The following is a 1,153,433-nucleotide window of genomic DNA, read 5'->3' on the forward strand; positions in this document are numbered from 1 at the left end:
AAGTGATTTATCTCCCAAAATATAAATATTCCCCTCCAGCATAACACAATGGTTTCAAGTGACCTCTATTCCATCTACTTCCTCAGAGGTCTGTGAATAGTAAATACACGCAAGTCTATATAAGCATTGCATGTGTTGAAAGGTACAGGGTTAAATCATCTTTGCACTCATCCCAAAATCCTGTGAACACAGGTTAAAGAAGTAACTTTCACTATGGTGAAATAGCCCCCTTTTACAACACATAATGGCTGGAACAATTCAGTCTTTATCATTTATTATTTTTATTTGGACAACATATATACATATGTACAAAATACCTACTGTCAGAATCCTCTTTTATAATTTCATTTGATTTACAAAAACAGGACAGCAAAATAACTTAGGTCACTAATACTGTACAAAAATAAAACTGATTAAACAGTTGTAAAGATCAGTATCTTACAGTGTTACAGATCATCTGATGTGAAAGAACATCTCAGTCTATCCAGAGTGATGAGTACTGTGCTAAATCTATCTGCAAACTGACAAACTAATCAGTTTCTGTAATTATAACTACCAAATAGAATTCTCAAGAGAAGCATGATGTGGAGCTAAACCTTAAAGCCAGGGCATCATTCCACAATGGTGAAGGGCTTTCTTCTTCCCTAACCAAGGAGAGGAGATATCTTAACTCTAAAACTATTAAATTTTCCAGAATATGACAACTACTTACAGTATTAGATAAAACAACTTTTCTTTCTTTTTAAACACCTGCAATAGTCTTTCAAAAATTCAGTTTGGTTAAAAAAGTAAACAAAAATTACTATCCTGCATTTGGATTTTCATAAGTTAAATCCATGGTCTTTTTAATATAAAAAGTAATTGTTTCATAGTTTTAGTGTTCAATGAACTCTAGTAGTCCTGTTTGAACCATATCTTGATATAGTAAATCTAATTAGAATGCTGGTTCCTGTTTTGTGACATTTTAAAACAGGATTTCATCACAAAGAATAAAAAGGCTTGAGTTTATACGTTACATTACTATAACATATAAGAGAATATCAAATGTGTGTTTGTCAACAACTTGAAAAGGCAAGTAACAACTTTTTTGGGAAGTAAATTGTGCATTTTTTTAAAACAAGTTGCTGCATTTATATCCATCTAAGTGCTTGACAAAAGCCACATTTAGATTTACTCCTGAAACTATAAAGATTGTCTTTCACTGACTTTGCTTTGCTTTCTTTCGTTTCTTTCTGTGAGGGAAAGATGACTTTTTACAAGTTAGCAAGTTGCTAGGCAACCCCAAACTCCTCACTCACTAAAAGGCAGCGTGCAGAGTATCATAAGCAGAACCATTCCATGAGCTCAGTAAGAAATAGGCAGCCTAACCTATTTCGTATGGAAGAACAGATGTCCTTAAAACTTATTTTGGACACAGAAATTAAAATTTGGTTTAAAATAAGTGTTTCAAAAATCTGAAACAGAGGTAGAAAGTGTTCTTTATTTTTCCTGACATGTTTTCTCGTGAGAAAACACTTTCCTTTTTATCCCATGGACTGCTCCCAGTCCCTAATGTTAAAAGCAGTTCTCTTTATAGAACTACTAATGCAACTACGTTGGTTAAACAAAAAAACACCGTGCTAGTGATGGCTGTTGTATTGGAAGTTGGAGTCAGCCGTGACCCGCGCCCACTGCAGGAGCCCACACTGATTCTGAATCAGAAATGAGTATGTGTCAGGTGAAATAGGTAGGTACCCTATGTTTACACAACACATTTCAGAGCACAAGTATAAACTAGAGTGCACCATAGCTCCCTGTTTTAAATATCAGATAAAATCATCAGAAAGCGTTACTTCTGAAGAAAAAAAAATGTAAACATTTCCCCCATGATCACTGCTGACTCCCCTCATTTGAGGTCTTTTCTTAACTATGAAAACTCAGTTCACTTTTCTGGCCTCGTAAAGGCCACAGTTAAGTTTTCAGGTAAATGGCATATATGGATGTAGTGGTTTCAGCCATTATAGACACCTAGATACAAGATATATTAGTGGTGAGGCTATTGATGTAAAAGATACAGTGATGTGATTTCATTCGTAGTATTCCATGTTGCCTACATTCTCCACAAGGGACGATTTTGCAGAGTCTCCTCTGAAATCATCGTGGTATTTTCCCTTGACGTTCACTACTTATAGGGGTTGATTTTTCTGTTCCTATTTCAGCTCCCTTTCCTTCTACATAACTCTTGCACCTGAGAGTGGGAGTTTTGTAGGAACACAGGAAGGAGACCAACAAACCTTCTTCCCCAAAAAATAGGTGTTTCCAGATCTCATTACTGTTATGCACACATTCAAATAAAACCCAACAGAGTCAAAAGTTCTCTCCCCTAGTGGCATTAGGATACAATAATGATGTTAACTAAAAGCATAGGAAAATTTGGAAAAGTTAATAGAGTTAAAATTCTGTTGGTTCTTTTCTTTTTCTTTTGTAAAACACTACCCTCCTTCTCCTTCAGCATCTGTTGTGTATATTCTGCCCTCACATCTCTGCCATGATTTCTTAGGGAAACGTGTATATTGTAAAACAAGCAGATTATAACATGGTGCCAAACAGAACGTCTGCTTCTATCCTCAAAGCATGTATTTAACTTATTCATCCTCTGCATTAGAAAATAAAAGTGCAGCTTATGTTCAAAAAGTACAACTCATACAAAGCAAGGTTTAAAAGTTCTGTACTTAGTGTAACCTTTCAAAGGTTTGTCTTGATTAGTATAAATTCAGACTCTGCTTACCCATTGACTATAAGTAACTGTTTTTTGTTTTCAAGTCTTTAGATGACAGATCATGCTGGAGTAGATGTGCTCTTGCTTGCATAAAGACAGCTGTGCTATGGCGTTTTTTTTTTAATCTCAAAAGTTAACGTGATTCAAGAGAGTGGTTTTGCTAAACAAACTGAAGCACACTCGTCATTACATTAAAAGGTAAGAAAACAATTCTGAGAGACAGCAAGCATAAAGGGCCCAGAATCACTGTGCGAGGCCACAGGTCAACTCACCCAGCGGACATATGTACACCAGTGTTGAATCTTTAAAATTCTATCCCAGTCTTGGCCTTACCCCCCTCCCGCCCACCCACTCCCTACCCTCCCCCAAAAAAAATAAAAGGAGAAAAAAAAAACAAAAACCAAAAAACCCAAAAGCATTTGCCTTCCCTCCAACAGTCAGAGACGGGTTCAGAGAGTTGCCTCTTCAAGGGGACCAAGTGTTGTTGACTTTGATCTTAGGCTACAATGTGCTTTTTAAAAACAATGCAGGGAGAGGAAAATCAGAATATTGACCAAAGAGCAGTGACCTCCTGTGCCGTCAGTGTGCCTCTTCCGGGGCTCAGTTTTCACGCGTCTGTTTCCTGGGAGTACTTTTGGCCTTTCGGGGTCCATCCCTCCCTGGCTTCCACGGGCAGCACCTCACAAAGCGTTGGCCAGCGCCTTTTTCGATCGCTTGATCATGCTGGGGTGGAACTCGGTGTGCCGCCGGGCGTGCTTTGTGAGGTGGTCACTCCTCATGAAGCGCTTCTCACACAGCGGACAGCGGAACTGCTTTTCCCCAGTGTGGGTCCGGTAGTGGCGAGTCAGCTCGTCTGAGCGGGAGAACTTTTTAAGGCAGTCTGGCCACGTGCAGGGAAAGGGCCGTTCACCTAAGAGAAAGGAATCAGAAAGGATACAGTTTAAAGAACATGAAAAAAATTCCGAAGGGCGGTCATGGTCAATAGTCCCTACGACTCAAAGGATAAATCCCTCGGAGATGATTATTATGTGTCCCCCTCCCCAAAATCCCTATGTTGAAGCCTTAACCCCCAGCACCCCAGAAAATGACTGCATTTGAAGTTAAGGCCTTTAAAGAGGCAACTGATGTTAAACAAGTTCATGAGGGCAGGTCTTAATCCACGACTGGTGTCTTTATAAGAGGAGATGAGGACACAGACATGTGAAGACTAGGGAAGACCTTGGGAAGACAGGGATGAAGTCACCATCTACAAGCCAAGGAGAGAGGCCTCCAATGAAACCAACCCGTCCCCCGCCACCACCTTGGACTCCCAGTCTCCAGAACTGTGAGGAAATAAAGTTCTGTTGTTTCAGCCACCCAGTCTGTGGTTGTGTGTCATGGTAGCCCAAGCTAATACAATGAGAAAGTTGCTAACATCTCTAAGCAAATGAGCTTGCCATTTGGTACCCAATGGGTCCCCTGGAAATTATTTTTTCTGTTTTATTCCACACAATTGCTGGTTTCATAAATTCTTTCAAGAGTAAAAAAGCTGAGCCTCTTTGCTAAATTTCTTGGTGTCATAGGATGGAAAAGAACTGGCATTGGGTCCAACCAGGCTCCTACCTGGAACAAGCGTTTCTCCCTGAGCTCCTGAGTGCAGGGGCCACTCAGCATCTGGTTGTTCCTGAGCATCTCTGTCACATCTTTTATTGATATAAAATCTGCCTTCCTGCAAAGGCCATACTTTAAGTCACATTGTCTTAACACTAGAAGTAAGTTTGTGCCAGGTGTGGTGGCTCATGCCTGTAATCCCAGCACTTTGGGAGGCTGAGGCGGGCGGATCACCTGAGGTCAGGAGTTCGAGACCAGCCTGACCAACATGGTGAAACCCTGCCTCTACTAAAAATACAAAAATTAGCTGGGTGTGGTGGCGTGCGCCTGTAGTCCCAGCTACTTGGGAGGCTGAGACAAGAGAATTGCTTGAACCCAGGAAGCAAAGGTTGCAGTGAGCCAAGATCACGCCACTGCACTCTAGCCTAGGCGACAGAGTGAGACTCCGTCTCAAAAAGAAAAAAAAAAAAAGAAATGTTTGTTCCTTCTGCCACATCATAATCCTTTAAATATCTGCAGACAGATATGTCTTTCTTTAATCTCTTCTCCCATTTCCAAACAATTTCAGTTTCTTCTATATTCCTCATAAAAGACGAACTAACATTGTTCTAAGCATAAAGCTAAGGGCTTCCCGTGCCCTTCTCACTGAATTCTCACAAGCACTCCACAAGGTTGCCCCATTTCACAGATGAGAAAACTGAGGCTTGGAGGGTTAGACTCTGTACTCAGGGTCACATAACTGGAAAGCAGAGTCATGAACTGGCCCTGTCTACCAAGGCCTGTGCTCTTGGCCACTTGACTGTCCTGACTTCCGGGGGTCCTGGGGACTTGACAGTTTCCACATCCCTCTTTCCAATTGCTTTCCTTGGATTCACGCTAATGTCTGTGTCCCACTGAAAATGCAGCTAAGTCCTGCCTGCCAGATGTTATCAGGCCAGCATCCAGAACTTCCTGCTGCTCCCCACCCCACAAGGTGAAGGCAAGGGAGGTGAAGGCCGTGTCTGCGTTTGGGGAGGACATACACAGGCAGACAACCAGACGAGCTGTTGAAGATGAGAACCGCACTTGTTCCACTTATAAGAGACTGCCATCGCCCTGGCTCCCAAGAGCCTGCCTCTGCCTACTCTTCACACCTTTCCAAGCACAGCCGACAACAGCTGCTGCATAGACAGAGGACACACAGCCTCCTGGTTTCCACAGAACTCTCCAGACACTCCTTGGCTAGGTGTGAGGAGTGAATATTTTCTCACTCCTGTCCCGGCCTTCCCAGAACCCATAGAGAAACTGCAGAGGCTGGGAGCTGTCCAGCGTGGTGCATTTGAGTCATCCAAAATTATTCATTCTATTTTCCCCAGCTTCTCTTAACCTGTGCTGATGAGATGCAGAAATATGATAAAACAAAACAAAACCAACCAAATCTATCACCTTTGTGATAATCTATTCATGATGAAGGCTCTCTGCTGTTTTCTAAGCAGAGCAATAGTCATAACAACACCCTGTACAACATACTTTTCGAGGAAACCCAATGTGGGTAAAAGGAATCGGTAGCAGTTGATTCTCTATGTGCACATCTATGTATAAACCCTTATGGAGCTCTGAGCTGAAAAGCTACGGCAGCAAAAGGCAATAGCAAACCAATGAATGCTGGGCCCTACTCAAGGTGGATAAGAGCTAGGGTTATTAATGCATTTTGATGCTCGGGGATGGGGCTGCAAAGAGGAAAAAAAAAAAAAAGAGTTTCCCCTGAAAAACTCAACAAAGACATGGAGTTGAAAACTACACTTCTGCAACTTCTATTAGATAAACAGGATTTTAACCCACTTCAGCAGACCTTTGAGCAAAAGTCAAAATACAGATTGTTACAACCCCAACAAGGCTGAGCTTCTTGAGGCAAAAATAATGTCATGTAGGACTTTTGTCCTACTCATGGTGCCAAGCATTTGGTAAATGCTCAAACTTTACACACACACACACACACACACACTCTCTCTCTCTCTCTCTCTCGTCCTCCTCCTGGTCACTCACGTTGAAATCTGCTCAGATATTACTGGTTACTGGAGAAACCTGAGCTATTCCAGAATTAGACTGCAGTGAAGTCCTCTTTAACCCCAGTGAAGCAGTTATGGGGGAAATGTTTTTCTAAACATGTTCTATTAAAAATATAACAAGGAGTCAGAACTCATAGAATGGTTAAGTTGCAAAAAGCCAAACCAAACCAAACCAAAACGCCCTCTCTGCTCGGTCCTTTTTGGAGCCCTTTCTCCACTCCTTTCTGATGTGGCGGTGAGGAAAACAATGAAAGGAAGAGCTCAGTGTTTTCTCAATGCTTGTTAAGACAAAAACTCATTAGAAGTGGTTTTCCTGGAGGAGTGCTAATGTGGCTTAGCCTTCTCACTGGCACGTGTACTCATTTCTTTCAAGTGAGTCATGAGAGGAGGGGGCTCATTTAGTTGGGGGGATCTGTGTCCACTGTGGGGAAAATGGACCAGAAGACCATTCAGCTGTGGGCTAGGATTGGAAAAGGAATAAGATACTCTCGCTGTGTTAGGAACATGGCTTTATAGAAGTGACCACGGAAAATTGGCATGAAGCTGTCAGAATAGGAGAACTATTAAGTTTCTATGCTTGTGACTTACATATATTTCAAGTGCAATCAGGGTCTGTTCCCACTGAATTCACTTTCGATCTAGCTGACAGTGATACTCTCTTGACTGCCCCTTGGAGCTGTCATTTTGTGATGGTTCTCATTGCTTCTAATCCAAGTGCTATCATTGACCTAGCATCCTTATCCTTGAAGTGTTTCACAGAGAGCAGAGAGGGACACCCACAGAGCCCTGAGAAAATCAAGAGCCAATAGAAGCTTCGTTAGACTCATGTAACTTGTATAATTCAAGTTTACCATTTTTACGCATTTAAAAAAGATCTGCTTGGAAGTGAGTTGCTAGTATAAAAGGCCCGGAATCATTTTGATTTATCTGGCATCCTTTGGAAAACTTTAAAAACTTTTTGGTCAGTGATCTAAATCAGGGGCTAGCAATCCACATCCCACTGGCCAAATCTGGCCTGCCAAGAGCTAAGAATAGCTTATACCATTCTTATATTTGGTTTTTACCAAGTGGTTGAAAAAAATTAAAAGAATATTTCATGACAGGAGAAAGTTATATGAAATTAAAATTTCCTTGTCTGCATATAGTTTTATTGGAAACAGCCATGCTCATTGGTTTAAGTATTATCTACAGCTGCATTTTCAAAACAGCAGTGTTGAGCAGTTGCCCACAGAGACTGTAGAGCCTGCAAAGCTGAAAATATTTACTATCAGGCCCTTTTGCAAAAAGTTGGTTGATTCCTGATCTCAGTCAAAAGACTTGAAACCAGGCGTGGTGTTGCACACCTATAATCCCAGCTACTGGGGATGAGACATGAGAATCGCTTGAACCCGAGGGGCGGAGGTTGTGGTGAGCCAAGATCACGCCACTGCGCTCCAGTCTGGGCAACAGAATGAGACCCTGTCTCAAATAAATAAACAAATAACAGAGGACTTTGCACTTCTAACTGGCCACCAGAATTTGTAAATTCAAATATCTTCAGGAGCCAGACACAGGTCGGGGACAGGGTGGGAGCAGGTGCATTCAATCATGGATCATAATGGATTCCATGGTGAACTGAAGGGTGCTTCCCCTATTTAGAGGCATTCAATTTCAACGTTATAAATTATGGTGCCACCCAGTGGTGGGTATGCAGGCTGGATTCTGCTTAGGGACCTACAATTTGCAGCCCTTTGAAAAATCTCCCACCTTTTTAATACAGTGGAGAGTTTGGATCTAACATGCCATGATGTTTAATCTAACATCCCAGCATATAAGTTAATGACAGTCATATAATAAGGTATTATTTAGAAAATGATAGATGTTTTGCACTTAAGAAAGCATGGAATGGGGTAGTCACATGTAGACAAGAACAGAATTAAGGCTGAATGGGACCAGAGATGATCTGCAAAGGAGGAGAGGACTGGCCTAGAGAGACGGTGACTCCACCTTCGTCTGGCAGCCTGGGGGAAACCAAGTCAGGCCCTCTCTTTGAGGCTCAGTGCTAAGGTTTAAAGGAGAATGGTCAGGCTTCATGCTGAACAAATCACACAGCAATGCAACTATCAATTAGAGAATCTTTAAACCTGTCTTTAGTATTAATGAGAGAGTTACCATCCTCCTGGGGATAGGGAAAAAATACCCAACAGACTTATACCACTGCATTATTTCGGGCCTTCACAGGAAAACACACCCAGAGGCAGTGACACAATAAACTCCACTTTACTGGAGCAGAGCTGTTAAGAGCACAAGTTTCTCTGAGTTCTCATTATTTATATACCACTCCCCACCCCTTTCAGTAACAAGCTAAGCACCTCTTGCTGACTGACTCAGCTCAGAGTATAAAATAAACGTGATCAAAAAAGCTACTGAACACTGCGCACAATGTGTAAAAGACTTTCTTTGCAGAGACAGATCAGGCCTCCAGAATTCTCCTGGGCCTACGGAGGGTGCAAGGGCAGCGGACTGGGGCCCCCTAGCTATGTGCTTGCCTACTTAGCACAAAAGGACACTTGCTGCTTTTGAGAGGGAGCGTCCTTGACTGCTGATTAGTTGATGATGCCAAAATGAAGCCCATTTTTTTGTGGACAGTCCTGAAATGAATGGAGGTGAGTTGTCCATAGAAAAGACAGAGACCGGGTACTTGCCAAGTGCCAGGCTTGCTCACTGGACATAGGCAACCCTCCCCAGACTCCCTGAGCTGTCCAGGCTGCCACTGAAGTCCTGCCTGGGGTCAGGGAGGCCTGCCATCTGAATGTCGTCTCTTTCCTACCTGGTTCTTCTCATCTTCCCTGCCCCACCCAAGTCCAGGAATGGGTCTAACTTTAATGGAGACAGGAAGGTCAAAAATACAAAATCAAAAGCTTCCATTGCATCTAGCAAAAGTAAACCAATCTGGTAAAAAAACAAATCTAAGGGATTTAGGCCTCCTTTTCAGAACAGAACTCAAACAGTGCCAATTAAGAATTAAGGTTTCTTGCAGGTGTACAAAATCAAGACTTCTTTTAGAAGAAAAATAATGCTCAGCTGCTCAAGATGGATCACTTGAACACAGAAGTTCAAGACCAGCCTGGGCAATGTGGTGAAACCCCATCTCTACAAAAAATACAACAAATTAGCCAGGCATAGTGGTGCTTGCCTGTGGTCCCAGCTACTTGGGAGGCTGAGGCGGGAAGATTGCTTGAGCCCAAAGGTTGAGGCTGCAGTGAGCTATGATTGTGCTACTGCACTGCAGTCTGGGTGAGAGTGAGACCCTGTCTCAAAAAAAAAAAGAGTGGTTTCTGATTGCAAAAACAGCACTAGGATTCCATAGATAAAAGAAGAATTTGGGCTGGCTGTGGTGGCTCACGCCTGTAATCCCAGCACTTTGGGAGGCTGAGATGGGAGGACTGCTTGAGCCCAGGAGATCAAAACCAACCTGGGCAACACAGTAAGACCCCAACTCTACAAAAGAAATATAATTTTAAAAAGGATAATTTGATATTATTAAATCATACTGATATTATTCCCCCATTTAACAGCTCATATACACACACACACACACACACACTTAGTATCATATACACACTCTTATCGTGTACAAAATAGTATATGATAAAATTGAACAACCATCCCTAATAAAACTTTCAGGAAAATAAAATAATTCCTCAGCAGGATAAAAGATCAGCTCTGAAACCTTTCCTCTGCAAGGTCAACAGTAAAATAAAGGTAGTATAACTACTAAAGTCTAGCCCAAAGCATAAATGGACCTCTGCTCCCATTGCTATAATTTAACATTTTCCAGGAAATACTAGTGAGTGCAATTAGATAAAATAAGAAGTAAATGGTGAGAAGACGCGGGGTTATAAAATAAGAATTATTTGCAGTTGATACAAATTTCTCTTTGAAAAAATTCAAGATAACTGAAAAATCTAATCTAAATTAAAAGTGCATTCACAGGTGTAACTATACAAAAGAGCACTGGTTTTCTTATATGCCAGCCATAACGAGTCAGAATAAGCCTAACAATAAAAGTTCAGGACCTTGGTGAAGAAATGCATAAAGCCTTGATGTAAAAGAAAATGAACAAATGAAATGCTCCCCATGCCTTTGGATGGTAAGGCTTAATGGTGTGAATATGGCAATTCTGTACAAATTCATCTACGAAATTAACACACACCGTAAGAATTTCTTTTTTGAGAACTTGACAAAATTATTTCTGAAGTTCATTTGGAGGAATAAACATGCCCAACTTGCCAAGAAAATTTTGCAGAAGAACAAATAAGTGAGCACTTGCAATATTAGTTATTAAAATGGAGTATTAAAGCTGTAATAATTAAGATAGTGAGCAGCACAGGAAAAGACAAATCAGTGGAACAGAGTAGGGTCTGAAAATAACCTTAAGAATCTATAGGGATTCTGTACATGGTAAATGGGGTATTTCAAATCAGTGAAACAAAAAATGTTTAATCCAGTAAGTGGCTTAGACATCAGGTAAAAGAAAAAAATTAAATCTTAATCCCTACCTCATACTTTTCACTCAAATGATTTCCAAATGGGCTATAAATGTAAATGTAAAAAATAAAGCCATAACGATAAAATATAGGTGAGTATTTTTAGAATCTTGGAATAAAGAGAGACTTTCTAAACATGAAACCAAAAGCAAAATCCTACTTGAAGGATAGTTTTGAATACGTAAAAATGTTAAACTTCTGCATGTTAAAAATATATACAAGTAGAAAAATTTAAGAATCAAAATAAATGAATAAAAGAAATTGAGGCATATGACAAAACGTTAAAATCTGTAACACAGAGAGGACTTGCAAATCAAAAAAGAACAGCCCAACTTAATAAAAGTGGGTAAGGATGCAAATAAATAATTTATAAAATAAGAAATACTGGCCGGACGTGGTGGCTCATGCCTGTAATCTCAGCACTTTGGGAAGTTGAAGCAGGCAGATTGCTTGAGCCCAGGAGTTTGAAACCAGCCTGGGTAACATGGCGAAACCTCATCTCTACTAAAAATGCAAATATTATCCAGGCTCTGTGGTGCACACCTACAGTCCCAGCTACTCAGGTGGAAGGATCACTTGAACCAGTGAGACAGAGGTTGCAGTGAGCTGAGATTGTGTCACTGCACTCCAGTCTGGGTGACAGAGCCAGACCCTGCCTCAAAATAAATAAATAAATAAATAAATAAAATACTAATGACCAAGAAATAAATGTGAAAATATTTAATATTTCATACAAAAATACACTCAATCTCACAAGTAATCAAAACATGCCAATTAAGACACCAGCAAGATATCTGTGAGGCCAGTGAAAACGCTAAAAAATCTGTTCATACCGACCATTGGTGGAGGCATGAGGAAATAGGCCCTCTGCCACACTGGTGGGATTTATAATTAATCCAGGGCCATCTGGCAATATTCTCCTGCAGATTATTTTTGGCAATTAATTTGATAATAATTAGATAGAGACACGAAAAGGGATATCAGCATTGCTTATGAGAGCTAAAAGGTGGTAACAACTTAAATGTTCAACAATAAAGGGCTGGTTTAATATATAAAGTATATCCTTACAGGGGACTAATATGTACCTGTGAAAAAGGTACCAGACTTATATAATGAAATGGAAAGATGTTAGCCATACACTGCTAACAGAGAAGAACAATGTATGATCAGCTGCATAAGTGTGTGAATATATATGGAAAGAAAAAAATCCTTTTGCCCACAAAATACGGGCTGGGTGAGGTGGTTCACGCCTGTAATCCTAACACTTTGGGAGGCTGAGACAGGAGGACTATTTGAGGTCAGGAGTTCAAGACCAGCTTGGGCAACATAGTAAGACCTCATCTCTACTACAATTCAAAATAAAAAAAAGTTAAGTAAAAAGAATATATACAAAATTTGAACAATTACTATCTACCAGTGAGGAGATAAAGAATAATTTCTATTTCCTTTTGTAATTTTTCCCTATGTTTTCTGATTTTTTAAACAGTGAGTATAAATTTCTCTTATGAGAAAAAGTCAGAAAAAGTTATTTTAATATTTTTCAAAAGTCTTACGGAAAACAGGGATACATCTGAGTTTAAACCATTCCACAAATGGCTTGATCAAGAATATATTCCAGGCCAGACATGGTGGTTTATGCCTGTAATCCCAGCACTTTGGAAGGCTGAGGAGGGAGGACTGCTTGAAGCCCAGAGTTCAAGACCAGCATGGGCAACATAGTGAAACCTCATCTCTTAAAAATGTTAAAAGGAATATATTCCATGGGCATGGAAGTGGAGGGCAGTAGGTGATTTACTTTCTATTGAGAAATTACTGGGACACTTCAGTAATTGATCCATGACCAAAGAGAGAAGAGTCATTTTGTCTTCTTCTCAAACTAATTGTCAGAAAGTCAGAAACCTCCTGGCCCAGTTTGATGGCTCACACTTGTAAACACCTGTAATCCAGCACTTTGGGAGGCCAAGGGGGGTGGATCACTTGAGGTGAGGAGGTCGAGACCATCCTGGCCAACATGGTGAAACCCCGTCTCTACTAAAAATACAAAAATTAGCCAGGCATGGTGGCACATGCCTGTAATCCCAGCTACTCGGGAGGCTGAGGCAGGAGGATCGCTTGAACCCAGGAGGTGGAGGCTGCAGTGAGCTGAGATTGCACCACTGCACTCCAGCCTGGGTGACAGAGTGAGACTCTGACTTAAAAAAAAAAAAAAAAAAAAAAAAAAAGGGAGAAAGTCAGAAACTTCCTGAATATACTACATCTGTTTTCTCACTCCTCTATTTCCACCTCTCCTACTTTTTCCGTATGTGAAAGGGACATGGCCCTTTTATAAGAACAGACAGGAACCTTCCTTCAGAGGTGGAAATGCACAAACAGTAACAGTAGGGTTGTGCAACAAAGGAGTGTCCTTGTTAGAAAGCAGGTGAGAGGAGTCAGATCATAAAGAAGTGCAAAGATTTGAGTCTAAGAAAGCATTCATGGACCAGGCTGGTGGGGCATGCATCCACACAGACCTGCCCTGACCCTAGGCCTCAAGCACCCCATTGTCCATCACCATCTGGCTTCTCTCCCCACCAAAAAGCAATGTCAATATGCAGGTACGAAACATGAACAGTTGCTTTTTTCCATTCTCCATTACCCTCATGTGCAGAACCACCAATACACATTATGGAAGAGGTGTGCAGGCCATTCCTGGGTACAGAGAAGTCCACATTTTTCTGCATATATCATTTCAATGAACACTGAACTCAAAAATAATTCATTCAAAATTCTCCTGTTTATCAGAAATACTGCTTTGCATGTAGATGTTTTGAACGAATAAAAATGTTAGATAGGCTTTGAAAGAATAATCCTGCCTGAATGCCATCCCATCATATTACTACCTTTTGCTTCTGACCTCTCACTGAATCCTTCTTGTGATTTGGCTTCCGTTTATATTTTATTTGTTGATACAACAGAGACACTGTAGGGCTTAAGTGTGAGATTTTACTTCCGGATCTCTCTGTTTATCTGTAGAAAGCAACTTGTCCTATGCTTTAGGTTCTGAAATGGGAAGTAGGTGTGTATCTGTGACATCTGTACGCAGCACTTCCTCATTTAAGCATGCCAGAGTCTAAGAAGCAAGCATATCCAAATATCGTGCACACGTTCCCAACCTCAGCTATCTGTGAGATAGCACATGCATTTCCAGCAGACCTCAAACAAAAGACAGCAGACAACAGAATTTTTTTTTTTTTTTTGAGATGGAGTCCTGCTCTGTCACCCAGGCTGGAGTACAGTGGCACGATCTCGGCTCACTGCAACCTCTGCCTCCCGGGTTCAAGCAATTCTCGTGTCTCATCCTCCCAAGTAGCTGGGATTACAGGCACCTGCCACCATGCCCAGCTAATTTTTGTATGTTTAGTAGAGACAGGGTTTCACCATGTTGGCCAGGCTGGTCTCGAACTCCCGACCTCAGGTGATCCTCCTGCCTTGGCCTCCCAAAGTGCTGAGATTACAAGCATGAGCCACCGTGCCCAGCTGACAACAGATTCTTGACTCTTTAGGTTCTTGATTCAGCAAAAACTATACATTTTTTTTTCCTCTGTGAGGCAAGGTCTTGCTCTGTCACCCAGTGACATGATCTCGGCTCACTGCAGCCTCAACCTCCCAGGCTCAAGTGATCCTCCCACCTCAGCTTCCCAAGTAGCTGGACCACAGGTGCATGCCACCACACCCAACTAATTTTGTTTATTTTTTGTATAGTCAGGGGTCTCACTATGTAGTCCAGGCTGGTCTCAAACTCCTGGGCTCAAGAGATCCTCCTGTCTCAGCCTCCCAAAGTGCTGGGATTACGGCCGTGAGACACTGCACCTGGCCAAGAGCTGTCTTGAAGTCTCAGTTATATGGCCCTGCCTGAAAACTAAAAATAGTGCAGAGGCAAAATGCGGACCCTAAACATACATTTTTAACACAATGAAGATCTGCCTCTTGGTGTAGTGTGAAAAAAGACCATAAAAGTCAGAGTAACAGAATTTAAAGGTGGATGAAATCTTAGGGATCCGCCAAAGGCCCAGAGAGATGATGCAACCTCCCCACAGCCAGACAGCTAGCCCTTCAAAGACCAGACCCTGGCCCAGACTAGGTAATTCCTGCCATCCCAGACTATGCTGCCTTTGTCCAGCTATTTGTGGGAAACATAGATAATAAATAAATATCTACCTAGGCATTAAATATTGAACAAGATATAAATGCCTAATGGCAAAGCTATCCCAAGAACAGATTCTTTGAATCTTTGTATTTTTGGTGATTTTTATCACCATAGAATTCAAACCTGTCATGTTTTAGATGAAGCCAACTCAGAGGGCAGATGACGTGCCCAGGGACGCCCTGCACAATAGTGTGTGACCAGATTAAAACCAGGTTTCAAACTGCTTCTTCAGTTTTATGCACAAAATGGGATTAGATGTGAAAGAAGAGCCCAGACTCAAACTAAAAGCACAGAGACTGACCTTTCACAGTGCCTTTTTTTCTAATTCTCTGCCTTCCAGGCCCTTCCTTCCAAATGCATTGCCTCAGAGGGATCAGACATAGTTTAGGATAAATAAGTTGCCACTGAGCTTTAATTTTCAAAGTAGCATTTAGAAAACCTAGGTCCTTGAGCTTAAAAAAACTCTCAATTTGCCAGATCTTCCAACCAAGACATGAGGGGCAGAAAAAGAGAAAGAGCTGGTAGGACTATATTAGAGACACAGAGGTCTCTAAGAAGTGTCCAGGTCTTTATTCTCCTTGTAGACACAGCCTTTGAGACATGCCTAGAGGAAGTGCCTTATACAAATAAGGCCCTCTTGGAAGCCCTACACGGGCCATGACACCTGAGGAGTTGGGGAGCTACAGCTGAGAGGGGTCTCAGTGTGCACACCCTTCTAAAGTGCAGGATGGGGAAAAGGACTGTGTTCCTGAGCCCAAAACTGTGCTGTTGGAGAAATCCACAGGACGACCGGGTCACAGTGCAAGGATCTAACACCCAGAGCCACTGATGTCAGCCTGTGAGGATAGGGACACAGGCAAGTGCATGACAGACGTCTCAGTGGACATCACCACAAGGTCAAAGGACAGCATGCAACATCGATGGCTCTCCCATGAGGCTGAAACAAGAGATGAGCCCCATGCCCACCAAACAGAAGATCACTCCCAGGGGAAGGAAAGGCAAGGGACCCCAAATCAGAGAGAGAACCCTGATTTTGCAAACATTTAGCCAAAAGAGAATACAATTTAATGCAGAAGTAACTGAGACCCTGAAATGCCAAGAAAAAGATTGTCCCCCAGCAGCAGAAATGGAGAGACTGATGCCTGATTAGTCAACACCTACTCCACCTGCTAGGCTGTGGCATTCATAAGGACTCATGGTGAAAAGTGATGCCACTCCGGCAAGTGTTCCCATCCAGCTTTTTCCCTCTGGGCTCAACCTCTGCACACTGTATGCACAACACAGTATGGCTGCAGTGGCCATAAATACTACTCATACATGCCACATGGGCCACCAGCAGCTTTTCAAGCTTTTAACCTTTCTACTCCAGGGATGGAGTGAGCCACTAAGTCACATGGCTTGGTGTTTGGCACCAAAGACCACAAAGAACTGCAGGTCGGAGCTATCTACCCTTCACAAAACAGCCCCCACTGAACCCTCCCCCTGAGATCTCAGAAAAGGAATATAGTCCCCTCTTTGGGCATGTATTCCTAGAGAGTGTTTTGAAATTTAGGAGCAAGCAGGGCTTTGAGAAGAAATGCCTCGGGTTAGGCTGGGTATAGTGACTCATTCCTGTAATCCCAACAGTTTGGGAGACTGGAGCAGGAGGATCACTTGAGGCCAGGAGTTCGAGACCAGCCTGAGCAATATAGTGAGATCCCGTCTCCAAAAAAAATAAAAAAATAAATAAATAATTTTTTTTTTTTAATTAGCTGGGCATGGTGGTGCGTGCCTGTGGTCCCAGCTATTCAGGAGACCTAGGTGAGAGATCGCTTGAGCCAAGGAGCATGAGGATGCAATAAGCTATGATTGCACCACTGCACTCCAGCCTGGGTGACAGAGTGAGACCCTGTCTCAGGAAAACCAGCCTGGCCAACATGGTGAAACACTGTCTCTACTAAAAATACAAAAATTAGCTGGGTGCAGTGGCTCATGCCTGTAATCCCAGCACTTTGGAAGGCCGAGGCTGGCGAATCACTTCAGGTCAGAAGTCAAGACCAGCCTGGCCAACATGGTGAAATCCTGTCTCTACTGAAAATACACAAATTAGCTGGGTGTGGTGGCGGGCACCTGTAATCCCAGCTACTTAGGAGGCTGAGGCAGGAGAATCACATGAACCTGGGAGGTGGAGGTTGCAGTGAGCCGAGATTGTGCCATTGCACTCTAGTCTGGGCAACAGAGCAAGACTCCGTCACAAAAAAAAAAAAAAAGAAAAAAGAAAAGACAAAAAAATTAGGCTGGCTGCAGCGGCTCACGCCTGTAATCCCAGCACTTTGGGAGGCCAAGGTGGGTGGATCACATGAGGCCAGGAGTTTGAGACCAGCCTGGCCAACATGGTAAAACCCCGTCTTTACTAAAAATACAAAAATGAGCTGGGTGTACTGGCATGTCCCTGTAGTCCCAGCTACTCAGGAGGCTGAGGCAGGAGAATTGCTTGAATCTAGGAGGCGGAGGTTGCAGTGAGCAAGATCATGCCACTGCACTCCAGCCTAGGCAACAGAGCGAGACTGTCTCAAAAAAAAAAAAAAAAAAAAAAAAAAAATTAAAATAAAATCAATTAGAAAAAAAAAAGAAAAAGAAATGCCTCAGGTTAGAGAAAATAGCCTATGTTTTTCACACTGGGAACCCCCGCTTCAGTGGGATAATGCTCACTGAACAAGCATTTTGGAGCTGGCCATGAGTATGGATTGCAATATGAGAGAAAGCCAGCTGTTTGATTGTCATTCTGCTTATTTTCCTTAAAATGGTAATGGTACAAAACTACTGTAGAATTACGGTAGCACAGGGAGTTAAGTCACTTTTATGTGTTTTTGTTAAGTTGTTTTTAAGCTCTACTTTTTGCCTCTTATGATTTATTACAGTATTTTTCTTGGGCATTGTGCACACTGAATACACTTCTGAATCTTAGTGGGAACTGCCATATAAACAGCTTGTCTTTGCATAGACTAGGCTTTTATCTATTAGCACATAGGGTAATAAATGTTCCTGTAAACACGATTTGTTTCTCTGGACATTAAAATGGACAGACTGGAATTAAAACCAAGTCAATGGCTTTGAAGTTCACCCTGCTGCTGTTATACTTGTTCCATGTGAGGCTTTTGGTATCGGCTTCTAGAACATCCACTCAGGAGGGCCAGTGGGTGTTTGCCTAAGCGTATGTAATACCTGTCAAAATCATCTATCTTCTGCAAAGACCCTTCTGTACATTCACTTATGGCCTATCTTTCGGGTTGAACTCCAGAGATAGTTCAGAGCTCCTTCCCATCAAAAGGAAGAAAAATATATAGAAAAAAAAAATATCGTACTGTTTGCCTCTCATTTTGTCAAACTCTGTTCTTTGGAAAATCCTGTTGGTAGTTATAAATGGGATGATAGCCGGGCATGGTGGCTCACACATGTAATCCCAACACTTTGGGAGGCCGAGGCGGGTGGATCACCTGAGGTCAGGAGTTCAAGACAAGCCTGGCCAACCTGGTGAAACCCCATCTCTACTAAAAATACAAAAATTAGCCTGGCATGGTGGGGTGTGGCTATAATCCCAGCTATTCGGGAGGCTGAGGCACCAGAATGGCTTAACCCGGGGAGGTGGAGGTTGCAGTGAGCTGAGATTGTGCTGCTGTACTCCAGCCTGGGCAGCAGGGCGAGACTTTGTCTCAAAAAAATACAAATAAAAATAAATAACTAACTAAATGGGACGATAGAGAGAATAGGTGTTGGTTTTGCCTGTCTGGCATTTGTTCCCTTCTGGATAATAAATAACACATTAAATTTCCTTTTGGCAACAACCCCTTCCCCATTCTGGATATACGTAATTCCAAGGAGGGTGACCCCACACCTCCAGACCCAGAGATTGGATGTGACCCAGTCATGCCACAGTGATTCATTTCAGGGATGGGGCACACAGTCTGAACTAGTCATGGAGCTTAAAGCCTGGAACTTTTGCTGGAATCTTTGGGAATGGAAAACTGTCTTTCCTTGGGGCTTGCTTAAGTGGCAGGATATGAGTCTGTAACTGTGGGCAGCCATCTCACCACTGTTTGGAGACAGCCCCCAGCAACCCCGTGAATGAGGCTGTAGCAAAAGGCAGCAAAACTGAGCCATGGAGAGGCAGAAACTGAGTGCCTGTATCCACAGACACCGAAACGAGAGCTACCCCTAGATGTGTTTGTAACCTGAACCAATAAAGTTTCATTTTTTTTTATTAAGCCAGTCCCTGTTTGGATTCTGTTGTCCTGACTAATACAGCTTTGGGCCCACAACCAGGTTATTTTTCAATGGGAAGGAAGCAGCTTCTGGATAACTATGGAAAATACAGAGTAGGTGTGGTCAGAGTCCAAGATTTCTGCTGACACTCCTAACCGAGGTTCATGAAAATCAACCATGAGCCAGAGTTAGAACAACAAAAGAGTAGACAGCTGAAGACTGGTAGCTCTGGGACCAAACCCAAGAGAACCACATAAAACACAGGGTCTCTTCCCACTGGCAGAAACCCAAGGGGTCTAGATCACCAAGCATTCATGCCCAACTCCACCCACCTAGGACTAGGACTTTCCTAGACAGACTAGGAAAATTCTAGTGTAACCTTGAACCACGTTAACTAACTCCCAGTCTGATTCCTCCTATTAAATGAGAAGAACAGCACCTTTCTATCTCACAGGATTGCTGTGAGTTTAAATGTGACAATGCATGTAAACCATTTAGCTTGGAACCTGACATATAATAAATGTTAGATATTATCATTATTATCACTATTAGCCACAAAATCCAAAGTGCCTGGTACCAGCATTTTACACAGCTTTTTGCATGTAAGTCACTCAATAATTTAAGTGAATGAGATGGCTGGGTGCAGTGGCTCATGCCTGTAATCCTAACACTTTGGGAGGCTGAGGGAGGCAAATGGCTTGAGCTCAGGAGTTTGAGACCAGCCTGGGCAACACAGTGAAACCCAGTCTCTACAAAAAATGGTGTGCATCTGTGGTCCCAGTTACTTGGGAGGCTGAGGTGGGAGGATTGCTTGAGTGGGGGGGACAGGGGGAAGTAGGGGGGGAGACTGCAGACGTTGCAGTGAGCCAAGATCCTTCATGCCACTGCACTCCAGCCTCGGTGACAGAGTGAGACACAGTCTCAAAATATAACAATAATAATAATAAATAATTTAAGTGAATGAGGCAGTGCTGGACTAATCTGGAATTCTAAACAAAAATTCTAGGAATCAAGGGCTTCCGGAACACACACATAAATTCTTTATTTTTAATTATAATGGTGTGCTAAATGATTTAAACACCTCATCTGAATTAAGCTTCATAACAACTTCATAAATATATAATTACTGAGCTCCATTTTACAGATGAGAAACCTGAGGCTCAGAGAAGGTAAGTAGAGCCTGAGTTGTCATAAATAGAATGGTGGAGACAGGATTCAAAAACCCATGTCAGAAGGACCCGAAAGCCTGTGCTCTGACGACTCTATCTACTGTCTCTGTACTGAAGGTAAAGGCCCCCTCACATTACAGTTCCTCAGTCTTGACTGTTCAATATGAAATAGGTCAGGCCTTACTCTTCATTTCTAACTGCCTGTCTTATGAAAGCTAGCTCTCTGGAAGACAGAGATGGTGAAACTTTTTCTTCTCCCTCTATTTCTTTGGGCCAAGATGATCTGTAATTTTGCTCCCAGTACTAAAATGTCCAAAACTCCCAAGAGAGACTTTTGTGTTTTTGACCATTGCCTATTCCACTGGTTCCCACTTTGGTTCAAGTCAGGCCCTTTGGGAGATACTCCCTTCCACAAGGACGGAGGCTCAGCTTGGAAAAATGTTCAAACTTCATTGAATACATAACACCACTGACTGCATTTCAAATGCTTGTCACTAATTTTGTATGGCTTAAGCTCCCGTCTCTTATTTTAATCTATTTAAATAAATGTCCTCACTTTTTAAAAAGACTCAATCTGGCCAGTTAAGGATTGGCCTTTCTCCTGTTCAAATTCTCCTAGATTCCTTTCTCCTGTTCAAATTCGTGATCATTCTCAGTTTCATTAAAAAATAAACAAATTCAAAGGCCCAGCAGCAGCAGCTCTGGCTTAGATCGTGAGCAAACTGGTTCTCTCAGCTCTAGAACCTTTAGATTTCAGATCCAGATTCTTCAATTCTCATTTCAGGGTTCCAAAGTCAATTATGCCACACTAGAAACTGAGATTAAAAGAGAAGCCTTCGGGCATACCATCAAAAAGGCTTTGGACACACATGGCAATGAATGCCCTTGGAAGGTCCCATGTATTTAAAGAAAAAAAAAAAATGGGTGCTTCTCACTCCCTCAGGGGGGATCACATTCTTATGAATAATAATGTTAGTCCTATTATTTGCTGAGGGGACTGCTTGAGGCTGGGATAAAACAAATGTTTACTTGTGGCCTTAATGCATCAAAAAGGTATTAAAGTTTCAGGAGGATTCCAGGTAGGGAGTGGTAGGAAACCTCTCAGCAGCTCTGCCTTGGGCTGTTAAAGAGAGTGCTGCTCCCATAAAAAGGGCATAGGCCGCCCCAGCTCACTCCACCTCTGCCCTTTCACTTGGTTAATTCCATGAAGCAGCCCTTTAAACTAAGGTGAAAAAGAAAAATGTTAACCATAGACTGAAGTCCCAGGAGAGCAAGGGGGGAAAATAACTCAAATGAAAGTACTGCAAAGAATTCAAAATGAAGGAAAAATTCCTAGGCACCCACAGAGCCAAGCTTGAAGCTAGGGGCTTTAGCATCTTCTGCTGACAAATGCTTCCAAATACCTAGTACCCTCATGAGTTGGTGAGGCTCTGGGAGATTACACAGTATGACCACTCACGTGCTAGTCAAGGCAGAGAGGCGGCTTTTGTGCTTCAAAGCCCTCCAAGTCCCCCCAAAACATTTCAAGAGAACAATCCCCATCTTTCTGAGAGAGGGTGGGGATGTGCTTTCTTAAAGACAAAATGATGGATGTGATGACCTCCCAAGGTCACTTCTAACCTCCAAGCGCTATTCTTTTGATACTAACAACTGCTGCCACCAAGTGCTCTGAGTTAGGCCTAGGCCTGTGACTAACTTTCAACAAAAAGTGGGGCGGAGAGAGACAGCCAGGATTGCTCAAAGACCCCTGAAAGAGGATCTCACTTCTTTCCCTTTTTAACCATCTGTGGGGTTTTTTTCTTCGTCTTCCTTTTGCCCCTCCTTTCTGCGTATGTTGCATAGAAACAGAAAGTGCCTTTGTACCAATTACTAGGCACTAATTTACGCTCTTCAGTGGGCGCTGGGCTTGCTGGAGAAACATTAGGAAAAGGTGGGAGGGTCGGATGTGGGGGAGGATTCTAGCAGTGGAGGAAGGAATGGCATGCTACAAGCTTTTTCTCCAAGCCTGAGAACAGCCAAGGGGAAAGAGAGAGAGAGAGAGAGAAAAAAAAAGAACACAGAAGATTTGGAAGTCAAGACTAACAAATGCGACAAAGCTTTTTTTTTTTTTAAATAAAGAATGCTAATGATCATAAGGCATTCAGAAATCAAACTGATGGGATAGAAAGCAGGCTCCAACTAGAGCATGTCAGATTGTTTTAGGGGCTTCTGAAAGAGTGAAGACTGGGAAATCATCCGCCCACTTTTCTTCTCAATGAACTTACTAAGGAAAACCATTGTCAGCCATTTTCCCAATATGTCATATGATGTTTCTCCCTGGGAAGTTCAATCTGGGAATTTCCCACAGATGTTGCAGAATGACTAGTCCTTGGGATAAGCGTCGACAATTGAGACAGGAATGTAAATCTGACCCTCACGTTCAGAATCCAAGAATTCATTTCCCTGAATCCAAGAATTCATTTCCCTCAGCTTACATCTTTGTGTCTGAAGGTAATGGGGTGTCACCATCCAAGCAGCACTGTATTTACTCTGGTACCTCCCTCTCTCACCCAGGAACCCACTTATACCCCTCCCCTCTCTCTTCTCACCACGCACAGAAGATGTGAGAGGAAAATCAAGGGAAACAGCGTGCGTACTCTGTAATTTGACTCCACTTATGTTTTCTATCGTGAAACTGTAATCTTGCCAGCAGAAGATTCTCAGAGGCCCCCCGACTTTGTCTTTGCTAGGGCAGATAGATAGAGGATGACACAGGACAAATGGGAAATGAGGAAAGAAAGGCAACTGGGTGGCTCCTACCTTGTGACTAGCAATAAGAGCTGTAGGGTCCTAACAGCCTCCAGCCCCAGGGTCAGATTTCTGCAGAGAGCTTGGGCTGGGGGCTGGAGAACAGTCTGGACATCTTTCACTTGATTCAAAGGAGTTTTAGCCTCTTGTCTAAAACCCAGAAACAAATCCTATAGCAAACACTTGCAGCCTTAGAAACCCATCCTCTATAGCTAGAAGACATCTGTATGCAGCCTTTTGCATAGATTGTTATTCTTCCCTAACAGGATACTTGATATCGCTCCTATTGCTGAGTGGGGTGAGGCAGTATCATCTCCCAGGGGGCAAAAATTGGTTCTGTGACAGGTGAAAAAAGTCTTAGCTATTACAATGATTTGTCGCCTTCAGAAGGGGGCATAGTCCAAAAACAGCTCCAGTCTATCTGTGGAATTAAAATGTAATGGGGGAGGCCAGGCACAGTGGCTCACACCTGTAATCCCAGAACTTTGTGAGGCCTAGGTGAGCAGATCACTTGAAGTCAGGAGTTCGAGACTAGCCCGGCCAACATGGTGAAACCCTGTCTCTACTAAAAATGCAAAAAATTTGCCGAGTGTGGTGGCACACACCCATAATCCCAGCTACTCTGGAGGCTGAGGCAGGAGGATCAGTAATAGAGGGGACAATTATGGAAAAAGGGTAGAGAAACAGTTACCTGTGCAAGCCCCACTCAGGCCTAGTTGTACATCTACGTTGGATGAAGCAAGTTGGGTTATGAAATGCCATTCCACATCAGTCTGGGGAGCCCTCTGGAAAGAAGAATGGGGTAGAGAGAATGTGTCCCTAAGGATCCAGGTACAGGGCTTCCGTTCCACTCATGAAGAGAAGAGATGGTGGTAAGGGCTGGGCAGGGCCTACTTAATGGGCAGCCCAGTGAGCTAACGCCCCTTAGTCTAGGGCAAGGCCTTCCTCTGTCCCTAAGGCCCCACCTCCCAGGCAATGAAGTGAGTTTTTCCTCATACCTCTGATGACATCAGACTCTCCTTGACCAAACAGTTGACTCCAAAACCTTTTACAGTAATTAAGGGAGAAGAGTACAAGAAGCTCAGGGCAACCTCATGCCTTTAAGCAAAATTCCCACCTAAGTTAGAGTTGGCTAGTGATGGACATTCCTAGAGGGACCAAAAAAATCTGTTTTCCATATTGGAGGACAACTTCTACTACGGAGGCTGTCCAGGTCCCTCACACCAAGTATGCCAAGGATCCCAAGAATGTGTTTGAAGAGGCTAAGGAGAAGTAGAAGCCGCCACTCCGGGCTTTTGTAGCCCCCATCTCTCCTGGTTTTTTATATGAGCCTCCTTTTGCACTATATATATATATATAAACTGAAAAATATTTTTTCATAGAACTGGGGTTTGATGGTTGGAATTTGGGGTTTTCTGATCTTCAGAATCCTATAACCAGTGTTATCAAACTCAACCCATTGTCACCACTTGGCGATAGCTGACTTAAGCCCCTCCAAAAAGAGAATAAGATGGCACCTGGCACAGAAACAAGGCCTAAGGTTTCTGTCATCCAGATATCAACCCAGCATGATTCAACATCAGCCTGTTCTGATGACTTCTGAGCTGGAATTAGAATGTAGTTGTTTCCTTCTCCAAAGGATAACACTGCCTTTACCACCCGCCCCCCAAAATCTGCCCATACTCTATGTGAAAGGTATCCACAAAGTCAGGAGACTTAGGATAAACTTCATGTTAATTACATTTTCAAATAACATGCTTGATATATTTTCATATAAAATACTCTTAATAGTTCTAAAATTAATCTGAAACAGTATAAATAAATACATCATAAAGTGTCCAAAAAGTCTGGAAACAGGAAAAATAGTATATTTGTTGCGTCTTTTTTTTCTTTAGATTAACAATTGATCCACTGCTTAAACTTTAGAGGTATGTCACCTGAAAAGATCTGGTCTGGTTGAAGAAAAACAAACTGAACATACTATTTGAAAATGTAAATTAACATACTGTTTAAAAATAAGTTTATCCAGTGTTTCCTGATTTTTAAGGTGACGTTCTGTACATTATACACAAACCACATGACCCAGCATTTCTCAAGGGGCTACTGTGTGTGGAACCCTACCAGGTGCTTTATAGATGTTATCTTTGCACAAGAACCTGTGACTTGAGGATAGCAGCCCTATCTTGTGGATTAACAAAGTGAGGCTTAAACAAAGCAGAGGTTACAAACTTAAATGCCAAAAGAGATCTTGTAAGTGATTAAAATACGAGGTACTGCCCCATATCATGATCAGTTCAAGCCAATTGTTGCTAGGCAGGAATTCAGGCCCAGTTTTGCCAGATCTTTTGATTTTTCCAGACAAGCCAGGAATCTGGATTCATGCCATAATCCTCTGATTTTTAGATGTTGGTAACTAATTAAATTTTTATAAACCCTGTGTTGGCCAAGCCAAACAAATCTGCAAAGCAAATTCAGCAGCAAGCCTCCAGTTTGCAAACTCTGAATTAAAGTAACTTGCTTATGGTCTCAAATAAGAAAACAACAGGACAAATCAGAACCCAGCTCAGTCGGCCTCAACTGTGTCGTTCCTCCCAGCACACTACAGAAGTAGCAGCACTGAATTAGAAGAAAATCTGTTTGAATGATTCAACTTCTAAAGCTGGTGTAGAAGTGGTCTATGGAAGTGGCAGCTGTATGTGTCTCTATAAGGAAGTGAGCAAGCTGGAGGGTTTCTTGCGGGAATGTTAGCAGCACTGAGCAAGGGGGTGTGGCAGGGAGTTTAGCTCTTAAAATCTTCACAGAATGCAGACATTCCAAATGCCATCTCTGCCCACCTTCTTGATTTAACACCAGCAGAAAGAAAATTAGGAAAGCTCCTTACCCTATCCTAAAGTCAATTTAAATTGAAGTTGTATCTGAAACTTCCAAATGCATAAGACCTCCAAGTCTCTTATTTAAAGTAACCTTAACACATACCTCCTCTAGCAGGAATACACTTCTGACAATGTTAACCCAGGCTGAGGTTTTGTTCAACCATGCACTAAGATTAGAGATCCCCAAAACATAGGCACCTGCAATCACCATATCCCTAGGTTCAAAGGACTGACTGTAGCACTTAAAGCTGAATGAACATCTCACTTCGTTTTCCACTCCTGACTGGGAAAAAGGTTCTCCTGAAACAGCTGAGCCGAATGACTTGCCTTATGGAGAATTAAGGAGCAGCACGCATGCACGCACACAGAAGCAGCCATTTCTATAAATGCCTAAGAAAAATCACTCAGCCGAATGGCCCAGAACGCTGGAAACCCTATTCCTGAGTCGGACAGACTCTGGCAGCTCACAGAAGAACTGCAGGCCTCCCTGGCTGCACGACTGGGCAGCTCCCTGAAGGAGAAAATGCCTTTGCTCAAGGTGGCAGTGGGTGTCGATGGGAACAACTGAACTCCGGAAACATGGCTGACACAGCCAGGCCCGCCCAACAGCTGTTGGTGAGTAACACCCTCCAGTTAATATACCCCTACTTCACCCCCAGAGCCACACTAAAGGTCACATCCCCCAACACAGGCACATGCCTTTCAGCAACCTTACAGATACAAGCCTTAAAACGTGCTGTTTTATGGCAACCTAAATGATGACCCCAAACAGAACCTGATTTTGCATTAACCATGGAGGAAATTCAGTCTGATTCCGGTGCCAGCAGCCACCTCCACAAGAACAAGTTTCCAAAGGAAATGGAATGAGAAGCAGTTACGTGGCCTTTCTTTTAAAAAGCAAAGCAAAACAAAACAAAAAACCCCAATCAAGTATCATTATTTTCCATGTATCATTTTTAAACCACAGGCCCAAGACCTCATCTTAAAAGTATCGAAGTATTACACCAAAAAATGACAACATTTTTCCAACTAACTCCAACAATACCCTCTCAAGCACGGTGTCACAGGACAGAGGCAAAAGGCTTATCTGAGAGGACCAGGCCCCGCTACCTCTGAATGGCGCTTGTAAAAGAAGCGTTCCGAAGATGGTCAAGACAGCATGTCCAAATGTGAATGCTTTCCAACTTTTACCGTTCATGTTAAACACAACCAAGAGAATTGGATGACCCAGGTCCCTGGAAGTCTCCAAAGCCCATTTTAAAAGGCAGATAGATGTCTTTCTGGCCACATTCATTTGTACGGCCATGCCTCTCACCCTCCCTGGGAGGAACTATTCCCTGAGGCCTCCAGAACCGCCCAACATTCATTACCAAGCCTTGACCTCCGGCAAGGACCACACCTCCCTGCAAACCGCGATTCACGGGTGGAGGGTGCGACCTAAGTCACATGGCCAAAAAAAAAAAAAGTCAGCTCTGAAATCTGGCTCATTAGGAGGACTAATGAGTGAAGTTAACCACCATTACTTGATCAGACTCCTTTGCTGCCTGAAGCCGGGTTATTTTAAATCTCTCGGGGGACTCCTGGCCAAATTTAAAACCACCTTGGCAAGCCCAAAAAAGTAGCAGGCATCCAGTTAAATGAGTCCTTAGTCATCCCTAAAAGGCTCGAAGTAAAGTGCGCCGCGTCCCCCCTCGGTTTCAACCACTTCTCTGCAACCCGACAAGAGAATTAAATAAAAGATACGCCATCTGACTTCCCCGCTGCCAGCGTCTCCCAGGTGGGGTGGCCCCACCGTGGCGGGGTGCGGGAGTCCCGGGGGCGGGGCGGGACAGGGGAGGGGCGGACACCACTCCCCGCGAAGCCACGCACCGCACTCGCTCTACCCGCCAGTTTAAGGCTCTCCATGGCTCCCGGAGGCCGGGGACAATTAAGGAGAGAGTGAGCTTTCCGCCAATGCACATTTAAATTATTTAAAGAGTTAAACCGCATCTTATCCAACATGTTTGCACCCTTTCGGCCGAGAGCAGTGTCCCGAACGCCCAGGAACGCTGCCTGGCCAAAGGTTAACTAACCCCAGAGCTCCGGGGGAGAGGGCGACGCCGCTAACCTGTATGCACTCTGTAATGGGCTTTGAGATGGGAGGATTTTCCATAGACTTTCCCACAGCCACTGTAGGGGCACTTGTGCCTCTTTTCGGAGGCGTGTTTCCCCTTCGCAGCCACTCCAGGGTGGAGGAGGGAAAGCGGGCTGGGCGCGCTGCCAGGATCCTGTCTCTCCTCCGGGCTGTGGGAAGGACTCGACCCAGATTCGGTGGTCACGTCGCTGTCGGATCCCATATCCTCATCTGGACTTTCCAGACTGTCGCTGCACACGGAGGGGGTCTGGATGGGTCGGTACTTGTTCAGGTCCAACAAGCTCTTGGCGATGGTGACCAGTGTGCAGTAATCCTTCCAGGTGTCCCCCGGGTCACCGTGCTCCTTGGTCACCTCGCGCTCAGGTAGTCGCAGCCGCTCGGCGTCCGGAGCGACCCCATGCTCCGGCACCGCAGCGCGGTTCGAAATGGAAACCAGACACTGGGCAGCCACGAAGTCCATGTAGGCGGCCGCGGACATGGTGCGGGCGACGGCAGCCCAAGGCGGCGCGGCCAAACTTGGCGGTGGCTGCGGAGGTTCGGCTCGCCCTGCCCTGGCCTCGGACGACAAGCGCGGCGCGGCGCGGCACGGCGCGGCGGCCAAGGGGGCGGGGGCGCGGGGCGCTTCCGACTCGCAGGAGCGCCGAGGCGACCTCAGCCCCTCATCTTTACGTAACCGGCAGCGCCTCCGCACGCAGCATCCACGGCCCCGGGCTCCGCCGCGCCGCCGCCTCTAGCCGCCGCCCCTGCCCCGCGCCGGCCGCGATCCCCTGACGGGCGCGCCGGCCCCTCTGAGCCGGCTCCCTTGGAAAGATGCCACACGTGGCGGTCGCAAGTTTATTCGACTGAAAACGCCCCCGAGGCGCTGGGAGAGGAAACTGCAAGAGAGGTGCACGCCCTCGGCCGCCTCTCCGTCGAGCCAAAGCCCCAGGACATTCACCCGATCACCCCGACGCGGGTGGCGAGGGCCCCGCCGAGCGCCAGGTCTAAGAGACACTTTTTCCCGAGTCCACTGACGGCTTCTGAGCCCCTGCTCCGGCCGGTCCGCACCGTTCCGGCATTCTCTTGCTCAGTAACAATTTCGCAGAATCCCATCACGTCACAAACCAAACCCCCTCCAATTGGCCAGTGGGGAGGGTGATTCAACTCTGTTTACTTTCTCCCCCTGCCAGTCAGAACGGCCTTCGGTGGAGAGGTGCGTCTAGAACTGAGGCGTGCGGCCAATCCGACTGTTCCATTTCGCTGCCTCGTGCTACCCCTACAGCCTCGAACACTGACATTTAAAAGGGTAACAGCTGGGAGGCAGGGAAGGGGCAGCCGCACACTTTCGGAGTGCCTCGCGGTCCCGTGGCCGGTCCGGGCCTCCTGGCTCACGTTCCAGCTTGCGGAGCTTTGGGACACATCTTCCCTAGTCAGTTGCGCTCGTTCCTATGGCAAAAGAGAACTTCAGCTTCGGTTTTCCAGCTCCCAAACAGTTAAGTGACTTCCTGCAAACGCTACAGTCCCAGCAACCAGCCTTCCAATCAAAAGTAAGTTGGTTGATGTCACTGGCATTGGCTCGGCCAATCAGAAGGGCGTTCCGAAAGCAAGCGCTCGACACTTGTAAACGCGAAGAGCTGTAGTGAAACTGGACACATCTTTGTATTTTGTGTTGCTGGTAGTAAATTTGAGTTATGGATGAGAGGACAGGGGTGATGAATAAATGCAGTGTGAATCTATAATTTAAAAAACCCCATTATGTCAGGATAAGTCCAAGAATAAACACAAATGAGTAAGAATTCGTTTTGTTATATATTTTTTGGATGCAGCATACTTTGGGGCAGATGTTTAAAAATTCTTCCATCCAATACATTAACTATGACCAATTCATCTTAAAAATGCAGTGCTAACAAAAGTTCTGGTTTTACAGCATAGCCTTTTTACTGCCTGAGATTCTTTCATTGAAACATCCCATCTTTGCTTGTCATAGCTCTTAATTCCTCTACTTCTTCGGTGCAATTTAGTCTAAATAAATTCTTTTAGCTTTATTTGGAAGCTATTTTTAACCCACTTTCAGAAAAACGGAGACAAAAACCATTCATTTGTGTAACTTTTATAAAAAACCCACCATTCTTAGCTCTTTTTCTTTCCAGAGCCCCTGCATGGTTTTTAGGACATGTTTCTCTTCCCTCACTTCACAAATGTGGAGACTGAGTTACAGAGAAGTGACTTATTTATCTTATTAGACAGATAATGACAGAACTCAATAGAAACCACAAGTCTCCTGATTTCTAGCTCTTTGTGCTTGCAGCTAAGCCCTTTTGGTTTTGTGAAATATTAACTGTGCGGAACAGATTTTTAGGGACTGGAACAAGCCGGAAATCCTTAGCCATGGACTACTGTGGCATTACTTGGTCAACAATTAGTATGGGTCTTGGAGTCTGATTAACTTGGTTTACCCCTCCGTCTGAATTAACGATGTGGTTGTTTTCCATCTTGATAGCTAGAAAAGAATCTAGGGCTAGTTCTTTTTGCAAGAGGCATACTGTCAGCACAATTCATTAAAAATAATTCACTTTCGTGAATGTGAGAGGTACCTGATTCTATGTGATGCGGATTCAGTGAGTTCCAACCCTGACCCCCACTGGATATTAACCTTTGTTAAGAGAAAGTTACACCAGGTTCTGGTCTCCAAGGGAAGGGTCTCAAATTGACTCTACCAATTTGAGGTCTACAGTAGTTTCTTTTGACTTTGTTTTTAAAGTGGCACATCAAAAAAAAAAAAAAAAAAATTAAAAAAAAAAGTTAGCCAGGCATGGTGGCTCGCACCTGTAGTCCCAGCTACTCAGGAGGCTGAGGTTGAAGGACTGCGTCAGCCTAGGTCAAGGCTGCAGTGAGCCCTGATTACACCACTGTACTACTCCAGCCTGGGCAACAGAGCAAGGCCCTGTTTTTTTTTTTTTTAAATCATAACTAAGGGTGGCTCAGGTAAGTAAGAGTATAATAGATTTTAATTAAAAAATAACAAACCTGACAAGAACAGTTCAATAAAAGTGTACAGCTTAAAAAAATAAAGAAAACAACAACAAAAATATTAAAGTGGTACAGGGAAGATACTGCAGTAGGTGACTGCAGGTGGAAGAAAGGTGTAGATAGGGGATACTGGGCAACCAAGAATAGCATCACCATCAGCATCATTATCACTGACCCCTTTCATGGAGGGCTTACTCTGTGTCAGGCCCTGTACCAAGCACCCTGCATGCATCCCTGTAAGGTAGGCATACAGTGTATAAAAAACTCCAAGCCATCTTGGAGTTCTTGCATTTTTAGAACTTAATCTCTTAATTTTAGAAAAGAATTCACTGAAGCCCAGGGGAGTTTGCCTACTTCATGATTTTTCTGGGACAAATTCTGTCCCCTAGGATACATGATCACTTAGAAATTGCACCTTTGCCTGCCTCCTTAAGGCCCAGTGCACATACCAGCGGGATCTCTCCAGGATCCCTATGATCATGGCCTGTACAGCCCCTCAGACTTGCATTTTAACTGGGATTGTACTGGTGAAACAGACTGCTCGGGCCTGGACATCTATAGACAGCCCTAGGACCACCATCATCATTATTCCAGAATAGAGGAAAAGTCTATATCTTTCCTTGAAGATTATATAATCCAGGAATTTGAATACATCAATCACTTTAGGTTTTTTAAAAATATAAACTTTTCCCTTCCTTACTCCTTGCCATCTTTTCTTTAATTCCCTTTAATTTCACTTTGTTTGAACTGGACATAAACACTGAATTCTCCAAACTCACTCATTTCAGAGTTACAAAAGAAAGTAATAAAAGAAAACTGAGATTTCATCTACATGAATTTCTCACACATTTACAAACATAACTGCTGCTTGACTTGATTTAGAATATCTTTTTAAACCCAGCAATTCTAGAACTGTAGAATGCTTTCTCTTTTTTCTCCTTTTCCACTCATTCATTCTCCAGATATTTATGTTCCTGGCAATGAGCTAGGCATGGGGGAATACAGAAATGAAAAGAGACTCTGTCCTTCATGAAGTTTATATGTTAAAAACATATATATAAAATAACATATCAGCAAATAATTTCTCTGTTAGGATTTTTTTCTTGTATTTTCAACAGTGAAGTTTCCTTGGGGGTGTTGGAATGTGTATTATAATAGTTTAATGATTAAAACCAGCTTGGGCTGTTTTGCCAGCATGTGGTTGTCCCAATTAAATGTTGGCAAAATAAGTGATCCCAAATTAATATGAATCATTCCTAATTAAAAGAATTTATCACTAAAGTATATATTATGCCACATAGATGTAAGAGGTCTGTTTTCCCCCAAGTTAGTCTTTGTAAATACACATTTTCAAATCCAAACAAACCAACTGGAAGGAGCATGAAAATTCAGACTATAAGTATGCTTCTAGTTTATGCTTTCCTCTCTAAATTCTGCCTAAGAATTTGCTTTATTATCCAAGTTCTCAAAACAATGGCTTATGGGCCTGTAGCCAGAACATATAAGCCTTGTTTTCTGTGCATCCTAAAATAATTACAGTATTATCATTATTAGCTCTCATAAGAAGTAGTGCCTACAGTCAGCTGGTTCAGCGTTGTAGACCACTGTGAGGAGCTGGCCTCTGGGTCTGAGATAAACTCTGTAACCTCAGGCAATCTCTGGGAGCTATTTCCTTATCTATAAATTGATGAGATTAGATTAATAAATCTCCAATAGTTCCTCCCAAACTCCAAACACTCAAGGGATCTAAAACAAAAGAAAAAAAAATCCTAGAGAAAAAAACTGGGGCAAGACTTGGGTTCTTTAAATACCATCTCATCTGCTGTACATCTACAAATATTGCTCTTTATGGCAGTGAAGGTCAGAAAACCTTAAATCAACATTTAATGGATAGCAGACACAAATATAAATGTGTTCAAAATCCCTTCCTTAATTTTATGGTCTCGATTTTTCTTTCTTCAAGCTGGTTTGTAGAAAGTGGAATGGGGGTTCAAATAACCTATTCTTTTTCCGTGGTAAATTTTATTATTTTATTTATTTATTTATTTTTGAGACAGAGTCTCGCTCTGTCGCCCAGGCTGGAGTGCAATGGCATGATTTCGGTTCACTGCAACAACCCCAGCCTCCCGGGTTCAAGCGATTCTTCTGCCTCAGCCTCCCCAGTAGCTGGGATTACAGGCGTGCGCCACAATGCTCGGCTAATTTTTGTATTTTTAGTAAAGATGGGATTTCGCCATGTTGGCCAGGCTGGTCTCGAACTCCTGACCTCAGGTGATCCGCCCACCTCGGCCTCCCAAAGCGCTGGGATTACAGGCGTGAGCCACCGCGCCTGGCCCAAGGTAAATTTTTCACCCTAGCGGGGAGTAAGGTATTTCCTGGCATATGCAGCACAGATTCCCAGGCCCCTCCCCTGGAGATTTTTATTCAAACTGTGCCCCAAGGCAGGGTTTCCCCATTTTGCAGGGTGGAGCTAATCACCTGGCGCTCGATTTAAAATACAGATTGCCGGGTGTCACCCCTGCTCAAGGACCAGGGAAGTTCGGGCTAAAATCACACTCCGTAGGTATTGGGTTCTGCCAGTTCTGGCTTTTCTCACTCTTTCCTGCTGGGAAGCGTGGACCGTGCCGGGCAGAACTGCCAGCCTCCAGGCGGGAAGGAAGGAGGAGAACAGATGGCTCACTAGGGGTAGAGGATCACGTGTTGGACCTCATTCTGGGCTGGATCCAGACCTCTCCCTTTCAGGGCCCAGCCCCTCCGGCTCCAGCGACCCCACCTAGGCACACGGAACATGTGTGGAGGAAACCAGTGTTCATTTTGTTGAAAGCAGGGGAATTAGAGAAGGAGGCGAGCTTGAGGAGGGGAGAGGCGGGGCTAAAGGGATAAAGCTTCCAACAATGGCGATGTTCCTGGATTTTGAAATACAATCAGGTAAAGCCCGATCTGGTGGAACGCCCGTGGCCATAATGACAGCTAACACCCAGGGGCTGGAGGGGGAAGGGAGCTCAGGCAAGCGCGAAAACTTGCACGCCGCCCTACTTTGCTCCCGCCCCACTTAGCAGCCTTCCGCAAAACTCCAGCCCTCTCCTCTGCAGCGCAGAAAGGCCGCCCGTTCATGCATATGCAGGAGGATAAGTTTAGCTCGCAGCCCCCCGCGCTCCGACCGGCCCAGCGCGGCGCTCGGTGAATCACCCGCGCTCGGGGGCGGGCGCTCGGCTCCGGCCGCGGACTGGCGGGCGACTCAGCCACTCCTGGACCGCGCGCCCCGGCCTGGCATCGCCCTTTTAAAAAGTCTTCCGCAGGCGGCCGCCGCCGCAGCAGCCTGAGGAGGCGAGTTCATCTGAGGACAGTCCCAGTTCTCAGAAATCCCTTCCCTGATGGAACATCAAGCTCCCTTTACTGCAGTTGAACAAACTGCCCTAGATTGGGGGACCAGGAACCCGCCCCAAACTCGTGCAAGGAGCTCCGGGCGCCCACGCCCACGTGAGCTAACCTTGAAATTAGCCCCTGCACCCGCGAGCGCGGGGGTGGGAGTGGGCGGGGACCGGGGGGGAGCCCCGCGCGGCCCAGGCCCTTGCTTTGCGCTCTCCGCGTGCACGTACCGCCCCCGCCACCCTGTTTCATAACTCTGGCGGTGTTGCATTTTTTTTTTCTTTTAATCTCCCGGGTAGATGGGTGTGGGGTGCGTGTGTTGGGGAGAGGGCAGGGCACCTTGGCCACCTTCCATCCCCCACGCCCGCGAGGAAGAGGAAAACCTGCCCTGCGGTCCTCCTGGGAACACTGCAGAGTAGGGTGTCGAGATGACATCAGCTTCTAAACATAGCCAGCACCGCACCGCACCCCAACTCCATGGGCTGCGGGGGTGGGGAGGGAGTGGGGGAGGCGGGTGCTGCTGTCCCCAGGCGGGGCGTGGCGGGCAGGCCGGCCAGGCTGTGCGGGAGGAGATGACTTTGCAGGAATTGCGCTCCCAGAGTTTGCAGGCAGATCTTTCCGGCGATGGCCCGGCCAAGGGGTTAGGAAACATTCCTGCCATTCCGTGCTCTCCCCTACCCCACAAGAACCACACGCACGCACACACGCACTCTTGGATCGAATGTGCCTTTATTTATAAATCAATCCAGCCCCAGCCCAGGTTCGGTCCGGTCCCGGGAGCACCCGCGCCCCGCGTCTGCCTTCAGGCTAAGCCTGCGAGGGGGTCGGTGCGGCCCTCCCAGTGAGTCAGAATGGGCTGTGTTTCCTGTGGTTGTTGTGGAACAGTTTGTCCTTTTTACTCCCCGCCCCCCCCCGCCCCGTCTCCACCCCCTTGGTAAATATAGCGCTCACGTTTCATCATCTCTTTGTCCAACGAGTGCCAGACACCCCGGCCCGCGGCCCCCGCCGCCTCCCTCCTCCTCTCCGCTCGGTTACCTCGCATAACCCCGCGCGGGCAGGCACCGGGCAGCAGCTCTCCCCGCGGCCGCGCCCGCCCGGCACCCAGCGCTTCCAGCCGCAGCACACCCCCCACCCATTCTTCTCCCCTCCCCTTCTTCCAGTTCCCCCTTCTGTACGGCCCCCATGCTCTCGTCCCACCCCCTCTACTCGGCGTCCGGGAACTGGGTCGAGACGTGTGTGGGTGTAGGGAAGTGGATAGCCCTTTTCCGAGTCGTAGGCGTCACCCCTACGCGCAGGCCCAGGCCCAGGCCCAGTGCTGGATCCTGCACTTTCCCAACCTCCCCCTCCCAAGTTCCAAGGTTGCCCTCTGTTCCCCTCCCGAGCGCAGGTGACAAGCTGCTGAGACAGTGTCTGATTCACCGACAGCTGAACCAGCTACTGGTACTTGGGGGTGGGCGTTTGCTGAACCGTTTCCCTCCCACCTCCCCCAACCCCCTACCCCGGTGGGGAGCGGGCTGGAGGGTCGAAAGAGTCAAGGTGGATGACAGCCGAGAAGTGCGTGCCCGCTCTTCCCTCTCTCCCTCCTCCTCCCAGTTTCATTTCCACACATACAGCCACCCACCGGGGACCGGAGGCGGTTAGTGTTCTCTGAACGCCGGGAACTGGCTCTCTCTGTGGTCTCCTGTTTACTTCCCTCCTCCTCTTTTCCCCTCCCTTCTCCCCGCCCCCATCTCCCAGCGCCGCTTCCCGCCCAGAGCAGCTGGGAAACCTGCAGCTGAACACTGCAGTCATGGGACTTCCCTGGCCCCGAGCTGTGACCCAGGTTTGCCCTGTCCTGTCCTGTCCTGCCTTGCCCTGTGTCCGCTTTTTTGGGGGCACTTCTTTGCCCTGAAAATGGCCTTGGGGCTCCCTATCCAGGAACGTGGAAGAGGTGACTCCTTCTCTCCCCCTTCCTCTCCTCCTGACTCCCCTGCCAGCTACCTTCCTGTGGGGGCCCTGCCTGGCTGTCTTTTTTGGCCAGGATTCTGGGCCACCCCCACGAGTGGCCACCTGTCCAGGGAGAAGTGGTGAGACAGCTAACGGTGTGTAAGAACTCTGCATCCAGGATGCTGCAGAGCTGGCTTCTTTGCCATCACAGACTGTCCTGTTCGTAACAGGGTGCCCAAAATTCCCTGCCGACCAAGGTTTTCAGGCAGAACCCCAAAACCTGCTCCTAGAGACACACCCTCTCCTTATGGAGTCTGGCAAAACCTTTCTTTTCAAAGCTTGCTTCCCAGCGGGGAAGAATGAAGCCTCTCTCCCTAAGTAAGCTGAATGAACAAAGGACTCCAAGGAGGCCGAGGGGGATCCAGCTCTGGGTGCCGCCTGCCTGAAGTTCACCCCATTTAAAAACCACCTCTTCACCACCACCCTCTGCTCCACTGCCATGGTTACCAGCTCCCTGTCCTTCCCAGCACAATGTTGCACAGAGGCAGAAACAAACAAGGACATTTAAAATGTTCTTTTAAATATCCAAAACACTGCCTTGGTATTTTGGTAGCAGAGAAGAGGGAATAAAAGTCCTGACTGTTTGCTGGTTTCCTTCTGACCCCACGACCCTGAAAAAATCCTTACCCTGGATGGCCTCTCAGCTGCCAAAAGAGGGAAGGAAGCTTGGTGAGATACTAGAGAGTGGAATTCAGAACAAACCCTTGGCAGGAGAATTATTCACCAAGTTAGACTCTTCTTTCTTCCCCCTCCACCCCAGCTGCTTTGAAGTACCTGCCATCAGACTATACCACCTCCGCTTTGTGGCTGTCATCTGCAGGCTCTCCTGCACTCCCCCTCATTCCCTGAAGATTCTAGCACCTGACTCACAGTCCCCCACCTCCACCCAACTCCTATTAACATTTTTGGTGAATTCAGCATCCCAGTAGATTAATGACCTATCTGAAACCCTGGTACCTGAACTGCAATCATTTTTTTCCTCCACCCCACTGTCACATGGGTATCCTCAATCTTTTCATCACCAAATAACAGCAGCACCTCTGACCATCATCCTCCTTGGTGACCAACACTTCTTTCTCTCCCAGCTTATTTGCTCAAATAACCACATTTGAACAATTCTTTGACCCTATTTTAACTTCCAGTCTACTTTTTCACTGTCTGTCATTGACCTTTCATTCTTACATCTCTCCTACCCACCTTGAGATTTCATGGTCTCCCACTATATCATTCTTTCACATGCACCTCCCCCTGCTCTCTCATTCCTGGGACCATCTGGCCAAACTCTTGATTCTGTCCAGCTTAACACACTGGACAAAAATGACAGGGCTAACTGTTGTCACTCTAAATTTATGATCATACATCTCAAGTGGGCTCTCAACACTGTCCGTGTGCATTTCCCTCGTCAGTTTACTTTCCCACACTCTGAAATGACTATATTGCACCTTCTCTCTTCAAACTTCCAACACCCCTCCCTTCCTCACTCTGAGCTGAGAAACTTGCTGCTTATTTTACTGAGAAAATAAAAGCAATTTGACAAGAACTACCTCCTCTTCCCACCATCATATCTTCCATCCTACCTACCTTTCCACCCAGACGCTGCCTTCTCTCTTGTCACCTGATATACTGTTCCCTGCTCCTGTCTAAGGCAAATCCTTCCATGTGGCACCAGGTTCCCTTCCCCTCTAGGCTATTTAATGACTGTTTCTAAAATTACCCCATCTCCTGCTTATCAAGTTGTTGCTCTATTCTAAATCATTCACTTCAGCACAAAAAAGTGTCCTCCCTCCTGTCTTTACATGTATGCTTGTGCGTGTGTGCCCCCTTGACCCCATATCCTCCTGCACTGTTACTCCATTTGCCATCTTCCTTGTATGCAGACATCTCAAAGTTACCTCTATGTACTGTCTATATGTGCACACCCCCTGTTCTCCTTTTATTTTTATCTTTATTTATTTATTTTTGAGACGGGGTCTCACTCTGTCGCTCAGGCTGGAGTGCAATGGCATGATCTCAATTCACTGCAACCTCTGCCTTCCGAGTTCAAGTGATTCTCCTGCCTCAGCCTCCTGAGTAGCTGGGACTACAGGTGTGCACCACCATGCCTGGCTAATTTTTGTATTTTTAGTAGAGACAGGGTTTCGCCATATTGGCCAGGCTGGTCTCGAACCCATGACTTCAGGTGATCCACCCGCCTCAGCCTCCCAAAGTGCTGGGATTACAGGCGTGAGCCACCATGCCCGGCTCTCCTCTCTCGATCTCACACCAATCAGACGTTCATCTCTGTCACTGGACTGAAACTACTCTTCTCAGGATCACGGATGACCTCCATGATGCCAAGTCTATTGGGCAGTTATTTCACTTCACATCACAGCAAAGAACACTAAGGAGTGGACAGTGAAGTACAGGAAAAGAGAGACTATGGTGTCCTAGAAGCCAAGTGAAGAAAAAGAAGAGAGGTGGATTCCTTCTTTTTCTTCTTTGCTACTTTCAGTTCTTCTCCTGGCTTTCTCTCTCTCTTTTTTTTTTTTTTTGGACAGAGTTTCACTCTTGTCACCCAGGCTGGAGTGCAGTGGTACGATCTCAGCAGCTCACTGCAACCTCCGCCTCCCAGGTTCAAGCGATTCTCCTGCCTCAGCCTCCTGAGTAGCTGGGATTACAGGCATGTGCCACCATGCCCAGCTAAGTATTCTATTTTTGGTAGAGATTGGGTTTCACCATGTTGGCCAGGCTGGTCTCAAACTCCTGACCTCAGGTGATCTGCCCACCTCAGCCTCCCAAAGTGCTGGGATTACAGGCGTGAGCCACTGCTCCCGGCCTCCCCGGGCTCTCTTAAAGTCGAGTTGCCCTGGAGCCCTGTCCTTGTGTCTTTTCCACATCCATACTCACTCCCTTCCTGGTTTCGTGCAGCCTCAAGGCTTTAATATCTTCAAGGCTGGTGCTGTGGTTCACACCCATAATCCCAACACCGTGGAAGGCCAAGGTGGGAGGATTGCTTGAGCCCAGGAGTTGGAGGCTGCCATAATCTATGACTGCACCACTGCATTCCAGCCTGGGTGACAGGCTTTAATACCTTTTACATGCCAGGGATGACCCAATTTTTATATTTTTATCTTCAATTCACACCTTTCTTTCTTGCTTGCTTGCTTGCTTCTTTCTTTCTTTCTTTTTGTTTGTTTGTTTTTTTTTTTTTTGGAGTCTTGCTCTCATCCAGGCTGGAGTGCAGTGGCGTGATCTCAGGTCACTGCAACCTTTGCCTCCCGGGTTCAAGGGATTCTCGTATGTCAGCCTCCCAAGTAGCTGGGATAACAAGCGCTCACCACCATTCTCAGCTAATTTTTGTATTTTTAGTAGAGACAGTGTTTTGCCATGTTGGCCAGGCTTGTCTCAAGCTCCTGACCTCAAGTGATCCACCTGTCTTGGCCTCCCAAAGTGCTGGGGTTACAGGTGTGAACCACCACGCCTGGCCCACACCTGTCTCTTGAGCTTCACACGTGACCATCCAACTATCTAGTCATCATTTCCACTTGAATATATGATGGACATCTCCAACTCAACATATTAAAATTGAACTGTGATCATTCCCTCCTAATGCATGGCTCTATTGGCAGCTTTTCCCATGTTAGATAGAGACACTCCTGTGCTTCTGGTTGCTCAGGACAAAAGCCAATGAGTTATCCTTCATCTCTCTTTTAAATGGATACCCATACCCCATAGCCAATCATCCGTCAAGAACTCCTATTAGTCCTATGTTCCAAATATCTCCATAACCCGGCCCTTCTCACCTTCACTGCCATGCCGTGCCCCTTCCTCTCTTGCCTTGATAACTGCAGGAGCCTTCTAGCTGCTCTGCCTGCCTCCACCCTTGACCTTGCTTCTCTTCTCAACACAACTGCTAAGAGCTAAGTGCTCTTCTTAAAATACATGTCAGGTCACAGCACTCTTTTGCTCAAAACACAGCCGTGACTCTGGTCTCACTCAGAAACTGCTGCTGTCCTCACAGTGGGGTAAACCTCCTTGTGAGCCCGAAAGGAGACGTCCTGGTCTCCCCTACCGCACTCCATTCCTCACTCTGCTCCAGCCCCACTACCCGCCTTGCTCATCTGGGAATTAACCAGCTGGACTCCTGTCTTACAAGCATTCACAGTGGCTCTTCCTTCTACCTGGAATGCCCTTCTCGAAGATCTCAGCGTGGCTCACACCCTGACCTTCACTGAGTCTTTGCTCACATGTCCCCTCCTAAGAGAGGTCTGTCCTGGTTGGGAGGTACTCCTGGATCTGGAGGTGGATCTCCTTCTCCTGAGTCACATGGGGAAGGTATGGCAGATGGGATGTTCTTGGAAAGGAAGAACTCATCCTTCTTCCCACTAAGCCTCTGCAACCAACCCACCGTTCTTCTGCAACATGCTCCATCCACTTCATTCACCTTTTCTCTCCATGGTCACCAGAGATGAACTTGCTTTATGCTTAAGTCTAGTCTTCAGTATTACTGGGGACTTCTGGTCCATTTCTCCTTTCAGTTGGCCAGCAGTTTAGAGAATGAGGGGATTTATTCTTTTCAGTTTAAATCTGGAAAATACTATATAAATGTAAGCCCTGGTGTGTTCTCATGAGGAGGCACTTACTGAGGAAGTGCATAAGCCCCAGGGTCAAGCTGCCTGGACTCTAGCATTTCAGTTCTGTCGTACATCAGTTCTATGAAACTGGGCAAATTACTTAACTGCTTTTAAAGTTTCTTCATCTGAAAGAGGGTAAAAATAGGGCAGAAATACAGTGTTGTTGTGAGTATAAAATGAGATAAATCATATAAAACTTATGGTAGAGCGCCTGGTATTTAATAAACACTGCTTTGGTTTTGATTGCCAGGAAAGCTAAGCTGAAGATAAGGACTTGGGGGACAAGTGGTTTATTTGGGAGGTGATCCCAGGAAGCAGGAGTGAGGGAGCAGGAAGAGTGACACAGGGAAGGAAGAAAAGCCAATATTTGGGAGCATTATTTTTTCTTTTATTTCTTTATTTTTGAGATGGAGTGTCGCTCTGTCACCGAGGCTGGAGTCCAGTGGCACAATATCGGCTCACTGCAACCTCCGCCTCCCGGGTTCAAGCGGTTCTCATGCCTCAGCCGCCCGAGTAGCTGGGATTACAGGCATGCCATGCCCAGCTAATTTTTGTATTTTTAGTAGAGATGGGGTTTCAGGTGATCCACCCGCCTCAGCCTCCCAAAGTGCTGGGATTACAGGTGTGAGCCACTGTGACCATCAGGAGCATTATTGAAATCTCTGATATAGAAATGCTTCTTAGAATTGTCCATCCCAAGAATGGGAGACAGAGGGATTTGCCCTCCAGCACTGGGCCCTCACTGATGAAGGGTTGCTCCAGGAGTTCTGTCCCTTGCACTAGCTTCTCATACCTTTGGTAAAGTCCCTGGGGCAGAAAGTACACACTGGAGGAGGGCGTCAGCCAGAAATCTACACTCTCTCCGCAATCTTTAATGCAGCTGTGGCTGAAATTAGAGGTGGGTCAGAGCACGTGAAGACACTCAAAGTATCTGTTACAGATGCTTAATATATTTTTTTCTATTGTTATTTTAACTGTTAGATGAGATCATTTAATTGAGTACTTCTCATACTTTACTGTGCATAAGAATCACCTGGGGATCTTGTTAAAATGCAGATTTTGATTCAGTATGTTTGGGGTGGGCCAGAGTTCTACATTTTAACAAGCTCCCATGTGATGCTAATACTAACAGTCATCAGACCACTTTTTAGCAAAGATGTATTTAACTGATGCACATTTATCAAGCACCTTCTATATATCTTTGTTACTGTGCTAGATACTAGTGATAAATGTGAATAATACTAGGCTGAATAATGTCTTCCCAAAGATATCCACATCTTAATCCCCCATCTGTGAATGTCACCTTAGGTTGTAAAAGGAACGTCTCAGATGTAACTAAATTAAGGGTCTTTGTTTTTCAATTTATTTATTTATTTAGAAATGGAGTCTTGCTCTGTGGCTCAGGCTGGAGTGCAGTGGTGTGATCTCAGCTCACTGTAACCTTTGCCTCCCAGGTTCAAGTGATTCCCCTGCCTCAGCCTCCCAAGTAGCTGGGAATACAGATGCCCGCCACCATGCCCGGCTAATTTTTGTAGTTTTAGTAGGGTCGGGGTTTCGCCTTGTTGGCCAGACTGTTCTCGAACTCCTGACCTCAAGTGATCCACCTGCCTTGGCCTCCCTAAGTGCTGGGATTACAGGTGTTTGCCACCGCACCAGCCCCAAATTTTATTTTTAAAGATGGCATGTTGCTCTGTTGCCCAGGCTGGTCCCAAACTTCTGAGCTCAAGCAATTCTTCCTCCTTGGCCTCCTGAAGTGTTGAGATAACAGGTGTGAGCCACTGTGCCTGGAGAGATTATTTTGGCTTATTAGAGTAGGCCTGATGTAATCACAAGATTTTATAAGAAGGAGGCGGGAGGCTGGAGAGACAGAAGATGCCATACAGCTGGCTATGAAGACGGAGGAGGGGCTGTGAGACAAGGAATTACGGCAGCCTCTGGTAGCATAAAATGCAAGGAAACAGGCTCCCCTAAAGCCTCTAGAAGGAATAAAGCCCTGCAGACACATTTTAGACGTCTGGCTTCTAGAGCTTAAGGTAATATATTTTTGAGATTTTAACCCATCAAGTTTGTGGTAAGTTGTGACATAGCAATAGAAACTAATATGAGTGTGAAACAAGTGAGGTCTTTATCAGGATATGTTAGGTAAAGCTATGGTAAATATGTGGGTGAAGATAAAAGACTTTTTAAACAATTTTTTTTGAGACGGAGTTTTGGTCTTGTTGCCCAGGCTGGAGCACAATGGTGCGATCTCGGCTCACCAAAATCTTCACCTCCCACGTTCAAGCGATTCTCCTGCCTCGGCTTCCCTAGTAGCTGGGATTACAGGCATGCACCACCATGCCCGGCTACTTTTTTTTGTATTTTTAGTAGAGCCGGGGTTTCTCCACGTTGGTCAGGCTGGTCTCGAACTCCTGACCTCAGGTGATCCGCCTACCTTGGCCTCCCAAAGTGCTGGGATTACAGGCATGAGCCACTGCACCCGGCCAACAATTTCTTTTTCTTTTTCTTTTTTTTAATTTCTTTCTTTCTTTCTTCTTTTTTTTAGACAAAGTCTCTCTCTGTTGCCAGGCTGGAGTGCAGTGGCAAGTGATCTCGGCTCACTGCAACCTCCGCCTCCTGGGTTCAAGTGATTCTCCTGCCTCGCCTCCTGAGTAGCTGGGACTACAGGTGCGCACCACCATGCCCAGCTAACTTATGTATTTTTAGTAGAGACGGCATTTCACCATGTTGGTCAGGATGGTCTCGATCTCTTGACCTCGTGATCTGCCCGCTTCAGCCTCCGAAAATGCTGGGATTATAGGCATGAGCCACCGCACCCGGCCAACACCAATTTCTTTAAGATACATACTAACTAGTTAAAACCTAAATTATAACATTGTTTTGTGGGGTTTATAACAAATAAATGCACTATATATGACCATCATAGTATAAAGGATAGGAGAGGGGTAAATGGATCTTTACTGTGATAACAAATTTTCTAAATTGTATGTGAATGGTATAATATTAACTTTAAGTGGACATACTGGATGTACAGCAAATTAATGACTACCATGGTATATCTTCCCAAATATTTCACAGTGTGGTAGAAGACATCTGTCCAAATAATTACAACACAGGGTGGTATGTGCAACATGAAAAGTTATACAAAGAGCTCCAGGATTCCAAGGAATCAGTGATTAGCGCCGTTTGTGGGTAGTTAGGTAAAGGCTTCCCAGCAGAAGTTGTATTTGAGCTAAGTTGTGAAGGATGATTAGAAGATGAGAAGAAAGGCATCCCACATTTGGCAAACAGCATGAGCAAAGAAGCGGGAGCAAAATGGTACGGAATGTGTCAGAGCGCCAATCGTCATCCAGTTCTACCTCTGGGAGTGGTAGGAACTATAAACCTGTCAAGAAGGGCCTTGGCTTAGTTTGCTTGTGCAGCTATAACAGAATATCACAGACTGGGTAATTTATAATAGTAGAAATTTGGGCCAGGTGCTCATGCCTATAATCCCAGCACTTTGGGAGGCCAAGGTGTGCAGATCACTTGAGGTCAGGAGTTTGAGATCAGCCTGAGTAGCATTGTGAAACTTCGTCTCTACTAAAAATACAAAAATGAGGCTGGGTGCAGTGGCTCATGCCTGTAATCCCAGCACTTTGGGAGGCCGAGGTGGGTGGATCATGAGATCAGGAGATCGAGACCATCCTGGCTAACATGGTGAAACCCTGTCTCTACTAAAAATACAAAAACCTAGCTGGGCGTGGTGGCAGGCGCCTGTAGTCCCAGCTACTTGGGAGGCTGAGGCAGGAGAATCGCTTGAACCCGGGTGGTGGAGTTTGCAGTGAGCCGAGATTGTACCACTGCACTCCAGCCTGGGAGACAGAACAAGATTCAGTCTCAAAAAAAAAAAAAAAAAAGAGCCAGGCGTGGTGGCACATGCCTATAGTCCCAGCTCCTTGGGAGGCTGAGGTGGGAAGATCACTGTAACCTGGGAAGTGGAGGTTGCAGTGAGCCCGAGATTGTGCCACTGCATTCCAGCCTGGGTAACAGAGTTAGACTCCATGTCAATAAATAAATAATAGAAATTTATTGTTCACACTCCTGGAGGCTGGAAAGTTCAAGATCAAGGTGCTGGTAGATTTGGTGTCTGGTAAAGGCTTGCTCTCTGCTTCCAAGATGGCATCTTGTTGCTGTGTTCTCACTTGGGAGAAGAGTGGAAGCGGGAGGAAGCTCTCTGAAGCCTCTTTCATAAGGACACAAATCTCATTGACTAGGGTGAAGCTCTCATGACGTAGTCACCTGCTAGAGGCCCCACCTTCCAATACCATCACCTTGGTGGTTAGGTTTCAACATAAGAATGTTGGAGGGAAATAAACCTTCAGACCAGAGCAGAGGGATAAGGGTAAAGTTTATATAAGAGCATCTAGGAAAGCTTTTCCTCCATGCTGAGAGTCAGGTACATGCAGGGAAATTCTGTTCATTGAGCCACTTTCCAGGTCTCCTGTCTTGGAATACAGTTGCATGAGGATATGATATTTAGCTTTGTTATGAGCATGATTAGAAAGTCAAGAGGATTTCTGGGATATCAACCCAGAGCGCTGTCATCTGTTAAGTATTGCCAGCAATGACCTACTTCTGGGCATGTCATATGAGAAGAAATGTACTGTTTGTGTTTAAACCATTGCTGGTTAAATGTTCTATTATTTGCAGCCAAAAGTATTCCTTAAAGATATATAGATTGATCAATTGATTGATTTTTTTTTTTTTTTTAAATAGACAGGGTCTCACAATGTTGACCAGGCTGGTCTTGAACTCCTGGCCTCAAACTATCCTCCTGCCTCCCAAAGTGCTGGGATTACGAGCGTGAGCTGCCGTGCCAAGCCCTAACAGATACATTTAGGAAGAAAAGTTTTAGTAGATTAGTGGGGGCATTAGTCAAACTCCAATGACCTGAGGTGTGAACTGGAGTAAACACATATCATCAGAGACTATGGCATGAGTTTTCAAGAAGTTGGCAGGTTAAGGAGAATAGCAGATGTAGGGGTATATTGAGGGAAGGAAGATGATGGGAATAATTTTCTAGATTGTACATACTTGAATATGTTTCAATTGAGGGGAAGGAGCTAGTCATTAGAAAGAAATTAAAAATATATGAAGGATGAGATCATTGATAAAACAAGGTAGAGAAGGGAACAGAGTCTCAAGGACCCAGGAAGGAAAAGGAAAGCCATGTTTTCCTTGGAGGTAGAAAGAAGGGTATGAGCCTAGGCTTGGTGCAATGATTCACACCTGTGATCCCAGCCCTTCGGGAGGCTGGGGTGGGAGGATTGCTTGAGCCCAGGAGATCGAGACCAGCCTGGGCGATATAGTGAGACCTCGTCACTATTCATTTTTTATTTATTTTTTTGAGCTGAGTCTTGCCCTGTTACCCAGGCTGGAGTGCAGTGGCATGATCTCGTCTTACTGCCACCTCTGCTTCCTGGGTTCAAGTGATTCTTCTGCCTCAGGCTCCCAAGTAGCTGGGATGACAGGCGTGTGCCACCACGCTTGGCTAATTTTTTGCATTTTTAGTAGAGATGAGGTTTCAACTTGTTGGCCAGGCTGGTCTCAAACTCCTGACCTCAAGTGATCCACCTGCCTTGGCCTCCCAAAGTGCCGGGATTACAGGCGTGAGCCATCGCACCTGGCCTATTTTATTTTATTTTTTTAAAAGGATGTGAGCCTAGCTGAAAATTTGGAGAAGTTTGGAGATGGAGAAGAGAAAAGCCATGGGAATTCATGCCTAGTGGCATCTGTTTTCTCTGTGAAGTTGGACTGGAGCATGGTAGCATGTGCAAGTGAGGTGATGGGGAATATGGCGGAGGACATGAGCAGAGTGGCAAGGGTTTGTCTGGAATGCCTGTCACTGGGATGAACCACCTTATTTATATCTCCTTACTCTGTGCCTGGCACATGATAGGTTCTGTCTGTCTGAAGAATGAGTTGACTCCATGTGAGTAATAGCATTGTTAAACACTAGAACATATTCCTTCTATCTAACATATTTTTGTGCCCGTTAACTACTCTTCATCCTCTTCCCCCACCCTTACCCTTCCTAGCCTCTGGTAACCATCATTCTTCTCTCTACCTCCATGAGATCAACTTTTTTAGCTCCCACATAGGAGTGAGAACATGTGATATTCGTCTTTCTGTGCCTGGCTTTTTTCACTTAACATGATGACCTCCAGTTTCATCTATGTTGCTGCAAATGACAGAGTTTCATTCTTTTTAAAGGTTGAATAGTACTGCATTGTGTATATGTACCATAGTTTCTTTCTTTCTTTTTTCGAGACAGAGTCTTGCTCTGTTGCCCAGGCTGGAGTGCAGTGGCATAATCTTGGCTCACTACAACCTCCACCTCCCGGGTTCAAGTGATCCTCCTGCCTCAGCCTCCCGAGTAGCTAGGATTACAGGTGTGCACCACCACACCCGGCTAATTTTTGTATAATTTTTGTATTTTTAGTGGAGATAGGGTTTGCTATGTTGGCCAGGCTGGTTTTGAACTTCCGACCTCAAGTGATCTGCCCACCGTGGCTTCCCAAAGTGCTGAGATTACAGGTATGAGCCACTGTGCCCGGCCTGTTGGGTTTGTACATCTTCTTCAAATCATTTGCCTGTTTAAAAATCAGATGAATTTTTTTTTTTTTTTGCTATGGAGTTCTTTGAATGTCTTACATATTCTACTTATTAATCCCTTGTCAGATGAATGGTTTGCAAATATTTTCTCCTATTCCGAAGGTTGTCTCTTCACTCTACTGATTGTTTCCTTTGCTGTACAGAAGCATTTTTAGCTTGATGCAATCCTATTTATCTATTTTTGCTTTTCTTGCCTTTGTCCTTGAGGTCCTACCCAAAAAATCTTTGCCCAAACCAGTATCCTGAAGTGTTTTCCCACTGTTTTTCTCTAATAGTTTCATAGTTTCAAGTCTTATATTTAAGCCTTTAATCCATTTTGATTTGATTTTTGTGTATGGTGAGAGATGGGGGGTTTAGTTTCATTTTTCTGCCTATGGTTATCCAGTTTTCCCAGTGTAGATCTTCCTATCAGTATGGAGAAAACAGTACGGAGGTACCTCAGAAAACTAGTGATAGATCTACCATGTGATCCAGCAATCTGACTGCTGGGTATATACCTAAAAGAAAGGAACTCAGAATTATCAAAGAGAGATCCATGTGCCCATGTTTATTGCAGCACTGTTCACAATAGCCAAGATGTGGAATCAACCTAAGTATCCATCACCATTAATTGAAGGTATTGTCCTTTCCCAACTGAATGTTCTCAATTGAAAATCAATTGGCTGTAAATATGTGGATTTATCTCTGGGTTCTCTATTTTTTTTTTTTAAATTTATTTATTTTTTGAGACAGAGGTGTGAGCCACTGTGCCCGGCCTGGGTTCTCTATTCTGTTCCTTGGTCTTTGAGCCTGTTTTCATGTTAGTATCATGTGTGGTTTTTTTTTTTTTTTTTTTTTGAGGCAGAGTCTCACTCTTTCACCCAGGCTGGAGTGCAGTGGTGCAATCTTTTTTTTTTTTTTTTTTTTTTTTGTTTTAATTTTAAAAAGTTTAATTTTTTTTTTTTTTTTTTTTTTTTTTAATTTATGAAGTATTTATTGATGATTCTTGGGTGTTTCTCGGAGAGGGGGATATGGGAGGGTCATAGGATGATAGTGGAGAGAAGGTCAGGAGATAAACACATGAACAAAGGTCTCTGGTTTTCCTAGGCAGAGGACCCTGCGGCCTTCTGCAGTGTTTGTGCCCCTGGGTACTTGAGATTAGGGAGTGGTGATGACTCTTAAAGAGCATGCTGCCTTCAAGCAAGTGGTGCAATCTTGGCTCACTGCAACCTCCGCCTCCCAGGTTCAAGCAATTCTCTTGCCTCAGCCTATTGAGTAGCTGGGATTACAGGCATCTGCCACCATGTCCGCCTAATTTTTGTATTTTTAGTAGATGTGGGGTTTCGTCATGTTGACTAGGCTGGTATCGACCTCCTGACCTCAGGTGATCCATCTCGGCCTCCCAAAGTGCTGGGATTACAGGCATGAGCCACCATGCCTGGTCCATGCTGTTTTGATTACTATAGCCTTGCAGTATGTTTTGAAGTCAGGTAGTGTGATGCCTCCAGCTTTGTTCTTTTTGCTCAGGACTGGTTTGGCTATTTGGGGCCTTCTGCAGTTCCGTATGAATTTCAGGATTTTTTTCTCTATTTCTGTGAAGAATTTCACTGGTATTTTGATAGCACATATTTTAAAAACACAGGCTTGTTTTTTTTAAATCTATTTTTTAGCTAACAAGTTTTTATGAATGTTTTCTACATTATTTTACATTCTTCTACCCTATTTAAAAAATAACTATCTTTAGCTGGGCACAGTGGTGTATGCCTATAGGGCCAGCTACTTGGGAGGCTGAGGCAGGAAGATTGCATGAGGCCAGGAGTTTTTGAGGCTGCAGTATGCAATAATCACACCTGTTAATAGCCATTGCACTCTAGTGTGGGCAACATAGTTAGATCTCCTCTCATCTCTAAAAAATAAAAACAAAATAATTATCTTTTGTTTAAGTAAATACTTACGTGGGTCAAAATTCAAAAAGTGTAAAAGGATATGTAATGGAAAATTTTCTTCCCAGCCTTCTCTGTCAGCTATCTAGATGCCTTTTCCAGAAGCAATCAAATATTACTATTTTTTCTAAATCCTTCCCAAGATATTTTATGTGTATCCAAGCAAATACATATGTTGTTCACATTTATACACAAATGGTTACTAAAAACCATTCTGCACCTTATTTACTAACATAATATATCTTTTTTTTTAAAAAAAAAATGGAGAATGGGGTCTCCTGGTCTCACTGTGTTGCCCAGGTTGGTCTTGAGCTCCTGGACCCAAGCGATCCTTCAGCCTCAACCTCCTAAAGTGTTGGGATTACAGGTGTGAGCACCCAGCTTATTAAAGTAATATATCTTCAGGGTAACTTTAACATGAAGGTCCTCTATATATTGACCTTTGATATATTGTTTTCTCATGTTTAATGCTGCCATAGAACTCTGATGTACATATACCTTAATTTATGTAACAAATTTATTAACAAACTGCCCAGCATTTAGGTTACTTTGGGTCTTTTGGAATTTCAAAAATACTTCAGCAAATAACTTTTTTTCACATTGGGGCAGCACACCTGTATGATAAGTTCTTGAAATCTGATTGCTGAGTTAAAAGGTCCATGTGTTTGTAATTTTGATAGAAGTTGTCAGATTGTCTTCCTTAGAGTTTGTACGAGTTTATAGTCCTACTAGCAATGTATAAAAGTGCCTGTTTCTCCATATCCTCATTAATGAGTATGTTAAAAATGTGTTTGAAGCCAGGCACAGTGGTATGTACCTGTAGTTCCAGCTACTGGGGAGGCTGAGGCAGGAGGATCACTTGAGCCCAGGAATTCAAGGCACTAGGATTTCACCTGGGAAAAACAGCCACTGCACTCTAGCCTGGGCACATAGCAAGACCCTGTTCCCAAAGAAAAAGCTTGAGCTTTGCCAATCTTATTGATAAAAGTGGCATTTCAGGCTGCTTTTAATTTTCATTCTTTCATTATGGGTGAGATTGAGAATCTTCTCATATTCATATGCTTGAGAGCTTTTGGTATTTCCTTTTTCATCTATTTCCTTTGCCTGTTTTCTTTTGGATTGTAGGCTTTTCCCCTGTAGAGTCTCTCTATATTAGGATATTGGCGCTTTGCCTGTGGTATGAGTCACAAATATTTTTCTCAATTTCTGCCATTTAACTTTACTTATTGTATTTTAGCCATGCAGTTATTTCCCCCTTATCTTCTCCAATAATATATGCAGAAGGTTTTTTTTGTTATTGTTGCATTTATTAGTTTTTTATTCTTCTGGATATTATTTTATAATTAGAAAGGCCTTCCACATACAAATAATAGTTGTCATATGATTTCCTCTAGTGCCTTTGATTTCATTATATATTAAAAAGTGTTTTTTCTATGCCGGGTGCTGTGGCTCACGCCTGTAATTCCAACTCTTTGGGAGGCTGAGGCAGGTGCATCACCTGAGGTCAGGAGTTCGAGACCAGCCTGGCCAACATGGTGAAAACCCATCTCTACAAAAATTACAAAAATTAGCCAGGCATGGTGGTACATATCTGTAGCCCCAGCTACTTGGGAGACTGAAGCGGGAGAATCGCATGAACCCAGGAGGCAGAGGTTGCAGTGAGCACAGATCATGCTACTGCACTCTAGCCTGGGTGACAGAGCCAGACTCCATCTCAAAAAAAAAAAAAAAAAAAAAAAAAAAAAAGTTTTTCTAGTATAATTAGTGAGGATGTACCCAATTTAATTTTCTCCAAATGATACCCAGTTGTCCCAATCCCATGTGTTTGTTTATTTATTTTTTGCATTTTTCGCAGAGACAGTGTCTTGAACCCCTGGCCTCAAGTGATCCTCCTGCCTCAGCCTCCCAAAGTGCTGGGATTACAGGTGTGAGGCACCGTCCCTGGCCCATGTGTTGATTTTATTTTTCACATGTACTATCATGCCATGTCTGAATAAAGACATTTTTTCTCCTAAGCTTTATGTCTTTCTTTTTCTTAGCTTGTATTTGCTAAGACCACTAGTAAAATGTTGACTAGCGTGGAGGTAGTGAGCATTTTTACCTTGTTTTTGATCTTACCTGAGAGCAAACAGCATATGACTGATTATGTCTTATCAGATTGCTCTTCACAAAGTTTATGCCAATTTGAACTCCTCTGCACTGTATGGAGTTGCCTAAGAAACCATAACCATTAAGTATGATGTTGGCTGTAGGTTTTTGTAGACATCCTTTATCAGATTGAGAGAGTACCCTTCTATTTCTAATTTGTTGAGAGTTTTTACTAAGAATTTTTGACAAGTGCTTTTTCCATGGAGATAATCATACTTTTTGGGGTGATTTTATTCTCTTAATGTAGCAAATTATATTAATAATTTATTATTTTCTTTTCTTTATTTATATTTTAGAGACAGGGTCTTGCTCTATAACCCAGGCTAGAGTACAGTCACATGGTCATAGCTCACTGTAACCTCAAACTCCTGGGCTCAAATTATCCTCCTACTTCAGCCTCTCAAAGTTCTGGGATTACAGGCATAAGCCACTATACCCAGCCTTAATTTATTTTTGGAGTTTTTTTTTTTTGAGTCAGGGTCTCACTGTACTACACAGGCTGGAGTGCAGTAGTGCACTCATGGCTCACTGCAGGCTTGACCTCCTGGGGTTCAAGCCATCCTCCCACCTCAGCCTCCCTAGTAGCTGGGACTACAGGTGTGTGCCACCACATCTGGCTAATTTTTGTATTTTTAGTAGAGATGAGGTTTCGGTATGTTGGTCAGGCTGGTCTTGAACCCCTGACCTCAGGTGATCTGCCTGTCTCGGCCTCCCAAAGTACTGGGATTACAGGCATGAGCCACCGCGCCTGGTCCTAGCCACTTGTTTTTGAATTTTTGAAAATTAATAATTAATTGTATTTATTTATTTTTATTTTTGAGATGGAGTCTTGCTCTGTTGCCCACACTGGAGTGCAGTGGCATGATCTCAGCTTACTGCAACCTCTGCCTCCTGGGTTCAAGCAATTCTCCTGCCTCAGCCTCCTGAGTAACTGGGATTACAGGCACCTGCCACCATGCCAGGCTAATTTTTGTAGTTTTAGTAGAGACAGGGTTTCGCCATGCTGACCAGGCTGGTCTCGAGTTCCTGACCTCAGGTGATCTGCCCACCTCGGCCTCCCAAAGTGCTGGGATTACAAGTAGGAGCCACCACGCCCTGCCTAGAATGCACTTCTTGACAATCCATTTCTTTGGGTTAAAGCATAGAGCCTGGGCTGGGTGGCGGAGGTTGGAGTGAGACAAGATTGTGCCATTGCACTCCAACCTGGGCAACAAGTGCGAAACTGTCTCAGAAAAAAAAAAGCATACAGCCTGTAGGTAATTTTCTATAATTACATGTAAAGGAAGCAATTCATTCATTAATTCATTCTTCAACAGATTGGGTCCCCCCTCTGTGTCAGCATTGGGCTTGGCACTGGGGATATAATGGTGAACAGAGCACACGTAAGCCCTGCCTTCCCAGATCCCGTAGTCTACAAGGAGAGGAAAATAACCAATTGCAGTAATTGTGATTAGGGCTGTGACAGGAGAATGCAAGGGTGCTGGGAGGAAAACATAACATCTTGTCAGAGGATCAGGGAGAACTTGAGAGCTAAGCTGAGGAGGAGTTAGCTAAGCAAGCAGGGGAAATGGGCGGGGGATGGATGTTCCAGGAAGAGGGAACAGCAAGTACAAAGTTCCTGAGGTGAGAGATTATGCTGCATGTAAGGAACTGAAGGAAGTGACTCACAGGAAGGCAGCCGTGGAGAGAGGGGAGGCTGGGAAGGAAGGTTCTGGGTAGAACTTATGGGGCTTTGAATACCCATATTTGTGACTTTTATCCAAGGGCAACAGCAAGCCATGTGGGTCTTTAGTCAGGAAAGAGATGTAAGATTTACATCTTGTTTATTTTTAGACAGAGTCTTGCTCTGTCACCCAGGCTGGAGTACAGTGGCACAATTTTAGCTCACTGCAGCCTCCAACTCCTGGGCTCAAACGATCCTTTTGCCTCAGCCTCCCTAGCAGCTGGGGCTATAGGCAAGCACCACCACACCTGGCTAATTTTTTTTTGTAAAGACGAGATCTCACTATGTTGCCCAGGCTGGTCTTGAACTCCTGATTTCAAGAGATCCTCCCACCCCAGCCTCCCAAAGTGCTGGAATTACAGGCTTGAGCCACCGTACCCAGCCAAAATCTGTGTTTAGAAATACCTCTCTGTCTGTAAGCTGAATTGAAGGGCACCAAGGAGCAGAGATAAGAGTCAAAAACAGAGATGGAAGTAGCTTGGAATAGGAGAATGGCAAAAAGATGGACGAAGCATGGGAATCCGATTTGGTGGATAAGGGCAAGGGAAGGGATGAGGATGACTCCTGGGTTTCTGGCTTGGACAATGGTGGAAATCACAAATCTATAGGTGAGGAGGAAGAATTGGGTTTGGAGGAGTTGAGTTTGAGATCTCTGTGGGACCATCATGTAGAGTTGCCTAGTAGAGAGCTGGATAATTATTAGCCACTAACTGTTCACCTAAAGTTATTTATTACAGATTAGCAGCCTAGCTAACTTGCAGAGTCCTAAAGGAATAAGATATAAGTACTTTTACTGAAGGAGAGGGGACTAAGCAAAAGCCTTGAACCATCTCCCCCTACCCCGAATTCATATGCCTACTTGAAGTTCATCCTCCTTCTGGTTGCAGGAAATGTTTCTCCCTGTTTTGTTAGTATAGCATTTGTGTCATTGCTTTTTCAGTTGCCTTTTTCCTATCATTTTCTCCTATTAGATTTTGCGTTCCAGGCAGGATATGTGTTCAATTCATCTTTGCATTTCCAGTGCCTCATAGGCTGCCCTGAGCATAGTGTATTCATCTCCCACCAAATGACTTTAATTTGTACATTGTAATTCTGCTACCAAGTCAAAAGCTGTTACGTAAAAATAAAAACAGCTCTATTCATTTTAATGGGAAAAATTGTGCTCTATCCCACTCCAAGATACCAGTTTTCACAGATAGAAAAATATATCAATAGAAGAATGAAAAAATTTAATAAACAACAGTTGGAAAGTTAAATATAGGCTGGTTGCAGTGGCGTGTGCCTGTATTCTCAGCTGCCTGGGAGACTGAGGTGGGAGGATCCCTTAAGCCGAGGGTTTGCTCAAGACCATCCTGGGCAGCATAGTAAGACTCTGTCTCAAAAAAGAAAGAAAGTTAAATATAGTTTATACATAAAAGGTAACATATTAAACGTTTATTGTACTTACTCTTTTTTTCTTCTTTTTCAATTTTTCAACCTTTGGGTTACTTTTGCAGCATACTGAACTAAAAATAAAATTATAGCACAGAAAAATATCTCTAGGGCAACATAAAGCTAGAGGTGTGAGTTCTTTGAAATATATGGAAACAGTGCCTGTTCCCAGCAGATCAAAGAGCCATAGATGACGCTGCCTCTCAGTCCTCTCATTGGGCATATGTACACACAAGAAGACATCTTGAGTTTAACCTAACATGACTCACAACTTAAATTTATTCCAAACAGTATTTTCTAAAATAAACAATTGTGTCAAAAAAAAAAAAAAAAAGGTAAGTGGGTTTTTGCTTGAAATCCCAATGAAGAAATATTACTTCTGTTCATTGTTTATATAATGAGTTTTTGAGTAAAAAGACTGTTAACTAAAATAAAAAAGGAGGGAAGGGAAGGAAGGAAAGGGAAGAGGAGGAAGGAAGGGGAGGAAGGGGAGCAAGGAAAGGGGAGGAAGGAAAGGGAAGGAAGGGGAGGAAGGAAAGGGAAGGAAAGGGGAGGGAGGAAGGAAGAAAAGGAAAGAAAATCACAAAATGGCTTAACTTTTGGAGAGCTTTTATGGTGAAAAATTGCTAACATGTAAGAGAAAATATAAAAGATGAGTAAATCCATGAAACAGTAACAGGCTAGGAATAACAAAACAAAAAAAGATGAATGATTTGGTAAATGAATGAATGCTCAGTAGGGCTCCCTGTCAGTAGGAAATTTTGTTCTATTAGAGAAGGCTTAGAGCTCTGGGAAGCATGTAATGGTGGTGATGATGAATACCAAAAGGAGGCCAAGGCGGGTGGATCACCTGAGGTCAGGGAGGCTGAGGCAGGAAAATCCCTTGAACCTGAGAGGCGGAGGTTGCAAGTGAGCCGAGGTTGCTCCACTGTACTCCAGCCTGGGCAACAGAGCATGGCTCCATGTCAAAACAAAACAAAACAAAAAAAAGAAACAGGGTCTCACTATGTTACCCAGGCTGGTCTGGAACTCCTGGGCTCAAGTGACCTGCCCACCTTGGCCTACCAAAGTGCTGGGATTACAGGCGTGAGCCACCATGCCTGGTCCAAAATGGACATTCTCATTTCACCTTTTAGTCTTGTATTTTAACTCATTCATTTATGATAATTCCTCTCTAACTTTTGCACCAAAATATCCCAATAGTCCAGAGGAGTGAACTTGTGAGATTCTAAGGGCTGAACTCAAAGGAAAACAGCAATTTTTTTCTCATTTCTTTGAAGAGTGGTGCTTTATTATAAAAATTCATATGGCTTTAGTATTAATACTATCTGTATTTGTTTTAATATAAAAATAATTTTCTTCTTATCAAAATTTAATTGTAAAATTGTCACCCCAGGAAGACTTGGTGGATAGTATTTATCTGGTAGCTTTTCATGTAGCTCCCACCCCATTGCTGCCACATTACCACATATTCCTAATTTGGGATGCATATCCTTGTGAGTTGAAAGGTAAATCAATATTTGAATGTTGTTTTAACATTTTAAACATGTATTTGCTTACCAGCAGTTCTGTTCCTCTTTCTTTGACTGGAAACCTCAGGGAAGGGTGATTCTACCAGACAAAGGGATCATTAAGCAGTGGGTCACTGAGGTCAACCCTGTGATGGTAACTGGCCACCACCACTTCAATGGTCAGGCACATAATTAGTGGCAAAGCTGAATAAATGTCCCCCACTTAAGGAGGACATGTGGGCAAACATTGAATGTTTGCAGCCCTACAAAACACAGGTTTTGAGTCAACTTCTGGCATATCTCTGCCCCATCTTTGAATATTAAAAATTTCCATGTAGACAAAGACTTCTGCATCTTGAGGCCTGGTACAAGAATTAGCAGGAGACTTCTGTCAACACTGTATTATAAATTTATGCTCCAATCACTATCTTTGCTTCAATGATTCCAATAATAGACAAACTATAAAATGAGAAAACATAACAGACACAGCCATGCTAAAAAATAAGATAAGGCTGGGAGCAGTGGCTCATGCCTGTAGTCCCAGCACTTTGGGAGGCTAAGGTGGGAGGACTGCTTGAGCCCAGGAGTGTGAGACCAGCTGGGCAATATAGCAAGACCCTGTCTTTATTTAAAAAAAATAAGATAAAAATTTGTCAATCAGAAATGCAGCAGAAAAATAGTAAGAAGCAATAGGTCAGCTTGACCTTGGGCACAAAATCAAGCAGAAGCAGTTAATAAATCAACTCTTCCTTGAAATGTGGCCCCAAGTATCCTGCCAGGCAGGTGATCAAAACCAGGTTCAAACCAGACATGGTGGTACATGCCTGTAGTCCTGGCTGCTTGGCAGACTGAGGTAGGAGGATTGCTTCAGGCCAGGAATTTGAGGCTGCAGTGGGCTATGATTATGCTAGTGAATAGCCACTGCACTCTAGCCTGGGCAACATAGTAAGACCCTGTCTCTAAAAACAAAATAAAACAAAACCAAAAATATGTTCACTGCTTAAAACCAGGGCCTGGAGAGAGGCACTCTCTATCCCTCCACCTCTTTGAAAGGAGGGCCTAAAAGAAATGAAACTGACCACTCCCTAGGTTATATAAGGTAGAGTAGTGCTGTAGGGGGAAGCAGAAAGACCCTTTTGGCCAGGACCTAAACAAAGCCCCTTACAGCAGCATCACCAATATTATCCTAGGACATCTTTCCTGAGCTGTCAATTATAAAGCGCAATTGTAGTTTGGGGATCCTGTAGGTCTAGGTTGAGGTAATTGCAAGACTGTTAGACCAGGAATGGTGAGGAGAGAGAACAACAAAAACCTCCCATACAAAAGAAACTTGCAAACCAAAATTTCAGCACAAGAAGCAAACAAAAACTAAAGAAAGAAGAAACACAATCAATAGTGGAGAAATTAATTCATTGCAAGTGACATAAAAATAGTAAAGCAATCTAAAAATGATCTTAGGCTGGGTGTGGTGGCTCACACCTGTAATCCCAGCACTTTGGGAGGCCAAGGTGGGTGGATCACTTGAGGTCAGGAGTCAAGACCAACCTGGCCGATATAGTGAAACCCCATCTCTACTAATAATACAAAAAAAATTAGCTGGGCGAGGTAGCACATGCGTGTAATCTCAGCTACTCGGGAGGCTGAGGCAGGAGAATCACTTGAACCTGGGAGGCGTAGGTTGCAGTGAGCTGAGATCTTGCCATTGCACTCCAGCCTGGGCAACAAGAGCAAAACTCCATCTCAAAAAAAAAAAAAAAAAAAGGTTTGGGGGCCGGGTGCGGTGACTCACGCCTGTAATCCCAACTCTTTGGGAGGCCGAGGCAGGTGGATCACTTGAGGTCAGGAGTTTGAGATCAGCCTGGCCAACATGGTGAAACCCTGTCTCTACTAAAAAAAAAAAAAAAAAAAAAAAAAAAATGCAAAAATTAGCTGAGCATCATGGAGGCACGGCTATAATCCCGGTTACTCAGGAGGCTGAGGCAGGAGAATTGCTTGAACCCAGGAGGTGGAGGTTGCAGTGAGCTAAGATTGCACTACTGCACTCCAGCCTGGGTGACAGACTCTATCTCCAAAAAAAAAAAAAAAAAACAAAACTTAAGATAAAATTTACAACATTTGACACATTCAAGAAAAATTGAAAATAAATTATTGTACTTGAGAAGGTAAAGAGGGAATAATAGGGTAAATCTAAAGAAACTGGAATGAAGAAAATAGTAATGATAAAGCTAAAATTAAATAAAATAGAAAATTAAGGAACAATAGAGGATCTCAGGAAGGCAAAAGCTGACTTTTTGAAAAGTTTAATAAAATTTTCAAATTTCTGGCAAGATTAATCAAGGGATCAAAGAGAAAAGCATAAATAATAGTGAAATTATACCACAGATACAGATTTTTAAAATTCACAAGTGATGAATATGAACTAGTTTATGATGCTAAATTTAAAAACTGACAGAAGCTGGGTGGGTTGGCTCACGTCTGCAATCTCAGCACTTTGGGAGGCTGAGGCTGGTGGATCACTTGAGATTGGAAGTTCGAGACCAGCCTGGCCAACATGGTAAAACCCCATCTTTACAAAAAATACAAAAATTAGCCGGGCATGATGGTGGGCACCTGTAATCCCAGCTACTTGGGAGGCTGAGGCAGGAGAATCGGTTGAACCCAGGAGGCAGAGGTTGCAGTGAGCTGAGATTGTGCCACTGCACTCCAGCCTGGGTGACAGACTGAGACCCTGTCTCAAAAAATAAATAAAATAGAAACTCTGACAGAATGGATAATATTCTAGAAAAATATAACACATTAAAATTGAATCGACAATAATTATCAGTAACTATTCAAGGTAGTGGCTTGATAATTTAAAAAAATCATCACTTTAATGACACTAGACCCAGATAATTTTACAGACAGGTTTAACTAAATCTTAAGAAACAATTTCTATTGTAAAACTGTTTATAGAACAGCAAAATATAGAAAACTAATTTGCTGTATAAACCAAGAAAAATCTTTTTCTACTTAATCTCAGGAATGACATAACATTACTTCTGCCACATTCTCATCATGGAAGGACATTACAGAAAGGTGTGAATACCAGGAGGCAGGATTATTGGGGGGCATCTTACAAGCTGGCTATCAACCATCAGAATAAAGAAAAGTATGTAATTATCCTTATAGAGGAAAGGAAAACATTAGAGTTTAAAATGTATTAATAAAAGACTTAGGAATAGAAGTTTTTATACTAATAGTTTCTAAAAATCTATAAGAAACATGATACTTCATGGTGAAATTCTAAATGCTTTATCCTTAAAGTTAGAAACCAGACAAAAATGCTCTCTTCACTGCTACTAATCAAGATGATAGCCTGGGTACAGTGACTCATGCCTGTAATCCCAGCATTTTGGGAGACCAAGACAGGAGGATGACTTGAGCCTAAGAGTATGAGACTAGCCTAGGCAACATGGTTAAAACCCCATCTCTACAATAAATATAAAAATCAGCTGGGCATGGTGGTGCATGCCTATAATCCCAGCTACTAGGGAAGGTGATGTGGGAGGATGGCTTGAGCTCAGGAGGTTGAGGCTGCAGTGAGCTATTATAACTTGCCACTGCACTCCAGCCTGGGTGACAGTGGGAGACCCTGTCCAAAAAAAAAAAAAAAAGTATTGTAGAGGAAGGGTGTTCTAGCTAATGCAGTAAGACAAGGAAAACAAAAAGGCATAGGAATGAAAAAGAAGAGGCAAAATTTTCTTTCTTTTTTTTTTTTTTTTTTCCTGAGTCAGAGTCTTAACTCTGTCAACCAAGCTGGAGTACAGTGGTATGATCTTGGCTCACTGGAACCTCTGCCTCCCCAGTTCAAGTGATTCTTATGCTTCAGCTTCCCGAACAGTTGGGATTACAGATGTGCACCACCACGCTCGGCTAATTTTTGTATTTTTAGTAGAGACATGGTTTCACCATGTTGGCCAGGCTGTCTTGAACTACTGGCCTCATGTGATTCACCCACCCTCATCTCCCAAAGTGCTGAGATTACGGGCGTGAGCCACCACCTCAGGTCACAAAATTTTCAACATTTGACATGATAGGATTGTCTAAATAGAAAAATCCAAGCGCACAATTAGACCTAATAATAGTTAGAGATACTAGTAGGTACACTTTCAACAGACTTACAGAAATCAAAACCTTTACTGTAAATCATTTAGTCTACATAATTGCTATAGTTTGGATGTAGTTTGTTCCTGCCAAAACTCATGTTGGAATTCGATTTTTGATGTGGCAGTGTTGGGAGGTAGGGCCTAGTGGGAAGTGTTAAAGTCATAAGGGTGGATCCCTCATGGATAGGTTAATGCTATCTCTGGGGACTGGATTGGTTATCTGAGATCGGGTTGTTGCCTCTCACATTTGGTCTTTTTGCACATGCCCGCTTCCTCTTCTGCTCTCTGCCATGAGTTGAAGCATGTGAGACTCTCAACAGATGGGCTACCAAATTCTGGATTGCCAAGCCCCCAGAATTATAAGCCAAAGAAACTTCTTTATAAATTACCCAGTCTCACATATGTTTTTCTTCTTTTGGGCAACCCCCTGGACAAGAATAGGTTCAGAGAGACTTCCCCAGTCTCACGTGTTTTGTTATAAGAGCGCAAAACGGACGAAAACAATAATTTTTAAAGGTCCCATTCAAAGTATCAAACAAAAATTGTAAGGTCCTGAGCTGGGTGCAGTGGTGTATGCCTGTAACCTCAGCTACTTGGCAGGCGAATGGGGGAGGAACACTTGGCCCCAGGAGTCTGAGACCAGGCTGGGCAACATAGTGAGACCCATCTTAAAAAAATTATAAAGTTCTTAAGTTTCAAAATATGTATAAGAATGTTCTGGAAAAATGTATGAAACATTTCAAGGATTATAAAGATCTGAATAAAAGAAAACATAAACTAATATTATAGATGAAATAAGCCAATATTTTAAAGCTGTCAAGTGGTCTAAATTCATCTATTCATCTATATGGCTTTATTTAAGCCATTCCAAATAAAATCTCAGAGATAGCTTAGAACAGTGTCAGCTTAGCTAAGTAGGAATTTTGTTACCCAGACATCCCTTCACTGAATGGCTGTGGGTTAAGGTAAGCCATGAGAAAAAATTTTCGGGGAGATTGGAAGGTGGAGATGAAGTAATAACCATTTTTATGCCCTGAAGTTCAGTATAGGGACAGGCCCTGTTGCAGCTCATGAAATAGCAGCTGGACCGGCTTTGTGTGGCAGCTCCATGAGGAAGGGTGCTGGCGTATCCTGCTGGTCATCACGAAGGTTGAGGATAGTGACAGACAGACATGGATTTGCCCTTATAGGTTCCTAATTATTCGTGGTCTTTCCCATTCATCTTCTTTCCCTACTGCTGCCTCTGGTGACTTGAGGTCTGACACCAGACATGGAACTGATGACCTTGCATAAAATGTTTACCTCCCACAATTATATGAGGTCTCAGCCCTATAATAAATCCCTTACTCTATATCACTCACAGTGGTTCTGTGTTTCTGATTAACCCCTAAACTAACACAATCCCAAACAGAAATTTCATCAAAATTCACAGGCTAACACAAAAATTAATTTGGAAGATGAAGAGGCTAAGAATAAGCTAAGAAAATTTTGAAAAAAAAATTGAAGAAAATGGGAGGGGAATGGGAGGAGTCTTGCTTTGGCAGATATCAAGACTCATTAAATAGCTATTTAATCAAAAACAGTGTGATACTGGCAGAGTGATGAAGCAGAAAGACTAATAGAAAAGAATAGAGAGCCCACAAAGACTCCCAAACATACATGAAACATGACGTGTGATAAAAGAGACATTACAAATCAGGGAAAATGATGGCCTATTCCAATAAATGTTGCTGTGGCAACTGGATAGCTATATGAGAAAAAATTAAAACATATGTCTATAATCTATCATATACAAAAATACATTTTAGAATAATTAAAGCTCTAATTACAAAAAGCAAAACTAAAATGAGTTATAGGAGACTATCATTCAGGATAGGGAAGAATTTCTATACAAAACACAAAAATTACAACTGTAAAGGAAAAGTTGATACACTTGACTATATTAAGAAATAAAACCCTTCTGAATGACAAAAGATACCCAAAACAGTGTTAATATACAAATTACCTTTTGGGAGAATACTTTGTATTCTACACAATCAACAAAGGGTTAGCATCCAGAGTATGCAAAGAATATAAAGAACTCCTGTAAATAACTGAGAGACAACTTCGTAACCAAGAAAAAAAAAAAAAAAAAAGGAAAAGTGAGAAAAGATTATGAACAGGCAATTCCCAGAAGAGGCTGACCTGAAGAAGAAAAAATATGTGAAGATGATCAGTCTTACCAGTAGTCATAGAGATGCAAACTAATATAAAAATGAGATGTTATGTCACATTCATCAGATTAATGAAAATTAAAAGTCAACAATATTAGAGTGTAGAGAAAAAGTAAACCTCACGCATTGTTAGCGTATTTTGGAAGAGCCATTATAGGGAAAATGTGGTAGTTTTTGTGGAAGGTAAATATATATGTACCCTATCACCAGGCATATACCCTAGAGAAACGAGGATTTCATTGCAGTATTGTAACAGCAAAAGCGAAAACCAAAAGTCTGTCAAAAGAAGAATGAATAAATAAATCAAGGGCTATTTGAAGAAACAACATACCACAGTTAAATGAATGCGACAGGCATGGTGGCTCATGCCTGTAATCCTAGCACTTTGGGAGACCGAGGCAAGAGGGTCATCTGAGCCCGGGAGTTCAAGGATGCAATGAACTATGATCACACCACTGCACTGCAGCCTGAGTGACAGATCAAGATCCTGTCTCTAAATAAATACCTACATGTAGCAGTATGGATAAATATTAAAAACAGAATGTTCGAATTTTAAAAAGCAAGTTTCAGGATCATATGTACTACCTTTTATGCAAATTTAAAAAATACCTCCAAATAATAGCAAATATTGTTTATACAGACACATATATATGTAGCAAAAATTTAAAAAGAGGGGTTTAAATGATAAACACAAATTTCATGACTGTGGCTACTTCTCAGGAAACAAGATCAGGGAAAAGTCCACATAAGGTTCAAGTGTAGATGTAACATTTAGAATAAAGATGCAAAAGTGATAGGGCAAAATATTAACATTTATTAAATCTGTATGGTGGAAACTGGTTTATGTTACACCTTTTTGTAGGTTGACATTTTTCATTATAAGACAAAAGAGAAAAATATTAGTGATACTATGGACTGAATGTTTGTTCAATCATCTCCACTATTGCCCCCAATTCCTATGTTGAAACCCTAATCCCCAGTGTGATGCTATTTGGAGGTGGGGCTTCTGGGAGGTGATTAGGTCATGAGGGTGGAGCCCTCATAAATGGGATTAGTGCCTTGATAAGAAGAGACATGAGAGTGACCTCTCTCAGTTATGTGAGGGTAGTGCTGTCTGCAAACCAGGACGAGGTTCCTCTCCACAAACAGAATTAGTTGGTGGGCCTTGATCTTGTACTTTTACCCTTCAGAACCATGAGCAATAAATTTCTGTTTTTCAGGTCACCCAGTCTATGTCATGTCTTATAGTAGCCCAAGCTGCCTAGGTCAAGTGGGCACCTGTGGCTTCCCCGCCAGCCTCAACTTCTTCCCAGAGACTCTGAGGCTCTCCAGAGAGCACAGGCACATTATCTGGTTTTATCACTCTGAGAGACTTGTTCTATGTGCCTGTTCTAGGAAACCTTCATTTGGAGTTCGCATAGTAGGTTGAGAAAAATTGGGATCTGCTGAAGTTTCCAGTCCATTTCGTGGGAAAAAAAACCTCATGTATTTTGCCCACTGGGAATTTCCTGTCCTCCTCCAAGACTGGCCTAGGACAGGCTGTGGCCCTGTGTTCCCTGTGGGCTTGGAAACCAGAATGTCAGGTACCTCGTGTGCAGCCACACTGCTGTGTGATTTCAGTCTGCCAAGTCAGCCTGAACTCACCTGGGCCTGAGAGCTATAGCTTTCTTGGTCCCAGCACTGCCTTGGTACAGTCAGTGCATGGGATGACATGACTTTTCTCTTCCTGGCAGCTGTCACCCATCACCCTTTACCTCTATTCTTACTGCCTCACTCAAAACAATCTGGAATTGAGAACTATTTCTTGTACTTACCAACTATCTTGAAAATAGATACCTTATTCTCCTTTCTCTTCCTCTTCTCTCCTCTGTTTTTGCAATTGCTTCTCTGGTATTTGCCCATGAGCTTGTTCAACTTGTGTGTCCACTTCTCTCTGCTCTGTCCTAGTGCTCCATTTTTTCAGATGCCTCTTTTTTCTATACTGCTGTCTCTTTGGCTTCCCACTGCATGTAAGTGAAGATCAGTGAGCGCTTCCCATCCTGAAGACCAGTAGGAAAACTGGAGGGAACTCTGAGTATGAGTTTCACATGCACGGAGGTGGAAGAACGTGATCAATTGCAAAACAGCCTTAGCATTGTAGGAGCTGCAATCCCAGGAGATGGTAGCCATTGAAATCTCATATTACTCAGTGGAATTGTATTCAAGACGTTCTTGGGCTTTCAATCCTACCTAAGGCATTCTATTGAACGGCACTGTTTCTGTTTGTTCATAAATTAGTGGGATTTGGGACAAGACAGTGTATGAAGCTAAAATAAAGGTTTTCTTAGGGGTACATGATGATTCCAGGAACATTCTTTGGGTCACTTAAGCAAGGATCCTCAGCCAGCTCTTCGGTTTCCAGCCCCTAGAGACCAGTGTTCATAGTTGAACCAGTTTATGATTTTTTTTTCCCATGGAGGCACCTCCGTTTTTGCAAAGTTTATAATAGGATTTTGGATTTACTGGAGACTAAGAATCTAGTGACCTAAGAAAGTTGTATCTTGGTGTTAGGCTGATTTTCATAAATTATAAATTAAAGTAGTCATACTGAGGTTAGCCATAGCCTAAGTTATACGAACAGGGGTTTAAGATGTCAGTGCTCTCATATTTCATATGACCATGCTGGATCTAAATGGAAATTTTACTCAATGTGGCCACTTAAGGGGGAATATCACATCTGAGTTATTTTAAAAAGGCAGTTGTGTCTTCCCCTAACACTTTTATCCTTTCAGTGTTTCACAAGCATCTCTGTTGCCTGAAATGGAGGCAAACATTATCGCTGTCATGTCATGGATGCAGAGATGGTGCACAGACATTAATTGGCTTTCACCTTGCAGGGCAGTGGCTGAGTCATTCAGGGTCACAGGTCTTTTTTTTTTTTGCTGCTTATTCTATAGGACAGCATCACCTCATGGTCTTTGAGTTAAAACGTCTACTGCTGATGGAGGCAGTCTGTCGGTGACCTTGAGTAACTCACATTCTCTCTGGATGCCCGTTTTCTTGCTTTAAGTTTGGATAGCATACTCATACTTCTGATTTTATCCTTTTTAAAGAAAAATCAGAAATAATGGAACACCAGTGAATCTGAGGTGGGGGATTCCATATTATGTAGAAGCATAGATCTCTAGGTCAGGAAGGACCCAAAAAGGGCAGCTGGTCTAGTGGTCCTGAAATTTTGAGTCACAGAAGACTTAGTGAAGGAATTAAAAAAAAATACACTTGTGGCTGGGCGTGGTGGCTCACGCCTGTAATCCCAGCACTTTGGGAGGCTGAGGCGGGTGGATCACGAGATCAGGAGATCGAGACCATCCTGGCTAACACGGTGAAACCCTGTCTCTACTAAAAATACAAAAAATTAGCCAGGCGTGGTGGCGGGCGCCTGTAGTCCCAGCTACTCAGGAGGCTGAGGCAGGAGAATGGCATGAACCCCGGAGGTGGAGCTTGCAGTGAGCCGAGATCATGCCACAGCACTCCAGCCTGGATGACAGAGTGAGACTCCATCTCAAAAAAAAAAAAAAAAAAAAAAAATACATTTGCTTGAGCTCCATCCCAGATCTACTGAAATGGAAAATACTAATATAGAGGGCCAGAATTCTGTAATTTTAAAAATCACTTTTTGTGGTCTGGTGCAGGTATAGAAACCGTGGCTTAAGTGGAAGCTTCCAAGTGCGTGGGAGAGGGGACATCCTGTGCATTTGCTGAGGGATCTGATGTGCAGTTTCAGTAAACAGGCCATGGGACCAGAAGTGCAACCTTCTTAAAGACAAGTGAGTCGATAAGAGATGGACTGGGCAGAGATGTTGGGAAACCCTGGACTTTGTTTTTGCCAGTGAGTCCCTGAGCTTAAGTGTGGAAGCTGGAAAGAATGCTGAATAGAGTGAGGCTCAGTGCCAAATAGCTGGGTAACCTTGGGCAAGTCACCCCCCCTTTCTTGGTCTCAGTTCCCTCATCTGTAAAATGAGGGTATGGACTTGTTGATCTCTAAATTGCTTCTATGATACTCGGTATTTATTAAATGTCCTTTTCAATGTGAACATGTTATAATTCGAAAGCTGCTCATCATCTTAATTTTTTGAAATGCTTTCTGTAGACCTAGTGCTTGTCCACCTGAACTTGTTTTCAGCCTTGGGCCTCCCCAAGCTGTGCCCAGCCACTGAGTCGGTGTGATTACCCATAGAACTCAAATCATTCCAAGATGATTCTCTGCATCTCAGGGTGGAAAAGCAACCTCTGAGAAGGTGAGGTTTGGAAGAAAAGGTGGTTTGGCTTAGAGGGAGTTAAGTATCCTACAAGATATCTCTGCTCTGGGTGAGGGTAATTCTATCTGCTGCCTGGTGCTTCAGAAGGTGACAGAAGAAGGCTCTAACAACTGGCAAAGACAGAGCACTTTCCAGTGACCGTGCTCACCTTGCTGCTGGGTCATGGCCGCTGTTCATAGGAGAAGCGTGTAATTATAGTTGCTGGCACTAGTGTTGGCTGCTCAGGCCCAAGCCTGGCCAATAAGAAGAGGCTTAGCAAAGAAAGACGGCCTCTGCAGCATCATCTTTGTAGGCCAGAAATGACCAATGTTCACCATAATTGGAAGGGAACTGAAAGGAAACAGTTTATGTAAGAGAGCCCAAGGCTGAAGAGCCAACTAATAGATTTTATTTTATTTTATTTATTTTTTGAGATGGAGTCTCTCTCTGTCACCCAGGCTGGAGTACAATGGCATGATCTTGGTTCACTGCAACCTCCACCTCCTGGGTTCAAGCCATTCTCCTGCCTCAGCCTCCCAAGTAGCTGGGATTACAGGCACACAACACCATGCCTGGCTAATTTTTGTATTTTTAATAGAGACAGGGTTTTGCCATGTTGGCCAGGCTGGTCTCAAACTCCTGACCTCATGTGATTTGCCTGCCTCAGCCTTCCAGTGTTGGGATTACAGACGTGAGCCACTGTGCGCAGCCCAAGTAATAGATTTTTTTTGGTTTTCTTTTGTTAGAGTTGATTAAATTCAGTGGAGGAAATATTTATTGAGCACCTAATATGCATCAGAAACTATGTAAGGCTTTAGAACTTCATAGAGAACAAGGTATGATCCATTTCTTTAGGGGATGATAATCTAGTAGACAAGTTCTTTTTAAAAACAGACATAATATATTCATTATAGTCATTCTAGTGGTGACAGATAGCAAGGGAAGGAACTTCCAGCAGGAAAGGAAGGCAGATAGGGTGACATTTGATGTGGCCTTAGCCTGACATTTGAGTAGAACTCTGCCAGGGGAAGAAGGGAATGTATGGGCCTTCCAAGCAGAGGAGACAAAATTAGCAAAGGCAAAAAGGTGCAGAAGAACATGATGTATTTGGGAACCAGAAAGCAGGCTGGAAATGTGGGGATGATGAGCGCACTCAGGGGAGAGGAAGGAGAGGCAGGGCTGTAGACCTTGCTAAGGAGCTGGGCTTAATTGCGTGTATTTTGGTGTGAGTGTTAGGGGGCTAGTAAAGGGGGCTCTTTATTAAATAGTCATGTTTGTGTTTTTGAAATATTATCCTGGAAACCATATGGAGGGCAAATACCCAGAGGGCAAGAATAAAATCAGGACACATATTAGGAGATCAAGAAAGAGAAGCAGTGGCTAGAGGCTGGGCCATGGGATGGAACTGATGTCTGTCTGGATGTGGGCAGTGTGTGTGAGAGGAAGGTTTTTTTTTGTTTTTGTCTTTTTTTAAGATATAGGGTCTCGTCTCCCTCTGTTGTCCTGGCTGGAGTGCAGTGGCACAATCATAGCTGACTGCAGTCTCGACCTTCTGGGCTCAGGGGATCCTCCTGCTTCGGCCTCCCATGTAGCTGGGATTATAGACATGCACCAACATGCCCGGCTAATTTTTTTTATTTCGTTTCATTTTTGTAAAGATGGGGTCTTGCTTTGTTGCTCAGGCTGGTCTTCAACTCTTGGACTCAAGTGATCCTCCTGCCTCAGCCTCCCAAAGAGCTGGGATTACAGGCATGAGCCACTGCATTTGGCCAAGGATTATTCTTGGTTTTCTGCCTCAGATAAACTAGAGAAATACCAGTTTCTCTCTTTTCCTGCCCTCCCCCAAGTCCGCCTCAAGTTGGACTGAGGCGGAATCCAGCTATCTGCTTTTATAACACCCAAATACATTTAGAGTAGAGTTTATTATTTTTTTCACAGAATAGTTTTTATTTTTTTAATTTATTTTTATTGAAGTAAAATACACATATATAATTTACCATCTTTACCATTTTTAAGTGTTCAGTTTAGTGGTAATAAATACATTTATATTGCAAAAGTTTATTTTTAAGTATTTCTTATGGAGGCCTCTAAGAACTCACTGTATCTTAAAGTGTGTTCCTAAACCACCTGCTCAGAAGTTATCTCACATGACTTTTATTATTATTATTATTACTTTTTCCAAATCCTGAGAACCTGCGAATTATATGACTTTTATAAAAGCAGATAGCTGAATCCCACCCCAGCCCAACTGAGGCAGACTTGGGGGAGGTGAAGGAAAGGGGGAAAGTGGTATTTTTAGAACTTACTAAGGCAGAAAACCAAGAATGATCCTTGGCCAGACACGGAGGCTCATGCTTGTAATCCCAGCACTTTAGGAGACTGAGGCAGGAGGATCACTTGAGCCCAGGAGTTCGAGAGCAGCCTGGGCAACACAGTGAGACCTTGACTCTATACAACAAACAAAAAACACCCCAGTTCAGAAATGGGGAACATCGCCGGCATCCCCGGGAAGCCCCATCTATGTCTCTTGTTGGTCACTACCTTTTTTCCTGTCCCCTGGCCTGCCCCCAGCAGAACCACAATGAGGATTTTTTATTTTTTATTTTTTTTTTGAGACGGAGTCTCACTCTGCTGCCCAGGCTAGAGTGCAGTGGCACGATCTTAGCTCACTGCAACCTCTGCCTCCCAGGTTCAAGCGATTCTCCTGCCTCAGCCTCCCGAGTAGCTGAGACTACAGACATGTGCCACCACGCCTGGCTGATTTTTGTATTTTTAGTAGAGATGGGGTTTCACCATATTGGTCAGGCTGGTATGGAACTCCTGACCTTAGGTGATTCACCTGCCTCGGCCTCCTACAGTGCTGGGATTACAGGCATGAGCCACCGTGCCTGGCCCACAATGAGGATTAAAAAAAAAAAATTGAAAATGTAGGCTGGCAAGGCACGCCTGTAATCCCAGCTACTCGGGAGGCTGAGGCAGGAGAATTGCTTGAACCTGGAAGGCGGAGGTTGCAGTGCTGCTAAGATCATGCCATTGCACTCCAGCCCGGATGACAGAGTGAGACCCTGTCTCAATAATAATAATAATAATAATAATAATAAAAGTTAAAAAATTGCAAATGTATATGAAATAAAATCAAATCTTCCTTTATTTCTCTCTTTCCAATTTAGATTATTTTTTCCTCAGGTTCCTAATATGGTCAAGTGTAGGAGTCCTAAAACAGTCTTTATTTCAATATATACAGTAGTAACAAAATGTGATTTGGGCTGTCTTTAGCTTTAATTGTGTCTATATAAACTAAGCTGTGGTGGTTTATCAATCACTTCTGTAGCTTTTTGTAGCTTATACAGCTGTGAGCTTAGAGAAAGTCCATTTATCTTAAGAGAAGTATTTGCTTTTTTGTAAACAGTGGCGCGTATATCCCAAACCATTTAATGGGAGGAAGGAGAAGAGAAAAGGATAAATTGGAGAGCCTGGAAGTTTAATGTTGACTTATTTAGGTTCTGGGAGTCATTAGAGGCGTGAAGAGCTATTTAGCAGGCCCTCTTTTTAAAGCTGCTGTTTTTAACAGGCTGTTAGAATCGCAGTCTCTGGCCTTACCTTATACATGCAACACTTTCATTTGTGGAAGAAAGGAGTTGTGTGGAGAGAGGGCCTGCTTAGATGAAAGACGGGATGACCCAGATGTCTGGTCAGGTAGAGTGAGCGGTGTTAGGAGAGTTTGGTTGAACCATGTTAGGTATTAGGAAGATTTGGAAAGGCTGGAGAATTGGCAGGAAGGCAGCAGCCTCCCACTTCTGCGATCCTGAAGGCACGCTGGGCCCCACCTCTCCAAGTTCATGTCAAGGTTTACAAGGGTCAGTGTGTTTGTGCTGTACTTGGCATTTTCACAAATTACTCTGTAGTTGTTTTTATTATTTTTATTCCAACTGTTGCTCCGGGGACTTTCTGGCAGCCAGGACTTCCAGGCCAGCTTGGAATCCCTTGCTAATTGACTCAAGCCATGAAAAAGTGCCATCAAGGCTGCTTTGAACTCTTGCGTGTTCTAGCGCTGGACAAATCCCAGGCATGCACCATAGGAAAAGCAATAATGAGACTCACACCTCCAAGTTTACAGCGCAAAACTTTGCCTGTTCAGGTGTTAAGTGCAGGGGTGAGGTGCAAGCCCAGTGGAACCAGATTGGAAGAGTAAACAGACCTTGAGAATGTGCTTCCTCCTGGGTCCTAAGCAAGGAAGCCAGACTAGGGAGGAGGGTTCACAGCATTTCCGTCAAAGCCTGCAGTTAATAGCGTCAAGTTGACCCAAATAAATCCACAGATATCTGTTACTCCTTGTGTTTTCACTTCACATCGGTTCTCCACAGATGCGACTCAGCTTGGGGGAAACTTGCCAAGAGGTCTCAGTGAGATTTTTCCTGTGAAGCTATTAGTTTTACGCCACTTCGTAGAGAGAAGAATATAAAAGTAACCTTAAGAAGATCTAGGGCGAAGGGGTACCATCATCAGGATGTAACTGATGTGTATTGCCACTGAAACATTTTCCCGTTTCATATTATTTAAAAGCTATGGCAAAGGCACCGTCAATGGAGCAAAATACTTACTGACTTTTGTGAAACATCCCCTGATAGTAGAGTTTTTAAAAAGTGTTATAGCAACTGTTGTGTGAAATTGACTCTTATCTCCTCCAGTATAAGGTATAATCAGACTATCTTTTGTTGATAAATGTTAATACTTTAACATGGACCTAAATCCAAGCATACCTCTTAAAGTTATATCTTAAAGAAGGGTGTCTAGGCCAGGCATGTTGGCTCATGCCTATAATCCCAGTGCGTTGGGAGGCTGAGGAGAGAGGATTGCATGACGCCATGAGTTCAAGACCAGCTTGGCCAATATGGTGAGACCCTTTCTCACCAAAAAAAGAAATTTAAAATAAAAAGAAGGTGGTCTATTAGGTTTTTATTTGTTTAGCAGGAGAGATGAGTCAGTTGAAATCAGAAAACAGTGTGTTCACAAGGGTTGGAAAGATTGTCAAAAAATGTAATCCTGGTACAGGGTGTGGTGGGTGGGGAGCCATGGCAGATGGAAGCAAAAGCCATAAATTAAAACAGATTTAAGAGACTTATCAACCACATGCAAGTGTAGACCTTGTTTGGATCCTGATTTGAACAAGCCAACTATAAAACAAATACAACATGAGACACTTAGGTGTGAACCCAAAAGTATCTGAGACAGATCTCAGTCGATTTACAAAGTTTATTTTGCCAAAATTAAGGGCACGCCCATGACACAGCCTCAGGAGGTCCTGAGGACATGTGCCCATGGTGGTCGGGGTACAGCTAACTTTTATGCATTTAGGGAAACACGATACATCCAACAATATATGTGAAGATTTACATTGGTTTGATCTGGAAGGGCAGGACAACTCAAAGAGGGGGGCTTCCAGGTCATAAGTAGATTTTATTTATTTTTGAGATGGAGTCTCACTCTGTTGCCTAGGCTGGAGAGCAGTGGTACAATCTTGGCTTACTGCAACCTCTGCCTCCCGAGTTCAAGCAATCCTCCCACCTCAGCCTCCTGAGTAGCTAGGATCACAGGCATGCGCCACCACACCCGGCTAATTTTTTTTTTTTTGTATTTTTAGTAGAGATGGGGTTTCACCATGTTGACCAAGCTGGTCTCGAACTCCTGGCCTCAAGTGATCCACCCACTTGGGGCTCCAAAGTGCTGAGATTACAGGTGTGAGCCACCATGCCCAGCCTAGAATTTAGAATTTTCTAATTGGCAATTGGTTGAAAGAGTTATTGTCAATAGAAAGGAATATCTGGGTTATGATAAAGGGTTGTGGAAACCAAGGTTTTATCATGCTGCTGAAGCCTCCAAGTAGCAGGCTTCAGAGAGAATAGATTGTAAATGTTTCTTTTCAGACTTAAGCTCTGTTTTGATGTTAATGCTGGGGGATATAATGAGACATGTTTGACCCCTTCTTCCATTGTGGCCTGAACTAGTTTTTTGGGTTAACTTTGAAATGCCCTTGGCTGGGAGGAGGGGTCCACTTGGATGGTTGGGGGGGGCCTTAGAATTTTATTTTTGGTTTACATAGGGAAATAAGTACACAGGGATATTTGATGAAATTAGGGGATTAAAAAATTTGGATAGTAGTAATGTTAAAAGATTATTTTTAAGAGATATGTATTACAGATGAGGTATTTGTAGATGAAATGACATGATATCTGTGATATCTGAAATTAAAAAAATATGTCCCAAAGTATCAAGGTAGGGGTTAAATATATGGGGGCAGGAAGGGAGGTTAGAGATGAAATAAAATTGGCCTTGATGATTGTTGAAAATGAGCAATAGATACAGGAGTGATGGGTTCATGATATTACTCTTTCTATTTCTCTTTATTTGAGACAGGGTCTCGCTGTGTTGCCCAGGGTGGAGTGCAGCGGCGTGATCATGGCTCACTGCAACCACGACCTCTCTGGCTCAAGCAGTCCTTCCACCTCAGCCTGCTGAGTAGCTGGAACCACAGTTGTGTGTCACCATTCTGGCTAATTTTTTTCTTTTCTCCAGAGATGGGGTCTCAACCACGTTGCCCAGGCTGGTCTCGAACTCCTGGGCTCAAAGGATCCTCCCACCTCAGCCTCCCAAAGTGCTGGGATTACAGACGTGAGTCACTGTGCCCAGCTCTCTCTACTTCTCTGTGTTGAAAATTTTTATTATGCAAATTTAAAAAGGAAGGACCTAAATGGATGCTTACCTCTGTTAACTTTCTTTGGTAGGGGAGGGAAAAAGTAATAAGGGTTTCCTCTCAAGTTGGGCATATAATTTTTACCTTTATTAAATTCATAATTGGACAAATCTCATTAGGCTCTTTGTAATCCTATGATTCTTTGAGTATACAATTCTGTTAAGTTGTGATCAGTTGATATACTGGTCATAATAATCATTAGCACTAGTCCCACACCGGGGTTAGAGGGGCAGAAAAGGAAGGGACTATTTGCTGACTTTTTATGCCAAGGGAGGAACATGGTCTGAATATTTGTAATGGGGTGGGGATTGTGGGGCAACAGAGTGTTACAATTCTGGGCACTTACATAAATGTGGGTGAGAGAATAGTTATGGTTTGTGTGGTAAAGCTCATTTTAAAGAAACTCTACCTCTGTATTAGTCTGTTCTCAAACTGCTATAAATAAATACTTGAGACTGGGTAATTTATAAAGAAATGAGGTTTAGTTGGCTCATGGCTCTTCAGGCTGTACGGGAAGCATAGCAGCATCAGCTTCTGGGGAGGCCTCAGGGAGCTTACAGTCATGGCAGAAGGCAGCCAGGCTGTGCTCCAGCCACCTTGGGCACATGTCAGCACCTCCTGAGGCTGTGTCACCGACGTGCATCCTTAACTTTGGCAAAATATACTTCCTAAATTGACTGAGATCTGTCTCATATTTTGGGGGTTCACAGTACCTCATGGGACTTACAGGCTATTGGATCAATAAAATGAGGTGCCATTTCTTTTGTTTGACACTGTGAGCTTTGTGATCCATTAGTGCCTTCTGTCCATGGCAATTTAACTTCATGGAAATTACATATTTGTATACAAATTTCTTCCATTATACTGTGAACCCTTTGAGGTTAAGATTTTGTTTGATCTTAAAAATAAAATTGGCAGTTGGTGGCTTCCAATATGCTAGGCCCTCTGCCATGTCCTTGTTAGGAAAGCTAAGATTTCTGTTTCCTTGGAGCTTCCAGTCTAGTCGGGAGACAAATCTTAAGCAAACTCACAAACAAGATTGCAAGTTGTAGTAAGTGCCACGAAGCCAATAAAGGAAGAGAATATCAGGAAAAACTAGATGAATTAATAAAGGAAGGCCTTTACTAATACTGTCTAAGGAAGGAAATTTGAACTGAGACATGGAGGAAGAGGGTCAAGCCAGCATGTGAAGAGCTGGGCAAGAGTGATCCAGGCCCAGGGAATGGGGTGTGCAAAGGCCCTGAGGTGGCAGAGGGCTGAGAATATTCAAAGAATTGAAAGGAGGCAGGCAGGATGTGGTGGCTTACGCCTGTAATCCCAGCACTTGGGGAGGCTAAGGCGGGAGGACTGCTTGAGCTCAGGAGTTCGAGACCAGCCTGGGCAACATGGTGAAACCCCGTCTCTACATACAAAAAATACAAAAACTAGACAGGCATGGTGGTGCTCATCTGGTAGTCCCAGCTACTCAGGAGGCTGAAGTGGGAGGATTCATTGAGCTCAAGAGGTTGAGGCTGCAGTGAGCTGTGGTCATGCCATTGCACTCCAGCCTGGGTGCCAGAGCGAGAACCTGCGTTGGGGGAAAAAAAAATAAAGGAGGCAATATGAAACCAGTGTGTGGGAAAGGGAATTAAAATGTAGGAGTAGCATATAGGACCTTCTGGAGAAAAGTTAAGTGTTTTGAATTTTATCCTAAAGGCAATAATATGTCATGGTAAGGATGGTAAAAAGAGACATTGGCTTTGTCTGGTTTCCCCTGGAAGAAGACCAAATCAAAGTAGTCTGTTTGGGAGGTGGTGTAAGGAAGCATCAATAGAAGGGTGGGAAATTGAGGCAGGAGAGGGAAGAAATCCAACAAAGGATGAGTTATAAATCAAGTTATCACTGCGGATAACTGAAGCTTAATCCCTCTGAAGAGTTCTGGGAACCACTTTAGAATGTACCCCTCAAGTTATCCCACTTGAGTTTGAGAGAACTGGGATATTTATTTATTTACTTTTAATTTTTTTGAGACGCAGTTTCACTCTGCCGCCCAGGCTGGAGTGCAGTGGCGCAATCTCGGCTCACTGCAACCTCTGCCTACCAGGTTCAAGTGATTTTTGGGCCTCAACCTCCTGAGTAGCTGGGGTTACAGGCGCATGCCACTATGCCCAGCTAAATTTTGTACTTTTAGTAGAAATGGGGTTTTGCCATGTTGGCCAGGCTCGTCTTGAATTCCTGACCTCAAGTGATCTGCCCACCTTGGCCTCCCACAGTGCTGGGATTACAGGTGTGAGCCACTGCACCCGGCTGATATTTATTTATTTATTTATTTATTTTGTTTATTTTAGAGATAGGGTCTGGCTCTGTTGCCTAGGCTACAGTGCAGTGGCACGATCATAGCTAACCTCAGCCTGGAACTCCTGGGCTCAAGCGATCCTTCCATCTCAGCCTCCCCAATAGCTAGGACCCCAGATGGGCACCACGCCTTGCTAATTTTTTGTATTTTTTTTTTTTTTTTGCAGAGACAGAGTCTTGCTGTGTTTCCCAGGCAAATTTCAAACTCCTGGCCTGAAGTGGTCCTCCCACTTCAGCCTCCCAAAGCGTTGGGATTACAGGTGTGAGCCACTGCAACTGGCCCAGAACTGGAGTATTTATACACCCAATCCTGTAAGCCATTGCTTGAGGTCTGGGAGACAAGAAAATGTCTTGTGAGGCACAAGCAGGTATTTCTAGCCTGCTGCAAGGGGTAGACAAAACAGCTTCTTTACCAGAGAAAATCTGGCAAAGAAATATGGGTTCTGGTGTCAGAAGTCAGATTAGTGAGTACTGAAGTGGTAAAGGTAAAGATATATGGCAGATAGTGACTGCTGCAAACATGACCCAGTTTAGAAGTTAATACTTCTCTTTCATTCTTTCAGTGAATAAACCAGCAGACCAATTCAGAGTCCATTTCAGTGGTGCAGGTGAGAGGTGTTAGAGACCTGGACAAGGTGGTGGCAGATGAAGATGGAGAGAAGAGGTGGGCCTCAGATTTATGTTAGATATGGTATCAATACCTTGGTGATGGTTTGAACATGGAGCATGAGGTAAAAGGGAATTTCTGGCCTAAATATTTGGGTGGGCCATGGTGCCATTTACTGACATCAGATAACTGGGAGAAGGATGAGTTTGGGTCATGTATTATAAATGACATCAGTTGGCACAGTTGTGTGACTTTCTCCAGCAATGCTGAGCTGGCATAGGGGAAGTGGGTCTCAGATTTCATTCATAAGCAAAGGTTTACTGTGTGTGTGCAACAGCGGAGAGAAGGCAAGGGAGTCGAAGACATTTGCAAGGGAGTGGTTAGCATAATGTTGGACTAAGGACTCTAAATTCATAGACAGGAAAATGGAAGCAGGAATGAGCAGTTGGTCAGAGACAAGATGGTGGGATGTAAGCTGGAGGAATAGGAGTGTGTGGTCCTATTCACCTTGGTAGACATAGCTCCTGGCACATAGTAAAAGCTCAATGAATATTTGTAATGAAGCTGAAGTAATTATATATATTTTATTTTTTTTAGAGATAGGATCTCGCTATGTTGCCCAGGCTGACCTCCTGCCTCATGCACCCCCCTCACCAAGCTTAACAGGTAATTACTGACCCTGAGGGTGGGTGATAGATTGAATCACACATTTCTCCAGTTCTCTAGTTCTTGGATTCAGCAGTCTTTTTGAGTGAGTCCATTGTATTTCTCTCTTCAATTTCTTCCCCTTAAGGGTCAGCACACAAGAAATTCTCTGCTTCCAGTCTCCAGTGGGGTATAAATAAGAGTTTCTGATGCCCACTCCTGAAGTTACTCTGTGCTTGTGAGAAGGTGGATCTACTATGGACTGATCTCTGGATATTTCATTCATTCATTTAGCCATCCATTCATTCATTTATCTGTTCATTCAATAAGTCCTCACTAATAACCTACTGCGTGCCTACCCTCAGGGTTTTGAGGTTTGGAGATAACAAAATGAATGGATGAGTAGATGGCCAAAAAAGTTTTGGTTATTAGGGAGCTACAAATAGCACTGAGTTTCTGAATGTGAACTTTTTGGCTCTCCGCCCTTCATACACAGTTATATTGAGACTAAAGGAGGGAAAAAGCTTTTATTCTTTTGCCTGCTGTGTTGTTTTACAATTTTATAAAAATGTACAATGCTCTGAAGAAGCTCAGGCAGAAAGAAATCTTTCTATGGTATCTAAAAATGTACAGATCTATCTCTCTAAGACCCATGGTGGGGTCAGCAGTTGCGCCCCCATAAAGAGTGGGTTGCAGAATTTCACCCCTTTAACGTTTTTAAAGCCACTGAGGTGTTATTTTTTAGAATGGTTTTACCTATTTAAGGGTAATGCTCATCAACCCTTCTTCAGAATTTGTGCAATCTTCCATGAGAGACACGTCATTTAATTTCTAGAATCAGCCCTGTATATTGTTTTCCTAAACTGTCTGCCACCCCCAGGCCATCTGTGAAGAAGAAATCTCTCCTCAAAGTAGAGGAAACCAGGCTTTCAGGTGCTTTACTGTTGCAGGCTGGAGGAGGCAAGTCTCAGAGGGGTTCACTGAGTACCCAGCACGGTGGGGTGCATAATAGATGCTCAGCAGATTCTTGTTTGACTTATGGATTGACAAAAATTTCACAAGGGCTGCAATGTGTCCCCAGTGCCTAGTATAGGGCCTCCTACTTTGTAGGTGCTCCATGAAGATGTTTATAGAATGAATGCACAAGTGAAGATTACAGGGGAAGACTGAGTTTTGGAAATCCTGCAGTGTGCTCTACAGTTGACTCATTTGATTCTTTGGAGGAAAAAACAAACTTTTTTTCCTCTCTCTACTCTCACTCAACACCGCACACTTCCATGGGGAGATGTGTGTGTGGGGGTGGGGTGAAGAAATCTCTACATACCAAGCAACACTCCAGCACAGCCCTGCCGGGCATCCTTTACTTCAGTTCAATTAGCCACAGATGAAGGGCTCAGTCCCACAAGACTGCTTCCCACCTCACATGCCAATCCCAAATGGTCACCTATACTTCTGGTTTTGTTTGTTTGTTTGTTTTTGGTTTTGTTTTTGGGACAAGGTCTCATTCTGTAGCCCAGACTGGAGTACAGTGGTGCAATCATGGCTTGCTGTAGCCTTGAACTCCTGGGCTCAAGCAATCCTCCGACATCAGCCCCCCAAGTAGCTGGGACTACAGGCATATGCCACCACGCCCAGCTAATTTTTGTAGTTTTAGTAGAGATGGGGTTTTGCCATGTTGCCCAGGCTGGTCTTGAACTCCTGGGCTCAAGTGATCCTCCCACCTTGGCCTCCCAAAGGGCTGAGATTACAGGCATGAGCCACCGGGCCCAGCCATCACCTATACTTCTGAACTGCTGACTGTAAATCATGGTTCTCCTTATCCCTCCTTGGGTTTGATTAATTTGCTAGGATGGCTTACAAAACTGAGGAAAACTCGTTTATCACTTTATTATAAAAGATATTACAGGCTGAGCAAGGTGGTTCACACCTGTAATCCCAGCACTTTGGGAGGCCAAGGCAGGCGGATCACCTGAGGTCAGGAGTTCAAGACCAGCCTGGCTAACATGGTGAAACCCCATCTTTACTAAAAATACAAACAAAAATTAGCCAGGCATGGTGGTGGGTGCCTGTAATCCCAGCCACTCGGGAAGCTGAGGCAGGAGAATTGCTTGAACCCAGGAGGCGGAGGTTGCAGCGGCCAGCCGAGATCATGCCACTGCACTCGAGCCTGGATGGAAGAGTCACATAGGTATGTGAGGAGCATGGAGATTCCATGCCCTCGGGCACCACCCTCCAACCACCTCCACAAGCTCCACAATCCTAAAGCTTTCAAATCTTATTGTACAACAGGTTTTATAGAACTTTACCTCCAGCTTCTTCTCCTTTCTTTCCCAGAGATCTGTGGATGGAGCTGCAAGTTCCAGCCCTTAGATCACTTGGTCTTTCTGGTGACAGCCCCCATCCTGAGGTTCTCCAGGGGCCCTACCCTAAGTCACCTCATTAGCATAAACTCAGGTGTGGTCCAAAGGGGCTTAGTATGAATAGCAAAATATACTCCTGTAACTCAGGAAATTATTCCAAGGGTTTCAGGAGCACCAAATATATTTGATATTATACCAGAATTCTCCTCTGGCTTTGAACAGTAATATGAAATGATTTTAGATTATTTTTGCTTGTGTTCTGCATTCTTTTGGGAAGAAAGGGAAGAGGTTAGGAGGCAGTCCTCCTTAGCCAGTACACCAATCTGACCTGCTCCTCCTCCTGAGATGGGAAAAGTTCCCTTGTACCCCTCGCAGAGCATGCCATGGGGCTGTGACTCGCTTCTTCAGTGCCCCGCTTCCCAAACCTCTAGGGTGACCAGGCAGATGAGCAGGTTGTGGGACTCTGACCCCACGGCAGCGTCTGGGGGTGAATGTTTACAGCTCCTGAAGCCCCAGTGGGGCGTGTGTTACAGTGTGCTCTTTTAGTTTTGCTATCTGTAGGCGGCTTGTGTTAATCAGCTCAATTAGACCCTCTGCCTTATTGCGAGGACAGAGGGCTTTTCGTCTTGGAGTTCTTGCCTTAGTGTATCGGAAAAATCGGATCACATGTGGGCACAGTTAAGTGTTTTGAATTTTATCCTACATACAAAAATACATGGAGAATGAGTGCAGGGTTTTATTGAATGGTGGAAGTAGCTCTCAGCAGATGGATGGGGAGCCAGAAGGGGGACAGAGTGGGAAGGTGGTTTTCCCTGGAGTCTGCTGCTCAGTAGCCAGACTCAACTCCAACCACCCCGGCCAAATTCCTCTGGCTTCTTTGTTGTTCCACCAGTGGATGGCCTGCCAAGGTCTGCTGTTGCCTGCCAGTGTGTTCTGCCCATGTGCTCCTCTTGACATCCAGCTGCTTGTGTCTCTACCCACTAGGGTTTTGGGGGTTTCTGTAGGCACAGAATGGGGGCATGGCGGGCCAGGGTCGTCTTGGAAAATGCAACATTTGGGTGTGAAAACAGGAATGCCTGTCCTCACCTAGGTCCGTGGGCACAGGCCTGAGGGTGGCTCCCTCGCCAGGGACCCCACCCTTCTCCTCCCAGCACTTCCCTGCCCCCGCTCCCGTATCACTTCTTCATTCTCTACCTTGTGGAAAGTGCCGCTTCAACCATCACTGAAGTAAAAACCTCCAGTTTAGTTGTTGCTCGTTTCCCTCATGCAAGAGTGCCATGACGCAAACTGCAGAGGGGCAGCTGTAAGGAGAGTGGGTACCAGAAAGTCAGGATCATGGTTTGTGGGAAGAGGAAGATCAGGGAAAAAGAAGAGCATCATTTTATTTTTTTCTTCTTTCTTTCTTTTTTTTTTTTTTTTTTTTTTGAGCCAGAGTCTCGCTCTGTTACCCAGGCTGGAGAGCAGTGGTATGATCTCTGCTCACTGCAACCGCTACCTCCCGGGTTCAAGTGATTCTGGCACCTCAGCCTCCCGAGTAGCTGGGATTACAGGCGTGCACCATGACGCCAGACTAATTTTTGTATTTTTATTAGAGACAGAGTTTTACCATGTTTGGCTATGCTGGTCTTGACCTCCTGACCTGAAGTGATCTGCCCACCTTAGCCTCCTAAAGTGTTGAGATTACAGGCAAGATGGAGTCTTGCCACATTGCCCAGGCTGGTCTTGAACTCCTGGATGCAAGCCATCCTCCCACCTTGGCCTCCCAAAGTGCTGGGATTCCAGGCATGAGCCACCGTGCCCAGTAAAGAGCATTATTTCCTTAGCCTTTCAGACAACCTCCGCTGTTACATGCAGCTTGGTTTGTCTTGACTCATGTTGGGGGAGGGCTTGCTTACCACTCATGATGTTGCTTCCATGTAGCAGGGCCTTCTATTACAGTAATATTCTGGACTTTCCGTATCCTTTGACTCACCCCTCCCAGGAGAAGATGGGTGACTTAATAGAACAATGAGTTTCGTAGAGGGAAGTGAGTTGTGTGGCTCAATTCCTCCCTCTCATGGGCCTGGCCAGCCAGCAGAGAGCCCCTATCATGCTCTGCTCCAGCACCACTTACTTTTGCCTCTGCTGGGGGCCTGCAGGCCTCCAGAGCTGCCTGTGACTGGGTGGGTGAGTCTGTCTGATTCTGGGATTTAGTATTAGAAAGCTCACTCTCGCTGCACACCTACGGCCTATCTCCCCACCCAGCCTTTATGAGTAATACGGGTGGTGTTTCATCTCTATCTGCCTGACTCTTGTGACTGTCTCAATTGGTTCCAAGCTTGGGTGGAAAAGGGACTTCTTCAAATCTCAACAGCTGAAGTCTAGTACTTGAGTAGGAGTTGGGGCTGATCTGGCTGAACAGGCCAGGAAGAAACAGACTGCATTTCCTTGGTTCAGCCGTTACACAGTTTGCACTGGACAAATCCCATTTTCTTCTTGTGCCTGCCTTGAGGACTGCCAAGCACTCCCTGACAGTTGCTGCTCCCTTCCCTCCATGGGAGGTTAGTCTTTGCTGCTGCTGTTTTGCTGCAGCAGCTGCAGACCTTTCTGCCAGCATCTTCTGCTTGACTAACACCATAGATGGGTAAGGAGACTTCAGGAACAAAGAGCTAGAAGAGCGGGCAGAGGCTGGGCATGGTGGCTCACACCTATAATCCCAGCACTTTGGGAGGCCAAGGCAGGAGGATTGTTTGAGACCTGAAGTTCAAGACCAGCCTGGGCAACATAGTGTGACCCCTGTCTCTACAAAAAGTACAAAAATTAGCTGGGCGTGTTGGTGCACACTTATAGTCCCAGCTACTCAGGAAGCTGAATGAGGCAGGAGGATTGCTTGAGCCCAGGAGGTCGAGGCTGCTGTGAGCTATGTTCATGCCACTGCACTCCAGCCTGGGCAATACAGCAAGACTCTGTCTCAAAAAAAAAAAAATTCAATGTCAAAAGAGACAAGGATGGGACTGTTTTCACATTTCTACTGTCCTTACGGTTAGTTCTTTGAATCAAATCCCTCTTCCAACTTGGGATCTAATTTCCTTGGAAAGAGAGTATATGGAAACAGGAAGTTAAGGACCAGGGTCCTTTTTCTGACCACATTGCTGGCTGTGTGGCCTGGAGCACCACCCTCCTTCCTCTGCCTGAGATTCACTGCATATTAAGTACAGGTTGGGGGTGTGCTACATCGGTTCCTCTTAGTTTTGTAGAAGTACACTCTCATTAGAGTGCACAATCTATATTGAGTATGCACTGTGTGCTTGGCACTCTAGTGGGTGCTATGAGGGACACAGGAGTGAGCCCTTCACAATTGCCTGGCATCTCTGGTAAGGGATGTCAGCTGCAAGCTTCGGAGAAGCTACTCCCTAAGAATGGGACAGATAAAGTACTATGGAATTTTGATAAACTAGAACTGATCTCTAAAACTTTCTATTTAAGTCATCAAGCATTTACCAGACAAATTTCTTCAGGGGAGGGCCCCATACGACTCCTGTTTGGTTCTCACCTTGCCTATCCCAGGGAAGGTAGTGGATATGTATTGACTGTGTTGGCACCCATTATTTACAAAACACTGTGCTTAAATTGTGGTTAGGCAGGGACATGTATAGAGAAGGTTTTGTGCTCACCACAACCCTGTGATAGAAAGATCTGACTTAAGATTCTTAAATTGTGTTTCTTAAGTATTTACCTTGGTCCTCTTTTCTTTTCTTCTTTTCTCTTCTCTAATGACTTCTTTTCTTTTCTTTCTTTCTCTCTTTCCTTTCTCTTTTCTTTTCTCTTTCTTTCTTTTTCTTTCTCTCTCTCTCTCTCACTCTCTGTTTCTCTCTTTCTCTCTCTTTCTTTCTTTCTCTCTTTCTCTCTTTCTCTCTTTTTCTGTTTTCTTCTCATGTGAGCTTTCTCTCTCCCTCCAAAACCAGTCAGATGGCTACGTCTAATGGGCCTGTCATTCTCTTGCTAGAAACACAGCACTTTGTAAAACTTGCTTTGTATTAGATTCCCTTAAATGTCTACATGTGGCACATGAGCAGGAGGGCAGTGACATCCACAGAAGGCCTTAAGGCTGGAAAGGATGGTCTTCAAGTGTGAAGTGCCAAGTGAACAGCAGGGAGCTCTGCCCCAACTCTTGCTATGCGTGGATGTGGACTCCTGAGGGGAAGGCAAAATGGCTCTTGGTCTCTGGTGCATGCATTTGGGTCTGAGCAGCACTTATTTCTACTATTGTTATTAATAATTTTTTTTTGAGACAGAGTTTTCCTCTTTTTGCCCAGGCTGGAGTGCAATGGTGCGATCTCAGCTCACTGCAACCTCCACCTCCTGGGTTCAAGCCATTCTCCTGCCTCAGTCTCCCGAGTAGCTGGGATTACAGATGCATGCCACCATGTCCGGCTATTTTTTTTTTTTTAATTTTAGTAGAGATGGGGTTTCACCCTGTTGGCCAGGGTGGTCTTGAACTCCTGACCTCAAGTGATCCACCCACCTCGGCCTCCCAAAGTGCTGGGATTACAGATGTGAGCCACCGTGCCTGGCCTGTTTGTTTTTTGCCTTGTTTTGAGAACAGGGTCTTATTCTGTTATTCTTAGGCTGTGTGCATTGGCACCATCATAGATCACTGCAGCCTCGAACTCCTGGGCTCAAGTGATCCTCCTGCCCCAGCTGCTGGAACCACAGGCGCACACCACACACCCAGCTTGTTATTGATGTTTCTGATAATCTAGGCAGCTAAAATTTGTATCACCCTTAAGAACTTACAGACAGGACTGTAAGATGTGAGAAGGTATTAATATGGTCATTTACAGAGGCTCTGAGAGTCTAGGCCTTTTGGCCTGGCCTGTTGACTCCAATCTCAGTGTTATTCCACAGCCCCAGAGTGTCAAGATAGCAAGAAGCTTCTCCTCCCTTCCCTCCATCCTCATAAGTCATCTGCCTTGGAGGACCTAAAGCCTTGGATTTTCCAGACTATTCCACAGCTTCTTGGAGATAAGCTCACGAGAATTGCCTTGAAACACACACACGGTGATTTTTGTGCTAGATACTTACTTTTTGGTATTTCCTGCTGGAGCTCGGCTTGGGTGGAGTTCCCTTTAGAAGCGCCAGAGTTTTCCTGTTTGCGCAGTTGATTTTCAAAACCTTAAATAAACTCTGTTATGTGTTCAGAATAATAACAACTCAACAACTATTCATTAAGCACCTACTACGAGCCTGGCACTGTTCTAGCAGCTGGGGATACAACAGTGACCTCAGCCGACCCTGCTTTCAGAGAGCTCTCAGTCTGGTCTGGGACACAGATTAGTAAACAGGCATTTGCCTTCCACGTGGTAAATGCCATGAAGGACAAAGTCCAGGGTGTTGGGGACGGGAGGTGGGGAGCAAATAGCAGGCAGCCAACCCAATCTCAGAAGTGACAGGGCTTGAAGGTGGGAGAGGGGTGTGTGGTGTGCCAGGAGAGACTTCCCAGAGCCAGACAGCTAAACTGCATGCTAGATATAAGAAACTATTTCTTGTAGAATCTGTTCTCAATTATCTGCAAGTAGATTATTCCGGCAACTTGCAAGAAAACTTTTTTCAAGTCTCTTTACAGTGGCTTGAGCATCTCAACTTCCTCTATTTATGCTGTACGTTAATGCAGAGGCATCCAATCTAATGTAGGTGGAGGCATCAAACTGGAGAGCCTCCTTGCAGGAAGGTTTGGGATTAGGCGAATCACTGCATTTCCTGCTTGGAAAAATGAGATGGAAGAAGTGAAGTTAGGCAAGATAAGCAAAGTGCTTCCTGGATACAAGTAATTCAGGTCTTTACAGGAAACTTTATTATTTCATTCAAAGTGTCTTTTTGGGATGTCAAGCAGGCACATCTCTGTTCAAATTCCATAAAGCAACAAAACACATTCCAGGGCCACCAGATGTAAATGACTTGTGCATTATTCTCTTTTTAGATTTTCCTTGCCATTGTTCCCCTCCACTAGTACACATGATAAAGACCAACTTCTTGCCAAAAGAAAAAACAGGGTGGGGATGGGGAACAACACAAAGGCTTCTGTGTGTCTGGTCTGTGCTGTTTCTTATGGTTAGTCTTGGATCTACTTTTGACCTCTTGGTCAGGCAATAAAATGCCTATTTGTTTAATTTTAAAATCAACTTTATTGAGGCATAATTTATATACAATAAGTGCATCCATTTCAAGCATATAGTTCTATGAATGTTGAACAAGTATATACCACTGTAAAAAACTCCATAACCAAGACATTTATTTTCTTTCTTTCTCTCTCTCTCTCTCTTTCTCCTTCCTTCCTTCCTTCCTTCCTTCCTTCCTTCCTTCCTTCCTTCCTTCCTTCCTCTCTCTTTCTCTCTCTTTCTCTCTCTCTCTCTTTCTTTCTTTCTTTCTTTTTGTTTGAGTCTCGTTCTGTATCCCAGGCTGGAGTGCCATGGCGCCATCTCGGCTCACTGCAACTTCCGCTTCCCGGGTTCAAGCGATTCTCTTGCCTCAGCCTCTTGAGTAGCTGGGATTATAGGCATGCACCACCACGCCTGGCTAATTTTTGTATTTTTAGTAGAAAGGGGGTTTCAGCGTGTTGGTCAGGCTGGTCTTGAACTCCTGACCTCATGATCTGCCTGCCTCGGCCTCCCAAAGTGTTGGGATTACAGGCGTGAGCCACCGCGCCCAGCCAATGCTGACATTTTCAACTTCCAAAAGTTCTTTGGTACCTTTCGCAGTTGCCCCCACCCCAGCCCCAGGCACCACTGACCTGCTTTCTGTCACCATAGATTAATTTCGCCTGTTCTAGAATTTCCAATAAATGGAATCATACCATGAGTATTCTTTTGTGTCCAGCTCTTTTGTTTTCGAGATTCATCCTTCTTGTTGTAGGTATCAGAGTTCATTCCTTTTTATTTAAAATGCAGATTTTTGAAGTAGCAAACCAATTGCTCAGCAAGATGAGCAGACCTAGGAAGTCCCTCTGGTCTAAAAATTCTATCAACTTGCACAGGAAATGAAGGCCTGAGAATTACATCAGGTTAGTACAGATCACATTGAAGAAGCAGCTGAGCACATGAATTTCTGAGCTCCAGGAGCCCAGGAGGACAGGGAGAGATGAAGCCCCGGTGAATGATAGAATATATTACAGAGGACGACAGGGCTATTTGTTCAGTTCTGTTATGAGCTCAGCAAAATGTGACAATCCTGGGAAGTATAAATATATATTGCTATATTTATATGTGTGTTTGTCTCAGGAGGCCTGGCGGGGAGTGGTGGGTGGAAGAGTGGGTTTCCTGGAGGATTTGAGTAGGCAGAGATAACTGGGCAGAGCAGAGTCTGTGTCAGGCTGCATCGATACATATTCAATAAATAAACATTACAATGAGAGCTAATAATGCTTGAGCACTTATTATGAGTCAGGCACTGTGCTCTGTTCCTTACATGCATTGTTTCATTGCATCTGTACCTCCCTATGTACCCTATGTAACCAGCACCTCAGTGCCCTGCCCACACCCCCTTGCGTGCTCTTGCATAGTCCTGTACACCTCATTACTTTGTGCTGTGCACCCAGCAGCTAGCATCGTGGCTCTGTGTTGGAGGATGGTCCTTGAGCTACTAGAACTGCTTTGCTTCTCAGTATAGAAAGCAGAAGTGCCTGGGACTTCACCTGTGACTACCAGGTACTGTGGGACAAACGCTCCCAGCTCCCCATGTGACCTCTCCTGTCTCCGGCATACCTGTGTGTGGACTTTATTTGATTGTCAACGTTGCTTGGACGCCCCTCTTCCCTTCCTAGTCCCATTCTCTACCTCCTCTACCAGTTTCCCTTAAGGACACTTTTTGTTTTTTTCTCTGTTACCCAGACTAGAGTGCAGTGGTGTCATCTTGGCTCACTGCAACCTCCGCTTCCCAGGTTCAAGTGGAAACACTTCTTTTTTGTTTGTTTGTTTTTGTTTTTGAGATGGAATCTTACTCTGTCACCCAGGCTGGAGTGCAATGGCACAATCTCAGCTCACAGCAACCTCTGCCTCCCAGGTTCAAGCCATTCTCCTGCCTCAGCCTCCCAAGTAGCTGGGATTACAGGCGCACGTCTCCACACCCAACTAATTTTTGTATTTTTAGTAGAGATGGGGTTTCACCATGTTGGCCAGGTTGGTCTCAAACTCCTGACCTCATGATCTGCCTGCCTTGGGCTCCCGAAGTGCTGGGATTACATGTGTGAGTCACCGCGCCTGGCCCTAGTGCACACTTTTTTTATAAATCACCTCATCATGAGTCCTTATCTCAGGGCCTACTTCTAGGGACTCCACACTTGGGCAAGGTACTGTTAGTACAGGCATTTTGCAAATGAGGAAACGAAGGCTGTTACATACACACGCATCTCCATAACTCCTGCTCAGCCTCCAGATGAGCTTTCTCAGGCACCCTTCCCCAACCCATTTGTCTAGGTAATGTTCCTTTCTTATGTTCTACTTTTTTCTCTTTTTCTATTTTATTATTTTTGAGACAGGGTCTTACTCTGTCACCCAGGCTGGAGGGCAGTAGCATGATTATAACTCAGCTATAATGAAGCTTTTTTTTTTTTTTTTTTTTTTGAGATGGGGTCTTGCTCTGTTGCCCAGGCTGGAATGCAGTGGCATGATCTTGGCTCACTGCAACCTCCGCCTTCTGGGTTAAAGTGATTCCCCTGCCTCAGCCTCCCAAGTAGCTGGGATTACAAGTGCCTGCCATCATACCTGGCAAATTTTTGTATTTTTAGTAGAGATGGAGTTTCACCATGTTGGCCAGGCTGGTCTCAAACTCCTGACCTCAGGTGATCTGCCTGCCTTGGCCTCCCAAAGTGCTGGAATTACAGGTGTGAGCCACTGTGCCTGGCCTATAATGCAGCTTTGAACTCCTGCTCTCAATCCTCCTGCCTCAGCCTTTTAAGTAGCTGGGACTATAGGCATGTGCCATCATGCTTGGCTAATTAAAAAAAATTTTTTTTTTTTTTTGTAGAGACAGAGTCTCCCTTTGTTGCCCAGGCTGATCTTAAATTCCTGGGCTCAAGTGACCCTCTCTCCTTGCCCTCCTGAATTGCTGGGATTACAGGCATGAGCCAGGAAACCCAGCTACCCCCGCTTATGTTCTCAGATTCTTCCTTGCTTCCCTTCATCTTGGTGCTAGATTTACAATGATCTGGGTGATTATCCCATCAATGACCATCTGCCCTACTAGACTGCTGGCTCCGGGAGGCCAGGATCCATGTCTTTTGCTCTTAGCTGTGTCTCTAGGACCCTGGCATAATTTCTAGAACATAGTAATTGCTTAGTAAATATTGACTGACTGAACGAATGATCTGAAGTTTCTCCAGTTTCCTCACAGGTGCCACTGGTCTCCTGGATGAATACTTTTCAGCCTTTGCTGAGAAATGGGCTGGAAATGCATAATGTAAAACCCCTGAGAGGGACACAAAGTCTCCCTCCTACTGCCAGTCTTCTGGGGGTGTTTAGAGAAATGCAATGTCCAGGGCAATGTGACAGTATTTTACTCCAGAGGACCAAAATTTAGCAACTACAAGCTGATTCTAGAGGGTGGGCCTTGAAAGTTATGTAGAATTAGAATGGATGATTAGGAGGAAATATGGAAAACATTTTAATGAAATACTATGTCATTTAAATACACACACATTCTGAATTAAATACACATTCTTGGATCCCTGTTCTTCTCAACAAAAGTACACTGAGTCCCCAGTTCTCATTAGGAAGCTGATAAATATCTATTTCCTTCTATTCCTGCCACAGTAACTCCCCAGCTATATAAAATTTACAAACTGCTTTGGAAGCATTTGTGGAAAAAAGTGCCAGAGCTCTGTGTGAGATTATTGAAATAAATGCTGATTGAGAGATTTCCCAGGTGGATACTTAAAACAGACGTGGGCACATATGTACACTCACACCCCACACACAGGACACTTTAGGCTGTGATCAATGGAGATAAATTTTCACACCTGACAGTTGACTGTAAATCAATCAGTGTGTTTTAATAGTCACCAGATTTCTGCTCCTGTTTGCTGCTGTCTCAGACAATCATTCACCTGCTGGGACACAGGACTTCAAGGATCTTGGCTTTTTGTCATTATTGCACATGGAGACATTGTGCTTAGCAGCAAGGTAAATATTGTCATACTGTGTATGTGAGAGGCAAGAATAAGTAAGTCAGGACATCCTTAGAAAAGTTTCTCTCTGGATCCCCACTTTCCTTACCAATAGACTAATAGGAAATCATGAATTTCCCAGGTTTTTACCAAATCAAAAGATTTTCGTGACACTATGTAAGCTGGAAAGTAGTTGAGGGTCAGTAAATAATGAATAGTTTTGAAGGTGAACATGCACTCCTGATTATTGGGTTAGATTCTTGAACTTGCCCCTCCTGACTTTATTATCCTGTCCAACAGGGTTTGCTTGGAGTTGCTTGAACAAGCCAGGCTGTTCCACACCCCAGTACCTTTGCATGTGCTGCTCTTGGTGCCTGGATTGGAATGCTTTCCATTAATCCAAGTGGGCTGAGGACATCTGATCTTTCAACACCTGGCACCAGGATTGTCTTTCATCTCCTTTATGAAGCTTTTATTGACTGACTCTCCCACACCCAGAATGAGCCACTCTATCCTGTCCAAATTTGATTGCACATATCTATTTAATAAGACGTGACTGGGCCCTTTGGGAAGTCCCTGCTCACACCCTGTACCCACGTGGAAGCCATAATCAATGCTTCACTGCAACCCACTTGCCCCCTTGCGACCTCTCAAGCCACCCCGAAAGCATTTCAGCAATGTGGATTTGACTGAAATGCTCACAAGGGAGAAAAGTGGAGGGCTTACACTGAACACCATATGGACAAACTTTATACAAATCTCCGTTAAAAATCTTACTTCATTCCCAAAGCCTTTTGTCCTCCTGCCAGCTGCCTTATCTCCCCTATCCTTTCCAATCCTCCTCTCTCCACTCTCCTCTGGCTGCATTGGCTCCAGCCTCCTCCCACCCCTGGATTCTTCACCACTACCTCAATCCCATTTAGCAATTTAGTGCACTTAGACCTTTCTCCTTATCTGGCATCCTTGAAGCTTTAGGTTATGTTCTTCAGATCTCTTTGAGATCAATCCCTCTTAAAAGACAAGGTATTGTAAATAGGCAACACATGTATTCTCCTTCTGCTAGAGACTGGAGCAACTTGAGGGCAAGAATCAAGCCTCATATACCTTTGCATCTCTAATGCAAAATATTTAAAATGTTTGTGAAATGAAGAAAGAAATAAAAGAATGTAGCCACCTATTAGAATCCATAAAGTTCTACTCTAATCATGGTTTTCTCCTGTTTGAAGATTTTCTACATCTTCTCAATTAATGCCTTGGCCTCAACTGCCATTTCTCCTTGACTCCAGCATCTGCCCAGCAATGATGGACCTTCTTTCCCTTGAGCCCACACTGCATATTCTTTCCTTCAGGTGTTCATTTGGGTTGTCCCTTCATGCCTGGAGTAATCTATGTCATTTATGAGGGTGGTTGGTGGTGGGTTACCATCACCCTATTGAAATTGAAGGTGGATGCAACTCGTCTGGTCCTGTAGGTCCAGCCAAATCCTTCCCACTGTTCAAGACTCAACATAGGCCTTCACCCCTCAGGATACTTCATTGAGGTCTGTAGCCCAGGCATGAGTCTCTGTCCAGTCCTTGGGATATAAGCCTTGAAAGCACCCACCCTCAGGGCACTTAGTTATTTGGCTTGCTCTGTTGTGGAATGTGGGGGATGAGGCTTTGAGGCCATTCCTCTTCTCAGACTGTGGTCATTATTAGGGCTATTCACCAAATTTTTCAAGGTTTTCTCCACTTCCAGACTTGTGATAGGTTTGTATATAACTTGGCATTGTGTGTGGCCGATTTGCTTTGGCCAATGAAATATGAGCAGAATTGGCATGAATCCCTTTGGAAAAGAAGCTTACAGGGGAAGAAGTGTTAAGAGCTGGTGCGCGATCGACCACACTTTCCTTCCCCTGGCATGGTGATTAGCAATGTTTGAGATATGTGGCAGATTACCCATTAGCCTGGGTCCTCGGGTGAGGACCCAGCTGATTCACAATGGGCATCTGGTGAGGGCAGTAAACATACCTTTGTTGTGTTAGGCCATTCAGATACAGAGGTTATTTGTTACTGCAGCACAACCTATCCTATCCAGACAGACTATAATTTCCTTGAGGTCAGGAGACATGCTTAACTCACCTTTCTATCCCCTATAGAACATAGTAGAAGGTCTTGTGGATGTTTAATAACTATTGCTGATTGATTATGTATACTGAGAATAGGGTAAACTATATGAGACTGGAGAGTGGGACTTGGTCTCAGAACTTCAACTTGAGATCTCAGTCTCTGAAAAATCAAGATAAATATACAAGATGATTCTAACTGTATTCTAATAAGATTCTCTGGAGCACAATTCTGAAAAACATTTTCTTTTGAAAAAACTTTTTTTAAAAAAGAAGATTCTTGCATACAGGGAGGCAGAATAGTGTAATCAAAGGAATCTGGGCTTTCAACCTGGATAGACTTGGGTTCAAGTGCCAGCTCTGCCATGTCCATGGCTGCATGATCTTGGACAAGTTATTTAAGCTCTTTGAGTCTTGGTTTCTTCATCTATAACAGGGATGATATCACCACTTACCCTACAGGATTACTGTGGGGATTAAATGAATGTATGTAAAGTACCTGATACATTATGTGTGATCAACAAATGTCACTCTTTTAGGTCTTTACTCCCATCAGGTGTGTGTGGGTTGGTGCAAACTCTTGCTTAATTCTTTGAGAACTCCCCTTTATTTACTCCTTCTGAGATCTTGGTTACATGCCCAATGCCTGGATTTATTTAGCTTGGTCCAGGTCAGATCCTTAAGGTTTTGCATTTACTGCCCCAGGCACACTCTGGCCTGAGAAATTCCATTTATGACTGGCTGGAGTTGGCACCAGCCCTTGGCAAATAACTTCAATTGGGAGAAAAGTGTTTTTGAGACAGGCTCTTTGCTGCCAAAATTTTAAATAGGGCCTTCTGTGAGGGAGGTCCTGTCAGGGAAGTGAAAGGAGGTGATCTCCCCAGGGAAGAAAAAATTTAAGGCCAGGCATGGTGGCTCAGGCCTGTAATCCCAGCACTTTGGGAGGCCAAGGTAGAAAGAGCCCAGGAACTCCTCAAGACCAGGAGTTTGCTTGAGCCTAGGAGTTCGAGGCTAGCCTGGGTAACGTGGCAAAACCCCCATCTCTACAAAAAACTAAAAAATTAGCTGAGCATAGTGGTGTGCACCTGTGGTTCCAGCTACTTGGGAGGCTGAGGTGGGAGGATTGCTTGAGCCCAGGAGGTCGAGGCTGCAGCAAGTCATGATCACTCCACTGCACTCCAGCCTGGGTGACAGAGTAAGACCATGTCTGAAAAAAAAAGAATTTAAGATATCTCAGTGACCAGTTCCAAGAAAGCCCCACCTGGGCCTGAGCACTGGCTCTAATGGCAGGCGACTGATTACTCTTTGAACTCTGGGATCTGTCAGTGATGGTGGCAGGGGAGTCTGCGAAATTATCCTCAGTGACTGACTCCTTGGGCCTCAGGGTGGGGCATGGCGTGGTGGTTCAAGGGCTTGTGTTCTTCTGGACTCCTGGCCCTGTGAACTTGTGTTTAGGGGTGGAAGTATTGTCCCTGACTAAGTCCTCGAGGCCAGCTCCCTCCTCCTCTCCCATGTAGCCGCAGCTGTGATGTGGCATGGCCAACCTCCCCAAAGGTGCTTGTGTAACTTGTTTTTCAAAGTCTTGGCAGGAGCTCTGGTCCTGAAGTGAGAAAGGGAAAGGGTGTTTACATTCTGGAAGAACAGTTCTGAGAAGTGTCTCACATCAGGGCTGTCCCTGACCAATCCTTGCTCCCCAGTATCTCTGGAAGCTTCTTTTCCTATGGGATGGCTGGTCACAATCATAGAGATGATCTTGGACCTAGAAGAAACAAGCTTGAACATGACAGAAGGTAAGCAGTGAGGAAGCGTTGGTCTGCCACCCAGGGTTTGCTGCCCTGTGTAAACTGCCCTCCCTGGAAAGGCGAGGAAGCCTCTCCAGAACAAGACTGTTGTTGCCCCAGTGCCTCCTGCCGTGCCTGGAATAGAGCACAGGGCTACAAACAGGTGCTCCATAGACATTCACTAAGTAAATAAATTGCGAAAATACGTGGGCAAGAAAACATTTCAGAGGTCACATTGGTGCAAGTTCTTAACTGACACCAGGTTAACAGCTTTCTCTGAATAGTACTTATATTAATAATAACAATGGTTACTATTTATTAAATACCTAGTGTCTGCCAAGCAAAGGCAGATATTATTTCCTTAAATCCCACAATAGTTCTACTAATAGGTAGACTCTCCCCAGTTAATAGCTGACAGCGCAGAGACTCATGGGCACAAATCTGAGAAACTTGCCTGAAGTTCACACAACAAATCAGGATTCAAAGCCACTGCCTTGGAGGCCCTGATTATCCTCTTTCTGTTTCTCTGTGAGGCCCCTCTGTGCCCTGCTCACCTCCTGCTGGTCTCTGCTCCTGCCACAGCAGAGGGGAAACAGGAACCTTTAAAGGAGGCTGAGGTGCAGTTCCATCCCTCCTGGGGCGGGCAGTTGTGCATTCTTGCTATTTTTTTCCTCTTGCAAATAGGCTTGAAGTCAACGTAGGGCAATGGAAAAGCAGCCCCATTCCAGAGGTCTGCTTTGTCATATTTTAAAACACCCACCCATGTTCAGGCCTGTCCATCCTTCATTCTGGCAGCCCTCCCCTCCCGCCCTGCCACCTGTCTCCATACACAGCTTTCCCTTTTCCTATCCTTCCTCTTCTGATGGGTGTGAGGGCCAGATTTCACTTCACTAGAACAACCTTGCCACCAGTATTATTCTAGGGACAGGCCCTGGCACAAAATAAACATTCGATAAGTATGTGTTGAATTGCACGTTAAATTCTAGACAAAGGAGGAAAAAGCTTTGGATCCAGAAGAAAATAGAAAAGCTGGGAGTGGGGGTTAGGGTAACAATGAACTTGATCTTCTATCCCCTCTTTCCTCCCTCACTGCCTCCCTCCCTAAGCCCAGGCAGCAATGTACTTAGTATTACTGCTGTCATCTGATTACAGTAACATCCAAACAGATTGAAAAGCCCCAATCAATGCCAGAGCTGAAGTGCACACGCAGGGGGTTGTTCCCTTGGAAATGTTGCAGCTGTAATTACTCTCCAAAGAGAAAAATCTAAACAACTTTCTTGACCCTCTGGGGAGAGGAAGTAACAATTGAACTACAAGGGGCAGAAAGTCATTTCTGACGTACCGTGTGCGTGTGTGTGTGTGTATGTGTGTGTCCCCACCTTCGCAGTGTACTGTCCAGAGATCGCCTTTGACAGCCCTGCATTCAAACGCTGGGCTGTGGGTCGGCGGCGCGGTGCCTGCTGCTGCCGCCGCGGCAGCTGAGATCATGCTGTTGATCTTGTTTTACAGAGAGCAGCCCAGCCTGTTGTGCCAGTACAGAATGTTCTCTTCTGTGAACTGAGTTTGAACTTTTCCAACCCACTTTGTTTGAGGAACCACACAGACAAAGAGGGAAAAGACAGGGAAGATAACCCCCAAATCGTTGAAATTGTGGTGATCTCTCGGATTTTGGCCTAGACCGTTTGCTTTTTCGCTACTCAAAATTGACCATCCCAAGCATTACACTTCCTGGAAGAACAAAGCGCCTGTGATGTCCTTTTTCTAAGACAGGACTTGGCATCAACTTTGGAAATTAACGAGTCTGTCATTGTCTCTCTTCAATTTCTTTTTTTCCTCTTAGGCGTTCAGGGAATAACAGTAATAAAAGTTATTTTCCTATAAAGGAAAGATAAGGCCCCTTGTGCTGGTGACTTCTCTCTCAGTTGTTCAAGCTATTACAATATTCCAAATAGTGTTCCCAGTTTGCTGCTATAACTGGAAATAATTGATTGTAAGGATTTTGGGTCGCTGGCCTCCATGTAAATGACCAATGAGAAAAGCTGTTAATGCTTGGTAAAGTAAGGTGGTTGGAAATATCTTTTCAAAAACCATCCTCGTATAGCAAGACCCCATCTCAAACAACAACAAACAAAACCCACAACTTTCAAGTTAGATGAGGTTCACAGGAAAAACAACCAAAAAAAACAAAGCCATCTTCACCTAGTCATAGGGTTGAGTCTCCAGTTGTTTAGGGGGTTGCTTGGAGGATCTGAGCGGGAGACCTTTATAGCATAGACAGAATGGTGCAATGCAGTGATTTTCCAATGTACTATTATTAGTTTTTAATGATAGTGGATTCCTTTCTTTGGAGTAAATTTCACCAAATACTCACTGGTGAAGCAGGAAGAGCACAACTTTGAAGTGTGAGCTGTATATCTGAAGTGCGAGGTGTGGGTTTGAGTCTCCTTCTACTTAGGGGTGCTCCTGTGATACAGGGAAAGTCACATCTTCTGAGCTCGATTGGTGAAAGGAGCATAAGGCTTGTCTTGTGTACTTGCAGAGTCATCTGTAAGTGTCCAGTGTTATGCTGTTGCACCAATGAGAGATTCTTCTCCTAAATTCTCAGTTCTACCACCTGCTTCATAGTTTGGGGTTGCTGTCTTATGGTTTTTGCTGACTGCTGGTAATAAGGAGATCTCTAGAAGAGAGTCTTTACTTCTGAGATGGGGCTAGTTCCCAGAGATTCCCTGTGACTTTTTTCTTTTTCTTTTTTTTTTTTGAGACGGAGTCTCACTCTGTCACCCAGGCTGGAGTGCAGTGGCGCGATCTTGGCTCACTGCAAGCTTCGCCTCCCAGGTTTTCACCATTCTCCTGCCTCAGCCTCCCGTGTAGCTGGGACTACAGGCGCCCACCACCATGCCCGGCTAATTTTTTGTATTTGTAGTAGAGACAGGGTTTCACTGTGTTAGCCAGGATGGTCTCGATCTCCTGACCTCGTGATCCACCTGCCTCAGCCTCTCCTTGTGACTTTTGCTGTTGAAAAGTCACGTGTCAACATGCCATCAGAATATTAGTTAAATAGTTCATTCATTCTATAAATGCCCCTCTGAATGCTTGCTATGTTTAAGTTGGTGACTGGAATCTAGGGGTTGAGAGATGAGTAAGATATGTTGACTGCCTTCAAAGACTTTATTGTCCAGTGGGAGAGGCAGAAATACATACTCACACACATGATCCATAACATACATATAGTATTTAAAATGCAAATGACATCTGGGCATGGTGGCTCACATCTGTAATCCCAGCACTTTAGGAGGCTGAGATGGGAGAAGCACTTGAGCCCAGGAGTTCCAGACCAGCCTGGGGCAACATAGTGAGACCCCCATCTCTACAAAAAATAAAAAATATATTTATAATACAAAGGAGGTTGATACATGCTCAGTAGAGGTACACATAATAAACTCTGATGGTAGAGGAACAGGATGAGGATTCTGATAGGAAGTTGAGGCAAGAGTAAGCTAACAGTAAAGAAAGGAATTATAGTCTTTGTGGTTAATAGAATTGCATGGTATATTTGGGTAATGATAAGTAGTTCTTGTGGCTGAATGGTTGGTAGAGTTATGTGGGAAGAAGCAAAAAAAAAAAAAATGATCGAGCCTAGATCAGGGATACCCACTTCTCCCTGTTGTGCCCCTTGCTAACCTTTCTCCCTGAATTTGAATGAAGCCTCAGAATTCTCAACGAATCAGTTGGGATTGGCACTTGGGATGGAATCATTTGTCGTTCCTGACTTGGGAGTTAAATCCCGTGCTTACATATTGTATTTATTTTGGTTATTCTTGGGAGTTATTGCATGTTATTAAGACCAGAATGATATGAGAGAATGAAACGATTCAATCTATGTTTTGGTGAGGTAGCTGATGGCCATGGGAAGGATCCATGGGAAAGGTGAGAGGCTGGAAACAGGGAGACCACTAAGAAGATATACAAATCATCTGAAATAGTATGAGTGGGAGGGAAAAGTAGACTGGACAGATGAGGCACTGGGACAGATAAATGACTCAACTCAGCAACGACAGAAGGAGAAAGAAGACTTGACCATAACTGAATTTTCTCACCTGGGTGACTGGATATGGTTTGGATATCCAAACCGTATCTGCCCAAATCTCATGTCGAAATGTAATCCCCAATGTTGGAGGTGGGTCCTGGTGGGAGGCAATTGGATCATGGAGGCGGATTTCTCAGGAATGGCTTAGTACCATCCTCTTGGTATGGTCTTCACAATAATGAGTGAGTCCTCATGAGATCTGGTCATTTAAAAGTGTGTGGCACCTCTCCCCTCTCTCTGGCACCCGCTCTGGCCATGTGATGTGCCTGCTTCCCCTTTGCCTTCCACCATGATTGTTTAAGCTTCCTGAGGCTTTCCCAGAAGCCGAGCAGATGCCAGCATCATGTTTCCTGTACAGCCTGAAGAACTGTGAGCCAGTTAAACCTTTTATCTTTATAAATTGCCCAATCTCAGGTATTTCTTTATAGCAGTGCAAGAACAGCCTAATACAGTGACTGCTAGGAGAGAGGAGCCAAGAGAAGGAACACAGGACCAGGGTCTTTTACTTCTCTTTTTATAAAGGAAAATAATGAGTTGGGTTTCACACAGGTTGAATTTGAGGGGTCTGTGGGACATCCATGGGGAGAATTCTAGCCGTCATTTGGAAATACATATCTGGAGTTAAAAGCCAAAGAGGTAGTTCAGGATTCAGTCACACAGAGGAACCAATGGAAGCTTGGGAGTAAATGCTATCACCTAGGATGAGAGCCATGCAGGGCATTTATAGGCCTGAAAAAGGAGAGCCAGGTTAGACCTTGAGAGGTGCCTAATGAACACCAGAGGAAGAGAATCTGAAAACAACAATTCCTAACAATGCGGGGCGTCGTTAGTTAAATCCAGACCTCTACTTCTGTGTCTGATTCTTCTTTAACATAGAGCAATGAGTCACCTCAATGTGGCCTGTTGGTGTTTGAGAATGAACAACACAGGTAGCTTTCTCCTGCACATCATTTATGGGAGTGTTTCTCAAGATCTCCTGATAGTTGACCATGACTCACAGTGAGAAATATACTTTATTTTGGGACCAACAACATACATGTGTATATAATTATTTAAAGCAAAGGGCTTCATGAAACAATATCTACCTGTATCTTCTGAAATTAATGCAAATATGTTCTGTTTTATTTTATTAAAAAATTCTAACTGGGTCCCACTAAGTTGGTATCACAACCACTAATGTGTTTCAAACCCATAGTTTGAAAGACACTGGGTTGAGGGACTGTGGTTTCTGGAAGTCCACTCTCCCTCTAGTGGTCGATATCTTTCAGGACAGACTCAGCTCAGCCTGAGAATCAGTGGGGAGGACTTAACCCCATCTCCAAAGGCCTCCCTTATGTGTTGGGATTTTTAGCTTTGGGAGGAAGTTTAGATGAGTCCTACCAACAGGTTTACTTGTGATGTTCCCAGATGCAAATAATAATAATAGACTTTTATTGAGTCAGGCCCATTATATACATTATTAACACAATTAGTTTTAATACTAAGCCTCTGAGGGAAGTTCAATTATACTTTCTTTTTGCAGATGAGAAATAGCAAGGCTAAGAGAGAACTTGCCCACGATCACACAGCCAGTAAATGGTGACGCTGACATTCGAACTCAGTCAGTTGGTTTGCAGAATCCAGTGCTTAATGCTATTCAGAAAACGATCTGAAGAGTCGGACAGTGAGCTGTATCTTCCTTGGTTCACCTGTGCTTCTGTGCCATGCCTTGCTAACAGACTTCTGTGTCATTTAGCAAGGTGTAGTCTTTGCACTGTATGCTTTAGACCCTGTCTATGTGTAGCTTCCTCAAGTTTGAAGTTTCTTGGATAATCAAATATCTGACATGCTATCATGTCAGGAGCCAGGACAGGCAGGAGAGAGAAAGAGTAATGGGCAGGCGGGGGCTGCTGAAAGGGCCTTTGAAGCTGGGCTGGAAAAGGCAGTCTGAAGGGATGGAGTTTAGACCCTCATTATCTCCACCTGGCAGCAGCTTCCCCACTGACACCCTGCCTCCATGCTCACCCCTAAGAGTCCAGCCCCCTCCGTGTCTCTGCCAGGCTTATCTGTGCAAAGCAGCACTGTCATCATCACTCTCCTACTTCATGCTTCCTGCTGACACTGCAGCCTCATCTTGTCCCAAACTGAACTCTTCTCTCTTCCTTCAGTGCCAGCTCTCCCTTTCTGCCCCCTCCCAGCATCTACAGGATACAGTTCTGGGTCCTCAGTTGGCCACCCCAGACCCATGGTGGGCCCTCCTACCTTCCCCCACTCCTCTTCCATTATTTGCCCACATGAAGCCCAGCCTGGCAAGTTTTCTCTCTGTGCCTGGATTCATGGTACTTGTCTGATCTCAGTGCTGTGCTCACGTTGTGACTTTTCATGGAACGCATTCCCCTCCCCATTTCTCCCCATCCTTCAAGACCCAGTTCAGGCCTTGCCTCTTCCCTATGGCATCCCCTCATCTCTTCCTTTATTTTTGCATCTTTGTTTTTATAGTTTACATTGATCATGTCACCAAATACTGTGGAATATTTAAATAGTTCATGTTTTATGCTCTCAACTAGATTCATTCATTGATTCATTTTTAAACTATTTATTCAGTTGCCTATTAAGTTTTGGGCACAGGAAATTTAACGAGAGTGAGGGTAAGAATAGGTGTCATAACTCCAGGATCCACAATGTGGGCCAGCACCGTCAAGGCAGTGGAGAGCTGTTGTTTTTAACCCTTTATTTCCATTCTCCTGGGAAAACACCCTGATTTTCTTTTGATTACTCTCTTCTAAGTCTTAGTCCTTGTGGTATGAGCAGGGCTGACCTCCCCTCCTTGAATGAGAAGTGGGCGTGAGGCCGAGGCCTGGCCCATGAGAGAACTGCATTCCCCGGTCACAGATGTTGGTTCACAGATGAGTCTGTGACTGCGGCTAGGCCAGTGAGAACTAGCCCTGGGCTCTTGCCAGAACTGTCTGGGCTGTTAAGCTGGTAGAACGTGATCCTGGAGCTCTGGCAATTATTATTCTTATTTTATTTTTTTGACACAGGGTCTCACTCTGTTGCCCAGGCTGGAGTGCAGTGGTGCAGATCTCAGATCACTATAACCTCTGCCTCCCAGGCTCAAGTGATTCTCAAGCCTCAGCCTCCTGAGTAGCTGAGATTACAGGTGCATATCACCACACTTGGCTGATTTTTAAATTTTTAATAGAGATGGGAGTTCCGACATGTTGGCCAGGCTGATCTCAAACTCCTGACCTCAAGTGATTCACCTGTCTCGGCTTCCCAAAGTGCTGGGATTACAGGTGTGAGCCACCGTACCCAGTCTCTGGCAATTATTATTGCCACCACTGGGAGAGGGCCTGCCTGAAGATGAAGCCAACATGGAGGAAATCCTCAGAGTAAGGGAATGGAAAGCAATTGATTCTGGATAACAGCTTTTGAGCACTTCAATCCAGCCAATACTATACCTTGAAGCCAATACATTCTCTTATGGGTTACATTGATTTCTGTTGAGCTTCTGTAAGTCACAGCTAAAAGAGTTCTAATTATTGCAGTGTGTGCTTCATGCTCCATGCTCTATAATTATCTGCATCTGACTTGAACCTGTTCCCCTGACCCCAACTAGCCTAGACTGATTCCCATCCCAACTCAGGTTGGGTTGAGGGGCAAGATTAAAATAAATCTGGCCAGGCATAGTGGCTCACACCTGTAATCCCAGCACTTTGGGAGGCCAAGGTGGGCAGATCACCTAAGGTCAGGAGTTTGAAACCAGCCTGGCCAACATGGTGAAACCCTGTCTCTACTAAAAATACAAAATTAGCTGGGTGTGGTGGTGGGTGCCTGTAATCCCAGCTACTTGGGAGGCTGAGGCAGGAGAATTGCTTGAACCTGGGGGGTGGAGGTTGCAGTGAGCTGAGGCCACACCATTGCACTCCAGCCTGGGCGACAAGAGCAAAACTCCATCTCAAAAAAATAAATAAATAAATAAAAAATAAAAAATAAAATGAGCCTGGGGATGAAGGGACGATGAAGAGAGGTTGGTTAATGGGTACAAACATACAGTCAGATAAAAGGAGTAAGTTCCAGTGTTTGATAGCACAGTAGGGTGACTATAGTTAACAATAATTTATTGCATATTACAAAATAGCTAGAAGATAAATGTTCCTAACACAAAGAATGATAAATGCTTGAGGTGATGGATATCCTAAATACCTTGATTTGATCATTACATATTGTATGTATGTAACAAAATATCACATGTACCTCATCACTATGTACAATTGTGTGTCAAAAGTTTTAAAGAAAAGATGAAAGTAAGTCAATGGCTTTAGCATGGCTCTGATCACAGACGAGTGCTGTTTTTTTTCTCCGCATTGAATCCTTCCCACAGGCCCTGGGGCCTGGTGCTGACATCCTCTTAGCATTCAGGGTATACCTGGCACTCCTGTGCTGGCTCATGTCAGCCTTTTATACAAATAGCCTGTATTGCATCTCTGAAAAGAAGGACAGGGCGCAGTGGCTCATGCCTGTAATCCCAGTATTTTGGGAGGCTGAGGTGGGTGGATTGCTTGAGCCCAGGGGTTCCAGACCAGCCTGGGCAATATGACAAAACCCCGTCTCTACTAAAAACACAAAATTAGCCCGGCATGGTGGCGTGCACCTGTAATCTCAGCTACTCTGGAGGCTGAGGCACGAGAATTGCTTGAACCCGGGAGGACGAGGTTGCAGTGAGCTGAGTGCGGGCCACTGCACTCCAGCCTGAGTGACAGAACCAGAGCGAGACTCGATCTGACAAAAAGAAAAGAGGATAGGATCCTCATATTGAGCAAGATTTATAGTAATGTGCTTATAAGCCTGTAGTGGGCTTATAAACAATAAGTGGCTGTGGTTAGATTACAACAGAGAAAGGAAAACTTACTGTAGTCTTCATTTTACTAATGCCTGTGTGTGAGTAGTGGCTTCTGAGTGCGTGTTTTATCTATTCTCTGATAAATTCTTACAAATCAGTGGGCATATATTTAATAAGTACCACCTATAAATTAGAGGCCAAACCTTTTTAGTCATTGCACAGCCCTAAGCAGTAGCTGCTTAATAAATACTTTTGGTAATTAATTATGCTTTGCAGCCCTCAAATTACTTAGAGATATGATCGAGCAGAGGGAGTACACATTTTTGGTTTCCAGTATAGTACTCATCTTCACCCCTGGTTCAAGGAATGACCCAATATTCCTAAGCTAGTGGTAGGAATATTTTCTTTCCCTCCAGCATTTAGTCTCAGATTCTTGGAATGTTGTCAGTCTCAGAAGTCAGAGGTGGGGGAACATTTGAAAATGCTGTTAACAGAACAGACTATGCCTTGAACTAAATCACTTTTATGCCTCACCTTAAACTTTCCTAGGCTGCCCGGGATGACTTCTTGTGCCTGCATTTAGTCTCTGGCTCAGGCTACACGTGGACACACCCTTGGATTAGCCCCAAATTGGAGCTTCTCCAGTTGAAGGTGTCCCTCTTAAGTGCTTCTGCCTGGTGAATATTTGGAATATTTCAGGTGCCCTCTCTGGCCCCTTTTACTTAAATCTTTCTGTAATAAAATCATAATAAAATAACTTCAGTGACCTTCTGCTAAGGAGCCCTAGAAACAGCACTGGTTAGAGGCACTTCCAGAAGTAAGACCAGCCACAGTTCTTCATGGGGGATGAGTTGGGAAGGGCCATCTTACCAGAGAATATGATTTAATTACAGCCACTTAGGAGTGAGACTTCCCATTCTGGCTAGTTCCTATTAATAAAGCTTAGAATCCTGAGACAGAACAACACCTTCCCTCCCCTAGATATCTCAGGAATCATTAGACTTCAAAGATCCAGCAACAATTTTATTTTTCCTATTGCTGGGAGTAGGGAAGTGTGGCACTCACCTTCCTTTCTCCACTGGGGTTCAGCAGACACTGATTTTATGGCAGACTCAAAGGTAGTGTTCTCAGCCTTGGGACACACTAGAAAAACCTGGGGGCTTGAAAAACTATTGAGGTCAGGTGCTCACCTCTCAAGATTTTGAATTATGTGGTCCGGGCTATAACCTGGCATCGGGATTTAAAAATCTTCCCAAGTATTTATAACATGCTGTAGTTGTATGATCTGATCAGGTCCAGGAAAAGAAAAAAGCTAAATCCAGACTTTGCTTAAATAGATCATCATTGCCTAAAATTGATCTTCTATATGCCAGAGAATATGGAATAATAAGAAATATGACTTTGTAATAAAGACAGCTGGAAAATTCTTTTGATTGTTTTTTATTGTAATTGGGGAGAGTAAAAATCTTTACTTTGGCTTGACCTGGTGGCACCTGTAATTCCAGTGCTTTGGGAGGTGGAGGTAGGAGGATTGCTCGAGGCCAGGAATTTGAGACCAGCCTGGGCAACATAGTGAGATCCTGTCTCTACAAAAAAGTTTTAAACATACCTCTGTCCTATCAAGATATCTTCCCCAAAGTGAAGCAAGTTTGAAATGAGTGAACATCAGCGAGTACCACCATTCTCAAATTTCTCTGTCTCCTGTACTGTCTACTTGGTTTTCCTGTTTTGTGTGAGGAGTTACTAGAGTCATAGCATATTACAGTAGATAGGGAGCGTTGATATCCTTGATTGTGTTCTCTTCAATTTGCAGGCAAGGAACCGAGGCCCAAAGAGTTAGAGGATATGCCCAGGGTCACATGGTCAAGTAGTGGTTGTAATGACATTCTTGATTTTACCCAACATCTAGTCCCTATTTCTTTCTTTCTTTCTTTTTTTTTTTTTTGAGATGGAGTTTCACTCTGTCACCCAGGCTGGAGTGCAATGGCATGATCTCAGCTCACTGCAACCTCTGCCTCCCGAGTTCAAGCAATTCTCCTGCCTCAGCCTCCTGAGTAGCTGGGATTACAGGCACATGCCACCACGCCCTGTTAATTTTTGTATTTTTAGTAGAGATGGGGTTTTTCCATGTTGGTCAGGCTAGTCTCAACTCCTGACATCATGTGATCCACCCACCTCGGCCTGCCAAAGTGCTGGGATTATAGGCATGAGCCACCATGCCCAGCTCTCTAGTCCCTATTTCTTTCTTCTCAGCGGAATCTCAGTTTGGGGGTCTATTCCTCTTATTGGGACTCAGAAGAAGCTGACACCATTTGCAGCTCCAGTATAGATCTTGGTTAGTCTAAGCCAATGAATGAATGTCATTCTCCTGCCATCTGCTGTTGATCTAATGGTGAGTACATGACCCAAGATGGATCAGTCAGACTGAAGGGAACGACTTATGTCCCATGCTTGAGGGAGAAGATTCTTGTTCTGTCTCTTGCATAAACCTCCATTGCCATTGGGAGCCATCTTTTCACTGTCAGGGGTCTATCTGATGCAGGTGTCCAAGCACAATTAGAGCACCGCTCAATGTCTACTAAGTGAGGTGTAATTCTTATTACATTACACAGTTGCCTCACAATGTCTAGCAGGCTAGGCTACTCCATTGGGCATCTGGGCAAAGGAGGGGTTCCTTAACTTTTCCAGGCTGCTGAGGAGAGATGGTGATTAGCCATATCATGGCACTGAGGGAATTTCTGTGCATTAGTCTTTGGCAGTTAAATCTTATGCTGGTCCCCAGTGCTGTGAGTGGCATTGCCTGTATCTGCATAAGACTAGCAAGACAGAAGAAGAAGAAACTACCTGACTCAGCCAAGTGACAGACAATGCAATTTTAGTTGCCCGGTGACACTTTTAGTTGCAATGATGTACTTTTTGTTGCAACTTGAGCTGCTTAAATAATAAAATATTGGCTCAAGTAAATAAAAAGTACTGGGGTGTGTGCCTAAAACCAGAGGTTCAAATGATTTCATGTGTAACCTGACTCTTGGCTTCCCTATCATCCACATTGCCTTTCTCACATTCCACATGGGGGCGAGATGGCAGCCAATGACTCCAGACACACCTTCTTCCATGCCTAAGACCAATGGAAGAGAGTCGGGCCTCCCTCCTGCCTCAAGTGCTGCAAGTGTCTCCTCACCCCTCATGGGCTCTCGTTGGATTGCATGCCCATTCCTGAGCTAGCCATTATGGCAATGCTTTGAATTTCCAGGCCTCAGTTGCCGGTCTCTCCCTGGGCTGAAGAACATAAACTGAGATTGGCAGCAGGTCCCCAGAGGAAAATCACTGTTCTGTTACCGAGGAGACAGGAAAATAGGCGCTGGCTGTCCAAGCTGATATACCTAGAAGCTTTTCGAAATGTGTAGTTTTTTTTTTATTGTTGTTGTTGTTTGTTTGTCTTGTGCAAAGAGCAGCGAATTTGCAATCAGAAGACTGAGATTTCAGTCCCAACTATCTGAGTCTCAGCTCCACAATTTTTAAATGGGAAAGGATATCTTTACCCAGTTTGAACCTGGTATTGCTCTGAGGCTTGAATGAGATTCTGGATAGGAAAGTGTTATTTAAAATGATAAGGGCTAAACAAAAAAGAGGGATTCTTGTTGTTATTACTGTTATCATCTTTTCTGAGTTTCTCCCACTCATGCTTTGGCTATGTGCAAGGTTCTCTTAGGCAAGATATGAAGAGTAAATGCAGCTAGGCACAATAGCTCGTGTCTGTAATCCTAGTACTTTAGGAGGCTGAGGCAGGTAAATCACTTGACCTTAGGAGTTCGAGACCAACCTGGGCAACAAGGCACAAGAATCGCTTGAGCACAGGAGGTGGAGTTTGCAGCGAGCCGAGATCTCACCACTGCACTCAGCCTGGGTGACAGAGTGAGACTGTTGCAAAAAATCAAAAACAAACAAACAAAAAAATTAGTCAGGCATGGTGGCATGCACTTTTAGTCCCAGCTACTTGGGGGGCTGAGGTGGGAGGATGGCTTGAGCCTGGGAGGTTGCAGTGAGGTGAGACTGCACCACTGCACACACCCACCTGGGTGACAGAGCGAGACTCGGTCTCAAAGAGTAAATGCATTATTAGCAACTAGGAAGACTTTGGCCAGTGTTGCTGTTAGCACAGACAGCATCTTTCTTACAATCAGAAATAGACCTCTCCTTCCGCCTCTAGGCAGTGCAGTCCCCGGGGAACATGGTTTGCCAAGTGGATAGCATCATTGTGCAAATAAAAAGTCATCCCTTCCTCTAGGCAGACCCACCTGCGTGCTAGGGCACACAGCATTGTGAATGGAGTGCATGCTGGATTCCAATTGTTGCTACCCTTTTTGCAGGAAAGTGGGGCAGTTGGGAGAGGGGGGCTCTGTGCAGTGTACAACCTGCACAGCTCTGTACTCTGGGCCCTGACTTTGGTGGTAAATCACTGGGCATACTGAACTCTGGAAGGCTTACTCCTCATTTTCCTGGCAAAGTGCAGCTACCCCTCTAAGACCAATGATCACTTTGCCTTTTCTGAGCCTTTTCACTTCATGCTGAATGCAGCAGTCTGTGCTGTCTTTCTTAGTTAACCACCCACTAGTGATCCAGATTCTGCTGGTCTTTTCAGATGTTCACCTGCCTACCGTTCCAACCACAAGGAAGAATTATTCTTTTTTAACTGTCCTCATGAGTGATTTTGCAGAGGACAGTTAACCCTTTAAGATAAATGCAATGCATTGGTTGACTGCAATTGGCTGTTGTTGGAAAGTCAGATGCTGATTTCTCCAAAGTGCCTGGGAAGAAGGGCTGAAAAGCACAGGCAGCTTCACCTCGACTGACCACCACTGTTTGCTATTCTAAATCTTCTTGGCAACAGCAACTCCGGAAAGAAATTATTTGAACTAGATCCAGCCAGCCCCCAGGGAGCCCAGGATGCAATACAGTAGCCTTTATGTTACTATGACGGAAAGTCTTCCTATTCCTAAAAGATTAGCCTGCTCTTTAGTGAAAGATGGATAGTTAGAGTCAACAGGCACTTGTGGGGTTGTGTTGTGATCAGGTTGCCCCTTGACTTCATCCTTGGAATTTTTTGAGTCATCTGAAATGCATAGCTCTGATGGAAACTTTTTAACATAATTTTAGCCAGGATTAACTGGTCACCATGACCTCAGTGATGTGGCTTGGGTGATCTGGGTCTCAGTTTAAGGCATGCTCAGGTCTCTTTTGCTTAGAAAACACCTTTGCACCGTAGCACACACGTGTAATCCCAGCACTTTGGGAGGCCGAGGCAGGCGGATCGAGACCATCCTGGCCAACATGGTGAAACCCCATCTCTACTGAAAATACAAAAACTAGCCGGATGTGGCGGCATGTGCCTGTAGGCTGAGGCATGAGAATTGCTTAAACCCGGGAGGTGGAGGTTGCAGTGAGCCAAGATCGTGCCACCGCACTCCAGCCTGGCAACAGAGCGAGACTCTGTCTCGGAAATAAAAAGAAAAAACACCTTTGCTTGACACTACTGTTTTTACCTTGTACCTCTTCTTTAGACAGAAAAATGCTTGCTGCCTTAGCATCAATTTCCTCACTACCTGTTTTCACTTCCTCCAAGTTGGTTGGTTTTTCTGTTTGTCCTCTTCCTCCCACAGATCCATTCTCGGCCCTTCTCTGGCCCCACTGGGCTCCCTTGCCCTTAGGTTACTGATTGGCTTCCCCAATGGAAGACAGAGCAGAAGACTGGAAGGTGAGAGGGCAGTTGGATGAAGTGTTTGCTGCCTCTGATCCCCCAACGCAGCCTCACAAAGGGTTTGGCAGAGGCTGAGAGGCTGTGTTCCTCTATAGCCCTGATCCTGGTGGGGACAGGTTCGTCTGTGGCTCCAGAATCACCACCCCTTGTCTTGGCTTTTCAGGCACAGAGATGGAAACAGCTTCCTGTGATTGCGTATCATGATCTCTTGCTGGTTTTCTTAATGCAGTCTACACCCTATATAGTCCCTTCATTAAATTCAACCCTTTTGAGTGTCCATCTGTTTCCTGCCAGGATGCTAACTGAGGCAGCATTCTTCCTCAGCATGCGTCCAAAATAGCTCCCTGGGGGGTCGTCAGGACATCCGGAATGGGTACCCGTGAAAACTTCCCAGCCCTTTTCCTCCTTAGCCACTTCTGCTCAGATTACTTCCTCTTTGTCCTCTCCTGTTCCTTAGTCTTTGAGATGCTGTTTCACCCTCCTCCTAGCCTTCAACCTTTTCACTCATTCTCTGACAAGAACTATTATAAATTGTCCTTTTATTTTCATTCCATCCTTCTCAGGGACATCACCCATAAACAAAAAGAATCTTCCTAAAACACCTGGAACCAATTTCTGGAGTAATCTCAGCTCGGCAGAGGTAGGTTCTGGATAGTCTCCATTTGCCCTCTTGATGCACTCTTTGTTCTTCTCCACCATGTTCTGAGCCTTGGGAGACAGACCTTTATGGATGCATCAAAGGGCTCCCTTGCTCTCTAATTACCTGTTGGTTCAGCCAGTTAGGAGGCACTGGAAGGAAACCAGAGGGCAAGGGGAAGATGCGGTTGGGGTACTGCCCAACCAAATGGGTAGTGGGTTGGCAGTGGCCACGTTTCTCGCCTGTAGACCACAGGTCCTTCCCTAGAGCTACCACCACTTTCTTGCTTTCCCTACTGCTGCTAGCCCTGTGGGCTTTCCTCAACCTGCCCACCGCTTTGTAAATAGTCCTGCCCTCTTAAACTCTTCTGAATTACCTCCATGTGAGGGTGTGATCCATCGGCTTTCTGTTGGGATCATGACATGTCTTGGGGACTCAATCACAGACTTCAGTCAAGATCTGTAGACTCTCCCTTTCCTCTCACTTTGGGAGCTCCCGCAGCTTTCTAGTCACTCCTATTTATTACAACTTAGTCTAGTTGGGCTGAAAATTTAATCTCATATCTGATTTAATTCTCTCTGCTCAAGGGTAGGGATCTGAAGAGGAGAGCATGATGTAATCTTTCACTTCCTGCTCCCTCTACCAGGCATCTTTTTTTGTGCCTCGTACAAAAAAAGGAGGAGAAAGGAAAGAGACACGTCTCTCTTTTCATAATGAGCTGCTGAAGCAGTTTTGTCTTTCTTGTTTTCTAATGTCTTTGGCTAACAGTGAGGGCTCATTAAGTCTATCTAGGAGGCAGGAGTCCAAATGCTAATTGTTCCAGGATGGGCTAGGTAATGCTGTGCTCACAACCTCCAAATTTGAAGTACTTAGAGCAACAAAGGCTTACTTCTCTCTCATGCTACGTGTCCACTGCACGTATTACCGTATCAGGGACTCAGGCTCATGGGACATCGGCCACCTTTAACATTGCCAGACTCTGTACCAGAGGGAACAAGAGCTCACAGAAGATCTTGTATCGGGGCCAGAGTGACTTATACTTGCATCTTGTTGGCTAGAACTAGTCATGTGGCCTCACTTACCCAGAAAGGCACCAGAAAGTACAATCTTACTGTGTACCTAGAGACCCTAGAGATAGGGTCTTGCTATGTTGCTCAGGCTGGTTTTGAACTTCTGGGCTCAAGCAATCCTTCTGCCTTGCATACTAAGGTGCTAGAATTTTAGGTGTACACCACCGTGCCCAGCTACCAGCTACTATTTTTTTAAAAGAAAATTATTGTGGTAAATTACACTTAACATTACATTTGCCAATTTAATTATTTTAGAGTGCACAATTCAGTGGCATTTAGTACAATCACCGTGTTGTGCAGCCATCACTGCTATTTTGTTCCAAACCATTTTCATCATCTTAAAAGGAAACCCCTCCATGAAGCAGTCACCCCCCATCCTCCCACTTGCTCTAGCCCCTGGCAATCACTAATTTGCTTTCTATCTCTATGAATTTGCTTATTCTGCATATTTCATATAAATGGACTCATACAATATGTAGCCTTTTTTATCTTTAAGCCCAGCTATTTTTTCCAAGTTGTCCTCCTGACCCACAGGAAGCTGACACAATATTGTACCAAGTGGTGGCAACGTAGGTGCTCCCAGGTCCCCTCTCTATCCACCTGTTGTCACTCTTATTTCCTTTTTCCTGGCTCAGAAGGAGATAAACACCCGCTGCCTAAGCAGGGAATGGATTTCCTGCCTCTCCTCTTTCAGGTTCCTCAATCTCCGTGTGTGTGTCTCCTGGAGTCCTTGTCAACACCAGGGGAAAGAGGGTGTATATCCCTGGCTGCCAAAAGGAGGAAAAGCCACTGTGTTTTCCAAGGCTCATCTCTTCTGACTCCCTAACCCCTGCCCAGCAGAAGTGCTCATATAGTTTGAGGTGGTGGCATTCTAATGGGACCCATCAATAAACCATAGGGGCATGTGGCATCTGGCCCCATATTGTTTGTCTTTTTGAAAGAGGATATCACTCTGTTGCCCAGGTTAGAGTGCAGTGGTGCGATTATAGCTCACTGCAGCCTCCAACTCCTAAGCTTAAGCAATCCTCTCACCTCAGCCTCCCCAGTTGCTAGGATTACAGGCATGTGCCACCATGCCTGGATAATTTTGTTTTATTTTATTTTTTTGTAGAGACAGGATCTTGCTGTGTTGCCTAGGCTTGTCTTGAACTCCTGGGCTGAAGCTGTCCTCTTGCTTCAGGCTTGCAGAGCACTGGGATTACAGGGATGGCCCAAAGTGCAGGGTCTGGCCCCACTCTTTTTCACCCCTTGTGTTCTTCAGCAACTGCTGTTTTCAGCCATGGGCCAAGTACTAATTGTGCTAAAACAAGAAAGGTCTTTTTGCTGTTGTTGTTGTTCTTGTTTTTGAGATGGAGTCTTGCTCCTATCACCCATGCTGGAGTGATGGCGTGATCTCAGCTCACTGCAACCTCTGCCTCCTGGGTTCAAGCAATTCTCCTGCCTCAGCCTTCCAAGTAGCTGTGATTACAGGCATGCACCACCACACCCAGCTAATTTTGTATTTTTAGTAGAGACAGGGTTTCACCATGTTGATCAGGATGGTCTCAAACTCCTGACCTCAGGTGATCCACCTACCTACGTCCCCTAAAGTGCTGGGATTACAGGTGTGAACCACCATGCCTGGCCAAGAAAGGTCTTTTGATACTTTCTTACACATTCTGATAGTGTTCCTCCTCGGTTTAACAACTTTCCATGTCTCTCTATTATGAATGAGATAAATTCCAAACTCTGGTCTTAGCATTCAAGGCCCTCTTTAAACTGGCTCCAATTGAGTTTTCTAGTTTTCTCTCTCTAGCTTTCCTTTCAGGCTGGCCAGCACACTCACTGGCCCCAACAAGGCCTTGAACGATTTTGGTTGGGGTTCTTTAATCATCCACACCGACCTGGGGTGCTCCTTCTGTCTTCCTACCTCTCCTCCCAGCCTCCCTGGTTTCCCAGCCTCCTCTGCCCTTGGAACTCCGCAGCCTGGTCTGCACCTGTTGGTGGCATCCAATGTTTATGTCTCATTTTGTGCTGGGGTGGGGTGAGTAGCTGAATGTCCCACTGATTGCAGCCAGCATGAAGGTTCACCGGCCCACCCCTCACCCCATGTGTCATCAGTAACGGAAGCTAGCAAAGCCAGGCAGAAGCAGGCTTGGCATAAATATTTTCCTGATTGGTGATGAGGTATTAGGAATGTGTGAAGAAGTGACTGTGGATAACTCAGCCATCTTCCAGGGAAAGCTGCCCAGCTCATACTAGGATGGGGGATTGGGAAGAAATGATCATAATTGTCTGCTAGAGGTTCTTTCAGGTTGACCCAGAGGTACATTCTGTTATTGCCATGTTTGGGTGGAGGGGCAAGAAAAAGGCAGAGCAGAGAGGGAGCAAGAAAGGCAAACTGGGGAGGGAAGATGAGAAAGAAAGAAAGAGAAAAAGGCAGGTCAATGTGGGGAGGAGGAAACTGGAGGGGGATGGATTTGGGGATCCTAAATCTCACTTTTCTCAAAGGAGAAAACCCTGTGGAGTGGCTTCTACTATTTCTATGCTTGCTTTCTACTCCAGGCAGGATATACAGCCCCCATGCTGCCCAACGCCCCAAGTTGCCTGCATTGATTGATCAAAAAGCAGCTCTAGGCCAGAGTGTGTTCTTCCTTGGTAATCTCATCTCTGTGCTGTGCATGCTTTTGTTTTTGTGTTTTTGATTTAGTTCGTTTCAGTGGGAAGGGCTGATTTACACCTTGGAGGAATTATTCTGAGTCTTGGAGAAATACCCAAAAGGAAAGAGCTAAAGAGCGGCTGCCACATCCCAAGTGCCTGACCTTTGTCAGGGTGGCCTAGAGTCACATTTTGTAGCAGAAGTTCCCTTTGGGCATGCAGCCACCTGGAAGTGGGCATGTCTCCTTTTAGGGTGCCCAACTAGGCCTCTCTAAATCAGGCCAGGCTAGCAGCATTCTGTTTTGAGGCATTTTGACTTTTACAAATCCTTAGTTCCCTTAAAAGCAAAGGCAGATGCTGCAGAAAGTCCTGACCCTTGGGCTTCTGTAAGGCCTGTGGTTTGATTTGCATTAAGGGGATGGTGGCCTGCTGGCCCCATCTCTGCACTCATTCCCATTCATGAGCACTTCTCACCTGGCCTACTGTAGCAAATTTCCAAGAAGCGTTCTTGCCTTTATACTCTCCCCTCTACTTCATTCTATGTGCAGCTGCTGGGTTAGTTCTGTTAAAGATCCCCTCTTATCTTGTTCCTTCACTTAAAAATCATCACTGGCTCCCATTGCTCATGAAATAACTAGTTTGTGCAATCAAGTTTCTCTGCTTACTCCAGAAGGTACAAACCCCATATACTCTTCCATTCTTCCCTGAGGGCAGGCTGGGGAGCTGGGGGGAAGTGAAGGACCACATGCTGGGGCCCTGAGAATCTGCGCATATCCCATTCCCAGTTCCAGAGGGTGCCGCTTGGGATGCTGGTGCTGAGATGATCCTGTTTTTTGGCATCCTTTATACTCGGGGTTCCCTCTTTTTGCAAGCTTTCCATCAAGCCCTTTAACAGTATTTACTTATATGTTGTGGTAAAGGGAGGCTCTAGATGATAACAGTAAGTTTGCAAATAACAGTAAACCTGTGATTCTTGGCCTGCATGCTATCACATCCCTCCTCCCATACCCACGGCAGATGTGCTGAATCCATTTTTGCCCACTGAGCCCAGCTGAGGCCTCAAAAAAACCTTTTTAACACTACTCCAGGCAGTCATTCCAATCAATCAAATTTGTCCAGTGAGATAAAATCTATTTGTTATCCCTATACTCTACTCTTTCAGGGTGTGAAACATCAAACCTTGTTGAGATTGGATATAAGAAGACATGGACAGACCCTTAAAGTCAACCCAGAAGTGGCAGGAGAGCTCACAAATTTTGAGATAATCATATTTTGAGATTTAACCAAAGTTTCTCTGCTTCTACCCCTAACCTGTCCCTGAATCCAGACTAAGGACATTCTGCTTTTATTCTCTAGATGAATGAATGACTTAGCAAAAATGCAGAGAGAAAGCTAAGAGTCTAAACAGACTTTGAAACTGCTGGTGGAGATGGGAATTTGAGGAAAAAAAAGAAAAGCTTTTGAGGTTCAAAAGCTTAAGTTTTGGAGTTTCAAAAGCATGCCTCCTAAGGGGATTCAGGGCATAGAGAATATATGATGAGTAGAATGAAGAACAAAAACAGGCAAACAGGGAAAAGTACCCTAGAGTGGAGTTGGAGGGGGAGAAAAAATATTGGTTCCTGTGCCCTGAATGTCCCTGGGCCAAGTCTGTGTGAGGAACAATGGAGCCCCAGGTAGGCTGGGGAAACTGAGGCATAAGGGACCTGATAGTGGCATGGATGGGACACAGGAGACTGTGGCCATGAAGAGGAACTGGAATAACATAGCAGAGGACCAGTATGGAGGTGACATGAGGGACCTGGTAGACCCTGCCCCTGACATCTTGGGAGCCCTGAGGAAAGGGAAATCTACAGGGATCCTGAATTTACTGAGATTAAATTTCTTCCACTGAGCAGAATGGGAGCTGAAAAGGGCACACTTCAGCTATTTGCACACATGACACATAGAAAGACATCACCCAAATATGATTATGAGGTGACACTTTTGTTTTCTTGAGACAGGGTTTTGCTTTGTCTCTCAGGCTGCAGTGCGGTGGTATGATCACAGCTCACTATAGCCTCGAACTCCTGGACTCAAGCTCTCCTCCCACCTCAGCCATGCCACCGTGCCCAGCTAATGTTTGATTTTGTAGTGACAGGGTTTTGCCATGTTGCCAAGGCTGGTCTCAAACTCCTGGGCTCAGGCAATTCACATACCTCGGCCTCCTAAAGTTCTGGAATTACAGGTGTGAGCCACTGCACCTGGCCTGAAGTGACACTTTCTAGGTCTTTGTTGTGGCCTGGCAAGTATATTGTTGGTATACACCTTTTCTTAGGAAGCATCCAGCTCACTGCAAGGGTCCCCTGTGTCTGGAATTCTGGGTGTAGATCTGGTCACTGCCCTTCAAGAAGGACCTGCTGTCTCTGGAGAAGGTTCAAAGACGGCTGGAACTGAGAGAAGCAGGAAAATTGAGGGGCAGTGGTGATACACAGCAAAGCTGTGAGATTATAACCGTGGCTGAGAATGAGAAAAGCTGTAAGGGCTTTAATCAGAGTTGTCAAGGGTGAGGGCTGGGCCCCATGGATTGCTCATGAAGCCCTGGAGCACTATAAATACATAAACTAGGCCTACTGCAAATGAGGTTGGAGGGAAGAAAAGATATTCCAGTTCACAGAAGATAATATACCTCTAGGACTGTTAACCCTTTAGCAATATACAGGTTAGAAATATAAATATCTTTTTTAAAAGGGATTAGATTAGGGCTTCTTGAGCTTGAGATTATTGGCTGTATGGGATCGATACTTCTTTATTGTGGAGGGCTGTCCTGTGCATTGTAAGATGTTTAGCAATATTCCTGGCTTCTACACATTAGATTGTGGTAGCATCTCAGCCCCTGCCCTGACCACAGCTGTGATAACCGAATATGTATTCAGATACTGCCATGTGTCTCCTGAGGGGCAGACTCACCCCTAATTGAGAGCCCTTGTGTTAATATAATGTTCCCAAAGGATGGATTACACAATAGAGTCATGCAAATAGAAAGTGGGGCCTGTACTCTGGAAATACTGCGTTAAAACAAGCTAAACAGAGCATTTTATTTTTAGGACCACTCAGGTCTGCAACATGACAATGCCATGGACTGCATGTGTCCTCCCCCAATTCCAATGTTGAGGTCCTAACCCCTAAGGTCATGGTATTAAAAGATGGGGCTTTCATAGGTGATTAGGTCATGGGGGCATAACCCTCAGAATTGGGATTTGTGCTCTTATCACAGAGACCCCAGAGAGCTCATTTGCTCCTTTTACCATGTGGGGGCACAGCCAAAAGACAGCAGTTTATGAACCAGAAAGCTGGCCCTCACCAGACACCTAATCTGCTGGTAACTTGATCTCGGACTTCCCAATCTCCAGAACTGTGAGAAATAATTTCTGTTGTTTAGAAGCCCGGTAGTCTATGGTATTTTGTTATATTAGCCCGGATGAAGTAAAACAGCCAATGTACACTTTAAATCTCTGAGAGGGAACATATGGAATTAGCATGCATTGAATATGCTCTGGGCATTGCTACATTAGATACATTCATGGACTATAAAACATTAGAGTTAATAGTAATGAAAATGTCATTAGTGTTTTACGGATGAAGCGTCTGCCAAATAGACTTGTTTTTTCCTTATTACAATTCTCCAAGGTAGATATAATTATTTCTTCTTATAGATGAGAAAACTGGGACTCAAAGAATTAAAATATTTGCCCATGGCAACGCAGCCAACAGATGGGGAGACTGGGACATGAACTGGTTTTAGATTCTCAGTTCTATGTTCTTCATAGGGTTCTGTGCTGCCCCTTGGGTGTGCTCTCAGAATTTGAAATTGATGCTGGGCCAGAATCAAAGTATATCCTCTTTCTTGGTGACATGGACTCTTTTATATTTAAAGGTCTCTGGAGAGACATTGTTAGCTGGGTCTGTATTACATGGGCTAATAGAAGGCTTGATGAAAAAATATGGACTATCTTCAGCATGGTGGAAGATAAAATTAATTCTAATTTTTTTTTTTTTTTTTTTTTTAAACAGTTTCACTCTGTTGCCCAGGCTGGAGTGTAGAGGCGCGACCTTGGCTCACTGGAACCTCCCCCTCCTGGGTTCAAGCGATTCTTATGCCTCAGCCTCCTGAGTAGCTGAGATTACCAGCATGTGCCACCACGTTGGGCTAATTTTTTGTATTTTTAATAGAGATGGGGTTTTGTCATGTTGCCAAGACTGGTCTTGAACTCCTGAGCTAAGGCAATCTGCCTGCCTCGGCCTCCCAAAGTGTCAGGATTATAGGTGTGAGCTACCACGCCTGGCCATAATTCTAATTTTTTAACTAAATCTTTTTTTGTCCTTTCTAAAAATGAGAATTATGTAACTGTGTTGCTTAATTTTTTTCCTTGGTTGCCAGGAAGCTCAGATCTAAATTTTTCATCTTGTCTGACAGTTTTGTGGCCCTTTCCCTTGGTTTTGTTGTTTATTGTATGTACTTTTACAGGATTTGTACGTTGTCTCAAACTCTTGGCAGATAAAAGGGATGTATAAATACATATAATTGATAAATGAAGACTTTCCAAAATATTCACCCCTTAAAAACAAAACACCACTGGCACAGTGCTTAAAAATGGTTCTATCTGGTTTTATTTCCTAATCATACTGGAACATTCACATATGTGTAGGCTGAAGCTAGGTGAGTGATAAATAGACATCTATAGAGGATAATGTATTATTTTAAAAAATTAATTAAACTGATATTCATAGAGTGTTCTGGGTTTTCAAAGCCCTCGCCTAAACATCGTTTTATTTGATCTTGTCAATTGCCCTGTCTGAGTGCTGGAGCAGGTATTACTAATTACTGTTTTCATTTGACTGCTGGTGAATAAATGCAGGCTCAAATATTTTGAGTGACTTATTTTTGCTTTCTAATGTTATTGGCCCAGACTAGCTAGTGGAAGAGTTTAGAAATAGATCTGAATCTTTCGCTTCCAGATGGGATGTTGGACCTGAGTGGGGTGGTAAATCTGTGGTACATGTACTGAAGTGTCCTGTCCCCCACAACTCCAGGGTCCAAGAAGTGGCAGTAGCCTCTCTAATTGATCTAAATTATCTTTTCCCATTGAGCCCAACCATAGCCAGAGTCCAAAACACAGTGCTCCAGACATACATCCTCAATTACATAACAAAACACATACTAGAACTAGATTTTTTTAAAGGATTCCATTAAACTGAATAATTCTCAAATTATATGACTGTATACTAGATTAGAAACCTGAGATCATTGAACACAATGAATCTTGTCTGTAGCATCTGTGTGGCAATTTAAAAAGTAGCAGATAGGTCATTTGGGGATAATCTTCATTGTTAAGATTCATTCCAGCCTGGTGTGGTAGTGCAAGCCTGTAGTACCAGCTACTCAGGAGGCTGAAGTAGGATCACTTGAGCCCAGGAGTTCAAGGTTGTAGTGTGCTATCACTGTACCTGTAAATAGTCACTGCACTCCAGCATGGGCAACATAACGAGAACCCATCTCTAAAAAGGAGAAAAATTCATTCCAGTTTGGATGACACTATCTTAAACCAGCCATTACTAATAGATACTAAAAACAGAATACGCAAAACATCTACAGCAAATATTATACCTTTAAAAATTCTCCTGCCAGGTGCGGTAGCTCACGCCTGTAATCCCAGCACTTTGGGAGGCCAAGGTGGGTGGATCACGAAGTCAAGAGATCGAGACCATCCTGGCCAACATGGTGAAAGCCCCGTCTCTACTAAAAATACAAAAAGTGAGCAGGGCGTGGTGGTGCACACCTGTTGTCCCAGTTACTCAGGAGGCTGAGGCGGGAGAATCGCATGAACCTGGGAGGCAGAGGTTGCAGTGAGCCCAGATGGCGCCACTGGACTCCAGCCTGGGCAACAGAATGAGACTCCATCTCAAAAAAAAAAAAAAAAAAATCTTCTAGTTACTTCAGTTATCCAGCACTAAATTAATTTCTGAGCTGATATTTTGAGTTCTGCAATCATAGTAATGGAAATTTAGCTAAAGGTCCAAGATTTTAACATGGGTCAAAATTACAGGGTAGTAGATGTAGATAGCTCTTTCGGAAAAGGGAAAAATGTCTCCTTTTAGCTTTAGAGAATGGCTCAAGCAGAACCCAGCTCTCTATCCTCACAGACACTATGATCTCAGGGTTTTATGTTCTTTGTTTTTTTATTTTTAAATCATTACTTTCTCCAAAGTCTTGCCTTTTCTCTGGCTTGCAGTATACATTAAGAGCAATTAAAATCAATGCCCTGCTTTTTGCATGGTATTATTTATTATAAATTTGCTTCCTTTGATGTCTTGACATAGAAGATACAAGATTTTCCTCTGTCACCATTGATGTATAAGATGATCAAATCATAGCTTAGCATTTTTTAACTAAGGATTGTTTGTTATTTTAGGCCATGCTCCCATTCTTTTTCATCCCATTTTTTGATTTCATATGAATGTGCAAGAAAATGGCCAAATGATAAAGGAATATTTGGACCATTGGCTGACAGACATGTTTCCTCTTTCTCCCTCTTTCAAGTATAAGAGATCCTGAGTCTTGCACGATAAAACCACAAATGGAAATGAATTATGCTGAGCAAAAATACATTCTTTTACTGAGAATTTCCCAGGAGTTTTGATATTTTTGACTCTTGCTCACTAAATATGGAAAAGATTGAGACACTATGAGAAACAGGGGAGCTGTTCTGCCATTTTTAGACCTTTAAGAAATTGTTTCATACCTTTAATGCTATGTTAACAATACATTGGAAATCTCCCTGCTGAAAAGTCACAGCCCTCTGAATGGTAACAGTTTCTGGAGATGTTCTCTAAGCTTCCATTTTAATATAAATAATAAAGCTCTGTGAGTTATAATTTATATTTTTGAGTGGTCTAAATGTTGTCCAACATATGGAAATGATAGAAATAGACATTTCACAGCATTTTTCTTCTTCAAGCAGTCAAAACTCCTTTAGACTTAATTTTCTCATTTGTTTCCTATCAAATCCAGGTTCACATGATTATCCAAATTCAGTGGCATGTCAATGGAACTCTAGTGGAAAGTGCTTGTGTACAAAGGCTAGGGAGGAAATTTTATGCTTTCTTTTTCTTTTATTTTCTTTTTTTTTTTTTTTGAGACAGGGTCTCACTCTGTCACCCATGCTGGAGTGCAGTGGTGCGATCTTGGCTCACTGCAATCTCGACCCCCCTGGGCTGAAGCAATCCTCCCATCTTAGCCTCCCAAGTAGCTGGGGCTACAGGAATGTGCGACTGCACCTGGCTCCTTTTTTGTTATTATTTTTTTGTAGACATGAGGTCTCACAATGTTGCCCAGGCTAGTCTCAAATTCCTGAGCTCAAGCCATCTGCCCGCCTTGGCCTCACAAAGTATGTACTTTCTTACTAATGTGTAGGACACTTTTAATGAAGAAATAGATATGATCAGGAACTTCGGTTAATGGGGTTTATTTTAGGGATATGATTGTAGAAGGTGGAACAATCTGAGCAGTTAGATGCCTCAGCCTCACTGAAAATGAGTGCATTCTTCAATGGTAGTTAGGACTCATTAAAGATTTTAGTTGTTTGATGGCAGTTGTATTGATCCAAGAGCAACTTGGTTACCTGTGATACTCCTGACTGCTCCACATTTCACCCTGGTACCATTTAATGTGTTCTCTATTCTCTATCCCTTGTGGTACATTCAAATTGGTGCAAATTGTTACCTAGAGTTCCCCACCTCCCACCCAAGACTTCAGAGTTGCTGTTTGTTGTCTGTCCAGGTCTCTTCCCTTAGGGTTGTGAGCAGCCATTGAAATTCATTGCCTAGAGACATTGACTCAGTAGGGTTGCAAAATGATAGCATTCTAATTTTGTCATGCTTTATTTGCTGGAACACATCTGTAAAGAGAAACTTTCCCATGTAAACTATTTGGTTGCCTTGACATAGAGTCCCTTTGGAAAGTCAAAATAAATGCTTGATTCTCTTCTGTTTATTACTTTCAAGATAATGAGTTGGATCCTTAGGAATTTCCAAAAGTAACCAATGACGGTGCTTTTTAAAAAGTCACTATGAACGTATTGATAGAAACATACCTGTGTTTTTAATCTACTGAAGTTTTTATCTTTAGTTGATGGACATATTTGCCCATCTTCGACCAATATGTTGGTTCCCAAGTCCTTTGGTATGATCCTAGGAGTCTGATAGCTTCCTTGCTTTCAGGTATGACAAGATGTTCTAGGTTCATTTTGTACATTTTTGGTTTTAGACCTGGAAGCAATCATCTCTTTAAGTAGATTTTTTTTCTTAATAGTGGAAAATGATATTTCGAAAGCACAATTAGGGTGCCAGAGGAACTCATATACTGGGTTGGTTGTTGTGTGTAAGTTTTTTAGGTGATAAAGCCAGGAAATTTTCATTTACATTTTAAAGATAAAATACATCATGTATTCAACGTAAAATTTCTTGGCCAGGCACAGTGGCTCATGCCTGTAATCCCAGTACTTTGGGAGGCCAAGGCAGGTGGATCCCTTGAGCCCAGGAGTTTGAGACCAGCCTGGGCAACATGGCGAAACCCCGCTAGTATACCCCAGCCTGGGTGAAAGAGCAACCCTATTAAAAAAAAAAAAAAAAAAAAAAAAAAGGTGGTGCCAGGCACAGTGACTCATGCCTGTAATCCCAGCACTTTGGGAGGCTGAGGCGGGTGGATCACCTGAGGTCAGGAGTTCGAGACCAGCCTGGCCAACATAGTGAAACCCCATCTCTACTAAAAATACAAAAAATGAGCCGGGTGTGGTGGCACATGTCTGTAATCCCAGCTACTTGGGAGGCTGAGGCATGAGAATTGCTTGAACCTGGGAGGCAGAGGTTGCAGTGAGCTGAGATTGCGCCACTGCACTCTAGCCTGGGCGACAGAGTGAGACTCTGTCTCAAAAAAAAAAAAAAAAAAAGAAAAAAGAAAAAAGGCATTGAAGTAAAATTTATTTTATGGGGCGATGATTTGCTCTGTGCTCTTTTTCCAATTTCTTGAATTGAATGCCAATCTTGTTTTTTCTTATCACCTACTGGCCCAATTTAAAGCTATAAATTTCCCTCAAAGTTAGTACTTATTCAGCTGTGCTCCATACATCTTAATGTGTAGTTTTTTTCATTATCATTTAGTCCTAAGAATTTAACTTTCTCTATGTTTTCCTTTTTGATCCAAGAGTTATTTTGTAATATATTATGTAGCTTCCTAACATATGGTGGGTTTGGGGGAATTTTTTTTTTTTTTTTTTTGACAGAGTCTCACTCTGTCGCCCAGGCTGGAGTGCAGTGGTGCGATCTTGGCTCACTGCAACCTCTGCCTCCAGGTTCAAGCGAGTCTCGTGCTTCAGCCTCCTGAGTAGCTGAGACTACAGGTGTGCACCACTACACCTGGCTAATTTTTGTATTTTTAGTAGAGACAGAGTTTTGGCATCTTGGCCAGGCTGGTCTTGAACTCCTGGCCTCAAGTGATCCACCCAATTCAGCCTCCCAAGGTGTTGGGATTACAGGTGTGAGCCACTGTGCCTGGCCCTGGGGGGATTTTTTTGTTTTTGGTTTTTGTCTTTTTGCGCTATATATATTTTTTTGTTAATGACTTTTGATTTTATTGCATTGAGGTTAAAGAACATAGCTGCTCTGCTATTATTCATTTAAGATTTATTGAAACTTGCTTTATGGCCTAACACAAGACATATTTTTATAACAGATCTTGATTGCTCAATAATATGTACTCTGTGCTTATTGCATGTATAGTCTTGAATATATTAAATATTTAATAGAAGGCCAGGTGTGAGGGCATGCACCTGTGATACCAGCTATTCAGGAGGCTGAGGCGGGAGGATCGCTTGAGTCTGAGAGGTTGAGGTTGCAGTGAGCCATGATTATCCCACTACACTCCAGCCTGGGCAACAGGGTAAGACTCTGTCTCAAAACAAACAAACAAAGAAATATATATATACACATATATATTTAATAGAAAAAGCTTATTAATTGCATTATTAGGGTTTTTAAAACAAATTCTCCAAAGTAAAATTTCTAATTAAAATTTAGTTCTACAGAGTTTTATCAGACTTACATCTGTTTTTTTTTTTTTCTTTTGAGACAGGATCTTGCTCTGTTGCCCAGGCTGGAGTGCAGTGGTGCAATCACAGCTCACTGCAGCCTTGACCTCCTAGGTTCAAACGATTCTCCCACCTCAGCCTCCTAAGTAGCTGGGACCACAGGCACATGCCATCACACCTGGCTAAATTTTGTAATTTTTGTAGAGAACAGGTTTCATCATGTTGCCCAGGCTCAGTCTTATATCTTTATCTTCTCACATGTTGACAATTGTAATTGCTAGTGATACAATGTAACTAATTTTTTTTGTTGTTTTCTTTTTATTTTTTTGAGACGGAGATTTGCTCTTGTCACCCAGGCTGGAGTGAAATGGTGTGATCTCGGCTCACTGCAACCTCTGCTTCCCAGGTTCAAGCGATTCTCCTGCCTTACCCTCCTGAGTAGCTGGGATTACAGGCATCTGCCACCATGCCCGCCAATTTTTGTATTTTTAGTAGAGACAGGGTTGGCCAGGCTGGTCTCAAACTTCTGACTTCAGGTGATCCACCTGCCTTGGTCTCCCAAAGTGATGGGGTTATAGGTGTGAGCCACTGGATTCTGTCCCAATGATACAATATAACTACTAAATTGCTTTATTCTACAATACAGACACAACAGTCCCAGAATAACAATATCAATACTATAGCCAACAATATAATTGCCAAATGTTGCTTTTTGTCCAGTTCTATATTTAAATTAATAGGAAATAGTTTATCTCTGTGTGGTTATGCCACCAACTAGACACGCAATTAGGTTTATTTGCTTTATTTTGCTACTTTTAGGTTTGTTGTTTAAAAAAATGTTTTTTTAAATAAAATATAGAGGTAGAGTCTTGCTATGTTCCCCAGGTTGGCCTTGAACTCCTGGCCTCAAGCAATCTTCCCACTTCAGCCTTCCAAAGGGCTGGGATTACAGGCCTGAGCCACCACACTGGCCCGAAGTGTTTTCACAGTGTTCTTTTCCCTGTTTCCCTGCTCACTGTTCTGCTTTACCTTTTGGTTTTCCCCTAGGATGGATGGATTTATTTATTTATTTATATCCAGTGTGATTCATTCTTGCCAAAGGGTACCAAGAAATAAGTATTGACCATGCTGGGTAGCCATGCACTCTGGGGAACAGAGTGGAGCCAGCAGTGGTGGTTGAGGTAAGACAGAAGTAGCTGAAGTCAGGCTGTAATTATTTAATCTCTGCAACCTTCCAGAAGGAAGAATATCCTTGTGTAAGCCTGTGAGATGTGTTAAAAGTACATGAAATCAGCTCCGGAAATGGCAAACTATCAGCTACAGTTCTGTGTGTCGTGTGACCGTGTAATGTGCAAATTCTCATCACACTAGAAGATCAAAACAAAAATTGAGCCCCGGGCAACATAGGGCAGGAGCCACAGTGTTTCAGGTTAATAGAAATTGTCTTGCCTTCCAAGGAATGAAATTTTGGGCTATCAGATGCAATTGGCAGCCCATGGGTATTTTCGTTGAAACTTTTTGGAAAACTTTTTTGTTGAATTTTTATTGGAGAATATGTATGACTTAAAATGTGCAAACATTTAAATAGTGGCAGATTTCACATTTTAAAAAGTCCAGATTTCTGGGGTCTCTTGAAAAGTCGAGCTTGGTGACACTGGGGCCACTGTGCGGCCTGGTAACAGTCAGCTGCAGGTGCTGCCCCCTTCAGGTGGAGTGTGTGCTCTCCTGCTAAGCACAGTTTTCACCTGTTTCACCTATTTATTTGTGCTACCTGCCTATCAGATTGATGAAGCCTAGTGTAGGGCACCAGATTTCTCTAGTATAGGGCATTTGTATTTCTTACCTCTAACAGCCTTTCCTTCTCCTAAACATTTCAGTCATGTGGTTCTTACTCTATTCAAATAGAATCTCGGAGGACTTGCAAGTCCAGGCTGCTAGGGCCTCCCCATATTTCCTCAGGTCTTTGTTTTATTTGAGGGTTGGGGCTGGGTGTAGTGGCTCACATCTGTAATCCCAGCACTTTGTGAGGCCAAGGCAGGAGAATTGCTTGAGCCCAGGAGTTTGAGACCAGCCTGCAACATAGTGAGCCCTTTTCTCTATTAAAAATAAAAAATTAGCTGGGCATGGTGGCATGTGTCTGTGGTCCCATCTACTTAGGAGGTTGAGGCAGGAAGGTTGCTTGAGCCCAGGAGGTCCAAGCTGCAGTGAGCCATAATTGTGCCACTGCATTCCAGCCTGGGTGACAGAGTGAGACTCTGTCTCAAAAAACAAATAATTTGGAAGTTGGGCAGTATAATTCAACTAAAATTATGGTCAGAAGTTCTTCAAAACCCTGCTGCCTTGGTGGCAGGAATATGGCCTTAGTGTTCTTGGACCTCTGTGGCCATGAAAGGTGGCTGAATAGGAATGGCAGAGTGTACCACATAGCCAAAATTAATTTTTATGATTCTGAATGCAGACCACACCCTGTTATTTATAACATCCACAGAAATGATTCCCCAAGAACTAAGTCTAATTAAGAATTCCTGCTCGTTAGCTAGTGAGAAAATAGATTGGGATGAGTCCCAGACCCCCGTCCATGCCTGCAGTCACAGGTAGGCACAGGAGAGAGAGGACAGCTCTGGTGGTCTCTGTCAGGATGAGAAGAAAGAGCCCCAACAGCAGGTACAAATAGGTCATTCAATCAAAAAGACTCATTTTTGCAGGGGAAACTCTTAGAAGACTTCTTGATCAATGGTGTGGGCAGAGGAAGGTTCGGAAGAATCGGTAAGGAGTGAAAGGCCCAGATACGATAGATAATTGTTGGAGTAAGTAGAATATATGCAGCCACAGCTGGAATTTTCCATAAGTGGGCACATGCATGATGCGAACCAAGAGTTGGGAAGGATGACTCAAGGGATATCCACCACTGCCAAAGGTTTTTGAAATTCACTTCCCATCTGTGCTTCCCAGCCTGCCTGATAGCCCATCTTGAGAGAGTCATTTCTTTGTAATCAGGCACTATCCCTAAGCATATTTCTTTTTACATAAATATTTTGGGAGCAGGTTTTAAAAAGCTTTTTAGAAGACATTTAGTCTGTGCCAGGCTCTTTCTTATGCATGAATTCACGCCCAAGGTCACATACCCAGTAAGTGGTCAGCAGGATTGGAGCTCCTCTTACCCCATGTTCATTATTCCATAGCGGTAGCTTTCAAGTTATGGTCCTGGGACACCCACAGGGGTGTGTGTGTGTGTGTGTGTGTGTGTGTGTGTGTGTGTGTGTGTGTGTGTGTGTGTGTGTGTGTGTGTGTGTGTGTGTATGTATGTGTATGTGTCCCAGAGACCCTTTCAGTGTCTGTGAAGTCAAAACTATTTTTGAGTAACACTAAGATGAGATTTGCTTTTTTTTTTTTTGGAGACAAAGTCTCGCTCTGTTTCTTGTTGTCCTGGCTGGAGTGCCGTGGTGTGATATGGACTCATTTGACCTTCTAGGCTTAAGCAATCCTTCTACCTCAGCCTCGCAAGTAGCTGGAACTACAGGTGCATTCCACCATGTCCAGCTAATTTTTTTTTTTTTTGGTGGAGACAGGGGTCTCACTATGTTGTTCAGGCTGGTCTCAAACTCCTGGGCTCAAGCAATTCTCCTGCTTTGGCCTCCCAAAGTGCTGGGATTACAAGTATGAGCCACCATGCCCAGCCTGGTATTTGCCTTTTAAAACCCTCATTCTCTCATGAATGTATAGGGGAGATTTCCAGAGACTACATGACGTGTGATATGACAACAGAGCAAATCCAGAAGCAGATTATGAGACTCCAGCTGTCTTCTATTAAGACAGATGCTAAAGAGGGTTGCAAACATTTAAAACAATGCTATTCTTCTCACTAATTTTTGGTCTGTTTGGTTTGGAGTTCTTTGGGGTTCTCAATAACTTTGTTTTTTGTTTGTTTGTTTGTTTTGAGACAGAGTCTTGCTGTGTTGCCCAGGCTGGAGTGCAGTGGTACAATCTCTGCTCACTGCAACCCCTGCCTCCCGAGTTCAAGCAATTCTCCTGCCTCGGCCTCCCGAGCAGCTGGGATTACAGGCCTCCACCACCATGCCTGGATAATTTTTGTGTTTTTAGTAGAGATGGGGTTTCACCATGTTGGCTAGGCTGGTCTTGAACTCTTGACCTCAAGTAATCCACCCCTCGACCTCCCAAAGTGCTGGGATTATGGGTGTGAGCCACTGCGCCCGTTAGGTTCTCAATAACTTTGAAGTGTATAAAGCATCCTGAGACCAGAATGTTTGAGAAGTACAGCTCTGCAGCCCAATTAACTGTGCTGCCTATCTATCTTCATCAGAGTGCTGGCTTAGTTCATTTTTCTCTGAGACAGCTGGTGAAGAGAGGCTCTGAGACTGGGAGAGGGGTGGGGAGAAAGGTGGTCTCTACCCATAGAGAATGCAAACTTCAAAGATGAAAAGGTAAAATGAAGATCCTTCTCCTTGAAGGAGAGGGCACCCAGAGGGGAGTCCACGAGGCACTAGGAACAAGATTTTTCTCCTTGCCCAGGATTAATAATTGTATATTATAGTGCAGTGTCAGGAACCAAGACATGATTTAGAAGACTCGCTTTAGCAAAACCACTTATAAATGATGTTACCTGGGCAAATAGCTCACACTTGCTGAGCTTGACTTGGTTTTCTTTGGCTGAGAAAGAAAATGATTAGACTAAATCAGGATTTCCAACTCAATATTGCGATAAATAATAGATAATACATATAGCAGTAAAGATAAAATAATAGGTAGGGTACAAAAGTTTGTAAATATTTAATAAAAAATTAAGGGAGATTTAGCATTGTCTCCTGTTACAACGCCGCTCTACTCACATGAGTTTGACGTGCTTTCTTTCTTTTTTTTCTTTTTTTTGAGACAAGGTCTCACTCTGTCACCCAGGCTGGAGTACCGTCGTGTGATCATGGCTCATTGCAGCCTTGACCTCCCGGGCTCAAGCGATCCTCCCACCTCAGCCTCCTGTGTAGCTGAGACCACAGGTGCATGCCACCATGCCCGGCTAATTTTTATATTTTTTGTAGAGACAGGGTTTTGCCAGGTTGCCCAGGCTGCTTTCAGATTTCTGGGCTCAACCTATCTGCCCACTTTGGCCTCCCAAAATACTAGGATTATGGGTGTGAGCCACCTTGCCTGGCCAGATGTGCTTTCTTGAGTGGGACTACAGCTAGCACAAAATGGCTTAGCCTAGGGAGAGTAAATTATTGTGGCAGATAAGAGAGATATTGGAAGTAGATGACTTGGTAAGGGTTTTTTTCCCCCCCAGCTCAAAATCTCTAAAGGTCTAAAGCTGTGTTCGGTTCCTAGCCTGTTGACACATGACCTCAAAGAACGGAGAGACCTACTTAGAAGAAGGGTCAAGAATTATCAGACTTTCTAGCTGTGCAGACCTGAAATTATTCTCAACTCTGCCACTTGATACGGTGTGTCCTTGAGCAAGAGATATAATCTCTCTGGAAAAAGAGATATATCTAATAATGCCCACCTCACAGGGCTGTTGTAGCTGTTTGAGGAGAAAACATGTGTCAAACTGGCTGACTTGTAGTCAGACCTCAATAAGCATTGGCTGCCTTCTCTTTTCTCAAAGTGGGCAAGTAGAGAACTGAAAGACATGGAAAAGGTTAGTTTTTCGGGGGGTGCCTCTTAATGAATGGGAGGACTGCCTCTGAAGGGTGAGGTTTGAGTACTTAGATGCTCTGTAGCAGGGAAAGCAATTTGGTAATTCTGTAACCTGAAGCCGAGTAGGTCTGGAGAAGCCATTTTGGTGGCCTGTTCTTTCCTGGAGGCCACAGGGAACATGTCCTCACTCATATCCGCTCCCCTGGGTCCCATTTCCTGGGAGACATGATGGATGAGCCACAGCCAGCAAAGACTTTGTTCCCCATTTATCGTCTTCTGGATTGCTCAGTGGATCCATTTGCTTTCCAACAGGTGAGTCGGATGAGATGGATTACTTGTTGTCAAAACAGTAAGTAACGGAATGTTGTGGTCATTCTTTTGAGATGTAGAGTGGGAAACATTTAAGCATTTCAACTTAGCTTAACAGCAAGCTCAGGAAATAGACATTTATGGTTCCAAATCTTCCCTCTCCTACCTGTTTTACTTATTGATTTTAAAATTACCACCCAAAGTGCCTTATTCAAGTTGATTTTTTATTACTTTCTTGGCACAAAAGTATTTGGAGAAGGTAAACACTGACTAAAATTAAACATGACAGTACTTTGTACAAATAAATATGTAAACAGAGATGTGAGAAAACGCCACTGGGATTCACTGGTTAGTCTGATTAAATGAGCTCCAGTTGAAGTGCTTCTCTTTGGCAGCCCAGAGTTCAAAGAATGACAAAATCCCACACTCAGGCTTTGCATCCGTTGTGAGAGGCAGAGGAGTTGGAAAAGCATAGGCTTTGGAGTTCAGGAGACCTGGGTTTGAATTTGAGTTTCCCTCCTTACTACGTGTGTGACCCTGGAAATACCTTTTAACTATGCTGAGCCTTCATTACCTCATCAAGTTGGAGATAAGAAAACCTACTTTGCAGAGCTGTTTTGAAGATTAGACACAAAGGATATAAAGTGTCTTGCAATTACAAATACATGATAAATGGTAGCTCAGAAGTTGATAATTATGTCTGTAGTCTGTGTAGATAAATTCAGTATGCCTAGTTTAGCCAGAGCTATTTACCCTGTAGAGCTGTTTCAAAGTCCTACTTTATATACCTTACGATTTTGAGTTCTGTCCTCTAGCCTGGCTGAAATTTACTAGGCTTTTGGAAAAGTTAACAAGTTAATGGACTGGCTTAACGTATATAGTCACAAGCTGCATAAGTGTCCCTATGAAGAAAGTATATCAATAGTTGTAACAGCATTGAATATATGTACCTTGTATAAGCATAAGATAATGTACCTTGTATAAGCATAAGTTTATGATGGAGACCATACAGGAAGGTCCACCAGAGATTAAATCTGTGCAGTTTTTTTCTATGTAGAGGTGCCAGAAATGACTTTGGATCATTGAAGGTAGAAGTGTAGGGGTATAGATACTGTAGAATCACTTGGGGAGATACTCTTAGAAGGGTACATTGTCTTTTTTTTTTTTTTTTCTTTGAGACAGGGTCTTGCTCTGTTGTCCAGGTTGGAGTACAGTGGTTAATAATGGCTCACTGCAGCCTTAAACTTCTGGGCTCAAGTGATCCTCCCACTTCAGCCTCCTGAATAACTGTGGTTACAGGTGTGCCCCACTATGCCTGGCTAATTTTTTTATTTTTAGTATGGAGAAGGTGTTGCTATGTTGCCCAGGCTGGTGTCAACTCCTAGCCTCAAACAATCCTCATGCTTCAGCTTCCCAAAGTGCTGAGATTATAGGCATATGCAATCGCACCTGGCACATTGCCTTTCAGTCACTGAGCATGGCTTCCCTTAGAAGGCTACATGGGACCACTGCTATTGAGACAGGTGATCCTTTCTCTAATCTCCAATAGCAATTTCTAGCTTCCACTCTGAGTTTTTCTGGTTTGATTGGGAATAGATTTCTTAAAGTTTTAATTTTAATTTAATTTTATTTTTTATTTTATTTTATATTTTATTTTATTTTATTTTATTTTATTTTATTTTATTTTATTTAGATGGAGTTTTACTCTTGTCATCCAGGCTGGAGTATAATGGTGCGATCTCGGCTCACTTGCAACCTCCACCTCCTGGGTTCAAGCGATTCTCGTGCCTCAGCCTCCTGAGTAGCTGGGACTATAGGCATGTGCCACCACACCCGGCTAATTTTTTTTATTTTTAGTAGAGACGGGGTTTCTCCATGTTGCCCAGGTTGGTCTCAAACTCCTGACCTCAAGTGATCCACCTGCTTTGGCCTCTCAAGGTACTGGGATTGCAGGCATGAGCCACCGCACCCAGCCTGTTTATTTATTATTTTAGAAATGAGGTCTCACTATGTTGCCCAGGCTGGTCTCAAACTCCTGGTGATCCTCCTGCTTTGGCCTCCTAAGATGCTGGGATTACAGATGTGAACCACTGTGACTGGCTGTTTTTTTAAAGGAACACAAAAGAGTTCAATCATAAAAGGATAGTTGAGAATGCAGAGAAGATCCAAATGGCCAAAAACGAGAAAAGATGCTAATTAGTGATCAGAAAAAAGCCTTAAGACACAATGAAATATCATTTTATACGGTTTACAAGTCTAAGGTTAAATAGTCTGACTATATCAACTGACAATATGGGGAGAAGCAAAATGTCACACACAGTGGGAAGGAACGTAATTTGATAAACGATTCTGGAAAATTTTGCTTAATCTAATGAAGTTGAAGACACACTTATCCTAGTACTCAGAAATTCCAGTCATAAGTACAGACCCAACAAAATCTTCATTATTTTTAATAGCCTCCAACTGGAAACAATCCCAATGTCCAGTGAACTGTGGTATAATTACACACTGATACTACATTTCCATGTTAATGATCATGCTATAGTTAGTCTAAACAACATCGATGAGATTCATACACATAATATTATTCCAATTACATAAAGAGAACTCAATTAAACTTTAGGTTTTCAAATATGTATATATAAGCAGTAAAGTCCTGAAGAAAGAAAGGAGGTGGTTACCATAAACACAGTAGTCTGCTGGAGTGGGACTGTGCTGTATCAAGAGAGCTGATTGTGGCATCTCAACCCAAATATCTGTTGGTAGCTTGGAATCAGCTACAGTTGGAATATTTACATCAAGGAAATCAGCAAGTATTACAGTCTGAGAGGTTTTTTTTTTTTTTTTTTTTTTTTGAGAAAGGGTTGTTAAACACTTACCAGCACCGCACTGCATAAAAGTCATGATAATGATTACCTTTATTTATTTATTTTTTTGAGACAGGGTCTCGCTCTGTCACCCAGGCTGCTGTGCAGTGGTGTGCTCTTGGCTCACTGGAGCCTTAACTCCCTAGGCTAAAGCCATCCTCCCACCTCACTCTTCTGAGTAGTTGGGACTACAGGCTTGTGCCACTGTGTCCTGTTAATTTTTTTATATTTATGTAGAGACAAGGTCTCCCTGTGTTGACCAGGCTGGTCTCAAATTCCTGGGTTCAAGTGATCGTCCCACCTCAATTGCTAGCATTACAGGCATGAACGACTGTGCCTGGTAATGGTTACCTTTAAAGGAGATAATAGTTATTGGGGACAGGTATAATTGGGTCTTCTCAGATGTTGGAACTCATTGGGCTTATTAGCCAGACCTTTATTTACATAGATTTTCCCATATGTGTTACATGTCACAATTATCAGTTTTTTCCAAAGACCTAACATAAGTGCAATAAGGCAAGAAAAATAAACTGAAAAAAGAAGGGTGAGTGTGGACAGGGAGTATCATCAGTCTCACTCTATTTAGTTATAAAGGAAAGCTGCCTGCCCCCTAGTGTGAGTCTTTGGGAAAAGAACAAAGTCAGTTTCCTCATGGAATCCATGAGGTGGAAGTTGCTGGAACTAATTGTGAAATTAGCCCTCCTAGGGAGGCTGATGTGCTGAGTGAGTCTGCGTATGTGAACCTGAGAATTGAACTGGGAGCATAGGAGAGGGGCACTCAGAGCTCCACTTATCACTGATAGGCTGGAATTGGCCTCTTTTTTGGGATACAGCAGCCTGTTCAAGGATTTGGATCCAAGTGGCACCATCTCAAGGTGGACCAGAACCATTAGGGTTGTGCAGGGACTGTCTTCAACAGTGACACTGAGTGACAAGAAGAAGCAATGGCAGTAGTGGACTGCTCAGACCTCATGCTAACCTCATTTGAATGTGAAAGTAGAACTGACATTTTTGGATTAATTCCAGAAGGGAAGGGGGTACATTTTGCAAACCCCAATGTATTCATTCAAGGATTGTATCAATGGATACTAAAACCATTAGGTGTAAAATTCTTCATACTAAAACCATTCATTGTAAAATTCTTGGGGGAATGATATATTCATGTGACTTAAGTGTCACACCACAGTTTACTTATGAATTGTAAAGGTAAAATATATCTTTACATTGGAGAGATCTGGTGGTCTCTACCTTAACCACTACTGATAGTATTATGGAGCTTCTACTGTAATACAAAAGTACATAAGATACTTGTGAAGTGTTTGTGCCAAATATTTTTTTTTCTTTTGAGACGGAGTGTCATTCTGTCATCCAGGCTGGAGTGCAGTGGCGCGATCTTGGCTCACTGCAACCTCTGCCTCCTGGGTTCAAGCAATTCTCCTGCCTCAGCCTCCTGAGTAGCTGGGCTTACAGGCACATGCCACCACGCCCGGCTAATTTTTGTATTTTTAGTAGAGACAGGGTTTCACCATGTTGGCCAGGCTGGTCTTGAACTCCTGACCTCAGGTGCTCCACCTGCCTCAGACTTCCAAAGTGCTGGGATTACAGGTGTGAGCCACTGCGCCCGGCCTGTGCCAAATATATTTAACCCGAGTCTGAAAAAGGCTTTAGGCCAAACTTCTAGTTTATAGAAGGTAGAAGGGACAGAGGAGCCTAAATAAGTCAAGAGAAAATAATCACACAAATTCAGAATGTGAGACATTCAACAAGACGGTTGGCCTGGACTCTTTAAAAAGTCAATGTCATGAAAAGCAAAGTGTGTGCTTGGAGGTTGCTTCAGACTAAAAGGTTAAAGAGCTATGTCAGCCAGAGGGTGATGATTTGGAAAATAAAAAATAATCACAAAAGTACATTTGGAAACAATTGCAGAAATTTGAGTATGAAACAGATATTAGGTGACATTAAGGATCATTTAAAATTTTCTTATGGTATTGTGGTTATGGAGGAGAATATTATTATTCTTAGGAGATGAATTTTAAAGTATATAGAAGTAAAATGTTTCTTTTTTTTTCTTTTTAATTTTTTTTGAGACAGAGTTTCGCTCTTGTCTCCCAAGCTGGAGTGCTATGGCGCGATCTTGGCTCACCACAAACTCTGCCTCCCGGGTCGAAGCGATTCTCCCTCCTCAACCTCCCAAGTAGCTGGGATTCCAGGCATGTGCCACCATGCCTGACTAATTATTGTATTTTTAGTAGAGATGGGGTTTTACCATGTTGGCCAGGCTGGTCTGGAACTCCTAATGTCAAGTGATCTGCCTGCCTCGTCCTCCCAAAGTGCTGGGATTACAGGTGTGAGCCATTGGGCCTGGCCATAAAATGTTTCAATTATTGCAATTTACTCTCATATAGTTTTAGAAACATATATACATACAGAGAAAGCAAATAGGGCAAAATGTCAATAATTGTTGAATATAGATGGAGGGTATACAGATACTCATTTTTCTATTACTTCACTGTTTCTGTATGTTTGAAAATTTCATAATTAAGAGTTAGAGGAAAAAAGAGGGAGCAGAGAGACTCAAGGGGAGACAGTGGACTTCCAACTCACAAGATGTGAGGATTCAAAGGATTCACTGGAAAAACGAAGAGATGTGACAATAGTGGTAGTGTGTGTTTGTGAAACAGCAGCTCATGGTTCAAAAAATAGCAGATGAAGCTTGTTCATGTATAAAATCCAGTGTGAGTGAGAGTTACGTGTCAATCCCATAAAGTCATAATGAGAAAGGCCACTTGCAAAAATAGGGGTGGCTTTCTTGTCAGCAGACAGCCCTTTAGGAGTTAGAGGCAGGGACTTTGATCTCAAGAGAAACTGAGATAACTGACAAGACTCAGTTAATCTTCATTTGATGGCAGAGCTTACCATTGGAGGTTTGGTTTACAGGAGACTTGGAAGGTGCACAGACTGTTCATATTGCCTTCATCGGGAATAGTTTGATTTGCTTAATTCAGGATCTTACTGTCTCAACCTCAGTGCATTTGTTCAACAGCTGTGGAGGAGGATGGGTGAGGGCCTGCTGCTCACAGTATCATGGCTCATACAGCTGTCAGCCTGATTTCTTCTAGAGACAGATGTTCCAAAAATGATTGTGTATTTTCTGTTTTGGCAGCCTGTATGGAGTCTCAGGGCTTTAGAGATGGAGGCACAATCATTTCTTAACCTGGGGTACATAGATTCTTCCCTTGGTGACTGTGGATGAGTTTAGGGATTGCATGAACCCCTTTAAACAGTCTTTCAAATCTCAGCTTTCTTTTTCCCTCTTAGAAAGGATTTCTAGTTTTCAGCAGATTCTTATAGGTAGTTGTAACCTGAGAAATTTAGAAGCCACTGATCTGATTCAACCTCTAAGCCCCATTTAAAAGATAGAGAAACTGAGAGGAAAAAACTGATTAGGAAAAAAAAATCAGTTATTACAATTTTTGGAATGTCTGTGTACTTTGTAGAATTGACCTGATTTTCTGCCACTGCAGACTGAGCTAATGGCCCAGTAAAATGGGTTGAATGAAATAGAGCCACTAGGGAGCTTTTGCTGTCAGCATAGAAACCCCAAATAGCAGAGACAAGTCTGGTTGAAATCCCTAAGAAAGGAAGCAAATTTAGGAACAGCCCCTGCAGTATCTAGAAGCCAGCAACATGGGGGAGACCAGTTAGGTTCTTTTGCCTGGATTACACAGGGACAAGCTTTGCAAAAAAAAAAAAAAAGTATATATATATATATATATATATATAGAGAGAGAGAGAGAGAGAGAGAGAGATCTATGGCAACGAATTCTACCCCTCCACCTACATCATTCTTCTCCACACAGCCCTTCCACCCCTGTTTCAATAAACAACAACGAAACAAAACAAAACAAAAAGTGGATCCCTTGGCAGAACTGACACAAAAAAGATCAGTTTTTTTTTTTTTTTTTTTTCTGAAATAGAGAAAGCACTTTATTTGATGAAGCATTGCTAGGCTTACCAAATAAGATAAGACAGAACGGATTCTTTAAATTATACATTGAGAATGATAGGGATGGGCGTGGGGGTGGAGAATAAATATAACCAAGAATAATGCCATGTAAATAATTTTTGAGAGGCTTCAAGCATCTGGGTGCCCAATGGAAGGGACTGGTGGGTCCGGAGGCCACCTCTGCTCCCAGTTGTGGTATCTCTGGGTCATGTGGGATGCCACGCTTTTCCTCCAATCTTCCTGTCACCTTCTCTTGCTTGATTCAGGGGCCTCCAGTGGAGCACCCTATTAGGAGCATCTTCCCATGCCAAAGTTAGCTTCGATGCCAAGTTCTAAATATTTCTTAGGGGACATCTGTTGGATATATATATATATCTGTTACTTCTAGATTGGGAACTCACTGAGGGCGTATTCAGACATACCACATGGGGGAAAAATACCTTGGTGGGCAAAGCATTTGGGGCCATGGTCCCCAAAACACTTTTCAGCTCAGATTTAATTTTGAGTAAAAGGTCCCATGTATCTTCTGCCTCAGCCTTCTGTCTACTTGTCACTGTTTGGGCAAAGAACCATTATTCATTTGTTCATTCATTCAATTCATCACTCATTTGTTTTATAATTCATGTATTCACTCATCCATTCAGCAAATGTTTATGGGATTGCAATTGCAATATACAATTGCACACTCACCAGACTATTTCTGTGACCTACATTTGAGACTAGAGACTTCAGAGTCGTCTTCAACTTTTCTCTTTCCATTGGTTGTATCTACTCTCACCCCACTGTGTCTGCCTAGCTGATCCTTCCTGCTATATTTAACCCATTCCATGGCCCTTTTACTCCATTAGCAAGTCTTGTCTCTTTCCCATTTTCGCTTTGAGGGGAAAAAGCACAAACCATTTTTCCTCTGCTCTCACACCACAACAGTCAACACAGAAGACTTCTGTGACCAGATGTGTGGAAGTTTTCTCCCCCACATCAGGCAAGCAATCAGTTCTGCAGTGGCCACCAGCTGGGCGTCCTCTAATTCAATTCAATTCTGACACTGTCTACTTGGAGATAGTGTCAGATCCCACAGGTTGAGGGCCCAGTCTCCAAGACTGCCCCCACACTCTGTTCCTGATGCCAACCACAAGCTCCAGGTTGTTTTCCCTGTGCTTCTGCCTGACTGGCTACAAATCTGGGTGCCCACAATTCCCTCCCTGGGTTTGATTGATTTGCTAGAGTGGCTCACAGAACTCAGGGAAACACTTTACTTACATTTACTGCTTTATTATATTACAAAGGATACCAATGAAGAGATGCATAGGGTGTGGTACGAGAGGGGTGTGGAGCTTCCTTGCTCTCTTTGGGCATGTCACCCTCCAGGAACCTCCAGGTGTTCTGCTATCCAGAAGCTCTCCAAACTCTGTCCTTTTGGGTTTTTATGGAAGCTTTATTAAGTAGGCTTGATTGACTAAATCGTTGGCCATTGGTGATCAACTTACCTTCAGTCCCTCTCTCTTCCCTAGAGGTCGGGGAGGCTGGAGCTGAAAGTCCCAACCCTCTAATCATGCCTTGTTTTTTCCAGTGACTAGCCCCCATTCTGCAACTACTTAGGGGCTGCCAACCATCAGTCAGCTCACTAGAATATGAAAAGGTGTCACTTTGGAGATTCTAAGGATTTTAGAAGTTGTATGCTAGGCAATGGGGTCAAATAACAAATATTTCACAGTATTACAGGCTTCCTCTATCATTTCCACTTTCAGGTCATCTTTAGCTCTTACCTAGATCAAATTTTCCTTAGCTCATATCTAGAGCATTCCACTTCCAATATGTTGGCATATGCTTCAGTCACAATGAATCACTCACCTGTCTTCCAGAGCTCTGTTGTGTTTTCATGCCATTATGATTCTTCTTGGTCACGCTATACTACTTTTCCTGAAATCTCTTCCCTGCTCCCTCTTTTCTGCTTCTTGAAGTTCCACTCATTTTTCAAGGCCAACATATTTGAGCTCAAATATCACCTCTTCTGAGAAGCCCTTCCAAGCTTTCTTTCAACCCTTCTTTCCAGTTATTGCAAATTTGAATGTACATTAAAAGTACACTCTGTAATCTAGAGGACTCTGTTTATATAATCTGTTTATGGTGCTTTGAAAACTTTGATTCGTATGGTAACATATGTGTTTCTACCAGACTGGGAGTTTGTTGAGGGCAGGAACTGTCTATTCATTTATTTCTTCATTCATGCTATTTGCAGGCACTGAGCTAGGGACCAGGGCTCTCACTGTCTGGCTGGGAGATAAACAGGTAAACTTACCAGTATTGTGTAGAGGGACAATTGCTGTGATAGAGGACAGATGCAACGCTTGATGTGTTGTTGTATTAGTCTGTTCTTGCATTGCTCTAAAGAACTACCTGAGACTGGGTAATTTATAAAGAAAAGAAGTTCAATTTGCTCTCGATTCTGCAGGTTATACAGGAAGCATGGCTGGGGAGGCATCAGGAAACTTACAATCATGGCAGAAGGCTAAGGGGAAGCAGTCACGTCTCACATGGCTGGAGAAGGAGGAAGACAGAGAAGGGGGAGGTGCTATACACTTTTTGTTTTTTTGAGATGAAGTCCACTCTGTCACCCAGGCTGGAGTGCAGTGGTGTGATCTCGGCTCACTGCAGCCTCCACCTCCCAGGTTCAAGCGATTTTCCTGCCTCAGCCTCCCTAGTAGCTGAGACTACAGGCACGCACCACCACGCCCCGCTAATTTTTGTATTTTTAGTAGAGATGGGGTTTCACCACATTGGCCAGGCTGGTCTCAAACTCCTGACTTCAAGTGATCCACTCGCTTTGGCCTCCCAAACTGCTGGGATTACAGGCATGAGCTACCATGCCTGGCCAGTGCTACATACTTTTAAACAACCAGATCTCATGAGAACTCACTGACTTTCATGAAAGCAGGAAAGGGAAAGTCTGCCACCATGATCCAATCACCTCCGACCAGGCCCTTCCTTCAACATTGGTGATTACAATTTGACATGAGATTTGGTCAGGGACACAAATTCAAACCATATCATTGGTCAGGAAAGGAAAGTTCATTGTGGTGGGCTGGAGAATGCTTCATAGAGGCAGAGTTGTGAAGGCAATGTATCCTTTAGTTGTGACTTGAAGGATATATTGTCTTATTTTATTAAATCTAAGCACATTGTTTTTTACATCCTGAATCCAGGATATAATTTTTGATCAACGTATACATTTAATGTGGCAATATTTCTGTCTTCCCAAATCTGGTATTACTTTGGTGGTGTTTCTTATAGTCACTGACATCTTAGTATTAAAAAGACATAGTAGACTTAGAGTCTGTGGTTGCACAAAATAGACACCAATGTGATTTTTTAAAATCGTGAAGGTGGGGAAGGGGGTGCATTACTTCCCTATTGCTGCTATAATAAAACACCAGAAACAGTGAATTAAAATAACACATATTTATTCTCTTACAATTCTGAAAGTCAGAAATCCAAAATGAGTTTGAAGGAGCTAAAATCAAGATGTCTGCGGTTCCAGTTACTTTTGGAGACTCTAGGAGAGGAATGCATTCCTTGCCTTTTCCAGCTTCTGGAGGGCTCCTGTATTCCTTGGCTTGTGGCCACATCCTCCATCTTTACATTGTATTACTTCAATCTCTGCTTCTCTTGTCACATAGTCTACTTTCTGAATCTGATTCCTCCTGCCTCACTTTTACAAGTCTCTTGTGATTACACCGGACCCATCTGGAGAATCCAGGATCATCTACCCATCTCCAGATTCTTAATCACATTGGCGCACAATCCCTTTTGCCATATAAGGTAACATTCACAGATTTTTGAGGATTAGGACATGGACATCTTTGGGGGCCATTATTCAGCCTACTAAAGAGATAATTTATTTTAAAGTTACTGATATGGCTTTAGACATCAAAGGTGAGATGATAGCCATGTTCCAGGAAGAGCCTAGAAACTTCGTTTCCTATATCTGCCCCTGTCTCTGTGGCTTTATTCATTTCTGTCTTTTTTGGCAGACTGACTTCTTCTGCAAGTCAGCCAGTACGTAGAAACATGATTGCTGACAATTCCTGAGACTATAAGTTATGGTTTCAATACCCGGAATTGCTCAGCTCTCTCAACTCTATTCCAAATCCTCAAAGAAAAAACTCTGATTGGTGTTCTTGGGTCAATGCCTCCTTCTCTAAGGGTGTAGCCAAAGGTATAGAGCTCTTCCATATTGCACAAAATGACTGCCAGCAAGGAGGCATTTCAAGTCATGCTCATACACTGAAAAATAGTCCTCTATGAAATATGACTAATTGTTCAGGAAATTGAGTAAGAGGCTGACATTTCACACAGAAGGTACTAGCACTTAGTCAAGTGTTTTTCAAATTGTGGATATCCAAGAAATATTTCCTGACTTGAGTTGTGAAATTTCTCCAAAGTATCTTTTCATCTATAAGGTTTTGTCACGTGGAGCCTGAAATCCTGCAATTAGTCTCACTGTACCTACCCTCTCCCTTGCCATGCCATAATGTTACAGCCCACATTTTGGACCAGAATTTTTCAGTCGCTTTCTTTTCATCACAGAATAACGTTCAAACCACTGATGTATAAAATGATGGGGCTGGGTGCGGTGGCTCAGGTCTGTAATCCAGCACTTTGGAAGGCCGAGGCGGGCAGATCACTTGAGGTCAGGAGTTCAAGACTAGCCTGGCCAACATGGTGAAATCTCAACTCTACTAAAAATACAAAAATTAGCCAGGCCTTGTGTGTGCCTGTAGTCTCAGCTACTAGGGAGGCTGAGGCAGGAGAATTGCTTGAACCTGGGAGGCAGAGGTTGCAGTGAGCTGAGATTATGCCACTGCACTCCAGCCTGGGCAAAAAAGTGAGACTCTGTCTCAGAATAATAAAATAAAATAAAATAATGAACCCCATTTTTTCCCATCTGGGACATGGGAATATTAACGGCAATCTCATAAATGTGTTGAGATTAAATGAATATAAGGGATTGCCATACTTTCTGGCAAATCTCCAATGTGAATCCTCTGCTCTGGTTAGGTTGGTTTCCAACTGGAGCCCAGGCATTTGTCTCAATTATTCTTTTTTTTTTTTTTTTTTTTTTTGAGGTGGAGTTTTGCTCTTGTTGCCCAGGCAGGAGTGTGATGGCGCAATCTCGGCTCACCGTAACCTCCACCTCCCGGGTTCAAGCAATTCTCCTGCCTCAGCCTCCCGAGTAGCTGGGATTACAGGCATGCATCACCATGCCTGGCTAATTTTGTATTTTTAGTAGAGACAGGGTTTCTCCATGTTGGTCAGGCTGGTCTCGAACTCCTGACCGCAGGTGATCTGCCCGCCTTGGCCTCCCAAAGTGCTGAGATTACAGGTGTGAGCCACCGTGCCTGGCCTGCCTCAATTATTCTTGCGGCTACACCTTTGTTTTTGCCTGGGACTCCAGCCTTGGAAATGCCAGACTCTACCTCCTGGTTTGTTTAGTCTTGCCCGATTCCTTCAGGTCCTTCTAGGCTACAAATGTTCATTCTTTCCTTTTATTCTGAGAAGATTTTGAGTCTGTTCTACACAGAGTCTCAGAGCAGATTTTTTAGTCCAATTTCCAACCCAAATGTGGGAAACCATCCATACGCTGCCTTTCTGGTGGCTATTTTGCTTCTACTTGAATAGTTTTAGTGTTGATGAGCTAAACTTAGGCTGCTCATCCCCATTTTTTCAACAGCTCTAATTAAATAACTGAAACATGTAATTATCTTTTTAGTCATGACTGTCTTGCTTTTTTAATAAAATTTTCAGTTCTTCTAGAGGAACAAAGTAGCTGCTCAAAAGGCATTGATTATGTTTATGCCTAAAATTATAATTTCCCAACATTAACAGTTAAACCATTGCTACCATTTTTATTTTCTTTTATTCCAGCTTTACCATACCTTGGAGAAGATGACCTGCCATTATAAGGCTTATGATTATTGTCACAATACCTACAACAGGTTTCTGAGGAGAAAGAAAGCAAAGAAAATCCTCCTGGTTGATGTCTAGTGATACTTGCATTAACTTTACTTAGGTCACTTTAGGTTGCCCTTACACAGCATTTGAATTTTTGGGAAAAAAAAGTTCTGTTGCAAAAATTTTATTCTCTTCTGTGATATCCTTTTGGACTTTTACTATTCATATACAAATATATCCATAATCTATATGCCTGGTTTAATTTTTACAAAAATTGATATTAGAACACGCTATGGTCTGAATGTTTGTGTCACCTTAAAATTCACATTCGAAACGAATAGTGTGATAGTATTAGGGATCTTTGGGAAGTGATTAAGTTATGAAGGCTTCATCATCACGACTGGGATTAGTGTCCTTTTAAAAGAGGCTCAAGTAAGCTCCCTTGCCCCTTCTCCCATGTGAGGCTGCAGCAAGGTGCCATCTGTGAAGCAGAGAGCAAGCCCTTACCAGACACCAAGTCTGCTGGTGCCTTGATCTTGGCCTTCCCAGCCTCCAGAACTGTAAGCAATAAGTTTCTCTATAAATTAATTACCCAGTCTAAGGTATTTTGTTATAGCAGCCCAAATGGACTGAGACAGACCATATATGCTTCTCTGTACTCTTTTTTAAATAGACTTAATAATATAGCAATGACATCTATGTCAATATACAAAATTTAATTTTTAATCATGTATCATAATCAGTTATTTTCTCCTGTTGACCAACACATATGTTGTTTCCAGTTGATTCTTGTATTCTGATTCCTTTACCTTAAAAGAAATTAAAGTTGTAAAAGACCACTACATTTCCACTCACAAATCCACTGTTACGGGCTGAATTTCATCCTCCTAGTACATATAGGGGCCATCCAGGTAATGCTCTGAGTAAAGGGAACTTGAGAATGGTGGGGACTGTGGTATATTAGAGAGTACAGGCTCCTTCTAAAAGAGCACCCAAGATGCCATGATTCAGCTGATTATTGTCATATGAAAACACAGGTCTCATATTATCAGATCTTCAGATTTTTTAAAAGAAGCTAGAAATCTGGAATTAGATGTGAAATCTGCATTTATTTATTTATTTATTTATTTATTTATTTATGAGTCAGAGTCTCGACCTGTTGCCTAGGCAGGCTGGAGTGCAGTGGTGCCATCTTGGCTCACTGCAGCCTCGACCTCCTGGGCTCAAGCAATCCTCCCATCTCAGCCTTCAGAGTAGCTGGGACTACAGGCATGTGCCATCATACCCGGCTAATTTTTGTATTTTTAATAAAGACGGGGTTTCACCGTGTTGGCCAGGCTGGTCTCGAACTCCTTATCTCAAGGGATTCTCCCACCTTGGCCTCCCAAAGTGCAGGGATTACAGGAGTAAGCCACTGTGCCAAGCCTCAATTTTTAAATGTTCCAAATTAAAAAAAAAATTGCTGGCCAATAATACCCTTTTCCTGCTGGTTAGATATGACCCACAGGCTACCAGTTTGCAACTTCCGCTCACTGGAACAAGTAATTTGTGGAGCCCTAGGCAATTATCTCTACTCCAAAAGTTCTTAGGATGAGGATGGTGAAGATTAGATGGCGGCAAATAAGTGCACAAGGAAGTCCAAGTCATGTTTTAAATTACTGAGTTTTTTTTTTTTTTTATTGCAAAACATTTGTTACAGAAATTTCAGAAAGTTTTTCCTGTGGTATCTGCCAACTTCTGCTCTGAATTATATATCTAAACAATCAAGCTCAAAGTGCATTGTGAATCCAATAATAGACCTTTGAAAAAGAACAATTCTTCTAAGGATTTATATATATTTGTAGTGTCAATAGATATGCATACCGTGGTCTATCCATACACAAAGAAGGAAAAGATGTATATATATTTAGCAAACCCAATTTCAAAACCATTGTATTTGTAGGAATTCATTTAAAAATGATATCTGAATAATTTCCCCCATTATAAACTAGGGTTAGAACGTTTACAAATGAGAGTCTAGGTCCTATATTATGAAATGGCTATGAGTACAGTATACTGCACGTACTGTTTTTACACAGCGGTAGCAGCAATATAAACTCAGGTCAGATGCAGTAGTGACAGGAAGCAGGTAAGTCTTCATACTATGCTATGGTACTCTTCTTCTGAATCTCTCTCACACAGACTCTGTATTCAAGTTTAGAATTATGTGGCTAACAAATATACATGCATATATCATTCAGAACAAGAGTAACTCTGAATAAGACAAGTTTCTTTTCCCCCCTCTCAGTTCTCAGTGTATTTTGTGTGTACACTCAACAAGTCACAATCAAGAATCTGATCCTGTTGGCTCTAAATCAGAGGTCCCAAACTATTGCCTTTGGGACTGAATGCTGGTGGCAGACATGTTTGTTTGGCTAGGACAGTGTTTGGAAAGCTGAATTTGAATGTCTTTGTGGTGGGATGTGTATTCTGTCATGCCTTACTTACAAACCCTACTTCTGTTGACTTTCACCAGTCCAGTTCACACATTTGTGTTTTCTGGATCTGGCCCCTCCATGTGTTTGAATTTGCAGCCTCTCAATCTACGTGCAGATGGCTGGTTTTAATGATGTGTGGGAAGCTGCGGTGAAGATGTGTAGGGCTCTTGAGATTTAGAGAGGCAAAAATTGGATGAGGTCACTGTGAACACCAGCCGGGGTAGACGCAGGAGGAGGCTAAGTTGGTGGGAAGATCAGGCCTGGGACAAAGTCTAAATGTTTGCCTTTTTCCAAGTGGCTGCTGTTTCAGCTTACTGTGCCAGGGTCAACAAGGTATAAACGTAATGGGGGCAAGGGTCTGTTGGTCTGGTGAAAAAGCAGCTAGTCTTGGACTAAGAAGAGAAGCAAGTAGAGGGGAGAAAGAAAGACGCACATCCAGGCACGAGGCTGAATTTCCCCCTTTGCCCCATAGGCCTCAGCCACCTGTCTCCTCCAGAGGAAGGCGTGGGTCCTGATTGGCACTGACACTCTTTACAAAGCCTATGGACTTCTAGCCATACACATGTCTTTTCAGTTTCCTGCACACAAACATTGTGCAAGTGCACAAGGGCCTGCAGGTTTAAGGAGGCCGGTAGACTAGGTAAGGTAAGGAAGGGAAAATTCACCTCATTCTTATTGCCATCTGGATTACCTGGTCACCAAAATCCTCTTTTAGATGACCTGTAGAAACAGTCACATGTTGCTTTCATTAGCAGTGATGAGTGCAAGGAAATCATCAGAGAAAAGGTGACACAACTACCTTCTGAGAGGAATTAAAGAAAAGAAAAAAATTGCTTTTCCTTAATTGGAACCAGCCTTTCTTTTGGTTGACTCCAATCTGAGACACAGAATATCCAACTTGTAAAAAGAAGAGAAAGCTTAGGTCAATGCAGGCTGACAGGAAAGTTTTCTCTACTCATTTTAGGAGCAGTCATTTTCAAAACTGTGCAAATTGGCTCCTCTCTTTAACAGATATTGAATGGCTTCTAGTAATGGTGATTTTCTAAAAGAGTAAACTCTTTAGAACCACCCAGTGCTTCATCAGACACCCAAACACACGCCTCCCACCCCCAGGCTAGGCTCACCCCCAAGGTGAAGAAGCCACAAGACAAGGAGGGAGGTCTCTTGTCATATCATTGGATCACACATTCACAGCGATCTGCGCACTTCTGCACTATCACAAATGGACTTTTCACTCTCATCTCTGGCTTAGCAATTTGCACTCAGTAGCTCTGAAGAATCAGAAATGTGTCTTGCATATATCACAGATGCACAACACCTAGACCTTGGCAGACCCAAGAGGTGTTGGCTTGCCACCTCTGGGTCCCATGGCTATACAACCTGCAGTTAATACTTTATTTCATATTATTTGTTCAGTGCTTAAAAAAAAAAGATTTAAAAATCCCTTGGTTACTTTTTTTTTGTTTTTAATTTCTCAAAACTGAACATAATCCCCATAGTAAGAAGCCCAACTGTTTGAGTGAATTCCTAACTGGCTTAAGCGTCACAGCAGGCAATAGTAAAATGTTAAGTGCCTTAGAAAAGTCAAAAGAAATGCATAAAGCAGTGCATGCATTTTGTCGACACAAAATTAAGACCAGGTTTGGAGAGAGATTACTTCATTTAAGTCACATTGTTATTGTTAAAGGATAGTGAGTTATAATGCAATATCTAGGCCAAATATATAACCACCTACACACTAGTATCACTTTATCTAGAAACAACATAGTGTTACTAAATGAACATATTTATAAAATACTGTACACTGCTTCTGCATGGGGTTGGCAGATGTAAACAGCTAATTCAACTGGAGTTTAAAATATCATTTTAAGTTCATTTGTCATATAGTCTTTTGCATAACATGCCAGTTCATCTTTCACAAAATCACAACTTGCCTACCACAGCTCGCAGGACTCATTAGAGGATATACATCAGCTTACACACATATTTTACAGTGGTCTACAGGAACATGAAAAGCATCAAGCAGATCAGGAACAAAAATGCCCAGTTCACAAAGATGCTAAATAACATGGAATTGGGAACATAATTAATCATTGCAACATGTGCTTCTTTATTGAATGTTACAGATTTATAAATGATTATAAAGCTCTCCTGTAACGTTCATTAATACAACCACATGCTGCAACTATGCTGGGTTAAACATGGGTTACATACATGTTTACATGTGTTTTATAATACAGCATTGCCCAACATATGAATGGTATAGCCTATAGATAGAGCATGATGGATGACTGGATAATATTTATCATCTTTAAAGAAACTAAACAGCCCAAACATTCAGGAAGATTAGACTGTACAGACTCAGAAAGTAAAAAAGAAAAGTACTATCCAGTTATCTACCATAATATTATCTATAGAAACCATATTTTAGAATACATTTGAAACATTCAGAAGAAACACATTTTGTGTTTTTATGAGTACATTTTTCTCATTTGATTATTCTTATATATATATTTTGAAAGGGGAACTTTCAAAGTGCTAAATAATATCCTAGACCTGGAAACTTATACATTTAAAAAATCCAGTTCTGTAAAGTGCTGTATTCTGACTGCCAATACACCTTTTGGCTTGCAGAGATAATACAAACTAGTCATGAAAATTGTACCCAAGCTTTCCAGCTCCTCATTCAAATCTATCAAGGAGGGGCCCTCTAACTATAAATATAAAGTATATTGGTTAAGCAGGAGACCTCCATGGTCATTTTCATAAAACATCCTTAAATTTTTTTTCAAAAGGAACAAGCAATTTAGAACAAATCGTTACATATAGTAGTATATAAAAATTGGCACCTTTGAAGCAGATGATTAAACCGAAGTTATTACTTCCTTGAGCTCTCTATGACTTTATTTACGGTCCTCAGTAACTTGCTGCTCATGAACTGCTTAATTCACAAAGACAGGTAATTAACGTCCCCTCGATCAGGGATGTGGTGGAATCAATGGGCTGAGCATAAGCTGACTGCACAAGGCCACAGAATCAATGCCACATCTGTGCACGGAGAACCCGGAAATGGAAGGAAATGGACTGAAAAATAACACACATACATGTGCACGGGAAGGAAATGGCTCATGGAAGTTACACAGTTTGTGTCTACAGTCATTGAAGTTTGGCTTATATATTTCACATGTTTCACAGACGTTAGAACTTAATTTTCATGCACAACAGAAGAATCGGGTAATTGCAAGATCAGGACTGTTGAGTATTTCGTTTCCCAGTTCCTATACTTTTCTCTCTGAAATCATGATGAATGGAAACACTTGCGCTGAAAATTTCTTTCCCTCACTTCCAATCTGGCCCAGAATGAGGCCTTGGAGGTGTTTGATGTCAATGAATAATGTTTTCACCTCCTTCTTGGATTCCTCTATAGACCCTTCAGGGAGCCTTCAGCATTGTGATTGTGCTTGATACTTAAAATCATCAACATGTTAGGATGTAAGTGCATTAAATTGGCAACATCTAATTTAAAGAACGAAAATAACAAAATCTTTGTTCAAACTCTGGTGCTGAGATTTGGCCTTCCTGAGAATCACAGAGAGATGGTCTCAAATGTAAAGTGCCTATTACAACTGCATTAACTATGAGCAAACATGGTTCCTTTTCCTCATAATCAATATAGAACCAGGGGCTCATGAACCCTTTCAAGTTATATTCCAACTTTGCATTATGTACATTTTTTTTTCTTTCTGGAGAGAGAGCCTAGAGTTATCATCAGATCCTCATAGGGATTCATGACTCAAGGAAGTTTAAGGATGACTGATTTATTCTCAGACCCAGTGCATGTTTGCTGAGAGGGAAATAGCCAGTGTGGGGCCCAATAAAATGTTAAGTGTTTCTAGAACAGCTGTAAATAAGGGAGTCTGGATGTTTGTTACCAATGCACCTAAATGCCAAGGAGTGAAAAAGGAATTGTTTAATTCTTTACATATGTGACCACATCACACTTTTTATACCTGAAATGCTTATTCAGAAGAGTTTTTATTTTGTTTTTTTCTTATATTTAAAGGCCATGTATTTACTTGATTTCACAAAATGAAGTAAAACTTGGTGTTTTCAATTATAATTAAACAAAAGAACCAGGTAGTATCTCAGGCCAGGAACAATAGATCATTTTCCTTAAAGGCTTTATTCTTTTTTAAACATTAATGAGCCAAATAGGAATCCAAAGATTTGAGGTCAAGATTTCTTTATCCCACTTCCAATCCAGATTCTGATCCAGAAGATTATGCCTCTACTTTAGAGTCTGTAACACTAGCTGGTTTAAAGTTGCATGTCTATTCAGATTGTACTTGGTGTAAAAACTTTGTTTAGGAAAAGTCAGAATAATAAGGTGTCCTGATAGTGAGTGATTTCAGACAAAAAAGGGCAGAAGGCGAGCAGTGAGTCATTTTGACAACTCTAGATTGATATGAGGAAAAGTCATAGGAATTTTAAAAAATCATAATTTCAACATTTGGTCTAATAATATAATGAACTCTTTCAATGGAACTTCTTGTATATTAAAAAAAAATCTTGATTATACTTCAAGGTGATAGAAAAGTCCAAGCCTCTTAAGAAAGTTCTTTATGTCCATTTATTTTATATATAAATATGTGTCTCTGCATAAATGCATATACATGTGTATAAGTGGCATATACTATAGAACTCTTTATATGGTTTATTTTCTTTCTATTTTGGTCTACTGTATCTTTTTTTATAGCTCTGTCTATAAGAAAAATATTCATGGTATGCTTGCAACTGATGGCTTTGGGTTGATACCAAACTCCCAGTCAAATCTAAGGTTATTTATAGTTTTGAAACTTCCTTAAAAAGTACTTTGGAACATTTCCATAGAAAAGATACCAGCCCTTGAAAAACTCCAATTAAATTTATGCTGAGCTCAGATTAGATGGCAAAACTCTAGGTATGAAAATATCCACATATAACCATATATTCATATACAAAATGGTCATGTGATGAGTGGTGTGAAAAATTGGCAGTTACGTCTTGGAGGTGTTCAGGAGGATGTGGTGGAGCCATGCAAATGATGACGGTCACACAGCAGCACAACACACAACATGAACGGTGAGAACAGAACATCCCACATGGCAATTTCAGGCTAGTTCTGTCCACTGTTCTTTTTTTTTTTTAAGTTCAATATTACATATTCAGTGAATGAATTCATTGATGACAGGTGAGATACAAAATAAATTAAAAAATATAAAATTATTTAATTACATTCATCCTGAGCTTGCTCGACTAGACTTGAACGCCCACTGTATATAATAAATCACTTGACTTTTGTTTTTTTAACATCAACTCTTCTTTCATTTCGATTGCAATACAAAAAGGCATTTCTGTTCCCTTATTTTCTTCAAAAAAGGATAAACAGTTGTGGCACCAGAAGTGAATAGATAAGAGACAGGTGAACTATGACTGTTACCTTGTTTTTTCTTTATAATGATCAATTACAGAAGTGTTGGCATGAGAAGGATGTGGGACGTTAGGTAGAACTGCTTGCTGCCGGCTTATACTGAATAAAGAGGATGCTCTTCATCAGTCACCAGTGATGGAGCCAATGTGAAAAGAAAACAGAATGGAAGTTTAGAATATCTCATTGTGTACGCTGGCTATTTTATTTTATTTTGCAATTTAGCCCTGCATCCTACAACTCTTGATAATGGTCAGAAATCAACAGATGCCTCCTGGCATGGAGCGTGCTCGAAGCCCCTTGTTTCCCCTGCTGTCATGGCTTTCTGCTGTGACTGCGGACACACATTTATCTCTAACCCTTCCTTCTCCCTCTCTTTCCCCTCCCTGCCCAGCAAGTGTGAACATGCCTTAAATCCCCTGTGTCTGGCACTGGGTCAGATCAAATGCTTTCTTGATCTGTGGCCCAGAAGTCACCTTTGAGTTAACACCTCTCAAAGCATTGCTTGTTTTGCTCAGCTAAGAATAAAGCAGGTATGATTCAAGGAAAGGGGAAAAACTGGAGTGGGAGAGAATTTTAGGGCTGGATTCTTGAGCCTCCTGTGACGGATATTAAGAAGGATTAGTTGTGCTTGCTTTCAAAGCTTTGGAAAGCCGATGTTCTGGACAGTCTCCTCATGGACAGGCTGTCCCCTCGGCCCTCCGGCTTGGAGGACTTGCTTCTCTGGAAGGGATTTCGCAGGCTTGCTGTGTTCCGCTGCCTGTCAAGTTTGTCACTGATGGAGAAGCTCTTCCTGGTATGTGCATATGGCACGCTTGGCTCCTCTGCCGAGTAGCTGTTGGCGCGCTCTATCTTGGGAACAGTGATGTTGTTGGACAGGGTTCTGTCTGAGTTATCACCCTCCTGGGAGGATATTGCAATGGTGGCTCTGCGGCCTTTGGCCTCATTCTCCTCACTGTCAGAGCTGGGGTGACTCAGTTCTGCTTCTCGCTCTGGGTGGCAGCAAGTTAAGTCCTCCACTTTGTCTCCAAGACCTCCAGGGAAGGCAGCTCTGTCCGCAATTGCTTGAGGGGCATTGACACACCTTGTGTCAATACAGTCTGTAATACTTGTGTATTCTGCTGTTTTCACAGGCACCCCAAAGTTGGCATAATAGCTCCTTGAGGGGGAAAACATAAAGCTATGAGATTTCACGATGGGAGCCTCTTCTAGAAGAAAGGGTGTGGTGGCTAGGTAGCGGCTGCTTTTGGAACGCTCAATGGTGTGGTACATCGGAGGCTCTGAGTCCCAGGGGTTTTGGCATTCTGGGAGGTGGGTATAGTCTGAAGAAAAAGATCTAGTGTCCATGGAGGTGATGTCCTCGAAATCAATGCTCCGGCTTGGAGGTCTGTCTGTGGGTGCAAGTGTTGCATAGGCACTACTTGAAGGGGCTGTGGAAGGTACTGGAGTTGAAAAGCTTGGCTCGCCCAGCCCAAGGATGTTCACGGAATTGTCCAGAGGGTCTATATCACAGTGGAGCTCATCCATAGCAGAGACATAGATGTCTATACACGATGATGGTCTTCTGGAATCAGGAACAATGGCCAAGGTGTTGGCAGGGGCTGAAGGAGCTTTGAGTTCTTTTGCTACAGAGTGGGAACTAGTAGCCCGGTGTAGGCTCAGGGACCTTTCTTTAAATATACTTTCCAACTTTTCTATACCACCTTTGTCTTTCATATTGACTGAATAGAAAGAATGGCTTCGCATACGGGGCATTAAGGTTGGAGAAGTTGGGGACATGGTCTCCTCACCTGCAGGGTCTATACTCTCTTGGAGCTTGAAGGTGTTCCCTTCCTGGCTGTTGAAGCTGCTCTGACGGACAATGTAGGCTGCGTCCGTGCAGTCTGACGAGGTCCTTGAGCGGATTTTGTTGGACTCGGCCCGCTCCAGACCTGTCAGGCGCTCCAGGGCCGTGGCCATGCGCCCGATAAGGTCTTCCAGCTGCGCCAGCCGGATGTCCACGGTCTGGAGTGAAGCCTTCATGGAGTGCTCTCTCTCGTTGACTTCCTCCAGCCGCATAGACATGTTCTCCACCCTGCGCGAGGAAGAGAGAATGAGAGTCACTCGGCCTGGTTCCTCTGCTGGGGCTTTAGAGAGCAAGGATAAAGGGGATCACAGCTGTGCCTGACCTTGGTACCTTCAATGGAAGACAGGTTACAGGTGTTGAGAGGGGTTGGGGAGGAGAGAATGACATTGATGCTGTGACAGAATCACAGAATTCAAATCTTTTTGAGCTAGAAGAGGCTTTAGAGATTATCTAATCCAGTGATTTTTTATTGTTTTAGCTATCAATACCCTTTTCCTCAATGAAATGGAATGCACAGTCCTGATAAAAAGGCACTAAAATGGAACAGTTCTTATTGAAGTAGAGTGGGGCCAAGTCCACCATGGCCTAGCTGTAGCTTGGGGCAGGGTGTAATGACCTGACTAAGCATCCAGTTGTTGGCTTCTCAGGGTCCCCCACAAAATGAGAATGTTGCATTTTGAGGATTTTACCCAGAATTTTGCAATGAAATTTTAGAATCTAGCTATTTTTATTGCAATACACATGTAAAATGAGTATTCCATGGATGGGGGTTATTTTTATTTTGCATTTATACAATAATTTTTGTTGTTATTCATGATAATCTTTTTAGAATGTTGTGTCTCTAAAGGAACTAATATGGCCCAGTTACTGAGGTATCCAGGATTGATCTAATCTAATCCAATCTTTTCATTCATAAAGGAAAAGCAAAAATTAAGAATTTAACCAAGATTGCATAAAACAATTTGTTGTAAACATTGGAGTATCTGTCAATAAGTCAATTCTTCTACTCCTCTCTCTGTCTCTCCCTCTCTGGTTAGCTGATCACAGATGCCTTATATTACAGTTATTGCTAGAACTCTCTATCCTCCCATTGGAAATTCTTTTTTTTTTTGAATTAAATTAAATTAACTTTTTTAGAGATGGGGGGGTGTCTCACTTTGTTGCCCAGGCTGGTCTCAAACTCCTGGGCTCAAGTGATCCTCCTGCCTTGGCCTCCCAAAATGCTGGGATTACAGGCATGAGCCACCATGCCCTGCCTTTTGTTAGTTTGTTTCAGACAAGGTCTCACTCTGTTACTTAGGCTGAAGTGCAATGGTGTGATCATGGCTCACTGCAGCCTCAACCTCCCAGACTCAAGCGATCCTCCTGGCTCAGCCTCTCTAGTAGCTGGGACTATAGGTGGATGCTACCATGCTAGCTGTTTTTTAAATTTTTTGTAGAGACAGGGGCTTGCTGTGTTGCCCAGGCTTGTCTTGAACTCCTGGGCTCAAGTGCTTCTCATGTCTCAGCCTCCCAAAGTGCTGGGATCACAGGTGTGAACCCTGGAAATTCTTAGGGGCATGGTTTGTCTCATATTCCTGTTTCCATTTCTATGTGGCCAACCTAATACCTGCCAGGTGTCAACAAATGGGTCAATGACGTTTATGAACTTGATTTCAATTGTCACTCAGTCTGCCTGGCCATTTAAGACAGAGGCCACATATTAAAAATAAAATCATACCTTATTTTTCACTTGCTCAAATTAACTTGGAAAGGAAAAACCAAAGCCAAGTTACAATTTGAGCTCAAACTTTCTCTTTTAAATGTCCAAAGACAAAGCTTTTGGTGAATTTAAATGAGACTCATGCACAACTTTGCTGGAGAGGATTAAAGTTACTTTTTCCAATCCTTCCAATATGCAAAGTAAATCATTTGACTGCTGATTCTTAAGGCACTTGCTGCAGGAAGACCATGGCTACAGAATATGCTTCACAGTGAATGTGGGAATTAGGCTGGGTCCCTGCAGTCTGTGGGGGTGGTGGTGAGGTTTTAATGACAGCAACACTTCTATTAGGGAAGCACATGCACTTCAATGCCAGAAGCAGGTTATATAATACAAGAGGCATGTGGATCTCTGGGAGACCTATAGACTTCTTAAAAACCTCCTCTCCTGCTGGCCAGGAGCATGGAGGTGTGACTCCCCTGCCTTGGGGCACATTTCTGCCTCTCTCAGGACCCCCCACCCCAACTCTGCTTTTATCTTTCAGCTTCCCTTCACCCAGCCAAAGGTCCCAGCCTGCCCTCAAGAGCCCTGCTTGTCTTTTTTTTTTTTTTTTTTTTGCTCCCTCCTGCTGCCCCATAACCAACCCAATGCATCTCAGGGGCCAGGCACACTCTGCCACCATCCCCAGGTGTATTCCCAGAAGACTTGTACATTGAGCTATTCTGTATCTGGCAAACTCAATGCCATGCAGTCAGCTGACACAGCTAATTCAGAAGGAAAATACAGCTTTTCCCTCTTTCACTTCATTTTGTCATATAAACATAGTCCAAGAAACAAAATTACTTACAAGTTTGTGTGTCTCATAGACTTGCAATTACTTTTTCACTATCTAGCCTATGGAGTTTGATTTTGCAAGTACTGTAGTTAAATTTTTTTTACAATGCAATCTGTTATATTTATTTCTTTATTTATGTTTGAGACAAGATTTCACTCTGTCACCCAGGCTGGAAGGCAGTGGTGCAAACATGGCTCACTGCAACCTCGACCTCCTGGGCTCAAGTGATCCTCCTGCTTCAGACTCCCAAGTATCTGGGACTATAGGTGAGCACCACCATGCCCAGCTAATTTTTTGAAACATTTTTTATAGAGCTGGGGTCCACTATATCACTCAGGCTGGTCTTGAACTCTTGGGCTCAAGCAATCCTCCCGCCTCGGCCTCCCAAAGTGCTGGTATTACAGGCATGAGCCACTGCACTTGGCCAATAAACTTTGTCAAGTGTCTAAAATACTTGTTCATTGAAGTCCAGAGGAGGATAGATCATGCATTTCTGTAGCACGAGATGTTTTGCTTAACATAGTTTAGGTATTGGGTCTCACTAGCTCTCTAGTGCTAGGAGAGTAATAAGAGGCAGGGTAGATTTATTTCTCCTTCTCCCTTTCTCTCTGGAGCCCAGTGTGTACAAGGTTGGTACTGACAGAGATGAAGTTGCTGTTTTGACCTAACTGTAGTCACTGGTCTGAGTGCTGTGAAGTATCTCCTTGCCATGGCCTGTGCTGTGGGGTCCTCTCTGTCCACATCCCACCCCTGACCTTCAGCCCCAGGATCCAACACTATAGAGAAAATTTGTAGGTGAGAGGCAGAGCTGATGCACCAAAAACACGTAACAGAAGAGTCAGGACCTAAAAAGCCATGTGTCCCTATAGCCCCAGCTACTCAAGAGGCTGAGGTGGAAGGATGGCTTGAGCCCTGGAGTTTGAGGGTGCAGTGAGCTATGACTGTGCCCCAGCACTACAGACAGCCTGGACAACATAGGGAGATCCTGCCTCCTGTTATTTAGTATTTATTTATTTTTTATTTTTTCCTGAGACAGGGTCTCACTCTGTCACCCAGGCTGGCATGCAGTGGCACGATCATAGTTCACTGTAGTCTTGACCTCCCGGGGCTCAGGCAATCCTCCACTGTAGCCTCCTGAGTAGCTGGAACCACAGGCATGCACCACAACACCCAGCGAATTTTTGTACTTTTTGTAGAGACAGGGTTTCGCCATGTTGCCTAGGCTGGTCTCAAACTCCTGATCTCAAGTGATCGATCACCTGCCTCAGCCTCCCAAAGTGCTGGGATTTTCACAGGCAGGAGCCACTGCACTCAGCATTGGTCCAGAATCAGAACCTGGTTGCCTGGACGTAGGCAGTAAACTGGACACAGAAAGTGAGTAGCCCAAGGAGATGAGAGGAAAGCAGAGAAGGTACAGGAGGAAGAGTCTCTTCAGGGAAATAGAAAAGGTACATGGTGAGAGCCCTAAGAGTGAAGAAGGATGGCTGCAGGGCATGGAACCAGGGGAGGGAGGCCTGTTGGAACAGGGCTAAGCAACTATTCTTGTCAAACCTTAACTCTCCTATGGGCTCTGAGATGGGCTGAAATGTAAGACTTGACTAAAACAATAATGGACTGTTTTCTCCATTTTCTCCCAGAATGCTGGGTGTGTTTAACAAACTAACCATTTAAATGTATGATCACTTAGGTCATGGACCTAACTGATAGGGGTTTAATATAGGGGCTATAAAAGAAATAAAAAGTCCTAGAGTCAAGGTTACCTATGTTTGTTTCTATAACTAGACTGGTTCCTTTAATCTTTTTTTTTTTTTTTTGAGATGAAGTTTCACTGTTGTTGCCCAGGCTGGAATGGAGTGGTGCGATCTTGGCTCACCCCAACCTCTGCCTCCTGGGTTCAAGCAATTCTCCTGCCTCAGTCTCCTGAGTAGCTGGGATTAAAGGCATGCATCACCATGCCCGGCTAATTTTGTATTTTTAGTAGAGATGGGGTTTCTCCATGTTGGTCAGGCTGGTCTTGAACTCCCGACCTCAGGTGATCCGCCTGCCTCAGCCTCCCAAAGTGCTGGGATTACAGGCATGAGCCACTGTACCTGGCCTTCCTTTAATCTTTAAAAAAAAATTTTGAGGCTGGGTACAGTGGCTCACACCTGTAATCCCAGGACTTTGGGAGGCCGAGGCAGATGGATCACTTGAGCCCAGGAGTTTCAGACCAGCCTGGGCAACATGAGGAGACATGGTTTCTACAAAAATAAAAAATTAGCTGGGTGTGCTGGTACATGCCTGTGGTCCCAGCTACTCGGGAGGCTGAGGTAGGAGGATCACTTGAGCCCAGGAGACTGAGGCTGTGGTGAGCCCAGATGGCGCCATTGTACTCCAGCCTGGGTGATATAGTGAGACCCTACCTCAAACAAAACAAAGTTCAATGTAAGTGGGCAGGTGTCACAGATATAAACAGGCCTGAGGTATATACCAAGAGTTTTGAGTCATGATTGTAGTCACTGAGAACTGAATCTGATCAAAGAATTTGTGGGATAAAAATGGAGATATATATGGATGATAAAAAATTTATGGATAATTTAAGGAGACAGACTCCTAAAGTGACTAAGAAAAAAAGAGGCACTGCAGAGAGGAAGAGATGCTATGAGAGGAACTCTTTATTGAAATTTCCCTCTTTCATGTCTCCAGACCTCGAATAGCTCATTTCTGAATAACTCAAGTGGTGATCAGAGCAGGGACACAATGGGGTGCTGGAAAGCTGTTGGGTGACCCATGAGAGAAGGCCCAATAGGTGGGTGCAAAACCCCAGTAAGATGATGACTAGCCTCTTCAGCCAGTGAGATGAGGAAAACAGCATTCAAAAGAAGATTCTGGTGGCACAGAACATTTTGGCTTCCACATGCAATTTCTTAAGAATTGTTATGCTATTTTATGGAACTTTATCTTCTTTTCTGATAACCTCAAAATGTGGTGAAAGGAAATGTGGTAAAATAACAGAGTATTGGCAGGCCATGCCTATTCTAAATTTCAGACATTCCCTGAGTGCTGGCAGTGGGGTGCATGTAGGATGAGGGCAAAAGCAATCCCGTATTGCATGAACTCAATCCTGTTGGAAAAGGGTAAACAGGTTTCAAATCAAAGGTAATGATGCAGAATAGCTAAAGCAAACTCTTGCTTATCCACAGGCTGATATCTAAGCTATGAATTATTAAATCCTTTGGGGTCACCTACCCTTCCCTTTGGGTTAATTATCCTTCTCATTAACTCTGGGGAGAAAAAGAGAAACAAGTTTAAACTTAACTCAGTTAATGGAGAGACCAAAGATCAGCTTTGGAAAAAGATATGGTGGGAGGTGGATGAAGCTCAGCTTTTTGGCTTACACTGATTTAAAAAAATATTACTTATGAATTTTATATATCCTAAGTCATTTCTCTCTGCCATTGGTATGAAAAATTATAAGTTGAACATACTATTTTTTCTGACTTTTTTTTTACTTAATTTTGTGGGTACATAGTAGGTGTATATATTTATGGAGTACATGAGATGTTTTGACACAGGCAAGCAATGTGAAATAAGCACATCATGGAGAATGAGGTAACTATCCCCTCAATCATTTATCCTTTGAGTTACAAACAATCCAATTACATTCTTTATTTAAAAATACACAATGAAGTTATTACTGACTATAGTCACCCTATTGTGCTATCAAACAGCAGATCTTATTCATTCTTTCTATTTTTTTTTGTACCCATTAACCATTCTCATCCCCTCTCCAATCCCTGACTACCCTTCCTAGCCTCTGGTAACCATCCTTCTACTCTTTATGTCTATGAGCTTAATTGATTTGATTTTTAGATCCCACAAATAAGTGAGAACATGTGATGTTTGTCTTTCTGTGTCTGGCTTTGAATATACTAGTAATAGCCATGTTTCTATCACTTTTTGGATCTAGGTAAAATGAAAAAGGGCAAAAAACTTACTGCCTTGGGAAAGAATACTAGATTAAAAGATGACACTAAGAATACTGCTAAATCCTTGCATTTGCTTAAATGTTGCCATCAAGGAGAAAATTCAAACCTCAAACTTCTGACAAGTGAAGCCTGGCAGGTGGGGTGACGGTGGATGATCTGGATGCTTTCATCAAGAGTCTGGGAATTAAATGCCTATGGGCAGGCAGATCAAGTGTGTAGGTAAAGCAGGCAGGATGTCAGACGATCGAGGCAGGGACTCACTCTGTGGCAGTGGAGAGCATGCCAAGTCCAAAGACATATTCAGAATGAGTTTTAACAATCACTGCAAGTCCAGCAAAACAGCCCTGTGTGGGCAGATGCCGCCCACAAGCCACCGTTTTTTGAAGTATGCTTTCAATGGGTTAAAGGAACCTGAAAAGAACTCCCTACTGTGATCACCAGAAAATGTAGGTAACCCTTAAAAACCAATGGGAAATAAAAAGAAATGCCAGGAAATTGGAGATAGAAAAAAACTTTTCCTGATATTTAAAATTCCTAGATTCTAGAAATTATGTAAATTTGACACAAATTCTGGGCAGCATTATAAAATGGCTCAGTAGTAGGCAATTAAACAGATGGTATTTTTTGATTGCTTAAAAAAGATAAGGTTAGTTAACAGGAGACTGCATGAGATCATTATTAATCTTGCCCCTTTTCTGATAATCAAGACCAATATATTGATATAGATGCACAATATCTGTGATGTACATTGTGGTTTTAGCCAGGAGATTGACATGCGGGGCCACCTGGAGAAATGTGAATACTTAGCTGGCTAATTAACCAAAGGAGAGATGGTAGAGCAATGAGCTGATATCATGAAAGACATTTTTTGGAGTCATGCAGTGGTCCTCTGACTTGGTTCACCTGATCTGTGCTTGTGAACATTTTGGGGAACTATGTGTAAGATACAGTAAGTGTGGTTATCAAACAAAAGATGGCCTAAAATGCATAGGGTGAAAAATTAATATACTAGATGAAAAAATCAGGATCCAAAATTACTTGAGGTGCTGAAATAATGAGCTAAAGGGGGAAAAGAAATTTTTATAGTAATGAACACTAAGTCTTGATTCTAGGTTAGAACAAACATTTCACAAGAAGAAGTTTGAGGATATTGAGTCAGTTCATGTAAAAAAGCCCTGGTTTAATTCATTGAAAGTGTACGCTGAACCAAAGATGTGACTTGGTTGCTAAGACTAGTAATATAATCTTATAGCACACCTAATGTGTAGGTCAAAAAATAATAATCATCACCATTTATTGAAAGCATAATACCTCATATATGCCTCTCAATAACTTTTAATACTGTATAGTTAGGTCTTAATACTCCATTTTATGAATGGGGACATAGGTTAAGAGGAGTTAAGTAAATTGCTCAAGAGGAGTTAAGTAAGTTGCTCAAGGTCACATAGCTAGTTATTGCAGAATTAGTATTAAAATTTTGTTATACTATATTATGCACATTATACTGTGTTCTTTCCGTTATACCATGGAGAGAACTCCTTGTCCTACTCTATATGTACTAGTCAAGTACATAGTAGGTGCTCAAAAAAAGTAAATGAATGGATAAAGGAATTAAATCTAGGCTCTAACAACACAGGAAATTGAGTTTAACTTAGGCACCACATTTAAAGGATGTTGACAATTTAAAATGCATACTGAGAAAGTGAGCAGGGTAGTAGATGATCTGCTGGAAAGCAGGATAAGCAATTAAATGATCTTGGGATATTTACTTTGGAAAAGACACAGCACAGTGGGGAGATGACAATGATCTTCACATATGCAAAATATTTCAGAGAGAAAATAATTTTAATTTTCTTTCTTTCTTTTTTTTTTTGAGACAGAGTCTCGCTCTGTCATCCAGGCTAGAGTGCAGTGGTGGGATCTCTGCTCACTGCAGCCTCCACCTCCCGGGTTCAAGCGATTTTCCTGCCTTAGCTCCCACAAGTAGCTGGGATTACAGGTGCCTGCCACCACGCCCGACTAATTTTTGTGTTTTCAGTAGAGATGGGGTTTCACTATGGTGGCCAGGCTGGTCTCGAACACCTGAACTCAGGTAATCTGCCCACCTCAGCCTCCCAAAGTGCTGGAGTTACAGGCGTGAACCACTGCACCCGGCCTTAATTTTCAGAGAGAAAAGTCTTTTCCTGTATTCATTCCTAAGACTGGTAGCATAGGCAGTTTCTTCTCTTTTCCAGGAGGTGTTCAAATCAAGGTTGGGTGTAACCAGAGAATGTATTCTTTCAAAGTAGAGTTCCTATATCCCCTCCTCCTATGCAGGCCTTGCTCATGCCAGTTGCTCAGAACATGTTTGTTAAGTCGACATTGATCAGGTGTGTGGAGGAAACAACTGCTTTGGGTACAAACAATCTGTACTCAGTGACTTCCAGAACATTTTCCAAATGTAAGATGTCAGGATTTTATATGCTCCACAGTGAATAATTCAGCACCATCCTCTCCCAAGTTTGGACTTACAGCAGTCCATTGGTTTTCATCAGTGGTTATTAAAGTATGGTTCCCAGACAAGCAGCATCAACATTAACATCAGTATCATCTGGAAACATTTTAGAAGTACAATTTTCAGGCCTTACTGCAGATCTAGTGAATCAGAAACTCTAGGGGTAGGAAGGAGGGTACCCAGCAACCTGTGTTGTAACAAGCCCTCCAGATGATTTTGAGACCTGTTAAAGATTGAGAACCCCTGGGTTGGATGTTTCTGGTCATCCCTGCTGGGATGCACACAAGAACTCAATGAGGCTGCATGTTTCCTGAGGACTGAGGCCTGCCTTGTGGATCCTTAGTGTGTGGCTTACTGCCTGGCAATGGTGAAAGCCTGGTATTCACATGTTGAAACAGAACTGAACTCATTAAAAGATAGTGAGCACAACATCTGATGAAACAGGCTTCAAGAATTGATTATCTTCAGCCAAGAGTCCACAACTCCTCATCGAAAAAAAAAAAAAAAAGCCAGTCACCAATGTTGCATAATAGATGAAAAGCTTGGTTATTTGAGTATAATTATCATTAGTTAGATATTGTCCCAAATAAAGCAGATGGCATTGGTTACTCTACTGGTGCATTATATTCTAGAACTGTATTGCTCTAGATGCATCAGGGTCATTGCTACATAAAAGGGAAAGACAAGGATTTTTCAGAATCAGGTTCCTATGAGGTGTTAATGATCTCCTGAATATTGTATTTAGCTCTTTACATACCACTGTGATGCAAAAGTGTGATTGAATAATGATCCATTTAAATGGATAATTATGGGGGTATCTTTGTATTTCTAAGAAGACTCACGCAAATACAATGTGTATAAATAACTTGTGTTTTAAGGGCAGTGGCAGGAGGAGGAGTATGAATCTCACGCTGTAAAGAAACTCCTTTCCTAAGTCTTTTAGTAGGACAAAAAGGCAGCTCTTAATGTTGTTGATTTCAAATCTCTGTTATTGGGGTTATCTAATGTGAATGTAAAATTATATAATATTCTACACACTGTATAGAATATACACAGCTAATTTAGGTAAATTTAACCATATATACCTTTCCAAATGTGTGTATATACATACATATACATATGTGTATATGTCTCTATCCCTTTCTCGCTCAATCAAATGTAAATAGAACAGGTGATTTCACCTGCCACTCCACTCAGAAAGGACATGTTCTAGAAGATGTTTGAGATTGGTAATATGGATCTACTCTTCCCTTGGTTAATCTCTGTTCCCTTGTGCATCCCATGGTGTTTCTGTTTTGCAAGTGCAATTTCAGTGTTGAGAGACATTATCTTTGATTCACTTACAAATGCAAAAAAAACCCCTAAAACAACAATGACAACAGCATTAAAATTCCAAAACCCACACAAACGGAAGCAGCAGAATGAAGCCTGGCTTAGGTTTGTTTCTCTGGCACCTGGGCTTGGTCTTGAGGTCATCTTGGTCTTTCAGGCCCCTGTTACTCCAGAAGGTCAGTCTAATGCCTAGGACACAGGGAAGGTGGGTATACATTCTGTCCTAGACTTCTGGGAGTTGCTCACTTTGGCCATCCTCTTTGAGGATGGAGCTCTGTAATCACCCAGAAAGGAACAGGGCCTTGGGGAAGGAGTATTCTTAAAGGGTTTGCAGGCATGGGGCCAGAGGCTCAAGTGGATGTACTATAGTTTCTTTTTGTTTCTTTTCAGAAAGAATTAGTGAAATGGTCACAATTTATTCACGTGCGCTGGTGCCTGCACCTCTTCGTTCTAGTTCCTCAGGGAGGCAAAGCCTTCCTTGCATCTTAACACTCTTTTTTTCCCTACCTCTCTTTCTCTCCAGGTCTATGGCTTTTCTGAATTTAAAAAGCATTTCAAAGGCCTGTAGACAAATGCTTTGTAAACATGTCTGAGCAATGGGTAATGTGTCCACATAGAACGATTTCCGGGGAACACATGGTTATATGTCCATTAATAAATAGCTTCCTCAAGGCCTCAGAATGAGAAATATCTTCAGACTTTTAGTTTCTTCTTCTGTTTGCCAGAAAATTGCTTTACATTATATCATCATAAAATGGTCTATTTTGCAGCAACAGATGTGTATAAAATCTGTGCATGGCTTTAAACTTTATTAGTATTGGCTGAGTACCGATGGATACTATCACTCAATGGCATATGTGTATATACCTGCTTACATAGACTGAATTCTTCAAAGAAATAAAGGGCCAGGGACAAAATATACCATTTAGGTAATTCCTACAGAGCCACTAGAGAAGTCTGAAGTGGATGAGCAGACAAAATGTCATTTCATAAAAACTGGAGGTGACTGCCTTGAATCTTAAAAGCCTGAGTCATTCTGACTAAAGTCGTCAATATGTTAGGCCTTTCTGCACTATTTCTAATTTGCTTCTGCCATCTTTATATTGCAAATGCTTAAAATTTAAAGTTACACCTATGTTTTGTAATATTCTGGGTGTCCTTTGGAACAGTGGTTCCCAAATGCTAGGTTCTGAATGTGCCAGCCTGGAATGAAGTTTCTATTAGTCTAAAGCAAAGTAAGAAAAATAAGAAAATGTAAGTGTATTTTCATAAAGCTAGGCTTACTATGTTTAAATAATTCTCTTTATTTGAAGATCTTGCGCACTCTCTCTCTCTCTCTCTCTGTCTTTTTAATACCCTGAGGTGTATCGTTCAGACTGAAGATTTTTCTTATAGCTCTGCTGGCTATATTATTTGGCCAATGAGATCTAAATGTATATAACCATTCAGTAGAAAAATCTGCTTTTATTTTTTTTTTTTGCTTTCATCTTGTTCTATAAAAAGGAAAAACAAAACAATCCTGGGGAAAAATCCTAATTATTATTTTAGCTAATTTACAACTCTGTTACTGTCATTTATTCAGAAGGTGTTGGGCACCCATATAAGGCAGGCACTAGGGCTGTTCAACTCCTCTGGAAAGGACATTCAATAGTCTACACAAAACATAAACTAATGGAGGGCCTAGAGTCAGGTTGAGTCTCATTTGGTTTTTGTCTGGATCAGAACTTCCCAATTTCTGATCTGAGCCAGCAACCTCAGGCCTGTTCTGTACTCAAAATTCTCTTCTGTCTGGGAGGACAGCTGCTACTGCCTGCTAGAGAAGTCTAGGATCTGTTAAGTCTGAAATTTTGATCTATAGATACTTTGGGCAATGTTCTGTTCTCTCATAAGCTCCATGATTTCTCAGACAATGAACACAAACACAAAAGATCTCTGTTTTGTGACCGTGTGAATAAATTCGATGGATAAAGCATGCCTTGGCACAACACATCTGTGGGAGGCATGTGTCCACAGAACACACCTTTCTGAAGTCACCCGTATCCTCTCATCATTAGACGAGTTGAACCGATCATCCTTTTCTCTGAAGTATTCTTCTATGCATTGCTCTTCAAAGTCATGTACTTTCTTGAGCTCATCATCGGTTATGAAGAGTTCTGTGGGGAAAAAAAAAAAAAAAAGTAAGCCTTGAGGGAGAGAAGTAAAAGCGATGGCATCTGATTTGTGGGCCTAGTGACATTCCCAGTATAAATCTAGGTGGGAAAAGGGGCCTAGATTCCTTGCTAAGTCTCAAATGAAATCCAAATCCAATTAGGCAACTTGCATCTCTGTCTTCTTTCTGAACATGAAATTTATTACGGGTCTCTGAAGTTCACCTGAGCATATCTGGTTTACTGCAGGAGCTGGGTAGAATTAGGCAAGTTGTGAGGCCAGGGAAAAAGCTAAATCAAGGAAAGGGAAGCTATTCAGAGCATAGAGTATCTTAAAAGCTCAAAAACTTCTGGGCTGGGGGGTGTGGCAGAGAGACACTGTTGATTGGCCTTACTAAAAGCCCTTTTGCAACCTCATTCTCCTTTTTCCCTTTCCTGCTACTGAGCTTAGAAACCCAACACAAACATTTCCAGTTTCCCTTGAAGCTAGCAGCAATCACGAGGACCCAGTTTGGGCCAAGAAACAAAAGAAGTCTGCTGCAGGGAGGAGTGGTGTTTTGGGAAGAGATTTTACTTTCCTGATAAAATATAGACATGTGGTTGCTTCTTTCTACAGTTTTTCACCTTCTCCTCTTTTTCCTGCCTGGAACATGAATGTGATGACTGGAGGTGAGGCATCTATTTTGTGGCCATGAAACAAGAAAGCACAAAAGGAATAGCTGAGCCTAAAAAATAGAAGGAATCTGGATCTTTGACTTCAATGAGCCATTGTTGAGCTCTGGGCTCTTCATTTTTTGTTAAGAGAAAAATAAAGCCTTATTTATTTGTGTTATTGTTAGCCTGGTTTCTGTTAATAGAAGGTAAATGGATTCATAACTGATATAGCAGTAGAAAGAGCCCAGTGGAAAATTGAAACTTTAAGTGGTTTATGAATCAGGGTTATGGGGAGAGAACTGCTTTGCCAATTCTTAAATGGGACAAGTCAGTCTTCTAATCCCATGCCCTCAAGATGTGATAGGGATTGTCCCAAATATTTGGAGCCCTGGATTTTGGACCCTCAGGGATTTAGTTTGCTGAGGTGGTTCTTGCTTGCTTTGAGACATTAGCCTGAATTTGCCTGGAGCATGGAAAGTACGAATGTAAAAGCAGGTGAGAGAAAAGGAAATACCAGAAATCAGACTGCTCTTGTCAAATATGAGAGGCTTCCTGAGGTGAGGAAGACCTGTATCACAGGGGACACTTGAGATTCACTCATGAAATTACACACAGCATTAGTCTGGAGGGAGGCGAATGAAAAGAGGCAGTTTAGAGAGGCCCTCAAAGCACAGACGATTGCTATTGCTGCTATGCTATTGCTATATTTGAGACTCAAAGGAGTATATTTAACACTTATTCTGCTGGCACTTCATTTAACTTCTTTGGCTATATGTAATGACTTTTTAACAAAAATAAAATACTATTTTTTAAAACTTCATTAACCCGTCAAATTTTAACAATAAAAATTAGACTTTACATTTCAGAGTGTTTTGTCTGAGCCTCTGCCAGAACTTGGCAGTGCCCTGGGTTCTTTTAATTAAGGCTACAGATGGATAGTGAAAAGTTCAGTTTCCCCGACTGATTCATACAATGCAGGGCCCTTGTCTCTGACCTTCACCCTTTTCCACCCAGCCACAGCACTAAAATCTTTCTTCTCTGAGAAAGCGGACATGGCTGTTCCTCCCTTCTGAGCATCCAGTGACCTGGCAATGCTTTCGTTGCTACCATTGGTGATAACAAGAAGAAAACCCTGAACAGCAGCTGCATGGAGCTGGCTCCCATCTAGCCCAGTGTCTGGCTTGTTCAGGTTCTCTGGCCTTCTGTGAGGGGGTGGGCACTGGAAAGGAAATGGATCTCTGGACTGTCCTACTTCCTGCATTGTATTTACAAACACCCCCTTCCTAAGCTCTCTGGATAAGTGAGGTTCCTCTTCTACCGCAAATGATTCATGCTTTATTGTAAATTATTTTGGGACTCTGAGCTAGCTCTCAGCATGTTATCCACTGCAGGCTATCATTCATTAGAGCATCCTGCTGCCCCTGATTTTGTATCCCATGCTCCTCCACATTGGCTAGAGTTCCTGAGTCGAGAAGCTTAGGGTTTATTTCATAGGTCATCCACCCCGACCCCTCCAACTTTTCTCTTTGCTTAAATTTGTGTTTCTGATGGAAACACTGAATTCTGGAATTCCCAGGTCTCTCTAATTTAAATGTCTAAAAAGAAGTTGGGCATTGCAAGGTCAGGGAGGGTGTTAAGAGCTTCAGATTTAGAGAAGCTGTTGACCAAATTGTTTTGGTCTCAAACCTTAGATATACTGGTGACCACACAGAGAGAGGTAGACTCCTGGGTTATAATCCCAGAGGCTCTTATTCAGTAGATTTGATGTAGGTGGCCTGTTTGACACACTTTGAGAAACCGTAGGAGCTTGCTGGTATGGGACTGGATTCCCAGTGGTTCTTAATGGAGCGTGGTACCCAAAGGGTATTTAGGAATCTGTGGGAGTCACTAGTATTTAATGTGTGGAGGCTGTATATGCCAGACCTCCTGCAGTGTGTGGCACAATCCTACACAACAAGGAATTGTTCCACCTCAATACTAATAGAACCACCTTTTAGAAACACTGGGCTGGAAGGTGGATGGTGAAGGGTCTTCTGTTTTGTCCTCCGAGTAACAGAAAGCAGGGCTGGTCTTCTCATGAGGCAATCTAGGCACAACCCCTAAGGTTTAGGAAAATGTTTAAGATCAGAAAAAATTATAGGTCCAGAAATTATTGCTTAAATTATATATAATGTAGCCTTGGGTGGCATATTAATACCATTGATGTATTTTGGGTTGAGATCTCTGGAAAGCAAGAAACTTAGAACTTATGAAGTTTCTAAAATAGCCCTGCTGGAGACTGATTGTATCTCTCTAAGAAAGATATGAGGCTAAGAGTGCTCAATTTCAGCCTCTACCATCTTCTTTCTGACATTATTTCTCATTCAAGTCAACTCCCTCATCCCCCAATGCTCTCCAAGCCTTCAGAGCTGTCTGTAGCCTGCAAGAGGCAGGAGGAACTAGGTGGGCACGCGATTCTGCATGATTGCCTATAGGAAGCGGTAGGGATTTCTGATTTGTGGCGGCTGGGCTGTCGCTTGAAGCTTACTCAGGCCGTAGTCCCTTTCATCTGGGTCGCTCTCGTGTTTCCTCCATCGGCAGCACAGGTGCTGGAATATCATGGTCATGTGGCTGAAGATGATCAGTGGCGGGGGCAGAACCGGCCTTTCATGGAAAGTCATGATGAGCTGATACCTCTGAAACTTCCACACTTGGTTGGATATCGATTTTACTTCAAAAAATGTATTGCTAAAATAGAGACCAAAGAGAATCAAGTGAGAAAAACCCGCTGTTTTCTGAAGCATCGACTCCCCTTCACCCCTGCTGTCCTCATCCATCCCAAGTGCTCTGAAGGACCCACTTACTTAAAGACAGCAATGAGGAGGTTGACCAGCAAGATGTTTGCCACTAAGAGGTAGCAGGCCATGATGGCCGGCACGATCCAAGCTCCTGTCTTGCAGGGAGGCAGCTGGATTATTTTACCATCCTCTCGGGTCTCATTCTGTCCACAGGGAGCTGGAGGGAGCAACACACACAAGAAATGAGAAACTGGCTATTTGAGTTAGAAAAAAAAAAAAAAGATGGATTTGTATGAGGGTTTTAGATGGAAGAAATATATAGCCATCTCAAACAGAAAAAAGTTCCAAACAGCCAAAATTGAAAAATGAGAGCTTCATGAATATCTCGAGGGGCTGCTACTTTGGCAGTGGGGGGCCTTGGTTCCACAGTCTCCCCAAGTTATCACCTGACCAGAAGAGGGGGGTGGAGCTATCTGCTTGCTCACCCTGCCGCTAGGCCCCTACACTGGGTGAGGGGCACTTGGTGCTCCTTCTGAAGCCTGGTGAGAACTTTTCTTGGGTGTGCCCAGGGAGAAGAGAGTCCCACCACTGGCAAGTTACTTTCAAAATGTGCAGTAGAGGCTGTCCGCCCGACAGCTGTAAGAGCAGCAGCATCTCAGGACTGTTGATCGGGAATTAACACCAGGGCAGCTGTTAATTGCTGCAAGAAACAACCTGGGAGCTCCAGCTAACGATTTGCTGTCTCAGTACAGAAGGAACAACACAGGGCAGTGCCTTGGGAAGTATTTAGAGGGCTTGTCGCTCTCTGCTCCTGATGGATGGGATTTCATTAGGAGGGCAATGAGGGGTGATGGGCTGCGATCATGGAGCTCACAGCCACACCTGTTCTTCCAGCAGCATTTCCATTCCAAAAGTGTGCTTTTCAGGGCACAGGAAATAAAACCTAACTGCAGTGGATAAATGGGCAAATGGGGGAAAAAAAAGCCTGGAGGTGGGGGTGAGGAGGAAGGTGATATGTGGGATTGGCTGTGTGTGAGTAATGTGCTAATGAGGCCTGCTTGGAATTTCCGGGTAAATGCAAGAAAGAAAAAAAATCCCTGACAAAGCTTCTTAGTGCTGCACAGACAATGTGGCTCAGGAAGCCAGATGATGCCGTGAGGTGCCAGGCATGGGTGAGGTAGCCCTCCTCTCCAGCCCCCATAATGGCTTTAGAACAAAGCTCTTTGCATCTACCTGTAAAAGGCGGTTGGGGGGAGTGGGAGGAGCACCAAGAGGTCTCAGCAATTGCCACAGGCTGCTTTGATGATCGGCCAGGAAGATTTGAAAAGTTGACCCAGAATCTACTCGGCTGGAGTACTTGGCAAGAGGCGTCCATTCCTCTCTCCAGAGTTTCCGTTGCTAGGCTGCACATTCTACAGTGATTCTCAACCCTGGCTGCCCTGGGGATCACCTGGGGAGCTCTAAAAAATACCAATGCCCAGCTTGGCTCCAGACAATTGAATCAGAATCCCTGAGGGTGTCCCAGGCATCAGCATTTCTTTGAAAACTTTCTAGGTAATTCTCAATTGCCATGAAAGTTGAGTCCACTGAGCTAGAATTAGGCTGGAAAAATTATGTAATTTTTGACATGCTCTGAGGCCCAAAATGCATCTTCTCAGCCTATGAGGATTTTAATAACATTAGGACACCAAGACCTGGTTTTTATGGCCAAGAAAAGAGGACCAAAGTGCTTCCTTTAGTTCTGCCTGCCAAGATGATTGGATGCAGAATCAGGCATTTTTGAGGAGCAAGAATCTTTTTTTTATTATTGCAGTTGTGGCACTAAACACCCAAGACGGCCCTGTAAGAGGTCCTGATCATTTCCACCCTTAGAAGGAAAACGCAGCAACGAAGCCCCCTGGCTTCAGCATGAAGTCAAACTCTGAGAGTGCCTGGCCCTGGGCCATGTCTTGCCACCTCCCACCTCTCACTCTGAGCACAAACTGGACTGAGTTTCCTGCAGTTCCTAGAAATGCCATGCGCTCTCTTACTTCCTGATCTTGAGCCATGCTGCTGCTTAGCTTCTAAAAGACCCCTCTGCTACCTTGCTCCCATTCCCATGCTTCACCTGGGTGAATCCTGCTCTTTAGTGCTCACTTGGCTTTCCAAAGCCCACCCAGCTCCCTTGCTGCCCCATCCAGCAAGGACTTGGGTAGGTATCTTCCTTACAATCCCAGAGCACCCTCTGCCTGCCCTTTTGGGGGTCTCTCACACTGTATCACCATTGCCAGTTTACTCGTCTGTATTCCACACAAGATTCCTGGTGGAAGGTTGCTCCTCAAGATTTCCCATCATCTGGCTCAGTGCATACACATAGCACATCCACATGCACCTGTACAGGATGAATGTTGCATAAATACAGGAGACCATGGGGACACAATCTTCTTGTTGTACACTAATAGACATTTCCCACACCTCCGCAGCCCTACTTGTGATGCATAGTCCTAGCTCTGAGGGGTCATTAGCTCCTTTCTTAGGTTCTTTCCAGAAAGCCTGCCCTCAGCTTGGCAAGGAATCTTCTTACACTCAACCAGACTTCAGCATCTCTGCTACCCACTTGGCCACAGGCCTCATGGAACCATTGCTTTGTTTTTCTCTCCTCTGTGAAGCTTCTCGCACCTACTCTACCCACTCCCTCCCAGCCTAACAGTCTGGTAGGCTGGTCACTCCTCTATTCTGCCCTTTCCTCTGGCTCCTGCTCAGATCTCTGTGTAGACGCCAACAAAGAGCAAAAATAACTGCTTGGGGTTAAGTTAGAGAACTTACATGATTTTTACAAATGTGTTCCCTGATCTCCATTTCTTGACTATTCTGAGAGAATACAAAATAAACTTGTGAGAGGCAGAGCTCATTTATCTTGCTCTTTTTGACCCTATATTGAGGGATGGCCATGAAGATACTTCCTCCACTTGGGCCCTGTGCCCAGCTGAGAGAGGAAACAAGGAACAGTAGGTGCTTGCTTGTTTCAAGTGGTCCATGTGCATTTCCATGGACTTTCAGAAAGTGCCATCAACATATTTCCAGGTCTCTGCTGAGTTCCTCTGCTTGGTTCCTCAAAGGCCCTCACTAATTAAAATATTGGACCAGCTTAATATCTTTTTTTTTTTTAACATTATGTACCTTCCTGAGAAACTTAATATCTTTATTGAAGATTTGATTTGATGTCAACAAATCAAATCTTGGATTTGATTTGTTTGGCGCCAGGAGCCTCCTGCCAATCTTTTGGGTATTAATTTATTCCAGCCTCCCCCACCTTTTACTCATCCTGCTTTAACAGAGGTAGTATTAATTTAGTGGTTAGGAACATGTATTATGTTCAAACCCCGACTCTGGCTGAGTGCAGTGGCTCATGCCTGTAATCCCGGCACTTTGGGAGGCCAAGGTGGGTGGATCACCTGAGGTCAGGAGTTCGAGACCAGCCTGGTCAACATGGCAAAACCCTGTCTCTATTAAAAATACAAAAATTAGTCAGGCATGGTGGCGCACACCTGTAGTCACAGCTACTTGGGAGGCCGAGGCAGGAGAATTGCTTGAACCTGGAACGCGGAGGCTGCAGTGAGCTGAGATCGTGTCACTGGACTCCAGCCTGGGTGACACAGCAAGACCCTGTCTCAAAAACAAACCCCTCCCCCAAACCCTGACTCTGCCATTTTCAAATGATCTGACTTTAGCTTTGTCCATAAACTTTAGCTTCTTCATCTGTAAAATGGGAGTAATAATGGTATATTACTGTCAAGTAATGTACTGTCAAGATCATTACACAAGATAATACATGCAAAGTATGTAGTTCAGTATCTAGCACATAGCACTCAATGAACATTAGCTGATGTCATGATTGGTATTTTTATTTCTGTAATTGATAGACTTTGAGCTTCTCAGGAACTGTTTTATTCCTCTTTGTTTTGCAATCACTAAGAATAGCGCTTACTCTACAAACGTATTCAGTGGTTATAATATGCTGAATACAGGGTATATTGGGAATTAGAGAGATGCTTCCTGTTCTTAAAGAACTTGCAATTTGGTAGAGACATAGAAAGGGTACAAAACATTGCATTATTGTGTGATATGAGTTTGGATGGGGTTTCTGAGGAAGCACTCACATTTGAACTGTGATAGTCCCTCTAGATTGGCCATACAGAGCAGTCTGGTAGTCAGGACCAGCCTGAGGAACATCATCTAGGTTCTACAGCAGTAAGGGCAATATACATGAATTAGATGATCCTTGTTACCATGATGATGATGGTAAAAATGAATAGTTAAGAAACAGCCTTCATTTGGTAATATCAGCAAAGAAACAGCATTATATGCAGCAGTTAATGCAAAATGTTCTATAATGGTTTCTAATGATGTCCTTGTTCTGGGTAGTTACCATCCTAGAAAGTGCTATGACTCAAACTTACAGATGTCTACCACTGATGAAGATGAACTGGTGCCTTAAAGCCCTGATAAGCAGCAGATTCCAGGATGGGGAATAAATTATCTGGATTGTCATATGGCACCAACCAGTATCTGGAGATTTATGTTCCCAGGGAAATGACCTCGGGACATGCACCCAAGACGGCACATGGGTGGATGTTTAGGGAATGTAGGCTGGTGACTTCCCCTGGGCCTCCTCCTTCCCTGCTTTTGGGACCTGACATTTGGGTGGCTTTTCTCTCAGTCGTTTTGCAAGAGGCAAATGCATGGTCTGTACCACCGCCATACCAAGTGGCATGTTGTCACCTCCTTCTTTCATGGTGACAGTCAGTACAGAGTCCCTCTAGTGGATATTGACTGGTTCCACCTGCGCAGTGTATATTTCCCCATCCTAGTTTCCTTTTGTGGAACCACCCCTTGTCCACTCTCAGTCCATGAAGTATGGGTGAAATGAACTTCAATGCCAAATCTAGGAGAAGGTTAATCAGTGTGTTTTATTCCCTGATTGCAGTGATCGGTTCAGGAATGGACATGTGACCCACACCTGATCAATCAGCTCAATAAGCATCAGCCTTGGAACTTTTGCTGAAACTAGTATAAAAGAGAAGTTCTCTTTTCACAGTACAATGTAAGGCTACCAAGTAGAGAAGGCCTGCCCAAGAGTGACTCTATCACAGAGAACAGAAACTGATTCCTGGCTCAGCCATGCCTAAAACCAGCCTTCTATAGTCATATAAACCATGAGATTCTTTCTTTTTCTTAAGTCAATTTCAATTGGGTTTCTGTTACTTGTAATTAGTCTTGACTGATACAATTACCCCCACCTCTAGCCCTTGTCCACAAGCCAGTAATAAGAGATGTTCATATTTTGGGCACCTCATTCCTGAGAGACTGCATTTGGAGTCTTGGAATGGCATGGAAAGATTGGAAGGAGCAATGTGGGATGTAAAACCTGATCTGATACCAAGGTTGAATTATTGCCAGGAGCCAGAGGCCATGCTGCTCCCCTTCTTCCCCAAAGTATAAAATAAGGGGCCTATACTGATAAAGCTCAAATTTTGTCCAACTGGGATCTTTGACTCAGAAACTAATGACACAGATTAGTCCTATTATCAAACCTGTAGGATTAATGCAGCTGGGAAACTTTGGCCAAGCACCTGGCCGAAGTTAAAGTGAAGAAAACTTATTCTAGAAGCTGGTCATAGCTTAAGATTAAGTCGTAGGGCCTCAAAGTCACGTGCAGGTACAGAATGGGAAGGCTACATCTATGCAGCAGTGGCAAATTAGAAGGGATCAAACATTTGGAGATTCAGATTCTCTATGGTTTACTTATGGGGGTCACATTGACACATCACATGGCAGAAGCCTGGAAATGCTATTTCTGTTAACTATGCATTAATAAGTAGAAATAGATGATTGGGCTCTGGAACAAATTAACAGGTTGTTCAGGTAGAATTCTGCCAGAGTACATGGATGATAGTAAGAAAGCCCTCCCTATAGATGTTGTGGGGGTTTTGGAGCACAGCCTTCCAATGGTTGCAATGTTTTTCATACATAAACTTTTATAATAACAAGTCAATGACATCCCTTGCTGGAATATAAGCCTCACAGGGCAAGATTTTTGTCTCTTTTGTTCACTAAACAGCCTCTAGAACACTACCTGGCACGTAGTAGGTGCTCAATAAACATTTGCTAAATGCCTGCAGACATGGATGTCACACACTGCACATGTGACCTGCAATGTCAGGCATTTCTGTGAGTTACAGCTCCTCTATTTCACTGGGTGTCTATTTTCCTGTCTATGTCAAGACCTCATCAAGTGTCATCATGACCTGTCAATATAGGGTAGCTGCTGTGAGAGCAAAAAACTGACAGAGGGAAAAAATAGATTTTTTTGGTTTTTGGTTTTTGGTAATTGCCAAGGTTAAAGCGATAGGTCTGGTCTTTGACAAAAGCTATAGAAAATCTCCCTCTAGATGCTGTTGTGTAAATCTCCATGGCAAACCATCAATACCCCATCTTGCATCCATGACAGACGTTGCCAGTTAATCTTGATGTTTTTTCCCTCTGAGCCAAGATGTGACCTTGGAAACCTTCTCAAGACAAAACTCCTGAAAGCACACCAACCAACTGAAATTGACGCAAGAGAAGGGACCTTTCTCTCAGTCCCGGTAGAAATGGGAATGTGAAAGATCAGTGATGTTCTTTTCAGGATCCTCCTCAAGCCCACATGGCCTGGCCAGTACCTGCCCTATACCACCTCACAGTTGCCCAGGAACCAGAAAGGGTCAGAATAGGACATCCTGCTTATTTCAGACACTGATACTTGTGACGAGGGACCATCCTGAGAGGGCTGTGGAATACCCCCACGTACATCCTGGACCTGAGGACCCTGCCCCCTGCCTATTTAAAAGATAGCTTTAAAAATGGTGCTTTCACAGAAAATCCTGGTCCTAGTTTTTTCCTTATTTGGGATCGTCAAAAGTGAAGGAGAGTGGAGATTTGGGAATAAACATCGTGGAAAGCATATTATGTGGCAATCTCCATGCTGGGCACATTACATTGGCCATTGTGTTTCATCTTCTTATCAGTTCTGTAAGAAATGCATTGTCTTTGTTTTACAGCTGAGGAAACACGTGCCGAGGGGTGAAATGCCTTACCCAAGACCACACAGCTAATAAGGGGATAATGCCAGAACCATTCCATATATCCAAAAAATACTGAGTTCCTGCTATGTGCCAGTGGCAACTGGCAGTGAAGATACAATTACAAATAAAGCAGAAATGGGCACTACCCTCTGACCCTGAAGTCTATATGTATTCTGCTCTACCTCACGTGGCCTTGCTAATGTAATATTAGTGACCACCTACTGCAGGCTTAAATGGAAGGCCCTGTGCTATGAGCTTTACTTATATCACCTCATTTTAATCTTTACCATATTTTGACATGATAGGTCTAATGTTTCCCATTTTACATATGAAGTAGGGAGGCTCAGAACACTTTAGGGTCCCTGTCAGGTAGCTCAGATCCAGGAAGAACAAAATCAGAATGTCTATAAAAGCCTGGTGAGCTACAAATTCCCTTTCCTTGGTGCCTCTGATGAAAGAGCAAACATGGGATTGAGAGGAATCTCTCAATTATGAACAAATGTAGAAACAGTTCATTAGACATTGATGATTCTTGTCCTCATCGACATGAATAACTTGGCCTGAGCTGTTCAGATGATGTACGAGTACACAGAACAGTTTAAAAGTTCAGAGGGTGGAGAGAGAAATTAGGTTCAAGTAAGAGGCATCGGGGGTAGGCATTTCCACCCCAAAGATTAAGACACTTGCCCTTTTGATTTCATCCTATAATATGCATGGAAAAGAAGTTATTTATTTAATACGCACACCATCTTGTCCCTAAAAAGTCGGAGGAATTTAAAATGGAACACCAATGTTTGATGTAATCAGAGTCATCCTTAAAAATATGGCGAAAAAGGATATTTCTTGAAGTATGCCCCTTCCTCTCCTGTCTGAAGAAATGTTTCAAAAGCTCAGTCCAAATCACAAGCAATGGAATAAAGAGCTTAGTTGAGTATCTGACTACATTTATCCTATTTTTTTTTATAGAAAGGATTTTCAACTAAAAATCCATCTTGAAAAGATAACAAGACAAAGAGGATTTCTCCACCTCCTTTTGAAAATCTATACAGTTCGCCATGGAGGACTTAGAATGCCATTAGCACAGCTGCTGTGGCTTACTGGGAGGACAAATTTGATTGAGATAACGCTGCTCTTTGGGCTTTTCCTGACACGACGTTTTCCTTGGCAAGACAACTGGAGATGCCTCCCTTTGCATGGCTACATCTTTCTAGAAACTTCCTTATCTGAGGGTCTTTGATTATGGTGGGTCTAGGTGGAGGTTTTCTCTGTGGAAACATGAGGCTCTTTCTGTTGCTTTCGGTAGGTGACTCCCAATATCCTCTTATAATGGACAAGAAGAGCAGAGGTCACTGAAAACCAGGCAAGCCCAACTTTCTAGAGTCAAAAGCACCGTCTACTAGCATCCCATCTACTAGCATCCCCTTTTACTTCTTTTGTGGCTTAAGTTTTTTCTCTTCACCTAACCCAAACACTAGGTAAGATGCTAACTGATAATGATATGGCACAAAGGCAGCCACTGGAAATTGGTGGGAGGCCTTGGTTTCTCCATCCATGAATGAAGGGAGTTGGGCTATTGATATTCCCTACAGTGCAACAGACACACAGCTTGGGAAGTCCAAGATGGCTTTAGGACACAGAAATAGGGCATTAAATAGCACTGAACTAGATAGTAAGGGATGACGCTGTCAAGCTTCTTTCCATCTTTCTGACGCCATCAGAGAGAAAGTGTTAGTTTAAGCATACTATTCTTTTAACACTTCCTTAATGTTTGCTAAATTCCCTTTTTAGGAAAGACTGAGCTCAAGCATCTGGTAGAATTTCACAACAATGTAGCGTTTTTCTTTCTGTTTATTTTGTGGTTATCCTCTATTTATGTCAAATGATACTGATTTTCAACTTGTGACCATAAATCTTTAAAAATAAATTTTCTAAAAAATGAGCCAATTTAACTAAAAATATTTAAGAGTAGAACAAAGGTTATAAACTAGTGAATGGGGGTGTGTGGTTGACTGAAGTTTGGGAAGTGCTGGATTAGATTATCTCCAAACTCCGTCTATTCCTGATATTTTGTCACTCCATGATTCCAGGAAGAGGAGCAAAAGACTTGAATATGCCCCAAACTGAATCATCTATCCCAGGAGCCAACTGTAGGCCACTTATAGAACCTTAATCTTTTTGTCCCTGGTAGAAAAGCAAACTAGCTCCCACTGCATTAAATGGAACTCAGCCCCCACCTGGGGAAAAAAAGGGACCAATGATATAGCCTCCAACTCTTCAGGGCCATCTTGGCTTGTGGTCTATCTGCTATTTGCACACAGTTTCAGCTTTGAGCTATTCAGAACCCACTATTAAGCTCAATGTCTCATTTTTTAATCCAGTAAATTAGCAGGATGTCACAAATCTAGGTATGTTGTGTGTGTGTTGGTGGGGTAGGGGGGAGGTATGGGGGGAAGAGCATCCTGGGGGAGAAGTGGGGAGAATTAAATTCCTTCTGTTATTTGGTTTCATGTTCTTCCTATACTGTATATCTAGCTTTACCTGGAAACAAAAATTATTTATTTGAAGAGGGCTTCAAAATTCCAACCTTAGTATTTCATTATTTTGCATCAGGAATTAATATCAGAAAGATTTTATGCAAATCTTGCCTGGGAAGAATATATATCTAAACTAGCCTATTGTACATGCCAGTGGGTTTGCTGCCATGATTAGGAGATCGATTTCATTAACAGCCCCAATTTCTCTCCCCTCCCTGGATCTACACTGCTTTGTCATGTGATGTTAGAATTTCTATCACTAAACAGGTGGGATCTCTTTCCTCGCCCCTTGATTCTGAGTTTGGCCATGTGGTTTGCTTTGGTGAATGGAACGTTAGCAAATGTGACCCACACAGAACCTTGGAAAAGCCCTTAATGTTTCTGTTTCCACTTTTTGGCTTCCGCCATTACCATAAGAGACATGCGTGAGCTAGCCAGTTGGAGAACGAAACACAGGGAACCTCTGCTTCCAGGTGCTTCTGCTCTCTGAGCTGAGGCTGTTCTGGAGGAGGTGATAGTCAGCTGACCTCTTGGCATGTGATTGAGACCAGCCCAGACCAGAAGAACTATGCAGCCAACTCTCAGTCTTCTGAGCTCAATACGTGCTTATGGCGTTAAGTTCCTGAATTCTAGGGTAGTTCTTCCTATAGCATTTTTGTGTTGATAGATACCTGATACACAAGCTAAATTTCCCTTGCCCTGCTCACAGCTAGAAGAGGCAGCCCTACGACCTTCAGGCTGACAAAGTCCTTTCCTCATTTCTTCACTTCCCCTTTCACCCAATTCAGGCTACAGATGATTGGAGCAGATCCCACCATTGACCAAGAAGGAGTGAGTTCATTGAATGACCACTGACTAATCGGACTCTTTGTCTTTAGAAATAAAACAGAAGTGCAGAGACTTAAGTTAGACGATGGCAAGTACTTAAAGATCATACAGAGCCAGACCTCACTGGGTCATGTAAAGCAAGCCATATGAGAGAGAGATGGTAGAGGAAGGGAGAAAGGAAATGGGAGAAGAGAGCGAGAGAAGGAGAGAGATGATTGATTATTGATTGAGGCAGGAGAGAAGTATAGAGAAAAGCAGATGAGTGTGGTCACGTCTTCTGATTCTGACTTTCCAAAACCACTTCCGGTTTTGTTCCCAGTCAGCTCACGCATGTCATGCTCTGCTTCCTGTGTTTGAATGCCTCTGCGGTTTTCTCTTAGACACTTATAGTCAGTCTTTATTGAACATACTCTGTATAGTTTCGTTTTCTTAACGATCAACATTTTTCTCTGGTTGAGAACATAGTCACTAAGACTTTAGAAGGAATCAGTTTCCTTGCCTAGTAGTTTCATCAGAGAAGGGAGGGGCTGTGAGAAGGGAGAGGGAAGCTCTGGGAAGGGTTAGAAGAATGGAAATAATTGTGTTTAACTCAGTTTTACTCAGGGCTTGCCTCATCATCATCATTACACCTTCATTTTGATATTTGCATATACCAAATAGGATTAGATAAGTTCTTTCCTTCTTCAAACCAAAACAACAGAAAAATTTCAGAGAAAACATAAAATAAGTTACTCTTTCAGATTTTTGTGTTGCTGTCCACCTACCTGTAATTCATCACAACTCCCCGACGCGCAACAATACACCTTTCTGAGCAACGAGGGCAGGAGGAGGCATCCCTTCCCCTGTAGGTGAAGGGAGCTGGAATCCATTCTCATTGCCTTTACTGTGGAAGGTTTTCCCTGTGAGTCCACACTACCTCAGCCTACAGGCCACACACTAAGGAATATGCTTGTTGTTTCTGCTTAAAATGGAATTGTATTACTTTTCAGAAGCCCATGCATATTTAGGGTATTAGCGTATTCAAAGAGGGAAGAGCCATGGCCCTCTTCAAGAGGGGGCTTCTTAGGAAAAGAACCAGCAACCTCATATCAGGGCTTTCTGTGCTTGGAAGGATCAGTCCAGTGAGCCAGACTGCATGTCTATGTGTAAATGCACATCAGGGGACATGAGGCTACACCACCTCCAAAGAAACAATCTATGGCTCCTGTCGACTCCTATTGTATTGTGCCTGAGGGGTTATATGATATCTACAGAAATGATCAATGGGGCTCCTAATATTCAGGAATGCGTGTATAAGCAAATAAGTTCCTGCTGACATTTACAAATCCCCTGGTAAGAGACAATGCAAGAAACACATCTGTACTTACAGCTCACGGTTCAGGCTCGAATCTCTCTGATCTGCAGGCACTAATTCCTCTCTGTGCCCTCTGGGTCCCAAGCTCTGTTTACTGTTAAAACTTGAGCTTTTCATGCTTCAAGTGATGCTCCTCAAACAACCAAGAATCCAGATAATAGGCAGTTCACATTCTGCTTAGAATTTAAGCAGCTGTTGGCTCTTGTGTTGGGACTATGTGTCCAACTGTATGCTGAATATGAACTGCTGTGAACATGATAAAATAGTTGGGTGACAGCACACCCTTGTATAGTGGGCTAACAACGTTGTTCTTTCCCAGAGCAACATTGACACATCAGTTAAAATACAGCAAATAAACATTTTCATCTTGGCAGATTTATCTGTTTTTATTTTTTTTTTTTTGAGATGGAGTTTTGCTCTTGTTGCTCAGGCTGGAGTGCAATGGCATGATCTCAGCTCACTGCAACCTCCATCTCCTGGGTTCAAGTGATTCTCCTGCCTCAGCCTCCCAAGTAGCTGGGATTACAGGCACAAGCTACCATGCCCAACTAATTTTGTATTTTTAGTAGAGACGGGGTTTTGCCATGTTGGTCAGGCTGGTCTCGAACCCCTGACCTCAGGTGATCCACCCACCTGGGCCTCCCAAAGTGCTGGGATTACAGGCATGAGCCACTGTGCCCAGCCTAGATTTATCTGCTAAAAAATAATAAACTGAGATACCAATCAAGTGAATTGGGGTGGGGGCAGGGGCGGGCCAAGAGGGAAAGAATAGGCAAGGCACTTTGCTGTTCATCATTTTTTAAATTGTATTTTAAATAATCACATTATCCCACATTACTAAATCATTTTGTGAAGTCACTAGACACAAGGCACTAACCTTGGGTAGGTTCAGATTGAGACTTAGATCTGGCATTTTGCCATCTACGTCCTATGGGTAAGTCCTTTAATATGTCTGAGACTCAGTGTCCTCATTTCTAAGCCTGACCTAATGATGATAATAGAAATAGTGTTAATAACAGTGATGATGACACACTTCCAGCTTCCCTCATCATTCATTCCGTAGGTATTTATGGAGCCCCTACTGTGTACCAGGCACTATTCTAAGTGCTCGGGATACACCAGTGAGCAAAACATCAAAGATCCCTGTCCCTAGACTATCTATACTGGGGAAGGGATGGTGGTGGTGATAGTGGATGGACAGAAAAGAAACAACAGCATAATAGATAAATAAGCTAAGCAGGCTGTCAGTAGGTGATAAATGCTGTGGGAGAAAGTACAGAACACAGGGTAGGAAGGATCAGGTTTGATGCGGGGAGGCCCACGGGTGGTGGTGGTGGTGGTGGTGGTGGTGGTGGTAAGCCACATTAAGAAGGCAAGATTTGAACAAAGACTCCAACCTCAGATGAGGGAGTTGGCTAAGTGGCTCTCTGGGGAAAGGATGCTCTAAGCACCAGGCACTGCTTGGCCCAGGGGTGGACGCGGGTTGGCTGCATCCTGTGAGCACAGGAAGGTCCCTGGTCTGGAGTAATGCCAGGGAGTAGCTGGAGAAGAGGAAAGAGCACTGAGAGGTGGGAGCAGGGAAAGCAGCATGTGGAGCCTTTGGAAGGACCTCAGAGGATCAAATCAAGCTCCAAGGCAAGGAGATAAACTTATAACAGTAAGGCGTTATTATTTATTATAATCCTTTATTGAATTTATTAAAGAAACTGAGTAATTGCTCCTCATCCATTCCACCTCTGGCCTGATGGTTTCTCATCTACTAAGTAAACCCTCTCTTCATGATTTCTGTTTTCCCCACCAGATCCTCAATGCCCTTACATGAAATAGAGAATGGCCCTGCTGTACTTAGGGGGGGAGATCTGAAGGCAGCTGAATATTGGTCCTGTGCAGTCTGCAACAGTGACTCTCAGACTCCTTTCTATGTCCACCTACTGTAAGAAATGGAGGGCGAAGAAAAATGCGTGCTAGGGAGGGCTCAGGTTTCCTCTCAATCCTACCCACATACACAGCTGCCCTGCCTTTATTGGCCAAACAGCAGTCTGCCAAGAGAAAGCTGATTTCTAATCTGGTTTGAGCAAAACCAACCTTTATAGGTAGATGAAAACCTCACAGTATGAGGTTTGGGAGAGGGAACAAGGTTCTTATTGATAACATCAGGGCAGAAACCCAGCTTTTCTCACTGCAGTTAAACTCCTTAGTGGTTGCTGCTTAGCTCACACTGTTTACTGCACCTGCTGTGTCAAAGAACAATAAGCTTGGATGCAGGAAAAATCCTTCTGTTCCTTAAGCACCTTAAACTTTTTCCAGGCAAGAAACCCAAACCGAAGCTACAGCCAGAGTTAACCTGAACAATTTTTGAGACAGTTTCACTCAACAATGACGCCCATCACAAAGTATGTAAAGAGAAAGGGTAGATTTAAATTCTCATTTTCAGTATTCATGAGGACAGGAAGGTTGCTACTTTCAAGGTAGCTTACAGAAAATCTGTATTTTTCTTTTATGCCTGGAATTGTGCACATGCACATACACAGCAAAGATCAACTAAGTTGATAATATTCATTAGAGTATTTGAAAATTAGATGGCTTCACTTTGCCAACACATAAACTTTCCAGAGTACAAACTGGTGACATGTCAAATCTAACCCACATTTTTTTTTTAAATATGGCCATCACATTTTTAATAAGTGAATGCTTCATGCAGTGCCACTCTAAACAATGCTATGTGAACGGCATTTCCTTTAGCCAAGTTGGTCTGAATAGACCTGTGGGAAAATCCTAAAACTAAACCACAAGCTGTATAAAAATTGGCTAATTTCTGGATCCTACATAGAAAGAAAACAAGTTGGGCTTTTTCCACTTATATCCCTTGTCGAATTGTGAAACAAAAACCGTTTGCTGGGCTCTGATAGACCAGTATTCGTGGGGGTATTTACGGACTTAGGGAGTTTATAAAAGAATGTTCTGTCTTCCTTTCTCTACATCTTGTGCAACTATTTAGTAAAAAGAGGACAGTTAATATTCACGCTTTGTGCTGCATTCTCAATGATCATACAAATATATGCATACACACACAGGAGAGAGAGAGGAGAGAGATGAGAGAGAAAAAGAGACAGGAGAGTGGAAGCAATTGGGGTCAAGTCCAGCTTGAATACTAAGTTAAGCTAACAAGATATAAGGGAGTAGCCTCATGCCTGAATTGGATATGTGAACTGGCTACAATAAAATATATGTGTAAGATGCAATTCTACTTAACGTGTCTAGTGGAATAAAAGTGATAATTGTTCACTGGGGCCACAATAGGACATTCTAACATGCACAGACACAAGGCAAATGGCTGAGATTTTTTTCTATGATCTTCAAATAGGGTTGACATGGATCTGATATAACAAATTTCAAGCCCAAGTACAGCAAGCATTTATAATTATCTAGCAAACAAATCTGGTTACAACCATCCTAGAGATGCACACATCAAATTCTATGCCAAGCGCTTTCATATACAATATCTGATCATTACAACAAACACATTTTAAAAAAGGTATTAAGGTTATAGAGGCTGATCATTAAGACAAAATGGCATAAACCCTACAGGAAACACTTTAGAATTTCTGACCCATTCATTTGTTTTTCAAAATTTTTGTTTCACAGACACTTATTAAACAATTGCTATACCCCAGGAATTATTCTATATGCTTTGTAAATTTCAACTCATAAAGAATACAAAGTAGGTACTATTATTATGGCCATTTTACAGATGACTAAATTGAAACACAAATAGGCAAGTAACTTGCACAATGACACACAGCTAGCAAGAGGCAAAGCCTGGATTAAAACTAGGATTCCATCATCTTAACCACTACCTTGTGCTATTTCTCAATGTGTGAAAGCTATTTTAAAGGCAGGAGGATTTGCATGCCCAGATATCTGCATTTAGACTTTCCTTGTGTTCCATCCTTTTGTCTGGGTCAGTGGCTCTCAACTGGTGACATCCATAAGTATTAATCTTACCATGTTATAAAGACTTTTGAGGACAAGTATGGCTATAAAGTGAGTTTGGCTAACATGCTTGCTTTGGAACCACATCTATGTAGATAATACACTTAATGTAAATTGAAAACTTATCCCCATAAATATAATGAAAGAAACTAAGAAGCCCAGTCTTCATTTAACTATTGTCCAATAATTCCTTTGTAAATGAGTAAACCGATACTCTTTGGAAGGGACATAACCAATTTCAGGCTAGGAAATATTTATACTGTGTTGGATGAGGTGATTCATTCCACAGCCTCAAAGACTCAATGTGAGCCCTCTTCATGTCTTGTTTATCCTGCATCTGTTTCTAATCCATGGAAACAGAGACTTCTCCATTTCACTAGACAGCATAGATGGACCCAAGAATAAGCCGTCTGTTTAGGCATAGCTATGTGCACCTACCTTGACTGATAGCTTTATTTAGCATAGTAGGGTTGGGTTTGACGTAGGATGTCTGTTGAGAAGAGGTTAAAGACAAGCATAAAATAAGGCTTATACAAGCAATGAACAAAGCAAAATCTTGTTTTCCTGTATGTCATGAAGAATAGCCTATTATTTCACGTGACTAGGTGATTGAAGGAACTAGTTATATTGACGGTTGCCATGGATATGCACTGCTCTAACTGGTCCCAGATTATAATAGGAACCAGAGACGATGAATTTAGGAATAGCAGGCAAAGGGATCTGGCTTTATCAACTGGTAGAAGTCTGTGTGTCAGCATCTGAGATCAATTAGGATGTTCACATCTGTCTAGTTTGTACTTAGTAAAACAAAAAAAGATGTTCACAATCACGTTTATGGCTTTCAAAATCCAAGAGATGAATTTGCTCTCATAGAATACTAATAACAATGGCAGGTTTACAAGGCCAGCTGGGTAGAGCAGGGCCAACAATATCTTCCTTGCAGTGTTCTTTTCATTTAATTAATTGATATATGTATATTTATATAAATACAAAAATGTAAAAAATATTTAAAAATATGTATTTTTCATTGCTTCTGCCTTGCTTAGGTCTGTCTCCAGTCTAAGTTATGTTTCCATGGAACGGACTCCAACCGTTGATCCATGAGCAATAGTTCATGGGACTTGACTTACTCTATTTTGATATTTAAAGCAATTAATTTAAGGTTACTTCCATTTTTGTGTGCATGTGTGCATAAGTCTGAAATATTTAGTGCCCAAGATTGGCGTTGCTTTAGATTTTGGGACTCTGTATTTGTGTAGAATCTTCCTGTTGGGCAATCCATCACTAGCCTAACTTAAGACATTGTACACATGTAAAAATAATGGAGCTGCATTAAAAAAATCTATAATTCAGATTTTTTTTTTTTTTTCTAATTCAGATTCACTTGGTAGTTAGCATTAATAAAGTTTTGGGTCATATTACTACAGTTTTTTTTTTTTTTTTTTTGAGACGGAGTCTTGCTTTGTCTCCCAGTCTGGAGTGCAGTGGCATGATCTCAGCTCACTGCAACCTCCATCTCCTGGGTTCAAGCGATTCTCCTGCCTCAGCCTCCCAAGTAGCTGGGATTACAGGTATGTGCCACCACACCCAGCTAATTTTTGTATTTTTAGTAGAGATGGGGTTTCACCATGTTGGCCAGGCTGGTCTCGAACTCCTGACCTCAAGTGATCAGCCTGCCTTGGCCTCCCAAAGTACTGGGATTACAGGCGTAAGCCACTGCGTCCGGCCTTAGATATTTTAAAAGTAAATCTGCTGGTGAGCAACGTTCACTATTTTTTTCTCTCTATCTGAAAGGACCTTGGTGTGTATTAAGTAGACTGAATATCGGGTTATAATGACATGACCTGTCAACTACTGGAGAAAGTACATTCAGGTACCAAGTGTCCATTGAATGGCCACCGAATCACTTGAGATCAGGGAGAAGCTACTCAATTGCAAATAAAATATAGTGCTTGATTCCACATATCTCCAGGATGGGAACACTTGCAATTATCTTTTATAGTCTATCTTCCAATCTTTCACATTCTTTTTCTTTCCTTTTATTCCATTGTCTTTCATTTCCTTGCTTATTTTGGAAGAGATAATGAGGTACATTTTCTATTCCATCTGAATAACAGTATCAGTTATTTTGAGCTGGCCAGAAAATGTCTCCCCGATGTATCTTACCAAATGGAAGCCCATAGCATCTGTTTGGAGGCTTGACAGGAAAAGTCTCTCCTCTCTAGACTAATGACCTGCAGCAAAAGCTTATCTCATTCCAAATTCTGCCATACCTATAGACACACAGGAGACAACACAGGACCCAGGCTCTGGAGCTGGCCAACATGGGTTCAAGTCTTAGCTCTGCCGTTTACTAGCTGTGTAACCTTTGGCAGGTCACACAAGCTCCCTGGGCCTCAGTTTCTTCAATTATGAATTAGGTAATAATTACAGCTACCTTAAGAGTGTTGTTGTAAAGATAAATGAGTTGTTGCTGATATGTGTAAAGGTTTAGCACAGCGCCTGCCACTCTGTAAAGCTGACCATTTCTGCTGGAGGCCCTGTACCTTGGAGGTTCACAGTCCAGGCTTCTGAACCGGCTGCCAGGGTTCTAAGTCCAACCCTGCGTCTCAAATAGTTGTACCTCTTAGGCAAGTTACCGATTAAGTTAAATGTGAACCATATGCACTTTCTGAGAGTAGACCATTTTTGACTTACAAAAAAGGTAGTTTCATAGGGTTCCACAGAATACATAGGTATACTCTCTGTGCCTCAGTTTCCTTGCCCATTAAACATAGGGGCAATAATCCTATCTCGTAGGATTGTTATGGGGATTAAATGAGTTAGTATTATTCATAACACATATAGGACAGTGCTTGATATGTAGAAAGCACTATGTAAGTATTTGCTATTATTATTTTTATGACCCTCACATCTCTTTACTACTTGACTACCTAAATTTTTCTCAATAATAGCCTGCTTATTGACCCTTCTTTTTGCTTCTGTCAGAGCAGAAAGAGGCTTCTGCTTTCTGTGTTGCCAGCAATGTCTGTCTGCCCCCTTGAAGGCTGATTGACTTTGTCCCCTTCTTTTTCTCCATGTCCACCTTGACTGTTGGCATTTGCATACTCACTAAGGACACAATGCTTTACATTAGCTGGCAGTGGTTCCCGGACATCTTTGTCTTCTTTACATATTGACCCTGGAGTGTGAGGGCCCAGGAAAGATACAATATTTCTTCCCAGTTACTTGTGTGTGTGTGTGTGTGTGTGTGTGTGTGTGTGTGTGTTTTACCACATGATGGTGATTTTAAATCTTTAGAAAAATTCCTTATGTTCAAATATGGAATTCCTAATGCTTTCCTATGCTTTTTGACAAAAACAGACTTTTAATAAACTTAAATAATTTTAGATTTGTAGAAAAGTTGCAGAGTTAGTACACAAAATTCCTGTTCTGTATATTCCTTACCCATTCTCCATTAATGCTAAAGTCTCAAATAACCACCTATATTTGCCAAACCTAAGAAATTTACATTCATAAGTTACTGTTTGTACATTACTATTAGCTAAACTCCAAACTTGATACAAATTTCATTAGTTTTCCACTAAAATTCTTTTTCTCTTCCAGGATCCCACATTACATTTTATTGTCATTCTCCTTAGTTTCCTCTGGTTGGTGACAGTTCTCCAGTCTCTCCTTATTTTTTATGACTTTGGCACTGAGTCTTGAGGAGTACTGGACACATATTTTGTAGCATGTCACTCAATTTGAGTTTGTCTGATTTTTTTTCTTCTCATGATTAGACTGGCGTTATGGGTTTTTGGATAAAAGTCACAAAGATGAAATGCCCTTCTTTTTATAACATATCAGTGGGTAAACAATACTAAGATGACTTCTCACTGGTAATGTTAACTTTGATAACTCTCTCCACCATTTAACAAAATACATTTTTTAAACATAGAATTCTCACATGTTAAGGTTACCAAGAGACCATCTAAAGACAGTAAGTAACTAGATTTCTAAAATTGCGGCATTTTAAAGCCCTGAATGGGCTTGTTCAATTCTTCTCAATCTTGTCAGCCCTAACATTTCTTTTTAATAATAACTATTTCCTATTCTTCCTTCATTCTTCAGAAGTGAAATTTATAGATGGTATAATTTACCTGTACATGTAGTCATAGAAGAATCAATATAATGTCCTAATTTTAAATAAAGGGGAAATTAAAGGAACATAATTTATAATAAAATAATTATTTCAATATATAAATGTTCAGACACAACAATTCCAGAAGCCATAGTGAAGTGGTCAGATGCTTACACCTAAATGAAGAACTTCCATGAATAAGACAGACACAAATGTAGACAGATGTGAGGCTCAAATACAATGAGGAACATTGTCTTTGGTGAGTTGATTTTCCAAAATGTTGAACAACCCATGAGAAAGTTCCAAAGCAAACAAAATACCATCTCCCTTGATTTTCATGGTGGTTTCATTCCTGGAAAAATTCACAGCTCATTAAAAACATGCAAAAATTTGTGTATTTAAATGTAAAATGGAGTTAGGCTCAGATAATTATAACCAGGTTTTTCACCTATGTGAATGTCTGCTGGGATAGCAGAAAGCTGTGTGGACAGAGAACAATGCTTCATTGTGGGAGTGTCCTGTGCACTGCAGGTTAAACACACAGCCTGGGCTCTAACCTCTAAATGTCAGTGATGCCCCTAATCAGGGAGGGCAAGCAAAAACAATCAGGGAGGGCAAACAAACAAACAAACAAAAAAACCAAAAAAAAAAAAACCTTGAATTTCCAAGGTAAAGTTTCCCAAAAAAAGGTAAAATTTTCCAAAAAAAAAAACCCTTGAATTTCCAAGGTAAAGTTTCCAAAACATGGGGGCCATGCTGCCCGTCAAGACCACCACTGTTAAGAGTTCAGGTCTAATCACTGCATCTCACAGTGAAGAACTGGGCTCAGGTCCTAATAGCCAGCACTTTAGGGCAAACAACCTGGAAGCCAGGTTTGCCAGCCCCTAACCTGCAGGATCTGGTGTTTGTTGAGCCCAAAAAGGGTTCTGGTAACCCTTGGATTGATGCAGAAATGTAGGTTAAATCATGCAATTCATTTCACACACACACACTACCAACACCACCACGCTTGGATTGATTTAGAAATGTAGGTTAAATCATGCAATTCATGTCAGACGCACACACACACACACACACACACACACACACACACACAAAACACCACCATCACCGTCATCAACAACGTAATCATCAACTCAATTCCTGCACAAAATCCTTCACTTCATAGTTTTCCCAGTGAATTAGGAGAACATTCAAATCCTTACACTGGCCTAAAAGGCCCTGCACAACTTGGCCCTGGTCTGCTTCTCCAGCTTTATTCCCTACCATTCTCTCCTTGCACATCATGCTCCCACCCCGCTGGTCTTCTCACAGTTACTAGCAGGAGGAGTACCCTTTCCTCTGTCTCAGGACTTTGTACTGGCTATTTCCCCTGCCTGGGCTCTTTTCCTACTCTTTCCCTAGCAAATTCCTCCTTATTCTGCATAGCTTGGCTTGAAAGTCACTTCCTCAGAGAGCCTTTCTCTGAGCCCCAAGTATGTCTCCTTGTTAGATGTTTTCATAGCAGTCTGTATTCCTTCATCACATACTTAGCAGAGCTTATGATTAAGTATTTATTTGTGTAATTCTGGATTTGATATCTGATGCCTGTACTGGGCTGTGAGCTCCCAAGGAGGCAGGAGCTTCATCAGTTTTTCTCATTACAAATCCCCATTACGCAGGAGAGTGCCTGGAACAGAGTTGTTTCCAAATATTTGCTGAATCCATGAATGAATGAATAATTAGGTTAGCTGCCCAGAATGACTTTCAGCCTGGCTGGCAGGCTGACACAATGGGAGAAACACAATCATGGTTTTTCATGATGAGCAGCAGCATAATACCTTGGTTCTGTTTTGCTGTGAAGAGAGAGAGGCATGCTATTTGAGACTGCTTATTTTGGCATGGTTGTTTCAGTGAGCTTGTTTTTTTCTTTTCTTTTCTTTCTGTTTTTTTAAAATTTTTTTTTTCCAACAGGGTCTCACTCTGTCACCCAGGCTGGAGTACAGTGGCACAATCACAGCTCACTGCAGCCTCAAACTCTCAGGCTCAAGTGATTCTTCCACCTCAACCTCTCAAGTAGCTGGGACCACAGGTGTGTGCCACCACACCCCGCTTAATTTTTTTTTTTTTTTTTTTGTAGAGACAGGGTCTTCATGTATTTCCAGGCTGGTCTTGAACTCCTAGGATCAAACCATCCTCCCCCGTCATTTTAAATGAACATAAATGGAGCGGAGAAGCCTAGAAGGCACCTGGGTGTTTGAACTAGTGAAGGCTCTTACATCTACCTGGAGCTGGCTTCCCTGCTGGGAGAAACAACGGCTTTGCAAATTTTGGCTTTATAGGGCTCACCCTTACATGTACCCTACTTCATTTTTTCCTACTGTTACTACTAATAACACCTTATCTCTAAGTAGCCTTTGACGCTGTGCCGTTTGTTTCATTCTTTCCCAAATTTTGGTCTTTGGGTATCACTTTCATTAATTTGGCACATTACACATCACCAGTGCTATTATTTATTAACTTTTTTTTTCCTTGAATACATCCCACTCTGACACTGATGCACATTTTAGCTTCATCAAAAACAATAATATGCATGAATGTCTGATTATATTCATTTGGGCTTATCATATTCATTTAGGAAACAATGTTCTTTTTCTGGGCTGTGTTCTTGTGTGAGAGGAACACCAAGGATGACCTCCTTTCTGTCCTCAAACTGTTAAGAATATACCAAAGAACAGACAGTTTCAGTGACTTGCCCAAGGTCGCAGGGTTAGTAGAGATGACAGAACTGAGATTCAGTGTCTGGCTTCTGCCTCTGTCCTGGACTGTTCCTGTCACACTAACTCAAACCATTCTTAACTGAGTTCTCTACCCACACCAGGCACTCCATAACTATGAACTGTGGTTGGACTAATGATGACTTCCAAAAGCAAACTCTTCTTCAAGCTTTTTCTCTGAGTACATTATATTCTGTGCAATGCTGCTGGCATCTTGGGACAGTAGCTGCCTCTTTCCAACTTGTAATTTTCTGACCCATCTATGAGCCATGTCTCATTTGTATTAAAACAAATACAACGGGATGCCCCGTTTTCATGATGAATGCCATTTTGACATACTTGTAGAGACAGGTGAATCTCCTCAGGGGCGGTACAATGTATTTTTCATGGTACTATCTAATTTATCCATGATGGGTGATTCTGAGGCTATCCAAGGTATCACCATGTCAGTGTCATAGAAACCCTTCTGGGAAGCCACAGGATGGCTTCAGTGGTGGAGGATGCCCCCTTCCTGATTTCCTAATTCTGGAAACCACTGGTTTCTGGGCGATTCTCTATCTTCCTGACCATCAGCCTTTGGCAGTGCACTGTGTCTTGAATAGCTGCAGAGTTGCCGATCCTGTTCTTAAATCCAGTTCTTACATCCAGTTCTCATTTAGAATTAAACCACATACTTGAACACAGAAATTCCACCATGACATGCTACGCCAACTTGAGCTGTTGCTGTAGATCTTCTTCTTCTTCTTCTTTTTTTTTTTTTTTTTTCCAGAGGGAGGCTTGCTCGGTCGCCCAGACTAGAGTGCAATGGCGCGATCTCGGCTCACTGCAACCTCTGCCTCCTGGATTCAAGTAGTTTTCCTGCCTCAGCCTCCCTAGTAGCTGGGATTACAGGCACCTGCCACCGTGCCCGGCTAATTTTTGTATTTTTAGTAGAGACGGGGTTTCACCATCTTGGCCAGGCTGGTCTCAATCTCCTGACCTCATGATCCACCCACCTCGGCCTCCCAAAGTGCTGGGATTACAGGCGTGAGCCACTGCACCCGGCCGCTGCTGTAGATCTTAAACTCCAATCACACTGGCATTCTTTCTGATCCTAGATGAAAGCATCCAGACCATTCCTACCACATGGCTTTTGCCCTTGCTGTTCTGTCTGTCTGGAATGTTCCTTCCCCAGCTCTTTTCATGCTTATTTCTATTATTCACATTTCAGCTCAATGTTATCTCTTCAAGCCCTTTCGCTGACCATTCTCTATAAAATTGTATGCCCAAGTCCTTACCGCAGTGACTCCTGATCCTGCTAGTTGGACTTATTTTCTCCCTGGCAGTTATGACCACCCCAAAGTATGCTGTTTATTTGTTGACTTACTCTTTCCACCGAACCCCACAGTAGATGTAACTGCTATGAGGTACATGCCAAGGCCTCTCTCGTTTACTGCTTTCTCTTCGCAATAAGTGGTCGCTAAGTAAATAAATGCATGATGTGGTCCAGGCACTGCAGTGAGGTATAGGGGGAAGTGCAAGGCTCTGGATTCTGATGGAAGCAGCCTTCTGTTCTAATGCAGAAGTTAAGAGCATGGGTCTAGAAGTCAGATGGGCCTGGATTCCAATTCAGCCTCTGCCACTTTCTGGCTGTGTGCCTTCAACAAGTTCTTTAACCTCTGCTCTTCATGTAGATCACTAGTAAATCAGCACTAATGAGTCACAGTGTATCATGTGCCTGGCCTGGTGCCAGCCACTGTAATAGCCTCTCAACAAATGTTAATTGACTTCCCTTTCCCTAGAAATGTCAGAAGAAACCCATGAAACCCAAGACATAGCTTTTGTAACACGCTCGGTAGTTAATAGAGAATTCAGGCATCCCTGTATTCAATGCAATCTGCTTAAGTACGACTGCCGTACATTTTGCAAAAAGCAGTGACATTTTCAGCAGTTGGCTATCTTATGTAGACTCCTGATAGGGTTGATAATCTTAAATCCACAGGAAAGAATCCAGTCTTTTAGTGCATGACCTGTTTGATAGTGGTGTCTCCCGCCCTGTATATTCAATTACTTGCTGTAGAATAGACCCGCATGCATACATACATAGTTCCTTCGGTGCCTGAACATTATGTTCCTCAGGTGGCACGAGTGACTTTGAAGTACTTGTCAGCAACCGGCTTTCTTGTAACAGTACTGTAACCATTCAGTTCACAGTGACATTTTACTTCTGAAGCCCTTGTTCAGAATATTAAAAAGGGCACATAGCAGACTTCATCCCTTTGCTTCAAGGCCTGTGATTCTGTAAAGCTAGCCCATCGACTCAGGAGAGAGTCACTGGCCCCAGTGAATGTTTAAAAACTGTTTTCAGTTTGGTTCAGTGGTGTTAAGTTGGTCAGTAAATATAACTATTGAGTCTTATCATGGGGGGTTTGATTCCCCTTTGTGCTTTATCACAAATGCTGAGCTGGACTGATTGAACTGAACTATTTTGCCAGGACGTCTGAGATCACTCAGACCACTTTCTTTGTGAGTGCATCATGGTGCTTTTCTATCCAAAAAAAAAAAAAAAAAAAAAGACTGGTGTCTCTCTTAGATGCAAACTTGAGAAGGGAGGTGTTGAAGTTTGCTAGACTCCACCTGGATTAGCAAAATACTTGTAAATTCTAAATCATAGGTTAAGGCCTCTGGGTTCTTCTTGTTCCTCATAGCAATGATAGCTTATTATGTCCAAAACTGGTGCCCAAGGGCATGGGACAAGATCTACTGGCGTTTGCCAAAAGGGGTCCTTCACGTTGACTGTTCAGACACCCTAAGTACCCAATGTCCTAACTTGGTCTTTGGTCTGAAGACAGAGTGAGCAGAGCAGAGGGAGATGTCATGAAACCCTGTAAGGGATGATCAATGGGGACCTGCAGCACTCTCTGCCTGGCTTTAGTTTGTGAGGACTTGGGGCCCCTTCAGATCTGTCCTTTAGGACTTTTTACAAGTTGAGGCAACTACATTGTGTCACTCTTTCAGAAGCAATAAGGAGTTGAATTTTGGGTTCTGATAGGCCAGGTTTTCTCAATCTCAGCACATTGACATTTTGGGTGGGATAATTCTTTGTCTGGAGAAGATGTCCTGTGCATCATGGGACGTTAGGCAGCATCCCTGGCCTCTACTGCTAGATGTTAGTAGCGCCCCCTGGGTTGTGACAACCAAAATACTTTCAAGCAGTGCCAAATGTCTCTTTGCTGGGTGGTGGTTAGGGGGTGCAACTGCCCCTGGTTGAGAACCAGTGAGATAGACCTTGACTATGGGAGATTATCTTGTGATCACAAGAAAGCAGTTTGAGAGTACTCAGCTCCTCTGGGCTGTCCTTGGGCCTTTCAGACATTTGAGTTTCCTGGAGAATAGATTTTTATTTTTGGTTTTTTAGAGATGGAGTCTCACTATGTTGCCCAGGCTGGAATGCAGTGGCTATTCACAGGCGTGATCCCACGACCCATCAGCATGGGAGTTTTGGCCTGTTCCATTTCTAACCTGGACCACTTCACCCCTCCTTAGGCAACCTGCTAGTCCCTCCCTCCCAGGAGGTCACTACATTGATGCTAAACTTATTGTGGATGCCTGATCAACACAGCACACTATAACCCAGAACTCCTGGGCTCAAGTGGTCCTCCTGCCTTAACTTCACGAGTAGCTGTGACTACAGGTGTGCACTACTGTGCCCAGTGGGAATAGGTTTTTTGATGTGGATGAACTAATGATAAAAAAGAAAAAAGTGACAGAGGGTAGTATATAAATGCATTCATTCCTCTCCTCTCTTCCTTTCTCTCCTCTGTGTCTCTGTTAGTTTTCCAGAAGGGGAGAGATGGGGTTTGGAGGAGGAGAAACCTAGCTGAACTGAAAAAGCTGCAGCTAGGAAGCCCGTGCCCGCAGACTGAACTGAGGAGCCTGAGGCTTGTAGAACTTCAGGTGATCCTGATATTCAAGTTCAGGCATCAGCAATTTACTGCAGGCAGCATAGAAGACAGTGTTTGGAGGCAAACTGGGCATCTGCCAGGACCCTTGACAAAACTGCAATGTAGGCAAAGCCGTTTTGCCACCACGTGTCTTTGTGAAGCCTCCCCACACCCAGTCTCACTTTCCTTGCCCTCCAGACACTCAGTTGCCTCATGCTGGCTTCTGGCTGCTCAGGGTCCACCTCATGCATGCTGAGCCATCAGCTTCCACGTCACCTGCCCCCATTATCAACGCTCCTTCCCTGAATGCTGATTTCAGCTATTTTGGGGGTTGAGAGGAGAGATTCACATAGTTCACATTAAGGAGAGAAGAGTCAGCAGGTTTAACCTGTTCAGGGAATGTTTTGACTCTTAAAAGAGAAGGTTGTTGCTCCTCTTTTAGAAGATATTTTGGAAGAAAGGGCTTTTTTATGGCTTATCTAATTTCCCTGAAATGAGCATTATGGTTGCATATTTTCTAGCCATGCTCTCCCCACTCTTCAGTGACACCTATGCATCCCATAAACTTAAGCTATACTTATAATTATACTTAAAAAGGGGCTCCACACAAGGCGACCTGCAAATTTCCCACAAGATCCAAATCCCTTAGCCTGACATATAAAGCCCTTTACAGCAATCTGCCTTACTAACCTCTTCTCCATTAATTCACTCAAGTAATGGTGGAAAAGATGAATACAGACCCTAGCCCCAACCCATCCCCAACCCCCACAATGCATAGAATCCAATGAGGGATACACACAAGAAATCAGACAAAAACAATATGGTGTCCACATCAACCCAGAGTGGATACAGGGGACTTGGGAGTACCACATACACAGAACTAACCTGGAGGCTAGTTCCAGGCTGGCCCAGGGAGGACACCTCATGTCTCCGCTCTCTCTGGCCCCCATATGCCCACACCAGGCATGCTCTGTCATGCCTCTGTTTTGTACATAACAGTCCCTCTGTTTAGAATGCCCTGTCATTATCTGTCTGAAAAACTCTTAATATCCTTTGTGATCCAGCTTAACTGTTACCTCCAGGAGACTTTCTCAGAGTGCATCTGGCCCTCCCTTCCTTTTCTGTGCCCCTTTTCCTACTGCTAAACTGTGTTCTTTCCTTTGAGCTAAGTCCTTATACAACACCTCTATGAAAATATATATCACACTGATTTGTAATGTGTGTTTAGCTGTCAGTCTTCTTCAGCAACTTCCTTCAAAACTGAGGCAATAAAGTATGTCTTTTTAACTCCCGTCTTGTGGCACAGAGCCTGGCACTTGAAGTGCTTAGTAAATGTCATTGAATGAATGAACCCATTCAAACTAGAATCTGGAAAATATTATAGCAGGATGTCTCCTTTATTCCTTTGTGTATTAGATTATGAGATATATACACAGAAGAGTCCATAAAACATATATGTCCAGTGTAAAATGAAAGCCCACGTAACCACAGCCTGGGCCAAGAAATACCCCTCTATCCTTAACTCACCAGTGGGTGTCATCTCCTTGAATTGAGTGTGTCACTAAGATGAAGACTCAACATCCTGCATTTGACCTGAAGTTATTGGGGTCTTTTTCCAAGCAAGCACTCATCTTGAACCTTAGGCCTGATGTTCTAGATATCAGATATTTGGCTGAAAGCCAAGCAATTCAGTCAAACATCACTTGACAGACGTGGTCTGAAATCTAGCCGCAGGAAGCGACTTGCTCCACTGGACAGTATCTTGCAAAAGATCTTGAGCATCTTCCTTTCCCTTACATATTGAGGTTGCTGGCTTATTTGGACTCTGTCACATTTGGGGAAGAACAACTAATGTGTGAGCCTTGCTGAGATCATCTGCTAATAGTTAACCTGTGTGGAGATCAGTCTATTTGTTGGTTGCTGTTAATACAGATCAATTAAAATCTTGCCACGTTACTCAGAAGGGGTGTACTCTGCTCTGCTTTGAGTGGAAATCAACCATCTGGCTTGCTGTGTTTGGTCAGAACACTGAGCCTTTGGAAAGGCCATAGTTACAGGATGCATGGCAACCACCGCCAGCATGGTGAGGCTCAGAGCTGGTGGGGCTCTCTGCATGGGCCTCAACTGGTCCTGCTGCTGGGCTCACTTAGCTCTCTCTTCCTTCCTCTGCTGCCCTCAACAATCAAGGGCCAGCAGGTGGGTCAGTCTCCCTCCTTCCCTCCCTCCCTCCCTCCCTCCTTCCCTCCCTCCCTCCCTCCCTCCCTCCTTCCCTCCCTCCCTCCCTCCCTCCTTCCCTCCCTCCCTCCCTCCTTCCTTCCCTCCCTCCCTCCCTCCTTCCTTCCTTCCCTCCTTCCCTCCTTCATTCATTCCCTCCTTCCCTCCCTTCTTTCCTTGTCTTCTCCTTCCTTTCTTCCTTCCTTCTCTCCCTCTTTTCCTCCCACCCTCCCTTATAGCTGCCTAATCTCTGCACGTATACTACAATCATGACTTTTTCAATAGATATTTCTTGAACGCAGCTGGAATTTTCTTCTTGAAAACAAAGTTAGCTAGCTACTTTCAGGAACTTAACTCTAGAATCCCCTTTGATTCCACTTTCCTTTCTCACTCCTCCCTGCCTCCACCCTGTGCGTGTGTGTGTGTGTGTGTGTGTGTGTGTGTGATGAATCCATGATCACTGCATTTAATTTAATCCACATTTTAAATTCCTTTATAACAAACGTCGCTTCTTTTCATCATCTTCACTGACATTTCTGATACTTCAGCTTTTCTAGTTTCTTTATATGTAGTCCCTGAAATCTTTTTGTTTGCTTGATTGATTGTTTAAAGCAGATAACAACATCACTCTCTGTCCTCTGCTTCAAGGAGTCTAATTCATGCACCAACTATTTTCTGAGCACCTACATTGTGTGAGACATAGTTTGAGGTATTGGAGACACTGCAGTGAACAAGAAAGATGTGGTCCCTGCTCTCACAGAGCTGGCATTCTAAAGGATTTTTATATTCTAGAACAGAGCTATCTCATTCAGTGGCCACTAGCAATATGCAGCTATTTAAATTAAAATCTCAATTAAAATTAAAAAAATTAAAAATTTAGTTTCTTATTTATACTAGCCACATTTCAAGCACTCAGTAGCCATATGTGACGAGCAGCTATGGTATTGGACAATATAGATCTAGATGAGTACCATCACCCATCACAGTAGATTCTACTGTACAGGCTGTTCTGAAGAATTTCCAGACTTACCACCATTCTGGGAGTCTAAGAGATCCCTGCGGTCACACTGTGAAATGATTTATGATGACACCAGGTTACAATTACTTCATAGATAATCTTTCCTTTGAAACATGTGGGTTATATCTAGGATGCGTGGAGCCTATGGGTTTATTTTTATTTTGGGTGTCCTGTTTTTACTTACAAGATGGTTAAATTAGTGTGGTGGAATAGTATGTAGAAGTACTCACTTCTCTTCCTATATTTCACGCAGGTACTGGCTTGGTACCCCCCACCCCAGGGAATGGAAGTTTGCAGCACAGAATCCAGAAATAGCCCTTGAGTTTCTCTGGCTGCTTTTGTGGTCCAAATGTACAAGCTCTCAGGGACCTTAGAGTGTTTTCAGAAGGGGCAACAGAAAGGAGGATTTGGGGAATAGATAAAAATGTCTTGGCAGAAGCAGGGCTGGAGGAGAGAAAAAAGAAATGTGAGTCTGCACATACACGTGAGAGTGTATGAGAGTGAACGGTACACTTCGTAGCTTGTGCATGCTTTGTGGGCTCAGGCTACATGGTGTTTCTGGAGTTCCACTGGGAGTAGCCAGGTTACCTACAACTTACTAGTCATGATAGAGTAGAAAAAGCATGGTCTTTGAAGTCATGCAAACAAACATAGGATGAAACAAAAGTGCTCTGTTAAAGGCAGAATTACAACAGAGGCTGAAAATGGTCAAGATGGAACAAGCGCTAAATTTAATTATAGGCAAGGTATTAGCAAGTCTGGAAAAGGTTAAAGAAAAGTGGAATATTCCAAGGTTATATCAAGAGTTCACCTTTGTGGAAGGTGATGAATGATGCTTCTCTAGCATCACAAGCCATTGCCAATTTCAAAAGGAGAGCCTCCTTTGAGATGGAGAATTCTCTAGCCATTTGGGGAGGTTCCTCTTCAGGATCTAGTTACTCTTCTCTGTTACACAAAGTCTCCAGTTCTATCCTTTTAGGGCTAGATATCATTAGCTTCATCTGATCTCTTATACTACTAGGGTTCCAGTCTTTAGCTGTCTTAAAACTCTGGCTAAGTTACTCCCACCGTACTTCTTTCTATCATCTCCTATGCCTACAATGCAAGCTCCTCCAGCCACCCACCTTCCCCTGGGCTATTGTCTTCATATGATGCTAGGCTTTCTGCCCCTGAACTCTCATCGCTGTTCCCTTTTTCTCCTTTTCCCCTGAGTCTTCCAGAACCCAATTATCACTGAATACAAACTCCTCTGCTTTCTTGTACCTTTTTTTTTTTTTTTTTTTGAGACAGGGTCTTGCTCTGTTGCCCAGGCTGGAGTGCAGTGGTGCAATAATGTGTCACTGGAGCTTTGAACTCCTGATCTGAAATGATCCTCCTGCCTCAGCCTCCCAAAATGCATGAGCCACTGTGCCTGGCCTTCTTTCTCATATTTTTGTGAGTCCACTGCCCCATTTTCTTGCCTTAATTAAAATCCATCTTGCAGGAAGTCACCAGCTCTCTGTTACCTTTTCAAGTAGAAGTTGCACATTTTTCTACATTGTGGTTCCCAGAGGAAATGTCTGCATTTTTATTGATATTCTTTGCCTTTTCCAAACCACTGTTTTTCACTCTTGTGCAAAAAGCCCTTTCTTTTTTGAGTTTCAGGTCATCCTGATCAAAGTCTTCCCGTTCACACCTTCTCCTGTCATTATTGTGAACAACTTCAGAATCTGTATTGATAAACACAGAAGAATCTAGCTTCAAGATACTTGACCTCAACTCCAGCATGTTCTGGAACCCATCCTCATAGCTACCCCTGGACCTTATCATTATTCTAAAGTGCTTCACCTCTTAATTCTGAACACCAATTTACTATTGCCTGACCACAACATCGTATCATCACAGCCTTCAGGATCTTTAGTCAATGTAATTGCTTCTCAGGCTAGAAATCTAGTCCTTTGATTATTCCTTTTCCTCTGGGGTTTTCACCAACTTTATACCTTTCTTTTCCCTTCCTCTTACACCTCACAATGTATAACTTCAAAAATCCTTGCAAACATCTTTAATAACCCTAATCCCTGTTCCCTCTCTGCCATGTGGGCACAGCAAAGCCTCAATCTTGGATTAATCCAGCCATTTGTCTTTCCTGTACTGTATGTGGGGCACAGAGTCACGACTGGGAAAACACACAACTTATCTATGCAAATAGGTGGCCCAGAGCAATCCTGTGATATGTACCAAGTCAGTGACATCTGCCATTTTCCTAGTGGTGATTATAAGACATCACTCTTCTCAGAGCTCTACTGCATTCTGCTTTCTCTGCCCCTCCTGCCCCGCTGATACGTATACAGCACTTCTCTCCCTCTTCCCTAGTAAATGCTTTGTCCTGTTGCTGATTTACTCTTACATCACTGTAATTGGTTTTTGCACTTGCCACTGAAATAAAAATGCCCTGGCAAAAGTCACCATTGACTTCCTGAAGGACTAACTGAATGGACGTCTATAAATATTCACCGAGTTGGACTTTTCTCTTGCATTTGACACCGTTGACCACTCAGTATTCCTCTCTGGTCTTCTCTTCTCTTTCTACTTGTGCCTGCTGGTAAGCTCACCCATCATGGCATTAACCATCATGGTGGTTGATCCCTAAATCTCTATCTCCTGTCCAGCTTCTACTGAGCTCCAGAGTTCTATGTGCAAAATAGCCTTCTTCACGGTTTTCCTGGAATTCCCATAGAAACCTCAAACTCAATTCAATCCTGATAGAAAAAGTCCCCATACCCCCATAGTTCCTTGTCCCAGATTCTCTATCTCAGTGAATGACATCACCCTTTAGACTAAGCCAGAAACTTGGTGTAATCTCCAGCTCCTCTGTTTTAAATCCCCATCCACTTTTCCCACTATCACCCTCTGCACCATCTGATTTCTTTCCAGGTTCTTTTGATTGTACCTTCCTAAAATCTCTTCCTGCCTGTTTCCTCCATTCCAGCTGCTGCTGCATTAGAAATTTCCTCTCACCTCTCACCTCCCACCTCTACCCCTCTTATGGACTTTCCACATTTTTGCTTGGGAGCTCTGATTAAAACATACATCTTGATCATGGTACTATTCTGAGCATGGAGTGTAAGTCCTCCAGGATCTGTACCCCGTCTGTCTCCTCAGACCCTTCTGTCCTACTTCCTGTCTCTTGCCTCTTACTCTACCATCAGCCATAGTAAATATCCACTGCTCCTGGAACTTTTCATACTAATTCGCAGTTTGGAAGGCCATTCTTCTCTCCTTACACCTCCTGCTCTCATCTTCCTGAAACATCAGCTCATATTGCGCAGTTCAGCTCAACCCTCCCTTTCTCTGCAAGGTCTCATCTCCCACCCCAGGTAGAACGGACTACCTTCTTTGGCTCCATCTCTACACATGTATCGTCAATGGCAGCTTGCCTTTCCTAGACTGTAAGCTCCTTGAAGACAATGCCTCTGTCACATGTATCTCTGTGCTCTGGTTCCCAGCTCACAGTACAAACAAAATAAATATTCATTGACTGAAGAAAGAATTCAAAGTGGAGTCCAACCTGTGAGAAAATGCTAATTAAATGTTATGACAATAGAACAAGTGTTGATCAAAACAGCGTCCGGAATCATCACAAAGGCCTGTCTGCAGATAGCTCTGTTATTTGTAAATCCATTAACCCTCAGTTTGTATTAGTAAACAAGTCAGGTGGGTATTCTCTATAATGTGAGCTGGCTTTCAGGGACAGAAAATGAGGATGTTGCCTCATATTGGCTTGCTTCCTTAGCAATTTGTGAAAACAAAACCCAACAAAACAATTCTCCCTTTCCCAAAAGTTGGCACTGGCTCAAGTTTTTCTTTTCCAAAATACTTTTTTGGTCAAGCAACACTCCCTACGCTATAGCTGTTAGGCATTAGTGTGCTCTGAATCCATTAGAGAAGGTCAGTTCAGAATACTAAACAGATGCACAGCCCTGAGTCTTGAGAACTGGAGTTTCACGATTGCAATGCATAACAATAGTCATCTTCTTCGTTCATGCTGCTCTAAACTTCACCATAAGCAGGCATATTTTAGAGACTAGCTCCTTAAGACGTCCTGATTTCCACATGGGAAGTGAGGAACAATTAATTTGAGGCAGGAAAATAATTCAGGAATGTGTTTTGGCTTTACATGCACACACATGACAAAAACAACACTTTAAATTCAGTCAACATCACAGAGACAACATGGACACAAAGGAGCAAGGATTTTTTTTTTATAGCAAACCTTTGTACTAAACATATACATACATAAATAAAGCAAAAACAAAACAAAAACCTTCCTACCCCAGACTACCTATTAATTTTAGATGGAAAAGCCCTAGGCAGTAAGAAAAAAAAAATAACCCAGGCATTAAGTAGATTGGATAGCTAATTTGGAGTGAATGGAAAGGGCTAGATAATATTAAGTTGTCATGGTAGAAAGTAAGTTTTGGACATTCTGCTTTCACATTACTATCTAAACTTGTAAAAATACTCAGAGAAGCAGAAAGGAGGGCTAAATTTAGACCCTTACTTAATGCATTCAAGAGCATGATTCATTTTCCTCCTGCCCTGGTACAGCCTGGGGAATCTGAATATACAGCCAGCAGCACATGGATGCCCTGTAAATAAATGAAAGGTGCATTCATTCAGGGGCTGGAGAAAGCCAGAGACACCCCGTTTTCCCTGCCAACAAAGGTGCACTTCTAGGCACCTCACACACCAGAATGCAGAACCAGATTTCTAAGCTGGCAAGAGTCCATCTAATTTTAGCTTTGCTCCGGCCTTGGCATGAAATGCTGCTGGGGTGGAAATGAATTCTGCTGCTCCTCTTTTCTAAGTGACTTTTCTCCTCAAGCTCCAGTGGGATCCTGACCAGCTCTCAGAGGCCATGTCACATGGGTCACACTAATGAGACTACCCAAAAGGGTATCATCATTTGGTAGCCATGCATTTAACAACCCAGGGCCTAAGCTGTTTCATGGTAGCCCTTAGATTGGTTCTTGGAGAGCTAGGATTCTATGTAGCAAACACGTGAGGACAATTTTGGGCTATTCGAAAGAAACCAAGCAAACCAAAAAGGAACCAACCACACAACAACAGCAAGTTGCATTCCCACAAATTAAATCAGGGCGGTAGGCAAAGTTTCCGGGTAGAGCGGACAGTCACTGTCCCTTCCCAGGTTCCTTATCTTCTGCTTCCAATCACATTCTCTCACTCTCCTCTGCTTCCAAACAAAACAAACATTTCAGTCTCCACAGAGAACTTAGATTAAGGCTGAACTATCATTCGTGTTTAGTCCAACATGGCTTAGAGGTGAAAAGCACCTAAATTATGTTGTGACTTTGCAGTGACTCCATTTTCTTTCCTTTTGGTTTAGTTTTAAGCACATTTGGAAAGTAACCTTACAAATTTCATTCCAGTATCTTAGGCTTTATTGATCTTATCGATCTTTGATCTCTGTGTTTAGAACAAATAACAGAAGAAAAGGTGGAAGGCATATCAAAAATCTGTAGTAAGGTAACATTGCCTCCCAGAAGTGAGGGCATCAAAGCCGCCCTCTCTTCTGAGGTGTATGATTGATGTTAAAGACCCACCCCAAGGGCCCTGTTGTACATCCATATACGTCCAACCCAATTAAGAAAGAGTATTTTCCCAAACATGAAATGGGCTCAGCAATTCTGAAGTAAAAAAACAAAAGAGTTAGCTATGGAGCACGCGCATTCCGTTAGAAATGAGTCACTCTGCGAAGGTGTGTTTGAATGAGCAGCACTTCAGAAGGCTCGCACGGGGTACACCCACAGGATGGGACTGGAGACCCTGGGCAGGGCTGTGGGTCCAGGCGGATATGAGATCCGATCAGCCTGAAAACATGCTTCACAAACCAACCTGGGCACGACACAGAAAAGAGGCAAGATGTCGTAGGGCAGCATAAACGATTTGTACCTTTCTCAAATAGCTTGGTACTTGGGACTCCAGAGCAGTTCTGAATGACCATCTAGGGCAGTCACCCAATCCCCACTGGGCCCATCCAGGGCCCTAACATGAATATTAAATCATTTGGAGGACAGGAATGTTCAATGACCTTGGCCAAATGTCATGACAGATTTTGGGGGCAGCCTTCTATATCCATTTGAGAAAGGACAAATACTCGCTAGCACTAGACAGAAAACTGGCTGATTTAGCTTAGAACAGTGGCTACCATTGTAGCTCTTTCAGAACATCGAAAAGGAAGGTAAGTGGTTGGGGAAGGGCATCATGAAGGCTGCATCTATCCAAGGTTGGGTCAGTTATACACTGAGGTTTGGAGTCGAAATTTATTCTCACACATGTAGAGCTCCACAGATCTAATTAACAGTGTGGGAAATCTATTTTCATGTTTCACTCACACAAAACACATCTTCTCTGTCTCCAGGGGGTTTTCAAGTTCTAAACTACAATCAGCCCTTCTTTTAAAATAACAATAATAAATCCTCTTATTCAGCCAGATGGTGGTGTTTGTTGCACTAGGCTGGGTTCATAGTACAACATCAATAAATGGCCACTTGTAGAGGGACAGACAGAATCCCATTTATAAAACACACCTACACCTCCCTCCTTCTCCCATCCCAAAATGTGGCATTGTCAAAACATCCCTGGGGGCTTAATCTCATTTTGGAGCAGAAAGGAAAACTAAAAAAGGCAAAATAATGTAACTAAGTGGAAAAACAATTTCTTGGGGGGAAATAGCACATTTAATCTCTGAGGAGAATGGTCATAGGTAGGTTTTTAAAAAGTGTTGTTTTGCCTTTAGGGACCGTTTGAAAGCAGGCTCTCCAAAGGATTTTCCCCAGTCCCTGGCAAGCTGTCTTGGTGAAGGCTGCACATTGTCAGTCAAAGATATTACAACCAGGAGATGGAGTTAAAATTCTTCCTCAGTGAGTTGGCTAAGTCTCATGAAACAAGTATTTGTTCCAGTTAGGTGTTCCAAAAAGTCTTGATTGCCTTAGATAACGCATTTTGAGAAGGAAAGTGTGTTTGTTCAAAATCCATTGTGGAAGAATAAATGACGTACCGGTGTGTTCTGTTGCCAACGTACACATCCTCTTCACAGGCCTGGAGGACTCACACTCTTTGCTGCGTTGTCCCTATTTTCCTGGTCTCAGTCCTACCAGGGATGGGCAGTGGGAGTGGGGATGCTAACTAGTCTCTGCTCCTGCTCTTAATAAGCTATACTACCTGGTTATGTAACCCTAATCCATGTCCACAGTCCAGGGCTCAGATGGCTGGCCTGCCAGCAAAAAAATGTCTGAAAAATGTTAATTCAACAATGTTGGAGGGATGTTATTTCCAGAACTAAACTCCTCAGGGGAAATGAGAAATCATTGCTCCTGGGATTCAACTCCTCCACACTGAAAGTTGTTTCTTTAATGATGCTTTCTTCCCAAAAAATTTCCCAGTGCCTGGTGTGTCCTGACATTTGGTCCAAATAAAATCCTGGAACAGACTCCTAGGATACAACTATCTTCAAACTCCATACAAAAGGAGTGTTTATTACAGAGAATCAGCATCTATTAGGGCATGAAACCTTGGGGGCCTGCTGGCGTTCACTCCCCACACTGAATCGTTTCATAATATAGATACTATTTTCTTTTTGGCATTTATAGCAAGCAACTCAGTTTATGACCTAAGGCATTTTCCATACTTCCAGGCAATGAATACTAGCTTCCTATGCGTCTCAATAGCACATAATTTAAGACAGTGGGAAAGGGAGCTGGAGAATAGTTTCCAGTGCAAGAAAAATACCATGCAGATGTTTGCCCTTACTCTTGAATTCTGATGGTCAAATCAAGCATTGTTTATTTGTTCTGAAGTCCAACTCAAGAAATTTATTTTCTAAAGGCTGGGGCTGGTGGCTGGGGTAGAGGTAGGGAGGTAGTGACATAAAATATTCCTGATACTGAAATATTCAACACATGGCCCTGGGAGTTTGAATCATAAAGTAATTTAGATCTTTCTAAGTGGTTCATTTTTTGATCAAATTTGGTATACCAGATGTTGATTCGTGTCACAGAACATGACATACCTAAAGAAACACCCAAGAACTACTTTGCTAAAATTGTATATTCACCTTCTGTAATTTTTGTTTCCTCCAAGATGGCAAGCTAGGAATCAGTCCTCTATCTTGAGCCATTTATTGAGAACAAACAAATGAACTTGGAAAAGACACAACCGAATCGAATTTAAATACCTGACTTTGGTGTATGAGAATCATAAACTTGCTTACGGTCTATCTGGTCTGCAAACACTTCCCCATAAATCATCCAATAGGGCATGTAGAAGATGTTCTTGGCCAGTTTCCATGATGGCTCCTCATTGGGAAAAAGGATGGCTTGCCTGGCAACCCCGAAGCTCATCAGAACCACCAGCATAATGATGACAAAGTACATCATGTCTATCATCTGGAAGGGTGGGGAAGCAGAGGGAGAAACAAGAGAAAACCCGTATGATTAAGTGTTCTTATAATTGCTGACAATGATGGGAACCTTTGGAGGAGGTCCACTTTCTAGACTGCTGGTAAGGGATGTTTAGACAGGGAGTTGTGTTCAGATAAGAAGATGCTTGGTCTGTTGAAGCCAGTGTCCACAGAATTCTATCAGTGGCTCAAAAAACATTTTAAAAAGTGCACACATAAATGAAGCCTCTTCGTTTTTCATTGCTGTCTGTGGGACCGAGTCAAGGCTAGGTATAGGAGTCATATAAATGGAAGCTTAGGCCTCTATGTGAATCAGGTGCTAACTTTTTCTCTGCTCCTGGGGTGGAGGCAAGTGTCCTCTTTGGGTCTCTTTCTTCTTAGAGAAACTGGAATTGGGAGAGTTGAACTATTCCAAGAGCGACTGCAATGCTATAAACCTCCTTTCTAAGTTCTGAAAGGCTAACGAATAATTGGAAAGCTCAAAAACAAAACAAAACAACAACAACAAAAACTGCCTATAAACAAAGCTAGGATAAACCAAATATCCATTATATTCTTATTCTTGTGGCCCCACCGCACTGCATAGTATTCTACCACCAATCAGTCTCTCAGAGAAAACGGCTGTTTGTATACTTCTCCTGCAGGGTATCCCATTGGCTATGGAGGGTGTTTTCTTGGGCATTAGAATCATGCACCCTAATGACTCAGACCTGTACCTGCTGTAGAAATGATGGATTTTCATCTTGACATGTTTATAAAATCCTCCAGGCTGCTCTCTAATATAATGTTATCTCTTGTTCCTCATTCTTCCTTCTTTCCATGATGAATGTTATTTGGGATCTGTTTCTTATATGCCAAATTATTTTCCTTTTATCACTCAAAATATTAAATAGATGAGGATGCAATAACTATTGATTTTTTTCTGGCCAGAACCCATTACCTCCTCCTTTTATAAACAGTTTCTACCCAGTATGGCCACAAGGTAGGTGTGTTTTCCAGGCTACATTAAATATGATACTAGCCCCGGCAAGAGTGATAGAATGCAGGGATGTGACCAAGACAGGCCAACCAGAATCCTTGTATTGGCTTTGCTTTGTTTTGTTTTTAACTAAAGCTGGGAGAAAGAAGTTCTTTGTGTCTCTGTAATGGGGTGAGTTCATTGTATTTGTATCTGACGCTGAGTTCTCTGCCAGTGAAACTGATCAGAGTAAACGAAGCCGATTTGCAAGAGAAAGAGAGCAAATCTTGACAGTGGTTGGGTCCCTGCTTGCAGTAGCCCCTAAGGCCAGTTTCATTATGCCCTTCATAAGTCAATATATCCCTTCTAGGCTTAAGCTAGATGGAGATTGGTTTCTATTGCTTACATCAAAACACAGAATACAAAAGACTTTCTCTTAGATATCATACTTCCTGAAGGGATGCCCATCCACAAAAAAAAGCCTAATGCTAATTTTATCAATGATAATGGAGCCTTCAAATTAGTTTTACAATTTTATTTTTTAATTTTTATTTTATTATTATTTTTGAGATGGAGTCTTGCTCTGTCACCCAGGCTAGAGTGCAGTGGAGCGATCTCAGCTCACTGCAACCTCTGCCTCCTGGGTTTAAGCAATTGTCTGCCTCAGCCTCCTGAGTAGCTGGGATTTCAGGTGTGCGCCACCATGCCTGGCTAATTTTTTTGTATTTTTAGTAGAGACGGGGTTTCACCATCTTGGCCAGACTTGTCTTGAACTCCTGAACTTGTGAGCCACCCGCCTCGGCCTCCCAAAGTGCTGGGATTACAGGTGTGAGCCACTGTGCCCGGCCACGATTTTATTTTAAAAGAGTGTCTGTTATTGGAATTCAAACATTATAGCCTTCCTTGTATGCCTTAGGACACTGGGGTCTAATCAAGTTTCAAGGCAACTTCAAAATGCATCTCACAAGTATTGCATGACTTCAAAACCAAACAGGAATATCTTAAAATCTGACATCCATTCATATTTTTAAATAGTTTTTAAAGTTGTATGCTAATTAGTATTTCTTCTATAGTTTAGTGGTCTCAGAACTCTTTTAAAGTGAGCAAACCAGCTGTGTCGAAACAGTTTTATAGGAAACATGCATCTGTTTTTCATCCTCTCTCTTATTTTGTAAAATTCTTTCATCATTTATTTACAAAAAGTTCTATCAATGAAAAAGCACACATGGGTCCTTCATGTTGTGTTTATTTACATTGATTAAAAGATGGGTTGGGAGAGGAAGGTTTGTGCTCATGAGATTTAGAAGCTAGTTTGACCCAAGGAAACTCAGCCAGTAAATACAGAAACTGTTCTAATTTAATTTCTCAGGATTGTTTTTGTTCAGATTGATTGTGCTATCTATCCAAAGGGTCAAAACAATCAAAGAGAAGAAACATTCTTCCCAAACACTTAGCTTCATATATTTCAAAGAAGTCTTAGCTTTCATACAAATACCAAAATCTGATAGAGTGCAGTGCAGAAATAGAGCATTATTAGTGAGAACTGGGGCTGGCCTCCTCTTTTTAAAGCTAAATTGTCCAGTCGGTTCAATATTAAGAGAGCTGATCCTATCCTAATCTTGTAAATATCTTTCTGTTGTGTTCTACAGAGGAGAGTATATAATATATATATTATATAATTTGTTATATATAATGTAATATATAATATACATATAATATGCATTGTATAATATACATTATAATGTATAATGTATATATAATATATAATGTGTATATAATATATATTATATATACACTGTAGTGGTTAAACACATGTACTTAGGTATCAGAATACCTGGGTTTTCATCTTGACTTTGCTAGTAAAAATAGCTACATGGAAAAAAATTCACACAAAATGAGTAAAAATAATTACAAAAACAAAATAAAGGCTCTCCTAAACATTAAAAAAAAGAAAGAAAGGAAAGAAAAAGAAATGTAGCTAGGTGGCCTTGGGCAAGCTGCTTAATCTTGTTTTATTTTATTTGTAAAATAGGAATAATAACACATTTATTTTATAAAGATTCAATGAGATGGCATCTGAAACAATGTGGTAAGTTCTCCATAAATGTTAATGTATTATTATAGTTGGAAGGAGGTCAGGTTGTGGAGTCAGTTAGACAGAAATTTGAATCCTGTTATTGTCCCTTGCTTAGTCTCTTATTCAATTGTTTAAATTATTAAACACAGATATGAAAACCTATTTCCGAGGGGGTATGATGATGACATGTCTGACATGGTATCTGGCAAATGATAGCTATTATTATTGTTTTTATTCTGAATTATGTAAGTGAGCTTAGTACTAGGCTTAGAGAATTCCATTGAGAAGTGGAATATGGAGGAAAGGAGTCAGGGTTTTGTTAAGTGATTCTGGGCCTGCAGCAGATCAATTGGAGTCTTTCCAGATATGCAGGCTTTCCATGCTGTGAGGCATTTGGTGTACTGGCTTCTTATATTATGCAAAGACTCATAGTACCAATTTCAAAATGGACTCCTAATGATTGTGTGTCCAGGAATCTCATCAGCTGTCTGTCCCAAGACCACAGGGCAGGGACTCACTTGGCTGTTTTGTGCTGAATGGGAACTCCCTAATGTTGAGAGGCTTTCAGTATAACACATCTGGGCACATTTTCTTAAGTTCCAGTCTGGTAGTCTATCTGGCTCACTGATAAATTCTACAGGCATATTTTATCTGCCTTCTGGATCAGTGCATCAATTATTGAACTGATTATCTTAAAAGCCCCTTGAAAGAGAAGCAGAGTTCCCAAATATACTCATTTTCTACTTATTCTTGATGGATAAATGAAGTCATTCATAAGTTAAAAGGTAGAGAAAATGCAGTACATTCCTCTTGCACACTCCTGAGTAAGGTTTCATTCTAGTCAAAACTGGGATAATTATGCCATTATTAAGATGATAGACGTGGATTTTAAAATAATCTCGCTGCATTAGCATGACTTTAGTTATTCCAAGTATATAAATGCTACCCAGGCTTTAAAGGGTAATATATTTGGTTTGTTTGGGTCTTTTCAGATTTTATTTGTTAAAATAAAATAAGGTAGCAATCAGAAAAAACATCCAATCTGATTATGTAATCACAGAATGCAGTAATTCTCAACAGAGGCCAATTTCATTCCCTGAGGGACACGTGGAGATGTTTGGAGACTTTTTCGTAGTCATAACTGCGTGTGTGTGTGTGCACGTGTGCATGCTACTGACATCCACTGGGTAGATACTGCTAAATATCCTATGATACACAGGACAGCTTCCTAAAATAAGGAATTATACAGCCCACAATATCAGCAGTGTCAAGGTCGAGAAAATGTGGCCTAATTTTATAGCTATTATAGTCCTTTGCTTTCATTGGGTCCACTTGAAAATACATTTAGGAATCTCATGAAAGCTTGTCCCCTCTGTCCTGAAAATTCACACACCCACATATTTTTATATATAAATTGCAGAGAGGGTCCACATATCCTACCTCCTAAGCCCTATCCATTGACTCTAAATCTAGACTCTCTGCTTTTAGACAGGAATTTTCACCACAATCTCAAATTCATTGTTAAAGTGCAAAGAAGATGATATAACAGGCAGTATATTGGAGTAAGATACACATTTTTCTCCTAGTCAAAAAATCCCCAATTGAACTGGGGTTCCGTTTTGGGTAAGTAACTCAAGCTCATGAATTCAAGTTTTCTTTCTCTCTAGAATGAGTTTGGTGATACTTGTCCTAAACAATGCTGGTGTTATAAATACCATTTGTACAGTAGGGTTAGCAATACAGCATAATAACTATACTCACCAATTTTTCCTTTCTTTCATTGTATTTAAAAAATGCAATTTGAACATAATGATAACAGATACGACTTGTCAACCACCAGCTATGAGCCAGACACAGCTGGTCATTTAGTATGTATTATTTCTAATAATTATAACAATAACCCTATAAGATATGCGTTTATTATACATCACTACTTTAGAAACAAGTAAACCAAGTCTCAAAGGGGTTTAAATAAATTGCTCAATGTGTTTGAATTCAAATTCTTCCTCTCTTTGCATGAGTTTGTCAGTGATTTTGTAGGAAAAGTCGTGATTATTTAAGATTCATTTTAGTAGAGATACACATACACACGTACATACACAGAGCTGTTCCATAAATATTGAGTTAGCAATGATACATATAGTAAATCTCAAGTAATAATAATAAAGAACATCAGCCAGGCATGGTGGCTCACACCTGTAATCCCAGCACTTTGGGAGGCTGAGGCGGGTGGATCACTTGAGATCAGGAGTTTGAGATCAGCCTGGCCAACCTAGTGAAACCTCGTCTCTAATAAAAACAAAAAATTAGCCTGGCATGGTGGCAGGTGACTGTAGTCCCAGCTGCTCGGGAGGTTGAGGCAGGAGAATTGCTAGAACCTGGGAGGCAGAGGTGGCACCACTGCATTCTAGCCTGGGTGACAGAGTGAAACACTGTCAAGAAAAAAAAAAAAAAAAAAAGGACATCTATTGACTAATCATTGGTTCCAATGGCTCATACAATGGAAGTGAAGTGAAAGATATTAGCAAAGAGGTTTTTCTTTTTCTGTTTTTGAGAAAAAAATACCTCACCGCAGTCTTGAAGTCTAGGCTCAGGTGACCCTCCCACCTCAGGCTCCCAGATAGCTGGGATCACAGGCTCATGTCAACACACACCCTGTTAATTTTTCTTTTTTTTTTTTGAGACGGAGTTTAGCTCTTCTTGCCCAGGCTGGAGTGCAATGGTGTGATCTTGGCTCACCGCAACCTCGCCTCCCAGGTTCAAGTGATTCTCCTGTCTCAGCCTCCCGAGTAGCTGGGACTACAGGCATACAGCATCATGCCCAGCTAATTTTGTATTTTTAGTAGAGATAGGGTTTCTCCATGTTGGTCAGGCTGGTCTCGAACTCCCAACCTCAGGTGATCTGCCCACCTTGGCCTCCCAAAGTGCTGGGATTACAGGCGTGAGCCACCATGCCCGGCCCTAATTTTTCATTAGTTTTTGTATCATCAGTGTCTCACTGTGCTGCCCAAGCTGGTCTCAGACTCCTGGGCTCAAGCAATCTGCCTGCCTCAGCCTCCCAAAGTGCTGGAATTGCAGCCATGACCCACTGTGTCTGACCAGGAAAAAGGTTTTTCAGTAAGAGGTGTTCGTCGTGGTAGGACGGATGTACTTAGCTTTTCCACGTATATCTTGTAAAGGTGAAGTAGGGGACACACTTAGAAAACTGATAGAACTGATGAAAAGTACCCAGTTCTGGCTTCAGGCTCTGATTCTTCCTCTAGTGAGTTTTGAGAGGGAGCTTGTTTACTGATGCACTCCCAGATTCACACTGATGCTGTTCTCCTAGGGTTCAGTCTCTATGGAAAAAGTCTGGAAACTGGTGTGTGGTCAAGGACTATTGGAACAAGTCCTCGGCCATTTGCAGGGAAGCATATTAGCTTGCTACTTGGGATTTTTTCTTCAAGAATTCGATAAGTAGGAGCAGCATTCTGGAACCTAGTTCTTAACAGACATCATTTTCCAGTAGTGTAACAAACACATGATGCATGACAGAACTTAATGTTCAATTCAAACCCAACTCAACCCAGCTCAACTCAGCACAAATAAATTATGTTTTTCTTCCCTTTGTGTAGGGAAAGGCATTTTTCTAGAACTTTATTTAAAAACACATGATCTTTACAAAATCTGTTAAAAATTTCTAGTGGAGACCCATTCCTTCTCCAACATTCAGCTAGAAAGTAACCTCTGTGTGCTTTTTCTGACCAATATTATCTTTTCTATGGTTCTGTTGTACTTTATACACATCTCTATTACAGCATTTTTCACATGGTGTGGTAATTCCTCCCTCCCTCTCTCTCTTCCATCAGTTTTAATCTCATGGAAAGAACGTCTTTGTATACCCAACTCCTAGTCCAGTGTCCAGCATAAAATAGATGATCTTTATGTATTTTTCAGTAAATGAATGAGTAACTGATGGATAAATTCATTATCCATCAGTTTTGTACATCAGTTTGTACAGACTACATCAGTTTTGTATACAGATGCAGTCAAATCCCCAGACATTCAAAAGGAATTCATAAAATAAAACACCTCTAGGGCCATCTCATTTAGACTTTGAGCAGGCCCAAATGAATTATTTCTCTCTATCTATTATCACCATTCCTCCTCTGAAAACTTATAACATGGAATCAGAAGACCCTGCTTACCATTTTTCCAATCATCATTACATACGGGCCCAAATACTTGTTCACGCCGAAGATGTCTAGGAGACGGATATACCAGTAAATGATGTTCACGCAGTAGATGACCCTCCCGTCACTCCTGAAGGGCTGGTCTTGGAGACGAAGGATCATTCCGACAGAAAACAGAAGGATGGCGATGAGGTCCGTGACATTCCAGTACTCCTGCAGCCACACCTTCACTTTCTGTAGCAACTTCCCTGGCTCTGACATCAGAATCTATAAGGCAGGAAGGAGAGCAGGGTTAGGTCTGGTTTCTGTCTGTATTTTCAGCCCAGTTGGGAAGTGCTTGGTCTGTTGGCTGATGTTAGTAGCTTGCTTTGTCTATCTATATCTACTTAAATACTTGCATGCTATAAAAGTCCAATTGAGCTAAGCTTAAGTGATTATTCAGCTGCAATATTCCAAAGGCACATATAAGCAATAATTTTGATTCTTTGGGTTGTGGTAAAATTCTAAGACACACATAAGAGTTTTGCTATAAAATGATTCAATCCTAGTATGCTGCAAATCTCTGAAGTCTTCCTTCATCTCAGTAAACAGTGCCACCATATTGAGTTCCTCAGGCTGTTCACTTGGGAAGACTCCTCCATTTTTCTCTTTCACATCCCACATCCTCTGCACCAAGTCCTATCACCTCTATTTCTAAATGCAACCTAGCCAACTACTTCTCACCACCTCCACTGCTGCCTCCCTATTCTAAGCTCCATCACATCTTGCAGATTGCAGCAGCCTTCTAACTGGTATCCCCATCATCGTCATTGCCCACTTACCCTCAACCCATTCTCTGAGCAGCACAAATAATGATCTTTAAAAGCCTGGATCTTTAAAGATCTGGTTGGCAACTACCAGGTTATATGCATAGGTAAAAACTCATCAAGCTGCACCCTTAGGAGATGTTCAATTATAGATAAATTATACCTCAATTAAAAAAAAGACTTAGGAGACAAATGAACAACAACAACAGAAACTAAAGCAAATGATCATAATTGTATGCTTAAGCTTTCTGATGACTTCCATTATAAATAGTGAAAAATCCAAACTCCTTATGGTGGCCTCATTTCACGTCCCACCATATTCTCCCTTATTCTCTACCCTGCAGCCATACTGGTCATCTCTTAAGCATAACAAGTTTATTCGATATTCAGGATGCTTGTACTTATTCCTTCTGTTCAGCACTTTCTTCTCCCAGATCTGTATTTGGCTCCTCTTCATCTTCAAGGTCTCCAATCAAATGTCCCCTTTTTAGGAAGGCCTTTTTTGACTACTTTAGCTGCAGCCGACTTCACGTCCCCAAGTCACTCTCCAATACATTACCCTATTTATTTTTTTTGAAGTTTTTATCACTATATGAAATGATCTTCTGTATGCTTTTATATGTATATGTGTATGAGTATGTGTGTCTGCCTATCAATCGATCAATCATTCAGTCAATCAATCATCTATTTATTCATCCGTCCATCCATTCTTCTCTCTTTCCTAGACTGAAACTCTGAGGGCAGACCGTTTGTACCCCAGGCCTGTTACATAATAGAAACTCAATACATATTTGTCAACAGACTAACTGTTGTGTAGGCACTAACAGCAATTTTCCAGTTCCTTGCATATCCTAACTCCTTTGTGGGACTCTTGCCTTACCTTAAACTTAGAGGGGCTACCACGCATGGGTCTATGAAATGCACAGCTGGAGAGCAGAGGTTGCACCCATCCTGCATCACAGACCGCCCCAGGATGTGAGAAGCCAGGGAACGCCACTTAGTGAAGCCGTGCACCAGGGCCACCTTCCTCAATTGCTGGTGTTTACCTCTGAGGATTCCATCTCTTCAAACCATGACCAACCCCTTTCCCCACCTCAGAACCTCTCAAAGGAGAGGAGAGAAAAGACTGGAGGCAGGTCTATATTCAGCTATTTGTGTGAATCCTCATGTCCACTATAATGATTTACCTAATTCTGAACTACTAAGGAAGACAGGTTTTTGTAAGTCAGGGCTGGGACTTGGAAGCTGAGCAGGGTACCAGGAGCTACCTGGGAGCCCTATTTTTCACAGGCAGTGTCCTGCCCTAAGCCCTAGCCCAGGGTTTCTAAACTTTAGTGCACATCAGAATCACCTGGAAGGCTGGGTAAAATATAGAGGCTGGGCCCTCAGTCTGGAGTTTCTGCTTCAGGAGGCTGGGGGTGGGGTGGAGGATTTAAATTTCTAACAAGTTCCCAGCTCCTGCTGGTGGCCACAGTTTGAGAACCACTGTCCTAGTCATCAGCAATCTCTGCAGCTGGTGTTGTCCTGATGGCTTCTCACTCTCTGGCTGCATCTTAACAGAGCAAAAATCCGTGTATGTAGCTGGGAGAGGGGGTTGATGGGCAATGCCTTGAGCTTTTCCAACCCTTTGCTCACACTTTCCTAAAACTGCTAAACACAGAGGTTTGTAGTATAATTTTTAAATAGTGAAGCATTTTTTGGTAAAGTCCCAACATTAAAAAAAAAGAGACGAGATGAGAGCAGAACAGTCCGGGGTGAGGTAGAAGTGGAAAGTCAAGAATCCCCCCTGCCTCCTCCACCTCTCAAACCAGCCCTCAGGCACCTGTCTTAGAACCCTGGGAGCCTGAGGAGCATCGTTGGGGAGTAGAAAGAGCAGTGAGTCTAGGGACGGATCTGTCAAGTTTCATACTCAGTTGTCCTTTCTAGCTGTGGGATACGGGGAAATTGCTTAAACCCTGAGTCTCAGTTCCCAGACCTGTGCAGTGGGATGTCATCGTAGTCACGCCATCGACCTCACAGAGTTGTCGGCGGGGGGAGGATCCAGATGAGATAACGTCTACCCACGCACGCTGTAAACAGTGCCATGCTATTAAGGGATTACCGGGGTTTGCTTTGGTGACTCCAGGCAGAAGTATGTGGGGCTGGGAATGGGGGTATCATGGGAAACCACAAAGCCTTCCTTGTGTATTCCTGGGAAGGCACCAAAGCATGCAAACTTTTCCACATTTCCAGGATCTTGCGTCTGAGCCCTGGAGGTCCTGCGTGCTGACTGTGAAGAGGCAGGAAGGGCACGGCCTGTGGGGTCCTCACCCTTTGGTCGTCAAGCAACTCTTCAGTGAGTTCAGGGCAGGACACAGGGGTTGGGGCACCGCCTCACTGGGCCGCAGAGGAAAAGGTCAGACTCGGAGGTGGTCACCGCCTCACTCCCCACAGGAAGCGGGAATCTTCAGTTGACCCCTTCCTGACCCCAGCCTCCAAAGCCCTGCCCTCCCTGCTATTCTATGCCTCTTCAGGAGAAATGGATATCCAGGCCTCGAGGCTCCTGGCAGCCTGCCCGTTTGGCAGCCTCTGCCAGAACAGTCCGTGGAGTACAGACTGCTCCCTGTCTTCTCCCAGTCTGGTCCCTGGAGAGACTCCAATCTCCCTGCTCGAGTCCTTCCCTTTTCTGCTTATCATGGGGAAGGAATATGCGTCTAGGCTTTAAATCGCTCGAGCGCCAGCTGGCACAGCACAGCCACAGGGCCCCAGCAGGAGCGGGCCTCAGTTCTCAGAGAGCTGCACAAAGACCAAAGGAAATTTATTGCTGTTTTTCAGTTTACAAATGGGAAATCCACAACATTGGTCAAGAAGAAAAGGCACCATGAATGGGAAGACCGAAGTGTAGACGACCAGCTGGAACAAGGCAAGGCATTCCTTTTTTTTTTTTTTTTTTTTTTTTTTTTTTAAATCCAGGCTCTTGTAAAATGAGACTAGCAGACCCACTCCCAAGTTCTCAGGATGAGGAGATGGTAGTCGAAGTTAAAATATCCCCCAAATAGTTTAAAAACTCAAGAGAAGGGCTTAAGAGATAAGACATTTTTTATGATCCCAATACAACTGCATCTAACAGATACTGCATCTTTTCTCTGGAAGAGAACATTATAGAGCTGAAACCCTTGCCTTTTAACCTGTCTTTGTAATGAAGGCAAGAGTGAAGTTGTGGATTTGTAGGAGTCCTTTTTTCCTATGGTGCCCAGTATGTTTTGCCACCCACTGTAGTACAGCAATTAGGGTTGTTCTTGAGCTCTTAAAGACTCAGTGGACTTGAATGGGAGCATTTCTTCCAGAAAGGGCCTGTCCTGCTTACTGTCATTTCAGGAAAAATGCAGAGAAATCAGCACTACCTCCTAAGCCTGCCTTCCTAATGGCTTTCCCTGATGAAATAGGAGCTTGTGGTGAACATTGAGCGGGGCTGCAGAGCCCTCTTGTGGATTTTCGCTTGATCACATTCTTTTTAGCAGCTCTGAATCTGATGGGCCGGAGGTTAGCTCTGATTTCAAATAAACCATTTAGGGGTGGCATTTTGAAGGCTCCTTTTAGGCCACAGAAGTGGGGGGAGAAAAGAGGGACCCTGCACTCACAACCCAAAGGATCTGTGTTCAGTTCACCTTGGTGGTCCCTCCTGCTGGCAGAGTGGTTGGTGCCCAGCAGGTGCGAGCAGAATGTTGAGAAGAAATAAACCAGAGAATAAATCCAATCAATGAGTGAAAGCAGAGTTCCTCCTAGAGCAGCCGAAACACATCCAGAGAGTCACAGGTATTGGCAGGCTGTGTCCGAAGACACCCAGAATAAGGGGGTGAAATGGGAGTTAAAAGTGGCAAAATCTAGAAAGTCATGTTTATAGGGATGAGGCATCAAAAACAACTAGATGCCTTCTTGGGACAAAAGCTATGTTAGCAGAGAATAGACCAAATCCTAAGCACTCAGGGAGTTACACCCCTATAAGCACCACACTGTGAAGCCTCCCCAGGTTTGTCAGAGGAGCAAAGAAGCAGCTGTGGTAGCGTTAGAGAAAACAGTTTCCAGCTTAATTTGCATCCCAGGCATCTTCCTGTCCCCTCCATCCACAGATAGAACTTAACCGCTGTCTGTCTCTTACGTTTTCTTTTATAAAAGCCATTACCTCTCTCATCTTTTCTATTCCCAGGGTGAAAATATAGGAGATGACGATCCATTCCTGGGTGGACGGCCAGCGTTCCATCTTCACTAACACGATATAGTTGAAGAGCATCAGGTATCCGATATACGCCAGCTGTAAGGAAATACAATATGGTGCTCTGGCTGTTCAGGCCCAGGAGCCCCAGCATCAGCCAAGGCCACTGTACAGCAGCACAGAACAGGGTCAACAAGCAGGGCACAGAATTTATGACAAAATCAACTTGAAGGTGCTAAACTACCAAAAGAATTAGAAAAGACAGTAACACTTGAAAGATTATAATATGCAATCTTCCTTTTGACCTGTACATGTATCTCTGGGGCTCTGGTGCTTTGTTTAAATCTATGTGTCATGATGCATCATTTTGTCCTGCAGTTACCCATTTTTATGTGCTTTCTTGGCTAAAAAGGGAGCCTTGGCTGTCAGTGGTGGCTCTTGCTCAGGCGTGGACCTTAGGTTCTTAAACTAGGGCAGCACAGTGGATTTTTGCCTCATGAATGCCAGGCAGAATAAGTGTCTGTGAGAAGCAGAGGAAGAGGTAGACGCATGTAACACCTGTAAATTGGTCAAACCAACATAAAAATAGCCCAGGCTTAAAGTGCTTCACTTGTCAGTGCCCTGGGAGGGTCTTACCTGTTTTCATTTCACTACTTTCCTGCCCTACTCAAGTTAAGATATTTCTTCCTGGTGTCTGCTTCATTGAAACAACACAAGAAAAGACAACACAATTTATAGAAAGGAAAGGGTCTGTGTGGCCTTTTGTGGATGGGCGTGGGGTTTAATCCCCAAGAGGCTCTGGCTCCTTGGGGTTGAATCCTGATGTGACTGGCTGAATTGCTGGATGTCTGGGAAGAACTCCCTAGGGTTTGGTGACTGTTTCTGGAAGATTCAGTTGTGTCAAGGTGAGTGAAGTGCAGGGAAACTGGTGGCTCTTGCATAAGGGGCTGAGGAGCCTTGAGAGAAGACTCACCTTAAGGGAAATGGCAGACTAGCTGGGCCTTCCTTAGGCAATGCCTCAAGTCGAGTGAGGTACTCACTGGCCTTAGGGGCCTCAGGGGCTGTGAGCAGGAACCAAGAGGGAGTTTATTAACTAAAATCTGCTGCACTCTTCAGAGTAGTGTAGCAAAGAATAGACACAGTGTGGGTGAAAGGATTGAGGCCTTAAGGGGTCTGGAGGTACTGCATGACTTTGGAGCTGGGAAGGCCTCTTAGAAGGTGGAGGAAGCTGCAGCCTTGCTGGGGGATATGCTGCTTTCTCTACTAATTCTCTTATGTTTTGAGACAGGGTCTCACTCCCGTTGCCTAGGCTGGAGTGCAGTGGCATTGTGATCTCGGCTCATTGTAGCATTGACTTCCCGGGCTCAGGTGATTCTCCTACTTCAGCCTCCTGGGTAGCTGGAATAATAGGCACGTGCCACCACACCCAGCTAAGTTTTTGTATTTTTAGTAGAGACAGCATCTCACTTTGTTGGCCAGGCTGATCTCAAACTCCTGGGCTCAAGAGATCCTCCTATCTACCTTGGCCTCCCAAAGTGCTGGGATTATAGGCATGAGCCACCATGCCCAGCTGAATGGATTCTTCTTTTTTTTTTTGGAGACAGAGTCTCACTCTATTGCCCAGGCTGGAGTGCAGTGGTGCGATCTCGGCTCTTTGCAAACCTCTTCCTGGGTTCAAGCGATTCTCGTGCCTCAGCCTCCAGAGTAGCTGGGATTACAGGCACCCGCTACTGCATCCGGCTAATTTTTGTATTTTTTGTAGAGACCGAGGTTTCACCATGTTGGCCAGGCTGGTCTTGAATTCCTGACCTCAAGTGATCTGCCCGTCTCGGCCTCCTAAAGTGCTGGGATTACAGGTGTGAGCCACTGTGCCTGGCCTAAATGGAGTCTTAATATGACTCCAAGGTATCTCTGAGACCCCATCACACTGACACATTTGCAGACACAACTGTTGCACAAAAGTCCCTCGTCTCTTAAAGGGTGAAGTATGCCGGAGTTAAATAAGATCACTTATGAGAGCTGGACATCTGGGCTCACTCTCTACCTGCATGGTTTGTGCTGGCACACCCCCACCCCCAGGGGCCTATCATTTCAACCTATGTCTAGGTTCCTACCCCTCCCCATCTTCAGGAGCATTGACAAATCATGAAAACTTCTCATGAAAGAGTTTACTTAAAATTGTGTAGGACGCTGTTTAAAAATCAGTTCAAAATGGAACTTGGTTCATATGGTTTCCGTTTACCATTATTATACACTGGCATTAATTCTGTAGTCCTGTGAGTACAGACTGCAAAAAACAAAAAAAGGACTTCAGTGGTTAAAACTCTAAAATATACTCTCAGCCTCCTTCTGACTTGAAATCCTTCTCTCTCCTCGTTGCTTCCTTCTCTTAGTTGGGTCAAATTCCATCACTTGTAGGTGAAATGAATATTGTTAACTGCCCTGGTTTTATCATTTTGCCCAAATCATTGCAAAACATTCCAAAGCATTATCTTCTCTTGTCATATGTAGGCCCAGTGACATGCACATTCTTCCAGAACCTCTGCATTTTAATACTTAAGTAACTCCTTAAACCTATTTTAATACTTAAGTAACTCCTTGAACCTACATCTGTCCTCTGAATACAAGTCTAATGTGTTCAGTGGAAGGAAGGTAGGCATAGATATCAGTGAAGCTTGGATTTAAATCTCAGCTCACATAGTTCCTAGCTGTATCACCTTTTGTAGGGTTAACCTGCGTGGGCCTCCATTCTGTAACGTGGGATCACTTCCACTTTCCTTATAGGGCCTTTATAATGACTGGGGATCTATATATCTGTCTGTCTGTCTGTATCTCCCAACACACTGTAGAGGCCCAATAAATGCTGGCTGATATCCACCTCTTTTTTTTTTTTCAAGATGCTTCTGTTATTCTTTTTGTCTCCTCTTCCCTTAGTCCTTACTTCCCTTTGATCCCCAATTAACTGTTCACACCTCTCTCCTTTTTTTTTTTTTAAATTGCCCTCATTATTGGTTATGTTTCCTCCACTTTCATCATTTTTAGCCCCTGCCTGTTTTTTACATCACAGTTACTCTATAATGAACTTTTCCCATAGTCAAGCTATAATATAATATTTTGGGACAACTCTCAAAATACAGACTTCTGAAAATAGGGTCTTATGTTTAGATGGCACAACAGGGGACTGGCTGCTGTCCTGGAAGCAGCCTATCATAGAACTCACCAACATTCATGCAGCCTTGCTGTAGATTATCTTGACATGACATGCTTTAATTGTATATGTGTGTGTGTGTGTGTGTGTGTGTATTCTGTAAGCTTTAACAACCTGTATGTAGAATTTCCAAGCTTTTGAACCTATGAGTCTTATTTAAGTCAGTTGAACCTATGAGTCTTATTTAAGTCAGTGGGAGAACTCTAAGAATTTATATTTTATTAACATATATTCTTTCTATGCATTTTCCATTAACTAAGATTCATGCTTCTTAAACTATCAAACACAAGCACTAAAGCCTGCCACAGTTTGCTATGGATCCCTGGTGGGGCTTTGCTCTTCCTTACTTCTTCCTGGGCCTTTTTCTACTACCTCTGGAGAGCAGAGGGGCACATGGTCTTGTAGAGGATAGAGTTGGTCACTACTAGAGAAACTCAGAGCACGCACTGTGTCCTCTGACCTGCAGCCACTTCACACCTTGAACTTGAATCCTCTCCAGCTGGATACCTGAAATAGGCTCTCAACACAAGCAGGGTCTATGAGCCAGTTGGACCCCTGCCTCCTTTCTTCTTGGACCAGAAGAGGACCCAACCTGCTCCTAGAGAAACTTGCTACGATGCAGAAGTGAGATTATACGGAAATGAAGTGTGTCCTACCTTTCAGAAACTTGGGAGAGTAGGAGAGACCATTTTTGGAAATCTGGTGAGAAATACTCTTACAGAGAAAAACACAGCCCAAAGCACGTGGGACCTTCAATCTGAAATTGAATTGTATTGTTAAGCATGTCTGGTGATTCAAAAGCCTGGCATACCTCATTTCCAGTCACTTCCTCGAGGCCTGGGCTTTGTCACTATGTGAAGATGAATTTTGGAGAATCATGTAAACATAATTGAACAGATCTGGGGGATCCAGTCTGATGGGTTTGCTGAGGCCAATCCAGTCAGCCACGCACAACGGTGCTGGACACACAGGCTCCACCGCCCCCCACCCGCCCAAAGAGGCAGCCTCCCAGCAAGCTGCCAATGACATAAGCAAAGCAGTGTGTCTCAAGTGTCTCTAATCATAAGATTCGCCTGGGAAGCTGGTTAAACTAACACAGCCTCTTAGGTTCCTTCCTGAAGACTGGATTCCAAGGGTCTATGATGGGGCTAGAAATTTGCATTTCTAACAAAATGCCCTTGTCATCATGGATGTTTTAGAGATATTGATAGATACTATTATTTCTACTGATTTCTGCTCTCAGGAGTCTGTAAACTTTTTCTGCAAATGGCCAACTGGTTAACTTTTAAGGCTTTGTAGACCCGATAGTCTCTCTCTCTGTCTCTCACTACTCATCAACTTGATGTGGTAGCACGAAAGCAGTCAGCCTATTGCTAATGGTAAATGAGGTTTAGCCTAAAGCTGCCTCCTTACATATTTTAAGTTCGGCCTAAAGTTTTCTCTGTACTTTGTGAACTATAACAAATGAAGGTATAACAAGACTAATCACCGAGTTTTGGTCAATCAAATGTAGCCAACTGCTCAAACTGTGTTCAAATAAGGCAAACGCTGAGCTGTAACCAATCCAGCTGTTTCTGTACCTCACTTCCGTTTTCTGTATGCCACTTCCCTTTTTTTGTCCATAAATCTTCCACCACGTGGCCCTGCCAGAGTCTCTGAGCCTACTCTGGCTTGGAAGACTGCCCAATTCACAAATCGTTCATTGCTCAATTAAACTCCTTTAAATTTATTCGGCTCAAGTTTTTCTTTTAACAGAAATCAAGAGTCTGCCTGTGTTCCAATTATTTATGGACATTAAAATTTGAATATGTGTTTCAAGTATTCCTTTTCAAATTTTATTTCAACCCTTTAAAAATGTAAAAAACCATTCTCAGGTGGCAGGCCACAATCACAGGCCATGGGTTGAATTTGGCTCAAGAGCTGTAGTTTGCCAAGCCCTGTTCTAAGCTAACAGTTGGGGAATCATAATATAAAAGGAAGGACAGACCTGGGTGTAAAATAGCTGCAAAAATATTATCTTGGGCTGGGCGCAGTGGCTATTGCCTGTAATCCCAGCACTTTGGGAGGCCGAGGCAGGCCCATAGCTTGAGGCCAGCAGTTCAAGACCAGCTTGGCCAACGTGGCAAAACCCCATCTCTACTAAAAATACAAAAATTAGCCAGGTGTGGTGGTGAACACCTGTAATCCCAGCTACTCTGGAGGCTAAGACATGAGAATCACTTGAATCCAGGAGATGGAGGTTGCAGGGAGCTAAGATTGCACCACTGCACTCCAGCCTGGGCGACAGAGTAAGACTTTGTCTCCTAAATAAATAAATATTATCTTGATAAAATAGTTGTTAGGATTACAAAGAGTACTTAAATAGTACCTAGAACATTGCCTCAAACTTAGTAGGTGCTCAATAAAAGATATTATTTTTGTTGAGTGGATGTATGAACACAACACTGATTATCTATTGCTGTGCAACATGAATAGCCTAGAAGAAACAATAGTCACAGTTACATTGTACTTACATGTCAAGGGACTGTTCTAAGTGCTTTAGATGTTTTAACACATTTAATCTTCATTAAATCCTACAAAATCGGAACTACTATTATCGGCATCTTAAGAAAACTGTGGACAGAAGGGGAAATTAAGTTGTTTGAGGGCACACGGTAAGAGGTGCAGATGGGATTCCCACCCAGGCTGTCTGTCTGATTCCAAAGTCCATGCTTGTCACCACTAAGCTGTTTTCTGCAAGGTTAAAAATAATATAGAGCTGTATAAAATATATGAATAGAAATGATTTTTGCATGCCTCAGTTATTTTTGGGGGGAGAGAATTTTTCTCTTTTCCTAACATTGATAAATTTGAATTTTTACTTCATTGAAAACATCTAATATTTATATTTCAATAATATCCTATCTTTTCTCAAGACCACACTTTAAAGTGGTAGTTTCCGAATGGTGGCAATTTTATCTCACAAGGGGACATTTAGCAATGTCTGGAGACATTTTGATTGATTGTCATAGTTGGGGGATGAAGAGTTGCCACTGAGTAGAAGCCAGGGATGCTGTAAAACATGCTACCTGTTGGGGACAGCCCCCACAATGAAGAATTATCCTTCCCTAAATGTCAATAGCACTGAAGTAGAAAAACCCAGCTTTAAAGTCAATGTTAAGTGTTAGCACACAGCACCACATGAAAAGCACCTCATCTGGTCATTTGAGTCATTTTGGCCTCAGATTCAGATTATCCTGTTGCTGACTCAAATGACTGCTACGCAGCTGGTTGTGGAAAGGGCTAAAAATACAGATGCACTATCCTTCATCTGGCACAGTTCCACCGTGGCTGGAAAGAATCGGAGATGACCTGGGCCAAAAGCTCATCTTAAAAAAAAAAAAAAATCACTGAACCGTAGAAGTAGAGAACCAATAATTGAACCATTTCTACCATATCAGGAGGTCATTTCAGGGACAATCCACTCTTTTGTAGGCAGAAAATATTTACAGGATGTGAATATTAAACAATATTTGCCATGATTGTAGGTTGCCTTTGAGTAGTTTTTGCTGCTGTGGTTTGCATATTGTTAATTGTGTTGGAACAAGAAGGGTTGTTTGATGACACTAGCAGACTGTGAGTAGTTACACATGCACACACACACACACTACCTTCTTTAGTGGTGTTACTTCCACACTCTCCTCACTCCTTACCCACCAAAAGTACCCCCAAATCCAGGACTGGCAACTAAAATGGGCAACTGTGATCTAGCCCTTATCTATTCAAAACAAGGAAGTATTTAGGAAAAGAACATCTACTTTCTTGTTAGGCAAGACTCATACTCATCTCACCTCTATTTCTGTTTGCTTGTTAGTTCTCACCTCCACCATTTCCTTTATTTTCTGAGAGGAGGCAAAATGTGGCCTGTGAAAGCTGCCTAACAAACGCCACAAATCTTGCAAAGCTATTGAAAAAGCAAGGTCACAGAACTTTCACTCCTGTGTGTGGCACTTACGACTTGCAGAGAAAACCACACAGATGCATGAGAAATGGACGTTGGCTCCTTGTGGCCATCCACTAGGAAGGAGAAAAGGAAATGTGCTTACTGTGTAGAACCAGAACTTCACGATGGGTGCATTGTAGAATTCATAGATTTTTCTGCCGAGGGGGATTAACCGGTGCCTGCTCTGAACTTCCTCTTCATCCTTCTTCCTGGAGGACTCCCCGTTGTTTCGTCCCAACATTGCCTATGTTGGAAGAGAATCGATACCATCATGACAGGGCTCTGGAGAGCATGTTGTTCAATGTGCTCACTTTACAGATGAGGAAAGGACGCTCATAGAACCTAAGAACCCAAGGCCCCAGAGATTTAGAGGTTGTACCTTTCCTAAGAGTGCATTTGCACTACACGTATAATCTGTGAATACCCTTTGCCTGAGATGGAAGGCCTTGGGTGTATTTCTTGACCATTCTCTTGTCTTCCACCCTGGGACTTCTAGAAGATGTGGGTTATAGACGATACCCAGAGTCCAGAGAGGAAGAAAGAGTGTAGCCTGGGAAGACCAGGCTTCAGGAATCTATTCTTCCTCCCCACCTGCTCTCTTTCTATATATCATGAAACAGGCTAGATCTGGGTTCAAATTCTGTCTCTTCAGATGATAATGACCCTTAAGTCAAAGGTAAATTGGACCAGCATACCTAATTTATCCAAAGGTTGTGAATACTCAAGAGGTAAATTATCTGCTGTGCCTGCAATTAGTTAGGTTAGTGATATGGTTTGGCTCTGTGTCCCCACCCAACTCTCATCTTGAATTGTAATCCCCACAAGTCAAGGGAGGGACCTGGTGGGAGGTGACTGGATCATGGGGGCAGTTTCCCCCATGCTGTTCTCGTGATAGTGAGTTCTCATGAGAACTGATGGTTTTAAAGTGTAGCACTTCCTCGGTCTGTCACTCTCCCTCTCCTGCCACCATGTAAGACGTGCCTTGCTTCCCCTTTGCCTTCCACCATGATTGTAAGTTTCCCAAGGTCTCTTCAGCCATGCAGAACTGTGAGTCAATTAAACCTCTTTTGTTTATAAATTACCCAGTCTCAGATGGTATCTTTATGGCCATGTGAAAACGGGACTAATACAGTTAGGGACATCTCCCTGACCGTTAGGCATGTGCCTTGGTTCCCTGATTTTAAACACTGTAAATCCTGAATTACTGCTGGTACTAATTTTATGGCAGTTCCTGTGAACACTGCCTTCCTCTGCAACTACGTGGGACTAGGGGAAGGATTCCATTCAGGCCTGACCTGGAGAGGTCCTCATCTCCAAGCTGCTGGAAATTTCCTTGAGAACAGAATCATTTCCTTTTCATTCATGACAACAGTAGCAGTGACAACTATAATGATTTAACTGAGAAAGAGTTCCAGGCCCTGGGTCACTCAGATGGGAGACTGAATCCTAACTCAGACACTTCAAATTGGTGGCACCATGGGAAATGTTTTTAACCACTCTGAGACTTAGTTTCTTTAACTGTAAAATGAGGGTAATAAAGTACTCACTATAGGGTTGGCCTACAAGTCAGGTAGCAACTGGCACTTAATAAGTGCTCAGTAAACACTAGCTAGGCTTTAAAGTGAACTGAGACCTTCTTAGACACTCTTGACTAAAATGATCTAGTTGAGATCACTCACTCACTAGAACAAAAAAGTGTTATTAGAATCTATAACAGCATAATTTCTTGACTTAATTTGACATAATTTCTTGACTTAATTCTTCAGTACTGTTCTAACACAAAGCTAGTTTCACATAGTTTGGAGATTTTTATTACATGTGAAGACAGGGTAAGATTTTATAACTGCTCAGGACTGACAAGGATTTGGGGCAAGACAGAGTACTGGGAACGAGCTTAAAGTTGAGAGAGCTTATTATAGAAACAATGCATTAGTTTTGAAGTTGAGGATAGAGACAATTCTAGATAATTCTGGCTTAAAACCACTTTACCTAAAGTATACAAATATTAGTTTCAACTACTTGGTTCATTACCTCAAATATCCACTTTACTCAACTATGTAATAATCACAAGTGATTGACCTGTAACCAATGGGATTTCTGGAGAAAGTAACTTCCATTACTTTGTGGACTCTGGCTGGAAAAGTCCGTTGGGTTAATAAAGTTAGATTCCACATTAAGACTTATTGAAGTGTGTATTTTCATCAGTGAGTGGAGTAAATCTTTCTGATGGACATGGCACACTAGACTGTGATAGAGTTCTATAAATATTGATCATTGACCTCGAGAAACTCTGAGGTTACATGACATTTGGCTGTCTATAATTTATGTAACATAATTATCATGCCTCTGTTCTGCTTATTTTTATGCTTGAGAATCTAATGCTAGTTGGGGACACAATGAGATGAGAGTAAAGACAGCTAGAAGGTTTTTAGGCATCTTGGAGAGTGGCATTTTGGGGTAACTTCTGGGGATGGTGACTTTCCCAACAGAGCTATAGACATGCCCTGGGTCTGTGGACTTGTGGGGACTTTATTAGGCAAAGTGGAGACATTTATCCAGCACTGCATTCAAAACAAAAACAAAAACCTGTTTTGCCTTTATTATTCAGATATATTCCAGTATGAATGCATTTGTAAAAGGCTTGTCTTTCATGGGTTTAAGTAAAGCATTTTTGACATTTCATTAATTCTAGCCTAAGCAGCTTAACTTGTGATTTTGTTTATGTCTTTTCTCTGTATTCAGACATTTCCTTTGACATTCCTTAAAGCAGAATCTAACAGGGTCAAATATAGACAAAACTGCACAGCATGATTTGAGAATCTATGCTGGCTAGACACAGATGTCAAGGCTGAGAAAGTTCTTTTGAGGTGAACTAAACTACTAAAAGCTACAAAAATGGAGTGAATTGAGGTTGATATTTTCGTGTATCGTTTTGGAAGGGCCAAAGGAAAATGTCCCATTCCAAGAGAGGATATACTGGTTTAACACAGAAGCTCAAATATCAATCCCATAAAAGGAGGGGAGGTGCCAATGAGCTGCACTCTGCAGTTTTGTCCAAGTTCTGTCCACTGACCAGTGCCCGAGCAGTGACAGAATTTGCCATCAGAGTCAAGGGAAGGGTCCACTTTACAGACAACGGCTGTCCAGCCCTGAGTTTGCCAGGCCTCATGTCCTTTCCTTCTCCCTGCTGTTTCTGCCTGTGGAGAAGCAGCTCGGGCAGCAAAGCTCTTGCAGAACCTTCTACTGGGCTCTTAGTAAACAATGCCAGGGTCTATTCTCTTGTTACTAAACTTTGCTCTTAGTCTAGAGATGCATCTCTTATGGTGGCTTCTTGAAGGATCAGGTTCTCAAAGCTCTAGGCTGAGCAGGGGAAGCTACCTCCCTTTGCTTTCTTCCTTGAGACCCAACCAGAGAGAATGCTGATTCAGTTTCTGGATGTCTTCCTAGGATGTGTGCTGATGTCAGGACTGTGCCACACTTGACTTTGGAGGCTCATTCATCACTTTTGGATTCTTTCTGCTACATGGTGGACCAAATCGGCTGAGTGGCCACACTTGAGACTAGAGAGACATTCTCTCTCACCCTTAACCTACTGTCTAAAAGTGTGGCTGATGGAGTCTATATGCCTGGGTTCTAATCTTAGCTTTGCCATGAACAGGCTGGGTATCCTTGAGCAATTTAACCTCTATGAGTTTCAGCTTCCTCATTTGTAAAATGGGGATTAGGGCTGGGCGTGGTGGCTCACGCCTGTAATCCCAGCAGTATGGAAGGCCAAGGCTAGAGGACTGCTTGAAACCAGAAGTTCAAGATTAGCCTGGGCAATCTCTTAAAAAAAAAAAAAAAAAAAAAAAAAAAGGCCAGGTGTTGTGGTGTGCACGTGCATTCCCAGCTACTTGGGAGGCTGAGGTGGGAGGATCCCTTGAGCCCAGAAATTTGAGGTTACAATAAGCTATAATCACACCATTTTACTCCAGCCTGGGTGATAGAGTGAGACCCTGTCTCTAAAAATAAATAAATAAATAAAATGGGGATAATAATAGTGCCTATCTTGTGGGACTTTTGTGAGGATTCCATTAGTAAGTATGTGTAAAGCACTTAGCACTGTTAAAACAGTATTAGTTCACAGTGTGCCAGTCTCCAATATAAGTAGTTTACAGGCACACTTTTTACACTAGACAACTACTTGTGAGGTAGACAACATTATTGTTCCTGTGTTTGAGGTTATAAAATTGTGCCCAAGGTCACACAGCAAGTAGGAAATGGGGCAGGATTCTGGCTCCAGAGCACATGTTCAGCTGAAATATTCAATAAAGATTCAGTATTACTATTGCCAATTTTCTCCTAATGATCAAACTATTATATTTCATTCAGAGGACAAAATTATGGTGAGATTGTTAGGGAAGACAGTCATCTGTTACAGAGCTGAGCCGACTCCTCCACAGATTTTTATACAAATCCTCAAACTGAAACAAAAGTTGGCCTTTCATTCAGTAAGTCAGGGATTGTGTCTGCAAATAGATCTTTAGGAAAAGCCTACTGGAAGGAAATATTGTTTACCTGCAGGAGAAACAATTCACACTGCTGTCCTACTAGGATAATAATGCAAAGGCCTTTTGTCACCTGAGCAAAACTAATTTGTGATTTCACCCCTTATAGCTTCTGGGTCACTACAGCAACGGTCATTGGTGGGGGTGGTGAGGGAGGGTGAGGCACATTGAGAAAGTCCTTATGGAGCTATTGCTTGATGACTTCCAAGCTATGAAGCCTTGTTTGTCCCTTTAACAGAATGTGATATTTTTAGCCTCTGCATATGAGCCAGTGGCAGTCACGCTGCTCAGGCGGGGGTTGCAAGAAGCTGTCCCATGTCCAGCTGCCCCCTTCCCTCTGCAGAACAAAGCCTCTATGCTCTATAATTATACCAGGAAGAGCTAATAAAAGCTTTGCATACAAACCTCAAAATTCAATTAGTGCTGTAATTGTGAGCCTGACCCTGAAGACAGATACAGGCTTAGCTTCTGATCCGCAGAATGGTACCAGCTCAGTGAAGCTGGCTGCTCTCAAATCATGGATTCCCTTTCATTCTCTGTGTGCTGAGACAGACACATCATCTGGTTGTTCAAAAAGCTTTGCTTGTTTGGAAAATGTAGAGTGTCTTGCTTTAGAATTTCACTGGTTTGTCCTGCACCACTAGCTGGCTGCAAGATTTCACATATGGGTGGACCCTACGGTCATGTTATTTACACTTTTCCAATACTCTGGTCTCAATACTGAAATGAAAGCACTCCATGATTAAACTTGGTGGAAGGCTGGGAACAGATGTCTGACCTAAGGAGTTACTGAATCTTGAGCATATCGGTGGGACAAGTGGATAAGGAATTCTGCCCACAGAGAATAACTGTGCAGTGTTTTCTTACTGTGAGCTCCATGTCCTCTTCCTCCTTTTCCTTTGTGGGCTTCTCTGGTTCTTCTGCCTCCTTCTCTTGGAGGTGGATTTCCTGGGCCTGAGACATATAGGGCATGTCGTCTTTGTTCTTGAACTCCAAGCTGAGAATTGAAGGAGGAAGTAGAATTCCCAGAATTACCTAAAGTAATAATAATGATAATAATAATAATCACATTTAAAGGATTAAGATTAGGGTGGTTGTTTAGAATCAGAGAGCCTGAGGTGTGGGGTATAAGAGTGTGTGTGTGTGTGTACACGTGCACACACAGTTGTTATATGCTCTGTGGGGGACGTGGACATCTGAGTAACTAACATATTAACATATTAATACTAAGAGGATCATTTTGTCCCATCTAGGAAATATTTTGCACAGCTCAGTCTCATTTTTGGAGGAAAAAAGCATTTTGCCCAAATTTGTCTTACCCAATTAACACCCACTTTGCATGTGGGTAACAGAGGAAAAAGAGACTCTATTTAAGGCAAAAGTGGGAAAGAATTCAGATTTACATTTAGCCATTAGACAGCCCTTGATTTTGACTGTGAAATCAATTCATACATCTGTCCATTGGCATTTTTTTTTTTTTTTTTGCTAATGTGTCAAGTGGAGTGGATTATGTGTTATCTGATTATCTCTGTAAAAAAAAATGCTGTCCTAAGTTGACCTTGAAAGAATACATGTAGGAAAGCATTTAATTCATTTTAGGGCACCTTCCTGGTATTTGCTACGAGAACAGCAGAAACACACACACACACGCACACACACACACACACCCCAGTGGGCTCCGTATGCGCTGAGAGAGTCCCCTTACACACAAACCCCGGGGGAAGCCAGCACCGTATTTCTCTCATGTATAAACATCATGCATAAATCTATGCAAGGACACTAAATACAGAAGCCTTTCTTCTGAGAGGGTCGTCTCATTCTTCAGAATGAACATGTGTGTTTCTGCATGATAATACTGACGTCTGACTGTATTCCCCAAGTCCTCTCTCACCTCTTCTCTCAATCCTAAAACAATTTTGGGGCACAAGACTTCTGAAGATGAACCTCCTTGAAGAAACTGCTCCAAGGTGAGGGGCTAAGACCCCCCTGAAGGGTCAGTAAAAATGATCCTCAAGTAATGAGGCACGGACAGTCCTTGCTTGAATGCCCACAGGGACGCCAAAGTAGTTCAGGGAAAATGGCTGTGAATTAATGATGCTGAATTCTGGATGCCTGGCTGGCCTATGGAGGCTCAGGTGACATGCTGGCATCTTCAGAGGACATGACACCCTGTCCTCGGAGCTGAGAGCCGGCTTGGCTCCCTTCCTGAGGCCGGGCTTGGCGGTCACCAGCAGTGTGGCTATGGAGTGCCCATGACCCACATCACAGAACCTTTCTGTGACTCTAGACCAAGAGCCCACGGGAAAAGTGGTATGGAGAAGGGGTGTTGGTTCCATAAAAGGGTGGGTGTCAGGGGCAGGGGTGAGGTTGGGGAGGGGAGGAAATGGGAAATGGGGCCATATAGGTCAAAGAGAACAAAGTTGCAGATATGTAGGATGAGTATGTACCATACAGATGTAATGTACAATACGAGGACTCTAGCTGAAATATTGTACCGTATACTGGAAATTTGCTAAGAGAGTAGATTTTAGGTGCTCTTGCACACACAGGGAAGGGTAATGAGGCAAGATGATATGTTAATTTGCTTGACTAGAGTGACCATTTCACTATGTATATCAAAACATCATGTTGTGGCTAGGTGCCAGTGGTTCATGCCTGTAATCCCAGTACTTTGGGAGGCCAAAGCGGGTGGATCACTTGAGGTCAGGAGTTCAAGACCAGGCTGACCAACATGATGAAACCCCGTCTGTACTAGAAATACAAAAATTAGCCAGGCATGGTGGCTGGTGCCTATAATCCCAGCTACTCAGGAGGCTGAGGTAGGAGAATCGCTTGAACCTAGGAGGTGGAGGTTGCAGTGGCACTCCAGCCTGGGTGACAGAGTAAGACCTTGTTTCCAAAAAAAAACAAAAAAAACAAACACACACCCAAAAAACCCTCAAAAAACCCATCTTGTTGTATACCTTAAATTAAAACAAACAAAAAACTCCCCATATTCTTTCAATCTTCCATCTCCCCTTTTTTTCTTTCTTTTCCTTTTTCAGTTTCCTTGAAAAACACTGAAAAGAACATAAAAAAAGCAAACGCTATACACCATCCTATTTCCCTTAAAAACAGTAACATCTCTTTCACAGTCCATTCAACCTCAGAAGTAACCGCTGCGGACGATTTACTATGTGTCCTTCCTGGTTTTTATAGGATAATTTATACAGACATAACTAAACATAGACACATTAAAAATGGCCTCAGATTATATACAGTGGTCTGTGACTTGTTTTTCTTCATTTAAGAATAGATTAGGATTATCTAGCAACGGCTTTCCAAGTAAATCTATCTCAGTTTTATTTTAGTTTAAAAAGACCTCTCAAGCACATCTGGTAAGAGCCAATGTCTCTATGATATGACGCCAAGGAGGACCAGGGGTTCAGGCACCCTCTGCAGTGACAGGTGGCCTAGGTGGGGACTCCTGGTGCAGCTGGCTTTGCTCGTGCAAATGGTAGCCCCTGCAGTACCTGTGCGTGGCCATCCCCTTTGACTCCTCCGAAAAATATTAATGTCCAGGCATCCTCTATAGAGATGCTGATGCAGCAGGACCCAGGGAGAGGCCCCAGCCTCTATATGGAATAAACAAAACCAAGCAACACTCCACAGGATTCTGAGGCACAGTCAGGATTTAGAACCTCCCTCCTGAGATAAGAGGATGCCCAATCCCATGGCAGATTTTGGCTGGGAAAACTCTAAGCCACCCGCCGGTCCTCATAGCCAGGAGGGCCTTGTTGGGCGCACTGACCTTGAGGCCTGAGTTCTTGCGCATGCGGAGCCGGCCCATCCACATGTCAGTGAGCAGCATCTGGCTGCACGTGTGCGCGATGAAGTCGCGGTGTTTGGCAGCCACGGCAAGCTGCAGGCACGTGGCGTTGCTCCAGTTCTTCAGCTCATACGTCAGCAGTTTCATGGCCAGCTGTTCGTCCTGCTTGTAGGACTGGTCCAGGAGCTCCACAGCCAGCTGGCCAAAGTCTCTGAAAGACAGAATGGGTGGAAGAGTCCTTCAGGTCAGCTTGGAGACTTATAAAAGTGGACCTGCTGGCCAACCAGAAAATGGGGTCACTGGGTGATGTAGTTGTTTCATATGGGGTCTAGTCTGTTTGTAAATTCATCCAGCCAGCATCCACTAAGCATCTACTATGTGCCAGATACCATGTATAGAACTGGGGGTATAAGTCAAACAATACATGATCTCTGTACTCAGGCCCTCAGGTTCAGTCATATGAGTGTAGGAGGTGGAGCAAGCAATCAATAGAGTACAGTATGTCATTGTCTTCTTCTTTTTTTTTTTTTTGTTTTGAGACAGGGTCTCTCTCTGTTTCCCAGGCTGGAGTGCAGTGGAATGATCATGGCTTACTGCAGCCTTGACCCCGGGGCTCAAGAGATCCTCCCACCTTAGCTTCCTGAGTAGCTAGGACTACAGGGGTGCATCATCACACCCAGCTAATTTTTAATTTTTTTTTGGAGATGGGGTCTTGCTATGTGGCCCAGGCTGGTCTTAAACTTCTGGGCTCAAATGATCCACACACCTCATCCTCTCAAAGTGCTGGGATTACAGGCATGAGCCACTGCACCAGGCAGTGTGTCCTGTTAAATGTGTCAAACTTCAGTTCAAATTCCAGCCTTGCCACCACAAATGTGTGATCTTGGATAGGTTACTTAAATTCTCTCAGCCCCATTTTTCCTAGCTGAAAGAAGTGCATAACTATGGGGCCTACCTCATGGGGAAGTTGAGAGGATGAAATGTTCCATGTTTCTATAGGTACCACCATCTGTGGCACTGTGCACAATAAAGGGGAATTGTTTGTGTCCATCCTGTGTGTGCATCTCTGGGATGATACTGACTTCCCTTAAAGTTCTGAGTAGCTCAGACCCTCCAGCACTGGGAGCCCACCTTTCCTCCTCTCCCCCTGACCAGCCCATTTTGCTGGGTAGACCCACCTGGAATTGTGATTCAGCTCCTGGGAAATGTCGTCAACCATGTCGTTCTCAGAGGCCTCATGAGCCATGGCTTTGCAGAGCTTGCAGGCCACCAGGGCCTTGGCCATGGCCTCCTCACCGTGCTGCCAGAAGAACAGGGCCATCTTCTGCCGCTTCATGAGGACAGCCCACACCATGAGCTCGTGGAAAGGGAAGGGGAAGTGGTTGATCTCAGGATCATCCAAGTCAATGTCCACCTCTTCTTCACGTTTCTTGGTTGTCTTTCTTCCTCGCCTCAAGGGAATATCATCCTGTAATTACAGGGAAATCACACAGGCTGAATTAGAAATGAATTGGTTCATTTCAGCAAGTAGCAGTTGTATATCTTCTCCCAGCTAGCTCTGGGATCAATACTGAAATGAACTAGGCCAGCTCCTGTCCTAAAAGAACTCACAAGCTCATCCATGCCCAACTTTAAAACGAGTGATGATAAATGCATAAGCATAGCGCTGAAGTGAACATGTCAGTGTTACACTCTGATTTAAAAAATAATTTTTTAATGGGCCATTTTCTTTCTTTTTACTTCTGTTCATTTATTTCTTCAAAAGGTAATGTTTGTACCTAATGATGGACAGCACTACCCTTTTTGCTGAAAGGATAAGGACATTCTAGATTTTAATTTGCATATATGACAGTAACCACATGAACAAAAGATGGCAAATGGATAATTTATCTCAAGTTTCTGAATACCTATTAGATGCATTTCTGAAGTAGTTCTGGCCTTTGGACCTGTCACCATTTTTAAACACTCATGAATAGATTTTGATTACTAGAATTTATGTGCTTCCTTGGTTTTCAGGTTAGTATTTCAAATAGGATTTTTTTTTTGTTTGCATTGCAGATATAACCTCATGGTGGAACTTTCAAAGGTGCCGTGAGCAACCCTTATGATACATTATATATATATATTATTATATATATATAATATATACATACTATAGTATGTAGTATGTATAGTATTACACATTATATATACTATATATAATATATATATTTTATATATAGTATATATATTATGTGTATATACACTATATATTATTTTATATATATACCATATATATAGCATATATATAATGGGTAATAAAGAGAATAAATCATTGCACTAATAATTTGGACAAACACTTACCTCCATTCCCAGCAGTTTCAAGGCTTTGGGCTGTTAAAAAAAATGTTGTGAACAAAGTTAGATCAGTTAGATCTTTCTTTCATAAAGGTAAGAAGAGTCCTATTATATAATTTTTGTTTTGTTTTGTTTTGTTTTTCTTGAGACAAGGTCTCACTTTGTCACCTGGGTTGGAGTGCAGAGGCATGATCATGGTTCACTGCAGCCTCAACCTCCTGGGCTCAAGTGATTCTCCTACTTCAGTGCCCCACGTAGCTGAGAGTACAGGTGCATGTTACCACGCTTGGCTAAGTTTTAAAAATGTTTTGTAGAGATGGGGTCTCACTATGTTGCCAGGCTGGTCTCAAACTCTTGGGCTCAAGTGGTCCTCCCACCTCAGCCTCCCAAAGTACTGGGATTATAGGCATGAGCCACCACACCCAGCCTCCAAGAGTCCTATTATATTTTAAACAGGTAATAGAGGAACACTATTGTACCATATAGCATTTATTTTATTTTGCTAAATAAAACGCCACAAGAAAAACTGATTTATAGAAATTCCAAGAGAATTTTGGATTTGGTGAATTTAATGAATCTACAGAAAATGAGGAAACTAGCCAGGCATAATGAGATTGCCTGAGAATAGAGCCTGCAGGTTTATAATGTCTTTTGTGAACCAAGATTTCTTTCACCTTCTATAACCATCTTGCTTGGCTGACACCTTCACAACATGTAGTATTTGACAAGTGCTTTGGTCTGAATGTTTTTGCCTCCCAAATTCATATGTTGATATTCTAATTCCAAAGGTGATGGTATTAGGGGGGACACTTTTTGGGAGGTGATTAGATCAAGAGAGAAGAACCCTCAGGAATGGGATTAGTACCCTTATAAAAGAGGCTCAATGCAGCTCATTCACCCTTCTACTGGATGAGGACACGGTGAGAAGGTGTCACTATGAATGAGGAAGCAGGCTGTCATCAGACACTAAATCTGCTGGTCCCTAGATATTGGACTTCCTACCCTCCAGAACTGTGAGAGATGAATTTCTGTTGTTATAAGACATCCTGCTGATGGTATTTTGTTGTAGCAGCCTGAACAGACAAAGACAAATGAACAAGGAAACCTTCAATCAAGCAGAATGAATCATGTATTTCTCAAACCTCTGAAAAGCCTCTATTATCTGGAGACTTGGGATATTATTCAGAAATATATTAATATGTTTAGATTTTTTACGCTGGCCATTTCCTTGTGCTGCTGCATATCAGGGCAAGGGCGAGTGGGGCCAGAGGGCCTGTGCTGATGGTGGCAAAGGTGCTTAATAGCATGGAAAGTGTCAGCACACAGGAAGCATCATTGGCCATGCTGGGAATGTGCAAAACAGGCACAGGCTGCGTCGGAGAGAAAAGGCAACTCAGAAGAACACAGACCCTGATCTATATTTAACAGGAGGTAATACAAAATTACAACCCGGGGGCCAGGAATAACAATTTTAAGCTTTTAAATATTTCAGAATGGTTGGGCGCCATCTTGAAAGTTATTTGAGTAAATGGTAAGGGTACGGCACTTACAGTTCCTCCAAATTGTATTTGACTATTCATGTTAGAACAGCTGAAACCGAATCTCTCTCTCTCTCTCTCTCTCTCTCTCATTTTTCTCTCTTTCAGCTTCTAAAATGACTACTAGGCTAATATCTATTTCATTTTTTTCTTATTTATAGTTATTGGTATTTTTAAAAAAATTCTGTTATATATATTTTTTCATTTTCAAACAAATCCCTGTTGTTAAATTTTAGGTGTTTTCAAAGTTCTTTACTAGTTCCACAAAATGCTTTCAGAATCAGGAAAAAACTTGGTTAAATATAAAAATCATGGCTCCACACAGTGGCTCACGCCTGTAATCCCAGCAGTTTGGGAGGCCAAGGCGGCAGGTGGATCACCTGAGGTCAAGAGTTTAAGACCAGCCTGGCCAACATGGTGAAACCCCTTCTCTACTAAAAAATACAAAAAATAGCTGAGTGTAGTGGCACGTGCCTGTAATCCCGGCTACTCTGGAGGCTGAGGTAGGAGAATTGCTTGAACCTGGGAGGTGGAGGTTGTAGTGAGCTGAGATCACACCACTGCACTCCAGTCTGGGCAACAGGGTGAGACTGCGTCTCAAAAAAAAAAAAAAGAAAAAAAGAAAAAATCATGCCCACTACCAGCTAGGGCAGCAGTTCTCAGAATGTGACCCATGGGTCATGAGGGTCCCTGAAACATTTTGAGAGGGTGTGTAAAGTCAAAGCTATTTTCATAATAGTACTAAGATGTAATTGGGTTTGGCACCATCTTGACATTTGTACTGATGGTGCAAAAGCAGTGGTGGGTAAAGCTGCTGCGTGCCTTGGCAAGAACAAAGGCAGCGGTACCCACCTTTACCAGATGTCATTAGACTCCAGTGTTACACATTTGCAGAAAGCAAATGCAACCGTTTTACTTAAGAATGGCCTTGTTAAGGTCTAAAAAACGATTAACTTTATTAAATCCTTAACCTTGATTAACTGTCTTTTTACTGTTCTGTGGGATGAAATGGGAAGTATGCCCCTAAAATAGTTCTGCTGTATACTGAACTATTATGGGTTGTTCTGAGGAAATGCACTTATGTGATTGTCTGGATTGTATTACAGCCACTTAAAAAAATTTTTACTTGAAGGACTGATTGGCAGATGGACTGAGGTTATGTAGACTTGGACCTTTGGCAGATGTTTCTGGAATGACCAAAGGTGAGGCTGTTATTTCAAGGAAGACAACTGATGGTATTTGTTGCCAATGACAAAATTCAAACTTTTAAGAAAAAAATTGGGATTTTGGAAAACTTGTATCTACTCCCCCACCCCCATCATGACTTTGACAGCTTTTCAGTACTGAAAGACATTTCCCATGAGATGGAGGTGATACTAATGAAATTGTATAATAAAATGTGTCAATATTTGGAAGAGCTGCATACCTTAACAAACCAATAATTTTCCATGACCAATCTATGATGTTACAAGATCCATCAAAGTACAAGATAGACCATTGGATTTTACTTTGTTATTATTTTATTGTATTGTTTTAGAGTCAGAGTCTCACTATGTTGTCCAGGTTGCAGGGCAGGGGCTACTCACAGGCACTATAATAGTATACTACAGCCTCGAACTCCTGGGCTCAAGGGAGTCTCCTGCCTCAGCCCCCTTAGTAGCTGGGACCATGGCTGGCTAGACTAGTGAATTTCAATGTAACAGAATTTGAAAAGTTCACTTACATGGTTTTAGATTTCATCTTGCAACTCATTTTAAAGAAACTGTTACTTATTAAATTTTGGTGTAGTATCAAAAAAAGGATATTTACAATTATATGTAAAGAGGGTTAAAATACTCCTTCCTTTGATATATTTGCTATGTTTGTCATATATTTTTGTAGGGTCAGATTTTCTTTATATACTTCAACCAGAATGTCCTACAATAGACTGAATCCACAAGTAGATTTCTAGCCCTCTTCTATTAAGCTGGACATTACAGAAATTTGCAAAAGATAAAAAATGCTCCTATTATGAATTTACTCTTTGTTTTTGAAAATACATTTTTGTTTGTAAACGTGTTCTTTATGTTAACATATAATGGGAGTCCTATGTTTAACTTAAAATGGATTAAATATTTTTAGAGTCTCCATTTAAATTTCTAACATGGTAAATAAATACCGATAGGTAGAATTCCCATAGATAAAAGCTCCTTGAGGTTCTCATCAATTTTTAAAGGTATAAAGACCCAAAACCTGGAAAACTGCTGAGTTTAATAATCTCAATGATAAGATTAATTTGAATTTCATTACTTTTCTTTGTTTAGGATCACTCTCAGCGCAATTTTCTGATTTTAATTCCCCTCGGAGACAAAGAAGCCACAACCCAAATCCCATACACCCTAGTCCTCCCAGGAGGGGCCCCGAATTTGCAGCCAGCCTCACCCTCTTGGGGCCGAAGAGGTTGTGGTAGAGGGTCCGGAAGCGCTTGCGCGTGTAGTTGCAGCGATAAGCCCCGCCCATCAGGTACTCGATCACCAGGCCGATGTCAATCAGGCTGATTCTGTAGTCTGGGGGCAGGTTCCCCTATCAGGGTAGAATGAAACAAACAGACAAATCCAAAAGACAACGTGGTTTACTAGGGATTCTAGTTCACGTATTCTGTAACTAGAGTAAAAAAAAATAATGAAAAAAGAAACATATGAATGTATTATTATGCTGGTTAATTAATTCACCTTAAAATAGATCCAACCGAAACCTGGATACTCTCGCTTGGAAAGAAGACATAAGTTAAATAAGAAGATGCAGTAATCGTCGGCAATAATAGAAAATCAAAATATTTATTCAAGTCTTCAGCTGGGGAGAAAAAAACACCAGTGTAGAAGAAAGAAACACAAGGCTAGACACGGCAAATGCTATCACTCCCAGGCACTAGGAACTAGGTTTTCCCAGATGCTCCCCAAGCCCCCCTTTCTGCCTCTGACCCAGGCCTGTTACCACTCTCTTGATATCATTTGGTTTCTACCACCCATTAAAGGAAGACTCCTTTCAGAAGATGAGTGTCATTACCAGAGCCTCCATCAGCTGGGATTTTAGGACTCAGGTCTCCTTTAATACAAAACCTCTATCCATAATTTTAAAAAATTGACACTTTTTTCATAAAAGAGAAATATTTAGGGAGGGGATTTTGGGTGTCAGGATGAGGTTGTATATGAACATCCCTTGCATTTAAAGAGAAGGGGGAGAGATATTGGAGAAGACATTTTTATCAATGGAGTATTTATTTTTCTAGAATTAAGGAGTTTTTTTTCATTTTTTCTTTTAAAGAGAGTAACATTTCTTAAAGATCTAGAGTTATGGTGTCTTTTTTAGCTGTTTGCCATCTATACATGCAAAAATAGTAAAGATTTTCTTATTATTTACTCATTACTGCTTTCTACTTCTAAAGTTTAGGTTCTTAAGAAAATTTTTACTGTTAGGTCAAGGGAGAGTTAGTTCCATTTGTGAGAAAGTCTGAGCGCATAGTGAATTCCAAAGGTTATGATTAATCCACTCTCACTGCCTGGTGTAGCTCCTTCTTGCAGGAGAGCGCTCTATACCATGAATGGCTGGGTGTCACACTGCTTAGGAAGCCTCATGCCCTTAAATCTATTTGGGACAGACACGAGGGGCTCCATCCACTTTTGTCCTTAATGAAGGACCCACCCAGGATGCTGTGTGAGATTTCTGCCACTTCACAGAAGACGTTCATTATGTATAGTGGTGGTTTTCCAACTTTGGTGGCATCAGAATACCCTGGGGAACTTGGTGACATTACAAACGGCTGGACTTTGTCTCACCTACTTCAATGTATCGGGGCCTCTGTGTCCTTTCCTAGCTCCTCAGGTGATTCTGATGCACACTCAAGTTTGTCAAACTGCTTGTCTACTCAGTAAGTTTCTGGTGGTAGTGGTAGATTAGGCAGCAGAACTGGGAAATTCATAGTGTCAAAAGCTAATTGCTTTCAGTCAGAAATTAATTAAAATTTTTTTGCTAACCCGAGGGTAGGTTTTCAGTTGTCCTTACTCAGCTTTTCTATGGGCAACTGCATCCATTTGAAGGTTTTGGGATTCAGGATTAGAGGTATCCCACTGCATCCTATCATTAAACCTATAGCTTTATGTTTCTTGTTTGATTTATCTTCATATCCTCAGAGCCTCTTATAATATGCCTGGCATATGGTGGGCACTCAGAGTGTTTTTGTTGAAAATGTTAACCAGTAAAACAGTGAAATTAATTGATGTTGTTGGGATCAAGTCTGGGTTTGGGTTTTTTAGTATTATGTTCTCAGTAACAAAACCAAGTAGCCATAATCTGTTATTCATCCCTGGTTGGAATAGCACTAGTTCACTATGGAAATCTGCTTTGAAATACAGGTAATGCTGTATCTGGAATTCAGTGGCTATCCTCAATGGGGTGAGAACAAAGGGATAGTAATTGAAGCACCAGCCTCAAGCATATAAGACTCCATTGCTGCTTTTTTTTTTTGAGACAGAGTTTCACTCTTGTTGCCCAAGCTGGAGTGCAATGGCGTGATCTGGGCTCACTGCAACCTCTGTCTCCTGGGTTCAAGTGATTCTCCTGCCTCAGCCTCCCGAGTAGCTTGGACTACAGGTGTATGCCACCATGCCCAGCTAATTTTTGTATTTTTAGTAGAGACAGGGTTTTGCCATGTTGGCCAGGCTAGTCTCGAACTCCTGACCTCAGGTGATCCTCCCGCCTCGGCCTCCCAAAGCGCTGGGATTACAGGCGTAAGCCACCATGCCCAGCCCATTGCTGCTTTTTAGACTTCTTGCTGTCCCCAGAATTAGCTCCCACCCCATCCCACTGGGTTCTACCTCTCCCTTGGCTTGGGGTACATGGCAGGCTTGGGCATCTAACTGGAGCCAGCCAGGCAAAATGGGGCTGTGTGAAGGGCATCATATATGAGGTGGAACATTTTGAGACACAGACCCCTTCCGTCCTCGACCTTGGCCCTCCACAGCCTAATCTGGCATCCATTTGATGAGCTGAATAGTCCCTTCACAAAAATGGCCTCTACCCCCCTCAGAATTTCAAAATCTCCTTTGTTTGAAGATTATCTTTATCCATCTAACTGAATCAGCAAGCTAAGCTATCCTCAGGCTAAAAAAGACCAATTGTCTGACTTCTTTATGCAGAGCATGGCAAAAAATATTAAAAAGGGAGCTCAGAGAAAGTTTTAAGATAGTAACTTTTCATGTATTAGCCTTCCCATAAAATTAAACTGAGTTTAAAAATAGTACTAATGCAACCACTTTTCTCCATTATTTTGGGGCAGGCTAACAAGGCCACAGTTTCTGTATGCTTTGGCTCTCCTGGACTGTTAGGTGAGGCTGTTATTTAAAGAGTAGAAGAGTCTCAGAGACTGGACTGGCCTGGGTAAGCCTCATTCATAGCCACAGGGCTCCTATGGGGATGACCGCCCGAGGATGCCCACCCATCGTGTCATTTTCCCTGGCAGGGTGAGGAGGAAGCACACTAGTTTCCAGTCAGCTGCCCTGGGCTTCTATATGTCCTTTGGCCAGCAGACACTTTCCCTGAAGCTCTCAGATTTCTTTCCAGTGAAAGGGGTTTGAACTCCATGGCCTTTATGGTCTGCAATGTTCAAAGGCCAGGTTTCAGGAAAATCCTCAAAGGACTTTTTGTGATGCTATAAAAAGGCAATCAGAGCAGATCTATAAATTTGTGCCTAGTTTTAATCTTGTAGGAATTTAAAAAATTTTAAATGTGGGCTCACGCCTGTAATCTTAGCACTTTGGGAGGCCAAGGTGGGTGGATTGCCTGAGCTCAGGACTTTGAGACCAGCCTGGGCAACATGGTGAAACCCCGTCTCTACTAAAATACAAAAAATTAGCGGGGCATGGTGGCATGCACATGTAGTCTCAGCTACTCAGGAGGCTGAGGCAGGAGAATCGCTTGAACCCGGGAGGCAGATGTTGAAGTGAGCTGAGATTGCACCACTGCACTCCAGTCTGGGCGACAGAGCAAGACTCTGTCTTAAAAAAAAAAAAAAAAAAATTAAAATGTGGGTAATACCAAGCCTAACACCTATGTATTTTGCTTTGAGAAACTTAGGTAAGCATCAGTTAGAATTCTAAAAATAAGACACCAATATTGCTTGAAGACCAATACTGAAAGGGAATATTTATGCTTTCAAGGTGTCTTTGGGAGTTGTCAGGAAAGTGATTATAGTAAAATTCAAAATCAATAAACATTTAAGGGGCAAATAGAACATTTTTAGAAAATTGCTATATCCATAAAGGACTTTTAGCGGTATATATTGGCAAGAAGGTGCTAGGATCTTCTCATATAAAGCTTGATTCTTTCAGAATGATTTATGTTTGGTCAGCCCTGAAAGAGGATAAATGATTCCATGACCACTGAGGGGGCTTGCGTTCTGTTTGATCACAAGGGGGTGATATTTAACTAACCGAAACCAATGAGAATTCCTCCCTCCCCAGCAGCATTTTCCTGCCTCTTCCGTTTTTTTGTTTTTTTTTTTTTTTTTTGCTTTTTCTTTTCTTTTGAGACGGAGTTTCACTCTTGTCACCCAGGCTGGAGTGCAATGGTGTGATCTCGACTCACTGCAACCTCCGCCTCCCGGGTTCAAGTGATTCTCCTGCCTCAGTCTCCAGAGTAGCTGGGATTACAGGCATGTGCCATCATGCCCAGCTAATTTTTTTGTATTTTTAGGAGAGATGGGGTTTCACCATGATGGTCAGGCTGGTCTCGAACTCCTGACCTCAGGTGATCCACTCATCTCGGCCTCCCAAAGTGTTGGGATTACAGGCATGAGCCACTGCTATAAAACATGTATGGTATATGTATGTTTTATATATACTATAAGGCCATATAAACAAACCCAGAGTGGATGAAGGATTAGGCACTAAGGAGTGAGTCAGATGCTCTCCTGTAAGTGATATTTGGAGGAGTGAAAATTTAACAAGTAATGTGTTTGCATTCAGCCTGCAAGGCTGGATCGCATCTGTTTCTTCACAGAGATTTTAGGGAGCAAAGAAGTTAGGGAATTACTTTTACCTTTCTTACTAGGAAGAGTGGAAACCTTCTTGGGGAGGAAGAAATCGATTTTATAACATGAATAAAATTGAGTACAATTTAGGCCCCTTGGGATAGGTGTCCTGCGTGGACTCTGAGGGGGATGGCAGCCTCAGTGCATGATACTAAGCTGGGCCAATGGCCTTCACTGGAACCTGTGGATGTCACAGATGATGCATTTGCATTGCTTCTCCTAGGATGGGTATTGCCAGGTAGAGGGGAACTTATGGATACTCATTCAGAGAGCAGCCAGCAACATGACCCCATAGAGGAAACAGCTCTGGGTTGGGCCATGGCCCTGACCCCATGTGACCCTGGCCAGATCACTTCCTCTCTCTGTACCTTGGTTTATGCTGTGAAAATAGGTGGCTTGGACACAATAACTTCTAAGATTCTGTCTATTTCTAAAAATCCAACTGTATGACCACTACCTGGCAGGCTGCTCTTACTCCTTTCGGCCCACTGGCCAAAGACCCTGTTCAGAGCTTCCAAGGTTGATGTAGCTTCCAGTGATCCCCTGGAGTTTGGTTAATGGAACCAGAGGCTTGGAGACAAGGGATGGTAAAAGGATAGATGGGGATGGGGTGGTGCTCAGTGCATCCAGCTCCCCTGGAAAAAGCAGAGAAGGTGAGCAGTACCTCACATGCCAACAGGTAAAGTCCAAACACCTTCTGGAGGAGTCTTCCTTTGCTTGGGTCCTTTTCAAATTAGAAGTCAAAAAGGACACTGGAGGAACAGTCATTCTGCCTGCTGTTTCTATTCTAGCACTTCCCCCTCCCCCTTCGGTAATGACTTTGGTAATTGGTCAAGCCTGAACTATTATTTCCCATTTCATGCCTTAACAATGGGAGGTCATGTGATTCAAGTAATTTGCTAGACAGGCTTGGGTTCTATGGGTAGGTACGATTTGACAACTTGAAAATATTGTCTTCTTTTTTCATGCTATGAACTACTAACCTGAAGCTAAGGTTTACTTCATGCCATGCATAAGGAAACCTTTTAATTAAAAGCATAGTTTAAATTCACTTATTAGATCTGCTCTTCAAAATGACTGGAGTTTTTCAGATGTCAGCTCATGATGTCACTATCAGATCTCAACTGTTTAGGAAAACTGTTTTCCTTTGAAACTCATAACAAGCCTTCAAAACAAGATTGGTTCCTTCTGATATACATAAGATATAAAAAGATTGCTGGTTATCAGGTTTACCAAGGAAGTGTGAAGAGAAGACTCCCATGGGACAGTTTGTATAATAAAGAAAAGTGGACTGCAGTTGGTGTGAGTAATCACCCGGTAGGGGCTTCATCTGGTGAGAGCTCAGGGGAAAAGAGGACATCACCCCAATGTACAGCCCCTTAACATGGCAATATATCGGGCAACCAATCCTCTGAAATATAATAATGCTTTTGCAGATTTCCATGCATTTAGCAGATGGGATTATGCAAATGTCCTTTCCTTACCCAAAGTGTGTCTGAAATGCCTTTTTTTTTTTTTTTTTTTTTTTGCATTCTGAAAAGCTCTGGGTCTTAATTCCCATGTAAATGAACTTTAAATTATCATAATTTCACCACTACTTCCACATAACACTCAAATAGCATCCTCTTTTGGTGGGGAAGGATAGTATAGGTAATTTGAAGTATTAGCACATTTAAGAAAGGAAAAAACTACTTTAAAACATACAGAGGCACAAATTGAGCAGACAGCTACTAAAATGGCAGGTTATATTCCACAGAAAAGCAGACAGACTTGGGCCACTCTGGTTTAATATGAGAGCATTGGTACATTCAATGGATTTATGCATGAAAATAGTTCAGGGAACTGGGTTGGTTTAAAACAATTTAAATTTCTGATTAATGCTGAAGTGCCACTCTTTTTACCTCATTGCTCCTAGATTGTTCCCTTGATATAAATAATTTGAGATTTCAAAACAAGCTTGGGAGCAATTCCCCACATTCAGTTCTGTTGGTCTCAAAGAAGAGGTGAATTGGAGATGTCATGCTGATTGACTTATGATGGTCTGATAATTCCTCAATGCATTCCTTTGATTCTTAAGAGTTATTTACATATAATGTTACAGATGTATTATCAAACACTATGCTTAAGGTCTAGGACTGTGTTCCTAACTCATGAATAGCATTTTGTACCAGAGTTAATAACTTATTCATTAATTTTGTCCAGGTCAAATATATATGCACACATATATTTCCCCCCATAATTGTAAAGAAGAAAGCACACATTAATTATTATTATGTTCCTTAATTTTGAAAATTGCTTTAAGTTCCCAAGATTTTCTTAGCATTTTAACTCTAGTTTTGTAGCCTTTGATTATCTTATTGGCCTAAATTGCTGGAAGTCACTTGAAACCACCTGAAAGTCACCTGAAACCACCTGAAAATTGCTGAAAGTCACCTGAGAAAGTTGTGCACCAATGTTAATTTCTCGCTTGTTCCCTTCTTCCCCAAACACAAAACAAACAAAACTCTTCATTTTCAGCTCCCTTAATCCATATAACATAAAATGTAGGCACTGCAACTCCTGTGACTACCATTGTTCATCTTTCTTGCTCTCCCATCATCAGATACTTACCTTAGTCCTGGAAATAATGCATTCTGCATTTCCTGCTTCTACTTTTTCCCAAGGGAAGAAATTAAACATTGGCTTTCTGTGTCTCCCTGTCTTATTGGCAGTCTCTTTTTCCAGGTAAAAGGATAAATTATTTCTAGACCAGTTCAGTACTATTCTTGGTCATTTGTTATCATTTTTTCCAAGTTACTAAATTTGCAAGTAAATGGTAAATGCATGCTTATATAATGATTTTCTTGCTCTAATATTTGTATCATACTTAAAAGGAAAGAAAAAAGCTGCTTTTATTCCTTCTTCCTCCCAAATTCTTACCATCCTGTTCTTTCTTGTTAGTCTATATTATTTTTCAGGTACATCTTTAGCTGAGAAGCTACAAAAAACCCTACCTTAGAGATACTTTACATGCCTTCTAATCTTACAAGTGACGTGAGCAAATGCAAAAGGCAGCTCAAGGGATTTCAGAAAAGAGAAAACAATATTGCAAAGCAGAGTCCTATGGGGAAAAGAAAGTAATGAGAGGGATTTTAATAATTTATACTCAGTGAAATCTAACTGCAAAAATCCCTTTGAAAATTAGACAAGACATTATTGCTGGGAGGCTGGGTCATTGAATTGGATGACCGACTCTTTTTAAAGGTTTGAGTTGGTGATGACTGGGATTGAGGGACAAAGGCATAGCTGTCTCTTTAGAAAACCTCACAATTCCTTCAGGGACAGAAATTAACTTAAGGTGAAGGAGAGAATACCCCAAGTCATTACTTTAGAAAAACTCAAAACATTTGCTTGAACATGAGCAACAACTATCTTGCTGAAGAAGACACATCGAATGTGTCTACTTCTAATCTTCTGAGTTTAGTTTTCAGGCAATTTTAAGCCAGGATGAATTAGACAAAACTGGAAGTTTCAAAGGAAAGAGAAATGGGTTTGTCGAGGGTAGATCTACTATGATGGCATGGAATGGGTAGACCAGTGAAAGACACAATCTCAGGAAAGTGGTTGTCGAGTTGGGAGTACAGATTGCATAGTGTTTTCCCCTCTTGTTTTGAAAGAACTACAGGCTTCACCCACTCAAGCAGATGAAAAATCCTTCATTAAAGTGGTATAGAGATGGGAGGCAAGTTTGCAAGGGCCAAAGGACGGAGATTTTGATTTTTTGTGTGTTATTTTTATATCCTTTACTCATTCTTAGCAAAGGTCCAGCAGGTGAATAGGTACATTATAAGTAGCCCCAAGGCCTTTGCTTGGCCTTTCAAAGGAAAAATAAAAAAGTAGTTACAGGATGCCTAAGAGCAATTCTAGCCAATCACTTCCTGTGAGATGAAGAAATCATACTGTATTTTTGACTTCACTTTGTAGCTTTCTCTGAATATGTCCTGTGGACTTTGGTGAAGAATTGTTACCAAGTGGTGATAGTGGGCAAATGTGTGCATACATGTATGGGCACATATGTATGGGGTGGGGGCAGTGCCATCTTCTGTTTTATTTTTTGGAATTAAAACATCACTTTCTGGGATGGGTTTAAGGGTTCAGAACTCAAGCTACCTCTGAAGGAGATAATATGGGGCAAAAGAACAAGCACTTGGCTAAGATTAAACAGAATCTCCCTATACTTCATTCTTCTTGTCTTTAAATGGGAATAAAACTATATTATAATAATAAAATAATTTTTTGATGGAATCTCGCTCTGTTGTTCAGGCTGGAGTACAGTGGCGTGATCTCGGCTCACTGCAGCCTCCACCTCCCGGGTTCAAGTGATTCTCCTGCCTCAGCCTCCCAAGTAGCTGAGCTTACAGGCGCATGCCACCATGCCCAGCTAATTTTTGTATTTTTAGTAGAGGCAGGGTTTCACCATGTTAACCAGACCAGGCTGGCCTTGAACTTGACCTTAGGTGATCCACCCACCTTGGGCCTCCAAAGTGCTGGGATTACAGGCACGAGTCTCTGTGCCTAGCCTGTAATAATAAAATAATAATTCTATTTCATAGAATTGTTGTGAAGATTAAATGAATTAAGATGCACTGAAAGTTTGCAGCAATGCTGTGTACCTAGTCATCACTAGCTCATGACTATTATTATTTTATCATTAATAAAAGGAACTGAACTTTAAACCTAGCTCTTCACTAACTGCCAATATAGCTCTCATCTCCTTGTAGTTCGGCTTCCTCATCTGTAAAGTGAAAATAATTCTACCTGATCCATACCTACCAACATTTTTTTCCCATCCAATGAGATGAAAAGTGTGAAAAAATATTCTGGAAAAAATAGAATGTTAGAAGAATGGAATGCATATTTATGTTTTAGTCCCCGTTTTTAGAAAATTTGGAGCTATGCTTACTTACTACACTCTATGTAATGCTAGATGTGACATTGTGTCAGGAGCTGGTGAATGAAGATTTACTCTTGTGGTCAGTCAGGCAGCATGGAAACCAGCTCCCCAAACAGTGAGGGGCATATGGAAAAATACATGTAATGGCATAAATCCACTTGGCACGGGGAAAGCCGAGAGTTCTGCTACCCAAAAGCATTATGTCCACCAAAAGCATCTAAAAGCACGGCGATTGGAGATAATACCACAGCTGCATCATGAACAGAAGCATCAGAGTTAAAAGACACACACACACACACACACACACACACACACACACACACAGTTCTGAAATGAGTGGCGCCTGATAGGGACAGGAATACTCTGGCAGCTCATGCAAAACGGAGGCACTCTCTAATCACAGAAAGCAGTCAAGACAGGGCCTCCGACCTGCAGTCGAGAGGGTTCTTACCTTTTTGACATCCCTGACCAAGTGGTACAATGTATTTGAGGGCCCATGTCTCTGAAAACAATAAAGAAGAATCAAACAGTTTTGCTAGTCAGGGGTTCTGGTTGGCAAGGCAAGAAGGATCTGGAAGGAAGGGCGCTGGCTGGTGGAGGGCAGTTCATTAAGATGGACCTTGTTCTAGTTGCTCAGTGTATCTGCCTTTTCTTTCTTTCTTTTAAATTGTCCCCATTTGCAGATGAAAAGCTTTGTCAGTGATTTTTTTTTTTTTTTTTTTTTTTTTTTGATACAGGGTCTTCTGTTACCCATGCTGGAGTGCAATGGCATAATCACAGCTCACAGCAGCCTTGAACTCTTGGGCTCACCTTAGCCTCCTGAGTAGCTGGGACTACAGGTACACAACACCATGCCTGGCTAATGTTTTTGTTAAAAAAATTTTTTTTAGAGATGGGGTCTCACTATGTTGCCCAGGCTGGTCTTGAATTCCTGGCCTCAAGCAATCCTCCCACCTCAGCCTCCCAAAGTGCTGGGATTATAGGCATAAGCTACCATACTGGCCATACCTGCTTCTTCTAAACAAACACGTTGGCAGATTTTTGAATTGTATTTCCTCAAGCAAATGTATTTGAGGTTCTAGGTTCAAATTTTGTAAGGGAGGTTGTCAACTCTGTTGACAGCTAGGCCAAAATGTGATGGAAGAAGCCAGTTTTGCAGCCGGGGGCCGGGATGAGGGTGGGAGAACAAAGGGACCCATTGACTGCATTGGAAATACACTTGGGCACTCTGCCATCGCAACTTGTTTATTACCCATCATGAATGAGAAATTGTCCAAGAAGAGGGTTGTCCAACTTTTTCTGTAAAAGGTCTGAGAGTAAATCAGACTTTGTGCGTCACACAGTCTTTACTGAAACTGTTCAACTCTGCTGTTGTAATGTGCAAGTAGCCATAGATCATATGTAACAAATGAGCTTGGTTATGATTCAATGAAATTTTAATTATGGGCACAGAAAGTCAAATTTCATATTATTTTAATGTGTCATAGAATATAGCATTTTTCTTTTGATTGTTTCAACCATTAAAAATGTGAAAAAAAAAATCTTAGCTTGCAGCCCATACAAAGACAGGCAGCAGGCTGGATTTGGATGACAGTTTGCTTTAACTTGATTTAAAGAAAAAGCCACAGACTGGGAAAAAGAGAGTTTTGTAAAAAAATGGATGTTTATTTGAGGTAAATATAAAGTGAAATAAGTTGCCATTCTATTGTCTTTTAGGAATAGGAATGTCAGATAAAATCCAAAATGCCTAATTAAAATTGAATTTCAGATAAACAATGTACAATTTTAACCTAAGTATGTCCCATGCAATCTTTGGGATATAACAAAATTGTCTGTTGTTAATCTGAAATTCACATTTAACTGGGCATCCTGTATTTTATTTGCTAAATCTGGTGAGATGATTAGATAATCTAAAATAGTGATGGCTTTTTTTTTTTTTTTTTAGTTAGTCTCGCTCTGTCACCCAGGCTGGAGTGCAGTGGTGTGATCTCAGCTCACTGCAACCCCCGCCTCCAGGGTTCAAGCGATTCTCCTGTCTCAGCCTCTGGAGTAGCTGGGACTACAGGTGTGCACCACCATGCCCAGCTAAACTTTGTATTTTTAGTAGAGACGGAGTTTCATCATGTTGGCCAGGTTGGTCTCAAACTCCTGACCTCAAGTGATCCATCCACCTCGGCCTCCCAAAGTGCTGGGAGGCCACTGCGCCCAGCCAATGGCAAATTCTTAAGCACTGTTGCAACCATTCAAGTATTGAGACAGGTCTGTGAACTGCTGCAACGACCTGCCCATTCATGTGGACATGCCCATCAGAGCTCTTCTTCCACTGAGGGGATGCTGGATTGTGCAGTGATTCAGCCTACAGACTCTGGAGTCAGAGTGCCTGACTCTACACCTCTGCTGCTTACTGGCTCTGAACGTGGGCAAGCAACTTAACTGTGACTCAGGTTTATCATCTTTAGAATGGGAATGATAGTATCACTTTATCTGATGGGGTTGTTGTGAGGATTAAATGATAAAATGTTTATAAAGCTATTAAAAATGGTGCTTAATGCCAATCAGTGTTAGCTATTATTATTACTGAGGTTATTTACTGTTCCATAATCCTCAACAAAGTATTCCAGGAAGCCACCACCAGCAGATTGAAGTGATCAAACTTACTGGCCTTCCTCAGTCTAGAATTTTCCTACCCACCCCCACTCCCCAGTCTTTGGAATAAATTACTCCCTTGATTCTCTAATTGATAGGCCATTCAACGCTTGTCTTTATTTATTTATTTTTTTAATTGAAAACCCATTATTCTTCCTGAAAGTCTCAGTATGCTGAACCAAGAAAAGTCTGTGGAGAAAACAGAGACCGGGAGCCATTCTGCTAACCCGTTTCTATTTTTTGCAGATGGTGCCAGGGTGGCACCATCTAACAACTACTACTGGCTGGGGACAGGAAATAAGCTCCATCCTGCTTGCCCTATGTGTGATGGGACAGAGACATTGTGAAAAATGAGGGGTGGAATAATCTCAGAGACAGAAGCTTGGCTTCGGTACTTACTGGCTTCTTTCTTAGGAGTTTTGTGACCTTGAATTCACCTTGGCCTCTGCTATGGTTTGAATGTTTGTGTCCTCTCCAAAATTCATGTTGAAACTTAATTTCCAATGTACTAGTATTAAGAAGTGGGGCCTTTAACGTGTATACCTGTGTAATGAACCTGCGCATTCTGCACATGTATCCCAGAACTTAAAGTATAATAATAATAACAATAATAATAATAGAAAAGAAGTGGGGCCTTTGGGAGGTGATTAGGTCCTGAGGGTTCCTCCTTTGTGAGGGGGATTAAGGCCATTATAAGAGAAACTCACACAACATTCAGGCCTTTTGCCCTCTGTCTCTTCTGCCTTGTGAGGACACAGCATTTGTCCCTTCAGGAGAATGCAAAAACAAGATGCCATTTTGGAAGCAAAAAGCAGCCTTCGCCAGACACTGAACTTGCCAGAGCCTTGATTTTAGACTCTCCAGCCTCCAGAACCCAGAGAAATAAATTTCTGTTGTTTATAAATTACTGAGTCTCAGGCATCTTATTATAGTAGTACAAATGGACCAAGACAGCCTCAGTTTCCTCATTTGTTAAATGGGGAAAAATTTCTGCTCTTTAAATTTCACTGGATTTTAGTATGAGCTCAGAGCCAATGCACTTAACTCATGTGAACGCTCTCAATAACTTCATAAACAGTAGTTTTACCTATGATTACTCCTCGGTATCCCTAGTGAGTAAATTAACAAATCATTACTAAGCTAAAAAACAAAACAAAACAAAACCAAAATTTTTGAGTGACTCAAAAAAGAGATATTTTACCTTTTCTTCCGCTTCATAGCTGAACTATGAAAAACGAACTTCATAGCTCTGAGGATAAAAAATGGCGCAGGATACTTAATCAGCCTTTTTTGATGCTTAGAGTTAAATCAATCCTCCTTTGCTAATTGCCTCTAACAACTTCTGGGCTTACAGAACAAACTGTGTTCTCATTTTCAGAGCCTTGTGGTTTTGTATAAGAATATGAGAATGATACACTTAGGTTATCACATAACTTTTTGCCTTAGATGCTGACAACTGAGCAATTAAAACAAGCGGAATCTTGGTGACCTGGTGTTTGTCATCTATGTAGGTCTAAGGGAGTATTTGTGATGAATGAACCATGCATTTGGAGGGGAGAAGGGAAGAGAATTACAGGCATTATGGGCGGCAGGAGAAGGTAAAACAAACAAAAAAAAAGAAAATAAAAAGTGCCTTAGTTTGGCCCTACCGTATTGTACAATTCCTCTAGTCTGGAGATGGTGAGAAAACGGTGCATGCTTACTCCATTCTCTATGAGTAATTTCACAAAATCCACTCTGTCCAGAACTAAGGCATCCAACATGGCTTGCTCCAGAGATCCCACCTGCAAACCAAGTTACTGAGTTAGTCTGCCCCAGGGTCTATCTAGGGATGCAGTTCTTTAGTGTTCACTTGAACAGCTTAGAAACAGATGCCTGTGACATCTGGTAAACCTTCAGCACATCTAAGAACATGCTAGCAAGACTGTTCACAGATTCACTTTTGGGACAGTCACAACCTCTCCCATGTTTGGCGGCCTGTCTTTGCAAATAGAAGTTAAGCATTTCTAGTTCCAAAAACTGTTTCTTCCCTGAATCTCTTGTTCTGGATCCCAAGAAGGTACAAGGGTTCACAAGGTTTTTCCCCTTGCAATTATCTGATCAAACTTCTCAACACCTGTGAAGTGTCACAGGGGGCACTTTGCTGTCTTCATTTTTGTTATCCTTAGGCTCTGAGGGAGACCCCAGGCCGACTTGAGAAGAGGGACCCAAGTCAACAGACCAAAGGCCCTAAATCAATGCTGGGTCTCTGTGTAGAAGCAAGACCACAAAGATGTCACTTAACTGAAAACAAAACAAAACAGAACAACCAGCCTACTTTCTGGATTTGCCAGTGGCTTAGATTTTTATATAATTCATTTCACAAAAATGTCGCAGGGTCTAGACTCTGACAAATCTTTCCATGTTAGCAATCCACCAGCACAGAATGAAGACAGGGGCTCCATCCCAGGCAGAAACTCTCTAGGGGAAAGGAAGGAGTAAGATAAGGCTTGCCAGTGAGTGCTGTGATTCCAGGCACAGAAACCGAGTTTCAGGCTGCTGGGCTGCCTCCTGTGGATGCATACGTATCCCACCTGATGGCCAATCTCTCAAATTTTTTATTTTTGGTAGAGTCAATTGAGGCAAGCAAACCAAGAACAGTTATATAAAGCATTGGTTTCCTTGTGTTGTTCTTTGCAAATAGGGAGGACCTGTGCTCAGCCACCAGGACCAGATGGTGCCTGCAGAGGGAAGCCTGCTAATTCTGCATCCTGAGGTGTGACCCTTCCCTTTGCCCCCATCAAAGACAATCAGAAGCAAATTAATAATTCTACCATTTCTTAATTTTGGTTAATACAGATTTGTCTTATATTTTTTCAGATGTATTCAAATAAATGGCATCATTTGCAGCTGAAAATTGCTATTAAAGACAACTCATAGAGATGGAAATATTTGGAGTTGTGTTCAGTTGAAATTTCCACTAGATGGCAGTGCTTTCCTAAATACGAGAAAGGGAGCTCAGGACAGGGACTTTGCTACCAAGGAACACGTTCCATCTTAAAGTAAAGGCAATCGTTTTCTGAGCCGATCTCAGAGGCTCCTTAAACAAATACCCTTGCCCAACCAAAGTGGGCTTTTCATGGGAGACGATATATACTCTACCGGCCACTGTTGCCCATAAATAAAGATCTGGCTGCGAGCGATGTCGACTCTGTTCCAGGCTAAAGCTAAGCTCAGTTGGTCTGGGGCCGAGGCATTGGCTCCTGCGTGAGGACAAGTGGGAGAAAAGAGTGGAAGAGAGAAAACAACAATCAGTTATTACACCAAGAGCACCTGCTCCATCCCTCTGCCATTAATGCCCCTATTCCCAAAGAGCCGACTTGGCTATACAGCAGGTTTCTCAAACTTGGTATTATTAACATTTTGGGTAACTCTTTGTCATGGTGCTCTCCTGTATATTGTAGATTATTATTATTATTACATTTTTTAAAACTTTTTAAAAAGAAGGTCTTTGAAACTCCATGCTTTTTCGACATATAATAATTGTACATGTTTATGGCATGCATGTGATATTTTGATGCATGCATAAAAATTCATTGGAGATTATTAATAGCACACCTTGACTGAACCCAGTAGATGTCAATAGCATTTCTCACCCCCATCCTTCCAGACATGATGCTCAGAAATGTCTCCAGACGTTGCCAAATGCCCCCATGTGTGAAGGGAGGCAAAACTGGCCTGGTGAGCAGCACTGCTCTACCTTCCGGCTAGGCGAAGTGTGGTTCACGGAGCAGCTGCAGCAGCGCCACCCTTGGCGCTTGTTTGAAATGCAAGCCTCAGACCCTGTCCCAGACCCACTAAACCAGAATCTGCATTTTCATAAGGTCCCAGATGACTTGTGCACGTAGTCAAGTTTGAGAAGCTCTGCTCTACCACACATTTTGCTTCTGCTGGCCAATCACTAGTTTCAAGGCATCGCTTGAATAGTATTTTGCATGGGGAGGGTGCTCTCATCAACTAGCATACCAACTTGCCACTTTCCTGAAAAAGAGGAAGGTCTTTTAACAGACAGGCAAACCAGCGGCTTAGGTTTAATTTGATTTGTGGGTAGAAACCATTGGAACTACTTCCCAGGTTCTCATTTTTCTCCAGATTGTCTCTAGAGCTGTGCAGTTCACAGGTGGCTAAGTTTAAATTAATTAAAATTAAATAAAATTAAAGTTATAATTCCTCAGTCAGGCTAGCCACATTTTAAGAACTTAATAGTTCCATGTGGCTAGTGACTACTGAACTGGAAAGCACAGATACAGAACATTTCTATCATCACAGGAAGTTCTATTGGCCCAGAGCTCATCTAGGTGAATGCATCCTGTCCATAGAGGCAGCCTGCCAAACAGCTGGAGGGGAAGATGGAAATGGAGGCAGTGCAGTAACGAAAGGAACATTAGGCTCCAGGCAGGGGGCCCAAGTGGGAGTCCCTGTGGCTGTGTGGACGCCTCTCAGCCACTGTTGATTATCTGTGACATGGAGGCAATAAATATCCGGTTTACGTGGCTGGGGTGTGAGACTGAAATGAGATTGTATAAGTGATTTCTGTTTAAACAGGTTTTTCACAGTTCACTAACACCCTTAGTGCACTGAGGAAGAGACACCCCTAAATAATTGCCAAGCTCCATGCTGCTGGATATCTCACGATCAGGGAGGACGATAAAGAGACAACCTTCCTCGACTCAGAGTTTTTAAACATCAAACATGTGCTGGGCAAAGTATTAGGCACTTCCACATGTCATATGTAACATCCCAGTTAATCTGGCGACTGGGTCTTATTGTCTCCTGTCTCATTGAAACATATGAGACTACTGAGATCCAGGGAGGTTGAACAGCCAAAGATAAAACAGCTACTAACAGGGTAAATGGAACAAGTATACATCAAACTAGAGGTGAGAGTCAGATCCAGAGAATTCTTCTTCGTCATTGCTGCTTCTGATGTTTAGGAAAGAAATATAGCAAATGTGTATGCTGTTCATTCCTCTGGGTTCGCCAGCAGTCAAGGCCAGAAACAATGAGGAGAGGGGGCAGGGGTCCTGGTGGTTAACTTATAACAGTGATTCCAAAACTTTGCTGCACATTAGAATCACCTGGGGAACTTTGCTCAGGGTGCATCCTATACCAATTAAATCATGTTGCTTGGGATGGGATCCAGGTGCGGATATTTTTAAAGCTCTCCACATGCTTCCAATGTGCAGCAGAGGCTGGGAATTACTGCGCTGTGTGCCTCCTTTCCTGCTTACCCTCGCCTCTTCCCTCTGGGCTCTGAGATACTGACGTTATAAATTAGGCAAAAAATGTTTGCTAAGTGAACACTTCTCAAATTTTAGCATGCATAAGTACAACTTGGAGAACTTTTTAAGACACAGGTTCTTGGGTCCCAGCTGCAGACCTTCTGATTCAGTAGCTCTTGGGTGGGGCCTAAGGTTCTGTATTTCTAACGAGCTCCCAGGTGAGGCCGCTGCTGCTGATCTGGGGCCACGCTTTGAGTAACAAGGCCCTCAAGAGCTGTGGTGCTCTGTTCCCTTCATAGGTTGAAGAGCATTTCTGATTCTGGTGTCCACACATTGATGGGCTTATTATCGACCACATACTTGGAGTAAATTTATTAGTGTTTACAATGATGAATATCATTTCAGCTCTCACGTGGAATTTTCCATTAAAAATTATCTCCTCAGGTAACAACAGGGACTGCACACTCATACCAGGGTAACTGGCATACACAAGTGATAAGTAGAAATGTGTCAAAATGTTCTGTCATCAATTTGGAGAGGAAAAGAAGTGAAGGCTCATTGCGATTGCATTTGGAAAGGTAGCACTTTACATGTTTCTTTGCTTCTTTAGCTGGTCTACTGGTTGGTGCTGACTTGCTGGAATGGTTTAATCATTCCCTTTGCCATTTGTATGTTACAAATTAGTATGTCACCCAAGTCAACAATAGCAGTACGAGCCTGAAGAGGAACACATAGCAGGAAGCAGTTATTGAGGTCAAGGTGAGCTACAGGCCAGGCCTGAATGTAATTAGGCAAGTGTCAAATGAAAGCACGAAACCAACGAGTCTTGACTTTCAAAAATTGAAAATACATCACTCAAGAAAGGCTGTGGGTGACAGTTTGGATCAGTGGTTCTCGGCTAGGGTGACCAGCCATCTAGGCTTGCCCAGTGTAGTCACAGTGTTAGCATTTAAATTCCTGCACTCTGGGAGATGTGTCAATCCTGAATAAACCTGGTGGCTGGTCACCCTGTTCTCAACTATGGCTGTGCACTTGGAATTGCCTAAAGAGCTTTAAAATATACTCATGCCTGGGGCACGCCCCCACAGATTCTAGTTTAATTGGTCCTGGGCTTTGCAGTTTTTAAAAGTTCCCCAATGATTCTAATGTGAGGATAAAATTAAGAACTTCTAGTGTAGATAGCATATGTTTATTCATTCACTCATTCATCTGTTCGTTTACTTATGCTTTCAAAGATACTGATTTCATGCCTCCTCATATGGGAGGCAGTATGCCAGCATGAGGACCAAAACATATAAAGCAGAATACTTTGTCTTGAGAGCTTACAGTCTAGAGGAGAAGAGAAGTCTGTAATTAAATACATTATTTCATGCAGTAATTCATTTATCTCATCAACAGATATTTATTGAATACTCTCTCTGCTGGGAACTGATTCGTCATTAAACATCCAACGACAAACAAGGTAGCTAAGGTCAACCTCTTCACAGAGCTTACATCCTACTGGTGGTGGGGAAGTACTCGGAAGTAAGCAAATAAACTCACGAACAGCATACTTTCAGATTGTATAAGTGCTGTGAAGGAGCAGTGCCACTCCTAGGGTATGTGGGACCTGTGCTTATACAAAGAAATCAATGTAGCAGAACCATTCTGGCTACCCGATCTTGCATGTCCCCACAACAGAAGTATTTTGCCAATTGGCTGGAGCAATCTGCTGGCCAGGCTGCCCTCCTGAAATGAGGGCTGAACATGGAGTCATTGGACAACCAATGACAAAAACCACATGATTATCTCAATAGATGCAGAAAAGGCCTTCAATAAAATTCAACACCCCTTCATGATAAAAACTCTCAATAAACTAGGTATTGATGGAATGTATCTCAAAATAATAAAAACTATTTATGACAAACTCACAGCCAATGTCATACTGAATGGGCAAAAGCTGGAAGTATTCCCTTTGAAAACTGGCACAAGACAAGGATGCCCTCTCTCACCACTCCTATTCAACATAGTATTGGAAGTTCTGGCCAGGGAAATCAGGCAAGAGAAAGAAATAAGGGTATTCAAACAGGAAGAGAGGAAGTCAAATTGTTTCTGTTTGCAGATGACATGATTTTATATTCAGAAAACCCCATCATTTCAGCCTCAAATCTCCTTTAGCTGATAAGCAACTTTGGCAAAGTCTCAGGATACAAAATCAATGTGCAAAAATCACAAGTGTTTCTATACATCAATAATGGACAAACAGAAAGCCAAATCATGAGTGAACTCCCATTCACAATTGCTACATAGAGAATAAAATACCTAGGAATACAACTTACAAGGGATGTGAAGGACCTGTTCAAGGAGAACTATAAACCACTGCTCAAGGAAATAAGAGAGGACACAGACAAATGGAAAAACATTCCTTGCTCATGGATAGGAAGAATCAATATTGTGAAAATGGCCATACTGCACAAAGTAATTTACAGATTCAATGCTATTCCCATCAAGCTACCATTGACTTTCTTCACAGAATTAGAAAAATCTATCTTAAATTTCATATGGAACTAAAAAAGAGCCTGCATAGCCAAGACAATCCTAAGCAAAAAATAACAAACCTGGAGGCATCACACTTCCCATCTTCAAGCTATACTACAAGGCTACAGTAACCAAAACAGCATGGCACTGGTACCAAAACAGATATATACATCAATGGAACAGAGCAGAGGCCTCAGAAATAATGCCACACATCTACAACCATCTGATCTTTGACAAACCTGACAAAAACAAGCAATGGGGAAAGGATTCCCTATTTAATAAATGGTGTTGGAAAAACTGGCTAGCCATATGAAGAAAAGTGAAACTGGACCCCTTCGTTACACCTTATACAAAAATTAACTCAAGGTGGATTAAAGACTTAAACATATAACCTAAAACCATAAAAACCCTAGAAGAAAACCTAGGCAATACCATCCAGGACACAGGCATGGGCAAAGACTTCATGACCAAAACACCAAAAGCAATGGCAACAAAAGCCAAAATTGACAAATGGGATCTAATTAAACTAAAGAGCTTCTTCACAGCCAAAAAAAAAAAAAAAAACTATCATCAGCGTGATCAGGCAACCTACAGAATGGGAGAAAATTTTTGCAATCTATGCATCTGACAAAGGGCTAATATCCAGAATCTATAAGGAACTTAAACAAATTTACAAGAAAAAAACAACCCCATCAAAAAGTGGGCAAAGGATATGAACAGACACTTCTCAAAAGAAGACATTTATGCAGCCAACAAAACATGAAAAAAAGTGCATCATCACTGGTCATCAGAGAAATGCAAATCAAAATCACAATGAGATACCATCTCACGCCAGTTAGAATGGCAATCATTAAAAAGTCAGGAAACAACAGATGCTGGAAAGGATGTGGAGAAATAGGAATGCTTTTTCACTGTTGGGTGTGTAAATTAGTTCAACCATTGTGGAAGACAGTGTGGCGATTTCTCAAGGATCTAGAACCAGAAATACCATTTGACCCAGCAATCCCATTACTGGGTATGTACCCAAAGGATTATAAATCATTCTATGAAGACACATGGACACATGTTTATTAAAGCACTATTCACAATAGCAAAGACTTGGAACCAACCCCAGTACCCATCAATGATAGACTGGATAAAGAAAATGTGGCACATATACACTATGGAATACTATGCAACCACAGAAAAGGATGAGTTCATGAGCTTTGCAGGGACATGGATGAATCTGGAAACCATCATTCTCAGCAAACTAACACAGGAGCAGAAAACCAAACAGTGCATGTTCTCACTCATAGTGGGAGTTGAACAATGAGAACACATGGGAACAGGGAGGAAAACATCATATGCTGGGGCCTGTTAGGGGGTGAGGGGCTAGGAGAGGGATAGCATTAGGAGAAATATCTAATGTAGACTATGGGTTGATGGGTGCAGCAAACCACCATGGCACGTGTATCCATATGTAACAAACCTGCATGTTCTGCACATGTATCCCAGAACTTAAAGTATAATAATAAAAAAAAATCAATGGAATTAAGAGTTGGTTTTTTGAAAAAATACATAAGATTGATAGACCACTAGCTAGACTAATAAAGAAAAAAGAGAGAAGATCCAAATAAACACGATCAGAAATGACAAAGATGACATTACCACTGACCCCATGGAAATACAAAAACAAAACAAAACAAAACAAAAAACAAAACCCTCAGAGTCTATTAGGGACACCTCTATGCACAAGACCTAGAAACCTAGAAGAAATTGATAAATTCCTTGTAACATACAATCTCCCAAGATTGAACCAGGAAGAAACTGAATACCTGAACAGACCAATAGCAAGTTCTGAAATTGAATTAGTAATAAAAAATCTACCAACAAGAAAATGCCCTGGACCAGAGAGATTCACAGTCAAATTTTATTAGACATATAAATAAGAGGTGGTACCAATCCTACTGAAAATATTCCAAAAATTGAAGAGGAATGATGCTTCCTTAACTTATTTTATGAGGTCAGCATCATTCATAACCAAACCTGGCAGAGACACAATGAAAAAAAGAAAACTTCAGGCCAATATCCCTGATGAACACAGAAGCAAAAATTCTCAACAAAATACTAGCAAGCTGAATCCAGCAGCACATCAAAAAACTTATCCACCATGATCAAGTAGGCTTTTTTCCTGGGATGCAAGGTTGGTTCACCATACAAAAATAAATAAATGTGATTCACCACAAAAACAAAAAACACATGATAATCTTCATAGACACAGAAAAAGCTTTCAACAAAATTCAACATCCTTTTATGTTAAAAACTTTCAACAAACTAGGCATTGAAGGAACATACCTTAAAAGAATAAGAGCCATCTATGACAAACCTACAGCCACCATCATACTGAACAGGCAAAAGCTGGAAGCATTCCCCTTGAGAACTGGAACAAGACAAGGATGCCCACTCTCACTACTTCTATTCAACATAGTACTAGAAGCCCTTGACAGAGCAATCAGGCAAAAAGAAGGAAATAAAAGGCATCCCAATAGGAAGAGAGGAAGTCAAACTATCTTTGTTCACAGACAATATGATTCTATACATAGAAAATCCCATGGTCTATGCCCAAAGGCTCTTAGAACTGATAAACAACTTCAGTAAAGTTTCAGAATACAAAATAAATGTACAAAAATCAGTAGTATTCTATACACCAATAATGTCCAAGCTGAGAGAGAAATCAAGAATACAGTATCAGTCACAATAGCTATAAAAAGAATAAAATATTTAGGAATACCTAGCAAACAAGGGAGGTGAAAGATCTCTATAGTGAGAATTACAAAACACTGTTGAAAGTAATCAGAGACAACATAAACAAATGGAAAAACATTACATGCTCATGGATAGGAATAATTAATATTGTTAAAATGGCCATACTACGCAAAGCAACATGCAGATTCAATGCTATCTGTATCAAACTACCAGTGTAATTTTTCATAGAATTAGAAAAAACTGGCCAGGTATGGTGGCTTATGCCTGTATTACCAGCATTTTGGGAGATGGAGGCAGGAAGATCACTTGAGCCCAGGAGTTTGAGACCAGCCTGGGCAACATAGGGAGACCTCATCTTTATAAGTAATACAAAATAGTTGACAGGCATGGTGGCATGTACCTGTGGTCCCAGCCACTTGGGAGGCCGAGATGGGAGGATCACTTGAGCCTAGGAGGTCAAGGCTGCAGTAAGCCATGATCATGGCAGCCTGGGCATCAGAGTGAAATCACATCTCAGAAAAAAAGCAAAGGAAAACCTATTCTAAAATTAATATGCAACCCGAAAAGAGCCTGAATAGCCAAAACAATCTTAAGCAAAAAGAATAAAGCTGGAGGCATCACGCTACCTGACTTCAAATTATACTACAAGGCTACAGTAACAAAACCAGCATCATACTAGTACAAAAAAAAGACACATAAACCAGTGGAACAGGTTAGAGAACCCAGAAATAAAGCCACATACCTACAGGAATCAGATCTTTGACAAAGTCAACACTAACAAGCAATAGGGCAAGGACTCCCTATTCAGTAAATGGAGCTGGGATAACTGGTTAGCCATATGCAGAAGATTGAAACTGGACCCATTCCTTTCACTATATACAAAAATCAACTCAAGATGGATTAAAGACTTAAATATAAAACCTAAAACTATGAAAATCCCAAGAGAAAACCTAGGACATATAATTCTGGACATAGCACCTGGCACAGATTTCACGACAAAGACTCCACAAGCAATTGCAACAAAACCAAATTAGACAATGAGACCTAATTAACCCAAGGAGCTTCTGCACAGCAAAATAAACTATCAACAGAGTAAATGGACAACCTAAAGAATGTGAGAAAATATTTGCAAATTATACATCCAACAAAGGTCTAATATCCAGAATATATAAGGAACTTAAACAAATCAACAAGTAAAAACAACCTCATTTAAAGATGGGCAAAAGACATGAACAGACACTTTTGTTTTTGAGATGGAGTCTCACTCCATCACCCAGGCTGGAGTGGAATGGCTCAATCTCAGCTGACTGCAACCTCTGCCTCCCAGGTTCAAGCAATTCTCCTGCCTCAGCCTCCCGAGTAGCTGGGATTACAGGTGTTTGCCACCATGCCTGGCTAATTTTTGTATTTCTAGTAGAGACAGTGTTTTGCCATGTTGGCCAAGTTGGTCTCGAACTCCTGGCCTCAAGCAATCTGCCAGCCTCCGCCTCCTAAAGTGCTGGGATTACAGGTGTGAGCCATCACACCCAGCTTAACAGATACTTCTTAAAAGAAGTATATACATGTGGCCAATAATCATGGGAAAAATGCTCAGTATCACTATCATTAGAAAAATGCAAATCAAAACCAAAATGAGATACTATCTGATGCCATTCAGAATGGCTAGTACTAAAAAGTCAAAAAATAACAGATTTTGGTGACGTTGCAGAGAAAAGGGAATGCTTATATACTGCTATAATAAGCATTATTATAATGTAATGGGAATGTAAATTAGTTCACTTCCTGTGGAAAGCAGTCCAGAGATATCTCAAAGAACTTAGAACTACCATTCAACCCAGCAATACCATTACTGGGCATACACTCAAAGGAATATTAATTATTCCACCATAAAGACACATGCACATGTATTTTTATCACAGCACTTTTTGCAATAGCAAAGACATGGAATCAACCCTGCCCATTAATGGTGAATTGGATAAAGAAAATATGGTATATATACAAAATGGAATATTACACAGACGTAAGAAAGAATGAAATTGTGTTCTTTGCAGCAATATGGATGCAGCTGGAGGCCATTATTCTAAGCAAATTAACACAGGAACAGAAAACCAAATATCAATGTTCTCACTTATAAGTGGATGCTAAACATTGAGTACACATGGACACAAAGGGGAGAATAAGAGACACCGGGACTTACTTGAGGGTGGAGGGTGGGAAGACGGTGAAGACTGAAAAACTACCCATTAAGTACTATGCTCACTGCTTCCTGGATGATGAAATGATTTGTACACAAAACCCCAGGGGCATGCAATTTGCACATGTAACAAACCTGCACATGTACTCCCGAATCTAAAATAAAAGTTAAAAGAGGAAAAAGGTCTAAGGCCAGTTCAATTTTTCCCCTCATAAAAGACTTGGTCATTTTGCCTGGAGGCCCAGGGTATCCTTTATTTTTCTCTGAAGTTTAGTAACTTTATTAGGATCTTTCTGGGCATTGATGATTGTGGGTCAGTTCTTCCTGGCATAAGGTGGCTCCTTCAATATCTAGATCAAGTTTAATATTTTTTAAAAATGAAAACATATCTAAATTATATTTTAAATTGTGTAATTTTGTTTTAAAAATTTGTTTTGATTCATTATTTTCATTTCCTTCTTTGGAGACCAGTTATGCTTTTGTTGGATCTCCACTTTCTGTCATATAATTTCTCTTTAATCCCCATGAACTCTTTATTTCCACTTCATTTCATTTTTGTTTACATTTCTATCCTCTGTGTCCTGCACTGGGTTTTTCACACTGTATATTTGATCTTGCAACATTTCTCATTTCATCTGCAATTCTGTGATGATTCCCCCGCTTCATTCTTGAGTGCTATTCATACTTTATCTCCTTTTGCTGCCTCATCTATTCTTACCTGAATTTTGGTATTTCAACTTTTAAGTATTTCTTCATAGATGAGTGCTTCAATAAGATTAAAAATTTTTAAATTTTATGATACCTACTTATTCATAATGTTCATCTGTTCCCCAGAAAAATTTTTCTCCACTTTTTATCGCAAAGTTTTCATTGAACAAAAGTAACACGACAATAAAAATGATACACATATGAAAGTGAATGAAGATCTGTAGTATAGAAAAGGTGTCTACAAAGAGACCAACGCCCGGGTTATATAATTCTGTAAAATTTTAGCCATAGCACTTTAATACTGATCAAGCAGACACATAAAAAGGGGAAAAATTTATTTAATGTTTTTGAAACTTAGACTTCTGACTACCCAGAAACATTTTTATAAAGACTATTATTCTTCTGTTAATAGATTTTGCTCTTTTGTTATTCTTTCTTAGAATATCTCTGTATGCAGTCTATGCTAATCCCTTTTTTATTACTTATCATTTAAATGGGCCCAGGATAGCATTTCAGGCTAGTTATTAATTATCACAACTGGAAGGCTTCCTGTAATCTACTACAATGTCAAACTCCCTCCTGCAAGCATGGCTTATCTGACGTGGCCCACTGCCTCTATTTCTGTGTAATAAGTCAGGGACAGGAGGGACTCCTGCCACCATCTAACTCACTCTTGTTTTTGCACATACTATTCCAGACAAAGGAGAGAACTTTGCATCTTGGGGTGTCCCTCACATCCAGGAATAATATTTTTGTTGGCGCTTTGTGAGGACTGCCACTGTTAATTTCTATCTCCTCTACTTTCACCCCTTCCTCCTTCCTCCTGCATAGCTCCTGCATATACAAACATTTTGGAATATAGTTCCTAGCTTCACCAAACATGCAGTCTGATTGTTTTTCTTTCTTTCTTTTTTCTTTACTATTTCTTGAAGCTTTCTAGGAGAAGAAGAGAAGGATGAGTTAGGTAGTCATGTCTACGTTGGAAGTCCTGAAGGATTTTGTAGGTAGAAGAGTGTTCTGATCAAAGCTTTGCATTAGTATTATTAGTATTCCTCTAACTGAAATATTGGGAATGGATAGGAACATGCTCAGTAGGAAGGAGGAAGACCCTTCAGAGGCCACTGCAATAAATCAAAGAAAAAATCCTGAAGGCCTAGTGTTGCTGAGCAAGGAGGAATATGAATAGATCAACATGGGGTTGATATGACAGATATTCTGGAGACAAAAAAAATGCTCAGAATTGGCAAGCATTTTCTTGGACAAAGGGAGGAATGTGGAGGAGGCTTTGAACCTAGATAATTGAAAAGATGGTGGCTATATGAACAGAAATAGGAAAATCAGGTAGAAATCAGGTTTTGGAGGAAAGATGATTACTTTGTTTATATTATTATTATTATTATTTTTAAGACAGTTAATTTGATTGAATTTGAAGTACTAAGTGACACCCGAGGGAAATGTCCAGTAGGCAATCAGAAAGGGGTGAGCAGGGAGGGAAGCCAGGGTTGGAGGCAGACCTAGAGTTATTCATGTAGACGTGATATTTGAAACCATGGGACTTTATAAGTTTGCGGGAAGGTGAAGTGAAGAAATAAGGACATCTAATGAAGAAGACAAAGGAGTGGTCAGAAAGGCAGAATACTCAGGAACTTTGACACCAAGGAAAGGTAAAAATAAATAGAATTTTCATCATACAGTGACAGCCAATTACATGCTGGGCATATTACATGTATGATCCCATTTAATGCTCACAAAAAATCTGTACAGTGAGTATCTTTATTCCCACTTTGCTAATTGGAAAATAGGCTCAGAGAGGCAGAGTAACTCACAGAATCAGGCTTTAAACTGTGGTCTCCCCTGAAAGTAGAAAATAGTTGCCAGAAGAAGTGGATAAGGTCAACACTGTCAAAGTGGCTGAGAGGTTCAGGAAGATGATTATTGGGGTTAGGAGACCCTTTGGAATCTTCAGGAGTGTGGAAAGCTGTGTAAATAAGTTTGGTGAGGTAGAAGCTGAGATGTAAGAGTCTGCAGAGTGAGTGAGTGAGTCAAGAATTTAGAGTACCTCTCAGAGTTTGCTGGCTAAGAGGAGAAAGGTTAGATGCTACCTTGCAGGGCTTGGTGGAGAGTAGCCAAGGACTTCTTAGGTCGATGAGGGCCTTGAATGTGCTTATAGCAGAAGCGGGAAAAGCCCTCGGAAAGGGAAACTGTGAAAGTGTAAAAGGAAAGAACAAGTACATGATGGATGAGATTCTAGAGAATGGAGGCCAGGGAGGATTTGGGTTTAGCCAAGAAGAGAGGTCTTCAGATAGAGGAGGAAAAGCAAAGAGGGTGAGTGAAGAAACTAATATTCATGAATGGAAAAGAATGATAGGAAGGGAGCTTGGCTGAGGCTGAATGTTATAAGTAGTAACAGGGGATACCATCTGCTGAAGGTGAGAGGGAATGGGGATGTGGAGAGAATAGAGGAATGTGGGCAGTGTATTAGAGGATATGGCTTAAATGATGAGGTAGTTGCAGACCAGAGTCAGGGCCCACTTGAGGTAAGACATCTCAAGTATGTCACGGCCCTAGTGATTACATGTTGTAGGAAATAGTTGTTTGGGGATTCGAGCATCAGTGCTGGGGGAATATTTTTTAAAAAATGCCTTAAGAGTGCTAAACACTTCAATGGGTTGTAAATGAAGGCTGTGGATCTTCCTTGGGAGAGTCGTTAAAGAAAAAAACTCAGGTGTCTTATCTGACATGGATAGTATAAGTATGGCCTTGCTTGATGGACTAGGATGTGGAGGGAGCAGGATTTGCCAACCTTGCCATGTTCACAGTGGTGTCATGACTTTACGATATACAGGATAATGCCAACCCTCCCTATAACAATGTTGAGGAACATTTCTTGTTGTTGCAGTCTTTGGATCCTTTTTGTCTTATCTAAATAATTTTGTCTGGATTAAATATTCTTCCTAGGGATTCGATTCATTCCCACAAATATACTTTATTTGTAAATGTTGTAACTAAACGCAATAGGGTGCAGTCAATGAAAACACATCCATCTGAAATTTTTCCTTATCATTAGAGTGTCCAGAGATCATATGGTTTTTTTTTGGTTGTTTCAGTCTTTCTCCCATCAGATTTGACCAACTCCACCTAACTTGGTCAAATCCAAGTGAGAATTCCAAATTATAGGTAACAAAGCCTCTCTAATTTGGCTAAAATTCCTCACAGCTGCAAAAGAGGAAAACAAAACAATACAAAACAAACCCAAAAAACTATGCACTTGGTTTCTGAGTTTGCTTCCTGTCTCAAAAAAAAAACCAAACAAATGTTCTTTCATTTACTTTTCTTTCACCCTATAGCTCTTTCCCCCTTCACCATCTGCTGTACTATAAAATCTAGAGAAGGCTTCTAATGACTTGAACTCCTGTAAAGAACTCAGAACAAAGGTGCCACTCACCCCTTTTGGGGTATTCTCTTTTCTTCGTGGAGTTTCAATAGTCATGGGTGGATTCTTCTTAGTTCTAAAGTTCTGTTTTCCTATATTGTATGACTTGACCTCTTTGGCTTTGGGGGTACCAGAGATTACCTTGTACTGTGAGAAGATTTGACCTTGGTGTGTCAAATCTTGGTGTTTGGCACTGAGAGCTCCAAACTTAGGGGTGGCTAAGCACAGTTCACAGGAGGTGGTCTTGGCTGTTTTTTTTTTTTCCTTCCTTGGAAGTTGTTGTTTTAGGATCCTAATTCTAGTTCAGAGATGTATTCTAAAGCGTCTTCTCTATTGCTTTTTCTCCCAAAATTAATCTCAGTTCAGCTTGTCTGTGTGCATTTGTGTGAGGAACTGAACTGTTGTTTTTATAGGTAAATGAGGGACTGAGTTTTCTCAGCCTTAAAGAGAAAGGGCATTTGCTCCTCCCAGCCAAAAGGTGCCCCTGGGTGACTGGGGGCCTTGTGGAAGTGTCTGGTGCGTTGACCTCCCATAATGTGCAGTGACCCTTACAGGGAAATCCCCAACAAAAATTTATTTTAAAAAAGGCTTGTCCAGGAAATGCATATAAGGGCTTGATCACTTGGTGTTTTGAGGCCTCTCAGAGGTCATGGACCTCTGGAGGGAGAAACTGAGACATATAAGAGGGTGGAAATGATCCAGTGGTGACACACTGTAGAGTCCTGCTCACAAGCAGCACACATCGATCCACCACACAAAACCCCTAGGCCACAACTCAATTCCTCCTTTTAAGAAAAACAGTGGGAAACAAATAATCTAAGAATGAGCAGTAAACAAGGAGAATGACCCCTTTTTAAGCACTCTGTAGGTTGTTTTTTTTTTTTTTTTTTTTTTTGAGGTGGAGTCTTGCTCTGTCACCCAGGCTGGAGTGCAGTGGCGCAATCTCGGCTCACTGCAAGCTCCGCCTCCTGGGTTCACGCCATTTTCCTGCCTCAGCCTCCTGGGTAGCTGGAACTATAGGCACCTGCACCACGCCTGGCTAATTTTTTTGTATTTCTAGTAGAGACGGGGTTCACTGTGTTAGCCAGGATGGTCCTGATCTCCTGACTTTGTGATCTGCCCACCTCGGCCTCCCAAAGTGCTGGGATTACAGGTGTGAAGCACTCTGTAGGTTTTACAGCACTTCTACCTGCCAGAGTTTATGTAAAATGGAAGTAACGACCAGCATGGTGGCTCATGCTTGTAATCTCAGCCCTTTGGGAGCCCGGGTTGGGCAGATCACAAGGTCAGGAGTTCGAGACCAGCCTGACCAACATGGTGAAACCCCGTCTCTGCTAAAAATACAAAAATTAGCCAGGTGTGGTGGCTTGTGCCTGTAATCCCAGGTACTCAGGAGGCTGGGGCAGGAGAATCACTTGAACCCGGGAGGCAGAGGTTGCAGTGAGCTGAGATCGTGCCCCTAAACTCCAGCCTGGGCAAAAGAGTGAGACTCCATCTCAAAAAAAAAAAAAAAAAAAGAAAGAAAATGAAAATAATATGGTCCTAGTGCATATTCACATTAAGAAAAAAGAGCCCTAAGGTTGACCTGCAAACTATGGAGTTCCTAAGTTCTCTTTTTTCTCTATTTTCTTTTCAGCCTGCTTTAAATCTGCTATTATTTTTCTATTAAGGTAAAAACCACTGTTTGGCTCCAACAGGTTTTTTGTTTGCAAGCCGGTGAATTTGTATTTATCTCATGGCTAAGTTCTAAAGTAAAAGCTATAGGATCTTTGTGTGCATGTTTATATGTGTGTGTATATATATTTAAAAGGCCTTTATGGTTTCTATAATTTTATGTTTAATTGGCAATTAAATCTGTTTTAATTTCCTTCTAGTACACCAGACTTTTTCTCTTTGTACCTTATGATGTAAATTTTGCTATTTGATTTTCACCTGAGTTGTTTCCTTCAATATGCAAATTTAAAGCTATGTAGCTGACTACTGCTTAGGTTAGTGAAAGAGTTATAATAATTTAAAAGGTTATCAAGAATTTGAAAGTCTAAGGTAGGAAAAAAAGCTCTTTTTGAATCTATAAGATATATTTCTATTGGCATGCCTAATACCTCTATGTATTTATATGTTGTGTACACAATGTTTCACTACTGAAAACATATAAAAGAGCTCTAATTAATTGGCTTAAGAAAATAAAAGTGCTTGAATCAAATACCTTATCAGAAAAAGTAAAGTCTAGTTAAATGCTTTGTCAAGTTTATGTAACTTAAGCAAACTCTTTAATAAATAACCTAGCTTTAAAATTATTGGTAAGGTAATATTAGAAATGTCTTAAGAATTGCCAGCATACATTTTTGTTTGCATTTATTAATCAAGCAATTTTATACTAATTCCTGCCAAGTACTACAAGGTGTCAACATTTGGCATAGGGGTTACAAAACTATAAACCCAGCCCAAGACAGAATGATCTTTGTTTATGTAATTTTTAATAAATAAGATACTCATATTGGTTTAATGAAAACAGCTACATCTTGAATTTAGTAAGATTACCATAACTTCTAATCTTGTGGCTTTAGGTGGTCTAGTCCACAGGCAGTAAGATTTGTTTTGGGAAAAGACTGTTACCATCTTTGTTTCAAAGCTAAACTATAACTTCCTTCCAAAGTTGTTAATAGTTTGGCCTATGCCCAGGAATGAATGAGAACAGCTTGGAGATTAGAAGCCAGATGGAGTCAGTTAGATCAGATCTTTTTCACTGTCTCAGTTATAATTTTGCAGTGGTGGTCCATAACTGTAAATGATGACTATTGAAATTTTCATAAATAATCTAGGTAAACAATTAAAATAAAATAATTAGGCAAATGTAATGGGATAAGCACTTGTAGACAAACTCATCGTAATTTAGAATCTAAAGTTGTATTAAATTAAATAATAGATATTTCATTATTTGGGTATTTTCCAATGAAAATAAATTGTAGGAAATCATTCTTTCTAAAAAAAGTGTGTCCTTTCTAAAAAGGTGAACAATTTTTGTCGCATTCAAAGCTTATTTAAAGGTTATGTATAAAACAAGGTAAAATGAACCAGGAAATAAGAGAGATGTAAAGAAAGTTATAAAAAAATGGTTTTTTTTGGTAAGAAAGCTTAAAAAGAAATATTTTATGTGAGAAATAATCTTATATGGGAAATGTAGTCCTAGAATAAAATGACTGGTTGTTTAAGAAAGAGGGACGTTCAGGACAAACCAGGAAGTCCAAGAATATCATAAACGGTCTGTGTAAGTCACAATAAGAGGATTTATATACATAAAAAACCCAAAAAACTTTTATATGATTAAGTAGTTTGTAATTAAAGGGAAATTATAATGGTCTTTCTACACATTGGGCTTGAGGTAAAAAAAAAAAAAAAAAAGCTCGTACACTAAATAATTGGTTGGAACAATGAAATTTTCTTAAGGAATGTATTTACTCTTAAATTGTTAAGATTTTATTTTTTTAACCAAAAGTTAAACTTTTATTGCATCTCACTATTTTTGCTTTTTTCTCCCCTTTTAAAGGCCATGAAATACTAACAACTCATTTTCAGCTCATATAAGTTGTTTTTCCTTGAGTTCTGTTTGTTGTGGCCTGATGCTAACAATGTTTTCTTAAAGGTCTAAAGGAAATGTTTTCTTCCAATATAATATTTGGTGCGCTGTAGAAGGCCTTTTCTTTTGCCTTTTGGTAACTGGCCTAACTGGTCTAACAGATTTTATGGTTTATTGAAACAATTCCTATGCCATTATTATTAAGTTTAGTTTGCACAGGAAAAGATGAGATTAAAAAATTTTTTTTTTTAATTAAGATTATTACACCTGTGTATCTTTCTGTATGTGCTTTTAAAGTGCTTTGACATTGAGTTACAGGGCTTTTACCCCTGAGTCTAAAAAGGACAGCAATTCCTGCTAAATCTTAAACACTGACAGCAATTAATCCCACATCTTCAGGTCTGGTAGAAGATGCCAATCAAAGTAAACTGCATTCTGGAGACACAGGGCCAGAAATTAAAGCTATTCAATCCTCAAGGCCCAGGGACTATTGCAGAAGAGGTGAGTGTGTGATTGTAAGGGCCAATTTTGAGAGACAAAATAAATTCAGTTTCTATAAATTAATCATTAATGTCAAAGGCACACTGATGCAAGACCAGCCTATAGGCCCCTGTATCAGATTAACAAGGTTTTCTTGAAGCATTAACTGACTCCCTAATAAAGGTTATAAAAGGCTTATGGAAGTTATATCTTATGGTTAAGATTGCAATTTTATAGATTGTTTATAAAATTTTGAAAAACAAATTTAATTAGCTTCATGCTGTTTTATTAGGGCTTATTGTTTGGAAAATTAAGTCTCCTGTCCCAAAGAATGAAGGTTATAACCTGTTCTTTTTTGAAATCCTTGAGTTATCACTTTGGTCAAATGAGTGACTTATTTTAAAATGACCTGTGATATCAAGTGTTTTAAACCTTTGATATTTGACAAACTTTCCAAAATCAAATTATAAATTACGTATTTTTCTGACCTAATTAATCCTCTAAGATATTAGGTTCCCTAAAGTCCAAAAATGACATAATTTGGCTTATTTGGTATAAAAATTATACAGGAAGCATTGTCAAATATGAAATGGTGTTTGGTTTTCTTTGGGCTGTAATTGTATAAATATGTTATTGGTATGTGTTTCAAAATTATGAGAAACTTCTATAATTGTGATATGACTTAGTGTACATTATCAGTAATAATTATAATTGTTATGTTAAATTTTTGTATGCTACAGAGGTAACAAATTTCCTTGTCAATTGTGTCTTTGACTATGGCTGCCCTAAAACTTTTTGTCATCCATGGACAATTGTTGTCCTGTTTTGGTCCTCTTTAGAAGGTGGTTTTATAATCAGCTATAAAACTCTAACAGGTGCTTCTGAACACAGGTTTCTGATAACTTTGGAGATTGTGACATCAGAATAGGGAAAAAACTTTCAGGACTCATGAAGAGCTGAAATGTTCATGAATATCAAGCAGAACAGGAATTAACAGCATGGACTGAACTAATAGAAGATTGAAGTAATCTTTTTGACTTTTGGTTTAAAATGTTGCTGATCGTTTGTTTTTTGTCAGAGTCAAGAAAACTTTTCTTCTGAGTTATTGACAGCTTTTAAGAAGTTAGTATACTCCTATGAACAAAATTTGGAGCATATTTTTTTCTCTCTACCTGATTTCTCTAGAATTTGGAAACTGTTTGTGAGTATTCTTAATTTATGGCAATACAGGTATTTGAATAAGTGTAATAAGAAGCTGTTTTCCTTTGTAATAGGACACAACTGGAGAACCTGGTTATTTTACCAAGGCTTTGACTGGAATGGTGTGCTTTCCTTTAAGGAATTGAACTTGACTTATGGAGCCAATAAAAGCCCCTTGGGAAAACTGGCCTCATACCTTGTTTACACAGTCCCTGTACAAGGTTCCTGACCTGTGGTAAATAAAGAATCTCCTTTCTGACAGGCCCAGGAGCCCCAAGTTTTATGTTGGGACCTGAAGAGGAGACGAATTGACCCAACTCATAGGTATTTGATGATACAAATCCATGGCTGGGTTGGGTTTTTACAAAGTCTTATCTGAGATTCCTTCTATGGAACAAAGTTCCATTAAAGCCAATATAAAAGCCTATGTAAAAAATAATTATTCTTGCAGCACTGTATACAAATAACTGGGCCAAGTATAATAAAGCAAATCTGTCCTACCATGATTTGTCTTTAGTAAAAATAGGAAACTGAAGAGAGAAAAATTATGTTTCAAAAACTATAGTATACCCGTTGTTAGATTCTAGTCTTGTCTAATGTTTTTCAATTTTTATTATTTTCTACAATTTGGACTGAATTCTAATTTTTCTTGGCTACAAGTCTTCAAAATAATATTTTTTCCTTCTTTTTTCCTCATTTTTCTTAATTTGGAGTCACCAAAAACTAAGCTGTGCTTTCATAAAGCCCTGTGAACTGAAGCTAGACAACTTAAACTTCAGAAGAAAATAATGGTAACCTATTTACATACATAAGCCACGTTCATACCTACCTACTGATGTATTGACTTCACAGCAATGTGGCCTATATTGATTTTCCAAGATTGTTCTTTTGTCTGTTGTTGTTTTTCTCCCTTCTCCCCCTATTTTCTCATCATAGGACATGAGACTTACCTGCTAAAAATGAGATTTCCTAACAACTTGGAACCTACCTGTCTAGGAATAAACCATTGTAGCCATTAGAGATCAGATGAAACCTGAGATCAGAGACTCATTTTCTTCTAAAATGCTTTCTCCAAAAGATTTTAAAAAAGAAAAGGGGAAGTATGTGAAAGGAAAATAAATCTTGGGGCCTCCAAATCACTAAGCTAAAGGGAAAAGTCAAGCTGGGAACTGTTTAGGACCAACTTGCCTCCCATTCTATTCAAAGTCACCCCTCTGCTTACTGAGATAAATGCATATCTGATTACCTTCTTTGGAGAGGCTAATCAGAAACTCAAAAGAATGCAACCATTTGTCTCTTATCTACCTATGACCTAGAAGCCCCGCCTCTGCTTCGAGTTGTCCTGCCTCTGCTTCAAGTTGTCCTGACTTTCTGGACCAAACCAATTTTCATCTTACGTATGTTGACTGATGTTTCATGTCTCCCTAAAATGTATAAAACCAAACTGTGCTCTGACCATAAGTCCTCAGAACTTGCTAAGACTGTGTCATGGGCACACAACCTCAACCTTGGCAAGATAAACTTTCTAAATTAGCTGAGACCTGTCTCAGATATTTGGGGTTCACGAAGGCTACTATGAACATCTTTACACACACAAACTAGAAAATCTATAAGAAGTGAATAAATTCCTGAAAATATACAACCCTCCTAGATTAATTCAGGAAGAAATAAAAACCCTGAAAAGACAAATAACAAGCAGCAAGATTGAATAAGTGTTAAAAAATGCCAACAAAAAAAGTCCAGGACCAGATGGATTTACAGCTGAATTCTACCAGACATTCAAAGAAGAATTGGTACCAATCCTACTGAAACTATTCTAAATGATAGAGAAAGAGGGAATCCTCCCTAAATCATTGTATGAGGCCAGCATCACCCTAATACCAAGACCAGCAAAGGACATGTCAAAAAAAAGAAAACTACAGACCAATATTCCTGATGAACATAGATGCAAAAATCCTCAACAAAATACTAGTGAACTAAATCCAACAGCATATCACAAAGATAATACATCATGATCAAGTGGGTTTCATACCAGGAATGCAGGAATGGTTTAACATATGCAAGTCAATAAGTGTGACACATTACATAAACAGAATTAAAAACAAAAACCATATGATCATCTCAATAGATGCAGAAAAATAATTTGATAAAATCTAGCATCACTTTTTGAAAAAAACCCTCAACAAAACAGGCATAGAAGGGACTTACTTTAAAGTAATAAAAGCCATATCTGACAAACCCACAGACAATGTCATACTAAATTGGGAAAAGTTGAAAGCATTCCCCCTGAGAACAGGAACAAGACAAGGATGCTGACTTTCACCACTTCTATTCAACTTAGTACTGGAAGTCCTAACCAGAGCAATCAGACAAGAGAAAGAAATGAAAGATATCCAAATCAGAAAAAAGGACGTCCAACTATTGCTGTTCACAGATTATATGATTGTATACCCAGAAAACCCTAAAGACTCATCCAAAAAGCTCCTAGATCTGATAAACAAATTCAGTGAAGTCTCAGGATGCAAAATCAATGTACAAAAATCAGTAACACTGGAATACACCAAAAATGACCAAGCTGAGAATCAAATCAAGAACAACAGCTGCAATAAAAAGAAAACCTTAGGAATATATTTAACTAAGGAGGTGAAAGATATCTACCAAAAAACCCTACAAAACACTGCTGAAAGAAAGATAAGTGAAATAAACAAATGGAAATAAATTCCGTGCCCATAGATGGGAAGAATCAACATTGTGAAAATGACTGTACTGCTCAAAGCAATCTACAGATTCAATGCAATTCCCATCAAAATACCATAATTCTTCACAGAACTAGAAAAAACAATCCTAAATTCATATGGAAGCAAAAAGGATCCCACATAGCCAAAGCAATACTAAGCTGAAAGTACAAATATAAAGGCTTCACATTACCCAACTTCAAGTTATACTACAAGGGTACAGTCACCAAAACCGCAGGGTACTGTTATAAAAATAGGCACATAGACCAATGGGACAGAATAGAGAACCCAGAAATAAAGCCAAATACTTAGAGCCAACTGATCTTTGACAAGGCATACAAAAACATACACTGGGGAAAGGACACCCTATTCAATAAACGGTGCTGGGAAAACTGGCAAGCCACATGTAGAAGAATAAAACTGGATCTCCATCTGTCACCTTATGCAAAAATCAACTCAAGATGAATCAAAGAGTTAAATCTAAGATCTGAAATCATAAAAATTCTAGAAGATAACATCAAAAATACTCTTCTGGACATTGGCTTAGGCAAAGAATTCATGATTAAGTACCCAAAAGCAAATGCAAAAAAACAAAAATAAATTGCTTCTTCATAGCAAAAGAAATTACAGAGTAAACAGACAACCCACAGAGTGGGAGAAAATATTCACAAACTATGCATCCAACAAAGGTCTAGAATCCAGAATCTACAAGGAACTCAAATCAGCAAGAAGAAAACAAATAATCCCATCAAAAAGTGGGCAAAGGTCATGAATAGACACTTCTCAAAAGAAGATATACAAATGGCCAACAAACATATGAAAAACTGTTCAACATCACTAATTCTCATGGAAATGCAAATCAAAACCACGATGAGACACCAGCTTACTCCTGCAAGAATGGCCATAATTAAAATGTCAAAGAACAATAGATGTTGGTGTGGATGTGGTGAAAAGGAAACACTTTTACACTGCTGGTGGGAATATAAATTAGTACAACCACTATAGAAAACAGTATGTGGATTCCTTAAAGAACTAAAAGTAGATCTACCATTTAGTCCAGCAATCCTGCTACTGGCTATCTAGGAAAGGAAAATAAGTCATTACATAAAAAAGACAGCTACATGCATATATTTATTACAGCACAATTCGCAATGGCAAAGATATGGAAGCAACAGAAGTGCCCATCAATTAATGATTGGGTAAAGAAAATGCAGTATGTATATACCACGGAATATTACTCAGCCATAAAAAGGAATGAAATATTGTCTTTTGCAGAAACTTGGGTGGAGCTGGAGGCTATTATTCTAAGTGAAGTAACTCAGGAATGGAAAACTGAATATTGTATGTTCTCACTCGTAAGGGGAACTAAACTATGAGGATGTGAAGGCATACGAATGACATAATGTATGTTGGGGATTCAGAGAGGAAGTTTGGGAGTGGGGTGAGGGATAAAAGGCTACATATTGAATACAGTATACACTGCGCAGGTGACAGGTGCATTAAAACCTCAGAAATCAACACTAAAGAACTTATCTGTGTTCAACCCAAACCACCCATACTCCAAAAACTATTGAAATAAAATTAATTAAAAAATAACTACTGAGTGTTCAAAAATTATGAACGAGCAAGTGAATGTCTCACCATACTCTCACTATACTGGTTGTAATAATTTATCAGATCTTTGACAATATATTGTTATTATTTTCCTTTTCATTGCCACTATTTCCCCTGAATCCAGGAGTCTCTTTCATTTGAGCCTTTTTTCATATTTTATTTGTACTTTATATTATGGTCTCTACTTCTACCGTATTTTAAGATTGTTTTACACATCTTTAAAGACTTTGTAGCACTTAAATTGATGCTTTGTACACAGTAGGTGTGCCAGGGATTAGGTAATTTATCTCTGGTATTAGGATGGATACACACTGGCTTCTTGGAGAGCTGAATAAGATCTAAGCCAAATGGCGGCTGTCTGACTCAATTCTGATCTGTGTCTGGTTACCCTTTACTGGATAGCAGTTGAGTGGCAAGTAAAAATGTGGGCCATGACAACTTCTTTGGGTGAAAGAGAAAGAGCACTGATTTTATTTATTATTTGTAGGAGCTGGAGAAAATTACTTAAACTCTCCAAGACTTAGTTTCTTCACGAATAAAATGATGTCAATAATATCTTCTTCAAAGGATCACTTTGAAGATTAAATAGATAATATCATGTTATTAAGGCACTGTACAAATATTTTTAGTGTTTTACATATTTCCAACAATAAATTTACCAAATTAATAATCATAAGTTAATAAACTTAGCAGGTAAATAATGCCACTGCCATGCAGACACTCCTGGATGGAGAAGAGTTACCAGCCAGGTTATTAGTTTGATTTCTGCTATAGTTAATGAGAATATTTAGGTATCATTGAATTTTCATAAAAAGATGCTCTCTACTAAATCCCTAATTTTTCAGAATTAAGTACAGATAGCCCTAAATTACCCAGGGCTTGTACACATAGAATTGCTGATCAGTATTAGAAATGCTTCTCTGGTAGAAATCAGGGAGTCAATCAAATGCTACCTTCTATTGAGGCTTTCTTTTCAGACACTTCCCTAAGTGAGTTTAAGCTTGTAAAGACTAAGATATAAACAAGAGGATGTAAATTTATTGCAGTGCAAGAGTCTTAATCTAGATACAGGTGCTCTGTTTAGATTTTAAGAATGTGATTGCTTTGATGGAACTTAACTTGAGAGAATTTGTTGTGTGTTTATCCCCAGGTAGCCTGGGCCATGGACATGGGGGATTCTCCATGAGAGCCACAACCACACCCGATTAGGAGAGTAGTTTTTTTTTTTTTTTTTTTTTTTTTTGAAACTGAGTCTCACTCTGTTGCCTAGGCTGGAGTGCAGTGGCACGATCTTGGCTCACTGCAGCCTTTGCCTCCCAGGTTTAAGTGATTCTCATGCCTCAGTGTCCCAAGTAGCTGGGATTACAGGAGCACACCACCACCCCCGGCTAATTTTTGTATTTTTAGTAGACATGGGTTTCACCATGTTGGCCAGGCTGGTCTAGAACTCCTGACCTCAAGTGATCCACCCCCCTCAGCCTCCCAAAGTGCTGGGATTACCAGGTGGCATGAGCCACCACGCCAGCCTAGGAACGTACCTCTCACGCCCTCCCAGGGCTGCCTGGTCTAACAGGACATCACTCTGGATTCTCCAGTGGCACCTGACACAGGCTGCTGATGGAATTGTAGCACCTGTCCTGACAGGTCAGGGCTGGCCAACAGCGCCTCAGAAACTAAAGGCCACTTCTCTTCTGAGGATTGCACCCTGCCTGGAGTGGGAGCTGAACTCTTCCTCTCCTCGGGTCTAGGGATGGCAAGAGGTGGTAATTCAGCATTGTTTGTTTTTTCCTCTTACCTATTGAGTCTGCATTTTCTGTGTAAGATCTCACTCACTGTGAAGAACTGTTCTTAGTTTCATTTTCAGAGCTAGCGTATTAGACTTTGATGAATCAAAGCTATATAGAAACCTCACAAAGTCGGGTAATTAAATATGTACCCTGTCTCCTTGGTGATCTTGGCCAGGATTTTCTGCAGTAAATATTGCCACTATATTCTCATGTGCAAGCAGAAAGGACCACTGAAATTATATGGCCTTATGATGAATAACGTTGGAAAGCACCAGGGCATTTGCTTCATTTTGTCAACCTATCCAAATAGACGCGTTCTCTTTATCGTGCCCTCTCTGCCATAAAGTCAGTCAGTACTTCACAGGTGTCCCATGAACGTGTTAACAGAGAACTTCATGAGTGTGTCTGTTTTATACACAATATGCAAAGCTGAGAAACGTGTTACTAATATAAAACTGAGGGAGTAAAAGAAAAACCATTCAATTGGGCTATTCTGCTTACTTATGACAAAAAGGAATTCATTTACACAGCTGGATATATAAAAATAACTGCATTCCCCATATTTTTATTTTTGAGCAGGAATCTATGGAAACCTATGTCCTGAAGCTCTGGTATATTTTCTGGAATTATTGCAATTAATGATTTTCAACCTTCTGTTCCCCTTTTCTTTTACTCATTCTGTCTCTTTCTTTGAGTTCTGGGGAATTCATGGACCATATATGCTTTATTTTTACTAAAGTTATACATGCACAGAGTTGAGAGTCATCTATTCCCGCAAGATTTGGTATAAAAATTACAAGCCTCAATGCCCCATTCCTCTTTCCACAGAGGCAACCAGAGGATTAGATTGGTTCTCTCTGGTAGTTGGTCTTCGAAGATGGCTTCCAAGGAACCGTAGCTCCCAGTGTTCATACTCTTGTGACATCTCCTCTCATGCAGAATCTGGGCTGGCCTGGTGGCTGGCTGTAGCCAATAGAATGCAGCAGGGTGACATGATGGCAGTTCCAGGCAGAAGCCTTAGGAAGGTCTGCCAGCTCTTGCTTTTGCCTCCTAAGCTCCTGGGAGCAGAACTATCACCTTGGATCTCCCTTCTTCACGATCCAGGGAATTTCCAACTCCTCTGTTTTGTGTGGAAGCTCCTATTTCTTGTGTTTTGTGTTCTGTACTTGTTTATTATTTTTTGGTTTCCTGTTTCATTTTGGTAGAGCACATCCTCCAGTAGTTTCTGAAGAAAAACATCTGCGGAAAGTGGTTTTTCCGGGCACCTAATGACTGCCAATATCTTTACTTTACCTTCACAAGTGATCGGTAGATTAGATATAGGCCTAGATTGAAAATAAATGTCTTCAGAATTTTTAAGGCATTGCAAAGTTGTATAATAGCTTTCTGCATTGTTGTTTGGAAGTCCAAAGCATTCTAGCTCCTAGTTCTTTGCATGTGGCCCACTTTTTCTCTTTGGAAGCTCTCACTTTCTCTCTTTTCCCCTGTTCTCTTGCTCCCGTGTTCTTCTATATTATGATAGTATGACTTGGTATAGGATTATTTTCACTCAGTAGTTTCTTACAACCTGAAAATGTATGTTCTGGAGTTCTGGGACATTTTCTGGAATTATTGCATTGTTTTTTTATCCACCATTCTCTCTTTTATTCTTCCTGTCTCTACTTTCTGGAAGAGTATTTCAATTTTATCTTTTAATTATTCCCTTAATTTTGTATTAATGCTATCCTATTTTTAATTCCCCAAAACTCTTTCTAGTTCTAAAAACAATTGAGTGTTTTATAGGATGTTGTTCTTTTTTTAACGGTTAAAACATTTTCTTTGATTTCTCTGAGGCTATTAGTGACAGTGTTGGTGAGTTTCTTTCTCCCTACACAGCTCTGTTTGCTCCACACTGCATCTCGCTGTTTGTCTCTCTCTCTCTTCTGTGTTAGAGGTCTTTCCTATGTGTTTGGCAATCCTTGGTTATCTCTTCATATTTAAGAGTGGGCATAAGAGTGCTGACTGGAAGCCCCCGAGAACATAAGTGGAAATGATCAACTGTGAACTTAATGGTTAGATAAACTGGTTGGGCTTCTTATCTGGGAAATCTTTTGTGTGAGTGTCTTTAGGTATTATTTCTTGGGAAGATCAAAATTTACAGGAAAGGCTCCTTCCAATCTTTTGCCTGGAGGATAAAGACCAAGCTGCCAGCACACTGGGAACAAAGTTGGGGAAGAGGGCTGAGGTCTCAGCATCTAATATGCATTAATTGATTTCATCTCCTTCCCCCTGCATGGCCCTCTTTCAGCGCTGTGGCCCAGGTCTCACTTTGTACCTGGTTCCCCTAGACCAGAAAATCTGTTTTACTCTCACTAGAGAATAAATATTTACCTTTTGATTGGAGTGGGCTTTGCAGAGTAGAGGAGAGGATATGGCATTCTGTCTGCTTCTTAAAAAACACAATAAATCTTTTATATTTTCTCTCTCTTCACTCTCTCTTTTTGAGTTTCTGGATGCCCCAATTTCTGGGCCTTTTGAGCATTTTGAAGTGTAAGTCAGTTTGATATCAGCTTAATATTCAGGTTTGTTTTCTGGTCTGCTGTTCTCCATTCTTATCTGCTTCTCATCTTCCATGTTGGAAATGCCACACATCACTTCTGATCACATCCCATTGATTGAAGCACACTCACATGGCCCCAACTTCTCTGCAAAGGAGGCTGGGATAGTTAGTCTTCCAGTGTATAATAAGAGAAACCAGTGTGGTGAGCATGAAATATGGTTTCTGCCCTAATCCTTTTAATATAAAACTGGTCATGCTTGTTTGGAGGGGTCCAGAAGAGAATGATAGTAGATTCTTGTGTTTAGTGGACTATATTTATCTGGTACTTTGTCTGTACTATTTCATGCATCAAGAAACGTTTAGTCATCATTGACTGTCCCAAACATGTCAAACATGGGGGTGGTCCTTAACAGTCAATCATGGCCATCGATGCTCAGAATGGAGAGCAAGTGTTCTGGACTCGGACAAACTGGGTTCATGTATAGATTCCATGAACTTCTAGCATGTGACCTTGGCCAAGATACTTAGCCTCTCCATACCTCAGTTTCCTCAATTGTAAGATGGATGATACTGCTAGTACCTGCCCCATTGTGGTATTTGTGAGGATTAAAGTAGTTAATATTTAGAAACATAGTAACTTCTATATTAGTTGTTATTGTTGTATGTTAGATTTACTGTTATATCTATTTTTTCATGCTTAGCCAGGAGGAACATAATTTTATTATTAATGTAAGCTACTTATTTCAGAATTGTGCTGCTATCAATTTCTGTGATTATGTAATGCAGACTAGGCAGCAATTGATTTAATGAATGAAGCTGATTCATTGCCCTGAAGCAAGCCAAGAAAGAAAAGTATGATGCCATAGCCCTGCTGGGAAGTCGGCAGCGATGAGTTCCTCACAAGCCAAGAGGAGCTCAGAAGCATTGGGATGGCAATTAGCTTACTGTGTAGATCACTAAACACAATGAGCTCTGATTCTGTGCCAGTTCTGAGGCATGAGAAAGTCACAGAGCGCAAGGATGCCCAGCTTCTGTGTAACTAGGGGCCGGGGGTGACCACAGCTGCCATCAGAACTGGCTGCATGGTGCAGGGGAAAAATAATTGACCTGGGTGTCTGAAGACCTGGATTCCAGTTCTTCCTTCAAACATCAGCAGACACCTCTCAGTTCCCTAAATCCTTATAACTCTATTCAGCTTTCAGATTTCACAGTGAGACAATATTAAGGATATGGTCATAATCCTGAAAAATATTCTAGGAATGTCCTAAGACTTGAGACTGGGGGACCCTGGTGTTCTTGGTCCTTGCAAGCACTTGAGTCTACATGTTACAGCTTTTCTCCTGGTTATGACCCTGAAGCAAAGAACACCATGCTCTCATCTTCTGAGGAGAGATGGGAGTCCAGGTCCCATTCTCTCACTTACTACCTATATTAAAGAAGCTGAAGAAAGCTGAAGAAACCACTCTCTCCTGTGAAATGCCACTGGAACTCTGCTTAGGAAGAGGACTAACTTTGCGAAAATATCCTGCAAACCTGCTTAGAATAGATGAACCTTGAGGGCAGGGGTCAAAATATCAGAGGACAGGGTTGAACTACTCTGTCTGAAAAGAGAAGAGGTGGTTTCATTTTTCTTTTTTCTTTCTTTTTTTTTTTTTTGGGACAGTATCTCCCTTTGTTGCCCAAGCTGGAATGCAGTGGTATGATCACTGTGGCCTCAACCTCTTGGGCTCAAGCGATCCTCTCACGTCAGCCTCCTGAGTAGCTGGGACTACAGGTATGCACCACTATGCCTGGATATTTAAAAAAATTTTTGTAGACATGGCATATCACTGTGTTTCCCAGGCTGGTCTCAAAATGCTTGGCTCAAGCTATCCTCCTGCTTTGGCCTCCCAAAGTGCTAAGATTACAGGTGTGAGCCACTGTGCCAGCCTGTTTAACTCTTAAAGGGAGGTGACTAATGGGAGAAGGGGTGGTGGTGATGGTGTGGTGTGAGATAGTATGACACTGCAAAAGTCACAGGTGAAATTTCTCTGGAAATTTCTGTCGGAAGATGGGGTTTGATCATACCTACCAGTTTGCCTGGACATTCTGATTCATTCCAGGTGTTCTGGCATAATTATTAATACTGCCAGCTTCCATGCCCAAGAAAGTGCCAGTTTGGAGGTAAATTATCTGGTAACCATTCCACAGAGTTGTGAAAATTAACGATAAAATTTGTATAAACATGCTCTGTGAATTATAAAGCACTGTACAAATAAAAGGAATTAAGGGACTTAAGTTCTTTTGTTGAATTCTCCTGTTAGAGACAAACAAATATGTCTAAAATTGTTATCTACTTTAGTCTGTTATTGGACTGAGATCTATTTGGATTTCCATGAAAATAAATCTGCAAGAAAATTAATTTTATTTTAAGGTAGCTTAGCATGTGCTTAACCACTTTCTAGATTAAATTCCTTTCTGCGGTCTGTTCTGGATTCTCACATGTATGCTAGAGGTTTTCTGCTGTTTTTGTTTTTTTCAAATTTATGAGTCCTTTCAAATTTGGCATTTTACAGTTTTGATGGATTTTGAATATGGGGGATATCCTAATGCCCTAGGAATTTTTAAAACCTGTTTCAGAAGGGAAAGAGTATCAAATGATTATGTGTTAAGTATCTACCATAAAGAAGGCAGAGTAGAGTGTCTGCCCTTAAAGAGCTAGCAATAACCGTCTCGTGTGTCCCTTATATCAAACCATATGGGAGAGGTTTTATTGATTTCCCTTTTCACAGGGAAGGGAATTGAGGCACACAGAGGTTAGATAACTTGGTTAACTGGCCACAGCCAGTGAAGAATTAGGATTTAAGAATATCTAATCTGAGCCAAAATCCATTGATCATTCATTCAGAAGTTACAAATATATACTGAATTCTGACTTTATGCCAGGCACTGTGTATATGAGTACATTGTGGTAAGTAAAACAGGTGTGGTCCTTATTTCTAGTTTGGCATCATCATTATCAGTCAGGCCATCATCTATTAAATAGATATCCCAGATGTTTTGTTAAGTGCTTTGCTTGCATTATCAATTAAAATTTAAAATTGTTACAACTGTGTATTATTATTATTATTATTATTATTATTTCTATCTTATAGATGGGGAGACTGTGGCTCAATGAGGTCAAACAATTTGCAATCAGGGAGTAGGGATGCTTTGAATATGGCCATCATCTCACTGGCTCACTGTGGTAAGTACCACACGCAGGGACTGTGGGTAGGAGTGGGAGCTGGGCTGAGAGGAAGGAGCCTAGTGGGGAAAGCCTGGAGCAACCTGACCCTTATGGAATCATTTTTAAAATAAGGAAGAGACTTTGATCTTGGAAAAAAGTGTTAAAAATGTAATCTCTTCACAAATTCTTGTCAAAAATAATGAAGTACAAAAACCACTAAAATTAAGAAAGGTAACAATGATTATTATAATAAATAACCATTATATAGTAAGTAATGGTAGGTAATAAGTGATATATTTAGGTTTACCTGAAGTAAACTTTATGAGTATGACTTGAGAGAATGTCTGAACCCTGATTAGCATTCACTTGACCTAGCTCCAGTTTTTATCTGCTGAATGAAGAATGTATTCCTGGAACATAGATTTATAGGTGCTTGCATTTGAAGCAAACTTGACCTACTTTGCCCCTCAGTAGTTTTATTTATTTATTTATTTTTGAGACGGAGTCTTGCTCTGTTGCCCAGACTGGAGTGCAGTGGTATGATCTCAGCTCACTGCATCCTCCGTCACCCAGCTTCAAGCATTTCTCCTGCCTCAGCCTCCCCTGTAGCTGGGATTACAGGCATGTGCCACCACGTCCAGCTAATTTTTTTTTAATTGTTATTTTTAGTAGAGACAGGGTTTCACCATGTTGGCCAGGCTGGTCTTGAACTCCTAACCTCAAATGATCCGCCTGCCTCAGCCTCCCAAAAATACTCCTTTTAATATAATTGTAGAGATGTGTATTTCTTTTAGTTGCTTTTTGTCTTATCAGCATCCTTTCTTTCCCCCTGTCCTGGTTTTAGAACCTCTGTTTTCATTGGGAACCAAAAACCCTAATGTGAATATAGCTAACCCCATCTCTCATTACACAGTCATAGGGATTCTCCCAATTCCACTGCCACAGTGATGGATTCAGGGATGGGCGTGGATCCACGATGAGCAAATTCGAGTCCTTCCGGGAACTTTCTGTTGCAGTTACCACGAAAGATGTTTCCTTCTGATTGGGGTTTTCTCAGTTGGCTGGGTATAAGTTTGGTACTGCTCATCGTTGCTCTGTCTAACCTATGTACAGATTAGTGTCCAAGAGATACAGGACAGACTCTGATGACATCATTTGAGCCCTGGATGCCACCTGGCCTGAATTCAGTTTACCTTTAGAGTTTGGTCATGAAAACTTACAAATCTGTTTTATTTGTTTTTGCTGGAGCTTGTTCAAATTGTGTTCCTGTTACTTGTAACTAAAACAATTCCCAGTTTCAGCAATATTCCACTGATGCTCTAACAATTTAAAAATAAAACAAGTATGAGATCACCCTTATTCTTGCCATTACATTAGATAAAATTGTGGGCATCCTAGTTTCTTCACTAAAATATCGGTTTTCTTTTTTTTTTTTTTCACTGTTTCTTCCTTAAGTTCTGGTGCATTCAGGGTGGTATTTGTGTCTTTGAATAATTACTAGTTGTACTTTTGCGGGGAGAGTGATGCCAGGAGGACTTCTGTTCCACCATCTTGCTGATGTTACTCTCCCTCACTAAAATATTGTGTGTGCAACTAAGATCATCTGGGCAGCTGGTAAGTGCGCCAAGAATTTTAGGAAGTAGACATCCAGATCTGTTAATTACTCGAGATCCCCCAGAGGCACAGGTGCAAATGCTTGTGCACCTGTGGCTTTGTAAAGCCAGGGAATCTTGTATCTTCCAAAGCCCAATGTATGCAATGTAAAGAAAAGTGGGTAGAAGTGAAGAGACATGGGTTTAAGCTTTGGCTCTGCCACTAACTTGACAAACTATATTGAGTATCTTTCAGACTCTTTGGTTTCAATTTCCTAGTCTGTAAAATGCATGGAGTAGCAAGGGGGAAAGTGGATATTTGGCTTCCAGGTGGTTTTGGGATGAGGTAGTAACAAGAGGCACATGGAAGACACTGGCTTTGGGGGTTCCATGCCTGGACTCCAACTTCTGATGACCAATTTGCTTCATGACATCAAAGTTAATGATTTGAATAAAGGGGTAAAATGGACCACCAAGAAACAAGTGCATTTGGGGAAGCTTGATCTGCAAGTCAGAGGACACAAGGAAGCTAAAAGTGGCCTAAAGCAGAGAAAGGCTTAATAAATACTTTTGGAAAGACTCAATACTATAAATCTTACTTGGGTTGTTTAGTCCCGAACTAAAACACTTTGCTATCCACCTACAGTTTACCAATCCACACAGTAATGTCCTAGGCACTTTTATGTCTAAAATAGATGGAAAATGTCTCACATTTTGACTTTGCAGGTTGCTTTTGGACAAAATTTCATCTACTTTCATTTGTTCACTATTTAAGAGCTATAGACGGGCATGGTGGCTCACGCCTGTAATCCCAGCACTTTGGGAGGCCGAGGCACATGGGTCACAACGTCAAGAGTTTGAGACCAGCCTGGCCAACATAGCGAAATCCCATCTCTACTGAAAGTACAAAATAAATAAATAAATAAATAAATAAATAAATAAATAAATAAATTAGCCGGGCATGGTGGTGGGCGCCTGTAATTCCAGCTACTCGGGAGGCTGAGGCAAGAGAATCACTTGAACCTGGGAGATGGAGGTTGCAGTGAGCCAAGATCATGCCATTGCACTCCAACCTGGGAGACCAGAGTAAAACTCCATCTCAAAAAAAGAAAAAAAGAGCTATAGTAACTTTGTATCTCATAAAAATGTCAACAAGTATGTCTCTTTTATTGGCCTTATTAAAGATATATAGACAGTATAAGGTAAAGAAAATAATAACATTAAAAAGAAAGCAATCATCCATGTGGTATATTAAACTGTCTGCCCACAGGAAAGAGGGGCAGCAAGTCTTGTACACATAATTAGAAATATTTTTTATTATCAAAGTTAGGCCATAATACATTCCTATAAAACCCATTCATGAATCATGAGAGGTTAAGCAAGGTAACTGCTCAGTAAACACTCTAGGATAAGTTAGTTGTTTATGAGAACTATCTGATGCATGGAATTATTGGACATAAACTACTTCAAAACATATGCCAAAATTATCGTTTTACTAGGATTTAAGTTATTTTTAAAAATGAGATGAGTTAGGCAGCAAGGCCAATTGCTTATTGATGTTAGTGCTAGTTTGTGATAGTAACTCTGCATTTTCTAGTTAATAGAGTTGGGAGACATGCATTCAGAAGTCATTTCAAAACATTATATATATAATTTTTTTTTTTTTTGAGCGAGAGATAGGGTCTTGCTCTGTTGCCCAGGCTGGAGTGCAATGGTGCAGTCATGGCTTACTGCAGCCTTGACCTCCTGGGCTCAAGCAATCCTCTCACTTCAAACCCCCAAGTAGCTGGGACTACATGCACATGCCACCACTCAGGCTATTTTTTTTTTTTTTTTTTTTTTTTGGTAGAGACAAGGTCTCACGATGTTGCCCAGGCTGATCTTGAACTCCCAGGCTCAAGCAGTCCTCCTGTCTTGGCCTCTCAAAGTGCTGGGATTACAGGCATGAGCCATTGCACCCGGCATATATATGAAATTTTTAAAAAATTTATCTACCTTTAAGTTTAGGTTTTCTTTTTTCCCCTGAAGATACAATTGTACAATTGTAATGGAAGATGGGTCAAAACATAGAGAGTCTCATTATTTTGTGTTATCTAATCTAATCAACAGTATGCTTTCCTAAAACTTTTCTAAAGTCATACAAAACATACTGGCTATTCTTTTTGCATTTCAATTTCAATTTCATTTCATTTTTATTTTTATTATTATTTTCTTTTGAGACAGAGTTTAGCTCTTGTCACCCGATCTGGAGTGCAATGGCATGATCTCGGCTCACTGCAACCTCCGCCTCCCAGGTTCAAGTGATTCTCCTGCCTCAGCCTCCCAAGTAGCTGGGACTACAGTCACGCACCACCACGCTCCACTTATTTTTGTATTTTTAGTAAAGGTGAGGTTTTGCCATGTTGGCCAGGCTGGTCTTGAACTCCTGACCTCAGGTGATCCACTCGGCTTCCCAAAGTGCTGGGATTACAGGTGTGAGACACTGTGCCAGGCCCATGTTATTTTAAAATTATTTTATAGTTTAACAAATTTACAAATGGATATATTAGAAGTTATTCTCCATGTATCTATAAGTAATTAATTAGTTGATTAATTACTGATAGCATTAATTATGTCTGAAGATCAGAAACACATCAGATAAAATGACAGGAACTATATAATTATCTCTGAAATAATTGTATGAGTTCATATGAAAATTTGATTTCATACAGTTTTTTTAGTTCCACATTCATATATCTCTTGCTTAAATACCCCAGTGATATTTCTAGTCATTTCTAAGATCAACAGTGATCAGCTATTATTCATAGCTATGTGATTTCTATACTTTGTATAGATATTACCTTTGCCTGTCATAGTCCTTTGAATATATATATGTGTTTGACCTTTAAAATTAATTCCAAAGATTGCTATCTCCTTTTTTGTCTTTTTGACATGAAAGAATTGTGGAGGTTTTTGATTACAATATGTCTCCTGCTCAGATTAATAATATGTGAAAAGATATCATTCTTATTTATCTCTTAACATTTTTTAAAAAGCCTAAAGCCCATACTTTATTCACATTTTCTTAGTTTTTAACTTAATACCCTTCATTTTCTGCTCCAGGAACCCATTCAAGAAACCACATTGTTCCTGCTGTGACAATTTCTCAGACTTCCCTTGTTTTTGATGACCTTGACATTTATGAGGAGAAACATGTTGTTTTGGCACTCTCTTTTAGCTCTTTTGAAATGCTTTCCAGAAAAGAAAGCAAGCAATAAAGGTTACTTTGTCCCCGTGCTTCAGATGGACTTCTTTACCAGTGAAGATTAAACCCAAAGAAAACAAATTTCTCATTTATGGAGGACAGTGATCATCACATATTACTCTTCAGTGCACATGTATGAATGAAACTATACAGTCATGTGATCTGACTTTATATTGAATCCAAGGCCTATGAGAATAGATGAATGGTGGGGGTAAGTTTATTCACAGAAAGGGTCCAGAGACCACTTATAATAACTTCATTTGCTGTGAATAGATATTTTCTGCCTTTTTGGAGCCTGGAGCAAGAGGTTTATGCTGCTGTATGAGGGATGCTGACAGCATGGGGCTGCTGAGAGAGCAGATTGATAAACACCAAACAGTTTATTAAGTTAACTTTGGGCTCCTCTCTGGTGGAAGTTTTCTCTGGTTGTTGTGATTAAGGCAGGGCCAGCTGAGAGGAGGAGGTGGACAGAAGGGTTAGCGGACCTCCCTAAATTCTTGAGTTATTCTTCCCAAAGAATCTCACTCTTGAGGTATCTGAGGTCCAGCAATATAAATGATGTTGGGGCTCAGAAAAATGATTGATAGGCCAAACTTGCCTTAAGGCTAAACTAAAGGTCCCAGAAGCAGACTCAGAAGCAAAGTTTCTCTTTGATCTTCACCTGCCCTCCTGTCTCTCACCTTTCATTCTCCCCCAAGGCAAGCCATGGAAACTGGAAACCCTCTTCCCCAAGGCAGGTCATAGAGACCAGAACCCCATTTTCCCAAAGCCAGTCATAAAGCCTAAAGCTATTACACTAATCCCACCCCCCACCCACTTCTCCTGTCCTTCTGCGTCACAGCTGGCCATAACAAAATTAATACCCTTATTCCAGAAGAGATCTATCTCACACCTGGAAGCAAGTAAGGTAGGAGGCGGGACTTGACTCCAGAGGCAGAGCTCGGACACTGGACCAAAGTGAGAACTAGCTAAGACAGGGCCAGGGTGGAAGCAGCTTTCCATAAGACACGCCCTCCAGTGTGCCATGTCGGCTTACCATTGCCATGACAACACCCAGGAGTTACCACCCCTTTCCAAGGCAATGACCCAATGAAGCAAAAGTTACCACCCTTTTCCTAGCAACTTCTGCATAAACCACCCTTAATCTACATATAATTAAGAGTTGGTATAAATATGACTGCAAAACTGTCCTGAGCTGCTAATCTACGCACACTGCCTATTGGGTAGCCCCACTCTGCAGGAGCAGTAACAGAGCTGTAACGGTGCCAGAGCTGTAATACTCCTTCAGTAAAGCTGGCTCATCCTTGAATTCTTTCCTGGGCAAAGCCAAGAACCCTCATGGCCTAAGTCCCACCTTGGGGCTTGCTTGTCCTGCATCAGCAGGAATGCTGCACAGAGAGGCCAAGAAGCATCTGATAAGACAGACCTTGCTGGGTTTCCCCTCTCAGTGTGTTAGCATTCCATCAGACTCCTTCTGTGTAATCATATTTCTACAGAGCCCTTCATACTTCACTGAGCCTAAGCATAAAAATGAAAAGTTTTCTGTGTATCTTCAGATCTTCATTCTGAAGGCTGGAATGTCACATAAAAATAAGATCAAACATATTTGTTATGCTTTTCTCTTGTTAATATGCCTTTGTTACAGAAGTGTCAGCTATGACCCTTAAGATGGAAAAGGGATCGCCCCCTTTCCACCCCTAAAATAAGGTAGCCTGTTTTAGCAAATAAAGATACAGGACTCCTAGTGAAGTTTGAATTTCAGGCAAATAATAAACAATTTCTTTTTTGTTTTTGTTTTGTTAGTATAAGTGTGTCTCAAGTGAGACACACTTATAAGTATGATAAGTCCCCACTTGGGGACATACTTATGTTCAAAAATTATTTGTTGTTTATCTGAAAATTCAAAGTTAACTGAATATCCTGGTGTGTGTGGCAGGGGCAGGGGAAGGCTAATGCAGGAGGAGAGCGCCCGGTCTCTGGCCTGAGACCACCGCCCTTGTGGAGTGGTCCTATCATGTGAAGGACAAATGTGACATTGCCCATTCTCAAAAGCTACTCCAGGTCATCAGCTGAAGAAACTGTGGGCCTCTTACATCTCTGACTGAAACAACATTCTTTCTTCTTTTTCTTTCTTTTTTTTCTTTTCTTTTCTTTTTTTGGAGACAGTCTTGCGCCGTTGCCTAGGCTGGGGTGCAGTGGTGCAATCATGACTCACTGCAGCCTTGACCTCGTGGGCTCAAGTGCTACTCCCGCCTCAACCTCCCAAAGTGTTGCTGTTACAGGCATGAGCTTGGCCTGTAACAACATTCTGTTTGTCTCTCTCTTTCTTCATTTTCGGACAGACACTGTATAAGTCTGTATAATATAAATAGTATCCTCTAATACAGAATATGCAGATCCCAAGGAAAAATCAAACCCAACAGGATCAGAAACAAGGAGCAGCAAAGAAATCTTTCCCCCATGGTCACCTGGTTTCCTGTCCTTTCTTGTGGCCTCGGGATTTAGGGACCAGTGGGTCGCTTCCTGGCTTTCTCCTCTTCCTAACTTCTGGTTCTCTCAGAAATTTCTCAGATTCCGCAGAATAAAAACTGGATTGCACAAAGTTTCTACATGCATTAGATAATTGCAAACTGAATGTAACAATTAAGTGTTAAACCATGTTACATGCCCACGCATAATTCAAAAAAAGTAGGAAGAATAATTTAATAAACTTGAGAGTTTGAAACCAATATAAGTAGGCTCTTGGCCTCCGAAGAAGCCAGCAAAAGTACTGTGCTTGATAGCCTTTACAAATCAAATGGGTCAGCATCTGAGAGCATTTCAAAGCCTTTGCAAAATAGAGTTGACACATCATAATCTTTTAATGGCATAAATTCCCATTAGCATCAACTGCTGCATAGATAATGTTCATGATGGTGATTAGAAATGTTAATTTCTTACAGCAATCATAATTTTCTTTAATCTTCTGTGGCAGTGTTTTTTTAAACTGCAGGTTATGACTCATTAGTGGGTCGTGAAATCAATTTAGTGGGATATAATCAGCATTTAAAAGAATAGAATAGATTGAATAGAAAATATCCAATTTCATTGCATATTGCAATTGCATATTGTCAATGTAAATATTATTTCATCTACTTTAATTTCAATTTTCCAAATACATATGTGTAACTATTTGGTTATAATATAAAATGTATTTCATATGGTATGTCATGCTCAAAAATGTTGGAAAAAAGCTATTCTATAATACAATGAATAAATTCTAAGACTGAGCTGAAAGTGAATCACAACTTAAATTCTCACAAATTCATGAGAGAGGAAGAAAATATTTTCAGTAGAAGATATTATAATGGCCAATGTTTTTATCAATAATCGGATCACTTCCCCATTTGCTGTGAGTTTTGTTCAAGGTTGTAAATGTGGTGCTTCATTTCTTATCAGTGGGAAAGGGATGCTTTTAGTATCTCTATACATAAGTGAGGGCTATGGGTTCAGACTGTCTCTACCATTTACTGGTCAACTTATCTTGAGCATGTTACTGAATTGCTCTATGCCCCAATTTCCTTATTTATAAAATAGAGCCTGTAAAATCTGGTAATTGAACTATTGTAAAGAATAAACAAATGTATACATGGAATGCATCCAACACAGTGTTTGGCACATAGTAAGTTCTCAATAAATGTCAGTTACTGACATTACTACTTTAAAATATCTTTATTTGAGAATGGCAAATATAGGGTAACTTGCCTCAAATTTTTATTTTTGTCTCTGATAAGGGGAGAGTGGGGCCTGCAGTATGCTTTGTGGTTCAGTCCATGCCTGGTCCCTGGTCCCGTGATTCTTCTGCAAAGCCTTTGTATTTCTTAGTTCATTGGGATAAAATGCTTTAGAGCAGCAGTTCTCAAGCTGGACACAAGATATGATTCATGGGATTGCAAAACTTCTAAATCGCAATCAGGATTTTGAATGAATGTGCATATATACACTTGGAGAGTGGGTGAAGAGAACTGACAAATTAGTATCGTCAGAGGGGTCACATGGTATAGTGAAGAGTTAGACATACTTGGACCTAAGGCCAAGCTTGCTAATTAGCATTTTAACCTTTAGCGAATTACTTAACTTCCTGTAGCACTTACTCCATCTGTAAAATGGGAATTAAAAATAGCTCCTATATCATCTGGTTGTTGAAACAAATAATGTTTACAGTATTTGTAAAGAGTTGAGCACAGCAGCACATGATGGGTCCTCAAGAGAACATTAATAGCAGAAGAAGAGTAGATACACTGGAAAATGAATGAAATAGTTGGTATTCTGAGTTTTAATTTTGGAATGCTGAATCTATCACTGAATCATTGAGTAATCCACTTGTCCCTTCATTTATTAAACAAAACTTGATTGAATGTTGCCATGTGTTAAGGATTGTGTGAGGTGCTAAGAAGGTAGTAATGAACGAGACACATTCTCTGCCCTATCTAGGGAGATGACAAAGAGGTAGTGACCAACCATGATGCTACAGCAGGCAAACAAACTATGGGGCTAAGAGAGAATGTAGGAGACATTTCTAACTCAGAACCACATTCAGCAAGTCTGTGGTTTTGTTTCATCTTATAGTTCTAGTTTGAATTTCAGCACTGAACGGGAAACTTCCTTCTGTTTATTTTAACACTGCAAATTATTAGTCAAATGTAATGTACTTAGTAAAGCACAGGAAGGATTGGATTTAATCCACAGAACCTAAAGGAAACTGCTCTTCATATGGCTCCAAGGATGAGGACAGATAGATGAGGACTTTGTAGTATTGGGACTAGAGAATAGGACAAATACCCACCTTCAAAACAAGTTACAACTCAGAGTATTACCATTTTTGCCTTGACTTCCAGGAAGCTTAAATTTAATGTTCTATTATAACAAGTAGAGTACCATAATTTTTTTCCTTCTCCTTCTTCTCAATGGTTTTTGATTTTCCATTTTAATTTACTATTGTGTGTGTTAAGGTATTTATTATTGTGTGTATATATATCACACATACATATATTCACACATATGCCATATCAAATGGTTTTTGAAAGTAGATAGGGTAAAAATTACTATTAAATCACCTCAGATAACACTGCATCTTACATATTATGTCAGCCTTTTTCTCTATATACGTTTATAATTCAATGGACATAACTAAACTGTAGTATATTTATATCTTATAAAATTGAGTCACACTATAACATCTATTCTAGGAGAATTTAATAGCAGTAACGGTCTTACAGGAAAGACCCCTATGTTATCAATAATTTATTGTGTCATAGTATCATTTGGGATTATATCTATTATTAGGAGACATAAGGTCACTGTATTAATTCGTTTAAATTATTTTCACACTCTCTGGACACAGAAACTCTTTTACCTTTGAGTAAAGCTGTCAGGATAGCTAAATCAATGTCCTGGTGTCCTTCTGATCCCATCCGAAATACCGTAATCTGCAATTTAAGACAAGGTGATCATTAGCAAAGCACTTTTCCCCCAAGAGAAATTAAATCAATGAGACCACATCTGAGCAGAAACTATCTCTATATCTACAAAGTAGATTCTTAACCACAGGGTAAGCACACATAACAAGAATCCGATGAGAGAGCTCTGCAATTTATTAAGAGGGAGACGCCTCAGTAGTTTCCAAACACAGACCACTTATAGTTGCACTGTTTTGGTCATAACCATATACACCCCACTATGGTCTAATGGTCGTGTTCCCCCAAAGTGCATATGTTGAAACCTACTCACCAATGTGATAGCTTTAGGAGGTGGGTCTTTGGGAGGTCATTAGGTGATGATTAGTAGTCATTATAAAATTAGTGCCATTATGAAGGGCCTCTCCCTTTCACCTTCCACCACATGAGGACACAGCTAGAACTGCTGTTTATGAACCACTTGAATCTGTGCTGCCTTGATTTTGGACTTCTGAGCCTCCAGAACTGTATGAAATAAATTTCTGTTGTTTGTAAGCTACCCATTTTATAGTATTTTGTTATAGCAGCCTGAATAGACTAAGACAGCCTGCTCCCCCAATAAAAAAATAAAACTATAATTTTGGGGCCCTTGCTATGAGTCAGGCATAGCAATGCATATTTTAAAATATGTTACCTTCCATTCTTTCTGGTTTTATGTAAATACATAAAATAAATATATGAATTACATAAGGATGGATATATATGACTATGTAATCAAAACATCACTAATGTGAACATTTATATTAGATATAGATGGAGAAATTAATACATCTAAGCTATCCAGTTCCATAACTCCCAAATTGTACAGGACAGCTGGTCACAGAGCCATTTAATAGATTAGAGGATAACTTCAAGCAGAGTAAGTGGGTAGAGTCCATTACAGTGTTGGTGGAGTACATCTGACTTTGTATTTCACCCTAGAACAATGAGATTGTCACAGAGTCCATAGATTGACTGATGTGGACAGAGAGTGGCTGACATAATGGAGTATCATTTTGTACATAAACAACATAGTTATGTGGCCTCAGGCATAACTCTCAACTTCTGGGGCAGTGATAACTGATGGCAGAGAAAGAGGGAAAGAAAAAGTTCCAAACAATGCTTAACAATAATGAAGAGTTTGTTTTCCAAGTCAGAGGAGGCTATAGAAAAAAAGCCAAAATATTGCTTGAATATCCACATTTGAGTTATTATAGTACTCAACTGTTTCATGCCTTGAGCTTATCTCTAGAATGGGATAATAATGGTGCTTATTTATTTCCAACTACATAGGAAGTAAACAATCAGATTTGCTAATCTATAAGTCTAGGTTTTATCACTATGGTAGTGAGAATAGACACACACAACCACAGACTGTTAATTAGTTGCCTTAGAGAACTTCTAGTCCACCACCTAAAGACAAGGTAATTTGTTTAAGGTCACACAATGAGCTAGAAGAACAGCTGTGATTGGAATTGAATAACTCTCACCTTTATAACTTGGGAAAAAATAAGGAGAGGGAAGAATAAGATAATATGAACACTTGACTCTTGTACCTGTTTACATCCTAAGGTCAGAGCCTGGGATGATGGTAAGGCAGAAGTTGCAAATTGAAATGCCTTCACAGATATTTGAACTGAAAACAATTTTTTTTGAGACAAGGTCTTGTTCTGTCACTCAGGCTGGAGTACAGTGGTACGATCATAGCTCACTGCAGCCTCAATCTCCTGGGTTCAAACAATCCTTCCACTTCAGCCTCCTGAGTAGCTGAGACTACAGGCATGTGCCACCATGCCCAGCTTTCTTCCTTCCTTTCCTTCCTTTTCTCTCTTTCTCTCTCTCTTCTTTTTTTTTTTTTTTGGTAGAGATGGGGTTTCATTATGTTGCCCAGGCTGGTCCTGAACTCCTGGTCTTGGCCTCCCAAAGTACTGGGATTACAGGTGTGAGCCACCATGTATGGCCCTGATCTAAAAAACTTAAAATATGAAGAGCCAAACAAACTCCATCTATCTGCTGTATTTGAATCATAGGTTATAGTTGTGATCTCTGGTAAGGGCTGTCAGGTAGAGGTGTGTCCCAATTCAATTAAATTTTCCAGAAATCTGCTTCTGCATAACCACAAGTTTGGCCAAGATGCCATCTGGACATTATCCCAAACAGCTATTAATGCCCCCAAAGTTTCTACTTGGAAGTTGAGAGGGAACTATTCTATCCTCTGAACTCAGGAAGGGATTACTGAATTAAGGAGAAAATTTGGGGTCCACTGGAGAAAGAACCAGGGGACAGAGGTGAAATTTTGGCTGGCCCTTTAAGTCAACTCTTTAAGCCAGGGCTGGCTATGGTCTGAAAGATATTATCATGTATCATGTACTTAGCTGGCAGCAAGCTGAGGACACTCAGGATAACATCAGAGTTCATTGTTTAGAATTAAGAAATTAGGCATCAAATGGAATTCCTTAACCATCTGACTTGTTCTGCTGATGACTAAAATTTTGCTTCATAAAGATCACATTTCAGATGGAAATTCTTCTGAGGCAACAAATAGATAACATTAAATTTACCCTGAAATACAAGATTATCAGGTTTTCCTAGCAACAGATTTAGGTTTGAGGTTGAGGAAAGGAAGATGGATAAATGCAGTGTTTCTATAGGGTTTCTGAGGAATGGGCCTTGGAATATTTTGGTACAACAGGGCTTCACAGTTTTTCTGGAAAACCGATGTGGGGGCAATGATTGCACACCTGTTCATGCCCCATCCTTGTGCTGGTTTGAGAACCCAAGGACCTGGGAGTGACCCAGGGTGTGGGAGGAAGGATGCCTTAAAAAGAGGAAAAGAGAGGACCAAGGGGAGGCTGGAGGCTCCAAAGACAAAGTTACATTATAATCTTGCCTGGACTGACCTGAGATATTATGTATTCATCACCACTCCATTTTTATTTTATTTGAAATTTGAATGTTTAAAAATATTAATTATACTTTTTTTATATCTGCTTCAGAAAAAAAAGTAAAGAAAAACTAAGGCCTTCCTTTCCTATCACCCATCAATGTTGGCAGAGATGGAAAAAACAGGTATTCTTAAATATTCTTGGAGGAAATGTGAATTAAAATAGTAGTTTCGGGAGACGGTATGTCGACATAAAATTCCTTGATTTTGATGCATTATTCTTGGCAACACTGGATCTTATTTGCTAATATTTTATTTAGGATTTTTGCAATGATGTTTGTGAGTGAGGTTGGTACCTGTCACCAGTCTTATCTGGTTTGGGTATTAGAGTTATGCTAACTTTCTGAGTTGGGAACGTTTTCCCCTTCATGTAGCAGAATAGTCCCTATAACAAAGGAATTCACCTGCTTCTGGCAGAGTTAGTAGGATGTTTATATGCTGTTTGGTGCCGGACCATTTTTATGGATAGATTGCTGATTATCTTTATAATTTCTTCAACAGTTATTGATCAGTTGAGATTTTCTGCCTCTCCTTGACTCAAGTTCATGTTTTTCCAGATAACCGAGCATTTCATCAACATTTTGCTAATATTTTATTTCATCCTAAATAAAATATTAGCAAATAAGACCCATTGTTGTTAAGAATATCAAAATCAAGAAATTTTATGTTGACATATCAAATCCCAAAATTTCAAATTTTCACATTTATTGTTATTTAGTTGTACATAGAATTCTCTTACTGTTTTAAAATCTCTTTTATATCTAGAATTATACGGCAATTTTTTCATTCCTCTCTATGTTTCACTATATCAAAATCATGGTCATTTCAAAGAATCAGTTTTTCATTGTATTGATCAATATTATTATTATTGTTATTTTCTGAGACAAGGTCTCACTCTGTTGCCCAGGCCAGAGTGCAGTGGCATGATCATAGCTCACTATAACCTTGAACTCCCGGGCTCAAGTGACCCTCCCACCTCAGCCTCCTGAGTAGCTGCGACTACAGTCATGCACCACCACTCTCTGCTAAATTTTTAACTTTCTGTAGAGGTGGGGGTCTCACTATGTTGCCCAGAGCGATCTCAAACTCTTGGACTTAAGCCATCCTCACACCTTGGCCTCTCAAAGTGTTGGGATTACAGGCATGAGCCACCATGCCTGGCCCAATATTATTATATACAGTTTAAAGTATTATCTTTTATCATTATCCATTCATTTCTTCTACTTTTGCTTCCTTAGCTGTTCTTTTCATAGAATCTTAAGTTGACTTCTTAGTCAATTTATTTTGATTCTTTCTTGTTTTCCAATTAATGCATTTAAAATTATGTATCTCACATTTTTTATATGCACTTTGTCATTTTCATTCATTTTTAAATGTATGTAATTTATTTCCTTTTACTAAAAATTGTGTTTTTAATATTACAGTGGATTTATATATATCCTATAAATTACCTAACCATATACATATGTATGTTTATATGGTTAGGTATATGTGTATATATATGGGTATATATGTATGTATATACATATTAATACATATGTACATGTATTAACATATGTAATATATACACATGTGTATATATACACATATATATGTAAAACCACATATATGTGTATATACACATACGTATGTAAAACCACATATGTACATATACATATATACAAATAATGATATATGTGTATATATACATATATATCATAATTTGTTGGCTGTAGAATATTTTATTATATGCAGGTACCATGACTTATTTAGCCAGTCTTCTGCTAATGAACATTTGGATCATTTTAAATCTTTTGCTATTACGAACACCGTTGCAGTGAATATCTGTATATGCACATGGGTGAGTATATATCAGTAAAATAAACTTTGTAGATATGGAATTTCTTGGCCTGTTAGCTACTCTGAGGGGAGTTCTTTAATTTATTATTCTGATTTTACTCTCAGGGCCCTTTCCTGTTCCCTGCCTTTATTTTGATCCTGTATGGTAACTGAAATAACTGTTCATAGTGTATACTTTTCTCCTAGAATAATTTGGAAACCCCTCCCTCCCTCCCTCCCTTCCTTCCTTCCTTCCTGGAAACTCCTTCCTTCCTTCCTCCCTCACTCCCTCCCTCCCTTCATGGAAACTCCTTCCTTCCTTCCTTCCTTCCTTCCCTCCTTCCCTCCCTCTTTCTCTCCCTCCCTCCCTCCATCTTTCCTTTCTTTTCTCTCTCTCTTTCTCTCTCCCTCCCTCCTTCTCTCCCTCCCTCCCTCTTTTTTTTTTTTGAGACAGGGTCTCACTCTGTCTCCCAGGCTGGAGTGCATGATCTTGGCTCACTGCAGCCTCAACCTCCCAAGGCTCAGGTGATCCTTCTGCTTCAGCCTCCTGAATAGCTGGGGCTACAGGTGAACACCACCATGCCCGGCTAATTTTTGTATGTTTTTTAGAGACAGGGTTTCACCTGGGCTCAAGTGATCTGCCCGTCTTGGCCTCCCAAAGTGTTGGGATCATGGGTGTCAGCCACTGCACTGGATCTGAAACACTAGTTTCTATATCTCCTTTAACGTTCCAGAAATTGCTAAAAATTTCTTGTCTCATAATGTGGTATACTTTTCCCTCTCCCTTCATGATGAGCACTTACAGAGTCTGCTTAGGAGATATATATATATTTGTGATTTTGTCTTTTTTCTGTTATTTGAGGATGAGGAGCAGGAAGGGAGATAGGCATATATGCTCATTCTATCAAATCTCACCAATATGAATTTTAATAGAAAAAGATTTTAAATTAGGTAGAAGTAAAAGTTATTAATTTAATCATTTTGTAGGTGATTTAATAAAGTCTGATATTTATTTACTATAAAATTGGTATTTTCAACATGCACTCTAAAACTTTTGGATGTTTGCAACATGTTGGTTGATCTTATCAAAGCACTATGGAATACAGTGAGATTCTTCTTCAAAATCCCAAAAAACTCAACATCAAAACATTTTGTTAAAAACTTTTCCTCCAAATTCAGTTTGATATATTATAACTTCTGCTCTCTTGCGGACAGATTACCTTAGGCTAGAAGGAATTTTGATTTCTCACATTGAAGAGAAGCAAAATCTTTCAAACTGATATGGTCCCCTTTTCTCCATCCCACCAACCTGCCTGCCAACCAGCTTTCCTGTGTATGTGCTTGCTCTCATTTTGTGCCCCCTTAAAAGTCAGAAATCTGCGCATCGTACTTGTCACTCTCACCCTCTTGCATGTAGTTGTTGTGTTATTGGGCATATTAATTGAGTATCTCTTCTGTGCCAGGCACCATTTAGGTGCTGGGAATGGAGCAGTGAACCACACTGACAACAACTCCCTGCCTTCATAGAACCTGCATTCTAGAAAGGGAAGACAGAGCAAAAGTAAGTAAAACATATGATCTGCCAGACAGTGAAAAGTTCTCTGCCACATGGCTTTTTCCTCCTATCTACTTCTCTTTCTCTGTCCTCACTGTCAGCCTTTGTTCAGTCTGTGGCATCTACTATTACAGTCCTTTTTTTGCTAGTCTTCTTGATTCTGGTCCTGTCCATCCCTCCTTTCATTCTAGTCTCTGTGCAGCTGTTCAGGCCATCTTCCATGCCTGATTATATCACTCTCCATATTAGAACGTTTAAAGTGGCCTTCATTCCCTATGACATAAAGCTAAAAATTCTTAGCAGGGCATTCAAAGACTGCTGATGTCACACTCCCAATACTTAAAAAAATTATTTTTATTTCAATAGTTTTTGGAGTACAGGTGGTCTTTGGTTACATGGATAAGTTCTATAGTGGTGATTTCTGAGATTTTAGTGCCCCTGTCATCCGAGCAGTATACACTGTACCCAACATTGTACCCAACCATCCTCCCAACCTTCCCCCACGAATCCCCTTAGTCCATTATATCATACTTATGCCTTTGCATCCTCATAGCTTAGCGCCTACTTATTAGTGAAAACATACAAGACTTGGTTTTCCATCAATCCTTTCTTTGGTCTTATCTCTTGCTGACTGCACTCCCACCATCACAGCATGACCCAATCCCACATACCTGATGCCCTAGTTGTGCTGAGCATCTTGCTCCTGTCAGGATCCTTTATGTTGTTTCTAGCCTATCTGCCTTTGTTCATTCAGTTCCTTGCTGAAATACCCTTCCCTCTGCTTTGTGAACAAACTAGAGGACTTTCAGTAGACATGTGCCATTTAAGAAGCTCTTTTCTATAATGTAACTAGGATCCAACCCTTGCTTTCTCTTCATGCCCCTATGATTCTCTAAGCTTAAGGCATTCCAGGATGCCACTTCCAATCCTGGAAGACATGCTCACATGTCTCTGCACTGAAGAGAAGTTTATTTGCAGTCAGGAGTCCTAGTCCTTGCTCAGTAAGCATTTGTTGAGTGGATGAATTATTACCAAGTGGTTGTGTTTAGGAGACTGGTTTGAAAGAAGCAAACATTAAAAAGGAGTACATTCAACACAAGAATGGTAACATAGCAAAGTGAATGTGGTGTATTAAGCCATTGACCAAGAGTTTGTCACAAGTGTCAAGAGCCAATTTTAACACAAGAGTCTACTGAACACTCTATTATTGTTCAGGGGTCAATCACCTAGTCAAGCATTATGTGATAGAAAGTGGGCTGCCTGAGGTTAGGCATTATTTAAAAAATTTTTGGGGGGGTGGTAATTGCATGGGTAAATGTATATTTTGCTATTATTTAAAACTATTTAAAAGACAACTGACTTATAACAATAATAATACACTGTAGAATTTATAACATATATAAGTAAAATATATTATAACATTAGCATAAAGGCAGGGAAAGGCAATAGAAGGGCACAGTTTTAAGGTTTTTACACTATCGATGAATACTGAAAAGTAGACTGTGAAAAGTTAGTGTTATGCTGTAGGTCCCAAAGCAACAACTACAGTAACCATCACTAAATTACTTAAAAAAAAAAAAACCAACAAGAGAGATGAAGTGAAGTAATAATACTCCAAAAGAAGACAGGGAAAAAGAAGTAACAAAGCACAGATGGAACCAATAAGAGGATGATAGGCAATTTTTTTGAGACTTGGTATGAGTATGACATTTTTGAGCCATAGGCGGCACCAATTTACCCTAAAGCATGTTTCACTAATACATTTGAAACTTTGTTTCTATATAGTTTAAACTTTAAGACTCAAAGCAGGAATATATTATGGAAAAACCAAGCAGAAACGTGGAAATAATTTCATGTTTGAAAAGAGTTTGGTTCATTTTCTGGGAAACAAATAGGCATATTCACCACCTAAATAACAAAACATAGTATATGTGGCTGAGTTAGTCACGGACTTTCCATTTCTAAAACTCAGCAGGTCTTACAGTTAAATAAGATAAGGATATAAAAAATATTGGGACAATGAAATTGACTCACTTTCAAGGTATCTATTAATTAGCTTAATTTGTGATTTATATGTATGCCACGGTGAGCAATGAATCCATGAAAATAGAGATGAAGATGGAGTAGAGCTTTTGAAAATGAAAATAACCATGATATTAGAGTGAAAAGCATCTATACGCTGCAAGGACACTTTGGTTCAATCTATCAAAAATATAAAGGAACACTCTACAATCATTTCATGCTGTGTTAGATATGTAAGAAATGATATCTGAGTTTGACAAATGGTTTGTAACATGTCTGAGAATTTTAGAAATATTCTCATAGCTATACGATAGATAATCAACAAAGAAAGTTCTTATCATCTAAGAATTTAGAACAGTCCGCCTATAATCATGTTAACAATAGGCTTGAGGACACTAAAAATGGTACATCTTCGGCTTTCATAAACTAATCTCTGAAGTGTTTCCTATTTTCCTACTCAGTTTTTTCATAGAATCTGGCAATGTGTTTACCAAGGATAGATGCAGGGAAACAGGAAGAGAATTAGACTCAGTAAGCAATTCAGTTGCTACAATGAAATAACTTTTATTTATTTATTTTTATTTATTTATATTTATTTATTTATTTTTATTGTGCCCACTCCCCCCAACCCCACCTCCAGGGCTAGGGAGGAGCTAATGCAGTGACTTTTAAAAGCCGCCAGTTTAGCATAATGTTTCCTGGATGAATCATCAGTATTTAAAATAATTTGAAATAATGGAGCAATTAATAGAAAACACAAAAATCTATGTTCATCAAGATATGAAATGATACAAGACTCTTGATAGGGATCCAAACAGGATTCCTGATCAGCAATGAAAAGCCTGTAAGCACATACTAGCTTCTGTTTTCTCTTTGGCGTAATTAAAGTTGACTTGGTACAGGGAAGAGAACAATGCCAACTTGATGAATAGAATACTACGCATCTAAAACATATTCGTATTTGATTTTCAGTCTTTGAGAAAAACTTTCTTTGGTTGATGATAAAATTCTTAATGTTAACATTTTGCCAAAGAGACTGACTTCTAGAAATGAACATGATGATTTATATGGAGAAGGGAAGGAAATTGGAGAAAATTAGGAAATGCAAACACACCTGGAACTGAGCAAACAAAAGATCAGTGGAAAGTGAAATGCAAAATTACTACTAGAAAATTAATATCAGATAAGTTCAATTATTTGTCACCAAGTTCCAATAAATTAAATATTGATTTTTCATGTAATATTTTTGAACAAGTCTCACAGTTTTAGGTCGAAGTGGGTGAATTAAAAGTGATGCTAGGGAGATAGATATTGGGTGAAATTGATATGATTCTAGTATGTCTTATAAGACTTTCACGTATGAATTTATACATTAGAAAAACTAAGCGATTATTTGACTTTCAAAAGGATATTTTATTTTACAATGGACTTGTCAGTTTATTTTAAAGGTGCATTACATCTAACTTTAGAAAACATAGTCTGATTTAGGTTACTTTAAGTAGGAGGTTGTCTTATAGATTCAAGCACACTCACAGCACCATTCAACTCCATAATCTCCCAAGGGATCATCGTGGATGAACAACTTGGCAATTAGTGAAGAGTGCCGGAGAACGATAGAGGTTTTGCTTTTGACGCTAATCCCTCATTCCTTTTTTCCCTTATTCCTCCCACCGTCATTTAAGAACACTGGAGTTTGTTTCTCCTCCCAAGAAATGCAATTCAGAGGCTAGAGGTCTACAGGTTCCAACACAGAAAATCATTTCTTTTTTCTTATTATAAAAGCAATGCATACTTATCATTAAAAATTATAGAAAGTTTAGAAAAAGATCAATGAAAAATAATTCCCCAAACCTCAAGTCCTACTCAAAGACACTACTGAGACTACTGAGGATATTTTGGTATGCTTCCTTTTGCATGTCCAAGGGAGAGTATACAGTCATGGGTTCTTAGTTCCTGTTTCTGGTTGGGCCAGTAAAGCCCCCTTCCTCATCCCTCTTTTCCTCTTATCACTAGAGACAGAAACTAAAATCCGTGGCTTCAGGCTGCTAAAAGCCTAAAACAAAACAAAATAGAACAACAAAAACAAAATAAGGTGGGTTGGACACGCTTGTGGGGCTTTCTTTCTTCCCCCCTGCCATAGGCAGAGTTTGTGGGGGGAAGGGGAGAGCATATTTGTGAAATACTAGTTTGTAGTCTCATTTTCTTCTCCATTAACATTATCACCAAGCACTTTTCTGTATTCTTGGGAATTCTTCAAAACATAATTTTTAATGTTTGCAGAGTATTTTTTCCAATAGATGATGTGTTGTAGTTCACTTAATACCCCCATTGCTGGACACTTATAAAGTTTCTAAATGTTTCATATAAATAATAGTGTGATGAACATCTTTATGTATGAGTCCTGTTCTGTATTTAGCATTTAGTTTTAAAAATAACCCCTGGAAGTTTGGGGCTTTTGTCATAAATTGCCTTGTAGCTAGAAATGAGTATTTTAGCAAATAAAAGCAAGTTACAGTAAAAGGAAGCTTGTGTTGTCCTTGTACCAGATTTGCTGTGATGGCACTCCAGTCCCATTAATGAAAGTCCTAGGGAGAGGTGATTGCTCTAAAATGGCACTGCAAAACACAGGCATGTGCATATGTTGAGAATGTAGCCTTTATACTTCGAGGCGGAGGAGCCATGCACAGAATCAGCTCTTATTCCTCTCTATTTGCACTACTACCAACCGCCAGAATGAGTTTAAGCTCTCGCTTCTTGGAAAAGGGGTCCTGAAAAACATATTGACTTTGTCACTCTTTCCGATTTTCACTTTCCTGATTTTTGCTTTAGCACTTCGAATGCTGCATATGGCTTATGCAGTGCAGTGCTGGCTTATATTACTGGAGGAGCAAATGAACTCATTCAGTGAACATGAGGTTTGGGTTTTTTTTTAAGCACATATGACATATCACAGTGAGAAAATTTCAAAATATGGGTCAGTCACTCAACCAAGCCTCCCTGGACCTATGATTGACATACCTTTCATCCTTGAGAGAGCAGTCTTTGATCTTAAGGTGACATGTCAGGAGGACAGGAGAAAGCAGCTCTACTGATTTTGTGATGAGGGCAAAAAAATGGAAACAGGTGAAAATTCTTCATCTAGTAATTCTACAGGAAAAGTTCATTGAGGTTCTCTAGGGGGTTTGAACTAGATGACAACGTGTCATCTACTCTTCCCTGCTTTCAATCCTTTTCCTGGCAATTGATGTTACCTCTTTCATTGATCATAAAACTGTGTAATGTACCTCACTAGATGCTAATGTGACAGATGACCCAGGTCCAGCAATAATATTTCCAGAAGCTTCTTTATATATCTCATGGCCTTGCCTAGCAGAATTCAGAATATTTGTTACCTACCATCTTGTCAGCCAATCAGATGGTTGAAAAAATTAGTAGACATCCCTCTGGGGAGGAACACCCAGAACCAGAGACAGTTCTTCTAGGCCAACACCATATGGATTTCTTATTGGGTTGTAAACATTTTTAGCGCTTTTTTTTTTGACATTTTGTCATATTTTTTCATCATTACAAGATGGAACTATATTTTCTGTACTTCCCTTTCATGTTTGTCAGGACATCAAATACTTCTGTAGCCTGAGCCCTTTTTTAAGAAACTATCACCAGGCGAGAGAGTGTCATGAAGGTATCATAAAGTGCTATAGACAGAGAAGTTTTCTTGCTTCCCTACTCAAACTAGTCCAGTTCCCCTGGTGACAATCTTGACACGTTCCAGTTGGTAGACCAGATGCCCTTGGTTTACCTCTCTGGGGAACTGCCCACCAGGAGGTCATACCACTTGTTATTGGGCCAATCTTACCCTTATCTAACTTGGGTGGGGCAACCCTGAATCAGAACCAGCGAAAGGGAACTTTGAGGGTACAAAGAATAGCCGTTTGGATTTTCTGATTACTTTAGGAAAAGATACATTTTACTTCTTCTTCCCTTCCTGCTCAACTATGAAGAACACTAGAGACCAACATCCTAATGGCAGGGTGTATAAACTCGCTGAGGGTGAGGGATCTGCCTTCTTGCCCCTTTGGCACCTTGCCTGGTGGAGCAGTGGGAGAGAGCTGCTTAAATAATAATCACTTTAGAGCCTCTGAGAGACTCTGCCGTGGAGGTCAGGGGAAATGGTTTGGAAGAAAACATCCATTTCAGCCTGTGTCACTGGTCACTGCCTTTAGTTTCCTGGGTTTTCTTTGTGAGACTGACAGGATGAGGTCCTTTTAGTATGGCAGATGTCCTGTGTTGAAAGGATCTTGGCCTAATCACGTCCCTTTTCTAAACCTTGGTTTTACCATCTGCAAACAAAATAAGTTTGATCAGGTGGTGACTGGAGATCTTTTAAGCTCTAGAAGCCATAGATTTTCTTTCCCCAGGCTCAGAATGGTAGAAAATCAGCATTAGGGCATCTAATAGGCCCTGTCTCCTACTTCATACATTAATTCCTTAACAACATCTAGAGGAAGAGACTTTGGCTTTCATGGATGGTACCATATGAAAATCTTTTTTTTTTTTTTTTTTTTTTTTTGAGACGGAGTCTTGCTCTTTCACCCAGGCTGGAGTGCAGTGGCGCCATCTCGGCTCACTGCAAGCTCCGCCTCCCGGGTTCACGCCATTCTCCTGCCTCAGCCTCCCGAGTAGCTGGGACTACAGGCACCAGCCACCGTGCCCAGCTAATTTTTTGTATTTTTAGTAGAGACGGGGTTTCACCATATTAGCCAGGATGGTCTCAATCTCCTGACTTTGTGATCCACCCGCCTCGGCCTCTCAAAGTGCTGGGATTACAGGTGTGAGCCACCATGCCATTTGCTGTTTTATAGAATCTGTTCATTAGCTTAGGGCAAATTACCATTTTAAAAACGTTCCTGTGTTTTTCGGCTGGACCACGGTACCATGATCTCTATTCTACACCACAAATACCACACTGTTGATGCTCAGCCAGTTAGACTCACCCAGTTCTTATGCCTATGCAGTTAGTTAAGTGTCACATGACAACCCTCCCCCTATTCGGGAAAACCTGTTATTCCTAGGCTGATACTATCTCATCAATGCCTATGGCCCAGGGCAATGCTCAAGCCTTTTACTGCGGACACAGGCACTTTCTTGGACTAGCTCCTGGGTTCTCATCTTCCACAGCTCCCATGCCCCTCCCAACAACCAGATGTATTTTATACTCTGGCTCAGAGAGGACAGATTGTGTACAGAGCATGGACTTTTGAATCATACAGATGCAAAACTGACTCATGCCAGTTAGTAGCGGTATAACCTTAGGCCATCTACTGCACCTCTCTGAGCTTTGGGGTTTCTTCCTCTGTGAAATAAGGATGACTCTATGTCAGAATTATTGCAAAGCTTTGTGTGGGATCATCTTTTTAAGTCACACAGCACAATTTCTAGTAGCTAGCATGGGCTCAGTAACTGCTAATTCGCTTTCCATTGCTGTCCCTGGCGTGTTTCCTGGTCATGCTCTCTCTCCCTTTTTGGCAGCTTTGCCCAGTCTGTTCTCTCTGCTGGTCTGTCTTGTCCCTGAAGCTCTGTCTGGCTATCTGATCCTTGTGCTCTGAGGCACAGTTATCTTCTGCAAGCTTATCTTGGTGCTAATTATGCCTTGCCTGGGTTGGACACCTAGCCTCCGTGCTGCCTCTGAACTATGTGAATATGCCTCTATCACAGTACAAATGATACCAACATTGGTGACAACATTACTAATGGTCACTTATTGTGTACTTACAACATGCTAAACACTGGGCAAGCACTTCACAAACATGACTTCATCCAATCCCACAAAAGTATATTCCTTAGTTACTGTTACTCTTCCCATTTCTCAGCTGATGACCTTGACGCTGGAGAGGTTAGATACCACATGGAGAACCATGCAGGTGGAAAGGCTGAGATACACTAGAGCCCAGACTGCCTGGCTTGAAGGCTCATTCTCCTACTGCTTATCTGCACCCTTTAATGGCCTTTGATTTCTTGGAGGGCAAGGGAAAGAACTTGTTCAAGGGCAGGTACAGCTACTAAGAGACAGGACAGAGACTCACGTACAAGCAAATTGACTCCAGATGCTGCTTGCTTCAAAACTCGCTGTTACTTGGAGAATCAGCTTGAAGAAGGGGCAAGGATCTTCCCCTCCATTCTCTTCTATCTCTACATCCCCTTTACCCAGTAGTATGGCTGGTGCATTTTGGGCACCCAATGAATGTTTGTGGAATAATTCCTCCAATCTCAGTCCAAATCTAGCCTGTACTTTTTAGATGGGGAGTATATCTGACACTGACCACTCCCGATTAGGTTCAGGTTAGTCACAGAAGGAGTTTTAGTTACCCAATGTCTGGGCTGTGGTGCCAGTATGTTTCTGCGTTATTTCCCATCCAGAGACCGATCAGGTTTCCTCCTAATACACATCCTCAGTCTTACCAGTAAAGACCAAACAGGCTCAGTGCTGTCCTGCGACACTCGGATCTTAAAGAGTCAGGACTCACTTTGCTTGTAGCCTTGTAGGCTAATCATAGGCAAAGGAGATACTATCGTTTGGTCAGGAACATTCCCATGTGGTCATAAGAGCCAATATTAAAATAAATTCATGGCCTGAGACAGGGTAAAGAAAGAAAAGTTTCTGGGTTGCTCTGTGGATGTGTGCGCAAACCCGTGTTTGAAGGACATGCAGGGCCAATGCCAGGACATTCTGGAGTTTGTGCTCGACCCAAGATAATCCTAAATTTTGTTTAATATATCTGAAAGCATTTGTAAACAAAGATACGAGGTTATATTTTAACATGATGATTATTGTCATAAACAATGACAAATAAAGAAGAAAATCACAAAGGTCATTTATCAGAAATCAAATCCCCCTAGACCCTTCTCTGCCTGTAAGTCTACCTGCCTGCCAGGCGCTGGGTGCTGTTCTCCTCTCCTTGCTCCTGTGTGTCTGTCCTCAGTCCCACGGGCAGAGAAAATCCCTTGTTTATTTACACAATGCAGGGCCTGGAGATGCTGCTTTTTTTCTGTTCCTTTTTTCAGTTTTCAATTTCAATTTGTGCTTTTTCCATGGCATTTTTCTAGGGCCACTCGAGAAGAATAAGAAGCAAAGCAGCGTCCTTTGTCTTATGAGAAGAATGGAAATACAAAGGGAAACAAAAAGCAGCCCCAGTAGGTTTACCCTGCAAACCAGCTTGACAAATTAAAACTAAAGCTGGTGGGAGAAAGCAAGTCCTCATGTAAAACTGCATTTTCTGATCTGACAATGGAAAAACATGACTTTTCTTTTTAATGGTAAAAGGGACTATTAGTCTAAGGCCCTGTTATATTATCCCCATCTACAAGGAACCTTATTTTGAAAAGTTTTCTATTATTTCAAGCTCAGATGGAATTCAATCAAAGAAAAAACATTTCTGTTTGTCAGCGTTATTATCACTTTGGGTTCCTAAACCCAAATAATCTCTCTCTCTTCCTTGAGCCGGTATGGACACAGAACCGTACATACATTCTATCACTGAATAGTTGAGTTTATTCTCATTATTATTATGCCCATTGCACAAGTCAGAGTTGCTAACTACTCCAGGGTCAAAACTCTGCATAAAAATTGTAGGCTACGATTTGTGGACTATTAACTTTTTTTTTAGAATGACAGTTTAGGAGTGACAGCTTTTCTCCCAAGAGGAGTAATTCTTTCCTCTCTGTTTCTCTTAAGATTGTTTTTACTGTTGCATGTCACATGTAGAAAATAAGTGGACCTCTCTGACTACTTGTTAGGAAGTTTCAAGAAGAGTAATTATCAGTATAATTGTCATTATCAGTAGTTAATACCACTAATGGCATATGGTTCTCCAGCAAATTCTTTTGTCGCCTCCTTTACATTAAATCCAGAATTTAGCCACTTCTCACCGTTCCAGGTCTGGGCTACTATCCTCTCTCCTAGATTACTGCTATAGCCCCATTAAGAAATTTCCTTGTGGCTGGGCTGGCTCACACCTGTAATCCCAGCACTTTGGGAGGCCGAGGCAGGTAGATCACCTGAGGTCAGGAGTTCGAGACCAGCCTGGCCAACATGGCGAAACCCCGTCTCTACTAAAAATACAAAAATTAGCCAGGTGTGGTGGCATCAGCTTGTAGTCCCAGCTACTCAGGAGGCTGCGGAAGGAGGATCACTTGAACCCGGGAGACGGAGGTTGCAGTGAGCTGAGATCGCATCACTGCACTCCAGCTTGGGTGACAGAGCGAGACTCTGTCTCAAAAAAAAAAAAAAAAGAATTTTTCTTGCTTATATCCTTGCCCCTTCTTCAAGCCAGTTCTCCATGTAACAGCAGAGTTTTGGAGCAAGCAGCCTCTGGAGTCAATTTGCTTGTATGTGAGTCTCCGTCCTGTCTCTTACTAGCTGTGTCTGTCCTTGAACAAGTTCTTTGCCATCTCTAAACCTCAAGTTCCTTATCTGAAAAATGGGAGTAATTATACTTCCCATTGGAATTGTTTTCTGTTGAAAGTTAAGTGAGATAATGTACACTAAGTACTTAGCATATAGCCCTGAGGCATGCATGCTAACATTATTATTACCAAATTATACAGTAAAAGCAGGTGAGTTTTAATTTGACACTAGGTCTGCAGCAAGAGAAAGTATAGGTCTTAAACATAGTGATATGGTTTGGATCAGTGTCCCCACCCAAATCTCATGTTCAATTGTAATCCCCAGTGTTGGAGGTGGGTCTGGTGGGAGGTGATTGGATTGTGGGGGCAGAGTTCTCATGAATGGTTTAGCACCATCCCCCCTTGGTACTGTATAGTGAGTGAGTTATCATGAGATCTTTTGTTTAAGTGTGTGGCACTGCTCCCCTCTCTCTCGGTCCTGCTTCTTCCATGCAAGACACCTTCTCCCACTTTGTCTTCTGCCATGAGTAAAAGCTCCGTGAGGCCTCCCCAGAAGCAGATGCTGATATGCTTCCTGTACAGCGTGTGGAACCATGAGCCAATTAAACCTCTGTTCTTTATAAATTACCCAGTCTCAGGTATTTCTTTACAGCAATGCAAGAACGAACTAATACACACAGAAAACATACATCCTCAGCAAAATGATATAATTTGTTTTGTTTCTTTCTCACAGTTAAGGCCTTGTTAAATGACAAATAGTCTATGAAAATCCCCATGCATATTCAGCCTCTATCATTAGCAGCCTAAAAACTGCTTTTGGGGAGAAAGAGATTCAAATATAACCAAAATCAAGAAGCTGTGATAAAAGTCACAAGAAAATTTTTGCTAGGAAAGAATTTAAGGGCTAAGGAGACAAAGGTAATTTCTGGCTGGGATGACACAGTAAGACTTCATGGAGAAGACCAGGATTTGGCCTGGACTTTGTGGATTATACTAGAATTTCAATAGCAAAGTTTGGTGTGGGAAGGTGCTGGAAGAAGAAAATGGTAAGAGAAAATAAGAGAAAAGTGAACATTAAAATCAGAGTGTGCAAATACTCAATTTGCTGGAGGGTTGGGTAAAGAAAAGGCAACTTATAAAATCAAGCTAGAAAGCAAGTCTGGGACAAGCTATGGATGATCTTCAATGATTCACTAAATACTAGGCCTTGAGCCAGGCACTTTATATACATTACCTGGTTTAATCCTCACACCAATCCTGTGAGGCTCAGAGATTGAAGTAGTTACTCAAGATCACTAAGCTGATAAGTAACCGAATCAAGATTTGACCTCAGATCTGGAGCCTCTCTAGGCTTTCTTGCTAAAGTCAAACACTGTTAGAGGTAACTAAATCTTGGGGTAAGGATTGGAGGTGGGGCCCAGCTTCAGGGCAGTTGCACCAGGCTTGAGATGAGATAATAAGGGCCTGGAATAGGGGTGGAGTGTGATTGTGATGCAGGGGCAAAGCAGTGTGTGAGGGACTTCCAAGAAGAATCATAAGGCATGTTGACTTACAAGAATAAAGGGCAGGGAGGCATCAAAGATGACTCCAAGTTCTTCGGCCACAGTGCTGCGAGCATGGGGCTGCTCTTTTGTTTGTTTGTTTGTTTGTTTTTGTGAGACAGAGTCTCGCTGTGTTGCCCAGGCTGGAGTGTAATGGTGTGATCTTGGTTCATTGCAGTCTCCGCCTCCCGGGTTCAAGCGATTCTCCTGCCTCAGACACCCGAGTAGCTTAGACTACAGGCATGTGCCACCATGCCCGGCTAATTTTTGTATTTTTAGTAGAGAAGGGCTTTCACCATGTTGGCCAGGCTGTTCTTGAACTCCTGACCTCAGGTGATCCACCTGCCTCAGCCTCCCAAAGTGCGGGGATTATAGGCGTGAGCCACCGCATCTGGCCAAGGGCTGCTCTTAACAGAAACAGGAAAGCCAGGATGATTTGGGGGAAAGTGACAGGTTTATCAAGAGCTTCCATCCTTTTTGACTCAAAGGTTGAGTATAAGCCCAGGGCAGGACCCTGGAAGATGGTGGAGGCCGGGGCGGGGAGGTGGTGAATCAGACAAAGTTCTACTCTGCAATGGAATCAGAATGAGTAGAGTCTCTACTGCCCCCCTGCCCTGGAAACCTTGCTTTTGTTCTGGTTGGTTAGCAAAAAGACTGTGCTCTTTGTTAAAATGCTATATCGCAGCCTGGAGGAGATTCTAAAGAGTGAGAAAAGAAATGGATTTGGCAAAACTTAGAGGCTGTCAACAGCTTTTTAGATGATAACTGCCATAGAACAATGTGTGTGTATACCAGATGAAAAAAATAGAACCTTTCATCAGAATGTTCTCTTTGGAGAGTAAAACTGGAGAGAAGTTTTATCCACATCCACTTGCCTATCATAGCAATAAGGAACTATGTAGATGTGCACACATGTATGTATATACAATGGTTTTGCGAATCATGTGACTGGGCAATGTTAAACGTGCTAAATATGCTAACCGTTGTCCCAGAAAGCAACTCTGGTACGATTTTACTGTAGAGGGCAGGTTGTCCATTTCCCCAGCAATGACTTTTCCACAAAAAACACTTGGAAAAATGTTCAAATCACATTTACCACTTCAGTCAGATGCTAGCATTTTTTTTTCACATCTCCCCATTATAATGATTGTAGTTCTAGAATGATGCCTATTTTATGTAGAAATATTGAAGAATGAAGTGCTCTATAAAAGTAAATTTTCTAGTCAAGTATGGGTTATCCGTTAATGCCAAATAAGAACAAGTGAATTCTCTTGGATGAAAACGTTTCTAAAAAGGAATAGACACGTCTATCTTCTTAGACAACATTAAGTAGGATGAAAATCCATTATTATCTTCTGTTGTGACTTAGCGATGTTCTCATTGACTGTCAGGGATGATAGGCTATTTGGGCCTCTCTCAATGGTCCCGGACTGCTCACAGGGAGAGTTCACGTGTCTGCTATTTATAGTTTTCTGTCTCAATGGTGTGACTAACTGTCCTCACCACTCTCACTGACGGTGCCTCCCTGATTTCTAATTGCATTGGGCAGGAGCACCCGATCAAAACCAAGCACAGGAGTGGTGGTTTCTGTGGCATTTAATGCCTGTGACTGTGGGGAATTTAGTGCATGGATTGTCTCATATCAATGTCAGGCTTCAAATTAGTCTTTTTTTCCTTTAATTTTCTTATTTTCTGATTCTTGCATATATTCTGGGTAGTTAAGGGATCTGTATTAGGGACCATTTGATAAATTAGGGATTGCCATATTCTTAGCAGGAACATTTTCTAATTGTTTTTATTTGATCTCTTTCTGCTAATCTATACTAGGAAGTTAAGAATTGAACATACCTAGATTCTTAAGGAGAACAGTTGCTAAGTGAAATAAATATAACTGCTTAAGGTAGGAATAGAAGTGAGCTCTTAACAGTAATGAGAGCAACTGCAGTGTCTACCACTCCTCTAAGCATTGTACATGTGTGAGTCTCCATCTTCCCAGTGACCTTCAGTATTATCATTCTTATTCCAGTAGAGTTAACACAGATTTAAAAAGGTAGACTATCTACTGAAAGTCACATGGCTAGAATTCCCATGCTGTGCTAGTCTGTGGCAGGCCTCTCCACTCATTTGGATTTTGTGGAGGGACAGAAGGGGAATGAGTGCAAGCCTCAATGAGGTCAGAGGTAGTATTCCATATTAATATCAATGGTCACTATTTTTGAGCAAGTAAAGAACCTACTGAGAGAACAACAGGTCGAGCAGCAACAGAGCCTGTGTGGTCATCAGAGGGGCCTGCTGGCCCTCGGGGCCACGTTAAGCAGCTGCTTTGTCACTGGAGCCACACTTCCCCTTATTTTGTATAGTTCATTCCTCTACTCAATAGATCCTTGAAAGAAAAGCCCACTAGCTGTGGGAAGAAAAGAACCATGACACTGTCAACTTTCTCTTTGTTCTCTGAAGTACAGAATTCAATCTCCTCTTATTTCCTGGAAAACCATCAATTTACGGACAGGGTAAAAAGAATCTTAGTTATAAAGAAAGAGCCAGGCCTACACTACAGACTTGAACTTGCTCTGTAATCCTTTGGCAAGAGCACCTACTGACTGGGTCACATTATTCAAATGTATTTTATAATTGATCATCATCTCTTTTAAACTTTGCCTTTTCAATAGAGAATTCTCTAAATGCCCACAAGTAGAACTAGCATGGAATAAAGCAAGCTGTTAAAGAAAGTCAAATTCCAAAAAGTTGGCTTGGTAAAATAGCACAAAAAGGTGTATATTTTTAGCTAGAAATTACAAACCTGCTGCATTTAAGTCAGGCAACAGTTGCACAAAGTACAACGTAATTATTTTCTGTCCCCTGCCTGTCTTTGAGTCTGTCACTTTGCTATTCACTTATGGACATCAGTGAGAGATGTTTCTTTCCTTTTTAACCTCTCCCTTGTCAGTCCATTGCAGGAAAGTACTCCTTAGCTTGAAAGTTATGTACAGATAGAGGCATACAAACATTCGAGAAACATTCAAATGCTTAGTCCCTGTCTCATACAAACCCTGCACTTCAGCTATTATGTTTTCTCCTTCTTTATTTCTTCCCACCCTTTCAAATGTATTAACGAAGAGCCTTTAAAGTGTCAGGCATTGTGTGAAGGCCTGGGGAGATTGTGTGTGTGTGTGTGTGTGTGTGTGTGTGTGTGTGTTTGTATACACTGTGCCTGTCTTTAGGATCACTTGTGCCCTTTATCTCAAAATTTTGGACAACTGGGTAGATACTGGGTAGATGAAATTTAATCACCCCTTTTTTACTAAACTTTAAGGACACCATGATTTTTTGTTTCTACACAGTAGGAACTATAGGTAGGTGAAGCTCAAAGTTTATAACCTCAAAAATTTCATCATTACAGCAATTTTATTAGCTAAAAGAGCAAATATAATTTTTAGGTGATAAGTAAGATGTACCTAATAGAGACATTTTTGGAGCCATGGTTATTTAAAATAAAAAAAAATAGGATTTTTTAGCAGCTAAATTTAGCAGTGAGGACAATTACAAAATTAAGTACTACTCAATAGGTCCCTAAAATTCCAAATGAAAAGAAAATTCATGGGTTTATACCAGGTATAATAGACAATTCTAATTCCTTGAAAATAAACGAGGTTTCGTTTTTATTCACTCTTTAGAAAAGAAAAACCTAGCTTTTATTAGGCAGTAGAGTCTGTTTGAGAAAATAACCATTTTAGCGGCTCTTCATAATTATGGTGTCAGTCTAAAAAGCAGCTAATGCCACATTCTAGCCAAATATGAGAATTCCATGGGCTTAAGGCTTGAGACAAGTAAGGCAGTCCCTAAAATAAATTGGGTAACTGGAAGAATAATTCTTTTCCAGAAGGAGAAACATGTGAATGGTAAGCCCTATAATTACTTGGGACATTAACTTATCAATTATCTCATCATCTTTTAAAAACATATATAATTAATTTTTTTAAAAAATAGAGATGGGGTGTCACTATGTTGCTCAGGCTGGTTTTGAACTCCTGGGCTCAAGCGTTCTGCCCTCCTTGGCCTCCCAAAGTGCTGGGATTTCAGGTGAGAGCTGCCGCGCAGGCCCATCTCCTCCTCTTTAAACAAAAGGCTACCCAAAGCATAACTACCACACTGCCAGGGACTAACAAGGAAAACAACCCACAGCCAGAAGCATCCTGGATGCTTTGAAGGAGGGGCAGGCTTGGGGACATTTTCCAAGTTGCTTGGTGTTTAGAACCTATCCATCAGGCTAGTTCAATTCCTCCAAAAATTCCCAGAGGTGAGAGGCAGTCAACAGCTTTGCTGGGCATGACAAGTTTCATTTCAAGGAGTCCAGCTTGTAATTTCAAGCAGACTGCTGTTGTAGGCCCAATCAACTCAGAGTTTCAATTGCTTTTCAAGCATTGCTTCATTGAACACACTCAGCAATCACAGAACCACCCGTGTCAACGTGGCAAGGACTGGGAAAGAACTCACAAATCACTTAACAGAAAAGCATATTTTAGCAGTTTTCTGAAACAATTGTCCTAAACATACCTTTTTACAATGACTGATCCTAACTTTCTGATATGGACTTGGAAAAAAGACATTTCTGGAACTGGTATACAATCAGGGAGGAGCTGGTAATGTACAAATACTGCCTTGTGAAAGAATATTGGATGCTCTTGTTCTCACTCCTACTTCAAATTGTTATTGAGCTTTACCTATGGTTTCTAAAATCATCAGGTTTTAAGAAGTCATTTTACATTTACATTCACACACACTTAAACACACATCAAATACATTTATCACATATACACATTAAACACACACACACACACTGATGATAAAAATGGAATTTCCCAGAATAATCCCTGTTTCAAATATTCTCTCCAGTTTTTAGCTCACATCCAAGACCATCTATTTTAAATTTTTAGCTTCCAAAATATGGTCACTGAATCAAGATGATCCATATTATGACTCTAAGACTGAAATTCAGATTTTGATTCAACAGATATTTTCTTAACACTTTCTTCAGATGTAGGGGTGATATTTCAATGCAATATCTTATGAAATCAGAGGATCTTTATTACATGGAATACAGCATATTTTGTCCTTGATTTTCCTCAGTAACATATAATGGACCTATTGCGATACTCTTGAATGAAACAGTCAATGCATAGACGCTTTTAGAAAAATGGATTTCTGTAAAAATAAAAAATAAACATCATATGTTGAAACTTATGTTTCAACATATAATATTTATTATTTCCTATATAACAATATAATTTTATTATAACATATATTTAATATAATTTAATATAAATAATGATATAAATAATATAATAATGTATAACAATATAATATATCAGGCCACTTAAGTGGCTCTTGCCTTGAGCAAGTCATCTAACTTCTTGTTTTCCTTTTTTTTTTTGAGACAGGGTCTTGCTTTGTCATCCAGGGTGGAATGCAGTGGTGCAATCATAGCTCACTGTAACCTTGAACTCCTGGGCTCAAGCGATCCTCTTGCCTCAGCCTCCCTAGTAGCTGGGACCACAGGCATGCACCTCCATGCCCGGCTAATTAAAACAAAATTATTTGTAGACATGGGGTCTCACTCTGTGGCCCAGGCTGATCTTCAACTCCTGGCCTCAAGTGATCCTCCAGCCTTGGCCTCCCACAGAGCTGGGATTATAGGTGTGAGCCATGGTGCCTGGCTATAACTTCTTGTTTTACAGATGAAAACACTATCTCCTTCATAAATTGTGAGAAAAATAAATTAATATGCACAAAACAGTTTAAAAAGACCCTGGGATATACTTGGAGAAATTGGACTAACTTAATAGATGGGCTTAAAAAGTAACCTGGATAATGAAAGTGTTCAGTAAATGTTGTTGCTATTGCTGTCATTATTTAAAGTCCCAGTTTCCTCATCTGTAACTGAAGGGGTAGATTAAATCTCAATGATCTCTACAGTTTCTTTCCTTTGGTGATGCTCTGTTGCCTGTCCTTTAACTTTCTATGAAGTGACCAACATAGAAGATGAGTTGGTCAGGTTAACATTTAATATAAATGAAAATTTACCCTGAGGTGTTAAGAGCTGATAGCAGAAACAGGAGCATTAGAGTAACTGTTTTGTCTTGTTTTATGCAGATAACTTCCCTGTGTTTGCTTTTTTATAATGCCAAAATGATGAAATGACAATAAGCAGGCAATTTCCTCCAGGGGCTTAAAAACTTGGCCTAGTTTTGAATGTTTTAGGGTCCAGAAGGAGAGAAACCTAGCTCAGCCTTAACAGGAAGCAGAACAGCTTGTCAATTGGTTGTTTTAGCTCCCTGGAGTCTCATTCTGATATGGTAATTTTGTGTTATAAATCTGGGAGAATGTTGGACAGGCTGAGGTCCAGTTATTCCAACAACTGCTACTGTAAATCCTTCATTCCCCCAGTAGTTGCCCTCTTCCTCAAATATCTTTCCATGCAGAGTAAATGCTAGTTATGGGGGCTATAAACTGCTTAAAATTAGGCTTTGGGCTAGAGAGTGTGTCTTCTCCTGTAAAAACAAGCTTTTCCTTGTATTTCCCAGTATTTTGGCTCCAACAAAATCCAAGGGCTATATTTCTTGCTCCCAAATGCATAGAAAAAGTAATTTAAAAAAATTTTAAAAATGTAAATACTAATGAGAGGCAAAGCAGTCAAGAAGATACCATTTCTCTAGGTACCAACAGTTCAAACAATAAAAAGATACTTATTTATCAATAACTTGATTTCAATAATATTTTATAAAATGAACCACTTCTGATCAGATACAGATTTATTGGTAATACTGCTTGCAAAACAATTCAAAAGTAAAAGAAAGACAAAGTGAAATAGAGCTTGTATGAGAGAGAGAATGACAGATTATCCTTGGTGGTTCTAATTGATTTCTGACATTGTCCCCAACATAGCTTTTGTTGCATGTAAAGAATACTCTGTACAGTGGTGGCCCAAGGCCGCTTCAATAATAGTTCGCTGTTTTGTTAGTCAACAGCTGGCTTGTATGTGACCTTGATGTTTGTATTATACCCAGGAAACAGGAGACTTACGATGGGACTTTGACCAGGGCCAGCATTATAACCACATTAATGGAGAATGCAAATTCAAATTGAGGTGGGGCTGGCAGGAGTTCATCATTGAAAGGCTGCATTCATCACAGATGTCAAGTACAGGCTGGGTCTTCATATTTCTTTTTGTCATACAATGACTTCTTCTCCTGTGGCTGTTTCACATGGACTGTGTATTCAGGGGACAAAGCTTCTGCAGTAGGCTTTGAGTAAGGTCAAACTCCATGGTGCCTAAGAGCCTAGGACACTCACTAAAATTGCCCAATAAAATGTCTGGACATTAAATAAATTGTATTATATGAAATTCATGAGTGGGAAGGGCAAGCACTAAGGGTCATTTCTGTATTATGGTATTTAACAATCGCTTCCATTCAAATGCTACAATATTATGCAGTCTGTAGTAGATGTCCATGCACAGCATTCACATTCAACTTTAATATTTAGGAAGGCTTTTGTTAGGCAGACGTGGGAGTGGTATGCTAATCAATATGAACTTTTCTCAAATGTTCTTAATAGGGTAATAACACTGATGCCAGGATAACCTTGAAGTTTATATTTGCCAAGGTAGATATCCTGCAGAAAGAAGTTTTGAGAACTATAGTAGAAATGGAAGAAAAATATATTAATAGCATAGACTTGGGTATCTTTATAACCAGATACCTACTCTTTTCTAAAACCATGGCTAAAAGGGCTTAGGTGCTATTGGTAACTTCCTCCTAGTTTAAAACTCAGCCTAATGTTTTCAGTGGTGGGGAGAGATCTGACTCTGTGAAATAATGAATGGTTCAGCCTTAAAAATATGTTTAGAAATAGCATGAAAAAAATGCAAATATTTTATTGCTAAATGAAAACTTTCACTGTATAGATATATGCAACATGATTACCACTGTGTTCAAAACAACATAAAATAAACCTAAAACCTTATACACAGAAAAAAATACCTTAGAAGAAAATTCAGCAAAGGTCATTGGTGCTTGTGGGGCTGTGGAAGATCTTTTTCCTCTGTTTATATTTTGATAGTTTTAAAATTTTCTATAATAAGCATATTTCTAATTAGTATATATTACTTTCACAATAGAAAAAACCAACTGGATCAAAGCTATACTCAACTTCAAGATGACTGTTTACTGAGAAATGTGAAATTAATATGAAATATGAAAGAAAACTCTTACTATGTAAATGAATCACGGCATCCAAGAAAGATGTGCTGGATGGGAACTAGAGATCATCTAGATTGCATTCTGTCTAATCAGATCATATGAAGGTAAGATTTCTGGGATGAAGAGTTAAAAGTGTGCCCTTCTCACATTAGAAGAGAGAAATGGAAAGAATCCAAGCTTTTTATTCAAACAAGTCTGGATTTAAATTTTGATGCTGCTTCTTAACTTTCTGTGTCCTTTGGGCAAATTATTTATCCTCTCTAAGATTTAGAAAAGAAAGATGGCAATAGTGCCTACTTCTTAAAGTGGTTTTTAGATTTAAATGAGAAAGGGGAAGATAGATACATAGGTAGGTAGACAGATATAGATACATACATACACATATTGCCTAATACCTACTACACAGCTTTTTAGCATTATTCTTATCAAAGCCTCTTTTATTCCTCTGGCCATTGGCTAGAAATATTTTGATATCATTTCTTTTGGGTTTAAAAGAGAAGGAAGATAACTACTGAAATCGCTTTCTTCTTCCTTTTTTTAAAAAAAGCATGGTAAGCACATTTAACATGAGATCTACCCTTTCAACAGACTTTTAACTGTACAATACAGTATTGTTAACTACAGGACAAATGTACAATGGATCTCTATAACTTACTTATTTTGCGTAAGTTCCTGTTGACTAGCAACTCACCATTTCTCCCTCTCTGCAGCCCCTGGCAACCACCACTGTGCTGTCTGCTTCTACAGGTTTCACTATTTTAGATTCCCCAGAGTCCTGTGTCTTCCAATACTGACAGAATAGTATTGAAGTCCATGGTATATTTTTTATGGACAAGAGTTGTTGTGATATCATCCCTTGCTGTCTATTCTCCTTCAGCTTCTTCCCTTAGTTTTTCTTTTCCTATAGTGCAGAATTTCTCAAAAGCATGTTCTGTTCTGTGTCCACTTTCTCCAGTCTTATTTTCTGTTGAATGGCCTCTTCAGGATTTGTTTCCATAACACTACTGAAACTGAACTTCTCAGGGTCATCAGCGAACTCCATCTTGCTAAATCTGGTGGCAAATTTTTATTTCTTTTAGTACTTGATATATTAGCACAAGATGGTTTCCTTCTCCTGGAAGTTCTTTTTTCACTTGGCTTCTAGGACACCACATCTTTCTGGTCTTCTTTCTATCTTACTGGCTGCTTCTTTTCAGGTCTCCTTTGTGGGGCCCTCCTTCTCTCTCCCATCTATAAATGTCACAGTGCTTGGGTCTCAGCTCTTGTTCCTTGCTCCACCCGCATTCCCTCCTCAGTAGGCTCATTATCTTTCATGGTGGGAATACAGTCTATATGCTAATTGGTCTCAAATTCATATCTCCTACTCCAATTTCTCCCTGAAGTTCAGGTCATAAATCCAACTGTCCAGTAGGCATCTAAAAATGATCATGTCCAAAACAAAACTCTTGTTTCCACTTCCTCAAAAACCCACCCCTTCCCCATGCTTCCCTGGTTTATTAGAAGGCAACTCCATTTTCCACAGTCACTCTTGAAATAATACAGAACTCTTCTCTTTCCCTCATACCCATCATCTACAGCAAGTCCTGTTGCCTCCACCTTCAAACTTGATTTCCAGTCCAACCACTTCTCACCATCTCTTACCTCAGCCCACAGCACCTACACTGGACTGGGGTGTAATGCCTGCATTACTTGGTAGTCTCCTAAATGATCTCCTAGTTTATATATTTGGCAGGTGCCAGAATGATCCTTTAAAACTCTAAATTAGATCATATTATTACTCTGCTCAAAACCATCTAATGGCTTCTCATCCCACTCAGAATAAAACCTAAACTATTTATCATGTTCTGCTTCTCCAACATCATCTCCTATCACTGCCTGCCTTACTTGCTTTTCTCCAGGCACACCAGCCTTCTTGCTGTGTCTCAGACACGACAGGCATGTTCCTGCCTCAGAGCCTTTGCACCCACTCCTCCCTCTCCCTGGAATATTTTGCCTTCAGATCTTTGCTTGGCAGCTGGCTCCCTCACTTAGTACTAGGTTCTCATCTTTAAGTATCACATCTTCAGGGAGGGCTTCTTCAACCCCCCTTTATGTACACTCACTCTGAGCTAGGTGCTGTTCTAGGTGCTGGGGGACAGCAGTGAACAGAGAGCTCCTCCTCTCTGAAGTTTACCCCACCTCATCCTATTCCATCCCATCTCATTGTTCTGTATCTATTAGTTCTTCTTTTAATTTTTTTTCTCATTGTACATATTACTGCCTGGTACCTTTCCACATATTTATTTTCTTCTTTATTTACTATCTCTTCTCTGTTAGAATGTAGGCTGAATGAGGACAGGTACTGTTGTATCCCTAGCCTCTAGAATAGTGCTTGGCAGGTGGCAGGCGCTCTATAAATGTTTCTGGAATGAATGATTGTAGAAGTAGTTTGGTAAACAGAAGTCTATTGCAGGCAATAGGCAGAGACTTCATCTTGCCATGTGTGACTTAGAAGGGATGTGAGTAGAATATGAATGAATGTTCCAAGCTGAAGCCTACTTCATGGATGTCACTAGCAGTTCCTGAGTACATCCTGGATGTCCATTCAGTGTTCTATGCTTTATTGCATTGAGTGATGATTTGGCTTTCAACAGATATACATGTCCATCTTGAATTTTTTGCAGTAAGTTTTGGTTGCATATGCTCAGGTTTATTTGTGTATGATATGTGCCGTGCCTGGCATCTGCTCTGCTTCCTGGCCCTCTGTGTGCCTGTGCCCAGAGGACATCTGAGAGTTAGTTGGCATATTAAAAGGTAGTATCAGAAAATCTTCACTCTGAGCCCTCTGGCTGATCCTATTGGGGTTGAGAAACCTATCAAGTACTGCTAAGCTGGCTGAATGACAAAATCAGCTCACACAAGGAAATAAATCAGCTGCGGTGGGCATGGAGAGCCCTGAGGACCAATGGCAGAGGAAGACAGAGATTATGGCTCAGGGATGGTAGATGATTGAGGTCTGGATAGAAACTGGGTTGTCCAGAAACACTATGTCTTAGCCAGAGCTGGAACATTGGCATTTGAAGCTGAAGACTGACTAGTCCTGGCACTTTCAAGCTCTATCTGTGTTAGGATTGGGGTCCTCTCCTCCAGTCACTTTTCTTTTTGTCCATAATGGAAGCTGCAAGTTGACACTTGCAAGCCCAGAGTTTTGAGATGCTGGTGGGTGTGTTTTCTGGCCATAGTACCTTTCCCCCGGTGCTCTCAGCAAGTCCAGAGGCATCTCTCTGATGATGCAGGGTTGGGTATGATGTGCCTACACCTGCCGCAGTGAGGCACCGGAAATATAGGCATTAAGAGAGGAGACTTCCATGAGAGTCATAGAAAAGAAACTTGCCATTCAAAGTGGCTTTTTGACTTCACTGTTTCCAGGAAGTGCTGTCTCTGACAGGAATTATTTCCTTGTTTTCTGCCAGTGATCGTGCATGTTTTTGGCAATGTGAAATATGGGTGCATGGAGGAGAAATGAACAAATAAAAGGAGAGGAAGGGAGATAAAGTAAAACCATCATTGTTGTTCAGTTCTTCAGAAAGATTATCCATCCTCTCTAACAGTGGTTTTTTTTTTTTCCTTAGTGTCACAGAGTGAAAAGAGCAAAAACTTTGGAATTAGACACATTTGTGCTTAAATCCTGGATGTTTCAGTTATGGTGTTGGCTTAGGCAAAAAATCTTAATTTCTCAAATCTTAGGTTATTAATCTGTAAAACTGGATAAATAATATCTGTGATATAGGGTTGTTTTGAGTCTTAAGTGAAATAGGTGCAAAGTACAAAGCATAGGGCCCAAAAGATTCTTCTATAAATAGTAACTTTAAAAAGGGGAGTCAGGAGAGAAAATACCGCATCAGATGTGAATGACCTGGGCTTCACTTATTAATTTATTGAGCAAATTATTAAACTGAGCATCTTCTTTGAATCTAGAAATGGGTGATATGATGGGCAAGATAGATATGCCTCCATAGAGGCAAAAGGTGCAGACAGGTAAAAACACATGCAAATGTAAAAATATAAGAGAAGTGCTAAGCATGATAAGTGTCACTATGAAAGGAAGAGAAGAAGGAAAGGGGAAACTGCTTTATATAGAGTGATCAGGGAAGGCTTCCTGGAGGAGGTGATGTACAAGCTGAGAATGAAGAATATGAAGGAGCCAGACATACGAAGGCTGGAGGGAAGGGTTCCAGGTAGAAGAAAGGATGTTAGCAAATGTTTGAGGCCAAACAAAACTTGGTGTGTCTGAGGTACTGAATACCAGAGTGGCTGAGATGAGAGACCAGTGCCAGAACAAGGAGAGACACATAGGATGAAAGGACTGGCAGTTATTCCTGGGGAAAGTCTCTCTTGAGAACCTGTCACAAGAACATGCCATGTTGTAAGAAGGTTTCTCCCTTTGGTTATTAGTCTTCCCCCAACAGTCTTGGAAGTAAAATGAAGCTATTTTGTTATAATGCAATAGTTTGCCTATATTGAAATCATTAGCATTCGATCATTTCTTAGTGTTGCTCTGTGAGAGGATGGTGCATTATGGTGAATTATCTGCTGTTCTCCACAGGAGCCAAAGCTGTCTCCCCGTTAGCTCCAGAACAAAAGTAGCCTGCAGCCCACACCCTGGGGTCTGATGAAAGGACTCACACTCCAGTCTGCATTCCTGCTGCACCTGCCGGACCCTGCTGGCAAAATTTCTGTTTCTTCATTGACCAGATAAAACTGCAGTGTGGCCCCTTGGAGGGTTCCAGGAAAACTCAAGCTCCACTTCTTGGTTTTTAAGTTAGCCTGCTGCCACTTGGAGCTGAGAGCTGTAATCCCCACTCTGCCCTGGTGGGGACCTGACCTCTCTCCCACTGGAACCAGGTTGGTGGGAAGTAGCAAGAGAACTTGATTTCACTCCTCTGCTAACATAGAGTCTATGTTCTCTGTTTCTGGTCTCACCTTCAAAATTAGGGCGGTGGTCTTTGATAGGATGATAACAGCAAGACAGGAGAGGTAGGCAGCGGCCAAATCATGCCACTGAATGACGTAAGAGCTGAATGACCTCTAGCAAATTATTTATCTTCTCCAGACACTTTTTTTTGTCCCTAAAAATAGGAACAGCATTATCTATCTCTTAGTGTTGTGGGGGAAGATATGATTACAAAAAGCAATTGGCATGCTAGGTGTTAATTTATTCTTTCTTCCCTTCCCTTCCTTTCCCTTCCCTGGTCAGTGAGTCCTTCTCCCTCTTTTCTACCTCTTATAATTGAATATCTCATCTTTCGTATGTGATGTGGTGGTGAATCCCAGACGGGCATTCTCACCACTTGTTACATCATGGCCAAGTGCTTGGAGAAAGACGTGATCACAATATTGAAAATTAAGTCATTTGGAGTCAATTTCACTTAATTATGCTCTCTCTCTGCCCCAACATCCACCAGGCCTGCTCTCAATGTGCAATGTTGCTTCATTTGGTAGTATCCATGGAAAATGAGGGGTTTCATATAAATGAGTTTTTAGGGCTTTTTCAAGAAAAATTAAGCCCATCTTTTTGTGGCAAATTGTAGCAGGCCTTCTCTTAGGCTCAAAGGCACAGTAGGAAATAAAATATGTAAGTGGTAATGGTGCTGATGTAAGAATTTTCTTAGATCAGAAAGTCCCACCTGGGGAGCTTTTAACATCTTTCACTCTCAGGCCATACCTCGGGCCAATTACATCAGAATCTCTAGGGGTGGGATCCAGGCATCAGTATTTTTTGAAGCTTCCAGGTGATTCTAATGTGCAACCAAGGATGCGGAACCACTGCTATTCAGTTTCTTAGCACTCGAAACCTCTGAATGTGTCTATGTTTCTATGAATTAAAAAAGAACACTACAACCATGTGTTTGCTGCAGGCCAACGTTATGGCCCACAGGGACGGGGGTGAATGAAGCCTCAGTCAGAGGCAGACACATCTTTATGGAAATGACCATGAGAGGCCAGGTCTGGCAAGACATGAGCATTGGCCACCACAGCTGATAGCCATGTGCCCATAACAAATAGTGGAATTGTGTCAGTTTTCGAAGGGAATGCTTACAACCGTTGTGGAAGACAGTGTGGTGATTCCTCAAGGATCTAGAACTAGAAATACCATTTGACCCAGCCATCCCATTACTGAATATATACCTAAAGGATTATAAATCATGTTGCTATAAAGACACATGCACACATATGTTTATTGCGGCACTATTCACAATAGCAAAGACTTGGAACCAACCCAAATGCCCATCAACGATAGACTGGATTAAGAAAATGTGGCACATATACATCATGGAATACTATGCAGCCATAAAAAAGGATGAGTTCATGTCCTTTGTATGGACATGGATGAAGCTGGAAACCATCATTCTGAGCAAATTATCGCAAGGACAGAAAATCAAACACTGCATGTTCTCACTCATAGGTGGGAATTGAACAATGAGAACATTTGGACACAGGAAGGGGAACATCACACACTGGGGCCTGTCGTGGGGTAGGGGGATGGGGGAGGGATAGCATTAGGAGATATACCTAATGTAAATGACGAGTTAACGGGTGCAGCACACCAACATGGCACATGTATACATATGTAACAAACCTGCACATTGTGCACATGTACCCTAGAACCTAAAGTATAATAATAATTTAAAAAACCCAGTGGAATTGGGCAGTAGAATAAAAGAAACAGAGAAAGTCAGATGAGAAGGTGAAAGAAGGGAAATGGTATTTAATATAAAGAAGGAGAGATTAGCTGGTAAAACATTTAAATACCCTTCAAGGGAGAAGACGGTTAAATAAAACAGATAAAAAGCCAAAGATAAATGATAAAGTGATAGTCTTTAGGCAGTACACGTATGTCTTCCCCAATTAGGATAATCTTCTCAGATCAAGGTTTGGGTTTGATGAAGGTAGGTAATATATCGAGAGACTGATATATTGAGCTCTACATCAGGCCAACGCATTTGGATGAAACCTTGAAATCTGATGAATGTATTCATTTACTGAGCATCACCTTTAACAAGATGAAGCATAAATATTGATATAGAAGAAAGTGTAGATGAATGAATTCAAATAATAGGAGGTATTTTATGTCAATTGATTAGCAAAGAAGAGAAAGCACAAAGTATCTGGTTTTCAGACACCTGGCTTACAAATAATCTATGCATATAGATAGTTTCCCTAGCTCCTTCCTGTCTATTTTCTTCTCAACCCTCTACTAAAATACAATGGGTGAAAAATGCAACAAAACTTACAGGTTTGAACAAATATTGTGGAATCAGAAGTGGAGAAAGGGAATAAGCTGGAAAATATCTGTTTATTTTGGAGCAGTGATTTCCAAACTTTAGTTTTGTGTCCTCTAGTCAAATTAGTTTTACTGGGAAGGGTTAGAGAACTAAAATAAATTTAAAACAGAGGAAGAGTGGCCCAGGGTCCTTTATGTTCAGTATCCATTATTGTCCTTATCCTTACCCACACTGAGGTGCTGGAGGAAGCAGAGTTTGGGAATGATTGGAATATGAGAGTTGCATAGAAGGAGATTGCTAAGAAGATTCGGCATTTTATGTGGCATTCCCACCCCTTCCTAACCCCTCTGACCTGTATTTCCCCTTGACTTTGTCATACTGCCTTGACCCCCAATCAATCATTCCTTTGGATCCATATGTGTCCTCTGCTGAAAGTACAAGCACATCATGAGGTCAAAGAGCCATCAGTCCCACTTACATGAGTGTGAACTTAATAATGCCACTGGCCTCCAGATTCCTAGGTGAGTTCATTTGTGGTGAGGAAATGGAGTTGCGGTAAGTGGGAGACGGGTAATGCTGGGGGAGGATGATGGGGAAGTCCTGTTAGTGTGTCTCTAGGGATTTTGGGGATGCCCTGGGAGTAATGCTGCAGAAGAGGGAACAGGTTCTGAAAAGAAACATTGCCTATTATTTTTTATTTTCTGGAATCAATCCCGTCCCGAGGAAGGGGGTGGCAATCTCTTTCTTCTTTCCTACCACATTTCTTGGTTTCTTGTTCCCAGTGTCTTTATAGCAAATGAGACTTTTGCTTAATTATTTACATTGCTTGATGAGAAAATTGATTCCTGTTTGTAAATAGATCCCTGGATCACAGCACATTTATAAGCTGATGACTTCCTAAAATGCACAATTGACTATTTTGTGTGGAAGAGATTACCTCTAAAAAAACTGTTAATGAGAAAGGTGTATGTTTGAACACTTAAATAATGCTTAAAGAACATTAAATATTTATCCAAATGTGGCACCTCTGAGGACTATGAGGAGTTTATGGCTTCTGTGATTTTAACTTAGTTGCTACCATGGAGAGGACCCCAGAGCAGTGGTTCTTAACTCTTGAGAGTTATTGATACCTTGGGGAATCTGAGGACTGTATTCATTCTTCCTATGATATGCAAGCACACTCCAAATCTTGCATGCATTTTCGGAGGTTTCACAGAATTCCATAAAGACTTTTGAGTTTTCATGGGCTTTGAGCTAAGAATTGTTACTCAATTGACTGGAGGAGTAACACTGGCCTGTGTATATGAGAAAAATCCCTATTTGGGAATAGGTTGTCAGGTAGGATAAGAGAATCTATCCCTATCCTATAGGGCCTACTGTATTTAACATCTGAAAAAGGAGTCAAGGGCTTGTATGTCTCCCAAACAAATATATTGGGGAGTCTGTGTTCTGCCCCATATATCTGGGAAATTCATCAAGGATCTATAGTGCTATAAAGATTGAAGATGGGACATCCCTACAATATTCTTTCCTAATGGAGGATTTAGGAAAGACTTATTTATTCTCATTCATTCTTACTACATCTATTGAACACCAATTCTGTGGAAAGTCACTGTGCTAGGTGTAGTAAGGGGACACAAAAATGTATAAGGCCTGGTCTTTTTTAAGTTGCATGCCATTTTGTAGCCGACAAACTTTGTATCCTAATTGTATAGGGCTCAGGAGAGCATGCTCTGAAACTTACTGTCCCTTTCAGCTGTGTTCCCTGGGGATGTTACTGGGCCTTGGTTTCCTCATCGGTAAAATGCAGATAATAGCAGGATGACCATAGAATTTATAATTTAAGTCAGGATACCTTTGTAAGTGGAGGGCTGCTATTAATAGTTATGCTGGGCCACAAGCACAAACGGGGCTATCTCAGGAAAATGAGGACCATGATCACTCTAGTGTGGAAAGATTATCCTAGGGATTGAAGAAGGCAATGCATAGGACATTATCACATCATGTCTGTGGCTGGGCAAATGTTATCTGCTGTGATTGGTGCTATGGGTACCTAAAAGAAAAAGTGATATTTGAATTCAGAGGGGAGACGGATGATTATTTCTTAAGACCAACATTTATTATATACTCTTTATGGGCTATTGGCTCAAACCAGTGAAAGAAAACAATAAAATTAGAACTCCTTCTGTAAAACAGTCCTTTCATGGGCATGATAAGTATCTCCACTAGCTGCAACATGTTTCTATTCTGGTCCTGCTTTCCTGTGCATTACAGTCCCATCCCTTTACCTGTCTATCAAAAGTTTTCTTCAGTTCCTCATCGTGATCTTTGATTCAATATATATCTGACTGAAACAAATGGTGGATAGGAGGCAGGACAAACTTGCAGTTCCTGTCGGACAGATAGAGCAGTGTGTGGAGACTCACACTGTGAGCTTTTGCTCCAAGAACTACCACAAAAACACATCAGGAAAGCTGACAGAATCCACAGACCCTTTGAAGGAAGCAGATTGCTGCTGCAGACCCATAGAGACAGCTGAAAGACTCGAAGACAAAGGGCATAATCTCTTGGGAGCTCTATGGGCCTGCCTACCACCTGATCTTACCTATACTACCGCAGCTGATGCTCTCTTGAAAGCACAACCTCCTGGCTGGAGGCCAACCAACACAAAACTAGCACAATAAACAAAACTACAGCCAAGGACCCTCAAAGAGTTTACTTCACTCCGTTGCCACCCCACCTGGAGCAGGTGCTGGTATCCATGGCCAAGAGATCTGAAGATGGTTTACAGTACAGGACTCTGTGCAGACACTCCCCAGTACCTGAAGCCCAATAGCTCTGCTGGGTGGCTAGATCCAGAAGAGAAATAACAATGACTGCAGTTAAGTTCTCTGGAAGCCCCTTTCCTAGAGGAAGGGAGAGAATACTACATCACGGGAGCACCCTGTGGGACAAAAGAATCTGAACAGCAGCCCTTGAGCCCCAGATCTTCCCTCTGACATAGTCTACCCAAATGAGAAGGAACAAGAAAAACAATTCTGGTAATATGACAAAACAAAACAAGTTCATTAACACCCCCAAAAGATCAGCAATGGATCCAAACCAAGAAGAAATCTGAATTGCCAGAAAGAGAATTCAAAAATGTCAATTATTATGCTAATCAAGTAGTCACCAGAGAAAGGTAAAGTCCAACTCAAAGAAATTTAAAAAATGATACAAGATGTGAAGGGAAAACTCTTCAGTGAAATAGATAGCATAAATAAAAAACAAAAGCAACTTCTGGAAAGGAAGGACACACTTAAAGAAATGCAAAATGCACTGGAAAGTCTCAGCAACAGAATCAAACAAGCAGAAGAAGGAACTTCAGAGCTCAAAGACAGGCTATCGAATTACCTCAGTCCATTCAAAGACAAAGAAGAAAGAATTTAAAAAAAATGAACAAAGCCTCCAAGAAGTTTGGGATTAAGTTAAATGACCAAACCTAAGAATAATTGGTGTTCCTGAGGAAAACGAGAAATCTGAAAGTTTGGAAATCACATTGGAGGAAATAATTGAGGAAAACATCTCCAGCTTTGCTAGAGATCTAGACATCCAAATATAAGAAGTTCAAAGAACACATGAAAAATTAATCACAAGAAGATCGTCACCTAGGCACATCGTCATCAGGTTATCTAAAGTCAAGATGAAGGAAATAATCTTATGAGCAGTGAGGCAAAAGCATCAGGTAACCTGTAAAGGAAAACCTATCAGATTAACAGCAGATCTCTCAGCAGAAATCCTGCAAGCTAGAAGAAATTGGGGCCCTATATCTAGCCTCCTTAAATAAAATAATTATCAGCTAAGAATTTTGCATCTAACGAAACTAAGCTTCATAAATGAAGGAAAGATACAGTCTTTTCCAGACAAACAGATGCTGAGAGAACTCACCACTACCAAGCCAGCACTGCAAGAACAGCTAAAAGGAGCTCTAAATCTTGAAACAAATTCTTGAAAATACACCAAAAGAGAACTCCTTTAAAGCATAAATCTCAAAGGACCTATAAAACAAAAACACAATGAAAACAACAAGAACAACAACAACAACAACAAGGTATTCAGGCAACAAACAGCATGATGAATATAATAGTACCTCACATCTCAATACTAATGTTGAATGTAAATGGTCTAAATGCTCCAATTAAAAGACACAGAATGGATAAGAGTCCACCAACCAAGTATTTGTTATCTTCAAGAGACTTACCTAACACATAAGGACTCACATAAACTTAAGGTAAAGGAGTGGAAAAAAATATTCCATGCAAATGGACACCAAAAGCGAGAAGGAATAGCTATTCTTACATCAGACAAAACAAACTTTAAAGCAACAGCAGTTGAAAAATACAAAGAGGGACATTAAATAATGTTAAAAGGACTAGTCCAATAGGAAAATATCACAATTCTAAATATATATGCACCTACCATTGGAGCTCCCAAATTTATAAAACAATTACTACTAGACCTAAGAAATGAGATAGACAGCAACACAATAATAGTGATGGACATTAATACTCCACTGACAGCACTAGACAGGTCATCAAGACAGAAAGACAACAAAGAAACAATGGATTTAAACTATATCTTAGAACAAATGGACTTAACAGATATTTATAGAACATTCTACCCAACAAAGGCAGACTATACATTCTATTCGTCAGCACATGGAACACTCTCCAAGATAGACCATACGATCGGCCACAAAACAAGTCTCATAAATTTAAGAAAATTGAAATTATATCAACTACTCTCTCAGATCACAGTGGAATAAAATTGGAAATCAACTCCAAAGGAACCTACAAAACTATGCATGTACATGGAAATTAAATAACCAGCTCCTGAATGATTATTGGGTGAACCATAAAATCAAGATGGAAATTTAAAAATTCTTTAAAGTGAATAACAGTGACACAACCTATCAAAACCTCTGGAATACAGCAAAGGCAGGGCTAAGAAGAAACTTCATAGCATTAAAGCCTACATCAAAAAGTCAGAAAGAGCACAGACAATCTAAGGTCACACATCAAGAAACTAGAGAAACAAGCACAAACCAAACCCAAACTCAGCAGAAGAAAAGAAATAACAAAGATCAGGGCAGAGCTAAATGAAATTGAAACAAACAAAATATGAAAGATCAATGAAACAAAAAGCTGGTTCTTTGAAAAGATAAACAAAATTGACATACTATTAGTGAGATTAACCAAGAACAGTGAGGATTCAAATAAGCTCAATTAGAAATGAAACTGGAGATATCACGATTGATATCACAGAAATACAAAAGATCATTCAAGGCTACATGAACACCTTTATGTGCATAAACTAGAAAACCTAGAGGAGATGGATAAATTTCTGAAAATATACAACACTCCTAGATTAAACCAGGAAGATATAGAAACTATGAACAGACCAATAACAAGCAGCAAGATTGAAATGGCAATAAAAAAAAATTGCCAACCAAGAAAACTTCCAGGACCAGATGGATTTACAGCTGAATTCTATCAGATATTTAAAGAAGAATGGGTACCGATCCTATTGATACTATTTCAAAAGATAAAGAAAGAGGGAATCTTCTCTGTATTATTCTATGAAGCCAGTGTCACCCTAATACCAAAACCAGGAAATGACATAACAAAAAAGGAAAACTACAGACCGATATCCCTGATGAGCACAGATGCAAAAATCCTTAAGAAAATACTAGCTAACCAAATGCAACAGCATATCAAAAAGATAATACATCATGATCAAGTGGATTTGATAACAGGAATGCAAGGATGGTACAACATATGCAAGTCGATAAATGTGATACACCACATCAACAGAATTAAAAACAAAAGTCACATGATCATCTCCATAGATGCAGAAGAAGTATTTGACAAAATCCAGCGTCACTTTATGATTCGAACTCTCAGCAAAATTGGTAAACAAGGAACATACCTCAGTGTAATAAAAGCCATCTACGACAAACACACAGCCAACATAATACTGAATGAGGAAAAGTTGAAAGCATTCCCCTGAGAACTGGAACAAGACAAGGATGCCCACTCTTTTTATTATTTATTTTTTTTGAGTCAAGGTCTCACTCTGTTGCCCAGGCTGGAGTGCAGTGGCACCATCTCAATTCACTGCAACTTCTGCCTCCTAGGTTCAAGTGATTCTCCTGCCTCAGGAGTGATTCTCCGGATTAGGTGGGATTAGAGGCACCTGCCACCATGCCCGGTTAATTTTTGTATTTTTAGTAGAGGTGGAATTTCACCATGTTGGCTAGGCTGGTCTCGAACTCCTGGCCTCAAGTGATCTGCCCGCCTCGGCCTCCCAAAGTGCTGGGATTACAGGCATGAGCACCAGGCCCAGCTGGATGCCCACTCTTACCACTTCTATTCAACATAGCACTGGAAAGTCCTAGCCAGAACAATCAGACAAGAGATAGAAATAAAGGGCATCCAAATCAGTAAACAGGAAGTCAAACTGTTGCCATTTGCTGATGATATGATCATATACCTAGAAAACTCTAAAGACTCCTCCAAAAAGCTCTCAGAACTGGTAAATGAATTCAGCAAAGTTTCAAGATACAAAATTAATGTACACAAATCAGTAGCTCTGCCATACACCAGCAACGACCAAGCTGAGAATAAAATCAGGAACTCAACCCTTTTCACAATGGCTGCCAAAAAAATAAAATACTTAGGAATATACCTAACCAAGGAAGTGAAAGACTTCTACAACAAAACTACAAAACACTGCTGAAAGAAATCATAGATGACACAAAAACATAGAAACACATCCTATGCTTATAAATAGATAGAATCAATATTGTGAAAATGAACATACTGCCAAAAGCAGTCTAAAGCAGCCTAAAAATTCAACGCAATTCCCATTGCATACCACCATCATTCTTCACAGACCTAGAAAAAACAATCTTAAAATTCATGTGGAATGAAAAAAGAGCTTGCATAGCCAAGGCAAGACTAAGCAAAAAGAACAAATCTGGAGGCATCACATTACCTGACTTCAAACTATACTTTAATGCCATAGTCACCAAAATAGCATGATACTGGCATAAAAATAGGCACATAAACCAACGGAACATGATAGAGAACCCGGAAATAAAGCCAATTGATCTTCAACAAAGCAAACAAAAGCATAAAATGGGGAAAGGACACTCTATTCAACAAATGATGCTGGGATAATTGGCAATCACATGTAGAAGAATGAAACTGGATTCTCATCTCTTACCTTATACAAAAATCAACTTAAGATGAATCAAGGACTTAAATCTCAGGCCTGAAACCACAACAGTTCTAGGAGATAACATCGGAAAAACCCTTCTAGACATTGGCTTAGGCAAAGACTTCATGACAAGAACACAAAAGCAAATGCAACAAAAACAAAGATGAATAGATGGGACTTAAACTAAAAAGCTTTTGCACAGCAAAAGAAACAATCAGCAGAGTAAACAGACAACCTACACAGTGGGAGAAAATCTTTGCAGTTTATACATCTGACAAAGGACTAATATCCAGAATCTACAAGGAACTCAAACAAATCAGCAAGGCACATATACGCCATGGAATACTACACAGCCATAAAAAATGATGAGTTCATGTCCTTTGTAGGGACATGGATGAAATTGGAAATCATCATTCTCAGTAAACTATCGCAAGAACAAAAAACCAAACACCGCATATTCTCACTCTTAGGTGGGAATTGAACAATGAGACACATGGACACAGGAAGGGGAACATCACACTCTGGGGACTGTTATGGGGTGGGGGGAGGGGGGAGGGATAGCTTTAGGAGAAATACCTAATGCTAAATGATGAGTTAATGGGTGCAGCACACCAGCATGGCATATGTATACATATGTAACTAACCTGCACATTGTGCATATGTACCCTAAAACTTAAAGTATAATAAAAAAAATCAGCAAGGAAAAAGCAAACAATCCCATCAAAAAGTGGACTATGGACATGAATATACAATTTTCAAAAGAAGATATACAAATGGCCAACAAACATATGAAAAAATGCTCAGCATCACTAATTACAAGGGAAATGCAAATCAAAACCACAATGCAATACCACCTTACTCCTGCCAGAATGGCCAAAATCAAAAGATTTAAAAAAAATAGATTTTGACAGGGATGTGGTGAAAACAGAACACTTTTAACACTGTTTTACCACTGTTGGTAGGAATGTAATCCAGTACAACCACTATGAAAAACATTGTGGATATTCCTTAAAGAACTAAAAGTAGAACTACTATTTGATCCAGCAATCACACTGCTGAGTATCTACCCAGATGAAAAGTCATTATACAAAAAAAGATACCTGCACATGCATCTTTTTAGTAGCACAATTTGCAATTGTGAAAATATGGAACCAGCCCAAATGTCCATCAATCAACAAGTGGATAAAGAAATTGTGGTATATGTATATATATCACAGAATGCCACTCAGCCATAAAAAGGAACGGAATAATGGCATTCATAGCAACCTGTATGGAATTGGAGACCATTATTCTAAGTGAAGTAACTCAGGAATGGAAAACAAAACATCTTACATTCTCTCTCATAAGTGGGAGCTAAGCTGTGAGGATGCAAAAACGTAAGAATGATACAACAGACTTTGGGTACTCGGGGAAACGTTGGGAAGGGGGTGAGGGATAAAAGGCTACACATTGGATACAGTGTACACTGCCCGGGTGATGGGTGCACCAAAATCTCACAAATCACCACTAAAGAACATATTCATGTAACCAAACACCATCTGTTCCCCCAAAAACCGATTGAAATAAGAAACAAAACAACAACAAAAATATATGTGGCTCAAGCCTATACCTGACTTTCCTTTTGTTTTTTAAAGTTTTTTTTGCTTTTTTAATTTTTTAAAATAAATAAATTTCTGAAAAGTTATGACCTATTACTTGTTCATTAAGACCACATTTTAATGACACAGGAATAGAATTATGTATGTTATTAAGTTAAAAATTCAGGATATAAACATATATGTAAATAATATCTCAATTACATACAAATTAGTATAGAAAAAATGGAAAATGCACCAAAGTTATAATCATGATTATTTACCTTTCTCATGTGTTTATTTATTTTCTATATCTCTACAATGAAAATATTTTTATTTTTTTAAATAGATATATAACTGTACATATTTATGGGATACATAATGATGTTTTGATATATATAATGTATAGTGATCAGATCAGGGTAATTAGCATATCCATCACATCAAATATTTATCATTGCTCTGTGTTGGTAACATTCAATGTCCTCCTGCGAGCTGTTTGAAACTATGTGTTATTAACCAGTTATCCTCCAGTGGTATAGAACACTAGAACTTATTCTCCCTACCTGTGATTTTGTATCCTTTAACAAATCTCTATCCTTCCCTTAAAACATTTTTATAATTAGAAAAATAATGCAACTATTATTAGTATTAATTTAAGGAAGGTTAAGGCTTATGTTCTAGTTTTGCTGTCTGGAGCTGTGTAGACTTAGACAAATCTCACAGCATCTTTGAGTTTGAGGTCACCACAAATAACACATACATAGTAACAGTTGCCCTGCCTACCATGAGAGGTTATTTTGATAATCAAATCTGAGAGATAATAGACGTGATGAGGCTTTATCAGTTGTAGTCATTCCACACATGTATTATAATCTTCTTCCTAAATCAAGTTCCATTCCTGGGCTTCCCTGTATTGCTCAGTGGAACTATCATTCTTGACCACTATCTTTCCTTAGCCGCCACACTCAATCAATCACCAATTCCTTTGAGATAAACTATTTTTCATTGTGGATTTCTGGGAAGAGATCATGAATGAGGCAGCCTTCACACTATGACTGGAGGGTGGATAGAGATGGAGAATTATAGGGAGAGGACATTTTGACACAGAGAACACTATGAACAAAGTCACACAGGTGGGATATTCACAGATTTTTCAAAAAGCACATTTGGTTAGACTAGAATACAAGTAGTACTTCGAGTTGTGGCTGGAAGGATAGACTAAGTCTGGATCATGGAGGGTCTTGAATGTCTGGCTAAGGAACTGAACTTAATTCTGAAGGCTAGTATGTTCCAACCTACAGTCATGCTTGTATAATCTTCACCTTTTTGCCATATTGATATACCAACACTATAAGTAGATATTTTTCTTCTTTAATTCCCCTTTGAAACTTTTATTTACTTAGGTCTAATACCCTTGGCTTTGTGTTTTATTATAATTATTTCATATATATGCAAATGAAAACATATCTCGGAAAACAAAAAGATGAATTTACATTCCACCTAAAATGATCTCCTATGCAATCAGTGATAGCCATTCCTTGCCTTGGGAAGCACAGCAAGGGTAATGTGGGTTTCCGATTGGGTGGGAGGTTACATTATGAGAGTTGCTCCTTAATGGGAGTCATCCAGCTGTCCTGTTTCAACTGGAATGGAGAGACTAGGGGGCACTGAGGTCAGCCAGGGATGGGTAGTTTAGGCAGGCCTGGTGAGATTCTGCCTAGGGATGCAGAGTGGAAATGCAGAGTAGGTGTGAGATGTACTCCTCCAGTCTCTAGGAAGACCTTCCTAGAGTTAGAACTCAAACTACCAATTGTCATGTAAATTATTTAGTAAGTAAGCTATTAAAAGGAATAAAATAATACAATAATATTTTATTTTTATTTAATCGATTGTATTACTTCCATTAATTTTTCTCAGTAAAAGAGGGTAGTTATATTTTTCCGTTGCCTCTAATCTATCAATCTTTTTTGAGGAATATGGCTGAAAAAGGCCAGAGGTATTAAAATTCTATGTGTGTTCATTGGTTATGAGAGAGAATTTGAGGCTTGGATAGTGGGATTGAAAATCAAATGGGGCCGGGCACAGTGGCTCACGTAATCCCAGCTCTTTGGGAGGCCAAGGTGGGTGAATCACCTGAGGTCAGGAGTTCGAGACCAGCCTGGACAACATGGTGAAGCCCCGCCTTTACTAAAAATACAAAAATGAGCTGGGCATGGTAGTGGGTGCCTGTAATTCCAGCTACTTGGGAGGCTGAGGCAGAAGAATCACTTGAACCTGGGAGGCAGAGGTGGCAGTGAGCTGAGATCATGCCACTGCACCCCAGCCTGGGTGACAAAAGCAAAATCTCTGTCTCAAAAAAAAAAAAAAGTAAAAAGAGAAAAGAAAAAGAAAAAGGAAATCAAATGGATATTTGCTCTTCATTTCTATAGTCTTCCCCAATCTGTTTCATTGTTCTGATGAGCTAGCATAATTCTTGTCCCACTGTTATGCAGCTCAAATGACACAAGGAATGGAACAGAGCTTTATACACTATAAGCATTATTACACATCAGTAGATAAAAGGTGTTATTATTATTGGCTGTTTTGGAAAGGAATTGTGTAAATTACATTTTCTTGATATTTGTTTTTCATGTCAATGAATATTTTGTGAGACTACAGGGTGGTCCGGACACTGTGCCTACATTTTCCTTGTAAATATAATGACTGGTACATAGGGGCAGAAGGTATTCCAAGAATACCAGCCAACAAGATAGTCTTTTCTTTCCATGTGAATCTCACAGTTTAATATTCATTCAGATTGTTCTGGAAATAAAGAGAAAATGGGCTCCTACTTTACCGTCATTTTAACTTGATCATACTTGATAATTAGAATATTGAATCAGATGAAAAAATGTAGAAAGAGCCCAGGATTTGCAGAAAGATGCTCTTGGTTTAAGTACAAAGTTGCCACTAACTAAACAAACTTGAACTTGTCACTTATTGTCTTTGAGTCTTGGTTTCGCTCTGTAAAATGGAGATACTAATACCGACCTCAGCAAGGTTGATTTTTGTATCAAACAAGATAACATGAAAATCATCTTTGCTAAACATAAAGTGCTATATAGACATCATCATCACCATTGTTACAATAAAAATATTTATTGAGTGCTTATTATGTTCTTTGCATATGTTAACTCATTTAATCCTTATAATTAATGATATAATATTGGTATTATTATTATCTAAATTTTCTGGAGGTGAAAACTAAGACATATGGAGGTTAAATAACTTGCCCAGTGTTGTATATTAAATGGCAGATCTGGGATTTGAATCAGGCAAATTGACTATAAAGCCTGCATCACCCTTATTTCTAAAGTAATGATATTCTAATAATTTAAAAGAGTTTCAGAACCTCAAAAATTTATCAGTAACCCACCGTATGTTGAAAACTCAAACGGAAAACATTTTGAGTTGAAAAATTCTTCCTCTTTATCTTCTTTCCACTATTTTATTTAAAATGTTTGGACTTAAATTATGTTATTAAGATGATATTCGGATAACTTTTTTTTATTTTATTATTATTATACTTTAAGTTTTAGGGTACATGTGCACAATGTGCAGGTTAGTTACTACATATGTATACATGTGCCATGCTGGTGTGCTGCACCCATCAAAAAGTGGGCGAAGGACATGAACAGACACTTCTCAAAAGAAGACATTTATGCAGCCAAAAAACACATGAAAAAATGCTCACCATCACTGGCCATCAGAGAAATGCAAATCAAAACCACAGTGAGATACCATCTCATACCAGTTAGAATGGCAATCATTAAAAAGTCAGGAAACAACCGGTGCTGGAGAGGATGTGGAGAAATAGGAACACTTTTACACTGTTGGTGGGACTGTAAACTAGTTCAACCCTTGTGGAAGTCAGTGTGGTGATTCCTCAGGGATCTAGAACTAGAAATACCATTTGACCCAGCCACCCCATTACTGGGTATATACCCAAAGGACTATAAATCATGCTGCTATAAAGACACATGCACATGTATGTTTATTGCGGCATTATTCACAATAGCAAAGACTTGGAACCAACCCAAATGTCCAACAATGATAGACTGGATTAAGAAAATGTGGCACATGTACACCATGGAATACTATGCAGCCATAAAAAATGATGAGTTCATGTCCTTTGTAGGGACATGGATAAAATTGGAAATCATCATTCTCAGTAAACTATCGCAAGAACAAAAAACCAAACACCGCATGTTCTCACTCATAGGTGGGAATTGAACAATGAGAACACATGGACACAGGAAGGGGAACATCACACTCTGGGGACTGTTGTGGGGTGGGGGGGAGGGGGGAGGGATATCTTTAGGAGATATACCTAATGCTAAATGACGAGTTAATCAGAAAACATTTAAAAGGAGTTTTGGTACAATTCAGTGTCTATCTCAAAGAACATTTCAATTTCTCCCCAAACATTATGTTGGAGAAAAAGCTTTTCTAAACTTGATGCATGACTCTATGACTTTCAGCCATTTGGTGTAAAAAAGTCCCTTCCCATCTATAAAAGGCTTGATTCCTCTTATGACTATAAGTAGGCCAGTTGAGCTTGTTTTGTCATTGGTGTTAAACAGGGAAGGCATTGGCTTGCTTCTTTCTTATCACCTGGGAAATTATATATGCTTCCTCTTAATTGTACCCTGTCCACTAAAATGATCAAGAAGGGAAGATGGAACCTGAAGATGAAATCAAAAGTCCTAAAGTCAAAGTACGCCCTACTGACAATTTTAACTAAGACTGGATAAAATATGAGAGGAACAAGAAACATCTGTGTTTATAATCTAATGAGTCCCTGTAGTTACATGTAGAATAATTGTAGTTACAGTTAACAATTACTGAGTGCTTCCTAGGAGCCACACACTGTGCCAACATTCTTTACACATCAGAGTTAAATACTTAGCTCTCTCAGCATCAGGGTGTTGGGTACTGACAATTCTGAGGAGTAAATCCTATGTGGTGCTGACACCCTGACCTGACAAGTAACACTGACAATCTCCGGCTTATGGTAGTAAGAGACTACCATTTTTCCAAGCAAGAAACATCTTCGACTTTTTGTTCCTTTCTCAGATACAGACAGGATGCCCATTTGAAAAACAAAAACAAAAAAGAGAGAGAGAGATGAAACATTTAAAAATCATGCTTGCTTGGTTTTTATGAGTCTATTAAGGGGTAGGTAGAGAGTTGGCCTTCAGTTTCATAAACGTGGAAAGAGAGTTGTCATTGGATGCCAACATCAGCTTCAAACATACTCTCATAAACATAATAAATCTCTTTGCACTGGAAGGTAGTGGAGTTGGCCTCCAGAGACTTATCTGTAAGGCACAGACAATAGCCCTCTGCTGTCTTCTCCAATGTCTAAGGGAAAGTCGTCAGTTCTGGAGCCTGAGGGCCTGCAGAGAATGGGAAGCCATGTAACACTGGGATACTTCTTGGCCTTGCATTTGATAGGGGATACAGGGCATGTGCCACCCTTGGATCAAAATCTTTTGGTATATCTATATTTATCACATTGGGGTAAAAAAAAAATCAAACCATTGTTTCGACCAAAAGGAGGAAGCCCCAAGTATGACAGATTCCAGAACACATGGGAATTATCACTCTATTTTAAAGCTGAGGATCCCAGGGCTCAATGCAGGTTAGGCTACTTGAGTGATGAAGGCAGAGTTGGAATCCAGGTTTATCTGCTTCTAGTACTTGGTTACAATTCCCACATTAGATTGCTTCCCGTGGGTTGTACAATTTAAGTGGATGGACCTGGATCAAATCCAAGCCCATAAACCAAATTTGTGACTCCCTAAGGAGCTGTGCCTCTGTGTTAGTAGAGATTTTAACAAAATTTATAGATACTGAATATGTATCAGCCCCATTAATGTATATACATCTGAATTCAGCCATTCATTCACTCACTTATTTGTTACAGATTTATTGAGTGTCTGCTATATATATGCTATGGTATTAAGCACAACTAGGCAAGAGTGAGTGCAAGAGAAACATAGCATAATGAATCAGACAGATTCTGCTCTTAAGAGCTTGCATGGGAAGTTAGAGATATACATAAATAAAGTATAAATGACAAGCACAAGAGAGTTACAAATAAAGGAGGTAAATGGATTCCGTGTGTGTGTGTGTACACATGCAAATGCAGACATGTGCATTGGTTTGGCAATTGAATATGACTAAAGAGAGTGCTCTAAGCTTGAACAGTATCAGGGAAATAGAAAATTTAAAAATGACTGTAAGGAGATCTATTTGGTTAGTGTGATGAATCCATAAAGAAGCAATGGAATTTTGGACTGAAACTGCAGGCAAAACATTCTACTTTACTTTCAAAAGAGTGATATGATTGGTTCTGTGCTTCAACAAGGGCTATCAGGCATTTCTTTGGCAAGGGGCCAGCAAACCACTGCCTGTGGGTCAAATTTGTTTTATTGTCTGTTTTTCTGTGACCAGTAACCTGAGAATGATTTTTACATTTTAAAGGGTTGTTGAAAAACAAGAAAGCAAACAAAGAACAGTATGTGACAGAGACTGTATCTGGTATGCAAAACTTGAAATATTTACTATTTGCCACTTTACAGAAAAGTTTGCCAACCCCTGCAGTGTGTAGGATGCATCGTTAGGGGGATTTTGGACTAGGCGACCAAGTTCATAGGGAATAGTAATAGTCTAGGCAAGGAAGAATGAGGGTATGAGTGAGAGTGGAACTTGGAAATGCAGGAGCCAGGGGAAAGCAAGGCTAGATATTTGTGCATTTGGGAATTGTCTTGATTAAAATGGTAATTGAAGTCACAATAGTGAGTGAAAGGGAAAAGAGCCAATAATTGATCATAGTTAAACATTTGTTTTTAGAGTGGTGAGGAAGAAGAGGATCTAACAATGGAAAAAGAAAATGAATGGTAACAGAAGTGTTAAAGAAACAGAAAATTGAGAATCTAACATGAAATTCACAGGAAAGTAACTTTAAGAAGAGGAAGCTGACAGCCTCAAATGCTATAGAAAATTTACTAAAAAGGTTGCAAAAGTGATGGCCTAATATCTTTGCTTCCATTTATTCCATTAGCACAATTTGTACGTCCTTGGCTTTTGCTTGCCTTATGCTGCCCTGCCCAAGAGATAATGTAGTGATAATGAGGTATTAGAGCCATAGGTGCCAGGGTACAACAGTGACCTAGCCCTTAAGTTTACCTTCTCATGTTGTATGTCTATTATGTTCTAAATAAAGGTAGACGCCAAGTCTCTTCTAACTCTCCTCAAAGTACTTCTTCTCCATGTCAACTGGTGGATATGTGATTGCTAGGATTTGAATATTTGTGTCTCCTTCAAATTCATATTGACTCTTAATCACCAAGATGATGGTATTAGGAGGTGGGGCCTTTGAGAAGTGATTAGGTCCTGAGGTCTTTGCCCTGATGAATGGGATTAGTGCCCTTAAGAAAAAGGCCTGAGGAAGTTTGCTTGCCCCCTCCACCACATGAAGATGCAGCAAGAATGTACCATTTATGAGAAAGTGGGCCCTAACCAGATACTGAATCTGCCAGAGTCTTGATCTTGGACTGTCCAGCCTCCAGAACTGTGAACAATAAATCTCTGTTGTTTATAAACTACCCAGATTATGGTATTTCATTATAGCAGCCTGAACAGACTAAAACAATGGTCCCTGGAGACTTCTTGACTGACGAGGGTTAAGAAAAAATTAGTTTATTTTGTTTTTTATTTTTTTGAGACAGGGTCTTGCTCTGTCCCTTGGGCTGGAGTGCAGTGGTGTGATCTCAGTTCACTGCAGCCTCAAACTCCCAGGCTTAGGATATTTAGCTAGAACTCCAGTTGCATGCCAACACAACCAGTTCATTTCTGTATTTTTTTTTTGTGTGGAGATAGGGTTTTGCTATGTTGCCCAGGCTGGTCTCAAACTCCTGGGCTCAAGTGATCCACACTTCTCAGCCTCCCATTACTAATATATAGTCCCAATGTCCTGGGACTATGGGCATGAGCCACTGTGTCCAGACAAAAGTTGGTTTATTTTCATTCCTGTGTATCCTGAATTGATGTACTGGATAAACAGACTTAGTACTCTAGTTGCAATGTTTGCTTCTTGATTTTAGAATCATTATTGCAAATGAGAACCAGCTGTAGGGAAGTAGGAAGCCCATGTTACCATACTATAAAGTCTGCGAAGTACATTACAAAAACCCCCAAGATATAGTCCAGAAATTAAGATGTTAAAGTAATTTTACCACATAAATTTTGATTAGAAAGCTATTTTTTTTCTTTTTACATTCAGGCCATGAGTGCACCAATAAATACTCAATAACTAGCACAAATCCAAAATAAGCCATTGGACAACTATCTTATTTTGGAAACTATAGGGCAGAGTTAAGAAATAGCAAATAACATCCCACTTATTAAAATCGTTAAAGCAATTTACCAAAAACTGTGTAGTAATAAAGTCAGAAAACTGAAATGTGCTCTAGGTTCTGAGATAAGAAGAATAAAAGTCAGATTATTTCCTATATTTCATAAACAAGTAGTACTAAAATGAAGTCATCCTGGAGAAGGCAACAAATTAGTATAAAGTTATTCGTGCTTTATTTAATTTTTATCTTTGAACATAATTAAATATGAGCTAACATTTCACCTTTATGGAAAAAGAAGTCTGGCATATGAATATTTCATTTGGTAAGAGAAGCATAATGGATAAAGTCCATTTGACCCAGATGTAGATTCAATGGCTAATTATTGAAATCTCTCTCCCTTTCTCTTTCTTGACAGTCACTGCATGTATCTCATTTAAAATAATTACTATTTAATCTGGGTTGTGATAACCAACTAATTCTAGTAGAGATTACGCACATCATAAATAGTGTCAGGGTCCCTACAGAAGCAACGATATATAACAGCTTTCACCAACACGCAGCTTAGACATAGGCTACTAGGCTGTACTGTAAGATTGTACTATGCATTTTTCTGTTGAAAATCAGAGTAAGCAGTTGTGAGATGTCATAGCTGGATGCTCGCAGTTTCATGTGATCATGGAAGTGGAAATGGCAGCAGAAGAGAATCTTTTCCCAGATGAAAGAAAGTATGGGAGTTTGGAAAGCCTAAATTATAGGCTGGGAAACAGGGTGGTAAAAAGAAGTAATGGAAGTGTGGAGATTCGTCCAGACTGCATTCAGACTGTGGAGGGCCTCAAAGCCACATTAAATAGTTCGGACACTTGTCAGTAGCAAAATCAAGTCCTTGAAACTATCTGAGCAAAGAAGTTAACAAGTCAGGCCTGGGCCTCAAGCATCAAGCCTGGAGGAGTGTGTGGAATAGCTTGGAGGATGGACAACAAGGTTTCCTTTCTGGGACTAGGTAGCAACACAGAATAATGGCCCTGGTGAAGAAAACTGAGGCTCAGAATGAGGATGATGGCACTGGAATCGAAGTAGAGCAGGCAGATGTGAGAGACACTGCTGAAAGAAACTCAGAATAACTTGGCCACAATTGACTGGTGGCGGTGCAATGAGGATAGGGGAACTGAAGCTTTCAAGACTGAGAAAATGAAATGAGAATTGGAAGGGGAAACATTGTGGAGATGTAGGGCTGGGAAGCACCGGAGGATGTTGGATAGGCTGATTTTGTTTCTGGACATGTAGAAGTTGAAGTAATGATGGGACAACCAGGTGAGACATCCAAGCGCAAGCTGTAAGTATGGTTGGAGAGATTGAGAGAGCAAGGTTAAGGCCAGAAATAGTTTTGTGAATAATCTCCAGTGAGATTGTTGGTGAAGCCAACAGGAGATGTATGATATTACCAAGACAAAAAAAAAGGTCTTATAATGAAATACCTAAATGAGACTTAGCAATTGAGACTATCTTACTGAATAAATGAATGAAATTTAAAATGTATTCAGGGTAATTAGCACAGAATACATGCACTTAGACTAATTTACCACTAAAAATAGAGCATCTAATATGATATTAAAAACAAAAGCTATATATAATTTTTAAGAAACTCATTTAACATATAGGGTGCAGAAAAGCTGAAAATAAAAGGAGAAAAAGCATGAAAATTTCCTATATTGGGAAAGTATGAACTAAAAGAAGTTGATGTAAGTGGATTAATATCAGATGAACTGAAATGCAAGACAAAGCATTGTCAGGAATAAATAAAGTCTCTGAATAATGATAGAAAAATATTTCACCAGGAAATATAGCTAGTCTAAAAACTTACAAGCCTAACAACATCATCTCAAAATATATAAAGCAAAAATTTGACAGAATTTTAAAGAGAAATTGACACAATCTCCCATGATAGGAGACTTAAAATTGCTTCTTCAAAAAATGACACAAAGAACAAAAGGACCGAGAAAAAAGAAGTTTCAGGTAATGTCCACATTTATGGATGAAAGTAATGAGAAATGTAAGGAAAAGAGGAGAAACAGAAAAGTTGGAGGACTAGCAGAAAAGTACAATGTCATTGAAATTTTAGGAAGGTAGAAAAGACAGAAGTAGAACTCAATGCAGAGGGAGTAATAGTTACTGTTCAAGAAATGTACATTTTCTAGAGAAAAAATTATGGAGGAAATGCAAAGTGATGGGATGTGTTGCCTGTTTAGAGAATGACTGTAGAGAAGAAGAGGCGCACTACTTCCTCTGATACTACATAGAAAAAAAAGGCATGGCTCAAGATATAGTCACACTGGGATAAAGGAGAAGAAAGTAGAGGAGCTTACATTTATGACCTTTGATTTCCTTTAAGGAGGAGTCTTCTGTTGAGCATGAGAAGAATGAATCTTTAATTTCAATGCAATTTCAATCCACATCTCAACAATGTGTGTGTGTGTGTGTGTGTGTGTGTGTGTGTGTGTGTGTGTGTGTGTGCATGCACATGTACATGCAACCTGAAAGGCTGAGTTTAAAATTTATCTATAAGAGCAAAGGGCTAAAATAGTTGGCAACTCTGGAGAAGTGTCACAAGGAGTGTGACTTGCCCTATCATACATCAGGGCTTATTATAAAGTTACACTGATTAGAAAAGTAGGGCACCAGGGAAGGACTAGGCAAGTAGGGAAGCCAGAAAGTCTCATGTATAGGTGGAAACCTGCTTTATGAAAGAGCTGGCATTATGTGACATAAGAACGGAGCATTAAATAAATGACGCAAGGTCAGCTAGTCATCCATATGGATCTCCACTTCATATCATACACAAAAAAAATCAGTTATGGATGGGTTACAGATTTAATGTTGAAGGTGAAACTAGACACATTTTAGTAGAATATATAGAAGGAATGTCTTTTTGATATTTGGGTAAAGAAGAGTTTATTAAACAAGAGGCAAAAAGCACAAAACATAAAAAAGGCTGATACATTTAACTACAGTCATAGGCTGCATAATGATGTTTCAGTCAATGATGTGTATGTGACAGTGGTGCCATAAGATTATAATATTGTATTTTTATTGTATCTTTTTATCTTTAGATATGTTTAGATACACAAATACCTACCATTGTGTTACAATTGCCTACAGTATTCAGAACTGTAATATGCCATTCAAGTTTGTAGCCTAGGGACAAATAGGCTATACCATAGAACCTAGGTGTGTAGTAGGCTATGTTGTCTAGGTTTTTAGAAATACACTCTATGGGCTGGGCGTGGTGGCTCATACCTGTACTCTCAGCACTTTGGCAGGCCGAGGTGGGCGGATCACCTGAGGTCAGGAGTTCGAGACCAGCCTGGCCAACATGGTGAAACCCCATCTCTACTAAAAGTACAAAAATTAGCTGAGTGTGGTGGCTGGCACTCCCAAAAGCTACTTGGGAGGCTGAGGCAGGAGAATTGCCTGAACCTGGGAGGTGGAGGTTGCAGTGAGCCGAGATCACGCCACTGCACTCCATCCTGGGTGACAGAGCAAGACTCTGTCTCAAAAAAAAAGAAAAGAAATACCCTATGATGTTCATACAACAACGAAATAGCCTAACGACACATTTCTCAGGATGTATCCCCATTGTTAAGTAATGCATGACTGTACATTAAATTTGAGAATTTCTATTTATCAAAGTACATCAAAAAAAAAAGTGAAAAAACAAGCCCCAAATTGAGAAAATGTATCTGTAACACAACCAACAAAAGATTAGTATTAAACATATATAAAAAGAATAAGAGGAAGTGGCTGTGGTTTGAAACTTGAAAAGAATATAAAAGATTTAGAACAATGATTGTAGGGAATAGGAGAGCCTATCGATTAGAGATAAATACGAGGATTGGCTGGCGTTATTGAAAGCCTAATCGAATTAGACCGAATGACTCAGCTTTGGGAGTGGTACGAGAAGCATCAGGCACATAGAATAGAGTAATTGACAGATGAGGGAACCCAGATGGGAGCAGGGAGGGTGGAAAGACATAGTGCAAACTCTCAACAAGGCGCAAGGTAAAGAAAACTATTTTGAACGTGTTTTTACACAGATTGCTTGAGGTGTTTGATCTCAGGCTCGTGAACAGAGAAGCCTGGCATCCAGGTTCAGGTTCAATATGAATGAAGTGGTGGGAGGGGGAAGGTAGGGCAGTTATCTTTGGAGTGGGGAGTAGATTTTAAAGTCTTAGATTTTGGAGCAGCAAGGCTTTGAGTGGAGGCATGATTCCCAGGTGTGACTGGGAAGAGATGGAAAGATGAACTGATCGGATGCTAGGAGGTCTGGCCGCTGTCAGGGGAGTAGAGTGAATGATAAGGAGTCACCAGTGTGGAAGCAGAAGGTGGTGAACTAGGAGCAGGGCTGGTGTTGTCATCACCATGACTTGTTCAGGGCCACACAACCATGGGGCTTACAAGGTGCCAAGTCTAAGTGGTCCTCCTACACTCCAGGGTATCAAAAGCAAATATACTGCCCCAGTCTGGGGCTGGTGGTTTGGCAGTGGCGATAGAGGAAGGCTTCTGCAGAAGCTCAGAGGACAGACAGGAGCTCCAGGAGGCAGCAGCAGAAAAGGAGCTGGCACTGCCCTCTGGAACATAAGGCTCTTGGTTTCTATGCACATAATCAGCCTCACTGTGTGCAGGCCACCTGTGTCCTCTTTTCCTGGTCTTGATATTCTTTATGACCAGACCCCTCTTGAGGAGGAAGATAATAGAGAGACCCCTGATCTGTGACATCTGTTCCCAAATGAATATGTTGTAGATAGTCTTTATCTCGTTAATTTCTATTCTTTACCTGAAAACAATGATAGAACTTAGGTTACAGGTTGATTTCTAGAAGGATATATCTTTTTTAAAGGGGACAGGTTTTGAGTAAGCAGAGGAGTGAATTTCTTCAAGATCTATATGAAATGAGCAGAAAGTACAGCAGTATCTCTGTGTGAAGATGTCGTGAGGCTGTGTGAAGCAGTATCTCTGTGTGAAGATGTCATGTGGGGCTGCCCCACAAATTGCAGGCCCAAGGCATATTTGTCATGAGGCCACACCACCCAGAGGCCCATCCATAGTGCAGGCTTTATTATGTAAGTCAGTTAAGTGCTGGGATGAGAAAGATGTCACATCAACTCTAGAACGAAATAGCTTAGCCAAACTTGGCAATGGTTAGACTGGCCTCATAATATTATACCCCACATAGTTTGTAAGGGGAATCAAAAGAAACTTGAAGGATATAAGAGAAAAGAGAAACTCTATGACGATGCAATGCCTCCTTGTTTTGCGTGCTATGCTATGGAGTGTAATGAGTAGAAAACACGGGGTCTGCAACAAGACAGTCCTAGCTTGGCTCTTCCTGGCTCTGTACATCTCCCCACCTCTCTTAGCCTCAGTTCCTTTCCTGGTGTCTGCAAGAGGAGAAAACAATGCCTACTTTGTGTCTACCTTATTTTCAAGGCATCTGGTACCGTCCATGCACATAAGTAGTCCCTCAAAATTTGAAATTATAGTTATACTGTAATTTTGATTTAAAAATTTCTAACTTATTTTTGGCTGGATGTGGAGATAAATTGTTGCTTGTTAAGAACACACAGGCCAACATTCAAATTTAGGAAATACAGAGAACACCACAAAGATACTCCTCAAGAAGAGCAACCACAAGACACATAATTGTCAGATTCACCAAGGTTGAAATGAAGGAAAAAATGTTAAGGGCAGCCAGAGAGAAAGGTCCGGTTACCCACAAAGGGAAGCCCATCAGACTAACAGCAGATCTCTCGCAGAAACCCTACAAGTCGGAAGAGAATGGGGGCCAAGATTCAACATTCTTTTTTTTGTTGTTGTTGTTGTTTTTGAGACGGAGTTTCGCTCTTGTTGCCCAGGCTGGAGTGCAATGGCGCGATCTCGGCTCACTGCAACCTCTGCCTCCCAGGTTCAAGCAATTCTCCTGCCTCAGCCTCCTGAGTAGCTGGGATTACAGGCATGCACCACCACGCCCAGCTAATTTTGTATTTTTAGTAGAGATGGGATTTCTCCATGTTGAGGCTGGTCTCGAACTCCTGACCTCAGGTGATCCGCCTGCCTCGGCCTCCCAAAGTGCTAGGATTACAGGTGTGAGCCACCGTGCCCAGCCATCAACATTCTTAAAGAAAAGAATTTTCAACCCGGAATTTCATATCCAGCCAAACTAAGCTTCACAAGTGAAGAAGAAATAAAATCTTTTACAGACAAGCAAATGCTGAGAGATTTTGTCACCACCAGGCCTGCCTCACCAGAGCTCCTGAAGGAGGCGCTAAATATGGAAAGGAAAAACCATATTTGTACTAGCCACTGCAAAAACATACCAAATTGTAAAGACCCATTGACACTATGAAGAAACTGCATCAACTAACGGGCAAAATAACCAGCTAGCATCATAATAACAGGATCAAATTCACACATAGCAACATTAACCTTAAATATAAACAGGCTAAATGCCCCGATTAAAAGACACAAACTTTGAGACCCATCGGTATGCTGTATTCTGGAGACCTATCTCACGTGCAAAGACACACATAGGCTCAAAATAAAGGGATGGAGGAATATTTACCAAGCAAATGGAAAGCAAAACAAAAACAAAAACAAAAACAAAAAACAAAAAAGCAGGGTTTATAATCCTAATCTCTGATAAAACAGACTTTAAACCAACCAAGACCAAAAAAAACAAAGAAGGGCATTACATAATGAATGGTAAAGGGATCAATGCAACAAGACAAGCTAACTATCCTAAACATATATGCACCGAATACAGGAGCACCCAGATTCATAAAGCAAGTTCTTAGAGACCTATAAAGAGACTTAGACTCCCACATAATAATAGTGGAAGATTTTAATACTCCCATTGTCAACATTAGACAGATCAATGAGATGAAAAAATAACAAGGATATTCAGGACTTGAACTCACCTCTGGACCAAGCAGACCTAATGGACATCTACAGAACTCTCCACCCCAAATCAACAGAACGTACATTCTTCTCAGCACCACATCACACTTATTCTAAAATTGGCCACATTATTGGAAGGAAAACACTCCTCAGGAAACTCAAAAGAACGGAAACCAACAGTCTCTCAGACCACAGTGCAATCAAATTAGAACTCAGGATTAAAGAACTCATTCAAACCACACAACTACATGGAAACTGAACAACCTGCTCCTGAGCGACTACTGGGTAAATAATGAAATTAAGGCAGAAATAAACAAGTTCTTTGAAACCAGTGAGAAGAAAGACACAACATACCAGAATCTCTGGGACACAGCTGAAGCAGTGTTTAGAGGTAAACATGTAGCACTAAATGCCCACAGGAGAAAGTGGAAAAGATCTAAAATCGATACCCTAACATTGCAATTAAAAGAACCAGAGAAGCAAGAGCAAACAAATTCAAAAGCTAGCAGAAGACAAGAAATAACTAAGATCAGAGCAGAACTGAAGGAGATAGAGACACGAAAAACCCTTCAAAAAATCAATGAATCCAGGAGGTGGTTTTCTGAAATGATCAACAAAATAGACTGCTAGCAAGACTAATAAAGAAGAAAAGAGAGAAGAATCGAATAGACACAATAAAAATGATAAAGGGGATATCACCACTGATCCCACAGAAGTACAAACTACTATCAGATAATGCTATAAACACATCTACACAAATAAACTAGAAAATCTAGAAGAAATGGATAAATTCCTGGACACATACACCCTCCCAAGACTAAACCAGGAAGAAGTCGAATCCCTGAATAGACCAAAAACAAGTTCTGAAATTGAGGCAGTAATTAATAGCCTACCAACCAATAAAAGCCCGGGGCCAGATGGATTCACAGCCAAATTCTACCACAGGTAAAAAGGGGAGCTGGTACCAGTCCTTCTGAAACTATTCCAAACAATAGAAAAAGAGGGACTCCTCTATAACTCATTTTATGAGGCCAGCATCATCCTGATACCAAAACCTGGCAGAGACACAACAACAAAAAAAGAAAATTTCAGGCCAATATCCCTGGTGAACATCAGTGAGAAAATCCTCGATAAAATACTGGCAAATCAAATCCAGCAGCACATCAGAAAGCTTATCCACCACGATAAAGTCAGCTTCATCCCTGGTCTGGTTCAACATACGCATATCAATAAACGTAATCCAACACATAAACAGAACCAATGACAAAAACCACATGATTATCTCAATAGATGCAGAAAAGGGCTTCGATAAAATTTAACACCCCTTCATGCTAAAAACTCTCAATAAACTAGGTATTGATAGAATGTATCTCAAAATAATAAGAGCTATTTATGACAAACCCACAGCCAATATTATACTGAATGTGCAAAAGCTGGAAGCATTCCCTTTGAGAACTGGCACAAGACAAGGATGCCCTCTCTCACCACTCCTATTCAACATAGTATTGGAAGTTCTGGCCAGGGCAATCAGGCAAGAGAAAGAAATAAAGCGTATTCAAATAGGAAGAGAGAAAGTCAAATTGTCTGTGTTTGCAGATGACACGATTGTATATTTAGAAAACCCCATCGTCTCAGCCCAAAATCTCCTTAAGCTGATAAGCAACTTCAGCAAAGTCTCAGGATACAAAATCAATGTGCAAAAATCACAAGCATCCCTATATAACAATAAGAGACAAACAGAGAGCCAAATCATGAGTGAACTCCCATTCACAATTGCTACAAAGAGAATAAAATACCTAGGAATCCAACTTACAAGGGATGTGAAGGACCTGTTCAAGGAGAACTACAAACCACTGCTCAAGGAAATAAGAAAGGACACAATCAAATGGAAAAACATTCCATGCTCATGGATAGGAAGAATCAATATTGTGAAAATGGTCATATTGCCCAAAGTAATTTATAGATTTAATGCTATCCCCGTCAAGCTACCATTGACTTTCTTCACAGAATTAGGAAAAACTACTTTAAATTTCATATGGAGCCAAAAAAGAGCCCGCATAGCCAAGACAGTCCTAAGCAAAAAGAACAAAGCTGGAGGCATCACGCTACCTGGCTTCAAACTATACTGCGAGGCTACAGTAACCATAACAGCAGGGTAGTAGTGCCAAAACAGATAAACACACCACTGGAACAGAACAGAGGCCTCAGAAATAATGCCACAAATCTTCAACCATCTGATCTTCGACAAACTTGACAAAAACAAGCAATGGGGAAAGGATTCCCTATTTAATAAATGGTGTTGGGAAAACTGGATAGCCATATGCAGAAAACTGAAACTGAACCCCTTCCTTACACCTTATACAAAAATCAATTCAAGATGGATTACAGACTTAAATGTTAGACCTAAAACCATAAAAACCCTAGAAGAAAACCCAGGCAATACCATTCAGGACATAGGCATGGGCAAGGACTTCATGACTAAAACACCAAAAGCAATGGCAACACAAGCCAAAATTGACAAATGGGATCTAATCAAACTAAAGAGCTTCTGCATAGCAAGAGAAACTATCATCAGAATGAACAGACAACCTACAGAATGAGATAAAATTTTTGCAATCTATCCATCTGACAAAGGGCTAATATCCAGAATCTACAAAAAACTTAAAAACATTTACAAGAAAAAAACAAAACAACCCTATCAAAAAGTGGGCAAAGGATATGAACAGACAATCCTCAAAAGAAGACATTTATGCAGCCAACAAACATATGGAAAAAAGCTCATCATCACTGGCCATTAGAGAAATGCAAATCAAAACTACAATGAGATACCATCTCACTCCAGTTAGAATGGCAATCATTAAAAAGTCAGGAAACAACAGATGCTGGAGAGGATGTGGAGAAATAGGAACACTTTTACACTGTTGGTGGGAGTGCATATTAGTTCAATCATTCTGGAAGACAGTGTGGCATTTCCTCAAGGATCTAGAACCAGAAATACCATTTGAACCAGCAATCCCATTACTGGGTATGTACCCAAAGGATTTTAAATCATTCTACTATAAAGACACTTGCACAAGTATTTTTATTGCAGCATTGTTCACGATAGCAAAGACTTGGAACCAACCCAAATGTCCATCAATGATAGACTGGATAAAGAAAATGTGGCACATATATACCATGGAATACTATGCAGCCATAAAAAAGGATGGGTTCATGTTTTTTGCAGGGACATGGATGAAGCTGGAAACCATCATTCTCAGCAAACTAACACAAGAACAGAAAACAAAATACCACATGTTCTCACTCATAAGTGGGAGCTGAACAATAAGAACACATGGACACAGGGAGGGTAACATTGCAAACCAGGGCCTCTCAGGCGGTGGGGGGCTAGGGGAGGGATAGCATTAGGAGAAATATCTAATGTAGATGATGGGTTGATTGGTGCAGCACATGTATACCTGCTTAACAAGCCTGCACGTTCTACACAAGTATCCCAGAACTTAAAGTATAATTTAAAAAAATTATTTTTTTAAAAAAAGAACTCATTTCCTGAGCCTGGAGTTAGGAATACCTCACATTTCTTATAACAAATAACTTGCATTAAAATGCAGTTAACTTTTTCAGCAGAGACCATGATTAAACAACATGAAATTGAGGCAGAATTCTGCAAAAACAGTCCCATGAAATACCTAGAAAAGTTCATTCATCCTCATTTGGTTTTATGACTTCCCACTGGTTCCTAGAATTTTGCTCCTAGCTGCCTTTCTAGAAAATTTGCAGGACTGCTGAAATGTATAGTCCTGGTAAGGTTTCTCAATTAGAATTGGCCTCAGCATTGGAAAAGCATCAGTACTCAGAAGATAATCCCTACTGTGGCATGTAGAAGCTCAGGGCTTTAGTGCCTCCCTGGATAGAGGAAGTATCCGAGCTGCAACACCATGAACTAACAACATCCGAGATGGGAGGATGTCACATGTGGGTGGTACCTTTGTGCGTAGTAGAGTTCTCCTGGAATGACAGCAGCCATGACCGTGTGCCCCACCCGCTCGCTGGCTTCTATATATGGGGCAGCCAGACTGTGTACCTAGGTATTGTCCTATTCTTCTCATCTTCACTCATCTCATCCCAAACCTGGAAGCTGCTGAAAGGTTTCTCACAAGGGCTGTGTGGATGCTTTTTGGAGATGGGTCTTGCCCACTCTAATCAATTCCTTTTTTTTTTTTTCTAAACATTTTGCTATCTCTCTCAGCAGTTGGGTTTAACTGACCTTTGAGAATAGTCTCTCTGGCTGAGGCCTGGGGGCATCTACCCAGAGTGGGTGATCCACTGCATTGGCTTCAGTGAGACACTTTCTGAATAAAAATACTCCATACAGAGGTTAAACATCACTGGTTTTGAGTCTTAGCTCCTCATTTACTAATCAAATGAGCCGAGTTTCCTCATCTGTAAGATGAGGGTAATAGTTGTACCTCTCTCATCAGGATAGTTGCAAAGGTCATATGAGTTTACATGCATAAAGATCTTGCTCCCTGCCTGGCAGATAGCAAGTTCTTGTTAAATGTTTGAGTAAGTAGAGAACAAAATCACATGATTTTGTTCACCCTAACAGGGTCTCTGATCATACCACATTTGTAAGACATTTTGCTCTGATTTTAGAAACACTTCAGTAGCTATAGATTCCTCCAGGATTTCTTGAGTACGTTTCTCTGTTTTCTACCTGTACAGATTAGTGTAACAGCCTGGACCCTTTGTCATTAAAGCTATTTGACACAAAGCTCCTCAGTGGTTCATGACTTACAAGCAAAATGAAATCCGAAACCTAAGATCAAGCTGAAGCGTTTTCCAGGAGGGGATCAATTTTATCACTTCAACTCGTTTTGTTGAGGCAGTCAGAGCATTTGGATGAGCTCCAAAAGGAAATGATGCTAAAACTCTGCTGCACACACCTTATTAACTCGAAGGCAGTAAAAGCAGTGTCTCAGTTACTTAGGAGAGGAAGCTACTGGAGCCAATGGAGCCTGAGGAGAGCTGTAAGCTCGGCCAGAAAGAGAGAATGTTGCATGATTTGAGAAAATGTTGTGTGATTCAAGAAAATGACTGAAAATCTGGAGACAGCTGGCCACCCATGAGGAATTACCTACCAATTCCTTCTTCTTCATGCACTCCATGAGGATGATGAACAGATGCTGAGCTTGGGTTCGAGTGTATGTGAAAGTCTTCTGTATAGTCACCAACAGCTGGTCCCTCAAAGATTCATTTATCAGTCTGCAAATAAAAACAATGTCAAAAGCAGGTCAACCAACTCCTATTCAGCACATATTTCTGAGAAATACAGAGCTCAAGAGGAAATAATGAGGATTTACTTTAGATAGGAGTTACTTCTGTATTTTTCTCACAAAAGGTATCCCGCCTGTGATAATTTGAAAAGCAAGGCATTTAAAAATAAATCAATTTTACTCTCTCAGAACCCAACAAAGTAGAAAGATTGATTTAGATACTTTAATTTTATTTTTCTGTTTTTCATATGGCATGTGTCTAATGCCCTTTTCCTCAAGTTTGCTTATCAAAAATTACCTTCAATTAATCATCTGTATCTTCTTGGTAAGAATTTGCTATAGTACTGTTCTTAACAGTACTATATAAATCTCCTAACAGTACTACAGGAGATTTAAATTGCAGCGTCATCTCTAATTGTGGAAATAAAGACAGTATTTCATTAACAAGTTTTTGAGCATCCATAAGCAGAAATAGGAATTATGTTTTCCCAAAAATCATTTCATGTAGGTGGCAGCCTGTCTGGCCTATGATTTAGGTATTCATTATTTATGTCAAGGTTTTGCTCTGTTACAGTGAACAGTAAGACAGTATAGTATTGGCTACCTGATTAAAAGATACTTTTATGCTATAGAAGAATAAATGAAAATAGAAAAGAGGCATCATATCTAATCAATGCTCAATTGTGTCTTGAATATGAATCAATCACAACTAATTTTTAACTTCTTTCTCATTACCCTGGTAAGAACGGGGCTTTCTCTACTAGCCATTAAATGGCAGGGACGGAAAACTCACTTTATTAATAACAGATACTATTTAAATTCAGGAAGACAAAACTGCTCTCAAGGACCAGTGGCAAAATTACCATAATTTACCTAGTATTTTACAGATTACAAATTGCTTTCATAATTAAAGTATCAGCAACTCCTAAATAAGATAGTAAAATAAATTATCTCAGTTGCTGATTACAGGAACTCTATAGACAAGGGATTTGTTCTATTTCACAGGCAGGACATTTTATCCAGAAAGAGCCCAATGTTTAAGTTCATGCAACAAATAAGTGACAGAGTTATCAGAATCAGAACCTAGTTCTTCTGAATATTTGTCCAGGGCTGTTTCCACCACACCATGTTGCCTCTGTTTACACCAAGTGGATCACACCACTGCCTCTCTTCATCACTGTGGCTATTTGAGCAGGCAGTTGTGGAGTTTCCTTCAACATGAAAGCAAGAAAAACTTTATCGCTTAAAAGAAGGCAAGATGGGGAGCCAGAAGATGTCTTCCTATCAGTGACCTGCTGTGCTCCAGTTTATGTGAGGTTCATCTGAATTCACTAGGTTGGATATTATGATGGCCCTGCTTTGAGGAGGGTGGCATTCCTCATGACAGAACTATACCAACGATCCTGGAAGGTCACTCAGCTGGATGAAGGATTGGGTCACCCCTTCCCCCACTCCTACAAAGTGTATATTCTATATCAAGAATATACACATTTAGGCTGGGCGCTGTGGCTCCCACCTGTAATCCTAGGACCTTGGGAGGCTGAGGCAGGTGAATCACTTGAGCCCAGGAGTTCGAGATCAGCCTGGGCAATACAGTGAGACTTTGTCTCTACAAAAAATTAGAAAAGTTAGTTGGGCATGGTGGTGCATGCCTGTAGTCCCAGCTACTTGAGATGCTGAGGTGGGGGGACCACTTGAGCCAGGGAGGCAGTGAGCCAAGATCACACCACTGTACTCCAGCCTGGGTGACAGGGCCAGAACCTGTCTAAAAAAATTTATATGTAGAAAAAGAGGATGGTTGAAAAAAATAATGCCAAATCCTCTCTTAAGATTACCTTAATTATTCTGAATGACTCTGTGGTCTTAGCTGTGGACCAGATTGAAATCATTTATTCATTCATTCATTTGTTTAGACATTCAACAAATGCATAGTGAATGTCTACTTAGTGCCATACACTAGGATGTGCCAGGAACAGAGGAGCTATATATGCACTCCCAGCCTTCAACGAGCTTATGCGCCAGTGGAGTAGAAAGATGTGAATCAGCAATTCAACCACGATCGTCAGTGGAAAAGAAGTAGAGAAGCTTGTGGCAAATGAATCTAATCTAATCTAAGGGGTTCAGGGAAGACTCTTCTGAGGAAGTGCTGTTTTATCTGAGACATGAATGAATGAGCATCGGCATAGTTGGGGTTGGTAGGGTTGGGTAAGAGAATTAACAGCAGACAAAATGGCATGAACGGGCCCAGTCTGGAAAAAATAAAAGGTCAGTATGGCTGGAGCTGAGAGAGCAAATTAAAGAGTGGAAAAAAATAGGGCTGCAGAGGGAGTGAGCAGGAACAAGATCAATGGGGACTTTGAAGGTGATGTTATAGAGATTTTAGGTTTTATCCCCCAGACAATGAAAAGCCATTGAAAGATTTAAGCAGAAGGGTGACATGATCACATTTGTGTTGCCAATTAATTTTCTTGAAAAGTAAAGACATGCACACTCAGACCTAGGCATGTGTCTACCTGACAGGTAACCCAAGTGGATGAGTCTAGAGAGCTCTTCAGTATCAAGCATCCATTGATGTTGTACGTGATTAACAACAGAAAGGATTCTCCTGATTAGCCACTTGATAGATGTAATCATTCATCTGCAGGTGTTTAATTTTGATAACAACTCAGAATTTGTTTTCTACTACCAACCATCTGTAATGAAATCCCAGCTCCCCAAGGTCATTATCTGCATGAGGGATCTGTCTGACACTTGTATCCAATCTGTCACTTTCTAAAAATTGAGGAATGATGTGCAATTTAGCCGATTATGGGTTTCAGTGGTTAGGAAGCTGAAAGACGGTAAGAATCTTACCCTTTGAGCCCAATTTCCCAGTTGCTGAAGTTGTGGCTTTGGCTAGATCATTTAGTGACAAGAACCATAGAATTCTAGAAGTGGAAGGATTCTCTAAGGTGTTTTCCAAAGTGTGGGATACTTATTACAGGTGGAACAAAGGTGATTTGATCCATTCAAAGCACAAAGTTAAAGAAATTAAATATTAAATAACTGCCCTTTCTGATTCAGTTCTTTTTCCATCCTTCTGATTGCAACAAGAAGAAAATCTGATTTTTAGTGCTTTCCTGCATTTAACAGCTCCCCAACACTTGTAGATCTCCCTTTTTAACAAAGAAATTAGGTCTCATGCCTTTGGCAAAAACAGTTTAATAACATTGTTTTAAATAAGATCCCACAAAACATTTGATGTGTCTGTAGCACGTCATGGTTTAACATACACAATAGACTTCAGAGATAATCTCATAACAATCTATGAGGCAAGTGGGATTAATTTCATTTTGTAGAAGAGAAAACTATGCCCTAAGGAGGTTAAATGATTTGTGCTAAGTCATACTGCTTGGTTATCTCACTGTTTGAGTTGAGCCTATTGACTTCAGCCTTGCCCCATGGTGTTGCTCTTCCTGAGTATATTCTAAGTCTTTCATAGTTTCCTAATCATCTGTATCAGGGATGATAAGGGGGAACACTAAATGAAGATAATCACAAAGTGCATTAAGTAGTTTGAAGGGTATATTTGCGGGCCGGGCTTGGTGGCTCACGCCTGTAATCCCAGCACTTTGGAAGCCTGAGGCGGGTGGATCACTTGAGGTCAGGAGTTCAAGGCCAGCCTGGCCAACATGTTGAAACCCCACCTCTACTAAAAATTCAAAAATTAGCCAGGCATGGTGGCACATGCCTGTAATCCCAGCTACTCAGAGGCTGAGGTGTGGGGATTGCCTGAGCCTAGGAGGCAGAAGTTGCAGTGAACCGAGATCACGCATCACTGCACTCCAGCCTGGGCAGCAAAGCAAGACTCCATTTCAAAAAACAAAAACAAAAAACAAGTATATTTACTTCTGATTTTCCATAAGTATTTGCTCTGCTGAACTAGATTTCTTCTGTTTGGGTACAAAGACTTACTCTATCTTCTCTGAAGATCCTTTCTTATTTTGTAATCATGTTCCTTAGGATATATGGAAGCCTGCTTTCTTAAAATTATTATTTTTTAGTTCTTCCCATCTTTTTCTGTGCAACATTGGAGTGATTTAAAATTTTTTACTGTAATACTTAATCATCAGAAAAATTAGAGATGAGCCTATTTTAGATTTCTTTTTATGGCACTAGAATATTGATTGAAAATTTCTTGACATCAAAATACGGTCGTAGTATTATGTGAAATTTTTATTTTAGAATTGAGCCTTGACAAAGTCATCTTATTTATGGAAACTGTTAATTTGTGGCTTTGTATCTACCCATGTTATTTTTGGTACATCTCAAATCAGAGGGTTTTGTGATAGGAGGTGTAGTCATTGAAGTGAGGCAGATCTGTATACCATGGCATTTGTGTCTCCATTTAAATGCTGTACTTATGATCTGGAGCTTTGTAGATGAGTCACAGAAGTAATTTAAAATAGGCCAATGTTCAGCCAGTGCTCAGGGTAACCAACAAAACACCCCACCGTTTGCTATTAGTATTCTGTTCAAATGCTCTCAATACAACCCACACATACAAATACATTTCTCAGAATGAATTTAATTACCTGCAAATTACCTGCAATATTAGAGTTTTGTTCCTAGATTTAAAAATTAGGAAATGCATTTAGAATTCAATGGGACTCTAAGAGCTAACCTTAGGTTAATGACTTTTGAGGAAGAGCCCTTCCTGTGACCCCCATAGATGTTTTCTATTAGTTTATTCGGACACAATATGAGAAAATTTTAGCTATATAAAAAAACTTGTTAATAACACCACGATTTGGCACTTAAAAGACACAATCACCCACAGAATATCTAATTCTCTAAAGAAAAATGAAATTTTATCATTTGCTAGAAGCCAAAGCAAATCACTAAATGTTATATTAAGGGCACATAAAGTTGCATGTCTTGCCTGAGGTCACAGAGAATGGCCTGTTTTTCTCCTGCTTTTTTTGTGAAAGTTGCCACTTCCTCCCCAAATGTCATGACTCTGGTAACATGACAAGTAACACCATGATTCTTCCCAGAGAGGCAGGAAGCATTGTTAACAACAGCATTATGGCCACCAGGGCCAGGCTGTCTGGATTTAAGCTGCTACCTGTTGGCTGTGTGATCTTTTGTAAGTTAGTGTTGATGTTCTAAATTTTTCATATATGTAAAATGGGAACTATAATAGTGCTTATCTCATAGGCTTGTGAATATTAAATGAGTTAAGCTTTGTAAAAGGCTTAGAAAAGTGCCTGACACATAGCAAGTCCTGCACAAGCATATGCATTATTCAAACAGAGTCCTACAATGCTTTTTAGGAAAGAGTCACTGATGTATTCCTCCTCACGAAGTAGCACAACTAGTGGGCCAGGGCCTCTATGTACAATGCAGAGTTCTCTCCTGGCATTAACAGTGCTCTGCACATCTGGTGAGTCCAGTGGTGTAAGGCTGAAGAAATAACTTTCCCACTTTAGAGAGGTCAGAGACCACCATTTCTTTCCTATGTTTGGGAAATGGAGATACTTAGCAGATTTAGGAGGCTTAATTATAGTGGAGTCTTGCAAACACTCCATACAGACATCTGCTTGCTCATTCATTCATTCATTCAACAAACAATATTCATGCCTTCTGTGTGCCAGGCACTAAGTTAGATATAGAGATATAAATAATATTCAGTTCTAGCCTCAAGGAACTGAAAAAGTTGTATGCCATGTATTCTGTAATTGATGGGTATTACCCTCCAAAATTTATTCATGTAAAACAGCACTTATTTGTTGTGTTGATAATTTTGTGGGTCAAGAATTTAGGCAGGCACAATGGGATGGCTCATTTTTTTCCAGCATACCTAGGGCCTCAACTGGAATAGCTGGAATGGCTGATGAAGACTACAATAGCTCAACTGTGGCCATATGTTTGGGGCCTCAATTCTGTTCCATGTGGCATCTGTTGAGGCTAGAATATCCAAGATGGCTTCCTTACTTCCAAGTCTGGTACCTGGCCTGGTCTGGCTAAAAGAGCTGAGGGTTGGCTTGCATTACTCTTTCCCTGCTTGTTGCAGGGTAGATGGACTTCTTACATGGAAGCTGGCTTCTCTTAAAATGAGGGTTTCAAGAGAGAGCATTCAAAGAGACTCAGGCAGAAACTACAAGGCTTGTTGGGACTTAGTCTCAGAAGTCCTAGAATGTCATTTTCTTGTACTTGATTATCGTAACAAGTCACTAAAAGTAGCCCAGAATCAAGAAGATGGAAGGAATAGACTTCACCTCTTGATGAGAGCATGCATATACACTGAAGGAATATATTAATGGTGATCATCTTGGAGACAAGCAATGATATCAAGTGATTCTGTTCAGATGAGGCATAAACAGTGATCTTTTCCATATTTTGGTTATAAACAGCCTCAATTGCCTTACTTTGAACTGTCTCTTCTAACAGATCATTAAAATGAGAACCACCATTTCCTTCAAAGTAATATCCAACTATTCATAAATATTTCTAAAATATTATTACTGATTTGTGCATAGAACCTACAAATAGTTTCTCCTTTTGATCCAGCTGCCTATTTACATTTATTTGGCATTTAGTGTGTACCAGGTATTTCTTTTAGGCCTTGGTGCCTGGCCAGAGACTTTTTTTCCATGGATACTATCATCACATTTTGTGCCTGTTAAATGCTGCATATAAGGGACATCTTCAGTAATATGTGTGTATGCTTGGGTCAGCCCTTAAGGCCCAGTTTAAGTCACCACCAAAAACAGGTTTCTTTTTTTTTTTTCTTGATGTCTCAATTTCACTTTGGGGTCTATTTGGAGAGATAAAGCAACAGCAGCACCTGTTGATGTTGCCAATTTCTGCTAGAAACTATCTTTTCTTTTCTTTTTTTTTTCAACTCAAAGAATGTTTGGAAATGATTGGGCCAGGTGTGGTGGCTCACATCGATAATCCCAGTGCTTTGGGAGCCTGAGGCAGCAGGATTGCTTGAGGCCAGGAGTTCAAGAAGTGAATTGGCCACCCAACTCAAAAACATATATTTGATTCTGTTTCTGGATACTACTTTATTCCCCCTTTGAACTGCTTTATATACTAGTGAGGGACCTGAGACAGGTTATTTGATCTCTTTAAGGCTTCATCTTCTCATCTGTTAAATAAGGGTAGTGTACGTCTTTTTAGGTCCATGTATTTGGGAAAAAGAGATCATGCATGGAAAGCACAAAATTTGATTTCCTAAAATATTTTTCCAGTTTTCCTCATTCTCTGTCTACTTTGGTTTTCGTCCTCATCATATCTTATTCAGATGGTACCAACAGACTGCTAATTGGTTTCTTCTCTATCCTCCTCCAGTCCATTCCCGTGTTAATTAAATGGTTCTACAAAGCAGACATGATTCTATTGCACCCTTCTTAAACCCCTGCAATAGCTTTCCATCGCCAGCAAGATAACATCTCTACTGGCATACAGCATTTAAGATTTGTCTATGGTCTTGCTCCACAGCTAGGCTCATCTGCTGCCAGTCTGTCACACATATCCCATAAATACTGAATCTCCCAAGCCCACCAGACTCCTGCATGCCTCTAGATCTTCAGCTTGCTATATCTGCTACTTGGACTATTCTGTAGTTCTGACCTCATCACTCAAAACTCATCATTTACAACTCAGCTCAAACTTCACCTCCTTTTTCTTTTTTCATCTTTTATTTTAGAATCGGGGGTACACATGGAGGTTTGTTACAAGGGTATATTGCACGTTTCTGAGCTTTGGAGTACGGATGATTAAGATTCAGTTGTAAGACTATTAAGCTTTAGTGAAGACACGCTAAAAAATTCACTTGATTTAATCATCCCACAATGTAAACATATTATCAAGACATCGCAGTGTATCCCACGTTATTTGTCAATTAAAAATAAAATTTAAGAAAATTTAAAAACAAAATCACCCTCATCTCCTATGCGAAAGTCTCCGATTACTGCTCCCTTGGTGCTCTCAAACCACTTGATATATATTTCTATGATTATTATATTGCATGGAAATTATTTGTTGTCTTACTCTAGTAGATGATGAACTTTTTGAAGCAGTGATTGTTTCTTTATTCTGCATGTGCCTTAAGTTCTAGAAGAGTGCTTGGTTCATTGTTAGCTATAGAAGAATCTTTGTGGATTGACCGAGTGACTGAGTAGCTGCCTGCTTTAGATGGGTGACCAGGCGGTCTTCCCCATGCCTCTTTGTCCTCATGGTGGGATGTACTTCAAGCCTATTTGGGAGAATGGGAGATATGGCGTAAGGTTTTACAATCCAGCAATTTGGTTTTCTTGATCCTTTTCCTTTTAATCAGATTTATCTCTAAGAAATATTATTGGTCTCTATCTTTATCTTTCTGTTGTTGTTTAAACTCAAAGGGTGTTTAGAAATGATTGGGCCAGTGGTGGCTCACACCTACAATCCCAGCACTTTGGGAGGCTGAGGTGACAGGATTGCTTGAGGCCAGGAATTCAAGAAGTGAACTGGCTGTCCAACTCAAAAACATATATTCGGTTCTATTTCTGGATACTACCTCATCCCTCCTTTGAATTGCTTTGTAGCGCTTGTCAGGAACAGACAGATTCTTATTCATTTGCATCTCCCCCATAATGCTTAGGGCAACATCTTGCCCATAGAAGTTCTCAATAGCTATTTGAAGATGTTAAGAGTTTCAATGATATCAAGGTAATTTCCCTCACTTGGATGTTGGTGGTTTTGACAACACAAAGTAATTATATCACATAAAAATCAACACAACATACATCTACATTTTTTCAACTAGTTCCACGTCATACATTGAAGTGGTGAGGCCCGTTTCACAATCTGCTATAGGAGACGGAGTGACATAATTAAGATGCTATGGTATGGTGCCTTTGGCTGTAATACAGCTCCTTTATTTACCAGTGAGGGACCTGAGACAGGTTATTTGATCTCTTTAAGCCATCATCTCCTCATCTGTTAAATAAGGGTAGTATATGTCTTTTTAGGTTGATGTATTTGGGAAAAAAAGAGATCATGTATGGAAATCACCTGGCACTGTTCCTGGCACATAGGTGTTAAATAATTGGCAGTTGTTATTATTAAGAACATTAGGGGCTTTTGCACCTACAGGAAATTCCAATGATGCCTAGCTCAGAGCTGAAGCAAGGTAACCAGCATGCATATTAGCCAGAGGAGGCCATCCCTATGGGGGAGATAGATTTCAGTATTTCTATGAAATTCGGATGAAGTAGGTCTGTGAATAGGATGGGAAAGGCCACATTTCAAAGCCACTTAGCTGGGGTATCAGTGCAGACACCTCATTAGCCCTTGGGTCATATTTCATCAAAAGTCATGCAAACTAGTGTTGCTAAGATGCCCTGAAACCATTACTCTCAGATAATTTTATGCCATCCTGAAGTCAAACGGGTGTTAGGATAAGAATTCATACTTGGCTGCAACCTCCTGCTTTAATATTTTTGAAGTCTGTATGTTCTAGAGAAGGCACAAATCAGCAAATTCTACTGAGAGATTTGATATTAGGCTAAAAGAATGATACAGTTTTAGAGCAACCATTCTATGGATGAAGGATCCAAGGTCTGTGAAGGTGAACTGATTTGCTTAAGATTATATAGCTGGTAAGCATCAGAGCTGGATTTAGAAGCCAAGAGAATCAGGAGGGAAAAATCTCTGATAATGACTTATTCAAACCTAAATATGTAGGTTCAACTTAGTGTAAAGTTAGTGATTTGTTTAAATGATTGACTGTAAGTGGAGATTTCCTCTATTTTATGCTTAAGATGCTGCATCTCATGTGTGTGAAGACTCAGTAATGTGATTTCAAGGATCCACTACTTTCTGAGTTCATCCCCACTTAATCAGATGTCCAATGTTTCTTTTTAATTACTTAAATGGCAAATAAACATTTTATTCAACAATTAGAAGCCCCAAGAGTAACTCTTATAATAAGAGTTAACTGTAACTGATTGATGTTGATGTTTTTCAGAAAACACCAGTTGGATAGAAAGTTATAGAAGGCTGAATGGCACACAGAGACATGACCAATAGAGAGCATGGGCTGGTTAGGAGATTACTTTTCCCAAACTTTTATGAGGATCAAATCCAGAAACAAATGGCTATCAGCTAAGGCCTGTTAGAAATAGTTGCTGATTTTACTTTAGGATCTATTCTAGAAAAGTTCGTCACCTAGGCTTTTCCTGAGATTTGTATCCAGCAATGTGAGGTAGTTAGAAGGATATTAGAGAAGCTGCCCTTAATCAGGCAGGATGATGGTACAGTCTGTTTGCCAACAAAGTTTATGTACTGCTGCTCATAAAGTGATCCTTTCTTATGTTTGTAATTTTTTCTTCATTCTTTCTCTTCATTCTTTTCCTTCCTTCTTTCCTTCTTTCCTTCCCTCCCTTGCTCCTTCCTTCCTTCCTTCTTTACTTCCCTTTTCCTTCTCTCCTTCCCTTCCCTCTTCTTTCCTTGTTCTCACCTTAGACTCCTGAGCCAGCTATGGAAAAACAGAAGGCACTGATACATATCAAAAAGGAAACTGAAGGTGGGTGGTGTGGTGGGGGTGAGAGTGGTAAGAAAGGTACTTAGTCCCTTCTATAAGACAAGCTTTGTGCTGTGCATTTTACACATGGCATTTCATCAGACAGATTAAGAAAATCCTCACCAGGCTGTAAACTCCTTGGATACATGGACTGTGCATTCTATTACTTATGTACTCTCTTCTCCCCTCCCCTCAGTGCTAATCAAGGTGCAGAAGACAGAGGCTTTTCTGCCACCTCTTATGTTGATCTCCCTCACTCTGCTTTCTTACTCCATAGCATATATCTTATAAAATATTATATAATGTGTTTATGGATTATGTTTATTACTTTTGTCTATCTCACCCTGCTAAAATAAAAGTTCCACAAAGGCAGGGATTTTTGTCTATTTGGTTTACTAGTGTATTTTTGCCAGTGCCTAGAATAGCGCCCTGAACATAGTAGGTGTTCAAAAAATATCTATTGAATGACTAAACACATAATGCTGACTGGAGGAAAGAATATAATTAAAAATGGGGAAAATGTCAAATAATATTTGAGATCTATCAGACATTCAAGGTTTCTCAGTTTGGTGGAAACCAACTGCAGAAATGCTAGAGCTGTGTTATCCAATATGGTAGCTGTTACTCACATGTGGCTATTTAAATTTAATTATAATACAATGAAATGAAATTTAAAATTCATTTCCTTTGTCACACTAGCCACAGGTCAAGCACTCAGGGAGACTCTGGTTGGATATCACAGATATGGAAGATCTCTGTCATCACAGAGAGTATTTTTTTTTTGAAGCAGGACCTTGCTCTGCTACCCAGGCTGGAGTACAGTGGTGCAATCACAGCTCATTGCAGCATCAGCCTCCTGGGCTCAAGTGATCCTCCCACCTCAGCCTCCCAAGTAGCTGGGACTTGGCCTCCTGAGATGCCACCACACCTGGCTAATTTTTCGTATTTTTTGTAGAGACAGGGTTTCGCCATGTTGCCCAGGCTGGTCTCGAACTCCTGAGCTCAAGGGATCCACCTGCCTCAGCATCCCGAAGTGCTGGGATTACAAGCGTGAGCCACCACACCCAGCCCTATCATCAGAGAATTCTGTTGGGCAGTACTGCTCTGGAGACAGGCAGGGCTGCCAAACTCTCCATCTTAGGCAGGGACAAGTGGGACATTTAGGTGAAAAATCCTGAACAATGTTGGCTGTGTCTCTGTCATGTCTCTTCTTTCCTTTGCCTTTGGTTATGAATGTGCACAACAATAGAAGTGAAGTGCTGCCAAAGGATACAGGGACTGCCACATGTCAGGTGGATTCTCTGCTGCCAACATTGGAAGGAAATCACACTCTCTGAGTTCATTCCAAGTGCAATCCCATCAGCGAATATTGCCATAGCCCAGGCAAGAGGAAAAGTCGAATTTTTTTTATTGTTTTAGGACCCATATAAAAGACAGAATCAGAGCTGGACTAAATTTTTGGGGTCTCCAGGCAGACTACAACACTGGCCTCCTGCAATGACTGGTCTTACACATTGGTGAAACACTTACTCACAGGAGAAGTTACCCAGCATATGAGAGAAGGGAGAGAAGATGGAATCTGGGTGCCACTTCCTCTGCTGTCTGGAAAGCTCAGCTCTGGGGCAAGCAAAATAAACCTCTTGCAGTTACTGGGTCCCACCTTCTTAGAGGACAACATGGTACAGCTGCTAAGGGCCTAAGCTCTAGCTCCAGTCAGTCTGGGCTGACCACTCTCTAGCTTTGAGATATTTAGCAAATTACCTAACTTTTCTGTCCTCAATTCCTCATTTATAAAATAGGGATAATAATTATAGCCACCTCATGAAGTTTATGAAATAAAGTGCCTAGACCAGGCTGATGCATGTAGAAGCTCTAAAAAATATTAATTTCAAATTTTTGAGCATGCTGCTGGGGAGAGGGTCAGAGGTGTGGGAAAAGGGGAGGGATAAGTTTAAATTCTCTTTCAAAGTAATTTATCAAAATATTCCTTTTATTCTTCTCTATGAAACACTGGGACAAATATAAATGTCTCTATTTTTGTTACATGTTTATGATAGATTTCTAGTTTTTCAAAAAAATTTCTCATGCATTTTTCATAGGCAATTTCTCAATTAGCTTGTCTCTCAGTCCAGATCCAAGCAGTATCCTACACTAAAGCATTTCTCGTTCTTCATCTCCTGTGTATTATGTCTGTGTGGAAAGGCTCATATGATAGATAACTTAAACACTGTTGTGCCTTACAGAGTCGATAAAAAAATGGACCATTTCTTTTGTTCTATCTTCCAGACAGCTGGATGTCTTATTTTTCCTGTTGGTTTCATGATTCAATGCACTATGTGATGATTGCCTGGTAGTCTTACAGCTACGGGGGTATCTATAAGATTTTGGCTTTATTTCAGTTCATGAAATAACAAATAAATTCATGGCATGTTGACTCCAAATTCCTATCTTTGCCTCAGCAGACATTGTTAATCTATCACAGTACGCTTTCTTCTGCACTGAGATGCAATCTTAGAATCATGTTAATACATCATTCCAGGAAGCCTCTACCAATTTATTGGAATTGACACTCAGATTTAAACTACAGTTTACCCTTGAACAACAGGGGTTTGAACTGTGTGGGTTCACTTACACTCTAATTTTTTTTCTTCCTCTGCCACCCCTGAGATAACAAGACCAACCCCTCCTCTTCTTCCTCCTCCTCTTCAGCCTATTCAATATGAAAACAACAATGATGAAGACCTTTATGATGGTCTCTTCCACTTAACGAATAGTAAATACATTTTCTCTTCCTTATGGTTTTCTCAATATTTTCTTTTCTCTAGCTTACTTTATTGTAAAAATATATTATACATGTAACATACAAAATATATGTTGACATGTTACCAGTAAGGCTTTTGGCCAATGATGAACTATTAGTAGTTAAATTTTGGGGAAGTCAAAAGTTATACATGGATTTTTGACCACATGGGGGGTTTGCAACTCTAACCTCATGTCATTCAAGGGTCAACTGTATTTGTCATCAATGCATTAGAGATAATAAAATCTCAAATTTACTATCAAATGGCAAAAACCAAGGAGATGATAGGCTTAAACAACTCCAAATTTTAAGTTTGTCTCCAAGACACTGAATCATGGTTCTATAGATTTAGAGGAATGGATTATTTACTGCTTACTCAAGACTTTTAGAGGTTTATGCTCATGAATGGACATTTGCTTTGCATGGAATATCCCAAGAAAACATAATAAATATGTACATCGACTCTAAGAGAGTTGTCCAACAATTACGATAGTGCAAAAAGATGTTATTGAAACTGAATGGAGACTTTTCTAGACAACAGTAGTGCAGACTTGAGTTAATCTTGAAATCCTACTTTAATGCATTTTTAGTGTTTCTCTGACTGAAGAAGCTTTTATAGCATGTGTTCACTGCTCTATATAGTTTTCATAAATCCTGTGGTCCATGATCAACATCTGAGAATTGCTTGAGGAATCTGGGGAAAATCCATTAAAAACATCCCAAACATTATTTATTATTAATAATACCACTAGGTAAGGCATTAATCCACTATATCCCTAGCAGCTGTAGATCCTAATGTCAGTCAGGTTGATTCAGAATCTATTTCCTCTAAAGGAAAGGAATGAAACACCAGTACATTTTATTATTTGCACCTCACTCAGATAAATTTGTGGATTTTAAAGCCCTTACTACATCTTTTTGTGAGAGAGGCTAGGTTATGAAACTTCAGAGAAAAATTTACTAGAAATTAAATGGGTAAAGAAATGCATTTGTACATCTCATGGTAAGGCAGAGAAGCCTTGTGACAGCAGGAAGTGCTTGGAGAACAGTGGGGAGGACAGCTCCATTGGGTTGTAGGGTGAATGGAAGGTTTGTTGAGTGAGAGCTGGCTCTAGAGAAAAGCTGGGGCCAGGATACAGTGGATCTTGAGTCCAAGCAAAGGAATGTGATCTTGACCTGTAGGTCAGGGGTCTTCAATGGAGTTTCACAAAGAAGCCCCTGGAATTTCGAGGAGGAGCTCCACAGCTGCCTCAGAGCTGCCTTTGTAGGTGAGAGCCAGGCAGAAAGGAGGCTCTAGGAAAATAGTTCTGAAAGTATCGTCTCTGGACCAAAAGCATAGCATCGCCTAAGTATTCCTTTGAAATGCAAATTACCTGACCTCAACCAGATTTATTGAATTAGAAAATCTGGGGGTGGAGCCACCAATTGTGAGGTTTTTTTTGTAGTTTTTTCCTCTTATTTTAAAAAATGCATATCTAATTGACAAAAATTGTAGGTATTTATGGTATTTATGGTATGTTTTGATATGTGTATACACTGTGGAATGGCTAGATCAAGCTAATTAACATATGCATTAACTCACATGCTTGCATTTTATTATGGTGAGAAAACTTGAAATCTACTCTCAGCAATTTTCAGGTATCCAATATATTGTTATTGACTATAGTCCCCATGATGTACGATACATCTCTTGAACTCGTTCCTCCTGTATAGCCATTTGTGTTCACAAGCTCTCTGGGTGATTCTGATGCAGAATAAAATTTGAGAACCGTGGTCTAGGCCTCCTATCCCAGCTTTGACAGAGTAAACCTGCACCTTGTCTGTATTACATATTGCACCTCTACCTGAGATTTCACTTGAGAAAGAATTCAAGGACTTTAAAAAAGTAAAAATCAATCAAGGCAAGTGGGAGGTTAGGACTCTTTAAAGGTTGTTCATTCCAACTGTAAAGTCGAAGGAAGCTGGGGTAGGACACTGCAGATGCTGAGCTTCCAATGCTGGCCCCTGGAACCCTGCCTCTCAGCTGAGAGGACCATCATTTGCCATCAACTAGTACCATTTCACTTCTAAATACCTTTGCTTTCCTCTTCCTTTTTTCTTTCTCTTTTTAGATTGGTTATATATTTTGAGCTAGTCAAAAAATGATTTGCAAAAGAAACAAGGAAATAAGTAAACTGAATGCCCTTAAAAACTCCATGTAAATAAAAATACTAAGCAATAAATCTGTCAGTCCTGTCAAAATGAGTATTTTTATGGCACAGCTTGCTTTTCAGGGAAGAATGTTCAAGTCTGATAGATGTTTGGAACCAAGTACAGCTGTGGGAAAGAGAGAAATGTGGTGATTGATGGTAAATATGTTTTTCAAGTCAACTGGGTTTCAAAGATAAAATTTGGCAGAGGGTACAGAGGGCTTGTGGTAACAACACAGTGACTTGTGAGGAGAATGCAGGTGAGGCCTAGAAACCAAGGAAGGTATTTTTGAAAACATCAGAGAAGTGTGGGCCATAGGCCACTCTCAATGGAATCACCTGGGGTTTGGGTTTCATATACAGTTTCTTGGGCCCCACCCCACGTGCATCAAAGTCAGGATATTTAGGGGGAGCTGGATCTCCTAAAGCTCTCTAGGTGATTCTCAGACATGCTGAAGTTTGATAACCTCATGTTTATTTGGATTTTTGTTGTTGTTGTTATTGTTGTTGTTGTTGTTAAACAAGTAGCCAAGAGTTAGCTAAGGAGATCTCAGAGGAATGTAATCAATAGAGAACTTTGAAATCATCACTTGGCATTGATGTGCTTTCTGAAAGTTGTAGATGATGGTTCTTTAAAAGGGATTTCTCTATCATAAAGGATTATGCAACTATGTTTTCTCCGACGTTTGCTCTTTATGTTCAAGGACACTCTTTCCTAAAGAGTTTTGCTCAACTCTTTAGAAAAGAGCGTGGAGCTGAGCAATTATAAAGCAAATTTAGTCCATGTAGGGAGCTGATGAGCCAATTTAGATCAATGAAACTTCTCCTCTCCGTGGTGCTTTCTTCCCTGAAGAAGAAACTCTGGATAATTTTTTTAAAGTCAATGCTTCATTCTTCCCATGTTGATGCAACATGAGGGATCAAATAGGGAACTCTAAGACAAACGTATTTATTTTATTTCACACTTTCCTAAATACATGGAGCTACTCTAGCCTTATAGAGCTTGGATACAATAACACAGGTGGCAATATATCTATGTCTTTATATATACTACAGAGGCAAAAACTGCCGTGGTATTTTCTCCGTGACACTTTCTCCATTTACTCCAACCTATGCTTCCTTCTGCCTTCCCAGAATTCAATAATAACATCTAATTGAAAAATTATTTGTTAGTATATTAGTTCAAATAAGATTATGTGTACATCTCTTGAGGAAAGTTAAACTACTTTTCACAGCACCCATAGTACCTAAAACAAGCATTCAAAAAATGCCTAGTGATTGATTGATTTGAAAAGTTATATTATCAGTTCTATCTTTAAGTCTTCACTTAAATTTTAAGCATATATAGACACACAGATAATTATAGGGATTAGGGATTAATATATATACTTATGTATACATCAAGTAATCTTATTGGATTAAATTTATTAATTTTATTAGTGTATATAAATTTAACAGACACACACACACACACACACACACACAAAACACTGCCACACTGTCTCAATGAATTTGTCCCTTTTACCAATTTTCTTCAATCTTATTCAGATTAATTCTTTGTCTGAGTTGAGTTATATAAGGCAGGGTCAAATATTAGTTCTTCTCAGTCATCCAGGCTGACCCTCAGCTTAGATCCAGTTTTTGATGGAAAAGGGGAAGAGGAAAAATAGAGTCACTCTATTGCCATTTTGTGGATATTAACATACACTGCTCCATTGATAGGATTCTCGTGAAGAATGCACCATGCATTTACTTTACCCTCTGTGCTCCTGTGACTGTTTGTGCCTTTATCAAAGCACAAATGACCTTCTAGTTATCTGCACTTGTGTCTATGTTTTAGTCCTCATTATAAAGTCCTTGACAGCTAGGGCCGTGCCTTATTCATCTTCCAACAGGTCCATGCATATAGTAGGCACTCAATAAATGTTAACTTGGAAAACAGTTTACAAAAATAACCTTTTTTATAGATAAAACCACCAGTGTTCTTTGTCTGTACAAGATGTTTCCAAGGTTTCCCTTCTGAGAAAGTTATAAAAAAGAATCAAGTTTTGACATGATTTCTCACAGAAAATTTTAGAAAAGAGACAAGGTAAGATGAAATTTACAAAAACGATAATGGATACATGAAGCCAGCATGCTTGATATGTCTCCTTTTTTCTCACTTGACATTCCAATTATGTCTAAATCATGCTGGAATACAAACCATTGAGATCAATTACGTTCTTTTGGCAGGTCTTATAGAGACAAATGATAAGGGTTTGACACCCTTCAGCTTTAGATGGAAATCTCTGGAGCAGCAGGAGAAAACAATAGTGACCACTGCACAGAATGACAGGCCCTAGGGATTACAGACTACACTTGGGTTTCTAAAATGTCTAGCTTTCTGGTGACTTTCTCATACCTTTGGTCATTTTGATGTATATTTGCAGAGAAACACGCTTTTGCCACATCTCTGCTAGGAATATATAGTTACATAATTTGAAGCCATACAACATTTTTTTTTGTTTTTCATCTGCAGTTAGCATTCACTTATGCCTTTGCCTCAGCTAATCAAATAATGTAGGGAACCTTATTAAACATCCTTTAAACAGGAAAGTCAAATTTTTATTAGAAATGTATTATCTATTCTCCTGCTCCCAAGCCATTGCTCATTTATTCTTCACAATATCCAATACAAATTCCACTGACACACAAAAACGTGAACAGTCTCTTGGTGTTTCCCCCATTGATAACTTCCCAAAACTTAGTAACAGATGACTAAAAAACTTGAAGGCTTTCTGCTACCAGAAAGCTCTGCTTCTTGTCCTAAAGTATCTAAAAATGGTAAATACAGATGATTATCTCTGGAATGAAGATGCCAAAATAAACATAAAAATCAGTAATAAAATTTGGATGAACGAGGAGCACCATTTTGGAACACAAACGCATTTGGATGTCTTTTTCACACTGACTTTTCTTATGGGTGAAGTACTTGCTCACTGATTGACAAATGATGGGCTAGACAACATTTCTCTGCAGTCTGACACTTCGGTTGACCATTGTCAGGCAAAGTAATCTCTGATTTCAATGTCAGGAGTCTACATCCTGAAAGATATGGTATCCCCAACTATGAGTACTACAGTTCATATTGCTCAAACACAAAAAGTAGAATCCTAGTATTAAAAAACTTGGGTGATTCAATTACTATTTGGGTAGCATGAATCTCTTTAACTTTGTCATGTTTAGTCATTCATGATTTAGAAATAAAATTTGATAATATTTTTAAGCAACAAAATTAATTAGGGAAAGTGACTAAATTTTAATTAATTAGTGACTCATTCTAAACTATGACAGATGAGGAACAGAAAATCCATTATGCCAATGAGAAAAAAAAATGGGAGTTTGACCATTTCTTCCAGGTACTATATGCCACAAAGCAGAGATAGGGAGAAAGAGACTCAAACAAGAATTTAATTGCAATTGTCTCTTAGTTTATCCAAACTCATTTGGATTGTGATAGATGCAGTCTGTCTTTTTCTACCCTAAGTAAACTCATCTACAAAAACTAATCAGTTTTGTCAATTACGAATTACTTCCAAAGTGATTGTCTTTCAAATTCACATTCTAGAAGGGAATTCAAAGATAAAACATAAAGTTCACAAAGGTTAAAATGTAAGGCTTTTTTTTACTCCTTTAAGATTATAAAATGAAAGGCTCTATAGCCGAATAGTTCTTGGATCTGTATTATTTAAGAATCTTTAAATTAACTTAAAACATTTTTAATCATATGTAAGTTACCAAAGTAATTGAAAAGATACTGATGCAGCCCTGAAATAAAGGTTTCATAAACAGGATGTATGTGTTCTCTATATCCAATTCTATTTGTACGATGATGCGCATTTATATAGATTTGTTTATATGATCATAGAGTTGTGGATTTACATTTATTTGTAGTGAAACATTTCCAACACTGTTGGACTTTATTAGAAATCAAAGAAGAAATCCTTCCTGGTGAATAAGGTCTAGGTGGGCCATTTTTTTTTTCTTAACATAAAGCACACTACTGCAAGATAATGTTATTTGGAAATGATTTTTAAAATTGGCTGCACATGTGTGGCTACACAATTTCTTATCAAGCTAAATAAACATGATTAAATTCTTGAAGTTATTCAGGTGGCACAGAGAAACATTCTGACTTCATTTTATCATGATGAATTTATAATTGCTTTCCTGGAGCAAGAGCATACTTTTATTACAACACTACATATAAAATACAAAACTTCTCTTTAGACTTCTATTTTCTTAATAACCATTTCTAAATGTTTCTTAAAATTTTTAAAGTTTTAATTTTAAAACGTCTTAAGATCAAAAATTATACTTAATTCTTTACCTCTGCACTAGTTATGTGCATAAACTCATATTCTTTGATAATCAGCCTTTGTTCATAGTTTGTGTAGATCCCATATAGATTGTGCTTTTGCATATTTTGACTATAAAAAATTACAACAAAAACTGCTAATTAAAGCTAAAAGAGGATGATATTTTTGGCCGAGCGCAGTGGCTCACACCTGTAATCCCAGAACTTTGGGAGGCCGAGGTGGGAGGATCACGAGGTCAGGAGATCGAGACCATCCTGGCTAACAGAGTGAAACCTTGTCTCTACTAAAAATACAAAAAATTAGCCAGGAGTGGTGGCAGGTGCCTGTAGTCCCAGCTACTTGGGAGGCCGAGGCAGGACAATGGGGTGAACCCAGGAGGTGGAGCTTGCAGTGAGCTGAGATCGCATCACTGCACTCCAGCCTGGGGGACAGCGTGAGACTCCATCTCAAAAAAAAAAAAAAAAAAGAAAATATGATATTTCTGACTCTTAATTTTGGGGTTGGTGTATAATGGTCTAGGTAGGAAAAGGGAAAGAATCCCCATGACACAGGGTCGATCAGCTTGGACATTGGTTTACAACCAGGAATGCATTGCTTTTGATTTCTTTGGAATACCAATAGTAATAATAATAATACTAAAGTATAATGAAAAGAGGAAGCTGAAAACAACTGAAGGGCATTTGAATATTTACAAAACAGTATCACTGAAGTACTATATGAGGAACACTACAGCACATACCATAAAACACATTTCAGTACATGTTCATAATATACCAGCAGGGATTCTAGACTGGGATCTTGGGCTGTGTGGCTTTGGACAAAGTGCTTAATTTAAATAATCTTAATTTAAATAATAATTTAATTTACATAATCTAGGTCCCACCCAGTTCTAAAATACATAACCTTTCCTCCATATTAAAGCAGGAAGGGCAATCTAAGTATTTTAACATATTTATATTTAACTTATTAAATATTTTAACATTTTCAAGGTAGACAATCCAAGATCATGATAAATAATAGGCACTAAGTCCTGGCTTTCATTGTATATACACCTGAGAAACCTGAAATGCTGAGGTGAACAGTGTACTTTTCCATGAGTTTTCTGAAAAAACAAAACAAACAAACAAAAAAACCCAGAAAAACAAAAGGTGCATTCTGAATGCAAATTTGCATCTACTTTGTAGGAATACCATAAAATAATTTGCAAACTAAAAAGTAAGAAATAAGCCAAAGCTAAAAACTGTATTAAAATTATTAAGTTTATTTCTGAAAAATAGAACAAATTGCTAGATTTAGAGAAAGGAGAACCTTGGTTAATTTTTTTTTTTTTTTTTTTAAGAGAGTTTCGCTCTTGTTGCCTAGGCTGGAGTGCAATGGCACAATCTTGGCTCACTGCAACTGCAACCTCTGCCTCCTGGGTTCAAGCGATTATCCTGCCTCAGCCTCCCAAGTAGCTGGGATTACAGGCCCGTGCCACCACGCCTGGCTAATTTTTGTATTTTTAGTAGAGATGGGGTTTTACCATGTTGGTCAGGCTGGTCTCGAGCTCCTGAACTCAAGTGATCCACCTGCCTCGGCCTCCCAAAGTGCTGGGATTATAGGCATGAGCCACTGTGCCCGACCCTTGGTTAAATTTTTAATAAAACAAAGCACAATTCAGAATCTTAAACTCTGGGTTGGTTGTAAACATAGAGAAGTTTGGGTACATATTCTCTTTTTAGGTTCTGAGCTATAAAATGGACCAATATTTACTATCAAAATATAATAGTAATTTAACTAAATTTGCCAGTAAAGAAAACTCCAACTTTGAGTTTATAAAAATTAGAATTATTATTATTATTTTTTTTGGTATCAGAGCTTTCAGGTTTGCAGTGTTAAGCTGGAGGCTCGATGCCTTTTGTTATTCCTTATTTCACAAACATAGGTTCATCTTCTAACTAGGTAGGCGTACTGTTTTAATGGCTTATGTGGAGTACTGGGCTGCTGTCAAAGATGAGGAAGGGGATGGGGAGAGATGGGATGGTACTGACTTGCCATGCTCAGTCTCTATTTAAATAAAGCAGGCTGGGTACAAGAGGGATGGGTACAAGAGGGATGGAGGAGGGAGCATCCTGCTGCAGGTGAGCTCACTTGTATTTTTGTTTTGTAATACTTGTCTACTTACTATACTTACTGTGAGCATCTTGAGAGTGGCAATTAATTGTATGTTTTTCTTTTTTACATCTTAATGTTTGGCCTAGTACATGGCACCCAGGAAACACCTAATGTATATTTATAAAAGGCATGAATAAAAGACCATCATCTCATTTGGGGCTTTCCCCTCCCCACAAATTTCATGTGTTAGGGGAATTGATTGGATTAGGAAGTTCCTTACTTAAAACATCAATGGCTCCCCTGAGTTTTACCCCCTTAATCTCACTCACACCTTAGGATGGTTTATTTGATCTAATAATCTGCAAGAGTGCCTGGATTTCAGCATTTGCTCAGTGGGAAGTTGGATTGGAGGGGAGTGCTGTGAAGGGGGAATCTTTCCTGGGGTTGGGGGCTTTGGGCTGTTGAAAGTAGCATTAGGAGCCTAACAGATCAAGGAAAGGGCATGAGGGGTTCAACAGGAGTTTACAAAGGACCAGAGTAGTTACCATTACAGAGATTTGACTTTCCCAGCCTGTCTAGAGAAGCCTGATGGCATGGTCTACCACATATCTTCACAGTGGCTTCGCAATGCTGGTGTTTGGAGGCCAAGCCTGGAAGCTGAACAACCCAGCTTCTCTGAAGTTACCAACCTGAACCATCTGGTACAGACTGCATGTGCTTCATGTGTTAAAACTCAATTCCTGCTTCTCCTTACTGGGAGGAGGAGAAGGAGATACGAAGAGAAGAAAAAGGAGACCACAGCCTATGACCTCCTCTCTTTTCCTCACCCTTTTTATTATCCGTGTAGCTTTCATAGAATTTCCCACTTCATAGGACATTTAGAATATGTTTCTCTGTTCTTCACCACAGCCCTCCCATGACAGACATTTTTTAGACAATTTGTTCATAGCTTGTTTTGATTTGAGGTCTTGGTTGAGCTACTGAAAACATAATCCACTCATACCCTCATTTCCAAACAGGCTCTAAGGTTCTTCCATGGGGCCTGGAAAGTTACCTACCCGCCTTCTTCTGAGTATTTATGCCCAAAGGCCAGGATGTCCGATGCCCGTCCACTCCCATCACAGACAACCACTGGCACGGGAGGGGTGTCTCGAAGGTACTCCAAAACAATCGAGATCACATTGGGTCCTCCTTCCACTATGAGTGCCACCACAGGAACACCTTGACCGATTCCTGCATTAAAAAAGGAAAAGAAAAGGAAAAAAGAGAAAAGAACACAAAGCCAGCAAACCAAAGAAACAAAAAGAGAAACAAAAAGCACAAACTAAAATTACTGAGCACGGGGGAGGTAGCAACATATGAAGGGATACTGTACTGAGCAAAAATTTACAGAAAACCCTTCAGCCAAATTTTCCCACCAGAAAGTCTATTTGACTTTGCCCTCTCCCTTCAACTCTCGGGATGCTGGGGTCAGTGAAGGCATGGGGTTCCATACTTTACAGGAGAGGGCCTGGGGTGAGGAGGGAGAAAAAGGAATTAGTCAACAGACAAAGCACCAGACCAGCAACCAAGAGCATGGAAGTTGAACATGATCTGAAGCAAGTCTTTTATCTTTCCAATAAGTCTGTTTCCTATATGAAAAGTAGGAAGTTACAAAATGCCACCTCCCTGAAGTTATCACAGGGGTAAAAAAATGCCTACATGGCTTTTTTTTATTAAACACTATCAAAATCAGCTGGGGACATATTTTAACTTGTTGAATCAACTACTGGCTGAATTCTGGGTCTATCTTTGACCATAGATGATCAGACTGATTATTAATTTTTTTTTTTGGAGATGGAGTCTCACTCTGTTATCCAGGCTGGAGTGTAGTGGCACAATCTCAGCACACTGCAACTTCTGCTTCCCAGGTTCAAGCAATTCTCCTGCCTCAGTCTCCCAAGCAGCTGGGATTACAGGCACGTCCACCATGCTCAGCTAATTTTTGTATGATTATTGATTCTTAACAGCATGATTGTCATGATGAATTACCCAGGAGATATGGTATCTGCCATCTGCCATTATTGCATCTGCCACTACTGAGCAAGGAGCTAGGCACGTGATGTGAGTTCAGTAAACATTTGTTGGATTCAGTTGAATTAAGTGTTTCCCAAAAGTATTTAAGCTATTTATGCTGAGCCAGAAGACATTGCTGTTTTCAGGTGAAATTGCTTTAATTGCTGTATGCATGGTTCAACCAAACTTAAAGAGAATAAAATCAAATGTCCATGAGAGACATGATGAGAAAGAAAAATTCATTTTTAAGTGACATTTCAAGTATGATTTATCATTGAATAACTTCCTTTTGTTCAATTTGGTATCACATTGTATTTTTTCTCTCTGCTGCCTCAGAATAATTAAGGAATTGAGCAGTACCGTAAAAATGAGCTGGTCTTAGAGGGCACACACAGCAGTTATCTTAAAAAAGAAATAATCAAAATTCTGTACCACTTCCATAAATATAAACTAAAATAAAACAACTCTTGGACATCTGAGTTCTCCCTTTTACTTCTTTTGCTATGCTTTTATCTGATATCAAGAAACTGCTTCCCCGTAATGAGTAATAGTTTAGGATTTGGTTTCTTGCTCGGGTAAAAGATATTTTTGACTTATGTGACCTGTTTTACTTCTAAAGTATAAATACTTTAGTCTCCTAGGGCTTTATCTCCTTTAACTTGATGTTTTTCCCGGTGTGATTTTCATCTTAAAAGAATGATCCAAAATGCCAGTTACACAAAAATGGGTGCTGTTTTGCATGTCCACTTAAAACACATAAAAGAAAATGATGATTGTTGATCAAGGCAAGATGCCAAGATTTCTTTCAGTTCCTAGAGGGAACTGGGACAGACAAGTGACCTGGGGACCCATTCATTTTCTGTGGATGGGGAGGTCTTGAAAATTACTCTTTCAAATCCCAGGAGAGGGAAGTGAAAGGCCTTGCTGTTCTGTTTTGACCCAGGAGCCCTTAGTGACTCAAACGATAGGTCTCCTTAAGGCTCTCTTTGGGTGTCTGTAAAGGAGACAGTTTCCTTATTGCTGCTGATTATGAAGATTGAGTAAATTCCTGTTGAAAGGTACTTTAAAGATTAAGGGCTGGCCAGACACGGTGGCTCATGCCTGTAATCCCAGCACTTTGGAAGGCCAAGGTGGGAGGATCACCAAAGGCCAGGAGTTTGAGAACAGCCTGGCCAACATGGCGAAACCCTGTCACTACTAAAAATAACAACAACAAAAAAAACCAAAAGACAAAATTAGCTGGGCGCGGTGGCAGGCGCCTGTAATCCCAGCTACTTGGGAGGCTAAGGCTGGAGAATTGCTTGAACCCGGGAGGCAGAGGCTGTAGTGAGCCAAGATCGCACGATTGCGCTCCAGCCTGGGCAGCAAGAGTGAAACTCCGTTTCAAAAAATAAAATAAAAACAAAAAAAGATTAAGGGCTAACTTGAAATGTTAATACAACATTTCTCTTTGGGAGGAGAATTTGCTCTCATAAAAATATCCACCCCATAGGGATTTGTACTTTATAACATGCCTTCAAAAAGGTAGCCTATTTTCCGTTGTTAAAGGTTATTTTATGAAGTATTCCCCAAAGTATTACGTTGGTGCAAAAGTAATTGTGTTTTTTGCCATGCTATTTATTTTTTTCCCTTGTTTGCTTTAGCACATGCTCCCATGTCATTGACTTTGTATTAAGGAACAATACCCTATACCTGCTGTTTTATATCAGATGATATATTTGGACCCCTTCTAGGATCTTCTAAGACATCCTAGAATTTGCCAAGTTCTAGGACTCTTGGATTCTGCCGGTGGAATCTTTACTCCAACTCACAGACCAAGTGCGGTCCACTCAGTGTTCTCGTGGAGGGAGAAGTACTTAGCATGGACCTTCTACTGTGTTCCAGTGATCTGGCATCTACAAGACAGCAGGAAAGATGGCTGGAAACCTCCTCTCCCTTTGAGAGCATACATAATGAAAAGATCAAATCTCATAGGCTGATTTGTTTGAGAGTAATACATGGTCAGTTTAATCTCTGTCAATATCTTTGTCAATGTATCAAAATATTATAACTTTTAGAAGTACAGAAAGATTTTCAGGATAATGATTTCCTATATTTGAACTAAAACTAATTACCAATTAAAATGATGAAAACAAACATATTAATCCAGAGCTGAACACACACACACACACACACACACACACACACACACACACACACATTTAGTCAAATTTGGTGCCAAAAATGGAATGGAGCAAACGGTCATCTTTTTCATAAATATTGAATATATCTATGCTTCCAAATTATCTCTTATTTTTTTCAGTGATAATACATGGACATTTGTTCCATGGATAATAAAAGCCTTTATAGGCTACAAACAAAAGCAGTTTTGAATTTCTTAGTTATGAGAGGTAGAAAATCAAACTATGCCTAAAACTATCATGCTTAGTGTAAGTTAACCAAGATATGTTAACATTAAACCTTTCTGTCAGGTCACACACACACTTACACACATACACGTATTGTCTTTATTTCTGGCAAAAGAAAATGACATCAGATAACTAGTAATGACCTAAAGTAGTCTGTAGCCTATTCTTAGAATATGTTTGTGTATTTTATGAAAGCTAGGGAACCTTTCTCCAGAAAAGTAAACATACAGGTGGGTAGACACAAAAATGTTTCTGCGCAATTTCAGGGGCTTTATGGATTCTTGAAACCTATCTTAGCTGATCATAAGCCTATGAATACTTTGTTAATGGACCCTTGCAAAACCCCACCCTAAATTAAGCACATTGATACATCTGCAAAGGGCATCTGTTTGTGTTGTTTTGTGAAACTCACTGAGGCCTCTGACACAAGTTCTAGGATAAATTTTTGAACAAAATTCTATGCCCAGGAGGATTATATCACATTATTACTGCCCAGTTATATTGATTGGCTAAACCTTCCACAGTGAAACACTGTGTATAGCAGTGGTCTCCAACCTTTTTGACACCAGGGACTGGTTTCATGGAAGACAATTTTTCCATGGACGCCGGAGTGGGGGATGGTTTTGGGATGGTTCAAGTGCATTGCATTTATTATGCACTTTACTTCTATTATTATTACATTGTAATATATAATAAAATAATTATACAACTCACCATAATGTAGAATCAGTGGGAGCCCTGAGCTTGCTTTCCCATCTAGGGTTCCCATGGTCCCATCTAGGCATGATGGGAGACTGTGACAGATCATCAGGCATTAGGTTCTCATAAGGAGCACGCAACCTAGATACCGTATATGCACAGTTCACAATAGGGCTCACGCTCCTATGCAGTTGATCTGACAGGAGGCAGAGTTCAGCTGATAATGTGAGTGATGGGGAGTGACTGTAAATACAGATGAAGCTTCGCTCACTTGCCAGCCGCTCACCTATGGCCTGGCTCCTAATAGGACATGGACCAGTACCAGTCTGTGGTCTGGGATTGGGGACTCCTGGTTAGGATATCACCCCACTCTCTCTCCATTCTCCTCTTTCTTTCTTGTTTTTTTTTCTGTTCACACTTTTTTTTCTAAATTACAGCTCAAACACAGGATATTTAAAAAACTCTAGCAAGATTCATAATCTTACAAATTGGAATCTGCAGGATAAGACTTCATAGAAAAGAAACAGCTTTCTAGAATGTCAAGAATGCTACATTTTTTATTTGTGACATAAAGAAAACATTTTGGGAATCCACTGCGTATCCAGCTGGGCTGGATTCATAGGGCTCACTGCCATTTTCTTTATGCTCATAAAGAAACTGATGTAAGTTCCTTTGAAGAGCCTTACAAATTTGTGTCTCTCTCAGCTAAACCTACTGGTCATTCATTGAAAACAAATGAATAAAATAAAAGGTTGTTTAGATTTAATTTAAAAAATACAGTCTGTAGGAAAAAAAAATTACCTAGATTCTCCCAGGTCCCTTTTTTGGTGAATACTTGTTCTTTGGCTTTGGAATGAAGTAAGCCAATTCCTTAGTTGATTGCAGTCATTTTTCATTTTCTACCATCACCAAAGACTTGTCATAGTTCTCAGAACTTTCCATTAGAATTTTATTTGAGAGCAATGTAAGGTTGCTTTAAGCAGGAATAGGCAAGATGCTTGCCACACTCTCCAGCTTTTGCAATTTTGGAATTGGAAACATTAGAGCATACGAAAATGTGAGCTTGAGTAACAGATTTAACAGCTCTGTGTTCTACAGGGTTTTAGGTTACCCTAGGGCTTTCTAATTATATACTGAACCCTAAGTCCTCGAATAAGATAACCTCTTAGACTTTTGTTACATTTTGTTTCGACTGCTAGGCAATTCAGCCAGGGCTCCCAATAAAGCTAAAAGTGTCTAAATTGCCATAAGAAAAGACTGGGCGAGGCATTGTGAGGGAGAGAGGTGTCAGGAATGAAAGAATGTCTTAAAATTCGAAGCAGTCTTTCTTCTTTATTAACAGCAATTAACTCTCTCTGCTGATATGAAACCATAATCTACGATCAGCTTAGCTATTTGTGAAAACATTTGGTGTGTAATAGTAAAATGCCTGGGTAAAATTTCAATCAAACTAAATTAACTGTTAGGTTTTATGTTAAAGGTCACCCACAGATGATCTAAAGTGCGTGTGGGCCTGAAGGATAATCTATTTGCTGTTAGAAACTGGCTCATATTTCCATGGAGATAGAGCATAGAAGATCATTCTCTACCTACATCTTAATGACTATAGGCCACAGATCATGATTATCACAGTATAGGTCACTTAAAAAGGGGATTTGCACTTTAAGTGAGAGATAACTTCCTGAAGATCTTGAACAATTCAATACTAAGTCTATCAGTGGTGGCTAGATACTTGTGTTTACTAGCTAAAGCATGTCCCAATAACATGAACACAGTTAGCAATTCCTTGCCTTGCCAGCTCCAGGGTTATGTGATTTTTGTTGATTTAAATGTCTGTGTAGAGAATTCATGTGCTTTGACATTATGCATCCATGGAGAGAGAGCAGTCAAGCTATTTTGCCTCATTTTAATGGGTAACAAATTAATACCTACTTGAGAAATAATGGCTGAAGTTTGCACACTACCACAGCTCTTTACAAATAGTTTCAGAATTCGATTCTTGATGTCTTTAACTAATGCATCTCTTCTGTGGTCTGGAAAGTGTGAGATGAATTTATGAAAACTACATAAATCTGATAATCAGTTGTGCCTGAAAACATTCAAAAGTATTTTTTTTTCTTAGTAAGTTTAAGGTGTTTCTTACAATTAGGAAGACTCCCAGTTGTGAATACATGAATATTCAGGTACAACTGTGGAAATATTATTGTACAGACAGAGAATATTTTAATACAGTACATTTTTGCAAAAGGAAATGTGACTAGAAACCTTTGAGCTATTTAGGAGCAGAGTGAGCCCAAGAAAACATCTAGGGGTGACATTTGAAAATAAATGCATCTCATTTTAACTAGAATGTCTCTTAGGTCTTCTATGGAGGCAGGTATTTTGGATTTTGCCTTCATGTTATGGAGTTAGAAGAAATTATCTATTCAAGACAGCCTAACTATAACTGGAATGTGTCTGACCTTACTTGTAAATGGTTAATAAACTCAGATATCTTTTATTGAAAATTCATGATGTACCCAAGTGGTGAATGCCAGACCCAATGCAAACCAATCCTGTACGCTATACATTTTTTTGCCACTATAATCCTGCACCTAAATTGATGCTCAGGAAAGCATTTGGAAATAGGAAGTACCACACAAGCTATTAAACAGTCGACACGCAACAAAATGTTTCACTTCTAAATACTTATGGTTCTCTAGACAGAAAGAAATTCCTTGAAAGATGGCTTGGGTCCTTCCCTGAGGTTGGAACTTCCCAAGGCATATGTTTCCAACCCACTTTGGGACTAGGCAAGGGTAAAAATAACATGAATTTCTTAAATGTCTTTTTCTCTTATTACCAGTTTCTATGGCAACTCCCTTACTGATATTTAATTTAATGGACCCCATCTATGTACAATCTTTTCATATCTAAAGCTAATAACAATACTCCAGAATAACATGCTTGTATATTTTATCTTGGCATGTGAAATTTTAGCAAATTTGGCTGGAGATACGGGATGTCAAGACACTGAAAATATAGAGTTTGGATTAATTAGAATGCCTTCCTCACACAGTGATAAAAAATTGAAAACTGATGGTGCATAGCGTATCTTTTCCTAGGGACTGAGAATGCAGAATATATTAAATTAATATGGCAAACTCTATATTTTTTTCTGTTTGTTTTCAATACAGCTAAACGAATCTATTTTGTGCATTATCAGTGCTCCAGGCATTTTCACAGCAATCCTGTATTAACGCCCATCGATTAGCCTTCTTTTGGGGCATTGCCTTCTTGCTTTGCTTTTCTATCTAGTAATCAGAGGACAAAGAACAGAAGCTGGGCAGTGGATGAGTGGATTGAATGGGAAATCCTTTAAGCTAGCCAAAGAGGTCACTGTGGCATGTGTACTGAAAACTCTCATGGTGTCCGCCCTATCCCCTCTCCCCTATCAGAGAACACACCCGTCCACTGCAAAGAAGGGGCAGCCGTGCTTGACTTTTTTCAAAGCTGGCTGGACTTACATGGATGTCAGACCTGCAGTGAGCCAGATCTGCTTTCCTGGGATTGAAGTGGAGATCTGAGCCCAGGGTCAGTAACTGGGAGATGGGCTTCCAGGGCATGCATACTTGGGGAGTGAAGCCTCTGTTAGTGGTGGTCCTCCAGACCAACCATGTGAGGAAGGTAAGTCAATGAACAAAAAAGCCACATGCAGGTAGAAAACAAAGGAGCAGAGGGCACCGTGGAGGCGAGAAATCACATGGCCCCAGGGAGAGGGAAGGAAATGGTATGGGGGAGGAAGGAGGGAGAGAGGGGAGAGAAAAGAGAAAGAATCTGTGAAAGAGAGGGAAAGAGAGGGAGAGAGAGAGAATAAAAGAGAATCAAAGAAAGCAAAGAAGAGAGAGGGCATCTGTGAAAGAAAGGAAGAGAGAATAAAAGAGGGAGAGAGGAAGAGAGAAGGGAGGAGAGACAAAGGGAGGCAGGAGAGAGAGAAAGAGGTGGAGAGACAGAAAGACAGAGAGAGAGAGAGAGAACTGATATAGCTGGGATTATTGGTAACTTTTCAGGCCTATTTATAGTCACTTGTCCATGGTTCTTGCAGAGAGTCCCCTATTCACCAGGGGTAGACAAAGTTTTTTGCGTAAAGGCTACATAGTAAATATTAATATTTTAGACATTGTAGGCCAAAGCGTAAAATAGAGAAAATTGTGCAGGTACTTACATAATAAGAGAGAAAAAAATTCTACACCATTTTGTATAATTAAAATTCAAAATACAACTGAATATATATATATGTTTTTAAATACAGGCTTACTAATAAAAATGGAATTTTTGTATAAATGCTGACGTTTGAATTTCATTTAGTTTTCATGCCACGAAATATTATTCTTTTATTTCCAAATATTTAAAAATATAAAAGAACTTCTTGCCCATGAGCTACATAAAAATAGGGTGGGCTATAATTTGCCAACTCTTCCTACAGACATGTTTCTGCCTCCTTATAAAAAATACCCATTTACGGTTGGGCACAATGGCTTATGCCGTAATCCCAGCTCTTTGGGAGACCAAGACGGGAGGATCACTTGAGCCCAGGAATTCAGGATCAGCCTGGGAAATATAGCAAGAACCTGTCTCTACAAAAAATATTTTTTAAAATTAGTGGGGTTTGATAGCATGTGCCTGTAGTCCCAGCTACTCAGGACCCTGAGGTAGGAGAATCACTTGAGCCTGGGAAGTTGAGGCTGCAGTGAGCCCTGAGTGTGCCATTGCACCAAAGCCTCAGTGACAGAGTGAGGCTTTGTCTCAAAAAAAAAAAAAAATATATATATATAAAACATATGTATATGTATGTATATACACACATATAAACATACATACATATATACATACATATATATACCCCTTTATGTACTTTGCGTGAGATTATCATGATCAAACATTCCTCTTCCCAGCCGCCACTCTGCTTGCTCTAAGGCAGTCTTCACCTGTCCTTTATCCTGAAGGTCCACATGAGCTGTTTTCTAACTATGAAAACCTGGCAGGAAAAGAGTCAAGACAGTCCCTCACTTAGAATGATTCAACTTGCAATTTTTCAACTTTGCAATGATGCAAAAGTGATACATATTTAGTAGAAATCATACTTCTAGTACTCATACCACCATTCGTTTTTCATTTTCAATATCATTTTCAATAAATTACATGAAATATTCAACACTTTGTTATATAATAGACTTTGTGTTAGATGATTGTACCCATGTGTAGGCTCATGTAAATGCTCTGGGCACGTTTAAGGTAAGCTAGGCTGTGCTACGATGTTTGGCAGGTTGTGTATTAGCTGTGTTTTCAACTTAAAATTGTTGGATTGGACATAACCCCATCATAATTGGAGGAGCGTCTGTACTTGGACTTGAGGGTCCTTCATATGAGAATTTGGGATAGCAGATTTTTTTTTTTTTTTAAGTGGGACTTCAAAATGAACTATTCAGGTCAATGCTGAGTGCAGTCCCAATACCCTGTTTAGTGTCAGGAGGGGCTTCCTTTCCAGCATAACTGATGATCGTGTGGGAAGACTGTTTACTATATGGGAAGCTACTCTGCATCTCTTACGTAAAGAGAAAAGGAGTCACCTGTGTGGTTTATCAAGAAACTTCACTCTGATAATGAAGGGCTTAAATTAGGTCTTTCCAAAGGTCTAAGACCCAGGGCAGAGAGAGCAATCACTCCTCTCTGAATATCCCCAGCTTCTGGAGAGCAGCACCACCTTCTACATTCCAATGAAGCTGGGCCTTTTGCCTGCTCCCTTCCTGGCAACATGGACCCCAAGACTTGCTTGATTGCAGTGGGCCTCCCTGAAGGGCTTTGCTCCTCACCACCCCCATCTCCATCCTGCACTCTGGAAGCCTTGGCCAGTCTCACTCTCTCAGAGGAGGCTTTTCCTTAGGCTTTGGGCTGCCTGTTTGCAACTGGGCAGAATCTTCTGTATTCTCATTCTCAGTTTCTGCTTTCTAGGTCCATGACTGTCTTTTTCCCCATGTGCCTGCTGGCTCCCATCGACTCCCGCTTTCCCTGATTCACTCTCAGCATGTGCTGCTCTATCTATTTTATCTCCCTGCTGCTGTAAACCCCCACAGCCTTGCTGGACTTTACAAAGCTAACAACATATAAGCTGGAGCCATTCACATCCTAGAAGGGCAGAAATGCATCTTGACATATGTTGATAAATAAAAAGTATACAGTTGGCCTTCTGCATCCGTGGGTTCCACATCTGTGGCCTCAACCAACAAAAGATCAAAAATATTCTGAAAAAAAATTATTTCTGTACTGAATACATACAGACATTTTTCTTTGTCCTCATTCCCTAAACAATAAAGCATAACGACTATTGATGTAGCGTTTATATTATATTAGGTACCATAAGTAATCTAGGGGTTATTTAAGATATCTGGAAGGGTGCACATAGCCTATATGAAAACACTATTTTATATAAGGGACTTGAGCATCCTCAGATTTTGGTATCTGTGGGAGATTTTGGAACCAATCCCCCATGGACACTGAGGGGTATTTGCATATTGATATTCAATACAGCATTTAATACACAGAGTAGGTATATAATTCACAAAACTGTTTTGAATAATACATGAATTATTATTTATAAAGCACTTAGAGCCTGGCACTTAAGAATTTTATGCTTAAACACAAATATAAAGATGCTTATTTATATTTATTAAGCTTATACGAAGTTTCTGGTTTGAATGTATAAATGATTCATGAAGAGAAAAGAAAAATGAATGCATTTTACACATTTAAACTGAAAGAAGGCTCTGGCAAACAAATAATTCGAAATAGGCTTCTCCAAAATTTGAATACCCTCTCATGCAGACTGATAATATGCCAAATTATCAAATTCCCTTCTCGTGTGTCCAAAAGGCTAACATTTTCTGCTTTGGGATAGGTGGCCTTTTGTATCACTCCCCGAACGTCTTCCCCCAGGGGCCTCTCCTTATTCATCAACCAGCTTGTTAAGTCTTTCAAGTTCTGTGGGTTGGAAGGAGATGTAAATGCTAAATAACAAAACCCATAAACCAACTCCAAGTGTATTATATACCCAGACGATAACTTAGCTTTTTACATAATCAATGGGAGCTGTTATTCCCTTGTGGCCAGATGGCTCTGATTGAAATATTCTTCTATTAATGTCAATACATTACCAGGACATCCAAGAAGCATTCCTCTGAATAATTTCAATAGAAAAAGGATGGCCAATCCCTTGGGCTGTAAGACAAGTATTACTTTCATAAAAGGGAAAAGCCAACATTATTTTCTTTGGAGCCATTGTTTGAAGGCTGAATCTTTTAATGTAATCGATCTAAGTCTACAAGAAAACTCTCCCAAACAAAGCTATAGTCTTAGTCTCTGCTCTGTGCAAAACCCACATCAAAAGTCAGATCTTGCCTTCTCAAATGTAATCAGAGTTGTTTTAACTCATTTTACTTTATAATACGCTACCCATGCTCCCCTGCAAATGTTCCAGGATCTAAGTCCATAGCCCATACAAGTTCCTTGGCTTCTTGACAAAATGAATAAGGAGCAAAGCAGCTAAGGGAATTATGGATTGGAAAATCACAGAAAAGACCTGGCCCATGTTTCAGGGACGAGCTAGGCAGGAAGGTGGACGGTTACAGTGAGGGAAATGTTGCTGGTGGTATGCATGTTAATTTGCTTTTTTCAAATTATAAAAATAATTCTTTTCTTTGTACCTACTGAAAGAGACAGCAATTACTTCTACCTGTCCCAAATGCAAAAAGCTCCATTTTCTCTTCAAGGAATTTTGTTTTTGATGTTCTCTCTGCGAGGAACATATTCATCCTTCAGGTCCCAGGTTCAAAGACATTCTCATTGTGTGTTCTCATAGCATTTTCTTTTTAAAAGAAGCACATGCCAATGAACATCCTTTATAAATTTGTCAATCAACTATGATGGTATTAAAGAAAAACTTCTTATAGTGCCTTACGTATAGCTTTTGAAGTTTTATTGCATTAATTACATGAGTAATGACTTTTGATGTGGGTTTTGAACAGAGCAGAGATGTCTAGGCACTCTTTTCTCTATTAGGTATTTATTTCTGTATTACCAACATATTATACAATGTTCTACATGTCATAGTTGCTCTCTGACATTTGGGATACAAAGGAAGGCAGGGGGCTGGGCATGGTGGCTCATGCCTGTAATCCCAGCACTTTGGGAGGCCTAGGCAGGAGGATCACTTGAGCCCAGGAGTTCAAGACCAGCCTGAAAAACATAGGGAGATCTTGTCTCTACAAAAAAATTTAAAAGTTAGCTGGGCATGGTGGTATGTGCCTTTAGTCCCAGCTACTATGGAGGCTGAGGTGGGAGGATTGCTTGAGCCCGGGAGGTCTAGGCTGAAGTGAGCTGTGCTTGTGCCACCGTGCTTCAGCCTGGGTGATAGAGTGAGATCTTGTCTCTTAAAAAAACAAAAAGGTAGATAGGTTAAATGACAACATAATTATTTCCACAGAAATTTTAAAATTATTTATGATAGGAGTAATTTTCTCCTCATCAACTGACCTGAGATGCAAAGTAGACAGATGCGATTTAAATTCTTATGAAATCAGGAATTATACCAAATGCCCAGTGTCTGTGCTCATTGGTTTTCCTGTGGGCTACTGAGATTACTTCCTACCTCACTTCTCTAATATAATGGTCTTCACTTAACTGCTAGTTGTCACTCACAAATACAGTCTTTCTGTAAAAATATAGTGGGTTTTTAGGAAAGGCCCATTGTTTTTAGGAAAAGCCCACTCCTTTAGTGTGATATACAAGACTCTCCTTGTTCTGTACCCAACCTTCGTCTCCCCATCTCCTTCCAGAGCTCTCTCTCCACCTGATCTGAGTCTCACCAGATTATCCTCACCATCTTCCATGCAGGATGATTTTTAAACATCCCTTTAGCCACACCAGTTTTCAGATGAGTATCTTTCCTCACTCCCGGTTTCAAGAGAAGGAATTTTTCCTATGCACACCCTTGGATTTTCTCTGCCCCTTCACTTGGCCACCCGGTGAATTTGAAAAGACTAACGGTTTGCTCAGCTCTGCCTGGCTCTGCTTCCTCTTGGCATCTGCCTGCTTTCAGAGAACCTGAGATCTCCCAGCTCCTCCAGGAGCCCAGACCCTGAAGATGTGCAGTGAGGTGAGGAGGTGAAGACTCACCGTGGGATTCTGCCCAATTTTGGAGTGTCATTAAACCCACTTGGCCAATAAAACTAAAGTCCCCATCTGTTCACTTGTCCACTATAAGTAATTTTCAATGATATCTTGGGTTCCACCAAGTACTTCTTTTATTTCTCAAATTGGTCAGAACTTGGATGCAGAAAAGGAGCACTATTTCTTTCTTTCTTTATATCTTGAGATAGGGTCTCACTCCATCACCCAGGTTGGAGTGCAGTGGCATGATCTTGGCTCACTGCCACCTCGACTTCCCAGGCTCAACTGATCCTCCAACATCAGCCTACAGAGTAGCTGAGACCACAGGCAGGCACCACCACACCCAGCTAATTTCTATATTTTGTGTAGAGACAGAGTTTCGCCATGTTGCCCAGGCTGGTCTAGAACTCCTGGGCTCAAGTGATCTGCCTGCCTTGACCTCTCAAAGTTTTGGGATTACAGGTGTGAACCACCATGCCTGGGCCCCTGGGGGTACTATTTATTTTAGCCCCTCAGAGACCCCTAAGTCAAACTTCATAGTTCAAATGTTACCAGTTCCTGAGGCCCTTCCTAACTTCCTCAGCAAGCATTAATTATTCATTACCTTATGATCCCATTTTTTTAAAAGAATGTCTTTTGGTGATTACTGTATTCTGCCTTGCTTTAAGGAGAGCTTCCTCCACTTAACTGTAAGTAAGCTCATTCTGACAGACTCCCCAGCCCTCTCAGATAACATTCTGGTTCTTACAGTGCCTCACACTCAAAAGTTAGTTTAAATACATGCTTGTGAAATAAAACAAAAATAAAAAGGTACAATGCTTAGGATCATACCTTAGGACTAGAAGAGCTAAAGGGACAGGAATAACGTGATAATCACTAAGGGGTTGCCTGTCATACCTCAACACTGTTGGAAGGTATCTTGCTGAAATGGAGATGACAGCCATTTGGGTGGCCTCATGGTGTCCTTTTACAGGCCTTAACTACGGGGCCTCAGCAGTGGTCACAGACCTAGAGAAGAACATGCTGAGTGCCTTGGGTGGGTGTTTCCATGTCACCTGTCCATCTGGATTACACCTGAAAGAGCCCAGATTCTTAGGGACTCGAACAGCCAATTTCAGTTCAGCTGTCCTGCACTTTTAAATTGAAGCCTCAAATTGAAGCCTCATTGTTTCTCAGAATTGAACCCAGCTAAAGCGACAAAGTATCTAGGTTACCAGGGAGAAAACATTAACAAAGGTTTACATTCTTCCCCTTGCTGGAAGGATGTCTACAAAACTATTACTTCCTCCAGCGGAAATGAACAGGAACTATATGACTGAAATGGAAACCTAATTTTGTTCCCACTGAGGTGATTAGTATGTTTTCATAGCTCAAGTGCTGTAAGCTAGGGATGACCTTCATTCACCACCAAGGTCATTAAAGTAACCATTATCATAGATGAGACAAAGGAAAGGCAATGATTATTCTGGATCTAGTAATGCTATTTCATCCAATTTCTGATCCACAGTTGGGAAAAGTGATAAATTGTTATTTGATTATCTGGGTATCTTTTGAGAAAAATAACTTAAGTCTAATCTGATCGAATCTTTACTGTGACTAAATCCTCCGTGAGAAATATGGGTGACAACATTGTGGGGAACCTTCTTTCCTCTAGGAAAGGAGCTCCCTCCTTGTTTCCATGTGCAGGGAGCTCCATTAGAATGGCACATCTAGCCTCTTGTCTTTACTTCTCTCCACATATAGAATTGAATAACCTGATAGGTGGTGACTATTGTGTTTCTTGATTGGATAGAGCTAATCCTGCAGTAATGGGAAAATTAGCTTATTTCTTCCTTTCCCTCCAGGGACCAGTGCCAGTCAGTCATCTTGGTGAAAAATGTCTGCTACAGATCCATCTTTCTTCTCTGGTGGGGTTTCTTGGAGCTGAGGCAGGCCAGCAAATCCATTTGACTCTCACACTAAGTCATTAACTCCAACAACTTCATCATTAATAAAAATGATATTTTGATCTCCACCTGCCTGACTCTCTAGCTCTCAATTTGAAGACTTGATACTTGATTGTATCCAGTCAAGAGTGGGATACAGTTTACTGGGTCTCTCCAAACTCCAACATCATGAACTGCAATACAGTCATTTCTGTTTCTGACATTTGCTTTGCAGTAGCATTGAACAAAGTTGAGCCTCTGGTTCAACTCTGAACATGAACTGTTTTTTCAAGTACAAATATGACTTTCTCTGAAAGACAATTTTTTCTTGATATCCTTAATATGTGTCTTAGAAAGAAAAAACTGCAACATGGCAACATGTTAAAAAAGCTCATTACAAATAGAACTAAAACAAAGTTGTCTGTGAATTTCTGGGTTGTAGTGGATGATTTAATGTAATGAAGTCCACTGGGCCAATTGAATTTAGATAGTTTATACCTGTCATCCCAGAGTAATTATTCTGGATGAATTAATATTATTCTCTCTCCCTACAGGGAAGTAGCCATTGCTGAGCACCTGCCGGGTGTCAGGCACTCAGCCAGGTGGGTTGCATATCTTACTCAATCTGCTCAACAACCTTCTGATAGAGATATAGTTGACCCTTGAACAACATGGGTTTGAACTGCATGGGGCCACTTATATGTAGATTTTCTTCTACCTCTGTCACTTCATGAGACAGCAAGACCAACCCCTCCTCTTCTTTCTTCTCAGCCTACTCAATATGAAGATGATGAGGATGAAGACCTTCATGATGACCCACTTCTACTTAGTGAATAGTAATATATTTTCTTTTCCTCTTCGTTATGATTTTCTTTCGCTTACTTTATTGTAAGAATACAGTATATAATATATAAAATATGTGTTAATTGGCGGTTTATGTTATAGATAAGACTTCTGATGAACAGTAGCCTATTAATAGTATTTTTTTTTTGAGGAGTCGAATGTTACGCATGAATTTTTGACTAACCCTCTAAGGGCAGCATTATTCAAGGGTCAACTGTATTGTTATTTCCATTTTACAGTTAAGGAAACGGAGGCATAAAGGATAAATTGCAAAATTCACACAACTAATAAGTGTCAGAAATGGGTTGCAAGCAAAGTCCTGTTAGAAAATCTACAGTCTGAATTATTGGTGCTCTACTGAGTTGTCTTTCACTGAGGTGACCATAGAATTTATCATACAATCCAGACATACTTGCAAGTGAAGGGGTCATTATTAATAATTACTCTTGGATGAAAGGTATAAACTAGAGTTATTTAATCCTGAACAAACCAGTATATACAGTCACTCTACCTTGCTCAAACCTTAGGGTCGCAAACTGGTTTCTGGTAGCTTTTAAATACAGATACAAATCTCAAATATTTAAAAAGGGACCTGAGTTTATTCATTGTTTCTTCTCTTTCTGGCTTAAAAGGGCCAAGGCTCACTGTTGCCCTCCCTGTTTTCCTGGGATCAAGTTTCTCGCTCCGTCTAAATCACAGCTGTTCATTATCAGAGCTATTTCTTTCTCTAGCTACATGGAAATGAAGCTCCAGGGAAGGATTAGATCATTAAGCAAAGGAAAACAGCAGCAATACAGCAGCACCTGCATAAATCTTATAAGGGAAAAATATAAATTAATTCTTTTTTTTCATGTTCTAGCATATCCTTAATGGTGCTGGAAATAAATCCCTTCTACTTTTCTCTCTTATAAATGAATGCCTCATCCAGAAATGAGATGATGAGGAATCAGGAGACAGTCATGGCCTAGAGACATGCAATGGGTGCTTTGGGTCCTTAATCACTCGAGTATTTAACCCCATATCCTACTTTGTCTTGTCTGTGAAACAGCTACTTGCTTCTTTCTACTGCTGCCACCAAGGATCTATTTGATTGCAACAATAACGGCTAATACCATTACTGTAGAAAGTAGACTATCTTAATGTTATAAATAAGAAAGTGGCACTTTAAGGACTGCTCTTAAAACCCCGATTCTAATGTGCAAAAACTAATTTGTTCATTGAAAATTATCCCAAGAAGGGGTGTGTAGAAATCTCCACTTCAAATGTCTCTCAATTTTAGCGTGCATCAGAATTCCCTGAAGGAGGAGCTATTAAAACACCCACACTGCTGGACCCCACCTCCAGAGCTTCTGATCAGCAGGTCTAGAATAAGACCTGAGAATGTGCATTTCAAGGAAGTTTCCAAGTGATGCTATTGTTGCTGGTCCCAGGACCATACTTTGAGAACCAGTGCCCTAGCATAAAGCTGCAGGGAAAGGAGATTTTTGCCTGTGAAAAGAAGTGAAATCTAAAAAGTGCTTCCTGGAGCAAATTAATGCAAAAGTCCATGGAATGAGATTGAAATAACCATGAACAATATTTTTTCCAGAAGTCTATTTTAAAGTCTAAACCAGGCATCAGCAAATTTTTTTCTATAAAGGGTCAAATAGCAAGTATTTTCTGTTTTCAGGCCAGATGGACTCTGTTGTAACTACTCAACTCTGTGGTTATAGTGTGAAAGCAGCCAGAGACACTACATAAAGAATGAGCATGACTATGTTGCAATAAAGCTTTACTTACAAAAACAGATGATGGCACGCTGGATTTGGCCCACTACTTGTAGTTTGTTCACCTCTGGGTTTAATGTGATAAATTACATAAGGAAACATATATTAGTCTATTAAGCCTGAGTGTGCCTGTGATCAATGAGAAACTAACCAAGTTGGAAATCTGGCTGTATAAGCCAATTTTTGATGCCTATTTTGGCTGTACAGGATTGATACAATAAGCACTCTTATTATAGAGGCAAAGAGTGGGAGACATGCACCGTTCTTGCAATTCAGTCCCTAAAACTAGCCGTTTGGGACCATTTGAAAACAAACGTGCTATGATTTGACCCTATTTTAATAGGGGTTTCACTGCACTAGTAAAATTTGCCTAGCTATATATTTAGTACATTTACTATTTGGTGCTTTGCCTAAAAGTAAAGAATATCTTTTCTGTGTAGCGGGCTAATTTATTGAGCTGTTAGTTAATTCAGATTTTGTTTTCCATTTGTTTTTCCTTCTTCTCATTTCAAAAGAGGCCACTGGGGTGTCTATTCTCAGGAGAGGTTTCTGTTGCTGGCCAGAGCTGCTAGAAAACAGAACTTGCCTGGAGAAATTTTGTAAAAAAAAAAAGGCCCAATTCCACCAATTTTCTGAAGGGGAAGAAGAGAAGGGCAAGTGTCTTTGATGGGGGAGAAGTGGGAGCAGATGAGACGCGGAGGAAATGATCTGAGCCTTGGATCGGGGGCAAGAAGGGACTCGCAGCATCCTTGCATCCTTGACAGTCAGTCGCCAGGTCTCTTCCTACTTGGCCCGTCAGTAGCATTAGACACAGTTGGCCATTTCATTCCTTCCTCTTGGAAGTACACTCTTCACTTTGGCTTCCAGACAGTGTTGAAGGAAACCAGAATATTCCATTCTAAAATATGCCTCTTTGACATAAATATTTTTATGATACAATTTTTTTAAAATTGTAGAAAGGGCTGCCTGAGCTCCGCACCGCCCCCCGCCCCCCCCCCCCCCCCCCCCCACCGCGTCACCGTTTTTTTTTTTTGAGACGGAGTCTCACTCAGCCTAGGCTGGAATGCGGTGGCGCGATCTCGGCTCACTGCAAGCTCCACCTCCTGGGTTCACGCTATTCTCCTGCCTCAGCCTCCCGAGTAGCTGGGACCACAGGCTCCTGCCACCACACCTGGCTAATTTTTTTGTATTTTTAGTAGAGACGGGGTTTCACCGTGTTAGCCAGGATGGTCTCGATCTCCTGACCTCGTGATCCGTCCGTCTCGGCCTCCCAAAGTGCTGGGATTACAGGCATGAGCCACCGCGCCCAGCCGAGCTCCCCTTTTTTACTTATAGCAAGCCACAACAATTCCTGGAGCGCTTCTGCCTTGCCTCTGTTTACCTAAAAGTAGAATTACGAAGACAAAAGGTCTTTCTACCCTCCTCACTCCCACATCTCCCACCTGAAAATAAGATAGAAGTTCTCTTTGAACAGATCTTTATCACCTCAGAGAGGAGCTAGAGTGAGGAAATCTTACTCCCCATCAATTTACCTTCCCACATTTTCCCACCTCTAGGAGCCTAGGACTGCCTTCCTCTTTGCCTTGTCCCTTTCCCAAAATGTACTGTTCTGGCCAGGCATGGTGGCTCACGCCTGTAATCTCAGCACTTTGGGAGGCTGAGGCGGGTGGATCACTTGAGGCCACCAGTTCAAGATCAGCCTGGCCAACATGGCAAAACCCTAGTTCTACAAAGAAAAAAAAAATAACTGGGTTTGGTGGAAGGCACCTGTAACCCCAGCTACTTGGGAGGCTGAGGCAGGAGGATCCCTTGAACTCAGGAGGCAGAGGTTGCACTGAGCCGAGATTGCACTACTGGGCAACAGAGCAAGACTCCATCTCAAAAACAAACAAAGAAACAAAAAAAACCCCAGAAAACTACTGTTCTTTGTTGGAAATACTGTGTAAGTAGACTTCTAAACCACTGCTTTTGAACACATCCCTTGTGTGGTGTGCACTGCATGTGTTAATAAAGTTGTTTGTTTTTCTCTTTCTCTCATTAATTTCTTTTGTTATAGAGGTTTGTCTCAGCTACAAACTTAAAAGGGTTAAAGAAAATTCTATTTTCTCCCCTTCAGTGCTCTCTCCCAGTTTCTCTCTTACCTCACTAGCTGCTCCTTCTTCCTCTTCTTTGCTATTTCCTCCTTACCTACCTGATGTCTGACACTAAGACTGTCCCAAAACTCAGTTCTTGGTTGCCTTTCCTCCCCTCCCCTTCCCTTCTCTTCTCCCCTTGTCTTCCCCACGACTCTATTTGAAATTTCGGCTCCTACTCTGCACTCCCTTTCTGCCTTCTCTTCTTTCTATCTCTCCTTAGCCCTTACCACTATTCAATACACTATATATTTTACTTATTTTCTATCTCCTCCCCTGCAAATGCAAGCTCCGTAGAGGCAGGAATTATGCAGGCAACTTGTCTGACAGGGACTGCTATGAAGTCCACCATGGCATGCTGAACCTGAAGCTGCTGAAACCTGCTGGCCAGTGATGCCAGCTGCAGCCAGGGTCCCACTGGTTTTACTTTAGCATGGGAGTACCAGAGCCACCCACTTTGCAGAGATCAAGCAAGCTTGGACAATTATTTTATCAGTGGTTACTTTGGCTGACGAAAGTTAAGAGGCTCTTTCTTAACATTCCAAGTACTCTGTAAGCACGAGAGAAGGAGCATGATCATGGAAGAGAGGCAGAGGAAGGAGGAGGGTGGGGTGAGAGAGAGACTGGGGTAGGGGGGTGGTGGTGGGGGGAGAGACAGACAGAGACAGAGAGAGACAGAGAGACTTAATAAAGATTAAGATTGACTTTACCTCATGAGGTCAGGAGATCGAGACCATCCTAGCTAACACGGTGAGTCCCCATCTCTACTAAAAATACAAAAATTAGCCGGGCATAGTGGCGAGCGCCTATAGTCCCAGCTACTCGGGAGGCTGAGGCAGGAAAATGGTGTGAATGCAGGAGGCGGAGCTTGCAGTGAGCCGAGATTGCGGCACTGCACTCCAACCTGGGCGACAGAGCCAGACTCCATCTCAAAAAAAAAAAAAAAAAAAAAAAAGATTGACTTTACCAAAAACCAGGTGGAAAGGGTCTTGGAATTGGGTTTATTTGAATAAAAGAAAATGTTTACCAAGTGACATTTCCTACATACCTAAGTTTACGAACAATAATTCATACACCTTATAAGAGTTCTTATTACTTGAATAATGAAAAAAAATAAACAAAAGAAAACAAATCCTGCTTTACATGTGCAAAAATAGAATCTAAGAATGGAAATAGAAAGATGAAGTGAACTTTCTACTTCTCCCCAAACCCTTCATGCAGGCACACCATGTTTAATTGCTGCTTATTTCTCAGCCTCCCCCAGGATTTTATAATAAATTCTAACATGCACCAGAGTCAGTGTGTACTTCCTCTGTTCTCCCTTTGGGTGGAAGAAATGCTGCTAATGAGGAAGGGCTCAGCTCAGATTTGTTTGATGACCAGAAAAGCTGACTCTTCAATCTTTTCCTCCCTGTTTTAGCACAGGCACACCTGTTTTTTCACCCTGCCTCGTTCCAGCAGGAATTGCCCAGTACCCCATGTGAACCCAGCGATGCCAAGGCTCCTTAGCCAATGAGAGTTCTTGATTCTTCTGCCTGCGATTTAGGACTTGAATGTTTGCCTGCTGGGCTGCAGCACGTGAAACTCATTACACAGCTTTGAAACCTGGCCTCCGACACAGAAGGAGAACAGCCTGTTCATGAGGAGAAGGGCTGTTTGTTTCAGCTATGGGCGCCAAAAAAGAAAAAAGAAATCAACTGTTTCCTTATTTGGCCATTTTAGGACACAAAATCTCTGTTTTCCTCATTTGCCTCAGGGGCTCACGATCCTGAGCTGGGAACTTAAGGGGTTCAAGGTTAACAAGTTTTTGGCCAGGACAGTGGCTCACGCCTGTAATCCCAGCACTTTGGGAGGCTGAGGCAGGTGGATCACAAGGTAAGGAATTTGAGACCAGCCTGGCCAATATGGTGAAACCCAGTCTCTACTACAAATACAAGAATTAGCTGGGCGTGGTGGTGCACGCCTACAGCCCAGATACTCAGGAGGCTGAGGCAGAAGAATCGCTTGAACACGGGAGGCGGGGGCTGCAGTGAGCTGAGATCATGCCACTGCACTCCAGCCTGGGTGACAGAGCAAGACTCCGTCTCAAAAATAAAATAAAAAGAAAAAAAATTTTTATTCTGTTAACAGCTATGACAACTTTATTAGTGACATCTGGGAGCACTATTTATAGTCATTTCCCAAGCCTATATGAATGATTCTTCAGTTTTACATCCACTAGTTTCAATAACTTGACATGATCTAAATAATATTTTGAAGAGAGAAATAATTACAAATCCTAAGAAGGGACTTTGAAGGGTCCTATGATAAAGTCCCTGGTTTTAAGATGATTATCTCAAGCAAATTAAAATCTCAGCTCACTCTTCTTTAAGATCCCCAGGGAATGAGACACCTTATCTTCCCTAAATATATCTCACTATAAAACTGTTGATCATGGCAGAAAACTGCTCTGTCAGCATAAGTTTTCCCCTTAATTTTATGTGTGTCTAACTTTCTAAAATTAGCCATGCATTTCTACTGAATGGAATGATCCTAATCTGGACTGAAAAGCAACCATGGGCAATTATCATTTTGAATAAATGGAGGAAAATCAATAGTTATTTCTTTTTCCATGGAAATGGAAATACTGAGGCTGTGGTGCACTGGCTGCTGTAAAATATATATCATTAGACTCTAAACACAAGATGAAAATGATTTACAACAATCATAATTCAACAGGAACACAGTCAACTTTGTCAGACTAAATGTTTTTATGCCCATGAATTGGAAGTATGCATGATGGTCTTTGCCTGTACATGTTGCTATTTATTTATCCTGAGTCTTTCTATGTCATTATTGCTTTATGATTTGTCCTTTTTTATAGCTTTTTAGTATCTAATCCCTTCTATTACATCTTTGTGTCAGGTTGGAAATCAGAGCTAAAAATAAAGCCAGGGAAATCAAATAGTGATGCTTATAATAACAAGTTATTGAGCACCTACTTGCATAGGCTAGGCATTATGCAAGGTTTTCAGAATGACAACAATGAAAAAGACACAGGCTGTGCTCTATAGGATCTCACAATCTACAGAAGATGAGAGACTGTGAAGGCAGATGGGAGACTATGAAGGCTCCATTCTACCAAAAGGAGCTGTATGTGGGAGAGGCTGATATAGAGTGCAGCAAGAGCATGGAGGATGAGGTGAATGTGGGCCCAGGAAGATACCAGGGGATGAGTTGGAGGGAATACTAGGGATGGGAGTTCTGGTAAGATTACAGAGAGGAGAAGATTTTTAATCTGAGACTTGAAGGAATGTAGGTTTTGACCAGGTACTTAGAGTGAGAAGAGAATGAAATTTTAGTAAATGTCAGAAAGAGACAAAACCACATCCAGTAGGGTATATCATTTAAGGGAAACTGTAAGTATCTTGAAATGGCTGGGACATACGATCTACATGGTGTTATGTTAGGAGAAGAAGCTACAAAAACAGATGAAAAATATGAAAGGTAGTTAGCAATGAAATAAGGAAGATATTGGGTTCCATCAAGATAACAGGTTCCTATATTATGCTAGGAACCTATTGTATCTGACCAACAACAGTAAACTTTGCTGACTTTGAGACCAAAATGCCAGTCAAACATTTGCAACCCAAATCTTTCTAATCTGAAAAGGGAGCTCAAAATTCTTCCCTGAATGTAAAAGTGTCTAAGAAGTCTTAGAATGGTGGACACCTCTCCTGTTCAGACCTACTTGTTTACAAGAACTATCCCACTCCCTGAACAACTAATTCCAATGTAGAAAAGTCTCTTTGCTGAAAAAAGGGAGGTCTTTAGCTTAAATAGGAAAATGGGTGAGATAAACATGACAAGTCAATACCAAGAAACCAGTTTCACTAAAATTTGCTCTGTTCCCTCAAAGTTATTTTTTTGGCTTCATTATTATCTTTATTGACAAAGTAACTTTTCATTAACACGCATGACAAGTATTTCAGTTACACAGCCAACTGTGTCAAGTCGTTTCATATAATGAAAAAGTAGTTTCATATAATGAAAAAGTATTGTTTTCTCCACACAAATTATTCTTTAGAGGGAAGACCCTCTAAAAGGCGGGGAAAGCTTTAAACATGTTTACTTGAGAGCACCTGAAAAATGATGTCATTACAGTCTAAAGTGAACTGATCATCAATTTGGTATTTGTGTTTTGGAAGGCCTTTCCCTTGACTGTTTGAAGCAGTAGAAAGTTTGCGTGATTGGGCTGAACAGATTGTAGCACCCACAGAAGGAAATAAGATGTTCTTGATATATAGTCATGTGTTTCATAATGACATGTTGGTCAATGACAGACCACAAATACAATGGTGGTCCCATAAGGTAATAATAGAGCTGAAAAAGTCCTATCACCTAGTGACATCTTGATGATCCTGACCCTGTGTGGGCCTAGTTTAATGAGTGTGTTTGTGTCTTCATTTTTAAGAAAAAAGTTTAAAAAATAAAAAGATAAAAAATTTTAAAGACAGAAAAAAACTCATAGAATAAGCAAATGAAGAAAATATTTTTGTATAGCTGTATAATGTGCTTATGTTTTAAGCTAAGTATTATTGCAAAATAGTCAAAAAGTTTTAAAACATTAAAAAGTTTACAAAGTAAAAAAGTTACAGTCAGCTAAGGTTAATTTAGTTTTGAAGAAATAAAATTTAAAAAATAAATTTAGTATAGCTTAATTATACAGTGTTTATAAAGTTTACAGTAGTGTACAAGAATATTCTAGCACTCACTCAGTGACTCACCCAGAGCAACTTCCAGTCCTGCAAGCACCATTCATGGTAAGTGCCCTATTAAGGTGTACTATTTGTATCTCTTATACAATGTTTTTACTATGTTTTCTATGTTTAGATACACAAATACTTACCATCATGTTACAATTGCCTACAGTATTCACTACTGCATAGTAACATGCTATACAGGTTTGTAGCCTACAAGCAATAGGCTATACTATATAGCCTAGGTGTGTACTAGGTTATACCTGCTAGGTTTGTATAAGTACACTCTATGATTGTTCATGACAAAATCACCTAATGATTCATTTCTGAGGATATAGTATCCCCATCGTTAAGCAATGCACGACAGTATATGTAACCTGTCCAGGGGAATCTTTGCTTCCTTTTCAAGTCACATGGTTTGGACCCAGAACTATTAGTCTTTGAGAGTATATTTCACTCCTTCCTAATTCCAGAGCTGCCTGGATGAAGTTCTACCATGACCTTTAACATATAGTGTTTTTTCATCTCTCTTATGGGACCGTTATGGGCCCACTGATGGAAAATTTCATGTCATGGTTATCCCAATGCATTTGATGATGGTGCAATGACCAAAAAAGATGCCAGTGATGACAATTGAACGTCCCTTTGCCTTCCCAGCCTCCTTCATATATTCTCAGGCATAGGATGACAAAGGGAAGTCCACGAGTCACATGAAGAAAGACTGTAGCCATGGGTACACGATCAGGAGGTCCTCTGCTTGCCTCCATCCCCATGCTCCTCTCCATCACCCTGTCCTATGGGTACACGATCAGGAGGTCCTCTGCTTGCCTCCAACCCCACCCTCCTCTCCATCACCCTGTCCTATGGGTACACGATCAGGAGGTCCTCTGCTTGCCTCCAACCCCACCCTCCTCTCCATCACCCTGTCCTATGGGTACACGATCAGGAGGTCCTCTGCTTGCCTCCAACCCCACCCTCCTCTCCATCACCCTGTCCTATGGGTACATGATCAGGAGGTCCTCTGCTTGCCTCCATCCCCACGCTCCTCTCCATCACCCTGTCATATTTCTTCCTAATATTGTTTCTCCACCATCTTGCAACTAACCACCATCTTCTTCCCAAAGTTTTGCTTGGTGACTCATTCCAACCGAATCAATGCTCAACCTATATTTGGCACAGAGTTGGTGCTCAAATAGTTGCTGAATGAAATAATGACCCTCAAACTCTCCAAGGTAACAAAACTTTAGGGGAGCCTTTTTAAAAAAAATGAGATAATGCTTCCATGTGTAGGATGAAAGGAGAAAGTATTTTGGAATTATGTCAGCCTAGGTTTGCACCCAGCTGTCCCACTAATTGGATTTAAGGCAAAGGCTTAACCTCTTGGAGGTGCCATTTCATCAACTGTATAAAAGGAAGATAATAATCCCTATCTTGAAGGGTTTTTGTGAGTATTAAAAGAGATAGTATATATGAAAATGCCTAGCATAGTGCTTGGAACCTAAATAAATGCTCATTCCTTCCTAGTAGTATCCCAGTAGTGCTGCCAAGCTGTTCTATATGGTATCTTTAGGATGATAAATAATAGGGAGTAACTAATTTCTGATGTGGTTGAATGTCAGAAGAGATAGAGATAAAACAACAGTCATAGGGAGTGATACTGTTAGGACATTATAAAGGAAATGAAGACTTCTGTGGTTAATTTCTTGGAGTTTAAGAAGAAATTCACATTTGCCATTAATTATACTTACCAACTGAGTCTAACTGGCAACTACCCCAAAATGAATAAAACAAGCGGGAGTCAAGAGAGAAAAACGGCAGGCATCCTGTCAAAAAATAAAATCTTTGAAATTTCTACACCCTGTGGTTGCATACACATTTTATTAAAGCAGATGGATTACCCAATTTACATAAATTTATATACGTGATGGCAACTCAAGTTGCACAGTGAAACCTATGTAGAGCATCACCCAGCCCTTCTGCACCAGCTATATCTTTTCTCATCACTCCTTCAACTGGACAGGTCCTTAAAAATCATAGCTCTTTGCTGGAGGAAGTATCATTCTTTATTCTTTCCAGCCTAGATAGCTTCTGTGGTGTGGAAAGGGTCAAATGAGTTAATATCTGTTAAGTGCTTGTATTGATGCTTAGAACTTAGTAAAATCTCAAGAAATCTTAGTTGTTGTTATATTAATGATAATTATGAATCTTCCAATTCTGTGTTTTACAGGAGAGGATAGGAATTGAATTCTTTCCTTCCCTCCTTTTAATAACATTTTCCTGATTTCTAGAGAAATAAGTGTTCTAGTTTCAAGTGTTTAGCTACATTTGACTTAAAAGAACTATCCATTTAGAGGCTAATCTACCCAGTTTCTTTTCTTTTTAAAAGAGGAATTGAAACAAAGCTAACATGTTACTCAACATGCATAATATTATTAATTGGACTGATTCCTCTTTCTCTTTCTGGCCAAGGTATAGATATAAATATATCTACATCTATATCTACATATCTTCCAAAAAAGTCATCAAAACCATTTCAGTATAATTGGCAGGTTTCCTATCAATTTGGTTATTGTTTCCCAAACTAGGAGATAAACTTAATGGTAATATCATATTTCTGGAGTTGCTAAGCAAGCTAGCCTTCGGTCAGATGGTCTCAGAGGAGGACCCCATGAGTATGAACAGCTCTGCTCTGCCTTCATTTCGTTCCTTCCTCAGAGACAGCATTAAGGGAAGATCCCAAATCCTCAAGTTAGGTCTCTAGACCCTAGCTTCCTAGGATCAAGCTAGACTTTGAGAGCAGCCTCAATTGTGGCAAATATTGAGAAGTAGGAGTTTGGCAGCTGGTAGCTGGCTGGTGAGAGGCATGTAGGAACTCACCCACTTTTCATGAAACATCAACATCACTTGGTTATATGTCAGCACCCATACCCTGGCAAAGCTACCTTCTCATAAGAATGTACTCACTGGGGAAAATGCAAAGCAATATCCCTTGAAGCACAGACTCTAAGGGTTGGTTCCTCTGGATTCTCAATAGTTTGTAAAATGGCCAACCAAGAGCAACTACTGTACGTTTTCCAGAGAGTTCCTAATTAATGTGTTTCTGAGGACATAAATTCGGCTTTTAAGCACATACTCCCCAGGCCATTCTACCACTGTGTATGGCAATTAGATTGCTGGCTTAATACTATCAGCAAAGTTTCAAATAGACAACACCACAAACCCTCCTGGAAATTTAGCACAAGCACTTGTTAATGGAACCAAGCACAACATTGGCTTAGCTATGTCTTTCCTGCAGAGTGAATGGCATGCTGGTATTTTCAGCTTATTCTCCCCCCAATTATCAAACTCTAATGAACAAAAAATTAAGTAATACTTTAGTGAAGGTCAATCAAGGTGAGATTAGTGGTAATATGGTTAAAAATGGAAATCTCTCGATAGCAGGTATGTGTTATGTCCCCAGATTGTCTCAATATTTTCTTAATTACCCTTCAGGACACAATAGAAAAAAAATGGTCTTAAGGGGGAAAATTAGGAATAAAAAGTAAAACTAAGGTAGTGACACAAGGCTGGGCAAAGAAGAGCAGACAAGGAGTTTAGAGTTCAGGTTCAGATAAAAGCTCTACCAGGGTAATTCACGTAATGAATTTAGTCAGAACATGTGACTGATTTTTTACAAGTGGCTTTCCTATCTGCAAGATGAAAGCAATGAGCTAAGTGATGCTCATTGTCTGAATTCCTGTAGCACTTTGTATTACTAAAGGGCACTTAGCGTCTACTGCTTTGTACTGTTCACAATAGCAAAGACATGGAATCAACCCAGGTGCTCATCAGTGGTGGATTGGATAAAGAAAATGTGACACATATACACCAGGGAATACTATGCAGCCACAAAAAAGAATAAAATCATTATGTCCTTTGTAGCAACATGGATATAGTTGAAGTTGGAGTCATTATCCTAGGCAAATTAACATAAAAACAGAAAACCAAATATCACAAGTTCTCACTTATAAGTGGGAGCTAAATCTTGGGTGCATACAAACATAAAGACAGAAATAATAGACACTAGGGACTCCAAAAGGAGGCAAGGGCTGAAAATCTTCCTATTGAGTACTGTGTTCATTATCTGGGGTGGTGGGATCAATAGAAGCCCAAACCTCAGCATCATGATTGTAACAAAACTGTACCTGCACCTCCTGAATCTAAAATAAAAATTAGAAAAAAAAACAACAACACTTGCTGCTTTATAATGCGGCTCTTTGCATACAGAGAGGCTGTAGAGCACAGTGGTTGAGGTATGGGCTAAGATGCATACTTCTTGAGTGTGCTATTTACTAGCAGTCTGACCTTGTGCCTCTTTGTGCTTCATTTTCTTTCTGGTAAATGGGAGTAATAAAGGTATCCCCTTAAGGATTGCCATAAGAACTAAATCAGTTATTTCTTGTAAATTGTTTACAATAGCACTCAATCAACACTAGTTGTTATTAACTTATTTGTAAGACTAAGCTCTTCAAGTATACAGCTATACCTTATTTATCTTGCTACCCCTACAGTGCCTTGAGCATTACAGATGTGCAAGCAAATACAGTAGAGAAAGCGCTTAATAAAAAGTACTGTCAAGAGAAGACATAACAGAGAGCAGTCACAATTTACTTTAAATGACAGATATTTTGAGTTCTTATTTTTGCCACATCTTAAAAAGCTGAAGAAGTTTGACATGTGTTTAGCTTCCACATGAGGTGTCTTAGAAGTACAGTGGGGTGGAGTACAGAGATAAGCACGTTTTTCACGGTGAGCACACAGACAATACTGACCATGAAACCAGCGGTATATGAGCTGCACCATAACGGGTGGTAGGACACTGGGGAAAGGGAAAGGGAGCTGGACTTTGGGGTGCCTAGGAACATGATGAAGGAGCACGATGGACAATTTTAGCACCACTAGATTGTTCTCATGATATGGATGTAAACATGGGACATTTTCAGTATCTCCAATATAATAGTATATCTGGTTACAGCTAAGAATTGGGAATACACCTAGGCTTTTAGTCATTCACCAACCCTAAAGGGGGAAAATAATTTTGATTCTGATTTCAGCCATTATAAAATGTAAGCATCAAATCTGTTACATTGGTCTCATCAGTTTTATACACATCCTTTATATGTGATTTGAAAATACTGTTCTCTCTAATGTCCTTAACCAGCCTCTCTTATGTTTCCTGACTTGACTCTTTCCTTTTGTTTTAAAAGGAGTAGAGGATTGCCAGAAGTAAGCAAGAGAAAGGAAGGTATGTCAAACACAGCTGTGGGGGCACTTGACCTACAGGTCAAGAATGATATTCATACCCTTGAGGGAGAAAGGCACCCAACTCCTAGGCCCTGTGAATAGACTACTTTTGAAAGTTTTCTTCCCTTCCCTCTCTCCCTTCCTGCTTCCCTCCCTCTTTCCCTCCCCCTCCCTTCCTTTCCTTTTCTTTCTCTTTTCGTTATAAAAGCAATATTTTCTCATTGTAAAAAATAACATCAAGCAATTTTTAAAGGTATAAAGTGAAAAGTGTCACTCCCTGTATTTTTTCTCCCACCTCGAGTCTCACTCCCTGGAAACTGTAACTAATCAATGTTCACCTGTGTCCTTTCAGGTATTTTTATAAGTATATATATGTAAATTTAAGAAAATATAATATGATTATACTGAACATACAGTTGTACTATGTACAACTTTTAACTTGAGAAAAGAAAAAACATACCCTTGAATATCTTCTATATGAGCCCAACAGAGGTATTACATTATTCACAATGATTTCAGAATATTTCACTATATATTGACATATAATTTGTTTAACTAGTTGCTTGCTGATGAATCTTTAGGCTATTTCCATTTTATTACTGTAAACAATATTGTGGAAAATATATGTAAAATGAATTCCTAGAAGTAAAATTATGGGGCTAAAGGGTACATACATTTCATATTTAATAGAGGCAGCCAAATTGTCTGCCAAATAAGACTGCCCTATTTATGCACCCACAATAAATGTGTAAGTACATATTTCTATAGATACATAATGACACTCAATATTTTTAATCTTTGGCTTTTGCCAATTTGATAGGTTAAAAAAATTGTTTTAATTTTCATTTATTCAATTATGAATGAAGTTGAGCACTTGTATTTTCTTTCTTATGATCTTCCTGTGGATAGATTTTGCTCACTTTCCTATAAGGATTTTAATATTTTTCTTTTTGATTTGTAGATACTCTTGGCATATTATGGAAATTAGCTCTTTGTCATTGTTGTGAATATTTTCTTTGCATTGCCACTTGTCTTCTGCATTTGTTCACTGTATTTTCTAATAGGGTTTTTTAACAGTTAGTTTATTTTTCTACCGAAACTTAGCTTGTGTGAATGAAAAAGTTACAATAGCTATGAGTTTGATATTATGAAATGATAGAGGAAAAAGATGTTAAGCCAGAAGCTGAGCCAAGAAATTGTTTTACAAGAGTACAGCGAGAGAAAAGGCAAGGTATATTTTCAAGGTGCTTGCTTGTGGTTTCACTAAATCTGTAAGACAACAGATACTCCTAGGCTTTGTTCACTTAACAAGATGGAAAGGAAATCTCAGCTGTCTATAGAGCTACCATTTAGGTTTCATTGAATAATGCAAGCTAAAACTATATTAAAAAATCTAACTAGAGTTGGATTCTCTGTATCTTGATCTCTAAAACAAAGTGACCCAGTTCACTATTTATTAAGAGAACTCTAGCTAGTAATTATCTTTTCATAATTGTCGTCAGCAAACACATCCAATTATATATTTACTGGCATTCCAAAGGCTTCAAGAGCCCTTCAGGACTGTCTACATCTTGCCAAATCATTAGTTATCACTTAGGTGTTATTAAAGTATAAGAATGTCAAGTTAGATAATTGGTATAAGAATCCTTTAAATCCCTCACAAACTCATCTGCTCATCAGAGTCTCCTAAAATGTTTCAACAGAGTCAGAGGATGGCTGCTTTTATTCCCTAAGACAGGTCTCTTGTTCTTTTCCCCCAAGAGGGCCAAGACCCAGTTATAACTTTTTTTTCTAGGATAGATTTGAGAGGCTGGCCAACCTCCATTCTACCACCTGCCACCAAGATTACTGGCATGTGTAGATGACATTAGAATCATCTTCCACGATTCATCTTAGAAGCTTTAACATCAAAAGTACAGTGTCATAGAAACACTTCTATTTATTTTTAATATTTTGGAACTTAAAATGTTACCAAGTGATGTGTAACAAAATATGTGGTAAAGGATCCATTAGAGAATGCACATGCATTAATGCATGGTGCTGCATATGCAATTATTATTTTGAGGCTAAGGGGGATCTGTTTAGGTTTGTTAACTTAAAAAGTTAACTAAACCAGGATGGTCTAAAATAATCCATATCTTTTTAGGCAGTTTGTCTTAATCTGATTTCCAGAGTTAGTGCAAGACTTATCACTAAAAAGCTCACAGGTAAAGAGCAAAAGGGCAAGATATGACTTGCAGCTGCAGGAGCTATTTATGAGTGAGGTTCTTCAATGAGCACGTTAGAATACACAGACATATCTTATTTATGAGTGGCAGATACATTTTATCTCATGTGCCAACTCCAGCCAACTCTTAATGACCATCTGTCTCTCAATATCTAGTCTTCCTTTCCTTCACACTGATAGGATTTTAGCTGGCTATGCGTTTGTCCAGGATAAAGACTACATATTTCTAATTACCTTTTAGTAAGGTGTTAGCATGTGACAAAATACTGACACATAAGATGTGAGCTAAAATGGTGTGTGTGACTTCCTCACAGTGCCTTTGAAAGGAAGGGCAGGGCCTCCCCTTGCTCTTTTTTCCTGATTGCTTCTGGCCAGAATGTAGATGTGACGGTGGGCTCTCATGGACCATGCAAACAGGAATGCCAGAGCAAAGGAGATGAAATGAGTCCTCACAGGAGTGAGGCACCCACATCAGAGCTGAACTCATGTTCAGAGTAACATATGAATAGGAAAAATTCCTGTCTCATTGAAGCACCTATTATTTTGAGTCATTGTTACTGAGGCAGAACCCGTGTCCTAACTAATGCTTTATGCTTATGAGGTGTATCGAGACTCAGCGGGGAAAGTGTCATGCTAGGTTGGCAGTGTTGGGTAAGAGACCTGAAGATCTCCTGCCAATCTAATCTCTTACATGAATACACAAGTTACTCCAAAATGGAAAACTCCCCAGAAGGAATTCTCATTAGAAACTCATACCTTCCTTTTGTCATCTTCCTGTCTGTCTGTGCTACTACAGACCACCCAGTCTTGTCCTCTCTTTATTTAGTATAAATGCAAATAAATGAGACTTATCTAACCATCATAATAAGAATAAAAATAAATATGTCATATTTATTATATATTGTTTATTCATATATATAATCTTTAAAAAGAGCTTCCCAGGAAACTACATGTTTATTTCAATCATGTTGACATTACTAAAATATTTTTGGTGTTTTTTTGGAACTGATATATCTGTTATAATAAAGTGACTGGGTCAAGTGACTTAAACTCTTTTTTGAACATTTGTTGTGCACCACATTAACGTCAGTGTTGGCGTCAGAGATATTGGTAAATTTATTGAGGATGTCAGTGGTGCTCGCTAGATAACCTCTGTCAGATTCCCATGACAAATTGTCTTCATTATTTAACAAAAGAAAACTGCTAACACATATAGGGTTTTTACTACATAGTCCAGGGAAATGAAAGACATATACCAGAAATGGAATGTGAATTTTTGAAAAGCATGATTCATGAATTTATTCATTCACTCAAGATTTATATTAGCCCCCTGGCCTATTTTCAAAATAATTCTCGGTAATTTATAGATTATATGTTAGAGTTCTCTTTGCATTCAATTTAGTAACTCTTTATTCTGCTAGAAACTTGATTTATTAAATGATATCCTGAGCAATGCCCTCAAGCTAGAAGGCTGTCCAGGGACCCGCAGGTAAAGCACCCACATTTCTGGGCCCTTGCCTCTCCCCAAAGTCAGCTAATAACTGTGGACTGTAGGATTTCTCTGAGCATCAAGGACTCTGACAGGAAGGTGCTCAGCTTTGAGCACATTTCTGGAGTCCCTTAGCCTGAAACACATAAAGCAGTGGTGCTAAGAATGGGTGCTGCCGAATCAGAAATTCTGATCTGATTTACTTCATGAGTTAGTTCTGCCCGTTAAGCAAGTCTGTGTGTCTCTTCCCATGAAACAGCCTCCTACAGCTATTATGGAAGAAGGTCAATTCAAGTATATTTAGTTTTCAAATATGCTGAGAGCTCTAATACAGACAATGACTTTTGTCCTCATCTGGGAGAGAACAGATTTAAGATTCAGTGCAAGTGAAATTAGATATGAGGAAGAACTTCCCAATAGCAAGTGGCATTAGGATTTCAAGGAGGTACCAGGGCTGATGTCCAGCTTGCTGTGGATTTAGGACACCAGAGCCTTCACAGGTTTGTTAAATACATATTTTGAATCTCACTGCCATTCACTAGTAACATTTCCTTTACATATGTCTTTACACTTATATAGGCTACCTTAGAAGGGTATGGTCCTGACAAGTGAGGAGAGGGTTATGGGAAAGATTTAGGAAAAACAAAAAGAAAACTCAGGGTAACATGCTCCGAGTAGTGTTTCCTAAGAGATGTTGTTGGTGTCTGGGCCAGACTATTCTTCATGTGAGACTGTCCTGCATATTGTAGGATGTTAACATTCCTGGCCCTTCTCCCATGCCATTAATAAGCACCAGAAATTGTGACAACCCCAAATCCCACCCCTCACATTTTAAAATGTCTCCCAGGGGAGGCACATAATCATAGATAAATAGGTGTGTTGGCTTAGGAACTTTATAATAAAACATATTTTTGCAGATATTTCTAAATACCAATATCCTCAAATACCAAATTTGATTATATTTTATGAATCCAGCAATCCTTTCTGCTACTTGTTTACTTAGAAATGCTAAGCCCATTTTAATCTGCTGCTTTAGAGAAAGGTACTCTAGGTGGCTTCATCAGATGAGACCACACTCAAATGTCAGATATTACTCTAGGGCAAAGAAAAAAACAGAGCTTCAAATTCTCCTCCAAGCAAACTTTGAAAGTAGCAAAAGCACTGGTTATGGAAATCAAAACCTACCCAGACACTCCATCAATTAATACTGCAAAATAGGTATATCTGTAAGGTCTGCCATGGGGAAATAATCCCTTAGACTAGATTACATATGACATAGATTTCACTTTCAAGTAGGGAGATAACAAAGTCAGAAAATTCTAGCCTCATAATGAAATTTCCTATACCCAAGGTTGATGTTCATAATATAATTAGATGTGCAATCCAAATAAAGTTTCCATTCAGCCTAACCTAAAATACAATTCAAAGACAAAGGAATAACACTTCAATCAAATGGAGCCTGCAGACAACTAGATTTCTGTCCTCTTCTTCTTCTAATCTTTTTGAATAAAATGGTAAATTACAAGAAAAAAATCTGATATTGACAAATCTAATATTTCAAGATATAGTCTCGGTCAATTCATACTCAGCTCAAGTTCCTACACCACCTCCAACAAGTAGAGTACTCAAAAATCCTAATGCCATTTATGACTACTCTAAGACACTGATACAGCTTGGATTTTTAAAGAAAGCTTAATTTTTCTCTATTATTCTCTGTTTACTGAGGCAGGAGGGACAACTACAGTTTAGAATATATTTCTTATTGCTGCAGTGACTAAGAAATTAATTACTCTGTAACAAATAATAGAGGCATAGTGATATGCAGCAGAATCTAATTTTAAGCCTCCACTTTTCCCTTTGAACCTTTCTGTAACTAAAGAGAGTATAAGACTTCTCTTTAAAAAGCAGAGCCAGGTTATGATTTGTTATAGGACATTTTTTTGTTTGTTTATTTTTTGTTTTTGAGACAGAGTCTCGCTCTTGTTGCCGAGGCTGGAGTGCAATGGTGAATTCCTGACCTCAGGTGATCCGCCCACCTTGGCCTCGCAAAGTGATGGGGTCACAGGCGTGAGCCACTGCGCCGAGCCCGTTATAAGACATTCTGATGAACACCTTGGGCTCTGATGGGCTTTGAGAAAGAAGGTCCAAGTCTCAGATTGGAACCTATGGCAGTGAGGCTGTGTAGACATGGCACATGGCACTGAACCACCAAAAAGGCAGGAAAGGAATCAATGTTTTTGAACCGCCACATGACAGAATCATATGTCGACTCCTTTAATCACAACGACTCCTTTAATCACAACTCCATCTGTAAGCTAGGGAATTGTTATCCCTAGCTTACAGATGGAGAAACAAAGTCAAATACAGTAACTTGCCCAAGGTCACAGAGCCCTGACAATCTCAACTCCCAGGCTACCTGCCACTGTTACTTTATGCCACTAGCAACAGACAAAGACTTCCTCTTCTCCCAAAAGTTATACTCTTCTCTTTAAACCCTTAAAAGAAAGTCACAATTGCTGAAGATCTTTCTAATCTTGAATTCTAAGAATTGCAATGTAATATTCATTTTAAATAGTTTTTGGCTAGGTTAAAGTCGAATTTGCAACAAGAAAAGATGACTGTTAAATCTTTAAGATAAATTTCAGCATGCAATAGTGTATTTCTTAATTTTTATTTTTTGAAAGAATTGTTAAAAAATTCTTAGACTAATATTTGCCATGGTGCTGCTACTGTGTTAAGGAAATATTTTTAAGATCTAGCCTATGTGTGGCCAACATTGGTTTAAAAAATGCTTTCGTACTGGAATATTTACAAAAGAAATGATATGCTGTCTGGATTTCCTTCAAAATTATTCAGAGGTGGAAGTAGGTGGGTGTATGGATAGAGAAAACAAGATTGGCCAAGGGCTGATAAATATACAGGCTGGATGATAGCTATAGGGTGGCTATAATAACATTCTTTAATAATAACAATTTTATAAGAATTTTAAAATCTTATCAGGATACATAGATGCTACTTTCTGGAGTAGTCCCTTGGTATCCACTCTTTAAGCTAACACATGTTTATTGAGCAGCTACTATGTTTCCAGCAATATATTAAGTTGGTCGAACTTATATAAACATCTGAACAGTAAAATAAATATTAAAAATTATTTATTATGAACCTGTTGACTTAAACACTTTAAAGGTGTGAGTCACTTTTGATAATTTACTTAACGATCTCTCTGTACATCAATCTATTCTTTTAGATTAATGATTTTATGTTCTTTTAAATGTCAGGCATAACATTTTTTTCATTCATAGACACTGATGGTACTTCAGGGATACAGATATACAGAGAATAAATCAGTTTCTTTCTCTTGCCTCTCCATCTCTCTTTCCTACTTGCCAGGTAAAATCCCAGATTGATGCCTATTCTACCACTGTAATTGAACATGGCTGGAAAAAACCATACAACTCTGATGATTCATGCTGCTTTAAATTTACAACCACAAATACCAACTGTGCTGCATGAGAATTCTAAATTTTCCTAGTCTGTTCATTCTCCCAGTCTCTAAACTGACTGTAGTTGTTTTCTGTCCCTAATCTTCAACACCTTCTCCTCTTACACACTCCTAGCCAATAACCTCCTGTATTATTTTATGTAGATATAGAAGCTATGTTTAGATAATCACCTTATCTTTCCACCAGAAAGTGTCCCTTCCTACCCACATCTGTGCCCGTAATTCTCTGCTTTTCCTCCTGTTCTTCATTTGCGTATGTTCTTTATTTCTGTGTGGAATCTCACCGCTTCTCAAAAACTTTGTACAAATTCCCTAGAGACTAGTCCTCAGCCCCTTTCTTTTCTGTAAACACTCCTTAGGGGCTTTCATGTTGTCCCATTGTTTTAAGGATACAGTGGTGTCTCAAAGGATGACCATGCATCACCCTTGAAGTGTCTATTCCTTACCCTGAATGCTCAATTCAATAGCAAGCCCTCTTGAGCTCTATTTTCAAAATATATCTTAGGACAAAGATTTTATAATGCCATTTATATGAGGTACCTAAAATAGGTAAATGCATAAAGATAGGGAGTAGAAGAGTGGCCACTAGGGGTTGGGGGAGGGGGTAATGAGTAATGGGGAGTTAGTGTTTAATGAGTACAGAGTTACAGTTTGGAATGGTGAAAACATTCTGGAGATGAATGGTGGTGATCATTGCACAAAAACAATGTGAATATATTTAAGGAAACTGAAATGTACACTTAAAAATCATTAAAATGGTAAATTCTAGGTTATGTATATTTATTTTACCACAATTTCAAAAACAAAGCTTTGTTTTCTGTGTATGTGTGTGTGTATATGTGTGTGTGTGTGAGTGTAAGTGTGTGTGTGTTCCCCAAAGTAAGTCCCCTGGTATTTGGGTCTGTTCCTCTCTCCTACTTTGTACCCCAGACTTCTCCCTAACTGAGTCCTTGCTTGTCAATATGCCCATGTGTCACTACCTGCCTTGACAATCTAGCAAGGGCCCGGTGTTTTCATGAATGGGATGTGATGTGTCCCTGACAATCTACCCCAAAACTAGCATCTGATGGTGGCTTCTCCAGCATCTCCGGCATCCTGACCATCTGCCGTGGCCTGCTCTTCAGCTCTGCACTGCTGGCACGGAGGCTAGGCTGCTGTCCATGAGCCTCTCTGGGCTTCCTTCCCCTGCAGTGTTCCCCCCGACCCCATGCACACACATGTACACACACACGCACACACACATGCAAAATCCAACCACTTTCTACTACCTCCACTGCTGCCATCCTTCTTCAAACCAGTTATCTCTCAGCTGCATTATTGCAATAGCCTCCTGAAGGCATTTCCTTGTTTTTAATCTTGCTCTCTACCTCAGTCTAATCTCTACGTACAATAGCAGAGTGATGTTGTAAATAATAAAGGAGATCCTGTAATGTCCCAGATCCAGTCTTGGTTAGAGTAAGCTCCAACTCTTTACCAAGCTTTCCTTGCTCCTCACTGAACACCTGGTGGCTTAGTTCCTGCTTTCACTCTCCACAGAATGCTCTTTCACAGCCAGCCGCTTGCTTCATTCAGGTTGTTGGATAAATGATACCTCCTCATAGAGGTCATTCCTGATCACCTAATGGAAACTGTCCTCCCAATGCACACGTGTGCATGCACACAAGTGCACAGATAGGTGCTTTACTCTGCTTTATTTTTCTCGAAAGCACTTTTTAAAAACTATCAGCCATCACACAGTTAGTCGTTTTCTTACTTATTACTATGGTTGCCCCCTTTGATGTAGGCTCAGTGAATTGTTCATTGCTGCTATTCTAGACCTTAAGCATGACTGGTACTTAATAGGAATTCGATAAGTATTTATTTACTAAAGGAATGACTGAAATTGTTCCTTGCATATTAAATTTGAAGTTTAAAAAACTGTAGATGGAAGAGCATTATGAGGCAGGTAACTGCTCATGTCTGAAAGGCTTCTCTTTTATAAACAAAGCCCATCACTAACTGATGATGATGTTTCAGTCCTGACTGTTGGCTGAAGGAATGCAATGGGAGAAGAGGGACAATGAAAGTCAGAGTGTGGAGAAAAAGGTCGAACACTGTTGCTTGGAGTATGTTTTCAGTGATCATTGTCATGTTGATGAAAAAGCATTTATGAGTCTCCTGAACAGGATTCACTTAATGTTTAGGGGAAATATTCTTCAGAAGATTATACCATTTATGTAAGAAAACAGGCTCGTTGATAGGATACTACAGTATGCAGGTCACCCCTAAGTGATGAGGGGGAATGGCACTTTAGCAAGGAAATGCTGAGGGGCGTTCACACCTCCCTGGGGCCATCCTGAGTGTAAGAGGTGGTAGACACTGTTATTGTGGCATAGTGTCTCATTTTCAGGAAATTGAATTACACATTTGTAAATTAGATTTCCTAAACATCTGAAGCAGGAAACGAAAAAGTAAATGGAATTTTTAGGATAAACTTATGGAATAAAGTTTCATCTTTTTAATTTTTTTATTTTATTTTTTTTGAGATGGAGTCTTGCTCTGTCGCCCAGGCTGGAGTGCAATGGCACGATCTCGGTTCACTGCAACTTCCGCCTCCAGGGTTCAAACGATTCTCCTGCCTCAGTCTCCCGAGTAGCTGGGATTACAGGCGCCCACCACCATGCCCAGCTAATTTTTGTATTTTTAGTAGAGACAGGGTTTCACCATGTTGGCCAGGCTGGTCTCGAACTCCTGACATCGTGATCCACCTGCCTCGGCCTCCCAAAGTGCTGGGATTACAGGTGTGAGCCACTGTGCCCGGCCATAAAATTTTATTTTTAAAAGGAAGAACCACAAAGTGTCCATGTTAGAAAGTAGATTTGTTGTTCTAAATTGCTGACTGAGGATTGCATTAAAGGTTTGTATTCTTCTGCCGGTTTTCATGTTAAGACCAGGTCCACTTTTTGCCTGTCTTTGTGTCTTTGTCAGTGCTGTTCTGGAGGCCTTTGTGTTCTCAGTGAGCATTTTTTGCTGTTAACTGAATGGAGACCTCAAAGGTCCTGCTTTATCTACTTCAAAGAGCCTCGGTCACTCCCTACACTCTAAGGAGCTTGCTGCTCCATCCGACTTTGGGGGCCGAGTACAGTAATGAAGGAAGTTGACCTAATGACTTATGAGTCCTCACTTGTAGGGCGACCCATTATCTCAGTTTGCCCAGACTGAGGGGGCCCAGGGATTTGGGACTTTCACGGCTAAACCCAACAAAGTCCCAGGCAAACTGAGACAAGCTGGTCACCCTACCACTATTAAGTTCAGGGGTAGAACTGCTGTAGGAGCTAACTCTTGACATTCACTACAGCTCATGCACAAATTCCTTACCTTGGGCCTTTTCACTTCCTGTGACTTCAGAATTTCTCTTGGGCTTCTATAACTCTCCTCTTACCATTTAATTATTAATATATTCACTGGAAGAGGAGCATGTGGGTCTCTATGAAGCCACAAATACAGTCCCAAAGGTAAGTCCCATGGTACCTGGATCTGTGCCTCTCCCCTCCTTTGTACTCTGGACTCCTGACGGGTCCCTGCTTGTCAAGTGCCCATGTGCCACTACCTGCCTTGATAATCTAGCAAAGGTTTGGTGTTTCCATAAATGGAATATGATGTGTCCCTGATGATCTACCCAAGGACTAGTATCTGGTGGTGACTCTTCCAGCATTCCTGACATGCTGACCATCCACCATGGCCTGCTCTTTAGCTGCGTGCTGCTGGCCTCTGCTCCTCAGGGAGGCCAGGCCACTGTCCATGAGGCTCCCTGGGCTTCCCCTGCAGTGCCATCGGTATATGCAGCAGCTCTGCCATTTCTGAAGAAAGGCACCCCTCCAGGCACATACATTGCAAAAGGGTACTCCTTCTGGGATGATCAATTAGAAAAAGGCACCCCCTTCCTCTAGGCATTCTGGAAGGCACCAAAGTTTGACTAAAACCTAGGCTCTGGCTGGGTTTTAACTCCAGCTCCCATCCCCTTTGCTGGGTGCGTAACTTACATGAACACATCCCTAGGCCTGCTACCCACACTACTGGCTAACCAGCCCAGCTACCACCAGGGCCTGCCACAATGACATGCTTTGCCTCTCTGGACCGATTTTGTCTTATTACTGAGTACTGAACTTGACCCTGAATTTATCCTTGTTTCCTTGCTCTCATCCTCTTCGGCTTCCAGCTCAGTCCCATTTAAGCTCTCATTCTTAACCTGATGGTGTACAGAAAGTCATGCTGTAGCTTATAAAAACCTAAATAGATAACACTGATTAAATAACATTTGCCCATTCTTTCAAGTACTGTAATGGAACTCAATTTTAGTATTTACAGCAAAACCTACCACCCATTGATTACAGTGCTTTGTTATGTTTGATCTCTGCTGGTCTCTGTATATTTTCCAGTCTTTTCTACTCTTTTTGTTTCCAGAAGATGTTCACCTTGGGTTAATAACACTTGTGTTTCTTGTTTCCAAAGACAGGTTGGGGAAGGAAATTTCCTAATATAATTTTTATTTCAGACCTAGGACAAAATTTATTATTTCAGGTTTCATTGTGAAAAATATGAAACCATGAAACATGACACTTAAACAGTAGCAGTCCCTAAAAGGTGGGACCAGAAAAGAGAGTGTAGGAAGAAGCTGTGGTCTGATAAATCTAACATCCCAGTTTTGGGAGGAAGGTGGCTATGGCAATGAAGACCCATTTGGGACAGGTGCAGACAAAAATCTAGAGAAGGGAAAAGTGATTTGGAAAAGTTGAATCACAGTACATAGAACCTCTGAAAACTCATCTAGCCAAAGGGAATCTTTTGTTCTTTGGAATTGTAGACTTTGGAATTTCAATCAATTAGATCAAAGTTTCCCTGATGGGACATCTAATTACCACAAAGTTTGAGCTTGCCATGCATCCTCACCTGTTACTTTATAAAAACAAATAGAATTTTATTTTGTGAGGCGGGACAGTAGATTGCTTTCATAGCTAAATTGCATTTAAATGCAAGCCACTTAGTGATCTGGGGAGCATTGCTGTTTTGATGATGCTACCTTTCACAGTTAAAACAAATGTTTACATAATAAATACAGCAAATAGAGATTCTTATGCGCTTAAGAGATAATATTAGTGTAACTGTGTACTATGAGGTTCACATATACATCTATCTATATCTAAATCCATATGTATCTAGAGACAATGAATCCATACTTAAAATTCAGACAATTAAAATTTCACGAAGATAGTTTCACATGATGCTTTAGCTTAGACAGTGAATGTTCAATTTCTTTGAAATGCCTTTGCACAGCTAGATCGGTGCTAAGATCAAAATCTGATTCTTTTGCTTTTCTGTTTAGCCACTAAAAAAGCTTAATAAATAGAAACATTTTCTCTTAATAAATAGAAACATTTCTGTTTAGCCACCAAAAAAAGCTTAATAAATAGAAACATTTTCACATGATGCTTTAGCTTAGAGAGTGAATGTTCAATTTCTTTGAAATGCCTTTGCACAGCCAGATCGGTGCTAAGATCAAAATCTGATTCTTTTGCTTTTCTGTTTAGCCACCAAAAAAGCTTAATAAATAGAAACTTTTCTCCTTAGAGTACCATGCAGATGATGAAGGAAAAGTCTGAAGAGAAAGCTTATCTGCATACACATACCCCAGATGGAGTTGAATTTTTCACACATGATACATAAGCTGGAGTCACTAATTGTGTAATTACTTCTTACACCTCCAATTGTTCTCCTCTGGATGGCTTCCTCTCATTCTAAGCTCTGGCCCAGTAGAAATAATGGTTCATGTTTAAAACTTGCTCAAGTTTTTATTACATTGCTGCATGGTATACTTAAAGTTATTCACTTTCAGCACACTTCCTACAAGCCATGCCAGTGGGAACAACCGCTACTTACTTGTGTTTATCTTCTGGAGTGAAATATGCTTTTCCAGTTGTCTCCGAAGTTTCACCTCTGCTCCATATTTTCCAGTGGTACCATTGTCAGCCAGAATGAAGTGGGAATGCATGCTGTTGAGAACAGTGAGCTTGCTCATGGGATTGGACATGGTCTGGTATGGCCGGACAACCTGCAGGGTATCAAATGGAAGAGGCAGAAGTCAGAAAAAAAGAACACAAGATATGAAAAGGAGAATCAGACAGAGGAAAGAGAGAAAGAAAGAACATCAGTTCTGTGGTACAGTGAAAGTACAGTCTACATCTTCGTCTTAGTATTGCTTTGGATAGAGGCAAGATTTATGGCAAAAGTTATTCAAAGCAAGACTGTGCTTAAATGAGTATTTATTTATTTACTGAAATGAGGCAGAAAATAGAGATGGTGCTCTCATTGTACTAAAAAACTGGTATGCCAATGATTGTTTCATTTTGAAGTCAACCTTGTATTTGCTAATGATTCCAAAATAATTTTACAATCTAGTTATTTTGTTTCTTTCCTTTCTCTATCATGTCCATACTTTAACGGGCACAGCAGAACAATCATAATTCTGGAGATAGTGGCGGGAAGCTAGGAGAAATGTGATCCTTTCTGTCAATCTCATTCAGTAATTTGAAGGTCTCTTATTTAAAATCAACATTGTTCTTACTAGACACCTTATTTAGGTGGAAATCTAGAATATAAAATAATTGTCTCATGAGACAGATATGAATCAGGCCCAAAATGTTCAACTCTGTCTCATTCTACCTTTTTTGTTATTTTAATTTCATGGTGAATTACACTACTTAAAATAGAGCAATTTCAGTGTGGCCTTCCAGATTTTTTTTTTTGTATAAAAAGAACAGCAATACCTATTGTGAGCTAGTTGCTCTATACATGTTATCTATATTCCTTGCAACGATCCTGCAAAATAGATGCTATTGTGTTCATTTTGTAGGCGAAGAAACTAAGAAGTGGAGAGGTAAAGTAAGTTTTCTGAGAGTCGACCACACACACAATCAGAATTCATACCCAGGACTGCCTGATTCCAAAATCTATGCTTATTTTTCTTGCCTACACTGCTTAGACCCAGTAGAAACATAAGATGATGGGTTGGAAATCTACTCCTAAAATATTTAGGTAAGAACTGCACTCAAGACTATAGAAAGAGAATATTCAACAGGCTAATTGTTACATGGTCTCAGTACAGCTATCACTGTATTGAATCATCAAAATTGACAGGAAAGAAATAAATGCTACTGAATTTTTATTTTTGTGCCTTTACGGAGTGTGTACATTAATTATAGAATTGAGATGCTCTTGTTCTTTTTCAGTATGTAATAACTCACTATAAAAAGCTGTAGTAAGATTGAGTAGTTTGTTAAAGGAATTACAAAGTGATTTATAAGGGCAGTCCTCAATAGTGAAGAACTCATGCAAGTCATTTTTTTCCTTGATGCTGATTCAAAATCCCACATTTCTATGTGTCTGGCAAATAAAATGTACTCAATAAATAGTGAATGAATGAATGAATAGGCAAACTTGAGACAGACATGCTTTTGTTCAACAATGAAAAAAAATCCTTTCTTTTCTGAATGGAGGATTGATCTAACTTAAATGTAAAATGTGTATATAATTCTGAGCTTCTGAAAAAGCCTTCAGTCCTATTAATATACAGGACTTTTTTGTTAATGTAGCTTTAATTTAATGTAGTATTGCTATAATGTTAATTTGTCAATGTAGCATTTGTTAATGCAGCATTAATATAAGGTTAATTCACAGCTTCATTTTAGTTGGCTTTTATTGATAAAAGAAGTCTATAACTTTTTGATTATTGTCTCTAGTAATTGCATGGAGCAGTAATCAATTACTGCTTTGTCTAGATGATTGCGTAAGAGTCCCCTGAAACACAGAGACAGTGGTTTGCTAATCCCATCCTGAGCTCGTTATCACTGGAAGAGTAGGTTGCTTGTGGTTAAAATTTCCATTTTGTTGCTACTTGTTTTTTATCATAAAACATTCATTCTACAGCAGAGTGCAAGTTAATAAATATTAATGCTTTATTGAAAGAGGCTCAGCAGAAAGACTCTTCTGTTCTTAAAGTGCCTCTGCATTGTGCTTGCAGACAAAAGAAAACGCTTTAGTTACTGTTCTCTCTTTTCTAGTAGCAGTTCCTGCAAGACTCCTTGAGAAGGAGGGGTAAGACCCAAGCAGTCTGTGAGAAGCAGGGGACAGTGGGTTTTCTAGAGGTTAAACTGTGTGTAATAGTGAACACCAGGCATTTGCGCTGGCTGAGACATAAGCCCATGTTTTTTAATTCCTATGAACCTATTTAAAGACTACCAGTGAAAGTGAAATTTTCAAATGAATAAAGGAATGAAAATAATTCTCAGCCAAGCTGATGTATTCACCACAATCTAAGAATAAAAGAAGAAAATTAAATAATCTATGTTCTATATACAGTATCTGTATTCTAAGGACATGGGTGCTCCAGTCTTCTGACTTTTGACTTTCTTTTCTTGTGAAACATAGCTCAGTGGCTCTTTGGGAATACCGCATATCTGAATTGGTCATGGCAAAAGGGTCAAATTTACAGTTTCACTCATGAATTTCAATTTCTTCATCTTACTGATCACTATTTCTTTTGGTCTTATGTGGAAGCCAGTCAAGTGTGGTCATATTTTGGCAGAGAGTTTGTCTGCTGAATAATAAGGGATAGAAACTGAAAAATAAGTAAAGTGTCCTAATTTAGTTTTCAGTCATCATTGGAGAAAGATGTGCTGAATCCTGGAATAATTCTGAACATATGAATTGTGGAAATTTGTTTGAATCTCAGTTTTGCTAATGACTGTGTGAATCTGAGTCTCACTTTTTTACTCTGTAGAAGGGAAATGATAAAACCACTTACCTCTTGGGGATTAGTTGAGATTATATGTGCAAAGTACCTGGCACTATGCCAAGCTCATAGCAGGCATTCTATAAATGTTAATTCCTTCTCCGGCTCTGCTCTATTTTACCAACTATAAGCTGATTTTCCAATTGTAAACTAGTGATCAAAATGAAATGATATGAGAGAAATCAGTGACTTTTGTTTTGCATGAGATAGAAATCAATGTAAGTAAAGAAAAAAAAAATCAGCAGTCTGTTGGCAAAATATGCAAAGTGCTTTTTCTTTGCCATGTCCTCCCAGGCATCTAAGAGGGTGATGGTCTGAAACTATTTGCTGATTACTGAAAAGTTAGAAATAACTTCCCAAATACCTCAAAGGAATACAGTTTGGTCTAACTTGCCTACAAAAGCCATTTAATATTCTTCATAGCAAACGTACCAGCAATCTATTTTTGTTTGAGTTATAATTTACATATCTAAAAGGATTTGCTGATCTTCCTGTTATGCTTTCCAAATTAAAAAAAAATGTATTTTAATAACATGAATACAAATGAATTTTTTCTTCTGAAAAAGTTTTGGAAGTAATGAAGCCATTTTCATTGTTAAGAGATTGTAAAATAGGCCTTTTTTTTTTTTGGAATTGTGTGTGTGTGTCTAAGAACAATTTGATGTGTTCACAATTTGTAGGTATATTGGATTACTGTGGCATGTTTCTCAGCCAGGCTTTCCTGAGAATTTAAGTCCTACTGCCCCACAGCATCCATTGCATGTAATAGATCACTTTCTTTCCCAAGAACATAGGATGATCCAGGTTATGTACTATCTTTGGAGAATCGAGAAGACAGTCACTCAAACAATTTCCTGTTTTGCAGTTCAGATAAGAAACCTGAGTTGAGAAAGGCTGAATGGTGTCTGAAAGGGCTTCACATCAGGTGAGCTTTTATAGTTGGTAAATACAGTAGTATGATGGGTAGAAAAAAAATAGAATGAATAAGACCTACTATTTGATAGCACAATAGGATGACTATAGTCAATAATAACTTAATTAAATATTTTTAAATAACTTAAGGAATGTAACTGAATTATTTGTAACTCAAAGGATAAGTGCTTGAAGGAATGACTACCCCATTCTCCAGGTTGTGCTTATTTCATAGTGCATGTCTGTATCAAAACATCTTATGTACCCCATAAATATATATATATATATGTACCTACTATGTACCCACACACATTTTTTCAAAAGTAAAAATTAAAAAAAATAGTAGTATGTATATCTAGAAGAGAAATTTGCTTAGAAATGGATTTTAGACACTTAGTACTCTCTGAGCATCGTGGGCCAAAATACCTGTAAGCAATGACATTTGCCTTTCTTGTCCCTCAAGAGTAAATGAGAGAATTCTTGCCGCACTAATCAATTGTACACCTTTTAATACTGGCTGACTGATAAAATTCTGGTTCTGAGGCCTCTGTATACTTTGACTTTGAAACAAAGAGGCCCTCTGAAGTGAAATGGGAGCTGTTTAAGAGGTGAAAGGAGGTAAAAGCCCTTTTATAGAGGGCATTAGTAGGGACATCATCATTCCCAGGAAGGGACTGATTCAGAGACACTATGACACAGCCTTCAGTCATGGGCTGGTGGCAGAGTGCTTCATTTGTGTTTTCTGCATGGGCTTAAATCAGTGATTCAGAAGCTAATCTAAAAAAACTGCTTGAGTTTTCCTAGCTATTTTCAAGCGTTTTTGGTCTCACCCAGAAGTAGTAAACAGGAAGTCAGGAGATGGGTGTTCTAGCTCTAGTTCTTCTAGTTACTAATTTCTAACATGGGGCAAGCCTGTGAATTCATTCATTTGTTTACTTATTAAGAATTTCTTGAGGAAATATAGTGTGTGATAAATATTATGCTGGCTTGAAGAGACATACAATCATGCATCTTGGTAATACCTCACAATAAATGTTCAAAACAGATTCATTGAAAGAAACTTTTGGACAATAGTTTTTCCATCTATAAATTAGAGGACTTGACTAATTTCTGTTTCCTGCCTCTAAAATTGAGTCTGGACAGCCTGTGTTAAACAGTGCTTTTGCTCTTTTCAAGTTAACGCAGAATAGTGACCTTTAATGTGTGTTGGCTATAGGAAGAAAAGTAGTTCTTTCATGTCCTGTGGTCTCTTCCATTTTATGGTGCTTTCTGCAATGCGAGGGCAGTTTGATGACCTGGGACTACTTTTCCAAACAGAATTGAATTGGACTACGTCAGGTTTTTGTGCCATCAATCACAGGCCTTCTGCAATCCCAAACCTCATTACCTACTGAATTATGTACCAACATGCTTCAGGCAAGCGGCAGGGTAGTGGATGTGTGGCCCAAACAATCATTCTTTCCTAATAGCACCATCATTTTAATTTAGGCTGAAAAATATTAGCATTTATTGATCACTTATTGCATGCCAGGCACTGTGATGGACAATTTCCCAAGGATTAACCTATTGACAGCATACTTTATAGGTGGAAAGAACTACAGGGGCTCAAAGAGGTGAGGTATCTTGGTCAAATTTGCCCCACTAATCCTACTCTTCTCTAAATCCCATGTAGATTTTAAGAGGGAAGGCAGAGGACCCAGTCTGACTGTAAATTTGTAGAGGATATTAGGGTTGGTTTTGCTGTTGGACATTTTTATCAGTGGCTCAGCTGGACATGAAAGTCCTTCTGATAGCTGATCAGGTTATTTCCAGATGAGCCATCTAGAACTGTATGTATACAGAGGTCAGGAAAGCCACCAGCAGGCAGCAAAATGTCATTGTGCTTTGGAGAGAGAGAAACAAAAGGAGTGGGAACATTCTCTTAGGATCAGGCATCTGTTTCTGGGAGGGACGATGGGATACCGCTGAGAAGTGGGAAGGAACCTCTGCGTCTGAGATAAAGGAACATGGGGACTGAGAAAATGAAATGAAAAAAAGAAAGGCTCTGTGTGTCCTCACAATTATAGCGAGGCCAGAGCTAGCAGAGACACTGGCTAGTTACTTCCCACTCAGGCACCTTGGCTGTAAGGACAGGTGTAGAGCAGGGTCCTGTTGAAACCTAGATGCCGCCTTTCAGCTCGGCAATTCAAACAAGAGACCAGCAAACCCAGGGATCCATTTCCAAAGAGTGCCCAGATACATTAGCAGTGTGAATCCCACTGAAATCCATGGGTGGAACAATTATGTCTTTCTGCAGCACTTTGAAAATGTGTCCCTTAAGTTGCACACTGCAGAGCAGCACAGTCCTCATTTCATGCTTTCCACACAAATGGACTTGCTCCCTTTGCCCAGTCCTGAGGGGAACCCTTCACCATTCAGCTACAGAACCTACTGGCAGTGGGAAAAGGCTCTTGAGTTCTGAAAGGAGGTTACTTCCTTTAGAAATCACCATGTATGAGTGGGGTGATTAAAAAATATCTCCAGCAATTCTTTGAAACTCTTTCCTAGTCTAGGTTGGACTCAGTGACTCACTTCTAAGGGACAGAATAAAACAGAAGTGATAGTGTGTGGCTTCCAAAACTGGGCTATAAAAGGGTTTCTCTTAGCTCTCTCTCACGTTACTTACTCTGGGGGAAGCCAGTGGCATGTGTGAAGATGATGAAGCAGCCCTGGAGAGAGGTCCACATGGCAAGGAACTCCTGAATAAGTCATTTTGGAGGAGGATACTACAGCTAGATCCAAACCCTCAAATGGTGCAGCCCCAACTGCCATCCTGGCTGTGACCTCAAGAGAGATCCCAGGCCAGAACCACTCAGACAAGCCACTCATACATTCCTGGCCCTCAGAAACTATGAGATCATCAATGTTTGTTGTTTAAGCCTGATATAGTTTGAGTGCTTGTCTCCCCGAAATCTCATGTTGAAATATAAACCCCAATGTTAGAGGTGAGGCTTGGTGGGAAGTGTATGGGTCATGGGGGTAGATCCTTCATGAATGACTTGGTGCCCTCCCCACAGTCATTAGGGAGCTCTTGCTCTGTCAGTGCACATGAGAGCTCTTCGTTTAAAAGAGCCTGGCATTTCTCTTGCTGCCTCTCTCGTTATGTGGTGTGCCAGCTCCCCCTTTGCCTTCTGCCATAAGTGGAAGCTTCCTGAGACCTTCACTAGGGGCAGATGCAGGCATCATGTTTCTCTTACAGTCTGCAGAACCCTGAGACAAATAAACCTCTTTTCTTTATAAACTACCCAGACTCAGGTATTCCTTTATAGCAATGCAAGAATATACTAATACAAAGCCATTACTTTTGAGGTACTTTTTTTTAACGTAACAATAGCTAACATAATAGTGTATTAATATTATCATTATTATCTTCTTGCTTCTTTAAGGCTTCAAAATGTGTCTTCTCCCCTTTATTCTAAACTGGTTGATGCATCATAGTTTCATAACCTCTAGTCCCCACCCCCTTGCCACCCTGAGTCCTCTGCCTGGCATTCCTTCCCTGGGCTCTAATCAGTTCTGGTTTCTGTTCCACTGGGGTGACTAACATCCTCCACTCACTCTCTTCAAACCTCTGACCCGAATACCATCCCTTCTCCATGTGGCTGGTGATCCAACTCCTGCTCCTACACGCTTGCCAGTTGGGTGACCCTAAGCAAGTTATTTATCCTCTGTGTCTCATTGTCTCCATATGTACATAGAGAATAATAATAATCACCCCATTGAAGTTTTATAAGGATTAACTGAGATAGAAAACTCATAGAACAATGAAAATATGATCTCAAGTAAATAAGAGCTGTTATTAATATAGAGAAGCAGTATTGGTTTCTATACTGCAAAGGATAATGGCTAAGAATATGGTCTAGGGAGCTAGGTGGCTTAGGTTTACATCCCAGAAACATCCATCACCAGTTATAGAACATTGGGAAGATGATAAAGATGATAGTAATGCTAAAAATGATGACTTCTGAATGCCACTGTGAGAATTAAACGAGTTTATCTATGTGAAAGTGCTTAGAAGGGTGCTGACAGTAAGCTCTACAGAAATGTGAATATTATTTTAGTAGTTGTTGGGGCTATTATTATTATTTCAGTAATAAATGATAAACCTCCAGGTTAAAACTCCTTCAACATCTTGACACCAATCTTCCACATGTATACTCTCTCCCATTCTCCTTCAGTGACAAGTGTACCCGCAGTTGGATCTTTCCTCCTTAGCTCTGGGCCCCATCACCTCATGGCCCTTCTAGGAGTTATTCATCACTTATCACCTCTCTGTCCCTATGTCCCTTTCTGCTATCGGCACATAAACAAACTCCAGTCTCCCCCACCTTAAAGGAAAAATTCCCTCACTCTGTGGCTCCCTTTGGCTACCTGGATCTCTCCCCGTCACAGCCAAAACCTCTAAGAGGTCTCTGCCAATTCTGCTTCTCCACTTCTCCCTCCTGAACCCATTGAAGAGTGCTGCCTTGTCACCATTCTTCTGAAACAGCTTTGACCAGTAATGCCAGTGATATCCATCTTGATGAAATGGATGGGCACTTCCAGGTCTCTGCCTTCCTTAGCCTCTTGATAGAACTTGGCATTGTACTTCACACTCCCCTTCAGAAGCACACTCTTCTTTTGGCTTGCATGACTCCCTCTGACTTTGCTTCTACCTCTCAGACATTGCTTTGGTCTCCTTTGCAGGCTGCTTGTCCTCTGCTCATCCATTAAAAGCTGGAGACTATGAGGATCCCGGGGTAGGCTGTCCTTCTCCTCATCTGTCTGTATCGTCTCCCATCCACCATAATGACTTTAATTGCCATCTGTATGAGATGACTTCCAAATCTAAGTGTGTAGCCAGATCGTGCTTCTAAACTTCTATCTCACATACTCACTGGCCTGCCAGATATTTTCATATAGGTAGATATCTCAAAGGAAAGTCAAAATCAACATGCCCAGATCCAAACTCATCATTGTTCTCTCTAGAACCGCATTTCCCACGTAAGTGAATGTGACTAAGGCAGTTAGCTCCAAACCTGAGTGTGGTCCAGGCTCAGCAAGCATTGGCTCTGTCTGGTATAATTATAACAGATTTGGGCGGGTGTCCTTGTCTCCGACCTTTTCCTCACACATCCCCAGATACATCTTATCTAACCTAATCATAAAAATCCAATCAACTCCATGCCAGGGCCACTCCTGGGAAGTTTTCTGAGCTTATAATATGAAGTCATATTTGGCTTGCCTCAGAAATAAGTAACAAATGTACTGACTTGATAACTACATTAAATTAGCCATCAATTGTGTTATTGAACTTGATGTTTCCTGGCTTGAAACATAAAGATGGCATCAAAAGAGCACTTTCCAATTAAACGTAAGAACCCTTACAGGCTATAAAACTTGGAGAAATAAATCTATAGTTTAGGGAAAATAGAAGACATCATTGAATGTGAAGATAATTTAATAACCACACAAGATGATGTGTTGTAAATCTACCCAAACACAATTTCCATCCTCAAGTTAAAATGGAAAGTGCTTTGTCTTTTGATTATGTCTGGATTTTTAAATTGTTATGTGTCTTGTTAATCTAGATTTCAGAGAAGACAAACAATCAAGGCTTCAGAAACTCTTCATTCACCTGACACAAATCTGGTCAGATTGTTTTCTAAAGTAGGAAATCCAAATTCAAACTGTGTCATATGAAAATTATATTTCACTGGAAGTTCCTTCTTGACTTTATACTGGTGATACTTTCAGAATCCTCTATCCAGGTCAAGATTCTCTAGGGACGAAGAAAGGGGCTCCGGCCATGCATCGAGTCTATCTCTGAGTTCGGTTTACAGTCACAGATACGTGCCAATATCTCAACCAACAATAAAGACACACTATCATTGAATATTTTCTAACATCTTACTTGACATACATATATTTAAGAAAATGGGCATTAGAGACAGTTGGATCTCGGTTTTGATCCTTGTTTACTCAACTGTAAAGGCGGTATAATACATACCTTGTAAAGCTAATATATGCAATCACAGAGCATAGTCAAATAAGAGCTCAATAAATTATAATTACTATTATTGTGATTATGCTCATAGAAGTTGTATGAAGACAGGCAGAGCAAGTGTTTTTATAGAGATGAAGAAACCAAATCTTACAGAGTTTAAGTGGCATGTCAATATGTCATGTTCATACAAACTATGACATTAAGGGTTAACAAGAAATAAACAATTCAGTCCTCATTTTGGGGAGTTTTTAATTAAGTTGGTACAATGGACTGAATGTTTATGTCCCTTCTTCCCCTAAATTTATATGTTGAAATTCAAACTTCCAAGGCAATAGCGAGGAGAGGGGACCTTTGGAGGTGATCAGGTCATGAGGGTGGGGCCCTATGAATGGGATTAGGGCCTTATAAAAGAGACCCCAGAGAGATCCCTATCTCTTTCTACCATGTGAAGACACAGCAGGAAGGTGCTGTCCAGCCTCCTGAATTGTGGAAAAATAAATTTCTATTGTTTATAAGCCCCCTGGTCTGTGGCATTTTGTTATAGAAACCTGAAAAGACTAAGACAGCTGGGGAGGAAAAAGACAGCTGTGGTAACATTACAATCAGGGATATGACGTTAAGGGTGAAGTTAGTCAGGAAAGATGTCCTGGTGGAAGCGAGCCTTGAGCTAAATTTGAAGTGTAGGATTACGGATAGTAATAGAGGAGAGGGAGGGTAGAAATAATATGGAGAAACCACAGAGGTGGAGTCAACCTCAATAACTGAAACAGTATATGTTTTCAGGCCTAAGTGGAAGGGGATAAAATGATTACCATCTCAGTATTCATAGCCTTATTCCACACCAAAATCTGTTGTTTGATCTATTAACTGAGAAAAGATGGGCTTGGTTAAACAGAGTGGATAATATTTAAATTTAAAACATCAAGGTGAGTGCTATCCCTCAGATCGGTAGATCACACACCTTTCAAAAGCTTTAGAGAAAGGCCTGTTTCCATCCCACAGTTTTACCTCCACACCCAACAGGCCGCTCCCTCACCTTCCACCTTCCACCTTGAGTTGCTATCTAAGAAAACAGTTTTACATCCAGATGCTTGGTTAAAAAATGTCCCCACTGTAGTCACAATCATGTGATGCAGCTCGGGGGGTAGGATTAGAGATGAAGTTGTGATAAAGTTGTGAAGTAGGTAAGATTTATCATTATCTGTTCCATAATACTTATTTTCCCTGTAGCTTGAATTTTATCATGCCCAATCCATCTTCATCAATATTTACTGAGCACCTACTGAATGTGAGTCTCTAAGTTGGGTTCTGAGAATCCAAAGACAAATGCTCTACACTTAAGTAACTTGAAGCCCAGCTATGAGATGAGACCTGAAGGGAGGTGAATGTTCCAGAATATCTAGAAACACACTCAAGGACAAGTAAGTTTTCTTCTTTATCTTTAGGATTAGTATTTGCCTCGCTAGTGCCATCCTAAAGGGATTAAGATGAATAGCAATTGCTGCACTCACTGCTTCTATCAATAAATAAAATAATTCTAGTAGTACTTGAATGTTCAGCCTCTAAAAGTGAAGCTTCTCATCTGAGAGCCAACCCCACAAAAATAAAATAATTTATATTTTCCATCAGTTTGGAAATAAATTTACTGCAACAAGATATCAGGCATAAGGAATGGAGCCTTTCTTTTATCCTTGGATTTATTTCCAATACATTTCCCAGATTTCCCTTGACATTTATTTCGTACCTCTTCAATATTATTCTGGAGTATAAACAGACTTGACCAAAGATGCAGCTATTCTATTTTTTCAAATGATTGCATTTTGATAGAATTCTGAAGTGGTAAAGATTTTTAATAATACATTGTTTTGTTTTTCTCTGCTACCTGATGTCTGATGCTAAAAGGTTTATTTTTTGATGTTTATTACATGTGATTTTGATTATGTAAAACGGAAGAAAAAGGACAGATGGCAGTACATTAAGCTAGCTGAGAAAAGAGTTGCGACTGTGTAAGAAGCTTACCAGATAATATTTTTAATTTGATAATTTTGAGGGGAATCTTCACTAGTGACCACCACTGTTTTATTCAAACACCTCTTTTACTGGCAACCTAACATCATATTACTTTACCTTTTAGCTATCATATTGGAATAGTGAACACATACAAAAATTTATCTCAAACTATGTCATAAATCCTGTACACCAAAAATAGTACTTTCACTCCAAATAATTTATAACTTGAAAAACTAACTCTATTCTCACACAAGAGCCTGAGAAATCCTAGGTATATTCTAGTTCCCCAGTTTTAAGGGAAGAAGGTAACAGAGTGGTCAAAATTCAGTAGATCCCTGTGAAAGATTTACGGAAAAAGTAAAATACAACTGTCTTTCCTGTGTTCTCTATAACCTGCCACTTTCATTTCCTTTTTTGCAAGAGTCTCTCCCATGGTCCACCTGGTTCTTTGTGAGCTGTGGTTTGCCTTTACGAGACCCTCAGGAACAGGGATGATGGATGCACACATTTACTGAACATTTTTCTGCCCTCTGTGCTAGGATCAAGACTATGTTCAGTTGGGAAGGCAGACAATGTCAGTAAGTCCCATTGGAATGCATAAGTTTCTAGTTGCATACAACCAAGAAGAAGACTGGGGAGAAACAAAAGAAGAAAAAAAATGAGGAGTGAAGGGAGAAGGTGAAGTCAGAGAAAAAGTTGGAATGGGAGGTAGAAGAATCAGAAGTGATTCTTCCAATTCAACAGGTAAGTAAATGTAATAGAATTACTGTCTTTCTGCAATCTTATAAAATTTATAAGATTAACAAACAAAATAATACAAAGAGCCAGTAGGCCAGCATTCTCTGCAAACACTTAGGCAACTAAGGAAATTATTTAGTTACTCTATCTTGCATAAATAAATAATCAACTGCCATTTATTCATAGTTCATCTGAATGAGGAAGTTCAAAGTACTGTCCCCCTTCAAATTGAAAAATAATAATTTGAGTTTACAAGAGAGATCCTGAAGCTATGAACATTTCAAAATGACTTTTGAATCAACACATTTTAAATAATTAATTTATGTATCAATATGCATTATTAAATGATTTTGGTGCTGAAATGATTTTGGTGCTGAAAGCATTTTGGCATATTCTAATTCTTTAAGACATATATTTGTTCTAGTGCAAAATCAACATACAATCAAAGGCCAATTTGGAATCTAAGTATTACCCCAAATATATTACATGAAAGACTAGCCTCAGATACTTTGAAGAAATTAGTAACACTTACTTTTCCAGTCAGGTCTGCCTATATAACCCTTCGGAAATTGTTGCTGAGATATTCAATTTGTATGTAATATGAAACAGCCAATAAATTTTAATTAAGAGAATATTAACAGTAATGAAACTGATATCTCATTCCTTATCCTATGTATCCTGGATAAATTAGCATTTATACATGGAATCTGATATCATTGATGTGGACACTTGTTATCACTTAAAATAAAGGTTCTAATAGATTTAAAGTGTTTTTTATTAAGGAAAATAATCATTATATAAAAAAGACACCTGAACTTATATATTTATTGCAGCACAATCAACAATGGCAAAAATACGGAATCAACCTACGTGTCCATCAATGGAGGACTGGAGATATATATTTTTTATATATATATATATATAATATATATCCCACTATATATTTTATATATATATATAATATATATCCCACTATATATTTTATATATATATATAATATATATCCCACTATATATTATATATATATAATATATATCCCACTATATATTATATATATATAATATATATCCCACTATATATTTTATATATATATCCCACTATATATATATATATCCCACTATATATATATATCCCACTATATATATATATCGCTATATATATATGACACATATATATATCCCACTATATATATATATATCCCACCATATATATACATATATAGATATAGATATAGATATATCCCACTGTATATATATATATCCTACCATATATATATATATGTGGTGGGATACTGGCCAGTCATAACAGAGAGTGAAATCATGTCTTTTGCAGCAACATGGATGGAATTGGAGGACATTTTCCTAAGTAAAATAACACAGAAACAAAGTCAAATACTGCATGTTCTCACTTGTAAGTGGGGGCTAAATACTAGGCACACATGGACATACAGAGTGGAATATGGACATTGGACACTACAAAAGGTGGGAGGGGTGAGGGCTGAAAAATCACCTGTTGGGTATGATGTTCACTATTCAGGTGATGGGTACACTAAAAGCCTAGATTTAATCACTATGCAGTATATATACATAAGACATCTGCATTTGTACTCCATAAAGATATTTTTTAAGGCCAACAGAGTTTGTTTACTGCTTGTGTTTCATGACATTTAGTTTTTTTGAAACATATGTTTTATTTAAAACTGAGATGAAAGTGTCTGCGATTCAAATGCATCACAGCCTGTCCCATTTAGATAAATTTTCAGGAGAAATGCAAGCCCCTGGGGAAAATATCTCTGCTCAGGGTCAAATGGATCCTACCTCCTTTTTTAAATGCCTGCATTGCCATTGGTAACTCATACTACACATTTTAAGATTTGCAAAGGGCAGGACAGTGAGCCCTATGATGACATTTATTTTTTAATTCAAAGTATTTTGCACTGCATTTTTAAAAATTGCATATATTGTGTTGGATTAAAATAAGATGTTTGCATTGTATTGCATAATAGAAGAAGTATTTTAAGACCAATTAATTCTTAGCCACTTTTTAAAAAATTTTTTGTGGTTCAGATAGACCTCATGGTACTTTGAAATGAAAACAATCTCTCTCTGCAACTCTCAGGAGCTAGGTGAAAGATACTCAAATTATGAAGATGCTAGAGCCCTGGGGTGCAGAGAGTCCATGTTTAGTATATCTGTCAATGAGTTCATGTTGCCATATATTAAGTGGTGTTAATTAATCTTAATATCACTATACCAAGAGTAATTGCAGGATTTGATGGGTGAAGAAAGACCACTGCTTGATTTAAGCAGAGAGGGGGTAGGTGGTAAGTCTTACTTTGGACCTTTCTTGATCATAAGAATTGACCTGAAGTTTGCCTAGAGGTTTTAGAAAATAAATATTTGCCCAAGAAACCGTTCCTTAACATAGTTTCATTTCAGTGAGTAGGGACCAAAAGAATACTATAATATGCACATTTTGAATACTAATTTTATTATACTTTTCTGATATCCCCTCTAGGAGAAGTCATGGAAAGCGACAGCACTCAGGACTTACATCTCTTCCAATGAGGTCCTCCTGATTTTCCACAATTCCCCAGGGGGCAATACCTATGGTGCATATCTTTCCTCGAGACTTAGATGCATGATCCTTCAAGGCGTCTCCAACATGACGAATAACACCTAAAAAAAAAAAAAGAGAGAGAGAGAAGCATTGATTTTGTCTTTTAAAGCAAATACCTTTCCATCATTCTAAAGAAAACTGTGGTAATGGTTTCTCCCCAGGTTAAATAAATTGAATATAAAATTTTGACACATTTCTATACAAACCACTTGTATTTAGGAGGAAACATAAACTCATGGCTGTAATGCCAGATGCATTGGCTGGATTTGTATATGAATTCTAGCATTGCCTTTCTTACTCCAATTTATATGAAAAAACAAAAAGCATCCAATGTCTATAAAAATAATAAATACAATTTTTTAAACTAGAAACTCTTTTTCTTATAAGCATAATAATTTGTTAGTATGATTAGGAACCAACAGCTTGACTGTGTCATGTTAAAAGCACCATGTATAATGGTATGTTAAATCTACACCACAGTCTGTATATGAGTTAAATTCATTCAAAGACATGAGCTATTTAGTTTGAGATTTTGTTAACCTTTATGAGAACCTACTCGTAAAGACAATGTTGGATTATTCTGTGGAAAATTTATGTTAAAATATATAGACACACCTTTTAATCTTCATCATTCTAATTATTTTCCTCTTCTGTTAAAATGACCTCCCCCATCATAGTTAAGGGTGAGAAAATTCAGTTTACAAGATGTTAGGCAGCATAACTCTTACCTTTTTAAAAACCATTTAAAGAAGACGCAATTTCTAATTCTCTTAACCTCCCTCTCAAATGATCATTTTTATAGGAAGATGTATAAGATATATCCTCTAAGAAAAGATGTTTCTGCTTATCAAAATTCCACCCATTTCTCCAGAAAAATTTATACCTAGTGCCATTTCCTATATGAATGTTGAGTTGGATTTGATTTCTTCTCCATTTGAACATATTGCAGTTTGTCAATTTTGAATAGCTCAGTATGTCACTTAACATGTTCTGCAGTGATTCATAATTATATGTGAAGATGTCTCTTCTAACAGTAAAACTGTTTGAGAGGGAAGTTGGAGGATCAGTGCCTTATTCATCTTCCTACACCTCAGGGGCTAGCCTAGAGGAAGGGCTCAGACACTGTGCACTAAACTAACTAAACACATGAAACACGCCAGGCAATTTAATCATGGGAAAAGACATGTGTATTTAAGTAACTCAATACTGAAATATTCATAAAATGAAACAGAAAGAATCATTGTTTAAAAAGCAAATAACAAAACGGTGTAAATGGCCATTAATCATGTTGAGCTATTCAAGAGTGTTGGAAAGAATATCATTTTCACTTATTATCTTATCTATGAATCTTCTGAGTGAGAGAACTGGTAAAACAAACAAACAAACAAACAAACAAACAAAAAACAGACCAGAACCAAAAAACAACAAAACAAAACTCCCCAAAATAAGGCTGTGAATATTGATATTAAATTGTTTCCAATTGTTCCCAATACAAAACTCCTTTCAGGGCCAGCCCTGGACAAGAAGTTTAACTTTATGGTATGCTCATCTGTCTGCACAATTCTATCAATACCTCTTACCTAACTTTAACATTTTATCGTTAAGAACCTCACTTTGGGTATTGGATTGAACACTAAGCCTGGAGTGAGGCAGAGATGAACTCTTGGGTTTGTAGCATGTAGGCTATAAATTCTTCTTTTGATATTGAATGCATTTTATAAAAGAATAAAAACAATAAACAATATTCCAAGTTCTTAGAAATAGAGCATTGGTAAGACTTTCTTTTGAACCTGTAGAACCCTTTGAGTTGGTCTCTATGTGACAGGAATGCAATAGACAATAACCACAAGCCAATGAGGACTGCTTAGTTGAGAGGGAAACGTGGAGCCCAAAACCTGAACAGTCATTGAAAGAAAAATTGCTCTGTAGATATTTGATTACTCAGGATAAGGAGTAAAGAGCTAAGCAGGTCATTCTAAGATCATGTCAGTGTATGGGCTGAGTCAGAATTTCACATAACAACATTGAACATGAGCAGTCTGCAGACTTCATTGCTGAAATATCTTTACGTAGCTGTGTGCAGAATGTTCACAAATTCTAGGTATTTAAGAGAATTCTCAGTGTAGGTCTTAAACAGCATCCAAACTACAAATGTAAAATTAAACAACATTAAGATAACGTGTTATTTTTATTTTTTGAGACAGAGTTTTGCTCTTGTTGCCCAGGCTGGAGTGTGGTGGCATGATCTTGGCTCACTGCAACTTCCACCTCCTAGGTTCAAGCAATTCTCCTGGTTCAGCCTCCTGAGTAGCTGGGACTAAAGGTGTCCACCACCGCACCGGGCTAATTTTTGCATTCTTAGTAGAGACAGGGTTTCACCATGTTGGCCATGCTGGTCTCGAACTCCTGACCTCAGGTGATCCCCCTGCCTTGGCCTCCCAAAGAGCTGGGATTACAGGCATGAGCCACCACACCTGGCCCGAGATAACATGTTATTTAAAACTAACTGGTCCAGAGTTATGTTTAGAATATTCCATTAACTACGAATGTATCCACATGTACAGATTTGGGGCTTGTCATAAGTTTGCCTAACTTATTGCAACATTACCTCTGCATTTCCAATTGGAACTTCAAACTTCAGGCTGGGGAAGTATGCCAAAAACATTTACAGGCATCCATTCCATTATCTGGTGCACATTAAAAATGTTCTGTAAATAAGCACTTAACTAGAGGTGGGCCAGTAAGAACTGATTTGAGAATGCATCTATATCACAATATAGATGGCAGGAAGGAAAACTTCTTTGGAATTCAGAGTGAGATGTGTCTTCTGTTGGCACAGTGAGGAGTTAATAAAATATTTTAAACAATAAACACGTAATGCCCTAGACTTCGCCTTTATGTCCCAGATGGAAACGTCATTTTGCAAAAATTAAAGCTATTTGGTACCAAACTTGAAATTGTGTAAAGGACAGAGGTAGGGCTTCCAATTTAAAGCAGAAGTCATTCCTTAAAGAATTATTGGCAATTTGAGCTGTTTAAAAATATCCTGTGAAATTCCATTAGTCATGTTTATGAATTCTGTATAGTCAACTATTAAATATCCCAACCCGTTTCTTATGTTTCAGTAATTCTTCTTGGTTAAGAAATAACTTTACAGTTCTCATTTAGATAAAGGAGGGAGCGATAACCAGCAACTATGGACCCATGGGTAGGGATGAAGTGGCATGATATAGAGATAATTAACCTTAGCAGAAAATTACATCAGGCATGACATTCCCATGGCCTATGTTGACTTTCTCTGTTCCACTTGCAATTACCTGTGTTAACCCCTCCAGTGAATATCCACGCTCCAGTTGTCATAGCTGCTTTGATGAGCCCTTTCCCAAAGACTTGCTTGAGTTTTGGCTGGAGTTCAAAGTTCTGCAGGCCCCCATGGACAGAGATGAGAAGCTTGGGAAGCTCCAACTGCCATTCCTTGGTCATCAGGTGTAAGAGGAGATCAGGTTTTGTATCAAAAGATACTCGCACATACTGGAAGAAGAAACGACATCAATTAGGGAGACAAGGCAGGACTGGCTGAGGCTGGTTATCTTTACTGATTGCAATTATATGTGTAGTTATGTGACAAAAATGCCTCATATAAAATCAGATTTTTTGAAAAGGGGTGATCACTTGCTTTATCAAAAGAGCCTTCATTAGACAGAGTTCGTACTTTTAAAGGCTTTCTTGAAATTATAATTCATTTTGAAATTATTAGATTCTCTAAAATGCTGTGCAAGCATAACTTTTCCCAGACCGAGTTCTTCGCTCAAAGGAAATCATGTTTATATTTCACCACCCTTTGCATGTGTACAACAGTTCAAATGTTTCTAATATTTTTCATATCTCTTTATATTAACTAGATGCACATATTATTATTTCTGTGACCCTATTATTTTAAGAGGATATGAAAGATTCTACAATTGTACATAATGTAATGAGAATTTTAAAATAACGTAATAGTGAATTACATTTATTTATAGCTATAACAACTGCATACCAAATGTAGTGTTTCTGTATCTTTTAAAGAAGACAAGTAACAAAAGGCAGGACAACTATTCTTGAAGAATAGTTGAAAATTTGGGTGTATAGCAAATATCAAGGTGTTACCAGATGCAACTGGAAATAAAGTTATAATAAGTCTATATAAATGAAATACTATAAATACATGCAGTAATAAATATGTATATAACCATATATATAGATACTCATTTAAGTCTCAATGTAATTATGTAAAAACTTCAATTTCTAGCTGGAAACAACTGAAAAACTGGGCAAATATAGAAAGTCCTTTGAAATAGGTTTCTGAGCTGGCATGAAAAAAAGAATTATTGAGACTCCTAAACAAAGAAGCAGTTTAGAACCTCAGGAGATTAGGGAGTACCAAAGCAGGATTTGACCCTGAGTGTCTTTCCTAAACCCTGGAAGACCTAGAGCATCTGATTTAATGGTTGCATGCAGTGGGGAACTGAGTGATTTTATGGAAGAATTTAATATGGGATCCTACATAGAGCTGGTATACTTCAAAGGGCTCATCCTTAAGTATAAGAAAGAAAAAAATTAAATAAGTCTGATGTACAGAAGAAAATGGCAAGAAAACTTGCCTACCTCAACCTTGACTCTAGGTGGATGAGGAAAAAATTTCCCCTCTGATTATTTTTAAACACAGTCAGGCCCGCACCCAGGCCTTGTCTGTATTCACATTATCAGTGTGGTTTAAGAATTGCCGAGCAGTGTTTAATGTTAAATAGTTCTGGCTGGACGATGGTTCCAGATAACTGGTAGAAGTAAATGCAGATTCTCTGTGGAAGAATGTGTCATCAATCCATGCCTGAAATAATTCTCATGGGGAAATAAGTATTTCATAGTAAAATCATAAAATAAATTATACAGGAAATAAGGCAGCATGAATGAGAACCAACAGGAAAAACAGGCACCAAAATAAGATCCTCAAAGTCATTGAAATGATCAGATACAGGCTATAAAATAACTGTTAATATGTTAAAAAGCATAAATGAGATGATTGAGTATAAGAGTCAGGAGCAAGAAACTAAAAAATGACATATACATACATATATATATATCTGAAAAGAACCAAACAGAACTTCTAGTAATTAAAATGTAATAATTAAATGAAAATTAAAATGGATAAGTTAAATTAAATATTAGATATAATGATAATAGATCCAGAAGATAAATGAGATGCAGTCAGGAAAACAAAGGATTTGAAAATATGAAAGGAAAATAAAGGAGCTTGGAGGAGATAATCAGAATTATAGATAGAAGTAAAGGAGATGATGGGGAGGAGGCAATATTGGAAGAAATATTGGCTGAGTATTCCTCGGAATTATAGAAAGACACCAATTCTAAGATGCAGAAAGTTCAGTGAATTCTAAGCAGGATAAATGAAAAGAAACCTCACTTACATACACATCACACATAACACCGAAGGGAGGGGAAATTCCTCAGAAGTAGCTGGAAATAAAGACAGATCATGTACAAAGAATAGTCATTAGACTGAAGACCTACTCCTCAACAGCAACAATAGACACCTGAAGCCAAAACCTTCCACGTGTCAAAAGAAATTACCTGTCAGTCTAGAATTCTACATTCAGCAAAACTATCTTTTAAAAATGAGAGCAGATTATAGATATTTTCATACTGCCAAAACTGACAGAGTTTACTTCTAGGCACCTTCACTGAAGGAAGTTGTTTTAGTTGTTGTTTTTGTTTGTTTGTTTTGAGATAGAGTCTTGCACTGTTGCCTGGGCTGGAACACAATGGCATGATCTCGACTTACTGCAACCTCTGCCTCCTGGGTTCAAGCGAGTCTCCTGCCTCAGCCTCCCAAGTAGCTGGGATTACAGATGCCCACCACCAGGCCCAGCTAATTTTTTTTTGTATTTTTATTAGAGACGGGGTTTCATCATCTTGGCTAGGCTGGTCTTGAACTCCCGATCTTGTGATCTGCCTGCCTTGGCCTCTCAAAGTGATGGGATTACAGGCATGAGCCACCACACCCGGCCTGAAGGAAGTTTTAAAATATATATAGGAAGCAGGACTTACGTGATCCAAAATGGATGATCTGGGTTGTAAGGTAGGAAGATAAACTAAGATATTAGTTAATATAAGGTAAATCTTAAAAAGTATTGGGTATATAATATAAAATAACACCTAATTTACAGTGCAAAGTGATAGAACTAAAGCACTGGACAATACAGCATATAAATGAATGGTAACAATTAGAATTATGGCATTCTAAAGCCTATGTTGTGTGGGAAAGAAGGGAAAATTATTAATTCTGGAATTTAAGTATGAATGTTGAAGTTGCATAACCACAAAATGAATATGCCTGCATGTAATCATACAAACATATGCTTTTCGATTTATAAATAAGATTATCCAGGAGATGACAATTTATTGCCATACTTTTGGGTCTGGAAAACCCCATTGTTTCAAAGCCTCAAAAATTGTTTCTCTATTCTTTCGTTAAAGTATATTTGAAATATATTCAGCTGAAACATGAGGCAAAAGCACGCAGAATATGAAAGCAGCTTAATAAAATAAACTACATCACCAAGAGATACCAAAGAGCTAAAGTTTCCCGAACATATATGCCAGAAATCCAAAGTGTTGGCATCCAATACCGTTGTTTCTATATTGATTTATCTGGCAAAAAATGATTCCAGAATACAGAGTAAATGTTGACAATTTTAGCTAAGTACATTATATCACTAGAATTTGACTAGAGTTTGCAATATGAAAAATGGCATCTTTTGTGCACCAACTCTCATGCAGAGGGCAAAAACTTTCAGATATCTATCAACAGAAATTTTCACCAATGTGTACTTTTGTGCCACACAAGGAGCATTCAGGCAGAAGAGGGGGTACTGGAGTATCAGACGCAAACAGAGGAATTTCTTAAGTAAAAGTTTCTGTTAAAAATCTTCATTGAGAGTCTCTTTATAAGAGAAATATTTATAATGAATGCTATAAGATAAAAGAACAAAGAAAAAAATAAATAAATAAATAAATAAAGGGGCAGAAGAATACTTTGGAGGTGTTGGGTAAGTTTATGGCCTTGATTGTGCTGATTTCCCAGGTATGTTCTTACCTCCAAACTCATCAAGCTGCATATACTAATTATGTTCAGCTTGTTGCATGCCAATCATACCTCAGTAAAGTGGTTTAAGATAAAGATGAAAGAATAACATTTTTTCTGTGCCTGTACACTGCTACTTGAGTAGTGTGGTTTAGCGACTTGAATAGTTAAAATTTGGGGGTTCTGCTGAATTGAATTTATTTCATTTTGACTAATTCCAGAACAGGTTATTTAGTAAAATAAAGTAGAACTGGGACTTGCAAGGCTTCCAAACTATGCAAACCAAGAATGCTTTAGTGTGAGACATATTAAGAAATTGCTTTTCAAGTTACTGTTCTCTTATTTATCAACTTTAACGTATCACTTTAAAGAACCCCAATTTAATGTGGACTTATGTTCTCCTAAGGTGAGATATAAATTACACTTTTCTTAAACACAGAAAAGCATCTAAAGTATAAAAATACTCCTAAAATTATTTGCCCCTTGCAAGACTACAGAGTAATTCCTAACATTTCTGAGTTGTTATGATTGTGGCTTTTGGAACCCCAAAATTCTCCATGTAGATCTGCACCTATACATTTCATCTAGCACCACTACACTCCAGCCTGGGCAACAAGAGGGAGACTCTGTCTCCAAAAAAAAAAGAAAAAAAAAATCCCGAAAAACAAGAACAACAAAATAACCAGAATACAAGAACCTTGTATATTTGTTGTGCACCAGGCACATACATGCTGTGAGATCCAGAGCCATAGTTAGTACCTGGGAATAGATATGCATACATTATTAACTCACATAGTGTGAAGGGAGATTACAATTCATACTAAATTAATACGGATATTGTGTAATAATTTCAGCAAGCTTAACTAGCTAAGTGACATATTATGGAGTTCAATTATTCATACTAATTGGTAATAAATAAATGCATTTTTAGGAATAAGCCTCCCTTGATAAATAATTTACTTTAGGACTTCTATAGTTATACATACAATATAACAGTAAGAAATGTAAAGGGTCTACTTATTGATCAGGTGGGCAGCTCACTGGAAAAGACCAATAGAACTACTGAATATGTTGAAATTCCTTTTGAAGCAGCCTAACCCATACAAAGCTGTGTTCATTATCACAGAATGTTTGTTACTCAGCTAGTAAGCAATCAAGAGAGTGAATGAATGAATGACCTAAGAGATCCCCTTGATCCCAGCTCCCCATCTTACAGATGAAGAAAGGGAGACAGTAGGTGAGGTCACGCTACTCGTGGGCTCTCTTCACATTTTTCTCTCTGCTCACAATTACTTTACTAAGAAAAAAAAATTCCGGCCAGGCGCAGTGACTCATGCCTGTAATCCTAGCACTTTGGGAGGCCAAGGCAGGTGGATTACCTGAGGTCAGGAGTTCAAGACCAGCCTGGCCAACATGGTGAAACCCCATCTCTACTAAAAATACAAAAAATTCGCTGGGTGCAGTGGCACGCACCTGTAATCCTAGCTACTTGGGAGGCTGAGGCAGAAGAATCACTTGAACCCGGGAGGTGGAGGTTGCGGTGAGCTGAGATCACGCCACTGCGCCACTGCGCCACTGCACCTCCAGCCTGGGTGACAAGAGCGAGACTCTATCTCCAAAAAAAAAAAAAAAAAAAGAGAGAAAAAAAATCCCGAAAAACAAGAACAACAAAATAACCGGAATACAAGAACCTTGTGTATTTACTGTGTACCAGGCACATGCATGCTGCGTGTTCTACTTTTACCTTCTCACATACTCCTCCCAACAACAGGGATATTGGTTTCCCCCACATTTTACCGACGGGAACAGAAAGAATCCATCATGTTCTCAAGTTCACTATGCTAGTATGGGAGTGCTCACAGCCCAGGTCTGACTCCAGGGCCCTTTCTCTTTACCTCAAAGGTGTAAATGGCTCTGTCTCTCTGTACTTCTCCTTTTCCTTTACCTATGACCAATCAGTCTCCAAATTCTAATGGTCCACTTATCAAAACAGTGCTCTCAACCAGTTCCTTTTCTGTATTTCTTCAGTTGCCATTTTAAGAATGTATTCTTACTAGGATGTCCATTTGAATTACAGCAACAGCCTCCTACTGACTTCTCTATGAGACATCAACAGGCAGATTTCTTTCTCCAATCCCTTTTGGACCGCATTATTTCTCAATTAAAATTCTTCCATCAGATGGAAACTCCCCATTCTTGCCCTCAGCATCCCCTATAACTTGACATAATCTTGCCAATTCTGAGGCTTTCCTCACTTCTCCCTGCATTTGGCCAGTGCTGCTCCCCTCCAAGTCCTAGATAATGCAATCTCTCCCCTTTCATCTACAGAAAGCATTCTCATCTTTCAAAGGCCTTTGTTTCATCCAACATGACTTTTCCTGAGAATGCAAGTTCAGGCTGATGCAATATAACTCTTAATCAAACCCAGTGTGATATATATTTTTTTCCGGTTGTTTTTCCCATGTGTCAATTTTATCTCCCTGTGTTGCAAGAGCTTTGAGGGGAGGGACTGTGTTTGACCTGACCATGTCTTTTTTTCTTTAGTAAGCCTTTCAGCACTGGCTATGAAGTAGTCACTGTCTTGGAAAGAAAACAGAGTTTAGAGATATCTTGGCAATCATGGGACTCTTCAAAAGAATCTGTTCCATTCTTTTGCTTTTCAAATGAGGATACAGAGACCCAGGGAAGGTGAGTGACTGGAATATCAGCGCTAGTTATTCAACAATCCTTTAATTCATTATTGAAGCTACTGTTAACACTGGCGGCTCTAGAGGGGGCTGTGCTTCTCTAATTTTAATGTGCACAGAACTTACCTGGGGACCTTGTCAAAAATATAGGCTCTGATTCAATACATCTGGGGTAGGGCTTGGGCCTCTGCATTTCTAACCAGCTCCCCAGGTACCACATGAGCAGCAAGAATGATAACTTTTCCCCAGACCAAATATCCCAAATGATGTGTTTTGTGTTTTTTATTTGGTCAAAGAAAGAGCTCTCAGTATTTTACATGGAAATCCAAAGGAAGATTTAGGAAGTACTGGAAGAATTAGTAAGGCCACAATAAATAAGAAAATGCAGCAATTGACAAGCTACTCAAAGTATCCTCAATTAACTAACCTCTTTTGACCAGTACTAATTCTTACACAAAGGAACATTTGGTTAACTGTAGAACACACCTAATTATCTAGAATCATGCAAGTAGCACAAACAACGGGTGGCTCTGGCCCTTGGATGTTGCCCGTTATTTGTGACTTATTGTGTCCTTCTCTTGAAGAATAAAAGGCAAGATATAAATAAAGCATATAAGTGAATTAATTTGCTACTTTTTTCATTTTCGGTTGTCACCATTTAGCAACACAGGTACATGGTTTTGTAGATAAGAGGATAATTAAAACCAAGGGATAAAACACTTTGAGATTATCTGAGGATTTTCATTTTCAAATGATATTCCTCTGCTCATAAACATCAGTTCCTTTTGTAAGCTCTCCAGGTGCTTCAACACAGCAGTTCACTCATGTGCCGAGTCAGCAGCTCCACGCTCATAAATGGACGTGCCCAGAGCAATTAATCAATTCCTATTAAGTAGTCAATATGATTTGAAATTAGGAGCTATTTTGGTTGTCAAGATCAGCAATTTTGACTGTCACTTGTGAGTCTATTAATTGCAAAGGGCTCACCTTACAAATAACAAGAAGTCTTCCTAATGAGCATGCTCAGTTTTGTCCCCTGAGCATTACTCTGATGTGGTGCTCCCATTTAGAGATTTTTCAGACATAAGTAGCATGACACTTGAGTGTCAGATAGTGGCATTGCAAGTCCTTTGGCAATTTGAGCATCCTCTGTTGTTAAACAGGGGTGATCCTGACGACCTCACAGGACACTGTGTGGATTAAATTGTGGCACATACCAGGTATGGCGGAAAAACCAATAAATGCAAATTGAATGAAAGTCACTTTCACTTTATATATGACTTCTGGGTATAACAGGTCCAAGTAACTTGTCTTTAGCTCTTTAGTATGCCTTTCAAAATAACTTTTTGTTTTTCACCTCGGAGTTATCTGGGGAGTGACTGGTGCAGATGTTTATCTTTCTAAAAGCACCTGTTTGGGCTACCCAATCCTTTCTTTATCCATGGCCTTTAGTTCCCCAATTTATCATTTCGAGAGATAAACTGGGCTCAAATAAGTTACTCATGGCTGGAATTATGTATCTCTTCTCTTTCTGTCATTAGCATCACTGCCTGGCAGCAGGAAGGCCCTGTGATGTGCTAATGACAATCAGAATAACATCTCAAGAATGTTCTGTATGAACTAGAGGCTAGTTCTAGTTGAAATTGTACTTTTTGATCTATTCTTAGTTACCTTGGAGGCCAGTACATCAGCATGATTTTCATGAGAAAATGTATTTTGAGTTCCAAACAACAAATTTAGACATGACATTCTGTGAGACTATAAATAGAAAACTAGAGATTTTCTTTCATTCAAATGGCAGAGGGCTTCAGTAACTAAAACTCTCAAGTTTTTGCTCTGCCTGGTGCTAAAGGTCTTTTTGCTTAGCAGGTGACTTATTGCATTTTTTACTAAAGCCACTCTGACTGCTTCATGATTAGAAATGTTACTAATTGCCTATCAAAGCAGAACTCAACTTTATCATGGCTTCACTCTGCACTGATTTGGCGTCACAAACAAGACAGTCCTTTCCCCTTCATCAAACCCACAGTAGGCAAAGGCTGGTTGGTGGGTGGGGCAGCAGCCACACTGCATAGAACAGACGGGCTGTTTCATTAAGAAAAAATAATAACAATCTTCCTTTGGCATTCTCAATTTGAGTTTTGGCAGAGCAATCTGCCTTTGAAAATTCATCAGTCACCTCTTTAGGGCTAAATTTTAACCCAAGTAAATTTGCCCAGCTGTTTCAATGAAAATGTAAAGGAACTGCAGAACAATGAATCTGGCTACTCTCTTGGAAATATTAAATGACAGGTGCACCTCCTACTGTAAGGCCATCTTTAATTCTTGGAAGTGATCACCTGGTTTTTGTTACGTAGTGTTCTGAAAAATGGAACTATCATTGCTAAATCTATTCTAACAATATTTTTAATGCCTTTCTTCCAAGCCTCTAGTGGAAAATCTGCCCCATTTTCCTTTCTGTTTGAGAAATGTAACAAGCACCATTTCATTTCCTAACTCTTTGTAGGTACCTTTAAAATGGGCACTTGTAATTAAAGCTGTGGCTGAACAGAATGTGTCGCTTGAGACTGCTAAGGCAATTTTGCTAATAACAGCTTTCCAAGTCCATGGGGCCTTGTGCTTTGCAGCAAGAGTTTAATGCTTATGATGGTTTAATAGATAAAAAATATCCTTAGAAAATATTTAGAATCACATTAACTGTCATCAAATCCCTAGTTTGATGACCCACTAAACTCTGGAATTGGAGGTGTTATTGTAATTTATTCCATATTGTTTTTGCAATGTCTCAATGTGAGATACCAGGTGCTTACAGGGGATGGATGCTGACAAGCCACAACTCAAGGTTTAGAAATAATATAAAACTCCAGTAAGCATATGAACTAGTCATGGGAGGTAGTGTACGACTTTTCTGCCAGAATTATTTAGCATAACGTTTTCCAGATGCAAAGTAGGATGGTTTCTTGGATGAGAATTGGTTCTTCCTTCTCTATAGATCTATGATTAGGATCAGAAATATAACTGAAAAATTCTAGTTTTATTCTCAGTTTCAGAAAAACCTTCCAAAGGTACTGCCAGTTCACTGGTCTTGAGATTACAAGGTAGAAACTGAAAATCAATGGAACAATTACAAAACCTCTCAAAACCCTACCGTGTATGTAATGCTGCTTGGTTAGCCACAGCCTATTGATTAGCTATTTTGTTTTGCGAAGGGGGACTCATTTAATTTCCTACTTGGTGTGTGCCAATCAGTGATGATTCCCAGATAAAATTTGCATATTGCAAAGATAGACAATTTTTAAAATCTCAAATTCAATCCTAAAGGATATTAAGAGCATAAGCTTGTAGATGTCATGCTGCCGACAGCCTCCCCCTGACTGTTATCTCCCCCTTAAATCCCCACATTCCCTTTCACCTCACACCCACAACGCCCAGAGAATAAGGCTTTCATCCTCTGGCAGGCTCTATAGTTACAGCTTTAAGTGTGAAAATGAGGGCTAGAAATAATTATCTAAATCATACGAAGATTATAATAAGGGGCTCAACCTAATTTAATAGGGAGCGTAAATAGCAAGGGAAAACCTAAAGAGAATTATGTGGGTGACTTGAGAGGTTTAAATACAAGTCCTTAATTAGGTTACACTTATTTACCTGGCCCACAAGTCAGCTCAGCATTAATTGGAAGAGACGATTAGTAAGAAAATAAGATTCTGTCTGTAATCAAGTCCAACACTGCTTCCTTTCCTAAATAATGTAAGGCATGAGCCCCAGATGTAGAAGAGTCTTTGAGAAATGATACTATGTTGGCTGATGGGTCCATCTTCTTGTGGCTCTGTAAAGGGTCCTAGAAAGTTACCTGGATTCCATTTCAGTAAAATAATGCCTAAACCAGAGCTTTTGCCTCTTATTATCTTCTCCCTTTGGCTCTATGTTTTGACCTTTATGGGGCATCTGAGTGAACTGCAGGGTCTTCTGGTTGTTCGGGAATAGCTTTCTGGGGCTTGCAGTTTGGTAGGATGTGGCTTGGTACTTAACAGGAAGTCAGAATCCTTCAGTTCTGTCAGCTTTGAACGTCTTCTTCCTGTGTCACAATTTTTCTCTGTCAAGTGCTGGTTCCACTGTGATTTTATGGGGGCTTGTCAAGCCTGGGAATGGAGGACTGAACACTACAAAGTACTCGAAAAGGCACAGAAAATGGTTCTGTGAACTTAGGATGTAAGTTTATGAAGACCCCTTCCTGCTCACAGCTTTTGAGTTTCATCAACCTCATTAAACAATAGTGACTTTATAATTCTAAATTGATGTTTCCTTATCAATAGCTAGAAACATAATAATTAGCTTCCTTTCAATTACCCACATATATATTTCCCAACAAAACATCTAATATAGCCTGTGCTAGGTGTATACAACAGAGAAGAAACAGAACTGACAGGAGTCCTGAGGAGGCTGGGTTCAAGAACTATGTTGTTAAATAACTGTGTAACTTTGGAAAAATAATTTAACTTCTCTAGGCTCAGATTAGTCAGTGTTTTTTAAGCCGGACTGAACAGTAGAACAACCTGAGTAATTTTTTAAAAACTCTGGATGCCCAGGGTCTATGCCAGACCAATGAATGAGACTCTTTTGGAAGTAAACCTTGGACATAGGTATCAGTGTTCTTGTCTCAGAAGTTTGCAAGTTGTGAATCGCTGCACCCAATCTCTCAAGTGTCCTTGGTGGCTTAAGCTCTGTGACACATTGCTGTACTGCCTGCATGATAAAACAGACACACAGAGTGCTCCTGAGCAGAGATGTGGCTCCCATGGCCTGCAACATTGTAATAATGATTATGATTCTCTTTTTCTCCAACTTTATCCTCTACCCAGACTACTGCACAGTGTCTCATATTATGTCCAGACCACATTGGCAACACAAGGGCTTCAACTTGGCTTCAAAAGTTAGTAAAAATCAATCTTCCTCTAGAGTTTTTTGACCACTTTGTGAAAAATAATTTCAACTTTCAAGTATTCTTGTTAGAGGCAGGGGACTGAAGGCATATTAAATCAGTTGGCCAATCTGATTAAATCTTAGTGAAAAATTAACCATGCCTTCCCCATGCAAAGACTGGCACTCTTTAACAGATGGTTGTTGCTGATTTTCCCTTTCTACAAACTGTGTGCCAGTTTTTTTGAGAGGATAAGAGGTAAAGAAGGAACAGGTTGGCACAAAACAATTATCCTGCCAGATAAAATGAGACCTCCGACCTGTGGACAACTCCACCCCTTTGTCTAGACAGAAGAAGCAGAATAATTGAAGGACAAGTTTTCAAAGTGGACAAAATGCTTATTTATGTCTGGATGAAGAGCTGGAACTTCCACTTGTTAACTATTCGGTAGTAATAAGAAGGTAAATTGGTTCTCATTTGGCTGATTAGACTCAGAAAGAAAGAAAGGTTTACTCTCGTAGGGACAGCTCTGAGGCCATCTAGGGCAGCCATAACCTCCGAGACCTAGCCTCAGAGCCAGCTTTGTGGGCGTGGGACCAATATAGTCACACTATTCAGAAGGCCAGTGCTTAGGGTCCATTGCTGTACACTTGCTATCTTAAAATTCTTAATAATTTTATCCTTGAATTTGTGTTTAGCAAATGAAGTCCAATGGGACAGTGGAGTGTTGAAGCTTCAGTTCACAGGTGGTCCCTGGTCCTACCTCCTTGCTGCCTCTCCAGGATGGGGAAGGTCAGGGGTGGGTATGTGCCTCGCAGCATTTCAGGGTAATGAAAAGGGAGCAGCCTTCTCTGTCTTGGGCTGGCAAAACCATGCTGTGTTTCATGGATGACTTGGCAGAAGTTCACCTGCCTTAGATACCAGCCATGTCCCAGTGTAAATGTGGCAATCCCATGGCAGGGGTCACCCATCCACTGAGAGTTGGGGCTGCCAGCCATCGGAAGGGAGGATTGATTTCTCTGTCCCTGCAAGGACCCTACATTTTCATTTTGTACTGCGTTCCACAAAGTATATAGCTGACCTTGTCTAACCTGATCACCAACAGACAACTCTGAGTTCCATAGAGCCATGTGGGGCCTCAGGAGGGCTGTCAAATCAGTGTCTATATGTGTCCCCTCCGTGGAGCACAGTGGAAGATCTATCTGCTTCTTCGAGTCTTTCTTTCCACTGTGAAATACTGTAATATACATACAGTATATATTTGCTCTGCGATATTAGTTAACTAGTTAACTATTAAGGGCTGCAGTAGGTTACTCTGTCATGTAGGAATAACAATACTACTGTTATAAACATAAAACAAGGTATCATAGTTAAGTATTTGGCACAGTACCAGGGATGTAGATGTTCCATAAATTTTAGTTGCTATTATTATTGTGGTTATCATTACTTGCTATAGATTCTGAAAGCAATTGCACAAGTATTTTAATACTATTTAATTGCACAAGTATTTTAATACTATGAAGGACACACATTTTAATAAACTCGTTTGGAGTCTCAGTCTCCAGAGTCCTTAGGGTCTGCCAAATGCATTACAATTTTCCAGGAAAAGAAAAAATAATCACAAAAAGGAAAGTCATATACTGAGAAGGGATCTTGGTTTTGTCCCCCGTAATAGCACACCCATGGCAGCTGTTCAATTGTTGAGGTGTAACAGTGTCTCACTTACTGTTTTGCCGGAGTGAGTGGATACAGGAGGTTGACTGAAAGTGGAAATCTAAGTATGTGATGTGGTGATCCACAGACCACAGATCTCTGTCAGTGTTGGGCTGGTGTCCTGGACCCACCCTCCTGCCAGTGCCTGTCACCAATGCCATTCACTGGAACAGAGTTGATTGCGGACTTATGCAGCCTGGCACCCCTATGGAAATATTCTAACACATCTTTGGACTCCTGGGAAGTAAAGGAAGCTGTTTCACTACTCTGTCTTTGTTACTTTTATAAGTAGCTATTATTTTCATAAACATCTTGAGCACTAGCTGTATACCAGGTACTTTTAATTTTCTCTCTAATCTTCATAAACATCAAATAAGGCAACTATGCCTGCTTTATAGATAAGAAAACTTGAGGCTCAGCTAAGTTAAATGGTTTAATCAAGACTTTCTAGTTAAACAGTGAGAGAGTGAAGGCTGAGATCCAGTTCTGTCTGACTTCAAGATCATGCATCTTAATCGCAAAGCCTCTCTTTCCGGTACAGTAAGTTAGCTCTTTGTAGGAAGAATACCAATAGCAAATAGTTGCTCAACTTTAACACGAGACAAGATTCTAAGTGCTTAACATGAATTGACTCATTTAATTCTAGAGACAGCCATATGAAGGAGGAATTACTATCCTCATTTTACAAGTGAGGAAACTGAGGCAGTAGGAAGCTAAGTAAACTGTCTCATAGCCCATTAATGACAGTCAGGCTGTAAATAAAATGCAGTGTGCCTTCAGATGCTGTGGTCAACCAGCAGGCTAAAGGGTGAGAACTTCTGGAATAATTTTAAAACATTAACTGAAAAAGTGTAATTTGGCTTTCTAAAATAATATATAAGATATGTGCATCCAAATGAGTGTCTTTCAAAGTATTTAGTCAAAATGTTTTTGCAATTTATTTCAGAGACTGAAGCAAATAATAGTGATGATAGTATTAATAATATTAATAGCAGCTAGATTAATTTTATATCTATTGTGTGCTCAGCACTGTGCCAAATGCTTTACATAAGTCATCCCATTTAATGCTTATGACAGTAATACTAATCATTTATACAACAGAATACAATTACTGAGGCTCAGAAAATTTAAGTAATTTTCTCCATGTCATAGCATTATATGATGGTTCTGGGTTAAACTTGTATTATCTAAATCCACAATCTACATTCTTCGCTTCTAACCTCCTAATACTAATACTTCACTACTAACACTCCATTTTTAAAAGATATTTTTTAATGGTAGAAAACTTTATCTTCGTAGAATAGACTGGACTTGTAAAAAATAGTAGAAGTTACTTGTGACTAAGCTCTAGGTTTTATGAATTTCAGGTACTTCTGATTCATTTTCCATTAAAACTATCATTTGATGAAAATACAGACTGCTTTTCTCTTGTAATCTACAAATTGTCGGGAATCACTCCCCAAAAGACAGATGAGTGCACATTTGGACAATGGCAGCATCATGGTCATCAGAGTCTCCTAAGGTGACAACTTTGAGGGATGCTCTCACTTACAAGCCTATTCGTGCTCCATATCTGACACTAACTCTTAACAGTGGAAATGATGACCAGAGGCTTATCATATGCCTACTGGGCTAATGACATGAGGCTGGCAGGCAGTATTCAAGCATCCTGTGAAGGCACTGGGTGTACCACTCTACAATGATTATTGCCCAGCGAGCCACATCCTCATTTACAGCACTTTTCTTACAGGGACAACTTGCATGACTTTTAACACGTGGTTTCAGAGAATCTACATTGTATGTGGGTCAATCCCGTACTGTGAACAGTGACTGTACTAAATTGGGGACAGTTAATAATCTTGTGTGGGCAAATGCATCTCTTAAGTGAGTAAGGAAGTTGACAGATTTCCATTTCCCTTAGTTTTGCATAGGCCAAGACTAATTAACTCATTCTTTGTTTTCCCAAGCCTTGCTGGAGGTTGCAAATAGCACATTTTTCTTTCTAAAATATCGTTCAGCAATGGTTTCAATTTAATATATATACAGCTCAGAATTATATTTCATAGAAAAGAAGTGTTAAAATAGCTGAGTCAGCCATTCTTGGTAAAGAAATTACTGCAGTGGCGGGGGTGGGGGACAGGGAAAGGGGAAGAGGAGAGAGACAGGGAAGGGAGAGGTAAGAAAAGAGAAGAAAGAGGTGGCTTTATTGCACAGTTTTAGACTGCCATTCATGTGAGGTGACTTCCCTTGTGGTCTGTAGTATGCTTCTTTAAGCAAAATTTCTTCTCCAGACTCAAAAAACTCCATGACACACCTAAGAACAGCCATCTCCTGCTCCACCCTCAGCTAGTTTTCTCTCTTATAACAGTTAGAAGCAAGCTTGTTGGACAATAGCATCTAGAATTTTCATAACACATGCTAGACAAATTCTGTCAGCTAACTAGGAAGTGGCCCATGATGAAAGGTGAAATTTAAAAGCAACAACTCTTAGAAGTAACATTTGCATATTTCCTAAAGTCTCTCCAACTCAAAAAATGCTTTTTATGTGGAATCTTCTAATGAGAACATTATTGAGTACAGATGCTTGGAGAAAAAGCACTTAATTTCAATGGCAATATTTCTCTTAGAACAAGGAAAGAAATAGGTGGAGTTAATCATTTCTACTTTGAATTAAGAGAAATGCTAGTTACCAACAAAATAAAACAGAAGTCTAAAGGCAACACATTCTCACCAAAGGGGTAAAAAAAGGAGTTAGAAAAATATGTCTTAATGGATGAGACCCAGAAAATGACATAATAAACAGTGAATAACTATAGAAAGCTATTTTAAAATGATTAATAATAAGAGTCACTGTGTCTGTAATTATTTAAAAGTCACTAATTACTTTAAAAATCCCAGGAGGAAAGTTTTTTTTTCCCCGTTTTATAGAAGAAGGGTTGAGACCCACAGGGGCAGGGGACTCAGAGCAGGTCACCTCATCAGACAGTGGCAGAGTGGAGATTAGGCCCAAAGACTACATTTCATGCTCTTAACCACCCCTTTGCAGGACTTCAGACTTGAGATAGCATTTGGGAGCAACTGAATGGCTTTCTGATTACCATGGCTTTGTTGGAATGGCCGCCTCCTTGGAACTCAATGGTCCCAAAAGCATCCGTAGGGCTGAGTTGAGTGTGTTTGCTGATGGACCACTTTTCGGACTGGATGTCATTTCGGGAGAGGCGACTTTCATTTTTCTCATTCTGAAGCACAGAGATACTGGGGGTGAGGCCAACATGCTGGCCTATCAGACGCCCACAGCAACACCTACAACAGAAGAGGTTAAAGTGAACCCCTGGTATTAGTCACTATTGGGATACACACTTAAGGCAACCAGCTGGAGAAATCTACAGTCTGTGCCGACACCTGTCCGTCAATTCTCAGGAAGAATTCTACCATGTGGCTATATCAGGCATGGGTAAACTCAGGCTTTCCGTGATACACATATCTTTTCTTTTCTCCCCTCTACCCATTTTCCTTTAGCTGTATAAGCTGTAATATGTCTCCTGCCCTTCTCCGTCCACCTCTTTTGTACCTGGCATTTTGTTCAGGATTGGACATCTGCAAACAAAACTTCTCTGGATTTCTCTACTTCTCACTCAGCCCATCTATCAAATCTATCAAAGAATGAAGGTCTCTGAAGAGCTTTGAGGGGGAGAAGTTTAACATGCACATTTAAATGAGGAATCTCACTTATATGTGAGTCACAACTGAACTTGTCTCTTCCCAAGTGACATTTGCTGTCAAATATCCAATTCTGAGAATAAAAATCTGCAGGCTTAAGTGTTCTTGATGAAACAATGAAAAATATTCATGAGATATTTGAAAACTTAAACTTTGCTCTATCATGAAAATGTCCTTCATACATTACTGTTACTACCTTTATGACTATTAGTAATAAGTTACAATACGTAGCTGCCATTTATTAAAAACTAACAATTTAGCATCCATTGTTTAGATGAAATATTGTAGCTTTGAAGGTTAGGTAATTTGTGCAAGGTTACACAGATAGTCTCTAAGACTCTGTAGTCTATATTTTAAACCGATTTGTTAAATTGCCCATTCATAAAGGCATTTCAGACATGTATATGCTACTTTATCCCAAATGCTTCTTATCTTATATATTGTTGATCCTAAGGAAGGTAAGCAGGGTGCTAACAAAGTGCTTAAATGGGAATCTGAAGGTGTACAGTTTAGTTAGGAATCTGCTAGGAGTCTTTTATTTAAGTGTCTTTTTTTTTTTTTCCTATTGCAGAACGCTGGTACAAACTAAGGATTTAGAGGAGGTACTTAAAAGGAAAAACCAATAACCATAACAAAAAACATAATCCACTGTTACATACAGTGATTAATTCCTTCCACAATGGTATATATGTTTTTCTTTATAGACTCTTAGAGTATGAATTGTAGGCATGACATATTATATACATGTATAAATAAGATTGCTTCAAAGATGTCCAGAAACAATATAAAAGATATTTAATTTGACAGTGTTTCCCTTGCAACAGGTCATGATTACTCTTGCAGGTTTTTTGTATAATTACTACTTCATGTTCTCAACATTATAGACGGCAAGATTACCTATGGGGGTCTTTGGTGCTGGGTATGATGTGGACACATTCTCTTTTATAAAATGCTCTTTCTATCCAGGATTTCTGAGCCTGAAAAAGAAAACAAAAACAAAAACAAAAAAAAAAAAAAGGAAAGAAAGAAAGGTGAACATACAAGTGAAATATTTTTAACTAGAAAGCAAAATTTCATAATCATATAAGAGACTAGTATATCACAAATTGAATTGAAATTGTGGTTATTTCACACATAAACACTAAATATAACAAAATTAATCACTCCCCATACCTGCTGATTAGATTATTTAACATCACAATATTGAGAATTAAAGGAACTGACCATAATAAAAAAAGTTAGTGATGGAATCATGTACAAATTCAGAACAGAAAGACAATGCTATTTGCAGAGAAAATAAATTTGGAGGGATAGAATAGCATGTTTGTAACCTTATAGAAAACAAGTATTCAGTAGTGGGAAGAAATGCATCTAGATAAGCATAAGGTTTTCACAGCTGACACTTCCATTAGATTTTCCTTGTAGAAGGAAAGAAAAATGGCAGGAGAATTGCATAACTCAAAAGCCCTAATGTACCACTATGCTTTTTTCTAATTAACAGTGCTAAGTACAGGGAGGTTGGGGGGAGGGAAATAAAAGCATGAGGAAGATAAATGTTTTTATCATAGTCCAAAATTTTACAGGTAATGCCTTTGGAAAAAAGTAAGATAGCACATTTTTTCTTGTGCACCCCACATGCCCTTCAGCAGAGCATATGCAGCTTCTTAGAATGGGCACTGTTGGGTCCATCCACCCAGAAGTCCTGCCACTGAGATTGGGTTCCCACATGGACAAAGGATGTCCCGGAAAACTGTACAATCTCTGTTCCAAAGCAGTTGTCCATCCTGCATCCCTTCATGGTTTTCTTTACCAGCATTTGCAATAGCAGTAGAGTCTTCCATGAAATTCAATGAGCTGCTCAGAAGATTCCTTCTCTAAGCCTTTAAGATGGAAGCTGCTAGAGCAACATTTAATGTTATTTCTACATGGCATCATCTTCTCTCTAATGCAGCATCAGTACTAAATTCATACTCTTATATACAGGGCTAAAGCACAACTGAACTGTTGATTTGACCTGTCTCGATGGCGTTAACTGTTATAAGCCCCCATGTGTTGAACCATAATTAATCTTGACTCTGCCAATGACTCAGATGTCTATCAGCTGTGCTAAATTCTGGTTGGTCCTCAGTACTTCAGTCTTGCACCTCCCTCCTCTCTCACAAGGGAGGTTTAGGCAAGCATGTGGCACCGAAGGCAGTAATTGCCTAATACTCATGACAGTGCACATTTTACAAGAAGCAACATGAGCCATGGTTGAGGGGCACAAAGAAACTGCATCCTGTTTCAGTAATGGGCAATATCAGATGGAATCATTTCTGGGTGTTCATGCATTGTCCACATGAAAAGGAGCACCCACCCTGCCTCAGAGACCCTGAGGTCCAGGTGGGCCTCTGAATTCTCACACCACAAAGGTAACATTTGCAGTTTTGCCTTTCAGCTAAACAAGAAAAATTCCCAATGTCTAGTCTCAAATATTTTTCTTTTCAAACAAGTAGAAAAGGCTAGTGGCTACCTCTTTGTAACAAAAATGAGCTTAGCAGCATAGACAGCCAGTCTTTTTCTTTGTAAAAAGCCTGTTCGCTAAACTATTCATAGGCCATGATTTTTCTCTAGACACTGAATACTTTCATTGATAATATCTCTTGGCAGAAAGAGGGTAAAATGTTCTTCACTGGACATTTGAAACCAACTTTTCCTACGCTTTAGAGAGCAGAAAAAGGAGAATTTACTTTCCTTCTCTTTTTGTGTTCAACTTTGGCCAACATTCAGAAGGCTCTTTTGTGGGGGAGCATCTGGGAATTTTAGAGTGCTGACCAATACTCCCCGAGAAAAAGTGGGACAAGCTTGACCATGGGTAGAGCATGAGGTCTGCATTTAGAAAAAGTGGTGTGAGTGGGACTCTGTGACCTGGAGAAAGTTACATGATTTCTTTGATCCTCAGTTTTCCTCATCTATAAAATGGAGACAACAGCAATACCTGAAACACAGCATTGTTATCATGATTTTGGGGGTACTATGCTTTGCTCCAAGAAGAGAGACCTGTCCAGGGTTGATTCTGGTACTAAAAGTTCAGATGAAGGCTCAGATGAGGGGACTATGAAATTGCTCTAGGAGACTCAACCTAAATTGGTCTCCCTTTGTGCTGGGGATAATAGGAACCCACAAGCCCTGGCTGGCCACTAACAAGATATATAGGAAGCTTATTTAACATTTTGGAACCTCTTCTATGTCACATGGATAATTCCAGCTACTTTGAAGGGTTGTTGGGATAATCAATCCAGACGATTCAGATAAAGCACCTGGCACATGTAGTAGGCGCTCAATAGGTAATAACAATGGCTAACATTCAGTAAGGGTGCATCATGTGCTTGGTCTTGTGCTAAATATATTAATGCATTGTCTCCCTGGATCCCATAAGGACTCTGCGAGGAAAGTACTACTTTTATATCCATTCTTCCAATGAAGAAATTGAGGCAGAGAGATGCAGCAATACATTCTAAAGCCAGGGTTTGAACTTGAACAGTCTGGCTTCAGAGTTCACACTCTTACCCACTCTGCTAAATTGCCATTAAAACATTAGATGTTATTGATATGAAATACCCTTGTTATGGGCAGTAGTATCTGAGCATGCCCAAGAGTATCCTGGCATTTGGACAGAGTTGGCTCCCAGAGACAGGTCTTGGAACCAGTTCATCCTGCATCTTTCCCCTTATCATTCCCCTCTTCTAGTCCCCACATGCGCAGGAATGAATACTCTGCTATGTCTTCTTCCTTTCTCCTTGGGGTAAAGGATGAAGGTAGGACATTAGGAAGACACCAGAATCTGAGAAATGGCTATACAGCAAAGAAATGTAAGCACAAGACTCCTCACTTAAGAATCTGTGCTGCAAAGACAAATGGATGAGACTTTTCAAGGACACCTTCCTTATTTCTCTTGCTCATGGATCCCATTGTTAGCCTGGAAAGCACTGGAAGTTTTAGTCAGATGATGGGTGGTAAGAATTCCTACATATGGATTGCCAGCTAGTTAGCGTTTCAGTAAAAAAGTAATTTAATTTGTGTGTAGCTTTGCTACTTAATTACCTTCTCAAAGGTGAAACGCTACATCATTGTTGGCAAAAAGATTGAGAATCGTTTCTATATCTTATTATTAGCAGATTAATCATCTCCCTTGCAAAGTCACAGAAAATTGGGAGGAAAACAAAAGAGAAACAGAACATTAAGAAATCTTCCCATCATTCATGATTAAATTGGATTTTTTCGTTGAGTAGAAAAGTATAATACACAATAGAAAGAATGCAGGTATAACACATGAATTAGGAATTCTACAAAATATCATGCATAATTACTATTGTGAGCTTCACTTTATCATGCTTTTATTCAGGTCTTTAGTGTGAACATCATATATTAGATTTTTAAATTTATTTTACTGGAGAGGGCATTTTGACGTTTAATCCTGGTTTGTTTCCTAAACAAATTCCTTTTCTTTGTTTGAAGGTTTTGAACTACTCTATATGAAGCTTTATATTTTGCTTCAACATCCAACTCAGTTATCTCAGAATAGTTATGCTCATTGTTAGAAAGCATGAAATAGTTTTGATGTGCTGTGTTTCTAGCTGACCCTTCAATTCTCCTTTAATACAAAACTTTAACAGACATCATGTCTTAAAATCTTTTCTTTTTAAATATGCTTTGGAAAATCTCATGCACGCTTAGAAAAGATGGCTTCTATGGCCCGCAGAAAACATCTCTGTATATTCTTTTCTAAAGGTAGAATGGTCACATAACCATGACTGAGTTTGCCAAGGGCTGGCTATTTTCTTTCTTGTCTTTCTGCATTATCAGTCATGTGTGATGTGTAATAGGGAAATGTTTTTCAAAGGCTAATAATTAAAAGACATCATATTCAAAACAGAAATGAGGACACTCACATTGAACAAAGTATAATGATTACCCTCAAAGAATAAAGCAACTACTAATTTTGAAAGTTAAATATACAGTCAATAAAGCATCAAAATAACGAAAACAAGTCTGTAAATATTGCTTTAAAAAATTAAGTCATTTCATTTAAGCAGGATTCAATGTTTTTCACAAAGCCTTTGCTACAAATGTTAGTCCCCAAACTACTTTGAATCTTCTTACTATGTCCTCCCTACCAGCTATCAAATCAAGTTCTCCAGGCAGGAAGATTTACAAGCACATACACACACACAGGGTATATTAAACCCATTTCCAAAAAGCCTTGGAAAGTGCTATTGCAATCTCCTCTTCAGCAGGGCAGCTTAACAGAAGGACAACCACTCAGACCAGTATTTGCAAGATTAGGAAAAAGAGTCCACTAACTTTATAGGAACAAATTACAAGAAAAGTTTCACAATGCTGCTCATTGTCACCCTCTCTTGTTTCAAATGTATATCCTGTCTTCATCAGAACAAACATCCCCAACCCAAAGGTACTAAATTCATAAGTTCATTTTGCCCTTTCCCTCCACGCCTCCCTGGGTGTTGATCTTTGGTCTTCCTCTAGGTCCCCAGATCCAATATTGAGAAGTTGAACAAGAGAAAAGTTAGCTGAAATCATTTTACCTGAGCACTGACTCTGGGTGCTGGCAAAAGCAGTCCCCGGAGCAGCTCCTGTTGCTTTCATTTTGCTGCAGCTAGGGCTGGTCATTCCGTTAATAATGCTCTTATGACCGCCCACTGGAAAAAAAAGTCACTTGTTCGGCTCTTCCCCCAAGAGACGTTTCAAGTAAGCAATGAACTTGGGCAGATTAGCCCCTTGGAATGTGCTGCTTCGGGATTAGCCTCACTAAGAATCCCATGGACATTCCCTCCCAGCCCTCGAACACTGCTTGATTTGAACATCTAATCTGACGCCAGAAGAAAAACAAATCCCCGGAGAGATCGGATTTAACTGGCACAGGTCCTAACAGGCTCCCCCCGCCCTCCCTCCCTTTTTCTTTTTCCATTTTCAGAGAGAAAGCTTGTGAAAGTGTGATAAGGTGTTCTGAGTTCTGAAAGTTCAACTTTGGAAAGCAAATCCTTCTAAAGAAACAGTGTATGAATGATCCTAGTGGTTGGAGCACACAAGCGGCATTGTTCCACCATCCCCAAAGAATGGAATGGTAGCATTTCTTTAAAGAGAAACTGCTAAAATCTCTGAATGTTTCAGTAGAATATTTTGGTCCCTGAACATGGGCCTAAGAAGAATGAAGTTGGAGTTTGTCGGGGACCTTCGAGAACTTCTAAAATGTCAATAATAAAACTTCTCTGATCATACTTCTTATCCTGCTGCCCCTCTAGCAACTGCAAATGTATGATTAGAAACCTACAGTCCTGCTTCCTTATCAAAAAGAAGTGAGCTGTGACCATGGTAGCCTATGGATGCAGATAAAAAGTTGTGATGCCCTGATATGTTTATTTGGGGTGGCCCAATGGAGAGATTCCAGCTGGTATTCAGTCACATAGAAAGGGCTCTTTCATATATCATCCAAGAGTGAATATTTCAGATAATAGTATTCTTGACTGGATAAGTGAACAAACTGGGAGATAAAAGAGCTTAAATTTCAAGAAGGCAAAAATACTTTTTAAAAAGTGAATATATGAGCACTTCATCTCCAAAGGACTTTTCTCTTCCCAAACACAGAGATAAGTGCTAAGAGATGGCACTCTTCCCTTTTCTTGCAGATGGTAAATCTGTGAGGGCAATGGGGCTTTGGTTTTCATTTTTCCATAATCCTCTGTTAATGCGCCTAGTACGTGTCATGTGGACACTCAATAAGCATAATACTGGGAACCGAATGACTTATTTCAAACTTGAATTAGGTCCTGAGCCATCTTTTTGGCCCTCTGCTGTTTCCAGGATCAATCTTCTTCAAACTCCTACATTTTCTAGTCTGTACCTTGCAAGGTTTCCCCAGAGAAAGAAACAATAAACTACCTAGTGACTTTCAGCTGGGGAAACATTATGATAAACAAGAACCAAATGAAACATCAGACTTAGTTTTAGCATTAAACACATGATGGAGGAAGTCCCTTTGCCTGTCTTCAGGAGCTGGCTACAGAATAACACTTGGTAACAGCCTTAATGACATATATAACCTTGCTTCTCTGCAGCTGTAACACTCCCAAGCACTTATTCCAAAGGAATCATCAGAGATGTGAGCACACAGAGATGTTCACTGCAGTGTTATTTATAATACAGAAAAAGTGGAAACAAATGAAGTCTATCAACAGGAGATGAATCAAATAAACAGTGTTTCACGCCATTTGGTGATCATAATCAGGTTTCAAAAGACTGCTTCATTACCCAGAGACATAAACATTTTCATGTTGTTATGTGAAAAAAGCAGGCCATAAAACAGTAAGGGCAGAAAAATTATAAATTTTAAATAGATACAGAGGTGATAGGTCGGAAACATTTTTAAGGTGGTAACTATGTAGCTAATTTTTATTCTATTCTGTTTGCTTTTCCAGGTTTTCCAAAGTTTTCTCCTGTAACCATATGTTTATACTCAGAAAACTATATTTTGTATAGTCAGAAAATATTTTTTTCAACTGTGAAGCTTGACCATATGATAATAGGAGGTTATTGCGGATGAGTATCTCAGGAAGAGAGAAAGCAAGGAGAATTAAGTAAAAAGATAGAGGGATCAGTGGGGAAGATTTGGAAAAGAAAGTTTTATAATGTGGAGGGTGAGTTTTCTAGAGAAACAAAGGGAGAAGAGGAGGGAAGTGGGGGAAGAAGGGGGGAGCTGAGTGGGTGGGCAGGGAAACACCTGAAAGATACACCGAGCTAGTAGGCTGTAGTGGGTCTGTGAGACTAAATAAATTGATTGTAGATAATATTCCCAATGTAAGAAATATTTTAACAGTTCAGTTTTTTCACCTTCCTTCTTCACTAGGTACTACTCCAACCCTTCATCTGAATTACTTTAAACACTGAGTTACATGTATATGGAGTCTTTAAATATTGCTTATGTATTTTTTTACCCGATTCTCTCCAGTCTTACTTGTTTTTGTTTTGTTTTCCCTTTATAAAGATAAATAACTATTCAATAGAGAATAGAATAAGAGGAGCCTTCCATGAACTTTAACCAAAAACAAAAATATTGCTGCCAGAACCCTGGGCATTTTGCTTAAGTGAAAAAGGAAGTCCCAGGTGAGCACAGCAACTTTTTCATGTGAGGTTGTAGATTATCTTTAGGAGCCTTTGATTTAAGAAGGTAATTAGCTCCAAAGAGACTTGTAGCTCTAGGCCACACTGTCCACATAGATCTGCGTAAAATCTTGTGCATCACCTGACAATGCAACTCCCAACAGGGTATATTATCAACCTGTTTCAGATGTAGTTTAGAGTGAATGTAATTTGAATACTAACAAGAGAAAACCACAAGGGTAATGCTTACTGCACTTCTCCCTCACTCTTTTCTTTATGCAATGGCAGATACCTTATTCTTCCCATTCATTGTTAAAGAAAAATCACACCTGAAGATAAAATACTAAAAAGTTTCTACTGGTATACAACTCCGTTTTGAAAAAGTGAAATCAGATTTTCTACCATCAGTAACTAGATTTTAACATGGAAAATGCATATTTCATTATTATAAAGATGTCCAAAGCAGTATTTTTCTGGGATGTTCACATTTGATGACCACATCAACTAAAGAGCATGATATAAAGTAGTGGTCAGCAAACGTTTTCTGCTAAGGGCCAGATGGTACATATTTTAGGCTCTTTGAGGGCGATACAGTCTCTGCAGTAATACTCAATTCTTGTTGTAGCATAAGAACTCCCATAAACAACAAGTAAACAAATGAGCATGGTTTTGTTCCAATAAAACAGGTAGTAGGCTGTAACTGGCCCTGGTCAACCCTTGGTATAGAAAAAAGGGGTGTGAGCGGTGAGGTGTCAAGAAAGAAGGAGTAGTAGTGGTCTTAATAGACAGGCTTTCATGGCACCATCACTAGTTTGCCTTTGCTCTTTCTCAAGCATGTCAGGCAAGATCTCCTTGAGAGGACTTTGCTCCTGTTGTTCCTGTACCTGGATAGAACCATCTTCAGATATGCCACAATTCACCCTCTCAACACATCTGGACTGCTCAGAGGTCTTTCTTGACCATCCTATCTAAAAGCACACCGTGTCATTATTTATTCCTTTGCTTCCCCCTATTTTCCTCATAGTCCCTCACATTACCTGCCATTATGCTGTGTCTTTGTAGGTTTGTTTTTTGTCTGTGTCCCCCACTAGAATATAAGTTCCTGAGGGCAGTGATTTTGTAACTGATGACTAGATAAGTGAACAAACTGGGGGAGAAAAGAGCTCAATGATGTTGATCTGATGTTGCCCCAGATGATGTGGCCCCAGCACCTAGAATTGTGGCACATGGTTAGCACACAGAGGACGTAGGCAAATCATCTGATTTCCTTGCACATTAATTCTTCATTGGAAAATGATGGCATCAGGTTGACCAGTGTTTCCTAAAGAAGAATTTCAGGGTGGAACCCAGATGGTACCATCCTAAAAATGCCCAGATAAGCATTTTTCTTTTGATAGTTAGGTTTATATTAATATATAATACACAAGGAATGGCTAAACCTGCAAATTTAACAAATACTAGTGCTTGAAGGTATATTTTTTTCCTTTTTGGAGTTGTGAAAAAATGAGCCCATCAAAATATTTAAAAACTAGAGTAAAAATGATTTTTGGATAAGAGAAAATAATGGTGATGTCACAAAAGTGACCCAAGTTTGAGAAACACAGGACCAAGCACTCTTAAATGTCCCTCAGGCTCCTTGCTTTTATTCCAATGCTTGGAAATAAATCTATTGTGTTCTCTAACATCTAGGGTTGCCATTGACCTACAAAGTTAATGGCAGAGGACCATGACAAAGCCAGCTGCCTCCAGAGAACACTGCCATCAGTGTGTTCTTTCCAAAACAATCAATGGTGCCATCCCCTGATCAATACCGGTCAGTGGCTCTCCATCCCTAGTATGGTCAGCTCAGCATCTAAAGTCTGGCAATGGCTCTGGGAGTATCTTTCTTCAAATTTCTTCATTTCTGTACAAATCTTCGTACACTTTACGCTCCAGCAAACCAAATTATTGATTATTCCCCTCATGAACCATGTTGTTCTAGGCTTCTCAAACTCTGAATATGTTGTCCCTTCATCTGAAATGCTAGGTTCTTCCTTCTCTACGTGATCAATGCCCCTGCATTCTTTAAAACTCTGCATGAAACACTGTGTTCCTTGATGGGCTTAGCTGGCCACTGCCAGAGTGAATCACTATGACCATTGTTCCTCTTCCCTATTTTGGTCACACTTCCATTAGGGGAAGAGTCACACGATATAATATTTATTTTCTTTCCAGCATGTATAATCATCTGTTGCCAGTTTCCACTGCAAATCTACAGTATTCTAGGTCTACTATGGCATAACCAGAGTGTTGTAATTTCACCTAGAACACTTCCCTTCTTCCTTCTCCTATTTTTGTCATTATTTCTAGGGAAGTATCAATTTCTCATCCCTATAATTCACCTTAGGGGAATAATCTCTTTGTGGGCTGAAGTTATTTGTACTAAAATTTACTTTATAGCCTCTAAACTTATACACCTTAACATAATGTTAGGTTAGATTATGTTTTTAATCATCTGATTGGGAAAAGATTCAATAAATTATGATTTACAATGATAAATTAAAATCATGTTTTGTCAGTAGGTCATGCTGGTGTAAATCATACTTAAATATATTCAGAATGTTCATGTAGCATGTCATTCTACACAGGCATTTTTATAAATAATTTTAAAATATACTTCTATTTCTTTGGAAATTTGTTTCTTCATTATGGAGCAATTAATCATTGCTTGGCAATAATACGTTATATTTATAAATTATTCTGCAGTTCCCAGAATGCTATGGCATATAGAATTTCATGTAATCTTAATAACAATGTATGGTAGATATTATAAAATTCCAGGATACAAATAAAAATCTGGGGCTTATAGAGGTTAAGCATCATGCCAAAGTTATATGTCAGCCATAGGCTTAGCCCAGTGGACCCAAAGCCTTCATATATTTAGTGTAGAGTAAAAATGAGGCTATGCTGGTGGGAATTATAACTTCGTTTTCTGTCAAGTAAATGCAGAGTTGCAGCAACATAATGTCATGATTTAAGTCCTTAATTCTGTTTAGCTTTCACAATTCATTCCTTCTGATTTTGTTAGCAGCCAAAGAAATGTGCTGAGTCATAAAATTGGAACATTTTATGTTAGGTAGAAATGTGGAATTTATGTGACAAATAATATCATAGATTCACCAGCTGAATTTTGTTTATCTCTTTGGCCCTGGAAGGATGAAGAGGTAAACCAGAGGTGAGAATTAAAAAAATAGTTGCAAAGTTGCGATAGCATTCGTAGTAGAGTTGTCATGTAAGGATTAACTACTAAAAAAAAAAATCAATCTCTTTCTCTCTGTCTATATGTATGTATACATGTATATTATATATGCACACCATTTTTATTTTTATTTTCTTTATTATCATTCCTAACTACTATTAAGTGTTCTGAGTAGAGATGCTGATTTATTTTAATCAATGGATGATTCCAATTCTGAGGTCAAATTATTTATCCTCACAAGGTACAGACTTAAATCTGACTGTCGGATCTTATTTCTGAATTCTCTATTTTCTGTATCCATTCAAAGCAATAGTAAGGTAGAACCTAAGGGACGCATGACCGATTAGGAGTCTCAAGATATGCATCCTAGCCATGACTTGCTTACAACTAGACATATGACCTTGGAGGAGTGACTTAATCTTGGTGATCTTCAAGGTCAGCCCCAATTCCTAGAGTTAGGATTCTGGGAATCAGCTTTATTGTTAGTCCCTCATTAACGTGTACAAAGTATGTATAGGGGCTTTTTTGAAAATAAGAGATCTTTTTAAATTTTAATTTTTATAAATTCATGCAATCATTTATAACTAAAGAAACAAAAGTGTAGCAGAGCACACAGTTTTGTGTTTACTTAGTGCAGAGTACACAAAGAGATTTGAATTAATAAATAATTCCTGAAATAATTCTCACCAGACTCCAATCATCCTTAAGAATGCCCTGGTTGAACAATTTGGCACATGTGTAAAATTTTAATCTATTTCAATGACACTTCAAATATTATTAAGATGTTATTACAATTAATTAATAACTCTGCCATCGAGAGAATTTCCAAGAGTAGAACTTGGTATTCTTTTGCCTCATGCCCTACTAAATGATAAATCAAACCTTGACGATCATTCAGGTCAGAATATGCAGAGACTGCTCAAGATTTGTAATTTTTTTTGACCTAACAATCAAGAATTATTTAACTGGAGGAACTGATAACAAATCAATCCCATTTGTCATCAGAAGCAACTTATAAGCAGACAGAACCAGCAATATAAGTGTAACGTTATTTCTATAACTCTCTGGAAATGGAAAATTATTAGGTATTAAGTTAACGCAGCATAAATGTATTTCTGGCTGATAGGCATTTTTCTGTCAAGTTACTAAATTGTTAGGTAGAAAATAAATCCATCTGCATAAGTTCAGATTTATGCAGATTTAGATCCTCAACTGCTCCAAATAAAAAGGTAGAAGGGTAAAAGTATCATAAGCTAGTCTTTAATTTGGTTATGTTGTTCTAATGTGACCATTTTAAGGTTATTCAAGGTTATTAGGCTTAGCTTCAAAATATTGTTAATGTCTTTCCTTATGACTAATTACCAAAGCCTATATCTTACTGATTTATTCTTACCTTAGTGTGTTAATATTAAATCTTTTTGGAATATTTTATATCCTAGAAGACACTAATATATATACATATACATACATATACACACACACATATATAGACGTATACATATATAGATGTATATATATAAACTTTAAATATATTAATTTAAATTTGATGCACATAGAAATAATCACAACTCAAAAGTAGGTATAAAGAATTTTAGTAGGATCACTATGCATTATATGTACCCCAAGTCACTACGTAGCCCATAAATATGTAGGATTAGTCGATTTAAAAAATTATAAAAATTAAATAATTAAAATTTTAAAAAAATAAAGTGAGTCTCTGGTAGACATTATAAAAATAATTTTCAAAGATAGCACAAAAACACAGATTTAGTTTCTAATTTGTTTCTGTTCCATTGGATGGAAACATGACTTTTTTTCCTCCTCTCTGTTTTCCCACCATCTCACCCTTACACTCATGTAGAGTTCTAATCTCTGAATATTTGTTGCCAAAATGAATTTCTGATAATAAGATTCTTCTGAGACAAGCTATGCTAATTTTAAAAAGAATATTGTGCTGGCTTTCTAATTGTTCCCCACAACCCATTCTTTACCCAGCAACAAGTTATCATGTTTCCCCTTTAATTAATAGACTTTATTTTTTAGAGCAGTTTTAGGTTTACAAAAAAAGTTGAGAAGAAAGTACAGTCTCATATATTCTCTCCTTCCACCTCTCTCCAAAATTTCCCTTATTATTTAATATCTTGCTTTGGTGTAGTACCTTCCTTATAATTGGAAAATTGATACATTATTATTAACTAAAATTTGTACCTTACATTAAGCCTCACTCTTTGTATTGTACGGTTTTATGGCTTTTACCAAATGCATAATGTCAGATATCTATCATTAATATAATACTGAATAGTTTTACTAATGGTCTTTTAAAATGACGAATTAGCTCATGGCATTTCATCTCCCATACTCCACAATCATTCAATGATTTCATATAACTTTCAAAACAGAGCCCAGGTTCGTTACTGGATCTCACCGGCCTTACATGTCACATCCTAGCTCACTTCTCCAAACTGTCTATGCCAAGTCGACTCAGCTCACTACCTCCAGCCACGTCAACATTATTTTAGATCCTCAACTGCTCCAAATAAAAAAGATAGAAGGGTAAAAATATCATGTTATAAGTTAGTCTTTAATCTGGTATTGCTTCTTTAAAGGGACACAAATATTCATAACCTGGGATGGGAGTTGAGGGAGGGATTACTGGAAATTTGATGTTTCAAATGTAAATTTTTATAAGTAGCAATTTCAGAACTACCTCCCTCCAGGGAACTGAAACTCCCTACAGATTGTTTTATTTGATAATGTGATTTATTCTAAGATTCCGGTTTGGGACATGAGGGATAAGTGTGATATTATTTTGGATGTAAGGTAATTATAAATTCATTAATCACTGGGAAATCATGGAGTGGAAACCAAGTATCCTAATTCATTTATCCATTTAAACTCTACGTTTGCAAGGGATCTTAGGTCCTTTTTCCAATATTTAGTAGAAAACTAACTTCTTTCTGGTGAATGATAGCTTGTTTTCTGTTGGCGACATAAGTGCAAAAAGAAAATGATAAAACACACACACACACACTCCAATGAAATTCCTGGCTCTGGGATGCTATATATATTATAACACTATTTATGATTATTCACTAAAACTGTCACCACTGGTGATGGTATGTTATATACTATTGTACTAGTTGGATCCCCAAATAATAATATGGCTCTTTTGTTTGAACAATTATTTTTTTCCCTTTACTTTTTTGAATGCCACATGACACACTGATGTGCACATTACTGTTAAATACTGACTCGACTTGAGGCCACCATGTGTATATATCTTATCACATATACTTGTGTGTATGTATCTTATCCCACTGTCGATTCCAATTTTAATGATTTGAAAGCAAATCATTATGAAAGCGGGCATGCATTTTTACAAATGCACAAATCTAATATCCCACAGGGGCGAATCAGGTAGAGAAAACATTTCACTTTGCTTACAGTTCTAATGCAGAATTCTTTAAATTATCAAGATTAAAGGTAAACAGAAGCATAACTATGGAGTTAATTGTACTTCATTAAAGTCAATGCTACCTGGAGCTCCAACTTTAGTCATTATGTGGAGAATTTGAAAATGAGCCATCAGAGCTGTACTTATTTTTAAATTAATTTACTCATGCATTCAAAAATATCTGTTGAACACTGACCTGTGCAAAGCTCTTTTAGTTTCTGAGGAGGTACAAGGCTTTATGAAGTCCTTGTATCTATTTTTAGGTTTATGCTGTGTTCTAGAACAATGCTTCTAAATGATTTGTGGTAAAGAATCTTTCAAAAGAAAATTTCAATCCATTACATTACAAACTGATACTTTTATAACATGTCATAAAATCGATTACGTACATTGATTTTGTGGCAACAGCAAATTGCCATATAAGTTTCTAAATGCTTATTCTCAATTTTTGTACTCTTATCATTCACAAACCATTTGTGGGCCAACACCAGTTTATGAACCACAAGGCACTAATCAGTGTGCAGTGCGTGGTCTAGAAGCATCAGTAGCATCTGGGAACTTGTTAGAAATGCTGATTCATAGGCGCCCCAACCCAAGATCTACTGGATCTGCACCTGCACGTTAGTAAGAGTCTCAGATGATTCCCTTACATCTAAGTTGGGAAAACACCGTGCTGGAGGAAAATCAATCAGAGGGAGTAAAAATTACAATAACGTTTCATAATAGCAGCAATAACAGTTTTATAGCTATTGCAATATGTCATACATTGGTCTAATTATTTTCATGTATTAACTAATTTGGACCTCATCATACACCTGTGAAGTAAGTGCTTTTATTATGCTCATTTTGCAGATAAGGACACTGAGGAAGTGGAGGTTAAGCTACTGGTTCAATGTGACGCAGCTGGAAGGCAAAATACAGGGACATAGAATAACTTCAGTGACAAAGAGAAGTAAATACACATGCCAGGGATGCTGAGAAAGAACAGTCAGTTTGGGCCAGGAGAGGTATCTGAGCTGGGCCTGGCACAGAGTTAGTGCTCTCAGCATAGAGTAGGCACTTAAATGATTACTGCTGCATTTCATTTAATTAAATTTTTGTCCTTTCCTATTTCCATAACTTCAGAGAGGTGGGTTGCAAATTAATTACCTGTTCTTATACTTTCTACTTTTCAAGATTTAAATTTTCCTTTCTCTTTCTGTTTCTCCTAAATCTTTACAGTGAACTTCCAAGTACTTTGTTCTTTCATCTGCCCATTAACACTCTCTATCCTGACTAATAGTGTGCAGTTAGCCTATATTCTCATGATGTTCTCTAACTCATTTAGGGCAGGGACCAGACCACATCTATTTACCTTTTCAACCCCTTCTCTACCCCAGTGCCTGGCATCTGGTAGAACTTCAATAAACATCTGTTAAAATAATAGGTAATATTATACAGTTATCAAAAAAATAGAGTAGTTAGCTGTAGATGGAACATCCTTTCAGATGTGAATTGATGGAACACCTTGCGCTTTTATTTTCCTAACATGTTTTGCATAAATGGAACGATTAAGCCTTAAAATATTGGGACAAACGTAACTAACCAACTAAACGTCTCTTAAAGCATTGTCATTGAATTGACTGAGTGATTACACTGAATCACATGTGCAATTCATGCTGCACCTGTGTGTGCACACACACAGACACACACACATGCATGTGGTTTTTCTGTTAGAATCTGGTAGACACACTCCTAGTATTGCATTCACCAAATCTGCATTACAGATTACATACTGGAAAACACTGATAAAAGACAAATTATGTATTAAATCTCCACCCTGCCTTCTGTTGGCATTATAGCCTAATAGCTCATTTGAAGGATAAGGGGTCCACACTATCATTCTTGAATGTCTGTGCCTTCAAATTAATATTTCATGATCTATGGAAAACAATCTTAGGAAAGCTCTGGATTGTCAAATGCTATTTTAGGGGTACAGAACATTTTTTTCTTAATGTCAGTAGATATCATTATTTAAATTCAGCCATTTGTTAAATAGTATAATTGCCCATCAATTATGTTTTCCCACTGAATTTAGATCACATGTTATACCTTCCCTTTGCTCAAGATTTTTTAAGCCTTAGAAAATAAAGGCAGATTCAGACTAACCTGAAAAATAAATATAGTCTGTGTGATTCACAATAATGGAAAAGTTCAGACTTTTATTTCTTAGGTAGTTTTTAAATGATGGTCCTTACTAGCTTTTGTCTTACCCAATTAGAAAATTCTACATTTTCTATGTTAAAAAAATAAAATTGTGCCCACAGGGTCCTAAACAGGTGGATTCTAGTTGGTATTTGCATGTGTGTATAGTTGTGTGCACTCTGGCCAGGTTTAAATGATTAATTAGTCCATAAATTTGAGGACAAAGTCCTGAAATGCTTTGTTCAGCTTAATTTTATGGCTCTCTTTGTGTTCTTAGGTGGCACATCTATACTGCTCTGCTCATTAACATTTAAGGCCTCATTGATAGCTTCCTCATGACAGTGTTACTATCAACTTGAGCTTTTGTGTCAGATATCAATACAAGTAACTTAGAGGCTACTTATAAGAAGCCTAAGTCACTCAATTAGTGCTTCTGTTCTTACAGTCCTCTTCCACCTGGCCTATTTAGAACAAACAGAGAAATGAAGTGGTAGCCTGCTTGTGTTCCCAACTGTGACTGGAACAGATTTTTCCTTTGCTTCAGTTTTTCCTTTTGCAAACATAAAGAATACTATCTCTTGTTACTTCACAAGGGACTATGGTCAGCATTGATAAACACGATGACAATCCTGGATTCTTTTTTCAAAATGACTTAAAAGTTTTTGTTAAATTTTTTTTAACTGATACATATTAGATGTACATATTTTCAGGTACATGTGATAATTTGATACATTCATATAATCAAAGCTAACTGGATTCCTTATGAGGATCATATGAGGACTTTGTTAGCATAGGGTACTGGCTTACCATATAGAGACTAAAATATTCTTTAAACTTTCTTTTTATCATAATAGGTGGCTGAATTTAAGCAGTTTTAAATTACATTCTTGTTTGACTTACACCTAAATGTCAATTTTCTTCGGATTACAAAAGCACGATATGAATTAATGTGACCGCCCTACTGCCACCCCCATACAAAAACCCATTAGGAATTTTCTGAGATTTAAGTAACATGGAATTTGATTACACAGTGCATTCTGGGGCTCAGCCACAGCAGGCTGTAGGTACCAGGCAGGCTGATTATGACTTAACGCATTGTTTCAATGTGATTTTGCAAAGGATTTCATTTAATGCAGATTAGTAAGTTTATTAAGCTGTTGATAATTGAAGCCTCTTAAGTTTGGTAAGTACCATCGAGTGAGGTAGATTAGTGGGGTTTAATTTGTTGCTCTCAAATAGCAAACGAAGACTTAGCAGAATAATTACATCTCCTCTGTGGGCTAACAAAAGGTGACATTGCAATGGTGCTTTTGGCCATTTCTGCATTTCTGCAGTTTCCTTTACAGTACTGCCTTTAGAGTTTTCCCCCATTGCTCTCAAGTGAACAAACTCATCAACTTTTCTGTTGTTTCCTGAAATTATCTCTTTATGCCCTTGGTCACATTTTAACTACATTGAGGGTAGGGACTGTGTCGCCTCTGATTCCTAAGTATCTGGCACATAGAGGGGCTCAGTATGTGTGTTTAAGAGAGGAATGAATTATCTTAAACAATCATAAAGTATGTTCTGAAAATAACATTATCATCAAGTTTTCAAGTGCTAGGAAGTTATTCTTAGCCAGAGCATTAAGTAGCTGTGTCAGCCAAAAGACTAAGAGTCAACTCAACTTATTAAAGGGATTGTATCAATGAGTAAAATTATTTATTATCTCATAAAGCTTTGGCCACACAGAGTGCTCAGCCCAAGTTAGTCTACCAAACACATTAATTTAATCTCTGGCATGACCAGGTCATTTTATTACATGCCTATGGTGTCACTGCAAGAGAAAGAGTCTTTATCCTTCTGGGACTCCTAGGTCTGCCATATTTCTAGCAGAGTCACAAATCAGATGGCAGAAAATGCTACACTGGCATGAGCTTACATAAATTATATCTCTTAAGAGGAAATGCCACAGCTGTTTGGAATGGCTGTAAATGGATTTCTAAAGTCAATTTTGGTTGTCTTTTTCATTCCTGGTTGTTAGAATACCCATAAAACTGCAGGTGTGAAGGCTTAGGGGCTTAGGCCTCAGATAAGGTCATGGTTTTTGTTTTTCTCAAGTGGCTATTCAGTTACTTTATTTTTTTCAGAATGACACCAAAACTTCACACTTAGCAAGAAATTTTGAGTATTCTAGAACACATTGTCTTCCTGAAAACAGATGAATGAATTATCTTAAACAATCATAAAGTATGCTCTGAAAATAACATTATCATCATGTTTTCAAGTTCTTGGAAGTCACTTTTAGCTAGAGCATAAAGTAGCCCACTCCTGGTGTCTCCCTACTTTATAATGTTGATCATATGAGGTCTACCTTGAATTGTTGAGGTAGTGCACCTTGAAAGATTTAACCAAGTGACTGTGCAAGGATGCTTGGTTGCAGGTCATGGCAACTATTCTCAATGACTTCATAATACCATAAAGAATAAAGGATAATGAAGGTCAACTCCTTTATTTTACTGAGTGGTGACTTTGTTCTTGACTGGGTACAATTTAAACCATGGAACCATTTCCAAAGACAATATTCTGAACATATGTGTTTCCTGTAACATAGTAACAATAGGATAGTAACAAACTTCAAAATGATATATATGTAAGAGTACAAAATCCAAGAGTTATAGGGAAGTTCTCAAACCAATGTACTTCCTAGAGATCTCCATCAGTACCTCTCTGACCACACGTGGCCATTTTTGCAACGATATCACCTCCACATCCATCCCCATGGTCATAGCTGAATAGACCAACAGACCAGTGGTAGTGAGTGACTCAGGAGCAAAAAATCCACCAGTGGTCACTACTTTTGACTTTTGCATTTCCCTCAAAGAGAAACTAACCAGTTATAATCCCTTTTCTGAAATTTGAACTTAGAAACTTATAGGAGGCATGGAAAATTAATGCTGACAGGTCTTGAGGTAGAGAAAGTTCCAAATAGGCAACGACGCATGTATTAGCAGAAATTGAGAGAGGAGATTACATGCATTATGAGTACTCTATAGTGCTTGTGCAGTTAGAAAGAGAAATGCTGTGTATAAGACAGAAATCAAGTGGCCTATGAAAGACAGAGAGCTTGAGAAAGTGGTCTCTGATGCTTTTCCCATTCCAATTCTAGTCAATTTCTAGGCCCACATTAATTTCTCCTCCTCTGAAGTGACTTGAGTGATTTTCATAATATAGTTGAAAAAGGTAATGGTAGATTTATATGAGCCAAAGATACCAGAAAATTTACTTCTTCACAATTCACAGATTCAGCATTTCATTTGATTTACCTGAGCCCTATGGTAGAAGAAGCTGACATTGAGGGGTGATGAGACTTGCTCAAGTTCACACCACTAGCAACTGGCAAAGCCAAAGCAAGGACTCCTTACCCAGATACAATCACTCTTTCATGTAGAAGGCAGGATCTGCTGGCTTCTATGGTAGAGTATTTTTATCTTTGGAAAGGGGCCGAATTTGCAAGACAAGTACAGAGGCTGAAACGTTCTGGGTATATCAGGGGCAAGATCCTAGGAATTATTTTGCATTTGGAAACGATTGCAGTTTTAGCTCTGACATGTGTGAGTCTTGATGTCCCAAGGTTTTTTTTTTAATGTGGTTCATCTAGGGGAATTTCATTTTCAGCATTTGGGTAGTTGTTTTCTATTTGCCATCCATAATGAAGGGATTCCTAGGGAGTCAGTGTTAGGGTGTGGTTTATAACAATCCCTTCCAGGGACAGTATCCAAAAGTAAACTCCTCAAGTTGCTTTTTTAAAACTTATTTTGTATGTTCCTTCTGTATTACAAAAGTTGTGCTAATTCATTGAGGGCCTTTGGGAAACAGCTACACAGAAAGAAGAAAATAAATATTACCTCCAACCCTAACTCCTGCTCAGAGAACTCTGATACCTTGTTGGCATCTATAAGGCAAATGTCTGATTTCACTTTGGGATGCAGTGACCTGGTGAAAGCATGCAGAACTAAATTAACCATTCATCTGAGAATGCGCTGACCAGGCAAGCAGGAGCAGAACTGGCGGTGGCCCCAGCATGGGGCAAAGTGTGCGTGTGTGTGGCATGTGGCATGTGGCAAAGGTGCTTCTTATTACAGAAGTAAACTTTGCATTTTATGTAAATAACTCCGAACAGTCTACAGCAGTAAACTTTGCATTTTATGTAAATAACTCCGAACAGTCTCTGTATACAGCTATGCCTTTAGTTTTTGCAACATCCTAAATGTGTTTCGTTCATGTTCCTGCTTCATAGAGCTAGAGGGCATGTATTCTGCTAATTTAAGTGATTAAACATAAATTATGACAATCCTGGAGATAATTATAAGCATACCAATGTATTAGAAAACAGGCTGAGGAATCAGTGACTTGAGGCAAAACTCCTGCTAAAAATCATCCCAGGAGTTTGTGAAAAAGGCATACTCTGGACCCTCGCTCACAGATTCTGAATCTGTCGGTGAAGGTGAGTCTCTAGATTCTCAACTTGTAAATAAAAATCACAGATAATTCCATGAACTGCTTTCTGAATGACACTGCTAACATTTCCTCTTCATCAGAGTTTCTCAGAGTTGGCTTCCTGACGCCTACTTGCAATGTGCCCAATCCCCTGTTGCTGCCTCCTTTGAGGTCCTCTTCAGCTCACTCCAACTCTAACTGCACTTTTCTAACAGGCTAACACTCTGTGCCCCCAGTCCCTGCTCCCCTCTCCATCCTTAATGATGCCATAAGAAGTATCTTCTTAAAGCAGGATTTCTCAACTCGGTATTATTGACATTGGGTATTATTGACTATTGCATAATTCTTTGTTGTGGGTGCTGTCTTGTGCCTCATAGAATGTTTAGCAACATCTGTGGCCTGTATTCACTAGATACTAGTAGCCCACCTCCAGTTGTGACAACCAAAATTGTCTCTAATCATTGCCAAATGTCCCTTGAGGGCAAATTTTTTTCCCTGATTGAAAACCATTGTTCCTAAACCTTAGGGAAGAATGAGTTAGTCTCTTCATCCAGTATCTGAATATTTTACCACAGCATTCAAATATCTATGTGATTTGCCTCCAAACCACATTTTCTGGCTTGTCTATTATTAAACTTCTCAATAACCCTCACTTTTTACCCAACTAGGTCTTTCCTCCTACTAACCCTGGCATTCACACTTCTGCACTTTTTTCTGCTTTTTCTCAGGCCTTCAGTATTCTTCCTTTCTTGCTTGCTTTACCAGGAAAACCTTAGCTCGCCTCCAAAGCTAAGCTCAAAATCCATTTTCTCCAATTTTTCTTGAGTTTTCTAATTATCTCCTTCTTTGTGTACTACATGTTTACTTCTGCTTTTGTCTAGAAAGTATTCATCCAAATTTTATTTTGCAACCAATTTTTCCCTATCTCTTTCACCCTTGTAGATAAGGACCAGACGCTATTTCTGCCCAAGTCTCTGGTACTTAGCAAAGAAACAGCACAAATTGCCCTTAATAATACAAATGAACAAAATTTGGCAACTTGGCATTTAAAATATACCACGGAAAGTAAAATTTTTCAATCTATATGTTGTAACTGACTCACCAAGAATAATGACAATAAAATTAAATGTGAATGTTATAGACTTACAGCATTACCCTTACAGCCAGGATGTTAACCATCAACGTTTTAGAAAATTGCATTTGCATTGTACGTTAAGTCCTTAGGTAAAGTTATAATCCATAAGAACAAGTGACACATTTATTAATAAGCAGGCCAAATTAAACAAAGCCACTTTCCAAACAAACACATGAGCCATGGCTACTTTAGGGTTTTTCCTTTAATAGATATAAATTAAACCTCAAATCATCTTTGAAAAGCACTGATTCAGTAGGTATTACACGTGAGCATTGTTGGTGGAACTGTTACAATGGGAACTCCCAAGGAGTTCTAGGTTTTAGGAGTTGCTTTATTATTGCCTTACAATAGCAGTAATTTAAAGTAATTATCTTGTCTCCATTTCCCTCAGTGCCTTGTGCCCTTACTTTATATTGTACAACAAACGCACCTGAACCTTCTAATCTTAACCCCGGGTCTGCAGTGCTTACTTTTACCACCTTTGCTGCCCTGAACTCAGAAAAAAGAGATGGGGTCAAGGGTTTGAGGGTGAAGTAAGGACTACTGAGGAAGAAATATTACTGGGGATGGCGATCCTTTGTGAGTGTCTCTTTTTATTTATAATGAGTCAACACTTTTTTTTTTCTTTTTTTCTTTTTTTTTTTGAGATGGAATTTCACTCTTGTCGCCCAGGCTGGAGTGTAATGGCACGATCTCAGCTCACTGCAACCTCCACCTCCCGGGTTCAAGTGATTCCCCTGCCTCAGCCTCCTGTGTAGCTGGGATTATAGGCATGCACCACCATACCCAGCTAATTTTTGTATATTTAGTAGAAATGGGGTTTCACCATGTTGGCCAAGCCAGTCTTGAACTCCTGACCTCAGGTGATCCACCTGCCTTGGCCATCCAAAGAGCTAGGATTACAGGTGTGAGCCACCGTGCCTGGTGAGTCAACACTTATAACTGACAAATATAACTACAATTGACAGGAAATAAAATCAAAACATATGATGAGTTAAAAGGAAGGACATTCTTCTACATTAAAATCTGTAGTAGCATCTGCCTAGAGTTTACCAATATAAACAACCTAACTCCTACATCACTTGGATTTCTGTACACAGGTTACCTGTGGCTAGCTTATTGGGCTACTGCTTAGAAAGAAAGAGGGCTAAGGATTTGAGTTCCAGCCATCTAGTTTAGGTTGTTCCAGGTTTTATTAAGTTCAAATTGTGTTCTGTCAACATGTAGTCTCCTTCCTAACTCCAATGTTGAAGTCACAGAAAGAAAATTAAATAATATTTACTGAAGTTCTGGATATATCTTCAGTGCTAATTGTTCACTGACAAAATGATTCCTCACTATGTCATTACTCATCTAAAGTGTTAATCAAACTTAGAAATAATATACAGAATAGAAATTTAAAAATAATTTCTCCATTTTAAGAGCTTATTGGAAAGAACATGTGATACAAATTTAATAAGTAAAATTTTATGCTATGATATTTATGCCAGCATAATGCCTTTTTATCTAGTACTTCAGGAGAGTTTTCCTGAATATCTGGTATGATAAGAAGAGGCTTCTGGCAGGCAACCGTTATGTTTCTTATTCCAGTAGTTATGATTCTTCTTATTTATGTTACAGTTGAAGGAATGAGGCAGCCCATACAAATCTATTTTCTTAGTATCTTGGTATCTTGTGGGTTTCAACATCTGTTTGTCAAGTACCATCTCATTTCTTTACCACCAGAGAATGGTTTGCTCCTTTACATCTATGTACATAAATACACACTCTCATAAGCACAAAGACTTTAATTTGGGCAGAAGCAGAAACAGAGTCTATAAAGTACTGTGTATCTTTCCCATAACCATCATATGATGAAAAATAATGTCAACAACTGTGCAACTGCAGTATGACAAGTGTGAATGCCCTAATTGGTCAACTGGACCAGAATGATGAGCTGTTGTTTTTATTTTAAACCAATGTCACTTCTAATCTATTACAATGGTAATGAACAGTCAAGCAGCCTATTTCCCACGGATATCTTCAAAGCTCTACAGATTGCCATTTGAAGCATTCTTTAATTGCCTCTGGCACAGATTGTAGCATGCTCCATAGAACCAAGAAGGCGTACTAACTAGATTTGGCTATCCCCAAGTCACTATAATGATGAGGCTTTATATGACTAAAGGAGGTTTTAGCTTCAGTCTTTACTATGAACCATTATAACCACCCAGCACATAGTAGGTACCTGAAAAAAGTGAATTTTTATGGCAATATAGTCACATTTTAATTTATTGTTGGATTAATCGGAGTTAGGAGTATTTTTTGCTCTTGCTTTTATTTTGGGGTGTGTGTGTGTGTGTGTGTTCCAATCTTAGAAGTAAAATTTTCTGGATAATTAAGATAAAGTTAGAAATTACCAGATATGTATTCTCCAAGCCTTTTCTCAGAAAAGTTCACTATTTTTTATTGGAAGGATTTTACTCTTGAATTTAGTTTGCCATTGACAGGTACAGGTTTTGTTTTAAACTTTTGCCTATTGTCTTACATCCATTGTTAATGCATATTGCATACCATTTGTAAAAATTTCTGATTGAAAGAATGGTTGTATCATATCCTCTTCCTGAGCCAGTGATACTTCACTAGATCTGTCTGCCTACTTTGGCTCAGCAGAGGTGCCTACTTGACTCCTGGGCCTAGGATGAGAAGAGGAAGGAGATGAGATGTGGTTCCCTTCAAGCCGACTTTTGCCTAAGTTAAGGGGTGGTCATGTTTTTAGAATGGGAAGGAGGCTGATTCAACGGCATTTCTGATCAAACCTGGAAGATTAGACATACGCATTTATCTTGATTTCTCTCAAGTATTGTTCTAAAATGAGAGGAAAGTCATAACAACAAAAAGGCATAACCTACAAGGACAACAGTATGGAGAAGGAAGTGGGAATACATAACAGATGTCAACAAAATTTTTGGAAATTTCAACATGAATGGATGGGTAGTAATTAACATTGCCAACTAGAGAATGTTCAAAGCTCGGGGACTGGAAGGGGTGGCACAGCCAGCAAGAAACAACCTGATTCACTCCACTGAAACTCAGACAGGCTTAGGAATAAAGGCACCAGGTAATTGTAAAGGCTAGGAGATGGGTGGAGTAGCAAGGTCAAGCCCATATGGGACAAATGGTTGAAAATGTTTGAAAGAACCAGCCAAATTTCTGCCTCCACTCCACATAGCCAGGAAACTGCTGCTCTCCCACCCAGGGGAAGACCAGAAGTTGACTCTTTTGAGAAGCTGAACCTTAGACTAGATGCAGAGGTACGGCTGAAAGTATGAGGCACCAGGATGAAAGCAAAAATATGAGTGAAAGTTTACACACTGATGGGCGAGGTCCCCGCCAATGCCACCTGTTTTCTTACCTCTGTAAGCCACTAGACCATGGTCAGTTTGGCTCTATGTCCTCCTCCAACCCCCTGACCATCTGTACCCCACCCAACACACACCTTCCAGCAGGATAGTGGTGGACTTTTCTTTGGAAATATTGAAGAGCACCAAACAGACCTCATGATCTTGACTTTCAGGAATCTCCTAAGAAAATACTGGGTATCCATAGAAAAGACCACTGGTCAATAAATCCCACCTAAGGACAAAGAATTCCCAATCTGCATTTTAGTGCCTTACTCTGAAGTATAAGAACAAGCTTATACTTAGGTTTAAGTAATAGAAAAGGCTTAAGTAATAGCCAAGGGTCATCAGGAATTAAGGAAAGCCTCTATCATGAAAGACAGAAACCATTAAAATGAAACAATAAAGGAAACAGTGCAGAAAAGTATAGTAAAAAGCGTATATATGGCATATACTTAGTATATACAGTATATATATAGTAAACAATATAAAATTAGTATATATATGTAGTATACATACTATATACTATAAATATATAATATACTATAAAATATAAATATTTATAGCATATTATATATAAATATATATATTATATATGCAATATAGCATTTATATATTATATAAATACATATTTATATATGCTATATAGAATATAGCATATATAAATATAAATATATATCAATATAAATATTTGTATAAATACATATCAATATAAATATTTATATAAATACATATCAATATAACTATTTATATAAATACATATCAATATAAATACATATCAATATAACTATTTATATAAATCTAAATATATATACATATAAATATAAATGTATATAAATATAAATCTATATTTATATAAATATATAAATATGTAAATATATGTAAATATAAATCTATATCAATATAACTATTTATATAAATACATATCAATATAAATACATATCAATATAACTATTTATATAAATCTAAATATATATACATGTAAATATAAATGTATATAAATATAAATCTATATTTATATAAATATATATAAATATGTAAATATATGTAAATATAAATCTATATTTATATAAATATGTAAATATATGTGAATATAAATCTATATTTATATACATATATGTGAATATAAATCTATATTTATATACATATATGTGAATATAAATCTATATTTATATACATATATGTGAATATAAATCTATATTTATATACATATATGTGAATATAAATCTATATTTATATACATATATGTGAATATAAATCTATATTTATATACATATATGTGAATATAAATCTATATTTATATACATATATGTGAATATAAATCTATATTTATATACATATATGTGAATATAAATCTATATTTATATACATATATGTGAATATAAATCTATTTATATACATATATAAATATAAATCTATATTTATATAAATATATAATATATGTAAATATAAATCTATATATATAAAAATATAAATATAAAAATAAATATAAATCTATATAAAAATATAAAATCTAAATAAAAATAAATATAAATCTATATATATAAAAATATATAAATATATGTAAATATAAATCTATATATATATAAATCTATATATATAAATATATATTTCTATAGAAATATATATTTCTATAGAAATATATATGAAATATATATAAATATATATTTCTATAGAAATATATATTTCTATAGAAATATATATGAAATATATATAAATATATATTTCTATAGAAATATATATATAAATACATATTTATAGAAATATATATAAATATAAATATATATTTATAGAAATATACACAAATATATATTTATATATAGAAATATACACAAATATATATTTATATATAGAAATATACACAAATATATATTTATATATAGAAATATACACAAATATATATTTATCTATAGAAATATACACAAATATATATTTATCTATAGAAATATACACAAATATATATTTATCTATAGAAATATACACAAATATATATTTATCTATAGAAATATACACAAATATATATTTATCTATAGAAATATACACAAATATATATTTATCTATAGAAATATACACAAATATATATTTATCTATAGAAATATACATAAATATATATTTATCTATAGAAATATACATAAATATATATTTATCTATAGAAATATACATAAATATAAATATATATTTATCTATAGAAATATACATAAATATAAATATATATTTATCTATAGAAATATACATAAATATAAATATATATTTATCTATAGAAATATACATAAATATAAATATATAAATATACATAAATATAAATATATATTTATATAAATATACATAAATATAAATATATATTTATATAAATATACATAAATATAAATATATATTTATATAAATATATAAATATACATAAATATAAATATATATAAATATACATAAATATAAATATATATTTATATAAAGATATATAAATATACCTAAATATAAATATATATTTATATAAAGATATATAAATATACTTAAATATAAATATATATTTATATAAAGATATATAAATATACTTAAATATAAATATATATTTATATAAAGATATATAAATATACATAAATATAAATATATATTTATATAAAGATATATAAATATATATAAATATAAATATATATTTATATAAATATAAATATATCTTTATATAAATATATATAAATATATAAATATAAATATATCTTTACGTAAAGATATATAAATATATCTTTACATAAATATATAAATATATCTTTACATAAATATATAAATATATCTTTATATAAATATACATATTTAAATATATGTATATTTATATATAAATTTATATATAAATATATATTTATATATATTTACATAAATATATATTTATATAAGTATATATATATTTATGTAAATATATATAAATATATAAATATAAATATATATACACTATACATTAGTATATATAATATAAAAATATAGTATACTCTATACTATATAGTATATATATAGTCAATAGTATAAAATATATACAATAATATAATCAGTAGCCTCAGAGAACTAAAGAAGACCCAAGCATGGAAGAAGAGAGACTGTAACACAGGACATTTTTAAAACAAGAAGAGAGTATTAGAAAGTTAAGAGATATAAAAGGAAAACCAAAAACCTAAATAGAAGATAAAGGTGAGGAAGACAAAGCTGAGGCTATCTCTCAGAAAATAGAACAAAGAGAAAACAGGAGCAAAAAATATATAAGTTAGAGACTCAGTAATAAATGTTACCAGCAAAAGAGAACAGAGAACACCAAAAGAGAAAATTATCAAAAAAATTGATATAAGAAAAACTTCCAGAATTGCAGAACATAAATTTCCAAATTGAAGGGGTCACTGTGAGTGGCCAGTGGAGTAGATGAAGATAGACCTCCACCAAAGAATAACGCTGTAGAATTTTTAAAGACCAAGACAAAGATAAGATTCTACAGGCTTCCAGACAGAGGAAAACATGTTTCGTAAATAAGATCAAGATTCTAGGAAATCTAGAATGCAATGGGGATATCTTGAAATTATGAGGAAAAGATTTTTAATCAAGGGTGAGAATAAAATAAATAAATGTTAGTTCCTAAAATAGTTCAAAATTTAACCCCACATGCTGCAACATTTCATGGGATGCTATTGGAAAATATGCTCCGTAAACAGGAAAAAACATGGTATCTAAAAACAGGGAACCAAGCACAGGACCGAGGCAGAGGGAATTCATAGAAGGATAGAAAAGCAAAGTGCCAGATGATAAGACAGCTCTGCAGCAGAGCTGGGAACAGCCGCTCAAGGCTGGAGTGTACGCATGAAAACAACAACAAACACAAACACAACTAACCTAAAGAATTGTTCAGCAATGAGAACACTTGGACACAGAAACGGGAACATCACACACCGGGGCCTGTCGTGGGGTGGGGAGGGGGGAGGGATAGCATTAGGAGATATACCTAATGTCAATGACAAGTTAATGGGTGCAGCACACCAACATGGTACATGTATACATATGTAACAAACCTGCACATTGTGCACATGTACCCTAGAACTTAAAGTATAATAAAAAAATTAGAGTTGTTCAGAAAAGGAGATTGAATAATTTTATATACAGTGAAGGAAATTTGCATAGTCATAGAAAATAAAAACACTGAATACTGAAAAATTGAAAAAAAAATTGCTAACTGTATGGAGAGTGAAGGAAAAGATGAAGTGTATGCTGGGAAAAGGGAATAAAATAGCTAAATCCCATTTTTCAAAGTAAAAATATCAAACATGTAAAATGAAAAAAGTAGAATTATAAGCATGCTGCTTATAAACACAGAGTTAAATGCCAGAAAAAGATGCTTTTAGAGCTGAAAGCAGATGTGAAAGCAGATATGTGGGGTGAGAAGTATCAGGCAAGGGACCCTGTTTTTTGTGTGAAAGTCCTCGTAGCACTATTTGACTTTTTAAGCTCTATCATAAAACTATGTAATAAAAATGAACAGCAATAGCAAAATTTGGAAAAACAAAAACTTAAATGGAAGTACTGGAAGATAAAGGTTTCAAATGAATGAAATTGTATCCTTAGTTGTCTCTCCAGCTCCTCTTGAGTTGTTGTATAAAATGGACACGTATTATGTACCATGAGCCACTGTTAGGAGGTTTCTTATGCATCATCTCATTTAATCCTAATGACAACTCTGTAAATTGTCATTTTTGTCCCCACATCCCAGATAAGAAAACTGAGGCTCATAGTTCTGAAGATTTGCTGAAGACCTCAGGGCTGGCAAAGTCAGACCCAAACTTAAGCCTTTCTCATCTTGTGTCTTAGGCACTTACCATATCCCAGAGTTTCATTTTATTATATAAGAAAGTTTATTTGAAAACTTATGGACTACCAAGCTTCTCCCAGCCTACAGATCCACAGCAGGGTGAATACCTGGATAATAACTAGAATTCCGTGGTTGGAGCAGGAGGGATTTATGAGGAAAAAAAAGGGAACAAGGAAAGAGATACTGAGAGGATTTTTAATTCTCAGAATCAATTGCCCATGTTATTTTAACATTTTGTGCCTTAACGTTTTGGAAGACTATATAGAGAAATTAATTATTCATGGGGTAAGATAATTTACTTCTTTTAGCCACAAGTGAATTATACAGTACCAAACGTGAAATGAGTTAATATGTAATATCATTCAGAAAAACAGGCCTTTTTTGAATGAGAGTCTGAACATAAAAAAAGGCATCTGTAAATTGGTAGAAATACCTAGAAATAGGGTGATTCCTCTAGATCAGCACTTCTTTGCCTTTAAATAAATGAAGTCAGATCCTGAATTTCGAGATTACAAATAATATCAAAATTATTTTCACAGCTGTGCAACATTTATTATCTTGAAAGAATAATGTGGTTTAACTCAATTTAATTTTAATTATTTTAATATTTTATACTTTTGGAGAGAAAAAAGTCTCAAATCAATACATTGCTACTTCTTTAGATTCAAGTTTCAAATTTACCTGTTTGACCTCAAAAAAAAAAAAAAAAAAAAACTAGCCAATCTGCAAGCATTTATGAGAATCTATCACATTCATGGATGGTTAAGACCAGTTCTAAATAAATTTATTTCTGCATGTAGCTCAAGAGTTTTCAGTTAAAGAGGCTATTCTAATTCTCAATCAATACTTTAATGTATGTGGTTAAAATGTAAGTGGTTAAAATCAGTAATTATTATTACAACCATAGTATGTGGTGAAATAGAAAATCAGTTGAACAACAAAATAATATTATAGGTTTCTCGTTCTGATTGTTACCTTCATATATCTAGGAAGGTCACTTGATTTCTACATGACCAGCTATATCCACAAATAAAATTGAGAAAATACCATCTACTCTACTTTACAAGGTTGTTAATATGCTGCAACATGAGACAGCATTTTAAGGAAGCACAAAGGACTATCTATCTACAATACATTCTGAAAAAGAGGCAATGTTGATGATATATTTCCCCCCAAAGCAGAGTCTCCTGCGCTGGACTGCTATTATTAATATTATATGTAGGGGAAGATATTTTCTGAGACATCAGTAATGCTTTTCCTGATGAAACTATTCCCCACAGGTCCTCCAGATTGGAAGGGCTGCATAACCATGCTAGGGAGGTTTGCTGGGTGAAATCACATGGACCATGCCAGGGGCTTGGGTTAGAGAACTGCCTTTGTCATAAGAAAACTTGGGCAATTCACTTAAATGCTCTTAGCCTTAGTTTTCTTGTCCATAAAAAGGAAGCCCTAATATGCTTTATAAGGCTCTCATTATGTTCAAGTGAATAAAGAATATGAATGGCTAGAGTGTAAGAAGCTCTTTATAAATGATAAAACACTATATAAATATGTTATGATGATGCTACTACTAATAGAAATATCAGTATAACATAAATATCCAATTGTCCCATGGTCACTACGAATGGTTTATGGAATACTACATATATTTCTAGTAGTAATTTTGATGGCTTTGGGATTGAAAGTGTACCTCCTAGATCTGGAAAAATTAGGGCCCTATACTCTTGTCTACCGAAAAGGGAAAACTGTAATTATGGAACCACATTACTGTGGAAGCAAAGCGCCCTCCTCCTGAAATCCCACACGTGGCCAGATTAAAGGACTAATGGTAATTAAACATTAACACAGGGTGAATAAGATTAATATTAGAAAAGGATTACATCAGAAAAGATTTACATCAAAGGATTCTTTCTCTTTTCTCCCATAGAAGGCCTAAGACACAAAAGAAGTCTTATGCAAAACATTCTAAGCCTCTCAGTTATTTTAAAAGAAGCTGAAAAAAATGATGAGGTAAGCACAGATTTCTTCTACTGGAAAATACCAAAAGTTATAATATGCTTAAGGATTTACTCCACATATGGGAAATAGCAATATATTGGAGGACAAAATGGGTCACGGATGTCCAGGAACTTGGAAAAATGTTTGGAACATTGTTGGAGGAGAGCATATATAATAGACAGAATGAAAAGGTGCCCATAAGCCATCCCACAAAATTTTAATACCATCACGTGCTCCTTGTTGAGCTACAAAGACGCAAGGATTTTGTTTGTTTGTTTGGTGTTAGATACAAATGCAGTGGATATGTGTCTATGAAATGAACATATAGAATAACATTATATGAACAAACAAAAAGGAATATCTTCAGTGGGGTTGCCCAGGACACTACCAGCTAGGAGCATAGCCAAGATTAGGACCTGGCAGAGGTCTGCTCTGGCCTATGAGGTCAGTGGTTACCTGGGCCCGAGGGATCATGGGGCATTACTTGGGTTTTCTGGGGCTGTACCACACCGGTTTGCTACATTCAGCATTTGTATCTCATGGATACAAATGCATTTCTTTAAATATCAAGATCCATGCTGTTGGTACAAAGCCCAGGGATATTCCTATTAAACACATGTTTCTTGAGCACCTACCATGTACCAGGCACCGCTTTAGGAACTTGGGAGTACAGTATTGACTAGGAGAGCATTGAACTTTAGGATAAAATACAAGATTATGTGCAGTTGAGAATTTTCTAAGCAAAAGTAAATGCAAGATTGGGCTTCTCCAGGACTCAGGTCTACATCTGTTTGGGCTGTCATACAGAATTGCCATAATATTACCAAAATATATATAGCACTCAACAGTTTGCTATGTAAAGTTTAGTAGTATCATAACAACATCACTTAGTTATACAATATACCTTCTTGAGGATCTGTGTCTTCAAGAAGCTTACATTTTAGTGCCACGCTGATTCTAACAAGACCCATTGCGGTGCTGAAGCCCTATTGCTAAGATTGTGAATACAAAATGGGAAAAAAGTTTTGCTGTCACACAACTTTGGCTTGAATGCTGACTGTATTGAGTGCTAGTGCCATGGCTTGGGAAGATACCTTATCTTTTAAGAGCTTGTATTTCTTCATCAGCCCAAAGAAGATGATAATAGTATCTATCGGCATCAAATGTGATATTGCACATGAAGTCACTTTGCAAAATGCAAAGTACTACATAAATGTTAGTGCTGTTATGACGATTCTGTATGCCAGTCCAGATAGATATGGATCTGGGTTCTGAAGACAGCCAGCACAGCATTTTCTTTTCTTTACACGATTCTCAAATATACACAGCTTTGTAGTTTATTCTTATGTTTAATGATTATTAACTTTTAACAAGGTTCTTAAAATTCTTAATATTTTCTACAACTGGGTAGGACCTCCTGGACCATTCTGAATAGGCACATCTCTGGAAGATAGCTTACACTTTGCTGAAATCTAAAGGGACACAATAATTATGCACACTATCTGAAATAAAACTACGTAACATCTGGATTGAATCCCTAATTTTTCTTTTCCTTTACATCTGATATTTTGATTAGAATTGCCTAATACAATGAACCAATCAATTACAGATAACCTATGATAACTCCTATATTTTATGAAAAGATAAATGGATTATAGAAAATTCCCAGTATTTATGAGCAAATTCCCAGTATTATGAGCAAAGAGAATCCTTTCATACAATTACCTACTTGATATTATATTAGAAATACCATTTTCAATGAATTTCAATGAATACCATTTTCAATGAATTTACAAACTATCTGGGGGGAACTGAGAATATATTTCACAGATAGAGAAGGACCTTAGAAAGTTATAATCTTTATAACTTACAAAAAAAAGAGACCACAGACTCATCCTCAAAACAACCCAGAAACTACAGAGTTGATCTCATAAGGAACACACCTGGAAGAAATAGCAAGTTTGACTAGAGATGTCAAAACTATTAGATAACCCTAAATTAGGAATGGGAGAGTGATAACCAGAGGTGACTCCAGTGAAATCTCACCACATAGGGAAAATGTCTCCTCTTATAAAAAGCAATACTTGGATCAAATGGGCCAGACAACAGATGCCCTAAAAGGTCTAAAAAGGAACTAAAAATATATAATTGATGGGTCACAAGACAGACCATTAGAGATTAAGAGTGCTTTTAGAAAAAACATGAGATAAAGGACAATCCCTAGAAAAAAACATAGAAACCAGAACAGTAACAATTCATAAAAATATGTTTGCTTGTTTTTGGTGCAGGCTGTTGTTATTTATGATATGTTGACACAGTGGCAGAACAGTTCAAAAATTTTGGAGATGTTCATTTCTATCTTCTATCTGCCTGTGCTCCCTTTCTAGAGCAGGCTAACACAGCATAGCCTTGTAGACCAGTATAAAGTGGTGCTTTAATCTTATAGACTTACTTGGCCAAATTAATCACTGAAGGGCTACAACTCTTGAAAACATATTGGGATCTGGATGAATTTTCTACTTCAGCTGCACATATTGATTACATTAAGCAGATAAGTGCCATATCTTCAATTTATTTTATGCAGTACAGACAGCCACAGAAAATAAAGAACCAGATGCTGCAAGACAAAAGAATTCAAAAGTGAATGTGTGTGAATTATTGTACAAAAAAAAGGACCAGTCAATTCGTGAACAGATAGAGGCAATGAATACTTTCAATAACAAAAGAAACAAAAACTATAGAGGTACTTAATCACAACTGGTATTCATTATGCAATTAAGATATTTTAACATTTATTAATAAAAGCCTAACATGTTCATTGTATATCACTCTTGGATCAAATTAGGCAGATTTTAATTAAAAGATTACTACTAACAAATAACAATGATGAGATTTGCAGAGGCTAATGCTTAAATCAGGAGATTTATGCCTTATTAAAATGAATTCCTCTAGTTTACAATCATTTTCTACATGTCAGAGCAGCACAAAGAACTGCCTAAGATCACAGAACATTTTGGATCTAAGCAGACCTTATAATCAATCTTTTCTTTTTATTGACACATAAGAGTTATACATATTTATGGGGCACATATGATATTTTGATACATGTATATACCATGTAATGCTCAAATGAGAATAATTGGGATATTCATCACCTCAAACATTTATCATTTCTTTGTGTTGAGAACATTCCAAATTTTTTCTTTTAGCTATTTTGAAATATACAATAAATTCTTGTTAACTACAGTTGCCCCACTCTGCCACAGAAGACTAGAACTTATTCCTTCTATCTAACTGTATTTTTGTACCAATTAACCAACCTCTATCTCTCCCTCCGTGCTCCCCTTCCCAGCCTCTGGTAACCACTATTTTACTCACTGTCTCCATGAGATAAATTTTTTATTATTCAGCCATAAAAAAGGATGAGATCCTGTCATTTGCAGCAACATGAGTGGAACTGGAGGACTTTAAGCGAAATAAGCCAAGCACAGAAAGAGCAATATTGTACATTCTTACTCATATGATCATTCTTTTTGGTAACTGTGAAAACTGAGGTGCATAAGGGTAGCAAATATCAGCGGTGGAATTAGATCTCAATTTCCAATTTCCCAACAATTCTGTTTGGAGGTTCTTTTATTACATCAAACAGTTGTAACAGCCCACAAGGTCTAGGCTGAGTTTTGAAGAGAAAATTGTTTTCTCAGAGGCAAATTTCTAGAAAACTGATAAAGTCTTATAGTAGCTCTCTCCAACTGGGAGAAGAAACTGATGGCATCTAGTGGAGGGAACACTCAGAGTATGCCAAAGGCTTGAAAGATTAAAGAAACAATGGCTTCTAAATTATGCTGATAACCTATTAGTTGGTGCAGAAATAATTACTTTTGCACCAACCTAATAGAAGAAATTCTCTTTACTGTAATAGTGCATTGGCCATTAATAGCATTTGTGGTGAAGTTCAAGAAGGGTCAGACTGGTAAATTATAGCAAGGCTCATGTTGTTTAGGGAGTTGTTATTAAACAACAGATAATTAACAGCTCAAGACCAACTAAAGCATTAACTCCAGTTTCTGGATCTTGTCTAGCTCTGCAGATCCTCTTGCTTGAATAACATCCCTGACCAGTGATACAATAAATGACTCATTAGGACGGTCTTTATGTTGGTGTTAGTTTTGTAGGCACCTACATTCTCACTAAGCAGCTCACAATAAATTGTTTGGTTTTTTTTGTTTTGTTTTGTTTTGTTTTGGGGACGGAGTCTGGCTCTGTTGCCCAGGCTGGAGTGCAGTGGTGCCATCTCGGCTCACTGCAAGCTCTGCCTCCCAGGTTCATGCCATTCTCCTGCCTCAGCCTCCCGAGTAGCTAGGACTACAGGTGCCCACCACTACGCCTGGCTAATTTTTTGTATTTTTAGTAGAGACGGGGTTTCACCGTGTTAGCCAGGATGGTCTTGATCTCCTGACCTCGTGATCCACCCACCTCCACCTCCCAAAGTGCTGAGATTACAGGCGTGAGCCACCACGCCCAGCCACAATAAATTCAAAAGTAAATGGTTTTGAAAAATTTATTGGTTTCCGGCTGGGCACGGTGGCTCATGCCTGTAATCCCAGCACTTTGGGAGGCCAAGGCGGGTGGATCACAAGGCCAGGAGTTCAAGACCAGCCTGGCCAACATAATGAAACCCCGTCTCTACTAAAAATACAAAAATTAGCCAGGCATGTTTGTGTGTGCGTGTAGTCCCAGTTACTCCGGAGGCTGAGGCAGGAGAATCTCTTGAATCCGGGAGGTAGAGGTTGCACTGAGCTGAGATCGTGCCATTGCACTCCAGCTTGGGCAAAAGAGCGAGACTTCATCTCAAAAAAAAAAAAAAGGAAAGAAAAAATTTACTGGTTTCCTTCTACTTCTGCAAATTTAAAAGCAGCCTGAAGATAGCAGAAACTGCTGATAAAACGTGGGCTGAACTAGTCTTTTGAATCTGAACCCTTTCTGGGAATGAGGGTGGTTCAAATGCAACCTTTTTGGGAAACCTTTGCTTAATTGGTAAGTTTGTTACCAATATGAAGCTTGGACAACAGAAATCATACACTATCCATAGGAGACAATGAGTGAAAGGAACTGAAGCCAAGGCCAGTGCCTGCATAGTGTTTGGAGAATCTGAAATTTATGTTCCTAGAGAAAGAAGGAGGACATGAAAGGCTGGGAGATATCTTTGGAACCGAAATGGAAAACCAATAGGGTAAACCGAAATTTAGAGGGAAAGAGAGATTTCAGTCTATAGAGTAATACAGTTACAAAGTACACTCACTGATTGTACACATGTCACCACAGCTTTGTTGTAGCCTTAAAAGATGACTTGTTATTCCTGGAAGTGATCTTACAGTTACTGTTTATTTTATTAAAACAAGGTCTTTCTGGCAAACCTGATCATATCCTTCAGCTTCTCCCCATTGCCTAAGAGTTTGTGTACAAACTTCTTATGGCATTCTGAACCCTTTTCCATCTCTTTTCCTTACTCATCTCTCATTACGTCCTTCCTTCACATCTTACACTTGAGCTACAGGACCACTTGCAAGTCTCCAAACGTTGTGTCATAATGGTTTGTGTTCATTGTTTTTTCTTGTGCTGCTTCCTTTGCCTAAATTGCTCTTTTTGTTCCTTCCCTTGAACCCTTATGAATCTGCTGTCTTGCAAAACTTTCAATTGATGAAACTATTCCTAACCTACGCCTCAGGGAGAACTGACCATTCACTCATTTGTGCCCCAATGCATCCCACAGATGCTTAGATCATAGTAAGGATTCTATCTTAAGGCATTTGTTTGTTTGAGAGTTGGTCTCAAATAGACTGTGAACAACACTGGGTTGGGAACCCTCTCTGCTTTATTGCTATAGACGTAGTTCTTAGCATCATGCTTGCATAGAGAAGATACTTGATATTTGAAGAATGAATGAATGGACCAATCAACCAATCACTGGATAAATATATACTTGATGAGACTGGTCTTAATTATACTATTGCAGCATTATCATTGCTTTAAAATGTTTGTAAAAAAAATATAAGAATAAGCACTGCACAAACTCTCATTATCTTTTTCCTTCTTGGGCAGAAGAAACATTTTAGAGAATCTCAAAGTTAGAAAGGACCTTAAAAATAAATTCACTGGAAAAGAAAAATCAAGTTCCAAGTATAAGAATCATAACTAATGACATAGATACAATCATATTTATTAGGGGACAAGAAATACATCTCTAGAAAATCAAGCAAATAAGGAACAGAATAAACACAGCACATGGTTTAAAAAGACTTATTACACTCAGCTACTCAGAAGGCTGAGGCATGAGAATCACTTGAACCCGGGAGGCGGAGGTTGCAGTGAGCCAAGATCACGCCACTGCACTCCAGCATGGGTGACAGAGTGAGACTCTGTCTCAAAAACAAAACAAAACAAACAAACAACAACAACAAAAAACTTATTACAGAGATTAAGGACATAAAAAAAAATAATTGTAGTGACATTTGGAATTCAAGGCACAAACAAGGAATAACAGAAGAAAATAAATAGACCAGAGCATTATAGGAATAGATTAAAATTTTAAAATAATCAAAATAATTAAATGCTTTATTTCCAAAGGCATATTCTGTAAGTTATAGCACAAAACTAGACAGTATTCACAAATACTTTGTAATAATAATTTCTAGTTTTTTCCCAATATAAGTGGTTGGTTCACTTGGATCAATCTTTATGCACCTCCTCGTCTCCTCTTACTTTTTTCCTGGCCAAAGTTACTACACAACCTGACTATAAGACAGGACTTCTGATGCTGCCCTAAATCGTGGTGATGGTCCAGCATAACCTTTGGTTTCAGGCTTATAAGACTGATAAGGAGACTGGAAGGGCCAGGCTAGAGGAAGAATCTATATCTGGCCTCTACTAGGCAGGTAGTCACAACACTATTGTAAGGGCAATATCTTCCTTCTGGGTCAGAGACACTATGAAGGACTATGTCTTTGAGGTTTACAAAGTGCTTTCAAAACTATTTGCCATGATATGCCCAGTGGGATGTAGAAGGCAACTTTTTCTCTCATTTGTTTTCAACAGAAATCACTGATTGATCTGCCTTAACACTATCCTTTGCTTCAGTGCTATTTGTAAACTGCCTTGCTCCAGGAGGAATAGGATAGCCTAAAATGAAAGTGACATGAAAAAAGAAAGAAACAATGGGTGAGGACCTAACATGTAGCCAGGAATCAGGTAAAAATGCATACAGTAATGACCTACACAGTTATTACTGGGTGTGGCTAAGATAACACAAATCAGAGCCAAAGGAGATGCCTTTGATCATTGACTTCCTTGGACACAAGTAGATTAATGGCCTTTTAAGCATTAGGTAATATAGGGTCAGCCCTTGGAGAGAAAACTCCCTTGAGGAAGCTCCAAACACTGTCAAGTAATAGAAAGGCACACATTCTGAAGGCATATTTAAATCCAGCGGCTTACTTTGCGTAAGTGAAATTATTAAGATGTAACATTTAACTTTTTATTTTTTTTAACAATGTAGGTTAAATGTAACTTTGGCCATCAGCATAATAGACTTTGTATCCATGGTGGTAAAACATGTTATGGAATTTGAAATATATGGTGGAAAAATATACTCAGGAGATTTTTAATATCCAGAAATAAATTCAATAAATATATTTCCAAATAAATTGCAAATAAAATTTAAGCATTCAAAAATCAAAAATGTATAATGGGAGAGGAGCAGCAATATGTGGAGATGTGAATGATCAATTGACTTTGAAAATTTGAAGCATGTGAAAGCACTGAAGTTTTGATGCTACTCAATGGCACAAAAGAATAGAAAGGAGGCAGATTTTGTTTCCAAGTTATTAATGATTGATTAATGACCCAGAGAATGACTAATGATATGAGACTGCATGACAGCACATATGTGAAAGTGCTTTGTAAGCTTTAACCAGCTGATGATGTTCATCATCATCATTAGGCTTCTATTACATGTCACATATTGTGCTTGTTGCTGCAATTAGGATAAGATAACACGGGCAGACAGCTGTGGCCCCACAAGGCAAGCTTTATGCACTGATGTTCTTTGGTAGTTGGGGGTGGGGTCACATAGAATGTGAGGGTCAACCTTACAGGTCTAGTCAGTAACACACAGAAATTTTTATGTACTGTCATTCTCCTTTACCAAACCTGCTTCTCTCCCCATGTCTAGCGTTAATGAACCAAATTAACCATCCTTGCAAGCAAATGACATCTAGCAAGGGCAGTTTCAGAGAAGTCCAAGCTTCAAATAGTATAATCTTGCAAAGTCAGTCATGGCTCCAGCCCCAGTTGGGGCGTGCCCCTTTATGTATTCACACAACAAAGCTGAGGTTACGCTTGACTTTGTTGTACTCAGGATCTGGGATGCCTCATTTCCTTTTTGCCCGGCACTGTACGTATGCGATAAATGCTGATGACTGAATAGGAACTGTTTAAGATTTATCTTATCACTCTGAAGGCAATTTATTTTCATCTGGGGAAGATAAAGGAGGGATTTTGGATTTTGCAAAAGAGACACATATTTGTTGCATTTCTATGAGACAAGTTAAAGTCAGTTTGGTTTTCCTTCCACTGTTTTTACCTATTATTTGAATAAGAATCATGTCAACTGCTTTCCTCCCCTTCTTCCAAAGAAACTACAATGAGCAAAAAAAAAACAAGCCATTCTCATTCATTGATTTAGTTAAGGACATGTCCAGTCCCAGGCACTGCATTAGGTACTGGGGAACTCTGATGAATAAGTTACAGTTCCTGCTGCCTAATATATCCCTCATGAGTAAATGAATGAATAACTTGTGACTCACACATAGTAATGTTTTAGGGAAAGAGAAAGTTGTTGGCTTGAATCGCCTTAGAATAAGCCACAGGGCTCACAGTGTTGTGTCATAAATAGCAGAGCAGATGTAACCCTCGGCCTGCCTCCAGTTCACAGTCTGGTGCAGGGCTTGCCACAAGTACATAAGGTTCCACAATACAAGGCATCGTGTGTTTTGCTGCAAAAGAGGAGGTGAAGCAGATGGGGGATGTAAAGATGTTATCCACTAGGCTGGCGAGGGAAAAATTACAGCCGGAACTCTTTCCCAGGAAGGAATTCAGAAACTAAATCCAGCACAAAGGAAAGATGACCCCGTGTTGGTTTGTACCTTACTGTCCTTTCCTGTGTTGAAACGTTAACATTTTCAGATATAATAGGTCTTTTTTTCCAGTTCACTCAGCACAGACAATGTGATAGAAGCCTGGACGAAGTTGGCCCATCAGCAGGGCTTTGCGCTTAAAACAAAGATCTGAGCTTTCCTGACTGTGTAAATGAGAGTTCGGACATTAATACACAGAGAAATGAGTGACACATTTGGTTGTAGGGATTAGTGCCACTGTATGGAAATGCCACGTTGGCGCCCCTACATGAACATTCTAGACCTCTTAAAGTGTGAATGGAGCTTCCATCCACCTCCCCAAAAAGCAAATTTCCCTTTAAGTGGCACTCCATTCAAAGTGTTTTTGGGGTTATTTTTTTTAATCCTGTAAAAAGAAGGGAATTACAATTAGGAAATATACTTTTTCCTTCACAAGAGAACTGAAAGATAAGAAATTTGCCTTTTTGTTGAGTTTATTTATCAAAAGGAAATGTAAAAGCAAAATGCCTAATATGAAACACTAATGAGAATTATTCAATTTAAACATTATCTATAGATTATTCAATTTTATTAGCTAGAGCCAGTAGACAATAAGACAAGAGGTTTAATTTACCATACTTTTAGTTACAATGCCTACTTATAGCAGGGTTCCTCATGTGTAAGAGATGTACAATGAATGAGTTTATGTAAATGTTCATTTAACAATCCATTGTGTATCCTCAAGAATACAAAAAAGAAAATATCTTCTCTGGAATGTGGAATTGTATAGGATTTTAAATTGTCAGATAATTTTTCTTTTGCTGATTTTTTTTAAATAAAAAAAAATACTGTAATTCCATCATTTTGGGAGACCAAGGCAGGAGGATCTCTTGAGCCTAGGAGTTTGAGACCAGCCTGGGCAAAATGGCGAAACCTATCTCTACAAGAAACACAAGAATTAGCAAGGCATGGTGGTGTACACCTGTAGTCCCAGCTACTCAGGCAGCCGAGGTGAGAGGATCACCTGAGTCCCCGGAGGTCAAGGCAGCAGTGAGCTCTGACTGTGTCATTGACCGCCTGCCTGGGTGACAGAGTGAGACCCTGTCTCAAAAAACAAAATAAAATACAAAAACACCTCACTCTTTTAGCAAACTTGACTATCTGAAAAGCAGCCCCAAATCATAATGATATTTGTTAACTAAATACTTGCCTGATAAGAAAAAAAAAAAAGTCTTCTGTGAAGTTACTTATTTTTAATAACAGAAACACGACTCACGTGCTCATTCTGCTTCCACTTTCTCTAATTCACTGCCTGCACCAATAAGTATATTAATGTGGTTTCCAAGAGCTCAGCAGGTTAGAAATAGCTTGGGGAAGAGTGTAAAGAAGGAGGAGGGATAAGAAGGCAAGGACCTCAGAGGCGGATAAGTAGGAAGTAACCAGAAAACAAAGCATGCTGGGGCCAACACATATTAACAAGCCTGGAACAGCCCAACTTTCAGCACTATTCAGACCCAATAGCCACAAAATGACACAGTCCTCAAGGAAGGGCTAAATTGGGTTTGTTATACTTAGTTTAAGAAGACAGTAATCACTGAGAATATATATTTTTCAGAGGTGTTGAAGTTTTGCTGTAGAGACAGGTCAACAAGATTTATAGCTATAAATAGAAAATATTTTAAAAGAGGGCTTCAGGGAGAGTCTTCATTGAACAATGGTTTCTTTTGATATCAGTAAAATCTGAAAGGAGCTTTTCTAACAATTTTGTTTATATGTCAGAGCTTAAAGTTTTGTTATAGCTGGGGAAGCTTTCCTTATAATGATCCCTGAGTCTCATAACATCTGCTTTGTTGATGGTGCTGTTTAATGAAGTAGGTAAGCAAAAACTCAACTGTTTTGGCAAGTTTCAAGATATCCTGGGTAGATGCCAGTAATCCCGAAGAGCCACCTCCAGAGCATCAGTAACAATTAGATATGACTCCCGTCAATCATGGATTATCCGCTTTCCTCCAGTTGAATTTCTGAGCCTACGAATGCAAAGTGGGTCATATTCTAGAGGAGTATTTCCCGAACCTATGCCTTTTATAGCACATTCCTGCATGATGTTGCTTTAAAAGTTTCTGAAGTTAAGTATGTTTGAGATTGCGGTACATTGTAATCTTCTCCTGGAGATACCAAATACACACTGACATATTAAAGAACACAAGTGCTGCAGTAAAGAAGGCTGTTTAATTTTGTTTAAACCAATATTCCCTAAACGAATGTAATGAAAAGTCTCTCTCTTCTTTGTTTAGAGATCAGCAGCAACTGTTAACATCTTACAGAAGATACCAAAGGTCCTATGTTAGAATTTTTACAAACCAACTGAGGGTGACAGCCTCCATTTAGTTGTAATTATACAATTATATTATTCCATATTTTTTCTAAATAAAATACATTTAGTTATTCTGAAGAGTAACATACTACTGTATAGACAGGCCAACAAGATTTATATCCATAAATGGAAGCATCAACATTTTAGAAATACCTAGAAATGTGATGAATAACCTTTTGTCATCTCTATAATAAATATGCTCCAATGACCAATATACAAACATTATTATCCTCTCTGTCTGGGATCTGGATTCTAATAAGAAAGTCGTTTCTTTTTTTTTTTCTTTTGAGACAGTGTCTTGCTGTGTCACCCAGGCTGGAGGGTGGTGGTGCAATCGCAGCTCACTGTTTGCCTCAACAACCTGGGCTCGAGTGATCCTCCCACTTCCCAGGTAGCTGGGGATACAGATGTATGTCAAAACGCCTGACTATTTTTTACTTTTTTTGTAGTGACAGGGTCTCACTATGTCACCAAGGCTGGCCTGCAATCCTCCTGCCTCCGCCTCTCAAAGTGCTGAGATTACAGGTGGGAGCCACCGAGGCCAGCAGAGATTCATTTCTTGTTTGAGAATCCTGACTTTTCTATTCTCAAACAAACAATAATAGCTCACAAACTATGAGCTATTAAATAAAAGTATGATTTTGTTCTTCCTTGACAAATTAAAAAAATCTTAATTTTGCTAAATTTTTATTTCTTTCATAAATAGGGGAAGAAGTTTTGTGAATTTATCAGCTATTTCCTATTGTTAAAAAAAAAAAGAATTCTAGGTAGTAGCCAGGGATTTTAGAGATTACATATATTACAGAAAATAAATGAGGAGGGATGAAAAGAAAATCTCGAAATGGAAATGACATATAGGTTTCATTTTCTGCAATTAGCCTCGAACAGGAGCCAACTGAATGATCCTTCACTGGGCCCGAGCACTGAAAGAGAGGGCCGAAATCAAAGGCAGATAGGGCTGGTGACCTGCTTGTTAAATTAGTGCCATTTTTTTGTTAAATTTCAGGGAAGTAAATGCCAAGAGTGTCTTGGGAGTCCTTGGAAGTTTGGGAAAGGTTTCTCCAGGACTAAAGAATAATATGTAGATGTGGATTTTCAACTTTGTTAGTTAAAGTGAATAAAAATGATCTTTTAAAAAAAGTACAGGCTGGGCATAGTTGCTCATGCCTGTAATCCCAGCACTTTGAGAGGTCAAGGAGGGCGGATCACCTGAGGTCAGGAGTTCGAGACCAGCCTGGCCAACATGGCGAAACCTGCTATCTACAAAAAATACAAAAAATAGCTGGGCGTGGTGGCAGGTGCCTGTAATCCCAGCTACTTGGGAGGCTGAGGCAGGAGAATTGGTTGAACCCGGGAGGCAGAGGTGGCAGTGAACCGAGACTGCTCCATTACACTCCAGCCTGGGCAACAAGAGTGAAACTCCATCTAGAAAAATAATAATAAAATAAAAAATAAATAAAAATAAAGTCCAGATGCAGAACAAGAAAGGTGGAGAAACTCTGAGATAAATAAGCTAAATTGAAAAAGGACAAACCCAAGTATATGAGAGCTGTATACATTTGTTATCTACTCTTGAGATTTATATTACCATACTTTATAGCACAGTTTATTGAAAACAGTATAATTTTACTTAAAAATACAGTTTATGTTATCCCTATATGTTTAAATATGTCTACTTGCTAAAATGTATTTGTGACTCTGAAATCAATACTGGCAGGGCTTGCACCATCCTCTGTGGACATGTGTAGAGTGACAAACAATTAGAGTCACCCCATGTGCATGTTGCATGTTCCCAGCTGAGGCAGGACAAGGTGACACTTTGCCTCCTCATTTCAGTTGCATGCTGTGAACTTTTCATGGTCTATGTTGTGCCAGTTTTTACATTTTAATACTTTTTGTTGATGATTTTGCTCTTAAAATGTCCCCCAAGTAAGTGCTGAAGTGCTGTGTAGTGTTTCCAAGTACAAAAAGGCTGTGATGTGCTTTAGGGAGGAAATATATGTTAGATGAATTTCATTTAGGCATCAATTGCAGCAGCATAGATGCAGCTGTTGGCCCTGAACTCAAATTTCTGTATGTCTTTGTTTTAGATTCAAGGGTACAGGTACAGCTTTATTGCATGGGTGTGTTGCATGACACTGAGGTTTGAGCTTCTACTGATCCCATTGCCCCAGTAATGAACATCGTACCCAATAGGTAGTTTTCTAACCCTTCATTCCCTTTCCCCATCCCCTCTTTTTGGGATCCTCAGCGTCCGCTGTTTCCATCTTTGTGTCCGTGTGTACCCAATGTTTATCTCCCACTTATAAGTGAGAACATATGTTATTTGGTTTTCTGTTTCTGCATTAATTCACTTAGGATAATAGCCTCCAGCTGCATCTATGCTGCTGCAAAGGGCATGATTTCATTCTTTTTAATCGCTGCCTAGTATTTCATTGGGTATATGTACCACATATTCTTTATCCAATCCACCACTGATGGGTACCTGGTTTGATTCCATGTCTTTGCTATTGGAAATAGTGCTTCAATAAACATACTAGTGCAGGTATACTTTTGAGAGGACAATTTATTTTCCTTTGGGTATCTATCTAGTAAAGGGATTTAAGCTCAATGCCAATGAATCAACAATATATATTAAATAAAATGTCTTTGAACAGACATACACATAAATCAATGTCATATATCAGTTAGTTGACAAAAATCTTATGAGCAGAGGCTCCCAGGAACCTGTGTATTTCCCTTAGGAGCAGTGGTTCCATATTTGCTAATTCAGTGTTCATGGTGACTTTATAGAACATAATTACTACAGATAATGAGAATCAACAATTAAATAATATTAAATCATTTCAATAGAAAGGTAGAGAGTTTCACCTCAGACAGACTAGTTGGTTTCAGACCAATGTTTGCATTACAACAACCATATGAGCTGGACAAAATACATATAAAGTTTTGAAAACATTGTGAGCTATGAAAGCGCAAGAAATGTGGGGCCAAAATCCAGGAGGGAAGGGAGCCCATATAGCTAAGGAAAGCAATACTGAAAAAAACTAAATAAGACCTAAACAAATGGGGGCATACAGCATATTCATGAATTCCAAGATTGAATCTTATAGAAATGTCAGGCCTCTCCACATTCATCTAGATTCAATGTAATTTTAACTGAAATCCCAGGGAGAGATTCGAATAGCAGATGCAAGCTTGAAGACAAATTTGGAGTATCCACACTCGCACATATGAACAGTTATTAGAAAGCTACAGTAATTAAGACAGGGTGGCAGTGTCACAAAAATAGACTAATAGACCAATAGAACAGAATACAGAGTCCAGAAGCAGACCTACGCATATATTGATACTTGATACATGAGCAAAGTGACACTTCAAAGAAGAAGGTGAAGGACAAATGGTGCTGTGTTAACTGAATATCCATATAGGAAAACAACAAAACTACCGCATCTTATGTCATGAAATAATAATTCCAAGTAGGCTGTAGATATAAATGGGAAGTGGGAAATAAAGTTTCTAGAAGGTAATAAAGCATCTTTATTTCTTTGGAGTAGGCAAAGATTTCTTAGACAAAACACAATAGCATGAGCCACAGGTGAAAAAAGATTAATTGCAGTGCATTAAAAATGTGAACTTCTGTTCATCAAAAAACTCCATTGTAAGAAATAAAATACAAGTCACATAGCTGATTGCTTAGTTTCCAGACAGGACATAGAAAGCCATCTAATTTAGAAGAGTATCCTGAGGGCAGGGAAGAAAAAGGATTTGCAAGCTGGTTCTATCTAGCTCTTATCTGTCGCTGTCCAAGTACTCCACATAGGACCTTACATTTCTACGTCAAGTCAGCTGGCCTTTCCAGGTAGCCTCTAGGTAACTCCTAGAGATGATGGGAGTGGCTAGACCCTTCATAGTGTGGTAGCGTTGGGCTTGAGAATCTGAACTGCTGCAGCTCCAGCCATGGTGGACATGAAGGGATCCATGCTGAAGCCCAGCCCTAGGCAGCCAGTAGTGTCAGGGAAAGAGGCAACAGCATTAGAAGCTTGGGCTGTCCATTGAGCAGGTAGACAAAGGCCCAAAAGGTAGGGGTTAGGAGGAATTAGTTAACAGGGGGTGGAGGGGCATGCACATAAATTGGGTCCAATATACAATCTAATAGGAAAGTTGGCAAAGGACTTGATGAGGTTCTTTGAAGACTTTCAAGGGGCCAATAAACATATATAATAAGATCAAGATTATTAACCTAATTTGTCATCAAGAAAATGAGAATTATTTAGGTCAGTGCAAAAGCAATTGTGGTTTTTGCCATTAAAGGTGATGGCAATTACTTTTGCACCGACCTAAACTATGATGATATACCAGTGCATTCCCACCCTAATAGCTAAAAGTAAAAAGACTGACAATATAAAGTATTGATAAGGAAGGGGGACTGAAACTTTTAAATACAGAGTGGAGTGTAAATTGTTACAATTTGGAGTGTCATTTGATAAGACTACTTGGAATTTGTCACTAATGTTGATTATGTACATCCTATAATCCGGCAATTCCAGTCCTAGGCAAATAACAAAAATGCATACATATATTCACCAAAAGATATGTGTATAAGTGCTTATAGTGCCATTATTCATAATAGTCTCAAATTGGACACAAATTTTTATCAATAATAGATCAATAAATTGTGGCATGCTTACACAATGGAATACTATGTAGCAGTGAACAAGAGCAAACAACTGTTACATACAGAAACATGGGTGATTCTCATCAACATAATGTTAAGCAAAATAAGTCAGATGCAAAGGAACACATGATTCTGTTTTTATAAAGTTTGGAAACAAGTAAAATTAATCACGGTATCAGGATATGATTATTTTGGAGGAGGAGACTATGAATAGTGACTGGGAAGGGACAAGAGTAGGACATTTAAGGTGCTGTCTGAATGGACCTGACTAGTAGTCGTATAAGTATATGCACTTTGTGTTAATGTATTCTGTAATATGACTTATCTACTTTTCTAGTTGTTATATATATTTAGAAGTTTATAAAAATAAAAAGAATAAAACTTGGTAAATATATAAGATAAATGGGTATGCTATAGAAGCTGAATCTTTGATTATTGCATTATCACTTTCTATACTCTTCAGCTTCTAAAAATCAAGATTATGCTATAACATGCAACTGAAATGGCCAAGCTGTGAATAAGAGTTATCAAATGGCAGCTAAAAGCAGTTACTATGGGCCAGGCACTGCTCTAATCAGTTTGCATATGGTTACTATTTTCATCCTGCTTTAATTACCCTATGAGGTCATTACTATTATTGTCTGAGCTCTTAATTCATTGCTCAGCACTGCTAAAGGGAATATATGGCTTTCAACTCTAACCTGTCTTTGACTTTGCTGCAGCAATGAAAAGTGATGATATCACCTTCCTTGAAGTTCACATACCTTGACTTCTATTACAGCAGCTCTCTTTCAAAGTGTGTATCAGAAATAGTAGTCTTATGGGATGTTATTCAGGTTTACTCAGTCTGAAAAGTGTTTTTGGCTCAATATGTCAGGAAATTCCTAGATTATATAACTTAAACAATTTTCCTTACCAGAGGACTTTTCACAAAAGAAAATCTTCAAGAAGAAATATCTTAATAACATGCAGCATTTCCAAAACTTATTTGTGACCAATGAATCACATTCTAAAGATCAAAATCACAGAAGTATGGTCCTGTGGGTCACACTTTGGAAAGGATGTTATTATTTCAATTACTCTTGGTGTTCCCCACCCTTTCTGGCCATTGTTCCTTGGTCTACATTACAAAAAGCCTGTTTTTGGAAGAACTTTTAAACAGTGGTCTTCCCCAGGGCTCCATTTAGGTGATCCTTTCATTTATCTTATTCTATACTCCCTTCCAGAGTAATTTCCTACAAAATCATGCCTCAAATACGATCTAAAACTTCATAACACCAAAATGAACCCTCTTACAAATTTTCTATTTCTATATTTGACCATGTGCTAATGGACTCCAATTAGATGCTTCAATGGCATCTTTAATTTATATGTCTAAACATTAACTCATGACATTCTACTAAAACCTGCCTCATGTATATTCTTTATCAATGAACATCACCATCATGAATTTATCAGTGATTAAAATAGAAATCTGTACGTCTGTAGCCTCCCCTCTGATACTCACTTTCCCACTCATTATCTAAAGGTCACTTAGTCCTGCTGATTCTAGTTTCTAAATATGTCTCAAATCTGTTTTCTCCTGTTTGTCCCTGTTACCAATACAACTGTTTTAGTTCATGCCTTGATTTTTTCTTGCTGCACTACAACAGCATCCTTCTAATAAGCCTGATCATACCCAATCATATCTTCCCATTTGCCTCCCTAGAATTAATGCAAACTTTCCCCTATACCATTGTCCCTTCTCTCCTTCTGGCAATAGCTGGACTTGACCTGGATAAAGAGTGGCTCAGTAGCCAGGAATGAGGATTGAGGGCCTGGAAGGAGGCAGTTGGCTGCTACCTTAGGCAACAGAAGGATGTCTAAAGAAAGAAAAGAGTAACTATGGGTCAAAATAATCAGTGTGGATTCCTTCATGAGTGTCTCAATCTGTGGATAGTTTTGAAGACAGTTTTGTGGCCAGTATACACAGGAAAAGTCAAAGAAAAGAAAGAAGGGGCAAATAAATATTTAAAAGGATAAATGTAATCTTCTCCAAGAATCATTATACTGATTTTTAGTGTTCCAGGCACTTTATAATTCTCACTTAGTGTTTTTTCCCCCCAAAGGTATGAAGTTAAGAATATTGGCTAAAGGCTAAACAATTTCTCAGTTAAAAATTGCAGAACAAAACAGCCCTTTTATGGATCAAACATTATGTTTGGGAAAAATCATTTTGACATTTGATAAAGAAGTAAAAACAACTCTCCTAAGATGATGTTCTGAGTATCTGCCTTATGGACTTGATAAAGTGAGGTAAGCATAACCAGTTAAAACAAATTAGAATTATTCTTAGCCTAGCTTCTCAGATAGTGCAGATAGTAGGTGAGGAAAGTGAGGAGAGAGTAAGGTGGCTCTGTGAATAAATGTAAAAACATGTTTGGGTAGTTTATCTTAAAGTCAAACATATTTAGGCAAGGAGCAGCCTATGAGAAGTCAAAACAAATGTGGATATTGATCCTTAACAAGTGCTTGAGAAAACAGACTTGAAGAGAAAGCCTGGAAAACACAATAAATGATGAGAAGAGAAGCAAACTAAAATATATTGGAAACCAACACTCTGGCAGGCACATTTCATGGTATTTTAGATTTGCCTCTCTCTTTCTCTCTCTCACCATTTACAATGCTATTGAGGTACAATTGACATATTCAAAATATATAATTTGATGAGGCTTAACATGCATATATAAGCATGACATTATCACTATAATGATGATAATGTACATTTACATCATTCCCAAAAGTTTTCTCCTTCTCTGAAATCCATTCTTTCCAAGGAACCCACTTGGATACAAAAGTATCCAATCTATGAGATGTATGCTTGTAAAATAAAATTAATTAGGCAACCTACAAATGTAGACTAGGGCTTGTATGTACTATCTCTAATAGCGAAATTGCTGAACCCAATTCTACCCAAAATAGTAGATACAACATTTTGTTTTCTTTTCCAAATTTGTGATGAATTGTCTTCCATAATATTTGATTTTGCTTTCCTGGGCTCTGTTCCTCTGACATCATTCTGAGGTATAAACTTTCGATTCTACCTGTACACAGAGGTATCCCAATGGTCTTATTTAGTTCACCCAGAAAAGCTTTACAGCATATTCATAGTCCCTGGGGGTCAAAAATCAGCACTCTAATCAGTGCAGTGTAGTGACCTCTTTTTCATTGCACTGGCCAGGATCATTGTTCCCCTAGGTTTCATACTTATCACATCACTGACAAAATTGAAAGAAGTTTAGAGATAGATATTAAACAGAAAGAAAGGCCATCAAGTTCACACACATTTGTTTACAATGTCCAAATTCAAAACTAGCAGAGGGAAAAGCTGCTGCCAAAATGTGCAAGAGTTTCTATAGCAGGAAAAGACAAAAACAACCAACAATTATTTAAATGAATAAATATCTTAGTATTATCAAGTACTAAATGTTCTAGAGGAACATTCATGATGCCCAGTCGTACCAGAAAAAAAGCACCAGACTGGACTTGACTAATGGATGAATTTTTTTTTGTCTTAAATCTATATTTCTGTCTCTGTGATACTCTGAGCAACTCAATGTCTCTCTCTGTATGTTCTTTCAGGAGTAAAATGCTGGCTTATCCATTAGTCTTGAAAACATAAAAATTGCTAAGCATACAGGTTCTTCCTTTCCTCTATATGACGGCCACAGACCACACCTAAACTCCATCGCACTGAAATATTCTACTGGTTACAGAAAAGATCAGGTCAAAGAATAAAGAAATGAAGGTATTGACCCCTTTCCATGTTTTCCAGGCAAAATAACTTAGATCACAGCCTTCAATGACAGCCGATAAATACCACACTATGGTTTGAACGTATGTGTCCCTTCAAAATTCATATGTTGAAATCTAACCCTCAGTGCAATAGTATTAAGAGGTAAGGTCCTTTTGGAGGCAATATTTAGGTCATGAGAGCTCCTTCCTCATGAATGGAGTTAATGACCATATAAAAGAGGCTTCACATAGCATTCATCCCCTTTTCTTTCCATCATGTGAGGACACAGCATTTGCACCTTCGGTCTTGTGAGAACACAGGAACACGGTGCTATTTTGGAAGCAGAGATTCCTCATGATACACTGAACTTCCTGGCACTGTGATCTTGGACTTCCTAGCCTCCAGAACTGTGAGAAATAAGTTGTTTATAAATTATTCATTCTAAGGTATTTTGTTAAAGCAGCAGGAAAACACTAGGACACATCATGATATGTATTTCTTAGTCATTGAAGGTACAATGAGAGATCATATGATGTGCCAAAAGAAACTCCCTGCAGTGATGGACGCTGAAGCAGAACAGATGTGTAGTGTGATAATTAAAGGGCATGGAGTTACTATTGAATAATGACAATGCAGAGTCCAGTGTCCTTGAGCAAACATAGGAGACAGCTAGGGAGTGGTTACAGCAGGCCTTGAGTGAGACTCAGTGCTGAATGGGCTTCTGGTCTGACCCAGCACAGTCCTAGTGGTGGTGGTCACAGGAGTGCTTGTGTCACTTCACCCTCAGCTCTAGGTAACTCAGAACGGAGAAAGAGACACTGTTTGGGAAAAAGTAAGGGAAGAGAACAAGTGTCTCTGCCTAGTGATCCAGATAATTTTTCCAGATCTTGTCCAAGACCATCAAGACAGTACCTCCAGGAGTTTGCAAGAACTACAGTGTTACTGGACTTTGTTACTGGGTGCCTACTAATGCAGATAGATAGCTTAGATTATAACACCCAAGTCCTTTTGAATACCTGGAAAGCCTTCTCAAAAAGGATGGGTACAAATAAGCCCAAACTCTGAAGACTACAATAAATACCTACCTCTTCAATGCTCAGATACATACACACATCCACAAATATCAAGGCCATCCCAGAAAACATGACCTCATGAAATGAGCCAAATAAGATCCTAGAGAAACAGAGAGATGTGACCTTACAGACAAATAATTCAAAATAGCTGTTTTGAGGAAACTCAAATAAATTCAAAATAACACAGAGAAGGAATTCAGAATTCTATCAAATTTAACAAAGAGATTGAAATAATTTTTAAAAATCAAGCAGAAATTCTGGAGCTAAAAAAATGCATCAGAGTCTTTTTTTTTTTTTTGAGACGGAGTCTTACTCTGTCGCCCAGGCTGGAGTGCACTGGCCCCATCTCGGCTCACTGCAAGCTCCACCTCCTGGGTTCACACCATTCTCCTGCCTCAGCCTCCCAAGTAGCTGGGACTACAGGCGCCCATCACCATGCTCGGCTAATTTTTTTTTTTTTTTTTTTTTTTTTTGTAGAGATGGGGTTTCACCGTGTTAGCCAGGATGGTCTTGATCTCCTGACTTTGTGATCTGCCCGCCTCAGCCTCCCACAGTGCTGGGATTACAGGCATGAGCCACCATGCCTGGCCACATCAGAGTCTTTTAATAGCAGACTTGATCAAGTAGAAGAAAGAATTAGTGAGCTTGAAGGCAAGCTATTTGAAAATACATGTCAGATGAGAGAAAAGAAAAAAAAAAATAAAGCAAGCCTACAAGATCTAGAAAATATCCTCAAAAAGGCAAATCTAAGAGTTATTGGCCTTAAAGAGGAAGTAGAGAAAGAGATGGGGTAGAAAGTTTATTGAAAGGGATAATAACATAGAGTTTCCCAAACCTAAAGAATGATATCAATCAATATCCAAGTACAAGAAGGTTACAGAACACCAAGCAGATTTGATCCAAAGAAGACTACTCCAAGGCATTTAATAATCAAACTTCCAAAGGTAAAGGATAAAGAAAGAATACTAAAAGCAGCAAGAGAAAAGAAACAAATAACATATAGTGGAGCTCCAATGTGTCTAGCAGGAGACTTCTTAGTGGAAACCTTACAGGCCAGGAGAGAGTGGCATGGCATATTTAAAGTGCTGAAGGAAGAAAAAACTTTCACCCTAGAATAGTATGTCCAGCAAAAATATCCTTCAAACATGAAGGGGAAATAAAGACTTTTTCAGACAAATGAAAGCTGAGGGATTTCATCAACACCAGACCTGTTCCACAAGAAATGCCAGGGGAATAAGTCCATCAGAAAGAAAGGGACATTAATGAGCAATAAGAAATCATCTGAAGGTACAAAACTCATTGGTAATAGTAAGTACACAGAAAAAAATAGAATATTATAAGACTGTAACTGTGGTATGTAGACTCTTGTGTAGAAAGACTAAATGATGAATCAATCAAAAATAATAACTACAACAACTTTTCAAGACAGTACAGTACAGTAAGGTATAAATAGAAACAACAAAAAGTTAAAAAGTGGGGGGACAAAGTTAAGGTGTAGAGTTTCTATTAGTTTTTGCTTCTTTTTTTTTGAAACCATTTTTATTTACTTATTCATTTTTTGCAGGTTGGATAAGCTCAGAAACCATTTTTAAATTTCTGGTCCATTCATGTGTATGAATAAATATACTATATTATTTATTTGATACATAGTTGTATAAAAAGTCTGGCTATATATATTCTTAGTGCTTAGACTTTCTAAAGAATAAGCCATAAATAGGAAATAAAAAAGAAAATACAAGCAGCACTTTGTTATATGGAAAAATGCTTCAGATCAGCAAGAATACAGAAAAAATAAAAGCAAAATAACTTCACAGTATGGTGATACATCTACTGAACTGGCAATCATAAATCAAACTTGAAAAGTCAGTGCTGGCAGATGGGGAGGCAAGTGATTCACTTCTCTTTAGATACTGATGGTGGCACTGCAAATTGGCTCAGGCTTTCCAGTGAACAATCTGGTATAATTGCCTGGAGGAGATAGGAGTCCTGGGACAAACAAGGTGAGTGGGTATAGAGACTGGTATGTCACTAAGGCAAGAAAAATAGCACTGAGGAAAGCACTGCAACAGGGCCACTTTCAGAGAGATGTAACACATTTTCATAGGGGTTTGGATGAGGATGAGTTTGGCCACATCTGGGGCATACTGGTCCAGTTCTAGGAGGAATTTCTGCTTTTTAAACACAACTTTATTGAAGTCCTGGATTGCAAAATACAGGGCAATAGCAGTGAGTGCATCAGTTATCATAAACACCAATTCAGCATAGTCAATTAGGAAGTGAAAGTGGTATATTATTAACGGAGTTTCATGAAATATTGCTCCAGAATATGGAGATACTCCCAAGTCCAACAGTGAAAGGCCATCAACCACTCTCTTCCAAGAGCTCAGTGGGGACACCACCTCTACCTGCTCAGAAATGAACTCGGCCAGACTGGAGTGGAACAAGGCCACCCACACTGTCACCGCCACCACCAGCACCAGGGCCAAGGGAGCCACCACAATAACTGGGTCAGGCACGCAGCTTTGTCTTCTTCTTTACGCAAACAGTGTTAAGTTGTTATATCAACTTAAAATAATGGCTTATACTATAGATTCACAAGTCTTATGGTAGCCTCAATTCCAAAACAGAGCAAATACACAAAAATAAAAGCAAGAAATTAAATCACATCACCAGAGAAAATCACCTTTATTAAGAGGAAAACAGGAATGAAGAAAAGAAGTCAGAGAAGACTACAAAACAAGCAGAAAACAAATAATAAAGTGGTAGGAGTAAGTCCTTACTCATCAATAACAACAATGAATGTAAATGGACTAAACTCTCCAATCAAAAGACATAGAGTCACTCAATGGATTAAAAAAACAAGATCGAATGATCTGTTGCCTACAAGAAACACACTTCACCTATAAAGACACACACAAACTAAAAATAAAGGGATGGAAAAAGATATTTCATGCCAAAGGAAATAAAAAGAGAGCAGGAGTAGGTATACTTATATCAGACAAAATAGATTTCAAGACAAAAGCTGTAAGAAGAGACAAAGTAGGTAACTATGTAATGATATCTAACCATTGTAAATATATTTGCACCCAACACTGCAGCACACAGATATATAAAGCAATGATTATTAGAGCTAAGGAGATAGACCCCAATACAATAAAAGCTGGAGATTTCAACACCCTACTTTTAGCATTAGACAGATCACTCAGAAAGAAGATCAGCAAAGAAACACAGAACTTAGTTCTGCACTATAGACCAAATGGATCTAATAGATACTTACAGAACATTTCATCCAATGAATGTAGAATCCACATTCTTCTCCTCAACACATGGATCATTCTCGAGAATAAACTATATGTTGGATCACAAAACAAGTCTCAAGGCGTTAAAAAAAGTTGAGATAATATCAAGCATCTTCTCTGACCACAATGAATTAAAACTAGAAATCAATAACAGGAGGAATTTTGGAAACTATACAAATACATGGAAATTAAACAATATGCATGACCAGTGGGTCAATGAAGAAATTAAGAAGGAAATTGAAAAATTTCTTGAAACAAATTATAATGCAACACAACATACCAAAAACTGTGGGATACAGCAAAAGCAGTACTAAGGGGGAAATTTATAGCTTTAAATGCCTATGTCAAAAAAGAAGAAAAACTTCAAATAAACAACCTAACAATGCATCTTAAAGCAATAGAAAAGTAAGAGCAAAGCAAACCCAAACTTAGTAGAAGAAAAGAAATAATAAAGATCAGAGCAGAAATAACTGATCTTGAAATGAACAATACAAAAGATCAATGGAATAGAAACTTAGTTTTGCAAAAATAAACATAATAGGCCCAATAGCCAATTCATTTGGAAAAGCCAAAGTCAGAGAGATCAATCATTTTTTTCTCTTGGTGGCCATTATTTTTGATAAGTGGGTCAATTGCACTGTTTCAGATGACCTCATAGCAGATAAGCTTTGCAGAACATGTTTAAGAGTCTCCTCTCTTTCCTCAGGCCTCATTACCCATTACTCATTACATCATAATAGAGGTGTCTGTGCCCCTCTCCCTGTCTTCCCTCTTTCCAATTCATCCTATTCCCTGTCCTGTTAAAAGAATAGTTTTCCTAAAGCACCAGATTATCACCCTCAGTAAAAAAATCTAATAGATGTTCATTTGTTAAAAAACAAAGTCCCAACTGCCTAGCATGGAAATCAAGGCTCTCCTCTGTCACCTGGTTAGAATCCCCTTACTAGTTGAACTTTTCATTTCTCTTCTTTGGCACCTGATGGCACAGTCAGCCAAACTGAGCCTTGTCCTAGAAATGTGCCCTGCCTCAGCAAGTGACTTTGCCGTTGGGAATACTCTGCCCCAGCATGGAAGGGCTTTCTCCACAACCCCAATCTCTTAATGTATATTTATTACCTTCTTGAAGGTTAGCTCAAACATAATCATTTTCATCACTTTCCTCAGCAGAATTCATCTTGCATCCCCGCCAGGCGCAGTGGTTCACACCTGTAATCCCAGCACTTTGGGAAGCCAAGATGGGTGGATCACCTGAGGTCAGGAGTTTGAGACCAGCCTGGCCAACATGGTGAAACCCTCTCTCTATTAAAAATACAAAAATTAGCTGGGCATGGTGGTGGGTGCCTATAATCCCAGCTACTTGGGAGGCTAAGGCAGGAGAATCTCTTGATCCTGGGAGGCGGAGACTGCAGTGAGCCAAGATCACGCCATTGCACTCAAGCCTGGGTGACAAGAGTGAAACTCCATTTAAAAAAAAAAAAAAAAATCTTGCATCCCACCATACTCCCATGATATTTTGTTCATTCCCTTACTATATTCTACCTTATATTTTATTTATGTACGCTCATGACTGATATTTATTTGGGAAAGTCTAACTTGGGGCCCATTTGTCCATCAATCAATGCAGATATTCCCACATAAATGTGGTCAAAAGTAGGGAATAGACCCTTCCTGCAGGTTGCTAAATTGATCTTCAAGAATATAGGTAGTTTTCTCTTATTTAGGCATCCAGTCCAATGGGGAGCCTAGGGAAAGAAAACTGACAGAACAAAGACATTTACTGTAGATAATGTTCAGCATTTTATGATTATCTCAAAAGGCTAAGGACCAGTCTTTTTTTATTACTTCATCTTCAATATTTGATATGCAGTAGGAATTCAGCAAACCATTTTTGGAATAAAAGTCTTTCTTCTTCATTTGACTAGAAGCTTCTTGAAGGCAACCACTGTGCCCTGTTTGTATTTGCACTCCTCACAATGTCTGTGTGCCTTGCTTCATAAAATTTTGTTTCATTGCTTAGTGGGTGGGTCAGTGCTTTGAAAGGTCTATTAGGTTTTTGCTGTGGTAATGAGATAGAAATAATGAAAGGTGATAATCAAATAAAAAGAAAAGAAACTGTGGAAAATGACAGACCATTTTAAAATGTCAACAACTTTGGCAGTTTAGTCCCCTCTACCAAACTTCTAATCAGAACTCTTTAACATGGAGCTAAAATAATGGATTTTGGTCACTCTATATTCTCCCAAAATGACATACTCATTATTATGAAAAAGTGATGGAATGCACCATCAAAAAGAATCCTTGAGGATTAAGAGGAAATCACATGAAACTCGCAGCATGAATAATGAGACATCTACCCTTCACATTATTTCATAAATAAAAGGAAATATTAAAACTCACAAATAGGAAAGATATAATGCCAAAAGAAGATAGTACTTTAAATGGAATCAATATGAAAAGCTTACTATATTATCCTTATTTCTTACTTTGTCCTAAACTGATCATAACTTTGTTGTAGACCAATATTAGGCATTCATTTTTAGCAGAATCTTCAAATACTGGTTGCATACTCTCAATTAAATATTCCTAGTCACTACTGATCAGAGAAATGTTGCCAAACAAATATACATCATTTTCCTTTGGTGTCTATATATCTTTTTTACTCTAAAACTTCCTAGTTATAAACTGCCTGCTGTTGGTCCCTCTAAAAATGTTTGATTGCTCCCACTCTGGTTTTTGGTTAACAAGCAGATTCATTTATCTCATGCTCACGTCCTCGTCATTCCTTGCCTATTTTGTTCTTCATCAAACAAATGACTGTTCTTCTCTACACAGCTTGTTCTGTTCTCTCCCTTGCAGTTTTATCACAGTTCTCATTTTTACTTATGTTTTCCACAGCACATTTAAATAAAATTTTATAACCTGCTTATCTGTTTTGTACTGCCTTTAGATTAAAGGGTAATAGAATATTCAAACAGAGTACTTGGTGTCTTGGCTTTGCTGAGGCCTAAAGGTTGAACCATACCTAATTGCTTACTCCCTTCACGTTGTATAGCAAAATGCTAACTCATCCATGTGAGATTCACAAAGAAGAAAGCTACAAACTAGTGCTATTCGCATTAGCCAGGCCTTTCACTTCCACAACCTTGAATAGTCCAGGAAACAGAATATTTGGTGAGACAGTGCTGAAGTGCTATAACATTTCTCCACTGGGGAGAAGAGGTTGCTACTCCCTTAGTGAAGTTTTAGACTCAAGTGAGTCTCTAAGTAGCTCAAAGAGTTTGATATGTGTCTCTAGGAGGGAAGGTTGTACAGAGAGTGACTACACTTCTAACACAAAGACCCATTTCTCCGTTCTTGTGCACGTTATCTCTCTCTCTAGTTCTTTTCTGTTGTTCACTTTGATGAAGCAAGCCACCATGTCATGGGTTGCCATATAGAGAGGCCCACATGTCAAGGAACGGAGAGCGGCCTCTTCCCAACAGTCCTCAAGGAACAGAATCCTGCCAACAACCACACGAATTAGCTTAGAAGAAGATAATTTCCCAACGGAGCTTTAAGATGGGTTGGCAGCCCCAGCTAACACCTTGATTGCAGTTTTCTGAGAGGTGCTGAGCCAGAGGATTCAGCTGAGCCATACCTAGATTCCTAAACCACAGAAACTGTGAGATAATAAATGTTGTTGTTTTAAACAACTCAGTTTTGGGAAATTTGTCACGCAGCCATTGATAACAAATACTCCTGGGAACCATGAATAGAGAGATGGCCTGAGGATGTCTTAAAAGGGATCTCCTGGCAGAGGAGTGCCTGGAGTGGTGTGTGAGAGCTCCTTAAGGGAAGGGTGGCCACTGGAAGGGCAAGGGTTCAAATGGGGTGTCTTAGATAGGCAGCCAGAGAAGGAGAGACATTGTCCAAATCAAAAGACTTGGAGAAGGTCTTGGGGAGCAGCAGTGAAGAGTGGGTAAGAGAATCTCTGAGCAAACAGCTACAGTGTCCCATGAAAGAAAAAGTCTATGTTGTCCATCCATTATTCCCACACTGATATCAAATTACAACCTTACGGGTCATGTAATTCCCTGGGCCCTCTGGGCTAGGCCTTAAAGAGATTGGATGTAACAGCTCAGGGGCCAGGGAACAAGGCAAGATAGGAAGGAAGGATTAGCTCCCCATGCCCAGTCTTGCATGCTGCAGGTTTCTAGCAGGCCTGGGCTAAATGAGCAGAAAGATGGTCCCTCTGAATGAGTTTGTAGTTTCAATATTTGACTACATGAGACTGGAGTTATTTGATTATTTTCTTAAAGTGACCCTTAGATGCTTGAAAGGAACCACAGTCCTTTTTATTGTCTTGAAATGACTAGAGAAAATATTAATATGAATCCTGCCAGACACTTTGTCCATGGTGAGGCCTAGCAGAAGCATGAAGTGAGTTTAAAGTAGGTTATCTCAACCTCATCACTGTTGATATTTTGGGCTGGATAATTTTTGTTGTATGTATGTATTGCAATATCTCATGCATTGAATAGTATCTTGCCTTCTACCCACTAGATACTATTAGCATCTCCCTAGTTTCAACAATCAAAATATGTACAGAAACTGCCAAATATTCTCTAGGGTGGGGTGGAGGATACACACACACACACACACACACACACACCACTTTTATACTACTAACTACACACACACACACACACAAACATATATATAGTTATTTTTGTGCTTCTACATTATTAAGCCAAGCTGGATCAATAAGCTGGTAATAAGAATCAAATGTAGAACTTTGAGAGTAACTCACTCTCTTACTAGGGTCTTGCTTGAAAGAAGTTCTTGGGAAGTGGATTTGACAGCTGACAAGAATAACTCATAGGAGACATATCTGTGCATAGATTGAACAACCATTTTTCTGACATGTGACCCTCAGAAACGTAGGCATTTTCCACTTTTGTAGCAACTACATTCCTTTTTTATCATTTCTTGGCCAAAGAGATTCAACTCTCAACAATATCACCCCTCCCCACAAATCCCGTCCCCAGCAACACACATGTGTTCCCATGCATTATGTCATTAAGGTTTGACTTGGACCGTCAAATATACCAGGCCTCAAAAAGAAGTTTGCTGTTGTGCCAATTGCATATTCTGTAAATTTCCTAAACATTATTGAATTGCACACTCAAAATGAAATAATTTAATGTTATATAATTTATATCTTCATAAAGCTGTTAAAAATGGACTTTAAATAGCAGAAAGGCAGCCTTGACATTTTTGTACCTCTGCAGGTCTTCTGCAGATATCCTTTCTGCCACTATTTGAAGATACAGAATACTTTTCTCTGATTACCATTTTCCTACTAAATCATTTATTTCAGAACTTATTACAGTTCCTTTGACTTGGCTTGTGGCTAAACCTTCATACACTGATACTCCACTGGTAAGAAAATTTCATTTCAAAAAATTGGAAGGAGAAAGAGCTTACTCATTTTTATTTGATTTCAGTTATTGTAGTGCAGCTAAGTGGTCTCAGTCTCGTTTTCTTTCCACATATTGAGCTTGGGTCTCCAAAGAGGTTATTTTTCAAAAGGAGATTTTGCAGGTAACCAGCATGTTATATAGAATGTAATATTTGGGGCCTGAGAAAAGAGAAGAGACTCTGTAAACATGTTCCACAAAAGCTCATCTGCAACAGTGTAATTGATCCACTTATCAAAAGTAATGGCCACCAAGAGAAAAAGCCATTGACCTTTCTGACTTTGGTTTTTCCAAATGGAGTGGACTATTGGGCCTATTATAAAAGATAGCACCTATCCAGGGACAATTAAGTGGAACTCATAAATTACCTGGTTTATTAATTTTTGTAAACATTTAGATGAACAGTTAATGAAAACAAAAAAAGCCCAAAAAACCTGAAAGCCAATGTTGCTTAAAATAACTGCGTGTTCATCTTCATGGCATTTTAAGCTTTTTAATACATGTTCATGTTCACGTTTTATACTTTTTAATACCTGTTCACAAAACTGCAATTTTGCAGGTTTTGTCCTATTTCAGGATGATAGGAGGATACAGAGAGAGGATAAAATCTGTCAAGATCACAACAGAACACTAGACAGGATTACATAATTTGCTTTGTAGCCTGTCCCACGGGGGTTCTTAAAATGCATTTAATTTTTTTGATAACAAATGAATTTATGTTAATTGTAGAAAAATACAAAAATATAGAAATTACAAAGAAGAAAAAAAAGTAACTATTTTACCAAGAATTGGATATAAAGTAATGCCATTAACACAAGGAGAAAACTGCCTAGATTCCTAAGGGTCATGTGTCAGAAAATCTTTGTATTTCCTATGAATTTTTCTTGCCAGTTGTCAAATCTGTTTCCTAAGAACTTGCTTTAGGCAAGACCCTGGAGAGCCAGTGAGTTACTCTGAAAACTCTCCATTTGATTCCTATTAACTAGCTTATTCATCCAGCTTGGACGAGTAATACTGGCAACAGAAATAACACACACACACACACAGACACACACACACACACACACACACACTATATATATATACACACACACATACACACACATATACATATATATACACACACGTATATATACATATATATACACACATACATATACACACACATATATATATACATATATATACACACACAATCTATCTATCTATCTATTTATCTATCTATCTATATATATCTTTGTGCTGTTTTCCTTTAGAACATTGGTTCTCAACTGAGGGCAATTTTGCTGTCTCCCCTCTAGGACATTTGGCAATGTCTGGAGACATTTTTGGTTGTTCCTTGTGGGTGAAATGGTGCTACTGACATTTGGCTAGAGGCCAGAGATGCTGCTAAATATCATCTAATGCACAGAAAAGCCCCCACATACCCAACAAAGACTTATATGGTCCCAAATAGCAACAAGGCTGATATAATATCAATATTCATTTCCTTCCTTGATTCCTCTTTCCTCTCAAAATTATAGTCACACTGGTCATCTACTTTCATATACTATTTATTTTTTACTTACAATTATATTGTGAATATTTCTTCATATCATTATTCTTCAAAGCATGAATTTAATGCTGTACAATAGTTTATCATGTGACTTATTTAATACTCCTTACTGATGATAATCAGTTCCATTTCCAGTATTTCAACATCATTAAATAATGTTGGTATGAACATTCTTGACCATAAATCTATTTTCATTTCTCTAATGATTTTCTTTGGATGGATTCCTAGAAGTACAATGACTGAGTCAAACCAAATGAATGTTTTTAAAGCTCTTCTTCTTGTTGCCAGATTGCTTTCTCGATTAACAGTCTCTCTGGCAGCATATTAGAATACTCGTCAGGCCAGCTCGGTTTCTACCATATTCTTGCGCTAAGCTAAAATTTGACATGCTAACACTAACACATAAGCCTTATAGTCCTGATATGATTTGTGAATGTTAAGTACTTTAATAACCATTCTCTAGCTGACTAATACAAGGTAGAAAGTTCAGGTGCTATACTCACCTTATCCCCAACAACCATCTAAGAACTCTTATTTTCAAGAAGTAATTTCTGCAAGGTTACACAGATTTCAAGATGAAGGAGAAAGAAAAGGAGAAGGAGAAGATGATGATCACTGAACCTAGGCCAGAAGCCAGTTTTCATTCTGCGCTCTTTCCACTGAACCGTACATAATTGCCATTTCATAACGTGAAGTGCATGAACATGAATATGCACGGACTCACTTGAGTCAGTCAAGAGTTTTGGCCTTCACATTCTCCAATACTTGACTAACATGTACAGCCCTACCTGCCCCTTTCCAGCAGATGGTGCTGTTTTTCCAACATTTAAATGCTACACAGCAAATGATAACTTTTGACTGATTTGAGCCAGGTTGCTTAAGGGCGTTCAACGAAGTCTACTTTGCACATTGGTATTATTAAAATTGCTCAAACATAAAACCAATCTTTGCTCAGTATTGATGGAAACAATGTGTGTTCGAGAGTACTGAGAACAAATAAATAATGAATCACCACCCTACAGCAATGATGTATTAAACTAGACTTTTTTCCTGGAGATATAGAAGCAAATGTTTTAGGGAGGCTGTGGGAGTCAGAGGTGGGTCTTAAACAAGGTAGTTATAAAAGATTATGAGTCATCATACAAATTCTGTGTTGCTTCTACAGTAAATATCATGGAACAAATGTTGGTAGAATATGGGAAATATATATATATGTATATATCCTCCTGTCTATTCACAGAATATGGAATATATATATATATATGGAGATATATATATATATATATATATATATATATATATATATCTCCTCCTGTCTATTCACAGCTCCAATGCAGCTTTCTTACTTCCCACCAATTAAGTTTCTAATAACACCTATAGGCAATCTTTATATATACATGCTGGGGTATCAGCAGTGACTCATTTTCCAAAATAATTTGATATTAATATAGAAAAGGAAACACAATATCTCCTTTCAGCCAGCCCGGGAAAGATAAATTTCTCACTGTCAATACAGGTTAGTAGTTCCCTCAAACACAATTAGGACTTAGATGAGAATACCCTCTTTCCTGGGTTAAGAATATGTTTACAATGAGAAAACAAGGCCAATCCAACTTTTCTGAAAACAGCATCAGTCCAGGTGAGGACTGATTCAGTAAGGTACATTGTGATTCACTCATGACTGGAGAAGAAAAAGGTTGGCTTGGGAAAACAAACAAAAAAACAAACGAAAGCCACCTTTAAAATCAATCCACAATCTGCAAGTCTCAAACAACTATCACTCATCCACATAGAAAAGTCATCCATGTTTCAAAAAGGCCATAAACAATGCATAGGCTGCTGGTCAAGAGACTGATTACACTGGCAAGGAGAGGACCTACAATAGTTGTCCTCTCAAATTTGTAAAATTTGATGAGAAATGGGAATAAATTATAAATCTGGGCTTGGAGGCTTGTGTGATCTTCAGAGCAAAGTGTCCCCCAAACCAAAGTTAGAATAAGCAATATTTGTAAAATATTTCAGGTCCAGCCCAAACTGACATACTTATCTGTGAAGTTATCTGTATTTATCTGTAAAAATTTGTGGCCATATAATGCAGAGATACTAATGCATGAACCCTTTTGTATAAGTCACAAGTACATGTGATTTCATAGAGAGACACACACAAAAATTAAAAGTGGCTCTCTCAAAAGGAAGTGTTTGGCATTTGAAAAAGAGGCAGGTATATAACAAAGGTTGAACTACTTTTGATCTTAAAACATCTCAGAAAAAAAACACAACTTTTTCTTCACCTAATAGTGCTTCAAAGAAATATAATTTAACTCACATCCCAGTCTTGGCTATCAATTATAGAGGTTAACAAACAGAACAATTTCTCTGTAACCTATTGTTTTTAAGCAGGCCTTGAGATTTGTTTTAATTATTTAGTATTCTGCATAGTTGCATCTGATGGACTTGGCTGTTTTGCTCCTTGAACATATTGTAACAGTCTCAGAGCTACATGTGCTCAGGGAAGGCATTTTTAAAACTAAATTTTCAAAAGTGTCAGCAACCTTGCAGATTTAAGATTGTAAATATCCACACTGCAGAACATGTCCACTAAATTTTCCAATCAGAGGAGGCCTGTGGTGACATCTCATCGCATGGCAGGCATTGAATTTAATCAAGAAATTTCTAGTTTAAAGGTTAAATTCTAACCTGAAAATGCACCATATCTAAGGAAATTCCGTTTCAAGCAACATGAAAATTCATTCCAGAAGTTTTCATGACTGTCATGGTTGAAGAGCTAAGTCTTATTTATCAAGGTTTTATACTATATGTCACTATCAACATACTGAAATGTTTTCCCATTTACCATTCCTTTGAATCTGAATTTATTGTACGCTAGTTCTCTTTTCATGGGAAGCTGAGGAAGCTAGAGAGATGTTATCTTATATAGCAGGTTTGGAGAGTATGTCTCCTTAAATTTTTATGGAAATTCAAATTTACTTTCACACTTTCATGTTCTGAACATAGAGGGTCAAAATACATTAAGCCATGGATAAGACACAATTGAATGTTATTTGAATGGTATTAGTAAATGCCATCACGAAGCTACCGTCAGACAGCTATGGGTAAAATTTCAGGAAATTCACAGCATAAGAAAAGGTAAAAGAATTTCAATGCCACTGGCAAAGACTTAAAGATGTCCAAATCTTCCAATGTAATTTTATAAATTAGAAAAGCATATTAAGGTTTTCTCATGGAGAAAGAGAGAAAAAAATGTTCTATCAACTCTCTTGGATTGCCAGTTTCCAACAGTTGGTAGTCTTTGCTATTTGCAAAGACTTTCTGAATGTTTTTCTCCTGTATTTTCTCTTCCAGCATTTCTCTTAGGCCTGGGCACAGAGTCTGCAGTGCCCTGTTTTGTACCCCACAAAAGAGAGGTTTGGCAAAGTCACAGCATCTGGTAGGTCCTGCCAGCTGGGTGATTTATGGCAAAACTAAGAGGCAAGCACAATTGATTTGGGTTTCTCTTTTCCTGTTTAAACGTTGTCCATTCTCCCCAGTTTAAGCTGCCTCCTGTCTATTCACAGCTCCAATGCAGCTTTCTTACTTCCCACCAATTAAGTTTCTAATAACACCTATAGGCAATCTTTATTTTTTATTAAAAGCTTTCCTAAGACATGTCTTATTTCCAAGACAATAAATATACTGCTTGGAAGTATGGGGGCTATTTTGGAAATTTTACTTCTTTCTTAGTTTGTGTGACTTCCAACTAATTGTTCGCATATTTGTAGGCCATCTGGATATTTAGGTAGTAGGGAAAAATGAAAGGAGCATGGGCTTGGAGTCAGAGAGATAGATCTAGGGCCAAATGCCACTTTCATGACTTATGAAGTATGTGACATTGGGCAGGACCTTTAATATCTTGGAGTCTCAGGTTCCTCATCTGTGAAATGCAGGTAACGAGCTCTAGTTTATACACTGTAGGATTGCATTTGTAGGGATGCATTCTATTACAGGCATTTAGACTTTTCTGAACAGACCATGTCCCCTAATTCCTTTCTAAAAATTGCCTTCTCCTTCCAGTTCTTGCTAAAAGGGTGATCCTAGGGACAGTCAGATTTTATACAGGTGATCTTGACCCTCTGGCCACAGTGTTAGATCCATGTGGAAACCTGATCCCAAGAGAACCCACCTAAATGTTGAGCACAGCCAATTATGGTGTCTTTCCTGGGAATTTAATCTAAACACACACACACACAAAATAGTTGAGACAATATGGAGCACCTGGAACTCTTGTGACATTGACAATAAACACGTGATGACCTCTCTGTTGACTTCACTGTGGCTGGCACCTGAACATTTTTGACTGGATTGAAAAGAAACATCATGACCAACCTGAGTCACTGATGGCATGGGAGAGAAGAAATCAGGAGGCCCTGAGAAACATGATGTACAGAGAGGTGTGGTTGAATAACGTGGGTGTATGAACAGAAGATGAAGTGGGGATCATGCAACCTCATGAGAGGCCTGGCTGATCTTGGCCCTTGCTCTTGGTTGTCTGGAAGGTTGTGCTGACAATTAGCCACCACCTAGAGTCTAGTTTGAATGGGTTTCTGTAGCTTCCAACCAAACTGGAACTACAAAAGGCCCTTGGTTCCTGTCCTGACACAGCATAAAGTTTGATGTGCAATGAGAATTATTGATTCCCAGTCTGCCAGCTACCGTCTTCCTCCATGGCTTTCTCCATTATCCAGGGAAGACTCAGCACATGTTCAAGGCAGAAAGGATTCTATATTACCCTGGTTGTTCTAGCCATCCTCATAAATGGTGAAAAGTAGTTTCTTGGTTTATTTAGTTGCTGGCTAATTACAATAGACCTTAAACATTGACTTCTTCTTTTTTTTTTTTGCCTCATCTCTTAAATATAATCTTTTCTTTTTCCTTTTTGAGACTGAGTCTCACTCCATTGCCCAGGCTGGAGTGCAGTGGTGCAATCTCAGCTCACTGCAACTTCTGTCTCCCGGGTTCAAGCAATTGTTCTGCCTCAGCCTCCCGAGTAGCTGGGATTACAGGTGCCCGCCACCATGCCCAGCTGATTTTTGTACTTTTAGTAGAGACGGAGTTTCACCATGCTGGCCAGGCTGGTCTTGAACTCCTGATCTCAAGTAATCTGCCCACCTTGGCCTCCCAAAGTGCTGGGATTACAGGCGTGACCCACCGGCCTTTTTAAAAATTATTTTATTTATTTATTTATTTATTTATTTATTTATACATCGTTGGAGCTTAAGCCACATGAATTGTGTTTTCCAAAGTTACATGTTCTGGATAGTCCTTGAGGATGGTGCTATCTAAAATCACATGTCCTACTGGATCCTAGTTGAGCCTGGCTGACAGTGGCAACAGTAAACTCTATCCTTAACATGGTCAGGGAAAAATTACTTCTCCATACTTTCTAGTATTGATCTTAGCCAGGACTGTGATCTGAACCAAGAGCTCAGTAAGTGCTTGAACATATTTAAAAAGGTTTTTCTTTGTTTGTTTTTACTTTTGTAGAGCACTTTTGCTATCCTCCTCCTTACCCCTGCCTCTATTCCCTATACAAAATTAGAATTAGGCCTCAGAATTTCAGCTCTTCAGCCTGTTAGAAGACAGCGAAATTGGGGAATCTTATGTATCAACCAGTGGATGTACATAATATGATTGTTTCTTCACAACAGTTCTTGTGAGATAGATATTTTTATTCCCAATTTACTTATGAGGTTCAGAGACTGGAAAAAGAGAAAGCACAAATCCTAATAGTAGTGAATAGCGGAGTTGGGGTGCAAGGTTTTGAGCTTCTTTCAGTTTTTACATCCATCTGTTTGGGGGTGATAGGAGAAATAAAGAGGTTCACGGGAGACAGTGGAAGGCAAAGGTAGGGTGGGAAAAGCTCAGTTTAGTAGTTAGAAATATAGTCACATTTGTAAAGCGCCTAGCATATTGCCTTACACTAAGAGCATGCAGTAAATGGTGGCTATTTATTATTATCTTTCTCACAATAGTAATTCAGGAAATTATCTTGTCAACTTAATGCAGATTACATAATAATCTACGTGTGGGCAACTGTTAGTAGGATTCAGCATTCATAAAAATTATTTATCTGGGTGAATTTTTATACTTCCTTTCATTGCCTTTCATTATCTTTTTCTTACAATTGACTTTTCATCATAAAAAATGTAATATGCATATTATTGACCTACTTTGTTTAACTTACTTAAATCTTAAATAAGTATCTTAGTATTTGGGTTCACAATAAGTAAAATGTTAAGGATAGAGCAGTACATTGGATCTGTGGTCTTATTAATATTAGCAGGCATTATAGCATAAGATGTAGGGTTATCAAGAAGCAATGGATGTCTTGGAACATGATTGCATGGCTGCTTTCTTGTAATAAAATTGTGATCCAAATTCAATTATCTTCAATATCAAAAGTGATATCCTTAAATACTTTTGGTAAAGGCAAGAACACTGTTTATTTTAAATGTCCATTGAAAAGAAGACAAAACCTTGCAGCATGTTTAGTTGAGAACAGGAAAAACAGGGCAAATGAAAGTGGCTGAGAAAAAAATAAAAATACATATATTCACATTTATCAAATGTAATAATCAAGGCTGGAAAAATGCAGATAAAAATTAGAAAATGAGACCTCCATTAACTGTATTTCCCAAACTTTGCATTAGCTAAAGGAGTATAATATTTACTTTTCTCTAAAGAGTGGCTTTTTTTGTTTGTTTGTTTTGAAAAGTGAAAAGATTTTTTCTTACTTTTTAAGAGTTACATAAGTATAGCAGTAAATAACGCAACTTTGAAGAGACAATGTTCAGGCTCTGCACAGATTTATGTTTGGTAGGGTTTCTGGCATAATGGTAATTATCCTTATAGTAAATGCATTTATATGTATGTATAAATCACAAGTTTTAAGAATAACTTGGAATGTATAATTCGAATTTGGAGAAAATGCAAGAGTAAATTTGAAAAACTTTTATTTTCTGAGTGTAGTCAAGAAACAAGAATAAAAATTACAAAAGTTATATAATTTTGAGAGCAGTGTATTCAGGATGTATTTCAAGCAAAGTATCCTCAAAATTAAGAAATAAGAAGGGTCTTACAAATGTGACCTCTTGATGGCTTAAGTTGATTGGAGACAGAACCCAGAAAATAGAGTTGTATACAAAGATATATACCCACCAGCTTCCTAATAAAAACAGTAAAATGAAGTGTGAATAAAATATTTCATTTAAAGAAGTAAAAGTTAGAACTGATCACCATTTGACTCTTTTTTTGTGTGCTATAATTCTTTTGCAGCATAGAAAAATAATCAGAGAAAGAAAGAAAAATTGCTCTCTGGAGAAAGATATTTTCTCCAAATGACACATCTTTTAGTATTCTACTCATACTTTTTGGATTAGTGCAAAACTTTAAAATCAAAGTTTATAATCAGTCTTGAAGTTTTACTTTTACTTGTGTTTGAGTGTTTCTAGAATATGAGCATATAATTGATAATTGATGTATAAAGACTTTCTAAACTCAGTCCTTGAAGTTAAGGAAGTCACATAACTGCATTCTCTGGCATTTGTTGCTTTACCAATATGTTGAATGCTAAAGGATTTTCTCTTGGCTGTTCAAAACACATGTTTATCAAAATCTATTCATGAGTGTACTAACATTCTTGGAAGGTACAGGACAACAGCAGTGTGTGCTGAGTCCCAGGTAGACTCAGGAATAGCAAAGGAGGACACAGACGATAAATCTACAATATGGAGGGATTATGGGAGGATTTGGCAAGACAACGATAACATTTGATGACTCTAGGATTAGACCTGGGGGGAAACCGAGAGCATTTTAGATTTGCTTTATATGCCTCTCTACCCTTGCTTTATCATTACATTATTGCCAGCCTTCCTCTTGGAGCTACTGTTTTTTCTTTAGACTGATTGTGATGGAAAGTGAGAGAGTGGGGAAGAGGGCCTTCGTAAACAGTCTCTAATGCCTTCCTGCCTGCCTGCTTGCCTGTCCACCTGCCTGTCTGCCTTCCTTGAGTTTTTACTGAGTAGTTTTATCTTCTAGGCACTGTACTACTCACTGGAAATACAATAATGAACAAAAACAGGCACTTCCCTGTTTACTTTGGGGCTTAAGGTCTCATGATGGAGACAGACATCATGTAAATATTCATGTATTTGAATAAGTAATTAAAGTCTGAGCTAAAATTCTCTGAAGGAAGAGAATAGGCCCAGAAAGCACAAACAATGTATCTTGACCTAGACTAATGCTGACTCTTCCAAAGAAGAGTTATATCAATAGCAGTGGTAAGAGATTGACAGGCTGAGGGAAACAGCATGTGCACAGGTCTTGTAGCAGGTGGGAGCAAGATCTTGAAGAAGTTGCGTTAACCCTAGGAGTAGAAAGCCAGAAATGCAGACCCATATTAAGGTCTCAGATCTCTATTCTAATGGAACCACAGGATGCCTCTGAAGGGCTTTTTTTGTGGTGGAAAGTGGAGGTGTTACACTATGGCTGCTGAGTGTAGAACATCTTAGGCAAAACTATGGTGAATGTAAGAAGACCATAAAAGGCCATTTTTATACTTTAGGCTAGAGGCACTTTGATGACAGAAGAGATGGTGAGAAGTGGGTGGGTTTAAGATATATTTTAGAGGTAATTTCAGTAAGATTTGATGATTTTGTTGATGTATGAGGTGCAAAAGAGAGGATGGTTTCAAAAAGGACCCTGATTCTGGTTTCTACCTCAAGATAAAAGATGAAACCATTTAATGAGATAGACAGGATTAGAAGAGATCAAGATTCAGTTGAGAATATCATGCATTCAGTCTGGGTTTGCAACGTTTGTGGGTCCTCTGAGATATTAAGGTAGAGATATCTAGGAGACAGTTGGGTGTGTGATATGGACCTAGAAAAAGGGTCCAGAGTGGCGATAGTAAATTTGGAAATCATTGGTTTATAGATAGGAACTAAATTGGTGGGTATAGATGTGATTACCCAGACAGAGAGTAAAGGGTAAGAGGAGAATAGGATCTTGGTTGAGACTTAAAGAACTCTAACATTCAAGGATTAGCCTTCAAAAATGCTTAAGTGTCCAGAGAACTGGGAAGAAAACCAGATAAGCGTAGAGAATAGAAGAAAATAGAAGCCAAGAAAAGAGAGCATTTCAAGAAGGTGACGTGAGGGCTGAAAACATCCAGCAAGTTTAGTGACATGGAGATTTAGGCAAAGAGCCATCTATGGAGTGGAATGAAACCAGATTGGAATGAGTTAAGGAGACAGTAGAGATGTGGAAAAGGAGATGGAAGAACAGACAAGGATTTCAAAAGTTTTGTTACAAAGGAAAAGGCAGGGATAGAGTTATAGCTGAAGGGGGATATAAGACCTAAGAAGAGATTTTTTTTTTTAATGGGTTTGTTTAAAGATGTGTGAAGCTGGAGCATACTTAGGTATTGAAGGGAAGAACCCTGGTTGGGAAAGACATGTTGAATCTAGTATAGAGAAAAGGCATAACTTACAGTGTTGGGTTCCTGAGAAGAGCAAAAGTATAGAACTTAAAACCCAGGCACAGGATTGGACTTTGATAGGAGGAAGGGAACTTCCTATGACAGAAAAGAAAGGAAAAGGTAGGAGCAAAGGCAGGCAGGGTTTGTGGTGGTGTGGTGGAAAGCTGAGAAAGTTACCATCTTAGGGGTTCAATTTTCTCTTGGAAGAATTGGTGACCTCACCTAGACATATTCTCTTCATGTGCACCAACCATGCCAAGGACATTCTTTAACCTTACTCCATCAACATTTAGTAGTTCTGTATCCTGTTATCTCAAGGCTCTATTCTTTAAGTACAATACATGAATTAGGAATGAATGGCTGATAATAATTTAAGTGGCCATCCACATCATGTTGCATTTTAATATCTTCAGAGTTACAGCCCAGGGAAGCAATTTCCATAGAAAATTTGGGCATGTTGGTAGGAAGAAGAAAAAAATGGTGTGGCCTAAGAGTTGCGGCATTGTTAAAAGATAAAATGAAGGCAAACTCTCACTCTGTGATATGGGAAGGTCAGTCTGATGATGCCACAGGAGAGATTTTCATGTGACTGTTATGTGGTAAAACCTGAGTATGGCGACTCTACTGCTCCGTGACTGAAAAGGAAAAAAGATGGTAGCTGCGTATCCATTGTAATCTGGAGAATATGAGCATATGTGAGAGTTATAGGGAAAAAAACATAAGCTTGGGAATCAGCTAGACATAGGTTCATATTCCAGTTTTGCCATGAGCAGTTCTCAGCCTCAGTTTCCTCACCATGAAATGGGAGAAAATATGATCTCACAGGGTTATGAAGATTAAGCAGAAAATATATAAAATATATATTAGGTTGATTCAAAAGTAATCATGATTTTGCCATTATGGCAAAAAACATGTATAACTACATTTCCTTTATTTCTCAGACTAAAAGTTGAATATCTTTGTTTCTGTTGTCCATGTGTTTTCACTGAGAAGGTGTACAGTTGAGGCATGAGTATGGGAAATATAGCAAAATATGCCAAGGCTTTTCTCAGGACCTGTGACTTAATGAATTGTGCAATGGAATGACCCGCCTCACCCCCGAAAAATAAAAACAAGGAGCCACAAAAAATGATTGGGTGTTCTTGCTCTGCTACAAATTCCATAGGTGAGCTATTTGCAGTCTAGAGGGCCTTTTCCATAGTAGCAAGTTCTTAGAGAATAAAATGTAAATTCCTATAAATGCCCTTCATAGTCCAACACTAACCCACTTCCCAGCCTCATCTTCCATCACTTCCCCATGCCCTACTTTGCAAACCCACTGACTACTTCTCTTTCCACCTCAGGAATGCCCACGCACCCAGTGGAAACAGTCCTTTCTGCGAGGACTTCCCCACTTTTCTGGGCAGTTGTTTTTTCTTTCTTCTCTAGACTTACAGCTCCCTGAAATTTTTGAATCATGCCTCCCTGTAATACTTACTGGGTTGTGTTTAATGAGTCTGTTAGTCAGTTTGTCTCCCCTACCAGGCTTTAAGTAACTCAGGGGCAAGGGACCCAATTCACTCTTGGAAGCATGTACCCCTACTATGGTGTGAGAGTATCATGGCATTTGATGAATGCTGTTGGATGAAGTAAAGAATGAATGCTGGGGATATTGTAAATAACAAGGCTGACCTGCATAATTACCTAACATGTTTTTCTCTCACAGAATAGTACCATCTAAACAGGAAGCTGGTCTCACACTATAGGTTGCCTGCAAATTTACCTAACCTTTTGTCTGTACACACCCAAAATGTATGATGTTATCTATGACCTTTTGGTATCTACCTTGCTCTCTTTACTCACCGATGTGTGTCCTATATACTTGTCTGGGTTGCTGAGCACCTGGAACTCTGACAAATTAGCTGGATCTAATAATTTGATTCCAAGAGTAAGTAGACACCTAAATTTGTTTTCTGGATAAGGCTTAGACAAAATCTTGTTAATATTTGTGAACCTTTAAAAAAGAAGTGGCAGATTTTTTCCCCCAAGCACAATCAGTGCCCCAAATCAAAATATCCTTCGGTATGCTGTTCACTCCGATCAGTTACCAATTCCCAAATTTGCTCTAGTGTGCTTTAAAGCTTCAAGGCTTAGGAAAAGGAGTATTGGTGGTTTAGTTACTGACAGTACAAAAAGGCCTGTGAATATGGAGCATTAATACACTTTCCTCCCTTCAAACACTTTCCTCCCTTCAAACACTTAATGACAAATACCCCTGGCATTGCCTTTGCAATGGAATTAACTTTGGCTGCAAAACCTAGGAGACAGAGCATTCTTGGGGATGATTGCTCCATGAAAATAACTTTGTAATTTACTGTCTTCAGCCTCCAAGGTTTTAAAACTTGATTGCATAACAAATGTACTGTAAGTTTAATAAATGCAGTAAATGAATAAGTAAATAGATGACTAAATCTACCAGTCTTAAAATATGAACAATAGTGTTGCTTTGCCTTGATTGAATTTTCAAGGATTTTTAAAACAAAACAACAAAACAAAAACTTCATTCAATTCCATGTATGAAGACCTGACAGCCATAGAATTTTCCCTGAAGGGTGAGATTTCCATCCTCTGCAAAATTTTAGCTAATGATAGAGTTCCATACTCTAAAGCTTTTGATAGGATGTTTCATTATTAACCCTTTGGAATAAGATAAAAAATTCAGGCTGCATTGCTAAAAATGGGAAACCTTGGCAGAAGAGCAATCGATTTATTAGGAGACCACCAATGAGTTAGAAGAGGAGTGGAAATCAGAATTGATAATGGTTTGATCACTACCAGTTTGCTGGATGTTTTGGATATGGTTCAGAGAAACTGAAAGCTACTGTCTTTATCTCTCACATGTTCCAGGGGCTTTTGTTTCACATAAGCTGCCTCTGCCTAGAGTTCTCTTCACCCAGTAAATAGATTTTTATGACTCAGTGGAAGATACTCTCTTCACTCCAGAAGACAGCTGTCCTGTAGGTAAAGTGAAATAAGATCAAATTCATTTGAACACAGCTTAGTTGATTCCAGGCTTGGGCATTGAAGAAGAAATTTAAATAACATTTCTCCGCTGTATCTCTTGTCTGTGAAGGTCTTCTAGGCTCTTAGCTCCAAAGACCATACAAAAAACACACAGCTTATCACCAATTTTTAATCTCTGCTAGCTCAAAAACTTTCCAAAGCAAACTTAGCCTACTACATAAATGATTGTATACTTTTGTTCAACATTAACACAATGAAGAAAAGTGCCATCAGCTGAAAACAGTCTTACAGAAATTAATGACCTTGTTTTGTTATGCATTTTGACACAGCTTCACCACATGGCAAGAGTTGATAACTTCTTTTCATAACTGTACATTTCAAAATAAAATAAGTCTTTCAAAGTAGCCAGTTAAAATGGATAAGAGAGGCAGGTAGCATAGAAACAGACAGTGAGGTTGGAATTAAATTTAGGTTCCATTCTATTCTCTAGTTTCCCTTCACAGCTGGGTACAAACTAGCATCTTCAGGCAAATCTTTCATCTCCCTCTTTGACAGTGTACCATCCATAAGTTAGAAGATTTTTTTATGATTCTAAATGCAGTCCTTTCAAGTTCTGAACTGTAATATGCTACATTGGAAAGCAGTAACTCTAATAATGTTTTAGAATATTTTATTTCATTCTTGCTGAGATAATTTTGCAAGATATTACAGAAAAGGGTATCCAAAATTACTGAGTCAATGCAAATTTTATTGTGGGCAAAATTTTAAAAAGTTACATTTTTAAATTGGCTGCCATTCATGAGTCAAAAGAAATTAAACCTGTAGGTAAGTAGCTTGTACTTCATCGACTCTTTTGTATGTAAACCTCACCAGAAAAGCAGCTTCAAAATGTGACTGACTGAAATTGTGGCCCTATGGAAGCAGAGAAGTGGATGTTTAACTGGGTGGACTTGAACTCCTTTTTCAAACAAAGCTCCTGGGGCCAGAGAGCTCTAGCAATGACACTCATAGTCCTGTGTGATTCCTGGAGGTGCTGCAGAAGTCAACTGAGACTCTGACTAGATTCTCCTTTGGGGTTGGGGGAGGGGTAGCTTCTAAAATTTAATACAATTCTGAATGTTGACCACTTAGTTGAATTCTGAGGATTTGTTCTCTTTTGCCCCTCTCATTTGAGAACTGTGGTCTCCTATTACAGTTCCTCAGTATATCCCATCCAATAAGCAAGCAGCAGTTTGCTAACCATTTTTCAGGCTTCGAAATCTGCTAGGATGTGGAATAGGACATGGGTCTGTATCACTATTACCGTGCAAGGGAGTGCTAGGTCCTTGTGTCTGGGGCAGAGGGAGCTAGAGTGTTCAGGAATTTTTGACCTGAGTTTGGAGTTATTGGATAAAGTTGCTTCAAAAGCTAGAGCTCCAAACAGAGTCAAATCATGTAGAAACCATGTAATCTCTACTTCTTCTATTCCCTTCTCAGTTCCCTGAGTCCTGAGCCTGCTCTCTTTAAGGGCACCAATAAGTCACTGTCACCAACTCCACTGGATAATTTATGGTCATCATCTTCTTTGAGCCCTTTGTACATCTGCTAATGCTAAGCCACCTTCCTCCTAGATACCCTCTCTACATTTGGTGAATATGTCTCTATTTAATCCTGTCTTTTTTTTCTATCTCTCCGCTTATTCTTTCTCAGTCGTCTTTGCAGATTTCTTGTCCGCCAACATTCTTTAAATGGTGATATCCATTTTCAGCCCTCTTCTCGGCATGAAACATTACCAATTATTAGTAGTATTATTTATGTCTCCCTCTACCAAGGTGTCTCAGTAACTGAAATTCCATCATTAGACATTCATTTCTGCCGAGCGCGGTGGCTCACACCTGTAATCCCAGCACTTTGGGAGGCCGAGGCGGGCAGATCACGAGGTCAGGAGATTGAGACCATCCTGGCTAACACGGTGCAACCCCGTCTCCACTAAGAAATACAAAAAAAAAAAAAAAAAATTAGCCGGGTGTGGTGGCAGGTGCCTGTAGTCCCAGCTACTTGGGAAGCTGAGGCAGGAGAATGGCGTGAACCTGGGAGGCGGAGCTTGCAGTGAGCCGAGATCGCGCCACTGCACTCCAGCCTGGGGGACAGAGCGAGACTCCGTCTCAAAAAAAAAAAAAAAAAAAAAGACATTCATTTATTTAAAGTTCACCTTGCATAATATAATATCCTGTGCAAGGGGTACCTTGCTAAATACATCTGGTTTTCAGAGCCACTCTCCTCTGTGAAAGGTGGGACATAGCAGGTGATGCCTCTCTATTTCCAAGCAACTAGGGAAGGAGGAAGAGAGTGCACCAAAAGGGTATTAAGGAACAAGAATGAGTTTTGTTTCCTTTACAGTTTTGCTTAAGGTTGTTACCCTTCACTGTAATTCTTATCAAAGTTATTGTCTTTATTTATGACAGAACTTTCCAAGGTGAGCAAGAGGTTCTACCCAGTATGGGTGCTAATTACCCGATAGTCCCTGAAACTTCGCTCAGATGTCAATAGTACTTTCTCCCTTTTTCTCATATATGTTAATTATTCAGTAGGATTAATGACTTATCACTCTGATTTCGGCAGTACGGCGAATATTAGTCAGCCTACCTGCTTAGAGCAACATAAGATCTGAATAGCAACAGCGAGATTTACCTTAATGCTTCAAGGAACAGTTTCCTGAGATAAATCAACAAATTCCTAACTGGGTTACAGTAATCAGATGTGCCCACAAGGGTTGATTTTGCAAGTGAAAGATTGAAAAAAGAAATATCCTAAGATAAATCCAATTAAAATTTTTATTGAGAGATAGAACAGGAAATCTAAAGGAGAGATAGCTCAATCTTTTGAATTGAGTGCTGAATTAGGAAACAGGGTTGCTACAACTTTTTCCAAGCATCTTTGTTTACTCATTCTCTAGCCCTGGGGAAGTCCCTTCTAATTGGCATTCTCATCTATTGGTGAAATTAATTAATCCTGTTGATAACATAAGATGTTGCTCCTTTAAGTTTGAAGGTGGCGTGTAAATAAATTGCTTAAAGCCTTTTGGAATTGCATTCAATAAGACAGATTCTCCATAGTTACAATAAGCCACTTCCTAGCTAAAGGTAAGAAGCTAAAGTGAGGAATCTAGATGATGTCTCCATATTTAAAACAAAAAACTTTGGTTCTTGTTTGGGTGGCTTTAACCACCTTGTAGTGAGCTTAGGGTTCCTGCAGGTGCTGGAGTCCTTCCTTGTATGGAGCTTTTTGTGTATTAAACCATTTCCTGAGGAATAATAATCAGAATTTATGTGCCAGCCTCTGTTAAAAGCACAAAATGTGTGTTAAATTATATCAGCCTCGTTAAAACCTTTTGAGGTAGATAGTTAATATCTCCAATTTATCGAGAAGGAAACTTAACACAAAAAAAGGTAAAACATTTTTCCCCCATTCACTAACCTACAAAGTGGTAAAGCTGGGATTTGAGCCTTTGTTCTTCATCATCAGGCTGTTTTATCTCTTTACAGTTCTTTGAAAGTGTGTTAGGACTTCATTAGAATATAAAGACAGCATGAGTGCAAGTATCAGGAGAATCAAGAAAGTGGCTCTTTCAATTTCTTGCTCTTGCTGGTTCATCGATTCAAATATTCCTGGAGCATCTATTATATGCTAAGTGCTATGCTAGGTGATGGGGTGTTCCTTGCCCTTATGGGGCTTTCAGTATGGTGGGGAAATAGACACTAAGGAAGTAACAAAAGAAATATATAAGAGCAATATAAATAGTGTGAAAGAAATAATCATGAAGTGGAATGAATATCAAGGTACAGACCTGTTTCCATAAGGTGGTCAGGAAAGACACCTCTGAGGAGATGGCATTGGAACTAACACTGAAGGATGAGGAGTCAGCAATGAGAAATTTCGGGACAGGGATGGAGAGTGGAGGGAAAGAGAAGGAGAAGGTTTTATGCTGAGGGAGCACCTGGTTAAATGCCTTGAGGAGAGAAAGAACTTGTTTGCATTTGAATAACTGAAGCAAGGCTAGAGTGGTTGTGTCTTAATGAGGAAAAAAAACTGGCTCTGTTTTTAGATGTATTTGCAGCTGAAGTATTAAGACTTCTCTTTAAAATAATGAACATTTTATGATTTCTAGTACTTTGCATATGAATTATGCAAGAGTGGGATTTGAAAATCACTGTGTGGTGTGGAGGAAAATCTGAGCAGGTATCAGTGTGTGTGATGGTTAATACTGATTGTGGACTCCATTGGATTGAAGAATGCAAAGTATTGTTCCAGGGTATGTCTGAGAGGGTGTTGCCAAAGGAGATTAACGTTTGAGTCAGTGGACTGGGAGAGACAGACCCACCCTTAATCTGGGTAGGCACCACCTAGTCAACTACCAGCATGGCTAGCATAAACCAAGCAGGAGAAGATGGAAGAGTAGACTTGCTGAGTCTTCCAGCCTTCATCTTTTTTTCAGGCTGGATGCTCTCTGTCCTTGACTATCAGGCTCCAAGTTCTTCAGCTTTTGGACTCTTGGACTTACACCAGTGATTTGCCAGGGGCTCTCAGGCCGTCAGCCACAGGCTGAAGGCTGCACTATCAGCTTTTCTACTTTTGAGGTTTGGGGACTCAGACTGGCTTCCTTGCTCCTCAGCATGCAGACAGCCTATTATGGGGCTTCACTTTGTTACTGTGTGAGTCAATACTCCTTAATAAACCCCTCTTCATATATACATATACATCTATCCTATTAGTTCTGTCCCTCTAGAGAACCCTGACTAATATAGTGTGGTATCTGCTATGGGATGGGGTACTCCCATGACCAGCAGATTTTGTTGATACATACGTGGAGGCAGAAAGGCAAGAGGCATTTTATTAGAGGTGACAAACTGTTGGCTTTCTATTCAGACTATGAAAGACCCAGAGGGGTTGGATTGTACCAAATGAGCATCTGGATCAGATTTTGTTCCCCTGAATCTCAGGCACCTTCTGAAAACTTATTGGACTCTTTGGATAATAGATATGATTACTCTTTGGCTTGATTCCTCAATTCAGCAAGTAGTTTCCATCTCCAAATCTATTTCTTGAAAAAAAATTAACTTGTCTATTTGTTTCAAAAAGAATCAGACAGAGGCCCTTGGAAATATTATATCTTGCTCTAAATTCATAGGGTTTTTTTCCCCCTCTAAAATTGTACTACATACTCTTCAACTTCCTTTTGAATGCCACTTGATTTTTTATCTATGAGACAAATGTATCATACAGTTTGGGTTAGCAAGAACTTGCAGGAAAAATTGGCCACCTTTCAACTGACATATTTTCCAAAAACAGGGCTTTAAAAAGTAGAGACAATCTTCCTTCCTAAAAGTCTAATCCAGGACCATTTCCTCTTATATTCTTTTTAGGGCTAATCTTAGGACTCTCAAACAAACAGTTATGTATGTACACACACACATACATGCAAACACACACCGTTGAATTAATCTTTCAGGTGCAGCATGGAATCTCAGGCAAAGAAGAGATTCCTATAAACATATCTAGGCTAAAACGCATGGAGTTCAAGAGAAGAGGAAAAAGCAAAGAATTATAAGATTCAGAAAGAAGAGGTGAGCATCTCAGCGATCAAAAATCACATTGGTACATTGCACAAGTTATTTACAATTCAACTCCTGCTCTTGGTGAATCAAAACCTTGTTTGGAAATTTCACTGTACAAGGCTTCTTGTCTTCTTTACCAGTGGTCATACTGTTTTTTCCAACTTCTCCAGTAATGAAGGCTGGTCCTATGTAGCATATTCTTTCCGTGCCTTTTATCTCCACTAGCATGGCTCTTCAAGTTCAGAAGCAAAGACTTTGGGATCAGATTGGATTGAATCCTGGCTCCACCATTATTAGCATTGTGCTATTGGGCAAACTATTAACCTCTGTAGATCATCCATAAATGAATGTCTTTGACCAGGGGTTCTCAAATTTTGGTGGAAAGCTAATAAAGAACACAAAGGACAAGTTCATTAAAGGAGGACAAGGCCTGGGACATTTTTCTTTTTACCAAATTCCCCAGGTGATTCTGATACCCACCAAATTTCAAAAACCACTGGATTTGGGGATTAAAGATAAACTAATGCAACAAGCACCTTGCCATCAAGAAAGGTTTCCTAACTGGGGTCCTGTGGTAAAATGGAAAGGAGTTTTGTCTTTGGCATTCGATATGTGAATTTCTATGTAAGTTCCATTGCTTAATAACTGTGGCAATCTGGCAATGTCATTTAATTTGTGTGACACATGGTGTCCTTATTTGTTAAATAGGAATAATGCCCACATCTAGGGGTTATGGGCTTAATGGATTAGGTGACTCACAGCAGATGACTGATGAATATTGGCTGAAGTAGAATCTCTTGCTACATTTAGATGTAAGTATTTGTATAGAACCTTCTACACACAGAACTTATATGAATTGACTCAATAAAAACTCTCTCGAAACTTGGCTGATTACATATTTATTGAACATAGAATTGAATGTATGAATGCCATTGCATTTACCCATGACATACAATAAAAATTTTGACACAAAGTGCTTTGATTGCATAACATATAGTTCCTATATATGCCCTCACTTTTAAACTCTCCATCCAATTTCTCACATCCATTCAATAACCCCAGTTGACTGTTCCAAAGTACTAGGGAAATATTTTGCTTTACTGAGTTAGAAATAATTTTTATTGACTATGTGCAAATCCTCTTAACTCACGACTAACATCTCAGCTAATGGCAAACACAGGTCACAGTCATTAAGCTATGCTCTCAAATTTAGCCATTCTCTCACTTTATGAAACTCAAAATCCTTCCCATGTTGTTAAAAGATTTTATACAGACCTCACAGTCTTCAAACTCTCTGATACTGAATAACCTGAATAACAATTTTAATACTTATTAGTCATTATGATTTCTTTCTTTCTTTTTTCTTTTTTTTTTTGAGGAGCAGCCTCTCTCTGTTGCCCAGACTAGAGGGAAGTGGCATGATCTCGGCTTCTTGGCTCACGGCTCACTGCAGTCTCCATCTCCCGGGTTCAAGCAATTCTCTTGCCTCAGCCTCCCAAGTAGCTGGAATTACAAGCACCCACCACCATACCTGGCTAATTTTTGTATTTTTAGTAGAGACGGGGTTTCACCATATTGGTCAGGCTGGTCTCGAACTGCTGACCTCAAGTGGTCCGCCCCCCACCTCAGCCTCCCAAAGTGCTGGAACTACAGGTGTGAGCCACCACTCCTGGTTAAAATAATTTCTTATCACAAGAAAACTCCATAGGGTTATACAAGTGACAGAGAAGCAAATTCAGTCTGGCCTCTGATCTTGGTGGCAGAACAAAGAAGGAAATCACTGGAGGGCTGGAGGTGGATGAATGAAAGCCAGAGAATAGAAAATGAGCATCAGCACCCTTAATGACCACCCTGCTTGAACAATCCCGCTTCCAATAAACACAAAGAAATCCACAAGCTCCAATGAGAAACAGTCTTGAAGCAAGGATGAGTTTCTCTTGTATCCCATTGTTTTCTGTATTCTGAGTGGGTTCAACCACTTTAGACTGCAGAGCCTATATCCCTCTCCTTAATTTCCACAGCCCCACTTTTCTCTTATTTTCTTGTTCTGCTCCTTTTTTCTCTCTCTCCGTTTCTATGATCTCTTTTGTCCTCTAACGAATGAGGTTGTAAAGGAACAGTTATTCCATATTGTCCCTTTAAGACTTCCTCTCCTACTCAACAAGCCCCCTTCTAGACTTAATGGGCAAAGAGTGGACCATAATACTATTTGAAACCAATTCAAAATCCTCCATGCTGACAGCTTACACCAGGAGATACTTGATTTAGGGACATTCATTAGAAAAATATATAATAGAACTACAAATTTCCCTTCAGTTTTTCCAAAGATTTCTTTATTAAAATGGCCAGAAGGACAACATTTATATCATGACTAAATTTTAACAGTGATCTCTTGTGGTTTACAAGGAGATGTTTATGCTCACTTATATTTTGAATGTTTTATCTTCTCCCATTGCATAGAGACAGACTACTCTGCTCACAGGTGAAAAAAAGAAAAAAAAACCCACATAAAAGCCTCAGCCTCAGTAAAACCAAGTGACTGAAGAGAATCAATGGAAGTTTGTTTACATTTTACATTAAGTATAAGGCTTCAACAGAAGCAAGTGCTGTCATTCTTTGAGCCACATTCATTTTTTGCCTTTAAAGGCATCATGACTAATTAAGAAGTCCTCTAGGGGTGAAGCCTGGGCATAGGTAGGTTTTCAAAGCTCCCCAGGTAATTCCAATGTGCAGCCAGTGTGGAGAAAACACTGAAATGGTAAGAAGGCACAGGAGATTCTAACTTCCATTTCTCAGGACAAAATAGAGCTCATGCCCCTGCCCGGCCAGTCACTGTCTCATCATCTTGTCTCATTACCTTTTCGTAACATTAACTACTATATAAAATTACCTTTATATACTTTATGTGTTATTTGCATACAGCCAGTCTCTTCTTTTGGGAATGTAAGCTCCAGTGAACTCAGAACAGTATTTGTTATAAGGTAGTTGGTCTGTTATATATTTGTCAAATAAATGAACTAAAAACTGTTAAACATCAGCTTTCTTGTCTGTACAATGAGCAAAATGCTACCACCACCTTCCTTGCTAGACTGCTGTGATGACTCAATGTAATCATGTTCATGTAAACTAGTGGGTAATGTGAAATCTTAAGAAATGTTAGTCTTACTGCTACAGGACATTAACCAACTCCCCAAATTTCCCACAATAGCTCACAGGTTGAAATTTCCAACATGAGATTCCCTTCTTTGGATTTCAGCTGACTATTGTTAAAATAGTCAGCTGAAAACCTGACTATTGTAGCTGCATTACTTTGGTGGAATAATATTAATTAGATGAGTTCTTGTCAGTTAGCAACCCTAAAATATAGAACAAGTTAATTTTGAGTTAAGTTCAAAATGTAGAGAAGTTCTGTACTATTCAGGCAGGGCAGCCCCAAGTTGTAAGAACTGGCTGTGGGGAGAGAAGGGGAGAAGGGGATAGAAAACCTGCAGGGTGTTGAGGACATTGGGTTTCACTGGGACCTGAAAAGGGAGAGGGAAGTATATAGTACATGAATCACAAACTCTGTTGACCCTGAACTAGGGAGATCTACAATCAGCTTTGGTCAGAAAACTGAAGCAGGCATACTTTTAGTCAACAATAGTTAAGTACCCCGTGGATAGTACAAATGATCAAATATATCTTCTGATCCTATGTCAACTCTTGATGTGTTATTATGCTGATTTTATAAAAGGGCAAATGGTACTCAAAGAAGCGGCATTTTTAGAGACAGGGTCTAGCTATGTCATCTAGGCTGGGGTACAGTGGCACCATCATTGCTCACTGCAGTCTTGAACTCCTGGACTCAAGTGATCCTCCCACCTCAGCCTCCCAAAGTGCTGGGATTAAAGATGTTGAGTTTTTAAGGAAGCAGCATGTTATACTGGCTAAGAACCTTGAATCCTTAGGCAGGCTGAGTTAAAATTCCATCTCCAACATGTACCACCCATGGGAGCTTGGGCAAGTTAGGACTCTGTATCAGTTTCCTCCTCTGTTAAATGGTAATAATAATAATAATAATAATAATAATAATAATAACAGCAGCAATATTCTAGGGTTGTTATGATAATTAAATGCATTAATATTTATAAGGTACTCAGAATACTGGTACAGAGTGGGCACCATATAATCACACACAAGATATACACAGCTAGTGGGCAGCAGGACTTTTTAATGCTTTTAAAATTTATGTATCTATATCAATGAATTTTCACACATTAAACATATTCATGTAACAAGCATCTAGACCACGAAACAAAATATTACCAGCACCCAAAATCTCTCCTCATCCTCCCTTCCGGTCATGTAATGCCCCACACCTGGTCCAACCAAAGTATACGACATCTTAACTTGCAATACACAGAACAGTCTTGCCTGTTTTTGTACTTTGCATAAAAAGGATCATCCAATGTATAATCTATTGTGTCTTGCCTCTTCCACTCAACATTATATACATGAAATTCATTTATGCTGCTGTATGATATACAGCGCTATACAGCATCCACCTGTAAATTGACCACAATTTGTGTATCCATTCTGTTGTTGATACACTTTTGAATAGTTCCTAGATTTAAGCTATTACAAATAGTGCTGCTATAAACATTCCACTAACATTTTTTGGTGAACATGTATACACATTTTATTTGGTATATATCTATGAGTGAAATTTCTGGCTCATAATGTATAAATACAGTCAGCTTTAGAATAAACTGAAAAAAGAAAGTAGTTGTAAAATCAATACTACCATCAGTAGTGTGTGAGAATTCTACTTTATCTTTTTCATTGCAGTTATTCTGGTGGCTGCAGAGTTTCATCTCATTGTGGTTTCACTTTGCTTTTCCCTGATGACTAATGAAATTGAACACCTATTTACTGGATACTTGAATGTCTTCTTCTGTGAAGTAACACGATTTAAACTTAGGTTTTTCTAGGTCAAAGCCTGTGCTCTATCTCCACTTTTTGTTTTTAAGAACTGCCTCCCTTCAAAGCTTTCCGGAGAAATATAAGTATAATTTAGAAACCAAGGGTATCCACTATTTTTATTTTGTATTCACTTTTTTTTTTCCTTTTGGAATTTAGAGAATTATCCTCTAGTAATGGAGAATGGAGAGAGGGGTCTTCCATAAAATGCACTTTTGCTCTTCCTTTTGTTGTTATTCAAAGTGGAATTAAAAATTATCTTAGCTCTGCAGGCTGGCTGAGAGCTCAGAGCTCAGAGAAGGTGGGGGTATGGAGAGACAATAAGGAAAGCTGTCCTACTTCTGGAGGCTCCAAGACACCATTTTTAGTGAAAGCAACGTGCTTTCAAGAGCCAGTTGTGTGTGGGTTGGGGGAAGGAGGTTGGACTTACGTATGAGAATAATGACAATACAGAAAGCCTCTGGGTGTTTTCCAGGGAAATGCAGATTGTAGCTTTGGGTTTTAAGTTTTACTTTCACTGTTAACACATGAACGGGTATTCCTAGGTTTCTTGCACTTCCCCCAAATCTTTCTGTAGCAAAACTAAGTAGGGGAAAGTTACTATTATAAGATGTATCACTTGTAAAACATTTAAATTGTTCCTGTTTTTCTGTGTATTTATGAGAGTGCACAGGAATACCACATAATTCCTCAACTTGATTTTATAAACAAACACCAGCCTTAATATCATCCAAAATACAGCTCCTATATTTTTATTCTCACATTGAAAAGCCAATTTTTTTTTTTTTGTCTTTCAGATAGAGCACTAAACAGCTCTTCCTTTTCATTAAAGTATACTAGCTAAATAATATATCATCTTGGCTTATGTTTCAATCATGCAGTTTTTCTTCTCCTGGACTTGAAAGAAGCTTCTTCCTTAAGAACCCCTTCTCAAATATAAATTATTATTATTTTTTAGCCTAGAAAAGTTGGTTGGGGTACACTGTGAGTCACCTATGTCAATCTGAACATTGCTGAAAACAAAATATACTTTAATAGTTCCAATGGTATTCATTCAGCCCTATTCTGACCTTTCCTTGTTTTCACTCTAATTAAACATTAATCTTGAAAAACAAAGAGCCCTTTGATGGCTATAATACATTTTTGTACTGTGACATGCCCTCTGGTTTAAGGTGTATCTATAAAGAACTGAGACTGTGACTAGCAGACTTGGCTTCAGGTTAAAGATGAATGGATCTACTAACAATTGGAGACACTGTCTTCAAAAGCATGGTCATTGGAAGCCTATTAAACATCTCTGTCATTAGGAATTTAGAAGCAGCAAACATAATTTTTGCTTTTCCAGGAGTTGGTATTCTGGCCAGCATTTATGCTCTCCAGAACCTTACTGGTGAGCCCAAATGGTAGTCTTTAGCTTCCCAAGAACTTACAACATGACATTGGACCTGGAGGCTCTTTTGACATGGATTTGCTTGAACTACTTAAACCGTTTTCCTATTACCAAGAATAGTAATTAATGCAGAAAGACGCTAAGTTTTTCACTTCAAAGGTTTCATCATATTGTATCCTTACTACAGACAGGCCTGCTGTTTTGCTGATCCTGGCATTTTTCTTGATGTTGTGTTTTTAGGGAGAGAAAGTCAATGCCTTCTTTTTGACTCAACAATTAGACTTAAATGTATGTATTCATTCAATTAGTAGTTAAATCCCTATTACAGGCTGTGCATGGAAATAGCCCTGGACAAGCAGTATTCTATAGGAGAGACCAAATTCATAGAGCTCACAGGATACTGGGGTGAGGGAGGCAGCAATCAATAGGCAGAAACTAATGAAATGGTGTAGGTTGCGTGGAACAGTAGTCTTTTTTATTTAATTTTTAAAAATAATTTTTAGTAGTGATGAGGTCTCACTATGTTGCCCAGGCTGTTCTCAAACTCCTGGCTCAAGTGATCCTCCTACCTCAGCCTCCCAAAGTGCTGAAATTATAGGCATGAGCCACCATGCCTGGTCAGTGGCACAGTATTCTAAGCAGATGCAGCTGTGTTTGGACAGCACGGAGGGCAGGCGACAACATGGACCCACAGGGACTTTCATATGGCCACACCTTCCAGTAAAAGGAGGAAGTGAAACCGAAGAGACTGGCAAGGGCAAGATCCCAGAAGAACTTCTCCCCCATGCCAGGGAGTTTGAATGTAATTTTTTTTTTTAGTGATGGGGTCTTGGTCTGTCAACCAGGCTGGTACAATCATAACTCATCATTTGCCAAAGTCTTGAACTCCTGGGCTCAAGTGATCTTTCCTCCTTAGCCTCCTGAGTAGCTGGGACTACAGGTGTATTCCAGCATGTCCAACCTGAATGTAATCTTAAAGGCAATAAATGGGGAGTCAATGAAGACTTTTAAGAAAAAATAATGGGATGAGCATAAGATACACATTTATATGAGTTAGTAAAAACTCAGTGAAGGTTTCTGGAGGAAATTTAACATTCATTCTTTTCTAGTGGTGGAAATCACCTCCTTCATCTGAGACATGGGAGTCACTGCCTGGACAAGATAGGTCTGTATTTCTTTCCCATGCCTAACCTACAGGCATGTTGACAGAGTCCACGTGAAACTTGGATGCCTATTTGGCACTGCAGTTTGGAAGAATGCTAATGCAATTCACTTTGGCATGACTAATAATATGTTCCTACCTTGTTTATACTAAAATTGAAAAAAAAATCATTTGAAGCCTCCCTTCACAGTCATGATATTTCTTTCAAATTGAGATGGCAAAGTCTGTACAGTATTGCAATTTCTAGCAAAATCTTTTAAAGCTGCCTTATTTAAACAATTTAGAAAATATTTAATATGCAAAATGACTTTTGTTTTTAGGTAATACCACAATAGAGTTGCATTTACATTCACAGCAGAACTTGACTTAAGGCCTTAAAAAACCTTTTACAGAAATCTCTATTGGCTTTTAATAAAAAGCTGTCAAAAGCTCATGATGGTATTATGTTTTAAAGTGGCTATAATGCATTTTTGACTTGATCCATTAAACATAGATAGGCAAACCTCCACAATAGTTTTCATGGATTAGGGCGACATATTATGTGCTCCTGACAGTATCGCAGAAGGAAAAAGTAAGGTGATTAGGAACAAATAAATTAAGACTACCTAGTATTACATGGATTACATGGGAATCCTAGTGAATCTTTTGGGAAAATGCAGCCCTATTGAGGAACAGGGTTCTTTGTGTGGAAGCAATGAGAATGGCCACTCCACGGTGAATGGGCAGAGACAGGTTTGGAAGCAAATGAAATTAACCAAAATGAAGGAAAGAGGAGAAAACCAACATTAGAAACTATGAATTCACTGAAATTAAGAAGCCAAAAAGACCTGCTAAATCTTATCCGACTTCTTCAGCTTGCACTGAGGCCTCTTTTCTCAGAGCACATCTACCTTGCTGTTTTATTTAATTTGTTTTTCAATTATTTAGGCTTCAAGGTTTCCTGATCTCTTACAGTAAAATTTTCCAATTTAATCAACTTAGCTTGTGGGAAACCCTTGCTAGATTTTGCATCATACTTGGTAGATGCTTTAATAAATAATTATGTTTGAATAGGTGAATAGATAGAAATGTCAAGAAATAATAAAGATAAACATTTTGAATATTTTTTCTGTTCAACACAAGTAACTAAATCTGCAAACTATGTGACTACGGTAATTTTTTTAAGTGTATAGTGACAGAATTCTATTATTATGTAAGTAATCAAATTATGCTTTAGAAGAGTTTGATATAAATTCATACTTAAAATATGAATTCATATATAAAATACGAATTAGGAATGTAAAAGATCCAGGAAAATATAGGTATAATATTAAGAGGTAAATAACATTTCTTTTAAAATTATGACATTTTATTCAATTTTATTCTAGTACATTGCTAGCTCTCCCTCGTTCAACATACACTGTAAATCAGGAATACTGTACAATTTTGATTTTTGTTTTTGTTTTTGAGATGAAGTATTGCTTTGTTGCCTGGGCTGGAGTGAAGTGGTGCAATCTCGGCTCACTGCAACCTCCACCTCCCAGGTTCAAATGATCCCTCTGCCTCAGCCTCCCAAGTAGCTGGGACTACAGGAATGCACAACCACACTCGGCTAATTTTTGTATTTTTAGTAGAGATGCAGTTTCACCATGTTAGCCAGACTGGTCTTGAACTCCTTACCTCAGGTGATCTGCCTGCCTTGGCCTCCCAAATTGCTGGGATTACAGGCATGAGCCACCATGCCTGGCCAGAATTATGATTCCTTAAGAATTTGAGAAACAGGACAGGATGTAAGTATTGTTGCTTACATAACCCAGGAGGAGTAAAGCTCATTGATAATATTTCTGTTACAGTAAATGCTTGAGTTTCTGTACTAACTTCCAGGGAAATATGGATTTTGCAGAGCTAAAGGAATGCCTTAACTAACAAACATTCAAACAAAGAAGACATATCGAGTCACTGCATTTAAGCTCTCTAGAATTTCTGATCAACTGAACAGAGCTTTGCTCTGAACCTCAAGGCTGACTCTGCCAACAATGGCTGCTCTGAGGCAGACAATAATGCAGATGAAAATGATTTAGGGGAAGAACAAGGTCAAGATGCTCCCTGGGATTTATAATCCAAGAAGCCTTGATTTCACCTCCAGAATGCAAATGCAATGCCCTGGTTTGAAAAGCACCATTCTCCTAACCGTAAATGAACCCACATTTCTGCCCTAAAAAGATCTGCTCACTCTTTTTCAGCTAAGACTCTAATATTTGATGAACCCATGGTATGAATGAAAACAGATTTTTCTTTAGCAGCAAGTTTTATTGCTCATTTTACAGCCTGATTCCATAGCCTGGGAATGGTCTTGCTGCTATAACTGCAATTATGTCTGAATTCTTAAGTGGTGTGTTAGGGCATGTTTTATATTTGGAATTCATGATACTGTTTTTAATAGGGACTTCTTTGGTAACGACCAGAAAGACCCTCACTAGTGAGATGTCACAAAAAGTTGTTCAGATTACATAAGCAGAAGACTCCTTACACTGGAATAAAAATAATATAGAAAATGCACAATTATGTAGCTCATTTCAGGCATACCAACATACTGACTTGTTTTGAGTTATCAAAACTCAGTGTAGCAGCCTTTCTGATAGGCACCAGGAATTTGGAGATTAATAAAACATGGTCAGTTTTTGGAGGCGCTTAAAGTTCAGTCTTCTGAAAGTTAAGTAAAAATTCATCTGGAAGATTTGATAAGGGATTGAAGGAAAGAGCGAAGAATTGGAAGTTTGACAGAGGGATTAACAGCTGAGCATGGGTGTTGGGAAAATGAGAGTTCACTGAGGCTGTAGTGACAAAATCTTGTGGGGGATTGTTGGGAGACGACACTGGATAGGTAAGTAGGAACCAGTTGCTGAAGGGCCTAATAATGCACGTGAAATATTCTGGATTTAATCCAGAAAATCAGGGAGAGCCTCTGAAGGAATATTTACACAGGGAAGCGACAAAATTGAATTTGATCATCAAAAAAAATGATAAAGCATTCAAACTGTTTTTCTGCAGGTATGCCAAATATTGAGAAAACAATTTCTCTACTGACCAAATAACAGAGAAATGGCCTCAAAAATAGGCACTTCTACCTTTCTGGTTAAAATGCTATACTGCTAAAGCTGGATGGTCATCTACAGCACTAGGATCCAACATGCTTCACGCTTCATTGCTACTCAACAGAACTTCTATGGCACAAGGGAAAGACAAAGTCTGTGACATATCTCAAATCTTCTCTTTTCTTTCTCCATAGTGGAGAGTTTTGCCTGAAAATGTTTAATGTAGTGGCTGTACAGTTTCAAAGTGCTTTTGTTTTTCACAGTTACTCAACCATTTGAAGCCCTGAAGATAAGGGTGTCGTGTTAGCATTGATGATTGGGAGACTGTGTCCATGAACATTCTTTCAAATCAAACTTAGTTTGAATGAACCAGTCAGCCTTAGGGAAGATTACTGTGGGTAATCTATTTCTGCTGGTCTCTAACAAACAAGCAAAAAGAAAAATAAATACAGTTAAAGTAAGGACACGACATCATTTTCTGAAAAATGTGACATTGTCCTGCGTTTTTAAATGTCTCCTGAGCACACACATACTCTTTTTGGAAACCAAAAAATATATTTTTTGAGAATCTTGATTATATGTTAAAACTTTTGAAGTTAATTTGTAGGCCATAAAAATGGTATTATTTAATATGAGGTAAGATTACTACAGAATTTGGTTACAAACCCAAGAATTTGGGTGCTAAACTGACTATCCCTCCCCACCAGGTTCCAAAGGTAATGTGTGTACATATAAGCCACAAGCTCTAATGCAGAACACTCCAGTGAGTTGGGAGGTATCCTGTGTAAAACTCCTGTTACCTAAACAAGGTAGGCTGGAAAGACCAACAGCCAAAGCAGGTTGACGGAGCTGCCCTAACCTTGTACCTCTTGGCCAAGTCCAGATCTCAGACCTCACCATGCACAGGCTCTCATCCAGTGCCAGCCTCAGATAACTCAAAGAGGAAGATGAAGGGAATATTTCTGTAATGCCTACTGCAGATCTGGCCTCAAGAAACTTCAGTGGGTCTTCTCAGGCTGGGGCACCAGAAACATCCCTGAAGAAATTACATCCACCTCCAAAAATGGAGAGAAGACAATGATTTTTCCAGGAAGAAACAGGACTCCTCCACTCTGATCATTTCGGGACAAAGATCAGACAAAAGCAGAAGGAAACCAAAGAGAAGGAGAGAGAACCAGCTACTTCTCTAGTGTTCTGTGAGGAAGTCCATGTAGAAAGAGACTATGACCACCTCTCTCCCTCTTCCTTCCCTGTTCAGGACAATAAAACATCTCCATTATTCCTCCAGCCCAGTGGCCAGTGAAATATCCTTCAGCATGTCCCACAGGCCTCTTTGGTGGTGCAGTGAAATGCCTTAATCCTGACTCAACTTGGTGATAAGCTTGGATTAAGTATGTAGAGGAATGTGAGAAGGAATGTGAGAAGGAATGAAGACTCCCAACTTCCTACTACAAGAGTCCTCTAAATTGCAGTCACATCCTATTTCCTTGTCTCTAAGACTCATTTTTATAGTATTAACATCAGTGATTTGGGGGCATGTCTCATTTATTTGATGTGTAGATTTTATGTTGCTTTTTCTTTGAAAAGCTCTTATCGATAGTGCAACCCCTAATCAGTGGAATCTTAGGATTATAATAGTATGCATATGACAGTGGAAGAATAAAATCTACTTTCACACTTTAAAAAAACTCTGATTTAGCATTTGAAATCTGTGGCTTATAACTTTAGTCTTTTCATGCAAATATTTTTAGGGAAATGGTTTCGAAGAGCAACACTGCACCAGCTTGTCTGCTGTCAACTGCACATCACCATACATCCTTGGGGAGAAGCCCTGGCCCTACGCTTCCTGGGGTCCCTTGCCAGCTACATTCCAATATGAATTATGCCAAAGAGAGTCGTTTCCAGGAGATCTGGAAAGCAGAAGAAAAGCAGCCTTCAATCTCCAGCAGCAGCCAGGTGAACAGTGACAGATGCCTATGGAAGATTTTGCCAGGGGCTTTCTAGGTGAGTGCCTGCGAGTTACTTACTCAGGTGTTGCAGGCAATTAAGATAATCAGCTATAGCTTCTGTGTATTTACTGTGTTTTCCGAGTTCTTGAAACTTGAAGCATTTTTTCCCCCGACCTTTGTTTCTACAGCCCATCCAACAGTTATATCAGCCTCTAATTGTCTGTATTACAGTCTTTTATGCTCGAAGTTCTTTGAGTAACGAAAAAAAGTGGCAATCACATTCTTCTTTTTCCTGTGAGACTCCTCTGCCAATAGCAGACAAAAGTTTTAAACAGCTTAGGGACACTTGTTGGAGGCTGTTTCCATGTTAAAGAAGAGATTACAGGAAGACTGAAGGCTATTCTTTGATCTTATTTAGTTCCCTTGTCTCATCCAATTATTTTTATTTTCATTTACACTTCATGTTCCTGTCTTTAGATATTCTTCTCTGTCCCACATGACTGTATAACAATAATATCAGTAGAAGTTAACATGTCTCTAGTTCTGAATACTTTTAAGTTCATGTTTATATACATTATCTCAGTTGACCTTCACAGCAATTTTATAACTCAAGTGGATTGACATTATTATTTTTTATTTTACAGGTAGGGAATTTGAGACCCAGATATTTAAGTGGTTTATTCAAGGTCACATGGAAAATCAAGGAAAGCGCTAGAACTAGAATCCAAAATTTTTGACCACTATTCCAGGGTGTCTGATAGTATTACATTAGCTCTCCAAGTAAGATAGCAACCCCCTGCTTATAATACTTTTGATCTGGGCAAATTACCTATAGTATAAGCCCCATGAACTCTAGGTAATTATCTCTTTCCCTGTAGGATAGAATCCAAGTCTTTGTCAATGTTTTGAACCCCACCCATCAAATTAATCTAACAAGTTCAACGGTAACCACGAGCTCATTGGGGGCAGCGCTATTATTGTTATTTGGCACATAATATACTTGGTATGCTGAAAAAGTATAATAATGAGAGTGACAGGATATCATTATCTCTGACAACCTTTTTCAGTGGCCAATATCAATTAGTTAGTGGTCTCATACCTACTGAATGAGTTTTTATATCAGAGGAACTCCCAATATTCTAATTGGGCTATTTAGCAGTATCATTTGAAGGGTGCCCGATTGAGAATCACATGGACCTAAATGTTTGTTTACTCAAAGATAAGTGTTTCAAGATAAGAATTAAGGAATCAGGCAATGTTGGGCATAACAGACCACAGGCTATACTTATATGAATAAATGGAGAGCTTGGACAGTTCTTAGGATCAATCTTTCTTTAACAAATCAAATAAATAAATACAGCCTCATCTCTACCAGGAGAAATATACTTTTTTTTTTTTTTTTTTGCCTTAGAAAGCACTGGCTTCTGTTAATTAAACATTTCCACCCAAAGATAGTAAATTTTAAGTAGAAAAAAACAGGAAATATATGTAATCTACAATAAGTCTGCAAGGCAAATGGAATAGTTGTAGCAAGCTCTTAAAGCAAAGGTAAAGATGTTGAAAATATATTAAAACTTACTGTTGACTAAACTAAGAATTTGTGGATATATGTGCATATATTTATATGCATATCCTATCCAAATGAATAAAGGTCTTAATGGTTTACTTCTTAGATTAAAAAATTCTTAGGCTGGGCATGGTAATACGCCTGTAATTCCAGCATTCTGGGATGCCAGGGTGGGAGGATTTCTTTGAGGCCAGGACTTTGAGAGCAGCCTGGGCAACATAGCAAGACCCCATCATTACAAAAAAATTTAAAAAGTAGCCAGGTGAAGTAGCATGCATCTATAGCCCCAACTGCTAGGAAGGCTGAGGCAGGAGGATCACTTGAGCCCAGGAGATCAAGGCTGTAGTGAGCTGTGATCACACCAATGCACTCCAGCCTGGGCAACAGAGTAAGACCATATCTCCCCCACAAAAAAAAATTCTTCTAAATTTTGACTTTTAAAAAAATTTTTAATTTTAATTAAATTTCTTTCTTTTTTTTTTTTTTGATACCAAGTCTCACTCTGTCACCCAGGCTGGAGTGCAGTGGTGTGATCTTGGCTCACTGCAACCTCTGCTTCTCGGGTTCAAGTGATTCTCCTGCCTCAGCCTCCCAAGTAGCTGGGACTACAGGCACGCACCACCGCACCTGGGTAATTTTTTTTGTATTTTTAGTAGAGATGGGGGTTCACCATGTTGGTCAGGGTGGTCTCAAACTCCTGACCTCAAATGATCCACCCGCTTCAGCCTCCCAAAGTGTTGGGATTACAGGCATGAGCCACTGCGCCTGGCCAACATTTTATTTTTAAAGCAAATGCTTTTTCACTAGACTTGTGTACAATTGCAACAACAAAGTCATCTTAGAAGAAGAACCCATGAACTGTGAAATTTAGGCCCACTGAGCACTTACGAAGCATCGACTACTTGTTACCCACTGCTCCAGGTACTATCACTGCTGAGAGGGGGGGCGCTCTGGGGTTAAAAGGACTGAATTACCCAAGCTTTGTCACACAGGGGTTGCGAAACAATCATGTATCTTTTCTTTTAAATCCTTAGTTTTCACACCTATACCTCATATTTTTTTTTGAAGATGGCATCCAACAAAATAGGTACTTAAACTATTTAGCAGCATGCTTGGCTGCATTCGGTTCATAAATACTCATTCCTCTGTTTTTCAGAAGTCTCATAATTCAAGTACTTTGCCCAAAGTCCTCAAACTCAGCAGCTGTGCTGCTTCCCTTTCCTCCAACTTTCCCAAATTTCATCTGTTCTATGGCATCTACTATCGAACATCAGAAAGAAGAGGCAGAACTTAACAATTAGGAAACAGACTTTCCTCTACTGTAATATGAAAGTCTTCTTCTAGATTTTTGGCACTCCTTCCAAGCTTTGGCCTTTGTAAAAGGATGTTATATAAAAAACAAAACAAAACTGTGCTTTGCTTTTGGAACCCACTTCCCTAGACATACGCTCTGAGTACAGAAAGAAGAGGCTTTAGCAACCAGAAAATTAGGAATAGCATGTATGAAATTAGACATGGAACCTTGCAACTTTGAGATAGGCACAGAAAGGAACATGGGCTGACAAGAGATGGATGATCTAAGGTCACCTTTCCCTTGGGAGCGCTCCCTGATAATGGCTGTGGCTACTATGTGATATCAGCAACCCCAAGGCAGTGACCCCTTTCCATTCTATACCCCAAGCATGGGAAACAGGTTCAAAAAGCGTAGGCTATTTTTGCTAGCGAAGTTTGTATGGTTCTGTGCTACATGGGCATATCAACATAAATTCACTAGAGGTCCTCTCCTTTGATGATAATAATGATTATAATAATAATACTATGCTCATAGTATTTTTAAAGTACAAATGGCTTATTATAATGTATAGCAAATATTTGCTTGTGTATATTCTTCTCTCAATTTTGTACATCCCTAATGCCTACTATCCTGAGTCTTAATGGATGCTTATTACAATTTAATACAATACTACAACAATAAACATGATGATAATAATAAAAAACACAGCCTTTGAAGTGTCCTCTGTGGGCCCCAACATTCTGATGTCCAAGTACTGGATGATGGCAGAAGGGCAAGATGTTTTTGAATGAAAGAAATGGAAAGTATCACTTTAACAAAAAGAAAAAAAAAAAAGGAAAAAGCACCAAAAAAGAAAGAAAGACATGCTCATTTGGCAGTCAAGGAACACAGTCCTTTTAAAAAGCAACCCTCTGCCAAGTTTTTGGCTTCTGTTTGTTGTTGTTTTAAAGGTAAACACAATTAAGAAAGAAAATAGCAAGTTGTTAAAAGCACAGCTGAATATTTATGTTTTCCTTCTGAGACTTCTGGGCCTATTTCTGGGGATCTTTCTTTGCTACTGAACATCAAAACTCAAACCACCACCAAAATAACTCTTCCGCACCATTTTGCCTTGGAAAAGTGGTAAGTTTCATTTTCCCGTCCCTTTTAGATTGCGTTATAATTTCTCAAAGTGAACACCAACGTTATAATTTTCTCTTCCATTTCAGAAAACACACACTTTTGTGTTCTGAAAATTCCATGTTATCAAGCCTTAGCAGGCAGTAGGGTAGAGCTATCTGATCTCATCTTAATTGCTTTAGCCTAGATAAGCAACTACACTGATGATAAGACCCCCAAATGAGTTAGTAATCATTAGGGCTTATTCTTTTCGGAACTCTTTGAATTTGTTTTGCCAGAGAGGCAACTTCAGCTCTTGCCTGCGTGTTTGTGGGAACTCCCCAACAATCTCTTAGTCCATTGCAAGTCTGCTAATTCATTCTACTCTCATTCTTTTTTTTTTTTTTTAACACCTGTGTGGAGACATAGCTACAGTTAATTCCAATAAAGTAAGTGTCTGAATCAAAACTTACTGTACGTGAACACTCATTTCAAACTGTGGACATTACGATGGGATGAAGAAAACAACAGAGAGGAGAGTTAGCGAACAGCATCTCAGCTCTGCTGTGAATGCCACTCAAGCTTGCTTGTTATTAAGTCCCTTCTCTGGCTGCCTCCAGGTGATAGTCCCTCCCCTCCATGGAAAAAGGTTTCTCTGAAAGATATTGCAGCTTGCATATTTAATTGCTCATCACAGACTACCTTTTTTCATCTTCTTATGATTGGAAAACCTTCTGGGACACCTGGGAGATTGGAGAAGTACTTCCCAACCCTCTGAATATTGGTATTTTGAAGCATGATGATAATTCCTCAGAATACAAAATGCTTAAAGAGGGATGTTGTAGCAGGAATACTGGGAGGCAGGAAAGTCTGAGGCCTCCTCAGGTGGCTGCTTTCCCATGGCGAAGCAAATATCCACATGAAACAAGCTGAGGCTGTATTTACAAGCATAGCATGGGTGGGCACGTGGGTACTTTCTCATTCTCACATGCAACATACCAGAGACATGCAAACGTGCCGTGTGTACACTGTCCAGTGATGGCTTCAACACTCTCAACATCAGTCTCCTCGTCTCCATGTTTCTTTGGCCACCGCTCTGCCTTTCACTCCGTGCTGTGCTCATGTCTCTCCCCAGATGGAAATGTTCAATGATTTTGTGCTGTGTAGGATCAACTTCAAAGCCTATCACTAAAAGTGTTCCTTAATATGGGGTTAACAGCCTGTAGTAGACAGAATAATGCCCGTACAGATGTCCACACCTATCTTAATCCCTGAAACCTGGGAATATGTTATCTTACATGGCAAGAGGGATTTTGCAGCTGTGATGAAGTTAATTACAACGTAAGGAGAAGATCCCGGTGGGCCCAGTATAATCACAAAGGTCCTTACAGAGGAAGGCAGGAGAGTAGGAGTCAGAGAGGAGATGTGATGATGTAGACAGAGGTTGGAGCAATGTGCTTTGAGGATGGAGGAAGGGGACACAAGCCAAAGAATGCAGGTGGTCTCTAGAAGCTGGAAAGGCAGGAGACAGATTCTCCCCTAGAGTCTCCAGAAGACATACAGCTCTGCCAACACCTTGATTTTAACCTGTACAACCCATTTTGGATTTCTGACCTATGGAACTGCTATATAATGAACTTGTGCCATCTTAAGCTGTTAAGTTTGCAGTCATTTGTTACAGCAGCAATAGGAAACAATAGGAAACTCATCTTCTACCTGTCTCTCCTCATCCCCCTGAAGCCTCAGGTAAAGCCATGCTTGTTCAGCCAGGGTGTTTTACAGAGCCTGACTCTGCAGCTTGTATTCGTCCTGAAGTCACTTCTGTTTTCTCTGAACATCTCTAGGAATTATTCTGAGACTACCTTAGATGTCCTCTTACTCATAGGCAGTATTATAACATTTCTACTATTATTTTAAACTAAATTTAATTTTTTGTGACTATTTTAGTTTTCTCCTTTAACTAAATTTTAACTTCTCTGGGGATGGGGCTTATGTCATATTATTTTCTTGTTTTACCCAGAATCCCTAGCATGATATCATGCACAAAGAAAGCATTAAATTGGTATTTATAAGTTTGGTTTTTGTAAACTGAGACATATTATGTAATGCCATAAGGGGATTTATTATAAAATGCCCAAGTAGACTCTCCTTTTAACTGCTTCATAGAATTAAAACTGGCAGATTTTCATAGAGACTCTAATTTTTTGAATTAGCGTCACAGAATGACTCTATAGGACTGTGATTACTGGTCAATAATAGAAAATTAAGAAATAGAAAACGAATTATAAAGATGATAGGAAGGAAATGGTAGGAGAACTAGAGAAGGCACTAAAATTCTCAAAGACACTTTCCCAGGTAAATCACGACATGCCTTAGTGCAGATGTAACACACAAAATGGACTGATTTAGACTTTAAACTTTAGAACTTATATTGAGGCATTTATGTGGCCTCCAAGCTCCTGTTCAATGCCAGGTAGTGAGGGTGTTTCCCAGTAAGGTTATAGGGGAGAGTGCCATAGGCTCCCATTAGTTTTTCCACCAAGAAGCTCTCCAGTGATAAGTTAAAATCCACAGATGATAATCTTTCCTAAAGGATTGTAGTAAAATATTATAGGATCTGCCTGTGTCACGGGCCTGTACATCAGCAGTTAAGAGCCAGGCTCATAATCAGATGCCTAGATGGAAACCTAACTCCATTTCTTAGTGGTTGAGCAAGCTTTCAAGTCTCTCTGGTCTCAGCACTTCAGCTCTGCAACGGGGATATTACAAATACCTCTCTCATTCACCTATGGTAAGGATGGAATGAGATGCAGTAGTTTCCCCTTATCCATGAAAGATATGTTCCAAGACTCCCAGTGGATGCCTGAAATCATGCATAGTACCAAATCCTATGCAACATAAACTATGTTTTCTTTTATTCATACATACCTATGATAAAGTTTAATTTATAAATTACAAACAGTAAGAGATAAACAACAATATAATATACTCTAATAAATGTTATATGAATGTGGTCTCTCTTTCTCTCTCTCTCTCTCTCTCAAAATATCTTACTGTATGGTACCTTGTGTAACTCAAAGTATGGAAAGAGAAACTGCAAAAAGTGATTTTGAATACCAAATCACCGGGGGGACAAGGGGACTGTCATGTATGTAGAGTGCTCAGCGGAATGTCTGGAACATAATATGTTCTTACGAAAGATAAATTGCAGTTACTGTTATCTCTGAAAATCTTTTTGGGTCATTTTCGTAATCTTCCGAAACACAAACCAGTTGAGCCTGTTTCTAGATGAATGGAGAAGAAACAGCTGCTCCATAGGAAGAAAAGGCACAGAGAAAAGGAGAATTAAGTGGTAGGATGAAGACCAGTGTTTAAACAGCAGACCTCAAGGCAAGGTAAGCTCTAGCAAATGTTTCCAAATCAATCCACCGTTATCATTAGCATTTCTGTATTTGTATGCACTGCTAGTGAAAACAACTGGGAAGGATAAAACAGTCATCTTTTCTGGCAACTGGCTGGAAGCCAAGCACCTTACAGGCTGCACAACTTGAACAGCATTATCATAACCACAGAATAAGGAAGACATCATTTCTCCCATTTTACAGCTTCAGAAATGTGGTTCAATAAAAGCAGCTAGACACACCAAATAATACATACCATTTTATTCCATACAAATATAGTTTTTAAAGAGGGGGTGCAACATCAAATTTTAATGTTAGAATTCAAGAGAGTGGCTAATCTGGAGAGGAGAGAGGACTAGAGATTGGAGGGGCCCAAGAGGAGATTTAGAGGGGCTGGCAATGGTCCATGTCTTGGCTTGGGTGGTGGCAACACAGACTTGTTTGGTGATAATACTTCGAGGTATACATTGATATTTTGTGCACTTTTTGCAAGTGTGCTGTATTTTGACTAAAATGTTTACAAAAATGAGGCTTGGAAGGGGTAAATAACCCGTTCAAGTTCACATTGGAAACCTCCAGAAGAGTATGTATTCATACTCATGTTCCTCAGACTGGGCACCAAAATCTACACTCTTTGCCGAGCTCTGCTGTCTTGAAAGTGGGTGAATAAACAAATGCATCTTCTGCATCAACAGTAGCCTAAGCTTTGGTCTAGAAAACTTCTCTCTGGGGTCAGAAAGAAATCTTTTAAAGCAAGACTTTAAAATTAAAACTAATAAAGGCCGACTGTAAAAATGCAGATCTCGAAGATGGCCGAATAGGAACAGCTCCGGTCTACAGCTCCCAGCACGAGCGACGCAGAAGACGGGTGATTTCTGCATTTCCATCTGAGGTACCGTGTTCATCTCACTAGGGAGTGCCAGACAGTGGGTGCAGGTCAGTCGGTGAGCGCACCGTGCGCCAGCCGAAGCAGGGGCGAGGCATTGCCTCACTTGGGAAGCGCAAGGGGTCAGGGAGTTCCCCTTCCAGGGGTGACAGACGGCACCTGGAAAATCGGGCCACTCCCACCCGAATACTGTGCTTTTCCGACGGGCTTAGGAAACGGTGCCCCAGGAGAGTATAGCCCGCACCTGGCTCAGAGGGTCCTACGCCCACGGAGTCTCGCTGATTGCTAGCACAGCAGTCTGAGATCAAACAGCAAGTCGGCAGCGAGGCTGGGGGAGGGGCGCCCGCCATTGCCCAGGCTCGCTTAGGTAAACAAAGCAGCCGGGAAGCTTGAACTGGGTGGAGCCCACCACAGCTCAAGGAGGCCTGCCTGCCTCTGTAGGCTCCACCTCTGGGGGCAGGGAACAGACAAACAAAAAGACAGCAGTAACCTCTGCAGACTTAAATGTCCCAGTCTGACAGCTTTGAGGAGAGCAGTGGTTCTCCCAGCACGCAACTGGAGATCTGAGAACGGGCTGACTGCCTCCTCAAGTGGGTCCCTGACCCCTGACCCCCGAGCAGCCTAACTGGGAGGCACCCCCCAGCAGGGGCAGACTGACACCTCACACGGCCGGCCAGGTACTCCAACAGACCTGCAGCTGAGGGTTCTGTCTGTTAGAAGGAAAACTAACAGAAAGGACATCCACACCAAAAACCCATCTGTACATCACCATCATCAAAGACCAAAAGTAGATAAAACCACAAAGATGGGGAAAAAACAGAGCAGAAAAACTGGAAACTCTAAAAACCAGAGTACCTCTCCTCCTCCAAAGGAACGCAGTTCCTCACCAGCAACGGAACAAAGCTGGACAGAGAATGACTTTGACGAGCTGAGAGAAGAAGGCTTCAGACGATCAAATTACTCCGAGCTACGGGAGGATATTCAAACCAAAGGCAAAGAAGTTGAAAACTTTGAAAAAAATTTAGAAGAATGTATAACTAGAATAACCAATACAGAGAAGTGCTTAAAGGAGCTGATGGAGCTGAAAACCAAGGCTCGAGAACTACGTGAAGAATGCAGAAGCCTCAGGAGCCGATGCGATCAAATGGAAGAAAGGGTATCAGCCCTGGAAGATGAAATGAATGAAATGAAGCGAGAAGGGAAGTTTAGAGAAAAAAGAATAAAAAGAAACGAGCAAAGCCTCCAAGAAATGTGGGACTATGTGAAAAGACCAAATCTACGTCTGATTGGTGTACCTGAAAGTAACGGGGAGAATGGAAACAAGTTGGAAAACACTCTGCAGGATATTATCCAGGAGAACTTCCCCAATCTAGCAAGGCAGGCCAACATTCAGATTCAGGAAATACAGAGAACGCCACAAAGATACTCCTCGAGAAGAGCAACTCCAAGACACATAATTGTCAGATTCACCAAAGTTGAAATGAAGGAAAAAATGTTAAGGGCAGCCAGAGAGAAAGGTCGGGTTACCATCAAAGGGAAGCCCATCAGACTAACAGCGGATCTCTCGGCAGAAACCCTACAAGCCAGAAGAGAGTGGGGGCCAATATTCAACATTCTTAAAGAAAAGAATTTTCAACCCAGAATTTCATATCCTGCCAAACTAAGCTTCATAAGTGAAGGAGAAATAAAATACTTTACAGACAAGCAAATGCTGAGAGATTTTGTCACCACCAGGCCTGCCCTAAAAGAGCTCCTGAAGGAAGCGCTAAACATGGAAAGGCACAACCGGTACCAGCCACTGCAAAATCATACCGAAATGTAAAGAACATCGAGACTAGGAAGAGACTGCATCAACTAACGAGCAAAATATCCAGCTAACATCATAATGACAGGATCAAATTCACACATAACAATATTAACTTTAAATGTCAATGGACTAAATGCTCCAATTAAAAGACACAGACTGGCAAATTGGATAAAGACTCAAGACCCATCAGTGTGCTGTATTCAGGAAACCTATCTCACGTGCAGAGACACACATAGGCTCAAAATAAAAGGATGGAGGAAGATCTACCAAGCAAATGGAAAACAAAAAAAGGCAGGGGTTGCAATCCTAGTCTCTGATAAAACAGACTTTAAACCAACAAAGATCAAAAGAGACAAAGAAGGCCATTACATAATGGTAAAGGGATTAATTCAACAAGAAGAGCTAACTATCCTAAATATATATGCACCCAATACAGGAGCACCCAGATTCATAAAGCAAGTCCTGAGTGACCTACAAAGAGACTTAGACTCCCACACATTAATAATGGGAGACTTTAACACCCCACTATCAACATTAGACAGATCAACGAGACAGAAAGTCAACAAGGATACCCAGGCATTGAACTCAGCTCTGCACCAAGCGGACCTAATAGACATCTACAGAACTCTCCACCCCAAATCAACAGACTATACATTTTTTTCAGCACCACACCACACCTATTCCAAAATTGACCATATACTTGGAAGTAAAGCTCTCCTCAATAAATGTAAAAGAACAGAAATTGTAACAAACTGTCTCTCAGATCACAGTGCAATCAAGCTAGAACTCAGGATTAAGAATCTCACTCAAAACCGCTCAACTACGTGGAAACTGAACAACCTGCTCCTGAATGACTACTGGGTACATAACGAAATGAAGGCAGAAATAAAGATGTTCTTTGAAACCAACGAGAACCAAGACACAACATACCAGAATCTCTGGGATGCATTCAAAGCAGTGTGTAGAGGGAAATTTATAGCACTAAATGCCCACAAGAGAAAGCAGGAAAGATCCAAAATTGACACCCTAACATCACAATTAAAAGAACTAGAAAAGCAAGAGCAAACACATTCAAAAGCTAGCAGAAGGCAAGAAATAACTAAAATCAGAGCAGAACTGAAGGAAATAGAGACACAAAAAACCTTTCAAAAAATAAATGAATCCAGGAGCTGGTTTTTTGAAAGGATCAACAAAATTGATAGACCGCTAGCAAGATTAATAAAGAAAAAAAGAGAGAAGAATCAAATAGATGCAATAAAAAATGATAAAGGGGATATCACCACCGATCCCACAGAAATACAAACTACCATCAGAGAATATTACAAACACCTCTATGCAAATAAACTAGAAAATCTAGAAGAAATGGATAAATTCCTCAACACATACACCCTCCCAAGACTAAACCAGGAAGAAGTTGAATCTCTGAATAGACCAATAACAGGAGCTGAAATTGTGGCAATAATCAATAGCTTACCAACCAAAAAAAGTCCAGGTCCAGATGGATTCACAGCCGAATTCTACCAGAGGTACAAGGAGGAGCTGGTACCATTCCTTCTGAAACTATTCCAATCAATAGAAAAAGAGGGAATCCTCCCTAACTCATTTTATGAGGCCAGCATCATCCTGATACCAAAGCCTGGCAGAGACACAACAAAAAAAGAGAATTTTAGACCAATATCCTTGATGAACATTGATGCAAAAATCCTCAATAAAATACTGGCAAACAGAATCCAGCAGCACATCAAAAAGCTTATCCACCATGATCAAGTGGGCTTCATCCCTGGGATGCAAGGCTGGTTCAATATACGCAAATCAATAAATGTAATCCAGCATATAAACAGAACGAAAGACAAAAACCACATGATTATCTCAATAGATGCAGAAAAGGCCTTTGACAAAATTCAACAACGCTTCATGCTAAAAACTCTCAATAAATTAGGAATTGATGGGACGTATCTCAAAATAATAAGAGCTATTTATGACAAACCCACAGCCAATATCATACTGAATGGGCAAAAACTGGAAGCATTCCCTTTGAAAACTGGCACAAGACAGGGATGCCCTCTCTCACCACTTCTATTCAACATAGTGTTGGAAGTTCTGGCCAGGGCAATTAGGCAGGAGAAGGAAATCAAGGGTATTCAATTAGGAAAAGAGGAAATCAAATTGTCCCTGTTTGCAGATGACATGATAGTATATCTAGAAAACCCCATTGTCTCAGCCCAAAATCTCCTTAAGCTGATAAGCAACTTCAGCAAAGTCTCAGGATACAAAATCAATGTGCAAAAATCACAAGCATTCTTATACATCAATAACAGACAAACAGAGAGCCAAATCATGAGTGAACTCCCATTCACAATTGCTTCAAAGAGAATAAAATACCTAGGAATCCAACTTACAAGGGATGTGAAAGACCTCTTCAAGGAGAACTACAAACCACTGCTCAAGGAAATAAAAGAGGATACAAACAAATGGAAGAACATTCCATGCTCATGGGTAGGAAGAATCAATATCATGAAAATGGCCATCCTTCCCAAGGTAATTTACAGATTCAATGCCATCCCCATCAAGCTACCAATGACTTTCTTCACAGAATTGGAAAAAACTACTTTAAAGTTCATATGGAACCAAAAAAGAGCCCGCATCGCCAAGTCAATCCTAAGCCAAAAGAACAAAGCTGGAGGCATCACACTACCTGACTTCAAACTATACTACAAGGCTACAGTAACCAAAACAGCATGGTACTGGTACCAAAACAGAGATATAGATCAATGGAACAGAACAGAGCCGTCAGAAATAATGCCACATATCTACAAGTATCTGATCTTTGACAAACCTGACAAAAACAAGAAATGGGGAAAGGATTCCCTATTTAATAAATGGTGCTGGGAAAACTGGCTAGCCATATGTAGAAAGCTGAAACTGGATCCCTTCCTTACACCTTATACAAAAATCAATTCAAGATGGATTAAAGACTTAAATGTTAGACCTAAAACCATAAAAACCCTAGAAGAAAACCTAGGCATTACCATTCAGGACATAGGCATGGGCAAGGACTTCATGTCTAAAACACCAAAAGCAATGGCAACAAAAGCCAAAATTGACAAATGGGATCTAATTAAACTCAAGAGCTTCTGCACAGCAAAAGAAACTACCATCAGAGTGAACAGGCAACCTACAAAATGGGAGAAAATTTTCGCAACCTACTCATCTGACAAAGGGCTAATATCCAGAATCTACAATGAACTCAAACAAATTTACAAGAAAAAAACAAACAACCCCACCAAAAAGTGGGTGAAGGACATGAACAGACACTTCTCAAAAGAAGACATTTATGCAGCCAAAAAACACATGAAAAAATGCTCACCATCACTGGCCATCAGAGAAATGCAAATCAAAACCACAATGAGATACCATCTCACACCAGTTAGAATGGCAATCATTAAAAAGTCAGGAAACAACAGGTGCTGGAGAGGATGTGGAGAAATAGGAACACTTTTACACTGTTGGTGGGACTGTAAACTAGTTCAACCCTTGTGGAAGTCAGTGTGGCGATTCCTCAGGGATCTAGAACTAGAAATTCCATTTGACCCAGCCATCCCATTACTGGGTATATACCCAAAGGACTATAAATCATGCTGCTATAAAGACACATGCACACGTATGTTTATTGCGGCATTATTCACAATAGCAAAGACTTGGAACCAACCCAAATGTCCAACAATGATAGACTGGATTAAGAAAATGTGGCACATATACACCATGGAATACTATGCAGCCATAAAAAATGATGAGTTCATGTCCTTTGTAGGGACATGGATGAAATTGGAAATCATCATTCTGAGTAAACTATCGCAAGAACAAAAAACCAAACACCGCATATTCTCACTCATAGGTGGGAACTGAACAATGAGAACAGATGGACACAGGAAGGGGAACATCACACTCTGGGGACTGTTGTGGGGTGGGGGGAGGGGGGAGGGATAGCATTGGGAGATATACCTAATGCTAGATGACGAGTTGGTGGGTGCAGCGCACCAGCATGGCACATGTATACATATGTAACTTACCTGCACATTGCGCACATGTACCATAAAACCTAAAGTATAATAATAATAATAATAATAATAATAAAAGAAAAAAAAAAAGAAAAGAAAAAAAAAAAAAAAAAAAAAACTAATAAAGGCCAATTATAACATTAAAGATTCTATCACCTTTATATTTTTCTCTTACAAACTGTGTTTTCTCTGGTGGTTTCCTCTTTTGGCTAGGGAGGTTTCTAACCTCAGTTTAAAATTTCATAGAGTTTTCTTGGCAAATCAGTGACTACAAATCAATTTAATGAGTGATTTCTCAAAGGAAAGTTCAAATTTCATCTAGAACTGCTATTCTGAAGTAGTATACACTGCCTGGGTATTTGTCAGCATTATTTTTATTCTTATTATTTATCCCAATTATGATTAAGATATATTTTCTACTTATTGTCTGTCTTTCCTAAATTAGATCATAAACTCCAAAAGGGCAAGGACCAAGCTTTTATATTTTACAGTATATAACCCGTGCCTACAATAAGCTCAAACCTGAGGTTTTGGGTGAATGAATGGATACTTAAGTTAATGAGTTAATTAACAGAGAGGTAACAGAAAAACCAGAGCTTAAAAACTATGAGACATTTTGGTAAGTGGCAGAAATGTGTTACTGAAGTGAAGGCAACAATCTCAGTATCATTGCTGTTTTTTCCTTGTGGTTCCTCATTCTGTTTCATTTCCCAAGATGACTGGTTGGGACAGCAAGCATTCACTGAGAAGTAACTAATTTCCAGGCTCTGTCATTGGGCCAGGAGGAATCTACAATCCCCGTGGTTGAGGAACTCACAGAGAAATTTCCAGTTGTATTCTGAGCTGATGTGAATTATTATAAATAACAAGTTTCAAGCAGAGCCTTAGGTATGACTCCTGTCCTTGACTGATTTTCATAAATCACAGTCTGTATTTGAATAATAGATATTTTCATTAACCACAGGGTTTCAAATAAATCACCTTTTGCTTTCCAAAGACTCTGCTTAGGTGTCTAGTTCTATTTCAGCAATCAGAAGAATTTTCTAAATCTGACCTTTTCTGACTCTTTTCTGTTATACGGGACAATAAAAGTTGAGATCAGTCTGTATTTCTCTGCCTCATTTTAATTTTCTTTGTATAATATAATGTGCACCACATTTAGCTTGTGGTTGTTTTTAATTTAGTATAGTAAGCCAGTATCTGAACAGATTCTCATTGTTATCTACATCCTGTTGTTCCTAATCTTATCATGCCCTAGTTCTCTAACTCACTCACTCTCCCCCATCTGACTTCTAGCTTCTCCCAGAATAGCTACAGTGTCATGCTCTCAAATTATCCTTTATTTATTTATTTTTTTTAATTCACAGTAAAAGCAACTCATGGGCATTTTCCTTTGGCACATAGAATAGTTCCATTGGTGCATCAGTCAGAAGGCCAAAGGATTCCTTGCTTTCAAGAACAGCACTGAACATATTTATGACATTTTAAACTCAGTAATTATTGTACTTTGATTTTACAACTTCAAGAAAGGTGGTCCCAGTAATAAGTAATGTGCTAAGTTTAAACTAGAACTGTTGCATTTTATCCCCATTTTTTTTTTTTTAACAAAAGTGATTTTGAAGACCAAATCACAGATTTCAGTGTAGTCAGGAAGTACTAAAATTTTATAACAATCAAGTCACACAGAGAAAAGAGTCATTAGTTTTGTGACTGTATTTTAAAAAGAAGACATCAAAAACCTCTTCTGCATTTATTGAGACAATCGTGGTTTTTGTCTTTAGTTCTGTTTATGTGAGGAATCACATTTATTGATTTGTGTATGTTGAACCAACCTTGCATCCCAGGGATAAGGCCTACTTGATCGTTGTGGATAAGCTTTTTGATATGCTGCTGGATTCTATTTGCCAGTATTTTGTTGAGGATTTTTGCATCAATGTTCAATATCCTATGAGGCCAAGGATATTGGCCTGAGGTTTTCTTTTTTCATTGTATCTCTGCCAGGTTTTGGTATCAGGATGATGCTGGACTCATAAAGTGGGTTGCGGACAAGTCTGTCCTCCTCAATTTCTTAGGATAGTACCAGTAGGAACGGCAACAAAAGCAAAAATTGACAAATGGGATCCCTTTAAACTAAAGAGCTTCTATACAGTAAACAAAACTATCAACAGAGTAAACAGACGCTACAGAATGGGAGAAAATTTTGGAAAACTATGCATCTGACAAAGGTCTAATATCCAGCATCTAAACAAACAAACAAATTTATAAAAAAAAAAAAAAAACACAAAGAAACGACTCCATTAAAAAGTGGGCAAATAGCATGAACAGATAATTTTCAAAAGAAGACATACATGCGGCCAACAAGCATATGAAAAAAAGCTCAACATTACTGATTAGAGAAATGCAAATCAAAACCACAATGAGATACCCTCTCACACCAGTCAGAATGGCTATTATTAAAAAATCAAGAAATAACAAGTGCTGGCAAGGTTACAGAGAAAAGGGAACACTTTTACACCATTGGTGGGAGTGTAAATTCATTCAACCATTGTGGAAAGCAGTGTGGCAATTCCTCAAAGACTTAGAAAGAGAATTACCATTTGACCAGCATTCCATTACTGGGTATTTATCCAAAGGAATATAAATCATTCCATCATAAAGACACATGCATGCTTATGTTCATTGCAGTGCTATTCACAAAAGCAAAGATGTGGAATCAACCTAAATGCCCATAAATGGTCAACTAGATAAATAAAATGTGGTACATATACACCATGGAATACTATGCAGCCATAAAAAAGAATGAGATCATATTCTTTGTAGAAACATGGATGGAGCTGGAGGCCATTATCCTTAGCAAACTAACAAAGGAATAGAAAACCAAATACTGCATGTTCTCACTTATAAGTGGGAGCTAAATGATGAGAACAAATGGACACATAGAGGGGAACACCACACACTGGGGTTTATTGGAGGGTGGGAGGAGGGAAAGGATCAGGAAAAATATCTTATGGGTACTCGGCTTAATACCTGGGTGATAAAATAATCTGTACAACAAACCTCCACATCAAAGGTTTACCTATATAACAAACCTGCACATGTATCCCTGAACTTCAAATAAGAGTTTAAAAATGATATTTTAAAAGTTTAAATGTAAATCCATGTCCAAGTTCAGAAGATTTAAATTTAATATGTTTAATATATAAATGAAATGTTTGTAATTGTGAACTTAGATTGGGTAACAAAGCAAAAACAAAACAAAACAAAAACAAATAAAAACAATAACAGAAAAGAAGCAGTTTTCCCTTGTGAAATTCTTCTGGAACTTCTGGAACTCTAACGAGGAAATGCTACCTTTTCTTTTAAAACTGTGGTTTTCTCACGAATTTCATTCTAATGCTATTCAACTCCACCAAATGTGGAACATTTTAATTCTGCATAATTCCAGTTTCTTAGAGACTACTCTAAAATCCCATTTCCTTGGGGACAGTCAGTACTAAGAAAGATCAGAGAACAGAGGAATCCCTGTGGGCAGGAGGGGAGGGAAGGTTGGAAAGATTTTGTGAAAAAGGGAAATCTTGACTGGGATTTGAGTGGGCTGAATTTGGATGGTAAGACATAAACTCTAAATATGTTTTTTTTTAATTTTTTTAAAATATAAGCAGAAAAAGCCCATGCATACAGTGAGAGATAAAGTTAGATACATTTTCTGATCCAAAGAAATTCTGTGTTTACTTTGTGAACTTATACTACAGATAGTTGCATAAAATAATATGAATCACCATGTCACTTTATGCAAGTATATAAAGAATTTTCATGTATATTAGCATTCTCAAAGTGTGTCCCATGGAACACATAACATGTTAATAGATGATCTCTGAGTAAAGGGCTTCTGTGATCAAATTATTTGGGACCCCTCTCCTCTGAGTAAAACAAGACTCAACAATTTCTTTTTAGCCTTCCATAATTCTTAGCATCATTATGATGTGAATATTTATTGAGAAACTCTAAGAGGGTGATTTATATAGGGTTTTGCAAATTTACCTTATCATAAAACCTTTCTCTTGAGATATTTCAAGGGTTTAATGGTCCCCACAATATACTGGATAAAGCTAATTCATACTATCTCATGTGACCTCCATAGAAACCAAGCTGGAATTATTATCTCCATTTTATAGATGAGAATCATGAGACTGATATGTCCTTTAGGGCCCTGCTCAAGTCTCATCTCTTTTATGGAATTTCTCCAGGCCATCCAAGTCCTGGGTCCTTGCATTCATTTTAATAATGGTCATATTTACTCTTTATCCTTTTTCCATAAGAAATTGCATTGCTTGCCTCTTTCCCTGTATCCTGTCTTCTCACTGTGCTAAGGTGCTCTTTAAGAGCTAGTATTGTGTATTACGTACTTTGCAACCCTCATTGAGCCATATAATAGGTATACAGTGTGCTTATATTGATAAATTAAGGGCTTCTTTACAGAAAGCAAAAACACTTAAAGATTAATGTCACTCAAGATATGTTCCTACAATGGGCAGGGCTCTATGTTGGTTTTTCATCCCATTTTGACAATGAATAGGTACTGAAGACTCTCCTGGAACAGACTGCATCAAATGGTGATTGTTACATACTTAGATGGATTCCTTCCTTCCTTTATCATGCAATCAGTGCAGATTCTCAGTTCATATTTGTCCCTGGAGTCTTACTCCACCAGCTTGTATGAATCTGAGAGCCCCTCTTATGCTGGGATTCAGTTCTATTCCAAGGGTTCATATTGCACATTGTATTGCTCCAGATCACTCTCACTTTTAAAAGTGATCCAGGTCACCAGTGTAGCAAATATTAAATACTGTCTGTGAAATTGTACTGGCTTCAGAGAAAAGGAGAAGAAAATGAACATTGTGGGATGGGTTTTTTTGTGTGTATGTGTCGGGGCTGTGACAAGTTCTTCGCATACATTTTCTCATTTGATCCTTACAAAAATTATATAAGGTAGATAGTATTCTATTTTATAGACAAATGGTGTTGGGAAAACTGGCTAGCCATATGCAGAAAACTGAAACTGGACCCCTCCCTCACACCTTATACAAAAATCAACTCAAGATGGATTAAAGACTTAAACATAAGACCTAAAACCATAAAAATCCTAGAAGAAAACCTAGGCAATACCATTCAGGACATAGGCATGAGCAAAGACTTCATGTCTAAAACACCAACAGCAATGGCAACAAAAGCCAAAATTGACAAATAGGATTTAAATAAACTAAAGAGCTTCTGTACAGCAAAAGAAACTATCATCAGAGTGATCAGGCAATCTACAGAATGGGAGGAAATTTTTGCAATCTATCCATCTGACAAAGGACTAATATCCAGAATCTACCTACTATCATTCTCAGCAAATGATTACAAGAACAGAAAACCAAACACCGCATGTTCTCACTCATAAATGGGAGTTGAACAATGAGAACACATGGACACAGGGAGGGGAACATCACACACCAGGGCCTCTCAGGGGGTGGGGGGCTAGGGGAGGGATAGCATTAGGAGAAATAGCTAATGCAGGTGACAGGTTGATGGGTACAGCAAACCACCATGGCACGTGTACACCTACATAATAAAACTGCACATTTGACACATGTACCCCAGACCTTAAAGTTAAAAAAAAAAAAAAGACATTATCTAAAAACTAAGGAAATCTGAACAAAATATGAATGTTGTTAAATAATAATGTGTTGGTCATGAATAGCCAGTATTATTAATATTATTAATAAACAATGTTAATAAATAAGAAACGTAATCTCAAAGAGTTTAACTTCTTAGGCTTTATAGTGAAAGTTGAATTTCATGAATTCTGCAGATAGAACATTGTGTTGAAATCTCCTGCCTCTTATAAATTGTGTGATTTAACCACTTTCTGTCTCAGTTTCCTCATCTGTAAATAGCATAATTATCCTACACACCTGTAGGATTGTTGTGAAGACTGAATGATTTTATATATATATATACACACACACAAAGAAATTATATAATTATATGTATGTAATATATATATTTAAGAATAGTGCTGGATACATACTGAATGGTAAATCTTATTACCCCTACTATCACTACTATTCCCAGGTCATACAGTCAGTATATGGTAAAGCTTAGATTTGAAACCAGGTCTGTAGGTCTCCATACTATACAGCAAAATCAGTATCCATGTAGACAGTGACAAAAGCAGGGTATCAATTAAAGAGGCATCATAAGCAGCAGAAAGAGCAAGAGCTTTATCATCAGAGTTGTGTCTGAATCCCAATGCAACAAATTATTTACTGTATAACTTGTATAAATTAGCTAACCTCTCCAAACCTCAATTTTTTTGTTTATATGAGGATGTTAGAACCTCTACTTCAAGGTTATGAATTTTAGAGTTAATGTATGTAAAATGTTCCCATCAGAGTGACTCTAACAAAATGAAAACCTTTATGATGAAAATAAGTGATACCCCTTAGGGTCATTCTGACAAGGAGGTTGGGTAAATCAAGAGGATTTTCCATGAGACCACACCTGCATCAGAGTCCTTTTAAAGTCATTCAAAAACAAAAGGCAAATTAAGACTAATTCCTCAATTAAATCCGTACAAAGGTTGTTAGTCACTCCTTCTAGATCCCTGTGCTCATTTATTATCATTCAAGATATTCCAAGGACAGACTTGGTACAGCGATGGGCCTTCTGTGGGGAGTAGCTATTTTCCTAACGTTGTTTTTATCTACTGTCTTCTTTCCTGCTACTCTCCTCTCTGTGGTGTTTTCTTTTTCTTTCTGGAGCTTCACATCAATGTCCTGAATAACATTTGCCCATTATCTTGTGTTTCAACTATATTTACTGCAATAAACTGTAAAAGACTGAAGTTGAAATGAAAGCTGGTGATGAGGCCAAAGTGAACGCTTCTAAGCAGCAAAGCTTATCTGTGCGTTGTGTTGACCACTGACCTAATAACCAACTGGAAAGAAGACTGGCACTTGGGAAACATCATTTTCATCCTCATTCTCATCCTCATTAACCTTGCTGAGTGGTCTCTCCAAAAGAGAACGTTTGAAGAATGGCTTATCACCTACACATTTTTTCATTTGAAAGATACAGGTCCATGATATGACATTCAGAATTAAAAAGTAAAAAACCCAAACTGAAAGAAAATAGAAAATTTTTTGCCTAACTCGTCTGGCAACCAATCCAAGCCTAAACTGGTGTAAAGCTATTTAGATTTCTTATCCCACTTGGTGTTACACACAGTTGATGCTGTGTATGATTATGGGATGCTGCCTTAGACTCTACTAGGGTGCTATGTAATGTATGTTATGTCTATTGTATCACTTTTCTAAAATCTGAAAAACACTGAATTATAAAATGCCGACTGTAAAGGATTATGGATCTGTATAATAAAAAATCCAAAGTTTTGTATACTTAACTACTGGTTTCTTTTCCCCTTCTGCTGAGTAATCTTCACCCCGCCCCCACACTGAGCTAACCTATAAGACACTTTCTGCTCCCTCAGCCACTCGCAGCATATTGAAATAGCTGACACCCACCATCATAAGTGTTTTTTCTCGCCCTTTTTAATGCATTTCATTTATCCCTTCGGTGATCCTTATTTTTTCATTGCTCAGGTAGCTAGGCTCTCTATTCACTGCTATGAACACTCTCTACCCACTACCCCATCAAAACTTGCTGAGAACAATGGCATGAAAAATGGCACCAGAATCCCTATTAGGGATGAATTGTCTTTTAGGGGGGAAATGAATTCTTGTGAAGAAGAAAGTGAGAAGCCCTAAAAATATGAGTATTAGTAAAAACTCAAGAAAGAAAATAAGAAAGTTAAGCTGTGCTCTATGAAATAATGAGATAAATTTGTGTTTTGGTTCTTAGGAACCAAAGAACCCCATTCTAGAGGGAAGAATGGAGACTATATAGGACTGAGAAGAGGTAAGGAACCATTTGGGAAGTAGATCATACTGGGGACACTTCCAGTGAAATATTACAAAGACCTAAAGCAAATATACAAATGGACAATAAGCACAGGAAACAATGCTCAATATCATTAGTCATTAGGGAAGTGAAAATCAAAACCACAATGAGATACAACTTCACACCATCCAGGATGACTATAATGAAAAAGATAACACTAACAATTGATGGTGAGGATATGGAGACACTGCAACCTTCATACACTGTTAGTGGGAATGCATAATGGTTTAGCTGCTTTGGAGAACAGTCTAGCAGTTCCTCGAAATGTTAACCAGAGTTATATGACCTGGCAATTCTTTTCCGAGGCATATATCTAAAAGAACTGAAAACATATTTTCATGTCTAAACTTGTTCATAGATATTCACAGCAGCATCATTCATAATACAAAATGCAAATTATCCAAATGTCTGTCACTTGATATGGTATACAATACAATGAAATATTATTCAGCCATAAAAAGGAATACAATTGTGATTCATCCTGCAACATCGATGAGCCTTGAAAACATTATGCTAAGTGAAACATTATGCTAAGTGAAAGAGCGTAATGTTTTCAAGATTCATCTATGTTGTCAGATAAATCACAATGTTATACACAAAAGGCCACATAGAGTAAGACTCCACTTACATTAAATGTTCAGAATAGGCAAATCTAGATATAGAAAGTAGATCAGTGTTTGCCAGGGACTGGGATCAGCGGAAATGGGGAGTGACTGCTAATGGGTAAAGAGTTTCTTTTTGAGAGAATGAAAGTGTTCTGAAATTCGATAGTGATGAGGAATGCACAACTTGCAGTCTACTAAAATCCACTAAATTATACACCTTAAAAACTTTATGGTATATAAATTATAACTCAAAAAAGCTATTCTTTTACTTTAAAAAAAAGGAGTAACAGTGCTTCAGGACTTTTTTAAGATCTTGAATGTCTTCGGACTTGAATCAGTGCAGATGTTACTTTTCTATGTCTCAATGGACAAAGAGAATCCAGGTTGGTAATACTTGTAAGGCTTTGCTCAGTAAGAATTATTCAGGTTAGTGCCCACTTTGATCCACCAATATTTATTATTTTCTGGGGATGTTGGCATATCTAAAGGATCAGAAGCATGGATTGATATTACCCACAATTTCTGCCTTCTCATGTTCTGACTTTGGAATCTAACCCCTACATAAGACACACCTTATTATTCATATATGATATCTGTATAATGCCTTTGACTTTTAAGGCATTGTGACACTTATACTTTCAACAATTATTAATATTTCCAATATAAAGATGAAACAGGTGAGACAAAATAAGATTTTAAGTGACGCAGATAGGAGGCAGGCCCTGGAATTTGTTTCTGCTGAATTGTAGTCCTGTCCTCTTTAAGGCTTACCATGTACAATCATTTATTCCACTGACTTTCTTATCACAATAATTACAGGTTGCGGGTGGTTAATATTAGTAGGGGCCTCTTTTAATCAGTCTTCATTATCATACTGACAAGACCACTGCTTATCCTGCTTACTTTAGCTGAGCTAGCCTGAATTCAAGAAGGTCTCATTCACTTGTGACTGCATTTAATTTCTAGTAAAAACGACTCATGTAAGTATATTAATTCTTATGAAGTCTTCCTATTGGTTTGTATATGAGATTTCAAATCTTATCAACTATACCAATATAGGAAAGTTAGGCCATTAGTATCCTACACTTTATGAGACATTTGCTTTTTTTCTGAATTTGTCTAGGTATCTAAATCATTCTCACTAGACCCACATGTACAGCATCTTTAAGTTAAAAAATGAAAAAGACAACTCATGGGAGCTGATTGTTAGGACCTCTTCCCAACTCCATGTTGTGGCATCATGTCAGTAGTATCAAATCAGCTATTTACTCCACAGAAATTGGCAAATGCTACAAATCATCATCTTCATTCCCTCCTCTGACCTGGCTATTAAACATCACTCACCTAGAACTTTCATCGGAAAGAAAAAAAAAATTCAGACTAACATCAATGGAAAGGGACTAATAATTATAACAAAGATTATACAAAATACATTTTTAATAAAGTTCTGCAAATCACACAGCATAGAATTTGTCAGTTTCGAAGGCATGATACAACTTCTTACCAACAGACAGAGGATATTATAAAGCAATGGATGTCTAAAAGGACAATCTTCCTAATAAATTAAATGAGTTGCTATTTATAAAATGCCTGCACATAGTAATCGTAGTATATGTATGCACTACATAAATGAAAAGGAATTATACTTACAAATGTTATTAACTACCTACTAACTAAAGAAACCAACAGGCTAATCCTGAAAAGTAATTCAGTCATTATAGTTGGAAGGAATTCTTTCTCTTTGTATAGCGTAGTAAACTTACTGAAGCATTATACATGCTTTTTTTATTCTTGATACAACAGTTTCCAGATATAAATGGGAAAGCTATTTTGTTTGTTTTTAAACAGAGGAGAAATGTGTTTAAATAATTTACGTGGCCGGGCATGGTGGTTCACGCCTGTAATACCAACACTTTGGCAGGTCAAGGCAGGGGGATCACGAGGTCAGGAGATCGAGATTATCCTGGCTAACACGGTGAAACCCCGTCTCTACTAAAAATACAAAAAATTAGCCGGGCGTGGTGGTGGGCGCCTGTAGTCCCAGCTACTTGGAAGGCTGAGGCAGGAGAATGGCGTGAACACGGGAGGCGGAGCTTGCAGTGAGCCGAGATCGCGCCACTGCACTCCAGCCTGGGCGACAGAGCGAGACTCCGTCTCAAAAAAAAAAACAAAAAAAACCCCCCAAAAAATTAGCTGGGCGTGGTGGCGCATGCCTGTAGTCCTAGCTACTCAGGAGGATGAGGCAGGAGAATCGCTAGAACCCGGGAGGCGGGGTTTGCAGTGAGCCGAGATCACACGACTGCACTCCAGTCTGGGTGACAGAGTGAGACTCCATCTCAAAAATAATAATAATAATAAATAAAATAACTTATGCAAGGACAAAATTTAAGTAATTTACACAAAATTGGAGTTATTTACACAAAGACAACAATTCAATACTGATTACAGTTCCACAGGAGTGATGGAACATCAATTTTTTTTTTTGAGGTAGAGTCTTGCTCTGTCACGCCCAGGCTGGAGTGCAGTGGCGTGATCTCCGCTCACTGCAACCTCCAACTCCTGGGTTTAAGCCATCCTCCTGCCTCAGTCTCCCAAGTAGCTGGGATTACAGGTGCCCATCACCACATCTGGCTAATTTTTTGTATTTTTAGTGGAGACGAGGTTTCAGCATGTTGGCAAGGCTGGTCTCGAACTCCTGACCTCAGGTGATCTGCCCATCTCAGCCTTTCAAAGTGCTGGGATTACAGGTGTGAGCCACCGCACCCGGCCTGGAACATCAGTTTCTTTGGGAAGCTAAAGACAATTTTAGTGAAAGAGTTGTCAAACGGAGTCATTTTATAGTATCATGTTAGTCCTATATCTTCAAATTATATCTTTAAGAGTAAAAAAATAAAAGGCTAATTTAGGATTCTTGAAAGGAAAAGGAGCTTGTTACTTGTACCACAGCCATTTCAAGGAAATACCTAGTGGAAAATCATTTTGACCATCTCTAATGTTATGAAGACCTCCATGTGACTGTTGAAACACAAATATAATACTGCCTACGGCTGGCTTCAAGTCACACTATATTTTATTCATATCAGTAGAAAAATAGATGTTTATATGTACAGTTACCTAACACTCTGTAGCCACAATTTCTGAGGAAGTTTCCTAATTAGTTGCAATGGATAAAATCCATGCAAGCCCTTAAACCTTGGGAACCTCTCAGGGAAACCTGTATTAGCTCACCACTTGCTAGAAGGCAGCTACAGCTCAAAGGTTAAAGATTTGCATTCTGCAGTGTTACAGTCACCTAGGGGCTCACTCCAGCTAGCCCCTGTCCTGTCTTGGCCAGCCTTCCTCTCAGTAGGCAGCATGGTATTATGGAAGGAACATACTCGTTGGAACCAGATAAGGTGGAATAAAATGTCAAGTCTGTCATCTATTAGCTGTGCAAACTTAGGCACATTACCTAACTCCTCAAAGCCCAGGTCCCTCATCTGTAAGAAGGTGGATAATATGCTCCTTGAATGGCTGCTGTAAGAATTCAATTAATTTACCCAAAGTGTCAAGCATAGTGGCTATGGCACATTTTAATTCCCCTTCTTTCTATCCTTCCTCCCCCAGCCCCTATCTCCACTCCCAGCATGAAAGAATTCATGGGTAATCTCATTTAATTACATCTAGCACGTATTTGCAGTGCAATCACTTAGTGCGAATGAGTCTCCTCCCAGTGTGGTGAAGATTATCCATGGTGAGGTTCCCTGGACAGTACGAGGAAGGAGAACTCAGATATGCTCTCATTCCTGGTGCAGAACAACTCAGCATGACACATGGGTCAAGAAGGAGCAAAGTGGATTGAGCATCCTTTCATGAGCCAAAACCTCAGGAAATGAAGGATTTATTCACTGTGAAGGAAAACAGAACAGGGAAACTCAACTTCTCCCACCAGAAGTTCACACAGCTAGTGATTTTTTTACTCCATTCAACAACATCCACACATGGAAGGTGAGTGTTCCCTGGACACCAGGCTACTAGGCAGAATGTCCAAAGCATATGCCAGAGTAAAGAGATGCAAAAGAATCCTAGCCCATCTCAACTATAACGTCCAGACAGTAGAGGTGTTCTCAAAGTGTGGGCCCCAGCCCGGATCTACTGAATACATGGTTCCTAGAAATTTTTATGTATACTACAATTTAAGAACGTATTCTAAGTGTTTATGTCTTTAAAATGGCAGTATGATGCAGTGGTTAAAGGCCTGGAATCTGAGAGCCAGACCGCCTACAGGAAATGCCTGGCTCCTCATTTCAGTAGCTGTGCAATCTCGGGCAGGGTTAACATCTCTATGCCTCAATCCCCTCATCGGTTAAAATGTGCAAAATAATAGTCCCTATCTCACTGAATTATTGAGAAGGTTAAATGAAATAATGTACCAGCAAACTGGCGTCTAGTGACTGCTCCAAAAGTGGTAGTTATTAATAGAGTCCTTGCCTGAGAACAAAGGACACCAGGTGCTGCCACTGATGGACAGTGGGCAGATTTCTGAATGACCCCTTCGAGTCTCCATTTCCTCATCTGTGAATCACCACAGTGCGATTCCTCTCTCATTCTGGGGATTTTCTTTTTAGGAGAGAAAGCCACAGCAGAACTTTATGAAGGGTAAAAAATACTTAAGAAATATATGTGATACAAAGACTATAAACTATGTTTTTGCCACATGTTGGTGGGGAAAGGGGTGCGTCAGTCTGAACTGTTTTTATTTATTTATTTGAGATGGAGTCTTGCTCTGTCACCCAGGTTGGAGTGCAGTGGCACGATCTCGGCTCACTGCCACCTCCGCCTCCCGGGTTCAAGTGATTCTCCTGCCTCAGCCTCCCTAGTAGCTGGGACTACAGGCACGCACCACCATGCCCGGCTAATTTTTTGTATTTTTAGTAGAGACGGGGTTTCACCGTGTTAGCCAGGATGGGCTCCATCTCCTGACCTCGTGATCCCCCCGCCTTGGCCTGCCAAAGTGTTGGGATTACAGGCGTGAGCCACCGCGCCCGGCCCAGTCTGAACTGTTCTTTACCCACACCACTTCTGGCACCAAATAAGTGGTTTTTGTCCCACACCAACCAATTGTCCAACTCTCTGGATACCAACTGGGCATCCTGTAATTCCTTTCGATTCTGTCACTATCTGAAGTTAGCACAGACCCCACACATTAAGGGCTTAGTCCCACAAGACTGCCTCCATTTCAGACACCAACAGCCAGTCTGGGTCAGTTTTATTTCTGAGTGACCAGCTGTAAAGTTGGGAACTCTCACAGCTTCTTCGTTAGGTTCAATAATTTGCTAGAACACCTCATGGAACTCAGGAAGGCACCTTACTTCTTATTGCTGGTTTATTAGAAAGAATACAACTCAGGAACAGCCAGATGGAAGTGATGCATAGGGCAAGGTACGTGGGAAGTGGCACAAAGCTTCCATGCACTTTCCAGGTGTGCCACCCTCCCAGCACTTTGTTGTATTTACCAACCCAGAAGCTCTCTGAATCTCATTGTTTAGGGGCTTTATGAAGGTCTGTTATGTAACCATGATTGGTTAAATCATTAGGTGTTTGTAATTAACTTAATCTCCAGCCCCTTTCCCCTCCCCAGAGGTTGAGGAGTGGGGCTGAAAGTCCCAACTCTCTAATCATGCCTCGGTCCTTTTGGTAAACAATTCCTATCCTGAAGCTACCAAGGGGCCCTCTAACAGTGGCCTCATTAGGACGAGAGATGCTCCTGTCATCCAGGAAATTCCAAGGGTTTCAGAAGCTTTGTGTTAGGAACCAGGAACACCGACCAAATATGTATTTCTTATAATTACAACTAGCAACTGCTAGCTGTAGTGTAGCTATGACTAACCTGCATATATAAAATGAAAAATGTTTTGATGCTTCTTAGGGCCATTGACTACTTATATATTTATGTCCAGTGAGCAAAGCACATGCAATTCAGCCAGTTAAGTGTAAGAAAAACCAGCCCATGACTACTCCACTTGCCTTTAATATAGTATATTTTACTCTTTTCCAGTCAGCTAACATAACTCAGAAAAATCTCCTAGGGGTTTTTTTCTCTTCTCAAAACTTACGCTCTTTCTCTTCCAGCAACAACCCTAATTATTTAGTGCATCCACAACAGAGATGCTTTTAGTGCTTCAGAGATATCATCCACTGAAGTTATTTCCGATGCTTTCATTTGCCACATAAATTTCTGAAACACTGCCTCCATGAGGAAATGTACTGTTGTTCCCATCATGGGGTAAGACATTTCGCTTGGTGTTAATGTGCCGTCGGCATAATTTAAATTGTTTCGTAAAACACAGATGTATGAAATGGAAACGCATTTGTTTTGTTGGCAGATGGCTGTTTTATGTGGGGAAGTGGGTCTCATGGCTACACACTCACGGATGCCCTGCCAGTGTCTTCAACAAAAAGCATCAAGCTTAGACACCACCTGTATTACAGGAAAATGAGCAAAATCGCTTCAAACTATTCTCACTGATACTTTTCCCACAAATGTTAGAGAGAAGCATGCTAAAAAGAGATTTTATTTGTTTCCCAGGGAAGAAAGGAAATCAGAAGATTGAGTGTTACTGCCCTGGAAGACATCTTGAGATGAGTCATCTCAAGGAAACACTTTTCTAGGGCAGGAACTAATTTTCAACAACTACAACTACTTTCAGGGTTCACTTGTGTACTGCTTCGTGATCCTAGTGACAGGTCAATTTATATACAAAGTCCCCGTTGGGCTAAAATGATTCGTCCTTTCCAGCCCATACCTTTTGATTGGTTCTCCTTATCCTGTTACACCTCTCCATTTGCCATTCCATTGCCCGTTAACCTACAGACCTGGCAAGACATGGGGCACGGAGATTTCATTCATTCATTTATCAGATATTTATTGTTTGCCTATATGTGACACAGATATGGGAAAAGTGGATGATTCACTCATGCTGAGTACAAAGGTGAATATAATGCATTGTTAGATTTCTAATTTTCATTTGTCATTCTACTGCATTAGAGGAGGCAGAGGGGAACATGAAGGGGGGAGCCAACTGTATACATAAAAGGAAAACACGCAGAAGTCATTTGTCACTCACTCCCAAATTAAAAGAAACAGCAGAATTTGCTGGTATTTATTAGATACTTGCCATACATAAATACTGTGCTCCTTGGTGTAAGTAAGTTAAATTGACAATCCTTGCCTTGTGGGAGTTTTATTCTAACATAAGTGACCTAAATTCAACCAACACTCTTCACAACTGCAGCCACCCCCTACCCACACAAACTGTCATAGTCTGCTCAAGGCTGTCATAATAATATATCAAAGATTGGGTGGCTTAAATAACAGAAATTTATTTTCTCACAGTTCTGGAGGCTGAAAAGTCCAAGATCAAAGTTCTGGTAGGGTTTTGTTTCTCATGGGGGCTTTTCTCCTTTGGCTTGCAGATGCCACCTTCTCACTGTGTCCTCACTTGGTGGGGAGGGGGAGAGGAAGGGGTAGGGACACAGTCCTTTGGGATTAGGGCCCCATGCTTATGCTTATGACCTCATTAGCCTTAATGATCTCTTAAAGACCCTATTTCCAGCTGGTCACATTAGGGTCTAGGGCTTCAACACATGGATTTTGGCAGGACCCAATCAGTCCACAGCTTGTGTGGCCGTGCATGTGCATGCACACACACACACACACACACACACACACACACACACAGAGTACACTAAGCTAAGAGCTAATGCTGTGATGGGAGCCCTGGTTATGAAATATTTACATTGAGGATAACCTGAGTCAGGCGTTGTGGTGCCAACTGTCTGCTACCAGGAGGAGAGATCATCATCACCTCTTTTCATTTAGCTAGAAAAGGCTTTCTGGAGGAATTGGGATTTCCAGAGATCTTCGCAGGGCAAAAAAGAAAGATCTGAGTGACAGCAGATAGGATGGGAAGAGCAGAGGGAGCAGCAGCATGATCACAGTCAGAAGGGAGAGAGAGAGAGAGAGAGAGAGAGACGAAGGAGGCCGGCTGGGAGGGTTCTTGTTTTCCTTTTGCTTTTCTCAGATGGTTTCTGAAGTGGTTTTCCTTTGTGTTCCTGACATAGTGAGCTAATCAGTGTCGGCTGTGTGTAGGTGTTCATTTTCCCTACTTCTGCTCACTTCTGGAGGCTGCTCCCCGGGGTTCTGAGGCATCTGCTTCTTGTTCTTATTTTGCTCCAGTCTCTACCCAATCTGACTGATTTACTCATTCTTCTCTACTCCTCCTGTTTCCATCTCCTTTACTTACCACCCCTAATTTATTCGCTCAGTAGCACCCTGGCCCCTGCCAACACATACTGCCTTTAACTACTTTACCTTGAACTTCTCTCTGAAAATAGGACAGAGGTGATCAACCGAAACATTCTTTAAATGTGGGAACCCAGTCTTTGGGTGCTTTGTGCTGTTTTTGCCTCAACTTCTAAGCTTGTTTTGCTCTATAGACAGGCATACTGTTATTGACTCTTCTCCCGACCCTTCCATCCTCTCCTATGTTTTAGGACCTGAGAAGTGTATTATATTTATTTAAGGAATTGAAAGCAATTCCGATACATATGTACACATGCATGTGAGTATGCATACACACTCACACAAACATACAAGAAGGTGTTTTCTTGGGTGATGGCGAAGCTTGAGTCACATTAAAGTGGTTGATTTTTAAATTACCATGAGCTTTGATTCATTTATAGCCTGTGTCAATTCTTCATTCCCCCATCCCCACAGACCTGCTCACTTCTAGTGAGAAAGCTGACAATGTGATTTGGTCCAGAGCTTCAGAGGTCTTGATTTTAGAGCCATAATATATGAAAACTGTTGTGTTTATTTCTTCTGCAGTTTTATAGTGTAGAAGAGCTTGAAAATAGAGTAAAAGCATCATTAGTGCAATCCCTTTGATTTAGGCCACTGTCTGCAGAAAATTTCCTAATAAATTATGAATATGATGTCTGGAAGCACATGATTAGCTCATTAGCAAAGATTGTTTTCTTGCCTCAGCTGGAAAGGAGATAGAAGACATGTTATCTTGAAAAGGTGGGAGTGTCAGGCAAGGTCTGAGTGTGAAAGGAGACATTTGCGGAATGAATTGGGAAGTGCCTAAATATTTGCTGACATCACAATGTTGCCTGAGGAGGTCTTGGGTTTTAGTCCTGGCTCCATCACTTTAGGCACCTTCAGCAAGTCATCAGTCTCTCTGCATCTTGGTTTTCTTGACTGTAATATGATGATAATAATAGTTCCTAAATTGTATGGATATTGGGAGGATGAAATGAGGTAATGTAGGCAAACATTTGGCAGAGTCTGGCTCATTGTAAGTACTCAATTAATGCTAATAACTATTATCATGCAAGGATGATAACATCTTTTCCCCTATTTCATTTTGAAGCTCATCCTTCTAAGACACACATAATAGAAATTTCAAGAAAGCAATAGAAAAAAACCTTAGACCCTTAGGAAATATTATCTTTGTATTATCCCCAAACAAATTGGACTCCATCCAATAAAACACTAACAGTGTTCTTAGGAGGTTTATAAAATGTTCTCTTGCAGATGGATTCTAAAGTACCTTGATATACTGGTGTAACTCAAGCAAACCTTACAAAATTTCCTGACATTTCTCAAACCTTGAAACACTGGGCCTATGTCATGACCTAAATCTCACCCACTTCACTCCTGGGTTATAGTCTCCCTATCTACTCTCCAAAACCAATTTCACCTCATTACAAATATTTTCTTTTCCTTCTCAGTCTCAGCTGACTTATTTCTCCAAGTCAGTTATAATGTACAACCTCACATTCTTGGGTCAATTTACTGATATCTTATAACAATAAATTCAATATGTAAATCTCAAATGGGCTTTCAGTTCTGCCTGGTAATCTTTCCACCACTTCCCTGGTATACTACCTCTCCTAATTTCTATAGTGACTATTTGAAACATCGCCAATCTCACATCAGAAAACCAAAGCTTTTTAAAGGGACCCTCTTGAAAATGACAAATCCACTGACCTAGACAACAGTCTTCATCTTCTTCTCTCCTGGCAGATTAAAATAGCTGTTCCTTCTATTATCTAAGATTTCGGTCCCTCTCCTCCAGTCTCCTCAAGAACCTGAGGTAGGTTACCCACTTTCTTCTCCTATGAATCAACTAACCCCTTTCAAACGGATCCTTTCTGTCAACGTTTAAATATGTGCAGACCTTAGTCACCTTTAAGTACATCTCTCTCATCTTCACATCCTAGTTTATCTTCCAGCACATATTCATCCTCCTCTCTTCAAAGACAAACTTGTTGAAAGTTCTCTAATTATTTTGTTGTTTTTGTTGAGATAGAGTTTCCCTCTGTCACCCAGGCTGGAGTGCAGTGGCCCAATCTCAGCTCACTGCAACCTCCACTTTCCAGTTTCAAGTGGTTCTTGTGCGTCAGCCTCCTGAGTAGCTGGGATTACAGGCGCCTGCCACCACACTTGGCTAATTTTTGTATTTTTAGTAAAGATGGGGTTCCGCCATGTTGGCCAGGCTGGTCTCAAACTCCTGACCTCGTGTTCCACCTGCTTCGGCCTCCCAAAGTGCTGGGACTATAGGGGCGAGCCACCGCACCTGGCCAAGTTCTCTAAATTTTAAGTCTTTCTTTCCTGACCCCTCATCCTACTCAACCCCATGAGTCTGTAATCTGTGCCATCATGGTAGCCTTTGTCTAGTCAACCACAGACCTCTATATTGCCAAATCCACTGAACTCTCCACCACATTAGACACTGTAAATCACTTCCTTCTACAACCTGTCTTCCCTTGATGTTCATGGCCCCACTGCTCTAGTTTTCTTCCTATCACCCCCATCATACTTCACACTCTTTTGTAGGTTGATGCTGCTCTTTCCAGCCATTAAATACAGGAGCTTCTCCAGGATCAGTTCTAATACCTCATATATTCTCACTTTTTACTACTTTATCCACTCTTTACAGCTTAGACCCTTCAAACTAATATATCCAAGTGCCTACTAGATATACAGACTTAGATACTTCAAAGGCATCAAACTCATTCTATTCAAGATCAATTTTTCTCTTGTGCCAGCATTTTCACTCTCTTTACTAGACACCTCTGCGGAAATAAACATAGAGCATGCAAATAAGAATAGGAAAAGGCCACTGATTCAGAGCGTGCTAGAGCAAGGGAGTCAGCCACCATCACTTGTGTCTGGCAGAGACTTGTGGGCAGGCAGAGGAATGAGAAAGTTTTACCATAAAAAACAGAAAGGCTTTAGAGGTAGCCTGATTATAGGCTGTTGGAATGGGGAAGCTGTAGACAGGATAGTTAGAAGTGGACACCCTGTGTTATTGGTTAGGGGCATATATTTGACTTTTCAAAGTTGATCCTATCTTGAAAATGGGGGAAAAAATAGAGATGCTGCCAGTTATTAATCAAGTCGTGGCTGTTTACAGCCTACTGTTACAAAGATATTGTTTGGCTTCCTGGACTGATTGCCAGAGACAGTAGTTTGACTTCCTGGACTGGTTACTATACATAGCAGGTTGGCTTCCTGGGGTGGTTACTGCAGATTGTGGGTCAGAGTTCATTTTTATCGATGGTCTGGCTGTGGTTCCTTTGTATATTCAGTTTCTCACCTCCCTCAGTCCAGCTATGTAAGCCAGAAATGGAGGAGGCACTAGAGCATGCTAACAAGAATGTGAGCTCTGGAATCACACTGTGTTTATTTCACAGGTCCTTCACATATTTTCTGTGTGACTTTCAACAAGCTACATAAATTTTAACTTTAGTTTACTTACAATAAACATGAAGAGGAATGAAGACTTATCTGAGGCAGATACAGTCATTGCCCACTACGTAACAGCCACTACCCCCACTTGTTTTCTGAGAGTGTTAAAAGCGTTACCCATTCTAAAGTTCTTTCTGCCAATAGCCTGAAATTTAAATTAACAGAAGTTCTATAATTTGAAGGCTGGCAGTGTTGTAATAATGGAATTATTTGGTTAAATTTGTGTAAACACAGAGGGAGAGGCGGGAGGTTCTGCTGAGAAAACAGTGTGGCCCCTGGCATCTTCCAAGCACTTTCTCTTAATCACAAAATTCAAAGGAAGTGTCTTCCCATAACACAGAAGACACTATTTTATATAGTTCTAACTGGATTCATTAAAATAAAAGCTACTGGGATTAGCAGGTGAAATGGGCCAGTGACTAGAAGACAGATATTCTCAAGGATTATGCACAAGAGGGGAGAAAGTGATGTAACAACAGAAGTAGAAATTGGAGTGATGTGGCCAGGAGACAAGGAATGCTGTCCCACTCCAAAGCTGGAAGAAGCAAGGAACAGATTCTCGCCTGGAGCCTCCAGAAGGAACAAGCCCTGCTGAGACCTTCATTTTAGCCATTCAAGACTCTTCTTGTGTTTTTGACTTTCAAAATTATAAGAGAACAAATTAATGTTGTTTTAAGCCACTACATTTGTGGTAATTTGTCTAGCAGCAGTAGAAAACTAATATGTCATCCGTATTTTATTTACCTTGCAGAATATGAGGTCATTCAGAGTTTCCTGAATCTTTGTCCTAGGTTCTAGTTTTTGCTGTTGGGTTATCTCAAATTAAATGCATTTTAACATGCAGACGTGAGCAATACCCAGCAGATGATATGGAGTACCAAAGAAACAGAACAGAGAAACGGAGAAAGTAAAAGAACATGAGATCACAAAGAAAGCCTGATTATGCTATTATTACCTATGGGGGTTAGAGATAGCTGTACTGCAGCAGAGGCAATTGGGGCCAATACTACACAGTCCTTAAGCTAAAAATGCCAGCGGTAAGCCTGAGACCCATTGCTGACTAATTTAATTAAGAAGATCTCTGCTGGAGGGTGTCTGGGAAAGAATTTTCTTCTTAAAGAGAGATGGATGAAGATAAGGCTTTTTCCTCCCTCCCTTCTTGTTTGGTATGTTTGGTGTGAAGATATGCCATACAGATCTGCTGCACCTATTTGGGGACCATGAGGAAGAGGCCAACAAAATTCTAGAGAAGGCAACCCAGTGCTCTGGCAGTATTGAGGCTCCAAACCCGCCCTGGGGATGTATATTTCCAAGCTTCTTGTTATGCAGGAAATGAAATGTCTGTATCAACCAAGACATTTTTTAGTTAGGTATTTATTATTTGTGGCCAAAAGCATTATAATTAAATGCTGTGTTTCTTTTTTAAATAAACGTTGTCTTCTAAATTCATCTGAAGTACTTGTTGCTAATCTCAGTTCAACAGACAAGTGATTTCTGAGACCTGACTTTGTGCCAGCACTGTGCTGGGCCCTATTTGGAGGTATGAAAATGAACCAGATATAATCTCTGCACTCATGCAATCTATGATTTAACAAGGGAAGGGAAACATATCACAGGCAGAATATGATAAATCTTTTATAAAAAGACTAACAAAGCCATGAGTTTGGAGCGAGAATGAGGCACTGGGTGGAGTACACTCAATACCCTGGTATACCAAGGACAGGATGGAGGGAGAATATTTAAAACAAAAATAAAGTCAACAAAAATTCAGTCTGCTTTTTATTATTATCACACTCTGGCAGTTCTAAACAAAGTTAATGATAAAATATTCCTTCCAGGAAAATATACTTTGTGGGTCTAACTTCTAGACAATTCTGTGGTTGCTGTTGGGTTTTAAGGATATACATGCATGTGGCCAGGCACTGTGGCTCATGCTTGCAATACTAGCATTTTGGGAGGCCAAGGCAGGAGGATCCCTTGAGGCTAGGAGTTTGGAGCTAGCCTGGGCAAGACCCCCATCTTTACCAAAAAAAAATTAAAATTAAATAAAATTAGCCAGGCATGGTGGTGCAAGACTGCTGCCCTAGCTACTGGGGAGGCTGAGGCAGGAAGACCACTTGAACCCAGAAGTTCAAGGCTGCACTGAGCTATGGTAGTGCCACTGCACTTCACCTGGGCAACAGAGGAACACCTTGCCTCTAAAATTACATATACATATTACATAAAACAATATACATATACTTTAACTTCATACATCTTTATTACTTATACTTTAATAAATATGCAAACTTGGTTACATGTAATCATTTCAAGAGGAAGTTTATAATAATTCAGAATTGTATTATGCTTTGAGATATTTCCCCTTGAATTATCTAAGTCAAGCAGACAGTTCCCATGTGAGGTGGATATTATTATCTCCAATTCACAGAAAAGGAAACAAAGACCCAGAGACCTATGGGGACTGGCTTTTGGTAGTTAAATTAGTAAGTGAATTAGCCAGTTCTGGAAACAGAGCTATTTTTCCTCCACCATATTAACCTACCTCTTTAGCATTTGTGATTTCCCCAAAATATATGTGAGTAAAATGTGAATGTGCAAAAACAGATGTATAATCTAGTGGCGCCTCTTTAGATCTCTGGTATCAGAAAGGATTAACACCTCAAAGGAGGACAGGGTATATCAATCTCTTATTAGCATAGTCATCCCTCAAGGAGTATCGTTTAACCAAAAGTGCATCAGTGTCTTCTGATAGAACTTTCTAGGTGATGGAAATTTTCCACATCTGTGCTGTATCTGTCCAATATGGTGGCTTTCAGTCATGGGTGGCTTTTGAGTACTTGACATGTATCTTGTGTGACTGAGAAACTGAGTTTTTCATTTTACCTGATTTTAATTAATTTACATTTACATTTAAAGTAAACATATTCAGCAGTATAGGAATGCATAATGTATTATTTATCTCTTCCAGAAAATTCTATAGTGGAACTGTATCATATGTGCATTAAACTGAACTGAAATCATATGGACTCAGCAAAATCAACATAACAACTGATGACAACAAAAACAGCCATATAAACAAAAACTGATGTGCATTTTAAAAATACGGAATGGCTCAAAACTTAAATGCTTGATCTAGTGCTTAAGTGAAAAGAGTAATGTCTATTCTATCCGTTTATTCAATTTCCAAAAACAATTTTGATTTTATGTAATTTTTGTATTTCCTGCTGAATTTTGAACACAGGCTCTGAGTAAGATGCAACTTCTATGTGGTCTATGCAACTTCTATGTGGTCTATTTGATGTAGATGGTAATCGAAACATATGGAGCATTTAGACAATTCTGCTTCATTCTTCTATTTCTTACGTCTTTTTCCTAAGGTCTCTAAAATCTATTTTATGCCCCAATATTCCATGAATCAATATACCATTACTTTTAATGGCAAAAACCACAATTAATTTTGCACCAACCTAATAGAACTTGTGAAAACAAGTTCAAAGAGGTTCTTTCCGTCATTTTGATCATTCTGAGACTATAGTCATACACATACTATAAGATACTGTTAATCTAGTAATCGATTGACTAGGAGTTTCCATTAAGTAGTACTACTGCACACCAGTAGAACAATGATTAATTCTCTGTTGGATCCTGGAATGTCTTTGGAGGTTTCAAAACTTGTAACATTGTATTAAAGTATTCATATATTTAAAATTATTTAAAAATCTTATTTTATGGATAATTAATAAATCATGCACGTCATGTAAATAATTAAAAACATTCCAACTATAGTATACAACAGTGGTTCCCAAATGCCAGACCTGGATTAGTGTACTCCTTATAATTTATTATCATTGCATAGAAAAGTAAGAAACATAAAGAGATAAAAGATGGTCTTATATTCTGTAATTATGTTCCTCTAAATTTTTTGGTGTTAAAATATCTGTTGTTAAAGTAAGCAAGCTTATGTAAGTCACTGAAATTCTTTGGAATCTCTTGGAAACATTGCTATTGAGCAAGAGTTCTTAAATTTAAGATTTCTTAAATTTCTTGAGATTCTCAGGCTGTGGTCTAGTGAATCAGAGCCTAGAAATGAACGCAAAGCTTGCCACTGATTAAAATACATACTAATGTTTGAGAACCACAGATACAGAGCTAAGCATACAGGCTGTGAATCCAGATACTCGTAAGTTTGAAATCTTGCCTCGTTGTTTTCTAGCTGTGTAACCTAAGAAGCCTTCAGTGTCTCACCTGTAAAATGGAAGGGCTGTTAAGAGCATAAACACACTAATCAATGTGAAGTTTCTAACAGCAATTTGTCTAGAATAGAAACCTAAGACAGTTAGTTCCCTACCACTGCCCTTTCACTGACTATGCTAGGTGAGTGTCCACTGTATACTTTCATGTGTGTATTTTGGTAGGTAGAATTTTAAGATGGGCCTCCAAGATTCCCAGCCAGTGATTATTCAATGATGTGAATCTAGGTACTGCTGTGAAGAAATTTTGCTCATGTAATTCTTCAAATCAGTTGATCTTAAAATATGATTATTCTTGTAGGCCTAATCTAATCACATGAGCCCTGTAAAAGTAGAGTTTTCTCTTGCTTGTTGCACAAGAGGATGTCAGAGAGATGCTCTTGGACAGGCAAGTCTTGAAGAAAGGCAGCATCTGTGTTGTAAACTGCCCCTGGGCACTACATGGGAAGGACCTGAGGGTGGCCTCTAGCTGCTGAGATCAGTCCCTCACTGAAAGCCAGCAAGACAAAAGGATTTCCTTTCCACACTACTTGAAAATGAATTTTGCACTAATGTGAAAGGGTTTAGAGGGAGACCTTTCCTGAATTGAGCCTCCAGATGAGTATGCAGCTGGCTGACTTGATTTCAACTGTGTGATACCCTGAGCAGAACCCAATCATGCTGTGCCAGACTTCCAACCTACTGAACTGTGAGATAATAGATGAGCATTGTCTTAAGTTTCTAAGTCTGTGATAACTTGTTATGTGGTGATAGGACACATACACTATATACATACCATGGAATCATATGTTTATACTTTAAAAAGATGATATTCTTTGAAAAAAAAAAATTCCTCCTGTTGTCTTTTTCACAACACACCTAAGCTTATATCTATAACATAAATAAGAAATGACAGTTTTCATTTTCCAAGGGACAAATGGAAAGAAAAACAGCATATCCACTATTTTGGCATATCACCAAGGACTACATAAATGTATGCCTCTTTCACTCCATCTCCTTTAGTTTGTAATAAATCCCCTATCTTGCCCACAGGCTTAGCTAAACAATCTAGAAGCAACAGCAACTGAACTTTTAACTTGGTGAAACAGCAAGCCCCAAAGGTTTACAACTGTAAACAGCTTTCTCCCTTATTACTGTTGTTGACTTTTCGTTTTCTTAGTCCTTCTGTAGGGTTTGGGGTGGGGGTAGGATGGAGGTTAGGGTGTTGGCATTTTCTGCCCTTCTGACCTGGACCAAGATCAAAATTTTCTTTGAAAAAGGAACATTAAGCTTTATATGTTGTTCAAGGTAAACCCCAATGGGTTTGGAGTGTTTAGATTAGGAACTTGGACATTCATCCTAATTATATCTTCTAATATACTGCAAACAAAAATAAATCTTGTCTCTAGGCTCAATGAAGTTAGATATAATAGAAGCATGATGATCTCTTTTACAACCTGAAGCAACTATTCATGGGAATCTCTATTTCCATAGAAAGCATGTGATCATTCTCCCATGTAAACAGTGAGAATACACCTAACATTTATTAAACACTTCCTTAGCAAGACCCTATTGAGGGTACTTTATGTGTGTTAATTTGTTTAACTGTCATAAGATTTCTCTGAGAAAGGTACTGTAAATTCTAAACTTATGCCTTTTGTACAATGAGGAAACTACAGAGTATTTAAATAACTTGCCCCAAATCACATAGCTAATAAGTGGAGGAGTTCAGAACCTAGAAATTCCGGCTTTCAAGCTGTATATTTAATACCTATTCTATTCTGAGACAAGATGCACTATTTCTCTCAGTCTCAAAATCTGCTGCATGCAAAATGCAGTGTTCGGTGGCAGATGCAGGGCCCTCGTGTCAAAGAATGTTGTCTCTACTTGGAGTGGAAAAATGTACAGGCATGAAACAACGATATATCTAAAACCAGTAACTGAGTCCAAACATTCCCTCTCCTTCACCACTGTTATTGGCAATAAAAATGAATGAGATTGCCTGCTTTAAAACTTCTGCCTAGAGCCTAGACAATTCAATAAGTCATGATAAAACAAACAGTACAGTTTAAGAGTTCATAACAAGATAGAAGATTTCAGTTCAAGTTATGAGATAAAAAGGTCTTGAAAGGTGATTCCCTAGATCCCTGTTCCTTTATCATATGTGCTTGGATCCAAAACACCCTGGGGTTGAAATGTTTGCATTAAAATGAAGGAAGGCAAAATTCACTTCTCTCAGTCCTGGGCTATTTTATTATTATTTGTTGTTTATTATTACTGGTGTCACGATTTTAAACTGTGTGTGTGTGAGTGCACACATAAGACTGCACATTCATGTGGTTAAAAATAAACAAAATAAAGGCATAAAATGCACAAAAGGGATGTTCCCCATCCCTCTGGCAGAACAAATTTTAGAACTACTAAGTTTTCTTCTTGCCATGTTCCAAAGGGGCTTTGAAAATACAACCAGCACAACTGCCTCACTCCTGACATAGGCTTCCTGAAGCTTGCATACTCAAAGTTCTGTAAACTAAATAATATCTTAAATAAAGAGGGTACCTATTTATAGACATATGTAATGAATCCTTTCTAATATAAATAACTGTTGTTGCAATGATCCATTTTGGAAGTTAATATGTGTTATATTGGGTTTAAAGGAACTGCTCAGTTGTACGCTTTCTCATCTCTCACCTGAACCACAGTGAAATCTTTCTAATTGCTTGCCCTTCCTTCAGCCTCAAAATATCCACCTCTACTCTTTCTCACTCCCAACTTCACTCTTCATATTGCCTAGAGAAGGGGCTCTTAACCTAGATTCATGGATAGAATTCAGTGGTCCATGAACTTGCATAAACATTGTCTTTATTTTCACTAATTATTGAAATTTATTGTTTATATGTTATGAATTGAGGCAACAATCCTCAGTATAATATTAACAGCAGTTGTGACTTTGTCACCAAACAAAATCAGATGTTTTTATATCTCATTATAGTTGCAGCAAATATTCCCACATATCACTTATAGTCACCACCATTCAAAATTATGATAGTTATTAGACTTGCTGCTAGATCTTGTTATTTAGTGTACTAATAAAGAAGCACATATTTGCTGTATCATAATTTTTTAGGAACTTGATAGCTGGATTTCCATGCAGTTGGTCTCCTTTGAAATCCTATGTGTCTGTTTTTTTTTTTTTTTTTTTTTTTTCTGAATACTGATAAGGGATCCATAGGCTTTCCCAGAGTGTTAAAGAAGTCCATGGCACAGAATTAAGAAGTTCTGTCTAGAAAGATATTTCTAAAACAAAATTCACCTTAAGCTACTCCCTTAACTTAAATTTCTTCAGTTGCTCCAAGTCCACACCAATTAGCATCCATATCCTTTGTGGCTCATAGAAGGCCTTCCGTGATCTCCAAGCCTCCCTCAGCTGCCTCATCACTGGTGTGTTCATCCTTGTACTCTACATTCCATCTGCTTCAAACTGTTTCAAGTTCCCAGATGCACTGAGCCATCTCAGCTTCCTTGTGTTCTGGGCATGCTGTTCCTTCTGATAAAAATGTCTTTCCTCCCTTTACTGCTGGTAAATCCTACTTATCCTTTGAAGCCCAGCTCCAGGTAGCCTCCCTGTGACACTCTGTCTGACATACTGAGTCTTTATTCTTTTCAGACTCAGGACAATCACTCATTTCTTTGCTCCACTCCAGTACACTCTGCCTGGGCACAGAGTGTCACAGTTATGCATTTACAAGTCATTTCCTTTAAAAGTGAGTATGGGAGCTCCTTGTACCACTTGTGCTACAATGATGCCCAGCACATTGTGGTCCTTTCGTGCATGTGGGCTTGACTCTTGTCTACAACTGTTAAATGAAGAAGTAAATTTTGAGTTGGCCTACAAGCTGGTGTTCTAGTTAGTGTAGGGCTCTCTACTGTGTAGGATGTGGGACTACCTAATTTGCTTTACTGATAACTTCTTTGTGAAGCAGGGCTTCTACACTCCAAATATTAGTGATGAATTCTCCTGGTCCCTCTGGGTAGATTAATTCTGCCCCCAGCCCATTCATTCAGCAAATATTTCTGAGAGTCTACTATGTGCTGGGCACTGTCTGGGGATTCAGCAGTGAATGAGCCCTGTTCCTATTCTCTTGAAGCTTATAATGTAGAGCAACACTGTCTAACAAAACTTTCTGTGGTGATGGAAATGATCTATAATATCTGCACTGTACAATACAGGAGCTGCTAGCCATATGTGTGTATTGAGCACATGAAATGTGACTAGTATGACAGTAGAACTGAATTTTTAATTCTATTTAATTTTAGCTAATTTAACTTAAATAGCCATATGTTGGCAGTGGATACCATATTGACAAAGCTATTCTAAGAGGGTATGTGGTAGAAATGAGTAAGTGAATAGGCGTGTGAATAAATAAATCAGAAAACAACCAAAAATACATTTTAAAAAATCTTGGATATTGAAAAGTGCCAACACAACAGTGATGTTGAGTCACTGAGGTGTCGGGAAGGTATTACCTTCCTTTGAGGAGGTGACATTTGGGCTGACACTTGAGTATCAGAAACATTCTGCAATGGGAAGAAATGATAGGAGAACTCTAGGCAGAGGGAACAGAAACAAGTACAAACCCCCAAGAGATTTATGTGCTTGGTTGAGGGACATAAAGACCAATGTACCTGGTGTGCAGTAAGTAAGGGGCTGCAGCAGGACCTGAGGGCATAGAGGAGCTGGTGCCATATTGTAGGACTCTGTAAACCAATGTAAGGAGTTTGGATTTTTTCCAAGTACAACGGGAAGTCATTGGAGGGTTTTAAGTGAGGGGACATCATAATTTTATCTGTATTTCATAAAGCTCATGCTGATGGCTGAATGAAGAATGGACTGTGGAGTGGAAACCAGGAGTCTGGTCAGAATGATTATAGTACAGGTGTGAGGTGATGGCAGTTTTACATTAGGGTCATGGTAGTAGCCATGTATAGAATCAATATGTATTCCAGAAGTAGAGTTAACAATATTTTCTAATGGGCTAACTGGGCAGGGGTAGCAAGAAAAAGAGGAATCAAGAACAACTCATAGAATGGGGGCTTTAGCATTGGATGATCCTGCTATTGACTGGGATAATAATTGGAAGAGGGGAAGGCTGAAAAACCAAAAGGTTCAGTTTTGGATATGCCAAGTTTAAAATACCGATTAGCCATCCAAATGGAAATGCCAAGTCTGGAGTTCTGAATAAAGGTCAGAACTGGAAATGCAGATTTGAGAGTTACCAAGTCGAGATGGTCTTTGACACCAAGGGGGTGCATGAGATTATCTGTGGAAGCAGCACAGGCAGAAAGAAAGCGCTCCATTGCAGTGAGCCGAGATCGCGCCACTGCACTCTGGCCTGGGCGACAGAGTGAGACTCTGTCTCAAAAAAAAAAAAAAAAAAAAAGAGAGAAAGAAAGAAAGAAAGCACTCCGGGGGGATTGAGGATGCTGGCCAGCATCTGGGTAGGGTAGCAATTCCCTTCTGATTAAGACTCCTCTCTCCTGGGGGGAAAACAGGCAAATTGCAAGAACCTGGCCATCAGAGTCCCAATGACATTCATGTCACAGAGGACTGAGTGCAACTCATGTTGCACTGAGCAAAATAGGTACAACGAGGGAGCGAGAAAATGACCAGTTATTAACTGTCACTATGTTCACCCACAAGCACTGGTAGACTAGTAATAGCATCTCTATTTCACAGAGAACATATTTGGAACATAAATAAATAGTCATGGAGGCCTGAGTCCTGATTCCATTCTTTATTGGCTGTATAACCTTGAACAAGATACCTAATCTCAAACTTCACTGATAAAATAAAGCTACAGAGAGAATGAACTAAATATTGTATAAAATCCCACTACCCAACACATAAAAAAATGCCCAAAATATGTTAGCTGTTGATACAAAATACCTTGGCCAGTGTTAGTAATCCCAGTTGCTATGTGACAGGCCTAGGAAGCTTACCCAGGTGTATGTAACTCCAAAGCCTGTGATCTTTCCACCACTAACTCCACGACTCCTGGGCTTGAGAACTATCTGACGTTGACTCTATTCCTTATTTTTCTTATATACTTCTCTAAAGCTCCTTACAAATAATTTTTAAATTTAATTCACTTTTTTTTTTTCAAAATTGGAAGTTAACCTATGTGGTTTCCTGAAGTTGGCTCTGCCTTCTGCTGTATGGCACGCAAGTATACACGTTGATACATATGCCCAGAGAAATTTTCCCCCTTCAATATTTTTCCCTTTCTGCCCCTAGCCCATCTTACTCTCCAGGGGAACCTCACCAGCTTACTCAGCATCCAGGGCTCTCCAGCAAAACATAAATCACTGCTCTTTTCAAAACCTGCCATTAAACATGTGCATCAGCTAAATTCCTGCTGACTCTGCTTTTGTTGTGCATTCTATTTAATAAACCCTCAGCCTCTTTGGATGTCAGAAACAAAGAAATGGCATACAATTTATTTATCCCTGCTGATCAACTGGAAACATGAAGCTGGCCTGGGATGGTCACCTCTAAAACTCTTTTCCTTGTTTTCTGCAGAGCATGTTCTTCATCTTTGTTTTGCATTTGCACAGGTGATTCATTGGATCCATGGGGATGCTACTGGATCAACAACCACAAGGCACAAAGGCAACTTTTACAAAAATCAGAGCATGTAGGTCTTCATGATTCTAGCCGTGTCTTCTCTCTCTGGGTGTCTGTGTGTGTGTGTGTGTGTATGTGTGCGTGTTTGCGTGCATGTAATCTCATCAGCATTTTCTTGCCTTACACTAGGCTGAAAATTAGTCTACAGGTCTCTACAGTATAACACGTGGGTGCTGACTAGTTTCTAAGATGTCGGCATTTCCTAAGGTTAGAAGACCTAATTAACTCTATTTGAACTTCCTCATCAGGGTCTCCTAAAGGGCTTTATTCAAGAATACGTTATAATCAGCAGTTCAACAAATTTTCTCTAGTTCAGGGGAGATAAAAAGTGGAAGACAGATGGATTACTTACTGCTTTTAACTCTTATCTTTCCTAAAAGTGTGCATGTCAGGTGATTACTTTTAAAAAAAATTCTCATCATTTTGATTTCCAAACCCAAACACACTGGATCTATTTTTTTTTTTTTAACTGCGTTATGTTTTGGCATTTGTCATCCCTGCACATCTAGAGTCCTTGTAACAATTAGGGAAGGTATCTGGTGAGATTTTTTGACATTTTTTTCTCCCATTAGGCTGTGGCACAATCCAGTAAAGAAGAGTGAGATGTTGCTTGCCTCGTCATTCATCACACCAGAACAAGAGCCATTTGTTTAAATTAGCTATGTCAGAGGTTCCTAGCATCTTTCCAGACATATGGGCAAGATGACACATAAACTCAGCATGCCAGGCTCTTAAAAAATAATTGCTCAAAATAAAGCCATGCAAAACCCAGTTGCTGTCTGACCCATACATACAGATTCACACAAATGCTTATTTACTTAACTGTCCTGTCTTGGTGTCTCAACTTTGGTCCCTAATTGCCATTTCTGACAATTCTAGGAAGAAACTTTAATCTTGTCACTTTTCCCTCTATAATTCCCTGGAGCCTTAGGCTTTATGTGTCTCTTTATACTGTAATGTGGAATGCATTTTTGAAATTGGCTTGGGTTTATTTTCCCCAGTGGACTGAGAACAGCTGAAGGGCAATTACTGTGTCTTACTCACTTTTATAATCACAGAATCTAGAGTTTTACACATTGAAGGTACTATGTGGTTGAAATAATAAAAGGTCTTTCTTAACCTTTTCAGGCTAATGTGAATAATCAATGATATCTTCATCTCAGAAAAACTGAACACATATTTATAGAACCAGAATTCTGCAGATTATATAAAGGGGTTAAGAACTTTAATCTTCAGACAGGGGCTCATTTTGCTCAGTTTATCTAGAGGATAAAGGCATAGGTGGTGAAAGGCATGGGTTTAATATTGTAGCTGGGTATCATGGGGAATCTGATAAAGAAACAATCTCCACTTTTCCCTACTCTACAGTGACACCAAGGTGTCACTACGCCCATCTTTGTCCACTGCTAGCAAATCCGGACAGTCAAACCAAGTGAACAAGACACTGAAGAACACTTGTTTTGTTGGCTTATGAAGGATTAAGCAAGCTAGGATGCTAAAAATATGGTTCCACCTCACCTTTACATCCCATAGCCATGGCACTCAGATTATGTCCAAGGCCAACAGTGAATCGTTGGCTAAATCACAATGTTAAAGTGCACTGATTTCTCACCTTTAGATCAGCTCCCTGTCTAATTTCTATTGTACTGAATGCTCTCTGGTTTGAGAGTTTATTTGAATTTTTTTCCTTTCACTTTAACAGTAGCTTCAAGTTTTCTTTTTTGGTTTTCTGCCTGCTTAAATTATTCCCAAAGCTTTAACATTTATTATCTAGGATTTTAAATTAACTGGAAATGTGGATTAAAATTTCTTCAGATGTTATTTGGCTCCTATGAACAGGTAGATGTGGGGAATACATTTTGGATAACAGGAAGTTTTGGAAGGTTTGCCATTCTGTGTCACAAATGAGAGCAAACTTCTAAACAAACATGAATACATCCTTTTAATAGGAGTTTATGACTCCTGTTTCTCCTGTTTAAGGGCTTCTTCTTTGACCAACGTCAGTATATTCTCTTTAATAAATGGAATATGGTTTGTTGCTCGCATCTTGAGAAGTACCTAGACGGACAATATACTTTTCAATGACAGAGGTAAAACTGATTTATAACTTCAGAAATGCACTTCATTTTTTTTTCTTTTTTTTTTTAGATATTTATTTATTTATTTATTTTATTTTTTTATTTTTTATTATTTTTTTATATTTTCTTTTTATTGTATTTTTTTCCGTTATTATTATTATTATTATTATTATTATACTTTAGACTCTATGGTACATGTGCGCAATGTGCAAGTAAGTTACATGTGTATACATCTGCCATGCTGGTGTGCTGCACCCACCAACTCGTCATCTAGCATTAGGTATATCTCCCAATGCTATCCCTCCCCCCTCCCCCCACCCCACAACAGTCCCCAGAGTGTGACGTTCCCCTTCCTGTGTCCATGTGTCTCATTGTTCAATTCCCACCTATGAGTGAGAATATGCGGTGTTTGGTTTTTTGTTCTTGCGATAGTTTACTGAGAATGATGATTTCCAATTTCATCCATGTCCCTACAAAGGACGTGAACTCATCATTTTTTATGGCTGCATAGTATTCCATGGTGTATATGTGCCACATTTTCTTAATCCAGTCTATCATTGTTGGACATTTGGGTTGGTTCCAAGTCTTTGCTATTGTGAATAATGCTGCAATAAACATACGTGAGAAATGCACTTCATTTTTTTAAATCTCTCTCCTCCTGCCCCCATGTCACATTTTTATACTTACTATCTTAATACTGTTGTTTTTTTTTTTTTTTGAGATGGAGTCTCGCTCTGTCATCCAGGCTGGAGTGCAGTGGCACGATCTCGGCTCACTGCAAGCTCCACCTCCTGGGTTCACGCTATTCTGCCTCAGCCTCCTGAGTAGCTGGGACTACAGGCTCCCGCCACCATGCCCGGGTAATTTTTTGTATTTTTAGTAGAGACGGGGTTTCACCACGTTAGCCAGGATGGTCTCGAACTCCTGACCTCGTGATCCGCCTGCCTCGGCCTCCCAAAGTGCTGGGCTGAGCCTCCCAAAGTGCTAGGCTGAGCCACCGCGCCTGGCCCTATCTTAATACTTTTTTTTGGTTTCCTTTCACCTTTTCAAAATATGACTTTTCCACATTCTTTCCTAGGACTACCATCTTTATTTTTGTTTTCACTCCAGCAAATCAGAGTAGAGGAATACCTAAACTGTTCTCCTTCCCCTAAGATGATGGGAGACTGGCACGTTCTGCAGGGCGCCTAACTGATATCTCTATATGATCTTCTCAGGCCACACTCTGTAGTTAATTTCACCAGTTCCTCAGTGTACAAGGTTCCTGGGTATCAATGTTAATTATAATTGACTGTGGATTTCTACTAGAAATTTCACCGTTTTTTGCATTTTTGGGGGGTGAACTGTTGTATCCTTCCTGATCTTCTTGTGTGCCTACCTTCTCTGAATCCATAGTAATACACACAGTTTCAACACTCCTCTGATATTCACTTACATAGCATCCAATAGGATCACTCAAAGCCTCACAATAGAATGTCCCACATTCCACAGCACACAGCCCACACAGTAACAAGAAATACCTTGTCCATATGCTTTCAAGCCTGTTCCAATTGTTCTTGGGTTATGGGTGTTGCTGAGGATTTCTGTTTTTAATTTTATTCTTTCTTTATACACACCATATATAATGCTCTAATTGTGTATATATACACATATATATATATATTTTTTTTAGTGTTTTTCTTACCTGACATAACCTCTTTTACCAAATTTTCTTTGGATCACTGTCACTATTTTTTAAGTAAATGTATTACTTTTTAGAACAATTTTAGGTTTGCAGCAAAATGGAGAGGAAGGTACAGAGATTTCCCATGTATGTCCTGTCCCCACACATGCCTTTCTATTATGAACATCCCCCAAGAGAGGTGAATTTTGTTACAACTGATGAACCTATATCGATACATCATCATCACCCAAAGTCCATAGGGTTCATTGGTGGTGGTGTACATTCTGTGGGTTTAGACAAATTTAGAATGGTATGTGTCAACCATTATGGTATCATACAGGGTAGTTTTACTGCCTTAAAAATTGTCTGTGCCCAACCTACTTGTCCTCCTCCATCGCTACTTTTTAGTTGTTTTCCAGTCCGTTCTTCCTTTCCCTCTCCTTCCTGCTGTTTACATTATTCCCATGAGAGGGATGTATTATTTGCTCCTGGAACTCGGATTACAGCACCATGAAAATGGACGATTTCACTACTGTGGTCTGGAAGTCCTAGAATTGCATTTACATTTATTTTGTAATAATGGTCTTTATGTTCTCTTTAAACTTTTACTTTCCCCTCTCTTATCCCCTGCTGACTCATCATTTTTATACTTTCCATAATTTGTGCTGCATCCCTCCTCTATACAAGGCGCTGTGATGGAGGGTAGACAGACTTACCAAGCATGGTTCTAGCAAACCCCCTATTTCTGCTTAGCTGATAATCACTACCTTCTTTAAGCTCCTTGGTTCCTTTCAATTTTACCTCAAGATGAGTTTCTCATTTTTCTTCAGTTCCAGTTGCCTTTCAGAGAAGAGAGCACACTGGGATGAAAGAACACAGCAAAGATGAGTCAGAGTATCTGGCCTACCCCCTACAGGGCCTCACTAGAAAAGAAAGAACTGTAAAGGCTAGTAATATACTGTCTATCCCATCCAAAGTAGATCATAGGTGTGCTTTTAACTGAACTGATTTCTCCAGTCTGGTGAATGGGGTAGTCTCTGGACATCCACAATTTCTTGTTCAACCTCCTTCAGGTAGTAACTCAGGCCAGAATTTAGCATCATTCTTAGAATTTACTAGGACAGAGCACAGTTATACCTGGGCCTGAACGTGATCTGAAATAATAAGCAGAATTGGTGGTATCACCTTGTGGATTTAGAGGAGGAAAACAAACCTTCACATTTTATCGAATACAGAAGGGTAAAGAGTTCAGTAGATACCATCATAGGAAATGAAAGACTGGAAACTCCAGTGTATTATTTCTCTGTAATGATGCTTCCGGAGAGCACTTGGCTACCATGCATAGTGTCATGGAGCTGGCATACTTTAATTGCCATTATTTTCGGCAAGGTGGCATTTTAAGTTTTTGTTCCCTAACTGCAGGATGGATAAATACAGCATTTGACTCATATGTTGATCCAAGGTTATTTTTATTCTCCAGCACCTTTCAATGTCACGCCACAAAAAGGTGCAGCTCTTTCTGGGTAGTCCTCCTACAGGCCATCTAAAATATCCACACAGGGAGCATTCCTACGGCTTTCAGGAGCATCTGAAACAATCCACAGTGTGTTTAGTAAAAGTCAGTTGGGGGAAAGTGTGCTCTTTTTATCTGTCTTCAGCATTCAGGCTGTTTTTAAAGTCAGAATGCTTTGCAAAGGGAAGAACTGTGCCAAGTCTTTATTTTCATATAATGCCATAACCTAGTGTTTTGGGGATCTCACTTATCCCAAGAAAGCTGTTGGGGATGGCCCCTGCAGAGACAGCTGACCCAAATTGTGACTTCTCTGAGGGAAGGGAAACCCCTCTAGGACAAACAGGAAGCGATCTTTCAGCATAATGTATCCCATTGGGAACAAGTAAACAGTTTGCTTTTCAGTTCAAAGCAGTGAATTCAAGACACATACATTGGTTTTGGCTCAATGTGACTCTAGAATCAAGTCAAATGGAAGGAGTTTACAATTCAGAACCTTAAGATTCTATTTGGCTGAACACTGAGGTTGAAGTGTTGAATTCCAACTCATTTTTGTTATTATTTTTTCTTCAGTTATTTCCAAAGTACTGCTAAGTTTTGGAAATAAAATAAAGTGCTAAAGTGGTTTTCAGATCCATGGCCAGTCCTCTGTGGTATAAAAATAATTCCCCAAGGTATGGTGTTAAATGAAAAGTAAGTGTTAACGTATATATAAACAACAAAAAGAAATCTTTCTTAAGTTGGGGTCTGGAGAAATTTAGATTTCCCTTTTTAATTTATTTGACTTTTGTCTGGAAGTTAATAGTTAAATTTATCTAGTTTTATTACCTTTAGAACTAATGAAACACAGTTCACTGGTTAAATAACATAATCATCTGCCAACATAAAGGAGAAGGATCTTACCCTTTACTTCATTAACCAAGGCCCTTCACATAGTTAACAAGAAGCTGGCAATACAATGTACATATGCTATTTAGTCTATAGAGCTGACACTGAAAAGTGAGGTGGAGTCATTTTCTAATTTTTTCATTAGTATCCATAAAATAAAAATCTTCACAGAATCAAGATAAGTCACAATTACACCATTTTCCAGTCTATTAGTCCTGCCATTCCCATAGAAGGAACTGATATTAGTCTGATAAGTTTTGTTCCCATAAAATATAATGCCAGCTACATAACAACCAAAACACCTTTTCTATTAGAAGAGTCTCAACAAATTACATGCAGGATACAAAATGATAGTTTGGCCTGCTAAATTTCCTCAGTACTAACAAATTGTCTTCCATTCTCATACAGGAGAGATTGGTGTAGCACTTGTTCAAGTGGTAGTTCATGGGTGGGTGATTAAGCTAATTCTGATTTTTAATGCTGTTTGAACCCAAAGTCAGTTCCAAGTAGCTCCAGTCCTGAGGACCAGAGTCTAGGCTGGGGCAGGTGGTGTGTGGCCCAGGAACCCTTGGGTCTGCCCAACCGTAAGCCTACATGGGGCTCATGTCTATAACCAATTCAGTAGTCATATGCCTTCTGATCCAGTTTATAAACTCTGGGATAACTAACAAATATAAAGATATAGAAAGAGACATACACATGTATCATTTTCCCTCAGGTTTTTGCATGTTTGTTCTTTCTATTAAGGTCATGTTAAACATCTTAATGTAACAGTGAACCTGATAGTTCTGGTATCTCATGGTTCGAGCACCAGAAGTTACTTTTCCTACTGATCCAAATGCATTCTGCACAAGCTTGCTGAATTACCTATGCAGGCCTTGGTACCACACAATGTCCATTAGGGAAAAAAGCCAGGAACAACAGAGACATTGTGAAAAAGAAAACCACTCCTTAGTTTTCCTCCTGTAAAAACATTAAGTCCCTAGCCTTGAAAAATGAGCCTTTCTGATGTTGAATCCAAAGAGAAAATCACTGTAACTGAAGAAAGATGGTACTGTTGATACACCTGTGTCCAGACAGCTGTTTGGATTTCTAAACCTAAAGGGAGCATGAGACACATATGGCATCTATTGTATGGTGGTAGCAACTTGGAACTTCTGTCACTTTTGTTTTTGCCTTTGTTGCTTAGTTGGCAGACGCAAATGTGAAAGAGATAGAGGCTACCCAAAATAGTTTTGTATAACCCAAGGAACAAAGGAAATGCATTTGGGATGGCAGGTGTGCCAGAGACCAGGTATTTGGTCTTGGGTGCCCCCTTGTGGTTGACATGTCAGTACAGACAGAGGAACTACACTCAGCAATGAGGTAAATGAAAAATTTGCTGCCTACCTTTCTAGCCTTATTTCTTGCTATTCTGCTATTGCTTCCCTTTCTGTACTCCAGCCATACTGGCTTTCTTTTAGTTCTCAAATTTGCCATATTCTCTTTTTGTTTCTGCTCCTATGTCCTTAGAATACTCTCTCAATCCATCCGTTCGCCTAGTTAACTCTTACTCATCCTTCAGAGTTCACCTTTGAAATCACTTCATCACGGAAGCATACCCTGACTTCATGTACTAGGTCACTGTTGTTTATGCTGTAAGCAATGATCAGTTGCTAGGAACACTTCTTTAGATTGAAATTGGAGCCAGTGGCTTTAGCTTTTGAATCTTGAAAATAGGTATCTGTCTCAGGAAACTGTCTGATACAAGTGGCCACCTTTCTTTTTAATGAGAGTTCTCAGAAGAAATGAAAGACCGACTTTAATATGCACAATACAATTATTTTACATTGGTGTTGTTCCTAAAACTTCATCCAGTATACTGACTATTTTTATCCTTTGACTCTTTTCTAGTAACACCCCTAGACTCCTTTTCCCCTATCATACCTATAGTATCACAGGCATTCAATTAACATTTGGTTAGGATAATTTATTATTTTTAACATTATTGAACTCAAAATCCAAATTCTAATGAATTGCAAATAAGTAAAAGGCATAGCTCTAACTTAAATAATCTTTATTTTTCTGAATGATTTGAATGCAAGCTGTAGATAAGATGATAATTCATTCCTAAATATCAAAATATGTACCTCTTAAGAATCAGAACATTCTCCCATAAAAACCACAATGCTAACATCGCAACCAAGAAATATAATATTGATAAGTATGGTCCAATATTCAATCCATATTCATATTTTCCAAAAAGGTTTGTAATAATTGTCATTGTTATTGATGTTGGGTCCAGGACTCTATCAAGAATTACTTACTGTATTTGTTTGGAAAGCCTCTTTAATCTCTTTAAATATAAAACTAATCCACTGTCTTTTATATTTCTCTTTTTCTGGTCATTTGTTACATTGATATTTTAAAAGGGTCTTCGTTTCCGGTAGTTTTGTACAATCTTACTTGTTTGATTGTTGCTCCAAGACTAGATTCACTTTAAACATTTTGAATCCTTTTCCCTTGCTTTAAAAAAAAAAAAATTTAACAGTATATCCTGTAAATCACTGCAGAGCAGTTCAAGGATCTTTTCCCTATTTTCTGTGTGCCTCTGTGCATATGGCACTTTATCGTGCAAAGTTCATTCAGTCATTCTTCTATAGATGGGCATTTGGGTTGTTTCCAGTATTTTGTTATTACAAATAATGATGCAATAAATAATTTTGTGCATATGGTTTTTTTTTGTACTTGTTACGGTATATTTTTGGGGTAAATTACTAAAATTGGGACTGCTGGGACAAAGAGTAAATGAATATGTATATTAGATATTGGTAAAGCCCCCTCCACAAGGTGGAACCACTGTGCTTTCCCATCAGCAATGTAGGAGAGTGGCTGTTTCTCCACAGCCTTGCTAATAGGGTGTGTTGTTGATCTTTTGAATTTTTACCCATCTGATACATGGGAAATGTATCTCAGCGTAGGTTGATTTATGTGACGCTTATGAATAAAGTTCAGTATTGTTTTATTTTAAATACCTTTTGCAGTCGGCAAAATGGTGGAATGAAGAAGCCCCCAAATCACTCCCCCCGTAAAAATACAACTAGAAAGTATTCCGGAATAAGAATACCACACTGAATTCAACAGAACTCGAGGGAGAAGTAGAGAACGCCCTGGGCTCACAAAACTGATAGAAGCTGAAACCAGTTAGAGGATTGGTCATTTAGACTGTGCCACACCATCCTCCAAGACAGAATAACATCATTCACACAGAATTTCCTTAGACTCATGGTTTCTGAAGTGGAAGGAGAAAATATGAGGTTGACATTTGATCTTTCCACTAGTCTACTCTGGTCCTGTCCCACAAGAACCATTGGGAGTACCAGGAAGGCTGAACCACCTGGGTTGAATTGGGGACAAAATGCAGGGGTGCTGATTGCAGTAACTGATGTGCAGGGTAGCTGCCCTATGCTCTGATCAGTGGAGATGTCACATGGATAAGACTGGCCAGAGCCACAGTGCTGCAAGGGGGCACAATCCACTGAAAGGCTCAAATCCCTGGCTGAATTTCCCACAAAGCTCAGGTGCTCCTGTGGAGCCTTCCCCTGACCTGGAAACAACCCAAAGGTTGGTGATTAAGTAGTAGCACTAACTTAAGTCTTTCCCAGACTGGGAAACAAGGGCAGCACAACAGTTCAGTTCCTGTGCAGTGTTTACATTCCAATGCTCACTATAAGTCTTCCGCAATCCAGAAAGCAACCGCAGAACAGCAGTTAAGCTCCAGTGTTAAGCGGTAAAAGTCTAACACCACTAAAGAACACCGGCAAAAGCTGGAAGAGGCAAATGGGGGAGGTCTCCTCCTATATGCAGGCATCAATGTAAAGATGTAAGGATTATGAAAACCCAGAGAAATATGACATCACCAAAAGAAACAAACAAATTTTTAGTAATAGACCTAGAAAAATTTAAAGATCTATGAAATATATGACAAAATTCAGAATAGTCCTCTTAAAGAAGTTTAGAGAATCACAAGAAAATGTGGATAGATAACTAAATGAAATTTTGAAATATCCAGAAACTAGTAAGCTACTTTATAAAGAAATAGAAACAATAATAACAAAAAGAAATTCTAGCAATAAAGGATACAATAAATGAACTCATTAGAAAGCTTTAACAACAGACTTGATTAAACAGAGGAAAGAATGAACAATCTTGAAGATACAACATATGAAATTACCTATTCAAAGGAACAAAAAGAAAAATGAATAAAAAAGAAGAGTAAAGAAGGCCTATGACAACTACAGAACATCATCCATCAGACCAACTTCTACATACTAGGAGTTCCCAAAGGAGATGAGAGAGAACAAGGCTTAGGAAGCCTATTTGAGAAAATAATGGCTGAAAATTCACCATATCTAGAGAAAGGCAACAGCATTAAGATAAAGGAAGTGGCCAGGCGCAGTGGCTCATGCCTGTAATCCAGTACTTAGGAAGGCCAGGTGGGCGGATCACTAGAGTTTGGGAGTTTGAGACCAGCCTGACCAATATGAAGAAATCTCATTTCTACTAAAAATACAAAATTAGCAGGGCATGGTGGGGCATGCCTGTAATCCCAGCTACTTGGGAGGCTGAGAAAGGAGAATCACTTGAACCTGGGAGTTGGAGGTTGTGGTGAGCTGAGATCACGCCATTGTACTCTAGCCTGGGCAACTACAGTGAAACTCCATGTAAAAAACAAAAACAAAACAAAACAAAACAAAAAAAACAACCTCATAGGCTCATAGGTTAGTAACCAAATTCAACCCAAATAGGAATTTCCCGAAGCACATCACTATCAAATTAGCAAAAATCAAAGCAAAGAAAGAATATTTAAAAAGCAGCAAGAGAAATGAAACATATTCAATGGAGTCTCAATATAGTGTTCAGCAAACTTTTCAGCAGAAACCCTGTAGGCTGAGAGTGAAATGCTATATTCAAAGTACTGAGAGGAAAAAAAAAAACTGTCAACCAAAAATACTGTACCCAGTAAAGCTATCCTTCAAACAAGGAGAAATAAAAAGTTCCCCAGACAAACAGAAGCTGGGGGTTTAATCAACACCAGACCTGTCTTACAAGAAATGTTAAATGGAATTATTTAATCTAAAAGAAGAGGATGCAAATGGGTATGACAAAAACATCTGAAGGAATAAAACTCACTGGTAAAAGTAAGAACACACACAAATTCAAAATACTGTAATACTATAATTATAATATGTAAGCCACTTAAATCTTAAGTATGAAGACTAACAGATAAAATTATTAAGACAATAATAACTACACCAATTGGTTAGAAGATAGGCAATATAAAATGATGTAACTTGAAACATCAAAAAGTCAAAATGTGAGGAGGGGACATGGTATTAAAATATAAAATTTGTCTTTGTTACACTTCTTTTGTGAACAAAGTTAAGATGGTTGCAACTTATTTAAAATAACCTGTTATAATCATAAGATGTTTATAGTTAGCCCCATGTGTGGCCACAAAGCAAAAATTGCAACTGATACACTAAAATAAGCAGCATGAGATCAAAACATTCTACTAATCACTTAACTACACCAGAAAATGGTAAAATAGGAAAAAAAGAAGAATGAATCTACAAAACACCATAAAGCAAGCAACAAAATGGCAGTAGAAAACCCTTACTTATCAATAATAACCTTGAATGTAAATGAATTAAATTCTCTAATTAAAAGACATAGTGTGGCTGAATGGATTAAAAAAAAAACAAGACCCAACTATATGTTATCTAAGAAAAACTCACTTCACCTATAATGATACACACATATTGAAAGTGAAGGGATGAAAAAACATACTACATGCAAATGGAAACAAACAAACAAACAGAAACCCCACAGGAGAAGTAGCTATACTTATATCTGATAAAATGGACTTTAAGCCGGGTGTGGTGGCTCACGCCTGTAATCCCAGCACTTTGGGAGGCCGAGGCGGGTGGATCACTTGAGGTCAGGAGTTTGAAACCAGCCTGACCAACATGGAGAAACCCTGTCTCTACTAAAAATACAAAATTAGGTGTGGTGGTGCATGCCTGTAATCCAAGCTACTCAGGAGGCTGAGGCAAGAGAATCAGTTGAACCCGGGAGGCAGAAGTTGCAGTAAGCTGAGATAGTGCCATTGCACTCCAGCCTAGGCAACAAGAGCAAAACTCCATCTCAAAAAAAAAAAAAAAAAAAAAAGAAAGAAAGAAAGAAAAAAGAAGACTTTAAGTCAGGAACAGAAAAAAAAAAAAAAAAGAAAAAGAAAGGGCCATTATATAATGACAAAGGGGTTAATATAGCAAGAGAATATACAATTGTAAATACACATAAACCCAATATTGTGACACCCAAATATATAAAGCAAATATTAACAGACCTAAAAGGAGAGATTGACTATAAAACGCTAACAGTGTGGGTACTTCACCACCCTACTTTCAGCAATGAACAGATTATCCAGACAAAAGAGACAAAGAAACATCACAGTTAAACTACATTTTAGACCAAATGTACCTAACAGACATTTACAGTAAATTCCACTCAACAGATGAAGAACATACATTTTTCCATTTTTTCTCAACAACACACGGAACATTCTCCACAATAACTGTATGTAAGGTCAGAAAATAAGTCTTAACAAACTTAAAAAAAATCAAACTCATATCAAGAATCTTTGCTGACCACAATGGAATAAAACTAGAAATCAATAACAGGAGGAATGTTAGAAAGTGTTCAAATTTATGGATATAAAACAACATTCTATACAGCAAAAGTAGTTCTAAGAGGAAAGTTTATAGCAATAAATGCCTATATCTAAAAAATAGGGAGACAAATATACAACCTAATGTTATGCCTCAAGGAAGTAGAAATATAAGAATAAAATAAACCCAAATTTAGTAGAAGGAAAGAAATAACAAAGGTCAGAGCAGAAATAAACAAAATAGATTTAAAAAGTAATAGAAAAGAACCCCAAAACAAAGAGTGCATTTTTTGAAAAGATAAATAACATTGACAAAAATTTAGTTATACTAAGAAAATAAGAAAGAAGACACAAATAAATAAAACTAGAGATGAAGGAGACATTACAACTGATACCACAAAATAGAAAGGATCATAAGAGACTATTATGAACAGCTATACACCAATAAAATGGAGAATCCAAAAGAAACTTATGAATTCTTGGACACATACAACCTACCAAGATTAAATAATGAAAAAATAGAAAACCTGAACAGACCGATAACGAGTAACAAGAATGAAGCAGTAATATACTCCCATTAAAGAAAAGCCCAGAACCTGATGGCTACACTGCTGAATTCTACCAAACACTTAAAGAAGAACTATATTAATTCTTCTCAAACTGTTAAAAAAAAATGGAAAATGCTTACTTTCTAAGTCATTCTATGAGGTCAGCATTACCCTAATTCCAAAATCAGGCAAGGACACGACAAAAACATAAAACTTTAGGCCAATATCCCAGATGAACATAGATGCAAAAATCTTCAACAAAATACTAGCAAACTGAATTCAACAACACATAAAAAGATCATTCATGGCCAGGCGTGGTGGCTCACTCTTGTAATTCCAGCACTTTGGGAGGCTGAGGCAGGTGGATCACTTGAGCTCAGGAGTTCAAGACCAACCTGGCCAACCTGGTGAAACCCTGTCTCTACTAAAAATACAAAAAATTTAGCTGGGCATGGTGGGTGGTGCCTGTAATCCAAGCTACTCAGGAGGCTGAGGCAGGAGAATCACTTAAACCCAGGAGGTGGAGGTTGCAGTGAGCCAAGATCACGCCACTGAACTCCAGCCTGGGCGACAGAGTGAGACTCTGTCTCAAAACAAACAAACAAACAAACAAACAAAAAAACCATTTACCATGTCAATTGGGATTCATCCCAAAGATGCAAGGATGGTTCAAAATATGCAAATCAATAAATGTGATACATCACATTAACAGAATTAATAAAAAAAGATTATTTCAATAGAATTGTTTTTATTGAAAAAGCATTCCATAAATTCAAAACCCTTTCATGATAAAAACTCTGAGCAAACTGAGTATAGAAGGAACATACTTTAACACAATAAAGGCCATATATAACACACCCACAGTTATAAATGGGAGAAAGTTGAAAGCTTCTTCTCTAAGATCTGGAACAAGACAAGGATATCCACTTTCATCACTTTTTATTCAACAGAGTACTGAAGGCTCTAGCCAGAGTAATTAGTCAAGAGAAAGGAATAAAGGGCGCCCAAAACAGAAAGGAAGAAGGGCACCCAAATCAGAAAGGAAGAAGCTGAGTGGTGCCAATTTGAAGATGACATGATCATATATATAGGAAACTCTAAAATCTTCACCAAAAAACTGGTATAACTCATTAAAAAAATTCAGTAAAGTTGCAGGCTACAAAATCAACATAAAAATCATTAAAATTTCCATATGCCAATAGTGAACTATCTGAAAAAATAAAGAAAACAGTTTTATTTACAATAGCTACAAAAGATACCTATGAATAAACAATCAAGGAAGTGAAAGATCTCTATGATAAAAACTATAAAACACTAATGAAAGAAATTAAAGAGGAGGCAATTAAATGGAAATACACCCCATGTTCATGGACTAGATGAATTAACATTGTTAAAATGTTCCTATTACTCACAGTGATGTATAGATTTAATGCAGTCTCTATCAAAGTATGAAAGACATTCTTCACAGAAATAGAAAAAAATTAAATTCATGTGGAAATACAAAAGATCCCAGAGAGTCAAAGCAATCTTGAACATAATTAACAAAGCAGGAGGCATCATATTACCTTTCTTCCAAATATATTACAAAGCTATAGTAAGCAAAAAAGCATAGTACTGTGATAAAAACAGATGCACACAGACCAATAGAACAGAACAGAGAACCCAGAAATAAATTCATGCATTTACAGCCAACTGATTTTTGACAAAGGTGCCAGGAACACACATTGGGGAAAAGACAGTCTCTTCAATAAATGATGCTGGGAAAATTGGATATCCACATGCAGAAGAATTAAACTAGACACTTATTTCTCATCATATGCAAAAATCAACTTTACATGTAGAGAAGACTTAAATAAAAGACCTGAAACTAGGAAAGTACTAGAAACAAAAATAGGAAAAATGCTTCATGAAATTGGACTGGTCAAGGATTTTTGGAGTAAGACCTCAAAAACTAGGCAACAAATGCAAAAAAAGACAAATGGGGTTACATGAAACTAAAAGACTTCTGCACAGCAAAGGAAATGAGTAATAGAGTGAATAAACAACCTACAGAATGGGAGAAAGAGCTTCCAAACCATGCATCTGACAAGGGGTTAATATCCAGAATATATAAGAAACTCAAATCAGCTCAATAGCAAACAAATAAACAAACAAAAAAACAAAACAACAAAAAACTCCAAATCATTCATTTGAAAAATGCACAAAATACCTGACTAGACATATCTGAAAAGAAGACAACAAATAGCTAACAGGTACATGAAAACATGCTCAACATCACTCATCATCAGGGAAATGCAAATCACAGCCATAATGAGATAGCACCTCATCCCAATTAGAAAGGCTGTTTTTAAAAAGACAAAACGTATATAATAACAAATGCTAGGGAGAATGTAAAGAAAGAGGAACTCTTATGAACTGTTGGTGGAGATGTAAATTAGTACAGTCATATAGAAAACAATATGAGCGTTCCACAAAAAATTAAAAATAGAACTACCATATGATCCAGCAATCCCATTACTGAGTATGTATCCAAAGGAAATGAAATTGCTTATGTCAAAGAGATATCTGCACTCCCATGTTTATTGCAGCACTATTTGCAATAGCCAAGATATGGAATCAACCTAAGTGCCCATCAACAGATGAATTTATAAAGAAAATGACACACACACACACACACATACACACACACACACACGAATAGTATTCAGCCATAAAACAGAGTAAAATCCTGTCATTTGTGGTATCATGAATGAATCTGTAGGACATTATTTTAAGTGAAATAAGTCAGGCACAGAAAGACAAACACTACATGTTCTCACTCATATGTGGAATCTAAAATAGTTGATTTCATAGAAGTACAGAGTAGGAGAGTGCTTACCAGAGGCTGGGGAGAGTATAGAAGAGGGCGAATGGGAGAGATTGGTTAACAGGTACAAGGTTACAAGTTTCTGGTGTTCTATTACACAGCAGGGTAACTATAGCAAATAACAATGTATTATATATTTCAAGATAGCTAGAAGAGAAGATTTTTGAATGTTATTACTACAAAGAAATAAATGTTTAAACTGATGGATATGGTAATTACCCTGATTTAAACATTACATTATACATGCATTGAAAAAGCACACTGTACCCCACAAATATGTAGTTATGCCAATTATAAATAAAAAATCATTTTTTAAATTATAAAATAAATAAAAGAGACTACTTGCACAGTATTTTCTGTTAACTGTGTTTCTCCCCATTTCTAACAAATTTTTGTTATTTCATTTTTTATACTTTTTAAGAAGTTCTTTATTAGGAAGATTAGTCATTCGTCTTTGTTATATCTGCAAGTATTTTCTCCAAATTTTTAATTTGATTTTGAATTGTGTATCATATTTTTATGTAAGAGATTTTATTTTATGCAAAATTTATAAATTTCTTTACTTAATTGCATCTTGATTTTGAATAATAATAAAAAGGCTTTACCCATATAGGGGTCATACAGGAATTCATTCATGTTTTTTTTTTTTTTTTTTTGAGACAGTATCTTGTTCCTGTTATGCAGGCTAGAGTGCAGTGATGTGATCGTGGCTCACTGCAGCCTAGCTTTACAGGTTCAAGCAATCCTTCCACCTCAGCCACCCAAGCAACTGGGACTACAGGTGCACACCACCATTCCTGGCTAATTTTTTTATATTTTTAGTAGAGATAGGCTTTTGCCATGTTGCCCAGGTTGGTCTCAAATTCCTGGGCTCAAGCCATCTGCCCGCATTGGCCTCCCAAAGTGCTGGGATTACAGGCATGAGCCACTGCTGCTGGCCTATATTTTCTTTTAGTACCTCTATGTTCCTCTTTTTGTTTTATGCTTAGATCTTTGACCCATTTCAAGTTTATTCTGGTACATGGTATGAGGTATGGATTCAACTTCATCATTTTGCAAATAGGTATTGTGTTTTCCCAACATAACTTATTAAAAAGATCATTTTTAGAGATTAGAGATATTCCAATGATTAGAGATACCACTTTTTCAGATATTACATATCCATATACATGTGAGTTTATTTTTTGATTTTTTTATTTCATTCTTTGGTTCACCTATCTATGTGCCAGTCCTGCACTCTTTCAAATATAGGAGCTTTGTAGTTTTTTTTTTTTTTTTTTTTTAACATCTGGCAGAGTTAACCTTTCCTTACTGCTATCTCTTTTAGTATTTTCCCAGCTATTATCAGATGTTTATTTTTCCATGTGAACTTTACAGTCAACTTATGTCCAGGAAGAATAAAATTTAATGTATTTATTAGGAAATTATCACATTTATATATTAATTTGCTCACCTCTATTTTTGTGTCTTTTGTGAAAAGTGCTTTAAAGTTTTCCTCATACAGAGCTGGCACATTTCACGACGTGAAATTTTATCATATTATTCCTTTTAATTCCTTTTGTTTTGTACCCATGAAAGCTAATGTTTTTTATATATTTATTTTATATTCTAATATTTCACTGAAATTTTTTATGGTTTGTGTTGGGTTTCTTTATTGAGTCGCTAAGATTTTTTAGATATTATGTTATCAGTCAATACAGACAATTTTATTTCTTTCCAGATTTCTTTAGTACATTTGCTCTTGTTTGATCTCATTGGCTAATACATCCAACACAATATTAAATGATAGTAAGATACTGGCCATTCTTGCCTTGTTCCCAATCTTAATGTGAATACTTTGTGTTTCTTCACTGATACTGGTATTTGGAGACACACATACACAGATATAGATATGTACACATACACGCATATTTGTACAGATGCTACACATACACACAAGGTCTATATATAAGAGAGAGACAGTTATGTTAAGGAAGGATACGTTAATTCCTATTTTGTTGATTTTGGTTTTAAATCAGGAATGGGTGGTACATTTTATCAAATGCATTTTTTTCTTTGGAGATAATATGATTTTTTTCCTTAGATTTATAACTATAGTAAATTATACTGGTGGATTTCCTGTTATTGAACCATCCTTGTGTTTCTGAAATAAATCTTTCTTAGTCATAAGATGTTTTTTGATGTGGTGTTAGATTTTATTAATTATTTTTACAATTACATCTATATATGAGACCAGGTTAATGTTTTCTTTTTTGTGTTCTCTTTATAATATTTAGGAATCGATGCCATGCTTATTTCGTGAGAATACTTTGGAAGCTTTTGGGTTTTTTTTGTATTTCTATACTGTGAAACAATTTTTGTACATTTGGGATGACCAAGTCTCTGAAGGTTTGGTAGTATTTATGCATGAGACTATCTGAAGAAGTGTTGTTCGGTGAGGTGGTTCTTTGATAACTATCTCTGTGGAAACCAGTTTAAGTCTTTTATCTCTTAAGCCCAATTTTGATAAATCATATTATCCTAAGAAATTACCCATTTCAGTTAGATTTTAAAGTTTATTTGCATAGAATAGTATAAAGTGGCTTTAATGATTTTTAAATTTTCATTATTCCTTGGTGTTTATCCATTGCCATCTCTTGTTTTGTACATTTGTAATTTTCCCCACAAATATATACATTTTCCCGTTAGTTTTGATAATCATTTGTCTAATTGATGACCTATATTTTTAAGAACTGGCTTTTCACTTATTTCTTAATTCTTACTATTCTATTTTCTGCCGCATTCATTCCTGCTCTTATAGTTATTATTTTCTCCCTTCTGCTTTCTTTTGATTTATTCCCAACACCCTTACGGAGTGTTTTTGGGTTGGAAATTTGTTCATTTATTCATAATTTTTTTACTGGCATAAGTATTGGAGGCTCTAAACTCTTCCTTAATCACTACTTCAGTTATATTAACAGATTCAGATATAGTGTTTTTAACATCATTATTTTGTAAAAATTCTGAAATTTTCGTTTATAATTATTATTTCAAGAGTAGTTTAATAGTGAGTTTTATATTTAAATTTCCAAGTGGGGCATTTTTGTTTTTTCTTGTTCTATGAATTGTAATCAGAAAATATTATTTTATATTTTTGCATTTTTCCACTTTATTTCTCAGAATGTCATGACCTAATATATAACCTAATACATGATTATTTTTGTGAATGTCCTATGTATATTCTCTATTATTGTGGTGCAAACTTTGATATACAAAAAAATCCACCTTGTTATGTTATATAGAACTTTTATATCTTATCTTTTATCTGTTTGACCTGTTTGTGTGTGAGAGTGGAAAATCTCCTATCATTCATATTTCTACTTCTTCTTGCATCTCTCTGAATTTCTGCTTTACAAAATGGCTTACTTTTTGATAGATATTAATTACTAAGGGCCTTCACTGTGTATCGTGGCCTTTAGCATTATAAAGCATCCTTCTTTGTTTCATTTGGGCCCTGAATTCTATGCTGACTAATATCGGGATGGCAATTGCTGATTCCCTATGGCTTGGAATTGCCTAGTATACTTCTAGTTATTTATTTTTAGCCTTTGGAATCACTTTTAGGCATATATTGTATACAACATTGAGTTGGGTTTTGCACTGTGAACTAACATGAAAATCTATTTTTCCTCTATAATTTGTGAGTTTAATTCATTTACATTTATGGGGATAGCTTACAGGTTTTGTCTCAACTTTGTGATATTATTTCATGCTATACTTATTGGTAATTTGTAATTTACTATTTTTTTCTCCATATAATCAGCTTTCTCTTTTCTTTTACTTCTTTTGTTATTTAAGAAAGTTTCCTTTTTTTCAGTATTTTTCTTTGCACTAATGCCTTTTATAATGCCCTTATGCACCTGGCCAATTCTTTAAAAAAATAATGCGATAAGTATTATTCTTTCCAGTTACATTTCCTCAGACTAACGTGAGTCAGATGGGCTCACTCTCCTGTTGCATTTGGTATGTGAACCATAGATGGGCTACTGTTTTAAATACTGACTCACTCTATTTAAAAATACTGTACCTTTAAGACTCAAATTGCATGCAGATTGGTCCTTCAGTTGAATGCTCTCTGTTTGGTCACTTTGAAAACTTCTCATAAATGTTGAGACACTGAGCACCTACCTTGTACTTTGGTAGCTACTCAAAAGAGAATTTTCTATCTTCCTATTAGTTTTAGGTAATGCCACTGTGGAGGCTGAAATGCTAAGCAGTGAATTATAATTAACACTTCAGCCGGGGTTGGAATAATTTCCCATGTTCCAGATAACCAGACTTATTTAAAGTCATGGAACTCTGATGGAATAAATGGTTTGGACAAGATAAAAATCAGTCTACATTGACCTAAGAATGTGCTATAAGCAAGTAATGGCATAAACACATTTATTCAAGCGGTTGTAAACTGCTATACTTAGAAGAATTATTCTGTTTTGATGACATTTAAACAGGGTTTCCCTTATCATTTCACTTTGAATTTTATTAATTGGATTCTCTCACATTCATTCTGTGTTCTCAATTGATAATCCAAAACGTTCTTTTTTATAATAGGGTAAATGAAAATAAACTCAATTAACAAGAGTTCTTTAATAATTTTATTCATTAAACATTTTGGATAGATTTTTGTTTTGAATGGAATATTCATGTGTCACACTGAGGATCAGGTATTGGGCAGTTCCCTTGACAGGGTTTCCTTTAGCCTAATAATAATAATTCACAAGAGAGGTAAAAAAATTCTAGGCCGGGCACGGTGGCTCACACCTGTAATCCCAGCACTTTGGGAGGCTGAGGCAGGTGGGTCACGAGGTCAAGAGATTGAGACCATCCTGTTCAACATGGTGAAACCCCATCTCTACTAAAAATACAAAAATTAGCTGGGTGTGGTGGTGCGTGCCTGTAGTCCCAGCTACTTGGGAGGCTGAGGCAGGAGAATCGCTTGAACCCAGGAGAGGAGACTCCCTCTCAAAAAAAAAAAAAAGAAAAAATTCTGAAGATATTACCAAACACGAACGTACTACAGCTCTCATTGAAATCCTTTAAAAAGTTGTGATTATACATGTGTAGTGTGTGTGTGTGTGTGTGTGTGTGTGTGTGTATAATGTAATGTTTTCCATTTTAACCATTTTTAAGTGTACAGTTTGCTGGCATTAAGTACATTGACATCATTGTGCAACCATCACAAAAATCCACCTCCAGAACTTTCTTCATCTCCCTAAGTAAAATAATGTATCCAACAGTAAGTCCTCATTCCTCCCTCCCCACTCCCAGACCCGGGCAACCACCATCTTACTTTCTGTCAAATTTGATGATTCTCATATAAGTGGAATCATATACAATTTGTCCTTTTATGACTGACTTAATTTACTTAACATAACGTCTTCGAGATCCATCCACATTATAACATATGTCAGAATTTCCTTCCTTTTTAAGGCTGAATAATATTCCATTATGTGTATATTCCACATTTTGTTTACCCATTTATCTGCCCATGGACACTTGGGTTGATTCCATCTTTTGGCTATTGTGAATAATATTGCTATGAAGATTATGGTACAATTTTTTTTCCTGTTGTCAATTCTTTTTGGTATATACCCAGATGTGGAATTGGTAATTCTATTTTTAATTTTTTGAGGAAAACGTTCTGTTTTCTACAGTGGTTACATCATTTTATATTTCCACCAAATGTGTATAAGTGTTCCAATTTATCTACATATTCACCAACACTTGTTATTTTCTGTTTTTATTTTTTAAATAGACATCTAATATGTAGAAAGTGGTATCTCACTGCAATCTCACTGCAGAACACGACTTTTTGTGCTTGTATTTATACTACAAAGTTATAAATGTAAGATTCAGATTTAACCAGTTGAGCATTGAGCTATGTGCCAGATATGTCTATACACTGTTAAAAATATTTTCACATTTACTGCACATAAGAAGCTCAGCTAATCTACTTCTTACATAAATTCATCAGAGAAACTTTCCAAAATGTTCCCAAGAAGACATGTATAGGACAACCATGATATATTTCTGCTTTGCTCGGTTTTCTGATCTCTTTGGAGAAACTGATTAACCTTTTAAATAAAAGAGGGCAAGAAAGGAGAGAAAAAGGAACTTAAAAGATATAGAATGAACAGAAAACAAATAGTATGGTGGCCTATTTGAACCAAAATATACAAATAATTACATAAAATATAAATGGACAAAAACTTAAAAGACCAATATTGGCATGATGGATGGTAAAAACAAATAAGAAAACAACTAAAAATCCCCCACAAAACTAAAAAATGACTATATGCTGATTATAAGAAATGCACAGTAAATATAAGGATGTAAAATGTTTAAAATAGAAAGATGGAAAATATATTCCATATAAATATGACGCAAAGAAAGACATGCTAATATCAGACAAAATAGGATTTAAGGCAAGAAACATTGTTACAAATAAATAAGGTTATTTAATAATAACAAAAGGCCAATTCACATAAGAAAATTAATGTGCATATACTTAATTATATAATCTTAAAATTTATAAGGCAAAAATTGATAGACCCAGTAAAAGATAGAAATTCCATAATAATCATCAAAATATATAACACACCTTTCTCGAAACTGATAGAACATGTAGGAAAAATGTCACAAAAAACATAAAAAATAAGGAACAGACTTGACCTAACTGACATACATAGACCTCTATACCCAACAATGGTTGCATATATGTTCTTTCCAAGTAAAAAATAATACTTGCCAAAATATTTCATATTCTGGGCCATAAAACAAATCTAAATAAAATTTTCAACATAAAATCATGTAAATGTTATGATCACAGAGTAACTAGCAAGGACTTCAAATAACAAAAAGATAACTGAATGATCCCCCGCTGTTTAAGACCTGAAATATATATTTCTAAATAACCCATTGTTCAAATATAAAATCAAACTGGAAGTTAAAAAGTGTTTCAGAATGAATTGTAATGAAAATATGACATATTATAACTTGAAGACTATCTCTAAAGCTGTACTTCCAGAGAAAATTTATAGCTTTGGTTGAATATATTAGAAAAACAAAAAAATGCCTGGAAATCAATACTCCAAGATCTATCTCAAGAAGCTAGGGGAAAAAAAGTTAAATCAAAATAAAAAAGAAAAAATGAAATAATGAAGATAAAAGTAAAGATTAATGAAGTAAACAAATAGACACAACAGAATGAAAGAAGCAAAAGGTGGTTTTTAGAAAAGACTAATGAAACTGATAAAATCCTAGCAGGACTGATTAGAAAAACAGAAAAGTCGCAAAAAACCAATATTGTAAATGTAAAAGTGGTCATCGTCATATAGCCAGCAGACATTAAAAATAGATTTTATAATTATTTGTATGCCAATAACTTAAAAACTCAGATGCAAAGGGAAAATCCTTAGAAAAATAAGACTCAATGAAGCTAACAAAATAAAAAACAGTAAAATATGAAAATCCTATACCTTTTTAAGAAATTTCAGCCATAACTTAAAATGTGATAAAGAAAACTCTAGGCCTAGATAGAATTTCTTCCACATATTTAAGGAAAATATAATACCAAACTTAACCAAATATTTCAGAGGACAGAAAAAGGGAGAACATTTCCCAAGTCACTATGAAGCCAACAAACCTTGATACTAAATCCTGACAATAACTTTATGAGAAGATAAATTACAAGCCAATATCTTAAAATCTTAGGTAAAATATCCTAAACAAAATGTAAGTAAATAAAACTCAGTGATATATAAAAAGAATAGTACATTATAACCAAGTCGGGTTCATTTCAGGAGTGTAAGAATGGTTTAATATTCAAAATTATATTAATTCACCACATTAACTAAAATAAAAAGATGAGGATGACAATATTAATATGCTTATGTCAAAAATAGATATAAACAACTAGGAATAAGAGAAAATTTCTTTCAAATGATAAAGTTTACCTACAAAACAAACAAACAATTAAACCCTACAGCAAATATTATCTTTAATAGTAAATATTAAAAGCTTTCCTCTGGAGACCTGGCAAAAGATAGAGATGCTTGTTATCACCACTTTTGTTCAATATTTATTGGAGGTCCTGGTCAGTGCAATAAAATAATAAAATAAAATTAAAAGAATATTAGAAAGGAACTAATAAATCTGTTATATGACTAAATATAGAAAAGAATTGTAGCAGTACAAAAAGACTCTAAATAAATTATAAAAATTAATACATGAATCTGCTAAGGTCATTATCTAAAAGGTCAACATATAAAAATCACTTTATTTCTGTATATCATCAATTACTGAGTAAAATTTTCTAAAGTTCCTGTTTGCATCAAAAATCTTTAAATGCCTAAGAAAAATTTAAACAAAAGCCATGGAAGTACCCAGAAAAATACAAAAATATTGAGAGGAGATTTTTAAAGACTTAAATAATTGTGGGGGATATATACTAGATTCATGGATTGGAATATTGATATTGTAATGATGCCAAATCTCTGCAAATTGACCTATAGATTCAATGCAATCGGAATCCCATTCCCAAGAGGATTTTTACAAATTGGCAATCTGATTCTAGAACTTAAATGAAAATTTAAAGGCCCACAAATAGCCAAAACAATGATAAACTAGAATGCTTACACAACCATATTTCAGGCATTCATATAAAGCTAGAGTGTGTCAGTGCAAATAGAACAAGGAACAGAATAGAGGGTTCAGAAATAGACCCAGTCATATATGGAAATTTGCATTATGACTAAAGTTTCACTGTAGAACTGTAGGGAAGGGATAGTCTTTTAAAGAAATAGAACCAAATTTGTTGGATACTCACATGGGAAAAATATATTTTGACTACTACTTCACACTATACATAATTAATTTCAGGTGGTCTTTGATCTAAATATAAAAGGCAAAACAATTAAGCTTCTAGGTGAAAAATTAGACAATATTTCTATAACCTTGGGAGAGTAAGATATGTTTTAAATGGGGGTGAAAAAAAAAAACCAAGCCAAAACAGAAAAGTTGATACATTGGACAACATTAAAAATGTCTGCCTGTAATCCCAGCACTTTGGGAGGCTGAGGTGGGAGGATCACTTGAACCCAGAAGTTCAAGACTAGACTGGGCAAGAAAAGGAGACCCTGTCTCTACAAAAAATAAAAATAAAATAAAATAAAATTAACCATGCATGGTGGTGCACACCTGTGGTCCCAGCTATACAAGAAGCTGGGCAGCAAGACCACTTGAGCCCAGGAGATTGAGGCTATAGTGAACCATGTCTGTGCCACTGCACTTAGCCTAGGTGACAGAGCAAGACCCTGTCTTGGAAAAAAAAAAAAAAAAAACTGCTCACCTAGACAGTTTTAAGAAAATAGAAACACAAAGAATGGGATGATTTATTTACAAAACACATAAGCAGTAAATGGATTTGCATCCAGAATATACAAAGAACTAGCTGGAAAACATATGAAAATGTATTCAATCTCATTAGTCATCAGGAAAATGCAAATTAAACCCACAATGAGATAAAAACATCTACTCTCAAACTGGCTAAAATTAAAACAACTGCCTAGACCAAGTTTTGGTGAGTTAATTGGTCAAGTAGAATTCTCATACACTTTGGTGAGACTATAGAACAGGAAAACTTAGGAATACTGTTCAACGGTATCTACTAAACTTGAAAATACTCATAGTCTACAGTAATTTGCACAGTAATTGCACTTCTAGCATATGCCCAATGGGAAGTTTATATCTGTGTACTCAAATAGAGGTATAAGAATGTTTATAGCAATATGTTCACAATAAGCTAACTAACTGGTAAAAAACACGCAAATGGCCATCAGAGTTTGAATAAAACATTGTGCTATTTTAATACAAGAGGCTACTTTGCAACAAAAAAGAAAGAATTACTGCTGAATGCAACTATATGAATGTCTTTCACTAACCTAATGTTAAGTAAAAGAATCCAGACCAAAAGACTAATATTGTATCTCTCAATTTATATAAAGTTCATAGCCAGGTAAATATATAGTGTTTGAAGTCAGAATAACAGTTACCTTTGGGAAAGGACAAGTGGTGACTGAGGTAGCACATATGAGATTTTGGGAGGTGCTGGTATTGTTGCATTTATTGTGAAAACTTATTAAGCTACGCAGATATAGTTTGTGCTTTTTAAGTATGCACGTGCTTCACTAAAAAAATTCTGAAAATATTTAGAATTTATAACTCAATAAAAAGTGTTAACTCAGGTGTGAAGTAATCTGAAATGTGACATAATTTTGAGCAATTCATGGGGATAATCGATTTTAACTTGGTATTAGGAACCTTTGTATTGAAATAGACAAGGGGTTGTTACTTAGCACGCTAGGGAAATGGGTAATTAGATCTTTTCAATTTTAAAAATCTAGTAATGTCTATTGACCTTCAACTTTTAAAATCAAACTATAAATAAACAAGACAATTATCATTACAAAACAATGTAAATGTTGAAAAGTTTCACCAGGTATAAGACAAAATATTTGAGGTCAGATTTGGGGAAGCAGTAATGTCATACAAAGTCGGGAGATCAAGAGATGAAGCTTCCAGGATTCCTTGAAGGTGCACAGGTGACCAGTGAACAAACTGGAAATCACAGTTTAACCAGAGAGGAAGGAAGAAGAAGGAATAGATATGAACTGATTTCAGTAATACCTTATATATCACAGCAGAAGGTAAATGCATAATATTCAAAGTTGATAAACCAAGAGGTAGCAATATATCATTGAGAGATAAATAGGCAAAAAACAAAAGAAGCTAAAATGCAAACAAGTAACAGGTGTTGCTTACAGGAGGCTGGAATGAAGATGGTGACTGGGGCCAAGGCTGTGGCTTTTTATTATAAATTAAAAATCTATAGGATAGAAAGGCACAGGTTTCAAAGCAGCTAAAGCAAACTTGAAAAAGATTTAAGTGGGAGGATTCGTTCTACCCGGTAGCAAGTCAGTCTTACAATATAGCTACATTAATCATGAAAATATGATGTCAGCAGAGATTGATACGCACATGGATTAATGGAACAGAATAAAGAACCCAGAAATAGACCTACACAAATATGTCTAACCAACTTTTGACAAAGGTGGAAAAGCAATTCATTGGAGGAGTGGATAGCTTTTTCATGAAATGATGCTAGAGTAATAGGACATCCGTAAGAAAATAAATACATGAACTTCAACCTAAACCTCATGTGTCATACAAAAAAATAATTTAAAATAGATCACAGCTGGTCATGGTGGCTCACACCTGCAATCCTAGCACTTTGGGAGGCTGAGGTGGAAGGATCACTTGAGGCTAGGAGTTAGAGACCAGCTTGGGAAACACAGCAAGACTCTATCTCTACAAAAACAATTTTAAAAAGTAGCCAGGTGTGGTGGCCACTACCTGTAGACCCAGCTACTCAGGAGACGGAGGTGGGAGGATATTTTGAGTGCAGGAGTTTAAGGCTACAGTGAGTCATGATGTCACCATTGCACACCAGCCTGTGTGACAGAGCAAGACTCTCTCAAAAATAATAAACAAAATAAAGTAATATGGTACAGCATAATAAAATAAAATAAAAATGGTGCAGCAAACTACCATGGCACATGTACACCTATGTAACATACCTGTACGTTCTGCACATGTATCCCAGAACTTAAACTACAATAAAAAAATAAATAAAATAAAATGGATTACAGATATATATGTAAAATTTAAAACTATAAAAGTTTTAGGGAAAAATGAGAGAAATCTTTGAGGTCTTGGGCTATGCAATGAATTATGGCCTTGACACCAAAAGCAGAACCCATGAAAGAAAAATTTGATCAATTGAATCTTATCAAAATTAAACATTTTTCTTCTTTAAAAAAAAAAACCCTGTGAAGAAGCTATAAAGCAGACTTGGTAAAAATATTTGCAAGCCTCATATCTGACAAATCACTGTTACTGAGAATATATAAAGAACTCTCAAAACCCCCAAGTAAAAAAATAAACAATTCAATTAGAAAATCTGCAAAGACACAGACATTTTACTAAAGAAGAAATAGAGGTGGCAGATAAGCACATGAAGATGTTCAGACATAATTCGCCATCAGGGAAATGCAAATTAAAACCACAATGAGCTGTCACTACACATCTGTCAGGATGGTGAAAATAAATAATAGCAATAATACTAAATGCTAGTGAGGATGGAGAAAAACCTGGATTCATTGCAGATGGGAATATAAAAGTGCATAGTTACTCTGGAAAATAGTTTGTCAATGTCTCATAGAACTAAACGTCAGCTATTATATAGACTAACAATTGCATTACTAGGTCCTTATCCTAGAGAAATGAAAACAAGTTCACCCACAAAAACCTGTGCATGAGTATTAACGGCAACTTTATTCATAAAAGCCCCAAAGTGGAAACAACCCAGACGTCCTTCAACAGGTGGAGTGTTAAGCCAACTGTGGAATACTACTTAGCAGTGAAAAAGAAACAAATTTTTGATGCATGCAACAGCTTGGAAATGACTCCAGGGGATGATGCTGAGTAAAAAAAAAAAAAGTCAAACTCAAAAGATTACATTCTGTATGAGTTCATTTATATTAAACATTTGGAAAGACAAAACTTTAGAAATGGAGAACAGATTAGTGGCCGCTAGGGCTTAGGGGTAGGGAAGGGGAGATGCAGGAGGGAGAGAAGGTGTAGTTATAAAAAGGGTGACCCAAAAGGTCCTTGTGGGGATGGAACTCCTCTGCTTCTTGACTGTGGTGTGGTTACATGAACATATACATGATAAAATTGTGTAAAACTAAATACACACACAAATGAATGTAAGTAAAATTTGGGAAATATGAATGAGAGTGGTGGATTGTACAATGTCAATGTCCTGGTTGTGAAATTATACTATGATTTTGCAAGATGCAAAATGTATCATTGGGGGAAATCAGGGAAAGGATACACGAGATCTTTTCATATTATTTCTTACAATTGTATGTAAATGTACAATTAGCTCAAAAATATTTAAAAAACATATAAATAAAAACACAAAATACCTTCTCAATAAATTTGAAAAAAAAGATATGTATGTGCATATATACATGTATATGTATATATACCCACACATACCCATTGGGACAGAGGGGCAAAGTATCAAGAACTGAGTCATTATCAGGATCTGGAAAAGAAATAATAAAGTAGATGCAAAGAATAAAGTAGGTCAGAGAGGTAGAAATAGTACTGGGTGAGGCAAAGGGAGATTTGAAGAAGGCGTTAACAAGCTTTTACTTAAGCAGGGATAAAAATCCAGGCTAGATGTATCATGATGTCTTCTTGAGCAGAATACATCACTACCCAAAATATGCGGTAGAGTATAATTCTTATGAGTGTGAGCTCTAAAACTGACTTGCTGAGATTCAACATCAACACTGTTTACTCTTAGCAGTATTACTTCGGGCAAGTTATCGAAACTTCTCTGTGCCTCAGGTCTTCCTAATACATGAATCACCTAGGGTTTTGTTAGGAGGGTTAAATAAGTTAATGCCTATAAAAAGCTTAGAAAAGTTCTTGGCATTCAGTCAGTCTTAGCCAACTGTATTATCTGCCAGCAGCTCATTTATCAGAGATGACAGCATAACGGTAAGTTTCCTATTTTTTCCTTGTTATTTATTGTGTTCTGATGCTTTGACTATCTGAAATCATCCCACAGTGTCTGGAGGACCTGATCCTCTGTATCTCTGATTTCTAAAGCTGTTTGAAAAAAGGGAAAGGAGCACAGTATTGTGTAGGTGGCTGCTTACCCATCCAGGTACACACAATGCTGCTTTGGAGAGGGAAACTGGTTCACCAATACCTCTCACTGAACCCTGTCTCTTTGTAGCCTTGATTTACAACATACCATTGTAATGTGAATCTAACACAAGTTAGTAATGATTCTGTAGTTTCTTCACCCCCTTGGCAATGTATTTATTCCTTACCAAAGTAAAAACGTACCACAGGTAATGCAATACTCATTCCCCCAAATAGAAGTTATAATAATCATTTTCCAGCCTCCTTGATTAAATTTCATCTTATTTTGCAATTCTCTTTACTAATGAAGACTGACAGATGGTAATGATCTAGACAGATGTTGTCAGCTCTAAAATATCTACAGACTCGTTCTGCTTCTCCGAGTGGTGCAGAAGTAGCTAGCTACTGAAGTAGCCCTGAAGTCTATATAACAACAGCTGTGAAGAACTCCACTGTGCGACAGCCTGAGCTTCACTGGCAAGGAACACATGATTCATCGAAAAGAAGTAATTTTCTTAAACGTATGGGCATGAAATATGTAAGACTCATACTTCAGAATGAACTATAATATGATCTCTCCTAGGGAAAATACCATTTCTGTAATACTGTACATTTCTTATTAATAAAGACAAGCATTGATTTAGCAGCCATCAATGTTGGTACAATATACACAATATGTAGCGCACAGAAACAAAAAGCCAGACGGAGGGCAGGTAACTCTGTTCTGGAATTTCAGCTTGTATCCAACAGAGAAAACGAGTTTGGGTTTTTTTCCTGCTTCTAAGATGGTAGAGAGCAGTCTTAAGCCTGGGCCCTGTTCCTAAGAGCCTGCTCCAAGATGTCCAACTAAACACAGCCAGGAGGAACATCTCCCACTGAGGGAACAGGACACCAGGAAGACTGGTGCGCTCAGAGGAAAGGCATTGAGAGCAGATGAAGGGAAGACATAGATGCTGGGCTGAAGAGGGAGGCTGCTGGGAACTGAAACTCATTGCTCGTCCCCAATGACTACTGCAGAAGGGGTGAGCTGAACAGGCAAGGAGCAACCTGCTCTTACCATGGGCCTCTGGAATCCCAGCAGGAGGAGACCTCTAATCTGCCATGGACACTTGTATTGGCAGGAAAAGTTGCCTAGAGAAGTAGTCGGGGCAGAACTGCAGCCAGTGCGGAGCCCAGAAGGTTTGGTGTGGGAGTATCTATAGTGGAGCACGGCTAGGAGTGCCCATTCCCTTAGGCACAACTTGCTCCCATAGAAGACTTCAGCCCTAGGGGATCTGTCAGTCCTGCACTCTGCAGGGCAGTCTTGCCCATCGGATGGGGTAGGTCTGACCTGAGCGCCCCTCCATCTGCTGGCCTCTCCCAGGGCCCCAACCTGGCTGTGCCTGCATGCAGTGCAGCCACCTGGTACCTCCTGGGGGCCCACATCATAGCTCCTGTGCTGGCAGACCATGCTTGACCAGCAGAGTGCTCCAGCAGAGCAGCCCCCATGAACACTCACCAGCCTGCCCATTCCCTCTGCTGCCTTTGCCTTCATGTACTCGCTCATGGCCACCACCCACATCGTTTTCCTGGCAGCCGTGTTTGCAGAGGAACTCTTCCTTCCCTTCCCTGCCATCATGTGTGTGCGTGTGCACTCTGCCATGCCACTGCTGGGCGTAAATGAACCCCACCATTCCTCCTCTCACCTCATAGCCATTGCCATGGGAACATTGGTGGCCTCGAAGCCCACCAGCCCTGCCCCCTCCAGTGCCCTGCCCCTGTGCTGACGCTGACACCAGTGCAAAGAAAACAGTGGACTCTCCTGCACCCTAAGTGGCCACCACTGCCAGTGTGAATGTGCACAGAGGGAGCACACAATCCTGTGCCCATCAGTGTCCCAGCATCATTCTAACACCACCACTGGCACCAACACACACACAGTCGCTGGTGGGGGACCCTGGCCCCCCAAGTTGTACTGCCACCACAGATGCTGCATGGTGGCTGGGGCTCTGGCACCTACTAGCACCCTGCTGCAGCTGCTGAGCACGCATCCTGCTGCACTGCCACTGCCACTGCTTGTGGCACATGCAAACAACGATGGATCCTGCTGCCACCACCCTATGAAGTACTTTGGCTGCCACCACCCATCAGAGTGTTGCGGCCAGCAGTCTGGGAGCACCTCAGCCCCTCCAGTGCAGCAGGTTCCTAACCTCAAGGAGCTAGATAACAAAGCCAGGGCCCAATATCAGTCCCCCAGAGTAAGAGCATACTGTCTAGGAGTCCTGAGCTGAGCCTTGACCCCCTCAAATCTTCCAGTAGTGAAGCTAGTCCACTGACCACCTTACACCATCATCAAACCCCCCAAGGTCATGGACTAGGGTAAAAGAAAAAAAAATCCATCCAAAGGACAGCAACTTCAAAGAAAGAAGGAACGTCTGCCTACAAAGATAAGAAAGAACCACCACAAGAACTGTGACAACTCAAAAAGCCAGAGTGTCTTCTTTTCTCCAAACAAACACATTAGTTCTCTAGCAAGGGTTCTTAACTGGGCTGAGATGGATGAAATGACAGAAATAGAACTCAGAATATGGATAGGAATGAAGATAATTGAGATTCAGGAGAATACTGAAATCCAATGTAAGGAAGCTAAGAATCACAATAAAATGATACAGGAGCTGACAGACAAAGACAAAGTAGCCAGGATCAAAATCAACATAATCAACCTGACAGAGCTGAAAGACACTCTACAAGCATTTCATAATGCAATTGCAAGTATTAGCAGCAGAATAGACAAAGCTGAGGAAAGAATCTTAGAGCCTTGAAGACTAGCTTTTGGAAATAAGACCGTCAGACAAGAAGAAAGAAGAAAGAATGAAAAGAAATAAACAAAAAGTCTGAGAAATATGGGATTATGTAAAGAGACCAATCTATGAATCATTGGAATCCCCGAAAGAGATGGAGAGAATGGAAGCAACTTGGAAAACATATTTCAGGATTTCAGCTATGAAAACTTCCCCAACCTAGCTAGAGAGGCCAACATTCAAATTCAGGAAACGCAGAAAACTTCTGCAAAATATGTCACAAGAGGATCATCCCCAAGACATAATCATCAGATTATCCAAGGTAGAAAAGAAAGAAAAAATGTTAAAGGCAGCTAGAGAAAGAACAGGTCACCTACAAAGGGAAGTCTATTAGACTAACAGCAGGCATCTTAGCAAAAACCCTACAAGCCAGAAGAGACTGGGGACCTATATTAAACATTCTTAAAGAAAAGAAGTTCCAACCAAGAATTTCATATTCTACCAAAGTAAGCTTTATAAGTGAAGGAGAGAAATAAGATCCTTTTCAGACAAGCAGATGCTGAGGGAATTCCATACCACCAGACCTGCCGTATAAGAGCCCCTGAAAGAAGCACTAAATATGGAAAGAAAAGGTTGTTGTTACCAGCCACTACAAAAACGCACGTACACACATCAGTGATACTATAAAGCAACCACACAAACAAATTAGCATAACAAAGAGCTAACAGCATGCTGACATTATCAAATCCACATGTATCAATACTAACCTTGAATGCAAATGGGCTAAATTCCCCAATTAAATGGCACAGAGCAGCAAGTTACATAAATAACCAAAACCTGGTGATATGCTATCTTCAAGAGACCCAACTTAAATGCAATGACACACATAGGCTCAAAATAAAGGGATCATGAAAAATCTACCAAGCAAATGAAAAAAAAAAGCAGGAGTTACAATCCTTACTTCAGACAAAACAGACTTTAAACCAGCAAAGATCAAAAATGATTAAAAAGGGCATTCCATAATGGTAAAGAGTTCAATTCAGCAAGAAGAACTAACTATTCTAAATATATATGCACCTACCACATGAGCACGCAGATTCATAAAGCAAGTTCTTAGAGACCTTGAAAGAGAGACTTCAACACCCCACTGACGGTGTTAGACAGATCATTAAGGGAGAAAACTAACAAAAGTATTCAGGACCTGAGCTCAACACTAAACCAAATAGACCTGATAGACATCTACAGAACTCTCTATTTGGAAACAACAGAATACACATTCTTCTCATTGCCACATGGCATGTATTCTAAAATTGACCACATAATTGGACATAAAACAATGCTCAGCAAATGTAAAAGAATTGAAATTATACCAACCACTCTTGGACCACAGCACAAAAAAAATACTTTTTGGTTAATTATGAAATTAAGGCAGTAAACAAGAAGTCCTTTGAAATTAATGAGAATGAAGATACATCATACCAGAATCTCTGGGATATAGCTAAGAAATTAGTGTATTTTTATTGCTATCCAAATTCACAGACCTAAACTTAATGCTTAAAATATTTGAGTGTCTGAGGATTCCAGATAAAGAACTCTTAACCTGTAATAAGACCAAAGTACTCACATGAAAAGAGAATAAAAGATAAAATACTAATAAAAATAAACTTAAATGGAGGAATTATTTAATATGCTCTGTGTATGCTTGGATTTCTAGTGCCAAAGATGCACCCAATTCAGTGTAGAGTAAAGGCTACATCTTGAAAGATGACCAAAAAATAAAATAACACCAAATTAAGATATAAATATTTTTCTCAATAAGAAGTCCGAGATTTATTTGTTCCAAATTTAAATGTTACATGAAATATGATAAAGGAAAGGAAATACCATGATAATGTATAGACAATCTAAGCTTATGACAGAAAGAAGAAAATCAATAGATATTTCAGTACATATGTTCTTGAGAATAGTCCTTCAGGCATTATAAAATCTTTATGAATCAACATTTATAATGATGTAATATGAGAGACCTTCAGCAAAAAACTGTATCAAGTCACTCTGGGTCCTTATATAGATCTGTGCTCAAATGCCAATATTATAGATATTAATAACAAATAAACAGATAACTGGAATTTAGGAAAGAATATTTCACAGGAAAATTATAGGAGAATTAGGGCAATGACATTGCTTTGGTGGACTGCTCTTATTTCAGTCATGTACCAGTACACAGACTGACCCCTGAGCTAAAAGGAGCTACTCAAGGGGTCCAAGTACGTGAAATCACATATTGAGGATTTCTATAAAGACAAAATGTCAGATTCACGTTCTCTTTCAACTGACTCACATACCTTTAAATAAAGTATAAGATCTCTAAGTATACACAGACAAATGTTAATATATATTCATCGTGGTTATTTTAGGCTCAGGAAATATATTTCATTTCTTACTTTTGCTTCTATTTTCTAAAGTTTGTTTAATAAACATACGCTACTTTTATAGTTAGAGAAAGTTGTTTAAATTATTTAAAAATATTTTGCCATTGCAAATTATTTCAATCCTAAATTTTAATGAAGTTTAAAGATTGCAGACCGGGCACTGTGGCTCACACCTGAAATCCCAGCACTTTGGTAGGCCGAGGTGGGCAGATCACTTGAGGTCAGGAGTTCGAGACCAGCCTCGCCAACAAGGTGAAACCCCATCTCTACTGAAAATACAAAAATTAGCTGAGCATGGTGGCTGATGCCTGTAATTCTAGCTACTTGGGAGGCTGAGGCAGGAGAATTGCTTGAACCCAGGAGGCGGAGGTTGCAGTGAGCCAAGATCGTGCCATTGCACACCAGCCTGGGCAACAGAGTGAGAAGTGAGACCCCGTTCCCAAAAAAAAAAAAAAAAAAGATTGCAAAAATAACTAATCAGATGCCAAATGACATTTTAAGAATATAAAATATTATTTTATACAGATAAGGTTATTAATTTGGGAATTTAGTGCAGCAATTATGCTAGCTTTGTCACAACAAATAAATGTATTAATCTGTAAAAGCAAATTTATGAATCCACACTTAGGATTTAGTCAATGATATTTGGCAGTTTTACCTGGGCTACAAAGACTAACTGAATTTAAAGCTATTTCTCCCAGAGCTTTTCATTTTAATTCTTGCATTTATTATGCTGATATTGACACAAGACATTTGAATCGAAGTTACTCAGGGTATTCATTGGTCATCAATAAAATTATTTCAGTCAAATGTTGAAATGTTGAACTCATGGGATTTGGGGGTTTATTTCAGCATTTCTATATATTTTAGCCTTTTCTAGATCATATCTTGGGCTGCTACTGCTCCTCACTGCAGAATTAAAATGCTGCAACCACATTAAGTCACATGGTCTCATTAAATGTCTGAAAAATTAACATTTTTAATATTATAATTATCACTTTAAAGATGAAAAAAACAAGATAGTTAATGAGAGTTTAGGAAAGGTGTTCATTCATTCTTTCAACTCATACATATACATTGAATGCCAAACAAATTATTAGGTGCTAGATACAGTCCAATGAGCAAGACCAACATGGTCTCTGCCCTTGCAGTGCTTAAAATCAGATTGCTACAGTAGTAAGACAGCAGAATTATGGATAGTCTAATTTGAGTTTGAATATTGGTTCTACCTCATAATTCTCACTAAACTTTTCTAAGCATCAACTTCTTCATTTATAATAAGATAGTGACAACTCCTTGGTCAGGTTGCTATCGAGAATGGATGCATTATAGATGAGATATATAGCATAATAATCAGCATGCAGTGATACTTAAGAAAGCCAGATACCTGACATAAAGTAGATATTTAAGAAAGCATGCCCACTATTACTATGTTTGTGTTTTCTGTCGGTAATATTTTTAGTAATATTAAAAAATATCATGCCAATTTATATTCCACTAAGACCACAGAATTTCCCACTTCTGAGATCATGGGAGATTTATACATTCCCTTTTTATATGTAAAAATCTCAACTTCAGGGTCAAGGCTGGAGCCATTGGGGTAATCCTACCCTAAATGTGTTTGGCCACTAATATTTTCACAAAATATATTTCATGAATCATAATTTGAAAACCATTAAAATTTGACACTTCCTACTTATTGTCCTAGAGGGAATAATACAATATTGGGACCCATCCAACATGTATTTACTAATATCTGGTTATATTTGCAAATATCAGGCTATAAATCCACCATTAAGGTTAATATATTATATTATATAATATAATATGCAGCAAGCTAATAGGACAAAAGAAAGAAGCAGAAGCACTGCAGAAGTGAAGAGCAGAATAAGAGGCTAGTCATTCTAAATCTACATACATGTAATAACACTTTATTAACTAGAGATCATATAAAAGTGAGCGTGATGAAAGATCTGGACCCATAGGTTAAAAAAGTGATTTCCTGAGTCCAATTAACCTTAAGCCTGAAAATGTATACATTTATTTTTTCTACCACTACACTGAGCTGTATGTGTCTATGTGTGTTTCAAATCTGTTTTATAACAGTTTTTCAGTGAGGATCCTTACTATTAGTTATAGCATTTTACCAACATATTTTGAGGTAGTGAGGTATTTCATTTCTTAATAAGCAAAGACATGCTAGATTACTTAATCATTGAGTTTGCATTATAAAATTCCACTGGGAATAAATGCACATCTAAGTTTTAAATTGTTTCAATAAGAACTTAATTGGGGATGTTTGGGGATATATTTGTTGATTAGAGGTAGACAATTTCTAGTGTGTCAGAATATTGTCCTTTGGTGTGTTATTTTGTGTAGTACATGGCTATGCATACCATCATGGGTTCTCAACAAATATTCATTAGCTGAATTTCTAGAATCTGCAAGGAAGTAACCTTTCTGCCAGATGCATTTTATATATTTGGATTAAATGTCACCTTTCTTTTTGAATTATACTCTATTATTTCCTGGACTCCATTTAGCTAGCTACCTATTCATCATAGCTCCATCTACCTTGATTAAAACTCCCTGCTTTACTTAGTGCCAATTATTGATTATACGCAGAGTTAAGTAATCAGATTCTATTTCCATCTGACTCTTTTGGCACCTATCTGATAGTTCACTGACAAGTCATCTCTCCATCTTAAGTGGGCTGGGGCTTGTAGCCCTTGAAGCAAGAGGAAATGTGGTATTTAAAAAGAAGGGGTCCTAGATGGTTGGGGCTTGTAGCCCTTAAGGCAAAAGAAAATGTGGTACTTAGAGAGAAGGGGTCCTAGAGTATCAGAAAGTCAAACAGTCAGACTAAGGTGTCCTAAGTAACATACAAGTTGTACTGAGAGCAAGGTCCCTGGGACACGGCCGCTTTTAATATACACAAGCCAGAACTGTACTTCTTCACTTAATGTCATAGATAAGTTCTTGTAAACTTAGTTTAAGCAAGATGACATACATAAAAATCAATTTTACCACAGGCAAAGTGATAGAAATAAGAGTTAAGTTCCTATGGTATATTTCTGGTCACAAAAACATCATCAAACTTCTAAATAAAGACTCAAAACACTTCTAATAATAGACATTGAAATAAATGTGAACTATACATACATTTAAGATTAATGAAAACAAGTAAGAGTATTATTTACCCAAGTTTTGGTGAATAAGCGAGTGATGACGGTCACAGTAGTGATGGATTAAATAAAAGAATAAATGTTTCCAAAGTCAATATTGCACCTTCTCCCACCATGCAGTTCAAAAACAAGAACCAATATGGCAGGCTTGCTGAGAGCTTTGGGGTTGCATGGTTTATTGTATATTTCTATGATTATCATATACTTGATGAATTTTTATTTGATAATAATTTGCATGCATTCATTTGTTCAGTTTCTAACTCACTTATTCCGGCTCAGGGTCACGGGTGGCCAGAGTCTGTCCCAGCAGCTCAGGGCACAAGTCAGAAACCCACAGTAGTCAGGCTGCCATCCCATCACAGGGCACATTCACATACACCTACACTCACTCACACTGGGACTGTGTAGACATGCTAATGAACCTAACACGCACATCTTAGGGATGTGGGAAGAAACTGGAGTACTCAGAGAAAACCTATGCAGACATGGAGAGAATGTGCAAACTCCACGTAGACAGCGGCCCCAGCTGGGAACCAATTTCCTTTTCTTGTCAATGTTACGACAAATCGACATGGAACAAAACAATGTTATTTGAAGACCTGCTGTACTTCGAAGCCACAATCTCTGACTGCCATGATAGCCTCATCTCAGCTCTGCGTGGCATAGTAGAGATCCAGGCAGTACTGAACTTGGTCAGGAAGTCTGGGTCATTGGCTAAATGACAGAAGGATTGGTGGGGAGTTCACATTTATTGATAATATTTATTAACTGAATATGTTTCTTTAAATGGAGCTTATTCCCAAGAAGAGGTAAGTCTTATTGTTCTATTGAGTTGACTGAAACATGGGAAAAAAGAGAGGTGAATATTTCATTTATACAATTTTAGGTGATTCTATACTGGGTTTGGGGTCACTTCTATGTGTGATATATAGGATTCAATATCTGAGATGTTAGAGGCATCCCATACCTCTAATATCTAGGGGTGTAATAAGGGTGGGGTGTGCAGCAGTTAAATGATATATTTGGGGGTAGAGGTGGGCAGTGGTTTCCTTGAGCTGGCTCGATTCAGTTTGACAGCTGACTGTGTGCATTTCTTCCCAATTCTGTGCTCAGTAACATCATCTTGGTAGCTTGAAATCAGTCATGGTGGGAGTATTTACATCATGGAAGTCAACAATGCTACCAATCAGGGGTCTTTACTATTTTTTATTTTAGAGAGAGCTGTTGGGTTGTTGAATGCTTATCAACACATCATTCAGTGTGATGTATATATGTATGTCCATATATATGCATATATGTATACATTCTAGAAATTTAATTTCTGAAAAATTAATTCAAAATAACTTTAAATTTTGTTCTACCTCACACATGCATTTAAAAAATGGTCAAAATATATAATTTTTTTGCTACAAAATATCTTAACACTGTTTCCTCAAGCTTATTCCTTGTTTACAGCGGCAATTTGTAACTAATCCCATCCTGTTGGAAATTCCAGCCCAATTCTTTCCTTTAACAGGCCAATTCTTTTGTTGTAGTTAATCAGAATTATTCCCAAAGCTTTCTTCCCTGAGTTCATTGCTTTTTCTTAATTAGTAAAAACATGATTGACAACCATTCAGCCAACTGCACTCATCAAGTAACCAGCAATTTATAGAGTTTAGATTATTAAAAAACAGAAAGATGAAACAACCAAGAAGACCAATGGATGCAAACTTTACAATCTTCCCAGAAATTCTTCTAATAACAACAACTCCCACAATCTAGAAGCTACTTTTAGAGACTTAACATATGTTAAGAAGAGACACTAGAAGGCATAAATGTAGTCATTCATATATTGTGTAAAAACACAATTAATGTACTTTGTGGCAGTGTGCGATGGCTCCTACCTGTAATCCCAGCACTTTTGGGAGGCCAAGGCAGGCGGATCACTTGAGGCCAGGAGTTTGAGACCTACCTGGCCAACATGGCAAAACCCTGTCTCTGCTAAAAATACAAAAATTAGCCAGGCTTGATAGCGTATGCCTGTAATCCCAGCTACTCAGGAGGCTGAGGCATGAGAATCTCTTGAAGCCAGGAGGCAGAGGTTGCAGTGAGCCGAGATTGTGCCAATGCACCCCAGCCTGGGTAATAGAGCAAGACTGTCTCACAAAAATAAATAAATAAATAAATAAAATAAAAAATAAAACAAAAAATGTACTCCTTTATCAAATTTTTACTGGGGACTTGCTGTAGTAAGGACCTCTCAGAGAAAAATTTCACAGTCACTACCCTTGAAGAACTTACCATTCTAGTGAAGGCCATAAAATATATGGTACAAATTATTAAATAGAGACAAGTAGAGGATGTTATATAAAGAAATCTAGTGTAACTGAATTTATTGTACACCATATGAAACTCAATTTGGTGATGCAAACATAGGCTTTTTTTTATTTACAATTTTGGGATTTTTTTTTCAGTTGTAGTAAGAAAACAAACATTATCATCAGCCCTAACTTTATAATCTGGAAATGGAAGATTACAGATTGGAGTTTTAAAGTCTCTATCTTCTAAGCATTTAAGAGGTTTCTCCTTTGTCATGCTACATTTTCACAAGTATGGACATTAATTTATTAACCCTCAGTTGATTGGAATAGTCAGCTAAATACAATACCTTATTCCCTGACAGAACCAGCAACCTGAAGTATGACTGTAATTGCTTCTTATCCAGATGACAGAAAGCAATTTCAGTGACTGCTTTACTTAATTAGGATGCATGAAGCATGAGCCTCCAGGTGACCTATGTCTGTAAATTCTGCCTCTTCAATTTTCTTGAGAAAGCACTTATGTGTCCAGCACCCTGACATGGTTTTTAGCAAGCACATATAAACTCAGCACAACCAAATTTCACTTATTTTTGGATATATTATCTACACTGCCTTCTGGTTTTGCCACAGACCCCGGTTCATTTAATTACCCATTTTTGCTTTCTGGGCATTCACTGAAAAGTTAACAGTGAAAAAGCTTCATTACCCATTTGTTGGCACAATATTTTTGAAGGAATAGGGGAACCCATTGTATTTATTTTGCATGAGGAGAACTCTTTGAAACAAAAGCCTTTGGCCTTTTGCCCAGATTAGGGGAAGATTTGAAAGACGGCTAAGTTTGCATTAGTCTGAAGTAGCTGCCTACCATCATGAAGCAATGTGCAACACAGAGTTGTGCAAAATGACAGCATGGAAAACCGGACAACTGCTTTGCACCTTTGGGATGTCAACTAGGTGGTTCAATGGAAGGTGCAGATCAAGAGACACATGTACTCAAATATGAGTAAAAACACATTTCAAAGACACAAATCAGAGATTTTTAAATTATCTGATATTTTGGACAACCCACCACAACATGATTGTAGGCATTTATCAAGCATCTATGATGATACAAAGCTATTATTGAGATAATAAAATATACGAGAGATAGTTGCCACACTCAAACAGCTTATGACCAAGAACAGTGGCAACAGTAAAAGTAACAGTAGCAAAACTATAAAAAGCATTTCATATGAAGTGTGTGTACTATGTTATATAAAAATTCATTTATTTCCTTTTAGGGTTATTAATTGAGAATTAACTGTATCTTGATCATCCAGTCTTGATCTATTCTTATTATGATTATTTTCAACTTATAGCAGTGAGGAAAGTTTCAACATATGGGTGCTTAGGTATGTAAGACCAGTCTACTTTAACCACTTAGTAATTAGTCCATACACCTCAGAGTTAAGTCTTGGTATCTCAGGAAATACTAAATTTAAAGTTTGAATATGTAACACAAATCCAACATTTTGACTGGATTTAATTTTACTGGGTTACATCCAAGAGTTTCCTAAAACTCAGTAGGCTTACAAGTGCTCCATGAACATTTTTATGTAAACATGTGATATGTGTGCATATAATATACGGCTTCAAAAGGAAGACACTTATACATGTGTGTGTGCGCACGCGCATGTGTGCATCCTTTGCCCACCCATTCAGCACAGCTCCTCCAAAATTGAGTTACAAGACTGCAATTCTTGCTTACTGCAGTCTTATCCGTTGTAGCTGAATGTGTGACTGTGTGGTTCACTTCACTTCTTGGCTAACAGCCTGCAGAACATCGGCATGATGAAGAAGATATGCACAGAAACGACTCAATGAAATGTATCACGGCAGATGTAATCAGCAATGTGCAAGAGCCTATGAGCTGTATAATACCTGTCCATCTGCCATTCTTCCTTCCTGTCCACTCACAGTTCTATCAAGTATGGATGCCACAGATAAGAGTCCTAATCAAGAAAAACCTGGATAATAACATCAGTCTTAGAAAATGACATTTATGCATTCAAATAAGTGGCACAGCCATTGTTGCTGTGCAGTTCTTGCTGCTAAGGCTTTTATATGCTTTTATTTTCTTCTTCAGTCAAAACACAGTAGTGCTTACTGATTACAAGGAAGCAGAGGTTTAAGTATTGATTTTAATGATCCTACTGAATTTTCAACAGTCTTAGCTTAATAAGGTAAAAGATGGAGTGACAGAGTCTAAAGTGTTTTCAAACAAATTTGCATTGTTCAGGCCATGGACTGCTTTGCACTTTAGAGAGTTGGAGAATAAGTGAAGAAGCGCATATTAGGCATTTGAGAACACTTCACTAATGAATGTAGATCCGGAGCAAGATAGAATTTGAAGAGATCTGAGATGCCTCTTGTCTTTAAGTTCAAACCTTAATTTTACTAGTAAGGAAATAGAAGTCCAGACAGGAAAAATAACTTATTCAAGGCCATAGAAAAGGTAAATGCAAGGGATAAAATCATTTCTACTGGACTTAGTTAGATCCAGTAATCGTTTTCATTATGATGTGTTTATTATAATAAACTTGGCTGAGAATGTTTCGTTTCTTCCCTCTCTTCCTTTCTCCCTCTCTTCTTTCCTGTCCCCTCTTTTCTCTTTCTCCCTAACAATATCTCTCCCTATTTCTCTTCCTCTTCTTCCCTCTCTCCTTATCGTCTTCCCTTTCTTCTTTTATTTTCCTCTTTTGCTTTCATTCACTCATTCATTCATATATTTAACAATTATTTACTGAGTATCGATTATGTGTGAGGCACAGTGTTAGAAGCCAGGGATACAGATGGGGCCTGGCCTTATGGAACTTACAGTCCAATAGGGCACATGGACACTGAGCAGGTCAGGGAAGACTTTCTGCAGAAGTCATATTTATAACTGAGATCTGAAGGATGGGTAGGAGATAGCTAGTTACAGAATGAGGGGTGGGGATCACATTCCAAGCAGAGGAAACAGTACCTGCTAATATCCCACAGCAGAAAGATGCTCAGTCAGTTCTAAGGCTAGAAGAGGCATAACTGACACACGAGGCAGTGCTAAAACAGTATCACTATTTGACCCTGTCCTCAGTGCATTAATAAATCAGGAAGAAACATTCTAAAGTGAACTTAAAAAAACAAAAAAAACAAATAGAGGGAAATATATCATGTATCTTGCAAAGACAATGTTACCATGACCCATGTCCTTGCATATCAATCACCTTTTTACCCACCAATTCTGGTACTCTCATGGAAGCCAGTGTGGTCAGCATGGTATATGGACAGTGGACTCGGAAATCAGACAAATCACGGAACTGAACCTTCCCTCTGAACTTTCTGGTGCTTTGGTCTTGAGCAAATCTTTCTGTCTCTAAGCTTCAGCTTTCTCATGTGCAGAATCAAGAATTCAAAACTACTATACAGAAGGCTACACAGAACACATGTAAAGAACCCAATAGGATGCCAAGCACATTAAGTACTTAAACATCCAATAAGCAGGTTAAAAGGTCTATGACATTTAAGTTTTAAGTCATAGTATCAGTAGATGCTTTTTAATAGGAGCAATGGGTTTTTCAGAAATATAAAATCTATACTCTGTACCTAGGTACTGCCAGAGATGGAAAATGTACATTTTCAAGAGAACATATTGGGTCTGGAAATGCCATATGTAACCTTCTCACAAAAGTAGAGAAGGCTAATAAGCCCTTGGGCCATCAACGTGGTCAACTCAGTCTCAAGATTATTCTTACTAATGCAGATAGACATAAACAGGTTCCAATTCTCAGCATTAATGGATGGAACAGGACTCACAAACATTGGAAATAAAATGAAGGGCATTTAACTTTTCTCTGTCTCAGTTGTGTCTTCTGTAAATGGAGGTAATACCTCACAGGGTGACTTTGGACTATAATTATCATTATACCCTGTACCATTATCATTATGTATCATTATACACTATAGTTATTAGTATTACACCCTGTATCTGGGGCATAACACATGCTCACCTTTTGTATTCATGGAATATGATGGTCACATTTTATAATATAGGTTCAAAATTATAATATTTGATAATTTGATTATAAGGGAAATCGTTTTTAAAAGCTAAACTGTTCCCTTGTTCAATAAATTTCATAGGTGTTATGAAAAATCAATTTTTTGTCAATTTTTACATAATGGGAATGAGAGTTAGAGTCCCTATGCAGAGAAAAGAAAGCCTGCGGCTCTTTCAAACAAGGCTTTACTGGTTCCAAATCTGTTTTCAATCTTACACAAATAAGTTTATTGCTTGAGTGAAAGCAAAAACCAAAATCTCTTACGTCTTTAAGCAGAAAGAGCTCCTGATAGCTAGAGCTGGAATTCTTTATAAAAATAGTTTATTGTGAAGCACATAATATTTCTCAATATTTTTAAAGGTAAATATTAGTGAATGAAGCTCTCTTTATAACAGAAGTTTTGAAATTCACAGCTGTTCATCAACCTGGTATTGCTTTCCATACTTTCTCAGCAGTGCCAGCCCCCAGGACATTAACAGTCACAGTGGGATGTTAGAGATATTTTCTCATGCTGTATATAAAACATTTTACTTTCAGAGTGGCGTTTGGCAAACTAGACTAATTCACATAGAGTAGCATCTCTCTGAATAAACACTTTTTAAAAATTGCCTTTGGAATTAAAAACATTACCATTTGGCAACCATCATGGTTACAATTGATTCAGAAAGAAACATCAACGGACGCCAAAACAAGAGGAATAGGATATTTACATCTTTGCAAAATAAAGCAGAGAAGAACAGAAGAGAAATCTAGCAAGCATCACCTCAACTTAGGGATGAAAACTGACATCAGCAGGAATGAGAAACAGACATCAGGTGTCTTCAGATACAAGCCACTGGGACACACACCATGCCACTTCTGGGGCAAAAATGCATCACCTGAATATAATCATGAGGAGGCATCAGACAAACTAAAATATTGACAGAGTTGACCAAAAAACTGTCCAGTACTCTTTAAAAGTGTCAAGGTCATGAAAGATAAGGGAAGACTAAGCACTTTCCCAGACTGAAGGAAACGGAGGGGACGTGACGACTGGAGGCAACGTGGGACCTAGGAATTTCTTTTGCTAGAAAGACATTTTGGGATGATGGCAAAATCTGAATAAGACCTTTAGATTAGATAATACTGTATTCATGTTAATTTCCTGAATTTGATCACTGTACTAGTGTTAGGAAAGAGAATATCCTTCTTTTGGGGAAAGTCAAAGTATTTTAGGGTAGAGGTAACAGTGTGTCTGAAACTGTTCTTAAGCAGTACAGAAGGAAATTGGGTGTGCATGTATGATGTATGTGTAGAGAGAGAGAAGGCGAGAAAAGGGGGAAGTAAAAATGGAAAATGAAAAAATTTGGTGAATCCAAGTAAAGTATATGGTGATTCTTTATAATATTTTGCAAGTATTTGGGAATTCTGAAATGATGTCAAAATGTAAAAACTTAAAACAAGTATTTTTTCCTTCAAACCACGATAACACTCTGTTATGACATGGTTTCTTTCTGGTATTGGGTTTGATTATGATCAGCTTGGTGGAGAGGTACAACATATCAGTGATGGTGGAAAAGAAGAGTAAATATATATGCATAAGTATGTTCTTCTGACTAACTCCATTTGATGGTTTCTTGGCAATGTCCAAATCAATACATAGAAAAAGGCTGTTATTTCCCACTCGACCCAGCTCAGAGAAAAGACCAGACTCAGGTATGAGCCATTCACAAAAAGGTTTAGTTGGTGACCTTAGGTTGGATGAGGGCCAACTGCTACTGTCTTTGATATCTATACTTCCAGGCAGCCTTTATTTTCCCAGTTTCTTCTCCTTTGTCCTTAATTTTCCTCTCTCCTCTGAATTAAGTCCCAAACCTATTCAGGTAGGATTTAGCCAATCTAATCCCCTCTATATTCAAAATAGAACACTTTCCCCTGGACAGGCCAGTCTCCTCGTTGCCCTCAAATGATACTCAATCCTGCCTCAATATTTTCTCTTATATTGTCCCCTCTGCATAAAATAATTAAAAATAATAATAATAGCAGCTAATTATTGAATACCAATTTCATGTGAGGTACTGTCCTAAATGCTAATTAATACATACACACACACAGAACCTAATTTAATCCATCCATCTTCCATGCGATAGACATTATTATTCCTAGTTTTGGAGCTCAGAAATCTGAGGATAAAAAGTTTAGGCAACTTTATTTTTAGCATCTGGCTTTGTCCTTTCCATAACCACTTCCTAAAGTATGTACCTTAGAATATTGAAGCTGTTATTTGAAAAAAAAGGTGAGGGAAAGGGCAATGGTCAAATATGTTTGGGAAATGCTGCATTGAATTAATTTATCAACTGAGCCTCTGCTGTACTAATTTGTGTTGCTATTCTTCAATGTTTACATATTACACAGCGTTTCCCACTTCATGTATATCATGCCATTCAACAACTGCTTTAAAAAATTATTTGTTGCTGTTTTACATCATTTTGTCTTGTCACCAAAATAGATGGCATTTACATGAAGAATGGGATGTATCTTGTATTTGTTTCCTTCCTATGTTAAGCAGATAGTGGGTGTTCGATAAATGTCCCATAAGTGGCAGGAACACGCTAAGCTCCCTACACCATCTCTTTTCTTCTTATAACATTCTTTAGCAGTTCTCCTTGAATTTCCATGCCTCCAATTTCCTGTGTCCAAGCTAATATTTACATGTAAAAGAAGTGACCTTTGGATGTTCTGAAGTTGACTTCTAATCAGTAATAGAAGTTTCTGCCCTCTGACAGCATTTGATTACATTTGGGTAACTCTTCATTCTCTTTTTACCCAGGTAAGAGTCAATTTTTCAAACAGCAGAGTCCTTAAAAGGTTTTGAATAAGAAAGGAAAAATTTAATTTAAATAAGCATTCCATACCTGGCAGTTGGGAAGAATGAAAGGTTGATAAACAGTTCATGAGAAAGCCCCATGGTGTGTTAAATTATAGGTAAAAAAATCATAGTATCATTAGAAAAAAAAGCACTATAGAGACTTTGAAATGACTTTTCTAAACTACAAGAGTTGCATTAATTCCTGTTTCCTGGGATTACACATGAGCATGACTGCATTTGGAGGAAAGCAGTCACACTATTTCTGCCAAGTCCTTGCAGATTTATGTGAAAATTGGAAATTTCTGTATCTTTGCAAAACTGATCTTGAGCTTTTAAGTGCCTAAATGTAAGAATGTACACATTTGGCATTTTCGAAGCTAAAAGGCTGTCTGACATATTCTCTCTCGATTCCTTAGTAGCCATCTACTTTCCAGAGAGCTTCAAACCTTGCTATATTCCAACTTTGGTAGTTAGTGGGTGATTGATACACAGCTGCTATATTTTGGATATGAGGTTGAAATTGGGGGCAGTTTCTGGGAAGAAAAGATAGAGGAGCCTGGAAGAGTTTACCACATTTAAAGCTATATTTAAGAAGTCTCAGCTACCAGAGCAAGTAGCAAGAAATGACTAGTGATTATCTTTAATGTACAGAAAATCCCTGAGTACATAAAATATAAAAGCTACAGTGCTGGGTACAATAGGAAGGAAAACTAGGCCCCAGAACTACAGCTTTTTCTCATCTTCTCTTCATAGGCAAATATTTTGGACTTTCCTCTATTTGCTGCATAGACCTCTTGATTATCATGTATTCCTATATCCTCCCACATCTATTACAACCTCCCATCATTCTATTGAAATGATTTTCAAAATTTGCTGCCTGGACTAGCAACATCAGCATCAGCTGGGAATTTTTTAGAAGTAGAAATTTTCTGGCTTCACTGCAAATCTGTGAAATCAGAATCTTGGGGTGAGAGAATGGGGACTGACCAGCGAATCTATGTTTAACAAGCCCTTCTAGCAATTTCAGTGCAATATACACTGAACACCTCTACCCTCTTGGAACTACTCTCTCAAGGTTCAGTCATTACCTCTGATTCACAAAGTCTAGTAGTCTTTCCTTAGACCTGATCCTTTTTCATCTCTGCATCATGTCACATCACTCCTTGAGACTTCCCCTGCTCGTTTTCTATAATTTTGTGCTACCCCAACTGATTCTCTTTTTATCTCACAATATTCCATTATCTTTTTCATGAACTCCCCTCCCATTTTCTAGACTTTTCCATAATTAAATCTCACCTTTTTCCACTGTGTACTTTCTCTCATGAGCATCTGATTCATCTCTATGATCTCAATTATTAGGTTTAGTCACAAGACTTTTAAAATTTTATTTTTTATCCAAGCCCCTCTATTAATCTCCAAGTTTGTGTTTCCAATTGCTTGTATAGAAATGGCATCTCTATGTTCCATGGACCCTTAAAAGAAAAACATCAAAACCCAAACACCCGGTCCTCACCACCCCCAAGCGGCTGCTCCCATTTCTGTCACCAGACTCGCAGAGAAGGAAACCCAAAGACTCAGGCTCATCTTTGGTTTTCATTCACTCCATGATCAATTACTTGCCAAGTCTCATTGAGTCTGTTTATATTCTTTGCTTTTCCACCAATTTTCTTGTGTGTTCAGCTTCCAGTCATCTTTCATTTTAGTTCTTTCTAGTAATTTCTACTAAGTTAATATTCTGAGTATCAATACGACGTTTTTATTGTACCATTATGAAGACATTCAATTATTAAATATCTGCCACCATCTCCTACAAGAAGTCCTACTTCATTAGCTTGACATTTAAGATGATCTATTATCTATGATGTGACCCCAAACTTCCTTTCCAGCATTTTTTTTTTTTTTTTTTTTTTTGAGATGGAGTCTCGCTCTGTCACCCAGGCTGGAGTGCAGTGGCGCGGCCTCGGCTCACTGCAACCACTGCCTCCCGGGTTCACGCCATTCTCCTGCCTCAGCCTCCCAGGTAGCTGGGACTACAGGTGCCCACCACCACGCCCGGCTAATTTTTTATATTTTTAGTAGAGACGGGGTTTCACCATGTTAGCCAGGATGGTCTCGATCTCCTGACCTCGTGATCCACCCGCCTTGGCCTCCCAAAGTGCTGAAATTACAGGCATGAGCCACCGCGCCCGGCCATTTCCAGCCTTAATTGTTATTGCTCTCTGTTGTATTTTGGTCAATCCAGGAGACACTCCATTGAAGAGTCTCTAGGATTTATTATCACTTTTAATACTCCTGTAGTTTTATTTTTATTATTTATTATTATTATTATTATTATTTTGGAGATGGAGTCTCGCTCTGTCACCCAGGCTGGAGAGCAGTGGTGCGATCTTGGCTCACTGCAACCTCCACCTCCTGGGTTCAGGTGATTCTCCTGCCTCAGCCTCCTGAGTAGCTGGGACTACAGGGTTTTATTTTTTAAATGCTTTCACCCAATCTGGAATACCATCTCAATCCTCCTTCCATGTCACCTTCCTAGGTTGTCCCCATCTGAATATTATCTTTCCCTTATTTTCACCTCTTTAGTATTTTTCTTATGGCAGGCAACACATTGCAAGTTATTATAATAAAATGATTTTTCGGCTACACCGTAAACTCCTGAAGACAGATACTGTGCTGGCCTCTACGTTTTCTTTCTCACATGAATACCCAGTGTACAATCTGTTATATCACAGATGCTTAATAAATGTTTGTGTACCGAATAAATTCTGCCTGCAGGTTGCTTATGAGATGGTTGATGGGTCTCATAAAAGCAGCAGCAATGAGGATGGGGCAGGGGGACAGATGAGGCATAAAAAATGCAGACAAGAAATTTTTGACTGGGAGAAACAAAGAATAGAGTTTTCCTAAAGGAGAGACTTGGGAAAGTAATGCAGATTTGTTTTCAAATTGGGAAGAGTTCTAAACACAGGCTAAGAGACTCAGAGAAGACTACTCAACCCAGTGCTTCCCACAGAGTTTAGCGTACTGTGTAACATTAGCTCTGATGAAAATGTTCAGGTTCTAACCCATAAAATTGGGGGTTCAATAGCCAAATAATTTTGGAAAATTAGGCAAACAAAAATAAATAGGATTATTTATTGTAACACCTCCTAGACCTTTCCATTTGCTAATGTGTGACTTTCCAGGAGTGTCTACAGCCAGTGGTATTGCCTACACTTTTTTTTTTTTTTTTTTTTTTTTTTGAGATGGAGTCTCGCTTTGTCACCCAGGCTGGAGTGCAGTGGTACAATCTTGGCTCACGATCTTGGCTTGAATCCACCTCCCAGATTCAAGCAGTTCTCTGCCTCGGTTTCCCGAGTAGCTGCGATTACAAGCGCCCCACGCCCAGCTAATTTTTTGTATTTTTAGTAGAGATGGGGTTTCACTGTCCTGGTCAGGCTGGTCTTGAACTCCTAACCTCGTGATCCACCCGCCTCGGCCTCCCAAAGTGCTGGGATTACAGGTGTGAACCACCGCGCCCGGCCTTTTCTACACTTTTATGACCACTAAACTCTTTTATCTCACAGCATTCTGTGAGAATAACATTTCTAAGGAATTCATGCTGGGAAACATTGCATAGATAACTCTGCAACTCAATATTTTGTGAACTTTTAAATAAGTAAAGGCAATTTTAATATTCAGTATCTTGGAAATGGAAGAAATAAATTAGCAGGCCCATAAAGTATCAAGGGAAAGGGCACTTCTATTTTAAGTATCTAAATATTGTTATCTGCTTCAGATAGCCCTCCAAAAGGATTTCCAGGTTATCAGCCATTTGTTGCCTGTCTCCGGATCTATCCTCCCCGACCTATCACCCACCCTCCTTCCCTGTTGTCACTTATTGAGATATTTTTTTTCCTGGAGGAATGTTCTTAACAATTAAAGGAAGGTAGGAAAAAAGAAATTAATTATACACACAAACCCTTGAGGCCCTTATAATTTAAAATGGATTTACTATGACTTGAAAGTGTTGTAAAAGCAACATATATATTGAATAGGTATTTGTATAGGAGAACAGAATGAAAAACTGATCAGGAGGAAATGGAGTCTACCTGGTCTTTGCCCTTTCATAGTTGTGTTTCATTGTTTTTTTCTAAATGCCATAAAGTTCACTTAAGGAATGTTCAACGTAATAAGCACCAAATACCATACACCTGTTCCAGAGTTACACATATGCCAAAATAGTCTTACCTTTGTAATCCCTAAGAACTTGACCCTTGAAATATCTTGAGGGAAAAACACAAGGTTTTCTTACAGTATTTTATAAAGACGAATTCCTCCAGATCATAAGGGAAATAAAAGAGTGTGTGTGTGTACATGTAAGTGTGTAGAAAATGAATTTAATGAAATGTTTTCCCAGTAGATGGAGAAGGTCCCAAATTAATCAGAGAAAGGAGTTCATATGTGAATATCTTCTTGCCCAATTTGGAACTATTACCACTAGAGAATATTAGGAATTACTATATTCTAAGTTTGTAGATGTATAATAAATAGAGTATAGTCATTAATATGGCTCTTCAATTTTTTAATATGATCCTACTTTTTCTTGATTTTCTTCTAAGCACTCATATCCTCTAGCCTGAATTTATCATCAGGTAAGAAAAGTTTAATAATTTTTTTTCTGAAATTCTTATGAAGTATTTTACTTGAATGTCCCAGAATTAGAATCCATCATTAAGAACGTACGCATGTCACAAATAATGTTTAAAGGAATTCCATCGATAGGTTGATTTCACACAGGGATTGAAATATGGCTGAAGCAAGGCTGTGGACAGCCCCTGTAAGTTAGGCTATCCTCTGGATAAGATGAACATGTTGCTCATTTTATTATTTCCCTTGACATGATTGGATCTACTCCTTTACCATAAGCAAGAACTCATTCCTTTGTCATCAGCAAAAGCTAGAATGGCTAAATATATTCCATAGTAGAAACTATAAAACTGTAAGTAGACACATATGCGATTGCCACAGAAAATCATTGCTTTCAAGATACAAGACTACTGGCTGCATCACACACACACGCACACACACACACGCACACACACACACACTCTCACACAACAAACAAATGAAAAACGGTATGGTAAGAGCAGAGTCTTTGATTCTCTCATTTACCAGTGACTCACCAATGCTTTGTAGAGTGTCTGACGTATTAGGTACTTAATAATTATTTGTTCAATGAACAAATGAATGTAGGAATGTGTGATTTTATTTTCTACTCTGGTCATATCATGATTCAACTTTAGATATATACTCTAGCATATTACTAGGTTGGTACAAAAGTTATCACGGTTTTTGCCATGACTTTTAATTACTCTTAATGGCAAAACCACAATTACTTTTGCACCAACCAAATATTAACACTTTTATTAAACGAAGAAGAGTATACATTTTCATCATTCCATCCCCTACATAGCCAAGACTGGTATCCTGTTGGGAACAAGTACTCAATATATCTGTTAAACAGAAGACTGGTTAAAAAACTATCTCTTAATTTTTTAGAGTACTTAGGTATTTGATCACCTACCTCATTTTATGTCAAAGAATTCAGTAACCCCTCTAATCTACACTGCCCAGCAGGTAGCCTTTCACTAAGCTACAGGCTGAATGGCCACAAATCTTGGAAACACTTGACTCACTGGCCATGCATGAATAGTCCAATCCGTCTTCCCCAAGCAAGCATGCTGGGTGGTATGCGCTTTCAGCAACAATACTGTCATTCTCACCATCTAAATCAGGAGAATTCTTGACTGGTTCTGTTCCCTCTCTAGGCACTTTGTTTATTGCTCTGGCCAGAAGGCAGAACCATGTTCCACTCACCCCATTTGATTCTATGATTTGAATCTACTCTGTTTGATGTGCTGGTTAGAGTTGGAGTCTTGCTTGAGAAAGGACATGTAAAATTGCAGGAAATCACAATCAAGCCTAGCAACATCAGGTGAGTGAAAAGCAGTGTCCAATTTTTGAGACTACCTCAGAAAGCAAAACCTCACCTGGATGCTGATGTGAGAGGAATATCAGGATGTATTTCTGTGAGATATTAAGCAACTCGAGGTACTAGAAATCACTTAATGGAAAAGGGACATATGATTTCTCATGAGGAGCCTGAGCTATGGCTCCATTCTTGCCCACATTAGCTATTATGAGATGAAAACAGGTGGAAATTATTCATTCCCTTCAAACTCACATTCTTAAATGCTATCTTATAAAATAGCTTTATCCTAATCTTCTGCTTCCAGGGAAATATGACAAATGACTCCTCCCCCAGAGAAGGCTGAGGACCCTCACATACTTCAGCACTTCTTTGCTACTCTATCATCTTAGGTACAGTCATTGCTCGAGAGTCAACAGGCATTATACATGACTCCATTGACTTACCTTTATTATTATGAGGCACAACCCGACTCCCTCACCCCAAGGCTGTTCTAACATGCCTTAGCAATATGATCCCCTCCACACACAGCTCCACATCAGCCCAAATTCTCAGGGTCAGACTTGTAAGTACTCATCTTTCAGAGTGTGAGGAAAACTTCCAAAATATATGGTATGCATATATACTCCAAATCCTAGAACACATACACTAAAATATAGTATATAATATCAATACTCTCCAAAATATATTGTATTAACACTACTCTCACATTATCCATATCTGAAGTGAGTTTTAGATCTTAAAGCATCATTTTATAATTGTACTTAAACCAAATTAACCAAGTTCATGAGAGGAAAGGGGGAAAAGGGTGGCCTAAGGAGCCCAAGCCAGTAAGGAGGCCTGTATGTTGCCTGGGTTTGCAGGGGAAGAGAAGACATGGCCAGATGAGAAGGTCCCTGGAAGCAATTGACACTTGGCCATTTCTACCTTGCCTGGTCATTGTGGTAGTTTGTGTCGGCTCTGCTGGGCTGCAACTCTTTGAGGGCAGAGGAGGTACTGAGGTGTAATGGAGGATGGGCTCCAGAGTCTTGGGAGACTAGATTAAAATCCCATTTCCTCTGTTTTCTAGTTCTGTGAGTTTGGGAAAGTTCCCTTACTTTCGGAGGCTCAGTTCCCTCACCTGCGACCCACAGGCTAATAATAACCTGCTTCCAAATCTGCCATACAACACTGTTCTGATAGTCAACAATAATGTATTGTACACTTAAAAACTTGTTGAGAGGATAGGTCCTATGTTCAGTGTCTTACCATTCACACACACATAATATAATAATAACAACCTTCTTGCAGGTTATTCTGGAATAATGTGAAATGAAATAACAACTGGACCCAGAAGACAGAAGGCGCTCAAAAGCCTTATTGTCTTCTATGAAGTGCTCCCCTCAGTATCATGCACATAGCAGGAATCAATACATAGAGAAAATTGTTAAATGGGGATTATGACTTATTCACCATTGTTTTGTGGGTATGGAATATGATGCTGGGGATGGAGAAGACTCCCAATTTTTATGCATATAAATAAAATGTACCAATTATTTATTGAGAGATTCATGTAGATCTCCGATACACCTTGGTAATAGAGAATTTAACAAATAAATATTAAAAAGTACAATTTGTATCTTTAACTAAGGCAGAGATAAGATACAGTTTTGCTTACAGAAATAAAAGTGTATCCTAGACTAGTTTAAAAGTCCCTGCCATGTCAGACAGAAATCACAAGAAAACCAAAGTAATGAGCGGGCATCTCTCAGATTATTGAAATATATTTCATAATTATCTAATAAGAAAAATTATATCTTATTTGATGTTTTGTGTATTTTTCCACAAAAAAATAACATCTTTATATGCTACTTGTTGGCTAGAAGTGTCAATTTTAGAAGTGTTACTTTCCTTAAACACACTTCTGTTTATATATTAATAACATACCTGTACATTCGAAACTCTGGTGCACACCCATTTTTCAGAGAATTTTTACTCATCTGCAAATGGGCCCAAGCCCACGGAATGCAGGTCATCCACACTGAATGAACTAACAGTAATCACAGCCCTCATCTTGGTTGGCCTCTCTTCAAATATCTCTGGACCTCACTTCAAAGAAGAGGGCTCCCCTTAGTCCAGATGCATTTATAATACGGTGAGGGCACCTGATTAATGGGAGGGGAGGAGGACTGACTTATAGATTGACTAGCAATTGCCAAGGAAGACACTGACTTTGGCTCACAAGAAATAACTATCCTTCATCCATAAACTTTAGTTTGCTCATCTGTAAAACTTGTTACTGTTTTGAAAACTGTGTCTCCCAGTTCCTGAGGAGTTCTAGGGGAAAAGAGGGAGATGACTGGGCTACACATTGGGTTTCTTCTTCAACTTGAGCAGCTCGCTTTTTTCATGCATTTTAAACTTTCCATTGCAGAACTTTCTTTGAACAAAGTATTACTCTATAAAGAATCTACTAGATTTGTGGCCTCAGCCTCTACTTCTTAACTGGTTGGCATTCATTCAAAATGTTTTTAAACATCTCTTTTAGGACTCAAAAACATGTTTAAGTGCTAAACAGTTTACTGCAGTTTACTAAATCCATTACTAAACACACTAAATCACATTCATTATCTCATTTCAACATTACTGTGAGTTCAATATTATCATTCTCCTTCATTTCAAAGAGAAGGACGCCAAGTCTCATAGAGGTAGCCACGTACCCAAGGTGCACAAGTAGTCAGTTATGGAGCTGACACATGAGCATGTGTCTTAAGTCTAATCATCCTCCCCCCATAGCATGCCACTTCACTCATATTAGGGGCTCCAGGCTAGGCTGTGCAAAATATGGACAGAAAGTGAAAATGGGGGGGGGGGTTATATAGTCTTATTGTACATTCCAAATGTGCTCTGAATATTTAGGCCAAAATATTATTTAGCTGTTTCTCTTTATATCACCATAGAGTATTGCAGAACATAGTTTTGGGGTTCATTTCAGTTTCATCATCTAGGGGAATATGAGGAAAAAAATATTATTTAATTTTATGCCAATTAGTGTTGAAGTCTGGCATGCCTTATCTAGTTCTATACAACATCTTCTGATCAAATATATACCTGAAATCAGAATAGCCAAGTCAGAGGGAAAGGAAACTGGGTGGGGTGAAGGGTGAAGAACGTACAAAAGCAGCACTATGTTATCTCTAGGGGGGTTGTTTCCGTATCTCGAACAAAAGAAAATTTGGCACAGAATTTGGCTTCATGTTAAGGGGACCATTGTACACATTATTATCTGCACTTCATATTAGAGAAATCTGAAGTTCAGGTAAGTTAATGAAACTGGTAAAGTTCACACAGGTAGTTAATGGTAGATCAAAGATTCACACCCTAGCGTCCCCAAAAATAGTTTTAAGAGATGCAGTTAAAATTAAACCACAGTAAAGAGATATGATCTCATTAAACCAAATAAAGCAAAATAAATGTATTATATTCAGACACCATATATTTTCCAGAGTAAATGTTTGTCGAAGGCTATTACAAAAGGGCTGGACTTTTATTGAATTCTAGAGCTTGGTGAAAAGAGTCTGGAAGACAGCTGTATCTTGAAAACCCACAAGGGAAGAAATGCGGGATGGCAGTTGGGTTTTGAGTACCAGTTCTCATTAGCTGGCTATAGCTTCCTGAATTGCTGTGTTGAGAAAGTATTCTGAGGCCTTGACCCAAGTCAGCAGGAAAGAATGCCATATTCAATTAGCTATGTGTGCAAAGGGTGTGGAACCACAGAAGTGGTGGCGTGAGTGCTGCATGTTTCATGACCTTTGCTCTACCTACTGAAATCAGAAAATCACTTATGCTTCTTGCAAACACCTTATAATCATTTTTAACAATGAAAGGCATTTTGAGACTTGCTGCCACCTCCATTCAAACAAACCAGATAACCATTTAAAAAACCCTACATCTCTAGGTATCATTCTAAAACAAAAAAACCAGATAACCATTCAAAACACCCTACATCTCCAGGTATCTAGGAGTTTGCTGAAAATGGCCAAAGTACCATCATCTACTATCTTCAGTGCACAAGCAAAGCATATCTCACTTTCACCAAGTAAAATTAACTTCCTGAAAGTCAAAGAACAGGAGTCCATGTGAGATAATTAATTATTCCTCTTTTTGACTGAAATGGCCACTGGAAGCTATATTTTTATGGCAAATAAAATATTACACTACTATCAAGAAAATATAATAACAAAAACACTTTTACAACCACCTAAAGTGGATCTCAGTAACTCTTTTGTCACTAATAGTGCATATGGAGTTTCCTAACCAGCGAATAAGTATACTTCTTCTTTAGAACCATCCTATAGAAAAAAAAAAAAAAAAAGCAGCAGGGAGAGAAAATGTCTCTTAAACAAGTCTTAGAATTCACAACCTGGAATGGACCTCAGCATTATGAATTTCAGTTTCCTGCTAAACAAGAATGTGGTTGAAGCCAGAACCAGCCTGACTGGTGTAGACGATGACGCCATGCTAGGCCTACTGAGCTAACTCACCCTGCCTCAGTATCCTCACCTGTGTAGCGCTAGTCGTCTAGTTTCCCAGCACCTTCTTAAAAGTGCCTCTTGTGTCATTTCAGACACAAATCCATGCAGATTTTGAAGGGAAAGTGTCCCAGAAATGAAAAGCTACATTATTAAACACACACAGAGTTTGTGGCCCTGAGAAGTTAAGGTCTTCTCCCAACGTCATCCAGAAAAGCAGTGGCAGAGAATGAGTGTCAACCCGCTCTATGTGTATGAAACACAAGATAATGAAAGAGGTACCGATGCCACCTAAAATTCCACTGCCCAGTTTTGACAATTGTGTTATTTTTCAGCTCTGTTGGAGGTTAGAGAGGTTTTCAGAAAATTAAAAAATACTGTAAAATGTCTAAGGGTCTAACTGTCTCCTGGTGACATGGACTTGGCAGCAGATGCTTCTTTCCGGTTCCTGGTCTGCCTCCTCACACTCCTTTGCCAGCACATTTCCAACAGGTATGAGCCAGACCAGCTGATGCAATGACTGAGATTTTTCTAGAAGTTACTCTAAAGGCTAGCAGCATGAGCATCATTAATACATATTATTGGCCAACTATCACAAAACAGGGTCGGGATCCTTCAGACACTGGAGTACAAAAGCCTCCAGGCAACTCAAGAGCTTCAATGTAAAAGGGAACCTGTAGGAGAATCACTGGAGCACAGAGCTGGAAGAGGCCTTACATGGTATGGTGAAGGCTTTAAATTCAGCACGACTTTGCAGGTTTAGATCCTGGCTTTGCCTTATACTAACTGTGCTATCCACCATTGATATATGTATGCCTTTAGCATGATGTGTGGTACATGGAAAACTGTAGCTGGCATTGGGGCAGAAAGATGACTTTTCAGCTTCCTCAGATTAAAGATAAGGAACTTGGTCCAAAGAAGCAGCAGCTTACCCAAGACCACACAGTGGTTGTACTGATTCTAAGCAAACATCACAGTTCCAAGAAGGCTGATTTTGTGGACTGGCTTGAGATGCTTCCCACTTGCAGGGGTGTGCATCTTTGGTTATCATTCAGGATGCTTGCTATGAAACTCTATTCCCCCCTTTAGAAGGCCACACATCAGCAATTTTCCTTCATAGGTATGAACTCATAAAGTTCATCGAATCTGTTGATGCCGCCCTTGAGATAGATTATTGAGGTAGTTACAAAGTGAAATAAAATTTAATGCAGCTCAGCTTTTGTTTATGTAAGTCAGTCCATCCAGTAGTCCAGTAGCACTAGGTGCCACTTTTGTTTTTACTTTCATTGTCTGGTTTATCTGAAATGACCTGTTTCATCTATTAATTCATCAAACATTTATTGAATATTGACTGAAGGCTAAAACCACACTATATCCTTTAAGGAATAAAAATATATAGTTGGCATTCCACCAGCATGGCACATGTATACATATGTAACTAACCTGCACATTGTGCACATGTACCCTAAAACTTAAAGTATAATAATAATAAAAAAAGAAAAATAATGAAAATAAAAAATAAACCTGTTTTGAGGAAAAAAAAATATATATATAGTTGGCATCCCCATGGTTCTAATAACAAAGGAGCTTGCAATTTCACTAGAGAAGATGCTTTGGATAAACCTGAAGGACTGACTGGCAAATCTGAAGGGGCAGGATTGGGGCAGAAGGGTTGTCTGGAATCAGGTAAACCTAACCTGGTCACTAGGGCTTTGATGAACTCGGGAAAGCCCCTTAACTTCTTCAGTCCCCATTTCCATTCTATAAAATGAAGACAATAACAGTAGCTTATAATAACGTACAGGGTTATGGTGATCATTTTAAAAAATGATGCATATAAAGCCTTCTGCACAATGCCTGGCTGCTAGGCAGCACTCAACAAATGTTAGCTATGTTTGTATTTTAAGCAGTGGGTTCAGAGTAGATTTGGAGATTCTGGTTCATTGGAAACAAGTGAGGAAGTGAGGCATTATTAAGTCATGTTAAGATTAGAGCTTAGGTTGTATTTAGACCATTTAGGAGGCAGCTTACTGACTGAATATTTGTGATTTCAAGAGGTGGTTTGGACAGGGTACATTTTAAGAAATTTAATCAGGCAAGTGAGATGGATCAAAGAGGAGAGCAAATCAAGTCAGGGAGACTGGTTATAAAAATAATAATCTGGGTAAGAGTTAGTAGAAACTTAAAGATAGTGCAGTAGATAATAGAAATAATTAAGAGGCTGTCTGAAGATAATTAGACGTCACTGGAGATAGATAATAAGATGGAGGGAATTATAGGTGTCTTCAAGATTTCACAGAGTTTGGAAAAGTAAAGAATGATGAGTAATAGAATCAAGAGGGCAAAAACAAGGTGTCCAGCTTCCTAGTTCTCAGCATATTTTTATAGCCAGAGCTTGTGAGTGGCAGGAAAGTATTCAACACACATCATTTCTTGTATTCAATTAGGACATTTTTTAAGAAGAGTAGACTCAGCTCTCAGAATTCAAATACATACCTATTATAGAATCTCCAGCCTTGCTGCTTGCTGTCTTAAAGGAATTGGTGATGTAGACAGAAGTCATAAGAGTTCAGATCTTTATGCCAGTTCCTTAAAGACAATGTTATATGTGCCAGGGTTGCTACAGTTCAATGTTAGTGTATCTTTCTGAGTTCATAAATAAATGTTGTTTTGAATGAATGATTTGGGAGTAAACCAAAAGAATTTCTGCTTTTGACAGACAATATAGTTTTAAGGGGACCACCCCTTTCTCTCTGTTGCTTTCCCAGCCCAACATCTAGAAATCCAGCCTCTTTCCCATATAGTCTGTATACAAATAACCTAACAGCTTTACCTACCATGTATTGGGCACCTGCTGTATGTCAGGCCTTGTATAAAGTGTTTTAGAGCCATTATCTCCTCTAAGACACCCCTATCAGGTAATTATCATCCCAATTTTACACATGAATGGACTAGACCTAGAGCAAATTTATCCAAGGACATTCAAGTATCTGACGGCAGAGCATGATTCACAACAGGTTTAAAGGAGTATCAAAACAACATCCTTGAGGGTATAATTGGGACTAGAAAAATTAAGGAAGAATATATTAATATTATATTCTAGTGTTTACAAAGCACTCATTGTCTGTGAATGGAAATTAACACACCAATCACAGTATGCTGTCTCTTGTTCTAATCTTTTCATATTACGTTCAAAGGAAATCTAGTTTTATTAATTTTGAAACTTCAGAGAAAGATGATTTGACTCTGATCCTTAGAATACACTGCAAAGATATGGATAATGAGATACTCTTCATAAATATAAAGATTAGGCTTCTTATGTCCAGTTAGAGTGTCTCACTGTGAATTCTACCTTTCCAGGAGGGGTCAATAGTCATGTATTGTGGGCTGAGTTTTGTCTGCCCAAATTCATGTTGAAGTCTTAACCCTAGTACTGCAGAATGTGACTGTATTTGGAGATAGAGTCTTATAAAAATTATTAAGTTAAAATTAAGTCTTTAGTGTGAGCCCTAAACCAATATAACTGGTATCCCTACAAGAAGAAAAAATAAGGACACAGACAGGCATAGAGGGAAGACTATAAGATGTAGAGAGAAGATGGTCATCCACAAACCAATGAGAGAGGCCTCAGAAGAAACCAGTGCTCTGACATCTTGATCTTGAAATCCTAGTCTCCAGAACTGTGAGAAAATAAATTTCTGTTGTTTAGACCACCCAGTGTATGTTACTTTGTTATGGCAGCCCTAGCAAAGCATTGTAGCATGCTTGGATTCATCCACACTCTGGAACTTGTTTGGTCTTCAGAGGAAAATCGTATCAATGTATTGACTAAGATGGACAAAACAATGAGAGGAAATGTTTTGGGGGCTCCTGACATTTGATGACAAGCATGGGTGCTCTCTTTTAGATTTCAACAAAATAGGGAAAGAGGATAAAAGATTTGGTCTGTAGTGTTACTTTCATTTTGTTAAGTCTCCAGACACCCATGCCATCTGCTCATGACCCCCTTGACACAGAGTTGGATTTCTATGCCTTTCTTACTGCTTCTCCACTTGCCCAGGGGATCCTATGGTCATTTCTTCCCTTTCCTCTGAAGGGCCAGAGGGGCAGTCCGTTGCTCTTCTGTGCACATTTAACTGAAACTCTCGGGATACTTTCTCTACCATTGAGTCTATTTTTTTGTAGCCCTAGCTTGGGCTTGGCTTGGTTGTTGTCTTCTCATTCTGCTTCTGTATTTGAAGCTAGTGTCAGATAACAGAGTGCTCTCAACAGCATTAGCTAGACTGCTGTTTAGTTAGACTGAGGTAGCATCATGGATTTAAATCGTTTTCTGTTTTTATTTCTTGATGCTAGGTCTCTACCTTTCATTCTCATCTTTTCTATAGGTGTGCCATTGTGTTCTAAGAGATCTAAAGTACTAAAAGCAATGATTGCTATTTAGAGAGTGCCTATGATGTGTCTGGCACTTCATATTATTAGCTCTAATCCTCAGACCTATCCTAAAAGTTAAGTGTTATCATTTGCCTTTTATAGGTGAGAAACGTAAGACCTTAAGGAGATCATAATGAAGCCAAAATCTGAACTAAGTTCTGATGATAAAGTATAACATTTTCCCATTGGTCATGTGTTTTCCAATTTTAGTCCTTCTCATGGCAATTTTTCAACTTTTCCATACCTGTAATATTGTCTGTACTGTTACTTTTTAACATTTGATTTTAAATAGACTCAAATTTTTACCTTTACATGTTTTAAGCAATAGGCAGTGACATGTCTGATGCAATAATTATGCTTTTAAAATATGCATTCGAATGAATAAAATCTTACACCTCATTTTATAAGAATATGCATTAAAATACATAAACATACAAGTCTAGAGTTAAAAAGGTCATCCATGGAGTACCTAACATTATCTTGTGTGTTATCAATGGTACAGATAGTATCCCTGTAAAAGAATGCACTAGAAATTGCTACCACTTCAGCAACAGAAAGAACCCAGGGCATAGTCCAACACAAGCCTTGATATTTCCCGAATAGTATTAGATACATGTTTTAAGCAAGTTGTGCAGCCACATGGAAGTAGCTTTGTGTATATAATAAAATCTATAGCTTTGGCTGATGGATATAAGGCTGCATACTATAAGCCTGCATGGCTTATACCATTTTTGAAGCTCCAATCTCTTGTTTTCTCCTGCTGATTCTTCAGCTACCCAGGCCCTCTTGATATTAATATGGGAATTAGGAAGCCAAACCAGGGACAGAGACTGCACAGCTGCACAGCTGCAGGAGGGTTGGCTCTGAAGGTTAATCAAATGGATACAGTGCTTGGTGAAGTCAGTCTCTTAACGGAGACAGTGGACAGATTTCAGAAATGGAGAGTAGGACACAGCTGGTCTACCTGATGAATCTTGTACCAGTTTCCAAAAATATCTCCTTCCCTGCCTATCTTTGGAGTCAGAAGTTCTGCTGCAACGAACGCATTTCTATGACATGCTTTTCAAATTTCTAGAGTCATCTATTAGGCTGTAAATAACCTGTAATAGACATAACGCCATAAGTCATGTTAAGTTAACTTAAATTTGGCCTGAGGCTGCCTCTGTACCTCAAGCCCCTATATAGCAAACTGTAACCTAACATGCTATGTAAATAAGCCAAACCTAACGGACTATAACAAACAGTTGAGTTTCAGCCAATCACAGGCAGCCAATTTATCACACCGTGGTAGTCACTCAGATGATTTGTTTACTTTGCTTCTGTATCCAGACTATAAAAGCTCACTGCTAACACTGCTGGGTGGTGCTTTCTAAACCTCCACTGGTTTAAGATGTTGCTCCATTCATGAGTTGTTCTTTGCTCAAATAAACTCTATAATTTGTCCGAAGTTTTTGTTTGTTCATTTTTTTTTTTTAACCAGTCACTATTAATCCATACTATGCTAGCAGCTCTAGGTGGCAGGGACCATTGAAGAGAAGGGCTGGAGGAGAAAGACTTGTTAAAGGTTACCAAAACCAAAGAAGGAATGTGTTAAACATAATCGTCTCCACTCCCTCCAGGCTTCTTGACAGCATCTCTTCCTCACCCTCTTCCCTGCAATCTCAGGATTTCCCGTGTTGCCAGGCACCCTCTGCCTGAACTTCTCTAGGAGATTCCAGGCCTCCTGCTTGCAAGAGTAGTATATATGCTCAATGCAAACAAGTCAGTATAGTCTGGCTATTTATTAAAAAGTTAATAAAACCTTAAAACACACTCATACTAGTTTCCAGACCAAAGGAGCTAACAGTCTCCCTGGGTTGGACCCCAATCAGAGCAAATGTTTCCTGTTTAGTTCTGAGTACCATACTTTAAGGATACAGCCTGTGACAGCTAATGTTATATCAACTTGGCTGGGCTATCTTACTGAGTTATTAAATCATATTAATTTTGCTATTGCTGGGAAGATGTTTTGTAAATGTGATCAACATCTATAATCAGTTGACTTTAAATAAAGAAGTTTATCCTTGATAATGTATGTGGGACTTATCCAATCAAGTGAAGGCCTTTAAAGCAAAAACTGTTTCCCTGGAAGAAGAAATTCTGCCCCAGGACTGGAGCATCAATTCCTGCCTCAGTCTCTAGCCTGTCAACCTGCCCTACATATTTTGGACTTGCCAACAACATATAAGCCAATACTTTAAAAAAATATAGGAGCCAATCCCTTAAAATAAACCTTTATACACATACACACCCTATTGATTCTGTATTTCTGAAGAAACCTAATAACTGGAGCAGCCAAGACTACAAGGGGTCTGGAAACCAGGAGGGTGTGAAAAGTGTGGTATGAGGACTGGTTGAAGATGTTACAGATATTTACTCTGAAGGAAAGAAGTCTGGGTTTGACCTAACAGCTGTCTTCATACATCTGAAGGTCTGAAATTTAGAAGAGAATCAGACTTGCTCTGTATTGCCCAAGAAAACAGAATGGTAGTCCAAGGTTAGAAGTTACAGCAGGCATATCTGGGATCAATGCAAGCAAGAGCTTGCTAATCATCACAGCTGAATAGGATTCTTCTTGAAGCAGTGAGCTCCCAGGGACCAGCTTTCTACCATAACTGTGTTCTGTGGAAGAAAGTTAGAAAAGGGACTCCTTGACTGGGTGAGAGGAAAGACAGTGTAGCCTCAAAGCTCCTATCCAGCTGGACAGTTTCAAGACCACAGCTAACATTTCTCAGCATTTCCTATGCACCAGGCACTGTGCTCAGCACCTTATGTTCAACTACTGAGGTTGGACAGATGATACTGTAAGATCAAATGTATAACATGCTAAGGAAAAATATGATTCTTGGAAGTTCAGTAACATGTCTGACATCATTCAACAAGTAGAAGCACTATGTTTCAAACCCAGGCCTGTCAGACTCTCAGTGCTCCCCTACAGCTATTAAGGGGTAACCCTATGTGGAAACCTTTTATTTGCTGTGCAATTGTAAGATTCAAAATCACAAGCATGGGCCATGAGTTGTGGTCTCTTCAGTCTTTAGCATGTGTCCTAATCATCTGTTTGCTTGACTCCTTTCTATCCAATGTGACAAATCCATCTGGGACAGGGCAAGCCCTTATTTGTCAAAGCATTGACAGTACTCTTTGAAAGCACTGAATGTATTCTTTCATTAAACTAACACTGGTTGACCACAGGTACTAGTCATCTAGGGATATGGCTGTAAACAACATAAGCATGGTCCCTGACTAGTCAAGCTACCTTGTACTTTCCTGTGAGGGCAAATATTAAAATATATTTAAAACATTAATTGTGTGCCTTCATTAATTGCAATTGTCATCAATGCTGAGGAGGAGAAAAGCAGAGTACTCTGAAATTAAGAAAAAAGTGGGTCTTTATCTCATCTGGGTCTTTATCCCTCTAAAAAGAGGGTCAGGGAAGATATTTCTTAACAAGTGTTGGACAGGGTGAGAGCTGAAGAATGCATGGTACTCAGCCAGGTGCCGTATACAATAGGACTCTGAAATAGAAAGCCACCTGGAACACTGGAAGAATTGACAGGAGGTCAATGTGGCTGACTTGTTACGAACAAAGAGGTCAGTAGCTTACTATGTGGCTGAAGAGGTGGACAGAGGCCACTTCCTGCACTACCATGGGGAATATGTAATCTTTTTAAATGAATGGATAAAAGATAGAGATAACTTACTGGCTTGGGACATCCCAATCATATAGTCCTCAAATGCAGTTGCACATGGGGCTTGTGTGGTGTGGAGTCAACAGAGGTGGCCAGAGACTGTTATTCCTAGAAAGTCCTGTCTGCAAAATTGACCCCTGGCTGGCGTCAGGAAATTTGGATATTGGGAAGTTTCTCACCATTCCCAGGACAGATAAGACTGACTTACTGTGCCTAAAATGTTTGAAAACAATATAGTTTATGATAAACACATACATTCCTCCTGGGAGTCTGGAATTTTGGTATGTACTAGGTAGAAAATGGCCAATTTTTACTGTAACCAGTCCCAATAAAAATTGAGGTACTCAGTCTCTAGTGAGCATCCCTGGTAGACAGCATTTCATATGTGCTGCCATACCTCATTGCTGGAGCAATTAAGCACATCCTGTGGGACTCAGAAGGGAGATCTCTTGGAAGCTTGTGCTTAGTATCCCTGAACTTCACCCCTTGCATCATTTTCCTTTGCTGATTTTACATTGTATCCTTACTGTGTAATAAACCTCAGCCATGAATATGACTGTAGGAATCTTGTGAGTCTTCCTAGTGCATCTCTGGACCCAAGGGGAGAGAGGTAATGGGGACCCCTGACATAGGTCCTGTGACCCCAATGACCTAAAAACCCATAGTGACCATGGAATCAAATCTTCCCCTTTGACCACAGAAGACCTCAGAAATGTGGATTGGAATGGCCTCACTGCTTCCAGGGAACTCTAGCCTCTGCGGTTGCTATACTACCCTAGAGCCTAGAAATATCTTCCATGGTCCACAGCTGGCTAATAAAAATTTAAAGATATATAGCAACTTTCAATGAAGATTCATAATAAATATTAAATAACCACCTGCAACCCCCAATGCTACTTCCCTAGATTTTCCAGGAATATGTCATCTTACCTTCAGGAGTTCAGGAAGCCAATTGTTTAATGCTCTGTGGTTTTAATCCACCTTCCCTTTATTAAAATGCAAGATACGTCAAAGAGTCTTTAGGGCATTTCAGTTTTATGTCTTTATATTAAGCCAGCCAATGTGATGGTCTAAATACCCTCCTTTCTATGCCTTCAATTTGTTATTCAAGAGCAAGAAAAATTTTATATTCTGCTCATTGCAAGAACATCAATACAAACACAGTATAAAACCATACAAAAACAGATTTTTCAAAACATATGCCAACTTCACTACAGCCAGTGGAGTGATGCTTAAAACTGCTGATTTGCTTTCTAAATACTTTTGTTTCTTTGAGCAAATGCAAATTCAATATACTTACTGCTATGAATTTAATGTATCCCACAAAATTCATGTGTAGGAAATTTAATCCTCAATCCAACAGTATTAAGAGGGACCTTTAAGAGGTTATTAGGTCATAAGGGCTCTACTTTCATGAATGAATTAATGCCATTATCATGGGAGTGGATTAGTTATCTCAGGAGTTGGTTCCTGATAAAAGGATGAGTTCAGCTCCCCTCCCCTCTCACTCACACCTTCTCTTGGCCTTCTGTCTTCTACCATGGATAATACAGCAAGAAGGCTCTCATCAAATGTGGGCCACTCCACCTTTGACTTAAAACTTCCAGAACTATAAAGAAATAAATTTCTTTTCTTTATAAGTTACCCAGTTTGTGATACCATGTTATAACAACACAAAATGGACTAAGACACTCTTGCATTCTCAGGAGAGAAAAATGGCAATAAAATGTTGATGAGACAAGAACTGACATGGAAGACAAACCTTGCTTTCTGAAGTAACAACTAAATAATACTGTATCTCCTATCTCTAGAATCCAGCCATACTGGTCATATAATCAAAACAATCATCAAAGCAGGTCTTGATTCATGTCTATCACAGCACTCACCTTCCTCCCATGAGCCATTTGGGAAAGTCACAAAGCCCTTAAACCTGACATCCCTGAGGAGCCTGGAATGCTGCTCCTATGCAGGTGCTCCTTGATGGTGATCAATAGCTTAGCTGAGTACAGTTAGAATTCTTTTATGAAATCAGTAAATATTTATTGGGTACCTAATTCACACAAGGCATGTGCTGTGTGTTGAAAGTGACATGGTCCTTGATGTTTAGAAACTGTCAGGCCTGGATGTGTAATCGCATGTTACAATATAATGAAATGGCAGGACTGTGTTGTTAAGTAATAGATGTAAATTAATGTTATAAGGTCAGTGAAGGCAGAATGCCCTGTGGACTGTAAAAATCTTCATGGGAGGAATCTATACTGAAAGATGAGGATTGGAGGGATTCAATAGTCAGAAGCAGGACAGCATAGCTAATCGAGTTAATAATGAGCATAAATGCACATTCAGGAGACATTCAGTAGACAAAGATGGCTGAGGGGGCTGAGGGGAGGGTGGCTTTAGGGACTATTGCAAGATAAAGCTGGAAATGTAGACTGAGAACACCTGAGAATGCAGTATAAAAAGACTGGCATTCCTCTTGCTGATAAAGAAACACCACCAAAGGTGTCTGTGGAGAAGTGGACCTTTTTTTCCAGGTGGCATTTCCAGAGTTAAGGTGTAAGAAGAGAGATGTGGAAGACACTGAAAGTCATTCAATAGAGATCTAGAAAGGACCCAGAACTAAAGGGCACCATGGCATGCCTATTGGAATGAGTCAAATTAGGTTGGAAACATAGGAAGGGGAAAAACAAGAAATGTATATGATAGGCAACATGAGTAAACAGCCAATAAGAATTAGAAACTCATGATACGGAGTTCCCATTAAAGAAGTTTCTAAAATATGATTTTAATACTACCCTCTCATATTATGCTGAACTTCTAGCTCATAACCTTCATCCTAATTGTAATAAGGTAATTTTTTTTTGTAAATCCTTTTACCTGGGAATTTATTCTCTCTTTTGTATTTTTGATAGTGATTACAAAGTTTTTCAGATTTTTATGTTGGCAAGTTAACACTGGAGGCCCAATAGTTTGGTGAAGTTGTTTTGAGTCTCTTGCTAATGGTTTAGGAAGTAGAAATGCTTGGAGATCAAATTGACTTCTATACATTACCAGTAAATCTAGATGTACTTTAAAGAGCTTAAAAAATTGTTTACATTATGCAAGGTAAGTATCACGATGGTTTTTTTTTTTTTTTTTTTAAGCCACGGTTTTACTTAATAGAGAGTTTTCAGTAGACCAGTAGACTATCAAGAGATGCATGATAGACATTTCCCCCTGTAGTTTTCAAATTTTATACTCAAGTTCTTATATTTGATTATAGGCATGAGCCACTACACCCAGCCTCAAGTGTTTAAAATTCAGTTTTCTTTACCTGAAGACATGAATGCATGAATTATAAGAGTGGTTATTTAGGAGGAAAAGCATGTAAAGGTAAGTTTTTAGGATTTAGACTGTTTGAAACTTTGAATTCATGTCAGTCAGTAGCCATTTTAAAACCCTACAATAACTATCATGTTCCTTGCTTTAATGTTTCCATTGTAGTGACTAAATATTTGAGCCAAAATTCCATTAGTTCAATTGTAATAAAGTAATTTTTACGGACATTATTGGTTTATTGCTATCTTCTTATTAGCCCAGAAACTCTTGCAGGCTGAGATTACTTTCAAGTGTATGGGGTAGGTCGTGGCACATTCCAGTTATTCAAAAAGTTGAATTAATATATAGGCATATTAGGAGGAGGCATATTGGAAGGAATTAGCTTTGAATAAGGTAAATTAGAGGTGAATGTCTAGCAGGAGTTGATTATTTATAACACACTTTACTGTAGCTATGGGATAGGGCTTGTAAGCAATTAGTATATCAGAGCTTCCATAATATTTTATGAGTGAAACTTGTCCAAATCTCTGTACAATGAACAATGCCACAAAGTTGAGTTTTATTGTAGAAGGTAATAGACACTTAAGAATCTCAAAGCTAACGGATGAAGAAAACATGTTCAATCAAGTGGGACTGTCATGTAAAGATGACTTTTCATGCTAAGTTATTAAAAATGCCTCTAATTGGTTTAAAGTTCCTTTAGTGTTATATTTCTATGAAGCTCTGTTCTTTCTTAATACTGAAATCATTATGCATACAAGAACAAAATTATTCCTTCTTAAATACCACTTTAATGAGTGAATCAATGAATTAGCACTCTGAACACTGGGAGATTTAAGGGACCATCTGTGCTGCTACTGACCAGCTAATATAGTCAAATCACAATCACAGAATTCTGTGACTCAGTTGCTCATCCTACATTTCTAAACAATGGGGCCAAAACATATTCTAAGTATTTTTAGGGCATATTATTAAGTGAATTCATTAAAAACATCTATTGATGATTACAGCAAAACATAACTCACCTAAAATATCACTCATCAAATCACCTCAATTATCTAAAGCAATCCTGGTAACCAGGAGATTAAGGAAAGCAAACAAAATTTGTATCACATGTCTGTGCACTGAAACTCATGCATTTTATACACAAGAACACACTCCACTCTTCATCCAGAGTCTAATTTGCACACACTTTCTTATCAGCTTTCTAAGTCCACAGTAGGAGAGCAGCAACACAATACGTGTGAGCCTGGGCATTTCTAGAGACTGATTTGCTAGAAAAACAAGCGATGACATATGGCAGTGGGATACTAAGAGATCAAAAATCCGACAAATGCAGACATAAAACTGAACCAGCACAGCCATCTGGGACTTAAGCATAGGGAAAAACTGCTGTCTATGCATCAGTACTTCTAAAGAATGAGGCATTGTTTATGTAATGATGGCCCCTAGTCACCCAGATTGCTTTGCTTCAGAAAGGACAGAAATGTATCACATATTTGAGAAATGTTCCTACCTATATGTTTAAAGTTAGAAAAAAATAAGCTTCAAAACTTTACAGTTATAAATTCTGTCTTCTGAAACATTCACTAAAGTGAAATACTTCATATATTGATGACAATAATACCTAAACAAGATTTGACTTAGTGACCTTTATTATTCAAATATTGGCAAACTTGGCTATGGTATAGTTTGACGCCTGAGAAATGCTAAGTTTCCTGAGAAACTGAGATGTGGTCTGATTTTCATACCAAGAGATAAAATCATAAGAAATGGATTCTGTGCAGACTTTCCAAGAAATTGCCCATTAACTTGATATTTGAAATTGTAATAAATTCCATGACACAGGTCTTCCCAGTCATAAATAATGGATTCTATAAATGTTTGTGAATGGGGTCATGGCAGATAGGATGCAGTCGTTAAGTTGTTTTAATACTGTTTTGCAACAGCTTAGAACAGAGAGGGCCTCTGATGGTCTTATATACAGAGTGGGGTCACATTTCATGTTGCTGTATAATTAACAACTCTGAGTTTTGGCATATCAAGATGTACACTGATAAATTATTGTTGACTAGCACTGAAGGCTGTTGAATATTAAATTATTCTCTTTTTTATGAGATGTAGAATCATGACTGAATGCAGTTTATTCTTCAGACCACTTTTTCCTATGTGGTCTATCTACAGGTTTTCCCCCGTCAGTCTCTCTTGGCCCCTGTTCCCTCTTTTTATCTAGTCTCACTAGTGTCCACTCTTTGTTCATCTCTCTGAAATCGAAAGTTAACACCTTATAAACTACACATTCATAACCCATATCAGTTATCATTCTTTTTGTTCTACAGACAGAGGTTTGGGAAAAAAAGTGTTTCCTTCTGTTGATTTTAGGGTTAGTGCCATGGTACCACATTTCAACCCATGAAGGCATTAATACAGTTCTGTCAGCTCTTGAAACTCCCACATGCATAAAAGCACTCCAACGATAGGCAAGAATATACCCCCACAGGCCTAAAACCTGACAGTGAATGTGTACAGAAGTCAAGATGGCTTCAGACAAAACAAGGAGGCAGTTAACTTCTAGGTTCCTTACACTATGTATAGTATTTTAAAAGAGTTTTTTTTTTAACTAGGAAGGCAGCAGATATACTTTGTAGAAAATTTGGAAAGTGGAAAGTACCAAGCAAAAATTAAATTCCACTATTGCATGATCCAGAGATAACTGCTGTTGATCTTTTAGTATATAACCATCTAGTCTTTTATTATTGAAAAACATATGAGTGGTGTTTCTTCATTTGAGAACTCATGTTGAAGTACAGAAGTTAGCAGGAAAAGATTCCATAGAAAGAAACAGCATGGCACAATGATGAAGAATATGAGCTATGCAGCCAGAATGCTGGAGTTTAAATCCCAGCAAATAAATCATCTCTTTGTACTTTATTTTCTTCACATAAAAAAAGGATGAAGATAACAATGATAATAACAAAATTTAACAATAATATCACTTACTTGCTGGGGAAATTAGGAAAATCAAATGAGTTAATATATAAAGTACTTAGGACAGTGGTTAGCATAAATTAAATGCTCAGTTAATATTTCTTAATATGAAGATTGCAGTTCCTGGCAACTCCATGTTTCTTGCCAAGGGCTCGTACTTGGTCACCTTCATGTACTATTTTTAAAGTCCTTGGAGATATCAACGACCACATATTAAGATCTCCACATGTTTTGGCCCTGTCTCTGCCACTAATTATGATGTAACTTTGGCAAGTCATTAGATTGTTGTTTCATCACTGGTAAAATCAGGGTGCTAGGCAATGTTAGTGATTCTTAATTGTTTTGAGGAGCTCAGACACTCTCTTGATGCAACACTTCGTTCATGATTTCAGGGCTTCCGCTGACACCTGGAAGCCATTCTGGGGTGTTAGGTTAAGAATCTCCATCTTACATGCTCTCTGATGGTTCTTCTGGCTCTGATTGTCTATGGTGTTTAATTTCATGGAAATGACCCCATTCTTATGATTCCTGACCTATCAAAAAGGGGAAAGATAAGTTCAGGAAGCAACTCTTCTTCATGGAAGATTTCTCTGTTTTCCATCTTACTGGAGACTGAGTTTCCTAATTAAATGTCTTGCACATACTTTCAATTCTTGGTGCACTCAGGAATTGGGAATTCAACAGAACTTATTTATATGCTAATTTGCTACAGAGGACTTTACTTTCTCAATTCCAAAGGAACAAGAGATACTCCGCTTCCTGCTTTCTGGCATCCACTGGAGTCTAAGGTGGCCCGAACACAGCCAGGGTGCCAAGTGCCCTGGAAAACAAAGCCTGGCCCAGAGCACCACAATGAACCAGGTGGCAGTGGGACCAGGATGGTGCCAACTACCAAACATGATGTCCTACACACTAGTATGTGCTTCTAGAAACTACTTACAGCTGTGTGTCTTAGAGTGTGGCCCGGGAATTACTGCCCCCAGATCATCTGGGTGTATGCTCAAAATAATGATTGCCAAACAGGACCTCTGTGTTACATGCTATGTGAGTGGCCATGCTGAAGTTGGGCAACCTGGGATAACAGTGTTCTGGTGACTGACTCTAAGCATACTAGTGAGAATTTATGAGTGTGGAGCCTAGGAATCTGCATTTTCAAAGACATCAAATGATCTCATGTGTTCTTAAGTTTAGAACCTTTGTTATCCAAAACCTTGCTTGTGAACATATGGGGAAAAGATATGTTACTAAGAACACCCAATATTTTAGAACTTACAGTATTGCTTCCATCATGGTGGTATAATATGATCCAATCTATCAGATCTGAAAGATAGAGATGATCATGGAAGCACTATAGAAAGTCTCAGAGCTTTGGTTTTCTCTGCAAATTGAGAATAATATGCCTATCTTTCAGGGTAGTTGAAGATTTAATTAAACAATGCCCCTTAGACTGGTTAAATAAACTTTGCCACATCCATACAGTAGAAAAATATATAGTTCTATGAAAGAATGAGGAAGCTGCTTATGTACTCATATTGAAAGCTAAGACATATTATGTGAGAAAAACAAAGCAGGCTGTGGTATATGTAGCACCAGGTAAGATGGACTCTCACTGTGTCGACAGGCTGGAGTGCAGTGGCGCCATCTCGGCCCACCTCTGCCTCGCAGGTTCAAGTGATTCTCCTGCCTCAGCCTCCCGAGTAGCTGGGACTACAGGCACGCACCACCACGCCTGGCTATTTTTTTTGTATTTTTAGTAGAGTCGAGGTTTCACCATGTTGGCCAGGATGGTCTCAATCTCTGGACCTCATGATCCACCTGCCTTGGCCTCCCAAAGTGCTGGGATTACAGGCGTGAGCCACCGTGCCTGGCCTAGAAAGTGTAATTGTGTTTATATGAAAGTGCAAAAAGAAATGAATACAAACGGTTACTATGGGGGTGGCATGATGGGGATAGATAGGATGGGTAGGAATAGGAGGGCCTGTATGCCAAAATTCCTTTTTTCTTTTTTTTTTGAGACGGAGTCTCACTCTGTTGCCCAGGCTGGAGTGCAGTGGCACAATCTTGGCTCACCACAACCTCTGCCTCCCAGGTTCAAGCGATTCTCCTGCCTCAGCCTCCCAAGTAGCTAGGATTACAGGTACACACCACCAAACCTAGCTAATTTTGTATTTTTAACAGAGATGGGGTTTTGCCATGTTAGTCAGGCTGGTCTTGAACTCCTGACCTCAGGTGATCCACCCGCCTTGGCCTCCCAAAGTGCTGGGATTACAAGCGTGAGCCACAGTGCCCAGTGAAAATTAATTTTTTTTAAAAAGGTACTTTAGTGACTTCCCTCAACACCAGTCTATTCTGAGTAAGAAAAAGTAGGTTTAAAGCCACCAGTCTAATACTTTAATATGCCAAGTTATCATTCTGCTTAGTTTTTATTTTAATGAGTATTGACCATGAAATTCTATTTTACTAGAACAGTTGCCAAAACTCTCATCACCCAAATCAGCATATAAATCAAAGGAGAAATATCTGGTCAAAGTGTCATTATCAAAATGTATTAGTAATTTGTTTCTGAAATGGGAGGAGGAAATATCCTTGATCAGCAGAAAACAAAATCGGAGAAGTCTATAACCTACTGGTGAACTTTTTCATGCGGCAGGGTTTCTGCATCGATTGTTATGCACTTTGTCTACTCCATCAGGTCATGAATGATGCATGCTGCAACAAGAAATTCAGCTATACAGCTCTCTGCTGCTGAGTGAAACAGAGAGGACTGTTCAAGAGCAGAGAAACATGTCTTTACTTTGCTTTTAGCTCTGCACCAGGTTGTGGAACAAATCCACTGCAATTTCTGTAAGCTTTGTTCTCTAAACTCTCTTGGGCCAGATTTCTTATCAGATGTATTTTCCTTTTTTAAAAAAAAAAATCAAAACAACACAAAATCATAACAAGATATTTTAGAAGAACAACATTTGCAAAATTCTGAGTTGCTGAATATTCACTGTCAACTGATACCCATGCAAATAAAAACGTACTCACTTTTTTTTTAAAATGATGAGGTTTGGAGAGGGTTGACAGGATAAAAAGAGATGTTTAATTTCTGAAATTATCTTTTTAGTGTGGTGATTATGTTTTTATAATATAAACATAAATCTCTGTCTCTATAGCTAGTCTGAACAGAAATCTAATTTTTCTCATCGTGTCTGCAGCACTCTCTATCCTGGAGTGGGGCTGGAGCTTTTTTCAACACAACTGATGGGCTTAAAATATACAGACTATTATTCAGTATATGTCAAAACCATAACTGCTGCTTTAAAAGATTTCTTATCAGCTCTAAGGTTGTTACAACCCTGTATTAGTGAGTCTCTAGAGAAAAAATGGAATGAGTCCAATGGGACCTCATCATAGAGGGCATGGGAGCCTGGTGACCTTCAATCTAGCAGACAGCAAGGAGGCTTACACGGCTTTAGTTTTTAGTCTTCAGGGGTGATGAGTCAAAGAGCACCGATTGTCCCTCAGTATGTAGGTATGAGTTAGTCTGAGCCAATGAGATGTGAGTGGCAGTCACATCTACATTTCTGGGCCATCTCCTTGCCTTGGTCTCCCTGTTTCTCCCTTCCTTGGGAAAGAGGCCACCTTAGAAGCCATGTTTTGAGGGTAACGGAACCTCCTGCAAGCCCTGGACTGTTCCTCAAGAAAGAAATAAACCATTCTTTTATTTGAGCCACTGTATTTTAGAATCTTTTGATTACAAAAGTATAGCTGCACCTTAACTGATAAAAATGGCTTCATATAAGATAGTGTTTAGGAAATGAGCTTAGCTGTGAGTAATTAAGAATGCCTGGGGCCATAAATAGCAAATGATGAGAGATTGTTAGAAGGCTATCTACATGAGACTACAATCTTGACAATGAAATGAATAATATTAAACTGCCCAGAAAATCAAGAAATTTACAACAGGGAATTGCAATCCACACCCCACATCCTTTGCTAAAGATTCCTAATTATGCAAGACCAAATTAATGCATTCTAGCAATCTTTGTCCACTGACTTGGTAGTAGAGTGATTAGAGATATGGAACAGAAAGAGAATTGACTTTAGTGCCAAATAGAGCTAGGTTTGAATCCAACTCTGCCACTTAGTAAATATAGGGTGCTGAGAGATTCATTTAACACTCCTGAACCTGCGATGTAAGTGGAGATACTAATAACCGCCTGTGACATGAGGATGCAGGCGGAGCCTCTAGAACAGGATGTGGTTCTCATAGAGGGAACCAATACATTTCAGGTCTTTCTCTCTCTCCTTTACTCCTTCAAGGAGACATCACAGAAGTCCTCTTAGTGCCAGGAAAGTAAAAAAGAAATGGGTAAGAGGAACAAGTAGGAAATGGGATTCAGATGTTTTTGGTAATGGATCTCTTGATTAGGTATTGGGTGGTAGAACTCATAGGCCCAGACCTGTAAGAGAGATTTTCAGAGAGCAGCTAATTGAAACTAAAGTCATAAAACATATGTCCATCCGATTTCTTTATATAGGAAAGCCCAAACATTTCAGATCTAGTTTCCAGGAGTTTATGGAACACCTTCATTGATGGCAAATTCTACATTTTTGAGATTTCTCTATTTGTCATTACAGTTGGTCAGCATCAGGGCCACAGTTTGCTTTTAGGGTGGTCATGAATTAATTTTTTTAAGTTAAGATAGTAAAATCTATCATTATTTCTACAAAGCATTTTGTCTTAGATTTGCCTATTTATGTTTCCCTGTGAGCATGTCTCTCCATTCATCTCTTCGATAGTTAACACTTATTGAGCACTTACCATGTGCCAGATCCCCGATTTAAATCACCTAACAAATACAATATTAACTCACTTAATCCTCCCAATAACCCAAGAGGCAGGTACCATTACTGCCCCATTCAATAGACAGGAAAATGCAGGATAGATGGATTCAGTTGTGGGTCCAATATCACACAGTTCTTGGGTTGCAGAATCAAGAGCTCGACCCAACCTGTCTGACTCCAGAGCTTGTGCAGTAATAGTGTCTAAAACAAGGCACAATATCGTGCATTGCTGAAGGCCGAAAGAGTGAGGGTCGTGATTAACTCAGTATACCACTGGAGGCTATGTGAGTAAACAGCAAACCGCTCTCGTGAAAGCAGGATGTTGGAAAACTGACAAACTGCATCTGCTGCCCACAAGGAATGCTGAGGGCAGTCACGACCAAGGCACAAGTGTGTCTTGTGATAGGCACATCTGAAGCCTGTTAGCAATAATGTGAACTTGTGATCAATTAAGCAGCTGACCAATCATTACCTCCTCCTCCCTACTCTTTCTACCCAATAAAAAAGAAGGGCTGAAGAAGCTCGAGGTGGCTGCCGTCGCTCACTAGAAGCAGGGCGCCCTCTTCCCCTGGCCCCTTCCTTTAAAACAGTTTCTTTTGTCTTAAGTTTTCATTTCTATGTTCATTCCCCTTTGTTCAGTCTCATAACAACAGTCTCAAGTAGTAACAGTAGTAACTGTCATAATGATGGTCTCATGTAATAACAGTAGTAACTGTCGTAGTGATGGTCTCAAGTAGTAATTGTGGCAGTCAGACATAGTGCATGAAAACAAAAATAACACTAAAACTTTGAACAGAAGACTATAAAAGGGGAAATCAAGTCATAAAGATGAGAATGAAGGGGAAGAGGAGAGGTGAGACTTGGAAAAACAGGCTTAATGCAAGACCCTAAATTTGAGCCAAAGTCTTACTTTTGAACTTCTTGGCTATCAAAGCCAAAAGGAAAGTAGGACATGTGACGGTCCAAACTACATAGTAAAAGGAAGACCAGTAGTCTTCAAAGAAAAACATATTGTATCCTTCTTAGCCCTTTATTTAATTTCCCAGTTCTGAGCTTGAGAAAGTGTAGAAGTCTCATCAGTGATTAGTTCCTGACACTATCTAATTACTTTAATTTTGCTGGCCAGAGATGTAGCTTCAGCTGCTGCTGATGTTCCAAAATGCCCATTGATATTTTCTTGAGTAAGAAAAGCAAGCTATAATAGCCCTCCCTGTTCCATTCCACAGATTATCAATAAAAAATAAACCAATTTATTTAGAAAATGTTATTCCTTGCATTGCATAATATTAAAGCACAGAGCTTTGCTTTTCAAGCTGGCAGCTTATATATAACAGGAACACCATGATGCACAAATTAATTATTTAATTAAAAAAAAAAGAAAAATATTGCTGAGATAATGCCAAGAAAAGAATGCTGAATTTTACAGTGGTAAAAGGCATTTACGATTATCTTACTTTTATTTCCCTAGGTAGCTATAAAAAAGCTGGAAAAGCACTAATCTAAGGAAAAGGATATACTTCTATCATATAAAATTATTCGAATTTCAACTTTCATTGCTGGATTTTTTTTTTCTGTATAAAGAATACATCTTTTGATTCTATTAAATTGGGGCTTTTCAGTAATAATAAGTAACTTCAAGAGTTACAACACGCTTTTTTCTCTGACTAAAAGAGGCTAGTGGAACCATGATTATTGTTAACAATATAATTCACCAGCCCACAATTAATTCTATTTTAGTAACTACCAGAACAGGTAAGGCATAATTGGTTAGCTCTTATTTAAATTATTGTCCAAATATTTTACTATTTTCCGTGCATAAGGCAAGCAGTCTGTGCAGCTGTTTCTCATAGTCTTTTACTCTGATAGGTATCTGAATAAACCAGTTACTAAGGAGAGAATTTCCTGTTAAAGATCTTTGCTTATTCCTGTTCATCTAATATTTATTTTATGTTTTAAAGGAGAAAAGAATATGACTTGGGGTCATTTTACTCTCTGACTTTGACGAGTTGAGAGTTTTGGTTTTCTTGGGCCCTATTACGTTAATGGGAACATGGGCAGCAGACTTCAGCATCAGATTCCCAGTGTCCACCTCCTGCTCTCTCTTTAGTGAGGTATTAGGCTGGTGCAAAAGTAATTGCAGTTTTTGCCATTACTTTTAATGGCAAAAGTACTTAACAACCTCCTGCTTCGGGTACTTTTCTATCTAAAATAATGATGATAGAAGTTTCTTCCTCACAGGGTGGTTGTAAGCATTAAAAGAGATGACATCTGTAAAGTACTCAGAGGAGTGCATAGTCATAGTGAAATATTACATATTACATTCTCAGTAATTATTCTTGTTGTACTTATTACTAAAAACATAGAGACCTGGCAATTCTGGATGCAAACAGAATTCGTCAGTAGGTCACTCTGTTCATTTAAGGATAACTGTTCCCCTGGGAAAGGCTAACTTAAAATAACCCTTTTTAAGGAGAAAAAAACATTTTATCATAAAAAGTGAGGGTGAAAAGTTTGAATGAGACTTTAACCAATAATAAAGAAATTCTAATTATGGAAATAATTTATTTTATGCTATATGTCAGAAATTTAAATTATAATTACATCTATATGCTGACTTCTAGAATTCAACAATTCTAGAAGTCACTATCATTCTAGAAGTCATTGACTTCTAGTCATTCCACAATGACTATATTGCACTTGTTTTGTTTTCTGATTTGTTTTTGGTTTTTGTTTCTGGTTGGTTGCATCAAGATTATTGATATTCAAATAATTCAATTTTGAAGAATCTATCCTTAGATTTCTTTTCTCCTTCAATTCTTGACTCAGCTAACTCAAACAGATTATCATTTGTTTATAGCTTTGCACAAGATTAGAGCCTTTCACCAACAACACTGCCATCAGTGAAATTTCACATATTGAAGCATTTCCAATTTAACTCTGAAATTTGTTTGCATTGCATTTTGTTCTGTATTTAAGTAGATAAGATGTCAAGTGGAGGGGGTTGAGTAGGGGCTAATGTTAGAAGTGATCAGCTCATTTTTGAATATTTGTACATACCTTTACTTCTCTATGCAAACTTGTTCCCATGTGGATTTCGACAATAAATCCTCAGAAAACAACTATCCCCTCTCCTATACTATTTGGTAGACTTAATTTAAATATACATCTGTTGTATCTTTAAAAACCTATAAACATTTGCACATCATAAGTCAAGCTTTACTTGAAAAAGCCATCTAATGAGCAGCTTGTGAGTCATAAGTAAATCACAAATAATAGATACCTGGGCCATTTATCTAAATAATATTTGAACAAAAGTAAATATTAAAGCAAAATGTTTTCTTTTTCCAATTTAGGGAAAACTGTAACTCTATTGGCATAAGGTTTATGATAGGATCTTGATGAACAGAAATACTGTACACTATTCTTAATTGTAATGTTCATGTCAACGGAGTGCATTAAGAGTAAATATTAGCTAGAAACATGGTAAGTTTTTCCTCTACATGAAACACAAACAGGACAGAGATGGAAATCACTGGTCATAGCAAAAGGAACAAAACTTTAGTCCCAAGTTTGTTGTTTTATGGTTTCATTGAGATATATTCAAGATACAGTTAAGTACCAACTGTATGTTTATGTAAAATAAACTATTGAAAATGAAGAATGATTAGAATGTGGGGGAGGGGACAAAAAAGACATAACTAGTGGTGGGCTGGAGTCTGCTCACACAGGCTCAGGAGAGCTAATTGTTCAGTTTTTGGAAATTTTGCAAGACGGCTGTTTGTTAAACTGCTGTCAGCTCGAAATCAGACACAGGAGAGTATTTACACCATGAAACTAGAAAAACGTTATGAATCAGGGATTTTGTATTTTTCAGAGCTGGCTGTCAAACATCTACTAGCATATTACTGAATTTTGTAATAAAAGCCATGAACTAATGTGCCACAGAAGGAAACTGCCATCCCTAGGAAGAGAAAAGCTTTCCTCTGCTCTTGGGCTCCTGGATTGGGTGGAAAGTTCTTGGCAGCAGCCATCAGCTGGGAAAGGGAGGGCTGTCACGCACCCAGGAGTATACCTCTGCCAGTCACTGAAGATCAGTGTTCTGCTGCTCTTAGCATTCGCCACTTAGCACGATGAACAACACCCTCCCTCTCCATCTCAAAAGTGTTTGACAAGATTGTACCTTTCCCTGCACCAGAAATCAGGGGAGAAAGGGAGCTGAGTTGGGAGAGGAGAAAAGCTGGGGAAAAGCTAATGTTCTTTCCTCAACCTCATACAAATCTAGATAGGGTTCTCAATATCACAGCTCTTGAGCTTTAAAAAGACAACAATGCTCACAGCCCATCTTGGAAATGTGAATTGTATCTGTGGCTGGATCCCAGGCATTAGGTACAGTGTGATTGAGAATCACTCACAGGGATCACTGAATAGAGCAAAAACTAGACTACAAACTCAAAGGCATCAGGGACCTGCCTTGTTTACCATCCTTTCTCTAATAACAGTTTCCAGGGCATACACTTTTTCAAAAACAGGAGAATCAATTTCCCTGAGATTCAAACACACATTTTCTACACTACAAACACTTGGCCTAAACAAGGGTTTCTTACACCATTAACAGGTTATAGTCTTTCTTCCCTTTCAACTCCAGGCTGTAGAGCCCTCTCCTGTAGAGGTTCTAAATCCTGGCCATGCACCAGGATCAACCAAATAAATTCATACACCTAAACAGGAAAATACAGATTCCTGGGCTCCTTCTCTAACTTCCTGAATCAAAATCCTGTATTAGTGCCCAGGAATCCAGGAATCTACGTTTCAAAGTTTCCAAATGACTCAGAAGTACTTCTAGGTTTGGAAATCACTGGTTTAAAACACCAAACGCTACCAAAGCCCATCCTCCCTCCAAAGATTACTGAAGGGTTTAGGGACAAACATTATTACCTGTTGGCCAGTTTGCAAAACTCTTTCTCTAAGCTTCATCATTTGACTCATCATCACACACTCCTCAATCCCATTTCAGGTCATCTCTTTCTCACATAGATATACATATCCTATGTGAATTCATTTTTCTTTCCACTCTCTCTTCCAGGAAACAGTGGGTATATCACTTTGTTCTGAATTGTACATAAATGCTATAGGCTAAAGCTGCAAGATGTTTGAAGTTTGAGGTACCAAAAAGTACTATAAACATGAGTTCCTCTTTATCAACACCACGCCTAACTGAAAGCTTCTCACCTGTGCTCCTGTAACACCTGTTTTTACCCACACTCTGCCTGCACTAGTGGACGGTGGAGACCGTGAAGACAGAGAGATAGGCATGCAGCCACACTCACCTGTGTACACCTGCCTCAGGTGTACACAATAGGCACTATAGGCACTCCATATGGGCTTGATAAACTGAACTACTTATTGTTGCTAGATTCTATGTAAATCAGTTTCCTTTATACTTTCAATATGTTATAATATATTAATTCAACTCATAATCATTTGTTTTGTTTTTGTCTTTTTTTTTTTCCCCCCTATCTCAGCACAGTTTTTCAAATGGTAGCCAACCACACAAGCTTCTTGGTGTACAGCTGGCTGGAGTATACCGATCAAAAATTTTAAATGCAGATATCTTTTGAGCTAGCAACTCCGTCTCTAGAAAATCATCTTACACATGTATGTGCACTTGTGGGCAAAAACATACTTGGGAGGAATTTTTGTATTGGGGAATTTTTAAAACAATATTGTTTGCAAAACAGTACAGATAAATTGCAAGCATCTAGAAACCATCCTCTTTAGATGATTTGTAACATAATTAAGAAACATCTTTGAAATGAAAATATATAGATATGCTAAAAAAATGAGACAGAGAAGGATTTCTTTGTGCTGATATGAAATTTTCTCCTAGATATAATTTTATGTGGAAATAAAGGAAGATGCAGAACAATATGTAAAGCATCTTCCCATGTGTATAAATCCACACTTTTGTTTATACATAGTAAAGTTTCTAGAAAGATATGAAAGGAATTTTGAATAGTAATTGCTTCTTGGGAGAAAGCATTTGGAATTAATTATTGGTGATGAGATGTTAACAATATTTTTCATGGAATGCTTTCTTATCCTCTAAAATTTTTGTCATGGCCTGTATTACTTCTTCAATTAATTATCTTACAAAAATTTTAGAACTCACCATAATTAAAAACAGAGTTTTAAAGTAGTGAGTCTTGTATGCATAGATGTAGGTACAACATTTTGTTAAATAAGCATTTTCAATGTTTAAGGGATCACAAAAAGCATCTTCCCCTAATAATCTTGCTTTTTAAATAGTATAAGAGTCTCTCTGCTAGCAAGGCCTAATGAGTATAAAATTTAGACTATGTGCCTAGAATTTTAGCTAAATATTTTCCAATATCATTTCAATTTAGAGCATAATAAATGCAGAAAGAAATCAAAGCAAGAAGCTAAGCAGATACAAAGGTAACAAGTGCCATGACTGTCACCCTCTCTGCCCTGGCATCCTAGGAAGCTAGTGCCAGTGGTCACAGCCTGCTTTCCCCACTGAGCCTGGATGCAACCTCAGAATCCTTCTCAAGGAACTCACCACCAGTTGAATAGAATGAGCACCATTTTTTTTTTTTTCCATATCAGATCTAAACTCTCTACCTTCACATCTGCCTTGAATTCTTGGGGAGGCAGGGGTGACGAGCTGCTGTGTTGAGGCTAGCTGTTGCGTTGAAGATTGTTCTGTTTGCACAGTCCAAACATCTCAAAGGAGAGAAAATGTTTGACTATATCTATGAGAGTTGGTGGCTGGAACTTGGGTAAACCACTAGAGTAACGCACAAGATGAAAAAACAAAAGTGCTCTCTATGGGAACAAAGTACATCAGTTTGATCTATGGACAGTGGCAAGTTGCAGTTTAGAGTGAAGGAATGATTGTGAGGGTAGCATTCTGTGCTGTTCCCTCAGGATGGCTTCTGTCATAAGGAACTTGTGCCAATCTTTAAAGGAAAGGTGTGCTGTAATAAAGACCAGGCCAAATCAAAACTGTGTCTCTGGAGGTGTGTGATCTCAGTTAAGTCAAGTTACCAGTGACTTCCAGGAGATTCGTTTATTTCTTTGGTAAAGTTCCTGGGTGTGAAGCGGTGATATCTAAAGTCCCTTTCATCTTGCATATTCAGAACTGTACCCTCTGGTTGGAGATAAGCTGGAAAGTAAATAGTTCTTTATTAATAATGCATATGAGTCTTCCCAATGGAATGTAGTGCTTGGTTGTGCAAATTGCATCCATCTGCTTCCCTCCAGCTGGCTTAGTAGTCAATGGGGTTTGTCAGTGAGTCCAGGGGATGTGCTCACCAAGTGGTGCAAGTCCTCTTTCTGGGGTTGGATTAGAAAGGCTCCTATATCCTGAAATGGACTTTCCACACTGCCCACATTACCCCCCGTGGTCTTCTGGTCACCTTAGGAGAGCTCAGAAGGACTTAAAGGAGAATCTTTGGGCCAGGCATGGTGGCACACGCCTGTAATCCCAGGACTTTGGGAGGCCAAGGCAGGCAGATCACCCGAGGTTGGGAGTTCGAGACCAGCCTGACCAACATGGAGAAACCCCATCTCTACTAAAAATACAAAATTAGCTGGGCATGTTGGCGGATGCCTGTAATTCCAGCTACTTGAGAGGCTGAGGCAGGAGAATCGCTTGAATCCGGGAGGCAGAGGTTGCAGTAAGCCAAGATCGCACCATTGCACTCCAACCTGGACAACAAGAGTCAAACTCCATCTCAAAAATAAATAAATAAAATAAAAAGGGAGACTTTGTTCTCTATGATTCCCAGTCTAGTAATTGGAACGAGACAATAGTAACACTAAAGGATGCTAGCACCCTAATGGTGGCAGGAGCCATAGATAACTCGGAGAAGTTTTAGCTATAGCTTCCATAAGCTCCCCAACCCCCAACCAAACCAAATAAGTATTACAAAAGGCCAGTTTCAAGGGCGTGCCACCCATGCATTGCAAAGATCCCCAAACTAAGAAGGGAAGCCTTGTTCTTGGGCTTTAATACACTGTAGTAGCCATATTGACATTCTTAGTTTATTTTGTGATGTGGATTCTGTGTTTGAGGGATGATAGGACAATGAGGTAAACGCCAGGTCCTTGGGGCCTAGATTCAGTGGCAGTCTTATCTCCCACTGCCTCGTTGGGATGAATTCTTGGTCATCCCCAACTCCAACTCTACCCAGCAACAGCCCTCTCCCCAAGTCTCTCCTTCAGGGTCCTAGGTGCACTCAGCTAGTAAGTATTCCCATGCTTGAGGAAGTGCAACATTAAATAGCAAATAAAAAACACCATGACAGGTTGAGGGAGATACTGTAGAAGAAAGAAACTGTTTTCCTGCTTTTTGAATAAGGGGCCTGAATTTTTGTTTTGCAAACAGGCCTGGTAAATTATGTAGTTGGTCTTGTGTGTACACAGTAAGCATGAAAGTCCTTAAGTCCCTCCTTCCACTGGGATGGCTAACTCTAAACTCCTTCTATATACACATTCTGGAATCAACTGTGTACCTCATAAGGACAGTACCAAAAAGCAGGAGAAGGTGAGGGGAGAGAATAGAAATACCTGGCTTGTTGGAGGTAGGACTGTCCCTCTCAGCTCTCATCTTGGCAAGTCCAAGACCCCCCTCTCCTCGCTCCCACCTCAGCTTCCTGGATGTGATGCTAAATTGACATTTATCAAATTGAAATGTACTCTGCCTTTACAAGTATAAAGAGGAACAATGGCTATAATATGTCAACAGACTACCTGGAAAGACAGGATATAGTCACAGAGAATGGTAATGAATAGTGAACATGCAAGGCAATCTGTGGACGTAATTAGGAAGGTGGGCTCTCAAGGAAGACTGCCTGGATTCCACTCCTGGCTTATCTCTCACAAACTGTGTGACCTTGTGCAAGCTGACCTCAGTTTCTTAGTGTGCTCATCTTTAAACAATGGGATAATAAGAGTAGCTCCCTTAGTAATTGCTGAGAGGATTAAATTCTTACATTGGTGCCCAGCACGTAAAAGTGCTTATTCAATGTTAGACATAAAGGCTCAAACAAGGGAAGTTTTTTGAGAGACATAGAACAATCAGGAAAAGATTTGCGAGATGCCAAGACAAGAATCCTTTATGGAAGATTTTTATGGCATTACTAAGAAAATGTGACTTTAATTTTGGCAGAATATCTAAATAAAAATGCTTTATGCCACTGTTTGAAATTACACACACACATACACACACACAAACACACACACAATATGAGCCCTCAGAAATAAGAAACTTGGTTTAACTACATGCTTTGTATCCTATTTCTGAAATGATTACCCTTTGCTTTTTAAATCTCACCAAGTCTTGTTTTGGCATTAAGCAATTCTAATGAAAGTGTACAAACATCTGTCTTACATTCTGGCTTTTTCTTAGCAACATTGCCACTTGGATTCATTGGACTTACAATTTATGATAATTACAAATAAGATAAAAGCCACATTTACCTACCCACCAATCTTTTAATTTTTTTTTTTTACTAGCAGAACTGTATGTCCTTGCACAGATGTAACAACCTCAATGTGTTTTTAAACAAATCCATATTGAAAAGAAAGTAGAAAAAGTGAATCTGACTACAAATGTTTACATGTAGCAAATAGAGTTTTTAAAATATCTATTTAGTTAAGTGTGTGTTCAGTTATCAGTTGAATACTCTCAACTGACCCCAGCGCCAATCTCAAATCTTGGAGCAATATATCAGATGTATGAAGTGCATTTTCCTTGGTAGTTACTGAAGATAATTTGTTTGCTTTAGATTTAATTATGTAGTGGTCATTGCTAGGAGTAAATGCACAGATGGCCAAATAGCTGATGTTGAAAATAAAAGTTAGGAAACACTTCTCATGATGCCAATTTTCCTGACACTCATGACATGTTGTCTTTTTAGTAAGACTGTATCATTTTACTGTTGTGTAATGTCTTCTCATGTAATACCTACTACCATAAGGAATAAAGGGAGGATCCCCCTAGGGTAAGTTAGAGCTGTGTTCTAACTTCATTTTAGGTAAATAAAGGGAATCTATGTTTGATGTCAAGACAAGTCACAAACACTGTTAAATGATAGTTCACAGGTACCTTAACTTCTCAGAACTTTTTGTGCAAAGAAAGAAGTGAACTACACACTCCATAAAATGCCTTCTATTCTAATTCTCTATGATCCTATCATTAGTGGACTAAATTATCTCACACAGCCTTATATCCTGTCAAATCAAGGTTGTTACTGAAGTTAAAGTGATCTACATCAGGGACAACAAACCAAATGGTTAAAGATGTAACCAAGGGGGTGGTTTTACCAGGAACAGTGCTTCTGTGGTGACAGAGACACATCACAAGGAGAATCATGTAAAAACACAATAGATATTAAGTTTTACTTAAACTGTAAGAGACTTTGGAATAGCAAAAAGGAATTGTACAGGCAGGAACAGAACAGATAACATCTTAGAAGACAATCTGAAAAAGTCTTTACATAGAGATTTAATATGGAGATTTCTCACATGTCCCAAATAGAGAAATATTTTAAATATTTCTATGTGTGTGTGTGTTCCAAGGAATAGCCTTCATTTAAATGATATAATGTGATAGGTAATGCATTTCACAGAACCCACTGAGAGCTTAAAGACGTATGAGCCTGAATTCCAAGTGACTCTCTTGGAACATACAGAGATTGAAATGGCTGAGTGATTGTGTGAGATGAAAATAATTTCATAAGATGTAATTATTTTCAGTCTCATAATGATAACTACCATTTATTGAGTGCTTATCATGGATCAGGAACTACCCCGGATGATTTACAGACATCATCTCGTCAAATGCTCACAACATCACAGTGGGAAAATTTAATATTGGAAACAAATGTTCAGAAAGGCAAGCAACTTGCCCAAGGTTACAAGGCTGGTAAATGGGGAATTAAAACCCAAGTCTGACTGATTTGAAGCCAGTCCTCTTTCCGATCCTTCATCCTGCCTCTCTCTGCATTTTATTGGATGAGCCAGTCTTAAGAGCCACTTATTCTGAAATTGCAAATTTCACAATGCTCTGACTATACACTAAAATGTTTTGATGGATGGGAAAGTATGAAAAAAGGGGTGAATATATTCCTTATTTTTAATGACTATTACTTTATGCATTAATTATTTTTTTGCTGTAATTAGTAGGCCTGTACATTAAAGGGCATTTATTGTAACCAGTGTTGCATAAAAGTCCCCAAAATGTATTATTATGTACACACACACACACACACACACACACACACACACTGCACATATGTATGCTAATGTTATGCCAGGTACTTTCTGAATATCTCCTATGATTCTCATGGCAACCTTAAGAAACTGGCAGCCTGTATATATATGCAGTGTGTATATATATCTATATATGTATATATAGATACATATATATAGTTTTTAACCAACTTTTTCTTCCAAGTAGTAGTGAAATATATTAAAGTCAGTAAATTTCCTGGCATAGGGCATCCGAACATACTTTAGAAGATTTATCTTAGCATTGAAATCTTGAAGTGAAGTGATGTGTACTCAGTCTATGTGGGAGACAGGGATTCTACAGAAGAAGGAGATTTTTGAAAGAAGGGAAGAAGGCAAGACAGTCTTTGGCTCCAAGGACCTACAATGTGCTAATGTTGTGATAGGTACTTCCTGAATATTTTCTGTGATTCTCGTGGCACCCTTGAGAAACTGGCTGGCTGAGGTAGTTGAATAGATATGCTTGGTCCAGTATATACTAATTTTAACAATGAGCCACGTAGTATATTTATAAAATAAAAACTGCTCTAAGAATCTGTAATTGCACATGGCTTCACATAGCCAATAGGGAATGAATTAGTAATAGCACGACGTGATCTTGGGCATGAATGAGTAAATGTTCTGTGACACCTACTTCTTGGTTTTAAAAATATTTATTCTGACTTTGGTAAAGTTTCAGGATACAAAATCAATGTACAAAAATCAGTAGCATTTCTATACAACAATAATGTTCAAGCTGAGAGCCAAATCAAGAATGCAATCTCATGTATGATAGCCACACACACAGAAAAATACCTAGAACTACATCTAACCAAGTAGGTGAAAGATCTCTACAAGAAGAACTATGAAACACTAATAAAAGAAATTCTAGATGATACAAACAAATAGAAAAATATTCCATGCTCACAGATTGGAAGAATCAGTATCATTAAAATGGCCATGCTGCTTAAAGCGATCCACAGATTAAACACTATTCCTATCAAACTGTCGATGTCATTTTTTGCAGAACTAGGAAAAAAAAACTATTCTACAATTCATATGGAACCAGAAAAGAGCCTGAATAGTGAAAGCAGTCCTAGGCAATAAGAACAAAGCCAGTGGCATCACGTTACCCAACTTCAAACTATGCTACAAGTCTATAGTAACCAAAACAGCATGGTACTGGTACAAAAACAGATATGTAGACCCATGTAGCACAATAGAGGACCCAGAAGTAAAGCCACACACCTTTAGCCATCTGATCGTTGACAAAATCAACAAAAATAAACAATAGGGAAGGGACTCCCTAGTCAACAAAATGGTGCTGAGATAACTGGCTAGCCATATGCAGTAGAAGGAAACTGAACCCCTACTTTTTACCATATACAAAAATTAACTCAAGATGGATTATCGATTTAAATGTAAGACCTCAAACTACAAGAATCGTAGAAGAAAGCCTAGGAAACATCATTCAGGACATCGGACTTGGGAACTAATTTATGACTAAGTCCTTGAAAGCAACTGCAATAAAACCAAAAACTGGCAAGTGGGACCTAACTAAACTATAGAGCTTTTCCACAGCAAAAGAAACTATCAACAGAGTAAACAGGCAACCTACAGAATAGAAGAAAATATTCGCAAAGAGTGCATTCAGCAAAGTTCCAATATCCAAAATCTATAAGCAAATGAAACTATTGAACAAGCAAAAAACAAATAACCCCATAAAAACCTGGGCAAAAGACATGAACAGGTACTTCTCAAAAGAAAATACACAAGTGACCATGAAACTAGGCAAAAGACATGAACAGATACTTCTCAACAAAGAGCCAACAAACCATGAAAAGCAGCCAACAAACATGAACAGTGCTCCACATCACTAATCACCAGAGAAATGTAAATGAAAACCACAATGAGATACCATCTCACACCCGTCAGAATGGCTATTACTAAAAAGTCAACCAACAACAGATGCTGGCAAGGCTGCAGAGAAAAGGGAACACTTATACACTGTTGATGCAAATGTAAATTAATTCAACCCCTGTGGAAAGTAGTTTGAAGATTTCTCAAAAAACTTAAAATAGAACTACCATTCAGCTAAGCAATTCCATTGCTGGTTATATATCCAAAAGAAAACAAATTGTTCAACCAAAAAAACACATGCACTTGCATGTTCATTGCAGCACTATTCACAATAGCAAAGACATGAAATTGACCTAGGTGCCCATCAACAGTGGACTGGATAAAGTAAATGTGGTACATATACACCATAGAATACCACACAGCCACATAAAAAGAACAAAATCATCTCCTTTGCAGCAACATGGACACAGCTACAGGCCATTATCCTAAGCAAATTAATGCAGGAACAGAAAACCAAATACTGCATGTTTTCACTTGTAAGTGGAAGCTAAACATTACATACTCAAGGACATAAAGATGGCAATAATAAACAGTGGGGACTACTAGGTGGGGGAGGGAGGGAGGAGGGCAAGGTTTGAAAAACTAACTATTGGGTCCTATGCTTAGTAGCTAGGTGATGGGATTATTAGTATCACAAACCTCAGTATCTTGTAATATACTCATAGGAAAAACTAAACCTAAAATAAGAGTTGAAAAAAAAGAAAGAAATTTTTTGAAAAGATTCATTCTCATTTTTCCTCCTCTTCTCAGCAACCTTAAAAATGAGGTATAAGTCTAGATTATCATAATGGACCACTGACATAAATTCATTGCTTAGATTTGGATGCTCATCACCAACCAGTTGAAGATGTCTTTTTCTCCATTCATACTGAAAATCTAACCAAAAGAGGTCAAAGTAACAAAGACCTGCATATCCTGTCAGGATAAGTGGGAACTTCAGGTTGATGGAGAGTAAAGTCTTCTTTTTCTAATTGACCTGGTTCTCTGTTGTTATTTCATTGCAGTGCAAACTTTCTATGCAATTCAGCTCTTCCTCTTCCCTTGCAGAAGCTGAAAACTGTGCCTCTGCCTAAGGAAAGAATCTAATCTGTCACTTCACTACTCATAGGAAGAGATTGGAAATGTGATGAATATTTTTCAGGGTGATGCTAACTTAATATTCTAGGCAGAGCTAGGAGTAGGTTAGGATGAGTGAGGCACCATTTCATGTACTTTTCACTGAGAATTAGTGCCTCTTGAAATTTACACTCTCGGCACTTCACATGCCTTTCTCTAGTCCTGGCCCTGATTTGAGAAGATGAGAATTATGCCTGAGCACTTTATTTCCTTATAAAACTACTGAATTTCCTACTGCTTATGATCTCAATAGCCATTGACTCCAAAGTCTCTGATTCTTGAAAATTTTTGAACACCATTGCTTGTCTCTTCTTGGCCTCAAAAACTTTTATATCTCTCTGGTGACTGGGAAATTAAAGCCAGACCCTCACCCCTCAGCAAGAACTTTTTACCCAAATCTTACTTTTCAGACTTATCTCATATCCTATTACTATTCCTGAATCCCATCTATGCCCATAGAATAGCTTTTTGCCTTGCTACTTCTAGCCTTGTGTCCAAGTTGTGATTTCTTCTTGGAAGTTTTATTCTCTTTATGCTTATACTGTGCTTATACAGGAAAGTTCAAAGCTGAATTCAAATCCCATTTCCTGGGAAAGATCTTTTCATATCCCACCAATACAAATTAATTTTTTTCCTCTTGTTCTATCACTGCCTTTTGTTTATGACATTGAGCGAGCATAAATCTTACCGTGCCTTTTATTTTTAAAAAATTCTTTCCATTCATGTCTGTTCTGTGACCACCCTTTGAACTCATGGAGGGAAGATTCTATTTTGTTTGTCTTGATACCCTTGTAGAACCCAGCAGTGAAACTGCATTTGGTGGGCCCTCAATATATTTGTACCTCACTGCATGACTGGGTACATTCTTTATTAATGTCAAGTGTACTTGGCTTAATAAGCTGTTGGCAAGAGACAGAAAGAATCAGTACAAGCTTATTTCCTTATTTTAATCAGCAAAGTAGATTTTAAACATAGGCTGTTGCAGGTTTAGACCAACTCTACTGGGTAGAAAGACTAAAAAAACACTTCTAACTAATAAAGGACTTCAGCAAGAATACATGGTATAATTGTACTTTGAAAATTATAATCTGCATGAATACAAAGCAATTAAGTATTAGAAGTTCAAATATTTGAAAAGCTCAAAATATGTGGACATGATGTTCCTTGAATTCAAATGTTGATAGGAAGAAACTGCATCTATTCCATCCACCTTAACCTGTACATTTTTATTTATGCTTTAATGAAGTGTTTATTGTGAGTCCCCGTTGTGCTTGATATTGGGCTAGGTGCTAGAAATACAAAGAGGACGAAAAACTCTGTTCTTTAATGAGCTCTTGTCAACAATCAGCTACAGTAACAAACATGTCGGGTTACAGTGATTCCTCAGCCTACTATGGAAGATGAGACACTTGAGACAAGCACTGAGAGACAGAAGTATTTATGAACTAATATTATGCAGAGTACAGAACACTTGATTATACCCGAAACAAGAAAATGGATTTTGGGATGGAAGCTGCTCAAATAGATTTTGAAAGTTGACTGGGGCATTTGCAGATGGCAGGGAAGGAACTGCATTTTATGAAATGGGAACAGTATAGAGAAATACATGGAAGCCCGAATTAGCTTGTTGTATCCTCAAATCTAGTATATCATATTTTAAAAGATTGACACAAAATACACTTGGGAACCAACATATCTTTAGACATAATCTAATGACACTTTACCACACAAACTAAACTACTTGGTTAACAAAATATTTCCAAATATACAGATGTTGCTTCTCTCTGGCTCTAGACTCAAGCTAAATAACATTACTTAATTGTAGAAAGTCCAAAACTGTCTGTGCTGACCAAGAAGCCAATTGACATTACTAGCTATAAGAAACAGAATTTCAAAAGCGTAATGAGGTTTCCTCATTTTTATCTAGTTCAAGGTAATATAATTAGTATGTGGATATACATGAGGTCATTTCCAGATTTAGAATTCTGTAAATCTGCTTCATTAAACTTCCCTCTTTTTGAAAGACTCTTCATGATCCATTGGTTTTGGATGTCACTTCATCCAAACTTTTTATTCACACATGTACATTGAGTTGAGATGATAATCTACTTAGGCAGAGAGGTGGAAAGAGAGGGAGAAAAGGGTATAATGGAAACGGGATGGTGAGGAAAGAGGAGATAGCTTCTGATAGAAGCTCTCTGTTTTCTTCTTTCTCTAGTACATATCTCTGAAAAATAATCATGGTACTATATTAGCTGTTCTCCAGGACAGAAGGCAACCTCAAATACCAAGCCAAGCTTGTAAGTCACATATATGCACCATATATATATTATATATATATGATATATATTTTATGTATCATATATATGAATATATATTTATATATATTCATATATAACATTATATTTGCTTATAGTGTTATATAGTTTGCTATATAGTCTCTATATCACTATAAAATAAAACAACTTTTGCAAAAGTGTTTTATAAGCTCCAAACATGCTATACAAAGATAGAGCATACATGGCAATATATACAATACATATTTTTCTTTAAATAGCATTTCTACCTCCATATAAGTAGTCTAGTTAAGGAGAGATAAAAGACAATAACAGACTGTGTCTATATTATCTGTATCTTCCTTTATATCTCTTGAAAGTGTTTCTCTGTAGCTAGAGGCATCTAAGTACTACAGAGCCAGAAATTGACTTAGAATTTTTTGTCAGATGTATAAAATAATATTTGGACAATGATGTGAAAAAAAAACACCAAAGAATCATAAAATTATGCGATAAATATCATAGACATTTAGAATAAAATTGGGTCTTGGAAATCATATAATATACTTTCCATTCAGTCCAAGAGTTAGCAACCATAACCATGGTCTTCAGTTCTCTGACGAAGACACCCAGAGATAGAAGAAGCTCAGTGTCTCGTGAGGAAGGTCACTCAGTAGATGTCCTGAGTATCCTAGTGTTTGCATCTTTGAGGTCGTATCCTGCAAGCTTATAGGCTGCCATCAGAGAGAGGAGCTCTACATCAGGGGTGTCCAATCTTTTAGCCTCCCTGGACCATACTGGAAAAGAAGAATTGTCTTGGGCCATGCATAAAATACACTAACACTTAAGATAGCTGATGAGCTAAAAACGAATGGCAAAAAAAGTAATAATGTTTTAAGAAAGTTTACGAATTTGCGTTTGGCCACATTCAAAGCCATCCTGGACTGCGTGCAGCCTGCAAGCTGTGGATTAGACAAGCTTGCCCTACATTAATACAGGACAGCATAGTGCAGGGGTGGTGTCTGTGGCACAGTAGACTCTTAGCACTCTGGGAGTTACTGGGAAGAGATAAACCTACCTTGATGGTGAGGGGATTGAACAAGGTCTTGTGGAGTAAGAGGCATTTCAAGCTTTCAAGGACAGGTTAAATGTAGACATGTAAAGTAGTGGAGAAGCATTCTGGACAGAAGGAATGGCATGTGCCAAGGGACAGTTGCTAAGAAGACTTTCCTTAGCTGCAAACTGTCTCTCTGAAACATGCAGCAACTATTCTACTAAGCAAGAAAATATAATTCCATATCTTTAAGCCAGTTCTCAAAAGTAGATGAAGTTATGTCCCTTTTCCTTGATATAAATCTTCTCATCCAACAATTTCCAGATCCACCACCAACCTGGTCACCTTCCACATCATGCCCTCATCTGTATCAAGGTGTCCCCTAAGAGACGCTTCCCAGACTGTTGCAGTGCTCTTTCCTTTTGCCTTGGCCAGTACAAAAGCAGTGGGACAACAGCTTTTCTTGCTTTGGGTTATTTCTGTTCATGGAAGAGTCCGGCAGCACAGGCTAAGTCACTGTCTCTCAAACTGCACTTAAGTTCAAAGCTGGCTCTAGCAGTCATCCATCCTATCATCTTAGACAAGTTATTTAACTTCTCCAAGCCTCAACATTTTCATTTGTAAAATAAGAATAATGACTACCTACTTCATGGGATTACTTTCAGGATTAAATGAATATTTAAAACTATTTAGTACTGTGCCGGGCATATAGGAAGTACTTTAAAAATGTTAGGTACTATTAGTAATACAATCAGTCATATGTAGTGATTTTTAAGGCTCCAATAAAATTTTCAGACTCTTGATTTATATCCACAGTAGGAAATTTTTCAACTCCTCCCCCACCATTTATTTTTAACATGCTTCATAAAATTTACTGCCTTTTTTTCTGTTCTAAATTAAACTGTACTTAATGTTGCTGGGGTCAGCAGCATTACTACCTTTGGACTTTGGCTTGATAAGGAACAACTTGAGATCTCAAAGCTTAAACACACCATGCTTACCATTCTCTTACAGACAAGACATTTTATTCTTTGGTATGCTGACAGCTTTTATTAACAGAAGTTGTATTGATTATGTTAAAGGATAAAGAAGATCAAATTTCTCCTTCTGGTCTTTGTGGTGGTTATCTATTTTTCTGCTACCCAAAATTCCTTTCACCCACTGCTGGTAAACAAAACCCAAACTTTTAAAGAACCACCCTTCTCTCAGTCTTAGTCATTCCTTAGCTGGGGAATCCATCAGTTCAGGGTTGGAGAAGGTAATATAGATGTAAGGGGTCAGGGCACTGCCTACCCCTTGCGACAGTGACTGTTTGGATTTGCCATGGGACCTCTGATCAGAACCTTTGAAATACAATGATATGAATTTGGAGTTGTTGCCGTTACCTTGAGCGACAAGAGGGGATCTTGCCAAGAATGAATACAACCCTGAGGAAGTGTAATAAAAAGATCCAGGGAGAGAAACCCAATATTTAACAACATTGTGTACCTGAAGCCAAACAACTCCTGGGGTTTCCAGTTACCCCAATAAATTCCTTCTGTGCTTTTAAATTGGTTGCGATTGAATTTACTGTCATTTTCAGCTTGCAACCAGTCATGCCTAATATAAATGAAATCACCAGTTACATGTATTGATAAAGAAAATCAAGGATATAAACCCTAGAAAAGATTGGTTTTCGAGCATCATCTAGTATTTGAAAGCCCATAGAGAAAGGCAGCTTTGACTATTGTGAATGGTTAAGGCATATAGGAGAATTTTGTTTGGGTGCCCCAAATTTAAAATATCATAATAGTCTTGGTTGCTAGCTATCCAAGCACAAGCATGTATTATTTATATTATCTTTGTATCTGTATCACTACATCATCAGTCACATCTGTCTATATATAAAGAAACAGTCACATCAGTTTAGTATTTTTCATTCTAATGGATTGTGAGTCTCTTTTAGGGGTCATGTCTTATCATTTGCAAGCTTCTAGCCCAGCCTCTGACAGAGGTACTTAATAAGTGCTAAAATGAAACAAATAGGAATCTGTTGCTTTGGCCTAAATTGCCTTTATAGAGAAAAGAAAAGGCAGAGGTGTTGATGGCTGTCAAATGGGAGCACCCCTAATCCCAGAGCTCTATTCAAATAGATTCACAACACTATGAATGGTGCCCTCTGGAACTCTGCAGTGGAGCAACCTGAATAAAGTTTTTAAACTATAAAAAAGAAAACTCACTGATTACCAATTTTCATAAGTATGAGGAGATATGAATTTATTGAAACGTAATTGTGATTTCTTGTAAATTTGTTTTTCTAATAGCAGTAACACTAACTTCTTCAATTTACTAAGCATAGATTTTTTTTAGCTTTTCTTTCTTAATACTTAATAAATTGTAAAATTAACTCAATTTGAAATTTTTGGATCTGGTTAGGAAGGTATTTACCAATAATAACAATTAGATTTCTTTGGAATTGTTAAGAATAACAAAGACAGAATACATTAGGTATTCAATTTCTTCCTGCTGTGATTCTAAATTTCTGATTCCTTAAGCCCAACATGGCAACATTCATTTAAATTGACAAAATTAATATCCTCTACTTTTTGGTCATTATTATAATGTAGCTCTTACATTAAATGTTGTGATAAATTTATGAATGGCACAACATAGACATTCATTTGTTTACAAATATTTGGTTGCCTCCCATCATGCTACCTAACTTCAAACTACACTAAAAAGCTACAGTAACCAAACAGCATGGTACTGGTACCAAAACAGATATATAGACTAATGGAATAGAACAGAGTGCTCAGAAATACCACCACGCATCTACAATCATCTGATATTCAACAAACCTGACATGGGGAAAGGATTCTCTATTTAATAAATGGTGTTGGGAAAACTGGCTAGTCATATGCAGAAAACAGAAACTGGACTGCTTTCTTACACCTTATACAAAAATTAATTTAGGGTGGATTAAAGACTTAAATGTAAAACCCAAAACCATAAAAATCATAGAAGAAAACCTAGGCAATACCATTCCGGACATAGGCATGGGCAAAGACTTCATGACTAAAACACCAAAAGCAATTGCAACAGAAGCCAAAATTGACAAATGGGATCTAATCAAACTAAAGAGCTTCTGCAAAACAAAAGAAACTATCATCACAGTGAATAGGCAACCTACAGAATGGGAGAAAATTTTTACAATTTACCCATTAGACAAAGGACTAATATCCAGAATCTACAAAGAACTTAAACAAATTTACAAGAAAAAAAAAACAAACAACCCATCAAAAAGTGGGCGAAGGATATGAACAGACACTTCTCAAAAGAACACTTTTACGCAGCCAACAGACATATAAAAAAAATCTTATCATCACTGGTCATTAGTGAAATACAAATCAAAACTGCAATGACACATCTCACACCAGTTAGAATGGTGATCATTAAAAAGTCAGGAAACAATACATGCTGGAGAGGATATGGAGAAATAGGAACGCTTTTAAACTGTTGGTGAGAATGTAAATTAGTTTGAACATTGTGGAAGACAGTGTGGTGATTCCTCGAGGATCTAGAACTAGAAATACCATTTGACCCAGCAATCCCATTACTGGATATATACCCAAAGCATTATAAATCATTCTACTATGAAGACACATACACACATATGTTTACTGCAGCACTATTTACAATAGCAAAGACTTGGAACCAACCCAAATGCCCATCAATGATAGACTGGATAAAGAAAATGTGGCACATACTCCCCATGAAATACTATGCAGCCATAAAAAAAGAATGAGTTTATGTCCTTTGCAGGGACATGGATGAAGCTGGAAGCCATCAATCTCAGCAAACTAACACAGGAACAGAAAACCAAACACCACATGTTCTCACTCCTAAGTGGGAGTTGAATAACGAGAACACATGGACACACGGAGGGGAACATCACAAACTGGGGCCTGTCGGGGGTGGGGGTCGGGGGAAAGGGGAGGGAGAGTATTAGGACAAATACCTAATGCAGTCAGGGCTTAAAACCTAGATGATCAGTTCATAAGTACAGCAAACCACCATGACACCTGTATACCTGTATAACAAACCTGCACGTTGTGCGCAGGCATCCCAGAGCTTAAAGTAAAATTTTAAAAATAAAATAAATTTTAAAAAAAACTTAAAAAAATATTTGGTTGCCTCCATTTGCCAACCATCGTACTAGGTGCTAGGGATGTAAGAATGAAAAGAAAAGACAAAGTCCTTCCTCTTGCAGAAATTATTTCTGACAGAATTTAGAATTGAAAATTTGAATCATCTTCTAGTCCTGCATATTCTCATTTTATTCCCTTGACTGCTTCTCTACTTCTTTTCTATTTCTATATGTTGTGCTCTGTTTTAGAGAATCCCTATAATTCCATGAGAAATAGAAGAGGAATATAGGAGGAGAAAATTATTGGGTAAGGGCACAGATTAGGTTCAAATCTCAGCTCTACCATTTACTAGCAGTGTAAGATCTAGCTCTATAAACTTAATTTTCTTATAGGGAAAGAGGGCAACCTTATATATAAGTCTGTTGGGAGAACTGAATGCATTAGGTGCATAAAAGTATCACACACAGTACTTGGCACAGTGACTACTTTGTGGTACATTAGATATTATTATAAAGGTAGGTACTAAAAATCAAACTGTGCCTCTGGTTTAATCGTTTACATCATTAAAGAAAAAAAATCCATCCTCTATGATCACAGAATACACACACTCGACGTGGCAATATAATATTGATCTTATGGGATACAGTTAGGGTTTACAGCAAGGGTGAGAAAAAAGACAGTCATAAGGCTCTCCAGTTTTGAAAGCACGTATAGCTCTAGAAAGGTCTAAGTCCTCTTAGCATACTCCATCCAAAACAACTACTTTGTATTCAGAAGAGCAGCTATATCATCCCCACAGATGACTATCTACAAAATGGACTGTAATCCAAGCCCTGGGAAATGCCTTGGTTTTTAACTGGAATAGGGATCACAAGGCATATTACTATTTCCCTTTTTGTTTCTTGGACTTCTGAGTGTCTGATTACATTTGGCTGTTAAAATTTAAGTGAACAAAAACTCTCCTGTTTTTACTAACAAAAGATTTGCTTATTAAATGAACACAGAGGGGTAAAACTGACTCCGTCATCATGTATAAAAGATGAAACCATTTTTTAGATTCCCTTCTTTTTCTTCTCTCATGAAAGAACATGAGATTGAGAGGTGAGGTGGGGCACGACAGGAGATGCCTCTATTTAAGATCTTGCAGTTTCTTATGAGCTCTTACCACAAATCTTAAACAGGTAGAAGACTAAATTACCTCTTAAAGAATTTGAGGCCAGGTGCGGTGGCTTATGCCTGTAATCCCAGCACTTTGGAAGGCCAAGGCGGGTAGATCAGCTGAGGTCAGGAGTTTGAGACCAGCCTGGCCAACATAGCAAAACCTCGTCCCTGCTAAAAATACAAAAATTAGCTGGGCAGGGTGGCATGCACCTGTAATCCCAACTACTAGGGAGGCTGTGGCAGGAGAATTGCTTGAACCCAGGAGGCAGAGGTTACAGTGAGCTGAGATTGCGTGACTGCACTCCAGCCTGGGCAGCAGAATGAGACTCTGTGTCAAAAAAAAAAAAAAAGAAAAAAGAGAGACAGACAGACAGAATTTCCATTTACCTGTATTATCTTGTAATAGCTGTAAAGATTTATCCCTTCTTCACCCAGATAGCTACCAGAGACACAGAGTGGACATGGAGTTTTCATCTGAATAACTTATAAAATCACAATTCTTTTCATCTATGAACATGTAGGTCAATTGTAAAAATCAAAGTGAGTCTGTGATTTTGTGGAGACCACCTTGGCTTTATCCATTTAAGGGTTAAACAAGGGTGTTTATTCAAATAACATACTTTCCAAAATTAGTTTTTCTTGTTTCTGGAGGACCAAGTGTGATTTTAAGTGAAGTTAATGTTTCAAAACTAAGTTCATTTGCTCCCATCTTAAAATAGACCAGTGATCAGAAAAAAAATTTAAATTCAGAACAATGTTGCAAATGCTATACCCAGAATTGAAACAGCATAGACTATGAGTCCCTCTTATTTCAATCAATTTTGATATCTACTTGCCTTTAAAAAAAAAAAAAAACAACTAAAAATTGCTGAAACTACCCTTCTAGGACCTGAAGGAACAAGGTAATCATGTCCATGGTTAAATTTTTAATTGAAAGTCATTAGAATAATGTGATTCAGGAAATCAGAGAGAAAACAAAGACCACATACTATGTTGCCTCTGGGTGCTATGGAGCTCTTCCAGAGGCTTAGAGAGAAAATGAGACCCAGTCGGTGACAAGCTTAGAGGACCTCCCAATGACCGTTGGAACCCCCATCCTCTGTGAGCGCGTGCACACACACACACACACACACTCACTCACTCACTCTCTCTCTCTCTCTCTCTCTCTCTCTCCCTCTCCCTCAAACAAAATGTTGAAGGAGGTACAAGAACCTAGCATGGCACTGGCAGATTTTATTTACCTGGGGTGTTGCAATCATTATCTGTAAACAAACAGTCCTTCATAATTAAACATTAACTTCCACATCAACTTAACAGTGGTGGCCAAGTAAATTTATGTTTCTGAAACTTCTGTGAGTGAATGGGAACAGACTATGTGGCACTATTTGTGAGAACATAAAAATTCAGAATTCAAAAATAATCAGAATTTACCTCTAGAACAGCTGCTGGAGTCTATCTGATCATCCCATGGCAGTCATTTCATTGATCACATGTATCACGCTGGCTCAAAATTGCTGGGGCTTCAGAGAAGAAGGTGGGGGAAGAAACCAATTCCTGTGACCTATTTGGCCAGCGCCCAGGCAACACTAGCGGTTTCCTATATCCTCCCTGACTCTGGCAGCTTTCATGGTTTGCTGTCAGAAAGACTCTAGGATGGGTTGCTTTATAATGTTTGTTTGTTCCTTTTTATAAAAATGCTCTATGCTTATTAAAGAAAGAGAAAACTCAGAAAATATATAAAACAATAGAAATTGTTTGTAACTGTCTTGTAGTGATATTCTGGACACTTAGGATATATGGTATGTATATTAGGATATACAGTACATGGATATCCTAACTTCAGGATATATACTGTATATACAACTGGCGAACATTTTATGTATATATACACATGTACATACACATATACATGTAGTATATATTAAGGGTATGTTTAATTTATGTTTGCACAGTATTTACACTTAATATTATGTGTATTTAACATATTTATATGTGAATATATATGTACATTTTTTAGTTTAAAGGTTCTTCCAAACTTCTCTTAGCTTAAAACTTATTTATCACAGAGAACTTTCTGATACTTCCACTCCTGTATTCCTTTCTCATTGGCACCAGTGAATTTCTCCTAAAACCAAATATATACCATATAGGACCAAAAAAAAAAAAAAGTCCCACTATTCCAGCTTATGTGCTCTCTGCAATTTACAGCTTAAAAATAGCTATAAATTGAATTCCAAGTGCTCAACAGTGCCATACAGAAGACAGATGATTATCTCAACATCCTAGGTGACAAAATCACCAATCAGTGGTTTTAAAAGACATTGCCAACAGATGAAATACTTCCAGTTTCATCCAAACCAATAGATGTTGGGGCCAAGAGGAACTTGGGATGTAACTAGCAGCTGCCAAATATCACAGATGGCACAAAGTTAGAGACATGTGGAAAGGACAGGATCTATGATTAAATCTGTCCAGCAAGGGAAAGATGTAGATAAGAAGGTTCCTAAAACCATCCAGGACTCTCAAGTACATCCTGCCATGAAGAGGAAAAGAAAAGGATGCAAAAATTCACCCAATACCAGCATGTATTTGATACATGCTCAGGCCATGGGAATTTCACTGTGTGACAATAGCTGTGCAGTCAACACTGGGACATGTGCAATCTATTTACTTATCTCTTATTAGCCCCTTTATTAGGACCATGGGTTACTCTGATGTCCACTACTGACACAACCCCAAACAGAAAAGTAACAAAAAGAAAATGAAAGCAACCACTGAGAAATAAGCAGTAAAATCCAACAATTCTCAGTGTGAACCTAGTGGCACCTCAACATTAATTTATTTAGTGTGTAGGAATTAATGAAGCCTATTTTTACATCATCTGTTAGCTGGAGACCAAACTTGAAGAGAGGTAAAGGAGCAGATACGCGTGGGGAAACAGAGCAAGCCAGGCTGCTGGGATGTTCCTACTGGTGTTTTCTGGTTTAACGTAACTACTTTCACACACTATTCAGCTGAGTCGCAATGTATACAATGCTAGTAAGTAGTAAGTATACGCAGTGGTGAATGCTCCCCTATCATCCAAGCTTTGTTAAACAGATCATGTTATATGTGGTCTTGCAAAATCACTTAGCCTCGCTAGACTTCAGGATAACGAATAAAATTGGACCAGATGACCAGTTACATTCTTTTCAGCTCTAAAATTCTAGATAACTCCCATTCTCCTGACCACACTGGCCTGGAAGTGGTAAATGTATGGATATAATTGTAGCATAATTCTCTGTTTATAACCTCAAAAACCGGAAGATTACTTCTCCCCCTCAAGTGTTCTCCAAAGGTTTCTTGGAGCTCCCTGGAAATTTCAGTGAAACCTATGACAGCATTTAGCAAATGTCACTACATCCAGACCCGCCATTGAGGGACTGATACTCATGCCTCCCTAGGCATCGCCACACTTCCTTCTCTCCCAGAGCCATCAGTATGGTGCCATTGCCAGACTGGGCTACTCACATGAGGTGGAAGTGCTTATTCCCTAATACTTAAGCTTCACACCATGACACTGAAGCCAAAGCAATATTAGCTGATGTCTTAGTCCATCTGGGCTGCTACAACAAAATACTGTAAATTATTTACTGTAAATTATTTACTGTAATTATTTACTGTAAATTATTTACTGTAATTATTTACTGTAAATAAAAAAATTTATTTCTCACATTTCTGAAGCCTGGGAAGTTGAAGATGAAGGCACTGGCAGATTTGGAATCTGGTGACGGTCCACTTTCTGGTTCATAGATAGTGCCTTCTCACTCTGTCTTCACATAGTGGAAGACGCAAGGCAGCTTTCCGGAGCCTCTTTTATAAGGGCACTAATATCATTCAGGAGGGCTCTTTCTTTATGACCTAGTTACCTCCCCAAAGATTCCACCTTCTAATATCAACACCTTAGGAATTAGAATTTCAACACATAAATTTTTGGGGGATATAAACATTCAGACCATATCAGTCAGTACTTGCAATATCTTAGGCACTTTATAGAAAAAGAGCTCTCTCACCTCTCACCATTATATTTAACTCATAATCCTCGCCTCCTCTAAGTGTACAGGGTAGGTACAATGTTATATGCCAGCTCACCCTTCCTCTCTGTTGTGAGACTTTTTTAATGATTCAATAGCTTGTTTGTGATTTTACCTTTAGATGGGTTCCCCCACTCAAAAAACCTGGGGCAAGCCCATTATGCCAGCCATCCACATGCCAGGATAGAAAATAAGAAAATACAACTTATGCTCAACCTGAGATCCATTCTACACTTGTGTTATAATGCTAAGCTTTCTTTTATTCATTCAAAGTTAAGCTCTTTATGTTACTTTATTTGACCTTAACAACCCTAGAAAGGAGGTGTCATTATTACTCCCTTTACAGATGAGGAAACTGAGGTTTAAAGAGAGTAAGTCCTTTACCTAAAGTCAGCAGTTATTGAGATAAGACCGGAATATGCAGTGTAACCCCAATGACTATGATATCCTATCTCCCTATTGATGTATACTGATTGTTTTATGTGTTTGACAGTGTGCTGTAGTCTCTTGTTTTTACAATGAAAGAAGTTGTACATGCCTTCATTTTAGAAGTTTTTCCTGATACAGTCTGACTTTAGATCTTATTGGTCACATCTCAAGGGATAAATATATTTCTGTTTCATCATGTTTTACAAAAATAAATTCTCTTCTGATTTTTGATTCCTGATTTTTAGATCTCAAATTTTAACTCCATTGATTAACAAGTAATTTAATAAACAAATATTCAATCAACTACAATAACTCAGGAAAATTTTGTTAGTCTCTGAGGGAGATTCGAAGATGCCAAGTCAATGTCTTTACCCTAAATGAGTAGACAATCCATCTAGCAATAAAGATATAAGCATGAGAAGATAAGAAACCATTGAAAAATTAGAAGTAAAGGATGCTCAAACATCCAGCCTCATTCCTTCGCTCTCAGGAAGTGACAGCCTCTGGAGGCAGAAACTCTAATTTTAAATCCTAGCTCATCACAATAGATCCTTCAGTCTACTTAACTCTAGGAATAATTCTAGTTCCCTTAACTATGAATTATGAGGATACTAACCCACACTCACCTGGGAGGTATATATGAAGTAATACAAGTAAAATGTGTAACATACTACCTGGCATACAGTAATCATTTCCTAAATCTTAACTATGATTATCTTAAGATGATTAAAGCATAAGAGTCTCCACTTCCCTTCCTTCCCCATCAGAATCCTTGTGCCTCTAACTGCTCTTCCTTTTGTCTTTGAAGATGAAGTTCACTCCTCGCCCACTGACTTATTCAATGAATATTTATATTGTGCTTCCCATTAGACTTCTCCTTTGCAAGAAAACCCCTTTGCCTTACACATAGTAAATGCTTAATAAATAGTAGCTATTATTAAATTTGAATGAATGAAAGGAAGCTTAGAGTCGTAACACAAATGTACCGTGGATCTCAGGTTGACTGTAAGTTACATTTTCTATCCTGGCAAGTGACATGACTTATTCTTTCTTCTTCCCAAATCATGCTAGCATTTTAAATCTCTCTTTCTCTACTTGCTTTTTCTCATGTATCTAAAATCTAAATAAACCTTTCTTCTGGGCCATGCCATACCAGATGCCCACCTGCTAGGTTATCTCTCCTCCACTGCTTATTCTCTTGAAATAATATACTTACTGCCTCTAACTTCTGACTAACTCATTTACTCATTCATTCAGGAAACAAATGAGCATCAGTGATTTCAGGATTGATATTGTGGAATAAACCATAAATAAGACATGATCTCTGCTCTTGAAATGGTTGTGGATTTTTTTTCTCTCTTAAACACCCACAATACCTCCACAGTCAGTCGCTCTTGATCAAGCAAATCACTCAACCCAAGTCTTCTCTTAGTCCTCACTGATTTCCTTCTTCCATGGAAACTAATGTAGGAAAATGTGCCAAAGCAATCTGAAATGATTATTAAGACTGTTTCTAATGACCAAAGGGAAGGCTGAATTTTGTGTGTATGTGTAAGTGAAGACAGGGCTAGGAGAGTACAGGGAGTACAGGTAGGATGGAATGATTAATTCCCAAGGACTTAGTTCAAACTCAGTTAAAGAACTCTAAAAATTGGCACATAGCTATGTTGTCAAAGGTGAATATCACACAAAAAGTCTTTCATCGGAAGCAATTTGCACAGGAAATAAACTTAATTTCTTCAAGGTAATGAAAACCAAAGACATCACTTTCTATGCTGTAAATGCACTCTTTGTAGGCCTTCTGACCCAGTTTAGTGACTAGTTTAATATTCAAAGAGCAGATGTGTCCTCTTCACTTTAGAAAGTTTGATGTTTGAAGACAATTTAGGTCATTGGCTCCTGTGACAGCATTTCCCCTGTGAGAAAGCTACATTTAAGCATCCATCTCTTGTATTATTGATAGCAAAACTGGTAAAGGCCATGAAGTCCAACAGCTTTGTCTCTGGGCCATTCAGAAGAAGCAGTTAAATCAAAACTATTCCAGCTTTCCTTTTAGAGGAATACGTCTGTGCTTTGAACACCAAATCTGTGAAGGTGGAGTTCCAGCATGCTTTTTTCTTTTCAAATATATTTTAATCATCTTCTCCATACCAAAGCAAAATCAGAAATGACATCACAGATACATTAATTTTTGGCTAGTCACATAATCACTATTACCTTGGTAGTAAATAAAATGTGTTCTTTCAGATGCAGAGCAAACACAGCCTTCCTCCATGCTTCTTACTCCCATCATTTTGAAAGCACCTCTCCTGGAATCACCATTGTTTCTATGTTAGTCTAGCTCCACTTGGGATTTCTAAGGGCTGAGAATGAATTTTTACTTGTCATTGAGTTTCTAGTTCCTAGTCCAGACTTTGTCACACAGCTGATTTCTGTAGATATTTGTTGAACACATTTTCCCCTAAGAACATTTCAAAATGTTAAAATGTAAAAGTTCGAACTACTGAGCATTGCACATGAAGTCTTTCCTGTTTCCGGTCCTAGCTTATGCTACATTGCCTACTTTTCCCTCATGCCTACTTTACTCAGCTACCCTGATCAACTTAAAATCACCCAACATGCCATGCTTCTTCACACCACACTGCTTCTGCACATACTCTTTCCTCTCCTTAGAATATCTTTTATCTCTTTCTTTCCTTATTGAAATCTTAATCATCTTTTAGATTTGCCCAACTCAAATACAATCCCTTTTATGGTTAACTTTTTCCTCAAGCAAAATTAGTTGTTTCACACACTGCTTTCTTAAATATCTGGTATGTTCTTCTATTACATTTTTATTAGAAAGCAATATGATTAATTGTTCATGTCAATTTCCTCCCATTAGTTGGTCAGATCCTAGACTGTAAAGATTATGCTATTTTCATCTTTGTATCGCTAACGTAACACATGGAGCTTGAAACATGGGACATGGTCAAAAATATTTATTGGATTGAATTGATTTCTAGTTCTGAGTCCATTACATATACATGCTTTGCCATTTCCTGATAAACCAGACATATTTACCTTCTTTCAATATTTGTTTTTGAACAGAATTTGGAGGGATAAAAATTTTTTTTAGTTAATCAAAGAAGTCGCTTTTTAGTTTAAGTAAAAACATCACTATCTCAAACCCTTTTCAGCATAAGATTTATGTAAATAAATAAAATGGACAGTCTCTGTGGTCATTTTAAAAGGCCCATCCTCAATAAATCACATGCTGAATTGCAGTGTTTGAAACTGTATCAAACACTTGTATTATTTTTCTCCCTTGAATTCTGATTACAACCAAAGTAAATACCCCTACTATGCTTTCTTATTGATAAAAGGAAAGAAAGTTATTAAAAATAGAAAAGGAAAAATTGAAAGAGGAACCTTAGAACAAATTATTGAGTGCCTGCTCTCCTATTACCTGAGTATCCTGTGAAAGCTAGTCTCTCAACCTGCTGAGGTCAAAATATGATCATTTGAAAACTCTACCAAGTAAGGTCTGAGATTTTAGAAGTCAAAGTTGAAGGAAAAATTAATATTAAATATTGGTAAACTGTGTCATTGTGATATTTAAAATTTATTTAGAGGAGACAAAAAATATCTTGCTGACTACAGAGTCCTGGAACAAAGATGGCAGAACAATGACCCAGTAAGTCTTCAAATTCACTCAAGGTGGTCTAAATATAACTGATTAAAGAAGTAAATGTGGATGGATAGGGAGATAAAGCATGTTCCCAAAGACTATCTTTTCTTCCTATAACTCCACAGAGGATAACCACAATTACATACAAGTTTTTATCTCCAGCATGCAGTATGGCATCTCATGCATAGCACACACCTGGGACATTTTGTTGAAGGCATGAATTCATCAATCAACTCATGACAGACTATGCCCTCTTTCTGAAATGTGGACACTTTCCATCAAAACCAAGCTCTGTGAAATAATGGAGCAGGTGATCTGGCCCATGTAGCAATCCTTTTTTTTTGAGACAGAGTCTCGTTTTGTTGCCCAGGCTGGAATGCAATGGTGCAATCTTGGCTCACTGCAACGTCCGCCTCCCTGGTTCAAGCGATTCACCTGCCTCAGCCTCCTGAGTAGCTGGGACTACAGGAGCATGCCACCATGCCCAGCTAATTTTGCATTTTTTTAGTAGAGATGGGGCTTCACCATGTTGGCCAGGCTGGCCTTGAACTCCTGACCTCAAGTGATCCACCCACCTTGGGCTCCAAAAGTGCTGGGATTACAGGTGTGAATCACCATGCCCACCCCATTTAGCAACTCTTTATGAGTGACCACTACTACTAATATAGACAGATTCCTAGTGGCACAGCCAACATTTTGTAAAACTTCCTGATGTTAACTTCAGATAGTTAAATGTATAGCCTACTTTAGACTGATTTTCCTTAGAATCCATGAGCTAATTTGCTTTTATTTACAACTTGTAGCATTATGTTTCAAAACAGCAAAAACATATCGAATGCTTCTCATGTGTTAGGGCATATTCTCAGAACTATAGGTGCATTAACTTATTTAACCACAGTGAAAAGTAATTAATATTATTAAACCGTTCCTGCTTTATTCAACCTGTCTCAATCACAAATTCCTCATCTGAAAACCAGAGATAAGAAAGCTTCATTACTGAAGATTAAACAACGTATAAATCATGCATCTTAGTCTCCAACCACAATAGTAACTCAATAAAAGTTAATTTTCTTGCTCTCTTTGCTCAACTTTACCCGTTAAGTTTTTTTTTGCTGTTGTTATTGCTTTTAAAGGTATTTCTGTATGAGAAATTGAACATCACATTACTCATTAGGGAAATGTGAATTATAATCACAATGAGAAAAAGCTATACAGAATGGCTAAAACTAAAAAAAGAAAAAGACAATGCCAACTGGTGAGAATGTGTGACAACTGAAACGCTTATATTGTATGTTAAAGGGAGTAGGACATGGTATGATCGTTTTGACAAACTCTTTGGCAGTTCCTACTGAGGTCAAGCATATACCTACTCTATAATCCGGCAATTCTATTCCTAGGTATATAACAAGACAAATGAGTGCTTTGTCCAAGAAAAATGTTCATAGCAGCTTTATTCACAGGAGCCCCAAATGAGAAATAACCCAAATGTCTGCTAACAGGAAAAAAGATAAATCAGCTATGCTGTATTCATACAACATATGCACAGAATGACAGACCAAAGAAAATGAACAAATTTTAGGAGCTTGTTGAGTGGAAGAAGGCAGACACAGGTGTGCATATTGTATGACTTGACTTACACAAAGTTCTAGACAGGCAAAACTAATATAGAGTGTGTTTTGTATACTTTAATGTGATGGCCAATCAGATGTGGCCATGAGAGGAGGCACAGGAGAGACTCAGGAAAACAAAGGTTATTATCTTCCCAAGTCCTAGAGACAGGAGGCACTGTATGCCACGCAGGGTCACATGGGAAAAACACCAGGGTGGTTAGGAGGCAGAAGACGGGAGCTACAGGACAGCTTAGACCCCAGCCTTTGCTGGGGTTTCCTAGGGAATGGCAAGGCAGGCAGGGTAATCATGTTAGGATTGGCTATTCTGAATAATTTCAGTGGACTGTAAACTATAGGGGTGGTCCCTAGTTGCCTGGTGCCTGGCCTTGGGATGATTAAGGCAGAGGAATATTGTGTCCTGGGGTGTAAGGGCCAGATAGAGGAGGCATGGTTCTCGATTGTTAGTTTGTATATCAAAGCCATGCTCCTGGCTAAACCTTGCTATCTCTAAGAACTAGCTAGCCCTAGGAGAGGTGTTCTCTTCTCAGCCAGAAAAGTCTTTTAAAGATGTCAAACCAGTAAAATATGCAGAACATAGTACGTGTATACACACACACATACAATACAGTGATGGAAATCTGACAGTGGTTACCTTGGGTGGTAGTGATTGCTGTGGTATTAACCGGGGAAGGTCACTAAAGAACTTTCTAGGGTGATGCCAATTAATATGTCCTGATATGGGTTGTGGTCACGTGGCTGATTTCTTTTATAAAATATTATTGAGCTTATAGAAAAAATTCACAAATTCTACTGTAAGTTATACTCAATTCAAGAAGGTTTTCTTGATGATGTTCTACTGTTCACTTAAGTAGGATACCTGTTAGCAGCTTTTACAGGATGGTGGGGGATGACTATACTAGAAAAGTCAGTTTAGATGTCAAGAGCAGATATCTGGAATTCATCTTTGTATTTATTCAGGACACAACTGAAAACACATGCTTTCCTTTTGCTCAGTGATATGCCACTATTGACAACTGCAAAGTAATGCTCATGATATGATTTGGATATTTGTTCCTTTCAAATCTCATGCTGAAATATAATCCCCAGTGTTGGAAATGGGGTCGGGTGGGAGGTGTTTTGGTCATGAGGGCAGATCCCTCGTGAATGTCTTGGTGCCCTCCCCATGGGTAATGAGGGAGTTCTTGCTCTGCGTTCACAGATCTGGTTGTTTAAATATCCTGGCACCTCTTCCCTCACTTTCTTGCTCCCTTTCTCTCCTTTGACAGGCCTGCTTCCCCTTCACCTTCTGCCATGATTGTAAGCTTCCTGAGGCCTCCACCAGAAGCACATGCTGGCCCCAAGCTTCTTATATAGCCTGCAGAACCATGAGCCAAAATAAACCTCTTCTCTTTATAAATTACCCAGCCTCAGGTATTCCTTTATAGCAATGAAAATGGACTAACACTGCTCACTATTCCCTTTGCCTAACATTTTATAGCTGTCCAGAGCAAAAGAAAGATGTTCTTGCCATAGCTCTTGTTTACTATAATTCTCTTAAGGCTGTTATCATTCTGGATGAAAACATTTTAAAATGTATAAAACAGGATAAAATGTTTCTCCACAATGAGACAGTTTGCAAAGTTGTTTGGATATGGAAAATGAGTTTGCCAGGGGGTACAAATAAAGGAAAGAAAAGTGAAGATCCCTCCTACAGTGTAACCCTCTTAATAGAGCATCCTGCAGTGGCTGAGCAATTCCCACATTTAATGACTAATGAATTTGGGTTCGCCTCTGCATTTGCGCAGCTGGGGACAATGGTGCTGTCTGTGGAGCTTCTTTGAGGCAGAGGGTGAGGAGGTGGCCACATTGCACTTCAACTTGAGCAATGTAAACTAGGCAAACTGTTAAACAAGTATGAGCTGTACATCAAAGCAGTATAAATTATAAATATACCCCCAACCCTGCACAGATGCAGTCCCTACGCTGCACGCCACTCTCCTCAGCCCACTCCACCCACGACGTGCCCCTCTACTTCATACTTCATTCCCTTCAAGGGAGTTCCCACCGTGAGCAATAATCTCTAGCATGCGTCCTTGCCTTTGCCTGTACTGCACCACTCTACTTAATCCAGAATAGTTTTTTCTGCCCCTTCTTCTGGTTAGTGTCTCCTTCAGTACTCAGCTCAAGGGTTATCTTTTCAAGGAAACCTTGCCCATCTTCCCAGCCTGTATTTGGTGTTTCTATCACTGCTCACCAATACGAAAACATGTATCAAGTTATATTGTTATTTCCAATTTCTTTGTCTCCTCAATTCCAATATTAGCTCCTTTTGATCAAAGGCCTGTTCTTTTCATCTTTGAATTTCTAATACCTAGCACAGTTTCTGACACTTAGCAATATATGATTCTAGAATGAATAAGTATGTGAAGAGTAAATCAGTTGGGGGTGAAATGTTAATTTTATACTGCTGTTTTGATGTATGAATTGCTATACACTTAAAAACAAAACAGTGCTCATTTGACTGTTTTACATTTGTATGAACTATTATCCTTCAGAAAAACTTCAATGAAAGCAGGAACATTCTGTTGAAATATTAATAATCTCTTATTCTGAACTCCTTTAAACATGGTTAATTTTTCAAAAATCATAAAAATTTTTTAACCCATATTTAGTTTACTGTGACATTACTTCCAAACAATGTGCTATTTTCTTTCTTTTTTCAAGGACATAAATTTGGGATGTTGCAATTTCAGTCAACCAGAAGAATTGACAAAGCTTGTGGAATCTTTGGTCAGTGGTGAAACCATGAACAATGGGAGCAACTCAAGAAGCATTTACAGGGACATCTGAACACATCCTGCCATCTCAGGGTGGAACTCTAAAAGCATTTCTTCATGATTTCAATTTGTTCCTCCAGTGAAGGAGAGTCTACTACTTATTCCAGACTCTCTAAGCCTCTTAATCAGAAATACTGTCTTTATAGTATACCTAAAATCAGATTCTATAGTTGAACTCCATTTCCTCTTGTGATATATCAGCAAAAGGTATAGAAAAATTGTTTATCATTACTTGCAGAGTGAAATCATAGTTTTGGATCGCTTGCCATGCCTTCTAGGTCTGGGTAGATTCCAGAACCATTAAGCTATTATGTGTGTAGGAAGTTCATGCTAATTGAGTTAGTGAAGCACTGTGCCTGCATCCTTGCTAAGAGAGGCTGCTCCCCCGCCATATCACCTGCTAGATGAATGGGTCTAGGTGGCCATTTTTAAATCTTGTGATTCTATTTCTCTGACCAGAGCTAAATAAACAAGGGTAGACATATCACCAAACCTTGGTTAATGAGATTTTCCATAGGGGAGGGGGAGAGATAAACTGAGGAGACAGAAGGAAGGCAACTTTGAGATTACAAGGAACTAGGCACTATACCAAGTGTTGGCAGAATACAGAATAATAGACGAAGCTAACTTACAAAGAAAAGTATAAAGTAGATGGGCCAAGAGAGGCAGAAATGAGAGACTCCAGGGCCCCATAACAAAGAAGTCTGGGTCCCTGTGGCTGTACTTCATTTCAGTCATTGGTATTTTAGAGGTTAACTTTAGAGGAAAATTTTTATTTAAGTTATCACAAGTTGATTAACAATTATCTATGTGATAGTTAATGTTATATGTCAACTTCTCTGGGCTGTGGTGCCCAGAGATTTGGTCAAACATTATTCTGAGTGTTTCTATGAGGGTATTTTTGGATGAGGTTTACATTTAAATTGGCAGACACTGAGTAAAGCAGATTACTCTCCATTATGTGGGTGGGCCTCATCTAATAGGCTGAAGGCCTGAATAGAACAAAAGGCTCACCTCCTCCAAGCAAGAAGGAATATCAGCAGACTGTCTTCAGATTTTATCTGTAACATCAGCTGTTCCTGGTTCTACAGCAGACTCGAGCTAAAATTTTCTGGCTCTCCAGCTGACTTAAGCTGCAATTCTCTCCTGAGTCTTCAGCCTGCTGGCCTCCCTCATCAGCTTTTGGACTTGTGAAGTCTCCACCACTGCATAAGCCAATTCCTTAAAATAATCTCTTTCAATATATATACACATCCTACTGCTTCTGTTTTTTTTTTTTTTTTTTTTTTTTCTGGAGAATCCTGACTAATACAATCTACAATAACTCCAAAGTGAAAGCAGTTGCACATAGATAACATGCATTCCCTGAGTCTAGTTTATTACAAAGACACCTTGAATTCTGTTAATTTGCATTGCATCACTTTTGTTTTATTAAGTTGAAAGGAACAGAATTCATATAAACAGCATACCAACTATATGCAAACACAAACATATTAATTTATGAATAATACAAAACAGTATTTTTATTATTTCAATTTATAATGAAAGACACTAAGACTCAGAAAAGTTTTCTATCTTGTCAATAATCATTTTGAGAATTGACCATTTCATTCTTTTTGTAGTCAAGTACCTAGACAATCTACCAATGTTTATTATTAATGCATGATATAACTCTATAATCTAGTTGGGCCTCAGATGAAGAGAGACGGTAACGGGGCAAATACAAGATGCAGAGGACTGCAGGGAAGGAGTTTGGAATTAGAAAAGTCCTTAAAATGTGGCTTAACCTATTTGGGCCAGAATCTTTTCAGCTATAAAGAGGAGTAACTGAACCCACCACGTTTGTTCACGGTGTTGCTATGAAGCTCATTTCATTTGATGTAAAGGAAAGTACCCTGCAAATTGAAAAGCACCTTTCAAATGTGAAGCTTTTATTATCATTTCATTTTCAGTCCCTGTACATTTCAATATATACATTTTTGTGAATAATGACATCTTTTGAAGAACTGAGACTGCATCAATTTTTTTTTAGAGGGAGAACAAGTATTCTCCTACCCCTCATAAGATAGCCCACCACACACTGCTCCCCAATAAGCACAAACAATTTAGTCTCAATTTCCCTCAGACACTGAGCAGTTTTAAGACAAATAGGAACATCCAAACGGCTTTTCCATCATTCCTAAGTAAATTCAAGAATGTTAAAGATGGAAAGAACCTTAAGGATCATCTCATAGTTGGCAAACTGTGGAGCACAGGCCAAGTACCACCTGCTTCTCTTGTGTACAGCTGTTAAGCTAAAAATAGTTCTTACATTTTAGAATGGTTGAAAGCAATGAAAATAAGAATATTCTATGACATTTGACAATTATATGTAATTCAAATTTCATTGTTCATAAATAAGTTTTATTAGAAAACAGCTATGCTCCTTTGTTGTGTATTGTCTGTGGCTGCTTTCATGCCTCGATGTAATATGAATTGAGTATGGCAGTAGAGGCTGCATGACCCACAGAGTACTTACAATAGACTACATGAGCAGCTGCAACAGAGGGTGTATGACCCACAAAGCCTAAACTATTTACATTTTGGCCTTTTATACAAACCTTGCCTACCCTGATCTAACCTTATTCTCTCATTTTATAGATGAGAAAGCTGAAGCATTGAAAGATAAAACTACTTATTCTAGGTAACTCAGCTAGGATATTAATTAATGCAGAATCAATTAAGAGCTGAAACTCCATTTTCTGTCCCTTTGATCATGCTGAAATTAATGATTGAAATTAGCTATAGTTATACTCATCTTTAAATTATATATCTTGCTTGTATAAATGACTAGATTTTATCTCAAAATCTTTGAATGCTCACATGAGCTAATGTCACATAAAAAATTTGTCTTGAGAAAGTGAAATATTTTCTTCACTTATTCATTGAAATGAAATGTATATTGCATTGTTCTTAAGCAGTTCTAAGTAGAAGTTATTACAGAACAAAATAATGGTAAAAATTAAACATTTCACTGGATAACCATCAATCAAACTGAAAAATATGCTCTGCTTTTGATTAACAAAACAACATATATGGAACATTCAAACATTTTCAGACAAATTGGTTACATTCAATTTTCTTACAAGAGATGATTGACAATAAGATGAGAAAATGATTTCTTAGTCTGTGTTTAGTGAATAAAACTGGACCAGTTAATTTCCCAAATGTAAGCTAAATTTCAATTTCTTGTAAAATGAAAAAGAAAGTGTGTCTAAAGTTAAAGCATTCCCTTCCTATCACTAGGAAGTATCTCTTGGGATTCCAGCAAAATCAATTACATACCCACCGGTTAATATCTATTTTCAAGGGGAAATGTTTAAACAGTGTTGCCAGCTGGGGGTGATTTTGCCCCTCGCCCCCAAAGGATATTTGGTAATATCTGGAGACATTTTGTTTTTCCCAATGGCGATGGCGTGGGGGGAGGTTGGGGGTGCTCCTGGTTTGTTTCAATAGAAACCTGAGATACCAATAAATGTCTTACAAAGCACAGGACAGATGTCCCCCACAACAAAGACTTATTCAGCCCCAAATGTCAGTAGTGTTGAGGCTGAGAAATCCTGTTTTAATGAAAAATCATTAGGCTAGCCCAAAGCTTTCAACAACCCTGCAAACTTATCTGCCAGGTCCTAAATATTCAAGTGATCCTTTATTTGTGGACTAGCACAATAGAGCAAATATTTCTTATGGAAGCCTATATGATAGCTCATTCTTTCCAATATTTTCTTCTAGCGAGATTATCACAGAGATTATGCCAGCAAATAGTTATTTACCTTCTTTCCAGCCACATGTATTATTGATCTTAACCAACAAACAGTAGCATAATTTTCTAATAATTCTGATCTCTTCCATAAGCAAGTTATTTTGACTCTGATTTATTTTTTCCCTGTTGGAATCTGATAAGCTAAGATTTCTATTTGACCTTGATCCATGATACATGATATAGTAAAATAATCTATGACTAACAGAAAAATAAATCCTAAGTCATATTTACCTTCAAATGGAAACACCAAAATATTTCAGTTGGGTAGAGCCTACACAGTTATCTCTAGACATTTTCCAAAGGCATATTTAGAGGATAAAGCAAGGGTGGCCCCAGCAAGTTTAACAGTACAGTTTTTCTTCTAATAGTATTTTATCTATTTTACAATGTAACCCAGTCAATAGTATTAAAGGAAATATATTAACATATGTTAGATCACCATATTAAGAAATGCCTTTTCTCCAACATGATCAATAGATGAGATAATTTTTATCTCTCACTTTCTCTTTCAGTGTATATTATCAAAGCAGATATCTGGTGCTACCTACAAAGATTCTTCCTTGAGTATATATTTTATTCTGGGTCACTTTCACTGAGCACGAAGTATTGGTTCAACTCCCTAACTAATCTTCCAACTTGGGGAATCGATGAACTAAATCATCTCAAGCTCAAGGTATTCTTTAATCACAAAAAAATTACCAAGACCCTATAATGCCATTTGGTTGCTCTAAGTAGCAACTTCAGAACACTAATCAAAAGCACAGTTACTCATTTTCTCCAATATTTACCTATTCAAATATAATTCATCTAACACCCAAGACATCCTAGGCTCTCTGCTAAATGCTACACACACCAAATTGAACAAGATATGATTCTCAACTTCAAGAATATTTTCAAAATGAGTTGGAAGAGCTAATAATACCACAACATGCTAAAAGTAAAGCTAGAAATACCCACTGATGTTTACGGACATGCAGGAGAGGACAGCTTTATCTAGCTTAGAGGATTCAGGGAAATTTTTCTGAACTCATCCTACTTACCTGTGTTGAGCATTAAAATATGGGCAGGAGTTAGCTAGGAGAAGGTCTGGTGCAGGTTTTCCAGGCAGTAGAAATAAGTTGTGCAAAAAACCCAGCTATACGGAATTCCATGATTTGAGGAAGGGAAAAACAAGGTAAGGAGGCAGCAAAGTAGGCAGAGGCCAGATCACCTTGGGTCTTGTATTCCATGCCAAAGAGCTTAGGTTTTATTCTACAAGAGATGAGGAATCACTGAAAAATGTCAAACACAGCAGCCTCCTGGTCTTACTTGCATTTTAAATGGACCATTCTGGTGGCTGTGGGAAGGATGGATTTGAAGTAGACAACACTGGAGGCAGCTGTAGTATTTTGGGCCCAAGAAAAAGAGAGACTGATTTTGGGAACTAGGAATAGACAGAAGGGGGTGGAACAGAGATATATTTATGAGGAAATCTGGCAGAACTGATTGGCTAATTACATAAGGATGGGAGAAAACAAGGCAAAAGGCACAAACCCAGGTTTTCCAGTATGGGCAATGTGGTGAATGGGTGATCCTAGCAGTTGGGATATAGTATAGAGGAAAAGGAGCAGATGAGAGGGAGCTTGCTTGATTCAGCATTGGCCACTTGATTAGGGCAGCAGTTAGACTTAATGTGCTTTCTCTGCTGAAAAGCTTTACTGCCTCTAATCATAAAAGTGTACAGTCTCCTAAAGTAAACAAAGAGTGAATCTGACATGCCATACTTTCTTTGAATCCGGAATACTACCTATCGACTACACATTTTTGGTATCTAAATTAGGTTTCCTGCATGATCCCTTAAAAAATATTTATAAAAGTCATTCAGTGCTCTGTGAGCATGAGAACTTTAAAGATGTGGATACATTTTGAGTCTATATAAATGTATGGAGAGATACTGAGTGCTCAATTTTTAACAATAAAAATGAGATACTGAGGCCTGGTCATGCCAGAGCCTAATTTTAATGAGCCAACATCTCTTTACTAAAGCATTATACTTTAGAAGCAGAGATTCTCAAATGTTAAGTGCATAACATTCATCTGGGTTGTTTGTGAAATGCAAGTTTGCAAGGTCCACCCAGGGGTTTAACTTAGTAGGTCTATGTGAAGTCACTGTCATCTGATTCTATCATAGACAGTCTTGGATCACACTTTGAGAAACACTGCGTCAAGTACTCATTGTGTTGGATAAAACTTTCTTCATGTAAGACAATTCAATATGTAAAATGTAGGAATTCTTCCTACCTTCCTTATCAGTTATCTATTTTATCTATCTATCTATCTATCTACCTATGCATTAAACCTTGAAGAATCTTTACTTATTTGGGAGAAAAGAAATAAAACTCATCAATGCTGTCCCTAAACTACAACTCCTATGCATGTCCCTCTGAAAATGAAGTACAGAAGAACCAATAGTTAGATCCAAATTCCCAAAGGCTATTAAACACAAATCTTCTGTGTGATAAACATAAAAATTAAGTGTGCCCTTCCTAGAGATTTTGTTATACCTGAACCACCCTACCCCAGCAGTCACAGCACTGTATTTTTGCCACATGCTCAAGAGCCAAGAAAATTGTGTTCATTCTATTTTTTTATATTAAATATTTAATATTAAGCAGCATTTAAAAAATTTTCCAAGTAAAATTAATTGTAAATATAATTATGCTTTTCCAAATGAAAGCCCTAAATGTTCTCTTCCTCCTCCTTTCTGTCCAGAATCGTTGGTTAGTTTTTGAAGGTTGTGGGGTGGAGGTGGTTGGGTTGGGGAGTCTAGAATTATGGGCATCAGTTATGGCTGCTTCAGCCTTTGCCTCAAAGTGAACTGGCCACTTCTCACTTGGTCCTATCACATACCTTGGAATCTAAGGGACATGCCCTTGAGTGACCACTGCAAGCCCAAGGGCCATTCATTATAGCGGAATAAAGAAAGGGGGCATATGTAGGATGTTCCAGATTCTTGACCATGAAGACTATTTTTAGGAGCTCTTGTTCACAACCATATCTCCATCTAAGTTCAATAGCATAGAAAATTCTGAAATTTCACATCATGTGACTAAAAATTTTCATGAAAAAAATACAGAGAAATGATCATATAAACAAACAGAAAATAAAAAGAAATAGGGAAAAACACTTCTTCAGATTAGATCATCTAGAACTCAGAGCAGGGCAGCTGAACTCAATTTACTTCTCTTTCTGTCAATGATCTTTCATGATTACATTTTGAAAACCTGAGAACGGTTCACTTAAAACCTTTTGCTCCCACTGTCGACTAACACAAAATCTGTTCCTCCCAGACACCAGCATCAGAGTGGCCACTGAATTAAGTTTCCATCCAGCTCAGCTGAATCTATGGCAGCTTTTTTCAATGTGGTGGGGTCCTTCCAAGAGCTCTGGACTTCAGAATCACTGGCAGAACAGTGAAAATGCAAATTCCTGAACCCACCACCTACCTACTCAGTCAACACCTCTGAGAGTGGGCCCTGACTATTTGCTTTTCTGACAAGCTCCCCAAGTGGTTCTAAGCATTCTTGGGATTTCATATATCTTTCATGTGTTTGTTCATTTGTTTGTTCATTCATTAAACATTTGTTGAATACGTTTTGTTGGTCACAGCCTGTAAAACTCTTTTTCATGCGAGATAATGGAAAGGGAGAAAAAATATGATCTGAAAATTAACTTGGAGCCAGTTGAGGTTACACCAACAGAAGAGCAGAGGGGAGGGTGTGGAACCGTTGCTGGGTAGGCAGAGTCCTGGCTCCCCGCAGGAAGTCATCTGCCAGGACGGCAGGGCCCTTTCCCTTGAGACAGACCTTGCCAGGGGCGTTACTGTGCCTCCAAGTATCCCAGAGTGCAGTGGCCCCTGGACTTGGATGTCCCAGCCATTTCCTCCTCACTCCCCAGTGACCACATATTTTCATTCTTGCCTCCACAAAAAAGGTCATCAGGAGACAGAACTCTCCAGAGAGACAGGAGAGTTTCTTGTTGCCTCAGGAATTTTCCTTAGGCTGCCTGAAGAACATTTCACAAAAAGGCAAGTCACATGGTTCACTGTTCAGCAGCCTGAGTCGAAGCCACCATTTGATACACACCAGACCATTTTCCCTCTCTCCTGGGTTTTAGTTTGGTCCCATTTTCTTTTGTTGTTTTCTCACTTTTTTTCTTAAGGGAATCTGAGGCTGGCAGGCTGACATAGAAAGATGGAAGTTTCTTTTATTTGTAGCCATTAAAATTCTGCCTAATAATACATCATGTTTTCCTAAAAGCAGTTTATTCTTCAAGTTTCCCATCTTCAAGGCACTTCATGGAATTACTCCATTACAAATATCCTGGCCTTGCTTGCCAGGATTCACTGATATATTCACCTAGACATAATAGGTGTGTATTTCCTCTCTTGTGGTAGAAATTTAACTGTTGCTCCCTAGCATGTGGCGGAGTACCCTGTCCAGGCTAAGCAAAGTTTCTGGTTTATTGACATCATTCTACCTCCTTTGTAAAGATTCAGAATTTTAGATGTGAATGGGACAACTTGAGCATCATAAATTTAAAACACAATTGAAACAAATTTCAACGTAATTGTTACTTGAAGAGTTTGAGAACACCAGAGGGAAGTCAGTTCCTGGAATGCCTGAAATCAACTATAGAAGACAGACCAAATACATTTGGTTATTTGGATCTTACTTTGCTTCAGAGACAATAGAATGAACATTGGTTACCATTATATGGAATTATATAAGTGTAAAACAGCGCTTGGGCAGAATTTGTGCTGATCTGATAACCTAACCTGATCATTACTCCTTCAATTAATTCCCTTGTGTTACCTACTTTAAGTAATACTTCTGTATCAAAAAGAGAAAGGATAAAAATAAGAGTTTGGGCTTTTGACTAGATTCCAAAAAAAAAAATTAAAACGGAAATTTACTATGTAAAACTCTGTATAGTTTTATCAGAAGGCAGGGTATATAGCAAAAATACAGTGACATTACTGATTGAACAGTATTTGCTTTAAAGAATTCTGCTATTGGACACTCCATGGGGCTCATCCTCATTAATGAGATGAGTGAGATAAAGAATAATATTCTTTACTTTTGTCAGTCCTACTAGAGTCAATAACTGAAATACCCTTTCTAGCCCAGGAAAGAGGAACTGCAAAGTGAGAATCGCCATACTTCCTTCTCAGGATCTTAATTCTTAGATGCTGGAACCACCAGCCAACCCCACAGCAAAGATAGAAACTCAGAAGTTATCCTAGATTCCTCTCTCCACCACAACTATTCCATTTAGCAAGGCTCTGTTTATTTTACCTTCATTACTTTTGCCTTAGCCAGGTTCTCATCAATTCCCCAGGCCTCTAATCTAATCTTTCAGCTTCCAGTTGCATCATCTCACCCATTTTAGACAGTACAGCCAGAGCAACTACATAATACCTAAATCTGGTGATCACCTCACTGCAAAAATTCTTTTAATTGCCTCCCCCTTCCCCTTAGTTTCAAGATAATGGTCGAATGCTGTAGCTTAGCAGACAAGGCCTTCTACTAGGTGGGTGAAAATGTAATCATGGTTTTTGCCATTAAAAACCTTTTGAACCAACCTAATATGATTACTTTTGCACCAACCTAATATGATTTAAACACTGTTGTTCACCCGTTTCCTTCTTCCATTTTAATATTCAATTCTTTCAGTCCAAATAGACAACGTTCTTCAATGCCCAAGGAGCATAGCAGGCTTCGGACACTGGATCTAAATCCAGTCAGGACTCAAACCCTTCATTTTAAAGACGACACCAAGTTACAGAAAGATTAAGTAATTTGCCCAAGGTCACACAGCTGGTTAGGAACATAGTGGAATTAGGATCCAGTGTCTAGGCTGACTTTTGCAGAATATAATTTCTTTATTCTATTTCTGACATTGCTTAAAGTGAGCAAAGTCATATGATTTCTCAATATAAAAATTTGAAAGTCTTAAAAATGACACTAATCATTTGGTCTTCATTAACACACTGACTTAAATGTCTTTCCAAAATCTGTCACAAATACAGTGTTCCCTTTCTCCCAATGCAACCCATTTTTCAGAAGCCTTCCCTTCAGTAAGTTCGCCAAGACTTCAATACACAGAAAGCTCTCTGCCTTAAAAATAACCTTCAAATTCAACATTTTACCAAAATAAAATCTTCCAAATAAAACAATGGCAAAGATAGGCCTGATAATGAATATGAAATATGCTAAGAACATTCTGTCACTGAAATAAACTTGACTTTTTTGTGATTAATAGTAAGATGTAATCTTGAAACACATAAGAATAAAGCAAACGACAACAGAAGAGAAATGATTTGGAAAGGGTCCCATTTGAAATTTACCCGTTTGAAAACAGGCTCTGTCTTTTGGCTATCATCATTGTGTGCCTGTCCAGAAATTCATTTCCAAGTTTTATTTCCAAATGCAACCCCAAATTCAAAAGGTGAGTTTGTTGGCATGTTCAAAATTTGCTCTGAGATGGACAAAACAACAAACGAGACGCTTTCAGAAGGAATAATAAGTATATTCCAAAGCTCATTGGGTTTAATTCATACTTCAGATATCGGCCTTCCCCTTCTAATTCTTTAGTATCCTGTTTCTATTAGGAAATGGAAAACAAGGAAATAGGATTATGAAGCCATTTCTAAATATTAACATGATACCAAAGGAAGTTAGCAAAGATACACACATTTTCAAGGAAAAGGATAGAAAGGGAAATTGGCTTGAGTCCAGTCTGTCAGAAATGGTGACTGATCAGAGTTTAGCTAAATCTAATCAAGCCATCAGGACCTACACTGCATTTACTGACAGGTAGGGGCACTGAGAGAGGGCAGGTGATATCAGAACAATGCTTGGAAGAGGAATAAAAATTACCTGTTGAATAGGAGAATTGGCTTTGTTACCTTAAGATTTCAATAATCTACTGGATTCCCAGAGAATCCATTCATCAAATTAACATAGTGGTGGTAGTACGGAGGGAGGTGGAACAAGAGAGAGAAGGGGGAGGAAGGGAGGGAGGAGAAAGAAAGGAAGGGACATAAGAAATACTGTTATTAAATATTTCATTTCTAGATTAAGCCAGGAAGAGCATTTACCAAAACATGCAAATTATTATTCATGAACTTACATTTTACTCAAAAGATAAAATGGCAAGAATACATAGGAACTAGCAAAGCAAACACAGGAATCCATAGGAAAAACATACAACAATCCATAGGAAAAAAATACATAGCATTCACAGCCAGAGAGTGGACAATACAATTGCTCATATACCAAAGCAGGTTTTATTTCTTTCTAAGTATTGCTGAAAGAACTTGGTATGACTTTATTTTTTTAAGAGTTTGAAATGTGCTCAATATCCGAAGTCTCAGAGGATAGCTATGATCTTTCAAAAATACAGATATCATTTGGGAAAAAAGTTCTCCAGTAAGGTTCCATCCTGTCTTTTAGATATTAAAAAATGGGAACGACACACAGTAATGCACTTTATTCAATAAATTATTACAAAGCATCACTTTAATAAAGGATGGTAAGATCGAGCTGTATGCCAATGAAAGTATTGCTGTAGCATTAACAATGTCTCCTGAAAGTATGGACAGTACTTTCAGTTAAAAAAGATGACAGAGCTCACTCTCCTAAAAAGACAGAGCTTCTTCTAAAAGAAGTACCTCAGGTAGGTACTTCTCTGCTGGTTTTGTGACTAGTAAATGAATAACATTCTCCATTTTAAAAAACTAGCATAATAATTAATCATATATGGAGAGTGATAGTCATGTATCTGTCAAGAAGAGTTAAAAAGCATTATTTTGGGTTAAAGCTGATACATGACTTTAACTGAAAAAATATTTCTCATTGCACTTCGAATTACTGGAGTTGAATTCTTTCAGTGAGACTTAGATATGCCCATTCTTTGCCCTTGACTCTTGATTCACTAGTGATTCTGGAGAAAATGTACACCGATTTGTTAATTCTCTGGCCTCATTCTTTTTCTTGCCCTATCACACATGTTGTTCCAACACAGCAAAAACACACATATCCAAGGAAAAGTCTCTTCTACTACCCATACCCAAACTTGCCTTTCCTCCTAAATAGTCCCTAGGGAAGCAAGCCATCACCATGACAACCATATGATGGGAGTTTGAACAGCACTTGGGGCAGCCTTTGTTGAAAGTTAATACCAGTTGGTGTTTAACAAGAAAAGGAAAACTCAGGCAAGGGGTAATACTCTGTTGTGAGGCACCACTTAGCTGTATGGAACTAACTGTCCCCATCAAACCTTACCTAACCAGAACACATCCTCAGAACAAAATTCTCCAAGTGTAATGTATTCAGGGCTAATTCATTAACTTTCCATTGTAGCCCACTGGACTCAATGCTCAGCGGTCACTAAATCAAAAGAGCATATATACTCAGGAAAAGAGAATTAAGAACTTTGCCTTTTTTAACTTCAAATGGATATAGAACATCAGAGATATTTATTTTTCCCTATTAAGTATTACCACCTTCTATTTGCTGGGCAAAAATGATTGTTTCCTGCACCTTTAAATCTAATTTGTGTTTTCCCCCCTACAAGAAAGATCGTGAAGGTGGATTAGTACAGAGTTGTGTGGACTTTTTCAGTATCTTTAATGCATTTGCTTCTGGAAAGAGAAGCACTGCAGACACACGGTGGCAATTCCTGCTCAGGTGTAGTGCCATTCTTTTGTGTGACTCACAGCTAGAGAGAGAGCCGACATTCAATATATGTTTAACAATACTTTCCCACTACTGATTCCACTCAGGAGACTCACATTTTTATGCCTTTTCTAAAAACAAGGGCACCAAAAAAGTCACTGTCTGAGGAGGCTCATTCTTTGTTCGTCTTCACCTGACTGGCCACCTAACTACACAAAGCTTTTAAACTAATGAGGAGAATCCTTTGTTCTCTCTGGTTCCATTTAAAGGGAAAGTGGGTCGAAGGGCTTCCCCAGGGAGAGAGAAAGAAAAGCCCAGGAGCCAAACACAAGAGGGTAAGAGATTTCACTCCCACTACTATTCCCACCCTCCCAAAGAAGTTAATTCATTCTGTTTTAGGAATGGTTAAAAGGGGTGGGGGAGCACCAGGTAGCCCATTCTCTGAGACCAAAATCTCCTTCTCGAGTGTGGTTCGCACCAGCCTCTTGTCTCTGACACCGCGGGATGTGGGTGGGGGGCGTAGGGGGAGGGCAGGAGTACTGAGAACCTCTCTCCAGCCACGGACCACAGAGCCAGTACTACATGCATTTAGGCTCCCCCAAAGGTGCGTCCCTGCCCAAGTCCCCAAGTTGGCTATTTAAATCTGAAAAGCACAATTAGCACCATTCAAACCTGCAAGTTACAGTACCTTCAGAAGTCTGACAGATGGAAGAAAGGCTGCGTGGCACAGCTTCCGGATGGTCCAGTTTAGGGGTCGAGGAGCATCAGCCTGATTCATGACCCCTTCCAAATTCCACCAGGAAAACAAGAAACTGAAAACCTGAGCAATGCCTAGAAAATAAACGGTCCCCCACGGCTCTGGCATCCCATGGTCATCTCCACACCTGCAAATTCCATTAGGGCAGAGGCTTCCTGGAACTTGGAAGACTAGTCAAGTAGCCTTGCCTGAGCCCCTGAACCTTCTTAAGAAAGCCACCTCCCCTCTCTCTGCAGCCGTGCTCATGCATACCAAATGTGGCTGAATGGAGGCACACTGCCTGCTGCTTCGGGGAGGGGATACACGATTTTGAAGGAGAGGGACAGCCTGCACAAAACAGCCTGTGGTCGGAGTCAAAGCAGCCTGCTCCGGAATGCGCGCTCCCTCTCCCGCTCTCCTCCCAGTAAACGCAGGTCAGGCGTTGGGGGGGAACCGGGGCCATTGCTTTGCTAGCTTGGTTTGAGGGGGAGCCAGGAGGACCGCAAAAGGGAACAAAAATGAAGCCAGAACGGGAAACTTGCACTTTCTTGCACAAAGCATCTTTGAGGGACTGGGAACTGGTACGGGGGGAGGGGCGAGGACACAGGGAGAGAGGGGGTGCCTCCGAATGATGAGATAAATGCTTCCCTTTTGATTTATGTGACATAATAAAGTGAGGCTATCATCAAATACATCTATAGTAAAAGAGAGCTTTGTCGTGTTCTGAGGTTTTTATTAACCGTGATTGACAGTCTTCATCCTGATAATCCGTTGTACAGATGATAGACACTGAGACAGAAGCAAACTCAAACACACTGGGTTGTTCCTTTCATAGAAAGCAGTGTAAACTAAGGGGCATTTGGCTCACCTTTTAGAGATGGCAGTTTTTAAATGGGGGTTATCTCCTGGAAAGCCACTTGATACCCTTTCTCTGCAACACAAGTTTAACCCATAAAGTGCCACGTGGGATGCTGTCTATAAAGAATGGACTTTCCTCAAGTGGGGTGTCCACACCCATCATTTTCTAACGAGGCTTTATGAAATAGTTGCTGAGTTGGAATGTATAGTCTTTAGGACTTCTGTGGTGAGAGAGAGAATTAAAGGACAGCTTTTCAATTTGAAGGTAGAAATTGATAATTTCACATAGAGAAGGTAAGTTGGGACGGTGAGAGGAGAAGGGAGTTCCTGACACAACCCCCCTTCCGCTCCCATGTGCCCCCTGGCATCAGACCTCAGTGGGAGCAGTTGACCTGACAACTCCTATGGGGAGAATCCCCACATCCTTGGAGCATCGCCATCTTATTTATTTTTTCCTCTGTGACTATGCTGATTTTCCACTTCTAATTAACTTGAAGAGATTGGTAAATCCCAGCTCCATGACTATTATGCAGTCAGAGCTGAACTGGGAGTGGTGCAAGCAGATGTGATACACTGCTGTAATTCAGAACTGGGACAACACAGGCCCACCCCAGCATGAAATCAATACCTGACACACTGCGCTACAACACCATTTCACTCACAATGGTCTTGTGTCAAAAATTTAAGAAAGATATTGCAGAAAACTAGTCCACCGGTGGAAGACAGACCATTGACCCACCTTGTATAGTAAAATTTGTGTCTCTGATTATCTATCAAACAATATCACTTTAATAGATCTCATACACAGCTGATTCATTTTCTGTTACTATTCTATTTCCACAAAGGATTGAAGGCAGTATTAAAATAATAACGGCTCACACGTATCACCTAGCACAATGCATCACATAGGTTTATGCCCATGTCAACCTTATGGAGTAGGTGTTATGGTCATATCCTTATCTCACAGATTAAGCAAGTGAGGTCCAGAGAAATTAGTAACAAGTCTAACATACTAGTATTACTGGAGTCTGGATTGAAACCAGTCTACTAGGCTGTAAAGACAAGCTTTCTCTTGTCTCCTATTTCTTTCAAAAGGGACTCTAGGAATAAAACCACTGCCTCTGTTTTTTGGTAATTTAATCTTACATAAGAGTTAAAGACTTTAAAGAAGAAACGTTCAGCATTCCTTTCAGATTATTACTTTGGTCTGATGTTGATGTATTAGTTAACAGCATGAATTCTGGAATCAAGCTGCACGGTTCAAATTCCAATTTTGAAGCTAGTCTTGGGAGATTTACCTACCTTCTTTGTGTCTTGGAGTCCTTATCTGTACAATGGAGATTAAAATAAACCCTCATGCCTACGGTTGTTGTGAGGACTAAATGAGCTCATATCGGCAAAGCACTTAGAACAGTGCCTGGCATACACAAAATACCTGTACCATGATCCATCTTCTGGGTAGCATGTGCTGATTCTGAGCCGGAAGCCCGCTGACAATTTTCATTAAGCATGCATACATATGGTAGTAGGTAATGAAGTCAAGCAAGACAAATTAAAACTGAATGCTTCTTGTGAGTTACCATGAGTTTAATAAATGGGGTAAAGAGGAAGGTGGGAGACTGCAAGAGCAGCGTGGGTTTCCTCGTGTAGTCTGGTATTCATCAGGTTGTGAGATGCTGCCTTTAGTGGGGAAGGCTCCAGCATTTCTAACCTTTTAAATGAATGCCCTTAAGTGGTTCTGGTAAGGTGGTGAGATCTCTGCTCCATGAAAATGCTGAAAAACTGCAATTGCCTACCCCCTGCCCTGCACTATTTCAAAATGGTAGGGACCCCACAAAAATGACAGCATCATTCTGAAAACACATGGCCTTTGATCCTCCTATCCCCTTTAATTTTACTGAATAACTTTGGTCAAAGAGAACTGTTAGAAACTATGCAACTATGCAGAGTGAGGAAGTAGGAGGATTCACAGCCCTCTCTAATGGCAATTAAAGGAGAAAAGCACAAAACCTTCAGGGAATTGATTTGGAGATTACACTGCAAAAGAGGTAAAGATCAAAGAAGGATGACAGTGCATGAGAGGCAGTTTTTCATCCATCACTGGGGAGGCTTTGTGCCAGAATTGTTTGCTATCAAAACATCTAAAGAAGGGTTTTCAAGACCCTCCTCTCTACTTTCAAGAAATTATATTTTCACATAGAAGATGCCTTCCCCAGTTTTAGAGAGAAGTTTAATGAGAAAAAAAAAAAAAAGCAGAGAGGAGCAAGCCCAGCCCCAGATATTAGCATCTCACAAATTCGAAGTGCTTACTTATAAATCTTATGAATGTAGATGTCTACATATCTGCAGAACAAATTCTAGCAGGCTTAAAACTCTGAAATAATCATACTAGCTTTCAGTATACTAAAAAATAGCAAGCAGGGTATATCAGATTTCTGTATTCCAAAGCCTGCCTTTGAACCAACTCTAATTCTCTCCCATGCTACAGAAAAGCCCACTTCCCACTGATTATCTTCCCTTTTTATTTTCTGTGTAAATGATACTAAACCAAAGAATCATGATGAAATTTGAGCTCATTCTCAATACTGACAAGGGGGCCATTGTATAGACCTTCTGAATTCTTTCTTTTGAAGACCATGTTTCTTCTCTTCAAAAAAGTCATAGCACCCTCAATATAGTATTGTACCACTTTGCACCCTGTCTTCTTTATATCTTTTGGATATAAAAGGAGCTGACCCATGAAAATCTAAGAAAACAGAAAGGAAATGACACAGTGACCAGGTAGTACAGAGAACTCAAAAGCCTCCCTCTGAAATGTGTTTTCTGCAAACAACACTAAAAAAACAGTGCTGCAATGTAATTTTTCAGAGTTTATTATTACAAAATTAAAATTCATAGGTATCTGGACATCAATTGTACATGTATTTTCAGGCTCTAATATATGGATGTAGTGCACCTAGTGCAGAAGGATGATATTTAAGCATCCAGGGGAAAAACCAGGAACAAGCCCAGTGGTGAGCCTTTGTAGACAACTTCATTTGCTTCAGTGTTTTGTAGTCTTAATACTAACGTCTTGCTTGCTTAATGATTGGCCTCTTTTATTAATTTTGTTGTGCTTTGAATTTTCTGTTTTAAATATTTTATTTTACTTTAAGTTCCAGTATACACGTGCAGGATGTGCAGGTTTGTTACACAGGTAAATGTGTGCCATGGTGGTTTTCTGCACTGTCAGCCCATCACCTAGGTATTAAGCCCCACATGCATTAGCTATTTATCCTAATGCTCTCCTCCGGCAACAGGCCCCCGTATGTGTTGTTACCCTCCCTGTGTCCATGTGTTCTCATTGTTTAGCTCCCACTTATAAATGAGAACATAACGGTGTTTGGTTCTCTGTTCCTGTGCCAGCTCGCTGAGGATAATGGTTTCCAGCTCCGTCCATGTCACTGCAAAGGACATGATCTCGTTCTTTTTATGGCTGCATAGTATTCCATGGTGTATATGTAGCACATTTTCTTTATCTAGTCCATCATTGATGTGCATTTGGGTTGATTCCATGTCTTTGCTATTGTGAGTAGTGCTGCAATGAACATATGTGTACCTTATCTTTAAAATAGAATGATTTATATTTTGGGGGATACATACCACTAATGGGATTGTGGTAGATTAAATACTTAAATGTAAAACCCAAAGCTATAAAAACCCTAGAAGATAATCTAGGCAATACCATATAGGACATAGGCACAGGCTAAGATTTCATGACGAACACGTCAAAAGCAATTGCAACAAAAGCAAAAATTGACAAACGGGATCAAATTAAACTAAAGAGCTTTTGCACAGCAAAAGAAACTATCATCAGAGTGAACAGACAACCTACAGAATGGGAGAAAATTTTTGCAATCTATCCATCTGACAAAGGTCTAACATCCAGAATCTATAAGGAACTTAAGCAAATTTATAAGAAAAAAGCAAACAACCCCATTAAAAAGGGGGCAAAGGACATGAACAGACACTTCTCAAAAGAAGACATTTATGCAGCCAACAAACATACGGAAAAAAGCTCAACATCACTGAATAGTGATAAATAGAATAATGCAAATCAAAACCACAATGAGATACCACCTCACAGCAGTCAGAATGACAGTTATCAAAAAGTCAAGAAACAACAGATGCTGGCAAGGCTGTGGAGAAATAGGAACGTTTTTACACTGTTGGTGGGAATGTAAATTAGTTCAATCATTGTGGAAGACAATGTGGCGATTCCTCAAAGACCTAGAACCATTATTTTTTTCAAAAAATCATTTGTCTCATGAACTTTATGGCAATTTATCATTTTTGTCAAAAAACATACTTTTCCTGTTTCTTCCTTTTAACTTCACTCAAATAGAGCTATACCATTTTTAGGCATTTTTTGATGCTTCTACAGTGTTTTCCAAAATATTAGATCTCTTTATAGATTCCATTTACCTACAGAACAATCCTTAATGTATTTCCAAATATATGTTTTCAAACAGATTAACTTTTTTCCTTTCTTAAGGTATATTTCCCCTTTTGCCATCTTTTGTAGATAATAGATTCTAAAATACACTAAAATTTATCAAAATACATGGCTCACTTTGTTAAGTAGGTTAAGAAGAATTTATTCTATGTAAAATAAAAATATAACTACAATTGTTATCTATTCATTTTCCCTCCATTACTGGGACAGCATTTCTGACTTCTGTCCACCCTCTGCACAAATGCCTGTGGTGACAGAGAGTGGGTGATTTTTGAGACAGCCCATTCCATGATTGTACAGTTCTGGTTGACAGAAAATTCTACCTAAGACTGAGGTGAAATGTCCTTTCCTCTAACTTCCAAGTCAAGTTTTTCTCCCAGAGCATAGTTTTCCAAATGTATAAGGATACTTAACAAGCTTCACTCACACTTCCTCTTCTTTACACTGGGGATCTTGGGCCATTAATCTTTCTTCACGTGACGGTATAGAGTTTTTAGGAAAAAAAAAAAACCAACTCTCTTCAGGGCTATATTCAATATTATGTTATAGGGGTACTTTAAATATAGGAGTCTATTAATCCTCTGGAATCTCTTGAATTACTTCTCATAAAGGTCCTTTAGGAAGCTTTGAGGGGAAACTCACTAATAATTTAGCTTCTTTTTAAACATCGTTTCCTAAATTAATTAGAATACTCAACATAGATTTTAAGTAATAGCTGACCAAAACACACACACACACACACACACACACACACACACACACACACTCACACACACACCCCTGAACTGATGTGAGTAATTTACTCTTTTTGACCCCGACTTGTAACAGAGGTGGTGGCGGGTAGTGACGGGCTAATGGAAAGCTCATGCTTGTTTCAAGAAATGAGGAGGGACTGGACTGTCTGTGTTTCATCCTCCCTATCTTTATCTGTAACTTTGCAAGTCAGACAGACTCGATCCAAACCTAAGTGCCTCCTCTTACCCACTACGTGGCCTGGGGGCAGTTACACAACTTCTCAGAGGCTTAGTTTCCACATTGTAAGAATGGGGTCTACAACAGTTTCCACCTCCAGGTTTTTGTGAAGGTTAAAGCAATTAGCACAGTGCTAACATAGAGAAAAACACATTTAAATTCAATTACTTTTGTTGTTGTTAGTAATAGTATTGTTATCTTGTTCATGGATACCACTGGCAGTGTATGTAGCATAGTCCATAAGCGCACAGGCCATAGACCGAATGGCCTGAAGGTAAACCCAAGCTTTACCATGTACATGTCACTTTGGGGAAGTTATTTAATCTCAACATGCTTTAGTTCCTTCATCTGCAAACTGGGGATAATAATATTACCTTCATCAAAGGGATAATGTGAAATTAATAAGCCAATATGGGCAGAAACCTTAGAAGAAGTTCCCACACATGGTAAGAGCTAGAAAAATATTAGCAACTTATTATTACCAATACTGGAGTCATATGTGCCACCCTTCCCACAGCTAGTGATCTAGGAAAAGCAAAGCAAAACAAAACACCTTCATCTCCTCCTTTGTTTCTTCCAGTAAGAGAAGAAGCTGCAGAGGACACATGAGAAGAGACCCACCTCTGACTCTCCTTACTGCTTTCCTCTGCAGTCCCATGAGTCCTTACTTTTAAAATAGACAGTGTATATGAGAGGGAATCATATATTCCAATAATGGGGAGTAAAACTTTAATATATAAAATGTCTCACTTTGGAAAAGACAAAGGTATATAAGCAGCTTCCACCTTACCAAAAATAGAAATCCTACATATACACCTACCAAAAAATGTATAACAGATATTCAAAGGCCTAGAGCTAAAATACAACTTTATTCAGCCTTGAAACCCTAAAATTTCCACTCACAAAGGGGATGGGGTTTTAGTATAATTCAAAAATTCTAATGAGTTCCCGGAGGCTTGTTAAAAATATAAGAATTTGAGATGTGCATTTCTGATCACTTAATATTCACTCTTCTAATATTTGCAATGCTATTCATTATGGTAAATGTTCTCTTTCTAAACTAAGTTTAAATATCTGCAACACATACACACGTGTAAGCACAAATACACACCCACACACAGAATGTAGGTATTTTAGATGCATTTTCATTATGAAAGCCATAAATTTGACCAACTTGATAAATAACTTACGAATTAATATCTTTTAGGAGGAGAAATTTAAGCAGTGAATCTCCAATTACTGCTTGAATAACTTGCATGAATTGGAGGGAAGCTCAGCATTCACTATTAACAGTGCAGCTGAAGTCAGATTTCTTGGCCAATGGATACCAAAATCAAACACAAGTTCAAGCTCAAACCTCACATATACCTTCTCAAGCACCTCCTGACTCACACCAATGAAAGCTGGGGGCCTGCCCCAGCCACACACCCTGCCTTGTGCATCTGGGCTTCTCGCATTAATGGCCAGCCCTGGGTTGGACCATAAGGTCCGCTCACCTGGGAAACAGAGACATACTGTGATCTGGAAGATCCTCAAAGCAGTAACTCTGCTTGGTAGAGAATTTTAATACAGAAAGCTAATGAAAACCGTACTTGCTATCTATTTTTGACAGCCTTCTAAAAAATGCAACATTGTGATATTTATTCTGGTATCATATTTTTGACAACCAGGAACCTTTCATTTTATTTTTATTAACATTAATAGTAATGGGAGGGATTAAATGATTTTACTTTATGAGAGACAATGGTCCAGTTTTTGTTTTTTTTTTTCCTGATGAGGCATAAAATAAATGCAAACTACATGGATTTTGAAATCAGGGAGAAACAGATTTGAATCCACATTAAGTCACTGGGCAATTCATTTAACTTTTATGAGTCCTTATTTTTAAAATAGATAGTGGCTATGTGATAATATTAAAATGATGATTAATAACTTTTTTCAAGCACTTACTATGTGCTAAACAGTGTTAAGCACATAGCTCATTTAGTTATCATAACAAACCTGTAAAGTCTACAGTATTGTTATCCCAGTATTACAGATGAGGAAATAGCCTCAGAGAGGTTAAGAAACCAGCAGAAGGTCACGTGGCTGGTAAACAGACTTGAATTCAGGTCTATCTTATTCTATAACCCATGCTTTTACCCATTACAATATGCTGCTGCCAATTAAATAAAAATATTTATACAGGGTTCCTGTGGCTTCCCAAAAAGAAGCTAGTATTTGCTCTGACAAATCTGAAAAAAGGAAAAACAACCCAATGACCCCAACTTATCTAACCTAACACCAGAATCCTGCAAAGCACAGAAGCAGCAGTGGTTCTTCCAGAAGCTCTGGGTTTCTTTTATTTGCACGGCTGACTTCCATATCCCTTTCCTTACCTTCTAGTTACATCTGGCTGGCCTCTCTGTTGAGATAAGGATTGTCTGTACTCATTTGGTATGCTCAATATATAACACAATGCCTGAAACACTATTTATTAAATGGAAAAAGGGATGTTTCTAAATAACTTACATAATTTTTTGCAAATATGAGGTAAGTTTTTAAACATATACAAACTCATGTAATTATCAGTATTATCCAACTTTTATTCCTACCTGCATTTTCTAGTTGAGGAAACTAAAGCACAGAAAGATTAAATACTCACCCAAGTTTACACTGTAAGTTTCAGAGCTATGTTTTGAATTCAAAGATAAACTCTTGATATATAAGGTTCAAAAACGTATACATAAAAAGTAAAATGTGCTTTTAAGGTAACTGATTTAGTTTCAGATACTCAAGTTTGGTATCTCAAAAAAAAAACCATGATCTATCATTATTCATGAGTGAAAGATAATATTCTAGAAACTTATGACAACAAGATGTTTGTTTCAATGACACAAAAGATGCACGTGGCCAGAAACTTTATGCCTGTTATAGTAAGTACAGACCAAAGGTATCTCTGTAACCATATAAGTAAAATTATATGGTTACAGGGATTATTCACATTTACTTGGACTTCATATAAAATGTTCAGAGTATTTAGGGAGAAAATAAAACAATATTATCAAGACTCTACTACTAACTTGAAGCTATTAAGTTAGAAAATAAAGGTACCAAAGATGAATTTGATTTATAGCAGCTTCTAAATTGGTTAATAAATCAGATTCTGACTGCTTTTATTCAGCATCCAGCCAAAGCCATCCACAGGCGCCTAAATGGTACATGCGTTGGCATAGGATATCTGGTTGACTGCATGGGACACCCAGCTGTCTCTGGGAAGCCTTCCTCAATAAGGAAGGAGAGAGATGATAATAGAGAAAGAATTATAATGTTCTGTAGTGCCTGATACTATCCCAAGGAAAAACTCATAATTATTGTTTTAGTAAAGAATAGGTGGATATAGTTTTAATGGGTATGTTTTTCTTTGTACTTTAATTAAATTCTTTGCAAGTAAACCTGTTGGCTACAGATCAGATGAGAGCATGATGTATTTACTTTTATGAAAACACCACGATTAAAATAGATCAAGCCACTCCTATGAGTAAAATCATCTAGTTCTCTCCATGGAGTTAAGAAAAACTCCGAACTCCTCGTTTTTGATGATGTGACAAATTTGATCCTGCCTATCTCTCCAACCTCAACTCTTGACATTCCCAATTCATCATGCCTAACCACTTTTATTTCTTCTAGTTTTGTTTCCTGTCATGGGACATTTACACATGCTGTTCCCTCTTCTAAAGCTTTCTCCTCCAGCTCTTCATAAGATTAGCTCCTTCTCATGCTGTGAAACTCAGGTTACATGTGATCTCCCTAGAGAGTTCTTCCTTGATCTCTTGAGCCCTCCTTCAACATTTATTGCAGCTCTTTGTTTGAATTCTTCCTGTACTTTTCAGAATTGGTAACTATTTAATTGATTGGTTTATTTACTTTTGGCCTTAATCTACGAATCGAATGTAATTTCTATAGGGCAATTGTCGACTGTATCCCAGATCCTTGCAGACTGTCTGGAACATAATGGAAACTCAATCAAAATTTGTTAACTATAGAATGAACAAATGAAGAATGAGTGAACTAGCCATGTTTGTTATAATCATTTCTTGCAAGTCATTTAGCGTTCCTTATGGTGACTATCGCTTGTCTATAAAGTGATTTGAACACATACTGACTCTACAGTGCCCTTTTGCTTCCCCAAATCTCAACTCCATAGCCTTAAAAAGTCTAAGAATTGTTTATTCAACTCTCAAAAAATTAATAAAAGGAAAAGTTCTCAGACTCTAAACTGCAAGTAGAGACCAACATCTAAATACAGAGGAACTAGTTTTGGAAAAGAAAAGCAAAAGAGGAAAAGGAGTAAGTACAGGTATCAAAAATTCAATCTGAAAATAACTCAAGCTAGAGAATTCAATTGCCACTCATTAAAAATCTGGACAATTCATAAACATTTCCCATGATGGCAATTCATCAAAGGCTTAACTTGATGTCATAATACACCTTTATGAAGGCAACTCTCTATTTTATGTAAAGGCATATCTCATTTTGAAGGAGACAGGAACACTGAATTACATATCAGCCATTTTAATCCGGTTCACAATAATAATAAAAATAGAAACCGATGTTGATGCCTCACAAAGTGGTTAAACAAACATATTCTAATCCATTGCCCATAATGATGCTGAGATAAGGGTAAGAAAGATATTATCATCCTAATTTTACATCTGAGCAAACTGAGAATCCGAGAATATAGGTTGACTTCCCCAAGATCTGAGTCTCGATCTCTTGTTCTTTGCCTTATGCTCTATGGCCTCTTCCCTCTACAGTTAATTCTTGGAGGGAACCACATACTGAGCATTCTTCCAAAATATTGACACAGCAACGTGAACGAATCTCAAAATTATGTATGAAATTTTAGAAAAGACAAAAGTGACACAAAGCAGAGCAATGGTTGCCAGGGATCATTTGGGAGATGAAATCAACTACAAAGGGACATAAGGATCATTTTCAGGGTGATAAAAATGCTCTATGTCTTGAATAAAGTGGCAGTTACACAACTGTATAGAATTGCTGGAATTCACCAAACTATAAACTCAAATTTCATGATTGTTTTGTACATTAGGAAAATGTATTTATTGTCTTCCTTGATAATAAAAGAACAATTTTTATGTCAAAAAATTTTAAAATTCATAAAAATATAAAGAATTAAAATGTATCTATTCTTTCATTATCCATCAATAACTGTTGATGTAATTTTTAGAAATATTACCAAGTATTTTAAAAATCATACTTCATATACTTCATATAGTTTAATACACTTATTATACATGAATTGATGTCCATATTATCAAATATTCTTAGAAAATACAATACTTAATGGTTATATAGGATTTTATTATGTTAGTTAATGGAAGATAATCAGCTCACTTGCAATTTTAATGTTATAAATAATGCTATTATGGATATATAGTACAGTACTCAATCATATGTTTTTGTGCACATCTCTGATTATTTCCTTAAGATACAATTTAGGATGAAGGATGATTAGTTCATAAATCATGAATATATTTTCAGGCTCTTGATAGTTATTTCCAAATTGCTATCCAGCAATGTTGAACCATTTTACGTGCCCCTCAGCAAAGTATAAGAACGTCCTTATTAGTGAATCATTGACAAAACTGGGCATATCATTAATTTAAATTAATTTTTGGCCAAGATGATCACAGAAAAAGAAATGTGTTATACATTTATCTGGTAACTTATAAAGCTCCATTTTTCCTGTGGCCATTTGTAATTCTTCTAGCAAATTGCTGCTTTTTTTTTTTTTTTTTGAGACAGAGTTTTGCTCTTGTTGCCCAGGCTGGAGTGCAATGGCATGATCTCAGCTCACCACAACCTCTGCCTCCCGGATTCAATCAATTCTCCTACCTCAGCCTTCTGAGTAGCTGGAATTACAGGCATGCGCCACCACACCCAGCTAATTTTGTATTTTTAGTAGAGACGGCGTTTCTCCATATTGGTCAGGCTGGTCTAGAACTCCCAACCTCAGGTGATCTGCCTGCCTCGGCCTCCCAAAGTGCTGGGATTACAGGCATGAGCCACTGCGCCAGGCTGCTTCTTCTTTTATTAGAGTTTTATTTTTCTTATTAACTCATAAGAGTTCTTTTTATATTAAGGACATTAATCCATTGTCATGTGAGTTGCTAGTATTTTTGTTGTTTTCCACATAGCTTTTAATTTTGATGATGTTGTTATTTACAAGAAATTTTTAACATTTATACATTCACTCTAGCAGCCATTTTCTTTATAGCACACACAGCAGATGTTATGCTGAAGAAAGGTCATTTCCAATCTAAGCACAGACAAACACTTATTTACATATTCTTATAAGTGTTCTATGGTTAGTAAGCTGCTTTGAAAACTACCTCTGCTGCATTCTTCTTCCTTACTGGTCTCATCATTTTGCCTACTATCTAAACTCTGTGTGTATTTGTGTGTGTGTGTGTGTGTGTGTGTGTGTGTGTGTTTGCATCTCAATCTCTCTCTCATTACATTTTAAAGACTGAATAAAATTTCCTTGCTGATATTTGACCAAACCACAATCCTTTATTATTCTTTTTTATTATAGGCCCATCCAAATGGTGTGATAACATTTCTTAAGTAGCAATTGTGAATACAGGGATCTTCAGTTCGATAATATAATCCACAATCTGTTCTAAATGAGGCCTGTGGCTTCATATTTCCAAATATTCTTAAAAGATTTTTCAGCCAGGCACAGTGGCTCACGCCTGTAATCCCAGCACTTTGGGGGGCCAAGGCGGGAGGATCATGAAGTCAAGAGATAGAGACCATCCTGGCCAACATGGTGAAACCCCATCTCTACTAAAAATACAAAAATTAGCTGGGTGTGATGGTGTGCACCTGTAGTCCCAGCTACTCAGGAGGCTGAGGCAGGAGAATGGCTTGAACCCAGGAGGCAGAGGTTGCAGTGAGCCAAGATCGCGACAGTGCACTGGTGACAGAGCAATACTCCATCTCAAAAAAAAAAAAAAAGGGAAGAAAAAAAATTCCTTTCTCACAAACATTATCTCCATAAATTAAAGACTCCAAATGCGTTCAAACCCCTGCCATCTTAGTCTTACAAATTCAATCCTGCATAATTCAATGTGGCAGTGATCTCTGCCACAAAGTTGACTGGCAAAAGCAATGAGTGAATTGAATGCTATCTTATTGGTCTGTTGCTGAATAAATGATAACATAGATTTCTTAGTTTTCTAGAATCTAAGCCACTAGAGACTTTGAAGCTCAGAGTCAATACCTTGAATTAAGCTCTGTGGACTTACAGCCAGAAAATAGGGAACATCTCTTTCTAGAGCTGTCCACCTGGTACTAAATCAGTTGGGGAAAAATTCAGTGTGAAAACTCTCTAACCCCTTGAAATAGAAAAGATAAGGCAAGAGGTAAACAAAGAGAAAGTCAATGAGAGGAACTCTTACTGTAAACACAGCCTCACAGGAACATACCTACCTAAATCCCAAATCACCAAAATACTCCTTATGACAATTTTCAGCATGCTCAAATTATGTTAGTGACTCCTCAAGCATTCACCTAGAGCCAAAACTTATTTGGGTCTTAGGCAGGAATGCTCATAATGTCATCTTCCATTGGCATCTTACCCATATACTGGACTGCAAATACTCAGTCACTCTTCAGCTCCCTATTCCTCTTTATTTAGCTTTCTCTTTATACAAATCCTTCCATCTGTCACTTCCAGTTCTGTTGGGGGGACAGAGAGAAGAGTGAGAAGCAGAAGCCATGGAGATTCAATTACATGTAACAGAATGGGAATAGTATGGAAGTCAAGGCAACTCTATTCTTTTCCAGGCTGTACCCAAAAGTAGCAATGTGAACTCTGTCAGAGCACCTTGCTAGTCTGGGTCTCGGAATAATATATATAATAAGAGTGATGTTGATTCTCTGTTGAGTTCTTCTAAGGGCTGTTTAGATTTTAAGACTAGTTCCATTGAGTCTCAGATTGTTTCCATCAATTTCCAGTAATCCACGAAATAAGACATTTTCAGCACTACCTATTTTGAATAGAAAGCAAATATTACCTAATACTACAGAGCTCATGCAACAAGAAAACCTAGGAGGCTAAGCTTACCTAGAACATTATGGAATTATGGATATAAGTAGAGAGTTTTGCATGCTACTCAAGTTTATGCTGTGGAACATCTGGCTCAGATATATTTGAGCATATGCTTATCTTCAGGCAAAAAAAAAAAAACAACCCAGCAAATTATAGATCTGCTTCATTTTCTCAGTAGAATGAAACAGAGTCATACTTCTAGTGTTACTAATACAAAATACAAACATTATTTATTGTTTGCTGAGAAGTTATGTATATTTCTCTGGGTATAGGATTTGATGCCACATTTGCAGCATTACCATGAATTTAAGAGTTTAGTAAATGTATAAAGACACTATTTAAGCGTGATTTAATTAACATCAATTAGCTGGGCGAATTTAATTCAATCAATTCCTCTACATGTCTGCTATGTGTGCAGCACTACGCCAGGTACTGAGGATACAAAGAGATTAATACATCGTCCACACAAAGATTGAACACACAGACAAACTACTATAGAAGACAGGAAGTTCACATAGCATGTTAAGTGCTAAACTAAAGGTAAGATCCAACTGGATATTCAACCTCTTAGATAAGCTGAAAACATCAATTATGTAGCTAGTGGCTCAAGAAGGTTTAATCCTTTAAAGTTGACTTTGGAGGAAGGACTGAGTGACACATGGGAAATGATGGAAGATTGCTAGGCTCAGCCTGTTCTCTGTAGCTTCAAGTTATTCAGCTCTGACATCAAACATGGACACTCCATCTAGTGAAGCCAAAGGTTGACATGTACCCAGGCTCATCCACCTGAGAAGGCAGTCCAGGGATAGGACCATATTGCGACTGGAACCTACTTCTTAGGGATTTTCACTTATCAATCCTACTTCTTCACAATCATACATAACAAATTTAATATCCTCCTCCTGAACACATTTCCAGTGGTATTATGGTGTGTCTAAGGAAATTCATATGCTTACTACAGAACAGGGACCAGGGTGCTCCTCCCAGGTGTGTTTCTTAATCCCAGTCCAGACAGAGAGATGCAAAGAATGTGAAGAGGGCACAGGAACAGTAGCCTCAGGGAGACGTGAGATTTCTGAGCTCCTTCTAGAAGCACAAACATTTAGCAAGTTCAGCCACAGAAGTAAGAGAAAGTCACTTTAGACAGTGAGAACAGCCCTGGAAAAGGCAAGGAAGGAAGAAGGCCCATGGTGCACTTTGAAGACAAGAAGTAGTTTTGTACAGCAAAAGAAGCTGGTGTGGACGACGACAGTTGCTAAGATGTTTAAACTGTATCATTAAAGCGGATGGAGTGAGGGTGGGGGAGTCATTGAGGTTTTTAAGTGTGCAGTAAATGTAATTGGAACTGCATTTTAAAATGACTCTAGCATCTGTGTAGAAGATGAACTGAACCAAGACTAGTACAAGGAAAGCAAACCTGTCAATATTTATGTTTCATTTTTTAGTTGTTGAAACTAAGTTTTTCCTCAACCTCTAGACACTCCAAGGGTGTGCTTAATAATGCAAAAGTTAGTTTTTATTTTGTGGTTTTCCTTTAAAACTAATAAAAAGGTATTAAAATTCATACAAAACCGACAAAGACAAAGGTACTTCTTCAAAAAAAAATTAAGATTAAGTACGATCATTTTCATGACCTCAACCTAAGGCAAAAATCCATTATTTTTTATATATCGCTTCTCCCTTTGTAGAAAGAACTAACATCAAATACAAATCTAATAGCTTAATAAGTATCAAGTAAACAAATTAACTTAAGTACTTAAGTCAATACATAAGACCAGCTCATCTAAACATAACACAGTAACATGAAAAAATGAGTTCTGCAAACAGAGTTTTGAAGATCCATTAGGGGGGTTATAGATAATCTATTTGGCAATTGTGTCAACATAAACTCTGGTAAATTGGCTGAGCAATTCTAATTATCTTAATCTTTTTCCTGGAAAAATATGGCTCTTCTTTTATTTCTCTTTTATTTTCTAAATGGAAAAGCACATGACTTTGAACTTTAACCTTCATCAGTTTCTTATTTTGATATGTTACCAAAGGAGTAACATGCAAGAGAGTTCTGTAAAATGTCCAAAAGGAAGCTTCAGGCTTGGAGGATACATTTTAAGTATTTTTAGAAAGTAACATTTTTACATTATTTAAACAGTTGAAAATATATGTTAAGGTAAGTTTTGCAATTAAAAATAGGTTGGGCGAGGTGGCTCACACCTATAATCCCAGCACTTTTGGAGGCCGAGGTGGGCAGACTGCCTGAGGTCAGGAGTTCAAGATCATCCCGGCCAACATGGTGAAATCCTGTCTCTAAAAATGCAAAAATTAGCCAGGTGCGGTGGCGGGCGCCTGTAATCCCAGCTACTCAGGAGGCTGAGGCAGGAGAATCACTTGAACTTGGGAGCTAGAGGTTGCAGTGAGCCGAGATCTTGCCACTGCACTCCAGCCTGGGCAACAGAGCAAGACTCTGTCTCAAAAAAAAAAAAAAAGAAAAAGAAAAGAAAAGAAAAAAAGACAATGATGCCTTGGGGAGAGGAAGTATTAGAAATCAAGAAAACATGGAAATGAAACATAACAATAATACTGGCTTTCTCAAACTCACACACTGGGGTCCATATCAAAGGTCTCTATGGCATCTTTCTGCACTCAATTTTCCCTCTATGCCTCTGTCTATGCCTGAAATGTTCCCATGCATTTCAGGAGAAATGCTGGAGCTTTTCCATCCCCAGGTAGAGATGATCCTGCGCATAGGCTACGGGTGCCTGAACTCAGGACACAGAGAAAAATGCAGTATATAAAATTACTTTTAATTTGCTTTTGGGTTTTAAATGAAAAATTCATCCTCCAGGAGATTTTTCAGTATTTATATGAGTTTCTAATAGGAAATCAAACTTTTCTAAGCATTCTCTCCTTTTTCTTTTTTTTTCAGTTTGGTTTGCTTAAAAATAATAGGTCCAATTGTTGAGCTGTACTCTTTAAATGGGTGAACTTTATGGCATGTAAATTATATTTCAATATGGTTGTTTTAAAAAATAGAACAGATTATAACATCATTCAATAATATGTCTGGATTACAATCCCATTTTTTCCCAATAGTCAACTATTTATTAAACAGAAATCATATCAGGCTTCCTTGGGGAGAACTTCTTTTTCTCTAACTGGCTCTTTGATCCCCTCGGTGTACTTACAACTTACATTTCAAATAGTTATGTATACTTCTCCTTTCTTCAATATATAAATTGACTTTTTTAAGGTGACTATTTTTCCACTTACAAACATGAACACTACTGCTCAGGGCCACTGACTTTGCAAATTCTAACATATAGCTTGTATAAAGAATGCCTCATGATTAGTATATTTAAAGGGGTCTCTTGATTTGGTAGCATAACTTACTTGTCTGTAGATTTTATTACCTTCATCCTTCTCTCCTCTAGAGGTTACTTTTCATTTTGTTAATTTTGTTTACCTCTTTGGTATTCTTACTAGAATCACTAAACACATGCTATTTTATCTTTCCAAATTGCTGTCCTCGCTCACCACAATTCATGTTGTAACTGAAGTAAGCAGTGTTCTCAAAGATTAAATTGATGGGAACAGCATATTAGATACATTTTCCCACCAGCTAAAGAGTACACATAGAAATGGCCATGTGGCAAGGTACTATATCTCAAGAGGTTTTCTGCTATGAAAATTTTATCAGTTGTGAAGCTATGAGGTAAAATTCAATATTAATTCCTGGAGATGTGTTCAAAATAATTAAAACAAAAATTTCCACTCATCTCAATTGGTATTTCAGAAAAACCACTGTTTACGTTTCAGACTTAAAAATAGGAACAAATTACTTCCCATGTTTGGTAATTTTCACAAAAACAGAGTGGGGGTTGGATAAGAAAAGGATGGGGTGGAGATAATACTAAAAGGGTAATAAAAGTAATGTCTGAGCTCGTAAATAATTTATTTTAAAAATTTTGTTGGTAGGAACTAGCCGATTTTGCCATAGAAACTTTAACTTACATTAGAATTATTTTGTTCACTGCAGTACAGAATGGTTAATAATAAAAGTAGTAATACCTAATGAATACTTACCCTGTAGCCAGCCACAGTGCTAAGAAATAATAATAATCCTTATTCCAACAGGGACACGTACTCTTAGTTGGCTACCTAACTGACATTCTCAACCTCTTTCTTACTTGTGCCTCTGCTAGAGAAGCTAAAAACTAAGATGCCTGTTTCCAAGCATCCTTTATATACAGTCTGGTCAATCAGGGAAATAAATGACATGGAGATTCGGGAAAAGAACTTCCCTTCCTGAAAAACGAAAAAAGCATCCAAGCTCTCTTGCAGCCCTTGCTATGCTACTTACTGTCACTCTACTCGTTCCCTAACTCTGGAATGCTGTTATTTGAGGAGGTGATACCTAGAGCTATAGCAATCACCTTGAAACCATGAGGGAGAGGCCAAGAGAAAGACAGATAGCAGGCTGGCATCCTGAAATGTTGCACTAACCTAGAATCAACAGCCTCAGACTTCTATTAATAATTATGCAAGATAATCAAATGCCTTTATTATTTAAGAAACTAATATGTTTTCTGTTACTTGCAGCCGAATGCTTCAATTTAAGCAGATATAGGAAGCAAATTCTGAAAGAGACTGAAAGACAAAAAAAGTTCACCTCGTCAAAGTCACAAACCTAGGAAGCGGCAGAGATATGATCAGCCCAGTCACCGTATCTCCAGTGTTTTAAATTCCTACTCAACATTGCCTTTCATTTCCAAAAGACACAGTGTGGGGTTTGAAAGTACAGCTATTTCCTTTCCTTCGTTCATTCTCTGAATCTGTTCCAATTCTACTTCTTCTTCTCTCCTCCCCATCTTCAATATGACATCCTGACACCTCCCCAAGTTTGGTCATTTATCCCATCCTTGAATAATGTTTGAAAATATTTTTATGTTACAATATCTTTAAAGCAAATAGGCATATAACTTTCCTCAATGAATGCCCTAAATCAACATGTTTCTTCATACATTCATTCATTCATTCATTCATGCATTCAAACACTTATTGAGCTTTTGCTATGTGTCAGGTACTGAGATAAGGAGGAAGGGTAAAGAGAAACAAGGCTAGTACTTCACTGTTAAGTCATACATGTACTTATTCAGGCAAATACCATATAGTAATATACTTTATAAATGCATTATAGTGAAAAGCACAATAATATAAATGTAAGCAAGGTATGATGTTAACAGAGAGGAATAAGGAAACTGGCTCTGCCTGGGGAGACCAGGGGGTTTTAAAGGAGCATTCCTGAGCCGGACTCTATTATATTCAAATGTAATTAGTTTCTATTTTCAAAAGTAGTCAGATAAGACACTTGATGTTTGGCTTGTTATGTGTTCATTCATGTTGAACTATAAAAAAGATTATGCATATCACATTTTTATATTTTTATGCTTATAAGAATTTAAATCAAGAACATTAAATAGGATGTATCTTTGACATATAAAATAAAAATTTCCACAAACAAATAAGAAAGTTTGACTCTTCACATTTTAAAGTTTTTGATTCTTATTCTGATAATTAGTTGTACTAAGACTGTGTAACTTAATTTGAACAATAATCAATGTACTCAGCTTCAGAGATCTTTATTAATATCTCTAGCTGGATGTGGTGCTAATATTCCTACATGATTTATACACATTTTGAGCTTTTCAGAAAAATACAAAAAACAATGAAATTCACATGTAAGCTGGATTTTAGTGTTCAAAAACCCCCACTACAGTTCAAAATGATTATAACAAGCCATGGATGTAACTCGCCTTATGATCTATTAAGTTTGACTTCATTCTTTTACTGATTATTTCAAAGTACTATAGACTTTTCTTTGCTAATTTTGGTTCCAAAAAATTCTTTTGTCTATGTATTATTTATTAAGTTAAAAGGGCTTTTCAAACACACAACCAAAATATTTTGAGCTAATGTGATTATCTGTACAACATCAGGTTGTCAGAATCTGCAACAAAACGTGTCAATGTTTGAAGCAGATCTCTGAGGCTTGAATGATGAGATTAATAATATCACTACCACTTAAAATAAATTTTTATTACATTTTATAAGCTGACTATATTTTTCTCATACCACTTTCACTCATGTCTGTCATTCTGCTGGTTGTTGTCTTGCAAAATCTCAATTACTTTGGCATGACCTTTTGATTTCCTATGAAATGGAATTTCTTCTTCCACAAGAACATCTTTAATATTTTTGTTGCGGTACTTGTTTTGATTTTTTCTGAAATTCCATTCACTGGGGCCATAATATATCCAAGTTTCTTCTCTACAGTGGACGTTGTCCAAAACACCAGTATATAATGCCTGAATGTTTCCATAAGTAAGTAGAAAGAGTTTTGTCAAAACTGCAGTGTTTCTATCTTAATGTTTGCCTTTGTTATATAAAAACTTTGAAATGTTGAATAGGGTCAAGAATAACAAATCCATAGTCAAGAGGGTAGAATTTATCTCATCCCTTGTTTGTAACACTAGACTAAACTTCCAACTATCAAGATCTCTGGTTTCCTGTTTCTCAAGAGAGTGGCTTGAGCTGGTCAGTCTCTTGGCAGAGCAACTCCAAAACCCTTTTGCATGTGGTGGCCACTCTGTTTGCAATGGTTTCCATTTGTCTTAGGTTGAGTTACCTTCGAAACAAACCCTAAAGCAAGAGTTTGAGTGCAAATAGCTCATTTAGTAGTTATCTCAGAAAACACAGAAGGAAAGTAGGGAATTGAGACTGGAAAGGAGAAACAATGAGAGAGGTTATGACTTTTTAATAAGAGCCATTATTTTTTACATTTTCATGTATACATATATACACACATATATATACACACATACATATATATATACACATATACACACATACATACACACATATACTGTTTTATTCATTTTAAAGTGAGATCAAATCTAATGTTTAAATTTTAATATTGAAACCAGGTTATTAAAAGAATCAACCATGCTAATTTGAACACATTAACTTCAACAAAGGTAACATCCTCAGATTTACTTTATACTGATAATTTATATTAAAAAAGTTTGTGTGACAAATTATATTGAAGTTGTCTTTTCTGCTTATGTGAAGATTTTTTTTTCATGCACTATCAGATTCTGTTACTGTATTGTAAATAGTACACAGTATTCAAAATAGTTTTGGTCAGGCATGGTGGCTCATGTCTGTAATCCCAGCACACTGGGAGGCCAAGGCAGTGGGGCAGGAGAATCACTTGAGCCCAGGAGTTTGAGACCATCCTGGGAACCATAGGGAAATAAAAAATAATGTAAAATATAAAATTATTAAAAAGAAAATGTTAAAAAAAAAAAAGAAAAACAGGCCTGGTGGCACATGCCTGTAGTTCCAGCTACTTGGGAGGCTGAGGCAGAAGGATCACTTGAGCCATGATCACATCACTGCACTCTGGCATGGGGGACAGAATAAGACCCTATCTCAAAAAAAAAAAAAAAAAAAAAAAAAAAGAAGTTTTTTGTTTCCATTGGTAAAACTTTGTCCCATTAACTTTTTTTTAACTTTTAAGTTCAAGAGTACAGGTTTGTTACCTAGGTAAACTTGTGTCCTGGGGGTTTATTGTACAGATTATTTCATAATGCAGGTATTAAACCTAGTACCCATTCATCATTTCTCATGATCCTGTCCCTCCTCCCACCCTCCACTCTCTGAAAGGCCCCAGTGGGTGTTGCTCTTCTCTACGTGTCCATGTGTTTTCATCATTTAGCTCCCACTTATAAGTAAGAATATGTGATATTTGGTTTCCTGTTCCTGTGTTAGTTTACTAAGGATAATGGCCTCCAGCTCTATTCATGTCCCTGTAAAGGACAAGAACTCATTCTTTTTTATGGCTGCATAGTATTCCATGGTGTATATGTACCACATTTTCTTTATCCAGTCTATCATTGATAGGCATTTGGGTTGATTCTATGTGTTTGCTATTGTGAATAGTGCTGCAATGAACATACACATACATGTGTGTTTATAATAGAATGATTTATATTCCTTTGGGTCTATACCCAGTAACGGGATTGCTGGGTCAAATGGTATTTCTGTCTTTAGGTCTTTCAGGAATTGCCACACTGTCTTCCACAACGGCTGAACTAATTTACACTCCCACCAACAGTGTATAAGCATTTCTTTTTCTCCACAACCTCACCAGCATCTGCTATTTTTTGACTTTTTAATAAGAGCCATTCTGACTGGTATCTCTGATGGTATCTCATTGTGCTTTTGATTTGCAGTTCTTTAATGATCAGTGATGTTGAGCTTTCCATATGATTGTTGGCCACATATATGTCTTCCCACTCACTATAAATTTAGTTAATGGAGCTGCCTTTTAAAAAGAATATTCCAAGCAACATCATTTCTTTTTGTATTGGTTAGTTCTCAAATCTAGTTTTTCTCTATGTCTTAACACAACGACTTCCTTATACCATAATATTCCTTACATTGTGGCCAACACTATGGATAAGAAAAAATAAATGAGAGCTCCAAATTTCATAAGGTATAAGATTTTGAAACTTCTTATTACTGTGGTTTGACCTTGTGCCTCTAGAAGTAGTATGCTCTATCCAAGCAAGTTACTTTTGAAAGGCCCATCTGATCACTGTAATTTACCCAATATTGGCATACTCAAAAAAACCTTTCCAAGCCTTTTTATCCTACTTTTTGCTCACGGACAACCTGACCTATCTCTGGTTCCACCACTCATCCCTTTCATTCTTTTCTCTTTCCTCCTTAAATATCAGTCAAGTCTTTCTCTGCTTCTAGACTGTTCTTAAGAATTGTTATTGTACCCTTAAGATAGGAAGAATATCGTGAGATTTGGGACTTTGCTTAGGGGAAGCTAAGGTTTTATTTTTTTCCCTCATCTGGGTCAATTACATTTCCCTCATATGGGTCAATTACATGAGTTCCCTGGTAGGTTGGTCTAACTCATTATAATGAACATTATTCTGAGTTATATATAATCCTTACTTGACATATCAGCAGGAGAAAGGAAGACCTGCAAAAGTCAAGCCAGACTGCTGATCAGTCATTTTGACACGCAGTTTAAACTGTGCCCTTTGGCGATAAAATGTCATTAAGAGAAAACATTAACAAGAAAGAAATTAAGCAGCAATATGCTTAATATAATAACCTTAATGGAAAAAAATGAACAGCATTGGTGTTTTGATTAAACTCTATTATATCCTAAAAATAAATAGTAAGCTTTGTAATAACTTGATAAAATAAGACTCGGCATGCATGTATCCATGACAACCCAGATTTATATTTTTGAGTTCCAAATTTGAGTTCCAAATAACCGTGTCACCAGAAATATGCAAATTATCTTAAAAGTTATAATGAGATAAAATTATTTGTTTCCATAAATATCTGTTGGCTAATAGTCCAACAAAAACTTGACAGTAAATAACAAATTATGAAATGTTTTTATTATTATTCTTAGTGAAACTACAACAGCTGTTTATCATCATAATTATAATGAAGAGCAAAGAGTCAACGGTCACATGCCCTTTAGTCTATTGTGAAGTCAAAAAGGATATGAAAAAAATGTACATGCTACCTTAAATACCAGATGGAACTCCATTTGGAAGTCTAATAGGGTAACTTCCCTGGAGCTAATACACACCAAAGGTTAAGTAACAACAGAAGAGAGTGAATGTGGGCATTCAGCCAAGGGCTTCTGCTGCCCTTTCCTTTTCCAGTACCAAATGTATGTTCCTTTAGATAAGAGACTTTGAGAATGGATTCTGAAAAACTCTGAGAGAATGCAGAAAATACCACACCATTGGACTGCATTTACTCAAGAGTGCTCTGAAAGTCCTATTAAGCTGTTACAAAACCTGGAGTTGTCCTGCAGACATAGATTGAATTGCTAGGAAAAGGAAATGCAGATAATATGAGGAATGGACAAAATAGGCATTTCCATTGTCTATTTTCTCATGTAAAATCCATTTTTCTTTTGTGCAATCAAAAAGGAAAGTATACTACTTACTGTTAGTATACTATTCTAATTATGAGTAATGATCGAGAAAAAAAAAATTGAAGGAAACATGTCTGAAAACATGGGAGTAAATTCCAGATTAAAGTTTTCCAAGTGTAACTAAAATTGTCTTTTAACAAAGGAAACTCTCATAAACTAATTAAAGATTAAAATCAAGAAGGAAATTCCAAAGTACAAAATTAAACATTAAAATTCCACCCTCATTACTAAATTACATTTTTCAGCTCATCAAGTTTGGTAAAAAAAAAAAAAAAATTCTAAAGAACTAAGAAAAATAATCTGCCTAACAGCATCGTTCTTTATGAAGAAGTCATCTGAAGACAGAGGTACTCTGTGATTCTGTTAGGTACATATTTGTTCTTTTAGGCATATTTCTACTGTTTAGATCAATTTTCCATTTACAGACAAAATGAATAACAAACAGATATTATCTTTGTGTATTTTGAAGAATGGGAGAAAATGTTCCCAAACTATGTTTTATCTTGTAGATACTCCTTAGATGTTCCTTCGTTTTTAATGTGGGTGCACAATGACACAGTGATATAAAGTCAGCTTTTGCAAGCCGTAGGTAAGAATGATGGAGCTTTCGAATCACCGTGGTGCCGTTTGCAGTTTCAGCCAAAGCCCCTAGCTTGCCAGGCTGATACTATACATTCCAGAAGCTCCCCCTCTACCCCCATAGTAAACAATCCACCAGATGTCAAAGACGAAATATTGAAACCTCAAGAAGCAACTTGTTCCAATCTATGAGCCATTACCTTAAGATTCTGTTTCCTAACACTAGAATTTTTCTGCTACAATTGTCCTAAAAGAGTACACTTCTTTTCTGTCACATCAGTCTTTGGAGACATAGCAGCTTCCTCTTAGAGCTCAATTATGCTCCAGGGAGCACCTTAATAACAGCAGTGGAGACTGGTTGTTTTGTCCTAACATACATCCTTCTTCTCCATTCTTCTGGAAATATAACCATTCCGTCAGGTTGGTAACACTCAGCACCTGACTTATATGTGCCCTAGAGGCCATTACTGGTTATAGGAAATGAGGCAACACCCATGACCATAGCACGTTGAACAAACATGCTGCTTCTTGAAGATCTCAGCAGCTGGTAGCTTTTCATAATTTATTAATACCACTTACCTGAGGTCTCCAAACTTTGACCATAGTGATTGGTTCAGCAATAATCATGTGACCCAAACTGGGCCAACCAGAGTTCCCCTTTAATTTCTTTTCTATAGGAAGAGGCAACAGCCATTTGCTCCCTAAAGCACTAAGATGCATTTGTGGCTACTGGATGTCATCTTCCTGCCTCAAAAAGAAACCTGTCTGCGAGGGAAACTAAGTAGGGGCTAGCCGAACTGAAAGACATGACAACATTGCTTGAGCCCCTGGATCTAACCTTGTCCAAAAGCAGTAACACCAACGTGGTTGTCCCAGCCTAGGAGCCAAATGTTCCCTTTTTTGCTTAAGCTAGTTTGAGTAGGGTTTTTGTCACTTGCAACCTACAGTGAAAAAATAGAGTATTTTCATCAAGGAGATAGCTTCATGGATTTCTTATTTAGTATTAACTGTAGCTTAATATTCCTTCATTGAACAAACGTTTGCTAAAATACTGTCTTATGCAGAGCATTACCCCTAAACCCCAGATAGAAAAATTTAACGGACTTACTTCTTGCCTTTAAGGAGTTCACCATTTATTTACTGAGACACACACTATCACTGAATATCTGCCCTCTTGCCTGCAACACACAGACACACACACACACACACACACACACAGCCAGCCAGGCAATAGAATTTCTACTGGCTAAGAAAAGGTTAATGGAAACTAAACTCAACTGTTCTTCCTTATAAGGGAACTCTGACCCAGAGCCTCCTGAAGTCCTATGCATACACTTGACAAAAACCCTCAAGAGATCTGTGTTGAATACTGACTGATTCTTTTAAACCAATCTCTAGTCTGAATGGAAATCAGGTTAAGATAACATTTTGGAATTTATCCCATTTCAAGTGTTCTAATCACATAACAGACTGAAGAAGTAACTTTATTTGCTGCCAAGCCTGCTGATTCAAGGTCTCAGAAACAGAAAATGCTGCCTCTGGACAAAGGTATGTGCGCAACTCATATCTCAGACCTCCTGGGGGAAGCAACAATGCAATAAACAGGGGCCTTACAAGGGGTTCTAATTATGTGGCACTTTCTGACCAACATTTCATTTTCCAGAATCTAGAAATATTCTCTTTTCCTCTCTACCGTCACAAAAATCTATTCAGCTCAAGAGCCACCTTACCAAGAAGCTCACCTTGAAAAATCCAGCCAGCAAGTCTCCTTCCTTCCTCTCATGGTACTCTATCTAGTTTGGCACTTAATTACTGATTCTGATTCTCAAGTGGGGATGACAGAGAGTAGTGTAAAAGAATTTTCTGAAGTTAAAAAAAAAAATCTCAATTTATTACAGCTTACTTGTTCTCCTACCTGAGCAAAACTATGTACCTTAGTTTTGAGTCCTCAAAAAATTTAAAAAATATTCACATAACAAACTTTTAAAATCAGCTAAAGTTATCAAATAATATTTAAGATATTAGAACATGTAAATAGTTCTCTAATTACTAGAAGAATATTTTTAAAACAAATTATACATTTGCTTGAATTTTTATAAATAACATTGAAAATAATTTACATTTTTCTTAACACCCTGCGATCTATCATTACTATGTGATTTGCTACAATAATACTTTCAATGTCTAAGGTGTGTTGGATGTTGTTTTGAAATGCTTTGTTTTCTGAGGTCTTATTTTAGATGCTTATGTGTTTTTAATCTCCTCTCTTGTCTTCTGCCTACTGTTCACAGAATTCTTTGGAGCAGAATATACAGCCAGTGCATGAAAGACTGACACCTGAAAAATCTTAGGAAAAACATGAACCAAGAATTTTATACCCAGCCAAGCGATCAGTAAAGTATAAAGGCCACAAAAAAAGGCATTTTTCAACATACAAGACTCAGAGAATAATGTTCCAAGAAAACTTTCTTGAAGGAGTTTAAAATTTCTTGAAAGTCATAGGGTGAATTTCAACTAAGGAAGAGAGAGTAAGAACAGCAAATGGCAGTGGCCATTGAAGCCATCTAGCTCTAGGCTAAGAAGACAAAAATCAAATCTGTGGCCATTATAGTAATAGAACTATAAAAAGTAAAAATAATATAAGTATCAAAACTTAAATGAGGAAGAAAGTGATGGTAGTGAATGTATGCTGATAGCCTCTCTTTTTAGAGCTGGGGATTCAGAAAGAATCATATAGCTGGTCAAATAGCATACATAGAGATATATGCAAAGATAGAAATAAAAAGATTAGATCTAATAAAATGTAATCAACCAATTGTAAAGAGAAGGATGGCGGGAAGGCAAGTGAGAAGAAGTGAAAATATAGGCCGGAGTGGTGGCGCACACCTGTAATCCCAGCACACTGGCAGGCCAAGGTGGGAAGATCACCGTAGCCCAGGAGTTCAACACCAGCCTAAGCAACATAGGGAGATCCAGTCTCTACAAAAAATAATTTTAAAACTTGTTGGATATGGTGGTGTGCACCTGTGCTCCCAGCTACTTGGGAAACTGAGGTGGGAGGATCACTTGGGCCCAGGAGGTGGAGGCTGCAGTGAGCCATGATCATGCTACTACACTCCAGCCTGGGTGACAGAGTGAGACCCTGTCACAAAAAACACAAAACAAAACAAACAAACAAAAAACAGCTATAACCTGAAAACAAAGACAATAACTTCTTCAAAGTAATTATGGAATGTCTGCAAAAAAAAAATAACCAAGTGTTAGGCTACATAGCGAATCTCAATAGCCTCCCACCCTACCAAACTATGCACAGGTACATGTGAGTTAAAGAGGTAATAAAGATAAATAATGAAAATACACTTGGAAATGGTGAAAAGCAGCTAATACCAAGTTTAAGAGAAAATATATAGTTAAAATATTTATATTAATAAACAAAAAAGCCCGGGCATAATGTCTCATACCTGTAATCCCAGAACTTTGGGAGGCTGAGGCGGGTGGATCACTGGAGCCCAGGAATTTGAGACCAGCCTGAGCAAATATAGTGAAACCCCATCTCTACAAAAAATACAACCATTAGCTGAGTGTGGTGGCATGCACCTGTGGTCCCAGCTACTTGGGAGGCTGAGGTGGGAGGATGGCTTGAGTCTGGGAGGTCAAAACTGTAGTGAGCTGAGATCTCATTCTGTCACCCAGGCTCCACTTCAGCCTGGGTAACAGAGTAAGACCCTGTCTCAAATATATATAAACATATAAATAAAAACAAAGCAAAATACTTAATAAGTATCCAAATTTACACAAGAAAGAAGAGCAAAATGAAACTATGCAATATAAAATAAGAAATAACTGGAAAAGATAAAAAAATAATTAGAGGGCAGAAATGTTGTAGAATTTAAAAATACAAGAGATTGTTATTTTTAAAAATAGGATAAATAACAAACACAACTAATAAAGAATGGGAGGTCCATATACACACATGCACATATACACAATGAGAAGGGGGAAATAACCTCAAAACAGAAAATGAAAATACATAAAAGGTTGCTATCATTCACATCAACTTGCAAATACATTTGAAAATCTGTAAGAAATTTATTGGTTACTAGAAAAATGAAACTGATAAAAACTGACCCAGATGAGCAGAGTATATAAATATCTTAACGGGTAAAAATTAAATTAAGTGATTCCTCCTCACACTCTCTTATACCTTTGAACAAGCACCAATCTTAGGTAATTCCCTGGTGAAATTAAATTGTAAAGAGTAAATAGTTTCAATACTATGTCAAATTTGAAAATTTGAAATTACAGAAACCTCCAATACTATTGAAACAGATCAAAAGCACAGAAAAAGAACACAATCTTTCAAATTATTCATATGAAGTCAGTATAATATGGATGCCCAAATTCAGTGAAATAGCCTTCTCCTACAACCACAAAGGGCTAGTACTTGACAAAACTGATACTGGTGCACAACCTTCAATACTATCACAAGATATTTCTTAGACCTATACAAATATGTTTATCTAAATCACATGGAAAAATAAATGTGCGCAAATAGAAAATTCTTAGGAAAGAATTTAATGAAGAGGGAGTGAAGAATGGTTTTATTATAAGTCTACTGCAATTAAAATATTGTTGTTCTGTTGCACTAAAAGATCAATGGAACAGCATAGAGTCTAGACACAAATCCAGATATATATAGAGGAGTTTGGTTTATGATATAAGTGGCATGTTGAATCAGCAGAAGAGAGATTAAATGGTGTTGAGATGACTGGGAAACCGTCTGGCAAAAATTCAGATTTGATCTCTATTCTGTATCAAAATAAATACCAGTTAAAAATACTAGAAATGAATAGGAGTGTGTGTGTCTGTGTGTGCATGCGCACTATGAGAATCCATAAAATGAAATATTCATAAGTTGAATAGGTAAAAATCTAAATTTTCTTCTTGGCAAAACATGTCACTAAAGTGCCCTAAGATAAATGGCAAATGAGGAAAATAATATTTGCAAATTCTATCACAAAGGGATACATTTTTCCAATATGGAAAGAGTTTCAGTGAATCAAAAGAATACCAACAATCCAAGAGAAAAATGGGCACAAAACACAATGAGAGTTCATAGAAAATGAAATGTAAATAACTTCAAATGCTCCTATTTGTTACAAGAGCTTTATAAATTCTAAAAGTACAGATATAATTGTTCATCTATCAGATTGGTAAAAATCTAAAAGTTTGACATACATATGTGAAGAATTGTGTATCTTCTTGCACTCCTGGTGGGAATACAAATTGATAGAACTTCTATGAAGGGCAATTTGGCCATCTTTATTAAAAAAACATGTTGACCCAAGGACCTAGCAATTTTACTGCTAGCAATTTATTCTACAGAGTACTCACCCATTAGTTTGATGATACATGCACACAGATATTCTTTGCATCATTGTTTATATCAGTAAAAATTTAGAAACAACATAGATTTCCAGCCATAGAAAAATGGTTAACTACATTACGTAAATCCAAATAAAGGGCTATTAAGTAGCCACTGAAAAAGAATGAGGCGATTCTATATGTACTAATATGGAATGAGCTCCAAGTGAAAAAGGCGAGGTGGGGAACAGTGAATATTTTGTGTTTTTATTTTGCCAAAGACATTCGCTGAGCTCTCATGTGAAGGTTCTGAGATTTTTACTTCAACTATCTGCCATCGACAAATGAAAAATGTATGTTATAAAAACCAGGGAAAGATATATCTACTTTTCCTTTTCAGAAAAGGTGTAAGAACTCTGGCTTGTTTTTCAATCGATTTATGTGTCATGGCTGATTTTATGATAATGAGGGTTTTTAAAATCTGGACACATGTTATAAATAACCAGAAGTACATGTCCTTAATCACATATAAAACTGTGAACTCTTTGTTGATAAGAATTTTATCACCTTCAACTTGCTCTGTAATAAACTGTAAGATAAATGATTCTGAGATTTACTACATAGTAACTTAGAGATTTATTTTTCAAGTCAAGGCCACTGTTAAAAACCAAGTCACTTGAAAGGGTGTATGCTATGTATTCTCAAGAAAGGTGCTGAATGTTGGTTGCCTTGTACCTTGCTTCTAAGGACTTAAGGACTTGACAAATGTCCTTATAATTATTATCATACCTATATGACTAAATCACCATGATTAAAAAGGCTTCAACCTCAAAGAAATCTTTAAATTGGAGTACAAATACAGTTTGGATTTTATTCAAAAAAGAGTTCTATTTTATGAAATAACACAAATAAGGGATAATTTTATTTTAATTTATGAATTTCAACTTTGTATATTCTAAATGAACTGAAATTCAGAGGGGAGATCCAGTGAGAGAGAACACATAGAGATAGTCTGTCCTCGTACTGAGATAATCACCACGGGTGCTTCCTGGCCTTACGGCTGCCTAAGATAAGGACATCAGTTTGAGGCCAAGGTTGTCCAAGGTTGAGGCCATCATAGGGGAAGAATACGTACTTAACCCTCTTTTATTAGTTCCCCTTTTCTACTAGGACAAAGATTTAGCTTTCAAAATGAAAACATGATTCCCAGTTAAGTAACTTGTGGATGACTGTGTACATTCATTTGAACGCTTTAAAGAAGATGTATTCCATTTCAGGCACTGTGTTTGGTAGACATAAAGGGTAAAACAACAGTGGCCTTACCCTGCTGAAAGTCTAGTAGAAAAGATTGCAAGTTGATTAGTAAAGTCAGCATAATGTTAAACTGAGAGAACTGAGAAGCAGCCCTGTCATAGTGGCCAATGGCTGTCTTGCCATTACAGCGTTTCATATGCTATTTCAGTCTCCATAACACCCCTCGGAGGGTGGCACCATCAAAGTCAGAGCAGTCACAGTGATACGGAGCCCAGGGAAAGCAGCACCATCAGATCATCTTGGTAATGTACCATATAGGGTAGTATCAGTAACAGCGCTTGTCACATGACAACTTTCTATTTTAATTACTTTTTTGCTAATTAGGTGCTAAGCTCAGTGTATATGTTGTCAACATGTATATTTCACACTATTTTAAATGGCGCCATTAATTTTTTTTTTTTTTTTTCCCCTGAGACAGAGTCTTGCCCTGTCATCCAGGCTGGAGTGCAGTGGTGCAATCTTGGCCCACTGCAACCTCGCCTCCTGGGTTCAAGCAGTTCTCCTGCCTCATCCTCCTGAGTAGCTGGGATTACAGGCATCTACCACCACGCCCAGCTAATTTTTGTATTTTTAGTAGAGATGGGGTTTTGCCATATTGGCCAGGCGGGTCTTAAACTCAAGTGATTTACATACCTCAGCCTCCCAAAGTGCTGGGATTACATGCATGAGCCACCAAGCCTGGACAAAATTTTGTTCTTTTAAATGTCTGTACTCCCTTAATGTTGATGATTTGGGACACATCCCTGCTCACTCTACTTTTATCTCAGGATAATTTTGCAGCTGAGTCAATGAGGGTCAGGATCGTTCTGTCACTTATCCTAAACCCTTTGCTCATAAATAGCAGAGTGATTTGCACCCTCATTGACTTGACCCAGAAGGCCATGCTTTTTCAAGACAACATCCTCCAACAGGGAAATGAAATTCTATAGCTCTAAGATGGGACCCAACAAGTACAGTGAGCATCTTCATTTTTTTTTTCCTGTAACTTAGCAACCTTATTGCACATAGTCTAATTTAGGGTGATTCTTTCCAAGTGCCTTTACTGTTTTGCAACTTGAGGTGTATGTAGCCATCTTTATATAAACACCAGGAGTAAATTTGTTTTGGCACTGTGAGAGTGAACCTGTACAGAATTGCAATGGTATAGCCCAAACCTTAAATAAACAAATAACAACAACAACAAAAACTTTGGAGTTTATGACCTTGGAGTTCTTGAAATAAAAATAATTTTATTTTAGCTATATACAAAAAACAACCTTAGTTTCAAATTGTTACTTCAAATAAACACTTATGCTTTAGATCTCTTACCCAATAACATTTTAAAATATAATATCCATAAGCACTTATTATATTTAAAACATGTAGTTTTAAGCTCTATAAGTACAAAGCAAAAACACTTCCAGAATAAACACCAAAACATCACTGAACCATTCATTAATACCAGCTAGGAAGACAGAGCATGTAGCTACGAGGCAAGTCTTTTTTCTGGGCTTCAGTTTCCTCAGATAAAAATGAGATAACTGAACTAAGGTATCTGTAAGCCCCCTTCACACTTAAGGGTTCCCTGAATCTATTGTTATTTAACACACCAGCAAACTCCAACTGGCAGCAGGTCAAAATATATTTGGGTAGAATAAAACACAACTGCCCCCTCCCTCCTTCAAAATAATCTATCTGAAGAAGCCTTCTCCATCCCACAATAAACACTAATCTGATTTCACTCCAGGTTTAGACTGTCCTTTATGTTATACTAGGAATTTGTATATCACTTTGGCAGTCCTAGAAACTGCCATGTGAAATAAGCCAAAAACCTTTCTTATGAAATAATTTAATCATCCCCTACTACCCAACTTCCCATCTCTACAAAAGGAATTTTTCCCAACCAATTTGATCTTGTTCAAAGAATGGAATGCCAAGATTGGAAAGCAGTGGCACCAAAGAATGATACAGTTTAAAATATGAAACTCAAGATTCCCATTAAAATGGTATAAACTACAGAAATACATCTGTTATTACTAATGAAACAAACTCATGCAAAAAGCATGATCTTAAACTTTTTTGATAGTCTAAAAATTAGCCTTGCTACATATCAAAGATGTACTAGTATTGTCATATTAATGGAAAACATAGTATTCTTCAGAAACTGTTTTATCCTCAAATCTACAAATGAAGGCTTTATCAAATAGTATTAATTTTAAACTGAATCCAGCACACCCCTATTTGCACAACATCTGTATTCTCCTCCTAATCACCTAGGAAACAACGATACATGTAGTAGACTTTGTGTCTACCGTTAGGAGAGCTGGCTTAGCAGATGAACTTAAACAAACGAACTAAACAAAAGTCTATCCTAACTTTGTCATTAACACGTTCATTCAACAGACATTTATTGAATACTTACTATATGCCAAAGTTCTTAACTTTTTTTTTTCTTTTTCTGAGACAGAGTTTCACTCTTGTCACCCAGGCTGGAGTGCAAATGGTATGAACTCAGCTCACTGCAACCTCTGCCTCCTGGGTTCAAGTGAATTCTCCTGCCTCAGCCTCCCAAATAGCTGAGATTACAGGTGTGCACCACCATGCTCATATTTATTTTATTTTATTTTATTTTTGTATAATTAGTAGAGATGGGTTTTCACCATGTTGGCCAAGCTGGTCTTGAATTCCTGACTTTAGGTGATCCACCTGACTCAGCCTCCAAAGTGCTAGGATTACAGGCCTGAGCCACCGTGCCTGGCACAAAGTTCCTATCTTATACTAGAGACACATACATCTACAAGATAGACAAGATCTCTTTTCGCATTATTTACATCTTAGCAAAGACACCAACAATACACAAGTAAAATAACACAATTTCATAAAATTAAAAGTGTTTTAAAGAAAGCTTGTAAAAGGAATGTAATCAAAAATGTTCAGGGGAGTTATGCTGGGAGACACTCATAGACTGTCACTCTGAAAAAACTTAGGAATGGAAACCTGAATACAGAGAAGAAATCACCCAGGGAAAGTGTCAAGTATAGGCCAGTTACAAAGTTCTTGAGACTGAAGTGAGCTTGGCTCATCTGGTATTAAGCTTTTGTACCTAATATATCCAAATGTATTTTTATTATAATTGTTTTTTAAACTCCCCTTATAATCCTGATACATGATGAAAGTTGAAAGCCATCACTCTAAATTAATCCATAAATTGCCATATTCTAGCAGTCACACTGTGTTGGGGTTCTTTGACCAAATAGGTAGACTTAGTTCAGGTACAATGGAGTTTAGGAAAGGCCATTGAGTGGGTGTTTGAGGGTGTGAGTTCTGGTCAGATTATTTTCCTGGTTTGAATACTAACTCTCATCAGCTATGTAGACTTGGGCACGTCATTAAATTCTTTAAGACTTTGCTTCTTTATATAAAAAATTAGGATACCACCAGCACCTATCTTATTGTTCATTAGGTATTATATATATACTACAGACACACACACACACACACACACACACACACACACACACACACACACACACAGAGAGAGAGAGAGAGAGAGAGAGAGAGAGAGAGAAGGCTTATCACAGTACCTGGTAAATAACAACTGATCAGCAAATTCCAGCTATGGTTATTAATTATTAAGTGAACAGCCTGGTCTTTTCATCTACTTTTTATAAACAAACAAATCTAATTTCTTGCTCTCAGGATTAACTTTTAATGCTTTAAATGAGAACAACTGATTGTGATTAGGTTGCTACCAATACAACCCCATATAATTATTTTATTTTTCAAGTTATTAATAAGACAAAATCTACTTATATTTCCTTATTCACCACCATACTTAGGAAAACTTGCTATAAACATTCTTTAAGATTCTTAAGAGATATGTAAACTTATTTTTAATACATAACAGGAAAAATATTACCCTCTTGAAAATTTGCAAACTCTAATGGAATAATATTCAATGTCACTAAGAATGCATTCCAAATTGGTTTGCAAAGGAAAATGAAGATAGCTTGATGTGGCAGTGGGCATCCTCGTGACAACCATCCTCCAAGACCAAATAACTTGAAGTGATTTAAGTCATAACCCTTGTCACAATGGGACTTCCACAGGAATTGTGTCTTTGAATATCAATGTTCCAGTATAATTTCCATAAAGCATACTTTATCAAAGATATAAATGCTCTACTTCTGCCTCCTTCCCACACACATGGATGAGTAAGGGCTTCCCTGACTGTAATGATCCACATTGGATAAACACTGACTTTCTTAGAGTCTAGGTTTATTTTCCAAACATTAATAGAAAATGAGTAACAGTGCATTATCAACAAAAAGCATAACACCTACATAATGTTGAAGGAATATTTTGGTTTGCTGATCTAACAAATGTTACAGTCCTGAAGGCAAAGAATATTTTTACTAAAATACCAAAGTCTCACAACTTTAAAAAAGTCAGAAGCAAATTACCATGAAGATGTCTATAATGCTATTACAACACATTTAAAAGTATTAGTTTTTATTCCAAAAAGTTCCAAAGGCTATAGCTATCATTTTCAAAATATGTTAGTTTCTATATATTTTTTTAATTCTAAAGTCACCTGAACATACAGGTAGTATCATTTGTCCAGTGCCTGCCTCTTTGACAGTTAAGAGCGGACGAGATTAAGCCAATGGCACTCTAAGGGATTCTACTACGCCCACAAAGGTGTAGTAGGCACTACTACCACAAATCAAAGCAAAGCCGTTCTGAGTTTCAATTAGTATGTTTTAGAAACTAAAAACTCTGACCAAAATTCAATTATTAGCTGCAAATCCTTTGCTAGTTCAATAATGTTTTTAGGCATTACAGGGAAACAAAAACTATAGAGCTTTAATGGTCTAACATTTAACTGACAATATTTGACTACAGATGGATGGTAAGTCATAAAAGAAATTGGGTTAAAGATATGATATTTTTAGTCATTATTTTCTAGGTAGGAGGAATCAAGTAGCTTAGCAAGAGAAGATACAAGCTCAAGAGCACACAGATTGTTGAAACTGAAATAATTAAATTATGCAAAGATTAAGAGGACAGATTGTCAAAAAATGTCTGCATTTGGCACTACAGAACAGTTGACTGGGTTAAATGAGGTTAATATAACTTGTCATGCATGACTGGTAATGAACTTTTCTTATTGAAAACCTAATTATAATATTGTACAGTAAGACATATTACACGCAATCTTAAAGTTGTGACATAGCTTAGACTATTAATCTTTGATACAGAAACATACTTTGCCAAGCACAAAAAGAAAAGATCCTATTATATTCAAGTAACAAAAACTGAAGCTTTACTTAGTCCAAAATATGCCCTTAGTTGATTCCTCCAACAACTCTGGAAGGTTAGTGTGATTATCCTCATCTTATAGATCAGGAAGTAAAAGCTCAAAACTGAAAATAACTTGACCAAAGCTACACCATTCATGATAGACAAAGCTGTGATTTGAATATAACACTTCTAAACCCATACTACCTAATTTAGTCATATCTAATTTACTGTCATATCCAGTAAGGATGAACACCCAGTAGCTGTGGATCTGTTAACAATTTATTTCTTCTACCAGATTCTAGTTACATAATGTTCAAAGAGAGTTAAAAAGAAGAAAACAATTGAATAAAGTGGAAATTACAAAGGATTTTGAATCTGAGCAACATGAACTAATATCGAATAAGTAGTGAACTTGGGAAAAATTATTTAACCTTTGTAAGCTTCAGGTAATGCTTCTTTAAAATTAGAATAATAATGTCTCTCTTATAGAGCCTGTGATGGTTAACTTCATGTGTCAACTTGACTAAGCCATGGGGTGCCCAGATAGCTGTTCAAAAATTATTTCTGGTCCTGTCTATGAATATGATTCCAAAAGAGACTGGCATTTGAATTTGTGGACTGAGCAAAGCAGATTACCCTCCTCAATGTGGGCTGGCATCATCAATCCACTGAAAGCAAGAATAGAACTAAAAGGAGGAGGAAGGTTGAATTTCCCTTTCTGCCTGACTACTTGAGCTCTGAAACACTGACCTTCTCCTACCCTCAGCACTCTTGATTCTCAGGCTTTTAGAACAGCTGGAATCTACACCATCAGTGCTCTGGGCCTCAGGCCCTCAAACTATACCACTGGGCTTCTTGGGTCTCCTGCTTGCAGGAAGCAGATGGTGGGATCTCTAAGCCTCCATAATGGTGTAAGCCAATATAATATATATATATATATACATATAACATATATATTTACAGAGAGAGAGAGAGATATGTCCATTCATCCATGTATCCAATTGGTTTTACATGTGTGTGGGGGTGTGTGTGTGTGTGTGTCCAATTGGTTCTAATTGGTTCTTTGGAGAATGGTGACTACTACAGAGCTATTTGATAAGCTCTGAAAGCTTGTAAGAGAGACAGTATAGTGTAAACAGTATTGAACGCAATGATCTATAGAAGCCCATTAACACACTCAGGCACTAACAAACATATGCTTCTGTGTATCCCTGCTATAGATAGAATCATGTGGAAAAATAAGGCTCGGCTACTCCATCTGTGTTAATTAGAAGAGGAAACTCATATGTCAATATATTGAATCAAATATATCAAGAATACATACTTCAATATTTGGCCAAAGAAAACACACATATGTTTAAAAAAATCCTAACAAACATAAAGCCTACGAACATATCATTTTATCTCCCCATATTTTGTATTTAAGAAAGTTATTATATAACTGCCTTCCTTTGACTAGCCTTGGAGTAAAAGGGTATGAGCCCTTTTTCAGTGACAAATAGCTTATACCTGTTGTATCTAATGCAACGTGGGTATATGTTAATACAGAGAACACTTAACAACTTGAAATATTGCTTCCTTACTATTTGAAGTCTACTAAGATCATCTACATTTCAGAGATTTATGAGGTTGAATAAAAAATTTCAAATCATGTGGAGATTATGTTGACTCTGTCTGCTGAGATGTGAATAGATGAATGACCACAGCCCTTCTAAGGGAAAGCTATGGGAAAACATTTACTCCATATTTTCTATGAGATTCCAAAACTAGGGAACTATTGAGTGTTTGGAGAAAGTGTTGGCAGAGGAAGCAAGAAAGTCCTTAAACCTTCTACCAGACCCTATAGGACTCACCTCCCTATGGACTCACCTCCCTACAACCCCACTACACAACAGTTTACTTCTCTGACTGTATTTCTGACTCCTCTTCTACCTATTCAGCTCTAGTTATACTGGCCTCCATGTTATTCTTTGAACACAGCAGGCATACTTTGGCCTTGTAACTCTTTTCCTGGAGCATTCCCCCCTAAAATATCTTAATGGTTCTGTCGTCCCTTTCAACTATTTGCTCAAATATCACTTGAATTCTCAATGAATTATTCTTGACCCATTCAAATTAAAGTGTTATCTTTCATCTTACAAGGCACTCCCAATCCCTTCATCTGCTCTTTAAAAAAATTTCATAGCACATCATCATCTTCTAAAATCATTTATGATTTTTCAACTATGATCATTGTTTATCATTTGTCTCTCTCTACTTACACATAGTAAGTGCTCAATATTTGTTGAGTGTTAAATGCAAAGTAAGTTATGCCATATAGAGTATTTCCTTAACCCACGTCATAACACCTCTGCCCCAACTCCAGAACACTACTTATACTTCTCACTCTTTCTAATCTCCATGTTTTTGCTCAGAAAATATTTGTATCTAAAATTGTCTCCACACTTTACTTCCACAAAATACAATCTGTCTTTAAAGCCTGCTCAAGTCCCATCTCCTCTGTGAGGCCTTCCTAGATTCCACTGGGTAGGATCAAATCTTCTTCATTCCCTTCATAACTGGACCTGAGTTGTACCATTTAACAAAGTTCTTTCTGTGTCTCTTTCTCAAGCTATCCAAGAAGCTACAGTCTTTTAAACACATCTTTATTTTCTTTTTAGAAACTAGCACAGTGCCTGACACTTCTAAGGTTCCCAATTATATTTATGAGACTGGACTGGACATAATTTTATGGTTTTGTATTGCTGGTAGACAAAATATTAGACCTTAGCAAGCCTTATATTTCGTAGATAATAATACTTAACTCCTCCCAATTCAATGTAAATCAATTCAGCCTAATTAAATGGGAAGTTTCCTCCTTGCTGTCGTTTCACTGAGCACAGAGGTGACTATGGAAACCCAATATTCCCCTTGAAGCTTAGGGAAAATTATATCAACCTTCTCCATCAAATAAATGAAAATTTTACTTTCTGATGTATTAGTCTTGGTTTTGTAAATATCCTTCAATTTACTTCTCACAGGTCTAATTGTTTCTTTAGGAGGAATCCCCAACTACTTTCATGAACTCCAAGCCCTTCTCTATCTCTTGGTTACCTCTGGTTTGGCCTCACCTTCTGTCACATCCCAACACAACATTTTTCACTGCAGTGATAACCAAACCTGACTCCAGAGCTCATCCGAGCCCCATGGACCCTAGAAAGTCCATGAAATTCTTTTAGAGATCTATGATGCCTGAACTTGCAGTCAACATTTGTGAGTGTATGAGTATGTGTATTTTCCTCGAGAAAGGACCTATGTCAGATTATTAAGGGGTCCAGAACTCCAAGAAGATTAAGAAACATGCACCTTACTTCGTGTTATCTGTTGTTATGTCCTTGAATAAACCCTAAGCCTTGCAAATAATATAAGGGCTTTGCTGGGTTAAAACTCTTCTAAATGTGGCGTAACTGAAAGAAAAACAGTTTCAGAAATGCAGATTCAAGATATAATTACTGGGTGCCATCTTAGCGTACCATGCTAAGGAAACAGTGAATAGGAGTACCTCTGATTACTCAAACTCTAGAGAAAAATGGGATTATTTTTAAAAAGAGGTTTAGACTTTAAGAAAGATGCTACATTCTAGAAAAACTATGTCAAAAGAAGAGTCTTAATAATTTAATATACTGTATAGAGATAAGTGAAATACCTAAAAGTTTACTGTATTCATATTACCGAGTTACTGCAGATGCCAGATAATCATTTAAAACAGTTTAATTAAAAGTAAATAGCAGCCGGGTATGGGAGCTTACGCCTGTAATTCCAAAACTTTGGGAGGCCAAGGCAGGCGGATCACCTGAAGTCAGGAGTTCGAGACCAGCCTGGCCAACATGGTGAAACCCCGTCTCTACTAAAATAAAAAATTAGCCAGGTGTGGTGGTATGTTCCTGTAATTCCAACTACTGGGGAGGCTGAGACAGGAGAACCACTTGAACCCAGGAGGTGGAGGTTGCAGTGAGGTAAGATCATGCCACTGCACTCCAAGCTGGGCGACAGAGCATGACTCAGTCTCAAAAAAAAAAAAAAAAAGGAAATAGCTGCATTGTGGATTAGAGAAGGATGAGTTCATAATAAAATACAATGCTTCTGGCTTTCTGGCTTTCTGGTAAACCTGCAGGTATCATACCTACTATGCAATAATAATTAACAGTCATCATGACAGACAGGATATGACAACAGACAAAGATGAGAAAAACACTGTAGTTTCAATCATTTAGATCACTAGTTTTTCTGTATCATGCATTTTATTGTACTCTTATTTAAGAAAATGGGTATACTTTATTTTACATATATAGCTTCATGCAATATTACTAGAAATATGTAGTTAGCAAGAATACAACGGTCCTCAAAACTAAGAGGATTTGAGAATCAAAATTAAATTACACAAGTGAAATTGTTCAGAGAACTTATTTGAATTTTTTTAATTTAGAAAATCTCTGCTAGTATCTTAATTTTATTTATGATGTTTCATTCATTTATATATTAATCATTTATTTAATAAAGTTTCATTAGTTACCTACTATGTACTGGGCTGGGTTCTGGAAAGATAAAGTGAATAGAATTTGGACTTCCATGTAAGAGACAGGAAAGTAAACAGATTATTCCAGAAAAGTATGGTAAGCATTAAGGTAGAGATGTGCCTGTACAAGATGCTATAGGAACATAAAAGAGGAGCACTTAGGTTGGGTGAGAAGAGGTTTCCTATGGGAGGTGATGGTTTGCATGGGTGTTACAGAACAGGAGCAATGGCTGAGGGTCACTAATTTACATAGTACATGTGGGAAATGTTGCTGGAGTGATGAATACATCTCAGAAAGTGAAAGAATAAATGTTAGGGAGCTAAGCCAAGGCCAATTTATAAAGGTCTTATGTTCATGCTAATGAAATGGTCCTTGTGTTGAAGGGAGTGGACATCTAAGGATAACTTTTACCCAAAGAGGTGACATGATTAAAAATGCACCTTGGAAGCTTTTTCCAAGGTCACAGTGTGAAGAATAGATTGGGAAGTGGTGAGATTGCAAAGAAAATAATCACTCAGGAGCAGATGTGGTGATTTGGATGAGAATAGATGTATATCTGCACTAGGGCAGGATCAATAGTGATGAAGAGGGGAAACAAGATATAGGTAGGTAGGTAGGTAGGTAGACTGATGAGACTGATGTTAATTAAGGAGATGGAAATGGCAGGATTTAGTGACTGAATGGATATGGCAGAAGTGACTGAGATAGAGTCATGCTTTGGTATACTGAGTGGTTAACAGTGGTGCTATTTATTAGGGTAGGCAATGTCAAAGAGGAAAATTTGGAAAAGAATGATGAAAGTTTGAAGTGCTTGTGAGATAATCAAATTGAGGCAACAAACAGAGAGCTGGACGTGTGTCTAGAGACCAGTAGAAAGGCCAAAACAAGAGATATACCTTGAGAATCATCAGCGTGCGTACATTAGTGGAAGCCATGGGCGAGGATAAGCACATCTAAGATGTAAAGTAAGATAACCAGAAGATCAAAGACTGAGTCCTGGAGAAAGCCCCTATTAAAGGAGTGAGTAGCTGAAGAGGGATTTGTAAAGGTGACAGAAATAGCAGAAAGGCCACAGATCCTGGAAAGAGGGATTCTAGAAACCAAAGAAAGAGATTTTTAGTAGCAGAGAATGGTCAATAAGGAAAAAAGCATTAGAATTATCAAGAACTATAAAGATAGAAGTGTAGCCACTGGATTTGGCCACGTGGAAGTCAGTGGTCATTGTGGCCAGAAAATTTCAGCAGATAATCCAAAATCCAGCAGGTTCAGAAGTATTAGCTGGGACTCTTTCTATCGAGCAACAGATGCTAATGAGCGTATGCACAAAGGATGCAGGGGCACCGCCTGGCATCCAAGGGGAGCTGTACAATTAAGAAGGCAAGAGCCAAGGCAGCCTCAAGGCCAATATCCCAAAAGATATGTCACCAGTTGGCTGGACAACCACTTCATTTAAAGCCAGTTTGCTGAAAGCTAATTTACCAACCAATTCAATGAATTTACTTGTTTGTTTTAACAATTTGAAATGGTTCATGGAAATTTGTTTTAGATGGACAAGGTTTAACAGCTTGGGAAAACCCCTGCTGTGTTTGAATTGACCAGTTTTCTCTTTTTTCTCTACAATGGCAGTGTCACGAGAGTTGAGTTTACCCCAGACAGTCACTGTTAGAGCCGACGGGAACTCTATGGCTGGAGGAGAGGCAAACAGGGAAGTCTGTACACCCCACAGCCTGCTTGCGCTGTTGCTCCCAGAGAGTAGAGACTGAAGGAGAAAATGGTTGGGTAGAGAATGAGGGGCAGGGGCAGAGGGTAAGAGAAGAGTGTGAGGGAGAGAGGGATATGGCCTGAAAAGTATCTATATGAAGACAGGAGACAATTGTCAGTGATTTTAAGGAGAAGGAGAGTGAGAACAATGAATTTCATTGCTCTGATTGGAACTTTGACTAAATTTTTTTTTCCTATCAACAAAAACAGAGGTACCAGATAGTATTTGAGAGTACATAACCATTATGTTTTGGAATTTTAAAAACTTACCTTTGTAAGCACTACTGATATATTCAGAGACGGTTATTCACTAGAAAACTGCTCTGACTCTTAGCTTTGGTAGGAATTGCTTTAATGTGCTCAATTCATTCATAAGTAATCTTTTTGATTCCATTTAATCCATAAGATTTTATACTCATTGGGTTCAACAATATAAAGTTTCATGCATGAAAAATGTGTTTTCATTTAAATAATTACTTAAAGTTTGATGTGTTTCTTCACATACTAAGTCTGATTGATCAAATAATCCTTGTGTCTTATTGTCTTTACACCTGGTCACAGTGTGTATATGTTTATGATAAGGACAATTGGTATAGACCAGCCCCGGAGCCAGGATGACTGGGTCCAAATCTCAGCTTCACCTCTTATCAGCTGTGTAAACCTGTGGTCAAGTTACTTAACTACTTATACCTATTTTCACAAGCCAAAATTACAGCAATAATATCAACCTCATAGGGTTTGTGAAAATTAAAAGCATAAATATATATACAGCATTTAGAAGAGTGCCTGGTCTATAGATAGTAAGCATCATTTAAGTGTCTGCTTATTATTACTGCTGTTTTGTTATGGGTTTTGTTGCTACAGGGTAATAAGTGGGGATGAAAAAAGCAGCGAGACATGGTTTCTGCCTCAAAGTAGCTTAAAATCCATAGAAGATAGGACATTGCACACGTGCACACACACACTTCTAACAGCATGTTGAGTGGGACCTTTTATATTACAACTAGGGTCCAAAATGGTATAACAACATGCCACCAGGAGTGTTCCTCTTCTCAAGGGGTCTATCAAGAGGTGGCAGAACCAGTTTTCCACGCACCAGTCTTTCTCCCTGCCCTCTTTTCCCTCAATCTGTACAATGAGGAACTGAAAGGGTAGCTCAGATTTCCTGTGTGCACTATTTGTGTTGAAAGGTCACTCATCATTACCCTAATCATGAGAGAGAGGCATAAATTATTTCTAAAGACAAGCATTTCAGAGGATACTCATTTATAGCCATTGGTGAGAAAGCCTGGCTGGTTGATTCCTGAGCCAGAGTTGAGCATGGTAAAACAGTTTGTAGGTGAGGTTAATGTCTATCCCCAGGAATGTGGGACAAACTATAGAACCTGGTAGTCTCCTCCTCTTCAAAGATAGAGTTGTCTGACAGCAGCAAGGCCTTCAGAGCAGCCTATGTCAGCAGGTCTTAGAAGGACAAAAGTTCAATACATTCGTGATGAAAATCAGTGAGGCAGCCCCTTCCAGGTTCCCATAGCATGTCAGTGGACATAGAAGAGGACTCTTGTGATTCCTGTGGTCCTCTATGAAGAATCAAGCAAGACAGAGGAAGGGCACAGCCAAGTGAGGAGTATTCCATCATGAGAATGAACTGAAAACATGGTCTTCTGGAAGCACTCCAGGGAAACTAGCTGACCCACTCTGCAGGAGTCGCCAGCCACAGAAGTCACCAAATGGAAGATGAACAAAGCTATCACCCTCTTTCCCCAAATATAAAGCATCTACTCAGAAAGCCATTCTCTCAGCAGAGCATGAGGTGGAACCAGAAGGAACCGAGCAGCCCAGTTATCTAGCAGGCTCGTCTTCCACGACTTCTCTCTCTCCCTAGAGCTTAGGCCTAGTCTCTCTAAGGGACTAGGCCTCGAAAAAGAAGAGGAAGTGGGGATCTAGAGACCATATTGTCCTACTGTCACCAAAGTCCAAGCAGCCAAGGCCATAGTCTACTACTGGGAGAAAAGAAGAGAACTTCAAATCAGACACGACACTGGAGTATAAGCAGGAACGACCAGAGGTTACAGTATTTTGCCAAAATGGACTAGAAGGAAATTCAACATGGAAATTTTAAAGCTGTGACTGAAGAAATAAAAATATAATGTTTTTGTCTCCAAGTATTTCATGGCCATGTAGTCTTTAAACAATGTTAGAAAGGAAGAATAAAAGGACTAATGGACTGTTAATGTAGAAGCTCAAATGTGAAACTTAAATACATTATATCTTTGATTACATAAAAGTAAATTTAGCTATCTTATCAAACATAAGTTATTTAGAAATAAGAGTGACAAAGTATAATGGGATGCATAGATTGAAATTTCATACAAATAACCTAGAATCATTCACCTGTAATTAATAAAAGGCATGATGAGAAATAATATGAAAATGTCCCAGGTACTATCAACACCATTATAATTTCTTACTATCTTGTTTGAGAAAAATGAGGTAATGGCAGAAAGGATTCAAGAGCTCTGCTGAATGTTCCATTTTTGTACAAAAACAAACAGAAAAAGAGTTACCAAAAAAAAGTTTTAAAAAATCATTGAAACCAATATTTTGAAAATGTGAATCAAGTAAAATATGTGAGATATTTATTATTTAAAAGACCATTTGTGCTAGTCAATGGTTGGTTTAAAACCATAGAACAACATTCAGATCATTCTGAAAAGCATGTATTCATTTTAGCCAGACCTACCTGGATGATTTCTTCATTTATCTTATTTGCCTTATGTGATTTTCCTCAAGACTACTAGGTATGAAATGAAGACATTGTTATCTTTTATTTAAAATGTACTGTTATTTTACTCTGGTATCCCAAAATTGTACACTAGAAGACATGAAGGACACAAGCGTGAACCTACCAGAATAATACCTGCTTCATTCACAAAACCAATCAAACAACAACATATCACACCATTCTGCAAAAAAACACACTTCTTTCTCCCATGAGACATTTCATTTTCCATTATTTATTGGTATCCCTCTGCCACACAGTAATAACATTCCTAAATTCAACAACCTTCCACTCCTTACAGAAGTTAATTTAGAACCAAATTAGCAGCTTCCAGAATTCTGAGAGCCATAGGCTCATGGTGGAGGTTTCAATTACAACCCCCTCATGACTTCAGCCCTTGCACAAGCTGATGAGAGCTCTTTTTTAAAAAAAAGTTTTTCTTGCTAGGAGAGGTTTGCCCAGACTTTCCTAATAAACCAGTTACGGAGGGAATAATGACAGCACAATTTTAAAAAAATGCAGCAGCATTCTAGTTGCATTCCACAGAAGAAAATTTCAAAAATTACAAAGGGTAAGTGGAGAGCAGGGTGTAGGAGAATAAAGAAAACTGTAATTTTTGTTTTATAATGTCAATAGCTGTATAATGTTATGACAAATGAACTGCTAAAGAATTATTTTTGCTGAATCTAAAAATAAGTGCACTATGACATACCTCATTTAGAGGAAGAACTGTTATTATCTTAGAGAGAATACAAAATGGCTTGCCAAATTTTTACTTTAATAGGTAAAGCAAAACAAGTTAAAAACTATCATATCATGATAGGTAAAGCAACTTTAATAGGTAAAGCAAAACAAGTTAAAAAACATCATATCATGACATATTTAGTAGTATTATTTGCATGATAATCTTGCCAAAATGGACTAGAAGGAAATTCTAGAAGGCTTTGAAGCCACCAGACACTTCTGTTTCAAAGTGGCATGCACAACTGGAATGACTTTCTGAATATGCATCTTATCTGCTATCTTCCTTTGTAACCTAGTTTTCACTCTTTTGTACTTGTTAGTATCAAAGAGTAAATTAGGACAGATCCTATACCAACTGTTCTCTCTGAATCCAGCCCCTACCTTCCACTTGGTTAGAAAGGAAGACAGCAGTAAGTACTGAACGGAGATTTAGAATTACTGAGAGTTTAAATAGGAACCTCTCTTCACCATTCTTGGCAATGTCAGCATCACTAAGCACCCTTCTTTAGCCCTGACATTTTTCTACATGGATTATACTGTGTAACTGACAGTGGATGCTTCCTAGGGGTGTTGCCATAATTTTAATAACATTATTATTTATATTTTTAAAGGTCCTAAATATAAATGCCTACCAAAAAGAAGTAACTTAAATGAGTGACGATACCTGGGTAAAGATCCAGAGATACTTTTAAAAATTGCATTTGATATGTAAGAATATAGTTCACTGATACAAAAGAAGAAGCTAGCTTCCAGATTTTGTTGAAATAAACTGTCCTCTCCAGCTATGTTTCATTTCCTCATAATTGACAAAGCCATGGATATAAAAAAGCATTTCCAATAAAACAATACAATGTAAGAGCACAGATGAAGGGCAGGTTGTATCAGGCATTGGTATCAGGGACATAATAGGGAGTGGTGAGAACTGTGGTCTACTAGGGCGTGGTTACCTGTATAAATAAAGTCATCATTGCTAAGTTCCAGCTCATTCTTGCCATGTTGTAAAGTGAATCATCTGTTGCTCCTTGTTTTTGTGTGTGAAATCATCCAATCTTCATATGTTGACTAAAAAATAATTTTGTTTACAGGCAGTATGCATTCCAAATAAAACACATCTGCCGGTCAAATGTGACCCTCGGGCCTCCAGTCTGCAATACATGCTCTTTATATTCACCAACGGTTGGAAACAGGACTCTCAACATTGATTCTATATAAGAAGAGACTGAGAAATGCAGCCTTGGAAGGAGAGAGTATGTAGGTGAATGTTATTTATATGCAAAAGACAAATTATGTACAGAATATAGCTATGCATACAGATTAAGGGTAGATCAGGAAAGTCAATTGAAAACTATGTCTTGATAGAACCAAAAAAAACATATTTCGAGGCAGGTGCTCTAATTAGTTGTTCTGTTTCATTTAGACAGATTTGATTCTTTACTGATGTTATTAAATCTATGGATATTTTTCTTATTAGGAAGAGAGGCACGGAGGAAAAATTTATACTGATATAAAAATCCAAATTCAGGGCCAGGCACGGTGTCTCATGCCTATAATCCCAGCACTTTGGGAGGCCGAGGTGGGCAGATCACCTGAGGTAAGGAGTTCGAGACCAGCCTGGCCAACATGGCGAAACCCCTTCTCGGTTTAGTATAAAAATATAAATTTTTAGAAATATTTTTAATGTTTTTATATTTTTTATAAAAATTAGCCGGGCATGGTGGTGTGTACCCCATAGTTCCAGCTACTAGGGAGGCTGAGGCAGGAGAATCCCTGGAACCCAGAAGGAAGAGGTTCAGTGAGCCGAGATCATGCCACTGCACTCCAGCCTGGGTGACAGAGTGAGACTCTGTCTCAAAAAAAAAAAAAAAATCCAAATTCAGACTTTACTGCTTAATTTCTAATTTCCAGTGGCAAGTAGGGAAGAAGATAGTGAGAGCTGCACAATGGAAAATAAGAGGAAAGAAGCACAGGAGAAGAAATTGGAGGTACAGAAGTTTGAAAAGATTCTCTAGTACTCTTTCTGTAAAATTAATGAGTCAGGGGGAGAAAGTAACAATGGCCAATGAACTAAGTTACAGCAGAATAGAGAACACGAAGATGAAGGGAAGGGACAGGGAATTAGATGAATAAGATCCTTATGAAACAGAAACCCCAGTATTTAGATCAGGAGTCAGTATTGGGAAGAATGTCTGGACTGCTAATCCTATGAGTCAGGATAAGTAGCAACACTGTAGATTAAGCTTAGGTCTTTAAAGCTTTCATTAAGGTATGAATTTTACCAAGAGGTTCCATTAAGCTTCATTTTTTAAAAAATTAGTAAAACAAACCTGTTGTGGGAAGTCTAGGACCCCAAACGGAGGGACCGGCTGAAGCCATGGCAGAAGAACGTGGATTGTGAAGATTTCATGGACATTTATTAGTTCCCCAAATTAATACTTTTGTAATTTCTTATGCCTGTCTTTACTGCAATCTCTAAACATAAATTGTAAAGATTTCATGGACACTTATCACTTCCCCAGTCAATATCCTTGTGATTTCCTATGCCTGTCTTTACTTTAATCTCTTAATCCTGTCAGCTGAGGAGGATGTATATCGCCTCAGGACCCTGTAATAATCGCATTAACTGCACAAATTGTACAGCATGTGTGTTTGAGCAATATGAAATGTGGGCACCTTGAAAAAAGAACAGGATAACAGCAATTGTTCAGGGAATAAGAGAGATAACCTTAAACTCTGACCGCCGGTGAGTCGGGCAGAAAAGAGCCATATTTCTCTACTTTCAAAAGCAAATGGGAGAAATATCGCTGAATTCTTTTTCTCAGCATGGAACATCCCTGAGAAACAGAATATGCACCTGGAGGTATAGGCTTATAAACAGCCGAGACTGCAGAGGTGAAATAGACTCCAGTCTCCCATAGCACTCCCAGGCTTATTAGGAAGAGGAAATTCCCGCCTAATAAATTTTGGTCAGACTGGTTGATCTCAAAACCCTGTCTCCTGATAAGACGTTATCAATGACAACAGTGCCTGAAACTTCGTTAGCAATTTTAATTTCGCCCCAGTCCTGTGGTCCTGTGATCTCGCCCTGCCTCCACTTGCCTTGTGATATTCTATCACCTTGTAAAGTACTTGATGTCTGTGACCCACACCTATTCGCACACTCCCTCCCCTTTTGAAACTCCCTAATAAAAACTTGCTGGTTTTTGTGGCTTGTGGGGCATCACAGAACTTACTGACATGTGATGTCTCCCCCGAACACCCGGCTTTAAAATTTCTCTTTTGTACACTGTCCCTTTATTTCTCAAGCTGGCCGACGCTTAGGGAAAATAGAAAAGAACCTATGTGAGTATCGGGGCAGGTTCCCCGATACAAACCTTTACTATGTACTGAGTGTGGGTCAGAAATTAAGTCACAATTCCTGTCTCTAAAATACCTACAATGTGTTAAGGGATAGAAATATAAATAGAAACAATACGGTAATGAGGAAAAGCACAGGGTGTGTTGGAGCTCAAAGAAGGCAATGTGTACCCAAGGCTGCTATACACCATTGCTCAGGCTGTGAACTGCATAAAACCAGGAGGTGTCATTCATATAAGTTGGAAGTAAACGGCCCCTGAATCTGTGTTATGTGGCAGCTTCACGCATCTAAGACCAGATTGGCACCACATAAGGCTTTTTATTATTATTTATTTTGGAGGGGGAGGGTGTTAGGGTTTTTGTTGTTTTTGTTTTTAAGACAGGGTCCCACTCTGTCACACAGGCTAGAGTGCAGTGGCGTGATCATAGCTCACTGCAGCATCAACCTCCTGGGCTCAAGTCATCCTCCTGCCTCAGCCTCCCAAGTAGCTGGGACCACAGATGCACACCACCATGCCTGGCCAGTTTTTTTGTTTTTATTTTTGCAGGATGTGTCTTGCTCTGTCGCCCAGGCTGATTTCAAACCCTGGGCTCAAGCAATCCTCCCGCTTCAGCCTCCCTAAGTGCTGGGATTACAGGAATGAGCCACTGTGCCCAGCGCATAGAAGGCTTTTTGGAGGAAGTGGCTCCTAAACTGAGTCTTGAAACTGTAGAATTTAGCCAGATAGAGGTTGTTTGGGAGAGGGAAGATCTCATTCCTGATAGAGGAACTTGTTAAAACAAACAAAGAGAATAAATGTCTTTAATAGTTTTATCATTGTCATGTTCAAGGACATTTGCAGCCAAATAGCAAGTCATAATTTTTTTGTTTTTGAGACAGGGTCTTGCTCTTTCACCCAAGCTGGAGTGCAGTGCTGTGATCTCAGCAAACTCCAGCCTCAACCTCCCGGGGCTCAAGCAATCCTCCCACTTTAGTCTCTCAAGTAGCTGGGACCACAAGCAGGTACCACCATGCCTGGCTAATTTTTTATTTTTTGTAGAAACAGAGTCTCACTATGTTGCCTAGGCTTGTTTTGAACTCCTGGACTGAAGTGATCCCCCTGCCTTGACCTCATAATTTTTAACTGTGAGGTCTCAGCGGGAAACAATAAAAGCTCTCTCACTGGCACTCAGATTTACTGAACATGATATGTGTTAGAAAAATCTCCAAACAGAATATCTAAACAGGTTCTTCCCATGGAACAGAAATGAAGTGAATCAGAATGGAGTGGAGGAAACACAAGAATTAAAGATGGTGTAACGTATAGCAAGGACATCACACATGGAAAACTGTTTGCTTATGCCCATTTACTTTAGAGGTATCTAAAATGCAGAGGCATCTTGTAACTGGTGAAGTAAATGGGCATAAACACACAGAAAACCATAACAAACTAGAAAAGCCACATAGATCTGGAAAGGAAAGAAACACTAGAAGGGTTTTTTCCCACAACTCAAAGTCTTCCTCCTCTGAACACCTTTTCACTGAACAACTCAATTGTCAATGATGCCTTATCTACTTAATTTTTTGTTCTTTCTTTACAACTAGACTATATGTGCCTTGTCACATGACTGCATTTTCCACAATGCCTTGACTATCCCATGCCATGAATGTATGTTAATGATAAGCATAAACAGAAAATAGGAAACTATATCACCAATTGCTTTATATTATATAATTACATATATTAATGATATGTGATTGTAACACCACTACCTGCAACTGCTACCATGTATGCAGTATTTATGACTGCTATCAGTATGAATTAGTTGCATATCACAGAATCTATTAATACACTGGAAAGGATTTGTGAGTAAAGTAGAGAGAAACAAAGAAATCAAGTGGTAAATTGTAAACATATATGGAAAGGCAGTATATTTACCTTATATGTCTTATATTTGGTGGCGATGAAAGAAACAAGTTACACTTTGCCACTATGTTTTGTTCCTTAAAATATAGGTGCAAGTGCTGCCACTGCATTTGGTAGAACCAAGATCAATGGCTGTGTATTGAGGGAGGTGCATGAATTCCTCATGGAAAATTTCACAAAGGGCCATGGGGAGAGGCAAATTGCTAACTGCCAGTAAAGTAGCTTTGGAGACAAGCACATTAGAAACACCCACATTTCTTTTCTACATTCATCTAAGGTAAGAATGATATTGAAATGGCTGCAGGACACCTTGAATCAACTTTTGTTTTTAGATTTATTACCTAGGAACACCAATTTATTTCTTGAAACAACTGTTCTTACTTGTGAGCTTTTACTTGTTAAAGGACAATGAATTTGATTAGCAAATAATCGACAATCTGGGCATTGCTTTGCATTATAAATTGCTAAAAATAAAGTCACTCCACATTCACTGCACTCAAAGATAAACCACTCATCTGCAATACAGTATACTTTCTAAGAAGAAAAATACTCCAGAATCTGAAGTGATAGCCGACTCTGCATATGATTATCTTAGCACCAAGCCAAAGGCATATGTCTGTACGAGTATTTATATATTTCCTTCAAAAATTAAAATAAAGTTAGAAATAAAAAATCATTAGGGGGAGGCATATCGAAAGGGAAAGGTTTCAGACAAAGATAACTGATTAGAGGAGCTAAAATGGAAGACATCATAGGAAAATTAAGTTGAAATGCCCAGCAGGCCTTTGAAAATGGAGTTACGGCCAGGTACAGTGGCTCAGGCCTGTAATCGCAGCAATTTGGGAGGCCAACTCGGGTGGATCACCTGAGATCAGGAGTTCAAGACCAGCCTGGCCAACATGGCGAAACCCAGTCTCTACTAAAAAATACAAAAATTAGCCAGGTGTAGTGGTGGGCGCCTGTAATCCCAGCTACTTGGGAGGCTGAAGCAGGAGAATCAGTTGAATCTGGAGGTGGAGGTTGCAGTGAGCTGAGATCATGTCACTGTACTCTAGCCTGGGCAACAGAGTGAGACTCCATCCAAAAAAAAAAAAAAAAAAAAGAAAGAAAATGAAGTTACAGTTTTGGAGAGAGTTCTGTGTGAGGGCATATTTTGGGGCATCATGAAAATATAGTTGAGTGTTGAAACTGGGGAATGCTAAGCAAAGAACCAGGAGTGAAAACCATGAAAAACTTTTAAAAACATTTATATTTAAAATCTGAGAGTGAAAAAGAAGCCATCACGTAACTGGAGAAGAATCAGAAGTGTGAATTCAGTATGGTTCGAAGCCAGGGTCAAAGGACATAAGGAGATCCTGATGATGAAAATGCAGCAATCAGATGAGGGCCACACATTAAGTATGAGAGTTCTGAGAGAGGACAGCGCACTTGACCAAAAGCTATTTGGTTGCTTTGTCTTCAGATAGTGAGAGCTAATCTTTAAAAGTAGAAGAGGAGGAGCTGGGGTTCTTGGAAATGAATGAGAGACTGAGGGCCTTCCCACAGTTGTAAGGACATGGTAGGCAGAGAGAAATTTCATGGAGGCATGAGGTGCAGGAAAAAGCAAGCTGGGAGGAAGGAAATGACAGATGGAGGTAAACATGACCAGAGATGCAGAGCAGTTCCTGCAAGACTGCCATGATCTTTCCTACACATCTGGAAGTGAGAGAAAGTAGGATTGAGAGACAGAGAAGAAAAATCAAATCATGTGTGGCCTCTGTGAGAGGGAGCTTACGGTTGCACGAAAGAGAAGTAAATGGCTTGTGGAGCTGCATTAATGGACAGACTGAATTTGTGTGAATCTGTAATAGGCTACAATAGGCCTAATTCTACCTTTTCCTCCCTTCAAGAGGAGCAGAAGGTGAGAGAACAAGAGCTGAGACGGGTCCAAGGATCATCAGTGCATATGGTTGACTGAGGTGGGCAAACAAGGGAACTGTGAGTGGGAAAAACAAATCCCTAACATCATAGAGACTAGAGGCCAAAGACAGGGATATATGTGATAGACAAAAGGCACCCAGTGATGTCAATATGAAGGCAGGCTGGAGTGATGACTGGTCTTAGTGGTGGCATGCAGTGTGGATAGTGTCAGAGGGAAAGATCCCCAAAGCAAAGTAACATCCATTGATCAGAGCTAGTTTCCAGGCTACTGTTGAGTGGCTGTGCTATCACAGAAGGCAGAAAGTCAGGTGACAGACGGGTTGCATAGGTTTTCAACATGGAGATCAAAATCATTAAATGAGAAAGGACATGGATAGATTAGGCATTAAAAAATAGAAGCCGGGAGCAGAAATGTTAGCAGCTATGCAGTGCAGTAATTTTATGTCATGCAATGGTAAATATTTCTCTAATAGAGTCATGTACTACATTATGGCATTTTGGTCAACAACAGACCACATATAAGATGGTCTCATAAGATTATAATGGAGCTGAAAGTTTTCTATCACTTAATGATGGCATAGCCATCTTAATGTCATTGTGCAATGCATTACTCACATGTTTGTGGTGATCTTGGTGTAAACAGACCTACTACGCTGCCAGCTGTATAAAAGGATAGACACTATGATTACGTACAGTACATAATACTTGATAAGAAATGATTATGTTACTAGTGTATGCATATACTGTACCTTTAATCGTTATTTTAGAGGTACTCCTTCTACTTATTTTAAAAATGTTAACTGTAAACAGCCTCAGGCAGGTCCTTCAGGAGGTACCCAGAAGAAGGCATTGTTATCATAGGAGATGACAGCTCCATGCATGTTACTGCCCCTGAAGACCTTCCAGTGGGACAAGATGTGGAGGTAAAAGATGATATTGATGATCCTGACCCTGTGCTGGCCTAGGCTAATGTGTGTGCCTGTGTCTTACTTTTTAATTAAAACATTTAAGAAGTAAAATAACATACTTTTTAATTGAAAAGGCCTGTAGAATAAGGATATAAGGAAAGAAAATATTTTTGTACAGCTACACAAACTGTTACTATTTTAAGCTAAGGTTTATTACAAAAGAGTCAGGAAGTCAAACAAAATTTAGAAGTTTATAATGTAAAACAATTAAAGCTGACGTTAATTTATCATTGAAAAAATAAAATTTTATAAATTTAGTATAGCCTAAGTATAAAGTGTTTATGAGGTCTAAAGTAGTGTATAGTAATGTCCTAGGTCTTCACATTCACTCACCACTCACCCACTGACTCACCCAGAGCAACTTCCAGTCCCGCGAGCTCCATTCATGGTACATGCCCTTTACAGGTATATCATTTTAAATCTTGGATGGAGGAGTTTTACTGTGTATTTTCCATGTTTAAATACATTTAGATTCACCAATATTTAACCATTGTGTTACAGTTGCCTACAGTACCCAGTACTGTAACATGCTATACAGTTTTGTAGTCTAGGAAGAATAGGATAGACCAAGGGTCCCCAACCCCTGGGCCATGGACCAGTACCAGTTCATGGCGTGTTAGAACTAGGCCACACAGCACAAGGTAAGTGGCAGGCAAGAGAGCGAAGCTTCATCTGTATTTACAGCCACTTCCCATCACTTGCATTACCACCTGAGCTCCACCTCCTGTCACATTAGCATTGGCATTAAATTCTCACAGGAGCATGAACCCTGCTGTGAACTGTGCAATGCGAGGGATCTAGATTGTGTGCTCCTTATGAGAATCTAATGGCTTGTGATCGGTTGTTGTCTCCCAAAACCCCCAGATGGGACCTTCTAGTTGCAGAAAAACAAGCTCAGGGCTCCTACTGATTCTACATTATGATGAGTTGTATAATTATTTCATTATATATTACAATGTAATGATAATATAAAGTGCACAATAAATGTAATGCTCTTGAATCATCCCAAAACCATCCCTGCCTCCCTACCCCTGGTCTATGGAAAAACTGTCTCCCACAAAACCCATCCCTGGTAACAAAAAGGTTGGGGACCTCTGGGTTAAACAGCATAGCCTAGGCTATACCATCCAGGTTTGAGTAAGTATACTCTACGATGCTCGCACAATGGCAAAATTGCCCAAGGATGTGTGCATTTCTCAGAAAGTATTCTCATCGTTAAATGACCTACAACTGTACATTAAAGACCTAAGTTTTCACACATGTAGACAGAATCTTGTGTCATTCATGTATTAGGAAAACCTATCTTTTCCCATACTCAAATATTCAACTTAAAGAAGGCCCAACAAATACTCTAAATATTCTAAAATATACTCAACCCAGGCCCTAAACTTCACTGGGTTTGTAGATTTTTAGCTCTTGTTTCCCCTACCTTTAGGACTAGCACACTAAGGCTTGGTTTTTAGTCTCTTGGAGCGTCACATAGGGTTACCTTACATTAACTTTTATGAGGTTTTCATTTTCTGTTTACCTTACTTTCCTTAAACTATAGGGAGCTGTATTTTTGTTTTGTATTGAACAGAAAGGATCGCTTAAAGCAAAAAAAAAAAAAAAAGCTTCTAACAAAACTTCCTTTGCTAACAGATGTTTTATACTGAACCAAGATACGATCTTAAACTCAGTACAAGCAAAAGCATTTTTCAAGCTTAGTAGGTTTTAGGATTTTTTTCCTTCTAGATAAGATTTTTATCACACAGTCCACTGTAGATAAAATATAATAAACCTACAAACCGTCACAATGGCACGTGTAGCAATGTGTACAAGGTATCATTGTTTTTTAATCGACAAGACCACACTTCAAGGAGGAATTCTTATGCATATGTCATAGTCTTTCACAACTTAAAATACAAGAGAATAGAGCATATTACAGAAAGCGGGTGCATAAACTCAATATGTTTTGTTTTATTATAAACATATTTTCCATAGTATAGTATAAAAGCATCTGAATAGAGTGAATAATACAGTCAAGAAATTTGAAATGAAAGGGGGAGTAAAAACAAAATATAATTCTCTCACTTTTGTAACATCTCAGGCAATTTAACTTTTTGTTCAAACTCATCATTGTTTATTATTATCTAATAAGATTCCTGTCAGGATTTTAGACTAGTCCACATCAAAGATGTTTAAGAGTTAAAAAATCTGACATGTGACATTTGCAAATAATTACTTTAAAAATATATTTTCTACTGTGGAAACATCTAGAACCATATTTCTTTAGCATATTATATTTATGGCACTAGTAGTTAGAAGATATTTAAAGAAGTAATCGCTAAAATGCAGGAAAATTCTGAGAAGATGAATAATATACCTGAGAGAAAATAGCAATTTTGTGAGATTCATTCCATTCTGAGAGTATATTCTAACTAAACGTGAGGCACAAATGTTACAGGATCCTTATCTATTTCATAGTCATGAGCTCACTGTTAAAAATGCCTGCCTCCACTCAGACAAGCAGGGATGTTTCTCTTACTTCAGAGGAGTTTCTTCTATTAAGTAATTAATCTATTTTATTCCCACAGTGACTCTCCAGCCACCATAGAACTTAGATGCTACAAATTAACTTTTATCTGAAAATATTTTTAACATTTTAAAGAACAGTTTAAACTTTTATTAAATAGAAATTTCATGCATTACAATGATGAACTTGATTAATAGGGAATATTCAGAAGATATTGAACCTTGATTTTCCTTGGCTCTTTCTTATATTCTAGGTTTCTCCTATCTTCAAGGAATTAACAGGCCAGTTTGGGAGAAAGAAGCAACACAACTAAAACAGAACAATTTCATGTGAAATGCAGTGTGCCAACTAAAAATGCATTACTGCTTCCAATATGCGAGACTGGGCTGGGCCAGTCACACTGGACCTAAAAGAATTGCTGGCACCAATTGATTATTAAAACTGGCAGGGAAAAGAAAGGGGCCTCACCACTCATGATCATAAAAGTTAATAGTCATCAAGCAGTCGTCCACTTGTCTGGCAAAACAGCAAGGTGTACACCACTTCCAAGGTCTCAGGCAGGGAGTGTCTCCTCATTCTCTCATTCCAGTCTGTGTTTGACTTTGCTTTTATTAGAAACCAAATTAAAATGCATACTATGTAAAATAAAATGGAAGAGTCACTATTTGCTGGTGAATTTGGACAGCTTAGATAATTCTGAACAAATCAGATTTTGAGAAATGAAATTTCCTCAGTAGAAACAAACTTTAAAACAGAATGGTAAGGAAATCACAGACTCCATGCTTTTTCTGAAGGGGCAGGGCACTAACTTAGCCAGAGACTTTTGTGATTTGTAGGGGGCCAGCAGTGCTTTACTTGTCATACCAATTAAACATAACCTACATATATCCCCATCAGGAAATTTTCCATTCGGGGAATATTTTTCCACAAACATTCTGTTTAAACAAAACTTCAAAATCATAGTGAGACTTCCCTAATGAAATCTGCCTCCAAAAATAGGCAGTAAATTTTAGTGGTTCACATGACTGCAGGACCCACCATATGGCATTCACGTGCCTGAGATGCTGGTGTCCATCACTGGAGGAAACTGCTTAGTTGAAACTCCCATGTTGGAAACAATCTACCAATAGAACATAATTGGTTTTACATTACACAATAAAAGGGGAGAACCTTATCATACAACCTTCTTTTTTTTTTGAGACAGTTTCACTCTCATCACCTAGGCAGGAATGCAATAGCACAATCTCAGCTCACTGCAAACTCCACATCCCGGATTCAAGTGATTCTCCTGTCTCAGCCTCCTGAGTAGCTGGGATTACACGTGTGCATCACCACACCCAGCTAATTTTTATATTTTTAATAGAGATGGGGTTTCACCATGTTGGTCAGGCTGGTCTCGAACTCCTGACCTCAGGTGATCCACACACCTTGGCCTCCCAAAGTGCTGGGATTACAGGTGTGAGCCATCACGCCCAGCCTATTGAAAATTTTTAAAGCACATCAGGGAATAATATTATTTAACTCATTCCCCAAGTGGGGTAAAAAAAAAAAAAAAAGAAAAAGGTATTAAGTAATTTGGTGGTATATAGATAGAACATACCAGACAAGGTAGTAAATAGTCAGGGCTTTTTGTATATAGAAGAATGTATTTTACGTTATTCAATATCTACCACTTAAGTAAGACTCAATATCGAAAAAATGTGATGCAGAACTTGTGTGTGTCCTACTGGATCCACACAGTCAAACTCTGCAAGGTCAAGGCCATGGCATTTACTGTGCATTTTGTCCTCACCACTACCTGTTCATCTCCTGCCAAGTTCTCTAAGGATAATGAACGTAGAGGAACAGAGAAGAAAACATCTCTCTTGAATCAGATCTTTTTCTTGGAAGTTCTCCTCAGTGTGGCAATGCTGGAGGCATTTCTCCTCTAGCCATCCAGCCCCTTTGAAAACGTCTTTCCTCTTCTGCTTTTTAATTTCCTGTCTTATTACAATTATTGGCTGCTCCTCCTGCAAATCACCCTGACAACAGTCCTAGACAAGCACAGTTGCACTGCATAATATTTATTATTATATACTAACCTATTCTTTTCCAAGCTTTACTTATTAATTTCATGCTAATTTCCCAATATGTATTAAAAATTATTTATTTAGGCTACTTTTACATCTAAATACATACAGCTGGGAAAATCTTCCCGTCTTGACTTTCTATCATATTCTTGCAGCTAATAGCACTGCTCTCTGAACATACTAATAATATGAACAATATAGGTGGGATCATTTTCTCATTTTCCTCAATTCTTTAGCAGGTGTCTCTATCACAGTTTAATCTATGGGGGGCATTTGAAATAAAAAGCAAAATCAGGTTTCCTCTGTGAGAATGCAGGTCAAAGAGTAGTAGAAGAAAGCACGGTTAAAATCTTTCAGGCCTCACTCATTTGCCCGTTACTATACAAGGTATAAAAAATTCAGAAGCAATTCATTCAGGCCCCCACTGAATGAACACAGATCAACAGCACCACAGCTTTGCCACATCTCTCACACCCTTGCCAGGAAATATCAAGCCCCATCATCAGCTCAGCCAGAATCCAGACAGGCAGCCAGATTTTTAATGCAAATCTCCAGACACCGCTATTAGGGGTGCTCTTCGAGATTTTACCAGTGTGTGAGTATCAGAAAAAAAGGGAGGAATACCTCCCATGATGAGACGTTGCTATTACCTAAGAACAATGGCTCTCAAACATACCATATGTAACCGGATCAAAGGATAACTAATGGTATCAATCAATGTCAGGGTCCAGCGTGGGGGTTGCAAGAACACCACTTTACTCAATGCTCATTCTTAGCAAGGGTCTCAAATCTAGACTTTTGGCTTTCTCTCTATAGGAAAGGAGTGTTAACTTGAAGGAAAACATGTAAACCATACTACAGTTTCATGACCTGGTTCTGACTTTTATTTTCTCCTTTTGCGTTCTCTTCTTTCTCTTCAATATTATCAAAGCCCCAAAAATGGAAGTGACCTGGGCTTCTCTCAGTATGTGTTAGTCCTTGATTCCTTCTGTAATTGGTCTCTATAATGACACTATTGAGCAGATTCCATGTCTGCATACAGCAGGTAGACTATTTGCTTGCTGTGAAGTGTTAACCTAGAACTAGCCTTCGGCAACATTATGAAGGAGGCAAAACATTCTCATGAGCAGTCTCCATTTTTGCTTTTTCTTCTGTCTTGTTGCCCCATTTTATTCTCCTTATGCTCACTTTCTTCTCTGACCCATTAAAACTTACTCTCAGGCGAGAGCCTGACAACAGCTTTACATGCTCATCCAAATTTAATTTCATGTGTTGCTTAGTCCAGAGGAATGTGCACCTGAGTCTCATGTGTAACTGATAAAGATGTTTGTTTCACTCTTATAATAAAGGGAGGGAATGAGTAAGAAATAGGCTATCAACACACATATACAAACACACACACACACACACACACACAAATACACAAATTAGAACAGCAGATGCCAAGATGCAGGATGCCCAGCCTAAGACTGGTCAGTCTTCTATAAGAAGCAGGCATGAACGCACATGCATTGATGAGCTAAGTGCACGCTCAGAGAAACCAAGTGTCTTTTCAAAGACGGCTCTTCAGTGAACTGGAGAGAACTCTTTAGGGTAAAAAAGGTGCTGTGGGGGAAGCCACACACTCTAATGTAATAAAAATCCAGTGTGTAACTGATGCATGAAAGAAGAGAGGAGATATTAGGAAAAAAATCAGTTCAGAGCAATCCTGCGTATAAAACTAAGTATAACCACAGCTATTCATTTCCACACTTTTCTTCCCTGATTCTGACAATTGAAAAGCATGATCCCATCCCTTTATCTAAAGGAAAGACATTCACTTGTAGCAATTCTACAAATATCTTTATTTTCATGTAGAGTAGCAAAAAAACAAAACAGAAACAGTAATAAAACAAAAACCAAAGAAGCTTACTTTGGAAGCAGATAGACCCTCTTTGTTTCTTTCTTGGATGTTTAGGCCAGGTAAGAACTATACCCTGTTACTGACATAGACCTGGCTTCTCTCACTCAAAGGCTAATTAGGACAGCCTTTGAACAAAGCTTCTCCTGGAGCAATCTGCTGCCTTGCACAATTTAAAGCAAGGTTAATGTGACAGAATTCGTGTTTATTTATTATGCGTGTATTATATGCCAGGCTCTGTGCTATGTGTTTTATGTGTAGTCTCATTGCATATGACACTGCTTTGGGTAGTCATCTAAATATTTTACAGATCAGGAAACTGAAGAGAGGTAAGGCATCTCATCCTTGAGCTCAATGGCCACTCTGATGAGCTGGAGCACCTTACAGAGAATGGACGTGTGCATGTGAAGAGCATCATAATCACATCTTCATGGGGTATTCATCTCCTAGTACTGCATTAACAAAGTACTTCAAACTGGGTTGCTTAAAACAGCAGAAATTTATTGTCTCACAATATTGGAGGCTAAAAGTTCAGAATTAAGGCCATGCTGTCACTGAAACTGATAGGGGAATCCTTCTTTGCCTCTTCCTAGCATCTGGTGGTTTGCTGAAAATCTAGTACTCGTTGGTTTGCAGCTGCATAACTCTAACCTCTGCCTTCACGGCATCCTCCACATAGCATTCACCTTGTGCCTCTCAACCTTCACAGGACTATCTTTTTATAAGGATGCCAATCAGATTAGACTAGGAGCCCATCCTGCTCCAGTATGGCCTCATCTTACTTAATTATATTTGCAATTACCATATTTCCAAGAAAGGTCACATGCTAAACTATGGGAGGTTATGACTTCAACCTAGAAACTATGTTTAGTCCCTAGGTTATTTGCTATATTAAAAACATTTTAGAAATTAAGTAGTAGCCAATGCATTTAAACTATCTGCAAACTATCAAATTTGAAAAATCTAAGTAATCATATTATTAAGGTCACCCACTTCTCTATTTCTTCTTAAATTCATGCCCTCTCTGCTCTGGTCTTATACTGTATGTTTTTTAAGGCAAATTTTATGTGTATCTTAGCTTCCTGTCTCCAAGGGCATTTAGTTCGTGAATTTGCCTCCAGAAAGATTGATGTCCAAAGATGCACTGTGTCTAAAAATATACACAAATAAATCATGGCAATATGTGGTCAGCCCAGACCAAGATTAGGGATGAAATTTGTTAGGATTTTATGAAAATGTATGAGATTACTAATTAGAAATATATTAGAAACAATGTATAGAAAGTATTAGAAACATATTAGGAGTTATTGTTATACTTAGTTCCTGTAAAAAGTACAGATTTGACTGTCTATAAAATCTTCAAGTTTTTCTTACATATATTATTGCTGGACTGATGCTTTGTACATGAAGATGAGCTAGCAAAAAGTCTCTCGTTATGTCAACTCATCTATGAACAAATGGGAGAATGTCATGGAGTTTTAAACAGAATCTCATGAACATATTTTCCCTAATAATTAAAAACTCTTCTTAAAAATAATACATGATAGTATATAATACTTTATCATGTGGTGTAATAATTTTGGGCAAGTTTTAATTTGATTAAATCTTTTGAAAATAAGTCTGATGTGTAATTACTAGGATGTTTGATACCAACAATGAGCTCACGAAATCTTTAATAGCAATTCTATAGAGCAGATTAAACAAGCCTTTGAATATTTTTTAACAGTACTCAATTTCTTCATAGATTAGATCAAGTTAAACTTTAGTTCAATTCAATTAAATTATCCCCTCATTTCTAATTGGTTAATCTACATTCAAGAGGAGGTATACTGGTATCAAAATTATTTTTTCTACACAATTTGATCCAACTGAATTCTGTTTCAATACATAGTTTGAAGTTCTCTCTTCCCTCCAGGAGATTCCTAGTCACAGTTCCAACAAAAGTCTACCCACTTCTTATTCCTCCACATCTTCCGGGGTGCTCAGCTCTAAGCAAAGGCCTCCGAAGCTAGAAAAAGGGATGAGAGAATAGAGAAGGATATGCTCTCTTCGTCTCTTACCCAGGCAGATACCCCTTTTCCCACTGACTCCATCAAGAATTCTGGGGAAACTGAGACAGGACAATTGGAATTAACAAAACTGGAAAACACAGAACCATTATAGGAATTAAAACAGTAACAGATTTATTTTAACCAAAGGTTTATTTTTATTTAAAAAATATACACTCTTTATAAATTAAAAAAACTCAAACAATACAGAAGATTACTAAACAAAATCTAAAAGCCTCCTCTGTTTCCCCATTACCAAAAGCTGGCCACTCCTAATTTTGTTATTTCTTCAGACATATTCCAAGAATATGTGATCATATATATGAACATAGTTTTCATAACACAAAAGAGAATATATTCTCCATATTCTTCTGCAACTCTTTGAACATATCTTCAAGACAGACAGGCAAACAGATGGACAGATAGACAGACAGATTATCGCATTTTTAAAAAAAGTTAACCAGTATTCAATTCTACAGCTATATCATAATTTATTTAGCATTCCTCTTTTGATGAACATTTAGGTTCTTTCCATTTCTTTCTATTACAGACAACTTCAATAAACATCCTTGCACACCTTCCTGTGGCACAAGTTCAAGTCTGTCTATACATTTCTGGAAGGAGATGTGCTAAATAACACTTTTGCTTATGTTTAATTCTTATGGTAAATGTCAAATTGCTTTCCTGAAAGACTATACCAATTTATACTTCTGGCAGTGCTGTGTTAGAGTGCATGCTCCTCCACATCCTTGATAACACTGGATTACCATCAAGCATCTTCATATTTTCCAATGTGATTAGGAAAAGGAAAATTTTTACATTAAAAATATCAAATTGGCCTAATAACAGTGCTCATTTATAGAGTTGCTATCCATAGGCAGACCATGTGCCTATAGAGGTTTATATCACTAGAATCATTGTGTACAAGCAATTTTATATTTCCCCTTCTTGTTTAATTTGTGGATAATATTTTGACACTACCATATGGTATTTATTGTTATAAATACTATAATAATTATTATAATGTTGCATCATAGAAATACTCAACCACTGAGTTTGAAAAGCCTTGGGAGACAGGGTTTTAGACTTAGCCCAGGAGCTGGGGAAAGAGTTCATGTCTCTCAAATACCTACTGTCCTAAGGCAGACCTCTCAGCACTGCCTCCCAGACACACAAGTCTACCATGACCCAGAAGGCACTATGCTTTCTTACCTGCAAATGAGTCAAATTGGCTACTCACTAGCTTTGTGACAGTGAACAAGTTACTCAGTAACTCTTTTTCCTTTTTTGTCCTGTAAAAGGAAGAAATAATATCTATCTCTTAAAATTGAAACAAGGATTAAATAAGACGACGTATATAAAGTAATAAGCACAGTGGCATATATAGTAAATGTGTAAAATTCATAATTTTAATATTCTTGTGATATTTTGTGGGCATGTCCATTGAGGAAAAAGGTCCATTTTACAAATTCAAGACAGACAGACACTGATTGTTCTTATTCCCAAGCCTTGAATATATAATTTTGAGACTGGTCATCAATATGTGCCAATACCACTTCAATAAGGATACTTCTGAACATCAGTCAATCAGGAATTGCCTCTCTATGATGTTTAGAATTTCTGGGATACAGATCGGCTAGTCCCTAAACCCTCCTACTTCTAAAAGTCCTTTAAACTCAAACTCCCAAAAAGAAAAAGACTTCCCCAAATTCTGTACAAGATTATCCACTTACTTTGTTCACTGTGCTTTAGGAGTAGAGCTTCTTTCCCTTGCTTAATGAACAATATATTCAGCTTTTTGTTTCAAACACTGAGTGGTGGGCTTGTCCTTGAACAGCATATATGGTACATTTGTATAAGTATGTTGTTTTAAACAAAATTACCTTTATGTTACAATACTGGGTACTAACACACATGCATATACACCCATCCTTAAGCTGCTGTCTGTATTGTTCATTTATTGGATGTACAAATTCTTTTGCCCCAAAGGTAGGATTATTTGCATGCTGAAACTATCTCAGCTTTTGTGTTTTAATGCCATCACTCCCACGCTCCATTCTACCTGGCCCCTTCATGGCTTCCTGACGGCTATCATTTTTTCATGTCTCTGTACTTGTCCCCAAGCTACCCCTTCTGTCTAGAACTACTGCATCTTCCCCACACAACCACTCACTTATCAAATACCTGTTCATCCTTCAAGGCCCAACTGAAACATCTCTTCTACCCCTTAACCCTTATTCCTCCTTTTTCACTCCCATAACACTCTGTATATGTCTCAAGTCAGCTCTTGCTGTATATATTTTATTTGTGTATCTGTCCCCATCCAATGGGATTATATACTTCTTGATAACATGTACCTCTAATGTGGTTTTCAAATCTTCTATCTCCAAGACTTTACATATCAACAGTCATATATAGTGTTTCCACTCACATGTGCCATTCATATAAAAATTTATCTGCAGCCCACAGCAAGTAGAGAAAAATCTGCCACATCAACAGAGGATGTGTTCTTGTTATCTTGATTTTTGTGTCACTTTTATATATTTCAAGTTACAAATTGATTTCCCCAATGGCCAGAGATGTGGAGATTTGAAAGAGCAAACCAAATACCTTTTGTCTAAAAGCATATGGGCTCAGTGGTGTTGACAGCTTAACATACAAGGCATGAGCAGATCCATGTCACTTCACATAGCCGCGCAATGTGGGCAAGACAGCAATGATACTGTTATCCCCATTTGAGTTGAGATCCACAAGTATCTAACACACCAAACAATCCTACTGAACAAAGCAGGTCAGTCCTTCTGTTTTTAAAGAAGTTGTACAAATGCCTAAGTAAATAATAAGCATTAAATTGATATTTGCTGAGTGAATACTAGCCTTTTTAAAATCAATTAAAACTCCCATTAATATCCAAATATCATATTAAAACTGTTGCTACAGAGACTTAGTGTAATTAGTTCAATGACAACAATCTTTTCCCACATCCAATAATTTTATTTATAAAATATCTGAAAACATAGAAGTCTTTCAGGTATCTGGGGCTTCCTTATAATGAGGGATGGGCAGGATGATTAAGAGTAGGATAAAGGGAATGTTTAATTTTGTATAAACATTTCAAAAACTCTTTAGGATCATGTTATAAATTGCCTAAATTCATGTTGTACATTTCTCCTTAAAATAGGGTCTCCATATCTTCCTAAAAACAGAAAACTATGATACAACTTATTCCAGGATGCCAAGCATTATTAGCCAACTGAATGCCATGTCCTCTGTTCTTTTTTTTTTTTTTTGGAGTTGGAGTTGGAGTCTTGCTCTGTCACCCAGGCTGGAGTGCAGTGGCGCCATCTCTGCTCACTGCAAGCTCCGCCTCCCGGGTTCATGCCATTCTCCTGACTCAGCCTCCGGAGTAGCGGAGACTACAGGCGCACACCACCAGGCCTGGCTAATTTTTTCATATTTTTAGTAGAGACGGGGTTTCACCACGTTAGCCAGGATGGTCTCGATCTCCTGACCTCGTGATCCGCCCACCTTGGCCTCTCAAAGTGCTGGGATTACAGGTGTGAGCCACCGCGCCGGCCACCATGTCCTCTGTTCTAATCCACCTGTTACGTAACCATTCCAATCATGATATTCACCTGGGCAATGTCCTGTAAGGACTCTACGACTTAAAGAATGTGCTCAAATTCCTAGACCAGCAATGAAAGCCATTCACAGGTTCCCTGCCAACCAAACACTCTGGTGAAATCTCCTTCTGTTTCACTAGACATAAGCTTCAATCCAAGCAAAGCAATATTCATTTTCTGAGCATTTACTATATAAACACCAGACACCGTTTAATAGTTTAGACATATTTTCACGTGTATTCCTTACCATAGCCCCCCACCAGGGAGCCATTGTCTTAGATTTAGAAATAAGGAAAGTTAAATGATACTGTAACTTTCCTAAGGCCACACACTGTGAAAATAATGTAGCCAGAATTTGAATACTGATTCCAAGCCCTCTTAAACATAAAGCTGTATTGAATGGGTCTGTAATTTCTTACTCGATCTCTTCTGTATCCTCAATGGCCAGTGTGGTGCTGGGTACATACTAGACACCATAAATTTTTGTTTAATAAAACAAGACTGTGTCATTATTTGCTTTTTGTCTGTAAAGACGAAGGCCGCCCACCCTTCTTTCAAATACCTTTTCAAGTTCGCTTTCTTCCACAATGCTTTCCACAGCTAACCTCTCCAGCTCACTTCCGTTTCTTCCTAGCTCATGGTCTGTGCTAGAAGCTTGCAACTAATGCCCTACTTCCTTGCAACACTTATGTATCTGTCGTCCTTCTTTTTCATTTATTTTTGCTCATATGGTCTCATTAATTCTTTCTTTTTTTTTTTTTTTTTTTTTTTGAGACGGAGTCTTGCCCTTGTCGCACAGGCTGGAGTGCAGTGGCGCGATCTCGGCTCATTGCAAGCTCCGCCTCCCGGGTTCACGCCATTCTCCTGTCTCAGCCTCCCGAGTAGCTGGGACTATAGGCGCCCGCCACTACGCCCGGCTAATTTTGTTTTTGTATTTTTAGTAGAGACGGGGTTTCACCTTGTTAGCCAGGATGGTCTTGATCTCCTGATATCGTGATCCACCCGCCTCGGCCTCCCAAAGTGCTGGGATTACAGGCGTGAGCCACCGCGCCCGGCCGGTCTCATTAATTCTTAAACTTTGAGTTCTTTACACTACCCAAATGTCTGGACTCCAGTCACAGCCAATTTAAGCATTTCTGTACTAGACCGTCCTATACTCGCCTGCAAGCTTACAAGATAAAAACCATTTTTAAGCATTGCTGTTTTGCCAATTTGGAGCAGTTCTTTTTAAAATATACACATTTTCTCTCACTGTGCAGCAAATTATTATAACTTTAATCTGTACAGAGTCCCTTAAGAAACAACAGAACAGCATTTAAAAAAACAAAAAACAAAAAAAAACATCACATCGTCAAGGATCAGAAAACTGAAGTGTGACTTCCAGCCACTGGTAGCCTCTGCTTCAGGGTGATGTCATATCTGTGAGGTGAATTACCTTTGCCTTCCTGACCTGGAGAGCAAATGGGGAGGTAACCATGTGCTTTACTCCCTCACATAGCACTAAATGGAACATTCTAATAAACACGTTACTTTCTTGCTCTGCTTTTTCAGTCTTCAACTAAAGGAAGAAAAATGTATCTCATATACAGTAACCTTTATGTCTCAGCTTAAAGGAGGCAGTGGCTTAAATCTTTATGTAAATATATTATAGCAAAAGCACATATTATTGAATAAGACATCCAAAGGATATCATTGTGATACTCACCTTTATATAGCATTTTTAATGTTCTTCCAAATCTAGGCTTTTGAAGGGGGAGATTTGGGAATTTGAATCAATTAAAGAATCTAAGCCTGAGAAGGGAATTTGAATGAATAAAAGAGGGTAAAATCATGAGAATTATGAAAAGGCATGAAGTTTTGCTCTCTGAAAGCAATTTGGCAATTTAAGGGTCCAGATTAAGGACACTAATAAATGAGTACAAAATTTTTTAAGAGAATTTATGACAGAAAATTGTATGTTATCTTTTGACATTTTGATAACAGCCATCCTAAAAGGTATGAGCTGATATCTCATTGTGGTTTTTATTTGCATTTCCCTGATGATTAGTGATGTTGAGCATGTTTTCACATACTTGTTGGCTATTTGTATGCCTTCTTTGGAAAAGTGATGATTCATGTTTTTTGCCCATTTTTCAATTGAGTTATTTTATTTTGCTATTTAGTGTGACTTCCTTAAATATTTTGAATATTAACCCCTTATCAGATATATGGCTTGCAAATATTTTCTCCCATTCTCTAGGCTGCCTTTTCATTCTGTTGTTTCTTTTGCTATGCATAAACTTTTTAGGTTGATGTAGTCCCAATTGTTTATTTTTGCTTCTGTTGCTCGTGCTTTTGGTGTCATATCCAAAAAAATCACTGCCAAGACCAGTGCTGTAGAATTTTCTCCCTATGTTTTCTTCTAGTAGCTTTAGATGGACATATTAACCAGCTTGATTGTGGTAATTTCACAGTGTATAAATATGCCAAGACATCATGCTGTCAAATACATATCATTTTTGTCAATTAAATCCCAATAAAGCTGAGGGGAAATGAATTGTGTATATATGGTGTATATGTAACTTTAGCTTTAAATTATCTTTAAGGAGATGATATAAATGGCTATTTAAAAGCCATTTATGACACTACAAGCATCTCCTCAAAGCTGACAAGAAATTACTTTGGATTTTATCATGAATCTACTCAATTTTCAAAAGTCTTTCCTTCATCCTATTTTCTCTATAATGATGTGGAATCATCTCCCTCTCTCATTTCCCCCACGTGGTCATCACTTCCTTTCACTCCCTGCTCTGCTTCTCAGTCCATTTAAGGTCTTCCACCTCCTTGACTCTCCTGTAAATATCTGAAAAAGTCACCAGTGTCCTGTGGGACACAGTATTTGACACTGTTGTTCATCCTCTTTTCATAATTCTCATGACTTTACCCTCTTCTATTAATTCTAACTCTCTTCTCAAGCTTAGATTCTTTAATGAATTCAAATCCCCAAATTTCCCATTTCTCATCCTACTCTTTCTCTACCAGCACCTCCTAAAATATCATTTTCCCCTATTCAATCCAAATGACACTATCATGCTGCTAACTCCCTTTATATCTCCAACCCTCAACTTTCTATTAGTCTCCGAAACTGAAATTTAAATTATCTCTTAAATCTGTCCACAAAATTTTACTATCACTTCAAACTCTGTAAGGCCAAAACAAAACACAAAATTGTCCTTTTTGTTCTACAAACTTAACTTTTTTATTCTCTTGTATTACCTGAGTCAGTGGATGGTGTTGCCATCCACTGGATTCCAAGTAAGAAATCTAAACTGCAGAAAGGCAGTGTGGACTATGGAAAATACACTACTCACAAGTGGTTTGATATTGACACATCACTTCCTGTAACTGGAGTTCAATTCCTTATTATTATAAGGTTCTGTATGTATCTCACATTTTCATCATTCATTAAAACACCAATTAATGATCACTCAGCATGCACCCAAACCATCAAAGTTAGGTAAAGTTAAAATAAATATGCATACACATACACAAATTTTAAAATGAAAAATAATCCTTTTTACAAGTAGAGGTGATGTTGACATTTGTTTTACATTGTTTTACATGACACTGTTTACAATTTTTGTAATTTGTCACCATAATGGGTAGTTTGAATCAGATTCCCTCCATTCCTACCCTTTTCTACTAAATTAGGAAATCCAACTTACAATTATAGAGCATGGAAATTTTCATTAAGTGTTTGATGGCTGTTTCTAATAGTTTAGGGTTTCTCTTGGGAAGAGGTAAGTGTGTTCATACGTGGGAGGAAGAGTTAAATAGGCATATGGCAACCAGGAGGATTGATTGTGACCGAAACTATGTGTTCCATAAACCCTGTTTCCTCTTCTTCCTTGATACATAGCTAGACTATGTTTCCTAACTTCTCTTTAAGTTAGGTGTGGCCCTGTTGCTGAATTTTAGCTAATAGAACTGGACAAAAGAATGCATTCCACTTCTGGATCCAGTTGGTCCATGAAAGCTCCCACAGGTGATCCAGCTAGAGTCCCCAAAGTGAGCCTGGGCATCATAAAAAGATGACAGTAAAACTAGAAGATGGAAAGAAACTGGGTCCCTGAATCACTGTTTGTAGGAGAGCCGCCCAACCAGGAACATACTGAACTCTGATGCAAGTGAGAGGTGAATTCCTACTGTGTGAAATCACTGAATTTATCTGCCACAGCACCAAACTTTACCTTAAATAATACACATACATTGGAAAATATTTTTTAGCCATAAACAACTGGTTCCATTATAGTACTAAAAGCATACTCTACCATCGGAAGTATGCAACAGTTATTTTAAAAAGAAAAGAAAAGAAAACCTTTAATTTCAGTTAGATCTAAGAACTTAGCTAAACTCAAAAAAGCAATCATATGTTACCAAAATCTATACTACAAAAAACACCAAGAACAATCACTTTGAATCAATTTCTAAGTAAGCCCCTAAGGATCATGACATATACATCACAGAAAGAAACACTGACATAGCATCTCTCGTTTCATTAAGTATAAAGAAGCAATTTAGATCATCACATTAAAGAATATTGTTTTAACCCTGAGAGACAACCTAGGAAATACCATTCTGGACATAGGAATTGGTATAGGTTTCATGACGGAGACAGCAAGATCAATTGCAGCAAAAGCAAAACCTAATAAATGAGATCTAATTTAACTGAAGAGCTTCTGCACAGCAAAAGAAACTATCAACAGAGTGAACAGACAACCTACAGAATGGGAGAACATTTTTGCAAATTATGCATCTGACAAAGGTCTAATATCTAGCTTCTAGAAGGAACTTCAACAAATTTACAAGAAAAAAACAACCCCATAAAAAAGCAGGCAGATAACATGGACAATTTTCCAAAGAAGACACACATTCGGCCAACAAGCATATGAAGCAAAGCTCAATATCACTGTAAGATACCATCTCATACCAGTCAGAATGGCTATTATTAAAATGTCAAAAAATAACAGGTGCTGGTGAGGTTGTTAAGAAAAGGAAACACTTATACACTGTTGGTGGGAGTGTAAATTAGTTCAATCATTGTGGAATGTAGTGTGGAGATTCCTCAAAGAGCTAAAAATAGAACTACCATTCAACCCAGCAATCCCATTACCGGGTATGTATCCAAAGGAATATAAATTGTTCTATCATAGAGATACATGCATGAATATGTTCTCTGTGCACTATTCACAATAGCAAAGACATGGTATCAACCTAAATGCCCATCAGTGGTAGACTGGGATAAGAAAATGTGACACATATACACCATGGAATACTATGCAGTCATAAAAAAGAGTGAGATCATGTCCTTTGCAGAAACATGGACAGAGCTAAGGGCCATTATCCTTAGCAAGCAAACACAGGAACAGAAAACCAAATACTGCATGTTCTCACTTATAAGTGGGAGCTAAATTATTAGAACACATGGACACAAAGAGGGGAACAACACACACTGGGGCCTACCAGAGGATGGAGAGGAGCCACCCTTTGAAGGAGGGAGAGGAGCACAAAAAATAAGTATTGGGTACTAGGCTTAGTACACGGGTGATGAAATAATCTTTACATCAAACCTCTGTGACATGAATTTACTCATATAACAAACTTGCACATGTACTCCTGAACCCAAAAGTTAATATTTTATATATATAATGTGCGTGTGTGTGTGTTTTGTACTTATTTGCTCTACTTGTGGTATATTTATTTGATTTCCCAACATCTGGGTCTTAATTATTTGTCTTTCTTTTTTAGTAATTTATTTCTGATAGTATTGAAATTATGGCCAAAAAAAGGTCACACACATTCGATCACCAAATTCATTTTTTTAAATTTGGATTTTATCATGAATCTACTCAATTTTTGAAAGTCTTCCCTTCATCCCATTTTTTAAATTGTATTTATCTTTATTGTCCTCTGGTCCCTGTCCACGTGCATATTCAATATTTGCATATCTACCTTAACATCATGGAGTCTAATATCTGCATTTTCCATTATCATGATCCTGTGTATTTTGCCACATTTCCTACTTCTTCCCTGTGAATTGACCTGTTCTGCTTCTCTCCCCTCTCCTCCATCTCTGACCCCAAGCACCCTCCAGTGTTTCAATTTCTCTAGTAATTGATACCTGGCAGGTAAATTCCTGTTGAACTTAATTCCGTTCTAATAACAGGGAACTTCTTTTTCTTTCCTTTAAATGTTATTTAGCAGTATTTGTAGGACTTATATGTGTTTTCAAAGAAAACTAGGATACGAACAGGATTTTGAGCCATTTTTTATGAATGCGGTTGCTTCTTCACAAAACTGTTTGCTCTAAAGCAGGATGGAGTATAAGTTGGGCCTTTCTGTACCCCTCATGAGAGGCCTTGGTCACTAATGCTTTAACAGGACTTTGTTATAGAGCTCTCTGGCATGGAATTCATAGGCAGAATAAGAGAAATTTCAGGTTATTACTTTTAACACCTCCTGCCTTTTGGTTTATGTTTATTTTGAGCATCTTTCTAGGTATGAAGTGGCAGGTACACAAAAACCTCATGGGAAGATTAATGGACCCAGATACTCAGACAATGCAGGGTGGTATGTCAGTTGGTAAACTTCAGTCTTCCTCACTGTAACATTTTAGCGAAGCATAATTTTTAAGAGCTCAGCCTCTGGAGCCAGGCTGCACAGGTCTGAATGCCAACTATGTCACTTATAAAACCCTTTGCTCCTCTGTATCCTTATCAGTAAGCTGAATCTAACAGTACATCTTACCTCATAGAGGTGTTAGAAGGATTAAATGAGAAAACTTACATACATAGCTTACAATAGTGTCTGCTTTGTCGTGGGTATTAGAAAAATGGCCTTTAAACAGCAACATTGTAAATATTGAATAATGACTTTCTTTTAGCAAAAGAGAAGTCCCCAAATTGGCAAATAATACTATAGCATTCCCACAGCACTGACTGTATGAAAACAATGTCAATTACTCAAAGCCAGGTTGCAAATGGATGGCCTGCAGTTTGGCTCCTAGAAGTGTTTGGTTTGGCCAGCATACATTTGTAACCGGTTCTGCTTTTCTAGTTTACACCGACTGATACTGTCTAAGGAAGATCCAGTTCCAGAAAAACAGACATGCTTTGGAACAAGACAGAGCTGGTTAGAATGCTGGTTTTACCACTTATGTCACCTTGGGCATGTTTATTAACTTTTCTGGGCTTCATTCTCCCTTATCTGCATCTCTGGAAAATATCCCTTTCACAGGACCATTGTGCCTGGCTCACAATGCATATTCAATATTAGCGTTGTTTCTTTTACCCTCTTAACATGTCTCAGTAAGTTGTAATCAAATCCACTGTGTTTAATTTTCTACTAAAACACAATATATATACAGTCCAGTCTGTTTTAAGCTTTCATTTGCTCACTTGTTTATTTAGCCAAAAATATGTCTTAAAGGCCCAATAGGGGATGGGTAAAACTGAGAAATGACATTAGAAAGAATAACTTTGGAGACTGTCTGTGTTGAAGTCCCAGTTATGCTACTGACTGGCTGTGTGACCTTAGGCATGTTACTTGACCTCTCTGTGTCTGAATTTCCTCATCTATAAAATGATGATTACAGTTATATCTACCCTTAGGGTTCTTGTGAAGATTAAATGATTTAATACACATGGTACTCTGTGCAGTGCCTGGCATAGTATGGGGAGCTTTATACAAGTATTGGCTCTCATCATTCTTCCTCCTTCTCTTCCTCCTCCACCTCCTTCTTTTCTGCTTCTCCTCCTCCTCCATCACCATCATCATCATCATCATCTTTCAATTCAGTGCCACATATAGTAGTACAATTGAAAGTAATCTCATTTCAACTATCTGATCTTTGACAAACCTGACAAAAACAAGAAATGGGGAAAGGATTCCCTATTTAATAAATGGTGCTGGGAAAACTGGCTAGCCATATGTAGAAAGCTGAAACTGGATCCCTTCCTTACACCTTATACAAAAATTAATTCAAGATGGATTAAAGACTTACATGTTAGACCTAAAACCATAAAAACCCTAGAGAAAGCCTAGGCAATACCATTCAGGACATAGGCATGGGCAAGGACTTCATGTCTAAAACACCAAAAGCAATGGCAACAGAAGCCAAAATTGACAAATGGGATCTAATTAAACTCAAGAGTTTCTGCACAGCAAAAGAAACTACCATCAGAGTGAACAGGCAACCTACAGAATGGGAGAAAATTTCTGCAGTCTACTCATCTGACAAAGGGCTAATATCCAGAATCTACAATGAACTCAAACAAATTTACAAGAAAAAAACCAACAACCCCATCGACAAGTGGTCGAAGGATATGAACAGACACTTCTCAAAAGAAGACATTTACGCAGCCAACAGACACATGAAAAAATGCTCATCATCACTGGCCATCAGAGAAATGCAAAACAAAACCACAATGAGACGCCATCTCACACCAGTTAGAATGGCGATCATTAACAAGTCAGGAAACAACAGGTGCTGGAGAGGATGTGGAGAAATAGGAACACTTTTACACTGTTGGTGGGACTGTAAACTAGTTCAACCATTGTGGAAGTCAGTGTGGCGATTCCTCAGGGATCTAGAACTAGAAATACCATTTGACCCAGCCATCCCATTACTGGGTATATACCCAAAGGATTATAAAACATGCTGCTGTAAAGACACATGCACACATATGTTTATTGCAGCACTATTCACAATAGCAAAGACTTGGAACCAACCCAAATGTCCAACAATGATAGACTAGATTAAGAAAATGTGGCACATACACACCATGGAATACTATGCAGCCATAAAAAAGCATGAGTTCATGTCCTTTGTAGGAACACGGATGAAGCTGGAAACCATCATTCTCAGCAAACTATCGCAAGGACAAAAAACCAAACACCACATGTTCTCACTCATAGGTGGGAACTGAACAATGAGAACACATGGACACAGGAAGGGGAACATCACACATCGGGGCCTGTTGTGGGGTGGGGGGAGGGGGGAGGGATAGCATTAGGAGATATACCTAATGTATACCTAATGTTAAATGACAAGTTAATGGGTGCAGCACACCAACATGGCACATGTATATATATGTAACCCACACGTTGTGCACATGTACCCCAAAACTTAAATTAAAAAAAAGTAATGCACGAATGTTTAAGCAAATCAAATAATTCAAAAAAAAAGTAATCTTATTTCAAAGATGGAGTGTTAAAAGAGGAACAAGAACGATTATTTCTATGAAATAAGTACTATTTTTACTCTCAAAACTTCAAAAAACAGCTTGTCATTTAGGCCAAAATGAATTTAACATGTTCTACTCTAAACTTGTTTGAGTTTTAAGAGTGCCAATGCCTAGGTGTGCTTCTTTTACCTAGTTGGGTAGAGAGTGCGTAAGAAGGAATGGACCTTGGAGGGAGGGTTAAGGAGATGAAACGGCATCCGTGCCAAGGTTGTTGGCCAAACACTTTTTGAATACAAGTATGTGCAAACACATTAGGGGTAGTTTGAGGACACAGACAAAATAAAAGTTATACTAATTATACACTTTCCTAAAAACATATGCTGATACATTTTGAATTATCTACTATGTAGTCAGAAAGATATCAGCTCAAGAAGTAATTACTCATTCTTCCCACAGTTACATTTTGTGTAGTCTGGAAAATGATTCATTCACACAAATTAATAAATGTTTCTGGCCTGAGACTGTCATCAGAATGAGCAAATTGAACTGTCTACTGATAGTTTCCATGAGAAATGACATAAATCCCTGTGTTTGCACACTGTGATTTCAGCACAAATGAAAGTGTGAAAGAGTCACCTTAGAGGAAGAAAATAAGCAAATGAAACACTGGCTCTTATTCTGAAAACACTCTTCAAAAATTTTGAAGGAAAATGGAGTTTTAAGATGAGAAATATTAGGTGACTTGGTTAAAAACAAAGCTTATCAAGTAAGGAAAACATATAGATTTGCATGTGTCTTTACAGTAGAATGATTTATAATCCTTTGGGTATATACCCAGTAATGGGATTGCTGGGTCAAATGGTATTTCTGGTTCTAGATCCTTGAGGAATTGCCACACTGTCTTCTACAATGGTTGAACTAATTTACACTCCCACCAATAGTGTAAAAGCATTCCTATTTCTCCACATCCTCTCCAGCATCTGTTGTTTCCTGACTTCTTAGTGATTGCCGTTCTAACTGGTGTGAGATGGTGTCTCGTTGCGGTTTTATTTGCATTTCTCTAATGACCAGTGATGATGAGCTGTTTTTCATATGTTTGTTGGCCACATAAAAGTCTTCTTTTGAAAAGTTTCTGTTCATATCCTTCACCCACTTTTTGATCGTTTTTTTTCTTATAAATTTAAGTTCCTTGTAGATTCTGGATATTAGCCCTTTGTCAGATGGATAGATTGCAAAATTTTCTCCCATTCTGTAGGTTGCCTGTTCACCCTGATGATAGTTTCTTTTGCTGTGCAGAAGCTGTTTAGTTTAATTAGATCCCATTTGTCAATTTTAGCTTGTGTTGCCATTGCTTTTCATGTTTTAGTCATGAAGTCTTTGCCCATGCCTATGTCCTGAATGGTATTGCCTAGGTTTTCTTCTAGGATTTTTATGGTTTTAGGTCTTACATTGAAGTCTTTAATCCATCCGGAGTTAAATTTTGTATAAGGAGTAAGGAAGGGGTCCAGTTTCAGTTTTCTGCATATGGCTAGCCAGTTTTCCCAACACCACTTATTAACTAGGGAATCTTTTCCCCATTGTTTGTTTTGCAAAATGTTTTGCAGAAAAAAAAATGACTTAAAATGTACAAAACCACTTCTCTAACTTACATCAAGGACTAATTCATGAACCTAAGGCTACCTTAGACAGTTCTCATGGGATGTTCTCTTTATCAGTAGTTGAGTTGGGTGCAGAAGCTAAACAAGGAGACTGAAGGCGTAGCTTCCAGTATAAAATAAAGTGTTGATTTTTAAAATCCAGCTGTTTATCACAGTGCTATACATCTGGTAACCGAGATTAGGATGAAAATGATTTTCCTTAAAATTTTATAAATCAAACAGCCAGTTTCTATAAAAATTCATTTTTCTTAAATAAAAGGATTAAGACACCATAAAAACACCATGCTGCTAACAACTACAGACCTCATTTCTGAGATAAATAATACATCTCTTACATATTTCATCATTTTAAATGAGAAAATATGTTTAATTTAAAAATAATTATGTTCAATTTTTCATAAAAGTTATTTCTCACTGTAATTCCTAGTCATATTTAACTTTCTAATTTAACTCTACCAAAGATATAATTTAAATGTCATTGATGATCACTGTATAACAAAGTGATAGCCAAGTTCACAAACCAAAATTAAAGAACATCTTGAGAACTTTGATAGTGTGTCCCATTAAATTGGTCATTATGTCCTAAAGTGATTTTTGGCACAAGAGATAAATGTGATATCCAGAATGTATCTTGTAACAGAGATTGCATATCATTTGGCTAATTCATCAGTGGGAAATTTGGCACTGCATAGTATAGTACTATAAATTCTCCACAGAGTAATGAATAATGTAATTACAGAAACTTTTTGAATTAGATATTGTTCAAAATGAAGATGAACTTTAAAGTATTTCTGAATATGTCATATAAAACCAGTTGGTCTTTTTAATGCTTTTCAACAGATCTTCCTTGCCCTTTTGAAAAATCAATATAAAAGAACATAGACATTGCTATATTTCAATCTCTTTTACTTTTATCCTTGGCCCCATACAGCTTAACTTCCCTTTTATTTTTTCCTTAACTGCTCCAAATTATGCTGAGCTATTCTTTGATGAGAGTGGTTTCCTTGTCCCCCAAATCGTTCTTAGTTCTACAGTTAACCCCTAGAGTGATACATCCTCCATTATAGGAGCAAGGAAGGAGAGAAAGAGCTGACAGATAGAGAAGGGCCAGAATTATTTCAATTCTGTTCAATTTTTTCTTCCATCTCTAGCTCTGGAGAGGAAGAGGAAAGAGAACTGGAAAAGAAAATTAACATTGTGCAGGTGCTTTGCCAAAGAACAGGGTAGACAGGAAACTGTTTACCTATTCATCTGTATTTTTATCTAGCATACCTGCCTGATAACAATTGACACTCACCTTAGCTGGAACTGATTACTAAATAATAGTGAGAAATGGTACTTCTAGAGTAAAGGGAACAGCAAGAGTACAACTTGCTGCAGTTTTAAATTCTATTTTGAGCAAAACATTCACAAAAAATATCAATAATTTAGGTACTGAAAACTATTTGAAACAATGAGTGAAATACTGGACTTTCATCCTTTACCCCCAAAAAACAGGAATATAAGTCAATGGAAAATATTCCTGCAGTGGAACATTTACAAGCAGTTGTTGGTGTTGGCATTGTTAAGAATAAACAGTTCAAACTGCTCTGCAAAGGCCAAGTTTGGTTTGCGTTAATTAACATTGACTACTTGTGAGACTAGCTTCCAAGAGTTTACTTAGATCTTTGAAGTCAATCAAAATAAAATATCCTAGTTGCATTAATGTAATGAACATTTAGAAACAGAAAAGAATATGAAAGTTTCCTAAATTCATCAAAAGTAGTGCTATTAACACAAGAATGGTTCTCATGGCCAAAATAGCATCTCTAAATAATTATATCATATCTCCTAAACTGTATACTATAATTCTCCCTTTTGTTGTCCCATTTTTCAAGTTAAAAATTGAGATGGCCAGGGACACATAAACATAAATGTAACCCTCTGTGCTTTTCAAATTATTATGAAGTTTTATCGCATATTTTGAAAAACTAGAACCTAAAACATCTCCAGTTGCACGAACCTCAAGACTTTAATAGCAGTCCATGCAACTATTTACTTGTGATGAACTTAAGTGAACAGTGAAGTCTTAGCCCATCCAGACACAATGTAAATCATGAGACTTCGATCACTTTAATTATTCATATGCCATAGCTAGAAATGGAATTCTGGCCAATGGGAGAATGGGAAAGAGTAATTAGCAAATAGATGCCTTGTTTCTATTATGTACCATAATTGCTAAAACTGCTTGCTTTTTAAGGAATAAGCTTTTCACTTCTATATGAGGAAGTGAATGTGTGTTGGCATTTTTATAAGCAAAATGATTTCTTAAATCTTAACACTCAGATGAGGAAACCAATTCCAAAAATGATTTTATGAGTTAAAACATAAAACCAAAGAAAGGAGCTTTACATGAAAAATGGAAGGAGGTGGGAGAGAGGCAATGAGGGGGTGGGGGGAGGAGACAGAAGGGTGGGGAGAGGGGGAAGAAGGGAGGGAGGGAGAGAGAGAGAGACTGACTTGTTTTCTTCTCTATCAAATCAATTGGACCAAAAGGAAATAAAAATTTCAAAGTCATCTCAGACAAAACAATATGAGGTATTGGAGCCCATCTTATTTTCTCTGTAACATCTGCCAAATATTGGCACACCAAAAACAGCAGTAAGTTTGGCAAAATTTGAGAGAGAGGCAAAGAGCACCTGCTGATAGAGACAGAGGGGAAGTATCTGTGGCAGGCGCAGCAAACTACTGCCCACAGGCCAAATCCAGCCTGCTGCCTCTTTTTGTCTGGTCCATGAGCTAAGAATGGTTTTACATTATTAAATAGTTCGAAAAAATCAAAAGAAGAATGTTTCACGGTACATGAAAATTATATGACATTTAAATGTCAATGATCATCAATAAAGTTTTATTGGAATACAGCCATGCTCATTCATTTACATTTTGTCTGTGGCTGATTTTACATTATAATGGCAGAATTGAGACCTTGTAGCAGAGACCATATGGCACACAAAGCCTAAAATACTTCCTAGCTGGGCTGATCCTCTACAGACAAAGTTTGCCAACTTCTGCTTTAGGGAATCCCAAGGATACATTTCCCAGGACAGAGGTCCCCAACACCCTGTTAGGAACCGGGCCGCACAGCAGGAGGTGAGCGTCAGGGGACCCAGAGGAGCTTCACCCCTATTTACGGCCTCTCCCCATGGCTCGCATTACTGCCTAAGCTCCGCCTCCTGTCAGATCAGCTGCAGCATTAGGTTCTCATAGAAGCAGGAACCCTTTTGTGAACCATACATATGAGGGATCTAGGTTGCGCACTCTTTATGAGTATCTAATGCCTGATGATCTGTCACTGTCTCCCATCACCCCCGGATGGGGCTGCCTAGTTGCAGGAAAACAAGCTTACGGCTCTCACTGATTCTACATTCTGGTGAGTTGTATAATTATTTCATTATATATTACAATGTTATAATAAAAATAAAGTACGCCATAAATGTAATGCACTTGAATCATCCTTAAACCCTCTCTGACCCACTCCCTGGTCTGTGGGAAAACTATCTTTCATGAAACCAGTCCCTGGTGCCCAGAAGGTCAAGGACCACTGCCCTGGAGCATTTCTCAGTCCTATACTGACTCCTTCTGGTACCCTTCCTTACTTCCAAGAGGCCCCAGAGTTTGACCCATTTAAAGTTCCTTTGTAAGAAGTTCTTTTTCCTATCAAACAACCTCAAGAGTAGGATACAGTTGCCCAAGAACAAGATATTGTTGTTCTCTACACAGTTGGCACATGGACTTTGTCTTAATGTGTTCTGGTTGCTATCACAAAACACCATGGATTGGATGGCTTACACAACAGAAATCTACTTCTTACCATTCTGGAGAATGAAAAGGGAAAGTCTAAGGTCAAGGTGCCACCCAATTCAGTTTCCAGTGAGGGTTCTCTTAGTGCTTTATAGAGGGACATCTTCTGGCTGTGTTCTCCCATGGCAGAGACAGAGAGAGCGTAAGAAGGCATACCCTCTGGCGTCTCTTCATTTTCTTGAGAGGGAACCAGCTCAATTGGATTAGGGCTCCACCCTACGACCTCTTTTAACTTTTATCACCTCTTGCAGGCCTTATTTCCAAATACAGTCACATTGAGGGTTAGGGCTTGAACATATGAATTTTGGGGTAACACAGTCATTCTCTGGCAGACCTTTCCTTTTTGAGGGTGTTGCTTCTATTCATGATTAGAAATCAGACAGGTAGAAAAAAAATACAGTACATTCAAGCTAGTCACAGCTTTCCAAAGCCTTGCAGGAATCTCAGAGTCATTAACCTTGATCTCTAAGCCTTGACTGTTTCTCAATGGTACCTAGAAGATTCACTGATGTTCTGCTTCCTTTTTCTATTCCAGAAGGTAAAACCCTTTGAAATTCATTCTTTCTTTCATTTGTTACTGTTCTCTTACATGATTGTGTTTTTTTTTTTTTTTTAAATAGGAAGAGTAGTAACTTTCTCCATGGGTCCTGTACGAAAGACAGTAATGCCAATTCAAAGTTTTAGTGTCCCATATATTCGTTTTCTAGGGCTGTGTAACAAAATGCCACATATTAGGTGGCTTAAAACAATAGAAATTTATTGTCTCATAGTTTGACAGGCTAGAAGTCCAAGATCAGGGTGTTGTTGGGAGGGTTGATTCCTTCTGAAGGCTGTTTGAGAGAATCTGTTCTGGGCTTCTCTCCTATCTTCTGGTGATATGCTGGCAATCTTTGGCATGCCTTGGCTTGAAGAAGTATCACCTTGATTTCTGCCTTCACATGACATTCTCCCTATATGTGTGTCTATGTTCAAATTTATCCTTTTTATAAGAACATCAGTTACTGGAATTAAGGGTCCATTCTACTTAGGTGTGACCTCATCATTTTTACTACACTCATTATATCTGCAATGATCCTATTTCCAAATAAGGTCACATTCTGAGGTACTGTGGGTTAGGACTTCTTTTGGGGAGACACACTTCAACCCATAACATCCTTTATATAGAATATAGCTTGAAAGCCCATTTTATAAACTTACATTTGTAAATCATAGATCTTCAACTGTAATGGATTCCATAAGGCCCCAAGATGTTGAGGTAGGTTGGAGAGCTTAGCTGGGAAGACAGAGAGGTGGAGCTCATCCTCTGCCTCCATGCTTCAGCCTGAACAGAGCTGATTTCATGTTTGTTTTGTTTTGTTTTTGTTTTTCTTGAGAAAGGGTATCACCCTGTTGCTCAGGCTGGAGTACAGTGACATGATCATGGCTCACAGCAGCCTCAACCTCCCGGGCTCAAGCCATCCTCCCATCTCTGCCTGCTGAATAGCTGGGACTATAAGTGTGTACCACCCAGCCCACATAATTTTTATCTTTTGTAGAGACTCACTATGTTGTCCAGGCTTGTGATTTCATGTTCCTTATATTGAGGTTTGGTGTAATGTTTGTTTTTAATTTAGACTCCTGACTAAAACAAAATACAAAGAATCAGTGTATTATTGGTGTTTCCTTGAGTTTGTTAATCAGTATTATATGAAAAAAAGTTTCCAAGGGAATATACTGAGTCAAACAAGTTAATCTCTTTACCACAGGAACTCTTAGAGCCTCTCATATGTAAATGTGCACCATGGATCAAGAACATGCTACACTGCTCTCCAAATGTATTTGATTGCTGAACCCATCAAGAAGGCACATGGCTGACACTATCATTCCCCATAAATGCTCCTCTTAGAAGAAAGACACTTTCAAGATAAAACTTTGGGAGTCCACTGAAGAAAAACATGAATGTACATCAGGTGGTAATTGTCAGCGGAAGATTTTTCTTAAAGAAAAAGGGCTGAAAGTAAAACTCTATTTTAATATTAAAATGACTTGAATTTTTCCCCTTATAGAGATTTTACAATGTGCTAAGAGTGACCACCAGCCAGCTTTAGTATGTATGTATGTATGTATGTATAATAACACTTCACAGGAAAGACTGAAGACACAAAATTTATAGGCATACATTCTGGGCAATGAAGAACAAAGGCAATGGTAAAGGTAAAGACAAACCAAGAAATCAAACACAAAACAAATAATATACTTATTTTTAATCAGATACATAAGAGCAGTGTGAATATTATGGTTGAATAAATCCACAAATCAGGTGTCCACAAATGTTTTCTCTCAATGACCAGCTAGGAAATATTTAAGCTTTACAGGCCATACAATCTCTGTTGCAACTATTCCACTATGGCACTGCAGCAGAATGCAGCCATAGAGAATATGTATAGGAATGAGTGTGGCCATGTTTCAATAAAATTTTCTTTGAGGATACTAAAATTTAAATTTCATGTAATTTTCATGTGTTACTAAATATTATTCTCCTCTTGATTTTTTTTTCAATCATTAAAAATATTTTAAATACCATCTCCAGTTTGTGGGCTCTAAAAAAACAGCAGGCTAGATTTTGCCTATGGGCCTTAGTTAGCCAAAGCTTGAACTAAACATTTGGGCTTTAATTCTTTCCCTGGTTTATCATGTTTAGGCTTAGAACAAATAAGTTTTGAAAACATTTTACAGCCTTGGAATGATATAATAAATAGCAATACTATGTTTTGTTTTGTTTTTTTATTTCATCTTTTTAAGGAAGAGATATGACAGAAATGGAAAACATCAGTACTGTCACTTTATAGCCTTGGAATATCATAAATAGCAATACTATGTTTTGTTTTGTTTTTTGACTTCTTCTTTCTAAAAAAGAGGTGACAGGAATGGAAAACATTATTTATTTAGCATATTAGGAGGCGGTGATATTCTCAACAGATTGTTACAAAGATCCCAAATTTTCAAATTCTGACCAGGCAGCTAAGACATGGCCCTTAAACTCCATTAGGTCTATAATTACTTCTTGTATAACTAAATGATATCATCCATTGACTTTTAAAAAGTCAAGAATAACCTACCTATTTTTTCCTGGTACAACAAACGTATAATAGGATCTGCTTACCACATCAGAGCTTGGTGCAGATTTATATTTACTTTGAAAATTTAAGTCTAAATCTTACATTGTGATAATTTTTATCTTTTCTTTAAATGCTTTGTTTTCTGCCTCCACGTTTCAGAGCAAAGTCATTTTACTTGAGGTACGAGATGCTTTTTCCAAACCACTGTCTCAAAACTCCTAATTTCTTAAAACATGCAGAAATGAGTAATTATAGTCTTTGTTGGAGAAAAATGCCTCCAACTCATTTGACATTAATAAACAAGGTCTACCTCAAGCTGCCAGCAACCTCAGAATGAGAAGACTGAGAGGATGGGAAAAGGAGATTTGTTGGAAAAAGAGCAATAGTTGAAGGAATGGAATATAAATCACAGTTTAATATATCAGAACGTCTAGGCATTCCAAAAAATCTTAGTAGAAGGAGAACAGTTTGGAAGTTTCTTTAAGAATTAAATATATATTTATCATACAACCCAGCATCTCCACTCCTGGGTATTTGAATGCAAAGTCTTGCATTCAAATATTTACAGCAGCATAATTTATAGGAGCCAAAAAGGAGAAACAACCCAAGTGCTGACCAACTGCTCTAGACACACTAACTATAGCTATCAAATTATACAGTTTTTTTCTCTGTGATGGCTCCATTCATCATTTTCAAATTTTATCAAATTCTATCACTTCCCTTTTAAATCTTTGACGGCTCCTGAGTACTGGAAGGCTAAAGGCCAAAATGTTGGACATGATACACTATCAAACCTCCTTTATAGGCATTATTATCTTCCACTTTAACGCACCCTACATCCCAACCACATGGGACTAACAACATATTCCTGAATATTCCATGTATTCTTATAATTCCATACCTCTACTTCTGTTGATTTCTCTGCCTGTAACCTCCTTCCCCATCCTGTTGACCTGGAAACTCATCTTTCAAGGTCAAATGAAATAGTCTCTCCTCTTTGATGCTTCCCTGAGTCCTTACACTTTTCCAGGTAAATTTTGCTATCATTTTGCACCTGAAGCCTCTTCACTACTGTCATGATTCTATCATTTTTTGTTTATTTACTTCACTGAGGATATCTGTTCACTCTCCCTCACCAAAAAAAAAAAAGAAAAACCAAGAAAACAAAAAAAAAAAAACAAACAAAAAAACCCAAAACTGTAAGGTCCAAGAGGGCAGGGAAAATGTTCTACTCGTGTTTAACATAAACACTTACAGAAAGTTATAGTTCATAAATTTGTTAAATGATGAGTATCCCTCAACACTACTGCCATTTGCAATAGAAATCAAATTTTTAAAAATTTACTTCTTAATGTATGTTAATAAGGCACTGAATGGGGCTTATATATGGAGGAGATGTTGAAGAGTGTGCATTGCAAAACATGCAAATAAGCCAACTGTGAAAACAGTCTTTTTCACGGTGCTTCTGTATGTTTTTAACAGGCATTCCTGGTAGCCCTATCACCAAAAGCCTGCAAAGTTAAGTTAGACTTGGGGGCTCTGCTTTGCAATTTATTGCTGATCAGGATTACAAGTTTAATTTTAGGATCCATGGGATGGATTACAGAGCTGCCTAAACTTCCCTTATGTTGTGGCTTAAGAGATTCCTTCCAGAAGAAACCAGGATTTAATAAGATTATCTTTGAACTTGTCTTAACTAAATGCATTCTTGGATTACTACTAATGAACACACTAAATTTTTTAGACCATGGTTAGGAAATTAGCCAATTTAGGAGGCAGATTCACTTAAGTGTAAAATAAAATTGAATGAAATCTCTAGAGAACTCAGTTCCACTTTTGTGAGGAATTGAAGATTTTCTTTGCTGGTGGTTTTAATTGTGTAAGGCACTTGCTCATTTACTGCTTTAAAGAGTTTTCTATGACCATTCTCTTTGTGTTTAATGCCAGGATGAACAGACAGTTCAGGGCAGAACAAAGGCAGGAAGTTAATATCACTGAGTGGCAGAGAGACCCTCAAAGTTACTTACAATCCATGGGAATGTCTGCCCCTAGTCAGCTCACATCATGGGAGGACAGAGGCACATGGCATAGCTAAAGATGGATCAGAAGTTAATAGCCTGGAACCTGCAGAGTTGCATGAAAAATGATTTAGTATATGTCTATTGTGACAGCTAAGCATTTGACGGCTTAAGTGAGAACCTACTCCTTGACTGTAACTGAAGTATGAAGTTGCTGACAGAATTTTGCTCTCAACTAAGGGATCTCTAAAAATTATTTGTTGTTTATGAACAGATGTGAGTTTATTAAAAGCAATAGAATTGGTTCAAACAATTACTTTGTAAATAGGCTTCTAACTAATGGGAATACTAATTATTCTTCTTATTTGTGCATATATTAGAATGAATTGATCTCACAGGTACCTGTCAAACAGATAAAATGCATTAAAAGATCTTTATACTTATTTCTCTCTCATAGTTGTCTAGTTCATGGTGAGAGGCAAAGGAATCAAAGATTGTAAGTCACTTTCACATTGCAATTGCCTAAAGGAGAAAATATTACACTTTAATCTACACAAAATAATAAAGTATAACTATTTGTGTAAAATGTTATGAATTTTACTTTGGGCCTTTGTGTTTACATGCCAGTACATACGTCCACAATAGCTTTTAGACACATACAGGAAATGAAAGGTACGTAATTAGTTAATTGTTCTATAGGGCTAAATGGAAAGTGAAATGCCATGCAAAGAGCACATTTGCACTGAACTCAATACTCTTCCTGACATATTCATATCTAGCTAGATACTCTTCCCTGTAAATTCTTTTAGAGAAGGGATGAATTTCTTATCTTACTCATCATTCTGTATCTTAACAGCACTGGGCACATAACTGGGTGCTCAACACATGTTCATGGCATTGAATTGAATACAACCATAATAGAATCTTCCCTAGGGAAACAGCAAATACTTTCACACTACCACCCAAGAAGACATCCTTTGTGAAAATACCATTGCTGTAATTTGTAAGATGAGTTTTGCACAAGCATACTCAGTGGCCCTTTCTTAAAACATTCTCTCTCCTACAAACTCTAGACAGTGTAACAGGGTTCATGGTCATATTTAGCAAAAATATGCCATGCAACAATCACCTTGTTACACTTTTGCAAGCACTAAAGTATGCGTGTGTCAGACAGAGGTTGGGGGAAAAGGAATGAAGGGATTTTAGTGTTTGGCTTCCATAATCAAGTCAACGGCTAAGCATAGCAGTCCTCTGCCCAGACACTTTCATCACTTCTCTGTGAAGCCAGAATTTCTGTCCATGGTATTTAGTGCAGTACTGTGCTTATAATGTGTACAATAAAAATGTGTGTTGATTAAAGCCATTTAATAAAATGCTGGGCCCAGGAGAAATGGAAAAACTTTGACATCTAAAGGTTTAAAGCGATAGTTTTTAAGTCTGGATTGAAATCCAGCTATCCTGATGAAGTCTGATGCTCTTTGAGACAGACCATTCTGCTCTGGGGGAAAGTGAGGTAATCCACCAGGGAACCAAACAAACCAGCCAACCTGGTATCATGGGCAGGAAGCTTAAACAACAGTGCATCCTGCCCACAGCATCCCCTCCAGAGCCCTTCTGCTGAGCTGTCGTTAACAGTGACCTGGAAGACTGGAAGAATTCGAGATCCTCTTCTAGGACTCAACTCACTACCTTGGAGTGATTTGGGCCTGGAAAAGACAGAATCACTGTTTCCATCCAAATATCTCCTTGCCAACCTGCAAATCAATTCACTTGAATCACAAACTGCCAGGATTATCTATAATTTTTTCCAATAATAAGATGGCTTTGCTTTACTGATTTTCATCATGTATTAAAGCAAGATTTGATTAAAGGCAAAACAAGAAAAGGGATATGTGGTTATTTAAATTTTAATTTATGGCAGTTTGGGTCTTGCTCTAACTTTCCCCATCCACACAATCTCAGTGTATCCTGCACATAGAATTTTGGGAAGTGAAGCAGGCATACAGTTTGTCTGTTTATTCCTCTTTACCTCAGATATACAGATTCAAAAACAACAGTGACAACACATTCTCAGGTAGCACTCATTACATGTCCAGCGCTCTCTATATATTAATTCACTTAATCATAACAATAGCATAAAAAACATACTGTATTAGGTAGATATATTTTTATAACCATTTTTAGATGAGTAAATTAAAGCATAGTATGATTAAATAACTTGCCCAAGGTAACATCATAAACAGCAGTGTCAAGATTTGAACCTAGACAATCTAGCTGCTAAAGTTCTTCATTATCTACGAAATTTTCCAAGGAATCTCACCAAGAGTGAATTTAATTTTCCATTACAGACATTGTATCCTTCATTGGGCTATGTGATATGACCATTCTCTTTTGGTCCTTCTTATGGAAACTCATGCCTCATTCATCCAACATACACAACACATTTATTGACTACCTATTATGCACAAGTCACCATGCCTAAATCACTTTCACATGGCGATTGCCTAAAGAGCAAAAATATTATACTTTCATCTATGTAAAATAATAAAGCATAGCAATTTTTTTTGGTAGAATGTTATGAATTTTACTTCGGGCCTTTGTGTTTACAGATCAGTGTCCGCAATGGTTTATCCATCTTGTTGGGGATACAAAATGGATAAGGCTAAAGTTACAGTCTACTGGGAAAGGTAGGTCCACATTCCAATGAATGCTATATAGTCTGTTCAAAGTCCTACATAATCTAGGAGCACAAAAGACTGGATGACTAAGTGCTTACCAGGCAAGGAATCTTTTACACAATGAATGCTAATTTAACCAAGTCTAAAGGAATGAGAAACATATCAACCGGTGGTTTCATGGCTGTGTAGTGATTGTGCTCAAAATTTTCTAGTGAGAAAAGGCTGTATTTCCATTTCTTTGCAGTGGATCTATTTAGAATTACCAAACTTTTAAAGAAGGTTGTGTGTGTGTGTTGTGGGTGGGGGTTGGGAGATGAGGGAAGGGCTTTTTTTCCATGGATCTCAATTGCTGTTAAACGCTTTCTAAAAATTTTAGTACATACATCACAGATCTGACAAGAAACAGCACCCATCAGTGTATGCTTTAATCTCTTAAATAGTATACATATTCCTGAACCTCTTAATGGTCAACTGTAGTAAGTTTTGGTGACAGTCTGTACTTTCTAAACCTGTATCTCAAGTTTTTAAGTGATAGAATCAGCTAGCCCAGTCATTTAAAGATATTTAGATCACTGACAGGAAAAAGTAGTTGCCATGCATCAGCCAATAAAATTGTCCTGAACTCAGAAAAAAGAAACTGTTGTCATTTGCTGCTAACTTGGGTTAACTAAAAATTACACACTCTCCTACAGTTAAGTTTCTACCGCACTTCTTGACACAAGTATTTAAGCATGTGCTACAGAATATCACAGACATTTTTCCAGAGTTTCAGAAACTGTTTTAGATACTGACATGGTATGAACAACATTAATCTGGGCGTTCAGAACCAGGGCCAATCAGGGTGAACCTGGGCAAATCAGATAGCCCAACAGGGATTATAAAAAAGGATCAACAGAATGTATGGGACAATGCATTCAAGTCAGGGGGTCATAGAATGTGTTTATGAGTGGCCTTGAAGGGTCTGGAAACTGCCTGATAGTGTGTACAAAACTGCATGTGTGTGTTCAAAGCTACATTTTTCTGGGGAGATTTTTATTGTAATTTCAAAATGGATTATATTCCCCTTCCATGCCCCCATTCCTTACCGGAGGTTTAAAACCACCAGACTGAGTTTTCACTAGTGAGAAAGAAGTTGATATCAGGTCTCCATTGTTTCATAATTCATTGTTTATTGTATCTATTTCTGCCTAGTGAACCGTATAATAAAATGTTCCCTTAAAAGTTACGTGTTTAAAGCCCCTCTAGTGTTGGTTTTTAAATAACTGGACTCAAAAGAGTCAATCGTAGTTTATCCCATATTTGACACTAGCATCTCTCTGCAAAGGTGATATCTAGACTATTAGATTTTACAAAATCCTGCCATAGGGGCATTAGAATAGTTAGTAGATGTCATTACTTTTCTGGTCACTGAATTTAGTATTAATAAATAGTGCTCTTTAATTTTGAAAAGTCTGATTTATTATTATTATTATTATTATTATCATCTGTTTACCAGTTGACCTAAATAGGTGAGTTAGGGAAGAAAAGCTAATTCCAGACCATGTACTTCCAATAGCCTTTATTAACTAACTTAAGGGCCAACTGAAATTTTCTTAGTTCTTGTCCTATTTTGAGATTTTGCGTATAGCTTCAGACATTCGGGACCTTCATGGGAAGCAGTACAACTTAGAAAAAAAGACTATGTGTAAATCTTGGTCTCAGATAGACCCCAGTTCTAATCCCAGCTCCACTCCTTACAAGCTATGTTCCTTTGAACACATTACTTATCCTAAGTCTCCTTCTAGAATGGATTTAATAACATAGCACAGATTTTGAAGAGCAAATGAGAGAATATGTGCATCTGAAAGATACAAAGTCTACACATGAAAATACATGACCACCCTCCAAAGAGTGCTCCCAAGGAGAAAGCTGACCAAATTATTGACAGCATCCCCTGCCCATCCAACAGTCTCCTGGGCTCCCACAGCACTCACTTTGCTTTAACACTAATCTTTTTCCAACTTGTATGCAAATCAGTTGTTTTCATGACTCTTTCTTTTGGGGCCCCTCATATACGCCTTAATTCCAAGATAGTATAATGTGAGAGAGGCCAATCAAGAGCATTACTGGGATCACTGGTAGCTGTGTGAATGCATGTGTGAGCTAGTGAAAATGACTCAAGTAGAAAGAGCAAGAGGTCCAAAAACCAACTAAAACCAACATGTCCGAGGGAGTTCTTCACCCATTGCTTTAGGTACTAGATTAGGTTTCTGTAAATTATGGCCTTGGGCCAAATCCTGACTCTTGCCTGTTCTGTTCTATTCTCAATGCAGTTGCTCTTGTTCGTTATGTATTACCTACAAACCCCATGCCAAAAACATTTGCAATCTGGACATTTACTGGAAAAGTTTGCCGACCCTCATCCTACAGCAGAACTGTGCAGTAAAATATAGTGTAATTTTACATTTGAAATGTTATGAAATATACACATCACATAAATATATATGTTTAAATTTCTAGGAGCCATATTAAAAATAAAACAATTATTTTAATATTTTAATCTAATATATCTAAAAGCATTAAAAGTTACTATTTATCAATTTTATATTCTTTTAAAATACATTCCATTTTTAATTTTACATTCCATTTTAAATCAGGAGAAATCTGGTATGTGTTTGGCACTTATCACGTATGTCTTTTGGGACCATCCACAGTTGCAATGCCCTGTAGCTAATAGTGGCTCATTGCTGGCATATTGCATGGGGCCTGTTCAGAGGTCCATATGTGGCTGCAGCATTTTGAGGACAGAAGTGGTAATAAGATCAAGTCTTGGCCAGGTCACGGGACCAAACACAGGCCAATTACCTCTGGGAACCCCATCTGGCAATGGCTAATTCCAGAGCCTATGTGAGACAAACTGGGGAATAAAAACCAGGTAAGATAAAGAGTAGGAAATTTAGAACATACTTGAGGGAGGTGGATGAAGGGAAACGTCTGCTCAGAAGAAGCAGCTACCCAGAGCTGCAATGAGTGAATGTATGTGCCCAGTTGTTTGAAATTTAATAAGATAAATATCAGTTTCCCTACCACTAATATGTGGGTTAATTCTTACATTTTTTATATGCCCTTAAAGAATCACTAGCTCTTGAAAAGCAAGAATTATGTTTAATTCATCTTCATATGTGATCAAGGTACCTCCCACAGGTTTTGCCTTTAGGATGTGCTTCAAATGTATTAGTTGAAGCTGATATTGAGCAGTACACTGCTGATAAGTAGATAATGAACAAATGACTGACTGAATGAATGACTAAAAATACAATAATAAATCCATTTTTTCTATGGCTGATAACAGTTTCAATCTCCCCAGAATGCCTGGGGTTGAATAAGGATCTGAGTCCAAAAGTTAAAGAAATAAAGTTCTACTGACAAACACCAAGCATTCCTGTCACAGAAGAGTGATCATCACAGAAGAGGTGGTCCTTTGTTCATTTGGTAGTTTGTTTTTTGGGAAGGGGGATTAAGGGCACTGAGCCTGACCATGCATCATTCATATGTGTTCTTTCTGATGATTGAGATAGGCAATTTTAATAAATGAACACAGAAGTGCTTGTAGGGTTGAGGAGGTGGAACAAGATGGCCAAACAGAAGCCTGCAGTAATTGTCCTCCCTGCAGGAATACCAAATTTAACATCTACACAAAAAAGCACCCTCCTAAGAACCAACAATCAAGTAAGCAATCACAGTAAGCGGTTTTAACTTCATATCACTGAAAGAGGGACTGAAGAGGTTGGATAAGACAGTCTTGAAATGACAACACCATCACTCCCCCATCCGCCAGCAGCAGCCATGTGGTGTGGAAAGAGAATCTGTGTGCTTGGGGAAGGCAGAGCACAGTGATTGTAGCTTTTGCATTGGAACTCAGTGCTACCAACACCAGGCAGGACTCAGCTGATACCCACAGAGGGAACATTTAGACCAGCCCTAGCCAGAGAGGAATTGCCCATGGCAGAGGTTGGAACTTGAGTTTCAGCAAGCCTCACCACCATGGGATAAAGTGCTCTGGGGCTCCAAATAAACTTGAAAGGCAGTCTAGGCCACAAAGACTGAAACTTCTTGGCAAGACCTAGTGCTGAACTGGGCTCAGAGCCAGTGGACTTGGGGGCTGGGGGTGGTAGGCATGTGACCTACTGAGACATCAGCCAGGGTAATTAGAGAATGCTTGCTCCACTCCTCCCCCCAAACCCAGGCAGCATAGCTCATAGCTCCAAAAGAGTCCCCTTCCTTCCTCTTGAGGGAAGTGTAAGAGGACTTTGTCTTGAAACTTGGATACTGGCTCAGCTACAGAAGGACAGGGCACCAGTCAGAGTCATGAGGCCCCTGTTCCAGGTCCTAGCTTCTGGGCATTTCTAGACACATCCTCAGCCAGAACCCACTGACTTAAAGGGAAGGACCCATTCCTGGCAGGATCCGTCATCTGCTGACATAAAAGCCTTGAGGCCCTGAATAATCAGCAGCAATAGCCGGGTAGTACATGTCATGGGCCTTCGGTGACACTCTGAGATGTGTTGGCTTTAGATGAGACCAAGTATATTCACAACTGTGGTAGCTACCAGGAGAGACTTCTTCTGCTTCAGAAAAGGACAGGGAAAAATAAAAGAGGCTTGTTTTTCGGCTTAGGTAATAGCTCAGTCACAGTGAGGCAGAGCATCAAGCAGGCTCTTGGGGTCCCCAATTCCAGGCCTTGGCTCTTGGACAGCAATTCTGGACTACCCTGGGCCAGAGGGGAGCCCACTTCCCTGAAAGGTGAGACCCAGCCCTGGCAGCATTCACTACCATCTGACTGAAGAATCCTTGGGTGATACCCTGGCAGTACCCCCTGTAGGCCTGTGGTGGTGTTGGACATGGGGAGAGACTCCTCTGTCTATGGAAAGGGGAAGAAAGAATGGGAAAGATTTTGTCTTGTGGTTTCAGTGCTAGCTTAGCTACAATATATTGGAGGAGCAGGTAGATTTCTAAGGTTTCTGACTCTAGGCCCAGACTCCTGGACAGCCTCTCTGGACCCGTCTGGGACCTAGGAGGAACTTGCCACCCTAAAGGGAAGAACACATATCTGACTGGCTTCACCACCTGCTAATTGCAGAGTCCTAGGGCTTTAAGTAAACATAGGCAATAGCCCAGTAGTGGCTACAGCAGGCCTTGGGCAAGACCCAGTGCAGTGCTGGCTTCAGGTCTGACCTAGTGTAGTCCCAGTGGTGGTGGGGCCACAGGAGTACTTGTGTCACCCCTCCTCCAGCTCCAGGCAGCTCAGCACATAGTGAGAAATTCCATTTGTTTGAGAGAAAGTAAGGGAAGAAAACAAGAATCTGCATCTGGTAATCCACAGAATTCTTCCAGATCTTACCTAAGACCATCAAGACAGTATCTCTACAAGTTTGCAAGAACCACAGCATTACTGGGTTTGGGGTGTCCCCTAATGCAGATATAGCTAAAGTGACCATTGGATCGCAACACCCAAGTCTCTTTGAATACCTGGAAAGCTTTCCCAAGGACAGGTACAAACAAGCTCATACTGCAAAAACTACAATAAATATCAAATTTTTCAATGCCCAGACACTGATGAACATCCATAAGCATTAAAACTATCTAGGAAAATATGACCTCACCAAACAAACTAAATAAGGCACCAAGGGCCAATCCTGGAGAGAAAGAAATATGAGACCTTTCAGAGAATTCAGAATAGCTGATTTCAGGAAATTCAAAGAAATTTAAGATAACACAGAGAAAGAATTCAGAATCCTATCAGATATATGTAACAAGAAAATTGAAGTAATTAAAAAGAATTAAGCAGAAAATCTGGAGTTGAAAAATGCAACTTCAGACAGAGCAAGACCCTGTCTCAAAAAGAAAAAAAAAAAGAAAGAAAAGAAAAGAAAAGAAAAATGCAACTGGCATACTGAAGAATGCATCAGAGTCTCTCAACAGCAAAATTGATTCAGCAGAAAGAATGAATTAGTGAGCTTAAAGAGAGGTAACTGAAAATACAAAGTCAGAGGAGACAAAAGAAAAAAGAATAAAGCATGTCTATAAGATCTAGGAAATAGCCTCAAAAGAACAAATCTAAGAGTTATTGGCCTTAAAGAGGAGGTAGAGAGATAGGGGTAGAAAGTTTATTTAAAGGGATAACAACAGAGAATGTCCCAAACCTATAGAAGGCTACCAATATTTAATATTGATACACTCTATACAAGAGTGTTATAGAACACTAAGCACATTTAACCCAAAGAACACTATCTTATGGTATTTAATAATCAAACTCCCAAAAGTCAAGAATGAAAAAGAATCCTAAAAGCAGCAAGAGAAAAGAAACAAATAACATACAATAGAGCTCCAATATGTCTTGTCTTGCAGCAGACTTTTCAGTGAAAAGCTTACAGACCAGGAAAGAGTGGCATGACGTAAAGTGCTGAAGGAAAAAAAAATTTTACCCTAGAATAGTATATCTAGTCAATATATCCTTCAAACACGAAGGAAATTAAAGACTTTTCCAGACAAACAAAAGCTAATGGATTCCATTAACACCAGAGCTGTCCTACTAGAAATACTAAAGAAAGTAGTTCAATCAGAAAGAAAAGGACACTAATGAGCAATAAGCAATCATCTGAATGTACACACTCACTGATAATAATAAGTACACACACAAAAAACACAGAATAGTGTAACTCTGTAATTGCGGTATATAAACTACTCGTATCTTAAGTAAAAAGATGAAAAGATAAACAAAAAGTAACTACAACTTTTCTTTTTTTTTGAGATGGAGTCTTGCTGTCACCCAAGTTGGAATGCAGTGGCACCATCTCAGCTCACTGCAACCTCCGCCTCCTGGGTTCAAATGATTCTCCTGCCTCAGCCTCTCTAGTAGCTGGGATTACAGGCACCCGCCACCACGCCCCACTGATTTTGTATTTTTAATAGAGATGTGGTTTCACCATGTCGGCCAGGCTAGTCTCAAACTCCTGACCTCAGATTATCCACCCACTTCGGCCTCCCAAAGTGCTGGATTACAGGTTTGAGTTACCGCACCCAGCCTACTTTTCAAGACATAGACAGTACAATAAGATATGAATAGAAACAACAAAAGGTAAAAAAAAAAAAAAGCAGGGAGATGAAGTTATAGAGTTTTATTAGTTTTTTTTCTGGTTTATGCAATCACTTAAATCATCATCAGTTTAAAATAATGGGTTATAAAATATTATTTGCAAGCCTCATGGTAGTCTCAAATTTAAAAACATGCAATGGATACCAAAAAGTAAAAAGCAAGAAATTAAAATATATCACCAGAGAAAATCACCTTCATTAAAAGGAAGACAGAAAGGAAAAAAGAAGGAAGAGAAGGTGACAAAGCCACCTGAAAACAAATAACATCGCAGCAGTAAGTCCTTATTCATCAATAATAAGATTGAATATAAATGGACTAAACTCTCCAATTGAAAGACATAGAGTGGCTGAATGGATTAAAAAAAGATGCAACAATCTGTTGCCTACAAAAAACACACTTGGCCTTTAAAGACACATAGACTGAAAAAAAGGGATGGAAGAAGATATCCTATGCAAATGGAAACCAAAAAAGTACAGGAGTAGCTATACTTACATCAGACAAAAAATATCGCAAGTCAAAAACTATAAAAAGAGACAAAGAAAGTTATTATATAATAATAAAGGAGTCAGTTCAGCAGAGGATATGATTGTGTGTGTGCGTGTATATACACATATATATATATATATATATACACATATATATACACATTATATATATGCATCCAACAATGGAGCACCCAGATATTTAGAGCAAATATTATTAGAGCTAGAGAGAGAGATAGACTCCAATGCAATAATAGCTGGAGACTTCAACATCCTACTTTCAGCATTGAACAGATCTTCCAGATGGAAAATCAACAACAACAAGAAAAAAATCAAACTTTATCTGCACTATAGGCCATGTGGGCCTATAAATATTTACAGAACATTTAATCCAATGACTGCAGAGTACACATTATTCTTCTCAGTACATAGATCAGTCTCAAGTATAGACCATATGTTAAGCCACAAAACTCGGGACACTGAGGCAGAAGAATCGTTTGAACCTGGGAGGGGGAGGTTGCAGTGAGCCGAGATCACGCCATTGCACTCAGCCTGGGCGACAGCATGATACTTCATCTCAAAAAAAAAAAAAAAAAAAAAGAAATATATCAAGCAACTTCTCTGACCATAATGAAATAAAACTGGAACTCAATAACAAGAAGAATTTTGGAAACCATACAAACACATGGAAATTAAACAGTAAGTTTCTGAATGACCAGCGAATCAACGAAGAAATTAAGAAAAAATTGAAAAGTCTCTTGAAACAAATGATAAAGGAGCCACACATACAAAACCTATGGGATACAGTGAAAGCAAAACTAAGAGGAAAGTTTATAGCTGTAAGTCCCTACAATGAAAAATAAGAAAAACTTCAAACAAACAACCTAATGTTGCATTTTAAAGAAGTAGAAAAGCAAAAGCAAACCAAATCCAAAGTTAGAAGAAATAATATAAGGGCAGAAATAAATGACATTGAAATGAATAAAAAGACCAATAGAACAAAAAATGGATTTTTTGAAAAGATAAACAAAATTGACAAACCTTTAGCCAGATTAACTAGGAAGAAAAGAGAGAGAGGATCCAAATAAAAAAAAATCAGAAATGAAAAAAAGAGATTGCAGAAATCCAAAGGATCATTAGAGACTACTATGAGCAACTATATGCCAATAAATTGGAAAACCTAGAAGAAATGAATAAATTCCTAGACATATTCACCCTACCAAGATTTAATCATAAAGAAATCCAAAGCCTGAATAGACTAGTGACAAGTAACAAGACCAAGGCCATAATAAAAAATTTCCCAACAAACTAAAGCCTGGAACCCAATGACTTCACTACTGAATTCTACCAAACATTTAGAGAAGTAATAGAAACACTATTCTAACTATTCCAAAAAAAATAGAAGTGGAGGAAATGTTTTCAAATTCATTCTATGAGGCCAGTATTACCCTGATCACCAAACCAGACAAAGACACATCAAAAAAGAAAACTACAGGCCAACATCTTTGATGAACACTGATGCAAAAATTCTCAGCAATATACTAGCAAACTGAATTCAACAACACATTAAAAAAGATCACTCATCGTGACCAAGTAGAATTTATCTTAAGTATGCAAGGATGGTTCAACATATGCACATCAATCAATGTGATGCATTATATCAACAGAAAGAAGGACAAAAACCTTATGATCATTTCAATTGATGCTGAAAACTTTTGCTAAAACTCAACATCGCTTCATGGTAAAACTCCTCCAAAAATGGGTACAGAAGGAGTATACCTCAACACAATAAGAGCTACATACAGCAGACCCACAGCTAGTATCATACTGAATGGGGAAAAACAAACTTTTCCTCTAAGATCTGGAACATGACAAAGATGTCCACTTTCACCACTGTTATTCAACATAGTACTAGAAATCCTACCTAGAGCAATCAGACAAGAGAAATAAATAAAGGGTATCCAAATTGGAAAGGAAGAAATCAAATTATCCTTGTTTACAGATGATAAAATCTTCTATTTGGAAAAACTTAAAGACTTCACCAAAAAACTATTAGAACTGATAAATTCAGTAAAGTTGCAGGATACAGAATCAACATACAAAAATCAGTAGCATTTCTATAGGTCATTGGTGAACAACCTGAAAGAAATAAGAAAATAATCTCATTTACAATAGCTACAAATAAAATTAAATACCTAGGAATTAACTGAACCAAAGAAGTGAAAGTTCTCTACAATAAAAACTATAAAACATTGGTGAAAGAAATTGAAGAAGATACAAAAAATTGTAAAGATATTCCATGTTCATGGATTGGAAGAATCCATGGTGGGAGTGTAAATTAGTACAATCACTGTGGAAAACAGTTTGGAGGTTTCTCAAAAAACTAAAAATGGTACTACCATCTGATCCAGCAATCCTGTTAGGTATATACCCAGGAGAAAGGAAATAAAAGAGATAGCTGCACTCCCATGTTTACTGTTGCACTATTCAAAGTGGCCAAGATTTAGAAGCAACCTGTGTCCATCAACAGGTGAATGCATAAAGAAAATGTGGTACATACATACAATGGAGTATTATTATACAATGGAGGCATAAAAAGAATGAGATTGAGCCATAAAAATACTCCATTAAAAAAAATGAGATTCTGTCATTTGCAACAACATGGATAGAACTAAATGTCATTATGTTAAGTGAAATAAGCCAGGCAAAGAAAGACAAACTTTGCATATTCTCACTTAGTTGTGGGAGCTAAAAATTAAAACAATTGAACTTGTGCAGATGGAGAGAAGAAGGATGATTACCAGAGCCTGGGAAAAGTAGTGGGGGGAATGGGGCAGAAGTGGGGATGATTAACAGGTACAAAAAAAATAGAAAATATGAATAAGATCTAGTATTTGATAGCACAACAGGGTAACTATAGTCAATAGTTTAATTGCACATTTTAAAATAACTAAAATAATATAACTGAATCATTTATAACACAAAGAATAAATGCTTGAGGTGGTGAATACTCCATTTACTCTGATGTAATTTTATACATTATATGCCTGTATTGAATATCCCTATACCCCATTAATATATATACCTACTATGTACCCACAAAAATTAAAAATTACAGTTCAAGAAGTGCTTGTAGGTCAATTCTGCAGCAGAACAATTTCTGCCCCAAATTCTACACTTGCAAAGGAGACTTGATTCAGATTGCTCATGCTTTTACTTTAAGTTAGGATCCTGATCTGCACAGGCTCCATGACAGTGAGATTCTAAATTGTCCATGAACTGTACCACCTAAGGCTACAGTCAAGCTTATAAGACTTCAGTGTTGAAAATGCTGTTCTGTAGATTCCAGGCTCTGTGTTTCTAAGTAAATATTCGTGTTTTGGCTTCTGGGCTGTCTATCCTCCATATCTTAAAGGCAATCTTCAAATTTCTCATATCACAGGAAAGGAAAGCAGAAAGGAAATATGACTATTTGTACTAGGTTTCAGAACCACAATTTAACCAGTTTTTCCTAGCTAAATAAAGGAAATAAAGTAATGTTCTTCCGAGGAATATGTCAAGCTACTTTGACATACAATATACACACAATATACATACTGATATAGGCTGAAATTATGAGCCCCTCAAAGATAGTCATATCCTAATCCCCACAGCCCATTTATTAATTTAAATGGCAAAAAGGACTTTACAGTTGACTGTAAATGAAGGATCTTGAGGTGGGAAGATTATGCTGGATTATCTGGGTGGCCCAATTCAATCATGAGAGTCTTATAAGAACTCCCTTGTAAGAGAGAAGTAAGAGGATCTGAGTCAAAGAGATGTGGACAATGGAAGCAAAGGGTAAAAGAGAGAGAGAGGGAGACTAGAGGATGCTACATCACTGTTTTTGAATACGGAACCACACCAAGAATACTGGTGGCCTCTTGAAGCTAGAACATGAAAATATATGAGTTCTTCCATAGAGCCTTCAAAGAAATGTGGCCCTGCTGACCTACTTGAAGACTTCTGACCTCCAGAATTCTGAGAGAACAAATCTGTGCTCTTTTTTTGAGCCACTGAATTGGTGGCCATTTGTTACAGCAGCAATATGAAACTGTTATACGTACATGACACAAACAAATGTTTCCCCTTTGCAGCAACATGATGCAGCTGGAGGCCATTATCCTACGTAAATTAACATAGCAACAGAAAACTAAATACTGCACGTTCTCACTTATAAGCATGAGATAAACACTGGGTAAACACGGACATTAACATGGCAACAATAGACACTGGGGACTACTAGAGTGGGGAGGATGGTAAGGGGGTTTGGGTTAAAAAACTACCCATCAGGTACTACGCTCACTGCCTGAGTGATGCGATCATTCATATGCCAGACCTCAGTGATGTGTAATAAACGTGAACATGAAACCCTTGAACCTAAAGGTCGAAAACACACACGTTTCTACTTGAATAAAATATTTAAAAATCAGGTTATTTAAATGTCACATTTATATTAGTCCCTTTAAGGAGTCGAACTCAAAGTACTCCAAAGACCTTATGTTTCTTCCAAGACATTAAAGATGCCTTCTAGTTATAAACTACCATCTTTTACAAGTTAAAAATGATGGCTAGCTTTAGAGAGCAGACTTTCACGAAGATGTTGATATCAAATGGGCAGGTTCTAAGAAGGAAAAGGAAATAGCAACTAGAGGGCATCTGAGCTTCCAATCTAGCAATGGGCTGGCACAAGCACTGTTTGTAACTACCTCAAGTTAGTCTGATCTGCGCTAGGAACCTTATCACACCATCTTAAAAACCTGTCAAGGCCACACTATTAATTAGTAAATTATGAAACCAGAAGTTAAACTGAAGCTGATGTGATTCCAAGACACATGCTATCAATGATCTACCATCCAAATTCTGATCTATTCACTATAAAAATTGTGTTGATTTTCCTTGCTCTGCTCACTCCCTGATGCATACTCTAACGCACTTATAAATTGAATTCAGTGTCTTTTTTTTTTTTTTTTTTTGAGAGAGTCTTGCTCTGTCACCGAGGCTGGAGTGCGGTGGCACGATCTCCGCTCACTGCAACCTCCGCCTCCCAGGTTCAAGCAATTCTCCTGCCTCAGCCTCCCGAGTAGCTGGGACTACAGGTGCATGCCACCATACCCAGCTAATTTTTGTATTTTTAACAGAAATGGGGTTTCATCATGTTGGCCAGGCTGGTCTTGAACTCCAGACCTCGTGATCTGCCTGCCTCAGCCTCCCAAAGTGCTAGGATTACAGGAGTGAGCCACCACACCTGACAGGTATTCATTCTGTAACTTGTATCCTTCTCCCTTACTGGTCCACACTTAAGTTTGTATCTCTTCTCCATACACCCTGCTACCTTCTGCACTGGTGCTATACTGAGCTAACATTCCAGTCCCCGTTATCACACTGCTTCACTGGGTAATCCAGGGATCACCTTTCTTTCATGTACAGCTTTATACCTGCTCTGTCATCAGCCTTCATCCAGGAGAGACCTGCTTCAAGCTCCCGACTTCTGCTAGGGTTTGACATCTGAAAGTGCCATATGTAGCTAGAAAAAGGGCAAACCAGGGTCTTCATTTTACTGTCCTGCCTTACTGTCCAACAATAAAACATTGTCCTAAGATCACATGAGACAATTGCACTAATAAACCCAATAAGGTTAAGAAATAATGTCCTTTTCAAATCAAATGAATCATTTTCCCTCCTTTAAAATTCAAAAGGAGAATCACAGATTTATGTTATATTAAAGACTCCATGCTTCATTATTTTTAAAGCTGTAATAATCACTTGTAGCCCACAGACAACTCACTTGTCTCCAAATTACAATTCAAAAATTAAGGTAAAGTTTTGGTAGCAAATATTCATATTCCAGTCAAAATCTGCTTTAAAAAATTATATACAGCTATCTTCAATTGCTCAATTCTTGGTATAGGTATTGTACGCAAACTTAAAAGCCATATTAAGATGTGAGAAAATCTTATATTACTTTGCAAAGGCATCATCCGCACCATAAAAACAAAAAAATCATTATCTTATACAATATTCTGTGGGGAACAGCCTTGATAACTTCAGAAAAATAACTACATGAATTCTGGGAAACTGCAGGAAAATTTGCCATCTTCTACATTAAATGAGAACATTTATGTGAAAATGTGTTTGAAATCATAGTTAAATAAACTGTAGGTGTTATTATTAGCATTAGAAAGACTTCTAGAGCTTGCAAGAAGCCAAATTTTCAAAGCCCCAATAGCCAAAAATTCAGTTAAGTCTTTAAAATGTCATTCCAGGCTTGAGATTTCTCTCTGCAGTGAAGCTCAAAAGTCTTTCCTTTAATCAGACTGAATAAAATCCAGTTGACCTACTTTCAGATTGACCAGAAGGACTGGAACTATTTTGCTGAGGTCCCTTCCTTAATTATTATATTACTTACCTATTTCTATGTAACAAATTGTTCCCAGACTTAGTAGTTTACAACAACAATATACATTTATTATTTAACAATCCCTATAGGCCAGGAATTTGGGAGCAGTTTGGCTGTGTGGTTCTGGCTTAAGATCTCTAATGAGGTTGCAGTCAAGATATTCGCAGAGGGACAGTGCCCGCTCCTACAGTTACTCATTCACGTGCCTGACTGTCAGGAGGTCTCAGTTGCTTGCCATGCAACCCTCTATATAGAGCTGCATTCATGTCCTTACAACATGGCAGTTGGTTTCTCCAGAGCAAGTGATCCATTAAGACAGAAGTGTTACATATCTTAGCCTTGGAAGTCACTACCATTTTCTTTTAGTTATACAGATCAGCTCAATTCAGTATGGGAGGGAATCACACAAGGGTGGGCCTACAAGGTGGCAGGGATCATTGGAGGCCATCTTAGGAGCTGACAACCCCAACTATGAAATTCTGATGACCCATATGTATTAGCATGCTAGTGCTGCCATAACAAACTACCACAGATTGGATGACTGTAACAACAGAAATTGTTTTCCTCACAATTCTGGAGGCTAGAAGTGTAAAATCAAGGTGTTGGCAGTGTTGGTTGCTTCTGAAGCCTCTCTCCTTGACTTGTAAATGGTCTTCTCTCTGCATCTTCACAAGGTCTTTCCTCTGTGTGTCTGTATCCTAATCTCTTCTTCTTATAAGAACACCAGTTATACCCACCTTAATGTCTTCATTTTAACTTAATTACCTCTTTAAACCCCTAACTCCTACTACAGTCACATTCTGAGGTAGTGAAGATTAGGACTTCAACATGTAAATTTGGAGGAGTGTGCACAGGTTGGGAGATACAATTCAGTCATAATATTCTGTTATCCACCACCTTCTTTACTACAGGTGTTCTCTGTTCTTGGTCTCGTAAAATAAAACATTCACGCTGCATACTCAGGAATTCCATGTACCTTTTAACAAATAGTGTGCAAATAGCCATTTCTTATCTACCCTACATAGGCTTCATAGGACAAGTTCTGAGAAGGTAAGGACTAACCTCAAATTCCTTCTCATGAACAGCAGTTCTCCCTCTGTGATCTGGGTCCTGATGACAGTGCCAACCTATGCGCCAACCATGCCACTCCACCTGCTGGCTCCATTCTAGCCTCTTTGCCGCACCTCTAACATGCCAGGCTTGGCACCCTGCAGGGCCTTTGCTAATGCTGTTCTTTGTATTGTTCTTCTGCTATATTGCAGCTGACTAACTCACCTATTCAGGACTCTGCTCCATAAATGGCTCCTCTTCAGAGAGGCCTTCCTTGACCACACACTCTATTACAATCTGTCTCATCCTCCCCAGTTATTCTCCAGAAGTTTACCCTGATTTGTCAGCATTGAACATGTCACTATTCAAAACTGTATTATGCATTTTTTATGCTTTATTGTCTGTCTCCCACACTAGACCATGAGGCCCATGATCATGGGGACTTTATCCTGTTCACTATGTATCCCCAGTGCCTAGTACATAGTGGGTAATCCATATATTTATTTATTGAATAAATGAACAAATGACTCTATCAATTAGGTTAGTCTGGGCAGTCTGACAGATGGAACAGATAACAATTAAGGTAATGTCTATGTTTTATGATCTACATCTTCCAGAGTTTCTGATCACTAATAGGATACATTTTTAGCTTTGGTGATATAATTTCAGTAAATTGCTTTAATTAAATTGGAAATTGGCAGTAAGTGTTTGTTTTCTTTAGATGTGGGACTCTGAGACTCAGATATTACATCTGCAATGTTGCAAAGTCAAACACACAAACGGGTGCCAATCTGGATGTTTCCCAGAAATTCTCAATATTGAAAATCTCCAGTTTCTAGACTCGCAAAGGGCTCTCTGTTGATGCATATTGCTTCTGTATTATCCCAAGCTATCCATGATGGTAGAAAATAATTCTTGACTCTCATGAGATACTACATATGCCTAGGATCAAGCTTACAAAATGCTTCATAACTTCCTTTATTTGTTGTACATTAATTTCTTACCTGAAAGGCGAATTGTGGGCCTATAGAATAATTTGTACCTATGGTGGCAACAAAAGTTTAAGTAGCTCCACAACTTTCTATTGTCTACCGATGTCATATAATAAGTTAACAGGCATAACCTACAAAAACCACTTCCAGGGATACACAAATTAACTGTCTCCATTCTCAAATGTGTTGTCTATTTTGTGTTGTGGAAATGCCTTTTGGCTGAAATTTAGAGCTCCTAATTTCTAGTGTTAGATCCACAACTTTCCCCATGTATGGATTGTGGTAAGTCATTTAAATTCTCTGGACATTAGTTTCCTTATCAGTAAATTAAGCTGTGATTTTTCAATCTACACTCTATACTGTTTCTTTTAATTCTAAAATCTTATAATTTCCATCTCCTCTTCCTCTTCCCTCTTCTCCTCTCCTTTCTCACCACACCACCCTCTACCCGCCCCATATTTGCAGAAGGAAATAAAAAGTAGTAGCAGGAAAAGTTCAGGAAAAGCAATGGTAAGTATATAGTCTTATTTCACTTAATAGGAATCAAAAGAAAGGTACTTTACTATGCATACCTCCTCAGCTGCTGTTCCCCAAACCTCCAGAGAATCCTCTGGGAATGAATGATCACACTTCAGGTCATAAGAAGTCATAAGATACACCTCCTCTGTTTACTGTCCAAACTGAAAGAAATTACGCACCACTCCCTTCAATAAATATATCTGCTAAGATAAATGTAGGCATGTGCTTTTAAACCTATACATATGCAGGACACATATGTCGGTATATGAAAAATAAAACAAGCTGGGTGCAGTGGCTCACGCCTGTAATCCCAGCACTTTGGGAGGCAGAAGTGGGCAGATAACCTGAGGTCAGGAGTTCGAGGTCAGCCTGGCTAACATGGTGAAACCTCGTCTCTACTAAAAATACAAAAATTAGCCAGGCGTGATGGTGGGTGCCTGTATTCCCAGCTACTTGGGAGGCTGAGGCATAAGAATCGCTTGAACCTGGGAGGCGGAGATTGCAGTGAGCCGAGCTCGCACCACTGTACTCCAGCCTGGGCGATAGAGCAAGACTCCATCAAAAAAAATAAAGCAAAAAAAAAAAAAAAAAAAAAAAAAAAGAAACAAAGGAAAGGGAAAGGGGACAGGGGAAAGGGGAAAGGAAAAGGAAAAGAAGAAAGAGAAAATTATCTGCTAAAATAAAGGCAGGTATAGTTTGGTGCTGTGCTGATATGTACAAGACACAGGTGTAATTAAGCTGTGTTGTTTTGTTACTTAATTCAAAATTTTGATCAGAGACTTAATATGATAATCTTAAATCAAACATTGTTTTTTTTTCTGAATGAAATGATGATACTATGAACACAGTTCTAAAGCATGAGCAATATGACCTCAACATTTTCCTAGATCATATCCATTAGAAATATTCCCTTCTTGGGATTTTAAGTAGTCTGTCTTTATCCAGGCACCTTGTTTCAGAAACCTGCTTTATTTTCCTACAAGGTGGCTGAGGGGAAAAAAGGGTGTGGATAGCAACAGAAAGCCCACATTTTCTACTTGGTATTTATTAGATGGTCTGGAAAATGAATTTCATTTAAGTCCTCAGTACTGCTGACAGGATTTAATTTTTTTAAAGGTTTGATACCATTTTCAATATAATTATTACTCTCCCAAGCAGAAATATCAAAACACTTCTAAAAAGTGCTTGGCAGATTTTCAGCTTCATATTTCTCCTTAGAGAGTGCCTCAGTCTGTTTCGTGCCGCTGTAACAGAATATCTGAACTGGGAAATTTATGAAGAATAGAAATTTATTTCTCATATTTCTGGAGGCTGAGATGTCCAAGATCGAGGCACTGGCATTTGGTCTAGTAAGGGCCTTCTTGCTGCTACCTTACCTGACAGAAAACAGAAGGGCAAGCTAGCTAAATGCTGCATGAAGCCTCTTTTATAAGGGCCTTAATCCTATTAAGTAGGAAGATTCCCTCATAGTCCTCATTCCATCTTAAAGGCCCCACATCTTAATACTATTGCATTGGCAACACCTGAATTTTGGAGGGGACACATTCTAACTGTGGCAGAGGGTACAGCGTATATCTGTCAAACTTCTGATTGTTCACTACAATGAAGAATTGGCTGAAATTCAACTTTTTTTTTTTTAAATCAAAGTAACACCTCTTCTGCATTTCTAGAATGTAGAAGTTTTTTCTATGAAAAAACGAAGCATTATTAAATTATTAGGACATCCATTTTCTTCTCAGTAAATCTACTTTTATTCCGTCTCACATAGATCATGAATAATGCCTGTCAGAGGTGATGCTTGATTTTTCAAAGATTAAGTCTGGCTTCCTTCCCTACACATCATTCTCTAACTCAGGTGAAATTATAACTCTCTCTGCCTGCTCCAAGTGATACACACACTGATGTCAGATAAGTTATCAATTCACCCATAGGGAAAGAAGTTCAGAGTGGAGCCAGGCTATGGTGCCCCCCTACTTTATTTTAGGGAGCCCTCAGTTAATTTTGGCCAGCCCTCTTCCTTATCTCTCACGTTGCAGTTCTTCTCAAGTTCCCACTGCTCCAAAATAAACTTTTTTTCTTCATCAGTATCTATGGACTAAGGAAACAGTCTTTCTGGAATGTTTATGATTAAATATTATTAATATAAAATTTGATGTGCTGCATCTCTATCCTTCAAAGGCCATTTACTTGTTAACAAGGTCTTATCATTGTAATGCATTTGTAACTGCTAGAACTTTAAGCATTCAGGCCATGTGAAGGTTGTCAAGAAAACTTAGGAATACATTTAAGGGTAAAGGGGATTTCTCGGTGCTATTTAAATCACATCATACAAACAACCATCTACCCTTCACCTGTGGAAGGTATTTGAGCTTTCTCTCTCCCTAGTATGACTTAAGAATACTCATGTTAGTTTTGAATAATACTTTTGAAAAGTCGCCAACCCTTATCCTAAGAGGTATTAATATTCTTGACATAGTACTCTTCCAACTCTACCTGCTGTCACCAAAATACATATCTCAGACTGAAATAGTCAAAAGGTGCATATGACTGTGTGAGGTCAAATGCATCTCTTGTTCTTGAGATCACCTTCCCTACCTCCTTCCCTTGAAGAAGGAAACAAAAAAAAAAAAACAGCATTTTAAAACTCTGGTACCACAAATCCAATGCGGAACATTTAACATTTTATGCAGTGAAATTCAGCAACATTAATACATTTTTAGTGATATAATTTCCCAAGCCAAAATAGAAGAACAAGTTTACTAGTACAATTTTTGCTGTGTTTTGAAAAGTTTCTCACAGATAAACACTTCAAAACACATAGTTCCTGCAATTTAAATATTTTAGGGCACTTCCGAATTCTTAAAAATATTAAATTACATCCACCATAGTTCAATATTCTATAGGAAAATATACATTATTTTCAAAGATTAAGTCTGGCTTCCTTCTCTACACATCATTCTCTAACTCAGTTGAAATTATAACTCTCTCTGCCTGCTCCAAGTAATACACACAATGATCTGAGTATTTTTTTAATCATTAAAGAATATTTTGAAAATAATAAACTTCACTAAAAGTATTAGCAGAAATTTAAAACAAAACCACCTTTTTACCTCAAAAGTCATGAGTCAAAACAGGGAGTACCTTACAGAAAATATTTGCCTGTTTCATGTGATGTAAACTCAGAATACAACTCAATAGAAAATGCAATATACCATTTATTCCTTAGAAAAGTACTACAATATGTGCTTCTTAGAATTAGGAATTTATTAAATGGGCTTTCTTTTTTGTCTTAAAAAAGGGAAATTAAATACGGATGGGGAAAACATGCTTTCATGTAAGTTATTGACTCCAAGTACTTAAGTGTACCAAATATAAAAGTTGGACATTGAAACTAATTTATATCACTACCCTAGAGCCTCATGAATTGGAATTTTCAAAGATTGTTTGCCTATTTAGGTCTTTGTTGAAAAAAAGGAATTTCATTAGAAAATGGAATTAATTAGGGCAGCCTGTGGAATTTATTCACAACATTTGCAACCTAAGAATTTATTCGCTTGAAAGGTTTCATTCTTTTGTCAAGGATTAACTAAAGAGAACCTATGGCATCTAAATATAGCTGAGAGGGATAATTTAGTGCATCTTGAAATTTATTACATAAATGTAGTTTCTTTTCCTCTGGAACTAGATGAGATTTATATGTACCACTTTTTGCACCTGTGCCAGATTCTTTAAAGCATATTTTGTAAATTAAAACAATTTTTATTCTAACATTGAATAATTATTTTGATTGTTAGGGAAATGTTAAGTTATTGTGATAATCTTCAAAATGACCATTAGAAGAGAGATTAGCTAGATTACAAGTTCCTGGAGGGCAAGAACTATGCTGTCTTCATCTTTTTATCCCTGGTGTTCCATTTACTAGAGTAAGCAATAAACAAGTGTTGTCTTGAGTGAGTTAAAGAATAAATGTATTGTAACTCTAACCATGACTATCAGCAACAGGATACATTATTATTACCATATAGCTTTGCTCATTGGTTTGATATATTTTATCCAAGTCTATATTAACTCTGATACAAATGGTTCATGAAAGTGTCAATACAACTTTAAATGTTTGCATCAAATAGCCAGAATCGTTTAAAATAGCAACAAATATATCTTCCCTTGTTGGAACAAAGATAGCAATTTGTAAAAAAATTATTTTAAGACTTATAAAAATATTTTTAGTGGTGAGTTAGATTCAGGGAGAGAGGCTGCGAGAGAGAAGGATAACAATATTCAGGGAGAAAACTAAAACAAAAGAAAACAGGAGGCTGCAGCCTACCCATCCTAGGATTAGTCTGCTAAAAGGAATTCATAGAGTAGTATCTAGGTCATGCCAGGGATAAAATTTTAATTGAACTCTTTTGGCTCCTAGTAGGATACCAAATTTTTTGTGTTAAAAATTTCCTACTATGTAGATTGTGCTTTATATTATTAGTCAATCACTACAACTCTTATGAACATTATGTTCCTTTAAAAACCACTCTTTTTGTTCCAAATACATAAAAAGCTTTTAAAATGCTCTCAGTTGCCTTCCAACAGAAATGCAAGTAAAGAAAAATAACTTAAAATTATCACTTCTTTGTAGGATTTAAAGCTAATAGCACAAATCTAATAGTTCGTCTAAGTGCAACATCCTCCAAACAGACCTTGAACCTCAGGTAATCGCACACTCACCAGTTTTCCTGTTTCACACCTCTGAATTTAAAATCTTCTCTGGTGGTAAAGACTGGCAAAGCTGCCAGAGCTGTTCTGGCTTATGCACTTCGTAGCTCCTTTCACTATGGTCCTGGCCTTTCTTAACTGAATCTAGCCAAAAATTCAGTTGGTTCAATTAACCATCATTCTCAGCAAACTATCGCAAGGACAAAAAACCAAACACCGCATGTTCTCACTCATAGGTGGGAACTGAACAATGAGAACACATGGACACAGGAAGGGGAACATCACACACCGGGGCCTGTTGTGGGGTGGGGGGACGGGGAGGGATAGCATTAGGAGATATACCTAATGTTAAATGACGAGTTGATGGGTGCAGCACACCAACATGGCACATGCATACATATGTAACTAACCTGCACGTTGTGCACATGTACCCTGAAACTTAAAGTATAATTTAAAAAAAAATTCTGAATTGAAATCTGCAACCATGTAACATTTTTCACAGAATACATGAGAATTCTATTCTGTAACATATTAATGCTTCATAAGCTTACTAATCTGACATACTATAAAACCTAAACTCATCCTGCAAAAAAATCATACAAATACATTAAGTGATACATGCAGATCCACTTTACAATGAAAGGTTTAAGAGACAGACTAATGTGGACTTTGTGCAAATTAATATTCCTTCTAATTATTCCTAGGCAAAAATATAACTCATGTGACTTTATTTGGGACATTCATTTAATTAGATATCCAGCAGCAATGGTCATTGTGCCAGTGGGCACAGAGAATCAGAATGACTCAGATATATTATTGCTTTTGGAAGGAGGTTTTAAGACAAAAACATTTACATTTGCATATGTGTTAACTTGGGAAATCACTGCCCCTCAACAGTTTTAAATGGTATTTTTGTAGCAGATAGATGGGTAAAGCAGTATTTTAGCCATAAGCTTCCATTGTTCTTCAGTAGGACAAAGTACCAGGCTATGCACAATGTATGCCTATGACACGGACAAGAAGCCACAATTAAATCAAAGTACCTACAACTTAGGTCACTAACTGTGCAGATGTGGTTTCTTCACTGGCAGATAATGGCATGATCTACAGGGGACAGAGTCTGTGAAATAGTCAGTTAACTGAGGAAATGTCTAATTTCCCACAGAACACTGTATAACTGCATGGCGCTACTCTGAAAAGTCTCGGTCATTACCGGATTAGATGGTGAAAACAATCTGTTTACTCAGGCTTGACTTTTGTTAACAGAATGAAATGCCAATGGAAGAATTTAGATTTTGATGCAAAAATGCAAGTTGGCTACCTAAAAACTGGATTCTATAGTATTCAATTAGAACTTGGCAGAGAAAGATGTCTATTTACTACTATCACTATTATGGCTATTATTCCTGATATTAATATTGATGTTACTTTTATAAATATTATTAGTACCTCTCCCATTACTACCACCATTACTATCATCACTGCCACAACTTCTTGCCTGGGCTTTTAGTCAGAGTCTTTTCCCTAATCTTCCTGCTTTTATTCTTGGCCTTTTATCATCCATGACTGTCTTCATCACCTTTCATCATCCATTCTCCATATTTTAGCCAAATTGAGCTTTTAAAAGCGTGAATTAGATTATATCACGCCTCTGCTTACAACCTTCCAAGGACTCCCCATTGCCTCAAAGTAAAATACATGCTGCTTATCCAGCTAAATATAAGTCATTTTGCCCTGTTTACCTGATTTAATACCAAACCAGTGTAGCTGGGGTACACTGAAATCACTGCCTCCTGTACATTGGCCATCACTGCCCCCAGTGCCGCTTAGCTCATCTGTGCCCCAGAGCCAGAGCCAGAGCCTTTGCACCTGCTTTGTTTTTTTGTTGTTGTTGTTTGTTTGTTTTTTTCTTTTGAGACAGAGTCTTGCTCTGTTACCCAGGCTGGAGTACAGTGGCATGATCTCAGCTCACTGCAACCTCTGCCTCCCAGGTTCAAGTGATTCTCATGTCTCAGCCTCCCAAGTAGCCAGGATTACAGGCACCCACCACTATGCCCAGCTAATTTTTGTATTTTTGGTAAAGATTGGGTTTCACCATGTTGGCCAGGCTGGTCTTGAACTCCTGACCTCAGCCTCTCAAAGTGCTGGGATTACAGGCATAAGCCATGGTACCCAGCCTGCACCTGCTATTCTCTTACTACCTGCCTTCGTACAGAGGCTCCTTCCATCTGCTGTCATCTCCGCTGTGCAGCTGTCACCTCCTGGAAAAGTGCCTTCCTGACTGCATGGTGCTGCCCTGCCAGGCTCTGGCATATCATTTCATTTTTATGTATTGCCTTTGGTATTACTTGCAACTTCTCCTTTTCTTTAAGTCTTTACTGTCTGTCTCTCTGAGATGTAACCTTTATGAGAGCAGGAATCTTACCTGTCTTTTTATGTAAAATCATGCTTATGCGTTGTAAGTACTCAATAAATATATTTTAAACAAATGAATGGAAGAATAAATTACTATTAACAAGACCTTATATTCACTGATCACTTACTAAACACCAATGTGCTGTAATCACATTAGCCTAATTAACCTACACTGTCAATCTGTAAGAGAAGAAAGCATTAATAACATATGCAGGGCCTAGGGAAGATGCACACATCTTAAGTTTAAATATTCAAAAGTTATAAGCCAAGCCAATAGGCTGTTATATAAAATACATACTCTAAAATACAGACTTTACCCTTGTCAAATATAACTCCATAGAAACATATAAGATCATGTTTGATTTTTAGTTCTTGAATTCTTCTCTGTGTCCCACACTGCAGGGGACATCAGGTGCACAGGCTGTGAACCTCCAGTTCACACGCCTTAGCTTAAGCCACATCACTTCAAACAGCCATCTCGAGACAACGGTTTGTGTCTGTGGCCTATCTATAGTAAGGCAAGCTGAGGAAAGAGGCCCATGAAGATACTAGAAGTGGGAACAAGGGCATTTAGACAAGAGATCCCAGGAATCCAGGGCTTGTCCTAAAAGGGGAGGTACAGGCCAACAGTTAAGCACATTCCCATAGCAGCATGAACTCCTCATCTTATAAGAAAAGAGGTGGTCAGAGGGAGGCCAGAGTAGAGCTTTCTAAAGCATGGGGTGGGGAGCAGGGGCCCCTTTGACCTGAGTCTAAAAATAAAACTAACTCCACACTCTGGGCCTCAATAATTTGAGCCTCAAATAAGTGAGTGGCAGAGTCAGAATTCTAATGCAGCCATTCTGATTCCGGTGCTCATACTCTCAGCACTCTGCCAACCTTCTTCATAATATGGGAAACACAAAACATGATAATATTTGTGGTACATATTGGGGAAAATCCTCTAAGTCACCCAAACTGTCATGCTGCCTTGAGGGGTAAAGGAATCAGTATCTAAACACATAAAAAACCCATTGGGAACTAACCAGTACATTGGACACTAGAAAGCTATACACTGTACTTTATTTTTTATTCCAAATTTCATAAAATTATTAAGATCCATTCAAACATAAGCCAGACTATTTGGATAACAGGCAATTTCTTTCCAGCAAATGTTGAATTCCTGATATGTGTAAAGCACTTTGCAGGGAAGTGGGAAGAATATACCACCTAATGAGAAAAATGCAAATAAACCATAAGCTACAATAAAAAGCAGGATAAGTGAAGGATCTGATAGCACTATACGGAATTTACTTTAGTAGTACAGAGAACGATTGGTTAATTCTTAGTGATAAATTAGGGGAAGAGGGTTGCCAGAATCCAGATGGTATTCAAAATGGAACTTGAAAGATAAATAGGCTTTAACAGCACAGGCTGGTGGGGAGGACATTCGGGGTTGCTAGAACAACATGAGCGGAGACAGGACAATCATGACAATTTCACTGCTTGGCACAGCATTGGCAAGTCCAAGATGGCTAAATCAAAGACTATTCTAGGAGAAACATTTAGAAAGGTGGTTTTGTGTCAGCTCAAGGAGGAGTATAAATACAATGAAGAGGCTAGGGATGGTAGCTCATGCCTGTAATCCCAGCACTTTGGGAGCCCAAGTTGGGTGGATCACCTGAGGCCAGGAATTTGAGATCCCAAACATGGCAAAACCCCATCTCTACTAGATATACAAAAAATTAGCCGGGTGTGGTGGCATGCACCTGTTATCCCAGCTACTTGGGAGGCTGAGACAGGAGAATCGCTTGAACCCAGGAGGCGGAAGTTGCAGTGAGCCGAGATCATGCCACTGCAACTCCAGTCTGGGTGAGAGAGCAAGACTCCATCTCAAAAAAAACAAACAAACAAACAAACAAAAAAAAACAATGAAGAGACATCTGAACTTCGTTCTTTAGATATTTAGAGAGGCAATGAAGGAACGAATGCTCTTGAAGCAAGGAGTAACATAATTACAATTGTTTTAAGAACTAAGCTGAGAGAATTTATAAGAATAAATTAGTAGTAAGGACGTACAAGTGGGATAGGCTTTAACCAGGGCAGTAGTGGTGGAAATGAAAGAACTAAATAGAAGAACTATGGAGAAGTTGAAGTTGAATGAACAGGAATGGCTTGATACAGACAAGCCCACTTGATAAGGGACTTTGGAAAATGGCTGATCGTGATTTAAATGTATCATGATTTGAATGTAGATAACTAAAGGATTGTGGCTAAAAAGCTCAGGAAACAGGAACAGATGTCAAAGACGCAGGGTTTGTAGCTAAAATTGGAAAACAGGAGGACTCAAGTGCCCCAAAGAGGGGAGGAACAGAAGAGAGATTTATAAAAGAGAAGAAAAGGTAAGGATATCTGACGAAGTTAAAGGAGAATGGCTTTTTTATTTTGTCAGTGAAGCAAAACCCAGGGTCATTAGTTAAGAAAGGAGGGATTTGGAGTATGATTGGGATTTTAAATGTTTTACAACTTTTAAAATTACACAATGGTACTTGGATTGAGGGTTTGGGAAGTGGATTGCTGCACAGTTTGACTCCTTATTTGGTGGTCTAACCTTCCCTTTATGTAATCCAATAATGGGTACAAAAGCAATTCAAGGAAATATTAGTCCTAACAAGATCGTAGTTTCACAAGAATGTTTTATGTTCATCTCCAGGGCTTTTTAAATGATTTTAAAATTTTTTTCAAATTATTTGTACTTTAGAAAACAACTAGAAAAGAAAAGGCATGTATGCCAAGTCTCCAAACAAGACAGATCACGTTTTGGATTTGTGAATGGACAAACTCAATGAAATCAAGAGTAGAACAGTCAATAGACCATTTTATACAAACTCAATAAAATTATTTAAGGTGCTTCCCCTTCACACATTTTAGCACATGGTTCTGGAAAATGAGATGTTTCACCAGGCCCTTCAGTTCTGGTCATAATATAAAATGGATTGAGACTTTTAACTAAAAGGAAAAAGAAAAGTAAACAATGGCTTTAACAAACAGTACCCAGAATTGAATTGGCCCTGTTTAATAGCCATTTATACAAATAACTGGTTTCACAAAATTAACTGACATTCACGTACAATTTTATCAACCTACTTTCAGGGTATGAATAATAATGGGATTTACTTTGCCATCTCAAAATTGGCCTCTGTAAATTCACACAGTTCTAATTTACCTACCCTAATATCAGGAAGATTTAGTTATAAGACACTTTAATTAGTGCTTTCGCTGTACTTGGTAGTTAGTTACTACCATTTTAGCCTCTTCAGGTTTTGTGTGCACACGTAATTCTAGTGTATCACAAAGCAAATATAGATTACTGAAAGGTTACCTCTCAGAATATTTAATAAAGCTAAAAACTAGCAAAATGGAAACTTTCAAACCCCTGACTGTTGAAGTGCTAGATTCAGGGAACAGAGTCTGCTGAGCTCCAAAAGTCTAAAATTACTTTAGCAAAGGACAACAGTGGCAGTGGAGAGGGATAAGATAACTGAGAGGGTCTTGAACTCCTGACCTTAGGTGATTTGTCTGCCTCAGCCTCCCAATGTGCTGGGATTACAGGCCTGAGCCACCTGACCAGCCTGACTAACATGGCGAAATCCCGTCTGTACTAAAAATACAAAAATTAGCTGGGCGTGGTGGCACATGCTTGTAATCCCAGCTACTCAGGAGACTGAGGCAGGAGAATTGCTTGAACCTGGGAGGCGGAGATTGCAGTAAGCCAAGATCATGCCTCTGCACTCCAGCCTGGGTGACAGAGTGAGACTCTGTCTCAAAAAAAAAATTAATAATAATAATAGTTGAGAGGGTTAATCAATACGAATTGGCAAGTCATTGCATACAGAGTAAAGGAAAGGGTCAAAAATCAGTACAAAGTGCCTAGCCTAGGTGACTTGGGAGAAGAAACTGGATGACAAAGCTCAAAAGAGTCAGGAGAGGAAGGAATAAAAAATACCAGGGAGGAATTTGCACTGGAAGGGAAAAGAGGTATTCCATCCTCAGAAATAGAAGGGAAGGAGGAGGAACTCAGAGATGTCAAAGAGAAGATTAGTGGATGAAATTCATATGAGCTAAACTTTTATTTTCTCAGTGATACTAGGTAATCAGCTCAGGGCAAGGGAAGAGCTCCAGTGGGCAATGGGATACTGGAATACCAGATCAGACTCCTTTCTGCTGCTTAGTCATTAGTGATGGTCTACAATTATCATCCCTGGCAGAAATATGAGATCCAACAATCATGAAATAGGGTTTAAAACAAGGAGGTCCACAGCCTTAAATTTATATTCTATAACAAATGATCTATGTTACTAGCTAGAGTGAAGGCCTTAAAGTAGGTGTAATAGTGAAATATTTGAGGAGACAAAAAAGACTAGCCTTGCTAGGCTGACAGCACAATGTCAAAAGCTGATAGACTGTCCTTCTCAGGGTCTTCAATCCAAGAACATTGAAATGATTGAGATTTTAAGTACATCTCACTCTCTTTTGATTACTGAACTTGTTCAAGCTCTTCCAAACCTCCAATAATTGGAAACGTAAGGCATCAGAAATTACTGGTTGTCAATTTGAAACCCATTCACCCTTCTTATATGTTTTCCTTCGGCAAATTCTCCCACTATGTGACTTAGTAAACTGAATAAGCAATCATAAAAATCAAATTCCTTCACTATGGATTGGTTTAGACAGAAGTGTTCAACCAACTCTGGCCAATGAGACCCAAGGGAGTTGGCTGCAGGGCCTCTGGGTATGGTTAGGTGGTTTCTTCTTCCTCTGGACATTCTGGTATTTGAATGTGACTCCTAGAAATATACAATCACCTGGTGACCATGAAGGAACACACCAGGGGACAAAGCTAACAGACTGGGGATGAAAGAAGCGAAGACAGAAAGGATATCTTTTAGACTCTTACGTTAACCTACTTGGAACCATCATATCTCAGTCTTTCTTTTTAGGCGAGAGAACACATTTTCCTCGTATTTTAATTTTGTTGAGGTTTGTTATTTGTTGCAAATCCTGTCTTAACTGATTTAAGGTGGCCAGAGGAGAGATAAAGTCCCCTTTTCCAGCTATTCACAACTTACTCTTGTTGTCTGCTTGATCTTCCCAGTCAGCCAAGACACTTTTAACAGAGCCCTGGTGTGTTATAATGTACGTCCAACTATTGTTACACATGTACGTAACTACTTAGGATTGTCAACCTCCCTGAGCATCATGATCATAAATAAAAGTTCTGTGTTTTGTGGAAGCAGGGGTTTTGAAAGAAGTGAGCTTTATGGCTCAAAGTATGATGACAAGCCACTTAAAGATACACAGATAAAAATCTTCATGAAGGAAGAAGAGGAAAACAGTTTTATTTCAAAACAGGTAAACCTCTAATGAGCTTTAAGATATCTATGATTTGCTATTAAAGAGCGGCAATGAAAAAAATGTTTCATCTGGAATATACTTCCTGACTTAAAAATAGCACTTGAAAAAACTTGCTTATTTCATTTACAGACTGTTAATAGCAAAACTCATCTGGAGGATCTTTAAAATGCTCTGAAAGTAATCCCTGAAAGTATGGTCACCCAAAACTTTGTTTTACAAAATGCCAACCAAGGCTTCTCCATAAGGCCAAAACAAATAAGTTAATGAGAATATAACTAAATTCAGAAGAAAAATTACCAGTCCGTAAGAAAAATATATTTATTTGAAAATGTTCATTTACCTGCAAACACTATAAAACCAAACTCTACATTGGAGCTTTGATGTGATTGTATATTCTTATCATAAATATTTTTTAAAAATCAGAAGAAGTTACATAAGCAAAGGATGTATAAATAGTCTATTTTACTACAAAGAGTACAGCTTAAATGTTCCTATTTGGAATCATAATATAGTTCAGCAGCATAACACTACTGTGCAAGCTAATCATCAAGCCTTAAAAACATCACACATATACACACACACAAATACGCTAACCAGTATTTTTGTCCCTTGAGATATATATATTTTCTCACAAATTTAAAGAAGCCTACACAGCTGTTTCCTTTAAAGATAAAAAGGAAAAAAAATTATTCTGCTGCAAAATGCAATTAAAACAATTAGAATTAAAAAATGTTCACAACGAATATTTTTCAAAGGAATGTCCCAAAGACCTTCTCTTTAGTACACCCTACACATGACTGGTATCGTAGTGGGAATCTATGAGATAGGAAAGAACTGCAGAACAGAAAGCAACACAGACCTGGAACACAAAAAGAATTAAGATGAATGGAGCAGGAGATCTTGAAAACAACTGAGAGATGCCATCAAGTGGCTGAAGAAAGAATTCTTCACGTGGAATGGTTTTCCCAGACATCACCATCTGGTGGTCAATTTTGAGAATCATTTTAGACTGGTAAAACTGTACATTGTGAATACTGGTCTTTCATGCAGTCCTTAATTTAAGGTTTGATAACTCCTCATTGACATTAAGAGAATACACTCCATTAACAATCTTTAAACACCATTTAAATGACAGACTCATAAGGAATCATAAAATAGGAGTCACAATTCTATATAGGAGGGGAAGTACATTTAGAATTTGGCTTAAACAATTTTAGGGAACTTTTTTTCATAATAAATTCAAATTGAATAGATATTTACAACTGTATTTAACTTGAAGCTAAAATTTTTACCTTCCCTTCCCATATCTGTTCGCAGCCTAATGTTGGGATCGTAAGTTTTTATTGTTATTGTTCTCATTTTGCTTTTTATTTTTACCTGAAATAGATCTTACAAATCATTTTGTGAATTCATTTATTTACATCTTCAAAAATTATTTTTGGACCATTTTCGTTGGACTGGGCACTGATTTAGACACCGGTTATACAATGGTGAGCAAAATGGGCATACTGCTGTCCTTAAGCTTATAATCCAGTGTAGGTGACAGACACTCAAGAAAAGTATTGGTTTACTCATTTGAAATCTATGTACTGAGTATATATTTCTTATACCTTGTTCAGGGACACATTAGTGAGCAAAACAGATAAGGACTCCTATTCTCAAGGAGCGCTTTGGAGTATAAAGGAGGATGTGAACAAAGGTCGAGGGAAATGACACTGAACCTTTGATGTGAAACATGAGAAAGAGCCAGCAGTAAGAAGGGCAGGGGGCAGGAGCCAGGAGCAGAGGGATCAGGATTGCAGGTGCATATGCAAAGGTCCTAAGATTCATTGGGGGAGGGGAGGTAGGCAGAGTAGCTACAGGACAACAAACGAAGGGGAGAGTGAGATGACCTGGGACCAGAGAGGTAGAAGAGGACAGGTCATTGCAGAATGTTGTAGGTAATGGAAGAGAGGGAGTTTGATTTTCAGTTTAAGAGCAGTGGGAAGCCACTGAAAACATAGTCACAGGAGTGACATGATTTGCTTTGTTCCAAAAAGATCAGTTCAACTGCTTTTTGGAAGATGGATAGAGAAATGGATGGATGAATGGATGGATGGGAAGATAAGTATTCTTGTACTTTTAGAGAAAGTTTCCTTTTATTGTTTTTCTAAGAGAAAAATGAGTTTGATAACAATCTTCTGAAGCCACATCCCAGACTCCTACCAGCTTCATTAATATTGGTGGATGGCATTTTTTGACCTGCAAATATTCCTGATATACGTTCTTGTGCTCAGGAAATCAGAAAATACAAAGATTAATGCTCACACTGCCTCATTCACCAGTTATAATTCTTCACTTCCTCATGTGAACTCCCCTATCATAGCACTAATCTTACCCTCTGATAAATTAACTTGGTTCTGAGTTCATCTTCTCTACAAGACTAAATGCTTATATCTTCTCTCATTTTTTTGCAATTCCGTAATGCTGTCTTTTATTCTCGGGAGCTTTATCATAAATGTTTATTTAACTAAATAAAAAATTAAAGTTTAATAATAATTCATTGTACCACAGAATTTTAATTTTTAACATTAGAATCCTCACTTCTCCAAAGGAATTTTTTTAATTTTTAATTTTTAATTTTCGTGGGCACATAGGTATATATATGGGGCACATGAGATATTTTGATACAGGCATGCAATGTATAATAATCACATCATGGAAAATGGGTTCTTCATCCCCTCAAGTATTTATCCTTTTTGTTACAAACAATCCAATTATACTCTTTTAGTTATTTTAAAATATACAATTAAATTATTTGGCTATAATCACCCTGTTGTGCTATAACAGATCTTATTCATTTCTATTTTGTTTTTTGTACCCATTAACCATCTTCTCCTGCCCCCACCCTCCCACTGTCCTCTCCACCTTCTGGTAACCATCCTTCTACTCTCTATCTCTGTGTGTTTAATTGTTTTGATTTTTACTTCCCACAAATAAGTAAGAACTTATGTTTGTGTTTCTGTACCTGGCTTATTTCACTTAACATAACCACCTCCAGTTCCATCCATGTTGTTGCAAATGATAGGATCACATTCTTTTTTATGGCTGAATAGTTTTCCATTTTCCTTATTCATTCATGTGTTGATGGAGACTTGGATTGCATCCAAATCCTGGCTATTGTGAATAGTGCTGCAATAAACATGGGAGTGCAGATATCTGATATACTAATTTCCCCAAAGGAAAATTTAGATAGAAACCAATTTAACTTTTTTTTTTAGGTTCTCTAATTATGGCCAATTGAGGTAGCATGTATGGTTCCTCATAAAATCTGCTGCCCAACCCTTCAGACAAGGTAGATACAGCGTATCAGGGTAACACAGTGGTTTTTCCTGGACTGTTATTGGACATTCTGGGTTCTGTTCATTTCCTTTAAAGCCATGACATGTTTATCAGACATTGACATTGCTTTGTTCACCTTTCTAAAAATGACAACTTATGATACGAACCACCTCTGTCCCAACAAGTTCCTCCATCAACACAGAATTCTGCTGTGAGAGGCACTTTCCGGGACCAACTTATTTCTTCATAAAATTATGCAATTTTTATTAGGAGTAGGTTTCAGGGACTAAAATGCCCTGCATTCACGGAGCTAAGAGGAGCCATGGGAGAAACGCCCACAAAATAATGGGGAGATTTGCTATGGAACTTCCAAAAATAATAGACTTTTTCTTTCTTTTCTGTGACAGAGTCTCATTCTGTCACCTAGGCTGGAGTGCAGTGGAGCAGTCATGGCACATTGCAGCCTCGGCCTCCTGGAGCTCAAGTCAATCTCCCTCCTCAGCCTCCCAAGCAGCCGGGACCACAGGCATGCACAACTCACCTGGCTAAATTTGTATGTTTTTTTTTTTGTTTTTTTTTTTAAGAAGTGCAGTCTTTCTATGTTGCCAAGGCTGGTCTTGAACTCCTGAGGTCAATCTGCCTGCTTTGGCCTTCTGAAGTGCTGAGATTACAGGCATGAGCCACCAAGCCTGGCCAAGATTTCTTTCATTATGGAACTTGGCTGAGTTTTTCTGTCCAAATTTGATTCAACATCCTTTTGGCTCCTACAGAACCACGAATTTACCTTTACAGAATTACATTTGAAACTAGAGAGTAATGGTTTGTTCCACGTGTCTGTCTTCTTTATTGAAATGTAAGTCAGTGAGGGCAATTTCTTCATTTTCACATTTCTCACATATGATTCATTGAAAGATGTCCAACAAATGTTTGATGGGTAAAGAAAAAATTTCATCACTAGTTGAAAAGTTCTACTTACTCAAAGACAAATGTTTATAGTAAAGAAGAAACCATGCATTATGGCTTAGGTCAGTAACTATCAGGGGAATTTTGCTTTCCTGGGGGACATTTGGCAATATTTGAAGACATTTTTAGTTGTTGCAAGTGGGCATGTGTGTACTCCTGTCATCTAGTTGGTAGAGGGTAGAAATGCTGCTAACCATCATAACACCACACAGGACAGACACTTATAAGCATTACATAGCCAAAAATGTCAATAGTGCCAAGGTTGAGATATCTGGCTTTAGGTTAAAGTTTCAATTGTTCTTCACACATATTAAAATGGAGTAGTTGCCCCCATATTTATCCTACTAGAAACTGTTTTGGTACAGCCATTACAGAAAACAGTATAGAGATTCCTCAAAAAATTAAAAATAGAACTACCATATGATACAGCCACCCCACTACTGGGTATATATCCAAAGGAAATGAAATCAGTATGTCAAAGAGGTGTCTGCACTCTCATGTTCCTTGCAGCAATATTCACAGTAGCCAATATATGGAATCTGCCTAAGCGTCTATCAATGGATGAATGGGTAAAGAAAATGTAGTATACGTACACAATGGAATACTATTCAACCGCAAAAAAGAAGGAAATTCTGTCATTTGTGACAACACATATGAAAGTGGATAAATTATTATTATTGTTGAGATGGAGTCTCGCTCTGTTACCAGGCTGGAGTGCAGTGGCGCGATCTCGGCTCACTGCAACCTCCACCTCCTAGATTCAAGCGATTTTCCTGCGTCAGCCTCCTGAGTAGCTGGGACTACAGGTGCCTGCCACCATGCCCGGCTAATTTTTGCATTTTTAGTAGAGATGGGGTTTCACCATGTTGGCCAGGATGGTCTTGATCTCTTGTCCTTGTGATCCGCCTGCCTCACGCTCCCAAAGTGCTGGGATTACAGGCATGAGCCACTGCGCCTGGCTGGATAACATTATTTTAAGTGAGATAAACCAAGCACAGAAAGGTAAATACCATATTATCTCACTTACATGTGGAATCTAAAAACATTGAATTCATAGATGAAAAGAGTAGAACAGTTGTTACTAGAGGCCGTGTTGGGAAGATGTTGGTCAAAGAATATAAAATTTCATTTAGACAGGGGATATAAGTTCAGGAAATCCACTGTACAACATGGTGACTTACTCGGCAAAAACGTATTACATATTTGAATATTGCTGAGAGATTTTAAGTGCTTTCACCATGTAAAGTTATAAGTATGTGAGTAATGCATATGTTAACTAGCTCAAATTAGCCATTCCACAATGTATACATATTTTAAAACATGATGTACATGATAAATATATATAATTATTGTCAATTAAAAATTAAATGATTTTTAAAAAAAGAAATCACTTCGGTTTTATCTAAAATATTATGATCTACCAAAACAGTATTTATTAAAGGTTGAATGCCAAACCACATTAATAAATTGGTCTTGTACATATTTAGACAGTTTGCGTAACCTTTATGTGTACATGATAAGATCAAACATAATGCAATCTCTAAAGTACAGAGGTGGTAAGGGCAAGGATAGAAAAGAAAGAGGGTGGAATAAAAAAAAATGAAGATGAAAGGAAAGAAGACAAAGGGTCCCTTCTTACCTTTCATCCAGATGAGAATGGCTGAAAATTTCTAATTATCAAAAGAAATCCCCTACCTCTTTCAGAGACAGCTTTGATTCTAGCAAAGCCACACCCAGTTTTGGACTCTGCCTATTTCTGTAGCCATGGAGCCATTTTCTTCTCTTAACCAGTCCAACTTAGCCACAAAGGGATTTTGTCTAAGTCCCCATAGCTACCACTAATCTATTACTGCATTGACTTTAAGCAAACATGACCAGAACCTACCACTGTGACCATCTCTAATCATTTCTGCATTCCCAGTGCCTCATGTCTAAACTCTCTAAACCATCTTGCTTCCACAAATGTTGAAGATTTTAAAAAATATTTTTACTAATTTTTGTAATGCTCATTTAAAAAAATGCTAAACGGTTAGTCAAGAATTAGGAGTCTCCCGTACTAAGAAACAAAAGTAAACAAAAATTTTAAAAGAATGCCTTAAATCCACTTGGAAAAAACTTTTACAAGATTGTGATTCATATAATACCCATTGGCTGGCCAGGCATCCCACCATCCTGCCCACATCTGCAGACACCAACTGCCTCATCATAATTGGTTCCTTCATCAATCCTGTCCACACACCTCTGCTAAAACAATTAACATAAAACATCACTTAGTATAAAAGACATAATGCTATATACAAATGTAAGGTAAAAAAGAGACAAAACCTTGATAAAATATTATTTTGCCTGATGATGTTGAAGTCTATTCTGGTTTAATTTCTTGAGTCTTTGTTGAATTGTGTTCTTAACCCTGAGCAAAAACATACCTTTGCCACCCATTAAATGTAAATTTATAGTTCTTGTAACCTTGGGCAAGTCTTTTATTCTGTGCCAGCATCCATCCTATTATGTGTAAAATGATGGGTTTCTATATGCTCATTTTAGCTGTAAAAACTCTGTAAGGTTATTATTGAGCAAATTCATAATCTGAATCTCTTTTCTCTTGGAAGAAAGCCAACTCTGCAGCTTCTTATGGACAGCTGTTGCCACAATTATCTTGTTTTCAAAAATGAATGATCTACAGCCAACCAAGAGTGGTTGGTTAAATCAAAAGAAAAAAAATCAATTTATTGCTTCTCCTTTGATCTGCTTCCAAGATCTGAGATGTGACATATTCAATAAGGATTTCAGCCCATCTGAAGGCCATTCTATCTCTTTCCTGTTTTATTCAGAAGGATGGTGACCATGAATGCAGAAAAGAGAGAAAGTAGTAAATAATCTTCAAAGTTACAAATACTCAACATTTGATTGGAGAGCATCTTTTTGAGGAGAAAATGGAGTTGGAATTCAGATGCAGTTTCTGGGGATAATGTTTTCATGGCTGAAGTCACTGTGTATTAATGAGTAAACACAGCCTTGCCTCTGATTTCATTATAGTCCTAACTTTCTTGCGCTGCCCCTCTCTCGACAGTGGTGTGTCCATTTACCTCTAGAGAAGAATCACTCTTTTTCTTAGCACCAACTATGTGACAGGTGCGAGGCACATAGGATTGAAGAACACTGATGATAAACGATCCCCCAGACTGGTACATAAGGAGAATGATATACAAAAAATTTAATAAAATGTGATGAGAACTCCAAGAGAGAGCGCCATACCGGGGAGTATGGAGGGGGAAAAAAAGATTCCTTGGGTGTGTTAGAGGAAGCTTTAAAAAGGTGATATTTGTACCTCATCTTTAAGGATGAAGAGGACTTCAAGTAGACAAGCTAAAGGAATGGATTTCAGATAGGGAGGAATGCATGAGAGCCATGACCGTATGCCTGACATGGGACCTAGATACAGTTTGATGGGGCCAAAACAAAAGGTATGTGCAAGAACAGATGCCATGTATGAGGCTAGGGTGATAGCAGGAGGCCCTTGCAAGGCATGTTAAAAAAAAAATTCGTGCTATGACTTATAGGCTGATATGAAATTTGAAGGTTTAGAGAGGCAGATAAAATAGTATTTTACAAAGTGTATTCCAGAGCAAACTGTACTCTTGCAAAAAAAAAAAAAAAATACTGGTAAGTAAAATTCAGGAAAAGTTGCATATTATAACATCTTAGATATTTATAACGTATAAATCCTAAAAATTCTGATAAATCTTACAACGAAGAACCCTAACATGGTTAAGCCAGCATTTCTCAAATGTACCATCTTTAACATGTGCGGAATGAGTATTTGCAGAGCACTCTGGGAAATATCTAGTCACATAAAGTAAATTTGCATGAGTAGAAGAGTTGCTTTAAAATTATCCTTCTAAAGTAATGTAGCAGATGGACCAGAGGAGAAACCCTTTAGGAGAGGGCTTTAATAGTACAGATCAAGATTATGAAGCTCTAAATTGATAGGTAAATGGAAGGGATGGGCTCTTAGATAAAGGATAGGCAAGAGAGTTGAGAGAATATGGTAAATGACTAGATGATAGGTTGGTAGACTGTAAAGAAGAGAGAGTAGAAGATGGATCCCAGGTTGTCAAATAGAGTAACTTAGTAGATGGTGGGATCATTTTTCAGAAGAGGGAAAACAGGAGGAAGAACAGTTTAGGCAAAATATAGCGATTTCAGTGTTGGTGCTATGAGAATCTTCATGCCATGTACCCAATGACTGGCCAGTAAAAAACTGTGTGATAGTAATGGCAAAACATTATATATGAGATATTTTTCAATAAAATAGCAAAGCATGGGCCTGATTAAGCTATTTAAGATATGTTTTCTTTACACGTTTATATCTACAACTTATGTGAAGTGAATTGATTTATACTAGGAGAAATTGTGTATGTATAGCCCTCCTGAGGAAAATACCTTCTTAAAACCAGTAAACGCAAGTGAATGTATCTTTGTACTAAGTCTGTACTTCCATGAATATTGATTTTTAAAGCTGAGACAGAGTAATGGTAGGTCTTTTGATAATGTCATCTCACAGTTAATATCCCTCCATTATAGCTGATATTTTGATAGCTGTTTTGATGTTCATCTAGAAGTCTAATTTCTTCATATTCTAAGAATGAAGTGATATTTATCAGATATGCAAAATGGGGGAACGGAAGTATTTGGTCATTATGTGTTAAATTGCATTGTGAGATGATTTTCTTGTACTCATTCAATAAGTATTTATGCTTCAAGAATGCACATCTGAAGGTTTCCACCATCTAAAAACTATCAGGATTTTATATTTTCTAAGAGTGGATAAAAGGCTAAAATCATGAAAATGAAAATATTCAAAGGCATACAACTTCATAGGCACATTTTCTAGGTAAATTAAATGTCCCTCATTTATGTACCAGGCTCTTTGCACACATTGGCCCATTTAAGTCTTACCAATAACATTATACAGTGAATGCTGCTATTAACCCCACTTTTCAGATGGAGAAACTGAGGTTAAGTTCATGCTGCTGGTGGCAAAGCTGGGACTTGAACCCAGGTATCCTGGCTCCAGCATCTGATCTCTTGCGCCACCTGGACCTGGCCATACTTCCTTTGCACTTATTCAGCAGTGAGCTTTCAAGCTAAAGTCCCCATGAATTCTATTTATTATAGGGAGTACAACCTATCCATCATTTATATTTTTTTACATTATTGAGAATGAATTCTCTCTTGTATCTCATATTATTTTCCTAATTGAAAAGTGAATGACTTATATGATAATGATTACTTTGTATTTACCTGTGAAATTTTCATTTTGAATTTCTACCCTGTAAAGTAACACTTATTTTTCGTTAATGTGTCAATATTTTAAAAGATACTAATACATTAAATTCATATGTTCCTGTGCGATTGCTGGCCAGTGGGTACTATGATCATGGCCTTACATGCATTATTACATTTAATCTTTCCAACATCCACAGAATATTTTACAGATAAGAAATCTGAGACCCAAAGGAGTAATAGAATTTTCCCTGATCTCAGTATCTTGAAAGTTGCCCTCTTAAAAGTTATAGACTACTAATTATTTTGGGTATCATGATGAATTTTTACCCTTAATTTTTAAAAATATTTTAATGGAGCTTTTCTTTCTTAATTATACTTTAAGTTCTGGGATACATGTGCAGAACGTGTGGGTTAGGTAGGTATACATGTCCCATGGTGGTTTGATGCACCCATCAACCTGTCATCTACATTAGGTATTTCTCCTAATGCTATCCCTCCCCTAGTCTCCCATCCCCCGACAGGTCCCAGTGTATGATGTTCCCCTCCCTGTGCCAATGTGTTCTCATTGTTCAATGCCCACTTATGAGTGAGAACATGTGATGTTTGGTTTTCTGTCCATGTGTCAGTTTGCTGAGAATGATGGTTTCCAGCTTCATCCATGTCACTGTGAAGGACATGAACTCATTCTTTTTTATGGCTGCATAATATTCCACGGTGTATATGTGCCACATTTTCTTCATCCAGTCTAACAATGATAGGCATTTAGGGTTGTTCCAAGTCTTTGCTATTATGAATAGTGCTTCAATAAACATACATGTATATGTGTCTTCATAGAATAATTTATAATCCTTTGGGTATATACCCAGTAATGGGATTGCTGGGTCAAATGGTATTTCTGGTTCTAGATCCTTGAGGAATTGCCACACTGTCTCCCACAATGGTTGAACTAATTTATACTTCTACCAATAGCATAAAAGCATTCCTGTTTCTCCATATCCTCTCCTGCATCTGTTATTCCCTGACTTTTTAATGATCGCTATTCTAACTGGTGTGAGATGGTATCTCACTGTGGTTTTGATTTGCATTTCTCTAATGACCAGTGATGATAAACCTTTTTTTTTTTTTCATATGTTTGTTGGCCATATAAATGTCTTCTTTTGCCCACTTTTTGATGGGGTTGTTTGTTTTTTGTAAGTTTGTTGAAGTTCTTGTAGATTCTGGATATTAGCCCTTTGCCAGAAGGATTGCAAAATTTTCTTCCATTCTATAGGGTGGCTGTTCACTCTGATGATAGTCTCTTTTGTTGTGCAGAAGCTCTTTTATTAGACCCCATTTTTCAATGTTGGCTTTTGTTGCAATTTCTTTTGGTGTTTTAGTCATGAAGTCTTTGCCCATGCCTATCTCCTAAATGGTATTGCCTAGGTTTTCTTCTATGGTTTTTATGGTTTTAAGTCTTACATTGAAGTCTTTAATCCATCTTGAGTTAATTTTTGTATAAAGTGTAAGGAAGGGGTCCAGTTTCAGTTTTTTGAATGTGGCTAGGCAGTTTTCCCAACTCCATTTATTAAATAGGGAATCCTTTCCCCATTGCTTGTTCTTGTCAGGTTTGTCAAAGATCAGATGGCTGTAGATGTATGGTGTTATTTCTGAGGCCTCTGTTCTGTTCCATTGGTCTACACATCTGTTTTGGTACTAGTACCATGCTGTTTGGTTACTGTAGTCTTGTAGTATACTTTGAAGTCAGGTAGTGTGATGCCTCCAGCTTTGTTCTTCTTGCTTAGGATTTTCTTGGCTATGTGAGCTCTTTTTTGGTTCCATATCAAATTTAAAGTAGTTTTTTCTAATTTTGTGAAGGAAATCAATAGTAGCTTGTTAGGAATAGCATTGAATCTATCAATTACTTTGGGCACTACAGCCATTTTTATGATATTGATTCTTCCTATCCATGAGCATGGAATGTTTTTCCATTTGTTTGTGTCTTCTCATTTCCTTGAGCAGTGGTTTGTAGTTCTCCTTGAAGAGATCCTTCACATCCCTTGTAAGTTGTATTCCAAGGTGTTTTATTCTCTTTGTAGCAATTGTGAATGGGAGTTTGCTCATTAGTTGGCTCTCCGTTTGTCTATTATTGGTGTATAGGAATGCTTGTGATTTTTGCACATTGATTTTGTATCCTGAGACTTTGCTGAAGTTGCTTATCAACTTAAGGCGTTTTGGGGCTAAGATGATCAGGTTTTCTAAATATACAATCATGTAATCTGCAAAGAGAGAAAATTTGACTTCCCCTTTTCCTATTTGAATACACTTTATCTCTTTCTCTTGCCTGAGTGCCCTTTGTGGGTAACCCAAGCTTTCTCTCTGGCTGCCCTTAACATTTTTTCCTTCATTTCAACCTTGGTGAATCTGATGATTATGTGTCTTGGGGTTGTTCTTCTTGAGGAGTATCTTTGTGATGTTCTCTGTATTTCCAGAATTTGAATGTTGGCCTGCCTTGCTAGGTTGGGGAAGTTCTCCTGGATAATATTCTGAAGAGTGTTTTCCAACTTGATTCCATTCTCCCCATCACTTTCAAGTACATCAATCAAACGTACGTTTGGTCTTTTCACATAGTCCCATATTCCTTGGAGGCTTTGTTCATTCCTTTTCATTCTTTTATCTCTAATCTTGTCTTCACATTTTATTTCATTAAGTTGATCTTCAATCTCTGATATTCTTTCTTCCGCTGGATCGATTCAGCTATTGATACTTGTGTATGCTTCACGAAGTTCTCATGCTGTGTTTTTTAGCTCCATCAGGTCATTTATGTTCTTCTTTAAGCTGGTTATTCTAGTTTGCAATTCCTCTAACATTTTATCAAAGTTCTTAGCTTCCTTGCATTGGGTTAGAACATGCTCCTTTAGCTCAGAGCAGTTTGTTATTACCCACCTTCTGAAGCCTACTTCCGTCAATTCGTCAAACTAATTCTCCATCCAGTTTTGTTTCCTTGCTGGCGAGGAGTTGTGATCCTTTGGAGAAGAAGCATTCTGGTTTTTGGAATGTTCAGCCTTTTTGTGCCAGTTTTTCCTAATCTTCATGGATTGATCTATCTTTGGTCTTTGCTGTTAGTGACCTTCAAATGGAGTTTTTGCATGGTCATCCTTTTTGTTGATGTTGATGCTATTGGTTTCTGTTTGTTAGTTTTCCTTCTAACAGTCAGGCCCCTTTTCTGCAGGTCTGCTGGAGTTTGTTGTGGGTCCACTCCAGACCCTGTTTTCCTGGGTATCACCAGTGGAGGCTGCAAAACAGCAAAGGTTGCTGGCTGCTCCTTCCTCTGAAAGCTTCATCCCAGAGGGGCACCTGCCAGATGCCAGTGGGAGCTCTCATGTATGAAGTGTCTGTTGACCCCTGTTGGGAGGTGTTTCCCTGTCAGGAGCCACAGGGACCAGGGACCCACTTGAGGAGGCAGTCTGTCCCTTAGCAGAGCTCAAGCACTGTGCTGGGAGATCTACTGCTCTCTTCAGAGCCAGCAGGCTGGAACGTTTAAGTCTGCTGAAGCTGCGCCCACAGCTGCCCCTTCCCCCGGCTGCTCTGTCCCAGGGAAATGGGAGTTTTATCTATAAGCTCCTGGTGATACCCAGACTGGGGCTGCTGCCTTTCCTTCAGAGATGCCCTGTCCAGAGAGGAGGAATCTAGAAAGGCAGTATGGCTACAGCTGCTTTGTGGTACTGGGGTGGGCTCCACCCTGTCCGGACTTCCCAGGGGCTTTGTTTACACTGTGAGGGGAAAACCACTTACTCAAGCCTCAGTAATGGCGGACGTCCCTCCCCCAACCAAGCTCCAGTGTCTCAGGTCAACTTCAGACTGCTGTGCTGGCAGTGAGAATTTCAAGCCAATGGATCTTAGTTTGCTGTGCTCTGTGTGGGTGGGATCTGCTTAGCAAGACAACTTGGCTCCCTGGCTTCAGCCTCCTTTCCAAGGGAGTGAACAGTTCTATCTCACTGGTATTCCAGGTGCCACTGGGGTACCAAAAAAACACAAAACTCCTGCAGCTAGCTCAGTGTCTGCCCAAATGACCTCCCAGTTTTGTGCTTGAAACCCAGGGTGCCTGTGGTGTAGGCACCCGAGGGAATCTCCTGGTCTGTGGGTTGTGAAGACCGTGGGAAAAGCGTAGTATCTGGACTGGATAGCACTGTCCCTCACAGCACGGTCCCTCACAGCTTCCCTTGGCTAGGACCCCTTGCACTTCCTGGGTGAGGCAACGCCCCAGCCTGCTTCAGCTCACTCTCTGTGGGCTGCACTTACTAACCAGTCCCAATGAGATGAACTGGGTACCTCAGTTGGAAATGCAGAAATCACCCGCCTTCTGCATTGGTCTCACTGGGAGCTGCAGACTGGAGCTGTCCCTATTCGGCCATCTCCTTTACCTTTAATTTCTTGATGGTAATAACTGTATTTGATTATCTAGTATCTTTAATTTTGTTTTAAAGCATTCATAAACATGACGATGGCTTCAAGGCCACAATTGGAAAAACTAAAAATAACTAATAATATCATAATTCTCACTGACCACCATTATTAAGTTTTTTGTCTTCTACTTAAAACTATTACAATCCTGATTTTTATTTGACATCATAAGTGCTTTCATAATAATTTTCATACCTTCATCTTAGCTCACTTTGTAACTTTCCTCCAAGTTTGCTTACATTTTTTTAAACGTTTAACATGTCTAAAATGTTACTGTGACCCAATTTGTACAAATATTATTTCTCTTCATTTAATTTCACAAAGATGAAATTTAAAGAAGTGAGAAGATAGTACAAAGACTGTTTATTTTGCTTAAAATTTACTTCCAAGACTGCGAGAAAGAAAAACCCCAAAAGGTGAGTCTCATGAAGACCTCTGAGTCTACAACAGTATCTTCCATCTTCCAACCTTTTGAGCAATAGCTCTCAGGGCACTTATTACAGATCTCCATGGAGGTGTCAGTTAACACTGTATATGTTTGCAGGCAAACATTTCTTGGTCATGAGGGATTTCATCTTATTTACTTTCATATCCTCTACAGCACTTACATGGTTCTGCATAGAGAAGAGAAACAAAGCTGTGTGTTGATTCTGGCACAATCACAGCAAGTCCAGGTACAAGATGTACATGAATATGTACAAGGGCCTTGGAATCAACAGAGGGAATAGTCACCCCTGGTCTCAAATACCCAAATACACCTATTCTTTTTCCTTCTTTTTATTTTGAGACAGAATCTCACTTTGTTGCCCAAGCTGGAGCACAGTGGCATGATCATAACTCACTGCAGCCTGAAACTCCCAGGCTCAAGCCAGCCTCAAGCCAGCCTCCTGCCTCAACGTCTGAAGCAGCCGGGACCATAGGTGCATGCTACCATGTCCAGCTAATTTTTATTAAAATTTCTTGTAGAGACAAGGTCTCACTATGTTGCCCAGGCTGGTCTCGAATTCTGGGCTCAAGTGATTCTCCTGCCTCTGTCTTCCAAACCTCTCAAAGTGCCTGGGATTACAGGTGTGAGCCACCATTCAGGCCACTCTCACCTATTCATATTAATCCTTACCCCTGATCTAGCCCACACAATTAGTGTGACTTACCTTTGACATAATTGTAAAGATTCTGAAGTAGGAGAAGAATGAAAAGGACAAGTAACACGCACAACCCACAAAAAGGGCCAAGAGCTGACGAAGAAAAACACATTGTGGAATGGTGTGCCCCCTTCTCAGAAGTCAAAGAGAATTCATATTGACAAAAGCAGACCGCACCTCCCCTCCCATCTGTACTATCTGATATAAGTAGATAACGAAAGTGAATGATGAGAACACTAAAATATACACAATTTTTGTTTATCAATTACACTTCATTAAAGCTGGGTGAAGGGAGTGAATGATGTTTCAGTCTCAGTAAGTGATACAAAGAAAAGTCCCCAAATTGGCATAAAAATAGCCTCCTCTTAAATGAAAATAAATTCAGCTTAATAGATGAGGTTGCACCTGTAAGCATACAAGCACGAAAGCTTCTATAAGCTTTAAACACATTCGTTTATTTGACCCTTAGAAAACAAACTCTTGTAAAATGGGTTCCACTGTCTCTCAATTTTAGGTTAAGGAAACCAAGACTAGGAAAATCTAGGTAACTTGCTCAAGATGGCCCTTGAACAGAGTCTGAGTGAGAATCTAGACAGGTGTACTTGCCAACTGCACATGGGTCCAGCATGCCACCCTCCCTCACCTTAAGTGTCATTGCTGCCATCCTTCCTTCTCACCTTTTAAAACCACTTCATCTTCCATCCTCTATGTCCCAAAGCAGAGCATTTCTATCCTAAAATATATATTTTAAATCTACTTCATGCCAAATTGAAAAAATTCTTAGAACTGTATTGGTGGTGCGTGGGTGTGTCATTTCTTATTAATACTAGAGAAAGAATGTTTTAACAAAGAAATATATTTAATTTGGATGATAGCAAAGAAAGATATCTTTATAAGTATGAAACACCCACTTAGTTTTCTTAAATTCAAGCATGAGATCTTCAATATTTTAACAGAAATTAGTGGAAACGATGAATTAGAATTTTCATGATGCAAAGAAAAAATATAAAAGTTAATAAAGCCACTCATATTACTTATAAAATATGTTATACATTTTTAAAGTGTCAAAATTTTAAATGGCAAGAAGTTTAAAATTTTCTTTGAGCATAATAATGCCTAGCTGTCCCACAGTAGCCAGATAGACTATCTGAATATAAGTTACCTTTCCGACATTAACTTAAGTTCCTTATGCAGCTTATTAAATTTATTGCTCATAGTCTTTGCAAGAGGAAATCATTTGAATGAGAGGTGGAAAAATACAGTAATAAGACTGACTTTTAAAAACCTTCTTTGAAAATGGTGACACATATTGGCATGTAAGTGAATGTATTTGCTAAATAGCTATTGCTTTTCTGTCCCATCTGATTATATACATCAAGTCAACCAAATTTAATAGGCTTCTGATTCCAGTTTCACTAACTTTATTTCCAATACCTCCTTATCCTGTCATTTGTTTTCAAACATCTGTTCTCAAGAGTTGTTTAAGCCTATGTTAATTGCTTACACTCCTCCATGATAGACAGCTTAGAACTATTCATAAGCCTATTATGAGTGTTGAGCAGCAAGGGAAAATACCCTTGAAATTAACACCAGCAATATCTATTGTATGTTTACATTTTCCTTTTTAATATCTAGCCGTTAGCTGAGTCATTAGACTACTGTCATCACCTCACCTAACCAGTGACTATTCTTTCTCTCACCTCTTTTCCTCTCATATTTTAAGTTCAAGTGACCCACTGAATTAAAATTCACAACTATCACTGTCATTATCAACTGACATCACATCCTGATATCCCTTTGAGGATGAATAACCTATCTTGCCACTGAGTTTCAACTAGTTTGTTGGCTTGTTTCCTCTCTGGCTAGAGAAAAATAACAGGTGTCTGTCTCCAGTTCCAACACCAGGAGCAGCTGAAGCCTGCCAGACCTCTCAAACTTAAGGAGTCCACTGCAGCCAAAACCAGAATCCTAAGAAGTTTCTGCCATTCTCTGTTTTCATATTGTAGCTCCCCACTTTGCATTTCACTACACGGTATCAATGAACGGAAGCTTGCCTGGGTTCTTGCCTTCACTTTATCCAGCCCTCACAATTATATGATTCTGGGCACTGATACCTGGAGAATAATTCCTTTGAAAATATCAAAACAAAGAAAAATTAATGGTTGTAATTTTTATATCATGAGGGAGTGGCAAAAAAAAAAAGGTCTACCTTTGATGCTCCAGCAAGAAAGGACAAAACCGGTTTTTAAAAAATAGTTGGTACATACAGCTCGTAACTCTGCTTCCATTATATTCTTTGTTTTCTCTTTCTATGCCTTTATCCTTTGTCCAGTAATACTTCCAAGAATCCCCTCCCTTCTTTATCCCTCTTTCTCTCCCATCTTTACTCCCCATAAGTGGCAAAATGAGCAGAGGCATAAATAAAATAATTTCAGTGTGTTTTGTGTTTTTAATCCTATTTTTATTTTTATTTTATTGTGGTAAGAATACTGAACATGAGATATCACTAACAAAGTTGCATGTATATAATACAGTATTGTTGACTGTAGGCACAATGGTGTACAGCAGATCTCTAGAGCTTATCCATCTGGCTTAACTGAAACTTTATGCCCATTGATTAGGAACTTCTCAATTCCCCCTCTCCTTAGTCCCTGGTAATCACCATTCTTCTCTGACTTTATAAATTTCACTACTTTAGATACCTCATATTCATTGACTAACACATTATTGGTCTTTTTGTGGCTAGATTATTTCACTTAGTGTTATGTGTTTCTATTAATGATGACAATTTTAATCCTTCAAATGCTATATACTTCTCTGGCCAAAAAAAAAAAAAAAAAAAAGTCATGCCAAATGACAAAAGTTAATTTGATTCCACATGATTCAAATTTAGAAAAAATTAAGAAAGCTAATGCTGTTAGTCATCTATGGCAAATTCATGGAGAGTCCCGAGAAGCTATTCTGCCTACCTGGAGCACTGGATTTCCCTTCACCTCTTGCCCGCTTCCTATCCTCCCATATTCTTTCTCCTTTGCCTGACTGCCTTATCCTTCAAGGCTCAGCTTAAATGTCACCTCCTTAGAAAAGCCCTCTAAGTTAACACCCATCTCTACCATTACATGCTTTTATAACACTCTGGAATATTACTTTATGACAATTATCAAAAATGTAGTAAATAAAATTATTCATGTTTACCCTCATTCTAGACTAGAAGCACCATGAAGGCAAGACCTGTTTCATTCATCACTGTGGTTCTGACCCCAGTAAGTGACTGCCCATAGGAAGCACTCAGCTCTGTAGATGGTTGTTGAATGAATAAATGAATACACGGCTAAATAAATGGGTGCTATTTCTCTAAGTACTTTGGGTTGCAGCTCCTTCTTATCCCCAGGCCACAAAGATTTGGAAGGCACAAGGAAGCTATTTACTCAGACTCTACTTATCTCTGTCATTCCTCACAGAGGACCTAAAACTCCACAGCCCACCTCTCACTCTAGATGCCAAGACATATTCTTTTTGTGTGATTATTATACAACTTACTCTTTTTGTGTGATTATTATACAACTTACTCTTTTTGTGTGATTATTAATTATACTTTTATTTTTTAAATGCCCAGCCACATGGATGGGCATTTATTTTAGGTCACCTAATCTAAATGCACATGACGGATGATGGCCTTGTGTATATCAGTTTTGCTAATAGTTCCAGTGGATAATACATGATGAGAACAATCATCACAATCATCACCTAAAATGAACCTCAGATCTTCCTGGCTACTGTTACATAGTTCCTAGGGTGTATAAAAAAGATAGGGATTACTTCCCACTTCAATGTATTTAAAATCTCTTGAGATCAGCTGATCTGAAGTTGCCTCCTATTCTTCAAAGTTGTTACAAGATTCTGATGAGCAAATGACACAGAACAAATTTTCTGGGAAACCTTGAAATATTTTACATTGATTAAAATGGCTTTGGGCCATTAAATAATAAACTTGGGCTGGGTGTGGTGGCTCAAGCCTGTAATCTCAGCACTTTGGGAGACCAAAGCAGTTGGATCACATGAGGTCAGGAGTTCAAGACAAGCCTGGCCAACATGGTGAAACACTGTCCCTACTAAAAATACAAAAATTAGCCTGGCATGGTGGTACATGCCTGTAGTCCCAGCTACTCGGGAGGCTGAGGCAGGAGAATCACTTGAACCCAGGAGGCAGAGGTTGCAGTGAGCCGAGATCATGCCACTGCACTCCAGTCTATGTGACAGAGACTCCGTCTCAAAAAATAATAATAATAATAAACTCGTATTAAGTCTATGATATATCAGGGACTATGAATTGAATGATAAAATTAAACAACTATAGTACTTAGAACACAATGCTCTAATGGAAGCCTGAATGTCCTAGCATGGGTTTGTGGCAATAGGAGCTAGATCTGAGGGCCGGGTGTGGTGGCTCACGCCTGTAATCCTAGCACTTTTGGAGGCTGAAGCGGGTGAATCACCTGAGGTCAGGAGGTCAAGACCAGCCTGGCCAACATGGTGAAACCCCGTTTCTAGAAAAATACAAAAATTAGCCAGGCATGATGGCAGGTGCCTGTAATCCCAGCTACTCAGGAGGCTGAGGCGGGAGAATTGCTTCAACTCAGGGGACGGAAGTTGCAGTGAGCTGAGAGTGTGCCACTACACTCCAGCCTGGGCGACAGAGCGAGACTCCATCTCCAAAAAAAGTTTTAAAAAATTAAAAATTAAAAAAAAACAAAGAATCAGAGAAGGCTTCTCAGGGAACGTGATATTTGCACTGAACTTTGACAGAGAAATGTAAGTTCATGAGAGGAGTAAGATTAGAGGCTGTCTCAGGCAGAGCAAACCATATATACAAAGGAGTAAAGACACAAAAGCACATGATTTACTTAAGGATGAATGAAAGCATAGCACGTACACGGGGGCGGGCAGAGGTAGCGAGTGAACCAAGATACAGTTTTCAACCTCTATAACAAAGTTACATTCCAACTTTAGAAATACTTTGAATAATAATAGGAACAATGTTTAGTACAATCATTTCTGAAGAGCTGGTACATTATACACAAGGCTCTAAAAAGCACAATTCCTGTTCTTAAGTAAAAAGAAAGAAGTGTAAGTACGCAGTGAAGAGATAAGAATGTCTCATCAAACCATTAGGCCTGGAGAAAATGTTAATTTTGCACATGATTGGGATTTTATCTGCTAGATTCTGTTACCATTGAAATGTTTTGAGGGACTCAGCAGGGGCATGGCAAGCATGTCTGGTTTAAGAGAAAAACTGAACACATTCCTTCTCCAAGTCAGTGAACCATGGCCAGAGTCTCAACACCTGCACCGAGCAACAGAGCAGAATAATCTCATTTTAAATGAAAGTCTGCATTTTCTCTGGAGGTCAAAATCACTTTATAAAGAACAAGACTCATCACTGGCCAGTGAGCTGGGAGAGTGGGCTATTCTTTTATGTCTAAAGTGATTATTCTGTAAATGAGTTAAAACCTGCATTCTAACAGCATGAAAAAGGAACTAGAAAAATAGGAGTGAGTGATGCCCTACGTCTGACAAATAATAGGGAAAACACCTCAGCAGGAATGTAACTTGGCCCTTGAAACATTTATAAAATATATTTTTGCCTATAGTTCCCTGTGGATTTTGTTCCCTATAAATAATCTGGTCAACAGCAGAACCTCTTTCATGATGGCAGAATAGGAGGTCAGAACTAATTCAGAGATACTCACACTTCATATTGAAATCCCTGGATCACTTTTATTCTATTATTCAACAAAGTAGAATAAATATTTGTATATCTCACCTTTATGAGTTTGCATAATATGACCATCAAGGGTAGAAGTCAACAGTCTTAGGCTAACTCATTCTTTCTGTTTAGTATTGCAATTTTACAAGTCATATCCAGTTCTTTTCTCATGATTGTATTTTTGTTGAATATGTAGTTGTGCAGTTAATGTCACTCCTCTGCTTAAAACTTTCAGGAGGCCAAGGCAGGCTGATCACCTGTGGTCAGGAGTTCAAGACCAGCCCGGCCAACATGGGGAAACCCCGTCTCCACTAAAAATGCAAAAATTAGCCGGAGGTAGTGGTGGGTGCCTGTAATCACAGCTACTCGGGAGGCTGAGGCAAAAGAATCACTTGAACCTGGGAGGCAGAGGTTATAGTGAGCCAAGACGGTGCCACTGCACTGTAGCCTGGGCGAGAAGAGTGAGACTCCATCTCAAAAACAAACAACAAAAAACCTTTCTAACAGTTTACTCCATCATTCAGAATATATTTCAAATCCCTAAAAGGTCCATGTCTTCTGGTCCCTGCTCACTGGACTCATTCCATACAACCCTCCTGCTTATTCAGCCTAGACTTATGTCTATTCTTTGGCAACACCCAGGTTCCCCTGCCTCAGTGTCATAGAAACTGCTGCTTCCTTTAATAGAAAGCCCTCCTCCCTAGGTATTCACTTAACTGATTTCTTGCAATTATTCTGGCCTCAGTGCAACTGTTCCTTCCTGTGGTAGGAAGGATGATATCTTCCTAATACCTTTACTCCTGGTATACATGCCCTGTAATAGTCTCCTTCCACACGGCATCAGCATTAATCTGTGTGACCAGCAGAATATGGTGAGATGATGGCATGTGACTCATGATGTGTCAAGGCTGAGACATAAAATATATTGCTGCTCTGCCTTGCTCTTTCAGATCATTTGTTTTGGGGAAAACCAGTCAACATATCATGAAGACACTCATAAGAATCTTACAGAAAGATCCATATGGGAAAGAGCTGAGGCTTCTTGGCAACAGTTGTGTGGGTGCACCATCTTGGAAGCAGATTCTCTAGCCCAGTTGAGCTATCAGATAATGGCAACCTCGCAAGAGACCTTGAAACAGAACTACCCAAATAAGTCATTACTTCTGTCTGACAAAAACCACGATATAGAATGTTTGTTTTTTAAGCTGCTAATTTTGGGAATAATTTGTTGCACAGCAATAATAACCATTATACCTTCTCATATAGAGCTCTCATGACACCCACTGAGGGGTAAAAGAACCGACCCTGTCACGTGTTATGAAATTATCCCATTTTATTTTCTTTCTCACACTTATTCATAGCTTGTTATCTTGTTAATTTATTATTATTATTATTATTATTGTTAGTTTGGTTACTGTCTGTCTCTTCTTATTGGAATGTAGTTCTTGAAGGCAGAAACTTTGCCTTTTTCATCAAGGTTTATGCCTAAATTGGATCATCTGGAATACATGTTCAATAAATACCTGTTGAAAGAATGGCTTACCACTCTGTGAAAATTCTATTTCACTTATTTCTCCAAAGCACATAGGAGGTTGGCTACTCAAATAAATCCCTTTCTCAACCTGTGTGGTGGCTCATCGGCCTCAGATTCTATGCAAGATTAAGGAAACATTTCTACCCAGCAGAAGAGGGGAGTTAAGGGGCTCTCTCAGTTAACCTTCAGCAAAAGAAGAAGAAAAAAAAAACCCACCAAAGAGCCACAAAGGACTCGCTGGGCCTGGCTTAATTTGGGTAATGACTGGACTGGCAAACGTACCTCCGTGGATTTCTCAACAGGAGGTGACACTATCATCCTCAGCAGCCCTGGACACAAAGTTCCAAGCACATGGAGCTGAGCCATTTTCCACCTGATGAACAGTAACAGAAGCTGTCTCCTTGAATGAAAAGACATGAAAGAAAGCGGCAAACTGCAGAGTGATGAGAAGAGAAAAAAAGATAAAGATCTATTCACTCTCTATCCCCAGGGAGCCAAACTAGTGGCTCTTGTCTTACTTCTTGTGAAGAGCCAATTCAGCACCACTTATCCGATCCTTGTTGTGCCGGCTGGATAGTCTGAGACATAATTTTGGTTAACAGAGGGGGTATATTTTAATTCACAAGTAGAAAAGTATGAGTTGTGCTTGAAAGGAATCTTGGCAAATAAACCCCGCAGGTAGTAAATATAAATTGAATTGAGAGAGCATCATTTTCAGTGTCTGGGTATGGGGTTATTGAAGAAAAGTGTCATATTTTTTCTTATCTTTTTAAAAATTTTTAATGTCTAAGACATCAAGAAAATAGAATTGGTATTGAGAGAAACTGACTATTTTAAAGGTGACTGTAATTGCACATAGGTCAATTTTAAACAACGACAAAAACAATTTTTAAAATGTTAAACATTCAAAATCTTATATAGTAACATAAAAATATTTTTAAAATGAGTCTATTTCACAATATATTGCACGAAGTCCAAATATGCCAATATGTACTAACCGCTTTTCCTACAGAAATACCAGGTACTGATATATTCATTAGCTCATTTATAAATTTATTCATTCCATGTATTTATTCATTTGATAAGCACTTAAGGAGCTTGGGAGATACAAAGATGAAACAGACTCAGAGGTTTCTAATCTATAATAAAATGATTAAACTCAACTGTATCCACTGGAACAGGCTCACATACCTGTACATAGTTTAATTCTAGACTATAATATGAAATTCACCCATTTGTATAATAGAAACTGTATAAATTTATATATTCTCATACTATACTTTTATCATTTTGTATGATCATATATTTTTTAGTGTTATATTATTTACTTATATTTATGCCCTATGTAAAAAGAACTCAAATGCATAATTCTGGTAAGGCAAATAAGGAGCCAGGATCTAAAAATGTGCATGAATTTATAGTATGAACATTGTATGAAAGTGGTAATTTTTTTTTTTTTTTTTTTTTTTTTTTTTTTTTTTTTTTTTTGAGACAAGAGTCTTGCTCTGTTCCACAGGGTGGAGTGCAGTGGCACGATCTCAGCTCACTGCAACCTTCGCCTCCCAGGTTCAAACGATTCTCCTGCCTCAGCCTCCTGAGTAGCTGGGACTACAGGTTCATGCAACTGTACCTGGCTGATTTTTGTATTTTTAATGGAGATGGGATTTCACCATGTTGCCCAGGCTTGGTCTCTAACTCCTGACTTCAAGTGACCTGCCGGCCTTGGCCACCCAAAATGCTGGGATTTCTGAGCCCAGCCTACTAAAGCATTTTTAATTCTCTAACAATCATTTGGCATGACCAGAATCCTGAAGTTAAAAGGAGAAATAAGAATTTTACTTGTTCTGTGCTCCATTCTTTATCAGATAAATGTTTGATTCCATGTATACAGTTCTTCAACAATGAAGAACTACAGCAAAGCCATAATTACCGCAAATAATTTTGACAAGAAACATGACAATGTTAGATCAAAGAAAAAGTTGGCTCTGCCACCTGACCTCTCACCAGAAATTCTGTTTTCCTGTCTTCTATTCTCTTTCACCTCTTGGCATAAGACCATAGAGACAGCACTGGCATGCCAAGTTGAAATTCATAAGTGATAACTTGATAAGGTGTAATTATGACTTGTATTTTTCCTTGTTAAGGTTGTCATTAAGGGTTCAGTAAGGTTATACATTAAGGTTATAACACCAAAAGGAAGGCTTTATGCGACTCTGGGAACTTCACAAGGCTTACTATTAATCCACTCCCCAAAGCACCAATTATGCTTGTGTCTATAATCAGTTTGGAACTCTTTGGGGAGATAATGAATCTCTAAAAATGATGACAAATGTATGCAACTTTTTAATGTTTGTTCCTGGGGCAAAGTCCAGGTTACTATGCCCTAGATGCATGTCTGCTGGGCATTATGAAATCTGTTCTTTAGGCTAACCTTGATCTCCATATTGGTAACTTCACAATCTCTCAGTTATATTCTGCACAGTGCTCCCCAAGACCCTTCTCCCTGAGTAATCCTGTCTCTCAAATTCGATCCCTGACTACGATACAGGATATGCCACCTTTTATCTCTGGGTAATTATGAATAAAATGTGTCTATGGATAAAATTCATTGTTTGCGTGTCCTCATCTGTTACCGGTGGTTGTTGTACACTGTTGATTCTCTCCTCTCCCAGAGGTATGAGTTATCCATCTCCCTTATCCATTAGTTCATCCATGCTCCAGGCTGCTCAAAGGCTCAGATCACTTCCACTGTGACAAATGTATGCCAAACAGAGGTAGTCCTTGATTTATTATGTCTTGGGACTGACATCTATAGTCTCCAAGTGGATTTCAGAAGGGAAAGACATCTACTCTACAGAAAACCCTCCCTATGTCAGGACAAATACTGAAAATTCTGTTTTTGTTTGTCATGGAACTTAGTGGTTTTACTGGGTAAGACTTAAGAGGCTCTGATTTCCTTCAGAATGGGACAGCTGGACAATACTATTGTCCTGTTTTCTTTCCATAACTTACACATACCTATTAAGGTATTAGTGAAAGAGCATACCAGGCCACTTATATTACATTTATACAGACAGCTAAGGGGCCCTACAAACACCCTGTCATCTTCCCTTCCTACAGGAAATGCTACAAAGACTAGTTAGGCTGTCAGTAACTGTGTTGCTCTCACATAGGAGAATTTTCTGCAAATAAATTCCTTAAGAGACTGCGCACAGAGAGAGCCAGCAAATGCTCACTTAAAACTCTGAGGATGCTTTCTGCACTAAAATAAGTGTCATTTTCTTGAATCTATTCACTGTGTAGTGGGCATCAGCTTTCGTCTACAAACTCAGGTATGCAAGGCATGCCACTTTATTTCTCCATAATGGAAATTAATTTTTACTTATAGCTTCTAGTATGTTTTGCGACACAAATATAACCTTTTAGATTAGTTTAACATCCTCTCCTTCACCTCCAGTGGTTTAACTAATTTCTTAGGGACTTAAGTGATATTAAGGCCTATGTCAGATAAAGGGAGCCCTTCTAATTCTCAACATTGAAATGCTTAATCCTTTGAGTCTGAGAAGAAGGTTTTGAGTTTGCAAAGAAAGGCAAAGATCCCTGCTATCACCATTTCTGTTCATTCTCACTTTAGATCTCCTAGCCAATACAGTAAGGCAAGGAAAAAAATAAAAGCATAAGAATTACAAAAGAAGCAGCAAAATGATCTTTATTTACTATGATATAATTATGTTTATGGGCAATAAAAAAGAATCTTCCAATGAATTATGACCTATTAACACAATTAGCAAGATTGTTGGATATGAAATAAGTGCAGATAAATCATTTGAATTTCTATTCCCCAGCAACAAAGCTTTAAAATGTTTTTAAGTGTTTTTAATTAAAATTTTTTTCTACCAGTTACAATAGTAAGAAAAATCATATGCATGATCTCAATGGTGAAAATTATAACATTTTATTCAAAGATATAAAAGAATAGTGTAAGTGAAAATAGTTAACAGATTGGAATAGTCAATATTGCAAAAATGTTACTTGATCACAAATTAATCTATAAATTCGATTCCAATAAAAATTCCAACCCCGTGTGTGTGCCCATGTATGTGTGTGTGTGTGTGTGTGTGTGTGTGTGTGTGTATGTGTGTGTATTATATGTGGAGCCTAACAAACTACTTCTATAATATGTAGGGAATTATGAAGTTCCAATAGTTATACATACTAATTAATTCGAAGAATAATGTCATGGGACTTGACTACCAGATAGCAAACTTCAATTATAAAGCCATATTATTGAAGATAGATAGGTATTGGAGTAGTGATTAACAAACAGAACCTGAGGCAAAGCCCTAGTTGTTTGTTAGAACAAAACAGAGAGCCCCAAAACAGAATGATGTGTGCATAAATGCAGTATATGAATAAGTTCATAATGTAGATCAATGGAGAAAGAATGAACTTTTTTTTTTTTTTTTTTTTTTTTTTGAGACAGTCTTGCTCTTTCACCCAGGCTGGAGTGCTGTGGTGTGATCTTGGCTCACTGCAAGCTCCACCTCTCGGGTTCGCGCCATTCTCCTGCCTCAGCCTCCCAAGTAGCTGAGACTACAGGAACCCGCCACCACGCCCGGCTAATTTTTTCTATTTTTAGTAGAGACAGGGTTTCACCGTGTTAGCCAGCATGGTCTTGATCTCCTGACCTCGTGATCCACCTGCCTCGGCCTCCCAAAGTGCTGGGATTACAGGCATGAGCCACTGCACCTGGCTGAAAGAATGAACTTTTACAAATAAATTGCACTTGATCAACTGACTACATATGTGGAAAAAAATCCCTTCGTCAACCGTACACACAAATCAATTATTGATGAATGAAGCACACATATGTGAAAGGCAAAAATTTAAAAGCAATTTTGGGAAATATTTTTTATGTTGGGGGTAAAACAATTATTTAAGGCACAAAATGGGTAGATTATGAAGGGAAAGATTGTATCAAAAACTTCTATCCTCAAAAGCCATCAGGGAGTAAAAATATAAGCTATAAATTTGGATATGACACAACACAAATATTACTATGTAGCATATACAAAAAAACTCCAAGAATCAGTAAGAAACACTATGAGAAAATAGGAAATAATCACAAATTTTACAAGAGAGAAGAAATAAATGACCCATAAGTAGATTACGATGTGTTGACCCTTTTAGGAATCAAAGAAACCAATTAAAATCATGAGATATAATTCATGACTACAAGGTTGGCAAAAATATAAATATAGAATAATATCAAGCAATGCCATTAATAGAGAGCAAAGAGGGTGTTCATCCATTGTAAATAAGTAAAACTTCTTTGGAAATCACGTAGGAAAGTTGAACACGTACTGGCCTCTGATTCAGAAATTCTATTACTAGGTATTAATTCTTGACAAATTTTTGCCTATATGTACCAGGAAATATGCAAGAAATATTTATAATTATGCTGCTTATGATAGCAATAAAACTGGAAAACCCCTATGTGTGCCTCATAAGTTAAATTTAAAAAATAAGTTGTGATATGCCCATACCATGTAATACTATACTGCCATGAAAAAGAATGAACTTAAGTTCTAATCACTGAAGTAGGTGAATCACAAAACTATAATGATAAATGATATAATCAAGTTACTTAAGAATTCACACAATGTGATCTCATTACTTAAATTACCAAAACAGATACAACTAAGTAATATTTAGGAACTCCAAAAAAGCTAATTTTTTTTAAAGAAAAGTTATTAAGAAAAGCAAGGGAATAACAAACATGATATTCAGGATAGCAGCCACCTCTGAAGGCCTGCACAGAAAGGAAGACGCGACTGAAATGGGGATGGTATCTATGGCCACACCACCCTCACGTGCTCAAGCTTGTCTGAAATGCAATAGTAAATGTATTTGTTTTCCTGAGTAACGTGTACATAGTTCTGCATTTCCTTATTATTCTTAAACTCCATTTATTTTGTTTACTGTGTTTTTTCCTATGTAGGCTATATAATTCAATAAAAATAGTTTTGTTTTTGTTTGTTATAAATAGTTTATGACGAGTTATACTGAGGTAAAAGGCAACAGGTATCAATTGAAAGTTTTGGAAAAATCAATGTGACAAATCGAAGGATCTAATTTTTTTTAACTGATTTAAAAAAAAAAGATGTGGACAACAAAGAATATTACAAGGTGGGAAAAAGTGAAGTCTACAAAAGAAGTTCATTAGTCTACAAAATATTTTCATGATCAGGTAAAATGCAGAGCACCTCCCCAAATAGACAATATCTGCAGTCCAATATGAATATAATAATTTGACTCTTCTAATGGCAATATTTTAACAAATATCTAATCTGTATTAAAGTAACATGAAGGAGAAAACACTAACAGGAAAAATACTTCAGCAATGTGTAATCCACATACACATGAAATAGTTAAGCATCGCACTCCACACATGGGTTTCAGGAAAAGAGGATGCAGAGACAAAGTCAGAGAGTAGAACTGTAAAGCAGGAGGTTATTTTTTAAAAACATAAAAAGAAAAATGAAAGACAAAGGAAAGGCAACTAATTATAAAGAGTGTGGGATAGCAATGCAAAACGCAGCACATTTTGTTCTAGTGGTCATGTTATTTCTACCAGTGCTGGGGCTAGGGCAGCTGCTTGGATGTGTGTCACCTAGCATTAAGCATTAAGCAGTAGAAATAACTGCTTTATTCCTTGGTCCATGGGAAAATCCTGATCAATTAGTACAATTTCAGTAAAAGGAACAATAACTGGGGATCTACCATGCGGCAACCACTGTCTTAAATCCTAGCACTTGAAAGTAAATAAGACATGATCCCATATTAGAAGAGGGGAAATCAACAACCTTTGTAAAGGTGATAAATTCCATGGAAGAAATACTCTTAGGGTCCCCCAAAGAAGCACAGAACATTAGCACTTGGCCATGTCAAAGAGGTCAAAGAGGCTTCCCAAAGGGAGCAATTCTTGAACGGAATCTCAAAGGAATTAGGGAAAGGTAAGAGCACCACAGTACTAGGATCAGAACAAATGCAAAAGATACCAAATCAGACAAAACTGAACCATATTAGAAGGGACTCTAATACTAAAAGGAGGAACAAAGTGTTAATTTTCAAAGAAACACAATTCTTAAATAGTATAGGTTATTAGGCATGAGGAAAAGTACATATGCAACATCATATAATACAAGATTAATACAAACTCCCTAGATTTGACATCAAAGGCTTACAAACTATTTAGGTTGAACCGTATGTCCTTGCTGGGATTTTTTTCATGTTTGATGGACAGAAACAGTAACTCTATGTGGCTCAACCTGACAGAAAGGAACAGATTGACAGATTTGATCAGAAATAACCTGGGCACGTATATGACAGAGGGTTAATAATGACATATTGAGATATCCATATGTAACACATATATTATAGAAATCTTACCTATCAAGAAAAAATGTCAAACCTAAAAGGAAAAGAAAATACCAGTGCCCAACAAGTATAAGCAGAAATAGTCTGTCACAATGATAATCAAAGAAATGCATATTAATGCCATAAGAAGATACTTCTGTTTTGGTCATCAGATTGGGAAGACTCATGTCAAGTTCTCTCCTCACCAAACTTATCCTGCTTAGATTAAAAAAAAAAAAAAAAAAAACCACCAATGACCATTTATGCTCATTTCTTTCTTCAGTCGAATTGCTGAAGAATACCCCATAGTGGAAATGAAAGGAACTTGATTTCTTTAACAGATGGGCCTTTACTACAAATATTTCCTTTGGCCCAGCTACTGAGCCCAAAATGCGTACACAGACAGAGGAGGGCAACCCCTTCCTGTGAAAATATCAACAGTTGGAGCCAGATCCACTGGGTAGAAAATATACTATGAAAAAAAAAATCTCCAAATATGGATAGTTACACAACGGAGCTCAAAGGTGTGCTGGCTTACTGACGTTCTCCAAGGCAATAGAGGGTGTAGTTAAATATTTGTCCATCTGGCAGTTTTGAAAAACAAAGTATTTTTAAAAGAAACTGATATCTAGACTTAAAAGGAAAACTTTATGGGAGTAAAAGAATGAAATTATATGTTTTTACCATGCACATGTGTTTGTGGCAAGCGTCTTGGAAAGATGTGAAGCCATTTAGTAAGCCTGGCATAACATGGAGGGCTGTTAGGGACTCTATGACATCCTAGAAAGAACCCTTGTGTGAATGCTTGGAAGTGTTGGTTCCCCTAGCCCCCAAGCAGGCTCAGAGGACAACCTCTAAGGAAGGAAGAGCCTGGGGGAGAGGACTCAGCGTAGACAGGGAGAGATGATTCAGGAGCAATGCTGACTGATATTTTTTCAAAGGTACCAATACCCAGCATTGAGGGAAATTATCCCAGCTGGGCGCGGTGGCTTACGCCTGTAATCCCAGCACTTTGGGAGGCCAAGACGGGCGGATCACCTGAGGTCAGGAGTTTGAGATCAGCCTGACCAACATGGTGAAACCCCATCTCTACTAAAAAAATACAAAATTAGCCATGTGTGGTGGCACATGCCTGTCATCCCAGCTACTCAGGTGGCTGAGCCAGGAGAATTGCTGGAACCCAGAGTCAGAGGTTGCAGTGAGCCGAGATTGTGCCATTGCACTCCACCACAGGTGATGAGAGTGAAATTCCGTCTCAAAAAAAAAAAAAAAAAAAAAAAAAGTATGTATAAGGTTCTCCCGTTTTATTGTGTAATGTAAAACCAATTGTGCTCTACTGATACATGGTTTCCAACATGGTAGTTTCAACTAAGCAGTTTCCTCCAGTGATGGACACCAGCATCTCAGGCACGTGAATGCCATATGGTAGGTCCTGCAGTCATGTGAACCACTAAAATTTACTGCCTATTTTTGTAGGCATATTTCACTAGGGAAGTCTCATTATGATTTTGAAATTTTGTTTAAACAGAATGTTTGTGGAAAAATATTCCCCACATGGAAAATTTCCCGATGGGAATATATGTAGGTTATGTGTGATGCTATGACAAGTAAAGCACCTCTACAAATCGCAGAAGTCTCTGGTTAAGTCAGCACCCTTCCCCTTCAGAAAAAACCAACAACAGGAAGGGGCCATCTCAAAAAAAAGAAAAGAAAAGAAAAGCCCTGGATTTTTGAGAGAGGATCTGTGGGAGAAGAAAATTAAATAATGGAGTCAAATAAGATTTTAGCATTGGCTTTGTTTAAGAAACAGATTCAGACCACCCTGTATTCCAACACTGACTCAGTGATACAAAAGCCTGTGTGCAGGTCCTTGAAGGTGCTGGGTTTTGCTCCCCTTAGCTAAGGGTCTTTGCACATGGGGTTCTCGTGGCCTCCTCTCACACAAACACACACACACACAAATGCATAAATACAAGGGCTGATTCCTTTCTTTCTCCAGATCTTAACCCAAATGGCACACATTCAAGGAGGAACTCTCTGATCAAAATATCTACATTCATTCCCCTATTATTCTCTATTTCAGCATCCTATTTGCTTCCATTATAGCATTTATCAGATTCACTTGACTGTTTATATGTTTTTTGTTGTTTTTCCCTAGCTTGATAGTAAGTTCTATGCAGGCAAAGATCACGTGTGTCTTGTTCACCACTGTGTCCCCGGCACCTGGAAAGTGCCTGGTATATAAGACATTCTTAATAAATATTTGCTGAAACGGATAGTGAATATCCTGGAGGAAGAGGCACTCTCACAGACAAGTCAGGACCACAAAAGCAAAGTTGGGAGGTGTGTCAAAGTGACAAGGACCGACTCTGGCTTTTCAAGGTTAGCCTGCATCATGGAAGAAGCTGAGAAAGCAATAGCAATTCAGGACACACGGGATAAAGAAGAGGCAAACTTTAGCAGTGGGACAGTGACAATAGTTGAATGACCATTAAGAACAGTTCATAAGCACCTGGACACACTTACAGGATCAGGTTAGAGCTTGGGTCACCTTACCTCCAAATCACTTGCCCCATCTGCTACCATCTATTTTATTCACATATTTTGTTTGCTTTCTGGAATAAGGCTCCTTGGGAAAGCATTTTGTTCATTGCTGTCTCCCCAGGTGTAGTATCTAGTACATGGAATCCACTCAATATATTTGAATTAATTCTGCTGGTGGGAGTTTAGAGCCACGTCTGTCTTTCTGTCCTATTCATTGCTGTCTATAGCATTTTAACTACACTCTTCCTAAACTGAGGAGGTATGCTTTTCATATTATTTTAGAATTTGCTGTATTCCTAAGCCATCGTATTAATTTCTTATTAAATTCATAAAAATTACAGGAGAAAACCACATTTGAGTGTACATTAACATCCTCAACAATGGTAAGGTACTGTAGATATGAAAATTGTGGCCAGGTGTGCAGTGGATCACACCTGTAATCCCAGCACTTTGGGAGGCCAAGGTGGGCGGATCACCTGAGATTAGAAGTTCGAGACCAGCCTGACCAACATGGAGAAATCCTGTCTCTACTAAAAGTACAAAATTAGCCAGGCATGGTGGCACATACCTGTAATCCCAGCTACTTGGGAGGCTGAGGCAGGAGAATCACTTGAACCTGGGAGGCAGAGGTTGTGGTGAGCCGAGATCACACCATTGCTCTCCAGCCTGGGCAACAAGAGCGAAACTCCATCTCAAAAAGAAAGAAAGAAAAGAAAGAAAAGAAAGAAAGAACAGAAAGAAAGAAAGAAAAGAAAGAAAGAACAGAAAGAAAGAAAGAAGGAAAGAAAGAAAGAAAGAAAGAAAGAAAGAAAAGAAAGAAAGAAAGAAAAAGAAAGAAAGAGAAAGAAAGAAAAAGAAAGAAAGAGAGAAAGAGAGAAAGAAAGAAAGAAAGAAAAAGAAAATTGTAACTAAAGGCTCACTCACCCCAAGCAGGTGAAAGGGTAGTGCTGTTTTTAAAAACAAGAGGTATGCCAAAGCACTACAAAGTCTGCGCATATTTACATTTAAACTTCAAGTAAAATTGTTATTTTTTTAGAAGTCTGTTGTTGGAAACATCTGTGAGCACCATCTGTATAGGAATTTAAAGTTAAAATTAATGGCATGCTCTTTCTTGTTTAAGACTCACCAGCATGAGAACTTAAACCATAGGAGAGATGTTCTTACTTAGGAATATTACTGCCCCTGCCCACTATCCTTTCCCAATGTAAAATAACTCATTTACTAACTGAAATATCATCAGACTCTACAAGTGGCTGATGTGAACAGATATCTTCAAGTCAATAAGACCTAAGGTACGTGTGTATGCTACCAGCTTTGCCAGCTACCTTGAACTTGTAAGAATGTCTGTCCCTACCCCCGGGGCACCGCTGGATGACCATTCTTTCTCAGTCTCACTTTTAGGCCTTCTTTCCTCCTTTATAGTGCTTCCCAAGGTGCCATATCGTGATCCCTCACTCTTATTCCTTTCTTGGACTCCTATCAAATTGTGGTAAAATACACGTCACATAAAATTTACCATCTTAACCATATTTAATTGTACAGTTTAGTCTGTATTAAACGATTCCCCCATTCTCCCCTCCTCCAAGTCCTTGGAAACCATCATTTTACTTTCCATTTCCGTAACTCTATTACTGATATTTCATGTAAGTGGAACCATGCAGTATTTGTGTTTTTGTCATTGGCTTGTTTTACTTAGCATGATGTCCTTAAACTTCTTCCATGCTGTACCATGTGTCAGCATTTCTTTCCTTTTTTTTTTTCCTTTTTTTTTTTTTTTTTGGAGACAGAGTTTCGCTCTGTTGCCCAGGCTGCAGTGGTGTGATCTTAGCTCACTGCAAGCTGTGCCTCCCGGGTTCACGCCATTCTCCTGCCTCAGCCTCCCAAGTAGCTGGGACTACAGGTACCCACCACCATGCCTGACTGATTTTTTGCTTTTTTTTTTTTTTTTTTTTTTTAGTAGAGACAGGGTTTCATCATGTTAGCCAGGATGGTCTCGATCTCCTGACCTCGTGATCCCCCCGCCTTGGCCTCCCAAAGTGCTGGGATTACTGGTGTGAGCCACCATGTCCGGCCTCCTTCCTTTTTAAAGCTAAATCATATCCCATTGTATTTATATACCACGTTTTGTTTATCCATTCATCTATTGGTGGGCACTTGGGTATCACAAATAATGCTGTTACGAACATAGGTATGCAAATATTTCTTCAAGACTCTGCTTTCAATTCTTTTGGATCTATACCCAGCTCTATTCTTACATTTTTAACTACCACCCCTCTTCAGGAGTTTCAAATTACAAGTCAAGTGCCCTATCTAATATACCAACATCTATGAGAGTTCAAATACTGTCTTCCGAGAGTTGTTTCATAATTGTATCTATGTTCCTCCTTTTTTAATGCATTAATCTGTCCCACTTCCCATCGCCAGTGGGTTTCCTCGGGGCATTCTGACAGTTAGACAATATATTAGGGAGGCAGAATGCCTGATATGAGCCCTGGTTCTGCCACTTGCTAGCTAAATGACCCTGGGAAACTTATTTAACCTTGGTGGTCCTTAGTGTTCTCACCTGTAGTACCAGCTTCAATGGGTTTTTTACCAGGGTAAAGGAAATAATACATGGAAAGTACGTGCACTAGCATGATACATAGACCAGTGCCTGAAACGTCATACAAGCAAACCTAAAAGCTAGCTATTATTTTTTCGGATTTTAAGTTAAAATAAGTTATACTTGCAAACATAAAATTAACTTCCATTTCAACTTAAAAGACATCTAGTGATTCAGGATAATCATCCAGAGTTTTTAATCATTCAGGTAGTTTGTCTCAATATTGGGAGAGATCAAGAAGCTCAATCTAAGTTTTTCTTTAAAATCAGCCATCCTTATATGTGAAGAAAACATGAAGAATACAACCCCTGATCTGTCTAATGGCCTAGGAGACTCGATCAGATGGCCTTACAGGTTGTCTCTCAGCTCGCCTCTCAGAATCTGAGCTTAATAAACCCAGTACTGTTATATTTATTAGCTTCTTATTCTTTTGAGTAGTGAGGTCACACATTTCTGATAAAAAACATTTCTAATTATGGGACACCCCTATTTATATAGGTAAGCCATAAATTAGTACAATTGACCATGCTGATCATTAGAATACTTTCTTCTGGTTAGTGAGGGCAATGTTATTTACTAACATTTACTAACTTCGCACTTTGCCATAACTCAATTAAGATTTTATAAGCTAAAGACTAATGTATTCTACATTACTTAGTATATACAGTTCTAAACTCAGCTGGGAAATAAAAAAGGCTATTCACTCTGCAAAATGCTATAAAAGCTAGGTTAACTATTCCTAAGAAAGAATTGTGAATTAAGTCTGAATTTTATATCGCACTTACAAAGTATATTACATTTTTTGTTCAAAATAACTTTTATAGACTAAAAAGCTGCAATTCTCAAACATTTTAAAAACTACATTCTCCATAATTTAAATTTTAGTTAAAATCAGCAAACATAGAACAGGTAAATCCAGAGGCAGATTTACCATGAAATTTGTGAAACTTGGGAGATGGGAAAGAACTTTAGTAATGTGTTTACATATTTGCATGTTTTTGTAACACTTACATAAGTAAGATATTTTACATTTTCTTCTAAAAGTGCCCATCCAGTCTTAAACTGTGTAAGCTTTAGGCCCCACTGAACCCGAACTCCTAGAATCCCGCCTGGGTATGCACCATGTTATCTGACGGTTAGAAATAATTAAATCTTTCCAATTGCTGTTCAAATTACCTGCATTCTCATTAGCATCCACTAGAGGGCCCTAGCTGCATTATGTAAAGAGATGGCCTTTGCCTCTTTTTCTCCCTATTCTTTTTTGTGTACCCAAACAAGCAAGGAAACACTGAGCAAACAGTATAGTCCTCAGAGTTGAAAAGCTGCCTATTAGCTCGAACTGTTGCCATCGAGAGACTGATGTGGCAGAAATGTCTTGCTCTGTTTCCGAGGCTGCCAATCCTTTCACTTGGCAAACTCCAGAGAAACAAGGCCCAGCACGCCCCAGTTTAACAAAGTTGAATAAAAGGCCATTTCATCTCAGGGCTACTTAGTCCAAATCAAATAATGCCTAAGCTATTTGGTCCAAGCCAGCTCAAGTGCTCAGACATCATACAAGGCTTTCTTTGCTGAGAAGAAGCACCACCACCACCAGTCTCTGCACGCATTTAGCTTGTTCCTGCTGTTTTCGCCAGCCTAACTTCCCAGCTGGAGTAGGTACTAAATTCAAAATCAAGCTTCACTGAGGACTATCACCTAGACTCCCCTTGACAATCACTCTGCAGGTGCAAATTAATCCATTATGCGCTGTAATTTCCAAACAGTGGCATATCCATTTTACACAAGCAGGAAGACTTATAAATGTCACAGCACAAAATTATTCATATTTGTCTATAACTTTCCTTCAAATCCTTATTTTCTCCTATTTTTATTTAATGCAAAAAGCCATGTGACTTTCAGAGAAAAAAAAGTAATTCATTTCTGAAAACCTACAAGCCATAAAAGCAAGGGCTCCACATCTGTTTGAGAAAGTCTGACAATTTTTTCTGAGATCTTCAGAATTTCCTTTCATAAGAAGGTAGCAAGGTGTGGGAATCACTGCAATTTTGTGAGGTGTCATCAGACCAGGATTAGTAGTTTTGTAGTCTCCCAGTCAACTTGTTGATAAATCATGATTAACAATTCAGGAAACTCATATTAGACAATAGTAATTCAAATTAAGCTAAACCAGGGGAGGGCATGTAATTTATTTGGATTTGCAATCTGTCTGTTGCAAGGAGCCAGAATCTTGCTGTGATTTGCCCTTCATGTGCAAAGCTCATTTTGCAAAATCCATTTTCCACAGAGAGGGAAAATCTCAACCCAGAGAATCTAGCCCATTAATACATTAATTCTTTAATACATCACTAACCAAACTAGATTTGTTGGTCATTTGTGACCAAAGGAGTTACAATGAGTATGGAAGACTGGGATAGGAAAAGAGATACTCACTGGAATCAGGAAATAACAAGTTTACTACTTTTAACTTAGGAGGTTAGCAATGGAAAACCCCTATTTAGGGAGAAGAGGCAAAAGGAAATAGAAGTCAGTACAATACATTCTATTCAATTCCACCTGGAATACTACTGATAAAAATCACGTATTAAATAACCTAGCCATTGTCAGCTTCTCGATTTAATCTTGTACCAATCTACCCCTTGTTTGTTGTGTTTCAGCTATACTGGTCTTTTTCCTGTTTTTCAAAATGCCAACCCCTTCCGCCTGCCTGGATTGTTTTCTCACATCTTCAGATGCCTCACATTGTTTAATTCAAACCTCAAATGTCACCTCTTACAGAAGCATTCTTTGACCACTATTTACAAACCTTGTTCATTTACCTGTTCATTTTCCTGTCTCCCTCTAAGCCAATGTAAATTCCATGAGAGCAGAATCTTCTATATCTTGTTTACTGGTGAATACCCCAGAGCCTAGAAACTTTTCTTTGTAAGCATCTTTTACTAGGTGCTCAACAAATACTTGTTGATTGAATGAATGAATGAACCAAGAGTAAGATTATTCTCAACACTTTAAGTATATATATAAAAATAATAAATATATAATATATAATATAAATTATATGATATATAATAGATTGTATATTATATATAATTATATGATTGTATATTATATATAATTATATAATTGTATATTATATATTTTATATATACTATATATAATATATTATATAATATACAACATATAATATAGTATATACTATATAACATATATAGTATATACTATATTATATAATTTATATATTATATATAAATTGTATTATATGATATAATATAAAATTATATAATATAAAATATATAGTAAAATATATAATTAAAATATATAAATAATAAATATATGTATATAAAATAACATAATAACATAGTATCGGGATACCCATCCTCTGGAGATTTACCATCTAATTTGAGAAATACATTGTGTAACAGAAACAATACCTGTATGTATTGTACAAATGCCAAGAAGAGGCAGAAATAGAATAGTTCACAGGAGAAGCAATGACTTGCCTTACCTTCTGAAGTCTCAGGAATTTCAGAATATACACCAATGAGCTTTCATGGCTGCATATAAGATTTTTATACTGGCAATCACTATGAGGCTGTCCCACAAATTCCATCCTATTTGGGGTAATTTATCTGTACTCATGGTAACAGATAAGATGTTATATAAATGCTGAGCAACTTCAGGAAAGTGGAAATATTACAAGCGTAGGCTCTCAATTTGGAGGGTACAGAGGAAGGCCTTCAAAATTCAACTGCTGGACTTCAATGTACAAAAAAACTACAACTCCAGAATTATAGAATGTGTCATTTACTCAGAAAAAAAAAAAGCTTGGACTATTAATGCTATAATACAATTGATATACAGCCATGCACTGTATATATCAATTGAATAAGATCTTTTGTTTCTCACAGCAGCAACATAAGACCTATACATGTGTTATTTTCATTAACCCATTTAATAAATGAGGAAATGGTAATTAGAGAGGCTAAGCAATGTGCCCGATGTCACATATGCAGTAACAGCTGGAATTTGGATTTTGGAAGCAGCTACTGTACAATTGAGGTAGCAATTCTTATAAACCCTTGGTCAGTTTGCTCAGATATTTACAGGTATTACAAAATACAGGTACCAATGAGCCTGAACTTAAACTTCTAGAGGGCAGCAGATCTGTGTTAACTATCCTTTTTCAATTTAGAATTGGACTCAGTCACAGAAAATACTAAATACTAAATATTTTTAAAATGTTAAATATTTTTTGTTGGCTGGATGGAAGTTTTACAACAGTTGCTTTCTTAAAGTCAAGGTTTTCCCCATTATTCCTTGCTCTAAACCCCGATATTAAATTTATATTAAATATATTTTTATCTTCTAATATTTAATATCATAATTATGATATTAAAACAAAAGATACCTTAGGGAATAGAAGAATGCATGTTAGCATCTCATATTGTCTACGATAAATGCTATTTTCTGGATGTAGAGCTAAAACTGTTTGATTATTCACAAAATTATAATGTACTGTTTACACATAGCATTATTTTTCATATGTGTATATATACACATACACATATGTGCACATGTATACATACAGGGAGACAAATAGACAAAGTTCATCTGAGTATGACAGAAAGTTCCCTATTGAAAAATATATATGTTTGGCTTCTAGTAGTATAGCAGACTAGTTTTACACATGCACACACAAAAACCACACAAACACACACACCAACTCAGTAACAAGGAAGAACTAAAAATGGTGGAACTTTTTAAAAGGCATTTTCACACAGAGCTGAGTTATTAGGGAAATGAAGAGAATTCCTTGGAGGCCAGAAATGACAAAGGATGGACACAGAGAGGTGCACAGCATTGAAGTCAGTGTTTACTCTAGGTACTTCAGCCAATCCAAAGTTGACTCAGAGCCTAGATTTTTAAAGAAGATCAAAGAAAAAAGTTGAGGGCCCAACAGATAGGCAGTCAGACAAAAGACTTGCAGATATGAAACTGGAAGCTCCCAATGGTTGAGCTACAAAAATAAAATCTCCTGTAGAGATAGACAGTGGGGCAAGCATATCTCCTTGGTTTTGACTCTAGGTGGAAATAGGGGGAAAAAAATTTCCCAAGACTTTCTAACTGCAAGTCCAGTTGTGTTTTGGGAGAACACAATTTACACAAGGTAACTGGCTCAACAGTCCCTCATATACACATTTATTTTAAAGATGTAGTGGACGTGTAGCACCTCTAATGCCACACACAAAGCAAATTCAAATCCTCTCTGGAAGAACACACTTTAACACTTAAAAAGGCATCACAAAATATGTAACAAAACAGTGAGAGAGAGAGAGAGAGAGAGAGAGAGAGAGACAGCAGAAAATGCTAACTGCAGGATTTGTCTTGCAAATCCCACAAATGTTTAGTTTCTATAAATGCACTTAAAGAAATTAAAGATGGGAGGGGGGAGGGATAGCATTGGGAGATATACCTAATGCTAGATGACGAGTTAGTGGGTGCAGCGCACCAGCATGGCACATGTATACATATGTAACTAACCTGCACACTGCGCACATGTACCCTAAAACCTAAAGTATAATAAATAAATAAATAAATAAATCACAGAATGAGAGAAAAAAAAAGAAATTAAAGACGATACTGAGAGTATGTCAAACGAAAAAGAAACCATCAAAAATTGACCTCAACGTTTTAAAAAGAAAAGAAATATAAAACTTCTAGAGATAAAGCCTATAGTAGAAATCAGAACCTCCATAAATGCATTTAACAGATGAAGCACACCTGAGGAAAAGTTTGCGCACTTAAAGATACAGCTGAAGAAATTATTCCAAATGTAGCACTGAGAAGCAAGGAGAGACAAAATATAAAACAGAAGCTCAAGTTCTAGTGTTCAATAGTACAGTAGGAATATCATAGCTAACAATAATATATTGTATGTTTCAAAATAGCTAGATAGGGTCAAGCACAGTGGCTCACGCCTGTAATCCCAACACTGTGGGAGCCCAAGGTGGGCATATCACTTGAGGTCAGGAGTTTGAGACCAGCCTGGCCAACATGGTGAAATGTCGTCTCTACTAAAAATACAAAAATTAGCCAGGCCTGGTGGCTCATGCTTGTAATCCCAGCTACTCGGGAGGCTGAGGCAAGAGAATTGCTTGAACTCAGGAGGTGGAGGTTGCAGTGAGTTAAGAGTTAAGATGGTGCCACTGCACTCCAGCCTGGGTGACAGAGCAAGACACTGTCTCAAAAAAAAAAAAAAAAAAAAAAAAAGCTAGGTAAGAACTAGATAAGAATTGAAATATTCCCAACACAAAGAAAAGATAAATGTTTGATGTGATGGATATCTCATTTACCCTGATTTGATCATTATATATTATATTCTTGTATCAAAGTATCACATGTACCCCCAAAATGTATACAACTATGATATGTCAATTTAAAAAGTACAAAAAAAGGAGAGAAGCTCAGAGGCTGGAGAACAGAATGAGAAAATGAAAGATGTATCTATTCAAAGTTCACAAAAGAGAAGACATGATGGGGCATAGGTGATACCTGAAAAGGTAATGTGACGCACTCTTTTTCAGAACTGATAAGACACTGAGTTATATATTTAAGCAGTCTAAGATAGTGCAGGAATAAATAAGAAGAAACTCACCAATATATCGTAATGTAATTCAGAATACCAAAAAAAGAAAGATATTAAAATTGACAAAAAAGAGACCTACAAATGAAAAAGAATTATATTGAATGTTGATTTCTGTTTGCAATACTTGAAGCCAGTATTTGGAATAATACGTTTTAAATACTGAGGAAGAAATAGTTCCAATAATTGAATGTCCAATAGAATGAGGGTAGAACAAAGATATTTTCAGACCAACAGAAACAGAGTTTAAAAATAGGAGACTCTCTAAAGAGCTTTCTAAAGGATATATGTTAGAAAAAAATTACCTCAAAAGGAACGTATAAAATTCAAGAAATGATGAACAAGAATAATGTATAGACACATGCTCAAAATAATATAGAAAAATAAAACGGGTCTCATTTATAGAGTTAGAGAAATCAAGATATTGCTAAAATCCAAGACAATTATACAAGTCAGAAAGAAAGTAATTCACATCAAAACATTCTAAAATCCTTATATTGTTTGGGAAGAGGTAAAATATGTATTAGGCTTTGTTAAATATGCTTATTAAACTGTATAGGACCTAAAAGAATGACATAAGTGTATAAAATCTAAACTAATGGAGAAGAATGGAAAGAGAAAAAAGTTGAAAAAGGCAAGGAAAAAAGAAAACAGCACAAGCAATATGTTAGAAATGAAGACAGACATATCAGCAATAATCAATGTAAATGAACTAAACTCTAAAAACACAGATGATATTTGATTCAAAAAGATAAAATCCAAATATATACTATTAATGAAGACACAAACATTTAAAAGAGAAAAGACTATTAAATAAAACTTATGTGAGGCCATTATTTGGGATTGAGCTCCTGTACCAGGCCTCAGCAGACCAAACCAAAATGGAGACAGTCTTGTCAAGTGCCACATAATTAAACTGAAATCTTAAAATACAGGAAAATCCCCAAACACACCAGTTTTTCCAAAATTGGGAGATTCACAACAATCAGTCAGAAGAGGCCCAGTATACCTGAGCCAGCATAACAAGGAAGTAACCTCTGCTTTAACCCTTGCAAGGAAAGTAACCTGATGTTAACCTTTCTCCTTTCTCATATTGTACTTTCTTAGTTCTGGCTCAAAACCAACTGTTTTGCCATGCCCAGCAGAGCTCTTTCTATTTTGTAGATTAGACATTGCCTGATTCATGAATTGCTCATAAAAGCCAATTAGATCTTTAATTTGTCAAAAGTATATTCTGTGACAATAGTAAAAGATTTATTAGCCAAATATTAGCTGAATCAAGCTAATCACTACTCATCAAAATAGACCCTAAGGCAAAAATATTAGCAGAGGTAAAAGAAAGTCATTACCTATTGATAAGTTATTTAATTTACCAAGAATATGTAGTATTTTCAAATGTATATGTCCCCACAAAAGAAAATATAATACAGATACAAAAAACAATTACAAATCTGCCCTCATAGTGGAAGTTCTGATACACTGATAATTGAAATTATAAAGCAATCAAAAAGGAATTATTGAAATTAGAAAAGACTTGAGTAACAGAATCAGAAGCTTGACCTGATGGACATATAAATCCTGAAACCAGTAACAGAAGACTGCATATTTTTCTCAAGTTCAGATGGGACATTTAGGAAAATGATTGCAAATTAGAACATAAAGCAAATCTCATCCTGTTTTAGATAATCAATGTCATGTAGATCATGTTCTCTTACTACAACAATTAAGACAGAAACAAATAATGAAAGACGGAAAAAGGAGGAGAAAGACAAGAAGAGCAGGCAGAATAAGGAGGAAGAAGATAGAAACAACAGAAATTAAAGAAATCCACTTCTAAAGAGCGCATGTAAAAGTAAAGCATAATGAAAAGGAAGAAACATTGAAAACCTGGCGAATGCTGATGAAAACACAGTACCTCGAAAGTTGAAAACCGCACTTAGAAGAAAGGTAGATAATGCATACACACATACACAGGGCTAAAGTAGGCTGAGGAGTCCATTTAAAAGGAGAATTGTATTTTAACAAGCTATCAGAAAAAAATAACAATCAAAAGCTGAAATAGATGAGAAAAATGAATAGAAAACAGAAAAGAAGATGTGAGAGAATTAACAGAGTTAATCTGTTTTTAATGGCTAAAAAAGTTGAGCAGTCTCTAAAAAATACTGATTTTTTTATAGAGGGAGAAATAAACAATATCAGAAATGAACAGTAATAAAATATAAACAATAAACTGAAAATATGGTAAAAAAGAACATTCTTAGAAATGTGTGAATTATTTAAAGTGACTTAAGTCAGTATTACTATCAGTCTGTTAAGAAGAGATTGGAGAAATAGAAAATTGTAATAATCCTAATAATTTTTTCTAAAAAATAAGTTAGCTGTTTAAGATTTTACAAAGAAAATATCATACTAGAGCATTTTACCAACAAGTTCTACAAATCTTCAAGGAATCAATAATCTCGATATATTACTACAATTTCTATGGAACAGAAAGGAAAGAAATACTTCTCCAAATTTTTTACAAGTCTAACTTTTGATACTGACACCAAAGAGAAACCAGAAATGAAAAATAACAGGCCAATCCTAATCATTCACATATCAGTGAATGATTATATATTGTCATTCAACTAAAATTGCAAATCAAATACAGCAATGCCCAAAAAAGCAAATACAAAATGACCAAATTGTGTTTATCTCAAGAATATAAAGTTGGTTGAACATCAGAATCCAGAGTAGTCAACACAGCTACAGTTCAAAGAAAGAAAAGTCTACATATTCATCTCAATATATTTGGTAAAAAGTATTCTTTAACATTCAGCATCACTTCATAATAAAAACTTTTTAAAAATAATAAATAAAATACAACTTCATCTTGACAAAGGGTATCTACAAAGAAAAAAAACCTTACAGCAATTATCTTTTCAATAGTGAAATATTAAAATTAATCCCTTTGAAATGACACACAAAAATTGCCCACTATCACTTCCTTACAACATTAACTTTCATTGTGAGTCAATGCAATAAGTCTAGATAAAAGATAACACATAAATGGTTTGTAAATAAAGAAATAAAACATCCATTATTCATGGACATTTTATGCATAGAAAACTTAAGCATTTCCAAATTATTAAAATAAAGTATACTGCTTTTAAATAGAACAAATTAGAAAAATGCAATTTTAAAATATATCCTTTACAAATAAAAAAGGTTGGTGGTACCTAGGAATAAATCTAATATTAAGATGTGCAAATCCTTTACATAGAAAATTCAAAATTTTATTGAAAGACTCTAAGAGAGACCTAAATAAATGGAGAGATATACTACGTTTGTGAAAAAAAATGCTCAATATTGTAAAGGTATCAACCTTCTCCCCCAAATTGATCTATACTTTTAATGCAATTTCAGTAAAAATCCCAAAGATGTTTCAAATAACTTGACAGAATAATTCCAAATATTTTCATGTAGAAGTAAAGGACTAAGAATATCTTGAAAATATATCCCTACTAGTTATTAAGACTTACTATGAAACTATAACAATGATATTGTCTTAAGGATAAACAAATAAGCCAATGGAATGAGAGAGAACCAGACACAGACTCAATGCGTACTTAGAGACTCCATATAAGATAGAGCTGATATTGCATACCTGCGAGGAATGGATTTCTCAATAATTATGCAGAATAATTACAAATCCATATAAAACACAATACAACATTGATTCCTTCTTGGAATAAATGCAAAAATCTCTTCCAAGACTTTAATGTGAAGAGTAAGATCTTTGAGAAAATGTAGACGATTATCTTTATGATATAATAAGAATATTTTCTGTACCAATTTTTTAAAAAAGAAAACTATTGATAAATTCAATTTTGTTAAAATGTAAAACTTCTGTTTATCAAGAGGAACCATGAAATGATAATCCAAAAACAGAGAAAATATTTGCCGTGTATATGACAAACAAAACTGCACCTAGAATATGTAAAAAGAACTCCTATAAATCCATAAGACAAAAACAAAAAATCTAATAGAAAAACACACAAACATTTCCCAGAAGAGGAAATGGGAATGCCAAATAAACATATGACATGATGCTCAGACTCTTTAGAAAGCAAGGAAATGCAAATAAAAATCTCAAGGAGATACCATTTCACACCTACCAGACTGGCAAAACTTAAAAAGCCTGACAATCTTCTTGACAATATGGAGGATATAAAGCTCCATGAATTTTTATGTACCACTGAAGGAAAATGTAATTTGATATTATCACTTTGGGAAACAACTTGGTATTGCATAGTAGAGTTGAACATGAGAATATTCAATGACCAAGTATAAAACTATGACTAATTCTAAGTGTAAACCCCAGAAAAACTCTTGCACGGGTGTACTAGGAGACATAAGAAAATGTCCACAAAAACATCGTTCATTGTAGCAAAAAACTCTAAGCTCAGATATTCATCAACAAGATGACAGAACATTAAATTGTGATTTACTCACACAATCAAATTCTGTATCAAAGTGAGCACGACTGATTCTGAGTATGTTCATCAATATGGATGAATCTCAAACATAAAGCAAAAAACAAATCACAGAACAATATACATAATATGATTCCATTTATATGAAATGGACAAAAACAGGGAAAACAAAACTTACATTATTTAGGGACATAAAGAAAAGGAAATGATTAATACCAAATTTAGATGTAATTATCTCTGTAAGAGGAGAGTACACAGGAAATGTCAAGGACACTGATCATGTTCTCTTTTTATAACCTGGATATTAAAAATAAAGGTGTTTATTTAATGCTATTCTTTCCACTTTTGTTACACACACCTTTGTACATGTGATATATCTCATAATACTTTTTGCAAAATGCATGACTGTATGAGCAATATAGGTCTCTGAATATAAACCTTGCTGATTCATTATGCAAATAACATGAAGCTCAGTGAGGTAGGAGGTATTCATTCAAGGGAGATGATAATGGTCAGTATTTTCAAAGCGTGTGAATAGAAATTAAAAATTATGGAGTTACAATAGACAGAGTACTATTGTAGAATGAGAGCTCATGGCAAATGTTGAATATTAGAAGGCATGAAAAAAATACAAGTGATTAGCTATGATAAAAGATTTGTTTTAAATGATCATAGGAGAGTAAATTAACTCCATCATGGTTTGAAATCTATTTTGGCTTCCTTTTTCTTTAACAAAAGTATAATTTATCTTATAAAGTATGAACATGTATCTAAAATCTCTGAAATTTAAATGCTGCCAGGTGCAGTGGCTAACAGATGTAATCTCAGCACTTTGGGAGGCTGAGGCAGGAGGATGGCTTGAGCACAGGAGTTCCAGACAAGCCAGCTCAATATAGCAAGACTGTATTTGTACAAATAAATAAGTAAATAAACAAGCAATCCTCGCTTGGTAGCATGTGCTAGTAGTCCCAGCTACTGGAGAGGCTGAGATGGGAAGATCCTTTGAGCCCAGGAGTCTGAGGCTTCAGTGAGCCATGATCATGCCACTGCATGCCAGCTTGGGCAACACAGTGAGATCCCGTCTCAAAAAAAAAAAAAAAAAAAAAAAAGTTAAATGCTACTATTTTCTACCATAGAAGTAGAAGTTGGTCAACATAGTGACAGAACTCTTCCTGGACCAAAGGCATTGAGATCCAGGCTCCAGCCCTGACTCTGCTGCTTCTTCATCCTCTCCAGATTTTAGGGGAGTCGATAGATTCTCTTTCCTAAAGCCTTAGAGGTATATAGGAAAATGTTTGTGAAAATGGTATAAAAATACTAAGAAATACTAAGTATAGATGCTCAACAGCTTTCATGTGCTAAGCTCTGGACTCCGCTGCTTTACATACAGTTTCTCTTTTAATCTTTAAAACAAACTGGTGAGATGAGTACTGTTTCGCCCTTAAAGACTCCATTCAGTCACTAAATATACATTGAAATGAAAATAAGAGATTATTATTCTAGATGCCTGTGAATGACATTAACAAGGTCCCTACCCCCTTGCAGCTTCATATTCTGCTAGGAAGAGGGAAAAATAATAAACAAGTAGATAAAAAATTCAAATATGTGTTGGAGGCTACTTTTTCCTAGGGCAATGGAGGATTGCCTCTCTGAGAATGTAACATTTGACCTAGACTAGAATACAAAGAAGGAATCAGTCTTATGAAGATCTTGGGAAGAAATCCCACCAGTTAAACGAACATAAATGCAAAACAGCAAGGAGAGAACAAGGTGTGTGTGTTTGGCCAGGGTGACCAAAGCACCACGAATGAGGCCTCATGAGATTAAGGAGGGCAGGAGGAAACTCTGAAGGTTGCCGTTAGATGATTGAATTTTATTCTAATGCACTTGAGCCCTAGGCAAATTATCTGATATATTTTTAAACTAGCACTCTATCTGCTACTGATAAAAGGACTATGGGAAACTACGGACCATTAGAAGATTGCTACAAGACCTAACAGACTAGATGGCGGGGGTTCACACTGAGATGGTAGCAATAAAAAGAAAGAGCTGGTTTTTAGATACATTTTGAAAGTAGAAGAGAAAGAACTTACTAATTGAGCTCATAAGTTTTGGGCATCTACTACTGCTGAAGGGTAACGCCATTATTGAAGATGAGAAACACTGCAGAGAGAAGACTTAAAGCAATGAAAATTGAACAATACATGAACAAACATGGGCTGTGAATCTTTTCTTTTCTTTTTTTTTTTTTTTTTTTTTTGAGATGAAGTCTTGCTCTGTCACCCAGGCTGGAGTGCAATGGCACGGTCTCTGCTCACTGCAACCTCCACCTCCTGGGTTCAAGCAATTCTCCTGCCTCAGCCTCCCGAGTAGCTGGGACTACAGGCGTGCACTACCATACATGGTTAATTATTTTATATTTTTAGTAGAGACCAGGTTTTCTTTTCATTACTTCTCAGTATCTCCAGAAGAGGAGTCACCAGCCTTCTTCAGTAACAATAGTGGTATTTAATAGTATAATTGTTGTGAAGAACTCACGAGATGCTGGGCCCTCTTCCTGATCTGAGCCCTAAGATATAAGTGTTATTATCATGCTCATTTACTTGATGATAGATGTATTAGTCCATTCTCATGCCGCTATAAACAACTGCCTGAGACTGGATAATTTAGAAAGGAAAGTGGTTTAATTGACTCACAGTTCTGCCAGCCTGGTGAGGCCTCAGGAAACTTACAATCATGGTGGAAGGGGAAGCAAACACGTCCTTCTTCACATGGTGGCAGTAAGGAGAATGAGATCGGAATGAAGGAGGAAGCCCCTTAAAAAACCATCAGATCTCATGAAAACCTACTATCACAAGACTAGCATAAGGGAAACTGCTCCCATGATTCAATTACCTCCCACTGGGTCCCTCCCACTACATGTGGGGATTATGGGAACTACAATTCAAGATGAGATATGGGTTGGGACACAGCCAAAACATATCAATAGAAAATGAAGCACAAGTTCCTTCACTTGCCCCAGGTCTCACGGCTATCTCATGGCTAGTAAGTGACAGAAGCAGAGTTTGAATCCAAGGAGTCTTAGCTCCATATTCCTTCTCTTGACCACTTGACTGCCCAATTTCACAGTTTCCTTAGCATGCCTGTAATGTAATTGACCCTTATGGACAATAAAAGGTGAATGGCTCATAGCTCAGTAGACTTAAAGAGGTGATTACCAACTCATACTGGTCTCTTAAATTGTACTTTATAAACATAGCATCAAAATGTTTACAGTTGGAATTTAGAGATACTCTAGTCTAAAATCTGTGGGAAGATGAGTAGTCCACAGCATGCCAGTAAACTCTGCCACCAGAAAAAAAAAAAAAAAAAGTTCATCTAGTAAACTGAGTCAAATCTAAACATGACTATTTACTGCAGGATACATTAAGTCTTCAACGGGATGTCATTATAAATATCAAAGCAGAATATAATATATATTTGACCTTGTTTGATCCGGAAATCTTTAACGTTTGTTTTTGCTGCTTGTTTGTTTTGCTTCTCATCAGGAAGTATAATCCATACATCTGGTTGGGTCAATACAACATTTCCTTATTGTGAAGATCAATAAACTCATGCACTGAGATATTTGTCTAAGCTCAAGGGATGAATATGGTCCTGGGCACAGTAAAATCTGATTAAAATCTGATTCCCCAAATTATCATGGCACAAGGAGGGACATTCAAAATAATCTGGTCTTTTTTTTTTACATATATGAAGATATAAAGATTTATGGTTTTACACATTTGTTCAGCAGCAGTATATAATCAATATGGTACTTCACTAATCCCATTAATTATACCATCATCTACTTTTTGAAAAAAATCTGTTTCTCACAATAATAGGAATTTAGATTCCAAACAGATGCCCCATCATTGCTTGGCCAGGGCCCAAGAGCAAACTGCAGGTAGCAACACAGGAGACACCTTCTAATGTCACCTCCACACTCTCTCTCAATCTCTCTCTAGCTCAAAACAGGCCTCCTTCAGAGTACTTGCGTCACTAGGCAAATGTGCTTTCACCTGCAGAATAAATCTCAGTATTTTTATGAAACGCTCTTTTATAAGGAAAAAGACACCAAATCAAAAACTAACATTTGGTTAACCAGTTCAACTTATAGCTGACATCGTCCTACTTTCCTAGATAAGAGAATCAACTCTGTATTTTATTCCTCTCATTTCCAGGAAGGTAATACTAGATAAATCTTTGTCTAAAATAAAGGATAAAAAAGAGACTGCTGAATTTAATGTTTTCATGTTGAACCCAGAAAACATTTTTTCTACTCAAGACCAGAACTGTCTAGTGCACACCTTCTGAATGATGAAAACCATTGATTGTGCTTGCAGAGTACAGGGTAAGATAGATGCCAAGAAGTCTGACTGCATTCTCTTTGCAACTGACTAGGTGAAATACCCTAAGTAAACCAAAGAACATTAGGACTGTTTAGATTATTAAGGCTCTCCAATTCTAAGTCTGCATGTGTTTTGACTGAGATGAACAAAATCATGTATTTAATCACTCAAAATTGACCTAAGACTTAACTCTGTGCCCAGTGCTGTGGTAAATGCTAGTGTGTGTTAATCTCTTAATTCTAACAACTCTCCTACTATATCTGTATTAATATTCTCCCAATCTTACAAATGAGGGAATTGAAACTGAGAAAGGAAAGAGAAAAAATAGGAAATTAGGGGGATGAAAGAAAATAAAAGAGAAAAAGACGAAGGAAGGGAGGAAGGAAGGGAGAAAAAGAGAAAAGGAAGGAAGGAGAGGGGAGGGAGGGAAAGAATAAGAGAGAAGAGAAATGTTAACGTAATAGAAACTATTCTAATTTGTTAACTATGTAATTGTTCAATGGTTAGTTATATTGTGAAATATGCCTCTCAGTTCTCATAAAAATCAAAGAACTTTCCATGTAAAAGTTGTTGGATTGGCAAACAAACTTTGTATCTTATTTTCTGTTGGCTAACACCGTATACCTTCCCTTAAAATGGCCTTGTGCACATTTATAAAGAAACTGAAAATTTGTGGGAAAAATGACTATTAAGGATCAAACTCCAGATAAGAAGGCAAAAGTTAACTAAGCTTAAATAGATATATTATAATGTAAGGAAGAGAGAAAATGGGATGAAAATCCACAAGAGGGCATATTTATATAGGAGACATTCAATAGTGGAGGTCTTTCTAGGAAAGTCTAGTAAAGTTAGCTAGGAGCTGTCTCATCTGCTGCCAGATAGCATAACCCATATGTAAAGAGTAAATAGAATTTCAAATTGACAATTATGTCTGTGCTTGGAGCTACAAAGAACCAAGATGTCACTGACATTGTTCCTTATTTCATGGTCCTTAAAGATAAAAGGATGTCTATAATGGTGAAATAGTATTAATCATAGGATAACCAAAGAAACAGTAACCTTATAAACATTAGAAACATTAACCTTGTAAAAATTTAAATATATTCTCATTGGTGGTCAAAACACATTTTCAAAATGCATGAATCTGTGAGCTGGTTTTAACGACACTATCATGGAAGCCCACGACAGGGATGCTGCTGATTAATGGGCTAATAAGTTATTTAATTGGATTTTTCCCTCCATTCAATTGTAAAATCTATGCATTTCTTAGCTTATGTAAGGTCTGTTAGTACCTTCCTAAGCATTCTATTTTGTCAAAATGTAGACTGAAAAAGTAAACAGAAGACGTATACACTTAACCACAACTTTTGACATTAAACTTTTTTTTTTTTTAACTCAGTACTGTTAACTCAAAACAATGTCATAAATGGTGAATACAGCAAGCCTTCCTTGTATATGTTTGTTTTTAAAGATTATGCTGGTTTAACTGTAATTCTAAGTCAGGAATTTCCTCACACTTCCCAATTTAGAACCTTCAGTTAATTAAAGGTTAGTCTTTATGATGTAAAAGTTTGCTAATAAAAGCCTTGCCAGTTCTTTTTTTCTCACAACTGTGTAAGCAATCCCTGGATGATCTATTTCAAATGTGATTTTAAATTCTGAAATGGAAAAAAACTTCTAAAGCCAATAATCAGATATGTAAGATATATGGGATTCAGCATTTAGAGGGATACCCACTACTACTGACTCATATTCTCAGGACCAAATTGGATCCTCAATAAAATGCCTTAAGTAGCACCTTGAAATTTGATTCAATGTGATTTATACATATTCAATAGCTAATATGTGCTAGACTCCATGCTATTAAACCGAGCTTTCATTTCACCATGCTCTCATTTCATCACCATCAAATGAATATGTATAGGGCACTTCCTATGTCTATGCCATTTAAAAGCATAAGAAGAAATATAAGAAAACAGAATACCTGCCCTTAGTGAACTGTCTCAGAGCAACATGTACCAAAAAGTTTTAATTAGGATTGATGTCTGATTAGAGGCAAGAGATCTCACCTCATTCATCTTTGTCTTCTGAGCAAGTGATATAGCTGCCTGCCCAAAAGCACCCAAAGAATGTTTGGGGACCTGAATGGTATTATGAGTAATTCTACACTTTACAGATAGAAAGATTTCCCTTCTAAAGTTTGTCCTAGTTCTAAAATAATTCCCAGGAGGGAAAACTGATGCTTTATACATTGATTACTGCTATTCTTAATTCCCAAGGGTCACTGAGTATGTACAAACATATTGTGCTTAATTGTTCTCAAAATCACTTATACTCAGTTTCAAAGCCACATACTGAAGCCATATATACAAGACTCAGACTAAATATATCATATGGCAAAACATAATATTATAAAAATATATTTAACGAATCATTTTCTTGGTTATCTGGTTAACTTTTCTCTATGTATATCTTTTAAAGATATCACATATCACCTTATTCAAACGTCAACTGCTGCTCAGATTATGAGGGGAAAGATTACATGAAGATCATTTTCATGTTTGGCAATAGGGTGCCGGGGAGAAACCTAGTTTTTAAATTCCAGCTGGGCTGTGAGCCAGTTGCTTCATTATAAAGTGCTTTATTATTATTATTATAAGAACTGTCTACCTAATAGGTACTAAATGAAACATCATATACATATAAGCTATTAATGTAGTACCTAGCATATAGTAGATGCTTCATAAATATTAAATTACTTTCTATTTCTGTGGAAACATGGATTTACCCTCAAGAGGTTGTCTCCATAGTTAGAAAATCTGATTATCCTCCCTTCAAATTTTGCACTGAATGAAACAGCATTTGTGTTTATGCCCCTCTTTACTCTGAACCATTACAGGTAATTGCCATGGCTTTGGGAATAATACAGCAAACTCCAAATGTCTATATAAAACAAAAAATCATGTATAATTTAGTGTCGCAAATCAACACCTACACTGTAGGTTTTTAAATTACTTTCTATGAAACTGTAGTTTAAAAAATTTACACATTTGAAAAAAATCAACTGTAGTTATTTTAATCACACAGAATAAAAGTCATTGCAAATACTCTTCAACATGTCTGAAATCATAGAAACTTGCTGATAAATATTAGTAAATATTTTATTTATCCTCATCACCTACTATTTTATGACCAGATTGAAAGGCCAACAGACTATTTGAGTAAGAAGGACTACCTAATTGATATGAAAGTCTAAAAGCCACCAAAATATTCTATGAGCAATACTGAACAAAACAAATACGCAAGATCTGCAATGCATGAGCTTAAAGTAATGAGATCAAATAATTCTAAAATGCTGTTTGATATAATTTCATTTCTCCAATTCTTGACAGTCATTATATTCCTTGAAGTTGAGGCATCCATTGGTTCAAGCGAAAGGTAGATGCAGCAAATACAATTATACTCTACTTTTCAATTTCAAAATGAGTTCTTAATGGCCATGTCAGAAACAACACTTGTAAGAGCCAGAGCTTTTATTTTTAAGAGCCAGTCTTTGTTGAGAGGATGGATTTAGGAGGCCCAATGAGACAAAGCTGAAAGACTCAGCATAGAGATTATTAATGTCGACTGCAGAATATGGAATAAATATTCTAAAAAAAAAAAAAAAAGGAAGGAAGGAAGAAAGAAGGAAGGAAGGAGAGGAAGGAGGGGAAGGAGGGGAAGGAGGGGAAGGAGGGGAGGGAGGGGACGGAGGGGAGGGAGGGGACGGAGGGGAGGGAGGGGACGGTGGGGAGGGAGGGGAGGGAGGGGAGGGAGGCTTTGTAAGTTATAGTATGGACTGAAGAGACTACAAAGGGAGAAGTCAAGAATTAAGAAAAAAGCATAGTGCTATGTCACTGAGAAAGGCCTAGGGAAGATATCTGGTGGCCACAGTAAAGTAAAAGCAGATGTGTGCAGAGTTTCGGAACTTGAAGCCTGAGGCCACTTCAGACTCTAGGGACACTAGCACTGGGTGCTCACCAATGCTCAGAGACTAAGCAAATCTAGTTTCTTCACCCACAGTGGCCTGAAGGAACCCAGAGGACTTCCTGGACACCCCACCCCATCCCACCATCATGGTGTGATGTAAGCTTCCCCAATCTTCCCTAAGAAAAGGAAAGGGACAGGGAGATGGGAGAAAATAACCCTGGACTCATTGCCCTATAAAAAACCTAAATTGTGTAAAGGAAGAGAACAAATTACTGTGAAAAGGTAAGACAAACTTTATTTTCCTCCATCAACAGAAATGGAAGCTCAACACCAAGTGGAGTTAATTATAGAAAACAAAGTTAAATATCTCTGTATCTGCATTCTGCAGTAGAAATTTTAACAGGTTACAGTGATTTTTTTTAGATGTTGACTTTTGAACACTGGTAAATGAAGGAGAAATACATAATAAAAATCTCAAGATGGAGAATTAGAGAAATGGCAATAAGTCAGAGTGACTAAGGTAAAATACATGTGTGAGAAATCCCCATACCACTAGCTATGATCCCATGCATTTCTTGGAACTTTACTGTTTTTACATTTTTAGCTCATTAGTGAGAAGATATAAGCTCCCTGAGGGACAGAGGAGAGAAAACCTGTAAAACAGAGCTCAAGCTTTGCCTAGAGTTAGTGAAAATTAAATCTAATAGCCTAGCTTTTGTCACTAGCTTATTAAATTACAGAGATACAGAAAATAAAACTCTATTATCAAGACCTCAGGAGAAAAGGTAGAACATAAAGTTGTTACATTATTTTAAATAGGTTTTTAATAGAAATACTTAGGGAAAATAAAACTATGCTTTATGTTTATTGTATTGCAATGGTTGTTCAAGATTTGTTTCTGTGAATTACAAAAACAAAAAAAAACTATTCTAATTCCTATACAAAAACTTGTGTAACACACACTTGAGGCTAGACAGTCTATAAAATACATATATTTTAAAACAACATATTGTACACAATAAATATATAGTTTTTGTTAAGTGAAATTAATATGTTAGTAACTCACACACGCTTGTGAACACAGACACATACATATTGGAGACCAATACACAAAACTGTTAGCTTGAAGAAACTGCACACATAATTGATGCAACAAATTGAACTTGATGTACATAAATCGTCTACACAGCTATAGAGATAGTAATATTATATACTTGTACTATTTTATTGCAGTCATGCTGAATTAACATACCAAGTTAAGGATAGAGTTCTTCAGGTCTGGTTTTGATTTCGGTTTTGCTTTTCAGCTAGACTATTTTTTCCAAACTAGTGTCAGCTTTGAAAAGGTGCAGGAGCCTCTTGTGGATGCCCATCTCATCCGACGGAAGGCGGTGTTCCAAAACCCTTTGTGTTAGTGAGATGAGAAGTTGGTATTGTAAGGACTGGTTTAAGCTGTAAATAAGCATACTCTCACAAGTCATCAACCAGATGTCAATAAGAATTAAGGTTTACAAATACCAAAGAAATCCAACCTAGCATCTATTGTAAGGGTAATCCTTAACTTAAGTCAAGTTCCATTTTAAATTAAGCCTAAATGAATTATTCTCAAATCTCTGCATATTGAATAGTGCATCATACACATGCCACATCACCACGTAAATGTAAAATAAAGTTATAAAAATTAGGTCAGCAATTATATCTGCAAAAGTTATTTTGCAGAGCAGCGATCTGAACTACAACGTTCTCTCTTGAGGCATACTTAAATACTACAGGATACAGTACAAGAGTAATGGAGACATCAGTGAAACCATGTATAGACGGAACAGATTATGTTTTACTGGTTAGTTTGGTTGGGTTCTGTAGCTCCGGTGAATCTCTCATTTTGATCATGGTATTCTCTCCTTGCCTAGGATTCCAAGAGCTTCTGAGACACCATCATCACCACAAAAAAATAGTTCCCACTAGTTGAACATTTTTTAGTAGGTACTAAGCTCAAGATTTGGCCTTCCCTGTCACATTCTATTCTTAAAATACCCCTATGAGACAGAGATTATACTCCCATTATACAGATAAGAAACTGAGGCTGAAAGAGACCAAGAATTTTCCCAAACATACACAGCTGGTAATAGCAATACAGACGTGTCTATGAGGGCAATGCTCTTCTCATTATACTTGCAAGAAAGGCGTGGACATTTAGTGCAGTGAGAAAATGAATGGACAGAAATGTTTTAAAAGGTTTAATTATAATCAAAATACATTTGGAATGCTGTAGAAGCAGAGGAAAGCCAAGAACCAAGATTCAGAAACCTCTAGGACTGACAGAGACGGAGGCTGATTTTTAGACATTCTAGCAAAAATAACCTTTCCAGGAATGGTGAGCCTCATAAAATGACTGCATTCATCATACCAGGGGAGTAAGGCAGAAAACTGCCACATAGACCTAATTTGTGTCAAGCCTGCTGATGGCTGCTGCTGTTGGTGCTTTTCTCCAATGTAAAGGTCTGGTAAATAAAATTACAAGAAAATGCAGTGAAAAATATTAGTAAAGACAGGGTTCTGACTAGATGGAGTTACGAGTGGCTCAAGTGATACACTTTGATACAAAACGTTTTGTTTTGCTTCTACAAAATTAAATTGCTAGATAATTTAATGGGCTCCAGTGTAATGAAGAGCACAATTCCCCAAAAGATTTTAGTCTGTAAGCAAAGGTTCGCAGTGGATTTGAGGGTCATTATTCAGCATGGTAGGAAAGTCAGGGCTAACAGGTGATGTTTAGAAGTTTTGGAGTGCTAGTATTGACTTGCTTTCTCTTTCTCTAGATCACGGTGCCTGTTCTTTACAGCCATATCTGCTCATTACTAGGAATTACCTTATATCTGGATCAGAATTCATTCTTTAAAAAAAGAAAAAAAACTTCCTTATAGGATCAGAGTTTTTTCCTGATCAGGACTTTTCTTTGCAATTCTAACTGCAAGAAAAATATCTGAGAAAGGGTGCTTTGTTGTACACACTAAACTTTCCCATTCTCTATTTCACATTGACGGATCAATTCTCCTGTCAAGTTTGACAACTGTCATTAATAAAAAGGAAATTTGACTGTCATGCATTTACACCTTGTTTTACATGCACAGACTCTCAAGCAGAAATGTAGAAAGCACATGGCCTTGCTTTGCTACCTGGCAACTATTATCACAAACTTCTTTGATTGGTTATAGTTTAGAAGATGAAAAAAGAAACATTTTGGCTATTGAGATAAAATCAAAATCATGCAGTCTAAATTTTGGACTGAACAGGAGATCCCTGAAGACAGGTTCTTGAGAGCCATGCAGCAAATGACTTGAACTGTCATACAAAGTTTCCATTTGTGACTGGGATCCCCCTGCAGAGAAACATGGCCTGGGTTGAATGAGGTGCTTTCCTAGGATCTTTGTTTTTTGATTTCCTCCTCTTGGTTTAATATTTCTATAACTAATAGACATATTCAATATGGAAACTTTTACTCTACTTCTCGGTTTGTCTTTTTTATACTAAAAAATCCAAAAAGTTTGGAAAATAGATTATAAATTCACTATTCTGATATCTATAAGCCTTCTATGTATTTATTTTCAAATATGATTTTTAAAAACCAGGCATGGTGGCTCACGCCTGTAATCCCAGCACTTTGGGACGCTGAGGCAGGTGGATCACAAGGTCAAGAGATCAAGACGATCCTGGCCAACATGATGAAACCCCGTCTCTACTAAAAATACAAAAATTAGCTGGGTGTGGTGATGCACGCCTGTAGTCCCCAGCTACTCAGGAGGCTGAGGCAGGAGAATCGCGTGAACCTGGGAGGTGGAGGTTGTAGTGAGCCGAGATCACGCCATTGCACTCCAGCCTGGTGACAGAGCGAGACTCGGTCTCAACAACAACAACAACAAAAACACCTTATAGTATCTGTTTAAGGATAACTCCATATTGTTCCTTATGTATCACTGTTACTATCTGTAAAACATCTTTGACATTACTACAAAACTTAATTTAACACTTCATAGATTACTCACTAGTTTGCTTCCAGTGTTTTACTGCAGTTGCTCCTCTGCTGAACATTTTATGCATTTTTTAAGACTAATTATTTTGGCTTTACATTCATTTGAATTCCTTCTTAATCTGGAATGCCTGAGTGGGATTACTGGGTCAAAAGCCATGAACACTTCTGTGAGTACTGATAATCTCCAGTTAGTTTTATGTGGCCTGACAATACATATGATTAGTGGCTTCACGGAAATCTTATCATTTCTTTTTCTTGTGTTTTTATTTCCTTTTTCTATGTTCTTTGTTTTCCTAATAGATGCTTTGATCTTTATTTCCCTGTTTATTTACCAATCCTATAATGGCATTTGAATTTTAAGTTGTTGATTTCTTCTAACACTATTAAATTTAGAATTTTTTCATCTAAGAGCTGATAAGTGTTCAATTTTTATTATTTCTTATGTTTACATATTTATTGTAATTTTTAGAAATTATTGTAGTAAATTATATAAAACATGCATTTAACTGAATTTGTACCCCAAACTGCTAACCATTCATTTGAAATAATTTATTTTTTATAGACTGCTTCTCCTCTCCCCTCTGTTTTTAGTGGGGGAAGAGGTTATGTGTATTATAATTAGATTTATTCAGTAGCTATTCTTTTCTAATAACACGTCTTTTCTTAGGTAAAAGCATTATTTCAAAGATCCATCTTGGATGTACTAACATATGATATACTTTTTCCCACTAGAAGTATGTCTATTTATTCACATTTTCATTATCTCAGTAAAGTTTTATAGAAAAATGCTCAGTCTCTTTGCAGATTACTTTTTATATGTTTCATGCAATTTGCTACTCTTATAAATTAAATATTTGTTGTAATCCCTAAGTGACTATTTCTAGTAAGGCATTTATTTTGTTTTGTTTTTTTAATTATTATTATTGTTATACTTTAGGTTTTATGGTACATGTGCGCAATGTGCAGGTAAGTTACATATGTATACATGTGCCATGCTGGTGTGCTGCACCCATTAACTCGTCATCTAGCATCAGGTATATCTCCCAGTGCTATCCCTCCCCCCTCCCCCAACCCCACAACAGTACCCGAAGTGTGATGTTCCCCTTCCTGTGTCCATGTGTTCTCATTGTTCAATTCCCACCTATGAGTGAGAATATGCGGTGTTTGGTTTTTTGTTCTTGCGATAGTTTACTGAGAATGAAGATTTCCAATTTCATCCATGTCCCTACAAAGGACATGAACTCATCATTTTTTATGGCTGCATAGTATTCCATGGTGTATATGTGCCACATTTTCTTAATCCAGTCTATCATTGTTGGACATTTGGGTTGGTTCCAAGTCTTTGCTATTGTGAATAATGCTGCAATAAACATACGTGTGCATGTGTCTTTATAGCAGCATGATTTATAGTCCTTTGGGTATATACCCAGTAATGGGATGGCTGGGTCGAATGGAATTTCTAGTTCTAGGTCCCTGAGGAATCGCCACACTGACTTCCACAAGGGTTGAATTAGTTTACAGTCCCACCAACAATGTAAAAGTGTTCCTATTTCTCCACATCCTCTCCAGCACCTGTTGTTTCCTGACTTTTTAATGATTGCCATTCTAACTGGTGTGAGATGGTATCTCATTGTGGTTTTGATTTGCATTTCTCTGATGGCCAGTGATGGTGAGCATTTTTTCATGTGTTTTTTGGCTGCATAAATGTCTTCTTTTGAGAAGTGTCTGTTCATGTCCTTCGCCCACTTTTTGATGGGGTTGTTTGTTTTTTTCTTGTAAATTTGTTGGAGTTCATTGTAGATTCTGGATATTAGCCCTTTGTCAGATGAGTAGGTTGCAAAAATTTTCTCCCATTCTGTAGGTTTCCTGTTCACTCTGATGGTAGTTTCTTTTGCTGTGCAGAAGCTCTTGAGTTTAATTAGATCCCATTTGTCAATTTTGGCTTTTGTTGCCATTGCTTTTGGTGTTTTAGACATGAAGTCCTTGCCCATGCCTATGTCCTGCATGGTAATGCCTAGGTTTTCTTCTAGGGTTTTTATGGTTTTAGGTCTAACATTTAAGTCTTTAATCCATCTTGAATTGATTTTTGTATAAGGTGTAAGGAAGGGATCCAGTTTCAGCTTTCTACATATGGCTAGCCAGTTTTCCCAGCACCATTTATTAAATAGGGAATCATTTCCCCATTTCTTGTTTTTCTCAGGTTTGTCAAAGATCAGATAGTTGTAGATATGTGGCATTATTTCTGATGGCTCTGTTCTGTTCCATTGATCTATATCTCTGTTTTGGTACCAGTACCATGCTGTTTTGGTTACTGTAGCCTTGTAGTATAGTTTGAAGTCAGGTAGCGTGATGCCTCCAGCTTTGTTCTTTTGGCTTAGGATTGACTTGGCGATGCGGGCTCTTTTTTGGTTCCATATGAACTTTAAAGTAGTTTTTTCCAATTCTGTGAAGAAAGTCATTGGTAGCTTGATGGGGATGGCATTGAATCTGTAAATTACCTTGGGAAGGATGGCCATTTTCACAATATTGATTCTTCCTACCCATGAGCATGGAATGTTCTTCCATTTGTTTGTATCCTCTTTTATTTCCTTGAGCAGTGGTTTGTAGTTCTCCTTGAAGAGGTCCTTCACATCCCTTGTAAGTTGGATTCCTAGGTATTTTATTCTCTTTGAAGCAATTGTGAATGGGAGTTCACTAATGATTTGGCTCTCTGTTTGTCTGTTATTGATGTATAAGAATGCTTGTAATTTTTGTACATTGATTTTGTATCCTGAGACTTTGCTGAAGTTGCGTATCAGCTTAAGGATATTTTGGGCTGAGACAATGGGGTTTTCTAGATATACAATCATGTCATCTGCAAACAGGGACAATTTGACTTCCTCTTTTCCTAATTGAATACCCTTGATTTCCTTCTCCTGCCTAATTGCCCTGGCCAGAACTTCCAACACTATGTTGAATAGGAGTGGTGAGAAAGGGCATCCCTGTCTTGTGCCAGTTTTCAAAGGGAATGCTTCCAGTTTTTGCCCATTCAGTATGATATTGGCTGTGGGTTTGTCATAGATAGCTCTTATTATTTTGAGATACGTCCCATCAATACCTAATTTATCGAGAGTTTTTAGCATGAAGGGTTGTTGAATTTTGTCAAAGGCCTTTTCTGCATCTATTGAGATAATCATGTGGTTTTTGTCTTTGGTTCTGTTTATATGCTGGATTCCATGCATTGATTTGCGTATATTGAACCAGCCTTGCATCCTAGGGATGAAGCCCACTTGATCATGGTGGATAAGCTTTTTGATGTGCTGCTGGATTCAGTTTGCCAGTATTTTATTGAGGATTTTTGCATCAATGTTCATCAAGGATATTGGTCTAAAATTCTCTTTTTCGGTTGTGTCCCTGCCCAGCTTTGGTATCAGGATGATGCTGGCCTCATAAAATGAGTTAGGGAGGATTCCCGCTTTTTCTATTGATCGGAATAGTTTCAGAAATGGTACCAGTTCCTCCTTGTACCTCTGGTAGAATTCGGCTGTGAACCCATCTGGACCTGGACTTTTTTTGGTTGGTAAGCTATTGAGTATTGCCACAATTTCAGCTCCTGTTATTGGTCTATTCAGAGATTCAACTTCTTCCTGGTTTAGTCTTGGGAGGGTGTATGTGTTGAGGAATTTATCCATTTCTTCTAGATTTTCTAGTTTATTTGCGTAGAGGTGTTTGTAGTATTCTCTGATGGTAGTTTGTATTTCTGTGGGATCGGTGGTGACATCCCCTTTATCATTTTTTATTGCATCTATTTGATTCTTCTCTCTTTTTTTCTTTATTAATCTTGCTAGTGGTCTATCAATTTTGTTGATCCTTTCAAAAAACCAGCTCCTGGATTCATTAATTTTTTGAAGGGTTTTTTGTGTCTCTATTTCCTTCAGTTCTGCTCTGATTTTAGTTATTTCTTGCCTTCTGCTAGCTTTTGAATGTGTTTGCTCTTGCTTTTCTAGTTCTTTTCATTGTGATGTTAGGGTGTCAATTTTGGATCTTTCCTGCTTTCTCTCATGGGCATTTAGTGCTATAAATTTCCCTCTACACACTGCTTTGAATGCATCCCAGAGATTCTGGTATGTTGTGTCTTGGTTCTCGTTGGTTTCAAAGAACATCTTTATTTCTGCCTTCACTTCGTTATGTACCCAGTAGTCATTCAAGAGCAGGTTGTTCAGTTTCCATGTAGTTGAGCGGTTTTGAGTGAGATTCTTAATCCTGAGTTCTAGTTTGATTGCACTGTGATCTGAGAGATAGTTTGTTATAATTTCTGTTCTTTTACATTTATTGAGGAGAGCTTTACTTCCAAGTATGTGGTCAATTTTGGAATAGGTGTGGTGTGGTGCTGAAAAAAATGTATATTCTGTTGATTTGGGGTGGAGAGTTCTGTAGATGTCTATTAGGTCCACTTGGTGCAGAGCTTTCAATTCCTGGGTATCCTTGTTGACTTTCTGTCTCGTTGATCTGTCTAATGTTGACAGTGGGGTGTTAAAGTCTCCCATTATTAATGTGTGGGAGTCTAAGTCTCTTTGTAGGTCACTCAGGACTTGCTTTATGAATCTGGGTGCTCCTGTATTGGGTGCATATATATTTAGGATAGTTAGCTCTTCTTGTTGAATCAATCCCTTTACCATTATGTAATGGCCTTCTTTGTCTCTTTGATCTTTGTTGGCTTAAAGTCTGTTTTATCAGAGACTAGGATTGCAACCCCTCCCTTTTTTTGTTTTCCATTTGCTTGGTAGATCTTCCTCCATCCTTTTATTTTGAGCCTATGTGTGTCTCTGCACATGAGATGGGTTTCCTGAATACAGCACACTGATGGGTCTTGACTCTTTATCCAATTTGCCAGTCTGTGTCTTTTAATTGGAGCATTTAGTCCATTTACATTTATAGTTAATATTGTTATGTGTGAATTTGATCCTGTCATTATGATGTTAGCTGGTTATTTTGCTCATTAGTTGATGCAGTCTCTTCCTAGTCTCGATGGTCTTTATATTTTGGCATGATTTTGCAGTGGCTGGTACCGGTTGTGCCTTTCCATGTTTAGCGCTTCCTTCAGGAGCTCTTTTAGGGCAGGCCTGGTGGTGACAAAATCTCTCAGCATTTGCTTGTCTGTAAAGTATTTTATTTCTCCTTCACTTATGAAGCTTAGTTTGGCTGGATATGAAATTCTGGGTTGAAAATTCTTTAAGAATGTTGAATATTGGCCCCCACTCTCTTCTGGCTTGTAGGGTTTCTGCCGAGAGATCCGCTGTTAGTCTGATGGGCTTCCCTTTGATGGTAACCCGACTTTTCTCTGTGGCTGCCCTTAACATTTTTTCCTTCATTTCAACTTTGGTGAATCTGACAATTATGTGTCTTGGAGTTGCTCTTCTCGAGGAGTATCTTTGTGGCGTTCTCTGTATTTCCTGAATCTGAATGTTGGCCTGCCTTGCTAGATTGGGGAAGTTCTCCTGGATAATATCCTGCAGAGTGTTTTCCAACTTGTTTCCATTCTCCCCGTCACTTTCAGGTACACCAATCAGACGTAGATTTGGTCTTTTCACATAGTCCCACATTTCTTGGAGGCTTTGCTCGTTTCTTTTTATTCTTTTTTCTCTAAACTTCCCTTCTCGCTTCATTTCATTCATTTCATCTTCCAGGGCTGATACCCTTTCTTCCATTTGATCGCATCGGCTCCTGAGGCTTCTGCATTCTTCACGTAGTTCTCGAGCCTTGGTTTTCAGCTCCATCAGCTCCTTTAAGCACTTCTCTGTATTAGTTATTCTAGTTATACATTCTTCTAAATTTTTTTTCAAAGTTTTCAACTTCTTTGCCTTTGGTTTGAATATCCTCCCGTAGCTCAGAGTAATTTGATCGTCTGAAGCCTTCTTCTCTCAGCTCGTCAAAGTCATTCTCTGTCCAGCTTTGTTCCGTTGCTGGTGAGGAACTGTGTTCCTTTGGAGGAGGAGAGGTACTCTGCTTTTTAGAGTTTCCAGTTTTTCTGCTCTGTTTTTTCCCCATCTTTGTGGTTTTATCTACTTTTGGTCTTTGATGATGGTGATGTACAGATGGGTTTTTGGTGTGGATGTCCTTTCTGTTAGTTTTCCTTCTAACAGACAGGACCCTCAGCTGCAGGTCTGTTGGAGTACCTGGCCGGCCGTGTGAGGTGTCAGTCTGCCCCTGCTGGGGGGTGCCTCCCAGTTAGGCTGCTCGGGGGTCAGGGGTCAGGGACCCACTTGAGGAGGCAGTCTGCCAGTTCTCAGATCTCCAGCTGCGTGCTGGGAGAACCACTGCTCTCCTCAAAGCTGTCAGACAGGGACATTTAAGTCTGTAGAGGTTACTGCTGTCTTTTTGTTTGTCCGTGCCCTGCCCCCAGAGGTGGAGCCTACAGAGGCAGGCAGGCCTCTTTGAGCTGTGGTGGGCTCCACCCAGTTCAAGCTTCCCGGCTGCTTTGTTTACCTAAGCGAGCCTGGGCAATGGCGGGCGCCCCTCCCCCAGCCTCGCTGCCGCCTTGCTGTTTGATCTCAGACTGCTGTGCTAGCAATCAGCGAGACTCCGTGGGCGTAGGACCCTCTGAGCCAGGTGCAGGCTATAATCTCCTGGGGCACCGTTTCCTAAGCCCGTCGGAAAAGCACAGTATTCGGGTGGGAGTGGCCCGATTTTCCAGGTGCCGTCTGTCACCACTGGAAAGGGAACTCCCTGACCCCTTGCGCTTCCCGAGTGAGGCAATGCCTCGCCCCTGCATCGGCTGGAGCACGGTGCACTCACCCACTGACCTGCACCCACTGTCTGGCACTCTAGTGAGATGAACACGGTACCTCAGATGGAAATGCAGAAATCACCCGTCTTCTGCAACGCTCACGCTGGGAGCTGTAGACCGAAGCTGTTCCTATTCGGCCATCTTGGCTCCTCCTCCAGGCATTTATTTTGTTTTAAAGATTTATTTACTTTGAACTTACCTATATTACTGGAGCCTTTTATTAGAAGTTATTTTTTCTTTCTTTTTTTTTTTTTGAGACGGAGTTTCACTCTTGTCGCCCAGGCTGGAGTTCAGTAGCACAATCTGGGCTCACTGCAACCTCCACCTCCCGGGTTCAAGTGATTCTCCTGCCTCAGCCTCCCAAGCAAGCTGGGATTACAGGCATGTGCCACCACGCCCGGCTAATTTTGTATTTTTGATGGTGAGCCACCACGCCTGGCAATGTTTTACTCAAGTTTCAATACATTTTAACATCCATGCCCCCCAAATCAATAATTTATATTTATAATCCATACAAAAGTATTTGATCATTGAGAAATATTTATTTCTTTAAAAAAAACTATTATTCTGCTTGTCTTTATACCTTTTGAAGGCCTAAATTTAGAGGATTATTTGAGATGTTCTCAGCATGAGTTCAGGAAAATTGAGGGGAAGATTAACAGGGTTGTTTACACATCTAATTTAAACATCAATTTGTGATTACTACATTTATCCAGGCTTATTAGCAATTCAGGCAGAATCTAGTTGTCATAACTATTTAATGATCAGTTACCATTTCATTAAAATACCTATTCTAAAGATAGTATTTAACACTCTTAAAGAACCTAATCATTTTCTTTTTGTAGGATCAGTTGGAGGTTAGGTAGGACTTGGTCTGACTCAGAAGGAAAATTATTTTACACCTCAGCAAACAAAGTAATGGGGGTTTTTCACATAAATAGCACTGCTGTGCTCTGTAATTGAAGTTCTAAAATGGACGATGAAACCACAGAAGCAGAAAACCAAAATAAGCTTGCAATGAAAAGAAATACAGGCCACAGTTGCTTCTGGCTGAGACTGATTGCCAATCTTTGGGAATGAGATTATGACACTAATTCTAATGCATTGGGTCTTGCATTGACATTAAATCACATTCCTCCCTTAATGTCACTCTCCAAGCACATCAAAGAATATGTCATTCTCTCATCAAGAGACATGACATAGATTGATGGAGACTTGAATAGGCTATCAGAGTTTTCCATTGGGTAGAATCCTGCCCTTGTCTGGTCAATAGTTAGAGGTGCTGCTACATATGCTGCTACCTGTTCTAAAGCATCGCAGGAGTGGCCTGAAGAAACGGGACATAGTGGGAGATACAAACACATCACCAACTGAAATTTACTTTTAATCTTTTAATGTGCATCGAGTAGTGTTGCTTCCAGATTATTTACAACAACTAATCTTTTTAAAAAGACTCACAACAACCAATCTTTTCTGTTGTCCAGCGTTTTAATAGCTGTAATGTTTAGGACACCTAGATTTCTGAGGTGAGTTACATAAATATTTCATTTTTGTTTTGTATTCATGGCAGAATTTCTATGTTTCATGGATTTTCTTAATGCAGATACACTCAAACTAACATAACATAGTAGCATGTCTAATATTTTTTCCAGAAGGATACCAATTCAATAGCTTGATATTTAATGCAGGCAAAATGGACATATCTCAGTATAGATTGTTAAAGGTGAAATCATTTTAGTTACTTAGTAAACATATTGGAAGGATCCAGGGCATTACTACCATCACATATTCCCTATCCCCAAAATAAAGTATGCTCTGCTAAATCCATCACAATTGCAGTTTCTCATTCTAGGATTTTTACTTATTTTCTTGCTCTTACAATTTTGGTGTAATTCTGAAGTAATGGGCACATGAATAACATTGTATTTAATAAAACTTAATGGAAAAACAAAACTTGAATATTGATTTCCATTTTCTTAGAATGACATACTTTCTGCAAGCAATACAATGACATCTTAATTTACAACCGAAATGCACACACATTCATTTCAACTAAAATGCCATGAAAGTATCATGGCAGAATTGACAAAAATGACAGAATAAAAGATTCCCTCAGCATGCTATTTTAAAAAATTTCTAAGAGTAATTTGTGGGATAAAAAATTAAATGAAATATTTCTATCATTATTCTTCATCCCATAAACTGATGTATGAAAGAATTTTATAGTGGAGAACACATCTTTGGAAAGAACTTATTTTCATAAATGAAACAGGTGTAACATATTAAGGTGGATAGCAAAAATGCTAAACTACGAATATTTGTAAACCATCTAAATAAAATAGAAAATTAAAATGAGATCTTGGGTAGCCTATCATTCAATATGTTAAAAGGAAAGAAACAAGTCACAAGCGCAGGATAAGAACCTTAAGTCAATGTATAGCAATCTCTGAAATTAAATGAGGTAAGAATCATCACACAATAATTGAAATTATAATCTATTATGTTGTTATTTTCAGAGAGTTTATTTTTTATATGTCTCTCTAGCAGTCAGAAAAAAATAACCCAAAATAAAACTAATCTGAAATGTACTATAATCTTGAAAACTGAAACCAACATTTCATGAAGGATGATTTAATTACAGTATGTTATAGTAACCTTAAAGAATCTAGAGAAAGAAGTGGGTAAGGTAAATTTTTAGGAAGAGATCTAGGCAACATCTCTGGTTATTAGAATAGGAAAATCTCTGGAGGGGCAAAGGGTAAATTATCAGGCTCTTTTGGATGGAAAGTAGTATCTGTTAATATTCAATTCCCATTGCTCTAATTTCATAGCCACCAAGCAAGTTTCCTACCTATAATTTGGCCACCAGAGCACATCTTCTCACCCAAGGGGAGTGTCTTGTATGATTAACTAATCCAGTTATTTTATTATGTGTAGCTCCTACTGTAAATTAATGAGCAGACATTAAGATTTATAAATCAGTCTCTTGTGACTTTGTCTAATACAAATCAGTCTCTCAGTATCACCTCCAGCGGACCAGACATGCTCTGACTTCAGGCATAGGAAAATATCCTGAATAACACACTTTACCAAAATCTAGGCACCAAAGAAAGCTTAACCTAATGTGTTTCTTAACCTGATGATAAAACAGCCTAATGTTTTTCTTTTTACTATGGAGAGAAAGATGACAGTTAACTAAGAGATGAAAAAAATAGAAGAGTTTTTAACCTGATACTGAGTAGTAAATTTCTCAATCTGTTCCTTAACTTTCAGTCTTAAATAGAACTACTACTAAAAATTATTACAAGGATTATTCTGTAATTGTAGTAAGTTAACATTAAGCTTATTTTTCTTCATCTCTTCTACCTTATATACTTTTTTGGAGGGTGACTTTAAAGAAAATATAAAAAAGAAAATATAGTACCTAATAATTTATTTCATGTTTATTCCTGCAGAAATAAATGGTTTAAAAAAATTGTACACAAAGTGAAAACAAATTCTCACTAAAGAATTTTTCTGTAAATTCATCTTTTCTCCTGTACTTATACTGTGTATAACATCAGAACTAATTTTAACATCAGAGCAACATGTTTAAGAATGCAATTATTTTGCAGAAAACGTGTGTCAAACCCAGACAGAAGAAACTGTGAGTTTTAAAAGTAATCTCTCTTCAAGACAGTGTAGTATTGACAAAATAGAAAAATACATTAATGGAACAGAACAGAGAGCCATATAATTAGACACACATCAATATAGTCAGCTGATCTTTGGCAAAGGAGCAAAGGCAATACAATGAAGCAAAGACTGTCTTTTCAACAAATGGTGCTGGAACAACTGGACGTCCACATGCCAAAAAACTGAATCTAGATACAGACTTTTAATCTTACAAAAAAAAGTAACTCAACATGAGTCATAGATCTCAATGTAAGGGGTGAAACTATACAACTTCTAGGGGATAACATAGAGAAAAAAATCTAGAACAGAGGTGTCCAATCTTTTAGTTTCCCTGGGCCACATTCAAAGAATTGTCTTGGGCCACATATCAAATATGCTAATGATAGCTGATGAGCAAAAAAAATAAAAATAAAATAAAAATAAAAATAAAAAAACAAACACCCCCCCCCCCCCACACACACACACACAAGAAAATCTTATAATGTTCTAAGCAAGTTTACTAATTTTTGTTGGGCTGCATTCAAAGATTCAAAAAAATCCCATAATGTTTTAAGAAAGTTTATGAATTTGCATCCTAGGCCACATGAGGCCTGAGGGCTTCTGGTTGGACGAGCTTATCTAGATGGTCTGGGGTATAGTGGTGACCTTTTAGATTTAACACCAAAAGCACTATCCATGACAGAAGTAATCTATAGGCTGGGATTCATTAAAATTTAAAACTGCTTCTCTGTGAAAGACATAGTCAAGAGAATGAGAAGACAAGACACAGATTTGAAGAAAATATTTGCAAAAGATATATCTGATAAAGGACTGTTACCCAAAATATATTAAGACCTCTTAAAACTCAACAGTAAGAAAACAACCCAATTAAAAATGGGCAGAAGACATGGACAGCTCACCAAAGATAAACAGATGACAAACAAGCATAAAGATGCTCCATAATAAAATGTCAGCAGAGAAATGCAAATTAAAACAGGAATGATATATCACTGCATATCTATTAAAATGGCCAAAATCCAGAAGATGAACAACACGAAATGCTGACAAGGATGTGGTGCAATATGAATTCTCATTCATTGTTGATGAGAATGCAAAATTGGTACAGCCACTTTAGAGGACAGTTTGTCAGTTTCCTATAAAACTGAACATACTCTTAATATACAACCCAGCAATTGTACTCCTACACATTTAATCAAATGAATTGCAAACTTATGTCCACAAAAAACCCCTGCACATCGATGTTTGTAACAGCTTTATTCAACACTGCCAAAACTAGGAAGTAAACAAGATGTCCTTCAGTAGGTGAATAGCTAAACTGTGGTACATCTAGATTATTCAGCGCCAAAAAGAACTGAGTTATCAAGCCATAAAAACACATGGAGAAAACTTAAGTGCATATTATTGAGAGTAACCAATCTGAAAAAGGCTACATTATTATATGATTCTAGCTGTATGACATTCTGAAAAAGGCAAAACTATGGAGACAGTAAAAAATCAGTGGTGGTAAGGGATTAGTGGAAAGGAGAGATGAATAGGCAGAGCACAGAGGATTTGGGGGGCAGTGAAATTACTCTGTATAGTACTACAATGGGAGTGACATGTCATTATACACATTTGCCAAAACTCATAGAACGTACAACACCAAGAGTGAACCCTAATATAAACTATGTGATAATGATATGTCAATATAAATTCACCAATTAACAAATGTTAATGCACCTGCACCTCCTCTGGCATAGGAGGTTGATAATTTGGGAGGCTGTGCATATGTGGAGGAAAGTGGCATATGGGACAATGGAAATTCTGTATGTTCTGCTTAATTATTTTGCATTGAACCTAATCTGCTGTTTAAAAAAGAGTCTTAAGACAAAACACTAAAAATTTTTAAAGTACTATCTTTACGTTCTTACATAAATCATTGCTCACCGATACGGATACCCAAATCTAGTACTTTAAAAGTTTTTAAAATAATGAACTGAGACTTCATATCTGATTCCTAAATTTCTAGATGACCTGTCTGTTTTATCAGATAATCTTACATTAAAGGAAATTATAAAAGGCAAAGCATAGCAAATGCATTAAGATGTCATTTATGTTTCATTCCAAGATTATTTAACTTATATATGTGTCCCAAAGTAAATCACATCATATTTTACTGCCTGAAAGATGTACCTTATATGACTCCTGATATCTATTTTCTTGACCTATCACAGTTAAGACATTTCTGTTGCATAACTTTTCTAATTACTTTTTCCTTTTACTGAGATAACATAGTCTTTAGGTTTACTGTTATTTCCTTATTTCCATTGGCTTTAATCTAAACAGAAAGATCACATAATCCATTTAAATTGCAACAGTGAGAAATCCCATCTGACCAGAAGGATATTTTATTTCCTCATTGGTCACTTGAAAATATTCAAACCCTGTTTTTCTTTTTCATCATTGAACCTTATCATTTTTCTGGTTGTAAATATTGAAAGAGTATAATGAAGCAGAAGAAAACATCAGCAATAAACCAGAACTCCTCGGGCAAGACTGTTAACATTTTAGCAGTTATGTTTAGAATTTTTTTGCATTTTCATAATTAAGAAAAGATCATATTCCTATCTTGTTTTAGAATATTATTGTAAAATTCTTTTCCATGTCATTATAAATTCTTCATAAACACCACTGTTAAAGGCTGAGGACCTCACAATAGAGTCAATAATTTATTTAACTATTCTCCTGTTGCTGGACATTATAATGGTGTAATGAATATCTTTTCACTGTAATGCCTCCCTATATTTTAAACATTTTTTACAGGAGTTTTTCCTCAATAATACCCTATTGGCCTTAAAGAGAACTCACTTATACCTGTGATAAATACACCAAGAACACAGTTATCATATGATTTTTTAATCAAAGAAAAATGTCACATAAATTGATAGCATTTTATCAAACTTATTTTCCACATAGTCCGGCCTTCCTTATTCTTCAACATTTAAGTTTCTTTCTCTTTCAGTAGCCTGTGTGATCATTTCTTTGTTCTCTAGTTTCAACTATAGTCAACACTATTGAAAAGTTTCTTTTAAAATTGGGAAGATTATTTTTGGCCCCATACCTACCCTATTAACCCCAAAGAGCATATGGAAGGAAGCAATGGAGAGGGAAACCGAAATCCTCAGAGAAATCTGATGTGGGTTGACAAGACAGGGAGAATTTGAGCTGAAGCATAACTATGGCCCACCCCCATTCAGAGAGCATGACACATTCCATCTGCTCCCAGACGGGAATCATCACTTAGGAGTGAGGCCACAGGTTAGAAAAGTGAATGAATCCCCCAACTAGAACAAGTAAAGTCCCATGATTTGAAGGCTTTTCTAATTTGAGGGCCCGGGGCTGCTTTGGGGAATCCTATAAACATGTCAGTGTCAGATTTGGAGGGACTTAGCTTGGTTTTTCTTTGAGGCCAGCAGGACCTTCTGATTGAGAAGAGGAAATTAAAAAAAAAAAAAAAATGGGCATCAACGTTCAGAGGCAGCATGGAAGAGATAAGAAAAACAAAACTTTGGAGTCAAGCCTATGAGCATCCAAGCCAGGCTAGACTATAGACTACGTAGAGTGTTTGATCTCGTACAAGGTTCTTGGCCACACTAAGTCTCAGCGTTGTCTCCTGGGTGATAACTAACTAAAATGTGTGGCAGTGTGTAGAAAGTATGAAACAGCATATCTGGTACATGGTAGGGTTTAATAAGCACTGATACCCTTTTCTGCCTCCAAATTTCCTCTACTCCACCGAGTCCTTCTCTTTTCCATCTAGACTCAAGGAAGACTGAAATCAAAGGGATTCTGGATTTTTCCTAGGTTGTCCAGCCCACTCTACAGGGGGTGGGGTAATTACACAAGTAAATATGGTATTGATTTACATTCACATATGAACTAACTTTTAGAAATAGACTGAGTGATTCTATTGCATAATTCAGGCATTTTTTGTATATAAAACCAGTTATTGCTTTTATAAGCATCAGTAGTGGGGAGGAAGAGGCATTTTTCAAACTTCCCGTACATTTGAAACTGAGAAATTTCCCATGACATGAAATTATCTTTCTACTCTGTCTGGATTCCTGCTTTACTCAGTCGTCACTGATTTTATAGCTTGAGCTCTAAATTTCAATTAATTTAAAATACAATTAATTTTAAGACCATCAAATCCAGCTAAGTTTGTAGCCATCTACTAGATTCACACGAATATTCATTTCCTCCAGCTCATTTATTAAAATCAATTTAAGAAAAATACAGTTTAAAAGGATTCTGAAGAAATTAGGGTATTTAATTAACTAAAACAAAGAGGATATTATCCAGCAACGTTTTCAAAATATTTTTAATAGTAGAATCTGCCTTCTCTTATTAATAAGTTTTGTGACAACCGGGACTTTTTATTTTGCAAATTTAAAAACTAGAACAAAATCTTGCCCTTCTTTTGATGTAGACATAGTTTTGTCTATTTAAGTCAAAAACATTTTTCTGAGAAGATAAAATTTGGTTTATAGTTTGGTTGGGCTATAGTTATTGTCATTCTCCTGTGGACCCTAAATATACACTAGGCAAGAAAATCTGGATTTAGAAACTATTAACCTAGTTTTATTTTACCTTAGTAGTTTTCAACTGTTTGCTATAGAACTTCAAGTACCTAAATGATGAAGTTACATCTGCTACCCAGATTGGGAAACAGATGACAGGACAGGCCTAATAGTGTAATTAGTTTATTTAAATATTGAATGAACAAAGAGGATTGCTCTATGTGCAAAGTGTGGCAACTGCTAACTAAAAGGTGTTATCCCAGTGTCTACTTTTCTGTTGATAATTTTGTTTTTGTTGGTTCTTCTCTTGAAGACCATACCAACAGACACTCTCTAAAACATGTCCATTAATTCAATCTGTCTCTGCCCTTGGTTACTCTCTAGCTGTTTAGTATTTTACCCAATGTGGTAGGCAGAATAACGACCTCTCAAAGATGTCCATGTTTTAATCCTTGGAACATGTGAATATGTTACTTTACATTGTAAAGGGGATTTTGCAGTGTGATTAAGGTTAAGGACCTGGATAATGGAAGATTACCTTGAACTATGCAGGTGGGCCTATTTGAATCACATGAGTTGTTAAAAGAACGTTTCTGTCTGAGATAAAAGTGAGAGAGGTCACCAAGAGATGTAACACTGCTGTCTTTGAAGATGGAAGAAGGAGGCCACAAGCCAAGGAATGAAGGCGACCTCCAGAAGCTGAAAAAGGTAGGGAAATGGATCCTCCCCCAGAGCCTGCAGAAAGGAACATAGCCCAGCTGACACCTTGATATTAGCCCAGTGAGAGTCACTTAGGCTTCTGACTTACAGAACTCTAAGGTAATACATTTTTATTGTTTAAACCATTAAGATTGTGGAAATTAGTTATGACAGCAACAGAAAATTGATATCACTCATAAGAATTAATCTCATCATAGAGGAAAAAAATCCTGTGGGCCACCTGCCTACCACTTTTCAGATGGATAATGGCATTCATAATTCTACAGTATCACTTTTAATTCTTTTCTAGTAAGAAAATTTGCACATATTGAATTCCTAACTCTTTGAGGTATGAAAGAGTTTGAGGTTATACATAAACCATATCCCCTATGTTACTTCTGGGTTTCTGTCATTCTATTTTACTCTCTCCTTCATAAGATGTCAAGGATGTATTACAACCAGAATGTACTTCTTACCTGTCTTGCTACATTCACATTGTGGTGCACATGAGAATGCCGAGATTAAAGGCTCAAAAATGAACACCTTAAAAAGAGAGATGAATCTATCATTTCTAGTGGAAATGGAATCACAAGTATTTGGGCCAGAAGTATGAAATGTTTTATTAAGTAAAAAAAGGCTGATTTTATAGAAAATACAAAGAAGTTGTTTTATCAATCAAGAAAATTGTTCAAAATATAGAACAAGGCCTGGAACAGTGGCTCACTCCTATAATCCCAGCACTTTGGGAGGCTGAGGCTGAGGCAGGCAGATTGCTTGAGCATGGGAGTTCAAGACCAGCCTGGGCAACATGGTGGAACCCCGTCTCTATAAGAACTACAAAAATTAGCCAGGTACGCTGGTGTATGCCTATAGTCCCAGCTACTCAGGAGGCTGAGGTGGGAGGATTGCTTGAGCCCAGGAGGTAGAGGTTGCAGTAAGCCGAGATTGGGCCACTACACTCCAACCTGGGTGACAGAGCAAGACCCTCTCTCAAAAAAAAAAAAAAAAAAAATATATTATATATATATAAACACACACACACATGCACGTGCGCGCGAGAGAAAGAGACAGAGAGGGAGAGAGCGTGCAACAAAAAACCTGTCATTTTCGTTCTACTTACATTTTTAAATTACTATTTTTCTCATTCTTTCACCTAACAAAATACTTTGTATTTATAAGAAAGTACTCTGAATTTATCTAAATAAGCATTAATCATCTTCAAATTTCTGCTTAAGACCAAATTTTTGAAATAAAAACAAAAATATATCTTTTAAATACATCCTAGAAAAAGTATAGGCAGGAAATTGGGCTTCAACATTTAAAATAGAATGGGAGGCTGAATGGTGTCTCATGCCTGTAATCCCAGCATTTTGAAAGGCCAAGGCAAGAGGATCGCTTAAGGCCAGGAGTTTGAGAGCAGCCTCGACAACATAGGAAGACCCTGTCTCTACAAAAAACAAACAAACAAAAAAATACAGTGAGGAAAAAAATAAAGCTTTGCAAGTAATATCTATTAATACAGAGTTTGTGATAATTTAGAAGATATATTTAATCACGATTGAATTCTAAGGTTAAAAAGCAGCCAAAATCAGGGGTTTTAAAATAGGAGATGACATTGTGTAATGGAGGCTTAATTCCAAATATAATCATGTTCCATGAATATGTCATTATTTTTGACAACCAAAATGGCATTTTCTTTAAAAATCCAAAATTTTGACTTGCTACAAATTTGTACAGGATTTTCACAACTCTACATTGGGGATGAACTTTTATTGCACATAATTAAAAGACAACTGAATGGTGAAACAAGTGTTTTATTTTTCAGTAGTTGTGTCTACAACATATGCATTTCTCCTTTAATCTGCAAGTATTTTTAAATTCTTAAGAATCATTCTCTCACTAGATAAGAGGAAGGAGACCCTCTGTTATAAAAGCAGTTGCCAGGAACTAACAATCTGTAACCATAACTATCTAGCTCTAATGGTAGGTGCAAAAGTAACTCTTATAAGGCATTGTCTTAGCCTGTAGTCCCCTTACTGCTAAAATAAAAGAATCACATGACGTGAGAGTTAAAGAGAACTTTAAAATTAATTTTTTCTTCTTGAGTCACTTAGTATGTTTTTTAAAAAAATTATTGAAGTATAGCTGAAATAAGATAAACTTTATGTATTTACAGTATACAGTTTGATTAGTTTTGACATCTGAAACCAGCACCACAATCAAGCTAACAAACATTTGCATTGCCCCCTAAACTTCCCCTTGGTATCTATCCCAGATCCCTCTCCCAGCCCCCTGCCCCAGTCCCCAGCTCCAAGAAACTACAGGCTGCTTTCTGTTATTATTGATAAATTTGCATTTTCTAAAATATTATGTAAATTATATAGTATGTACTCTTTTTGCTTTGCTTCTTTCACTTATGATAATTTTGAGATTCACCAATTTTGTCCCATGTATCAATAGTTTTTTATCTTTAGTATTTCTGAAGTTAATTCTTTTATTCATATAAGGTCCCTTAGTGGGCAAATTGATGAGCTGAAATTCATGGTTATGTCCATAGTCACATACTTTGTGTGTGTATTAGTCAGGGTTCTCCAGAGAAACAGAGCCAGTAGTCTACACATAGAGACCTAGAAAGAGGTTATGACCGCTCGGCTGAGATGTATCGTGTGGGACTAAGAAGTTCCATAGTCTGCTGTCTGCTCCCTGGAGGCCCAGGAAAGCCTGGGTTGTCGTTCTAACACAGGCCCAAAGGACTGAGAACCAATGAAGCCAAGGGGTTAAGTCCCAGTCCCAATATCAAGACCCAAGAGCCAGGAGCATCAGTGCTGAAGGGCAGAAGAAGATACATTTTCCAGCTTGAGAATGAATCTGCCCTTCCTCTACCTTTCTGTTCTATTTGGGCCCTAATGGATGGAATGATGCCTGCCCACATTGCTGAGGGTGATTCTCTTTATTCAACATACTGATTCAACTGACAGTCTCTCTGGAAATGCCCTCATAGACATACCCAGAAATAATGTCTTACCCGCTACCTGGACATCCCTTAGCCCAGTCAAGCTGACACATAAAATTAACCAAGAGTATGTTTTACAAGATAACATTGTTAAATTAATATAATATTATTCAAAAATGTTACTCTTAGCCTCAGAAATCCCACTACTTTGGCAACAAGCAAATGATCCTCAGGGTCAGCTAGGCTATGGCCATTACTACATGAAATGGGAAGGAAATTTTGAGAGAGAAGGAACAAAAATTCCTCTGAGCCATTCCTGCTGGTTCCTGAGATACCTACAAAGGAAGAATTACAAAATTCTAATATGAGAAGACTTTATATCTTTGTGCTTTGCTATTTTAAGGATTGAGCTACTAAAATTAGACTATATGGGCAAGGAGCAATTAAAAATACCACTTCCAAAAAAGCTTTTGGAAGAAGATGGGAATATGAGTAAGGGTTGGGGTAGGGAGTTTCTTCTGGACCACAGCCATCCCAGAATATATTGTGTTCCCTAAAGTGTGAAAGGTATATTAAAAAGAACAGCAATACAGAGTGAAGCCAATTCTAGAATTATCTTTCTTGTAATTCTGGTATTGCAAACATATTTGCAATGTTAATTTAAACGTTAGACCTAAAACCAAAAACCCTAGAACAAAACCTAGGCATTACCATTCAGGACATAGGCATGGGCAAGGACTTCATGTCTAAAACACCAAAACCAATGGCAACAAAAGCCAAAATTGACAAATGGGATCTAATTAAACTAAAGAGCTTCTGCACAGCAAAAGAAACTACCATCAGAGTGAACAGGCAACCTACAGAATGGGAGAAAATTTCTGCAATCTACTCATCTGACAAAGGGCTAATATCCAGAATCTACAATGAACTCAAACAAATTTACAAGAAAAAAACAAACAACCCCATCAAAAAGTGGGCAAAGGACATGAACAGACACTTCTCAAAAGAAGACATTCATGCAGCCAACAGACACATGAAAAAATGCTCACCATCACTGGCCATCAGAGAAATGCAAATCAAAACTACAATGAGATACCATCTCACACCAGTTAGAATGGCAATCATTAAAAAGTCAGGAAACAACAGGTGCTGGAGAGGATGTGGAGAAATAGGAACACTTTTACACTGTTGGTGGGACTGTAAACTAGTTCAACCGTTGTGGAAGTCAGTGTGGCGATTCCTCAGGGACCTAGAACTAGAAATACCATTTGACCCAGCCATCCCATTACTGGGTATATACCCAAAGGACTATAAATCATGCTGCTATAAAGACACATGCACGCGTATGATTATTGCGGCACTATTCACAATAGCAAAGACTTGGAACCAACCCAAATGTCCAACAATGATAGACTGGATTAAGAAAATGTGGCACATATACACCATGGACTGTTGTGGGGTGGGGGAGGGGGGAGGGATAGCATTGGGAGATATACCTAATGCTAGATGACGAGTTGGTGGGTGCAGCGCACCAGCATGGCACATGTATACATATGTAACTTACCTGCACGTTGCGCACATGTACCATAGAGCCTAAAGTATAATAATAATAATAATAATAATAACAATAAAAAGAAAAAAAAGAAAATGTGGCACATATACACCATGGAATACTATGCAGCCATAAAAAATGATGAGTTCATGTCCTTTGTAGGGACATGGATGAAATTGGAAATCATCATTCTCAGTAAACTATCGCAAGAACAAAAAACCAAACACCGCATATTCTTACTCATAGGTGGGAATTGAACAATAAGAACACACGGACACAGGAAGGGGAACATCACACTCTGGGGACTGTTGTGGAGTGGGGGGAGGGGGGAGGGATAGCATTGGGAGATATACCTAATGTGAGATGATGAGTTGGTGGGTGCAGCGCACCAGCATGGCACATGTATACATATGTAACTAACCTGCACATTGTGCACATGTACCCTAAAACTTAAAGTATAATAATAAAAAAAATGCATATTATATGGTCTGAACACTGAGCAATCTCATGAAACAGAGTTCTCTGAGAAAAGTCTCCAGGAAAGGACTAGACCAACATAGGTTAGTGTGGCAATAAGAAAATACCAATGTTGGTCAGAGACAAGAAAAGGGAAAAATATCCTTTTCTTAATCAGTATTCTGTATACTGTTCTTCACTTATTCTTTCATTGCTCCTGAGCAGTAAAATTCAACCCTGGACACCTCATTCTTCATCTCCTTTGCAGGATTAACTCCCTCAACCCAGTGTATAAATACTGAAGTTCCTCTCTGCTCAACATGCAGCCCTCTTCTTTCTCTCTGGCAATCTCATTCAGTCCCAATGCCTTTAATTGCCACTTATACGTGGTGACTCACAATTGTGTAACTCCAACCCAGATCTCCCCTCATAGCTCTAGAGGTACCTATCCACTAACCTACTTGAAAAATCCTCTTGAATGTCCCAAAGTCATCTCAAAGTCAACATGCCAAAGAGAAAGTGTTGATCTTCCTCCCCAAAAGGATCCTCTTCCACAATTCCCTATCTCAGTGAATGATACATCCCGCTACCCATGCACAGAGCCATCCTTGACATCGCTCTCTCCCTCATCCTCCTCCCATATCGAAGGCATCATCACCTGTTGTTGTCTTTATTCTCTAAGCACAGTCTCTCTCCAACTGGTCCACTTCTACCCATTTCTGCTGTTTTCATCCTAGATCAAGTTACAATCATGGACAATTTCAGCAACTCCCTAACAAATCAACCCATATGTCTTCTAGTTTTTAAGATGTATTCTCTGAGCCAGAAGGATCTTTCAAAACACAAACCATCCCTTCCTACTCCTCAGAATATCTGAAATTCAGTCATTTTCAAAATTATTCCTACTAAACACCTTTTAAGTCTATCTACCTTTTTTCAATCCTAATGCCACTAAACTAGACCCTAACATTGTCATCACCTCTTTCCTAGATTATACCAAATTCTTATCCTCATCTGTGGTCTTTGCCTCTAAAATCTGTGTTACAAGTGCAACCAAAGTGATTGTCCTAAAGCAAAAGGTTATGTCCCTCCCTTGCTTAAACCACTTAGTTAAAATCAAATAGAAAAATCAGTAACATGAAACTATGAATATACATAAATATCACTTTCATCTCATATGAGGTATTCATACATGAGACTTCCTAGTCCTAGAATATAAGATGTTAAGAAACAAAAAATAAACAGGGTTAAACACTGTACGCATTTGTTAACAAGATGTAAAATGTATCACAGATGTTTCATTGATGAAATGACAGTCATTCTGTGAGATGAACTTCCTGGTAAGTATAATCAACCAGACACAGAGGAAAAAAAGTGCCTATGATCTGCTAAAGGGGTCTAAGCTGGGGTTAGCATCTGTAAATAGAAAAGTCCTTATTCATTCAGCAAATACTTATTGAGCAATTAGTCCATGTACATTAATTTGGCAGGCAATTTTTAGCATATGCAGAAGTGTAAGAAGTGGTCCTTACCCTCAAAGTCCCCACAATGTACCTGAGGAGCCAAAAATAATATGAGAAAAGTTTAAAAGCCCACAACCAGAAGATGTCACAGAAGGAAAAAATGAGGTAGGATAAAAGAGATTAAGAGGTGCATAAAAGCTTTGTAGCAAATACACAGAAGTAAGAAAGCTAAATGTTTAATTAAAAGTTGTAGATGAAGTAGCCTATGAGTTAGGACAGAATCTTTGACTCACAGAAGCTTTTATCAACATTTTTGGTTGGATGGACAACTTGGATTCTGTGTTATAATCCAAGTATACAGACAACTTGAATTTTGAGGGATAGTGGTATGTCATGACATTTAATATGATTTGAGGTTCCATCATATGTTTAGCAGTGGTCTTAACTCCCTAAAGATTTTAGATCTCCCTAACGGTATGTTAACTGAATGTTAGCCTGTGAATTTTGCACAGATAATTCACATATGGACAAACCACACAAATGATTCATCCAGACGATGATACCATAAAATATCATTATTTAAAATATTTCTCATAAGATTGCAAGAAATTCTTTTAAATGAAAGATCATTAAGCATCTTTATATCTAACTAGCAATCCAACTTGATATATTATTCCATAAATAACATCTAATCCGGTCATACTGCCTCAGGTTGCAGCAAAGTTAGACTATACCAGCATGCTCTGTGTGAGTGAGGTAGTTGCAAGGAAAATGTCAAATACTGTTTCATGGACAACATTTTAGGAGCAAGAAGGAGTCCGCTGGTTTTTTCCAACTTATATTTTATGGTGTCAATAGAGATGACAAAAAAATCCCTATATTAGGTAGACATTTTCTCCAGAATTTCAGGAAAAAAGCATCATATCAACTAGTTGATATTTTTGGTTGATCTCTAAATTCTGATGTATTTTCAAAATAATGACTTGCACATTTATGCAATTCTCTCCAGATCCCAGCATTGCCAAAGTAAAAATTGAGTTTAGTTTTTTTTAAAGGCAAACCATAAATTAAGTACTTTGACTTGATAAAAAGAAGTGCTTAGTTCAACTAATAATTAGCTGAAGGGTAATAGTTCAGCTATTAAGTGTATTTGCTGACAAAAGATCAGCCACTTTCATTTACCTTTTTGCAATATTTCTCCGTCTTTTTTGCCCTTTGTTAAATTTGAAAAAAAAAATACATTGTAAATGTCAAGATTGGATAGTATATTAAATATTTCAACATTTGGGAACACTAACACCCCATCTTTTTTTCCCCTTACAGTTCACACTAATTTGTCCTGATTTCATAACCAAGTAATTTAAACAGTGTAGTCTCTGTTCAGTCTTCAGAAACACCATTACAGTAGCCTTCATGTGTTACAGCACAGTTGGGGCAAAAGTCTTCAAAATGAGTGGAAGTGAATTTAAAGGGAATAACTAATTTCAGGAATACCAGCTGCCAAATGCTTCAACTTACCTAGTAACCACTATCCTCTAAAGTAGTCCTTTTCTTGCTGTAGAACTTTTTATACTTTATCCAACAATCTCATATACACTATTTTATTTCATCTTCACATTATCCTTTGAAAGAGGTAGTGTTATCTACATTGTTTCAAATGAGAAAATTGATCTGAATATTAACCGAACTCACAAAACTAGTAAGAGTTATACTAGATATGCTTTGTTGTCTGCAACCTTTCCACCCAAAACTACTAAATGGATCAGAAATGGATATTTCATCCCAAACCAATGAACACTTCATTAGCTTGTCCTGAGAATTTGAACTGAGACACAAAGAGGCTATAGTTGGATGTAGGCTTTGGAAATGAAAGGTCATGCTATGGTTTGAGGGACCAAGAAATGACTTTGCAAAATATATCCAATATGGGCAAGCAAAAGAAACCAGTGAAGGAAAAATAAGGTTGACACATTAAGATGAGAGGGAAGATGACATGAAGGGAAATGTGCAGCCTGGAAGAGAGAAAGAAAGGGATCTCTTTACTGGATTTCTCTTCTGATCCACACAGGGTCTGGCTGTACTTTATTTCCTGATCTTAGATGACAGTGAAGTTGACTACTGGAGGCTTACACTAAAACCTTTGGCTTAAGCTAGCCTGAGTGGGCTCTGTCACAACCAGAGCTGCCTTGACTGAAGAACAGTGGTAGAACTCTGACTTGAATCATTAAGCTCTGGGTTTATTCCCAATGCTGTTTGTCATGCACAAAATTGTGAATTTTCTCTTCCTTATAGAATTCATTCACTTGATACTTTAAAGTGTCAGAATGCATTCACCTGGTATGAGTTTCTAATCAATCTATAGATACATTAGATCGATGGAGTATATTATTTTATTTATATATGTAATAGAAATATTGTTATATATGGAATAACTAGGAAAATGATAAGTAATAATTGGAAATAATTAGAAAACAACATTTAAGAAAAATATATAAAAGTCTTAGAAATCACAAGTCTCTTAAATAATCCAAAGTTATCAGTATTTCAAGTGGCCAATAGGTATATGAAAAGATACTCAACACCACTAATCAGAGAAATATAAATCAAAACCACAATGAGATACATTTTCCTAGTCAGAATGACTATTTATTAAAAAGACCAAAAATTACCAAACATTGATAAGGATGCAGAGAAAAGGGAACTCTTATACACTGTTGGTGGGCATGTGATCTAGCACATCCACTATGGAAAACAGTATGGAGATTTCTCAAAAAAACTAAAAATAAAATTACCACTTGACCTGGCAATCCCAATACTGGGTATCTATTCAAAGGAAAAGCAATTAATATATCAAAAGGAGACCTGCACTCACATGTTTACTGCAATACTCTTCACAATAGCAAAGATATGGAACCAACCTAAGTGTCGACTGGCAGATAAATGGATAAAGAAAGTGTGGTATATATACACAATAGTATACCACTCAGCCATTAGCAAAAGAAAACCATGCCTTTTCCAGTAACATGGATGGAATTGGAGGTCATTATCTTAAGTGAAACAAATATCGCAGTTCTCACATGTGTAAGCTAAAAAATTTGAACACATAGAGGTAGAGATTAAAAAAACAGATAACAGAGACTGAAAAGGGTGACTGGGGGAGAGGAGGGAAGATGAAGAGAAGTGGTTTAAAGAGAACAAATATACAGTAAGAAGAAATAAACTCAATGTTTGAAAACAGAGTAGAGTGGCTATGCTTAACAAAAATCTGTTGTATTCAGGTGACGGGTATCTAAAATACCCTGACTTGATCATTGCAAATTTTATATATATATATGTAACAAAATTTCTCACATACCTCACAAATTTGTGCAAGTAACAAATACGTTATTAGTATTTTCTGCAACCAAAACAAAAACAAACAGACCTCTAACACAAGATATTAAAACAAGGTTTTACCAAAATTTAGTAAAACTGGACAAATATCAACCAAAGTCAATTTCTATGTTGCAGGCCAATGTGATGAGCAAGGAAAGGTGCTGATGTGTCTTCAGCACCAACTTATCATACATCACCTTTGAAGACTGCTGGTATACGTGTGACCTTTTATCACATACATGTTTATTAAATCCTAAGCAACCTTGAGAGAAAAGTGTTCCCCCATTTCACAGGTGAAAAAAAATTGAGGCTCAGAAAAGCCAAGTGTCAACTCTAGAGTCACAGAGATTATAAATGATAAAATCCACTTTTACTCAGAAGTGAGAGAGGACACAACACAGTTTAAAGACAGCCTTGAGCATAATAGGTAAATAAATGTGTGAGTTAATGACAAAATTGCTTAGGTAGGAAGAGGGAATGAAGGTAATGATGCAGCCCACTAACCTACAAAACCTACAAAGGCATAAACTCCCTTCTTTCTTCTCAACAATCCTGACAATATTCTCCCTCTCATACACGCCCACCCACACACACACACAAAGTGACGAAGGCTCTGCCACATGCTTCATTAAATGGGAACATTTAATTTTATCATTTTTTTTCTGTTGGAACTTTTTCTACTCGGCTTATAACAATGTATTTTCCATTGCTTATCATAACTGGATTCACCTAGAGATTTTACAAATTTGTGGGAAGCTTGGGCAGAATCTAGGACTATCATTTCAGAAGATGTTTCCACTACAACAGAAGTTTCTGTTAAAGAATGGATTCTAGTGATGTGATATAAACATTGCAATGTATCCGATTTACATATTTCATCCAACTTCAGTAATACTTGCCCATGTCAGAAAATATTTTTACTTCTTAGATTTAAAAGCCTTAAAATACAGGCATTAAGCCTATTTAAGCTAAGATTGTGGGGAGAACATACGTAGTGATTGAACTGACAGAATGATGCTATCTTGTAGCAAACAAAATGTCCCACATTTCTAATAATGATGATATTTATTAATAATTTAGAAGAAATCAAGAAACATCAGAGCTAAAGAAAAGCCAAAAGACTATTGCATACATTTCCGTGTTACAGATGAGGAACCTAAGGCCTTCCCAGATGTCAGCAGGTGAGCAATTCTTATAGGTACTCTTTGTATCACAAGTATGTATGTGTATATGCATGCATGTATGTTTGTATGTATGCATATATGTGTACATGCATGCATGTGTGTATGTATTTAGCTCTTGGAAGGCAAATAATTGTATTAATCTCTGCATTCATAAGCACCCAATAACTTACCTGGCTCAGCATGAGTGTGCTGTTAAGTGATGGTTGAATGAGTCACAAATTCATAAAATGCAACTCATACTTCTCAAGCACAAGTTCTAATAAAGATGAGGAAATAGATGACTGGTCTTTTAATCATGCGATCTTCACCCTCATTGATACTACCATTTAGTGTTCCTGATTTGCTTGCAAAGAAGCTCACGAATACTCTTTTGTGTCAGAGAAGATGAACAGTAGACATAGGAGCCAGCTACAACTTCCCTAGGCCCAGAAATACCTCCTTCATCCTCAGCAACTCTGGGGCCCTGGTAATGAACCTTCTCACAATCGCCTCTAAACCAGCAGATGAGAAACAGGGCTAGTGTCTCTGGTGCAGTTCCCAAGCTCCAATCTTACTGAGTGTGCACGGAGAGAATAAGCATCCTACATTCACTCACTGAGCTGTGTAACACACTGGTTATGCACTCACCTGTCAAGATGACATCAGGATCGTGTCTCTAGATAAGGCTGCATGGACTGGTCAACCATGTGTGCTTTGTGCAGAGCCTCTACTCTTACAGAAAACCCTCCTCAGTTTCTGCAACTGGACACATATCCAGACTAGTTGATAGGATCTGCCGTTTGGAGTTAGGCTGCTCCTCCATCTTCCTTGGACCATAGCATCTGCCTTCTTGTGGTCTGAGGCTGAATTAGATTTTATTAAAGATACTTTAGATTTGATTTCAAGTTACAATTTTGTTCAAATGTTATAGGGAGCAAAATGTCACCGAAAAGAGGTTAGCTGTGAAAAGCAATGAATGACTGCCAATGCCATTGTGCTAGTGACTTAATGTGCTGGTGTTTCTGGGGAATGTCTAACCACCTGTCATGCTGGAACAGGCTGACTGATCAGCCATGCCATGCACTGTCTCCCCAAGAAATGTCCCCTTCAGAAGAGAGGTGGTGGTTTTCCAGGGATATAGAGAAGAATGTTATGTGCACTTATGAGTCCCACTGAGAGCCTTTGAGACACAATCCACCAAGGAGGTACAAAATATGAGATTAACCTAGGAACAGGGAAAACAGTGCAATACAAATCACGTAATGGTTTTCAACCCAAAAAGTATACAGTGAATGAACTAGTGTTTCAAAATGTTTAAATAACATAGTCTGGTTTTTAATTCTGCATATCCGAAATAAAACACACACTGTTCAAAAGAAGTTTCCTTCTACTCTTTTCCTCCAATAGCCTCTGAAGTCCCTACAGAAGTCAACTTTTCTTCTGAAGCAATCTGTGCCTGCTAACATCTTCCTGAGAGGTTCTATCAACGTTTTAAAAATTGTTTTAATGTGTTTATCAGGATACTTTGACTGCTTCCAAAAAGGATGTAAGAGGAATAGTTTCCTGAGTGTCAACTATGTGTGGTACTTAACATTAAGGAGCACAAGAATAGCAGTCCTCCAAGAGGTCAGTTTGCCTGCTCCACACCATTATTGGACTGGGTTCATTTGGGAGATGAACTGCTCTCTGGATATCAAAGAGTGGGAATGACTACAGATGGCATTAGCCAGAGAAATGATAGGTCATTTTTCTGAATTAAAAAACCAAAAATAACCCAAGTGACTACAGTGAAGAAGCCAAAGGGTCTCCAACCGCCTGTCTATATTTTCTGACCTGTTTTTTGTTTGTTTGTTTTGAGATGGAGTCTCGCTCTGTCACCCAGGCTGGAGTTCAATGGCGTGATCTCAGCTCACTGCAAGCTCCGCCTCCCGGGTTCACGCCATTCTCCTGCCTCAGCCTCCGGAGAAGCTGGGACTACAGGCGCCCGCCACCACGCCCGGCTAATTTTTTGTATTTTTTTTTAGCAGAGAAGGGGTTTCACCGTGTTAGCCAGGATGGTCTCAATCTCCTGACCTCGTGATCTGCCCGCCTCAGCCTCCCAAAATGCTGGGATTACAGGTGTGAGCCACCGCACCTGACCGACTTCTCTTTTATCTTCCCCACATATGTGGAAGCTCAACCTGTCCAGGTTTGCCACTAAACCTACAAAAATGTCTGTTTTTTACTTTCCCAATTCTGAAAAAATCCTTGGTAGAAAGGGGCATAGAAGACTGATTTCGATTCCCAGATGTGTCCCTAGCCAAATAGCATAAGACAAGTCATTTAGTGTCTTTTGGTCAATTTCCTCATCCTTTCTGATGGGCATAGCAATACCTGTAACAAAACAATCGCTTATTTAAAAATTCACAATTTATATGGAACTGGTTTCAAAATACAAAAGCTCCTTCAACTGCTCTGATATTTTTATGTCTAACATACTGCATTACAGCACAGGTCCCATTCATATTATAACTGCTACCTTCAATGCTGTCACAGAAAGCAATTTACCCCTGTAACCATTCCCAGAGGCCGACACCTTTTGTACTCACATATGGACAATGCTGAATGCCTGCAAAGTGTAATAATCAAAAGTGTAGACTTAATTGGATTCAAAATTCTATTCTGGTGTTTATGGGCAAGGAAGTTGACCTTCCTGAGCCTCGGTTTCCTTTTCTGTAAGAGAGGTGACCATAGAACTATTATGAGGACGAATAAGATAAGGTAAGAAAAATGTCTAACACTACTGAATGTTACCTGCTACTTGTTAACTTGGGCGTTGCAGCACACATAACAGTAACAGTAGCAACAACCCTAGAATAGCGATGTAGCTATGCTTAATTATCAACCGCCTTGACTGTTCATTCTTATTTCATGTGTGTTTATTTTGTCTCTCAAATTATCACCTGCAGAGAAATGAGTAGGTCTTATAATTTTCTGTTTTGTACAGTATCTAAAATGATTCCAAGCATATATTTGACAGTCTGAATTAAACACCATTTTAATTATCTGATGATTCTTCACTATTTCCACTGGTCAATAAGAGTTGAGTGTGGAATATCCCAAAGCCTTATAGGTGAGCTGAACCTCAGGAATACAGCAAAAAGTTCAAAGGGGCCATGAAGATGCAGCAACTAAAGGAGCTCTACTCTACTTTATGCTTTATAAATTGGAGATATGTATTATATTGCATAAGGGAGAGGGGGTTACAGGTTAAAATAAGGGTTGAAAACCACTTTTGTGAGTACTCAAAATAATATGTAGCCATGAAGACAAATCAATATGAATCTTAAATATCTTGCATCAAGCTATTTATTGTCTCTAAATTCTAGAGTTCTCCTCCTCTATATTCTTCCTGCATCCTTTATCCTGAAGAAAAGAGATATATGCCTGGCCCTAGGATTTGGGGGTATTGTCTAACAATGTAAAAACATGTTTTTATGATTCCGAAATTCTATTAAAGGAGGATTCTTGAGCACCTGCTATGTGCAGAGCATCCAATAACTCAAACATAAGCACTCATGAACCTTTGTATAAATAAATACAGAAAATTTCTTGGAAGCATCATTTTCTAAGATTTAATTCGCAGGAGTTGTGGGATGTAAGTTGGCAGACCAGAAAAGATGAGTGAGAAAAAAAGAACCCAAATTTAGAAGTACAATAGAAGAAAGCCAAACCACTAGAAATCACAGTCTGGTAGCAGCTGCAGCATGGTGCCCAGCATAGCACCCCAAAAATGTATTCCTTAGGCACAGTCCTGCTGTATCCTTCCTGCAGGCGGCTCTTGTGTTTGTCGGACCACACACAGGAACATCTCCCTAATCTTGGCTAATTAGAGCAGAAATTGCAGTCTGAATCTGTGAAAAACTAGATTGCAGATTTTTGTTAAGGTTACATAGTTCAATTACTTTCAGAAATACACAGTAACTCAATTAGGGAACCAAAAAGTTTTCAGTTCTGTGTAGGGCCTGCTTCAATGAGAGAAAAACACTTTTATAATCATTGTATAGATTCACACATAAATGGCACTGTTAAAATTCAGAATCCTATACTAATTATTTACACTAGAAAAGGGATAATGAGCATATTTATTGAATTCCAGCTACTTACCAGCTATTATGATACTAATGATCACAATATCCCTGAAATGTTAGAATTTCCTACTGCCAATATTTTTCTAATAATAAGAAATCAAATTCTTAGTATGCTATAGCAGAAAGAGTACAGATTACATTTCTGACTTCTCCATCTCAGAAAAGGAGGGACGGGGTGCTGGGTATATTAAAAACTTAGTGTTTAATATACCCAGTGTAAATTAGTGTTTAACACTTAATATACACTATAGAGAGAAGAGATAAGGGGAATCTGAGTACAAGGCAGCAGCAGGGTAAGATCCAAGTATGTCAGATGATCGTGAGAAGGATTCACACAGATATAGGAGGCAGAACCTACTAAAACTCCTAGAGTCAAAAGGGAACCACAGTCTTTCCTGGTGGGGTTTCCATAGCCTCAGGAGGGGCAGCAGCTGATAGAAGTGCTGATCTGGCCTAGATACGTCTCCATTTGTTTTACAAGACTTGTCTGGGTCTCAAAAAACAGATTTTGTGTATCTTTAAATGACCACGAGAGCTTGGGCAAGCTGCTAAGATTCTTGGGATCTCAATTTTCCATTAATAAAATTAAGACAAATTAGAACTCCAGAATAGGTAACAAAATTTCATATAGTTGATCTTAAAGAATATTAGTAAATTATTGATTACTTAGAAAATAATCATAAATGTGTGTTAATTATATCACAATAAAAATAATCCTAGGCAAAATTTTGGATAAATATATACAACTTCTTGTGAAAACAAGTATTACACAACAGAAACTCATTTTAAAAGTTAGATTGTGAAATCTGAAAATATGTGTTTAAAAGCATATGAAAACTTTCACTAATATTCAAATAAGATAAACTAGCCACACATTAATTTTGCCTCATAATAAACATCCTTCATGTCGATATAAGTTATAATGCAGGCGCATAATAGATGGAGCAGTAATATTTGGTTTCCTGACACAGTTACTGGACATAGTTGCCTCATTTCTCATCTACATTTTACATGACTTATATTCTACATAAAACATAATTATTCTATATTCTACATTATGATCTTGCAAGAAGAACCCCAATATTTACTATTTACTAAGCATGCTTTTTACATTTCTTATCATTTAGTTTATATTCTAAAAATAAGAAGGAGAAGAAGGAGGAGAAGAAAAAGGAGGAGGAGGAGGGAAAGGAGAAGGAGAAAAAGGAGGAGGAGAAGGAGAAAAAGGAGGAGGAGAAGGGAAAGGAGAAGGAGAAAAATGTGGAGGAGGAAAAGGAGGAGAAAAAGGAGAAGGGGGAAGAGGAAGACGAAGAGGAGAGGGAAGAGGAGGAAGAAGAGGAGAGGGAGGAGGAGGAAGAAGAGGAGAGGGAGGAGGAAGAAGAGGAGAGGGAGGAGGAAGAAGAGGAGGAGAAAAAGACAGTAAGGAAGGAAGGGAGGATGATGGAGAGGGAGGGAAAGGGAGGGAGAGGGAGAGGGGAGGAGAGGGAGGAGAGGGAGGAGAGGGAGGAGAGGGAGGAGAGGGAGGAGAGGGAGGAGAGGGAGGAGAGGGAGGAGAGGGAGGAGGAGGGAGGAGAAGGGAGGAGAGGGAGGAGAAGGGAGGAGAGGGAGGAGAAGGGAGGAGAGGGAGGAGAAGGGAGGAGAGGGACGAGAGGGGAGGAGAGGGAGGAGGGAGGAGGGAGAGGGGAGGGGAGGGGTAGGAGGAGGAAGAAAAGGAAGGAGGAAAAGAAAGAAAAGAAGGAGGAGGAGAAGAGGAAGAGGAGGAGGAGAAGAGGAGGAGGAAGAGAAGGAGGAAGAGGAGGAAGAAGAGGAGGAGGAAGAGGAGGAGGAAGAGGAGGAGGAAGAGGAGGAGGAAGAAGAGGAGGAAGAAGAGGAGGAAGAAGAGGAGGAAGAGGAGGAGGAAGAAGAGGAGGAAGAAGAAGGTGAAGGAGAAGAGGAAGGTGGAGGAGGGAGGAGGAGGGAGGAGGAGGAGAAGGAGGAGGGTTAAACTATTTACGCAGGTTATTGTACAGCTATAGAATTCATAAAATAAACTTTCTGTAAACACAGTATGGTTAAGGAATAGAAAATTCTGGTTAATTGAATACACCGGTCAAATAACAAAAATCAACGTATCTATCCACTACAAATAACCCCTTCACTAAGAAAACTATTCAGTATATTCAAATCTTGGATGATTTTAAAATATACTTTAGAATTTTGCTGCATCTTCGAGTTTTTAAATATTATTTGTAGCTATTATAGAAAAACAAGCTTTTATTGCACTATTTTATGATTTTGACTAGGAATAATGCTTTTTTTGGATACATCTTTGGCTAAAGCCTGTCTAACTGCCCCAAAAAACTTAGTCTAGGTCAGTGGTTTTCAATGTTGGGTGGGTGTGTGTGTGTGTGTGTGTGTGTGTGTGTGTGTGTGTTTCAGCACAGAACTCTTTGCTCTAGTGAAATCTAACACAGTTTGACAATTGAGCTAAGAGTGACATTTTATTAATTTAAATAAACTCAGTTTTAAAAATGTATTTATTACAAAGCCAGTCATAAGAATGCAGTAGATTCTACTCTGATGAACCAAAAAAAAAAAAAAAATGTGAAATCAGGAGATAAAGAGAAAAGTTACAGTGTGATATCAGTTTCCTTACCAATTTATTCCTATATTTCATTTTAGTTGCACAATTTCATGAAGATGCTACTTCACACCATTGAGCATTCGTATACAATTTTATAGGATTTCTTAAAAAGATCAGTGCAATGCCACAAGCTTCTAATTAACAACACATTTAGAAAAATTTTTAAATGTATGTGCAAAGTGGAAGCTTTGCCCAGAAAAAAACACAAATTAAGCTTTGCTGGTTTCTAAGTGTGACAACTTTTATGTAATATATTCTAGTAGGTTTTCTTAAACAGTTTTTAAATCATTGAAATATCCATATCAATAAAGTTCAAATCAAAATTAGGAGAATTCCCATAGAACTTGCAAAACATGGTGTATTCTAACAATATGCCTATATTCAATCTGGTCTCTTTCAAGTATAATACTTGGACTCCACATGGTTATTTTGTCTCCCCAGGGCAGAGAAGGGAAGAATTTTGAACTGTAGAACAAATATTTCTATAAAAAAGATAGTGACAATGACACAAAACAGAGATCACAAACTCAACTGTGTATGGAATCCCAGCAGGGAACATGAATCTGTTAAGGGGATTGCAAGAGGTCGGCTCTGAACCAGAGAGTTCATGACCTACTTCTAGGGAACTGGTCAGAACTCAGCTCTAACAAGTGTCTGTGCTGTGAAAACTCAACAGTACGAAATCGACTTCTCAAATAGCTCCCAATAGCATTCATGCCCTTGGATAATCCTCTCCTATTGAGTGTGGGTTGAACCTAGAGATTTACTTCCAATGCGAGAGTAGGAACCAGCAAAACTGACAAGATGGTATTTCCAAGATAAGCTCACAAAAGACTGCCATTTCTGTGCAGCTAGCACCCTATCTGGCTCTTCTCAGTTTTGCTTTGATAAGGCAAACTGCCATGTGATAAGTTGCCCTATGGGGAGTCCCCTGTGAGAAAGAACTGAGGGAGACCTTTGACCAACATCCTCTAAGGAACTGAATTCCTCCAACAACCATGGGAGTGAGCTGAAACAGTCCTCCTTCCAGCAGACTCTTGTGATGACTTCAACCCCACCAGATAACTTGAGTGCAGTTTTGTGGGAGACTTAGAGCCAGAGGTCCAGTTATGCAACACCTGGATTCCTTACGCACAGAAATAGAGATAATAAATATTGTTGTTTGAAACAGTAGATACCTAATACAGAATGTGAACCGATTTTCTAAATTTTCAAGAGCAGTTGGAAATCCAGATTCCAGTGTGTGAAATCTCCTGTTTCTATTTAAGTTGAAAACCAATTCGTTTAATAGCTCAATATGTCACACAGAGGAAAATAATACATCTGAAGGTTAAAGGGAATTGCAAAGCTCCAATTTTCCATTGGTATGCTAATAAGGGAAATGCCAGAGATGATGACCAAAATTGAGCATTCGTTGATAAATCTGTGGAACGAGAAAGTCCTCTAAAATAAAATGAAACAACAAACTATTTTTCTTCTAAAGTATAACATGCCAACAGAGATGGTATCTTGAAAGGTAAGAAGCTCTGGTACAAGTAGGCACAACCATCAGTAATAAAATTAGAGAAAAAAATTATAACTAAGTAATTCACCAGAAAGAGACCCTGAATCACTCAAAGCTCCAATATTAAATCTGCCTAATATTTTGCTCATGTGCTTCTACAGAATACTAATAAGCAAGCAGCAGAGGAAAACCTAAGGGATTATTTTTCCCCTTTTTAAATGTGAAAGACTATTCTGTGGTTAATATACATGAGTTGCAAACTGCTAGGAAAAAGAGACCAATTTCTAATACAAAAATGTACTCATGGATATAAGTCATACTAAAACATTTTAAGACAAAATATTTCTATAAATTTTTGCCACAGAATTACCATAACATCATCTGCTCTATTACAGACAATGGTTAATCCTGTCTTACCCACTCTCAACATTTCATCTATCATTTCTAAGAGAATGAATCCCAAATAGCCATTTCTATCTCTGGCCACATCCCTAAACTATAATCCTTTATCCCAAATTGTGTTTTCTCTTAGCTAGCCTACTTCTTATTCAACAACCATCTTTCTCCCCAAATTGCCTCCTTCTGAACCATTCCACCATAGCTACTTCCATTTAGTTATGAAATCTGATTAGTTGTTCTTTAACTTTAACTTAATTAGCTTAAATATTACTTCCTTTATATTTTTACAGTAATGATGCTGGTTCAAGGCTTTACGAGTTAACTCCCTAATTACTGCATTATTTTCTTCTCTTCATCTTTTTCTTTCCAACTATTTACCTCATTGTTGGTTTATTCTACATATACACACCAATACTGAGTTCCATAAAGAATCACTGAAGAGAAATCAATTATTGGTAATAATATATGATGGAATTTTGCCCTACATTACAAAATGTCATCACCACTTAGCTTTTAAATGCCATAATGGGATGAAATGAACTAAAAGGTATTAGGAAGGAGATCATGGGTAACCAAAAAATTATGGATAAAAGCAACTGTGATCACTTTAATGATGTGAAAATATATTAATAAGTTTGCAGGCATGAAACATGGTCATGGCTTCTTGGAGACCTGGAGTTAGCTCTTCTCCCTAGCAAGATTTTCTATTTAGCATTGACTGACTATTACAGATTTCAGTAACCCTAGGCCCTGCCCTGAAACCCTGGGTAGAAGTTTGACAAATCAAGTTCTTTTAGATTACTTTTTTTTTCCAACATACCAGAAGACTATTTATACAAAACCAATATTAAGGAAATAATGCTTCATAAAGAGAATAGCCATCTTTAAACTTCATGACTTGTGGTTAAATTCTTATACAGTGAGTACTTTTAAAATAGAACACACCCTTATAACCTTCCCATGTGACTTATACATACTGAACACTTTAAACTTGATAACGCTACATACAAAAGCATCTCCTCATCACTGATATGAAACAATTCTGAATATAATTGCTGAAATTAAATTTCCTATTTTTTCATTTGAAATAATATAAGAAATCAAAACTTAGCCTAATGTTTGGCCCTTGGGATCAATAAACTGAGTTATTTAAAAGAATACAGAAATAACCTTTTTAAAATGAGTTATTTCCCACAGACTTACCATATATTGTTCAAATCTTCAAATTAATTTTGTAAACATAAAGAATGTCAGGCGTGGTCTAACATCAAGTGGAATTTATTAGAATCTAAGAGAAACAGTTTTATACTTCAATACTAAATATCTTTAACCCTTTTACAAGTGGGGAGATACAGTCCTTTTTGGCATCTGACTCTGCATATGAACAGCATGAGCAGCAGAGAGATTTGCCAAAGTCAGAAAAATCATCATGGAGTCCGTGAGACTGATCAGTCCAGGAGAAAAATATTCAAAGGTGTTGCTCCTCCAGCCTACCAATCAATTCATTCAGAACAAACTATTAGCTTATTAACATACTCCAAGAAGACATCAGTGTCTTTTGGCAAGCTAGCCTGAAAAATAACCACAAAATAACAGAACTCATTCTTCTCACCTAGGAAGTAAGTAGGACAGCTTCATAACATATACATGCTCAGGGCAAGACTACAAACTGTCCAAAAAAAATAAAAGATAGCAGGTTGAAAGAGCTGACCAGCCCAAAATCTCCTTAAGCTGATAAGCAACTTCAGCAGTCTCAGGATACAAAACCAATGTGCAAAAATCACAAGCATTCCCATGCAACAATAATAGCCAAATAGCCAAATCATGAGTGAACTCCCATTCACAATTGCTACAAAGAGAATAAAATACGTAGGAATCCAACTTACAAGGGATGTGAAGGACTTCTTCAAGAAGAACTACAAACCACTGCTCAAGGAAATAAGAGAGGATACAAACAAATGGAAAAACATTCCATGCTCATGGATAGAAGAATCAATATCATGAAAATGGCCATACTGCCCAAAGTAATTTATAGATTCAGTGCTATCCCCATAAAGCTACCACTGACTTTCTTCACTGAATTAGAAAAAAACTACCTTAAATTTCATATGGAACCAAAAAAGAGCCTGCATAACCAAGAAAATCCTAAGCAAAAAGAATAAAGCTGGAGGCATCACGCTACCTGACTTCAATCTATACTACAAGGCTACAGTAACCAAAACAGCATGGTACTGCTACCAAAACAGAGATATAGACCAATGGAACAGAACAGAGGCCTCAGAAATAACACCATGCATCTACAACCATCTGATCTTTGACAAACCTGACAAAAACAAGCAATGGGGAGAGGATTCCCTATTTAATAAATGGTGTTGGGAAAACTGCCTAGCCATATGCAGAAAACTGGAACTGGACCCCTTGCTTACACCTTATACAAAATTTAACTCAAGATGGATTAAAGACTTCAACGTAAGATCTAAAACGATAAAAACACTAGAAGAAAACCTAGGCAATACCATTCAGGACATAGGCATGGGCAAAGACTTCATGACTAAAACACCAAAAGCAATGGCAACAAAAGGCAAAATTGAAAAATGGGGTCTAATTAAACTAAAGAGCTTCTGCACAACACAAGAGACTATCATCAGAGTGAACAGGCAACCTACAGAATGGAAGCCCAACTGACAAAGGGCTAATATCCAGAATCTACAAGGAACTTAAATTTACAAGAAAAAAACAAACAAACCCATCAAAAAATGGGCAAAGGATATGAACAGACAATTATCAAAAGACATTTATGCAGTCAACGAACATGAAAAAAGCTCATCATCACTGGTCATTAGAGAAATGCAAATCAAAACCACAATGAGATACCATCTCATGCCAGTTAGAATGGCAATCATTAAAAAGTCAGGAAACAACAGATGCTGGAGAGGATGTAGAGAAATAGGAACACTTTTACACTGTTGGTGGGAGTGTAAATTAGTTCAACCATTGTGGAAGTCAAAAGTGTGGCAATTCCTCAAGGATCTAGAACCAGAAATACCATTTTACCCAGCAATTCTATTACTGGGTATATACCCAAAGGATTATAAAACATAGTTCTATTATAAAGACACATGCACATGTATGTTTATTGCAACACTGTTCACAATAGCAAAGATTTGGAACCAACCCAAATTCTCATCAATGGTAGACTGGATAAAGAAAATGTGGCAAATGTACACCATGGAATACTATGCAGCCATTAAAAAAGGATGAGTTCATGTCCTTTGCAGGGATATGGATGAAGCTGGAAATCATCATTCTCAGCAAAATAACACAGGAACAGAAAACCAAACACCACATGTTCTCACTCATAAGTGGGAGTTGAACAATGAGAACACATGGACACAGGGAGGGGAACATCACACACTGGGCCCTGTTGCAGCGTGGGGGGCCAGGGGAGGGAGAGCATTAGGAGAAATACCTAATGTAGATGACGGGTTGATGGGTGCAGCAAACCACCATGGCACATGTATACCTATGTAACAAACCTGCACATTCTGCACATGTACCTCAGAACTTAAAGTGCAACAACAACAGAAAAAAAAGAAAAAGCTGACCAGAAACTTTGGCAGCGCTGCTCACTAAATCAAAAGGCTTGGTAAAAACTTCAGCCATCCCTTTTTGAACCTTTGTTTACTTGAAGAATAAAAGTCACATCTAATGACTCAGAGACGTTCCTTAGAGTAAGTGCGAGCCTGATTTAGCTCTACTCCAACAAAACCTAAAACCAAGCCTTCAGAAGGCCAAGATGATCTGCCAGTAATTTAATCGCCTGCTAGAATAACGTTCGATGCTCTTCAGAGGGAAATGGCGGAAGACAAAGTCTACGTGATGTGTCATACGTAGTATGTCCAGCAAATTAGCAGAGAAACATGAAAATATGACTCAGTCTAGAGAAAAGTCAGCAGAAACAGACCCAGTTACAAGGCAGATTTTAGAATTAGTGGACAAGAATTGATAAAACAAAAAAGAAACTATGATCAATGTTAAACTACAGGAAAAGATGAACATATGAGTAATGAGAGATGGGGATCTCAGAAGAGATACGAAAAATGTAAAAGTAATGAAAATCCTAAAACTGATACAAAGCAGCATCTGAAATAAAACATGTAACTAGCTGCAAAAAAAAAGCCTTTGACAAGATTTAACACCCATTTCAAATAAAAATCCTTGATAAAGAGGAATAGATACTTCCTTGCACACACACACCCCTCCCTCTCTCAGTCCTAGAGTCAGCATCTTACTTGATAGAGAAACATTACTGGCATTTCTGCTAAAATCAAAAACAAGGCAAAGATGTCCAATATTCACCTTTTCAATACTATTTAACTGAAGGTGTTAACCAATTCAATTAGACATGAAACAGGAAGAAATGAAACTATCTCTATTTGTAGATAACATGATAGTATACCCAGGAATGGCCAGAGAACCAATGGTTAAAATGATAAAAGAATTAGATAATGTAGCAGATATAAACTTAGGATGCTAAAAAAAAAATCAATACTTTTTACAGAGTAAGACAAAATGCAAGAGAAAACTCAATCCACAATACCATCAATAAAAAAATACTCAAAAATGAACTTCAAACCCTTTATGAACAAAATTATAAAAATATCCTTAACAGATATAAATGGAGACTTATATAAATTAAAAACACCCCTTGTTATCGTTTTAAAAGTCTCAAATATCAAGATGTTAGTTATGTCAAAGTTAATTCATAAACTTAATGTGATCACAATAAAAATCTTTTTTCTGGAGCTACACAAGTTATAATGCAGTTCAAATAGAAAAATTGATATGCAAGAATAACTAGAAAACAGTCAAAGAAAAGAACTTTAAAGGAAAAATAGCTTTACCTGATATTTACACATGCTACAAAGCCTCCAAAAGTAAAAAAATGTGGGTACTAGTGCATGAATTGACAAGCCAATGGAACAGAGTTTAAGTTCTGAAATAGACTCAATAACATAGAAATTTAGCATATGATAAAGGCCTCTTGAACTGCTGGGTCAAAGACACACTTTTAAATAAATCATGTTGGCATAATTATCAGCTATTTGGGAAAAGACAATATTAGATCTGTTCATCATGCCATACATAGCGTATGACTCCATTTATTTAGTACTCTAGAAAAGGCAAAGCTATAGGACTAGACAACAGATCTGTGATTTCTGGAGGCTGGGAGATGGAGAGAAAAGTTGACTCTGAGCGGGTAGCAGGAGAATTTTGGGGATGATGGAGTTGTTCTATATGAACTTTGCTGGTGAACACATGACTATGCATTTGATAAAATTCAGAACTAGACACAACAGACGTTTTTGGTACGTAAATTTACAAAAACAGGTTGTAGGTAAAGACGGAATTCAGACAGTGTCAAACAAATCTATCTGTATTATAAATAAATCTCATAGTCACACTGAGTAGATCCAGGGATTAAAACTGACCTAAGTAACTTTGAAAACAGGATTTTGACTGAACATTGTAAGGCTAAAGACAAAAAGAAATCTACACAACATTGGATTGAAGTTGATGCATTTGTTTCTCCTGGGACATGGTTTAGCATTTCTGCAACTATATGCATGCCAGGGTTGAACAAATGTGTAAATGAAATGCATTGCAGACAATGAGATCCAGATTTAGCATTGCCAGAGAAAGAAGTTACAAATAAGGAAAGAGAGAAGGCTAGAATAAATCCAGTAGTGCTGGGCTGGAGTGAAAGCTATCAGCATGGACTGATGGTTTTGTTATGTATGCATATAGCTAAATACAGAGATCGGTATGTGTGTGAATGCATGGGTTGGTGAAATGGTTTGGCTGTGTCCCCACCCAGATCTCATCTTGAATTACCATGTGTTGTGGGAGGGACACAGTGGGAGGTAATTGAATCATGGGGGCAAGTCCTTTCATGCTATTCTTGTGATAGTGAATAAGTCTCATGAGATCTGATGGTTTTAAGAAGGAGAGTTTCCCTGGACAAGCTCTCTTCTCCTGTTTGCTGCCATGCAAAACATGTCTTTCACCTTCCACCATGATTGTGAGGTCTCCCCAGCCATGTAGAACTTTAAGTCCAATAAACCTCTTCCTTTTATAAATTGCCCAGTCTTGGGTATGTCTTTATCAGCAGTGTGAAAACAGACTAATACAGTTGGTATACGTACATATATTTCTTAGCTCTATCTATTGAATAGGACTAAAAGCAGTGACACCCAGTAGCAATGAGCATACCTAGCAAACAGATTTTTGTTTCTTACTACCATTTTCCAATAAAAGAAACCAGGGCTCCTTGTAGAAGTGGTCATTCTGGAGGAAAAACAGGAAAACTATACAAGAGAACCCTGGATGATTTGGGGTGCCAGAAAGTAAGAAAGTGCCAAAAAGCAACAACAACCATCACTACCACCAAAAATCATCAGTTTGTGTCAAAAGCGCACAGAAGCCAATGTGAAAAAGCTCCCAAAGTTGGAACATCCTGTGCCTTAAAATAAAAGATATATTATTGCAATAATACTATATCTATGAGTCTATATTGGTTATATAAATAACTGAATAAACTGGGAAAAGGAACTCTTATAAAAAAAATTTCAATTGACATATATAGGAAGAAAGAGGAAAGTAAAAAATTACCAGTGGGACACCACAGTAAAATTTGCTGCAGGCAATATCCACTGATGAGTACTAAATGTGTCAACAAAAGTTTAAGCAGAAACAGGCTATTTGCATAAATCTCAAAGTATCCTACCCTAACATTCGTTAATTACAACAGGAAAAAAGTAACTTCATGGTGAAGAAATCTGGCAGATGCCACCTTAACCAAATGATCAAGGTTAACATCACTAGCAACGTGACATGTACATCTGGTATGATACACTGAGAAGGGCATATCACTTCTGTGGTATCTTTTCCAATAATGCACCACCTCAACCTATTCACTGGAAAACTACAGACGAACTCAAATTGAGAAACATTTTACAAAATGAGTGACAAGTACCGTTCAAAATTGCTAAGGTTACAAAACGCAAGGATATATATTGAATGCTCAATAGGAGAAGGGTAAGAAGACATGAGAACTAAATTCAATGTAAAATCCTAGATTGGATCCTGGAAAAGAAAAAGAAACTAGTAAAAAAAAAAAAAACTGGTAAAAAAATCAAATAAAATTTGTAATTCAGTTAATAGTACATACCAATGTTAATTTCTTAGTTTTGATAATTTTCCTATGGTTATACAAGATGTTAACTTAAAGGGAAGTGGAGAAAAGTATATATGAGGACATTCCACTTTTGTGTATCTTCTGCATTAAAAATACTGCCATAAACAAAGTCAAAGAAAAAATACAAATTGGGAGAAAATACTTGCAATACATCACAGATAAAGAGCTAATCTCCTTAAAGTGTAAAGAGCTTCCAAAAATTGAGGCAGAGAGGATGAGCAAAAGACAGAAACAATTTATTTAAAATGGTTTAAGAATGGTCCTTATGCAGACGAAACACTTCACTCAGAAAAAATGCAGAGTAACACCACACAGAAACACTATTTCTCATCTATCAAAATGAGAAAGATTATGTTGGAAAGGCTGTGGGGAAACAGACACTTTTAAATATCTTCTCCATAAAGTTTGGCACATTTGGCATTCCAAATGTGCCAAACTTTATGGAGAAGAAATTGGTGTATCTTTAAATAGGTGTGTATATATATATAAATAAATATATATGCTTTTACTCTTTTATTCAGCAATTCTACTTCGAGAACTTTATCCTGAAAACACACTTTTGAAACACATTGCAAAAGCATTGAAAACTATGAATATGCCCAAATAGAAAAGACTGGTGGAATAATTATAGTATATGATAAATATGAATAAATTATGATACAATTACACAATTGAGTACTATACAGCTATAAAAAGTAATCAGTAAACTCCACAAAGTGATATGAAATAATTTCCAAGATGTATTATTAAGTGAAAAATGTGAAGAGAAAAATAATATATATCCAAGTGCTGGCAAGGATGTGCAGCAACAAAAACTCATTCATTGCTGGTGAGAAAATAAAATAGTATCATCATTTTGAAAGACAATGTAGCAGTTTTTACAAAAGTAAATTAGTCTTACTGTAAGATCCAGCAACTATGCTCCTAGATCTTTACCCCAATCAGCCAAACTACATCCACACAAAAACCTGCACACACATATTTGTAGCAGCTTTATTCATAGTTGTAAAAAGATTGGAATGAGCCAAAATGTCTTTTAATAAGTGAATTTTTAAAAAGAACTGTGGTCCATCTGTAGAATGGTTTATTATTCAGTGATAAAAAGAAATAAGCTATCAAGCTACAAGAAAAATGAAGAATCCTTTAGTGCTTATTACTAAGTCTATGAAATTTAAAAATATCTACAATAGTGTACCCTTTGTATAAGAAAGGTAAAATAAAAAATTAAATATGCTTATTTTTGCCAAAGGAAACACAAGAAGAATAAACCAGAGAATTATATAGATTTTCTATAAGGGCTTAGAGTAGGGAAGGGAGGGGGGTAAAAGAGTGAAAGGATTAGGGAATGGACCCACACTTCCTTTAGTATATTTTTTAAGTATAATTTTGACTTTGGGAGCACATAAATGTTGTATTTAGCATACAAAAATAAGTTAAAAAGGAAGCAAGGAAACCCAGAACTGAATGCAAACAAAAATAAATGTACTCAACTATATTTCACAATAATAAATAATGACATTGAAAAAGAAAGAAAGAACTAGTCCAAGTAGCTTCTGATCAAAGTATTTTGACAATACAACTTCACTATCAGTGTGGGGAGGGGATTCAAATACTTCCTGAACTTTTATTAGTAGGTTGGTTTTTGTAATGGCATGGGGTGGCCACTCTGGAGTTAACTTTACGTATATTTTGTTGGACAATGAATAGATCTGTTGATATTGTTGAGAGCTAGGACACTCACATGGAAGAAAGGAGATACAAATATGGAATGAAAGAAAGCACAGAAGAATCCTGAGAGATTGGCTTGAAGTTATCTACATAAAATAATCACAGAAATTAATTTCATAAAGAGAAAAGGGTAAACATATATTTATATTCTATCTCTGTCCACTGAAAGGGCCTCCAAGTAATAACATCTCAGGAGCAGCAAGCACTTTCAGAACCCAGATACTGGTTTCTAACATAGAATTTCCCATTAGAAGGAGCAAAATATCCAGGAATCTTTGAAGAAATTGATTATTCCAGGTCTGATGTAGGGAAAATATAAGATGAGCCTGGGTCATCTTATTAAACCAGAAAGTAAGGAAGCTATTTTTAAGAGTGATGGAGGTATTTCAAAAGGAATGGGGACTCATCATGAAGGGGCACCTACTGGCCATATCTGGGACAATTTGAGTATCAAAATAAATGATAACAATTAAAACCTATTGCATAAAATAGGAATCTATTATTCCATGTTAGATTAGATTAGATTAGATTAGATTAGATTAATAGATAGATAAACTGAAGAGGAGGGAATCTTCATTACATAAGATGATAACTGATGAATGTGGAGTAGGTTGAAAATCTGTCATTTTAAACCACCATAGAAAAAATTAACTGGGGCAGCTGGGCACGGTGGCTCATGCCTTTAATCCCAGCACTTTGGGAGGCCGAGGAGGATAGATTACCTGAGGTCAAGAGTTCGAGACCAGCCTGGCCAAAATGGCGAAACCCCACATCTACCAAAAAATACAAAAATTAGCTAGGTATGGTGGTGCATGCCTGTAATCCCAGCTACTCGGGAGGCTGAGGCAGGAAAATTGCTTGAACCCGGGAGGTGGAGGTTGCAGTGAGCCAAGATCACACCATTGCACTCCAGCCTGGGAGACAGAGTGAGACTCCATCTCAAAAAAAAAAAAAAAATTAACTGGAGTGAGAAACATCAATGGATACTAAATCTACTAGGGAAAATGGATTTTTAAAAAACAGGATATTTGCATGACCTAAAAATATCTCTCACAAGTTGTTTATTAGTTGCTAGGAAAAAATAATAGCAATACAGTAGATGAACATAAAAGCTAAGACTACAAAACTTTTAGAAGAAACATAGGACAATATCATCACACCACTGAGGTTGACAGTTTCAGATTTCTTAGCTAGGACCCAAAATATACTAACAAAAAAGTTATAAACTAGATTTCATCAAAATTAAAAGCTTCTGCTCATCACAAAACACTATTAATAAAACCAAAAGCAAGCCACAGCATGGAAAAAATATTCACAATATATCTGACAAATGACTTATAAACAATATATAAGGAACTCTTGCAATTCAATAACAAGAAAACAAACACTCAGATTAAAAAGTGGCAAAAGATAAAAAGTGGGCCAAGGATATGAACAGACATTGCTCAAGAGAAGAGAAGACATTTATGTGGCCAACAAACATGAAAAAAGCTCATCATCACTGGTCATTAGAGAAATGCTCATCAAAACCACAATGAGATACCATCTCATGCCAGTTTGAATGGCGATCATTAAAAAGTCAGGAAATAACAGATTCTGGAGACGATGTGGAGAAATAGAAATGTTTTTACACTGTTGGTGGGAGTGTACATTAGTTCAACCATTGTGGAAGACAGTGTGGTGATTCCTCAAGGATCTACAATCAGAAATACCATTTGACCCATCAATCCCATTATTGGGTATATGCCCAAAGGATTATAAATCATTCTACTATAAAGACACATGCACACATATGTTTACTGCAGCACTATTCACAATAGCAAAGACTTGGAACCAACCCAAATTCCCATCAATGATAGCCTGGATAAAGAAAATGTAGCACATATACATCATGGAATACTATGCAGCCATAAAAAAGGATGAGTTCATGTCCTTTGCGGGGACATGGATGAAGCTGGAAACCATCATTCTCAGCAAACAAACACAGCAACAGAAAACCAAACACCACATATTCTCACTCATAAGTGGGAGTTGAACAATGAGAACACATGGACACAGGGAGGGGAACATCACACACCAGGGCCTGTCAGGGGGTGGGGGGCAAGGGGAGGGAGAGCATTCAGAGAAATACCTAATGTAGACAATGGGTTGATGGGTGCAGCAAGCCACCATGGTACACATATATCTATGTAACAAACCTGCATGTTCTGCACATGTATCCCAGCACTTAAAGTATAATAAAAAAGTGACAAAAGATGTGCACAGTTATATGACAAAAGAATATATATGTGTTTAATAACCACATAAAATATGCTGAATATTATTGGTTTTCAGGGAAATGCAAATTAAAATTACAAATTACACCACATATCCACTAGAATGGCTCACCTTGAAAAGGCTGACAACATAAAATGTTGGCAGAAATGGACCAACTGGAAGTCTTAACCTTACCAATAGTATACTATGCGAAATTGTTTAGCACATTTTTCTTAAAATGTTTGTTAAAAGACTTAGCAATAGCACACAGATATGTTATCAAAATAAATGAAAGCATATATTCTTTAAAAGAATTGTACAAGAATATTCATAGCAGTTTTACTCACTCCAAAATTGGAAACAATTTCTACCAACAGATATGTGGATATAAAAATTATATGACATATTCATACAATGGAATGCCACTCAACAATAAAAGGAAATGAATTATTGATGCATAAAACAAGGATGAATCTTTAAAGTATCAAACTGTACACTTAAAATCTATAGACTTTAAAAAATTAATGTTTAATTTGCATGCAATAAAGTTAACAAAATCTTGACCCTTCTTGTTATACTCATTTTTACTTTTTGTCTCTGCATCTCACTGTGTCCTGGGTTTTAGAAGTTTGCTGCTTCTATAGTCTTAGAGGTGTACTTTAAGAAATAAAATAATACAAGTACAAAATTAGGCACCAGGCCTCATTAAATTGCATTAGCTTTCTGGTAAACCAATACAGAGTGCTAAACTCTTTGCAAGGGAGCTAGTGTCACTAACAGCTGTTGTAAACTAGAAAAACAAAAGATAAAAGGAGTTTTAACTGGAAAGAGGTGCCTTTGGGAAAGAGGTTCCATTGGCCAAGAGTTAAGGGAAGCAGGGAGTAGCTCACAGGAGAGACGTTAGCCTCAGATAAAGTAATGAGAGAAAATATACAAATTAAGAGGAGTGGTATCATCATCTTGTTGTCTTGGCTGAAACAGGAAAGCAAAGAGACAACCAGCAGCTGTGTACAGAAGGGAACAGAGTAGGGGTGGGAGGTAGAAGTACTACCTGCTTTTGGAAAAACCTCATTGATTGGGATGGAGAGTGAGGATCACGATAGAGAATCTGTTTTGTATTTTTATTTTCTGGACACAGATAGTCAGGATACAACATTGCTCTCACCACTTAGAAATGTGGCACAAACTATGAGTGAACTCTGATGAGAGAAACTGACATTTCTGCTATGTTAGGAAATCTGGTTATTAAACAAATCCCAAAAGGGGAGGGAGCTTCCCAATAATGAAAAAGGTAAGTCATATGTGCTGACTATATATTCTGCTTTTCACAAATAGCTCTGATATACTCCTTTTGTTCCAATATCATGTTTGGTTTAGCATTTTAGTGGTTGAAGTTATCCCCACCTGGACAATAAATTATATGATCACCTAAGAATAATGTTGCTAGAAAGGTTAACCATGATAGCAAATGTGAAAATGTTGATATATGATAGATATTCAGTTACTGTTAGTTGTTCCTGTAACTCTCCTTAGAACCCTTTCATCAGTAGTACCCTCATAAGCATCTGCAGTTTTCCCCCCCAAAGAGGCGAGGTTTTCTTCTTTTCTGACAAAGCATAGAAAAGCTCTTTGTCCATGGATTTTACTTAGTTCTCTTCAATTTTTTAGTTAATTTACTTACCATTATTGAAATACACTATTATCATGCTTGACAGACAGTGGTTGATTGTAAATTTTTCAGAGCTTTTACATGGATACTGTGGTTGGTTTTAAAATCACAAAATAAACACTTTGAATAGCTTAATTTTTTGCTCCCCAGACAATAAATTCATCATCTGTAATTTAACATGATATTTAAGAGACGTTAGGCCAGGTGAGGTGGCTCATGCCTGTAATCCAGAACTTTGGGAGGCCAATGGATCACTTGAGGCCAGGTGTTTGAGACCAGCCTGGGCAACATAGTGAGGCCTCGTGTTTATTAAAAATATTTTGATTAAAAATAAATTAAACGAAAAATAATACTAAAATAATTTTAATTAAAATTTTAAATTAAAAGTTTTAAATTAAAATTTTAAGTTAAAACTTTTAAATTAAAACTTTTAAATTAAAATTTTAAATTAAAACTTTTAAATTAAAATTGCATTTATTAGGTTTTAACACCCTACATTTAAAGATGTTATTGATTGTTTATTTCTTGAAAAGTTGAGAAGATACACATTCCCTGCAAATAGGGCTGATGGATTTGCACTAAGAAATAGTATGTTCCTCTTTGGTTGAGAAAAAAGTTAAAATGAACAACTCCCATGAGCTTTAAGGAATATTTTCTTTTTATACAAAAGTGACAAATGACCTAAAGAAATAAAAAAAAATTAATTGTTATTTTCTGATTATTGGCAAACAGCTTAAAGTGTGAAGCTCCTAAAAAGAAAGTTATTTTTGCTCATTGAGAATTTAAAAGTTACACATACACAGAGACACATTTCAGTGAGCAATGAAACTAATAATTTAAATAAATGTTAATTATTTAGAAATTACCCAGAAAAAGTTTTGTGGCTTGTCTATGCATCATTGCTACATTTGATGAACAGTTGCTACAGCTATTAGACTTTAAATTTTTTGTGATTGAATATCTTAGAGCAGCACAATTCAGTTACTTCACTACTTTTTCCTGTATAGTTGTTGCTGTGCTAAGTCCTTTCATAAACAGTATGTAACTCATTTAATCTGCAAAATAACCCAGAAAGAAAAGCAGACTTTTCTCATTTTTTTTTTGCAGATAGAGAAATTGTTTCAAAAATTCTGTCATTTTGATAGGTTGGTAGTTGACTTTTCTGAAAACAGTTTATTTATTTATTTATTTTATTTTTTGAGACTGAGTCTCATTCTGTCACCTAGGCTGGAGTGCAGTGTCACAATCTCTGCTCACTGCAGCCTCAGCCTCCTGGGTTCAAGCGATTGCCTCAGCCTCCTGAGTATCTGGGATTACAGGCGCCTACTACCAAGCCAGGCTAATTTTTTTTTTCGTATTTTTACTAGAAATGGGGTTTCACCATGTTGGCCAGGCTGGTCTCAAACTCCTGGCCTCAAGTAAGCCACCCACCTAATCCTCCCAAAGTGCTGGGATTACAAGCATGAGCCACTGTGCCCAGCCAGTTTTTATTATTTATGACAGAATAAGAATGTAAGTTAGTTATTCCTAGAATGGCCACTGATGTGTTTTGTGAAATTTCCTAAACAAAGCTATTGAAGATCAGTTAAGTTAGCCAACATGTGAAATCAAAAGCAAATCAAACATGCTGTGCTTTAAATTCCCCCTTCCTGGGCTTCAAGTACACTGTATGCTCAAGAACATCACCTGGCTCATATTAGGGCTAGAAAAGTACTACATTCTTCTGAAGATTGCCTGGTCCAATGGTACTTCAGATTAGAAAATAAGAGATGGAGATAATGTGAATCCAAAAATGCATCTTTTATCAGTATTATGATGGCTCTGAAATTACCTCTCTACTATCCAAGAATCCATATATAATTTAAATCAGTCTTTGACGGAGAAAATTCTAAAACTACATGTTTTCAATATCAGGACCTTGTACTTTTTTGAAAGCTCAATAGAAGAGAGGCAATCTGGTAGAGCCAGGGGAACTCCCACCTTAAATCACAATGGAAATGTACATTTTTAGAGGCTTCATCAGAGCTGAGCAGATTAAGACTCAGAGCAATTCACATTCCAGAAAACCAGCAAAGAGAAATTCCACTAAGAAGACTTCAGCACAACGTTCAGTAAATCGTTTCCTTAAATGGAGATTGAATTTAGGTTTTTAAAACCCCAAGATATTTTATAATATTTTAACTGTGTAAGTTTGCCAAAACCAAAACAAATCAAAACCTACATTTAAAGTTAATGAATGCTCTTTCATAGGTCCATTTTAAAATATGATTACAATCAACAATCATTCAAATGTCTTTTCTTTTGACCAATGTCAAAATGTATTTGAAAGGGAGCCTCAGAAACTATTAGACTATGTTGTGAAATCTTTCCCCCACGTGAATTCTTACACTCTGCTACAGAACTGGGACCTGTTCATCTCATTGAACAGACTACCAAATCCTCCACACCACTATTGGACTCTGGGGAAGAACAGTGATAACATGGAAGCCTGGGATCCATCACTCCATGATAATAGTGTTCTCATTGTAAGTGCATATATATAGGCCTAAAAAATGACCTGTGTAGAAGGTAAAAAATTAACATTTGCTCTGACTTAAGAGTATTACTAATTATACACACTACGGATTGGAAACTGTATCAAATGGATTCTTCTAAAATCTTGCTATTTATGATTTGTCCTATCTGGAGAAATCATGAGATGTTTCCACAAATGAGCAAATATCTCACAGTCTATGAAAAGAAGTCACAATTTACTTCCTGTTTCAATTTAATCTCTTCAAGCTATTTCATGTCAAGTACTGGTCAATCACGACAACAGAACTGTAGGTCATTACATAGAAACTAGTTTTCACAAACATTCTTCTTCGATGGCACTATCCCCAATCTTTCAATACTCTGGTTAGTTTGCTGATTCCTGGTTTATCAATGTTCCAATGACAATGCAGATTCTAAACTGCAAAAAAATCTCTAGTTGTCGTCTGACTAGTTCCTAAATACAATAAGTGAATCGCTTCCCTTGATTGTGAAATTATACTTCCACCTAAGACTGTTCCTGTAGTCTTAAGTTTGCATTTTCAGTTTCACAGAATAATTGAATTGTTGACTCACATGAAGATTTGTATCACCTAAAATCCTCAGATATTTCACATGAAATGTTGTCAAATATAACTGACCAAGTCCAACGCTTTTACATTGATTTTTGAATTTTTCCTTTCATTCTAGTTCAATTTATTTTGTTGACTTGGATTTCTTCTTCCATCATATGAAATTGCCAGCTCTGTCATCTAACTTCAAGTCATTTGCCAAGCTTTATGTCACCCCAAATTTAATAAGCTTTCTCTTTAGTCATACAGCAGAAAGATGTACCTTCCAGTGAGAACATTTGAAAGATCAATGATAACTTGTGTAGAAGATATTTTGGGAAGGGGGTGATAGTTCCATAAATACCCTGGCAATTAGGCTATGTTGATATCTACCTCCATGCTCATAAAGCAACTATTTCTAAAACTTTCTGGAAATTAGGAATGACTAAAAACAAAGGCCTTTTTGATACGGAATCCAAGACTGAAAAGGCCAAGAGTGTGACAGGATCTGACTGGGTGACCTTTTCTTAAAGTCATCCTTTTTAAAGGTGAACCTGATGAGCTGCCCTGAATAAGTTAATATGAAAACATTTTTCTTGTAGATTGTTGTCAATTTGTTTGGCCCTGTTACTAAACTCACTAGAGCTAGAAAGTATTGGGTTATGGAATACAACCACAGTGTTGGCTTTATTATGGCTAACCAGCTACTATCTATTTAGAAAATCAGCCTTAGTTTAGACTGTAAGCTTAGGTACACAGCGTTAAGGCTGTAATTGGATTCACGTGAACAAATTTAGTGATTGTTGCAATGTTGTCTGCCTTACTATATACTTCTTTCTGAAACAATGATTCTATAACCTAGATGATAATTGAAAATGAAGGAAGGAGACAGCTATAAATGGCAAAAACTGAATGATTGAAACTATATATATGATTAGTGAAAGAATTTGACATTTAGATGGTTTCCAATTTAAACGTCTGTCAACAGGAGAATGAATAAATAAATCATTGTCTTTTTAAACAAATACTACAAAGCAATGAAAATGAATGTAGTAGTAATATATACATAGGTATATCTTCAAAATATAATGGACAAAAAATGTTATGGAAAGATATCTACAGGAAGCTATGATTTACATAATATTTTAAAATGTCCAATTTGCTATATATATTTGTTGGGTTATGTGCTTACATAGAAAGATGTTTTTAAATGTCCTAAATGATAAACACCAAGTCCAACAATAAAGGTTATGGGAGGAGAGGCAATAAGAAGGTAGGAGAGAGTAAAGGAAATGGGAAGTGGTTTGTTTGTTTTTGTTTTTGTTTTTGTTTTTTTTTTGAGACTGAGTCTTGCTCTGTCGCCCAGGCTGGAGTGCTGTGGTGTGATCTCGGCTCACTGCAAGCTCCACCTCCTGAGTTCACACCATTCTCCTGCCTCAGCCTCCCGAGTAGCTGGGACTACAGGCACCCGCCACCATGCCCGGCTAATTTTTTGTATTTTTAGTAAAGGCAGGGTTTCACCGTGTTAGCCAGGATGGTCTCGATCTCTTGACTTCGTGATCCACCCACCTCGGCCTCCCAAAGTGGTGGGATTACAGGCGTGAGCCACCACATCCGGTGGGAAATGGGAAGATTTTTTAAGTGAACAGTGTACATACAAATGTTCATTATATTATTTGTTTTACGTTTTTATGTATTAGAAAAGTTCCATAATTCAGAAGAAACATTAATAAAAAATTTTCAAAAGAAAACTGACTTAATTTCTCCCATGAGTATTCTTAAAGCAACTCAAATATAGTATAACTTCATATAGTTATTCATTATATTCAACCTATTTTTCCCTGGAAAGAATAGCACAGAGATGTCACTGAGGTTATTGAAAATGATGATTCTCTGCTTATATTCTTTTACAGTTACTTACTGAAAAAAAAAATGGGATATGCTATTCCAGCATTTGACCTGGGCAGTTAGTGCAAAATATTCGCATATAGTGTCAGAACACTAACAGGCACTTGGTCACATGGTTCACATGCAAAGAAAGCACCTAAATGAACATTATTCATCCCATAATGCAGCTTTTTGCCACAAGTCTTGATAAATACTTCCTAAACTATATATTTTTTTCAAACAAACAAACAGGTCCTGCCATGTCACTTTAGTGTCTCTTCCAGTTGTTTCCCTGGCTGGCCCAACCATTACCAGATTTTCCCAGAATTTCTAGCCTTTGTCTATCTCAGGCACCACCAAAACCAAAGTCTACCCAGAGTGGGAAACTCCCTTGGAGGTTGTAACCTTTCGTATCTAACTCAGCTGTTTTCCTGCCCCCTTCCAACACGATTTGAAACTCCCAGGTGGGGCCTCAGAACCACCCGCCTCCATGCAGGTCTCCTGGAGTCAAACTATCCTGGCTTCCAAACCACTCTGTTCATAATATAAATACCCAAGTCCCATCCCACACCAACCAAATCAGAATCGCAACTGATGTTCAAGCAGCCAGATTGGCACCAGCCCAAAGTTTAACAGCTGGCTCTAGATTCTTACCACCTGCTCTCTCTGCTTGAAATAACCTTCAGGTCATATTCATCCTTCAGGTTACCGCTTAAATGTTACTCCTTCTCCAATGCACCACCCCACCCTCACATGTTCTGACTATTCCCAACCTGTGTCAGCATTTCTCATGCTGTATTTTAAGTGCTATTTGACTCCCTATGTTCCTCTACACTACACTATAAATGCTGTGGAGGCAGGAACTGGACTTCCCTTGATTACATTATTTCCTTAGTGTTTGGAACAGTGACTGGCAGTTAGTTAGTACACCGTAAATAATCGTTGAGTAAATGGGTGAATGTGTAAAGGTAAGAGATGTCCAAGGCCACTACTGTCCCCTGGCTTTTCCTTCTCACCGAATGTCTCTGTATCTATCCATGGCAGAGTTAGGATGCAGGGGTTAAGGGCAATGGTTCAACAGTCAGGGCACCTCATCACTACCTGTGTTGCCTAGGGCAAGTGACTTCAACCTTCTGTGGTCTCTTTCCTCTGCCAAAATTGTATGAAGATTAATGATAGAAAACACCTAGAATAGTGTCTGTCAATTGGAATGTGTTTATTATTATCCTTGACAGATATCTGCTCTATCTTTATTTTTATTATAGTCCTCTGTACCCAGTTCAGACCCCAAACCTAAGTTTTCCTTCTTTTGTAAATATTTGGCAGTTTTATAAAATAAAGCTTCCCCATTGTTGAGGGCTGCATATTCTTCATGAATCATCTACCACATACATTGGTGAACAGAAAGTTGTAAACATCCTTAACCACAGTAGTTTCCAGCCGAAAAGGAGTTTAGAAAACATCTAGTTTCATTTGAAAGATGAGGGATTTGCCTAAGCCACAGATGATTGGTGACAAAGCTTGGCCTAGAACCCAGCTCTTCCATCTCTCAATCTTTCTATTCCATCTCATGGCCTCTCATCTCAAGTACTGCAGACCATTTTGAGATCCGATCCAGGCCACTCATCATATGCTGTAACCGTAGCCCTTCTCTGTTATTTCCATATGCTTTCCTCTCTCCGCTCCTGAAATTTTGTTCATGTTTTGCTGACATTTGAGATTCTGATGCATGAACAGTCTAACCACTGTCAACCCTCACTCCCCAAAACTCTGGAAAAGAGTCAATAGGGAGGTACACAACCAGGTTGCAATAGGCCACAGAGAATGTGCAGCTACAGGAAGACTCATCCTGTAATAAGTGAGGGCCACAGATAAAGGTTTTCAGATGCCACCTTATCAATGACTCTATTTTGTGACTCAGCAGACCCCAAGGATACTCCCCGCATCCCATCCACCCACACACTCATTAGGTACATGACTCAAACCTCAGTGTGGAGACTTTAAACAAGCTTCGATGGGACGTGCTTCATAACCAAGACACTTATAACTATGCATTTCCCACAGCTTATTTATCCAATTACATCTTATCCTTTGACAGAATTTTAAAACAGTTATTTTATTTCAAAAGATACCTGAGTAATGATCAAATACACAGCTTGTCAGCTTTTCAATTAATCCTTAATTTTTCATCAACTTACACAGAATCATTATTTGTAATCACATGATGTTCCTTGTAATATATTCTCAAATCTTGAGACATCCCTGCCACCGAAATGACTTATTCTCCTTATTTCTAAGTTATCCTCTGTCTTCTGTCACAATTACTACCAGGATGATGCCATATCCTATATAAAGTGCTCCAGTTAGGTAAAAGGGCTTGGTTTGTATTTCTGCCCCTATGCTTACAACAAATCTGTTTCACTTCTTTCCACAAGGTGGCAAAGGTAAGTAGAGGCCTCAAATCAATGAACCATAAATGTCCTTGTGGCTCCTTTCCCAAATAGTATATCTCTGTTATTCAAACATTCTTAACACGTAAATTATTTGTTTTACATCTATAGTCAGATCTTTCTTAGTTCTTTGAGCTGCTAACCTTTCTTAAACTCCTGGAAACTTATGAAAAGAAGTGTCTCTGTTTCAAATGTTAAATGGGAACATAATTAGCCACTGGTACCCATTGCCATATGTTTTCTTGTCTCTTTCTTTCCAATCTCATGGTTCAATTGCAATTAATGGTTCCTGTTATACATTGAATTACATCCTCCAAAAAGATATGTCCAGGTCCTAACTCCTGGTATCTGTGAATGTGACCTTATTTGGAAAAAGTTTTTTACAGATATAATCAAGTTATTATAAAATGAGGATTAGAGTGAGCACTAACCCAATGCCTTGTTTTCTTTTAAGAGGGAAATTTGGATACAGACTCACAAAGAAGAGAATACCATGTAAAGACAGAGGCATAAATTGAAGTAATGTTTCTACAAGCCAAGAAAGGCCATGGGCTGACAGCAAACACCAGAAACTAGGAGAGAGGCATGGAACAGATACCCACTCAGACTTTCAGAAGGATCCAGCCCCACTGACAACTGGATTTCAGACTTGAAGTCTGAAATCCAGTTTATTTATTACAATTTATTTTCTGTGAGAAAATAAATTTCTGTCATTTTCAGCCACTCAGTGTGTAGTCATTTTTTACGGCAGCCCTAGGAAGCCGATAGAGTCCCCTTGTGGTTATTTGAGGCCATGTGACTATTTCTCTCCAACAAGGTAAAATGAAGTACATGTATTATTTGTGGGCAAGAACTGCCAAAGGAAGACCCTCTGGCTTGGGTCTCTAACAACCCGCCATGGATGTGGATACAGAGCATGAGCTAGGGCAAAACCTTTGTTCTTCATAAAGCATTAATATTTAGATTTTCACCACAGTAAAACACAAAATATTCCATTTTTTTTCCAGGGACTATATTATATCCCTTAAAAGAAAAGAATATTTTGAAAAAAAATAAGATTTTTATTAGACAAGTAAAACTTCTATTAAAGTCTGAATGATCTAAACCATTACACTTAGAAAAAGCACACTTCAGGAAAAACAATCTGCAAGCTAGCAAGTAGTTGATTGGGCTTCAATGTGTTCTCATTCCTGAAGGAAATCCCGAATCATGAAACTTCAGGCAATAACCAGCAGGTGGGTCTCTCTGCCACTCTTGACATCAAGCCAAGCAGGTGATCCCACTTAACCAATGGAAACAGCTACTTTTACTGTAGCCCTGTATATCATATGCTTTTAACGGAATTTTTTTTAACTTTTATTTTAAGTTCAGGGGTACATGTGCAGGTTTGTTACATAGGTAAACTTGTGTTATGGGGGTCTGTGGTATGGATTATTTCATCATTCTGGTGTTAAGCCTAGTACCCATTGACTATACTTTCCACTCAATAGGCCCCAATGTGTGTTGTTTCCCTCTGTGCATCCAGGTGTTTAATGGAACCATTTTTGTGTGGTGTCTGTGACCCAGAAAACTCAGAAGTTACTGTCTCTATACTATGAGATTGTAAAATAGAGACATAATTAGGAGGATGGGCCTGAATTCAAACCTCAGCTTCTTTCTATCTTTATGGGGCACATTATTTCACTTAGCTAAGCCTGTGTTTTAACAACTGTAAAAATGGGGATAATAATTTCATTCAGTTACTGTGGAAGTTAAAGGAGATAATCCATGAAAACCGCTGGGGTTGGTATCTGGCCCATAGTAATTTGTCTATTAATGCTAGCAATTGTTATTGTGAAGAGAACTTTTTGACGTAGTAGCACAAAATTGAGAGATTTCTGCCATTTTCTGTTTATTATGCATATCCAGTTCTGAATCTTACTCCCTTGTGTATTCCAGCCCTGAGACCCAGAGAGAGAGATCAGTGAGAGAGCAGGGACCATGACATAATTATATTGTTCACTTGTTTCTGCACTTTTTCCTATTCCCCAAGGCCCTTATTGCATTAAGACCTAGGACAGAAATGTAGAGTGAGTAATCGAGCCCATTTTGACAAAGAGAAATTTGTTTGCAACATAGAATATCATGTAACATGGCTCTTGACAAGTCATGTGGTTGATGGCAGCCTTGAAAAACAAAATAGTGATAAAAGGACAGCAGAGTATGTATAAACAGAGAGCCCACCTGCCAGAAATCTGGCAATTAGAGTCACCCCCAAAACTGTACTTGCTATGGGGGAAAACAATTCTTAAAATAATGAACATACTGCTTAAAAGTTATGTGTTTGACTCATTTTCAAACACTGCAAGCTTTACTCTTCTTGCTGCAGTATCAGTACTTGCTACATGGTGTTATTTCTAAAGAAGCAAAAGGCACTATGTCTAAAGGTACAATTTTATGTCACTTATTATGAAACCAAAGTTGTGATATTTCCTAAAAAGCATGTTCACATTCTTCAAGTGCCATTATCCCAGACAGTGAGGGATGTGTAATGTGATAATGAACCAAAGCTTAGGAGCTCCAAATGCAAAGATAAGCAGACATGTTTTATTGTACTGAAATTTGTAGCAGTTCTCTCCATTGCATACTAAGATAGCAGTACTGTCCCCTCGCTTTGGCAGGAATTTGCATCTATCAGCATTTTCTGGCCCAGTCTCTAATTAACAACAGCATGCATTTTCCAGATGTTTTGCAGGATTTGGGAACACTGTCTGTGGTCATGTCACACACCAAAATTAACTAGCCTTATTTGAAATACAAATCATGCTGTCTGCTCACTGGGATGATATTCTAAGTAGGTCTAACTGCATCATTCTCCAGTGGTATGCTTTCCTTAAAAAAAAAAAAAAAAAAATGCATCTTTTTCTTATCTTTTTTTTTTTTTTCCTCTTCCTTATACAGAGAGATTGAGTCAAATAACTATTCAGTTCCAAAGCTTTTCCTATGAATCTGTTATGAAGGAAAGTGCTTCCAAAAGCACTTGTAAAGCAATATGAAACATGATATTCTATGTTGCAAACAAATTTCTGTTTGTCAAAATGGGCTTGATTGCTCACTCTACATTTCTGTCCCAGGTCTTAATGCAACAAGGGCCTTGGGGAGTAGGAAAAAGTGCAGAAATGAGTGAACAATATGGCAAGAGTACAATATTTATTGTATTTTAAGAGAACACAATAATTTCTCAAAAGAACCTATGTACTGACTAGAATATACCAGTCATTTTATCTTCAATAAATTTGATAAGCTTGGGTTCAGATTTTACTTTTGGCAAAATAGTCTGAAAGCTCAGCAACAGGATATCAACTTATTTTGCTATCAATCATAATCATTCTCAACAGCATCTTATTGTTGATGCTTTTTCTTTTTGGTTTTATCTATAAATAATTCATTCATTAGTAGGATTTAGTGAGGCCAAAGTTATGGATTCAATCCCCACATAGATCTGTTAACTATAAATCAATTGGAAAATCACAGACTTACAAGCTTTTAGAAAATGTGCATCATCTGTCAGGCAAGGCTAAGTAAGATCAACACAATCAGCAATACTGGAAAAACAACTAAGGGAGTCTACCCTATTGATTGGTTAGGGTATAACTTCCAAAAATCTAAGGCTGCAAGCATACCCATTTGCTCAAGCTCTCTGTTCTCTTCACATTAAAGAGGCCATGAGCCTAAATGCCTATCTACAAGCAAGCCCTCTAATAAGATATTTCAAATTTCAAACCCTAAATATAAAGGTGCTGGAAAGTAAAGAAAGAACAGAACATAAGGTGTAGCTAGGAAACTAGAAAGAACAGAAAATGAAGCAAGGTGAAAGGAGGAGTCAACAAAAGTTTTAAAGTTGTGATGTGACATCTATCTTCCACCACCAAGCACTTGATCACGGGGAAGTGGATCAAACTCATAGCTCTGGAAATGTGGTTTTATCCATCTGGTTATCAGGGTTTGTAATGCATAGGTGCTATTATTACCAAAGGGATGAACACATGTAGCCTATAATTTCCAAACTTTCTGTGAGCTGCAATCACATCTCATGGTCTTTTAAAATTTTTATAAAATACATGGTTCTTTACACATCAAAATAAATAAACTGAACATATATGAAGAATTTGGTAATACTTCTTTTGATGATATAGTGCCTCACTGAGTTTTCTGAAATGAAAGCCAAGTATCACTTACCTAAGCACTAAGAACTGGGGTGGGCAAAATTAACTGTAGCAATTGTCCTATACTACCCAAAGAGTGACATTAGGGAAGAAGCATAAAATGTAAAAGAAAAGTCTCAGAGCTTGAATGTGAGGTAATGAATCTGTTGGAATTTGCACAATCTATTCGGTGAAGAGTCAAATAGTGGTTAATAAAGTGAAAGGGGAAATCTCATAAAGTGAGGTGTGTGTGTATGTGTGCATGCATGCATGTGTTCATACATGTGTGCAATATATCTGTAATGACCAAGTATGGCTGCATCCATGAAGAAAGGAAATTTTAAATAGAAGTTACTGAAACCTTCACAGAATATTTAAAATGTGCCTATGTAAATGCCTCCAGTTGACTTAATTCATCTCATTTAAACCAACATAATTTAAACCCATACCTAAGACCTCTGCTATTAACGCACTGCTATTTATTATTCTAAAACATAAACCTACTGCATGTTTTTTTTCAGTTTAATTGCTAGCAACAAATATTATGGTTGCCTCTCCTAATTCTTATTATGCCCATATATTTATCTTTTCCCTGTCTTTTCTTAGTAACTTTCTTGGGTGCATGCTTCCATCTAGGATTTTAATATGTCCCTAGAGCTTCACATTAAGCAGAAAATTTCATTATTTTCAGGAGTCAGGGCAATTCAAATTCTGGGTGTCCTATCTTATCTGTATGATCTTGGGTTTAAGATACTCAAGCTGTCAATCAATTTTCCTAACAATAAAAGGTGAATAATGAGAGTAACTATCCATAAAGTTATTATGTAAATTTAAAGAACGGGATGATCTATATAAAATACTATTATAAGATAAGATGCCTAAGAACAGAGATTTGGGGTTTTGCTTATTGTTACATTCTAGCACCTAGAAGAGTGGCTGGTACTTAGTGGGAATTCAGTGAACATTTATTACATACAAGAGAAAGAATGAACAGTGCTAGAGGAAGAGTGGCTGGCACATAACTACAATTAGTGTTAGTTATTATTTTCATCATTATCATTTATATCATTATCATCCTAATCTTTACTTTCAAGCTGGGTGATCTTAAGATAGGTTAGGTAATCTCAAAGCTCCTACTGGATTACAGAAGGCACTAAGAGATAGTAGCCAATGTCCTAGCCCAAGACTCAGGAGTCAGGAGTCCAGTTCTAATTCAACCACATATAATTATTTGACTTTGAATGAGTCTCTACCATTTTGGTAATCAGGGAACTGATAGAATGGTATTATAAGCATCATAATTTTGTTATAAACATTTCTGAGTACAAGATCATGAAAGCTAAACAACAGATCAAACTTAAGAATTTCAATATGACATGTTAATTGCACCAAAATCAGCTTTAAAATAAGTCAGATATTTCATCACAAGGCACTAGATTAGGTACTATAGTTGGGAATGAAAGAATAACAAAGATGCATTTGATTTCTAATTTTATTCTCATCTCTAAATTGAAAATCACAGTCTAAATATTAAGCATATAAGCTCATGCTGCTCTCATGAGCTTGCAGTTTAGTAGATGATTCATAATAAGGCAGTATCATATACCAGCTCTTAGAGGCAGTCTCTGATTGCACAGCATCAGCTCTCTTTGGAATCAGATAAAACAGTCAATTTGTAGTTATCTGTGCATTCAACTGAATTTTTCTAAACAAGATTTAATGCCCAGAGCACAGCACTATATCATCTAGTAATAATGGTAGAGTTTGCATTAAAATGATCCAGAAAAATAATCAAGAAGGAAGAAGATTGCCAAAATGTTGAATCTGTAGAAGCGAGCTGGTAGACATATGGCAATTCATTATATTATTCTCCCCTTTTGTGTATATTAAAAATTTTTGTAACAATTTTTAATTTGTATTTATTTTCAGATGGACTCTTGCTCTGTGGCCTAGGCTGGAATGCAGTGGCACAATCTCAGCTCACCGCAACCTCCACCTCCTGGGTTCAACTGATTTTCCTGCCTCAGCCTCCCAAGTAGCTGGGATTACAGGTGTGCACCACCACGCCCAGCTAATTTTTGTATTGTTAGTAGAAACAGGGTTTCACCATGTTGGCCAGGCTGGTCTTGAATTCCTGACCTCAGGTGATCCACCCACCTCAGCCTCCCAATCTTCACTATCATCTAGTTCTGAAATGGGTTTTGCGATTTCAAAAACTAATAAATATCTCAGGACACTAAATACTTCTCTGTGCTATTTTGAGAGACCATAGCATAAGAAAAAATTAACTCCCAAAGAGTTATGGGAAAATTAAAGGGACTAGGTGGAGATCAACGGACTAGAATAATGTATCCACACACACAAGTATTTGATGGCAGAGGCTGGTTCATGCTTTGTCCCTGTGGCTGACGAGAACCAAAATTGTTGATTAGAACGTAGTAACTACAGGAGTTTTACATATGAAGGGCTCAGGTATGTCAAGCTGGCTGTAGAGAGAGCAAGGTTTATTCTCCTGCATCTGTGTTCACATGCAAGCTCTCTTTTGGACTAGACTGCATGTTTATTGGTAGTGTCCCCATGGCACTGTCACAGTAATGGAGCAACTTCTGGCATTAATCATGGCTTTTATTGTCTCTAGTGCCTATGAATTATTCTGTATGAAATTGCTCTAAACTTTTCAGTCTACACTACACTGTAATTTCCACCAAAAAGCTGAAACAATTTAAGCTGGATTTATTACAAGATTGAAGGAATAATCAGTTATCCCTGATCAGGTTCAAATATATTTGAAATGAAATCTTGCTTTTTTTTTTTTTTTTTTTTTCAAACCTGCAGTCCAATGGAAGCTAGTGTGTAAAAAGAGATGAAAGAGATTATAGAATCACAGAATGTTCTAGTCGAAGCCCCTTCATTCTGCAAGCCAGAGAACCAAGGCTCAGCTAGGAGGTAATTCAAGATCCCATACTACTTAATCCACATTGGGAAGGCACCTTGGGCTGCTAAATCCCAGCTAATACTCTCTTTACCACACTAATCATGCCCACAGATAAGGCCCCTGAAGGCCACACCTCGAGTATATGAAGGGAATTCAGGCAGGGTTCCTCCATCCCCAGTCTGTCTGTTCCCATATCTTGAACATCTCTCATTCCAGGGGGTTAAGGTTCCTTTATTCAAAAATAGTTGATTGCAAAATCAATTCCCCTGGGAGGAGACGCACCTATAGCCGTTAACTGTCGCCTAGACCTAAGGATACTGACCTCAGAAACAGCAGGGTTGAAAAATAGTCAAAGATGCTCACCTCAGGGCCTTCTTTCAGAAGAGCAAGAAGGGTGTTGGTGCTGGAAGTTGTGAATGAAACAAAGAAAAATTCTGCTTTCTTGACTATTTCCCATGTGGCTGGCCCTGAAGGATACTGTATAGTAAATAGTAAAAGTACACTGTTACTATTATCCAATTAAAGCATATTGCACCAGGGCAGCCAGTATACTTATACACAATAAAAATATAAGAGTTGAAATGAAAGTTTTAAATTAACAACCATCAGAATGATCTTCTCCATTTTATATTATTTCCTGTCTCCATGACTACAGGTAAACCTGAACACAAGCGATAACAATTTTTGTAACTTGTAATTAAATACATTTTCTTCTAAGATAATGAATTAAAGTTTCAAATTAAATAGTATCTGGTAGCTACTAAAGCTGAGAGATTTGGGAACACAGATTATGGCTCTAGCTAATGATTGCATGTAATTTAGTATAAAACTTGTGAAGATAAAGAATAATAATTCCACCTTAGGAATTAAGCTTAGCAGGCATGGGTTTGAAAAAGCCTAGTGGTATTTCATTGGGATTGCTGAACAATATAAAGAGTGATTCTTTCATTTAAAACAAGCAAATGAACCAAGAAAGCAAAATTGTCTTTAGAACAATGCTTTGAAAATAAGAATCCTTACTAATGTTAAAGTTGAGAAAACAGAAATGTTAATTGCATTCATTTTACTGTCTGTACTAATGGTCCTTCATACAATTTTCATATGGCAAAATTTCTGCAAGTGGGCTCTGTTGGAACCCAACAAATTACTACTGAAGAGTTAAGAGTATATTAAGAGAAATGCCCAGTGAAATGAGAAGACATCTGATATTACTCTCAGGTTAATAACACTAGTCTACTATCATTTTCTTGTGTAACTACAGAATTGTTAGTCTTAAGTCATGCCCATACTAGTCAAATAAGAGTTCACCTGCCAAGGGGCCTGGAGTTGTGTGATTTTTTTCCTAAACCAAATTGGGAGATTACAATTACCATTAATTGAGATTACAATTACCATTAAATAGCAGGGGTTAAGATTTGAATTCAAGCCTGTATCATTCCAATGTCATTCTATTTGCATGTCACCATACTGCCCCATCTGGTTTGAATTATATGTTGTTTTATTTCTAACTCAACAAGTTGGTTTTGGTTTCAAACAACTTTTCTGGCTCTATCCACCTATATAAAATACATTTGCCAGAACTAGAAGCTCAGAAGCCCAAAAGAGGTAAAAATGTGCTTTGTAAAATCTCATTTTCTAAGCTAACTCATTCTCACCCATCAAGTCTTAGCTTATACGCACTGCACTTCCTCTGGGAATTCTTCCCGACCCCTGGCCAGGAGGCCCCTGGTACTTTCCTGTAGATCCTGGGCACTACCATAATACATCATACTAGATTTAAGTGCTTGCTTCATGAAGCCTGTCACCTTCCTGGTCCACAAGTTCTGTAAGGGTAGAACCTGAGCCTGGCATAGACCCCACTGTGTCCTCAGGCCTAGCACATAATAAATGTACAAAAATAGTTATGAAATGCATGGCCTAGCACATAAATGTACAAAAATAGTTACAAAATACATGGATTAAATGATACACTAAACTTGAGGTGTTTAAGTTCATTTAGCTTTTGAAAGCTATTTATTAACGCCAACCAGGAAAAATAATAGGACTGGAAAAAACATTCAAGGCTATCTCACAACAGGGTGATGAGAGATCTATATGCATGCAAAAACCAAAACAAGAAAAAGGAAAGCAAATAAAAAGCAGAGCATACAGAAATAAGACAACAATAATAAAAAGAACTGGGCTCTCTCCTTTAAAAAAAAAAATCTTTGTTATTCTTGGGGAAGCCTTAATATTTTTATTCGCCACTGTTAGGATATATCAGTTCTAAAAAATGTTGAAAACGAATTCTTGAACCATTTAAGGAAACTTGAACATTCAAAGATAATATGAGACACGTGCAGTCATTGTTTGGCCATGCCTAATTAAATGGGATACTCTTCTGGACATTTCCAACCACTAATTGGCCAGAGTGAAATGTGCACGTGGTGGGCAGATTACCTCAACATATCTGCCTTCAGCAGTGTCAGGGAGAAAGAGTGATTAAAAGAAGGTCAGCTAATTTGTTTGCTTATCACAGAACCCAACGGGTTATTCCAAATGACTATAAAGAATCATAAATCCTCTTAGAATTTCATGTGAGGCTCAGAGCTAAACTGGGACAAGGAAGTGATTTTTAAAATCTTTGTCAATCCTAGGAGGCAGGAGGTGGTAAGGACTTCGTGGACAAGACAATCAAAGAGTATGTATGCCTACAGCTTGAGAGTAGTATGTCTTATTAAATAAAATGTCGTTTATCATTCTGGGAAGTGACCCAGGGCACTGAAAGTAATGACAGAGAAGTCTACAATTAAGCAAACCAGTAACTGAATCATTAAAGATTTACTGAGACACAAGAATACATCCTTTTTCTTTTTAACTGAATCATCACATGAATGTTCATAAGCATTTGCCTGGGGTAAGGAATCTATTCTTTTCCGGAAAGAAAATAAAATAAGATACAATCTCATTTCTCACTAGAATCTGCTGGTTTTAACAATGTAGACCTACAGACATAAATAAAGACCCGCTTTAAGTCACACCAGGTCAGGAAGGGAAAAAAGGACAAAGAAAAGGTACACGAGGAAATAAGCTAACTGACAAGGATTTAAGCACAGCAAAGCCAATTTCTCTTTTAGTTCAATGTAGACAACAGACAAAGCTTCCTCCACCATTCTGTGACCCCTGACTACCTGGAATAAATGAACAAATGACGCCTACCTACAAACATCCCATTGGCTCATAATAATTGTTTAATATTAAAGCACATAATAGCATGTTTTTGGTGAAGTTCGTCTTCCCACTAAGAAAATCCCAGGCTGCATGTAACGATTATAATGAAAAATTATTTCTCCACCTTTTTATTATTTTCCAATATCCAAGTCTCATATTAAACTGATCTTCATTTTATTTTTCTCATCTTATAAAAATGTTTCCTTTACCTTAATTTCATTCAAGACATCACTTTATCTTAGATTCTGAAAGTTCCCCAAATATAAACATGTAACTGGACTAGCTGTACAGATAGATGGTAACATATGGATTACGATTTTAGAGATCTCAGGTATGTGGCTTAGCAAAAAAACTGTCCCTTGAATAGCTATTTTGTCACCCTCCATTTCTTTAATTAGAATCCCTCCTTATTATATTGGGGGTGTAGAAAGTTGTGGCATGGTATAATGACAGAAGAATTTGGAGCCAAACAAGCCTGGATGATTGTCCATTCCCACCACTTCCTACTTACGTGGCTTTGAGCTCATTATTTAACTTCTAAGCCTCACTTCACTCAACAAATAAGTATATAGCACCTATTGTTCTAAATATAGGCAATACGGAGGCAAACCAAATGAAGTTCATGCTCTCATGGGGCTGCCATTTAGTTGCTATACCAGAATATAAACCAATATACAGATAAATATTTAATAGTATACCCACATGATAAGTGACATGAAACAAAGTGAAATACAAAAGGGGGATAAAGAGAGATGGGGAGGGGTGCATGTTAGGTAGAAACACCTTTCTGAGGTTCCATTTGAGCTCAATAAAATGAGGTGAAGGCTGTTAAAAGAGCTTTTCAGAGATTGGTCATCATAGGAAATTTACAAATATAGTATCTGGTATGGTAATTGCTTAGCACATAGTAACACTCCAAAATAGTACATGAAGTAACTTAAAAATTTGAGTTCATTTCTTTTCTATAATTAAGGCCCAGGTTGTTAAAATACAAATGTGTTATTACCTGTCAAAGAGTACGCACAAGTACATGGGCACCTTTATCCTATTACTGTTTCCTTGCAAGACAGAATAAATGAAGTTAATATGGAAGGAATGACACTTGGTGGGGGTACCTGGGAGTGGGACAGGGAGGTGCGTGGAGCTTGGAATATGCATTGGCCAAGGAAGGGAGAGGCCCTGTTGAGCTCTCAGCAGCCCTGGAGACAGCCAGGGTCTCATGGCTTAAGTACCAAGAGAGATCAAGGTGGAAAGAGGGGACGAGAAAGAGGAAAATATGAGTCTCCACACCTAAGCTACCTACAGAACCAGTTTGCCTAGGACTTAACCTCGTAGGGCCACTATAATTATCTTTGTATTTTAAGGACACATTCAGTTGCTGTCTGAAAGTATTATCTTCCCAAGACATCAATCTCCTGCTAATAATTTGTTTTGTAGGGCAGTGGCTCATGGGAAGAGCTTCTGTTCGTACAATTAAAATATATATACATTTTTTTTATTACATGACAGCTAGACCTAAAATAAATTCAGTAATTTCAATGCAGATTACTATTTTTACTCTTTGCTATTTCAATGCAGATTACTATTTTTACTATTTACTAACTACTATTAGAGATTATTATCTCTAATAGATAAAATTTGGCAGGAGTAAATCTGCACATTCAGAAATTTACAAATTCAAATGGATTTCTTATAGAAATCTTATAGATAAGATTTCACCAACTGAAAGAAGTTGAAGATTTTTATAGAGCAAATGAGTATTTAATTGTTTTTAAAAGTGTCAGGTAGATAGAGGCATTAACTTGTATTATGATGAATAGAATAACAATTACAGGAGGTTTTTGTTTTTAAGGAACTGTCTTGTTCCAACAAGAGGATAAACATAACAAAATGATTTTAAAGAAAACATTCAATGCAATCTCAGAATCCAATTTCCTTCCTTAAGAGTCTGAATAATTGAGAGATACTGGCAATGCTTTACCCCAAGCTAAGAGGACATTTTGAAAAGAATGTATACGAATGATCAAGAGCAACCATGTATTTGATCAATATGATCAAGACCATGAATGCTCAAAAGAGACCAAACGTATTTTGGGAAGTCTATCATAATAACAGCTGACACCCTGGAATGTCTGCCTCTGTCCCAGACACTAGGTCTAAGGCTATTAATCTTCAGGAGAACTCAATGAGTTCTCCATTTTGTAGTTAGGGAAATGGAGATTTGTTGGTTCACCGAGTCTAAATTCGCCTGTAAAAGGCAAGTTTGTAAATATAACAGTTTGTGCATTTTTTTCTTTTTAATTTTCTTTTGATTGGAAATAAGGTCATGTAGCAGAAAAAGAATATTACACGAGGACAAAAAAGATCTGAGCTGTGGTTATGATTTCACCATTTAGTAACCAATCTCTCCAAGTCTGTTTTCTCACCCAAAAAGATCTAGTCCAGGTTCTAAGCTCATTGAAACCATCAAATAAGAGGATGGTTATTTGAGGATGCATTAAAGCAAAAGTGCTCTGTAAACTAAAGAGAACAAGGTATGAGGAATTAGCAATTTCCCCCATGTTAGTAAGTTACTGGAAGAATCTCCATGGGAAAGTTACCACCTCTCTTGAGAAACAGGATATGCAGCTAATTTCTGGACAGGCATATGTTGCTTTTTGCCCTCCTAACAGTTATTTTCTCCTATTTCAAATGTCTTAAATTGCTGATCTTTCAACTTGCTGTCTTAGTATCTTCCTAAGTATTTGTGTATGTGTGTGTGTGTGTGTGTATATATATCATATATATGCACATATATGTGCACACACACATATATATGAGTGTATGTGCACACACACACACACACATTAGGTTCACTGACTAAAGAAGTTTCAGTAACCAGGGTTACACCTAAACATCTGAAGAAGGGACCAAGATTTTTTTTTTAGATGTGCCACAGTGACCTTAAAATAAATTCTTTCTTTGCTAAAATGTGATGAGACTCCTAATGGTACCATTCCCTCTGATTGTGAGTAAAACTGTAGAAGTTGATTTGACCATCTGATTACTTGTTTGACAGCTGCAGAGTTTATCCATTAGCCCAGGGAAGCTACTGCAACCCTGAATCTTTCACTAACAAACAGTGATTGGAAAATTCTCAGGCAGCTGGCTAAACTCCAGGCCTGAATTTCCATGTGAATCGTACTGACAGCAAGGAAGCTTTTATCTCAAGGCCTCAAGGGAGAAAAAGTTCAGCCAACAAACTTTTCGTGTACCAAGGGAATAGAACAGTGCCTCACCCAGTAGTTGGAAAGGCCCCTAAGTCTATCTTGTTCAATCCTATTTGCCAAGCAGAGATCAGAAGAGCTAGCATATAAAAAGTGATCTGAAAAAAACATTGAATGAATGAATGACCTGCAATAAAATTAGGCATTCTACTCAGTACAGAGCTCCTGAAACTCAATAAATTGAGTCTGAGAAAAAAATTTTTAAAGAGGAAAAAAGACAGAAATTTTATGGCTAGAGTCTCATCGTCATGCCAGGAAAATTCAGAAGTAATATATAAATGTGTTTGTCACTATCTATGCCATGACTTGTTCCAAAAAGGCTTAAAGACACAAACCATAGGATTTTTTGCAATTCTCAATATGCTATAAGTTCTTCTATATGTCCTGAAGTTTCTTCCTCAATAGCATTCATCAAACCACATATTGTTTGTAACTTACTACAATGCGTAGCATATTTACATTACATATAGAAGACATGGTCTGCATCTTTCGCAAGCATATACTTGTTAAGAGATGCCAGAAAGTATATACATGTGGCCCTATGTACTTTAAACTACATTCCTGATCTGCTAGCCTGCTTTCTCTTTTTTCTTTTTCTCTTCACTTTCACTTTCCTTTTCCCTTTTTTTTTTTTTTGGAAAGGAAAAAAATTATTAGCTAAGTTTGTTGGTTGATTTTAGCTCACTAGTTAACTGGCTATCTAGATAATGCCTACTTCAACAGCCACTTCATATGATCTAGTAGTAGCCAGAGAATGATAATCTATATAACCATATTTATAACCATATCCTCACCTAAATAAATTTTTTTTAGTTTCATATTTGTAGACTGAGGTAGTATTCACCAAAAATCTACAGTCCTTTACAAAAGTGAAATGAGGAGGGTCAAAGCAGATTTTTCTCTTACCCTTTAATTCCTAGGATCTTAAAATGAGAGAAAATTTAAAGCTAAAAGAAGGTTAAGAATCACAAGTTCAACTTATTCACTAATTGAAGCCCTTTCATTATAAGGAAATCAATCCACCATGGCACAACAGAATAAAGTCATAGTTGCTGGTCACACCTAACAAGTGCTTTGGAAAAACTTAAGGGCATATGACACAGTATGAGAGTTATAAAGTCAACTCCCACTTCATGTGTGCTAAGTCCAGACCGAAGTGTCATTTCAGTGAAGCACTCCATTGTTTTAAGCATAATCTTTGTTTCAGAAATTGCCCCATTTCCTCCTCCCCCTAATAAAAACAACAACAACAACAAGAAAAAAAAAAAAAAACCCTCTGGGCCTATAGTGAAGCCTGAAAAGTCATATTAGTACCCTTCAATAATTTGCACCAAAAAGTTGCACTCATAATTTCAAGCCCAGGAAAGAGAAAAACAGCCTAATTATCATATAAATTCTAAAGCTACATTCAGTTTGGTGTTATCAACCAAAAATAAAATTCTAAGACCTCCAACCATCTGAATGGAGTCCTCCTTTTGGCCAAGGGCATTTCAAAGCTAACCTGAGAAAACTAATTCAGGCCATGATGGGAAGGGGGAGCCAGATATGCCTCATTATACCCTCCTCCCTTTTGTAATTACTGATAGAACAGACTCTGATAGGAAACCTTTACAATCTATTCTCTCTGAAGCCTGCTACCTGGAGGCTTCATCTGCATGATAAAACCTTAGTCTCTACAATCACTTATTGTAACCCAGACATTCCTTTCTATTGATAGTAATTCTTTCAACCAATTGCCAATCAGAAAATTTTTACATCTACCTATGACCCAGAGAAGCCTCTGTTTCAAGTTGTCCCACCTTTCTGGACCAAACCAATGTATGTCTTACATATACTGATTGATTTCTCCTATCTCCCTAAAATGTATAAAACCAAGCTGTACCCTGACCATCTTGGGCATGTGTCACCAGGACCTGAGACTCTGTCATGGGTGCATCCTTAACTTTGGCAAAATAAACTTTCTAAATTGATTGAGACCTGTCTCAGATACTTCTGGGTTCCCATTATGATAGTACAAATCAATGTTAATCACATTTTTAAAAATAAGGCATAACATATATTAAAATGGTAGCTTAAAAATCTCATATATGCTATTTTATACATGTATTGTTTTGAGAGTATTTACAAGTTCCTCACAGGAAACTGTAAAATATACTCTATGTATTTATATGAATAACCATTTATCAATTTCTAAATTCTTATCACTTTACCTTGTTGTAGGGATTTTCTAATTTTTCTGCCTAACAATGATGTGAATCTTCATTATAGGCATTGCATGTTATATGTTAAAAATATAGTGATACCAGATTTAGAATCAAAATTGTGGATTGCTTTTAATTATACTAATGAGAGAACTTTTTCTTACTCTACAAATGCTAAAATGGCATATTAATTCTACTGCCTCTTAAAAATTGTTAAACCATCCTTTGATATGTAGAAATATAGGATAACAGGCCAGGAGCGGGGGCTCACGCCTGTAATCCCAGCACTTTGGGAGGCTGAGGCAGGCAGATCACGAGGTCAGGAGATTGAGACCATCCTGGCTAACACGGTGAAACCCCATCTCTACTAAAAATACAAAAAAATTAGCCAGGTGTGGTGGTGGGTGCCTGTAGTCCCAGCTACTTGGGAGGCTGAGGCAGGAGAATGGTGTGAACCCGGGAGGCAGAGCTTTCAGTGAGCGCCACTGCACTCCAGCCAGGGCAACAGAGCAGGACTCCATCTCAAAAAAAAAAAAAAAAAAAGAAATACAGGATAACAACTGAACAATTACTGTTATTGCTCCTAGAGTGTTCAACATATGACATTATTTTTGTCTTTTGGGGCTGAAAGTTTCACTTAATTAGTAAAATTTAAATAGGTTTCAGACTATATATTAATTGTATCAATATTTTTCTAAACCTCAAAACACTGAGAAAATTCCTTTCTCATCAACTATAAATTATATTTGATTAGCACCCTAAGCAGAGCTCCAAGTAGTCACCAATTTCAATGTCAGGCTAAGATGAGCTTCTTCTATTACTGAAGGTATATTGGTATTAAGGTTTTACAATAATTAGTAAATCAAAATAGGGTAATGCCTAATATGTAGCATTTTATAACGCTTTTTTAATATAATAAATATCTCTAGCCTTAATATAGTTGCATGTAACAGCTTTAATGATTTACTAGTCTGAAATGTTTGCTTTAACACTTAAGTTCATCTAGCATTAGGTATATCTCCCAATGCTATCCCTCTCCCCTCCCCCCACCCCACAAGAGACCCCGAAGTGTGATGTTCTCCTTCCTGTGTCCATGTGTTCTCATTGTTCAATTCCCACCTATGAGTGAGAATATGCGGTGTTTGGTTTTTTGTTCTTGCGATAGTTTACTGAGAATGATGATTTCCAATTTCATCCATGTCCCTACAAAGGACGTGAACTCATCATTTTTTATGGCTGCATAGTATGATGACGAGTTGGTGCGTGCAGCGCACCAGCATGGCACATGTATACATATGTAACTAACCTGCACGTTGCGCACAAGTACCATAGAGCCTAAAGTATAATAATAATAATAATAATAATAATAATTTAAAACAAACAAACAAACAAAAAAACACTTAAGTTTAGGTGAAAAAATAAAATGTTTTGGCTTTGGTTCATTTAAAAAAGCAAATCTTTATGATCCAAAACAAAACGAAATCTTTTTGATTCATACCAGAACAACTAGACAAACACTAATAAGTAAATCTGAGAACTTGTAATAAATATTGGATTCAGTTGAACTCACTTAATTTCAACAAATAAAAATATTAAGTAGAAAGGAAATGTGTGACGAATATAAAAATCCCCCAAATAAACATGGATCAAAGAAGAAATCACAATGGAAAGTAGAAAATAGTGAACTGAATGATCATAAAAATAAGACATGTAGCATGCAGAAAATGCCATGCTTAGAAGATAGTCTTATATACATATACTGCAAAAGAATAACTGAGATCAGTAATCTTACTAGCTATTTTAAGAATTTAGAAAAAGAACCACAAAACTTCAAAAAAGCAGAAGGAAAGAAATAAAATTAAGAGCAGAGAACACAGATGCCCAAAATAGGTGACAAGTTTATAATAAGAGAAATAAACAATGAAATGTGTTTATCTGAGAGGACTAATAAAATTCCTAGTAATGCTGATGGAGGCGAAAAAAGAGGGAAAATACTAATTGGAATGCCAGAAGTTTTTAAAGGACTAATACTCTACATATTAAAAAATAAGAGGATATAAGAAACTTTATGACAATGCACTTGAAAATATAAATAAAATGAACATGTTTCTAAAGAATCAAAACTTAGAGATATTGAACAAAAATAGTGACTAATAAATCTATATCTAGGTGTGTAGTAAATGCAAAGGAGGCTGAAGGGAACTTCTGATTTGCTGAGAATGGTCCATTTTTTATTTTTTGACACAGAGTCTCATTCTGTCGCCAGGCTGGAGTGCAGTGGCACGATTTCAGCTCACTGCAACCTCCGCCTCCCAGGTTCAAGTGATTCTCCTGGGCCTGGTGCCCACCTTGGCCTCCCAAAGTGCTGGGATTACAAGCGTGAGCCACCGCGCCCAGCCAGGAACAGTCAATTTATCAATCAGGGTTATGGTTGACTAGGTGTGTTTACTTTGTAAATATCATCACTTTTAATTTGTGTACTTCTTTGCATGCACAGGCAATACACCATTTTATTGCACTTCACTTTATTGTGCTTCATGGACAATGTGCTTTTCACAGATTCAAGATTTTGGCAAACCTGTGTCAAAGTCCAGCAGCTCTTTTTTTCCCAACAACATGTGCTCACTTCATGTCTGTGTCTCTCATTTTGGTAATTCTTACAGTAGTTCAAACTTTCTTATTAATATTATCATACCTGTTATGGTGATCTGTGATCACTGATCTTTGATGTTACTATTGTAATGGTTTTGGTGTGCCACAAACCATACCCACATAACATGATGAAGTTAATTGATAAATTCGTGTGTTCTGACTGCTTCATCTATCAGCCATTCCTGTTTCTCTTCCATCCTGTTTCTTTCCCTCTCCGTGGGCCTGTCTATTCCCTGAGACAAAACAATATTGAAATTAGACCAACTAATAACTCAACAATGACCTGTAGGTGTTCAAGTGAAGAGTCTCACATCTCTCACTTTAAATAAAAAACTAGAAATAATTAAGCTTAGTGACAATGGCATGGCAAAAGCTAAGATAGGCCAAAAGCTAGGCCTCCTGGCCAGTTAGCCAAGTTGTAAATATAAAGGAAAAGTTCTTGAAAAAAAATTAAAAGTACTACTACAGTGAACACACAAATAATAAGAAAGCAAAACAGCCTTGTTGCTGATATGGAGAAAGTTTTAGTGGTCTGGATAGAAAAAAAAAAAAAAATCAAACCAGTCACAACATTCCCTTAGGCCAAAGCCTCATCTAGAACACGGCCCTAACTCTCTTCAATTCTATAAAGTCTGAGGTTAGGGAGATGCAGAAGAATAGTTTGAAGCTAGCAGAAGTTATTTCTTTAGATTAAAGGAAAGAAGCCATCTCCGTAACATAAAATTACAAGGTGAAAGAGCAAGTGCCAATGTAAAAGCTGCAACAAGTTATTCAGAGATCTAGATAAAATAATTGAGGAAGATGGCCACACTAAACAACATATTTCCAATGCAGGCAAAACAGCCTTCTATTGGAAGAAGACCACCTAGGACTTTCATAGCTAGAGCAGAGAAGTCAATTCTTCAAAGTTTCAAAAGACTGGCTGACTCTTGTTAGGGGCTCACACAGCTGATGACTTTAACTTGAAGTCAGTGCTTATTTGCCATTCTAAAAATCCTAGGATGCTTAAGAATTATACTAAATCTACTCTGCCTGTGTTTTACATGTGGAAAAACAAAGCCTGGGCGGCAGTACATCTGTTTACAGAATGGTTTACTGAATATTTTAAACCCACTGAGACCTACTTCTGAGAAAAAAAACAAAAAAGACTCATTTCAATTATCACTGCTCATTAACAATGCACCTGGTCACTCAAGAGCTCTGATGGAGATGTACACGGAGTTGAATGTTGTTTTCATGCCTGCTGACACAACATACATTCTGCAGCCCATGGATCAAGGAGGAATCTTGACTTTCAAATCTTATTATTGAAGGAATACATTTTTTAAGTCTATAACTGCCACAGATTGTGATTTTTCTGATGGATTTGGGCAAAGTATATTAAGATCCTTTGGAAAGGATCCACCATTCTAGATGCCACTAAGAGCATTCATGATTAATGGGAGGAGGTAAATATAGCAACATTAACAAGAGTTTGGAAGAAGTTGATTACAACTATAATAGATGACTTTGAGAGGTTTAAAGCATCAGTGGAGGAAGTAACTACAGATGTAGTAGAATAGCAAGAGAACTAGAATGAGAAGTGGAGCTTGATGATGTGACTGAATTGCTGCAGTTTCATAAAATTTGAATAGATAAGGAATTGCTTCTTATTGATGCGCAAAAGAGAGTGATTTCTTGAGATGGAATCTACTCCTGAGGAAGATGCTGTGAACACTGTTGAAATGATAACAAAGTCTATAAACTTATTGGTAAAGCAGAGGCAGGGTTTAGGAGGATTGACTGATTTTGAAAGTTCTACTGTGGGTAGAATGCTATCTAACAGCATCATACGCCATAGAGCAATCTTTGGTGGAAGAGTCAATCATTTTGAAAAAAATTCATTCTTGTCTTTTGTTTTTGTTTTTTCTCCAACTTTTAAGTTCTGGGGTACATGTGCAGGATGTACAAGTTTGTTACACAGTAAACTATTTGCTGCACAGATCCTCTCATCACCTAGGTATCAAGGCCAGCATGAGCTATTCTCCCTGATGCTCTCCCCTCCCACATCCCCCCTACAGGTGCCCAGTGTGTGTTGCTCCCCGCCATGTGTCCATGTGTTCCATCAATCAGCTCCCACTGATACATGAGAGTATGTGGCATTTGGTTTTCTGTTACTGCATTAGTTTGCTGAGAATAATGGCTTCCAACTCCATCCATGTCCCTGCAAAGGACATGTTCTCATTCCTTTTTTATGGCTGCACAGTATTCCATTATGTATATGTATTAATACCACAATTTCTTTTTATTTTATTATTATTACACTTTAAGTTTTAGGGTACATGTGCACAATGTGCAGGTTAGTTACATATGTATACATATGCCATGCTGGTGTGCTGCACCCATTAACTCGTCATTTAGCATTAGGTATATCTCCTAATGCTATCCCTCCACCCTCCCCCTCCCCCAACCCCACAACAGTCCCTAGAGTGTGATGTTCCCCTTCCTGTGTCCATGTGTTTTCATTGTTCAATTCCCACATATGAGTGAGAACATGCAGTGTTTGGTTTTCTGTCCTTGCAATAGTTTACTGAGAATGATGATTTCTACTTTCATCCATGTCCCTACAAAGGACATGAACTCATCATTTTTTATGGCTGCATAGTATTCCATGGTGTATATGTGCCACATTTTCTTAATCTAGTCTATTACTGTTGGACATTTGGGTTGGTTCCAAGTCTTTGCTCTTGCGAATAGTGCCACAATAAACATACACGTGCAGGTGTCTTTATAGCAGCATGATTTATAGTCCTTTGGGTATATACCCAGTAATGGGATGGCTGGGTCAAATGTTATTTCTAGTTCTAGATCCCTGAGGAACCGCCACACTGACTTCCACAATGGTTAAACTAGTTTACAGTCCCACCAACAGTGTAAAAGTGTTCCTATTTCTCCACATCCTCTCCAGCACCTGTTGTTTCCTGACTTTTTAATGATTGCCATTCTAACTGGTGTGAGATGGTATTTCATTGTGGTTTTGATTTGCATTTCTCTGATGGCCAGTGATGGTGAGCATTTTTTCATGCGTCTGATGCCTGCATAAATGTCTTCTTTTGAGAAGTGTCTGTTCATGTCCTTTGCCCACTTTTTGATGGGGTTGTTTGTTTTTTTCTTGTAAATTTGTTTGAGTTCATTGTAGATTCTGATTAGCCCTTTGTCAGATGAGTACGTTGTGAAAATTTTCTCCCATTTTGTAGGTTGCCTGTTCACTCTGATGGTGGTTTCTTTTGCTGTGCAGAAGCTCTTTAGTTTAATTAGATCCCATTTGTCAATTTTGGCTTTTGTTGGCATTGCTTTTGGTGTTTTAGACATGAAGTCCTTGCCCATGCCTATGTCCTGAACGGTAATGCCTAGGTTTTCTTCTTGGGTTTTTATGGTTTTAGGTCTAATGTTTAAGTCTTTAATCCATCTTGAATTAATTTTTGTATAAGGTGTAAGGAAGGGATCCAGTTTCAGCTTTCTACATATGACTAGCCAGTTTCAAAGCAGTGTGTAGAGGGAAATTTATAGCACTAAATGCCCACAAGAGAAAGCAGGAAAGATCCAAAATTGACACCCTAACATCACAATTAAAACAACTAGAAAAGCAAGAGCAAACACATTCAAAAGATAGCAGAAGGCAAGAAATAACTAACATCAGAGCAGAACTGAAGGAAATAGAGACACAAAAAACCCTTCAAAAAATTAATGAATCCAGGAGCTGGTTTTTTGAAAGGATCAACAAAATTGATAGACTGCTAGCGAGACTAATAAAGAAGAAAAGAGAGAAGAATCAAATAGATGCGATAAAAAATGATAAAGGGGATATCACCACCAATCCCACAGAAATACAAACTACCATCAGAGAATACTACAAACACCTCTATGCAAATAAACTAGAAAATCTAGAAGAAATGGATAAATTCCTCGACACATGCACTCTCCCAAGACTAAACCAGGAAGAAGATGACTCTCTGAATAGACCAATAACAGGCTCTGAAATTGTGGCAATAATCAATAGCTTACCAACCAAAAAGAGTCCAGGACCAGATGGATTCACAGCCGAATTGTACCAGAGGTACAAGGAGGAACTGGTACCATTCCTTCTGAAACTATTCCAATCAATAGAAAAAGAGGGAATCCTCCCTAACTCATTTTATGAGGCCAGCATCATCCTGATACCAAAGCCAGACAGAGACACAACCAAAAAAGAGAATTTTAGACCAATATCCTTGATGACCATTGATGCAAAAATCCTCAATAAAATACTGGCAAACTGAATCCAGCAGCACATCAAAAAGCTCATCCATCATGATCAAGTGGGCTTCATCCCTGGGATGCAAGGCTGGTTCAATATACGCAAATCAATAAATGTAATCCAGCATATAAACAGAACCAAAGACAAAAACCACATGATTATCTCAATAGATGCAGAAAAGGCCTTTGACAAAATTCAACCTTTCATGCTAAAAACTCTCAAGAAATTAGGTATTGATGGGACGTATCTCAAAATAATCAGAGCTATCTATGACAATCCCACAGCCAATATACTGAATGGGCAAAAACTGGAAGCATTCCCTTTGAAAACTGGCACAAGACAGGGATGCCCTCTCTCACCACTCCTATTCAACATAGTGTTGGAAGTTCTGGCCAGGGCAATTAGGCAGGAGAAGGAAATCAAGGGTATTCAATTAGGAAAAGAGGGAGTCAAATTGTCCCTGTTTGCAGATGACATGATTGTATATCTAGAAAACCCCATTGTCTCAGCCCAAAATCTTCTTAAGCTGATAAGCAACTTCAGCAAAGTCTCAGGATACAAAATCAATGTACAAAAATCACAAGCATTCTTATGCACCAATAACAGACAAACAGAGAGCCAAATCATGAGTGAACTCTCATTCACAATTGCTTCAAAGAGAATAAAATACCTAGGAATCCAACTTACAAGGGACGTGAAGGACCTCTTCAAGGAGAACTACAAACCACTGCTCAATGAAATAAAACAGGATACAAACAAATGGAAGAACATTCCATGCTCATGGGTAGGAAGAATCAATATTGTGAAAACGGCCATATTGCCGAAGGTAATTTATAGATTCAATGCCATCCCCATCAAGCTACCAATGACTTTCTTCACAGAATTGGAAAAAAACTACTTTAAAGTTCATATGGAACCAAAAAAGAGCCCGCATCGCCAAGTCAATCCTAAGCCAAAAGAACAAAACTGGAGGCATCACGCTACCTGACTTCAAGCTATACTACAAGGCTACAGTAACAAAAACAGCATGGTACTGGTACCAAAATAGAGATATAGATCAATGGAACAGAACAGAGCCCTCAGAAATAATGCCACATATCTACAACTATCTGATCTTTAACAAACCTGAGAAAAACAAGCAATGGGGAAAGGATTCCCTATTTAATAAATGGTGCTGGGAAAACTGGCTAGCCATATATAGAATACCACAATTTCTTTATCCAGTCTATCACTGATGGGCACTTAGGATGATTCCATGACTTTGCTATTGTAAATAGTGCTTCAATGAACATACGCATGCATATATCTTTATGACTATTATTTATATTCCTTTGGGTATATACCCAGTAATGGAATTGCTGGGCCAAATGGTATTTCTGCCTCCACATCTTTCAGGAATCACCACATTGTCTTCCACAATGGCTGAACTAATTTACACTCCCACCAACAGTGTAAAGGCATTCCTTTTTCTCTGCAACTTCACCAGCATCTGTTTTTGGCTTTTTGTTGTTGTTGTTGTTGATGTTACTTTTTATTAATAGTCATTCTGACTGGCATGAGATGGTATCTCATTGTGGTTTTAATTTGCATTTCTGTAATAATCAGTGACGTTGAGCTTTTTACCATATGCTTGTGGGCCACATGTATGTCTTCTTTTGAGAAGTGCCTGTTCATGTTCTTTGCCCACTTTTTAATGAGGATCATTTCACACATAACAATATTAACCTTAAATGTAAATGGGCTAAATACCCCAATTAAAAGACACCAAATGGCAAGCTGGGTAAAGGGTCAAGACCCATTGGTATGCTATCTTCAAGAGACCCAACACATTACATAATCATATGTAATCAATATTTACCTCTATCATATGATAGAAGTAAAACACTCTTCAGCAAATGCAAAAGAACTGAAATAATAAACAGTCTGTCAGACAACAGCACAATCAAATTAGAACTCAAGACTAAGATATTCACTCAAAACCACACAACTACATGGGAATTGAACAACCTGCTGCTGAATGACTCTTGGGTAAACAATGAAATTAAGGCAGAAATCAAGAAGTTATTTGAAACTAATGAGAACACAGACACAATGTACCAGAGTCTCTGGGATGTGGCTAAAGCAGTGTTAAGTGGGAAATTTATAGCATGACATGCCCACATGAGAAAGCTAGAACGATCTCAGGTTAACAACCTAACATCTCAACTAAAAGAAACATAGAACCAAGAGCCAACAAACCCCTATGCTAGCAGAAGACAAGAAATAACCAAGATCAGAGCTGAAGTGAAGGAAATAGAGACATGAAAAACCCTTAAAAAAAAAAAAATCAACGAATCCAGGAGGTGGTTTTTTGAAAAAAATTACAAAATAGACTACTAGCTAGATTAATAAAGAACAAAAGAGAGAAGAATCAAATAAACACAATCAGAACTGATAAGGGGGATATCACCACTGACCCCACAGAAATACAAAGAACCATTAGAGAAAACTATACAAACCTCTATGCACATAAACTAGAAAATCTTGAAGAAATGAATAAATTCCTAGACACATACACCCTCCCATGACTGAACTAGGAAGAACTGAATCTCTGAATAGACCAATAACAAGTTCTGAAACTGAGGCAGTAATGAATAGCCTACCAAGCAAAAAAAGCCCAGGACCAGACAGATTCACAGCTGAATTCTACCAGAGGTACAAAGAAGAGCTGGTACCATTTCTACTAAAATTAGAAAAAAAAAAAATTGAAAAGGAGGGAGTCTTCCCTTACTCATTTTATAAAGCCAGCATCATCCTGATACCAAAACCTGGCAGAGATACAACAAAAAAGCAAACTTCAGGCCAATATCCTTGATGAACATTGATGCAAAAATCCCCACTAAAATACTGGAAACTGAATCCAGCAGCACATCAAAAAGCTTATCCACCACAATCAAGTTGACTTGATATCGGTGATGTAAAGTTGGTTCAACATACACAAATCAACGTGATTCATCACATAAACAGAACTAAAGACAAAAAGCACGATAATCTCTACAGATGCAGAAATGGCCTTGAATAAAATTCAACATCCCTTCACGTTAAAAACTCTCAAAGGCCAGGCGCAGCGGCTCACGCCTGTAATCCTCACATTTTGGAAGGCTGAGGCCGGCAGATCACCTGAGGTCAGGAGTTCAAGACCAGCCTGGCCAACGGTGAAACCCCATCTCTACTAAAAATACAAAAATTAGCCAGGTGTGGTGGCACGTGCCTGTAATCCCAGCTACCTGGGAGGCTGAGGCAGGAGAACTGCTGGAACCCAGGAGGCAGAGGCTGCAGTGAGACAAGATCATGCCGCTGCACTCCAGTCTAGGCAACAGAATGAGACTCCATGTTAAAAACAAAAAACAAAAACAACAACAACAAAAAAAACTCTCAAACTATGTATTAAGAGATTATACCTCAAAGTAAGAAGAAGCATATATGACAAACCCATGGCCAATATCCTACTGAATGGACAAAAGCTGGAAGCATTTCCCTTGAGAACCAGCACAAGACAAGGATACCCTCTCTCACCACTCCTATTTAACATACTATTGGAAGTTCTGGCCAGGGCAATCAGGCAAGAGAAAGAAATAAAGCGTATTCAAATAGGAAGAGAGGAAGTCAAATCGTCATTGTTTGCAGGTGACATGATCCTATATCTAGAAAACCCCACTGTCTCAGCCCAAAAGCTCCTTAAGCTGATAAGCAACTTCAGCAAAGTCTCAGGATGTAAAATTAATGTGCGGAAATTGCTAGCATTCCTATACATCAACAACAGACAATCAGACCCAAATCATGAATGAACTCCCATTCACAATTGCTACAAAAAGAATAGAATACCTAGGAATATAGATAACAAGGGAAGTGAAGGACCTCTTCAAGAACTCCAAACCACTACTCAAAGAAATCAGAGAGGACAAAAACAAATGGAAAAACATTCCATGCTCATGAATAGGAAGAATCAATATAATGGACATGGCCATACTGCCCAAAGTAATATATAGATTCCATGCATTCCCATTAAACTGCCAGTCACATTCTTCACAGAACTAGAAAAAACTATTTTAATATTCATATGGAACCAAAAAAGAGCCCAAATAGCTAAAACAATCCTAAACAAAAAGAACAAAGCTGGAGGTATCATGCTACCCAACTTCAAACTATACTGCAAAGCTACAGTAACCAAAACAGCATGGCACTGGTACAAGGACACATAGACCATTGGAACAGAATAGAGAACTCAGAAATAAGACCACATATCTACAACCAGCTGATCTTCGACAAATCTGGCAGAAACAAGTAATGGTTTCAGAAAGGACTCCCTATTTAATAAATGATACTGGGAGAACTGGCTAGCCAAAGCAGATAACTGAAACTGGACCCCTTCCTTACACCATATACAGGAATTAACTCAAGATGGATTAAAGACTTAAATCTAAAACTCAAAACTATAAAAACCCTAGAAGAAAATCGAGGCAATATCATTCAGGACATAGGCATGGGCAAAGATTTCATGATGAAACATCTAAAGCAATTGCAACAGAAGCAAAAATTGACAAATAGAATCTAAACAAAAGAGCTTCAGCATAGCAGAAGAAACTATCATCAGAGTAAACAGACAACCTACAGAATGGGAGAAAGATTTTGCAAATTACCCATCTGACAAAGTTCTAATATCCAGAATCTACAAGGAACTTAAATTTCCAAGAAAAGAAACATTCTTGTCCTATTATAAGAAATTGCTACAGTCATCCCAACCTTCAGCCACCACCGTCTTGATCAGCCAGCAGCTATCAACATTGAGGCAAGACCCTCCACCAGTAAAAAGATTACAACTCACCAATGGCTCAGATTGTTAACACTTTATTGCTAAAAAATGCTTTTAAATTAAGGTATATACATTGTTTTTTAGACATATTATTGCATACATAATACACTACAGTGTAGTGTAAACATAACACTTATATGTACTGGGAATCTAAAAGATTTGTGTAACTATTGCAGTAGTCTGGAACTGAACCTACAATATTTCCAAGGTATATCTGTGTATTATACTGTAATAAAACATATCTTTGATAAAATTAAATGATGCATTTAGATACTGCCTGACAAGACTATAATCTGTTTCCTTAAGCAAACAGATCATAATTTCTAATTTGGGTGGTGAGGAGGTGGGGTGATATTGCAAATTTTGCTGAATTAACTGTAAGAAGTCACAAAAAATGATGATATATAAAAGTCCATTTCTTCTAAGAAATGGACTAGAAGAAACGGAATTTTATATCTCATCATTTTTATTTAGGTTTAAAGAATATCAGACAAGATATAACACAGATTTAAGAATTTTAAGGCAAATTCTTGTAATTTTGAAGAAACAATTTTCCCTTGCAAGTGATTTACATGAATATTTTAATAGAATAAGATTATAAATATATATCATTGCATTCATAATTATCAGTAAATGGATATATAACTCCTCAAGTAATTTTTCAGGAGTTCTATATTTGTAACCATGTATAAAGTAATGCCTTAATATCTTTCTTTCCTAGTTAGTATAATAGAATATAAATATTCTATTTCATCCAATTTGTTAGGAATAGGTAAATGAGTATAAAATTAACAGTGTCTGGCACATGGTAGGGGTTCAATAACTGTTATCTGTTTATCATCATTATCATCCTGATCAATACAGTCATAATTATTCTTTTTATCTAAGTTAAATGTATATTTTCAGGTTCTATTCATCAAAAATAGGTAATATGATTTATATTCAATTATATTCTAATTTAATAACATACTGAGAAAACTGAAAATTTGGAAATTTCTATTCACAAATACACAGTGAAGCATGGATTAAAAATATATTTAGATCTCCACTTAATATTTAAGTTGAATTTTTAAGTGTTCTCTATTTTTTATACTAATCATAAAATTTAATTTTCAACTCTCATGCTGCACATTACATTCTCTGGAAGAATAGAATTTGAAATTCAAAAAACTATACAAATTACATTGATACTAATAGCCACCAATTATTACATAGCTACCACGTGTCATGAAAGTGTTATTATATTAGTTTGCAAGTTAGAAATGGCTCACAAATTAAGGAATTTATATGAATGCAGAATAAATGGTAAAAGTGAGCAAACTTTTTGGAGATGCCAAATTATTTGTTCTCTGTACCACACAACACTGCTTCATGTAGACAGAAAAATTTGAACATAATGGCCATTCATTAACAATTCCTTTTGACCAAAGATACTTCGATAGCAGATCATTATAATAAATCTACAGTATATGGACTTTAAAAGCCCTCTAAGAAATTATTTTTTAACCTCGGAGATGGAATATTAACCACCATCCAAACACAATCATTTCAGGCATTTTACAAGAAGGGATCAGCCACACAGAAGGTCTCACTAAGTTTCTTTAAATCAAATCTCAAGTTTACACTTAATGTAAAATGTAATTATTGGCCCTCTGAAATTGTTTGCATTCAATAGACAGAAACATGATATGGACCTTGCCAGAACCAACTTACCATGAGACATTTCTGTAGCAAATCACCACACCCACCTCTCTCATCTCTCAGAGTTTCTTTCTTAGTATGTTATCCTCCAGGTGTGGCTAGTCTGTATCTTTTTTATGTAAAGTTTTATTGAAGTATAACATATAGAAAAAAGTATACTATATGCAGAAAACTACACAAATCATAAGTGTATAACTTGATGTCTTTTTAGTATGTGAACACACCAATGTTACTAACATCCATGTGAAAAGCACCCAGATTAAAAAAAAAAATAGGACATTAGCTTCCCATAGATTATTTTTGCCTGTTTGTGAACATATTAAAAAAACTCATATGTACTATTTTGTGTCTGGATTCTTTGGCTAATATTATGTTTATGGGAACCATCTATGGTTTTTATGTGGTTATATTTCATTTTACTCATTGCTATATAGTATTTGATTATATGAATATATCACGATTTATTTGTCTATTCTAGTATTGATGGACATTTGGATTGTCCAATGACACTATTGAAAGAGTAAAAAAGCAAACTACAGAGTAGATAAAGATATTTCTATACATATTTGTAAATGATTCATTCTAGAATACATAAATAACTCATAGATCAAAAGTTTAAAAAAAAGACAACCCTACAGAAAAATAAATATTTGAAACAGTCACTTTGAAAGAGAAGATATGCAAATAGTCAAACAGACCAAATAGGGTTTAATTTTATTAGTCACCGAGATGATACAATTAAATCACAGTAAGATACCATTATATACACACTGAAATGCCAAATTGGAAAAGACCAAAAATACCAAGAGTTGGCAACAATGTGGAGCAACAGAACTTGCATATACTATGGATACAACCACTTTGTAAATTGGTACAACCACTTTAGAGAGCTATTAAGCAAATGTTCATTGCAGCTTCAACTGTCATATTCCTCATCTAATAATGCTATAGTTAGAGCCAGTCCAAGGCATTGACAGCCTGTGCTATCATTTTCCTGGTTCTGACAACATGAAAGTGCTATTCAGTCAACAATCACTTATTGAATACCTAATAAATCACAGACACCACACCAAGTTCTGAGGATAAAGGACTCCAACTTTATTCTTTCTTGCATTTCACTCACATGCTTCCTCTTGCTGCCCCTTTGGAAACCGGAGAGTGTTTCTATGTTGTCACTATTCAAATTATCAAAACGTTTTATTTTGAACAATGCCTTTGAGTTAATACCTTCAAATATCATTTAAGTAAAACTTTTTAGTAAATTATACTTGCTAATTAAAATATAAATTTGCTTGGGTAGGATCCAAGTAAGTCCAGCCTTTATACTAAATACTATTACAGCATTATATATTATTGAACATATATAATGTGTACAACTATCTCTGAAACACAGTGATATAATTTAGATTGGTATCTTCCTACTTCAATGTCTAGCAATAGTAAAATTAGAATTGCCATGTGCTATGGGTTTGAAGATATAAATACTAAAACAGCACACATTTTTAAGTAACAAAAACCAGTATTGTCTCCATTTTAGGTGTAAAATGGCATTGCAGAAATTTATAACTACATTATAGTTACCTTGTTTCAGTTTTCTTATTGTACAATATTTAAATAATCTGATTTCAATTTTTGCTACGTGAAATACTTACCTAAAGTGGCCAATTTATAATATTAGGAAAATATAAACACTTAATCTATCTTTATGATGTGTGACAGAATGGATCTACACTGTCCAAGTAGGTCTTCTGCAGATATAAAATGTTGAAGAGCATTACTTGGAACCGTACTTTAAATCATATCAACTTTTCTGAAACAAGATAATGGTTACTCTGGTTTGTGAAAGCGTACATTCATTTTCATTGCTTCACAATCCTTTAGCATAGTCAGTTGACTAACTGGCATTTATTTACATTCAATTCTGTCACCAAAGCCACTTTCTGATTGTTGGGTCTTGGTTTTTCTGCTATGGTAAGACACATAAATTTTGGTGTTACCGTCAGAGCAGTGGCTCTTAATTCTGGCTACAGATTAGCATCACTTAGAGAGGTTTTTAAAAATACCTAAAATAGCCTCACCTACTTAATTGATCTGGTGTGGGCTCTGAATGATGCAATAGCTTCCAGGATGACTCTCAAACACTCATAGCTGGGAATTGCTGGTATACAGAATTTTTTTTCTTTCCCAGAATCTTTTTTTTTAATTCAAATAAATACTTGGTCAGTCTTTATATGTTGAAAAGCATAAACTTACATATACATCTGTGAATCAGACAGCCCTGACCTCAAAATATTTATAGTCTAGCAGAGAAGAAGCTCAAACAGTCAAACTTCCTATACTTGTCTTGTAAAACTTGTCAAGAGAACCATAGGGTCAGTATGTCATTCACTCCTACAGCATACGCAAGTAACTTTCTTGGTGTATGCCAGGTTCTTGTTCTTAACCACTATGCATTGCCATGTGTTCAGTCCCTGGTTTCTGATTCTATTTTCATCTAATTTTAAGATGGAGCAGGGGGAGGCAAGGCAGATTCTACTGATGTTTTTCCCAGACTGTGTATGTATAGTTTCAGGAAATACAAGTCTTGACTAAAATTGTTAGTATACAACATTCTCAGCATTAGAAGGGACCTTCATTTTTCCTCAGTGTGCAGTGGTCTTCTTGGCTATTTGCTTGCGGGGAATTCTTCCTTCTAGAGCAAGGCTGCTAATATGTCATTGATGTTCTTTGAATTCAAGTCATGGGCCATTCCAGTCCCAAAAGATAATATATACAAGGCACAAAATGAAGAGAAAACAATGATTAAAAAAAAGATCTTTAAATACTTTAAATCTTGCCCTATGTTGCGAGGAAGTATGCATGCTCGTGAGTTGGTAATATTACCAATTAGAGAATGAGGAAGCCCAACTCTCAGCACCACATTTGAGAATGGAAAATTTTTAATTTGATTTTATTTTTGTCAATCATTTTATTGACTAAGGAGGGTCAATCCTGGGGAATCAGTAACCAACTCAAGCCCACAGGGTTGGCCACGAACCTACCTCTCTAACCTACTTCTTTTTAGGGAGACAGGTCTTCCCAGAGAAAGAAACTTCATCAGCAGAAAGCAAAGAAAATAGTATGGCTAATATCTGATTATTATTTCATATTATCTTAAATATAAAATAAAAGTGACTTTATTAAATAAGGTTCATTTTTCCTGAGTTTTGTCCCTTGAGTTTCTAAATCTTTCACTTGCTGCTTCATAAAGAAAACATATTTACTAACTTAGGTCCTGACAGGGACATGGTAATACCCTGACCTTTGGCCAAGAAGACCCCTGAAGCTCTCAGCATCTTGACTCAGAACTGCTTAATATTTTCTAGAGGAGAAGTTATGCAGCTTGGCCATATATAGTAGGGAAGTAGGGGATGACAAAATGAAGAGGATGACAAAATGAAGAGCTGGAACCACTCCTGTATCCACTGGAAGGATACTATATACACAAGTTGAGATAAGAAATCAGTGTGAGATTGGTGTTGAGATTGAAATAAGACTCAGGCATGACTACACTTAAGAAATACAAGACAATTACTGCCCTTAAGTCTCACCTGCATGCAATGATACCAAACAACCTCAGTCAGCATAAAATAATGTTACATAATATGGTAGAGCCTAGAACTCTCAGGCAATAACAAATGATAGAGGACAGGGGTGACTTTTTGGACAAAGAAAATTGAAGTTAAATCTAAAAGTACTAGTAACATTCAGACTGGTATATTAGGGAAGAGGATTTATCCAGGCACAGAGTGAATATAATCAAAGTCACAGAGGTGGAAGAGAGTAGGTGGGTATATCACTGGGGACCAACTAGTCTAATGGGAAATAAGATTCCCTAAGTATGGTCAATTCACAATGTGGCCATTTCAATGACTAGGCAAGGCCTGGTTTGTCACTTAATACTTTCAAATAGTGATTAAGTGGAATTCTAGGCAATTGCCAACTTCAAAGCTGAAAGATATCTGCAGCTGCATTAAAAATAAGGTGGCACTAAAATATTATTTCTAGCTACCATGTGTTGAATGAATGTTTACATGAATATAAACATATTTAGCAGCACACCACAAGTGTTCACAACATGACTTAGTCACTATTAACCACACTGACAGCTAAGAAAACTAAGGCTCAGAGAAGTTAAATGTAAATGAAGATTTGAATGGGAGTATGTCTATCTCAGAGCCCATACAATTCACAACACTACACCACTTTCTCTAATATTAGGGATGGCTTTAGTTTTGGATGAGATGATTATTAAATATTCTTTCCAGGTTTCTCATCTTTCTTATTTGTCCCCAGCACCTAAAGAAGGGCCTGGGTTCAGCAAATGTTAATGGATTAATTCTACGGTTTTTGAGCACCTCCTCTCTTCTCAGACCTACTTCCCACACGGTGCTATCAAACTTGGGAGAGGGGAAGGTAAAAATTACTGTATACTGTGGTATATGCCAAGTTAGTGTATCAATAGATAAATGCATGCATGTCATTAACACAATTTAGTAAAGTGTTTAAAACTGTGGTACTGGTTAAGAACGTGGCTTTAGTGTTAGACTGTTTTGAATCCCATTTCTAGCATTATTAGCTATATAGCCTTGTATAAGATTTAGTTTCTCAAAACTCCAGTTTACTCACCTATTAAATAAAAATTTTAATTAAACTTTTAAAACAGTTACATCTCTAACCCTCTATGAAAAACTCAACTGCTTAAATTATAAGTAAAAGAACAGGATCCAGTTTATAGGATTTACCATGTGCCAAATGCATTTGAAAAACTTTTCCATGCATCATTTCATGCTAAGTAAAATTTTCTTGTAATTTACAGGTAAAAAAATGGAGGCACTAAAATGTTAAAATCTAAATCACGCTATTGGAAAATAGTAAAGCTAATATTTGAGTCTTCTTACTCTAGGTACAGTGGGATATTTACAATTGAATATACATAATCAGTGAAAAACCAAACCAACCAGTTCACACACATAAGGCTATATGAAAAGAAACTACTAAAAAATTATTGCCTTGTGTGGAGCCAGCAAGGGTACCAGATAAACCCTCATATAAGTGGCATTCTTGATTGGAAATTTTTTAAAAAACAGAAGCGAAGAGCAATATAACTTTTACATCTGTATAGTCTTTTTTTTTTTTTTTGCACTTTATCACATATAGTTTTTAATGTCCCTTGGTCTCTTGAACACAGATTCTTCTTTCTCAAATAAATGATTAGCTCTTGAAGGCCAGAACAATGTCTTACATTTCCTTCACTCCTACTTAGAAATGCCCTTAGGCATCATACTCATCAACCACTGGGATGGTTTATATAATGTCTTCTCTGGTGGTTTATATAATATCTAATATTTTGGTAATCCTTTTCAGGACCGAGATACTTATCTTTAGAAAATGGGACTATATTCTTTAGCTTACTCTGTACAAGCCCAAAACAATATTGTATGCTCTAGGCGGATGCTGGATAAATGATTATCAACAATGAGAAAGTAAAACTCATTAGTTTGTAAACTTTAATCATACCCTAACATTAATACCACTCAATTTTGCTTTTTTAAATAGAGCACAAAAGGAATTATTTCTCTAACATTTTACACCAGCATTTTATATCACTGTTAGCTCCAACTGATATATACACACATATATGCATGTATGTACACATATACGTGTGTTTTTAAATCATACTAATTTTCTTGACACATTGAAATATGTATAATTTCTGGTGGTACTGGACATCTTGTGTTTGCCCTTCCAGATTCATTTTTGACCCTTCTTTTCCTTGTTTTGTGCCCTTGTAAACTGACTACTACGGACTGCATCTATTTGCATCTTTGACCTCTGGCTTCTGTTGGGTTCAGCCAATAGGAGACAACAGTAGGAGAATGAAAGGGTGGAGAGAGTGGCTGGGGTATTTCCTCCCTCAGCTCCTGCTAATTAGGCTTCTCTAAGCTGGTTTCCGTGTCCCTCTACAAAAGGTAACAGCCCCTGTCAGGTAGCTCTCCTCTATAGCTACTACTTCAGGTTCTGGGACTGCCTCCTTTCTTGTCTCTTTTAGTCTAAGAGTTCAAACTGCTTCCAGCTGGCACTACCCCTGAGGAGACTACCCCTTTTTTGCTTTTCCCTGCTTATAGTTTTGTAAGTGGTACATTTCCTAACATAAACACATCAATCTTACCAAGCAGGTCTCAAAAATGATTACACAAGCATCTGCCCATGAAACAAAAACAAAATGTGTTCCCAAAGTATTTTAAACCTTAGGCATAAGGCCAGTGTTTATTTCTATGATTGAGTCAATCCTTCACTAACACATAGTATATCCATCCTTAATTATGCACACAAAACACTAAAGGAATGATCCATTTTGCTAGTGCTTATAAGTTAGAGTTTTTTGAAACACACCAACAAGAAAAATTCATCAAAAGCTGTTACAAATGGAAGCATAACTTGAGTAGTAATTAGCTTTGAGTGTTCTTCCATCCCATGACCCTGTAATAAATCCTGTCTTTTGATACCACAAGAGTAAAATGTTATTAGTATATCATATATTCTGGTGGCTAATTGATGTTCATATACATCAGAAAACTTAAATAACTCTAGTTGTTTTCATATTTAGGGGCACTGCTCCTGGAAATAAATGTTGAAATGTAAAAGTAAATAAATTGGAAAAACCTGCATTCTTTTGGTTCCTTATTTCAGAAATGCTGCCAAAGGAGTTATTTTGAGTCAATAACCTTTTTGGTAGTACAAATATTTAAGAATGTTACTTTCTCAAAAATATTAGAATGAATGGAATCCCTTATTTTAACTATATGTTTTCCACAAAAAGTAAAGCATAATAGAAAAGATATTAATTTGGCAAAGACTTTTCTTCTAAAATAACCCAATAGGCTTTTAAAACAAAATCTCATGAGCATACATTTCCCATTCACATGGCTGTTGTCATGGAGACCAATCTCTGGCACATTTGATGGTGTAACCTACACATCTTTCTAGCCCGAAGATTCCGTTGTTGCCATGGAAACTGCCAGTCACTTGCATTTCTATTCTTTGATGCTCCCATAGATACCACTGAAATTTTAGCTATGGTTTTCCTAGCCTTTAGCAATCTTAGGGTTTTTAGGCAATGCCAGAAAGAAAAGCATAACTCTTGTGCCTTGTACCTAAATGTAACAATTTATCTCAGTCATTAAATTCTGTAAGAACACCATATTAAGAATAATTTATTTTGATAGAATCCCAGGTGAGCCTTTAGATTGTTCAGGTACTCTCCAGAGTCTAAAATAAAGATTACTTCTAATATCATTTTTAAAAACAGCCATAAAGGTATTAATTCTTCAGTTAATAAAAATCTTTTAATTAAAAGAGAAAAAGTAATTTGTATAATGGACTCTGAAGTTTATCCCTTCTGGCAAAATATAACCAAGAAATTAGAAAACGTTGCATCTTCTGAGATACCTCAATTGAGACAGTCATATGATATCCTCCTTTAGGGAATGAAAACACACTTATTATTTGATAAAGGAAAAAACAAAGAAAAATTCTAAAAGCTTTGAGTAGCACAAGGGGAGCCCAAAATCCCAATGTCAGAAGTTTGTTCTTGAAGTTTTGAAGAATGGTTCCAGAACATGAGAAGGTAGAATAACATCTCCATATATGTCTCTTTTGTAGTCTCAAAATATCAATCTAGAAAACTAATTATTTCTGAAAAATATTTCTTTATTAACTATTTAGAAAAAAGAACACAATTTAAATGCATGTAAAATTTGGTACCCAGCATGATCTATATGCATAAATTTAAAACTAGGAACTCACAAAGTAAATTTACTTATGGAACTTTTAAACTGTCTTGGGACATCTTTATTTGTATTAGAGGCTTACATTTAGAAATCAGGATTCCATACAAAGACCCAGATTTCTAACTTCTTATAAAATGCTGAAAAGATCTGAACACACTGAGTCTGTACTTCCAACACAGCTTATTTGCAGTTTTTCATAATCGTGTTGCAACCAGACCACGACACTCATTCAAATTAAATGACTAGTTCTTATCTACAATTTTTGAAAAGCAGTTACTATTGATATAATCACATTAACAGATTATCTGTTATATTTAAGTGAGTCTTGGAATATTTTATTTTTTATTACTTTTGAGACAGGGTCTCACTCTGTCACCCAGGCTGGAGTGCAGTGGCACGACCTTGGCTCACTGCAACCTCCGCCTCCTGGGTTCAAGGGGTTCTTCCACATCAGCCTCCCAAGTAGCTGAGACTACAGGCGTGCACCACCACACTTGGTTAATTTTTTTTTTTTTGGGGGGGGGTAGAGGCAGGGTTTCACCATGTTGGCCAGGCTGGTCTCAAACTCCTGACCTCAAGCGATCCACCCACCTCAGCCTCTCAAAGTGCTGGGATTACAGGCGTGAGCCACCACACCTGCTGAGTTTTAGAAGATTTAGGCATAAAGTCAACAAGTAGTAGTGGCTGGTTGGATGTGGAAGTGGCAATGGAAAGAATAGAGTTAAGAATGAATCCAAGATTTCTAGCTCAGTTGACAGAAAGAGGCAGAAAAGTGGTGGGCTGTTCCTTAAAATAGCGAATACAAGCCAAGCGTGGTGGCTCATGCCTGTAATCCCAGCACTTTGGGAGGCCGAGGCTGGCAGATTACGAGGTCAGGAGATTGAAACCATCCTGGCCAACATGGTGAAACTCTATCTCTACTAAAATACAAAAAAATTAGCCCGGTGTGGTGGTGCACGTGTGTAGTCCCAGCTACTTGGGAGGCGGAGGCAAGGGAATCGCTTGAACCCAAAAAGTGGAGGTTGCAATTAGCTGAGATTGCACTACTACACTCCAGCCTGGGGACAGAGCAAGACTCTGTCTTTAAAAAAAATAAAAAAGATAGCAAATATAGGAAGGGAACACATTCAGAAGAGCTGAGTTGGCAAAACTAATAATAAGCCTAGAAATCTTGGCTCTGAACTGTCTGTGCAATATCAAGGTACAGATGTATCTGGTAGTCAATTGGATATTGGAACTGTGTATATATAACTCATTTTCATTGATTTTCATGCTGCAATGGTAATCCCTAAATAATTATTACTGTATGATATTATTCATTATATAACACTAAACCAGTTATTATATAGTTGGCCTGTAGCTTAAGCCACGGATAAGGGCTCAAAATATTAATTTATAGCAATAACTTTAATAAATATTCCAAAACCTGAGAATAGATTATAAAGTTTCTGAAGAAAATGACAATCAGTGTTCCATAAAAATCAGTTTGATTCTTAGTTTACCATGTGTTTGGCTGACAGACATATACAAAATACAAACATTTATCCTTTTCTAGTAAGTACATGTGATCTTCCATTGGCACTGAGAACATAAGCTAACAGTCAGAATGTTTGGAAATGATTTTCTCAGAGACAGCATTTGCTCAACTGATGGTTCTTACACTTATTAGATAGTTATCTAACATATAGGAATAAGTTAGGTCAAATTTTTCAGGGAAAGAGACCGAGTATGAATAGATCAATGATCCACGAGGTGACAAGAAATAAATTAGACTTGATTTTTGAAAATTTAGATTACCTAAAAGGGCAATGGTTTCCTAATTATGGATGGAAAGTAAGCCAGTTAAGAAGCTTCCTCAATAGCCTCAGGAACCACTGCATTGAAGACCAAAGAACACCAAAGAATTCATCAAACCTGGTTTCTGAATTCTAAATCCTCATGGTCAAACCAGATAATTGAGCATGATCTTTAATTTTATAGCAGCAAATCATCTGTGGGATCTCTCTCAGGGAAGGACCTACTGTTTATAGAGCCACAGATGTTCAAAAGTGACAGAATCCTAAATATCACATCTTAACTTATACCAAGAGCCATTCTACTTTACATCTATAAACTGCCTATGAAGAGATTTATTGAAGTATAATAAAATGGAAGACTTTGAATCTTCATGAAAAGGAATGTTAATGCCACAATTTCTCTAATTAAGTATTTGTTGTTGACAAAGTAGGAAGAAAAAGGAAAACTTCTTTTGAAACATCAACATTATTTTATTACTTATTAAAATATGTATAATATTAAGTAATTTGAGAAGTGAAACAAGTCATATATCACATTCACAATGCCTAACACAGAGTAAGCCCTCAGGAAAGGTTACCTCCATTATTAGTTAACTTTACTGCAATTTTATTAAAAATTTTAAACCAAAATACTATCTCCACAGACAACCACTATTAACATCAAAATAAACATTCATCAAGACATGTACAGACAAAGGCACACACAGATGCATACGTATATAACTTTTCTATTATGTTATAACATACTTTTCTACTCAATCATATATTGTGAATATATTTCCACATCATCTACATTCTCCAATAACTCTTTAATTGCCATATAATATTCTTTGGGCAGCTCTGGTTCTAAGAAGTTGAAGGGTTCTTTTCCTATCTTCAAAGTAACCACAGTAATCAAAGACTTGTTAGTCAGGGATTTCTGTGCCACTGTCAGGAAGATCTTGGCAGCACCCATCTTACATAGTGACACAAGAAAAAGAGGAACGACCAGTTATATGATTAGCTAAGAGGAAAAAACTTTCCTTGAAGCTTGACTTTCCTGTTTTTATGTTTACAATCTCATACAGAAACATACATAGACACACAAAGTTTAGGAGAATAAAAAAAGTAAAAGCGCTCTTTTTTCAAGAAAAGTAAAAGATCTGGTTATTTTCAATCACTTCTGTCTGACAGAGCCGAAGTAAGCGCCTGGGTGATGAGAAAGATTTAAAATAAAAATGTAAAAAGTGAGAAGAAAAATTTGCCACAAATCATTCCCCGCAAAACTTCTGAGATACAGCCTTAGCGTACATGCATGGAATTGGCCGTATTATTTCAGCCTCAATGTAAGATGCACAAAGGAAAGCCAATGACAGTATGAAAAACTTCCTTAAGAAAAATGTAAGTCATCAACACTGAAGCAGAATTAATCCATACTCCTCCCAGTTCTACCTATTTCAGCCTTGAGAATAGTTGACAGAGTATATTTGGGCCTACAGACACATTCACTAGCCTCTCAATTCTTTAACAGTTCTACATATACCAGCCAAGGGAGACTTTAGCTTCAGAGCAAAGTCACTTAAAACTCAACAACAACAAAAAAGAATTTTTTTCTTCAATTTCCCTAATGTGGCTTCAGTGCCCCAGGAAAGGAAATGCAGATTTGCCATCCAGAGCCCAGGGATCAAGAGTCTACTGTTTTTCAGAGCATCAAAATGAGGTATCTGGGAACTTAAACTAATGTGAACAGGTTTGGCCACTTGCAAAGTATCAGATCCTGCCGTAAAAATTATAGCAAAACAACAGCTTCTTAGAGCACAAAAGGAGAAAATAACAATATGTTACATGGTAAAATAAGAGATGTCTTAACTCCAAACGAAATTCAAACAACCCATCCGGAAAACTTATTTAGAAGAAAATCTTCACAATCTATACATCTGACAAGGGACTAATATCCAGAATCTACAACGAACTCAAAGCAGTAAGAAAAAAAATCCCATCAAAAAGTGAGCTAAGGACATGAATAGACAATTCTCAAAAGAAGATAAACAAATGGCAAAGAAACATGAAAAAATGCACAATATCACTAATGATCAGGGAAATGCAAGTTAAAACCACAATGTGATACCCCCTTAACTCCTGCACGAATGGCTATAATAAAAAAAAAAAAAATCAAAAAACAGATGTTCGTGTGGATGTGGTGATCAGGGAACACTTCTACACCGCTGGTGAAAATGTAAACTAGTACAGCCACTATGGAACAGTGTGGAGATTCCTTAAAGAACTAAAAGTGGAACTACCATTTGATCCAGCAGTCCCCTCCTGGGTATCTATCTGGAGGAAAAGAAGTCAATATTCAAAAAAGATACTTGCACACGCAGGTTTATAGTAGCACAATTCACAACTGCAAAATCATGGGACCAACCCAAATGCTCATCAATCAACAAGTGGATAAACTGTGGCATACATATATAAGATGGAATACTACTCAGCCATAAAAATGAATGAATTAACAGCATTTGCAGTGACCTGGATGAGACTGGAGACTATTATTCTAAGTGAAGTAACTCAGGAATGGAAAACCAAAGACCATATGTTCTCACTGATATGTGGGAGCTAAGCTATGAGGATGCAAAGGCATAAAAATGATACAAAGGATTCTGGGGACTTGGGGGGAAGAGCAGGAATGGGGCAAGGGATAGAAGACTACAAATATGGTACAGTGTATACCAAAAGCTTAAAAATCAGCACTAAAAAACTTGCTAGTGTAGCCATATACTACCTGTACCCCAATAACTTATGGAAAAATAAAATTTAAAAAGAAAACTTATTTGGAAGATATTTTAGACAGAACATTAGTGAAATACATACATAGGAGCATACATGTGTGCACACTCATACACACAGTTATCTACATTCTCCAGATATGACACATGAGTTAAATAGATATCAGTAGATAGTTAGGTATGCAGAGATAGATTAGATGGATAAGTATCCGTAGACATCCACAGACAGATCAATATGCACGGACAGATTGATCTCACTGGCATATGGAAGAAAGCAGGAGGCAAAATTATTAGGAGTATATTTAAGAAAGAAGAGAAGTGGGTAAGGGAGAATTGGAATGAATTTACTATGTTTTTTATACCCATAAAGGAAACTTAATGGTAAGTTCACTGTATTAACTAAAACTAACTTTCTCATCTGAGTCAGCAATTGAACTTGGCTCTTATACTCTGAATAACATTTGCATTTCTAGTTCTCCAAATGTCAGCATCAGTTACTTGCAAATATTTATATTCTGATCATTTCAAATACAGAGCTCACATCACTGGTTTCACTAAAGGCAAGATTCTCCTTTCTACCAGTTTCATAAATAAGAATCTGTACTTCTTTTAGGTAGTTTATAGCTGGAAAATGAATTTGAGACCAGCTAACAGACTCTTATTCCATCTTGGCTGTGCATGGGCCACTCTTAGGTCTTTCTCTATAAAGGTATGAATTAAAACTGTCAATCATTGATTCTCAAGTACTCATTAAACATTACAATACTATAGGCCAGATACTATGCTTGGTTCTGTAGTAACAACAACAAATGAAATCAGCATGGTCACTGTACTAGTAAAGATGTACTAGCAAAGGTGCAGATATTAAACACACGATTACTTTTCCATTGCAATTGTGATGAGTGCTGCAAAGAAGAAAGAAGTACAGGGTATGGAGAAATGGGCCCTAGTGAGTGTGGGGAAAATTATAGTTCAAGCAAAGATTAAAAGACTTGAAGTTGTCTGGGACAAAGAAAGCAACAATAGATGAATAGGTAAAGGTAATGAGACACAAAGTCAGAGATATTATGTAGATCCAAATGAATAAAACATGAGTAAATAAGAAAGCAAATATTTTCCCTAGTCTTCATGATTACAAATTACTGTCATTTGTAACTAAGATTCTCCCTAAGACCACCCCTGCCTGAACAAAAGAAGGAAAGGAAACTGAGTGTCTATTATGTACTAGGCACATCCTTGAAATCTTTTACATGTCATCTTATTTGATCCTTCCAACACAAGCTTGTGAGAAAGGTATCATTACCATTATTTCTATTTTACACAACAGGAAACAGAAGATAAAAAGATGAAGTGACTTGTTTCAGACCAGAATTAAAGTTCAAGTAACTGAGTCCATGATAATACTCAAGCAACTACAACTGTCTACTTCTCTTTCTTTCTATGAAAAAAATGCTGATAAAATATGATGTGATCTTTCCTAAGATGTTACCTTTCCTCAACAAAATAGTGATTTTTCTGTTTTAAGTATAGATTGATGACATTTATTGTTCATATGCCCAGATTAAAATGACTTTTTAAACTCTTAATTTATAAATGCAGTGGTCAAGCTCTATCAAATGTTATTGAAATTTTTCCACATGAAAGATGCTAAATAAACAAATATTTAGCTATAAAATTTTAAAAATCCATTTCAGGGAGTTTTATAAATTTGCAAGGTAAAAAATCGAATTTGACTATTACATTAAATGCTTTCAAATTGCTGATATTCAACCATTTGGACAAACAAAAGTAGTAATTCCTTATGGTTCAACCTAATGTTTTTTGCACTCATGCTGAATGTAAGTCATTCTTGTGGACATGAAATACTTCTAGTTCTTTCAGCTGGCTGAAGAGATAAGGTATAATAGTTAAATGTTTAAGCAGCTATTAAATCACTCAACTTAGAGGTATTTTAAGGCAATACATAATTTATAATTGAAAGGCATACAACAGTATGATCAGAAGAGAAAGAAAATTTAAAGACAGAAGTTATTTCTATGGGCTAGAGTGGCTTGGACAGTCTTTCTTAAAGAAAAATTCAGTAGAATTTGAGTGAGCTCAAGGGATTTTAAATCCCCATGACAAGAGCCTGAGCAGAAACTAAAAAGAGAAAAGCCAATTTAGAAAATATGACAATGAAAATTAGGCAGACTGTGGTGAAATAGAGTGTGCTTGCCCCACATTTAGGCATTCAAATTTAATTTAAAAACAAACACTGTACCTACAAAGAAAACACATTTTCAGATGTCAATTGGGACATCAGACTGGCAGTTTGAACTTTGGTTAGACAGAAAAGAGCCCACTAGCAGAAAAGTAAAAGGAAAGGATAAAATGAAATCAAAGCATTGTCAGACAAGAAAGCCTAGGACAATGTGTGTAGGGAATGGAAGGAGACATGTCCATGAAGATGGCTGTCCATTATCTGGAAAGCCCTGAGAGCCAGAGTAACAACTTTGAATTGGACAACTTGAAGTTCCCCAAATTTTGTTGGGGTATGTTTTGCCTTGGCTGGGTATTGGTCTTTTTTCAGATTATCCTCTCCATTTTCAAATATGCTGCCTCATTTCTCCTTGTGTCTACATACTACTTTCTTTCAGATATGGCTTTAAAGTAGTATCTTCCCCTACGCCTCTCTATCAGAAGGAATTATCACTCTCTTCTCTCAGATTTAGTAAAACTTTTTGTCTCTCAAGACTTACAGCACCTTCTATATAGCATTATAGTTAACTATGTGCACCTCAGTTTTCCTGCTATACTGTGAGTTTCTCGGGAAGCTACATCGAAATTGCATTTGTACCCTATACAGCATGGAGAATGGCATTTAAGATATTCTAGTTGAATAATTATTCAACTGAAAGCTCTTTCCCCTTTAGGAAATGGAATAATCATCAAATGTTTTAGAGTACATGTATAATATAATCAAAGTAACGTTTTGGAATGTTATTTGGTAGGAATATAGAACAATGTAGAAAGTAAACAAGAAATCTAAGTCATACTTATGGGCCTGGAGCAATAGGTATTAAAAGGAAGGAATGTAAGAAACGATTTGTGTTCTAGGAAGGACTGGATACCATGTTTCTAATTGGACAGTGAGATAAAGATGTGGAAAATGTCTGGGCAGGTTTGAGGCTAAGGGGATTGGAATAATTTCACAGTAAGAAAAGAGCCTGGTCCAGGCCAAGGGAGTCAGAGAAGTGAATTGACTTTTAGGCCTATTGAGGTTTCTATAGCAATAAAACAGCTAAGGGAATGCATAGAATGGAAATTTGAGGACAATCACCTCCTTCAAGGAATTTCTACAGATTTTGAATAGCACAGCATAGGGTGAAACATACTATATGTTGAGAAAATATCTTTTTATTTTCATGTCCGAGAACAGTACCTAGCCTAGGTTGAAAAGAATAAAATAGACAAGACAGTGATGGGGCAAGAAATGAAAAGGGAAATGCTGTAAGTGCTAATTAAGAGTGCTTGAAAGGGAGAATTTGGCAGAGCTTAAGGATGGAATACCAAACAGAAAGATGAAAACACCTGAAAGAAAAGTTAGAAATCACCAAGGAAAATCTTTGGATACTTTCCCATTGTGCACCAAGCCAGTCGTGTCTGCAAAGAGACTTGTCTCTAGACTCTGAAGATGTGACTTCACAGTTCTGCCCAAGTTAATAACCTAGAGACTCTTCATACCCCTTCCAACCGCACACAGCCAATTTCATCAATAAAGACGTTCTGGTACAATGGCCTGGAATAAACAAACTCTAAAGATGGCCTCAGGGTACTGAACAGTTGGCAATAAGTATACAACACAGCACACTCAGATCATTAAGTTCCACTGAGACTAGCAAGTGACAGACATCTCAACATCACAGTTAAATTCTTCTCCTGATTTTTCCCATATTCGAAAGAAAGTTTGTGCTGAAAAATAGGAATTCATAGTCCAGGATTTATATTCCTTTAATGGATCCATAGATAGTCTTCAGGAGGTCTGGAGACTGCTTTACAATACAGAAAAAAAAATGTGTATTGTGTATGTACACTTGTCTTTCTGAGAAGAGATCCACTGATTTCATTAGACCCTCAAAGACATGAGAGAAAGGAAGAGATTAGGAAACACTGCCAAAACATAAGAAAAATCAATGATGCTTCCTCATCTGGGTTTATTTAACAGGAGAAGTTTTACAGAACTGATAAATGAAGAATACAGTACAATTATTTGACCATTTATAGTAAATATTCTATTATTGATGCATCATAAATATTCTTATAAAGAGTTTAATGTGCAAGTAAAATACTTTCATAATTTTAAATTTAAAAAACAGTAAACTAAATTGTGTATATTGTATGGTTTCAACCATAGAAAACATAGTTTGAAAAAAATTCCTTGGTGAGGTAATTTTTAGTTTCTTTTTCCAAAATGTTTGGCATTCTTCACATTTTAAAAGATAAAGCATATATGTGTTTACTATTATAATTACACATAATTTCTAAAGATACATGGAGACTACAAGCTTCCAAAACTAGTCCAAAGCTTGCTTCACTAAATATGAAGGTCTTTTCCCTGCATAGGCATATAAGTCAGCCAAAAATTACCCATTCCCAGATTTTTCTTGAATTCACCAATTTCAGTAACTTACATTTTGTTGGTTCCTATGTTGCTGTCACACATTCCAGCCTTTTTGATGTATGATCTGCCTATGTCACACAATCTTTTCTCAGATCCACAGTAAAGTTTTCCCTGGTTGACTACAAAACTCAGATTTAGGAATAATTTCAAGAGAAAAAAATCAACCTGTTTCTTAAAAGGATCCAAGTCTACATCTTCTCCTAAAATACATTACAGTGTCAATATATAAACCTTCACCTCCTGTTACTTGGCATCATAAACTCTGTGCCTCAAAAGGCCAAAATTCAAACTGTCCACAGGAGGATGACATGTCCCTGACATGGCTCCCAACCAAGGCAAGTACAACATCCAAGTGAGTGCTTTGGACCTATGCAGGGTGTTTTGATTGCCCCTGCAACTGGAAGTACCGCTGTCATTTAGTACTCAAAAGCCAGGGATGCTACACATCCCACAATGACCAGGCAAAACCTCATGATGAGACATTGTGCTACCAAAATGCCAACAGCACCTCTGTTGATCATCATGAAGCCTCACCAGTGCTCTTCCCAGCCTTTCGTTTTTTCCTGCACAGCTCAAGTCCACATTTATCTTCTCAATGAAATTTCCCCCAGAACACTTCAGTGTATCCCTAGTCTGTATTTCCATCTCTTGTACTCAATTTGGCACTTAATTATGTGATTTCTAATACAAAGATTTAACAGCTTCAGATATAAATGTTTTGCCTTCCTCAGCGGAACTGTGGACTCCTATATCACCTAGGAAAATGATAAATACTATCAGGTAGGAAATTCTAAGTAGTTTCTTAATGAACCACAGTAGACTACATAGGAAAAGGTCTGATAGTACAAAAACTTTAGACATTCTAGGGAGAGTGCTTTGTTTGAGAAGCCATCACACGTGGAGCTGCCCTTTGGAAGAGTTAACTTTAACTTCATGTAATTGACCGCAGCAGTATGGTACTCCGGTAATACTGGTACCAAAATAAAAGATCAACTATCATTAACTATTTTCCTTTCTGATTTTTCTGTTAGCAAATTAATTAAGCTTGTTTCAATCTTCTGAAAGATCAAAATGTTATTAAGGTCTTAAAATTCTAGTTAATTATTTCTCATCATGACTAAAAGCACTTACTAGGTTCACAGAATGTGCTCTCCTGGGCAAGCTTCATATCAAAGAAAATGCCTTTTAATATCCTTTAATCAGTGAGGTGAGAAAGTTTTAGTGAAAGAGATGGAAATACAGAATTAATGTAAAATTGTAAAACTTGACAATCTGAAAGCAGGAGGACAATTTCTACTGGGTATGAATTTGGAGAATGTACAAAGGTGGGAGTGGGACAAAAATCCAGTGAAGGAAATGTTCAGGAAAACCGTTTAGAAAGCTAAAAAAGCAAAAATGAGAATAAGTTAATAAAAATGAGAGAACTGCTTTGAAGGACTTGGAAAATGTGGTCTTAATTCTATGATCAATGGGAAACAACGTGCCTGTAGTCCCAGCTGCTAGAGAGGCTGAGACAGGAGAATCGCTTGAACCCGGGAGGTGGAGGTTGCAGTGAGCCTAGATCGTGCCACTGCACTCCAGCCTGGGCAACAGAGCAAGACTTCATCTCAAAAAAAAAAAAAAAAATTTAAGCCTTATATACAGTGGAAGGAAAACATGCACCAGCTTTTTTTCCCCTTCAATGTTCATATATACACATTTCCAATTCTCCAACATAGAGAATTCAGCAACATTAATGTAGTACGATAAGATATTTCTAAATAAAAATAGCACAGTTGGTAATCAGAATAAAACCATGGTTTTCCAATAATGAAATATATTTCCATTTAGATAAAGATCATTTTTGCAGCTACTATTATACTCCTTTACAGCCAGAATAATATGGTTTTTATCTGGAGACTCATACAATCTCTATACTAATGCAAAATGAGAAATGTAAGAAAAGTCCTCATAAAATATAAGACATAGGTTATGAACAGGCAATTGATAAGTAACAATATAATCCATAAATATTGAAAAATATTCAATTTAATGAATAAGAGTAATGTAAACTTTAAAATGAAAATTCTTTTTCATCTATTAAAGAAAAAATATCAAAATCGATACTATTAATCAATAAAATGAACAATGCCCATAATTTAGCCTTAAATAATTTTGACCATACCCTTTGTCCCAATAGTGCTAAGTCAATAATATTTATTTTCTAAAAAAAATCAATAAAATGTATTCTGAAAGATCTGTCTTCAAGAATCTTCGTAACAGCATTATTTATATAAAAAATGACAACCTAATGGTACAAAATAGGAGACTAAGATAGTATAATTATATAATGAAATATAATGAAGCCATTAAAAATCATGACTTAGAAAACTACTTAATGGGGAAATAAGTTGTTCTTGTTGATGCCCAGCACATGCCAGAGAATGTTCAAAGCACTAAGAACAAAGTGGAAAGTAAACCCACAACCTCCTTGCTTTACGAAGTTCTAAGTAGAAATAAACTGCATAGAAAACTGTATATTTCATGTGATCACAGTGATTATAGCTAAGTTATATTATGTATTCAATATAGATTCAGATGAAGGACTGCAAGGGAATCTATAAAATAAGCTATCTTTGGATAATTTAAAGATAGATGATATTCATTTTATTCCTTATATTTTCTTTCTTTTTTTTTTTTTTTTTGAGAAGGAGTCTCACTCTGTGGCCCAGGATGGAGTGCAGTGGTATGATCTTGGCTCACTGCAAGCTCCACCTCCTGGGTTCACACCATTATCCTGCCTCAGCCTCCCAAGTAGCTGGGACTATAGGCGCCTGCCACCACGCCCGGCTAATTTTTTTTTTTTTGTATTTTTAATTGAGACGAGGTTTCAACTTGTTAGCCAGGATGGTCTTGATCTCCTAACCTTGTGATCGCCCGCCTCGGCCTCCCAAAGTGCTGGGATTACAGGTGTGAGCCACTGCGCCCAGCCTATATTTTCTTCTAGTTTCCAGAAGTTGTTGATTTTTTGCTGAATATAGTTTATTCTTTTTCTTGAATATGATGTGAAAATTTTAAAAAATCCTGGCCTGGGTGTCAAAAGATCAGGTTCTCCGGATCAAAGCTGAGTGAGCTTGACCAAATTACTTAACCTTTCTGATCCTCAGTTTCTTCAGGTGAGAAATAAGAGAGTTGTTTTGGGTAACCATTAAAGTCCCTTCCAAAACTGAAACACTAAGTCAGAATCCTGCTCAATGCCTCTGGGTTATCATTAATATCAACTACATTACAGAATCATGTAAAAATAATTCTGGTTTGGGAGATTTTCATTCATTCATCTCGCCACTCCTGGACTCAAGCAATCCACCCACCTCAGCCTCCTAAAGGGCTTAGATTACAGGTGTGGGCCACCATGCTTGGCAGGTTGGGAAGATTTTCTGATCCTTACATTATGATTGATGGGAGTTTTCTATACTTCCAGCAGCTAATTCTAAGTGTTTGGCTCTGTAATTAAAATATAATTGAGACATTTTTATATTATACACAAAGTTTACTTTGACATTTACTGGGATGATCTAGAGAGGGATTTTTGTTACTTATGTTCTTATTTAATTCTCTTATTGTTGAAACCCTCTTCTCTCATCAACTGGGTGGCAAAAGAGTTGCATGGGGGTAAAAGAGAAATCTTGGTTAATATACTTCTAATTGAGGAAGAAGTAGAATAGAAAGTATTTTTATTCTTTAATTTTTACATTTATTAATTTTAACTTTTTCAATTTTCAAAACTAAATTTTTTGAAGTTATTTATTGCTAATACTTAAAACCAAGGACCTGCCATAGTTTACTATCACTGGTAAAGAATTATAATCTACTACCAAAATATTAATACTGTACCAAAAGCAGACAGTTTGGTTCTATTTTTAAGTGTATGGCAATGAATTTTACTAGTTCTTTTTTTTTTCAGAATCCAGAAGTTTTAATGACACAGAAAAAACAACTTTATAAAAATACATTCAAAGAAAGGTATTCCAATGCTCATTAATAAAACCAAACACACATTTATTAAGAATCAATTACTGGGTACAGTGGCTCATGCCTGTAATCCCAGCACTTTGGGAGGCCAAGATGGGTGGATCACTTGGGGTCAGGAGTTTGAGACCAGCCTGGCCAACATGGCAAAACCCCATCTCTACTAAAACTACAAAAATTGGCCAGGTGTGATGGCATATGTCTGTAGTCCCAGCTACTCGGGAGGCTGAGGCAGGAAAATCACTTGAACCTGGAAGACAGATTGCAGTGAGCCAAGATCATGCCATTGCACTCCAGCCTGAGGGTCAAAGTGAGACACCATCTCAAAAAAAAAAAAATCTATCACATGGCTAGTAACCTCTGCTTTCAAGGAACTTAGAGCTCTTTTAACTGAAACAAACACACGTAGGGTGGAAGGAAGATGAGGGAAGGTTAGATCAGAGTAGGCTAAGGTAGTAGTTAGAGGATTCAGGGAACTGGAAAATCTCAGAGGTTGACCAGTGTTCATCTGAGCAGACTATTGCAGGAGGGCATGCAGATGAAGAACATGGTTTTGGCAGGCCCAGGGGACAGTAAATAAACCCATCTGTCAGGAATAGTGTTTTAAATTAGGTAAAAGAGAAAAACATGTGTTAAGAAGACAGAATGAGATTAGATTTCAGAATCTAAAGCAAAGTTGAAGAACTTCCCCTTGATGAGGTAGATATCAAGAATTCATTGCATGTTCTAGAACAAATAATGATATTCTGAAAGCAGTTTGTAATAATATTAATACACACGGTGGTTAGAGAAGAGAGTAACCAAAGAATGAAAGATATGCTACTAAGCTCAGGTATTAAAGAATTGGATTTGAATAGCGGTAACTAGAATGGACGGGAAGGCAAAGCACTTGCTTGCCATTTCAAAGGACATCAGCCTCAGATTTCTAAGCCTACATCAAAATAAAGTCTATGTTCAGATTTGACCATGGACTACTCAATCATTTTTCCAGCTGAGCAGCCTTCAGGCAGAGACAAAAATTGAAATTCTAAAAGTTCATATTATCCCCTCAAATCACTCTCATGAGTTACTGGGGAGAGACAGCTCTAAAAAGGCACACCATATATTATCAGTGTGTAACCCATAAAGTGATGGCTGGTTTATGTATCAGAAGTGTTTCTGCCAACTTTCAGCCAGCGAGGTTGAAATGGAGAAAGAAATGAACATTCAAACAAATTGTCGTCAATTACTCATCGCAAATTAGAAGCAGCATGCAAGTCTACACAGCCTGGCACTTTGCTGCTTACTTTTGCCAAAATAAATTGAAATCCAAAGCTATTTAAATATCGAGTTCACTTGTATGTGTCTAGACAATTTAATGAGCAAACATGAAAAGGTGGTACAAAATCTTGCTTCTTCAGTAGTCAACAAAGAATTATAGTACGCAAAATAATCAGAAATCAGAAAAGAGGTGTCTAAGTTTGATCATTTTCTATCATGTGGTTTGCCAGATGTTTCCTCCAGATCAATTCTTCTCTGGGTTTTGGTAACCCTTATCTTCAGTCTCCTCCGTACTCAGCTAAGTTGAAGATGCACAGAGGTCTTGTCATGCATATATCAAAGGTCTGTAGCATTTCTCCTGTGTATTTTGATATAACAGGCATTTCCAAAGCCTACAACTAATCAACATCCCATTCCCAAACACTTTCTTTCCTACATCACTAAATTTAAAATTGTACTTAACTGAGTGATCCTATTTCTAAGAAATAAAAGAACTGTTTATATTGCATCATTTCATTTCAATGGCCTCTGAGAGTTGTACTCCTTGGTAGGGAAAATAATTATTTTAAAGCAAACATGAATTAGTATATGCTTATTTTGTGTTATCTGTGAGACAGGGAGGCCATGCCTTTCCCAACTATGATCCATGCTGATTGGGCCTCAATTTGAACCTTACACTAATCTTATCAGTGCAGGTCAGATTTTTTTTTTTTTAACAGCAATTGAATCAGAGCCAGTGCACAGCATCCTGTTAATGAAATTCATCCATTCACTCAAGAAACATTAATGAACAATTTCTACCCTTTCAAAAGTTATAAAGAGATGACAAAGACAAGATACAATCCTTGTTCTCAAAGTTCTTCATCTTATGAAAGATATAATTTCCTGCATGTAGAGTGTTCAGTAGGAGGTAATGAGTGGATAAAGGCTCACCTAGAATGGCTCCCAACTCAGACTGGGAACTTTGAAAGAACTTTCTAGGAAAGAGGTTGGCAAACTATGCCTGCAGGCCAAATCCAGCTGGACATTTGTTTTTATAATTAAAGTTTTATTGGAACACAGAATAATTAGTCCTTTAAGAACTGTCTGTGGCTGCTTTCATGCTACAATGGCAGCATTTAGCAATTGTAACAGATACCATATGGACCTCAAAGCCTAAAATAGTTACCTTCTGGCTCTTTGCAGGAAAACTTTGCCAACTCCTGTTCTAGAGAAAGAAGCAACTGAAGATTTAGAAACTGAGTTTGTCCACTCCAGGTAAGAAAGTATGTATAAAGACAGTAAAGTAAGAAATGCAAAAAGAATATACTTGTTTCTGGAAACTGTATGACTCAAGACTGTTAGGTCATTTTAAAAAAATAATAATGATGATAATTTTTTAAATGTTTGCTATATGCCAGGTTCTATTATGCTAACTATCTCACATTTTCATTGAAGCTTCACCACAACCCTGTGAAATAAAACTATAATATTTGCTTGATGAATGAGCAAACAAAAAATGTATATGCATAAAGAATTAAAGTGAAGTCATAAAGCTAATAAATGACGGAGGGGCGATCTGAACCCAGACAATGTGACTTCTATGCTCTATACCACTTGTAAGGCAAATATAAAACAGTTCTCATCGGCAGTCTTCAGGAGACACCATCAAAAGAGCTAAGACCCATGGAACCTCAGAGACTGCTGCAAGATAAACAACATGGGCATCTTAAAAGGAGAATTAAGAATCCACAGGAATCAAACTTAAAGTAATTCAGAGGATGTGCACAAGTTGGTGCTTTCTAATGATCAATTAGGAATATTTCTCTTTCCAAAATCCTAAAACACAGAATATATTAAATTGATATACTGAGGCAGAGTAAGCTAGAAAATAGCAGGGTTTTTGAACTAGAAATGTCCAGTGTTTGTTCTATTAAGGAAACCTCTTACAAGCTTAGCAGGTTACAAGGGAAATGAGTCACTCAGTGCCTGGGCATCTTTATCTATAAAACAAGGGCTGTAATATATATATCCCAAGGTAATTGCAAAAATGATAAAAATGTCTATGTCCTTGGCATCATGCCTAAATAAGTAGCAGCTCAATAATACTAGTTATTGTTACTGACTTTTTAAGGAGAAATCAGTGTCCAACACATAAGGGATATAAAAGATGAATAATTGCTTGTTACATTACTAGGTTTTCGATAGGCAGTAAGTTTAGTTAATAACAACCTTAATCAGATGCATTTCCACCTGAACAACATAGTACAACATGGGAATCTTTTTAGGATTTGAAATTATACCAGATGCCTTCCTCTAACTTATTCATCTCTCTTTTTTCTATAATTCCGTTACTCATCAAGTTCTTTCAAATCTGCCTTACAAAATCTTAAGTCTCTCCTTCCCCTTCTTGTCTCTATGTCTTATGTCAGACAGACCCTGGCCATCTCTCGGCTGGACTAATGCTATCGCCTTCTGACTGCTTTTGTTGCCTTGCTGGCTCTGGTCTTTTCCTCTCCACCAACTCATTCTTAAAACTAGCTGGAGGTATTTCAAGATAATGTCACTGGTCTGCTTACATCATCCAATGGCTCCCCGTTGCACAGAGAATAAAGCCTGGACTTCATGCAAAACAAAAGATCCATGCCTTCCTAGACTCCCTCTAACTTCTATGCCTCTAACTTCTGCTTTGTCACAAACCAGGTCCTCTTGTACCTCTATGGCTTTGCACAAGCTAATGTCCCTGCCTGTTATACTTTTGTCTCGTTCAACACCTAGAAAATCTCTCTAGATCTAAACCAAATATCCAGTGTGCTTTGTAAGGTCCTCTTCAACTTATCCAGGAAGCATTGGTCCATGACCCCTTCGGCTCCTGCAGTACTTTATGTATAGCTACATTTTGATATTTCTACATTGTGCTATAATTAACATGCATGTTAAGTGGATACCTCTAAGGCATGGATTCTATCTCATTTTACTTCACATTCCAACACCTTGTATGTTTCTTGCCTCATACGAATTATCAGTAAATATCTGCCAACAGGTAAGTAAAATGATAATTACTCCTTGTCTGACTGTCTTCATGGAGTCTATCATATAAAAACAACTTTATGCTATTAAGTTTTGCACTTGCTTACTTACTATATGTATGGCCTTGTCCTATACACACAGCAAAGTGAAAAATGTACAAATTTTTTTTTAAATCTTCCTTTTAGGAATTTAAAAAATGGTACAAATCATCATTAGACATTGGGTTTAGATTTGGAAGAGAGGAAGAGACATAAACCAGCTAAACATATCCTCCTCCTACTCCAGAAGATATTTTAATACCAGTAGATGATTGCTAGGTTTTATTCTCATATAAACAAAATCTTACCCTGAAATTTGATTCATACACAATATTTTGTCCTTTTCTTCAATGTTATACAAACAGATGTGTCTCTTCCTTTAGGAATGTGAAAAAACAAAAGTAAGCTTAAACCACTCTTACCACTATAAGCTCAGAGAGTCGTGTTGAAACTCTGTTTGCTTTTTACATATTGAGATCTAATTCTAATGGTTTTGTAATAAAAGTCATTTTATGAATTTTATTTTCTCCTGATGGTTCTTCTCCTTTCGTGCTTGTAAAATTATCAACTCTATTTGTCTTTATTCCCTGTACCAGGGCTTCCTCAAAGAGCAGTAATATTTGGCAGATTACAACTAACACATATTCCAGATGAAAATATATTTTTAAAGGATGCCAAAGGCTAAGAAAGCATCTATTTATTCTTTAATGCTTCACATCTAAGGGCAGAAATATTCAGAAGTAATAGAATAAAAACAAGAAAGATAAAGCTTTCCATCATTTAATATAGCGTTATCTTTTTTCAAACAATAAAAAATTGGTGGCTGGGCACAGTGGCTCACGCCTGTAATCCCAGCACTTCGGGAGGCCAAGGCAGGTAGAGCACGAGGTCAGGAGATCAAGACCATCCTGCCTAACATGGTGAAACCCTGTTTCTACTAAAAATACAAAAAATTAGCCGGGCATGGTGGCACACACCTGTAATCCTAGCTACTCGGGAGGCTGAGGCAGGAGAATCGCTTGAACCCAGGAAGCAGAGGTTGCAGTGAGCTGAGATCACGCCACTGTACTCAGCATGGGCAACAGAGAGAGACTCTGTCTCAAAAAAAAAAAAAAAAAAAAAGTAAACAGCTCCCTTTATGAAAAGATCCAAGCCTATCTATTTTGCTTACCATGTTATTACTAGTGAGTTGCACGATGCCTAAACTAAAGTGCTTAGTATTTGTCAAATGAAAGAGTCAATAAAGAGATGAATGAAGAGCAATGCAAAAGAAACATGGCAGACTCTGTCTATACACATATAATCTATAGAAAAATAAACATAATTAGAAGTTAACTAAAATTGTCCTCAAGGAATAAAAGGACAGAAAGCTATGTTAGGAAGGAGAAACTTCCAAGTGGAGAGTCTGGAAGCAACTGAACAACCTGCTCCTGAATGACTAATGGGTACATAACGAAATTAAGGTAGAAATAAAGATGTTCTTTGAAACCAATCAGAACAAAGACACAATACACCAGAATCTCTGGGACACATTTAAAGCAGTATGTAAAGGGAAACTCATAGCACTAAATGCCCACAAGAGAAAGCAGGAAAGATCTAAAATGGAAACCCTAACATCACAATTAAAAGAACTAGAGAAACAAGAGCAAACACATTCAAAAGCTAGCAGAAAGCAAGAAATAACTACGATCAGAGCAGAACCGAAGGAGATAGAGTCACAAAAAACACTTCAAAAAAAAAAAAATCAGTGAATCCAGGAGCTGGTTTTTTGAAAAGCTCAACAAAATAGACTGCTAGCAAGACTAATAAAGAAGAAAAGAATGAAGAATCAAATAGCCACAATAAAAAATAATAAAGGGGATATCACCACCAATCCCACTGAAATACAAACTACCATCAGAGAATACTATAAACACCTCTATGCAAATAAACTAGAAAATCTAGAAGAAATGGATAAATTCCTGGACACATACACCCTCCAAAGACTAAACCAGGAAGAAGTTGAATCCTTGAATAGACCAGTAACAGGCTCTGAAATTGAGACAGTAATTAATAGCCTACCAACCAAAAAAAATCCAGGCCCAGTCAAATTCACAGCCAAATTCTACCAGAGGTACAAAAAGGAGCTGCCACCATTCCTTCTGAAACTATTCCAACCAATAGAAGAAGAGGGAATCCTCCCTAATTCATTTTATGAGGCCAGCATCATCCTGATACCAAAGCCTGGCACAGACAACAAAAAAAGGAATTTTAGACCAATACCCCGATGAACATCAATGCAAAAATCCTCCAAATACTGGCAAACTGAATCCAACAGCACATCAAAAAGTTTATCCACCACAGTCAAGTTGGCTTCATCTCTGGGATGCAACGCTGGTTCAACATATGCAAATCAATTAACGTAATCCATCATATAAACAGAACCAAAGACAAAAACCACATGATTATCTTAACGGATGCAGAAAAGGCCTTTGACAAAATTCAACAGCCCTTCATGCTAAAAACTCAATAAACTAGGTATTGATGGGACATGTCTCAAAATAATAGGAGATATTTATGACAAACCCACAGCCAGTATCATACCGAATGGGCAAAAACTGGAAGCATTCCCTTTGAAAACTGGCACAAGACAGGGATGCCCTCTGACACCACTCCTATTCAACATAGTGTTGGAAGTTCTGGTCAGGGCCGTCAGACAGGAGAAAGAAATAAAGCATATTCAATTAGAAAAAGAGGAAGTCAAATAGTCCCTGTTTGCAGATGACATGATTGTATATCTAGAAAACCCCATTGTCTCAGCCCAAAATCTCCTTAAGCTGATAAGCAACTTCAGCAAAGTCTCAGGATACAAAATCAATGTGCAAAAATCACAAGCATTCCTATACACCAATAATAGAAAAACACAGAGCCAAATCATGAGTGAACTCCCATTCACAATTGCTTCAAAGAGAATAAAATACCTAGGAATCCAACTTACAAGGGATGTGAAGGACCTCTTCAAGGAGAACTACAAACCACTGCTCAACGAAATAAAAGAGAACACAAACAAATGAACATTCCATGCTCATGGATAGGAAGAATCAATATTGTGAAAATGGCCATACTGCCCAAGGTAATTTATAGATTCAATGCCATCTCCATCAAGCTACCAATGACTTTCTTCACAGAATTGGAAAAACTACTTTAAAGTTCATATGGCACCAAAAAAGAGCCCACATTGCCAAGACAAAACTAAGCAAAAAGAACAAAGCTGGAGGCATCACACTACCTGACTTCAAACTATACTACAAGGCTACAGTAACCAAAACAGCATGGTACTGGTACCAAAACAGAGACATAGACCAATGGAACAGAACAGAGCCCTCAGAGATACCACCACACATCTACAACCACCTTTGACAAATCTGACGAAAACAAGAAATGGGGAAAGGATTCCCTATTCAATAAAAGGTGCTGGGAAAACTGGCTAGCCATATGTAGAAAGCTGAAACTGCATCCCTTCCTTACACCTTATACAAAAATTAATTCAAGATGGATTAAAGGCTTAAATGTTAGACCTAAAACCCTAAAAACCCTAGACGAAAACCTAGGCAATACCACTCAGGACACAGGCATGGGCAAGGACTTCATGACTAAAACACCAAAAGCAATGGCAACAAAAGCCAAAATTGACAAATGGGATCTAATTAAACTAAAGAGCTTCTGCACAGCAAAAGAAACTACCATCAGAATGAACAGGCAATCTATAGAATGGGAGAAAATTTTTGCAACCCACCCACCTGACAAAGGGCTAATATCCAGAATCTACAAAGAACTTAAATTTACAGGAAAAAAAAAAACCTCATCAAAAAGTGGGCGAAGGATATGAACACACACTTCTCAAAAGAAGACATTTATGCAGCCAACAGACACATGAAAAAATGCTCACCATCACTGGCCATCAGAGAAATGCAAATCAAAACTACAATGAGATACCATCTCACACCAGTTAGAATGGCAATCATTAAAAAGTCAGGAAACAACAGGTGCTGGAGAGGATGTGGAGAAATAGGAACACTTTTACACTGTTGGTGTAGATGTAAACTAGTTAAACCATTCTGGAAGACAGTGTGGTGATTCCTCAAGGATCTAGAACTAGAAATACCATTTCACCCAGCCATCCCATTACTGGGTATGTACCCAAAAGATTATAAATCATGCTACTATAAAGACATATACACAGGTATGTTTATTGCAGCACTATTCACAATAGCAAAGACTTGGAACCAACCCAAATGCCCATCAATGATAGACTGGATTAAGAAAATGTGGCACATATACACCATGGAATACTATGCAGCCATAAAAAATGATGAGTTCATGTCCTTTGTAGGGACATGGATGAAGCTGGACACCATCATTCTCAGCAAACTATCGCAAGGACAGAAAACCAAACACTGCATGTTCTCACTCATAGGTGGGAATTGAACAATGAAAACACTTGGACACAGGGTGGGGAACATCACACACTGGGGCCTTTCATGGGGTGGGGGGAGGGGGGACGGATAGCATCAGGAGAAATACCTAATGTAAATGACGAGTTAATGGGTGCAGCACACCAACATGCCACATGTATACATATGTAACAAACCTGCACGTTGTGTACATATACCCTAGAACTTAAAGTAGAATAAAAAAAAAAATTAAAAAAGTTTATAACTCATGTTTATTGAGTATTTAGCACAAGGAAGTCCTAAGTGCTTTATATACCTCATCTAATTTAACCTTCAAAATTATAATATGGAAAGTGTCTATTATTCTTTTTATAGGGGAGAAGAAAACAGACTTTGCTAGTTGAAATTAAGTGACTCCCAAAGTCATAAGATTAGTAAGTAATGGCAATAGGATTTGTACACAGGCAGTTAGGTGCCCAAAACTATACCCTTAACAAGTCTCATAATACTGTAGTTTCTTTATATTTGTTCAATGAATAGTGCTTACTGAATACTACGGTCTGAATGTGTCCCCCAAAATTCATGTATTAGAAACTTAATTCCCACTGCAACAGTGTTGGGAGGTATTTAGGTCAAGAGAGCTCCACCCTCACTAATGGATTAATGCCCTTATTTAAAAGGGCTTGTGGAAGTAGTTCCCCTTCTGCCATGTGAGATCATGGCACTCTTTCCTTCCATAAGACTTAGCATTCAAGGTGACATTTTAGAAGCAGAGAGACTGGGCCCTAACCTGCCAGATGCTTTAATATTGGATTTCCCAGCCTCCAGGATTATGAAAAATACATTTCTCTTCTTTTTTTTAACTACTCAGTCTCGGGTATTCTGTTACAGTCACATAAAACAAACTAAGACTCTGAGCATGTTTATCTCCTCACTGGTTTATACCACAGTTATTGACATTAATCTAAAAATGGCTTCCCAAGCATGACTCTTTGCTTCGTAATATTCACAAGGCTAAATAAAACCATAATCTTTTAACTGTTATGTAAAAACAAAATTTAATTTATACCATTGTATTGCACTTATTGTAGTGTCATTCTTCATAATGCTATGGCAGCTATAACCTTTCTCTCTCACAAGCCGCATGTCCTGTGGTCTACAAAGCTAAATGATACTATTAAGATGAAGAAAGATTATACCATTTGAGGGCAGAAGCCAGTATCTAAGAGAGACCATGGAAATAAAATTTTAATAGGATGGATTTTATTTATGCTACATCAATACCTTATTACAAGAATCAGTTCATCATAACAATAATAGGTTGTCATAATTCGATGTTGTGAAACAGACTTTATATCGCCACTCTCTTAAGGGCTTATTCATTGATTACCTTTTTCCTTCCTTTCACAAAGGAAAAAATAGATGTGATAGAGAACTAATATGAACAAAATGAAATGCCATTATTCTCTTGAACAGATCCATTAAAATCATTAATATCTATTCTGTCAGATGGCCTGTATATAGTAATCACATTTGAGTTAAAAAAATGTAACATGTAATAGATATAGTGGTTAACAATAGGACTGAATATTGTAAGTTGGATTGTCAGGGAAATTCTCAGGTACATGTCATATGGTATAAAATACACATAGATCTTGTGTTCAAAATCTCTACTAGCTTACTGGAGAGACATGATACTAACTCATGAAGCAGAGAAATCCCAAGATTCATATGATTATTGTGAATTACAACACACACAGTCTTATGCAACATACTCAGTCTTTTTGACTAAATATTTTAAATTAAAAATGTGTGCTTTGAGGTGACAGGAGAAGAGCAATAAATTAAAATAGCAAGCTTCATTTTTTTAGGTCATTATAACAGCCTGCATCATGGCCCTTAAATATATGAGGTTCTAATCTTGAGCCTGTAAACATTATCTTACTTGAAAAACATATTTTTGTAGATATAATTGAGTTAAGGATCTTGAGATGGGGAGATTTTCCTGGATTATCTGAGTGGGCCGCAAATGCAATCACAGGTATCATTATAAGAGAGAAGCAGAAAGAAATTTGACCATCCAGAAGAGAAGGCAATGACCATGGAGGCAGAGAGTGGAGTGATGCAACTACAAGCCAAAGAATGCTGATAGCCCAAGAGAAGCTGAAAAAGACAAGGAACAGATTCTCTCCTGGACAGTGTGTGGCCCTCCTGACACCTTGATTTCTGCCTGTGAGACTAATCTCAGACTTTTCAGCCTCTGTAACTGTGGGAGAATAAACTTCTGTTGTCTTAAGCTACTCAGTTTGTGGTTGTTGTATTAGCCACATGAAAACAATACTGTCATGATTAGATGTAAATATGGTAGACCTAAATACTGTCTATTTATTAATATTATTCTTTAAATACATATATTTTTCTATTTATCTAGATCTGATAAAAATAACCTAATGAGAACAACTTTTTTTCATACATCATAAATAAAAGCAGTACACTGGGTGATACTAAGATATACTTTTAAGGAAATAAATCATCTAGTAAGTTTTAGAAGAAAATTACAAGCAGACTTTGAGAAATTATAAATCTCAGCTGCTGTATATGACCATTATATCCTTAACATGGAAAATTGACTAATTCCCGCTTATAAAATGTTTCACCTACCTTCTATTACTGACTCAATGGAACAGTTTTCTATATCCAGCCCCCTGGATGAGCATTTAAGAGACTCTTAGTGTGGTCTCCATTTCTAAAAGCCTCTCTAGATTTATCTCTAGATTTATGGTACAAAGATTTTTATAAAATATAAAACACTAAGAATAAAATAGTACTAGAAAAAAAATGTGAGAAGATTATTTCCAAAAACACTCACCCTAAAATTGTATTACAAGAATGGATGATAGAAAAATATTGAATTTCTACTATTGCCTGAGGCGTTGGGAAAACACATTTTTAAAGTAATCTTGTTATAATATTCCAATTTTTTTTTTTTTACTTTCCATTAGTTGACAGTGAGGCTCAGATTTGCCCTTCTCAATAAATGAATATTTAATAGTATTTTATTTCACAAAGAAAAAAGACCTGGTAATTTAACCTATAGTATCAAAGCATCGTTTGGGATTTGGCACCTGTTAAAAGTTGTAAATCAGTGGAAAAGATTTAGTGATATAAATCAGAATAGGTACTTAAGAGAACAGAGAAAAGTTAATCAATATGTTAGTGTGTTTTTCCTTACAAATTTTATAAAATATACAATCCAATGTTGAATGAAATATTTTAAATTACGATTACTTTTATATTTGATAAACTAGTTTGGATTGGTCCGCAATTTCTCACCATCAAAAATGATAGTTTTTGCTGTTTTAACGTTTTTCCCAAACTAATAGCACAAGCTGCTTAAAGATATGAAGGCTAATTATTGTTCCATAATTAAAATAAGATATTGTTTGCCATAAGTAGAAAATATAGCTGGTTTCCTGGATAATTTTTCCATCTTGTATCATTGTTGATGAAAAGGAATTATGTTTAAAATTGCCAAAAAGCAGTATATTTCAAAAAACATAACCAGTAAAATGCCTTATGTTTTCATTTTAGGTACAATCACATTAACATATGACTTACAAAATAAGATTTTTAAGGGACACTATTCACCTAAATTTATGTCAACTTTCCTGAGGTATAATTTACATACAGTAAGATGTGCCCATTTTAAATGTATATTTCAATGAGTTATGACAAAACTATATACCTGTGAAACTACCACCATAAGATATAGAAAGTTTTTATAACCCCAGAAAGTTTCCTTTTACTTCTTCCCAATTTCAGGGGAACCCTAGGTAATAACTCATCTATCTGTTCCTCTAAATTAGACTGGTCTTTTCCGGCATTTCATATAATCATACAATATGTACTATTCTGTGTCTGGTTTCTTTACTCAGCATATTTTTAAGATTTAACCATGTAGTTACATGTATCAATAGTTCATTCTTTTTTATTGCTGAGTATTTCATTGTAGAGATATACCACAATTCATTTGTTTATCTATTAATGGACATTGGGTTGTCTCCAGTTTGGGGTTTTTACTAATAAAGCTGCTAAGAACATTTATGTGATAGTCTGTGTGGTCATGTATTTTCATTGGGATCACAGGGCCATATGGTATGTGCACGTTAAACTTTATGAGAAACTGTTTTCTAAAGTATTCTGAAATGTTTGTACCTGTTTATATTCTCATTGATAACACATGTGAGTTTCAATTGCTCCACATCCTTGCCAACACCAGCAGTGTCAATCATTAATTTCAGCCAATCTATTGGGTGTGTAGTGATATCTCGTTATGGCTTTAACTTGCATTTCCCTGATAAACTAATGGTATTGAGCATCTCTTTATGTGCTTATTGACTAGCTACATATCCTATATTATGAAGTTACTGTTCAAATCTTTGAGAACAGTGACTATTTTGTTGAAAGGCACATGCACATGCGCTAGCACAATGCCTGCCCCAACAGCAACTGAATGAATAACTGGTCTTCCAAAATATTATCTCATAATCCTATTAAATTAGTGCACTAATTTAAATTAGTAAATAAAAATTCATCCAGAAAGAATTAATGGAAACATATCTGAGAAAGGTATGAAATAAGTGCCAAGAAAATGGAAATACTACAGAGCACACCATTCTGGGTTCTTTTATTATTTCACATAGACTTCTAAACTAGAAATACTCTTTCTAAGAAAAAGATTTTATAAAATAGAAGAAGACATGATTATTCTGAAAGCCAAACATCAAGTAACTGTATATCCATCTTTATCTGTTCTCTCTTAAAACAAATGATTTGCCTGTACCTGATATATCATTCTTATTTGTCATGTTCTGTCACTCGCAAAACACCTGATGGAAATAAATGTTTTAAAGTTGATGATTTTTTAAGTTTTTAAAAAGACTAAAGACCTTTCTTTGGTGAGAAGGACATGAAAAATGTAAAAAGGGACAGGAATAAATATTTGAGAAATTGAAAATCATTTTTTAAAGGATGAGTGAATTGTTGCTTTTAATTTAGCTTTAATAGTGTGCTTTAAAATGATAATAATAATAGCAGCATGATGAAACATAATGAGTCCTGGAATATCTGGGTCCAAGTACCAACTTCCACCACAATGGCAATGGGAATGTCTTTGTGCTGGTTTTGGGGTGGCAAGCAACAGAAACAGATTCTGGCAAACACAAACCAAAGGGAATTTATTGAGACGATATCAGGGACTCATAGAATCTCCAGGAGGTTCAAGAACCTGGAAAAGACAGGAACCAAGGCAGCTCTGGATTAAGGCAGCTGGAAGTTCAACAGTTCTCTCAATACAAATGGTCTCATCAGGATACGCCCCTGTTGAGATGAAGCAGAACTGGACCTCTGGCAGCCTGATTGTTCACATTTCAAAAGGGAGCCTCTAATTGCCTATGCTCTGGTCTCATCCTCGCCCACATGACCAGGTATTGGTGGGCACCTCGTTGCAGTCCTAGCAGATCCCATTAACGGGGAGGGGATATTAGTGTATTATGAGGAAATGGGAAAGGCCCTGAGCAGTCAGGAAATAATCAATCGTCACTAATGATATCAGAAAAATTAAATATCTCGATCTATGAAACTCAACTGAGGATGCCCCTTTGTCTCAACTTAAAAGGATTCCTAAAAGGCTCAAAGGATACTATATATATATATATAGTATCCTTTGTATATATATACGTGTATATATATACACGTATATACATGTGTATATATACACATATATACATATGTATATATACATATGTATACATGTATACATGTATACATATATACATGTATACATGTATATATACACATGTAAATATATATGTATATACATGTAAATATATGTGTATATATACATGTAATATACATGTGTATATACATGTAAATATATATGTGTGTATATATACATATATACATACATGTAAGTGCTTTGAAAACCATAAGGCACCTAACAAATGTTGTTTCATTACTGTGCCATGAATTCAAGAGGAACTGTGAAAGTCTATAGTAGAGAATGCAAACCTGAGGAAAATAAAACTAAAAAGCTATCAAAAAAATGGAAAATATTGGAGCTCTTATAGGTTTTGCTCATCCCACTACTGTATCTACTTACTGGGGCAATTTTTCTTCCAAAATAATTTACAGGACTAGTAAACAAAAAAGGCCTTATTGTTAGGATTTAATGCAGTACAGTAATTATCATAGTAGCAGTATGTGGAAAATATTTGTTTATTCTGAAAGCCCTATTTTTGGGGGCATTTAAAAAAAAGCCTATTTCCCCCAAAGGATGAAGAAATCAAATGGCTGTTCATATGTTTCAAGACTGAGAAATTTATTCAAATGCACAGAAGATACCACATTTTCTAGTGGCACTTCTGTTTGTTTGTTTGCAAATTATTAGGTATCTTTTTCCCTGAGGAATAAAGTTCTGAGATAATTTACTCCTAAAGAAATTGAAAAATCAGTCAGGTATCTAGTCAGTTAATTTCTTTTAGCCATAAAACTTGAATTATCTTACTTTAACTTTCATAATGGGGTAATAGCAAAATAGAAAAAACAAAATTTGCAATAAAAGTTTGTAACCAAAGATACATATCACAATCCATATGTTTCCTTAGAAGTTCTGATAAAACAACGTGAATGTACTTAATATCAATAAACTGTACACTTAAAATGGATAAAATGTTAAATCTTATGCACATTTTACCACAATTAAAACAGTTGAAATACACTATAAAAAGGGTTCTGACATAAATCATCTCAATTTGGCTTATTTCCTTCTCATAATATATAAGACTAATAATTTCTGCTCTATAATAAAAGTCAGAATAATAACTGTGATCTTACCTTGGTTCAGATACATATCTCAGGTATAATTCTGACATTCTGAACATTTAAACTCCTAAGATTTGTTCAATAAAATGCAACATAACTATTCTTTTAAATCAAATAATGAATTACATTATTAATAATCAACTAGTCACAGTTCAATTATACATTCAGATTTAAAGTTTTCTGTTATACCTCATTTTAAATAATACCTTTCATCATTTTCCTATTTTAAACCTTCTTAAACATTAGTTACTGTCTTTGTGTCCTGTTACTCTTCATAAGGGGAGGAGAACGGGCATCTGAGATATCATGAGGTGCATGGTAGGGATGGAAAGTCTGTTATGAGGGAGACAGGAAAAGAAGAGACTTAGGTGATGACCAAAGAGAAATCTGAGGCTGGGGATGCTACATGGATTTTCTCTGTTGACCACTTCCCTCTCAAAGAGTCCTTAACCATGACGGATTTGTCTTATATAAATCCCTCCCTTCATGATAATGTTTGGGGGAAACATGAGAAGGAAGTAATAAAGAGAAAGCTAGCAGAATATGCCCCCCTAAAATATGCCACTTTGGCATAAGGATTATTTTGAGCTAAAGGCAAGGAGAAACAGATACCAAAAGAAGCTTTTTCACAGCCATAAAGAAAGAAAAGAAAGGAAAAGAAAGAAAAAGAAAGAGAAAAAGAGAAAGAGAAAGAGAGAGAGAGAAAGAGAAAGAGAGAAAGAGAGAGAAAGAAAGAGAAAGAGAGAAAGAAAGAGAAAGAAAGAGAAAGAAAAAGAGAAAGAGAAAGAAAGAAAAAGAGAAAGAGAAAAGGAAATCATGTCCTTTGCAGCAACATGGACACAGCTGGAGGCCATTATCCTAAGCGAATTAATACTGAAATAGAAAACCAAATATCACATGTTCTCACTTGTAAGTGGGAGCTAAACTTTGGATAAACATGGACATAAAGATAGGAAAAATAGACACTAGAGACTACTAGAGGTGTGAAGGAAGGAAGGGGGTGTGAGTTTAAAAACTATGGGTGCTATGCTTATTACCTGGATGACAAGATCAATTGTACCCCAAACCTCACCATCAGGCAGTATATCCACGTAACAAACCACCAATCCACTCCCCGTATCTAAAATAAAAGTTGAAATTTAAAAAAAGAGGGAGAAAAGCTTTCTTCCCTCCCTCTATTGGCCTAAAGGCAGAACGTAAATTTACAAAGGTGTCCCTCCTCCTTTCTCTACCAGGAAAGAAAACGTTCCTGCCTAGAGATGACTTGAGACTCTTATCAGCATGGAGACATCACCAGAGGAATCCACACCACAAACCATACCAGCTAGCCTTTATCTACCTACCATTAGTTTCCCATATACAGTCATACATCACTTAATAAGAAATGCATCATTTTGTCCTCATGCAGATATCATAGGGTATACTCACAAAAACCTAGCTGGGATAGCTTGCTATACACCTAGGCCATAAGGTACAGCCTATTGCTCCTAGGCTACAGACCTGTACAGCATGGGACTGTGCCGAGTGCTGTTAGCAGTTGTCACACAATGGTAAGTATTTGTGCTTCCAAACACAGCAAAACGTAGAAAAGGAATAATAAAAATACACTATTATAATCTTATGGGACCAGTGTCAAATGTGTGGTTTGTTGTTGACCACATCATTATACACACATGACTAAGTTTATCTTCCCACAATTTGCCACCCCTGGAGACTCAACGTCCCTTTTTTTTGTATTGTCCCTTCTCAAAAATATATTGTTTTTGTTGAAGATGCTACATAAGTCAGAGTTCTAAGCCAGCTCTTTTGAGATTTCCTCTTTCCCTGAGTTTTCTCCCCTGAATATATGAAATATACATGTTAATAAACTTCTGTTTGGTTTTCTCTTGTTAACTTGTTACAGGGGTCTCAGATGAGAATTTAGAAGGGTAGAAGGAAAATTATTTTTCTTTCCCTACAGTGGCCAATATCACAAAGATACAATAATATGAGTACCAACTTATGAAGAAGGCATGATTATTCTGACATCATACTGAAAGAAGAATATGAAAAAGAAAATAGTGTCTTAGACACTGAAGGAAAATGTGACACATTATCTATACAGTTATAAATAGATACAGCAAGCAATGCCATTTGCATGTGTCATTTAGGACAATAGTTTTCTCCTTTGCCTTGGAGGGACCTTTCCACATTTGAGACTCCTCAATCTTTATTCATTACTGAGTTAGGCCTAGTGGCAAAGGGTGATGCCCCCTTGACCACATGCCTAATTTCCCAAGGAGTCTCAAGAGACATTTTATGAAAACCTGAGGTTTTACGAAATGTAGTTTGAAAATCACTACTTTATACTTAATAAATGATACAACTTGATGGATCTTTCTAGTAGTATATATACAAAAACTTCTGAATGAATGAAAAACGTTTCCAAGATTGCTAAATTAAAAAAGAAAACTCCAAAGAAGACACATTTGACTTAACTCCTGTCATATCATTATGCTTGGTTTCTTACCAACAGTTACCCTTTGAAAATTAGTCAGCCAATAAAACACATATTATTTGATATTTTCCAGTATCTCTGGACCTTTAAGACAACTATATATTATAGCAACTTAGATACCTTTCTGCTCAGTGGAGATTTAAGAATTATTTCTAAACTTTTGACCTTATCAGCTCCCCACACAGACCCAGTAAGAGGTGACCTTTACAAGCCCCACACACTCATGTCACCACATCAAGATGCAATATCGACAACGCAAAACCTTCTCTAAGTCTCGGCCCAGTAAACTGACAAATGTGTTCTACGACAATCCTCTATATAGCTGATTATTAAGAGTTTTGCTTAATTTCCAGCACTTCCATTTCAGTCTATCACTGGTTGCTCATCAAAGAAAAATTCTGGAGTAAAACTGCATTTCCTGCTGTGAGCAAGTTGCTTTCATTAACAGTAAGTTCACTTTTTATGTTTGTGGCAGATTTTCACATTTTGACAGATAACTTTAGACTGAAAACATTATAAGAAATAGGAAAGATCCACTAAAAGTTAGAAATTCCTTAAATAATTGTTTTTTAAAGAACTACTCTCTAAAAACCAATCAAAATTTGCAATTTTTGTCTTCAAGTTTCATCTTCTTTGCAACTATTTTGTAATGTGATCTGCATATGGGAGAAGCAAACATCTCATCTAAGCAATGAAGAAAGCTGGCATTTTCTGAGTAACCATTCCTTTGTTCACTGAGAATAATTTGCTGTCACCATTCTCTATAAAACAGTCTTCCCAAACTGAAGCCTGGCACCATGAAAGCAGTTTAAGTTTGTTTTCTCTCAATATTTTATGCTCATTACTGAAACTTGTGGATGGAAAACAATATCTATATTCTTCTAGAAAAACAAGAAAACAAAGTGCATTATGCCTTTTTGGAACTACGAAATTTAAGATGGATATACACACACACACACACGTATATATGTAGGTATACACACACACACACACACACACACACACACACACAAATCTTTCTGCCCTCCTATTTGCCTGAAAGCAGAACATAAATTTACAAACCTTTCCCTTCTCCCTTCTCTACCATGAAGGACAAAAGTTCCTCCCTGGAGATGACTTTGGACCCTTATGAGCCTGGAGACAACACCAGAGGAATCCACATTACAAACTCTACCAACTAACCTACTTTTTCATCTGCTTTTCTTCTAAATCCAGTAATGTATCCACCTTGTTAAGGACAAGTTGACAAAAATGGCTGAATGATGTCAGGCTGGCTGAGCTTCTAGACCTTGACTGCTCCCAATTGTCGCAAGCAACGCTCAATAGTTTTTCAACATTCTAGGGTGCCTTTTGAGCTCCACCCAAAGCTCAAATCATTTGAATTCTTAAAGATGCCTTATAGACTACCTTCAACATTACAATGTCATAAGGTTCTTTCCAGATAATTCAGCACAGAGTTGGCCTTCCATTAAGACCATTTTTTCACTTCATTGTATCCAAATTCAGCAATCCTAGGTTTTAATTTGCATTTTTGTTTACATATAGGTCAGGAACTGCCATTTATTACCTTGTGAAAAGCCATTTTGTGGCATTTTTTCTACCAACTTTTAAGAACAGATTGGGGTTCAAATTTCCATTTTTTTTTTCACTAAAACATTTCAAGAAACTCCTTGATCACACATATGGCCAAGGCAGTGTGTTAGGTGTCAGGAATTCTATGCATATAAATGAGACACGTTCTCCTCTGGCAAGTCAAGGAGAGAAACAAATATACAAGACAGGTTAAATGATGTAAATATAAGCAATATCATAAGACAGATCTAGTCAGTTGCAAATATTACTGACAATGTTAGGTTTACTCTGGTTTCCTCTTATTCTGAATGAGTCCTTTTGCTTTTGTGTATAATTTTATTTTATAGAGGACCTATCTTCTCTGGCCTTCTCTCAGTTTGTATTTTATAGGTGTCTCCCTGTCTTCCACCATCATTCTCTCTCTGTAGATGGTATCATTTCTTTCAGTTCAGAAACATGCCCTGGTATTTTTCATATTAATAGGAAAAGTACCTTGATAGCATAGGACCTCCCAGTTGCCCATCTCATTTCTTCTGCTCCCTTGTACTTTATAGTTCTCAAAAGATTGAATATACACACTGTCCATGACCTCACTTGTCATTCATTCCTCAGCCTACTCCAGTCTGGCTTCTTGTCCCTGTTACTATAGCAAAACTGCTCTTGACAAATTCACAAAGAATTCATATTACCAGATGAAATGGGCTATTTAATATTCTCACCTTTCTGGACCTCTCTAAGCAGGATTCAACCCTCTTAATCACTTTTTTCCTGAAAGACCTTCCACTCTTGGCCTCTGTAATATAATTACCTACATATGTCTCTGGTTTTTCTTTCTCTGTTTCCCTGGATAGCTCTTCTACTAAATAAATCCACAAGGCTCTTTCCTGGACCCCCTTATTTTCTATGTACTATCATCCTAATTAACATCATGTGTTCATGGGCTTTAATATCACCCATAAACTGATAATACCCAGGTTAGCTCTAACTGGGACATCTTTTTGGGTTCTACTCACATGTATTGAACTCACCAATTTGTTGCCACCACCTCAAAATCAGCATGTTCAAAACTTGGCCTTTGGCTTTCTTCCAAAGCCTATTTCTCCCCACGTGTTCAGGATTTCTATAAATATTACCATCCACCCAGCTGCTTAAGTCAGAAACATAGGACCCATTCTTGATTCATCTGCCTCTCTTAACACCCACACGCATATTAATTGCAAATTCAATTGCATCCACCACGAAAATACATTAGAAGATCAGTCCATTTCTTCCCATCTCCACTGTCACCAACCTGGTCCAGGCCATCATCATTTCTCACCAGGTTTTCCCCCACAATAACCTCTCACTTGTTTTCTTTTGCCTTTTCCAACTCTTCCCCTCACAATGCATCTGGAGAGACTTTGGCAATATTCATCAGCTCACATCATTTTCCTATTTAAAACTCTTCAATGGTTCCCATCATGTATAGAATAAAGTCCAGACATTGACCCATAAGGGGCTACACAATCTGGCCCCATGTTTCTCCCTAAATTCATCCCGTAGCACTCTTTGCCTCATTCTCTGGCTCCAGCCTATTAATCTTCTCTTAGTTCCTCAAACATGCCAAGTTCTTTACTGTTGAAGAGAGTTTGCACATGTTGCTCCCTCTACCTGGAATGCACTTTCTATACTAGATCTTTCTCCACCCTTAGATTATAACAGCCTCAATGTAACCTCTTCAGAGAAGATTTCCCTGGCCTCCCTCTAATATTATACCCTTTGTGCCAGTTATTTTATGCCACTGCACTTTTTGTATTTCACAATTATGTTTCATCTACTTGTTTATTGGCTGTGTCTCCCATAGACTGTGATCTGCACAAGGACAGCAGTAAGCCCAGCGCCTAGGACGATGCCTAACACATTATAGGCAATCAACAAACATTTAAATAATTCATCAGCTTTCTAAGAATTTGCAAAATGACACCCATACTGGGAAAATAAATAATCTCTTCAGCCCCAGCAACTCTTTTTTTTTAATTTAGGATTTTTTGAGGTTTTTTTAATGGTCTGCATATACCACACACTACCACTGGGACTTTTACATATTACCTAACTTGTTTTTCTCAATAAACCTTCAAGATAAGGATTATTCTCCAAACTGTACATATCAAGAAACTCACTAGCAATGAGATAAGGTACGTCACTCATAGTGATACAGAGTGTCAGGGATAGAACTCAAATCTAACTCCAATCTTCTGAAACTCTCTTGATTATACCCAGGGCTGGCTTCGGGGACATGAGATTGGTTTAATTGCACAGAGCCCCATGCTGTAATGTTCTGCTGTTGCCATTTAAAATTATTAATTTCTGAATATGGGGATTTGCATATTTATTTTACACTGGACCCCATAAATTACATAGATGCTTCACAGGTTTTGTTGTGAAAAGCTTCCTTGACTTTATTCCTATTAGCTTGGCATCTCAGAAGAATTTAGGATCTAAGAACACTGATTTACACTGTACTAACAGTTGTAAAGTACTTACTAAGGCATTAAGACAAAAAAAAAAATTCAGACCTAATCCCAGAGGTAATTCTCTATTTTTTTCCTGTGTCTTGAGAAATGCCTGCTTATCTCCTTTTTTTATGTCTGCCATTTTATGATTTCATCCTTGAATAAAAGATTACTTCCCCAACTTTACTCTTTCTAATCCCATGAAACTAGATCTTAGACATTGGTAGTCAGCTAAGAAATGGCTTTGTATAATGTAGTATTGCCCCTGGTTAGGCATTATTCACAAATTCACTAAAACCACAAACAACCGAATTGATTAATTATACCTTAGAACAATAATACCTTACTCACAGTATTTTTTTTCTTCAGTGGTCAATGATTCTGTCTTGTACCATGGAATCCACGTTGTTGATAGACTCAAAGTGGTGATACGCATCTCTCCTAAACCCTCCTCAGTCTTACTCTAAAGTTTTTATAACTGAGGGGTTCTCAAGCTGTCGTGCCCAGACCATCAGAAGCAGAAGAAACACCTGGAAACTTGTTAAAAATGCAAATTCTCACACCACACTTCAGCTGTATTTATTTAGAAAATGCAGAGGATGGGACCCAGTAAGCTGTGGTTTAACAAGCCCTCCAGGTGATTCTGATATATGCTAACATCGAGAACCACCATCATAGATAATGGTCACTAAAATAGTGTTATCCTCACTAGCAAAGACATGGAATCAACTTAGATGCCCATCAACAGTGGACTGCATAAAGAAAATGTGGTACATAAATACCATGGAATACTATGCAGGCATAAAAAAGAACAAAATCATGTCATTTGCAGCAACTTGGATGCAGGTGGAGGCCATTATCTTATGCAAACTAACACAAAAACAGAAAACCAAATACTGTATGTTCTCACCAAGTGCGAGCTAAACATTGGGTACAAATGGACATAAAGATGGAAACAGTAGATGCTGGGGACTAGTAGAGGGAGGAGGAGGCAGGGGGCCAGGGTTGAAAAACTACCTCTTGAGTACTATGCTCACTTCACTATCTGGATGATGAATTCAACTGTGCTCTCAACCTCAGCATCACACAAAATACCTTTGTAACAAACCTGCACATGTAACCCCTGGATCTGAAATAAAAGTTGAAAAAAATAAAAAATAAAATAAAATGTGTTATCATAATTTGGGTTATCAAGTAAATCACCTGAGGACCTTTTCAAGCTATAGTTTTCCTAACCCTGCTACAGAGATAGAAAGTTCACAGGCATGGTATAGTCCATCCAGTAGCCCGTTTTTTTGTTGTTGTTTGTTTGTTTTTTTGGTTTTTTTGAGACGGAGTTCCGTTCTTGTTGCCTAGGCTGGAGTGCAATGGTGCAATCTCAGCTCATTGCAACCTCTGCCTCCTGGGTTCAAACAATTCTCCTGCCTCAGCCTCCCGAGTGGCTGGGATTACAGGCGCCCACCACCATGCCCGGCTTTTTTTTTGTTTTGTTTTGTTTTAGTTGAGATGGGGTTTCACCATGTTGGCCAGGCTGGTCTCAAACTCCTGACCTCAGATGATCCGCCCGCCTCAGCCTCCCAAAGTTCTGGGATTAGAGGCATGAGCCACCGCGCCAGCCAGCCTGTTTTTTTTAAACAGCTTTCCAGGTGATTCAGATGGCCATCAAGTTTGGGAACCCTTCTCCAATGGAGTGGCTGTTTAAAATCAGTTACATATTTGGATGAATAGTTTTACATTTCATCATTGAGTTTCTTCAGAATTTCTGGACATGTGTTTTTTGTTGTTGTTCTTAGGAACTGTGAGTATGTATGTGTGAGTGTTTATATCATTGATGAATCTCTACCAAGCTTGACAAATGTAATCTAAAACTACTTATTCTGATGCTTCTGGCATGTTTCAGCAGCCAATTTGCAAATGATGCTAATCTAAAAGACTTGCCTAATAAAAAACATATAACACATAGACAAATTTTTAAAATATCAAGAGCAACAACAAAAACAGATTTATACTTTCTCATGGCTCCTTTTAATCCTTGAGTAGATACCGAATGAATACCTTATAATCATCAAGTTGACCCAGATTTCAAGAATTTGCTTCTTAATTTAAAAGTAAGAACTTCATGATTGCACCGCACTCCAACCTAGGCAACAAAGTGGGACCCTGTTTCAAAGGAAAAAAAAAAAAAAGGAAACAGCCTTTTTATCTAGATATAAAGAGAATTTTATTGAGGACCTAATCTTTGCACAATACTGTATCTCATTAATTAACCTCATTTTTGTCCTGGTCATCAGCCAGAGGGAAACTGGAATGAGAAAATACTTTGACTAAAAGTGGATCTTCACTGTTCTCCTTAACTCATTTCTCCCAACTACCTTTCATATTCTTCAGAGATATAAATGTTTTTCTGGTAGCTCACCTGTCAATCTTTGCTCCGTATTTCAGAAAAGTAATGGGTTAAAAAATAATAATAAAAGAATAAAAGAAGAATTGCCCTACATTTTTTTCTATTTCCTCCACTTTTTAAGACTACAGAACGTAGAGCCAGGCAGGCTGATTTCAAACATAAACTTCATAACATTGGGCAAGTTATTTAATATCTCTGTGCCTTAGTTCCCTTATCTGTAAAATGAGTACAATGATGTTGTCATAAGAAATAAATGATTCAATATATGTAGATCTCACAGAACAGTTTCTGGAACATGGAGTCCAACATGGGTAACTATCACTAACATTCTCATGTCACTGCAGTTGAATCTGCCCTGTGTAGTTGGAATCTGCAAATGCACAGCTTCCAATATCCTAAAGGCCAAACTACATCATCCTGCCTTCAATAAAACATTTTACGGCTCTGTTTGTGATTTCCTACATTACTCACAGTGTATATTGCAAAGCCTAGGGTTGTTTTGAATCCCCTAATCTTTCCCTAATTGCTACACAGTCCCCCAATTCATAGATTGACGGGAGCATTTGTGCACATAGGTTTGGAGTCAAACCTGGGTTCGAATCTCTCTCTCCTACCCCTCTTTTCCAGGCTGACTGCTCCAGCCTCTTTGGCTGCCTTCTTGTTCCTCAAACACATCAGGCATGCCTCTGCCTCGGGACACTTGTACTTGCAGTTCACTCTGCATGGAATGTTCTTTCCCTCATTTAGTATCTCCATGGCTTGCTCCCTCACTTCTTCTGACATCTACCTAACAGCAACAATCAGATAGGCTTTCTCTTTAGCTCAAATGGTGCCTCCTCTCATTCTCTATCTCCCTGTCTTGCTTTATTTTTCCTCACAGCACTTATAATCACTAGATATTTTATTACATATTTATTTGCTTGCCAGTGTATCTTCTGCTGGCCTTCATTAGAATATAAGCTCCAGGAGGGCTGGAACTTGATAAAATGAAAATGTTACCTACATAATCAGATTGTTGTACAAATTGAATGAGATAACACATATGAAATATGAAACTTTTATAAACAAAAAAGAGCTTAACAAAATGCTAAGCATACATCAAATATTCATTTTCCCCCCTCTTCTCATAACAAATGAAGAGGGTCAGCACATTTTGCTTCTCTTATATCCCTACAAGACAGGAAAGAATGTATGGAAATTCTTCAATTCTATGGTCACTACTTAGATTAGCAGCAAAAGGCAACATGTCCTAATTAGATTTTAAATATACTTGGCTTTAAAGCTGTAGTCTTATACTTTCTATAAGCATACAGAGTGAGATTAAATAAGAATGCTGGTGGCCGGGTACAGTGGCTCACACCTATAATCCCAGCACTTTGGGAGGCTGAGGCAGGTGGATCACAAGGTCAAGAGTTCGAGACCAGCCTGGCCAATATGGTGAAACCTCGTCTCTACTAAAAATACAAAAATTAGCTGGGCATGATGGCGTGCACCTGTAGTCTCAGCTGCTGGTAGGCTGGAGCAGGAGAATCGCTTGAACTCAAGAGGCGGAGGTTGCAGTGAGCCAAGATCATGCCACTGCACTCCAACCTGGGCGAGGGAGCGAGACTCCATTTAAAAAAAAAGAATGCTTGTGAAAGGGGTATTTTTGATTAAATGATTTTCCAGTTAATCATCAGCTCTTCTTTTGCCCATTGATTCTGAACATTTCTCTTTCTGATCTGAATGCAGTTTCTTGCCATAATAAGTAGGAAGCATAAAACATAAATCCATCCTCTTACGACTGAGTACAGTATCTTGATTGAGGGTCATTGTGATGGACATCAATATTTATTTGATACAATCGAAAATATTGAAGATACAGCATATTGGCTTGACTCTATTCTAACCTTGAGATAAACCAAGGTAATAACTTCCTCAAATTAAACTCCTAATGAAGACACTTATTTGTCTCTTGTCATATTTTTAATAGTAGATATCTCACACACACATACAGAGAGAGAGAGAGAGAGCCCACTTAACAAGTGTTCCGTAAGTTTTACTTGATGAATTTAAAGTTTTCTAGATCTGGTTTTGATTGACATCACATAAAGAAATAATCAGGGCTTATCTAAAGCTTGAAAGGATATGTAAATGTTTCAGCACATTAAAAAGATACTGGAAATAAAGTCTTCAGGTCATGTAAATACAATTGTATTGCCCTACTTTTTATTTTTTTCATTCAATAATTCTCCTCAGACTAAGCTTGTTTGCAGGCCTGCAGACAATATAGTTTCATTATCAAGTACTGCCTTGACTTAGTCTCAGCATCCATAGTGACCTTTAAGCCAACTTCAAGAAGAAATCATCTTTGTGGGGGAAAAGACACACATTAACATTGCTTACACTCTTTTTATCATCTTACCTATGATTCACAAGTCAGTAGCATGTTGACAAAAAATTAAAGGGTAGTTATATTTGAATTCTTTCTCTACCTTTCCCCAGCTGACCTTGGTTAAAACAGACTTCACTTCTCTGAAATTTTATTTCTTCTTCCATAACTTGTGCATCAAAATAAAACCCACAGTGGAATGATGATGAAAGATTACATAAGAGATCATTAAAAGAGCCTGGTATTAATAAATGCCAAAATTATGCTCATTTTTCTCTCTTACTTCATCTTCTCTCTGTCCAGGATATGAAACACCAAAGTCTACAGGATTTTCATTATGCTCTTTCATTTACTTCACACACAATTACTGAGTTTCTACAACATGCCAGCCACTCAGCAAGATTTGGGAATACACTGATGAATAAAATACAGTCATTGCCCTGAAGAAGATCCTAAACCAAAGGACCCGATTATACTCTATGTACATATAAGGTTTTTACCCAGGAAGAAGTAATAACATCCAGCCTTCTAGAGGTCTTACAATGTGTATGATTCATAAACTATGCAGTAATACAATATTCTGTGAATTACCTCACTGCTCACATTAATACAGGACCATGATGTTATCATACCAGCCTAACAGTCTGTCTCCATCAGTGGACCCAAAGGCACCAGTTATACAAAATACAGTATGATTGAAAAAATAATGTTTTCTGTCCCCCAACTGTATTCAACGGGTAATGAGACAAAAGTAGGACATTTTTTTTTTTTGCTTATCTCTGGTTCCTTCTGCATTCATTTTTCATGGCCTATTCATTTGGGATGTTTGGTCTTAATAACATGAATTAAGCTCTTGTTTTAGTTACTGTTACCAGTGCATTCTATAGTTACATTCAATAACTTGATGGACCTTCAAAGCAATGAGCTCTTTTTGTAGCTGTAAGCCAGATCATTCTCATTTTGTCCTAGGCCTTGGTAATTTGAATCATTATTGTTTATCTTTTAAGGAAAATTAATTTCATTTAGTGTGGGAGTATCTAATGCTTTTAAATGCATAAAAACTCATTTCTTTGTCACAAAATGGCTGTCGATAATTTAGAACACGGAAAACAATTTTAAAGTTTATCTTTTTGTTCAAAATGTGTGCTCACAGGGATGACTTTGTGATATGAAGCCAAAAAATGGGAATAGATCCTATTCTGAAACTGGTACCCACTCTGGGCAATGTGTTGGTGACAGCAAATGTCAGGTCCAATTATACTACTTCCTCTCAATAAATCTTGAAGGGCTTCTTTTATTAGAGAATTTATAAAGACAACAACAAAAAAAGACATATAATGAATACTCACCAATTACCTTAAACTTAATTATACACACAAGTTGGAATAGTAATACTAATAATATATAGTATAACTACAGTAAAATCCTTAGTTAAGAAAGATAAAGGGAAAAGTGTCTAAAAGTGAAGGTCCAAGTCTTTTTGCCTTTGTCTTGGTTTCTATGCTGTGCTATGAATATAATCTTCAGCTTTCTTTACTTTTTGTTTCATGCTTCACTGGTACTTCTTTGCAGCCATGAATGACCAATTGCAGAATTTCTAAGTCTTCATCTCTGATACGGTTTTGCTATGTCCTCACCCAAATCCCGTCTTGAATTGTAGTTCCCATAATCCCCATATCATGGGAGGGACCCAGTGGGAGGTAACTGAATCATGTGGGCAGTTACCCCCGTGCTGTTCTTGTGATAGTGAATGAGTTCTCACAAGATCTGATGGTCTTATAACGGGCTTTCCCCCTTTGTTTGGCATGTCTCTTTCCTGCCACCATGTGAAGAAGGACATGTTTGCTTCCTCTTCTGCCATGATTGTAAGTTTCCAGAGGCCTCTCCAGTCATGCTGAACTGTGAGTCAATTAAACCTCTTTCCTTTATAAATTACCCAGTCTCGGGTATGTCTTTATTTGCAGCATGAAAACAAACTAATACAATATCCAACCATCGGAGTCTCCATCAGCTGTATATCTACAAACATGGTTGTTTATTTTTCCCTAATTCTGAACAAGTGCTGCAATTTTAAGCTCAAAACTTTCCCACAGATACAAATGAGTGTTGTAGACCCATAACCCAAGATTACCTGCTACACATGCTATAGGCAAATTGGCTTTATATCTCTCTGACCTTTGACAGGAAGATAGCAGCTCTAGGTCGGATGCTTCACATCCCCTAGCTCTTTGTGCTTCTAACACATAGAAGCTTTATGCACTTTGGACATTTGCTGAATTACCATAGAATGTCATCCTGAGGCCAGGCACGGTGACTCACATCTGTAATCCCAGCATTTTGGAAGGCCAAGGTGGGCAGATCACATGACGTCAGGAGTTCAAGGCCAGCCTGGCCAATATGGAGAAACCGCATCTCTACTAAAAATACAAAAAAAATTAGCCAGGCGTGGTGGCGCGCACCTGTAGTCCCAGCTACTCGGGAGGCTCAGGCAGGAGAATCACTTGAACCCAGGAGGTGGAGGCTGAAGTGAGCCGAGATCATTCCATTGCACTCCAGCCTGGGTGACAGAGCAAGACTCTGTCTCAAAAAATATAAATAAATAAATAAATAAATAAATAAATAAATAAAGTCATCCTGTTGTGTGCTAAATGTTTGTGTCCCCCCCAAAATTCATATGTTTAAACTTAGTTCCCAAGGTGATGATATTAGGAGGTGGGGCCTTTGGGAGATGACTAGGTCATGAAAGTGGAGCCCTCAAGAATGGGATTGGTGCCCTTATAAAAAAGTTCCACTACGTAAGAACACAGCAAAAGACAGCCACCTAGGAAGCAGGCCTTCACCCTCACCAATCATCACATCTGCCAGCACCTTGATCTTGGACTTTGCAGCCTTCAATATGATAAGAAATAATCTTCTGATGTTTATAAACCACCCAGGCTACGATATTTTACTAGAGCAGCCTAAATGGACTAAAACACATCCTCTGTGACAGATATTCTAGAGAAAACAATCTATTTATTGTTTCCATGAAGTTTTACAGTTTAATTGTTCAAGGCCCAATGTGGTATGACTTCAGTTGTACTTGCAGTAATTTGGTTTTTCAGCTCAGAATTTTCTCGACTTCTTCACAAAGCCATACTTCCCTAAAATAGGCCCATTTTTGAAAAGAAAGAGAGACTCAACTTCTCACCTTATTTGACGTTAACATTTTGAAGCCTGAGTGCTAAATTTTTCACCTTTCTTTCTTGCCTATTAACAGTGATGTATAATAATTATCTATTACTATAATCTTTATTTATGGTAATCTATTACTATAATCTTTATTTATGGAGCAAAGGAGACACTTTTATCAAAAATCAGATGTCCTCAAATAACAGGAAAAAATGGTAACAGCTCCATTTTAAAACTAATTATAATGCAAAATTTCAACTTAAGTGTTGTTCTCATTCATTGAGAAGAAAAAATAATAAAATATTTACAAACTATTAATAATTGCATTTTGCAATATCCATGGAGAAAATATTAAATAAGAATATTCAAAAAATTATTTTACCTGTACAGCTTCGATTCAATTAATCAATAACTGAAATTTACACTATCTGTTCATGAGTACAATCCATTGGTTTTCTCACTTATTTGACCCATCTTATCAAACTTTTTAGCAGACTAATAATATAATTAAGACAAGTTTAGTGTACTTATAATGTGAATAATATAGTCATAATATATAAAATATGTATAATTACTATCTAATAGTCTTACAATATATCATGTTATATGCCAAATTCTAGTTTCATTTCTCCCCTCTGTAGCAAGTAAGTCTCTCAGAAGTCTTTTTCACATTTCTTTCTTCTATAGCATTCGAGTCTTTATCTTGTAGGGAGTGGGTGCTCTTTAAAACAAAACATTCACATACCCAAATTTACTGAATATCCACTAGTAAGAAAGGCAATTTCCTCTTCTACTGCCAGCACTATAAATTCAACACTCAGAAAACCAAACTGTGCAAGGAACCTCATCTATTCTGTTCCTTTGTCTACCAGCAGAACCTCATTCCAAATACATGAGTATTTATCATGGATTTAAAGACACCTTAGAGAGAATCATTCAACACCATTTCCATAACATTTTCTAGTGAAGGGTTAACAAATCGAAAAGTAATATCTCAATGCCTATGGAAGGCAGAATAATAACCTCCCAAGGAGGTTCACATCCTAATTTCCAGAACCTGTGAATATGCTACTTTACATGTCAATGGGGAATAAGGTAGCTAATCATTTGACCTTAAAATAAAGAGATGGTTTTCAATTACCCAGGTGGGCCCAATGTAATCATAAGTTTCCCTAAATGCAGAAGAGAGAGGCAGAAGAGGAGAATCAGAAAAAGCAATGTGATAGCAGAAAGGCCAAAAAGATGTTACTTTACTGCCTTTGAAAATGGAGAAAGGGACTGATATGGCTTGGCTGTGTCCCCACCCAAATCTCAACTTGAATTGTATCTCCCAGAATTCCCACATGCTGTGGGAGGGATCCAGCAGGAGGTAACTGAATCATGGGGGTCAGTCTTCCCTGTGCTAGTCTCGTGATAGTGAATAAGTCTCACAAAATCTGATGGGTTTATCAGGGGTTTCTGCTTTTGCTTCTTCCTCATTTTCTCTTGCTGCCACCATGTAAGAACTGCCTTTTGCCTCCTGCCTTGATTCTGAGGCCTCCCCAGCCATGTGGAACTGTAGGTCCAATTAAACCTCTTTTTTTTTCTTTCTTTTTTTTTTTTTTTTTTTGAGATGGCATCTTGCTCTGTCACCCAATCTGGAGTGCAGTGGCTTGATCTCGGCTCACTGCAATCTCCGCCTCCTGGGTTCAAACAATTCCCCTGCCTCAGCCTCCAGAGTAGCTGGGATTATAGGCAAGCACCACCATGCCTGGCTAATTTTTTGTATTTTAGTAGAGACAAGGGTTTCACCATGTTGGCCAGGATGGTCTCAATCTCCTGACCTCGTGATCTGCCCACCTCGGCCTCCCAAAGTGCTGGGATTACAGGTGTGAGCCACTACACCCAGCCTAAACCTCTTTTTCTTCCCAGTATTGGGTATGTCTTTATCAGCAGTATGAAAACAGACTAAGACAGGGACCATGAGCCAAGGAATGTGGGTGGCTTCTAGAAGCTGGAAAAGGCAAGCAAATAGATTTTCATCTAGATATTACAGAAACAGAGCCCTGCTGACATCTTGATGTGTAGTCCAGTGAAACCCATGTCATACTTCCGTACTACAGAACTGAGATAATAAATACATGTTACTTTCAGCCACTAAGTTTGTAGTAATTTCTTATGGCAGCACTGGAAACTTAACACAATACCCAACACTTTCTTAAATTCTGAAAGCAGAATCTCTAATACAGAAATAGTTTGACAATATATTTTTACAAGTTCTATTTCTTAATAATACTTTAATTGGCCTCCACAATTAATGGGTCAAATATTTTCTGCTAGTTAGCTGAATACAATGCCCCAATTAAAATCTAAGGCCTGACAGTACACTAACAAATTAATGCCAACACACAGCTCCTATTATTATTAGCTCAACTTTTTAAAAACTGTCTCAAACATTTATCTTGACTATTATAAGAATTATAACTCAGAATAAGAAAATAGTTGATGAAGGAAGTTTCTGCTTATAAAATTATTTCAGCTAATAAATGAACAAGGAAAGACAGAATCATAATATCACTATTTTGCAATGCCCAAATAAAATAATGGATCTTGGCAAACTCCAAATAAAGGCCAGATCCATTCCATTATCAGTTTTTCTTAGCCTGTAAGCTAAGAATAATTTTTGCATTTTTAAATGGTTAAAATATCAAAAGAATAATATTTCATAAGGTAAAAGTTATATGAAATTCCCATTTTAGTGTTTATAAATGATGTTTTGTTGGAAGACAGCCATGACCATTTATTTACATAATGCTTATGGCTGCTTTTGAAAGAACTGTTAACAGCAAGAATTGAATGATTATAAGAGACCTTATAGCCTGCAAAACCTAAAACATCAGCCAGGCGTGGGGGCTTATGCCTGTCCTAGCAGTTTAGGAGGCTGTGGTGGGTGGATGACCTGAGGTCAGGAGTTCGAGACCAGCCTGGCCAACATGGTGAAACCCTGTCTCTACTAAAAATACTAAAATTAGCCGGGAGTGGTGGCAGGCGCCTGTAATCCCAGCTACTAGGGAGGCTGAGGCAGGAGAATCGCTTGAACCCAGCGGGCGGGGGTTGCAGTGAGCAGAGATGGCACCACTTCACTCCAGCCCGGGCAAAAGAGTGAAACTCCGGAAAAAAAAAAAAAAGAAAAAAAAACCCTAAAACATTTACTATTTGGCTCTTTGAAGAAAAATTTGCCAGCCCCTTCTCTAAGCAATCATCCCCAGTGGTGGCTAATACCCAAAATTGAGAGACAGCCAGAATACCTATGAAGTATTGTTGCCAAAAACTCAAATTAAAACTGATCTAGGCACCTGGTCAAATCACCAGTTCATAGGAAATACAATGGACAGAGAAACATCTGAGAAGACACCATTGGGATGTATTCAGCAAAAGACAGAATGTAGAAGACTGTGCAGGATAAATACATTTCTCTGACAAATAATTGTTGAGAGGAAAAGAAGAGAGATAAGGAGAGGGAAAACCATAGACTAAAAAGAAAAATTATAATGTGTCCACTACAGTTTGGATTCTAATTCAAACAGAATTATGAGATAATCAAGGAAATACAGTTCTAACTTAATATCTGTGGGTATTAAGTTTTTTTAAAAATTTGATAATAGTGTTACAGTTTTGTTTTAATAAAGAGTCCTGGGTGGTTGCAGTGGCTCATGCCTGTAATCCCAGCACTTTGGAAGGCTGAGGTGGAAGGATCCCTTGAGCCCAGGAGTTTGAGACCAGCCTGGGCAATGTGGCAAAACCCTTTCTCTACAAAAAAATATAAAAATTAGCAGGGTGTGGTGGCGCATGCATGTAGTCCCAGCTACTTGGAAGGCTGAGGTGGGAGAATCACCTGAGCCCGGGAGGTTGAGGCTGCCGTAAGCAGTGATTGTGCCACTGCACCCCAGCCTGGGCGATAGAGTGAGACTCTGCCTCAAAAATAAATAAATAAATAAATCTTCCTCTTCCAGATATTTTTTAGAGGAAGTGATGTAATACCTAAGACTTGCTTACAAATAATCTAGTGGGAGAGAGAAGAAATAGAAAATAGGGATATAGATGAAGCAAGATTGATTTGTCATGAATTGATCATTATTAAACCTGAGTTATAGGTTTATTACACCATTGCCTCTACTTTTGTATATGTTTGTAATATCCCACAATAAAAGAAAGTTTTAAAAACATTCCTTCCCAAAGTCCTTGAGCTTCATGAAGAGATTAATTTTATAACTATAATCTATTTCAATACATAAAGAATCCAGTAATAAAAATGCCAAAAGCGAAAAGTATCATATTTCAATATAGTATGGATTTTATATTTTAGCCCCAAGAATGTCAATAAACTACCTTTGGTAAAAACATAGAAGAATGGACATTTCAAGGACCAGGATCTGCTGTAGAAAATAATCATCTTGGAAAAGACAAGCTGATTTTATTTTCTGAAGCATTTTCAAAACCAGCCCAATACAATTATCAGTCATTACATCATGGATGTGATCAACAACCTTCTAATTTCAGAAAAATTAAAGACCATAAACAACATTTCCTGTCAAACAAAAGCAACTTCTGCTTTTTACATGCGTTGTAACAAGTCTAGTTAACACCAATAGTTAGATAACTGTTTCCATTCAGTGAATAGCTCTGACCAGACACTGAATTAACTATACATATCAATATACTTAATGTTCATAAGTCATCCTGGGGGGCAGGTATTTTCATCTTCATTTTATCATGATGGAAGACAATAAGATTCAGTTGCAAAACCAGCGAATGACCTGAATCAGGCTGGAAATCAAGTCTGTCTAATTTGAATGTTAATACAGTCTTAGATCGGAAGGCCAGCACCACCTGCTGCCCCACGCAAAATTTTGGCTCAGGTCAGAGATTGGGATCCAGACAATCAAGGAAATGGCATGGGGATATTTTAGCTTCTTTTAAGACATTTTATTTATTTCAAAAAAAATATGAAGAAAAGATGGCAAATTGTTCATCTCTAATGTGTATTATGATTATGTGGATTATTTTTGTCATGTTCTCTACTATTTTTGTATATTTGAGACTAAGTTTTAAATAAAAATAAATACAATAAATACTTTTCTTAGGCTGGGCGCGGTGGCTCACACCTGTAATCCCAGCACTTTCGGAGGCCGAGGCGGGCAGATCACGAGGTCAGGAGATCGAGACCATCTCTGGCTAACACGGTGAAACCCTGTCTCTACTAAAAATACAAAAAAAATTAGCCGGGCATGGTGGCAGGCACCTGTAGTCCCAGCTACTCAGGAGGCTGAGGCCAGAGAATGGCGTGAACCTGGGAGGCGAAGCTTGCAGTGAGCCGAGATTGAGCAACTGCACTCCAGCCTGGGTGACAGAGCGAGACTCCATCTCAAAAAATAAATAAATAAATAAATACTTTTCTTTATTAACAAAACACTGAAGTGAATCTTAAACTCACTAGGAAAGGAAGAAGGATTATCCTAACAGAACTGGGGAGAAAAGAGTCATAGAAATATAATTCACCCAAGGCTACACAGCTAATAATGAACAGAACCAGGATTCCAATCTAGATCTGCTCAGTTCCAGAGCCACCATACTGTACCATACAAATATTTGCATTTGCTGTCATTGTTGTTATTTCTTTTCCTCATCTAACTTGCCTCCCATTCACTGCACTGGCATCTATCCTCATGACTCATTTAAAATGACTCTCAGAAAGGTATTATTGCCCTCTTTCCAAATTGCAAAATCCAAGTGACTGTTTTTCTTCCTCATCTTTTGAGAAGCAGGCATAAATGTCTCAGAAGCTTTTTCTCCAAACCTCCCACCACCACACTTAAAGAGGCATTGACTACTTCAACCTTTGCTCCAATGTACTCTGACTATAAAGCTAGACTTTGTATATCTCTGTGTTGTCACTTGGCATATCTCTTGTGTTAAACTATCAGCTCTATTGGAGATGCTGTCCAGTACTTACCATGGTGCCTAACACTTCTTCAGTGTTCAACAAAAGTTAGATGAATGTTTTTTTAAACGTTGTTCTCTATAATCCTTTCATTTTTGCTTTACCAGCCCTCTTTTGGCTTTGCAAATGAAAGAAATAAAAAGTAAAAGCAACACATAGAAGACCATCACAGCTGGTCTAACAAAATGAAAGTAATGTTTTCTTACTATTTATAAGTTATTTTTAATGATTCCATTGTTTTTAAAGATCTAGTAATTAATCGCAGGAGAAGCTGTTCTAATACTTTTGGGAATAATGAAAACAAACTTTAAATCATCATAATGCAAAGATATTTTACTCCTCCAAACTTAAAGTATTTGAATTAGGCATTTTCTAACATATTCGTGGTCCTCAAATTAAAGCTGAAACTAAATTAAAATTTTTAATTCACTGTGATGAGGAGGAGGAGCTTGTTGTTATATTAATTACTAGAGAGAGATATTATTTCAGAAATGCTTTAACAAAATGGACCATTATCAGAAAACGGTCTTTTTTTCCACACACAAAAAAAATCACAATAACCAGAAAATACAACTGTATTCCTGAGCAATACAACATTGTCCCTTTTTTATGTTTTTAACAGAGTGAGTAAAAGGCAGTAGACAAAAATCAACCTGTCAAGAAATGGTTTATACAGTAATGGGCTAGCACTGCAGGAGATTCGCTCTGCTTTCATCAGGAGAGCCCTTTGTGTAACAAGAACAAACTACTAAAGGTTTAATGACATTGCAATAGCATATTAGACACTGAAAAAGGAAACAAGAATTCTTTTCACCCAGTTGCAGTTGTTTCTACGATAGCCACAAAGGACCTACTAGCCATGTAATCCTTAAATGGGCAATTGGTTGAGAGATGAGTTTTTCTGACTTCAGTTTTGACTTTGACTTGGCTTTTTTTTTTTTTTCTGAGACGGAGTTTTACTCTGTTGCCAGGCTGGAGTGCAATGGCATGATCTCAGCTCACTGCAACCTCTGCCTCCAAGGTTCAAGTGATTCTCTTGCCTCAGCCTCCTGAGTAGCTGTGACTACAGTCGCACAGTACCACCCCCAGCCAATTTTTGTATTTTTAGTAGAGATGGGGTTTCACCATGTTGGCTAGGATGGTCGCTATCTCCTGACCTCGTGATCCACCCGCCTCAGCCTCCCAAAATGCTGGGATTACAGGCATGAGCCACTGTGCCCACCTTCTTCATTTATTTTAAGACCTTAAAGAATTCTGCTTTTAGCAGGGAAAACTGGAAATTACCTAGTAGGCTCAAAGAGGGCAAGTCAACATCAGAAACAAATGGTAAGTTTGTTTGTGGATCCCTCCTGCACACACAGCATCTCAAACAGCTGTGAGAAGAGTGGCTTTGGTAACCAGCTGAAATGGACTTGCTTACTTGGCAGCACTGTGCTTTCTACATACTCACTGCTGTTTCCATACACTCTCTCAGTTGCCCACTTGTCTGCACAAGGTGTGATAATCTGTGGTTGGTACCTGCTGATAAGGGTAATTATAGCATTAGTGGAAGCAAGAGTGCTGTCTAAGGCTGAAAAACAACTCTAATTACACCTCCATCATTTTACTCCCTCAGCACAGTTTCTTTTTCTCCTTTTACAGAGTTTACTCAGAGACTAAATTAAATCTGCATCTATTTGAAAACAAGCTTTTAAATAGCTGTGGGGGTAGAAAGAGAAATCTCCTTTTAAAATTAAAAATACATACATGCTAAGTGCAAGGGAAAGGGGGGATATGGAGGGGAAAAAAGAATATAAATCCATTTATTACCACTAAACTATACACTGAAAAATGGCAAATATGGTAAATTGTACATGTATATTTTACCTAAATAAAAATAAATAAGTAAATAAAGATAAATGTGTGGTTAAATTTAAATTAAGGTTAAAAAGGAGAGCATATAGTTTGGGAGAGGATAAATATACTTAACTGAAATCTAAATTATTTTTCTCTTTTTCCCAAAATAATGCTGGATTTTTTTCTTTATATTCTGATTAAAAAATGTGAGATGAAATAAAAATACACACATGCTGTGGTGAGCAGCTGACATTTGTAATGCGAGACGGCACTTGCTGAATCACCTTTCAATAGATTTCCATGCATTTCTGTACAGATAGAATCAAAACAAATAGCAGGAATAACAAGAAGAATAATTCACAAAGAAATATGAAATCCAAATCTTATAGAATGAAGACAAAGAAGTTTTAAATTACTTTTATACCTACTGACCAATTCAACACAGACAGTAATTAAAACATTAATATCCAGAAACTTAATTTGATATCTGAATTTCAAATGTATAACTTTCATAATAAAACTATGAAATTAATATATAATGTCTTTACATTTACTAAAAAACAGTTTAGAATTGAAAAATGACCTATGACCCAATCTCAGAAAGGAACAATTTCCAAGGAATGAATATAATTAAATACCACTTTACCGTATCAGAATTTTATGATTTGGGGTGTAATTTAATATTGTAGATTAATGGATTATAGCAAAGCAACATGAATTCATAAAGCTTCCATTGTAAACCATGAAGCCTTAAAATATGGGAGAGAAGATGTTTCCTGAATTACAAAAATGGAAAAAAAAAAAAGTCTTTTCAAATCAACAAGGATTGATTTGTTAGACACACCCACTATTGTGGTCCAGAACTTGAGAACATGCATTTTAAATGCCACTATTAGGACACAGAACAGCTGCCCCTTCCTTCAGCTATTGCACAGGGCAGCGCTGCTTCTGCCTGTCACCAGAACAGAAGCAGATCCAAGTGGGCAGTGGCAGGGATAGCACACATTTTCTACTGTAGGCCTGCCATACTCCATAAGAGCATCAAGACTTCATTTACTCCAAAGAGACTGCCAGAAATGCAACTTTTGGGTTTCTAATATTGGCGTCAAAATCATGGACTTATCCAACCCCTAAGAAAACCCCTACATATTTAGTGATAAGTAGGTAGGAAATCTAACTGTCAAAGTCAAGTCAAGCCGACCTCCCCTACACTTTACACAACAAAACAGCATGTCTCAGATCATGAATAAAGTATTTCTGGATACCAAAAGTATAGCAGAACTCTCCTTACTGAAGAAAATATCTTCTATTAATTATGATGTATGCAATGCTTTGTTGCTAGCGAAAATGAAAACTAAGTCAGGAGCGGTGGCTCATACCTGTAATCTCAGCACTTCGGGAGGCTGAGGCAGGCAGATCACGAGGTCAGGAGATCGAGACCATCCTGGCCAACATGGTGAAACCCCATCTCTACTAAAAATACAAAAATTAGCTGGGTGTGGTGGTGCGTGCCTGTAATCCCAGCTACTCAGGAGGCTGAGGCAGGAGAATCACTTGAACCAGGGAGGCGGAGGTTGTAGTGAGCCAAGATTGTGCCACTGCACTCCAGCCCGGCGACAGAGCAAGAATCCATCTCAAAAAAAAAAAAAAAAAAAAAAACTAATACAATCATTCCCCTTGAGGACAGAGTCATGGACTACATCATTCCCTGGGAATAACTTTAACTGGAAGTGATTTCAACAATCCAACTAAAGCAGAGAAGAGAGTAACAAATGTCACATTAAAAAAACAATTATTTTATATTCTCAAAAGAAAAAAGATTTATGAAAGCCCCCATGTTTTACTATTAATCAAATTTTTCCACATTTTTCTATTTTGTCTTCAAAAGAAAGAGTGAACCCCTCATATTTTCTTTGTCAGGATGGATACCACAATATTTTGGGGACAACACATAATGAATAAGATTCACAGCTACATTATGGAATATCTTATTTATTCATAAGAATAAATAAAGAACAGCATTAATCATATTAACTGCTTTAATCTTTATAGGTTAGGCTATTTTTTTACAGCTCACTTTAAGGGAGAGAAAAAAATCTTACCTTAAAGATTAAAAACTTTTATAAGCATGTCTGCTATAAGCATTATGATTTCCTTCCTCCTGTTTGCATAAATAAGTTGGGGGTCTCACTTACAAACGAAGTCAAAACTCTTTGTTAACAACTATAGAATCAAACCTTGGTTCAAAACCACCATCTTAGCTCTAAGATTTACAAAACCTCACTATCTTTGTTTAAAACACTGATAATTAAAAATTATGGCTAGAAGCACTTATTATTAGGTTTTTAGAAGAAAATCAATATCAAACTTGCCATGCAATGTGAGAATAAGCACAAGCTTTTGCCTTAACCGGTTTTTAACTGAATTACTAATGTTTCAATTAACAAGTACTACAGAGAACTACAGCACCATCATCACGCTTAGTAAACAGGAGGACATAGTTACTTTTCCAGATGTCTCTGGTTGTCATGGTACCCTCTTAGGCTCTTTTCCCACATTTTTATTCTAGGTAACAAACCTGCAATCATTTACTCTAACTTATAACATAGTTATATGAAGATTTTTTATGTTCCTGATATAGACTGTGCACACACCTGTTGAACAGAATCAAAAATACAACATAAGAAGTTCCTTAGATTAACACTTAGACTTCTTAAAAAGAGGATTGAATTTTTAGTTCACATACTTGATAAAAAACAGATGTCATGAATTTTATATTTTCCACATAATTTATTTCAGAAAAACCTGTCTTCAGATTAATATTCTTTTGTAAAAAATATTTTCGAGTCCACATTTCTAAACAATATTTCTACACCTGAAGTAAAATCACTTGCCTTTTTAGGGGTGCTAGCCCCATATTTAGATGAAAAAACCTGCTCACAAAAAACATTAAGTATTTGAGAAAAATACCTGAAATTTCATAACATTTTTGTAAACAAGCAACCAAAATAAACACACCAAAAATTTCAAATGTTTATATTACATTCTGTTGAAGTAATGTTTAAATATCTTACTTTTCAGGGATTAATTTTTATCCTTCAATGACGACTTCCCAAAAACAGAGCAGGGTAACATTAATCACGCTGTGGGATCAATGCTTATGTACCATTCTTTCTTTTAATTAAATCAAAGTCTCTTCAATATGCAACATCTGCTGTCAAGCCCTTTGGATGTAAAACAAATACACACACACACACACACACACACACACGCTGGTATTCTTAATGATGTTTGGGAAGTTAAAAGTGGTGTATCCTCTTTCCCCAGGAGCAACAGGAGGGCTTTGCACTCTCTTCTAGAACAGAGTTCTCTCCCTCCGGGATAAAGGAAAACATAATATTCACATACTAAAAATGCAAATGCAGCTAAAGCTTTTTATCAACTGCACTTCTCTACACACATATGATGCCTATATTAATTTCACTGGAGTGCTTTTATTGCACTAATTAGACAGTGAAGAGGAGCTGACACATGGGAAAACTTGTCTGAACGCTGTATATGTTAAGCAGTAGGATTACAAGCACCTGGGATATTCTTGCTATTCTCTGTATGCAAATGACATCCTGCAAACAATTAAACGCTCCTATTAAAATAGTGGGGGTGTGGGATGGAAAGAGCAAGTGCTAACGGAGTAAAAATATGGCATGCCCTTTCTATTCCTCCCTCATTCAGCGGAGGCCGAGTACCTTCGACATGCTGCACAGACAGACCCCTGGGAACGTATACAGGAGTCACAATACATTCGACAACGTCTCACACGCTCTGTTAGCTGCAAAACTCTTAGGATCTAACAGCGAGCCCCCTCGCCTCTCGAACATGTTTTCAATTTTTTGCAGAGCCGCCAGAAACGTCAGGAGACCCTCCCCTGCTGAAGGGAGGGAAGACGTTCCTTCTCGCCCTTCCTCACAGCCCCCAGCACTCTCTTTCATTAGAAGCGGCGCCACAAGTTCCCTGGCTCTCACCCTTAAGGAGGCAAGTTCAGCACCATGGAAAGGGCTCGAGTCGCGTGCGAAGGGAGAAAACAAAGCAAAGACTGTGGCTCTCCCCACGGCCACTCACCGGCGTCTGCTGCGACGGGAGTCCCGAGCGCTTGGTGGACCCCTGCTTGGAACTTAACCTTTTCCACGACTCGGCAAACCTGCCCCGGCTGGCGCTCCGGCTGCGTCTGCGGCTCTCCGCGCTGTCCTCGCGGTCGGAGCAGCCCCGCTCCATTTCCGCCGCATCCCTCCACTTCTTCCCCATGAAAAGTTCGCCTCCCTCGGCCGGGAAACAGCCCAGCGCCGAGCGCTCTCGCTGGCTCCTCGCCGCGGGTCTCCCTCCAGCCTGCGCGCGCAGGTCTGCCTCCAGCCTGCGCGCGGCTCTCGGTTGGCGCTGCCTTTGCCTCAGCCGGCTCCTGCCAGAGCCCCGCGCTCCGTTACCGCTGCCGCCACCAGGCTGCGCTTGCGCCCGCGATTGGCTCAACTGTGGGCTGGGGCTGCGAGCGCCACCTGCGCCCGAGCCAGCTTTCTTTTGCGTCCCCAAATTGCTCTCCACCCGGCAGCCGCCGCCTTCTCTGGAGAGTGCAGGGCCCACGCCTGAGGCTGTTGATGCGCCGCAGGTAGCGCTCCGAGCGGTCACCTCACCCTGCCCAGCACCCCAGACCTGGGGACCCACCTCCCCCCACCCCGAGCTGCGGGTGGAAGCCTAGGTTACCCGCACTGGGTGGGTGGAGACTGCAGTTGACTTAGAAAAAGACAGGAAGGGGCAACTTTGTTCTTCCTGCTCCCTTTCTTCCCTTCTCTTTGCAACAACAACTCGCTCCTAAGTATCCTTGGGAAGATTGGAGCTTCATCCCCTTGTCAGACGCCGCACTTATTTCTTCTCCAGCTTGCTCAGACTAGCCCACTGGGTCTCAGACTTGGCTGCACACTGGAGTTACCTAGATCTTTTTTCTCTTTCTCTTTTTTAAATGGTGATATTCCTCAGAGTCTAATTTAATTGGCCTGGCTGTGGCCTGGGAATCAGGATATTTAAAAGCTGCCAAGGTGATTCTAGCTGCTCCATCCCCATCAGCAATTTAGGGCCTTCAAGGGCCTGTACTGTGGCGGTAAGGCAGAGGAGGATTCTTGGGAAGGGAAGGCTGTTACTTCTCCTTACCTCAACTCATTTCTCTTTCCGGGGTAGGAATGGGGTATTCAGTTTCCCCTCTCACCCTGGGCGGTTAAGCAGCGAGGAGGACATGAGACAGATTCGTGGTGGAGCTCCTGTGTGTTGTGTATTCTGTGACCCCTGCACCTTGTTGTTCTTTCATGTTTTTGCCTTCTGCTCATTAGGACAGCCGGCTGGCCCTCATGAGTTTTGTGTCAGTTATTTTACCAGACTGAGCTGTCCACATGTTCAGGAATGCCCTTGATCAAATGAGAGAGGGCAGTTGGGGGCATCACAAATTAACAAAACCTGAAAACAATGGCTTTACCTACCATTAAAGGGAGTGATGCCTAAAATCGCTCCCGGTTGAAAAGGGCCGTCTGGTTGCTTATCTGTTGCAATGGCAATAGATGTATTTTCATTTCTTTCTGAAATCAAGCATTCTCTGTCCTATTTGAATATTGCCAGATCTTCCCAGGAGGCAAAGGTGAAGGAGGATTAAGAGGGAAGGGGAGAGGGTGAGAAATGCTGTGGGAAAATTGGTGTTGTGGCACTAGCTGTAAAAATCACAATCTGAGTTGCAGTGGTCAGTGTGATTAAGCAGAGGTTCTGAAACTGGCTAGTTTACGGGAATGGAATACAGAGCTCTAAAATCCCACAGCTGTGCACCTGCGTGTAGTGTTACATGCATATTAATCCTGCCATTTTAAGTAAAAGAGACTCACAGGGCATACATCCTATCTTTTTAAACAACCCTCTGTGTCTAGAAATCACACACCCATATTAAACGAAATGAGTCTCTAAACAATGTTTGCAACACACAACGCCATTTAATGAGAAAACCACAGGCTCCATTTCACATTTTCTCACTCCCTATCTAAGTTCATGGATTTGAAATTATTAGTGACATTTAATGGAAATACCGTAATTTAGTCCAGATTCCTCCCCCTCACAAAAACAAATCAAAATGATTATGCTTAGTTTACAAAATTACACAGGTATGAAAACCAAATACCAACTAGTGGGTAGAATAAAAGTCAGCATATTATTCCTTAAAGTAAATATTTACTTTTTCCTTTAGTTGCTTACAAAGGGGTATATAGGTATGACTATATAAATTCCCTAAGAGATGAAAAGCCTGTGTTTTAACCTGGATGCCTTTAAAGTTCACCCTTTAGGTATTACAATAATAACATCCCTTAAAAGGAGCTAAGAGAGGCCTTCACAGATATATCAAGGCACATCATCCAAGAACATTCACTGTGCAGAGCCAGGAGACCCTGGTTCACCCACATCGACCCATAAAGGGGAAAATGACCCTGCCATAAAGGGTGTCTGTCATGAAAGACTGTTCCAGCACATCAGTGCATACTCAGAGCAACTGATGAGATTTTTAGATGTACTTAGAAAAATGTAATGATGAGTAGTGACTGCATGTGTCATATTTTTTAGCTGTTCGGTCTAAAAATGAGCTTTCAATTGCCCTTCTCTTAAAGCACTGTTTTTAAAGGCTTGTTTGAAGATGATCTCTGCATTTCTTTTTTGCACTTGACAGGTACCAAAAATGTCTTGGAACTGTATATGAGGCTAAATTAGATGTGACTGTAGGCAACCAGAAAACTGACCCTTTCCTCTTCTAATATTCATTTGTCTTTCCAAAGCTCCTAATAGCCTGAAACTGGAAGAATAAAGTGAAAGTCTATCATATTTTTTTACAAAATTAATGCAGAATGGCAGCACCAAAGCTAAGAACACATTGAAAATCACCAGCATTCAAATTCTGGAATACACGTTAGAGCCATTTCTAGAGCAACTTAGCTTTACTAGAGAAGAGTCACTGCAATTACAAAAGGTGGATGTTAATAAATTTCAAAAGGTAAATGGGAAGTAGGGCATAAACCTTTTTCTTCATAGTCTCTAGGCATTAAATAATGTGCAAATTAATGTGATAAGATTAAAGCAAAAATTACCATACTGTTAAATAATAGCTATTCTTTGTAAAATGAAAAGCAAATATATAAATTTTATTTATATATCAATCAAAATATAACATTTTGAAATATTCTGAAAAGTAAACTTTAAATAGTATTCTAAAAACAACAAAAAAAAGATCTCAACACACTGTCAAATGTCAACAGTCCTCTGTTATCCCTAGGTACTATTTGATCTGAAGTTTACATGGTTCTACTAGTCTGTGAATGAGTCAATAATCAGAAGAAACTCTCCTGAAACCCCATTTGCTCTAGGTATGTAGTCATGTGCTTCACTGCAAAAGAGTTTATAGGAAACATATATTCCTTTGGTTATCTCTAGGACATGAAACCCCAAAGGTATACCCAGGAACTAACTTAACCCAGCAAAGTATGAGAGGGGAGAGCAAACAGAGAAAATAATCAAAGCTGCAAAGTAATGTTGATCCAAAAATCTCTCGTTGTGAAATAAGAGAATATAAACCATATTTCATCAACGTTAACACCTTCAATTTTTCACAGAGGGTAAACCTCCCTGAAATCAGGATGCATTTTATCATAGATGGTATCTCAGATTCAATGTAATGCAGCATATTGATTCATACTGTCTCGGAGTGAAATAGACATTAATAGATCTGACTTTAAAAATCCAACAAGCTACCATTAACTCTCTGCCTACACAATCAGCCTTTGGCATTAGATATCTTCTTTCTCATAAGCAGAGCATTTCCTTGTAAAACAGCTTTAAGCATTAGAAAGCCCATTCTTATAAACTAAGCTGAACCCCAAGCCTTCTACCTTTATTTTAAGTTCTGGGGGGGGGGTGTCACACTATTTAAACATGTGTTCCTCATGATAATCATCAAGTATTTGAGACAGTCTTTAAAGTCCCCTAAAATTTCTCTTTCATTAAGCTAAACAATGTATGGCTTTTTCTGTCAAGTCCTTACACACATTGGGGAACAAAGTAAGAGTCAGCACCCTCACATAGTAAGAGAAATTGGAAAATGGTGGGTGTTCAATGAATCTGGGGCAACTACTTTGTGAATTCACTAAAAGCTTAATCACTATGACTAGACTCACAGTGAAGTGGGGTTAGTCAATACCTACAAAGCAGGAGATAGGATGCAGAATTTGTGTTTAGTCATAATTAAATTCTCTTCTGCAGACCTGAGGGCTGAGACCCACAGAAGCCAAACAAGCATGAGAGTTGAAACAATTATTCCTGTAACTCAAGCAAAAAAACCTCCCAAAGCACATGACTATTAATCAAGAAAAGGAATAATGGGGTTATCTTGGTTTAAGTAAATTGGCCATCTATGTGGATGAAATTATCTGGGTATAGCTTCGGGAAAATTATACTCCCTTTTAGAAAAAAAAAAACTCATATATTCCCTGCAGCATCTGTTGACAAGTCTTCAATGGTTACACATCCTGTCAAGTCCTCCCAGCAGAAGTCACTGCAGGCCAGAGAACCTGGCTACACAAATTCACTCTTTTCTTTTCCTCTTCCTTCATTTTTTCCCTCCTTCCTTCCCTCTCATTTTTTCTTCCTTTCTTCGTGCCTTACTTTCTCTCTTTCTCTCCCTTCCTCCCTTTTCCTTCCTTCACCTTTTTTCCTTCCCTCTTTCTCTCAGCATAGAACAAACCAAATTCCCCCAGCAAAATCCTCCAATTCTCTAGCCTTCCTACTAATATTATGATTTGTAGGAGTTTTTAGTATAAGCTTTCCTTTATTGTTCATTGATGCATTTGCATAAATTCATATTTATTTAAAGTTTATTTCCCTTTATAAATCTATAGGTAAATAGTTTTCTAAAATCTTATTTCAGGGTTAAGAGATAATGATTCAAGTGAATGGTATAAAATTATAAAGGTAAATAACAATAGAATCAAAAATAATATAAACATTAAAATTAGGGAGAAAAGGAGAGAGAGAATAGAAAAGAGAAGAAAGACAGGTATAAATTAGCTAAATGTCCACCTATTACTAAATAATTTCTAAAATAAGTGAATAAATATATACTGACATAAAATCCCCATAAGAATGACTAAATTTCTGCAGACAGAAAATTTAAGCAAACAGAAAAACACTAACTGTTGTCAAAGCTGTGGAGCAACTAGAACTCCCACACACTGCTGGTGAGAATGTATGCTGGTACAACCACTTTAGAAAACCACTTGGCACTATCTACTAAAATTGATCATTTGGATACTCTATGACCCAGCAATTCTACTCCAAGGTATATACCCAACAGAAATGAATGCTTATAATTAATGAAAGACTGTAAGATGTGCATAGCAGCACTATTTGTAAAACTCCCAATCTAGAAACTACACAAATGTTCATCAACAGCAAAATGAATAAATTATGGTATATTGAGACAGTGGGATCTGTACACTGATGAGAATGAATGAATTACTATTACATGCAAAACCATGGGTGATGCAACAACAATATTGAGCAAGAGAAGATATACACAAAAGAATACATATTGTGAAATTCCATTAATATAAAGTTTGAAATTAGACAAAAACAATCTATACTACTAGAAGTCAGGACAGTGATTACCACAGGAGGATGCATTCTAGAGGATACATTCTATAGCGATCAAAAGACAAATGAGGAGGGTCCCTGGAGTGCTAATAATGTGCTCTTTCTTGATCTGGTGGTAGTAACAAGGGTGTACTCATCTTGGAAAATTTATAGAGCAGCACAATTATAAATAATGTACTTTTTCATATGTGTCTTACCTCAATAAAATGTTTACTAGGAAGGAAGAAACAAACAAACAAAAGGAGGGATGGAGAGAGGGAGGGTGAGAGAGAACCTATCTAAATGTGTTTTCTGATGCTGGGATCATTTCACATAATATTACTTTTTACATTCTTATATAACCATTTATATATTATACAACCATGCATGTCTCATATAACTGTGACATTTTAAATTGTCAAGATAATTTCATGCATTACTTAAGGTAGATATTATTACCTGCATTTTCAGGAAGGGAAACAGACTGAGCATAGTTACCTGACTGATCCAAGTTCTCCCAACTAATAATTGGAAGTTCGAGCCTTGAACCTCAGATTTTTAGCCCTCAATTCCAAGTTCTCTTTTGATTATATTATGGTCATCTCTATATATTTTTATACATTTTAAATTTATATAATTTACATGAAATTACATAATATATAAATATACAATATATACTTATATATGAATAATATAATATATATGAAGTCTAATGTCTGTGTTAAAAAAAAAAGTTGCTTAAACCAAAATGTAGATATTTTAAGCAGCATGTACTGGCATTGTTTCTTCCTAGAATTTAGAAATATTTGGGAAAAATTTGAAAATATTGAGAAATCTCCTCTGAGATTATAGGAAAAAGAGCCTATTTGGAAAACTGCCATAGAAAACTCCATTACTAAAATCCAGATGAGCTGAGACAATGGCTTTTACAGACAGAAGAAAGCCTTTTAACTGACCTCCATTTAACATACATGAAGAATGGATCTCTTTTTCCTAATACTCTGAAAGCTAATAACGAATCTGCTATTCTTTGCCACACAACTTTCTGGTCTTCCCATTTGAGTTACATATTTCTCAGGAGTCTACTGTGTTTCTTTTCAAGCCCATTTTTGTATGTTGTATTGGTGATCATTATGCAATTTCATTAAATGTTATGAACAATGATGCAAAATGAGAACAAAAGAAGGTGGCATTTCTGTGAAAACCAAATAAAATGTTTTGGAAAGAAAAAAGAAAAAAATAAAAATCACCCCTCGATCTGTTTTTATATATACTGGTATAACATGATGTGGACAAGAAAACTGTTTAAACAAACAAATAATAATAATAATAGACTAGAAAAAATACAGAAGCCAGCTTCCCTCAGATTCCTCTGCAGTTGTCATTAAGATATCTCTCTATTTAAAATGAAAAGGAAACTGTAGATCCTACATGGTGGATATGGTTTATACAAAAAGATAAACCAGAAGTTCAATTGCTAGTAACATACTCAAAGAAAAGACTTTATCCTTAGATCAAGAAATGAATACATATAACCTGTTTTAAGTTAAAATAAGAAGTTTAAGCTTAACCAACTTTTGAACCAGTAGAAGATTCAACTATCCCCATGAGGAACTGATCTTGTTAACAGTCAAATGAATTGGATGCTACCTCTCTAAAAGGGCCAAATTTTTCCTCAAACTGCTTTTCCGGCATCATAGACATCAGAACTTCTAATTCTACAATTCATCACTTTTGCTTCTTAAAAAAAAAATGCCACTCCTGCAATGAGCAATACTTTAAGTTTTATCACTCATTACCACTTCTCCAAGGCCTGGAGCTTTCAGGCATGAGGCAAGAACTCTAGGAGATCGATAGAGAAGGATGCACAACACAGATGTGGCAAGGAGGGGTGCAGAGCCCAGATCCTGGGAATTTCTAAAGATAAACTATTGTTTCGTTTTTGCTCTGGAGTTACAGCATTAGAACATGAGGCAATCATTTGTGCTAAAGCCCAATTATTTCTATTTTATACTACAAACTGCAGAAAAACATTAAAGGTCATCTTGGAAAAAATAACAGTTGTAGGAGCATAACAGAAGTTGTTACTTTTTCTTCCTTTTTATTTTTAAGGAATTATGAATTTCTCAAAGCATCACACAGGTCAGGGAACATATTCAGTGATGCCTTCAACAGTTAGGTTCAGTGCTTAGTTTTGTTTCGTAAAGGTAAGTGCATTAAATGGTCTTATAAAACTAAAATTTTAAACTGCCCATTTGCATAACTATTTTGTTCAGAAAGACAAACCGGAATGTCATTTGGTCTACTGCAAAACAGAATGAAAAGGGAACATGGACGTTACCATGCAAAACTCCCATATTTCTTAATCACAATTTTTATTCACACTAAAAAGAACTATCTAAATACCATTGAATCTGAGCATATTAAACAGAACACTCTTAAATATTTTTCACTGTTCAAAACAGAACAAATTTGTACATTCTCCCCCTCCAAGGTACAAAAGTGAATGAAGTGAAAGCAATTAGTTAAACAAAAAGTAGCAGCTTAGTTACCTTTTCATCTCTGATGTACTATCAAAATTCATTTCCTCCAACTCAAACAAAATCATTATTGGAACCTGAATAGAGTCTGGAAGCAGAGGCTCAACGAACTAACTAAAATTCCCAAACGCTTCACACATATCCTTTGACTTCTACAAAAGAAACAAAATCAACAATATGCTAAAACTGAGACAAGCTATTATCATGAACACAATGTATTTCATTGAAATTGTCTTTGCTTGGTGAATGGAGTCTTGGGTCAGTCAATAGAGCTTCCAGTACCTACCGTGAAACTTGGTATTAACAAATGGTTTATATTAAACTAGGCTTTAAAGTAAATACATTGTACCAGATTATATAGAGTTCTTCCGGTTATTCAGTGGAAAAGGTCATCTGATTGGCTGAAATGTATATGCTCTATGCTATAATAATATTAAAGGAGGTTAGCAGCATTTTACATCCAGGTTGATGACATGGAAACAAAACTCATCAGGGTGTTCAATGTGCAAGAAGATGAAAGGTGATGCCAAGTTTGTTAAAATAAAAGCGTGTCTAAAATGAGAAAGGCAAATGGAAAAGCCATAATCCTTTAAACTCCTGTTTTTTCAAGAAAGCTTTATAGACAAATACTTCTTTTATCTAAAGGAGAATGATAAAGCAATTTTTAAATTACCTGCCAAAGTGATCCTTCAGTATTTGTTGATTGGTGAGTTAACTTCACTTCTTATTTTCTACCAGTGTTTTCCAACCAGATCTCCACGACAAACACATATGGCATAGTCCTATTCATTACTTCCATCACACCCATTGATAAAGATTCTATGTATGCTATGAGCTGTTCACCTATGTGAACCACTTTGCAATCTGGGTGAAAGTTTCTAGCCAGCTCTGTAATATGCCTTGGTCAGCTGGATTTCAAATGTTACAAATTTCTTCAATTTTGAAGAATATTCTTAGAATCTCAATCACTTGACCATGTCCGTGATAAACTTAACTTGAACATGATAAGTAATTTGAAAACTCCATGTGTCTGTTATAACCACATCCTTTGCAAATTGCATCTGTTATGATATCAAATAAACACAGTGGTCAAAATCATGGCATTTATTTTGGTTCCAAGTGTCATCAGCTTCTTCACATATGATTCATGAGTGCCCTGGAAGTATATGAGATATGTTGAAAAGAATCCAAAAAAAAGAAACCACTAAAAGTATGAAAGGAAGAATAAAATATGAAAAATGAAAAACTAACAACAATGCTATTAAAACTGCTAACATGTATTAAGCACTTACTATGTGCCAGGCACCATCTCACTACATGAATTAATTTGTTTAGTTCTCACAATAACTCCATTTAACCACTGAGGAAACTGAGGCAAAAAGAGGCTAAATAAAATGGCTGAAGTTTATATAGCTAGAGAGCAGCAGAACCAAGACTTGAACCCCGGAAGTCTGGCTTCAGCCCATGCACCTTCCCACTGTGTCACTCTATCTAGAAAACAATAACTGCCTGACATAGACTGCTTCTTCTATGAAAAGCACTGTGCTAAGTATCTTGAATGAGATCACTAGTCTTTTCAACAGCTCTTTGAAATAAAAATTATTGTCATTTTGCAGATAAGAAAAACAGAGGCACACAGGGTAACAATATGCCTAAATGATTCAACTTTTAAGTTGTAGCATTGAGATTCAACCTCCAGCCTGTCTGACTTCATAATAATGACAGCAAGAATAATAATAAACAACTAATAGTTATTGAATATTTATGATGTAACCAAGTCCACTACTAAATGCATATTTATCTCAATTTATCCTCTCGTCCGTATTGAAGATTAAGGAAGTGTACTTTAGAGAGCCTAAGCAACTCTCCCAGATCACACTGGTAGTCATTGATGGAGTCTGGATTTCAATTCAGGTGTGTCTGACTCTAGAGCCTAGGAATATAACCACTGCACTCCATTTATAGTGTATTCAATCATTTTTAGCATTATACTACTACCATTATATTATTAGCAGTATACTACTACTAGTATGTTATATTAAACTAGAATAATTCTATTCTAATTTTATTACTAATTACTCATTTATATATTAATCTATTACTAATTACTAATTTTATACTAATTTAGTTTAATGGGTTTTTTATTCTATTTATTTATTTATTTATGTACTTATTTTTGAGACAGGGTCTCAATCTGTCACCAAGACTGGAGTGCAGTCTGCACTTGGAGTGCAGTGAACATGGCTCACTGCAGCCTCAAACTCCTAGGTTCAAACTATCCTCCCACCTCAGCCTCACAAGTACCTAGAACCACAGATGTGTACCACCACACCTGTCTAAATTATTTATTTATTTGTTTGTTTGTTTATTTTTGTGGAGATGGGGGTCTCACCGTGTTGCCCAGGCTGGTCTCAGACTCCTACATTCAAGTGATCCTCCTGCCTCAGCCTCCCAAAGTGCTGGGATTATAGGCATAAGCAATCACTACTATTAAAATAATGGACTGTCATTGTTGATTTAGGAATTAAAGTCAAAGGAAATGATTGTGAGATTTTCCATTTTATTAGGTATTCTCTTAGCCAATATTAACTTCCTCACAGGGGAGTTGTGAGAATCTAGTGAGAAAATACGGCTGAAACATTTTTCTCAGTGCCTGGCCCATTTTTGTTCTCTTCCCTTCCCTCTAAGGATAGGTGTCTTATTGAAAAATTATTTAGTTTTCTTAAATCTGTGTAATATGTAGAATTGTACATTGTAGGCCAGCACTAGCTAGTAGAAGTATAATTCAAAAATCACTTGTAATATTGTTTTCTAGTATTCACAGGTAAAATTAATTTTAATATTGTATTGAACTTAATATAACCAAAATGATCATTTCAACATGTAATCCATATGAAAATCCATATAATGAGATATTTTACCATTTTTGTGCTGTCTTTGAAATTGCTATGTATTTTACATATACAGCATTATTCGATTCAGATTAGCCATTTTTCAAGTACTCAGTAACTGTATATGGCTAGTGGCTACCATATTGGATAACACAGTTCTAAATTTATGCATAATCCTAAAACACTACCTGAATCACTGTGATTGACTTCAAAAAACAACAAATAAAAATTTCCAAGTAGGTTTTTAAGTATGGCAGTGGTGGTGGGGAACAGTTAAGAGACTACAAGTCTTTGGGAAGCTCTGGGCCCTGCACCCAAAGAAAAGCATTGCTATACACAGTCCCAGGTGTGTGCGTACAATTTTAGGAGATGCAAGACCCCAGGCTAAATAAACTGCTGTAAGTGATTTGTTTGTGACATGATTCAAGCGTGAATAATGGAGAAAGTTTTTGCCCACATCCTGCAAGGTAATCCCTGGCTTTGCACGATGTCATTTGGAACAGGGGCAGCAATTGTGGCCTTTTGCCTTTTGAATCTCATTCTTATACCCAGTTGGCTGTATGGAATTCAGCCAGTGTGCCAGAATTAAAAGACTCATCATAGAGGCCTACACTGTTGCTGAGAGAGAAATTGCAAGGAGCCCCAAAAGAACAAAGGGGCTTTTCTACATTGTTTTGTTTTTGTTTTTGTTTTTGTTTTTGCATTAAACCAAGTGGCCCTACAACAAGTATTGCATTCTTCTTCATCTCCTAAGAAGCTTTATCTCCATGTCATCATCCTCTAAAAACATAAGAAAGTTTACCTATTTTATTATTCTATTTTATTTGAGGCAGAAGGGCCTACATCTAAGTTTTAACCTTAAAGCATTCTAAATTCTTCCTAAATGTCAACAGAATTCATAAATGACTTGATTAGGCATCCAAATGTTTGGCTCAGTGAATGTTTTATAGAAGAGTCATAGAATCTGACCCTAACTTTGTACTCCTGTTTTCTTCCTTTCCGGGTATAACATCATTTGATCTCATTCACCATTTTGAAATGAAATAATTCAAAAATTCTGAATACTCTACTTATTTTATGCATGTGCTTATTTTTGTAAAAAAAGATAGGTATATAAAATGCTATTTAATTCTATTTGTCAAACTAGCTATCAAATATTTACTTATTCTTTTTCAGTAGCATCTGTCCTCCATCAGTTTCTTATTTATTTGACAGAGTAAATGATTATTTCTAAGTGTAGAGGTACCTTTGAGACTACCCTTGTTTACAAAGGACTTGTTCTAAATGTGATGGTGCATTTTTCAGTGACTTAATGAGAATATAAATTAGGCACAATATTTATTACCTTGGAAGAAAAAAGAAAATTATTTAAGCCTCCTTGTCTATGCTTTTCTATTTTAATTTATTAAACCTGTGGGTTTTTGTGTCAGAGAGATAGAGAAAAAAAATGAGAAGAACTTCTTTTCCATTTGTAATATTTCTATATAGGACCCCAACCAGAGTCTTCGGCTTTCTTTAAAAAATTATAAAATTTACTTTTAAAAAACCAATCATTTCCTTCACTATTTCCCATAAGTTTTTCCAGATATATTTAATTCCCTGTACTGTAGGATGTCTCCTAGCTATAGGAGTTTGCAACTGAACCTTTATGTAAAACTCTAAAAACAAGAACAGTGATCTTACTAAAAAAGAGAAACATTCTTTCCTCTTGGAAAGAATCATGAAGGAGTGTGTGTGCGTTGAGTGTGTGTGTGTTCCAACCTCAAGGGTGGGCAATGAATGGAATGTTTTATTGAGGCTGATATTTTGGACATCATACCTCACCCCTTTTCAGTTCACTTCTAGTCTCTTAAAGATGAATTATGTTTCAAGACAAACTGTGAGATTTGAGGTCAGACTAAAACAATTGTTGGGGAAGCCGGAGCCAAGGAAGCCCTGGGAATTCCTGACTTTTCAGATATATTCTAGGTTTTACCAGATGAGAACAATCACCTCGGATCCTTCTCTGAACCAGCCTGAGAAGCCATAAAACCTTTCAGTTCTGCTTTGAGTACCTCCCTGTCTGGACTGCCACACTTAGGAATGCTCCAGAATTCGCTATCTTTGGAGAGGGTAGCAACTTGAGGGTCACACATGCTGATGAATTGGAGGAGGCTGTCAAGGTCTTTTCTTAGTACGACTGGCTCCGTGATCCAATGACATGAATTCTGATTTAATAGCCAGTGCTATTTTCTGGATGATAAAACACTACACCACTTTTCACAACAGACATGCCATATGGTACTCGTTACTTCTCTCCTAGATAAAATGCCTGGAATCATAAAGTTTTTTCTTCTAGCTGCAAAAGATAATGGAGGGTAGTTTTATCTTTTTTAAAAAATAAAATATTATGACAATTCCCATTGACAATGGTATATTTACAATCTTCTCTTAAATTCAGGAAGTTTTCGGGGAAAATGCTCCTACCACAATAATAGCCCTAAGTGATTTGGCATTGAACTTGATGAAGTTTTTCTTGACTAGCTTTCTTTTTGGAAATGAAAAAAGTTTTCCTTATGACCTTTACCTTGACTATCACATTGTTTTCAAGAAGGACATGCTTTACTGGTAGCTAAATCTTGCACTCAAGAGAGACCAAAAATGGTTTGACCTTTATATTCATCTCGTCTTTGAAAATAAAAGGAAATGCTATATCTATGCTGGGGAAAAATGATTAAGTGTAAAGAACATAATTTGGAGGTCAGACAAATCTGGATTCAAACTCCTACTCTTACTAGCTATATTAGTCCACTCATGCTGCTAATAAAGACATACTCGAGACTGGGTAATTTATAAAGAGGTTTAATTAACTCACAGTTCATAATAGCTAGGGAAGCCTCTGGAAACTTACAATCATGGTAGAAGGGGAAGCAAACACGTCCTTCTTCACATGGTGGCAGCAAGGAGAAGTGCCAAGCAAAAGGGAAAAAACTCCTTCATAAAACCATTGGCTCTTGTAAGAACTCACTATCATGAGAATAGCATCAGGGTAACCGCCCCCTTATTAAATTACCTCAGGGTAACCGCCCCCTTATTAAATTACCTCCCACTGGATTTCTCTCATGACATGTGGGGATTATGTGAACTACAGTTCAAGATGAGATTTGGGTGGGGACACAGCCAAACCATATCACTAGCTATGTAATTTGGGGTAAACAACTTTAACCCACAGTATCCTTGGTGTGCAGCATGTTGTAATATGGGCAGAACATAACCTCTATCCAGCAGAAGTGTTGTGGCAATTATAAAGCATACAGTTCTATGCCTAGAGGTAAAAGGTGGTTCAATTATACCTGTTGTTTCCCATTTTATACTAATTACTTATTATAAGTATACTATTTTCAAGGTTTTATTTGTATTTTTTTTAATTTGTTTGGAACTGACTCTTAATCATCTCATTGGAATTATTTTTCTCTGCTGCAAAAACAAACTCCTCTCCCCTTAAAAAGATTTCTTTTATCTTAGCAGGAAAAATGTGTTTGCTTTTTATTTGTGGCCTGAAAAATTTATAGAATCAAAATATGTAAGATCTCAAACATATTTTTCTACATTAATAAGTTACAATACAATAGGAACCATAATGGCCTGATGGTCACAAAATTGCTTTTTGCACACTGCTTCAATAAAAGGGTTTTGTGATGATGCTAGTTGTATCACAACATTGTCACTGCAAAAAGAAAGTGAAGGCAATAATACAGATTGGAGCTACACCAAGCACAGGCGCACACACACACACACACACACACACACACACCCCATTAATAACAAATGAAAAGGAGTTAGACATTTTTAGAAAACCACAGAAATCCAAAACATCAAAGAGCTATAACATAAAGTTTGGCAGACAGAAAAATCATTAAAAGTTTGACACATGATTTCAACAGTGTTGGTAGATTTAGATAGAAGCTTCAAATAACATATGTTTTGAGGTTCTCTCAAAAGAAGGAATTTAGAACTCCTATTTGTTTAACTTTGAGGAGAAGGAAATGTTGACCAAAAATAACTATAGCACAAACGAGCGGTCACAACATTGTACATTAGGAAATGTCAAGTAATGATCTGGCAAAATCACTCCCCTTGTCATTGTTTGCCTCTTTCTTTTCCTCACAAGTTAAAACATACAAGCCCTGAGGGTTGCCTTGCACATATGTACATGAAGATGAAAAAAATAGTTCCCTAATTCCTCACTGGAAGGACCCAAGCTCTACCCAGTAGGACCTCCAGCTTTCTGCTTCAGGGAAGAGGACAATGGAATGGAATCACAGTGATGCCATTAAAAGACAAATGTCTGTGTCTCCAAGGGTTATTTATTTACCTACCTCTGGTTTTTAATACTTAGACCTCACTCTTTGGGGAAAGGTTATCTTGGCTAACCGTTATGCAAACTCTTAGTTAAATTATAGTATTCCGTGACACATTCTTATTTTTTGAACAGAGATTCCTGAGTGAACTCATTTTGTTTAGCAATGATTTCACTTTAGTGTCTTAGCCTACAAAGGATGAGTTTATGCCACACTAAACACGAAAGAAGCTGCACATAAACTAAATGACAGAACAAAACAATAACCTCAGTGACTTCCTCCAATAAAGATAACCTTGTCCAAGTGAAAACTTTGTTTGTAAATATATTCTTCTAGCCAGAGGAGACACCTCCTAACAGTGAAACAGGTAACAAATAATAACTAATATTTTTGAGATTTACTGTGGATTAGGAATTACTCTCAACCCTTTAATGACTATACCATATAAAAATATTAAATAAAGATAATTATGACAGCTAACGCTTACAGAGCAGTTATTATGTGCCAGGCACTGTTCCATGTGTCACTTCTATTAGCTTATTTACACTTCACAACAATACTGTGCTGTAGGTATAACTATTATCCCCATATCACAGAAGAGGAAATGGAGGCATAAGAAGTCAAGTAAGATGCCCTTGGTCATACATCAAGTAACTGGCAGAGCTAGGATTCAAACCCCAAGCAATCTGATTCCAATAGCTCACTTAAAGCCATTACCCCACATTTTCTTTCTATTTAATGAGTACCTAATTCTCATTGTTTCAAAGTGGTATTCCACATTCTGCTTTGGAAGTATATATCATAGAGATAATCAAGGAAATAAATGACAGATGGCCCAGGAATGCCAGATTATGACCTTCGTGAGAGGAGGACCATCTGTTTTGATCATCACTATATTCCTATTACTGTCCAGAATACTAACCCCACTCAGAAACAGTATATAGCAGAAACTCTCCTAATGGGGCCAAGCTGAACCATCATTAGAAAGATTTAAGAATTGTTTTAATATGAATCTAGAATTTCAGCTGAATCTGAGTTTTACTTTAATTAAATCTCAAGTCTTATCTATCTAGAGATTTTAGGTATTCAGAAGTCTCTTTCTAAAGCAAGAGTTTGATGAATAGTTTGATCCAATCATAAAAATTAATCACTCAAAAGAAAAGGGTGATTTCAAATAATCGGTATTTCCTTCAGTGTGGTCTTTCTCACCCTGTTTCCATATTCAGTCAACAAATAAGTACTAAGTTCCTACCGTATACAAGACACTGTTCCAGGTACTGGAGGTTCAGAGGCAAACAAGTTCATACGAGATTTCCATCTTATATAGGAGGAGCAGGGCAGGGGTAGGTAAGTAAAACTCCAAGGCAAGCATAAATCTCAGTCTGTATACTTTAGGGCAGAAAAGTGTTCTGTGCTTTTCTTAAATTAACTTCATCAGACAAACAGCCATTCATCAAGAAATTCTGTTGTGACTTCCTTCACCTCTCTAGATCGCACTAATATCTGAGATATGTCATATCTCTTGAAGTTCTTTGTTTTGTTGCTTTCCTGTCATATACCCACTCTGCCCAGGCTTGAAGTCCTGGACTTTGGATTTAGACTCTCTTGCTTCCTTATGCATTCCTTTCCCAGTAGGCTTGCACCCGCCTAGGGCTCTGCCACAGCTTAATGTTCAGGTCCCTACTGTTCCAGAACCCCATGACTTTGAGTTGTGTCCTCTCCATTTTTTCTTCTCTCCTTCTGCTGCCTTACAAACTACTCACACCTCCTCTCTCCCTCTGGGACACACACCACCTTTTCCTCAATGAGCTTTGGCTCTTCCAACAAAGCAGAACAGGCTTTGACTACAAGTGGCTTCTGCTCTAGGCTATACAAAATTCCAAAAAAAAAAAAGAAAAAAGAAAGAAATGTCAAAATGTCAGTCTTCTCCTTGAAACAGAAGCAAGAGTGAAACACAAATCAGCATTGTGCAAAAAATATTCTGTAGCCCCAAAAAGAGCTGTTCGTTAAATTCTCTGAGATACTGGGTACAAGGAGATATGGGACAACACTAAAAAAAAGAATAATAGAAGAGCTTGCTCTGAAGTAGTGATTTGAAAGTCTTAGGATTCTTTAATGTCTTAGGGTTCTTTGTAAGTGCCAAAGAAGTTGGGGCGAGGGAACAGGAAAAGCCTCAGAATTCTCCCCCACCAAATAAATAATCTCATTTTTATATTTTCATAAATTGGATTTCATGTATCATTGCATTTATTACTCATGTCTTTGTTCAGCTGACTTGCCATAGGCTGATACATACTGCCACTCTATATCCATGTACACAAACACGTGAACACATTTTTTTCAGGGTCATTTCAATGTGACAGTTCAACAAATAAAAATTTTCAGGAGGAAAATTGGAAAAAAAAGTGCCTTCCATCATTTACATCCATTTTCGTGTATATATATATATATAATATATATATAAAAAAAATATTTTCTATATTTGGTATAGTCAAACTATATAAAAATCTATGATTAAAATCCTTATTACAGAGTCTCATGTTGATAGAACAGTTGACTATCTTGAGTGTGGTGGTGGTTATGCAAAGAACATGTGTGATAAACTTGCATAGAGCTATACACACACACACCCTACATATACACTCGTGAGTTGCATGTATAACTGGTGAAATCTGAATAAATGCTATTGATTGTTCTGATGCAATTTCTTGGTTTTCATGCTGTACTATAGCTGTAGACAATGTTAACAATGAGGAAGCTTGGGGAAAGTGCAAAGGACTTCCCTGCACACTTCTTTGCAACCTACTGAGAATCTATAATTATTTCAAAAGAAAAAGTTTTTAAAAATCCTATCACCATCTACCTAAACAATTCAATCTATGTTTTGTGAAAACATGATGTTTCATTCTTTTCAACATAACTAGCCTCAATGATAGCAAAATAACTCATTGAACAAGTTCAATATGTGAGGCATGCTGCTACACCTGAAAGTGAAAACTGAATTTATTATTCCTGTCAGAAATAAGGTTATCTTATTAAAAGTAGCTTTTAAAATCTCTATTCTTAATATATCAGTATATAGTACTTAGACTTGTTTTGTTTTAATAAGGATTACTTTTTAAAGGGAAACATGGAAAAATCATAATCTTTTTGTATCTCAAAATCTGAGCTACTCAAGGCACTCAAAAATGCCATCACTGATAGTGATAAAATATGCATTTGTCAGTATGAACAAACTGAAATAAATGTGACAAATGCATATTTTAAAATAATATAGATGTTTGGCACTTGCATATTGTTTCCCTTTTTACTTATACAATCAATTTTAGATTCTCTCAATAACCTTCTAAGAACGCAGAGGCAAATAATATTAATAGATAAAATTATACACATTTAAACTGCTCTGTGGCAAAGGCTGTTTATTTATTTGGTCTTTAATGGAGAAAGGCCACCCAGTTCTTGATTTCAATCTCCAGTATGATGGGGGTGATGGTGCTGATGATTATGAATGACAAGGATGATGTATTTATTTGCAGAAGTTTCTACTACTTGCAAAATATGGTAACACTGTTTGGTTTGGTTTTGGCTGAACCCGAGATGATGTCATCAAGCATTTTAGCACTACAGGAAACACTTCCCACCAGCCAGATTTCTAGCCCAACATTTCAGCTAACAACTGAACACCACATAAGGTCTATCACCCAGCCTCCCCCGTTTCTGCTCCCCAGGGCTGATGGGGAATGGGCAGTGAGTCATGGAGGCAGTTGGTGGGGAGGTGGCAGCTCTACACACCAATGATTATTTTTTAAAATAACTGAAAGCTCTTATTATACCTCAACCCACAATTTTCTTGCCTCCACCATAGCCGAGCTAATGTGGTGGGGTCCATCGTTCATTTTTGACTTCATTTTAAAATTTATGTTAGCTGGATTTTTTCAACATTCTGATATTAAAATACAAGGGAAGGAAGAATATTCAGGATAATTGGACCTGGTTCTTTATCTCCCTGGCAAATGTCAAGACCCCTAAATTGTACTACTTTATGTGCCTGATAATCCCAAAACACATCATTATATTCTTTTAGGTGAAGGCAAAGTACAACAAATATTGCTTATATGCTAGCTAGGTTAAAAACCAAGATCAAGTTGAACTTTAACTTTGTTGGCTCGTCCTTGAAAAATGAAAATGTAAAAAGTTGGAGCTCCTTTCATACTAATCTTTTTGGGGTTGGGAACATGCATTAGGCACCTCTCTCTTATATATACTCCTGGACTTCTTGATAAACCATTCAGTCTGGTTCTGAGGTTCAGTTCCCCCTCTACATCCAAGTTTTTTCTACTTATTAAAAGAAATGCAATGCAAATCCATGACACTTAGCTATTTTTTAATCTTCACACCTGCTTGCTCCCCCTCAGATGTATCAATCTGCCACATTTCTGGAAGATGCAGAACTCTAGGAAGCATTTATCATTCATTGCAACAGGTGGATAATTATTGAATAGAATGAACTTTACAAGTTAATACATTTCTCATATATCCTGCCTTCTTCTAGGGAAATAAAGATTAACTTCAATTTTTGTCAACTTTTTTGTGAGGGAGGGGATGGTTATTTGTAAGTGGATTTGTTTTTCATTTCAACTCTTCCCACTATCCTAATAATTGCTTTTATCTTTCTTTTTTGTCAGCAACAGATCCCACCTTCTGTTTGATTTAATTATAATTAGCTTCTCTGTTTGGTAAGGTTATTGTATTATATATTTCTAGTTTAATCTCTTCTAACTGTTTAAAGTTGCTGCAAATAAAGCTTAAAAATATATGACACAACATTCATTATCCATTTCTTTTCTCAAGTATCCTATTTAGTCTTCTAATCTCCAAAATTAACTACTTTGCACATAGATTGTACTTAGCAAATTCATGCTTACTTTTTAAAGTCTGCCTTCTTATGGATAAAATCATGAAGGATACAAGTAAACACCAAAGACACACTTGAGTAGGAAACAAAGCCACAAGACTGGAGCATGCGTTCTGACTTTGGGGGAGGATGGACAAAGGTGCCATCCTCAAAACAGAATAGGATCCAAATAATTATTTTGATTTATGTTACAATTGCAGCTTCAGAAATTAGATTGTGGGAGTTCTCAGAAGATGACAGGATAAAAAATAGGAGAAACTTATTGTGGAAAAATAATATCCTACAGCAAAATATGAGAACTACCATCAGCCAAGCTGATGAGTAGATTAAATTTGCATTTTATATCTGCCCACTGTCCAATTCAGCATGTTTCTATTCAACACATATACACTTCTCTTGCTCTCTCTCCCTCTCCCTCTCTCTCCCTCCACCCAGACATATACACACGGACACATGCACTTGTGCCCTAGGTGTTTCTCTAGTCATTGAGTCATCATTCCCTTTTTTAAAATTTATTTTTAAATCATTGTAGATTTATAGGAAGTTGCAAACACAGTACAGAATGGTCCCATGTACCCTTCACCCAGTTTTCCCCAAGAGTTACATCTGTGTAACTATAGTATAATATCAAAGTCAGGAAATGTGCATTGAAAAGTGTATGTGTAACATTCTATGCCATTTCACTAATGTGTCAATTCCTGTAACCACCATGAAAATCTGGATACAGAACTGTTCCAGCACCATAAAGATCTATTGGTGTTGATACTTTACCAGACTGAAAAATTACCTCCTTGTAAGTCCATTTATGATCCTCCATTTGTAATATAATTGTCTTAAATACTTCCTTTAAGAAATATTTGCTTAGGCCATAAAACATAATTTGGAAAACTCATGAGGAAAAAGAAAGTTTATTGTATTCATCCATGTTTTAGCTTTTCCTGCTATTTGTTCTTCCTTTCTAATGTTCCAAGATATCCCTTCTCTTTCAAAGACTTTCTTTGCCATTTGTTTTTTGGATAGTTCTGCTAGTGAACATTTTTAAACTTTTCCTTTGTCTCTTGATGTCTTCATTTCTACCTCACTCAAAAAAGAAAAGTGTTCAGGACATAGAGTTTGCAGGGGATGTTTCTTTGCTTTCAGCACTTGAAGACTGTCATGCCTCTCCTCTGGCTTCCATGATTCTGATGATAAATCTAATGCCATCTGAACTGTCTTTTGAAGGGTGTTTTTTTTTCCTCTCACTGTTTTCAAGATTTTTCTGTAGTTTTCCAAAGTTTAATTATGACATGAATTTCTTTGGATTTATCCTGTTTGGGGATTCACTCAACTTTTTTTTAATTTAACAGCTTTATTGAGATATAATTCACATACTATAGAAATTCACCAATTTAAAGTCTACAATCAATGATTTTTAGTATATTCACAGACTTGTGCAACCATCACCATAATCAATTTTAGAATACCTACACCCATTAGCTGTCACTTCTCCATCCTGCTTCCCCTCTCCCAGGCCTGACAAACACTAATCTACTGTCCATCTCTATAGATTTGTCTTTTCTGGACATTTTATATAAATAAAGTTATGTAATTTGTGATCTTTTATACCTGGCTCCTTTCACTTAGCGTAATGGTTTCAAGGTTCATCCACATTGCAGCATATATCAATATCTTATTTCTTCTTATTGCCAAATAATATTCCATTGTGTAGATATACTACATATTATTTATCTATTCAAAAGTTGATGAATGTTTGGTGTGCTACCATTTGGGGGGTTATTCTGAGTAAGGCTGCTATGAACATCTGCATGCAAATTTGCACATGCACGCATGTTTTCATTGCTCTTGAAATGCCACCTAGAAGAATTATTTCTGGGTCATATATTAACTCTATGTTTAACATTCTGGGGAAATGGCAGACAGTTTTGAAAAGCACCTGTGCCATTTTTACATTGCCACCAGCAATTTATGAAGACTCTAATTTTGCTACATCTCCATCAGAACTTTTTATTATATCTTTGTTATAGCCATCCTAGTGAGAGTAAAGTAATATTTCGTTGTGGTTTTAAATTGCACTTCTTTGATGACTAATAATGTTGAGCATCTCTACATGTGGTTTTTGGCCATTTGTATATCTTCCTTGGAGAAATATCTATTCAGATCCTTTGCCCACTTTAATTGATTTTATGTCTTTTTATAATATATAATTATAAAAAAGTTAATTATAAATGTTAGATACAGTTATCTTATCAGATACATGATTTACAAATATTTTCTCAAATTGTATGGACTATCTTTTCGATTTTTTGATGATACCCTTTGAAGCACAAAGTTTTAATTATAAAGTCCAATGTATATATTTTTCTTTGTTTGCTTGTATTTTTTGTGTCATATCTAAAAACAGATTGCCTAATCCAAGGTCATGATGATTGCCCCTATGTTTTCATCTAAGAGTTTTATTGATTTTGATTCTACATTTCAGTTGATGATGCATTTTTAGTTCATTTTGTGTAGAGTGTGACAAGGGGTCCAACTTCATTACTATGCATGTGAATATACATAGTATATTCAGCATCATTTGTTGAAATGACTATTCTTCCTTCCACTAAATTTTCTCAGTAATCTTTTAAAAAATCAGTTGATTGCAAGTGTTCTATCTATTCCGTGCTAGTATCAGAGTTGACTACTGCCATTTTGTAATGAGGTTTAGAGCCAGAAAATATGAGTCCTCCAACTTCATTCTTTTTCAAAATTGTTTTGGCTACTCAGGGTTTCTTGGTGGGGAGGGAAAGAGTCATTGGGATTTTAACAGCAATTCCATCATGTATGCAGATCAATTTGAAGAAAAATTTCATCCTAACAATTTGAGACTACCAATCCATGAAGGTGAGATTTCTTTCCATTTATTAAGATTTTCCTTAATTTCTTTCAAAATGTTTTATATTTTTATTGTACAAGTTTTTAATGTGCTTGGCTAAATTGCATTCTCTTTTATAATATTTTAAGTGAAATTATTTTCTTAATTTCAATTTTGGATTGTTCATTGCTAGTGTACACAAATACAGTTGCTTTTTGTATATTGATCTTGTAGCCTATAGCCCTGCTGAATGCATTTACTATTTCTAATTGTTTTTATTGGATTCCCTAGATTTCCCCATATACCAGATGATGTTATCTGCAAATAGGGATAGTTTACTGCATTCTTTTCAATCTGGACTACATTTATTTCATTTTTTTTTTCTGTCTAGTTGTCCTGGTTAGAACCTCCAGTACAACATACAATAAAAGTTGTGAGTAGACTTTCCTGTATTTCCCTGATCTTAAGGGGATTAGACTTTCAGCATTAAGTATGATACTAGCTGTGAATTTTTTATAAATATCCTTTATTGGATTGAGAATTCTTCATCTATTAATAGTTTCTTGAGTGTTTTTAATCACAAGAGGGTGTTGAATTTTGTCAAATGCTTTTTCTGCATCTATCGAGATGATTGTGTGGTTTTTAAACTTTACCCTATTGTATGGTGTATGTCAGGCTTCTCTAGAGGGACAGATCTAATAGGATGGATGGATGGATGAATAGATAGATAGATAGATAGATAGATAGATAGATAGATAGACAGACAGACAGACAGACAGATAGATAAATAATGGGGAGTTTATTAAGTAATAACTTACACAATCACAAGGCCCCACAATAGGCTGTCTGCAAGCTGAGGAGCAAGGACAGCCAGTCCGAGTCGCAAAACTGAAGAACTTGGAGTACAATGTTTGAGGGCAGGAAGGATCCAGCACAGGAGAAAGATGTAGACTGGGAGGCTAGGCCAGTCTCTACCTTTCATGTTTTTCTGCCTGCTTTATATTCCCTGGCAGGTGATTACACTGTGCCCACCAGATTAAAGCTGGATCTGCCTTCACCAGCCCACTGACTCAAATGTTAATCTCTCGTGGCAACACCCTCACAGACACACCCAGGATCAATGCTTTGTATCCTTCAATCCAATCAATTTGACACTCAGTATTAACCATCACATATGGTGTATTACATTAATTAATTTTCAAATATTGAACCAACTTTGCATTCCTGGCATGAATCCCAATAAGGCATGGTTTATCATCTTTTTCTATATGACTTCTGGTTTCAGGCTGCTAGTAAATTTTTTTTTTTTTTTTTTTTTTTGAGATGGAGTCTTGCTCTGTCACCCAGGCTGGAGTGCAGTGGTGCAACCTGGGCTCACTGCAAGCTCTGCCTCCCGGGTTCACGCCATTCTCCTGACTCAGCCTCCCAAGTAGCTGGGACTACAGGTGCCTGCCACCACGCCCGGCTAATTTTTTTGTATTTTTAGTAGAGACAGGGTTTCACTGTGTTAGCCAGGATGGTCTCAATCTCCTGACCTTGTGATCCCCTGCCTCGGCCTTCCAAAGTGCTGGGATTACAGGCCACCATGCCCGGCCCTGCTAGTATTTTGTTGAGGATTTTTGCACCCATATTCATAAAAGATATTAATTTGTAGTTTTCTGTCCTCCTGATATCTATATTTGGTTTTGGCATCAGAGTAATATTGGCCTCACAGAATGAGGTAGGAAGTGTTATCTCCTCTTCTATTTTTTGAAAGAGTTTCTAAAGAACTAATATTAAAACTTCTTTAAATGTATGGTAGAATTCACCAGTGAAGCCATCTGAGCCTGGATTTTTCTTTGAAGGAAATTTTTAAATTATTAAGTTAATTGCTTTACCTGTTACAGCTATATTCATACGTTCTGTTTCCTCATGATTCAATTTCAGTAGTTTTGTCTTTCTGAGTTAATTCATTTTTATTTAACTTGGCTAATTTTTTAATGTAGTTGTTCATAATATTCCCTTATAATTCTTACTTCTGTAAGCTCAATAGTGAATCCCTTCTTTCATTCCTGATTCTAATGATGTGAGTCTTCTCTCTTTTTTTTCTTGGTTAGTGTAACTAAAGGTTTGCTAATTTTGTTTATCTTTCCAAGAGACAACTTTTGATTTCATTGATCTTCTTCATTGCTTTTCTATTTCATTAACTGCTTCTCTAATAGTTATTCTTTTCTTCCTTCTTCTTGCTTTAGGTTTTGCTTCTGCTTTTCCTATTCCAATGTCTTAGGTAAAATATTAAGTTATTGATTTGGCTATTTCTTTTTTATATGGGTTTTACAGCCATCATTTTTTCTCTAGCAATTTCTGAAAATTGCTTTATTTTCATCCCATAATTTTGTATTGTGTTATTCAGCTCTAAGTATTTTTTTTTTTTTTTTTTGGGACGGAGTCTAGCTCTGTTGCCCAGGCTGGAGTGCAGAGGCGCAATCTCAGCTCACTGCAACCTCCGCCTCCCAGATTCACACGATTCTCCTGCCTCAGCCTCCTGAGTAGCTGGGATTACAGGCGTGTGCCACCACGCCTGACTAATTTTTTTTTTTTTGTATTTTTAGTAGAGATGGGCTTTCACCATGTTGGTCAGGCTGTCTCAAACTCCTGACCTCGTGATCCACCCACTTCGGCCTCCCAAAGTGCTGGGATTACAGGCGTGAGCCACCGCATCTGGCCACCTCTAAGTATTTTCTAAGCTCACTTGTAACTTTTTCTTTGACTTCATGGTAATTTAAGACTTTGCTATTTAATTTGCAAATATTTGTGAAGTTCCAACATTTCTTTCTGTTATTAATTTCTGATTTCATTTTATTGTGGTCAAAGAAAACACTTTGTGTTATTTGAATTCTTTTAAATCTATTGTCTTGCTCTATGGTCTTTCCTATTGTCTTTTCTGGAGAATGTTCTATGTGTACTTGAAAAAATAGTATATCTGCTGATGTTGGAACAAAGTGATCTATAGATATCTATTAGATCTAGTTGGTTTCTAATGCTGTTCAAGGATTCTGTTTCATTGTTGAACTTCTACTCGTTGTTCTATTCATTATTTAAGGTGAAGTGTTGAAGTCTCCATTTACCATTGTTGCCTTTATGGATGCTTTTTATTATGTGAATTTGAATTATTGTCTGGGCTCATTTGCTTTCAGCCTTTAATATTTCTTTTAAGGAACGTCTGCTTGCAACAAACTCTCTGTTTTTGTTAATCTAGGAATGTTCTTATTTCACCTTCACTTTTGAAAGACAGTTTTCGGGACTTAAGTTTCTTTGGTAACAGAGGTTTCTTGGTTTTGAAGGATTTTTTTTGGTTTTGGGAGTTTTTTGGGGGGCATTTTTTGTTTGTTTTGGAGCATTTTCATATGTTATCTCCCTGTCTCTGGCCTTCACTGTTTCTGATGAGAAATCAGGTGTTAATCATGTTGTGTATAGTCATTTTTCTCTTGTTGTTTTGAAGATGTTCTCTTTGCTTTTCAATATTTTTACTATGCTGTTTCTGGGCCATCTAACTTTTAGTATGTGTAGATTAAAGTTTTTAAATCAGATTTGTAAACTTTTTAGTCATTATTTCTTCAAATATGTTTTCCTCTTCTTTCTGACTTTTGTTCTTCTGGTACTCCCAGTGTATCTATATTGGTATGCTAATGATTTCCTACATGTCTTTGAGGATTTGCTTATTTATTTTATTCTGTTTTTCTTCAGATTGTATAATTTCTATTAATCTATATTCAAGTTCTCTGCTTCTTTCTTGTACCAGCTCAAATCTACTATTGAGCCTCTTTAGTGAGTTTTTTACTTAATTTAGTGTATTATTAAACTCCAGGATTTTCATTTAGTTCTTCATATCATTTGTCTTTATCAGTATTCCCTTTTTAATGACATTGTTGAACTATTACTTCTTTAAGCATGGTTTCTGTTCATTTCTTTAGTTCTTTGAGCACATTCATATGCTCATAGCTGTTTTGAGATGTTTGTCTACTAAGTCTGATACCTATCAAAGGTAGTTTCTGTTGCCTGCTTTTCTTTAATGTGTACGAGTCACACTTGCCTATTTTTTTGCATGTCTCATAAAGCTTTTCTGAAAACTACTTATTTTAGATAATATATCGTAGCAACTCTAATATCAACTGGAGCGAGATTTAAGGAAGCAGAGAGACGGAGTGCAGAAGGGTGTTTATTTTAAGGTGTACCCTGGCCCAGCAGACATGTGTCCTACAGGCTGAGCCCAGAACAAAGAAAATGAGTCCCTTTTAAGCATTTTGTGGTGGGAACTATGTGAAGCAGGCTTACAGAAGCAAGAACAAAAGGGTGCTGTGACACTTTTGCTACATGTCTTACATCTCTGTGAGAACTTGGTTTGCAGCTTATGCTTATCTGTCTTGTGACCTTGCAGCTGTGCAGGGAAGAAAGAAACAGGAGTTTACAGAGCCTACAAAATATGCAGAGGATAGATATGGTTAATGTTTCTTGGGACAGACAGTTAATATTCTCTTCTAACTTTAACTTCGAGGGGGGCTACTTAAATTCTTTTCAGCCTTAGTTAATACAGCAATTCATTCTATGAGCTAGTGTTATTTCTCTATTATTACTTATGCTATTATTCTGTTATTTTCTTAATTTCCCACTTCACAGCTACCCCTATCAAGTCCATATTTTGGCTAATTTTTCAGTGACTTGGCTGGACTACTTAATGAAATCTATTCCCCCACAATGTGCAGTCTCTGATGCTCTTCCTCAGAGGATGCCACCTTGGGGCATGAGCCCATTCAGCCTGAGATGATAGGGTTTCTAGCAGGGCTGTTTTTGTGTCTTCTCTTGATCTCTGTGTTAATCTGTTGATATCCGTTGGTATCATTAGTATCACACCCAGCTGTTAGCCTCCACTATTTGCTGTTTGATTGCACTATTATTTTACCAAATGCCCCAGGGCATAAATTACTCTACAATTTGATTCGATTAAATCTTTGTCCCTTTGTTGCGGTCATCTTTGAGGCTAGGCTTTGAGGGGTTTTCTGACTCCAGGAGTGTTCTCAGCTATCTCTTTCCCTGGTTCGCTCTAATAAACTTCTAAATGTTTTACAGTTTAGTTTATTGCTCTCATAGAGCTACCAGCACTCTCTTAGTTACCACCACAGTCTACATTTTTTTTCACACTCTGTTCCAGATAAAGTCAATTCACTTGGGGAAGTGCTTAAGCTCTCTGTTCTTACGGCTTGCCCTTGCCCCTGGGCAAAACCCCTATATTACTGCTCCAGAGCTAGGGAGAAATATAGCAGTGTACTTCTCTGGGAGTGAGACCAGAGAAGTAGGCTACTATATCTTTCAAGAACAGAGTGCTTGTTTTCATACTACTATAATGAACTGCCCAAGACTGAGGAATTTATAAAGGAAAGAGGTTTAATTGACTCACAGTTCAACATGGCTAGGGGGGCCTCAAGAAACTTACAGTCATGGAAGGCAAAGAAGAAGCAAGCACCTTCTTCACAGGGCAAGAGGACGGAGTGAGTGCAAGCAGGGGAAATCCCAGATACCTATAAAAACATCAGATCTCATGAGACTCACTCACTCTCACAAGAACAGCATGGGAGAAACTGCCACCAAGACCCAATTACCTCCACCTGGTCCCACTCTTGACAAGTGGGCATTATGGGGATTCAAGATGAGATTTACGGGGAGGACACAGCCAAACCATATCAGTGCTGGACTGGGGTGGAAGCCTCTAGTGCTTTCAGGTTACTCCTCCTGGCCTGAAAACTTTGCCCCATTTTATTCAGCTTCTTAAATTTTTAGACTTATGCCTTTTGCCAGATTTAAGAGATTTTCCACCATTATTTATTTGAATATTTTTTCATCTCCACCTTCTTTCTCCTCTCTTTCTGGAACTCAGACCATATGAATGTTAGATCCTTTGTTATTCACTGAGGGTCCATTTACTTCAGTCTCTTTTACCTCTGTTGTTCACATTGGGTAATTTATTTTCTTGCTATTTTTAAGTTTACTCATTATTTTGTCTGACCTTTCCATTTTGCTATTGAGTGTATCCAGTGAGTTTTTTATTTTGGCTATTGTCTTCATGAGTTCTAAAATTTTCATGTGGTTCTTGTTTATACCTTCTATTTATTTGCTGAAACTTTTTATTTTTTCATTTGTTTCAAGTGTGTTCATAATTGCTCATGAAGCATTTTTGCAATGGCTTGTTTTTAACACTAGTCAGATAATTCCAACATCTGTGTCATACTGAAGTTGCTGTCAATTGCCTTTTCTCATTCAAGTTAAGATTTTCCTTTTTCTTTTTATGATGTGAGATTTTTCACTTCTGTCCTGGACATCTCATGTTATAACATTCTGAATCTTACATAAAGCTTCTGTTTTAGCAGGCCTTCTCTGACACCACACAGGTTGGGGGAGAAGGGACTCTGCCTCACTACTGACAAATGGGAGTAAAAGTCCAGGTGCTTTACTAAGTCTTCTCTATGCAGGGATTAAAATCCTGATCCCAATTAGTCTTCTGTGGATGGAGGTAAGAAGGGGAGCCTCATTACAGCTGGGCAGGATTGGAGGTCTAGGCTCCTCATTCAGCTTTTGATGACATAAGTGGAAGTGGGTTATTATGGTTTTCTCCCATAGTGTTTGGCTGAAGTAAAGGGGTCATTGACTGAATGTTTTCTGTCTTGCTAGGCTGCTCCTTTCCTATTCCTCTGGCTAGAGACAGCAAGATTTTTTCTTTGGGAATTTTTTTTTTCTGTATGTTCACATTCGCATTTTTGGGTTACCTGCTTCTCCAGCATCCAGCTCAGGACACATGAGGCAAAAAGAAAACCCATGTCAACATGTTGTTCCTCAGTTCCTGCAGGCCGTCCCCAGCCTGCCTTCTTCCCTTCACCTTTCAGAGTCTTCTTATGTTTGTTTTATATTTAAGTTTGAAGAGTTTTAGCTGTACTCATCAGGATAAATAAGGAAAAGTAGATCTATTTGATATTTTTCCAGAACTGGAAACCTGTTGTTACTTTTTGAGCTTTGTATTCAGCTAGCTGTTCACTAATAGAGTAAAAATTATCTTCATCTGGATAACTTACTGTTTTGGCTCCTATTAGTCCAATAAAAAATAATAGTTTCAAATGTTCTCTACTTTGGGCATCTGCATTTTTATAAAGAACTCTCAAAGACTGAAAATAAAGCAGTACCCAAGTGAATTCTTCCTGAAAGTATAATTTTAGCTGATTTCTCCAGCCAATAGAGAAGATAACTTGTTTACACTAACAGACAGCAATCACTGTAACTCATTCTAAATTCAGTTCTCAGTCTTGGTATATAGAAATTAAAATACAGTTTCATGAACTGATTCAGCTGTGGATTAAATTTTTACAGCAAGATGGGAAAAGTCTCTGAAAGGACCCCAATAAGAAGCGAAAGGAAAGCTATAATTGGTCAGTCATTTTGACAAGGTAATTCATTGCTTCTAAGACCATGAGGAATTAATGATAATATTCATTTCACATCTTCCTGAACCCTCTCTATTAAAAAGAACCCATTTTAATCTATGTCTGTGATATATAATTTATACCAGGGATTCTGGAAAATGGCTAAACCTCTCACTGTGTGTACCATGTCTGCTGGTGACTAGCCCAAACTCTTATCTCTGTGTTTATGAATACAGGTTGTTGCCCCAGAGATAAAGACATAAGAAGAGCAATATAAAAGGCAGGAGGAGGATATGGTCACCAACCTAATTAAAATGAAGACAAGTGGTTTATCTGAGAATCTTACTATAAGGGAAAACAAATAAAGGAAATTTCATTTTTATGCATACTCTGAGGACATAATCAACTTTATGAGGTGAAATGTAATATCTTCCCAACCTCATAAGCATACACAATCCCCCAGCAGACTGCAAGCACACAAGCCTACCCTTTTTCAGTGTCTAAGAAGATGAGAAACAAATGAAGAGAAAGTGAAAGGACACAAATATATCCACAAAAAAAGGATTAATTATAGATAAAATCTGTTCTTTACAAAAAAATAGTCTGGTTTATATCTGACCCTATTCTCCTTCATCTATGCAGGTTATTTTTCCTAAAAAAGAGATAGGCATCGTTTAATTCCAAAAGTATATCTTGTGAATTCTGCAAATAATTGTTACCATGGAGCTCTAAGTATCCCATAGCAAGCTAATATGTTCTTGGGGCCAATGTTGTTTTGGCATTTAATGTGCTTGCTACTTCAGTAGAGAAATCTAGAAGGAGAAAAACTGCCTCCATTCCTAATTATTTCCTCTTAAACGTATTGGTGTTCCTATTTGTTTTTGCAAAACTGTGTTAAGAGAAGGCCTATAGATGAGAAAAATATTAAGAAATAATTTCTTTTTTAAAGTCTTCATTTAGATGTATGCTGTGTAAATCTGAGTGTGGTAACATAAAAGAGACATATAACTAAAGAGATAAGTAGCAAGTTAAAAGAAATTTCCATTGTGCAATTTGTTGTTGAACATCCAAAGAAAAGAAACAATGCAACAGAACATGCTCTTATTAAACTGCCTATAACACCTTTCTTCTGAATCTTTTCAAGCATGTTACAAATTTATCTATCCCATAAATAATTATGGGTAGGAGGAGGAAAAAAGAGAAAAATAGTTGTAGATCCTAGACAATTCCATTTTTCAACAATATTATCATTTCTTAGATGATACAGCAGTCATCTGATCAGCCTCGAAGGGAAACAAAAAGATTACCATGTTAAAGTATAAAAGATTACTAGAGCTACTTTGTAATGAGAACTTTATTGGGGGGAAATATGATTTCTTAAAAGATTATTAGAAAGTGAGCTACTCAATAAAACCTCTCTGCACTTCTATTATTCTTATTGTTTTGATGATTTTGTTTTAAATATTTATACCTTGCTCCATAATTCAGAAAGAATTTTCAAATATATTCTTACTTAACCCTAAGAACAATCATACATGACATGTAGGCAGGGATTATTTTCACTGGATGGATGGAGAAACTGGAGTTTAAAGGCGTTGTGTTACTTGCCTAGATGCACATACCTAATAGTAAGAGAGAAACTAGAATTTAAACCTAGACAATAGAATGTAATTGTTGTGTGCATAGGTTTGGAAGCCAGGCTGCTTAAGTTCAGATCTCAAGTCTGCCATTTGCTGTGTGAGTCAACTTGGGCAAGTTACTGAATGTTCCTGTGCCTCAGTTTTCTCATACATAAAATGGGTAAAATAATGCTACCTACTCTTGTTATAAAAGTTAAATTTTTATAGGACTAAAAAATTTAAAGTGTATAGAGTAGTATGTAGTATATGGCAAATATTCAAAGGTGCTAGCTCTTTTTATATCCTGACAACTCATTGTTGGTCTAAATTTTCAGTCTTGATGCCTACAATGTCCCAAATTCCTTCTAAAGAAAACAGCCTTACCCAAGGCCCAGCTTGGGGCAGCCATTCATGGATGATAGATTAGACCAAGAAATAGGCAACTGACATAGCCAATCCACTGCGAAAAGGTGAGCTGAGCAAGTCTTACTGTCATGATATTTGTATTCTAGAAGTGGAGAACAAGCAAAGAGGTTTGCAGACAGGCCAAAATCAAAAGGATGTGATGAAGAAGAGAAGTAGCCCTCAGGAGAAGTAGGTGTGGAGTTCAGAGAGAACAAAAGGGTATATGGGCTTGGTGTTTCCTTGGTTCCCAGCTTCTCACTTCCACTCCATTTAGAGCCTTAAAATGTACTTCAATATGTGTTTCCATATGTGGAATTTCGAGTATGAAATTTCGTATACTATTCCATACTCAGGTATGCTCCCAGTCTCAGTCCTTTCAAGATGTTAGAGGTCAGCAGCTCTCCCAAGGAGTGTCTCTGCTCCCTGAGGCCACCCCATGCATGTCTCTTACCTACCAACTTCTCTGTTTCCATTTTATTTACTATATACCTTTTACCTCTGACTTGTAATTCTGTCCAAGAACTTTGTAGGTCATATTAACCATTCAATTGTTGAAAGATGAATGAATAAAGTGATTATGAATGTTTATTCAGAGCAACATGATCTTGTGCACTCCAAAGGGAGTGTTTGCATGAGCTGATTATAGGGATATTAAGAAGAGTCTTCTAATGCCCCTCACCCAAATTCTAAAAGATAGAATATCTTCTTTACTTTACACAGGTTTTTTTTTTCCCACAATGAGAACTAACCCTTACAATGTAAGAGCCACTGGGCTTCTACCAAGTTGTAGATCCTTTTCTGAGAGCAGAATTTGAAAAGTTAAAGGCATTAGAGACCCAGAGAAGAAGGTACAGTTGGGGAGAAGGCAACAGAGGAAAGATAAACTGTAGTGGGTTAATGATTATGTTCCACTGGGCACTCTTCCAATCCCTCTTCTGTTCAAATCAAACTCAGCCAGGCATGGTGGTTCACACCTGTAATCCCAGTGCTTTGGGAGGCCGAGGTGGAAGGGTCACTTGAGCCAAGGAGTTCAATAATAGCCTGGGCAATATAACAAGACCTCATCTCTAAAAAAGATTTAAAAATAAGCTAGCTGTGGTTGTGCACACTTGTAATCCCAGCTATTTGGGAGGCTGAAGCTGGAGGATCACTTGAGCCTGGGAGGTCGAGGCTGCAGTGAGCTATGATTTTGCCACTGCACTCTAGCCTGGGTGACAGAGTAAAACCCTATCTCAAAAAAAATCAAACCCATGATATTTAATGTGTAATTTGAGTGATAAAATAATCTCTGAGCTTCAGCCTGATGATGTATAAATATTCATACTTGTTGTAAGGATTAAATAAGATGTATTTTATAGAGAAAAATCCTTCTCCAGGTGTTTCCTTTCGCATGGAAAATGGATCTTTTAAGTGCAGAAGTCTCTAAAGGGAATCAGAGAAGTCAGGCAGTTTGGATTATAAATCATTTATTTGTTATTTATTCTTCATTCATATATTTATTTATTGAATACCTACTATATGCAGGTCAATCTGCTAGTTGCTCAATTACCAGGCATGGCGCAAAGAGAACATCTCTGCTGCCAGAATATAAACTTCTTGAGGCCAGGACCTGTATATTGTATCCTAGTACTTAGCTCAGTGCCTGGTAGAGTTGGAATTGTTTTATATATTTTCTGAAAAGAGGTAGGCATGTAATAATAGCAAACTGCATTCCTGAAAAAGGATATAGACAACATAGTCCATCTGTTTACTCAGAAAGGTAGAATAGTATCTTACCAACTTCATTTCATTGCTGAGACAAATTTTCCCATGAGCCATATCTTGTCCTGGCATCCTGGTCCCCCCATCAGAGTTCAGAGGTAGCCTACGATCCCTGGCTGCCCATCGTTCTCAGCTCAGTGAGCCTTGCCATTTTATTAATTAGTGCCCTGATTGGAGATTTTGAAGGCTCATTTTCTACATTGGTTCTTTCAAGTATAATGTTTAGATTTCTCATTTCAAAAGAGTAACATTTGCAAGTCCAGAATTGGACTTTTTCTGCGGATGCGATGAGCCACTTGGAAGAATAGTATATGAGAATTCAGCCAAGTGTCTGAAGCATATTACTCCCTGAAGAATCAAGCTAAATTAAAGTTCCATCCATCCTTCATATATATGAGCCACATATGGCTTTTTCTTACCTCTGTTTACTTTTAAAGCCTTTACAGCTGAACAATTCCCAGATTAACACATTTCTAAAAAAACGAATTCTCAGGTGTAGTTAGCAGCTCCTATTGTACTATAGCTGATAAACACTTTGTTTAAATAATGAGCTCATTCTTTACCTTAGAGAAATGAAATAACAAAGTCATAATGATGGATATTGTAAAGGTTTTAAAATAATTTTTATACAATAAAATTTATTTTATTTATAAATGGTTTAAAATGCTCTCCGTATGTGAGAATTGGCTGAATAAATGAGGCCTCTACTCACCAACTAAGTAAACAGACAAGCTACCAATTAATGGTCTAGATAACTACAAATGGGTTATAAAAATTAGGCCATTATTACTGTTTAAATCGATGTGGTTTCTTGCCAAAGCATTATAATGATCATAAATTTGATGAAAGATTAATTGCCTGATTTCCATTCTGTTTTTACTATCATATGTCTCTTGTCTATTTCAACAGCTCTCTGATTACATCTATACACACACATACACACACACACACACTTGCACACACATGCACATATACATCCAAACATGCACACTTTCTATCCAGTCTTATTTCAGTAATTGACTCTACCATAACTCATTCAAACCAGTCATCTTTGAGCCCTTGCAACACTCACCACTTTTCTCCATTCCACATGTTGTCAATTCCCAAGTTTTGACTATCTCACTCATCTACCTTAATCCATCTCTCCCAAATGGATTATTGCAATAGCCTCTAAACAGTTTTCCTTACTTCCAACCTTGGTCCCTTCCAATCCATTCTGTTCACTGCAGTAAGATTAAAGCTTCTAAAATGCAAATTTGATCATATAATTTCCCTGCTCGAAACCCATAGTGACATCCCTTTTCCCCTATAATAAAGCTTAAACTATTAATATGCCTATACGGTACTTCAGGAGCTAACTTCCTCCCACTCCTTTCTACTCTATATTTTCATTCTGTACCCCACATTCTGCACCCCAGCTACACTGAACTTCTTCTGGGCCTAGAGAACTCAGTGGAAGGTCTTGGCCACTTCTGGATTTACACACATCACTCCCTACAACTCCCTTCTCCTTCCTGTTTGCTTTATAATGTCTACATATTCCTCAAGCCTCAGCTAACATGTCACTTTCTTGGCAAATCTTCTCCAATATCTTCCCTGCCCCCAGAGTAGGTGATGCTCCCTTCCCCTGAACTCCATGTCTCCTTTCTTGTACATATTTCACTGGATTATATCTGCTTGTTTAATCACTGCCATCCCTGCCAGATTTCCAGCTCTAAAGCACCTTGTAGGGTAATATATTTTTCTGTATGTCTGTCTTCTCTAACAGATGAGAACCTTGGAGAGAAAACTACACCTAGAATAATGCCTAGGACATTGTAATATGGGTAGTTAGAGGGCAGAAAGTGAAGGCATTTCAAGGTTAGGTAAATTTGAATCATGTTCTACCCCATTTCCAACTAAATATTTGACCTTGATCATATTACTTTAAATTGGTTAACCATTTGTTTTCTCATTTGTAAATGGGGATTAAGGGCTGCTGTGAGTTACATGAAGTACTATTTCTCAATGCTTTCTCATTCAATAAATATTGAGCATTCCTGTGTATCAAGCATTAATTTATTTAACAAATATTAATGGAGCACCTACCCTGTGGCAGGCACCATGCTGGGCATTTGTGATGTAAGTGAACAAAATAGACAAAGATACCCACACTTGCAAAGCTTACATTCTAGTGAAGGAAGAGATAATAAAATAGTAATCTTCATAGTATGTTAGATGGTGGTAAATTCAATAGGAAAAAATAGCACAGGAATGGGGAGGGAAGAAGTTCAGAAAAGCTAGAGGTGGGTGGGAGGTGGGGTCATTCATTACAATGTTACATGGGGCAGCCAAGACAGATTTTACTGAGAAGGTAACTAAGACAAATTTGTGCAAAGATTCAAAGAGGTGAAAAAGAGGAAGGAATGAGCTACATGGTCACATGTGGAAAGAGTGTTCCAGGCAAAGTGAACAGCAATATAAAGGCCTAAGTGCAAACATGTCAAATATATTGCTGGAAGAGCCAGGAGACCCTTGGGGACATGGCAAAGTAAGTAAGGAGCGCAGCAAGAAATGGGGTCAGGGCAGCAGTCTGAAGTCTCTTGTTACAGGGCTTAGTGATCCACTGTAAGCACTTTTGCTTTTACTCTGAAAACAATGGTGAAATCAGGAGGTGTCAAACCAGGGAGTCCCATCATCTGATGTATATTTTAACAGATTTTCTCTGTCTGCTACGCTGAACATAGACTGGAGGGGACAGGGGTGTAGACCAAATAGGAGGCAGTTGGCTGTAGCCAAAGCAAGATGATGGTGGCTTGCATTGGGTGGCAAGAGTGGTGGTGCACAGATTCTGGATAAGGTTTAAAGATACAGGTAACAGGATTTCCTAACAGATTGGATGAGAGGTGTGAGAGAAAGAAAGGAGTCAAAGATTCCCCAAGTTCTTTTTTTTTTTTTTTAACTATTGGACGGATGTGGTGTTTGCCATGAGTTGAGGTGGACAATACTGAAAGTAGTGTAGGTTTAGGGAAATTGAGAAGTTCCATTTCAATGTGTTAAGTTTGAGCTATTTACTAGATGTCTGTATGGAGGTGTTGGATGGGTGTATGCTCCCAGAATTAGGAGAAGTTGTCTGGATTCGAGATACAGATTTGGAGTTTGGGGCATATAGATAGTATTTACAGCCACGAGACTGAATTGTCTGATATTGAATAAAAAACTCAGAGTTCCTGCTGGCAGGGAGCTTATAGTCTAGGAGCAGGACTCGTGACCTATGTGTCCTCTTCCCGAAGCAGTGCTACTTGGTGCATGCTTTGTACAGCACCAGCATTACCGTCACTTGGGGATGATTATTAAAAATATAAATTTCTGGGCCTCATTCCTAATCCAATGAATTAGGAATTCAGGGGTGAGGGCCTGAAACCTGCAATTTTTTGAGACAAGGTCTCTATTTGTCACCCAGGCTGGAGTGTAGGGGTGTGATCATAGCTCACTGCAGCCTCCATCTCTCAGACTCAAGCGATCCTACTACCTCAGCCTCCCTAGTAGCTGGGGTAGTAGGTGTCCACCACCACACCTGGCTAATTTTTTTACTTTTTAGTAGAGACAAGGTCTCCCTATGTTGCCCATGCTGGTCTTGAACTCCTGGGCTCAAGTGATCCTCTCACCTTGGCCTCCCAAAATGTTGGGATTATAGGCATGAGCCACCACACCTGAAACCTGCATTTTTAATAAGTTTTTCAGGTGATTCTGCTATTTGGTATTTGAGAGCCACCCTAATAGGTGCTTAATGAATGTTTGTTGAACTCATTCGCATTTTTAGGTTTTAATTTCTATTTAATAACAATGTGACACTCAGAGGTTCAACTTAGTTTCGTTTCTAATCATAATGGTGAGGCTGAATTTCAATCTATATCTTACCAATTAGGGTAATGTTTCCAATCTGCTGAGTATCACACTGTGAGACTTCAAATGACAGAGGGCAGAAGAAAAACCCAATCGGCTCTCTGATCTTAACTTCCTCTCTAACATGGGAAGGAAGCCCTGGAATTATACAGCATGTCAGCAAGAGGAAAGAGAATCAGGAATTTGGTTTTCTTCTTGTTTTCTCTGTCCTGGGCTCTCCACGGGCTGAGGCCACATGACTTCTCAGAGGTCCTCACAGTCCTATTATTCTATGATTTCCTCCCCTGAGGTTTCTACAGAGAACACTGTGAAAAGCATCACCCCTGACTACAGGGGCCACCCACACAAGGGCACATTTCTGATTTCCAGCCCAGTGCTCTCAGACACAGTCTGTAGATGACTGGGCAATCCCAGGGGCTTCGTGCAGCTGCCACAAACACGATTGGCATGGCCACAGCCTGTTTCTCGCCTTAAAAAGAAAATGCTAAAACAAATTAGAAAGAATTTTCCAAGACACCTGTGAATCCATCAGCCAGGAGTACAGGGCAACAGGCCCATGGAGTGGAGGATCAGGGATGTTTTCAATTAAAGCTGATCAGATTTTGCCAAAGAGCTCTTATTAGTCTAACTAGCATGTCTGTCCCTGCCTTGCCATGCTCTCTTCACCTGGAAGCATGAAGATTTTTCATCTTCAGCATCAGTTCCACCTGATTGCAGAGCCTATTCACACCTAGTAGGGGTAAGTTTGGCTCCTGCAGGAAGTGGTTACCTACACACCCACAGAATTGTGGTTTTCTCTTTTTTTGTTTTTTTTGTTGTTGTTGTTGTTGTTTGTTTGTTTTTGAGATGGAGTCTCACTCTGTCACCCAGGCTGTAATGTAGTGGTGCGATCTCGGCTCACTGCAACCTCCACCTCCTGGGTTCAAGTGATTCTCCTGCCTCAGCCTCCTGAGCAGCTGGGATTACAGGTGCCCGCCACCATGCCCGGCTAATTTTTTGTATTTTTAGTAGAGACGGGGTTTCACCGTGTTAGCCAGGATGGTCTTGATCTGCTGACCTCGTGATCCACCCACCTTGGCCTCCCAAAGTGCTGGGATTACAGGTGTGAGCCACCACGCCCGGCCAGGTTTCTCTTATTTTCTGCTTCTCTTGCCCAAATGTAAGACAGGATTCATTGTGGTTAGCATTTGTCTTCCTCAAGGGACTAGCACCCTGTCCTCAGGACCAGTTGGGCTGGGATGGAGAAAGAAAGGGTAGAGTGGAGCCTGCCACCCTGCCTAGCTTTTGCCCCAGCTTCCTTTCCTGGAGAGCTAGATCTCATCCCCAGTACCTGTGGCTTGATGGATGGAAGCCTTTGCTAGGTTTGCCAATCCACGGCAGCCACAGAGGATGCTATCACTTATCAGTTTTGATCATCACTTTCTTGCTGAAAACAACTACAATGTCCCACTGGAGCAGTGGTTCTCACTCTTGAGCGTGTGTCAGAATCACCTGGAGGGCTAGCAAAAACATAGATTGCTTGGCCCCACCCCCACGGCTTCTGATTCAGTAGATCTGAGTAGGGCTTGAGGATGTACATTCCTCACAAGATACCAATGATGTTGGTCTGAGGATTATACTTTGAGATCCCTAAGTAGTGGACTGGACCACTTAAATGTAGAAGACAGCCTATGTGAGGAGAGAGAGATAGATAGACATAAAATAAATAAAGAATACCTCATATTTATTGAGAGCATTGTGCTAAACACTTGACATTTCTTGCTTAAGCTTCACCACCACCCTATGATGTATGTATCATTAACATCCCCACATTCCCCTTGGAAATTTTGTTGTAGTGGGTTCGCACAAGAGATGGCAAAGCTGGTTCTGACTCTTTAAACTTCATTTTTTTGTAACAACTGCAATATGTTTCCCTATTTATTGCACCTCTGCTATTCCCTGTTGGTCAGTGCTACAGTGAGGAGGCGAAGCAGGTCCCCCAACCCTGCTCACTTGCTGGTTCCTTCCCTCCTCCACCATCAGTGCTGACAAGACCTCAGTATGCCTCAAAGACCAACCCAAGATATGACAAACTCTACTCTTCAGGACTCCCGATCAACAAGAATTCCATAATGAAAATCATGTAATTTGTTAACCATAAAGTAAACAACTGAATGAACCACTATAATTCAATATTAACCAGAGCTGTAGGTCATGGATATTGTCATTGCTTCCACTGACAGGACTTTGGCATGCTGCCTGTCTTTGGGGCATGTGTAGTTCAACAGCTGGAAGGGTGGAGATTCTTGGTCCTGAATGCCCAGTTCCCTTGAGTGTTGAACACCCAGCCCCAATCATTTTAAGATGCACATATTTAAACTTACCAGAGATAACAGCAAATCAAATTAAAGAACAGAGTCTCCTGAGAGACACTCAAGATGAGATGACGGATAGCCAGGGCAAGTGAAAATGGGATGGGAGCAGGAGGCAACAGTGTCATCATTCAAAGGAACCTATCATAATACAACTGTGTGTTAAGGATCTGGGGTGAAATTATTACAGTTAGAGCACATAGATTTAAATATGATGGTACTGTTAACCCTTATTTCCTTGAGGGCAGAATCTGTGTCTGAGTCATCTCCTCAGCCTTCAATCTTGAATGTTGTTTACACATTTTAGGGGCAAATAAAAATCTAGTGATAATTGGTAGGAAAGGAAAGAAATGGAAACGAAGAAGAAAGGAAGGAAAAGAAGAAAGAAGGAAAAAAAGAAAATGGAACAGAGGAAGAAAATTGTGGCCATTGGCAAGATTTTCATTAAATCACAAAACTAGAAAACATGCTGCCTCTTCTAAACCAGCATGTCTCCTTTTTGCCTCCACTGAACAATTATATGTTCTTTTTCAATATGTATATTAGAAACTTGTTTTTCTTTCCTCTGATATACCTAACCAACTTCTCTTTTTGTCAGTTCACCTAAAGTTGTACACGCACAATCTTTTTAAACTATTTTTTAACTTAAAAAATAGTTAACACTCATCTCCAGATATGCTGTAAAGCAACTTTTTTAACCTCTCAGTCTTCCTGCAGCCCACCCCTGCTCTCTACCTTTCTATCATTGCAATCTCTGAAAAATGTTCATTGCGAACAATATCAGGTGTAGGTCAATGTTCTCCAGGAGAAGAAGCAAAGAAAAAGCAACCGTACTTCTTACTAAATGCTTGTTAGTGTGAAAACACAATAGATTTGATTTTTTTTCTTTTTATAAAACCAGCCTTCAGGTCAGGTCAGCCCACACTGGATGTAAACTTGTTTTCTGACCAAGTAATGAGTCATTCTGAATAGGAGCATTAATTTATTTGCATCTCTTGGGGTAAGAGGGTGGGGATAAGTGTATCACCCAGAAGCAATCATTGAGAGTAATCTGTATGAAAAGGTTAATACAGGCAACCCTTGCCTTATAACTTTGTCAAAGATTAAAACTCAAAAATTTTTTGTTAAACCTGAAGGGAGAAAAATGTATTATAGTGTGTCTCTCTTCTTTTATGTATTATGTGTATCTAACACAACAAACGGCTTCTTTTATGTATTATGTGTATCTAACACAACAAATGGCTTCCTGTGTGATAGTGGACCAGAGCAGCAGTATCACCCAGGAACTTGTTAGAAATGCAGATTCTCAGACCCCACCCCACACCTACTGGATCAGAAACACTGGAGATAGGACTCCGGGGGTTTCACAAGCCCTCCAAGGAATCCTAATGCATGCTAAAGCCTAGGAGTCATTGCTCTACGAGTTCCACTTTTACAAAGAATGGAGTATCAACCTTAACATGAGTTAATGAGGTCTGTACACCTTATTGGTTTGGCTAGTGTTACAGGATCTGTTGACTCTTGATAAAAGATAAGCTGAATGCTGACCAACAGGAGGTGATCTAGCCAGAGCTCTGTGATAGAGCTATGGCCACTGAGCTTAACAATCTGACCAGCCACCAGATGGCTGTTTTAGCCTTCTGACTTTCATCTGACAGCATCTACACCCCAGGATTGAGGAACTCTAAGAAACATCGTCACGTGTGGGCTGCCTGCCAGCCACCTGGTTTTGATTTTGCTGTGGAATAAAAATGAAGCAATTAGCTTCGTGTTGCTAAATGGACTTCTCCTGATGCTTCTTACATGAATATGTTTTCCTGTTGAGTTTTGCTGTGATGAATTTGAGGCTTTATTGTCCCATCCAATATTCCACACTCTTAATAAATACAAAGGTTGGCTCTGTTGGAAGGATCTGAAGCTACCAACATCACCCGACCCTGTATCTGGCCAACATGGAGCTGTCCATACCTAATATGACAGCTGCAAAACTCACAAAAATAAATCTAAGTTATTTTCCACTTACTGATTTAGCTACTTCTCCCAGATACTAATTCTTTCTGATCCATATTATTTATGTTACAATAAATCAGTTTTACTGAAGAAAAGATTGATATTTACTTTATTTCTCCAATAAATAGGATAAGTAGGATAGGGTAGGGTAGAGTTGGGAGAATGTAGACTGAGCTTTTTTTCTCCTTTATATATATATTTTTACTTCTATCTGTACATGCAGAGATATAAATATTATCTATATATCATTTTGGAAATAGCTGGTAAAAATATTAATTTCACAAAATATTACATTTGGTCCTCAAATATGCATTAACTTCACCTACCTCTGGAATTTTTAACAAATCTCTTTTTTCACAACTTCCTTATTCTCTCAGATTCTGGTCCTAACTGCCTTTGCAGCATATCTCTGTGCAAAATCATAATACGTTTTATGTTTTACTGTAAAATTATCTTCAGTACTTCAAAGTTACAACTCCTAGATAACGCACATCTATGTTTCTGTACAGCAACAGAAGACATGTTTCTGCCAGTCTCTATGGGATTCCCCCAAACTGTGTGTGTGTGTGTGTGTGTGTGTATGAGAGAGAGAGCGAGCGAGAGAGAGAGAGAGAGAGAGAATGCTTGCCCAAACAGACAACCCTAAGATGTCCTCAATTCAAGTAATTTTTACGAGTACGAAAAGTCATAATAACATAGTCCTAGCCTTCTACTCTTGGAGAAGTCATGTCATGGGCACATTCACGTATAAGGGGATTCTTTCCTGAGAACACTGGGCAGCTAATTTCTCAGGAATGTGGTGCTGAGAATCATCTACAATCAATGATAAATGTTTGTATGATCAAACAAAAGACTAGATGAATGAATTAAGAATGTATGAGGCTTGGCACGGTAGCTCATGTCTGTAATCCCAGCACTTTGGGAGGCTGTGGCAAGAGGATCACTTGGGCCCAGGAGCTCAAGATCAGCCTAGGCAGCACAGCAAGACTCCAGCTCTACAAAAGAAAAAAAATATACGGGGCATGGTGATGTGAGCCTGTAGTCCCAGCTAATCAGGAAGCTGAGGTGAGAGGATCATGAGATCCCAGGAGTTTAAGGCTGCAGTGAGCTATGATCATACCACTGTACTCCAGCCTGGGCAACAAAGCAAGATGCTGTTGAAAGAAAGAAAGAAAGGAAAGTTGGGAGGGAAGGAGGGATAAATGAAGGAAGGAAAAAAAGGAAGGAAAGATAAATGGAATACTAGCAGCTAAATTTGTTGCTATGGCTAGAGGCCACCCTGGACAATATATTTAAATAATGTGTGTGTTTTCTTGCACTTTTCCTAACAGTTCTTTCCTGCTTCATCATACCCACCCATGGGGCTCTCAGGAATGAATGCTCAGAGCCCTCACTTTCTCCTATGCACCCATCCCCTGCTGCAGTGCCTTTCCATGGCCAGCCTTCCAAAAGTGGACACAAGCATAAGGTGACATAGACCGCTCAAAACCCACCATGAAAGCTAAATCCAGAGCAAACCTGACTCCCATCTCTGAGCCACCGGATGCCAAGGACCAGCCAGGTATAAATCACTTCTTCCCTAGGGCATTCAGGAAAATATTACCAGCAAAGAAATAATTTCCATCACCTTAGGCACTGGGTGGAAAATGGAAACAGGGTTGGGAGGAAGTGAAGGCAGGAAATAAAGCTGCCTTCATTCTGCCATGGGGCAGAGAGATTTAAAAGATGAAAGAAAAAAGCTTGAAAATGAATTGCTTAACCTTGGAGGACTAAAAGAAAGAGCCTACAGGGAAGACACTCAGAACGTGGATACAGAAAACCAAATAAAGCAATATTAAAATAGATTTCTCTAAAAATCTGCTGGTTTCATTTTTGTTATTGGCATATAAGCCATTGTTTACATGTTATACAAATGCTGGCATTACAAGGTTCAAAATTATCAGTTCCTTAAAACAGAAGAAACAATTATCTTGTGAGTTTAAAACAATACTGTAAAAATCTAGCAGACCACCACAAATATGCTATCAATATCAAATGTCATATTACTGACATATTCATTTGGAGATGCTGTTCCTTGTGAAATTACTCAGAAGAGATAAATGACAGAAAGCCACACCAAAAGAGAAATTTTAAAATAAACATTTTAGTTTTAAGTAGCAGAGCTGACCCTGCAGTCTGGACGGTGACCATTAACTCCAAAGATTATAATAAAGTCCCATCACCTTTACCCCATTCCCATAGCTCCATGAAGTCAGTGAGCAGAGAAACCAAGCAAAAAGTGCATGATAAATTAGCTGAGAGCATCGACTGTGACAGGCGTCTGTTTGGCACCCTCCATGGATTCTGGTCGTGGTGTTCAGCTAATCTTCACACAGGCCCAATAATCCCAAGAAGAGAGGCTTTAAACAAGCTCCGACTTTCAGAATTAATCTGCTTTGAGGCGGAGCTGTTCCTGTAAAATATTATTACTACTTTCATTTCTGATTCCTTGCAAAAATTAATGCAAGATAAAAAAATGAATGTTTTGACGGGCACAATGGCACACGCCTATAGTTCCAGCTACTCGGGAGGCTGAAGTGGGAGGATCACAACAGCCCAGGAGTTCAAGGCCAGCCTGAGCAACATAATGAGACCCCATCTTTAACGTACTTTTTCAATTACAAAATATATAAATAATTAAATGTTTACTCTGCATTTTAGTTGAAAGAAACATACGACATAGGAACTTGCACATACTTCAGTCTATAGCTTCTTCATACACACACAAATGTGTTCTTACATAATGAATGGACTTCATATAAAAGTAGAGAGAACACTATTGTTGGAAAGAGAAATTCTGGGTTTGAGGGTCAACTCTAAGGCTATTTGATGGGGTAAATCTTTTGAGCACCCTGAGCTCCAATTTTCTTATTTATAAGAATGTTTCTTTTCCCTTCCCACTTCACTTGGGGATTTTAAGACTGAGAGTGAAGGAAAGCCTGTGAAAATGCTTTATATCCTAAAGCATGTCTAGAAACAGCAATATTTCTATGTTCACGTCTCACTTGTCTTCATGTTCTGTTAATGTAGGAATGCACTTTTTTGTAGTACATGGGTATTTGACATGTGTATTTTTGCTATTGATCAAAACATTTCAGATTCGCTCATTAGAATATATTATTAATTAATTAATTAAACCCTTTGGTAAATCTTTTGTAAAGCATTGCTTGTCTTTAAATCTAGTCTTCCCTAGACTCTGCTTGCTTAATGCAGGACAGTCTACAATTTGTTTTTATAGCTCTAGAACAGGCTTTCTCAAGCTCAATGCTATTGTCATTTGAGGCTAGATAATTTTGGGGACCGTCCCGTGCATTGCATGGTGTTTAATAGCATCCTTGGCTTCCACCTCTAGATGTCAGTAGTACATCCCAACCCAGTTGTGAAGACCAAAAACATGTTCTCAGATATTGTCAAAGAGGACACCTGGGGTGTCAAAATTGCACCTAGTTGAGAACCAACTAGATACTGAGAGTATATAGAGAAAGGAGGGAAAAAAGGTTTGTTTTAAAAGCAGGGATCCTGGATTTCAATCAAGCCCCAGTCTTGCCTCTGGCTATGAAAGCTTGAACAAATTACTAACTTTCCTAGGCTGGGTTCCATATGTATATGAGGTAATTGGACAAGATAACCTTTAAGGAACCTCCCAGCTCTAACATTCTACAGGTTTTGTACATTTGTTTACTGACTTCCTCCGTGAAATGGATTTGTCTTTTCAAAAAATGAAAACTTTATGTCCTTTGTATTACAAAAGGAACAGCTTCAATATTATTAATGTGTAGAGTAGTACCTCCCTTATCTGTGGTTTTGTTGTCTGCAGTTTCAGTTACTCTGGGTCAACCATGGTCCAAAAATATTAAATGGAAAATTCCATTTCTACATTTTAAACTGCATGTCACTCTGAGTTTTGTGATGAAATCTCATAGTATCCTGCTTCCTCTTGCCTGGGGTGTGAAGCATCCCTTTGTCCAGCATATCCATGCTGTCTCCACTTCCTGCCCATTAGTGGCCTAGTAGCCGTCTTGGTTATCAGGTCTACTGTTGCAGTATCACAGTGCTTGTATTCAAGTAACCCTTGTTTTACTTCATAATGACCCCAAAGTGCAAGAGTAGTGATGCTGGCATATTGTTACAATTGTTCTATTTTATTATTGGTTATTGTTGTTACTCTCTTACTCTGCCTAATCTATAAACTAAACTTTATTATAGGTATGTACGTATAGGAAAAAAGCATAGTATATATAGGGTCTGTTATTATCCGTGGTTTCAGGCATCCACTGGGGATACTGGAATGAACTCCTGCCAATAAGAGGGGACTACTCTACTTGATAAAGGCTATTTATTTGGTTGGTATAATGTTTTCACAATTTTATAATTATTATCCACAATGCCTACAGCTGGCACTTCTTACAATATACTGCATTTCCAGGAAAAGATGAACTCATATAGGTGGACTTCGGAGTGATCTCCTGGGTAACTACATACTTCTTACCTTGTTATTAATTGTACTCCCTTTTATCTATAACAGTCTGAATTGTTAGACCTTTTGTATTGACCCTGAAGTCAACCGACAAAGTAACAGGTAGTCTCCACCTTAAGGTCTTGAGAGCTATGAATTAGCCATAATGTTCCTGCTCCAATGACAAAAGAACTCTTCCCAAGTCTGACCTTAGAATCTGCTGCTACTGGAGTCTCTGTCCTTTTACTCCTCCAAATATGACCTTCATTGCCATGTTCCTATTCTCTACAGCAAAACTGCTGCCAGAAGAATTAGAAGGCCAGGAAACCTTCAGCCCAAGGAATCCTTAGGAAGTCAGAATTGAGAAGTTAGAGCTCTACATCATGCAGATTCAAGGACATGTGACAGAAACCACCTTAGAAAACAACTCCAGAGTAGAAAACTTGAACTGTGATTGACAAATTGCTAAAGTCTCAGTGTGGACAAACCTGAGAGTTAAGAATTCCAGAAGGACACAGTCAGGTTGGGGGAGCCCACACTTTTGTGAGTTTTACCTCTGACAGCTAGCTCAACTAGGTTTTTACAGTAAATATCCAAGAAAAGTCCCATCATACTTCTAGCAGTGCGAAAGGTAAAGGAACCATTTTGAAACACACTGGAGCACTCCTTAATAAGGTTTGCCCTCATGAGACACTGCTTAACCAGTCTCTAACCTGCTGAAGTTTTATTGAACCCTAACTGACCTGGGTGAAGGGAAATATACATCAACTCTAGGCAGATCTAGCCTTCCCTGTGGAAGAAGGGAAATACCCCACTCCAGCCCACTCTACACTGTTTTCCCTAAGAAGAACGGATAGATTGAGAAGCACTTGCAAAATCCACAGTCCAGAGGCACAGAAAACACTAAGGCACTAAAAGGCACAGAGGCACTAAAAGACAGACCTAATCCTAGGACTATAGAATAAAGAGGAAAAGGAACAGAAGATATATTTTTTAAATTACTTGAGAAATTCCTCAAATTAGTGTCAAACACCAAACCACAGATCCAGGAAGCTCAGAAAAAGCTAAGCAGGATAAATGCCAAAAAATACATCTAGGTATATCACTTTCAAACTACAGAAAACCAAAGATAAAGAAAAACTCCTGAAAGAAACCAGAGGCAAAAAAACACCTTACCTGTAGAGGAACAAATATAAGATTACATACAGCTTCCCCTTTGAAACCATGCACGCAAGAAGAGAGTGGAGTGAAATATTTAAAGTGTTTGAGAGGAAAAAAAAAAACAACAACTCACCAACCCAAAATTCTTGCTTTACCCTGCAAGACTATTTTTCAAAAGTAAAGGAGAAATAAAGACTTTCTCAGAGAAAGATGGAGGAAACGTGTTGCTAGTAGTCCTGCCTTGCAAGAGATGTTAAAAGAAGTTATTTAGGAAGAGGTAAAATAGTATAGGTCAGAAACTCAGATTCTCATAAAGAGAGGAAGAACATTGAAGAAGAAATAAGTGAAAGTAACATAAATTTATTTTTATTCTTGAGTAATTTAACAGATAACAATTTGTTTGAAATAATATAGCAACAATGTATTCATTATGTATGCTTATACATAAATGGCATGAATGACAGCAATGACACAAAGGATAGGAGGGAGAAATTAGGATAATTTTGTTATAAGGTACTCACTTCTCATGAAATAGTATAGTGTTGTTTGAAAGTGGACTTATATTCATTGTAAATGTATATTGTAAATTCTAGGGCAACCACTAAAAAGAGTTTAAAAAGAAGTATAACTGATATGCTAAAAAAGGAGAAAAGTAAAATCATACAAACTAAAACAATGAAAGGCAGAAAATCAGTGTAAGACAAAAATAGAAACAAAGAACAAGGACAAATAAATAGAAAATAGTAACAAATATGGTAGATATTAATCCAACTACATCGTAATCACTTTTGACATAAGTAATCTAGTCACACTAATTAAAAGAAAGAGATTGTCAGAATGAATAAAAAGAAAAGACTCAACTATATCTTGTCTATAAGAAACCTACTTTAAATATAAAGATGCATATAGGTTAAAAGTAAACCTATATGCAAAAAGATATAGGCTAAAAGTAAACCTATATGCAAAAAGATGAAAAAAGACATACCAGCTAACACTAATCAAAAGAAACTGGGAACACCTATATTAACTTCAAACAGAACAAATGTTGAAGTAAGGAAAGTTTTCAGAAATAAAGAAATACACTGAGTAACGATAAAGAGGTCAGTACTCCAAGAAGACATACCAATCCTTAATATGTATGCACCTAACAACACAGCATCAAGCTGCATGTGGGAAAAACTGATAGAACTCCAAGAAGAAATAGATGAATCCACTATTATTGTTAGAAATGTCAAACCCTTCTATCAGAAATGAACCAATCCAGCAAAGATAAATTCAGTAAGGACATAATTGAACTCAACAAACCCATCAATCAACTGGACATAATTGACATCTATAGCCTACTTCATCCCACAACAGCAGATTACATATTCTCCTCAAACTCTCATGAAACATTAACCAAGATAAACCATATTCTGAGCCATAAAACATGCCTTAACAAATTTAAAAGAGTAGAAATTATACAAGATCTGCTTTCAGGCCAATATGGAATTAGAGTAGAAATCAATAACAGAATGATAACTGGAAAATCCCAAAATACATGGATACTAAACAACATACTTCTAAATAACACAGAAGTCAATGAAGAAATCTCAAGATAAATTTTAAAATATTTTGAACTAAATGAAAATAAAAACACAACTTATCAAAAGTGTGAGATGCAGTGAAAGCAGTGCATAAAGGGAAATTTATAGCACTGAATACATATATTTAAAAAGAACATCTAAAATGAATAATAATTTAATAAATTATAAAAAGAAGAGCAAAATGAAGGAAAAAAGAAGTGGAAATTTAAAAGAAATTAAAGAAGAAAGATCTAAAATTAATAATCTAATAAATGAATAATCTACTAAACTAGAAAAAGTAACTTAAATCCAAAGCAGAATAAAGTAAATAATAAAATGTAGAGCAGAAACTGATAAAATTAAAAACAGAGAAAACAAAAACAATAACTTGTTCTTTGAAAAGATCAATGAAATTGATAAGCCCCTAACCCAGGCTAACAGAAAATAAAGAGGAATTACACAAATGACCAATATCCAAAATAAAAGAAGGGCCATCATTACAAAGTCCAAAGAGATAAAAAAAATGAGAGAAATTATGTACCACTCTATGTCTACCAATTTGATAACCTACATGAAATGGACCAATTCCATGAAAGACATAATCTTCAAAAAATTACACAAGAAGAAATAGACAATCTGAATAGGCCAATATCTATTAAAGATAGTGAATCAATTAGTAATAATATACCAAAACAGAAAACACCAGATCCAGATGGATTCACCAGAGAATTCTACCACACATTTAAGGAAGAAATTATACAAATTCCCTATAGTCTCTTCCAGAAAACAGAAGCAAAGGAATAATTCCTAATTTATTTTGTGAGGCCAGTATTACCCTAATACCAAAACAAGACAAAGTCATTACAAGAAAAGAAACATATGCCATGACCAAGTAAATGTTACCCCAGATATGCATATCTAGTTCAACATTCAAAATCAATTAATGGGAGAGTGCCATGGACAATATTGCTGAATAGACGTACCTGGTGCTCACCTTCCTCTCAAGAAAGACTCAAGGCAATAAATAAAAAACTGAAATTCAACTGGAGTATCTGAGGGAGGGCACTGAAGTGAAGTAAGGAAGTATTGAGATCCCTGTGGAGCACAGAAGCCCAGAATGGCAGCACAGAAAGAAGAGTGGAGCCCCTGCTCCAGCCACCTCATCTCCCCTGCCTGGATTGGCTCAGAGTCAGGAGGGACTTTATTCTGAGAAAAAAAAAAAAAGGAGACAATCCCCATTAACCCCCATTTTCACCATAGATACCTGCAGTCTTTACTACAGGAGAATCCTGCAGTCCTCACAAGCCCTGATCCCAGTTTGAAGAGCTATCTGGAATTAGCATGATTGCATTACTCTGGATTAGAAGCACAACTTGTGCACTCCCCACCCCACCCCCTTTATTACCCAAGCTGCTGAAGCGTAATGCCATCTTGAAACTAGAGCCACTGCCAGAAGACATCCTCCTCTGGGGCCCAATAGTCACTGCACCTCTCCAGCCATGGGGCTCTGCCATCATTCCACGAAGTCCACTCAAGTGGCTGCAATGCCATGACCCCAGCTGCTCAGAGCCTGGGCCCAGGAATGGTTGTGACTCTGGTCCTGAGGAAGCCAACCCTAGACCAGCTGTACTGCCATGTGCCCATGTCCCCAGTCAGAGAAATGGCCCTGCAGAACTGCCCCAGGTGGACCTGCCCTTGAGCTGGCTGAGGAACAACATGCCTATAACCCTGGCCATAGAAATAGCCCAGCAGACTTGCCCCTGGCAAGCACCCCTGGTGTCCCTGGATGGGGAAACAGCAAGGCAGACCTGTGTTTAAAGGACTTACTCCAAGATGACTGAGTAGCTGTGCACCTGGCTTCTGGCTGGAGAAACAGCCCAATGGCCCTGACCTCAGTGTGCCAGTCCCCAAGCCAGCAAATCTGCCACACACATCTGTGCCCCTATGCCCTGAGAAACAGTCTGATTAGACCACCTCTGGGCAAAGCAATGCCACTGCTGCCACAAATTCCTGCAGCCTAAGGTACTGAGATGCTTGCAAACATTGCTAATTTAGATTAGAGGTGAAGAAACTGCACAGAGACTGCACTACTACATTCCTGCAGCCTAAGCTACTGAGGTGCTTACAAATATTGGTAATGTAGATTGCAGGTGATGAAACTGCACAGAGACTGCACTACTACATTCACCCAGAACAAAAGCCAATGCACCCCATCCAATCAGCACCCCAGGATTTGTCTATAGGAATAAGTATATTTCTATAAAATCTACTTCATAAAATTGGAGAGGGCAACTGTTCTACCAGATGCACAACTATCAATGTAGGGATACAAGAAACATAAAAAAAATAAGACAACACCTCCAAAGGAACACAGTAATTCTCTAGTAACAGACCCCAAAGAAAAGGAAACATTAAAATACCAGAAAAGGAATTCAAAATGATGATCTCAAGGAAATTTGGTGAATTCAACAATATCAGGAAAATAATTCACGATCTGAATGATAAATGCAACAATGAAATATATAATTTTAAAAAAATAGGAATCTGGCCAGGCACAGTGGCTCATGCCTGTAATCTCAGCACTTTGGGAGGCAAAGGCAGGCAGATCACCTGAGGTTAGGAGTTCAAGATCAACCTGGCCAACATGGTGAAACCCCATCTCTACTAAAAATATAAAAATTGGCTGGGCATGGTCATATGTGCCTGTAATCTTGGCTACTTGGGAGGCTGAGGCAGGGAGAATCGCTTGAACCCAGGAGGCGGAGGTTGCAGTGAGCCAAGATCATGCCATTGCACTTCAGCTTGGGCAATAGTGCAAGACTCAGTCTCAAAAAAAAAAAAAAAAAAAAAAAAAAAAACCAGGAATCTTAGAGCTGAAGAATTCAATGAATGAAATAGAAATAAAAAATACAGTTGACAGCTTCAACAAGAGACTAGACCAAGCAGAAGAATTTCTTTTTTTTTTTCAAGACAGAATCTCACTCTTGTCACCCAGGTTGGAGTCCAATGGCATGATCTTGGCTCACTGCAACCTCCACCTCCCAGATTCAAGTGATTCTTCGGCCTCAGCTCCTCGAGTAGCTGGGATTACAAGCTCCTGCTACCACACCCAGCTAATTTTTCTGTATTTTTAGTACAGACGGGGTTTCACCATGCTGGCCAGGCTGGTCTCAAGCTCCGGACCTCAGGTGATCTGCCCGCCTCAGCCTCCCAAAGTATTGGGATTACAGGCGTAAGCCACCATGCCCAGCCAAGCAGAAGAATTTCTGAACTTGAAGACAGCCTTTTTGAAAAAAATAGGCAGACCAGAAGAAAAGGAAGGAAAGAAGGAAGAAGGAAGGAAGGAAGGAAAGAAGGAAGGAAGGAAATAAATGATCCCTACAGGACTTACGGGAAACTATTAAGAGAACAAAAATCCACATTATAGAAATTCCAGAAGGAAAAGAAATGAGCAGAGGTAAGAAAACATATTTAATAAAATAATAGCTGAAAACTTTCCAAGTTGCTTTCCTATATAGCAGCAATTAAAAGTGGAATTTGAAATTAAAAACACATTGCCATTTACATTAGCACATAAAAAAATGAAATACTTAGGCACAAATATAAGAAAATATGTATAAGATCTGTAAACTATTAGGAAAACTATAAAAGTCTGAATAAAAGAAATCAAAACAGAACTAAATAAATGGAAATCTATTCATGTGCATAGAGTCAATATTGTCTAGATATTAGTTCTATCTAATATGATCTATACATTCAACTAAATCCCAATCAAAATAGCATCATTTATTTTGTGGATATTGACAAAGTGATTCAAAAGTTTACATAGAGAGACAAAAGACCCAGAATAGCCAACTCAATGCTAAATGAGAACAAAGTCAGAAAATTGACACTATCCAACTTAAAGACATAGTATAAAGGCATAGTAACCAAGACAGTGTAGTATTGGCACAAGAATAAACAAGAAAATCAAAGGATCAGAATAGAGAGCCCAGAAATAGGCACATAACATAGTTAACTGATCTTTGACAAAGGAATAAAGGCAATAAAATGGAGCAAAAATAGTCTTTTCAAATATGGGTGCTGGCCATGGAAAACTACGCAGCCATAAAAGGGAATGAGATCATATCCTTTGGAAGGACATGGATGAAGCTGGAGGCCATTACCCTTAGCAAACTAATGCAGGAACAGAAAACCAAATACCATGTGTTCTCACTTGTAAGTGGGAGCTGAATAATGAGAACACATGGACACATGGAGGGGAACAAAACACACTGAGACCTGTCAGATGATCGGGGGTGGGAGGAGGGACAGCATCAGAAAGAATAGCTAATAGTTGCTAGGCTTAATACCTGGGTGATGGGATGATCTGTGCAGCAAACCACCATGGCACATGTTTACCTATGTAATAAACCTGCACATGTGCACATGTATCCCTGAACTTAAAAGTTGGAAATAAGAAAATTATATATATATATACATACACACAAGGTGCTGAACAACTGGCCATTCATGTGCAGAAAAGTGAATATAAACAGACTTTAAACCCTTCCCAATAATTAATTCAAAATGAATCATAGAGCTAAACATAAAATGCCACTATAAAACTCCTAGAAAATAACAGAGAAGAAAATCTAGATGGCCTTGTGTATGATGACTTTTTAGATTAAAAAACCAAAAAGATAACCCATGACAGAAATAACTGATAATCTGGACTTCATTAAAATTAAAAACTTCCATTCTGTGAAAGATAATGTCCAAGAGAATGAGAAGACAAGCAACAGATGGGGAGAAATTATTTGCAAAAGACATATCTGATAAAGGACTGCTATGCAAAAGATACCAAGGACTCTTAAAATTAAAATGAACAACGCAATCTAAAAATCTGAGCAAAATACCTGAACAGACACTTCACTAAAGAAGATATACAAGTGGCAAATAAGCATATGAAAAGATGCTCCATATCATATGTCATCAGGAAAATGCAAATTAAAACAATGAGAAACCACTACATACTTACTAGAAAGACTGAAACACTGATGACACCAAATAATGGCAAAGATGTGGAGCAACAGGGGCTGTCATTCATTGCTGGTGGGAATGCAAAATGGTACTGCTACTTTGGAAGACCCTTTGGCAATTTCTTACAAAACTAATCATATTCTTGCCATGCAATTTACCTTGTTATTTACACAATTTGCCTTGTAATTTACACAAAAGAACTGAAAATTTATGTCCACAAAAAAACCTGCACATGTATGCTTACAGCAGCTTTATTCATAATTGCCAAAACTTGGTAGCAACCAAGATATCCTCTAGTAGGTGAATGGATAAACAAACTACGGAGCATGCGGACAATGGAATATTATTCAGTGCAAAAAAAAATGTGCTATTAAGCCATGAAAACACACAGAGGAACCTTAAATGCATATTACTAAAAGAAGCCAATCTGATAAGATGACATATTATATGATTCCAACTACATGACATTCTGGAAAATGCAAAACTATGAAGATAGTAAAAAGATGAAGAGTTATCAGAGGTGCAGTTGTAGAGGAGGGATCAATAGGTGGAGCATAAAGGATTTTCATGGTAGTGAAACTACTTCTCTGTATGATACTAAAATGTCCAAACTCATAGGATGTACGACACCAAGAATGGACCTCCGTATAAACAATAGACTCCAGGCGATAATTGATGGGTCAGTGTAGGTTCATCAGTTGTTACAAATGTACCACTCTGGTGGGGAATATTGATAATGGAGGAGGCTATGCATGTGTGGGGGGCAGGATATATATAAGAAATATTACCTTCTTCTCAATTTTACTGTGAACCTGAAATGTCCCTGGAAAAATAAATTTTCTAAAATCTACAAAGATTGAAATAATCATGGAATTGATCAAATAATAATATAATATGCATTTTTTAAATTCATAATCAGGAAAATTGGGCTTTAGTCTACAAATAAGTTTTTGTTTGTTTGTTTGTTTTGGTTTGTTTGTTTAGAGATTGAGTCTTGCTTTGTCACCCAGACTGGAGTGCGGTAGTGTGATCATGGCTCACTGTAATCTCGAACTCTTGGGCTCAAGTGACAAATAGGTTTTGAGGATATTTGTGTAAGCATAAACATCTTCTAGATAATTTCAAAATAGAACAGAAGTATATCAGTTCTTACCACAGTAAAATTCTTAAAGGATTTTAAGTATACCAATGTATATTAATAGGCAAAAAGGAACAAGAAAAGAAAGAGTACCTTCAACATCCCCTTCATGTAGTTAAGGTAATTTTCCTTTCTGATGTGCAATTGCCATGTTTAAAGACCAGTCATTTCATTGGACAGTTTTCTTTTACAATTAGGACCATTTACTTAGGTTAATCTTGACAAAGCTTGGCTTATCTTCACGTGCAATAACAATCACTGCTTACTATGCTTTCGAAATGTGCTTTATGAAACAAAGAGGCCATGGTAAATGTCCATTTTCAAATGGAATAACATTTCCATTTCACCCAAGTTTTGTCAGGGAATTTGTCAGGGAATTAAGCATTAGGTCTACCAAGAGCCATAACATAAATTTGGACATATTATATAGGGACCAGTGACTAGGAGACACTCTAATAATGTCCCTTCCCTGATACTTAAATAAAATCCACTCCAGATCTGCAATTTCTTTCAGAAGAATCTGGCCTCGCTATGCACTAATAATATAATGGTCATTTGGGAGCAAAATTTATTCAAGGTACTCATTTATACCACATGTGCCATGCAGTCCCGCATGCTCTTCTTCATGCTTCCATTTTTTTTTTTATTTTGTTATTATTATACTTTAAGTTTTAGGGTACATGTGCACAATGTGCAGGTTAGTTACATATGTATACATACGCCATGCTGGTGCGCTGCACCCATTAACTCGTCATTTAGCATTAGGTATATCTCCTAAAGCTATCCCTCCCCCCTCCCCCCACCCCACAACAGTCCCCAGAGTGTGATGTTCCCCTTCCTGTGTCCATGTGTTCCTCATTGTTCAATTCCCACCTATGAGTGAGAATATGCGGTGTTTGATTTTTTGTTCTTGCGATAGTTTACTGAGAATGATGATTTCCAATTTCATCCATGTCCCTACAAAGGACACGGACTCATCATTTTTTATGGCTGCATAGTATTCCATGGTGTATATGTGTCACATTTTCTTAATCTAGTCTATCATTGTTGGACATTTGGGTTGGTTCCAAGTCTTTGCTATTGTGAATAGTGCCGCAATAAACACACGTGTGCATGTGTCTTTATAGCAGCATGATTTATAGTCCTTTGGGTATACACCCAGTAATGGGATGGCTGGGTCAAATGGTATTTCTAGTTCTAGATCCCTGAGGAATCGCCACACTGACTTTCACAAGGGTTGAACTAGTTTACAGTCCCACCAACAGTGTAAAAGTGTTCCTATTTCTCCACATCCTCTCCAGCACCTGTTGTTTCCTGACTTTTTAATGATTGCCATTCTAACTGGTGTGAGATGGTATCTCATTGTAGTTTTGATTTGCATTTCTCTGATGGCCAGTGATGGTGAGCATTTTTTCATGTGTTTTTTGGCTGCATAAATGTCTTCTTTTGAGAAGTGTCTGTTCATGTCCTTTGCCCACTTTTTGATGGGGTTGTTTGTTTTTTTCTTGTAAATTTGTTTGAGTTCATTGTAGATTCTGGATATTAGCCCTTTGTCAGATGAGTAGGTTGCGAAAATTTTCTCCCATTTTGTAGGTTGCCTGTTCACTCTGATGGTAGTTTCTTTTGCATGCTTCCATTGTTAACTATGATCTCCTCTGGCCCTTTTTAAATATATCAGCACTACGCATGTAAATTTTCTGAAAGTGTCCCTAATATTAAATGGTTTCTTTTTGTTTCCAGTTTACCTGCCTAACATTAATATGAGAAGATTACATGGTATCTTGCAGATAAAAAAAAAAAACACTCTACACTAGTGTGGTAGGCAAGAATGGCCCTAGATAAAATCATGAAATAAATACTCTTATTCCTGCAACCCTTCTATACCAACATTCCTCTGTAATTCTTTCTGCCCCTAGAATCTCAGGGATCTCAATTAATCCTGGTTACAAAGAATAGTGGACTGATTAACATTCTTACACTGAATCATTGTGTTTATTATAACTTCCATAGAGTTGGAAGTTATAAACACAAAAGAATAAATTACTAATGGTGGAATTTCAAACCTGAACTACATGTTACTTAAGGAGATATTTTGTGGTGTGGGGCTTTCTTTTTCCTCCTCAAAGCATACTATCTAGATGACTACTCATTTCACCCCCACATAAGAATAGCAATGGTTCCATTATGCAGGCAGGCTTTCCAGATAAGATCTAAAGCAGCTTTCTAGAATTCTTATGCCATTAACTTCACTAGCAAGAAACAGTCAGGAGCAAAATTCAGTCCTGTTCTGCCCTGTCCAGGCCTAAAAGTTGCATGTGATCTGAGATTGATGGGCAAGGTGACATGATTCTGGCCCATATTTCAACTGCAAAGACTCCATACTATATCCCCCCTTGATGGAGTTGGGGTAATCCAGGAAACAACCATCATCTGGCTAGAGGGCCTTCTGGAGAAGGTAGGACATGTGCGGGACTCTCATAGCTGAAAGAATGTGATCCCAGGGCAGGAGAGTAGACCTTTATAGGTAACTGTTCCCAGTGATGGGGACAGTGAAGAAAGATATGTATGTCAGAGGAAAACACCTTGGATGCTGATCTTCAGCTTCTAAGAAGAAGATCTGAGCTCTTAGGGGCAGATGGCTGTCTCCAGTATCCAGACACTAAGGCACACCACATCCTCATGAGTAGGGAGTCAAGAATAGAGTGCTGAGTTAGGACATCCCTTTGTGGCAATGAAGAATGCCATTGAATACATGGTATGCCCCATTACTCAGTGCCTTACTATGCCAAAGCAATGGCAGGAAAATCTTTGTTTCCTTGAAGGCATGGGTACTTTTCATTCATTTTGCCAATAATAACTGACCAGAGAACTGCCTGTATGTTCCTACTGTTTCAGCTGCCTGGAGACTTTGAACAAAGTCTGTAGTTAAATTATTACAAAGAATTGAGGTTTTATAGTATGCAAATTTGTTCTCTTTTGTCTCAGTCTTGATTTCTTACTCAAATTGTGTTTTTAAAATCATCCTTTTCTTTTTATTGTTTCTTTGTTTGTAATATGTTATTTTTAAAGATATAGTTGTCTTAGGTCACTCCTAAGTCAAATATTTTGTCTAATGAAGAAGAAGAGGTGATAAGAGAAATATCTAGACACCACAATAATAAGACACGTCATCTCTTATCTCTCTCAGACAGTTCTACTTTTTAGCACAAAGGTCCAATGAAGTGCACAGCAAAGTATGGGCTCATGACCACATTCAAAAAATCCCCTCAAGTGTTTATTTTAAATGCCTATTTTCAGGTTCATCCAACATACACTGAACCAGGAACTTTGGGGTGAGTCCCAGGAATTTAAGGTTTCAATAAGCAACCCTTAATATACTAATTAGCATTCAAGTTAGAGAACCAGTGGTCTAAGGAAAAGACCTCACACTCTCCTTGCATGTCCTAGACAAAAGCTAAAGCAACTTTAGTTTTAAGAATCTGAATTTGAACTTGGAGGATTGATCATGCCTTATACTGATTTATCATCTAAATATCATGAGATTTCTTAATATAAGTTTAATTAGAACTTTAACTTTTACAAATTCCATCTTCCAACTAGTGTTATGATAATCATACAAATGTAAGGCTTAGTTGAATACCAGCTTACAAAACTGAAATGACTTATGTTTTAACTTGGTGAAGAGCACCTATATGTTTACAAAAAATTCAAGAGACAGCAAAGGCCCTGGCATCACTTTTGCCATTGTTGGCAGCTATAGGTCATCTGCCAATGTTTTGCCTATCTCCAATGTATTTAGTGCTAGGGAACCATGACCACATTTCATTTGCCTGATGCCACATCAAATTAGTTCCAATAATGGTAACGGTTTGGTACTATTATGTGCAAACCAAATGGTTTTGTGTCACCTGTTTACCTGTTTTATAAGAACAATGGATCTCTGTAGTTAGACCTGAATATTTACACTAATTATGTTTTCATTTTCATTTGGTGTTTAGGTAACAGGAGTGAGAAAAATGTTTATTAGCACCCAAATAGAGGTAAAAAGACTAATTAAAGAGGAAAAGGTGAAACGTTTTTCCAGTCAAATGCTAATCTAATCTAATAACAATTAGAGCATTTGTAGCAAATGGAACTATCTCAGTGTAAGAATGCTATTATGATTTTAAAATCATATGGTACTCTTCTCTGCTAATCATTAATTCATCTTGCACTCTGTTATCACCAACTTGATGATCCCATTCGAAACCAGTTGAGCCTGTGCCTTGCACATTTTGCCAGAAAATTTGCTATGCTAAACTTATATACTGCTAGATCATAAGTCTGTTAAAAGTCAAACCTTAAATCAACTGGCAGATTATAGTTTACAACTTTATGAATGCCCTTTATAAGCTGTCAAAGCCATTTGTAGGCTTTTCTGAAGCAAGAGAGTGTAATGAAGTTATTTTGGGTGGAAGTTGATGTGCTAAATAGAATCAGTTGACCCACGATTTATCCAAGAGTTTGTTAAGTAAGTATGTCAGCCTCTACTTAGATGGTGAGAAACAACTGCAGTGTCTCTAAAGGTATCCTACTTGTAAAAAATTCTGTGTTCCTCTGTCTCTCTCTACCCCTAATTGTACATTTTCTATTCCCTCTCTCTAGTAACTCTACCATGTACTTAGCAATTTAACTCCAGAAAATTCAGCATGCAAATTGGTCTCATGCAGAATGATTGTCATAATAACTAATATTTTGGCCAAGAATGAAGATAGACAGAGCTAAGAAGAGCCCAACACACAGTGAGGATCCAAGTTCAATCAGACCTAGGACTTGAAGCACAGTTGCCCAGCCAAGTGCAGCCTAGTTCATCTGACTCAGCTGACTCACACTCTACATGCATGAAGAATAAAAATAAATGAATCACTGTGTTATAGGAGTAGTTTGTTGCACAGCAATGGGTGACTGACACAGATCTTCTGTGAAGTAAGACAATTTGCCTAACAGTAGACTTTCCAACAACAATGATGAAGGCTAGAAGTCAATAAAATAATATTTCTAACGTGCTGAGATAAAATAATAGCCAACCTAGAATTCTATAACCCAAACAACTATTTCTGAATAGTTAGATGAACAAGAAAAAAGTGCGTTTACAATCAACAGACATTCACCAAAGAAACATCCAGAAGGAAACATATGGTCCCTAGAAGGAAAGTCTGAGAAAAGAATGGTGAGCAAAGAAGTTGGGAAATATGTAGTTATAATAAACAAACATGGGTGGCATAAAATATTTAGTCTGAATTACAAGGTTTCTACCTGAAAGATAGAATTGAAATACTAGGCAGTTAGTAATGAAACTAACATTTCTGGCATTCTTATATAATACTCAAGAGAAGACAAGGTAGTATCTGATACGGTTTGGCTGTGTCCCCACCCAAATCTCATCTTGAATTGTAGCTCCCATAATTCCCATGTGTTGTGGGGAGGACCCAGTGAGAGATAATTGAATCATGGGGGCACTTACCCTCATACTGTTCTCGGGGTAGTGAACAAGTCTCATGAAATCTGATGGTTTTTTAAGGGGTTTCCTTTTCATTTGGCTCTCATTCTCTCTTGCCTGCTGCCACGTAAGAAGTGCCTTTTGCCTTCTGCCATGATCATGAGGCCTCCCTAGCCACGTGGAACTGTGAGTCCATTAAGCCTCTTTTTCTTTATAAATTACCCAGTCTCGGATATGTCTTTAACAGCAGCATGAGAATGGACAAATGCAGTACCTATATATTTTGTTAAGTTAAATGCATGTGGTCAAATTTAAAAGTAACCACAAAAAGAACAGAAGTAAACTGTATAACGTCTAAACTGACCGAAGGCAGAAAATCAGATAAGAAAAGCTAAGCAAGCTAATAAAAACTTCAAATTTTTTTTAAAGTCAAGAAAGAAGCATAGTTTGATTGCTTCTAAGCTAGAAGAAACAATTTGAGTTATAGTATTGAATATACAGGGTCCAAATATCAATACAAGACATATAAGCAAGAGAGGGCTTAATAAAGGGGCTAACCAATTCCATAAAGAAGACTGGAATTCATTAAAGAGGAATTGTAGCCACCCAGGGCTGAAGCCGGCATTTTCCCTGAGCCTGTTAATAAGTTTGATTTGATTTTTAAGTACTTGTAGATTTTCCTCTACTTTATTAGAGGTGTTAATCATTACTAAACCCAATAAAAAGTCCTAGCTGACTCAGTGATAGTAAAATTTTCATGCTTCCTTTTTGTCAGTAACTATTATCCCTGCTATAAGGATAATAATAAAGCTAAATACAACAGCAATGGAAACTCTGTCCAATTCTTCAGTTAGAAGGTGCTACTATGCATAACCCTATTGCAAATAGGATAGTGAGTATAGCAGTTTCCACAAGTGTGGTGTAGTAGATAATTTCCATCTAAAATTTTACTTGCCAAGATATAGAATTTTCCTTTGGTGGTCTATGAAGCCTTGGTTTTATTTTCCCAAACAAAGAAACCTCCGGGTTATGGGCACCCTACTCACTTTCATTACCTGGCAGAATTTGCAGGATAATTGCCCAGAACCAGCATATTGATGCAGATTTTTACATTACCCATCCCTTTTTCTTTCTTCCAAACTGCAGGAGATTGCCACTTGATTCACAGGAATAAGCAGGGTTAGTCTAAAATGTAGGCAAAAAGCTTAAAAACAATTAGAGACTAGGATTTAATGAGAAATGTATGATAAGCTTTGGAGAACAGTTTTTCTCTCCAGTCCTCACTTTTTATAAAAATACATTATGATAGGACCGTGTGTGTTGTTCATAGAATAAACTTTAGTCCTATATATGGCCTGATTATTTGCATAAGGTGCAGCAAGAAAGGTTATTTCTACATAGGCCTTTTGGATTGGCTTTGATGAAACTATGTTCCACAAGGAGTCTCAGATAAGACCTTTTAAAGCCAAGCCCAGCCATGGGTTTTTGTCCTCAAATACCTGTGAGCTGGGTGATCCTCTCCTCTTGAGGTCCCAAGATAAACTTGGAGCTCCCAGACCTGTTAGAAAGTGACATAGTGGTGCTGATGACTAACAAAAATAGTTCATTTTTACAAAGTATATTTTTGTTGTCCTGAATCATCACTTTGGTTACAGGAAGTAGAGCAAACTGACAGATACAAGGGGATTTATAAAAAACCTCTCTATTTAGGCAGATTCTCTGGAACATTCACCACCTCTAAGTCCAGTGGTGAGAAGTCATCTCTGCTCTGACTTATTGGCTCATTAGAAACCAGCAGCGATGCCTCCAGAATTGAATCCCTTTCATTCATTATTCAATACTGGCATATTTTGGTATAAAGCATCGTATGCATTCAAAACTTCTCTTTGAAATGAAAGTCCTTAGGCTTTACAAGTGTTTAGCCATCTTGTATTCAAATGTGTGTCCTATTTAAAAGATCTAAAAATAGCAGTAGCACATGCGAATGAAAAATAATCTTTTGAGGTTTTTTTCTCCTGTTTAGGTTGTGCTTTATTAGCAAGATCCTTGGATACTGCATCTCTGTTACTGGTCTTTTGTATACCTTGTCTCAGTTGGTTAGATGACTCAAAACAATTTCCTCTAACTTAAAAACCAACTGGTAAATTTGATCAAGGAAGTAGTATAATCTGGAAATGGTATTGCTACTATATTTTTCAATAGATTAAAATAGTATGGTAAGTTATGTCTGTGAGTCATTTAACATAAATGCCAGCATGTAAACACTGTTGTAGACCAAAATGGAAAAGCAGCAATCTAGTCTTGCCATTAACAAATAGATACTTGTTTTCATAAAAATCAGATTTATTCTTTAAATAATGTGCAAATTAAAAACTTTCATTCATTATCAGTAAGATATATAATTGAAATGTCAAAAGATAGATAATTTTGTAGATCAAACAATCATTTTGTAAATAAGCACAAAGGAAAAAATTTTTTAAAAATCCAAGAAGCCAAGACTTGATCATTTATTATTTTTCCTCTTGGTGTTAAAAATTATAAATAATGATGATATTCTATTTGATCATCTGAAAATGAACAGTACTCATGCCCAAGGAAGAAAAAGGGCATAGTGAAATAATCAACAATAGAAATACATTAGCAAAACCCATTAGTCATCTTTAATGTGACTACAAGAAGGCAGATAGTGGGTGTATTAATCCGCTTTCACACTGCTATGAAGAACTGCCCAAGACTAGGTAATTTATTAAGAAAAGAGGTTTAATTGACTCACAGTTCCACATGGCTGGGGAGGCCTCAGAAAACTTAACAATCATTGCGGAAGGAGGAGGGGAAGCAAGTACCTTCATCACAAGGGGGCAGGAAAGACAGAAGAGTGAAGGAGAAACTTCCAAACACTTATAAAACCATCAGATCTCATGAGAACTCTCTATCACAAAAACAGCATGGGGAAAACCACCCCCGTGATCCAATCGCCTCCCACCCTAGACAATGAGGATTACAGGTCCCTCCCTCAGCACATGGGGATTACAACCTGAGCCGAGATTTTTGTGGGGACACAGAGCCAAACCATATCACTGGGGTAGGGGTTGAGTGGACATTTGGAAGAAGAGAACAGCACTGGGTTTCCTGATTTTTGAAGGCCTTTAATTTAAAGACAGGCCCCTCCTATCACCTTCCTGACTGATGGAAACCTACGCTTTTACTGGCTTGATGAAGAGAACAGATTTCATGGTAACCACAGCAACTAGAAAGTGAGGAGAGAAGTCCCATAAGAAGAGAACTGGAGAGTGATAGCCCCAAATTCTATGTATATAAACAAACTTTGTCCAAACCTCAGGTTGACATAAAATACTCATAAGCTGGGAAGATTCCATGTAGCTCAGCAAAGACTAATAAAATTGAATGGAAATTTTGGCTTCTGCCCACACAGAAGAGGTTGAGTTAAAAGTTTGAATTCAGTCCATTTAACTGCATGATAGACAAAAAAAGAGGGAAGTGGAAAAAAAAAACCTGCAGAGGAATGTAACGGGATGCAGAATCTCTACAATGTATGCTCATAATGTACAGTATATATCCCATAATCACCAGACATAAAGAATCAGAAAAACGTGACTCAGATTTGAGGAAAAAGGTAATCGTTAGAGACTGATCCTTAAATAACTCAGATATTAAAGTTAGGAGAAAGACTTTGGGGCAGATTTTATAACTGTCCTTTAACTAAATATTCAAAATTTATAAATCAAGCCAATTAAGTTTCAAATAAAACTTATTATATCTCCTGCCTTGAAGAAAATGCTTTCACAATGACCTGAAAGACCAGATCCAAATTCAGAGTTCCTGAAAGGGAATCCTTGTACACTGTTGGTGGGAATGTCAATTACTACTCTCATTATAGAAAACATCAGGGAGGTTCCTCAAAAAATTAAAAACAAAACTACCAAATCGTCCAGCAATTCCACTACTGACTATATATCAAATGGTTATGAAATTGATTGTTGAAAAGATATCTGCACTCCCCTGCTCCCGGAAGCACTATTTTATAACAGCCAAGCAACAGAATCAACTTAAGTGTCCATCAACGGATAAATAGATAAAAAGAAAATGTAGTACCTATACACAATAAAACATTATTCACCTTAAAAAAGAAGGAACATCTGTCATTTGCAACAACATGGATGAACCTGAAGGATACTATGTTAAGTGAAATAAACCAGGTACGGAAAGACAAATACCATATAATCTCACTTATATGTGGAATCTAAAAAAGTCAAACTTATAGAAGTAGACAGTAGAATGGTGGTTACTGGGGGTTGGCTGAAGGTGGAAGAGAGAGGGATTAGTGAGATATTGGTAAAATGATTAAAAAAAAATTCAGTTAGACAGGAGGAATGAGTTTGGAAGAATTTTTTTTTTGTATTTGCTAGCTTCCTTTTATTTTTTATTTTTTTTATTATACTTTAAGTTCTAGGGTACATGTGCACAACATTCAGGTTTGTTACATAGGTATACACATGCCATGCTGGTTTGCTTCACCCATCAACCTGTTACCTACATTAGGTATTTCTCCTAATGCTATCCCTCCCCCAGTCCCCCACCCCCCGACAAGCCGTGGTGTGTGATGTCCCCTGCCCTGTGTCCATGTGTTCTCATTGTTCAGCTTCTACTTATGAGTGAAAACATGCGGTGTGTGGTTTTCTGTCCTTGTGAGAGTTTGCTCAGAATGATGGTTTCCAGCTTCATCCATGTCCCCATAAAGGACATGAAGTCATCCTTTTTATGGCTGCATAGTATTCCGTGGTGTATATATGCCACATTTTCTTAATCCAGTCTATCATTGATGGACATTTGGGTTGATTCCAAGTCTTTCCTATTGTGAATAGTGCTGCAATAAACATACATGTACATGTGTCTTTATAGTAGCATGATTTATAATCCTTTGGGTATCTACCCAGTAATGGGATCACTGGGTCAAATGGCATTTCTAGTTCTAGATCCTTGAGGAATTGCCACACTGTGGAAGAATTATTTTATAACTCAATGACATGTTACTATAGTAAATAACTATGTATTGTATTCCTGAAATTGCTAAGAGAGTTGATTTAAAGTGTTCTTATCACAAAAAAGTATATGAAGTAATGGATATATACATTAGCTTAATTTAGCCATTTTTTAATATATAGATATATCAAAACATTACATGCCATAAATATATAAAAATTTTGTCAACTAAAAAATTAATTAATTGAAAAACCAAAAACAAGGAATTCTTGAACTCCTTGAAGTTCTAGGCCAAAATTCAATGGCCCAAGGGAGTGTGGCAGCACCCTGGCTGCATTCATGCAACCTCCTGCCCTTATGCCCCCCATTTCATCCCATGCCTCAAGGTGGTCCACACACCCACCTGTGGACATTCCTGCTCACAAGCCTACCTGGGCTGTGCACACCATGGATGGTTTATGCTCAGGAGGACACACTGGGGAGAAGTCTATACATGTTTGGGGGACAGTCTGGGGAACTTTTGTGCAGAGAATACCAATCTGAGTACCCTACTTGTGGTCCAGAAAGAGTCACCAGCTCTGAATGAACATGTTCACTTGGCTCCTTAGGCTCTTGCTGCTCGGGAAAGGATACAGCCAGGGGAGACTCAGAATAGATCCTTTTAAGTGTAGGATCCAGGGCAAGAGCTCTTTTGAGAAGGCTAAAGTGGTACAGGTCATAGAAGACGTTGGGCTTTGGAAAAGTTTCCAGCCCTAGATCTTCTACTTACAAGTTATGTGACCTGGGGCAATTCACTTAACTTCTCTCTGCCTCAGTATCCACATCTATAAAATGAGAATAATAATAGTCTCTAGTGTTTTGTAAAGATTAAATGAGGTCATGCTCTCTGTGCACAAAATGCTCTCAATTTTAGCTGTCATTATTTTAGTTTTGTGGTTATTGCTATTACCAAACTATTATTGTATTTCCACTGATCTGTAGGATTTATATCTCTGAATGGTTTTAAAGTATAAGCTGTTAACTTTTAAGACCTATATAACAATACTAAAAAAAATTCACTGTACTGTCTGAACTGACAGTGAGCCTTTCAAATTCTTCTTAGCTTCCAGATACTGAATAGTGCACAAGTTCTTGCAAACATCCATACTGAATGAGAGTGCTTACATTTATTGGATGTCTATTAAATGCCAGGCTTTGAGCCTGTATGAAGTATTTCATTTAATGTCTTTAATAAAGCTGTGGATCAGGAACTTCCTCCATCTTACAGATGAGCAAACTGAGGTTCAGAGAGGTTAACATCCGGAAGATCACACTGTTACAAAGGTAGACAAATGGAGATTCAGATCAAGTAGCTTCCATGATTTTTGATTCAAGTAGTTTGAAAATTGCTACCTATTGTTAGAAATGCCCTTTATTGTGAATATAATTTGAGGAAAGCAATGCTATTCTGCTTTCAGATCCTTTCTGGTCATGATTCCCAGCTCATAGAACATAAATAAATAATTGTATCTTATACATGATGTAAAGGTCCTAATCACCTTTAAATGCACAGCATAGATCTATTTCTTCCTGTCTAGACAGGAAGATGCAAAAGCAAACTTCAGGAATTAGAAAATCATGAAGAAACTACTTGAGTAAAAGACAGATCTAAAAATGAGAGAGAGAGAGAGAGGGAGAGAGAAAGAAGGAGAGCGGTAGCTTTTATCATTGAGAGTGTCTTTGCAGCTGTAGCACATGTAATAAAGGTTATCTTAAGCAGGGAAAGAAAATGACAATAAATGTAGTATCACTCCCAACCTTCCTGCTCCCTCCTTTCAATCTACAAGTATTATTTAATCATCAGCTGCTTGTCAACAATCTACTCCTGCAAAAATATTTGAAGAAATTACTAAAGAGCAACACAGTGAAGCAAGAGTGAACAAGACCCAGAGCATTCCAGAGTTCTGACCGTTCAGAAGGGCAGGCTACACTCACAAGCTGTATTAAGTTCCCTTTAATTTATCTGTTACCTTTTGTCTGTAAAACTCAACAGGCACCATATTCCATCTAGCCTTCTTTATAACTTATCTACTGCATACACTCTAACAATTTAACACAGCTTGTCCTGTTTGTTTGGCTTTTGGTTTTGGTTTGCATACCTTGCTAGTTCTACAAGAAGGCAGGCCCCAACATGGCAGGTACTTTGCCTCAAGCCACCCTGTTTGCTATATGGTTTCTCAGTGTGCCCGTGGAATAGTTGAGCTGATACCGAGAGAAGCCAAGTGAAAAAGGCTTTGGTTGAATAAGAAATCAAAAGGAACTGCATCTGATCTTCTTTTCCTGTGCCTCTTGGCTTTCAGATTTTCTCAGAATTCTACATTTACACACTACCTTGCTCACTGTTTATTGCCTTTGTCTCCCACCAGACTGTGAGTTCCAGGACAGAAGCAATCCAGGTTTGTTTTGTTCACCCTTGTTTTCTCAGAATACAACACAGTGGTCTGATTCATAATGAGCACTCAGCACTGAGCACTGATTTGTTGAATCGAGTGAATGGATGGGTAGCTGGATGGATGGATAAAAGGAGTCAGATGGTCTCTTCTGTATGCAGATTTCTGAATTCCTTGAAGCCCTGCAAGCGCAGCATAACAGAGGAACGCGATGTCTTCATTCTGCTGTGATCGTGGGTGGAGCAGATGGGAATTTTTCAAACAGAAGGATATTTAAGAACTGTTTTTAGGACTACAGGGAGTGAGAAAGAGTGGGCTGGGCTAATGACTGGACAGTTGGGCACCAGCATAGTCAATAGAGGCTTTAATTCAAACAGCTTCAAATTACATATTTACTAAATCCTGACTGTGCTGCTATTTGGGTCATGAGACCTTGAGTGAATTTTTTCTCCTCCCTATATTTTTCTTAAAGTTGTTTAATGAGTTTGCTTTTTGAAGTGGAAAAAGAAAAGTCATATTCAGAGTATTTATTAAACACCTAATATATGCTTAACTTTGTGAGAGACAGAATTGAGGAGACACAGCGAAAGAAGGCAAGAGGCATGGTTCCTACCAAAAAGGAGCTTACAATTTAGGTTTAGACTTAGAAGAGTCAAAAGCTGTATTTAGTTGTATGTATTGCTAAGATCTCTGCACGAACTTCTCTTCTTATGTCAGCATTGGTATCAAATTGGTGCAAACTCAGTGTGGTATTTTAGGAGCTGCAGAACACAGGCAAACAGCCAAGGAATCTCCCTCATGTTTGCAAAACTGAAAGGCAGACTATTCAGATTTGTAAAGAAAATCTGGGGCATATTATTTGCAGTTTCTAGGGGTGATGAGAGTTCTTGAAAAGAGATTATCATGATTAATGGTTTCTTAAAAGATGTGACTGCTTTTCTGGTTTTTCTAAACAAAGTTCTTTGAGAGATATTCTCATTTTTCCAGTGAAACTTATGTTAATTGATATTGAATTGGCAGTTTTAAAATCCATGGCACATTTGATAAGTTCTCTATCTTAGACTAGCAGAAGCCCAAGGGTTTCTAGGGAGTGGCAGGATCATACACTGGTACTTTGGGAGAAGGAAATACAGTTGGAGAAAGAGCAGTGCAACCATACCAAGAATCTTTCTACGTGGATGAAGCTGGAAACCATCATTCTCAGCAAACTAACACAAGAACAGAAAACCAAACACCGCAAGTTCTCACTCATAAGTGGGAGTTGAACAATGAGAACACATGGACACAGGGAGGGGAACATCACACACCAGGGACTGTCAGGGGGTGGGGGGGGGGGCCTAGGGGAGGGATAGCATTAGGAGAAATACCAAATGTAGGTGACGGGTTGATGGGTGCGGCAAACCACCATAGCACATGTATACTTATGTAACAAACCTGCACGTTCTGCACATGTACCCCAGAACTTAAAGTATAATTTTAAAAAAAGAATTAATATGCCAGCAAGTCTCAAGCTATTGTGATTGCAGGGAACATTTCTGCAGTGGCAGCTGCTAACTAATGCTTCAGAAGGCTACATTGAGTCAATTGGATAATATTTTCTAAAGATAGATGTGAAATATCATAGGTCACCACAAAAACAGCGATTGAAAATCCTAAAGAGTTGAGAAGTGATATTAACATAGCAGTCTACATCTTCCAAATTGATAAATAAGAGTCACAAACTCCTGTGAAAAAAAACTATCCATAAAGGGAGGAAATTCAGGCCTTTGTTTCCTTAGCAATAGAGTCTATTTATGCAATTCTCTCTCGGGTCTTCAATGAAGCTGAGCAGAGGTAAGACTATGGTAGAGATGAAAAATAAAGGACACTGAGAAATGGAATATCTCTGACTCTACACATCTCATGGGACATGCTAAGTCAGTTTCTCCTTTTGTTATTGGGATCAATCATGACCATACTGTTTGAATCTAAATATTTACAGTTCTATTGACAGAAATGAGTAACTGAACTGAAATGCTTTCTCACAATAGAAAGCATAAGTGCATATGTGTCTAAAGAACATTTTCAATATATGATAGGAACAAGTCATGACGCAAAATTATGCCTTCATCACGAGGAGAAATCGTGTTTCTTGTTTGTTATGGCAATGGGACCCATCCGTGGGTCAAAAGGCAGAATCAGCCTTTTAGATACACTCATGGAACACTTTTACATCTGGCATGTGAAGATACTAGTCTATTTTGATTCTCTTAATACTGTTAAAATGTATGCTTTCATAGCTAGGGATTCAAACCACAATTTTTTGTTTGTTTGTTTTTGGGTTATATATGCTAGAAAAATAAAGCCTCTAAAGGGAATTGTGTTTTCCTAACTTTAGTCTTATAAAATTAGAGGATAATAGTCAATAATAGCTGGTTTCATCTAAAAGTTACTCACTCTACCTTGAAAATATTGGACCCAATTAGGGACAAGAAAGGATTGGTTTTTGTGTTGCTTTGTTGTTGCTGTTTAGCTGCTTAGTTGTTTTGATTTGGTTGAATTTGAAAAGAGGTTAAGAGGAAAATATGTGAATGTTTGGGGTTCCTGAAAACAAGTGAATCTTGCCCTGTTTAGTAGCTGAAGGGAGAATCTGATCTTTCTAATCCCAGGGACAAAGTTAGCACTTGTTACAAAAGAAATGGAGGCCTGAGGCTGGGAGTAGTGGCTCATGCCTGTAATCCCAGCACTTTGGGAGGCTGAGGCGTGCGGATCACAAGGTCAGGAGATAGAGACCATCCTGGCTAACACGGTGAAACCCCGTCTCTACTAAAAATACAAAAAATTAGCCAGGCGTGGCTGCGGGTGCCCGTGGTCCCAGCTACTCGGGAGGTTGAGGCAGGAGAATGGCATGAACCCGGGAGGCGGAGCTTGCGGTGAGCCCAGACCACACCGCTGCACTCCAGCCTGGGCAACAGAGTGAGACTGCATCTCAAAAAAAAAAAAAAAAAAAAAGAAAAGAAAAGAAAGAAAGAAAGAAATGGAGGCCTTGTGACCCCCCAGCGTATTTGACCACACAGCCTCCTTCAGCACTTGTTTCTAGAAAGGATGTACCTATCTTTGTGCCTCTAAATATCTACTAAGAGCTTCAGTCCAAATAATTCAGATAATCAAATGTCAGCTCTTGGGGGACACAAAAAGGAGCAGTTTTCATTTTCAGTTTCCATTGCATGTTTTTTCCTCCACTCAATCTTTTTGAGATCAGTAGGCAGTCTGTAGGGTACACTCAGAAATGAAAACTCATCCAAAATTGAAGAAATGTATGCTGGATTAAGGAAATAGCACAGGGAATACCAAATTCCTCAGCATTTAGTATGTGTAACTTTTTCAGCAAGGAATATGCACTAGGGAATGTGGAAGGCCAGAATTCTCCCCCTATAATCCCTCTGTTTATGTTTTCCTAAACCATACACAGAGCTCCCCTGGACTGACTCTAGAGGGGCTCCATGAGCAGAGGCCAAAAGAGATCAATGTTGACTCCAAATGCTAACCCTAAGGATTGTCCAACATTTGCATTAATTCAGCCTCTCTTGAAATCTCTGGTTTTGGAAGGAAAAAAGAATTTCACAATCTGGTTAACATCTGGCTTGCTGGCATTAACTGAAAACTTTGCTGCGGTTCTGTTTTAAGACTCTGTGGAACTCCCTGTAGATAATGCCTGATCTTGGAAAGTTTAATGAAGCAGATGGCTCTCTTAAATAGAAAAATCTAACTACAGGAGGCAAGCACCCAAGAAGCTCCCTCAAAGGAGCAATTGTTCTCTTCCCCAGCACCCATTCTGCCAGCACCATAGGAAATCACTTTACTACTTGTTTCCGACTTTTAAAAAATGAAATAATATTTGAAAACTAGATTAGTTGATTGTGGCCCTTTATCTCATTTTCTGATCGCTTAGTTGATCAGCATTTTCTATAGCTCATTCTTAGAGAAATGCAGATTTCTTATCCATTCAGAATCTTTACCAAGATAGTTTGAAGATTTTATTTAGCTTTATTTTCCTTTAAAACAAGGGAACATCTTTTTAAATGTTAGTTTCTCAGAACCACCTTCTATACTCAGGTTTTTAATATTTTTTAACCAAGTATTTTCTTTAATGCATCAACAAGTCCTCATGGCATAGAAAACATAGATTAGGAATCAGCTAGTAATTAGATGCTTTGTAGTAAACAAAGGCCTCTGTTTACAGCTCTCTTTAGAGTTTCAAAAGAACAACTTAGCAACTGTAATTCACACCTCAAATCAATTACAAATACCACAAGCATCACATTTTTCTCCTAAACAAAGGTGAGCAGGAAACGTATTCCTTCCTGCTTGGTACAAGAATGAAATTCTAATATCTAAGGCATAAGCAAAACTATCTGTAGTCTTTGGAATGTTAGCTTCTGGGTCATTTCAGTATTTACTGAGAACCTCTTGTGTGGCAGGAACTGTGCCAGTTGCTGGGCACACAGTAGTGAATGAGGAAAACTTGAATCCTGCCTCACATAGCTAATAATTCCATGATTTGTCAGTTTTCAAGTATATTCTGCCACAATGCACATGGTACATGAAGCATACATGTGTAACACGCTCTCAGAGGTGACTTCAAAATGACAGACAATTCTTACCATACTAAGCCAAACTCCATCTATTCTGTTACCATTAAAGGAAATATTGAAATGCAAATAAGTAACAGTGACATTAGTATACAAATAACTTTGAATGTATTCTTTATTTTTTAAAAGTACTCCACAAATGTCAGATCTTTATGACTAGTAATAAATTACTGACAACGAATTATTGTGATCATACTCTGGGTCATCTGTATTGGAGTTGAAAACCACAAGTCTAGTTACCTATCTTTGAAACTGCTTTTCGGGTTACAAATCAGATTTACTTCCAATATCTCATTCAACTTTTGTAACCACCTTGTAAGTTAAGTGGGGCAGGCTTATTAGCCCCATTTTAAGGATGAGGAAATCATGGCTCAGATCACTCAGTTAGACAGTGGTTAATTCTGTTCCGTGGTTTTCTTGCTCCAGACCACGTGCCCTTACCACTAACATGGGAGTTAGATACATGTATCTTCTGAGAGTCAGAAAACAAAAAGTCAAAAACAAAAACGAGCATGGTGAGGGCTTTGCAAGCATTAAAAACTACATCGAAAACATGAGTATCAGAGAAAACGGTGAGCAGGACTCTGAGGAATTTGACAGTTCAGTCTACATACTGTATAAACTAGGTCTGGAGCATACATACGGTGTCCAACTTGGCACAGATTAATATATGTACAAAACAACTCAATCACTTCCTCTCTTTGCCAACTGTATTGTTAAATTGTTTTTATTAAAGATAAAACAATTTGTATTGTCTTTTATCACCTTTATTTTCTTCAATAAAGACCATTTTTATAATCTTTATTAAAAATAATGTACCCACATCTTCCCTTCAAGTCATCAGCTAACCCGTTCCCTGATGAATGGGAAACAAGCTCTTTTAAACATTGTTAATTGTACCAAGGTGGACACAGGACCCAATCCAGGCCAAGCTGATTTTCATCTGAAATTTGAGTGCAAGGTTTATGAGGATATGGAAAGTCAGTACTGAGATGGCCATATTCAAGTAGAAAAAAACAACCTATAAAGAATAAAAGAGAAGAATAAAATAGAAACACAGACAAAAAGAGAAGAGAGGTTCCAGAGGGGAGAAAAGATAGGAAGAAAATAAATACTTTCACTCCTTGAGCTTTCGAATTGGAAGCACCAGTTCTCTGTGAGGCCCAATTGTACGTCTTGCTCTTGCCCTCTTGCCTTCCAAGAGTTCTTGGAGACACTCTAGTATTAGTCCAGTAATTTTTCTTTCTTTTCTTTCTTTCTCCTTTTTTTTCTTTATCCAGTTGGAGGAGTTTTCTGCTTCTCATACCCAAGTAGTTAAGCCCATCTATAAATGCCCATTTTTCATACCAGCTAGTCTAGAACCCTTTCTTTTGTTCTAAACATTAGGAAGGAACAAAGTCATTTAGTTTCCATACTCACTCTTATGATTTAGAATAAATCTGCCTTCCCAGAAAATTCTGCCTCCTGACATAGAAAATCGTGTTGTTTCATATCCTACAACCCGAGACCTCTGTCTATTAGTCATACTTTGTAGCTTTACAGCCTAGGTCAATCTCCTCATCAAACATTTATAAACCAACATCCTTTCCTCTTATAATTCATTGCTATCTCTTTGCCTTCTCAGTTTTCATACTCATCAGTTTTACTCACTAATTATTCCCTATTGCCAATTTCAGTCACAGATGTAGGGCAATGTTTACTCTGACACGAATCAGTGTATTTCCCCTCATTGCATTGCACCAGCCTTCAGGATTGTGGGAAGCAATACTGACCCTTGGCTGACTTAAAGTAGAACTTGCCTAAAGCACAAGATATAGCTATGACACTATGTTGGTCAAGACATTGATTGCAAGGAATAAAAATCTCATTCAAATCACTTAAGGCATGTGGAATTTACTGGCTCAAAAGACTTAGAAAAAGACAAGAAAGCAAGTGCTACAAGGACTTTCTTATTTCTCATTTCTACTTCTTTCTGCCTGATGGCTTTATTTTCTCTTCTCACAAGTGGGTCTTCTTCACATGACAGGACACTTAACCACTAATAGCTCCTAAACTTCCACCACAGAGACAACTGAATTGCCTTCTCCAACTCCACTCTGAAAACTTCCAGGGGAGAACTCTTATTGGCCTAGCTTGGCCCAGATGTCCACCTGTCAGCCAATCAACTGTGACAAGAGGAGACACAGTGACTAGACTGGCAGCCCTCACCAGAAACACATGGTTGGAACATGGGTAGGAGCAGTACTCCTCTAAGAAGCAAAGTACTCCAGCAATTCCACTTCTGGATGTATACCCAAAAGAACTGAAACTAGGGACTTGAAGAGATAGCTGTATACCTATGTTCATATCAGCAATATTTATGATAGCCCAAAGGTAGAAGTGACCCAGGTTAGCTGCTGACAGAAGAATGGATAAACAAAATGTGACATATGCATACAATGGAATAGTATTTAGCCTTGAAAAGGAAGAAAATGTTGACACATGCTACAACATGAATGAACCTTAAGGACATTATGCTAAGTTAAATAAGTCAGTTACAAAAGAACTTTAAAATAACTAAGATGATAAGTTTTATGTTATGTGTATTCTACTACAATTTTTTAAAAAACAATATTTTTTAACTAAAAAAAGAGGTAGTACTATTCCCAGAAAAAAGACAAGGTTATAGATAGAACAACTGATGACCACTACAGTTACAGACAGGAAGGAAGATTATTCATCCTATTACTACTAATGATAAAAACCTTAGGGACAGTTGAGCAAAGGAACCATGATGGTCACACTGAAAAATAGAAGAATCCTTGGCCAGTCTAATTATGCATAATCAAAGCAGGCAGGAAAGATAAAAACACCAAATCTACCAACAACAGCTTCATGTATATATATATACGTATATATATATATACGTATATATATATATACGTATATATATATACATATATATATATATATATATGGCTTATAGCTATAAGTCAGGGCCATTGTTTTAGAATATGGGGGGAAAATCTCAGAAATTAACATCAGGTTGAAATTCTATTCAAAAGTTTGATTTCCTTAATACACACTTTTTAAAAATTTAAATAAAAACCAAATTCAGAGGAGCAATACCAAGAAGAGTTGAAGATGGCCATACTCTATGATTCATTAATCTATGCCTAGATATATACTACAGAGAAACAGTTATTTGTATCCATCCGGAGACAAAGACTGGGAATCTCTCTAGCAACGATACTTACAATAGAAAAATATAGGGACTAACTCAAACTTCCCTTGACAAAAGAATGACTAAATAAATAGTAAGGGTTTTTCCCCCTACAATGGAATACTGTGCAGTAGCAAAAGTAAATAAACTATAGTTACATTAACATGGATAGATTTTGTAAGCATAATGTTAAGCAAAACAAACAGACTCTAATTCATCTATGTAAAGATCAAATCTTGTATAGTAAAAGCTACTTATGGAAATACACAGATAAAGTAAAGCTTTAAAGAAAATCAAGAGATGATCATAACTTTCGGCATAGTAGCTATCTCTGGGTAGACAAATAGGAAGAGCATTAGGGGAGGGACACCCAAAGGGCTTAGAAGGTACTGACAATCTTCTGTTTCTTAAGCTGGTTTGTAAATACACCAGTGTTCAAGTCATTATTAAATTTTAGTTTATTCTGTACATATATGTTATGCATATACATTATACAACTTTTACTGGATACATTTAATAGCAAAATATGTTTTTAGAAAGCTAAATAGAGAGAAGTCCTTTTCACATGTCTCACTGTGTAAATGCTGTAGAACCAAATTAGTGTTTAGAAGATGCTGGACTTTGGTGTGTAGCAGTGTGTTGGAAGTTAGCTACCCATTATTGAAACGTGCAACGCACAAGGGTAGATTTTCTTCTGTATTTATCTCTTCAATGCACTTGTGTTTTTATATTTTCTTCTGACACTTGGAAGACAGAGGAAGAAAAAAAGGATGGAAACAATTACTTGGAAATAGAAGTTGACATTTGAATGCACTGCGCAATAGACATGTAGAGTTATACATTTACCCAATTTAAAATGAAGTTTTTACATGAGCAACTGAAAGAGAAACATAAATATGGACTTGGATATCTGATTAAAATATGTTCTCATTTTAATGCTTTATTGAGTGCAATGGGTGGTTCAAATCACAGTTCCTAATGGGTTACGTAAAGCTTTACTCCATGAGTGAAAATATTTCTGATTAGAACACTCCCCAGGTTACCCACTGTGTTCTGTTTATTCAGCTTATTTCAGACATTTGCAGGGGAGGAGGCACAAAATTTACGCAGAGTAAAAGAGTGAAAGCTGTGATGTGGACTTCTGGTTTGACCTGGCAAATTGGAACATGTCCATGGATATAATACCTAGATATTAAAGTTCACAGATACTGAAATTGTCTTTGTCTTTCAACAAAGTAGTGAGCTAAATCGTTGTTCAAATTTTTGACATATGGTCCTAGACTGGATGAACTTTGCTGGAACTTAGTGTGTGTTTGAAAAAGTCTCCACATAAGGGGATGAAAAAGTAAGTAAACTAGAGGCTTATATATGATATCTGTAGTGATGAGTAACTTTGGAAAATGTCCCTTAGCTTCTCTGAGCACCTGGAACAGTTTACTGGACATTTCACTAAAAAAAGGAGCATTTTGTCCTACAACAGAAGTGAGATACATTTAACGAATAACTTCTGGTCATTAAAAAAATGATTTCATACACAGAAAACTATTCTCTGTTTTTTTCTTTCAAAAGGAAAATATAAGTGGGAAAACACACTGGGTACTCAGTTTATACAGCATCTCTTCCCTCTGAGTCTCTCTGAGGCCACAGAAAATTGTCCAGGAATATTGGTCACCAAAAGGAAAATAAAATTGGTGACCTTACACCAACCAAAAATAAAGACAGAACACATACAAAACAGTATGCGCAGGAAAAATTATTTTGAAGCCTCTGTTCTTTTTGGCAGGGCCACAGATGTGAACAATATCACAGGAAAAAATTACTCAGAACCATATAAATGAACTTCACTGCATAGAGCTTTCAAAAGAAAAGGCCCAACAATTGCAAAACAAAACAAAAAGCAATCCAAAAATTGCCTGAGACCACAGTCCCCAATCGTCAAGTCAGTCTAAAGAGAAAAAGCCAATATGGAAACATTATGTGGGTTGGATTCCAGGACTTTCCTCTTGGAATATCTCCTTAATGCCTATTTGACACTCAGTCAGCATTTATTAATTTCTCCAGAATATAGTTTTCCAAAGTTAAACTCTCTGAAGAGTTATCCTATCAAACCACCTGGAAATATAACTGTATGCAGGACACAGAGAGGACTTTTTAAATTAACAAAATGTATTTTTGTTATCTTTGTATGTCACATCTTACCCAAGAGAGTAAATTGAAAACAGATTCTACTTAACAGAATATTTCTTTGTATTAAACGAGCTTGTTCATTTGGAAACTCTGATCGAGAGTGAAAATAGGAAGTGATGCCCTTTAAAATATACTACAAATGATTATAAAGAATGGTGATCAGACATCGGCGAGTGCACAGCCTCAAGGTGGCTACGTGCCTTGTGTACTCATCACACTTGGCCCTGCGGAGCCTGGGTGGCTTCACCTGACCTTGCCTACTGGGCCAACTTACCCGCCAGATCCCCCAAAGCCAGGGTCTGTGGCGCCCCTTTCTCCCCTCTTGCTCCAGACAGCGAGGGGGCTTCTCCACAGTTGAGGGCAGCGAGCGCGGTCTTTGCCGAGCCCGCACACTGCTCCTGGGACAGCCGGCACAGGCAGACGCAGCCCCGGCACCGGCAGACGCAGCCCCGGCACTGGGAGCAGGTGTGGGCTCCAGCTACAAGAAGATCTCAGAAACAGGAAATAGGGCCACTCTTGTCACTCAACTTCTCTTTGAAATATTGTTCTTTTCACAAAAATGTGTTGTGTTCAAATGCTATTGGTTTATTTTTGTTATATGGAAATGAATACTTTTCTAACTTCTCAGTTTAAAAAAAAAAGAATGGTGATCAGAGAAGCTCAAAAAAGACATTTTCCTAATCAATAAGTAACTTGAGAAATCATGATCCCAAAAGGGTTCCAATATAATATTTTTTTCATGCCAGCAGAGAACATTCCTAGAGTCTGAAACTGTGATGGAATGGTAGAACCTAATGGAATGGATAGTTTTAATTCGTGTTTTTGTGCAACTCCTCAGCTCTCCGTTCTGTTGGAATTAGAGCATCCAGAGACACAACACACCTGGGCAGAGGCAGTTTAGAGGCAAATCATGAAGTCTATTATTGTCTCAACACTACATTTCTCTTTTAACACTCCATTCTTCTACAACCAGGGAGACATTCTTTTTCCTCAAGGCCCTCCATTTACCAAAAGGTACATGTTCCAAACACCCACTACTAAATGATGCCCTCTGTTACATCCATTTTATAAACTACTCAATCTATGCACTGAGGACAAACTGATTTTATCCCAGGCACTAATCCTAATTGATTGGTAATACCTCCTGGGCATGTACTGGCAAGGATGCTAAGGCCCTATTGAGACTTGGTGGCAAAGTGTGCCATAGTTGATTTGCAATGTCTGCCACAACGCAGGGGTGGAGGCTGAGAAACATCCATGCCTTGTATTGTCATCCTCACACCAACATGTTACTTTTCCCACACACGGAAGCTCTGTAGATTTCTATTAACATAGATTTATTGAGACCAGTTCTTTATCCAAAAGCATAATTCTAAAAGCAGAGTTCAGCCCCATAGCTACTTGCTGCAGAAGATTATAGGGGGTGGACTCAGCTTTGCAGAGCTCTTCAATTTACTCCATATAGAAAGCAACCTCAATGAGTTAGCAAAAAAGTATAATAAGCACACTTCTTATAGTTGCATTTATATGTTGTTTTAAATAATACTTCTCTGCTGCTAATGATGTCCTGAAAGAAAACCAGCAGCAGTCTAGGCAGCATTGTAATGTGGCAAAAGACAACCCTTGTTGACCTCACATGTGCAGGAGGGGATGAAGACTTAGAGCATGGGATATGGTCTGGTGCTCATTAAAACACATACATACAACTTCACTTCTCTTTAATATAAAAGCATTTTTAAAGATAAGATGATTTTGCCTTTTGTACATGGGGGGTCTCTCCAATAAAACAAAGATAAAGTCAAATTAAATGATTGCCATGTGTTTAGCAGCAAATGGGGTTAGACCAAAGGAATAGTCCACTTACCACAGTGCCTAGCAACTGTGCAGTGTTTTCAGAAGGAAGGACGGCCGGCGACTCCCTCCATCCTACTTCCCTCCCCCACTTCCTGTAATACACAGCATTTATGAAGAAAAGTGAAGGTGTGGATTTGCTGCCTGATGTAAACTTTAAATATTTGCCCTTTGGTTTATCCTGAGTACGTTATAGAACACACTGAATGTTTTAGCTCATTCCTCTCTAGTAGCTTCAAGCTTTTCTTTTGCCTGGAGGACTACTTTTAACCTCTGAATGCATATCCAGTCCTTCTTCCAGGTCAAAGGGTAAACTGTACACTCTTCATGCCCCCATAACCAGTATTTCTCTCGTTGTAAATTATGTTGCCTCTAATACAATTTACGAATGAGGCTAAAATTACACTCGTGCCCTTCATCCATCCTACTGGATATCTGAAGACCATCAGCATTCTTAGAGGCTAGAGAGCTGCTTCCAGAGTTGAGTGGTATAGGAGGCTCACAGACTTGAGAAGCACCTTATTTTCCTCTTGCCTGATCTCTTTCTCTTAAACTTCTTAAAAACCTACATGGAATCTGATAGGTAAAGCCCTTCTAGTGTATTATTAAGCTAGGATGTATTTTTCCTAGGTGTCTTGTGGCCTTATTGTTTCTATGTTTCTAAATATGTTATATGTTTCTATATTCATATAACATATGTTATGTTTCTAAAACGCATACCCATCCTCATTCTAGAAGATCCTTAAGGAATCATTCTAATCATGATCTCAGGCCCAAAGATTGAGACAATGTTTTTGGTTAGGTGGACCTTTCTATTAATACAACATTAGATTACTTCAAAAGGTAGATATCTTCTCCTCTTCTCTAAGACCAGCCCACTGCTAAATATCTTCAGAACTTCACAGTTGTCTACACTGAAGAGTAGGTAGAAGAGAGTAGGCTTCAGTGGAGTCAGAAAATTCAGGAGGAACTAATTGAGGAAGAGGGAATTTCTTGAAATTCATTCAAGAAGTAGGACTCAGCACGTTTTTTTAAAAGACAGCCATGCAGAGACAAAAATTTAAATGTTCTGATGAATTGAAGCCTGTATATTTGGCACACAGTAGCAGTGACAGGTAAAATTCAATTGTCATTTACCAAAATCCTTGAAAGAAATAAAGGTAAAAGGAAAAGTTGTTCAAGTTGGGAGGGTCAGATGGTTAGCTTTTTTAGGAAAAAGATCAAACACCCATATATGACTTAGAAGCGTCCTCCACCCCCACCCCTTTATCCTGCCACCCTCTACCTTGGTTTTCTTATCTACTAACAGTCTCTCATATGCATCACACATATTGCCCTATATTGGACTGATTCGATTCTCTCATTACTCTGAGCCCTTGCAGATTGTATTCCCTTTACTTGGACAGCTCCTGTTTCTCTCCCCACCAAACCAGTGCACACCCAAGGATCAAGGACTGCATTCACAGACAAATTTTCCTGACTCTCTTTTCCTTCCAGGACTGGCCTTTGTATATGCATCCCTAGCACTCTCTAATAATTTGGAGATTGCTTAACTGTCTTTTCCTACTAAACTCAAATCCTTGAGAGTAGTAACCATTCATCTTTTTTTCTCCAGCCCTAACTCAGAACTGAGTATCTAATAGATCCACACTAATATTTACTATGGAAAAAAAGAATATTATGTAATGGATGAAAGAGTGAGTAGACAAATGAATGGTTAAAGCCAAAGGACAAGAAAATGGAAAGAGTTCCTACTGTGAGATGGACAGCAACACAGAGGGAAATGATCAGAAAACCAGTATTGGGACCTCATTCTGCAGTAAGAAGAGTTTGCAGAGAGAACATCTAGTCTCTGACAGAGCTGGGCTAACACACAGGGGTTCAGTCAAAAAAAAAAAATGACATGGACGAAACTCAGTAACTGGAGAAGGGGAGTGAGAGGAACCTGGTCACAAAGTTACAAGTGGTCAGGTTGGCACCACCCTAGGGAATGGAACAAGGTTTCAGTCACAAGTGAATCCAATAATAAGCAGTCATAGCTGGAGCCAGTAAGTGGAGAACAGGGCTAGCAAGTTTGGAGTGAGGGCAAGAGCAAAGACTCACGTGATGCTGTGTTGGTAAATTACCAACCTGGAGCTCCCTAGGTGACCCTCACCTTTCTAAGATTAAGACCGGGTCTACCATCTAGAAGGTGAAGTAGGACTGCACTTAGAAATATGTGCCACAGTTGCCCAACCTCCTGAGCCTGATTCAAGGACACAGAGTCAAGAAGACCATTAAAGCTTTATCATTGTTTTTTGTATTCATAATTAGCCCAGAATACAATTAGCATTTTTATTTCTTTTCTAGTGGGCATTTATTATTATTTTCCCATTTTGGAAACGGCTCTTCATCTATGCCACAGAGCCTTGCTTAGACCATAATAAGAGGGAACAAGTGACCTAGACTGAATAACCAGATTACTTCTCCTTTCCTGTAGGCAAAGTTGTTGCTCAAGGATGGACGTGACCAGGCGTGGTGGCTCACACCTGTAATCCTAGCACTTTGGGAGGCTGAGGTGGGTAGATTACCTGAGGTCAGAAATTCAAGACCAGACTGGCCAACATGGTGAAACACCGTTTCTACTAAAAATGCAAAAAAAAATTAGCTGGGTGCAGTGGCACATGCTTGTAATCTCAGCTACTTGGGAGACTGAGGCAGAAGAATCTCTTGAACCCGGGAGGCAGAAGTTGAGGTGAGCTGAGATCATGCCACTGCACTCCAGCCTGGGTGACAGAGCAAGTCTTCATCTCAAAAAAAAAAAAAAAAAAAAGGATAAACACAAGATCCAGGTATGGCTGATCACAGTTCCCCCACTAGAATTTGCTGAAATTCGTAGTAGAAAATAAGCCTAGGCTACACCAACCAGTGACCAGCTTTGCATCATCATGGAAAGATTCTTCTTGAATATGAAGCCAATACAGAGGAGAGCAGAGCTAAGAGAGACTAATTCTCACTAATGTCAAGTGCACTCCTGAAGCCAGTTGTGCCTCAGTCTTGGATTTTCCCTTAAACAGTAAAATACACTTCATTTTTGCATAAACAAAGGTGTTTTGAGTTCTCATTACCTGCTAATAAAAAAAATTCTATTGAACATTATTTAATAAAACAGCATGCAAAAACGTCTAGCAAAATGTCTTCTCCAGGATGTCTGGGCCTTATATTACTTCCTTTTTCCCTCAGCCACACTAACCTGATGTCTACTTTTCTTCCGTCAACCTAAGGATATCAATTTATCAACAATATATCTGTGTTCAGAACTCTCTTGTGCATGCAGCAAAAGAAAGGTTTTGAAAAGGGAATTCCAGTCATCTCCAGGAATTTGTATCTTTTTAGATCATGAAGATCTTCATGCTCAGAATTTATCCCAGGTACTTAGATTACGTTAGAAAAATATAAGCCAAATCACACAAGAAGCCAATTATTTGTTGTTGACCAAAATACTCCAACATTTTTATGGCGGCAATCCATATGTTTTCCTCCAACCTTTCAAATTTTCAAAGTATTTGTTTGAGCCCCAAAAAGGATCATCTTCTGGATCAGGTTGTTTTTGTAGTGGCTGTCTGAAGCAGTTGCACCAGACAAGAGCTTCAAAATGTCATCATAGCTTCAGGATCCAGAGTTTAGTAACAATCAATAGACTGAGGTACAAAAGATTTTACAAACTTACTCCACAGTCTAGTCTCCATTTTTAAGATGAGTTTATTATTCATAAGTAAGTAGTCATGCAATCACCAGAAAAATTTGGATTCATTTATATCTCTGAGTAAAAAAATATAAGAACACAAAAAGAGTAAGGCTAAATCACAATAGCAGAATAAGGCTAAATCACAACAGCAGCATAAGGCTTAGTCACAATTTGGAACTTCACTACAACACAGACTTTTCACTTTCTGTAATATGACCCTGTTAGAAATAAGAATAATATTAAGGCAAATTTCTTCTAACAGTAAATTCCCACATATATATATTTATATATATATTTACATATGTATATATTTATATATGTATATATTTTTATATATTTATATATATATTTAAAGACGAGAGCAAAATTATAGCAGAACAAAAAGCTCTGGTATCATAGAAATTTAAAGAAATACATGAGCAGCTTAAAAATAATAACGTAAGAGGCATATAATACTTGATACGTACAAATGAGAAATGTCCCATGATGCTTTGTACCATAGAAAACCAGTGTGAAGATTTCTCAGAAAAAAAAAAAACTAAACTAAAAATAGAATTACCGTATGATCCTGCATTCTCACTACAATGTATTTATCCAAAGGAAAAGAAATCATGAAGAAATACTTGCAGCACTATTCACAATAGCTAAGATATGGAATCAACCTAAATGTGCATCAACAGAGTAATGGATAAAGAAAATGTGTCATATACACAAGGGAATACTATTCAGCCATATAAAAGAATGACACCTTGTCATCCATGGCAACATGGATGAGCCTGGCGAACATCATGTTAAGTGAAATAAGTCAGGCACAGAAAGATAAATACATGTCCTCACATATTTGGAAGCTAAAAAACATTGAGCTCGTAGTAGTTAGAGAGTAGAATTTTGATTATCAGAGGCTGAGAGGGGTAGAGGGGTAGATAAGAAAGAAGAGATTGGTTAACAGATACAAAATTATAGCTAAATAGAAGGAGTAGGTTCTAGTGTTTTATAACGCTGTAGGGTAAATATGGTTAACAATAATGTATTGTATATTTTCAACTGAGGTGATGGATATGCTAACTACCCTGCTTTGATTATTCTATATCATATACATGTATTGAAATATTACCCTGTATCTTATAAATATGTACAATTACTAGGTGTCAACTAAAAATAAAAGTGGGGAGAGTAAAACATATTATCATAAACTAGTAATATTATTAATTAACACAGTACTTACATGACAGGTACAGTTTTGAGTGCTTTATATCAATAAATTCATTAAATCCTCACAATAACTCTATGAGACTGACACTATAATTAATCCCCATTTTACAGATGAGAAAACTGAGATGCAGAGAATTTAAGTAACTTTCCCAAGGTCAAACAGCTAACTGGTGGCAGAACTGGTATTTTAACATATAGAACAAGTGTGAACCATAAGTTCAGAGAAAGGAGAAATCTCCATTGGTTCGACTGGCTTAGAAGACATCACTGACAGAGAGCACATGAGCCAGTCCTCAAAGGAAGGGTAGAATCCAGCAAGAAGGGGATAGAAAATGCATGGGCAAGGGAAAGATTTGACCATGTTTCCTGGAGCACATTACACCATCACAAGACCATAAGCAATGAGTTGGCGAGGACCAACCATTCCTTACCAATTTATGTATCCCGGCACGTGGTAGGTACTTATTAAATATTTTAGAATGAATAAATGAATGCTATTAAATATGGAAAAGTAATTTGCCTTACAGCATAGAAGTAAATTAGGGTCAGATTTTGGAATCTTTTTGGAGGAAGTCTACTCTAGCAATGAAACTCATAGTCTTTGGAATCAGGTATATCAAGTTCAAATCCCAGCTCTACCACTTATGAGCTGTGTGATCTTGACACTATTACTCAAACTTTCTGAGCTTCTTTTTCTTTATCCATAAAAGACTGACAAAGATATCTACCTCATAGATTTATTATGAGGATTAAATAGGATAACATAGATATATATAGCTCCTAGTATCTGGTAAAATACTGAATAAATGGTAACTACTTTTTATTGGCAGACTAAGTAGTTTATATATCCACTATTGGTAGAATGAGCTATTGATCCTGTAAATGATTAAGGAGGCACTCAAGGAAAATTAATCTAAGAAGGAGGAATGAAACGAAGGGAGGAGACACAAGGGAGGAGAGGCAGCTTAACATGCTATTACAGTTGCCCTGACATGAGTTACGTGTCTGAATCTGGTCACTGGCAGCAGAAATAGGAAGAAAAACTGGAACAAGATTCATGGTTAAAACAATCTTAAATGATTTTTCCCTCTTTCGTTATCGGGCTAATATTCCAGTTTATAAGAACTTGAATGAGAAATATATGTTAAAGCCTCATTCTAATCATTCATATAAACTGTTAAATTGCTAGCAATCAAAAAAGATAGATAAAGAATCCACAACTAAGAAGACACCTTACACAAATATTAATATGCAATGTGCCAACGCATCTCTTTCATTTGAAGGTTCATCGATTTCAAGCAAATTACACTATTTACAAACAAGTCTCTACCTTGACAGCAAACAATCGTGGCAATTTGTATCTTTTAACCTGAACTTATTGTACCAATTGCCTTCTAGTAGTATATTATTTTAGAAGGTTTTATGAACTTTTGAGAAAAATTACTAGTTTGAGAGCAGGAAAAAAAAAATCTTTGACGCCTGAAGCTGTGAGTTAAATCTGTGCAAGAGGAGTACATTAGAATTATAATGCAGTTAGTTTTGGGTTACCTACAGTAGCAGTGTTGGCATGATGAGCTCTGTCAAATCTTAAAAAATAATTTTGTAAATTACTCATTTAATTGTTTTCATCTTGGCTATAGAGACATTCTTTAATTAGGCATGAGTCAACTATTTCACAGGCTAACTTACCAATATGAGTAGTTTATCCAAGAAGCATAGTATAACCCTGAAAGATGCTTTTTATAAAACTTTCAGCCTTGCAAGAGTGCTTGGGTGTTGAATTCCTCAGCATAAACACTGTTTCCATGTGTTGCAAGCCACTCTTGTCAAAGTCAAACAGAATAAAATATGACAGGGTGCCATTTTCTAACTAAGTATCCACAAAAATATAAGCCACTTATTGTAAATCTTCCTATCAAATGCCACAAGTATATTAATATAGCTGACCTATTCAGAGAGAACTGGTTTTTTCAGAACCATCCAGAGACCTCAACTAAGAATTAGAACAGAAGTATCTACCCACCGATGAACCTGCCTCCACATTGTGTAATTCCACCATTTGTAATTGCCCTTTGCACAGGTGAGCAAGCTGCCATATTATGCTGTCCAATTTGGCCCTCCTTGCTCTTTCCTGTTCCTAAACAGTAGGACCTTTTCCTCAACCTATTCTTTTGTATTCCCTCGCCTTCCTGCCTTCCGAACCGGAAAAACTCACTAGTCTTATTTTAGCAAGTTAAGGTTAAAGCTTTACAAAGAAGGTAAAGGGGTCATTCCATCATTTTCTTTCCTGTATAAACATGATTTTACTTCCCTTTCAGGACCCCTTCTCCCATAACTGCCTCACACCCTAGGCATTGGCCAGTAAGACTGATGTCCAATTTCCTCAAGAAATTTTTCAATCATCTTCTTTTTGGTTCCATCTCTATCATTGTATTAAGATTCATTGAAAAACAAAATAAGAAAAATGACTATCTGCTAGGAACAAGGAAAAATTTGCCAATCTAATAAATAAAGACCTAACTAGATTGACCTCTGACAGGCTCAGTCACGAAGTGTCCAGGCCACGACATCTGAGTTGCCTGGCTGGACAAGATGACAGGGGCTTCCTTTCAGGAACCTTTTCCAGCACAAGATTCGCTCATTTGAGGAGTTACTGAGCCCATGGTGGTTCCGTGTGTGTGTGTGTGTATGTGTGTGCACGTGTGTGTGTGTGAAGGGGTGGTGGAATTTGGAAGTGTATGGGAGCTGTGGAGATAGTCACAGTGACCCTGAGGCCAGCGGCAAGGACAGTAAACATCACAACTGCTTCAATGCAAATGCTTCAAATTGTCTTCAAACATTTTTGCTAAATCTCATTGCTGAGTATATGTTCAAAAGAAAATAAATTATTTTTCCAAAAAGACACATGCATTTGCATGTTTATCACAGCACTGCTCACCATAGCAAAGACATGGACTCAACCAAAGTACCCATCAGTGGTGAACTGGATAAAGAAAATGTGGCACATATGCACCATGGAATACTGCACATCCATAAAAAAAGAACAAAATCATGACCTTTGCAGCAACACAGATGCAGCTGGAGGCCAATATCCTAACCAAATTAACATATATCCTAACCAAATTAACACAGGAACAGAAAACCAAACACTGCAAGTCCTCACTTAAAAATGGGAACTAACATTGGGCATTCATGGATATAACGATAGGAACTAATAGAAAGGGGAGGAAGAAAAGGGGGCAATGGTTGAAAAACTAACTTTGGGTACTATGCTCACTATCTGGGTGATGGGATATTCATATCTCATACCTCAGCATCACACAATATATCCAGCTAACAAACCTGAACATGTGCCCCCTCTATCTAAAATAAAAGTTAAAATTATTAAAAAATTGCTAAAATAATTGGAAAAAGTTATGTACCACTTATGTATGTTTATGTTAACATTTTTCAATAGTAATATGTTTAAAAGTAGCTATAGTTATAATTTAAAATGCACATGAGCTTAAAAACTTTTTTTTTCAAAATCCTAGAGCTGAAAGATTTCACTCATTTGATTTAAGGAAAGTGTAATATCTGTCACATAACCCAATTTGTAACACTGGTCCTCCTTGCCAAGCTCATCAGACAAATCAGAATTATTTTCCATCCCAAAAAGTCTGCTTTCATTTTTCGTTTTAAATAAATGTATTAACACACATCCCTGTGACAATCATCTCACCTCAGAATTTCAATTCTAAGATAGAAAGGGAGAGAGAGAAGCCACAGGAGCTTACCAGTTTATCGCATGGTTGACGTGAGGTGCAGTCCCTTCACTATTTCTTACTGAAATCTTTTTTGCTTTGCTCTTACTAGTTATTCCTTAAGGAGGCTTGCATGCTCCATTGTCTCTTTGTTTGGCATCTGGAAGTTTACCCAGCCTAGACTCATTCACTATAGTAAGACTTAGGCAGGAGAAGATGTTTGCCTTCCTCTTGTAAAATAGGAAAGGGTAAGGTGACCATGCAATGCAGTTTTGTCCAAAGTAGTCTCGGTTCACATCTGATGCCTTGGCATAATTATTAACAGTGCCCTCATTCACTCTCAAAAGCACTGCAGTTGGATATAAATAATAGGGTAACCCTAGCCAGGCACGGTGGCTCATGCCTGTAATCCCAGCACTTTAGGAGGCCGAGATGGGAGGATCGCTTGAGTTCAAGAGTTTGAGACCAGCCTGGTCAATATAGTGAGACCACATCTCTATAAAAAAAAATATAATAATAGGCTGGGCGCAGTGGCTCACACCTGTAATCCCAGCACTTTGGGAGGCCGAGGCAGGCAGATCACCTGAGGTCAGGAGTTCAAGACCAGCCTGACCAATATGATGAAACCCTGCCTCTACTAAAAATACAAAAATTAGCTGGGCGTGGTGGCATGTGCCTGTAATCCCAGCTACTCGGAAGGCTGAGACAGGAGAATTGCTTGAACCCAGGAGGTGGAGGTTGCAATGAGCAGAGATCACGCCATTGCACTCCAACCTAGGCAACAAGAGTGAAACTCCGTCTCAAAAAATATATATATACACAAACATATACATATATATATACATTATATATGTTTATATATATTTTTACATATATACATGCTTGTGTGTGTGTGTGTATATATATGTATATAATAACAGGGTAACCCCAGGGAAAGGCAATCATAGAGGCGGGAACACATCAATTTTAGGAAAAAGCATGTATGAATTAAGAATGTGATGTCTTCATGTACCCCAGTGTTTGTATGAACACAAATGTGAAGACAGCTGTCTTGAAACATTATTTCACCTGACCAGAACTTTGCTCTGAAATTTTTCTATGCAGGGCCTAAAATTATAGACAAGGCACAAGTATAAACTAAACCAACGCCAAAGCCAATTATTTATTTAGAATCACTAAGAAGGCACCTGAAAAACTTACTTCTCATCCCCGAGATGAAATCATACCCAAAGTCTTTTGCCAAAATCCAAGGATGATGGGGTCTTTCAAGACCCTAATAACACTCATCCAGCAGTGCTAGCTGGTTACTAAATAGGCATTCCCTACACATTTGTTTTTCTACCATTTCTAGGCAGAGTCCACTGCTAAAACCCACATGGATCCACCTCCCTAAAGATCAAGGCTAATAACCAGCACATTATGCAGGATAAGACCCCTCCCCCTGTGTGGAGAGGACATTGAGCATCCCCAGCATTCCCAAGTACTGGTGCCAAAACAGAGGCCAGCGGAAAAGAAAGGCTGGGAAGTCTAAGCCAAAGCTGGCATCTCTTGGTCTGGAGTGTCTTCATTTTTGCCACAAAGCAAAATGGTCCCCGAGATGAGATAATGACAACAAAAAGCAACTTCAGACACAGATCAGTTTTACATTACCCTGTAAGTCAGCACAACTTGTACACACATTGCCACGGGCCACACGCTCAGGCTCAGCCCAGAACACCTGTCCTGCCCATGACCACAGAGTGACCAACAGATCAGGACACATATGCTCTCTCCCCAACCCCCCCACACACATACACTGTATAGAGAGGGGCTATAGTGTTGAGGAAAAACAAAACATTATTAAGCTGGAATCCCAGGAAACTAGAAATGCATTCTGGCCATCCCAGTTGCTGACTGTGTGTCTTTGGGAGATCAAACCTCACTGACTGCCAGTTTTCATCATCAGTAACATGAACACAGTCATGCCCACTTCATGGGGTACTGGGTGGCTTCCACAAAATGGTGTGTAGGCAAGTATTCTGCAGCCTGAGCGGGAGACAGAACTCCAAAGAGTTTTCTTAATCATGCATGTAACTTCCTTTTGGCTTCATGGAAAAAAAGCATGCCCTCCTGCCTTAAATGAGTGGACAGTCTCCAGTCAATGACCTCTGTGTTAGATGGAATATGGCTCTGGGTTTTGGAACAGCTCTAACTTAAATAAGATAAACTCAAGAACACTGTCCAATGGAGTAATTTACAAAAGCCACCCTGAGGACTTTCACTGCATGTGCAGATGTAATGACCCTGTGAGAAGTTCCTGGGATACCCCCAATCCACCAGCTTGGCTTTGGTTACAGGATTTGGTAGTGGTGAAGCTGTGTGGGAGATGCTCTGCTACAGCAATGTGTTATGGTCAAGAAATTTCACATCATAAGAAATATGATACCCCAGAGCAGGTTTTTAAAAATCCCCAGGCCCTACCTTAGAACTTTTGATCTGACGAACATGAAATAGGCACTAGTCATTTGTATTTTTTACAGATGCCTCCTGATATTTCTAACACAAGGCTAATTGCAGATATACTGCTCTAGGGAATGGCAATTTAAAATAGTCACCCAGAAACAGGGACTTCAGGTGGAACTGAAATCGGTTAATGTAAGATGGCAGCACAGAAAGGAGAAAGTCAAGCCACAAACTAGTTCCCACTGAAAGGTCTAAGGTCATCTAACCTAGTAAACCAGGGATGAGATAGTGAAATAGTAGGGATGGCTGCCCACTTAGAGATTCCTCTAACAGCAACTGCACATGTCACTCTGGCTTAGTATTGAAGGATTTTTAAAACTTCATATATATGCTGACTACACCCATATTTCAAGAACTTTATGGCTTGGGAGAGTAGGTCACACATATGCAGGACCCCAGCTATAGTTGTCCAGGTAATGCACTGCACAATTCTAGGGACTGACATACACTTTCATGATAAGAATGCTCCCCAAGAGTTATGTGATACAAAATCTGTACAAGTTTACACAAGAACCCTGCATGGAGTGGGAGAGTAGCAGGAAAAACATGCATTTCTAGAAAGACAAAAGTGGCACTCTGAATTTGTACTTACTAACTTTTATGAAGAATATTTAACACATCATTTTAAAATAGTCTTTCAAAGCTATGGAATATCAATAGAAGAAAGTAAAAGTTGGAAATGTCTCCAGCAATGTACCTGCTTTATTTGAATAATGAACCAAATAAAATTTAGAATCTGAGTTACTTAAAGACTGCCTTAGTTACACAAAGGTGTCTAGATAACTATCAAATAGGAGAGTTATAGATACAAGAATCTGTGGTCATATCTGGCATACAGTGGATTTATATTGATTTATTCATTCAGATGCTTATAGTCTCAATAAGTGATTTTTGAGCATATAATTTGTACTCCTGGCTTTCCTCCCCAATACATTTTGGCTCCTCATCCCAGGTATGAAACACACAGAGAATGCCTGTAGCCTTGACTCAAACCTGTAGGCCTCTTTCCTTTCCTCTTCTATTTTCAGCTTTATGAGCAGCCTTCCTGTCAGTCTGAGTTTCATGGGCAGGACCCTAAATAGGATGCTATGGAAAGAGACTTGAAGTGTAAGACAAATAAAGATAGCCTCCAAGTAAGAAATGTTAGCTACATTATAAACTACACATGCGCAGCCATGAGAAGCAGAAGTCTATGAAATTTTAGGAGGTTGATTCTTCACACCTATTTGCAAGACTTCATTATAATATTATAGCACCTTCTTCCATCTGTTCTTAGCTTCATAGTGTGAAAGCTTCCAAAACACAAGGCATAGTCCCTAACTATAATCAAAGCTGTATCTGAGCTCTAAGAAAAAGGCCATGGTAACTGATTTTGCATTAAAAAGTAGTAATAAGTGAAAATTGTCTGCTGATAATTCTTAGCAGACTCTCTGATTTTGTGCATGCATTTATACAATTATACTGATTATCAATGAAAAATGTATTTTACATGAAAATGCTATTATGCCTTGTAAATGTTGGTTTAAAATGGTGATTCTACTTGGGATTGAACAAATATTTCAAAACTTTGTATTTCAAAATGTCTTTAACTCAACATAGCTTATCAATTGAACTACTAAAGCTTGATTCCATGAGATTTCTTCAATATTTACATTAGGAAATTGATTGCATTTTGAAATCAGAAAAAAACAGTCTGTCATTAACACTTGGAACACAACTAGCATATAGAGAGCAGTGTAAAGACAGGCATATATGTAAGATGGAGGTTGGGGACAATGAAAGGAAGACCGGGAATGACCAAGAAATAGAAGACAGAATTCCTGACAAAAAAATACGTGAAATCTAGCTGTGGACTCAGAACACAAAGTCATGAAGCAAACACATTCATAATACAACCATACTACAGTGCTCATTATTCATGTTATATACAAGGGAGGTGTGGGTCACAGGCGTGAACGGTAACAACATGCAGCATCAGGTAGTGTTTGCATATGGTGACTGACATCATCTTAACCCCTAGTATAGAGATGAGGAAACCAAAGCTTAGAAAGTCAAGTATTGATATGTTAACTGTTGAGTTTGAATCTTAACCAAGTCTGCCTGACTTCATAGCCTGTGCCCAGTCCACTAGACAATACTACCTACCCAGAGGCAAGCAAATTTTAACCATGTATCAAAAGAATTAAGAAACATCATGAGCCAACAGGAGGCAGAAGAATGAACATAACATGGAAGGACTGACTTAAGTGTTACAGTAGCTGAATGTATGCATCTTTGGGGGTAAGAAGGCAGTAGCAGCTCAGTGACTGGACTTGTTGCTACAAACACCCAGAACACACCACGTGAGTAATGGTAACCACAGACCTGCCTATCACATACAATTCTGGGTTGAACCTCCCACAAAGTCTATCCATGGCCTTACTCAGCATAATACCCACGTCCTTGGCTATACACTTGGAATCACTTGGAAAGCTTTTAAAAACTATAAATGCCTGAGCAAAACATCTAAGAATTCTCAATAAATCCATCTGGGGTGGGTCCCAGGTACTGATAGGATTTTTAAAAATTGCTCAGATGATTCTAATATATACCTAGGGCTGAGACACACTGCACCCTAACATATTGTTTTTCAAACCATGGTTCAAAACACTGGTGGTATTCACAAGAACAGATGAAATAGCTTTCAACCTAAACAATGTTTTTCTAACTTTCAAAGAAAAACAATGGGTTAATGATCAAAATATTTACTAAGTCAATCTCCTAACAATTTTTTTCAGCCTTCCGTTGCTGTTATCACTTGATTATGAAATAATCTAGTGTGAGATAATGTGTGATTGCATTCCAAATATAATTTCATAATTTCAAATTTGTTTTATCATTACTATGCTGTGCCGCAAAGAACTCCCTAATGTTCAGGTTCTCAGCTATCTAAACAAGTTTGGAAATCATGGTTGCAGTGTCTCCAGGCAGCACCTGGTAGGGTGTACTTTTTCTGTGAAGAGGTGAAATTGTGGGAATGGAGAGAGGGATTGGTTTTATGTGAAACACAAATAAGAAGGACCCAAAGTTAGACTGGCATACTTTATTAGTCTCAAATGATCTCTAATAACATATCAAAAGTTCAGGATGGCAGTTGGTTGCTCATCCCTCAAAAGACATTTTTCTACAAGATGCTTCAATAGTTCAATTCAATCCATCAAATACCGTCAGCTCTTCCGTAAGGAATTCTCATAATGTGGCGAGTCAGAAAGACAATTGGATTGTGTTATTTTATGGCTCGATTGCTAAAATACTTGAAGATTTATGTGTAGAACCACCCTTAAAAGGATATATTTTGCCCTTGCTCTTACTATCTTAAAGTCAATCATAATTAATTCACTTCTGGTAAGCATAATGCCAAAGCAATTTATCTTAGATTCTGAAGGTACATCTAGCTGATTAGAAATTTTATTCTTAATGCTAAAAATAATTTATATGAGAAAAGCACACTAAAAGCAGAAATAGCCATAAAAAGCCAAGCAAAGAAATAGAGAACAATCACAGAGCTACACATTTCTTGCAAATCACTAGACCTTTTTTGCCTTGAGAAGGTCAGCCTTCTCCTTGTGGTTCTGTGTGATGCACATCCTTGATAAATACAGAAAGCATTGCTCCAATGACTGACAGACAGGGATCATCAGTCTTTCCTCTGAAGCTTGATAAGTGTCACATGCAATGCTTCGACTGTGTTCTACTCAATTAGTTTTCAAGACAGACATTTTATTTTTTCTTAATGTTCAGTGTTCTATATATAAGAAAGATCCCATCAGTAATGAAAGAGATGATAACAATTAAGTGGTTATATTCCAGTTCCTGCTTTCCAGAGGCTTATAAGGTATTTTTAACCATATACCTTGTACAGTAATTTTTAAAGAAAAGTAAACTTGTGATATCTCCTGTCACTCCTCTACTATGTTTTTCAAATATTTAACATTTTTTTCTTTCTTACTCCAACTTCAGCTGAAATTAGACTTGCAATTTTAATACAACAACATTAGGTGGCAAGGCTGTCTCAGTCATACAATTCAAATTACATGGTAAGTGCCCTACCACAAATGCAAATGACTCTAGTCTGATCTACCTCAGAAAAGTGTAGATTTTTCTACTTGTTAAAATGTGAAATTTGAGAAACTAAAAAGTATTTATTAAATGAGCATCATTTTTAAAGTTTATGTTAGAAAGCAAACTTCTTTAACTTTAACTTTAAAGAAGTTAAATATAGGCCGGGCGCGGTGGCTCACGCCTGTAATCCCAGCACTTTGGGAGGCCAAGGGAGGCAGATCACGAGGTCAGGAGTTCAAGACCAGTCTGATCAACACGGTGAAACCCCTTCTCTACTAAAAAAATACAAAAGTTAGCAGAGTGTGGTGGCATGCACCTGTAATCTCAGCTACTCGGGAGGCAGGAGAGTCACTTGAACCCGGGAGGCAGAGGTTGCAGTGAGCCAAGATCACCCCACTGAACTCCAGCCTGGCCGACAGAGTGAGACTCCGTCTGAAAAAAAAAGAAAAAAAAAAAGGGAAGAAGAAGTTAAATATGTTTCCCATTAATACATAAGGTTTCCTTTCATAACTCTATCCAAACTTTCCTTAATTTTAAGGGGAAATGCTTTCCCAGAAGTCTGCCCTAAACTTTTAGTATGATTTAACATCAAATTGGCCTCAAGCCCTTTCCTATTTTCAGCCAGTTTTCTCTTCAATTAGCAATTAAAAGTTTAAACACCTCACCTAGCTTATTCACTTTAAATGTGAGATCTCACTTATCTTTTTTCTGTTTGTCAACTCTGTTTTTCTAACTACAGAAGAAATGTCCATGAAGGAAATAATTAAATACAACCAACCAGCCAGCTCCATCAATACCACCAGCCTTCCTCAATAGAAAGATACCCAGTATTGTTAGCAGCCATACCCGCTCTGTAGCCCATGCATTTTTCAGTATATATGCTGCCAAAGCAAGCACTATCCCACATTTTCTTAAATCTCAAACTATTATTTGAAGTACCTCTATGACATCCTTTCCCATGTACAAGAGCTTCACCTCAACACCACTCAACATCATTTCCAAGGCTATTTGCTTAAAGAATCTCTAGAACTTAAACAGAGTATAGTGAACAGCATCATTGGAGGCATTTGATCAAAGCCCCAATGGGTTTCACTAAATCTATAGGATTTACATACAAAAACAGTTAGAAAACCAAGATATCCAAAAACCACACACTAAAGCCAAATTCAACCAAGTGAGAAAATCATCTGAAACACACCTGAGTCGCAAATCAGTTATCATAAGGATTAACAACAATGACACTATGTTAACATTTCTTGAGCACATATTATCTAGAACCAGCTCAAGAGTCCTTAGTTCTGACTAATCTTCTAGAACCTCATTACACAAAGTTGAGAACTCTGTCTTCCTTTTCTTTTAACATGATTTGCATGTCTAAAATGGCATTTTTCATACAGCATTGTAATTGTAGGGTTATTTGTAGTTAGCTGTGAGCTACTGGATTTAGGATCCCCAAGATCACCAAAATTTGCTTTTATCTGTCCTCCTGGAACCAATTAAACACTGTTACCTTCACAGACAACTCACTTCTTCATATGCATATGCTTTAAATCATATATTTGATTGTATTGATAAATGTATGTATTTTTTAAATGTCCCAACCCTGCAGATTTTGTAGTTTATGCTTCTCCTTCTTGTGATTACTTACCTCATTTTATTATCTTCAGTATCATATTAAGATGAGGGATGTTATACTTACTTTTTGGATGAATATATAAACTATCCTTTTAATTTGTGAAGATTCTCTCTGGCCAACAGTTAAATGACCAAAACTTCAGTTGAAAATCATTAACACAACACAAGATCAGTCAAGATCTCCCCCACATTGTGGAAACCATTTAGACCTCCTAACTCAACTTTAAAAGCACAATGTGGCCAGGCACAGTAGTTCACGCCTATAATCCCAACACTTTGGGAGGCTGAGGTGGGAGGTTTGCCTGAGCACAAGAATTTGAGGCCAGCCTGGGCAACAAAGTGAAACCCCATCTGTACATAAAAAAAAAAAAAACTTAAAAATTAGCTCAGCATGGTGGTTTACACCTGTGGTCCGTCCCAGATATTCAGGATGGCTTGAGCATGGGAGGTCAAAGCTGCAGTCAGCCATGCTCATGCCTCTGCATTACAGACTATGACTGAGCAAGACCCTGTTTCAAAAATAAATAAATAAAAGCACAATGTTTTAAATTGCCATTGCTAATCATGATAATAATGACAGTGACTGACAATACTTGAAGAACTGACCTCTTTTTTCTGAAACTGAGGAAATATCCTGAAGATTGTTTTCCTCCATAACCATCATGCCTATATAATAATCATTATAGGAGTATTAAACAAGTTGTACTACACGTCAGCTCTGCATGAGCCTGTGGTAGCATTAAGCAAACTAGATTTCTAGACAATCCACATTGAGCCATGCAGGTTAATTTCTTCCACATGAAAACTTTTGTCAAAATTATTTGTGTGTAAGAGAGTAAAGAATGGGAGTAAGGTATGTTTCACTTCCTTTCACAGCATCTGAAACAGGAAGTGATGACTCCTGAAACACCTAAAACCTAAAGGACTCTTAAAGTTTACCTAATACTTAAATGACCATTGAAGTTTACCTGGCGGGGCACAGTGGCTCATGCCCATAATCTCAGCACTTTGGGAGGCTGAGTCAAGTGGATCACATGAGCTCAGGAGTTTGAGACCAGCCTGGGCAACATGCTGAAATCCCGTCCCTACAAAAAATATAAAAATTAGCCGGGCACGGTGGCACATGCCTGTAGTCCCAGCTACTTGGGTGGGAGGTGGAAGGATCACTTGAGCCCAGCAGGTGGAGGTGGCAGTGAGCCCAGATCATGCCACTGCACTTCAGCCTAGGTGATAAAGAGTGTGATTCTGTCTAAAAACAAACAAACAAAAAAAAGTTTACCTGTTAATGTCTATTGTAAAGGCGGATCCCAGGGTCCCACTTCTAGCAATTACGATTTTGCTCCTACTTTGATAGACAATGAAAAAGACTGCAAAATGAAATTTGAGCAGGAGGACGCCTACATAAATCACAAATTAAAATCAGTCCAAATGGCCAGTTTACCAAAAAAAAAAAAAAAAAAAAAAAAAGGTGAAAGTGTGTTCCAATCTCATATTCAATTTTAAAGTTTTATTTGGCCTAAATTCTGTAAGAGGACAGTCATGACTGACAAACAGTGAAAAATGTAAGGTTGGCATAGAGAAATCAGGAGCCATAGTTTGGTAGATTATGATATACTTATCCAAAATTTTTGCTTTAAATTAACAATTTCAAAGGCTTTTTCTCTTCAAACCCCACCAGATCAAATGGCACCCAGAAAATAGTTTGCCTGTGGCCTGTTAGCTTCTCTACAACAATAATAATCCCCACATTTGCCAAATTTTCAATTTAGAACTGGCAAGGTCTTCGAATGTTTACAGAGAAAGGTTTTGCTAGTGAATCATAGCACACATCTACTGTAACCAAAGAGGCTGACAGAAATGGAATTAATCAACAAAGAATACAGAGAATGATAAAATAAATAGCCATCTCCTTAAAATTTCCAACTCAAATCTGTACATAATCTGGGGTTTTACACAATTCAAATCCTTTCAACTCTGCAAGTTGGGAAGTTTTCTCTAGGACTTTGGAGACTTACTTAAAAGAAAAAGATATCTTTGGCTTGTGTTTCATTTTCCTGTACTAAAACCAAACTACACTGTTATTTTAGCAACTGTATTCAGATTGAAACAATTTAAAACAGTTCCTATTCTATTAGCTTCCTGAATCATCATCACTTGCAAATATCTGTTCTTTGGATAGCTACACATCTGCAAATTTTCCTTTCAAAGGGATGCTTCTGGACTTCAAGGTAAAGAAACAGCACACCTGGACTCGTGTGTGTAAGGAGTGAATATAGCAATCAAAACAATTGTGTGATAGCGCCCAACCTGCAAAGATCCCTAG

General features: G+C 38.6%; 2 protein-coding genes and 2 long non-coding RNA genes across 16 annotated transcripts; 2 read left to right on the forward strand and 2 right to left on the reverse strand.

Moving 5' to 3' along the window:
- Positions 1-262: 262 nt before the first annotated feature.
- KLF9 (KLF transcription factor 9) lies at positions 263-30,089 on the reverse strand. Its single transcript, XM_002819854.5, has 2 exons — positions 28,290-30,089; positions 263-3,668 (listed from the first exon to the last, which is right to left on the reverse strand). Exons 1-2 carry the CDS (start codon positions 28,792-28,794, stop codon positions 3,439-3,441), a joined length of 735 nt encoding a protein of 244 aa, XP_002819900.1. The 5' UTR covers positions 28,795-30,089; the 3' UTR covers positions 263-3,438.
- LOC112134905 (uncharacterized) lies at positions 29,706-77,678 on the forward strand. Of its 2 annotated transcripts, none has more exons than XR_008509717.2 (3): positions 29,706-29,842; positions 76,969-77,069; positions 77,610-77,678. It is a non-coding gene; the product is annotated as an uncharacterized LOC112134905 (long non-coding RNA). The 2 variants fall into 2 exon arrangements; XR_002916233.3 differs by lacking the exon at positions 29,706-29,842 and adding an exon at positions 66,715-66,849.
- Positions 77,679-143,596: 65,918 nt separating this feature from the next.
- Positions 143,597-729,064, reverse strand: TRPM3 (transient receptor potential cation channel subfamily M member 3). Of its 12 annotated transcripts, XM_054520036.2 has the most exons (27): positions 728,003-728,783; positions 462,287-462,366; positions 460,768-460,972; positions 444,525-444,738; positions 441,142-441,266; positions 425,993-426,164; positions 409,324-409,398; positions 382,863-383,037; positions 359,677-359,800; positions 296,461-296,533; positions 255,373-255,473; positions 253,881-254,015; positions 250,037-250,087; positions 240,008-240,148; positions 236,055-236,084; positions 234,890-235,179; positions 233,694-233,922; positions 230,771-230,938; positions 225,460-225,600; positions 218,137-218,265; positions 213,184-213,435; positions 205,773-205,947; positions 167,721-167,871; positions 167,405-167,604; positions 164,097-164,229; positions 151,690-151,973; positions 143,597-150,019 (listed from the first exon to the last, which is right to left on the reverse strand). In XM_054520036.2, the coding sequence occupies exons 1-27, from the start codon at positions 728,177-728,179 to the stop codon at positions 149,997-149,999; spliced, it is 4,053 nt and encodes a 1,350-aa protein (XP_054376011.2). In that variant the 5' UTR covers positions 728,180-728,783; the 3' UTR covers positions 143,597-149,996. The 12 variants fall into 12 exon arrangements, with proteins under 12 accessions (XP_054376011.2, XP_024107817.3, XP_054376012.2 ...); XM_024252049.3 differs by having other exon boundaries at positions 143,597-151,973; positions 728,003-729,063; XM_054520037.2 differs by lacking the exon at positions 236,055-236,084 and having other exon boundaries at positions 728,003-728,793.
- On the forward strand, positions 218,161-223,103 carry LOC134759778 (uncharacterized). Its single transcript, XR_010136521.1, has 2 exons — positions 218,161-218,247; positions 221,841-223,103. It is a non-coding gene; the product is annotated as an uncharacterized LOC134759778 (long non-coding RNA).
- Positions 729,065-1,153,433: the final 424,369 nt, after the last annotated feature.

Source organism: Pongo abelii, chromosome 13, assembly GCF_028885655.2.
Source record: "Pongo abelii isolate AG06213 chromosome 13, NHGRI_mPonAbe1-v2.0_pri, whole genome shotgun sequence".
NCBI lineage: Eukaryota > Metazoa > Chordata > Mammalia > Primates > Hominidae > Pongo > Pongo abelii.

Excerpts from the sequence above, each read along its gene's own strand:
- KLF9 (XM_002819854.5), bottom strand. The coding sequence starts at position 28,794 with ATGTCCGCGGCCGCCTACATGGACTTCGTGGCTGCCCAGTGTCTGGTT. Across the intron at positions 3,669-28,289 it reads CCATTACAGAGTGCATACAG|GTGAACGGCCCTTTCCCTGC; the intron begins GTTAGCGGCGTC and ends CCTTTCTCTTAG.
- TRPM3 (XM_024252049.3), bottom strand. The coding sequence starts at position 728,179 with ATGCCAGAGCCGTGGGGGACCGTTTATTTTCTAGGCATTGCTCAGGTT. Across the intron at positions 444,739-460,767 it reads GCCATTCCAACAAAGCCATG|TATGTGCGAGTATCTTTTGA; the intron begins GTAATCAGAAAG and ends TTCTTCTTCCAG. Across the intron at positions 255,474-296,460 it reads CCTGACAGCTTTACTCAAAG|GAGCCAATGCCTCGGCCCCA; the intron begins GTAAAAGAGTTT and ends GTCCTCACGCAG.